Genomic DNA, 1,075,321 nt, shown 5'->3' with positions numbered 1-1,075,321 from the left:
CAAGGGTACTCCTAAACAGAAGGCCCCGTCCAAGCCCAGGTCACCCACTCCGGTGGATCCGGTTGACCGCCCTCGGCCGAGGAGGTCACGTTCACGCTCCGGACGCAGAGGAAGATCAAGGAGTCGTCATAGATCCTCCACCAGATCATGGCGTCGACATAGGAGGCGGGGGTCTAGGTCCCGCACGGACTCTTCCAGGACCCATTCTTACTCCCCGACCTTATCGGACTCCACAGAGACCAGGGTTTCTCCAGTGGATGACATTGCCACTTTCCAGGAGGTCCTCCTGAGGGGGGCTGCGAAGTTGGGTATCGCTGTGACGGCTCCTACACCTTCGACGTCAGTGATATTCGAGACGCTTCACAAGAGGCATCTGTCTCGCCCTTTGCTTCCACTAGTACCTGGTTTGAAGGAACCCGCAGAGGAGCTGTTCCTCACACCTGCGGTGGTGAAGGCCGCTCCCTCCCGACTTCTAAAGAAGTACAGGGCCCCGGATTCGGACCCTGCCTTTCTGAGAGTTGATCCGGTGCCGGATTCGGTGATAGTGACGGCAGCCAGGAAGCTACACTCTACCTCCCCGTCCTCCACCGTGCCGCCAGATAAAGAGAGTCGATGGATCGACTCCGCTGGAAGGAAGGCGTGTGGGACCGCATCCACAGCCATGAAGGCGTCCAGCGATACAGCTCTGTTGGGACGTTATGACCGGGCGCTGTGGGACTCCCTGCAATAGTTCGTGGAACTGCTACCAAGAGACAAGAGGGAGGACTTCCAAGAGATCCTCAAGGAAGGGATGCTGGTGTCCAATCAGGTCATCAGCGCGGCTGCGGATGTCTCCTTGTTGGCTGTCCATGGTTACTGCCATGGAATCAATCAGCGACGACATGCCTGGCTCCGGCTCACGTCACTCAAGCCGGAGGCCCAGCAGCGGGTGGCCAACCTGCCTTTTTCCGGGGATACTTTGTTCGGAAAACACGCAGATGATGAGATGGCCCGCATGAAGGCGGAGGCGGAGACCCTTACGGCTGTGGGCTTGGAGAAGCCCAAAGAGAAGAAATCCTACTGGCCGTTCCAAAGGCGCTACGGCGCACAAGGAAGAGGACGGGGGCAGTCTTCGGGACAGCAGCAGCAACAACAGCAGCAGTTCCGGAGACCCTTCCAGAAACGACAGAAGGGTAGAGGGGGGCAGCAGTCCTCTACCGCGAACAAGGGCCCGGCCGGGTCTCGACCCTGAGCGGTTACTTCCCCTTCATCCGTTACCCGCTCCGGTGGCGGGGAAGCGTTCAATTTTTTCTGGCAGAGTGGAGAAAAATTACACAGGACAAGTGGGTGCTGAATATTGTTTGCAATGGATACAGTCTTCGGTTCATCAGCCCTCCTCCAGCGATCCCTCCGGTCAGCTCGCAGTATCAACTGCGTGAGCTCCAGGCAGAGGCCGATATCCTGTTAAGGAAAAGGGCGATAGAAGACGTACCTCTGTCTCAAAGAGGAAGAGGTCTGTACTCCCGGTTCTTCCTGGTTCGCAAGAAGGACAAGAACGAGTTCAGGCCCATTCTGGACTTGCGGCAGGCAAACAAGTGGATTCGCAGAGAAAAATTTTGCCTGCTGTTGTTACATCAGATTTTTCCTCAGTTGCAACAGGGGGACTGGCTTTGTGCCAAAGACCTACAGGATGCGTACTTCCACGTGCCCATCGCGTGCAAACACAGGAAGTTTCTGCGATTTCAAGTCGGCACGAATCATTACCAGTACACAGTGCTGCCATTCAGGCTGAAGTCTGCGCCCAGAACATTCTCGAAGTGCATGGCAGTGGTAGCGGCACACCTCAGGAAGAACAAGGTGTTTGTCTGCCCGTACCTGGAAGATTGGTTGATCAAGGCCTCCTCCTTCTCGGAAGCCCAAGCACACTTCCAGAAGACGTGCGTTCTCTCGAACAAGTTGGGGTTGCACATCAACATGTCCAAGTCTGTCCCGATCCCGGTTCAGTGCATTCAGTACTTGGGGGCCACCATCAATACGCTGTCAGCAAGCGTGTCTCCTTCGGAGGAGCGACTGCGATCGATCCTTCGGAAGGCTCAGGCTCTTATGAATGCTCCATCTACAACAGTGAGGACGGTGTCTTCTCTACTGGGGTCGATGGCCTCTTGTATCTTCCTCACTCCTCATGCACGACTACACATGAGACCTCTGTAGGAGTGCTTGGAGGACCAATGGGACCAGAGGAGAGGATCTTGGGACGACAAGATACGACTGTCTCTGCATGCTCGCCAGTCCCTGAAGTGGTGGTGTTCAGCGGAGCATCTCCTCAGAGGGGTTCCCTTCCACAAGGACATTCCCACTCAGACTATTGTGACGGATGCTTCTCTCTACGGCTGGGGAGTGCATTCGGGAGACTTACAGATTCAAGGCACGTGGTCTCCGATGGAGTCCACGTATCACATCAATTTCCTGGAACTCAAAGCTGTTCACTTGGCACTGAAGGCTTTTCATCCGTCCTTCCAGACCACCTCTCTGCATGTACAGACGGACAATACGACCACGGTGTATTACCTCAACAAGCAAGGGGGCTCGAGATAACGCACCCTGTCTCGGGAGGCGCAGACGATCTGGCACTGGCTTCTGGCCAGAGGATTGACGATAACGGCTACCCATCTACCAGGTGTGCAGAATGTTCAGGCAGACGCACTGAGCATATTGATTCAGGAAAACCATGAATGGGTCATAAACGACGAAGTACTAGGAGAAGTCTTCGAAAGGTGGGGGACTCCAGACGTAGATCTGTTCGCCACCGCCGAAAACAGCAAATGCCGAGACTTCGCCTCCAGGTACTACCAGCAAGGGACGCTGGGGAATGCTCTCTGGATAAACTGATCGAACAGCTTTGTGTATGCTTTTCCACCCATTCCCCTGATTCCAGTGGTGCTCATCAAGCTGTCTCAGTCCAGGGCACGGATGATCCTGATTGCCCCGGAATGGCCCAGGCAGTGGTGGTTCACGGACCTGCTTCACCGGTCTCTCCTTCCTCACATACGGCTGCCGTGCAGGCCGGACCTTCTCACGAAGTTCAGGGGGCAGATGTTGTACCCCAACCTCTCGTCTTTGAGTTTGGCGGCATGGCTCCTGAGATAGTGCAATATGGCCATTTGAATCTGCCCGAAGATTGCATGGACATACTGAAGGAGTCTAAGCGACCTTCCACTCGGACATCCTATGCTTACAAGTGGAAGAGGTTTTGTATCTGGTGTGCGTCCAAGAGCTTTGACCCGACGACGTGCAAGGAAGATGTCATCCTTCCTTACCTTCTACATTTGGCGCGGTCTGGCCTTAATGTTCATTCCATTAAGGTTCATCTCGCTGCATTGACTGCCTACAGGAAAAGCCCTTCACAGACTTCCTTCTTCCAGATCCCTGTGATCAAAGACTTTTTGGAAGGCTTGAAGAAAGTATTTCCTCCGGTCAGGCTTCCTTCGCCTTCATGGGAATTGAATGTGGTGCTGTCCAGATTAATGAAAGAGCCTTTTGAACCCATTCATAAGGCTTCGTTGCAGCACCTGTCCTGGAAGGCGGCGTTCCTCGTGGCCATTACATCGGCCCGCAGGGTGAATGAAATTCAGGCGTTGTGTTGCCAAGAACCTTATACTGTATTTCATGCTGCTAAGGTTGTTATGCGTACTCACCCTAAATTTCTTCCCAAGGTTATTTCTGATTTTCATGTCAACCAGACTATAACTTTGCCTACGTTTTTTCAGAACCCTTCATCTCCAGCGGAAAGGACCTTACATTTGGATGTTAGGAGGGTGTTGAAATTTTATCTGGATAAGACCAAAGGTATTCGTAGGTCAGACCAATTGTTTATCAATTATGGATCGGTCAGGACGGGTCTTGCGACCTCTAAGCAGTCCATCTCTAGGTGGATTGTGTCCTGCATACAACTGTGTTACAAGAAAGCTAATAAGACCTTAAGAGGTAAGCCTAAGGCTCATTCCACCAGGGGCAAAGCTGCCACAACGGCCTTGCTCCGTAATGTGCCGATTGCAGAAATTTGCAAGGCCGCCACTTGGAAGTCGGTTCATACCTTTGCTAAGCATTACTGTCTGGACACTGATGCCGGGGCAGATGCTCAGGTTGGACAAGCTTCGCTGCGGAATTTGTTCGCACAATAGTGGTGTTGATTTCTTTCTCCACCGCCGCTTTGGTGTGGGGATGGGCTTGCCATTCTATTCACTAGATTGACTATACACAGAGATCCCCTACTACAGAAGGAGTAGTTTCTGTCCTGTAACTCCAGTTCTGTAGTAGGGGTATCTCTGTTATAGTCATAAGCACACGCCCTTCTCCCCGGTGGAGAGATATTCATGTAAGGAATGCTACAGGTCTGGCGTGTTACGCCTTCAAAAAGAACTGAAAGTAAATGGGACCTGCAGTGCATTCTGGGATACTGTGAAGTTCTGGAAAGTTCTCTTAAAGGCACAGTATCCTGTTTTGAGCCACATAATGGCAGCCTTGTCTGTCCATGTCTTCCTCTCTATCATTCTAGAGGGTTTTTGCTGAAGGCAAGGGAAATCTGGACAGACTTTGCTGTTTGTGGATTTTTGGTGGAATTTCTAGTTGAAGTACTGGACAGTGTAGCCTGTTTATAGGCTGCATTATATGTCTTTAAATTCTCTCTTAAGTGTCTGAGCAGTTCTGCATTTTTTCGACACTTTAAGAGATTATTTTTGATTGCTCCGGGGTCCACGCACATGGGCGGGACTATTCACTAGATTATGACTATAACAGAGATACCCCTACTACAGAACTGGAGTTAATGGATAGAAACTACTCCTTATAATATAACCCTCAAGTAGAGTGTGCCACATTTATAGGAAGGCAAATTCATGATCCATATTTCCATCCTCAAGATACTGGGGGGCGGGGTACACTTTTTTCCCACCGCAGTTAAGCATTTCCCTTGAGGGCTGCCGAGGAAATTCCATTGTTCCAGAAACGGCTAACAAAATATTAATTTGCCAAGGAATATTTTCCCACCATTTGAACTAATATATTTTTCAGAGTTTACATTTTTGACCCGGAAGATCGCACTCCTGGTAGCCAGTCTATGTATAAATCCGTCTTTTTTCTTCATAGATAGTATTTTTTGCACAGAATGTTATAAAAGTTAAGGGCATCTCCAAGATTACTCTAGTAGAACTGAGAGTGTATATAAATCGGTCCATATCTCAAGTTTACTTTTTTGAACAACTGTCTAGAAAGTGGAAAGATTATTGCATACACCTGAAGAAAGAAAGGCAATAGGTAACATGTTAAGAAAAAGAACGCTCCATTTCTGTCAGCTACTCCCATAGGGCTGGAAGAAATGATAGACTGCACATCATAAGGTCAACAGACGATTACCCGGATTAATTACAGACATTCATCGAGAAGCAAGGTGGCTGCGTTCCTGTGAACATGATGTGATTAGAACTGATTGAACACCGATGCTCAGGCAAATAGACGGTAGGATAGGTAGCACTGAGCAAATTATGATGATGGAGCTTCAACTCTTCACCTAACCCTCCGGAAATTACTGCTTTCTGCTCAACATATAGAATTATCATCTATATTCTGCATATTCTATACACTATCCAGTGGTGATGAAAACAACGCTACCCGCTTGTAAATGTAGTTTTACAACATTGGTGCAGTTTATAGATTGTCTGTCCCACCTGCCTCCACTGAGAATTGAGTCACTACTATCACATGTTCAGAATCTGCGTGTTGGAAGGAGCAGCAAATTGTGGGAGTAAATATGATGTAGTCTGAGGTTTCACAGTCACCTAGAAGAGTATTCGCCTTTTGTTTCCTTCACAATTCTTGTTTGATCATTTATGAAATGATTCTTGCTTCTATGAGTAAAAGTGTTGAGTGCCTTGACTCCGCATTCCTTTATTTAATTTTGAAAGAGAACTAATAATCTAGATCATCAAATTTGTACACAGTACTGAAGTTATTAAAACTGTGCAAAATGACATTCTGTTTTGCACTTAGCTGTTAAACTGTAAAACAATTACATTCTATGAGTAACAGAAAATCTGAAATACTTACATGACCAATTTAACCTTTATTGAAGTGGAGAGAATGCGCAGTAACCTGGTTACTGTACATTTTCCCTATTTCTGCTGCTTTAGAATACTGTGGGAATTCTTCAGGGAAGCCTTTGTTTTTACATCATATCACAGTCATGCTGTGAATGTTTTTCACCTGCATTGTTATGCTGGAAAATAAACACAGAAAGTATGAGGTAGTTTGCCACATTGTATTTCCCATTTATGCAACTCACTACGTTCTAGTAAGAATGGTGGTGATATTTTTACCACATCCCTGAATTACACCGGCTTTAGCTTGGCAGTCTAAAAGGCCTATAGTAAGAATGACAAGCACAGAAATATCCTACAAAAATACTATGGACGGAATATTAACTACCATAGTATTTTAAAGGAAAGTTTATAGAGGTAAGTATATATTTCCTGTTCTTAACTCCACACCTATATAACCCTGCCTTCCCAATATTGACTAATACAAAAAGGTGAAGCAAGAAATTCTTGACTTAATCTCAGCCACTGGTAATTACGCTGAGACACATTTCAGTCCATCGTATTTTTGCTCACCATGTCATCTCATATTTGACCCAAAGTGCCAATAGAGGTCCTTTCTGAACCACATACAAGTAGCCGAAGAACAGTTTTGACCTAACTGGTGTTTTTCTGCCCTGGCTGGACTGTTCGTTCCTATTCAAGTTCGACCTAGACTGATTTGCATAATCCTGATTTGTATAAGGCAGGTGCCTGTGAAGAACGCCATAATTAGCGAAAAACAATGGTTTGAAATACTGGTCAGAATGCCAGTGGTTGAAATTAATTCAATCATTCCTGCAGTCATCTTGTTTTTTTTGTTTTTTTACAATATTGAGAAATCAATGTTCTGGCTATATTAGTTTGTGGGTGCCTCATTTATGCTGGCACTGTTCAACTCATAACTGAGAAGTCACAGAAAGAATTATGTGGAGTTCCAAAGACCACGCCTTCACAAAGTAAAATATTGATTGAAGACAGTTCTGAAGAAATTTCAAAACAAATGGTGCAATCAGATCAGAAAATACTTTATTTTGGCAGACACAACCCTAAAAGCATAATGCAAACATAGAAAACACAATTAAAAACATAGATCACGGTCTTCTCGATAAAACAAGTCTAAAAGCAACATTTTTTTGTTTTAATGCAATCAGAAACTGTATGAAGTGTGATTCACAAAGTAGACCTAATGTATGTATGTAAATGTATTGGCATTTATATAGCGCACTACTTACCCGTAGGGTCCCAAGGCGCTTCGACCGCTGCGAAACCCTTCCTGGCTTCCCTGAGAGATGGTCCCTTAATGGGTATCTCCAGGGTGAGACCAGGCATCCCCGGCAGTCTGGTGGGGCCGTTAGTGAAGATGAGGCAAGCTAATGCCCAGAGTTGCCGAGTGTGATCGCTGATCAGAGTGGGCACCGAGGCGAGAGAATTATCGAGTCCGCTGACCCTGGTCCAGAAACCTGCCGCGCCGGGAATCGAACCCTGGTCCCGGGCCGTCCTCTGCTCTCGGGTCTGCCGCCTCTAACCAGTGAGCCACACTACTTCACTACTTCAATAGATATCTAATTTTATTTGTTGTATAAATAGTAGACTGCAGTGTATTCTTGCACAGGTCAGTCTCTAGCTTCTGCGAGTATGTTCAAAGATATGTTGTCTGCTTTTCTTGCTGATGAAATCTCTAAGGTGTTTCAATTAGAAATGTGTTTATGGTTAAACCATATTAACAAGGCTTTGTATACTTAAATACTGAGAGAAAAACTAATGGTTATTACAAATGATCAGTAATTACATACACACCGACCTTTTAGATGAAAAGAAAATGTAAAAGTGCCACAAGTCACCAGTTAAATCATAGCAGGATATCATTTTTTAATATAGTTTCATCATTTTTAGGATTAACATTACAAAATGGTGCTATTTGTTTGTCTAATTGCTGAGAGTGATAAGCATTCAGAGTAGAGATCCAGAACAAGGACAGCCTGAATAATCTGAAGTGAACTGAAAGGCATAAAAAAAGGGGAGAGGGGTTGTAAGTTCTCCTAGTAAGCATTATACAACAACATGTCTGAGATCCTGCTGTACTATTTAACCCAGCCTGCATTTAATTTGTTTTAGCCGACCAAACCTTCATTTCCTCATGGACCACATGTTCTTTTTTGGCTAGTTCTAAACCTTGTGAAAAGAGCCCCAATAGTAACGTTGTATATCAGTCCAGATAGCTAGCCCTCTGATAGTCCTTCAACAATGAGCAGCACCAGGGACGTGAGCGCTTTTCCGTAAATGAAGATAAGCCTGCCACCTTTAAGTACTTCATTGATGTGATTTTACATTTTGCGAAAAAGTATCAAGTGTGGTGCTGTTATCTATCAGCAGTTTCCTAACTTAGACAATATCAAGCCATAGCATTGAAAAGGTTGCACGGTTCTAAGTAGATGTAAAGCTCAGTGGCTGAAATTATGTATAGGCATATAGACAAGTGCATGTAACATACAGTCCCAAAATATTACTTATCAGTACAGTTTACATTTATTCTGGATGAGCATTATTGATCAGATTGTTCATAGAATGGGAAACGTTCAATTGCTTGGTGTTTCTTTCTCCAAAGAGCTTTGCACTTACTTATTCCTATGTGTGTTAATGCATAAAATGTTGGGAATACAATGCTATGTCTAATCAAAAGGGAAATGAATTGAGTGTTACCTGTTAGCATTTGATTTCTGGTTTATTTTAATATAGCAGTTCAGAACACACCTCAGTTCTGCCTTTTTACAAATGTTCAATTTCTTTTTCTTTAGAAAGTTGGACTGAGGAATTGAGACATTTTGGTTGTTAAAGATTACCGCAGATTTGACGACACAAGACAAATCATCTGGAACGATGGTGTGATTCTTCACGGATCTGGAATGGATGGAGGCTTCTGCGTTGTTCCAATTAGTTCCTTCCACTTTGTGAATGATTAGCATCTTAAGGTCTAATACTACTGATACTTGAATGATCAATACTGACTAAATTGCAAGTATGGCAAACATAGTGGAATCCCTGCCTGCTTCCTGGAATTAACTATTTAAGATTTAAATTATTACAAATATATATTTTTTAGATGTGTTGCTCTTAATAAGCATTCCATGGAGGTCTCATTTGAAGACCTAAAGAAGAAGAATAGATACAAGTTAATGAGAAATATTGTTTATTAATTTATTTTGTATTGGATGGTACAGAACCATAGAATGGCTTTGTAGTCATATTTCACAGTATTTGCTACGATTTATGTCAACAGCAATAACTGGTGAGCCATATGTTTCAAATGCTCTTGTTGCAACTAATAGAGATTTACTTGTAAAATTCTTTAAAACATTGCATTTGGTGACATAGCTTTTAGTTTTAAATTTTGCAGATGTAATTTGACCACCTTTCCTCACTTTTCCGAGTCTCAGGCTATTTTGAAGTCATAGTGCTTCTAACAGCTATTGCTCTTTCTGATATCCTTGGTACTGATTCTGCAAGTATTCTAGTTGTAGAAACAATTCTTGCCTATTTGGTTGTGCACATATTTACAATATCCATTTGGGATTAGAGAGCAGGGCTGGAATTGTATGACAATGTAGCATGACAAAATAGCAGGTATTCTGAAAAACACGGACGAAGAACTGTAAAGTGGTCGGAGGTGGAATGAATTAAAGATGAGATTTTAGGCAATACCACGGAATATGATCAAGCCATTGGAGTTCAAATATGAACTCCAAAATGCCTTTTTAGCAGTTTCTTAAAATGTTAAATATAAACAAATGCTACATGGTTGCTTGGCTTATGTTACTCATGCATGGCTTAAGGTTATATGACAAATTCTGTGAGAATGTAAAGCGTAAGTCACCCACCTGGTGCTAATCAGAAGTTTCTTTTTAGTACACTGGGAAATCTCATTTCTCCTAGAGCGAATGCCTGTACTATTAAACATACAATGGCTGAACTAGTCAGTGTCATTTGAGTGTGCTGCATTGTTATAGTAAACCTTTTTCCAACAAAATGTTAGCAACATTGACTGCATGCACAAAGGGTCCCCATTTATGTTACTACAAGTGTCTACAATTCTCGTTCACAATTGCCACTAACATTATGAAAGTACGATGCTTGCAGTCTATAGATGTAACACTCATGCTCTCCTGTGACCACACATCTAGCAATAACCAAAAGGGAAGTCCGGTTTCGTACGGATATCCAACGTTTTTTATCCAATTACAGTAGCTATATAAATGTTTCGTAGTCTCTGATCAGCCAGGAGCCATGTGAGTTGGAAACGATATTAAAGCATTAGAATAACTTTTTCATGCAAGAACTAAACACACAATACTTAAAGAAGCACTAAAGAAAAGCATCTCAGGGAGGAATTAAGAAAAACAGAATAAAAGAAAAAACAAGGATAGGACCGAATTAAGTGTGCTTGTAGGCCCAGACTCTGAACTCTACTCTACTAGTCCCCAGACCTTTAGCAGTTTAAAGGTTTTGAAAGAAATTCTACTCCTAGGAGATCTGAAGGCCACAAGAAACAGAGTTGACCGTTCAGTGCAGAAGTTCAACAAGAGAAAGTAAGGCACTCCATAATCGGTTCCGCCAAACTTGAGGGAAAAGACATCAGCAAGGGCAGTTGTGAAGCACTAAGCTCCTTCTCCAGCTTTTTCTTATACGACTTATTTAAACGAGGCTGTTGTGCAGATGCAACTTGTTTAAACATACACAGCAGAGGTTTAACCTTGGACTTCTGTATTGGGGGGGGGGAGACTTGAGAGAAGCCCTCGCATCCAGTACTGCTGTCCGGAAATCATCCATTGCTGCAGAAAGCAAAACTGGGCATACTACGGCTCTTACTGCACTTGGCAGCTGTGTTCAGTGTGTTTGTCATTCCAGTATATGGTTTGCCTTTCTGTACATGCATTTCCTTCAAACTCTCAAGGCTTCTGTGCAACAGTTTCCAGACGTTCCCCCTTTAATATAATCGAGGAATACAGCCATAATGTGAAGATCCTGTTTTTTTAAGGGTTGGTTCTCTCCTTGCCCTTGTTTGTCATTCGCTTCGAGCCTTGTGGATCTGACATTGCTTTGAACTTTGAGTTTGTGAACTATTTGTTACAATCTGTCGTCTTGCAAACATTTTGATACAGCTAGTTAACACAGTACCTACCCAGAGGTAGAATAGGACATCGAACATAAAAGCAGGGATGCCGAACACCGTCATGTGGTTTAAAAAAAAGTGGCAGATCGGGAGTGTCATCGATGCAAGGTATATTTTGGAAATTTCAGTCTTATGTTTTTTTTTTAAAGATTTGCTGTTTGGTTTTATTATCATTATTTTAAAGAAAGATTTTGGAGGCCAATTCATGTTGCAAACATGCCAACGGCATTTATATGGGGATGAGGAAACGTTGCTTTGAGATTCTTTTCAGAGTAGAATCACCGAGTGAAAAGAGTTGAAGTTGTCTATAACTTTTTTATGTCTTTCTCTGTATTTCATAAAAAAAAGTCTTGAACAAAGATCGTTATTCCAACACATCTGCTTTTATTTGCCAGATTGGGTAATTACATTGAAACCAAATGTTTAACATTGTCTATAAGTGAATGTAAACAATTTTGCATAGTGAAAATAATTAAGTATGTATGGCAGTCTCATTAAAGAATTCTGGATATAAATCTAAAACAGGCCTATTTTATGTAGATTGTCTAGTTTCGTCTATTGTAGCCGTTTTTTTTGGTTTTTTTTGCAAATGAGCAGGGCAGCTTATCAAATTACTTAAACTTGACAGGTGAAATGAAAGTTTATGTATGCAGCCGTTTATTACTAGCTGCATGAGGTCTTCCATGTGTAATAGGCTGCAATATTTTTTTTAAAACTTTTTATTAATATTAATAAAAAATAGAGCATGGATAAACGAATTGTGAGGAACAATATTTAGCACTACAAAGTTACATATGTTACAGAGTGAAGCAACCTTGACACCAACTGTAATCACATTTTGTTTCATTATTATGAAATTATCATCAATGAGGATAGGAATCTTAGTTTGGAGGCCGGTCAGGAAGGGTCAGAAAAAAGGGGAGGGGAGATAAGACTTCTGCCTGCCCCTGGGTCCCGCCCTGCTCCCTCTGGTGTGTCCTCTCCTTCTCCCACTTCCAGCCCATAATAGTCCATCCAGGAGGACCATATATTTTTTAACTTTTTAGGGCAGCCTCTTGCCTTGTAGGTCACTCTTTCTGCCACCATGTACATATCCATTACTCGCTTGCCACTCTGTAAGAGTGGGGAGGTTTGTGGCTCCCTAATGATGGGCTATGTCCCTTTTGGCTACTACTAGCCCCAAGTTGCATAGCAGGAGTTTGCCACATGGAAAATCTATTTTAGTGGGGGTACTCAGTAGAATATATCGGGGGTCTAATTAGAGTTGTGCATTGAGTATTGCATTCAGTTCTCCCATTATCCGTGACCAGTAGTCTCTGATGTGGCTACGTTCCCAGAGTGTGAGTATGTGTGTGCGCTGGAGAGCTTTACCGCACAAGCAGTTGGGTGTGTCTGCTCTTCACCTGTTGTGAAGACGTGTTCTATCACAGTAGACCCTATGGAGGATTTTAAATTGTATTATTCAAAGTCTCTGTTTTACGGCCACCTCCCTTGGGTGCATCAAGGCCGCCTCCCAGTCAATATCCCTCAGTGGCCCTGTGGTGTCCTCCCATTTGCTCTAAGTGGTCCCAGTTTATCGGGATGTTGTTCAGTAGTGTTTTATATGTCCATGAGATGGCTTTATTGGAGATCTCCTCTTGTAGGAGCCTACCCTCGAGGGGGGCAAATTCTGGGATGTTTGCCTTCTCTATTCCGTCTGCCCTCCATGCGCGTTTCAGCCGGAGGTACGCATAGCACTGATTATTATGTAGTTGGTATGTAGTCTGTAATGTATCGAAGGAGGCAAGGGTGCCTCCTTCTAAGAGATCTCCCAATTTGGAGATTCCAATCATTTCCCATTGTCTGAAACCCTGGAGTTTACTAATTTCCTGTAGCCGTGTCACTTCCCACAGGGGAGTCTCCCTCGAAATGTTGGCGTCCCTCAAAATTTGTCTTTTCGCCCCCTTCCAGGCTTCTATTACCCTCTCGGTGGCTGGCAGCAGTTGGCGGACAACCTTACCTCCATAGGTGGGCCGCCCTGTAGTATGCTTGTGCGTCTGGTAGTGCAAGGCCCCCGTTGTATTGAGTACGCTGTAATGTTTGCAATGCCACTCTTGGATGGGCCCCATCCCATAGAAGCGTGCGTAATTCACTATTTAGTGTTGTGAAAATTGTCTTGGGTATCTTATTATATATATTTTGTAATATGTACAGCAGCTTTGGAGCATGACCATTTTATATATAGCCACCCTACCCATTATTGTCAGTGGAAGTTGTATTCATCTTCCTACGTCTTTCTGAAATTCCTTTAGGACACTTTTAATGTTCTGCGCTAGGTTCACTACCTCGTTAGTGGTAATGTAAAGGCTTAGGTACCGGAATCCTCTCTGAACCACCTGTAACCCTCCATGATGTCTTGACTCTCAATGGGTCCCCGTATCGAGTATAAACTAGACTTATCACAGCTAATGCAGCGTGACGGCCATATTCTCCGACTATAGTTGAGATCGTTGGGAGCGTCCTGGCTGGATCAGTGACATATAGGAGGATGTCATCTGCATAAAACGACATCCGTCCAGCTCCCAAGAACTCTCAGTCATCCTGAAAGCCACTTATATCCGGGTGGGACCTAATCGCACAGGCCAACAGTTCTAGCGCCAGTGTGAACAGTAATGGGGACATGGGACATCCATACCTAGTCCCCCTCTGCACGGCCAGTTTTTCAAAGTCAGCCTATTAACTGGAACTCTGGCCTCTGGATTTGTGTACTGTAATGTTACCCAGGCTGTAAAGACCGTCCCAAATCCGAACTTCGATAGTGTCTGTTTAATGAATGGCCAGTGGACTGTATCGAATGCCTTCTCGGCATCTAAGGATAGGAGCACATGAAGAGTGTCTCAGTGCTTTACTGTGTCTATCCAGTTGGCAAGCCTGCGTAGGTTGAAGCATGTGGCTCTTTTAGGCATAAAGCTGGATTGGTCCCAGAATAGGCTGCAATATTAAACATATTTCTGATTTAACTTTTAAGGAAAATATATTGAGAGGTAATACAGGTAGTCATGGGAAACAATAGAATTCTGTATCCGTTTTAAAAGTTACATAGGCTTTTAAGAATAGCTGGAAACCAAAACACGTTTGTTTTTGCATACTTAGTTTGAATGTAACTGCCATGTTTGATTTTTTTTTTTAGGGTAAAACCATAGGCTAATTTATTTCACATTGAGTTTAATATTCTGTGATCTTTTATGAGTAAGGAAGATTGTCATTGATAATTTAATAGTTTATGAACATTGATTTAACGCAATGGAGCTGAGAGTGTGTTCAACAACTTCTGCGACTTGATATTTTGTGCGTGCGGTAGTCTCATGCAAACAATGTGCTGTTAATGTGCTGCACTGGAACAGGAACCAGAACAACGCTTGCATTGGTTTTAGAGCCCGCGTGCACAACTCATGACAGCTTCTGTGGTCTACTTTACATGTTAAAACGTTTAACCCGTTGGAAATGTTATTTTGGAAAGACTGACTCTGCCCATGAATTTTCTTTAGGGCCCCTCATTTAAAATCATTGACATACCCTGAAAATCATATTAGTTTAGGCTCATCAAAGTCTAAAGTTGTGCTGCTTACCTACCATTCACAAACATGTATCATTTTAACAAGATGCAAAGAACATAGAATGTGAAATTAGATACAGGACACAATATTTTCCACTTTGCCCATTTTCCTATCATACCACACAAATCTTGGTGTATATCTGTTAGTTTACTTTTCCTGTAGTTCTATTGTTTCCCCTTGCTTGTCTCAGTCCTGTTTAAATTAATTTATCTTTCATGTCTCCATAATATCTGCTGAGAGTTTTTTCCTTGCTTTTATCATCCTTTAGATGAAAAACAAAGTGTTTATGAAGAATACTCATGACCCTTCTTTCCCTCCTCTTTTAACTTTCGTAATGTTTTGTCTGTGAATACCTAACACTCCATCTAATATAAGAATGCTTGTGTATGTGTGTGTTTGGTTTGTGTGTGTGTATGTGTGTGTGTATATATATATATATATATATATATATATATATATATATATATATATATATATATATATGTGTGTGTACATTGTATAATATGATCGACAAACTATTAGCAAATCTTTTTCAATGTATTATGCAAGTTATTGGTACCAACCATACAAAATGTACACCATTCATGTTGTAAAGAATGTACTGAACTAACCTTAAAGCTAGCGATAGAATGGACAGTTGCAAAACATCTATTTAGATTTTATTCAGCAGAAACAAAGGGTACTATACCCAAGTCTGACAACTGAATAAGTGAACATATAGATTGACTTAACTTGCTTCAAAATGCTATGTGACGTAATACAAAATGCAGATTTAACGTCCCCGTTTTACATCACCTAATTAACTAATCACAAAGTGACCAATTTTGAACGAATAAAATTCACATGCACTAAAACTGTCGGAGATAGTAAGCCACACTTGAGTCATCCTTTATAAACAATGCCCATGTAAATATCATGCTTTCGATATGGAGAAGATGTATCAAATGTAAAAGAATTGAATGTGTTTTTTTTCCTTTAAAAAAACTGCAACTCCCATCATGCATTATTATGTACAGAGGGTGGTGAGACTATAAATGACCACAAAAAATTCCAACTCACAGTGAAAAAGACCAAGTGAGGTCGAAACGCGTTGGTGTGGTAGCACTGGTTTGAAATTAAAATCGGACTTTGGGAATCACTGAGTGCAGCGAATTCTTAGGAAAGTTAAAAGCACATTGGGCTTTGGGGGAAGCTCCTCCCGAGCACCTGCATAGAGCACCATTGTGTAATAAATATATATATATATTTTTTTTTTTTTTTTTTACCACGTGACTCCTCCTTGGATTTCTCGGCGTCTCAGACCCAGCACAGCCTCGCACGCCAGCAAACAAAGGGAGACGGACCACAATGAATCAGCATCGGTAAGATTTATTGATGCACAGAGAGCAGCTACGCGTTTCTGGCAAGTTATGCCCTTGATCACGCTGCAACATGCACAAAAGACAGAATGCTATTTTTAAATGCAGTGTTGAAGGGAACACCCCCTCACAGTGACGTGATGCATCATGTGATGAATGAAAAGTGAAAACATACTGCCACTGGTGGCTACTGCCATAGAATCAGCACAAACAAATATTTCCGGATAAATCCAGGATTCATGTGTGTATACTGTAATGAGTAAATAAACAAATTACATATATACGCCAATGAGTTAAACAAAGACTAACTGCATAAATACACAATTCTCATAGGACGTAATTATATAGCCATGTAAAATATAATACACAGTGTGCCTATATGGCTGTAAAAAAGTGGCAGGCAATAAAGTGCTAAGTGAGAGTGGAATAAGTGCAAAAGAGAGCGAGAGAAAAGAAAAGAAAGAGAAGTGCAATACTATTCATTATACAAAAGACAAAAATATCATGACATAGAAAGCTTCTCAGATCCCTGGAAACATTTGACTATATATAATTCATGGGTATGATTTATCACTTTGCAAATAAATAGTATAAAATAGTATCAAAATGGTGTTAAAACCCAATAAATACACCTAAACCATTATCCAATGATATATATACATATATATTCACTAAATAATATATACACGCATATATACACAAGAGAATAAAACCTATGACAAATATAAAATTTCATGTTATCAAACCAAACCCAGTCAAAATAGAAAAGTAGAAAAATAGATAGAAATATATATAGATAAATATAAATATCTATATACATATATGTCAAGGACTAAATTACAGATAGACCACAGATCACAAAAGAAAGAATAAATATACTGTACATTAGAAAATCAACAGTTGCTACTAATCTCAGATACATATAGGAAGACAGATATGTGTAGAACAGTGTCTAGACCCGGCCTCAACCTCAAAATAGGGAACCTAACTAAGAGGGAGTGAATATAGACTGCCGGGTACTAGATTAATACTAAGGAAAGAATCGCAAAGTAAGAAAGAGGCATCACAAAAAATGATGCATTTCCTCGATGTTATTCAATCCATTAGGCCAACGGGTATCTAATTCCAGAATCATCTTGGTTTCCAACTGCCTTAATAATGATTCCCGGTCCCCACCTCTTTTGAGAGGGGGTATGGCTCCAATCACAAAATATTTCAGACAAGAAAGATCGTTATTGTGGATTCTTTTGAAGTGACGAGCTACTGGATAGGCCGGGTCATTGTGAAGAATGGCGCGTAAATGCTGTAAGATCCTGACGTGCACCTGGAGCTTGGTACTACCCACATATCTTAGCCCACAGGTGCACGTCAGAACATACACAGCATAATCAGTCTTGCAATTAAAATTGCCAGTGATAGTTCTAGGTTCCGTATCAAATGGGATAGAATAATGTAAAGTATTGATACCGAACCTGCACATGCGGCAGCTGGAGCATTTGAAAAAAACCCTAGAGGGTTTCAAACAGGGGATTTTAGATTTTAATTCAGGGGCTGCTTTGTCCAAAGCAGAACCCATACTTCTGGCCCGTCTAAAGGTGATGGTTGGGTTGGCCGGCAGCCTAGTATTCAAAATAAGGTCACTAAGAACACTAGGCCAATTCTTTTTTAGTATTGCTTTGAGTTTTCTGTCCTCACTACTGAAGGCAGTGATCGTACGCGGACAGTCTTCTCGGGTTCCTGAATTACTTTCCTGATCTGGTTCTGACTAGGATTCAGGAAATAGACTCTGTCTGGATCTGAGTTTTGGACTTTTCAACTGCCTTATTCAAAATAGTATCTGAATATATATATATATATGAGCACAATCTTCAAACCTCCACAGGCAGCGGCGAAAGAAGAGACAGACCCCACGTAGTCCAGGCAAGGTGTTATTTATTCCATGTGCCTTCCAAAATATATATATATATACACACACATACACAAACACACACTGATATTTATAACACAAAACAAATTAGAGAACAACAGTGGGGTGTACAAGTACAACATAAATCGATTGTAATTATGTACATAAATGTGGTACAGGAGGTGTTCATATTAGTTGGCTGATCTGGGGAACAAGGGGTTACCTTAACAGTATTTGATTAGAGATTCTTTGAAAAGCTGGGCCTACAATTATTTCAGAACTGCAGATGTGCAGTCTGAAGCCTTATATGGGGATGGGAGGTAAGGCAGATTTTGGAGCTCTGAAGGCTTGATTCTAGATATTCCCTTTTCTTTTTTAAATATTGCGAATTTTCGAGACTAGCTAGCCTGCTTTTATTGCACTTGCATTCTAATTTGATGATTTTCTACAGCCAGGCAAGCTAGTTTGCTAGTTCCTGCAGGTTATGCAGCAGAGTTTGTAGGTGATGTACACCTGGAGAAGTAAGCAGTGCAGGATGATGTTGATGAAGAACGGGCTGATGATCTGTTTCTTCTCACCTTTTATGAGCCGGGTTGTCACATGAAAGATGCTCTTTAAGATGGACCAATGTGTAGTGAGGGAGATTAACAAGTAGGTGGCAGAGAGCCAAGGCTTGAACTTTGGTTTATTTGAGGCCGTTACATAGCATATCGGGTCCAGAAGGTAATATAGATTGTAGCAAATTATGTTACAACATACAGTCAATATGGAAAGGGAAGACAACTCGGTCCCCCCGAACGTATGGATGGGTGCCCCGATCCCCCCTGGGAAACCGTTGTGGGCGGGGGGCGTGTTTCGGCTGGTATGCCCAAAGCGGCGTAGCCGGAGCACGCCCTTCCCGCCCAGAAGGGGTTGTCCTAGACACCCGCCCGGAAGTCCGCGCACGGATGGGCGTACCTGAGGCGGGCCTCCGCCCTCCCGCAGATGGATAAATAGAGCGGGAATCCAACAAGGCTTCTTCTTGTTCCAGTGCTCTGAAGGCTGCACCACTCGTCGCTCGTGAGCCCTCGAAGGAACAAGCGGCAATTTTGAGAACTTGTAATCTTTGTTGTTTCTTTTTCAGTGCCAGGCGTGTTGAAGCTCTAGTACCTTGCGGATCGAATTGGGCGAAGTAATCAAGATATGTCTGGCAAGAAAGCGGGAAAGAGCTCCGAGATGGAGAAGATGCTACGCACCTTTGTGAACCGAGTAGCGGTGATGGACAGGAAAATGGGTAAAGTGGATGCGATCGGTCGGGGCTTAGCAGATGTTAAGAAGCAGATAGCAGCGCAGAACAACCTCTCGGGGCGGCCTAAAAAAGTTATAGGGCCGGCCTTGCCGGACGTCGCCCCAGAGGGTAAGGGGAGGAAGAATAAGAGGAGGGCGTGTTCCAAGGAGGGCCCAGCCCCAGAGGTGCCCCCAGCGAGCCCGGGCGCAATCAACCCAGTCGCACCGGTGGATAGCCCGGTACCAGGTCCGGACGTGGGTTTACCTATCCCCGTAGTGATAACGCCAGTTGAGGATGATCAGATGCCCCCAGAACTGGCCCTTCAGTTAGCGGCAGTGTTACCCTGGCTAAAGAAGAAAGCAGGGGGGGCAGTGGCTGCGGGGGATCCGCCTGAGGAAGCCATAATAATAATTGAGCAGTTACGGCAGTCAAGGGAAGCCGGGACGGCGAATGTTCCTTATATTTCCCCACAGGTAGCCACGGGGGTCACAGCGGATGGCCGAGCGAAGACAGCGAACACGGCGGCTGAACCCGGTAAGAGCCCATTGCCATTGGTTGGGGGAGAGTTCAGTGCCTTCAAGGCGGGAAAGGTTGTCTCAGCACATCCCGGCGGCCACGAAGGAAATGATATGGGGGGGCAAATACATTAACATGTTTTCACTGTTGACCGACCATCGTGAGATGGAATACGCAAAGACCCAGAAAGATTTATGGCACCCCAGCGTATGGCGGGCCAAGATGGCGGAATTTGGGGTCGATGAGACCATAGCGAACTGGGTCAAGGCCTTTTCTATTTTTACAGCAGTAATGGGGGAACGTAAACCCGAAGTGTTGCCCGAATTATCATGCTACCAGAACAGGATCATGAATTTTTATACAATGCACGGGGGGAATGAATGGAAGGGTTATGATGTTAACTTTCGAAAAGCTAAAGAGTTTAACGAGGATTTAACATGGGATTGTCTCGACACGGTGTCATGGCATAAGCAGCTCTTGCCTGGATCGGCGGGTACGTCGTCCCCAGGCTGGAGTGGGTCTGGGATAGTCCAACAGAGACCGGCACTCCCATTTCGTGCGAGCGCCGGTGGGGTATCACAGCCCAAGACCGGCGGGAATGGGGGCAAGCGTGGGGTTTGTTGGGGTTTCAACAAAGGTAACTGTAACAGGCCTCAGGGAACATGTAGGTTCCGGCATGCTTGTTCGGGCTGTGGGAACTCCTCACACCCAGAAATTAGCTGTAGATCCAGGTCCAGTAGTTCGGGAGGAAAGGGGGGATCCAAGCAGGATTGATGTGGTGCCTGGGACGCATTCATCTTCGCCCATCGATATCTTAGCTTTGACTCCCTGGCTGAACAAATACCCTGATCATGTATCCGCCGGGATTTTGAGGAATGGCTTTCTGTATGGCTTCAACATCCCGGCGGGTAATTTTCGGGGGAGCCCCTTCTGTAAGAATCAACTCTCTGTTCAGCATAACCCGGCGGTGGCCACCAAGAAAATTACCAAAGAGGTCAGCTTGGGACGGGTAGCAGGGCCTTTTGCCTACCCGCCCGTGGCGGATTTTGTGTGTTCGCCTCTAGGAGTGGTTCCGAAGAAGGACCCGGGAGAATATAGACTCATTCACAATCTATCGGCCCCGAAGGGGGCCTCGGTGAATGAAGCTATTGACCCTGAGGTATGTTCAGTTCGATACGCATCGTTCGACGATGCCGTCGATCTACTGAATCGCCTGGGCCCTGGTGCTTTGATGGCAAAATCAGACATCGAATCAGCATTCAGGTTGCTCCCGGTACACCCTCGGGACCAGCGCTTGCTGGGATTCACGTTCCAAGGGAAGTATTACATGGATAAATGCATGCCCATGGGTTGCTCAATTTCATGTGCCTATTTTGAAATGTTTAGCTCCTTTTTGGAATGGGCGTTCACCGAGGCCACTGGGCATAAACAGGTGATGCACTATTTAGACGACTTCCTTTTCTTGAGTCCGGCAGACACTGCGGAATGTGCACAAACACTGCAGGACTTCTGCACTCTCATGCGGGAGTTTGGGGTCCCATTGGCACCAGGTAAGACAGTGGGGCCATCTACCTCACTGGAGTTTCTGGGAATTGAGCTCGATTCCGTGGAGGGATGCTTCCGTCTGCCAGTGGAGAAGGTGGCCAAGTTCAGGGCTTCCTTAATACAATGTCTTGGTAAGGAGAAGGTGACCCTGCACCAGTTACAACAAACAGTGGGCCAGCTTAACTTTGCCTTAAAAGTGATACCGATGGCTCGCCCCTTCTCACGTTCCATTGCACAAGCTATGGTAGGCCTCAAGGAGGGACACCACCGCACGAGACTGTCGGCAGAGGTTCGCCAGGACATGCACATTTGGTTGGCATTCCTGGCGGACTTCAACGGTCGGGTGGCGTGGAACAAACCCCCAGCATCGTCTGACGAACTGGGTTTGTGGACCGACTCAGCTGGGAGTGTGGGATTTGGCGCAATCTTTGGTAACCGATGGTCGGCGCAAGTATGGCCAACGTGGTGGCACTCCAGTGGCCTAACAGGTAACATTGGGTTCTTGGAGCTATTTCCCATTTGGGTGGCTCTGTTGGCATGGCCGGAAGACTTTAGGGACCGCTCAGTAGTGTTTTGGTCAGACAACATGACGGTGGTCGAGTGCATTAATCACCAGGCAGCACGCTGCAAGTGGATCTTGAGACTGTTGAAAGAAATTGTATTGCGGTGCATGAGATTGAATGTACAATTCAGGGCAAAACATGTGCCGGGTGTACTAAATAATGCAGCTGATGCACTCTCTCGTTCACACATGCAGGCTTTCAGGGGTTATCTACCCACAGCGGATCTAGTGGCGGCACCGTTCCCCGAAGCACTGTGGCAGATCGGTGCCCCGGATTACAGGACCTCGTGGCAGCCAGCTTAGCTCCCAGGACGAGGAAAGCCTATGAGGGAGCGTTTCGTTCATACTGCGCCTTTTTAGGGCCGGTAGGGAGACATTGCTGGGGGCAGGAGGAATCCTTCCTAGGGTTCTTAGTGGCGCTTTATAAGGAAGGCCGATCAGCCGCAACTGCCAACAGACATAGGGCGGCCATATCATTCATGGCACAGCTCCACGGCATACGGGACCCGACGGGTTCCTTCCTAGTCAGAAAGGCGCTCCGAGGTTGGCAGCGCCTGGAAGGTCGCAGACAAGATACAAGGCACCCGATTGGTTTAGAAAGATTGTCTTTACTACTAGCAAAACTTGATGAGACATGCTCCTCCCCTTCCGAGGTAGTTCTGTTCCAGGCGGCTTTCGCATTGGCATTCCATGGGGCCATGCGGGTGAGTGAACTCGTAGCAAGAAACAAGAAGGATGTGGAGGGAGGTTTATGCAGGGATCATGTCCAAATACGGGGTGATTCTATGTTAATCTCGATAGCCAGGTCCAAGACAGACCAGGAAGCTTTGGGGAGTAGTGTTGTTTTGCAGCGCGCTTGAGGGAGCCCCAGCTGTCCCATAAGGTATTTGGAGGCCTACCTGGCACAGAGGCCGGCGACATGGGGGGGGGAGCCTGCTTAGACACAAGGACGGCACCCCGTTGACGAAATGTCAGTTTCAGAGGGTGCTGGCAATTACGATTGCTGCGGCGGCCTTGAACCCGTGCGATTTTGGGACCCACTCATTCAGAATAGGGACTGAGGCTACGGCTCGGGGTCTGGGTGCGGAAGAAGTGAAACAGCTAGGCCGTTGGTCCTCGAACTGTTTCAAGAGGTATGTGCGACTGCACATGTTGTAAAAGACTGATGAAATGCACTCACGCTTGTTGTCTTTTGTTTGGATTACAGTTTCGCAAGCCTGTGACTCGGGGCGGAATTGGGGATCGACCCAATACCAGAGGACCAACGGTCAAGGATCACCGACTGGAGATCGAGTGGTATGGGTCGTGGGCCACTCATACGTGAGGCGCGCCGGGGACGTATTCATGGCAGGTGACGCGACTCACACATCTGGGGAATACGTGTTCAAAGTAACCTTCCATGGGAAGGGAGGCCTCTGTTTTGACCAATTTCAAACGTTTGTGGAGGGACTCTTATGGCGGCAAAGGTCACCGCCATCCGTAATCATAGTGCACCTGGGGGGCAATGACTTGGTAAGACTGGGAAGACGGGTGTTAGTTGAACACATATTGTCGGCAGTCAGCTGGTTGGCTAGGAGGCTCCCGGGGTGCACGATTGCCTGGTCCCACATGATCCCCAGGAGAGTCTGGCGGGGGGGGGGGGGGGTTCTCTGTAACGGCGTTGAACCACTTGGTAAAGAGGGTCAACAACAAAATTGGGAAATTGTTTCGATCCGCGCATTTGCAAAGCATTCCCCATGGGTGTATTCGGGGCGATCACTTTTACTTGAATGATGGGGTTCACCTGTCCAGGGCTGGGAATGATTTACTCATAGGAGACTTCATAGCATGGCTAGTGGGATTAAGGAGACATGACCTTTAGGAGGTGTGGGGGGCCGGATAGTCGGTCAACTATCCGGCCTGTGGCGGTAAGGTCATGATCGGTGAGCAGTGATTTCAAGGTCACTAGGGGGGGCGCCACCCAGTACGGATGGGAGCGCCCAGGGGGAGGCGGCCATTGGCCCCTCCCACAGGGAGGCGGCACCCACTACGAATGGGTCGCCTAGGGGGAGACGGACATTGGCCCCTCCCACGGGGAGGCGGCACCCACTACGAATGGGTCACCTAGGGGGAGACGGCCATAGGCCCCTCCCGGGGGGGAGACAGCTATATGCCCCTCTTATGAATTTCCCGGGGGCCGGATATCTGCTCCGGCGGAAGAGAGTGTGGGGAAGGGGGGGGGGGCTAGTCCACGCTGTCCTTCTTACGGATACCTCGCACGAGAACTCGGACGACCTTAAGATGGCGTCGAGTGAAAGGGGGCCCCCACGACAAGGGAAGTTACAGTTGGCAACGAGGGTAAAGTCCTCTGCGCATGCGCCACTCACACCGTGAGGGCGGGAATTTCGTAGTAGGGATCTGACACCGGTTAAGACCTTGCCGTTGGCCCTTAATGCTAGGATGTACAATTTTATTTTAGATTGTTATGCATTTTCAGGATGTTAGACCCGGCTAGGAAACCTTTGTATTAGAGATCTGTTAAGGTTAGCCAAAGAGCTTGTCTTCATCAAAATGTAATGGAAATAAAATTGGACTTAATTCATGAAACGTTTTATTTAAAGTTTTTAAATTTTGTTTCATATTTTTAATAAATACGGCCGGGGGGGTAACTCCCCCCCGCCTTCCAAAAGCTCAAGCTTGTGTCTGTCTCCTCCCATGGGGAATTGGTGTTGGGAGGGGGTGGCGGGCATCCCGGCCCATATGGAAAGGGAAGACCACTCGGTCCCCCCGAAAGTATGGATGGTACCCCGATCCCCCCCGGTAAACCGTTGTGGGCGGGGGGCGTGTTTCGGCTGGTATGCCCAAAGCGGCGTAGCCGGAGCACGCCCTTCCCGCCCAGAAGGGGTTGTCCTAGACACCCGCCCGGAAGTCCGCGCACGGATGGGCGTACCTGAGGCGGGCCTCCGCCCTCCCGCAGATGGATAAATAGAGCGGGAATCCAACAAGGCTTCCTCTTGTTCCAGTGCTCTGAAGGCTGCACCACTCGTCGCTCGTGAGCCCTCGAAGGAACAAGCGGCAATTTTGACCCACCCACCACCCCCTTTTTGCAATGTTTTGTTGAATACAGTAATTTGTTGGTGATATTTGATGTATTAAAAAGATACAGTCACTTTTTGCATCGGGAATGTATGACTTGTATTGAATAAATGTTTGTAGGCCTTTTTTCCTTTGTAGAAAAGTAAAGGAATGTATTAAACAGTAGAAATTGTCTTGTTTTTAGGACTTTTTTCCCTTTGTAGTAATGTCTAAGTGGTAAATAATCAAGCTGGTACAGATTAGGCGTCTTTTTCTTCCCTTAGTAGGTAAAACAACTGTCGTATTTATTTTGGTCGGGCGGTAAGGTCATGATCGGTGAGCAGTGATTTCAAGGTCCCTAGGGGGGGCGCCACCCAGTACGGATGGGAGCGCCCAGGGGGAGGCGGCCATTGGTCCCTCCCACGGGGAGGCGGCACCCACTACGAATGGGTCGCCTAGGGGGAGACGGCCATTGGCCCCTCCCACGGGGAGGCGGCACCCACTACAAATGGGTCGCCTAGGGGGAGACGGCCATAGGCCCCTCCTGGGGGGGAGACGGCTATATGCCCCTCCTACGAATTTCCTGGGGGCCGGATATCCGCTCCGGCGGAAGAGAGTGTGGGGAAGGGGGGGGAGTCCACGCTGTCCTTCTTACGGATACCTCGCACGAGAACTCGGACGACCTTAAGATGGCGTCGAGTGAAAGGGGGCCCCCACGACAAGGGAAGTTACAGTTGGCAACGAGGGTGAAGTCCTCTGCGCATGCGCCACTCACACCGTGAGGGCGGGAATTTGGTAGTAGGGATCTGACACCGGTTAAGACCTTGCCGTTGGCCCTTAATGCTAGGATGTACAATTTTATTTTAGATTGTTATGCATTTTCAGGATGTTAGACTCGGCTAGGAAACCTTTGTATTAGAGATCTGTTAAGGTTAGCCAAAGAGCTTGTCTTCATCAAAATGTAATGGAAATAAAATTGGACTTAATTCATGAAACGTTTTATTTAAAGTTTTAAATTTTGTTTCATATTTTTAATAAATACGGCCGGGGGGGTAACTCCCCCCCGCCTTCCAAAAGCTCAAACTTGTGTCTGTCTCCTCCCATGGGGAATTGGTGTTGGGAGGGGGTGGCGGGCATCCCGGCCCATATGAATTAAACAGATGACCAATATATAAGGATCAACTATAAAACGGTACAGAGCAAAGGAGAAGTGCCACCATCATAGTCAATTGAAGTTAAAAACAGTTTGCATCAGGAGGGATTAATTTAATTAACTCACAATAGATGGTTCTTGAAGGAAATAACCATTCTCAGGGGCATATTCTCAACGATTTATTGCAGAGTTATCAGCACTTTATCGCAGCCAAAGTGGCGATAAATTTATCGCCCCATTCACAAGCTGGTGCTAACAGCCCATATCACCAGTTCATCTGCGATAGCAGCCGCAAAAAACATCGCCGCGGATGACCCCGACAACTATCGCTAATGAGATGCAGAGTAGGCGTTCCCGTGCAAAAAGCTGCGGCAACACCACACCGCAACATTTTCAACGAGCAGCCAGATCGGCGATAAGATCACAAAACAGGCAATAAGGCGCGTTAGCAGCAGGAAATTAATACCTGCTACAACCTGGTGTAAAGTCAGATGACAACCTGCACCAGAAAAGGGAGCCTAGCCCAGAGCCACACCTGAAGATCAACAGATGCCATGGAGCTACTGATCATGCAGCTCTGAGCCCCAACAGGGCCACAACACCCTTTGGCCTCTGGTACCTTCCAACCAACAAGTGCAAGAGTCAGAGGAGTCTCACAGCCAGCCCTATCAAAGTTCCTCACACCTGTCCTGGATGCCATCATCAGCTTGGTACCCCAGTACCTATACTTCCCCCTCACTGCCCAGGAACAGCTGGAGACCAAGCAAGGCTTCTACGCCATAGCTGGCTTCGCGCACGTTTTGGGGGCAGTTGTCTGCACTCATGTCCTACTTGTGCCCCCTGCCGACGCTGCACACAATTACCGCAACAGAAAGCACATGCATTCCATCAATGTGCAGGCAATAGTGGACCACCAGGGACTCTTCGCCAATGTCGTCGCCAACTACTCAGGTAATGTGCATGATTCCTACATCTTCCGACTGTCCATCATCAACCAGCGCTTCCAGGATGGCTCCTTCGGAAATGCACTGCTTGTTGGTAAGTACCAAATGAACACACCACACATCTCAACTCCACAATCCTGCAACTCACAACTCTGGGAATGCACATGTTACAAACTCACATACAACATGCCCGCTCACCAGACACAACAGCACAACTTACTGTGGGAACCTGGGCCAGCCATGTACATAAGCCATCAACGGCATGGCATCTCAGCCACACAATAGCAGATTGTGGGGAGAAGTGAGAACCAGGCATGTGCGAAGGATGCAAGTGACCCATGAATGAGAATGTACACAATGCCAAGTGTGGTATTGATGTGCTGGACAGACTGCAGTATGCAGACCACACACATATCCATGTCGACATACACTACTGGTGTATGGAGTGTAGTGGTCAGTGGGCATAACCATGTAACCCCAGCCAGTGGGGAAGATCACGGAAATGTAGCTTGCTACGGCCCCCCCTGTAAGCGTGAGCATAGCGGTGTGAAAAAAAAGCACGTTGCTCTGGACGTGGTTCTCTTCCGGAATGCCCAACGTCTCTGCCAGGGCCGGGCCTCTCACCCAGAGTCTTGATTTCTTCATGGCAGAGTTCATATCACAGTATGCATGGAGAGGAGTAAGAGGAAGACACGGTTCAGTCCGGAGGAAAAAAGGATCTCCGTTACAGAGGTGACAACTGCACTGATGCCACTAATTCTGCTCATCGCAAGCCGATGACACGTGGCGGTGGGCCACTGCTGACCGCTGCCTCCAGCACACACTGAGGTGGAGTAGGTCAAACTATGCGGTCGAGTAGGTCACACAATTGGAACGTTGGAACGGAGTCTTGATCTCTTCATGCCAGAGTTCATATCATTCTACAGGCCTCATCGCAGACTGCATCCCCTTCCAGCACTGTTGCCACTGACTCTGTGCCCCGTAAGTCATGGACACTCTCTGGTTGAACTTTGGTGGCGTCTGAGTCTGTGGCCTGGGGGGGTTGTCTTCATCATCATGTAGCTGATACTGACATGGTGGTAAAAAGGAGTCTGTAGCATTCTACTCCTCCATTTCCCTGTTTCTGCTTTCCTCTGCATCACGCCCTGGAAGGACACCTTCCACTGTCCCCGTAACACTCCGCAACGTTCTCCTTGGACATCAACAAGGACTTGCCCAGCTCTCGTGGCCCTTCCTCAGTGCACTGCAAGTCACCGTCCCATGGCGGTGTGCCTGTACCGGCTGTAGTGCATCAGGGCCACTAACTGTGAAGATCCAGTCATGGACCCTTCTGTTTGAACTTTGAACTTCTGATTATCTGATCACTGTTGTAGTTGTTTCCAGCACCAACCAACCCCTGAGGGGTGGCTTACACTACCGAACACCCATCCAGCACAGGCGTCACTGGACATGTGACCCTGGCAATAAATGGTGCCGGGCGCTTATGCCCGTAGCCAGGTCCACAAACTATCTGTGTGTCCGTGTGGTCTTTAAGTATGCATGAGGGCCCGGGCCATGCCACATTACATTGTGCTGTGTACAGTGGGCGCAACCTTGTCACCTCAGGCTGTGGGGTATACCCAGGACATGTCACTGTGTTGTACCCCCCTGTGAGCATAAGCGGAGTGGACCAACGTACGGCGCTACAGCTTAGGGGTGTGGGTCTTCAACACGTGGCTCTGGGCGTGGTTAAGTTTAGGCCTTGCCAAGGAAGTAACTAATATGTGTATCTCTGTTGTAGTGTCTGCCCTACCCGTCCCACAATGGACAATGTTGCTATGTAGCATGCCCCCGAAGTGTAGGCTCTGCCGAAGGAGTGAATGAGGGAGCGCAAGCCCACTTGGGTTCAGGGATCATACATGCCAACTGTTGTGTGTGTTGCTATTACCGCAGCATAAGCCAAAGGTCTACCCACAACCGCATGGCGAGTACAGCCAGGCATGAATTCTACATCTGTGTCCGCCCTGTCCTTACCATAGGCCTACACACACGTGGCCGCCCACCTTCAGTGCACAACCTCACTGTGTCGTCGTCAGGCTTGTGGACCTGCGCAGACAGGCATGACAATGGTATGCCGTAGGTTTGCAAGTGATGCAACTGCGCTGCGCACACTAGTAAATAGGCTCGGAGGAGCAGGAGCGAGGCTACATAATGTACATTGATGCCGCTCATTTGCAACAAGCCATACATGTCATACAGGAATCACTAAGGCACACATATCACACTCCAATGTACCCTTGAGCCTGCAAACACATCATGCAGTACGAAGTATTGACTCATGTCTCTCTGCACTGTCACAGGTGATCAAGGATATGCACTCTGCGCTTGGATAATGACACCCCCTCCGAGTCCCGAAAACACACAGGCCCAGAGGCAGTACAGTTGCCCCACAAACGCACCAGGGGCATCGTGGAACGCACATTTTTCAGGTGCTCGGACATCACAGGTGGAAGGCTCCTGTACAGTCCAGACATTGTGCGCAAAATTATCGTGGCGTGTTGTGTGTTGCACAACATATGTGTACGCAGCAATGCCCCATGGATACAAGTGCCAGATGCACCGGACGATGTTGATGAAGATGAGGCAGGTGGACCACACCCCACTGCAGCCGCAGCAGGAATAGCCCGCAGGAACACCATCATTGACAATTTCTTCACATGTTAACGTCACATTGTGACAGTCCTTAGTAATCATGGGACAGTACAAAATGACCACAGGCACAGCATGTGCAAATAAATGCATTCCAAGACTCATCTGTACAAGCCCATCACTCAGACAAGTGTGAGTGTGACATGTAGTGCTAACAATTTTATAATTTGTTAATGGATGGTGGGTGTGTCACCTCTGTGCAGAGAGGCTGTTTAGAGTGTCACGTATTCGAACTGCCAGTTCTGTGTGTAACAGTTAGTACGGGATACCACTCTTCGGCGTTTCACATGTGTCCCAAATCATTCCATATTGGCTGTCATTTGTGGCCTTCAAGTGACAACAGGGCTTCTTTTTGTGTCAGATATGTACCACCATGATGCAGGGATGCACCCTGTGACTCAAGTCCCACAACATGGATAACATGTACGTAAGGAGGATTCACTGCCCCTACATTCGTCCATGCTTTCATAATTGATTGATCATGGACAGGACACGTCTGTGTGCAGCAGGTGTTGATTCTCCCTCTGCAATGTGAAGGGTCATTTGATAGGTCATCAGTGATGTCATGACTGATGTAATATGTGACGTCATCAGCAGTGTATTGTGGGGGCGCGAGTTATAGTTAGCTGAACTAACTATAACAGGGGAATTTCTATGGTTTTGTACAAGAGAAATGTCCAACTAAATATAACGTCCCTGAAACCTATGGTTTTTTTCAGTGAATTTCTAAGGTTTTTTAAATGCAAATTTCTAACTATAGCGTGCCTAAAACCTATGTTTTTTTCAGTGAATTTCAAAGGTTTTTTAAATGCTAATTTCTAATTATAATGTTCATTAAACCTTTGGTTTTTTCAGTAATTTTGAATTTTTTTGGTGATATTTTGTAACTTTAATATCCTAAAAATAGTTTTCTAATATGTTTTTGTTTATTAAAATGTTTTCTTAAATATTAATATATATATATATATATATATTTTTTTTTCAAAGTGAAGTCGCGCACCCATCGTGTACCTATCCCGGTGGGTGTGCGGAGTGAAACCTCCATATTGGTAAAGTCGTGAAAGATGCGCGTTTCAGCCAGCCCACTCCGCTTACACTTACAGGGAGGGAACTACAACGCTACATGTCCCAGGTCTTCCCTGTAGTGATCTGCTGATCACAGGTCTAGTTGTCAGCATGCCACAGCCACTCCCTCACGGTTGGTTTACACCCACACCACACCAATGAGGCACAGGCGTGACAGGATATGTGCCCCTGCCAATAAAAAGTGCCGGGCGCACGTGCTCAACACCATTTCCACTCTCTACCTGGGTGTATCCGTGTGCTTATTATGTTGGTGGCAGCTGAGGCACTTTGGCCGACATGGGCCTCCCGCAGTGTGGCGATGACTTGAGGTGCACAGAGTTGGTGGCAGCTGAGGCATTTTGGCCGACAAGGGCCTCCCGCCAAGTGGCGATGAGTTTAGCTGCACTGAGTTAGTGCCACCAGAGCCGAGCGGGTGTGCAGCCTGCGATGATGTGTAAGCCTCGATACACCATCCTGGCAATCAAGATCCGATTTGAATTGTGAGCTCGGCTGGACCACGTGAGTATTGAGGTCTGGGTGCACAGGGTCGGGCAGTCATCGCTGGGCGGTGGGCTGGTCGGGGGACCAGGGCTGGGATGCTTGCGAAAGATGTAGGAACCATGCACACTGCCTGAGAAGTTTGTGACAACATTAGTGTACAGGCCCCGGTGGTCCAGTGTTGCCTTTACATTGTTGGAATGCGTGTGGTTTCTGTTGCGGTGATTGTGTGCAGTGTCGGCAGGGGGCACAAGTAGTACATGTGTTCAGTCAATTGCCCCGCAACACGTGCAAGAAGCCTGCCATGGCGTGGTTCCCTTGCTTGGTCTCTTGCTGTTCCTGCGCAGTGTGGGTGAAGTGAACATGCAGGTGTATCAAGCTGAAACGAACCGTGATGCTTACAGGTATGATAAATCCTGCATTATGACACCGTAACAGATGTTTGTGTGGTTGTAACGTTCCTTTTCTTTCCTACGAAGGTTATGACCACACAAACTTCTGTTACAGTCATTTTGTGCAGGATTGATCATACCTGTAAGCATTCCGGTTTGTCCAAGTGCAATACACTGTACCATATTTAGTTTGTGACCATACTAATGCTTGACCATTGTCTACATTTATCAAACCGGTTTCTGAATACGGAGTTTTGGGATTTCCAGGAGATCTACAGTTATTTCAATCCACAAGTTGATGTTCCCGGTTGGGAATGTCTCTCGTTGTTTCATGTTTTTGTGTTAATTTATGTTTTTCTAATAAAGTACTATTTTTCCACTACTGTTGACTACTAAACTTAATGACCTTGCGCACCCACATTTCAGTGACTACAATCTTGGATCTGGAGCACAGAGGCGTCCAGCAACGGCTGGGATTGGGGTTGGTTGTGCAGGAATACTACAAATTGGGAGGAGCGGTTGGTGCGGATACAGGGGCCCTACGTTGGTTTTGTGGACATGCATCCAAGATGTGTGAAGAAGTTTGATAGGGCTGGCTGTGAGACTCCTCTGACTCTGGCAGTTGTTATTTGGAAGGTATCAGAGGCCAATAGGTGCAGCACAGCCATCAGCTTTGTCTGCGGAAGGATGTTGATTGTCCACTGTGTTGGTACCGTCAGCCTGTGGGCAATGTGGCAGTGTGCACCAACTTGAGATATAGGGTGACTCTAAAACAAGCCCTTGTGTTTAATAGGACTTTGTTGTAGCTACATGCAAATCACAAGAAAAAAGATGAAAAACAAGAAGTGGGCAGGGTACAAACACCCTGACCCCTAGGCCTGCTCAGGGGATCCCACAAAAACCCCCAGGGCCAAAATTGAATTTTTTTTTTAAAGTGGCTGGGTGCGCAAATCCAGGCGACATTTTTTTTTTTTAAACGATGGGGCATATTCTCAAGTATTTATTGCCGAGTTATTGGCACTTTAGTGCAGCAAAAGTGGCGAAAGACTTATCCCATTGTCAACCTGGTGCAAACCGACGATATCGCCAGTTTTCCACTGGTAGCTTCAGCAAAAAACATTGACACGAATGAGAGCGACAACTAACGCTAATGATATGCAGAGTAGGCATTCCTGTGCAAAAAAAACATAAAAACACCACTTCCCAATATTTTCAATGACCAGCCAAATCTGCGATCCAAAAACAGGCGATAAGCCGCGATAGCAGTAAGAATTTAACATCTGCCTACAGTATGAAAGGGAGCCCAGCCCAGACCCACATCTGAAGATCAGCACATCTCATAGAGCTATTAATCATGCAGCTCCGACACCCAAGAAGCCCACAACACCCACCGCCACCACCCCCAGGACCTCCCCCCCGGCCCCCTTCTACCACCAATGCAGCCCAGGATAGGACAGAAGACCTTCCCAAAACGGCATAGCCACTCAGCCACACAATAGATGAATGTTGGGAGAGGTGGGAACCAAGTATGTGTGAAGGAGGCAAGTCACCCATCAATAACAATGCACACAATGCCAAGTGTAGCGGTGATGTCCTGACCAGACCTCACTATGCAGAGCACAAACCTCTCCATGTGTACATGCCATTAGCTCAAACTTGCGTAAATACGAGACCTATTGCATTGCAAATGCTTGTTAAGTGTAGAGTTTATGTAAAATCAAAATTGCAGATATATAAATTATGATTAGTATAAAGGCACAAAATGCAAATAATATGCAAATTTATAGCATATGTGACAATGTTTCAAATCCCTACTTTACTAGTTCTTGCTAGTGTTTACATTAGCACCAACATTTTATCAAAAATAAGAGCTTTCTACATGGGGCACATGCATACCTGCACATTGCTCATGTTTTCCCAGTCTGCTGCCTGCTCTTAAGCAGGCTAATTCTCATCTCTGTTATGTTAATGCTCTCAAAAGAAGGAGGTAGTAAGCGTGACCTTGGGACAGATTATGTGTCGTAGATGTTCTTTCCAGAATGTTTGAAGCTCTTCTTTCCTCAAGAAGTTTGCTAAGACTATATATAATATTTTTCAATCTTATTTTGGGGAAAAATTAACTCTGTGATGTAAGCTGAGAATAGAAGTATGGGAATACGACTGCATATTCATCCAGAGTCACCATCCTTTTCTCTAAATGGCAGTACATTGCCATAAATGCACAGACATGAAACCGCACCCAACAGTTGTACATTATAAATTATATGTGCGCAATTAGGCAAGGATGAGCCTTACCATATGTTAGGAGATGGTTCAGAGGCAGAAATAGGGTAGAATATATGACAAGATGACTGGATATTAATCACCTAAGCAAGAGAAAAGCAAGTAAGTTCTATATCCACAAAGTGCAGGTACACTGCTTAGAAGTTAAGTAGGTGCAAAAGCTGTCTTTATTGTTGTTATTCATGAAGAGAGAGCCCAGAATAAGCCTGAGTGCTGATTTTATGCCAGGTGTGAGTTCTGAAGGTCCTGAAACATATGATTGGGCTTAATTTGATCCTGTAGTTGGCTAGAAACTGCTTTTTGATTACATTTGTGAAGAATGGTAGTTGTCTCGGGGGAGAGGGGAGGGATGGCGGTGTCAATAAATGAAAAGGCCATTGGGTACAGCTTTACCTTTTTCCAGCAAAGGAAATGATCTGTCCTATTTTAAGGGCATCTGGCATCTTTGTTCTGGTGAGGGACTTTGTTGTGGCCTTCCCAGTAAACCCAACAGGAGATGATATTTGTAAATTTCCCTGCGTTTATTCCAGGTCCATGGAGCTACCGCTACCCTCTCAACAGAGGAGAGACACCAACTCACAAACACAGAACCCCCACAGTCGAGGGCCACCATGGCAACTCATGTGGGTTCTATAGTGCGAAAGCAAAAACCATTGCTAAGCATAAAATATTACCTTTTTTTTAAAAAAAAAAAACAGATACTAACCCAAGGATTATAGAAATCCAAACCCCAACACCCCAGAGAAAAAAAACCTACAAGAAAACACAATAAAAATAAGAAATGCGCTAAAAAACTAACGAGAAACATCAGGAAGCACAAAATGAACTGCAAGATAGCATTGAGAACATATCATCTTAGTTTCCAGGGGATGCATCTCACACGACTCGACCTCCGTGGTACCACACCTGAACCGTGCTCACCGTAGAATGTTAGAGCTACATCAACCTCATTCCTGACTTGGTTAGAGGAACCAGTCACTTAATTAGATACACCAGACACCATCACCACCTTGCTAGCATTCCACCAGTGCCCACCACGTACCATAAAAGGACCACCACACACCTCCTCAACACACACAGGTTCACCAAATACAGCACCTCCTTTTTTAACAAAATGTGTGTTCTTAAAACAAACTATGTCGCCAGGGAACAACGCAACAGGTTTCACAGAATTCTTGCAATTGGATCTAATTCTCATTTTCTCTTTCCCTGCTTCAACCCTGGACTCCAATGCCCTTTGATCCACCCAGCATGAAACTTTGTCACAAATGGTCCTGAGCAGCCAAGCAGGATATAAGGCAGACATGGGCACCCGTCCTCTGTTGGATACAAAAGGTGCAATTTTAGTGAGCGAGTGAGGCACAGTGTGGTAAAACCACAACATGGACCTAACCGCACCCTCCACGTTGTATCCATTCTGTTTTGCCCACTTGATTCCTTCCACAACCACCCTATTCATCCTTTCCACCAATCCATTCGTTTGAGGGTGACCAACTGAGCTCCTCAAATGCTTAACCCTAGATTCACACAAATAACATCCATCTCTTGGTTCACAAACTGCACTCCATTGTCGGACACTTGCTTCCGGGAAACCCGCTCGCATAAAAATCTCTTTTAAGAAAGTTATAGCAGAACTCGCTGTGGGGGAAGCACAAAAACGAACTTCCGGCCATTTACTGGGAAAATCCATCAAAACAAGCACAAAACGCAAATGATGAGGAAGAAAATTGAAAGGACCCATCAAATCAATTCCCACCTTAAGCCATGGCTTCTCAGGGAATGATATAGGCTGGAGAGGTGGTGTGACTACTTTGTAACCCTTCTCAGCCCCAGAACAAACAATACACTCCTTGACTACCGACTCAATATCTTTATCCATTGAAAGCCACCAATAGTGCAATCTGTATGTATGTATGTATAGGCATTTATATAGCGCACTACTTACCCGTAGGGTCCCAAGGCGCTTCGACCGCTGCGAAACCCTTCCTGGCTTCCCTGAGAGATGGTCCCTTAATGGGTATCTCCAGGGTGAGACCAGGCATCCCCGGCGGTCTGGTGGGGCCGTTAGTGAAGATGAGGCAAGCTAATGCCCAGAGTTGCCGAGTGTGAACGCTGATCAGAGTGGGCACCGAGGCGAGAGAATTATCGAGTCCGCTGACCCTGGTCCAGAAACCTGCCGCGCCGGGAATCGAACCCTGGTCCCGGGCCGTCCTCTGCTCTCGGGTCTGCCGCCTCTAACCAGTGTGCCACAATCTGTCAAGTCTCTTTGTCATTGTAGAGCCCAAATGTTCATCATTGGCAGAATCCACCAGCAAAGAACGAACACCAAATGGGGAAATACACCTCTCACCTCTCATAATGATCCCATATTCAATGGACAGCTCTTCAGTAATCTTACAGAATAGTTGAATTTCAGGAGACACACATCTCTCTCTGGGCCAACCATTCACAATGTACTCTTAAACTTTACCAGCGAAGTGCCCTCATACATCTCTTTTTTCCACTCATTCTCGTTACATGATTTAGTTTCCAAAGCATCAACAAAAGATATAAAACAATCGTCTCTGTCCTCTTCCACATCAAGTACTTCATCACCGCAGATAGGCAGTCTGGACAAAAGATCTGCCCTGATATTTTCCTTACCAGGAATGTACTATACAACAAAATCATATTGTAACAACTTTGTGGTGAGACATGCAATGCATGGTGTAGCATATTTTTCTGTCACCTCCCAAGATGTATGCAAGGGGCTTGTGATCAGGTCGAATAACAAATTACCTGCCCCACACAAGTCCTGAACTTTTCGCACACCCAATAGCATGCCAAAAGCTCCTTTTTGATCACAGAATAATTAAGTTCTGGATCACGTAGCACTCTAGATGCATAACTGATGTTGACTTCACTCTCACCCAGACCTTGAGTCAAAACAGCATCCAACCTATAGTTACCAGCATCAACTGTTATGGTTCAGGGCACACATGGGTCATAGGCACTGAAAGTTTTTGCGTTGATCATCTCTGACTTAACCATCTCAAACTTCTCTTTACAATTCTCATTCCACTCAAAAGGGACATTAGCTATTAACAAACTAGAAAGAGCCTTCATCTTACTAGCATAATCGGGTAAGAAGAGCAAGTAGAACCTACACTGCCCCAAAAAGGAGCCTAATTTGTCCTTGTTCTTTGGACGCGGACACTCGACAACTACCTTCACCAGACCAGGCCTAGGACTAACACCATTAGATGAAACTAAATGCCCCAAAAACTCTATTACTCTCTTCCAAAATTCACACTTTTCTTTTTTAACAACACCACCCTTTTCCTCAAAAATCCGAAGCACTCTCTTCAGTGTATTCTCGCGTTCTTCCCAGTGTTTTGAAAAAATAAGATCATCCTGAAAAATGACTACTCCTTTCACATCATTGAGAATCATCTGCATTGTGCGTTGAAAAACCAAAGCAAGCCCAAACCGCATTCTACAGAACTGAAAAGAAACAAACAGGGAATTGAACGCCGTGTAGTGGTGAGACTCATCCAATACAACTTGCTGGTACGCCGAGGCTAGGTCGATATTAGAAAACCACTCTGCACCCCTCAACTCCTCCAAAAGGTCACTAATCTTGGGAAGATGGTGCGAATTGACCCACATTTCTTTATTAAAGCTTCTCAGGTCAATGCACAAAAGTATGTCACCATTCCGTTTCCGAGCAACCACCAAAGGGCTCAACCACAGACTTAATTCTATGGGCTCAATAACCCCACGACTATTTAACCTGTCCAACTCCTTCTTAAGATCCACCCTAAGGCTAAACGGCACAGGCCTAACCTTGTGCTTAACAGGGATTGCCTCTTTCTTAACATTAATTTTGTGCTTAAAACCAGCTATCTTGCCAAGATTGTTGGAAAACACCTGTGGAAACAGAATCAGGGTTGTCTTTGATGATCAGAATTTGTTTGCTTGTCCCAGATCTTAATACCATACCGAAAATCCCCGGGTGATACCTACCAAGAATATTCAGACCACAAATTGAACATAAATTTTACCCTTAATTCTACGCCCCCTAAACTCAAGCACATCTTCAATGAATCCCTCCAACTCGATTCTTCTCCTCTCATAGGAAACAGGTGCCCTGTCAGGTGGAAAAAGAGACCTGTCGCCCCAAGATGTCTTGAAAAAATCAAAAGTTATCATTGAAATGTGTGCACCAGAGTCTACCAGCAAATTGAGACATACACCCCCTACTAACACATCAACAAGGGTGTCCACACAATTGCAGGATCGCCAGAGACAGTATCGCCATCCGTGACTACCACAATCATATCTTGTAAATCCTGCACAAGTTCACATTCATCCAACACACAGTTAACCTTGGCTGGCTTAGTCACACTAGATTGGCATACTTTCGCAGTGTCCTACTTTGCCACACTTGTGACAATCACATTCCTGGCTGGACACACTCTGTTATCTCTTCCATGTGGTGCCTAACTGCATATGTAACAAATATATGTTCTTTTAAAAAAAACATTCTCATTGACCTTATTATCTTTGTGTGAAACGCTGGTAAAAGCAATAACACTAACAGACTCCTTAGGAGTGGAATTTACATTGAGTTCTTTGATAGACAATTGTGCCAAATCAACACCTTTTGCCACTTTTATGACCTCTTCAAGACCAGGATTACCCATGGTGAGCAACGTTTGTTGAATTTTCTTGTCCCAACAATGAGCAATGAACTGGTCTCTGACCAGTTGATCATGGAAGTCCCCAAATTGGCATTCAGCACAGAGTTTCTGTATAGCACTTATATAAGTGTCCACATTCTCACTTGTGACTGTGCACACTTAAAAAAGTTGTGTCTTATCACCACTAGACTAGGTTGCACATCAAATTTTGTAATTAGTTTCTTCACTGCTTCTTGGTAATCATCAACAACTTCACCAACCTAAACACCTCATCAGGAAGATGCTTGTAAACGTCTCTGCCTTCAAAACCCAAGGAATGAAGAAGGCACTTCTTCCTTTCAGCCCTGAAATGTGATGCCCCTTAGCCCCCAAATAAGTTTAGAAAGCGTCGAACCACTGTCTCCATTGAATATGAGGACTACCAGGACTCTCCAAGAATGGCGGTGGCGAGTTGACTGACTGCATATCTCCAAGAAAGTGTGACTACCGAAGAAATCAAACGCATGCAGTGAAAAATACTATCACCAAAAGCAAGAAACGTGTGGTGCGCACCTCACTGCAAATGCAGGTGACGAGCTGATACCAACACAAATTATAACATATGAAGCAAAGAGAATACCAATCAAAACTAAAAATGTCCCCTTCCAGAATTAAAGAGACAGGTGTGCATCACCGCTTTTCGATTGTGACACGCTAAACCTTTAAATTGAGTACATGTCACCTTGCAAGCAATCTGTGAAAGTGCTGAAAAATAGGTGTGCGTGTCACCGATCTCAAACTGTGGCATGCCAAAATCCTTTAAGTTGTGCGTGTCACCATTGAAGAAAATAAACCAACTACGAAGCTCACTGTAGAATACAAAGTGTCATCCAGTCACTTGCTTCCAAAGCAAAATTTACACGCTGCACAAGAGACGGTTATTCAAATAAAACTACAGCTGCGCAGGTATACTTTATGATAGACAAAAACCTTCATCAGCAGAGCTGCGCAGGCATGCGTGCGTATAGCTCACCGAAATGCTCCACCTCTGAAATGCGGAGGGACCGCAGCTGTGCAGACAAGCTCATAGATATCCGTGAACGACAGACTTTATGATGGAAGATGCTACACTGATGGAAGATGTCACATGTGGACTTTGAGATGGTAGGGATAGCTGAGCTGTCGTTAATTGAGTCTTGAAGAAGAAATGCTTTGTGAATAGTTGTGACGATGGCTTTTGGTGTTGATTTAGCAAGCTGAGTGGAAGAGCAGGGAGCAAAAAGAGTTTGCCATTTATGTTTTCAGACTTCACAAATGGTAGCCTTGGCTGTGGTGGCAGGTTTTATGTGGGCTTACCAGACAAATAGCAGTTAAGTCATCTTGTGTGTTGGTATTGCACCATTTTATTTCTTGGATACAAATGATTCTCCTGCTGTCACTGTACTAGGGAGATGAAGTGTCTGAAGGGGCAGACTTGTAGTTTGGTTGACTTCAGTTGGCTGTAAAGAGAGATGTGAGATGCAGGAGTACTGGGGTCCTGACATGATGTGCCAAGTACACTGGTTTTCAGTCTGTACAATTCTCCTCAGAAATCTATCTTAACAAGGATGCAGGGCAATATCCTGCCTCTTAATTCAACCAAGATGTAGATATTAATCTTTGTCCACAAAATAGATGTAGTTTGGAAATAAAGTGCTTCCTCTTCTGCTTGGATTTAAGTGGGTGGCGAAGTGAGCTAAAGAATGATGATGATCTGCAAGTTCTCAAAATCCACGTAAAAGGAAATGCAAAAGAATCTCAAGTCCCTGTGTTAAGGGATTCTAATCTGCTTCTTTAATGAACAATAGCAAAAATAAAGGAATAAATGTTTTCGCTGCAAATAATTTCTGTTTAAGATAAAAAATAGATATTCACCTATTAAATATGTTCCCAAAGAAAATGTCAGTTTGTAGCATGTGTGGTGTAGATGCAGATGCCCTACATAAGCCTGCTATCTAGTGCTGGGCACAGATGTTCGCCAATTGTTTTTCTTTGAAGTTGTTTCACAGACACAAGTCCTGTTTTGACTCCATCATTAGTCCACAATGCACCAGACGACAACTCTACCTCAGATTGCTTTTTTCCACTATCACAAGAATTACATTTTGGATTGCCAGCCCCGGTTTCAACAACACTTCTTGGCTGGGACTTTGGCGCCAGCCATTGGGAATTTGATCTGAGCACTGAGAAAACAATAAGTAAACCTTTTCAGTGTCAGCCACAGACTTCTTTCCGAGAACCAGCCAGCCTTGACATACCATGAGCGGAGACCTCACTGATTATTGGCATCAGTGACATCATCAAGTATTCAGGTCTTATTGGAAAATGTCATTGGAGGTGTTATGGAGAGAACATCTTTCCAGTTCTCCCCTAGGTGCACCACAAAATTCCCCCAGGTCAGATCAACACAGGGTGTGTTACATGAATTCCCCCCCCCCCCCCCAACCCCCCCCCCCGGCAATGAGGCACTCTGTCCCGCAATGTATATCACTGCGAGAAGAAACTTTGTTTCTGCTCAGCACACATAATATTCAGCACCAGAATTAGCCAAGACTTGTGATATCTTCACTGCTAAGGATGAAGAATCAGGCCGTTCAAGTCTTTTTGCAGTACAGGGAGAGGAGAGCCTGGAATTGCAGCCCTCTAAGACCTTTGAATCTGAGCATAAGGAGGAGGGTGGCTGTGCCCAGAGGCCCATGGGCCATAGGCCATAGGCAAAAACTTCACAAGGGCCCCTATCCATGCACAGATGTATCGGGGGGGTTCAACCCCAGAAGGTTCAACTGCAAAAGCGCCCTCAAGTCAAGGCACAGCACCGTTCCTGAGCAATCGAGCTGAACCAGAAGAGGCACAGACCTTCAGTTCTGGCTTCAGTAGCTGAAACTGCTGAACCCTGAGAGCTGAAGTTGATTTGAGCAAGCCTTCGGCTAGGATGCGAACAGTCACCACCTCCTTGAGACAAAGGCAAGGACAAACAATCCTTGGAACTTAAATCAATATCTTGGGAACCAGCTGGATTCACTCTGAGGTTGGCTCTAAATGATCCGTTGACTCTGCGGTCAGACTTGAGTGAGGGACTGTTCACGCACCAGCTCCCAGAGGTTTTTGGCGCCATACAGAAGGTCTCCCCACCAGAAAATACACATCCTTCCAAATCCCTAAAAAGGAGGCTCACTTTAAATTTTAAAAAAATTAAAACTCGTCTTCCTCCTATTCCAAAGAGAGTTAGGGACAAGTCCACCATCATTAACCCCTGCACTAGAGTTCCTTCATCACCCCCTTGTTATTACTTCCACAGAGACTCCAACCAGGAAAACCCATACCAACCTTGGTAATCCCTTTGAGGACTAAACTTGGACCCACTCCCCTTTTAGGGCTTCCAAATCAGATGATCCTACCGCATTCCATGCTGTAATTAAAACTGTGCACAACACCATAATCTTAAAATGCATGTGGTGTGGTGCAAGAGGACAATGACTTATCAAAACCCTCTAAATGAGCCAGGTAGAGAAGAAAGTTAGAGCGTTCCGAGACGACTATGTCTAGGGTCCAGATTTCACCCAAATTGCAGGTGGTCCACAAGGCAAGAAATGAAGCCTCAGCACATTTCACTGGACTTTCCTGGAGGAGAGCAAAAAACGCAGGGGCAACACACAATGGAGAATGGCAAAGTGTTGGCTTGCTCTCCTAATACAGCTGCCACCGTTTGGGAAAACATGGAGGAGTTTATTAAGCATCTCCATGAGGCACCTTGCAACTGAGGCTAAGAGCAGGTGGCTAAAGCAAAGGTCATTTCCAACACAAACAGACTATGTGCATTGGATGCTCTGGACACTTTCTTGATGGAGATCAATGCAAATATTATTTTGCAGTGCCACACTTAGCTGCAAATGTCTGGCTTCCAGCCTTAATTTAAACATGCCTTTTGACAGACCATCTTTTCAGCCCGCCGCAGGTCAATACTATGCTAGAAAAGATCAAGGAGAATATTGAAACGGCCAAAGCAATAGCTGTCCTGCACACCTCTACATCTAGGTCTGCCTTTTGTAAACACCAGACAAGAGAAGTAAAGACCGCTCAGTCCCGCCTCCTCACCCCCACCAGTCCCAGCAAGGCAATACACAGCAGCAGAGCTTCCAGGACACCCATCAAGATAAAACCTTTGGCAAAGGTGATAAAGGGTTAATGGAAGTGGTAAGGCAAGAGGTGGCTCCAACAGGGATCCCCTTACCTTAAAATAGATATTATGTGATAAAAGAGAAACAGGGGGAATCAAGTTGTGAAATACTGAGGTTTTTCCTTCCCCTTTAGGAGGAGACAGCCTCAGACAAGTGGGTGATCTTGGTAGTACAACAGGGGTACTGCCTGGAGTTTCACACTACCAAGCATTCCACCTATGCACTATGCCCTCAGCCACAAACATACTACCTAATACCTAGAAGCAATTAATCCCATTGCTCTGAAGAAGGGAATTCATAGAAGCCCTCTATCTCAGCAATACTTACTTAAATCCCCATTCATCCAGCCCAACACCAGTGTATGCGTTTGGTAGTAATTGGACAACAATAGTAATTCAAAGTACTACATTTTGGTGTCACCACAGCCATAAGGGAGTTTACAAAGTGTCTAGGGGTGGTGGCAACAGTGCATCTCCACAGAAATACCATTCATATATGTTTGTATCTAGACAAAAGGTTACTCTAGAGCAGCAGTAGGGGACAATGCCTAACACTCCGTGACCAGCATATTTGCTCCACAAGCTAGGGTTCACCATTAATACCAAAAAGTCCCACCTTTGGCCCCAGCAGATGCAGCGCTTTATTGGGAGGGGGAGGGGTTCGCTCTTGAATGCTGCAGAAACCTGGGTTTGTGTTGCAGTACCCCCACACTTTTTGCCCCCTTTTGAGCTACTAGATGCTGGTTTGTAACACAGGTAGTGCACTGAGGCCTGCTAACCAGACCCCATTGCCAGGGCTCTTTCCTTAAAACGAGGTGGTCTACTTGTAACACAGTTGACAAAGAACTTTAGCAATCCTGTAGGTCCCTCATAAATGGTACCCATGGTAATTAGGGCACGGGTACTAAACAGGGTCCCGAAGGGCTACAGCATATCTTATGCCACCCTAGGGAAAACACACAGACACACACACACACATTCCACACAGACTACCATTGCAGGCTGGGCGCCATGGTGCAAACCATGAGTGAAAACATGACCTGGCTAACTCCTGTGTGCCATGCCAAAGTCACTGCATTTAACATAGGTAAGTCACCCCTCAGCAGGCCTTTTGAGCCCTAAGGCAGGGTGCATTATATTTTCTCTGAGGACATTTCTGCCTCAGCAGACCAGGGCCAGACGGGAGCCAAACCAGCCCCGGCAATTTTGTCAGACAAGCGACCCCCGCCCTCTTCCCCCTCCGCCTTTGGAGGAGCAAGTGTGAAGTTTTGCTGCTTTTGTTACTGGGGGGCGATATTGCAGCACCGCTGCGTAACCGGCCCAAAGTAACAAAATGGGCCTCCAACTCTGAAAAACCGACCCTCATTCTTCCAGTTTCCCGGGGAAATACCTGATACGCATTCTGGCTAGTCCAGCTCTGGAGCAGATATGCCCCTGTGATGTCTAGTTCTATTACTGGATATTGCATGCGAACAAGGAGGCCATCTTAAGTTATAGACTGGGCACTGGTCAAAACTAGTTACCCAGCTACATAACTGCTTCACTGATACATATGGTATTCGGTACCAAACATCTCGTATTAATAAATCCACACTGATTCCTTAGAAGTACCCTGTGAACCCTTCAATTCCTCTAGTGTGCTAGCTGACAGATCTTGTCCAGCCTGCCACCCTAGACTAGTTTCTGACCCCCTAGGAGGTGAGAGACCCGCTCTCAGAGGTCAGGAACAATGCTTTCTCAGGCAGGGCTGTTGACACCTCCTCCAACAGGAAGGCTAGTAAATCAGCATATCAAGGCCACAGGCTTCAAAGCCTTTGATGCCTTTGATATACGAACATGGCTTCCTACAGACATGGAGGATGACACATCTTGCCCTGAGGCCCATTTGCCACCAGGACTGGTGGGAAAATTAGATAGTCGGTGTAGGAGAGTAGGGTCTGCAATCCTATGATCACCCGGACTTTTTGCTTTTGTTTCACTGGTTTACGACTTTCTCGGGCTGTGGGCCTGCCAATCAGACCCACAGCCTAGCTGTTCTCTCGCTAAATTGATATGTGTACCTTAGGTGCATTACCCAATTGGAACTGGGCCACCCCGTCAGACCCTGTAACTCAGGGCATCGGTGTACCCAGGGCCTACCAGGGGCTGAAGCATGTATTATGCCACCCCTGGATGGCCATCTAAATCTGACACAACTGGCTGCACGACAGCTGGGGCCACGTGGCGTACTCGCCCGTCGCTATAGGTGTAGTGTCCCTATACCTAACCTTAAAATGGACACCCGAGTTCCTATCAGTCACTCCTATGGCAGGCCTTGACAATCCTGAAGGCAGAGTGCAGGGAACCGTGTGAATTGGGCTCTGGCACGAGCCGAGCCCGGTTGCAGCTTGCGGAACCAAGACCCAATGGCTGTTCCATGATAACGCGTATCATATCGGTAACTTCGGTATCGCGTTATCGAGACATGTCGAGTAAGGTGTCATACGAATCGGAATGCTGCCCCCTCGCCAACTCTGGCGACGAGGTTAGCATTCCGCCCTTCTAGAGGGACACGACATGTACGTAACTGTGAACCCCGGTTAAAGTTAACTGAAGCCTCAGCTCCACAAAATGGACGCTGCCACCACAGACACGAGTCTGACCTCCTGCTGCTGGGAGACCTTCCAGCGAGGAGAGCTCGGACAAAGGGTTTCCTGTCGAGGGCGGTGTTCGCACCGTCCCAGACAGGGTTTGTGTATTCTGGGTAGGTAGGGCTTGGCAAGAAGGTGACTGCGGAGTGGCACCCCGGTGCTCACTACGCATCTGCCGGCTGGAACCAGTTCCAGGGGCGCGCAGCCCCATACCTGGGGAAAGTCCAGCAGGGGGAGAGGGGTGTAACTACCCCCCTTCCTGGTCCCACCCCTAGGGCAGGACCTAGTCATGTACCCACCCCTTTCTTTAGGATAAAGGCCGGAGCGGGGACCCTTCCAAATCAGATCATCTTTGAATCAAGAATACGTTCTACGAAAGGACTTCGAGACTCTTCTCAAGATTTCTCCCTTGTGGCTAAGGAGTAGTCACCCTGCATCAGCTGGCACCAACTAAGAACTCTGCAGTTTGCTGCAAGTCCTTCCTCAAGGATCCGACGGCCCAGCTCGACGAGAACCGGCTTCCCTGGCACCTCTGACCTCTACCCACGTCGTCAGCTCAGCTGAGATCTGTGGGTGCGACGAGACCTCGAGGGACCGGCCATCATCAAAACCTGCACGCTTTCTTAAACCGCACGACCATCGAAGCAATTCTCTGGTGAGTGCTCTGGGGTCCGAGAAGCCCCGACCCTGAGTAGCTCCAGCACCGAAGTGCAGTCTCCCAGCATCTCCACGATCTGCGTGGGGCCCTTCTGCTCGCTGCTCAGCACGTTGTCTGGTCACTAGCCGCTGGCTTGTGCCCTTCTTTGACGACATCCGACAACCAATGCTGCTGGTCTGGTTGCTCCAGATCGGCCCTTGCTCCCTTTTTCGAGAGGAGCACCCCGGACCCTCCTGGTCCACTCAAGACGCCATCTTAGGCCCACCATGTGGCCCTGAGATCTGCCAAGGCTTGTTGCCCCAATCCTGGGCCCAGCGACGCCGACAGCATCAACCTTCGTGGGACAGCTCGCACCTCCATCCTGGTCGCCGACAACTCCTCCTGGTCCGTGAGACTGCAGAGCCTAGCGTCGCCCACTCACCTAGTCGAGGTGACGGCCATCCGGTGCCTTCCTGGTACCCTCTGACTACTGGCTAGTAGTACGAACTTGGTCCCCTCTGCTTTCAGGTATCAACGATCACTGATCCAGGCTTGGATCTCTACGAACTATTCATCACTGGTCGCCGGCCAGCAACTCCTCTTCTTCCGGCTCCTGGCTCGTCAGCGAAGACCCCGACGCCTGTAAGACTTGTGCAGCCGCAGCCCTCGTGGCTAGGTAACTTCGGCATTTCCGTGCCTGCATAGCCTCCTTACTTTAGGGTCCCGAGTCCCTCGCTTCCGACTTGCCTTATCGGGTCCGCCCGAGACCACTAAACTTTCCGTGCCCTCGGGCACTTGTTTTAATTGTGCACTTGAAGTATTTTCTAAGAGCTTTTGGTTCTGTGCTTAGTAACCTGTCCTCATAAAGAGTACAGGGCTGTTGTGATTCTAATAAATATACTGTTTATTTTCATAACACTTGTGTGGTGTCCTTTCACTGGGTGTTCAAGGGGTATGTGATGGTATTACAGCTGGCTTAACACGCCCTCTAGAGTTTAGCCCGAAGACTGCTCGTATCCACGCTACTAGGATAGCTGGTCTAAGGTTGACTTACAACCAATCACCATAAGGGTCGTTTGGAACGATACATAGTGGTGGCTAGAATAGCGAACGCTGCATATCGGGCCAACTTCTCACATTGGTGAGCAGCGGTTGGGATTTGAGCTTGCTGTTGTTTTACCACGCTTATCCTAAGAATATCTTGTGAAAGATCACATAAGTACTCCAGGTACATATAACTTAGCTTAGAATACTCTGAGTTCTACTGAACCAGCTGTTGCAGCTCCTCAAGGCTTAGCACACCTTGGCTACAACTCTTAGCAAGGGATCAGTAGGTAAACCCATAGTGTAGGTAGGTGCATCACTTACACCACACTAGAAGCAGCATGTCAGACAAAGGAGGAAACTCTGAGTCTCCCCTTGTGTCAGTCGACCCTCCACAGGTCACCTCCAGATATGCTGCACTTAGCTTCCACGAGATGCGACAGATCTGTACATCTCGGAAGTTAAAACAGGGTGCAAACCCTACCATTCCGTTTCTGATTGGTCTCTTGGAGACTTATGATGCTAGGAGGGCGGGTAACACCGACCCTTCTCATCCAGAAATGGAGATGCCTCCCCTCGAGGTAACCCGAGGTGACCCTGACCTTATCCATCTCTCCGCCGAGGGCGAAGAGGAGGACGAGGAACCAGAGACATCTGGGGACGAGGCAGACGAAGGTCCAGTCATAGTTAGTCAGCTAACTCAGGACAACTTAAGCCGGCACGAGATTTGTACTAGGGGACCCCTGGGCCCTCTCTCGGGCCAGCTTAACATTGGGAACGGACGAGTTAGGTCTCTGTCAAGAGGCTCTAACAGATCCACTCAAACCAATGGCTCTCGAGGTTCTGCTCGAAGAGGGATGACATCACCTCAGAGGAGAATGTAGGAAGCAAAGGAGAGGGAAGTCAATCTGCGGATCGAGAGGGAAGAACTTGCCCTAGCCAAAGAGAGACTCGCCTTTGCTCGAGAGCAAGAGTTGAGTGGGACAATTCCCACTGGTGGCAGCATTCCCCCACGGGAACCCAGGAGTTTAGACACTAAGCACCTGAATAAGATAGTGCCCCCCTTTAAGCAAGGGGACGACATCCACAAATGGATTACTGCTTTGGAGCGGGCCTGCACTGTACAGTGCATCCCCCAGAGTCAGTGGGCAGCTATCTTGTGGCTCTCCTTTGAAGGTAAAGGTAGAGATAAGCTCCTCACTACTAGAGTCGAGGATGCTAACAATTACCAGGTCCTGAAGAACACACTGATTGATGGGTTCGGCCTAACCACTGAGCAGTACAGGTTGCTGTTCAGGGATACCCAGAAAACTCAGTCTCAGGACTGGTCTGATTTCGTTGATTGTGCCACTAAGGCTTTGGAGGGCTGGTTGCTGGGCAGTAAGGTTACTGATTACACAGGATTGTATAATTTGATCATGCGAGAACAGATTTTGAACAATTGTCAGAACCAGTTGTTGCATCAGCACCTTGTCGACTCGGATCTGACCTCTTCCCAAGAATTGGGAAAGAAGGCAGACAGATGGGTCAGAACAAGGGTTAAGCAAAACCAGGGCCAGAACCAGGGTGGTCAGAAGAAAGCAGACCAGAAGGGTAAAGATTCGAAAGGGGAACAAACTGACCAGAAGTCTTCGACAGGTCCCCAACAACCCAAAGAGGGGGAGGGGTCAGGCTTCCCAGAAAAAGAAGAATCAAGAAGGCCAATCGAAGAGATGGTGCCAATACTGTAAAAGTAAAACTCACTGGTTTAGTGGGTGCACCAAGAAAGGAGGGCAGACTCCTGCTAATGTAGCCCCTAAGGCACCTGTGCCCCCTAGTACAGCCAGCAGTAGTAGTGCGCCTCCCAAGGGACTAGTTGGGTTAACCTTGGGTTCTGAGGGGTGTGACAGCTTAGCTGGTACGCTCACTCAGGCTGTCCTTGTCTGTACAGGGGATGTGGATATATCCCCTGATGTCAGTCCCAATACTTTGGGCAAATACCGACAGACGCCTTTAATAAATGGAAGAATGGCTCAGGCCTATAGGGACACTTGTGCCAGCGTCACCATGGTGACGCCTAACTTTGTGGACCCTGGACAGATCATGCCAGGTACAGATTTCCTGGTGACCAATGCCAGCAACGTCACTACCAGTCATAGTATGGCGATTGTTGCTTTCTCCTGGGGAGGGGTAAATGGCCAGAAAAAGGTTGTTGTTAGTTCAGACCTCCCAGTGGATTGTTTGTTAGGCAATGATTTGGAGTCATCACAATGGTCAGAAGTGGAGCAACGGACTCACATGGTGTGTTAGGCTTGCCAGCACACGTGTTTGCTGTGACCAGGTCACAGGTCAGACGATGCCCCACTGAACAGGTGCTGGATCCTGGAACAACGGACCAGACACCACCCAAGAAGAAGAGCAGTCGGGTTAAGGCTTCGCCTTCCCCCTTGCTCCAGGTCGAGGATCAGGTCTCAGAGGAGGCTGACCTCCAGGAATTGCGGGAAACTGAACCTAAAGAACTCGAACTTGATCAAGTTGAGTTTCTGGGCTCAGGGGGACCCACACGAGAGGACCTGGGGAAGGACCAGTTAGACTGCCCTTCTCTTGAACCCCTCAGACAGCAGGCTGCTGCTGAGGCTGCTGAGGCTGCTGGGAACGCCACAGGTACCCACAAGGTATACTGGGAAGATGGACTCCTGTACACTGAGGCAAGAGACCCCAAGCCTGGCATGACCAGGAGGCTGGTCGTCCCCTTGTCTCAGCGTGGTTTCCTCCTTACCTTGGCCCACGAGATTCCCTTAGCAGGACACTTAGGCCAGACGAAGACGTGGGACAGGCTTGTCTCGCACTTTCACTGGCCTCACATGAACGAAGATACCAAGGAGTTTTGCCGCTCCTGTGTCACTTGCCAAGCCAGTGGTAAGTCAGGTGGCACAACAAAGGCCCCCCTTATACCAATGCCTGTGGTGGGGGTGCCCTTTGAACGGGTGGGGATTGACATTGTCGGTCCCATGGAACCACCAACAGCATCAGGGCACAAGTTTATACTGGTGGTAGTGGATCATGCCACCAGGTATCCTGAAGCTATTCCCCTTAGGACCACTACAGCGCCTGTTGTGGCAAGAGCCCTAGTTGGAGTATTCTCCAGAGTGGGCTTCCCTAAGGAGGTCGTCTCCGACAGAGGTGCAAACTTTATGTCGAGCTACTTAACTTCTATGTGGAAGGAATGTGGTGTCAACTACAAGTTCACTACACCCTATCATCCACAATGCAATGGGCTTGTTGAGAGATTCAACAGGACCCTAAAAGGGATGATTCATGGACTACCGGAAAAGCTTCGGCGTACATGGGACGTCCTGATCCCCTGCCTTTTATTCGCTTACAGAGAAGTCCCACAGAAGGGGGTTGGCTACAGCCCTTTTGAACTTTTGTACGGGCATCCTGTAAGAGGACCCCTGTGTTTGGTGAAGGAAGGATGGGAGAGACCTCTCAAAAAGCCTGCAACCAACATAGTGGACTATGTGCTTGGTCTTCCCTCGCGGATGGCTGAATACATGGAGAAGGCATCCGAAAACCTTAAGGCCAGCCAAGAACTCCAAAAAGCTTGGCATGACCAAAAGGCTGTCTTGACTGTTTACCAGCCCGGACAGAAGGTGTGGGTGTTGGAGCCAGTGGCCCCAGCAGCACTCAAGGGCAAATGGTCCGGGCCCTACACCATCCCGGAGAAGAAGGGAGAGGTCACCTACCTGGTAGACCTGGGAACTCCCCGGAGCCCCCACAGGGTGCTCCATGTCAACAGGCTCAAGGCATATGTCGACAGGAAGGACATGAGTTTGCTCATGGCCATAGATGAGGGACAGGAGGAGGAGAGTGACCCTCTCCCCGACCTGCTCACTCAGAACCCTGACGATGGGTCGGTAGATGGTGTTGTCTTTTGTGGCAGCCTCTCCGAACATCAACAGGAGGATTGTAAACAGGTTCTTCAATCCTTGTGACATATGTTCTCTCTAACACCCAGTCAGACCAATTAGTGCACCCATGAGGTTGACACTGGTGACAGCTTGCCCGTCAAGAGTAAAATCTACAGGCAGCCTGATCATGTTAGAGACTGCATCAAGAGTGAAGTGCAGAAAATGTTGGAGCTGGGAGTCATTGAACCCTCGGATAGCCCTTGGGCTAGTCCCGTAGTTCTAGTGCCGAAACCTCACACCCCGGGCGGTAAGAAAGAGATGAGGTTCTGCGTAGACTACAGGGGTCTCAATGCAGTCACTAAGACTGACGCCCACCCAATACCAAGGGCAGACGAGCTTATCGATAGATTGGCTTCGGCCAACTACTTAAGTACGTTTGACCTGACAGCTGGGTATTGGCAAATCAGGTTAGCTGAGGACGCCAAGCCTAAGACCGCATTTTCTACCCCTGGTGGGCATTATCAGTTCGTGGTGATGCCCTTTGGTTTGAAAAATGCACCTGCCACCTTCCAACGGTTGGTGAATCACGTTCTCACCGGGCTGGATGACTTCTGTGCGGCGTATCTTGACGATATTGCTGTCTTTAGCTCCACCTGGGAGGATAACCTGGTCCACCTGCGGAAAGTGTTAGAGGCTCTGCAAGCAGCAGGTCTCACTATCAAGGCTACCAAGTGCCAGACAGGGAAGACACAGGTTGTATACTTGGGCCACCTCGTCGGTGGAGGCCAAGTTCAACCACTGGAGAGCAAGATACAGTCAATCAGGGACTGGGCTCCTCCAACCACCCAGACTCAGGTTCGAGCTTTCTTGGGCCTGACTGGTTACTACCGGAAGTTCGTCAGAAATTACGGATCGATTGTGACTCCGCTCAATGAACTGACGAGTAAGAAAATGCCAAAAAAGGTTCAGTGGACAGCGAGCTGTCAAAAAGCATTCGATGACCTAAAACAGGCCATGTGCACGGCACCTATCCTCAAGAGTCCAGACTACTCCAAACCATTCATTGTCCAAACAGATGCTTCTGAGTTGGGTGTGGGAGCTGTTCTATCTCAACTGAATTTTGATGGTAATGACCAGCCCATTGCTTTTATAAGCAGACGGCTGACCCCCAGAGAGAAAAATTGGTCAGCTATAGAGAGGGAGGCCTTCGCTGTGGTGTGGGCCCTGAAGAAACTGAGGCCATACTTGTTTGGCACTCATTTCAAGATTCAGACCGACCATAAGCCCCTCCTATGGCTAAATCAGATGAAGGGTGAAAACCCCAAACTGCTTAGGTGGTCCATTTCCCTACAGGGGATGGACTTCACAGTGGAGCATAGACCTGGCACTGATCATGGCAATGCAGATGGGCTCTCCAGGTATTTCCACTTAGAACAAGAAGACTCACCTGGTCAAGGTTAGCTTATTGTCCCAACGTTTGGGGGGGGGGGGTCATGTAGGAGAGTAGGGTCTGCAATCCTATGATCACCCGGACTTTTTGCTTTTGTTTCACTGGTTTACGACTTTCTCGGGCTGTGGGCCTGCCAATCAGACCCACAGCCTAGCTGTTCTCTCGCTAAATTGATATGTGTACCTTAGGTGCATTACCCAATTGGAACTGGGCCACCCCGTCAGACCCTGTAACTCAGGGCATCGGTGTACCCAGGGCCTACCAGGGGCTGAAGCATGTATTATGCCACCCCTGGATGGCCATCTAAATCTGACACAACTGGCTGCACGACAGCTGGGGCCACGTGGCGTACTCGCCCGTCGCTTTAGGTGTAGTGTCCCTATACCTAACCTTAAAATGGACACCCGAGTTCCTATCAGTCACTCCTATGGCAGGCCTTGACAATCCTGAAGGCAGAGTGCAGGGAACCGTGTGAATTGGGCTCTGGCACGAGCCGAGCCCGGTTGCAGCTTGCGGAACCAAGACCCAATGGCTGTTCCATGATAACGCGTATCATATCGGTAACTTCGGTATCGCGTTATCAAGACATGTCGAGTAAGGTGTCATACGAATCGGAATGCTGCCCCCTCGCCAACTCTGGCGACGAGGTTAGCATTCCGCCCTTCTAGAGGGACACGACATGTACGTAACTGTGAACCCCGGTTAAAGTTAACTGAAGCCTCAGCTCCACAAAATGGACGCTGCCACCACAGACACGAGTCTGACCTCCTGCTGCTGGGAGACCTTCCAGCGAGGAGAGCTCGGACAAAGGGTTTCCTGTCGAGGGCGGTGTTTGCACCGTCCCAGACGGGGTTTGTGTATTCTGGGTAGGTAGGGCTTGGCAAGAAGGTGACTGCGGAGTGGCACCCCGGTGCTCACTACGCATCTGCCGGCTGGAACCAGTTCCAGGGGCGCGCAGCCCCTGACCTGGGGAAAGTCCAGCAGGGGGAGAGGGGTGTAACTACCCCCCTTCCTGGTCCCACCCCTAGGGCAGGACCTAGTCATGTACCCACCCCTTTCTTTAGGATAAAGGCCGGAGCGGGGACCCTTCCAAATCAGATCATCTTTGAATCAAGAATACTTTCTACGAAAGGACTTCGAGACTCTTCTCAAGATTTCTCCCTTGTGGCTAAGGAGTAGTCACCCTGCATCAGCGGGCACCAACTAAGAACTCTGCGGTTTGCTGCAAGTCCTTCCTCAAGGATCCGACGGCCCAGCTCGACGAGAACCGGCTTCCCTGGCACCTCTGACCTCTACCCACGTTGTCAGCTCAGCTGAGATCTGTGGGTGCGACGAGACCTCGAGGGACCGGCCATCATCAAAACCTGCACGCTTTCTTAAACCGCACGACCATCGAAGCAATTCTCTGGTGAGTGCTCTGGGGTCCGAGAAGCCCCGACCCTGAGTAGCTCCAGCACCGAAGTGCAGTCTCCCAGCATCTCCACGATCTGCGTGGGGCCCTTCTGCTCGCTGCTCAGCACGTTGTCTGGTCACTAGCCGCTGGCTTGTGCCCTTCTTTGACGACATCCGACAACCAACGCTGCTGGTCTGGTTGCTCCAGATCGGCCCTTGCTCCCTTTTTCGAGAGGAGCACCCCGGACCCTCCTGGTCCACTCAAGACGCCATCTTAGGCCCACCACGTGGCCCTGAGATCTGCCAAGGCTTGTTGCCCCAATCCTGGGCCCAGCGACGCCGACAGCATCAACCTTCGTGGGACAGCTCGCACTTCCATCCTGGTCGCCGACAACGCCTCCTGGTCCGTGAGACTGCAGAGCCTAGCGTCGCCCACTCACCTAGTCGAGGTGACGGCCATCCGGTGCCTTCCTGGTACCCTCTGACTACTGGCTAGTAGTACGAACTTGGTCCCCTCTGCTTTCAGGTATCAACGATCACTGATCCATGCTTGGATCTCTACGAACTATTCATCACTGGTCGCCGGCCAGCAACTCCTCTTCTTCCGGCTCCTTGCTCGTCAGCGAAGACCCCAACGCCTGTAAGACTTGTGCAGCCGCAGCCCTCGTGGCTAGGTAACTTCGGCATTTCGGTGCCTGCATAGCCTCCTTACTTTAGGGTCCCGAGTCCCTCGCTTCCGACTTGCCTTATCGGGTCCGCCCGAGACCACTAAACTTTCCGTGCCCTCGGGCACTTGTTTTAATTGTGCACTTGAAGTATTTTCTAAGAGCTTTTGGTTCTGTGCTTAGTACCCTGTCCTCATAAAGAGTACAGGGCTGTTGTGATTCTAATAAATATACTGTTTATTTTCATAACACTTGTGTGGTGTCCTTTCACTGGGTGTTCAAGGGGTATGTGATGGTATTACAGCTGGCTTAACACGCCCTCTAGAGTTTAGCCCGAAGACTGCTCGTATCCACGCTACTAGGATAGCTGGTCTAAGGTTGACTTACAACCAATCACCATAAGGGTCGTTTGGAACGATACATAGTGGTCGCTAGAATAGCGAACGCTGCATATCGGGCCAACTTCTCACAGTCAGGTGGCATGTTGCACTGCCAGGCTGGACATCTCTACGGTGGGCAGCCTGAAGTGAACCCGAAAGAAAAGATTCCACCATCTTAAGTATGGTGGAGTAAGGAACTCTGAGACAGGCTGATGCCCACTTCCCACAGGAAGTTGTCATCTAGGGGGTGTAGTGACCCCAGGGGTAAGTAGCCCATTGGCTACTAACCTTCACTCCCCTTACCACTTGTCAATTGAGTATTTAGATGGCCCCGACACCAGGAAATCAGATACAACTACTGGAAACCGAGAAAGAAAGAAGGACCAAAGAGAGTGACAACTGAAGGCCTGCACCAAAGATTGACTCTGAAGCCTGTCAGGCTGCTTGCACTTTGGCCATTTTTGGGACTGACTTCGCAAAGAGCTGGAAACCCTCCCGAAAACTGCCCAGCACCTCAACAACCAGGAAAGATCTCCCTTGGTGCAGAGGAGCTACTTCCCTGTATCGGTTCCAGGATGCATGGTTCCAGTCCAGGAAGGACCTGGCCTGGCAGGTCAGGCTAGATTGTTCCCACAAGGAGTAGGGTCAAGACTGATTTGTATATGGCTGGGTCCAAGCTTTGGGGGCATGGTGTGCAAATGAACGATGGATTTAACCCAGATCTCTTGACTGGGAGTGAATGTTTGATTTGTTCAGCATTCTATCCATCATTTGTTTGCGCTGCATTTTCTACACTCAATTGGATGGGTATGCCCAGATATGGGTCCTTTGCTCTCTGTGCCACTGGATTCAAGCTAGCCTGGCTGATATGGGGTGATACGCCGAAACCAGTCCTGGGTTGCTTGTTTCCGGTCCAGGGAGGACTTTGCTTGGCATTTTGGGCTGGACTTTTCCCATGAGGAGCAGGGTCTAGTTTAGGCTGATTTGCATATAGCTGGGTCCAAACTGGGGTGGGATAGTGAGCAAAAGAACAATGGATTTAAACTAGATCTCTAGACTGGAAGTGAATGTTTGATTTGTTCAGCATTCCTTCATTTGTTTGCGCAGCATTATTTCCGGCATCTGCAGTCACCAAAAAGCATCTGCCTCGGCCACCGTGTTGCCGGTCACCGGGCCCACCATAGGAGCGCGACAGAAGAAGATCTTCGTGCTCCAGATCAGATTGGCCTCCTTGTCAAGTTTGGAAATGTCAGGGCCCCCAGGAGCCACCCACGCCAATACTCTGTGTACTAGAGCAGGTGCCGCAATCAAGACTTGTTGGTGGTCCTATTCAGACTCCAACAGCTCAAGGACAGACCTACTGTTGAGGGACATCAGAATCCACAAGGCCAGCACAGCGAGTGGCCCTGCTGCTTGGTCTCCCCTCTTCACCAGGTCATGAAGACACAGGGTGAGTCTATGACTGCCACGACCAGATGCCTCAAAGCACCTGGGTCAAGGCAGGTGATGGTGCCAGCTGGGTCCTGAGACCCTCAAAAGATGAGTCTACCCTTGGGTTTAGCCAGGGCTGTCCCAGAGTCACCACTTGCAGTCTCTTTCGGTAGGAAAACGAGAACCCTGTGAGTCCACAGCAGCGTGACCTGCTGGACAAAGCCCCACTGCACACTAGCCCCCCCCCGCCAAGCTCTAGTGGACCAACAGTGTTTCTGAGTGCCCAAGACCTGAGCCTGAGGTTCAGCCAGAATACCCCCAGTCCCTTCTTGTAGCCTCTTTCTAGCAGGACCATTCCCCACTCATTTAAATCAGCAGTTAGGCTCTAGACTGGCTCACCTCATTCCTTGAAGATCGAGGTCGATGTCTGGATTCCTCCTCCCTCTTCTGGGGTGAGCAAACTGCATGTGGGAGTATCTCAGGGCTTTGCTTTAAGCCCTATTGTATTTAATATCTACCTTACTTCTCTTGCCTTACTTGCTGAGGCCCTGGAAGCAAAAATAATCTCTTACGCTGACAACACCGCCTTCTATTCTTCTGGGACAGAATGCAGATTTCCCTGGTAAAGAAATCGGAAGCAGTCTGTCAGCCGTCTTCCAGTTGCTCTCTTATCAGCTTAAATACAATGAAGGAAAAAACGGACCTGTTTTTTGGAGTAAAGGCCCTGGAAACTTGGCAGTCTTTCTGACCTGCCCTCCCCCCTAAGCGCCATGCAAATTCTGTGAAGAATTTAGAAGTTCCCCCCACTGCAGTGGGAAGGATAAGGCAGAACTGGTTTCGCCTCCTAAGGGTGAAACCCTCCTCACATTCTTCAGAGAGGAGTTCTAAGTCCTCTTCGACGAAGACATCGTCGATGGTGGGTGTGCCGACGACATCGTCGAGGGCTTCAATAACATCGTCGACGAGGAAACCATCATCGTCGACAGCAGTGACGACGACGGCGTCGACGACGGTATCGACGACAGTGGTGTCGTCGACGAGTGCATCGACGATGACGACAATATCTACAACGTCGGCGGGCTCGTCGACGGTGGTGTCGACGACGACATCTGTAATTCCAATATCGTCGACGAGGATAACTCCGGCGTCGACGGAACCATCGACGATAGTGGCTACGGAGAGACGAGTGACGGTTTCTTTAACGAGAATCACTCTTGAGATGACATCCCCTAGAAGGGTGACCCCTTTACCGCCAACTTTGTTGTTGGACCAGGGAGAATCTGAGGAAGACGGACAGGATGCTTATGACTATGCCAATAGCCCGTCTCAGCTACTAATCAAGAGTCAAGAGACAGATTCAGAAGGGGCATATGACCAAGGGAAAGGAGAATATCATCAAATGGCCCACTCTAAGGGCTATGAGCCACAAGACATGATTTCAGTTCCTACAACATTCCTGCATGACCTCCACAAGATGCTGCAGGACTATAAGTCAAAAGCAGAAAGACCAACACCACGTAGGTCTGCTCCTTCGACACCAGTGAGGAACCCCTCATCTGTAGTCCCTCCGGTACTTCCGATACAGACGCCACCTCAACCTCAGCGGCCGGTGCCTCAGGCTCCGTCAGAGCCAGCCGATGACCCGGATGGCGATGATGATGATGAATCATCCAATGGTAACCAAGAGTCAGATCATGATGGGGATGAATATGATGAATACATCATCCCAGACCAAGCTTCGCCTCATCAAGACTTGGTAGATTCACCTCCTGCTGACATCAGCAGTTTTCACCAGCTGATGGAACGTGCAGCTGGGAGATTTAAACTGGTAATGCCCGCTCAAACCACGGACTGTTTCGTATATGATTTCAAAGAAACACCGCAAGACAACAAGGTCGATTCCTATTGTGGATCATTTGTGGGAGGAAGATTTGAAAGCTATGAAAAACCCAGCGATGGTGGTCCCTGTGCTACCGCGTCTGAATAAAAAGTATAAAGCACCAGATGATGGACCTGCAGCGCTAACGGGCCATCCAAAACCTGACTCTGTCATCTCACAGGCAGCACAGAGGAAGTCGCGGAACCCCTCTACTCCCTTAACGGCCCCTCCTGACAAGGATGGACGACGACTTGATAACACGGGCAAGCGGTTTTCATCGATGGCTAGCCTGCTAATACGTGCCGCCAATGCTTTGGCGATATTAGGACGATATGATCGCCAATTATGGTGTGATATAGCTCCATATCTGGAACAGATTCCACCAGAGTCAGTGGCGGAAGCAAAGAAGACTTTACAAGAGGGTGAGGCGGTCTCTATGGAAATTATAGACTGTGCCATGGACATTTCCACAACGTCCTTTCGGGCATTGGCAGGAGCGGCAGTGTTAAGACGCCAAGGGTGGCTGAAGGCGACTTGGTTTAGACCGAAAATTCAGAACAAGGTCCTTGATCTGCCCTTCGATGGCGAGGCCCTATTCGGGAAATTAATAGATGATACTCTTCAAGAGATCAAAAAGGACACAGAAACAGCCAGGTCGCTAGGTACCCTCCAGTATCGCAAATCTCCCTTCAGAGGTTTGAGAGGCAGAGGAGGAGGTTATAGAGGTTCGTACCAACAACAGCTGCAACGCCATTCTTCAAACAGCTCAGGATACCAGCAAAACCGCCAGTCATACCAGCAAAGACAGGGCCAATCTTCGGGTTACTCGAAGCCTTACAACAAGGGCAAGCAGGCTGCCCGTGGACGGGACACGTCCAAGCGCCAATAGCGGCCTCCTGGCTCTGCCTACTGTTCCCTCCTCCAAGAAATCATCAGTTGGAGGCAGGGTGTCAAAATTCCTTCAAAATTGTTCCAAAATAACATCGGACAGTTGGGTGATCAACATCATAAAGCGAGGACATACTTTGGAATTTATGGAAGTCCCTCCACCCAGGCCCCGGCAGCCATTCCATCGAAACATCTGCGTCTCCTAAGGCTTGAGGTACAACAAATGCTCCGCAAAGGGGCGATAGAGCCGGTCCCCTCCAAACAACAGGGCCAAGGTTTCTATTCCAGGTTCTTCCTGGTGAGAAAGACGCTGGAAAAATGGCGCCCCATCTTGGACCTCAGGGAGCTAAATACCTATCTCGTCTCCCTATCCTTCCGGATGGCATCCCTACAGGACATATTGAAGATGATCAGCCCGGGGGATTTCATGGCCACGCTCGATCTGGAGGACGCGTACTTCCGTGTCCCGATTCACCCAGCACACAGAAGGTTCCTACGCTTCACAGTAGCCAAGAGCCATTTTCAGTTCAGAGTTCTGCCGTTCGGTCTTCGCTCTGCCCCAAGGATTTTCACGAAGGTACTGGCACCGGTGGCAGCATTTCTGTGAAAGAACCACTTCCAGGTCTTCCCTTATCTGGACGATTGGTTACTGAAGGCCCCGTCCAGAAGGTTAGCGCAGGACGCTGTGCAGGCTTGCACCAATCTGTTCCAGAATCTGGGGCTCATTTTGAACAGAGAAAAATCCATGCTGATGCCCTCAAGAAGAGCACGGTTTCTAGGAGCAGTGTTAGATTCAAGGCTCTCAGGGGCGTTTCCTACTCAAGAGAGGATAGAGAAACTACAACGGTTGGCACGAAACCTTCGGGGAAAAAGGTGTCTTTCGGTACGCAGCTGCAAGTCGCTGCTAGGGGTGATGTCATCATGTATTCCCTTAATTCCACACTGCAGACTGCGGATGCGTCCCCTGCAGGAACAACTGGACCTCAAATGGAAACAAGTGCACGGATCGTTCGAGGACAAGGTGGTTGTCACTCGGGAAATGAAAGAGGCAGTGATTTGGTGGTCACATCAAGACAATTTGTGCCAAGGTCTATCCTTCGCAAGCGTACCATTGCCTCAAATACTAACGACGGATGCGTCATTGGAGGGATGGGGAGCAGTGATGCAGGATCTGCAGGTCAGCGGCCATTGGTCTCCTCGCGAGCAAAAACTGCATATCAATCTGTTGGAGCTGAGAGCGATCAGGCTAGCTCTTCAAGCCTTTCTTCCGCGACTCCAGGGTTCACAAGTGCTCATCAGGACGGACAACACCACAGCTATGCATTATGTGAACAAAGAAGGAGGAACGAGATCCCTCCTCTTGTCGCGAGAAGCTCAACAGATATGGGAATGGTCAATTCTTCAGAGAATTTCACTAAAGGCGGGGCACTTACCAGGAGTGCTGAATGAAGGCGCCGACAGACTGAGCAGGTTATCCTCAGTCAGTCACGAGTGGGAACTAAAACAGCAGGTTCTGGATCTACTATTTCAGACATGGGGCACACCGGAGGTGGACCTATTTGCAACGCCAACCAACAAGAAATGCCGGTCATACGCCAGCAGGTTCCACCATCAAGGCTCATTGGGCAATGCCCTGTCGATAGCCTGGACGGGGAGGTTTCTTTATGCGTTTCCACCAATTCCCCTGATTCCACGCCTCATCAGGAAGATGAAGACGGAACCATGCAAAATAATCCTAATAGCCCCAGCATGGCCGAGACAATTTTGGTACACGGAACTACATCTGCTGTCGCTGGTTCCTCCATTGCTGCTGGAGGAGGTTCCGGATCTTCTGACAATGTCCGGAGGACAGGTTTGGCATCCAGACCCAAAATCATTACACCTGACTGCATGGCTCCTGACCGGCGAGAATTCATGAATGTCCCTCTTTCCAAGGAGATCAAGGACATCCTTTCCCAGGCAAGAGCACCTTCAACAAACAAAACATACAGATTAAAATGGAAAAGGTTTTGTATTTGGTGTAAAAAGGAAAAGGTTGATCCTTTTACTTCGAAACCTCATCAACTCCTGCCTTATCTACACTCGCTAGCAAAGTCTAATCTGACCCATTCTACGATCAAGGTCCATTTGGCGGCAATTTCAAGATTCAGGAGATCTGACTCTGGTCCTTCATTATGGTCTTCAAGAATTTTCAAGCAATTCCTCAAAGGCCTGTTCAGGGTCTATCCACCAGTGAGACCTCCTCCTCCAACTTGGCATTTAAACTTGGCCCTGGCTCAACTGATGAAGGAACCATTTGAGCCGATTCACCGCTCAGACTTGAAATACTTGTCATGGAAATTGGCTCTACTCTTAGCCCTGACCTCGGCTAGGCGAGTGGGGGAGTTGCAGGCCCTTACTATCCAAGAGCCGTTTTTACAGTTCAAAAGGAACACGGTCATCTTGCGGACGAACCCAAGATTCATTCCTAAAGTTCCTCCAGACTTTCACTTAAATGAACCAGTAATTCTAAAGACATTTTTTCCAAACCCAGTCACTCCAGCGGAGAAGACATTGCACACTCTGGATTTACAACGATGTCTAAAATTCTACTTAGACCGTACCAAGAAATTTAGAAAGACTTTGCAATTGTTCATTGCCTTTGGTGGTCCAAGCAAAGGTCTCCCTCTGTCCAAACAGGGGATCTCAAGATGGATTTCGAGTGCTATTCTGCATTGCCACAACATAGCAGGAAAACCTCTGGTGGGCAGGATCCATGCTCACTCAATAGCCCTCTTTGCGGGGGCACATATAAAGGACATTTGCAGGGCTGCTACCTGGAGCAGCGTGCACACTTTCACTAAGCATTACTGCTTAGAGTCATTGCAACAGGATGAGGCGGCGGTGGGCCAGGCTGTCTTGAGGAACCTCTTCAAGTGATTGGTGAGCTTTCCTTTCTATCCCACCTTCCATTGGTAACACATTTTGTGATTTCATTTTTAATGTTATAAGGTACTTATTTACAAAATGTGTTTATGATGGTTTACTGCTTGCTATTCTGATACAAAGCATGGGAATCTATGAAAGTTCCAATACTGGGGCAAGAAAACAAGTTACTTACCTGTAACTTTGGTTCCCCAGTATTGGTAACTTTCATAGATTCCCATGCGCCCACCCACCTCCCCGGGGAAAGCTCAGCCTTCAGCAAGTATGGTGTCTAGCACACAACGGCTACGAAAATCTGAGGCTCTGAGGTTCCTTCAGGAAGGTTCCAGGGGTGAGGCTCTTCTGATTGGCTGATGCCTAAAATGTAGTCTCTTTTACAAAAAGAGGCTGATATGCTACAAAAGGGAATGAAGCCTAGGCCTTTCCTTTCTCTTTTGTACCTACTACTATGGTATTTTTTTATTACTGAGACTCCCATTCCGACGACGGGGAATGATACAAAACATGGGAATCTATGAAAGTTACCAATACTGGGGAACCAAAGTTACAGGTAAGTAACTTGTTTTCTTCTGGTTCATAGGGCCTTTAAGTTGACTGGCACCAGATATCTTATTGCAAAGATTAGTTTCTATGCTCCTTTCAGATGTCTTCGCTCCGCCAATGCTTTTTTCTGCTAAAATTCCCAGGATCCGACGATCTAAGGCCAGAGGGAGATCTTTCTATTTTTTAGGGCCATCTGCCTGGAATAAAAATCCTCCTGTCCGTTTTCAGAAAGAAACTAAAAACATGGCTTTTTAATTTAGCTTAAATCTGCTTTGTTCTCCGGTGTAGTCATTATAAAAGGGCTGACGCCAGGACACTCTCCGGAGTAACAGTGCACTATACAAATGCCCTTTCATTCTTTAATTAATATTTTAACCCCTCTAAATCAATAAGGGTCGCATGGACTCTCTGCACAGTGTACCTCATTTTGACGCACTATAGAGTTAGCTTCCTACAAATGCTATCACAGGAAGAACCTACCCCATCCAAGTGAGGTTGATGGCATTGTCAAAATGGCTGCCTCTTTTTTAGACAGTTTTCAACAGTAATGAATCCCTCTTGCGTATCACATACATGGTAACATACCCATCAACTCCCTTCTTTCATGGGAAACATTCATACAACAATTTTCCACTTAACCATCCACACATGAGACCTGTTTGATGCAAAAATATCTGTCCTTTATTGTAATAATACAATTCTTAATATATAAAATATCACAATACAATAGTATCTCACAATCTAAAATGTCAAATTGGATACTGTCCAGCACAATTTACAATCTAAAAATCATCATGTCGTACGAAAGCCAGCTCTCTTAATATATTAACACCCTTACAGTGTTTTTCTGTATCAATATATTAACCAAATTTCATTAGTTTAAACCATGCCATTTCTTATTGTTCCATGGGGTTATCTAGAAACAGTATCACAATAATTCATAAACACAAAATCCTATTACATAAATTCTGAAATTATATATTGCAATTTGTCAATGTAGCGTTTCGGTGGTGTGAAGCTGGTTAACCCCACCTTCTCCAGGACAAAGTATTAAAAACAAGGACATTATATTAAAATCGAAGTACCCGTCTGTTGGTATTATTTCTCAATGGTTACCTTTTCAATTTTAGTGGTGATTCACAAATGGTTCTTATCACAAAGACTTGGCATCAAAAACGACATTTGTGCCTATAAAATCACTAATTGAATACATAAAAACCAATGTATTCAATTATTGGCTGGTATTCTCCAGTGTAGTGGACTTTTCTTTCCTCCCTTATTCACTTATTTATATCTGTGTGGGCCGTTTATTCTTCTTTCTGCCCTCTTATTCGTCTGAGTACTACAGTCTCTTTTCATTGATCGAGTCTTGTTAAATCAGACAGGACATCCTTTCACTGTATGGACAGTGAAGATGTTGCTGGCTTCATGTATCACAAACGTATTGCACATGTTTTCCTTTGGAAGAGTATCTAGCGAGGCGATAGTCACAGGTGGAATGTCATTTGTTTGGGTTAGCTTTGGTAAAGCCAAAATTGCAACATTCTCCTATGGTGGAACAGCAGCACCTTTTTGTCGGGCAAAGCTGTTCTTAACTAGATTCTGCAAGTGGCTATTACCACATATACTTCATTCATGGTTTCGGGAGAACATCTCACCCACATGACTGCACAGTGTACCTGGGTGCGATATCAATCACCAAGAATTCCTAGCAATCTTTCTAGTTCTCACTGTTTTTATGCTCATTCAAGGCAAAACAGTCCCCATAAAAGACGGGATCACAGCGACCACCACTGGGTTATATATTCATTAATTCATTCTCATTCATTCTCATTCTCTCTCTCTCTCTCTCTTTCTCTCTTTCTCTCTTTCTCTCTCTCTTTCTCTCTCTCTCTTTCTTCTCCCCCCCCCTCCTCCCTCCCTCCCTCCTCCCTCCCTCTCCAGTCGTCTGCTTTAGCTCAGGAGATAAGGTATTGATCTATTCTGAACAAGATTGTGCTCCTGGCTGTTCATCTCTCAAGTGGGGACACTGACTTTGCAGGATGTATTAGGTCCACATGTGGGAAACGACCCCCAGTCTCCCAAGAGTACAGCAAATGAGGCCCTTCTGTCTTAGATTGGTTTGCCACCACACAAAATGCTAAAGGTTCGCCTCCAGTTAACTGCACTTGCAGTCCATGGTCAATGCATGTAGTGCTAGAGGCACTCCTATGTTGTGAAACCACGTGATGACCTTTGACTACCATTGTTTTCATTTACTTTTGGTGTTTTGTTTTACCATAGCCTGAACGTATGACATCATTTTTCCCTGCATGTGCACGTTTCCTTGAAGATGTCTTTCGTGTAATCTTGTAATTTTAAAGTGGGAGAGCTTTCACAGAGTAAAACAGCCTTGCCAGGAACAAGATGAGCATTTGAAAGCATTAGAGAGAGAGGTGTGGAATGCACTTATTGGTCTCGAAGTGCAGTGTTATGAGCAGTGGTGTTCAAATGTGCATTATGTTGTACATTGAATGATGAAGTGTGTGATGCTATAGGCAGTGGTGCACAAATGTGCATTGTATTGTACATTGGGAAGTATTTTGAAGTTCTTACTATAGGCTTTGACATGCCATCTTGAATTCTGACTGTCTTGATTGAGCTTTTTGCACGCACAGGCAGGTCCCCAGTTGTTTAGGTTATTCATATTCAAGGTTGTTTTGTTTTCTGTTCGTTCTGAGATTTTTGAGTGTACTGCAGAGACTTTTGTGAACTTGGTTAAGATAAAGGCTGGAATACGTGAGATTTCAGAAGGAACGCAAGAACTCTTTTGCCTTTGGAATGCTTGCATGGAAAGTGGTAAATTCCAGTAAGTTTCCTTGGTGCAGAAGAGGGCCCCATGGAACCTTCTAGTATGTTTTGAGCTTTTAAAGCTTGGGGTTGTTGACATAGAAATTGGGATTTTGGGAATCTGAATGGGGACGAACACGTACCTGTAGTTTGTTAATGAGATAATCCTGAAGGCCCAGATACAAGGCATTGCAAAATTCAAGCCTTGAAGTTATAAGAGCTTGTCACCTGTTTACTAGCAGTGAAAGACAGAAAGTGCACAAATATTCCTAGGACGTGCAGGAGTCCAAAGCAAGTCCCTACTACAGCATTTAACTGAGCTGCAAAGGAGAGACAATCATCACATTTGATGCCTAAATTCTTCACAGAATTCACATGGTGCTCAGGGGGAGGGCAGGCCAGAAAGACTGGCAAGTTTTCCGGGCTTTTACTCCAAAAAACAGAAGTTCAGTTTTTTCCTTCATTGTATTTAAGCTGATAAGAGAGACACTGGAAGACGGCTGACAGACCGCTTCCGATTTTTTTACCATGGAAATCTGCATTCTGTCCCAGGAGAACAGAAGCTGGGTGTCGTCAGCGTAACCCGGTTTGCTAAGGCTCTTAACCCCTGCTGTGAATCCCCCAGTCTGGCGTGAGCTAAGATGCAGTGTTTGCAGCCGGTGAGGTGTTTTGTTTTTGAGTATTGACTTTGTGATGTGTTAGTGAGTTTGTGTGTGCATCCAAGTCTCCAGTGGTTATAATCATCTGAGATGTTTTCATTGTGATGTGTGCGTGTCTGTGTGCACATCCAAGTCTTCAGTGGTTGTAACATCTGATTTATTTAGTGTATATCTCGGTTTCATTTGTTAAAGGACGTCCAGTATTATCTGCTTATGTTTCATTCCATATTTATCTGCTTGCATTTTATTTAATGTATATTCCATGCATTTAAATAATATTGTTTGCACTTCCTGTGTAAGATATATATATATATATATATATATACCCACTACATATGCCTTCTATGCTGCCAAGTGGAAGAGTTGTCCACTGCTACACTGATAAGAATAATGACTCCCTTAAAGTCTCAGTGCTTATTATCTGCTACATTTGAAGAAAGCAGGTTTATCACACACCTCTGTAGATTTAAAGTTAGTTGTGGTTGCAGCCTACATGCAAAAAAGGGATCATGTGTTACTTTAAAATCCTTGTCTGTAAGGTTTTCTTGAAAGGCCTCAATAAAGTCATTCCTCCAAGGAAGCTTTCAGTGCCAGTCTAGAACTTGAATATAGTCATGACAAGGGGCACTCCCTTTTGACCCATTACACCCCTGTGACATGCAGTTATGATCATGAAAGGTGACCTTTTTGGTGCCACTACTTCTCTAAGACAGATCAGTGAGTTGCAGATCTTTACTATAAAGGACCTTTGATCCAGGTTTATATAGAAAGGACAGTCCTGAGGACTTACCCAAACTTCCTACTAAAGGTGATCTCCCCATTCCATGTTAACCAAAGTATTGACTTGCTCATCTTCTTCCCACATCAAGAAATTGTAGCGGAAAGCGCATTACTTACATACATTAAAAAAGGGTACTTTTGTACTATATTGATAGAACTAAATCCAGCTGTTAAAACAAAGCAACTGTTTGTAGGGTTTAGTAAGCCACAAGCAGGAAACCCTATTTTGAAGGCAGACATTGCCATATGGGTTGGTACATGCATATAGAGTTTCAATACAAATGCCAATTCCATATGTAAACAAGTCTCTTTGACTTTCTTGGGAATTACGTTAGTAGACATCTGGATAGCTGCTATATGTTTGACACCACACCCATCCACCAAACACTATTATGCTGACATCCAAGCCAGCCAGTAAGCTTTAGTTGGCCAGACAGTAGTAAGAACTTTTTTTACTCTAAAATCTGCATCATCTACTGCTTAGGGAAGAAACTGCTTTACAGTCTATGCAGAACATGTATATTTGCAGCCACTGTTACTCTGTAACCATCTGTTCTAAGAATGTAGTGGTGTAGGTTCTCATGGGCACACCCTACTCCCTGGAAGCAAGCAGTGATCACAGACGCTCTTAACACTTATTTTCACGATTCATAGTACATACAACAGAAAAAAAGAGATGTTCTCCTGAGACAAAAAGTACAAGCCAGATTTTGGCAGTTTGCAAACAACCTTGACACCTCTGCAAGGTGTACCAGGGGGAGCGTAGTAAGTGCATTTCACTGGATTTCACATGTAACAAACCTTCAAAGCTTGCAAGAAGACTCTGCAGCCATCTCAGAAAATGAGCACACAACAGGTAGCTGTTTTATAGACTGATAAACATTCAGAGCAAGAAATATAATCACTGTTAAAAGCGTGAAACGGCCCATTAGAACTTGAAGGTCTAACCAGGGTCACAGACCCAATAAGAATCCGCCGACACTATACAAGTCTAATATAGACTGTTGGATGGAAAGATTTTCCAGTACTGTCTATATCATTTGAACTAGGACTAGTTTCAGACTCTTAAAAAGGCTCGATTTTACATCCAAGAATGGCGGGAGACTAAATCCAGCAAATTACTGCCTTGCTGCACTTTTGGATGTAGAAGCTAAAGTCTGTACCAAGGTTCTACTGGAGGACTTAGAATAATGGACCAACGACAAACATATCATTCTGTTTTTTCAGACTGGATTCATGCTGACCTGCAGCACAATTGACAATATTCTAGCCTTTAATTGTATGGCATATAAATACATCAACAAACCTGCAACCACTTTACCCCCTGCATGGTTGATTTATCATTCAGCTGCCTTATATAGAGTAGACCACTTATTGTGGTCCAACTGGCAAAATGGGGCATCCCAAAGTCCCTGCTGAGATCTATTATCTCACTGTATACCTACACTTGGGTTCAAGTCACTAGATTTGTGTACTTCATTACTGGACTTAAACAGGCTGTGTCCTGGATCGCTGTCAATTCAGTCTTTATATCTCAGACATAAAACTTGCCTTGAACCAGGCACAGTTCTCTCCCCCCCAAGATTGAATTGCAAAAGATCCACTTATTACAATATGCAGATGAAGATGACTTAGCAATATTTGATCAAACAAAGGTGGGCCTTCAGCAAGCATTGAATAAACGTCATATTTACAATCAGAAAAACAAGCTCATAGCCAATGAAGCCAAGACAAGAATAATGATCTTTGGCAAATGTCAAAATAAAGGAAAACCGCATTGGACCCTCAGCAATAGCACTTTACTTTATAATCCATTACACAACAGCTCTGCTCAACACCAACTGACAACCATCAAGAACAACAATTTGCAATGCAATCAGTCTCTTATTTATGAAAGTAAGAGCTGTTGGCGTTGTAAATTATATTACTTTGTGCTTATATTTTTTGTTTGGAGTGGATGTATGTTGTTTGTAGAAGAATTATGTGATTTGAATTGGAATTGTTAGTTGTGGAATTGTGTGGCGTGTAGTGGATTTGTGTATTTGAAATATGTGGTATGGTGAATTGATACAGGTGAGATCTGTATAAAATAGAAAGTAAGATTAAGAGGGATAGGTTGTTTGTGTATGAAGTGGTGAATGAACTCTAGATGGAGCAGTAGAAAGAGTGTGTGGGAAAGAGAGAATGAAGGGGAGCGAAAGTTATAGATGCATAAAGAGGCTACGCTTTTGTATGCAGAAGACACCGAAAGAAGAGGAGAAGAGTGTGTGTTTGCGGTTTGGATTTTTTGAAAAGTTATGTTAAATGAAACTGCACTGAAAGACCTAAAGTGAACTAGTAAAATAAATGCTGGATCAGTGAGTGCATGTGCAATGGAATTATGTGGCATGATGTTGAATTGTGTGGAGTGAATTGGATGTATGTGGTGTGTAGTGGAATTATGTGTTGTGCAGTTGAATTTTCTTTGGTGGTGGAATGGAATTGTGTGGAGTTGAATTGTGTTGTGTAAAATTGTGCGGCACTGAGTAAAATTATGTAAAGTGGAATTATGTGCCATGGCGTGGAGTGTATTTATGTGGAGTGTAATTATGATGTGTGGTGTTGAATTGTGTAGTGTGGAATTATGTGGAGTGTAAATATATGCCATGTTGCAAAGTTGAGTTTTGTTGAGAGCGTAAATATGTGTTTTGTAGCTGACTGGATATATGTGGAGTGGAATTATGTGGTGTGAATTTAATTATGTTGTTTGAAGTGTAATTATGTATAGCGGAGTTATCTGGAGTTGAATTGTGTTGCGTGGAGTGTAATGGAATTATGTTGTATGGAGTGGTAATATGTAAAGTGGAATTATGTGGCATGGAGCAGAGTGGAAATTTGTGGAGTGGAATTTGATGGATTTTAATGTGGCATGTAGTGGAATGATGTGGAGTTGAACTGTGTGATGCGGATATATGAAATGTTTAAATAGTTTGTGTAGTGGAATTATTTGGTGTGCATTTGTGTGTAGACCAGTGTTTTTAGTAAAATTAAGATATATTATGCCATTCCAACAAGTATAAAACCCTTATTCAAACAGAGCATGAGAGGAGAGAAAGATCCGAAAAACGAGGAGTGAGAGAAGAAAGAAAGGCATACATACAGCGAGCAAAGCGACAGCGACTGCGAGAAAGTCTGAGAATAGACATGAGGGCGAGATTGTGAGAAAGCGACTAAGATAGAGTGTGAGTCGTTGGCATGTTCTTCAAGGATGGTGTGTGTGATATGCGTGTGAAAGTGGCAGGTATGAATTAGATGGCATATAAGTGTCAGAGATTGAAAATGAGTAATAAAAGTGTGAAAGAGAAAGATAAAAAGTTTGTGATGTTGAGTGGAAATGAACAAAGTGTGTGAGACATACAGTGAAACAGAACAAGCATTTACAATGCAATAGGTCTCGCATTTGCAAGAGTTTGAGCTATTGGCATTGTAAATGACAATGCCTTTTTCTTTATGCGTTTAAATCCTGCAAGCTGTGCGTAAACAAGCAGTTTGTACTTCTAGTCCTTGCTTATGAGAAGCAAGGCTGGCAATCTCTTTTACTGCCAGCCTTGCTTCTCGAAAGCAAGGACTATACATACAAAGTGAGTGTTTGTGTGCCTTTTGCAGGTTTTCAAAACAAATTAATTAAAGGGATTGTCATTTACAATGCCAATAGCTCCAACTCTCGCAAATGCGAAACCTATTGCATTGCAAATGCTTCTTATAATGGTTATATTGATTACATGAGTAGTTGTGCATACCAGGGAGGAGAGTTTTTTGGAAATGTTACTCCTCTGTGGGATGCAATTCCTATAGAATGCTTTACTTAACATTGTCAAAGGTATTGTGCAATCCTTGAGTCAAAGAGGTTAATTTATCACTAGCAGAGTATTGATCAGTTCTAAGGGTGTAGGAGCAGAGGTGAAGACAGCTAGTTTGCTTGTGGAATTGCTTGTGGAATCATCTGTGCTGGGGCATACCAGGACTGTTTCCAACTGGAGAGCTATGATTCTCGTTTAGGTATCCCTGGTAATGCCTTGGAATTTTTCAGGTGTACCTAGAGTTTCACCTCAACCTTATCTCAAGCAGTCTGTCCCCGGAGTCCCTAGCCCCCTCCTTTCATTTCCCATTCACTTTCTCCGTTATGTTATATTGGTATTTGTAGCGCGCACAACTACTCTTGAGTATCCTGGCGCAAAAGATAATGAACTGATGGCAAGAAAGTGAATTAATAGGCCTGTGTAAAAAGGTGAGTTTTGAGGAGTTTTTTAAAACAGCTTAGGTCCTGAGTGTGACGCAGCACCGGGGGGAGGGCATTCCATAGGATAGCTGTTTTAACTGAAAAGGACTGGCCGCCCATCCTAACTAGACGAAAGCGGGGGACTATCATTAGTCGCTGGGCAGCTGACCTTAAAGATCGCTGAGGTCTGCGGTCCATGGCCTTAACATCAGCCTTGTCTGCTGCAGCCCCACACCACCCTCTCCAAAAGAACTTTAATCATAGCTAGCAGTGAAAAATAATGGTTGATGGGTGTTTACAAAACTTATGAAGTGTTGCTAAGTTTTGAGTCAAAAAGTTGAAAATATACAAAGAAACTAAAGAGGTAGGTCTAGCATCAAACTGGCAAGACAGCTGAAAGTGTTCAGAGAAGGTGTTGAATGTCATGCATGTGCTGTTGGTGGTGAAAAGCTAACACCAGTTTATCAGCATGGAGGAGTCAAACACAAGAGCCTTAAGGTTTTCTAACAAAGAAAACACACTGTCACAAAGACTCCAATTCTGGAAACATTTGCAAAATGATGCGTAATCTAGTATCAATTGTACTAAGGTATTTCCCACTGAAATATGGAGCGTAGCTTGGATAAAATGCAGTATCTATTAAAACGCATTCAGTGTTAAGTTATAAAACAAGCAAAACAGAAAGCCGCTCCACATCCGGACCGGGGAGCCGACCTGGGAGGGCGAGGGCTGCCCGCGCATGCGCTGTACCTGGAACTTTCGCGTGTTCTGTGGCTCGTGCCCAGTGGCGGCGGCTCATGTGGACTTCAAAAGCTGCCCTACTTTGAGTGCTGCGCGGCTCGTGCGGCCCAGGGAGGGGACCACCAAAGCGCCCAAGGAAAAAATAAAAAAGCAGAAATCCGGTGGGAGCCCACCCCGCCTTCGTGAATGCCGCATGGTGTGGCCAAAGCAATGTTTCAGGCGGGGCTCCTGTGAGCAAGACGGGGCCCCGAGTGGTGCTGCAGTGAGCCTCTGAAGACACGAGACCAGCCGAAGTCCCCACAAGAGCTGGTAAGTGGGGCATGCTGTACGTTTAAATCGCGCCACGCTTGGAGCGCGCGTGCGCAGGAAAAAAAAAATTGCATGCTGTACATTTAAAGCGCTCCGCGCTTGGAGCACGCGTGCGCATTTAAAAAATAATAATAACATGATGCTGGTGACTACGGAAGGGGGACTTGAGATGTGCACCTTCACAGGCTCCAATCGCCCTGCGCGTGCCCATCTCCTGTCCCACTTCCGAGGCAAGTCAGCAACAATAGGTCTCGCTGGCGGCAGCGCTTCGCGCTGCGTCACCAGGTGCGAGACCTAAAAAAACGACTGTGAAGGCGAGTTGTGAGTCTTAACAATAAAAACATGGTAGTGTAAGAGTGGAAATGAGGAATAAAGTGCATATGTGAAAAAGAAAGGAGGGACATGTGGCAGGCTAAAGTGCGAGAACTAGTGTGTGCGTGCATTACAGCTGAATATACACGCCTTCCCTGTTGCCTCACTAAATGCAGCCGCAGTACAGCTGAACCATTGTTTGTGGGCTTCCCCTGGCCAGTGGCGGCATGAAAACGGCCCGGGCCTCGCACTAACAATTAACAATAATTGCAAGTGCCACAGTAGTCAGCGGGAAAAATAAACCCAGGCCTGTTTTCAAAGTTTACTGCCAAACCCGATGAAACACCAAACAAATGTGACCCGCCCTTGCCCCAGTGCACGGAGCAACATAGTATTAAAATGTGAATAATGTGCACCTCCGAGACAAGAAATCAGCTGCCGGAGTCTGAGGCACGGACACGCTTCACAGAAAGGCTGTAAAAACCATTACACAGCCTTGTGTGAAGCGCGTCCATATCTCAGACAAGCTGTTTATTACCCAATGGCTGATTTTTTTTAGCTCATTGGTAATAAAAGCTTGTCTGAGACAAGGACTTGCTTCACGTCAAAGCTGCAGGGAGTGCTCGCGCCGAGCAGGGAATAAACCAAACAAGTAGTACAGGACACTAACATATATGGACCATTGTGAAATACTGCTTGCAACGGGCAGTCTCCAGGGCGTGACCAGACCAGCAAAAGGCAGGACAAACGTAAGGTATAAACCAATAAAAACAAAGACATTTTGCAAAGCACATCAAGGAATGAATCAGAAGCCATGGGCGTAGTGAATGCCCTTACAATGGATACAAAGCAACACAAGTAGAAGATGGACGGAGCTCTGAAACTTTTCAGACACTCACCCCCAGTCACAGATCTGGGTTGAATCCATTTTTATTTATTTTTTTAAATATATTTTTATTGCAGAGCTAGATTTTGTACAACCAGTTCGTAGATCAATCCAGCTGCCCTCCTTTGCATAACACAGGTCCCCAAAGAAAGCCTTACACGGCCATTTAGCTCACACCCCGGAGGTCGAGCGGCATTAGACAGGAGAGCACTAGTAGCGGACAAGTGCATTAAAGCTCCAATACAACCGTTCCTCAGGTAGCACTCAGGTCTGCTTTTTTTTTCCCCCGGTCCCCCCGCCCCGGCCTATTAAGCCCCTAACAAAACCAAACATCCTCCCCCCCAACTCCCCAACCCAAGCCCCTATATCCCTTACCCCCCTACTCCACCCCCTACCCCCACCCCCCGCAGGCGTGTCAGAGTTCTACAAGAGCAAGCTAGAATCCATCGCGGGTAGTGCAGGTCCGAGACAGAATATCAGGAGTAACCAAAAGGAGACTGCAGTCATCACGTGGGATGTGGAGCAATCCAAGGGTAGAACCTGGACGATGACAAACCTAGGCTAAGGTGCCTAAGGAGCAGGGCTACGTGCAGGGGAGCCTTCACTGTCAGAGTCCGAAAGTGTGAGTTCCAGAACCAATCGTTCCCAGGCCCGGGCCCGCTCCAGAGCAGCATCAGTGCCTGCCCTAAGTGCTAGCTGCAGACGGACCTCCCCCTCACAGCGGGCCCACTTGTTGAGCTCCGCCCGCCATCTCTCCACCGTGGGGCCCTTACTTGCCTTCCATTGGGATGTTATGGTGCGTTTCGCTAAAAGCAGACCCAGGTCCAGGAACCTACTAGTAATTTTGTTCTTTGATGTGTGTGGGAACCAGTGTAGGACGCAGTGTGCCATTGAGGGCTGTAAATCCCTCTCTGTGACCTCCCGCAAACTCTCCACTACCCCCTGCCAAAAGGAGCCCAGTGCTGGGCAGGACCAGAACATGTGTAGGAAATCGGCCATCTCTGCTGGGCAGTGCGGGCAGGCCGCCGAGTGTGTCGGGAAGTACTTATGTAGTTTGTCAGGGGTCAGGTATGCTTTATGCAGGATGTAAAAATGCACCAGCTGAAACCTCGCGTTGCGCGTCCCTTTTCAGGCCTGTTTTACTATACCAGACCACGCTGCCTCAGGGATCTCTGTTGCTAAATCCGCCTCCCATTTCGCCTTCAGAGCTAGCAGTGGGGTCACAGCTTCCATAGTCATGCGCTTATAGAGGCACGCAATAGCCTTAACCGTCCCCGTGGCCATTACCACGTATTGACAGCCCATGGATAGTGGCGGTTCAGTCATGCCCGTCGCCCAATGTTTACGGATCGCCCCTGTCAGCGCCGCATGAAGGAGGAAGTCCCCCCCCCCGGAAGATCAAAGCGATCTCTCAAGAGATCGAAAGGCAGTAGCACTCCGTCATCATACAGATCCCCAACGGTCGCTAGACCCTGAAGCTCCCAGTTTTCCAAGCGGCGCCATGTGCCCCCAATCTGGGTTGAATCCATCATTGTTCTTTAGCTCAATTTGCCACCTCAGTTCAGACCCAGCTATATGCAAATCAGTCTTGACCCTGTGCCTCATGGGAACAGTCCCGCCCAAACTGCCAAGCCAGGTTTTCCCTGAACCGGAAACAAGCATCCTGGGACCGGTTTTGGGGTAACACCCCTCTTCAGCCAGGCTAGCTTGAATCCAGTGGCAAAGTGAGCATGGGACCCACGTCTGGGCATACCCTGCCAACTAAGGGCGAACAAAGCAAACACAAGGAGATGATGAACGGCGTGCTGAACCTTTTCAGACACTCATTCCCCAGTCACAGATCTGAGTTAAATCCAGCATTGTTCTTAAACCCAGATACTTGTGACTAAATCCGCAAAACAGAGTCAGTATTAGAAGAATGTGCTTTCTAATATTTTCATCAGAAGACGTTAGGAGGGCTGGACTAATTTTGCACATGAACAATGGTAATGTAGATTGTGCGATTATCACAATGAATCCATCTTGCATATCTTCTACTGTTGACCTGGGGCTGACACAAATAGTTAACACAGATTATCATGAAAATAGCCCTCTTCAACTGTATAGGTGCTTTCAAGTATTGCTTGAACACTGAGAATACTGCAGAAGTCTTTCCTACTGAAAAGCTATTTTAGATTATTTTTATTTTAAACTAAATAGTGAGCCTTCAAATCTTAATTTTGAGGATTGCTGTTTTAATTTATAATATGTAATTTATCAAATGTATCTGTGTCTTCTTTACAATGATAATTAACCCAACAATAAAATACTTCACTTCAAACATATTTCCACTCATTTGCTCTTAAAAATGTATCATGAAATTAATCTATACCTTATAACCAAAAAAGCATAGGAAAAGAAGAATATCTGACAAAGAAGAGTTTGCAAACCCCCAAAAAAGATATTCAAAGAAACATAATATTCAGACAATATGTTATAACCAAAAAGCACAAGAATGTGATCAAGGAAAAGGGGTAAAATTAAAGATCACAGAGAAAAATATTGAATTGCATAAGTACATATTTATTGCACCAATTCTTGTAAAATAATCCAAAATGTTAAAGCGCTGGCAAATAATAACAGCCCAAGTCCTAAAATGCAATCCTATATTTTTGCATTTAAAATGTAAGTACGTTAATAATAAGAGTTGAAAATTAAAGCCAGTTAAATTCAAACTGTATGTTTATAATTAGATGTCCCTGTGGGCCTACAACGTAGGGCAAACAAGAGAGACCAGTCAAGATATAAAATGAGCACTGATGAAATAAATTAAAAGTAGTGAGGTAGCAAACTTTTTTGAGGTACTCAAACATAATTTAACAAATTAAGGTTCAAGAAGGGCAAAATGTAACAATGTTAGAGGAGTGATGGAAGAAATACAAATTTGAACCAGGATTGTTGGTGGATAATTACTGTAGAAGCTGAGGCTCCCAAGGAACTAACATTTCAAAACTTTCTGCGTTTCATTCACATTTATAATGCAATGTGAAATGGACACAGATCATTGTCATTGAAGTAATAATTATGAAATGAAAGGAATGTGAACGCTCAATGAGAATTGCCATTTTAATACAATGTGAATGTTTTAAATAGGTGGTTATCACAAAATTGCAAGAATATGGAGGTTTACTGAATTGTATCCTTTCTGAATGGAGAATAAAAATGAAAAAAAGCACTTCATAGAAAAGATCTTAAGAATGCCCTGCACATGATCGTGAAGTCATCCTGTTGATATTACATTGTACTAGACAAACCGAAGAAAAAGTTGGCGCAAAGTAGATTAACTCGGTAAAGATAAAGGCAACAGGATTTTGTATTGCTGAAAACACTAGAATAAACCATCCCGTTCTTATTAAAGGCAAGTTAGCACTAGCACTATATTGTAAATAAGAAACAAAGACCATGTGGAATTTCCAGTTATGAGCATCCGATGGAGAGTGCATGGATTAAGTAAGCAAGGACTTGACTGGAAGAATTACAGACTATTTATGATGAATTTTGAGGACATTGTATTGAACAGTATATAATATTTACTTTGGAAGCAGTGACAAGTTATTTCTGTAATTAGGTGAAAACAACATTACTTCCATCAAGTAAATGTAATGTTTTTTAGACAAAGTATACTTGCATATAAAGTGAATATTTTAATTTTGATATATCATTTTCTTCAGACTTGAAATGCATAAAGTTATATGAGGAGCGATATTTCTAATCAAGTAGCAAATGCATACTGAAATGCACATTAAGTATACATGTCAACATGGAGGACTGAACTTATGAAGACATTATTTTATGAAGGGCTGACATGAATTATTAAAGAAATACAAGATTAAAAAGGATTTGCACCTTAATAAAAAGGTTTAAAGATGTTCAGCCAAGGGAATTAAGCAACGTTTGAATTCTTAAAAGGTAGAAAAGAGCAGTAAGATAACCCAACATTGAAAACACCATCAGTACTGCAGAACTGAATCTTTATATGAATAAGTTACCAATGTAAGCATATTCAACCAAGGTGCCCATCCTAGTCAGAGTACAGACAATAATGGTTTGCAAAAGTATGAACTTATCTCCAAGTGGCTGTCCGGAATGGGGCAATGCCTCATCAGAGCTGCAGTAGCAGCCTTTCCTTTTGAAATAGGCCTTATGCTTTTTCATAGCACATAGCAACCATTTACCTGCCTATGGCCTGCTTAGAAGAGATAGACCTATCCAGAAGTTTCTCAAAGGTCACTCGCCCTTCTTGCAAATATAGTAGTCGCTAAGATGCCACCTTCCACAAAAAGTGCTATGAATCAGCCTAGTGCATGGCCTCTAGGAGACCTTCCATTTGGAAAGTACCTTGTTCAATTCCCTGGTAGGGGGCCTTCTAACTGAGTGAAAATTATTAAGGAGTCCTTTCAGGAAATTCCTAATCACTAGAATAGTGAAAAGAGGCATGCCAAGGAGAACTACAAGAAGCAGTGATGATAGCTAAATGCTTTCTCATAGAAGGGATTGCTACTAGACGTTGCCAGCTAAAGAGGATAAAGTGAGATGGCCTCTTCCTGGCGTGTTCTCGGTTATGCTTGCCTGTTCATACACCATATGCAGAACCTCTACCATTCGAATTCTTATACTGCTAGGATAATCCTTTGCCTCTTTCAGAATGTCCATACAGTCATCAGGCCATTTAAACTATCTACACTGTAGAACTTCAAGAACCAGGCTGTCAAGTTGAGGGAAGAAAAAGTTTACCTGACATCCTGGACAGCAAATTTGACCTTATTGGAAGTCTCCTGCAAGACAGAAGTGACTTCTGAAGTGAGTCCAGGTATGACCACTGATGAGGCCTGTCCATAGCTACGAGTATCACCTTTGTGTTGCTGAGTTTGAACTTGCTTATCAGCCTGAGCAGAAGAGGGATCAGAGAAAAAACTGTAGAGAAATCCTCTCGACCAGCCTATCAAAAATGCATTTCCTAGGGATGAAGTTCTGAAAATCTGGAGACACAAATGGGGTATTTTGTGTTACTTCAGTAGCAAACGAGCCTATTTCTGGATGTCCCAATCAGGAGATGATGTCGCCTGAATTCGTTATTTAGAACCCACTTGTTATGTTCTAAGAAGTATTTACTTAATATGTCTACTTTTATGTTTTGTTGTCCTGAAAAATGCATTGCAATCAGTCGGATTCCTCTTGCAAACACTTAGTGTCATATCATCTGCTCCTCCTGGCAGTGCACTCTGGACTCTCTATCCCTGTGCTTATTCAGATATTATGTAACTGGCATGCTGTGCATCTGAAGCAGGCCAAACTTAATCACCGGCAAGAAAGATTTCAGAGCAAGGTGTACTGCCCTTAGCTACAACAAGTTAATGTGGTCCCAATTCGCTGTCGATTTACCACAGCCCTTGAGCGTTACGATTGCCTATAGGCGCACCCAAACTTTCTAAAGAGGTGTCCAAGTCTTGTTTATGAATCTGAGTACAGATAGTACTAGAGGTAGGCATGAAACAACAGCTGCACCTTGATGTCTTAACTCCCTGACCTCGTCATTCACCTGGCCTCCAAATACTCCTGCAACCTCACATCCCAGGATAGAGCGATTCAGGGCTCGCGATATTCTGCTGATCAATACAGGTTTTTGGTTTTCTATTTTTTAACAAAGAAACAACAATACAAAACAAAAGGAATCACATTGCGGTCGTTCATTTTTTGGTTATTGTCACGCATTAGCTGAGTCAAGAAGCGCTCCTTCAGTGCAACCTATCCTACATCCCTCCAAGACTGAGCAAAAACGTGACACTAGGAGTAACTGAACTCTTCTGGATGCAACTCCCTAGGTGTCCCCCCCCTTCAGGTCCCTTGATTACTCCATCCAAGTCCTAGGTCTGCCCGCGACCCGTGGTCACTCTTCCCTGTGGAACCTGTGGAGTCTGTTAGTCCTCCTCCCCTCCTCGTCTGATGTTTCTTGATCGTCCTCAGGTAAAGGCTCGCAGATCTCCGCTTTATACACATTCCACGGAGTCCAAATTTTATTCCATTTCCCCGGACATGCCCGACCAGAGTACACCGCGCTTTCCGTCACCATCGCCCTGTCCATGTTTAAACACCATTGTGCTTTCGTTGGCACTTCTGCCGCCCCCCAGCGCTGTGCGATGTCTCGCTTGGCTATCATCATACCTAATGTAGCCCAGAGTTGACCTTGCCTGGACAAATCGTTAGGGTCCCAAACATTTAGTAGGCATTTTCGTGGTTCGGGGATTAGGGAGGTCTCTAGTGTCTGTGATATCGTCCGCATTATTTGCCTCCAGTACTCCTGGATACGTGGGCAGTCCCATAATGTGTAGAAGAACGTGCCCTCCTCCCCACACCCGCGAAGGCAGTAAGGATGTTGTGCTCTGTGTATGTGGTGTAATGTGGTCCTTGTGCAATAAACCCTATGTAAAACTTTCAGTTGTACAAGTCGTAATCTTGCGGAGATACCCACTTCTTTTGGCGACGCCATCGCCTCATTCCATTCGTGTTCGTCCATTACATTTATGTCACCCTCCCATTTCTCCTTCAATGGTGTCATCGGGTCCGGTAAGTTGTTGAGCAGTTTACAGTATGTAAGTGATGTCGCATGTTCAATCATGAAGTCTGTAAGGAGGCGGTCCTCAAGCGGGGACGACTCAGTCACTTCCGTTTCAGGGGGGATGGCAGCGAGTAGAGCGTGCCGTATCTGAACATATCTGTATGATTCCCTCTCTCCCAGGTCGTATAGTTCCCTCAACCTGACAAATGGAACCACCTCTCCCCTTTCCCATAGGTCACCTACCGTAGATATCCTTATAGTGTCCCAGTGTGAAAACCCTCTACTGTTTCTCAGGTTTCCCAGGGCCCGAGAGTCCCACAGTGGTGTGAGCTTGGTCATCCTCCCCTTCCATCCTAGTGCTGCTGTCGCTGTATGCCACAGCGCTACAGTAAGTCTGGTGGGTCCCTCTAATCTACGCACTCTTCTCTGATCGTACAGCGGGGCCAGCAGGCTATTGGCGCCTATTAGTGCCCTGTCAGCTCGAAATGCTGGATCATTTTGGGGAGCATGGATCCATTGATTAATGGATTTCAATTGTGCCGCCCAATAATACAATTTCAAATTAGGCAACGCAATACCGCCGTCGAACCAGCCCCTGTGTAGTTTGGCCTGTGCAATGCGCGCCGGGAGGTTCCCCCACAAAAGACTAGACACCAATGCCGCCACTTTCCTAAAGTTTCTCGGTGTCACCGGATATGGCGTGTTTTCCAGTATATATAAGAAGTGAGGCAAGGACATCATTTTATAAAGTGCAGCCTTCCCCAACAGCGTCAGAGGCAGCCCCGCCCAGAACTTAACGTCCTGCTTAAGTCGTTCCATGGGGGCACCAGATTTTTATTCACAAAGTCCGTTGGGTCCCTTGTAACATGGATGCCCAAGTATTTAAAGGAGGAGCCAGCTGCCCTTAGTGGGCATTCCGTACTCAGTGCCGGGACAGGACCCTTCAGGACATACATCTCCGATTTGTTCCAATTGAGCGTGTATCCCGATATTTTACCATGGCTATCACAGAGGGTCAGGAGCGCCGGCACCCCATGTTCTGGGTCTGTTAGGTACACCAGCATGTCGTCCGCATATAGGGAGAGCCGGTCCTCCCATCCTTCCGCCCAGCGTATACCCTTCAGCAGCGGCGTTGTTCTTATCAAAGTGGCCAGTGGTTTCAATGCAATTGCAAAAAGCAATGGTGAGAGGGGGCAGCCCTGACGAGTACCCCTCCCCAGAGGGAACGTTCGCGAGATGTGGCCATTCGCCACCACCTGCGCAACCGGGTGAGTGTACAATAATCTAACCCATGCTATAAACTTGGGGCCGAAGCCCAGACAGGCCAGGACCTCAAACAAATGGTTCCATTCTACCAGGTCAAAGGCCATCTTTGCATCCAGAGCCAGTATAACCGCTGGCGTAGGAATCGATTCCGCCTTTGCCAGTACCCCGTGCACTCGGCGCAGATTTAGCGCCATATTTCTGTGAGGCATAAATCCGGATTGGTCCGGGTGTATGAGATCGGGCAGATGCGGCACAAGTCGGGCCGCCAGGAGCTTGGCGAGGATTTTAACTTCCGCATTAAGTAATGAAATAGGGTGGTATGAGGAACAACCTTCTGGCGGTTTCCCCGGCTTGGGGATTGCTACTATGGTGGCCAGTCTCTGATCTGGTGGAAGTACGCCTTTCCCTAAGCACTCCTTATACATTGCCAGTAGATGTTTACTCAGCCTCTCTGGAGCTCTCTGGTACCATTCTATAGGAATGCCATTTGGTCCAAGCGCCTTGCCGGATTTCAGTGCACATATAGGCAAATGGATCTCTTCCGTAGTTATGTCTGCATCTAAGTCCGCTGCAGTTTCTGGATGTAGCATCTGGACCTCGATCGGTTCTAATGCCGCCCTAGCCATTTCTGCTGTGACTACCCGCTACGGGGTGTATACCTCTTCGAAGTGAGTCGCAAGTGTCTCAACTATTTGTTCCGGGCTCGTGTGTACCTCTCCTAGTTTGTCCCTCACTTGTTGTATACCTCTGGAACTCCCCCCCCCTCTTGTCCAGCCATGCCAACATCTTACCCGCTTTGTCCCCCACCTCGTAAATCCTGTTGTGTGTATCAGTTATATGTCCCTTAACCTGATTCCGAACATGGTCCGTGTACAGTTGTTGTTGGAGGTGTAGTGCATGGGAGTGGGATGTGTTTCATGCGCTGCTGACATTTCCCGCAGTGTCAACTCCAGTTTATTTAGCTCGTCCACTTTCTCCCATTTATAGCCCGTGATGGAGTTTATGGCTTGATCCCGTAAAACCGCCTTGTACGCTTCCCATATAACCTCTGAGGAGCGCACCGAGGCAACATTTTCCGCGAAGTACTGTGTCGTCGCCTTTTTGAGGGCCCTCCGAACCTGAGGGACCTCAAGGTATGTGGCCTGTATGGGGTATATTCGTTTGCGAGATTTTTCCTGGGTGGAAACTGGAAGGGTAATTGGAGAGTGATCCGATATTCCCCTCGGATGAATTTCTATGGTGTCTACGTGTTGGATACCATTGCCCAGTACTAAGAAGTGGTCGATTCTCGACATGCTGCCATGAACGGTGGAGTGGAAAGTGTATTGCCTTGCCTGAGGGTGGGCATGTCTCCATATGTCGATTAGACCCATAGCTGTCAGAAAACGTTGGAAGCAGGAAGGTCCTCCCGTGGGTGCAATCGTTGGGAACCTATCCAACTGCGTATCTACAGTAGCATTAAAGTCTCCCCCAAGAATAACATCACCTTCGGGAAGAGTTAGTAGAAATTCTGCTAGTGCCGGGAGCTTCACTGAATGGAGCGCCGGGGGAATGTATACCGAAACCAGATTCAGGAGCCTACCCTCCCACTGCCCCTGCAAGGCTGCGAAACACCCTTGTCCGTCAGTCTTAGTGCTCAGTGGTATGAATTGTGAGGATTTCTGAATTAAAATGCCAGTCCCTCGTGACCCTGACGTAAATTCTGAATGAATCATTTTGTACCCTCTCCTATCCATGGCTTTGGATGCCCCCCCCCCCATCAGGTGTGTCTCCTGCAGAAATGCTATGGCAGGTTTTTGTCTTTTCAGTGCGGTCAGCACCAGTCCACGTTTCACCTTGTCTCCCAGTCCTCTAACATTCCATGTCAAGATTCGCAGGGGGAGGCCCGCGAATGTGACTCAGCCCCCTCCGTCCTGTGTGTCGTGTCGTTCGCCATGTGTAGTTATGTAAGTATGTGTGTATCTATCATGATTCTTGACCTGAAAGTCTTGTCTATTTCCATCAGCTAAGTGGCGCGATTGTAAAACATAATAAGTCGACCTTGTTTGTGACTTCTGAACTCTTGCTAAGCATCTTGAATTTAAGACGTTCTTCCTTGACCTTACATGTGCATTCCTAACAACCCCAAACCAACCCCCCGTCTCTCCCCCCCTCCCTGCCCCCCTGCTTAACGGACTTCCAACTGCCCGCCTCACCAACTGAGCAGAGTGCTTAACCCCTCCCAAAACCAGAGTACTTGCGTGTTGGGGGAGAGCATCTCCCCGAGCAGGCGGCATCCCTGCTCCCATCCGGGGCTACCCAAGCCAGCGTCCAGCCGCGACTGCAGAGTACTTTGTTCCATAAACAAAAGACAGCGGCCATGTTCATCCCCTTCGGTCCGGTTCATTCTGCTCCGTCAGCCTCAGTAAGTTCTTGTGTCGGGGATCTGCCCGTGCCTCCTCTGCCCGATGTCTGCGACCCGGTCCGGCTGTCGTCTCGGCTTCCGTTGTTCGCTCTATGAGTCCTGCATGGAAGTGCGCCATCCCTCAAGCCAGTCCCTGGCCGCATCGGGGGTGTCAAAAAACCAGACCTTTTTATCCGCTACCACCCGAAGCCGGGCTGGAAAAAGCATCGAGTAGGGCAGTTCTTTTTCTCGTAAAGTCTTTTTTACTTCGAGAAAAGTCCTTCTTCTCCGTGACACTTCCGCCGTGTAGTCTGAGAAAAGGGACACCTTGGAGTTCTGAATTTGAATGGCCGGTGCCACTCTAGTCGCCTGCAAAATGGCGTCACGGTCTCGAAAGTTAAAGAGTCTCGCTAATATTGGCCTTGGCGGACCTCCCGGTTTCGGCTTCCCTCCTGGCACTCTATGGGCCCGTTCTACAGAGAAGAAATGCGAGAGGCCTTTGGGTTGGAGCTGGGTTTTGATCATATCTTCCACGTAGAGGTCCATAGCACCTGTGGATTCGGACTCCGGTACTCCTAAAATTCGGACGTTGTTCCTCCGTGAGCCCCCTTCCTGATCGTCCAGCTTGTCTCTAAGTATTTTGTTGTCCGCCTGCAGTTTACCCATTTCTATTTGTAGCTCTGACACATCCTCGACTAAGGCTTTGGTCACAACTTCAACTTGTTTCACTCTTTCGTTCATCTTCTGGAGGTCTGCTCGTATTAAAGTGACTTCGATCGCTGTCGCCCCCACCGTCACTTGCACCTGAGCCAGTGCTGCCAGGACATCCTCCAGCGTGGCTTTCTTTGTCCCTTCGGTCTCCGCTGTTTTCCCCGTGGACTTGCGTTGTTCCAGGGTAGGAGGTTTATCAAGTTTGGCCTGCGTGGAGCGGTGTTTGGGGCCTTTGCCCGCCATGTTTAACGATTTATAATGGCGCTTGTCCCCAAAAGGCGTGCTATTCGTCTGGGGATGGGGCACCACCCTCCTCCTCTGGGTAACTCCTGCTCTGTTCTTCAGTCCTTGCGTGCCACCCCTAGGAATTGGGCGAAATGAGCCCCCCTCGTGCGTGCTCATATATCAATTAATGCGCCGTGGTCAATGTCAGTTCGGGCAGGGCCCTTCACGAGGTGGCCGCCGCCGTCGGTGCCACAAGACGGATAGTGCGGGCCTCCTATACCTGAGCAGAGTCCATGTGAGGTGAGGTCCATTCCCCTACCATTAAGGAATTCACTGTAGCCAAAGTGAGTCGGAGGGTGAAAGTCCATGGTTACTACAGGTTGTACCGTATCTAACCAGTTTTTATCTTTATTTCTTTGGTGATGGTGGTGATTCTTTCATTTCACTACTAGGAATGCAACTATTATAAGAGCAGAGGCCCTGATGAATGCCAAGGGATTTACACCAGTCAGGCAGAACATGTTGGCTCATACATAGGCAGATATCTGTTACTGTCCTTTTTGCACTGTTCTGGTTTTTAATTAGGAGGTGTGTCTTGTCCGCAGAATAAAGTTGTCAGAAGGAGGGCATTCCATCCTATTTTAATTTCACCATTTGTCTGTTGCACTTGTCTATTCTACCATCAAAAGATCAGTCATCATGGACGTTTTTTTTATGTTGGTGGACCAAATCACAAATAAGCGATAAGGTGCGGGTTTTGTCCCTATGATCAAGGGATCAGCCTTCTATGCACAAGGGTTTGGCCAAATGATATGACTGATCATTAAGTCTGTTTGATGGAAACCCTATATTAATTGTTTTGGACTGGTTAGCCATGAATACCCTATGATGTATCGGTCTCTTCTATGCATGTATAGTTCACCCTTTTTTCCTTTTCTTTTCTCAAACACACTGTCTTTGTGATATATACACTCTGAGATCTTGTGGACTCTGTTTTGACAGTGCAGCTCTAATATTCAGCTGGTAGACCCCCTGTGCCTCTTGCTGAAGAATCTCAATTGAATACAAGGAACATCCTTGCTATTATGTAGCCCAACAGACTTTAAGATCACAGCTTATGACTTAATATTTTGGAAACGCTCATCTGCGTAAGGTTAATAAATAGATGAACCATTAAATGGTAACTTAGATCTTTTGATTAGCTTGTGGGGTCAATCTGAGTCGAGGATGTATTATTCAGACTATGGCAAATATTCACAGTAGCTAGGTGTATTTCTTTCTACACCTATCAGGCTAACATCCCTGATTTAACAACTTCCATGAAGTCTTCTCTTTTTTATCTTGGAGAGATACTTCATAAATAGTCTTCTTAAATCCACAAGAGAAAAGCCATAGAGGCTTAGCAGAACTGGCTGATTTCACAATGCTCACTGTAATTTGAACAATCTTTCTCTCAACATCATCTGGTCTTCTGCTTTCCATCTCAAGAGGATTCAAAGTCACGTCAGCTGTAATAAACTTCTTTTGCTACTGCTAAAGAATCCCCAGACACCAACTTCTTCAGAAACTTAAGAACATAGTCCGCCGTTCCAAACTTCTTCTCCACATAGCTCTTCACTGCTAAAACAGAGAAACAATTTGTGAATGTGTCCACCAGGGGTTCCACGATTCTTGGAATCCGTGGAACAAACTGGAGGTCTTTTCTGGATTGTTTCAACATTGAAGAATGTATTCAGCCCAGACATGGTGGACTGAAGGTAGAATTTCTTTGCAGACTTGTATGAACTACTCCTTTCTGCATCTTTTGCAAAAGCATTCAGAGGGTGATGATTTTTCACTGGTCTCACAATGAAGCTCACCAAATCATTCCGTTGAGGCAGATAAACAAGCCTGGACCTCTATGAAAAGCTGCAAAAGTGGTCTAAATCTGTTGTGAAGCTGATGTTGCAGGAAGATGGGCTGTTCATAGAACCCTGTTCCATGCATGAGAGCAATGTAGCATACGCATTTTTATTGAATTTACAAGATACACCTGCAGGCAGGACCCTGGACCAAGACCAAATGGAACTATTGATCAAGTCATGGAACAATCTCTTCAACCTTTATTACTCGTTAAGTGACTCATATACACTGTTGGAGTTACATTCACTCTCAACTAGCTCCTGAATTATCAACTGGAATGGATAACAGACCAATATACATTTATATAACATGATCTTAAGGAGACCCTTGTGTTTTGGTTTCATGTCTAGTAGTGTCCAAGACTCTCCCATGTATTAAGTGCTACAGGAGGGATGCAATTGTGGCCGATCTCGAATGGCCTAATGGGCAGCTGGAGGGGGTTTAATTATGTGGCCTATGTAGGAGGTCAGGGCGTGCCACTGTGGTCAGAGCAAGCTACCTGTAGGAGGATTCCACTCCAACTGAGTATTCTCGCCGTTCTTAGAGTAGCCTTTTACTGTGGCCTGTATGGAAGGGCTGGAGGTAGTAGTTCCGCAGACTTCTGAGGAATAGCCCGGGAGGTGCTTTACTCCCTGTGACACTTGTTTGGGAAAATTTCATTAAGATTGGGTAAATAACGCCAAAATTATAGGCAAGTAAAAAAATACTTTTCCTACTACCTACTTGCCACTGCCAGTAGGTAAAATATGTATATATATATATATATATTACCTACTGGCGGTCGCCAGTAGGTATATATAGTTAGGATTTTTTTCCTATGGGATTTTTGAAAATTCTATGTCGAATAACTTTGGCGTTTGTGGACGGAATTGGCTGAAATTTTCAGGAAAATGGCACATTTTGTTTCTGAGCAGCCCTTGGAAACTTGGGGGGGTTTCATCAAGTGGGGCCGAGAAAAAAGGGGGGTCCCAAAACGCGTTTTTCCCATTCATTTTTCCATAGGGCGGTTGGAATCACTTTTAGTTTGAACGGCTGAATGGATTTACACGAAACTTGGCAAAATTGTAGATATGGTTTGCCCGACGTGCCTTTGCTATGTCTTAAAATATGTGCTCCAATGGATTTTGAGAAATTAACATTTTAAAAAACAGATATATCTGTGACAGCGTCCCAGTTAGCGCCCCGGTTTGCGTACCTGACGCGTAACGGAACTTCGCTAGGAGAAGCGGATTGGCTCCCCGGTGTCTGTGAACATTCTAAACAGTCTGGAGCGGCCGCCATCTTGTGTCTCGGTAGGATCGAAACACAAGATGTGGCAAAAACAAAGGGGTAAATGAGCATAAGGGGGCAGAGTACATCCTCCCTGACCCCCTAGGTTTGATGAGGGGGCTTTAAAAGGGCCCAGCGGGGGGAGCGCTCGGTACGCGCACCGGGAAGCGGTCCGGGGAGCGTAATATAGGGAAAATAGAATGAAAGAATGTTCAAATAATGTATGTATTGATTGTTCTTTTTGTTGTATTTTTTTTTATTTAAGTACCAACATGTAGGTACCAATGCAGAGTCTAAAAATAAAAATACACCGTTTCCTTTGTAGATATCTTGCATGTGGTTTCAGAAGTTATTGTGGTATATGGAATTCATAACGTAGTCTGTCAGGAAAGCAGAAACACCATGGAGGCAGAGGATGATAAAGAGATGTTAAATACACATTGGAGATAATATAGTGGGAGAAAGGAAGTAACTAGGAGCAAACTTACTTTGTAACACAAAAAAGTTGCACAGTATATTTAAAGTCTGATTTTACATTATAATCAATTTGGAACTAGTTTAAAAAATACATATAAAAATGAATAATGTCTCAAACAATTTTTGAATTATTAAATATAAATTTATTTCTCTGATTCGTTTTCAAAATTTAAAAGAACTTCTAATAATTGATTGTCAGAAATGTTCTCATTTTCAATCAGGTAATCTACTGATTGTACACATTGCAGAAGTTCAAAGTCCCGTGATTCATCAAAGAATTCAGTCATTGGGTTCAATTTCTGTATCTTTGTTGCTTTCCAGAACAATTTCGATGGTATTTTTTGCTCTCCTTCCATTTTTTGTGCTGTAAATTGAATTAAAAAAAAATATATCAGTACAGATAGGGCACTATTGGGTTTAAATACAGACAGGTAGTTTGGTTTTTTAAACAGTGATTTTATCTTTGGGCAGTGTATGGTATCAGACTGGAAGTAGAAATATAAAAAAATGTATGTGATAAAGCCTAAGTAAATTCTTAATTATACAAGACAAGCCTAACTCCATCCATAACTAAAACAGAGAAGTCTATCTTATTCTATAACTATTACTGAGGGATAGTATATAACTATCAGAAAATGTTTTCCTAATTAACTTAAAGTGCAGAACATACTTGTTTTTAAAATAACATCTTACCTTTCAAAAAGAAGTTTACGTTCTCAGTTGAAATGCACTTGATATGTACTTCAGGAAGTAGTAGTCAAAATGGCTGTGTTTCTCTCTCTTTATATATATTCAGGTACATAACCAATCAAATGTCATGAAATAATAGAAGATATTGAAAGTAGCATTTTAATTGGTTGTCAATTCTAACACTTCATAAGTGTTTTTGTTAGGTAATTTACCTCAGGATATTTAGTCAGGCTTACAGCATAATTTTCTCGATGGAATTCCATCAAATTTGGGTAAATGTTAGGGACTGCTATGTAGTAGGGCCTATTCTATATTTGATTAAAGTGTCTGTAGTGGTTTTTCTGTAAATTACTTTCCCACCTTTTTTTATCGAGCGCTTACCGGTTCGCTCCCCGGTACGCGAACCGGCAGCGTTACGGGAGTCCTCCATTTTGTGTATCGGTAGAATTGAGACACAAGATGGAGGACAAACAATGTTCGGAATGGGTAGAAGGGGGCACGGTAGACACTTTGTGACCCTCTAGGTTTTATGAGGGGGATTTAGGACGCGGATATATGCAAAAATAAAAATTGGAAAATTTCGCTGGGGGAGCGCCCGGTACGCGCACCGGTAAGCGAACCGGGGAGCGTACTTTGGTAAAAAAAAAAAAAGAAGTTAGAAAAAGATAAAACGTTCTGAATGATCAGAGGTAGGGTAGCTCTGAAAAGAGCTATTGGGTTCTGTGGCTAATTTAGGTACCTACAAGTAGGTTCCAATGCACAGTTTTAAATAAAGGACGAATATTCTATTCCCTTCATCGGAGAAGTGCACACCATCTCTTCTGTAGATGTCTTGAATGTTGTAACGCAAGTTATTGTTGTATATTAAACCCATTCCATAGTCTCTCATGTAAGCAGAAACAGATTTATTCACATGTTTCCGTGCTTTCTCAAATTGTGGAAAAAATTGGTTGGACCACTTCCATTTCTGTCTTTGGCATATATTGGAATATACCAAGGCAGTTTGGGGAAAAAGTGTCATCAATTGATGAAAGGTGTTCTTTAAAAGCATTTCCAGACCAACCCCAGTCATAGTGCCCAAATCATTTCCACCACAGTGCACTATTAAGAGGTCAGGGTTTGGCAGATGCATAAAAAAATTATATTAAAAACATATAAAATATATTTTTCCTTTAAAAGAAGAATACATTTTACAGCTTTTGATATTTGCTATTAAAAAACCATTGAAATTCACTGAAAAAACCATAGGTTATAGACCATATATAGTTAGGAATTAGCATTTACAAAACCTTGAAAATTCAATTAAAAAACCATACGGTATAGACCATATATAGTTAGGGATTAGCATTTACAAAACCTTATTTTACTCACACAACCATTGAAATTCGCATATATAGTTAGTTGCACTAACTATATATCGCGCACCCGCAATCCACTGCTGATGATGTCACATATTACATCATTCATGACATGGTCAGTGACATCACTGATGACATCACTGATGACAACTCAAATGACATCACTGACAACATCACAGATGACATCATTCATGTGTTAATACGATGAACCTCTACAGACTCTGATATAACCTTAGATACACTCGGTGAAAACAGACACTAACAGATTGTCACTCATCCATGGAGTTACTCATACACTTAGAAAGTCATGCAAAGAATCAATCACACCTCCATTTCCTCAACTATACAGTTATACACACCTTACTTATTCAAACATATTTTAACACATATTTACTCTCTTATAAAATCACTGATACAAGTTTTCAATGATCCATGCAGCCACTCACACATTCACTAGCTCTTATATACAGTAATTTATATATGTCAACTCTCGCATGTACTGTGTTTTACATATTTACTTACTTTGACATGTAGCACTGAGAAACCAATCACTCACCAATACACTCATGCACAGTCAACTACCCATAGAGCTGTTTCCACATGCAGTTTTGAACCCATACATCTAGTGAATCAACTGTTCACACATCTATGCACAGAGTCACACATCTCCCAGACACCCACACACACACACTCAGTCTCCCATACAAATACTTGGGCAACCAATCAATAACCCATATAGTTACTAATATAGCTACCGATCAACACATCCAGCAGTTTACAGAACAACAGATATAATGATACAAAAATTAAGACAGTTTAGTCACTAACCCATGCACTCAGTGAGACACATTTAATCACTCTCTCATACAGTCAGTCATGCACCTACTAAATCCTTCATCCAGACACTTATACATCCACTCATTCTTCAATATGTAAGACATATTTTAACTTTACAGAAACATAGTCACTGGATGATGTCAACAGTGATGTAATCAGTGATGTCACTGACCATGTCATGAATGATGTAATATGTGACATCATCAGCAGTGGATTGCGGGTGCGCGATATATAGTTAGTGCAACTAACTATATATGCGAATTTCAATGGTTTTGTGTGAGTAAAATAAGGTTTTGTAAATGCTAATCCCTAACTATATATGGTCTATAACCTATGGTTTTTTAATTGAATTTTCAAGGTTTTGTAAATGCTAATTCCTAACTATATATGGTCTATAACCTATGGTTTTTTCAGTGAATATATATATATATATATTTCCAATCTTTATTTCGGCTATTGGCCATAAAAGATAAACAATACACATATACAATCACAACAGATCAATACATTAAACAATATAAAACATTGGAATTGCATATGCTAAAAATACTTTAAAAACTATGCATCTTAAAATTAGGAGGAAACCAGCACCTTTAAAATGCAATTACGGGTGTGCCAGACATTAGTAAAAAATGTTGTCAGTGCAAACACAGTTGGGCCTGAGACATCAGATTTTAAAATCCTGTACATTGGGGCATATTCCCTACAGCCCATGTTTCTAATCAATGGGAGAAGCCAATATTTCCTCGCAACCCTATAGGCTGGGCAAAAGAGGGCCACGTGTAAGTCAGTTTCCTCCGTGGCGTCACAGGCCGGACACTGATTTGTGGTGGGAGGTGATGACCAGGAGCTGGTAAAGGACCGAAAGGGCAATGTGCCGTATCTCCATTGGAGAAACAGCTTTCTGGCAAGCACAGGGAAAATAGCATCCAAAACCCCCTCAAACCTATATAAATCCTTACTTTGTAAAAATACAGAGGATAATGACCCTTCAGCCTGGCCATCTAGGGCCCTAGCTAGTTTTTGTTCATGGTATACATTAGCCAGGGACCTTTTGGAGATGTTTAGTGCGGCACTGGCAGGATCAGTCCATAAATCCGGGAGCCCTATTTCCATACAAATACATTGGATGTGTTTAATCCAGGGGATCCGGAGCGCTTTTGGGTGGGTCAATAGTTCCACCAATTCCGCCCTATAGGCTGCAAGATCGTTACTACTCCACAGCCTACGCCAGAAGGCTATGGGTCTCAAACCTATTTCGTCGGCTATTGGTCGTAGACCCAGATCAAGCCTCAAGGGGAGGAGCGGGGTACTGGGCGGAAGCGCGGCTATCTGTCTGATGAACTTATTCTCCGTTAGTGACAGACTACGGCAAGGTGTGTGTCCCCACAGTTCCGCCCCGTACATGGTCGCTCCCCTGGCCTGGACCTTGTATATCTGGATGAGCGACCCCAGCGGACGGTATGAGGAGCCAGTCATCATCCGGGCGATGCCCCCGGTAGTTTGTGTCAATTTGAGGTTCGCCCTGCTCTGATGGGATCCCCAAGACATGGTTTCATTAAGGGTCACACCGAGGTATTCAAAGGTGGCGACTCTCTCGAGCCGTGCTGCTCCCAATAACGAGTTCGGCCGCAGTTTTTGGCTCGGATTCAAAACCATGAACTTGGTTTTGGCCGCGTTAATTTCTAACCCCCTGTCAGTGCAGAAGGCCACAAATGAATCGAGGATCCTCTGTATCCCCATAGGGGTTTTGGATAGCAGCAGGGTGTCATCCGCAAACATAATTGCAGGCACCCTGCTGCCATTCAATTTAGGGGCGTCGGTGTAGTCAATGGCATTCAGGTGGGCGATTACCCCGTTAACGAAGAGGCAAAACAGGGTCGATGCCAACACACAACCCTGTCTTACCCCTCGGTCAACGGGGAATCTTTCAGTAAGTTCCCCGGACCTCCCACACCTCACTCGAGCATAATTATTGTGGTGTAGCCTCTGTAAGATTAATAGGATGTCCGGAGGAACGCCCATCTCTGCCAGGACGCTCCAAAGTTTCCCCCTGGGCACCAGATCGAAGGCGGCCTGTAAGTCCACAAAAATTGTGTAGAGACTACCGCCCTCGAATATTGCTGCCCTCCAATAGATGATGTTCAGTCTAAAAACCTGGTCCACTGTGGAAACTCCCTTCCTAAATCCCGCCTGATAGGGACTAAGGACACCCACCTCTTCCACCCAGTCCTGGAGCCGATTCAGCAAGACCTTGCCAAACAGTTTCTGTGCTACATCAATTAAACTGATGGGTCTGTAGTTGGCTGGGAGGAGGGGCAAGCCCTTTTTGAAAATGGGCACCACCTCCGCCCCCAGCCAAGTACTAGGGATTTCCATGCCGCTAAGAACTCTGTTGAAGAGAGCGGTAAGGTAGGGGGCCCAGACAATGGGCTCCTGTTTAAACAGGTCCCCGGGTAGGCCATCCAGTCCCGGCGCCTTTCCCGAGGCAAGTCCTGCTATGGCAGCAGTGACCTCACCCAGTGTTATTGGATCCCCTTCATAATCTGGCCAACCAACCCCGGTATCAGCGATACATTCTCCCGGCTCAGAGCTGTATAGGGACTGGAAATGTGCCCGCCACACCCCTGGAGCGATGTTTGGCTCAATTGCCGATTGGAGATTTCCCGACCCCCCACTCACTATCCTCCAAAACAGGCGGTGGTCTTTGGTCGCTAGAGCCTTGGTAAGTTCTTCCCACTGGTTTTCCTCCCATTCGGCCTTAGCGTGTGCAACGAGTTTCTTATAGGCCCGCCTGCTTTCTCTTAGGTTGTCCCCCCCTAGACCCTCCTTGATAGATCTAAGGAGTTCCCCTTTTGCCCTTCTACATGCTGAGTTGTACCATGTTGATTTGCATTGCCGCCCCCTACTTGGTTTCCGTGTGCTACTAAAGAGGTTAGGGGCCGCAGCTTTTATGAGGTCCTCATGAGCCTTATATAATTTAGCCTGGGAGTCTTTATTGTTCACCTTGGTATCCAAGTTCCCCACTGTTTCCAAGATGGGAATTATCCCATCATAGAGCATGGGAAGTTTCTTCTTACTTGTAACCAGATGCTCCCACCTGATTCTTCTCCTGCTATTTTCCAGGAGAAGCACAGGTTTGTTTCCTTCCAAAGCGGTCGTGGGAGTCTGGAGACCAGGGTGGACAAGGTCGAGCTCGAGTGCATTATGGTCACTATCTGCCCTTTCCGTTACCCTAAAGTCCCGGATTGTTGGCCACTTCACTATTTGGGCCAGGACATAATCCAAGCGAGACTCTCTTCCCACTCTATTATAGGTGGTTCTGCTGGGTATGTCAGATCTCATTCGCCCATTACAGGCTCTGATTCCGAACTTTAGGGTGAGGGCTGTGATTTGTAATGCAAGTGGGGTCCATGCCTTCGGGGGGGAGCTTCTACCGAGGGCACTGCCCATCTAGCCTCTTCTTCCATTGAGAACCCCTCTAGAAGACCTGGCAGTGGCTCAAAGTGAGAATTAAAATCCCCTCCCACCACGTAGAATGAGTCACTCGGTAGCTCAGATAGATAGTTCGTGAGTTCATCTATGGTCGGTGATTCCTTGGCAATTCCCACTGGCCTGGAATAGATGTTAATTAACACAAGTTTAGCTTGGTTTGGCCAGGATAATGAGACCACAAGAATATCATCAGAGGTGACCGGTAACCGTGTTGCCTCACAGCCTAGGTGAGATGCAACCCAGGTCGTGAGCCCCCCTGACGGGCGGCCTTTACCCTCCCACCTTGCTGGAATAAAAAATGACGGATAGCCTTGGTGCCCATAGTCTTCTCTAGCCCAGGTTTCCTGGAACATACAAACGTCTCCAGTCTCAATGTAGTTTGCCCAGTCGGGATCGGCCAGTTTGTTAGCCAATCCGGCAACATTCCACCAGATTAGTCTCAAGTGTTCAGGGGTGTCAGTTGCCGTGCCAGAGAGATGGGAGGAGACGGTTTCAGACACTGGATCAGTCAGTAGTTCAGGAGCATTGCAAACAGTGGGGGCGGATGGCTCAGAAAGTCTGCAGGAGCCATTGTCCAGAGTCACTGGGTTGTAAGTGAACAGTCAGTCGACCCCATCCAGACCATTCAAGCAGTTAAAGCGGTTAAAATGAAAATAGGGTGTGTCAGGCAATTGAAAATTTGGGCGTTGTGCATAAGCTTTGTGTCTGCGTCTACGTTCCACCCTTGTCCATTCTTCATGCGGTGGATCATAGTGCATGCGAATAGGAGGAAAGAAAAAGGATACTGGCAGGGTCTGGATAGTAGAATCCAATGAACGATTCACCCCTTCACAGATATGCAAAACAGTCCCCGGGTCTTTGAAGGTTACCAAAATACAGTCCCCTATTATTGTTTTTCTAGTCTTCCCTAGCCAGGGGACCCTTCTGACCATAATAATCTCATTGTTAAAATGTGGTGGTAGGGGTCGATTCCAATTCAGCCATTTGATGACCTTTTTCTTCAGGGATTGGAAATCTTAATTTTCTCCTCTTTGTAGTTGGGGGGCGCCTGCTAACACCACCGTTAGCCTGTTAGCTTCTGGAGGCAAGTCTGGTCTCCGTGGTCTTGGGGCGGGCCAGGCCGGAGAGGGAGAGGAAGTGCTGACAGCTTGGGGGAAGCCAGAGTTGGTCCCAGTCTGTGAACTATGAGGGGCAGGGTCTATTGGTTGTAAGGGCATTGTCTATAACCTATGGTTTTTTCAGTGAATATATATATATATATATATATATATATATATATATACATATACAGTCACATGGTACACCGCTTTAATAAGAGTCTAGCGCACCTGGGCGCTTGCGATCCAGTCTGGGAGCAAGGCATGACGCCGAAACGTTAGACGTATGGAGCAGGCGCTGTGATTGTGAAATAAAGCCAATTGTTGCTGCATTGGGTCTCACCTGTTTGTTATCCAAGGAAGGTGTTGATGGGCTACCCCGTGCCCATTTGTGTGAGACCACCCTGAAGGGCCATTAGCTCCGGTAACTGGGGAATGCATCTGATGCTTCTTGGAAATGTTAAATGAGGAGACTGATCCACTCGTGCCTCCCAACCCACTGAGGACTGCCACTGAGGAAACAGGTTGGCGTGTGGAAGGGGTTCAGACACTGGGACACCCTGTCATGATCTTGCGGTCACATATGGCCTCTTCAGAGTCAAATGCATCAAGAAAAGAGCAGCGGTAATTTTTGCACTTTCGTGACTGTTGAAAAATAATCCCAGTTTAAAATCATGCATGTGCGCAAAAAGGGAATTGCTACCTACTATTTACTTTACTCGCACTATGCATTTTGGGTATAGTAGTTCATCACCACAGTCACGTGGTGCACTGCTTTTATAAGACTCTAGCGCACCTGGGTGCTTGCGATCCAGTCTGTGCGCAAAATGTTGACCCTCTAGGCCTGCTGAGGGGGTCGCACATGGATCTTCAGGCCCCCAAAAAAATGTTTAAAAATGTTTTTAAAACCGCAGGGTACGCGAATCCTACTAGTATGCGGTGGAAAAGTAAAAAAACTAGAAGTCCGTTTTATTCTTAATTAGCTACCTGGGGGAGGTGAGAAATCTCGGGGGCAATTTCTTCTATAATGGGGGGTTGAAAGATCCCCCGAACGCCACCCTCTGGGTTTTATTTTGAAGTATGCGGGGGTCAAGCCCCCCCACATGCTCCAGGGACCGCCACCTTCCTGGGGCAGTAATATTTAAAATTGGGGGGTCCGTGACGGCACGGACCCCCCAGCCGCGGGGACCACCAACTTTCGGGGCCTTTTAATGTTGGGAGGGGGTCGCGCGGCCTCCCTCCTGGAGCTCTTGATGGCCCTGGGGTCCGAGACCTCCCAGGGCCGGCTTCTGCAGTGTCCCGGGGTACCTACCCCTGGGACACTGCTGTTTGCTATGGTAGGGTGGGAGCGTCACTGCTCCCACTTTAGTACAGCAAACCGCTTTCCTGTTTGCAAGAGAGAGCAAGTTAATATGCTGTTGTAAGCGTTTTTACAATTCGTCCTTAAGTAACTGTATCGTAAGTATCAAAACAGTCATTGACAATAGCACAATAAGCGTTTTATTCAAGCGTCAAATTGTTGAACAGTTTCAAAATACTTGGCAGTAGATAACAAAGTGTGCAGGGCGCGGTCTTTGGAGTTTCGAGAAAACAGTCCTCCGTCTCTCTCTTTCTCTCGGTCACTCTTCCCTGTAGGACACTAGTACCGACGTCTACCAAAAGGCAAACAGAAGAACACTACCGTCACGAACTGTATATATTCTTAAAGCTCTATGCGTGCACCTGTCACCAAGAACTTGGGGTCACCGAGACTCGTGATATCTTTATTAAGGAGGAAGGGTCAGGGTAGTGAGGAATGGGGAAGGGAAAGGAAACCGTGTTCCGCATCCAGCGTGCACCACTCTATTTATGCCACAAGCCCAACAGTCCTGTGCCCTCCAACCTCCTCCTCCACCGTTCTCCCCACGTTACTTGCCTGGGGCTAGGGTCCCGGGTCACCGTAGCAATGGGAATCGCAGTGTCATGTTGCTTGGAGGGACAGCCGGATACGAGCGCGGTGGGTGTTGGGGAAACCTCCCCTGGGTCAGCTCTGCCGCTCTGCTTCGCCTCCTCCGTGTCTCCAGCGCCTGGACTCTCCACTCCGGTTCCATGTGTTCCGTCGTCCAATGCTCTGTCCTGCGTAGCTTCGTCTTCTCTCCTCCAGCCGTCTGTTGCAGCCTCGCCTCCTCCGGATCTCTAATCACCCGGCGGCCCACAACTGAGCCAACGGCTCTCTTTTAGCTTCGACCCGGGCCCCTGCTCCTTTTTTTCGCTGCAGACTAGACCGCTCAACTGGACACCATCTTGAAGTTCCCGGCAGATCGGGTGATAGGATGCTCTCTATCACAGCTGTCTTTTTTAAGTAGGATGCTCTCTATCACAGCTGTCTTTTTTTTTTTTTTTTAAAACTTTATTGACAGGAAGGGGTATTAGTCACATATCAGAATTACATTCACAATTTCACGGTCTCATATTGTAACGTGTCTGTTGACATTCTTAAGTACATTGTCGCATACTGTAGTCATATGTAGTACGTCGGTTAAACATTACCTTCTCCCTGTTAGTCAGTAAGAACATTTCTTTAACAGTACATAGAAAATAAACATTCCCCCCCCCCAACCGGTGTCATCATTGCCAATACTTTCCCAATCGCCTCTCCTAGCAGCCATTTCCTTAGTGCCTGCACTGTTACATCGACTAGTCAAGACACTACCTTTTTTATATGTTTATCCCGAGAATTGTAGGCCCTCTATTTCACTCTCTCACTCCTCCTCCCCTTCCGAGTCCAGGTCATCTCCTTCTGGCAGCGGGTCACAGATCTCACCCCTATACACATTCCATGCTAGCCATATCCTGTTCCATTTGCGCGGCGCCGCGCGTAGGGTGTAGACTGCCCTCTCTGTGATCATCAGGATGTCCATACCTTTAGCCCATCTATTCGCTGTGGGTAGTTCTTGTGTGCCCCATCTTTGTGCTATGTCTCGCTTAGCCACTGCCATGGCCAGTGTAGCCCAGATCAGTTCAAATCGGCCTAGGTCATTGGGGTCCCAGATGTTTAGGAGGCATTTGCGAGGTTCCGGCAGTACGGAGGTGTTAAGAGCCTGTGAGATTGTGCGCATTATCTTTGTCCAGAATTCACGTATGCGTGGGCATTCCCATAGGGTGTGCAACAATGTCCCCTCCTCCCCGCAGCCTCTCAAGCAAAAAGGATGTGGCGCTCTCTGTATCTTGTGGAGTAGTGTCCTGGTGTAGTATATGCGGTGTAAAATCTTTAGTTGTACCAATCTGAACCTGCTCGAGATTCCTGCCTCTCTCGGGGAGGCCAGCGCCGCATTCCACTCGTTTTCATCCATCCCACCTATTTCCTCCTCCCACCGTTCTTTGAGTTTCAGCGTGGGGTCCTTCAAATTATTGATCAGTTTTTTATATGTGAGTGAGGTCGCGCTTTGGATCATGAAGTCTGTTAGTAGCCTATCTTCTAGCGGGGAGGATTCTGGCAGTGTAGTATTTACTGGAATTGCACCCAATAGTGCATGTCTGATTTGGACATAACGGAATGTTTCTGTGGGTCCGAGGTGGTACTGCTGTTGCAGTTGTGAAAACGGTATTACTGTATCCTTGTCCCATAGGTCCCCCACCGTGGAGATACCTATGGAGTCCCAACGCTCAAAACCCTTACATCCCCTGAGATTACCTAAAGATTTCGTGTCCCATAACGGTGTCATTTTAGTGATTTTCCCTGCCCATCCTAGGCGAGCCTGCGCTACGTGCCATAGGGTTGCTGTGTGTTTGGTTGGACCGATTAGATTTTTAAGTTGTTGTTTATTATAAAGTACTGAGAATATGCATTCCACCCCAAGTTGTGCCCAATCTGCTCGATAGGCCGGGTCCTCTCTCGGGGTGTGGATCCAGTAGTTTATCACTTTAAGCTGGGCCGCCCAGTAGTACAGCTGGATGTTGGGGAGTGCTATTCCGCCCTCGTACCAGCTTTTAACCAGTTTGTCGTACGCTATACGAGGTGGGCCCGTGTCCCAAAGCAACGTGGTGACTAGCGCCACGATCTGCCTGAAATATCCCGGTGGTACCAGATGTGGTGTGTTTTCCAAGACATAGAGAAGCCTCGGGAGTGCCATCATTTTGTATAGCGCTGCCCTTCCCAGGAGAGTCAGGGGTAGGGCCGCCCAGTGCTTGACATCTGCCCGTAGGCGATCTATAGGCGGCTTCAGGTTACTGGCAAAGAAGTCTGTATCTGCCCGCGTGATGATAATACCCAGATACTTAAAGGAGGTCGTAGAGACGGTCAGGGGGCAATCAGCCCTCAGTCTCGGTGCTGGGCCATTCAGTACGTATATGACTGATTTCGACCAATTCAGGGTGTAACCCGATGAGTATCCGTGTGCATTACAAAGTTCTAGCAGGGCTGGGATGCCTTCGTCAGGATCCGTCATGTAGACTAGCATGTCGTCGGCGTATAGCGAGACCTTGTCCTCCCATCCTCCTTCCCATTTGATACCTGCAAAGAGGGGAGTGGACCTGATTTGAATCGCCAGGGGTTCCAGTACCAGTGCAAAGAGCAAGGGCGACAAGGGACAACCCTGTCTGGTGCCCCTGCCCAAGTGGAACCTCGGTGAAATGTGGCCATTGGCCACCACCTGTGCGACCGGCTTGGTATAAAGTAGTCGTACCCACGCTATATATTTTGGCCCAAATCCCATACATTCCAGCACCATGAAGAGGTACTCCCATTCCACTAGGTCGAACGCCATTTTAGCGTCGAGGGAGAGGATCGCGGCCTGTTCTGAAAGGAGGTGTGTACGGGCCAACACTCCATGTATTCTCCGGAGATTCAGCGCCGTGCTTCTGTGAGGCATAAAGCCTGATTGGTCAGGGTGGATTAGAGTACTTAGGTGTGGTTGCAGACGGGCGGCCAGAAGCTTAGCTAATATCTTCGCTTCGATATTAAGCAACGATATCGGGCGATATGAGGCCCTGTCAGTCGGGGGTTTCCCCGGCTTGGGTATTGCGACAATCGTGGCCGTACGTTGGTCCAGTGGCAGTTCCATTTTGTCCCTGCTTTCTAAATACATGTTCAATAATGGGGCACTTAGTTCTGGCGCCATTGACTTGTACCACTCCACAGGTATCCCATTCGGGCCCAGGGCCTTACCAGATTGTAAAGCTTGGATTGCCAGCTGAATCTCGTCTTCCGTCGGGTCTACCTCCAGGGCTAGCCTGTCTTCCTGTGTAATGCTGGGGACTGCTATGCCCGTCAGTGTTGCTGCCGCCATTTGTTTTGTGACTACATGGTCCGGAGTGTATACCGTTTGATAATGCCGAGCCAAGGCGCAGACTATTGCCTCTGGATGTGTCAGTGTGTGCCCCCCCTCCGTGTGCAGTATTGGAATGCCTTTCGTTCCATTCTCCCTCTTGTCCAGCCATGCCAGCATTTTACTCGCTTTGTCGCCCACGTCATATATTCTGCACTTAGTGTTTGCAATGTAACCCTTTTCCGTCGTCCTAAGGTGGGCCTGATATTGCTGTTGTCGCATCAGAAGTGTGTGCGTTGCGGCCGGGGAGGGGTCTGTCATGTGCGCAGTATTGGCCACTTGGAGTGCCAGTTCCAGTTCTGTAAGCTCCTTACGGGAGTCTCGCCTATGCCCCGTTATTGCAGATATGGCCGCCCCCCGGAGGACTGTTTTATATGCTTCCCACAAAACTGACGGTGATGTCACCGTTCCCGTGTTTTCTGTAAAGTATTGTGTTGTCGTTAGTTTGAGCTTTTTTCTAATCTTCGGGATTTTCAAAAAATTCGGGTAGATTGGGTAGGGCCTAGTACATTTCCTTTCTCTGGTGGTAAGTGATAGAGCTATGGGGGAATGATCCGAAATGCCCCTGGGAAGAATGTCCACTTTATCTACCATTCCCAGTCCCAACCCCAGGGCTAGGAAATAATCTATACGTGATAGGCTGTTATGTACGGCAGAGTAGTAGGTGAATTGAGCGTCGCCTGTATGTATGTGCCGCCAGATGTCTATCATGCCCAGGGCCTCCACAAAATCCGGGAGTGAATTTGTGCCACGTGAGTGGGTTCTAGTAGGAAGGGAGTCTATCAGTGGGTCCATGATTGCGTTAAAGTCCCCTCCTATGATTGTATCCCCCTCAGGAAGGTTAAGAAGGAGATTGCTAAGAGCGGGTAGTGCCACAGAGTGGAGCGCCGGGGGGATATACACCGATACTATATTAAGGGTTCTGCCCTCCCACTGGCCATGTAGTGCCGCGAAGCGACCCTGATCATCCGCCACTCGGTGTGTAATGATAAAGGGAGATGATTTCTTTACTAGTATTCCTGTCCCCCTGGAGCCAGTGGTGAACTCAGCATGTATCGCCATTGAGTAGCCCCGTCTATTAAGAGCTTTACAAGTGGAACCCGCAAGGTGGGTTTCCTGTAGAAGGACCAAGTCCGGGCTTTGTCTCTTGATGGCCTGTAGTACTAAGCCTCTTTTTATTTTGTCCCCTAGGCCCCTGACATTCCAGGTGAGCATGCGCAACGGGGGAACTCCCATGCCTACAGGGGAGCCTTCAGCAGGCGTGTTGCGAGGTGACCTGTCCATGGATTCGGTGCTGGCGCTTCGCACTAGGTGCGTCTCTAGTATGAACACAGGCAGCGCCGTGTGCTGATCCGCGGAGGAAAATGGCGACAATCGGGGCAATAATACAGTGTGAGTGCTGCATGATGACTATGAACAAAGACATAACTTCAAACAAGAAAACTTCAATCCCTTCCCCCCTCCCTGCTACCCTGCTCCACGGACGAACTCCCGCCCGCTCCCCCAACTTTGCAGAGTGCTTTGTCCCATCCCCGCCCATCTTACTTGCTTGTGGGGTTGGTGAGACCCCCTTAGCCACCGGCCAATGCCCGCCCTACTCAGCTCCACCGGCAACAAGTCCCCAAGGGCTGCCAATAGATTGTTCCACCTATAGTCCATCCAGTTCAGCCCCGTACAGGTTGTCCAGAGTCTAGCGGGTCCCTTTCAAGATCCGATTCTGGGTCCGTTGCCTGTTCCCCCATCGCAGGGCCGTTGGATCGATGAACTGCCGGCTCTTCGCTGCGTTGACGTTGTCTTTCCCTGTGCGGGCGCTGGGGCTGCCCCACCTGCCTCCATCCATCAAGCCACTCCCTAGCTACTTCTGGTGTGTCAAAGAACCATGTCTTTCCTTCAGCCACTATGCGCAATTTGGCGGGGAATAGCATAGAGTATGGTAGACCCTTGTCTCGCAACGCCTTCTTCACTTCCGTGAACGATTTTCGTCTCCTAGCCACCTCCGCCGTGTAGTCCGGGAAAAAGGCCAGAGTTGAGTTCTGAATCTTTATGGGTGGAGAGACCCTTGCTGCTTGTAGAATTGCGTCCCTGTCGCGAAAATTGAATAGTCTAGCTATTACTGGTCGCGGTGTAGCCCCCGGCTTAGCCGCTCCACCCGGAACCCGGTGTGCCCGCTCCACAGAAAAGAAGTGGGAGAGGCCTTTAGGTTTCAGGTGGGCTTTAATTAGGTCTTCAATGTACAAGTCCATCGCGGCCTTCCCTTCCGATTCCGGCAGGCCCAGGATGCGGACGTTGTTCCTCCGGGAACGCCCTTCCTGATCGTCGAGCTTCTCTTGCAGCTGTTTCGTGACTTTCTCCATGCGTTCCATTGCCACCTGCAGGTCCGAGGTGTCCTCGATGAGCGACTTCGTGACCACCTCTACTTGGGACACTCTCTCCGCCATTTTCTGGAAGTCCGCTCTGAGCAGAGACACCTCGGAGGAGATGGAGCCCACTGTTGTACGGACCTCAGTAAGGGTTTTCATGACGTCTTCTAAGGTTACCTTCGGGGTCCCCCCCGGTTCTGAGGCTGTACCTGCAGAGTGGCGGCCGCCGCTCTGTGAGTGTCCAGACTGGTTGTATGCAAATTTATCCAGCTTCGCCTGGGTCGACGCACTCCTTGTGCCCCTGCCCGCCATGTTGTCGCGTCGGTGGGGGTGGCAGATAACTTCGGTCGTCGGGTCCGTCCTGCCCTGTGAGACTTGCAGTTTTGCTGATTGCCAGGCGGTCCAATGTGTTCCCTGCCGAGAGCAAGGGGTACCGCGCTGTCGCCACAGGGCCTAAGCAAGTTGAAATCTGTAGCTGGAGTCAGTACCACAGCCTGCGAGGCGGTCTTGCGCAGTTCAGTGCACTGATGCGTCTTGTCTTCGCACCTCCTGTAGCGTTACTGAGTGCTGCTTTGCTGCAGTTGAACACCGGAGGTATCCCGCGGGGCGTCCCCCAGCCCTCTCGGATGTCTGTAGGGTAAGAATGGTTATGTAGCAGGAGGGGGGCGCCACTGCAAGTCCCCCTACGATGTCTTCCTTTTTTTTTTTATTTTTTTTTATTATCACCGGGGTCTACACTGGCCCCCCGCTGAATCAGGGCGCAATCCGGGTCTGTTGTGGCAGAGGGGGACTGCTATGCCCCCGTTTCAGAGTCTGCCGCACCACAGCTGTTACGGGATGGCCGGCTGTCCGACCGTCCTAAAATGGCGCCTCCCGGAGCTCCGAGACAACTCCACTGCCACCGGCGTGCGCGCTGGCTGCGGGGGTACCCGCAGGCAATCTGGCTCCTCACCGTCCCTCCGGGATACGCCGAGGTGTCCGCCAGGCAGGCTGCGCGCGCTGGTACCTCTGGTGAGAAGGACGCTCGTGGTCGGCTGTTCATAGACCGCCCTGGCCGAGGTGGGCAGACTTCCGCCCGGGCTCGCTGGTCACTTGAGGCCGGTGCGCTGGATCGTGCGCAGGCCGACGCTCGCTGCTGCAGGTTAAAGCAGTTCCCGGTGGCCGATCTTCACCGGGGTCGGATCTGGTTGTGCCACGCGGTTCCCCGAGTCGGTGTCGCTCCTTCGAGCGGGCGCTGGATCGGATCAGTGAGCGGATTTACTATGCAGGCCGGTTAGCCTGGAGGAGCTCCCGATTTACGCTGCCGCCATGCTCGGCAGTCGGCCACGCCCCCCCACAGCTGTCTTTTTTAAGTAGGAAAGCAGATTGCTTTTTGTTAGAGAGAGGAGCATATAAACTGGTCTCTCTGACAAAGCAATGGCAGCTTTCGAACGACATGGGGAGCTGGCTGGGACCGTGGGGGGTATTGGGGTTCCCCACATGGTCCCAAATGTTATTTATTGAGTCCCTGGGGATGAGGTCCCTTTGTAGCTCCTTAAACATTCGTGTGGCAACGCGCTCTAGTTTACCAGAGTGTGCGGCCACTGCATTCTTGGAACATAGGCGGGCACGGGAGTCGCCGAGAGTCTAGCAATGGGACATTAAATCCTCATATTCTTATCTTTGTGTCCGTGTGTTTATTATGGTTATTTTCCTTCCATTTCACAAAATTCTCAGAAGAGATGCTTCTTCTTAGAAAGTGAAAGAAGAATGATTAAAATGGGACGGAACTTTCAACAGTTGGAATAGGAAGTGTTATGAACCAATGAAATCTCTTCTTTTAAAGTCTCATGGCTTTGCGTACGCTTATGATGTGGGTTCGTTTGACGTTCCAGCACGATTTGTGTAATTGCCTTTAAAAGTAATATACGATTGTTGAAAGTTAAAAAAAACTATTTTCATAAGTATCCTACATAATGTATTCTATTAGTATGTTCATTAAATACATAAATATATGTTTTTAAACAATTAAAAACATTTGCGTCTTTCGCGTAAGGGGCACATTACATGACGTCATATGTAAGCTGTGATGCGACGCGTAACTTCGAAGCGTATTCGTAGCGTATGCTGAGAATGATTAGCAGATAAACTATGGTGCGATCACTCTCGCACTGTCAAATCAGAGCACAAGGCGCGCTATGAGAATGGTTAGAAGTGGTCACTCACTGGAAATCCGATTCAGCTGTGTGGCTTATCCACTGTATCATAACGTTACTTTTTAGCCTGTTTAAGTTTGAGGTTTGTATGAAATACTATGCTATAGGCAAATATGGATCTTTAGGGAGCGCTTATCTCCATGAAGGTTGGTTATTACCATTTATATATAGGTGCTTGAGGGAGGGAAAAGAAGTTTGTCAGAATGGCGAGGATTGCTCAATAGCACCAGATCACTTCTTACTTTGTGGACACCTACAATTGCATGGCTCTTGTAATCAAGATGCGGCTAATTTGGCCTGAGTTTTGAAAGGCACTCCGACACCTGCTATCATAACAACGTTCAGTTTACTGGCAAACGGAAGTTATTTACTTTGAAATAATGCAGATTTTTGTGCGATATTAGCAGGCATCGCTTACATGATTATGGTAACTGAGCGTGTGGTTTGCTATAAAAAAGTCTTGTTTACTCCTCTGCATGGGAAGCTGGATGTTTCTATCTGGCCGTCGTTTCCGACCTTGAAAGCAGAGTCAACCAAATGAGCCTTATAAGAACGCTATTGTCTCAAAAAGAGGTCGCTCTTACATCTGCTAGAGAAACATTTGTCCTTCATGTAGCAAACACCCGCACAGAAGTGCAAGCTTTATTAAATATATGTGCTCCGGAATTTTAGGGAGTTAGTTTAGACTATCTTTAATGCGTCCTCGAGTAGGGGGTTGGCTTACTTTTTAAAAGTTATAAGCAATAGCCTTGTGACTACTGTAGAAACTATATTTGGTGTCTTGTCTGTGTTTTTTCAATCGATTTTTACCAGCATCTTTGGTGGATTGTCCATAATGCTCACATTAGTTGCCGGTGTGCTTGTATTAATTTATTTACTTAAATATGGATGCACATCTTGCAGCAGACGACAATATGTCCCTGTTGTTGCTGGTCTGCAACCGAATGCTTAGTTATTACAGAGCGCTGCCTCTGGCTACATTGAGCGCAGCTTCTGGATTATCGTTTCGATTCTCCTTTTTCACATGCGTTCAACCTGTCTTTCATTGCCTGAGCTGCGATTTCGAAAGGGCCCTGGATTTGTGTCTCTGCAGTACGGTGTCTCCCAACGCGGATTATGACCAGCTGATGAGCCCCTTAGTGGTTCATGATTTGCTCTGTTCTGGCGGCGGGATTATGGCCTTAGCAGCAATACATGGAATAATGGGACGTTGGAATGTTTTTGCAGAGGCGCATGACTTCTTGGCACGCAGTTACATTGAAGATGACCCGAGTTTTCCTCCGATGGTGATAGAGGCTCCGGTAGTTGAGGAACATGTATGTTCATTCCCACTATTGAATTGGATGGCTGAAATGTTTTCAGATGAGAACAAAGACTTCCTCTTGGAGGCTGTTGCTACATACTGTGCTTATACGCTGTTTGATTAAGATTCTGATTTTTCTACCTATTCTTTATTATTTAGTTACTGCCTTTTAACAAAGATCGAATAATTTTTTTTGCAAAATTGATCTTGACTGCTTTTAAGGCTTAGACTCTGCGTTTGTAATTTGCCCACGTTTATATCATGTGCTTTGGTCAAGGAAAGGTGTCGCGGGCTGAGCCTTGCACTTACACCATGTTAAGTTAGCATGGGTTTATTAGAAGCTTAAACGCCATTTTTGTTTTCCTGCTCGGCTTTGCACACAACACGCACTTGCAATATTGTTTAGAGAAGGGGGAGTATTTTGCTTCATATGAGAATAATTTGATATACTACATTTGTAGCCTGCCTCACTACTTTAGTGTGTATAGCGAGAGCATGAAACATCAAGGTTATCTTGGATACTGTGTGTGTTATTCGGAATGATCTTCGATCGTTCGAGCCATAAGACATATGCAGCTGTGGCATCTCTGATACTGTGCGTTTAGAGATGCACTGTGCAGGCAGGATTACACACAGTTGGAGAACATTCGTATCTTGACAGTTTGTGTAGAACTCAATGTGATCCACTACTGATGAGTAACAGAGGTATGGGTCTGCCTATGTAGTCGTATGAGATCTTCTGTACTTATAAACTAACCGGCTAAGTAGGGAGGGTGAAATGTAGGTATATTTTTTTTGTAAAATTTTTATTTTGTAGTATGCAAGGTGAAACGGAAAAGGGGGACGGGTATAGAGCAAGAGGATCAAAAGGAGAAGAAAAGAAGAACAGGCAACAGGTCGCCACAAATCCCCACACAGGGGGAGCAATGAATGGGGAGAGAAAATGTCCGCAAAGCAAGGGCCAGAAGAACTCCAAAGTCCACACCATGACGCCAGGGGCCGGGCAAAGCAACAGAGGCGCGGGCAGGAGGGCCTGCCCATCATAGCGTCCAAATTATGCCAGACGTACCAGTAGTAGAGGCAGTGTCCCTGGTCAGGGGGAGCAGTGCCAGCCCCATTCAAGACGTAGTGTTCATCCCAAAAGCAAAGTAAGTCGCAAAGATGAAGACAAAAAAAAAATAACTTCCCCAACTACCCCCCCCTCCCTCGTCCCTCCCCAACATTCACCTCCCCCCAGTGGTGGCGACACCAAGCACACAGTCCATCACAGTCACTCTCACAATCAAATCTGGAAAAGATGAAGGGTCCGCAGCGCTGACGGACACACTGCCGAAGGAAGGCTTCGGGACAGAAATCTCACAAGTGGGCCCCAATTGTGCATAAAGTTCTTGAAATTACGCAGAGAAATGTCAGAGAGACGTTCCATGCTCAACAAGCGCCACAACCGGGCATGCCACAAGGAGACAGCAGGAGCAGACGGGGCCTTTCAGGCGGCTGCCAAGGTCATCTTAGCCGCACCCAAACACAACCACATGATACGCTTATCCGCCCTAGTTTGATGCTCGAGCAGTGGGTCCCTAAGGCCTAATAGGACAAAAGCCATGGAGTCAGGGAGTGGGTAACCCAAAATATCCTTTATGTGGGAGAGAATCTCGGCCCAAAATGGCTTAATGGAGGGGCATTCCCACCATATATGGCTAAAGTCCCCCAACATCCCACAGCCTCGCCAGCACCTATCTGAGGCTGTTGGAAATATGCGGAGTAGTTTAGACGGATACAGGTACCAATCAAAGATGAGTTTCATATGGGCCTCTCTGAGGTCAGTAGAGTGGTTGTGCGCCATCACGTCCCGCCACAGGCCCCGCCACTCAGTCAGAGATGTCCCTCCCTAACGTGGATTCCCAATGGTCCTGGTATCGCGGTCTCGGAGATATAGTAGTATCTAATAGCAACTTATATAGGAAAGAGATCGCTCCTTTCATGGTGGAGGTGCGAAGGAGGAAGGATTCGAAAGTCGTCAAGGGTCTGGTGGCGGCATCCACCACTGAAGGCGACGTCGCCCAGTGCAGGAGCTGGAGATGTCGAAAACGCTCCGTTGGCAGCACTCCGTAGTCCCTCATACAGTTGTGGAAAGTGAGGGGTTCGGTGCCATGGAACAGGTGGGTGAGGGCCCTGCAGCCGCCCTCCCTCCAAGCCTCAAAAGGACCCTCCGTCAAAGCCGGGGGGAAGGCTGGGTTAAAATGAATCGGGGTAAACGGGGACGGGAATGTGGTCCAGCGGTCATCGCCACTCACCGCGTCCCAGACCTTCAATACCGTGCTCGTGGGGGTGCTAATGTATGCGTTCCTGGGCCGGTCCATCTTAGGCTTCCAGGCCAGATCCCATATGGAGCGGCCCGCAACACTCCGATCCATGTGGAGCCAATGTTTCTCCGAAAATTGTTGGGACCACTCCACCATAACTCTCAGTTGGGCAGCTTTGTAGTACAAATGCATGTCTGGGAAGCCCACCCCCCCATCTAAGCGCGGGCGCCGAAGAACCGCAAACGGAAGCCGCGCTCGGCCACCTTGCCAAACATATTTCAGCATCACGGTCTTCAATCGGCGAAAGTAGTCCAGCCCCACCGGAATAGGCAAAGCCTGAAAGAGGTACAAAAGCTTGGGAAGAAGAACCATCTTGAGAGCATGAATCCTGCCGAGCCAGGAGATGAATTTGGGCTTCCACCGTTCCAGTTCAGCCCGGATCGATGTCAACATCGGGGGAAAGTTAGCCTGGAACAAGGCACCTATCGTGGAAGTCAGTCGCACCCCCAGATAAAGCAAGGACGATGACGCCCAAGCAAGCGAAGTGAGCATCCGAGTCTGTTGCATCTCCCCTGGGGACAGGGTCAGATTCAAGATGTAGGACTTATCAAAGTTAACCTTAAAGCCCGCCACCGCCTCGTAAGTGGAGAGTACTGAGTGGACATGGGGTAGCGACTGTGCTGGGTCACGTATGGACAAGAGGACGTCGTCGGCAAAGAGCGAGATCTTATGCTGTTCGCCCGTAAAGGGAAGCCCCAAAATTCGCTCATTTTCCCGCACCGCCAACGCCAATGGTTCGATGCTGAGGGCGAAAGGGAGGGGCGAGAGGGGACATCCCTGGCGCGTCCCCCGGGAATGGCTAAAACTCCCGGATCTGTGGCCATTGACCAATACCCGAGAGGTAGGACTACAGTAATTGGCCTCAATCATGCGAACGAAATGGGGCGAGAACCCGAAGGCCACCAGTGTCCGGTGCAAGAACCCCCAGTCCACGCGATCGAAGGCCTTCTCCGCATCAAGCCCTACCAGCACCGCCGGTATGCGGAACCGTTCCGCCTTTTCAATGAGGTGTACCACGCGGCGCAGATTATCATGAGTCTGCCGACCCTTGATGAAACCAGACTGGTCAGGATGGATCAAGGCAGGCATGAGGTCCTGAAGTCTGCTCGCCAAGATGGAGGAGTACAATTTAGCGTCCAGGTTGAGGAGCGCTATCGGGCGGTAAGACGTACAGGAAGTAGGGTCCTTCCCCGGCTTGGGGATTATAGTAATCAGCGCTTCGGCCATGGAGTCCGTGGTCCTACCATCAGTCGCCATTGCATTGAAGAGGGAGACTAAGTAATCACAAATGTCAGAGGCGAACGTCTTGTAGAAGAGGGCCGTGTAGCCGTCAGGCCCAGGGGCCTTATGCAGCTTCAAGGCCTTGATAGCGTCCAGGACCTCCTCCCGAGTGATGGGGGAGGACAGCAAGTCGTTCCATTCATTAGAGACTTTCGGGAGAGGGAGCCCCTCCAGAAATTTGGACTGAGCCTCCGGGTCGAGAGCGTCACTCGAGTAGAGCGCTGCGTAGAAGCGACCAAATATGGCCGCCTTGTCCGCGTCTCTGTGCTGAACAGAGCCCGCGTGATCACGCACTCCTCCTATGTAATCCCGCTCGCGTTTGTCACGAAGTTGCCGGGCAAGATGGCGCCCAATCTTGTTGCCCTGGGAGTAGGAGGTACGCCGGAGGCGCAGAAGAATAAATTCCGCCCTGTTATTGTAATGGGCCCTCAGCTTCCCGCGCACCGCCGTAAGGGGCCGTAAAGTCACCCTGGAGGGGTTCGCCTTGTGGGCCTGTTCTAGAGTGGCAAGTTCCGATTCAAGAGCCTCCCTCTCCTCGCGTCTCAGTTTGTTCAGGTGCGCGTTGAGAGCGAGGCAAGTGCCCCTTAAGGAGGCCTTGCACGCGTCCCACGTGTTGTATACCGAGGTGTCCGAAGGAGGGTTGAGGAGAAAGAAATCACCGATAGCCTTGCGCAAGGCCTTACAGGACAGGTCATCCCTCACTAGTCCCAGAACTACCAGGCTGTGATCGGATAAGGAGAGTGGAAAGATATTAGACAATTGTACATCCCCCCGGAGAGCCTGGCCAACCAAGACATAGTCAATGCGGGAGTACGAGCGATGAACATTAGAGAAAAAAGTGTAGTCCCTAGTTTGTGTATGGACAAAGCGCCAACTGTCTACTAGCCCCATATCACTCAACTGACGCTTAGTTTCCTCCGAGAAGACGCCAGTGTCCGCCCTGCGTGTTCCGGACGCATCCAGGTCCCTGTCCCATACCATATTGAAGTCACCCAGCAAGATCAAGTGTCCCTCCACAAAGTCCCCCACCTTATCCAGCAAGCCTTGCAAAAAGCCATTCTGACCCGCATTCGGGGCATACACTACAACAAAAGTACAGAGGCGGCCGTGCAACATCCCCTTCACCATCAGCCAGCGGCCCTCTTTATCAACATTCACTCCTAGGGGCTGAAAGTGTAGGGAAGCCCGGAAGAGAAGGGCCACTCCCCTATGCTTCGTGGCCGCGGACGCCCTGTAGATAAGAGGGAACTGTCTATGGCGGAGTCTCAGCTCGTCCTTCCTAGCCAGATGGGTCTCCTGAAGGGCGACCACGTCCAAGTGGTGGTCCACAATGTACTTCCAGAGCTTCTGCCTCTTCTGTGGGGAGTTGAGGCCTTTCACATTCCAAGTTCCTATGCTAATAGTCATAATGGGGAACTGGAAATCCACGCCATGCATACGTCCGGGCAGCCACACAGCTCAATCAGAACCCGGACACATACCGGGGCCCAAGCCATCAAAAACATGCAATCAGAAGGACCCAGAGGGAAGGGCCCCGCCACAGCCACATCCAGGGGGCCACCCCTCCTCACCCCGAGACTTCCAAAATGGCTACTGTTCCAAAGAAGCACCAGGGCCCAAGGACCCCCCAAACAGAGCAAAACACACAGCGCAGGAGTAAACATCAATGAAGTCACATACACCATACAGCTAACACACAAGGTCGCCACCACTACTCCCTCAAACCCCAACCCCAACCCCAACCAAAACTGTTCTGCCATTACAAGTGCTTGCAAAGCACAAACTGACCCACCCCCCCAAAACAACCCAAAAGCCAAAGAAACAGAGCACAAGGCCCGCAACCTGGAGTATACGGTCGGCAGTTCCAATGGGCCACAGGTCACACGGTCCACATCAGACTGGTATCGGGGTGGGGGCACCAGATCAGGGGCCCCCAGGGCCAAACCCCGGGGTGTCTTCTCCAAAAGTACCATAGTACCCCAGGGCCGTCGGAACAGAGGCGCCCCGGCGCCCGACCATCAAAGAAAGCAGGGGTCATGCCGCTCCAGAGGACTGCTGAGAATCCGCAAGGGTGGCCGAGGCCACCGACGCCACCGCCGATCCTCTCTCCTGCAGGCTAATAGAGTGGTCCGGCCGCAGCCGCTCCGGGGAAGCCCCAACCTGGTGCCATGACGAGGAGCGATGTCGGCGCCGCGAAGGCGAGGACCGCGCCGCCTGCGAAGGTGGGTCTTCCTCCAGTCCCAACAGCTCCCTCGCGGACTTCAAGGAGCGAATTTGCACCAACCTGTTCTGCCACCGGAATATGATCCGGAAAGGGGGACCCCAGGAGTAGGAGATGCCCTGTTCCCTCAGATAGGCAGTCACCGGCCGGAATTCCCTCCGTTTCTGAAGCGTGGACGCCGCCAAATCCTGGAACAGCAGCGGCCGATGGTCACGGAAGGTCAAGGAGGAAAGGGCCCTGGCTTTCCGGAGGATGCACTCCTTAGTCTGAAAATCATGGACACATGCTAGGATGTCTGGAGGAGGGCCCCCTCGCCTGGGTAGGCCAACTCTATGCACCCTGTCCAGTTTAATCTCCAGAACGTCCTCCTCGTCTAGCACCTGGAGGAAGAGGGCCTGCACATATCCCCTCAAGTCACCAGCCTCACCGTCCCAGGGGACCGCTCTGATACGGATGTTGTTTCTCCTGGAGCGGTTCTCCAGGTCCTCGGCGTACGCTTGCAGATTCAAGTTCTGGTCTGTAAGGCGAAGAACATCTTGCTGTAGCTGGTGGACGTCATTCGCCATACTCAGGTCATGGTCTTCTAACACGGCCACCCGCTCATCAATGCCGTCCACATCCCTTCGCACCTCACGGAGGTCCGACGCTAGCTGGGCCCTTAGTTCGGAGATGTCCTCTTTGATCGAGGCGAAGAGTTCCGACATGAAGGCCTTGGTGGCCGGCGCCTCCTCATCCGATTGTCTCGCCGAGCCACTCGCTCCTGGGGAGTTTGGCGGTTGCGATGCCTTGGAGGCCACCTCCTTCACTGTCCTCCCTTTGCGAGGCAAGTTCGACATGGCGGCGGGGCTGCGGAACAAGGCCGTCCAAGCAGTAAGTAAGAGCACCTGCGTCACAAGCAGTGGCCGCTCGAGAAAATGGCGGCGCGAGGCCCCCCAGCAGAGAAGCCAAGGAATGGCAGCAGAGCCGGCACCCCCGACTCACGGAGCCAGGCCGCAGTCAGCCACTCGGCACAGTGCACAACTGGACCCTCCGCCTCCGGATCGCACGGGCCCGATGGAGGGATCGTGCGGCAGTCCAGGTTCCACTAGGCAGCCGGTCGCCGAGCCTCCCGGCTGTCTAAAGCAAGTGGCGCACCACCAAACCAACGTCCCGCTGTAGTGGAGGGAGCCTGAGGGCCGGGAAGGCAGAAGACGTCCGCCGCTCCGTGAAGCCACGCCCAGCCGACGCCGAGCCGCCGCGCCCCAAGGCGGCCTCGTCCTCACGCAAGGCCGGTGCTTAGCAGGCCCGATGCTGAAGAGCTCTCAATGGCGCCGTACGACCACTCCGGGAGTCGCCGACAGCACCGGACCACCCCGCTCAGTATCGCCGGCTGCTGTGGTCGTCCTGGAGCGGATTGAGGCCCCGTAGGCGATGCTGTACAATGCTTAGCAGGTCGGGCGCCGGAGCGACTCAAAAGCACGTCTTACTCCGACGCCATCTTGGCCACGCCCCCCGAAATGTAGGTATATTTTAAATCTGTTTCCCTTTTGTATTTTAGGATGCTTTCTCCCTTTGTATTTTATGGAATAGTAACAATGCTGACAACTTTGTTTCTGATTATATGTTTGCTTGTATTATCTAAGGTACTGGGCATGAGATTACGGTGTTAGAAATAAACATTTGAAAGTTGCAGGTGTCTTTATTTAGTGCTTGTTTTGGACTGGTGTAAGACTGTAACGAAAGAGTGCTCTTGTTATCTACCTTACCTGAGGTAACCTAAGTCGCATGTTGTGGGTTGACTAATACTTGATAAGTGCAGCCAAGAAAGGGAGCAAGTGTGCAAATGTCATAGTCCCTTCGGCCGGCTTAGTTGTTATAATAAAAAGCGTCGATAAAGGGCCTGCACTTTGAATTTGAATTAAAGAAGAATGATTGATAACCCGAGCCAAGAAAGTGAGCAAGTAGGTGTGTGTATGTGTGAATGATGTGTTGATTGAGGAGAAGAAGAATAAGGTGAAAAATAAGAAAGGCTGCAGACATGCAAACTTTGTACTTCTTTGTAAGGGAAGTGGCTGTTTAGTTTTCGTGTGTGTGTGTGTATATATATATATATATATATATATATATATATATATATATATATATATATATATAGTCGTGTTCTAATCTAGGACCCCGATCAATACTGTGACCTTATGCCCCTATACGGCTATAATCCATTTATACCCCTATAATGGCATAAACGATCAAGAGCCACATTTCAGAATCTCTTCTTCTGCAGCTCATTAGAGCAAATGACACAGCAGAAGCCACTATCTAAGATTCCTAGATTACACTCCGAGTTCTTCAACAAGATAAAACTCAGCAACCTGGGAAAGCCCCGCTTGCTATGTTTTGATTAGTAATAGAACTCTAATGAGCACTAAGAGACGATCACTTCCTAGTGACATCTTTATTGACGTCTTATGTCCAAAAACTTACGTCAAACAAGGCACTTTTCAGGTATAAATATTACCAACGTGGCCTTAAGCAAACGCTGCCTCAACGACATCGATGATAGCAATGGTGTGGTGAACACAGGAGCATATCAGCTGTCCCTTACAGAGCCCAGCAGATGCAAGCTGCCCACGGACGCTGCCCCTCCTCCTCCTTGACGCGCTGAGAGAGACGCTGTCTTTTCTCCTGCCGAGAAAATCCAGCTCCGGCGTTTCCAGCCTACTCTTGCGAGTGACTGGGATATCGAGTCCTAGAAGGAGATACAAGACCTCCAACATTCTATTTCAGAGGTATGGTGTTGACTAAACCCTTAGAGAGAATTCTTGAAGCAAACCTTGGCAAAACCAACTTAACTAAAACTGCTACTCACTTACTCCCTCCCAAGTATTAGGCTTAGGTCAGGTACACCTGGGTAGGCGTAGTTAGAAGCACCAGTTGAGTACGTTAGCTGAATGTATATATGAATGTATATATTTTATTCATTTTAACCATTGTATGGCTAAGAAACCATATCAATGCTTTTACAGTATTATTTCGCAATCCTCATTTTACTGTACGCACTTTTTATAATAACTAGTCTTGCAATTGTGGCAATTCATTTCTCTTGCACGAGAAGAAAGACTGTTCAATAAATAATACCTTTTTATTGAAAACGCCCGTCTCTCTATTCTCTGCATCTTGGTGAAAGTAATCTGCACAACTGACTGAGTAAAATAACGGTCTATTGTTTCACACGACTCTAGATATTGACTCTTATTCTAAGGAGCAAAGTTGTCATGTTTATGCGGTTGTTGGAAAACTGAATCCCTTCTTGTCTGTGCCAGGGAAGCTGATCACTTCCTATTCAGTCAAGAAAGTTTCCAGTGACCTCTGAGCTAGTTGGTAACAAACCCAATTAAGTTTAGCATAGTCAGTAGAGACCTGGAAGACCGCACTTCTACGTCAAAACTGCTGTTTATGTTATTCCAATGTGCAGGGCCTATTGGGAAAATAGGAACTACACTACAATATACACTGAAAAAAACATAGGTTTCACATACATTATAGTTAGGAATTAGCATTTAAAAAACCTTAGAAATTCACTGTAAAAACCATAGGTTTCACACACGTTATAGTTAGGAATTAGCATTTAAAAACCTTAGAAATTCACTGAAAAAACCATAGGTTTCACACGTTATAGTTAGCTGGACATTACACTCATACAAAATCATTGAAATTCCCCCGTTATAGTTAGTTCAGCTAACTATAACTCGCGTGTCCGCAATGCACTGCTGATGACATCACATATAACATCACTCATGACATGGACAGTGACATCACTGATGACATCTCAAATGACATCACTGATGATATCATCCTTGTGAAAGAGTGGCAGACCTCCTCTTAGCGTAATATGACCTTTGATACACACCTTCAAAAATAGAAAAGTAAAAATAAAAAAAATGGAGATACCAATACCACTTACCAACAAGCTATTGAGTAATTCCGCTATCTACATAAACATCACTCATTCACCAACAGTTCTATATAGTCACTTATACATGTACTCACTCATCATATGTACTCATACACTTATACATCTTGTTACACACCGACACTCACCAATTATTTGCATATACAGGATATATACAGGATATATACACTTACTTTTACAGAAACGTACATATACTTACTCTCTTAAACAATGACTTACAGAAACACATTTATTTATACAGGAACTCTTCCAATATCTCACTCTCACATATAATCACTTATATAAATCAATACTCATATATAGTAGATTAAAACATATGTAGTTACTCAAAGATACTATTGAGACAGTCAATCTCTCACCAACACACCCATACACACACTCATGCACCCATACAGTCGTGCATACATGCTGTCTTCAAAACACATACAAAGAGTGAATCACTCATTCATGCATCTATGCGCTAAGTAATACTCCCCAACAAACCATACAGACACTCATACTGATACTCAAAAAGCCAACTAATAACCCATAAAGACATTCATGTAGCTACTCACGAACCCATGGAGCCAATTATAGACAAAGTGAGACACTGATACAGATATGTACATATTTAAACATTACTCGCTAATACATGTATTCACTAAGATACACTTAATAAGTGAGTTATGCAATCATTTTTACAAAAAAAACATCCATTGAGACATTTATTTATCCATTTATTCTTCCATCGACCTTGTGATACACATATAGAAAACATATTTAAATTTCTGAAAAAAACATTCCTTGGATGATGTCATGAGTGATGTCAATTGAGCTGTCATCAGTGATGTCATGAGTGATGTCACTGACCATGTCATGAGTGATGTTATATGTGATGTCATCAGCAGTGCATTGCGGTCACGCGAGTTATAGTTAGCTGAACTAACTATAACAGGGGAATTTCAATGGTTTTGTATGAGTGCAATGTCCAGTTAACTATAACATGTGTGAAACCTATGTTTTTTAAATGCTAATTCCTAACTATAACGTGTGTGAAACCTATGGTTTTTACAGTGAATTTCTAAGGTTTTTTAAATGCTAATTCCTAACTATAACATGTGTGAAACCTATGGTTTTTACAGTGAATTTCTAAGGTTTTTTAAATGCCAATTCCTAACTATAACGTATGTGAAACCTATTTTTTTCCAATGTGTATATATATATATATATATATATATATATATATATATATATATATATATATATATATATATATATATATATATATATATATATATATATATGTATATATATTATCTACTGGCGGTCGCCAGTAGGTATATATAGTTAGGACCTGGTTACCATAGGAAATTCCGAACATTCTATTGGGAATAACTTTGGCGTCGATTGAGGGATCTACCTGTAATTTTCCTTAAATTTGCCTTGCTGCGCTCCGCTCCTTCCCTGAAAGTTTCGGGGGGATTCGTCAAATGGGGGCCGAGAAAAAAGGGGGGTCCCAAAACGTGTTTTCCCCATGTTAATTTCAATAGGGACATTCTGACAAGGGTACAGCTTGAACGGCTGAACGGAATTACACCAGATTTGGCAAAATGGTAGGGACTGGTATGCAGCAGTGCCTTTTGTATGTTTGGTGTAAATCCCTCCAGTAGTTTTCGAGAAAATTGAATGTGAAATTGAGTCCAATGCAATTTTCCATTGGACCTTTAGACACAGCTACAGCCCGAACGGCTGAATAGAATTACTTTAAACTTGGCAAAATGGTAGAGCCTGGTATGCAGAAGTGCCTTTTGTATATTTGGTGAAAATCCCTTCAGTAATGGTTGAGAAAATCGACTTTTTTCAAATTATATATCTATAAGCGGGACACGGTAAGCGCACGGGCTTGCACCGTCCTTGCACTGTCCTTGCACGTGCGCGGACCTTAGCGTGCGCGTGCGGAATTCTGATTAGCTGATGGACGTCTGTCAACATTCCAGTCAGTCGAAATGAGGAAGCGTTGTCCGCCATCTTGTTTTTGTGGTAGAGGATAGTGGTTCTAAACAGAAGTGTATTAGTTGACAAGGAGGCAGGGTAGAGATTCCTGAGCCCCCTATGTTTTGTCCTGGGGTCTGTAAAGGACCCCGAAGGTTGAAAAAAAAATAATCGCGGGGTCCGCGCACCTTGGCTCAAAAAGACAAAAAAGAAATACATTAAAATAACAAGTTTCAGTGTTTAGATGTTGGTTGAGTGCAACATTAAGTGAAGACTCTTTCACCTTTGGGTTTAGGTAGAGGTTTTGTGGAGAGTTAGTATGGTAATTGGTAGAGAGCATTGGGGGTAGGTTGAAGATTATGTGAGTTTGAAAGTGTTGATCATTTGAAGCAATTAAAAATTTTACTTTGGTTTTGATTTTGTGTGTGATAAAATATGATTGGCTGGGTATCTGAATATGTATGAGAAATGAGAGGGAAACACAGCCATTTTGAGATTTTAGTGTTTGCGGTATACTTCTGAGGATGTTAGATTGAGACAGAATTTACTGTTCAACAGTTTTCTAGAAGGTGAGTTGTTAATTTGTAAGGAGAACTCTGTTTGTTCACTTTAAGTTTATAGGAAAAATGTTTTCTGTTAGTTATTTAATGTTTATTCTGTTATACTTATGGATTGAGTAGGGCAACATCAGATGCAGTGCTTTATATTTCTAATTGTTGCTTGATACTATACACTGTCCAGGGAAACAGCAAATTTTGTGACTATAGTGTCTGAGGTAGGTTTGTGAGGAAATTTTGGTGTTCAATTTCTGGTGTGAGATTTACACAGTAGTGACTCTTCTAATAGAATTTAATAGTTTTTCTCTGCCCTATCTCACTCTTCCTAAGCTCTGTTTCTCTTTCTTCTAATAGTACACTAACATAAAATGATGACTGAAAATGAGGAGCCTACCAACGTCTTCTTTGAAATATCAGCAACGTTTATTGAGGCAACTTATTCTGTGGTGGATATTGATCCTATAAATGAAACAAATCATGAAGAACATGAAGGAAGTACCATGGCAGAGTTTTTGGATGAAACACTAGACATGGAATTAATGGAGTGTGTAGACATTGTTGAGCTTGACGAATCATTTACAGACACTTTGACGGATGAAATTCCTGATGAAGAAATGCTACAAGTTCTTTTAGATTTTGAAAATTCTGATAAATTTTAATTTATTAATGAAACATTTGTTTTGAAAATTATACTTATTTAAATGTAATTTATGAGGTAGTAGCAAAGTGATACAATTTTGTGTTCTTCATGTCCTGCATCCTTTCTTTCACTGACTGTCTCTGATTCACTAGTTTACAACATAAGTAAGTATATAGAATAGCAAGTGTGTTTCACCAGAGTAGGAACTCGTGACCTCCTACGCCAAATTCTGACCTCACATTGAGAAAGGAAGGAACCATGTGAACAAATCTGTTTCTGCTTTCCTGAAAGACTACCACAATAACTTGCATTACAACATACAAGGTATCTACAGAGGAGACGATGTCCATTTCCATTTACTTTTTTCTCTCTTTCTGTTTTTTTTTTTTAATTTCCGTACTATGGACTCTCTCTGTGTTCTAGGGGTTTCAGGAACAAACTCTTATGAAGATGAAGTAGAAGAACCAGTGGTGCATTTACTTTCTTCTGATGTTCTGGAAAGCTGAAAAACTTCCAGACTATGGACTCCTTCTTACTGGGGCGAGGGTCCTCTTCAACAAAGTCTTCATTAGAAGAATGGTCAGACTCTGGATGTTCAGCCATTTTGAAGTATTTGTCTGTAGCTAGGAGCTGTAGAAAAAGGTGTTGCTTCTCTAAAAGCCAAAGAAGAATGATGAACATGGGAGGGGTCTTTCAACAATTGGAGTAGGAAGTATTAAATCTTTTGTTTTAAGGTCACATGGTTGGACATAAGCTTACGAAGCGTTTACGGAGCGCTTACATTGAGTTTACGTTTTATTTACGGAGCGCTTACGTCATCTTATGATGTGCTTAGATGGTACGCACCCTCGTGAGATTCATAATTGTTTAAATAAAGTTATATGTTTTTTTAAAGTTTAAAATAAATTACCTACATCCCATTTACTTACTCTTAAATATTGAAGTGGTATGATTTGGGACGCGATGTTGGTAGGCATTTACCGATCGGTAACGGCTGAATTTGGCTGTTGCTGACCGGTAAATGCCTTTCCCTATGTAGTAGGCATTTATTTACAGATTTGGTATTTTTACCGAATCGGTAAATACAGACTCGGTAAAAATACCAAATCTGTCAATTCTAATGTAGGTAGTACTGTTGACAGTGCTAGAGGCGTCTAAGAATTTGTTATTTACCACCCAATACAATTGGGTGGTAAATAAGGAATTCCTGTGTACATTCACACATGTGCCATGTGGCACACATACATGCCCTAAGGGCATGTATGTGTGTCACATTGCACACAAGCCAAAAACAGGGGTGCTACAGGGTATCAAAGTGACACCCTGTTCCCCCTGGCAGAATTTGGTATTTACTGATTCAGTAATTACCGAATCGATATTTGCCATTGATTCCTTTGGGCTTCAAGGCCAATTGGAATCAATGGCAAATACAGATTCGGTAATTATCGAATCGGTAATTACTGAATTTTACCGAATCGGTAATCAATTCGGTAAAAATACCTACATCCCCATTGCCAGTTCTTAAATACCGAATCGGTATGATTCGGTATTTAAGAAGTGGTAATCTGGGATTACCTACTCGGTATTTATGAGTAGGTAAATTGAGATTACGTACATCTGGCCCATTGATTTGTAACATATTTATATACATATGTTACATTTCAGTGCTTTGGAAGTAGTACAGTATACTATAGGTAAACACCTTATAGGTTTATGCTGTACCACATCCTTATAGTTTTGCACTTTGACATTCACTATGACAAACTTTTACAAACATAGAAATTTTGTTCTTTCTTTAACCATTAGAGGTAGTTCTAAAAAGAACTGGGTTTTTTTGGTTTTGTTTTGCTTGAAAAACGTAGAAAAATGAACTTTTTACACAAAATAATTGTTCAACAGGAACAAACTATGAAATTGAAAGAAAAAAATGATTTGCTGCATCTGTGGTTCCTGTTCTTCTGTAAAATTACTTCAATGGACTGTTGTCCGAAGGCTACTAATTTACTGCAATGTATGCATTGCATCATTAAATGTTTCAGTTCTGGCTGAATGTTCGCCACCACTGAAGATGGCATTGGTGGTACCCCGGTTCTTGCTGTAGATATACTAGAAGAGTCCTGCTCCTGAGATCTTTGCACCACAGCTCTACTCCAATTGTTGGGGTGTATATTTTTTACATGGCGTTCCATGCTGTGGGTTCCGAATGAATATTTCTTATTAGGATTTCCTCTAGATAACACTGTCACAGATCTTGCAGGTGACCAGTGGTGCATTTACCTTCTTCTGATGTTCTGGAAAGCTGAAAAATTTCCAGACTATGGACTCCTTCTTACTTGGGCGAGGGTCCTCTTCAACAAAGTCTTCATTAGAAGAATGGTCAGACTGTCGATGTTTTAGCCATTTGGAAGTATTTTTCTGTAGCTAGGAGATGTAGAAAAAAGGTGTTGCTTCTCTGAAAGCCAAAGAAGAATGATTAACATGGAAGGGGTCTTTCAACAATTGTATTAGGAAGTATTATAAACCAATTAAATCTTTTGGTTTAAGGTCACTTGGTTGGAAGTAAGCTTACAGAGCGCTTACGTTGCGTTTATGGAGCGCTAACGTCATCTTACGATGCGTTTACGTAGTACGCACCCTCGCAAGATTTATAATTGCTTAAATAAAGTTATATATGGTCTTTAAAAGTTTAAATTAACATGTTCTTTATTATCCCAGATAATGTGTACCTTTACATTGTGCAATGAATACGTAGATATAACGATTTAAGTTTATAAAACTTTCGGGGGTAAGAGCTCGAAGCTTTCACGGTGCGTGGACGGAGCTCTTACGTTGCGTGCACGTGTGACCTACCCTCGCGAGATTTATTACTACTTCAAAAAGTAATATACTGTTGTTAAAAGTTTAAAAAAACATTTTCTACATTAAAGCAGATATTGTTTAAATTAAAAACGTAGATATTATGTTTTAGACACTTAAAAAAATATGTAGGAGTAAGAGCTCAGAGCGTTCACGGTGCGCGGACCCTGTAATCATAAAAAAAAAAAAAAACTTGAAAATAAAAATTATATATATATATTATATTAAATATATATTCACTGAAAAAAACATAGGTTTCAGGTCATATATAGTTAGGAATTAGCATTTAAAAAACCATTGAAATTGCTCCTATATAGTCAGTTGTACTAACTATATTTCGCGCACCCGCAATCCACTGCTGATGATGTCACATATTACATCATTCATGACATGGTCATTCTTTAGACACGGCAAAGCTACAGGTATTTAATCTCCATACATGACTAACCTAAATGGAATACCAGATTTTAACCCACTGAATGCCATGCTTATGATGGGAGAAACAAGCACACATAGTGAAATCCTACTTTATTGCTCACTTATGTTCAATACTACAGGCTTCTTTGTTGCTCTACTAGAGGGATGGGATGCAGACACGGGACCCCGGAGGAAACAACAGTGGTGTGATGCCTTGATGCATCCAATATAAGCTGGTATATCAGCCAAATTCAGTCTGATTCAGTTCATACATCTCCACAGAGTTTATCTTACAAGGCAGAAGCCCTGGTGCATTCACAGTGACATCTTCCCAACATGCCTGAGATGTGGGGATGCAGATGGAGTTTATAAATAAAACCTGCCACTGCAGAGCAATATAGTCCTTCTGGTGAGTAATGGCCAGCTCAATATCTAACTTAGTGAGGTGAAGGGTGGAACTCATGGCTTGAATGGCCCTGGTAAGCATCGTAACAAACCTAGATGAGGTATTCCCAGGTTTTTCTGCATATCTTCCTCATTGTCACAAGGAAACTGTATGAAAATGGCATGCAGTGGAGCCTGATCTGCAGAGGTAGACACAAGGTTTACACCACTGCATGCCTATTGAGGCACCAATATAGGGGATGGGTTTGCTTATAAAAATACATCAAGTGTGTGTGGGTGTGGGGAGGGGGGCGGGGGATGAAGAGAGCAACTAGAGGACTCAACAATTTTTAAGCTAAAATGTCACAACCAAATAACAATTGATTTTAAGGCACTCCACAGGCTTTTGGTCAGGAATACATTCACTCAAAAAACGGTGAACTGCCCACAGATCTCTACATGGCCTCATGCCACAATAGACCAAGGAAGCTCTTTAATGGTACCAGCATTTCAGACCTCAGAGATTGGCCTCTAGAAAACTACTTTTGCAAACACCAAGAATTGAGTGGAAGACTGTTCCATACACAATGCACAAACCACTGTAACTTCTCATCTCTGTCCTCGAAAATCAAAGGGAACTTCCTAACATGCAGGAAAAATATCGAGACCCACATCTTATAATGCGCTTATAGCAGACTAAACTATAAGCTTAGGCTCATGTACTGCTTCTTGAATATTACGATGTCATGCTCTAAAGTGTTCAGATGCCTACGTTCTGTTCTTACACAGCACACTTAGTTTTCCCCCCATCCATTTCAAACTGTAAGATTGCGCTTCACCATATGGACTCAGCAACAAAAGGACAAGTCTTTCCTCTATTCCATTTGAACTACTTGTACGCATGCATAACATTACAATCTTTTCATGCGGCTTGTTTCTTGCATACCAGCATTTTACAAACATAAATAAATGTAAACAAATTAAAAACAAAGCCACAACCCACTGGTCTACCTCAACACTGCAGGGAAAAAAGTAACAACTAGTTGGTTCACTGACTTTCACACGAAAACTAGCATGAGTCTCATTCAAAAAAAGACACCATATTTTTTCAAAGGTTTGGTGATTTATTGGGAACAAAAACAAGAACAGCAGCAGAACTAGTTTGTGGTTAGAGCATATGCGCAGATACATAAAAAATTGTGTTTATGGTTACAGTTGTTTAATCTTATTTTCATATAAAACATGAATTGTACTCTCCTAAGCTAAGAAAAGTAATCCAGATCTGTAAAGTGAATACCACAAAACTAGAATGTGAAATAAATAAAAATGCAGCGTTGTTCATGTCTTTTTTTCAAACCAGAACACATTGTATATTTAATAAAAGTTTAAAATGTATGGCGAAAATGGCCTTAATCTACTTATTTGTCTGAAGAACAACTAGAGCATGGAGGAAAGTTAATTACAATGAAGAATCCATTCAGCTGCTCTCTATCAAATGAGATAGAGAGTAGTGTTAACCATTACATCTCGAACTGGGAGGCACAAAGAATAGTACGACAACACACTTCATCATCTGCACCAACCTTGGCACCACACTGAATATGAAAAATATAGGTGCCAGACTTCTCCATCTTGTAAGTTAAAAAAGCAGTGAGAATGACAAAATTACAATGATGCATTTTGTTCAAAGTCCTGCTACTGCGCCAAATTATCTACAAGTAAAACAGCCAGAACAGTTAAGGTAAGACTGGACAAAGGTATTGAAAAGTATGAACGTATGTTGGTTCCTACAACAGCTTAAGGAATGAAGTGGCAAGGAGGAGACAACAGCACTGTAGAAAGCACCTCGAATTCATGACCGATATGTACATGCCTTACATGTTGTTTTATTTGTAAAAGAATGCTTTAAAGATAATCTCATAACTCGAAGACCTTAAAGACATTTTGCTGTGTATAGGAAAGGGCAAGAGTGGCAGAAGAGTGGACATGATACTGACAACTATCATAAAACTACGGAACAGATCCCATTTATTCAAATAACTTTTCTTCACTTGGTCTAAACATGAAAAATATACAGTTTAAAGATTCCACAGAACACGTTTGTTTGTCTTCAGTTTAATCTTCTGTTGTAATCGTTGTATTTTTTGTTATGTCATGAGTTCCAGTGACTACTAAAACATTGCAAATGTGATTTTGTACATAGTTTTCAAAAAGGAAAAAATAAGGTTTGTACTTTGAAGACATCAGTAGAACTGCCTACATTGCAATGAAATTACAATTACTGGGTAATTCGTCATTTCTTTTTTTAAACGTGAGCACACACCAGCGACAAATCTGTGATTGAACACTGGTTGTAAGAAATGTCTCCATTAGACTACGCTGAATCATCAAAAACAGATGGTTCTCCTTACACAAACATATTAAATTATTTATATGATTTAGCGATTTTAATAAAAGCAAAATATTTACTTTTCTACTATATTAAAAATGACCTATACAATTATGAGTCAATCAGAACTGTCCACACAAGAGCAGAAGAAGCTTAATTTTAAACAGCAAAGTCATGAGACAAACCAGTGTTTTTGTAACATTATTAAAGAATCAAGCTGGTCTACAAAAATTAACATATATACAGATTTTGATACATATAAATACATAATATGACATTTGCAATAGGATAAATTACTTGATGAATGACATGTTCTAATAAAGTGCATTAGCTGAAATACCAAAATGTTCATTTTAATAAAAATGTATTTTCTGGCGTAAAGCCACTTCTAACCATTGTCTAAAGAAAAGTGCGTAGGTCGTTAAATTTGCATTGTTCAGGCGGCTTTGCAGATTTTCTCTGTTACAATTTAAAAGTACACTGATCACCAGAATAAAAAGAAACAAAAATACATTTTATTAATACAACAGCCAGGGACAGATAAGTCAGTCAGAAAAAAATCTGCAGCCAAATTGTTTCAGCTACAAACTAAAACCTGAGACTGTCAAATGTTGAGCATTATTTCTAGCATCAAAATAGGTAGTGTCAGTTTCATCATCAGGCTGTGGAATAAAGGGCATTTGTTGGTTTTGTAGATTATTCCAGTCTAGGCCATCGAACAGTGGATGACGCTTCAGTTCTAGAAACAAAACGCACAATAAATCCATGATAATCAAACCAATCATCCGCTATGCATAGACTACAATAAAAGGATGTGAGAGAAGAAAAAATAAGTTACTTACCTTCGATAACTCCTTATCTGGTAGAGACAGGATCTAGCCGCAGATTCCTTACTTTGGAATTCCCCCCAGGTGCCAGAATGGATCCCAAATTATTATTTTTTTTTTTAACAGCATTACCTCTCCGACACATTTTTGACGAGCACTGCCGGGACCCCTCACTCAGAGGTCTCCGCCGCACAGACGAACCCGCCTGTGCCCTCTTCCTTCATCCACTTCACCGTATCTAAGGCCCTTCTACCACCCGTCGACCGGGTTGGAATTATCACGGGTCCCCTGCTTTATCGTTTTACGCCAAGTGCAGCCCTGATGAGTCCCAGGTATCGCCCTATTTGACGAAACACGTGTCGGCTGGTGTTGTACAAATCTGAAGAAAAGATCTACATAAAACAACGTGTTTTACAACACCAACGGTGTCAACTTACTTTGTTTCAAACGTATTCAGTATCAAAACTGTTTATTATAAGTGTGCCCAGTAACTGCTATACATGTTCCTAGTGACAAGGTTTTCTCTTCCTTGGTTCTTCAAGAGGTTTAGGGTTTTCCTCCATACTGATTGCACCGTCCTAGAACTATACAAATCCATCACCCCTCACTAAATTTGTGCACTGCTAGAGTGCCCTATTCCTGCTCCCCTCAAACCCTTAGCAGAACTGGTACCTCTGCGCAGCAGTAAAGGGCATGGAGCGATTCCGTCCTACGTATACGATGTCGACAGCATCCATATAAACCCTTATCTGATGCGCCGATGCCAGTTTCTTCTGTGACCATTTTTCACGCCAAAATTGCGGATCTACTTTTAGAAACTGCCTATGGAAACCGTGTGCTAAAAAAAGAGACATCTTTGTGTCAATTACTAAGTTTTAAAGAAAGGCATCAGAATGCCAAGAAAGGGATCTTGTAGATAACATGACAAGCAGTTCGGAGAGTGGGGAGGATGGGAGGCTCAGTAAGGAATCTGCGGCTAGATCCTGTCTCTACCAGATAAGCCGTTACCGAAGGTAAGTAACTTATTTATCTGAGAGAGACATCCAGTCACAGATTCCTTACCTTAGAGTTAGATACCCAAGCAACAGATTCCTTACCTTAGAATTAGATACCCAAGCAACACCCCCTCCAGGTGTCTGATCTTTCGTGGACCCCTGGAGGAGGGTCCACGAAAGATCCCTGAATAGGATTAGGTGGTTGGTTATAGTATAAAGTGACCAGGCTGTCTAAAGAATATAGTTGAGTAAATGGAGACGCTCTACCAGAAGGACTGTGGGAAGGCCTTGGTAGCTGAAGTCTGCAAGTCAGCGAAAAGAATGTGGACAACATTACCCACAGCACAAGGATAAGAAATAGTTGGAGAGAACACTTATAGAAACAATGATACTATATAGCCCTTCAAACCATGACTTGACAAGTCTAAAGGATCAAGGACAACAGCTCATATCACTGAGTTAGAGTTCCAGCTCTTTGTCGTGGAAACTAGTATGTGAGCTAACCCTACTCTGAGAAACAGAGAAAAAGGTAATCTTAGAGCACATCCAGGGGGGGGGGGCGGGGGAGTGGGGAGAGAAAACCAATCAATGCTGAAACAAAAGAGCGCTGCGAGAAGAACAACTTTTGGTAGGGACCACCCTCTGTGGGAGAAAACTCTCCTAGAGAGAAGGTAACCCTCAGGAACTATGTAACGTAGAGGCCCATATGAGAAAGGAAAAAGAAATGCACAGGCAATAACCAAGTTAAGGTCATACTAGAAAACCAAGAAAGGTGTACTTACCAAAACAGATATGCACGTCCGGTGGAAGTAGTTCAGCACAACTATTTATTTTTTATTTAGTTTTATATAGCGCAAACATGACCCATGGGGGTATCAGAGCGGTTTACAGTAGACTGTTATCACACATTATACATACAATCAGAAATAGCATACAATACAAAAGAGGTAGACATTGGTGTGTGGATATAATCAGTGGCAAATAGTCATCAGAGAGTTAAAGTTTTAGGATGTTAATTTGTTCATTAGAAACATTTTCGCCTTCTTTTTTTAAGGCGGTAAAGGAGGAGATTCTGCTTACATCTGGGGGAAGGGTGTTCCAAATCTTCGGTGCAATACCTGAGAAAGCTCTGCACCCAGTTTTCTTTTTGTGAAAGGATTGAGGTTTTAGTAGTAGTGAGCTCAAACTTCGCGAATGTCTGCATCCTACCGACCGCTCTAGCTTTTGTGCTAAGTTGCTGGGGGTGTTGCTGTGTAGGGCTTTATGTGTCATGCAGGCAATCATTAGTTGTATTCTCGCCTCGTAGGGTAGCTAGTTCAGAGCCTTCAAGGCCGGGGTGATGTGGTTATTTCTTTATATTCCGGAGACCAGCCTGGCCGCAGCCTTAAGCGATGCCCTGAGCGGTGCTAGCTTTTATTTTGGAAGACCGCATAGAGTGGTGCTTCCATAGTCTAGTCTTGGTAACACTGGAGCTTGTACCGCCATTTTTAGATCAGTCTGTGGGAGGAAGGGTTTAAGTTTCCTTAGGATACTCAACTGATGATTGGCTCCCTTGGTGGCATTGTAGATTTGCGAAATCAGCGGTTGGGGTTTTTTGGAGAGTTCAGATATGAAGGGCGCTCTGCCTTGGTTTCTACGTTACAGTGTGTGGTGTGAGTAAGTCAGAGGTAGTGCGTGAAGAGCAGACGGAAAACACCCTTAACCGTCCAATGAAGTCAAAGACTTGGCAACAATTACACAGCTGTGCTCTCGCAACTACTTTAGGGTATCAAAACTTAGTACAATGACAAATGTAAAACAATAAATAGAAGCAGATTCTTTGGTGTGTTTCTTGTCACAGCAAGATGACGATTTAATGTATCCAGACTCGAAGCACAGTCACAGTAAGCCGACACGTGTTTCGTCGTGTACAGGCGAGTCAACACGACTCCTCAGGGCTTTGGACTCAACTCTGAGCAAGTGAGTTGAGAATAGTCTGGTGCTTGTATTGACAATCACTAATTATGTCTGTTCATATATATAAATCGGTAGGACAGTACATCCAATTTGTAAGGTGCACGAGATTGATCTCGCTGCTATGTTTTGCCCAGTGGGGTGGGTCGAGTTATCCCAAGAGTAACACTTAATACGGGTACGTATAAGGCAGTGCCGGGAGGGGATCCATCTGATGAGGCACAGAAGAAAACGGGTACGCTTCCTCAACCGCGATGCGCGGTAGTGCGGTATCCCTCCTCTGTAGTTTCCCGGTCGCCGTCTTCACGTGTTGGCTTACTGTGACTGTGCTTCGAGTCTGGATACATTAAATCGTTTTGATACCCTAAAGTAGTTGCGAGAGCACAGCTGTGTAAGCATTGTAGATTTGCTCCTGCATATTTAAATGTACATCCAGGGGGACTCCCAGGGATTTTGCGGAGTCAATGATGTATGGGGCGCAATCAAAGAAGTTAGATGCTCAGCCATAAGTCTATCATGGGTGTGTGATTGGGAGGGGAGATGAGGTGGAATTCAGTTTTCTTGGTGTGGAGCATGAGGTGGTTGCCATTGAGCCAACTTTGGGTACCATGAGGAATGGCGTTGAGGGAAATGATGTCATCTGGTGAGGAGATTTTCATATATAGTTGTGTGTCGTCCGCGTATAGGTGATATAGAATGTTTTCAGAATTCAGCGTATTAGCAAGGGGTTCCACAAGTAGAATAAAAAGGATTGGTAATAGTGCTGATCCCTGTGAAACTCCTAGGGTGACCATGGATGTCGAGAGAATGATTGTTTCATCTTGATTATTTGGGTTCTGTTGCTTAGGAAGAAGGTGAACCATTGTAACACTGGACCGGTTAGGCCCATCCTTCGTTCAAGTAGGGACAGTACATTATCGTGTTTAACCGTGTCGAAAGCGGAAGATAGGTCAAGAAGTATCAATAGGCACGATTCGTTATGATCTCACATTTTAAGAATGTCATCCATTATGTGGGTGAGTGCTGATTCAATACTGTGGCCTTAACGGAAGCCAGATTGGTGTTCATCTAGGAGGTAGAAGTTCTCGATGTGGTTGCAAACTTGAATTTGTACACATTTTTCCAATAGTTTCGCCAGAGTGGGGATGTTGGATATAGGGCGATAGTTGTTGAGGTCTGTGGAGAGGGTATCGGCTTTCTGTAGTATAGGTGTGACCTGCCCTATTTTAAGGCAGTCGGGTATGGAGCCTTGCCTCAGAGACGTTAACAATTTTTGTCCATAGGGGTAGAATATAGGTCTTTATCATTTTGACTACAGATGGAGGTAGGGGATCAGATAAATGATTGGCAGGGTTGATCGCTAGCAGGGTGCTATAGATTTCATGTTCCGGGATGGGTGAGAAGGAATGCCAGTTGGCATTGTTTTTTGGAGCTTCGATCGAAAAGCTAAAAAAGGCCTTGATCTGTGTGTAAAGAATAGACTCATGGTCAGTAGTTTGTTGGAGGTCTTTCTTGGATTGAATGTCATTTTCAATGGTTCTAGTCTTTTCTAGGAAGAATTTTGCAAGCTCGTCGCAGTTAGGGGTTGCTTAGCTCCACCACTTTTGGAGAGTTACGCAATTGTTATTTTACGATTTCGAATAGTTTTTTGGGATGGTTAATGCCTTGGCTCAGCTGTGTTTTGAAGAAGTCTGCTTTAGCTTTTAAGATTTTTCTATTGTAAGTATTTCTCAGTGCTCTAAATTGGCATAGGTGATCAGTGGAGGGTGCCGATTTCCATGTTCGCTCAGCTAGTCTTAACTTGCGTCGGTCCGAGTTTAGGTTCTCATTGGACCGTGGTTTGAAGATTTTGGGGGAGATGTTTTTTTCTTGGAGGAGCGCAGTGGTATCAAGGATTTCAAGCATAGTGGCACTGTAAAAGTCTGTGAGATCATGGACGTCAGCCATGTCTGTTGGAGGGATCAGGGCGGAATTGCATTGGATACCAAGGTGTTGGGATTAATATTTTGGATATTTCTTTTCCATTGTTTTGTTTTTGTAGGTTGGCTTCGTTTTGGAGTTCTCTCACTGTTGATGGAGAAGAAGATGCTGTAGTGATCAGTCCAGTCACATGGGGTGATGGATTCTAGTGATATAGTTTTTGTTTTCGCTATGATGAGGTCTAATGTCTCCCCCTTGTTGTGGATTGGGCTGTCACAGAATTGGGACAGACCCTTGTCTGACAGAAAGGATTTGAGACCGCTTACATCATTATCACCAGTATTGTTCCAATGGAGATTGAAGTCTCTCAGAAAAATCTGCGGCACTTGTGACTTGTTGTTGGCTGTAATGACTTCCAATAGTTCATCAATGAACTTCAGATTGTCACCCGGGGGTGGTATATTATGTGAAGTTTGCGGATGATGCCCTTCTCATCAGAGATGTTGGTGCAGAGATGTTCACAGGAGGATAAGGAGATGGAGTCTGCTTGATTAACTGTGATTGTGTTGCGATAGATGCAGGCTAACCCACTTCCGGGTTTCACAGTTCTATTCAGGCAAAATATATCATGACTAGGGAGGACCAGTAGGTCAAGGATGGGAGCAGAGGAACTATTTAGCCATGTTTTGGTGAGGATGATGATATCCAGATCATTTGAGAGGATGAGATCATAAATGACTGCAGCATGTTTGTTAGCCGATCGGCAATTGATTAGTGCACAGTTAGTGAGTAAAGGTAGACTGCATTATGTTGACCTTTGTGAGGTTTTCCCTAATTATGGATCTGTAGTAGCGAGTGGGTTCTCTGTAGGGGTTAGGTCGGATGGATTGGATAGTGCCAACTAGAGACTTGGTGCTGTCATTATGGCTGGTATATGATATGAGAAGGTCATGTAAGTCATTGTCAGCTAGTCCGTCCATTGCCCTCGTAGGAAGATACGGGTCGTTGGGTGAGGGTATTTTACTCCATCTTGTATAGTCTGGGTGTGGATTTGTGGTGAAGTATCTGCTGGTTTGCGGACTAATTTGGTTCACAGTGGCGCTAGTTGCTTTATTAGAGTTTAGGAGTTCATTGCTTATCGATGACAGATTTTGCATTTAGTCCTTGAGATGGGCTAGGCCTATGGTTAACTCGTTGAATCGAGCGGTCCAGTCATGGTTAGGACACTTAGTTAACTGTGTGGGCGTGTGTTCCCTTACAGTGGTAGGTCTTCCAGTATGGCCTGGTTGCATTGAGATCTGGATATCAAGTTGAGTGGGGATATCATTATTAGTTTTTGATGGGGTTAGTTGAGTAAGGAGGGTTGTGGGTGGTTCAGAGTAGATGTGAGTGATGGCCTTAAGAGGTGATAGCATAAGAGGGGCTGCTGCATGTGAAGGGGGTATGATCGCTGAGTGTTGTTTGGTTGAGCGGGTAAGGCATCGAAGGCGTTCGGGGTTGATTGGGGATCAAGGTAAATGTCGAGTCAAGTGGAGATTTGTCAGATAGCTTATCTGCTGGTTCGGCGATTTGGATGTCAGGGGTGGAGTTTCGGTTGGTGCATTCTCCATTGGTCGGCAGGTGAATCAGGTGTGTGCCTGCTTTGGGATGGTCGATATCTAACTTTATGACTGTCCGAGCTGGACCCGGGGGGCCCTGGTGTGGTTGAGTCCGTTGTGAGAAACGTGTAGGGGCCATTGGGGGTGTGGCATGATGTAGGATCCCTGGAGGTCGTTAATAGATTAACTCCTTGGGCGCTCATGACAAGCTCAGCTCGTCATGAGGCACAGTGGCGCTGTGCTCATGACTAGCTCTGCTCGTCATGACTGCCGCGGAACGCCCACGTGAGGATAATTCCCTTGCTGTGCTGGGCGTTCCAATAAACGGGCGTGGTCATGACGCATTCAGCTCGTCATTAGCACAGCGCTACCGTGATGCATGACGAGCCGAACTCGTCACAAGCACTGTGGCGCCGCGTGCGTCCCGCAGCGAAGGGGTTAAGTAGCAGATATTGCGTATCTTCCGGTTAAACGGGAGGAGTTGTGTCGGGGAGTGAATTTATCTTGCGTGTACGCTGCTCTTTTAAGAGTAGGAAAGATTTATGAGTGCTAGATTGCTATTAGAAGCTTGTATGAGGTTATTACCATTACTGTGTGTGTGTAAATATATATATATATTTATATAAGACACAAAAGTTAGGCTAATCCAAGCCACAGATCCGGCGGGCACACGGCTGGGGTAGCCACCCCCTTTAAATTCAACACGCGGTCACCTCGTGGAAAACCTCACTGGGTTCGATCGAGTTTGTCAACAAAAGAGCCGTGGCCACAGTATATTCAGTGCAGGGAAGTTTATACATCGTGCCTGAATAAACTTCCCTGCACTGAATATACTGTGGCCACGGCTCCTTTGTTGACAAACTCGATCGAACCCAGTGAGTTTTTCCACGAGGTGACAGCGTGTTGAATATATATATATATATATATATATATATATATATATATATATATATATACATAACACACACAGTAATGGTAATATCCTCATATCGTTATGTTTATATATGTGTTCACGTTTATACGGGTATATAATGCAAGTATAGTTATATATATATATTGCGCTGGTAAAAGGTGAAACGGGCAAGCAATATATTTTCAGAAGCAGATAAACTATAAGGTGTACAAAGTGTCAGAAACTGTTCTAAAAATGCCTATTAGGCATGCAGAACATGGTATCCCTAGAACTGGGAAGAAGGCAAGCGTGCATCTGCACAATGCAATCAAAATACCCCCTACAGAATAAGAACTTGGGTAGAAACTAGCTTCAGAAAGCAGCCCGTTAGAAAAGGAGCAAATAGGACCACAAGATAATATATATCCCAGATAACGGGAACCATAACCTGCATTGACAGTATAAGAAGAATAAAAACACCTGCAAAAGGCAATAACATCTCACCGGGTGTCACCTGTTGACAGACATTTTGAAAAGAAAACCTAATGGGCTTTGCCCTGGAATGGTTCATGTGTGAATCAAAAAGGGATTTGCCCCATACAAACCTAGTACGGGAGAACTAGGGAAGCAGATAGTCTGCTCCACCCCGACAATCTCAAAATTGTCGACAAGGCAGAGTTGGCATGTGTGCCGAACAGACTGGTGCCATCAAAAGGCACATCATTCAAGGTGGCCTGAACAGCCTCCAAAAAACCAGAGGAGCATAGCCAGGTGCAACGATGTAACGCCACAGAAGAGGTCATGGACCGACCAACTGAATCAGTGGTATCCATACCACAATGAATGACCAAAGTAGCTGCTTGTTGCCCATCTCAGATTAATTGGACAAGTTCATCCTCTGTGTCATTCGGAACCGAAGGCAGTAGACTTGTCAATGACTCCCACAATAAAGGGAAAAAAAGTCAAAAAATGCAAGACTTACAAATGGATCGCAGTGCAGAACTGGTGGAGGAGAAAATATGCCTGCCACAAGAGTCTATTCTCCTGGAATCTCAGTCATGCGGTACATTTGGAAGAGAGTTGGAAAGAGTTGGAAACGTGAGCGGCCTGTACCACCAAACAGTGATGAGTAGGATGTCAGAGGGGACAGGCTAAATCATATGGGGCAGGACGGTGTCTGTGCAAAGTAGACCAATCCACAGGGTCTCCTGCATCAGATTTAGTCCAAGCCCCCAACAAAATGTTATAAGGAGCTTCAGGACCTGCTGACTTTCAGGAGACTGCTCAAAACCTGGCTGTTCGAGCAGTGGCAGCACTCGCCCCCCCTTGCCTTGAGACCCTCATGGATTGATTGATTGACTGAGCTTCACTATAAGGGTTCAGAAAAGGGGGTGGTGATGAACAGAGTGTCTGAATTAAGCAGACCACTCTTACCCAGTCCAAAGATCAGGGCTGATCCATCACCGTTTTTTAGCTCACTGCACCATCCCAGCTCAGAACCTGGCTACATGCAAATTAGTCTGTTCCTGTCCCAGTGCATGATGGGAACAGGGCAAACCAACTACCAAGCCAATTCTTATACTGGGAAGGAAACAAGCTACCGGGGACCGGTTTCTGGCATTTCAGCCGTCGTCGGCCCGGCTTGCTTGAATCCTGATGGTGCAATGAGCAAGACATGAGTCCCTTTCTCACTGCCCCATCAGGATTCAAGCAAGCCTGGCCTTAAGACGGCTGAAATGCCAGAAACCGGTCCCCGCTAGCTTGTCTCCTTTCTGGTGAAGAATTGGCTTGGTAGTTTAGTCTGCCCTGTTCCCATGATGCACTGGGCCAGGGACAGACTGATTTGCATATAGCCAGGTTCTGAGCTGGGATGGTGCAGTGAGATAAATAACGGTGATGAATCAAGCCCTGATCTTTGGACTGGGTAAGAGTGGTCTGCTTAATTCAGACACTCTGTTCATCACCACCCCCCTTTTCTGAACCGTTTTTGGCCACTATAGGTGTGGCAGGGTATACTCAGACATGAGTCCTTTTCTCACTGCCCCATCAGGATTCAAGCAAGCCGGGTCGAAGACGGCTGAAATGCCAGAAACCGGTCCCCGGTAGCTTGTCTCCTTTCTGGTGAAGAATTGGCTTGGTAGTTTAGTCTGCCCTGTTCACATGATGCACTGGGCCAGGGACAGACTGATTTGCATATAGCCAGGCTCTGAGCTGGGATGGTGCAGTGAGATAAATAACGGTGATGAATCAAGCCCTGATCTTTGGACTGGGTAAGAGTGGTCTGCTTAATTCAGACACTCTGTTCATCACCACCCCCCTTTTCTGAACCGTTTTTGGCCACTATAGGTGTGGCAGGGTATACTCAGACATGAATCCCTTTCTCACTGCCCCATCAGGATTCAAGCAAGCCGGGCCGAAGACGGCTGAAATGCCAGAAACCGGTCCCCGGTAGCTTGTCTCCTTTCTGGTGAAGAATTGGCTTGGTAGTTTAGTCTGCCCTGTTCCCATGATGCACTGGGCCAGGGACAGACTGATTTGCATATAGCCAGGTTCTGAGCTGGGATGGTGCAGTGAGATAAATAACGGTGATGAATCAAGCCCTGATCTTTGGACTGGGTAAGAGTGGTCTGCTTAATTCAGACACTCTGTTCATCACCACCCCCCTTTTCTGAATCGTTCACTATAAGGGAGCACCTGCTCCACCCCTGTTTAGCTGTGATGGAGGACGCCAATCAGGGGATCAGTAGTTATTGGCTAATAGGGCTGGGGCCATAAACTGGAGCCATAAATCGCCCCCCTGCCCACCAGATGACCATGAGGCTACATACCAACGCGGTCAGGGATCAGCAAAACAGAGATACGCCTCTCTCCTCACCATCTAGCAGCATAGAAGCTGAACTCTATCCTCCCCTTCAAGCAACATGGAAGATGGACTAACTCGACCCACCCAGAGTAGAAAGGGAAACTATACTCTGTAATCACTACAATTTGGCGGCCATTTTAGACTGGTCTCTCTCTCTCTCTCTGTGTCGGCCATCATGGACTAGTCTTTTTCACTATTCGACCACACTCTAAGAACTGGCCTCTTTAGACTATTCTCACCTAGCGAATGTCTGCCTTTCAGTGCAGTATTATACTTCTACTTGTATTTAACGCACCGATCATTAGCTCATATATTTCTTGCTGCTCTCCAGTCTCATTTCTGACTCATTTAGCTCTTTGTTTGCACCTGTATTTTGTTCCAGTATATCATTAGTATTATACTTCTACTTGTATACTGTACAATTGTTATAAGCTGCACCCATTTCACTTTCTATTTTTGTATTGCACCGATTACTACCTCATATTTTTATATAGTTATATATATATCTTTTTCTTTTTGTAAGTTGCACCCTTTTCACTTTTTTCCCTGGACTGCACCAATTGCTACCTCCTATATTTTGATTATGTTGGCTGCTCACTAGTGTCACTTCTGTTTCCATGTAACTTACCGTTTGCCTCTATTTTTGTATTGCACCGATTACTACCTCATATTTTTATATATTTATATATATATCTTTTTCCTTTTGTAAGCTGCACCCATTTGCAGCTTACAGCGTACCGATCGCTACCTCATATATTTTGATTGCTCACTAATGTCATTTTTGATTCTGACTGCTACCTCATATACTCAGTCTGCTCACCATTGTCACTATCGTTACATGTAATTTGTTGTTTGCACTTGTTTTGCTCCTGTTATCATTATTGTACACCCTCCTACGCCTACCTCTACCCAACATGGATCTCATCGGCAAACACATATAAAATCATCTACCCACCATTACCCAACAAAAAAGCCGCTAAGCGCTTTAAACATAACTTCCTTAGGACCCACCCTGAAACCCCCTTTGTCGACACCTATTTCTCACCGGTGAATGGATCCATGAATATTGACATCATCTTCCACACCACACTTAGAGTCCAATGGAGAAAAGTGTTCTGCACCTTACTCACCGTCTCCTCTACCAGGAAATCCGCTCATGGCTCAACACTCTCCATCACACCATCTCAACTCTTCCCAGGCAGAACCACCATCACTATCTACAATAACGGGATTGTCCTAATTCAATCCACAGACAGGAACCTGGAACTACTAGACAACATGTTCCCCACCTTTAAACAGCACCTCTCCAATCCACGGACCCCCACTCACAGCACCCCCAGTCCTCTCATCCCTAACCGCACAGCCTTCAATCACAACCCAGCTAACATAGCTCAGCCCCAAAACGACACGCACCTCTCCGCTACCCCCAGCACCTTAATCACCCACCCACCTTCTGTAGCTACCCCACACTCCTCAATCACAGACATAGATCTCTCCCCCTCTACCCCCTGCACCTTAATCACCCACCGACCTATTGTAGCTGCCCCACACCTCTCAATCACAGACATAGACCTCTCCCCCATATACACCAGCCGCACCCCATCACAGCTGAGGAACATCTCACAGCTCTCCCCTCCCCAATCCGCGGTAATCAGTCACCCTCTTGATCATACTTCCCATTGCATACCACCCGTTCATATCCCCCAAATTCCTCCATGCACTAGCGAAGATCACCCCCCTTTGCTCACTCCTGTTATCCCCACCCTCCTCACCCCCCACCACACAACCTCTGCGAACGTCGCAGATGCTGCTGTAATCGATCACCCATCCGATCTCACTTCCCCACACCCCTCATGCATTGGCGATTATCATCCCCCTTCACACATCACCAATACCCCCACCCTCCTTACTCCCCACCCCACTCCTCACACAAGTCGCGCAGAACCCACCTCCACCACCTTGAGCATACCTCCCGCGTCCCGCGACATGACCGACCCTCACCCTCTCTCCCCCCCCAACTCTCACTCCCCACTACCCCACCCCATCGGCCAGACTCAAGGAACACACCACCTCCCTCAACATAACCCCTTATCCTTTATCCCCTCCCATTCTTAGCCCTCACCCCCGTATTGTCACTCCTTCCCTCTCCAGTCTACATTCATCCCTCAACTCATCCACACCGCCTACCACAAGCGCCATCACTCACGCTATCAACCGCCCCCTGTCCTCATCCCCGCCCCCTGTTCACAAACTCTCTCATCCTTCGAACGCTACCCCACCTACTCGGACCGCAGAGCCCTGCTCCATCGCGCGCACATCCCGTCACATTCGATCCAGTTCCCACCCCATTACCCGACTCAAACACTCACCCACTGCTCTCACTTCAAATTCCATCCCCAATCCAACACTGGACATGATCATCTCCACCCTCCTACAAGTCAAGGAAGAGCTCCACACCATCAAAGAACTTCTTCTCACACACCCCAGGCACCCACTACCCTACACTTCCCCGCCCAACAAGGACTCCATTCGCCCCTCAAACCGTTCCACCCTGCTCTCCCCGCGCTGGCCCTCTATCCCTGATCGCAAGGCCACCGGCCGTCCCCGTCGCACCCTAAACACCCTTTCGGGCCGAGACTTACACAATCTCCTCTGCTCTTATGGCCCAGGTCCCACAAAACGCTCACCCACAACACACCTCCCCATACCCACGATTCGCACAAATCCCCTCAGGCCACCCACACTGAGCAACAGAAGTTCTGTCCCCTGTAATCTCAAAAATATCCCCCTCTCCATAGAACATTCTCCCACCCTCCTCACCCCTAGACTAAAGTGTATCCTGCTCAACTGCAGGTCGGCCCGGAGACACTCCTCTGGCATCGCGGAGCTCATCTTATCAAGGGGCATTGATCTAGCCATTCTGACTGAAACGTGGTTAACTGAAACATCCACATCTATAATGGACATACCAGTCCCCCCCAACTATCGCATTATTAGGCTCGACAGGAATGGCAAGACGGGCGGGGGAATCGCATGCATCTACAGGAGCAACCTAGCTGTCACTGAAGGCCCCTCCCCCTCCCTCTCCTCCTGCGAACTCATCTGCCTTGAGATTAATAGTGAGGGCAAACCTGTGTGCTCCCTTCATGTTATTTACCACCCACCCGGTGACAACTTCATCTTCTCCCAACAACTAATGGACGCGATATCCACCAACGCCGGTCGACAGCTCAATCAAATTTACCTGGGAGACTTCAACCTCCACTGGAATGACCAGAAAGACACTGTGGTGAAGAGCCTTAAGACGTTCCTCGACGCGCTTGACCTCACCCAAATCTGCAACGGTCCGACACATGAAAAAGGCTCTATCATTGACCTTATCATCGCCAAAGAAGACTCTAGCCAACTAGTCGCAATCGAACCATGTGACTGGTCAGACCACCACATCATCACCTTCTTCATCAACGAAAAAGTCAAACTTAACCCGGCGCAACCTGCCAAAACCAAGATTTGGAAGAGGGACCTGAAGAACCTTAACCCAAAGTCCTTGCCTGCCCACACAGGCAGTCTCCTTCTTCCCCCGACGGACGTCTCTGATGTACATTCATTGACCAACCTCTACCTAGACTCCATGTCTACAATAATCAATGAAGCCGCACCCTTGCAATTGAAGAGAGTCTCCACCAAGAACTCGAACCCATGGTACGATGGCAGACTCAATGAAGACAGACGTGTGATGCGCTTAGCTGAGCGCGCGTGGAGATAGGACCCCTCAGCACTGAACCTTAGAACGCTTAAGAGTAAGAGAAACGCTTACTTCAGAAAAATCAAACGCTCGAAATCAATATTCTTTAGCCAACAGCTGGATCAAGCTAAAAACCGACCAAAACAACTGTTCGAGTTAGTCAAAACCCAAACCAAAATGCAACCTCCACAACCCAACAACTTAACAAAGGCTATCCCTAGTTGCGAAGACGTCTCTGCTTTCTTCAAGCAAAAGAACGACACTATAAGAAGCGATCTCATCAAGGATGCACGTCGATTCGCCGGCTCCATATGCACAACTAACACTCATGCTAAAAACAACGCTTCATGGACATCCTTCGACACCTATTCCGAAGAATCAATTCACAAGCTGCTGGTCACCTTGAAACCCGCCAATCATCACACAGACCCCCTACCTGCCAATGCTGTTAAAGTCCTCACCCCCCTGTTCCTCCCACTCTGGACTAAAATCATCAACTGTTCCCTGCAACAAGGGCTCATCCCAGACTCCCTCAAGATTGGGCAAGTCACGCCTATACTCAAGAAACCCACAGCTGACCCGGCCGACCTAAACAACTATCGTCCTATCACCAATATCACCACTCTAGCAAAACTGTTAGAAAAATGCGTGCAACTCCAACTGACAAAACACATTGAGCAGTTTGACCTCCTCAACTCTCACCAATCCGGATTCAGAGCAAAGCATAGCACGGAAACGGCCATTACACACATAATAGATGATGCCCTCCAAATCCTTGATCACAATGAGTCTTGCCTCCTCATCCTTCTTGACCTTTCTTCAGCATTTGATACGGTCAAACACGAGAATCTACTGGAGCTCCTAAATACTAGAATGGGCATATCCGGGACGGTTCTCAAATGGTTCACGTCCTTTCTGCACAACCGTTCTCAGAGGTTCAAGATCAACAACGCACTGTCCTCGCCTGTGCCAGTAACACTGGGCGTCCCGCAAGGTTCCTCCCTATCCCCCACATTGTTCAACCTCGTCATGGAACCACTCACCACCTTGCTTCAATCTTCTAAGGTACATTTCCATATGTACGCCGATGACACTCAGCTCTACCTCAAGCTTCAATCCCCTGAAGACATCAAACTGTTGAATGCCACACTAAGAAACACCCAAGCTTGGCTGGCCGACAATCACCTCAAACTAAATGCTCTGAAAACTAAGTTCCTTCTGATCTCTCCTCCTGCGAAAAAGGCCATCACCCAAACCTGGCTCAATCATCTAACCGCACTCAATGTCCAACCCACCATCGTGGACTCAGCGAAATCCCTTGGTATCACACTGGACTGCAATCTCGACATGCAGCAGCATATTAGCATAGCAACTAAAGGAGCCAACTTCCAAATCAACACGTTGAGAAAACTCAAACCCTTCCTACCACCCAAGGACTTCCAAACTGTGGTACAAGCCTTAGTCATTCCTCGCATAGACTACGGAATCGTGGCTCTCAGCGGGCTCCCCCTGACAACAACGGCTCCCCTAAGAGCCTCCCTGAACGCGGCCGTGAGACTCATCACTGGCTCAAGAAAACACTCGCATATATCCCCTGACTTAAAAGCCCTGAACTGGCTGCCTATTGAAGCCAGAATTCAGTTGAAAATTGCCTGTATGACACACTCGGCCGTACACCACAAGGCACCCAACTACCTCTCTCATAAGCTGACCATATCAGGAGGCTCAAGATCCAACAGAAGCACAAACACTCTCCTCCTGAAACCACGGAGATTCCGGAAGGAAAAAACATACAAACGCTTATTCTCTGGAATGGCACCTAGGATCTGGAATGCACTCCCGCCAGAAACCAGGCTTATCCCGTCCACTATACTCTTCACGAAAGAGGTGAAGGCCATCCTTATGGCTAAATACACCTAAACACTATTGATACTGGAACAATGACAGTATTTGGCTCCCACATTATCGGCCTCAATAACCTGCAACGCACCCACTACTGACTAATGCTTTGCTTTCAACATTGTGTTTACTCACCCTCTGGGGTGCTATAATCTTATCCGTTTAGACATTGTACTGCTTCCATATTATTGTTTCTTGATTGTTATTACTCTTTATACTCTTGTATGATTGATACCCTATTTTTGCAACTCACTGTCTACGGAATCTCATATTGATTTAAGAGTCTTGTTTATCCTACCTACTGTTTCTGTAAAGCGCTCTGATATCTGCAAAGATCTTGTTCGCGCTATATAAAACTTTAAAAATAAATAAATAAATACATTTCCACTGAAGGAAGTGTCCAATCCAAAACCATAGAAACACCATTAGCATATCAGCAAAGGTGGGGCTTGCCCCCTAGGCAAAGCAAGGGGGGAAAAGAAGGCCTGAGGCGAGGGAAGGCTCTAAGCCTCTAGCTACACCCAGCTCAGTCAGCCAACTATTCTGCAGAGGAGGCTGAGCAGTGTCAGAAATGGGGTGCAGAAACCCCAACTCTTCTTCATCACCTCAAAAACTGTAGTCCTCAGAAGGAAAAACAGGAGGGGGCTTGAAAAAGAGCGGAGGGACGATGTCCAGACGGCACTACCAGCATCGCACCAATGCAGATGGTGCCAGAGCAGCAATGTCTGGAGAAGAAAGTGGTGTGGAGTCGATCAGTGGCTGATCATTACAGGCTCCAAAGGTGGCAACCCCAAAGGTCTGTGCGACTGATTCGACAATGGGATCAGAAGTCCTAACTGCAGCAGAGGGCGAACCTGCTGACGTGGACACAGTCAAGGCACTTTACACCTCCTTGGGGCCCTAGGGCGCTCCAGGGGAAGGTAGGGAGGCATGGGCGGACTTGCTTATAGACTCCTCAATGGAAGAGTGGGAGGAGGTTTCCGTGTTAAAGTCATGAGATGCTGTGACTTTGACCGGCTATGCCTCGACTTACCTTGGGGCAAAACAACAGTATAACCCATAGACCGGATTGAGATCTGGGTGTATATATGTTTTCAACAACAATATCTCAATCGGATTCAATACAAAGGCAAGTATATATGTATGCACAAGACATTACGAGAACATGAAAAAAAAAAAGAGAGACTCTCGATTTCAATTTTGAAAGTGCATATAGCACCATGTATTAAGAACACATTTTATACAGGACAGTTGTAGCAGCACTGATAGCATAAAATGCAGTGGCACCCCAAGGGGGCTTTGTGCACTTGGTGCTAGTAAAACAAAGTGACAGCGCGAGTGACAAGTGGGTGAACACAGCGAAGGACGCAGAGTGACAAGGTGAAAAAATAATATATACAGAAGCAATGGTTAGTCATCAATCAATGAATAACAGATATTCGTTTGGGAACCAAGGTTGAGGGTGCGCCATGAGTCGCGCTGTATGAAGGGTCGAAAGCGTTTTGATCCTATCTAGTCAGAATCTTCATCAGGACCGAGTTGCCAGTTTAGTGAGTGAGAAGCGAGTGCTGGATGGGTCAAGTGTAATCCGTAGGGGCGGCGAGGTTGTGTAACGTGTTACCGGGGGGTAGCTCGACGGGGTCCAGAATGAATCTATGGAGGCTCAATGGAGTCCAGAATCTTGTTCGTAGTTACTGGGGTAGGCAAAGAAGATTTAATAAGCTTAACAACAAAATAGCTATAGAAAAGGGCAGTCTGTCCCTTTAAGTCAATGTGGTTTCCATTTCCCATGATGCCATGTGCTAGCATTTGCCTCTCAGAGTCAGTTCTTTTTGATGGGCAGACTTCTTCCACAACAAAATCAACACTATCTACAAACCTCCAACAGCCTAATTCAGACTCCTCAACCTCACCGACCCCCAACAAAGACTCTCTAACGCATGGAAACCTCTCTCGGAGCTAACAACTGCCACCATCATGAACACCACCCACTAAGGAGCACCTAGGGACCCCTCTCACCACAACATGTTCAACCTGGGGAACAGCACTCTGGTCTGAACATCATCTCCTACACTGCAGACACTCGGATCATCCTCGTCCGGTCTTTAGAACACCAACACCAAAGAAAACATCCACAGATGCATAACCAGTGTTGTTAGCTGGATGCCAAACAGATGCCTCAAACTAAACACCAACAAAAAAGGGATACTCATTTGGGAGCAACACCTCCCCCCCATGGGACCATTCCTGGTGGCCAAAGGGAGTCTGCCCCGCACCGGCACCCACAGAACACGCAAAGAGCCTCTCCATCATACTAGACAGTAGGCTCAGGATGTGGAAGCATGCTCAAGAAAATCTTCAATTGGCTCCCCTTCAGGACCAGACGCAGCACCACCCAGACACTCATCACGAGCCGACTGGACTACGGCAATACCCTCCATGTGGGGACCACCTCACAACTGATCAACAGACTTCAGACCATCCAGAACGGTGCAGCCAGGCTCATCCTCAACCTCCTTAGATGAACCCACATCACCCCACCTCAAGGCACTACACGGACTCCTGGTCACTAAATAGTACCAGTTCAAACTGCTCATCTACACCTACAAGGCACTTCACAACATAGGACCAGCATATCTTAACCACAGCTTGAACTTCTACAAGTACATCCGACAACTGTGGTCCGCATTGTTTTCCATGGTTCACACGCCTCGCATTCCACAGGAGCAGCGCAGCTGCTTTTTCTCTCACCTTGCAGCCAAATCCTGGAACAATCTCCCCCTCCACCTCCGAACAGCCCCCACCTCACAATTCAGGGAAGGTCTGAAAACCTAGCTCTTCAACTAACACCTCAGCAGCAGCCTGGCTGACAAGGACATTTCATATAAGCAGTTATTGCGGTCAGGTGCACATTGATAGAAGAAAATTGCAACTTGAACTTCGCTAGATGAAGTAAGTAAGCACAGTAAGATAACCTCTTGTTTGTATAAAATGAGATTGTATTTAATTTATTGACACCCAAAGGTAAAAACTTTTCCATTAAAAGGCATAAAAACGATCTTAACTGTTTGACTTTCATCGGAGGGGAAATCTGTGTGAAGCTGAACTGCGAATCGCAGTGTTTAGATTGTTTAGGTTTCAGTAAAAGGTCAAGTTTGGAGTGACAGTAGAGGGCAGTTGTAGCACGCAAGTTAATTAAGTCATCTTTAGAATATATAATGCGTGCTGTGTTGAATGGACTCGAGGTTACGGCCCTCGGCTCGGGACAGGCTCGGACGGGCTTGCCTTTGGCGCGCCCGCTGCGCGAGCGCATGGATGCCTGCCTAAATACTGATTGGGGGCAGCCAACTAGTCCGCTGGCGAGGTGCGGGAATCCCGGAAGTAAGATGCTCCCTTTACCCTCCGAGAAACGGCACAAGCCGCGACGGGACAGGGCTGGTGCTGCTATCATAAAATGCAAGTAATGCAAAGTATTTTACTGATTTTAAAACACAAGCAACAGTTAAAAGCAATTTGCCTCTATCTTTTATGTAGCAAACTCTCTGAACATTCCCTAAATACTTGCCATGTTTCAAGCCTTTAGAGAACACTCCAGGTGTCCTGGACCAAAACAGATGCCTTACAAAAAAAAAACACACGAAGCAGGACAGCATTTCTAGACCAAAATCTAACAGGTACTGTTAGCTAACTGCCACAATGAGGTACAACATTGGCGCAAATTACATATTAGACGGACTGCCAAAGAAACTAGTTTTAAAATAATCCTACCAAGGCTGATGTATGCAGTACAAAACACCCTGTAAACAATCTTACAGATGATCTGGAATCAGAAATATGCTCAATGGTGTAGGGCGCAGGGTGCACTCTGAGAACTCCTCACCTTCTAGGAGTTGCTAGATTGGTTCAACCTTCTGGGGGAAACAACTCTGGGATGAACAAGTAACTTACCTCCGGTAAAACTCTTTATGGTAGAGATATTATATAGTCACAGATGCCTCGCCTTTTGAATATTCACCAGGATCAAGAAACCTTTTGTCAGTATCTCAGCAAGACAGTGGATGGCGCAGTACATCTCAGCACTGTTGCGGTTTTGCTCTAAAAATGATTTGTGGGGCCTATATAGGCGGCACCCCTGTGCACTGTCAGTTGCTTTTGCACCCCCAGATGCAGACGCCCAAGAGCAAATTGGTTATGAGCATTGTGCAGATTCCTAGACTTGAGATTTTATTAATAAGTAAAGTCCAATCATCGGGTAGCGAGGATGGGAGGGTCGCTGACAAATCTGTGGCTAGTCTCTACCAGAAAGAGCGTTACCAAAGGAAAGTAGTTTGCCCTTCTGATGGAGACTTCTAGACACAAATTCCTCTCCTTTTCAATAGATACCACTGCAGTACCCATTGGAGACTGGTCTGAAAATGGACTCAAACCCGAAAGTCATGCAGGACCAAGCAGGCAAAATACCCCTCCCGATTCACCTTGCTGTCCAGGCAAAAGTACTTTGTGAACGTATGGAAGGGTGCCCATGTGGCTGCCTGGCAAATATTTATGACGCAGTAGTAGCAGCTTTGGCCCTGGTAAAATGAGCACATAGTCCTTGCGGAAACTGCTTTTTAGTCAATGCTTAGCAGATCTTAAAACAGAGCACAATCTAGTGGGAGATGGTATGCTTCTGCACACCCTTGACCTTTTTCACTACAGCGAATCCCACAAAGAACGGATAGTCCACCTAGTGTTTTGTGGTACAATCTATATAGAATGTCAGTGCTCTCTTGGGATACTAGTGGTGTCTCTCCTCCTTGTAGAAGGGTGATACAGACCATAGAACGCCGGCAGGGTGGTAGTTTAACCGACATGAAATGCTGTTATAAGTTTCAACAAGAAAGAGGCCAGAGTCTGCAGAATCAGATTGTCTGGGAATAAGGAAGTGTATGGTGGAATGATACAGCCTGATGCTCACTCACACGCCCTGCTGAGGTGATGGCAATGTGGAAGACCGTCTTAATACTGAAGAGCCGTGAGACAGCTGTGAAACGGTTTGAACGGAGTGCACATTAAGTAGGCCTGGAACCAGATTATGATCCCATTGGGGCATGACAAATGGAGAAGGGGTAATATATATTGCAGCCCTTTTAAGATTGCGTCACAACCGGTGACTTCAACAATGCGGGCTGATCTGGCTACTATAAGGCAGCCAAAAGATAACCTTTAACAGTACCCAAAGCAAGGCCTTGCCAGGCAAGAGTCAGTGCTTACATCAGAACACCAGACAACTTTGCTTGGATATGGTTAATCTGGCATGTGAATGTAAATGTAAATATATGTATACTTGTAAAGCGCACTGTTACCCCATCACTCGTGGCATCCTGGCGCTGTATACCGCTGGGGAACCCGTCCTGGCTTTCCCTGTGAGAGGGCACCCCCAAGGTGAAGCCAGGCATCCCTGGCGCTGCTAGGGCCGTTGTGGAGATTAAGCAAGCTATTGCCCAGAGTTGCAGAGTGGGACCCATGGTTAGCATAGGCACCTAGGCGAGAATTATCGAGTCCACGGACATTGACCCAAGACCCTGCCGCGTCGGGAATTGAACCCTGGTCCCGGGCCGACCTCTGCTTCTGGGTCTGCCGCTTCTTACCAGTGAGTCACACTTCTCCACATCATGTGCCACACCAAACCCGTATTAGTCCCAACAACAGGCATATACAGTTTTGTCGAGGGTCGTCTGGCTACCAAGATATCATCAACCACCTCAGAAGGAAGGTCAGGGGTGTTCAGCTGTCACTGTAAATCTCCAAGCATGAGATTGCAAAGGCCAGTGTGCGGTATTCTGCCCTGGTGCTGCAACAGCAGGTCCTCCTGGAGAGGCATCTGGATCGGAGGACATATGCTGAAGCCCAAGAGTTCTGGATAACACACAATCTGTGCCCAGGCCGGATCACTAGGGCGACTTGAGCCTGAACTGCCCTAATCTTCTTGAGAACTCGGGGTAGGAATGGTATTAGTGAAAAGAAACACGGACAACCCAAGCTTCGACTCGAGACGGAACGCATATTTGAGCAAGATGTTGTAATTGGCCCGTCCGTGTTAGCGATTAGCTGAATCTACACGTTGTCCTCCTTAACTTGGCTGTATACGATAAACGCCATTTTGAATACTGTGGCGGCCATCTTAGATCATGAGCGGCCTCGTGGCCGACGTGCCCTTTAGTCCTTTGTCCGTTCCACTGACCACTCACATCTGCCCAGCAACAGGCTATTTTAGTACTGGTCAAGCCACACATGCGCAGTTCTAACTGACCCGTATACCTTCAGGAATGTGCCGCTAACTGACCAGCGGGTTTGAAACCCTCCAATGAGCTGGCAGTATTCCAAAACATGACCATGTATGTCTCTAAAACTGTGTCTTAACTTGTGCCGCCTATCTTTTATTGCCCCAAAATTGTATATAAACGGGGTCACACCGGTGTTCGGTGTGATACCTCTTGCAATACCGAAGGGTGCTGTTTGAGTGTACCACCACCCCATGGGGTTTTAATAAACTTGTTCTTTGCCTTTTACAGCTTCCGTGCCAACAGTTCTTTTGTGTATGTGGGTAATCTCTGGAGCGTGTAGGCCTTGGGAACCCTGAAATACTTCAATTGGCGACCACGAAGGGACTCATCGGCGACTCGGATGCCCGAAGGAGAGGTCGTGACGAAGGCTTGGAAACTCGCCATGGACGCGCACTGCCACGAGTGACCCGAGTCTTGGCTGCCAAGGTGTTTTTTCCTTTCCTTCCGATCTGACCTTCCAGGTGGCGCCGGTCTCCGACTGAGTTTTCGAGTGTCCGCTTCACTGAGAAAGTGCCGTTTGGCTGATTTGGCTTACAAGACCTTGGCAGTTGGAATCTGGACTTTTGAGAATTGGTAAGCTTTGTGTTCGGTAAGGTAGTCTTCGGACGCTTACTGAAGTCCTGAGATTTGTGTTCGGTAAGGTAGTCTTCGGACGCTTACTGAAGTCTTGAGATTTGTGATCAGTGAGGTAGTCTTCGGACGCTCGCTGAATTTTGTGAACTTTGATCTGAGTTAGCTAACATTTTGAATTTGTGACCTTTGAACTTATATGTGTAGTGCACTTCACATAGGCAGGCATGTAGAGATGTTTCTCTAACCTTGTTTTTCCTTTGAGCGGCACAATTGTGTGAAGAACTGTAAGTGCCCTTTGGTTTGGTGTCACGCTTTCGTGATACTTTTTGAACATGCCTGTTTTCAGCAAACTCCGGGGAATGTGTTGCTTAGGAGATGATGCATCAATTAGGTTAGCGGAATCACAGCCAGCTCCCCCAGAGGGAACACCAAATAGGGACATGTATATCAAGCACGGCCTTCCACCTATTATGTACAGTAAATTATGGCATAAGTACACTAAGGCCGATCCCGAATTGCAATGGCCCCTACACGGGTCATACGATTTGAGTAAAATCCAATTTGTCGAGCAATGTATGTTTCAACGTAGGTCTAGACAAAATATGTTTGATTGTGTACGAATGTGGGAGAAAGCGGTGCGTGAACGAATGAAGCGTGAGGTTGCCTTGGCGGACAAAGAGCAGCGTAAGGCTGCTCGGGATAAGGCTTTACAGCTTGAGGAGAAGGAGGCTCAGGAGAAGAAAGAGAGGGAGGAACGGGAACGTAAATTGCAAACGACTGGTCAGTTTCCTATTCGCCGACCGCTTTATCCTGTCCTTAATAATGAAATTGATGATTTTTCTTTGTTAGATCGGTCACCGCCTCCGTACGTTTCACCGACGGCTCCGGCTGCGGATTCCGAGGATGATGGGCAGATTCAAGTGAGCCAGAAAGGGGTATCGGCTCTCAGGTTTACTGCGGAGAGGTCCGCTCATTTGCGCAGTTGGGCTCGTAAAGTGAATAGGCATTGTGTTACTCAGGAACAGTTGGTAGCGGAGAAACAGGGGTGGTCGGATCTTGAATTAATGTATTTCTTGTCCACTTTAGCGGATGAAGTTGTAAATGCATATCGTGAAGTTTCTGAAACGTTAGAACCTAAAGCTTTGTCGGTATATCGTGAGAATTTAGCTAAAGGTGATTTTGATCTTACAGATGTGGACGACCTGTTCAAGCAGTTGATCGCGCTGCGGGATGAGACAATTTCTTTACGACAGGAACTGAAACGGAGGAAAAAGGAGTCCGAGCCGGGAAACGACGGGGCGGTTAAGGAGTGTTCTCTTCGTGGTTCAGATAAGAGCTCTGCGTTGCATGTTATGCCTATGCGTGAAGCCGCGCCTTTGTATGTTCCACCAAAAGGGGAAGGTACGGATGATGATAAATTGTCAAAGGATGCGAAGGGATATTTTGTGTATAATTGGGTGTATACACCATGGAATAGAGCAGATGTCATGGCACTTAAAAACTCTTTACCTGATCTCCGAAAGAACCCAGCGGCATTCTATGAGGGGGTAGAGGGGGCTATATCGTCTTGTGTGATGACTCTTGTAGATATAGATTTGTTTTTTGGGTTGATATTACCACCTGACATGTGGCGGCAGATTCGTAAAAATAATGATGAGACAATATTGGGAGGGACATGGAAAGAAATAAATGCTGCAGATTTAGACAGGGCACCAGCATGCAAGCCTTGTCAGCTAATTCTAGAACTCCCGGCAGCTATTTTGCGTAAATTGAAAACGCTTGTTCCCGCCAAAAAGATTGATTGGACCATGTTAACGTCGTGCAAGCAGAAACATGATGAAACGGTTTCAGATTTCTTTACACGCTTTGAGGAGGCATTTCATGATTACAGTGGTCAATCTTTAACTGACGATACGGGTCGGCATTTGTTTGTAGATAAGTACGTGGCTAATCTCCTACCAGAGATTGCAAAGCGATTGAAGTCGAGTGAGAGTTCCTGGGCCACGGCGACCCCTGCGTCCTTGTTAACTATGGCTCAGTATTATGAGCGGCAGGAAGTGGAGGCTAAAGAGAATGTAGAGAAAAAGACGAAGGAATTGAAAACGAGGGTGATGTTGGCACAGGTTCGGGGAACACAGAGTAGAGGGAATGATAGAGGTAGACGAGGTGGAGGAAATGCGTCGTATGGTCGTACGGACATTGCGGAGGATCAGTGTGCTTATTGTAAGGAGTTTGGGCATTGGGCCGATGATTGTCCGGTACTTCGTGAACAGCGTAGTCAGCGTGGTCGAGGCAGTGGAAGGTCAAGAGGAGGTTATACTGGAGCGAGAGGTGGCGGAGGTGATCGTAGACAGGTTGAGGAGAGGGGCCGTGGCCAGGACGAACGAAATACGTTTGATAGACGGAATCAATATCAGATTTTGGAAGGAGAGAATGTGGAACATCAGGATTATGTGCATGCATAGGATTGCGTAGGATGGGGTAAGGAATCAGTCGAAGTGCCAGTAGATCAGCAAGGTCCATATGTAACAGCGGGTATTTTGGGTTCTACTGATCAGTTTCTAGTCGACACAGGAGCTACTCGTAGCGCTCTGTCGAAACACTTGGTTCCGAGGGCTCCCCTGTCTGGCGAAATGATTACGTGTGTAGGGTTTGATGGCACACCCTCCCCCAGCCCTTTGTCCAAGCCCCTTGCACTATGCATTGACAAGTACTTTAGTTTTGGCCAATTTTTGTTATCGCCCCATACCCCAGATAATATCTTGGGCATTGATTTGCTTAAATATTTTCGAGCAACAATACGCTGCGCTCCAGAAGGAGTGCGGGTTATTCTGAATGACAACTACCCTGATCCTGATGATTGTCCTGAACGTGACAGATTTTGTGTCATTTTAGACATTCCCGCTTTGGCCTCTCTGCCGCACACGTTGTGGGCGACATCAGATACGGATGTGGGAGAGATGCGTATTCCACCAATACATATCACTGTTAAGGAGGGGGCCCCTCTACCACGAGTGCCACAGTATAAGATCTCGAAGGAAGGCGAAATTGCACTAACACATATTGTTCAGGATTTGATTTCTGCAGGGGTAGTGGAGGAGGTCCCTTATAATGTCTGTAACAGCCCTATTCTACCAATTCTTAAGAGAGACTCAGATGGCAAGATCTATCGATTTATTATTGATTTGCGTGAAATAAATAAAATTGTCATTCCCCAATACCCAGTGGTGTCTGATATCACAACTTTGCTTACTTTGGTTCCACCGACAGCCACCACTTTTAGCGTTATCGATCTAAAGAATGCGTTCTTTTCTATCCCTGTTCACCCAGATAGCAGATATCTGTTTGGTTTTACGCTCAATAATAAATCGTATAGATTTTGTCGTGTTCCCCAAGGCTATACTGAGAGCCCTAGCATCTACAGCCAGGCTTTAAAACGACAACTAGATTCCTTCGAATTGCAGTCTGGCGTTGCGCTCATCCAGTACGTGGATGACCTTTTGCTTGCTGCTGACTCCTATACACAATGTGAACAAAGCACGCTTGCGTTGCTGTCCTTTTTGGCACAAAACAATCACAAGGTCTCCAAGAAAAAGCTTCAATACTGTAGACCCCAGGTGACCTACCTCGGTCATCTGTTGTCTAAGGAGGGGAGGGCATTAACATCTGATCGAATTCAGGCGATTTTAGATACACCAGTCCCCCGCACGCAGAGAGATGTGCGTGCCTTTATAGGGTTGACATCTTTTTGTAGACAATGGATCATGGGTTTCTCACATATCATAAAACCTCTGCTAGCATTATTGTCCAAAACTACACCGATGCCTCTTGAGTGGACAGACGAATGTCAGAAAGCCTTTGAACAGTTGAGACAGGCCCTTTGTTCTGCACCCGTGTTAGGAACACCAGACTACACGAAACTTTTCACATTGTACGTGCACGAGAATGATGGGTGCGCGTTGTCAGTGTTAGTGCAGTTACACGGGGATAAGCAGAGACCATGTGCATACTTCTCTGCCATTTTGGATCCTGTAGCACGAGGGCTGCCTGGGTGTTTTCGAGCAGTAGCGGCAACAGCAGTAGCCATACGACAGAGTGAGGGCATAGTGTTATCACACAAATTGCTGGTGTTGGTTCCTCACGCAGTAGACGCCCTGTTAAACCAAACAAAGACCCAATACCTCACGAGTGCACGACTTACAGGATATGAGCTGACACTTTTAGCGCCACACATAACATTGAAGAGATGCGCTACTTTGAACCCCGCGACTTTATTGCCCTATCCGGCCGAGGAGGGTCAGGAAGAAAAACATCATGATTGTGTTTTCCTGACTGAGGAACAGACAAAGGGTCGTGTTGACTTACAGGATGTGCCACTTCCAGATGTGGATGGGGAACTGTGGGTTGATGGATCGTGTTTGAGGCTGCCAGATGGCACGACTTCCGCAGCATATGCGATCACGACTCTTAAGACGGTGGTAGAAACAGCTAGAATACCACAAAAATCGGCTCAGGCAGCAGAGCTGATAGCTTTAACAAGAGCCTGCGAATTGAGTGCTGGCCTATGTGTGAACATATACACAGACAGCCGGTACGCCTTTGGAGTGGCCCATGACTTCGGGCTTCTTTGGAGGGAACGCGGGTTTCTGACGTCACATGGGGAGCACATTATGCACGGAGAGTTAGTGCGTGATCTCCTAAATGCGCTGCTTGGCCCTAAAAAAGTAGCAATAGTGAAGTGCAGTGCCCATAAGAAAATTACGGATAAGGTGGGCCAAGGAAATGCCTTCGCAGACAGCATAGCAAGGCAAACGGCTATGTCCCAAATTAGCTCCCCCATGTATGTGGTACAATCACAGGCTGAACGATGGAGTGATGCTAGAGCAGAGATACGGGATATACAAAATTCAGCTACAGAATCTGAGCTTGCGGCTTGGGCAGCAGATGGGGTGCTAGATGATGAGGGATGTTGGAGAAGTAAAGACATGGAGAAGTGGAAATTGCCTGCGGCTTACTTACAGGCGATGGTCCAGATGACACATGGACTGGCGCATGTCGGAGCTCTTGCAATCACTCAGCTTTTAACACGAGTTTGGGAACATCCCGAGATTGCGAACACTGCAAAGAGAGTAGTGCAGACCTGCCTGGTATGTTTGCAACATAATCCTGGAAAGGGGGCCTATACTCCGAAAGGAGGGTTCGTTCCACCTTCTGCACCGTTTGAAGTCCTTCAAATGGATTACATTCAACTCGAGCGCTGCAATAACCTGAAGTACGTCTTAGTGGTGGTGTGTGCCTTTAGCAAATGGGTTGAGGCCTACCCCACGAAAGACAATACGGCTTTGACAACAGCTAAGGTGTTGCTTAAGGAATTCTTTCCTCGCTTTGGAGTTTGCAAATTTTTGTGGAGCGATAATGGGCCCCATTTTGTCGGAAAGATTGTGGAATATGTACTGAAGGGGTTAGGGATTCAGCAAAAGTTCCACGCTGTATTCCACCCTCAGTCGGCAGGTTTGGTCGAGCGGTACAATGCCACGTTGAAGCTTAAGCTGGCCAAAATTGTGGCGTCTACATCATTGAAGTGGCCAGATGCGTTGCCGCTAGCACTACTGTCTCTTAGATCAGTACCCCATTCACGGACAGGCCTTACACCTTATGAGGTGGTGTTTGGCCGCCCCATGAATATCTGGGGAGTGCCCAAGCCGCGATTGATACATGATGTGCCTTGTGTTATGATGAATGATTATTTGGCACGATTAACAAATGATTTGCTCTCCATTCATCAACAGGTTCGAGAAGCGCTCCCTGACAACTCTACTGGAGAAGGCCACGATCTTCGTCCTGGGGATCATGTGATGATCCGTTCGTTTGAAAGAGCAAGCAGTTTGGAGCCCAGGTGGAAGGGCCCCGAGCAGGTCCTTCTGGCAACCCGCACCGCCGTACGAGTGACCAACAGGAAGCGGTGGGTGCATTCGACTCACTGTCGTCGAGTCTCTCCGGATCTGGTGACTCCTGCTGTGCTTACTGATTATAAAGAGATCTTGGAGAAAGAAAAGAGCCCAGCTGTGACGTCGGCCGAAGTAGAGGGAGCCTTCCCGGACCAATCGGCTGCTGGAAGAGAGCGCTACAATCTACGACCGCGATAAAGAAGATTTTTGTTCCTTTTTTAGACTGGTTGGTAACCGCTCCAGGTTTGTGAAACGGAAACCGGGAATTCCAAGGGGGGGGGATCAGTTCTGCCAGAGTAGCGACACCCGTCTTGGCCCGGAGAAGAAAACAACGGCTACCTCGGAGTTCAGCACCGCATTTTTCTTTTTTTTTTTAGGTATACACGTATGTGTATCAGAGACTATTTGTGAGAAACTGTGAGCACTGAACTTTCTTGAACTATGGCATCAATGGTATCGCGTGATAAGAAAATACTGGGTGCCTTTCTTTTTGTTTTCACGATTGTGGTGATAGCTGTTATTGCCTGGGTAGTCGAACTTGTGGTGCCTGTACGTGAACATTTGCTGCCGACTACCCCGGCACCGTCTGAACATTTTCACTTTACTCTGCCTTTTCATGAAGAACGCCACCGTCAAACGTATTTAAATAACAGCTTCATTCAGATTCTTCACCACACACATAATATGACCAATACCTCTAATTGCTGGGTGTGTGGAATGTTGCCTGGGCACCAGAAGAGAGGGGGCACCCCACTTATTCCACTCCCGTTTTCGCATAATGGGTCTTGCAACGCCTGGTACACCCTCCTCTTTACCTTGAGATGGCCAACAAAAGGGGGGGTGCTTTTTCGCCTAAATAAAGAATGTCCCCATGACAAGGATGGGTTTCCACGGGCTGAGGGTACACGGTTTGAATGGGAGGAGTATAGGCCCGACAATGTATCTGCCCCACGAATATACAGCAATCAGCGAAACGTGAATGTATCCAGTGCTCATGTTATAAATGTCATTGCCACGAAAGCCGATTTATGTATCCGGAATAAGGGCACGATTGCTGTGGGGAAAAGTGAATGTAACGTTACTCTCACGTTTGATAGCCCGAATGGCATTTCATTTGTTGCATCTCGAAACACCTACTTCATCTGTGGAGCGAAGGGGTACCATCAGCTTCCAGTGGGGTGGTTGGGCACATGTTATGTATCGTTTGTGCTACCTCCTGTATTCATTGCCCCTCCGATGTATCACAACGACTATACTCTGTACCACGACTTTGTTTTAAACAGAGTTAAGCGAACTGTTGCACTAGAGGACATTGATCAAACGGACACTGCGTTGCAACAATATGTGGATTTCAATCTGGGACTATTCTCCTTTGTGGGGGCCGCACTGAACAGTCGGAAGATCAGACGCCTGACACGTGTTGTCGAGGCTGTTGCGAATGACACTGCTATTGCCCTGGGGAATATTACCGAAGAACTGCAGATTTCCAGAATTGTCACCCTCCAAAACCGGATGGTACTGGATGTTGTTTTGGCTGATCGTGGGGGGGCATGTAGGATTATCGGAAGCAGCTGTTGTGTTTACGTGCCTGATAATTCCCCATCTGTGTATGATGTGATTTCCAAGCTGCACAAAATAGCTGCCGAAATACACCCGGACAATGGAACTTGGACACTTTCTGGATGGTTCTGGTCCATGATTGCAACTTGGGGCTGGAAACTGTTGACAATTCTCTGTATACTTGTGGGAGCAATGTTTTTTATCTGCCTGTGTATCCAATGTGGTCCTGCATTATGTTCAATGTGCCTATCGGCCTGTTTGCCATCGAGACGAGCTCTTGCCTACGATAGAATGATGCTACATAAGGAGGTGACACAAATTATGTTAATTGACATCGAGGACGAACATCCAGACTATGTTCATTATGAGGTAGATTCAGCTAAACGCTAAAAGGGTCGTCTGTTGTAATTGGCCCGTCCGTGTTAGCGATTAGCTGAATCTACACGTTGTCCTCCTTAACTTGGCTGTATACGATAAACGCCATTTTGAATACTGTGGCGGCCATCTTAGATCATGAGCGGCCTCGTGGCCGACGTGCCCTTTAGTCCTTTGTCCGTTCCACTGACCACTCACATCTGCCCAGCAACAGGCTATTTTAGTACTGGTCAAGCCACACATGCGCAGTTCTAACTGACCCGTATACCTTCAGGAATGTGCCGCTAACTGACCAGCGGGTTTGAAACCCTCCAATGAGCTGGCAGTATTCCAAAACATGACCATGTATGTCTCTAAAACTGTGTCTTAACTTGTGCCGCCTATCTTTTATTGCCCCAAAATTGTATATAAACGGGGTCACACCGGTGTTCGGTGTGATACCTCTTGCAATACCGAAGGGTGCTGTTTGAGTGTACCACCACCCCATGGGGTTTTAATAAACTTGTTCTTTGCCTTTTACAGCTTCCGTGCCAACAGTTCTTTTGTGTATGTGGGTAATCTCTGGAGCGTGTAGGCCTTGGGAACCCTGAAATACTTCAAAGAGACACCTTGGAAATGCCATGGTGCATAAGCACTAACGTTGCATGCTCTCTGCAGTGGCAAACAGATCAGCCAAGGTTCTCCTCATTTGTTTAAGAGACCTTGCACCACCTCTGGGTGTAACTCCCACTCATGAACCACAAGGCATAGTGGAGTTTATCTGCCCTAGCATTCAATGAGCCTGTCAGGTTGATCACCACCAGGAAGAAGTCTTGGTGCTCCAGCCATTTAGAGAGGCGAAAGGTCTTCAGGCATAGGGTTTGTGAGCCTACCCGGTTTGTTGCAGTACAACTTGGCGGTGATGTTGTCCATGTGCACCTGTACTAGCCTCCCATTGATGGACAACCACCACTGAAGATCTATTGCAGCCTCCTACGAAATGATAACATGGTCGGAGAAGTCCCCTTGATGTTCGGCCTACTGAGATTAGAGATCTCATAGCAGAGACCGTAAATGCCACCTAGTGTGCTTGACCAGCAGCATGTAGGAGACCACCAGTCTCAGCAGCATCAGATTCAGTCTCACTGAAATCCAGGACTGAAAGATTGGAATCATACCCTGAATGTCCTGAATTCTCTTTCCAGGGGGAAGGTACGAAACCGAACTGTATCCAGAATGGCTCAGATGAAAGGGAGTGATTTGGCATGTTGATAGCAAACCCCAAAGAAGACAGGAGGGTCGTCACAGTCTGGAGGTGCCAGAAGATTCACTAATACAAATGGTGTTTGAGCTCAACCCCCATTTGTGTTAGTGATGAAATATTGGGAGGATATGCTTGGCTGCCCTTTCCTCTTTCTCTCTCTTTTTGTAATCCTAATGGTGGCTGACGATTGTCTAGGGTGAACTCACCTTCAACTGCCAGTCGGGGAAGACTAGAACCCCTGCCCTCCGAAGGCGTGCTGCCACAACTGTAATCACTTTTATGAACACCGGAGGGGCACTGGTGAGACCAAAAGAAAGAACAGCGACTTATAAGTGCTCCTGTCCCACCAGGAACCACAGGTACGACCAGTGGGCTGGCATGACAGGGATATGGAAATAGGTGCCCTACAGGTCCCGCCTTCAACCAGTCTCAAGAGTCGAGAGCAGACAAGACCTGGGTCAAAGTCAGAATTTTGAGGCGTTGAGAGGGAGCAGGTCTAAAATAGGCCACGAGCCTCCATATTTCTTGAGCACCAGAAAGTAGCGGAAATAATAACTGCAACTTACTTCTAATACAGGTACCCTCTAAATGGCCCCTTTTGCCAAAAGACTGTATACTTCCCAGCGCAAAATGGAGCAATTGTCCCCCATAAGTCACGGGAGGCATATGGTGAAAGGTGCAGCAGGAAAGAAAGGGAGGGTAAAGCATAGCCCTTGCAAACGAGAAGCAAAACCCACCTGTCTGAGGTTACTGCCTACCAACCTGTGCAGAAGCGGTAGATTCTTCCTCTGAACAGTTGGCTGTGCTCCTGTTAGGGCATGCTTTAGAGTTTTGGCAGGATAGAATGCAGGCTTTGGTGAACTGAGTGTATAGCTGACCTACGCAAAAGGGGCAGTTGGCGCCACAGCCACTTCCTTGAAACTGATGGGTCCCCGAGAGGGCTGGACAGGCTGGAGACATCTGGGCCAAATCTATGGGGTGGGGAAACTATTGCAGCTGGTGCGGCTAAAAGGCCCGAAGAGTAAGCAGTAGCTCTGCTCTCCTTAGGATGCTCAAGAACAGAATCAGCCTTGTCTCTGAATAGGTGAGTCCCATCAAAGGGCATGCCAATCAGGGAGGACCAGCCGACTTTGTAATGGAAGGTTGACATGAATGCAAGTGGCGCGAGAAAGCAGTATCCCACTTCAACTTCTTATGTCTTTTACGCTTGCCCCAGGACTTGCAGCATAACAAAGACCGACTTCTGGAGCGGATCAGACAACTGCGAGAATAAACCTTGGACATGGAGTGGGACTTAGAGCGGTCCCAGTGGAGAGTTTTCTTGTGCTTGGTGATGTAAAGTTTTATCACGTGTTCCCGGATGGCCTTTAGGTTTATCGACACGCAGTCTCCGTGGGATTTGAAGTCTTGGCTCAACCTCAAGCACTACAGGCACACCTGATGGGGATCTATCACAGACATTTGTTTGCGACAGTTTCTACGGGGCTTCAAATCTGTCATTTTAGAGGGTGACATCCCTTGCACACTGGAAAAAGTTAGTAACAAAAATGCAAGGCTAGTGTCTCAAAGAGACCAGAGGGAGCTCTGGATATGCATCTGTTGGTGCAGGAAAAAAGTACAGATGTCCACGCACAGGTGTGGCGCCTATCTAGGTCCCGCTCGTCATTTTCGGACAGAAATGGAGACGGTGTGGAGCAGTATGACACCACCTACTGGTGAACAGAGGTACAGCTGAAATATTTACGGATCTAGTTTGACGTCTGGGGAAATTCAAAAGGTAAAGAATATGTGGCTAGAAGTTTCTAGGAGAAATATTATTTTGCCAGGATAGCTGAACAGGCAGCAATAGTGACCATTTACAAAACCTAATTAACAAGAGATCCGACTGCCTACAGCACATCAGGATCTCATAGAGATAGACACATGAGCTCTAGAGACAACAGATCAGGAGGCTACCGTAATGTGAACTAAAGATCTTACAAGGAGCCTGCTTTCCCAGGATTAGACTATAAAAGATGAGCTTGAAAGCAAACAATAAGGGCTTGAAATGCATAGAGGAAGAGGGTGCTTTTCTGAACACCTTTTGACCATGGAGACCGATCAGCACAATTTAGGAATGTGTGGTAACTGATTAAGTCAAAACAATTGGCACAGAGGTACCACTAACTCAACAGTTCGCCTTATATGGGAATCCAACTAATGTAGAGTTAACTAGAAATAAACGTACTCTAAGCTACTTTGGTTTTAGAACTGCGAAGAGAGATGTTGGCCGAATCTGAGGAAATCACCTGTGACCTACAAAAGACAGATGGAACTCTCAAATTTGATCATGTATCGGGGCAGAACAGTGATTATTCAAACCAGAAGATCCCCCGTAAGCTTGAGAAAATGATGAGAGCATTGCAAAGTCATTACAGACCAAACAATAATAGGAACGGATCACATATCCGCCAAAGATGTTTTGTGTGTGTTGGGGAAGTGGGCAAGATTCCAAACACGTAAACTGTAAGTTTAGTTTGCAATATTATATTACTTTAAAGACGCAGTAACATGTTTTATTATATGTTAACAGTCTGCAAACTAAAAATGCATTCAGATAAGTTAGCAAATTAAATTATACTCGATACACCGCCTTAAAAAAAAAATCAAAGGCTGATGTCGACCTTAAAATGTTTCAAACTCATGACCTGCAGATCACTAAATGTATTAGCTGTGAGTTTCTCAAAACCATATTGCCAGTTCTGCAGGTCTGTTAATGTCAAATCTGTGTATTCTCCATTTAACAAGCACAGAGGAATGGGGACAAAGTGAATAAAAAATATGTGCTTGACACACAAGTTGTATTTAAAAGGTCCAGTGAGGTACTATGCTGGGCTGAATCTTTTCTATGCAGCGAAAGAAAAGATCAATGCTTTTGGGTTACCTCCCTAAATTGCTGCCCCTTCATGGCTGTGTCCTTCTATCCTCTTCAAAGTGTATGTTACATACTTTAGAAACGCCCAATGCACCAGAAGCCCATCGTCACCTCAAGACACCCTCTTTGTTCTTACAGAAAGCAAGAAAGAAGATGCGGGTCAGTCAGAACTGGTGCCAACAATTTAGAGATGGCTACACAAACACGTAACAATCCCATGTACATTTAGATGAGTCTTCTGCGAGAGGGCTGGGAGATGAATTGCACTCTTGCACAATGAGATGAAAATATCTACTTGGCCAGTTTCTTCTAATTTCCAGAGCTAGAAAAAGTGTAATGACTTTAAAAGCATAACTAAATTGAAAGGGTACATGGAGGCAGAAATCCAAGGATGCTGATGGTTACACGTTTCATTTACTTCCATTTAAACTCAAGGATATGTAGAATCTATTTTTCAAAAGACAACTGGTACAGACAAAAAACCAAGAGAGAAAAAACTAGAAATACATAACCTTTGAAAGTGAACCATTTGATTACAATGTTAATTATTTAATATTTTGCAATTCATTTAATGTAGATTGTAGTAAATTACTTTCTGGGATATACAGCAAATATATAGCCTTCTTAAGGATTGTTCCATAGTGACGGCATTGACTCATATAGCAAAACATCTGACAGGATCAAGAAAGAGAGTAGAATATCCCTTTCCCTGGAAGTTATTTACGGAGGAAGCTTTCAGCAGATTGAAATTAGGCATATATGGTTCTATCTCCCAAACCTGTCAAAGCCTATTTACAACACGCATTCAGGGAAGAACAGTTTAAGAGAGTCATAATCATAAAATAACTTGAGAAAGCTGAGGCACAGTTTTAGGGGGCTTCTAGGAAGAGGGTTACAATATATTTTGTGACCACCTTAAGTAATAAATACCTAGATGGCTTTCTCAGAGTTGCCCATGCCTAGTCCATAATTACTTAAATGCTCACTTTTTTTCCTCACTCAAATAAGGCACACTGGGTGGGTTGTATTCTGTGTTAACCACTACAAGGTTAGGACATTTGGGATTTGTTGTCTTCTTTAAAACGTCCTATAAGGGAACAAAACAAAAGCAAAAAATCTCACCCTTAAGTCCTGCTCGCTTTGTACTATCAATACACAGGAGAATTTCAATTGCACTTTGTGTGTTCGGGGACAGTTTTTCTTCTCCTTCAGGCCAAGGAATGTCTGTAAACCAAATTATATAAATGTAAACTCAACCAATAGAGAGTGAAGTCATATTCTTTAAAAAGCAAAATACTTACCCCGGTTTAGAATATTCTGGAATACGAGCGTTGGCGTTTCATCATTAAACGGAGGGATCCCCGTCAAAAACTCAAACAAGCAAACTCCAAGTGCCCACCAGTCTACTGCAGGACCTACAATCGGTGCACAAAACTAAGTTGTGAGGAGGTTGCTTTGCAGTTGTAATCACAAATTATTAAAAGTAGGGTTGATAGACAAAGGTGTAGACATAGCCAAGTGTTACAATTGCACGCAAAAAAGCACTGTGGAAATGTAAATGCCACCAGAATAGGATTGTTAAAATGTTACATTCTTATTGGTGCATTTTCAAATACACATAATGTCATAGACTGTCAGAATGCAGCATTCACAAGTTTGGTGTATTTTTAAAATGCAAACATATTTAATTGAGGTTAACAGGTAGGTACCAAATACAACAGAGCTATAATAATTTTAGCCCCATACTTCGGACGATGGCAGTTCAGTGTATTTTTTTATTAATCTTTTTATTACAAACTACACAGCAGCAGTACATTATGATATCAACATTTTACAAATATTCCTACAAGTGTGTTTGAGGTTATCAATTCTCATTGGGAAAGACACAGCATTTCAGTATGCGAACCCATGTAATTTCATGGCTCTTTCATAATCCTCTATATATTTGCCAAGGTCCCGAAATCTGTTCCCATTTCTTAGGACAGCCTCTACTTTGGTAGATCGTGCGTTCTGCCAACCAACACCAGTCCAGATCCTTCTCCCAATCACCCACTTTTGGAAAGGTTCAGGGTCTCTAGATCGGTGTCTTTTTTAAGTAGTAATAATCCTACAGGTTCAAATTTCTAACTTTTTACCCTCTGACTTTGGAAAGTAGTAAGAGTTTTGGATGGATACAGTTTTGTGGCTTCTCTGTATCAGAGATAAGGGTTGTAGAGACAATATCTTCTCTAGGCCAAGTCTTAACCACGTGGAGCTCATTACTCTATGGTCAGATTGTGAACCTTCCCTATTGTAATGCGGGTGGCGGCTGAAACCATACAAGCACTGGCATTGCTCCTAGCTGCATTACCTACGTTACCTAACGTGATGAGAGATAAAGGTGTTACCAATTATTGGCTTTCGTCAGCTGAATCGCTGTTATGAATTCTTCCTAGAAGCAATGGATAAAAGATAGCCTGGATACTGCTGTGCATCTAATAATAATAATAATAATAATAGAGGACTTTTGTTGTGGCTGTGCCGGCGACCTCAGCTTCTTTGATAGTTCCTGCCTCAAATGTTCTATGAACTAGCAGAAGAAACTGAAGGGAGGTGAATGGGGTACAAAAACTGTGAAGGAAATGCAGTAAACATCAGAACTATTGAGCAACATTATTCTAATTGACAATTTGCTGCAGATTCATTTTTTAGAAATATTTACTCAATCAATGCCTTAAATGCTTCCAGGACCAACATCATCTGACATCCCTCCATTGGCGCCCAAAAATGAAATTTCACACTTCAAATGCCTCTACCTGGTCCATAAGGATTTACACAGCCATTTGATGCTACCTGTCCAAGCGGTGTGTTTTCCATCTTCCAGAATATCAGTTTAACAGAACTTACTCAACCAGTTATCTGACCAGATGCAAGAAACAGTGGCATATCTCTTCATGCGCATGGATCTTCTCTGTGACTACTTTAACTCAACAGCAAAAACTCCAGAACAGCTTCCACAGTTTCAGATGGACTGTTAATTTAATCTCGTCATCCTGGCCAAAGTCTAGTCTTCAATACATTCCGATTTGTATCTGAATGGAGGATTATTCCTTCACCCCGACACTCACTTCCAGCCACTGCTGTACGATTCTTGGCCAGTGATCAAGACCCTTTATCTTGTTCACTAAAGGTATTAACAATGTCCATCGGTGGATTGAGAGACAGGCTCTCATTAGCAGATTTTACCCTCGAGCCGACTGAAAAACTGGTTAATTCGTAATCACACAAATTATTGGTGTTTTCCCTACTTTTGCATCCTGTTCTCTAAACTGAATATGTAATGTTTTATAAAAAAGAAATGGATAAAGGGAACTGTCACACATAGCTTAAATGACCTATTTCATAACGATTATAACTTCCATCTTTTGATGACTCTAATTCTGTGGAATAGTTATCTAGATTTTTGAAATTCTATCACACAAATGTAGACACAAAATGGATGTAGATGCTTTAAAGAATTCAGAGTTAAATTAAGAAAAGAAAATATAGATATTAGGCAGAATTACTCAAAATATAATTCATTGCCAATTCATGATGTTATCGTGTACAAAAGCAAATGTGCACCGTCTTAATAATACTACTTTTTCCTACCCTAGTAAAATACTTTTCAAATTACATGCTGTGATGCAGAAAACAACCCTGCAGAAATGGTGTCTTTCTTTGCTCTCAGTCAAGTCCTACAAGCGGTCTTCTCGAGTACCATATTAGGCTGACCACATGTTCATTCTTTGAAGCTTCTGGAAGCACCATTCTCAAGCAAGAAACCACGCGAAATAGAGTGTACTGCATACTTACAAATATCTTATTGTGCGGCATTATTACATTCAATACATTAACCTTAACGGAAGCAACTGAAACACGAATTTTCACGTAAAATTAAAAGTTTTTTCTGATTAATTATATTTAAGCATGTGGGTTTTTACTTTTTCCTCTTTTGAAGCAAGAAAACAGCCATTCACCGCGGAAAGAGACCAATAAACCGTTACCACTGGCTAAAATGAAAGCATTTTCTATAAATCCATAATTATCTTCCTAATCTCGGTGACATATATTTCTAACAAGCAAAATAAAACATACACTTACAACACCAGATGCAGTCTGTCATTTCATTCCTGTGTTCTACTGCAGCTATAACACGGAGTACTAATGAATAACTTACAGTGCTACAATTCAACATGCAAAGTAAAAGTGAGGGACTCCTGAATGCCATTTTGCTGGATTAGGAGCTGTTGAATTTAAATATTTCTCTGTTAAGCAAGCTGGAGTAAATAAGCAGTGATGTATTGAGGTGAAAGCAGCTGATTTAAACAAATGTGAGTCCAATACCGCTGTTGCTGCCGCAGCCTGCTTCTTTGGGGACTACACCCCCCACCTACCAAAGCACCAGGAGGCGCCAACGAGATTTCCCGTGCCGGGAGGCACTTATAATCCGTCCCGGGTTCCCGCAGTGCGGGACGCGCGTCGGCGCGCTTGGCCCACACTGGGCGAAGTCCAGTCCAAGGGCGGGCCCGTCAGAGCCTAGAAGAGGCTGGGCTGTGCACCCCTCTTTCATCTACTCTTCTGTCACCACTATGGGCAAGCGCAAACAACCGTGTGCCTAGGAACTCTACATCCATAATTTCATATTTAACTTCCGCAGTGGGGCCTTTGACTCAAGAAATTCAAAATGCTGAGGACCAGCTGATCAACCAGGGTTACTGCACACATGTTGAGTTAATCCCAGTCGCTAATCAACAATTTATATGACAGGGCAAGACCCCGTAAACAAATCAGATAATAGGGTCATAAATAATTGCAGACTTAATCTGCCATCAGATGCTACTCCCTTAGTTGCAATTCTTATAGGTGTTACGCCGCTTAAAGAGAATTGTTTAGAATCCACCCAGGAACTCGTAAACAAAACCAGGTGTTGGTGTAAACAGCATTCAAGCAACGGGCGCAGGCTTCGTCTCATATCATAATGGCTAGACGAGTTGGCTGGGTTGGTTATAGACCAAGACAGGCACAGGGAGATTGTATTGACATAAATTTTGACAAGGCAGGAATAGCGGGGAAGCTGTTTCAGGAGGGCAACGATGAGGGCCTGGGGGGCATTAGGGCCCTACCCCTGGGGTTCTGTTATCCACCAACTGATGGGCTACACTTACCCAGTAGGAGTGAGCTGGGGAATTTTGTACCAGCAAATAGGAGGGCATGCTCATTGCCCAAATCAAGTTCAAGGGATGGCCAGCATTTGAACACGAATCCACATAGGCCCCCGACCCCACCCACACTGCCAATAAAGCACTAAGGGGAGGAACGAAGGGAGAGCAGTCTAGTGTGTGCAAATAGATTCCTTCTATTAAGCCACCTGGACAAAAACGATAGACTGGAGTCTCCCCCCTACAGCAAAGTAATAGCACTGATAGAACTAGGGGTGCCGGGACCAGTGAGGGTAACAACTTAAACTGTAAGATTGTTAGCTGGAATATAGCAAGGCTAAGAAGTAAAAGAGATGATCTCAGGTGGCTTGATGTTTTAAGAGATTATGATATAGTGGGCTTACAAGAGAAATGGGATTGGGAAAATAACTTTTGGTTGGATGGATATAAATCCTATGGTGAGCCTGCACGGCCTTCTCCAGCAGGTGGAGCAAAGGGGGGTTTATGAACTTTAATCTCACTCAAATTGCTATGAACGCAATGTATTGTGGACACTGGATCTTGTAATTGCCTAGCGATAGAAATTACCTCTACTAATACAACAAAATTGTTCATTGTTAACTTTTATGACTCTTCTGAGAGTAATTTTTTTAATGGACATATATGTAATTTGATTTTTTTGAGAGTACTATAGACTGAAGCAGCCCGCTTCTTACTCTATTATAATCTTGGGCGATTTTAGTATTAATTTATATACTATGAACTGTCATGTTGCCAATTTCTTAGGGCCGTCAAATTCTTTTAATTCTCATTTTGAGCATACACAGCAGGGGTAATATGTGGAGGATCCTTTGGCTGCAGTAGACCTCATCCAACTCAGCACAAATGCTAGTGAGGCGAGGATCCCTACTTTTAAGGCAAGCGGAGAGACTCTATATAGATTATATATTCATTTCCCCTGTACTGTCCTCTCAGGTGGTTTCTGATAACGCACAGTGGTCTCATCATAGTAACCACAATCCCGTCAATCTTGTGCCAGGCGGGGGCACTGGCTTAAAGGGCAAGGCGTAGGGACAATGACCTGTTCCAGTTGGGAGTCAGTGGCCCGTTTAGCTTTTTCCACATAGGTCCTATATGGACCCCAGATGTCCCTGGGACGAGAAGAGCCAGGTAGTGTGCTTGAATATATTTAGCTGTTGATGTTGCAATAGGCCAGACTGTTCAGCGAGCCTTGTAAAGTGGGAGTTGACCGACAGCCCCAGTGAATAGCTATTTCCCTCTTGGCTAGCAACAGGCGAAGAGATACAAACCTCAGGATCTTTTTAGGAAAATTAACCACATACCTCAGTAGTGCCACTTCAGGAGTGGAGACAAAAGACAGCTTGGTCATGTCGCCCAATGTATTATGCACCCCCTCCAAGTAAGACTGTAGTTTTGGGTAGATCCAAGTGAGGAGAGCAAAATCAGCATAAGGGGCATTGCATTTATGCAAGGGTGGGGCCTAGAAGGGTCTAGTCTGTGGGTCCTGGCGGGGCTGATGTATATCATGTGTAGGAACTTGAAATGTAGTAATTTATGCCTCCTGTTTAGAGACACTTCCTTCGTTACCTCACAGCATCTAGCCCACTGGTCGTCCGTAATGGGGCGGCCTAAATCGTCCTCCCAAAGTTTGCGAATCTTGTCATCATTAATCGTGATCATCGCAGAGCATGTCTTGTATAATCTAGATATGAGGTGAACCCCTCTCTTGTTTTCAATGATGAGCGAGATTGGTGTGAATGAATCTGGTTCAATCGGGAAACCAGGAAGAGGGGTACGAAGCGCCGAACGAATCCAGGCCTAGAAGAAAGCTGTCCATAAATGTGACGTCGCGAAAGCGGACATCTTCAGTTGCCGAGAAGATGTGGCCATTCGGTTATAAATCACCCAGTTTAGAGATGTTGAATTTGGACAAATGGCGCTGCACCTGCTTTTCACCAGTGATGGACAACCAACGGGCGTTGGGGATAGGAAGAGCTGTATAATACTGCGTATAGGCGCAGAGGACGCCTCACTGCTTATCCCTTGCCCTGCTGGTGGTGGAGACGGTCTGAATATTGTTAGGGTCTCTGGGTCTAACCTTAGGTAACAGAGTAGTTAACTGCTTGGGCAGGACGAAATCAGCCTCTGGGCGGAGAAAGGGAATCTTGACGTCAGGGTGGTACCATGCAAAGGCATAGCTGCATTGGGCTACCAAATAATACTAGTGGAAATCCGGAACGCCAAACCCTCTCCTCTCGGATGGTAGAGTGAGCACCTACCAGCGCACATGGGCAGGTTTACCCCCATACTAATCTGATAAGGTGGGAACGTAACAATTAAAAAACACTGTTTGGGAGGGGTATGGGAATTCTACAATGATCCCTAATTGGGTAGCCTGGTAGTATCGTTTTAGATCTGGAATCCCTAGGCCACCTTCGAGTGGGGTGCGGTAAGCAATATATCTGCGGAGGCGAGGAAGTTTGTCTGCCCAGATAAAGCAGTTTCCCTCATCTTGAAGGGTATGAAGTGAGCCAGGTAGGGGTTCTACTGGTAGGGCTTGGAACAAGTACAAGATCCGGGGAAGGATTGTCTTTTTTATTGCAGCGATCTTCCCCAGCCAGGAAAAGGAGTGGTGCGGCCAGCGGTCAAGGTCAGAGCATACTTGGCGAGTCAGGGCGCAATAACTAAGAGCGACTGTCTTCGGGATCGTGGGGGCGTTTCGAAGTCCAAGATAAGAAAGGTGTGACGGGGCCCAATGGAGAAGAAATGTTTGCTTGAGAGTGTCCATTGTGTTGCGCTGCAAGGTCAGACTTGAGGCCTGCGGTTTATGGATGTTATTTTAAAACCGGCTGCCTGGCCGAACGTCTCTATTTCTTCAAAAAAGGCTGGTAGGTAGGGGGGTGGGGTCTCTAGAGTCACCAGAATGTCATCTGCATACAGACCGACTGTTGATCACTGCCAAATTTGATCCCAGTTGTCGCTAGGTTGGATCGAACACTGTAGGCCATGGGCTCCATGTTTAAGGCAAAAAGTAACGGCGAGAGGGGGCATCCCTATCTGGTGTGCCAGGTTATTGGGAAAGAGGTAGACGTATGGCCATTGACCCGGATTGTGGCTGTAAGGCAGTCCTAAGCACTGAAGTTCTAGCCTCTAAACTAGTCTCCAAGGCCGAAGAGCTCAAATGTGGCACCGGGCTACGGCCAGTGCACTCTATCAAATGCCTTCTCGGCGTCCACCGCCAGGAACACCCGCTCCTGGTCGTGTCTCTGCGCCTTGTTTATGAGGTGGAGAACCCTGCGTGTATCGGCTCCGCAATGGCGTTGAGGGACAAATTCAGCTTGGTCTGGGTCAATAAGTACACGTTTAACCAGGAGATCGGCTTGTATGATGGGCATTGTGTTTGGTCCTTCTCTGGCTTGGGAATCGCCACTATTGATGCTATCTGCATGAAAGGGGGAAGGACTGCCGTGCTCCCTAATGCGTTAAAAAGACGGGTGAGTAAGGGTGCAAGAGCTTTGCAGAAAGTCTTGTAAAAGATGGCTGAGAAGCCATCCGGGTCGGGAGATTGATACTTGTTGACGGGTGATGCAAGAGAGGACTTCTTCAATTAGAATAGGGGTGTCTAGGTCATCCCTCTGTTGTGGGGTTAGGCAGGCGTATGCACGTCCTTTAGGTAGGCCAGGATATTCTCCGACGGTAGGGTCTGAGTCTTGTAGATTTCCTTGTAGTATTCACGAAAAGCCTCCGCTATTTAGGGGTCCTCTTTCGGTACCTGGCCCTTAGAGCCCATGACCTCTTGGACTCGGTGCTCATGTCTTTGAACCCTCATACTGTTGACCAGGAGGCGCCCACATCGTTCTCCAGCAATACAGTATCAGTGTTTAAAGCGGAGTTCCACATATTCCTCTCTGTCCGTGTCTAGGCCAGCCAGTTGAGCTCTGGCATCTTCTAGCAGGGTCCAGACTCTGGGGGCTCAGGTCCTTTTGTGGACACATTCAAGTTCTACGACTTGAAGAGAAAAACACTGCCTTTTACCCTGGCGAGTTTTATTTGCGCCCGCCGACATACCAAATAGTTCCCACCTAATCTCGGCCTTTAGGGCGTTGCAACAGCATAGAAATGGTCATGCCTGGGGTATCGATCAATGCTAAATAATGGTCAATGGCATTGGCGATCTGTTTTATATTTTTAGGACGTCGTAGGAGGCTATCCCGAAGGCGCCAGGTTCTGGAGAATGGGATGTATTTAGGGATCTCTATTGTAGCTATAACCGCCGCATGGTCCAAGAGAGATCTGGGTTGGATAGTAACTACCGGCACTCTAGTAGTGAGGTCTGGTGTGACCAGGAGGTAGTCCAGCCTGGCACAGATTTTGTGTGCAAATAAGATCACCTTGGACCCTTTCACAGTGACTGATAGGGCCGAACCTCTTGCTGGACTCTAGATCTCATTCGGACCATCGTTTCTCAACCCCCCAATCCCGCTCTACTCTGACATTCTCTGAGTACACCTGATCACTATCCTGACAGCGGAGCCTGAGCATTATGTGGAGCAGCTTGGTTAAGCTAATGAGGAGATCGGCCCTGGTTCATCCCCTCGGCTGTCACCTACTCAGCCGGACTCTGTGCACAGTTTCTCCCAGTTTCTCCCTTCCCTCCCCCTCCCATAACGAATTTTCTGTAACTCTGCCCTTTTTCTTTGTTTCCTATGTTTTGATTGCTTCTTAAACAAATGTAACATGTTAGCCTGTAACTCTGATCCTCATGTAAAGAGCTCTGATACCTCCGGGTCTAACCAGCGCTTTATAAAACTCAAATAAATAATAAAACAAAGTATCTGTAGTCTTGGGTCTGAGCATGGGTGTGTCTCCAGATATCCGTGAGGCCTGTGCTTTGAACCCATTGTAGTATCCCCTTGGAAAGGGCACCTGGCTGGCCATGTCTTTGCACCGACCTCTCAAGATTGTTATCAAAGACGAGGTTGAGGTTCCCCCCACTAGGAGTGATCGAGTGTGGGACCCTAGAACCGCCGTTAGAGCCTTCTGAAGGAAAGGTTCCCGTCCCTCATTGGGTGAGTAGAAGGTGGCAACAGTGACCACGCTTGGGCGGATTTGTAGTTAATAAGCCAACATCCTCACCTTTATCTCGGCCTGATTGTGGAGCACCTTGCCCCATAAATGCCAGTAGATCAGGAGAGCTACTCCTGGGGTTTTGTTTGAGAGGAGAGAGGGACAAAAAGTATTGTTTGGCAAAGTGTTCGGAACAGAGTCTATGTTCATCCCTTGGGAGGGTGGTGACTTTTTAAAGTCACCTTTGCTTTAAAAGTTACTTAAAATCGGAGTTTAGGAATACGTCTGGCTTAATGCAAAGATTAATTTGCTACCTTAAGAGTACTTTCTATGGTAGTTACAAATGGAAGTTAGTACTTAGCGCTAAGGTTAATGAACATTTATGATAGCCAATGAGGCTACCTGGTCTTTCCTTGGAATTACTTATTAATATTAAAAAGGGAGGATTTTACTAGACAAAAAGGTTCACTTTGCTATTTTGAGTTGGCAGATTACAAGCTGCGATGTCGGATTTAGAGCCATGTTTTCACCTTGCCACTGTAATGGTGGCACAATTAAGTGCTGCAGCCCACAAGTGACATTTAACTTACTAGCGCTGGGTACATCTTATACCAGATACTAGGGACTTTTAGGTAAGTTAAGTAAGCCTATCAGGTATTAGCCAATTGTACACAACTTTGAGGGGTCACAGCACATGCACTGGGGCCAGGAAAACAGGGACTGGTGCACTATAGAGGAGAAAAAACCTGCAGCATCTCTCCATAATGTGGAAGGGTGATCATACAGAAAAAGGCACTTTCTTACTGATCCAAGGTATTTTTGTAACTAATGAGAAGGCGGGAATCTGTGTGTGGAAATTTGAGAATGGAAGCATGGTGTAAGGACTTCTGTTGAAAGCAAATGCACCTTAACCATCTTTTGAAAGAACCTTCTAGTCCTCAAGTTGTGAGAAGCTTCTGGTCACTACAGGTACAAGAAGAAAATATAATTGGTCATAAGGATACGTACTATGTAAACCAAAACATGCAATTTGAACATTTAATTTAACATTTCAAATTTGTGTTGGTAGATTAAGTCTACTTACAGATTATTTAGTTCGCAACAAGCCCGGACCACAAGCACTGCACACCACAAGCTAAATAGCAGAATTAATGTCCTCAGTATGGGTGTGTAGCCATTCACCGGCATGACTAGACTATTCCATCAAAAACATAGCACACAGCCACCATAGCTAGGGTCAAACCATGTATTCTACCATGCTCTCTTGGAGGTTTGATTGCCCTTTCAAAAGCACAGTTTTGAGCTTGTCGGGAACAATTTTGGAGCATACTAAAATACACTCTTTAGATGAAAACTGAAATTGTGACCCATATCTGTTTACAGCTATGCTGAAGCACTGCAAGTAGTGGTCCTCACCCAGCTCAGCATAAAAAATATTTAAAAAACACAGGGCAAGTTTTATACAATAGCACCAAAATTCATCAAGCTTACAGCCAAATGCATCCTATTAGCCGAAATCAAAGTCTAATAAGATCACAACCCCAACAAATTATCCGAGCCTAATTATTCTTTGTGCATTTATGTTAAGCTTCAGCCATAATCCACTTTATGAGGTTAGACGGGGACCAGTTTAAATTTACTATACTTTTTAAAATTCAGTAATTTTATAGTTGCCATTTAAAAAGTTTAAATTTGGCCGTCTTCTTTTTTTAAACCTAAGGAAAGGTGGAGAGAGTGGAAGAGTAATAGACAACGGGTGAACTAGTATTCCTGTGTTTCAGGGCATTTAAGGTAAAGGTAAAATGGAAAGGAGAATGTAAAAGAAGAGTGGTGGCAGCAGACAAAACATACACCTGATTGAGGTGCTAGAAAGGAGACAGAACAGGAATATGTACATTTTAATGGCGCATTTATTCTTCCACTTTCAAGATGCTTGCAACACTGCCTGCAATGCGTTGGCTCTCTCATTTTAAGTTCCATCTGGGAAGGACAGAGAGGGTAAATAGAGAGATCAGACACATGTCTGCCCACTTTAACTGTGTAGTGACCCGGAGGGTAAGTAGCCCATTTCCAACCACCCTACACTCACCGAACACCCCATAATTGAGTATTGAGGTACTCTGGACTCGTTACACATTATATCTCATTAAGATACATCAACTAAAGAGCCAGCTTCCTACATTGCCGAAAGTGACTTTAGACTGTTTTTCATTATTGATATTTTGGGGAAATACTACCATGTATCAAAGAAGTTTTATTAAATCATGTATCAAAGAAATAGCAGCTAAACTTTCAGTTGTTTCGCACACCATTTTTTCTTCCAGTTGCATATTTTTGTGTACATTTTATTTTGAAAGCAAATAATAATAAATCTTGCTTTCAAGCTTATGCATTCAATCACTGCATTCTAGGTAGCCTCATATGGTTAAACGTAGCAAACGTGTACATATTTTTCTACTGGCATGATAGGAATTCCCCCAACCCTGAATGATGGCGAGGAAGATGTGTAAAAGCCATGATTGACCCTGAGCCTCTCAACGGTCTTTAGTGGAGCTCTCAATATTTCAATGTTCTAATGCTCCAAATGATTCTGTGCAAAACCCACATTTCAGACTCCTCCCACAATAAGATTTATTTATGGCTGTTTGTTTTGAAGTGGCATGTCATATGTCACCAATTCCCAGAAAAATGTCCAAGCAGATATACATCAGTGAATTTCTATAGCAGGATTTTCTTTACTATTTAGTTGGCCAAGACAGAAACAACACTTCTGTGGTGTAGATTGAGCGTATAGATATTTAAGTTGAACAACATGTAATTATGTAGTAGCAGTTACTCTATGCGGTTGCATGTAGTCACAAACTAACCAAAATCTACAAATATTAACACACAAATAGCTAACTGCAAGGCTCCTTGCACCATTAGCAAATGACTTCCGATTCATTGGCCGGATCAAGAAATACCTCTCACGGAGTAATGGAAACACGGAACCTGCAGAATATTACCTATTTTATTTGAATACACATATAAAAGCTTTGTATCTTCAGTGACTAATTTGACCTAGCAAGGCCTTCATAGACTTTGAGCACACAAAAGATATTTTTATACTGAGCTATTTAATTTGCACATTCACAAAGGATTTAGCAAACCAAGTGTTATTGTGGGATTAGACTAACATGAGGCAACACAAATAAAGGCTTATTGCGATGCCCTCACTAAATTTCACAAATATTCACCCATTTTTTTCTACTTCTGTAAATATGGGAGACCTGCTGCTTCAAGTTGCGGTTGCAGTTTTCGAGAACGCTTAGAGAACACAAATCTGTATGTTGCTGACGTTTCTCTGATGTATTATAAACGGGAATATAGGGGTTTTGTCCTCCAGCTTGAACACTGGATACTTTAGTGATGTTTTATTGCCACTGGTGTTTTCAGATTAGTTAAATCACATGGGCAAATTAAAAACACAAGTCAAATGGCTTGCATTGCCAAAACTCAATGTGCAATATTTGCGAAAAGCACAATTGTGAACAGTTGTGAGTTTCACATGTGAGAAAAATAAAATGAACAAGAATGATCAGGATCTACGGATAAATAATTCAGTGGAATTCAGGAACAGCAGGAGCATTGTTGAAATTTAGAGTTCCGGCTGTGTGATAGCAGGTGAGACATACAGGCAGCTGACCCATGACCTGTGTAGCTATCATTTGATAGGCTGTCGAAAACCGCAAGAAGCCACAGGAGAGTCTCCAACGACCGTTGTCAAGAACTGCTAACATAATATGTAACCGTTAAACTGAAGGCCTGTTTTGAAACTATTGGAGTAGTAAAAATTGAAAGAGAAGTCCAATATTGGAGGTCTACCCTGGATCCTTAATTGTTTCACTGAGAAAGTTGCAATTGTTAACAATGCTCTCGGCAATCAGTGCCAGATTAAACCCTGTGGAGGCCCCTATGTTATGTTATGTTATGTTAAATAGGTTTTGTTAAGAGCGCAGCTACTCAATTGAGTGTCCCAGAGCTAGGCGTGGTGACTGGTATCACTGATCAGGACGTTAAAGCTGAAACAACCACGTTTTCAGTGATTTCCTAAATGCCAAGAGATCCGGCATCATCCTTAGTTCCAACAGCATCTTATTCCACAGTTTTGCAGCTTGCACCTGGGAGGAACGTCACCCGATGCGAGCTCGCAAATATCTACATTTACAAGGGAGGCCCATCAACCTTAGGATGCAGTTCCAGTTCCTCCAACCCCCGCAATGAGCCCTTAAGTTGTTAATGGGTACATTGCATTAGTGCAGTATTTTCTCTATAGTCTTCAATGTAAAGTTTTTGTCACTTGGAGTTGTTTTTTCTATCTTTTGAAAACAATAGTTAAGAAAGCGTGTTTGTAATTTTCTTTCAGGGTCAAATCAATATTATTTTGACCTGCTGTTGTGGGGCCCCTAAAAGTAGTGGGGCCCATAGGCCGGTGCCTACTTTTCCTATTAAGTCATCCGGAACTATCGGTGATCATCAACAAGTTTATAGCAAACAATTTAAAAAGTCATTAAGACATGGTTAAATGGGGATTAAACAGAAAAGGGAGCTCACAAAATACACCAGGAAGAAATGGGATCAAGAGAAGCAAGTACTAACTAACCATGTAAATAAATTGGTGCAACTTATGGAGTTGAAAAAATAGCAGAAACTATGGGTGCCACACTAGGAAAGAAGATTACCATTTGGGATGGACAAAGGTCCACCTCAAAGGATAAGGCCACCACCTGCTAACCGTCACACAAATTAAATAAACCTATGTTTAATCTCTGGTAACATGACATGAAGCAGTCAGGCTTAAATCAAAGGCAATGTGTAAAGTATTAAAGCAGTGCATATACAGTAGAGAAAGTAACGAAAAAATGTTTGTAAAAAGCCACAAGAAATTTTAATTCTAGCAGTAGAATAAGACTAAGGGAGCTGAAGATCAGATTTTTTAAAGATGCAAGTGAAAATGGCACTAAAAAGCTAAAAAGACCAATGATCTGATTTCCCCATCTTGGATTTTGAGGGTGAGGGGCACTGTGGGTTTATTTGCATTAGGGAAAACAAGCATTGGAAATGCAATAGGCCTCGCATTAGAAAAGTTGGAGCTATTAGTTTTGTAAATGATTTTTTTTATTTTTATGTGTTGGTCTTGAAAATAGCCAAATTAATAGCTTTGTCATTTACAATGCCAATACTTTAAACTTTTTCAAATGTGACACCTATACCATTTGTAATGCAACATGTTTTGTATGTACGTGACTTAGATGTATTCATCTAACAAATACAAATGTCTTTTAATTTTTTTAAATAATACTGAAATAAAAGTTCTTGTAATTTATAATAGCACTGAGGTTTTTTTACTGTATGTGCACAACTGTCACGAGTTGCATTGATTCGAAGTGGAGAAGTTGGCTCTGATTACATTCACGGAATGCGGCCGTGTTGGTAGGAGTGGACACGATGGCGCGAGTTGCATTCATTGAATGTGTGCAGTTGGCTCTGGTTATATTCCTCACAGAGGTTTGTTGCTGTATGTGCACAGCTGTCACGAGTTGCAGTCACTAAAAATTGCACAGCGTGCTCCGGTTACATTCATTGAACGTGGCTGTATTGGTAGCTCAATCGCCTTAATTGCACGTGCAGAAACAGATAGAACTCACATCCTTTGTATGCGATTGTGAAGGAAGTATCAACGTTTGCTTTGCTTGTATCCGCATGAACTGGCAGCAGTTGTGTTCGTTGTGATTGCATGAATTGTACGAGACCAATTGCTTTCCTTGAATGTGCGTGAATCGACAGCAGTCGCCCGCGTTCTGTGTAAAGTAAACGAAGTCACACGTGTTGCATTCATTGAATGTACATCGGTCGGCTCCGGTTACATTAAAGCAATGTGCCCGAATGACAGAAATCGACAACAATGTATCGACATTATTTGACACCGGGTGCTGTAACTACCCTTACACGAATTGACACGTGCTACTTTTAATCAATGTGTAGACATTGACATCCGTCAGTTTGAGTAGGTGCTTGGACTGACACCAGTTATATTTTTCGTGCGCGCACGAATTGCCACTAGCCACTTCGACGAAATGTGCGCGCATTAGTACCAGTGACGTTCACGGATGTGCACATCGTCACAAGAGTTGCATTCACAGATCGTGCAGAAGTTGGCTCCGATTACATTCAAGGAACGTGGTGGTCATGGTAGCAGACAGTGATTGTTGCCGAGTGTGCACACGGTGGCGCGAGCGGCAATCACTAAATTTGCACAGTTGGCTCCGGTTACATTCATTGAATGTGGGTGTATTCTTCACTGAGGTTTTTTTACTGTATGTGCACAACTGTCACGAGTTGCATTGATTCGAAGTGGAGAAGTTGGCTCTGATTACATTCACGGAATGCGGCCGTGTTGGTAGCAGTGGACACGATGGCGCGAGTTGCATTCATTGAATGTGTGCAGTTGGCTCTGGTTATATTCCTCACAGAGGTTTGTTGCTGTATGTGCACAGCTGTCACGAGTTGCAGTCACTAAAAATTGCACAGCTGGCTCCGGTTACATTCATTGAACGTGGCTGTATTGGTAGCAGTGATTGTCCACTGTATGAGCACAAACTGACACGAGGTGCTTAGAGAGACTGTGCCAAGAAAAAATTGCGTGGACATAAATTACCGAAAGGATTACGACGAAATAATGCCCGCGTGCCTGCGGATTATACTATCTGTTAACGGAGGGAAGGCAGATAAGGGGAGGGGGGAGGAGAAATGCGACACAAACAAGACGGAGGGAAGGCAGATAAGGGGAGGGGGAGGAGAAATGCGAGACGGCGGGCAGGGGAGGGGGCGGAGCGGGGAGAGGGTGTGAAAGCAGCAGGGGCCTGGAGTGCGGCTGAGGGAACTGATGTGCACGTGCTTTTAAGCTCAATGCGCATGCGCATTGAGCTTAAAAGTCACGGGCACTGCAAGGAATCGCCACGATTCCTTGCAAGTTAGTTAAAGAGTGGTTAAGCCCCCATAGTCTCGCAAGCTCGATGCGCATGCGCATCGACAGGCGAGACCTAAAAGGGTGGGTAAGGCATATGCCTCCTACAGTTCACACGTGTAACAAGCCGATACACAGGTGTGCCTTTGGTGCACGGGCTCCGGACACTCTGTTGTGTCCGGAGCCCGTGCACCAAAGGCACACCTGTGTTGGTCCATGGCCAACATCAACTTCCTGCAGTTGCAACATGGCCTGAATTATGTTATTTTCAGTGGTAAGACCATTTCGAAGCACAATGTGAAAACTTTTGGGGAGTCGTTGGAAGAATAAAAAAGTTGTGAGGGGACAGAGTTGTGGACCTTGAAATTCCAGGGAAAGAAAGGAACAGATGTCAATGTACAGAGGTGTGCTTATATGAGTCTCTGCTCTATCTCTTCCAGGGCGTTAGGTTTACAGTGTGGAGCAACACAATGCCACATATAGGCGCTGTACAGCACTGCTCCACAATTCTCTGGATCCAGTCTTGAATCTGGGGGATAACCTAAGGAGGGGAATCTGTAGTTAGAAAACAGCGAGTGGTAATGAAAATCACTCACTGTATATCTTAATTTAAATTTGTCTGGTATAGAGTACGTAGGGAACAGATGGTTATAAATTAAGATATATTGTGAGTGATCTTCATTACCACTCACTGTTTTAGTTATTTTACACAAATTAGGCACCACTTTTAACACATGGTGTTTTTTGAAATGCATTATTGGGACTATTTTATTATACAGCGGAGCCTCTATTTACCCAATTGTCACAATTTAATACCTACCACTATATGTGATTAATGATAGTTACCACCTATCATTATTAGGATCATACATGTATGACTGTATAATATGGATGCAGATGACTGAATACGATAGTTAACATTGTTGATGGTTTTTCCATAAGAGAGTCAGACAAATACAAGCATTTGTACTTTAAGTTGTAACCTTTGCTTATTTTGGATGCTTTCTGCCACTTACTACTTAATACATCTAAACTATGCTCATGACCTAATTATGTTGATCCTTTGAATAAATATTTGCTATTAGCAGATGGTATCTGACACTTATTGAGGTGCGCATTTAAAACTATGCTTATGACCTAATAATGTTAAATGTTTTCAATATTAGCTCATCGCAGTGATATCTTGACCATCACACTGTATATCTTATTCTCCACATTTGTATTCCTATGCGCCTGTTACTCAATACACCACGTAATGAAGAATATGCTAGACATAACGTTTGAAATTTTGGGATGTAACAAAATATATGCAATATAATTAATTTAATTCTTATAACGTATACCTTTCTTCCCTATTTCCATTCATTTTTCTCTTTCTTCTTCTTATTTTCTCTTCCTTCCTGCTCCGCCGCTTACTCCGGGCAATTCTCCATTTACCCTTATCTGTACCTCCTGTGGTCTTTCCACTTCTTGGATCTACACAATTGACTATTATATGTTTATGCACTATACATTATGACTTAATAATGTTGTACTGATCAGCCTTGAGAAAGCCCTTGGTGTGATAGCTATATGGTTGAAACACTTGCCAGCTCTTCATTTCTTGTGCCACCTCGATCACCTGTTCTAAAAATTAATAAAATGATGAATCTTAACACATTAACTTTGGAATCTGGCGAATGTATTCCAAGAACCTATATATAATCAGCAGGATCAGTCTCCTCATTGACATTTCCTTCGAAAGGAAACTGGCTAGGGAAGCTAAGGAGGTATCGAAACCTAGTGTGCGTTCATATATCATGCTGAAAACAACTCCAAGTGCAGAGCCATATCTTATGGGCTCATTATCTACGCACAAGAAATGTTTACTTACTAGGTTTCGCACGAACCTTTTCCAACACCGGCTTGTCAGACATAAATGTTTTATTTATAACAAAGAGGCAGCTCACTGCGGCTGCGACGGAAAGTCTCCGCAGGATATGCTGCATTTTATCTTTTTATGTCGATTGTATGAATTCCCCCGAAAACGCTATCTGGCCCCTCATTTGAAAAGACTTAATTTTGGGCAAGTTCGACCCGCATTGATGTTATCTACCGTTATTGAGGGAGGATTGTTTATTTTGGAATTTTAAAAGCAACTGTTAAATCCAGGAAGTACATGGATCTGTAATAAACTCTTTTTAGGTCTTTTTTAATTACTCATTTATTAAATGCTGCTATGGTTATTGCTTTAACAATGCACTGTCACTTTTGATGTACTATGATGTGTAACTTTTATGGTTTGTAACCTAAACCGAATTAAGTTTCTTTGAATTGAATTGACATTTACTTCTAATTTTGGTGGATCTCGGGGTGTGACCAGGGGACAGATTATCTTGCACTCTTACTACAATTTAGGTCCTGTCTAATTACACGTGAACCCTACCAGCTGCACACCCCTAAAATAACATTAGCTAGACTTCAAGATTACCTGATAAAAGGTCAAAGGGTAAAATTAATGAGAAAGCAATTTTAATACTGTACTTGTGTACCTGTCTCTAGATGAATTTGAACATAAGCACAAAGTACGAAGGGTCATATATAGGTAAAAAGTTTTTTGAGATTCTCAAATAGTGATTTTTAGGGAATCGCAATTAGAGAATCGCAAATCACAATGTAAGTAGGATTTTGCGAATCCTACATATTCCTTATTTGCGAATCGCAAATTGAGATTCGCAAATAAGGAAATCCTTCTAATTCATTCCTATGGGCTAGAAGGCCCATAGAAATAAATGGGAAAGACATTTTCAATTTGCGATTTTCAATTAGAGAATCGCAAATTGAGAATGCAATTTCAAGGCTGCAAGGGTGTCAATAGGACACCCTGTTGCACCCCTGAAATAAGCATGTGTGCACATGTGGCGCACGTACAGGCCCTAAGGGCATGTATGTGCGCCACATGGCACTTTGAAAAATGCAAAAAAGTGCATTTTTCAAAGAAATCGTAAATTACCACCAACCTGAAATTGGAGGTAATTTGCGATTCCTTATGTCAAAATCGCACAACTTGGGTGCTTCCTACATTGCATTTAAGGAATCGCAAATTGGGATTCCTTAAATGCATTTGCAAAATAATGAATCGCAAATTTTGCGATTCCTTATTTTGCGGTGGGTTTTTGTGTGCTACATTGCACACCGCCTAATTGTGATTGCAAACGCTGAAATTCTGCAAATTTCAGCGTGTGCAATCACAATTTAGTTTCCTACATATGGCCCTAAATCGTTTATGCTGTGTTGACATCTCCTTAAGAATGCACACATTCTGTCATATGCTAATTTACATGGCTTGCAGTAAACAAAGGCAGCAATAAGCATTTGATCTGGGCATTTTTGATCTTATTACACTTTGATTTTCTGGTTATTTTTAAATGCATATATTAGCATCCCTCTTTTTCGAAAGTAAAAAAAACTCACCACATTTCAGAAGTCCTGTATGTAAAAAGAGAAATTTATTAAGAATGCAATGGTTATACCAAAGTGCAACTTGGAACAAAAATAAACACCTAATAAACATTAAAGTTTTCTCTTCATAAAGAGGAGAAACAGTCTTTGTGATATATTAGAACAGTTAAAAAACGTATACAGCAAGGCTTGCTGCATTTTTAGCATCTTTTATTAACAGGGTTTCTACGGCACAAATTATGCAAAAGGGTTTCGGAGAACTGCTGAGCATTAATGAAAGATATTTACTTGCAAAATTATGTTCACATGAAGGATGCACTGTTTATTTAAAAAAATAGTACACTGCAAGGCAGAAGGTAAATTAGAAGAAAATAATATACATCAAGCTGAAAGATTTTTGCTACTATCAATCAAGAAAACAAAATTGAAAACTAACTAACGCTTTTGTTCCCAAAGAGACGTTGTGATTAGGAATTCACAATGTCAAAATCAAACTCCCAAAGCACTACTCCTGACTTATTACAATTTACAAAGAAGCTCCTGAAGGTACATTGAAAGCAGAGACAACTCCTAATACAAAGCATTATACTATGCTGCAGTCCTAAGAAGTGGAAGAATGCTCTGCAGAAGAACATGCAGGGACACAGATTCAGAGCAGGCACAAAGGAATGTAAAGCCTCAGGCAGATGTACTAATATGAGACCTAAATAGACAGCTCATTTCTCGATGCATTACTGTGTGGAGAGGAGTGTCAGTAAAAACAAAACAGCTCTGGGAGCTCGCTCGTGCTGCGGCAAGGACGTGGAGGGAATGGAACTGGTAATTTAATATTACTGCTCACTTAAGACAGGTAGAACACTGTAGCACTCAGTCCCAATTTATAAACATGGAAAAGAAGTTTGCAACTGTAGGCTAAAACTATGACCACATGGTGTATGCATTATTGAAACACTTTAGAAAGAACAGTGGAATACTATGAAGTCACAAAAATACAGGGCACAGGAGAGCATGGTTTGACAAACTATTAATTTGTTTGACTATGCGACTTGGGTTTTAGACCAAAACGTTTTTTTTTTTCATACAGTGAACTCTGAGTAAAGATGGGCCAATCGGTAAAATACATTTACTCATTGTAGTATGGCAGACATAGCTCTGGAAAAACAAGTTACTTACCTTTGGTAACACTAATTCTAGTAGATACTCTGTTTATCTGCAGATTCCCCAAATTTGTAATATGCTGCAGGTGTCAGACTGGATCCGGAAACATTTTTAAGCACTACTCCACAGTGTTAGTAGGTGGCATTCTGCGGTTCCACGCAGACATCATTCTTCTCTGGAAGTAAAGCACGGGATTGCATATAGGCACCACTCCAACGTGTTAAGATCAGTTGCTTTCCAGGCTGTCTGCACCTCCAGAGCCCAACAGCAAATCGGCTTTAAGCAGTGTGCAGATCTCTATACTTGGGACCTTTTTAGGTGGAAAAAAATTTAGTTCACTTAACGGGAAGGATGCGAGGCTCAGTGAGGAATCTGGTTAGAGCATACACCAGAAAGAGAGTTATCGAAGGTAAGTAACTTGTCCTTCTGATTGAGATCTCTACCAGCAAACTCCTCACCTTTTAATAGATACCAAAGCAGTGCCTCCCAGGTGGTGGGTCTGACAACTGGCTCAAACCAATAGGTCTTGCAGGATAGAGGGAGCAAAATGCAGACCTCGATGTACCAGGCTGCCCAGACATTAGTACTCCGTGAACATAAGGTATGACGCACAAGTACCTGTCTTAAAAATATCCAGAACAGGCACTTCATGCGCCAATGCAGTGGTAGCAGCCATGGCTCTGGTGGAATGAGCACACACACCTTTTGGGGGCTGCTTCTTGGTAAACTGCATAGCAGATTTTAATACAGAGCATGAGCCACCGAGAAATGGTTCTCTTCTGCACTGCCTTAACCTTCTTCACTCTAGTGAATCCCAACAAACCGAATTATCAACACTATGTTCAATAGAACGATTCAAATAAAAGCTAAGAGCTCTTATAGGATCCATCCAATGGAGTTTCTCCTATTCCCTAGAGGGATGAGGAGGAGTGAAGAACACAGGTAAGGTGATGTTTTGCCCAACATAAAAAGGAGTCCCCACTTTTGGAAGAAAGGAAACTTGGATTCCCAGGACCAGCTTGTCTGGTAAGGAAGTAGTGTATAAAAGGTTGACAAAGAGCGCTTGCAGTTCACTCTTCAGCAGCACCAATGTTACAACATGAGGAACACCGTCTTGGTGAGAATCTTGAATTAGTCCACATTTTCCCCTTGCACACTGGATCTTTGAAACAACCTGGAAATGAAGGTTTTGGGAGGAGATGAGGGGTAGCTCTGGATCCACGTCTGGTGGCATGGAAAGAAAGGAAAGGACATCAGTATGGCAGAGTGGCGTCTATTAGTCATTCTGTGCTTCACTTCCGGCGAACAACAATGTCGGAATGGAACCGCAGAAATCTACATCTCTTAATATCCAAGCCCAACCAATCATTGCATAAGGAACGTAATCTGTGCCTCAGAATTAAAACCAGTCCATGGTGAAGGGGTTACATCTGCTGGCTTGCTATACACAACCAGAGCAAAACATCGCCCGCTCCATGGCTGAGTGAGAAAAAAAAAATTAGGAACAGAACTGAAAGAGATTTGAGATAAGTACATTGACTTAGAGGACAGATAATGCAACTATAACATTAGAATCTGCAATGTAAGGTAGGCGAAAGAGGGAACCAAGGTTGGGGAGTACTGTGCAAATCTCTTCCAATCCACTCTTCAAAAAAAGATGACAGCATCGTGTCCAGATTATCAGAGCCAAATAGTCGGAGCTACCTGGTGCCAGACCTAAAGATATAATAGAAAAACTGGGTTCATCACAACTCAAAGACAAAATAATTTGGGCAGCCATGAAAATGGAGTACTTTGTTTTAGAGGCCATTCTGAGACTTTGTCAGATTCTATCTCAGGATAAGTTGAATCGGCGGAGAGCAGCGGTTTCAATCATCATAGAACTATGGAATAAGCAAACGTACTACAGATGGACATTTAGATTTGCTCTCTGGTTTCAAATTACTTTGAAACCCCAAGAGTTTGTATACACATGATGAGGACCGGGACATTATTGGGGACACGGAGAATGCAATCCATCAGATACGCAGGCGTCGAGAGGGCGGCCAAAGGAGAAATGGGGAAAAAGCATGTGCGACAAAGAGAGTAACAAACAAAAAGTGATAGTAAAGCAACAGTATATGATGTTCTCGACCTGGGTGCAATGAGAAGAGAATCTAATCCCTCTTCTCTTTCTTCAAATCTCTAGGACCATATAAAGCAAGGAGTATACGCCACTAGAATAACACGGTTTTGCATTCCATCCTAGTTTTACATTTGGTTGGTGGGAGTGAAAGAGCAGGGGAGACCATGGCAAACTTCCTCCAGGCGCTATCTATGAAGCTATAGCCATCCCCAGGAAGATGCATTACAGTTTGAAATCTGTTGTTAGAGTAGGAAGACTAATAAGGGGTCCGGTATTAGCGGTTTTGAGACTTCTTCTCAGGGTTCAAGTACAAAATGTAGCTGACCTCCATAATACTTGGGGTGGTTTACTACTTTGTGCTGATACAGGGCTAGGATATACAAAAAGAATTCGCCCACTAACAATACAGCAAAACGCATGCCTTGGAATGTCAAAACAGATCAGGGCTTAAAATGCTTCGTTAAGAAGCATAAGGTTTGAAGGGCTATATGGGAGGAGCTCCCTGACATAATATAAATAGAGTCAACCCAATTTATAAAAAAAAAAAAACACTTCACTTATGGAACAGATATTTCTCTCCAATATTGGACAATCGCTGCAACGAAAAGATGAGACTACACATAGACATCTCCCTCTACAGGTTGAGAAAGCAGTATCAACATGTAGTACATATATTTAGCAGTACAAATATTTAGAGGTGAGGAGAATCTACAGGAGATAGCTATTGTTTTACTCACAATGATTGCTGGACAGGACACATTTTATTCTGCCATTTTTGATAATGTGATTGAGTGGGCACTAAGAGAACTCCTATGGGTACAAGACTTTAATTTAGCCCCGAATGCTAAAATAGATACTTGGGAGGGGCGTTGTCAGAACTGCTAAGGATTAGATTTCAGAAACAGTGTCTTATTACATTATGTGGGAAAACATGCTCAGGATATGAAATTTACTTATTTCTCGCATGTCGATAGAGACTATTCGAGGACAGACCTGGCATAAGGCAGTGAATCACTCCTAAATTCCACAAAAACTATTACAGGAGGGCGGATTGCAATATCTGACCATGCTAAACTCACATGGTATTTGGATAAGGGACGGATGATTAATAGCCTTTTAGTTTAATACATATCTGTTAATTTGTGAAGAATTTTTACTAAAAGATAGGCTTAAAGTGCAGGAGAGATGAGTAAGAATGATTTGGCAGAGAATTGAACTGGGGAGGTACTCTCTGGTATTCATTTAAGGCAGACTTTAGAGGATAATGCATAACCGAAAGGAAGGAAAAGAGATGCATAAGCAATCTCAGGCAAGGAAAAAATAGAAGCCGAACGTAAGACAAAAGAAGAGTAGTATTGAAGTTCTGGCTCTCTGGTATTCTTGTGGGAGGTGACAACTCTAAGAGAACAACGTAATCTTCTGGTGACTGAGAAAAGTTTATTAGATTCTATGGGAAAGCAAATAAAATGGACTCCTTAAGGACAAGACAAATTAGAACCCTCTCCATTGCCAGACGAACCTCCATAATGGTTGGCTCGATTGGCCTCTCCTGTGGAGATGAGGAGGCTAAAATGGAGGGCTTTAGAACTTGTTATTTTGAGCTCTACTTGGAGGAACCAGTGGAACAGGGGAAACTAGGCGTCTTCTTGCACACTATCAATCTCCCATAAATAACAATTGCTAAGTGCAAGGTGATAGAGTACCTGATTTCGCTGGACAAAGCGCAAGTGGCAAATAAGGATCTGCACCTCAATAAAACCTCAGGTCCTGATGAATTGACAAATCTGTTTTTAAACAATTCCACTATGAATTAGCTACAAGACGTGTACTCACATTTAATTTATTTCTTCAGTCGTGTTCATTCACTCCATCAATGACAGAAGATAATAGAACTTAATCCACAAAGCAGACAAACCTGAATATGCATGTGCTTCTTAAAGGCCGATAGCCCAGTTGTATGCACCTGCAACGATTTTTTGTAAAATCCCAGCAAAAAGGCTATTGTCCCACCGACATTAATTAGTTCATCTGGCCCATTCTGGATTCATACATCTTTCAGAAAAATCTAAAACATCGGAAAATCCCTTTAGCAATATTATCATTGGATACGGAAATAGCATTCAATGTAGTTAACTGGCCTTTTCTTAGTCGGATGCTGGCTAGCATAGGCAAGCGCCTGAATGTGAGAACAAGGACAGAAAGACTATAAAACTTGAACTGCCTAAATTGTTAATGGGGAAAGATTTCAACACGTCCCTATTAGTAGAAGGGACACAACAGGAATGTGCCTTTGAAGGGGAACAGCACAAGAATCACTTATTTGTAGCAGATATTCTTCTGGCGTTGACAGATCCCTTCACATTTTTTTTAAGGGGGTTGTAGATATTATAAGTGAGGATAGTGCTGTCTTTGGTTTCAAGGTCGATCGAAACAAATCTAAGATGCCGGGAGTAACGCTATCCCATAGCACAGAAACAAAGATCTCTAAAATTCCCAATTTTAAATGGGTCAAAGATAAAAAATAAATTATTTAGGGGCCTATATCACTCACGCTTAGGAAATTATATGCAGGAAATTATCCAAGACTATTTGCCTCAATAAGAAATGACTTACGGCGTTGTAGCAACAGGGTAATTTTAGTCTATTTTCAGACTGGTGGTGACTATAATCTACTACCATTTCAGTCCTAGTTGTATTTGCATTCATTTGTAGGGCTTAACTATGTACTTTGACAGGGTTTAGTGCCTTTTACAGTTTTCTCGGGCCTACAGGCTCGAAAGCTAGAGAGAAGTCATTTTGTATTTCTGCCTCGACTGTCCGAGGCGCTTGCAGGGTAAAGGTAATGTTTAGAATTCATCATGTTGTTCGCTAGAGAGGAACCGGTCAAGACTGGCCCTTATCGAAGGAATGTGTTTGTTTCCCCGGCTCTAGACGCAATACGCAGGTGGCCACTGTGGAAGGCGAAGGAAGCCGGGGACTGGTACAGAAATTCGGTGGGAGTCGGCCTAATATCGGAATATTCCATAGAGAAAGTGAGTCCTATATTATCAAGGAGCGAGTAGGGAAGAGAGAGAGAGCAACGTATGGAGAAGACCGAAGAAGTTGGTCCAAAGGCTGGTGCATAGAGATTGATACCATCAGCTAACTGAAATCCTGAAGTGAAGAAGGAGGGTGATTGAAAGTCCTGTAGTGACATCATACAGGAGTGGCAGAGACTAAGTCCAGAAGAGAGTTCGAGTATCCTGGAACCATGGCAGCGTAGATGAGGCATAGCGGTGCAGACGTGTATTCGTGAGCCATAAAGGGAGAGCAGAGTCCCAAGCGCATAGAAGAGAACGAGAGAGAGAGGGATCAGCTCCGCTGCTGATATGGAAAGACACACGTCTAAGGTGAGGCGTTCTGAGCTTAGTGTAGAATGCATTTAACTATTCATCTTTATTCCCCTTTTAGGTTATAGGGAGCGACTAACTTAATTCATTTGTCTTTTGCTCATTCTGTCATGTTTGATTATAGAATAAAGATTTAATGACGTGACGTTAAAGAGATCGTCGGGTGACGTTAAAGAGATCGTCGGGTGACGTTAAAGATACAGTCTTATGGGACTATAAAGATAGAGACAGTCTTACGGGACTATAAAGATAGAAGATAGAAGATATTGTCGGGAGACTTTAAAGAATATAAAATGAGGTAAGTATAGGATAAGATGTGGAATCCATTAGGTGTTAGTGGTATGTTTGATTATACAGGCATGTAAATAGCTTCTTTTCACTTTCTCAGATGAGTATTCTAGATGTCTTGTGTGGCCTGAGAAGAGTGTCGTTACGTGACGACTGGGTTAGCCACAGTTGGTGAGCTGCCTGTCCTGAGAATCCGGTCGTTACAGGCGTTGGCAACCTCTTTTTATTTTGAGGAAGGGAAGGATTGCCATTGCAAAAATGAACGTGTTGCCCAAATTACTTTATCTGTTCCAGACCCTATCGGTAACAATCCCTTCTAAGGATATGAAAAACCTGCAGGCGACAATTAGCTCCCTCACCTGGGCAGGAAAAAGATCAGGGGTTACACAAGATGTTTTAGTGGCAGGTCTCGAATGCAGGTGTTATTTGAGTGGCCCATAAGCAAGATTGAAATGCACTGGATACACAAGGAGGCAGCCATTATGAATTGTGCCCTCTGGGATGTAGTGTGGCTTTCTAGATCTTACAGACTGCAGGTAGGCTACTTCTCTGACATTTTCAGATTATTGATACCAGATCCCAGCTGTCTAATGCAATGCATAGATGAACCGCAATATTCAAGGGTTTGGACGCAACAGATCCTCGTCTAAATTGTAAGATTATGATATTTTTGATACAATAGGACAAGATTATAATGAAAAAGAATAACCAAATCACCACACCATTGATGGGGTAGTGTTTTGCAAATATTAATATCATCTGTTAGTAGACAGCATCATTGACTAAACTAGTGGGACTAAAACAAGTGGCAATGGAAGCCCTCCTTTTTGGTAAATATATATTGGGTTAGATGCATTGCTTTTTAGATTAGATAGGTTTTAAAAAGAATTTTTTTCGTTTTTAGCCAAAAAGTCATTAACATTGTATATTTTTGTATGAAATCACTTTTATATAATCTGTTGAAAACTTTTGCAAAATTTTATGGAAAAGAGAATATAAATTCTTTTGATATTGTATGGTTTTTATTAACTGAAACAATAAAGATTTCATTTCATAGATGAACACCCTTTCTATCTCCCTTCAATCTACTTTTGGGAAACCTAGAATGTGCACAGGGCAAGAGAGGGAAGCATTTTTCTCAGTCGTACTCAGGATGTGCAAAATGTTAAGGGACTTGTTTCAGAAGGGTATGATCAAAACCTCTGAAAAGTGTATAAAGGAATACCATCTAGGAGAATCCGAGTGCATACATTAATTGCAATTGATCTACTGGATGCTAGCCTTGGAGAACATAGCCGTAGCCACTAGAGATCTTACTCAGAGAAAAACTTTGTTCACTACAGCACCCGAAGGGCTCATTATCGAATATTAGTGCAACCCTTACAGACTCAGGATTAGATTAACAATGGTCGTATATGTATAAGCAGGACTATCCCGTTTTTACAATAGCACATCCTTCTATACGTAGAAGTGCTCAATACATGGAATCAATCGGTAAACATATGTTCATGTGGCACGTTACCACTAATAAACTTAAATGTAGGCTTGGAAATATAAATGGGGAATATCGATGGGAATGTGGCTCAGGGGTAGATGATTTGCACATCTGGGGGTCCAGCCATTTATTGCTGACTTTTTGGAAGGAAATTTCGTGTCACATAACCAGACCTCTAGTCTATCCAATACAATCGGACCGGCTTTGATAATACTTGGTTTGAAGACAGCTGTGCTACCCCGTGCTCCCGGAGACGAACAGAACTTACTGGAGGATTGGAATTAATATGGAGCGTGCAGCCAATTAACAGACAGCCCAGAAATGGAAAACGAAACATGCCATAGTATCCAACAATGGACAGGCAAATTGTGCACACTACTGACAATGGAAAACATAAGCGACCAAATGAGGAAATTAAACAATGGAAACCACTGCTTGATTATCTAGACGAAGGGCAGGCAGGTTTGGAATGCCCTAAAGGTTAAGCATACAAATGCCAGGATTATAAAAGGCGAACAAGATGAATAATAATGATGTTCAATGGAAAAAAAAAGAAAGCAAGATTTCAGAGTTCAGAGATCTTGAACTGCACCTGCATCATATAACTGATCCCTGGGAAAAGGGGTCAGGGGATATCTGGATAGTCCCAACAGTTTTTTGAATCTGTAACCATAAGCACTGTGATTGCTACAAATGGTGTTTTTCCTGTATAAATTGTTAAATTTAATAAAATACCTTTGAAGGAAGAAAAAGTGAACAACCTGCTGAACATGTCAGAAAGGAACACTTGCTACTTAACTCAGTCTATTAAAAGTCAGCAAGCTCCATGCAGTAATGTAAAACTGCATCATCATACACATGGATATTCCTAAAGTAGAGACTCAAACGCAACAGAGGCTACAAAACAAAGTACCGTATTTTCCGGCGTATAAGACGACTTTTGAACCCCTGAAAATGTTTTTGAAAGTCGGGGGTCGTTTTATACGCCGGATACAAAATTAGACCCTTTGTTTTCATGGATTTTTCGACAGCGCGGACTACTCTTGGGTGCGAGTTCGAGCTGCACCATTTCCCGCCCACGCTTGCGACCCAGCGGGAGCGTGGGGGGGCTCTAAACTGCCGTCCGACACAAACGGGTAAAGTCCGCGCTATATAAAATCGCATGCCTGCAGCCGGGATACCGAGCAGCTTCCACAGGCGTTTCTGTAGGCACAACTACCGTGGAGCGGAACGTTTATTACATAAACCCATAGTACAAAATGAACAAATTAGAAAAAGCAAACGTTAAGTTACATGGATCAAGTGCCTAGACTGACCTGCACACGCGCCTCCACATCCCCAGGCAGATGGATGAGGCAGCAGGAGGTCCTGAAATATAACAGGCAGCTCTGAAGATGGCGGCCCCCACTGTGTTCCACATGTGCTGATCTCTCTCTCCTTCCAGAAATCTCATGCTCGTCGGAAGGAGGGGAGTGTCAGTACCACGTGATCTCCTCAGTCCATGGAGATAGAAAGTTGGACTGCGCTGGAAGTGGGGGTCGTCTTATACGGCGAGTATAGCATGAAACCTAAAGTTTATCAAGCAAAGTGGGGGGTCGTCTTATACGCCGGGTCGTCTTATACGCCGGAAAATACGGTAGCTAATGATCATGTTATTTAAGCACTGAAACGGCCAAGAATAAAGGAGGTGCCCTATGCCAACTGGACCACAAAAATGGGGACGCGCAGGTATCAATTTATAACAGTAGCTCACGTATGCAAAACAAAACTCTGGTATGCTACTCATCAAAAATATTTTTTGAGAGACTTATTACACAAATGTAGTTCCAAATTACCATCTTTGTACTCAACCTTTTGTGTATTTATTCATTCTCATTGTGCATTCGGGAGTACATTATGATACCGTTTATAAAAGACATTATGTCATACACCGATAAACATTTACACATAAATCAACACAAACATGTCAGACATATATTTTGTCTGAACAAGACCTTTCCCTTGCTACCTCCTGGTTTGATTATTAACTTTTGAAGAAAATGTATAGAGACAGCCTTTTGTTTTCAAATGAGTGTTAGGGACAGGCAAGTGATGACCACAGAATATGTATATTTAGTTTGAGGTTATGTGTTCAAATTCTCTTTATTCTGTTTAGGTTTCAAAAACCATAAAAGCACACATAGAAGAATCCATTAAAACAGTGATATACATATCATTCAGTAAACAATTAAGAACGCTGACTATAAAACATAATTCATCCTGTAATCTCCGTATACAAACTGTAGCTCTTAAAAAAAAAAAAGACAAGATTTGTAAGAATGAACTCATCTGCTAACATCTGTAAATATAAAAGAACAAAGTTTACTTGTGAAAAGCCACTCCCCTTAAACAATAGAACAATAAGAGTTCCCCTGGGTGCCTTATAAAATATACAAAACATTATTACACCTTTTGTCACAGCCACAGGGATCCGAGATCATAATAACCTCTAGGGGAGGTTAAAATCAGGTGTAATAAATAGAGTCAAACTTACGAGCATGAGTCTGTCCGTGTTATTTTTCACAAGTGTTAAGTAAGGCTCTATATCCAACGAGAAAGTTACAATAACATATTTCTTGACCGAAGGTTCCATCAACTCCGTCTCTTCCCTGAGCATAGTCTACCTCACCGTAAAGCAATCTTTACCCTCTACAAATGCCCTCTGGGCTGGTGAATAACTCTGCACCCTCCCAATTTAGAGACAGTGTCCCTTATGTATGAGAGCCAGGGTATGTTTAGGGAACCATCAAATGACATGAGAGATCAAGATTAAGCTCCTTCCTGGACCAAATCCTGATCCAACTCCGTAATGGGCGGAGGGCTATCTGGTCGCTAAGATACTTGAAACCTAACTCCTCATGCACACAGAAGGTCAACGTGCTTTGAGGGCCATCCAGAATGCACCTGAAGAAATCATGTTCCTCAGTCTGGAGCTAATTAGATGCCTCGATACACCAGATATCACTCCCATACAAGGCTTCTGTGGCACACTTGGCCTGGTAGATCTTAACTAAGGCCTTAAGTGGTCTACTACTCAGCCTGGATGCAAAGCTAAAGACAGCGCCAATGGACTTCCTAAGCTCCTGCTTCTTGGTAGCAACCAATGGTTTCCATCACAATTTGGTATCAAATAACACCCCACAGACAATGCAAAATCCTGACTTTTGCTAATATGTGAAGATTCATGGTGAAGGTCTTGGCTCTGGCTGACTGAGGCCCCATCGCCATCATGTATCATTTGGTGAGGCTAACTGACAGATCTAATTCCCCCATGAAAGAGTCGAAAAAGTTTAAAAGACTTTGCAGAGCATTAGCCGTCCTTGCCATTAAAACACTGCCATCCGCATAGGGGAATAGAGGAGTACAGGGAGGTAGCGCAAGCCTATAAGTGGACAGTCTGCATTGGCGGCAATCAAAGCTTGTTCCACCCCATTTATATTAAAGGAAAACAAAAATGTTCATCTAGTTTGACAATGTCTTTTATAAACTGGATTATAATGTACTATATATAGTAATTTGCATTGACATTCGTGCACTGTCTCAGCCCAAAATCTTTTTTATGATTTGCAAACAAATGAGTTTTGTTTTGTATATGTAAGATTGTGTTATAATTTAATACCTACGCTCCCCATTTTATGTGGAAATGTAAGCACTGAATGCATTTTATTGGCTTTCAGTGGGTCAAACAATTAGTTTCAAGGCATTTGCACATTTCACAAAGCTTTGTGATGCAACTCCAATGTACCTGGATACACCGCCACATCACTACAAACTGACTAGAATTGTCCTTTCTAGCAGAGCTCAGCCAACATGTTAAGCAAGATTAGAAAGTAAGCATGGGTAGAGCGCAAATAAAGGAGTAGAATGCAACAATGAGCAGTGTTGGGACCATCTTCCCAATGTTATTAGCACCACTGTGCTCTTGTTTGAAGATTACACTAAAATCTGCAACAGAGCAGTTACTCTAGAGTAAACAGAAAAGGGTAAGACAATACATTACCCATGTGATGCTGCAAGCAAACGTATTACAAATAACAACTTGATGAAGCTGTGTATCGGGTTTGAATGAGACAGTATGAAGTTGTGCGTATCCACATGACTTATTTACACCCATACCCCTTCTACAAAGTGTAAGAAAGTGGCTCTGTATATACTGGACCAAAGGAAGGTACAGTGTGTACAGAGTCCACAGTCCCCAGAGGTTTGGCAGAGGCTAAAGTTAGATATAACCTTACTCTCTAAAGTGGTAGCTTGGTCGAGCAGAAAGGCAGTATTAGAGGACAGTGTAAAGCATTTGTTGTACACACTCAGTCAGCAAATGGTTTCACACACCCAAGAACTGAACTCTAGGCCAATTGTTTTGTGTCAAAATATATAGTTGTTTTATTTTAGAACCAACAAGGCATCAAAATATACTTTCTCAGAATGAGTTACTTTAGGTAAATACTTTTCTAATACGCAATAGACTTTTTGATTACAATAGTTACAGTTGTTGCAATAGGCAACACAATTTCAAACACAATGCAACATTGAGCTCAATGCGAATTTTTTGTTAAATGCAATGAGTTACTTTGTAGATGACGTCGGAGTACTTAGACGCCGCCCTCGCGCGCTGACATCAGTTCTCTACATAGCTATCCGCGCGAGTAACGCAGAGCCATTCAAGAAACCGACACTAGTGCCATGAAACTAGGGCCCTCAAAGGGAGATACCTTAACCCTAGATATCGGTTCGCAGAATGGCGAGGATGGGTGGGGCGGTAAGGAATCCAACACTAACTAATGTTTCTTACAGATATATCATTATCAAAGGTAAGAAACTTGTGCATCTGAAAGAAACACGTTAGTGTTAGATTCCTTACCTTCGAATAGATACCCCAGCAATACCAACCCCAGTGGTGGGTCTGCGAACCAAGATCACACCAGGAAGTCCTGAAGAACGGAACGCCTGAAAAAGCCATCTCTCTGGACTTGGCTGTCCAGGCAGTAGTGCTTAGCAAACGTGTGCAGCAAGGCCCACATAGCTTCCTGACAGATGTCCTGACAGATGTCCGGTAAGGGGACCCCCCCCGACCCAGGGCAGTAGTAGCCGCCGTGGCCCGAGTGGAATGGGCGAGCAGTCCCACAGGAGGCATCCTTTTCACCAAGGAATAACAGACCATGATGCACAAAACGACCAACCGAGAGATGGTCCCTTCTTAGCGCCCACGTAACCAACAAAGAGCTGGTCGTCCACCCGGAACTGGCGTGAGCGGTCTAGATAAAAAGAGAGCGCACGTTTTGGGTCCAGACAGTGGAGCCTCTCTTCCTCTTTCGAGTGATGTAGAGGCAGAAAGAAGGTCGGCAAGGTGATGGACTGCCCGATGTGAAAGGCTGTATATACCTTGGGCAGGTAAGAAGGACGAGTCCTGCTATTGGGGGGGAGGAGCCAAGCTCGACAAGGAGATGGCCGCACGTTAGCTCGGCTCCGCCGTCCTACCTGCCTAAACTCTAATATCCTGTCGCTCATCCTGCCCAAAACGGACAACAACTTATATGCAGAGCTTTGCAGTCACTTACCATCCATCCTGGTGGGTCCGGTGCTCGGTGGATCCACAGCGGCGTCCACCCGGAAAGTGCGGCCTTCCCGGGGTTGAGACCGGGGCCTCGCCCTTAGCGAGTTGCCGGCGAGACTGTGTCGGCGGCGACCTCGGGTGGAGGTTTGGGGCCGGACGAAAAATACCGATGTGCGAAGAGCCCGGAGGCAAATGAACGAGCCTGGGACAACCGTCCGGTGCTCCAGAGGTGGTGTACGGCAAGTTGTGGGTGGGGGACGCCGAGTTTGGTGGCTCCCCCCTTTTGTTGCCGTCCGGCCGTACCGGGCTCCTTTGCTCGGTGGCGAAGAGGGATTTTGGCGGAGTGGTGTCGCCGGCGGGTCCCCCTCTTTTGTGGTCATCATTCCAGTGCTGTGGGTACTGCCTGTGCGCTCGAGGGAGGTCCCGCCGGGGATCTGCTGTTGTATTTACAACAAGGGGTGGTGAGGGACAGAGTCTCTGAATTAAACAGAATACTCTCACCCAGTCAAGAGATCAGGGCTAGATCCAACACCGTTTTTTAGCTCACTGCACCATCCCAGTTTCAGAACCTGGCTGTATGCAAATTAGTCTGTTCCTGTCCCAGTGCATGATGGGAACAGGGCAAACCAAACTACAAAAGCCAATTCTTACACTGGGAAGGAAACAAGCTACCGGGGACCGGTTTCTGGCATTTCAGCCGTCTTCGGCCCGGCTTGCTTGAATCCTGATGGTGCAATGAGCAAGGGACTCACATCTGAGTATACCCTTCCACGCTTAGGGTGGACAAAAATATTTACAACAAGGGGTGGTGAGGGACAGAGTCTCTGAATTAAACAGAATACTCTCACCCAGTCAAGAGATCAGGGCTAGATCCAACACCGTTTTTTAGCTCACTGCACCATCCCAGTTTCAGAACCTGGCTGTATGCAAATTAGTCTGTTCCTGTCCCAGTGCATGATGGGAACAGGGCAAACCAAACTACAAAAGCCAATTCTTACACTGGGAAGGAAACAAGCTACCGGGGACCGGTTTCTGGCATTTCAGCCGTCTTCGGCCCGGCTTGCTTGAATCCTGATGGTGCAATGAGCAAGGGACTCACATCTGAGTATACCCTTCCACGCTTAGGGTGGACAAAAATATTTACAACAAGGGGTGGTGAGGGACAGAGTCTCTGAATTAAACAGAATACTCTCACCCAGTCAAGAGATCAGGGCTAGATCCAACACCGATCTGCTGTTGAGCTCGCCCTTGGAGATGAGTCCGGAGAGACGGCGCAACTGTCGCAAAATGGCGGCTGTAGCCATGTCCTGTGGGGGGTCCCGGGATGCCGATTTCTTGCCCTTGCGCCCCGCTGGGGCCTATACTGATGAGCTCGAACCCACGATTGGAGACGTCCTGCAAGCTTTGAAGATCTGGAGGTCGACCATGGTCCGGGACTCATGTGCGCAGGGGGATGTGATGGCCGCCATTGCTCCCGGGCCCGCTCTTGAGGTCGCGGATGGGCCCGGTGAGGTCGTTGATTGTTCCCCGCTTTCTGGTTGGGGTGGCGAAGATCCGATGCAAGAACGGGTGGAACCACTGGTGTTCATTGACACTGGTATACATGGATGCTGTGATCAGATTCTGCACTGCCCTCGGGTGAGGGGGTTCTATTGGCTGCTTCCGTTGAAAGTCCAGCAACTTTTCCACGGCCTTTCTTTATCACCATGTCCTACGCCCACTGGATCTATGCACATTGCGACGTTGGAGAAGAAAGGACTAGGATGAACCCGTTCCTTACTTCGGAGGACTATTAATTGGTGAATGGAGTTGTGGACTGCCCTACATTGTGATGCTCTCTTGATTCTCTCGTATCTACGTATAACTGAACACTTGCTAGTTCCGTTTTGGGCCATGCTTATGGCGTGTGTGGGCGGGGGCCGTATCAATGGCTAAATGGTTCCTCTCCCCAGGCTTTTCCTTTTTCTCTCTCCTTTTTCCGTTTCTCTATATTATCTTTCCTATATTTCGGGTTCATAATTAGGGCGACAGGCACGCTGCTGGGGGGGGTAGGCCATAGCCTTCTGCAGGGGTGCAGGGTGGGATGGGTGGTTTAGGGTCTATTAGGTAGTTATTTGTTTCTATGGCTCTTTTGTGTCCTTTTCTTGGATCTCCACGACTGTGCGTAACCCCGCGGGGTGAGTTACTGTGTGGGGAGGGATGGGTGTTTTGGGTAGTATGGTGCCCGTAGTACTGTTTCTCCTGAATTACTCGATCCACCCCCAAGCACGTTCGCTAGTTGTACTGTTGCTCGCTATTACCACTGGGGGGCGGGTACAGTAACGTGGAGTCCCTCTACTTTCCTTTCTCTTTAGTATCTTTGTTTTCTTACTTCTTGGGTTGGGATGTATAGTGATGGCAACTTAGCAGTTCTCCCGATGGTTTTTATTACTGCAGAATCACTGTTCAGTTTGTTTCTGGGTATATGTGGTCGGGCGTGGATACTACCACTGAGGAACTATAAGCGAACCTATGTTTTGCATACTATGGACCTTTCTGATTATTGTTTTTTGGCTGTATTGTAATGAACCAGTTGGATTATTCCCCGCCACGTACACCATGTTGCTACCTATACAACTGATCCTTTCTTCTTTAATATATAAAATTAACCTCCTTTGATCCTATGGCGAGTGGTTCCAGTTAGTTAACAACATTGACTTACATCGATAAGTAATATCATTTAACCACTCCGTGCCTTTAATTGATGATGGTGCTTTCCAGTTTTGTTCCGTGGCCGGCCCCTGGGTTGTAGGCCCGTATTTGTATGCTTCCATTTACTCAAATAAAGGTTTTCAAAAAAAAAAAAAAAAAAAAAAAAGAAGGACGAGTCCTCAGAACAACTTTGTCCGGATGGACAGAGAGGAAAGGAGGCTTAGGAGACAGAGCCTGGAGCTCACTCACTCTTCTGGCAGAGGTGATGGCAACCATAAAAAGCAGTTTTAAGAGTCAGAAGAGGACAATTATGAAGTGGCTCAAAGGGAGCGCACATCAGAAAAGTAAGTACTAAGTTCAAGTCCCACTGAGGCATCACGAAAGGAACAGGAGGGAACATGTGTGTGATGCCTTTCAAGAATCTATTTACATCAGGGGACTTGAAAAGAGAAGGCTGATCAGGAAGCCTTAAGAAAGCGGAGATAGCCTTTGATAGTGCTCAGAGCAGAGCCCTGCTGGGCAAGAGAAAGAACGAAGAGGAGAACCTCTGAATGAGGGGCAGAAATTGGATCCACAGCCTTTGCTGTGCACCATGCCACAAATTTGTTTCACCTGCAGGCGTATACCGGTTTTGTGGAGGGACGCCTGGCTGCCAGAATCACACCAAAGACTTCAGGAGGCAAGTCAAATGGCCTCAACTGTCGCCGCTCAATCTCCACGCATGTAGGTGGAGACTGGACAGGTTCGGGTGGAGGCCCGTCCCCTGTTGCTGAGACAGAAGGTCCTCCTGAAGAGGCAGACGAATCGGGGGTTCGACTGACATACTGAGTAGCTCGGGATACCAGTATCTTCGTGCCCAGTCCGGAGCCACAAGGATGACTTGGGCCCGGTCGCGTCGGATCTTCTTCAGCACTCTGAACAGAAGTGGTATAGGAGGAAAGGCGTAAAACAGACCGCAGCGCCACTTGCAACTAAAAGCGCCGCAGAGCGAGTGCCGCCTTGGAAATTCCAACGCGCAGAACTGATGACATTGCACGTTCTCTTCGGTGGCCAATAGATCTAACCAAGGCAATCCCCACTGCTGAAAGAGACCTTGCGCCACGTCCGAGTTCAGACGCCATTTGTGATCCATCACGCACCGGAGGCCGAGTTCATCCACCCTGGCGTTCAGGGAACCTGCAAGGTGTTGAACCACCAGAGTGACGCCCTGGTGTTCCAGCCATGTCCAGAGGCGTGGAGCCTCCTGACAAAGGGTCCACGACCCCACCCCGCCCTGATGCTGTGCCCACTGGAACTTTAGGTCCCACTGCAGAGCTCGCATCCGCCACCTGCCGTGGTGTACCAGCAGGGTGCAGGAGGCCATCAGTCCCATGAGCCGCAGCGTCAGCCTGACCGAAACGCGGGATAAGGCTGAAAGATCGGAATCAGACCTGAATATCCCGAACCCGCTGCTCGGGAGGATAAACACGAAACTGAACAGAGTCCAGAACCCCTCTGATGAAGAGGAGCTTCTGAGAGGGGCACATGTGTGACTTCGGCACGTTGATGGAGAACCCCAGCGAGTGCAGGAGATCGGCCGTAGTCTGGAGGTGGGAGACGATTGTCTGGGGCGAGCCAGCCTTCAACAACCAGCTGTCGAGATAGGGCAAGACTGAAACCCCTGATCTCCTCAAATGAGCTGCAACCACCGCCATCACTTTCGTGAACACCCGAGGGGCAATGGTAAGGCTGAATGGAGCACGGTAAACTGAAAGTGCTCGTGGCCTACCGTGAACCGCAGGTAGCGCCGGTGGACCGGCAGGATGGGAATGTGGAAATACGCGTCCTGTAAGTCCAACGCTACCATCCAGTCTCCAGGGTCTAGGGCAGCCAGGACCTGAGCTAAAGTCAGCACCTTGAACTTCTCCTTGCGGAGGAAGCCGTTGATGCTCCGGAGGTCCAAGATTGGGAACCAGAAAGTAGTGGGGGTAGCAACCACGTCCTACTTCTGGCCCAGGAACGCGCTCGATGGCCCCCTTGGCCAAGAGGGCCGTAACTTCCTCCTGCAGAACCTGCAAGTGATCCCCCAACATGCGGTGGTACTTCGGTGGCATGGCTGGAGGGGTTGCCTTGAAGGGGAGGAGTAGCCACTTCGGACGATGTGCAGCACCCACCTGCCCGAAGTGATGGTACGCCAGTGGAGGAGGTGATGGCGAACCCTGCCCCACCCCCACTGGGGTTGAATGGGCCTGAAAGCTCAGACTAGGAAGGCTTTGAAGCAGATGCTGTGGGAGTGGATGTGGACTGACCGGGCCTCTGTGACCCTGCACCGCCATGGCGGTTACCACGTCTCCGACAGCGTTGAGGTTGGTTCCGCGGCCTGTGGCTGGACGAACGTGTGGGGGTGCCCCTTCCTTGGCCACAAAAGGGGCAAAAAGCAGAAGTCTGCTGACGCTGGCCCGACAGGCCCAAGGACTTGGCCGTAGCCCTGGAGTCCTTCAAATGCTCAAGCGCACTGCCTGTTTTGTCGGCAAAAAGGCGACGGCCATCAAAGGGCATGTCCATGAGCGTGGACTGGACATCCCCCGAAAAATTGGTGGACCTCAGCCAGGCGTGGCGACGGATCGCCACCGTTGTGAATATCGCTCTGCCCAGCGTGTCTGTGGTATCATGTCCACATCTGATGGAATAACGTGCTGCATCCCCCGCTCAGCAAGAGCTTGAGCGAGCCGTGCCTGGGCCTCCTCCGGACACTGGGGCAGCACGCCCGTAACCGTATCCCACAAAGAGTGTGTGTAACGACCCAAAAGGCATGCAGTGTTGATAGACCGCAACCCCAGACTAAGTGAGGAGAACAGTTTCTTCCCAAACTGGTCAAACCTTTTGGATTTGCGATCTGGAGGGGCAGTCGGGAATGCGGTCTGGTACGTAGAGTCCTGGATCACCAGGCTCTCAGGGGTGGGGTGTACCGACAGAAAGCAGGGGTCGCCCAGAGCCAGGCGGTGGCGTCGGGCCACGTTCCCATCTACAGGGGACACTGTGGAGGGCTTGGACCAAGTGCCCTTCAGCACGTCTGTGAGGGCCTCATTGAACGGCAGCAGAGGTTCCGAAGAGCTTACTGGCGCTTGAAGCACCTCGTGAGAAGATTAGTCCTCATGGCCGCCGCAGGGTGCTCAAGAGCCAAGGCATTGGCAGGCCTGCGCAACACCACACCATATGTAACACCCTCCTCCGTAGCCACGGAGGGAGGAGAGATGAAGTCCGTGTCAGGCGAAGTGTCAAGGCCACTGGCACCCCCAGCTCTTCTGTCCAGTCCTGACTCAACTGGCAATGCTGTTCCAGAGGGTCCTCAAACCCCTCCCAGTCCTTCCCCTTCATCCATGTCCTGATAAACAGTCAGAAATGACGGAGCAGTGTCATAGGTGAATTGCTCACCCACCGATGCCTGAGACGTCACCGCTCCGATGCCGGACCCGGACTGAAACCGGGGGCGTCGTCGTCCGAGGATGGTGCCAGGAGTGACACCATCGAGGTCGGCGCCAGCGGAGGAGTTGAGAGGTCAACTGGCGTCGACCGGGATCCAGGCTTGGATCCCCCGGTGGCCTGAGGCATCGGGACCGAAGTAGACGCCGAAGCCACTGACTCGCTAGGGCCCCATGTCGGGTCTGCGGGGCCCGAAGGCGCGCCGGCAGGCCTCTAAGGAGGGAAGTGAGTCCTCATGGCCACAAGGAAATCACGAATCTCCTCCGGCAACGCAAGCAGTCCAGGGACCGGAGGGTATGTGCCGGATCCGACGCCTGCAGCTCCGGCGGAGCCGCGCGGGTGGTGCCACCCAAACCTTCGGCCGAGTCGTGCAACCAGTGAGTGGAGCCGGAAGAGCAATGCCGCTTCTTCGACTTCTTTTTAGAGTGCCTCGACTTACCTGAATGCGAGGACTTGGAGCTTGACGAACGGTGCGGGCTCTGGCTCCACGACCGTCCCCTCAACTTCCTCCTCGACCAGGACCCCGAGCGGCGCCAGATCTCGAGGAGCTTGCGGGACCGCTCCCACCTAGCCTTTGACGTCAAGGCCCGGCAGTCGGGGCATGACTTGTCGTGGTGGTGGTGGTACAATAAGTGCTGCAGCCCTTAGGGGGTTTATCTGGTCACAATGCCCTGGGTACCTAGGGTACCATTTACGAGGGGTTGACAGGTGACCATAGATGCCAATTGGGTTTTAGTTTTAACTCAGTTTTAGGGAAGGAACACAGGCCCTGGGCACCAGATTGGCAGGAGTCCATGGCACACTCAGTCAAAGCACATCAGCAATTCAGCAAAAAGTGGGGGCATACCATGCAAAAAAAGATGGCACTTTCTCACACAAAGCACTCCCCATCTATTCTATGTCCCAGCCTTCTAGATTTCACCATTTTGGGTACACCTCCTCCCACTCTGGGGTTGTCATTAGGGGGGAGGCATCAGGTGTGTTCATATCCTGTCATCAGCCTACCATTTTAAAGAAACCAAACCCTATCCTTACTGAACAAAACAGACCAGTAATTATAACATCCCAATTTTTGCTAGAATACCTCAGATTCATTGTCCCAATTATACAAAAGCAGTAACCTCCCATAACATTCTTGAAAAGAAGAAAAACAGGCTTGCTGTCACTGGAAATTATGCCTTGGTCCTAGTCTCCCTTATCTGGTTCCTTTTTTTTTTTTAAAACACACTTTCGCACACTTACTGCTTCTCCAGAGCTTTTTGAAGCTGTCCTCCAACATGCAGAAAGCTAAGTAGCTATTATATGCAGTCCGTCATTATACTAGATTTATATCTTCGACGTTGTCAAACAATTACTTTGGAGGCTTTTAATTCTCGGCCCCCTCACCACATCAAAACACCATCCATCCCTGACCACCTCAAAATCTCTAAACATCATTCATCCCTTAAAACCTTCATTATGCCTAAACTTCACCAATCTATGAACTCTAAAAGCCCTTTCTAACCCTTAACACCACCCACTCCTGAACTGTAAAACTCTTCTGTAGCCCTAAACCTCCATCCATATCTGAACTCTAAAAATACCTTTCTACATCTAAACACTCACCAGACTCCTCAAAACTTCTCCCTAAACTCCACCCATTCCAGTGCCCAGAAACTGTTCCTGCCCAGAAACTGAACCCATTCTTGACCCCTAAAACCTCTCACCACCCCAAAACTCCATCCACTGCAAATCACTTAACCACCTCTACATTCTGTCCCTCAGTGAACCTTAAAAACCCTCAGCAGCCCTAAACTATGCCTATTTCTGAACCCCGAGCCCCTCAACACACGTTTTCTCCATTATCTTTGAACCCCAAAAGCCCTAAACACCTTTCCAACCCTGATCCCTAAAACTCTTACTACCACTAACCTCCTTGCATTCCAGATCCCTTAAAAGTCCCTCACCACCCAGGAACTCTGTCCATTCCTGTTCCGTGATCAACCCTCACCACCCCTAAATCCCCACCCTATCCCGGAATCCTAAAAAAACATTATATATTCCTGAATTCTACTCATTTTTTTTGTTGTTGAATGTTTATTGATTTTCAAATAGAAAAAACATCAATATGCATGTCTGATAGCACATTATGATTCATACAAACCAAAAATATAAACAAGCCCCCACCCCATTCCCTCCCACCTGACCATAGGCTGAAACTAATATATGGCCAAACCGGTCTAAACGCACATTTGGTTGAGAAACATCATATATGTAGAAGCTGATATCTCGAAGACCTGAACATAGACATGTCGCAAAATTAGAATGAACAACCATCATACACATTAGGGCATGCTAGTATTCCCACCATGGAGCATTTCTGAGGGTAATAAGTGAGCTCGAACAGGTAGCCAGCCCAGACCTATATATATACACAATCATACTGAATCTGGACAGGTGAGCAGATATGCTGTTAGTGGGGGCCAAAAGTCCTTCGAACGCGAGGTCTCAAGAAGTTCCTCCTCATACGTTTGTAATTGAGTCTTACAGAACAACAGTTCACTGAGCCATTTTCTTAGTAGGAGGCGCCTTTGCCCCCCAACATTGTGCCACAGCTCTCTTCGCAAACAGGGTAGCTATGCAATTATTCATCTATTACAGGGCTTGAAACATTTGACATACCCAAGTAAGCAGATTTCGGGGGTGCACTGTACCGGCTCCTGAATAATATCCGTTAGCATATGCGTCACTTCCTCCCAGAATGCAATCACACGTCCACATTGCCACACCACATGCGCAAAGTCTGCGTCTGTCCCTCCACACCTCACAGAGCTAGCGTTCTCCCGTAAACCATATTTAAAAAGCTGAATCGGTGTATAATATAGTTTTTTTTTCTTCAAATTTTATTTTTAGTCACCAAGCAGCAATACAGGGTATACACACTACAGTATATATGTATTCATTCAAAACATAATAGCCATGTCCACAAACAGTTATCAGACACAGTACATGTAACTAATGCAGGGATGCACATCAAATGTCAACATTTGGTGTTATCCGGATATAGGCGTGATACAATCAATGATGATTATATGTAAAAAAGCGTCTTCGCGCCATAAAGCATGAAGTGTAGTCATAACTAATGTTATGTGTCCATGGGGCCCTCCGGGGCGGCAGTCTCCCTCGTATAGCAGTGAATTGCGATATACTAACTGTAGGAGAGTAGGGTCTGCAATCCTATGATCACCCCAGATTTTTGCTTTTTGCTTCACTGGCTTACGACTTCCCTGGCTGTGGGCCTGCTAATCAGGCCCACAGCCTAGCTGTTCTCTCTCTAAATTGACACGTGTACCTTAGGTGCATTTACCAATTGGTACTGGGCCACCTTATCAGTCCCTGTACCCAGGGCATAGGTGTACCCAGGGCCTACCAGGGGCTGCAGCATGTATTGTGCCACCCCTGGCTGGCCATCTAAATCTGACACAACTGGCTGCACGACAGCTGGGGCAAGGTGGTGTCATCACCCTTTGCTTTAGATATAGTATACCTATATCTAACCCTAAAATAGACCCATGTATTCCTATCAGTCACTCCTATGGCAGGCCTTAACAATCCTGAAGGCAGAGTGCTTAGAATTATGTGAGATGGTGCTCTGGCATGAGCTGAGCCCGTCTGCAGCTTGCGGAACCAAGTCCTAATAGCTGTTCTATGATAACGCGTACCATATATTCTTAAGTGCATTATAATCCTCGCGGTTATTTGCTATCTTTGGTATCGCTTTATCAAAACATGTCGAGTAAGGTGTCATACGAATTGGAATACTAACCCCTCGCCAATTCTGGCGACGGGGTTAGCATTCCACCCTTCTAGAGGGACACGACATGTATGTAACTGTGAACCCCAGTTAAAGTTAACTCGAGCCTCAGCATCACAAAATGGATGCTTCCACCACAGACACAAGTCTGACCCCCTGCAGCTGGGAGTCCTTCCAGCGAGGGGAGCTTGGGCAAAGGGTTTCCTGTCAGGGGCGGTGCTAGCACCAACCCAGACAGGGTTTTGTGTATCCTAGGTAGGCAGGGCTGAATAGGAAGGTGACTGCAAGTGGCACCCCGGTGCTCACTATGCATCTGCCGGCTTGAACCAGTTCCAGGGGCACACCAGCCCCTGAGCTGGGGAAAGTCCGGCATGGGAGAGGGGTGTAACCACCCCCCTTCCTGGTCACACCCAAGTGCAGGACCTAGTCCCGTACCAGCCCCTTTCTTTAGAATAAAGGTGGGAGCGGGGACCCTTCCAAATTAGATCGTCTTTGAATCCTGAAACTACTTTCTACGAAAGGAACTCAAGACTTCTTCTTAAGATTTCTCCCTTGTGACTAAGGAGTAGTCACCCTGCAGCAGCAGGCACCACCTAAGTATCTTGCGGTTTGCTGAAACTTCCTTCCTCCGGAACCAGACTGCCCAGCTCGACGAGACCCGGACTCCCTGCCCTCTCTGACCTCAACCTGCCTCTACAGCACAGCTGAGAACCGTAGGTGCGACGAGACCAGAGGACCCGGCGATCATCAGAACCAGCACGACACTGCACCAGCACGACCACCGAGGGACCCTCGAGTGGGTGCACTGGGGTAAGAGAAGCCCCAACCCCAAGCAGCACGAGCACCGAAGTCCAGCCCCCCAGCATCCACCAGATCTGCGTGGGGCCCTTTTGCTCCTGGGTTGCTGCTACGTTGTCCGGTCACTTGCCCGTTGGCTAGTGACCCTCCAGACGACGACCTACGTTGTTTCCACCGCTGGTCTAGCTCCTCTAGACTGGCCCTAGTCTTCTCCTGAAGGGGACCTTCCTCGGACCCTCCTGGTCAAATCAAGACGCCATTTTGTGTCGCCACTTGGGCTTGCCGTAGCCAAGGCTTGTTGCCTCCTTCACCGGATCCAGCAGTGCCAGCAGCAGACATCCGCCGTGGGGCAGCTCGCAGACCTTCAGCCTGGTCGACATCAGCGCCCCTGGCCCGTGAAGCAGCAAAATCCAGTGTCACCTCTTCGCCTGGCTGAGTGACCTCGTCCGGTGCCATCCTGGTTCCCACCTAATCACTGGCTAGTGATTCAGAACTTGGTCCCCTCTGCTTACAGGTACTCTTCTTCAGCTGATCCAGTCCTTGGATCAGCCCGGAACATCTTCACTGGTCGCCTGCCAGCAACTTCCACTTCAGGCTCCTGGTTCGTCAACGAGGATTCCCGACGACACTTGAACCCTATGCAGCCGCAGCCCCTGGGCTAGGTAAACCGAGTACCACGGTGCTCCAGCGTAGACCAAATCTCTAAGTGTCTAGATCCACTTTCGTTTTTGACCTACCTAGTCGGGTTTGCCCGAGAACACTAACTTTTGCATTTACTAGTATCCATAGACTTTGTCCCGCATTGCGCGTGAGAGTTCCCACTCTGCACACGGCGTTCCTAGACCTCCTGCTTCTAATCTAAGGGTTAAGCATTGTAGGCCTAGCGATTCTAAAGTCCTTGAGAACTGTTACTTACCTGCTAGTAATTCGCATTCCACTTCCATAGTATATGGTTTTTCGTGCCCCTCGGGCATTTGTGTAAATTGTGCGACTTTCAGTATTTCTTTAAGAGCTTTGTATTGTGCTTAGCGCCCTGTCCTCATAAAGAGTCCAGGGCTGTTGTGTTTTAAATAAATATCCTTTTATTTTCATAACAACTTGTGTGGTGTCCTTTCACTTGGTGTTCAAGGGGTATATGTGATGGTATAACAGCTGGCTTAACACGCCCTCTAGAGTTTAGCCTAAAGACTGCTCTTGTCCATGCTACTAGGATAGCTGGTCTATAAGGTTGACTTACAACCAATCATCAATAAGGGTCGTTTGGACTGATACATAGTGATCACTAGAATAGTGAGCACTGCATATCAGGCCAACTTCTCACACTAACCAACTACAGATCAGGGGTGTTTTGCTGTAAATAGTCTACCAGTGGTTGCCAGAAATCTTTAGGTCTGGAGGCCTGAGGTAGCTCCTCTGCATAGGCACCCAGCATTTCCTTACAGTATATTAAATCAGTCAGCCAATCTTTGAATCTGGGTGGCCGTTTGCTTCCCCATTTAATAGCTACTTGACGTTTCGCTAGCAGCAGTGCCACCGCCAGCAACTTCCGTCTTTTAGCAAGCCTTAATTTATACATACCCAGAAGACATACCAGTGGTTCATTTGGAATCTGTTCAGTCAACATGTGCGTGAGCGCAGTTGTCACCTCCTGCCAGTAATTGTGCAGGTCGGGGCAGGCCCATGCCGTGTGTAAGAAATCTGCCCCGGGCATAGCACAGCGTCGACAATTGTAATCCGCTCTGAGACCATACAGGTGTAACTTAGCTTGTGTGTAATATGTTTGGTGTAGAAACTTAAAATGGATGATCTTCAAGTTGCAGTTCGATGTGAGTAGGGACAGTTGCGTACAGCTATAGTTCCAGTCGTCATCCGATATGGATACCCCTACAAGCTCCTCCCATCGCTGATGGGATCTGTCTCGTCCTAAAGTCTGTTCATTCTGGGAAGTCGTGTATAAGCGTGTAACTAAGTTTTTCCGTGTGGGGGCAGTCAATAATACCTGTAGGGACCGCAGTTGTTCAGGTGCAGCAGGGAAACATTCATATAGATACTTAATCGCTGCCCGCAGCCTGAAGTACGCGAACATTTTTATGGCGTTTGATGTGTGCAAAAGGCCGGATTGTGGAGCAAGATAAAAGTATTGTTTGGGAACAACACACCCACAGTCGTAAAACCCATCTTTCCCATGATCAATCTCATGTTTGTTTCCTGCGTCACCGATATTTTGGGATGGTGTGCCAGTGGGAGGGCGGGGGCATAAGGTGGCAGTTTCCGCTCTCTCATCGCCAGGGTGTGCCAGGCTCTGGAGGTGCACTTCACCGGGTGGATGGTGTCAGTGGGGTAGTAGCTAGTGGGGTCCGATATGTATTATAGTAAGTGTTTCGGATGCACGCTGTCAGTTTCCACCGCTATATGTGGTATGTGGGAGTGGGGTTGTGTCCAGTAGTGTCCATGTTGGGCCTGTGCACAATAAAAATACAACTGTAGATCAGGAGCCGCAAAACCGCCTTAATGGTATGGCTTCGTGAGTGTTTTCCAGCTGACTCCGGGCTGCTTCCCGGCCCATGTTTAGCGCTGCAGCGCTGTACGAAGTTTGACAAAAAAGGCCTGTGTGAGCCACATCGAAATGTTCCAGAATAAGCATAAGAAGCGGGGCAATACTATCATTTTCTGAAGTGCAATTCTGTCTGCCAGCGATAATGGCAGTTTAATCCATTTCTCAATTTGTTTGTCTAGTTTGGTCATGGCCACTCCATAATTCTCTCGGAGCACAATTTCAGGGTCTCGATGGATCCAGACAACCAAATATTTCACGGGGGCGGTTGTCCACTGTAAGGGATAATCTAAACTAGGCTGCGGAGTCACAGCGGTCAAGGGAATAACCACTGACTTATCTCAGTTTATGCTTAGCCCTGAATAAGTCTCGTATTTAATATATTCTTTAATCAAGGGGTTCAAGTGTACTTCCGGGTATCTGGTGTAGAGCACCATGTCGTCCGCATAGAGTGAGATCCCTATGGGTCAAAGATTAAATTGTGGAGCTGCTTCCGGGTGCCTCTGCCTAATCTTGCACGCTAGTGGCTCTAGAGTGAGCGCAAAAAGGATAGGGGATAAAGGGCACCCTTGCGCGTACCCCGACTGATCGCCATGGGTTGCGACGTGTTGCCGTTGATGCGCACCCTAGCACTCGGCTCTTAATATAGTAAAGCTATCCATTTCAAGAATGGGGGCGAAAATCCCATTCTGGTCAAAACTGTAAACATAAATAACCACTCTACAGAATCAAAGGCCTTTGCTGCATCCAGAAGAGCTGACGCGGAAGGCAGTTCCGGATCTAGGCTATGATAGAGAGCAAATTTAGTACGTATATTCTGCGACGTGGACTTTGTGGGAATAAAGCCCGCTTGATCTGGCAGGACTAGAGACCCCAATAATGGCTGGATCCTGGTCGCTATGATCTTGGCCAGGATTTTAGCGTCTATATTGATAAGTGAGAGGGGGCGATATGACACTTTTGGGGGTCCTTGCCCGGTTTAGGAAGAGCTATTAGTAGCGCCTCACAAAGCGTCGATGGGAGAAGACCCTCCTCATACGCTTCCTCATTCATCTGGGCCAGGTGAGGTATCAATATATCCCGAAATTCCTTGTAAAATTCGCCCGGCAGGCCATTTAGTCCCAGAGCTTTATTGTTTGGCAAGGAGTTAATGGCCTCCCGAAATTCGTCCTCTGTTATATGATGGCCAAGTTATTCTCTGTGTGTATCGGAGAGCCATGCCAGTCCAACATCATCCAAATACTTGTGAATGGAAGAGTGGGATGCTGTCGTCTGCGATGTGTATAGCGTGGAGAAATAGGACAGAAAGCTGTCCAAGATGGAGGGGGTGTCATAGACCATCTCGCCCGTGTATGCGATATATGCGTGATATGTGCTGTGGTATGGGCGGGTTTCATCTTAGTGGACAGTGCTCTTCCCGGTCTGCCCCCTTCGCCATACGTCCTGGCCGTATATCGCTTGGAAAGGTATTTAACTTCCGAGTCCGCAAACTCATGATATGTGTCCACTTTACTCCGTATATCCGCAAGGAGGGATACGTTTAAAGTGTTAGTGTATTCTTCTTCCAATGATTTAATGTCCCTTTTAACCATGACCAATTGCTGTTGAATATCCCTAAGGATCCCCACATGTTTGCCTATACAGTGGCCTCTTATGGTTACCTTTAATGCCTCCCATAAAGACCTAGTGCTGTCCACTGAGCCCTCATTAAGTTGAAAGAAGTCCATTATCGCCTGCTTCAGGTCGCTGCGGAACACCTTATTTTTTAGCGCAGATGGCTGGAGACGCCACGTGAATTGTCATGGGGTGGTGTGTGGGGATAGCCAGTTCCAGCCGAACCCGGGAATGATCCGAAAGTGTTTTTGGCAGATGTTCCATCATCGTTGCCCAGGTACTAACCTCTTTGGTAGTCAGCCAGTAATCTAGTCTCGACCAGGTGTTATGTGTCGTTGAGGTACACGTTCCCTACAGTCGTCCCGTATGTCTCACCCTCCACACATCTACTAAGGGCCAGTCCTTGATGCCCTCCAGTAGTGAGTTTGCTGCACATCTACCATATCTATAGGCGCCCGATGCCCTATCCAGGGCGGGATCTAGGCATTTGTTGAAATCTCCACCCCATATTATTGCCGTGGGCTGTATGTCTCTGAGTTTGGACCAAATGTCTTCGAAAAAATGCGGGTCATCTACATTAGGATGTAATCGTAAGATCCGCACCCGCAAAAGATCCCCGTACAATGGCATACCGAACCTGGTCATCGGTTTGTGCATGTATAAGTGTAAACGGAGTCTGGCGTTTAACCAATATTAACACTCCCCGTGCATAGTTTGAATAGGATGACGCCAACTGATATTGTGCCCATCTATGTCCTATTCTATATTCTCGGCGTGGTGTAAGATGCGTTTCTTGAAGACATGCCACATCTACTTTGTGTCTGTCCAGATAGGCAAGTACTTTGTGTGTATTTTGTAAGCCCCTAACATTCCAGGACATTAAAGTCAATGTTCTAACTGGTCTCTTATCCGTCGCCATAGATCATAACTGTGAATCTGCCTGCTTGTACATGTGAGCATGTAAACCTTAAACATTAGGCATGAGCATGTAGCAATAACCCAACTGTCGCCGCCTGGTGGTTTTTGTGGTGGTGGTGGTGCTCCACCCTCCCCCCCCACCCTCTCCCACTCCGTCATTCCAGCAACAACAAAGACATTCCCCTGCATCCCAATCAATATCGCCCCCCCCCCCACTCCCCTCCAAGAACAAGAACTAATCACCAAAAAATGAAACAAGTGTGGTTTACATGAGTGGGCAGTAGCTGCCGAGCTCTACACCTTCGCCAAGATGCGAGAAGGGGGAGGTCTTATGGCCTCGTTATTGTGCACCATAACTACGACAGACCCTCCAAACCCCATTCAACAACAGTATATGCTTATTAAGAACTATGAATAACATTAATATTAATGTGTCATCATCAGTTAGATCTGTCCTGTTTATCATAATTGTTCCTGCAGTGACCACTTAGCTGTTTGGCGTGTCGTCGTCTCAGCCTCCTCCGCACGACCAATGTGAGTTTAGTGATGCAACAGCAGGCTGTTCGTCCTTATTCCAGCGACCTAGAAGGCAAGGCCTGCCGAAGTGTCAGTTAGGGACTTAAGAGATTCAGCTAAAGCAGAGAGATCAGGTCCTCATCAAAAGGTCAGTGTGCCCGGCTCCGTCAGACGTGTATCATTCGACATCGGATAGTGGCTCATGTTCTGCAAGTCTGTCCCGAGGTGATCGTCTGCGCTCTCCTTTCGGCCTCCGCTGTTGTAGATATTTCATGGCGTCTTTTGGTTCATTGAAAATTTTCGTGGCCCAGTCGTCCGTGATCTTAAGTGGTGCCGGGTACAGCATAGCGTATGGGATTTGGAGGTCGCAAAGTTTTTGTTTCACTTGGCTATACCTTTTCCATGCTTCCTGCACTGTTTGCGTAAAGTCCGGATAGATTGCTATGTCCATGCCCTCATGACGTAAGGAGCCTAATTCACGAGCTTTCCACAATGCCACATCCCTGTCTCTATAATTTAGCAATTTAGCTATGATGGGTCTCGGTCCGATGCCCAGTGGAGGTTTGGGAGCAAGGGATCTGTGCGCCCTTTCAACGAGGAACACGTCCGAGAAGGTGTCCCTTCCCATTAGCGTGATTAGTAGCTGCTCCGTGTACTTTTCCATGGGGCCCGTATTTGTGGTTTCCGCAATACCCATCAGGCGGATATTGCTCCTTCGGGATCTGGCTTCCAAATCCTCAGCTTTGGCAGAAAGCGCAGCCAGTTTGTCAATCCCAGATTGTTTAGCCGTAATTTGAGTGGTTGTGTCCTCCACATCCGAGATTCTGCGTTCAGCCATATTATTCCTCTCTGTATGCCTGTCTAGTCTCTCCGACATACGATCAACTCTTTGTGAGGGACACAATTTTGCCATCTATGTTGGTTAGTGCAGTTTGGATGGTTTGAAACATTGATTGAATATTGTCCGTCGAGGTCCCTCCGGATGAGGTCGACGTGGACAGGGTATGGTGTTGGCCTTCTCCGGTCTGTTCCGCCGGTTTTTTTGAGTGATCAAATGTGATTTTGGGTTGGGTCTCATCAGGTTTCCCCATCTTGTCACCACAGTACACCTGGTGTTGCGTCGTCTAGAGTGCCACTCCCTCTCAGGGCACAATGCGGAGGTATAGGGTTGTAAAGCCACAGGTTTTATGCAAGAGGCCACAGTAGCTGTCTACTACCTCTAATGGTTGATGGCCCCGGGAGAGACAGCAGTGCGTCAGCTTTTTATATCTCAGATCCTGTGGGTATTAGCCCGTAAACTGTGGGTGTAGTGTCAGTCACGGAAAGGGTTTCCAGTGATGAAGGATAATCGCCACGCTCTACACAGTCTTGTACTCCCCACATACACCAGCGTGGTTCGCAAATGGGTATTATTTGTGTGTTTTCTGCGCAGGGGGGAAGGAATCTCTAGTGTCCCATTAGACGCTCTCTATTTTGCACACATACCAGTCCTTGAGGGTGGCTTCAATCCTGGGGCCCTCGTACTCCTCGCCCGTAATCCCGTGATGCCAGCTCTCCCCCCTTTCATTGAATAAGAGTGCAAAATCCCTTCTAATGGTCAACACTAATTTTACGTCACCATTTTCCACCAAAAATATACTACTTGTGAAAAATTGCTGTGTGCCTTTTCTCTTCGTCACACCAATGCAACTTTTTCTTTAAATAGCAAAAGAGCAGCAATAGACACATTTAAAGCCTTTTTAATGCATGGAAACTAAAGAACCTAGAACCGCAGCTAAAAAGCACCATGCAGTTAAAAAAGCATGCTCTTGGTAACTGTAAAGTGAAGGGTTTTAGAAATATACAATATTTAAGTTGCACAACAAAGCTCTATTTTTTATCACGAATGTTTTATTTGCATAAAGTACACAAGCTATAACAGGTCTGGGTCCAATGATAACATAATGACATAAGAATAGAGGGTGTGTCCTGAGGGAGAGACTTAGACTACGTTTTAAACTAGGAAGTGTTTTAAGCCTCTAACCCAATTTGCATGCTGCATAGACCTCTTTACATGCCTCTTGTGATCCTGCCCAGAAAAAGGCAGGTTCATGGTACAAAAAGCTTTAAAACACTTTCAAATTCATAGGTGGGCTGAATGTTCACAAATCTATACCTTATGTGTTTTACACAGTGCAAATGAATATTAAAATACATTTTCAACTAACTTAAAAAAGTTGATTAGTATACTTATGGGATATTTTACTTACCATGAGGTATTCCTAAAAGCAGCTCAGGGGCAAGGTAGTCTGGTGTTCCGAGTATCCGATCTCTTTCTACTGGAGCAGCACCTCTTCGTACGCTCTTTGGAGTCCGAAATGGTGTTTCCGCGTTACCCTGCTCACAGAACACTTAGTTTAAAAAAAAACTGTGGCCTGAGAAGGATGACAGACATTTCTCCTGACCAGTGCCAATTTTGTTCGGGGGCTAATTAGATGGATTGGGGTTTTCAAATTTACAAAAAGAAGCTGGAATTAAACATGCCTAACATTTCTGAAACAATATTTGTGCCCCTAGGAGAATAGCACATTCTCACCGAATACTACAACGTTCCAGCTACACCCCTGGCCAATGCCGAATAAGTTGTTTAGTAGCAACAAAAAACAACAATGCTCAGGAAAAACTACTCAATGCAGTTGGATACGATTACCACATGAATCCATGGTAATGAGGATTTAGTGCTTCACAGCTAGACTATCATTTTTTACATATAGGCCCAACCACATCAACCAAAGTGAAGCTGGACTATAACTCACATAATTTAATAATTTAATCATAGGAGGTCTATCACCTTTTAAGTTATATAAACAGTATTATATGCATTCCAGATCCTGCTGCCCTGGAGGTATCCTGTGGATCTTGTGGTGCTTAGCCCACTCCCAATCCAAACAAAACAATGTCATGGTAAACAAAGGTGATACATGTACAAAACGAAGACTGGGAAAAGAGGTCAGTGACGCAAGGGCACACATTTTCAGGGGCATATGTAGTACTGGCATACTCCTGCGTAAACAATTATGCAAATATTCAGACGCAGCAGTACCCAAAATTCACCCAAGTACCCTGAAGGTTTGGTGAGGACTGGAACCTACCTTAAAGCACGCATACAAAAAAAAGCAATCATCACTAAGAAATCAAACTAAAAAGTAACTATACTTGCCACTCCTCTGTTAAAAATATTGCGACACCCTAAAACAACTAAATACATTTGAAGGCGCACATCATGTGGGAAAGATGAGCCTACACAAGGTAGATTCAACATATATTGTTATTATAGATCATAAGCAGCTAAACTATCAACCTTTGAAAAAGAAAGTATGTAAATACAAGGAAAAGATAAACAAAAGATCTGCAACACATATTTGAACCGGGTATATATTTAAAAATGCAAAGGAGTGCTAGAACAAGATGTGATTGAAAGAATAAAAGGAAAAAAAACATAGTAAATGCTTGCCAGGTTGGACTTTCAATCTGAAATAGGTTTTGATACATAAGCACACCATGGAAAGATGAAAGAAAAAAAAAAGATTTGTGCATTCATTTCTGGACTCGAGAGTTAATAGCTTCTGATTATTACTTTGAATGTTGCATCATTGTTCCAAGCCTAATTCGAACGGCTTTGGTGTGCTGTGCATATAGAGGAAAACACTGTTTAGTCGGTGAGTAAAATGTAAGGTGAGGCAATAAGGAGACAGTGTAAGCACTCCTATGTAAACATTCATTTTCATTGTACTTTTTAAATCAAGGCCATCCAAAGATATACATAGCATGCTCTAAAATAGACATTAAGCTTTGGTTGGTCACTTACCTGAAAAATACTGCAAGACTGCCCTTTTTGTGCAGGAGTAACTGCCATGTGGTATGCACTACTACATGCTGGGGAGAAATCCATTGTTTCTGCAGAACCAATACTTATTTTGGAGGGTTCCGATACATTGGATCCTACAATTGCACTGTTAAAACTTCTAAACATGACAATGTTTTTCTTCCTCAAGCCAGAAAATTGAGTTATTTTCCCCAAAGAAGGAGAAGCCCACACCTCATTAAGGGCATGCGGAATAGGTTTTAATATTTCTCCTTCCCGGGACAAATGCTTGCACTGGGAAGCATGGTCATCTATTGCTTTCATCGCAATGTTGTGGGTCTCCGAACATGGCGACACAGCAGACAATACATTTTCCACTCTGGTTTCCTCAAAGGAAAGCTCTTCGACGCCCTTATTCAATTCAGAAATGTTTTTGTCCATCTGACATTCTGAAACAGACATGTTATGGGAAGACGTATCAGAGTCCACGCTTGAGGTTATGCCTAAAGTTTTGATGTCCTCACATGAGAGAATGCTGGAGCCGACAGGAGTCTTATTGCCATCTTTATCACACTGTTCATCCAGCTCACAGAGAAGGTTTTTAGCAACTGATGGGGTAGCTGTAACTTCTGATGCTTGCTTTTCACAAACATCTGTTTTTTCAACGTTCTTATAATTCTCAGTCTGGTCTTCATTGGCAGAAAGCATGAGAAACTTTATTTCCTCTGTTAAACCAGTAATAGGTTTGGACTTTAAATCAGTAATTTGACAGCCGCGGTTATAGTCTGCATTACTTTTTTTGGTTGCTGTGACTTCTTGGCTAGGGCTCTTGTCCACTAGTTCAAATATTCTCTTGCCTCCTGCTTTTTCAAAGTTCTCCTCTTCTGTCTTGCATTTGCTAGCATCCAATAAGAAATCATCCAAACGTGAAGAAATCCTGAAATTGTCTTTGTCTATCTGTGTTTCATCAGAAATTAGTTCCTCGTCTGTCTGCCTGTACAAGCATTTCCTGAAAAAACCTTTCGCAGAAGAGGAAACTAAAGGTGTATCTTTCAGGTCCAACTGCTCAAGTTGTAGTCCCTTCTTACTCACATTATCATCACTTTCATTGGGAGTGCTAGTAAGTGCCTTGCCCCCAGTTTCGTTGTTAATTGGTGGTATCATGTTGGTCAGCTTTTCTGACATGCTATTTAGTTTTAACTTTTCAGTTAGAAAAAGATTTATTTCACTTTCCTAGAAAAACAAATGTCAATTTCAGAAGCATTAGAATATTGTACAATATTTAACTTACAAGTTATCCACACTACAAAATATGCAAAATGAACAATAAATGCACCGATACAACTGCCTTGCCTGATAACTTAGATTAATATTTTCAGAAGAAAATACAACACAAATGTTAATTATTGAAGCACTGCAGGACTTTATCACTTAGTCAACCACGAAAACCTGCCCACCAAAAAAGCTCTGCAACAGTTTATCCAGCAATATATATTTGAATACATGCAAAGCACAACCAACCGTCTGATTTGGTGCAAGAAAAATGGCTAGCTTTCCCTGTTGAGACCAGAAAGTTCAACATATAAAAAACGACTTTGTTAAAGGCTTTTCCAAACTGAGATTCATTGTGTGCATACTATTTCTCTTTGCCGAGACTCTGTAATCAGCCTATAAATAACACAGAAACTGGTGCAAATTGAGAATTGAAGTTAATTCAACATTCCTTTATGTTTACTATGTTAACTACTTAACCTAATATTTCTGGACTTTATAGATGCAGTGTCGAATTATGTTGAAATCTTAATTCATTTTGGTCTGGTTTGTATTTATCCTGAAACGTAATTACTACACTGAAGAAGTTTGGTGGTTATAGATAAAAAGTAAACTCTCGAGAATTATTTTAATGTTTCACTGAAAACCGACTTCACAAAATCTATTAAATTTGGATTCCTATAACACATTGCTTTTGTGTTTTCATTTTATAACGTTTCCCTAGTTGAGTCTGCAGATAAATTATAGTATTGAAAGAAAGGTCACTGGATGTAACTTTTAGCTCTTATATTCTTTTAAAAAGTATTAGAACACTGTAATGTTGAGAGCTGCATTAAAGACAGTGAAGTAGCTCAGAGCCAATAATGGCTGGTAGAGGCTTTCTGATTCAACATTGCAGTGGTTTTTTTTTTGCCTCCCATTTGAATTTAGAACATTTTACCCTCAGTGAGTGGAATATTCGAAAAGACTTCAAGCCCTTCTGCCTTGGACTATACCAGTTGCTATAGGCTCTGTCTTGTTATCGGCCTTCACCTGCGGCTCCAGCTTATTTCTCGGTAACAGGGTCTTTAACAACCAGGTTTTGCACTCAGCAGTGGGCTAGAATATACATTTTGATTTTTCTTAGAATACCATTAGCTGGTCCTGAACCTTTGACTCTCTGGTTTGTACTCGTTCACGTTTTTACTCTGTCTTTTGCAGCAATGTTAACTATTTACACTGTTTGTATTGTATTCATAAAACATGAATGTTCTGCATCACATATAGCGCCTTATTTTATTATTATTATTTTAAATATGTTCTTTGCAGTTTCTATATGAAAATGGGGCTGACTGCCCTTAAGCAAATGGTTTACCTTTTTCTGTTTGTTGTAGCTTACCTTTAACTCCTCTTTATTGTTAGGATGCAAGCCATGTAGCAAAATATTTGAATGGATGTTCATAATACAAGGCTGATTTTGAATCTTTATTTTTGATATCATATCTGTTACAAAAACACTGTTTAAATGCCCCATTTATGTACTCTTTTCTTGTCTTGACACAAGCCATTCACTATATTTGTGTGTAGTTTTTAGTGAAATGTATAATTACATGTACCCTTCTCATGTTTTATCTGAATGTTTGTCAATACCCATTTTGCAGACAGACTAGATTTGCTTATGTAGAAGCCTGATGGTGGCGTAGGTGAACTGGCCAGACTTAATTAAATATTGAGCTATGATTCACAACTCATCTTTAGTTTCAGGATTTATGGTCAAGAGTTTTAAGAACTCAACTTCATATATTTATTTTATTGTATTTTTCAAATCATTATCCGTGTAAACCTTTCCAGATAGACTTTAAACAGCCTTGAGTAATGGGAGTCAATATTTTACAGATTATAAAGTTTAGTTTGAAGAAGACCATTGATCTGAACATGCCATATGAACATATTTCAGAGCAGCAGAGAATTTCATGATGTCTACCTATAAAGCTACAGAGATACAAAGTGAAGCTGTAGAACAAGGAAAGGTAGTTGAGGAAACCCAGCTGATATTAAGCTAATAAATAAGTATGCCCATCCTTGATATGTTTTTTTTGCCAGAGTTACAAAGAGGAAACAGATGTCAATGGGTCACATCTGAAATCATCTTGTTAGCGCCCAGTCTATGAATTGCTTGAGGGTAGGGGGTGGCCAGTTAGTCATTGAAGGTGGGGCTCAATATAAACATCACAAAGTGCATATCCTCCATTCAGGTATACATCATGTACTATTTTTTCCAAAGCAGCCTGCTGCCAAAGTGGATTTCTGGCATCAAGAAAATATGAGTTTACAAATTTCGAAACAGACGTGCTAGCTTTTCAATGTTCTCATGAGACATCCTTAAAAATTATACAAATATATTCCTTCTTATGTAAATAACGAAATAAATTCCAAAACGAGAAATCCATAAATTTGAAAACAAACACTCATAGCAATCTTTTGAGGTCACTTTTTGAAAACCACAAAAGTGCTCTGATCATTTTTTGATACTTTTGTAACACATGACATTTCTGGTTTTGATAAATTACACAAGAAAACTCAGGGTACAAAATACTTCACATGGATATTGAAGACACCATAAGGGATTGAAGACACCAAAAGGGATTGAATTGAAGGGTGCTCTCTACTAATGGGCACTGTGCGGTTAATAAATTTCATATTCTACACTACAGGTAATCAGAACTAATTACATTTCACTATTTCAGTTCTTTGCTTATGCATTCCACTGGCAAAAACAATGTTTGACCCCCTAGTGTTTGGTCTGCATGTTCAGTTTCAACCTCATTTTGGGGAGCAATGCAGATGTAATGGTCTTCATCAGGACATAGATAATGATTTTACCACTAATTAATAAAACAATGCTGGATTTCCCAAATTATTCTCAGTGCTGGTGGGGAATAAATTTAGCACATCAGTGCAAGTAACTTTTCTTGGAGAAAATGTGTTCTCTTGTTTGATCTTAAACAAATGAAAAAGAAAAATAGTCCAAATGTAAAAGTCATTGTCTCTGTTTTAAGGCTCAACCTCTGTGAGGGCAAAAAGTAGTGCTAACTCTACCGCTTTAAAAAAGACTACTGGAGATTACATTCCATCAGATAGTAGAAATTATGATAAATATCAAAACTTTCTTCATGCTAAATATTTTAATTCAAAACCCAGCCTTGCATGTACTTCTCGGCTGTGTGGGCTTAAGGTTGGGTTAGATGCCCTGGTAGCATGTTTCTACATTAAAGGTGTGGAGAAGCGTGGCTCAATGGTTAGAGCGGCAGACCCTGATGTAGAGGTCTGGACTGGAACCAGGGTTCAATTCCCGCCTCGGCGGCTCTTGGACTTAATTTCCCCGGACCTGATAATTCTCGCCTCGGTGCCTAGTCTAATCATGGGTCCCACTCTGTGACTCTGGGCAATAGCTTGCTTAATCTCCACAACGGCCCCAGCAGAGCTGTGGATGCCTGGCTTCACCTTGGGGGTGCCCAGGAGTGGACATTTCACAGGAAAGCCAGGATGGGTTCCACAGCGGTATGAATACAGCGCTACGAGGCCTCCGGGTAGAAGTGCGCTATATAAATACTCTACATATGGTGTGTAGGGTTGTTTTGAACTAATGGTTTCCCTGGTAATGCATTCTTACATCACTAGTTAGTCTAACTAGTGTACTGCAATCATCTAAGGAGTTACTTCAATATGCAACATTGGAACAAGGCATGATTTCCTATCAGATATATCTCAATTTTATGAGTTTCGCATGACTACATCTAGCTTTCGGAGGCTGTTCTTGCAACCTGAGGGAACCAAACAGAAAACAAGAATCTCAAAGCAGCATTGGATTGGTACATTCCAACTGTGTAATTGAAATCAAATACTCTTTTAACTTCTACTAAAAGTTAGGAGGTTTCTCAAATGATCACCTCAATTACAAAATAGCTTTAAAAAAAGCTGAACTGAAGATTTGTTTTAACAGGGCTGGTCTTACTTCATCTGTTCAAATATGCCAGTGCCTCAGACTGTACTATAGGTGCGTGCATCTTCTCACAGTTGAATAAAATGTCAACATACTTCATGCCGCCTATTTTTCCATCAAACTCTCCATGTCAGAAATAAATTATAGCAAAGGAGAGAAATAGATCATAGCAGTCATGTTGGTGTACCGCAAGGTTTACGTGGCAAGTGATGCTATTAGCAATAATAGCCAGGAACAATCACAGGTCAACACTCAATCAGTCAGAAAATGACACATTGGGTTAAAGAACAAATCTGATAAAACATAGCTGCAAAAGCAAAACTAATTGCCAATGGTGGAAGTGGCGGATTGAAGGAAAACTGTGTTTGGACTAGTGCTTTTTGGACTTGACATACCTGTGCTTTGTAACAGAAAACGCAAACTCACTGGCTGACAGTTGCCTAAAGAAGACAGGCAAACCATATGAAAATTAAGAAACTTCTAGCTCAAAGATATTGGTTGAAGTTATCTTTCAACGGTATGCCTGGAAGAGGAAAGCCAGTTTTGTTTAGGATATCAGAATTAAGAAAATTACTGTTCCAGGGACAGGAGTCAGCAACATTGAAGACCACCACAAAAAAGGTAAAACAAAAGAAGAACCAGTTCCCTGTGCCCAGTTGAAAATAAAACATGAAATAAAAAGGGGCTAGCTGGCACAGTTAGAGAGCATAGGTGGTTCACAGTCAAGGGACATGTATCAAGATCCCCTCCAAGGAATTTAAAGTGGCAACATCTTTAGAATAAAACTTTTTCATGTCCTCTGAAGTGCAGGCATTTCAAACCAATTGTTAGACCAGTACTTTTTTGTTCAAAATCATATTGAAATGAGATGTGCCTATATAGTATTAACACCTTGGCTGCTAGGTGTTTTCCCCTCCTGTGCTGCAGGCACTCATTTTCCCATTGTTCATGACGAGCTCAGCTCGTCATCAGCACAGCTCAACCGTGCATCATGACGAGCTGAGCTCGTCATCAGCATCGAAAGGGTTAAGATGAATGTGAAAAATATTGTATTAATTCATAGACTAACATCAAAAGTAATGTAATTTAGATTAAAAAATAAACTGCACTCGGTCTAAGTTTTCAGTTTTTCTGGGTATTTGGAAAACGAGCCAGTTCAAATAAGTAGGTTCTCTAAGCTCCAAATAAGCACCTTTCCATTTACAAATCTCAAAGTCTTGATGCTAAGGCATGCTTTATCTACGCATCATCCCCTCTGTGTCTTGATTATGGGTGCTGGAATTATTTTTTTTATCTCCTTAATTCCATGAATACTGCAATAAATTATGGTTTGACAGAGGAATGTGGTTGGTAGGTATCGAACATGACTATTTTCACACATGTGCACACTTTGCATAAGTGTCTCACAAGAAACTAGAAAACTGTTTCAAGGCGAAAAAGTCTCTTGCCAAGAAATTTTCTGCATGAGCAAGTCTCCCATATGCAAGAATTTCACTAAATTGCATAATGTGAAATGGTGTACTTTTGCAGAAAAACAAATATATATTTGGGAATTACATGAATTTCAACAATTGAAACCTTGACCAGGCCTAGTACTGCAACAAGATTTCTGCACCCACTCCTCACACATCTTTCCCAAGACTCATATCAGGTTGCAGATGCTTTGAGCATTCAGTTACAAGTCATGGGGTGACTTGGGTTGGGTGGCTTCTCTACAGAGGCTAAATATGTAGATGCCCACTGTTTAACTCAGACTAACTTAGATGAGCTGCAATTAAAACTGACAACCTAGGTCAGTGCTTGAAGTGCTAGTCTAGGTTTGCGGTATGCAAGTATTGCTAAAGAAGTAAACAGATGATAATGGGGCTCCATCTCCTTCGTCCCAGGCATCTTTTTCTTATATGATGCTCCACAATGATATCTGCCTGCCTCAAAAAGTTTAAATTTTGCATTGGAAATCTGTGTCCTTACTAATGTTCCTTGTTGTTTTGCCATTACAAAATATTAGCAGGTTAAAATAATTAAGTGAACAAAACTGTCAGATATTGCTGAATTTTCAAAAGAATGGCAAAATGTATCAAATAAATAAATATATGAATACATACATAATTGACAGAGAAAGGTATCAGTCGTAAAAAGGAGAGCACTTCACATAAAATCATGAATGTCTAAGTTGATACATATATAACGAATAGTTTCTTACCTGTCGGTGTAGTTTTGCAGCTTGATGATCTTTCTGGATTCACTACGCTGTGCATATTCCGCGGTCTTGTGGTTGGGTCCGGATTCGTAGTCTTTTCTTTGTTTTTTTTTTTTTCGTCGCCCAGGTGGGCGTCGGTGTCACCCCTTCTTGGGTGTATTTCCGGTGACATCGGCATGCTTCCTGCGGAAGCTCCCACCCTTGGGCGCCATCTTCGGATTCTTTTTTCCGTGTTTCTTTCGTCTCCGAAGTGATGGCATTGTTCTATGTAGGTGAAACTTCTTTTAACAGCTTTGTATATCAAGTCATTTCTGTTTTTTTTTTTTTTTTTTGACCACCTCTTTCCTCTCCAGCCTCATCTTTCTGGCGGAGGTGGGTGGGTTCGCTAGTGAATCCAGAAAGATCATCAAGCTGCAAAACTACACCGACAGGTAAGAAACTATTCGTTTTGCAGCGTGAATCTTTCTGGATTCACTATGCTGTGCAAAGATTTTGTAGCGGTTTTCTCATTTCTGTGGCGGCTGGGTGGAAGATGAGCTTTGGTTCTTGAATATGTGCTGGAGCACCTTTTGTCCAACTTGTGCTTCTTTGTTCATTTGAACATCAACGCAGTAGTGCTTTGTGAATGTGTGCACTGAAGCCCATGTTGCCGCCAGGCATATGTCTTGTATGGGTGTATTAGCCAGGAAGGCTATTGTCGCACCTTTTTTCCTAGTGGAGTGGGCACGTGGGCCCTCTGCAAGTTCTTGCCCTGCCCGTTTGTGGCAGAGTTGGATTGTTTGCGCGATCCATCGTGCAATAGTTTTCTTTGTTACAGCCTTATCCATGAAACTGTTGGCGAATGACACGAAGAACTGCTTTGTCTTCCTGTGTCCTTTTGTCCTCTTGATATAGTGCATGACCGCCCTTCTGACGTCTAGGGTGTGAAGGGCTCGCTCTGCGCTATTTGTTGGTTTTTGGAAAAAACTTGGTATCTGTATGGACTGGTTCATATGGAATCTGGACACCACCTTTGGCAAGAAGTGTGGGTCAGTCCTCATCACAACCCTGTCATTGTGTATTTGTATGTATGGTTCCTGCAGTGTTAGCGCTTGAAGCTCGCTCACTCGGCGTAGGGACATTATTGCAACCAAGAAAGCTGTCTTCATGGTCAGCATTTCTAGTGAGGCCTTGTGGAGTGGTTCAAAGGGCTCCTTCATGAGTTCCGTCAGGACTATGTTCAAGTTCCATGCCGGTGGTGGCACCCGCTTGGGTGGTGCGATTCTCTTCGCTCCTTCCAGGAATCTCTTCACAACCTGTGACATGAAGAAACTCCTGCCCATCTCACCCCTTGTATAGGCGACTATCGCTGCCAAGTGGACTCTTAAGGAGGACGAGCTGAGTTTTTTCTCCAGTAAGTGCGTGAGGTATTTTAGCACTGTGGAGTCCTTCTTCATTTTTTTGTGAAGTCTTTTCTTCCTGCACCATATTGTGAATCTCTTCTACTTTGCCCCGTAGCACTTCCGTGTGCTGGGCCTTCGTGCCTCCCGAAGGACCCTGAGGGTGCTCTCAGGCAGTCTCAAGTGTGCGAATTCTATGTCCTCCGGAGCCACGCCTCTAGGCTCAGGCTCTCTGGCTCTGGGTGCAGTACCTCTCTGTTGTGCATGGAGAGCAGGTCTTTTCTTCTGCCGAATCTGTGGGGTTCACTCTGTGCCATCTCCATGATCTGCGAGTACCATGTCTGTCTGGCCCACTGTGGTGCGACCAGTATCAGGGTCATGTTGCTCGCTCTGCACTTGCTCAGTACTCTGTGTATCAGTGGTATCGGGGGGGGAAAGTGTAAGCAAATGTCCCGCACCAATCTATCCATAGGGCATTCCCAAGGGACCCGTCTTCGGGTTGTCTGGATGCGAAGCTTTGGCATTTGGCATTCTGGCGTGTTGCAAACAGGTCCACTGATGGCGTTCCCCACTTGTTGAACAACCACTTAGTCTCCTGGGCATTGAGCTCCCACTCGTGGGATGCCGATGTCTGTCTGCTCAGCCAGTCTGCCTGAATGTTCTCCTTCCCTGGTAGGTGTATGGCCAGTAGGTCTATCCTGATGGGGATGGCCCATCTCCATATCTCCTGCGCCAGTGTCGAAAGCATTGTTGACTGTGTTCCACCCTGCTTGTTGATGTAGAAGCTCGCTGTGGTGTTGTCTGTCTGCAGCAACACCCTCTGCTTGTACAGTCTTGTTTGGAAGGCTTTCAATGCAAGGAAGATTGTCTTCAATTCTAGATAATTGATGTGCTTTGTCGCATCTGCTAGTGTCCACAGACCCCTGACTTTGAGCTCTTCCATGTGAGCGCCCCATCCCATCAGGGATGCGTCTGTGGTGATGGTCACTGTTGGTGCTGGGGGTGTAAGAGGTTTTCCCTTTGCTATGTTCTCCATGGTCCACCATGTCATTTCCTTCTGCACTGCGTGCGTCACAACCACTAGATCCTCCCAACTCCCTGAAGCTTGTGACCATTGTTCCTGGAGCCATTCTTGGATGGGTCTCATGTGAAGTCGTACGTTTGGTACCAGGTGGATGCATGATGCCATCATCCCCAAGATCTTGCTCGCAGTCCTCACTGTCCGAGCTTGTCCCTTCCGGTAGAGGCGAGCATCCCTCCCCAGGACCCCTGCTCTCTTGTCGCTGGGGAACACTCTGCCCTGTAAGGTGTTGATCTGTGCCCCCAGGAAGATCTTTACTTGTTCCGGCTCCATTGATGATTTTTTCCAATGGATGGAGAACCCCAGGTTTATCAGCGTTCTCGTCACTGTATGTGCGTCTTTCTTGCATTTCTGGTACGAGTTTGCTTTCACTAGCCAGTCGTCCAGGTAAGGATATACGTGTATTCCCTTCCTTCGTAGGTGCGCTGCGACTGCCGCGAGGCACTTTGTGAAGACCCTCGGTGCTGATTTTAGACCGAAGGCTAGTGTTGTGAATTGGTAGTGGCTGTCTCCGACCGTGAACCTGAGCATATGTTTGTGCGTTACGTTCATTGGTATGTGCAGGTAGGCGTCCTTGAGGTCTATCGTGACCATGAAGTCCCCAATCTGCAATTGCGGTAGCACCTCCTGCAGGGAGGTCATTTTGAATTTTTGTATTCTTATGAATGTGTTCAGGAACCTGAGGTCCAGAATGGGTCTCATTGTCTCGTCGACCTGTGGCACGAGGAAATACGTTGAGTATATTCCCTTGTTTCTTTCTTTGAAGGGAACCCGTTCTATGGCCCCCTTCTGCAGGAGCTCTCTTGCTTCTTCCTGAAGCCGCTGTAGCTGTTCGCTTGCTAGTGGCTTTCGCTTTGGTCTCCTGCTTGTTGGCCTCCCTTCCAATTCTAAGCAGTACCCGAATTGGATGATGTTTAGAATCCATTTGTCTGATGTGATCTCTCTCCATTCCTGGAGATAGAATCGTAATATTCCACCCACTGGTGTTACGTGGTGGTAGTTGTCCATTGTGTCCTGACCCCTTTGTACGTGCTGCCCCCCGGGATCCTTTCTGTGGGCGGGCACACGGGTGTCTCTGAAGTCATTTAGAGGCGGGCTGCTGGCCCCCTCTTATGCTGTCCACGTCCATTTCCTCTCCCTCGAAAGGACTGGCCCCTTGACTGGTACTGCCAGGACTGCTTCTGTTGACTCGGTTGCGCCTGCGAGTCAGCCTGGTGCGTCTGTTGGAAAGCCTGGTGTGAAGTACCTGGCTGGTTTCCACCTCTTCCTCCGGGCCTCCGTGACTGGGTGCCCCTTTTGTTGCCTCTGAACTGCAAAGCTCCCATGGATCGTGCAGATTTATTGTCTTTCTTTAGTTGACTGAGTTTGTCGTCAACTGTTGTTCCGAACAGCGTCTCGCCGTTGAACGGAGTGTTCAAGATGCTGTGTTGCACTTCAGGCTTGAAGCCCGAGATTCTGAGCCATGCGTGTCTTCTTTCCGTGACACCCATCATCATGAGCCTGCTGGAGGTGTCTGCTCCATCCAGGGCCGTCTTGAGGCAACAATTTGCCGCATTCTTCCCGTCTTCCACCAGTTTCTCGGCCTTCTGCCTGGCCTCCTGGGGTAGGTCTTTCACCAGTTTTCCTAGCTCCTCCATGATCTGGTACATGTGCCTGTTTATGAGGGCATTGGAATTAGTCATGCGCCATTGGGTCGCGGCATTCCGTTCGATCCTTCTGCCCACTAAGTCCATCCTTTTGCTCTCCTTATCAGGAGGAGGTCCAGAAGTAGTGGCTACGTTAGCCCTCTTCCTTGCTGTGGCTGTGATGATGGAGTCAGCTGAGACCACGCCTTGAATGTAGGCTGGGTCCTTCGATGAATGTTTGTACTTTTTTTCTGTTCTGGGAGTGACTGCCTTGCATGTTGCGGGCTCCCTGAATGCTTCCATCCCCTGCGCCAAGACGCTGTCGAGCACAGGTAGATACTGGCTCCTTGTTTGCCTGGGGAGTAATGTCTCGAGGAGAAAGTCCGCTTTCTGCTTCTCCTTGTCGAGCTTGAGCTTGAAAGCTGTTGCCGCCGACCTTATCACCGAGTTGTAAGCTCCGATGTCGTCCGGCGGTGATGGCCTCGAGGGGTATGTGTCGACCGCCTCTTCCGGGCTCTCGGTGTTGACATCCAGGTAATCCTCCTCCTGCGGGTCAGAGGTGGCCGACTCGGCGTCCAACCTGCTGTCCTCTTCCTCCTCATAGCTGTAAGCCTCGTAGGGATTCTCGTCCTCTTCCTGGTCGTCGACCATTTCGGTGCCAGGCTCATATTCCTCGACCTGTTCCTCTTCCTCCTCGACCAGTTCCTGCATGGGTGGCTTGGTCTTGTGGGGAATCGTGAAGGCTCTCATCTCGGCGTTGAAATCCTTTTTCCGCTGCAAGATGTTTTCCATTTCGGTTTCTAGTCACCGTTTTTTCTTTTCCATCTCGGCCGCGTTGTCCGCGCCGGATTGTTCGGCCACTCTCTTCGGCGCCTGGCTCGGCTGTGAGAGCTTCGGCGTCAACTGGGTTTCGGGTCCCTGTACGGCGTCGAAGCTTTAGGGTCTTTCTCCCTCGACGTCGATCGGTCCTTTTCGGGGACGATCTTCGACGACTTCTGCTGCTCAGCCGCTCTCGGCGCCAGGGACTCCTTCTCAGAGGATCCGCTGGGCCTGTGGGTAGCCGCGGACGCCGGGTGTCTCTGCGTCGGTGCTTTCGGGGTCTTGCCCTCGTTTTTTCGAGACTCTGAGTCTCTCGTGCTCTTGGGGAACGACGAGTCTCCTACCTTATCAGATCTCTTCGTGTAATCGGTCTCTACGACAGTGTAGCTGTCGTCTTCGGCGGCAGCGTTGTCCTCTTCCTCCGAGGACATCCCCAGCTCGTACAGCAATGGCGTCGGGCCTTTTCCTTGGAGGGTGGTGTGCGCTACCCTCTGGCTCTTCCTTACACGAAGGGTCTTCGGGGCGAAGACGGAGCAGGCGTTGCAGTCTTCGCTTCTGTGGTCTACCGCTAGGCAAAGGTTGCAAACCGGGTGTTGGTCTTTCTGCGCGAACTTGTGGTGGCAGTTAGGGCAGAACTTGAATGGCGTGTTGTCCATCATTGAGTGTTTAGGCCTACCTGGCCGCGCGAACGCCAGGCAGTGTTCGGCAAAGTCTTTCGTAGTCTTCTTCCTTCGATATCTTCTCCAATTTCAATCTTTTCCTAGTACTTTCTCCAAAAATGTCTGGAGCCCAAAGGGAACGATCCAGACCCGACCGCGGAAAAAAGAATCCGAAGATGGCGCCCAAGGGTGGGAGCTTCCGCAGGAAGCATGCCGACGTCACCGGAAATACACCCAAGAAGGGGTCGACGAAAAAAAAAAAAAACAAAGAAAAGACTACGAATCCGGACCCAACCACAAAACCGCGGAATATGCACAGCATGGTGAATCCAGAAAGATTCACGCTGCAAAACTTTTTCACTAACTTCTTACATCGCTTATCCAGGCCGCGATTGGTGACCAGATCTTATTGCCACGAAGTCTAGATCGTATCCTTCTGGTAGCAAAGATGGCTTTCTCTTGATTATATACTCCCAGAAACCTAGCTAACCACATTTGAAAGCTAGGGGGATCAGCATCCTTCCACTGTGCTGCCAATAATATTCTGTAAACAGCTGTCCCTATAAAGAGACATGATTCCTCCTCCGAGCTAAGCCCCAGAGTGCTATCATAACCAAGAATAAAAAGTGTAGATGATTCCGCCACCCTGTGCCTGAATACCTCCTCCCAAAACCCTGACAGCATGCTCTTAAGTGGCGTTAATGTGAAACAATCGAAAAACATATGTGGCAGAGTGGCTGGCCCTGACCCACATCTAGGACAAGAATTGTCTATTCTCTTTCCCCATGCAAACATCTTAGCGGGGATAAAATATAAATTAAAAATAGTCTTGTAGAGCTGAGCTTTCAAGTTAGAGGATAGAAGTAATTATGATGTTAGAGATAAGCTCATATCGATATCAATATTGGGATTACCCAATTTACTAGCCCAAGGTGATTCTATATGATCTTAATCGTCTGGGAGCTTCTCCAGAAGTAGGCCATATATTGGTCCAATTCGAGTTGAGTTCTTAAGTATAAGTGGAGAAGTATTAAGCATTGTGGAGAAGTGTGGCTCAATGGTTAGAGGCGGCAGACCCGGAAGTTGAGATCAGCCTGGGACCAGGGTTCGATACCAGACGCGGCAGGGTCTGGGTCAAAAATGTCCGCGGGCCTGATAATTCTCGCCTCGGCGCCTACTCTAACCTTGGGCTCCACTCTGCAACTCTGGGCAATAGCTTGCTTAATCTTCACAACGGCCCCTTCAACGCAGGGGATGCCTGGTCTCACCTTGGGGGTGCCCAGAAGGGACCATCTCACAGGGAAAGCCAGGACGGGTTCCCCAGCGGTATACAGCGCTGGGACGCCCGCGGGCAGCTGTGCGCTTTACAAGTATACAGCATTTACATTTATAATATCTAAGAGTGGAACCTTTTCCAATGAGACTAACGGGGTCTTGGAGCCTAGAATAGTATTGGCCTGAATGAATTTAAAATAGGCATTGCTAGAGATTCCAAAAGGTCTCTGTAAATTCAGAAATAAGCTATTGGCTTCTCCCCCCAAAAAATCCCATATAGTTCTTACCCCTGCCCTTTCCCACCTTTTAGCAATATCGGCATTAGCTTGTAGGGGTAACACAGAGGTTTGCCAAAGACAGGTATATCTATTGATTTTCGAAATTGCCATAAATTTAGCTACCTGCCTCCAGACTTTCCAGGCACTAGTAATGACATTGAATCTGACTTTTTTTTTATAGTAACTTGATTCGGTTTGCCTCAGCAGAAGCCCTTGAGCTTTCTTTCCCAATGATAATTCATATATGGAAGGTATTTCTATGCCCTGCCTATTTTCATTCCCCGTGCAAGTATCAAAAGGAGGTATCTTTTGATGGAGCAGGGCAGCCCAATGATATAGCATTATATTTGGCACGGCTAACTCCCCCCCCACACCCCCCCTTCCCCCCTATTTTGTGGAAGAGACAGATATTTCAGCGATCTCCTAATCTTCCCATACTGCGCATTTGTGATTCAAGCGTTTTAATGATGTTATCCTCGAAGATTAAAGGGATAGCCCGAAACAGATATAATATCCTGGGAAGTATGTTCATTTAAAAAAAAATTACCTCTGCCAATAATCGACAGATGTAAGCTATTAACTCTTGCAAGATCTTTCCTGATGTTCTTAATTAGTGGTTCGTAATTCAAGTTATTAATATTTTCAATCTTTGAGTTAATGCATACTCCCAGGTGGGTGGCCTTTTCTATTTTTCTGGGGTCAACATAATCAGTATTTTCAGTACATAAAATGACTGTCTTATCTTTATTAAGGGATTATCCAGAATACTGCCCAAATTGCTGGGTAATTATTTCGATTTCTAAAATAGCCTCAGTGGGGTCCGTTGTTAAAACTGCCACATCATCGGCATAAGCTAATATTTTGGTCTTGTATGTTCCTACCGTAACTGGTTTTATTTTCTGGGTTTGTAGCAATCTAATAATCAACGGATTAATGTAAAACGCAAACAATATAGGGAAACAGGGACACCCCTGTCTAGTTCCTCTCGATATAATAATAGGTCGAGATTCTATACCCATTAACTGGAGTCTAGCTTTTTGGCTCTGATTGAATTAATAAAGCCAGGCCCAAAGTTGTTTAACTCTAGAACACCCAAAAGAAACTCCTACGACACCCGATCAAAAGCCTTCTCGGCTTCGAGGAGGATCATCGACATCTGATCCACCATCCTGGACAGGATATCAAACAGTGAAATGACTCAGCGAGTGTGATCAGTTGTGCCCTTGCCAGGGGGAGACCAGATGTTCAACGACCCTCCTGAGCCGATTAGCAAGTATTTTAGCATAAAGCTTGGAGTCAGAGTTGATCAGGGAGCTGGGTCGATGTGAAGAAGGAGTCTCGACTGGTTTGCCCTTCTTGGCAAAAATGACTATATTCGCCTCCTTCCAGGACTCTGGAGGATTGCCACTCAAATGTATACCCATAAACAGATCTAATAAGTAAGGTAATATTTGTGCTCCTAGTATTTTATAGAGTTCAAGAGGGATTTTATCGGGGCCAGCCGCTTTCCCAGAAGCTAGACCCGACAAGGCTAATTACAGCTCTATAATATTGATTTCTTTTTCAAGATCTTCTCTGATTGTATTATCTAGAAGTTTGCTCCCTCCAGTAATTAGCGTAAATTCCCTTAAAAATGTCATAATTTCCTCTGAATCAGCTAGGGTATCGCTTTGATATAACTTTTGATAGTATTGTTGGAAAACTTCGGTTATATCACCGGGGCTTGTGTACTCATGATTGTCTGTTTTAATAGAGGTTATCGTATTGTATGAGATCTTCTGCCGGGTGCGCAAAGCCAGCTGCTTACCCACCCTCTCTCCATTTACATAAATGCTGCTTTGGTGTGATTGAAAAGTCTCTGCTGCTTTCTGGGTAGGCCAGCTATTTAGCTCTGTTTTTAAAACAAGTATGCGACGCAAAGTGTGTGCCCAGTCTTCTCCCTGAGTTATTAAAGATATGTGTTCCTCTTCGGCTCTGGTCAAATCTTGCATCAGTAGATTGTTCTCCCTATCATGCTGTGAGAAAGTGCCATCTTTTCTTGCCTTGGTATGCCCCCACTTTTTTTCTGAACTGCTGATATGCTTTGACTGAGTGTGCCCTGGGTCCCTGCCAATCAGGTACCCAGGGCCTGTGTTCCTTCCCTAAAAGGAAAAGCTATGCTGAAACAAAATACCCAGTTGGCATCTCTGGCCACCTGTCAGTCCCTGGTAAATGTTACCCTAGGTATCCAGGGCATGGTGACCAGAGAAGACCCCTGAGGGCTGCAGCACATATTGTGCCACCCTCAGGGGCCCTGTACCCTGGCACCTTCACACTGCCTTTGCAGGCTGAGTGCCTAAGAGTCGACATGGCACACACCCCTGTGTGCCATGCCCCCAGACCCACTGCCCTGGCATACTTCAGTCACCCCTCTAGCTGGGTGCCCTATGCCAGAGGTGAGGGCACGGTGCATGAGCCCTGTGCCCCTACAGTACACAGGGCCATTCCTGGGCACTGTAAGTGCAGTGATACTATTTAAGAGTATATGGTGCTGGGAGGTTGTCATTACGAACTCCACAGCACCATAATGACTACACTGAAGACTGACAAGTTTGGTACCAAACTCCTTAGCACATTAAACCCGCTCTGATGCCAGTATGGGATTTAATGCCAAATGCACGAGAGGGCATCTTAGAGATGCCCTCCAAAACCCGAACCTACAATCCGCGTCTGGGCTGAGTGGCTGCAGAGGCTGCCACACAGCAGACATGTTGCTGGACCTCTGGGTGGAGACCCCCCCGCTCTCCTGGGCCTGCAACAATGCATATCCTGGGCGAGGTGCTATGTCTCCTCCCCCAGGATGGACAGGGGGAAGCTTCAAAGGCATACTGCATCTAAGAGCTTCTCCAGACCATTTGCTGTACCCAGCAACTGGCCCCACACCCGTTCTACCCCCACTCTGGCGGGAAGACTGGCGGGAAAAACTATGTCAGGAAGGAGGGTGTGCCAACCCTTGCCAACTCCACCCCTCAGGTGGAGGCGAGGTGAAGCACGACCCCGGGCCCCGGCCATCTTGTAGATGGGGAGCCCTGCCCAATCCCAGCTAGGCTCCGGCCCCCCACCCACAGGAGTGGAGCAGGATAGAGGGTGTACTCGCCCCATTGGTCCCTGCCCTTGCCCTACCTGTAACGCCCCTAAATTTAGTATTTAGGGGCTCCCTGAACCTTCCTTCCTCAGATCCCGATATCAAAAGAAGAAAGAAGATCAGCGGCTAACAGGACAGCAACAACTGACTTGGCCCCAGTCCTACCGGCCTGTTGATCCTGGAACCTGCTCCTGCCTAATGCCGGCGACCTCCGCGGACAGCAATCTTGGGACACCCAGAGGACCTGCCTGCCTTGACCCTCTCGAAGATTGGTATTCCCATCAGCAGAGGCTCTGCTGCAACAACCCACCTGTTGCCCACCAGGAAGCTCCGGACCAGCCCACTCTACACCAGCTGAGCCCAGATCGGGCCAACCCGAACCAGGACCACGGGGACGTCCCCCCGGCGACTGGGACCCTAAGTCCAGTGCCCAAAGACCCTCCTCGACGAACCAGCCGATGCCTGCAGACTCAGAACCAGGGGCCACCCCAACCGCGACCAGCCGAGGGTAAGCTTTTACGACACCCAAAGACACCCCTGCAACCGGCGCTCTACAGCCTCCTGTGCCTCTCTTTGGGGTACCTACCTGTGCTCCGAGATCCCAACTTACCTCTCGAAGTGTTGGTCGCCCCTGGAGAGTCTCCGTTCCCGAGCCTGCAGCCTTTGTTCCCTCTTCAGGATCCTCATTGGATAACATTGAGCGCCTGACGGCTAAAAAGCACCCTGCACCCAGCCGCTGGCTGTGACCCCTCTGTCCTATCCTACTCCCCCCCCCCCCCCCCCCTGCCCTGAGCAAGTGACCAGGAACCCAGCTCCCAGAGCCCGGTGTCCTGCTAGTCAGCAGCCACCAACCGAAGGCCCCCTTCCCTCATTGGACATCATTGGGCCTACCTACCTCTGCAACCGGCCGCCCCTGTGCCGCTGGGACTGAGCTAACATACCTGACCCTGGGTGACCCCTGAGTCTATGCCCAGAACCTTGACTTCATCAACCAAGTACTCACCTGGAAACCGGTAATTCATTTACCTGCCATTGGATAACATTGACCCATTTTTGACTCGAAAAGTTTCTAAGTGTTAAGTTTTGAAAACTGAAAATATTCCTATAAAATCAGCCAAAGTCCGAATTCCGAAGTACTCACCTGGGATCAGGAGAGAAGCCAGCCTCTCAGCCCAGTACTGAACCGCAAAAGTAATCCCTAGCGGGTTTACTAGTAATCTGTATTTTCTGCATAGAAACCCATGGTCTGCTTTTCTATGAAATTACTTCTAAGTGTCTACTTTTGAAAACTGCAAATATTCTTTAACAAGCATTTACAATGTCATGGTCTAGGCATTGTTAAAGTTAGAGCTATTGGCATTGCTCATGACGTTATTTATATTTATGTTTTGGTTTTTAAAACATAAATAAATGGCATTGTAATTTACAATGCCAGTAGCTTAATCGCTCGCAAAGGCGAGACCTATTGCATTTGCACCCACACAGAACCACACACACAAAGCCACCCACACACACATACAGAGCCACCCACACAGAGCCACCTACACACACACACACACACAGAGCCACACACACACACAGAGCCACACACACACACACACAGAGCCACACACACAGAGCCACACACACACACAGCGCCACACACACAGTCCCATACAGAGCGCCACACACACACACACACAGAGCGCCACACACAGAGCGCCACACAGCACCACACACACACAGTGCCACCTACACACAGAGAGCACCACACACAGAGAGAGCACCACACACACAGCACCACACACACACACACACAGCACCACACACACACACAGCACCACACACACACACAGCACCACACACACACACAGCACCACACAGACAGCACCACACACACAGCCAGCACCACACACACAGCACCACACACACACAGCACCACACACACACAGCACCACACACACAGCACCACACACACAGCACCACACACACACAGCACCACACACACACAGCACCACACACACACAGCACCACACACACAGCACCACACACACACAGCACCACACACACAGCACCACACACACACACACACACACAGCACCACACACACACACAGCACCACACACACAGCACCACACACACACAGCACCACACACACACACAGCACCACACACACACAGCACCACACACACACACACAGCACCACACACACAGCACCACACACACACACAGCACCACACACACACATACACAGAGCCCCAGAGCATCATTCCAAGAGCCAGCAAAGGCTCGAAGCATGCGTACAAGGGAAGTCGTCACCCCAGGCAAGCAAGTTGTGTGAGGGTGAGTGACGGTAAGTGAGGGGTGAGTGAGGCTGTGAGAGGGTGAGTGAGGCTGTGAGAGGGTAAGTGAGGCTGTGAGGGTGAGTGAGGCTGTGAGAGGGTGAGTGAGGCTGTGAGAGGGTGAGTGAGGCTGTGAGAGGGTGAGTGAGGCTGTGAGAGGGTGAGTGAGGCTGTGAGAGGGTGAGTGAGGCTGTGAGAGGGTGAGTGAGGCTGTGAGAGGGTGAGTGAGGCTGTGAGAGGGTGAGTGAGGCTGTGAGAGGGTGGGTGAGGCTGTGAGAGGGTGGGTGAGGGTGAGAGGGTGGGTGAGGGTGAGAGGGTGGGTGAGGGTGAGAGGGTGGGTGAGAGGGTGGGTGAGGGTGAGAGGGTGGGTGAGAGGGTGTGTGAGGATGAGAGGGTGTGTGAGGATGAGAGGGTGTTAGAGGGTGAGAGGGTGTGTGAGGATGAGAGGGTGTGTGAGGATGAGAGGGTGTGTGAGGATGAGAGGGTGTGTGAGGATGAGAGGGTGTGTGAGGATGAGAGGGTGTGTGAGGATGAGAGGGTGTGTGAGGATGAGAGGGTGTGTGAGGATGAGAGGGTGCGTGAGGATGAGAGGGTGCGTGAGGATGAGAGGGTGCGTGAGGATGAGAGGGTGCGTGAGGATGAGAGGGTGCGTGAGGATGAGAGGGTGCGTGAGGATGAGAGGCTGCGTGAGGATGAGAGGGTGCGTGAGGATGAGAGGGTGCGTGAGGATGAGAGGGTGTGTGAGGATAAGGGTGTGTGAGGATAAGGGGGTGTGAGGATGAGGGGGTGTGAGAGGGTGTGCGAGGGTGCGGGAGGGTAAACGCATAAAAAATAAACACATAAAACCCCCCCAATTGCAGACAAGGTCTACCCAATCCCAACTCCTGCTGAGGCAAAGTCTGGTGACTGCCATGGGAGGAGAAAGGGGGGGGGGGGGGGGGGGGTAGGGGGAGACCATTCCCGCCCGGTCCTAGGGTGTCATTATGCGTCTTAGAGCTGTCAGAAAAGTGTTGGTTGAGCTGTGTGTCTATGGCCCCCAACAATAACCTTTTCGAAAAACCATGATAAAACAAACCAAGCAGTGACAAAGCCAAAAGGGTGGCAGCCAATGCCAGTTTTATTTGCTTCATCAGTGCTTGTTTTATAGCATGTCATCACATTTTTTAACTCTTACATAACTGATGTATTTGCTCAATCGCACATGCTTTCCATTACCATAAAAGAAGCAGGGGTCGCAAACCGCACCTTTTGTTTTTATTAAAATAAAAATCTGTTATTTGTTTAGTGCTTTCACAAAAGTGCTTTACGTTGAATGTGTAAAGGAACATGACTGGTGCAAATGCACTCGCAACCATGGAACATATGCATCAGGGAGGCTAAATCTAAGGGAACAACAGGGAGGCTAAGTCTAAGGGAGCGTGAAATGCAAGTTTGAAGGCAACATGTTCTGTGTTACATAAATTACTCTCTTACAAGGGGGCTAGATAAACCCACAAGATAATCCTCTCCACGTGCTTAGTGAATTTTCTTTGAAAACACAGACATCTGTAGCCTATATTTACATAAAACATCAGAGGTTATAAACCCGGACTTCCCCGGTTAATCCCAGATGATTGGCCACCCTGCAATGATAAAATTAACACAACCCACCAGACTTGTAAAGCAGATTTGGGAAACCTTTTGTCTGAGGGACGACACACACATCGTTGTCTCTTTGAGAGATTTAAGGAGGCAATAAAGTCGAAACTAACAGCAATTAACAAACTCTTTCTGCAGAGTTTTGCTTTTTGGCAGTGCAGGATGTGAGATTATCCAATCAATTACATTACAGACCATTGGAGAATAATCCATCCCCTAGACTTAAACAGAAGATTCTGGAAATTACCCAAGAAGGTGTAGAAGGGGGTTGGCTATGCAAAAACGAATTTGAGTTTCTGAACAATGAATCTAATAATAAGACTCCTAATATTTATATACTGCCCAAATTGCACAAATCATTGATTGACCCGCATGGGAGACCTATTGTGGCAGCATGTGGGTCCTTATTGGAGCCCTTGGCTAAGTACGTAGATGTATTTTTACTTCCATTGGTTAGGAATATTCCTTGGCTAAGTACGTAGATGTATTTTTACTTCCATTGGTTAGGAATATTCCAGACTATGTCAGAGACACCATGGATTTGATATTGAAGGTGGAGGGATTGAATTTTAATCCCAATGATCAACTTCTACCCACCTTGGATATCGAATCACGTTATACAAATATTCCACAGGATGAAGCCCTGGAGGTTATGAAGGTGGTTTTAGATTTGAGAGAACGCCCGCATCAAGTGCCGACTTAATTTATAACCAGTCTAGCCAAATTGTGCTTAAAAAACAATTTAGTTCTAAAGAAAATTTGTATTTACAAATCTCAGGAGTGGTTATGGGATGTTGTTTCTCGCCATAGATAGCCAATTTGGTTATGTCCCAATTTGAAGACAAGTGGATATATAGCAACACCAACCCATTTAAACATCACATGGAGTTTTGGTGTCGCTATATAGATGATATTTTTTTAATTTGGAAGGGGAACCAAACCCAATTATCTGATTTTCATAATTGGTTAAAATCACGTACCGAAGAATTCAATTTTACTGTGTCCAGTGATAAAGAAAAAATAAACTTTCTAGACGTATATGTCCAACATGACGAGGGTCATTTAGCTGTTAGTTTATATACCAAACCGACTGACAAAAATACATTACTACACTTTACCAGCAGCCATCCTCTGTCGTTGAAAGAAAACCTTCACTTTGGTCAGTTCCTCCGAGTGAGGAGGAACTGTAGTTCCAAAGAGGACTATTTCCTACATGCTGAAAAATTAAAAGACAAATTGATATCAAGAGGATATCCTAAAAGATGAGTGAAGGTGGCGTTAAAAAGGGCTTGGTACACTCCACGTGAGACATTGTTGGTACCCAAAATACATGAAAAAACTACACCTCTCACATGTGTATTAACATATGACCCAAGAGCCAATTAGGTGAAAAAGTTGATTTTAAACAATTGGAAACTAATAAAAAATTTGGGCATACCTAAACCGTTATTTGCCTTTAAAAAAGGTGAAAATAGGGAGGAGCCGCGTCAGCGACCAAGATGGCCGCTTGAGCCTCGGCTCCGCCGGCCGCCACATCCTGACCAGCCTTCTGGCATAATATCCTGAACCCCGTCCCTACCATCGGGTGGGGGACCAGCACCCGAGTCACTAGGTGAAATTCTGGTTCGTTTGGGCGCTTTGGCGACAGACTATCGTCCTCTGAAACTTTGAGGCCTACGGACGTGGAAGCCGGGACCCCGAGTTTGGAGGGGTCCGTAGTGGAGTGCAACAACATTGGCTTCTTAGACCGGAAGTGACCGGTCGGATCCTGGTTCATCGCGAGAGAGGCGTGGCTGGGGTGTCCTGAGTCCACCAAACTTGGTCTAAGGTCGCATTGCTGAGGAAGTTGCCAGGACTCGATTGGTGGTGGCAATGGCGTCGAGAGGAGACCCTGAGAAGCCCCAGTCGAAGTCTGCAAAGAATACTCGTCAGATCCAGACCAACAAAATAGACAAGTATGCCCTCTCCAAGGGGTCCCCGGTCGACGTGAAACGTACCCCGACCAGTGGTCGGGATGGCGACTCGGTCGTTGACGACCCCACAATGAAAGATTTAATGGCAGCGATCACCGGGGTCCAATCATCCTTGGGTAAGATGGACACTAAACTGGACTCGGTGTCGATCGAAGTGGGCCTCATAAGGGCTGACCTCACTAAAACGGCGGAGAAAGTTAAGGGCTTGGAAATTAAGACGACGAGTCTCATCGAGGATGTTTCGGAGCTGCAGAAAGAGATGCAAGACCTTAAGGCAGCCCGGACTCAATTCGATCGAAAGCTCGATGAATATGAAGGACGGGCGCGCAGCAATAACGTCCGCATCCTGGGAGTGCCGGAGAGGTTGACTCCGGACCTCTTTGTAGAGGACCTCGTCCTGCAACATCTCAAGCCTAAGGGCCTCAGTAACTTTTTTACGGTGGAGAGGGCCCATAGAGTTCCCGGTGGTCTCCCGAAGACGGGGGCACCTCCTCGCCCCATAATAGCCCGGGTCCTGAACTTTCGGGACCGAGACGCTATCCTGCAAACGGCAAGATCCACAGGCCCGCTGGCCTATGAGAACGCTTCACTATTTTTCCCAGACTTCACTCAGATGGTGCAGAGACAGTGGCAGAACTTTATGTCCATCAAGCGGCATTTGAGGGACCGAGAGATGAAGTATTTGATGATGTTTCTGGCCCGTCTTCGGATTGAACATGACGGGAAAACTTGGTTTTTTGATAATCCTGAGGTTGCTGCGGACTGGCTGGATCAGATTGAGGGCTCAGACTCCGGGGGTCAGGCCCGGACCGATAGTGAAGAACAGTGACTTGTCGCTGTGACTGTACCGCATTAACATTACTGGTGGTGTAGTGGAACTGGTTGGGGTTGTTCTTTATTCCCCCCCCCCCGGACTATTTTTGCTTGGGTCTTTTTTTGTGTTTTGTCGTACGGGGGGACAGTGGTTGGTTTGGGGTGGTGGGGGTGGGCGGCCTGTTGTAAGGTCCTCCTCCATTTTCTACTCTTAGATAGTTGGGGGTGACAGGCACAATGCGAGTTGGGGACGTGCGTTTGCTACATGAAGGTGCAGGGAGGAGGGTTGGGGGACTGGCACTGTGGGGGTTTTGAGTATTGAGTTGTTTGTTTTGTGTGACCAGAGTTCGCTATGGGTGCCTTTGGATATTCTGTTCTTTTTCCGAGAAAGGAATGGCCTCCGCTAGGTTAGGTTTGGGGTTTTCCGTCCTTAGCTGGAACGTGAATGGTTTGGGTGATAAGATCAAGCGCACTATGGTGAGTCAGCTGATTAGAAGGCACTCGCCCGACGTGGCGCTGCTACAGGAAACTCATCTCATGGGTAAACGTTGTATTGCGCTTCACAGAGGAGGCTATAAACTAGTGGCTCATGCCGGATTAACTTCCGGCTCTAGAGGAGTGGGGATTTTGGTGAAAAACTCCTTTCCCCTCACTATACAGTCGACGTGGTCTGACAACAAAGGTCGATATGTTGGAATATCGGGGATATGGGAGGGTAGGACTGTCACATTTCGGTCTATCTATGTCCCCCCATCGTTACAGGTGGATACTTTCCGTGATTTGGGTCAGGTGTTTCTGACTTTGCCCATTGGGACAATGGTGCTGGGTGGGGACTTCAACGCTGAACTGGATGGTGAGCTAGACAGGCACCCCCCTCGTGTGCTTTTGCCTTCCCGTAGATGGCTGGCGGATTTAACCTCTGCGTCGGGTCTGGTGGATGGGTGGCACCTTCGGCACCCTAGTGATGTGAGCTATACACACGCCTCTGCGGCGCACCACTCACCTTCTAGGATAGACTAGGTTTTATTACCAGCGCCTCAGGCGGCCTTTATTCAGGAAGTGATCCATTTGGCGCGGGAGTGTCTGATCATTCACCGATATGGCTTAGATTGCGGATGGGACAGGATGATGCGAGTAGGGTGGCACCCATCAATGCGTGGCGTCTGAAAGACCCTGCTGTCAGGAAGGAACTTGTGCGTGTCACGGATCGTTATTTTCAGGGGAATGAAGGGCCGGTTATATCGAAGTGTTCCCTGTGGGAAGCGTATAAAACTGTTGCAAGGGGGGAGGTTCTCTCCCTAGTATCTGGACAGAAGAATAAGAGCAGGGCGGAAATAGATCGGGTGGGGCGGAGTTATTGGTCTTGGAAGCTGCTGTCTCCTCCGGGAGTGACCCTGGGGCGGGGCACCGCCTCGGGCTGCTCCGGGACGAGTACAGGACCCCGACACGTGACAGCGCAAAGACGCAACATGCTACCACGGAGAGTAGAATATATGAACATGGCGACAAGGCCGGGAAGTTGATAGCATGGCTTGAAAAGGGTGATTGGGGATCTGGGTTGGTGCCGGAACTGCGTATCGCAGGTGCGGCGGTTTCGTCGGACCCTCAGTTAATTGTAGACTAATTTGCCCGTTATTTTGAGGAGGTTTATACCTCGACAGGGGACTTCACGGAGGGAGAAAATGCCGACATGATTCGGGACATTCCGATGCCGGTTCTGTCTGCCGAACACAGGGAATTTCTGGACTCCGCCCTCACGAACGATGAGGTGGCGATGGCCATCAGGGGGGTTCATTCTGGCAGGGCTTCGGGCCCAAACGGTCTCCCCATTGAACTGTTTAAGCTCCACGCCAACCGTTTGGCCCCGCACCTGAAAGATATGTACCTTGAGAGTAGAGACTGTGTTGAGTTGCCTTATGATCAACGCATCGCTAATATTGTGCTCATTTATAAGGATGGTAAGCCGCGTATGGAGTGTTCATCGTACCGCCCGATCTCCCTATTAAATGTAGAGCCTAAAGTGTTAGCCAAACTGCTCGCCGCCCGACTAGTAAAGGTCATCACGACGCTGGCGCATCCGGACCAGTCCGGTTTTATGCCGCGTCGGAACACCGCCCTTAATCTCAGACGGCTCCATGGAGTGGTGGCGGGTGTGTCTCGCATCCATGAACCGACGGTGTTGTTGTCCCTGGATGCCACAATGGCTTTTGATCGAGTGGAGTGGCCATACCTCTTTGCGGTCCTGGAGAAGTTGGGGTTTGGCCCCGAATTTATTGGTTGTGTTCGCCTTCTCTACTCAGCCCCCTTGTCTCGTGTTGTCGTTAAAAATCATAGATCCCGTGACTTTTCACGGGAGGGGCACTCGTCAGGGTTGCCCTCTCTCACCGCTTTTGTTCGCCCTTGCACTGGAGCCGCTCGCGGCCTGGATGCGATGGGACCGATCGATTAGAGGACTGCGTTGGACATCGGAGTGGGAGTATAAGATATCGCTGTATGCTGACAACATCCTGGTGTATTTGACCTCCCCTCATAGTTCCCTGGTAGTTTTTATGGACATCCTCGCTATTTTCGGGAGGCATTCGGCTTCGCTATTAACTAGGCGAAGTCGGTCCTCTTTGTGTTAAGTGGTGAACCACCCAGAGTGCCAGTGAACTGCCAGGTGAAGCTGCAATTGGTCTGTTTTCGTTATCTGGGGATCCAGATATCGAAGGACCCCAAGGTACGTTTTAGCCTGAATCTATTACCCCCATTGGCCAGACTGCGAGGTGATGTCACAAGGTGGAAAGTATTACCGATCTCCTTGTCGGGCCGCGCGGTCCTCTTCAAGATGTTGGCCCTCCCGCGCTTTTTGTACGCTCTACAGAATTCCTTTGATCCAGTGCCTCCTTCGTATTTTAACGAGATTGAATCTCTGCAGCGTGGCCTGCAGTGGGAGGGGAGGCCGCGTATCGCATTGTCAAAATTGATGTTGCCCTGGTATGACGGGGGTATTGGTCTGCCTAATATTAGGAAATACTATTGGGCGTCCCAGTTGGCTCCTATCAATCATGCCATTTATGGCTCGCCGGTAGATCCAGGCTTTGCGATGGACCGTGGCCAAGTGCCCGGGGGAGAGTATACCAGAGTGTTGTATGCGAAGTGCGGTCGTTTCCCTTTGGTGGGTCCTCCATCAACTTCGACGAGGATATGGCATGAGGCCAAAAGGGCCCTCAAATGGCCGGGGCGAATAACACTAGCTACGCCTTTATGGAGCTCGGAGATGTTGGGTACTCTGTTGAAAACGAAAGGGTTTGACCGTTGGGATTTGATTGGAATTACTCAGGTGCGTAATGTGTGGGTTAAGGATAGGGTGTTGACGTTTGAGGAGTTGCAGGCCAAGTATCAGCTGCATGATACGGAAAGGTTTAGATACCTTCAGTCTCTGTCAAAAAAGAAATTCCCTTTGGGCACATTAATGAGAACAAAATAACATGACGTACAACAACATTACAGGCAGACTTAGAGCAATACAATGGTAAACCAAATTCTGAAACAACAAATAAATTCAATATGCACAGTTTTATTTTATAATTAAAAGTAGAATTAAAAACCAGATTTAAAAGTATGTCAATCAAGGGAAAACAGACAATATATGGAAACAAATTATACTCTAAAGTTCATCAAATGAGTTCCTAAAGCTAAACCAAGGGAGATACTCAGAAAGGTATATTCAGCGTCAGTCAGAATACTCCTTTAGTTATTATAAAATGGATTCTCTCCCCCAATCCTCAACACGTTTCGACGGGCCAAATATCATACAGCCGTCTTCCTCAGGAAAAATATTAGCTGTCTTCCCCAGATAACTGTAATTTAAAATAAAGAATATCTCAGCAACAATAATGTAACAAATTAAAAAACTGAACATAAGGCAACAATCCATCTGCTAACCAGAATTGGTTTTTCTCACCATTGCTCGACATATTATGACACCTTACATCATACATATATAGATTTGACATATCTCACAATATTAAAACAGACAGACATTTTATCGTTAACACTGGGTGTTTCCTCAATGTCATTCACATTGCAAGCCATAATAAAATATACTCTATATACAGCATGGTCATTCAATTACATTTAACATGATTATGTTGTCTATTTGAGCATTTTACCAGCATCTCAGGATGGTATTTGTGATTTCAAGATAGTTTAAATTGTTAATACTCAGGGGGTTCATGCTCCCAGGCAATCCCAGATAATATTTGCTATGTATCATCTACCTCATCTGTCAAATCCCATACTAACCTTAAAATGAGGCGTGCTAAAAAATAGGGGATAGATATCTGCCTTCTTTCTGATGGGACGTATTTCCTGTTGCTAGCAGTCTTTTATAGGTCGTATTGCCAACTGTAATGTATAAAGGAACATAAAAATGACTTATAAGTTCGGTTTCTAAATAGCTATATTATGTTAGGCATATTAGATGACTCTTAAGCAGACTAAGGGCTCTTAGATAAAAGCCAACACTTCACTTGATGTTCACTCTCTTAAAACTGTTATCTCTTATAGTGCCATGCCGCCCATAGAGGTAGCTATAATAACTATCTAGATTAGCAATAGTTAGCTTGAACAGGCACCGAGATATACTCACATCTTATTTGTGTTGCACGATCCTATTGATAGATGCTAAGCATAGTCACTTCAGCGAGTAGATATATCTATCTCTTCATTATATCTCAGTCCTGCAACATGGGGATATAGTTATCACTCTATACTTTCAACTTAGCTGACAGATTTCTAACAATTATGTCATGCTTCATACTTACTAACAAAGGCAGATTATCCTGCTTAAGTCTGAGCAGGCGTGTAAAAAAATGTTTAATGGGAGTATCACCTGAACCCTGATTAATAAACGCTTGTGACAACATAAAGCATAACATGGGACTTTAACATATCCCATTTGTTTATTTTTTACCAGCGGTGCCCCTGTTTCGAATTTTAAAAAATCGGAACCCCTTTACCGCGTGTAAGCAGGATAATCTGCCTTTGTTAGTAAGTATGAAGCATGACATAATTGTTAGAAATCTGTCAGCTAAGTTGAAAGTATAGAGTGATAACTATATCCCCATGTTGCAGGACTGAGATATAATGAAGAGATAGATATATCTACTTGCTGAAGTGACTATGCTTAGCATCTATCAATAGGATCGTGCAACACAAATAAGATGCGAATATATCTCGGTGCCTGTTCAAGCTAACTATTGCTAATCTAGATAGTTATTATAGCTACCTCTATGGGCGGCATGACACTATAAGAGATAACAGCTTTAAGAGAGTGAACATCAAGTGAAGTGTTGGCTTCTATCTAAGAGCCCTTAGTCTGCTAAAGAGTCATCTAATATGCCTAACATAATATAGCTATTTAGAAACCGAACTTATAAGTCGTTTTTATGTTCCTTTATACATTACAGTTGGCAATACGACCTATAAAAGACTGCTAGTAACAGGAAGTACGTCCTATCAGAAAGAAGGGAGATATCTATTCCCTATTTTTTAGCACGCCTCATTTTAAGGTTAGTATGGGATTTGACAGATGAGGTAGATGATACATAGCAAATATTATCTGGGATTGCCTGGGAGCATGAACCCCCTGAGTATTAACAATTTAAACTATCTTGAAATCACAAATACCATCCTGAGATGCTGGTAAAATGCTCAAATAGACAACATAATCATGTTAAATGTAATTGAATGACCATGCTGTATATAGAGTATATTTTATTATGGCTTGCAATGTGAATGACATTGAGGAAACACCTAGTGTTAACGATAACATGTCTGTCTATGTTTTAATATTGTGAGATATGTCAAATCTATATATGTATGATGTAAGGTGTCGTAATATGTCGAGCAATGGTGAGAAAAACCAATTCTGGTTAGCAGATGGATTGTTGCCTTATGTTCAGTTTTTTATTTTTGTTACATTATTGTTGCTGAGATATTCTTTATTTTAAATTACAGTTATCTGGGGAAGACAGCTAATATTTTTTCTGAGGAAGACGGCTGTATGATATTTGGCCCGTCGAAACGCGTTGAGGATTGGAGGAGAGAATCCATTTTATAATAACTAAAGGAGTATTCTGACTGACGCTGAATATACCTTTCTGAGTATCTCCCTTGGTTTAGCTTTAGGAACTCATTTGATGAACTTTAGAGTATAATTTGTTTCCATATATTGTCTGTTTTCCCTAGATTGACATACTTTTAAATCTGTTTTTTAATTCTACTTTTAATTATAAAATAAAACTGTGCATATTGAATTTATTTGTTGTTTCAGAATTTGGTTTACCATTGTATTGCTCTAAGTCTGCCTGTAATGTTGTTGTACGTCATGTTATTTTGTTCTCATTAATGTGCCCAAAGGGAATTTCTTTTTTGACAGAGTCAATAGTTGGTACCCCATCCCTTTGGTAGAGGGTCCCTCTCTCTTTTATTAGAGATCTAGTGTACAGTCCCTGGTGGACTGGAGAGCTCTTCTGTCTATTAGACTTCCAATCTACGTACTGACGGTTTGTGTGATGGATCAAATTAAGACCTTTGGGTTTAGCGACGACCAATTGCACCGGATTATTAATACTAAGAGAGGAAATAAAATCACCTTGGTATCAGGCAAGGGAGAGAATTGGGGAAAATTATTAAACCTAAAAAAGAAGCTCATCCGCACTGAAGCACACGCGGACTTCCTAGCAGAGTATGTAAAATCAGGTACTATTCCCATTGGCCTACAGGTTCGCAATGAACCAGGTCTATTCACAGACAATAGAAAGTTTTTAGAAACATGGACATTGATCTCAAATAGGTGCAGTAGAGATTGGATGCTCCTCATTATAGAAACCGCTCAAGGACTAATCATACTTGAGCAGGAGGAGATTGAAAAACTAGAAACTGAGCTGAAAAGCTGTCCTGCACTAGAAGAAGCTAAAAAGAAATTGGCCGATATAAATAAGGATGTTGAAGGTTACAGCGAGTATCTGCTGAACAAAAAGACGAATAAACTTAAAAAAGACATTGAACGTTTCTCTGTAGAGAATGTATATCCCTTTCTCAGAGAAAATTACTATCAAAATAAAAATGATGGTAACTGGAACAGACCATATATTCAACAAACTTACTCCAGAGGTGGCAATAGACATGTCACTTTTTTGGAAACATCAGGCTCTAGTAGCGAGGAGGAGGAATGCAACACCAATGAAACCGGTAGAAATGTATGAGAACAGGGGAATTTTTTAGAGTCCCGCCCAAGGAGAACCCAGCGATTCAATGGGAACCAAGGGCGAGGACAATTCAACCGGGGCAAACCTCAATACAACCGTGCACCTCAACAGCAGGAGTACATGAGCACACGGAGCAAACAGTACTGGAGACCAGCCAATTACCAGTGATCAACTTATCGAGCAGAGAACTGAGTAACATAGAACTAGACATCCTAAGTAGAGGCTTTAGTTTTGTCCCTACAACTACCATAGATAGATTCCAACTAGAGAAAGATCTTAAGGCCTTTTTTAGGAAGATAAGATTAAAACGCTTTTTTGAAAATAGAGAGAGTAGAGTTACCGATAACATCTCGGGATTTAAACCAAAATCGACCGTCACACCAACTGTAGGCATGGTTGGCAAAAGTATTGAGGCTTTCGAAATAGCAGTTGAAAGTGGAATAAATAAGATTTTAGACAAAGAGAAGAAAATACCCTCATTTAACATTTCTAAGGCTGAGAAAGAGGCACTGGAAAAGTTGAAAAACGACAACTCGATAACGGTTAAACCAGCCGATAAAGGCGGTGGAGTTGTAATTTTCGACACCCTAGACTATGAAAAGAGAATTAGGAAGATGCTTGAAGTAAAGGAACATTATGCCCCAACTAATGCAAATTGTCTCTTGGGGATTTCCCGTGAATGTTTAAACTTACTCACCAATGCTAGGGATGATGGCTATATTTGTGAGGAAGAATTTAAATTTTTAAACAATGCTGAGCCCAAAACCCCAGCTATCTATGGCCTACCAAAGGTCCATAAACATAAATTAGACCCCCCCCATGCGGCCCATCGTGAGTAGCATCGATTCCCTACTTGAGCCTATCAGCAAATATGTTGATCACTTTCTGAGGCCGTTGGTGTGCAGGTTAAAATCGTATGTGAGAGACTCTGCACACATCATTTCTCTGGTTGAGGGAATGCCTTTCTGTGAAGAGACTCAGTGTCTGGTCACCCTAGACATTGAGTCTCTTTATACGAATATCCCCCAACAAGACACCATCGAGGTTATTGATGAACTTCTATCGAGCCAGGACCTTGAGGGGGCCAATAAGGATTTTATTGTAGACTGTGTCCGACTAATTCTAACCAACAATGTCTTCCTCTTTAAAAACAAGTACTTCAAGCAATTGAAGGGGACCAGTATGGGGGCCACATGTGCCCCTAGTCTGGCCTGTCTATATGTGGGCAACTTTGAGAGCAAGCACATTTATAACGAAATGGCACCCTTCTTTGAGAATGTAGCGGGCTGGTACCGCTACATCGACAATATTTTTTTCATTTGGGAAGGGACCACCAACCTTTTGGAAGAATTTTTACTTTGGATTAATCTTGGCGACCCTAACCTTAGGTTCACCTCAACGTACAGTACAACTAAAGTGGACTTTTTAGATATCTCCATAAAAAGCTCAGAGGGTGTATTAGCGGTTGAGCTATTCACTAAACCTATGGCCAAAAATACGCTCCTTCATTTTTCCAGCTTCCACCCCAAATCCCAAAGGGAAAGCATTCCCTTTAGTCAATTCCCCCGGCTTAGGAGGAATTGTTCAGATATAAAAGATTACTATAAGCATGCTGCAGTTCTCAAGAATAAGTTTCGGGATCGAGGCTATCCTAAAAAACTCCTATCTAATTCACTGAAGCGAGCCAGATTTTATGATCGCGATGCCCTGATTAACAAACCCAACACTCAAAAAAGCCCTTTAAACAGAGTGGTGTTTGCAACAAAATTTTCCCACATCAGCAACCAGATTAAGAATGTAGTTAATAAACACTGGCACATTCTAAATCATGATGAAGAAATAGTACTAGATAAGCCACTTTTTGCTTTTAAAAAAAACAAAAATCTGCGAGATTTATTAGTACACACCTACAAGGATGAGGGAAGAAAGAACCAGAGAACTCTGGACAACACCACAGTAGTGGGTACCTCTAGGTGTGGAAGCTGTAACATTTGTGATCAATGTATTGTAGCCTCTGAAATCTCATGTAATAACAAAACAGTTAGGTGTAAAACCCACAATAACTGCAAAAGCAAAAATGTGATTTATATATTAGAATGTCCCTGTGGGCTCTATTATATTGGAGAGACAGGTAGAGAAGCTAGAACTAGACTACAGGAGCACAGATCAGCGATCAGGACCAAAAAAATAACTGCCCCAATTGTATCACATTTTTTCAGAAACGAAACATGGTGAATGTGATTTCAAGTGGTTTATTTTGGAAAGAGTCAAAATAGGAAAGAGGTGGAAATATTGCGAGTAAACGAAAACAAAGAGAACAATGGTACATTTCTTACCTTAACACTGTAAGAAATGGACTCAACTCCCGTGAAGAATGGGAGAAGCTTATAGGCTGAATGTAGGTTTTGAGATACGCCCACCAACAGTATAGAGACTACCATAAACAAGAGACAACTGAGGATCTTGCAAAAAGATATCGGAGAATTATGTAAATAGCATAGTGCAACTGATGTATTTCCCTCCTGATATAGGGTGTAGAAAAAATATATATAATAATAGTATATTCGAAAAGTACAAGAGTTTATCGTCTGTTTTCATCTAGTTGTTGTTTTTACCTAAAGACCTAGTCAAACAACACATCTAGATGTTGCCTCTATGGAGAGGCTAAGCCAAATAACACCTTACAAGATAAGGGAATTCCTTCTTTAAAAATAGTTTTTGTAAACTTGTTAGAACCGCTAAAAGAAACTAACACTCAAATTTTGGATCGAGCGCTTACACAATTATAAACTCAAACACATAGTAAACAAATGCCGGAGGGACAGCATATGCGCTAGATTTCACTTTAGTGCTGCCTGCCACATTAAGTGCCCATATTTTGGTGCCGACTGAGCCGCCCGTTTACCATTAAATCGGAGTCCGCTTTCTAGCTTCATGTACAAAACTCGAGGGCGCCAGGTTACTTCCGCATATACACGCCAGCGGAAAGGTATTTAAACGGCGCGCTTTATTCAAGCCGTGTTGTCTATTGAACACCACGGAGATTACACGCGGGAACCGTATTCGTCTATCCCTGAAGGTATGTGAATGCGCTATCTGTAGGCAGTCTCTAGAGCAAACTACTTGCCCAGTGTGCCCTACTAGCAACTAAAAAACGTCGTTAATATATTTCAGAAGCAGCAATTGTTAAAGACTGGGAAGACGAAGGCATCCCTTTTAAGTCTGAGCAGGCATGTAAAAAAATGTTTAATGTGAGTATCACCTGAACCCTGATTAATAAACGCTTGTGACAACATAAAGCATAACATAGGACTTTAACATATCCCATTTGTTTATTTTTTACCAGCGGTGCCCCTGTTTCGAATTTTAAAAAATCGGAACCCCTTTACCGCGTGTAAGCAGGATAATCTGCCTTTGTTAGTAAGCATGAAGCATGACATAATTGTTAGAAATCTGTCAGCTAAGTTGAAAGTATAGAGTGATAACTATATCCCCATGTTGCAGGACTGAGATATAATGAAGAGATAGATATATCTACTCTCTGAAGTGACTATGCTTAGCATCTATCAATAGGCTCGTGCAACACAAATAAGATGTGAGTATATCTCGGTGCCTGTTCAAGCTAACTATTGCTAATCTAGATAGTTATTATAGCTACCTCTATGGGCGGCATGACACTATAAGAGATAACAGTTTTAAGAGAGTGAACATCAAGTGAAGTGTTGGCTTTTATCTAAGAGCCCTTAGTCTGCTAAAGAGTCATCTAATATGCCTAACATAATATAGCTATTTAGAAACCGAACTTATAAGTCGTTGTTATGTTCCTTTATACATTACAGTTGGAAATACGACCTATAAAAGACTGCTAGCAACAGGAAGTACGTCCTATCAGAAAGAAGGGAGATATCTATCCCCTATTTTTTAGCACGCCTCATTTTAAGGTTAGTATGGGATTTGACAGATGAGGTAGATGATACATAGCAAATATTATCTGGGATTGCCTGGGAGCATGAACCCCCTGAGTATTAACAATTTAAACTATCTTGAAATCACAAATACCGTCCTGAGATGCAGGTAAAATGCTCAAATAGACAACATAATCATGTTAAATGTAATTGAATGACCATGCTGTATATAGAGTATATTTTATTATGGCTTGCAATGTGAATGACATTGAGGAAACACCCAGTGTTAACGATAAAATGTCTGTCTGTTTTAATATTGTGAGATATGTCAAATCTATATATGTATGATGTAAGGTGTCGTAATATGTCGAGCAATGGTGAGAAAAACCAATTCTGGTTAGCAGATGGATTGTTGCCTTATGTTCAGTTTTTTAATTTGTTACATTATTGTTGCTGAGATATTCTTTATTTTAAATTACAGTTATCTGGGGAAGACAGCTAATATTTTTCCTGAGGAAGACAGCTGTATGATATTTGGCCCGTCGAAACGCGTTGAGGATTGGGGGAGAGAATCCATTTTATAATAACTAAAGGAGTATTCTGACTGACGCTGAATATACCTTTCTGAGTATCTCCCTTGGTTTAGCTTTAGGAACTCATTTGATGAACTTTAGAATATAATTTGTTTCCACATATTGTCTGTTTTCCCTTGATTGACATACTTTTAAATCTGTTTTTTAATTCTACTTTTAATTATAAAATAAAACTGTTTATATTGAATTTATTTGTTGTTTCAGAATTTGGTTTACCATTGTATTGCTCTAAGTCTGCCTGTAATGTTGTTGTACGTCATGTTATTTTGTTCTCATTAATGTGCCCAAAGGGAATTTCTTTTTTGACAGAGTCAATAGTTGGTACCCCATCCCTTTGGTAGAGGGTCCCTCTCTCTTTTATTAGAGATTTAGATACCTTCAGGTCAGTCATGCTCTACATGCTGTAATCCCCAGTGGAGAGACACCTCCGGTAGCCACCCCGCTGTAAGACAGACTGTTGGATGGTTATCTACCCACCAAAGCAATATCATTGACCTATAGAAAACTCATTAATCATACTGAGGATCCCCTGGTGCAGCTCAGGGAACAGTGGGTGGTGGATGGCTTAGTCCCGGATGAGGAAGATTGGAGGGAGGCGGTGTCATCCCCTAGAGTAGTGGCAGTCCCAATGAGACTTAGTTTGGTCCAGCTCAGGATTCTGCACCGTTACTACACCACGGGTCCTGGGCTGTTGAGAATGGGGTTGGCCGTATCTGGGGATTGTCGGCGAGGGTGTGGAATGCCTGGAACGTTCCTTCATATCTTATGGGAGTGTGAAAAGGTCCGTGATTTTTGGACGAGGATACATCTGAAGAGTGAAGTAAGGGGGGTGCGGATCAAGTTGGAGGCGCGTCGATGTTTGTTGAATGTTTGGGAGCCCTCCGACCTCTCGAGCCATGGCAAACTCTGGGTCACTGTAGCTTGCAATATTGCACAACTCTGGGGTGTTTCTCTGGCCCCTCGGGTTGGGAAGTGGATGGAAGACCTCGACTGGTGTATGTTCCGGGAGAGGTCTGTGTATGTGTCGAGGGGGCGACCCCGCAAGTGGGGCAAGATCTGGGGAGTTTGGAACACTTACCGGGGTGACATCTGTACACCACCTGATGTAGATCCCGTCAGTGTGGAACCGGATAATATATATGGAATATAAATTTAGTTTTTTGTTTTAGGTTTGAATTATATTTGCCCTCATAGTCCTGATGAGGCCTGAATTGATTAGAGGCTGAAACGCGTCGACACACATTTTTTGAAGACACCAATACAAAAAAATTGGTATGACTTTGATGACGAAATAATGATTTAAAAGGAGCGCTAGATGGAGACAGGTTAAAAGTGGTTAACCTTGAACACTCTTTTTGTGTTGGTTTTGTTTTGGTGATCCGGAAAGAAGGTTTTGTTTTGGTGATCCGGAAAGAAGGAATGTTATGTGGATGAATTGTAAATAAACATCCTTTTGTAAAAGAAGTGGGGCAAAAGAACCTCGAGTTTGGTTCTAAGAAAATTGTATATATGTGTAAATGTAAAAAAAAAAATTGTTTGTATATATGTATAAATTGTGTATATTTGTGTTAAATGTGAGATACCAATATTTATGGAGAAATATGGTTTAATTAAAAGAAATAGTTAAACCATATACATGATAACCATTTGTATTTGTTTTGTTTTGGCGATCCAGCTGGAGAATCTCTATATCCGAAATTGCTTCCAATTAAGTTGTGTTGAGAATGACTAACCCAAGAATGTATCCATTCTTATAATCAGTTTGATATATTACAATTCCGTAGGCTTTACATTTTTTTTTTCATAGTGAGATTCCCGAGGGGCAGAGGAAAATCGAGCAGATTTTTTTTGTGTTTCTGTCTTTTTTTGCTAAGCCCACTGCAGATGCCAACATGTGGCGAACGTTTGAATATGATGGTGTGTTTTTACAGTAACAAAAAACACCACCCTCCCAAGTGCCCCCTCAAAAATGCGCAAAGATCGACGGCAGCATCTGCTGAGGAGTTTGAATTTTGTTCCAGATAAACAATGTTAAACTGAGTGCACGCGACGGGTTTCTGTAAAGAGCTGGGGGCGGGGTTGTTTTAAGTACAGCAGGTGTGCGCGCATGGAAAAGAACTTGGGGAAATTTGGAAAACTGCCATTTGTAAGCATAACAAAGCCAAGTCATTAAAACCACAAATCAAAAATAGCTCTTGTGTGCCAAAGCTCCCTGGGCTGGCCTGGTCTGACTCGAGGCCGGGCCTGTCTTGCTCTGTTTACCTTTCTGCTCGGTGAGTGTTTGGAGCCGCATACAGTGCGCTGTGTGCTCCTCTGGTGACCTCATCACAGCGGGCCACCGAATGATGTCATGAGTGATGCAAATCACTCGCCTAGGCCACTTACTCGCCGTGTGTGAGGGTCAAATGTGGAAGGCGGCGATTCGGGTGAGGTTAGTGGAGGCCACAAAAGGGGTGATCGTGAACCCACTAAAAGTTGTACAGGCTGCTTAGAGAGGCTTTCTTCAGAAGAGTATGGGGGCAGACAAGAAAGTGGCATGGAGAGCTTTAAGAGAGAGCAGGGAAACAGAGGCACGAAAAACAAGAAAACGGGCAAGGGAAACAGGCAAGAAAAAATTTACTGGCTCAGGGGGGAGGGGGTAGTGGGGTAGTCAAAGACTTCCTCGACTGCCAGTGTGAAATCCTGTGGCTGAGAGGTGGGCGGGAAATCAAGCAGCACCACCATGTTTCTCCGAGGCGAAGCAGAAATGCCTTGGAAAAACGACCCGTGAATTTCGGATTCGGGTGCGTGGTTTTCGTTCTCTCCTCTTCCCATTGGCTGGAATGTAAAATTCCAGCAAATGGGAAGAGGAGAGAAAGAAAACAAGAAAGAAGCAAAAAAAAAGACACCCCCGAATCTGAAAAAGACGGGGCTTGAACGGAGTGACGCCCCTCTCCTCCAATGGCCGCCGTTTGGGAAGGGGGGGGGTTTCAAGCCCCACTCTCTAGGAGCCTACGGTCCGAAACCTAAAAATCATACGAAATACTGAAACGCAATTACCTACCTGTTTTGAGTTAAGCCCCAAGAGCTGGCCTAGGAGACCAGCGCTGGGTTACACAAGTAACGCGATCGTACTTTACCTGCAACCTGAATTTCTTCCCATTGAATAACATTGTGAGATTTACATTGAAAAATTTTGAACATTTTTTAAGTGTGAACTTTTAAAACAGCTTTATATTCATGAAAATTCACTACAGTAACTAAAACGTTTTTACTAATCTGGTTTCAGCTTAGACCCCAGGACTAAATCGAAGGCCTAGTCCTGGAACTCTCAAAGTAATCTGTAAAGTAATCAACTGTACTTATCTGTAGAAAACCCATTGAGATCAATGCTAAAGTGTGTTTAGGATTGTGTTGCTTACTATCTATACTGTATCCACTGTGCGCACAAACTTTATTGCTCCTTTGCAAAGTATTACCTGAAAGTACTCATACCTCGAAAAGTATATTTTTATAACTGTTGGTTCTAAAAATTAAACAACTATATCTGAGGATATAACAACAATTGGCCTGGAGTTCAGTCCTTGAGTGTGTGAAACCTTTTCCTGCCTGAGTGTGTACAACAAATGCTTTACACTGTCCTCTGGTACTGCCTTACTGCTCGACCAAGCTACAACTTTGGAGAGTAAGGTCAGTTCTGACTTTAACCTCTGTTATACCTCTGGGGTTGGTGGACTCTATACACACACTGTACTTCATTATAGTCCAGTATATATAGAGCCACTTTCTCACACATGCTTTTTTTTTGTTCTTGCCACATCACTGATCGTTTCCCCTCTAAATGCAGCTTTAAAACAGTCCCAGACGACCCCCCTAGATGCACTATAGCAATTCATATCGAAGTAGGATTGTGCCCAGACTTTGATAAATTTGATATAATCTTGATTTACTAAAAACTTCCTGCCAAAGGTCCAGTTTGAACGAGGTCTGGTAAAGTTGGTTAGCTGTATTGACAGAGTTAGGGAGTTATGGTCTGAGATTAATTTAGGGCATTTGGTAATTTCTGCCTGGTCAGCTAGATCACCTGTCACCAATATATAATCTATCCTGACATATTTGTTATGGGGATGTGAGAAGTATGTATGTCCAGGGTCTGGTTGATTCTTGGTATCCCAAACATCGATTAAGCCATAGCTATCTTTAAGTTGGCTAATAGCTCTATATACCCTTGGTTTTCGGCCTAAGTATTTTTCATGGTTTTGCTTCCTATAAGAGGACCCCAGGGAGATATTAAAATCTCCACACAGAACTAGTGATCTTGGCAACGAAGGGAGCTCTACTTCGAGATCCTCAAATATTTGAGGGTCATCTTGGTTCGAGCCATAGACTGAGCAAATAGTTACACCTGATGTTAATTCTATAATGGCCCATCTCCCAAGGGTGTCGACTGCCTTGCGTAGCACTGATCCTAGAGATACTTTGGCTAGAATGGCTACCAGAGTATTTGATGTTTGAGTTGTGTAAGCTAGGATATTATAGCCTCTGACCCTTAGTAGATCTTTCTTATCCCAGGGTAGGTGTGTCTCTTGGAGAGAGATTATATCCGAAGATTTCTGTTTGATTATTTCTGCTAGCCGAGCCCTTTTGCTCCTATCGTTTAGACCAGCCATATTCCATGAGCAAATTGTAATTCTCCCCATTACAGTTTGCTGATTGATTTCCCGGGGCTTAATAGCTCAATCTCAAAGTCTTGAAAATGTATGAGAATATCTTGTATCTTTTGTTTCTCATTCACCAATAAAACCATTCTAAATATTTCAGCTGCTATATCGAAATCATTATTGGAGTTGCTTTTTTTATTATAGCCTTCTTCCCCCCACCAACCCCCCCACCCAGCAAAGGCCCCCCCACCCTCCCAACACCCAATGTGAGGCATACAGACTCCAGAGAGTCTGTTAGTGATGAGCATGCACTACATAACCAGAGCTCTGTACTACATAGATAATGCCAATGCTGAGTTCCTTTATCTGCACTTTTTTTCCCCATTCTTTTTGTTTTATATATCTTTTTTATTTTAATTTTCCCACTTTCCTTTCCCGCGCCCTTTTCTACTTTTTCTAGTTTCTTTTTTTCCGCCTCTCCTTTTTTTTCTCCTTAACATCAAAGAAGGGGTTTACATTATTTATACTGCAAAAGCGCTCAATAGCATTGACCTAAGGCAGCCTACCTTAGCCCGTCAAGGTATTCTTTGGCTTTGATTTCGGAGAGAAAAAATTTAGTCGTCTCCCCCCTGCCCCCCCCATCATTTTAAGCCGAGCAGGGTTGTTAAGATACGCCTGTGCCTTCTAATACTGAAATGGCTTAATTAATTGCCGCAGCCTCCACCGCCCTTCGACGGTGGAATGACAAAAATCTGGGCGGCCAAAATAGGAAATATAATTTCTGGTTTGTTTAGATTCAATCAATCAAGGCATTTATATGGCGCACTACTCACCCAGAGGGTCTCAAGGCGCTAGGGGAGGGGGGTCCGCTACTGCTCGAACAGCCAGGTCTTGAGTTGTTTCCTAAAGGCGAGGTGGTCCTGGGTCTGGCGGAGGTGGGTCGGGAGGGAGTTCCATGTCTTGGCGGCGAGGTAGGAGAAGGACCGTCCCCCTGTGGTGGCTCTTCGGATGCGGGGGACGGTGGCGAGGGCGTGGCGGGTCGATCGAAGCTGGAGTTTGGGAGCGTAGAAGTTGAGGCGGCTGTTGAGGTATCCTGGGCCTTGGTTGTGTAGGGCTTTGTGTGCGTGGGTGAGGAGACGGAAGGTGATTCTCTTGTTGACCGGGAGCCAGTGCAGGTCTCTCAGGTGTCCTGCGACGGGGGATGTCCAGGATGAGTCGTGCTGAGGCGTTCTGGATCCGCTGGAGTCTCTTCTGGAGTTTGGCGGTGGTTCCGGCGTAGAGGGAGTTGCCGTAGTCCAGCCGGCTGGTGACGAGGGCCTGGGTGATCGTCTTCCTGGTCTCGGTGGGGATCCACCGGAAGATCTTACGTAGCATGCGCAGGATGTTGAAGCACGACGAGGAGACGGCGTTGACTTGTCTGGTCATGGAGAGGGAGGAGTCCAGGATGAAGCCCAGGTTGCGTGCGTGGTCTGTTGGTTGGGGTGCGCTGCCTAGGGCGGGGGGCCACCAGGAGTCGTCCCAGGCGGAGGGTGAGGATCTCAGGATGAGGACTTCAGTCTTGTCCGAGTTCAGTTTCAGGCGACTGTTCTTCATCCATTCGGCTACCTCTTTCATCCCTTCGTGAAGGTTGGCTCTGGCGGTGGCGGGGTCGTTGGTGAGGGCCTGGCCTTTTCAAAAACCGTCTGACGAAGAAAGAAGGTGCCAAAAAATACAAAAATGGCACGGGGTAAGCCCCGGGTTTAAGTGGCTGTTTTAGAGTAAAGGGCATACGGTTAGCCCGTTGGATTTCTAAAGCCCAGTCCCAGCTAGAGAGTTCTGGCATAGAGTCTCGAAAAAAGGTCAATCACGAAGGAGCGAGCGTCTCCCCCTCCACACCCTCGGGAACCCCCAAGACTCGAAGATTGTTCCTACGCTGGCGGTTTTCGAACTCTTCCAGCTTCCATCTCACATCCGCCAGCTCCGCTTCATGAGAATCAGCTCGTGCAGAATTCGCTGCAATCTCAGTTTCGTTAGAGACAATCCTTGATTCCAGATCGGTTAAACGTTCTCTGAATGTACTGCAAGTCCTAGTCAATTTGCGCACAACCCCTTGGACCTTACGTAAGGCAGCTTGAGCTTTACGCCCATCCTGGGATGTTTCCTCATGGTGTGCTGCGATAGCCAGGAGAACAGTGTGTCCAGGGTTGGAACAGCTGGGTCTGAACAAGCTAGATGATCAGGTTGCTGTTGAGAATTAGGCACACAGCAGGGGTTGATCAATTGGTTAGTCAGAGTATAATCCCAGGCCAGATCCTTTGAGCACATGGCGGTTCTTTTTTTTCTTCAAAACAGTTTTTAGATTAGACCCAGTGTCTTTATTTTTTTCTTCGGTCCCCCTCTCATCAGTGGTATAGGAGGCAGTGTCATCGGACCACTCGGCTCCATCTGAGAGGGAAAAGGAATTGCTAGGGTCTAGCTCTGTATCTGGGTCAGCGCTGTTTTCAATGTCCTCATTAGCACGATCTGTATTTGGCACACTGTTTGGATCATCGATTAATATCTGTGAACTTTGGGGTGTACGAGTTGGCTCGATTAAGTTGCTTAACTGGCTTGGCTGAGAAGTCCCCGCAAAATTACCCCCATTACCAGTACCAATACTAGTATTTGAATGAGCTATCAGCAGATTTGTATGTTTCAGGGTCTGTTAAAGAAGGGGATATCGATGAAATCATACCTTCATTGCAGCAGAGAGTAGCTCCCGGCTGAAACCTCATAATCTGATCAGGCATATTTGCCAGGCTGCTGCCTTCTTCGACCCCGCAGGCATTACAGGTGTAGGTTAGGCAATCGCCAGGACCGTATTTTCATCTCCAGTGAGAGCAGCCACAGCAGGCTCCGCGTCCGTATCGTGATAGTCCGGGCTGCGCTCTTCCCCTCCTGACCCGGAAGCGATTTTGCCGGGGTTTTCCGAAGTAAGTCAGCCACTGTGGGGCCGGTCCTAATCCCTTTCTGCTTGGCAGTGCTCTCGCGTTTCAGCGTCCTAGAGGTCCCCTGTGCTTCCTCTGCAGCCCTCCTGTCTTGTACCCTGGCTCCGCGAGCTCCCGTTGTGCCGGTTTTGCTGCAGTTGCCTTTGCCGCCGCTGCTGCTGTCACAATTTTAGGGGCCATGAGGACGCCAGGTTCAACACAAGTGCGGGTACCGGATTCAGGGAGAGTTTGAGTTAGAATATCCTCTCCAGAGATAGCGCAGGACTGTAATCCCAATTATAGTCCAGAGCGTAAATAAACTATTGCTGACTGGCTTCTCCTCCTCAAAGCGGTTCTCCGCGATCATTTCTTGATTTAGAATGGCTTTTGCTCAGCATAACGGAGTCATATTTCTTTAGCGAGCTCTGGTCAGTGTGCTCTGCGGTCTCAGTCAACCGCCATCTTGCCTCCACGCCCAACAATTCCAGTTTGAATGTATACGGTTGCCCAAAAAATGCCTTAACATCTTCTTTTTTTTTCAATAGTGTGATTGTATTGATGTAATTTTAGGAGTAAAGTCACGTGAAGCATGGAAAATAAAAATAAAAAATAAAAAGAATTTAGGGCAAGTGTGCTTCGATGTATATTTAAAATGGCAGATGGGAACTTAACAGAAAAATGCTACAAACCTGGATATCTTTTTCCCACCTTGGGCTTGCAGAGCACCCAGATTCCATACTTGAGGCACAGATGCGGGACGGGGTACTTGCACTAGATGTACCGAACCGTGTTCTGCACTGAAGTAAATTTGGAGTCAAACACTTTGCAGGAATTCCAGGACTGAAGGGAGAGCTGTCAGGACCTGAAAGTTGAAGGAGAGAGAGCTTCAATTATTTTCAAAATAACTAACTGCAGAAACGTTTTCTGAAAGTATGTAGGAAACAAGGACAACCTAGCTGGTATGGTTCACATACAGGCGTACTACGCATCAAATGATAATGGAGGTCTGTTAGTAATACTACAGTTTGGCTCCGTCTTCTAAATGATCACTGTATTTTTTGCACCATACCTTCTCAAGGTATGTCAAAAAAAGAAATAAATAAGACTGGGTGAGCTAATCACGACTACCAAGGGACAGATTTTGTAAGAGTTTGAACTGTGCAACAATCTAATCAAAATGTGTTTTTAATCTGAAGCACATCCCTGTGTTACATTAAGTGCCCTGAGAATGGAGCTTCTGCAATACCTCAATGAAAAACATGATTATTAAAATACTTTAACACTATTTCAAGAGTAATAGAATCAACAGTATTGCTTTCTTTCATCTGTCTTTACAAGGATAGCAGTTTCAGCAGAATTATTCCCAGTTTGGGTGCTCCCAAATTTGCACCATGCCTTTCTGCGGATAGTCACATGAACATACTCAGGAGAATACCAAATGTTACACAAGTTATTTGAGATAGGAAAGCTTATGTGGAAATCTCTGCAAACCAAGGCTTTATTCCCTTGGAATCAAGGCTTTATTCTCTTAGTATCATGTAAAAAAACACTGATCTGACATTGCAAGAACTAACTCCCAACCTCTGCTCTCAGGCATCAAGTCACAGAAAATGGCATGACTCTCATAAGGGTGCATTTAAGGGACCGTTCGAGGGGAAATTATCGCTGAGTAACTGCATATTGAAAGTTTACCTTTTCTCTACCACTATGATGGTTTTCTTTCTACTCTGTTCACAATTAAGGCATTAGTGGTATTTCCAAAAAACACAGTTGATGGACAGAATGCAGAACAATGTCTTACATTCACCCCAGTACAAAGATCTGGGCCTAAGTCCATCGTTTTTTTGCACTCCACAAAACCCTAGGTCAGACAATGGCTGACCCAGGCTTAAGAAGGCTGATAGCCAGAAACCGGTCCTTGGATGCTTGATTCCGGTCTATGAAAGACATGGCTTGGTAGTTCGGGTTGGACTATTCCCATGAGGCACAGGGTCAAGGCTGATTTTCATATAGCCAGTGTCTGGCCATAGGGTGGTGTAGAGTGCAAAAAAAACGATGGATTTAGGCCCAGATCTTTGTACTGGGGTGAATGTAAGACATTGTTCTGCATTCTGTCCATCAATTGTGTTTTTTACAATTTTCACACCGAGTGGGCTGGGTATGCTCAGACGTGAGTCCCAGGCTCTCCACATCACTGGAGTCAAGCTATCCAGGCTGAAGAAGGCGGATAGCCAGAAACCGGTCCTTGGATGCTTGATTCCGGTCTGGGAAAGTCATGGCTTGGTAGTTCGGGCTGGACTGTTCCCATGAGGCCCAGGGTCAAGGCTGATTTGCATATAGCCAGTGTCTGACCTAGGGTGGTGTGGAGTGCAAAAAAACGATGGATTTAGGCCCAGATCTTTGTACTGAGGTGAATGTAAGATATTGTTCTGCATTCTGTCCATCAACTGTGATTTTTGCAATTAGTGGTATTTTCTTCTGCATTGGGGATCTCTAACAAATGGCTTTAGAGAGGTTAATAAATTAGGAGGAACCTCTACCTCTACTACTTAGCGACTCGTCTCCTCACGATTCATTCAATGACGGCTGATCCGACCCGGCGTATCGCTTGGAGCTTCACATCTTGGGCTTCTCCTCTATCAAACGGATGCTTTATGGGTCCGCGGTTCCCCGGGCTCTTCCGGAGGTCATGCGTGGTGTACTCCTGGCTTGGCATGCATCACTCCGTCACACTCAATGGGCAGGCAGGCTGACCAGCTACACTCCCTTGTGGTGTGGTACCAGGCTTCGCGAGGTCGCTTCCCTGTCAGGGTTCTGGCAGTGGGATCTTATCGGGGTAACCTTGCTGGGTGAAGTCTGGAGCGGTACTCACATCCATTCCTTTCGGGACTTACAGGCCAGACATTCCCTCCATCCCTCTCAATTCTTTTGGTACTTGCAACTGCGCCATGCTCTTCACTCCCACATTGCAGACGGCACATCCCTACCCGAATATAGCCCACCCGAGGCGCAGGTTCTGACTGGGGATCTGGGAAAGGGTGGAGTCTCTCGGATCTATCGCTCACTCACCAACAATACCCCTAATTCTCTTTCCCTACTGTGCGAGAAGTGGGAGGGCTGGCTTGGAGCTCTGAAGGAAAGACTGGAGGTACGCCCTGATGGCCCTCAGGACAATTGCGGTATCGGTGAGGCTCCGCCTGGTCCAAGTCTATTTTCTGCACAATGCCTACCTTACGCCCCTGTGCCTCCACCGCGCTGGGCTCCGGCCTGACGCCCACTGCCCGCTGCTCCCACCCCGATATCTACCATATAGTTTGGTTGTGTACTGCGAACCGGAGATATTGGGAATCTTTAACGCAAGATCCGACAGGGGTCCTGGGCTGGGAGGTGCCTCTTGATCCCACTCATGTTCTGCAGGGCGTCACTGAAGGACTGGACGGCTACAGGGTTGAGAAGCTCTTCCTCAACACAGCATTGGTGGGACATTGCTGCGCATTGGCTGGACACTGCTCCTCCCACTCTAGGGCGCTGGGGGATGGATGGATTGCACAGGAGCAGCCTTTATATGTATCTAGGAGGTGTCCTGAGAAATTTCGCCGCATGTGGGGCAAATGGGTCGGACCGTTCGATGAATGAGATGGAGCAGTCTGCTCTTCAAGTACTCGCGGATATGCTCTTATTGATCTCCCTATGTAGCCTTGAGGTCACTGTGATGTGTTTTTCTCCCTATTCTGATAATGTACATGTACCTCTAAATGGTGCTGTTCGTTGTTACATCCAAAACTCAATAAAATTGGTTGTAAAAAAAAAAAATAAAATCGGACCATATACTATCTGCCTTAAATACTAATTCTTCTCTGAAGCAGATCCCCATAGTCTCTCAACCTCCCAGGCATAAACATTGGGATTGTCCAGCCAAAAGTTAAAAACCACCAACAGTCATAACTAAGCAGCTTTTGCCTTGGCACCCAAGTAAGCCAATAACTATCAAACTGTGCCTACAGTATTCAGACCGGATGAACTGAACTACACGTTTTTATATCTCAAAACTATTAAAACCCATCACCACCAGTCTAATCATCAAGAATACGAGAATTGTACTATTCTCAACTTCCATTATCTAACTAATATGTAGAGCAACTAATATCTGAATATTTCTTTTCCATATTTCACTCCAAAATACTTCTATACGTACAGGATACTAGTAGTTTACTTGAATGAAGTGACTTTTCCTTGAGGTTCACAGACATCGGGGTGCAGAAAGTTGAAGGAATATTGTCAGCAGACATAGCAGCAGGAGTTTGGAAAGTTGGAGGATGCCTTTTTCCACCACCTGGTGTAGGCTAGGATACAGAAGAAAAAAACAATTTCAACTTTTTACCCACCTGTCTTCATATTTAAGAAACAACTTGATCAAAAAAGAACACTTTGACAACAACAACACAAAACAAGCCTGATACATGCTCTCTCTACCTGAGAAAGTGAAACCATTTGTTCAGGAAAGTGACTCCAAAACCATTGTTGAAGCCCTCCCCGACTTCACACTAGCTCCCACAAGCCCCCACAGGCAAGCTTCATGCAGCAGCAACCTCATGAAGGGACTATGAAATGGAACCACATTAACCAAATCCCCCCCCCCCCCCCCCCACACACACACAGAACTCCATTGGATCCCCTTGCCGCCCGCAGGCCATCGCGGCTGGCACCTAGCCTAACTGGCTGACAAGCTTGTCGTCTTTGGTAGCTCTCATCACATCTCAGGTCAGGACAACAGAGTGGAGATGAATCGTAAAAAGCAAACAACAAGGCAACAGGCCTTCTCCACCAAAACTCCTAGTATCTGGAGAGATATCTGTATTCATCAGAATGACTACAATTTAGTAAGGAGGCAAGAATGAACCTCTTTAAAGAAAACTACATCATGCTATCTGTCCTATCACACTTCGACTGTATTTGAATTTTAAAATATTTATACAGCACACGTACACCAAAAGGTTTCATGGGGCTACAGTAAGCGAAGTCCCTGAGAACATGAATCAGGGGGAGGGAAAGAGGAGAACTTATGAGGGAAATGCTTTAGAGAATAGAAAGGTTTTTAAGGCCTTTCGAAAGGGCTGGTATTGAGTGGAGGTTCTGAGTTGAATCGGAAGGGAGTTCCAGAACATAGGGGCAAGGGTGGAGAACTTAGCCCCTCCCCATTTTTTTTCGACGGAAGCGAGGAACTGTGAGTAGGTGGTGAGAAGAGGAGCGAAGTTCCCTGGTGGGGGGGACATAAGGTTTGATCTCTGAGGAGATAAAAGCAGGGGATAAAAGCAGGGGATCTGCCTAGCTGGGCCTGGAAGGCGAGACAGCCCACCTTGAAAAGGGAGCGTTCGCGCACAGGGAGCCAGTGCAGGGATTTCAAGAGGGGAGTGGCGTGATGGGATTTCGTGAGGTTGTATACCAAGCAAGCCGCTTGGTTCTGGACCAGCTGAAGTCGACGTACATTGTAGGCTGGCATGCCATGGTAGAGAGCGTTGGCATAATCCAAGCGGGAGATGACCATAGCCAGTACAATGAGTTTCAGGGCTGTGAAGGAGAAGAAGCGGGAGACTTTGCGGATAGTGCGGAGGGATAGAAAAGAGGAGGAGACCACCGAACTCACCTGGGAGTGCATAGTGAGTTGATCATTGATTTTTATGCCCAGGGTTTTAACGGAGGAGGTAGGGGGTCGGGGGGGGGGCCAAGTGAGGAAGGCCAGAAGAGGGGGGACCAGGGACTGGAGCAACCACCTGTCAGAACAAGCTCTGTCTTATCTGGATTTAGTTTCAGGTGGTTGTGATTTATCCAGTCCCGGATGAAAAGCATGGTGGATTGGAATTTGGATTTGGAGTCAGGGGAGTGAGAGAGAGAAAAAATGAGCTGGAGGTCATCCGCATAGTTGTATACGGAGACCTCCATTTGTTGAAGAGCAAAGATGAGGGGGGCTATATACAGATAAAACAGTAAGGAGGAGAGGGAGGAGCCCTGGGGGACCCCGCACACTACCTTCCGCGGTTCAGCCCAGAAGTCACCCAGGCGAACTGCCTGGGTGCGTTCGCTTAGAAAGGAGGACAGCCAGACCAGGGCGGTGCCTCCGATCCCCGCCGCTCCGACACGGGAGAGTAAGATGGAGTGATCCACTGTGTCGAATGCGGCAGAGAGATCGAGTAGCACCAGGGCCTGGGGGATGTTTGTGTCCATTCCCTCTCTAAGGTTGTCCAGTACTGAAAGCACGACCGACTCAGTGGAGTGAGCCGGGCGAAAGCCGGCCTGGCGGGGCGCCAGGATTCGGTTTGCTTCCACGTAGGAAGATAGTGCTTTGGTGACATGCCGCTCCAGGACTTTCCCTAAGAAAGGGAGATGGGGCGGTAGATAGCAGGGACAGAGAGATCTGAGCCAGGTTTTTTTAGGATGGGCAGAATTATGGCAGATTTGAGAGCGGGAGTGACCACACCCTGGGCCAGGGAGCTGTTAAGAAAGTTGAGAGGGGGGTAGCGGACAGTTAGTGAAGACATGGGCAAGAATGTGAGCAGGACAAGGGTCGTGAGGGGAGCCAGATTTGACCAAAGGGAGGAGGGAAAGGAAGGAATCTGCTGTTAAGGGAGGGAATGAGTTGAGACTGGCATCTGTCGGGGGACAAGGAGGGATGCGGAAGGAGGGGGAAGGGGAAGGAATATTGGCCCTGATTGTCGCGATTTTATCCAAAAAGTAGGAGTTCAGGGAGTCACAAAGAGGTTGAGAGGGGGAGGGTTTGAGGGTGGTTCGATCAGAGTATGCGAGCTTGTTAATGATGGCAAAGATTTCTCTGGATTTGTTCTCCGCGACTAAGATTTTGGAGGAGAAATACTCTTTTTTGGTGGACAAAATGGATTTCTTATATTGCTGCAAGAGGGCAGTGTAGTGTGATTTGAGGTTAGGGCAATACTGTCTTCTCCACGCTCGTTCAGCGTGGCGGACCGCTAGCTTTTGTGCCTTCAGTTCGTTGTTGAACCACAGGTTGGAATCATTAGTCCGTTTGGAGGAGATTCGCCTCAGAGGAGCGATGGAGTCGCATGCTAAGAGTAGCCACGAGTTGATGGAATTAGCTTGATCCGCTGAGGAGAGTCCGGACAGGGTGGGGGCAGGAGGAGGAGAGAGAGGAGGCTAAGGCAGCCAGATCTACCCGCCCCCAGGAGCGGGCCCAGATGTTTTTGGGGTGCGAGGGCTTGATAGGCGGTCCGAGTTGAGAGGAGAAAGTGATCAATGAGTGATCAGACCAGGGGCAGGGAAAGATGGACAGAAGCAATAGGGCAGTTCAGGGACCAGATTTGGTCGAGCGTGTGCCCTTGTATATGGGTCGGGAGTTGACATGCGAGATGAAATTAAGAGAGCGTAAGGTTTCAGAGAATTCCTTGGAAGTGGAGCATTCGGCTGGGTCGGAAGGCCAGAAATTGAAATCACCTAGAACCAGGACGGATGCATTGTTGACTGTGCCTTTATGTTAACTCTGTGCATGGATCGCCTGCCATTGGCTAAGTATGAGCTATATAAATTCTGAGCCGGACTACTGCCGGCCCATGGATGTGCATTGCCTCTGCTGACTTCTTTAGGTAACTCTACCAGCAGATTCTTGGTATTCGCGTTTGGAGCGATGCCTTGTACCCAATTCTTGGACCCCAACTAACATCCAATTAAGTTTGCTTGCAGGTCCTATCCTTATTCACTTTGGACCTTGCCCTATATCGCAAGTCTGGATCTCGCCTCTGCAATATAAGTAACCGTAAGGATAAGTTACTTACCTGTAATCCTAGTTCTCTTCCAGGGGTATCCTCATCATAGTCATAAGCACTGTATAATATTCCCGCACATGTGCAGGACCCCGGAAACAATATAAAAATATATATGTAAAAACACATATCTCGCTCCACATATATGTACGTACATATATTATTTTTATCACACCAATGCAGACCCAAAACTGAGGCTAAAACAATGTAATCACATGTACATGTACTGCAATTAGTAAGGAAACAAAAAACACAATAGGTCAAATATCCCTTGAACTTTGTGTTTGAATGAGTAAAACCACTCATACATCCTGAAAATTGCTAATAAATAGACATTGTTAGCCCTCAGGCTGCATTGTAAAACAATAGCATAGAAAATGAAACCATTTTCAACAAAAACTGGCACCGTGCCTTTAAGGCAGCCATCACCCCAGGCTTCCCATCATGCCTCAGGGGTGACAGTTAGGTCAGTCATTCTTTGCATACCCCTGAAGACAGGGCTCAACCATAAGATTATATTAGTACCGAATCTCATTTACCTGGGGAGGTGGGTGAGTTGCTTATGACTTTGATGAGGATAACCCTGGAAGAGAACTAGGATTACAGGTAAGTAACTTATCCTTCTCTTCCAGGGGATCCTCATCAATAGTCATAAGCACTGAATAGAATAGCAAGCCCATCAACCACCTGCAGGTAAATGAGAAGTACATGACCCAACCAAATCATAACAGCCAATAACTCAGCTGTTAAACAGATTCCTCAGGGAGGCCTGGCCCACCTGGGTATCTGACCTCGTGTCAGAATCTAGACAGTAATGTCTGGTAAATGTATGGACAGACCTCCAGGTCGCCACTTTACAAATCTCAGACATGGGCACATTATGCAGGTAAGCCGCTGTGGCAGCTCTACCTCTAGTGGAATGCGCTTTAGGGGTAAACCCCAGAGGTTTTTGCGCCAATTGGTAAGCAAGTTTGACACACGAAACGATCCATCTGGAAATGGAACGTTTCGATGCTGCATGACCAGTTCTGATCGATCCATAGTTAATGAATAACTGATCAGAATGTCGAATAGACTTGGACCTGTCCAGATAGAACTTTAAAACCCTTTTCAGGTCCAAAGAGTGTAAAGCCCTCTCAGCTGGAGTAGAGGGATTGGGAAAGAAAGTGGGCAGAGAGATCGTCTGCCTGACATGAAAATCTGACACCACTTTCGGCAGGAAAGAAGGGTGCGTTCTCAGCACCACTCTATTCAAATGAAACACTGTATACGGTCCCATGGTACAGAGAGCCTGAATCTCGCTCACCCTACGGGCTGACGTAATCGCTACCAAAAAAGCCGCTTTCCAGGAAATATGCTGTAAAGTAGCTTTATGAATGGGCTCAAAAGGAGGGCCCATCAACTTTGATAGTACTAGGTTCAGCTCCCAGGGAGGAGAAGGAGGACGTACTGGAGGGTACACCTTTTTCTGACCCTGCAGGAAATCATTTACTGCCGGCAACTGGAAAAAAGAGGTTTGTGAAGGTGATCGCCTATAAGCAGTTATAGCGGCTAAATGCACCTTAATGGAATTAAACTTCAACCCTGCTTTAGCCAGGTACAACAAGTAGGGAAGAACTACTTCTTCCTGACCCTTCACCGGATTATGACTATTCTGCATGCACCACATATAGAACCGCTTCCACTTGCATGCGTAAGAGTGTCTTGTGGAAGGGCATCGTGCTTCTCTCAGAATGGACATGCAGTCTTGTGGCAGTCCTAGATGGCCGTACTGAATGACCTCAGGAGCCATGCTGCCAAGTTCAGTGACGGAAGGTTGGGATGGTGAATCCTCCCGTTCATCTTCGATAACAGGTCCGGCCTGCACGAAAGCCTCTTGTGGGGAGACACTGACAGGTGAAGTAGGTCCGTGTACCACTGTCACCTTTCGGTTACAAGAATGGAAGGAGCCAAGGCTAGAGGGTGACTGTTTATCTAATTTATTGGGGTTACAGTTCGTAAAACACCAACACAAAGTCCTTTTTACGAGATACAGGGTCAGTCGCAAGGTCGTTGTCCTCGGGACACTTCCTGGGGTACTTCCTGGGGTACTTCTTGGGTCAAGGTCCGGGAGTCTCCAGCACATGAAAAGGAAAGAAGAACATGTGGCTTTTAGTGTCGTGTTCCGACTTACTAGACTGCTCGGAAACAGGGAGGGGGTGAGGGATAAAGGAATAACCACCACCACATTCAGTGCTCTGGGTTTGACTCGGCTAAACAACGTGCCCCGGTGATAACCCGGTTTCCTATCCCGACCCCCCCCTTCTTGAAGTTTAATAAAGAACCCAAACGAGCACGCACCTGGGAGAGCCACGCGTCCTCCTTCGCGTGGCTGGGCGAAACACGGTGTCGTTGGCCTCCTGGCTTTACAGCTACCTCCGTCCACTCCTCCTCGGGTATCGGTCCGGCACCTTCTCTGCTCCTGGTGTCGTCCACGTCCAAGGATTCCGCCTTCCCGGTACTTCCCGTTCTCCTGGTCGCGTGGTCCTCCTGGCGTCTCAGTTCTTCCTCCCACGTCGGACAACCAACGTCTTCCTGGTCTCCTCTCATATGGTGAGAGGACATTCCTGATAGGCCCGCAAAGTCAGGTGGTCCAGATGCGAAGCCGTCCTCTCGAGCACACAGGCTGTCCTTAAAGGGCCCGTAGTAATCCGCCTGTTGAGGAGACTGACAATCAGTTAGCCCTGCCGGGGCTGAGCATGGGACCCCCTGACAACCACCATTGTCTCGGCCAGTCGGGGGCAATCAGGATCATAGTTGTGCACGAGTGGTTCAGCTTGCTCACCACCTTCCGGATCAGTGGAAGGGGTGGAAAGGCGTACACAAATTCCCCTGACCAGTCGATCAAAAGAGCATTCCCTCTCGTTCCTGGTCGGTAGAACCTTGAGGCAAAGCTTGGGCATTTTCTGTTTACGTCGTCCGCGAAGAGGTCTATGGAAGGACGACCCCAAGACGGGAAAATGTCTTCTAGCACTTCGTCGTTGAAAACCCAGTCCTCTCTGTCTTCGAAGTGCCGACTTCGTGCATCCACCCTCACATTCTGCTCTCCTGGGAGGTGGACTGCTTGAACAGACAACTTGCGAGCCAGAAGCCAATGCCAGATGCGCTGAGCTTCCAGTGATAGAGTCCTTGAGCGTGTTCCTCCCTGCTTGCTCAAACAGTACATTGTGGTGGTGTTGTCCGTTTGTACTAGAACCGATGCCTCCTGAAGCGAGGGAAGGAACGCTTTGAGAGCCAGGTGGACTGCTCTCAATTCCAGCAAGTTGATGTGGTAGGTGCTTTCTTTGTAAGACCACAGACCCTGCTCTTGGAGAGGCCACATGTGTGCCCCCCAGCCTTGTAAAGACGCGTCTGTGATTATCGTTTGTGCAGGAGGAGGTTGATGGAAGAGAAATCCCACCTGCATGTTCTGCTTCTTTGTCCACCACGGGATGGAAGCTCGAGCTACCTCTGACAAAGTGATCTGATCGTCCCAACGATCTGATTGCTGGTCCCATTTGTCCTCCAGATCCTGCTGAAGAGGACGCATCCGAAGTCTGGCGTTCGGTACTAAGAAGATGCATGAAGCCATCGACCCTAAGAGGGAGGCTATCTTTCGCACTTTCTGAGTCCTGTTGCGAAGAACTTGCTGGCACTTGAGCGTTATCGAAAACTGTCTCTCCTCCGAAGGAAACACTTTTCCTACTTCGGAGTCTAGCAGAGCTCCTAGGAAGTGAATCTTCTGAGTGGGTTGGGAGACAGACTTGCTGTGATTGACATGCAGGCCTAGACGCTGACAGAGTTCTATGCAGGTCTGGAATTGATTCCTTACGTTGTCTGGGGAAGGACCTTTAAACAGCCAATCGTCTAGGTATGGGTATACGAAGACCCCCTTGCGGCGTAGAGCTGCCGCCACCACTGCGACACACTTCGGGAACACACTGGGGGCCGACTTCAACCCAAACTGTAGGACCTTGAACTGGTAGTGGGAGGTCCCCACCCTGAATCGAAGGAATCTCCTGTGATCGAGCCGTATCGGGACATGAAAATATGCATCTTGAAGGTCCAGCGAACACATCCAATCCCCCTTCCTGGGATGTGGATATATTTGATGAAGCGCCAACATGCGAAACATTTCTTTTCTGACATGTAAATTGAGTGTTCTCAGGTCCAGAATGGGCCTGTATTCCGCCTTTTGGCCCTTTTTCCTGACCAGAAAATACCTTGAATAGACTCCTTTCCCCCTTTGAGCCACCGGCATCCTCTCAATGGCTGATTTTTCGAGGAGTGTCGCCACTTCTTTCTTTAGCATTTGTAGCTGGTGGCTTGATGTTGGCATCGGAGGAACGAGTGGAGGTAGACAATGAAAACTAAGACAGTACCCATTCTGCAGCGTAGACAACACCCATTGATCTTTTGTAATGGCCTGCCACTCTGTCCTGTGATGTGCAATACTTCCCCCCACTGGAGTGGACAACGGCGCTGGGGGAAGTGAAGACTCATTGCTTCTGCTGAGGCTTATTATTGAAGCTGTTGCCTTGGCGCTGATTCCCACTTCCTTTGGAATTGCGCTTGCCTTTATATTACGATTTTTGTTGGCCTTGCAGGTTCTGGCCCTTCTGCCAGTGAGGGGTTTGAACCCTCTGCTTCAAAGAACCCTTGTTATCCGAACTGAACTTCTTCAGGAATTCCTTTTTCTTTTCAAGCCCCACGGCTTTAAGGGTGTCCAACTCAGTTTTCATCCGCTGCATTTCTTCATCAGCACTCGCCCCAAAGAGAGATGTGCCCGAAAAAGGAAGGTTTAGGATTCTGGCTTGAGCCTCGGGTTTCAATGCTGTTAGGCGCAACCATGAGGGCTCCTCGCTGTGATTCCATGCGCATAACCATGGTCAGCCAGAGTAGCCCCATCTGCCGCCACCCCTAGAATCTGATTGGAGACTTGACTGCCCTCCATCAGAATCTCCTCAAAGTTCTTCCTATCTTCCTGAGGAAGTTTTGCAGAAAGCCTCTGAAGCGAGTCCCACAAAGATCTATCATATCACCCAGCAGAGCTTCCGCATTGGCGACCTTGAGGAAAGAGGCTGAGGTGTTACACACTCTTCTTCCCCATGAGTCTTGTAACTTGCGGTCCTTATCCGGCGGTACCGTGGATGAGGAGGCCACCACATTGGATTTTTTAGCCGCCGCAATGATTACTGAATCTGGTGGTGGGTCGGACTTGAGGAACAGGGGATCCTCTTCAGGAGAACGATATTTCTTGCGAATCCTCGCTGGGACTGACTTCACCGTAGCCGGAGTCAGGAAGACCTCATTCACCGGATCCATGATACCCGGGACCAACGGTAGTAAAGGTTTGGGTGCCGATCTGTGCTGCAGGGTTTCAAAGATGACCGTCGTCTTGACCTGCAGGGCTGTCATAGGCACTCCTAGCTTCAGGGCTCCCCTGCCCAAGATGTCTTGGAACGAGAAAATATCCTCAGTTGGAGATATTCTCGATTGTGGGCTGTCTGTTAGAGTCGGAGAGTAATTCCTGTAAGAGCGTGCCCTCGAAGAACTTGAAGATCTACGAGTCTGCCCTCTGCTCCTTGACCTAGATCTTCTCCTACTTGAGCACGCTCTAGAACGAGATCGCTCCCTGTGGGTAGATCTTCTCTTACTTGAGTGTACTCTAGAGCGAGACCGCTCTTTGTGGCGGGAGGCTTGTTCTCGATACGCCCTCAAACGATCCGCTGTCTCCTTATCCTTGGCCCTGTGGTGAAGAGGTCTGTACCACCTTGGGGAAAGACGAACAGGAGGAGATTTCTGAGTGTGATCCCTCACTGGCGAACGTGTAGGAGGAGGTTGATCCGCTTGTTCCTGCTGCGACCTTGCAGGGGACTTGGACCTCTCCCTATCCGAAGAACTGACTTCTCCATCCGAAGATCTGTCACTTCGAGATGCCGAGGAGGATGAGGACAGGCTCGCCAGAGACCGTCTAGAGGAAGACCTCGACCGACCTCTCTCATCCGAGACCCTACTCCTTTTGACGGGAGGATACTGTATCGGGGATTGTTCCACCTCCGCAGCAGATGCTGATCTTGGGGAACCCTGCTGAGACCTCAGGGCCTGAGGCTGGTCCAATGATTGACTCTCCATCTCTTGCACCACCTGCCTCAAGGGTGACCTCTCCTGTGTTCTTGTAGGGGAGACATTCCCTGAATTAGAGTCGCCTCGCTCCCTGGATCTCCTCTGACCGGTCGACGGTGGCTGTTTCGCCGTCGAACGCCGAGCAGATGTACGTCCTCTCTATGTCGACCGTGATCTCCTCGACGCCGATCTCCTGTGTGAAGGCGGACGATGCTCCGACGTCGAGCGCCACTGCTCCGACGTCTCATGTTCTCTCAACATCGAGTGTCGATGACTGTCCTTCGATATAGAACGTCTCGCAGTTGAAGGTTGCCTGCCCGATGACGACGGAGGCTGCTTCGACGCCGAACGTGATGCTCTGGCGGCGACTGAGGATGCCTCGACGTCGAATGCTGGACTGACTGCAACTGAGGCTGCCTCGAACGCCGTTGACTAGGCGTCGACATGGGCTGCTTAGACGTCGATCGACGATGTGTCGACAGAAGCTCCCTCGACGTCGAACGCCGGTGGCCAGGCGTCGACGGAGAATGCCTTGACATCACAGCATGACGATGCTGCTTCGACGCCGGTTGGCTCGCCGTCGAGCTCCTCTGCTTCAACGGTGACCTATCCCTCGACGCTGTCTGCGGCGGAGGTACCTTCCCTTTCTACGCTGAAGAAGTCTTCTTGGTCGTCGTCGACTGCTTTTTCGACGCCGATCCCGACGCTGAAGGTGACCAAGTCGGGACTCCTCGCGATGTCGACCGCGTACTGAGACTTTTCTGCTTCTTGAGAGATATTCCTCTCTCAGAAAGTCCATAAATGCGAATTCTCTCTCTGTCTTTGAGAGTTCTGGACGATAAAACCTGGCAGTGTTCACAGGATTTTGAAGAATGAGAGTCTGGTAGGCACAGGACACACACTGAATGAGTGTCAGTCTTGGCCATTTTCCTTCCACATGAAGGGCATTTGTCAAAGAGGGAAGGCATTTTGACAGAGAAATTACCTTTTTTAAGCCTAAAAAAGGTAGCAGTAACACCCTAAGTCTAAAAGAAGTCGAGTGAAAGCAAAAATTGTAGATAAATAGGAATATTTTTTGACAGAAAGTCAAAAAGAAAGGGAGCTGTTTCACCAGGGTCCTGACTGAAGAAGCCCGAAAGAACAACTGACCTAACTGTCACCCCTGAGGCATGATGGGAAGCCTGGGGTCATGGCTGCCTTAAAGGCACGGTGCCAGTTTTTGTTGAAAATAGTTTCATTTTCTATGCTATTGTTTTACAATGCAGCCTGAGGGTTAACAATGTCTATTCGCAATTTTCAGGATTTATGAGTGGTTTTCCTCATTAAAACACAAAGTTCAAGGGATATTTGACCTAATGTGTTTTTTGTTTCCTTACTAATTGCAGTACATGTACATGTGATTACATTGTTTTAGCCTCAGTTTTGGGGCTGCATTGGTGTGAGAAAAATAATATATGCACGTACATATATGTGGAACGAGATATATGTGTTTTTACATATATATTTTTTTATTGTTTCCGGGGTCCCGCACATGGGCGGGAATATTCAGTGCTTATGACTATTGATGAGGATCCCCTGGAAGAGAACCTGTCCTGATGTTGGCCTAATACCGCTACAGGCCAAAACGTCGTTGACTCCCACAGCGGAACTCCTGGCTCCCCCTTCAAGGATACCCCATTCGATTATTTTTGCATTCTATACTATTACTGTTAGGGTAGCCTAAATATGTATACATTTTAACCCCACTTGTTTCATGTTGAACCCGTCACTATCGCTGTACATACTACCCAACATGTCATTTGCGCCGTCACAATTCTTCACGAGCACTTGTGCACAGTATCTCATAGGTTACATGCCATTCAATGTAACATGCTATCATTCCATGTGTTTGTACATATGAAGTTTAATATGTCAAACAGGTCTATTTACTGAAATACAATTTATTTCACAAAAATAATATCTCCCTGGTTGTATCCCCTTTTGATTTACTTCTCAGCAATTAATTGTGCTACATGTATTTGACCTTTAAATAACATCCTTTTTGAGACACTGTTTATTACAGATTATTGCCCTAGTCGCCTTGGGTATAGGGGCCACCTCCTGTAGTCCTACACTATATAAATTAGGCTAAGCTTATTAGTCTACCTTTGGCAAGCTGGTGTGATGGTTAATATATTTTTTAGTACAAGCAACCACCACCACCACCAAAAAAAAAAAAAATTATATATATATATATATATATATATATATATATATATATATATATATATATATATATATATATATATAATATATATTATATATATATATATATATATACACATACACATACATACCGCCACCTAAATGGCAGCAATATGTTTGCAATAAAAATGTTTAATGCAAAAGATGTATCCATGACATAAATTTAATAGAATAGTGCAGAAGCTACCGAACAGACAGGAGAACTAAGAATAGGTACAATCATGCACATCTTGGTAAAATAGGATAGGATATACTACTGCCTTGAATGTCTTTACCATGAAGGCATGAAGAAGACAAAATAAAAAGATGATAAAGTGTGGAAAAACAAAGCATCGGTGAAGTAATAAATTGGCCCTTCAGTCTAGGCACTTAAGTGCAATACTTTTTAGGTTGTTGAGAATATGTGATCAGCCAACACATTGTCACACACAGTGCAAAAGTGTCAATGGCTGAACTATGACACACATTGCCCCATGCAGAATGCTGTGGTGGGCACGAACAACATCTAAATGTAAGCTGAACAAACCAATGGATGAATATGGAAGACCCAAAACTTCAAATAATAGAAGTATGTATTTCTTAATTAAATGAGGTTGGCATAACAGTTAAAGTTGTGCCTAACTACGCCAGAACTTAAAAGGCAAATATGAATAGATACAAAGGTTTGATTGGTTAAAATGCTTATGCTGTAGTTTGGCCCCAGAGTGGAGGATAAGGAACTAAGCACAACAGGACACATGCAGTTGTAATAATGTAGCAGTTGTGTCAATATTGTCTATTTAGTAGCTCAGTGTAATGCTTTTCTGTGCCTTATAAATATTTCAGAGCATTGTGGGTTATTACAAAGTTTGTCAGAATGTGAGGGTGGCAAACATCAGCATGCAATTAGATGCAAGATGGCAAATCTTGGTAAAAATGTAGTTTTGGGGTTGTAATGTCAGTTACAGGTGCAATACTGAGATGCTGAATTTTTGATGCTGTTGTTGCTGCCCATTGTATATTACTAGAGATTTATACATCGAAAGGCACCCCGGCACCTGATGCTCCTGGGCCTTGGTGAGCTGAACCAACGGTGCCACTACGACCGCCTACATTTCTACTTACCTCGGCTGTCATTGGTCTCTATTGTCACTAATCTGTGCTTGTTTAGTGCCATATGTGGAATCTCTTCCACATGACGGCTGTTGTTCAAAGTAGGGTTCCATTCTGATCAGTTCACTTCTGCCCAGGAAGGAACCGAGAAGCATAGGATGGTATAGGAATAAACTCCTTACCTTGAAATGCCACACTGTCTGCGACGATGTGACCAGTTGTCACCATCCGAAGGATCTCAGTGTAGAGTCGAGAATTGTTCACGCTGCATTCTTCGGTACTGTCTAGCTATCAGAGCTGCCCAGCCATCGGAGGTGCCCATGAAGTATCTTAAAAAGTTAAAGAAGACTTCATATCGATTACCAGCTGTTCTTCACTATCGGTTGCAGTTTCCAGTTGTAAGAAAGTGCCCTCTTTTTGCCTGGTTGCCCCCACTTTTTGCTAAACTGCTGATGTGCTTTGACTGAGTGGGCCCTGGGTTTCTGCTAAATAGGTACCCAGGGCCTATGTTCTCTCCCTAAACTGCACTGAAAACAAAACCCAATTGGCACTCACTGGCCACAGGTCACTCCCTTGTAAATGGTACCACGGGCAAGGGCAATGTGGCCACGGAAGGCCCCCAAGGGCTGCATCACTTAATGTGCCACCCTTAGAGGCCCTGAACCTTTAAACACACTGCCTTTGCAGGCTGCGTATTTTGGTGCAGAAAAAAGTGAAGACGTCGACATGGCGCTCATCTCTGTGTGCCATGCCTACAACTCACTGCCCTTGTATAGGTCAGCCACCCCTCTGCCTGGGTGCACTATACCAGTGGTGAGGGTATAGGTGCATGAGCCCTGTGCCCCTAAAGTATCTAAGCCAATTCTTAGACTTTGTAAGTGCAGTAATGCCTTTAAGAGTGTATGGTTCTGGGAGTCTATCATTACAAACTCCACAGCACCGTGATGGCTTTACTGAAAACTGGGAAGTTTGGTATCAAACTTCTCAGCACATAAACCCACACTGATGCCAGTGTGGGATTTAAAGAATAATGCACACAGAGTTCATCTTGGAGATGCCCCCTAGAAAATGACCTAACACTACTGTCCAGGCTGAGTGGCTGCTTGCCAGTTGCCACCAGACAGGTTTCTGGACACCTGGGTCGAGGGCCTGCTGTTCTTGGGGTTCTGAACAATGCACATCCTGGGACAGGGTACCAAGCCTCATCGACCAGGATGGATTAGTTACTTACCTGTAATCCTAGTTCTCTTCCAGGGGTATCCTCATCAAAGTCATAAGCATTAGAATATTCCCGCCCATGCGCGGGACCCCGGAAACACTATATTATATGTGCCCCACATATATATACACATATATATATATAAATAATATATATATATATAAAAACAAGCAATAGCAGCCAAATCACATTAGAGCTGAAATATGCTGTGAAGAATTTCCACAATACATATATAATAAGCATTAGAAACATGAGAAACAACACCAAAGATTGTTTAGAAATTGTTTTAATGCTCAGAAAGCAGTAAAAATTCTCATAACTCACTGGAAGCATAAGAAGCTCCCAGGCTGCATTGCAAACACACAGTCTAAAAAGACTGAAAAGCTAACCTGTAGCTGAATAACAAAAAACTGACACTGTGCCTTTAAGGCACTCATGACCCCCTGTATCCCATCATGCCCCAGGGGTGACAGTTAGGTCAGTTGTTCTTTTCGGAGACTGAAAAACAAACCCAATAACAAATAGGTTAACAATATCTCCTTATTAAAGAGTATCCTTTGCCCGGGGAGGCGGGAGGGTTGCTTATGACTTTGATGAGGATACCCCTGGAAGAGAACTAGGATTACAGGTAAGTAACTAATCCTTCTCTTCCAGGGGATCCTCATCAATAGTCATAAGCATTAGAATAGAATAGCGAGCCTCTCCTCATCCCTGCGGGCAAAGGAATGATAAGACAGAAATCTCATCAATAAGTCTGAGTAGACTATAGACTACCCAAACAGATTCCTCAAGGAGGCTTGCCCTACTTGAGTATCGGTCCTGGAATCAGATTCGAGGCAGTAATGCCTCGTAAAGGTATGCACTGATTTCCAGGTTGCAGCCTTGCATATTTCCGACATGGGAACGTCATGCAAGAAAGCCACTGTAGCGGCCTTCCCTCTAGTGGAATGCGCTTTTGGAGACATCAACAAAGGTTTGCCTGCTAGTTGATAGGCCAACTTAATGCAAGAGACAATCCATCTGGAAATGGACCTCTTTGCTGCTGGAAAACCAGTCCTCATTGAGCCATAGTTCACAAACAGTTGGTCCGTTTTCCTAATCCCTTTAGTCTTTTCCAAATAAAACTTAAGCACTCTTTTAAGATCTAAGGAGTGAAGTGACCGCTCGGCCGGGGTCGTAGGATTTGGAAAAAAGGAAGGGAGGGAAATAGACTGATTTATATGAAAATCAGAGATGACCTTAGGCAAGAAAGATGGGTGAGCCCTTAGGACTACTCTGTTGTGGTGGAATACAGTATAAGGTTCCTTCGCACAGAGCGCCTGTATCTCACTTACTCTGCGCGCAGAGGTAATCGCCACCAAAAAGGCTGCCTTCCAAGAGAGATGTTGTAAGGAAGCCTTGTGGATGGGCTCGAAAGGAGGAGACATTAACCTTGATAGAACTAGGTTTAATTCCCACGGAGGAGAAGGATTTCGCACAGGGGGATACACTTTCTTCAATCCCTGGAGGATATCCTTGACCACTGGAACCTGAAAATAAGACACCTGATCAGGTGACTTTCTGTAAGCCACAATAGCTGACAAATGCACTCTAATTGAAGCGTACTTTAAACCAGCAGTTGCGAGGGAAAGGAGGTATGGTAAGATGACGTCCTCCTGCCCCCTAGTCGGATCCAAATGATGATCTCTACACCATAAGTAAAACCTTTTCCACTTGAATGCATATGATGCTCTCGTGGACGGTCTCTTAGCCTCCTTTAAAATGTTCATGCATTCGGGAGGCAGGTTCAAATGTCCATATTGCAGGACCTCAGGAGCCATGCTGTTAGGTTCAATGATGGGAGGTTGGGATGCATTATCCTCCCGTTCATTTTGCTCAACAGGCCGGCCTGCAAGGGAGTCGTTTGTGTGGACACACAGACAGATGTAGAAGGTCCGAATACCACCACTGCCGAGGCCAGTCTGGAGCAATCAGGATCATTACCATGTTCGTCCTGAGGAGCTTGGAAACCACTCTCGGAATCAGCTCCAGGGGAGGAAACGCGTATGCGAACATCCCTGCCCAATCCAACAGCAGAGCGTTCCCCAGCGTCCCTGGCCTGTGGAACCTGGACGCGAAGGCGTGGCATTTGGTGTTTTCGTCATCTGCAAACAAGTCTATTGATGGACGCCCCCAGCAATGAAAAAGCTCTTCTACTACTTCGTCGCTTAGCACCCAGTCTGGCTGATCTTCGAAGTGCCTGCTGAGTGCGTCTGCCTTGACGTTCAACTCGCCCGGAAGGTGCACCGCCACTACTGTGAGACCTCGAGCGAGAAGCCAATGCCATATCGCCTGAGCCTCTCGAGACAGTGGGCGAGATCTTGTGCCTCCTTGTTTGTTCAGATAGAACATGGTTGTTGTATTGTCCGTCTGAACCAGGACTGAGGTGGATTTGATCGCTGGCAGGAAAGCTTTGATAGCCAGGAATACCGCTCTGAGTTCCAGCATGTTGATGTGGTATGTCTGCTCCTGCGCAGACCACTGGCCTTGAATCTGAAGCGGACCCATGTGTGCTCCCCAGCCTTGCAGGGAGGCATCTGTCACTATAGATTGGGACGGAATGGGTTGGTGAAACGGCACCCCCACCATCACATTTTTCCTCAGAGTCCACCATCTGATGGACTCTTTTGTCGCCTGGGAAAGATTGATCCGATCCTCCCAGCGTCCTGTCGCTTGGTCCCACTGATCCTCCAGAGCCTGTTGCAGAGGACGCATTCTCAGCCTGGCGTTTGGGATGAGAAAGATGCAGGACGCCATGGAACCCAGTAGAGATGCTACTTGTCGGGCTGTTGGAGGCCGAGACTCTAGCAGAATCCCACATTTCTGTGCCATGGAAGAAAGTCTCTCCTCCAAAGGAAACGCTTTTCCCACGCTTGTGTCCAGAACGGAGCCTAGGTAGTGGATGGACTGTGTAGGCCGCTGGACTGACTTCTCCAGGTTCACATGGAGGCCGAGCCTGTGTAGCTGGTGCAGGCACAGTTGCAGATCTTGCGTTACCCGTACCGGAGATGGACCCTTTAGGAGCCAGTCGTCCAGGTATGGGTAGATGAAGAGACCCTTGTTGTGAAGAAAAGCCGCCACCACTGCCATGCATTTGGTGAAGACTCGTGGTGCGGACTTGAGACCGAAGGGTAACACCTTGTACTGGTAGTGTTTGTTTCCCACAACAAACCTTAGGTACTTGCGATGTTGTTGCGCAATCGAGATGTGAAAGTACGCATCTTGCAGATCCACCGAACACATCCAATCTCCGGCTTGCAGATGAGGACATATCTGGTGAAGCGCTAACATGCGGAACTTTTCCTTGACGATAACTTTGTTTAGGAGTCGTAGGTCGAGTATTGGTCTGAACTTGTCCTCCTGATCTTTTTTGGGGACAAGGAAATATCTGGAGTAAACCCCTTTTCCTCTTAGAGCGAGAGGAACCTCTTCTATCGCTCTTTTTTGCAGCAGGATTTTTACCTCTCGTCGGAGCAAGCTTAGTTGGTGAGGGCAAGAGCTCTTCGGAGGGACGCTCTTTGGAAGAGCATGGAAACGTATCCTGTATCCATTGCGCAGTATATTCAGCACCCACTGATCTCTTGTGATGCTGACCCACTCTGCCAGGTGTTGTGAAGCACTTCCTCCCACTGGAGTGGGCAACGGCATCAGAGGAAGCCTCCGTTCAGGCCTTTCCTCCCCTGGTGGTGTTGGAGGACTGTTGGTGACCCAATGCAAAACATCTGGAGTGACCATGCAGAAAAGTTGAATTTGCTACAAAATGTATCACAGCTAAGCACGTGTAAGGAGATGCAGCGCGAGAGAGCACATACGCCTCACCTTCATAAGATATACAGTAGAAGACGGTTTTAAGTATAAAGAGGTGGGCACATACAAGTTCCTCCAGTCCAGAGGCTGTCCCACCTTGAGCCTGCCACTCCAGACGGATGTCTGCAATATATTTCTAGTACCAAAAAAAGAAAAAAATGAGGCCTGTGATCAATTTGACACAATTAAATCTGTTTGTGGTTTATTGCCATTTGAAGATGGAAACATTGGTCTGTGAGAGACATGCTGTTTAGCGACTGGATGGTAAGTCTAGGCCTACATGCTTATTTGACAACCCCTGTATTTGAGGGTCACAAGAAGTATTTGGAATTCTTTTGGCAAGGAAGTCTTTAGGGATTCAGGCCCCTACCAATCAGCTTCTACTATGCTTCTTGGTGTTTTACCAAGCTGCTAAAACCAGTGTTGGCATTCCTCAGGTCTCAAGCCCTGTGAATTATTGTTTATCTAGATGATATGATTTTCTTCAGTCAGGAGAGAACTCTCTTGGTACAGCAGTTGCAGATGTCCTTAGATCATATCCAGAGTCTAAAGTTCATTGTGGATGTAGAACAAAAGTCAATCTTATTTCCTCTCAACGGATGAACTTGTTGAGATTCCTAGTGGACAAAGACAAGGGCTTGTTGAGGTTGCCAGGCGAGAAATTGAAGGGCATCTGATAAGAGCAGAGATCACTCTTGGCTCATACCTATATTTCTTCAAGGCATCTGGCATGGATAGTGAAGTTGTCAGCATCATCCATTTAAGCAATTTTTCACAGGGCCCTTCGTGATTGGGCTCGTCAGCGGTTAAAATGTATGCATTTTCAAAGAGGGCTGCAATATTCTCAGTTGGTCCCGTCAGATGAAGAGACAAGGAGAAACTTTTCTTGGTGGATGCCTGGAACAGCAGAACAAATTTTCCCTCTTTGCCAGATCTGATTTTGGAATCTAATGCAAGTCTGTGGGGATAAGGCGCAAGGTGTCCAACTACTGGACTGGAAAGAGATGGTTTAGGAGAAAGTTATCATGGCACATAAATTGTTTCTAATTTCTTGCAAGCTACTCTTTAATTCAAAGCCGGATGAAAGACAGACTACAATGTACGGTCGTCCTTCGCATGGACAATGTAACAGCTGTCAGATAGATCAACAAGCTGATAAGGGGCACTCAATCCAACTGTTGGTGGAATTGGCAAAGGTACAGTAGAAATTTGGTCTCTGGCAGGAAATATCGCTGGTAGTGGAATACATGATGGGGGACGGTGAATCTGGTTGTGGATTGGTGTTTGTGGAGTAGGTCAGGCAGAAGAGGATGGAAGTTAGATTCCAATCTGTTCAGGGAGCTAGAAAGTCTTTCAGGTCCATTCTGCATATATCTATTTGCCTCCAGATGTACTGCTCATCTGCACAAGTTCTTCAGTTGGAGATCAGATACAGGGCTTTTGCCCAAGGATGCGTACCAACAAGACTTGGGGAAAAGCATAATGACCCCCCCCCCCCCCCCCCCCCCCAACTAATTGTCATGATAGCGCAGACATTGGCTGGCTCAGACTCGCAGACAAAAGGAGAGGGTTGTGTTTAACTTGCTTTCCCACTATGCTGGAACTCATGACAAGACTGCACTGTGTCATATGTTAGTTCATCATAACAAACTGGTCTTGGCAGATTGGAATCTTTCGGATGTTTACAGATGTGCCAGGACTTATGCATGTGACTTCAGTTTACATCAAAGTGTGTCAAACATCGGAGCACTGGACTTCACAGCTGTGCAGTTCACATCTTCAAGGGTTAATGATCGCATTCTCTGGAGAGAAAAAAAAATGCATCCTCCATTGTTGAATTTTCATATTTTGCTGTGCACCCCAAATTCTGTGTGGGATGATGCTCCACCAATATGTTGGGTGACTGAAGGGGTGCAAAATCCTGCCTCTCAAAAATTGTGGCTTTGTGATAGACTTTTCATATTGTTACTCGCACTACTTTAATTATATGGGTTAAGCTGGGGATGGTGAGAACAGGGGTAGACACTTCCACTTTCGGTGCACTGAGTGCCATGGCACCGAAAGCATTTTGGGCAGGGCTACATTGGAGGGCATGTTGAAGGTCGCAGATTGATCAAGGGGTTCTTCTTTTAAAGCCCTTAATTGTAAACCTGCTAGTCATGTGGCAATGTTTAATTTCTTTACTTTGAACATGCACAATAGAGCTTCCCACCCAATAACTGTTGTGTCTTTGTAATTTCCTGTACATTTGGAGCACCAAATCCGGCACTGATCTGACAAGTGAATGTGGCCTCCATCAAAGCCTCGGACTACAGTGGACATGGATCTCTGGACTACGGATGACATTGGAACGTCCAAGAGGATGTAATGTGGCTTCTGCAGGGTTTTCTTTTACAGTATTTTGTCTTCCATTTAACCCATGGACTGACACTCTACCTCAGGACGCATCAAGAAAATTAAACCCTTTTATAGTAGGTATCTGTGTTGTCATTTCATGTGGGGAATACAGGATGTTGAGAATTGCAGTTTTTTGTTGCTGTAATGCTGTGATTAATAAACAGTAAGAGAACTGAGAATTACTCATCTTCTTCTCCGTTGTCTTTAGTAAAAGCAATACAAAAGGGGTGGTGATGGACGGAGCATCTGAATCAATCAAACACTCACACCCAGTCAAAAGATCTGGGTTTAATCCATCACCGTTCTTTAGCCCACTCTGCCACACCGTTCTTATGCTCAGACGTGAGTCCCTTGCTCACTTTGCCACTGGATTCAAGCAAGCTGGGCTGAAAACGGCTGGAATGCCAGAATCCGGTCCTCGGAAGCTTGTTTCCGGTCCAGGGAAGACATGGCTTGGCAGTTCGGGCTGGACTGTTCCCATGAGGCACAGGGTCAGACTGATTTGCATATAGCCATGTCTGAAGTGGATTGGCAGAGTGGGCTAAAGAACGGTGATGGATTAAACCCAGATCTTTTGACTGGGTGTGTGTTTGATTGATTCAGATGCTCCGTCCATCACCACCCCCTTTTGTACCGCTTTTGGCCGCCATAAGTGTGGCAGGGTATGCTCAGACGCGACTCCCTTGCTCACTTTGCCACTGGGTTCACGCAAGCCGGGCTGGACTGTTCCCATGAGGCACAGGGTCAGACTGATTTGCATATAGCCATGTCTGAACTGGGGTGGCAGAGTGGGCTAAAGAACGGTGTTGGATTAAACCCAGATCTTTTGACTGGGTGTGAGTGTTTGATTGATTCAGATGCTCCGTCCATCACCACCCCCTTTTGTACCGCTTTAGTAAAAGCAAAGCACTCCTTCACAACTGGCTAGGTGAATCGGTAATTCAACTTAGGTCAGAACTACAAAAAAACAACCTACATGCATAACTATAAATACGTAGCATTACTGAAAATGGCGAGACCCATTCTATACCAATAGCATACATTGTGTGAACCCATTTTAATAAATGCATAATTTCTGCACAATATGAATGGAAATGTACAACACTTAGGAAAAAAGTTTAAGCACATGCACAACCATATGCCGCCTAGAAGCCACCCCACCCCCTAGGACCTAAACGTTTTCAAAAACATTTTTGTATTGGCCAAATTGTGCAGTCTACTAAAACTTTGTGTTTCTGCATAGTTACCATGTACTATGCTTAGACACCAATTCACAAAAGAAGCAATACATCAGTGCATCAGTACATGCAATAGCAGACCACATTCAAAAAGAAATGCCTTAGGATTTTACTCTTGGAAACTAGTTGAATATTAGAAGAGTAGGTTAGTCTAATATTACCAATAGAGGTAATTTAGATTAAAAAGATTCCTTATGTGCTTAGTTCTATGTGATATACACATCATAAATAGTAATGAACATAATTGTGTGTACTTACAAGGCCTAATGAGCTAATAAGAGATAACAGTTGTCCTGGAGTCCGCGAGTAGTCTTGTTTAGGTTTCACCATTGAAGGTGTTGTAAGGATATCCATCATATTAATTTCTAAAATGTGAGGGAAACAAATTAAATGCTACAATCAAAAGAAGTCACATATGGAATATTCTCCTTTAGTAGTTATATTAACCCCATTTTCAATGCAACAGGTGGAACTTGTGCATGCATGTATAGGTATCAGTAAAAAAAAGAAAAGAAATTGAGCCATTGAAATTAGGTAGTGTTTCTCTAAAATGAATGCCTGTAGCCAGATATAAAGACAATGTACGAATAGCACAGGGCCAGATGCCTTGATAAGCACTGCAGTTATCTGTTCATTTAAACTATTTCTCAAGCAACATTACATCAAATAGTCTTCACAGATGCTAACAGCTCCCTGACGCACTAGTAGGCTAACCCATTTCTTACTGATGACAACACTCTCAGGACTTGTTATAACTAAATAGAGTAAAATTAGCATTTTCTTCTTTGGAACACCTGAAGAAACCACAAAATGAGTTGGGGATATTATTTTCCTCTATGTACTGCCCTTCGCCAGTTGTCTTGTTGGAGAGTCACACTATATTTCTTCATCAAAATAGAAGATAATCAGAATAATTGACTGATACACAAAAAAGTAGCAGACAAGTTGCTTTGCCTCCCTTTTTCTAAACTACCTCTATTCAAAGCAGGTGAAAACGGTTGAACATTGTGGCTAAATAGCCCAGCAAGTTTTCTGAAAACGAACTGCTGATTCTTAAAAAATATTTAATGCTGGAACAGACAAGTTTCTCAGAGATCTCATGGATGTACATAATCGTGGTCCAATAGCACAATCCAAAATGTACACATCTCACACATGTCCATAATCCTGTACTATACAAAAGGTGTATATCGGAGTAAATATGCATTTTGTTCAGTAGCTAAATTCTGTGCACAAGAACATTGCATATAGCATTAACGATGCCTCTGGAGGGGCGTTGCCAAGATGGCAGCAGAGCACAGTCGCTTAGTTTCGATGCTCCGCGCCAGCCCGCAAAATATCCACAGTTTATCTTGGTCATTGAGCCTTAAATCTTTCCTTAAGTACCCACATACACGCCTAGCAGCAACGTGCACCCTTCCTTTGGCCAGCAACAGCTTCGCAGACTTGAGCTGGGTGACGGAGCTCGGAACCAGAGGGCCTGCGGACAGTGCCTGGACCTTGGTCGGAGAGAAGCTAGTCACCTGACGGAGTGCTGACCCACCAACCAAACGAGCAACACCCTGGGCTAGAGCATGGAAGTGGGCACCTGGATGCTCCTATTGGGAAGGCGGTGCGCTGAGGCTCCCTAAAAACAGTGGTGGACTGCGGCCTACGTACCATCAGCTGACGTGGGCGGCACCTGAGGAACACATTGGTACTAGTTGGCCCGGGGTCTGTGCCCTGCGTGTGGTGCCTGGAAAGAGGGCGGCAAAGCGGTAGAGAAAAGCAGGTGCTGAGTGATAGCGGTGGCTGTCACTCATCCTGGCACCGAAACCTGTGATAGAGTTAAGTGGACTGCTCGGGGGGATATCAAATCCAGCTTCATTTAAACTCGTTTCACCATTTCACATTTTATACATTGTTTGTCTTTTCTTATTTTTACGTTGTTGTCACTTTTAACCAATCCACATGATTCTCGCACAGCATGTAAGTAACTTCTCGTATTTCAATGTGCCCATCCGGACCTCTTTGGTAAATAAGATCTTAAATGCACAAAAAATGTTCAGAGCAGCAATCTTTTTATTTTATATAGAACCCAATGCATTTCGGGCTATAGTCCAGCCCTTCGTCAGGGGTAGCTGAAAAACGAATAATATTGAATAATATATTATTATAAAATAGTACCAATGTTACTACAGCCCTTTTTTTTAAAAAAACATTATCAATGCAAGCGATCTCGGGGGCCAGTGCTAGTTAGACTCTGTATGCATCAACTTTACACAAATCCACAGTCATCCTCATTACTGCTTAAACCATAAGTTTAACATTACTAACGTCACCGCAAAAGATGCTTATTATATCACTGGGGAGTTTAAATTACTGTGTGCTTATATACCTGTTTAGCACCACGCAAAGAGCTTTGCATTATACAATTGCATTCGGAGAACGCCGTTAGCTAGACGCATGAAAACCATGTTACAAACTCAATGATTGCTATCACAAGAATACTTATACTGTTTCCACTTGCTGTTCGCTTAACAAATAGCTGTAAAATATTTAATCTTCCTTGCTGGTACAATGCACATTGAATTTTTGCCCATTAACATATTACCTAACGTTAAAACACGTTCTCCTGCCTATCGTACCTGCTCATTTTCACTTCTTCTTACTGCTCGTCCTGCGAGCTGCTGCTAATTAAATCTCCCACACGTGCGAGGTCACGTATTTAAAACACATTATGCTCCACCCATCGCCTCGACTAGCTTGACGTATGCTCGATCTACATCATTAACTACGCTCCCCACAATGCACCATAAATGTTTAGAAAAAGTCACTTGTTTGAAACGTTTAAATCCATTGTCCATCTCAATCCAGGCTGTTTTATTCTGCTTTCCATATTCTTGTGATGCTACCTTCGAAGGATTGCAGCTCCGAACATAGTTCAATTCCATGTGGATTCACTAATTTTCTTCCAGCGTTCTATACGTTTCTCTTACGGGTGCAATGACCAACGGGGGGCTTTTAATTATTGAACATAAACATTGGTGGTGGTCCGCACTCCAATATTGATCTATTTTAATCCATGTTTCTTCCACCCAAAATATTTACACAAATGCGTGCGTCCCTGGGATTGTGCAAGCCCGAATACACTGAAAAGTGCACATACTCCACTCCCAGGTGCACTGCTCGGGGGGATATCAAATCCAGCTTCATTTAAACTCGTTTCACCATTTCACATTTTATACATTGTTTGTCTTTTCTTATTTTTACGTTGTTGTCACTTTTAACCAATCCACATGATTCTCGCACTGCGGATTGGTTAAAAGTGACAACAACGTAAAAATAAGAAAAGACAAACAATGTATAAAATGTGAAATGGTGAAACGAGTTTAAATGAAGCTGGATTTGATATCCCCCCGCGCAGTGCACCTGGGAGTGGAGTATGTGCATGCATGCTCCCCATATGTTTATACTTTTCAGTGTATTCGGGCTTGCACAATCCCAGGGACGCACGCATTTGTGTAAATATTTTGGTTGGAAGAAACATGGATTAAAATAGATCAATATTGGAGTGCGGACCACCACCAATGTTTATAGAGTTAAGTGGAGCATTGGTGCATATGGGAGACCCAAAATCGAGCCTGCTGAAATAATCTTCACTTCGTGGAATTCCTCGAAGGAGTTATAGGCCGTGACATGGCGAAATGTTTTGACGAATGGCTCTGCGCCCTCATTCCATAAGACAAATTCTCCTTCTTTTATGTCACTGAGAGAGCTCACCGGGCATTGGGTAACCCCACCTCCTCCTGGGGCTTCACCCACAACAGGCATCGCACGTTTCTTGAATTACCGTGAACTTGAGGAAATGAGATACAATAATTCCAAAGAACGTATAATCCCAGATCAGGGACAGTTGATCTTGTGGTTGCTCTTTTGGGGTTTCGGGGATTGGGTTTTTGGGTGGGGGTGGTGGGCTACAGGCCTCTTTGACAACCCCTTTGAGTAATTTAATATTCTGTAACTGAGTTCTACTTGTGGGGGTCTTTGTGGATTGGGGAGGGGTGGCTTGGGGTTGTCATTGGGTTATTCAGTCACGTTCGGTTAGGGGGCTGTTCTTTTTCCACCAATTGCTACTTGTAGGAAGCTGGGTTTCTGTTGTAGTAACCACCGCACTTTTTGCCAGACTACTAACGCACTTTACCTTGATTTTCCCTGGGTCCCTGCCAATCAGATTCCCAGAGCATGTGCTCTTTCCCAAAACTGTATCTTGTACCCCCAATTGGCACCTCTCTGGCCACGTCAGTCCCTTTTAAAAAGGTACCATGTGTACCAAGGGCACTGTGGCCAGAAAAGGCCTCTAAGGGCTGCAGCACTTATTGTGCTACCCTTCGAGGCCCTGTACCTTTACACATACACACTGCCATTGTAGGCTGCGTGTTTTGGTGCAGAACAAAGTGAAGAGTCGACATGGCACACTTCCCTGTTTGCCATGCCTTCAACCCACTGTCCTGGCATAGGTCTGCCACCCCTCTAGCTGGGTGCACTATACCAGTTTTGAGGGTACAGGTGCATGAGCCCTGTACCCATACAGTGTCTAGACAAATGCTTAGACATTTTAAGTGCAGTAATGCCATTAAGAGTATATGGTGCTGGGAGTTTGTTATTATGAACTCCACAGCACCATAAAGGCTTTACTGAAAACTGGGATGTTTGGTATCAAACTTCTCAGCACATTAAACCCACACTGATGCCAGTGTGTGATTTAATAAAAAATGCACTCGGAGAGCATTTTAGAGATGCCCCCTGAAAAATGAGCAGCCTCTGGTGGGTTCCCTGACTCGTACACAGCAGCCTGCCACCACGAGACCGGTTTCTGAACCTCTGGGGTGGGAGCCTTTGCTCCCTGAGCCCAGAAACAAAGCCTTTCCTGGGCAGAGGTGGCCACACCTCCCCAGGAGAGGAAGAGCCATCTGTGGCAGGGAGCTTCAAAAGCCTAGCTGCCTTTGTAAGGCGACCCCAGCCTCTCCTGCTATAAGGAGCAGGCCCCCTTCCTATCTCTCCTCCTTTTCGGCAGAAAAAATTTGCACAGCCCAGAAGGTGTGCCCACATTTGCCAAACTCCCCACACGGGGCGCACCTTAGGTGTCACTAAGGTAGGACGTCTCCTGGGGGGTTGCCTGCAGCAGTTCTCTTCTGTATGGTGTAGGAGCCGTGGCTATGCCGTCTCACGCATTGCGCAGCTAGGAGAGATCACCATCTTCATTGTATGTCTTCCCCCCCATCATGTCCCAGTTTGATTAGTCATGAGAAACTTGGTCTCCTATTTATTGATTTTATGAAAGTGGACCCTCTTTTACATTGGCTTTCAGTTTGGTCAAACCCCATGCAAGTTTAAATTTTCTGGCCATTGGCTACTGTCTAAGCCTCGATAAGGGTATTCGTATACTCGACCTCTTATATATCAAATCTACTTTATTGTACTGTCTAGGCTCTTTTTGATCTTTCCAACATCTCCAAGTTTCATAGGTTGAATGAGAAGAAATTGTTTCCTAGATAACAGAAATGCAAATAGGGAGGGCACAGACCTGAATATACTTAGTTAGGAGTCATTACTTTCTATGGACAACCCTGGGTACTGAACCCTATCTACTGAAGGTACTTTGTGCTTGTAGAGAGCTCTTATAACTCGCTTTCCCACTGAGTTATAAGTTGATAGCAAACAATATGGATTTATGCAATGTCGACTGGCATTTTGCTTTTTGCAAATAATGAATGGGAAAGATGTATATTTTGCAGTTGGCTTTTTTAAAATCTGCTGTGAAATACCGCAAGTCAATGCCTTTAATAATAAAATACAAAGTGTTTTATTGAATTTGTTTTTATTATATATAATTTTATGAATATATGTTGTTAGAAATGGGATCTTTGGTTAGCTAAGGCAGGCAGAGACCACCACTCTAGTCAGGGCAAGGGAGTCACACGCCAAAGATAACCCCTGCTTACCCCGTGGTAGCTTGGCATGAGCAGTCAGGCTTATCCCGGAGGCCATGTGTAAAGCGCACGCACACAGTAACAACATCCCAGGCACACCACAAAAGGAACTCCATACACGGTTATATCAAAAATAGCCTTTGTATTCTCATAACACATTAGAATAGTGATCACATAATCTACATTGTGCCACCTGGCACTAGGTAATTTCTACAAGGGATTATATACATCTGACGGGCCAACTGGACCATTGTCAGAACCATCACAAAGTGAACTTAGTAAAAGTAGGACATCACATAAATGTACAACCAGTAATCACTGGTAACCACTGTACTCAGCATCATCCTGTAACATAAACCACATTATGCACAGTATCACATTTAGGCGTGAATTACATTGTGCGCCAACCACACCAGCATAAACACATTATGCAATCATCTCATAAGTATAAATGCATTAGACAATAACCTCCTAAGCACAACGCACATTAGTGGTAAAACTCACAGTAGAGAATAATCTCACTAGCATAAACCACAGTATGCAAAACAACCTCATACATAAACCACAGTTACAGGCATAAAACAGGGTGCGTAAATCATAGTACATGAATCCCATTTCCTAGCACCACATATATCACATTAGAGCCTGGCACCCTACAAACCCAACAGTCCCCATGGCCAAATGGCCTTCTCAAAGGGGCTCAAATGGCCTATGTCCAAAGGTCACGGCGGCTGCCAATGCTGCGGAGCCCAAAGTGCGCCATTGCGCAGGGGCAAAGGAGAGTATCTTACTCCTATCTCATCCACAATAATATTCCCAAAGAACTGTGGCCTAAACGTAGCAGCTTACGCAAATTGCTGAGCAGCTGTGAGTCCAATACGGCCTATGCCCTCTGAACAGTTATGCAAATACGTTGCAGCTGCCCGCGCTGGTGCGGCGCAGCTGGGAATAAGCAATATTGGGGCCCTGGTACATCTGTGCCTCTTCAGCCTCACTGGGCTTCTTTACATAACTCCATGTGCCCCCAAAACATTGCAGCTGCCTTCTCGCAAGTGGGGCACCTGTAGAAAAATGGCCAAACGGAGGTTCGGGCAAGACGGGCCCTGGAAACTCCCCCGGGGCCCTAGAAACAAAGGTGCCCCTCGTTGAAGCGGCCCGCAACAGAGGGTCGCTCAGCAATTAATACAAAAGGGAAAACATCAAGCCCTTTCTTACCGGGCACTCTGCACGTGTCCTCTTCGCCCAGTCTTCGCTCCTCTAAGCACTCGGAACCGGTGCCACTTCTCCCGGGCAGCAGGGGCAGGCACCGACAATGTGCCTCGAGCCCCCTCCGCCTCAAGCTCCACAGCTTGCTCTTCCTCCTTCGACACCGGGGCTCCCAACCGCTCATGAGAGCCCTGCTAGACATTCTCGGTCTCTTGTCTCCCGGGCCGCCTTCTCCTGGACGAGGGAAGGCGGAAGTGATGTGCACTAGGCCCCGCCCACAGTCAGGTGGCGTGCCTGACTTCCTGCGACGGTGAAGCACGGGGTGGGCACCCACTTTAACTCAGATAGTGGCGTGGTGGGCATCCACTCACTAATTAAATCATAAACGCGGGGTGAGAACCCACTACTCACAGCAGCAATGCAGGGCAATCGTTACGCTGGGGATTCCCTCCTCCATAGGCAGCTTAGTGCTGCAGAGCCCTCGTGCTCCCTTTCAGGGGAAATTTAAACCCAAGCGCTCACAGGGCGCAAAAATGCAGCAAAAGCTCCTCCAAACTCATGGAGCTTGCAACAAGCAAAGAAAACGGACCCAAGCAAAAAAAAGTTCCTTTAGGGATCAAGGGGCAATGCAGGGCCCAGGGAGGTAAGCCCTCCTAGCATCCCCCCCCCCCCAGGCCCCAATAGCATGCCCGGCAGGATTCAGGAACAAGAACTGAACAACATCATGGGGTCAAATCCCCTATATTTATACCCACATTTCCTTTGTCTTTAGTGCAGGGCATGGGGGAACCAAGCTCAACTGGTTCAGAGGGTAATTGGAACACTTTGTTTTGCAAGCTCCTCTTCCCCTTTGTCAGGTTGGGGGCAAGGTGATAAGACACACCACAGGGGGCGGAGACAGCATTGTACAGGGCAGGCACCATCCTATTCAGAGTCAGGGGATTACCTCTGCCACTACTCTCAGCCCAGATGTCCTAATCAGCCCAGCGCTGACTCACCCTGCCCCTCCTGGAGCCACACACACCTCCCAGCCCCTGTCACTCACAAGCTAGACATGAAATTCACATCAGGCAGGCAGACACATAGCACACAGAAATTCTCCCATAGTCACAATAAATCTGCGCACACCATTGCACAGCATTTATCCTCACAATTTCATACATTTGACCACGCTGCTCCTCTCATACCATGAATTACCATGGACACACACTGATAAGGGAATCCCCAATGCATTCCAATGGGAGGGCAGGCCAATCTTACCAATGTAACTCAGAGAGCGCACACACTTTACACTGGGCCACAGTGCTAAAGTGCTCAGAGGCCTAAAACCACCAACACATGTCAGACCTTAAGGTAAAAAGTTTAGGGGTGAATCTGCCAAAAAGGGCCAAGTCCAACATATGTATATACTCAAATAAAGTAAAGCTAAACATGCTGCCACCTTTCAAGGAGTTACATGTACTTTGGATGCCACAAAGCATCACAAATTCTCGAAGACCTGTGAACAATCAGCACTTTGGTCTTAAGCATCTTCCTGAACAGGAGTCTGTTTGATGGTAATCTAGTTAGAATCGGCAGCGTATTCCAAAGCTTAGCTGCCCTATGGGAGAGATTTCTTGTGCCCCATCTTGCCCTTCGAATACTTGAGACCTGAATTGGCCCCCTGCTGGATAATCTTAAAACCTGCCATGGGACATGTCAGAAAAAACGGTTCCGTAGGTCCAGAGGTACTCCCACGTGTAGCGCTTTCTGCAACAGACATACAGCCTTAAATTCCATTCATTGCTGGACCAGTAGTCAGTGGCGGTCCCTAATGCAGTTGGAGATGGGATGAAATTTAGGGATGTCCAGCAGCACCCGCACTGTGGCATTCTGAAAGGACTGAAGTTTTGATAGTAGGCATTTATCAATGCCAATGAAAAGAGCATGGCAATAGTCAATTCTAGAAAGAATAAAGGCGACTAATACGGTTTTTCTCCGTTTTTGTGGAATAAAAGGGAGAATCTTAAGCAGGGTTTTTAGAAAGAAGAAACATGAGGAGGTTAGAAGATTGATCTGGTCTGAGAAATTAAGCAAGTCGAACAAAACTACCAAGTTTCTAACTTTATCAATGGGAGCAGGATGACGTCCAGCCTCTGCTGGCCACTACAGATGATTCCAGATTGTTGTTCCCTTTCCGAACTCGACCACCTTTGCTTTATCTGTATTTAATTTTAGATAATTCTGATACATTCACCCAATAATGTGCTTCTGACAGTTGTGGACCTACCACCACTTCATCTGCGCCAGAGGATATGGATATAATTATTTGTGTCATCAGCATAAAAACCCAACGAAAACCCATGTACTTGAATCAGCTTAGCCAGAGGAAGGGCGTAGATATTGAACAGAGTGGGTGACAATGCTGAGCCTTGAGGAACTCTACAATGGAGCGACAAGGCCTCAGATGTAAGATTATCCTGGCACAGCATTTGTTCCCTCAACATAAAGAAGCAGGAGAGCAGGGTTAGAGTCGTCCCTTTAATTCCTACCGACTCCAGCCTTTGCATTAGTACCAGATGGTTAACAGTATCAAATGCTGCGAAGAGGTCGAGTAGGAGGAGGACGGCCCTCTCCCCACAGACAAGCTGTTTCCGTATTTCCTCAGTAAACATGACTAAAGCGGATTATGTTGAGTGGTTTGGTGTAAAGCCATGTTGGGTGGTACCAAACAGACTGTTAGATTCTAAGTAACACACCAGCTCCTAATTAATGAATTTTTCCAAATTTTGGTTGAGAGTCGTAGGCAAGCTTTCTTCCAAGACACCTGGAAAATTGTTGTTCAGGAGCGGGCAAAAAATGTACTAACTCTATCCGTTGCCATGTGAAGTATTGAGAGAGGACAGGGATCAGACGGGGAGCCAGAATTAATGGATAATAATAGATCATTTACTCTCTTCGGGGCTAGAGAGGACAAGAGTTAGCAGTTAACAGGTAATTGTGATCCCAGAGGCCTTATCTTCCATTAGCACCTCACAGACTGTGTCTGGGGCATACCTTGATAGCTCCTTGTAGACTGTTTGCACTTAAGTCTGAAAAAGTTGGCCACTTTATGCAAAAGGTTTGATCAGGAGAGAACCGATTCTCAACCTGAAGTTTAGACAGAGAAATTAAAGATTTAAAAAGCTCTTTAGTCAAATATTTAGCTGCCTCCATTTCTGGAAGAAAAGTAATTAATTTTGGTGTTTTTGATTGCTCCTTTATATTCCACTAGGGCTAGTCTGTAGTTTAATTTGCCCTGCTCACTATAATCTAGCCTCCAGGTACGTTCTAAATTTCTGCACTTGCATTTTATTCTTTTAAGTTCTGCAGTTTACCATGGGGTTGAAGGGTGGTTCCTGCTGTGTTTAATTTATCTGGGGCCAAGAGATCGATTGCCGACCTGTCCCAGCGGTCAAAATTATCAGCAGTCTTGTTGTTGTCTTGGTCTAGTGGGGGAGGGTTTTCTAAACAGGGCTTCTTCAAAGTCGAGTTTGAAGAAGATAGCCCTGTGATTGGTCCAGGTTAGCGGCAGTACTTTTCCTAAAATTATGTTGGAGTTATTTGTGAACATTTTCACCTAATGTGCGATAGGCCTTGTGTGTGGGTCTGTAATGATCTGAGACAGTCCAAAACAGGCCATGCTATCTACCAGAAGGGAGGTATCGTATTATATAGGATTTCAAAATTAAAATTAAAATCTCCAAGTAGCGTAAAAGTGAGGAAACCAAGGCATGATTCCGTAAGCTTTGGCAGGGATTGTGTAAAAAGGTCCTTAGACCTGTGCGGCTTTGGCGCACCTGCTGAGCGCCCGCGCCAACATGGGTTTTTATGGCTCTTACGTGCAAACAACTAGCACACTGACCTTCTAATGGTAGACCCGCCCTTACTTACAGGCACCGCAGGGCAGAAAAACAAGGAGAACACAAGCAATTCAAGTAAGTAAGAACAATTAGGAGAGTAAAAACAATTATTAAGTGAAACAGAGTGTCTAAAATACAACACTTCAGTAATTCAGGTAAATGGTCGAATACACGCTGGCAGTAGTAAACCGAATAGCTCTCTTTATGCAATGAATTGTACTGTCTAGTAGGACCCCAGAGCTCACACAGCAGTAACAGGAAGTAATCTACACAGTTAGGAGACCACTAGATATTTATACTAGTTCCAGCAAGCTCAGAGTATCAAAGGGGGTACCACCGGGAAACTGGTTGCAACCTCAAGGCACTTAAAGGCATCCAGGGTTCTGAATCATGTAGTTAATAGCACGTCAATTCAGTATTCATAGTCCAAATTTTCAGATTTTCAAACTGAGGCTGCAACAATCAGGGGCTTGCTCTCCTCAGAACAGAAAAATAACTGGTTCTAGTCATGTGGTGTTGCAGTGCAGAGTTCAGAGCTGAATGTGAACTACATGTTGGATTTGGGTAACACAAATACAGGTTTACAGTGAAGGACCCAGCAGCTGGCCCAGGAAGCAAGAACAGCTTAAACTTTAATGCAGGAATACTCACTCAGTCTGGGGCTACACTGCTGTCCCCTTGAATGGGGCACTATTCTTACAGCAAAAGGCCTTCACACATACTACACATAACCACACCACTTAAGCACAAAGTAAAGGTTCGGAGAAATAAAGAACCACAGTTATGGGAGATGGAATAGATTTTAACAAGAGAGTCAGATGCATCTCTGAGGGGTACAAGTTACTAAAATAAAGTGTTAACTCATATGTCTATGTGACATGATGCATTGCAGCCCTAGTGTCACCACACCTGCATCATAACACAACAGCCATTTTGTTGTTATTTTCTGTTCCACAATGGTCAATGTCCATCTTGGAGTGGTAAATTAAAAAAAAACACATAAAAAGTAAACTAAAGCACATTTTTTGCAAAGAGGAGAAGACTGGCAGCAAATTGCAGCTGTCATGCCAAACCAAAAGGTTTGAAAGAAAATGGTGAGGCTGGGTTGACCAACAACGCCCTTAGTGGAACAGGAAGGTTACAATTAAAGAAGTAAAAAAATAAATTGAAAATAGAAACTCAAGCAAAATAGGGAAGGAAAGAAGCAGCAATATGGAAAGCACAGGACAAAGAGGGATGGGAGCTACAACACACAAGCTGCAGGGAGAAGACAGTGTACCATTGAGAGCTCAGTATGAATTTCAGTGGCAAAGTTGCAAAAGAGGAAGAAAGCAAGAGAATGCATGCACAGTGCTAAAAGTAATTCCCTGAAAGTAAGCAGTTGAAGAATACAAGTCATTCAATCACAAGAGTGGTACAGAAGCTATGCTACAGGGGAGAAGCAAATACAAGAGGAAGCAAAGTCACTGTATAAGAAACATTGGAATTAGACTGTCATGAAAGCCAACCTGTAGTAAGCAATAAACTTGTCAAACCACACTATAAATATTGGTATTGTCCACAATCTGCCCTTTTGACAACAGGCGAAGTGATCTGTAGTGGGCAAAACCTAAAATCAATACTTGTTGGCAATGATGCTCCATGATATACAACTTGAGCTAGGAAAAATACTTGATCACAAGGATGACATCCCATCATGCCATAATTGAAAACAGATTCCCTCACCTCTCTTAAGAGTAACTTTTGAGAGCCCGAAGTCTGTCAGTTTAATGTGGCCGACATTGGAAATCAGCATATTGTCTGGCTTCAGGTCCCTACATATAGGAAAAAAAAGAATTAACAATTTTAATGCTATCCACAACGATACAAATGTAACACTAATTGTGGACACTGCAGCAGTGATAATGGAACTCTTTCAGGTTCACACTACGCAAACAGAAATACAGAAAACCCACTATACTTTAAAGGTGAACGTGATCAATGTGCATTGTAGAGTAAGGGAATCTACCTTTCAAATTAATAAATCACCCTTGGACCTTTCTGAATAATGAAAACCACTCCAATATAATACAAGTACTCAAGGCCGTAGATGATATGTCCATTGCTTTGTAGGAGTAATTGGTCTCTTCTTACAAACTATTATGCCCAATTGTGTTAGAGAATATTACCCCTAGTCCCTTTAGTGCGGCACTCTGAACCCATGTCACTCCAATGACAAAGGGAAACCATTATGGACTCTGGTGTTTGGGGCATTGGGCCAACCAAATGAGGGTACCCTCCTTCACCATTTGATAGAATGTACCAACCTGAAACCTGTTGCCAGGAGCCCCAACACATGGATTTTAAGTAAATGAATTTTAGCTCATATGGATTCAGGCAGACATTTCAATCTGTGTATTTTTTCAGCCGTGTGAGGGGGCGTGACCATGAAGCGGTGGGACTTGTTGCCAAGCAACACTTCTAAATGCACAGCCCATGCCCTACAACAAACCTCCGCTCCTCCCAACACTTCCCATTCCCCCACTAAAAAAACCTAAATCCAAGCTTTTTAGGCTGCCGCCGATGTCCTGGGGAGGTTTCACACCTTGTAATAGACATCAGCTAAGCTAAATCTCCAAACAATTGGCTGGAAACCTGCTCTCTGCAAGGGTTTCCAGCTAAGTGAGAGCCCACTGTGTGATATCAGCTCCTCATCTGGTGAACGTGTGAAAGGAGCCGATATATTGTGACACAAGGTGTTCAGTATACTAATACCCACCCACAAGGATGGTAGCTCTCTTTAATGGAGGCCAAAAATGCAAACCCCTTATGTATTCCTCAATCCACTGCTTAATGTCTCCACCAAGTACAAAAGGATTGCAGTCCTTCTGAAGGAGATAAAGGTCCAGGTAATCTTATGGAAAAATTCAGTGATTCAGGAGGACCTACTGTTTACCTGCTCCAGGTCTTGGATTTTCTTCCATTTTGCCAGACTCTGCCCCCGTGTGAGCCCTCCTACACCTGGAGATGCTTAGAAGCAGTGACTCCTTGGCAGGTCCCCATACTACAAACTCTAAATAACATTTATCCACCCAATCCCATTTTCAAATCATACATGTCGAACGATACATGGATGTGAACTGGTGAGGGTCAACAGGGAAATGTGTGCATCAAGGAAGGGGCTGTGATTAAAATATGGGGTTTGGTGCCCATCAGTGAGGTTGAAATGAATATCTTGATTACAAATGTACATTGTATGTATTGGGGGCGTGGCCACGGTGGCGAACGAAATGGCCGCTCTGCCGTGAAGCTCCTCCGTGCGCGCTCCCAGCGGTAGCGAGCAAGATGTGATCCGTTACTCCTGTCGCCCCCAACCACACGGAGCCGACTACTGATGTCCACTGGAGCAGCTGGGCGAAGTTTCCACACCGCGGGAGCAACCTAGAGCTGCGTACACGGCGGAGGGGATCCGAGGCCTCCGGACCTCGGCGCCATCTTCCCTTCTGCGCTGGTGCGCCGGGCGAGTGCTGCTCGGCCCTCGGCCGCCGTGCGTCCTTTCCCCGCTGCTCCCACCGCTGGGCTCACGCGGACACCTCCCTTCCTTCGCGGCTCCTGTTTTTGTGGGGCGCTTGGCTCCCGGCACGCGACAGCGGCCTTTGGCCTAAGGGAGCGCCGGGGACGGGGCCTCGATTTCGGGCCCGTGGGGGCATTCAGGTGGTGGCTGTGGGGTTTGGCCGGGGGCTTTGGGGGTTGGGCGCGTGACACACAGCGGCCCTGCCTAACGCTAGCCTGCTTGGAGACCGCGTTTCTCCACTTTCCTCCGGTGTGGTCGCCGTGAGAGGGTTGCTCCCTGCCTAACTAAGCTGGGTGTGGTGCGGAGTCTGTGAAACTGAGGGTCCGCATTAAGATTTTTGTGCTGGCTGTTCCCGACCGTGGTTTCAGGAATTCGCACACGCGGACTGAGTCCTGCCTTCCTTCCACTGTCAACGCCGGGCCTGCCCACACTCTGGTGGCTTCGGTGGTAAGGCTGCCATCTGGTACATTGGTCCCTGCCCTCTGACTTGCTGCCCGGCACTTTCGCTACTGTTATTGCGGCTTTGGCTTCTCCACTCGGCCTTGGGGATGGGGAAAAGGGATCCTTCACAAAGGAAGCTAAGCTTCGACAACACACCCCTCCTCACCGCTGACCCCCCCACCTGGCGCGGCCTCTGGGGCTCACGGCCTACCGGACGGTGGCGAAGCTGCGTCCATGATGGCAGCCATGATGGGGGAAATGCACGCTGGCTTCAAGGCCTTGGATACTCGTTTTGCCAGCCTGGAGAAAAAACTGTCGGACATTGGTTCCACGGTGCAAGCCCATGATCGCCGCCTCGACTTAGCGGAGTCCAGAATATCACTAAAACGCTGAAACGGCTGGAACGTGTCGAGAAAATTCTTAAGGATGTGGCCATTAAGAATGAGGATTTGGAAGCGCGTAGCCGGAGAAATAACATTCGTATCCTTGGTGTGGCGGAGACAACTGCCACGGGCCGGTTTGATACTTTTGTAGAAACCCTCCTCATTGAACTGTTCGGAAAGGACACCTTCACGGCTGGCTTTGTAGTAGAACGGGCGCATAAGTCACTGGGGCCCAGGCCGCGCACGGGGCAATCGCCCGTCCCATTATTGCCATGATTATGAACTTTCGGGACCGCGACGCTGCGCTCCGAGCTGCACGTGAGATGGGTGAAGTGCAGTGGCAGGGAAGCAGGCTGTCTTTCTTTCCGGACTACACACTCATGGTACAAGAGGCACGACGGAAATACACTAGTGTAAAAGCCGCCCTCCGCAATCTTGGATTGAAGTACAGCATGCTCTATCCGGCACGGCTGAAAGTAGAGGTTAACGGCCGATTCCGCATCTTTGACTCTCCGGCAGAGGCCCAAGATTTCTGTCATGGCTACAAAAAGCAACCGGGCTCAGCTCCCGGCTCTAGGCCTCACTCTCCTCCTCAATCTGACACGCAGGCCAGTGCTGACTTGTTCGCTGAGACTGGCCCAGGCTGATTATCCAATGGTACTCTATGCAGGGATCCTTATATATAGTGGATGACGGTTCGGCTCTGTTGGGTTTAATTACATGCCAGTATCTCGTATGACACTCTGCTGGGCCGCCCGCATGGGGTGGCGTTGCTTCCCCCTATGGCGAATGCCTGTTTGTTCCGATTTTATGGGGGTTTGTTATCTTTCAGTTTGCAGATACGTTCTACTATTATGTATATTTTGCTATTTGTGTTCTGCACAGCTGTTCAGAGCTTGTTTGGGTTCTGCCTCTCCAGGGGTGTTGGGAGGCTGGGTGGTGGGTGGTGGATGGGATGTGTGTTTTTATTTTTTTGGGATTGCGAGACTAATGGTATTGGCTTGTCTGTTGACCGCTCACTGATTGCTGTCACTGATTTAACTATATGGCCAGGATAGGTCTGCAGTCTGGTCCTTCCAGGCTAAAATTGATGTCATGGAATGTTCGTGGCTTGAACACCACTCGTAAACGTAAGCAGGTTCTGCAATATGCTGACCGCCATAAGGTGGATATCCTCTTCCTGCAAGAGACCCACCTGGTACAGGCAGACACCGCTTCACTGGCTAGGGGTTGGGGTACCCATAGAGTGTTTTCAACTTATAGTAGGTATGCACGGGGGGTTGCAATTCTTGCCCACAAACGAATACCCTTTGTATTTACAGACAGTAAGGTGGATGGGGAAGGTAGATATGCGATACTTTCTGGTGTGTTGTATGGTTACAAGATTGCCTTGGTGGGGGTCTATGGACCTAATACTGACTCCCCGGCCTGTTTCCACGACCTGCATATAACACGGCTCCACTCAAACATAGAGCAGCTGGCGTTGGGGGGAGACTTCAACCTCTTGATGGACCCTGGCAGAGATAGCACTTCTTCCGCCCCAGATCGCAAGCCACTTGCCCGCGCGGCGGTAGCGGCTATTTGCTCACACTTCTCGCTGCTAGACATAGAGGCCAGACTACACGCTCATGCCCCAGCTTTTACAAACCACTCCAGCTTCCACAACACCAGCACCAGACTTGATTATTGGCTACTCTCTCCGGGCTTGGCGGGATGGGTGGTTGATCTTTGCACACTTCCGCGCACTCTTTCTGACCACTCTCCAGTGGTGTTCACTCTGGCGGTTCCGAGGATGGGCGGGTATGAACGGCAATGGCGTTTCCCAGGAAGAGCCCTAGCAGACCCGGTCTTTACTGAGGAGATCCGTAATGCCATTGAGGATTATTTTGACATCAACACTGGCTCTGTGACCATTTGGGCCACGTTGTGGGAGGGGTTCAAGGCCACCATTAGGGGAATCTGCATCACCAAGCATGTGGGGGCATTACGTGAGATTCGCGCTACTCTGAGCTGAGTAGAAGCGGAGCTATTGACGGTAGAAAGCGAGATTCTCACTGAACCCTCACCGAGACGTGAAGCTAAGCGTCTCGAGCTGCTTCTAGAGTTCAGGGAAACCGCGGACAGAGAGTTGCGGTTTCTGGGCAAATACCACTCGGCACGCCGATACGGTGAGGGGGATCGGCCGGGCAAATTATTGGCTCAGCTGCTCCGCCCACCGCGACAAGCTGCATACATCACTGACATAATTGACGCACAAGACTCGCACCATTTCTCCACTCCGATATTTGTGATACTTTTTTGGCTTACTACCGCCACCTATACACATCTGCCCTTCCGGGGGATCGCCGGGACCCGGGGTCGTATATTAATGAAATTGCCATGGTATACTTGGAAAAATACATGCGGGACTTTCTGGCCCATCCCATCACACCGGACTCTATAATTGAAGCCATTGACTCCTTGAGGGGCTCCTCAGCGCCTGGTCTTGATGGCTTCACGGCCGACTTTTACAAAGAATACAAGGAGGAATTGGTACCCAGACTTGTCGAGGTGTTTGCGGAGGCTCTGGAGTCAGGTGTTCTCCCCCCAACGCTCCGAGAGGCGGTCATGGTCTTGCTGCCCAAACCGGGTCGTGACCCCTCGATGTGTAGCTCCTATCGTCCGCTGTCGCTCCTTAATCTCGATTATAAGATTTTGGCCAAAGTCCTGGCGATGCGGCTAGCGCTGCTGGTCGATACCATTGTTTCGCCGGCCCAGTCCGGCTTTGTCCCACACAGGTCTACCTCCCTGAATCTCCGTACACTTTTTTCGGTCCTACACAGGATCGACCCCTCCACTCCGGCGGCCGCGGTGTTCTTAGACGCCGAAAAAGCATTCGACACTCTGGAGTGGCCCTTTTTTTTTTTAGAAGTGATGCGGAGGATGGGCATGCCCGCAATGTTTGTAGCCACGGTGGAGCTGCTGTATACGGCACCCACGGCTCGCATTCGCTTAAATGGTACCATTACTGAAAATGTCACACTCTCCAGAGGCACCCGGCAGGGGTGCCCCCTATCCCCACTCCTTTTCATCCTTGCTATGGACCCTCTAGTGAGACACTTTCAGGAGAAACATCTCCAAAGGGGGCTCCAATTCCGCACCGGCCCTCTCTTAGTCTCGCTTTATGCGGACGATATGGTCCTGTATGTCCGTACCCCCGAGGCCAACCTGCAACCCTTGTTGTCGGAAATCGCTAGATTTACCGAATACTCGGGCCTCAAAAAAAAAAATGAGAAAAAAAATGTACATTGTATTCCCGGAGGGCTGTCATATGGAAGGAGAGATAGGGAATTGCATATTCGAAAAGAGGTGATGTTGTATGGAACATTAAATTTTAATCTGCAGACATTCGCTATTTTCGCAGACAACTGTTGAGTCTCTACGCTTTCATGCATGTTTTATTTGCACTGTTATTGTGAGAATGACATGCATTTTCTTTAACTTCTTGCCATAATATTATGTAATGACACATTTATAAAAATGCTTAGGAAACACAAATTAGCAAAGTTTCCCTTTCAGATTCTTGATGGGTCATGTTCTAAGACCAAACGTAGGTCCTTAAAAGCTCTGGTGTGCCTCAAATTGTAACATTCCGACTAGCTACAGTGAGTCACCAAACCCCTGCAGAGGCACACTCATGTAAACACCGTGCAACTATCCATCGTCACACTAGGCTGTCTGCCAAGCAACATAAAAAGGGGATAGGTACACAACACTACATTAGTAGTTTTGTTGTTAGAAGGCTCAATTAAAAAAAATCTTCATTTATGCCAACAAGATTTCTACTAAACACCGGTTGTATTCTTTATGTCTGGTCCAGGTGGGCTGTAAAACTTCACTATCTGTTTTTTAACTCTTTCACCATCATAGGTTTATAGTTCAAAATAATGTGATTCAGAGAATCAATTTAAATAGTCGATGAATTCTGCATCTGCTCCTCTTAGAGAGTGGCACTGGACCACGAGTGAGCTAGTTACAGACATGAATATGTCTGTAACTGTACTAAGGCTATGAACCTGCACTGAACACGTTATTCTACCAGATACACAGAGTACAGTTTTAATAGAGCAGAAACAGATACATGAAATGTGGCCACAAATTGGTTAACAGAACACCAATTCAGTAAAAGTTCATGTTCTAACCTACTGCCACAGCTGTTCACTAAATTACTCTCAGTGGTTGGAGAGTCTACATCTAATTTAATTTGCATTGAGAGTGTCACAGACAAGAAAAGAAAGAAAAGAAAAGAAACTTAAACAAAGATAATTTTAAAAAATCATGTACACAGAGGGCCACAGATTTAAGAAATAAACACTGTGGTAGGAGGGAGCAGATGCACACTGTTGACAAGCATAGGTAATCTCCAAACCAGTATCCTTGACAGATGCTGAAGTTACACTTCCTTAGCACAGTCCTTCTTTAAACGCACCTGTGGATTATATTGTGCCTATGAAGATAATCCAGAGCCAGAGCCACTTCAGAGGAGAATTTAACTGCCATTTCTTCATCAAAATATCCATAAATATGCAAGAGGGATTTAACATCTCCACCGATGAGGTACTCCATAATCTGCCAAAAGAAAAACATTTCTAATACATTCAATATCAACACTGTGTAAACGCAACTAAAAGAAGCCATTAAAAGGATAAGATTATTTGCCTAGTAGTACCTTCTACCAACTGGTATAAGTCAATTCAGCTATTTTCAGGTTCCAATGCTTGGCAACCAAATATTAAGGGCAGAACTAAAACAGTGCCTTCAGAATAAACTGCAAGCCTGTGACTGCACAACACTTACTCAACACGTCATTGCAGGTCCCTTCACCTCACCATAAGTGGTGACTTGCGTCACCTGGGTGGAGCAACATGATTGTCCTAGCCAAGCTGGGGTTGGATAGTGGGCGTTAACAAAGGGCAGACTAAAACATTAGCATTTTTACTCATGCTTGGTCGCTTTCCTTTCCCAAATAGGAATACCTTACTAACCAGAGAACATTGCTGAGTAACATTTGCTGAGTAACATTTGCTGAGTAACAACAATTTATACAGGAAAAGTGAACAGGTTTACTCCCAGACATATTGACTAGGTGCCTGAATTGGAAAGAGAACTATCATGAAATGTACTCCCTGATGGCCACATTAAAACTCTCAAATATCAAACATTCCGAAAAAATTAAGCTCTCCACCCCATCATTTATTTACATGAAACACAGGACTAAGGGTTCCCAACTTAGACTAATCTCACATTTTCTGGCACTCATGCTTTGTCCAACTGTACTGTACATTTGCCCAACCCCAAATTATACTTAAATGTTCCCACGGCTCATACTCCTGCCTGAAGTGTCCATCTCATCTAGTAAGTAACACATACGAGGCCTACAATTACACAAAATACTCTCGTGTAATGACATACATTACTTCAGGAAAACTGCCTTTGAATGAGTCAACAAAAATTGCTCAGTATTTATATTGATCGCCTTTTTCAAAACCATTAGATCGTCAAGTTCCGTCAACTAAACTTTGTCTTTACAGATTACATCATCTTAATTAAATTGCAGACAACACACAATGTTATAATGCATAAATATTTCCTTATTACACATGGGTCAAATATAGTTGTATTTTTGGTCTGTATTCCAATAAGGATGACACGAAAGATTGGAATTTCTCCAATCAAAAGAAATTAAATAGTCTGGTGCAAGAATACTGAGTCAGACAAACGAGGAAAGAACCAGCGAATGATACTAAAAAACATTTTGGATTTCTGTTATGGCTGGAAATCCAAAGCTGTGAGCACGATTGTATAGAAAGGGAACAGTTGGACATATTTAAGCTATGTCTTCACAGGAGCAAGTAAAACAACCTTGGAAGGGTCATTGGCTAGGCTGCTATGATTACACATTGCACTAGAAAAAACACACAAGTTAAGTTTTCTTAATTCATGGCAGAAAAAGTACCATGCAAAATGGATTGTCTTTTGTTTCCCTTCAGCAAATTTGCTTTTACGATTCTCAGGATAAAGTTCAGGAACCAGTGCCGTGGTAGAAAAAGGCAATCTAGGGCAGAGCCTTTGAAGTTACATTGCATGTTCAGCCAACATTGATAAACCGGAAAAATATTTTGTCCTATTGAGGAATAACTGAAAGTACACCATGGTTTCAGTTCAGTACCTAAGAGGACGGACACATGGCACAATCCTCTCTGTTCTTGGAGGAAATACATTTTTGATAGCAAAATTCAGCACCTCTGTACACAATGATGGATTGTTTGTTCTGTTGTGGAACGTAGCACATACGAGGCCAAATGAATAAATGATTAAGGCAAGCAGAGAATTAAAGAGCTTTAACAAAACTAATGAGATTTTTACCCTTGGTCTGAAGCTTCGGATGGAGAAGGATAGCAGCTTATCTGAGCGTGAAGTGCAGCAGCAGCTGCAGTAGCTGCTGGGTAAGTGAAGGCAGCATGGGGAATGGCTGCTCAGATGCTCTCAGTCCTGCTTGTGGCTGCTCATGGTGCAGAGTCGGAGGCCGCTCCCTCCAGAGTGCCCACGGTGCTCGGGCTCTTCTTTATTTTGGTGTCAGATTCACATTAAGAGGTGATGTGTGCGGGATGATTGTGCGGTGAAGGAGACTTAGAATGCCCCAAGTCCAGCTCCAGGAGGTGGCTTCTTTTTTTTACCCCATTTCCTTTTTTGGGGGTAATAGGGTCTGGAGTGACGTGTGTTTTTAGTGTTGGAAAGTGAGCTGTGAAGGTGCACTCTCTAGTTTTTTCCTGCAACGTTTGGTTTGTGTACTTCTTTGTATTTTAAGCACATTGAACAATAAACCGCAACAATGTAAATTTCAGCCAAGCTGTGCAGAAAGCAGCGATGGCTTCAACTGGAGACGTAGAACAGAAGGTGTTAGACTTGACATCTTATGGCGGGTTTCCCCTGAGTTTCTGCTTTCTGACCTCCCGGTTTTGACTGGCGTAGTGTTTCTGTGCACTTGCAAGTGCTCCTGTGGTAAATTGTGTTGTGGATTGGTGTTTCCATGATTGGATATTTGATTTGACTTGTTAGTCCCTAGTGCACTGAGTGTGCCAGGGTCTGTGAATCAAATGCTACTAGCGGGCCTGCAGCACCGATTGTGCCACCCACGTGAGTAGCCCTGTAAAGGTAACTCAGACCTGCCATTGAAGAGTTTGCGAGCAGTTTGTAACTGCCATGTCGACTTGGCCAGTGCACACACTTGCCAGTTCCTCACCTTCCCTTTTCTTACAGGTCAGCAACCCTTAAGGTAGGCCCAAGGTACCCCTGTGATCGGGGTGCAGTGAATGTGAAAGGTAGGACATGCCATGGTGTGTGTGTGGCATGTCCTGATAGTGAATTACGGCCAGTTTCGTTTTTCGCTATTGCAAGGCCTACAACAGCATGGGAAGTGTGTATAACATCTTATAAACATAACTGGCCTGGGGAATTAGGTAGGAAAATAAAGTTTATTATGCCTAACCTCAGAATCTAAAGAAGTATCTTTTAGTGAAGGTGATTTTTACATTCTGTGTTTGAAAATGCCACTTTTAGAAAGTAGGTATTTTCTTGCTCAGTCATCCTGTGTGCCTCTGCTGTAATATGGATTGCCTGTCTGGGTTTTGCATGACAGAAGGCCGGGGAGCAGGAGTGGCTCCAGATAGTCTAGGTGGGTCAGGAAAGGGCAGACTAGACCTAGGCTGCAATTGGGCAAGTGGGTGAGATTTCCTTGCACATCAAAGGGCCTGATCTGCCATCTCCACCTCCTGCCAGGAAGTCACACCAGAGAATCAGAACTGGTTCTGGCTGGGCACAGACACTCTCTGCCTAAAAGATCAAAGTATTTTGGGATGTAAATATTGTGGCCCAGACCCCTGACTTTTCGAACTCTTTTGACCAAGAAGACTGCCAAGAAGAAGAGCTGGAGAAGCTGGGAGGAGGAACTTCCACATTGCTGTGTGCTTTGCTGTGTTGGCCTGTAGTTGCTGCTTCTGTCTTGGGCAGTGAAAGGACTGCACTGAACTTTCTACAATCTACTTTTGTGAGAATCTCCAAGGGCTTGAGGTAGAGTGTGCCCCCTGTTCAAGAAGTCTCAGTGTTAGAAATGGGATTCCTGGCTGGCTGAGGTTACCACCAAAGCCAGGCAGAAATCCCCACTCTACTCAGGGCAAGGGAACTACTCCTCAGAATGACCCCTGCTCACCCTTTCAGGTAGTGTGGCGCGAGCAGAGAAGGCTAAACATCGGGGCGCTCGTTAAGCATTCATGACCTTTCACAGTAAAACACAATGATTCCCCCCACAAATGGACACCAGGGTTCCTTTATGTAAAAATATATATATATGCAGGCAGATAACACAAGACCTCCTATAACTTTTTCTTGAATTGGGGGCCACCACATTTCAATATGGCAATTGTCCGTAGGAAGTCTTAAGTCACTTTAAGTTGCTTCCCTACAGTTGTTTTGATCTTTAGAACAGTTCCAGTTACTCTTAAAAATGATGTGCCACAGTTTGTAATATCAATGTTCAGTCTCTCTAACAAGGTGTGAAAGGGGAAATCAAGCGTTGTGGGCCCGAGCCCGGTGCACTCTCTCTCACTCTGTACGCCACACGGGGAAATAAAGCGTTGCGGGACCCGAACCCGATGTGCATTCATTAGTCTCGGCGCAGAGGGTCAGTGCGCGGCAGCTGTGTCAGGAGGGCGCGATGAACACGGAGCGCCCTGGCAAGCGTACGATCCGCTCAGGGAAGGGCGCACGGAGATCCTCCGCACACCGAGGACAAAAGGCAGGCGTACTTCTTAGGATTAGTCGTCCCTCGGGCAGGGGGACGGCTCGTAGTCTTGTGCGCCTGAGGGCACCAGTGTGCTTTCGGACCTTCACTGCAGCGGGTGTGAGCACACAGGCAGGCGCGGCCCACGACCTCAGTACCGACTGTACTGGGGTCTCCCAAAGGGGGCGGCGCGGCCTGTAAAGTCTCAAAGGGGGGTGCAGCAGGGCACGTTCCTACGTGCGGGCGGCTGTCCCATCGACGATCACCAGCCTCGGAGGAATTCCAGTGGGAGGTGCGAGCGAGCGCTTCAGCGCGCTCCTAATGGCAGGCAGGGGCAGAGGAGCAGGCAGTCTGAACCGGGGGCAGAGAGCGACTCCATCAGAGCGAGGCTCTAACGGGTAAAGGGCAGGCGAGCTCCCGGGTGCCACAGGCCTAGGAGGGGGCGGTTGGGGCGCAGGCTCAGCTCCAGCAAGAGGCACACACGACTCGCAGTACAAGGCGAGCGAAGGCACAAGGAACCCACTGGTCCTGGGGTTCCGTTCAGGGGGCAAGCTCAATCAAGCCCTTGAAGAAAGTTTCAGCAAAGTCCTCTTTAGGTCTCTTCTTCTCCTTCCTCAGCAAGGAAAACTGCAGGCCAGTCCTTCAGCTTCTTCTTGTTCCTTCTAGTTGGGCAGAGGTTCGTTGTGGGAAACAGGATCTAGTTTCTTGGGAGCAAGGCTCCTATACTTATACTCAGTTTCTTTTGTTCCTTCAGGCCAGGGGGGCCTTTGCATAGCCTATTTCAGTTTTGAGCACTCCGTTGTGCTGTTCCTGGCTTTTCTTTTCAGTGTGAGGGGCAGGGACATCAGACGCTCCGCAGGAGGTGGAGCCAGCATTGTGATGACAGGGACAGCCAGGAGTACTCTGTTGACAGTCCTCCCTCTTCCTGGGCCAGGTGTCAGGCTGAGTCATCAGTCGCTCCCCAGGAGGTGGAGCCAGCATTGTGGTCGCAGAGCACAGTCCTATTCAGAGTCCAGGGGCACTCCCACCAAGGTGTAATCCTTGCATTCACCACCCTGTCACTCACACAACCCAGACAGCAGATACACATCCTAGCAGAGGCGGGCTGAAATGGTTAGGCAAGCAAATGCTAACTTTCTAAAAGTAGCATTTGCAAACACAGGCTATTAAAATAAACTTTACTAAAATAAGTATTTTATTATTCTGAGTTCAGGCATACTAAACTTGACCTTCTACCATATTCCCTGAGCCTGCTGGGATTATAGGGTGTAATAATTCCAGCAGCCCATCTTGGCCTATGAGAACAGGTAGCCCTACAATAGTGAACAACTAAATTGGCTGTGATTCACTGTTAGGACATGCCACACACATCAGGGCTTGTCCTACCTTACACTTACAATGCACCCTGCCCTAGGGCCTACCATAGGGGTGACTCATATGAAGTAACGGGAAGGTTTAGAGGCTGGCAAGTGTGTGCACTTGCCCAGCCAGCATGACAGTACCAGACTGCACGCAGGTTCTGCAATGGCAGACCCAGACACATTTTAAAAGGCTGCTTCTGTGGGTGGCGCAACCAGCGCTGCAGGCCCACTAGCAGTATTGGCATTCACAAGCCCTGGCACTCCTGGTGCACTCTACTGGGGACTGACAGTAAATCCAATGAACCAATCATGGAAATCAATCAATGTACACATTTTCATAGGGAGAGCATATGCACGTTAGCACTGGTCAGCAGTGGTAAAGTGCCCAGAGTCATTAAACCAACAAAAACAGGTCAGAGAATTTTGGAGGAAGGCAAAAAGTTCAGGGATGACCCTGCAGAAAGGGCCAAGTCCAACACTCAGGAACAGCGAAGACTTCAAGCTCTTCTGCCCTCAACACTGGGGACTGTGTGTTTTGTGCTGCAGCAGAAGAAGAAGCAACCCAACGATGTCGGCACCGCCACACCGTAACCCTGGTCTCACCGACGCCTGCGCCATCGACTCCCGTCCGTCAGGCGACGACAGTGCCCTCAACCACGATGACGCTGCTTGCACCGCGACCTGCCAGCACCACGCGAGCCCCACATTCACTTCGCACCGCAACCCGGGTCTCACAGCCGATGCCATCTGATGTCACCTCGGAGCCGATGCTCGCACCGCGACCAGAGGGCACTGCACGCTGCACTGCTGCACTTCGCACTGCAGCACCCAACACCTACCAACGCCAGCGCGTCTGACTTTAACATGAGGAGTTCGATCTGCAACGCGTTTGACTTCAAGGGCCAAGACGACTCCTACACCGACCTCCGAACGGACACCTGCGGACACCATGCTTTTGGAAGCTCAACGAGAGGTCGCTGACGCCCTGCATTTCTAAAAGGTACTGTTTGAGGGTCTTCCTGAGACCGTAGCTGGCCCGCTACACCGCGGTCAGCCAGAACAGTTTGGATCGGTTTGCTCACGATGCTGTAATAGCCCCTGACAGAGCTATCGACATCAAGGAACTGTTTTTCAAGCATATTTTAATAACTGAAGATTTTTAAAGTATTGTTTTGTGGATTTTTATCGTTTTGGGTCTTGTCTTAAGTCTATAAAAATATTGGATATTTTTCTGAACTGGTGTGGTATCCTTTTGTAGTGTTTACACTGTATTACTGTTGGTTATGAGCAAATGCTTCACACATTGCCTCTAAGATAAGCCGGACTGCTCATGCCAAGATACCAAGGGGGTGAGCAGGGGTTATTTTAGGAGTGTAACTCCCTTATCCTAACTAGAGTGGAGGTTTCTGCCTTGCTTTGGCACATGCCCTAGCCTACCAAAAATGCCATTTCTAACAGAAGGAATGAAAAATAAACGTGGCAACTGCATGAACGACCGGCCTACATATCGTGCAGGTACTCATTGTTTCAGAGTTACACCAAGGCTCAGTATTGCAAGACAAACTGAATAACACATGCACAAGCAGTCCACCATGCGCATGCACGCTCTCATTATATAGTCAAATATTATACTATCCCAGCATAAACACAAAGTCATAACTCACATTTTAAAATCGCATATGATGGAAAGGTAAAAGTAACAACAAACATTGGCATAGCCAATAGATCTCGCCTTTGGGGCCTTATAAGTGTTTAGCCATGCAACACTTGCTGTTGTTGCACCAAGGATATTGTGCCAGATAACTAAACACTTATAAGGTCCCAAAGGCGAGACCTATTGGCAATGCAAATGCTTGTTTTAGAAGCAACAGAACAATTGCCAATACTGCTTGATTCTTTTACTCCAAGTACAACAAAGCTGAGCTCCACATTCTCAACTTGATAGACCACTCTTTCAGTCCTGAAGTGTATCTCAAAAAATATATTTATTTGATTTTTGAAAAATTATTTCTTTTAAATTTTTAATTTTTAAACATCCGACATTGATGATTCACAAGCAAAAGTGAATGCTTCCTATTTATTTTAATTGCAAATTAGGAAGGAGGGGAGAACTCGAAATGTTAAGACAAATTTGTGAATATCTACATGGGGGTGTTGGAAAGATGTGTGAAACAATACAAGGATGTACAATCTAGACACTTAAATTCAAGCACATTCATCAGACTCATACAACGTCATTTTTACAACATATATACAAATATGTGAGACAAACAGTGGGGGTTGTTTTCTGTGGGAAGGATAAAGAGTTTTTTGTGTGAGGATCAAATCCCTAGATCTAGAACATTTCTAAATCCAAGGTTCTAAAAGTAACAATGGATCTTTTTCTTTAGATCACAATAGGTCATTAGGCCATCTTATACTTGATACTTTCAAGAAATTCAAATTATTTACAACAGCGATTGGCCTAGGAAATCAGGAAAATGATGATAAGGTCAAAACACAACAAAGTCGAACACAACAAGGTCATACAACAAGGTCGACGCGTTCTCTTCAGGACAGTGACAGAATTAATCTGGAAGAAATAAAAACCAAAAAGACATTCTGTCAGTTTTCTGCAGCCAAATGACTCTCAACTTAACATTCAGCCAAACACACACTCTCACGCAGTACCTGTTTAGGCTTTCTCGAATTCTCATCTGAAGTGAAGCTGTGGGCATAAAAAAGGCCGCAATACTGTCAGATATTTGGGCTGTATTTTGTGGTCTACAAACAGGATTATGTTGGTTACTTACTTACTTTTCTGGGGCAAGTATGTTTCTCTTATCGTTCAAAACATTGTCCAAGGCTGGCGTTGGAAGACATCATCTCTTATCTTCTGTCTAGTTTTTTTGTATCTGTTTTTTCTGTTGGGGGAAATTTCTTTCAATTATCTTGCTCTATTACCGTCATATTAAAACACAGTTCACACGTTTATATTCTCAAGAGTGCATTTTGTCATTGAATCGGTCGGGTGGAGCATTCTATTTTAGACGGGGGCGTAGTTGTGTATATAGAAGTCTATATTTTAATGTCTGGGAGAGGTATACATGGCGGGGTCTCGGTCCCGTTCTCTTTGTTGATATAAAGCATGGTTTTGTATACGCATTCTGGCTCTTCGCTAGGTGCCACGCGCTTGTGATGCCGGACTTCCGTGTCTGTCCCTTAAGATATTAAAAACAAACGATTTGAACATACGGTCTTACCGGCAGATCCAGCTTCTCCGAGTTATCGTTTGGCCTGTCTCTCAGGCGCCGTCGTTGTGCGTCATGCTGATGGCGCTTGAAATCTGGATTCAGTTTTTGCTAGGCATTTTGGGATTTGTAGTTCTTTGGAGTATGTGAATTGTAAATAAAGCGAAGTTCGTTACGGAAATCGCTATCTATTAAAGAACTGGATTACTGAACGCAATGTCACGGACCAATTGTTATTATAGACAATGATAATTATTATTAAAAGGCACTCAAAAGATATATTGACGGACGTTCTGGTATATCCAAGAAAGGATGTGTATTTGAAGGAGGTGTTGAATCGGACAAAACCGGTTAAAATAGAGGTACTCAATTGGATTGATAATTCGGGTTTTGACTTGATGTGATGGCGGATGCCCGCGAACTTAACACCCAGGAAAGTAAGATTAATATATTACCCTGAAGGGATTATCTGGGAAGGAATTGATGTGCAGATAATCTTACAAATTATAAAGTTCTGACATTTCATTTAGCCCATTTGTTGTAGTGTTGAACTTCAGTATTAACATAGCTTCTCTCTGCCGTAGTTTGGCTTCTAGATCGCCACCCCTTGAGTCCAGTTCCACTTTAGAGATCACTGTCCATCTCAGGTCGTTGTCGCCATGTTCTTTTTCAATCCAATGTTGTACTAAGGGTGCTGTAAGTACCTTCCTTGTGAGTCTAGATTTATGTTGGGAAACTCTCTGCCTTATTTCTTGGTTCGTTTTTCAAATGTACAATTTGTCACATGGACATAATACTCCATAGATCACATTGCAAGTTTTACAATTTGTGAAAACCTCATGTTTCCATGATATGCCATTGTGTTGGAACAATGTTCCTTCAATTGTTGATGCACAACTCATGCATGTACCACATTTGCGGTGGCCCTTAATTGGTGGTAGTCCCACATAGTCCCTCAGTGTTGGATTCGATGTTTTTGTAAGTGCTGCCCTCACTATCTGATTGGCGATGCTTATATCCTTTTTGAAAGCAAAAAGGGGTTCTTTATTGAACTGTGGATCCAGTTCTTTTATTAAGTGGCAATTTTGATGGATGGTTTTCTTGAGCCAATTTGACGAAGGGCAATTTGTGGATACGCAGACAATCCGGGTTTGTTTTTTCCGTTCTTTCTTTTTCAGCAATTCTTCCCACGGCGTCCACCATGCTCTTTTTAGGGCTTGTTTTAGGAGTCAGGAAGGATATCCTCGTTTAAGTAGTCTTTCTTTGAGCAAATTTGCATGTTCCATGTATTCCTCTTTGAACGTACAATTCCTTCTTATGCGAAGGAATTGGCCCATCGGTAAATTCTGTTTTAGGCTTCTTGGATGATTGCTCGAAAAATGTAGCGCCTTGTTCCTATCTGATTTTTTCCTATATAGGGTTGTCACCAGTTCTCCATTGGAACAATAAACTTCCACGTCCAAAAAAGTTAGTCTGATTTTAGAAGACTGAACACTAAATTTTATATCTCTTGTACGGCTGTTTAGCCAGTCATGAAAGCACACGAGTTCTTCTTCATTGCCTGTCCAGGTGAAGACAATGTCATCGATGAATCGGATCCAACCACTGATCCACTGTTTGTATGGGTTGTTGTTGTAAATGAAAGTTTCTTCATACTGACTCATAAATAGCACGGCTAACTCAGGAGCAAAAGGGCAGCCCATTGAGACTCCCTTTATTTGAAAGAAGAAATAGTCTTTGAACTTGAAATAATTCTTTTTTAGGGCCATTTTGGCTAGCTCCAAAATGAATTCGGTTGGTATCTTCATTGGCCGTTCTCTTAGATCTAAGTAGACTTCCAGCACCTCCAAGGCCTGGTCCTGAGGAATTTGTGTGTAAAGGGAAAAAATGTCCATACTGACTAGAAGATCTTGATTTTCAGTAAATGGCAATCTTTGAAGTTTGTTTATGATGTCTGTTGTATCTTGGAGAAATGATTTAACTTGTGACATGAATGGCTTGAGAAAAAAATCTATGAATTTGGATATGGGCTTGAAAAGTGAATCGCACCCGGAGACGATGGGTCTCCCTGGCGGTGATCTTTCGTTTTTATGTACTTTTGGGAGTACATAAAGCAATGGCGTTCGTGGATGTTTGTTCTGCAAGTATTCAAATTCGTTTTTTCCGAGAAAGCCTTTGCCAAACCCTTTATTCAATATAGAGAATAACTCTTTTTGAAGTTCCTGAGTGGGGTCATAATTTATTTCGCGGTAACATTCTTGGTCCATCAGTTGACGGGTGGCCTCTTCAATATATTCATTGGTTCCCCAGACTACAATGGAACCGCCTTTATCGGCTTGTTTCATTATGATATTCTCATCATTTTTCAAGATACATAATGCATCTCTTTGAGCTTTGGATAGATTTGGTTTAATATAGCCTCTGTTCCTCTTTTCTTGAAAAGAGATGGCAGATAAGATTGTTTTTTCAAATGTTACGACTTCCTTTGGGACTTTGTATGCAGGGGGGCAGAAATTTGATTTTTTTCTTAATCCAGTTGTTTCAGATTGTGACATCATTTCCTTACCGGCGAAGAAGGTGTATAATCTGATTTTACTACAGAATTCAATGAATTCTGTTTTTAGTCTTACAAAGTCTGTAGTTTTAGTAGGCACGAATGTTAGCCCCTTTTCTAAGACACTCTTTTCGATTTCCGTGAGGGACTTAGTCGAAAGATTGTAAATTGACGATTTTTCTCATTTTTGTAGTTCTGTCTCCTCATGGACATTTCCCATGGTTGTTGGTATCTCGTTTTTCCTCTGGCCTTTGTTTGGCCCCGCGGTAAAAAAGATGGTTGTTGTTGTTGGGGAATGTTTTGTTGGTAGTTTGTTTGGAAATTCTGCGGATAGTTTGATTGATAACCTCCGCGTCGTTGAAAAGGTTGTCGGTAATTACTACTTTCCAAATCGCTTCCACCTGATGACGATGTGTCTAGTGAGGAGCCAGAATGAGTATACAAAACTATGCTTTATATCAACAAAGAGAACGGGACCGAGAACCCGCCATGTATACCTCTCCCAGACGTTAAAATATAGACGTCTATATACACGACTACGCCCCCGTCTAAAATAGAATGCTCCACCCGACCGATTCAATGACAAAATGCACTCTTGAGAATATAAACGTGTGAACTGTGTTTTAATATGACGGTAATAGAGCAAGATAATTGAAAGGAAATCTTCCTTTCCCCAAACAGAAAAAACAGATACAAAAAAACTAGACAGAAGATAAGAGATGATGTCTTCCAACGCCAGCCTTGGACAATGTTTTGAACGATAAGAGAAACAGACTTGCCCCAGAAAAGTAAGTAAGTAACCAACATAATCCTGTTTGTAGACCACAAAATACAGCCCAAATATCTGACAGTATTGCGGCCTTTTTTATGCCCACAGCTTCACTTCAGATGAGAATTCCAGAAAGCCTAAACAGGTACTGCGTGAGAGTGTGTGTTTGGCTGAATGTTAAGTTGAGAGTCATTTGGCTGCAGCAAACTGACAGAATGCCTTTTTGGTTTTTATTTCTTCCAGATTGATTCTGTCACTGTCCTGAAGAGAATCCCTCAAATCTAAGGGATTTGAAACGCGTCGACCTTGTTGTATGACCTCGTTGTGTTCGACTTTGTTGTGTTTTGACCTCATCATCATTTTCCTGATATCCTAGGCCAATCGCTGTTGTAAATAATTTGAATTTCTTGAAAGTATCAAGTATAAGATGGCCTAATGACCTATTGTGATCTAAAGAAAAAGATCCAATGTTACTTTTAGAACCTTGGATTTAGAAAGGTTCTGGATCTAGGGATTTTATCCTCACACAAAAAACTTTCTCCTTCCCACAGACAACAACCCCCACTGTTTGTCTCACATATTTGTATATATGTTGTAAAAATAACGTCGTATGAGTCTGATGAATGTGCTTGAATTTAAGTGTCTAGATTGTACATCCTTGTATTGTTTCACACATCTTTCCAACACCCCCTTGTATATATTCACAAATTTGTCTTAACATTTCGAGTTCTCCCCTCCTTCCTAATTTGCAATTAATATAAATAGGAAGCATTCACTTTTGCTTGTGAATCACAATGTCGGATGTTTAAAAATTAAAAATTTTAAAGAAATAATTTTTCAAAAAACACAAATATATTTTTTGAGATACACTTCAGGACTGAAAGAGTGGTCTATCAAGTTGAGAATGTGGAGCTCAGCTTTGTTGTACTTGGAGTAAAAGAATCAAGCAGTATTGGCAATTGTTCTGTTTGTGAACGTGGCGTAGCCTTACTGCGCTCAAGCCAAATCCTCCCTTGTTCTAGATTGTTTTAGAAGCAGACATGCACATTAAGATTTATTACTGGACTGAAGTAGACTACATTGTACAAAATACCACAGCAAGACTCCTAGCGAAAAAACACATTTACCGCGACTGCAAAAGCGTGTCAGGAGCCACGTAATTAAAGAGCGCTCCGTTTAATGAGGAAGAAAACGAGAAAGCGCTTAAGGAGACATTTGTGAATGTCAACAATGCAAAATCAACGTGTATTGCTGATTCACATTAAATCAAATCTATTTAAGCGAGGAGGTTGCTATTGTGCCTTAACGCTTCCCTGCCACTACTGGCTGAAACCGCAGAAGTGCAATCAGAGGGCAGCAGAGATCCTCCAACGGGAAATTACCTCGGTCGCCATAGAAACAGGCAGGGAAGCCGGTGGAAAGCAACACCGGTCTGTTTCGGTTTTCCAATCAATATGACATTCACTAGCACGCAATTGTCCCGATAACGTGCCCCAATACAATCAATTAAAAGTCATGGGCAATATTCTTTGAAGCAACGTTTTCGCCCAGTTGTGTGAGCACTGCGGTCGCCTGGCAATTCCTCATAACATACACACCCAGTGCCCTATTTAAGGAAACAGGCACGGCCAGTTTCACTTCCATAAGTGGGGTAATTACTGCTAGTGCTATGAAACTACACCTATTACTGCAGGAGGGATAAGCTATACCTTTTCGGTATTTAAGTTAATAGCGTTTTCTACCTAAAATATTCCAAAGCCCACAACTAACTTAACATAAACATACAGCAGGCGTTTAACACCCCAGACAAGCACATATCTACATCAAGCAAGCACCGCACTAGAACTGACAATCAAACAGAGGCTGCATGTAAAGGCTGAATCCCAGACTGACAACTGTTCCTTATGAAAAAGTTAATACACACAAGGAAATAACTTGCATAGGTACACAAACTGACTAAAATCAGTGAAAACACTTGTCAAAACACAATAGCAAAACAAGCACAAGCGCACGGCAGAAGGGGGAGGCGAGAGAGGAGGGGGTCTGCGCGATTCCCTTGCGGGAGCGAGCAGCAAGGCGCCATAATCAGGGGTGTGCAAATTTGTCAAAAATCTACTTGGCCAATGGACAACATTTTACAGAGACCTACTTGTCCTGGGAAGATATCTGCTTGCCCCACCCAATCCATAAATCACTACGGTGGGTTTGTGTAATGTCAGACCGCTGCTCGGAAAGTGAAAGGAACAGGAAACGGCATGGAGGATGTTTATCTGTGGCCGCCATTCAAATCGAGGCACCCTGCTGTGTCACCTCCTCCAAAATCTCACACAGAGTTTTTGGGAGAAAGGCTTAGTCTTTTTTGGGTGAAGTTGACATCACACGTGATAAACGTCAGCCGGGTCACCGCACAACTCTCTTCATGCACTGACAGGTGGTGTGCATTCCTGAACCCCGTCCTGACTGCAATGACTCCCTCTGCTTCACAACACCCCCCATGCGGGGCCATGACCTCCCACCACGCATCCTGGTTTAAGTCTTGTAAACTAACCCTCGGCCTTTACTTTTAGGAATCTGCCAGTCTATCACGGCACAGCGTGAATCTACTACGTCAATGACGGAATCATTTGTAAAAGAATGATTGTGGGTGCCCAAAGCTCTGCTCAGAAACCGTTTACAACACTATTAAACGTCCCTGCGCTGAGTACCAAGGATGAATAGTTTTGATTTCTCCTCATGCCTTTTGAAATCACTCCTAGACACTCCTTCCCGGTGCCGATTTTGACAACAGACACAGCAGACAGGTGTCGGAGGGTGAGCGCCGCCCAACGATCCCCTCAAAATCCGGCACCAGAGGGGTTTTTGCGGTGCGGGAGGCGGAAAAACGAGACCGGGACCAAGGCTGCCGATAACAAAATGGCGGCCGCCCGTTATTAGCTGCTGGCAACTCACGGCGAAGGTCACAGCAGACAGCCCCAGCGGTGACAGAGAGCTGCAGCCTGCCCCCTGTGTGGCCCGCAAAGAATCAGCAGCGACTGGAGGCGCACTGTGCCCTCAGTGGGAGCGGAAGAGCCTTAACGAACAGCGACTGAAAACACAGCAGGATATCCTCTAGAAAACAGTTCCGGTGGCGAGGGAAACACCGGAGGTTCTTTGGGACGCACCATAGGGGCCCAGAGGCGGTGAGTAAGAGGTAAGCTGGGGTTTCCAGCAGCCCCCACAGGAGGCTAGTTGACGGGAGAGAATCCCAGAGCCACACGGATCAATTTATAGGTCGAAGTACCGCACCTGACCTTAAGATGAGAGAGGATCCAGACACTGGTGGTGACACTTTGTATGTCAACACTTATCCCTGCCTGACCTTAATATGGTGGACACCCTACTAACGATCGATTGTTTAGCTCCTCTGGGCCAGGTCCACTGCTCACACACCAATATTTGATGATCATTCTGAGGACTTGGTTTTTCACTTGGAACTTCCAGCACACTCTGGAAATCTTTTACCCGGACTACATTCATGGAGGTCATTTTGAAACCACTTTGTGCTCCCACAACCTATAGTTAAGCCCTCCTTGCAAACTAAAATAACTTAGAGGACTGACCAATCCCTCCCGAGACAAGAAGGTTCCAAGCAGGAAACTAAAAATGGAAACAGGACTTCCAGCACCTAAGCAGAAGCTTACTTAGCTAAAGAGACAGCCATCTTGCAATGGTATTGACTGCTCCCATTCACACCCACAACAAAGTTGCATGAAAGATGATCCCCCTTCACAAGATGGCAGCACAGCAGTGGAGGTGAAGGTAGGCCACAGGGATGGCTTGGGCAACTGACCTCCTTTGGAGTGTTGACCGAGGGGGCTCCAGGGCTTCCCAGCGGCTGCTGAGAGCTGGAAGAGCTGAGAGGCCTGCAACGGTGATACCCTGCTGGGAACGGCCCAAGTGGAGAGGTGCTGCGGTCCAGCAGTCCTGGAGAAATGCGTTGTGGGAGTGCTTTTGTGTGTGCGTGTATGAGGGTGTGTATGCAGACGCACGTGTGTGCGCGCCTGTGCGTGTTTGAAAGACTATGTTCTCATTTGTATGTGCTTGTGCTTGTCTGTGCGTGTGATGGTGTTGACATGTACTTTGGTGTTTTTTGGATTAGAGCATGTGATTCTATGTGTGCTTGTGTTTGTGCGCGCAGATGTTTCTGTATGTGTGCTTATATCTGTGCGTGTGATGGTGTGTGTATGTATTAACGATGCGAAAGCATCGTTTCGCTAGGCGAAAACCTATTGTCTATAGTGTAGGGGGCATGGTCCGTCCCCAGTCTCCCATTGGCTAGCTCCATAAATGGAGGCTAGCCATTGGGAGACGGCTCTGTCCGTCAATCCCGGACCAGATTCGGGGGCGTTCCAGAGAATTTTTGGCTTTTGGCGACGTCAGTCTCGGGAACGCCCCCGAATCTGGTCCGGCATTGAAGGCAAACTCCTTCCAGCACAGGCCATGCTTTGAACGGGAGCGCAACGTTTTGCTGTCTGTTGCCCCCAATCCCGCTGTCTGTTGCCCCCCTCCAGCTGTCCGTTGCCCCCCCCCTCCCGCTGTCCGTTGCCCCCCCTCCCGCTGTCCGTTACCCCCCCCTCCCGCTGTCCGTTACCCCCCCCTCCCGCTGTCCGTTCCCGCCTCCCCCTCCCACTGTCCGTGTCCAAATATAATTTTAGGCAAAGCACATCTGCACTCATCCTGAAAGCCAGAATTATCACCAATATCGGGAACAAAACTGGAGAAGATGAGGCATTACGATAGAGCTATTGAGAACTGTGGAGCCAGCCAGGCTTGAGTCTCGGCGCCGGCTCTACAGCCCGTGATTCTGGGCACATCATTTAATTTCCCCGTTACCTTTAAAACAAACACTGGCCTTGTATAGGCACATGCACAGAGCGCTCTAATACCGCGGAGTTCGCGCTATATAAAACTGAAAAAATACAAATAAATGGAGAACTGAGAGGAGGGTTTTCTGGCTCCCGTGAGTGTGTACAAGTTGCACCTCAGTGGCGGGAAGGGGTCGAGAGCCAGCTGAGGGGGCCTGGGGCGGGGGTGCAGGAGGGAGGGGGAGTGAAGTTTGACAAGCTGCGGCTCCAGCTGAGATGCATACACTTCAGGGAGGGGGGGCAGCAGGCGAGGAGGGGCCCCACAGACGCCCACCCCCAGCACCACTGCAATCCGCGATCCCTCACACTGGGGAGCAGCCCTGCTCTGGGTAATGTGAGCCACAGGGAAACCAATCATGAGGCGAGGGACCGCGTGTGATCTTCGGCAGCCCGTCACTCACTCTTCCCTTTCACCACACTCTCCTTCTCTCACTGACTCTCTCTTCTGCTCATACTCTCATCCCGTCACTCACTCTTCCCTTTCACCACACTCTCCTTCTCTCACTGACTCTCTCTCTTCTGCTCATACTCTCATCCCGTCACTCACTCTTCCCTTTCACCACACTCTCCTTCTCTCACTGCCTCTCTCTCTTCTGCTCATACTCTCATCCCGGCACTCACTCTTCCCTTTCACCACACTCTCCTTCTCTCACTGCCTCTCTCTCTTCTGCTCATACTCTCATCCCGTCATCACTCCTCCCTTTCACCACACTCTCCTTCTCTCACGGCCTCTCTCTCTTCTGCTCATACTCTCATCCCGTCACTCACTCTTCCCTTTCACCACACTCTCCTTCTCTCACTGCCTCTCTCTCTTCTGCTCATACTCTCATCCCGTCACTCACTCTTCCCTTTCACCACACTCTCCTTCTCTCACTGCCTCTCTTTCTTCTGCTCATACTCTCTCCTCGTCACTCACTCTCCCTTCACCACACTGTTAACTCTCTCCAATGCACCACTCTCTCTCACCCTAATTTGTTTTTCCTTCTTGGCTCTAACTCTATTCATTATCCCTCCCCGACTCCTCCTGATTCTATAGAGCACTTTTCAAAATTTTTTGTAACCATCGTCCATTTGCGTGAGATTACGCTATTGGCATTGTAAATGACAATGCCATTAATTTATCTGTTTTTAAAACCAACACATAAATAAAAGATTTGTCATAGACAATGCCAATAACTCTAACTTTGTCAAAGGCAAAACAATTGCATTGTAAATGCTTTTTAGGTTTTGCCTGGCGAAAGATGAGCTCTTCGCATCTTTTTCGCGCAGGCGAAAACCTAATGATTATAGTAGGGGAGACAGGAACGGCCCCGTCTTCCATTGGCTAGCTCCATTAATGGAGGCTAGCCATTGGAAGACGGGCCTGTCCGTCAATGCCGGACCAGATTCGGGGGCGTTCCCGAGAATTTTTGGCTTTTGGCTACGTCACGCTACGTCAGCCGAAAGCCAATTCAAGGGAACGCCCCCGAATCTGGTCCGCCATAGACGGCACCCGCCTTCCTGCTCGGGCCGTGAGAAGGAGCCCGCAGCCGCCGCCCCGTCTTCGGCGAGGCCCCGGAGAGGAGGAGCCTCGCCCGACGACAACCGGAGGAGAACCAGTGGAACACTGGAGAGATCGGTGAGTCCCCTCCCGCTGTCATGGCGCCCCAGTGTCTGTCCGATGGTGTGCTTCTGCCAAGCTTCAGAGGAAGTGCAGGTGAGTCGCTTTGTTTTATTTGGGGCTAGGGGAGGCTCCCTCCCGCTACCTGTGTGTCCGTTCCCGCCCCGTACCCCCCCTCCCGCTTCCCGTGTGTCTGTTCCCGCCCCGCACCCCCCTCTCGCTCTCCGTGTGTCCGTTGTTCTTTTTACCTTTGGCTGCAATCATCAGTTCTTCAAAAAAAGCGCAATCGATTTGCAGGGAGAGGATGCGCTCTGAGTGAGCCCTTTTAAACCATTGTCTTTCGTGTTTTTCACAGTTTGCCCTTTCTTTAATGGGCTGTTTATCAAGGCATCAAAGCCATTTCGTGGATGTTTACATTATCCTGTTTAGGTCTGGGTAATGGGGTTTCAAGCAGTCCCTTTGATGTGATATTAGGTGACACTGCAACATTTAATTTGCTAATATACTTTCTGATTTACTTTTTGTTTTTTACGTAGTGTTTGGATTCCTTAGACTATCATAAAGAGCTAGTACTACTCATCCTCGTATGCTCATTTATTTTACTTCGTAGTCATGGTAACCTGCTGCTGGGTTTAGTTTTTTTTGTTCACAAATAAATATTTGCAAGCACAAGCTTTTTTTTTAAAGATCCAATTGAATTACTGGCCCTCTGTCACAAGTACCTACTGTTCAATATTTTATGCAGCAGGTCTTTTAACCACTTACGGTATCTTTAGACTTCTTTTCAAAGCACTCTTCTTTGAGAGTCTATTTTGTCTTTGCTAATGCTGTCTGCGCATCAAAGAGGCCCTTTTTATAACTGATAAGGAAAACAACATTATTAATGAACCATCCTTGTTTTACATGACAAGTTTAAACAGTATGCAGCATTCGGCAAAAAGGTCTGTTTTATTAAACCTGCCAATGCTCTGTTGACCTCACTGTCTATGCTACTTCCCTTGATAACTCATACGGGCGTCCGAGCAGTGTCCCAGTAATCATTTAATAATACATAATAGACTAACTATGGGGTACACTTGTGAGGCATGGCAACCATGAAGCACGCAGATGAACAAGATCGAGTGAGAAAGAGATTGTGAAAATGTTGGCATTATTATAGTAAAACATATATAAAAAGACAGTTTAAGCAGATAAATGTATCTATCGATCTCTCTCCCTCCCTGCATATCCCCCCCCCCCCCAGCACGTCAGGCAGGGGGTTCGGCGCCCAGCAGCACACAGCTTAAGCCCCGCAACCAACCCCCTCTTTTTTTTTTTCTCTTCAGCCTTGTGGCTCTAACTAACGCAATTCTGCAAGGAGCCACACTTCGGGTGGATCTGCAGGTCACCGAAGTGGCAGAAAATCAATATAAGCAGCCTGTCCCCTCCCTGCCCTTTCCCAGCCTGTCCACTTCCAGCCTGCCCTTTCCCAGCCTGTCCTCTCCCAGCCTGTCCTCTCCCAGCCTGCCCTCTCCCAGCCTGCCCTCTCCCAGCCTGCCCTCTCCCAGCCTGCCCTCTCCCAGCCTGCCCTCTCCCAGCCTGCCCTCTCCCAGCCTGCCCTCTCCCAGCCTGTCCCCTCCCTGCCCTCTACCAGCCTGCCCACTCCCAGCCTGTCCACTCCCTGCCCTCTCCTAGCCTGTCCTCTCCCTGCCTGTTGTCAGCAGGCAGCAGGGTGCACTGCGTCCCCAAAGTAACAGCCCTAAAGCAAGCAAGAAGTACGCCCCCCTCCCACCAATCCCGGTTAGGTAGTGGAAACTGTCCAAACTGGGGTGCAGACAGCCCCTCTCACCTTTCGGCCTGGTACCACTGCACCAGCCGCACTACTTCCCTACTGACCGTTCTCCACTTCAGCCCCGTCTAAATTACAATTCATGCTTGGGACCCTTTTGCCTGCTTGTGCTTGTTTTCATGACCATATTGCCTGCTTGTGCCTCCGTGTGCCCCTGTTGCCTGCTTGTGCCTCCGTGTGCCCCTGTTGCCTGCTTGTGCCTCCGTGTGCCCCTGTCGCCTGCTTGTGCCTCAGTTTTCGTGCCCCTGTTGCCTGCTTGTGCCTCCGTTTTCGTGCCCCTGTTGCCTGCTTGTGCCTCTGTGTGCCCCTGTTGCCTGCCTGTGCCACCGTGTGCCCCTGTTGCCTGCTTGTGCCTCAGTGTGCCCCTGTTGCCTGCTTGTGCCTCCGTGTGCCCCGGTTGCCTGCTTGTGCCTCCGTGTGCCCCTGTTGCCTGCTTGTGCCTCTGTGTGCCCCTGTTGCCTGCTTGTGCCTCCGTTTTCGTGCCCCTGTTGCCTGCTTGTGCCTCCGTGTGCCCCTGTTGCCTGCTTGTGCTTCCGTGTGCCCCTGTTGCCTGCTTGTGCCTCAGTGTGCCCCTGTTGCCTGCTTGTGCCTCCGTGTGCCCCTGTTGCCTGCTTGAGCCTCCGTGTGCCCCTGTTGCCTGCTTGAGCCTCCGTGTGCCCCTGTTGCCTGCTTGTGCTATGTGGGTGTGTGTGGAGGGCTCTGTGTGGCTGTGTGTGTGGGAAGCTTTGTGTGGTTGTGTGTGTAGGAAGCTTTGTGTGGCTGTGTGTGTGGGGGGCTTTGTGTGGCTGTGTGTGTGTGGGGGGCTCTGTGTGGCTGTGTGTGTGGGGGGCTCTGTGTGGCTGTGTGTGTGTGGGGGGGGCTCTGTGTGTGTTTGTGTGTGTCATTTGCGAGAGATAAAGCTAGTGGCATTGTAAATGACAATGCCATTTATTTATGTTAAAAAAAACATAAATAAAAATAATGTCAAGAGCGATGCCAATAGCTCTAACTTTAACAAAGGCAAAACCATTGCATTGTAAATGCTTGTTGTATTAGAGCATCGGATTGTCTGTGTGCTTGTGGATGTTTCTGTATGCTTGCTTGTATGCGCCCTCTGTTCGCGTATGAGAGTGTGTGCACACATTTGTGTGTGCTTGTGCATGTCTGTGCGTGTGATGGTGTGTGTGTGTGTGCATGTATTTGTGTGTACGTCCTTGGGTATTTTTGTTCTGGAGCATGTGATTGTATGTGTGCTTGTGTTTTTCATAGTTTCTGAATGTGTGTTTGTGTGTGTGTGCGTATCTGAGAGTGTGAGCGCATTTGTGTGTGCTTGTGCATGTCTGTGCATGTGATGATCAATCAATCAATCAGGAGTTTGTTAAAGCGCAACTACTCACCCGTAATGGTCTCAAGGCGCTAGGTGTGGGGGGGGGGGGGGGGGGGGGGGGGGGGGCGTGCAGGTTCCATTCCATCAAGGATGGGGTCTGTCGAAGAGCCAGGTTTTGAGGTTTCTTGCGAAGATGGGGAGCGATGTTGTCTGTCTGAGGTGGAGCGGAAGGGCGTTCCATGCTTTGGCCGCGAGGAAGGAGAAGGAGCGGCCTCCCGATCTGGTCTTTCTGGTGCGGGGGACCTCGGCGTAGGAGAGCTGGGCTGATCGTAGAGTACTTTGGGGTGCGTGGAATTTGAGCCGGCTCTTCAGGTATGCTGGTCCGGTGCCGTGGAGGGCCTTGTGTGCGTGGGTGAGCATCTTAAAGGTGATTCTCGCCTCGACGGGGAGCCAGTGGAGTGTGCGCAGGTGCTGGGAGATGTGGTAGTGTTTTGGCAGGTTGAGGACCAGTCTTGTGGCGGCGTTCTGGATGTTCTGTAGCTTGCGGATGAGGTTTTTGTTTATTCCGGCGTAGAGTGCGTTGCCGTAGTCGAATCTGCTGGTGACCAGGGCGTGAGTGACTGTCTTTCGGTGTTCGAGGGGGATCCATTTGAAGGTCTTACGAAGGAGGCGGAGAGTGTGAAGCAGGAAGATGAGACAGAGTTGATCTGGCGGTCCATTTTGAGCTCGGAGTCGAGGATGATTCCCAGGTTGCGTGCGTGGTCTGTGGGGGTTGGCGGGTTTCCGAGGGCGGTGGGCCACCAGGTGTCGCACCAGGCATCGGGGTTTGGGCCCATGATGAGTACTTCTGTTTTGTTGGTGTTTAGTTGTAGGGAGCTGTTTTTCATCCATTTGGCGACGGCTTCCATGCCTTCTCGAAAGTTGCATCTGGCGATGTTAGGCTCGTTGGATAGGGAGAGGATGAGCTGGGTGTCGTCTGCGTATGACACGATGTTGAGTCCGTAGGTTCTGACGATGGGGGCAAGTGGAGCCATGTAGACGTTGAAGAGCGTCGGGCTGAGGGAGGAGCCCTTGGGGACTCCGCAGGTGGTAGGTGTGGGGTCTGAGAGGAAAGGGGGGGAGGGGGGAGGGGGGGGGGAGAGTCTGACCCGTTGCGTCCTGCCGGAGAGGAAGGAGCAGATCCAGTCGAGGGCCTTGTCCTGGATTCCGGCGTCGTAGAGTCTGCGAATTAGGGTGCGGTGGGAGACTGTGTCGAACGCCGCTGATAGGTCTAGGAGGATGAGGCCTACTGTTTCTCCTTTGTCCAGTAGGGTGCGGATGTCGTCTGTTGCGGCGAGGAGGGCAGTTTCCGTACTGTGTTTTTTTCTGAAGCCGGATTGGGAGGAGTCGAGGATGTTGTGTTCTTCAATGAATGTGGCGAGTTGGCTGTTGATGGCTTTCTCAATGTATTTCGCTGGGAAAGGGAGCAGGGAGATGGGTCTGTAGTTTGAGGTCGGTGGGGTCCGCTGAGGGTTTCTTCAGGAGGGGGTTGACCTCGGCGTGTTTCCAGTCGTCGGGGAACGAGGCGGTCGCCAGGGAGCGGTTAATGGTGTGGCAGAGCATGGGTGCAATGGTGTCAGCGGCTCTGTTTAAGATGTGGTGGGGGCAGGGGTCCATGGGGGCCCCTGAGTGGATTTACTTCATTGTCTTCAGTGTGTCTTTGGTGGTGAGGGCTGTCCAGTCATCAATCGCTGGTTTCCGGGTGTCGGGGGTGGTTGGTGAGGGTTCAGTGTGTTGGTTGTCTTCGTCGAAGTTGTCGTAGATACTCTTGATTTTGTGGTTGAAAAAGGTGCTGAGTTTGTCGCAGAGGTCTTGTGAGGGAGGGATGTCGGTAGACTCGAAGGTGGGTTGGGCGAACTCCTTGATGATGCTGAAGAGTTCCTTGCTGTTGTGTGCGTGGGTGGAGATTCTGTCTTCAATCGCTTTTTTCCTCGTTTCTCTGATGAGTTGATGGTGAGCGTTGGTGGCGGCTCTGAAGTCGTTGTGGGCTTCTGTGGATTTGGTGTTTCTCCAGGCCTTTTCGAGGCGGCGGCATGTGCGCCTGGACTCTCGAAGCTCGGCGGTAAACCATCTGGCTTTCTTGGCACGGGTATTGTTTTTCTTGAGGGGGGCTATGGTGTTGGTGCTGTCCGAGATCCATCTATGCAGGGTTCGGGCTGCGGTGTTGGTGTCGTCGGTTTCCGCGATGGTTGGGGTGGAGTTGTTGAGTGAGGAGATGAGCTGGTCGTTGGTGATTTTGGTCCAGTTTCTTTGTGGAAGCAGGTGCTGGTGTCTGTGCATGGTGGGTCTTCTGAAGGTGAAGTGGACGCAACGATGGTCGGTCCATGGGAGTTGGGTGGTGTGGCTAAAGGTGATGGAGTTTCCTGTAGTGAAGAGGGGGTCGAGGGTGTGTCCTGCTGAGTGCGTGGGCTCGGTCACGATCTGGCAGAGTCCAATGCTGTGGAGGTTGTCCAGGAGGCATGTGGTGTTGGGGTCCAGTTGATTGTTGAGGTGGAAGTTGAGGTCTCCCAGCAGGGTGTAGTTGGTGGATGTGATGGCCTGCGGGGAGATAATGTCCGTGATGGAGTTGGCGAAGGGTCCGCGGGGTCCAGGGGGTCGGTAGATGAGGGTTCCTCGGAGGGCGGCAGTGGGGCTGGCCAGTATCTTGAAGTGAAGGTGTTCCATCAGTTCTGTGGACTCGTCAGGGAGTGTGCTCAGGCGGAGGCTGGATTTGTGGACGATGGCGATTCCTCCTCCTGGGTGGGTGGGGCGGTCCTTCCTGTAGATCTTGTATCCTTGGGGGATGGCGATGGCCGGTCCTGAGGTGGCGTTGGTCCAGGTTTCGGTGAAGAATGCTACGTCCGGGGTGGTGCTGTCTAGGAGGTCCCAGATTTCTGTGGAGGGATCGGACGTTGAGGAGGATGCATTGCAGGGTCTTCGGTTCAGTTGTGTTCTTGTGGGCGGGTTGTGCTGAATCAGTGTTCTTGGCGGTGCTGCAGGTGTGCCGGCAGCGGTGACAGCTGAAGGGTCCATGGGTGTCTGCTGGTGATGCTACCTTGCAGTTGTTGTTGCAGCCTCTGGTTGAGTGCGTGGAGTGCTGCTGGGTCGTAGCGTTGGCGGGGCGGAGGTCCAGGGTTCCTGGTACTGGTCGCGGACGGGCGCAGACTTGCTTGCCTTTGATGTGCCTTCGGTGCACCAGCAGTGGCTGCCATTAAGTAGGGGTCGAGGAGGGCTGCACAGCTGGGAGGCGGGAGCGGGGAGAGGAGCTGTATTGGGCCGGTCGCGCTTGGGGGGGGGGGAAGGGGGCGCGGAGGCAGCAGCGGCGGGGAAAGGTAAAGGGAGGAAAGAAGGGATAAAGAAAAAAGGGAAAATAAGCAGAAATAAGGCACAAAAGAGCAGAGATGCAGAAAGGTGCAGAAGGGTGAAAGATAGAAAGGGTAGAAAAACGAGTGAAGGAGCAGAGTGAGAGAAAGGAGACAGAGGTCCACTGGACCACCAGGGATGAGGCGCAGGGAAACCTGCGGGTGGAGGAGGGCCTCGATCACTAACACTCAAGAGTGCAGGGGCAGGGGCATCTCACTTAATGGTGGAGCTGCGAGGGTGGGAGAGCAATTTCACTGACAATGAGTCAGTGGTGTTGTGTGTGCATGTATTTGGGTGTTTTTGTATTAGAGCATGGGATTTTATGTGTGCTTGTGTTCATGGATATTTTCTGTCTATGGGCTTGTGTGTGTGTGTCAGTGTGCATATGAGAATGTTTGCTCACATTTGTGTGTGCTTGTGCATGTGATGGTGTGTGCACGCTGGATTTGTTATTCTCTGGCGGCTGCTGTCCTGGATATTGACTTTAACTGCCAGATGCCTAACCTTAGGATGGCCACCAGTGTACAGTACAGTCCCCTGCCTGACCCCAAGGATGGCTTCCTTAGTGGTCCCCTACATGTTTTTACTTCCCTGGGACAACAATTGGACATTGACCAGACCTTGAACCTATCCCCTAACCTGCCTACACATCAGGACTTTGAACCTGCAGAACTTACCCCAGACTGCCAGACTGTGGAGACCTAGCGATTTAGCTGATGCCTGGTGGAGCTGCTTTATAGCTAAAGAGGAGATGGGTGATGGGTTGTGGACTATCCCTCCCCCCCCCCACGCCGTCACCTTCCTAGCCGGACCTTGGGCAGATTTTCCTCTCTACATCCTATCTCCCTCCTACCCCTTTACTCTATCCCCTTACCCTTCATTACTCCATTCACCTTGTCCCCTATGTTTTTTAAAAGCTTTTCTTGTCTCTTCTGTAACTTTTAACTGATGTAATTTGCAACATTATTGTTCCTCATATAAAGGGCTCGGATTCCTTCGGGTCTAGCCAGCGCTATTTAATATCTCATTAATCTAATTTGTTACCATTTAGTACTCCTTCTCTCTTGGTCTACCTCCCTAGTTCCTAGCTCCTATACTCTCTCTCCTTTCTTGCTAGGCTACCTAGCCCCCTGTCCTTTGACTAAGCACTCCTTCTTCCCTTGTTGGGGAAAGATTCAATATTTATACACTGGAGTCTCAGCGAACCCGCTGAGAGAGTTCACTGCGTCAAGGGAGCCACTCACAGCTGAGGTATGTTAGGGCACCCCTTGCCAAAGCACTTCCTCTCCCCTTTTTGGGTAAGGATCCATGTATGTTTTACTTGGAGTCTCAGAGACCCCTCTGAGAGAGTCCACTGCGTAAAGGGAGCCTCCCGCAACGGAGATAGGGAAGTGATACCACTTTCCCTGGGATCACAGCTTACTGGACTTTGCTTTGACTCGTCTACCGGTCTGTGTCCCAATCTCCCATCCTCTCCTCTTTCCATGCGGTGTCCTTCCCCCTCCCCTCCTCTTTCCCGCCTTCATTACCTGTCTATTTTCCCAGCTACTTCCCCCTCCCCTGAATCTTTCTCCTTGCTTGCTTTTCCCCTTACATATTTGTGCTTATTGTTTATCTCAACCTTACACGTAACTATGTTGCCATGCTCATAATTACTGTGTAACCTTTGTAACGATGTAACCAGGATCTGATGCTCATGTAAAGCGCTCGGATACCTCCGGGTCGAGGAGGAGGAGGAAAAAGAAAAAGAAAAGAGAAGAAGAACAAGAACAAGAAGAACAAGAACAAGAAGAGGAGGAGGAGGAGAAGAACAAGAACAAGAAGAACAAGAAGAAGAACAAGAACAAGAAGAAGAACAAGAACAAGAAGAAGAACAAGAACAACAACACGATGTTTGAGACTTCGAGAGAGGCCCACGTTTAAGTGAGCTCTGTGAAATACGCTGCACACATAACATTGCCTGGAACGCGAAGATACTTTCTGCCTGCTTCATTATGTGGCCTTTCTTTTATTCAAATTTAGCTTTATTGCTTAACCCCAGAAAAAAGATGCAGTTTAAAAAAAAATCTATCTATCAGGTGTTAAAGTATAATCGTTAACTGCCCCCGAATGCGACCTCATCCATAAAAGAAGCCTGACAAAGTAAAGGTCAATGGGGGCGTGGCCAGCAGCATGGCCGACTAGACGTGCCTTGCCAGAGCTCCGGCCGAGCTGCCCCGTAATCCGCCTTATATCCTCCTACTCGAGCTCGAAAAGGCACCAGAAGGAAGATAAATCCTGTGGCACCTAGAAGAAGCGCCACATAGACGGTGCACGCCTGCTTTCCCTAGGAACCCGTGTGGGACAGCGACCGCAGCGGACACCCGGCGGCCAGGATGGCGACTGCGAGGCCCTACCGGGGATCCGGCAGCCCGACGCCCACCAACCGGAGTTTCCGCTTTGACACCAGGTGAAATTGGACACTCGTGGCGGGCGGACGGCGTCAGATCGAGGTGAGCACGAACGACCGGCCGCCTTTACCAAGATGGCGGCCGGCGGAGAGTGAGGAGGCAGAAGAAGACGACGGGACCACACAGCTGGCCTCCCCGGAACACGGCGGACCTGGTGACCGCCTGAGAGGCGAAGTGAGGGTGAGGTGAGGGCTGTTATAGCCGGGGGCCCACTCCACCGAATCCGCGGAGCAGTGGCAAACTCCCTCATGACGCCCGCCTGCACCAACATGGCGGCGGAGTGATCCGGGGGGCCCCGGGAGCTAGACGCTGGGACAACGCAGCGGAGAAGGCATCCTGTGGACCGCGAGGGACTGGCCTGCGGGGGTGAAAACTTTTAGGAGACCGGCCACCCGGAGCGAGAGATACGGAGGTGCGGGACAGGTCAGTGCCCGTCTCGGCGGATCGACATCTCTAGAGGAGATAACAGCTGAGGCGGAAGGGGCCCCTGGGGAACCGCGGGAGAGACGCACATTACTGCGTCACCGGGGGCCGCTACTACTGTCTCCAACCCTCACAGTGGCCCCCCTCCATCTTCAGGGACAGAGACATACGCGGATAACCCCGGGCCTATAGACTGTATGACAATGGGGAAGAGAGACCCGGCACCCAAGGTCACGCGGCAGGTCCCCATGGACAACTTCGCAGCACCACGGACGATGGCGGACCACCAGTCCATGCAGCCTGACTCACGCAACGACACGGCCATGCTCATGGAGGCCATCCAGGCGTCCAGAACGGACATTCAAGCATCGCGCTCCGCCCTGGAGGCTAAGATCGGGGAGGTAGGGTCTGAGGGGACAATACTGCGGCAGGATTTTCGGAACCTAACCGAAAGGGTGACGGCGACGGAAGCTAAATTGAAGGATGACGAGGAGTCGATCACCACACTCAAGAAGGACATGGCGGAACTACAGGCCTCTCACCGTCAACTGCAGTGGAAAGTGGACGACGCGGAAAATAGGTCAAGGCGCAACAACCTCCGCTTTGTAGGACTTAGAGAAGGGATTGAGGGTAAGGACATGTCCGCCTTCCTCCTAGCCTGGCTAAAAACTACTTTCCCCAACTACGCAGTTCTCCTCATGCTTCATAATTGAGAGGGCACACAGGGCACTTCTGGCCAAGCCACCGGAGGGTGCGAGACCGAGACCAGTCATAGCACGCTTCCTGAACTTTGCTGACTGAGACCTGATCCTACGGGAAGCCAGAGCCATGGGAGAGATCCGCTTGGAGAACACTACTATAATGATCTTTCCAGATTACAGCCAGGAAGTCTCAAAACAACGCCGCTCGTTTGACTCGGTAAAGGCGAAGTTACGGTCTCTAAACATCAAGTATATGCTCCTCTTTCCCGCCAAACTCAAGGTAATCTACAAGGATAAATCTGTCTTTTTTGCACACCCGGATGACGCGTGGCAATGGCTCGAAGAACGCCCCATCTTGAATAGCAGAGAAGCAGCTGGCCGAGAGGCACTGGACAGGTCGATAAGGGAAAGGTCGAGATGGGAGCTACCGAAACGGCAGCAGCGGAGAACACGGAGGACGCAAAATAAGGCAACGGCAACGCCATACAGAACCCGAGGCACGGCAGACAAAAGGGACGGCAGATCGGAGTCCCCAGGCAATGACTCTGTTGCGGGCTCGAGGTTCAGTTGCCTGAGGAAGGGAATCCGCTCCGAAGGCGACTACATGGAGGACTCGGAAGGCCCCACATCTGGAGGGGAGGCGGAGGAACTTTTGGGCGACTCAATGCACCCGTTGGTTAAGTAAATTCACCAGCTGGAACAGGACTCCTCGGGTCAAGGCCCGACCATGGAAACACAAGACTCACATTTGTGATGGTTGGTGCACATAGCTCGGGAACGATAGCAGCTCGGCGCAACAGAGCAAGCAAGTTGGCACACCCCCTACTGTTCTTTTTCTCTTGAGTTTCTTAGAACTGGTTACTGTTTAGTGTGGGGAGGGATGTGGGGGAGGGATGTGTGGGAGGGCGACTGACCTACTCCCGTGGATGGTTTGGTCCCATGTTGGGGCGCAGCTGGAAGGGGAGGGAGGTGGGGAGGGGGGCGGGGGAGGGAGTTGGTACAGGTATTGCCTCATGTTGGGGATTTGGGGGGTTGGGGAGGGGGGAGTTAGTTGAGAAGCATCAGAGTAATGCCATCCCACACTTGGTGACGTCCCGGCCCCGAGGTCCCTCACCTGATAGACACTGGGACATGCAATGGCAGGTACTTTAGATAATCCACACATGGGTGGCGCTGGAGTCACGGTGGGATCTAAAATCAAGAGAAGTTTGGTCAACGCTTATCTCAAGCGATTGGCACCTGACATCATTCTCCTCCAAGAGACCCACCTCAGGGGAAACCACTGCACGTTCATAGCGCGTGGACGATATATGGTCTTAGCACATGCAGGTTACACGACGGACTCCAGGGGAACCGCAGTTCTCATCAAAAAAGCTGCACCATTCACGGTCACACACACTTGGTTGGACCCACAGGGGACATATGCGGGAGTCCAGGGGCTGTGGAAGAGACGTAAATACACGATAATATCTGTATACGCCCCACCTAAGCTACAGCCACGCACACTGAAGGCAGTCATGAATATCGTGTTGGACACGGCAGACACGACACAGATCGTGGGGGGAGACTTCAATGATGTAATGTGCACATCCCAGGATAGATCGGGGTCACCTCACACTATAGGAACTACAACAGCCCTAGCGCGGCAAATGACCACTATCGGCCTCACCGATGTATGGAGATGGCTCCATCCAACACAAGAAACATATTCATTCTACTCAGGGGCCCACAAAGTTTTTTCCAGATTAGATTATATCTTTACATCCAGGCAGGAGATCTCGGCGGGAGATCTGGCTGAATATAAGGCAAGAGGGATCTTCGACCACTCCCCGCTATATATACACCTGAGGCGCGAGAGAGGGGGAAGTCAGGCGCAATGGCGACTAGCGCTGTGTGACATCCAAACGCCAGAAATTCTGTGGGGCTTACGAGCAGACATAAGGGTCTATATAGCCGAAAATGAGGGATCGGTGCAATCCGGGGTTACCCTGTGGGAAGCTATGAAACCAGTGTTGAGGGACCGCATCCAGAGTAGGTTGGAGAAGGTCAGGCGGAAACGCTACGAGACGATAGCGAACGAGGAGGTAAACATCCTGACTCTAGAAGCAGAATACCACCAACAGAAGGAGGAGACGCGCCTCAGGAAGCTGCTAGACACTCAGAGGCATTACAGGGAGCTAGTCACGGACGAGGCGCGCACTCAGGCACTGGCAACACTCCACCGACTATATGATGTAGGTGACAAATCCGGGAAACTTTTAGCCTGGTTGAGCAGGAGGGAGCGAGCGACCCGGTGGGTGGACCAGATCGAGTTAACAGGGAACAGGTGGGTGTCCTCGGATGAGGCCATAGCGGACGCTTTTGCGACCTACTATGAGGACTTCTATAGGGCCAGAGATTTGGGGGACTGTGAGGACGCACAGCGATACCTAGGCGACATGGAGATGCCGACCTTGCCCACTGAGGACAGCGCTGCCCTTGAGGCCGACTTGACGCTCGAAGAAATAGCGGAAGCCGTAACAGCACTGAAACCCGGGAAAACTCCGGGAACCAACGGTTTCCCGGCGGAATTTTTCAAGCGAACAACGGATCTATTGCAACGACATTTGAAGGCCCTATTCACAGACTCGTACCAAGCAGGGAGCCTCCACCCAGATTTAGCCTTAGCCACAATTGTCCCGATATACAACGAGAGTAAGCCAAGGGATGACTGTTCCTCTTACCGCCCAATCTCCCCCCTGAACATAGAAACTAAAATTCTAGCCACTATCCTAGCGAGGCGACTGCGACAGGTCATCACAGACCTGGTACATATGGACCAATCCGGCTTCCTGCCGGACAGGGCTACCAAACTCAATCTCCGCCGCACTCACAATTGGCTTCAGGAGGTCCGTGGGAGGAGTGAACCCCACTGGTTCCTCTCCCTGGATGCGGAGAAAGAGTTTGATGCAGTTCACTGGCCTTTCCTAATGGAGATGCTCCGACGGTTTGGATTTGGACCCAAATACTTGCAATGGGTTCGGCTCCTATACTCAGACCCGAGAGCACGGGTACGAATCAATGGGCGACTGTCCCGCGAGTTTCCGATTGGAAGGGGGACCCGTCAGGGATGCCCACTGTCCCCTCTTTTATTTACCCTCACAATTGAAATCCTAGCGTTACGAATCCGACACAATCAAGACATTAAAGGCTTTACTTGGGGAGGATCAGACGCGACGCAGGAAAAGATATCCCTGTATGCTGATGACGTACTATTGTTCGTGACTGACCCAGATAGGACAATACCGGCACTGTTCAGGGAGCTGGGCGACTTTGGGGCGATACGATAAATTGGCACAAATCGGTCCTCTATGATCCACAAGGCAATGAGAGGGGGGGAGTGTCTGCCAGAGTTACTTATACATACTAAAGAAGGCTTTCAGTACTTGGGGATCTTCATAACCCTAGATAGGGAACGCTCCTACACTGACAATATAAACCGAATAATGGTGGGTGCGAAGGCAGAGATGGACAGATGGAGACAGCTCCCGCTCACTATACTGGGTCGCGCCGCCCTATATAAAATGATCCTATTGCCTAAGTTTCTCTATGCGCTCCAAAACGAGTATTATCCCCTGCCGAATAAGACCATGAACAAAATACATGCAGATCTCCGCACCTTCCTGTGGCTGGGGAAACAGCCAAGAGTGGCTCTCTCCACGTTGCAGCGACACCAATATAGTGGGGGGATTTCGCTTCCTAACCTGGAGGCCTACTACTGGGCGGAACACCTTGCCCCAATCAATGAGTGGATACACGCAGCAGCCGACCACCCTACATATGCACTAGAGAGATCTAAGTGGTCGAAAACGACGATACTACACTTCCTCTATGGAGGGAAGGGGGGTCAACAGCTCCTCCCTGCCACCTGAATTACGTTGTCGGCGTGGCGCAGAGCGACAATAAGAATGGGATGGGACAAGAGGCCCACCCGCCAGACACCACTATGGTGTTGCCAGTGGCTAGGGGAACTCAACAAGTTGAAAGGCTTCAGAAGATGGGATGACATTGGCATCTCCACTGTGGGAGACGTGATAGCAAGGGGGGAACTGAAAACTTTTCAGGCGCTCAAAGATGAATTTGGCCTACTTAACACCCAATACTACAAATACGTTCAACTACAACATGCATGGAAGGCACAAAACATGACACTTACAGACATCCCAGAGTATGCACCACTGGAGGGCAGATTGCTACAGGAGCGGATGCAGAGGGGGCGGCGTCACTAACGTACAAGACCCTGACGAATAATATGCTGGGTGACCTACAGGCTCTACGGGACAAATGGGAAACAGACGTGGGTATCATGGAGGACCTGGATTGGGAACTCGTTCTCATGCACCCTCGTGAGGTGGCGATAAAGTCGAGACTCCGTCTCATACAATTTAAGGTGCTCCATCGAGCTTATTTTGACAGGGTGAGGCTCTTTAGAATGGGTAGGATTGCCGACACTGCATGCCTTAGATGCCACCAACACACGGGGGATTTTTTCCATATAATCTGGGGATGTGCAGTTATTCAAGAATACTGGGAAGCTGTGCTCATGGAACTAGGCGAGGTACTGGGGGTGGACATCCCACGGGATCCTAGATTGACGCTCCTGGGCATGACCACAGAAGTAGATCTCACCCGCCCCCTGCTAAACTTTTTGTTGCTGGCTTTGGTGGTGGCAAAGAGGGACATAGCACGACTCTGGGGGGCGCCCGGAAAACCAGATCTGGAGGAGTGGAGAAGAGGGCTAGATCTGTATATGGCGGCGGAGAGAGTGACTTATAAAGCCAGAGGCTGCCCCAAAAAATTCCGGAAAATATGGGCTAAATGGAGACACTACCATGGACTAGAATGAGTCAATACGAACTAAACGTATGTGGTCAATGGGACACTAGACGAGGTACTATGTAGGGTGGACCTAAATGAACACTGTATCTGTGCTGTAGGTGCCCTGCTCGAGACGCTGGATTGTCCGGATGTAACACAGCAGATGGGCGGGTGAGACGGGAGCGAGGGGGGAGGGAAGCCAGGGTTGGTGGAATGCTGCTTAGGGGTGTTTTCTTGTTTCTCGGTTTATGTGTTTTATTTATGTTGCTAGAACAAGAGACAATAAGTTCAATATGAAGGGTACGATATTTAATACCAACAGAAAAGTTGCATGTACGGCGGCGAGAGCGGAATGTTGACGCTCTACCGTATGAACCTTATTCGTGTATATGATCCTTCTGATGCAACAATAAAAAGAAGTTAAAAAAAAAAAAAAAAGTAAAGGTCAATGTCTCTAAATAGGGAGACTCCATTTGTGGTGTTTTCACTCATTATTAACGCTGCACTGGTTGCACTGCAATAGGCGCCTCACTGATCAGCAGTGGAGAAGTTCCCACCTTACTGTAAATTAACATGCCACACATTTGAGCCTGCCCCCAAGCCCACTGATCCCAGTCCATTCCATGCAGCATAACAGTTAACATACGTTTCTGCAAAACCCATTATTCGATTGACTCTCCTGCTGGTGAAGCATTCACTGTGTCAGAGACGGCGACTTTCCGCTCCCGATTCCAGGAAGTGTCTCGCAGCGCACCAAAGATGAGTGGACTGCCCTGGACAGATCCCAATGGACAGGGCGATTGAGCCCAGCAGCAATCAGTGACAGAGAGACCACAAGGCCAACCAGCCCGCAGAGCTGGGACCCAGACAGACGCAAAAGTGTTTTGTTCCTCGGCGCCTGCCCTTTCAAGTTCAGCAGCTCGGTTCCAAGAGCAGGTGGGCTACACCAGTGTGGAACTGACGCAAGAACACTTACGTCTAGCGTAAGATTCCCCCAGCCAATCACTGACTAGATAGAGCCCAGTCATGGGCTTCCAGCCAGTCAAAGGCTTTATGACAGCATTTCAATTGCCTGTGAGCCCGAGAGCGCCCACAACTCATTTCTTCTTTGTGATTTAATGTCTACTTGACAATAAATCTTCTTGCCCTTCATAAAATTCGAGTTGGTTTGGGCGTCGGGTGATAAGATTCCCCCACCCCTGATCATAATTGATAACATATGGCGCCGCTACTCGCTCCTGCAAGGGAATCGCCAAACGTGCACGTGTTGCCATTGAAAGCAATGCAACGCGTGCACGTTTTTGGGCGAAAAAGGGAACCGATGGCTAAAGGTCTTATTCCTATGCAGCGAATGCTAGCTGCGTAGGCGAGACCTAAAAATGGAAGAAACTTTCACTAATAATGTGTTGCAGACACAAAATGGGATTAACCTGACAGACGGTGAGAATCAAATGGCAGCCAATTAAACTGAAAGCGGTGGCAGCTTGAAAGGGAGGGAGGGCAAGAGCTTCACAATGGAGACTAGGGGGGGGACGACAGCCCTGGGGAAGCAGGCTTGGCATCTGGAAAGGCAATGGTGTAGGCAATCAATCAATCACGGCATTTGTAAAGCGACCTACTCACCCGGGAGGGTCTCAAGGCGTTGGGGGAGGGGTAAGTTACTGCTCGAACAGCCAGGTCTTGAGCTGCTTCCTGAAGGAGAGATGGTCTTGGGTTCGCCGAAGGTGGGTGGGGAGGGAGTTCCAAGTCTTGGCTGCCAGGTAGGAGAAGGATCTTCCTCCGGCGGTGGCTCTGCGGATGCGTGGTACGGTGGCGAGTGCGTGGCTGGTCGATCGTAGCTGGCGGGTGGGCGTGTAGAAGGTAATACGGTCGTTGAGGTACTTGGGGCCCAGGTTGTGGAGAGCCTTGTGTGCGTGGGTGAGGAGTCTGAACGTGATTCTCTTGTTGACGGGGAGCCAGTGCAGGTCTCTCAGGTGTCCGGTGATGTGGCTGTGTCGTGGGATGTCGAGGACGAGTCGTGCGGAGGCATTCTGGATGCGTTGGAGTCTTTTTTGAAGTTTGGCTGTGGTTCCGGCGTAGAGGGTGTTCCCGTAGTCTAGTCGGCTGGTGACGAGTGCCTGGGTGACGGTCTTCCTGGTTTCCGTGGGAATCCATCTAAAGATCTTGCTGAGCATGCACAGGGTGTTGAAGCACGAGGATGAGACAGCGTTGACTTGTCTGGTCATTGACAGGGAGGAGTCCAGGATGAAGCCCAGGTTTCGTGCGTGGTCCGTTAGTTTGGGAGCGGTGCCCAGGGCCGGGGGCCACGAGGAGTCGTCCCAGGCGGAGGGTGATGATCCCAGGATGAGGACTTCCGTCTTGTCTGAGTTCAGTTTAAGGCGGCTGTTTCTCATCCAGTCGGCGACGTCTTTCATCCCTTCGTGTAGGTTGGCTCTGGCGGTGGTGGGGTCGTTGGTGAGGGAGAGGATGAGCTGGGTGTCGTCGGCGTACGAGATGATGTTGAGGTTGTGCTGGCGTGCGATGGCTGCGAGGGGGCTCATGTAGACGTTGAAGAGGGTTGGGCTGAGAGACGATCCTTGTGGTACGCTGCAGAGGACTTTGGTGGCCTCGGATCTGAACAGAGGGAGGCGAACTCTCTGGGTTCTTCCGGTGAGGAACGAGATGATCCACTCCAGCGCTTTCTCTCGGATTCCGACGTTGCTGAGGCGCTTCACTACGGTGCGGTGTTAGACGGTGTCGAACGCTGCAGAGAGGTCCAGGAGGATGAGGGCCGCTGTTTCCCCGTTGTCAATCAGGGTTCTGATGTCGTCGGTGGCTGCGATCAGGGCGGTCTCGGTGCTGTGGTTGGCCCGAAACCCGGACTGCGAGGGGTCGAGGGATCCGTTCGTCTTGAGGAAGGCGGCAAGCTGTTTGTTGACGGTCTTCTCGATGACTTTGGCCGGAAAAGGAAGGAGCGAGATGGGACGGTAGTTCTTGAGGTCGGTTGGGTCCGCTGTTGGTTTCTTCAGGAGGGCGGTCAGCTCTGCGTGTTTCCAGCTCTCCGGGAAGGTGGCAGTGTGGAAGGAGGAGTTGATGGTGTCTCGGAGGTGGGGTGCGATGGTGGCGTCGGCTTTGTTGAAGACGTGGTGTGGGCACGGGTCGGTTGGTGATCCGGAGTGGATGGAGTCCATCGTGCGGATGGGGTCCAGTTGCAGAGGGTGGTGGTGGCGGGTGCTGGTTCGGTGGTAGGGTGTGTGGTCTGTGCGTCGAAGCTGTTGTGTATGTCGGCGATCTTGCAGTGGAAGAACGAGGCGAGTGAGTTGCAGAGGTCTTGCGAGGGAGTGATGTCGTTGTTTCCGGCGCTGGGGTTTGAGAACTCTTTGACGATGCTGAAAAGTTCCTTGCTGACGTGGGTGTTGTTGTGCAGTCGTTCTTTGAGTGCCGCCTTCTTGGTGGCGCGAATCAGCTGATGGTGTTTGCGGATGGCGTGCTTGAGGGCGGTCCTGTTGTCTGTGGTGTGGTCGAGCCTCCAGGCTTTCTCGAGGGTGCGGCAGTTATTCTTGGATTCCTTGAGTTAGTCGGTGAACCAGGGGGTTTTCTTGCTGCCGGGTGGGTTCTTTAGTGGTGCGAGGTCATCGGCGCAGGCGGTCAGCCACTTGGTGAGGTTGCTGGCTGCTTCGTTGGGGTCCGTTGTGCTGGTCGGAGTGTTCTTGCTGAGGGAGGCGGTGAGCTGCTCGGAGGTGATCTTGCTCCAGCTTCGGCGGGGGACCTGTTGCGGGTGGTGGTGGGTCGTAGTTCTTCTGAAGCTGAAGTGGACGCAGCTGTGGTCGGTCCAGTGGAGTCCGGTGGCGTGGCCGAAGGAGATGTGCTTGCTGGATGAGAAGACGGGGTCAATCGTGTGGCCGGCGTAGTGGGTGGGGGTGTTCACCAGTTGCTTGAGTCCGAGGTTGGCGAGGTTGTCCAGCAGGGCGGTGGTGTTTCTGTCGTTGTTGTTCTCCAGGTGAAAGTTGAGGTCCCCTAGGAGGATGTAGTCGGCGGAGGGAAGGGCGTGCGGGCTGATTAAGTCTCCGATGTCTTCGCTGAATTGTGTGCGTGGTCCCGGTGGTCTGTAGATGAGGGTGCCACGGAGGCTGGTTTTGGGGTCAGTGTGTATCTGGAAGTGCAGGTGCTCGGCGGCGGTGAAGGTTTCGTCTGAGTTAGTTGAGATGCGGATGGTGTTCTTGTGTACGATGGCGATGCCTCCTCCCGTCTGGTTGACGCGGTCCTTCCGGGTGATCTTGCATCCGTCCGGGATGATTATGGCGATGTCGGGCGCCGAGGAGGAGTTCATCCAGGTTTCGGTGAGGAAGGCGACGTCCGGTGCAATAGGAAAATCTGCCAGTTAAAAGCAAGTTGTTAAACTGCAAAAATAGCTTACGCCAACATTTTCCAGACCCCTCAAGCCACGATGGACTATGTCAGGAAGATGTCAACAAGATGTCCGCCCAAAAAACGGTTCGAGAGGATCCGAAGCAACCAACTCGGAGGACTAGAACTGACCTGGGTGAGGGTAGAGAGCTGACCTTTATACCTTCTATGTCCAGGGAGGGACAAGATTAGAGAAACTGAACTGAATGACATGACCTGCGTGACTGAGTGGCGTACAATGGTGAGAGGCCTACGTGCCAATAACTTTATTGATATTACACTAAATCAACAACATTTGGCAAAGACAAGCAGTACTGTGCAGCTCCATGATGGACTGAGGGAGGGGCCCTGGCTGGAGGATCCCTTCTGCTCAGTAGTACGACATGCGGTGTTTTTGGCATAGTGGCACAACTACTCACGACCACCCTTGTACTGCACACAGAAGTGGGCACCGAGCAGCCCAATACGGGTGCACCCCATTAGGTTATGAGACACATACTAGTTGTATTACTGTTGATTAATGTAATGTGTTGCGGGAAGGTCTTAAGCATGGTTGGGATGCTGAAGTGCGTGAGGGGTGGGAAGTAGACTTATTTGAATGTTTCCCTTTTGCAGTTCTACAGCATGTACAGTACAGACCTTAACCATAGGTGGAGAGGATGAGTAGGTCTCAGACGACTGGCACTGGGGACTGAATAATCCCTGCAAGGCACACCAGGCACTAGCATATTTAGAAAGGCATAATATGCAAATAGCCTTGCTTCAGGAGAAGCACTTAAAGCCCCCAGAAAGATCAATAGGTGCAAAATGGGCAGGGGTCCAACAGGCATAGTCTTATTCTACCTACTCGAGGGGGGTGCTGATATTGGTCAAGAAGGAGTCCCCTTTACCGTCACTCACGAACAAAATGGATGACCACGGTTGGTGTGCTATACTGCAGGGCTCGTTAGCGGGTACCTTGGTGAACATAAATGGCCCCAACATTGCCAACCCATCCTTCTACACTAACATTTGGAACACGCTCCGAGAACTACCCCGCTCTGAAATAACCTGGAAGTGTAGGGGGGCGGGGGAGGGGTGTTAACACGACATTAGATGCAACAGCTAACAGATCGACACAGTTCCATGGATCGAGCAAATAAGCAGCAAAAGCACTAAGGGAGGGGATGGATGACTTTAACATGCAACCCAGAGGGCAGGGAGGGCATGTTCATCTCGCCTGACCATATCATGGGGTCCCACCTTGATTACTGGCCGACAACCAGGATGGCCAGTATGTAGGTGATAGACATACAGCATCTTGCAAGGACGCGGTCGGACCACAAACCAGTCAAAATGGTCATTGGGGTTTCTACATACACCCCCGCCCTTTTTACACCGCCCTGATCTATAAAGAAACAATAAGTCAAGCCGTTTGTGAATACTTTGCAATATATCAGAACTCTGTGTCTAAAGCGGGCACTCTATGGGAAGCCTTTAAGGCCACGATAAGGGGGGGGGGGTTTAGTATAAGCACCAATGCGGGCATATTAAGAGATATTCAAACACAGATTACCAAATTAAAACTCATAATCAGACACCTGGAACAGGAGTATAAAACCAGACCCTGCTATGCCACTGTAGCAACTCTAACAGCACACATGTCTAACTACCAGAATTTAGTGAAAGGAAATTCTAATAGCCCTCAAATAGATATGTGGCACAGGTCTATGGAGAGTGAGACAGGCAGAGGCAGGCATTAGCGACTAAATAGCGACCTTGCGGAGGCCCGACACAGGTGATCAAAATAGTAGATGACAAAGAGGTGGGGCACTATGACTCCCTGGGAATTCAGAAGGAATTTGTGGATTTTTATGGTACTTTATAAACCTTGTGTGCATCAGCTAAAGCTGCTGATAAAAATAGGTATTTAGAAGATAGTGCCCTGGATTTGCTTTCGCCTGGGCACCAAGAATAATTATCTCAGCCTATTGAATTTGAAGACATGCACAAAGCCATAGGAGCTCTGCCCAATGGGAAGGCTCCAGGCCCGGATAGGCGAACGTGAACTTTAAGAAAAATATGCAGAAATGATTGCCTCTCACCCCCGATAGCCACCTTCAAATCAGATAAAAAAACTGGAGCGATGTTACTCCTACAGAACCCTTTCACTCATCAACCTCGATGCAAAAATCTTAGCAAAGATTCTTGCTGACAGAGTGCAACCACTAATGCCACCTGTAGTGCTTCCAGGCTAGTCCGGATTTATCCCAACACAATGAACCACTAGGAACCTACACAGAATATTTGCGCTTCAACATCAGCTCAACCCGGAGCTGGAAATAGTGGCGGTTTTGCTAAATGCCACCAAGGCCTTCGATTCGATAGAGTGGGAATACATCTTCACTATACTGGAGCGTATGAATATCCAAGATGTTTTTGTGCGGGGGTTAAACTACTATACACAGATCCTAGAGCAAGGGTCAAAGTCAATGGTATACATCCCCAGCACAGCATATCTATCAAGGCACCAAACTAGGATGCCTCCTTTCACCGTTCCTTTTCAGAATATCGCTAGAACTGCTGGCCTGCGTTGTGTGTAAGTGACGAGGGGGCAGCTCTTTGATTTAGACAGAGCCCTTTAGGAGTGTCATTATATGCAGACGACATTGTCCTTTACGTGGGGCAACCATCTGCACACATGTCCACAATACCAAGGAATTATGTCCGATTCGAGCGACATTCGGGTCTGTGTCAACTGGGACAAATGGGATAAATCATAAGTCATCCCGCTGATGTCGAGTACAAAACCACAACAGTGGGAATATACATTACAGTGTTGCACAGTCCCAGTGAAGTACCTGGGGGTGTGGCATAAAATGACAATAGTCTATTGGTTCCTCTATCTCTTCCTATCAGGCTACCACAGACGCTCTTATAAACATTGGGGACGCAGTTAACTCCAAGCACTGCTGGAGCGCTTTGACCTCCCGAGAGGAGGATTTTTACTTCATATGGCAGTGAGCAGAGCAGTGCAGGTTTAGCGCAGGGGGTGGGAGTTGGGGCTTAGCGCGTTGGTTAGTTGAGGCATAAAAAGTAGGCATGCACACACTCCTGTAACTAGCTACTCCTATATCTTCAACGACAGGCATGGGGGAGCCACGAAATTATTGCCGCCCAACCCCCGGGTTGTGGGCACGAAGGCTGTGTATGGGACAACAGATGATATTATGTAACAGCTCAAACTTACGGTGATGTATATCTGTGCTTTGGCCTGCTCTGGCATGACTACAATAAAAATTATTTAAAAAAATAAAATAAAATTGGGGACGCAGTTAACACGGTTCATGTGAGCAGGAAAGCAGCCAGAATCGCATGGCAAATGATGGTATGGCCATAGGAGGGCGGAGGCTTCAGCGCACCAGATGTCTATCTGTATTATTTATGCACGCAAGCATATTATGCACACTACTGGTATCAGCATCCAGCTTTTACATATCTAGCGGTTGAGGCAGAGAGAGCACACCCCATACTGCTAGGAAAGGTCCCCCCCCCACTGCCACAGAGAGACCCAGCGAGCTGATATAGACACAATACATTGCATTACAGCATCATGGCACCCACTGGGTGCAAAGACGCACAGGCTGCTATTATATGCACGTGCACTACTCTTGGGACATCACCCAGCCCTTTCAGTGGCACAAGAAGAGGGGAGCCTGTCGCTCCTCAACAGGAGGGCATCACGACATTGGGGGACATGTATGTGAATGGACGATTCATAGCAATGGTGGACAGGGCCTTTATCAGTAATAAATAGCCACCATTTCCCTATCTGGATCATCGCCTCCGAGTGGGAGTTAGGCACCTTTATCCATCGTTTCTAAGGAGCCCCTTGTGCTTGATGCGCTACAAATACTAATTACTAGCCCAACCCGCAAAAATATGGTTACTAAACTGGACAATGCTATACAATTGGACAGCTCACTGCGCTCAGGCAAGACACTGAGAAGATGGAATACATTGCTGGACACTCCCCGGACATGGGAGGAATGGGTATCTTGTTGTACACTAACAGGAATGCAGACCCAAACTGCAATGTACAGCTTGTACACTTCCAATCCCTGCAGCAAATGCACCATATACCAGCTAGATTGTTTAGATACGGGCTGCGTGTAGAGGCGTGAAGTCAGAGGTGTGGGGAACAAGATGAAGACTTCATACATCTTGCATGGAGATGTGCAGGCATCCACAGGTTCTGGTGGAGAGTGGTGTGGGACCTGGGCTGCAAAACATGATATATTGTAGAGATACAATAGCAACGTATTCAGAGAAACGGTCTGTGATATTACAGCCGGACATATGCCCCCCCCGACGATATATCTGTGGGACACCCTGGGCTCTACCAAATACCTAATGAGCTGATGATGACTTGGACAAAGGGAGGGTGTGGGGGTGGTGCTGTATTGTTTTCTGCTCTGCTATCATTGTCATGCATGAGTAATGGGGATTGGATGTTGGAGATGCTGTGAGCTGTATAGTTACCCGTTTTGTACTGTAATGTGTACTGCAACCATATATATATATATATATATATATATATATATATATATATATATATATATATATATATATATATATATATATATATATATATATTACCTACTGGCGGTCGCCAGTAGGTAGTTATAGTTAGGACCTAGTTTCCATAGGAAATCCTCAACATTCTATTTGGAATAACTTTGGCCCTGGTTGAAGAATCTTCGCGGATTTCTCAAAGAAGATGGCTCGGTCCGCTGCGCTCCTTCCCTAAAAGTTTGGGGGGGGGATTGGTCAAGTGGGGGCTGAGATAAAAGGGGGGTCCCAAAACGTGTTTTCTCCATGTTATTTTCCATAGGACCTTTAGACTCGGCTACAGGTCGAACGGGTGAATGGATTTATAAAAAATTTGGCAAAACTGTACAGTCCGGCTCACAGATTACGCTTTTTTTGGAATGGTGTAAATCCGTTCAGTAGTTGCTGAGGAAATTAAAGTTAAAGTCAATTATATATCTATACGCGCGCACACGTGCGCGCACCCAAACGGCTGCGCGCGCGAGCGGAATTTTGTTGCGTGACGTCTGTTAACGTTCGATTCGAAGGAAATCAGGAAGTGTTGACCGCCATTTTGTCATTGCGAGTAAATATATTGTTGATTTCAAAGCGTTGGAATATGGAAAGGGGAGAAGGTAGAGATTGTTTTGCTGCGTAGGTTCTCTCAGGGTGTGCAGTAAGGCCCTTAAACGCGAAAATATATATATATTTTTTTTAAAAATGTTGCGTGGTGCGCGCACTCGGTCGCGCACACCTTTTTACAAGAGTGTGAAAATGGAGATAAATCAGAAGTTTGAGTGCTTAGATATAAGGTGGCTCTGAAAAGAGCCATTGTGTTAATTGAGTGTTTTCTGCATTTATAAATAAGTACCGATGCAGAGCCTGATGTTGCAGAGGAAGATTCTGTTTCCCTCATTCGTGAAATGAACTCCGTCTCTCCTATAGACGTCTTGCATGTGGTATCGCAAGTTGTTGTGGTAAATAGAACCCATGCTATAATCTCTGAGGAACGCAGAAACAGATTTATTTACATGTCTCCTTGCTTTCTCAAACTGTGCACAATGTTGATTGGACCAATTCCATTTCTGTCTTTGGCATATATTGGAATATACCAAGGCAGATCGAGGAAAAAGTGTCATCAATTGTCGAAAGGTGTCTTTTAGAAGCATTTCCAGACCTACCCCAGTGATTGTGCCTAGATCGTTCCCACCACAGTGCACAATTATAAGGTCTGGTTCTGGGAGATGCATAAAAGTTTTCACCAATGGAATCAATTGGTGACATTTCAATCCTCTTTTGGAAATCCATGTTATGTGTACATTTGGTAAGCTGAGGTTGCAAATTCGTCTGCTTACTGCATATTTTTCACTCCAGTGAATATAACTGTGTCCTATTAGCCAGACCTTCATTTTCAAGGGATTTGTAGTCGTCCTCCGATCGGTTCTGGAAGTGGAATGGTAGTTAGAAGTTGAAATTCTAAATAAAGAAAAAGGAAGAGGCTGGGTGTGGTTTAAAAAATAAAAATGATTGGTTGATTGTAAGAAGTGGAGATTGAACAGTACGTTGCATGTTAATGTTTATGTTAAACGAAAAGTACTATTGGGTGTGAAAAAAAAAAAGACATGTAACAGAGCTGTGGATTGGCAGGTGTTTCTGGAGGGAAAACAGTGTTGTTACTTTGCTGTAGAACGTTGAGATATGAACTTTTGACCTGTGCCTTCAGCCAGGTGCAGAATGAGGTGTTACCATGGAAACAGCCAGAGATGGCAGTGGGTGATGGGTGAGTTTTATGTGACATTGAAAATATTGTGAGGGAGAACCAACTGAAATGTAATTGCTTACGTTACGCGCTCCGCATTGCTTCCGGGAAGCTGCGCTTCGCGCCTCGCGCACCGGAGCACTTCCGGGTGCGCTAACGCGGCGCGTCATATGACGGATTACGCAAGAACGCGATACGTCGTTGGGGCTCCACCGAAACTGATCGAATTGGTAGTCTACAGTGTTTCTGGATGTTTCAGACTGAAGCTGGCGTCAGCATGAGAGCACCTCGTAGCTACGCCGTGGCCATTCCGCGAGCAATCATGGCAGTCGCTCCCCACCGGAAGTCTGCAGGAGTCGGGGGCCTCGGTGACTCTTGTAGAATCTTCAAGGCTGACGGGACGCTTTTGGGAATGGGGCTCATGCCCTAGCAGTCAAGCGTCCGAGTTCCAGGGTTGCCCAGAGCCATCCTTGCAGGCCAGGCCCAAGTCTGTGGAGCCGACCGCCATTTCCTGAGCTCCGTGGCAGCCGCCTGTCGCTGTATCGGAAGAGTGGGTGCAATTCAGCCGGATGGCGGGTGAGACGGTGTAAATGTGATGGTTGGACCAGGGCTCCGCAGGACGTGTCTTCAGGTCAAACGGATTGTGGGACAAGGTCCAGAATGGAAGAGGCATTAAAAGGCAAGAAGTTCCGCCTGACCCCGGGAGCCGGCCGCCTATGTCGTGGGCGATCTCAGGCCATACCAGGGGAACAAGACTTGGGGAGGGGGCAGGAGCCAAGCGCCCCCTCCGAGTCCGCGTTTCTTGGACCCTGAAGTATGGCACTCAACATTCAGAACTTATGACATTTGTGCAAGGCAGGGACATCGAAGCCTCTTAGGGACCAAGTGTATCCAGAGTCCTTCCTACAGAAGGTGGTGGGGGTGGCGGCATTAGCAAGGCATCCCCCCACCCAACTTGTCGGACCCTGAAGTATGGCTCTCAACATCCAGAACTTATGACATTTGTGCAAGGCAGGGATATCCAGAGTCCTTCCTACAGAAGGTGGTGGGGGTGGCGGCATTAGCAAGGTATCCCCCCACACAACTTGTCGGACATGACCTCTGGATGTATTGGGTGTTCAATTTCAGAATTGAAACTACTAAGAAGCAATTAGAAGTGTTGTTTTCATGTTGCAGTAGGTTCCATGTAAATAGTTATTTAATACAACGTTTTATCCTGTTACTTTGCTGGTGTGTTGTATATATTTATAATATTTGCATAGTGTTTGTCGTTATTTTGGGCGGGGTGGGTGGCGGAGCCGAGCTGTCTTGCAGCCATCATGGCGTCGAGCTCGGTTCCTCTCTCTATATTCATGTTTTTTCTAACGATTTATATGTTATAGTTTGCTAGCACGATACAGCGGATAGTCCGCATTTTATATATATGTCCTTTTTAAAAACTAAATAGAGTATTGCGACTTTATGCTTATTTGTGAACAGAGAATGACCCAAAGAGAACCAATTTTGAACAATCATAGGCTATTGGCAGTGGGCAGAGAGGCCATGACACAGAAAATGGCTGTTACTTACGTGCATGATGGGGCCTAAAAGGGACTAGATGGCGTGGCCACTGTTTCGCGACTTTCACTTTACTTTTAACAATGGCTGTGGTGAACATAAATGAACGCCGCTTATGTATACCTAATTGTAGTCATTTTCCACAAAAAAGCTTTTGATATTTGCTATTAAAAAACAAAGAAAAACACTGAAAAAACCATAGGTTATAGACCATATATAGTTAAATATCTGAAGTCCATCACTGCACTGCATGGAGATACAGGTCGTCAATCAGAAGATGTGCTGGCCACCTCTAATGGTAATAACGTGGCCAGGGCTCTTGTCGTTGCCTCTGCAAATTGCAGAGGGTGCACTTGTTTGACATGCCGCACCATGGTATGTATGGAAAAGAAATATTTTTTTGCTGGATTTCTTCTTAAGAGAACCAAGTCACATATCGTGCAGGTTACTTTTGGTGCATTCACTTTCTTTTGATCTTCAGGATAAGTGAAAAATTGCCAGATGAAAGATTTATTTTTTCTTATTAAAGGTAGTCGATCATTTTGGTCAGATTCGGAAGATGAATGAGATACGGTAGCCATTTCACCAAAGTCTTCCAAAAGATGTAGGACGTTGTTGTCTCCTGAGAGTAGAAAAGATAGTAAGGGAAGTGGGTGGAGTGCTGCGTGTAAATTCCAGAATTGAAACTATTAAGAACCAATTGAAAGTGTTGTTTTCATGTTGCAGTAGGCTGCCATGTAAATAGTTATTTAATAAAACGTTTTACCCTGTTACTTTGCTGGTGTGTTGTGTATCTTTATAATATTTGTCGTTATTTTGGGTGGGGTGGACGGCGGAGCCGAGCTGTCTTGCAGCCATCATGGCGTCGAGCTCGGTTTCTCTCACTAGTTTCATATTTCTCATGAGGGGTTGTTCCTAATTTTTCTATTTTAGCGAGGTCAAAAAAAGATCTCATCAGTGGCCTACTGATTTTGCTCGATTCCTTTTGTTTTTTCTAACGATTTATATGTTATAGTTTGCTAGCACGATACAGCGGCTAGTCCGCATTTTATATATATGTCCTTTTTATTAGGGGTGTCTTCCGGTGGAGTCGGACGATCTACCTCTAATAAACGGTCCGGGTTGAACCAACTACCATCATGATTTTGTATATCTTCTGAGCTGGATTTAAGCGCACAATTGTTAAAGTATGAAACGTTTTATATTTCTAAAAAAAATACCAAGGTGTGTACATCCGGTAACGCACGAAAGTTTAAAAAGACATTCGGCTCCATTTACTGAAAAGTTTCATAAGAATAAAAAAGAAGTCTAGGTACAGTCTCTTTGACGTACTATAAGTTCTTTGAGGGGTGTATGAAGAATTTCAATAAGTTCAAATCGCAACGTTTTCACGAAATATATAGGCCTGTGCGCGCACTCGGTCGCGCACGAAAGCCTGGAAATGCGATATCCATTTTATTGACAACTGTTGCTGAGAGTGCGCACACCGGGTCGCGCACGAAAGTTTAGTAAGGCTATTTTTATTTACAGACAAATTTTAATGTGTTTAAAAAAAGGCAAGGTACAGACTTTCGAATTCTGTATTGCTTTACAAGGAGTCTCTATGGAACTTGAACAGTGAAGAAAATGGCTTGTTTTCGAAAAAAATATTGCCAGAACTTTATTGCCAAAAGTATAGGTTGCATACACGACATTTTTCTGAATTAGCATTTTAAAAACCAATGAAATTCACAGAAAAAACCATAGGTTTTACACACGTTATAGTTAGGAAGTAGCATTTAAAAAACCTATGAAATTCACTGAAAAAACCATAGGTTTGACACATGTTATAGTTAGCTGGAAATTTTACTGACATAAAACCAATGAAATTCCACGTTATAGTTAGTTGGACTCACTATAACTTGCGCGTGCAATGCACTGCTGATGACGTCACATATTACATCACTCATGACATGGTCAGTGACATCACTCATGACATCACTGATGACACCATCCAGTGAATATGTGTCTTTCTGAAAAATAGATATTAGTGAGTAATGTTTACATATTTAAATATATATATTAGTGTTTCACTTTGTGTATAAGTGGCTACATGTGTTGGTAAGTAGCTACATGCGTATGTATATGGGTTATTAGATGTTTCTCTTAGTATCAGTATGAGTGTCTATATGGTTTGGTGGGGGTATTACTTAGCACATAGATGCATGAGTGACTGACTCTCTGTTTGTATGTGTTTTGAAGACAGCATATGTGCAGGACTGTATGGGTGGATGAGTGTGTATATGTGTTTGTTAGTGAGTGAATGACTGTCTCACTAGTGTCTTTATCAGTAACGACATATGTTTTAATCTAGTATATGTGAATATTGATGTATATAAGTGAGTATATGTGAGAGTAAGAGATTGAAAGAGTTCCTGTTTAAATAAGTATGTGTTTCTATAAGTGATTGTTTAAGAGAATAAATATGTGTAATTTTCAATAGAAGTAAGGTGGAAGTGTGTGTATAAGTCTATATTCAAATAAATGGATGTTCAATAGTTTATTTGCACGTGTGAGTATGTCTGTGAGTAACTTTTCGATGATTGTCGGTGTGTAACAGGATGTATAGGTGTATCATTTCATATGATGAGTGAGTATATGTATGAGTGGATGTGTATATAGATGGTGGAATTACTTGTAACTGATATGGGTATCTGCATTTTTTTTTTAAATTTCAGTTTCTATTTTTGAATATGTGTTTCAAGGATTACATTACAGTGAAAGGAGGTCTGTCACTATGTCACAAGGATGGTGTCATCAGTGATGTCATGAGTGATGTCACTGACCATGTCATGAGTGATGTAATATGTGACGTCATCAGCAGTGCATTGCACGCGCAAGTTATAGTGAGTCCAACTAACTATAACGTGGAATTTCATTGGTTTTATGTCAGTAAAATTTCCAGCTAACTATAACATGTGTCAAACCTATGGTTTTTTCAGTGAATTTCATAGGTTTTTTAAATGCTACTTCCTAACGATAACGTGTGTAAAACCTATGGTTTTTTCTGTGAAAATTATATATATATATATATATATATATATATATATATATATATATATTTTTTTTTTTTTTTTTTTTTTTAAACAGAACCATCATGATATTTGGTGGGAAAAAAGGTTACATTTTGGAAAAATATGCAGAATAAAGCAGATTGCGAAATAAATTATTGCTGGGTGAGAATCCCTGTGTGTCAATGTGCACATACATCACATGAAAGGAGGAGGTCATTCGAGAAAAATAGGCACTAAATAAAAGAAACTGCACAAAAACTGAAGTGGCAATACATTCCATCTGAATTACAAATTCAGTCATCACTTGGTTGAAACACAGGAGGGCAGGTTATGTAGCACAACAAACACAGGATGTGTTTCATATCATGATGATACCAGAGAGGATGATGGACGGAGTGCTTGAGCAAATCAAACACTTACCCCAAGTCAACTGATTTGGGTTTAATCCATCTTCATTCTTTAGCTCACTCCACCACCCCGGTTCAGACATGGCCATATGCAAATCAGTCTGACCCTGTGCCTCATGGGAACTGTCCAGCCCGAACTGCCAAGCCATGTCTTCCCTGGACCGGAAACCCGTATCCTGGGACCGGTTTCTGGCTAATCAGCCGTCATCAGCCAGGCTAGCTTGAATCCAGTGGCAAAGTGAGCAAGGGACCCACGTCTGGACATACCCTGCCAACTTAGGGCAAACAAAGCGATACAAAAGGGGATGATGGACGGAGCTCTTGAGCAAATCAAACACTCGCCCCCAGTCAACTGATCTGGGTTCAAAACTACATCATTCTTTAGCTCAAGCGCGCCATCCATCATGCCCTTTGGTATCGCTTTGTTTGCCCTAAGTTGGCACAGTTCAATCAGAAAAGTAAATCTGCCAATTCAGGCGACCTTGGGCCAGCCATCTCATCATCAGCCCAATAGTTGAAGTCACCGATGAATAGAATTTTAGCATAGTGGACTACGAAGTCGGATATTTATTCACCCAACAGCTGGGGGAAATCAGCCATATTGTAGGAGGGTCTCTAAATTAGCACACAGATCAGGGGGGTGCGAGAGGAGTCTAGTTTAATGATTAAGCTCTGAATTGGGGTGATGTCAAGAACAGTCATGGTAGTAAACTTTAGCTTTTGATGAATTATAATGGCGATCCCTCCCCCTGGTTTCCTTGGGGCCCTATTAGCCTGGAGAATGTAGTAATTACTAGGGAGTGCAGCAAGAATGTCCTGGGTTTGTAGTGTAGTTCCTATTTTCCCAATAGGCCCTGCGCATTGGAATAACATAAACAGTAGTATCGACGTAGAAGTGCGGATCTTCCAGGCCTCCACTGACTATGCTAAACTTAACTGGGTTTGTTACCAACTAGCTCAGAGGTCACTGGAAACTTTCTTGACTGAATAGGAAGTGATCAGCTTCCCTGGCACAGCCAAGAAGGGATTCAGTTTTCCAACAACCGTGCAACATGACAACTTTGCTCCTCAGATCAAGAGTCAATCTCTAGGGTCGTGTGAACAATAGACAGTTATTTTACTCAGTCAGTGGTTGTGCAGTTTACTTTCACAATATGTAGAGAATAGAGAGACGGGCGTTGTCAATAAAGGGTAACATTTATTGAACAGTCTTTCTTCTCGTACAAGAGAAATTAATTGCCACAATTGCAAGACTTGTTATTATAAAAAGTACGTACAGTAAGATGAGTATCGCGAAATAATACTGTAAAAGCATTGATATGGTTTCTTAGCCATACAATGGTTTAAAATGAATAAAACATATATACATTCATATATACATTAGGCTAAAATACTCAACTGGTGCTTCTAACTACGCCTACCCCAGTGTACCTGACCTAAGCCTAATACTTGGGAGGGGAGTAAGTAAGTAGCTTTAAGTTAAGTTGGTTTTGCCAAGGTTTGCTTCAAGAATTCTCTCTAAGGGTTTAGTCAACACCATACCTCTGGAATAGAATGATGAGGTCTGGTATCTCCTTCAGGGGGGTCGATATCCCAGTCACCCGCAAGGGTAGACTAGAAACACCGGAGCTGGATTTCTCTGCAGGAGAAAAGACAGCGTCTCTCTCAGCGCGTCGAGGAGGAGGAGGAGGAGGAGAAGGGGCAGCATCCGCGGGCAGCTTGCATCTGCAGGGCTCTTGCAGGGGGACGGCTGTTCAGCTCCTAAGTTCACCACACCATCGTTCGCTAGTTAGCAGCGATAGCAGTAGCGATAGCAGCTATGGCATCATCAGCATAACAGCAACTTCAGCAGCAGCGAGACAGCGTTTGCTTAAGGCAACGTTGGTAATATTTATACCTGAAAGGTGCCTTGTTTGACGTAAGTTTTTGGACATAAGACGTCAATAAAGATGTCACTAGGAAGTGATCGTCTATCAGTGCTCATTAGAGTTCTATTACTAATCAAAACACAGCAAGCGGGGATTTCCAGGTTGCTGAGTTTTTATCTTGTTGAAGAACTCGGAGTGTTAATCTAGGAATCTTAGATAGTAACTTCTGCTATGTCATTGCACTAATTGGTTGCAAAGGAAGTGGCAGAGAAAGCGATTCTGAAATGTGGCTCTGTTCCAGTGAGGCCAGAGACGAGTTTCTGAATATTGCACTTGAACGGTTATGCCAATATAGGGAATAAATGGATTTATAGCCGAATAGGGGCATAAGGTCACAGTATCGATCAGGGTCCTAGATTAGAACACTACACCCATTCCACGAATTCATGTCCATCAAATTACTAAAACTAGAGCAATAAGATGCATGTGTAACATTGCCCACCCCAAAATACATATATGCATTTGAAATAGGCGTATTAGTAATACGTGAAAATTTAGGTACTGTACGTTTTTGAAGCATAGAAATCATTAAAAAATTATAGCATATGAAATCAATGAACGATTATGCAAAAAGAATTACACATGAAATATCTCTGAATACAGAAGAAGGGCGAGATAATTTCATCACATATAAATGCATTGCAGTAAAATGTGCTAGAGGCTGGTGTAAAGTTATAATGTCTCTAGATGTATTTAGAAATAGAAGTAGAAGCTTCTGTTCTCTATGAATAGTTTTACCTTAAGCAAAGAATTTTTCGTTCCAAAAAAGATGAATATTAAAAAGTGTTCAATTCAAAAGAATTATTGCTTGAACGGGGAAATTAGAGTTCCAACGCTTTTAGCAGTTTTTGTTGTTAAAAACTGAAGGCCGAATTCAGAGTTCATGGGAACGCTGTGTGTCGGAATGTTTCTCTTAAGTTATTGTTTCTGTTCGGGTGAGAACATCATATCAGACAGGCTCTCAAAGAATTGGTCTACAAAATCAGGTGACAGTTCGACCAAATTCGATAGTGCTGTAACTTGGCAGGTGTGAGAATGATTGCTGTCATCAAAGGCTGGATCAGCAATGCTCACAGAAGGTCGTACCTGGGTGATGTTGCTTTTGCCACTCGCTCCACTGTTACCACCTAGTCGTAGCACAGGAGTCTCAACGAATGCCGTCATCAGGATTGGTAGCCGCTGGGGACAACACAATGCGTGAGCCGTTATCGGACTTAGCAGAGTATCGATATCCATTGGTACTGCTGATGGAAGTGAAAGACAGGTGTCCAACACGCACTCATCTCTGCATAGCATACATCGTAGTACAGGTAAGATGCAATTTTTCCATATCGGTCTGAATGAAAGGAACCAGGTCATGTTTAGATCTCTCAGCCTGGCCAATCCAAGGACTCTAGTTATTCTGTCCCGGTAGCGCACTGCTAGGATTGTTTCTTCCATTCCCATAGGAGTCATGTCTGAGCTGTGGCTTGCCATAACGAAGCAGGAGGGCCAAAAATAAAATCCCTGCTACAAGTCCCAAAAATAGGGGTATGCCGCCAAAAACAGAGTGGACAAAGTTTGGAACGATTCCCAGAATTGCTTGAAATGGTGTAAGCAGTCCAGTAAAAATCGTCTTAAATATGCCTGGGATGCCTGTGGCACTAGACATGTTAAGGAGTTGGCTCAACATTTCTACGAAATGCACGGAGCAATTGGTTGATAAAAGGTCATGAACCTCCGTAGCTGTCCTTGCAACTAGGAGATCACACGTCTCTTTTGATGACGTGATGGGCACTGTTGTCTGCAAAAGCACAGACTTCATTTTGCTTAAAGTATCAATTCGTATAGAAGAGAAATGCAGACGAGGCCAGATGGGAGTCTCTATGTCTCCAGGGCCGCTCGGGAACAATGCTTGCATACAGGATTTGACCATGGAAGTTACGCTTACGAGATAGGCTTTTCCTGGCACAAGGCCACAACATCTTTGATCTGTTCTTAGAATGTAACTCCCATTTGCAAGTTGCATAAAGAAGGGCTCTATCTGCGTTGCAGGTGTGACAAGCTGGTGGTATGAAAGGTTGTTAGAATTACCTTCACAGGCTCCGTGTAAATTAATACCCTGGCACAAAAGTATACCGCTTAGTGAACGTTTACAGTTTTCACCACTAAGAAATACATTTTTGTCGCTGTCACTATAGCATGAATGTGTGTATGGTAATTTCCATGCTGACTTAACATATCCTTTACCCAATCGTTCATACTGGCCAGTAGGTATGTATTCAAGGCACTTTTTAAATCGGAAAGTTGTTATCGGAATAGTGATAATTCCAAATTAATACGATCAATTTCTCGTATTTTTTCTGCTGTTTCAATTTGTGTGACTTTCCAAGCCTCGTTGTACGCAGCATAGATGCTGGCCGCTATGAAACGCTTTTGACGCTGTTTGCGTGGTCCCATAATAAAATCGCGCAAATCAGCACCCTCTTTAAGTAAAGACAAGTGTTGCTTAATTTCAGCCAGTGTGGATGATCCTAGCCATTAGAGGCAGAGTTTCCCTACACTGTATGTTGTTACTATCCCTGGATGTTGTCTCTGGGAGTATCTAGGGTCTTGTCTGGTCATTTTTAACCCCTGTGTTTTCTTCAGGAATCTATCTTGACAGTAGTTTGTGTCAGTAGGCCAGATTAACCACTTTTTCCAATCAGGATGTGTTCTGTTAAAATGTAAAATTTTAGTTACGTCTATCTCAATATCTGTTGTTGCATTTTCAGGTATTGGCTTTGGAATAGACGGTTTGTTTAGGTCTTTGATCTTAGCTAGGCCAAGACAGGATGTTTGGTGAATTGTGTCATTTAAAAACATCATTTGTTCTGGTATCATGCAGGTTCTGAATAGTGCTTCTAGGCCTTGTACCTGCCACTCTTTCGTACCCCAAATGGTTTTTGTTTCAATGTTATTTTTCCAATAATCAAAACCAAATGTCATCATTTTTTCATAAAATGCTTCTGAATATATTAATTTAGTATTTGTCAGCATTGTTTTCATTCCTGTTTTATCTAACAGTTTGTAATAAAACGTTTCTGCATCACTGGTGTTAAACCCTGAGAAGTACTTGAATTTCTCAAAGAATGTTTTAGAACTGCTTTTAGGTGGTGTAGCACAATGTTCCCATTGATTATATTTAAAAACATTTCTAGGCAGTGCAGATTTATGCAAATAATGATCGCCATAATGTGTATAACAGAACAACTGTTCATAACTAGACGAACCTTGTAAATAATCATGTTCTGTGAATCTAGCTGACATTACTAAATCAGACATCATGTCATTAATACTGTTAAAGTCCCAATCATCAGAGAATGCACTAGGTTTTACAAAGTCACTTAATGAAACCTTCAGTTGATGAGGATACTTCAGGATCTCGACCGGACCATAGATCTCATAGTCAGTTTTCTCCCATACTACCCCACCGGGTATTGGAATGGCTGTGACATTTACTGTTGACAGTTCTCTTTTCTTCACGTGGGATGATCTGTGTGGTTTGAGGACTTGGTTGATGTTCTGACTTGCTGTGTCCATTGTACTATATTTTCCCTCAATGAATTTTCCCAAACAAAGTACCATGATGAGCCAAAGCAGGAGGAAAAATACACCTAGACCGAACCAGAACTCTAACCAAGGGGAAATAAGGTAGATTTCCTTCAGTTGATGAAAGAGTTCCGTTGCTTTTTCTTTAAAAGTAATTTTTGTTTCTGGCATCACTTCGGGGTTACTTTGATCCTCGGAAAAGTTGTCGAAGTCGATTAAATAACCAGAGGCAGTTCTGTCAATTGTTGGGATTATTCTTTCAATTTGTCTTTCGGTAGCACTTTCTGATGCCACATTATTGTAGACTGGTGTTTCTTGACGAACTGTTTCAATCTGTCTCAAGAGGCACGAGTTTCATGGCATTATTGCATAGTCCTTCTCTGTGCACTGCAGACTGATCGAATGTGATTAGTCTTTCAGTTTGAACCTCTTGGATTGTTGCAAGTTTGGGTATTCTGTTGTTTCTTGGGAGTCCACTGGGCCTACTGTTGATTATAGGCCACATGCTTGTGGTTTTACCAGGTCGATAGATACAACTCTGTTCTCCTTTTTACCAGCAAGGGGCGGTAGTACTACTGATCTTGTTCCGGTGACTGCCAAGACAGGTACTGCTTTTCTGTAAGAAGGCCCAAATTCCTTCTTCACCGCTATTTTTTCTCTGACTAGATCCCCAATCTTTGGAATCCAGACAGGCCTTGCTGGGGCTGTTGCTTGTGGTGCCTCGTCAGTGGTATCTGGCTGTTGCTTTAACTTTATGTTGCTTAAGGATTTTCTTGTTTCATTCAAGTCCTGTAAAACAGCAAAACGATCTTTGATGTCAAAGTCTGTTTTCTTATCTTGTACCACTGATACTTGACTATCTAAGTCCTGAATTCTCATTCTAATTCCGAACAATAGTTCGTATGGGCTGAAACCTTTTAGAGAATTTCTTGGCAAGTTATTAAGACTGGTTTGGACACTTATTAAATGTTTGACCCACCCAGCGCCTGAACCTAATACCTTCGCTGTTATAAATCGCTTTATGTCTCTTTTTTTTCTTTCTACCACACTATTCCCTTCGGGGTGTGACGGACAATAATACCGCAACCCAATTCCCATGCTGGCCATGGCCTCCTTATAAGCTCGAGAGCTAAAAGCAGGACCCTGGTCAGAATGGAACATGGCAATTGCGTATGTGCCGATAAAGACTCGCAGATCTTTTATAACCGTTCTGGCGTCAGCCGAGCGCTGGAGGCCACATTTTTTAAGTGTGTTTAGCCTTAATGATTAATAGGACGCAGGATGGGATGTAGACAGCGTTACGCTGTTTCTGATTGGTAGCCGGTAGCATAGTTCACTACTGCGATCCCTGTTGCAGTTTTCACAGTTGTCTGCATATTCATGAATGCCTTCACTCATTTCCGGCCACCAGTACTCTGATTCTAATTCTCTCAGAGAGTCCCTGATTGTTTGGTGTCTTAGACCCAATCCCATGTGTGCTTCCTGTGTGAGGAAGCCCCTCCGGTCCCTGTTTGGAATTACCCTATCCCCCACTCCAGGGATTCGAGCAAAAGGAACGGAGTTTGCATTGATTACGTATGCATAGTTGAGTGGATAGTTCACGGGTAGTGCTGCACAGTCGCCTTTTACGGTCGTTTTTACTGCCAGCATGGTTTCCCCGTCTATGTATTTTTCTGCACGCTTTTTTGTGGCTACGGAAGCCGGTTTAGTTGCTTCCGCTGTGGCTGTATTAGACAATGAATTCCCTGCAACGTGAACGCCATCACGCTGAAGACTCTGTGCGTGTATCACGTGAGTCTTTTGTAGTTCTTTCTGAAAAAGAGCTACCTGTTTCCAGAGCAATTTATGCTTTATTGTGGCACCTGTGTCATCTTTGTAATCATTTTCAATCCAGCTCTGCAGCTTATTATTGTAAGAGTAGACGCATAAATGAGAATCGCACACGATAAGTGTCGGAAATTCGCGTTCTGCATTTTCGAGCGCCATCTTTAAAGATCTGATTTCAGCTCTCTGAGCCGAACAGTTTCTTACTGATTCAGTTTTTGTTACTTTCGGTCTGAATTTACCGCACAGCCAACAACCTTTAACAATCGCACAGGCTGCATCGTAGGATTTGCTCTCTACGTTGAATTGCTGTACAAATCTATCTGTATAGATTATACAGGCGTACTGTGGGAGAGGCAGAAGTTCGATTGGCAGAGGATATTCTTCTTCATATTCTAAATCATTCAGTTCTTCGAATTGCGGGGCGAAATAGTATTTCACATCTTCCGCTCCTAGAGAATCTACGTACTGTATCCATTTCGGATCCAGTGGCACTGTAGGCAGGTTTACTGGGCTGAATAGCGCCTCGAAGGCGGATTCCGCTGTGAGGATATTAATCCTTTTACCATGTGCTAATTCTCGTTCATTTGCTAATGCAATTTGCACTGCTTTCACAATTCTTTCTGTCGGACCGAATGTTTCTTCTGCTTGTGTGTACAAGTGAGATTTAATTGAAATTGGTACCTTTTTTCCCTCATTAGAGGTCGGGTACGTGAATCCGCATCCTCCTGGGATGACTCGAATTACAAGATCGCGTGTGTTGTCACGTGTATCTAATTTTGTTTTTGCTAACATGTCTGTTTGCAGTGATCTCAAAATTTCTCTGTGTTTTTGAGTCCAATTGATTTGTTTAAAATCAGGTTTTATTAGTTCGTAGAGAGGTTTAACCCTCTCTGCGTAATTTAGAATGGTAAGTTCTTCCGAAATTCAGAAAACCTAGTATGGATTGTAAATTCTTCAGCGTTTTTGGAGCTTGGAGTACAGCGCACTTTGCTAAGAAGTTGTCCGCTAGGCTTTTCCCTGCACTTGATAATTCGTATCCTAAAAATAATACTGTCAGATGGGCAATTCGAGACTTTTTAAAGTTGAATTTGTAACCCTCTGCTGCGAACCCAAGTATAATGGTGTTCACTCTTTTCAAGTGAGTCTCCAAGTCGTCGTCTGTGAGATAGATATCATCTACGTAAGATAATGCCTCATCATCATATATTTGTAGTAACTCTGTTACTCTAGCTGAGAATAGTCCTGGGCTGTTCTTGAACCCCTGTGGGAGCCTACAGAAATTTTTCTGAGACCCCATTACGGAGAAAGCGGTCAAATACCTGCTTTCTGGTGCAATGTTTTGACAAAAGAAACCATTAGATATGTCTAGTGTCGTTTTATATTTTTTCCTAACTATGTTATTCATTAGGGCTGCACTATGCGAGTTTTGCACTGCAAAAGTTTTGCAACATGCATTAAGGTGTCTGTAGTCCAAAACTAGACAATATGAATTGTCTGGCTTGGAGACAGGAAACAAAGGATTGTTCATTTGAGATGTGCATGTTTCAATCACCCCCTGGTATTCAAGTTGATCTAAGATCTCCCTGACTTGTTTCTTAGCTTCTTGCTTAATGGGATACTGCCGTTGGGCAGTTGATTCACTTTTTAACTGGATTTTGTGAGGAGGTGAGTCCTCATCCCATCCTACATGATTTTTATATAATGCCGGTGCCTGGGCTACTGCCCATTTCCTTGCATAAGTATATTTTTTGTGAATCAGAATGTGATTCGAGAAGGCAGGCATAATCATTTCTTCGCCACGAGGGCACTCCCTGACAAACTCTGGGGGCCAATCTTTTTCAGCTAACAGAATATCATAGCCTTTTGAGAGTTTATCCCAAAATAGACCCTTTATTTTCCTAGTCTTATCACCCTCTATACGCAATGTTATTTCGTATATCTTATGGGGCTCGCTAAGTCTGGTGTCTGCAGTTTCAACCTGAATGTATTCATTCCTGTCCACTGTCTCCAGATGACTCATCAAGATCTTGCGGGCTATAGTGATTTCTGCTGCACTGTCCAACATTGTCTGTGCCCACTCCCAGTTTTTCAACTGTGTCCTCAGTATTCTCGGCATGGTTGATTACTCTAAAACTGGCTACCTTCTTTTTCGGAAATTGAGATTTTTTACTCTGAGCAGGTTCCTTGTCTTTGGACTTGGTGTGCTCTCCTGGGTCTGACCGTCCTCTTCTTTCCGATTTCTGCGAAAAAGATCGAGAGGGACGTGTATCAATACTTTGATATCTATCAGGTTTTTTCAAACTATCCCTATTTCTAAGGTTGTATCTTTTCTCAGAGGGCTCCCTCTGGGGAGACTGGTGTTCTCGAGTCGGAGTTCTTTCCCTCCGTCGTGGAGACCTTCCTCTGGACTGGAAAACTTTTTCCTTGGGAGTGGATTGTTTATTTCCATCCCAGCTCTTTTTAGGAGTGTTTGAATTATTTTTAATAAATAATTTTTCAGGATTTTCGAGCATTTGGGGCTTTACTGGTTTCCCACCCAAGCTGTCTCCACCTAATTCTTCATAGCATTTTTCTATGATTCTGGCAAGCTCAACTGGCTGATCTGTTATATCTGTTTCCTTCAACTTCTGGCGGATCGCCACAGATGCTGCTTCTCCTTTTATATTGGCTAATAATATAGCAGAGACCTGCTTGAAGTCTTTTAGTAATTTCATACCAAGACTTAAAGCAGGTTCTGGTCCGTATTCATTTTGAATCTGTCGTAGTACATCTGGTATTACCGCCATAGACGGAACACCATGTGTTTTTGTGTAAATGGAAGCAAAGACTGTACCCCAAGTGTCCCAGTCCTCCACGTGTGGTGCGATTCCCATAGGAAGGCAGATTGTCAAGATTCTGTGTTTCTCAATAGGGCTAGTATTCGGAAATACTGCCTCTATTTGAGTGATTATCTGTGCTAACCAGAACGGAATTTGTTCCCGTTTTATGGGTGTTTTACCAAGACATGACTGTATGTTCTGTGGTGTGATTTTATTAGTGTTCCCTTGATGAGGGGTCAGCTGTGGTACATTAACAGCTGGTTGGACTGTTGCAGTCCGCATAACATATTGGACTAATTGCCTATGTATTTTAATTAATGTTTTTAGCTGTACTAACAGCTCTTCTCTAGACATTTTTGCAATGTCCGGATGTGGTGTGTAGCTGGCTAGAACCGGCCACGTTGCTCCTGGTCTACCTAGTGGACCGAGCCTGGTAATATGATCATTATGTTTTAGGGCGCCTTTAAACCAAAGTAAATGTTCTTGGTATTTTAATGGGATTTCAGTCTCCTCGAAAGGAGCGTACTCATCCGGTGGTTTCTCTATTTTGTAATAGTGAAACTCTTTTGTTCTAGCGTTTGCCGCTGGAAAGTTTATCCATGAATAGAATACCTCTGTCTGCCGATATTCGTGTGCCTCTATCACGAAAATTACTGTACCACCTTGTGGTGTCAGTCCGTTTTCTATAAGTTTTAAAGTTATAGATTTTCTTAAATGTGCCGGGATCATTATTGCACCCGGTTCAGTAGTAGTGTCGGGACCCTGCTGAGTCGCATCTGCTGCGGCCCCAGTGGTTCCGTTTTCTAAGTCTGACATTTTATAAATGCAGGGTTTGCAGAGCAGGTCTCCAAGGAGACAAAGATTAGGTGCACAATATTTTGGAACACTGTATCCTTCAACGTTGAATAAACCAGAGCTTTACATAGGAATCTCTTCCTACTGAGTTCGGGCGGATTTTAACCTTTCACCCACTCCAGACGTCTATTGGAGTATTTACGGGAGAAAGGGGTTTGTGTGAAAAATGCACGACTGAGTTACTCTAACGTCTTGCGTTAGTTTATCGCCTTACCAAACGTTGGGCGCCATGTAGTGTAGTTCCTATTTTCCCAATAGGCCCTGCGCATTGGAATAACATAAACAGTAGTATCGACGTAGATGTGCGGATCTTCCAGGCCTCCACTGACTATGCCAAACTTAATTGGGTTTGTTACCAACTAGCTCAGAGGTCACTGGAAACTTTCTTGACTGAATAGGAAGTGATCAGCTTCCCTGGCACAGCCAAGAAGGGATTCAGTTTTCCAACAACCGTGCAACATGATGAAGAGTCAATCTCTAGGGTCGTGTGAACAATAGACAGTTATTTTACTCAGTCAGTGGTTGTGCAGTTTACTTTCACAATATGTAGAGAATAGAGAGACGGGCGTTGTCAATAAAGGGTAACATTTATTGAACAGTCTTTCTTCTCGTACAAGAGAAATGAATTGCCACAATTGCAAGACTTGTTATTATAAAAAGTACGTACAGTAAGATGAGTATCGCGAAATAATACCGTAAAAGCATTGATATGGTTTCTTAGCCATACAATGGTTTAAAATGAATAAAACATATATACATTCATATATACATTAGGCTAAAATACTCAACTGGTGCTTCTAACTACGCCTACCCCAGTGTACCTGACCCAAGCCTAATACTTGGGAGGGGAGTAAGTAAGTAGCTTTAAGTTAAGTTAGTTTTGCCAAGGTTTGCTTCAAGAATTCTCTCTAAGGGTTTAGTCAACACCATACCTCTGGAATAGAATGATGGAGGTCTGGTATCTCCTTCAGGGGGTCGATATCCCAGTCACCCGCAAGGGTAGACTAGAAACGCCGGAGCTGGATTTCTCTGCAGGAGAAAAGACAGCGTCTCTCTCAGCGCGTCGAGGAGGAGGAGGAGGAGGAGGGGCAGCGTCCGCGGGCAGCTTGCATCTGCTGGGCTCTTGCAGGGGGACGGCTGTTCAGCTCCTAAGTTCACCACACCATTGTTCGCTAGTTAGCAGCGATAGCAGTAGCGATAGCAGCTATGGTATCATCAGCATAACAGCAACTTCAGCAGCAGCGAGACAGTGTTTGCTTAAGGCAACGTTGGTAAAATTTATACCTGAAAGGTGCCTTGTTTGACGTAAGTTTTTGGACATGAGACGTCAATAAAGATGTCACTAGGAAGTGATCGTCTATCAGTGCTCATTAGAGTTCTATTACTAATCAAAACACAGCAAGCGGGGATTTCCAGGTTGCTGAGTTTTTATCTTGTTGAAGAACTCGGAGTGTTAATCTAGGAATCTTAGATAGTAACTTCTGCTAGGTCATTGCACTAATTGGTTGCAAAGGAAGTGGCAGAGAAAGCGATTCTGAAATGTGGCTCTGTTCGTGTGAGGCCAGAGACGAGTTTCTGAATATTGCACTTGAACGGTTATGCCAATATAGGGAATAAATGGATTTATAGCCGAATAGGGGCATAAGGTCACAGTATCGATCAGGGTACTAGATTAGAACACTACAGGTTGACTGAGAAGAGAGCCATGTTTCGGTTAAAAAGAGTATATCTGGTTTGGCCAAATCCAATAAATGAAATATTTCTAGATATTGTTTCACCATGGAACGAGTATTTAGGTATGTCACTGTAAGTTCAGTCATCCCATAGCTGTTGTGCCTATGAATAGTGTCTTCAATTTTATGATTACCTTGCCTGTGAATGTCATCTTCACCAGGAAGCCACTGATTAAGATCAGGAAGATGCTCTATATTTCATAATCCACAGATTAACTAGTTTAGAGAAAGTGGTGGGTTTAAGTATTTGATCATTAGAATACAAGAGTTTTAATTTGTGCATAAAATAGGTTTAAATGTGGGCATGGTGGCTGGCCCAGGCCACAGACAGGCTTGCCTTTGGCATTCTATGGCCGAGTAGGAGTTCTGCCCCAGCCCACCGCGATTGGGTCCACTTGGGGTAAGATTAGAAAAGTATATCCAGTTTCCTAAGCCGACACCAGGAAGGAAAAGTGGCAAGCACGAAGAGTTAAAAAAAGGCATGTCCAATTCAATTCATACAATACAGAGGTTTAAAATTAGGTGATTAAAAGCAAAGCGGCAGCGATACCAATATATGTGCATGTTGTACAACAGCGCGGACTGCTGTGCAACATGGCTTAAAGCAGAAAAAAGCACTACTGCTGGCCAAGTCATGGTGTTTTTTTTTCTTTAAGCCATGTTGCACAAAATGTTTTTTTTAAATACATTGACAAAGTCAATAGATTTAGCATAGGCGAAACCGATTGGCTTTGCAAATGAATTTTATTCTTTAGAATACACCCACCAAAATAAATAGGGAGCAATTCCTATTTAGAAGGCTGGTTTTGCTTACATCTACACTGCTCTTTAACACTGTTCCACCAATGAGAAAAGCAATCCCATTACCTGGACCGAAAAAACAGGTGGTAGTTGAAAGGTGAAAACCATGAGCGAAGAGAGGAAGACTGGGGAATAACGGCCGCCCAGAGAGGCGCTCTTTTAAGGAACAGAAATAAACAAAAAAAATCATAAGAGTTCACAAAAGAACTCCCAGCTGGTCAATTCTACTCTTCTGAGCATTCGATTGATAAGATGTTTGCGGAAAATAAAATATTGATTTTTAAATATAATATTAAAGTCGAAATTTCGACAGAAGAGCACCTTGCATTGTTAGCTCAGTGTTGCATGTGCTGCATTCACTACTTGAGTGCTTTTTCGGACAGATGTAAAAGGTTTTCATATTCGGTTGGTTGAAAGTATTCCTAATGCGAGAAGTGGAACAAGGTAGGACAGAGGCGAACATCATACATGCACAAAAGTATTGTGGTGCAGGAGAAGTATTGCATAGTATAAAAAAATGGCCAAATTTGATCCAGGAGCTACAGGTCTTGGGACACTCAACTGTTCATAGGTGAAGATGAAGAACACCCTACTCCGAAAAACTGAACAAAATAACTGTTGTAAAGCAATCCAATGTAAGATAACCAACCAAGGGAGTAGGCTTCTGTTGTGTCACAAATCATTATAAGTGATTAACGGCTCATTAACTGAACACTAATTACACTGAGCATGCAATGTTCATTATGCCCAAAGCCATGTCTGCAACACTGCCGTTAGAGATGTACTTACCAGGTAAATATTGTTGGCCGACTGAAGGGAGTAGTACAAGTGAACAATAAAAGGACTCTTGCTGAGCGCCAGGGCATCCCTCTCAGCCTGCACTTGCTGAACCATGTTCTTATTAATCATGTCAGCTTTCTTGACAACCTGGAAAAGTTAATACAGACAACACCTTGAGTAACTTCAAGTCCAAGGCTTCCACATGTTGAATATTACATCTTCCTTTTGGGAATCTTGTGCGAGCACAATCTCTTTACACATTAACCTATACAAGTGGCGGTCTCCTGCTGCAGGCCTAATCATTGCAGTGGCAAGAGAGGTTAGCTATGCGAGTTATACACGTTTCCCTGCAGAAATAAACATCTCCACCTGAAACATTCTAGATTCCTAAACTACCCAGAAAAATGTACAGCATTCCACATCGAGCTTTAAAAATTATTAAGTGCATTGTCTCATGGGCAAAAACAATTACTGACGTGAAAGGGGCAAATGTGTTCCTCTGCCTTTACATGGCACTGTTGAAATTGAAAAATAGTGAGATCAGTGGACCACTGGTCTCATCCTTGTGTGCACACAATAGTTCCTCCAATACAACACAGGTTCCAGACTTCTTAATCAATTGTTCGGTGTGTTTTATTCAAAGCATAGTTTCATAAATCATTTCCACATTGTATATACGGTATGTATTTAGCTCTTTTTTTTCAACGCATAACACTGTCCTTTATACACATATAATGCATTTCGGGGCCATTGTTTGCCCCTTCATCAGGGAAAGGATACTGTGATAGAAAAAGAAAATAAACGTCCTGTAAGTGATGTGCTGGTTATGGTGTGTTTGTGACAATACATGTGGGGAAAACTCTGTTGTAAGTTATAGGGTCACCTTAATAAACCTGGGGCCCGTGGGGACACAAAAAGAATTAAAACATGTTCTTACGTGTGTTCGTATTCTATGGTTGCATGGTTCTGAAAATAAAAGGTAGAGTATATTTGTTACCGCTGTGGAGCGGTGAAGATAATGCGCGAAAAAGAATAACAAAGTTCCAACACAACGTCCGTGTGGTATGGTCGGAAGACTAACCTGAAGTTGGGTCACAGGTTTCGAAAAGCGATCCGTTCACCGACGCCGGTCAGGACACGAATGTCTGCTGCCGCGTTTGCTCAAGTTCAAAAACTCGCGATCACGTGATCATGGAGGGTGACAAAAGACTCGCACCGGTGGTTGCGATGCCGCGAAATAGGGTTGAAAATGCGCTGAGTTCTAGATATCAAAAAAAGTTATATTCTGACAGCTGAGTGCGGAAAAAAAAAAATATTATCTGGCAGCTGGGTTTAGAAAAATAGAGGTGGAAATTTAAGATGGTTGAAAATGGGTGTGATATCGGGGTAGGCGGGGAGGGTTTCTAAATAATGTGTTATGGTGTGTGGGGAGTACTGTGTAATGTGAACTATGTAATATGATCATTAAGGTAAATCTACAGAAAACAATAAACAAAACATCACAGTGAATTCACACAGGAATTACTAGGGTACTCCAAATGCAATTATTACAGGTAACAAGAGAGTTCAATTCTGTCGTTAAGGCCGAATGGCTTCTGTGTAGAGAGTCTATAAATCCAGGTATTTTCTCGTTGGAGTAGGAATTTTGTATTGTCCCTGCCTTCAATTCTAGGGATGATTTCCAGTATGATGAACTTGAGTTGGGAAATGTTGTGTTTCTCATCTTGAAAGTGTGTGGCTATTGAAGATTTAGTGGATTTTAACCGGATGTTGGACTTATGTTCTGTAAGTCTTGTCTTGATTTTGCGTTCTGTCTTGCCGATGTATAGTTTGCCGCACGGACATTTTAATGCATAGATCACATTGCTGGAGTCACACGTGGCGTTAACCTTAAGTTTTATTGTGTGACCTTTCATGGGGTGGTTGATTACATTTCCTCTGATGATACTATTACAGTTCCCACAGTTCAGGCATGGTTTGGTGCCTGTGTATTTCAATGTGGTGGTAGGTTTATATTGAACCAGTTCTCCTAGGTTCTGTGCCCTGGTGAAAGCGAACAGTGGGGGTTCCCTGAACATTTGATTGAAATCTGGTTCCAAATTCAACAATGACCAGTGTTGGTAGATGATCCGTTTGTATTTCGTGGTTGCAGTGGAAAATTTAGAAACTACCACTATACGGGTTTGTTGTTTTTTGTTACTAGATTGTAGGAGTTTCTGTCTATCTATGTTGGCAACTTTGCATTTGGATTCTCCAATAATGTTCTCTGGATATAATCTGTTGTGAAATTTGCTGGCCACTTCCTCTATTCGTTGTTCGGATTTTGTGGGGTCTGATGTGATTCTTTTAACCCCTGCCATTTGTGAAAAAGATAAGTATTTTTTTAGATTTGGGTCATGGAAACTCGTGTAATGAAGCATATTGTTCCTGTCTGTGGGCTTAGTGAATAGGTCAGTTTCAAATCCATCTTTATTTACCGAGACTTTGACATCAAGAAAATTCACACTTTTTTCCGATAATTCCCATGTCAATTGGATGCGTTCATCAATTTGGTTGAATTCCATCAATAGTTTTTGCAGTTTCTCCTTGGAGTCTTTCCAGACGATAAAGATATCGTCGATGTATCTAGTTAGAAGTAATAGGTTCTCTGTCCACTCTTCGTTGGTAAAGATGTGGGTCTCCTCATATTGTTGCATAAAGATGTTAGCGTATACAGGCGCCGCTGAATTGCCCATGGCCATGCCTACCAATTGTTGGTACCATGAGTCTTGGTATTTGAAGTAACTCTGATATAATGTAAAGGGCATGAGTTCCATCAAAAATGTTTGAAATGTTGTGTCCAAGTCAGAATTGAGTAAGGCTTGTTCGATGGCTTCTATACCTAAAGAGTGGGGTATAGAAGTGTACAGTGATCGTACATCCGCAGTGCAAAGAATCAGGTTATATTCCGGATTGATTTTCAGGTTGTTTAATTTAGAAATGAAATAGGTGGTGTCTTTAGTATATGTTCTCATGGATTGCACTGTTGGCTGTAAGTATTTGTCCAAGAATTGACCGATGGGTTCATGGAAACTCCTACATGTGGAGACTATTGGTCTCATGGGGGGGGTCCATCAAGTTCTTATGAATTTTGGGTACCATTCTGAGAGTAGGACTTTTGGGGTATAGAAGCCATCGAACAAGCCTTACTCAATTCTGACTTGGACACAACATTTCAAACATTTTTGATGGAACTCATGCTCTTTACATTATATCAGAGTTAAAATGTTTGTGCGGCAAACTATACATCGGCAAGACGGCAACGAGAAAATACCTGGATTTATAGACTCTCTACACAGAAGCCATTCGGCCTTAACGACAGAATTGAACTCTTGTTACCTGTAATAATTGCATTTGGAGTAACCTAGTAATTCCTGTGTGAATTCACTGTGATGTTTTGTTTATTGTTTTCTGTAGATTTACCTTAATGATCATATTACATGGTTCACATTACACAGTACTCCCCACACACCATAACACATTATTTAGAAACCCTCCCCGCCTACCCCGATATCACACCCATTTTCCACTATTTTTCAACCATCTTAATTTTCCGCCTCTATTTTTCTAAACCCAGCTGCCAGATAATACTTATTTTTCCGAACTCAGCTGTCAGAATATAACTTTTTTTGATATCTAGAACTCAGCGCATTTTTAACCCTATTTCGCGGCATCGCAACCACCGGTGCGAGTCTTTTTTCACCCTCCATGATCACGTGATCGCGAGTTTTTGAACTTGAGCAAACGCGGCAGCAGACATTTGTGACCTGACCGGCGTCGGTGAACGGATCGCTTTTCGAAACCTGTGACCCAACTTCAGGTTAGTCTTCCGACCATACCACACGGACGTTGTGTTGGAACTTTGTTATTCTTTTTCGCGCATTATCTTCACCGCTCCACAGCGGTAATAAATATACTCTACCTTTTATTTTCAGAACCATAGAATACGAACACACGTAAGAACATGTTTTAATTCTTTTTGTGTCCCCACGGGCCCCAGGTTTATTAAGGTGACCCTATAACTTACAACAGAGTTTTCCCCACATGTATTGTCACAAACACACCATAACCAGCACATCACTTACAGGACGTTTATTTTCTTTTTCTATCACAGTATCCTTTCCCTGATGAAGGGGCAAACAATGGCCCCGAAATGCATTATATGTGTATAAAGGACAGTGTTATGCGTTGAAAAAAAAGAGCTAAATACATACCGTATATACAATGTGTAAATGATTTATGAAACTATGCTTTGAATAAAACGCACCTAACAATTGATAAAGAAGTCTGGAACCTCTGTTGTATTGGAGGAACTATTGTGTGCACACAAGGATGAGACCAGTGGTCCACTGATCTCACTATTTTTGAAGTTATACAGTAACGCCGTGGGACACTTGACGTTACTTGTGTGGCACCTAAAAACTTCACAAACTCTTTGAACACCCAAAAATTTGCTGTGCATCTGACCTATCATATATCACTGTTGAAATTGAAGCATCAAAGTATTTTTCTAAATACTATTAGGTGGAAAAACACTCCCCTCCGTCACGTACTCTCACCCCACACCCAGAATTAAAATGTTGACTTCCTGTCGTCACAGGGTAACATTTACGTGACACAGAAAGGGGGGAGCGGGGTTTACAGGTTAAAAGACAATAAATAAACCACAATGGAGTGCTTAGAGATTGCAGTCCACTCAGATGCATGTAATTATTGACCAAGCCATTTGATTGATAGCTGGAGCACTTGGTGTTGCCTTTTTTTCACTAGAAAGTTAAGACCACAGGAACAATGATTGGAATGGGTGATTATTAAGCAAATGACAAAATACTACTGTGCAAAGTTGACATGGGCTAGAAAATGTTAGGCAACGATTCCTCATTAAAAGAGATAAATACAAGTACTTTCCACATTAAGAAATGAAACCACATGCAATTTTAAAAATAAGGAGTCAAAAATTATAGGGGTTTCAAACAGCAGATGAAGCCAGGGCCCACAAAGAACGTGGTCAACCGCTCAAAATAACAGTCTCAATCTTAGCATTTGTAAAGTTGAGAAAGTTCAAGATCATTCATTTTGCCTTGGCAGTGCGGCATTTGGCTAATTTACTGAGTGGTGGCTATATCTGTATAACTAGTCCTGCATAACCAGGGTATGCAGGTCTTGAAATTCTTGTGTCCAAAATAAAAAACCCTCATGCACGGGTCAGTCTGTTATGCAGCCTCCACCCGGAGGTTCATACCCATGGTTAAAAACAGTAGTGATCAGTGATGTGGACAGTGCTCATTAAGGTTTTAAAAAATCCAGACAGCCAGATTCTGTTCTTTATTAGGTCTGGATTTGGATAGCCCGTCGGTAAATTTAAGAAAATCGTGTGTCCTGTGAATTTCTAGGGATTCATACGCACACAAATGAGTGGTTAAAAGTGGTCGACATGTTTCTGCCCTTGTTGCCCAGGTAGGTCTAGCGGGCGTTCTTCAGGACCAAAGTGAGTAGTGAAACGTGGGTGTTTTATAATAGATACTTTCTAATTATAAAGAAAAATGAAAAAGAAAAATGAAAAAGGAGTGATGTGACCTGTTCTCCTTATTTTCAAGAAGGTCTCATTGTACCTGTAAAATACAAATAGACAGTGTATGTACAACAGGGGTGGAAGGGTAGGGGTGAAGGACACAAACATTAGTTTCATTCTGCGACATTTAACACAAAGTCAATTGTTGGTTTTATCCAAAGAACGTTATTAAAATGATGCAACTAGAAAATAGCAATACTTTAGGGACCACACAATAAATGTAAATGTAAATGTAAATGTGTTTTCGATTTATATAGCGCACTATAACCCAGGGGTCTCTAGGCGCTTGCTTAGGGAACCCGTCCTGGTATTCCCCTGTGAGATACCCCGGCCGGGTATCCACAAGGTGAAAGCCAGGCATCCCGCCGCGAGGGGCCGTAGTGGAGATTAAGCAAGCTATTGCCCAGAGTCGCAGAGTGTGACCCCGTGAGTCGAGTAGGCACCAGAGTGAGAATTGTCGACTCCGTGGAATTTTTGAGCCCGAGACCCGCCAAGGCGGAGAATCGAACCCTGGTCCACGGCCGATCTCAGCTTCCGGGTCTGCCGCCTCTAACCACTGAGCCACACTTCTCCACAAATGGCAGTTTCAACTCTCTCATATCTCTCTGTTATAGTATTTTAATGCTGTCATAATTTGATATCTTCAATTTATGTAACATGTTCAGTAAGATTCCATTTCATGTACGTAGTAACTTCAAGCATGCATTCATCCTGGTATCAAGTTCCTTAAAGGTTTGAACACATATGCTAAGCTTAAAGGCACCAATCTTGAGAAGCGCATTCATACTTATTAAAGTGGGTGTCTTATTTCCACTTTTATCAACCTGCACGTGTTCATTCTATCAGGCTAAGTTTTTATCAGTGGCCGGGCATGTTGCGATAATGGCATAATTTTCGCCGAAGATAGAAAGCGCGTTATTGCGTAATGCGTGCGCTTGAGTAACATACCTTAAGTGAGGTATTTCCACACTTCAGCGTATTGTGGTGGGAGGGCGAGGGTGCCTACTGTGTGAAAATAAAGGAAATTGGTAAGCAAATACTCGCGGTTTGTCGTGAAGGCGCAGAGAACTCGTCTTCCTGTACCTGCAGCTGGTTTCCTCTAGCACTGCTTGTGCGAACGCTGCCTCCACCAAACCCGGAAGTGTAGGGGTATGGCTCCGGTTGTATTTACAGGGTGATGGAGAGGTCTGCATAACTGAAAGACTCGTTTGGTCAAATGAGAGTCTTTCTTTTAAGTAATATGCAAGTCAATATAAATCAATAGTTTGATAATTCTGAAAATTAGCGATAATTTTATATCGCACTATTATTCTCTCTCGATGTAGTGCGGAAGGGTTTGGACCCAAGAAAAAATTAAATTGCATACAGGGTGTGGTGTGAAGTTGATAAGTATGATCGCATTGGTATTCATGAAGTGAGAATTTGTTGCATCATTTGGTTTTGGTAAATAAAAAACGACAGACTTATTTATTTTTGGGATGATCTCAGGCTATTGGACTGGGCTTCTAGTTAGATACAGCTTAGCTCTCAAGGAGAGCATGGTTTGTTTGTCACTGTGTATGAGTAAGGGGGTTGGTTGGATACAGCTTGGCTCTCTAAGGAGAGCTTCTTGTGATTATCACTGTCTTTAAAAAAAGAGGTGAAAGAGTAGAGGGCACTCATTTGTTAAGGCTCAACCAGGGGATGCTATCGTTAAGACCCTCAGAGTCAGTATGTAATCTGTGGATCCATCTCTGTTCTTTTTCGAACAGGATCTTCTCAGCATTGCGGTCTTTAATCTGGAGTGTTTCTAGGAGCACCCAGTGGAGCTCTTCGGTTGTGTGTGCTACCTCCAGGTAGTGGCTGGACATCTTCGTGGTACTCTTTTTTACATTTTACATTGCTCTGGTGTTCGCAAATTCTTTCCTTGGCCTTCCTGCAGGTCATTCGATGTACCGCATGTTTCAAGGACAGGTTATCATGGATACCACATGGCTGGTATTACAGTTTGTGTGGTTCCTTATCGTCCATTTCAAGTTTGGAAGGAGTTGTATCTCTTTAACAGTTTGGGTGAGGTTGCAAACTGAACAGGAGCCACAGGGAAAGTGTCCGATGACTGGTGGATTCCCACAAGTTCTTTCGGTTTAGTTGGGGGTGGTCTTGTGTGGACAAGTATGTCCTTCAGATTCAGACTCCTCTTGTTTGCAAACCTAGGTTTTGGCAAAGTCAATGAAGCTGAGGTGAGAATCCTCCAATTCTTGTTTATTATCTTTTTTAGGCTGTTAGTCACGGGACTGTAGGTGGTTTCACGTAATAAGTTCCTCTTGTGGAGCTCTTCTTGTTGTCTCCAAGAGACCACTCCTATTCTGGTTACGGGCTCGCTTCTTGCACTTGTTAATCACCCTTTTCGGATAATTCCGCTCTTTGAGTTTCTTGCAAAGGTCGTTCGCCTGTGTTTTGTACTCTTCTGTCTTACTACAGTTTCTCCGTAGTCTCAAAAATTGGCTGTATGGGAGATTCTCCCTTAGTGGGCGAGGGTGGAAACTGTTGAACGATAGCAGACTATTTTTAGCTGTTGGTTTAAAAAATGTCTGCGTTTGTAGAGTGTTATCCTCCACATAAATATTGATGTCCAAGAAGTCAAGACTGTGTTTATCGGCATTATAGGTGAACTTCAGGCATTCATCTCTGGTGTTAATCCACCAGTGAAAGTTCTGCAGGCTTTCCATATCACCTTCCCAAATGAGAATGATATTGTCAATATACTGTTTCCAAAACAGTATTTGACTCAGGAAGGGGTTGTTTTCATTGTGGACATGTATCTCTTCAAAGGTGCTGACATATAGCCCTGCCAATGTTCCGTGGCATTCTAAGTAGAGGGTTTCATTATATTGAAAATAATTCTCCATGAGGGCAAGTCTGCAGCACTCAAGTACAAAGTGTCTAGGTGTCTTGTGTGGCCAATCCGCATTAAATATAATTGTTTCCAAGGTGTCAATGGTTTTTTGTTGAGGTAAGCTCGTATATAAGCTTTCAACGTCCAATCCCAATAGCAACATGGTGTCCTGTGAGAACTCTACATGTTGTAAGCGGTTGAGAAGGTCTGGAGTATCCTTTAGATACGGGGAGTCTTCTGAGCGAGTAGTTTCAGATACTGGTCAGCAAATTGCGAGAGCGGTTCTAGGACCGACCCAATGCCCGAGACTATTGGTCGTCCAGGAGGGGGTACCCGCGCTTTGTGGGTTTTGGGTAGGGAGTAGAAATACGGAATCCTGGGTGTCTTTATTTCAAGGTATTCTGCTTCTTTTTTCGATCTCCAATTGTGGATTTCTGCTTCTTCGACCATCAGTGCTATGGTTCTTTGAAGTCTCGCAATGGGGTCTCCGGTAAGGATTCTGTAGAATTTCTCATCTGAAAGTAGGTGCATACACTGTTTATTATAGCCAGCTGCTGTCCAAAGGACTATACCCCCGCTTTTATCAGCCGGTTTTATGACGATTTGGCCGTTATTCTTCAGCTCATTCAGAGCTTGTTGTTCTGCTCTTGTAATGTTTTGAAAAGGTTTTTGGGGATTCTGACTGAGTCCATCTACCTCTTTCATGATTGCTTGCTCAAATGTGAGGATTTCAATTGATATCTGGGAATTCAGTGGGCAAAAGGTAGATTTGTTCCTCAACGTGGTGTCTCCATCAGTGATCGGAATTGGTTGATCCTTAAAGAAGGCTTTAAGCTTCAATTTTCGACAGAACTCGGCAACTTCACATTTCAATTTGAAAATGTCTAGGTTCGGGCGGGGACAAATCATGGCAGTATTCTCAGTAAAACTCTATTGACGGTGAGTGCTTAAGAAAGAACAGCATAATGTCGCCTCAGAGTCCTTAATGGAATTGAAACTTTCTGTTACGTTAGCTAGGAGATTTTTCATTCTATGTCAGGACCGGAGGCGAGGATTATGCTCTTTTAAGCTTGCTCACTACTAATTGAGACATGTCAATCACCGGTTTAAAATAAACCCGTTTAAAGGTGGAATCTGAAGAGCAATCTGCTGCGTTCAGAATGTCTTCTAAGCGAGCTCCGAGGGCAAAAGCTTTAGAGGCCAAAGCCTCTCTGACAGAATGGGCACCAAAGGCTCGAAGGTCAATTCCAGCTTCTTACATCACCCACCGCACCCAGCGGACAATGGTGGGGGAAGAAACCGCCTTATGGCGTTTCTGGAGTTCAATTAGTAACTGCTCCTCCCCTGCAGGACGGAATTCTTCCGACATTTCCTCGTATGCCTTGAGGCAAGATACTACGCAAAGCTTCGGGTAGTCCAGAAAGGTGGGATGAGAAATGGACTTCGTACCATTCTTAGTTCGTCTTCGAACTGTGAATGTAACCCCAGTAGGGGAGAAAATCCTGCTGGAGACATCCAAGGCCCTAACATCGGAAACCCTCCTGCAGAAGACGAGGCAAAGGAGCATAGCTAACTTTGCAGATAACTCCTTCCGTGAGAAGAACCTATTCATCTGCCAAGAGAAATAAGTTCAGTACCTGATTAAGGTCCCAGAGCTGAGAATAACGAGGCTCGGGAGGCAAAGAGAGGCGGACACCATGGAGCAGCCGACAAACTAAGGGGTGCTCGTCCACCGGAGAGCCATCTACCATGGAGTGACCCGCTGAGATGGCAGAACGGACGTTATTAATAGTTCTGTCAGCCAAACCCTCCTCCACCAGGGACGCCAGAAAATTTAAAATAGAGGTCACATTTGCTGCCATGGGATTGAGACTTTGTCGCATACACTAATGATACCATTGTCTCCAGGTGGACCGGTATCGCTTGACGGTACTATTGGCCCAGGCTTTGAACATGAAGGCCTCAGCCGCTCCCGAAAGACTTGGGACCATCCACCAATCCCTGTAATGCGCCGCGCCATCAGGAACAATGAGCCCTGCACTATTAACGGGTGAGAAACCGTGTCCAGACTGAGAAGGAGAGTCGGAAAACGGGGGAGTAGCATTGGAAAATCCCAAGAAAGTTCCAGAAGAACTGGAAACCAAAACTTCAGATCTCCAAATTGGTGAAATCAGGACCACGTCCGCTCCCTGGTGCCGAACCTGGGCTGAGACTCTTGTTAACATGGAGAACGGGGGAAAGGTATATCCAGTCTCGTCCTGTCAGTCTTGGAGGAACACGTCCGTCCGCGCCGCTAAGGGATCCGGCCTCCAACTGAAGAACCAGGGAAGTTGGTGGTCCAGGCAGGAGGTAAACAGGTCCACTGAAAACGTACCCAAAAAAACTCGGGAGATCCGAAGACTCCCAGGTGTAACTTCCAAAGACTCACGTCTTAAAAATGCCGAGAATGGAAGTCCGCTACCTGATTGTCCTGACCCGGCAGGTATTCTGCCGTCACGGAAATGTGATAACACAGGCAAAACTGCCAGAATCTCGCTGCCAGGTCCGAGAGTGCTCTTGACCGCGTGCCCCTAAGATGGTTGATATATCGGATCGCCAATTTGTTGTCCATCCTGAGAGGGACACAGGACCGGACACTTGGTCCAGCACTGGATCGCAAACGACCTTGCCAGGATTTCCAGACAGTTGATGTGCAACTGTTGTTCTTGTGGAGACTACACACCTCATGAAATGAACCCACCACACCGCGCACCCTAGCCGGTTCTGCTGGCGTCTGACTCGATAACGATATCTGGCGCGGAACCGAAGATTGCACGCCCATTCCAGGCCTCCATATTGGTGATTGCTACCACTGGAGTTCCTCTCTGGCTTCCATCGAGAGGGTCAGCTTTTGAGAGTAGGCAAGGCAAGGCCCCTGCGCAGATGATGCGCTTTGAGCCGCTGAAGCCGTCTGTAATACAGCGGACCTGGGAAAATAGCCTGGATCGAGGCAGAGAGGAGACCCATAATCCACGTGAGCTGCCGGCGGAAGATCGGAGATTGAGCGAGAGTTCTCCTGATCTCGTGACAAATTCTCGTAATTTTTCGGGAAGGAAGATAGTCAACTCCACGGAGTTGATTGAGGTCCCGAGGAAAACAACTGTCTGGGCCGGAACGAGTGTGGACTTTGCCTCGTTGATCACAAAGCCCAGGCTCTGAAGGAGGTCGACCGCCGTCCGAAGTGGACGAGCCAGAATGGTGTGGCACTGCATCATCAGTAAGAGGTTGTCCAGGTAAACAATAAGCCTCATACCTGAAGCTCTCAGGCGTTCGATCACCGGTTGGAGAACCTTGGTGATACACCAAGGGGCGGAAGACAGGCCGAAAGGGAGCGTTGTGAACTTGTATATCGTGTTTTGGCAGGAAAACTGGAGAAACCTCAGGTGAGGAGGAAAAATGGGTATGGTAAGGTAGGCGCTGGGCTGGAGAAGGTCGCGAACAAGATGGATCCCCTCCATCTTGAAGTGGCGGTAAACCAGCCACTTGTTGAACTTGTGCAAGTAGAGGACAGGCCTCTGGCCCCCGTCCGGTTTGTACACCAAAAACAGGTTGCTGACAAAACCCCGGGGATGAAGAGAGGTCGCTACGACCGCTCCCTTGCCCAGGAGGGACCAGACCTCCTGGTCGACCAAAGCGACGTCTGCCGTCGAAAAGGAGAGGGGCGCGGCGGAACCGGCTGAGAGGGCTCGCCGTGAAACTCTATACGAAAACCTTGAACGGTGTGCAGAACCCAGGCATTCTCCGTGACAGAATTCCAAGCCTGGTAAAAACGCACCAGACGGCCCCCTACTTTTAGAAGGGAAGAAGGGAGAACACTCACCGGAAGAGCTGGAGGCGCCACCGCCTCAACCGTCTCTGTTCTTTCCTCGACTTCCTCTCGTCGGGTAGAAATTTCCGAACTGGGCCTGATCCTGATACTGCCCAGGATTGGAGCCTTCCGCTCTGTGTTGATTTGACCAGCCGGACAAACGGCCCCTGCCTCATCCGGCCCCTCGGAAAACCCAAGGGTGAAACACCTTAATGGAAGACTGCTCCCTGTCCAAGGACGTAAAGGTGTTCACGAAGCGCCCAAGCTCTTTTATACATGGTTCCCCAAAAAGGCCGCCCTGAGCGACGGCACCGGCTTCAGAGTCAGCCAGGTCCCGAAGCTTTGGGTCTACCTTAATCAAAAGGGACCTGCGTCGTTCTGTTGAAATTGCGCAGTTTGCATTCCCTAAGAATACAACTGCGCGCTGGGCACAAGCTGAGAGGGTGTCAGGGGAAGTGAGTGACCCAGATGACTTGGCTTCCACAGCCATATCCAGAATTTTCATGCAGCCCTAAGACTTCTAACAGCTTGTCTTGGCAAGCCCGTCAAGACCCGTCAATACCCTTCTTAGAGTCCTTAACACATTTCTGTAAAAATCTCACCATGCGCGGGTCTATTTATGGGGTGGCATCAACTTTCCCTTCCAAAGAGGGGCGAAGGCACCTCGCCCTTAGACAGCTGTGAGCTATAGCCTCTAACGGCCCGCGGATACGGCTAGTGACATATTGGGCAACCTTTCTATAGACAGAGACCAGTTGGAGGACCTGGGATGCAAGATGTCGTTGGGGTCTAACATGTCTGCACAGAGGTTCTGGGGAGCAGGATCAGGTGTTGGGTGTGCAGGACGTCAGGGGCAAGAAGGGCCAGCGACATCATCCTCGTCATCTGTGGCCGTATCCCATGGGGTAGTGGGGGCCACTGGTGGGGCACTACTTGCCAGGAAAGCTTGCTTAAGGCAGTCAAAGGCGTCCAAATCAACCCCCTGTCCTTAGAACACTTAGCTGGAGGGGGTTGTGTGTCAGCGGAGTTACTGTTGGAAGGTTGGGTGGCTGGAATGGCCTGGGCGGCTTTGGTTAGCTCGTCGCAGGCATGTTCAATTCGGCGGGAAAGGCGGTCCTCTAAAGACACCATAGCCAGTTCCACTGCCTTATAGATGGATGCGTCCACCGCATTATGGAAATTGTGATCCCACTAGAGCATAGTGCTCTAGTGGGAGGCATAGAGCATTCGAAACTTTTCATGTTGGTGACGCACCTTTTTGTGAAAAAAATTTCAGGGACATAGTAACGTGAGGAAGCACAGCGAGCGAGCCCGAACCACCTATGGTCGGGCCCCAAACCCCACACACACACATACCCCACCCCACACACAACCCCCCACAGACACACCACCCCACACACACATACCCCACACAACCCCCCCCACACACACACCCACCCACACACAACCCCCCACACACAAAACTCCACAGACACACCACCCCACACACACAAGCCCATACACCCCCACAACCCCCCACACACAACCCCACACACCCCACAGACACCACCCCACAAACACACACACCTCCACACACACACACCCACAACACCACACACACCCCACACCCCCACACACACACACACCCCCACACAACCCCCCACAAACAACCCCACACACACCCACACACACACCGGGGCTGGTTTATTACTGGGGGCCAGGTTTGCAGCTGTGCTGCAATATTGCCCCCCAGGTTACAAAAGCAGCATACAAGCGTTTCCAGCCTGCCAGGGCAGGCAGTGCTTCTCCAGAGGCCAGGCAGCCAGCCAAACCCAACACCCCGCCACCCCCACTCCCCCAGGACCGGTCCGAGAAAATTGACAGGGCTGCCTTCGGCTCCCAGTCTGGCCCTGTACACAAGTGGAGGCAACAAAAGGAAGTACTTGCACAAGAAGAGAGTGAAGTGACAGTGATGCGGAGGAAGGAGATGAAGCGTGATGTATTTAGATGCACAGAACACACATACAGAAGATGCCAAAGTCCCATATACAGGAACACAACTACTATTTATAGGTAGAACAAAACTGAGGAAATAAAGGGACCAAAAAAATGCAGCAACACTAATCATTTTTATAGAAATTAATGTCTACAATCTGTTAAAGAAAGTGAGGAAAGCACGTGACTAGAAATGTTTTTCTTCAATAAAACAAGTACACTTAAAAATAGAATTAGTTCCTCATTTTCGGTCATTTTGGTCATAGGGCACTTGGCCTAAGCTCACCTTCTGCTCGGCAAAGAGAATACCACAAACATTGACCTGAGCAGTGATGGTGTAAAACAAAAACGGGGGACCAATAAACAGAAGAAAATGCACCATACATAACGTAAGCATATCTTCATATAAAAAAGCCAGTAACATCTAGGGCCTAAATGTTACTGGCTTTTTCATACAAAGATATGCAGAATCGACAAATAATGCAGATGATGCAATGCCCCCGCCCCCCCCGCCCCGGCATCACAGGGCTTCAGCCCCCACTCAATCCCCCCCCTCCGTCGTGTGTGGCATCCCGGGCCCGCTCACAGCCGCACCCGAGCACTTCACAGGTCGTTAAAAACATTGTGCATGTTAATGGGGCTTTGTTGTTGTTTCACCCCTTCTAAGAGCCCCTGCAGCTAGACTCTGCCAATTGCCGGCAGAGTCATCTCATCCCGCGACACACCTACGGCTGGGGCGCGACACAGTAATGTGTCGCGCCACACAGTAATGTGTCGCGCCACACAGTTTGGAAAGCTGTGCCATTAGTGTGTCCTCCTGCCACTGGTCATCCTGGTAACCATCATTCTGGTATGATGCCATTAGGACCAGGTGAAGATTACAATCCAGGTAAGTGGGGTAGACAGACAAAGAGGGTTACCTCAGGCTGCAGGGGGCTAGGTGACAGCCTACACTTTCTGTAAACAGTGTTCGTGTTATGAGGGCCAACCCCTGGGACCCAACAGTCCTGGTATGATTTAGAGGGCAGCCTGCTTACTGGGCCCCAGCAGGAAAACCTGCAGTACCTACTCAGGGAGAGCGTCACAAAGGTCTAACAAGCATTTGCAATGCAATAGGTCTCGCATTAGGAAAGTTTGAGCTATTGGTATTGTAAATGACACATTTTTTATTTATGTGTTGGTTTTGAAAATAGCGAAATTAATAGCTTTGTCATTTACAATGCCAATAGTTTTAACTTTCGCAAATGTGACACCTATAGCATTTGTAATGCAATGTGTTGTATTTACGTGACTTATGTGATGTATTGATATTACAAATAACAATGGCTTTTAATTTTTTTAATAATTAACACTTAAATAAATGTTATTGTAATTTATAATGGCAATAGCTTAAACTTTTGTAAATAACTTTTGTGAAGATTATGTTCAGTGTATTTTATTGTGACGAAAATCTAAGAACAGAAGTGAAATATTAAACATCTTTTTGTGACATTTGTAAGAAAGCTTGAAACATTGAGAGAACATATTTGAACCAGTGTTGTTGAATGGTTGCACAGATTGATGCTGTGGTGGAGCGGAGTGATGTCATGGTGGCGACGAGTGATGCTGTTGCGTTCAGTGATGTCGTGGTGGCGACGAGTGATGCTGTTGCATTCAGTGATGTCGTGGTGGCGACGAGTGATGCTGTTGCGTTCAGTGATGCGGTGGTAGCGCATAGTGATGCTGTGGTGCCCCTGAGTGATGCCGTGGTGATGCTATCGATAGACAGAGGGAGTGAGGGCGATAGATATATAGATTGACAGAGTGAGTGAGGGCGATAGATAGATAGAGGGAAATAGATGTGTTACGAATTAAGCCCTAGGAAAGGACAGCGCTCTGACACCTTCGGGTAAAGTCAGCGCTTTATAAAAATGCATAAATAAATCTGTTAATAACACGTTTCAAGGAGCGCAGTAGTCTAATTCGACTGTAGCTGTTGGGCTGGTACTTAAAATGCATATGTCCACTGTTTGGCATGCCACTCTGTCCTTTGTGCCTTGGTGTCACTGCACCTGCTGCGCTACTAATCCATACGCTTCAATCTGAACTCTAAACTATGCCCATGCTCTTAATAAGATCTCTGCTAGAAGATGTAACAAAGACAGTATTTAGTTGTAGTTTCAGCCGATATTGTAACAATATTTTTATTTAGATTAAAGCCACATTGTGTATACTTTATGTGCCCTCTATAACATAAACTGATAAAAAGGAAGAGAATCCGTGAAGCTGCATACACCGCGTTAAGCTTCAAAATAATGTGAATACAGGCACTTTTTTTTGTTCACAAAATAACGACTAATAAAAAATAAAAAAATCAACTGTAGGTATATATGTAAACGTGCACGAAAAAAATAGTTTTGGTTTAACAAAAAAACTACTTTTAACTCAATACTCTTTAAGCTATTTCCCGAGAAAAAAGTTACGCACATGTTTATTGTGACACTGGGATAATTGTAATGCATTGCCATTTAGTTCAGACAAAAACACAGACCGAAAGTCTGCTATAGTGTGAAACATCACGTTTTCACCATTTGGAAAGGAAACCAGACCAGGATAATTAAGTGCTTTAAGCCTTGTAGGGGGTGTGTGAGGGGTGCAGAGGCCTCAAATGGGCATCTACAGCATGTCTGAGTGCTGCGGATCCAGAACCCTGATGCTTGTTTCTTCTTCTAGAAGAATGCATGCGTTTACTTAAACTGCACTTTCCAGCACCCAGTACTCAGCGCCAAGATGTCGTAGGAGGTGAACGTGTGAGCTGCAAAAACGCCTGTGATGTTACAGAACAAAACTAAAGTAACGCTCTTCTTGACCAATTCACAGGGACAAAGTGAGCTAATCCCCTGACTCATTGTGATCACAGTCACTTTTACTGCTGCCTGATCAAAGCTGGCCTTTGAAACTTGACCTTCAGCTTGTTATGACAAATTCACAGCTGAGCAGAGAAAGTCAGGAAACAACAAAGGGCAGCCTGATAAGACATAGCATTGCCAATAAGACATAGCATTGCCAAGAAGGGGGTGGCATCGGGTCGATAAGGGGCAGTTTCCAGTACACACTGCACTGCTGGCAGGTTCACCTTCATTGCTGGTGAAACAATAAATTCCAAGAGTAAAGGTAAGCATCAGCTGTTCACTGCAAGGCACGGCTAGAGGTGTATTTATAAGAGGTGCAAACTGCAGAAAAGTTCTGAGGGCAGTTGTTTCTTTCAATGTCACTTATGTTCGCTGCTGAGAAGTCAAACAGAAGGGGCAAACTGCAAGGTCTAGCATATATGAATGTAAACATGCATAGAGGATGTGGCCTAACGTTTAGAGCGGCCGACCTCTACGCTGGGGATGGGAAACCAGGTTCGAGTCTCAGCAGAGACGGTTGACATTCTGTGAGTCAGAGCAAATTACATAATCGTCCCGTGCCTAACAACACCATTGCAATCATATGTGCACATTGCACCCATATAATAAGAATCAGCTATCAAGCTGAATTGAATTATTTTGAAACCGTAATTATTTGCGAGAACCTGTGTGCCTGCAGTTAATGTTTGTGTCCCCGCCAGGCATCAAATCCAAAGCATGCAGGAATAGCTTTGGAAAGACGCCTACACATGCTTGGCTCCTATCAAAAGAAGCCCAATGCTAGGAATGGCTCAGTATGCTGCATCACTTCTCCGTACATATGCCCAGTCTCATCAATACACCCTATTTAAAAAATGCAAACATTTCATGCTTTCTCTTCCCGGTCCCTCAGCTTCAGCTGCACGGTGATGTGCAGTTTACAGCCAGGCAGTGATCCCTATCTGGTGAGCACTTGGATTCTGGAGTCCAGCCGAGGGCTGCCACTGCAGTGCACCACACAAGCCGTGCAAGCATTGCCCTCACCATAGTAAACCGACCACGCAAACTTCACCTGTAGTCAGTAGATGCGGCGCCGCTCTTGCTGTTAATTAATAACCCTGGCCACGTTTGAAAGGCAAATGTTCTGTGTTGCCTCGCATTACCTGGGACCTGTTCTCTGCAGCCTGACATCTCCGAAGTTCCTGGCTCCCTGCAATAATTACTGCCGGCCACAAATCCTTTTTTATGTGTGCTCGGATCTCGGGATAATTTGCTAGGTGACCAGCTAATCCGATGTCTAGCAAGATTGGCAGCACAGGAACAAAAGGTAGTGTTTTAAAAATTGCAGCGTGAATAGTAGTGCTTGTGAAAGGCACAGCGCTCATAAAAGCTGTGGGGAGGGAGGGGGGGGGGAGGATAAATGCGAGACACGGAATGGCGGCCGTGAAGTGTGAAGGAGTGGGTGGGGGAGCGGATGCCTTTGAAGTGAAGCTCTCGGAGGCAGGCGGCTCGGAAGCGAGGGGTAGGGTAATTGGAAGTGTAAACCAGCATGAAAGCCAATGTGGGGGAAAAGCGCGTGCTTGTGTTCACGTGAACTGTTTGAAATCCGCAGATGGTTTGAGAACTTTTGTCCACTATAATTCTCCCCTATCCATTCCTTGCGGAATGGGATAGGCGAGACCTAAAAATACAGACCCACCAGGCGGGACACAGCCACCAGGAAAAACTGCCTAACGGCAGCTACAGACCCAAACGGGCGTTCGCAGGAGAGTATTTATTGAAGGAAGCTGCCTAATGACAGAAAACAGACCACACAGTTGTCAGGTAGGCACAGGCGGCTCAGGCTCGGCGGCGCGATCTGAGACTGCAGCGCGGAATGCGCAGAATTTCCAGAAGCACCAGCGAGCCGAGGACAGAAGCTTCCCTCTAGCGGCCGGAGGAGTACACTGCAGCTGCCCGATGACAAAGCCGCTAGGGAGGGAAACGCTCCCACGGCCAAACACGAGTCAGCTGAGTAGCGGCTGACGTGCAAAAGGAAACCACAACAAACGCCAGAAATTGAAAATCGAGGAATGAAAAAGGGCGTGCGACCGCAAACAGCCCATTTGCTACCCTGAAGAAATGCCTGAGGGATAAACACTCACGTGAAAACCCCACAAACAGGCACAATAACAACCATTAAATTAAAGTGCAGAGCACAATTCAAACATCTGAGACTATGAAACCAGTCACAATAGCAGAACAAACAGTCACAATACGCAAATATACTGAGAGTGAGAATAACATGACTTATCTGGCTGCAAGCAGCGAAGAAAGAGGGGCAATGGACAGTGACGAAGGACTACCAACACCTCGGGACCCTGTGATTGGTGCGTGAAGGGACACTCTGCCCATAGACACTATAATTTTGCTTGTGTTATTCCTGATGTTTCATGGGAATAGTAGTTTGTTTGGTTCAACTTTGAATGGCTGCTATTCAATAAAGTGGAGAAAGAATAGCATAATCCTCGCCTCCGGTCCAGACATAGAATGTGACATTCTATTTACAAAAAAATATTTACATATAAATTAGCTGTGTTGTAGGTTCTGCCTGATTAATTAGATAAATAAATCTTTTTTCAACATTTGTTATGCCATTCTAATTTAGGATGTTATATTTCCATATTGATTTACAGATTCAATAATAGTGTGGCAGAATATTGTAAACACGCATTGTAAAACTACGAGTATTGGATTGGTATAAAAATAAGGGATATAAATATCAGAACAGGAAATAATCCCTCCACATACTAATCTCTTTTTAAGGTATGTCAATAACCTTCGGGAAAAGAGTTTGTTGTAATGGGCAATAGAGGGGATGTAGAAGACAAAGATATAAGCTAAAATGACGATTAGATAAAACACTTTCTTATTACCCACAGAGATTATTTTATCGTGAGGGCAAACCATGGATATTACCAAAGAAACAATTTAGAAGAATTTACTCAAATAAATGTTAAAGACTGTCTCCACTCTTTGACAGGAAAGCCCGGGAGGTGAGGCCGCGATACCTTTGATGACATTCATCAGATCACGATGGTGACAGTTCCATAGTAAATAAGCAAACCGTAAACAGAGCACTGGTGTTGGGTTTGAGTCAGGACGAATGGATGAGAGGGATAATTGAGATATAGTGTTGCCACAAAGCTTGTATATAACATATGGATATGCATTTTGAAGATAAATATAGTGTTGCCACAAAGCTTGTATATAACATATGGATATGCATTTTGAAGTTAAACAAAGTTTAACATTTTCATACATTTGTTTTTATATATTGTTCTTTAGTTGTTTTCTGTGAGGATGTAGTGTCATGTTTTTAGAAAAAACGTCTGTTGTATTGTATGAGAGTATTTTGCCAACACTAATGGATCAATGAGCATACTGAGTAATTGTCCTTTTCTATGAATAGGTGCAAGCTATTTTAATATAAAAGTGAGAGTTATTGTTGGTCTTGAAAAAGATGGTGTAAACCAGAAGGATACTATCAAAACAAGTCGACGCATTTGAAGCCTAATCAGTGGAATGTATTATAACAACTGATGAAATAGTGTGGATTGATTGTGTGTTAGCTGTGAACAGATTTTAACAATGATAAGCTGCCTCTATGGCAAAAGTGAACTGTCTTAATACTTTCTTCCCCCTTTTTATCATTCTTTACTTGTTTGATCTAGTGTAGATTTGATATGATTGATGCAATAATGGCATTATAAAATTGTTGATTAAATCTGCTCCTAAATTTATGTAACACAGCAATAGTTTTTTAGATTTGAGTAGAATATTATCAAAAAACTTAATAAACATTTTCTTTAAATATAAGCTTAAGCATAGTGGCACAAAATACACAGAGGAGTGTACAGAGAGATATTCTCTCTATTAATGTGTGAAGATAGATTTGTTTGAATGGAAGTTGTATTGGAATGAATGGTCACATGTTGTCAATGATGAAACTAAGTGCTTAGCCCTGTGGTTCCCAAACTGTGCGCTGCGGCGCCCTAGTGCGCCGTTATCAGTAGCCAGGGGCGCCGCCGCACTATGTGGGAAAGATAGCATCTGGCCTTGTTAGGCCCCCTGTGCAGCGATGTCAGAAGTGCAGAGTGGCAGAACACCAGAGTAATTATGCGCGATTAAAACAAACAAAGACACGATCACACGCACACTCATGCATGAATAAACACACAAACGCTGCGCAAAGGCTTCATTTCTAACAACCCAAGCCCCATTTTCTTTCTTTTCCTACATGGGGACACCGGAATCAATCAGGTGTCAAAAAAATCTATGAATCGCCTTGGTGCTATTATTGAAGTCGACACAACTACTTCATGCTTAGTCCACAAACGTCGGTGAAATACAAGGCAAACCATCCAGAATTTCAGTAGAAGATTATAAAGTACACTGGCACCACTTACTTTGAACCTGGTGAACGCGGATGTTGACCTAAGGCCACCACCACACCGAAAGAGATCAGCAAAGATTATTTCAAGCCACAAGGCAATCGGACAATATCTGTTAATCTATCACCTGAGGTTTGACGGGTCTACCATAAAGAAGAAGCAGAGGAATGGACCTCGGCTAAAAAAGAAAAAATATAATCCTTAATGAGTAAAAGAAACAAGCACAGCGAGGGGGCAGGAGAGCAGGCACAGCGAGGGGGCAGGAGAGCAGGCACAGCGAAGGGGCAGGAGAGCAGGCACAGCGAGGGGGCAGGAGAGCAGGCACAGCGAGGGGGCAGGAGAGCAGGCACAGCGAGGGGGCAGGAGAGCAAGCACAGAGAGGGGGCAGGAGAGCAAGCACAGCGAAGGGGCAGGAGAGCAAGCACAGAGAGGGGACAGGAGAGCAAGGGACAGGAGAGCAAGGAGAGCAGGCACAGCGATGGGGCAGGAGAGCAAGCACAGCGAGGGGGCAGGAGAGCAAGCACAGCGAGGGGGCAGGAGAGCAAGCACAGCGAGAGGGCAGGAGAGCAAGCACAGAGAGGGGACAGGAGAGCAAGGCACAGCGATGGGGCAGGAGAGCAAGCACAGCGAGGGGGCAGGAGAGCAAGCACAGCGAGGGGGCAGGAGAGCAAGCACAGCGAGGGGGCAGGAGAGCAAGCACAGCGAGGGGGCAGGAGAGCAAGCACAGCGAGGGGGCAGGAGAGCAAGCACAGCGAGAGGGCAGGAGAGCAAGCACAGCGAGGGGGCAGGAGAGCAAGCACAGCGAGGGGGCAGGAGAGCAAGCACAGCGAGGGGGCAGGAGAGCAAGCACAGAGAGGGGGCAGGAGAGCAAGCACAGAGAGGGGGCAGGAGAGCAAGGAGAGCAAGTACAGCGAGGGGGCAGGAGAGCAAGCACAGCGAAGGGGCAGGAGAGCAAGCACAGCGAAGGGGCAGGAGAGCAAGCACAGCGAAGGGGCAGGAGAGCAAGCACAGCGAAGGGGCAGGAGAGCAAGCACAGAGAGGGGACAGGAGAGCAAGGGACAGGAGAGCAAGGAGAGCAGGCACAGCGAGGGGGCAGGAGAGCAGGCACAGCGAGGGGGCAGGAGAGCAGGCACAGCGAGGGGGCAGGAGAGCAAGCACAGCGAGAGGGCAGGAGAGCAAGGGACAGGAGAGCAAGGAGAGCAGGCACAGCGATGGGGCAGGAGAGCAGGCACAGCGAGGGGGCAGGAGAGCAAGCACAGCGAGGGGGCAGGAGAGCAAGCACAGCGAGGGGGCAGGAGAGCAAGCACAGCGAGGGGGCAGGAGAGCAGGCACAGCGAGGGGGCAGGAGAGCAAGCACAGCGAGGGGGCAGGAGAGCAAGCACAGAGAGGGGGCAGGAGAGCAAGGAGAGCAAGCACAGCGAGGGGGCAGGAGAGCAAGCACAGCGAAGGGGCAGGAGAGCAAGCACAGCGAAGGGGCAGGAGAGCAAGCACAGCGAAGGGGCAGGAGAGCAAGCACAGCGAAGGGGCAGGAGAGCAAGCACAGCGAAGGGGCAGGAGAGCAAGCACAGCGAAGGGGCAGGAGAGCAAGCACAGAGAGGGGACAGGAGAGCAAGGGACAGGAGAGCAAGGAGAGCAGGCACAGCGAGGGGGCAGGAGAGCAGGCACAGCGAGGGGGCAGGAGAGCAAGCACAGCGAGAGGGCAGGAGAGCAAGCACAGCGAGAGGGCAGGAGAGCAAGCACAGCGAGAGGGCAGGAGAGCAAGCACAGAGAGGGGGCAGGAGAGCAAGCACAGAGAGGGGGCAGGAGAGCAAGGGGCAGGAGCGCAAGCACAACGAGGGGGCAGGAGAGCAAGGGGCAGGAGAGCAAGCACAACGAGGGGGCAGGAGATCAAGCACAGCGAGGGGGCAGGAGAGCAAGCACAGCGAGGGGGCAGGAGAGCTAGGGGCAGGAGAGCAAGCACAACGAGGGGGCAGGAGAGCAAGCACAGCGAGGGAGCAGGAGAGCAAGCACAGCGAGGTTCTAGCCCCACATCTGTAGCATCCACCGATGCCCCTCGGCTATTGCATTTATTTGTTAAAACTAGCAGCCAGACTCGCCCTTCATGTGTGAAAGTTTGAAAATGATTATACCAGTGGGCTCTACCAATATTTGTCAGTCTTTTGGCATGGAGAATGAATAATGGTCTGCTGGTAGTTTAAAGCTAGCTAGCAGCTGCTATCATTTTTATCCCTAATACCTTCATTGCATCCCAATTAATTTAAGGAAGCCAACAGGAAGTATTCCCGAGGTCTTGCTTACATCCCCCCCCCTACCCGCCAGTGAAAAAATGGTGGGGAGCCACGGCCAACTGCCTATTAGGTCAAGGGAGCCACGGGTTAAAAAAGTTTGGGAACCACTGGCTTAGCCAAAGGAAGATTATACATTTTCTTAGTTGAATTCGGAACCTTTTTCCTTTGGCGAGCAAAGGGTTCCTCATTATTTTCCTCTTCTCCCCAGTATTCTTAGTAAGCCAGAGCACTGAAAATAGCCTCTTTGAATTTGGATTCTATCAAGGCTCCGATTTTGCCACTTTTCTACAAATATGAATACATGTGCTGGAAGTAGGCAGGAAGCAGTAGCTCCAGGATTGGAATGCCCTACTAGTCTGTGAGTACCCACAAACTAACATGTTTAATGATACTCACCAACTTTTCTCACCAAGGAAAAGGGTGGAATTTGCTCTTGATAATCACAGGAGGAAAACGTTTTCTACAGTAGAAAAATGTGTGTGTATGCAAAGTGAATTTTGTATTGCTCAGATTTTGATATGTATACTTGTATGTCTGTATATAACAACGAGAACAAGACCTCAGGCAGGTACAGGACAAGGATGTTTTACTTTCCACACGAAATCCCGCTCCGCTGTAGACAGGCGTTGCAGCACAGCTGGATCGCACTCGGTGATCCAGCTGGGCCCCGATGATGAAGCATGCCATCTACTAGGTAGATGGGTGAGGGGTTTCTTAACAACAACACTTGGCTGTTAAATGCCTATTGATCAGGAACAATGGGAACATCCTTGTCCTGTACCTGCCCGAGGTCTTGTTCTCGTTCTTATATATGCATCTGGGGAAAAGGACAAACACTAGTGTTTATTCCTCCCTCTCTTGTTGCTACTGAATAATTGTATGTCTGCTCATGTGAAAATGGAATTCACAAAAGCTTGTTTATAGTATGTTTCCAGGCCTACGTCTGTAAGAGAAGTGTGGCTCAATGGTTAGAGCGGCAGACCCTGATGCAGAGGTCTAGCCCGGGACCAGGGTTCAATTCCCCGCCTCGGCGGGTCTTGGGCTCAAAATTCCACGGACCTGATCATTCTAGCCTCTGTGCCTATTCCAATCATGGAGTCCCACTCTGCAACTCTGGGCAATAGCTTGCTTAATCTCCACAACGGCCCCCACAAAGCTAAGGATGCCTGGCCTCCACCTTGGGGGTGCCCAGGAGTGGACGCCTCACAAGGAAAGCCAGGATGGGTTCCACAGCGGTATTCGTACAAGCGCCTTGAGACCCTTGCGGGCGAGTAGTGCGCTATACAAGTATCAATTTACATTTACATTTAAGCAATTGTTGATTTCTGAAAGTTGTAAATCTACCACAGTGGAAGGACATATATCCTGGGCTGCTTTTTTGTAACCTTCTTAAATAATGTTTTCCTTAATTTATTTTCATGTAGCCCATAACAGCTTTATATTGATTCTCTATTATTAATATTTATAAAATATTTGCATGCCTTAGAACTTTTTTACAAAATGAGGCATCGGAGAAATGGCTACAAACATGCAAAAAAGTTTAGATTTTTTTTCTCTCTTCAAATTACAATTTGTATGTACACTTTATTTTGACAGCCTTCACCAATCTTGCTTTCAAACGTACGCTTGTATTGTAAGGAATCTAGGAGCATTATAAATAGCCTCAAGTGGTTATATTTTGCAAAAATCTGTACAAGGTTTTATACTGGAACCAGTCAGTAATGCAAGCTGGGTTTACTGCATTGCCTTAGAGAGGTCACTCTACTAGTAAAGTCTCTCAATTAATAACTCACACAAACCTGAACAACTATACACATAGATAGAAACCTTCCCTTAGAGGCAAGCAATCCTCTTTTGCAGATTCATTCTGTGGTAATGTAAACTGTCAGCCAAAATCTTTGTGCTGCAGAAGCTCAGCCCTTTTTTTCCAGAGGACAAAAACAATATGAAACCTTGTTGACCTTGACCTCATATAATGTGTCCTTAGTGTCCCGCGATAGGAATTCAACACTCCCAATTGCACCCCCTTTTCCCCCCAAATGCACCATCCTCTTCAGCCCAGTGACATGCTCTAAATGATGGTAAGAGGGTGCTTGAGAGCCTATTATATCCACTGCTTGCACAGAGAGAAATGTCTTTCTGTAATGGGTATGCCTTGACCCATGGCAAGTAGGAGATAGCAATGGTTGATGGCTGCACACCATTATTCAAACACAACAGGTGATGGACCGAATGTGGATCAATGTCACACACTCAACCCAGTCCAAAGATCTGGGCCCAAATCCATCGTTATTTTGCACTCCACACCACCCTGGGTTAGACAATGGCGATATGCAAATCAGCTCTGACCCTGTGCCCCATGGGAACAGTCCAGTCCGAACTACAAAAGCCATGTCCTTCCCAGAACGGAATCAAGCATCCGAGGACCGGACCGGTCATTGCACCATTAGGATTCAAGCAAGCCGGGCCGAAGACGGATGAAATGCCAGAAACCGGTCCCCGGTAGCTTGTTTCCTTCCCAGTGAAAGAATTGGCTTGGTAGTTTGGTTTGCCCTGTTCCCATGATGCACTGGGCCAGGGACAGACTAATTTGCATATAGCCAGGTTCTGAGCTGGGATGGTGCAGTGAGCTAAAAAACGGTGTTGGATTAAGCCCTGATCTCTTGACTGGGTGAGAGTATTCTGCTAAATTCAGAAACTCTGTCCATCACCACCCCCTGTTGTTTAATTATTTTGTCCACCATAAGCGTGGAAGGGTATACTCAGACGTGAGTCCCTTGCTCATTGCACCATCAGGATTCAAGCAAGCCGGGCCTAAGACGGCTGAAATGCCAGAAACCGGTCCCCGGTAGCTTGTTTCCTTCCCAGTGAAAGAATTGGCTTGGTAGTTTGGTTTGCCCTGTTCCCATGATGCACTGGGCCAGGGACAGACTAATTTGCATATAGCCAGGTTCTGAGCTGGGATGGTGCAGTGAGCTAAAAAACGGTGTTGGATTAAGCCCTGATCTCTTGACTGGGTGAGAGTATTCTGCTTAATTCAGAAACTCTGTCCATCACCACCCCCTGTTGTTTAATTATTTTGCACACCATTATTAGCATCCACCAACCAGCGTCGCTTCAGTGAAGTCTGCAAGGAGAGGGTGACGGCAGCACTACTAATCACATTCACTCACTACTGCCCCTTTGTTGAGCTGTAAGTGGAGAGGGACAGACAATAATCTGCCATGCACCTACCTGTTTTGTATCTCTGGAGATCAGATGATCTGGTTCGTTCCCCAGGTTTCCTCGCCACACTAGAAAGCATGTTTTGCTCTCTACTACTGACATACCAACAAATCTGGTATTCACACTAATAATGATTTTGTATGAACCCTTGAGACAACAACAACAATAATAATGGAGAATCCATTTAATACACTTAACCATACCTAAATGTATTGTTTGTTGTGATGGAGCAGGGTTTCGCAAAAATGAAACCTGCTCGAATTGATACCCCCATAATACGTACTAACAGTGAGTAGTTGTAGAAAAACTAACATACACCCAACATGAACACAAGGGAAATTGCTTTGCGCAGGCCCGAACTAACACATAAATAAAATAATATTGTAATAACATTTGTGTTTTGAAAGAAACGTTGCATGAATAGGCCGTATATGCTTCAGTAAGTTGCATGTTGCATCCTGCTTGGAAATAATAAATAATGCTGCTTTTGCACCAAGCTTATGCTAGGTAACATTAATGGGGAATAGTGTAAGGTGGGTGGTAAACAGTGAAGATTTCATTATCACATAATTAATAATTGTTCATTTTCATTTACTTTAGTGTGCTGGATGAAACAGCCATCTTCCTAAACTTGGCTGAAGTGGGGGGGAGAGGGGGGGGGGAGAGTTTCGAGGAGTGAGTCTGCTCTGTCAGAAGCAAAACAGACGTGCTGTGCACCTCAGATGACATAAGAAAGTTGAAGGCCAGAATGTCGAACGACTGCCAAATGAAGTGCCCAGGTGTGAGACTGAAGACACATTCTGCGGAGGATATTAAAATAATGAATAGAGAATGTTAAATTTTGTATGGTATGTAATAAAGTGAGAACGAGCTGGGAACCATACCCTGGGAACAAATGCTGAACAATGAATTAGTTGAATTAAAGGTGAAGTCATAGTGGTGTGACTACGCCCCCTCCCAAGCCCACCAATCAGTTTGCGAGTTTAATGAAAGTTTGCAACAATTGTGGGATGGACATGTTCGTTTTAGGGTATAATTGGGGTGCCTTTAGGAGGTGTGGTTAGAGCTAAGGCTGGCAGGAGAGAAAGAGGGGAGATGCGTCGCTGTCCTTTGGTTTGCAGAGAGACCTAGCTGTTCCTGACCGGTCCTGTTCCTGTCCTTTTACCTTTTGTTTCCTGATTATATTTCAGGGAACCTCCACCAACTCCTAGGCCGAGGGGGTGGATTTCACTACAGACAGATAGGTTTGTAATTAGTCTAACTCTTTCTCAGAATTTTACTTATTGATGTTTTTTGTCTCTAAAACGTTTGTCTCTCCACATATCCACTCCGTCAACGATATATTGATATGTATTATTTAGATGAAACTATTGTCTCTTCATCTATCCCCTCCGTTAGGTGTATTATGTTTCGCATATATTTTTGTTGAAACTTTTGCCTCTTACTCTATCCACTCCTTCATTGCATAAAGTCATTGCTTTGTTTGGATGAGTTTGTATTCATTTTAAGTTGCATATGTACATTTTTCCCTTTCATGCGCTTCAGTGTTTGTAATTTGTGACCATATGTAGTTGAGCATAACCTTTAATATTTGAGATAAAATTCATTATTAACTTTGCAGAGAGTCTGTGATAATTTAATTGACTAAATAGTTGGTGAGTTAGCAATTATCATTGCCATCAACTATTCAACTAATTCGTCCATCGACCAAGTGGAAGGAAAGTTGATGTAAAGTTAGCTATGATGTATCATTTAAATCTATGAAAAGGAAAAAATTGAATGTGCATATAAATTGACCCCAGCGCATCAGGGATTCTGGGTGAATGTGTATGGGCCATTGTAGTATGATGTTATGGAGTATTGATCCCTGATCAATTATTGGTGTTGCACTGGATCAGTTGTAATAAGCACACTAAACTAAATTACATCTACACACAACTCACACTTCATCACTAAGGAAAGAAACTAAGCCACAGTGACTAACATATAGATGTATGGTTTGCTCAAAGAGGCAAACAAGGGTTTGAAAGAAACATACATAAATACACTACAACACCTTTAGTCACTGGGGAAAACAATTTTCGTGCACGGTCAGCTTTCAGTCCTCACACCATTATAATATGATCTGTGAAGTCTAAGCTTTTACGTTTCAAACGCATGATAAAGAGTGTGTGTTTTAGGCATGTGGGCTTTTCTATGGATTTTTTTTTTACTCTGCAAAAAAAAATAAAGAAAGAAGAAAAACAACCAGGCGCGGTTCGTCCATTGGGGCGTGGGGGCGTAGCCCCCCCTACCCGAAGCAGCCCGCAGCTCCCTCAGCGCTTTTGAATTAAGACCGTGACAATCATGTCAATTAATCAACATGACGTCAGACCGCCCTGCCTGGCGGTCTGGCGTCATGTTGATTGATTTACATGATTGTACAGGCGGCAACACAAGTGCGCATGAGTGGGGACGGAGGGTGAATTTTACCCGTGCCCACTCACGCGCACTTGTGTTTTTGCGACGTTGCGCATGCCCATTAGGAGCCCTAATGGGGGTGCTGCGGGCGAGAAGGTACCTGTGCCCCTGGCGCCAGGGGCGCTGTGAGCCTGTGACGTGTGGGGAGCAGAGCACAAAGGTGGCGTGGACCGGGAACGGCAGCAAGGTAAGAGTGTGTGTTTTTCTTTTATTTTAAAGTGTTTGGTGCGAGCGTGCGTGTATGCATTAATGTTTGGTGGAGAGTGTTGCGAAAGGATGTGTTTGTGTGTATGCGTGTGTGAATACATTTCTTTGAGTGTTGTGTACGTGGGTGGGGGGGGGTCGCCGCCGGCCTGAGTGGCCTGGGGCCCGCACTCTAACATCAGTTTGCCCCCCACCACTTTAAAATGTCACCAGCCGCCCCTGAAGACAACTTAATATTAGCCATACACATCATGTACACAACTAAGCCGAATGGCAAATTTTACAGGACTATCAATTAGGTAATCGAAGGAAATAAACCTGATTAGCAATACAATGGTGTCATAAAGTAAATGGGCGTTTTTCACAAGGACAAATAAAAGTTTTCAGAGGAGCTGAAAAAACTGACGAGACGAACGTTATTATCAAAACAATGATGGACTCAGAGGACAGATTGGTCTAAGAAACCTGATCGCTTGTTCCCTGCTGCTTGTATAGATAAGAGTTGTGGCTTGTAATCCAAAACACATTTAACCAAATCTATTCACGCAGACCATTAGAGAAAACGGTTTCCTCTCGTGAATGTCAGCTAAACTAGTATAACTTGCCAAGCAAGGACTGTGCATTTTGAACTAAAAAAGTGTCAGAAATGGAATAGGTCAAGTGTTTTATGACCGATCTGTATTTTTACAAGGAAACATTCTCGAATAGAAGTCACATAAACCGTCCCTTGCCCTTAGCGACAGATGTAGTGGTTATTTGGGGGGAAACAAAGAGGATCCTCTGTGATATATATGTCTCGTTGACGGTGTTCAAGGCAGGAAAACCCTGGGACCATAAGTGCTGGGAGGCAGAGGCATGCAACAGTGGGTGCAATATTGAGCTCTTACCTTCATTGCATACAATTTCCCAGTGGCCTTTCTGCGAGCTAAGTACACCTTGCCAAATGCCCCTCGGCTGATGGGCTTCACGATGGCGAAGTCCTCGATGGGAGGTGGCCTGGGTACAGTGATCTTCGTGCCCCCGCCTGGGGTCGCCATTCTCTCCCCTGTCTCCTCTATGTCAGCGGTCACAGCTCCCATTACAAGGGGCCACTGTGTGCTACATACAACAACAAACCCCAGCGAAAACCAATGTCTACCCGCCGAGCAGTTCAAAGCTCAAGGCACCGCCCATTGCACACTAGCCTATCAACGGGAGCCAGTAAACACAGAAGAACAATCACAGGCTTGTATGGCGGCCATGTTCAACTGCTACTGGCTCTGCCAAAGTTAATCTGAAATCACAGCGACAAAGCAATAAGGTAGTTTAGGGAACGTAACGTAGTTACACGCATTAAGATCTAAAAAGCATGCGTTTAAAATAATTATGTTCGAATTTTCTATTGAAACGGTATTTTAAAACTCAAACATTCTTTATCAACGGTTCTTGATTAATTTAAATAGAAAATGTACAGTTTCGTTTTAATTAGGCCCGCCAGTCTTGTAAACTAGCTGCTGCCCTTACAGAGAAGTCTCCCAGAAATTATATGGTTAGCAGCCATGGTCAACCTCTTCCTGTTCTGACGCCTATGTCCTTGGCGAGACGCTGCCGATGTCGTGCGAAGTGGAAATTGCGTAGTTCAGTCAGTCTCAGCAAATAAAGACGCTGCCTCAGGAAGAACTATCAGAAAACGTGGCGTTGATGCCGCACGGCCTTATTTTCGTGATCTTCTTTCTCCGCCCATCTACTTTATCTTACAGAAGACATCTTATGGATTTTTGGGACCGGAGCCAAATGTAATTTGGGGGCCACTTTTCGGAACAGCTTTGAATTTATGATCCAATTTCGGGTATTTCATGCGCACTTTGGCCAAGTCACTGACAGTGAACAGGTGAAGCACGTCCAAATTCTAAAGTTGTTACATCTAATATTCGGGGATAATGACGTGTGGTTTTAGTATTGTAACACTAAAATACTGCAAATAATGTCTTCGAGACCCACCCGTTTGTTTTATTCGAGGTCCTGTTTTGCTCTTAAAAAACCCTTTTATGGATGTTTCATGAATTGTTAACACATTTCTCTGCCGAATGTCTGTAATAGACTCTTACGCCAGTCACATTAAAAATTAAAGAGAAACAGAATTTTAAAATATCTGTTTAAGAAATATTCAAGGTCATCAGGGCAAGACTTCAGTAAGGACGGAGCTGGCTCTATCAGGGGTCCCCCCGAAAGGCTGGCGTCCTGGGGCAGAGCCCATTTTGCCCATGTCTTAAAACGTCTCAGCCTTGCAGCACTTTACCCAGGGATTTTATACCTAAACTTCAGCACTTTAACCTCTTGTTCGCAGCCCCAGACCCTGAGCTGGACCTCCCCCCGTCACGATCCTAGCTGTGCCTCGAGGCTCTAGCCTGTGCCTCGGGCTAGGGCCGCAGAAATCGCCTGCTGAACAAAGCCACGGTGATCAGAAAGTCTCGGGAAGAAGAAGCGAGTCCTTGCCGACGGAAATAAGGCCGGCTTCTACACTGGGCGAGTGAAGTTGCTGTGAGCGCGGCTCACTCAAAATGGCGTATGATCATTTGTTTACAACTCGGCGAGAGCGAATTGGACGAGCCCCTCGTATCCAGGCAGGTACAAGCTTCTATGCCGAGTGACGACCGACACACATCTGAAGCTCAGGTGAGGTATTATTTGAATTAGGAGATGATTCCGGCAGTATCGGTATAAACACGCTTGCCTGACTCCAAAATTGCGGACATAAGGACATCCTGAGCGCGTAGCCCAGCAGTGCATTGCCTTAAAGCAAGAGTGGTCACATCAAGGGTGGAGGCCCAGAGGCTACCACAGCAGGCAGGCTCTGCATCTCTCGGAATCCTAAAGCGCGGAAGCTACTTAGCACCCTCACCAAGCACGGATGAACCCACACAACAACCAGGGCGGATGAACCCACACACAACCCACCGGGAGCCGCGCCAGCGCCACACGGCCAACGCGCTGGAGTGCGACCGTACCAACAGCGTCAACACGGCCTTCACCGCCCTGCGCACCCTCATCCCCACCGAGCCCACTGACCGCAAGCTCTCCAAGATCGAGACGTGCCTCCAGCTACATCTCCCACCTGGGCAACGTGCTGCTGGTATGCGACGGGCAGCCGTGCCACAAAACCACCTTCTACCACCATCACCACCAGGAGGGTGATAACTCGCAACCCAAGCAGATCTGCACCTTCTGCCTCAGCAACCAGCGCAAGCAAAGCCCCATGTCTGCGGCAGCCCCGCAATTCTGGGCCAGCAGAGAGGGCTGTTGCGGAGCGGCACTCGGGCACACACCCCCCTCCGCAAAACAAAGCAGCGGGCCGTGAAAACACCAGATGCAGGCAGCAGTCCTGCAGCCACATTCGAATGAAAGAAGCTACGCCACGGACTCTCCTGGACTTCTTTACTTTTTCTTTTGTCCTGGCCGCCATTTTGCTGCTGATCTCGGCCCCTTTTCTCTGGACTCTGACCCGCCATCTAGTCCTTTCCCTCGTCCTTTAACCCTTTCCCCCCTTGACGATCCTCAAATGTTTCTTCCCTTTTCTGATTTGCCTTTTCTCCATACCCTTGTATCCCTCCCACCCTCCCTTGGTGCTGTGACTGCATCCCCCCTCCGACCCCACTTAATGGAACTCTGCTTTTTTAGGTCTCGCCCTATTAATCGCGGATTATGTCGAGTGCATGTGCACATGCACAGGCTTTTTACCATTTGCTCCCCCAGCCGCCTGCCTCCGAGAGCTTCACTTCAAAGGCATCCGCTCCCCCGCCCCCTGCTTCACACTTCACGGCCGCCAGGCCGTGTCTCGCATTTCTCCTCCCCACAGCAATGCCAAGAGCTTGTTTTCCTTTGCTTGTTTGTCTGCCCTTCGGGTGTAGTGATTTAGCAGTTCAATCTAAACTCCTTCCGCCCGACTGGTAACCTTTCCCTGTCAGAGCTTAACAGCGATGAATGTTTCCCCCGCTCCCCAATCACTGGCATGCCTGACTCGTCACGGCTCAATCCGCTGCTGCCTGCTGCCGATTTCACACGTCAGTCAGTTTAGAGGTGACCAAACTTGACTCTCATTATCATACGCACGCCAGGTCTAGCCCTGACATGGCCTTAAATGATCAATTTCCAGGCCCCCTGTAGTTTTACTGACGTAATCCGCAGCCCTGCCCTTCCTGGTGGATTTCTCTGCCACTATCTCAAGCTGGTAAACGGTATTCAATGGAGCTGAAACTAATAACTCTGCAAAAGATATCCGAGGATGAGGCGCGATCTGTTCATTCGGTCTTGCGCCCATTACCTGCGTCCCTATGTAAACTGCCTGGCTTACTTACGCGTGTTCACCGCCTGGCCCAACAGCTGTATGGCGGTATTAAGTGCATGTACCTTAGACATCAGGCCTTGGAATGCTTTGTATCTGAAAGTGCCCCCACAACAAAACCCATTTTGCTGGTTGGAGTCTTACTATTCACACCTGTACGCAGGGCTTTAAGTGGGATGAAAAAACTGGGGGGGTCGTCACTCAAGGGGGCGTGGCTAATGTAATTGGTGGCGCGGCTTACAAACTTAAACTAAAAATCTATGCTTAGCATAGTGTGCCGCCCGACTTATATTTTGCTGTTTCGGTCACTGCATACAGATATATGATACAATAAGTAGAATCATACCTACAACAAGCCAGGACCATTGCCTTTGTCAATCGCTGTTAGTTACATGAGGTAAATAAGCAGCTACTATGGCTTGTTTTGAGGGAGTAGGGGTCGTTTGAATTTTTTTTTAACAGGAGTGCCGGCTGCTACATAGTGCCTACGGGCCTCTCGCCTCCCTTTTTGCTCTACCGCACACTGTCTCTTTTATTTTGAGTTTACTTAGGACTGGGATTACACAGTGCTACATAGCTACTTCACAGCACTTTGTCAAGATGGTGGCCGCCTTTCTTTTGTTTGTCGCGGTTCGCACACAATGCAATGCTCTCAAAAGGATGTGAAAACCAGGACTGAGGGCAGCTGTGTTGATAAGCTCTCTCTGCTCAAGGATCCGCTTGACATGCTCTCCCCAACCATGCGTGTCTGCATGATTTGCACAATCCTCTCTCCCACCGTACTTCCCCGCACCTCCCTCATGTTGCTGCTCCCAGTCTTCGAAGCCTCTCGTGTTTTTGCTCTTTTTTTGGGGGGGGGGAGGGGGAGGTTGGTAGAGTAATATTTTTAACAGAAGTACCGGTTGCTTTGGAGTGCCTATGTGCCACTCGTGTCCCTTTTTGCACTACTGCAAACGGTGTCTTTTATTTTTAGTGTACTGGCGGGGGTCTACATAGCTCCCTGCAGCTCCTTCACAACGCTTTCTCAAGATGGAAAATCACTAAAAAACTAGGATCAAGGCAGAGTCCAGCTAAGTGTGAGGAGGGTCCCACACAACATTTGTCATGTACTGTTACCCAGAAAAGCAATATAAAATTAGAACCGAGAGTGATGCTCTATGAAGCACCGTTTAGAAGAGAGAGAATTAGAAGTGTCAATTTTATGCTATTTTTCACGAGCATTTGTTGACAGGATAGGAGCACGGAACTTCTCCCTTCTGCCATTCTAATAAACAAAAATAGTACAAATCCATGCTTCAAAGCTCCGTACAAAGGTGAGTTACCACCTCGGTCTGTGTTGGTTGGAGACCATGTTCCAGCCCCTTTTATTTGACAACCTATTTGCCTTGTAGGAGTTGAAGTCTGTGTGCTCCCATTGAAGCAATTGCACTGAGGTGCCTTTTTCCAGCAAACTGTAACAGAAAATGCCAGAAGTAACAGGTTCATAACTTCTGTTGTGTATCTAATTTTAAGTTGGTGAAGAAGGATCTACCTGGAATTGTAATTCTTAGGCCCAGGATAAGCAAACATTTATGCTGGCATATGGATTGACAATAGTAAGTCATGTTTCAAATTATTTAGTTTAGAGAGGTCCGTCCGGCACACGGGTGCGGGAGGAGCAGCCGAGAGACGCTTGGATGCTGACGATTGACATGATGTAAGTAGCCTTTCTTCTGAACTTTTATTTTTGTGGCTTAGGCTCTGACAAGGCAAGAGGGAGAGAAGTATGGTTGTTGTAGAAGTGACCTGTACAAGTCACAATGGTTTGATTTTCTCCTTTACCTGCACTTCTTTATTTGTTAATTAGCAATGTTAAATTTAATTCGCTCCTGCCATTGCTGCTCCATCGCTTGTGTTGGTTCCCTTCCTCCCAGCTGTTTCTGTTTGCTTTTTTCACACCCACTGCCACACCATCCCATCCTCTGTGCTGCATTCCTCCCTTGACCCCCGCGTTACTAGTTGTATACACGTATTTACGATTTATGTATGATGTTTTCCTATATATGAGGATAAAAAGAGAGGTAAAGTGTTCTCTAGGCCAGATATTAAAAACAATGTCCATTGTTCTGCTTGTCACATACCCGGATAATGGGCAACAATAAATCAGATTAGAGATAACCTTTTCCACTAAGTAACTTCGAATAAATTACAGCCACCACATTACGCTGTTGGTAGCGGTCGCTCCCCCCACGCTCCCTGCTCTGATTGGTATCGTTGTGCTGCGATCCTACCCTGACCTGCTGCTTTTCAATTCGGCTGGCCCCTGTCCTCATAATCGCTGTAGCGCGATCAGCATTGCATAGTTTAAAAGTGATTTTCTGCGTGTTTTTGCCGACTTTAGCTCTGTACTTAAATTTTACGCTGTTGAAATGCTATTTATGTGTTATTGCTTTACCTGATTAGCAAATCGTTTCACTGTTGCGCTTTTCCACACATTGTGTCAATATCTCAACTGTCTTTGTGCCAGTGTGTACTTTCGTTTTCGCTGCCATTTTGTTGTTGTTGTGCCTGGAAGCCCGTCCTCTACAGCCCGCCCCGCCTCCCAGCTGAGCCTCCCTCCCACTGACTCCATAGCCCGCTCCCGTACTCGGAAGCGCTGTGACCGTCCCGACGCTGTTGGTAGCGGTCGCTCCCCCACGCTCCCTGCTCTGATTGGTATAGTTGTGCTGCGATCCTACCCTGACCTGCTGCTTTTCAATTCGGCTGGCCCCTGTCCTCATAATTGCTGTAGCGCGATCAGCATTGCATAGTTTAAAAGTGATTTTCTGCGCGTTTTTGCCGACTTTAGCTCTGTACTTAAATGTTACGCTGTTGAAATGCTATTTATGTGTTATTGCTTTACCTGATTAGCAAATCATTTCACTGTGGCGCTTTCTCATCTGTCTTTGTGCCTGTGTGTACTTTCGTTTTCGCTGCCATTTTGTTGTTGTTGTGCCTGGAAGCCCGTCCTCTTCAGCCCGCCCGCCTCCCAGCTGAGCCTCCCTCGCCCCTCCCCCTCTACTATCTACATATGACAGATGCTTTTACGCGCATCGTTCACGCGCAGCGGTCGCGCCCCATGCGCGCCGAAGGTGCGCCAAAGGTAAGTCCGTCTACGCCCGTCTGCGCCTGGACCGCGCCCAGCGCCAGACCCCCTGGTCCACGCAAACCCCACTCCACCCGCATAATGTACGACGCGGATACCCTCTCTGCCCTTAACCCCGGACGCACACCACAATGCTGCAAAGCTACCCCAGGACACACCCATGGACCCTTCACCTGCCAATCCTGCAAGTTCACCTGCATCAGGAACCACACCAATTCCCCCTCCTCAAAAAACAGCTCCGAATCTAACCACCTGAAGTGCATCCTGCTGAACACCCGCTCGGTCCACAAACACGCCACTGAACTCTGGGACCTACTCGACACCACATCGCCGGATATCGCCTTCCTTACAGAAACTTGGATGAACCCCTCATCAGCACCCGACATCGCCATAGCCATCCCAGACACTTACAAGATCATCCGAAAAGACCGCACCAACCAAACAGGAGGAGGCATCGCCATCGTCCATAAGAACACCATCCGAATCATGACCAGCTCCGATGATAACCTCGCGACCGCCGAACACCTCCACTTCCAGATCCACACCGACCCCAGGACCACACTTAGAGGCACCCTCGTCTACAGACCACCAGGAACCCGCACACAATTCATCGAAGACATCACTGACTTCATCAGCCCAAACGCCCTCCCCTCCGAGGACTACATTCTACTGGGAGACCTCAACTTCCACCTGGAAAAGAAAAACGACAGCAACACCACCACCCTTCTGGACAACCTGGCCAATCTCGGACTCAAACAACTTGTTGACACCCCCACCCACCTTGCCGGACACACGCTCGACCCTATATTCACCTCCAGCAAACACATCTCTTTCGATCACACTACAGCTCTCCATTGGACAGACCACAACTGTGTTCACTTCAGCTACAAAAAGACCACGACCCACATCCCCCCACAACCTATTCCTCGAAGAAACTGGAACAAAATCAACACCGACCAACTCCTCACATCGCTAAACCTACACCCCCGCAATATCATCGGACCCAAACCAAGCTGCCATCAAACTCACACAATGGATCACCCACAGCGCTGACGCATTAGCACCCTTGAAAAACCACCAGACCAAACAAGGTAGCAAAAAGGCACCCTGGTTCAACGATGACCTTAAGAAATCCAAGAAGTTATGTCGTACCCTCGAGAAAACCTGGAGAAAAAACCCAACCTCTGACAACCTGAACACCTTCAAGGACGCCATCCACAAACGCCACCAATTGATCCGATCCACCAAGAAATCAGCATTCAAGGATCGACTCGACAAAGGGGGCGTGGCTTGGGCGCCGATGGCGATGGTCGCCTGAGAGCTCGGCTCCGGGACTGAGCCCGTGATTATCCTGTAAATCGGAGGCTGCAGGGCACCCCAGCCCCCGCAGTCTGCTGATCGGCCCGACGGAGACCTGCCGGGGCCCTTGGCGCGGTCTGCACGAGTGGTGACCCGGCGGAAAATCGAAGTTTGCGGAGTTGCGGAGTGCGACCCAACATGGCGCCCGGACTTCATTGTCCCCTTGGCCGGATCCATTAGACTGGAGGAACATCACCAGCGGTGGCACACCCCCTGCTCTGCCATCTCCCAGTGATATGCGATCTGGACATCGGTCAGATCGGTCTCTTTCAACGAGGATTGTACTCGGATGGGCGGATGGGTGGATGCCCACGCTATAGTGGATCCCGCACACGAATGTCTGGAGGTCCCGGCGGTGACCCCACTCCCTACACCGCACTTGGCTACCTTTTCCTGGCAGACCCACTTCCATGGGAGGCGCAACCCTCTGGCGCCGCAAATCGTCCGGTGGAGTTGGTGACCCTCACCCCGGGACTTTATCGGCCGTGCGGGCCTGCCCGACCTGGCGACGATTGTCTCCGCCTCCTCCTCGGTGCCCTCGGACGACGGGGTGGTGGCGCGAGCCGAAGCTGAGAAGATCCAACAGGCCCTGGAGACGGGGATCTCCGGCACTCGACCTGAGGCCCTGCAATCGGGAGAGTCATAATCGGCGCCGGCACTCGGAGACGCCTGCTCCTGGGCCCACACGGAGTGCTCCCGGCGACATGGGGAAACCTAGAGGAGCCAAGGGGACAACCCCAGCCGCATCAGACTCGGAGACCCAGGACAAAGAGGAACGTGGGGACCCAGAGAGTTCTGGTGGTGCATCGATGCAACAGCAATTTGACCGCGTCTTAGAGGCGATAGCGACCACGCGCTCGGCCCTCCAGCAGGACATTGCCCAGGTAGCGACGAGCCTAGGTCTCCTCAGAGCGGACCAAGGCAAACTTTCGGACCGGGTCAAGGAAGTAGAGAGCTCGGTGAAAACCTTGGAGCCGGCGCAGCGAACCTTGGCTGCGACTATGAAGGATGCTCTATCCCGGATTACGGCCCTGGAGCAGAGAGCGGAGGATGCGGAAGGCCGTAACAGGAGGAACAACATTCGTGTGGTGGGCCTGCCGGAAAAGATTGAGGATGGCGACATGGTGGCATACTTGGAGGCCTGGCTCCGTGACACAGTGGCCCCGGAGGGTCTATCCTCCTTCTACACCCTGGAGCGTGCCCATAGAGTCCCGGCGAGGCCACCACAGCAGAGACGTGCCCCGAGACCGGTGGTGGCACGGTTATTGCACTTTAGGGACAGAGACCTTATCCTCAATGCCGCCAGACATAATGGTCCCTTCAAAGTGGCGAACAGCCAGGTGAACATCTTCCCGGATTACACTTATGAAACTCAACGCAGACGGTTTTCCTTCCTGGCGGTCAAGCGCGAGCTCAGGAGCGAGGGCATCCAGTACTCGCTCCTATATCCTGCAAGGCTCCGCATAATTGTCGATGACAAAACTCAATTCTTCGATACCCCAGAGGATGTCTGTAACTGGCTGGAACTCTATAGAGCAGGGAAAGATGGCTTCGGCTCCTCATCTCAGCAGGCGGCGGAGCCAGAGCAGAGACGGCGGTCCAAGAGGATTCGGAGTCGCCGTGGCCGCTCAGGGGGGCCCTCAACTGCAGAGAATTCGACGGAGCGGAAGGGAGTGCTGGAGGTGTTATCTGCGCTGTCTGGCTCACCGGACGATGCCATTGAGGAGGAAGCGGACCCTGGTGACGAGGGGGCACCAACGGACTCCGAGGAATCGGTGACTGATAGCGTCCATACACCGGTGATCACACCGAAATCGGTGGACGACCTTCTGGATGGACAGGGGTAACGGGGTGAGCTACTTCATTTTGGGAGGGGGCCCGGCAGGGGGGTGGCGGGTGCCGACAATTGATGCTGACTCCCGGGGTAGGGAGGGTGGGGTGCCCTGTTTTTGCCCCGAGGGTTTTTGGCACTGTTTTGGGCTTGCTCTAGTCCTGGTGGCCTGAGCGTCGAGGGCCCACTGCCTCCGCCCAGCCCGCACCTGGCCCTTAAGGCCTTCCTACGGTGGCGACCGCAGGATTAGTAGGGGATAGTGGGTTGTTGGAGGGTATGGTTTGGATGGGAACTAGATGGTGCTATTTGGGTCCTGTTCTGGGGAGGGTGGATAGGGGTTTGGTTCATACTTGGGTTGTTAAGTTTTGGTTGGGGAAAATGGCCGCCATCAGTGCTGGGATGATTGAAGTCCTTTCTTTGTTGGGACCCAGATGGGGAGGCTTTGCGAGTACGATATGGGACAATGGCTGATGTTGCTAATCTGAAATGTGTTACTTGGAACGTGCGGGGGCTTCATACTATGTCCAGGCGTCACAAAGTCCACGCTTATTTAGTGCGTAGGGGGGTACAAATGGCGCTGCTGCAGGAGACTCATCTGAACAAGGCGGAAGGGGCGGCGCTACAGCGTAGATGGAGGGGGCAGGTCTTTTGCACTTCATACTCCGCGTATGCCAGAGGGGCGCTGATTTGGGTTAGAGCTGGGGTTCCCTTCCAGGTCACGAAAACAGTGATAGATCCAGAGGGGCGTTATGTGGCCATTTCGGGCACTTTGGGAGGGCGAGACCTAAACGTTTGCTGTGTGTACGCTCCTAATATAGACCAGACTGCCTTCCTTTCCAGGTTGTCGGGCTCGTTGGCCCACTTCTTCTCCGGGCCCCTCCTGCTCGGTGGAGATTTCAACTCAGTGGTGGATGTAGATGCTGACCGCTCGCATCCACCCCTTCCCGATTCTCCGGTTCGTCGCATGGCTAAGGGTCGTAGGGACTGGCAGACTCACTGGGGTCTAACGGATATCTGGAGGGCGCAACACCCCAGGTCTAGGGACTATTCCTACTTTTCGAGCCTCCATGAGTTGCACGTTAGACTGGACGGATTTCTTGGCTCGCCCGAACTGGTTTCGGCAGCGGTCCGGTCTGAATATTTGACCAGGACGATATCGGACCACAACCCCCTCCTGCTGGACCTTCGTTGGTTTCCCGGGGCGCCTGCGGTGCCCACCTGGAAATTACGGCCCGAGATCCTCGAGGACAGTGTTTTCAGGGCGGACCTAGGTGATAAGATCTCAGAGTACTTTGCGTCCAACGGCGGCACCGCGAGCTCGAGAGCGTTAGAGTGGGACGCTTTTAAGGTGGTGGTGAGGGGATACTGTATTTCTAAAAAGGTCGGCATGAGGCGAATTATCCTCGCCGACCTAGATGCAGCGGACCGGAAACTCCGCGAGCTGGAAATTCGCCGCCCCGGGCGCCCTGAATTACAGGTACGCACGGCGGAGGCGAAGGAGGCGGTGGCGGCGGAGGTCGAACGGCTTCGTTGTTTTGACTACAAGGCCTATACGGTTCGGTCCATCGCAGAGGGGGATAGGTCGAGCGCGTTGCTGGCATGGCTGGCCAACCCTACGCGGCAGTCCTCATTGACGACATCCATGCGCAAGGCAGACGGAACCGAGGTGTACACTCAGCCTGAGATTCTGAGCTGCTACCGGCAATATTACGAACGTTTGTATCGCAGTCGCTCTGCCCGAGACCCTGACCTGCTTGATAATTATCTACGGCCTCTGGAGCTCCGAACAGTGGAGCAGGACGTGGCGAAAGCCCTGGGGTCCGACATAGAACTGGGAGAGGTCCGTAGCGCCATTAAAAAGATGGCGAGGAATAAGACCCCGGGCCTGGACGGCCTTCCTGTGGAGTTCTATGCAGCTTATGCTGACCTCCTAGCCCCTAGGTTATTGATAGTATACAGAGAGGCGAAGAGGCTCGGGCGACTCCCGGGCTCGATGTGCGAGGCGTTGGTGGTTCCACTCCTCAAGCCCGGAAGGGACTCATCCGACCCGGGGTCTTACCGTCCCTTATCAATGCTGACGGTTGACTATAAAATACTGAGCAGCATCTTGGCCTCGAGGCTGCTGGGACACATGAGCTCCCTGGTGCATGAGGACCAGGCTGGCTTTATCCCCAGGCGTAACACGACCATGAACATTCGCAGGTTGTTCCGCTTGCTGGGGGAGCCGCTTGTGGACGCCCCGTGCCCGGTTGTCTTATCGGTAGACCTAGAGAAGGCTTTTGATAGCCTGGAATGGGACTACCTTTGCACTGTGCTACGGAGGTTCGGCCTCGGTGAGGGCTTCATCAGATGGACCACGGTCCTGTATGCCTCTGCATCGGCCAGAGTACGGGCGGGACCGCTGATTTCCTCACAATATCCGGTGGAACGGGGCACGAGGCAGGGATGTTCGTTATCCCCACTTCTCTTTGCGCTGGCGGTGGAGCCCCTTGCGCTGCATCTCCGGTCGGGTGCCCATTATACGGGCCTATGGACTCCTTCGGGCCCGTACTAGATTTCGCTGTATGCAGACGACCTGCTGCTCTTCCTAGAGGACCCGCTCGCCGCCCTGCATGGCGCTGCGGCGGCGCTCACGGAGTTTGGGGAGGTCTCGGGCCTCCGGGTGAATTGGACTAAGACCTGTCTTTTCCCGGTTCGCAGGGGCACTCCTACCCCTACTCTAAGTAGGGAGATTAGATGGGAACCCAACTGCTTTAAGTACCTGGGGGTGTACGTCTATCATGAGCCATCTGACCTCCTGGATGGGAACATTGCCCGTGGCACTCGAGCACTTCGAGGCTGTATGGACTTCTGGGCCACGCTACCGCTCTCGGTAGCAGGGCGGATCGCTTTGCTTAAAATGGTGGTGCTTCCCCGGTTGTTATATTATTTCCGGACACTCCCGATCTGGGTCCCGCCGGCTACGTTTCGACTATTACGATCTATGATAGTCGGATTCCTCTGGGGCTCGGGCCGCCGGCGGGTGGCCCTCAAGACCCTGATGAGGCCGAAGGATGAAGGTGGGCTTGCGGTGCCGGACTTTGAAAAGTATTATTTAGCGGCGCAGCTCCAGACCTTCACCCAGGAGATCGCCCGGGAATTCCGGGGCCCGGAAGACAGAAGGGGAACGGGTATGGCCAGGCATGTTCTATCCTTCATAGCGCTGCGACAACGTTTGGCCTTGCAGGACCTGTCGATGGAGGAGCGGACCGTTCGCCTGTGTTGGAACCGAGCTCACGCCCGGGGCCACCTGAGAACACCGTATGCGCCCGAAATACCTCTGGGGATGCTGACGGCTTTGCCCCATGGTGGCGATTGGTCACGGTTGGCGAACTGGGAGGACGCCGGCTTACAGCTTGTGGGGGACCTATACGAGGACGGGACGCTCTTGCCCTTTCAGGAGCTCATTGATCGCTTCGAGATCCCCCGCGGCGACTTTCTGCTGCACTCGGCCCTTGTCCGAGCGATCCAGGCGCACTGGAGACGCGGGCAGGAGGAACCCACTTTATCTCCGGTGTGCCAATACGTGATGATGTCTGCGGGCACGGTGAAGGCGGTCACTTGCCTTTACGGCAGACTGATCAATGAGGGGCTGGCTCCCCTCACTACTCTGAGAAACCGTTGGGAGGAGGACATTGGCAAGGAGATCCCGGAGACGACCTGGTCCCAGCTGGTGCGGCGAGCCTGGAAGGGCACACGCCACGCCCGCTTTCAACTGGTCCACTATTACGTGCTCCATAGAGCATATCTGACCCCGGTGAAAATCCGGCGATATTTCGCTACGAATTCGGCGGACTGCCCCAGGTGCCCGGCCAAGGAGGCGGACCTTCTCCACATGCTGTGGGCCTGCCCGGGATTGTCATCCTATTGGGTAGAAGTGGGGAAGACCCTGGAGGAAGTGACGGGGAGATCCTTATCGTTTGACGCGGCGGTGGGACTCCTACACTGGTTCCCTCATACCCCCAAGAATAAAATATCCAGCAAGTTCATCGATTTAGGGCTACTCCTGGCTAAACGAGAGGTGACCAGGAACTGGAAGGCACAAGTTGGTCCGACAGGAAGCCGGTGGCACAGCGAACTTCTGAAGTGGGCGGCGGGGGAGAGCACGCTGAGATACCAGCTAGCTTGGAGGCAGCGTAATGAGAAGGCGCAGGAGGCAGCGCTGGAGTGGGAGACGTTAGTGCAGGCCCTCAGGGATTATTGCGCCCCCAGCGACTCTGAAGATGAGGAAGCAGCTCGCCCCATGTCCCGATAAATGATTGCACTTTTCAGATCTGTTGTTTTCCCCATGGGTCCCTTGGCAGATCCTGTTGAGGTTGTTACCGTGCGCTGATGGCGGGGTTGGGTAGGGTTTTCTTTGGTTTGTAGTGTTTTGAGGGTGGGGTTTTTCTTTTTGGGTTTATAGGCTTGTTTGGAAAAGCAGATGACGGACAGTGGATCATCCGGACCAGCTTCGACATCCTTCTGAGCCCCCATTGAATTTCGCCGCCCGACCCCAGGGTTGTGGGCTGAATGGCTGTGTAAGATACTTACGGCGGGGGGACGGAGGGTTGTGTCTCATTGATTTTGCTTGTGCTATAATGCTGGTCGATTATGTAACGATTTACTGATTCCTGCAATAAAAATATATTTAAAAAAAAAAAAAAAGGATCGACTCGACAACAACGCCCACAACAGCAAGGAACTATTCGACATCGTCAAAGAATTTACCAACCCCACCGCCGGCACCAACGACATCACTCCCTCCCAAGACCTCTGCGACTCTTTATCCTCTTTCTTCCACAACAAAATCGCCGACATTCGCAACAGCTTTGAAAACTTTTCCGAAGAACAACCCACTCCAACCACCTTCGAACCAAAACGGATCTCTCACAACCTTTGCGCCTGGAACCCAATCACTACTGAAGACACCATCCGTCTGATGAACTCCATCCACTCAGGCTCACCAACTGACCCATGCCCCCACCACATCTTCAACAAAGCAAACTCCATCATCGCACCCCATCTCCGCGATGTCATCAACTGCTCCTTCAACTCCGCCACCTTCCCAGAAAGCTGGAAACATGCCGAACTCGGTGCCCTTCTGAAGAAACCCACAGCGGACCCCTCTGAACTAAAGAACTACCGCCCCATCTCGCTCCTCCCCTTCCCTGCCAAAGTCATCGAGAAAGCCGTGAATAGTCAGCTCGCCGCCTTCCTTGAATCCAACAATTCACTCAACCCCCTCACAGTCCGGCTTTCGAGCCAAACACAGCACCGAAACCGCCCTCATCGCAGCTACAGACGACATCCGAACGCTACTGGACCATGGAGAAACAGCTGCCCTCATCCTACTTGACCTCTCCGCCGCCTTCGACACAGTCTGTCATAACACCCTCATACAACGCCTCAGCAACGTCGGAATTCAAGGAAAAGCGTTAGAATGGATCATCTCGTTCCTCGCCGGAAGAACCCAGAGAGTCCGCCTCCCCCCTTTTAGATCAGAGGCCACCGAAGTCATCTGCGGCGTACCACAAGGATCATCACTCAGTCCCACCCTCTTCAACGTATACATGAGTCCCCTCGCAACCATCGCACGACAACACAACCTCAACATCATCTCCTACGCTGACGACACCCAACTAATCCTCTCCCTCACCAAAGACCCCAACACCGCCAAAACCAACCTACACGAAGGAATGAAAGAAGTATCCGAATGGATGAAGAACAGCCGTTTAAAACTAAACTCGGACAAAACGGAAGTCCTCATCTTAGGATCGTCCCCCTCTGCATGGGACGACTCATGGTGGCCACCAGCACTGGGCACAGCACCCATACCTACAGATCACGCACGGAACCTGGGCGTCATCCTAGACTCCTCCCTCTCGATGACCAAACAAGTCAACGCCGTTTCATCATCTTGCTTCAACATCCTACGCATGCTCAAAAAAATCTTCCGCTGGATCCCCACCAAAACAAGAAAGACAGTCACCCACGCACTAGTCACTAGCCGACTAGATTATGAAAACACCCTTTACGCCAGAACCACAGCCAAACTACAGAAAAAACTCCAACGCATCCAAAACGCCTCAGCCAGACTCATACTGGACATCCCCGTCAAGCTCACATTTCCGGTCACCTGAAAGATCTCCACTGGCTTCCCGTCAACAAGAGAATAACGTTCCGTCTCCTCACCCACGCACACAAGGCCCTCTACGACCTAGGACTCGAATGCCTCAACAAACGACTGTCCTTCTACACACCCACCCGCCAACTGCGTTCATCCAATCAAGCCCTCGCCGCAATTCCGCGCATCAATAAAGTCACCATGGGAGGAAGATCCTTTTCCTTCTTAGCGGCCAAAACCTGGAACTCTCTCCCCACTCTCCTCCGCCTTACACAGAACCACCTCTCCTTCAGAAAGCAGCTTAAAACCTGGCTATTTGATAAATAATGCACCCTCCCTCCCCCAAGCGCCTTGAGACCCTCTGGGTGAGTAGTGCGCTATACAAATTACTGAACTTGAACTCAGCACCACCACAGCATCACTCAGCACCACCACAGCATCTCAGCACCACCACAGCATCACTCAGCACCACTCAGAACCACCGCAGCATCACTCAGCACCACCACAGCACCACTCAGCACCACCACAGCATCACTCAGCACCATCACAGCACCACTCAGCACCACCAAAGCATCACTCAGCACCTTCTCAGATGGAGAAGTGTGGCTCAATGATTAGAGCGGCAGACCCTGATGCAGAGGTCTAGCCCGGGACCAGGGTTCAATTCCCCACCTCGGCGGGTCTTGGGCTCAAAATTCCACGGACCTGATAATTCTCGCCTCAGTGCCTATTCCAATCATGGAGTCCCACTCTGCATCTCTTGGCAATAGCTTGCTTAATCTCCACAACGGCCCCCACAACGCTAAGCCCAGGTAATCAAATGATTCCACGTATTCAAGTCTTGTGTTGTTTAGAGCCAGATTTTTCTTAAAAGATTTTGGAGGGTTAATGGCCATGTATTTAGTTTTACTTGAATTAATTTCTAGCCCCTTCTTTTCGCAATAACTATCAAATTGATTTATTAAGTTTTGTAAACCTTTGGGAGTTTGGGATATTAAAATGGTATCGTCTGCGAAAAGCAGCGCTGTAATTACCTCATTGCATAATTTAGGGGAATCATGGTTACACTGTGCCAGAAAAGGGGGGATATCATTTACAAATAAAGAAAAAAGGGTCGGGGCCAGCACTCACCCTTGTCGTACCCCCCGTCTGACTGGGATGGCTTGGGTGAGTTCACCATTTCTTCCCCATCTTATTTTTGCAAAATTGTCTGTATGAAGTTTTATGAGGTTAGACAGCAGTTCTTCCGGGACGCCCATTTGCCCTAAGGTATTCCATAACAGTGAGCGGGGGACGAGATCAAACGCTGAGCGTAGATCCATGAATGCTACATATATACTGCACTTCTTTATTTGGACATACTTCCAACAAATACACATGAACCTATGTACCTGATCTACAGTACTTGTCCTAATTCTAAAACCTGCTTGATATTTTGAGAGGATTCTAGTTTCCTCTACCCAATCTAAAAGGCGGTTTAAAATATGTCTGGCAAAGATTTTTTGTAATATATCTATTAAACTTATAGGTCTGTAATTACCAGGATTGTAACGGTCTCCTTTTTTGTAAATGGTTACTATTTCCGCCCCCTTCCATGATTCGGGGATCAGAGTCTGTCTTATGTGGATTGGAAGGTAGAGGGAGGGAAAGGTAAACAGGGGAAAAGGAATGCAGATTGCATCAGGCAGACCAGATGGGGGAAGGGACTTCAGGGGAATCAAGCAGTCAAAGTGAAAGATAGACGACCGTGAAGCACCGTTAAAAACAATGTCTGATGTCCGGCTGGGTAGGTGACAGCCGTGGGGGTGAACCATGGTCAGACTCCTCTATAGCTGCATAGGACAGCTCCACAGGGTAACAGCAAATGGTACTTGAGATCAGCGGTTATTACAGACAGATTCGTTTTTTTCCCCATGGGCCATCAACATAGTTCAATTCAAGGCTCTGTCCACCTGCTAGCCTAAGTCTGTAGATTGTGGGACAACCTATTGTTCTTGCCTTCAGGCCTCTAGTCCCTAGATCTAGGATCAAGGTCAGTACGTGGGGGAGCCCCCACCCACTAGCCAGTGACATGTCCTACCTTTCGGTTCATAGTCTAGCCTGCTGAAAAGACCCACATTACATTGAGTATGCTCCTACCCGTGTAATGATTGCAGCTCCAGATAGATAACAAGTAGATTCATATCATCAGCTTCAGAGCATTGCGCTGATGATTTAAGTAGTCAGCCCCAAAACCTCATCTGGGCAGCAAGTCCTGGAGCTCCGCTCCTTCTCGTAGTGCCCTCACAGCAGGGGGCGGCGGTCACAGCAATTCGAGAGAAGTCTCAGGCCCTAAGCAACAAGCATGAGCCAGACCTCCAGGCTCTCCCCACGTACAAACAGCATACGTAACACAGCCGTCAAGGGACCGGGGAGGCTCTCCGCATGCTGTGAAATGACTCTGGCATAGCGGTCTACACCCAACGATCCACAGCAGGGAGCCCTTCACACTACATGCAGTGGACCCTTATTCAAGCAAGAAAGGATCCTAAACCAGCCATATTAGGGGTTTAGTTGGCTCCTTATAATCATGGGCCTTGGTGCCACTGTACCTGTAGCACCAATGACTCTTTCTTCCCCTTTGAGATAAAAAGCACAAAGGGTGACCTAGGATCTAATTCTAGCAAGGAAAATGGTCCCACTCTACTTTTTCATGGTAAGCTATCCATAATTGAGAAGCAGTGGCCACTTACACACCTGGCAGCAATATCTGCTGCAGGAATGAATGGCCTTTTTTTATTATTTTTTATTTTAAAAAGGCACCTTATTTTGTCCCCTTTCTTGGGGTATTTCTCTGGGGCAGCTGTTTCTGACCATTTCTAAAAATGAGTCCCCACACTGTCCTCTCATTTTGGGCCATCACTTTGACAATATAAGGGAATCTTGCTCCTTTCCTTTTTGTCATGGGCCATTGCTGTGAGGCCCCAAGGGTCAAGAGGAGCAGTGCTCTGCATTTGAATGCAACCCTGCTGGCCTCCCTGCCACCCCATGGACTCAGCTTTCACCCCAAAACTGCCCCATAATGATTAATTCTGACTTTGCGGTGCCCCTGCCTGTAGACAAGGGTGTGGTGGTAGTGCAGAGAGTTAAAGGAAAAGCAAGCCTTCTTACCAGATGTTAATTGATTGAGTCACTTAAAGCCAGGAATACTGGAATTATGAGTTACTGCAGCAGCAGCATTTCTGCATAATTATGGGTTTACCGCATCTGCTACATAATGCATCATCTTCTGCGTAATCTGCAGATTTTAACAAAAAATATTTGATTCTACCTCAAACGGAACAAAAGTTACTTAAAATGTGACAAAGGAGGGGCGTGGCCAAGATGGCGAGGTGAGCGGTCGCACTCTCCGCGAGCTCCCTCGAACCTGAACCCCTAAGCCGGGATTCCGCGCAGATCTCCCCCGGATCCACAGTGAAACCGCAGCGAAAACGGAGAAGCAACCAACAGTCCGTCGCTGAGCCCACATCCAACGCGGAGATCGCTGTGACGGGGCTCCGAAGAGCGACGGCAGCCGGAGCGGAGCGAAGGCGGAGCCAAGAACCGAGGCCCGTTGGGGGAATGAGAGGCATCAAGACCCGGCCCGGGGCAGAACCGAGTGCTGCAAACTGCCCGACAGTGGGGGCAAGACTTCGGTGGAACCACAGGCAAAACGCCCCGAGACGGAGGGACGCCCGGATACGGCCGCCGCCGGAACATTTCAGCCAGCGGGGGTTCCTACGCAAGGCCGGGGACACGGCCTACGTACGGGGCGGCACGAGCCCCTGCCTCAGACTAAGAGGCGACGGGAACGGCCGCCGACAGGGGGAAGGAGAGACACCGGCAGCGACAGGGAGAACAGCGGAGGCCGGTTCCCAGGGGCGACTTCAAAGCGGCCTGCGGAGGGAGTAGGCCCCGAATCGGATCCGCCAAGGCAGCAAGGCCTCTTTGGAGAGCGGCCGGGAGAGCAGCCGGCCTTGCGCCGGAGGATACAAGTGAACGCCAGGCCCCTACAGGCCCAGCCGGACCTCTGGTGGCAGTAAGGCATTGAAGGCGGAAGGGCCATTGACCGGAGACGGCCGCTGAGAGACGCGGCCTAAGATGCAGGAGGTGTGCAGTCGGCCCCCTCCCCTCCACTGTGAGCCACGTGGCGGATGCCGGATCGTGTGGCCTAGTTTGGGCCTGGGGAGCCTCGGGACTGGCTGGGAGCCCGAGCCACATCAGAGGAGGGGCTCGCCAGGATCCAAGACTGGAGTGTGAAGCGATCAGATGACAGAGTCCCCACGATAGAGCCTTCCCTGATTACGCTGACACGAGGAGCAGTGGTGTTGCCGGGAGTGACTCCAGGCCTGGAGAGACGGACACAGGTGCCCGAGGTGGTCGGTTGGGGCGTGTTGGGCACGCCGAGGCGACACCAGCAGACAGCGGGGACAGCGAAGCTGCGAGGCCGATAACGATAAGGGCCGGTGGATGGACGCGCCCCTGGGATGCCCATGACGAAGGGAGCAATGGCGGCCTACTGATGCGGCCTGGGGCCTGAAAGGGGTCCAGTAACACGATGCTAGGAGGGCGCAGCCCGGAAGTAGAGAAGAAACTGGGGCCTGGATAGAGCCTGCACAGCCTCTTAAAACAGCGGAATCGGCCAAGGAAGGTCGCAGCCGGACCGGTGAATCACCAAGTGCCGGGAACGGGACTTGCCAGACAGTAGCATAAAAGGCGGGCCCAGTGACGGAGATGACAGTGATAGCGGTCTGTGTTACGGGGTAGGTGGCGAAACCGGGCCACATCAGTTGGGACGATCCACACCGTGACCGGACTGAGGCTGGCGCTGGCCACCGACCTATGAATGTTCTCCGAGAAGTGTGGCTCAGGGGTTAGAGGCAGCAGACCCGGAAGCTGAGATCGGCCGTGGACCAGGGTTCAATTCCCGGCTCGGCGGGTCTCGGGCTCAAAATTCCAGGGAGTCGACAATTCTCGCTCCGGTGCCCTCTCGACTCACGGGTTCACACTCTGCGACTCTGGGCAATAGCTTGCTTATTCTCCACTACGGCCCCTCGCGGCGGGATGCCTGGCTTTCACCTTGTGGATACCCTGCCGGGATATCTCACAGGGGAATACCAGGACGGGTTCCCTAAGCAAGCGCCTAGAGACCCCTGGGTTATAGTGCGCTATATAAATCGAAACACATTTACATTTACATTTACATTTACATCTGGAGAACTGCGGCGGAGAAGGACAGTCCATTGCGCCCGCCAAGGGAGGAAGGCTGAACATCGTAGTCGGGAGAGGCGGTCCCCCCGGCCAGAAGCGGCCCCTGCACATTGCTGACTATCGCAACGGGCCAGATACCCGAAAGGGCTCGCTTAAGCACTGTCCGCCTCCACAATGGCTGGCAACAAAGGGAACAAGAAAGGGGAACGGACATTGCCCGAAATGTTGAACAGGGGAACAACGAAACAAGACAAAGGGCAGCACTCGCCGGGCCCCTCGAGAAGCCCGCTGGAGGCGGAGGGGAGGGAACCACCAGTCACCAGGTACTTCCTGGAATCTCTCTTCAGTTCCCTGCGAGAAGACTTCCAGACGCTGAAGCAGGAGGTAGCCGGAGAAGTCGGAGAAGTACGGAGAGAGGTCGATAGCCTAGGTGAAAGAGTGGCTACCATGGAAGGAGCAGGACATTCGAGGCATGAAGAGATCAGACAACTGCAGCAGGAGGTGCTCCGCTTGAGAGATCAACAATTGGACCTCCAGGCACACAATGAAGACCTCGAAAACCGGTCCCGCCGGAACAACATCCGGGTCTGGAGAGTGCCATCCAAAGAAGAAGGGGAGGACACTGCTGAGTACCTGCAAAGCATGTTCAGGGAGATACTGGGTGAACCAGAGGACTTTCCCATCAGAATAGACAGGGCGCATAGAGTGGGCATGGCGCGTCAGGCCTCAGCGCCGCCACCTGACATCCTGGCTTTCCTGCCGGACTTCCCGCTCAAGGAGCGAATCTTCCGTGAAGCAAGGAAACAGCAGACATTGCAATTTCGAGAGCACCCTGTTGCTCTCTTCCAGGACTTATCAGCTATCACGCTCCAGAAACGCAGAACATTTAAAATAGCGACTGACTTTTTGAGAGACCATGGGACACAATATTTCTGGGGACATCCCTTCCGGCTTATCTTCCGGTGGAACGGCAGCCTGCACCAGCTCCGCTCCCTCCAGGACACATGCGGGGTATTGGGAATTACCGCGACGGACGAAGAAGCACACACACCACGTCGAAGGCGCGCCACCAGAGACGGCTGGCAGAGAATCTCGGGACGCCGGTCTTCTGCCTCTTCTGCTCGACCAGATTCACCTACCATTCGGGCCGGAATGGACAATGCAGTACGGGAGGCGGCCAGGGACACAGCCTCGAATGATGTTGCGCTGATAGCCTAAGATGACTCCGGGGGGAGATCCACACAGCCTTTTCACAATGCAGGTTTGAGGGTTCGGGGAGGATGGGGGTGGCGGGCGGGAGTGTAGTGGCTGGACGTCCACTTCAGTAACTTACCACAGACTTGTCCTTTGAGGACTGGACTATGAGGTTGGTTCTGGAACTTGTTAAAGGAAGGGGGGAAGGGAGGGAAGGGATGTTGGGGTTGTTTTGAGTTTTGGTCAGGAGGGGAAGGGTTGGGGGGGGGAGGGCCCAGGGAGTTATAGTTGGGGATGAGGGAACGGGGAGGGGAGGGTGGGTCGTCCAGTGCATGACACAAGGCTCCATCGCCCGAGAAGTGCTCACGGGCCCTGTCCCGCTCAGGCAGGAACTCTACGCATTCATTTCCACCGTCCCACATGCCGCCCACGACCCTTAAGATTATAACCCTTAATGTCATGGGTCTGAATAACCTGATCAAGAGACAGGCGGTGTTGTCCCTATTAGAGAGCACCCAGGCAGATATTTGTCTCCTTCAGGAAACCCACTTACTGCCCCGCGACTGCCATAGGCTCCGCTCACATAAATTCCCGACACAATTTTTCTCTTCCAGCAACACTAAGACCGCCGGAGTAGCGATTCTGGTAGCCCCACACTTTAGGGGGGAGGTCCTCCACAAACATGCAGAACACAAAGGCAGGCTGCTGGCTTATGGGTTTGGGATTGGGGGTATCGCCTTCACGATTGGGACCCTGTATAGCCCTAATGAACAGCAGGAACGCTTCTTACGGTCAGCGCTGGTAGATCTCACGGCCACGCAAGACAGGCATGTTGTCATTGGTGGTGACTTTAACATGGTCTTTGACTCGTCCCTCGAAAGGTCCGCACAACGTTTCCCGCAAGCTGGAGAGTTCTTGGCCGGATGTAAGGCGCAGATGGCGGAGGTGGACCTCTATGATCTTTGGAGGTGCGAACATCCCACTGAAAGGGGGTATTCATATGACTCCCACGCACACAAAACGTATGCGAGGCTGTACCATCTTTTGGTCATCGCCCCAGTACGAGCTCTGGCCTCGACAACGGAGATGGGAGTAATCTCCCTGTTGGACCATGCCCCGGTGTCCACCACACTCTGTCTACCGCTGGTGTCCCGTCCTCCCAGGGTTTGGCGCCTCAGAGATACCTTATTGCACAGGAAAGCAGTGGTGAAACACATCACGGACACTATTAAGGACTATCTGTCCCACAATGATAACTCTGACACCTCTCTGGCGACACAATGGGCGGCTTTTAAGGCTGTGCTTAGGGGGGAGTTTCTGTCCATCTCCTCGGCTGAAAATAAAGAACGGCAGAGTAAGAGGGACAAACTTACCCAACGGGCCCGCGAACTTGAACACATACACCGCCGGACGGGGGCTCCTCGAATCTGGAGGCAACTCACGGTGGCGAGGAAACTCCTGACGGCCCTGGATATGGACCGCGCGGAGTACGCCGCGCTGCGACTTCGCCATACCTACTACACTGGGGGAGACAACTGTGGCCGGTTGTTGGCGAGACGACTAAGGGTGACGCACCAACGACAGATGGTGAAGGGGGTCTTCGACTCCAGGGGGACGAAGGCCACGGATGATGCCCGATTTGCTGAAACCTTTCGCAAGTTTTATGCCAATCTTTACGCTGGGGACCCCCGGACGAGCAGGCGACAGAGGCATACCTGGCCTCGGTCGCCCTTCCTTCCTTGGCCCCCTCGCAGGCAGAACACCTAGACAGAGATATCTGGATCGAGGAGGTGATTTCCGCCATTGCCAAGCTCAAGCACGGTAAGGCTCCAGGACCGGACGGATACACATCTCTTTTCTATAAAACATTCTGCACATCATTGGCCCCACTCCTCACCCGTCTGTTCAACTCGTTCGCGAACCCCGGTGCCATTCCACCAGACCTCCTGCGAGCCTCTCTTCCGGTTATCCCTAAACCCAGGAAGGATCCAACGCTATGCGGCTCGTACAGGCCGATATCCCTTTTGAATGTAGATCTCAAGCTATACACCGGGATGCTTGCGGCCCGATTAGCTCCCCATCTGCCGGGCCTTATAGAACCAGATCAGGCGGGATTCGTCCCCCGGGCTGCAGACGGTGGATAACACAAAGAGGATAGTTCATCTCATTGAGAAGGCTTCCCGAATCCCCGGAGAGCAAATGATGTTGGCGGTGGATGCCGAAAAGGGGTTTGACCGGGTACACTGGCCCTATCTAGAACAGGTCTTGCTGAAAGTATGTATAGGCGAGAAATTCCGTTCCATGATTTTTAATTGCTATAAGTTCCCGACGGCGACAGTACGAGTGAACGGATACAGCTCACGGAGTTTTGACATCGAAAGGGGCACTAGGCAGGGATGACCACTCTCGCCCCTGTTATTCGCCCTTTGCCCAGCGAATACGTACGAACACTGCGGCAACGGGGGTGAGGCTTGGGGGCTTCACTCACACCATAAGCCTCTATGCGGATGACGTTATTATGTCGCTGGATAGCCCCCGGACTTCCCTTCCGGCATACATGGAGGAGATGGACTCCTTTGCCGCGGTAGCAGGCTTCAAGATGAATGTGGGGAAGTCTGTCTCCTTGGACTTGTCGCTTGCGCCGGCCACTAGATCTTATCTGCAGGGCCTGTTCCCGATGCTCTGGTCGTCGGATCTGGTACCTTATTTAGGGATCCAGCTGGCCCCCACCCTATCGGCCATGGTGGCAGTTACACCACCTTGATCACAAAGATCCGAGAGGAACTGGGATGGTGGACACGCAGCACTCTTTCTTTGGCTGGGCAGAATAGCTGCAGTCAAAATGACGGTCTTACCCCAGATTTTGTACTTATTCCGGGCCTTACCGCTCCAGCCACCCACGGGGTGGATCCAACAAACGCAAGCAGACCTTGCACGCTTTATTTGGCGGGGCAAAAAACCCAGAATGAGAAGGACGCTCTCCATGCTGGCCCCAGAGGCTGGGGGCCTGGGGATACCAGACCTCCGTAAGTTCTTTCAAGCGGCACAGCTGCGCTACCTGGTGGAGTGAAGTAGGTGGGAATCGGACAAGCACTGGCTTTTCCAGGACCAGGCGGTGGCGGGCCGGGCCCCTGCAGGAGGTGCCATTCCTGCGCCGAGCTCATCCACCCGCAAATTTATATGCTTCTTTCGTCACCAGGGTGCCCCTAAGGGTTTGGGATGCCACCAACATAGTTCATAATCTTACTTAATTCCCATCACCACTCACGCCGCTGGTCGACAACCCGGACTTTACCCCGGGGATGGAGAGAGGGGCCTTTGCCCACTGGCGAGATGCCGGGTGCCGAGCACTGTGCCATGTGTACGACACGGAGGGGGTCATTCCCTTCACACGCTTTAGACAGGAGTACTCACTCCCGGAGACTGAATGGCTCCGTTACATGCAGGTTCGCCACTGGACGTTGCACCCACAGGTGCGGGAGGCGGCTGACAGACGATTGCTCCCTTATGAGAAGTGGCTCTGATCCCGCACGTCGGATGCAAAACTAATTACTGATCTCTATAAGCTACTGCAACCGCCTTCTTCACACTTCTACAATCCCGGGAGGGAGCGTTGGGAGAGGGAGCTAGGCAGGACACTGAGCCACAAGGAATGGGAGCAGATATCATATAGGGCAAGAAATTCAGCATACCACATGGGACTCACTGAAACAATGACCAAGGTTTCAACCTACTGGTATTATACCCCGGAACGAGTACATGAAATGGACCACCATAAAGATAGCACTTGCTGGAGGGGATGTGGGCAGGTGGGCACATTGACACATATTTTATGGGACTGTCCACTCTTAGAATCCTACTGGAAAGAAGTAATAGATGACATTGACTCACATTTCGACACCGAACTGCCGCGCTTTCCAGCATACATATTACTAGGGCTCCCGAATAGGCTGAGATATCCCCTTAGATCTCGCAGAGGCAGACAGATAGCCATCGCATTAGGCTTGGCTATACAGAACATTCTTCTACACTGGCGCACACCACCACGCTTCCCTCTGTCACCGGGTGGCTCCACAGACTGTGGCATGTGTTAGGAATGGAGAAAATGTCACTTACAGTGGCAGGGGACATAGAACAATTCGATGATCTCTGGCAGCCGTTCCTGTCCCTTCTGCTCACTGAATTCAGGGAAATCACCTGCCCAAGATACCTCCGCCTCCTAAGGCTTACGACACCTTTAGATCCGACTTCTTGATAAACACTGCGCTACAGCCCTATATTGAAGAATGGCCGAGGAAGATGGCATGGGATTGGCCTGCGCACTGGACGATGGGGGGGGGAGGGGTGAGTGGATGGGGGTTGGGGAGTTGAGGGGGAAGTTTGAAGGGGGGATTGTTATGTTAACTGCAAAACTGCTTATCATTATATGTCGCTGCGGTCTAGTCCTCAGCTGAAACGCCATTTGGAGAAACTAACGCCAGAAGTGCGGCGCTAGCCGCGGTGACATGACACTTTATTTGCTATGGATGCTTGTCTCCTTTCTTTTTGTGTTGTACCAATAAAATGCTTTAAACCTAAAATGTGAGAAAGTGTTCCGGAGCAGTGGAAGGCTCCTTGCAAAAATCGACTGGAAATCTTGTACTTGTTTATTGCTGTATGTGGGGGTTCAACTGGTACTAATGAGGTGAAATATTTCCCCTGAAAGTGTTACCAGGAGTTAAAATGATAAAATAATTAAGTAATGCTAACCACAAAATGTGCTGCATTGCACTGCACATTTTACCTTTTCTTGCCACATAATTTAGTCTTCTCCTGGCGCTTAATTCCAGTGGCTCCGCTTAAAGTTCTTGGTGGCAAAGATTTATTGTTTTTAAGATTTATTATAGGGGTGTTATCTGCTAAGTTCTAGAACCATGGAGACACTTATAAAAATATTTGCATTAGATACAGTCTGATTACCTATTTCTATACTATGTACTATATTTTGTAAGAATCTGTTTTATCTCAGCCACTGCATGATTTTGCAGCAACCTAGCACAGACTGTGTAAAATATTTTAAATATTGTGCTATTGTGTTTTGTTTGCTGATCATGATTGTTGTGATTTGATTTTCCGGGTACTCCTCCCACCCTATTTTGCTTATTTATAATTTGGGTGTCACCTTGGAGCGGCACACCAAACAGGATTCGCATCTCTTCTTTGCCCCAGTTCTATCTTTACTTTGAAGTGCTCTCCATCCCATCCCCGCCTGCCGGCTTTCCATTAGTCACACGTGTTCACCACTTCAGATGAATGTACTGCTTTTCAGGCTCATAATTAATAATTTCCTTATGCTGCTGGAAGCCTCCCCGGTCTGTGTCCATTCAAAAGATAGCTCAGCGGGTTAATCTACCTGCTGCCAAGAATTATGTGCAATCTGCATATCAAGAGTTTTGCTGATCCAGCTGGGCGGATTGAATACTTTTCATTCAGAGCAAAAAGAATATGACGTCCTGATGCTAGAAAACACAGTATTGAGGGGGCGTCAAAGATACAAGTCCAGGGCGAGGAGACCCACCCTTGGAGATTGAAAAAGAAGCAGTGATCCACCTAATGAAACAATTTGAGGAGGAAATTGAGTGGAAGGAATCTCTTCTGAACATAAAAAATTCAGAAAATCAGACTTTAAAAGAAAAGCAAAAACAATATAACGTCCTGATGCTAGAAAGCACAGTTTTGAGGGAGCATGTGCCGTGAGGGGAACGGCCAACACTTGTCTCCAGGTTGCTCTGCCACACTGCCATTAAGCCGTGAGGGGAACAGCCGACCCGCACCATCAGTCCCTCGCCACGAAGCCATGAGGGGAACGGTCAATGATCAAAACTACAATTCCCTGGTCATCGGGCGCTGGGTGACGCGGACACAGCAACGGCGGACCTTTAAAGCCGAACCGGAACTCTGCAGCACAGGACGCGCTTGTCTTTGTATCCAGGTGCCGTGAGGGGAACGGCCAACACTTGTCTCCCGGTTGCTCTGGCACACTGCCATTAAGCCGTGAGGGGAACGGCCAACAATCAAAACTACAATTCACAGCTGCCCCTGGTCATCGGGTGCTGGGTGACGCGGCGACGGCGGACCTTTTATAGCCGCGCCGGAACTCCGCAGCGCTGGACGTGCGCGGGCAAAGCCCGGGCCAAGGGTGGGCCCGTCTGTGCCCGGGCTGGCGGCCCTTTTGGAGAAGTTTGTAGGCGCAGCATTTTATTGTGGAGGCAGTATTATTTAAACAGGCTTCCATATGCTCTCTCTGTTGAATGGCATGACTGCGTAACGGTCTTTCAGGTTGTTACTGTTTCTTTTCTTTTAACCAGTGAACCAGGTGCGGTGTTGATACTGCTGCCTCTATTTTTGGGGGTTCATTTGGGTATTGCACAATGGGGAGGCGGAAGACTAAAGTTAGTCAAGATGGGTCAAAACCTGTAACTAGGGCTAATGTTACAATTATGGATGCTTTTTTAATGAGAGCGGCCTCCGTTATAGATAAAGAGATCAAATTAGTGAACAGGCGCCTCTCTAGATCTCCTTTACATGGCCTAACTTCCCGTATGGTTGGTTCTAACAGCCCCCTAAGGGAAGCTGTTATGGAAACTCCTAGTTTACCCTTGTCTCTTGTGTTGGATACTGACTCACAGCCCAATGAAGCTTCATCTCCCTTGCAAGGAACTTCTGGGGTGATCCCACATAGGCCACTTTCCCCTGTTATCACTATTGTTGATAAGGAGAATGGTGCTTCTATACATATGATAGGGATTGGTGGCATTAATAATCATAAGTCCTAAGAAATTCATACCAATGTTGACCCACCACAACAATCTAGGGTGGCTCAAAAGTCATCTGGGAGCACAAAAAGAAAATCGAAGCCCTTGGGAAGTCAAGCTAAAAAAAACTAAACCAAACATATCCTCAAAGCTAGCCTCTAAGATCTTGGCATCTGCACTGCCAGTAGCAAATACAGTCCAACCGGCAATTATGGAAGATTTTTATAGCATCCATGAGTTGTATGTTGGATACAAAGTTGAGTCCCATCTTGGATACGCTCAACTCAATAGAGAAAGCTCTAGCAGACCACAAAAAGTCTGCACCACCCACCCAAATTACCCAATCCGTGGTTTCAGAGATGTCTAGTGATAACACGGCTCCTGGTACCACACGTATGCCTGGGCCTGTTCTATTACCCTGGCCGGCCAGTGGAGTCCAGTCCTGTGGCAAAAACGTGGCCTCTAAAGTCCTAGGGGGGGGCGGGTTGATGTTTCAAGAGAAAGACAGGCCCCTAATGTGCCTACATCTATTCATCCCCAGGGTCCAGCTTCCCAAAGTAAAGGAATTCCATCTGAAGAGGGACAGGTTCATCCAACAAATACCGCACAGCACCTAGAGGTTATTAATCTCCCACCCCAATCTACACCCCTTGTAATAATTGTGGGTAATATTCCTCCATTCTCACCAGGGTCCAATGAGAACTTTACTCAACTCAAAAACAAGGTTACTCACTGGTTGTCGAATAACACTTCTTTGGGCCCAGTGGTTGAACGCAATATCATCATGGTGCGTCATGTGGGTTGGATAGGGAGTTCGAGGAAATCCGTAGAGGTTGATTGTATCGTTGTGAATTTTAATAGCCCTTCCCTGGTGGATAGAATTTTTCAGGAGGCTCACCATACCCATATACAACGTGCTTCTGGTATTCAGGTTCTCCCACTGGGCTTTTTCTACAAGGCTGATTATACAAGATGCTCAAATACAAGCACTCCATGTGATAGGGTGTTTCAAAAACCCAGTGAGATTATGGGTGGGAGTCACTTATTATCTCAGGGGGGTTATCCCTATCGATTGGGTACCATCCGGTTATTCCGGTAGAACTATCTAACACATTTTCAGCTCTATCGAGGTTGGACGAGTGCGACTGACTAACTGTGAATTCAGAGCCCACCGGTGAGTTATCATATCAACAGGGGTCCCCTTGCTTTCCTATGGGAGATGAGGTGCCCAGTCTATGGAGAGTCCAGCATTCAGCAGCAGTCACTTTTACCAGTTTTAGATCAAGGGAAGATTGCAAGTGCAGATTTGTATAATGTTCTATCATGGAACATAGCAGGACTGACGGGAAAATTTCAGGACCCTATTTGGATGCAGTTCCTCACACAATTCCCTGTGATTTGTTTCCAGGAGACTTCGCTTGTGAACTGTAACCTGTTCTTGGAGGGCTATAAAGCCCTGGGAAGATTGGGAAGATTATCCTCCTGGGCGGCAGAGAATAAGATCATCTCGGACATACAATACGGGTTTCGCCCAGGGCGGTCTACCCTGGCCCAATGCCTTAACTTGTATATGATCCTGGGGAAGATACAATCGCCTGCCAAGGTACAATCTACATGGCCTTCATAGATCTTTCCTCCGCTTTTGACTGTGTCAATCGAGGGAAATTGTGGCAATCCATGACGGCCATGGGGGTGGAGGATAACTTGGTTGACTTCCTGGGGGATCTACATGGGGACACCAAGGCCAATATTTTATTTATTTTATTTATTTATTTTTTGCTATTTTTAAAGCGCGCAAATACCCATACGGGTGTCTCGGCGCTAGTGATCAGAGAACTCCTTGCTCTTTGAGGGAAGTTAGACAGAGGAGAAAAGCCATGTCTTGAGGCTCTTTCGGAATTTGATGAGAGTGGGGGCAGTTTTGATATGCAGTGGGAGGGCATTCCATAATTTGGCCGTAGCTGTAGTAAAGCACCTGTCTCCCCAAGTGGCTTTTTTTGTCCGAGGGACCGACAGCATGCAAGTAGTAGAGGATCGAAGTGTTCTGCGATGCTCTAGAGGATGAAGAGCTATTTTTAGGAACTTAGGGCCTGGATAATTAAGGGTCTTGTAAGCTATACAAAGAGCCTTGAATTTTATTCGGTTCCTGATTGGGAGCCAATGGAGCTCTTTGATGCGGTGGGATACTGAAGTGAACTTGGGGATTGAAAGTAAAATTCTTGCAGCCGCGTTTTGGACGGTCTGGAATTTGTTAAGAACTCCTTCCTGCGCATTAAGAAGCAGAGAGTTGCAGTAGTCCGTTTTTGAGAACACAAGAGTACTAATGAGAGTTTTGCCAGCTGACTGAGGTAGATATGGAAGAAGTTTCTTGATTCTTTTGAGTATAAAGAATGCAGATGATGTCACGGCATTGGCGTGGTGGTGGAAGGTCAGTTTGTTATCGAAGATAACTCCCAAGTTACGAACCTTAGTCACCGGTTCGGGGGGGGATCCCAGCTCCGGTGGCCACCATTGTGGGGACCATGCTGGTTTCAAGCTCCCGAATGTCATCACCTCCGTTTTATCAGAGTTAAGCTTGAGGCAATTTGATGACATCCAGGAGCTTATTGCCTTCATACCCTCCTGGAAGTTGGCTGCTACGACAGCTCCGTTATCATGTACCGATAGCACTAATTGCGTGTCATCGGCGTATGTGGTCAGTGCAATGCCATAGGATTTTATCACCCTCGCCAAGTCCGATACATAGATATTAAAAAGCGTCGGACTTAGCGAGGAACCTTGTGGGACTCCACAGGGGAGAGAGAAGGTCTGGGAGGTGTAGTTACCCATTTTGACAGTCTGTGGCCGGTTGGCAAGAAATGAAGCAATCAGGTCTTTGGCTGTTCCTCCTATTCCCAGGGCTGCGACACGGTCGATCAAAGTGATATGATCGACCGTGTCAAATGCAGCGGAGAGATCTAGGAGTATCAAGACAGCTGATCCTCCCTTGTCCATAGTTGTTCTAATTTCGTCCGCGGCTTTCAGTAGTGCCGTCTCAGTCCCGTGTCCCTGCCTAAAACCGAACTGCGTGTCGTCTAACAGGTTGTTGTCATTTATGTATTTTGACAGCTGCAGGTTCATGGATTTTTCAAAAATCTTTGCTGGAAATGGGAGACAAGCGATAGGTCTATAACTTGCTGGAAGAAGAGGGTCTAGCATGGGTTTTTTCAGCAATGGTTTTATGATCGCTTCTTTCCAGACTGAAGGATAAGTTCCCGTAGCGAACATGGCATTACATATTGTGGATAGTGAAGGGGAAATTGCTTCCGGTATGCGGTTGAGAATGGAAGGGGGACAAGGGTCCAGAGGGGAGCCAGATTTGGTGCTAGCTACTAGACGTTGAATATGATCTTTATCTACAGGGTTAAAAGATAAAAAAGTTGGTGGATTGCTAGTGGAGGAAGAAGTCACGGATTGTGGAGGGGTAGATCGCGAAAAAGTCTGGAAAATGGAGCTGACTTTTTCCTCGAAGAAACTGGCCAAGGCATCGGTCAGTGATTGAGAAGTCTCTAAGGGCGGCGTCGGGGGGTTGGATAAGGTGGTGACTACCCTGAATAATTCTCCTGATGAATTTTTTGCCTGATTGATCTGAGTGATAAAGTAGTGACTTTTCTCGGTAGTTATTGCTCTTTTGTAGATAGCGAGGGCAGTTTTGTAGTTGGATTTGTCTGCCAGGCTGTAATTACGGCGCCATTGTCTTTCCAGGTTCCTGCAATGTTGTTTCTGCATGCGTAGGGCCTCCGTGAACCATGGGGCTGAAGGTGTTGTTCTATTTCGGTGTGTTGTTTTGGGAGGGGCTAGTTTGTTACAGGCCAAGTCCAGGTTGGTCAGGTAGTTTAGAGATGCTTTGGTAGGGTCTTGCTCAGTAGGGCTATATATATTCTGTATCATCTCTGCTAATTGAGATATATCAATATTTTTCCAGTCTCTGTATGTTGATCGAGCTGGTACATCAATGTTCGATTTAGTGACAGTTGTTTGTATTGTGAAGCAAATGGCTGAATGGTCTGACCAGATCAAAGGGATTATCTGGGTAATATTTACAAGAGGACTGTTTGTAAATATGCCGTCTAATGTGTGACCGGCCTGATGAGTCGGAGAGTTAATGAGCTGTGTTAGTCCCACAGCTTCAAGATCAGAAATTAGTTGCATGGTATCTTGGTTATTTGAGATCTCAAGGTGAAAATTAAAATCACCTAGTAGCGTAAACTGGGGGGTGCCAGCGACTGCTTCCAGTAAATTACCTATGTTAGATAAAAACTTCGCTCTTGATATTAGATTTTCCAAGGATCTTCGTGTATCCAGGGATTTCAAAATAGAGAGGGGGGTTAGGCAGGGATGTATCCTGCCCCCTTCTTATTCAATCTGTATATCAATGACCTGGAAAATACCCTGGTAAAAACAGGGGTTGATTTCCCTTATGTGGGGCGACGGGGTCTGCCCGTCCTGCTATACGCGGATGACGCGGTCCTCGTCGCTAGGACGGCAAGGGGACTTCAGACACTGGTTGATACATTCCGAAGCTTTATGGAAGATCGTGACCTTGCAATTAACAACTCTAAATCTTATATCATGCAGGTCGGGACTCGTCCGAAGAAACAGTACCCTTTCAAAGTGGGTAACAAGATTGTTCCGGTGACCACAATATTTTCTTACCTGGGTGTCTTGGTAGATGACCGGTTAAACTGGGGGTCCTGATTAAGAGAAAAAAAGGCAAGGTTATAAGGGCAAATGCAGCAATCTTTAACTTTGCCGCGAAGATGGGTCAGCGCCCAATCGCGGCAATGTTGAAGATATCAGAGGGGGAACGGATCGCTTGTCCTGGGTCACCAGGGTTTTTTGTTCTTTCGTTTCACGGTACCGATAAAAAACCCTCAATCACGTGCCAAGGCTCGGGTGGCGGTATATCTTGATTCTCCGCCCTTATAGGTACGTGGTAGCATCATCATTAGGTTAGTGGTTATGCTTCCTCCACCCGGAGGTAAACCACTGGTAGAATCAGTAGTGATCAGTGATCAAAAATAGCAGTGAGTTACAGGTAAGTGACAAAATGTTAAAAAGCATGAGTATAAGACATACAAAGCAGACCAGGTCTAGAGGGGGTGTATGACTATACCAGTGACTGCGGACCAGATGGATGCGCATGTGTATCAGTGCCATTAGTAGTTATTGGAAACAAACGGGTTAGAAAAAATCCCATCAGACCACCCTTTATGGTGGAGTATGCGTCACGTGGGACTTTCTGATCAAACCATATCACAACCAACCAATTAGTGTTAGTGTGAAAATGGATGTCAGTAATCTTAGCCATAGTGTTTGCCAAAGGAGTGGACTAGTGAAGTGCAGTGCTCAGGAAAAGGTGAAAAATAAAATTAACTACGCAGGCTCTGACAAAGTGTGCATACAGAAGTCTGTGTGTCAAAAAGTTAAAAACACGCCTGGTGGAGGACTACTATGTAGAACCATAGAGCGGGGCCTCATTCTCCCGAGCGGTTGCCGGGTGAGGTGAGGTTTTCACCCACACAAGGCCGGGTGAGTATCGCCTAGAGGAAATGCCTCTGGGTGATTAAGCTATTATGCTTTTATATATGCAGAATACAAAATATTCTTGCAGGTGTTGTTCTATACAGTGTTCTGTATTCAGGTGGCTGTGTAATTGTGACTCAGTGTTGTTATACAAAAAATTTTTTGTTTGTTGATAGGAAGAAGAGTATCTTCTCCCTCCAGTGGACGCCTAAATTCTTGGTAGATATGTATTTGTCTAACAGTAACGTCATTGTTATCCCTTCCCAATGGATTTCTTGGGTTTGGTTGCAGTAGCTATTTCACATCTCAAGGTCCTGAAGAAAGCCGGGGTAATTCCCCTTAGGCTGAAACATGTCGACCGTACTGCACAGCGCCATGGAGTAGTAGTCCTCCACCAGGCGTGTTTTTAACTTTTTGACACACAGACTTCTGTATGCACACTTTGTCAGAGCCTGCGTAGTTAATTTTATTTTTCACCTTTTCCTGAGCACTGCACTTCACTAGTCCACTCCTTTGGCAAACACTATGGCTAAGATTACTGACATCCTTTTTCACACTAACACTAATTGGTTGGTTGTGATATGGTTTGATCAGAAAGTCCCACGTGACGCATACTCCACCATAAAGGGTGGTCTGATGGGATTTTTTCTAGCCCGTTTGTTTCCAATAACTACTAATGGCACTGATACACATGCGCATCCATCTGGTCCGCAGTCACTGGTATAGTCATACACCCCCTCTAGACCTGGTCTGCTTTGTATGTCTTATGTTCATGTAGTAGGGGAGTTAGCATACAGGTCTCTAAATATTCCCCTTGACCCTCCACACACCTCCGTTTTTGTTAGTAAAAAGCATGAGTATCCAGAAAAAGAGAAATTATATTGGGTCTGGGTTAGGCTGTTTTAAAATCTTAGGTGTGCATTGGAAGGGGAGTTAGGGGTCTTCCGCACTGATATTAGTCCATTAAAAAGCTCGACATGTATCCGCCTTTGGATGCCCAGGAGGGGTCAGTTAGACTTTCACCAGGACCAAAAATTTGTGAGAAATGTGATAATGACCTTAATATTCAGGTTTCTGTGAGTCTAGCTATATTATCCTGACTGTGGTAAGGTCTGTTAGTACCTGCAAAAAAAAGGGGGGGGGGAGAAGACAAGACGTACAAACATATACAAAATGTGTCAGAAAGCTGTACATTTAACAGGATGCTGCACTTGTACCAATTTTTGTCAAGCTCTGTGTGAAGGAGAAAGAAACAAAAAAATGCCAATTCTCTACATACTTAACATGACAAAATTCCCGCTTATTCTTAATGGTAAATATTCTCTCATTGTTTGGATTGTGATACTCAATTGTATGTGTCCGGTGCACTGTATGTTATAGATATTTTGGTGTGCTGGTGTTGGCTAATGCACGTGCAGTCTATTGGTAAGGTGTTCTCTACTAATTGTACTCTCGGTATTCTGTTCCATTATCATTCATTGAATGCGTGGAGCATAGTACTGCCGCAACGCGATGGTTTAAATTGCATAATGTATTTTTGCTGCATGAGAAGGTTCTTGTGTGTGGGCAAATCGGCGTTGCGAAGGGCCTCAGATAACGGCCCGTACATTTCATTGTACATGGTATATTTTGTATATTTATACTGCCCATCTGAAGCTGTGATATTTATACAGCATTGGTCAGTATCCACAGCTACGTGTTTACGTCTTTAGTTTCGAGTTGCTACCACTCGAGTGATGTCTCTTTACCTGTGGGTTATTAGACATTGCGGCTGCGAGAGATACTCGTATCCGTGTTATTTTTAGAAGTCTACAGCTTCGCGGTATCAGTTATGGTTTAGTGCTGGTAAAAGGTTAATGCAAATTCGTAACCCTCAACGGGGGTTCAACAGTTTATACAATGGTACCCCCCTGCTTTCCATCTATGGCGTACCTCTATGTCAGTAGTTTCTGACCTCTTCGGGTGATCCCAGAGGGGTATGCCTGCTGGAAATAATGACAGTTAGATTTCAAAAGTCACATTCGGCATTCGCTTAATACATTACGGTTCTGATGTGGAGACTCCATTCAAGAAGGTTGCGTCTACCTCGTGTGCAGGGTGCGCATGACTTGTGCTGTCTCTGTCTCTTGATCCCCGGATGTGGAGGGGGATTCATTTCGTACTTTTAATGCGTGTGATGAAAAGAGGGTAGAGATAGACCAAAGACTCTTCGCTTTTGTGACAGTAATGTCGGCTATCGGTGTGGAATACCCACTTCGGGATTGCAAGTTCCCAGAAAAAGTTAATTGGACTATCTTGTTCTGATCATTAAGACAGCTACAAAATTAACAGAAGAACTTACAGTCAAGATTCAAATAAGCGAATCGAAATTTAAAAATATGGTACATATTACTGTCTATAAAAAGAAACTCGAAGAAATAAACCGAAACTGGTGCCTTCGGATCTAGCTGGCACTATGTAGAACTCAAAATAATATTTATAATAATATCAGTCTGCAGAGTTTTGGCTAGTCTCATTCTATACAGATAACACATACTTAAAAGACTTCTTGCTATGCTGAAGATTGATTATTTGGCTAATGCTGCAAATCCTTAACTATGCGAAAAATGCAGCGGCTACATTATCACATAATTCCAGTGGCCCTGACTATAAATACTATTTATACTACTCCTCAATGGACCAACTAGGGTACAATTATGTGTCACTCAGCTTTAACACACAAGGATATCTGCAGTGCTGTTAGTTTCTAACTGAGGTTTCATAACCTAAAAGAGTAAATTTATCACCAGTTAGTTTAACCTTCATTTATTTTTCAATCAAGCTATTAGTGCATTACAGTTACCTGAAGGTGAAAAAAGACAAAACACTTAAGACTACTTTGTTTGTTTATGTTTTTTAGCCATGTCTTTGACCCTACACTTTCTGCCCCCTGCCCCTGCCCCTACCTCACTCTGATCACTGTTCTCATTCTGTTTAATCCACTTAAAGGGCTCTGTGTAAACGAAGACAGCCTGGAAATGAGGCAACTACAAGATGCACCTTCAGTCCACCTCATTTATTTTATTTTCAAAGCCATTTAAGCCCCCCTTGAAACCCTTCCTCACCCCCCTCCCCAAGGAGGCGCACCCTACAGTTTGAAGATTTCTGCCATTTATGATCAACCTAAACAAGCACTAGCAAAGCCAACAGGTCTCGCCCAGGCGTGAACAAACTATTCAAAATCCTGTAGGATCCAAGATTTAATTGATGTGTCTACAGGATGATTGTATATGTATAGTTGTTTAACCCAAAAGTTTATGAAGTAACACATTTTACTTGTTGTTTTTAGTATTATTCTAGCACAAAGTTTTCGTGCCACATATGTTTTAAATGGTTGTTAGGGACAGTGATTGAAGTAGTTTTTTTCACATGTGAAAGTATTTGAGTAAAATTTGCTTTCATTTTTCTTTTTGGGCAGTGTGTTGTGTTTGTGAATGTATTAGTACACCTGTCTTGATATCCTGGTTAGGTACGAGACTGAAGAAAGGAAACATTGAAATGCTAAAACAGTGTGTATTTCTGTCCGACAGAACCATTATTACTTTGTTTGTTAAAAAAAAGCAAGCATTGTTTTGATATATCAGACAAACAAGGTAATACTTTGGGTCCTTTTACGAATAATTGTCTATATTGAATTCAAATTCACAGCACAACCAATAGTATAATAGCAATCTAGAACAAAACTATGATGTTCTGTCCTAATAAACCTTTTAATTCTTGTTAATATTTATTGCAGGAATCTCAGATATGTAACCCAATTAGTAGATGGTACATTGAACTATACTGTGGCTCAGCCAAACCTATTTGCTGCGAGGAGACCATGCACATCTAGAGAAAGTTGTACATATCTTCAGAGTTATTAAGCCCATTCGGGCATTTGCTTTCAAATTCCAGTATTAGTTTTGTCTCTAGCAGTCTTAAAAAAAGATCTCTATTCATTCCTCTGCGTTGTTTAGGTACAGATGCTACTACAAAATATTGTAGACAGTTTACATGGTTGTTATGTACTCTTTTGAAGTGGCGTGCCACTGGGTATGTAGGATTGCTGTGTAAAATGGCCCTGACATGCTGTAAGATCCTCACGTGCACCTGCAATTTGGTGCTGCCGATGTAATTCAAGCCGCAGGTGCACGTGAGGACATACACAGCAAAGTCTGTCCTGCAATTAAAACTTCCAGCTATGGCAGTTCCACTGGTGCTAAAAGACGTTTGAGACTGGGTCTTATTGACGCCAAATTTGCACGCTCTACATGATAAGCATTTGTGAAAACCTGGGGTAGGTTTTAGCCATGTGGAGTTTCGTCTGATTTCCGGACTGCTTTGATTTAAAATCAAACCCATATTCCTAGCGCTACTGAATGTCACGGTAGGGGATGAAGGTAAGCTTATACGCAATACCGGTCAGTAAGCACTATGGCCCAATTCTTTTTCACTATAGATCTAATTTTGCATTCTTCATCACTGAATGCAGTTCTGCCCTTCATCCTGGACCGCCTCTTCTCTAGGCTCTGTGTTGTCTATAGTGCTATTGGGTTACAAACTATTCCTTGATCTTAGTTTGGCTTTAATCATAGCGGCATCAAGTACTTTCTCTGAATACCCCTGCGCTTTGAGTCTTGTCAGTAATTCTGTTACACATCTCTCAAAGTCTGTTTCTACACTACAAATTATTTTCAATCGTAAAATTTCCCTGTACGGGATGCTGGCAATAAAGTGTTTCGGTGAGCGCTAGAGGCGTGAAGTGTCACATTTCCAGCAGTGGCCTTTGTAAACAAACTTGTTTCAACCTTGTTGTTCTTAACGTACATCTTGACATCTAAATATTCTATACTGTTTTTGTCTATATGTGATGTGAAGTTGAGGTTCAATTGATTGTTGTTGATAGCTTTGATAAATTCAAGAGCTTCTATTTCACTACCCTGCCACAAAATGAAGATATCGTCAATGTACCTAAGAAAACAAATTATGTTTTTGTTAAAGCACTCACTGTGTTCTTTTTTGAGTACCTGTTCCTCCCACCAGCCCACATGCAAGCATGTGTAGCTGGGGAAGAAACAGGCTCCTATTGCAACGCCTCTAAGTTGTCTAAACAGATCCCTCCCAAATAGGAAAAAATTATTATTCAAACACCACTCGATTAGACTAACGATTGCCTTGTTATGTTGGTAGAACTCGCTTGGACTTTGGTCTAAAAAGTATTTGACTGCCGCTAGGCCTACACTGTGATCTATACTAGTGTAAAGCGATTATATGTCTAGTGCTATCAACAGCATTTCTTCTGACCAAGGTAAGTTTTTGTTTTTTGACAAGAAATCTCCTGTATCTTTAATGTAACTTGGCAGCTTTTTTACCAATTCTTTCAGAAAGAAATCTATGTATTGTCCAACCTGTTCTGCAACACTTTTAATGGCGGAAATGATAGGTCTTCCGGGTATGGGAGAAACAGCTTTATGATTTTTAGGTTTTAAATACATTACTGGGAGGACTAGACATTAATTGTTCATGAATTTGTATTCATCTTGTCAAATTAGTCCTTCCCTACGCCATTGCATTAGCTGCTTTTTCAGTATCTCAGTTGCTTTCGTATAATCTTTATGGGTGGATTTTTCATAACAATTGATATCATTTAATTGTCTTTCGCCTCTTTGATGTAATCCTCTTTAGGCCAGACGGCCAAGTTACCACCGGTATCAGATTTCTTAATGATGATCTCATTATTGTCTCCCAACTTCTTCAAAAGGTTGGCATATTCTCGCTTTTTTGTTTATCTATTTCTTTTTTTTTGGTTTTTGGGATTTCACTTGCAAGCATAATATTTTAATGTCTTTAATAACACAGTCATGGAAAGTATCAACCGCATCATTGGAATGAAACTTGATTTAGTCTTGAAAGGGCTGATCCCAGCACCTTTCTGTAGTAGATTTATTCTCCGTAGCCTGGTTTGGGTGGCTTCATCAATATCTGGATCTATAAACTGCGATTCAGTTGCATTTAGATCATGCATCATTAACAAAGTAGGGATATCTGCAGGTACTAATGTGGAATTTTGAACACTGATATCACCACTATATTCACTGGTTGTTTTCTCTTTGTCTTTTTTCAAAGCAAAAACTTTTTTAACTTTAGTTTTCTGACAAAAAGAAAGATATCGATTCTTGTTGAGGCATAGTTAAAAGTCTGACCGGACAATAGTTCAAACCTAATGACAATAGCTATTTTTCGGACTTGGAAAGAACCACCGATGATAGGTTGACAATAGATTTATCCAAATCTACCTCTTCCGTTGCCACGTTGTTTTCTTCTTTTCCTTTTGTCCTTTATTTGCATCTTTTTCTCCTGTCTCTTCTTCGTTGTTTCTTTTCCTTTTTGCCTGTTCTCTTGCCTCGGCCTCAGGGTCTGGAGCCTCTCTTCTACTAAAAAATCCAGCTCTTGTTCAAGATTTAGTTTGGTGGGTATTAGTTGTCTGCTTCCCCCCTATACTTGATTCTACTCATAATGGAAATTGTGTCAATGCTCGAGGTTTCCTCGCTATGATCAATTGCTGTACCAGATGATTGAGCTTGACCAGCATTTTCTCTTTCTTTAACACTGTACTTCTGCCATTTTGCAGTGTTGTATTTGCGAGCAAATGTAAAAATGTGTCCGTTATTATAATCAGTTTCAACTCGTGTAAACTTATTAACTTTCCTGTGTGTGTATATATATATATATATATATATATATATATATATATATATATATATATATATATATATCCGTGTGTGTGTGTGTGTGTGTTGGTGAATTGTGTGGCACTGTGGAAGTTCGAGTGGTATTTTTTTGTGCATCGCTCCAGATTTTCTGTCTGATTATGGGGAAGCATGCTATTAAAAGGAGATGTTTCTCTTTTACTCATGTAGAGCAAAAAAGTAGATTATGCAAGTTGGTGCCGCCGCAAGTAACACTGTGTTACTCTGCAGGATCCACTTAGGAGTGATTTTACACGACTGCCTCACTTATTCTGGTTCTTCATATATCGAGAAAAAACAACACAAGACTTTACGAACTCTGATGAAGTCCTCCGCGGGATGAAACGTGTTGGCTGGGCTGGAGTGCTATGTTTTATGAACATAAATGAAACTGTTTTGGATTCTTTATTATGGCTCCTGCTTCATGATGGGCTTAAAGGAAGAAACAATTATTTGTCTATACAGCTATGATGAACATTTCGAATGATTGAACTTTCTCTGAATTTCTCTAACTTATTGAGCGTTCCCTCTTTTGTTTCAGGTTCTGCGTATGTTTAATGGTTTCCCAGCAGTGGGATCACATGAGATTGAGCACTAGCTCACTATATGGAAGTGCTGACACCAGTTCCACAATCTAATGCCAAGACTGCTCTTTTTGTCTGTGAACTAATCAGACCTTTGTTCAACAATCAAGAAGTTCCAGCCGGACATTGTATGGAGATACAAGGCCATATGGTAGCTTGTGTCTTTACAGTACAGTGAGCTTGTCTACAGCTCAGTCCAGTTGTATGGCATCCTCACAACCTTTGCTCTCTTAATGAATGTCCAGTCCTGGGAATCCTTGATTCCTCTGTCTCCAGATCTAAAGAAGGAACTAAAGTGGTGGTTGAACTCACAGAATCTAGAGAAAGGTGTGGAGCTGTATCCTCAGCCACATTTACTTCTACCAACAGATGCCAATCTCTTGGATTGGGGAGATACCATCAATCTTGTCAATTCAAGTGGCCTCTGTTGGCGAGGAGGAGATCGTCAAATTGTCAGGAACGTTCAGTGATCCACAGAGTCCTGCGGCATTTCAAGACATTGATCTTTCAGAAGGATCTATTAGTAAGAACCAACAACACAGTATCAGTGGCTTATGTCAGTCACCAGGGAAGCCCTTGTTCCAGATCTCTCACACAGCATTAAGCTCTAGGGCAGAGATGAAGCTTCGGAGTTCATCAGATGTTTATAATCCGGCTGGGGGATGGACAACACACAAGTAGACTTGTTGCACAGAGACTTAACACAATCTAAGAGCCTTTCCTTACTTCAAACTAACATCAGGAAGATATGAAAGAGTTTTGGAACTTCGTTCCTCAATATTTTTGCTTCCAAAGACAATGCCTTGGTCCACAGATGCTTCTCCCGGTGTCAGAAGATGGAAGCTTGGGGAACAAATACTTTACTGGGGTAGTGACCTAGGAGGCTACCCTATTCCTCTCCGCCATTTCCTTTGATTGCAGGGGTCCTGGTCAGGATTAGGCAGGAGGTGAGTGTGATTCTTGTGGTCTCCTTTTGGCCTCGCGGATCATGGTACCTGATGTTGAAATCTATAGTCAGGGATCCACCTTTCATTGTTTCTCTATTACCTTCCCACTAAGGACTCACTCACTTCCTCTCAGTCTGTTAGTGTGGAGGTTGATAGGTTGAGTCTGTTGAGGAAGGGTCTTTTGCATAGTTTGATTAGTACAATTCCAAGTTCCAGAAGTCCTTCTACAATAAAGACTTACTCTAAACATTGGTTTGCATTTGTTAACTAGTATTTTGAGCATGATCTTTCTGCACCGTCTTGTCTCATTTGTTTCGGTGTTACAGTTGTTGGTGAATGTTTTTCAGCGTAATCTTGCTATTTCTACTCTTAGGGTGCAATGGTTTGCAATTAAGGCATTTAGAGAATTTTCTGAGCCCCAGCATGAGATTGATGCTTTGGTCTTCAGGGTATTTAGCAGTTTTTTCTATATCTAGGCCTCTCCTTCCTACTCGTGCTCCTCCATGGCATCTTCCTTCAGTTCATAGTTCCTTATAGGATTCTTCCTTGGAACCATTAGAATCTATGGATTTAAAGTTTCTTTCATTTAAACTGTGTTTTCTGGTGGCTATTACATCTTCCCGTAGATTTGGGGAACTATCAGCCTTATTCAGTCAACCCTCCTTTTCGTTGACATTTTTGAGGATGAGGTTATTTGCTGCTTAATCATCCTTTTTTCTGTATATAATCGTTATTGGGGTTTTACAGGAATGCACTTAATACATCTAGCATGCTCCAATGCGTATACTTTGTAGAAAGGAACAGTTCCCCAACTTCCCCCACCCACATCTGCTCCTACCAATGCTCAGCCAAAATAATGAGATTGTGTTTCTAGGGGTGTCCGTTATTATCAATGCCAGGCGTATCAGTAACTTTGTTCCTCAGTACTTTGACCCCCTGATAGGTATCCCATATCCCAGAGGCTGTTCTCCAGTAGTTTCATCATAGGGGAATGCTGCTAGGCCCCGGCAACCAGTCTCGCACTCAAAGTCTGGCCCCACATGCGACACTAACCCCACCCCATTTAACAACATATTTTCTCACAGGAGTTGTGCATCCGGAGGGGGAGGGAAGGGGGGGGGGGGGTGAGGAGGAATGTGGGGGGGGTCTCAACTCTGCGAGTATAGCCATCCATGCCTGGCGGTCATTTTCCAGTTTCTCAATGGTCTTTGTGTGTTTCATGCTCACTTCTTCAGTAACTGCCCACTAACTCCGACATATTCGTTTGCCAGTATTCATACCGTGGAGGCTCCAAAGCCAACCATCTATTAGCTAAATGACATTTCACCAACAGTAACCTCAGCAGCAAAAACGTCTTACTCAGTCTCCTCCCTGTCAGGGAAGGAACTGCACCCAGAAAGACCTGCTTGATATTGATGAGGATGAAAGCGACTTCTATCACGCACAGCTACTCCTAGAACTGTCCCGGCGCCTTAGCACAGATCGAAAAAGGTGGAACTAATTAAATTTATTCCGGCACACAAAGCTTTTTTTAACACTGCAACATTACTTAATGTGCGAAGTTCCAGGGAGAGCAGATTCCATGCTGATGAACCTAGGTAGGTAAGTGACCTTCCTCCCGCTCTGACACATTGAATTCTCGGAGGCACTGCTATTAATTTGTTATCAGACCTCTGGTTTCTTGATTGAGGGTAGAATCTGACCCTGGTTCTAAGATAGACCACACGGATCTGGTAAAAAGCCCCGTGCACTAGTGCTAGAGCCTTGAACAAGATATTTTTCTTGATTGGAAGCCAGTGGCGAGCACACAGATGATGAGACATCCATGTTTTAACTGGTAAGTTCAGAAGAAGGAGAGCTGATGCATTTTTGACCACCTGAAGCCTGTCCAACAGATGTTCCGGTAGCATATAATTGAGGGCATTACCGTAGTCCAACCTGGAGGTTATCAAAGCCTGAATAACCCTTTTTTTACCGTAAAGGACCGGAAGTGTAAGAACCCTTTTAAGGAGCGCAATATACCGAGACAAGTGATTACCACTGACTTAATTTGAGGCTTGAAAGACAAGCTGTCAAAAAATTTGTCCCATAGATTCTTGATTATGCCTCCCTGTGGGTTGTGAGGGGAAGCATCTATGGGCCAGAAAGTCTGCCAAAATTCTAGAGCATGGGTACTCACAAACTTTCTCTCGGGGGCTAAATTTACATTGTGGTTTGGGTCCGAGGGCCGCACCGGTGGGGGCGGGGTCAGTGGGGAGGGGGCGGGGCTAGAGCAACAACAAAAAACTGTGACCATGAGGTTGAACACAGGTCCCTGCAGTGGACGCCTTCGTCCAATGAGCCACCAGACCCGGCATGCACACATCTCTCTCTCTCTCTCTCTGTGTCTTCCCCCCTCCATCCCTCTCTCTATCTCTGTCACACTCCCTCTATCTCTCTGTCTCCTCCCTCCATCCCTCTCTCTCTCTTTCTCCCCGTCTTCCTCTGTCTCACCCACTCTGACTCCCTCTCCCTCACTCTGGCTGTCTCACTCCCTCTCTCTCTGTCTCCCTCTCTCTCTCCTCTCCCTCCCTCCCTCTCCTTCCTCCTCTCCCTCCCTCACTCCCCTTCCCTCTCTCCCTCTCTCCTCTTCCCTCTCTCCCTCTCTCCCCTTCCCTCTCTCCCTCCCTCTCTCCCCTTCCCTCACTCCCCTTCCCTCACTGCCTCACTTCCGCCTCCCTCCTCACTCCCCTTCCCTCCCTCCCCCTCTCCCTCTGTCTCCCTCCCTCCCTCCCTCTCCCTCCGTCTCCCTCTCCCTCTGTCTCCCTCCTTCTACCTCTCTCGACGTAAAGAGTTTCACTACCTTCAGAATGTTCTTGCCCTATGAACTCCTTTTCAATAGGACTAATTCTCAGCAGTGGCTAATCTTGATTCACTTCACTTTCTGGAAGTAGCATCTCTTACGCGCCCTCACTCCATACAGAGTGCCACCAACCTTGTGAACCCTTTGGTGTTCCGAGACCCTTGCCACACTATGATGCATTATATTCTAATGCTAAAATCATTGCATGTCTCTCCAAAAGCAGCATAGACAAATGCTCTTCTTGGGCACTCCCAAGCAGGATGAAGAAGTGCATGACCCCCACCACCATATCGTAAACTGCCCTTGACTCAATACTGGAGGAACTAGCTGCATTAAATTTAGAGCAGTGCATCTCTCTGGTAAAATGTCACCTTGAGTAGACTGCTAACATGACTGTGTGTCTGCCAGGGCTGAGACAGCTTCCCGCTTCCAGCCGCACCCGAAGTGCTCCTTCACAGGTCTTTAGAAAGACCATTTGCATGTTAGTGGAGCTTTGTTGATTTCACCTCTTCTTAGGCCCCTGCAACTCCGTTCTGCCTATCACTGGAATTAATCACCCGGCCCCCACAGAGCGGACCTGCAGGGGCCTAAGAAGCGGTGAAATCAACAAAGCTCCACTAACCTGCAAATGGTCTTTCTAAAGACCTGTGAAGTACTCGGGTGCGGCTGTGTGTGTGAGAGACTCTGCTGCTCTGCCGGTCACTGGAATGAATCACCCGTCCCCCACAGAGCAGCAGAGTCTCTCAAAGTGTCGCTGCTGCACCCGTCAGTGTTTGCAGACATTCTTTAATAAAAATGTATTCTTAAAATACGGGTACGATGTCTGCGGGTCCGCGGGCCGCCAGGGCAGGCTTGCCGGGCCGCACTATGAGTACCCCTGTTCTAGAGGAATATTGCCAAAAAAAAAGAATTTGTGTTTTGTCAGCATTGCACTTTTTGGTGTACTGTCATCCAGTGGAAAACTGTAGTCAGGCATGTTTTGATCCGTCACCCTGAAATCTCTTCTCTCTTGCCACATGAGAACAGCAGCTGCATGTCATCAGCGTAAGATATAACATTTGCCCCCGGGGCTTCAGCTATCCGGGCAAGGGGAGTGAGATAGAGGTTAAACAAAGTTGGGGTTAGGGCAGAGCTCTAGGGAACCCCCACTGTCAATTTGTGCAGTTTTGAGGAGAAAGGAGAAATCCACACTTGTTGGCTTCTGTCTCCCAAAAAAGAAGTGTCCAGTCCAAGGCATGCCCCATTAATCCAATAGTAGTTATAATAGTATACGTTTATTGTATACATCAAAAGATTACAATAAAATGTATAAAACATTGCAGTCTGCACAATTATCAGGTGATCAGTAAAGGTTCTATAATCATATTTTAAAATGAAAGCATAAATAACAGGTAGCTTGTATCTGGACACAGTGTGGAAATCGAAAATCATTTCTGTTAGCATAAAGCTGAAGCCATCGTGTTTGTGGCATCCATTTTATTAGCTATGTAATTCTTCTGTCTTCACTGTTGCTTGCCTTTCTATTTTGCTTGTGTCAACAACTTTAGTTAACTCCTTTTGTATTGAACCAAAGCAATATATGTGCTGAGCAAAGGCTTGTAGCTGCTGAAATGCACCTGGTCCAAGATGTAACTGTCGACTATTTCTGACTGCTGTAAGCGGTTCTATTCCCCCTCCCAATTTGCTGACTAAGTGATCACCCATCTCCCCATGTTTGTCAGTAACTATTCCTGTGTAGGCCTGTACCTTCTATTTGTAACTACATGCTTACTCTGCAACAAAGTCTGTATATAAGCACCATGGTCTGTGTATTCAATGTACTACCTCCTGGAACACTTGAGGGTGTTGTATGGACGTAGTCCCGATCATGAGTGAATAATAAACTTGTTATTTGAATTCCGGCTTCAGTGCCAATCTCTATTTTGTTGGTCTACGGGCCCGTGGACAGAGAAGTGTGACCCCTGCACCGGTGGGCTCATTAACAAGCACATTTCTACAACAGATGAGTTCAATTCAGAGTTTTAGACTGTATATTTTAATCACATAGTTGATGCTTTATAAGCCTGGTCCAAAAATGTCATTGATAAGTTTATGGTGGGTTTGTTGACCCAACTAATCACGCACTGTTCGCTGCATGCTTCCGCATTTCATAAATTTATTGGAAAGTCGGCGTCGGAGCAGGGTTTACAAAGAGTTACGAAGGAAGACCTCAGGTCAGCAGGATAATTAACCAAGAAACGCTGATATAATTGAACTTCAGTAAGATAATTTACTTCATCAGTAGTCCACAAGAGGCTACATAAGAATAAGAAAATCCACAACAAAAGAGGGATACAATTCTATAACAGTGATACAGGCCAGCAGTACCAGGTTTTCCCCTGATGAAGGCACCGTTCGGGTGCCGAAATGCAGTGGGCCTCATAAGAAATCATTTGTGATCATGAAAATTGAATGATATCAACTGGAAGTTTTTGAGAAATATTTGAGATCATGGAAATTTTGTTTATGTGAACAATCAGTGGATGATAAATATGATTTGAACAGAAAATAATTTGAACATTTGAATAAAACAAAGCATAATAAAAGAAAAAGAACTTGAGTATGGTGAATAATTCAATAAATTTATGAAATGCGGAAGCATGCAGCGAACAGTGCGTGATTATTTGGGTCAACAAACCCACCATAAACTTATCAGTGACACTAAGGAGTGACTAGCCTTATTAATCACAGCACCAGTGGATTAATAGCAATAAACCAGAATACAACGGAGTGCTCCACACAAACCCCACAACTTTCACCAAAAATGTCATTGGCATTAATATTGCACTGTTGTCCCTGACACTATCAAGGTATCAAGCCCTGTATGCAGGGAGACGTGGCTAGCCAGCCAAGATGGCGAATGCGCATTAGCGAGGCTCCGTCCTAAGGCCCGTTAATCTGTCATTTCTCCTGTGCACAGAAGGGCCATTGTGCTGCCAGAAGCGTCTAGATAAGCTTAGGATGCGGGTGCATGCTCCCAACTCAAGATTGGAGGCAGTAGGTGCTACACAAGCCGAGTTACAGTCAAGTACGCTGTGAGGGTGCCGGGGCCTGGGACCAGACGGAGGTGCGAGCCTCAATATTACTATGCCGCGGTCGAACTGACATAGTTCCAGGCAACAGCGTGGAAGACTACCAGTGATAAACAGAAGCCGGCGACACCGGAGTGGACCTCTGCCCCCACACCAGGCGGGGGTGGTGGACCCCTGTTACCAACCTGACTGCATCCGCGGTGGACAGCTGGGACGGTGTGAGGCCCATCAGGGAAGCGACAGCCGAGCCCAGGTGCGTCGCTGATTCACTCCAGCGGGCATTTATCGGATCTGGGAGGACGCGAACGGAGGTATTGACTCTTCCCCTGCCCTTACCTGCTCTCATTTCTCCTCCCCCCTCCTCTGTGGAGACTCAGCCATCAGCGGTGTAGAGGGGTCCTTCGCCATGACATCGCTGGGGAGACGCCACCGTGGACCGGGCGGTTGCGCGAACAGAGGACATTGAGGTCTTCTGTGGCAAGCATGTCCCTGAAACTACACCATGAGCCCTGATTGCGGTGGCCTGAGGTGTGGGTAGTACCCACTTACAGAGCTGCCAGAAAGTAACTGCATGCAGCCTGGCCGCCCGCATTTGACTGAAGCAGACGAGTGGCACTCTACCTGTTCTGGGTGCCTAGTGGACATATGCTCGCACAGCGTGAAAGTGCACACCCTGACTACCATCCACCATTACGCTGGGATCAGGAGCGGCGGAAAGGCCCCACACATACAGTGCACAGAGCTGCTGGGCAGGCCCACTGTAACGGGGGACGAGACGGCGCCCTCAAATGAACTCATTGAGCTCCTGATTCTTTGGCTGCTGGTATCAAGGCATTGGCGGTACTACAAACTTTAGCCCTGGCTGGTATCATATATATTCATAGATACGCAGACTCGGGTGAGGTTTCGGTTGTCAGCGGATCAGAGTACAATGTGGAAACACTCGTATGCAAGTCTCCACTGATACTGCGAGAAGTCGCGGCGTAGTGTGACAGTGTAGGATTATCGACCCCAGGCGCCATAGGGATGTAGCTCTGAGTCCTGCCACAGTAATCACACGCAGTAAACATTCAGCCTCATTGTGCAGTTAACGGTAGCCTCAGCCTTTAAGCAACAGTTGCAGTCCTGTGGGCGGAGCTCCCAGAAGTGTTGACATGTGTTGAAGTTCGCAACGCAATATCCTGCCCTCCCACGTAGTGGCATCACCATTTCATCGAGGTGGGCAGGCAGCGCACAATCACAGGAATGGTAACCTCACGGCCGGTGATGTGTCCGGCTCAATCCGATCAGGAATCTGAGGCGTCGTGCGCTTCCAAGACTTCCAGCTTGGAATCAAAACTAGACACTGGCTTCCAAGCGGTGACGCAGATCAGCGAGGCGCTGACACAGACTTGCACATCACTTGAAGGTCGCATAGACAAGGTCACTGTAAACTTCACGCTTCTTCATGCTGATCACCGGCAACTGTCAGGGAGAGTCAACAAACTAGCTGTAGAGGTGAAGGAAATTGCCCCAATAGCCAAAGAAGTGACCTCGAGGTTTGTCATCTCACCTCCAGGCTACAGTTCTTCGAACGATGGATGGACAATGCAGAGGGCTGCTCTCACAGGAATAATGTGCATGCAGTTGGGCTGCCTGAAGGCACGGATGGGGGAGACGCGATGCCGTATACAGAGTCCTGGTTACAGTCGCGGTCAAAGCATACCCCGCCGGGAGCAGGACCGAGACCTTTCCTGTTACGCCTCATGAACTTCAAGGATAAAGATGCAGTGCTCCGTGAAGCAAGAAAAATTGAAGCGATTGCTGTGGACAACTCGCAAGTTCTCTTTTTCCCAGACTACACCTTGGGAGTACAAAGGCAAAGGAGCGCCTTCCTCAAAGTCAAAAGATGCATGCAAGACTTACATTTGAAATACTCTCATATTTGTGGCCCGGCTGTACGTAGTGGCCGATGGAGAAACGCACTTCTTCAACACAGCAGAAGATCCATGGGACTGGCTTGAAATTAAGGGACATCACACCTCCCCAAACCAGAGGCACAGCAACGTGGAGTCACAAGTGAGAGCCCACAGGAGTCGTTGCGGCAGGCACCGGGGGTTGCGAATAGACACACCAATTCACTCAGCAGCGACCACCAACCATGAAGAAGTGCTGCGAGAAAGGAGAGACGGCGCCCTCAAGTGAACTCAATGAGCTCCTGATTTTTTGGCTGTTGATATCAAGGCATTGGTGGTACTGCAGACTTTAGCCCTGACTGGTATCATATATTTTCATAGATTCGCAGCCTTGGGTGAGGTTTCGGTTGTCTGCGGCTCAGAGTACATGAATGAGCACCTGGAAGTGCACATCTCCAATGTGAACACCCTCGTATGCAAACCTCCACAGTGGCATAATGTGACAGAGTAGGAGTATCAACCCTAGGCGTCATAGGGACGTAGCTCTGAGTCCTCCCACAGTAATCACACACTGCAAATGTTCACCCTCATTGTGCAGTTAATGGTGGCTTCAGCCTTTAAGCAACAGTCGCAATTCTGTGGGCGGAGCTCCCAGAAGTGTTGACACGTGTTGAAGTTCGCAACGCAATATCCTGCCCTCCCACATAGTGGCATCACCATTTCATCGAGATGGGCAGGCAGCGCACAATCATGGCAACGGCAACCTCACGGCCGGCGACCTGTCCTGCTCAATCCGATCAGGAGTCTGAGGCGTTGTGCGCTTCCAAGACTTCCAGCTTGGAATCAAAACTAGACACTGGTGTCCAAGTGGTGACGCAGATCAGTGAGGTGCTGACACAGACTCGCACATCACTTAAAGGTCGCATAGACAAGGTCACTGCAGACTTCACGCTTCTTTACGCTGATCACCGGCAACTGTCAGGGAGAGTCAACGAACTAACTTCAGAGGTGAATGAAATTGCCCCAATAGCCAAAGAAGTGACCACGAGGTTCGTCATCTCACCTCCAGGCTACAGTTCTTAGAACAAGATGGACCATGCTCTCGCAGGAATAATGTGCATGTAGTTGGGCTGCCTGAAGGCACGGAAGGCGGAGACGTGATACCGTATACAGAGTCCTGGTTACAGTCGCTGATGCCGGAGGGCACGCTCTCTCTCCTTTCTTTGCCGTTGAAGAGCACACAGAATGCTGTTGAAGTGTCCGCCGCCGGGAACAGGACCGAGACATATCCTGTTTCGCCCCATGAACTTCAAAGATAGAGATGCAGTGCTCTGTGAAGCAAGAAAAATGGAGGAGATTGCAGTGGACAACTCACAAGTTCCCTTTTTCCCAGACTACGCCTTGGGAGTGCAAAGGCAAAGGAACGCCTTCCTTGCAGTCAAAAGACGCATGCAAGACTTACATTTGAAATACTCTCTCATATTTCTGGCCCGGCTGCACGTAGTGGCTGATGAAGCCTCCTACTTCTTCAACATGGCAGAAGATGCATGGGACTGGCTTGAAACTAAGGGACATCACACCTCCCCAAACCAGAGGCATAGCAATGTGGAGTCAGAAGTGAGGGCCCGCAGGAATCACCGCGGCAGGCACCGCGAGTGCACAACAGACTCACCAATTCACTCAGCGGTGACCCCTAATCATGAAGAAGTGCTGCGAGAAAGAAGAGATGCTCTGCAAGCAGTAGCCTACTTGACAAACTGACAGAACAGCAGAGATGCAGATGCTTCCTCTGAACAGTCGCTAGATGAGGATAGCTCGCAGTCCAGGTGGCCAATCAACGAAGACCTGCCATCGCTCCCTGATGTGACTCCCCAGACTGCGGACGATTTGATGTAGAGGTTAAATGTGGCTTGTGGATTTGCAAGTATAAGAATGTAAAATGTCTACAGCTATGATACACATGTTCCATACACATGTAACCTCATACTGCGCACCTGCAACCCTGCGTCATAAAAGGCCAGGCACGGATGTGCACGCAAGTCACACTGCAAGAAGCTAGTGTATAGCATGAGATACGGCATGAGTGCACACAAGTCAACGTAAAAAGCGGGTCTAGACTTGCAAGGTCTGACACCTACACAACTTACACCGCACCCTCCCCCATCTTCCCCCCAATAGGATTGAAGCGGCGTGCGCAGCCGTGTATCACTGTATGGTGCTGTTATTGTTTGGGCAGACACAAGTTGTCTCTGCTCTTTCCCAGCTGTACCCCCTGAACTTGTTGTTTGCATCCTTAGTTGCAGTTAGTGCACTCACACATCTACGGATATCGCATCCACGCTCTATATGTACACAGCACTCATCGTGTCATCACCTCATACCTTGCACAGCGCATTGGCTGCTTGACACACTGCCTTCTAACCATACCAGATGCCACCCACAAATGTAGTCACTTGGAACGTCAGGGCTATCCACACGCCAGCCCGCAGGTATGCAATATATGCATATCTTAAGCATCACGCTGCACACGTAGCGTTTCTACAAGAAACGCACATCTCGCAACCCGAATTCCGCAAACTGCAGCAGTGATGGAGAGGCCACATACTGGCCACATGTTATTCGGCCTATGCAAGGGGGTATTTGATATGGGTTCGACCCGGTACCCATTTTGAACCAGGAGACGGTAATAGATACATATGGTAGATACGTGTTTGCTGAGGGCCTCCTCAATGGTCAGTGTGTAGTGTTAGGTTCCATATATGCCCGAACACGGAACAGGGTACATTCTGGCACACACTCACAAACCTGCTATCACGCTGGTGCGATGTTCCCTGGTTGCTGGGGGGTGACTTTAATTCAGTCTTAGACCCAACACAACATATGACATATTATTCCCACCACTCCCACAAACAAGGGCGACTTCTAATGCTAGACATCTAGGGGAATGGCTGTGCCACTGGGGCCTAGCAGATGTATGGAGAACCCTCCACCCACAGGTGCGGCTATACTTATATTATTCACATCCACACAGGCTACACGCCGGTATAGACTGCTTTGTTGCGAGCGTGCCACTTCTTAAGAAGTGTATTAAAGCAGATTATTTAGGCAAAACACATTCGGACCATAACCCACACATTATGACATTGCAAGGGGAGGATGACAGTCCCATCTGCCGTATGTGGAGGCTTCAACCTCTGCCTCTGGAGGGTCCCCCATTCAGAACAGCAGTAGGCACAACGTTAGAGGAGTACTTTTTTTTTTTTTTATCCTCATTTTGCGAATTAATGTATAAGGATTACAACAGAGAACTTTAGGACTTCCACTTTTATTCCTTCACTCTTTTCTTATATTTTCCGGCCACATAGAGTACCCCTTTGGTGGAACTGTCATGTTATAGTCCTCCTGTATCCTTTACCATATTCAATAATTCATGGCGGCAAAAAAGAGAGCTAGCCTTTTTGACTACTCGGTGGGAAATTATTCCCATCTGAATTATTGTCACCGCTTTAATCATCGGACATATTGTTTTTATTCAAGTTTCTCTTATGTATTAATTAGTATAATAATTTTCCCAGATTTCCCAGAAGTTAAATTTTTTGGAGAGTTTCCCCTTTCTATCTAGTTTGTTAATGGTTATAATGGAATTAAGCCAATCTTCATGCAACGGAGACGTTGGCTTTACCCAGTTCAGACAGATCTCTCTCCTGGCAAGAAGTATCAAGACAAATAATAGATTTTCTTGTTTTCTGGTTAACCTCTCGTTACTTACATTTAGCTCAGTGCATATCCCAAAAATAATTAATGTTGTACTTACTTTTAGGTTTGTTCCCAATGTCCGACATATCGTGTTACCTACTTCCTGCCAGAAGGGTTCCAATCGTGGGCATCTGTGAAACATATGTATGTCGTCTGCTTTCTCTAATCCACACTTGGGGCAGGGTTTTATGCTTGCTCCTTTAAATTTTGACAGTTTTTTTGGTGTCCAATATGCCCTATGCAGTGTGAATAAGTGATTTCTCTTTAGACGCGCTGGTTTAATGATATTCCAACATTTTTCACATGATTTCTTCCATAAGCTATCAAGTTCTGAGTCTATGATGTTTTTACTCCAAGTTGATTCCGATAATGAGGCGTCATCATCTCCTGGCGTGATTATAGCCCAGTACCATATAGAAATTTCCTTTTTTATTGGGGAGATTTTCATGATCTCTTTCTCTATTTCTATATTTCCCGTTTTTTTCTCCAACAAGGAGCTTGCCCAGCTTGTAAGTTGATAATATTTAAATTTTGAAAGGGTCCCGTTAGTAATTTCTGTAAGTTGTTCCCAAGACACTATTGAGTTCTCTGTCATCAGTTGTCCCCATTTGTTAATTCCTGCCGTTCTTAAAGGAGTTGCTAGGACATCTTTTAGGCATTCAGGGGTGCCTGGTGAGTCCCATATAGGGGCTGCATAGCTGTAGTAAGGAATGTTTAATGCACTTCTTACTTGATACCAGAGTTTTGCCATATTTTTTAGTATCTTTAGTTTTATTTTTTTAAAGAATTTGGGATGTCCAAATTTAAACAGGAAGTGGTCAACTTTATTTGTTAGTATTTGGAGATATTGGGGGTAAAAAACATAGCTGTTCACCAGTGATCTTGCATTCTTGAATTGAAAAGCTCTATAGTATTCCATAATGTCTGGACTGGCTATTCCTCCTTGTAGTTTTCTTCTTCTCATTTTGTTCCAAGCAATCCTTGAGCCTTTTGAAGCCCATATGAAAGTCGTTATATCTCCTTGTATTTTTTTCAGATGGTTATTCTTAAACTCCAATGGTATGACATTAAAAAGGTAGGTAAATTTAGGAAGGATCGACATTTTCACCAGATTAGATCTTCCTATCATGTTTAAAGGTAGCTTATCCCACACCTTCAAGAGCTTTTTCATTTCTAATGAGATCCTACTCAGATTTATTTGGGGGATTTTTTCGAGATCTTTTACTAAGATTATACCCAAGTATTTTAATTTATCCTTTGTGTATGGGTTATTCTGTTGTGTATTCCAGCTCATTGATTCAGTTTTTGCTTCATTTATTAAGTATCCAGATACCTTCCCAAACTCTGAGATTGCCTTATTTATTGCTGGGGAGGCGTTTTGATAATTTCCTGTAAAAATCATTAAATCGTCCGCATATAGAGCCACTTTTTTAACCCAATCCTGATGTTTAAAAGGGATTATTGATTCATTGTTTCTTAATGTGGCTGCCAGAGGTTCAATATATAGATTAAAGAGCAAGGGAGACAGAGGACACCCTTGTCTTGTTCCTCTTTGAATTGTAAAATTATTAGTTAGACTCCCATTAACTAGGATTTTTGCTCTCGGGTTTCTATAAGTCTCAGTTATTAGTTGACTAAAATTTTGGCCAAGGTTATATTTATTGATAAGTCTGTTTAGAAAGGCCCAGTTAACTCGATCGAACGCTTTAGCAGCGTCAAAAGTTATTATTGTGAGGGGGATTTTTTCACTAGTAGCTAAATCAACTGCTGCAAAAAGTTCGTGGGTAAGATTAAATATTTGCCTCTCTTTTATAAAGCCCTTTTGGTCTGGATGTATCAATTTTGGCATTACCAGAGCTAATCTACCTGCTATTATTTTTGTGAAGATTTTATAATCACAGTTTAGTAGGGATATGGGTCTATATGACTCACAAACTGTGGGGTTTTTTCCTGGTTTTAGAATAAGACTTATAATGGCATCATGCCAGGTATCCGGAGTTTTTTCTTTTTCCCTATATATTTTGTTTAGTAATCTTGTTAGTGGGGGGGTTATAACTTCCCTTAATGCTGAGTATAGTTCGTTTGGAAGAGCGTCAGGCCCAGCGGCTTTCCCTTTTTTCAAAGATTTCAAGACTGATTTTACTTCTTCCATTGTTATTTCTGCGTTTAATTCTTCATTTTCCAGATCTGATAATCTCGGCAGATTTAGAGCGTCCAGATATTCTTCTAATTGCTCTGAAGTAGAGGAGGAATCTTCCACATACAAATTGGAGAAGAAATTTTCGAATTCCTGCCTGATTTCTGACTCTTCAGACGATGTCCCAGGCTGATTGCTTAGTTGTATTTTATCTATTTTGTTTCTAGTCTGTTCCGTTTTAGTTTTCCAGGCCAGTAATTTTCCGCATCCCTCACCATACTCGGGAGTGGCAAGTTTACTAGCCTCCCACTTAGTTCTAACTCTGTCTTCGAGGTAGTCTGCCAGCTTTCCTCTTAGATCTTTTCTTTCCTTTTCCAATGTATTTCTTGTTTCTAGGTTAGGTTCTATGTTAATCCGTACATCTAATTGACTTATAATTTCTTCCTTTTCTTTAATCTCTTGCTTGGTAAGTTTTGCTCTGTAAGCCCCCAGGCTTATAAGTTTGCCTCTGATGGTTGCTTTGTAAGCATCCCAGGTAATTTGATCTGAGGTACCTAGTTTATTATCCTCAAAGAAATTTGCTGAGGTTATGTTCAGATCTTCCCTTATTTTTGGGTCCAGAAAGAGAGTGCGATCTACTGTCCATCTAAATTGAGATTTCTTTATTTCAAAGTGTACTGTTATTTGAACCGCTGAGTGGTCGGACAAATGTTCGGGCAAATGATCCAGAGCTTTGATGCTTCTATGGAAATCTTTACTAATCAGAAAATAGTCAATTCTAGACTTGTGGCCTAGTTTTTTGTTATGTAGGGTAAATGGGTGCTCCTTGTTCCCTTTCTCTCTCCACATATCGATCAGTTCTAAATCTCTTTTGTAGATGTTAAGCCATTCTCTCATTTTTGGTAGATTTGATTGCCTTCCTGGAGGAGATCTATCTAAATTAGGATCTATCATAATGTTAAAATCACCCCCGAGCAGAATTGGGTCGGATGTTGTTAACAGCTCTGAGTACAAGTTTTGTAGAGGGTTTGAATCATCAATATTTGGACCATAATATCCCGCTATTATTAGGTTATTTCCATATATCTTCACTCTTGCTACAGCCCATCTGCCTTTGTTGTCTACTGTTTTCTGTATAATTTTCGCATTAAGTGTTTTTTTGAAAAGTATTGCAACTCCCTTTATATTGCAATTTTGGTTAGTACAGACGTAGGAATCTATCCAGTTCAACGATTTTGTTATATGTTCCCATTCTTGATTTAAAAGATGAGTCTCTTGGAGAATGATGACTTCGCTATCCACTAGTCTTAGATATTCAAAGATTCTCCTCCGTCTACTCGATGTTCTGAGCCCATTTACATTCCATGATATTATTTTAAAGTCTTTCACTGATTTAGACATGACCTTTTCTTTTTGCTAAGTTTTTATATCTGGTTTCCATTCATTTGTCGTTCTCTTACACACTCCATTGCTTCGTTCTTGAGGATACTTTTTTTCAGTTTTTTCCCTAGTTTGCTCCCCACCCATGGTGTCTTTTTTACTTGATTTTATATTTTTTCTGTGTTTATCTTCGCCCACCCCGAGGAAGCCTCCCTTCTTTCTTTTGGGCGTTATGTTCGCCCTGTTCGAGATCCACACTTTGTCTTTTTACGTTACCTATCCTTAAATTTATGTTGTAGTGCGTAGCTGAGTCTTAATCTGTTCAATGAGATCCTCCACTTCACTTGGTTCTCTGATGTTATGCATTTTGTTCTGCCACATGATTCGCAATGCGGCGGGGAATCTCATTTGGACCGTAGCTCCTAGGGTTTTCAATTCGGCCATTTATTGACCTAACTCCCATTGCCTATCTTGTGTGGCTTTTGACATATCCGAACGTATCCTGAAGGTCCAATTGTCTTTCTTTAGGGAGCTGCTTTTTAGACCTTCACTTAGGATTCTCTCTTTTAGAGTATATGTTTTGAAATTTATTAAAATCCTTCTAGGCGTCTTTCTGTCTCTGCTCTTTCTGAATGGATCTCGATGTACTCTTTGAATGTCGTCACTCAGGTTTATGTCCTTTGTCCATGGAAGATGGTGGCCGGCTAGGAGACCCGGTCGGGAGCTCCACACTTGTAGACGGAACTGAATGCATGACATAATCCTATCCTGACGAGAAATGTGCTATGGACAATAATAGCTGAGCACACGCAATTCCTGGGAAAGTAGAAACATTGACATATCACAGGAGGAGGAGAAGTACGGGGAAAGCACTTACGAGCGGCGGAACGGACTCAGCTCCTGGCGGAATTGACGGGGCAGCGAGGTATTGACTCGACTCGTCTTTGATCCTGGTTTCGGTTTTGGCTTCGGTCCTGGCCTTGGGTGCTCCGGAGCTGGTCTGCCCAGGTCAACCGCCACAACGGACGCCCCACACAGATGGGCAGCAGCCTCGGGGGCCCAGCGCAACTGCCGGAGAGCGCAGGGAAGAGTGAGCTTCCACTTCCGGGGCAAAGACGGCAGCAGCAGTTGCAGCATCAGTGCTAGCAGAGAAGGCTACTCAAGGGGTGAAGAATATCCGCCGAGACGCCGGAGGCACAGAGGGGAGGACTGCCGGGGGAATCAAGGGAGCACCAGCAGGCAAGATAGTAAGGAATTCCACAGGAGAGGAGGCGGCCCGTTTTTAAATGATACTTGGCGTTTTCGTCCGGAGAGTAAGCAGATTGAGCTGCGGAGGCAGGAGAGCGAGAGAAGCAAGGAAGGCAAGTCGGATTTTTGCCTCTACTGCAACCACATGAGCCAGGTACGAGGGGTTGGAAATAGCCAGGGGAGGATTGCACTGGACTTAATAGAAGGGTGTAAGGAAGGTGAACACCGGGCTGATCAAAAAATAGAGGCTGAAAAGGATAACTGCTTAGAGGGCAGTGGAGTAGGAGTGCTTGATCTGTTTTCCAAGACAAAATTTGGGGCAAAATTTGGAGCAGAGGAGGTGGAGTGATATCAAGTTATTGCCTTAGAAATAGGCAATTTTCAAAGAGAAGTTTTACACAACCTCCTAAACAGGTAACCCTGCCTATACAGAAAAAGTACAAGAAAAGTTCTACTAATAGAGAACGTCAACCCAAACCAAAACCAGACAAAGCAGGAGCCCTCCCTGAGCATAAACTTAAGATCACACCCTCACTGAGATCATTTTTTAAAGTGCAACAGCCCCTGCAAATAGTGGGAAAAAGCCCTCCCATTCTGCTACCCCAAATTGAAGAAACTCCCAAAAATTTGATTGGTAAAGATTCAAAAATGAGTACGGAACCAACTAGCAATATAAATATACAAAGTGAAAATACAGAAACTCCTGAGAATGTATCTAAACTTCCCGAAATTTCCGCAATTGAATCTGGCGCAAGTACACCCAATTGTTCCTCTGACTATCCTCCTCCTCAAACTTTCTTAGAGCAAACTGGAAAACTCATGGAAAGTCTCATGGAGAAAGTTCTAGGAGAGATGAAAGAAAGGTTCTTGGTATCCGAGTCCAATCAGGCTAAGATCCAGGAAGTATGCGAGACCTTAGAACAAAAGCTGAATTCACTGGGCGATAGAGTGGCTGCAATGGAGTCAGAGGTGGTGTCCCTCAATAAAAGAGTTGACTCTAACCAGTCTGAGATAAGGAAATTAAGGGGCTCGGATAAAGCCACCAAAGAAAAACTGGAATCCCTTGAAAACCAGGCAAGAAAAAATAACCTTAGGATTTAAAATGTACCGGAAAATCTGGAAGGGCAAGACATAAAGAACTTTTCTATCTCTCTGTTAGAGGAGTACTTTGTGACTAATGAGGAATCGGCCACAGACACAGGCGTCCTGTGGGATGCTGGCAAGGCAGTAGTCAGGGGACAGTGCATGGGACTACGTTGGAATATTAAAAAACAACTAGATGGCAAGGTTAAAGACATAGAGGATGACCTGTCTTGACTCGAAGCCGACCTGGCACAGGGTAACGTAGTACAGCCAGATATAGGGACAAGCGGCGCCTACAACACGCTGTTGTACTGGAGCGTCTGCACTGTTTAAATCATGCATACCATGCTGCGCGCACTCATGCGGCGGCAGACAGAGTGGGCAGGTTATTACAGCACATGATCCGGCAGGAACAAGCGCATGCCCCAATACTGAGACTGCGGCCTGTGTCTGGACCTGTACTTAACACACAACAAACTCTACCGATCAGCACACCGTGCAAGGCCTGCAGACATGGTCTAATTTCTCACTCCCCTGGCTCTGCATCACATCACAGCAGAGCAACGAGCTGAGCTGAATGAGCCACTTACATTGCTGGAAGTACAGGCTGCCATCTGCTCGCTCGCCACAGGCAAAGCGCCGGTACCGGATGGATATCCGGCTGAATTTGATAAAGCATACCAGCAAATCTCGGTGCCACGACTCCCTGCAGTGTATCAAAATGCACTGGAAGCAGGCATGTTGCAAGACACCCTTCGCGAGTCCCTGCTAGTGTCTCTTCCCAAACCTCACAGAGATGTAGAGCTGATTGGGTCTTACCGGCCACTTGCAATACTTAACACTGATTACAAAGTGCTGGCGAAGATTTTGGCGAATAGACTGGCCCCATTGGTACCTCAACTGGTACATGTAGACCAAAATGGTTTTGTGCTGGCGCTTACCACGTCATTGAACTTGCGTTGGTTCTTCCAAGTGACTCATTACTCAGTAGACAATTACAATGATGGGCAGCTCGTCCCCTTCGAGTGCCTGGCAGAAAGCTCGGGTCTGCCACAAGGCCAGTTCCTCCTTCACGCCGCAATGATACGTGTGCTTGGCATGCACTGGGGGAATATAGCGCAGGAGCCCTTCACTCATCTAACCATACAATATTTGCATGAGCTGGGCACTGGTCGTCACCTTACCAAGTGGTTTGCAGAATCTCTTAGAGTTCACACGGTGCTGCAATTACTCCCTCTGCGCGCCTACAGAGATACAGACCTACAGAGGCCCACCACAGACCAAGGATGAGTCCTATACTTGAAAGTCCCACACGGATCCCCCGCAATATGAGGTTCCGGCTCATCCAATACTATATAATACACAGAGCCTACCTAACGCCAGCAAAAATAAACAAATTCTTTGTCCATGCAGATGCCAAATGATGTAATGAGACAGGAGCAGACCTCTTACATATGTTGTTGACGTGCACAGCTATTCAAGCATATTGGGGAGAGGTCACTTGGTGCCTGGCCCATTGTACAAAGCCAGCATTGGACTGGACATGGAAAGGGTGCATCCTGGGACTCTACCATAGATCTAAGAAACATAAAGTGACGTCTCGGTATATAGATCTAGGTCTTATAATGGCTATACGATTACTTACGTGTCGCTGGAAATACCCCATTCCCACAGCAGCAAAAGCCTGGTATCACTCCCTACTATGCCTCAGCACAGACGGAGAGCATAACACTTAGTCGTGTAGATGTGATTGGGCTACGGAAACAACAACTGGTGCCGGCATGGGATGCAATCCTATTAGCATGGCAAGGGCACTAAGAGTTGGCAGCAGACACAACTGCGAGCAATGTGGAGCAGACAGAAACACAGTTGGAGCGCATCTAGTTCCTATAGGACATAATAACAACAAACTTGGTCACTGGCAGACCCTGGTGTTTACAAACACACACCATGTATGCGAAGGTGGGTGGCTGGAGCCATTTAATGACGTGTAACTATATTTACCATGTTGGTTGGGGTGATACATATTCACAATGTACGTGGTTCTTAGATGATGGAGCGCTTGTTGTTCAACATAATTGATCATGTTGATTGCAGTTACGTTTTTCTTTTTTCTAACCCTATTATTTTTTTTCCTATTAAGCATTAAGACATTACACCATTTCATTACACATACTGGACTTGTAACATAGCACCAATGGCCAAGCTGTGAAATGCCGTAAACACATTGAATTGTCAAATATTATGCAAATAGTGATGTATAACATGCATATTGGCTGTTATGTAATGTTCATAAAATCATAATAATAATAAAAACAAATTTAACCCCTTCCATGCTGGTGACGAACCCCAGCCGTCATGCACTACGGTGCTCGTGTGCTGATGACGGCTGGGGTTCGTCATGGCCCGCCCCTGTTCGTTTGTTTACCGCACGGGGGCGGAAACCGGCCAGCAGGGAAGGGGTTAAACAAAAATCAAGTACCGTATACAATAGATCTTATTTTGGCTTTATGAGAGTCACTGGCTGATACTATTCTTAAATACATGATTTTGGGGCAGTGCATAAATGTACAGAGACATAGGATTTTAAATCAATGTGTAAAGGTAATTTACTTGACTCTAGTTACAAAATGTAATCAACTCAGAGTATAAAAACAATTTACATAAATTACAGAATTAATGCTTTTTAAGCTTAATCTTATAATATCATTAGCATTATTATTGCACTGTTGTCCCTGACACTATCGCAGTCTTGAGCAGCTTTCTATAGTAGATCTTAATGAGCATTCTAAGAGTTTATTGAAGACAATTTTTCTTAATCACAAGAGTTAGTGCAAATGCATAAAAACAACTTGCTTGAATCTATATACAGATAGAATATAGTCAGGGTATAGAAATGAGTGCTAAAATCATGAAGTTAGTGCGTTATAAGCGTGTTCTACAAATGTAATTAGCTTCATTATTGCACTAGCTTCACTGACACTAAAAAAGAATCCAACAGTCTCCACAGTTGATCTTAATTTTGCCTTATTAAAAATTGTTTGCAAATACTTTTTTCTTAAATAGAAGAGTTTGGGGCAAATACATAAAACTTGCAGAAGAGATTCGGTTGTGAGCCCACAGAGTCAACAAACTTTTTTGTCTTTGAATTGTGGGTTCCATTTCTTCTCAAGTTCATAGATCGAAATATTAACCAATCTGAACATAAAAAAAACATTTTAATGTACCAAGGCAGCTTTGAACCTAAATACACTTGGCTCTGCAAGGAAAGGGTATCAAAGACTAAGTCCATATGATTGTATTGTTAGCCTGAGCCAAGTCAGAGTCCCTCTGTCTAGAGCAAAGGTTTCATGGAGTAGATTTTTCCAGGACAGTCGATTTAGCTGTGCCAGTAACTCTAGGTCGAGTAGTTTGTGTAAGTTTCTATGTTTGAGGGTAAGACAAGTCTAAGTGGTTGAATGTTGTTTTACTTGCTTCCTGATGGATTAAGAATGTTAATGATGATGGATCCGCTCTTGCACAGTTACAGAAGTAGCTCAAAGTGCTTCTGTAATACAGTATTTGTAAAGATTTTAGAATTAATTCTTGCCATTGGCGTAACGAAACTTGTGGGCCCCCTGCAAACTACATGGAGGGGGCCCCCTCCCATCCTCCGTGCCAGTCTAGAGCTCTCTAGCCAGCGACCCGCCATACTGCAGGGGATGCAGGGCGATTGTTACGCCACTGTCACCAATACAGCCGTTATAAGTAACACTGGATGGTGGAGTCAAAGGTTGGGCTTAGTCTGCCAGCAGGCTATCATAGGTGGTGGTCCATTCATTACAGGGTCCCTGCCATCAGTACGCCAGGGAAGTTTGCCCAATTTTAGGTGGGTTTCCTGATGCAGTCTCCTGTCATGATATACAACATCGGGCCCACTCATCGTTCAGTTTTGACAAAAGTGCATCCACTGCTCCTTCTCGTTTCCGTTTGAAAACATTAGACAAAGCGTCAATGCAGTATTTCAAAAGCAAATGTAACTACAAAAAGCACATTTTGATAATACAATTTTATTAGTAGACAATAGCAATCTTAAGAGGCATTGCATAGCTTCATACACACTGTGACCCCAATTCCATCACAGTCTCTCTCTCTCTCTCTCTCTCTCTCTCTCTCTCAATGAGTCAGTCTCTCTCTCTCTGTCAGTCAGTCTCTCTCTCTGTCAGTCTGTCAGTCGTTCGGTCTCTCTCTCTCTGTCAGTTTCTCTATCTCTCTCTTTCAGTCTGTCAGTCAGTCATTCTCTCTCAGTCAGTCTCTCTCTCTCTGTCAGTTTCTCAGCCAATCAGTCTCTCCGTCAGTCAGTATTCAGACTCTGAGTCAGTCAGTCTCTACTCTCTCTCCATTCTATCTCTCTCTCTCCATTCTCTCTCTCAACTCTACCCCACTGTCTCTCTCTCTCCACTGTCTCTCCCTCCACTGTCTTTGCCTCCACTGTCTCTCTCTCCACTGTCTCTCCTCTCTCTCACTCTCTCTACTTTCTCTCCAGTCTCTCCACTCCCTCTCCACTCTCTCTCTTTCCACTCTCTCTCTCTTCACTCTCTCTCCACCCCCTCTATCTCTCCACTCTCTCCCCACTCTCTCTCCACTCTCTCTCACTCCACGGTCTCTCTCTCCACTGTCTCTCACTCTCTCTCCACTGTCTCCCTCCACTCTCTCTCCACTCTCTCCCTTCTCTCTCTACTCTCCCTTCTCTCTTTCTACTCTCCCTCCACTCTCTCTACTCTCTATCCACTCTCTCCACTCTCTCTACTCTCTCTCTCCAGTATCAACTCTCTCCACTCTCTCTCTCTCCACTCTCTCTCCACTCTCTCTCTCTCCACTCTCTCCACTGTCTCTCCACTGTCTCTCACTCTCTCTACTCTCTCCCCACTCTCTCTCTTCACTCTCTCTCTCCACTCTCTCTCTCTCCACTCTCTCTCTCTCTCCACTCTCTCTCTCTCCACTCTCTCTCTACTCTCTCTCTCTACTCTCTCCACTCTCCTGCCACTCTCTCTCCATTCTCTCTCCACTCTCTCTCTCCACTCTCGCTCTCCACTGTCTCCCTCTCACTGTCTCTCTCACCCTCTCTCTCTACTCTCTCTCTCCACTCTCTCTCTCTCCACTCTCTCTTGCTCCACTCTCTCTCTCCACTCTCTCTCACTTCACACTCACTGACTCCACTCTCTCTCTCACTCCACTCTCTCTCTCATTCCACTCTCTCTCACCCCACTCTCTCTCACAAAGTAGTGTGCGTTGCCATGGGCGTCCGCAGAAATGTTTCCGGGAGGGCAAATGTTTTACTTCATCACCATCCCCCTTGCACTCTTCTCCCCTCTGCCTTGCACCCTTCTCGCCCTCTCCCTTGCACCCTTCTCTCCCTCCCCCTTGCACCCTTCTCCCCCTCCGCCTTGCACCCTTTTCTACCTTGCACCATTCTCCCCTTTGCTTTGCACCCTTCTCACCTCTGCCTGGCACCCTTATACCCTTTGCCTTGCACCCTTCTCACCTCTGCCTGGCACCCTTCTCCCCGTCCGCCTTGCACCCTTCTACCCTTTGCCTTGCACCCTTCTCCTCTCTGCCTTGCACCCTTCTCCCCTCCGCCTTGCACCCATCTCCTCTCCGCCTTGCACCCATCTCCTCTCCGCCTTGCACCCTTCGCCTCTCTACCTTGCACCCTTCTCCCCTCTACCTTGCACCCTTCTCCCCTCTACCATGCACCCTTCTCCCCTCTGCCTTGCACCCTTCTCCCCTCTGCCTCCCGCCTTGCACCCTTCTCCCCTCCGCCATGCACCGTTCTCCCCTCCGCCATGCACCCTTCTCCTCTCCGCCATGCACCCTTCTCCTCTCTACCTTGCACCCTTCTCACCTCTGCCTTGCACCCTCCTCCCCTCTGCCTTATACCCTTCTCGGCCCCCCCTTACTCGCCCCTGAGGACGCCCACATGGTGCTTCTAACAAGAGTGCTTACCTGAGGGCACCATTTTGCTGCCTCATCCCTTCTCATGCTCTCTCTCGGGGCCCCCACTCCCACCCTTGTCATGGTCCCGAGCAGTGCTCTGTGCTGCCTTCTGCTCTCTCTCTGGGGGCCCCTCCAACCCTCCTTGTCAGGGTCCTGAGCAGTGCTCTGTGCTGCCTCCTGCTCTCTCTCTCTGGGGCCCCCACCCCTGTCCTTTTCAGGGTCCTGAGCAGTGCTCTGTGCTGCCCCCTGCTCTCTGGGGCCCCCACCCCCGTCCTTGTCAGGGTCCTGAGCAGTGCTCTGTGCTGCCTCCTGCTCTCTGGGGCCCCCAGCCCCCCAGTCCTTGTCAGGGTCCTGAGCAGTGCTCTGTGCTGCCTCCTCTCTCTCTGGTGCCCCAAGCCACCGTCCTTGTCAGGGACCCGAGCAGAGCTCTGTGCTGCCTCCTCTCCCTCTGGGGCCCCCAGTCCTTGTCAGGGTCCCGAGCAGTGCTCTGTGCTGCCTCCTGCTCTCTCTCTCTCTCTCTCTGGGGCCCCCACCCCCGTCCTTGTGAGGGTCCTGAGCAGTGCTCTGTGCTGCCTCCTGCTCTCTCTCTGGGGCCCCCACCCCCTCCTTGTGAGGGTCCTGAGCAGTCCTCTGTGCTGCCTCCTGCTCTCTCTCTGCCCCCCCCCACCTCCTTGACAGGGTCCCGAGCAGTACTCTGTGCTGCCTCCTGCTCTCTCTCTGCCCCCCCACCTCCTTGTCAGGGTTCTGAGCAGTGCTCTGTGCTGCCTCCTGCTCTCTGGGGCCCACACCCCCACTCTTGTCCTTGGCTCTTCTCAGAGGAGCAGAGCACTGTGGGGAGTGCTGACTCTGGGCCCCAAACCCCATCCTCTTTCCAGCCTGGCACCTCTGACTGAAGAGAAACAAAGTAAGTTGATAATTTGTTTCTCTTCCGTCAGAGGGAGGGGGCTAGGGACTCAGAGCAGGCTGCAGACAGCCTGCACCTGCTTTGGAGGGAGAGAGGCTTGCTTTAGCGCAAGCCTCTCTCACAGCTCTCACGAAGAGCTGAGGGGCCTGGGGCCCCCTTCATTAACTGTAGAGAGTGGTGCACCCCCCGTACCGCGGGGCTGCTGGGGCGTTTGTTACGCCCCTGATTCTTGCCTGATGACAGGTTGAGGTTTTAAGTTTCCCTCTACGCCTCAAGACGGTTCAAAACGTCAACATCCCCCATCTCAGTGCTGTATTTCTTCCTATTGGTCTTCCCAGTATTCTGATGATGCATTCTGAATGTTCCAGCATCATTTAGTGAAACAAATAAGGAAGAATATTATTTATTTATTTATTATTGATATTTATTAAGCGCGAACAAATACCCGTAGGCGTCTCGGCGCTAAACCAACTACGATCTTAAAAGAGTGTTTCGCTGCAGTTTTATTGGTTAAAAAGCCAGGTCTTTAAACGCTTGCGGAAAAGGAGAAGTGAAGGGCTGGTCCTAATGGATTGTGGAAGAGTGTTCCATAGCTTAGGGGCCGACACCACAAAACGGCGGTCACCCCAGGTAACCGTTTTTGTCCGTGGCACCGCTAGCTGATTCAAGTTGGCAGAACGAAGATTTCTAGAGGGAGTATATGGAATTAACTGATCCCTGAGAAACTGTGGGCCTTGATTGTGTAGTGCTTTATAAACTATGCATAAAGTCTTAAACTTGATTCGGTTATGAATCGGCAGCCAGTGATAATTCCTTATTATGTCTGAAACAGATTTAAATCTAGATGTTTTTGAAAGGAGTTTGGCCGCCACATTCTGGATGGTTTGCAATTTGTTAATCACTCGAATCTGCGTATTTGTGAATAGTCCGTTGCAGTAGTCCAGGGAAGATAAAACTAGGGCAACCACCAGGTTTTTTCCATCTGTGTCAGGTAAAAACTAATAATTTTCTTTACCAGTTTTAATTTATGACAAGCTGTAGCCGATGTTTTCCTGGCATGGGCCATGAAATTGAGGCCATCATCAAATGGCACTCCCAGGTTCCTCACCTTAGAGGCTGGCTTGGGGGGAACTCCAAAAGATGCTGGCCACCAAGCCGGAGACTATCCTGGTGAGAGAGGTCCAAAGATGACCACCTCCGTTTTCTCAGAGTTTAACTTAGGACAATTGGAGGCCATCCAATTGGAGATCACCAACGTCTGTGTAGACAGGCCCACGCAAACTATTTTTCAGCCAGTGTCCAGTGTATAAAATTATGATGCTATGTTTTCCAACTTTTTCTCTTAGATTTTTCCGTTCTCTTACTCCATGTTCAAGTTCCATGTTCAAGTTCAAGTTTATTATGTTTTTGGCTCTCAAAAGAGGGCCACATAAAACAAACACATAGTTATACACGACTATTTGAAATAAAATCACAAAAAACTAAATATAAAGGAATCATTTCATAGGCACTGGCCGAACAATTATCCAACAACATCTCTAGGTATCATTAATAAATATCTAAAAACCCTTTAAAAAAGTTAATGTTAAAACAAAACATTTCATTAGGTGGACAATAAAGTGCATGGAAAAAAGTTTTTACATTTAAAATTCCTAATTGTAAACAAATGGGTTTTAACCATTTTAAGCGTAGTGATCGTAATGCAGGACAAATAAACAACACATGATTTCGGTCTTGCACTGCATTATTACAGAGATTACATACTATAGATGATCCATACCACTTTACTAAAAGAGGATTTAGAGGAAGCAAATCATATCTTAAAAGGTACCATAGCCTACGGACTCTGTGGGGGATATTCCAAGTGAGATACTGCTGGGCCTGCTTTGGTGCGTACGTACTTAAAAGTAAATCCCTTCCTTTTTTTTTCATGTAGGGCAGCCATATCCAATTTAAAACAGAGTTCCCAAGATGCATATTTCAGCTGAGACTTTAGTTGGGAAGGAGAAAGTAGAAACAAAGTACTAACATCCAACTCTTTCAATGTTACCGCTTTTCTAAAGTTTTTTAGTAATAGGGAAAACTCGTATAAATTGCCCAGAAGTTCGTTTTTGATAGATCCCCGTAAGGAACCCGATTTACCTCTGGCCAAACAGGCCACCCACCTTACTAGGGCAATCAACCCCTGTACCCAACAACTCCGGAGACCAAATTCCAGCCTGCATGATGACACAGAGCAAGCTGTATTAAGGGAGGAAATTCTTCTTAGTACCTTTCCTTCCATTACCTGCAAGAATCCCCAATGTCTTAACTCCACCAATTCTATTCCGTACAGTAGAGTTGGAGGGATCTTTGCTCTATATACTTCCAAAAATCGGGCAAAGTGTCTTTTTCCTGTAGCAGAATACAGGGAACATAACCCCATACCATGAGCCAATGCTTTACGCAAATTATGCTCAATGTGGGGTTTCTCCCTTAGGTTTGCTGAAATTATTTTACCTAAGAAGGTGTAAGTTTTAACCACCTCTAGAATCTGTCCTCCTATAGCCCATCCAAAGTTTTCAGATCTACATTTTTTCCTTCCAAAAATGCACATAATTTTTCTTTTAGAAGCATTGATCTTCATAAAATGTGCTTCTGCAAATAAATGTAATGCTTGCAGACGGTTAGACAAGCCCTTCGGAGTTAAGTCTAAGATTAGAATATCATCCGCATACATTAAAACCGAAATGGATGTCCCTCCAATTACCGGGGCTAACCCACCACAAGCTGCAATGGAAGCAGGAAGGTCTACAGTATATAATGAAAACAATATAGGGGCCAATATACACCCTTGTTTTAATCCGTTCGGGGACGGGATAGACTGTGAAAGGCCCCTATCTCCGCCTTGCAACACCTTACACCATGTGTTTGAGTGGAGGGATTTTACAAGTTCGAGTAACTGTGGTGGCATACCCAATGCAGCTAGCTTTCTCCACAGCGTTGGACGGTCCACCTTGTCAAACGCTGTGGAGAAGTCTATGAATGCCGCATATATTCCACCTCTTCGAACACGTACATATTTGTCCGTGATCACTTGAAGAGCTGTTAAATTGTCAAGTGTACCATGCTCTTTACGAAACCCGGTTTGTTCCAAGGGTAAGATTCCATTTGCCTCCACCCAATCAGTGATTAATATTAAAAGACATTTAGCAAAAACTTTCCCTATAGAATCCAATAAAGCTATTAAACGGTAGTTCATAGGTTTATCCCGCTCTCCCTTCTTGAATATTGGTATTAGTATACTTCCCCTCCAGGATGTAGGAACTAATCTCAATAAGAAGCATGTGTGAAACAAAGGAAGGAGAATCCTACTCCATGAGGTGATATCTTGCTTCAGAATTTAAATGGGCAACTCATCCGGACCCATTGCTCCGGATGAGCGCATACTCTTTATCACGGAAACAATGGATTTCTCGGACGGGAGGTCTATAGTATGCCCACTATCCAAGACAGGGTCAACATTTTCACCCTCTACGCCATTAGATGCATACAGATTCGATATAAATGAAATCCAAACATCTTCAGCAATAGAGATGGGAATAGGTGAAGTTCTTGCACCACATCCCTTACCAATTATGGACCAGAATTCTCTAGATTTACCGAAAACAGAAGCCTCCCTTAAACTAATCCAGAGTGAGTCTTCTTTTTCTTTTTTTAATTTTATTCTCAATCTGGTCCTTCTTCTTTTTAGTAAGGCTAACTTATGATCATTTTCCCTAGATCTACATAGGAACTGTTTCCTCACAAGTTTATTTATTTCTTTTTTTAAGGGTAATAATATACTAGGAACGAAGTTCAACTTCCTAGGATATCTTGGCTTCTTTGCAATCGAAGTAAGCTTCTTCATAAAAATTTCAAAATATAAGAATTCCCTACCCTGCCACTCTTCTAATACAAGTAAAGTTTGTGCAAGAACATTTTGCACATCCTTCATAGTGGTAGGGTCCCAGAAGCACCTTCCGGACTTACAATGAAAAGAAACTCCTCTATTACTTAAGGACCAAGAATCAGTGTCTGGAGGTTGTAATGAGACAATTATATTGATCACATTATGGTCACTCAAGGAGGATTGGGAAATCATTACATCTCGAATAAAAGAGAAAGTATTATAGTCCGTGATTATATAATCCAGGATGGATTCACCCCTACGGGACCTATGAGTAAAATTAGCGGGAATATCAGATGGCATCCTACCATTTACAATTAGCCCCTCTAAATAGCTAAGTTCTTCTAGGAGTATCTTTCCTCTTTTACTGGTTTTTATTTTATTAGGAAAGATTGCTTCAGGTATATTATATGCTACCTCCTTAGCTTTATTTCTAAACAAGTCCATGCTTGAGTTAGAAACTTTGCTATTTAAATCTCCCATAAGTAAAATATAAGGGGGCTGGTCAAGCTCTAATAGTTGTTTAACATAGGAAAACATTTGCTTTAAAACAATACTAAAAATATCTTCAGGTGGAATATATGCATTTATAATAACCAGAGAAGACTGACTACCTACACTAACTAGATTATAAATAGTTATTGCTTGGAAAAGGTTACTTGTCTCAACATGGTGGGAGAATTGCCATTGTAATGAATTAGATAAGAGGCAAGCAATTCCACCTTTTGCGTGACCTTTTTTCGATGGTGTAGCTGCAGCCTCAAGCACAAAGTAATCTTTCCCCCCGTATAGGATATTTTTACACCAGGTTTCTTGAATACATATCACGTCTGCATTCAAGGAAAATAAAAAATCAAGTTTCTCTGGATGATTATGTAGCCCTGCTGCATTCCAGGATATGACTTTTAAATGACTGTTAAAGATGTTGAAACAGTTTTGGATTATTCGATGTATTATTAGATAAAACTCCTGGCAACCAGTTCCACCGATGATTATCTTCAGTTATGGGACTAGTCAAGTTCACGGGAATAGGGAGTACCTGGGAAACCATACGTTTACCTCTAGAGACCAAGATTTTTAGGTCTTTATTATAAGGGGACGGGTCTTCCTGCCTAAAACCCAACTTTGTAGCCCCTTCTCTAGAGAAAGTATACTTTCCGTTATTAAAAAAAGGTAACACATCAATCCCTCTACATTGAAATGCTTCCGCTTGTTGAAGGACAAGATTAGCAATTATTTTAGAACAGAATTTTACCCGTACTCGTAGCCCATTTTCAAATCTTATTAAGGAAACCAAGTCAATATCGCTCGACAAAATAAGTTTTAAACTGTCAATATCCTTAAAGTAGTTGAGCAGCCATGACCTATTTAAGTATAGGTCAGAGTCAAATAAGGGCAGGAAGTCCAGTGTCAAAGTATCCACATAAGAATTAGGGGCTTTTGAGAGTACAGGAGAAACGTTCGTGGCCACAACAACCGGCTGCCGAAAAATAGGCGCTAATGGATTAAGTGGCTCTGTTACAGCAGGAATAGTTCTTGTCACCTCTTCCACTGGGGCTGGGGACACTAATCCATTATCCTCTTGACAAGGGACTCCCTCATCCGTAGTGCAAACATCAAGGGGACCTTCGACTACAAAACCAGTAGTATAAACAGCAGCCTTATTAGAAGAAGTGTCCAATAAAAGATTATCTACGATTTCCACAACATCAAGCACTTCTGTATTTATGTGTTTTTGAAAAATAATTTGCCTCTGTCTTTTCTTTTTATACTTGCGAACAGGTTTCCTATTTTTCCCTTTGTTCTTTCTGCTTTTTTCTTTTACTTTTCCCTTTACAGATGGACTTCCTTCAGGTTCTTTTTTATCCTGGTTGAAAATCGGAAATAATTCATTTCCAGCGTTCTGGTTAACCTCCACCAAACTTTCTTCTTTTAAGGAAGGTACAGATTCCTTCCCGCAATTTAAGGCGGATAAGATAGGCATCTCTGTAGGCTCATGTATGTCAACCACTACTGGCATCCCCACAGGCTCATTTTTTACCAGTAAGTTATTACTGTCAAGGACATTATGGACAACAGTCTCCAGGGGAGAAGTAGTACCATTTTCAGTATTTTTTGCCAATAATACTTTCAATATCTGTGTAACTGAGTCCAAGATGCAATCAGAGCTCCCAACAAACTTGCCCAATAAAAACAGTATGGAAGCCAATAAGTGTTCTAGTGCTATCAGGGAATCAGAGATAGGTTTATCGTCTTTAGGGTACCCAGATGCAGAAAGAGAGCAGATACCGGATAAATTGAGTTGTGGAGTCCTGGAATCATTCTGCAATGAAGGAATGTCATTAGGAGCTATAGATGGAGTACTACTATATAACAATAATCCTGACGGCGTAGCTCCATTTGGTGTTTTACTGGGATCAGGATGTTTCAAAGTTCTCTTACTCACTTTACATATGAGCACTTTCTGTTTGCATCCTTTTCTGGAGCATACATTTTGAAATATCTTATTGACTCTGCTTTTCCAAAAGGAGAATATAAAAAAAGATTTTGTCTACAGAATACAGCTATTGTCTTTTTCCCTGGTGTAACTTGATAAAAGTTTGGTTCTTTCCTGTGTAAACAATTATGTAAATGAAATTGTTAGTAACTCAGCCAAGTCATTTTCTAGAGTCACATCCTCTTTGTCTACCGCAAGAAAAAAGAAGGGGGTATGTCGGGACCTTTTATTGTGTATCCTTCTAGGCTTAGTTCAACAGCAAGTTTGCTTTGTTCCTTGCACTGGCTGCCCATTGATCAGCGGATCCAATTTAAGACCTTATGCTACATGCCTTGCCAATACAGGGCCTCTGTACTTAATATCTTTGTTGGCAAATATGTTACCAACCGCGCTCTGCATTCAAGCAAGGTAGAGCTGGCCATGATTCCCCAAGATCAGGAAGTCACGGTGGAGCGGGCGGTCCTTCGCATATCTTTGACCTAAACTGTGGAATGGTCTGCCAATTTCATTAAGAGCATGTTATTCGCTCGCAGTATTCTGGAAGAAACTGATGACCTGGTCGTTTCCATCAGTATAACTTGATGATCAGCATCATTTCAAGATCCCGGCTGTCTGTACAGCTGTTGGATCAGACAGAGCATCTGTTTTGGTGAGGAGGTCAGCTATGGGAAACCTAACAAGGTAGCCATGCGCCTTCCAAGTTACTATAACAAAACACCCTTTGGAATGTAATACTGAACAGCCATTGGTCTAGAGTCGATATATCACTGTATCCTAGTACTTGCAAATCAGAACTGTAAAATTCAACCCTGCTGCAATGTGAAGGTTCAGTAGGATATGCCTGTCTTTCTAAATATTTAATGTTTTCTATATTTCAGGGCATTGCTGTTTCATCTAAAAAGAGAAAACACTTGCAAATTAATGACAAAGGAGATAATCCGTTAATAGTTGATGCAGGGCCGTCACCAGACCAGCAAAACGTGACAAGGTATTTCATATTTACATGTCTATTGCGTCTAATTATATATTGGTCACCTTATCCATTAGCTTCAATTGTTTAAATGTATCTAATTTGAGAGATGTTTTAAGGCATAAGCAAAGTGGGCTCTGGTCCAGCGCCAGCCTTTCAGGAGGCCTCCTGATAGAGCCAACTGTGTTTTGCAGAGAGTCTTGCCATGATGGCCTTGAATATTTCTTAAACAGATTGTTTTAAATATTGCTTTCCTTTAATTTATTTCTCATGTCTGCAGACATTTTGCAGAGAAATGTTGAGTTTATGTTTCACGCAGCATCCATAAAAAAAGTTTATTGTAGCTCAAAATTGCACCTTATATATGAGAAATTGAAGGGGTCACAATTTTGCCTAGGGCTCCCCAAATCCTTAAAATATCCCTGTCAACAATGAGTGTAGTCCAGACTTCCACACTGGTGTAAAGCAGAGCCCTCTTGGGTGGGACAAAGGGGTGTTCTAAATACTGCTAGTGTGAGGTGATAGCTTAGTAAGGAATACAGAGGCAACTTTACTGTGCAAGGAATATTATGGGTCCAATCCCCTCGTGCTACAAACTGCTATTCTCCAATAATCCTTATAACTGTGCTGTATTGATTAATTTCTTTTCCAGTGGTGGTAGACAAAATCAAATATAGATGATTTTGTTAAACCAGTCAAAAATAATGCGCGTTCTGTCAAAATCGAATGCTCACTGAAAAATGCTGCCCAAAACATATTTTCTTTTAAATTATGGAACACCATACTACAATCCTATATAAACAGCCGTCCACCATTTTGAAGTCAGCGGTACACTCAGTTCCTATGTGACCACACACACCATTAGGAGCGGAGAAATGTCAGGCTAAGCCAGTTGGAAACACCGCCTTCTAGCAACCAAAGTAGGTATATAATTATAAAAATATATATGTAAAATAGTAACAGTAGAAAATGTCCTGAACATATATTTAGGACGTTTTTTCACAACTATGTTTTAGCTTTTCAAAATATTTACTCCGGCGGCCTAGAGAAATTCCCTTTGCTATTCCACAACTCCGGAAGGTAAAACAACCAAAAATGCACACCATACTACTACATTGAAAGTGTTTTTTTGCTTTTTTTCTCAAAATATGCCACTTCAAATTTATTTCTCAACAAACTGATTCCTTGACATTCAAAAAAAGAACAGTTGTTAAACACCCTACAGAATAACTGAGGGCCCTTGTTGTGGACTGCCTTTCATTGTTTAAATATTGATGTAACTGTACAAGGGGCTTTTCCTTAGAGCTGGTTCTGGGCAGTGTCTAGGGGTAAAATTTGTATTCTTACTCCAACGGCTGCCTGCCTCAGTAAAGATACTAGAGATTGTCTGCTGGGCAAAATCACTATTTTAAAACCACTGTGTAATTACCTCAGGGAAGGTGCTGGACTTTGTTAGGGGACACAATTACTATACTTACTCCACTGGGTGCTTAGGTTAGGGCAAGTGCTGGACAGTCTGTGGGGTACAAAGTTAGTATTCTAACTCCACTGGGTGCTTGTTTCAGGAAAGGTACCTAACAGCGACTGGGTGGCAAAATGACTTATGTAACTCTAGTGGGAGCTTGTCTCCGGGATGTTGCTAGACAGTGGGTAGGGGACAAAATTTTTATTCTAACGACTCCAGGTCTCGCTTTAGGGTACATGTTGCACAGTTACTGGGGGAAAAAATACGAATCCATCTCCGCTAGGTAATTACCTCAATCCTGATGTTAAACAGTGCCTGCATATGTTTAACAAATAATTTTGTAGTGCACAACATAAATTAAGTTATTACATTTTTAAACGGATATACCATCTAAGCATTCTACACATAAAAACACAGTTCTCACTGAAAAATCACAAACTACCAAGGGCCTGATTACCATATTGGCAGTGCATGTGTGGGACCACCCCACTGCCGCACCTCCAAACCCATTTGTGCACCGCCCACCAGATTAGGACTTTTCCAGTCACTGGCGAGCTGTTCTCCGGCGTTCCCACAGCAATGCCTATGTGCCCAATGTGGTGCCTATGAAATAGGCACCACATTGGGAACATCAAGGGCAGTACCTGCACAGCATGGACTGGTGCTGTCCATGCCATGCAGGTACTGGGGTGCATGCGCACGGGGGCACAACATGTGTCCCCCCCCCCCGCTTGCATTCCATGACCCTGAAGCAACAGGAGGTCCACCATGCATATTGTGGCCTCAAAACCGCCACATCACCCCCAGGGATTAATGATCCCTGGCGGTTGCGGTGGTGCAATGGTAGTCCGACCACCCTAGTTGCATTTGGGCAGTCGGAAGACTTCCCTGACGCTGCGACGGACCACCAGACGCTTAATCAGGCCCCAAGTAAGTTTAGGAAAAAATCAAGAGAATCTACGTAGTAAATCACCATATGTTTTCAAACATATAAATACACTGTATTTTGCTTCTTCCTCATTCAAAACCGAAAATAACAGTACTTGATAATACCAGCATCTCCCAAAAACACTACCCAGTTGAAAAACCAAGTTCTACTCCTTTTCATCAGGAAACCACAAGAGAGAAATCGACAGGTAATAAATTACACATGAAATATCTATTAACCCAACAGAAATATTTTTCTTCCACCCAGAAGAAATCACAATCATTAAAATTTCGAAATGCAACTGGGTGTTGAAACTTTCCCTTAGTTAATCCACAACTCCAGAAGGTTAAATAAAATGAAAAATATTGCAATGCGACTATTTTTTTTTAGTTTTTTTACAAATGTTACCAAAATGTGCCATTGAAAATTTGTATCTCAATATAACAGTTCCTTGACATAATTTTACAGTGTAAGCAAAGAAGACAATATGCAAAATATATTAGGGTATTTTTTTGGTACACTGCCTGAAATTTACCAAAAAATAAATGTAACAGTATAAGAGGTTTTAGTTCAGGGAAACTGCTGGATAGTGCCTGATAGACTACGTTGCTATAATAACTCCACGGAGAACTTTTGTGGGAACAAAATAACTAGTCCAACACCACTGAGTGCTTCCCTCAGAGCAGGGGCTGGATAATATCTAGGGTATATTTTATTCCAACCCCAACTGGTGCTTGACTAAGGGAAGGTACTGGACACTGTTTGGGGTGTCAAATTACTGTTACTCCACCGGGTGCTTGCCTCAGGGAAGGTGCTGGACAGTGTTTGTGGGTCAAATATACTATTCTAACTCCATTAGGTGCTTGCTTTAAGGAAGATGCTGGACACTACCAGTGGGGGTTAGGCGGGCCAAAATTACTATCCTAATTCCACCTGGTGCTTGCCTCTTGGAACATGCTGGAAAGTGTTTTGGGAACAAATTTACTGGTCTAACTCCACCAGGCGCTTGCTTTAGGGTAGGTACTGGATACTGACTAGGGGGCCAAATTAGTATTCTAACTCCAATGGGTGCTTGCTTATGTGAAGGTCCTGAAAAGTGTTTGGAGGCAAAATTACTATTCTTACTTCACTGGGTGCTTGCCTCAGGGAAGGTGTTGGACAGTGTTTGTGGGCCAAATTTAGTATTCTAACTCCACCGGATGCTTCCTTTAAGGAAGATGCTGCACACTGCCGGGGGGGGGGCAGAATAACTATCCTAACTCCTCCTGGTGCTTGCCTCAGGGAATGCTGGACATTGTTTTGGGAACAGATGTACTATTCTAACTCCACCAAGTGCTTGATTTAGGGTAGGTGCTGGACACTGTGTGGGGGGCCAAGTTAGTATTTTAAGTCTACCTGGTGCTTGCCTTACAGGAAAGTGCTTGAGCGGCAACTTACTATTCTAACTCCACTGGTTGCTCGCCTCTGAGAAAGCAAACAGTGCTTGTGGGGCTAATTTACTATTCTAGCACCTTTTGGTGCTTCCTTTAAGGATGGCGCTGACAAGTGACCGACAGCCAAAATTACTCTTCTTACTCCATCAGGTGTTTGCCTAAGGGAATGTAGTAGACAGTGCCTGGGGGCAAATTTACTATTCTAACTCCACTGGATGCCTCCTTTGGGAAAAGTGCTAGACAGCACTGGTTAGTCAAAATTACTACTCTTACTCCACCAGGTGTTTGCCTAAGGGAAAGCAGTAGACAGTGCCTGGGGGCAAATTTACTATTCTAACTCCACCGGATGCCTCCTTTAGGGAAAGTGCTAGACAGAAATGGTTAGTCAAAATTACTATTCTTACTCCACCAGGTGTTTGCCTAAGGGAATGCAGTGGACAGTGCCTGGGGGCAAATTTACAATTCTAACTCCACAGGATGCTTCCTTTAGGTAAAGTGCTGGACAGTAACTGGTTAGCCAAAATTACTATTCTTACTCCACCAGGTGTTTGCCTAAGGGAAGGTAGTGAGCAGTGTCTGGGGAGTAATCTTTACTAATAATACTGTTAGTTGCTGGGGGCGTGGCTTTCCGAGCCAAGATGGTGGACGCACCTTGAAAGTGCTCCCGGACCCCTCCGCCATCCGCTCTTAATCCACCCATCTCGAGAGCCATCCAGCCCTGTAGAACATCACTGTTCCAGCGCTGTACCTCTGGCTGTGCCCCTGGCTGCGGACAACCCAGCTTGTGGGCGCTATGCTGCATTCGGCCGCCCGGCCGGCCGGGACCCGCACCTAAAATGGCGGCCTCTCCACCCTGAATAGCAACGTTTGCCGCATCTGACCGGTGCCAGTTGGTCTCTGCCCGAGTGCCTGGAGGGGCGAGGGGGCCTCCCTGTGACCTGTTCATCCAGCAGCTTGCCGCCAAACCGGAGGTGCTGTCTGTATCTCCCTCCATCGCCCTGCTGTAATCCCGCGTGGGAGGCCGCTGGTGCCTGGTTCTGCCCGTCGGTGCCGAGGAGGGCCCACCCAGCACCGGACTGCCCATCTGCCTGTGCTGGCAAGGGCGCCCAACGCCGCACCCCGGTGGCCCTGCTGCAGTGTCGGCCGCCAGTTCGGGTGGGTGGAGCTGGAGATCACCAGCGGCAGGAGCATGCTTGCCGCGGAGCGGCCTACGTAGCCGGGGACCCGGCAACTGGCGGACCTAAGATCTGGTGAGTCCCAGCAGTGGAGAGGGTCCGGGGACAGATAAGTGGCCCCCCCCACGCGCGCGGACGCCCGCTGAAGTGAGGGACCGGCTCCTGGGTGGGGCTACTTGGCATCCGGCCCAGCGCCCAGCTGCGTCCCCTCGCCCCATGTGCCCCGCGGCCTTGGGCCGGCATCCTCGTGTCCTGGCGCTGTTTGGCTGCAGCGCTCTGTGGCTGATTACGGACCTTTGGCTGGGGAGGCCTGGAGGGGTGGTACCGGCAGCATGCATCGAGCGGCCCTCTATCGCCCTCTGCCCCCCAGCTTACTCTTGCCTGACCGAGCCGGACTACCCAGCTACTGCGGCACTTGCCGAGGTTTGCGGAACAGGCCTTAGCTCACGGTTGAGCCTCCCGCCGCGCTGCCTGTGGTTGGGACTGTGCCCCGGGGAGGTGGAATCAGCCGCTGACATTGAGCGGCATGGGGCCCAAAGGGACGCCTCCTCCACCAGCCACTCTGCCTCTGCCCTGCTTGAGTGAAACCCGGGGTAGTTTGTGAGCCCCGAGCACAAGAACCTTGCTGCGACCTCGGTCAGAAGCGCTGTGCCAGTACCACTGGGGTACAGTCTTGTCCCGGAAGGTGGAGTTCAGCATATAAATCGAGCGGCAGAAGATTTTGGGGGATGCCTCCTCCACCACTCCGGCTCCCCACTTTTGATCCTGGGCCTCTGAGGTCGATCGCTGACCCCCTGCTGCAGAATCCTTCAGAGAAGACCCTCAGGGCCTCCAGCCCTGGTCACGTGGCATTATGGGCAGAGACAGACCGGCCAAGACCTCGGCCACTAAGACCAAAATAGACCAATTCACCACTACGGATATGGGGCAATCGGAGGCACTGCGGACTAAGAACCCCCACTGGCCATGGATCTAGCTACCATCCTCCAAGCTATCCACGCCCCTCAATCCTCTGTGGAGGGCAAGATCGCGGAGGTCCCGGTGGACATGACCCTCATCCGGCAGGATCTCCGCAACCCCACTGCCCGGATCAAAGAGGCCGAATCCAGAATTTTCACTGTGGAGGATGATGTCCAAATACTCAAGGAGCAAGTTGCTCATCTCCAATCGCACAGCCAAGATTTGCACCGACGAACTAAGGATGCAGAAAACAGATCCTGCCTCAACAACCTCCGCCTGGTGGGCTTTCCGGAGGGGGGAACGGGGCCCTACTGCAGATTTCTTGGAGAAGTGGCTGTAATCATGGATCCCTGAGGGATTCCTTTCCCCATGGTTCACGATTGAGCCTGCCCACCGCTCCCTTGCTCCTAAACCACCAACGGGAGCGGTTCCCCGACCGATTATTATACGGATTCTTAACTTCAAGGACCGCGACTCTATCCTGGCCAAAGCCTGTAAACAGCAACAACTCCACTTTGATAATCACACGATCATGGTCTTCCCAGACTACACTTGTGAGGTCCAGGGTCAATGCTGCTCGGTCCGCGAAGTCCAGCAAAAACTACATGCCCTTAACATCCAATACAGGCGCCTCTTCCCGGCACGCTTGCGAGTTGTGTTCTCCAACAAGACCCTTTTCTTTGACTCTCCTGCAGAAGCCTGGGCCTGGGCGACAGAGGAGCATCCTCTAAGGACCAATGACTGGAATCCGCCACCTGACGATGCAGGTGGTGGGTCTGCCCGCCATGAGATTCTCGCCCCCCGGCCTCAGCTCAACTGCTCCCGTAGGCGCTGTGGCCAGAGGCGAGCCCGCTCCGACTCCCGGGTGAGCCCCTCTCGGCAACAGGCGCCGCTCCCTGGAGAGTCCCAGGCTCTGAGGCGGTCTGGCTCCTCCAGCCGCCTCGATGCTGGGGGTGCTTCACCCTGACCTTCCCTGCTGGACCTCCCAGACACAGATCTTTCACGCAGCCCAATGTTTCTCAGGGATCCTGCTTGAACTTGCCTCGGTATGCCGGGCATAGCTCTGCAGCTGATGATGGCACATCAGCTTATTATTGCTTTTACTCTCGACGGACTTGACTATGCACATCCTGTCATGAGGCGGGGTCCTCCACGCTTCCCCATTCCCAATTGGTTTAGTTGGTCTTCTGTTATAATTTTTCATTGTTAGGGCGACAGATGCTCCGTTCCTGAAGTGTGGGGTAGGGGTTGGGTTAGGGTGGGGGACCGTTGTCCCAAGTTTTAGCCTTTGTTTATTTTTGTTGTTTCTTTGTTTTGTGGCACCAGCGCTCGCATGATAACCTGCTTCATTCCCAGTGGAACCCACTAATTCCTCCTGGGGCGCCCAGCCATACCCCCTGGCGACCCGGCTCACAGCCGTGCCTCCCTGTGAGACTTTACCCTTCTACTGAGACCGCCTACCACTATGCCTGACACACCTCAGCTAAGGGCCTCCCTGAGCGTAATGTCCTGGAATGTTGATGGCCTCCAGGACCGTTTCAAGTGCACGGCTGTATTGAGATATGCACAACGGCTTGGGGCAGAGGTCCTGCTGCTACAAGAGAAGCATTTGCTCCGTAATCACTGTCCCTTCTTAGCACGATACGGATGCAATAGGGTTTGGCACTCAGGCTTCACACGGGGCTCCCGTGGGGTGGTGATCCTGGTGAAACTGTCCCTTCATCTTGTGGCTTCACGTGTCACCCATGATCCCCAGGGCACCTTCGTGGCCCTGAGTGGCACACTAAATGATGGCCCCCTCAACTTCATATCATTTTACTCCCCTCCTTCGATGTTGACAGCGTCGGTCGACCTTCTAGCTTCCCTGTTCCACTTTTCTTGGGGGCGACTTTAATGCGGTTTCCTCCCCTGCCTTAGACACAACAGGCCCCCGTCCCATGGTAGACTCACGCAGGTGAGGCAGTTGACGAACTGGTCTGAATCACGGCGTCTCTGCGACGCGTGGCATATATGGCACCTGCACTCCAAACAATTCACACACACCTCAGCAGCTCACCACACGCAGGCGCGTATTGACACGATTTTCGTTCCTTCAACGGATTATCTCAACATTCAAGATGTCTCCATCCTACCTCGAGTTATCTCTGACCACTCCCCGGTGATACTCAATACGGGCTCCCCTCCCGCCTCAATGCGTCAGACATGGAGGGTAAACGCTTGGTTCCTTCAAGGCAGGAAATTCTGGAAGGTGGTGGGGCAGGAACTTAAGCATTACTTTTTGTCCAATGAGGGGTCAGTCTCCTCACCGGGCACCCTGTGGGAAGCTGGCAAGGCCATGATTAGGGGGGTCACCAAGGGCCAGCTCAAACTCCAGCAGCAGGCCCAGGTGGAGCAAATTAGCTCAGGTGAGGTGCAAGCGTTGCGCCTTCAACAATCCTCCGCTCAGACCCCGAACGCCTCTGAAGTAAGACTTATTGCTCATATTCGTACGGAGATTAGGCAGCTTTCACTGGACGCGACCAAGCTCCACTGGCGCTCACCTGTTTCCAGGGTGTGTGGCTGGGGTAACAAAAACAGCTCACTTCTCCACAGGCTGGCCACCTATTCCAGGGCGACCCACATAATCCCTGAAATCGTGTCTCAGGATGGTTCATGTGCCGCTTCCCAGCGGAGATGGCTCGTGACTTTGCCTCCTACTACCGCCACTTTTATGCTGCTAAAACTCCAACTCTCTCTCTGACTTGTTGGGGACCGGGAAGAGCTACCTCCCTTGTCTAGATTCCCTTGTTCAGGAAGATCTGGACCGTCCCATCACACAAGAGGAAATTGGGGAGGCGATCGCCCTTACCTCCTCTGGTAAGACACCAGGCCCAGATGGCCTCCCCCAAGAATATTATGTGCTTTATCGCGAAACCCTCGTTCCTCACCTTGCGAACCTGTTTTAAGAGGCGGCTGAAAAGGGCTCGTTCCCTCCGGAGATGGATATGGCCACCATAGTGGTGCTTCCCAAATCCCAGACACCCTCGCCACAGTGTGCGGACTATTATCCCATCTGTCTCATCAACATGAACCGGAAGCTGTTTGCCACAGTCCTCGCCCAGCGGCTCAAACCTCACTTATCTACGTTGGTTCACTCTGAGCAATGCGGGTTCATGCCCACGCGTGGCACCGGGCACTGTCTCTGGAGGCTACACTTGGCCCTGGCTCATTGCCACTTGCTTACCCCCTATCTAGCGATCCTCCTTGTAGACTTTGAAAAAGCCTTTGATTCGGTGGACTGGGGATTTCTGGAGGATGTCCTCGACCGGAAGGGCTTTGGACCCCGCTTTCAGGGTCTGGTTGGTGTTCTATATGCTTGTCCGAGGGCACGCGTCCTTGTGAATGGGGTTCTGTTGGAACCCTTCTCGGTCGGCAAGGGAAAGAGGCAGGGGTGTCCTCTTTCCCCCCTGCTCTTTGCTCTGTTGATGGAGCCCTTGGCGACCTTGATACGACGAGCGAGCACGTGCAGGGTTGGAATTGGCCCAACGCAGAAACTAATAAGATTGCCCTTTATGCAGATGATGTCCTCATTTACTTAGCGGACCTCGCCCAGTCAGGCCCCCACTGTCTCCGTATCCTACAATCCTTTGAACAGGCTTCGGGCCTCCAGCTGAACCCGACAAGTCGGTCCTGGTCCCTCTCCACTTATCTCGGGAATGCTTTGATTGGCAGTCCAACATACCACTCCGCCGCCAATCGTTCAAGTATCTGGGGATATGGGTGATTCTACTCCCCGAACTTAGCTGGGCCCTCAATGCACTCCCCTGGTGAAGAGGGCTAAGGCTGACCTCCAAAAATGGCAAGCGCTGCCCCTGAATCCCAGGGAGAGAGTCACCCTCTTCAAAATTATGGTTCTCCCCAGGTTCCTTTACTTTCTTCAGAACACTCCCATCTGCTTCCCAAGGACCTGGTTTTGCGAACTGGATAGCATGCCCAACAAGTTCCTCCGGGGGAAAGGAAGGGCCCGCCTGCCTCTGAACACCTGTAGGATTCCTTCATTTGACGGGATCCTGGGGATGACCCACTTATAGCTGTATTATCTCGCCACGCGCCTGCTATCCATACACAATTGGTTCAACGAGGGCTGTTCTGATCGGCGTATAGGCTGGAATTAAGTGAGTTGGGTCTGACCAGGGTCCAGTCTATGCTTTACGGAGAACCTATCCCATCCCAATTGCCAGAGGTGATGCGCTCCGTGCTGCTGGCCTGGTGGGCATTGCTTCAGGACACTAAGTGGGCACATACTCTGACTCAGTGCACACCCCTGTGGCATGGGACCTGGCTCAAGGAGGTGAGTGGGCTGCAAGGCTTCCGATCCTGGGACCTTATAGGCATTTTGCAGCTGGGAGATGTGTGGGTGGGTGAACATATGCGCTCCTTTACGGAATTTCAGACCAGATATTCCCTGGATCGGTCACAGCTCTACCGATACCTACAGTTGCGACATGCTCTCCATGCACATCTCACGACAAGCACACAGCTTTCGGACCATAGCCTGCCTGAGGCACAGATTATGCTGGGGAAAGGTGGCATTTCCCGCATTTACCGAACATTGATCAATAACACCCCTACTTCTCTAGATAGATTGCGTGCCCAATGGGAGGAGTGGGTGGTTACTCTGTAGGAGGAAGGCTGGCGTGATACCCTTACGGCTCCCAGGACGGTCACCGCCTCTGCCAGGCTATGGATGGTTTAACTATATTATCTACACGCCGCCTACCTCACCCCTGTTCACCGGGCAGAACTTGGCCCGACCCCTACTTGCACTAGGTGCGGCCACGAACCAGCTGACTTCTCCATATGGTATGTGCCTGGCCACGCTTGGCGCGATTCTGGGGGGACATTGAGGAGGAACTGACTGAAATACTGGGGTGGGAGGTCCCACACGATCCAAAACACACGATTCTGGACATTACCAACGGGCTAGACGGATCTAGAAATGAGAAAGGATTAGTTACTTACCTGTAATCCTAGTTCTATTCCAGGAGTATCCTGATCAAAGTCATAAGCACATGAATATCCCGCCCATGTGCGGGACCCCGGAAAGCATATGTATATATGTAGCTCTAAATATATGTATATATACATATATAAACACACTCACAATGCAGTCCTCTATGTAAGAGCTGAACAATGCTGCAAAATACTTCTTTGCACTTAAACATTCCAATAAAAGCAGGGAGAAAGAAAAACCTTTAAAAACTGCTTTATTACACAGTAGAAAAGGTAATACTGCAAGGAAAATGAAAGCATTGTCAGCACATAGGCTGCATTGTAGGGAAATACATAGAGTAGAAAGCTGAACAGCTAACTCATATAGAAAGTAACAGAAAACTGGCACTGTGCCTTTAAGGCAGCCATGACCCCTAGATCCCATCATGCCTCAGGGGTGACAGTTATGTCAGTTGTTCTTTGCGGATGACCGCAGACCATTTCTTTAAAAATCATACATATATTTCACATAACTACTTGCCCGGGAGGCGGGTGGGTTGCTTATGACTTTGATGAGGATACCCCTGGAAGAGAACTAGGATTACAGGTAAGTAACTAATCCTTCTCTTCCAGGGGATCCTCATCAATAGTCATAAGCACATGAATAGAATAGCAAGCCAACCTCTCATCCGGTGGGCAAGTAGACTGGAAACTATGCAGACATCAGAAAAAAACTACCAGCCTTTAGGCGAGCACAGACTCCGAGCCTTCAACACTTAAACAGATTCCGCAAGGAGGCCTGACCCACTTGGGTGTCTGCTCTGGAGTCTGAATCCAGACAGTATTGCCTGGTAAATGTGTTGACCGATTTCCAAGTTGCCGCTTTGCAAATCTCGGCCATCAGTACATTATGCAAAAAAGCCACTGTTGCTGCTTTGCCCCTAGTTGAGTGAGCTTTAGGGGTAGCGAGCAATGGTTTATTTGCCAATTGGTAAGATAACTTTATAAACAAGACTATCCATCTAGCGATGGTCCGTTTGGAAGCACCAAAACCCGTTCTGACCGAACCATAGTTTACAAACAACTGGTCAGATTTTCTCAACGATTTTATGGCTTCTAAGTAAAATTTGAGAACTCTCTTTAAATCCAGTGAATACAGGGCTCTCTCCGCTGGAGTCGTAGGGTTTGGAAAAAAAGAGGGCAAAGAGATGGACTGATTTACATGGAACTCCGACACTACTTTAGGTAGAAAAGAAGGGTGGGTTTGCATAAACACTCTATTATGGTGGAACACTGTATAGGGCTCTTTAGATGACAAAGCCTGAATTTCGCTAACTCTGCGTGCAGAGGTGATTGCCACCAGGAACACCACTTTCCAAGACAGGTGTTGCAGAGAAGCTTTATGGATGGGCTCAAATGGATGGCCCATGAGCTTGGACAATACCAAATTCAGCTTCCAAGGTGGAGAGGGAGGTCTCACAGGAGGGTAAACCTTCTTTAGCCCCTGTAGGAAATCCTTAACCACCTGAAGCTGAAAAAATTAAGGTTGGTTAGGAGACTTGCGATAAGCCGCAATGGCTGCCAAATGTACCTTTATAGAAGAGTACCTGAAACCCGATTTGGCCAAATAGAGTAAGTACGGTAGTATGACCTCCTCTTGACCAGTAGTTGGGCTCCAACCCTTTTGAACACAGCACAGATAAAACCTCTTCCACTTCATAGAGTATGATGCTCATGTGGAAGGCCTCTTTGACTTCTTTAGAATGTCCATGCAGTCTGCAGGAAGATTTAGGTATCCATACTGCAGGACCACAAGAACCATGCTGTCAAGGTTAAGGGAGGGGAGGCTCGGATGGAAAATCTTCCCCCCATCTTGGAAAGAAGGTCCGGCCTGCATGGAAGTGTCCAATTCGGACAAATTGACAATTGCAGAAGATCCGGGTACCACCACTGGTGAGGCCAATCGGGTGCTATTAGTATCATTTTCACCCTGGATCTCAGGAGCTTCGCCACCACCTTCGGAATGAGAGGGAGGGGTGGAAAGGCGTATGCAAACATCCCTGACCAACTGATCAAAAGTGCATTCCCCCTCGTTCCTGGTCGGAAGAACCTGGATGCGAAGGCGTACACATTTTCTGTTGTCTTAGTCTGCGAAGAGGTCGATCCTGGGATGACCCCACTGCTGGAAAATGTCATCCACTACGTCGTCGTTGAGCACCCAGTCCTCTTGCTCTTGGAAATGACGACTTAGGAAGTCTGCCTGATTATTCTGCTCTCCCGGCAGATGGACTGCCGTGATCAATAGGTTCCTGGCTAGCAGCCAGTGCCAAATCGCTTGAGACAGAGGACGAGATCGTGTTCCACCTTGTTTGTTTAAATAGTACATGGTGGTTGTGTTGTCCTTTTGAACCAAAATTGAGTCGGACTGAAGGGCTGGTTGAAAAGCCTTGAGGGCCAAGTGGACTGACCGCAGCTAGAGCATGTTGATATGGTAAGTCTGCTCGTGGGGGGTCCATCTCCCCTGAGTTTGAAGAGGCCCCAGATGCACCCCCCAGCCTTGAAGAGAGGCATCTGTGATCAAGGATTGTACAGGCGTAGGCTGATGAAATGGAACTCCCACCATGAGATTCTGAGGGCGTATCCACCAGAGGATGGACTTCCTTGCAATGGGAGATAGAAGAATCCGGTTGTTCCACTAACCTGAGGCCTGACTCCATTTGTCTTCCAGGTCTTGCTGAAGTGGTCTCATCCTCAACCTGGCATTGGGTATGAGAAAAATGCAGGAGGCCAATAAACCAAGCATCGAAGCCACCTGCCTCACTGACGGCCGCGGAGTTTGAAGAATCATGTTTCCTTTGATCTTCATTGATGATAGTCTTTCCGCCGAAGGAAACACTTTTCCTTGGACGCAGTCGATAGTGGCCCCCAGATAGTGGATCAATTGGGTCAGTAGTAGGACTGACTTGTCCAGATTGACAAGAAGGCCCAAACAATGAAGAAGGCTTAGACACATGTGAAGATGGTCCTGTACCAGAGGATGGGACGATTCTTTTAGTAGCCAATCGTCCAGGTATGGGTATAGGCCTTGACGATGTAAGTATGCCGCTACTACCGCCATGCACTTTGTGAATACCCTTGGGGCTGACTTGAGGCCGAAGGGCAAGACTTTGAACTGGTAATGATCTTTCCCTACCGTGAAACGTAGGAATTTGCGATGCCGTGCCGTGATCGGGATGTGGAAGTATGCATCCTGAAGATCCACTGAGCACATCCAATCGCCCGTCTTCCGGTGAGGGAAAATCTGATGGAGAGACAGCATCCGGAATTTTTCTTTTTTGATGCATCTGTTTAGGAGATGCAGATCCAATATGGGTCTGAATTTGCCTTGCTGGTCTCTCTTCCTGACCAGGAGGTATCTGGAATAATGCCTTTTCCTCTTTGTAGTAACGGGACCACTTCTATTGCTTGCTTTTTTAGAAGGGTCGCCACTTCCTGACGCAAGAGGTCCAGATGATGTTGTCTGGATTTTATCGGAGGACAGTCTTTTGGAGCTTTGCAAAAACGTAGTGCGTAGCCATCGACTAGTATATTGTGCACCCACTGATCTTTTGTTATTGTGCGCCGCTCTTGAGCATAGTGCATTATACTTCCTCCAACTGGAGTGCGCAATGGTGCTGGAGGAAGCATAGACTCATTGCTTCCCTCCTGCCTTGGGTGTGGAAGAGGATTGCTGCTGGCATCCTCCTCTCCCTCTGGAAGATCGTTGGCCTTGATATTGCGATTTCCCCTGCTTATTCTGGGACCATTGAGGGGTTTGAACCCTCTGTTGGCCCCCTTTGCGATTGTACGGCTTGAAACTCTTTCTGAATTCTTTCTTTTTTTCAAGGCCAACCGCTTTCAAAGTGTCCAACTCCGTCTTCATCCTGCCCATCTCCTCGTCTGCAAGGGCCCCAAACAGAGAAGGGTAAGTTTGAAACGCGTTGTTGAGCATCTGGTTTCAACGCGGTGAGTCGTAACCAAGAGGAACGGCGTGCGCAAACGCCGTGCGCATAAGAATGCGCCGCCAGGGGGACACCATCAGCTGCTGTGCTCATTACTTGGTTAGAAACCAAAGATCCCTCTTGGATAATCTCAGCGAAGTCTTGTTGGTCTTCCTTCGGGAGTTTAGCCTTGAAACGATCCAAAGAGTCCCACAGGGATCTGTCATAACGCCCTAACAGGGCTGAAGCATTGGACACCTGTAGCGAGGATGCAGCCGAACCACAGGCTTTTCTTCCCCAAGAGTCCATGACTTTACTGTCCTTGTCTGGTGGGACAGATGAAGATGCCACCGAATGTGGCTTTTTCGCTGCTACGATTATCACTGAGTCAAGGGGAGGATCAGATCTTAAAAACAGAGGATCCGAAGCCGCAGGCTTATATTTCTTTAAGATCCTTGCGGGAGCTGCTTTTGCTGATGCTGGGCCAGAAAAACGTCCATCACCGGTTCAATGACTCCCGGTCCCAAGGGGAGTAACAGTCTCGACATAGATCGTTGGTGCAGCGTTTCAAAGATAATAGACGTTGTCGTCTGAGTTGTGGCCATGGTAACGCTCAACTTCTGTGCACCTCTGGATAACACATTGTGGAAAGTCTTCACGTCATCAATGGGGGACACTCTCCATGAGGGTTGGAGAGCAATCCCTCTTAGACGATTGCGTTGTCGTTGACAGCCATGATGGTGTACGCTGCCTTCTATGATGGCTATGTCTTTGGTCCCGAGATCTGCCTATGAGCTCCCTGGGGCGAGTGGTAGGCGATTTGTCTGCCTCTTGCAGTAAGCGCTGTAAAGGAGACCTATGTACAGGGCTTGAATATTCAGCCTCCCTTCTCCCTCCACCCGCTGCTGTCGACTGCCACACATGCAGTGGTTGCATCCATCTGGGAGAAAGGTGAACCGAAGGGGTTCCCCGTCTCCTATGAGGGCTTCTAGAAGGGGAGCCTGCAGGTCCTCCAGATTGCACAGATGCACTGCGAGAAGAGGCAACTGTCTGTGGGAGACTTTGGATGGAATGCGAAGAGGCTCCACGTGATCTTGAACGCGACCGCCGTCTCGGAGAGGGATGAGACATTTGTCTTGATGTGGATCTGCTCTGCGTTACCAATATGGGAGTGTCTCTGGTTCTCGAGTGTCTCCTCGACGTCGATCTTGAGTGTCTCGACGTCATATGACGTGACGCCGAATGGCTAGAGTCTCCAGATCTTGCTCTATGAGAAGAGCTTGCCTGCTGCCTCCCCGCTGCTCTGTCCGACGGAGAATACCTTCTCGGCGTCGAACGATCCCTCGACACCCTTGGCCTTGACGTTGACTTCCGCCTCATCGGGGATCTGGACCTCGACGTCGAACGTTGTTTTGACGCCGACGGAGGAGATGGTACTTGCCTCGACGTTGAACGCCTTTTGGATGACGTCGACGGAGACGTATGCCTCGATCCCGGTCGCTGATGATCCTGCGACGGCGGTGCCTGACTCGACGTCGACAATCGCCTGGTTGACGTCGGCGGAGTTCTATGCTTCGACGTCGATTGCCGGTGACTAGGCGACGACGGAGCCTGACTCAACGTCGACAATCGCCTGGTTGACGCCGACGGAGTCCCATGCTTTGACGTCGAACGCCTGTGACTAGGCGTCGACGGAGCCTGTCTCGACGTCGAATGCCGCTTCGGCGACGACGGAGACCTATCTCTCAACCTTGTGCGAGCCCACACCAACGGAGATCGTTGCCTCGACGCGGATCGTCGCCTGGTTGACGACGGAGGTCTCGACGTACCTGTGAATTTTGACGATGACCGGTCTTCTCTCTACGGCAAGCCCGCCTCAGATGGTCTTTTTGTCGCCGTTTTCATCGCTGAAGAAGGGTCTTGAAGCGCCGAGCCCGACCCTGATGTTCTCTTCTTCTTCCTCAGCGGTGACCTGCCTCTAGAGGATGATCTTCTTCTCTCTGCAAGGTCATAGAGGCGAATCCTCTCTCTGTCTTTTAAAGTTCTTTTGGACAGAAGACAACAATGCTGGCAGGTGCGAGGATCATGCTCTGAAGGCAAACATAAAATACAGACTGAATGGGAGTCTGTTTTTGCCTTCTTTTTGCCACAGGAGGGGCAAGCATCAAAAAGGGAAGGCATTTCTGACTGGGAAATAAAACAAAACTGTTGAAAAACACTTCAGAACTGGAAAAATGTCGAAGGAAAGCGGTTTAACCTCAAAAAGTGTAGCAATTTCTGACTAAAAGTCAGAAAAAGAAGAGCTGTAGAGACCAGGGTCCTGTCAGGAGCCGGAAAGAACAAGTGACCTAACTGTCACCCCTGAGGCACAATGGGGTCTAGGGGTCATGGCTGCCTTAAAGGCACAGTGCCAGTTTTCTGTTACTTTCTATATGAGTTAGCTGTTCAGCTTTCTACTCTACGGTTTTCCCTACAATGCAGCCTATGTGCTGACAATGCTTTCATTTTCCTTGCAGGATTACCTTTTCTACTGTGTAATAAAGCAGTTTTCAAAGGTTTTTCTTTCTTCCTGCTTTTATTGGAATGTTTATGTGCAAAGAAGTCTTTTGCAGCATTGTTCAGCTCTTACAGGGCCATATGTATGAACACATTTTCCCATAGACACAGAATGGGTAAAACCCTTCGATACATATGGCCCACAGAGAGGACTGCATTGTGAGTGTGTGTGTGTGTGTGTGTGTATATATATATATATATATATATATAGTTTGTTTTCACGAAAATAGAGTGCAGAAAGACAGACTACCGATATGTACATATGGAAATACCTCTTCTATGTTTAATTATGCACTAGCACTTTAAAAAGTGATGTGCTTCACTGACGTGTTGTCATGTGATCAAGGCAGGGATCTGCCGAAACGCGTCGTGAGGACTGGTGTTTGAAATAAACTGAAAAAGCACCGAGAAGGGTCTGCCTCGTTTTTCTTTCTAACCCTATGGGAGTTGGTGGCTGAAGCGAGCATTTTTGAAAAAAAAAAAAAAAAAAATATATATATATATATATATATATATATATATATATATATATATATATATATATGTGTGTAGAGCTACATATATATGATATGTTTTCTGGGGTCCCGCACATGAGCGGGAGTATTCATGTGCTTATGACTTTGATGAGGATCCCCTGGAAGAGAACTGTTTTTTACTATGGCCATGGTGGTGGCTAAGAGGGACATAGCGGCCTCCTGGAAGTCCCCTGACCCCCCCCCCCCCCCAGATGTAAGACGTTGGTTGACTGGTGTGCCACGCCAGAAAAGACTATGTATGAGGGACGAGGGTGTCCTAAGCAATATCGAAGGGTCTGGGGGAAAACGGTTGGGGGAATAGTCGAATATCAAGGGGATTGCCTATATGTTTTTCGTTTTCTGTTCACCATCATTGTAGAATGGGTTGGTCAAAGCACTAACTATACTCTTGGGTTCTTATGGTGTTGTGCTAAGTGGCTGGTGTCTTTTGTTAAATCAATACAAATTTATCAAAAAATACTATTGTTCGCCAACTAGAAAGAAAGTTACTGTGTATTTAAAAAAATATGAAGCAAAGAACCACTCTATTCCTTCAGCAAGCCTAAAATCTACAATTGTCCGGCATTAAAATGCACTTAAATTAACTATTAACCTAATCCAAGTATTTTTTTATCAGCCAAAAAGATAACTATTTCAATTTTTTCATTCAGCAGGGCTTTTAAACTCTTTCCTTTTTTTCACACAGCACAGTAATTAACAATGATTTTTTCTTTCTCTTAGCAGGTAAAATAATAAAAGTAAAAAATGCATAAAAACAAATGGGGACATATTTCGGTTTAATTATTTTTTTACAGACCTAACAGCAATGGCATCAGCTCACCAGGCTACTTTTCTTAAATCAAGGAGAGGTAAACAATTATTAAAGTATGATGGCTATCTCTACTGTAAGGAGAGGGTGACTGAGCCCAAGAATGAATGGAGGTGCATGCAATATTTCTCTTCCCATTGCACAGGCAGAGCAGTTACTCTGGAAGACACCTTTCTTAGGACAACTGAGCTTAAATACCTCTACAGTGAAAACTGAAGAGTGTTCACATGTACAATATATGAAACAACAAGCATGTACCTTCAATAAGCTAGTAGCCCACCATACTTAACTTTAAGAGAATTGTTCAGAGGCAAAAACTGGCAAGTAATCACCATTGTGTAACTCTGCCAAACCTATGGCGATATTAACAGCCCCACCCCCCAATTAACTGTGACTTTCTCTGAAGAACCTTTCCTCTTGCATGACAATGAAAACCCTCAGAAAAGACTCTTAATTTTTTTGCACAAACCATAACCTAGCTACTCGAGAATAGTCAGATTTGGATGATGGATGGGACATTTGTCAACACCCCATCCATTCACACAAATTTACATTATTCATGCAAACCTAAATAACACAACTGTTCGACAAGTTTAAGCCTTACTCCCTAACAAGCGATCTTCAAATTCCACTAAGTTTTTAACAGTGATCTAATCCAAAACGTCCCAGAAAGGTTGAATTGACATTGATTAATACTGTTATAAGATTGTACCCCGATACCTAAATCCAAGGATTTTTTTTCACTTTTCACATGCATATTGGCAAAAAATTGAAAAACATCCTTAGTTGAGGATTATTCACAAGCAGTAAACAGCAGTATAAGTTGAAAAAGTTCACTGAGTTATGCTTTGTTCCACCTGACAGTGTAGATGATTTTGTTTGTTGGTAATCAACTTTATTGCTTTTTTGATAACAAATAAATTCATTGGTAGCAAATCAAGCATCATAGTAAAAGAAATACTATCACAAACAGCCGACAAAAGGTATAGACGGCCCAGCTGGACTGTGTGTGGCAATCCCAAAATACTGTAGATGTACAAGTTTTAGTCGGACCTTCATGCGTGTAACACATTGAACCATTTACCACACACTTTACTGAATAGTTCGGGGCAAGCCCGGGCCTCGAAGAGGGGCTCCTCCTGTGCTCCACACCAATCCACCCCTCTCTTCCATTTCCGCACAGTCGGCGCCTTAGCCTGAGACTAGAGCGCAGCTATGTCTCTTTTCGCCACCGCCACAGCAGTCCCCAGAAAACGCTAGTCGCTCTAGAGCCATCAAGGCAGTCGAACACCCCCAACAACAAGCACATCGGTTCATGGGGAACCTCCCACCCCAGGGCCAGCGTGAGCTCGAGTTCCACCCCTCTCTTCAGAACGGCGCCAGAGCCGGACATTGCCTTACCATGTGATAGAAATCTGCTGAAGCAGACTCGCAGCGTGCGCAGGCCGGGGAGGATCGCATACGGGCCCGGAAAAGGCGTGTCGGAGTGAGGTATGGTGTATGGAGGTAGTAAAGTTGGACCAGGCGTAATGAAATAGAGTTTACTGCACTTCAGCAGTGCTTCATTTTTGATTTACAATAAAAAAAAATTGTTGCAATTTTCAAGACTAGATTCGTGGTGTCTTTGCTTTGACTATCGTCAGGAGTACAAACCAACCCTTGACGTTTTATGTGTCCAGTGTAGATATTGGGAAAAAGATGACTACAATGAAATAGAGTTTACTGCACTTTAGCTGTGCTTCATTTTTGATTTACAATAAAAAAAATGTGTTGCAATTTTCAAGACTAGACTCGTGGTGTCCTTGCTTTGGCTATCGTCAGGAGTACAAACTAACCCTTGACGTTTTATCGATTTGGAAAAAGACGGCCAGTACTGAACAGTCGCGTTTTTAGAGGTAATTCCTGCCATGTGTTTACAGGATAACCTGGGGTGTAGATGGTCGTAATGGAATGATAAAGAAACGTTTTTTCTGTACCGTTGTATTCTTAAGTGATTATGTGTTCTCTGTGAGCCTGCTGTACCTAAATACAGGCCTTAGGCAGTATACATATATATATATATATATATATATATATATCATACCTATCATACCAGTAGAAATGAGATCTGTCCTATATTTACAGATTTGAGCCAATGACCAGGCATGATTTTTGAGCTACCGCGTAAAAAGAATGCAGTATACCAGTTCCAGCCATAAAAAGTGTGTCTCAAGTCTACGCGGTGTTTATGTATGTCTCTCTGCATTATCTCCGTCTTGATAACGGAAACACCAAAAGTAGTTTTCCATCAATGCAAACACCGGAAGTAGATGCTTTGGCCTTTTGCCCCCATAGAGGGGACACTCCCCACAATGTATAACACGGAATTAACCACTGAGACCGCACAGTGGATCTTATTAATCTTTTCCGTTAAGAAAGTATGTCCATCACAACGATTTAATGCATATTTTTTTGTGTTTAGTGGATATATCTGTATATGATTACATGAATTATCATTGTTTTTATTCATGGATTTTGTATTAATGATAGGGCATACTGTGTTTTTAATATCAATTTCTAATATCTGTTTTTAATACTTGTTTGAATAAACTGTACATGTTTATAAAGTAATTTTTGCATTTCCTCTGTGTTCCCCTTTGAACTTATAATTGTGATTGTGAGTGTGTGGCTGAGACATAATTTCATCCAAAGGGGAATCCCTGCTTTGACATTTGTCGCTTTTGGTACCTCACCCCTTTGGCTGTTGGGTCCCTCTCTTTTACTAGAGTACCGGTCTCCTACAGCAAGTCTGCCAGGGGAGTACATGGAGGGCGAGCGTCGTATAGGGTCACATAGTAGTCAGCGAAAGTTTGCGCAATGGCTGTGGACGTAACATGGTGGATCCCAGTGTCATTCCGAATCTCGGGAATAATGCGGTTGACTTGGGATAGGACACTAGGTTGTGGAGAAGCTTGCCATTTTTATCGCCCCATCCATATATACGTGCCACCGAAGAGCGCCAGAGCATTTTAGCGGACTCCAGCGAGATCCGACGAATCTCGTCACGGACCATTGCAAGCTGCCGAGAGGAGTCATCACTGCTAGCGGTCAATTGGATTCTTTCTAACCACCCATGCTGCCTGGGCCTCCAGCTGCGCGAGAAGGGCGGCTGCTCTACAAGTTTGGCGTGGACCAGCCTTCTGGCCACACCCCGAACGACAGCTTTGCCGGCCTCCTACAACGTCCCCGGTGAGGGAACAGAGCCCAAATTAGTTGAGAAGTGATGTCGCAGTTCCTGCCCAAGGGATTCCACCAGTGCAGAATCCTGCAGGAACCAGGCGTTCAGCCACCAAGTCGCCCGCGGGCCAACAGGGGAAGTTCTGATGCGGAGGGAGACGGGGGAGTGGTCCGAGATCCCCCTGGGCAATATAGTAGCCCCAGACATCAATTGGCAGTCTGTTGTGGGCATTCCATGGCAGGAGGATGCCACTGGAGGCCAACCGCAGACAGCAAACAGCACGCAGGCAGGATTCCTCCTCAGTTTCTCTGGCTCTTCTCCTTGGCAAAGGTTCCTCTTGATTTCCCAGAAGTGATCTAAAGTTCTGGGACCCAATATTTATACAATAAAATCATGTGTTCTCTGGTGGCAGAGAAGCCTTGTGATTGGTCAAAACCAGTTCTGTCCTCTTTGATGCAGCTTCCTGGCAGGAGAAGGAGACAGAATTGTGGAAGGCAAACCAGGCCCATTCAGTTGAAAGGAAATCTCCTCCCCTACTCTAAATGCAGCCCAGGTCTATTCAGCCCAGCCTAGGCTCATCAAACTCCCCAGCCCCTATCATTCCAAAGCCAGACATGCAGTTCACAAACCTAGCAGAGGCACACTGGTGGCTAAGCAAGAAAATACCTACTTTCTAAAAGTGGTAATTTTAAACACAGAATGTAAAAATCACCCTTACTATAAGATGTATTTTAACATTCTGAGTTCAGGCATATCAAACGTTATGTTCCTACCTTGTCCCCAGGGGTAGTTATGTTTAGAAGATGTTATAAGCTGCGTCCTCCTGAGGCCTGAGCCGGGAGAGACTCGACTTTTGAAATTGCCAATTTGCACATTGAAATTATCAATTTCAATTAAATTCAAGCTTTATTTCGATTAAATCAATCATAAAAGCCATTTGCCATAACATACAGTCTCCAGTGATATTAAAAATAGTTCTGGTCATCAACAGTTCCAGTGATTGAATTGACAATTCATCAATAAAAGCATTGACCATTAAAACTGAATATATATATATATATATATATATATGTAATGTAATGTAGTGTATAGGCATTTATATAGCGCACTACTTACCCGGAGGGTCCCAAGGCGCTTCGACCGCTGCGAAACCCTTCCTGGCTTCCCTGAGAGATGGTCCCTTAATGGGTATCTCCAGGGTGAGGCCAGGCATCCCCGGCGGTCTGGTGGGGCCGTTAGTGAAGATGAGGCAAGCTAATGCCCAGAGTTGCCGAGTGTGATCGCTGATCAGAATGGGCACCGAGGCGAGAGAATTATCGAGTCCGCTGACCCCGGTCTAGAAACCTGCCGCTCCGTGAATCGAACCCTGGTCCCGGGCCGTCCTCTGCTCTCGGGTCTGCCGCCTCTAACCAGTGAGCCACACCACTTCACTTCACTATATATATATATATATATATATATATATATATATATATATATATATATATATATATATATATATATATATATATCTATCTATCTATCTATCTATCTATCTATCTATATATATATATATCTGTATCTATATCCTCAGTATTACCTATGGGCCCGGTCGTCTGATTGTTGGTGTTGGTCATAAGGATGCGCAAAGCTATAGCGCTCAACTGCGTGCCCATATTGGAAGAATTTGGTTTTATCTTTCACTGGGGGCTAACTTTTAAACTTGTTTTATTTAACGTGGTAGTGCTTTTAAATAGGGACATTTGTTTACCTGTTTGCTCGAAAGAATTGCGTTTTTGCACATGCGCTTTCACTAGTACTTCACTCTGCTGCTACTATTGATAGTTGTACAGCAGGCCGCCATTTTGGGAAGTGCGGTCAGCGGGCTAGTTGTTCAGCCGCTTATCTCATAAATGAGGAAGCTGGCTCGAGCGTGCAGCGGTCGCGCTGCTGGCGCCCCGAAGGCAAGCCAGTCTGCGCCCGTCCGGATCGTGGCCAGCCATGCTGCTTGTGGCTCTCCTCCAGCCACGATTGTTTGGACCATGGAGCAGCTACTTGCTAGCTCAACATTAAGCTGTACAAGGCCTACCTGTTTTGATCTTGGGCTGGTGGGGAACAAGGGGCATTACCATCATGAGCTACACTGTAGGACATGCTCTTTCAAACTGGATATGACGCATCTGCAAGGAGGGGAGCATATCGATAATCCTGCGGGTGCGTCGATTTTAGTATCCACATCCAAATCTAGTTCCAGGCTTTCTATAGGGGCATGCCTTATCAACTGTAGATTCCACCCTAAACATGTAAGTGATATTTGGCTCTCTCTAAAGACCAATGACTGGGTCGTCGTGTTTCTAACTGAAACTTGGGTGAGACAGAGCTCAAACACAGACATATCTCTGGTCATTCCTGCAGGATACAGAATAACCAACGCTGGGAGGATTGGCAATAGACTCGGCGGTGGCCTTGCTGTGATTATGAGAGAAGGCTGGGAGATCTCGGACAAGAGAATTGAAGATACCGGGCTAATTGAGGCCATGTCGTTTTGTATTAAATTCGCTACGATTTCCTCAAAGGTAGGACTTTTGGGCTATAGACCCCCAAATGCATTGACTACCCATTGGCAGAAGCTGTATGATACCATTGCCGACCTCTGACTGAGACATACTAATCTCACTGTTCACTGTGATTTTAACGCCCATATGGACAACGCAAATTGCCCCTTAGCGGTTCAACTGGCTGACACCCTCAAAGGGTTAAACCTATTTCAAAAGGTATTATTACCCACGCATATGGCTGGCCACACGCTTCATCTACTTTTCACAAATGATCACACACTACAGGTAGAGGATCCTTCACCTGTGACTTGGTCGGATCACTGGCTGGTCCCTATTAAATTAACGTGGGCTGCCTGTAATAATCAGGTTAGATCAACATTCGAGGACAGGAGAAATTGGAGGAAGATTTCACCTGAATCTATGGGTTGCGAATTAAAAAATATCCCCCTAGACTTACAGGTGATCCGAGCCATGATGCTTCTGTCTTCAACGGTTGGGTCGATTCAGCCCTTGACAAAATAGCCCCACTTAAGACTATGAAATTGGCCAGGAATAAACCTTCGGCCTCTTGGTTTACCATGGGGCTCCGTACGGAGAAAAGCCTATGTAAGAGGCTGGAGCGTGCCTGGCGGAAAAACTATGAACCTTTGTCCAAATGCGGTTACAAAGTAGCACTGAGGAATTTTCATAACCTAAAACGTAAGCTCATTAGGGACTACGTCGCAAAGCAGATCAAGTCCTCTGACAATTCCGCAAAAGAAGTTTTTAAAATAGTCCAAGGTTTTATGAAACCACAATCCCTGAAGAGTACTATCCCCCCATCAATGGCTCTCTGTGAAGATTTAGCCACATCCTTCCAGAACAAAATTTTAGCCATCTATTCCTCCTTTCCATCTCTGGGACCATCCGATTCGATAACACATATCTCCGACTACCTGGGCACGTGGTCGGCTTTCCGCCCTTTTTGTCCAGAAGCGTCACTGGTGGAATTGAACAAAATAAAATTGGACCCCTGCCCGGCCAGATTTTTTAAGCTATTAGCCCCCTGGCTCAACTCTACATTGAACTCTATCTGGAACTCCTCGTTAGAAACGGGGGTCTACCCAACTAGCTGGGATAAAGTATATGTCCAGCCAATCCTCAAGAAAGAGGACGCTGACCTAGCAGAGCTAAAACATTTTAGGCCAATATCTCTTCTCCCAGTCCCGGCCATAATTCTTGAAAAAGAAGTCCTGAGACAACTTTCGGACTTCCTGGAGTCGAACAACCATCTGCACGACTCCCAGTGTGGATTTAGGTCGGACTACAGCACGGAGACAGCTCTGCTTGAAGTGGCTAAGTCGATTTGTGAAACCATAGATCAGGGTAGCTGCGCAATGTTAGTGCTGTTGGACTTGTCTGCAGCCTTTTTAAACGGTGTCACATAGGATTCTCCTACACAGACTCAACCATCTAGAAGTGACGGGAACTGTATTAGCATGGTTCCGCTCATTTCTTGAGGATCGCTCTAAACAAGTATTTCTCCACCCCCATGTCTCTAGTTTCAGCCCCCTTATGTGCGGTGTCCCTCAGGGCTCGGCTTCGAGCCCAACGCTTTTAATGTCTTTCTTACTCCCCTCGAGGCAATTGTTGAGCAATGTGGGGTGAAAGATGTCTCGTATGCCGACGACACACAACTAGTGTTCTCTTTGAGGGAACACAACAAGACAGCTTTCGCCAATTTTAAACAGTGTCTTTTAAATATCTCATTGTGGATGATGGATAACTGCTTACAATTAAACACCAACAAAACGGAGATTCTGTTTTTTTATCAGTCCACTCCTCCTCGGTCGGCACTTTGGTGGCCAACTGAGTTAAATCCACCTCCGCTGCCAGTTGCCTCTGCCAGGAACCTAGGGTTTAAGTTTGACTCTCAACTTACTGGCAAAGCGCAAATTGCTCATGTCTCCTCACTGTGTTTTTGGAAAGAGAAGGCTCTGTGGAGATTCATTTACTCTCTCTATGGACTGCAGGAAGTCAGTAGTGCATGCATTAGTTACCTCTCAACTTCACTATGCTAATAGCCTCTACCTTGGTCTTCCTGAGTATTTGCTCAGGAGATTATAGGTTATTCAAAAAGCACCAGCCAGGCTAATCAGAAATGTGCACTGTGACATCATATCACCCCACTTGCTTCCGTTAAAAAGAAGAATATAGTTTAAGGCACTGAACTTGGCGTATAGAGCAGTCAGAGGTACGGGTCCCCAATATCTGAAGCAGAGACTTCAGAAATACAGCCAGGCTAGAGTACTTAGATCGAACAACCAGAATTTACTGGCGATTCCCTGTTTTGCAAAGGCCAGGATCGGTGGCCGTGCTTTCTCTGTGAAAACCGCTACATTATGGAACTTTGTGCCTGACCATCTAAGAAAGATTAATTCGGAAACCATGTTCAGGAAAGCTCTAAAAACATGGCTGTTCGGCCTGCCCTAGAGCTAACTGTCTAGTCCGGTTCATTCTCTACAGGCTGGATGCGCTGCAAGCGCCGGAACACCTCCGTCGGAGGTAGCCACGCACTCTACAAGGTCCAGTAATAATAGTGAAAAGCAAACTCCCCATTCTATCCTATGGGTACAGGTAGCCTTACAATAGTGAAAAACGAAATTGCCAATAGTTCACTATCAGGGCATGCCACACACACCAGAGCATGTCCTTCCTTTTACATACATTGCACCCTGCCCATAGGGGTACCTTGGGCCTACCTTAGGAGTGACTTACATGTAAGAAAAGTGAAGGTTAAGGCCTGGCAAGTGGGTGCATTTGCCAGGTCGACATGGCAGTACCAGACTGCACACAGACTCTGCAATGGCAGGCCTGAGTTACATTTAAAGGCTGCATATGTGGGTGGCACAATCAGTTGCAGACCACTAGCAGCATTTGATTTACTGGCCCTGGGCACACACAGTGCACTGTACTAGGAACTGACAAGTAAATCAGATATGCCAATCATAGAATCACCAATCCATAACCATAATTTACAAAGGGAGCACTTACACTTTGGCATTGAACAGCAGTGGCAAAGTGCCCAAAGCATCTAGACCAGCAAAACGGAGTCTAACACAGCAAAAACACAGGAGTTCAAGGCAACAAATACAGAGGAAACCCACGGCAATGATGCCAGGGCTAACATTAATACCTACCTTTTTATTTTTCATAAAGTACTTTAACATTTAAGGTTGAAGAAAGTTTAAAAATGTAGTGTCTTTCACTTCCTATAATTAATACTGAGGTATTAAAACAAATAATTGGATATTAATACACTTCCCTACCCATAACCCCTTTATCCCGCACACCCCGCCCCTAAAAAGTGAGTGCTACTGATATATTTTAAAGTCATTTAGGTTGCAAACAATTACAAAAATTAAGTTTTCCAACAGCTATTAATTAATACTCGGGTATTAAAATAAATGCCTGAGTCGTAATAACCTTCCCATTAACCCTATATCCCTTGCAACACTTCTATTACATTTAGTTATTTACATATATAATCATATATAGACTGTATATTACAAAATGTCATTATTAAATTTAATAAAACATATACACACCGGGCTGGATTCCACTGGGCTCAAGGAGCCAGTTGGAGACTGGCCGTTAATCCCAGTGGACAGCGGTCCTGCCGTTGGGGTTACGATGCTCGGTTTCCGACAGGCTTACCATGCCGGGCTTTCCGACATGCAAAGCCTGTCGGAAAGCGAGTTTGGATGCCCTTAGCAGGGTCCCCTTCTTCTTGCCGCCTCCAGTTGGGGGCCGAGGGGTAATCCCTGCACAGCGTGACAGGCACCTCAAGGTGCCTGCCACACGGTGCAAGGATTAACAGAATCTCCTATTTTTATATGGGAGCTTGTGGTTCGGTGGTTTACGGCTGCAGAACAAGCTCCCATAGAGAAACCATGTGGTAAGACGCTTTATCTTCCAAAACAAAAGATTTCACTTCTTGGAGTGGTGTTATTTTGGTGTGTGTTCTGTGTCTTGAAGTTGAGGTTCCTTTTAATGTTAAAGCTCTTTGGCTAGTAAGTTTAGGCTAAATTCTTTCATGTAGCTATCTTTTTATTTATTTAATTTTCTTATTATAACGTGTTAGCACCTGTGAGCATTTAGGTGGTCTGCAACTAATTTATAGTTCCATACAACTCAAACTTGCTATAATAATCGGCCTAGATAGCACTAAGAAGAGCAGGTCATTACAAGTACATAAACATGTAAAAACTATCAGTAATAGGTAAACCAGGCCCTTCTCCAGATAAGGACTGATTCTGAAGTGAGCGACCTCAATCCACAGTTAATTCTGGCTGCAAAGATTTCTCCTCCAGAGAAGGGTAGCAGAATGGAGAATTGAAGTGGGTTATGTAGATGTGTTGATTTATATACCATGCAGCAGATTTTATAGGTGATACTTGCACTTAAACTTATCCAGTTAACTCTGAAAGAATGCAGGAGATTTATTTGATGAGGTAAATTGCAAGCTACAGAAGGGAGAATAACTTTGAGTGCTCTCTAGAATTATAGAGTGCTACAATCATCAGTGGCCTCAATTTTCAAGCAATCATTCACGTCTTTTAAATAAAAGTGAAACCTGAAGCTGGCAGCTTTACCTACTTCGTTGATGCATGTTATTAATTTTGCGGGATAGGTCTAGAGTTAAACCAAGAGAGTTTGTGTGGAAAATCAGCAGATGCAGGGGATGAGAATTCAGGATCATGTTTGTAGTGTTGAGAAGGATAGAATATGATGTGCTCTATTTTATATTTTGTCTGAAATAGGATGCGTTTGACCATGCAGTTTTAGAGTGAGCGCCAGCAAAATTGGAGGACTAAGGTGGCTGCATAATCATTGTTTTCACAATTTGCATGTTATCAGCATATTGGTTATGTTAATGTTATCGATATTTCTAAAACGCAAACTAATACCCAAAGGTGTCCTGGCGCTGCATATGATGTCCTAAAGAGATTACTAACTGTGGTCATAGGGGAACATTATTTGCGTGCAAAAAGCCAAGTTTTAAGAGATTTCCTGAAGTCCAGATGGTTTGTCAGACACCTTAGCTGCAAGGGAAGACCATTCCATTCCTTAGATGCTCCCAGTCCAAAACTTCTACCCCCCCAGTTGGACCTCTTTGCCAAGGGCACAGAAATCAGTTTGGCCTTAGAGGAGCGCAGTGGTCTGCCTGGAACATAGGGCTGAAATTGTAGTTTAAGATGAAGGGGTCCAATACCTTGAAGGGATTTGTGGACAACACAGAGAGCTTTGAAAGTGACATGTTTTTTTACATGCAAACACAACAGGTGATGGACCGAATGTGGATCATTGTCACACACTCACCCCAGTCCAAAGATCTGGGCCCAAATCCATCGTTTTTTTGCACTCCACACCACCCTGGGTTAGACAATGGCGATATGCAAATCAGCTCTGACCCTGTGCCCCATGGGAACAGTCCAGTCCGAACTAGAAAAGCCATGTCCTTCCCAGAACGGAATCAAGCATCCGAGGACCGGACCGGTTTCGAGGTAACACCTCTCATCAGCCCGGCTAGCTTGACTCCAGTGGTGTGGAGTGCCTGGGACCCACGTCTGGGCATCCCCAGCGCACTTAGGGCGGAATATGCAAACACAACTGGTGATGGACCGAATGTGGATCATTGTCACACACTCACCCCAGTCCAAAGATCTGGGCCCAAATCCATCGTTTTTTTGCACTCCACACCACCCTGGGTTAGACAATGGCGATATGCAAATCAGCTCTGACCCTGTGCCCCATGGGAACAGTCCAGTCCGTCCGAACTACAAAAGCCATGTCCTTCCCAGAACGGAATCAAGCATCCGAGGACCGGACCGGTTTCGAGGTAACACCTCTCATCAGCCCGGCTAACTTGACTCCAGTGGTGTGGAGTGCCTGGGACCCACGTCTGGGCATCCCCAGCGCACTTAGGGCGGAATATGCAAACACAACAGGTGATGGGCCGAATGTGGATCATTGTCACACACTCACCCCAGTCCAAAGATCTGGGCCCAAATCCATCGTTTTTTTGCACTCCACACCACCCTGGGTTAGACAATGGCGATATGCAAATCAGCTCTGACCCTGTGCCCCATGGGAACAGTCCAGTCCGAACTACAAAAGCCATGTCCTTCCTAGAACGGAATCAAGCATCCGAGGACCGGACCGGTTTCGAGGTAACACCTCTCATCAGCCCGGCACCACTCGGGGAGAATCCAGCTGAAGGCCACAGACGCTGCAACCACATCACAATGAACAGTTTCTAGTGCACCCTCTCCCCTAACCCAACAAATCGCAATTGCATGCAAATTGAAATAATGACAGAACGTCAATGTGTGATGCTATAATAAATATTATTGTTTGATTCACAATAATAGTGCAAGTTGCCATCCTTCCTATGCAATCATTATTGCCCCATACTGCTGCGTCCAAAACACAGGGCATGCTTATAGTGTCAGCCTGTGCCTGTAAAAGTACATGTTAGTCAGGTGCGCCTCCGGCGCGAAGCACCCAAGCGCCTCTCCGCCCCCCCCTCTGCCACCGCACGTGACCCTGCAGTGGGCCTGGTGCTACGTCGTAACACCGCTACCTGTGAGGCAGACTGGCTGCTCACACTTGAGGTGCCCTCGCTGGCATCGTCCCCCCCGACATTGCCAGGTACAGCGGGATGGAGTGCCGTAACGGCAGTGGTGAGGTGCTCTAATACCCTGGCCACATCCTCGCAGCATTGGATTAGCTGCTGCTGCTGCGCCAGGGACCGTCGCGATAGCTGGGATGTCGCATTGCCGATCACGTAGTTTGACCTGGTGTATGCCGACAGCCGCGTCAGTAGCTGCCGGTGCCGGCGGCGGGCAGTGTTGCGCTGTGATATTAGCGCAGCAGTGTTGGCCTCCATGGCTGCCGTCATGCGGTCCATCCTCTCCCCCACACCTGCCACATTGCGGCCAATATTATCCAGCTGCATCTGTATGGCCCCTTGCCGGCGTGCCTGCAGCTGGTGAATGCGTAGCATTCTACGCTCTATGCTCATGCTCGGCAATCGCACTTCCATCCCCCTCCTGCCGCTGCGTGCATTGTTCTGCAGGCGAGCCCTGCCATGCCTGCTCTGCTGGCTGCCCACAGTGGGTGGGCGCTGTGTCACCGCTGTCGCTGGAGCAGATGTGGAGGCTCCAGCTGCTGCGGGCCTGGCTGCAGGGGTTGGTGGTGCGCCTGATGGTGCTGGTGCTGATGCTGTGGGCCTGGCTGCAGGGGTAGGTGCAGCGCCTGTTGGTGCTGGCGCTGATGCTGTGGGTCTGGCTGCAGGGGTAGGTGCAGCGCCTGTTGGTGCTGATGCTATGGGCCTGGCTGCAGGGGTTGGTGGTGCGCCTGTTGGTGCTGGCGCTGATGCTGTGGGCCTGGCTGCAGGGGTAGGTGCAGCGCCTGTTGGTGCTGGATGTGTTTGTGACAGCACCTCCTCCGCATCCTGTGGTTGCTCATCGATGAGCAGCCTGTCACTGTCGCTGCTGTCTGCACCACCTGTGAGGGGAAGTGGACGTCCATTAGTTGCATGTATCTGTCACACGTTCAGTTGCTACATGCATGCTGGATGACATTCCCTGACTGGCTGTGGCATTGCGTACTTTGGAACCTGTCTGGCTGCATTGAGGTACTTGTACATTGTGGCCACACTACATGTCCCACAATGCTTTAGGGCATTACCTAATGTGCACCGATGGCATGACTTTGGAACATTATGGGAGGCTATAGGGTCATGGCCATTCATAGGGGACAGGGTCGCAGTCGCATGCCACTTACCTTGCTCTCTTGGGTGGGGCGGGATGAGTCCAATCTGGTGACTCCAATGCACGCCTCGGGCTCCAACGTGTCCTCGACGCGGTCCTCCATTGGGGTGTTTGGAGGGACTGTAGGTCCTCCCCCTCCAGTGGCCAGGGACTTTCCCAGCCTCTCGGCAACCTTCTCCTTGGCACGACCTCGGAGGTCGTACCACCTCTTCTTTAGTTCTTCAAGTGACCTGTCTGCCACGCCCACGAAGTTCACTGTGGCCGCTATCCCGACCCAGATTCTCCGTTTCTCCTGCTCAGGCACCCTCCTTGACTCTCTCCCAAACAGTTTAGAGTGGTTCTCTACCACCCCTTCGATGAGGTGCTCCAACTCCTGTTCGAAGAACTTCAGTTTTCTCTTGCGCCCGGGCCCTGGGACAGCCTCCTCTGCCATTGCTGCAGTGAGATTGGGTGTGGTACTCCAAGTTTGCAGGTGTCCTTGCAGGAGCTGACTCAGTTGCTGCCTCGAGGTCTGCCTCACTGTGGTGAATGGGGGTGGGAACTGGCTGCTTCCTGGTTGTGATGTCATCACTGTGCTCGAAATGCGACTTCCCGTTTTCTCGATCTCGCATTTTGCGATCTCGCAATTAGCGATATCGCTATTTGCGATATCGCAAATCCTACACGGATGTTGCCGAAAATAGCGATTATTCTGCGATTTTCGAAAATCGCAAACGCTTTTTGCGGCCGCGTGCGAATCGCATTTTTTTCTCGCAAAAATTCATGAATACCGATCTGCGATTTCTAAATTGCGATTCGCAGTTAATCGCAATTAGAAAATCGCAGATTCCAGTTTTCATGAATCAGGCACTTGTGAGAGTGAAATAGCGATCATTTTGGGATTGAGTTTCAAGATGTGGAATTTGCCCTTGATAAAGCCTGGAAAAAGAGGAAAATGAGGAAAATCAAATTTTATATGACCAAGTATGTCCCCTATCGTGTGCCCCAACGTCCCATGTCTATGCATGACCTCCGTGCATTTACCTTCCATGGCCGAAAATGAAGATGCAAATACATTTGCGTCCAACGTTAACATGTCTTCTACCAGATCCATCATGAATAACTTGATAATTCAGTCTTTAAACATGCCATGCCAATGTCTTTACATGGTACACTTTTGAATCAAGCACACGTTTTCTCCATGTTTCCTGGCCCAGTCGAGCTAGGCCCTAAACGAGTCTCCAAGTTCATTTCTGTCTCTGAAAGCTGCAATTTAGGTGTGCATCCCTGACCTCTGCCTTACATCCTGCACAGACGAGCGGTGCCCGGCTCGGCCTGCTTGCCTGCCAAAACGTTATTTTGCCTACAGTTATCTGCTCAGCCTCCTCAAACACATTCCAGTCTAGTGAAATAGGTAAACATATTCCCGGCTGCAGAGCCAAGGGTCCTGCCTTCCTGTCTCCATGCAAGTAATTTACTGCTCCCGTTACCATGGTAGGCCCATGGCCCCCGCACTCTACATGAAGATTCATATGCACGCACTAGCATTCAATGATGAACGGCCTCTGCCCGAGAGACCTTTTACTTCAGACACTACATCCTCCAAACATGAGATACCAGATATGCTATAGGTCCAGGTCGTTCTGACACCCCAGACATCAGTCTCCTCTACTCGAGCAAAAGTCAAAGCCTCCAGTTCGCCCCGGTTACACGTTATACTCAGTTGCACGCACATCTAGGTCAGAAGTTTCTGCCGACTCTGCAAACTTTCACTAAGCATCCACCCACTTGTGACGCTTCTTGTGACGTTTCTCTGACATGTCAAGTGCACGCCCATGTGTACGCCTTCTTACACGCCTCCTGTTACGCACATGTGTTCTTATCTCTCTCTTTTCACCTGTAACGCCTACTGTATTTGAATCAAGTATACTGTTTTACTATATATAATGTGTACTGTTAATAAAAAGTTGAATATCCTTCTTGAGCCTTCGTGGTGATGGAACTCGATGTCCATACCTCGAGGTATTATTTTCATTAAAGCCCGTATGACTCAGATTCCACGGACTCTGCCTCTCATTTCTTGAGCTGTCTTTTACTTGTAATTATATGGAAAAATGACACGGTAAATTTATTTACCACATAATTTGGCACCCGAATAGGGACCCCCCTTCCCCACTCGCCGGAGATGTCCCGCAGGCCATGACCCCTTCTGCGGCAGCGACGGAACCAGTGCACTTCTGCGGGTTTTCCTGCTATTCTCCCTCGGGCCTACGGAGGAGACGGCGACTGCGACTCAGCATCCAGACGAGGCGGTGAGGAATGCGGAGGATCCCGACCAGAGCCCCTATTCGAGGGAGCAAGGTCCGAGGTATCCAGAGGCCCACCTGTTCCGAAGCGCATGCGTAGGAGAATCGTCACCTGACGCAGTCCAGTCCAGTCCAGTTTCCGAGGCCTTCCGTTTCTGCTTCCCGGTGAGTACCGTTATTGGGAACGCATCTAGACGGGTTCATTAATTTGTGCCCGGTCAAGACAGGTCTGGGTACACAGACCTGGTCCGGTTGTGTTTATTTAGGTAAATACGGCAACACGTGTCTCTTTATGGGACCGGTCTGTACTGTTCTAGCAGTGCATCTAGTAATCCAGTGCACCCAGTAATTATTCAGTATTATGTTTCCAGGTAGTAACTGTTCGAAAATGTTTTAATGTGTCCTATGTTGTGGTATGAATGATTGTTTGCTATTCATTACTGTGTTTATTGTGTTCACGTACAAATCAGTCTCAATATGCCACTATTCTCAAAATTACGTCAGATAGGAACTTGGAAAGGGATACTCGAAGAAGCAGTTCCCGTCCCGCCTAGGGACACTCCTGGACATTTTATGTACAATAAGCATGGCTTAGATGCCATACTGTACTTGGATTTGTGGGTGGACTACACCAAGGGTCTAGAAGAGAAGAATAGATGGCCCGTCTCAGGGACATGGGATGCTGATTGCATCATGAGAGTAGAAGAAGCATTATGGAAGGAGAAAGCCAGACCATCCCAGAAAAATGCCATAGAATTATGGCGTAAAGAAGCGCATAGAAGAAACGAGAAAGAAATCAGGAAAGCAGAGAGAAGTAGAGAAGAATCTGAAAAAGCTAGAGAAAAAGAGTTACTAGAAGAAGGAGAACGAGTAAGAATAGAACAACAAGACCGACAGAGAAACGCTCTTATTACAGGACTGTATCCAGTTCTAGCCGAGGGCCTGCCCATGGCGACCCCGGAAGTAACACGTAACTTGCCACCACCATTGGTCCCGACTAAACTTCGTCATAAACAAACCGCAGCAGATATTTTCCTTTCTTCCTATTTAGATGATGTCGCTCCAGCATATACTAATGCACCCGTACCACCTGTTAATAATGCACAACAGCCTGCTCCGGTTGTTCAACTTGCTGTTCAAGCCACGACCCCCCCACGTTCCCAAGTCACGCTTCCTGCGCCTGTTACTTCCCCTATTGCTACTGCTACTGTTACTGTCCCGCCTACTATTGGTCCTCATAATCCTTTCGCGACAGATGTGACCCAGAGTCCACCATTACATACGCCACCTATACTCGCTATGACATCAGCAGCTACTGCCCAGTCAGTTCACGCCCTCGCTTCCGCTTCAGGAGGCGCAGTAGGAGGACATCTTCACACCCCGCCACAAACAAAACGAATAACGTATAGAGAACTAGCATTACAACGTACACCTAGACCAGCTACATTCGAATCCCTTAGACAATACATGACAGATTGTAGATATGACCCAGTACCTGGCAAGGGGGACATGATGTTATCTTCGCTACGTCTACGACGCGTTACGGATTATTTGATGCTTTTTCCCGAAATGATTGATCATCTAGACAATATATATCATTTTATTAGAACAGGGGAGAGACCTGAATGTATTCGCGAGGCCATGGCACATCAGAAGGTTGAGACACAAAGTACGATTTTACGATTTCTGATTAATTGTTTGATTAGGGAACGAGATAGACCAGGTACGAGCCAAGAAGAGAAGGACAAGTTGATGAAATGGAGTAATAACATAGCTGATGGTAAACATGATAAACAAAATTGTATAGACACCATGTACAGAAAGATCCGCAAAGAAATAGTAATAATACACGAAAAAGAGAAAGAAGTTAGGGGAGCCGAGAAAGAGAGTGAAACCGAGGAGGAAGAGAATGGGGAAGAGTTAGAAGAGTCAGAGGACCGCCAAGAGATAATAGCGTACGTAGGTAGAGCAAGACCTTTTGACAGACCTATACGCCCTGAAAATAAAAGACGTTTTCTTTCTCCCATACCAGAACAATGTTCTCTTGAGCATTTATTTCAAGCCACTGATAAGATCCTGAAAGAAAGAATAGGTTACAACGAACTTAATACAATGCGTGAACAAGAACTAGCACGGTCCGCAGTACAGTGGGCTGATAATAACAGCGTATATAAAGATGATTCAGTAGCGCAAAAAATTTTGAGTCTTACTCCAACTGAACAGCGTTTAGCTGGTATGTACATGATCCAACATCTCATTATGCTATATGAGAGTCAGCATTCTGATCCAGGTCCCCTATATAATATATTAGACGACTTACTCCTGAAAAGATGGAGAGGCCTAGGTACCGATTTGATTAATGTGATTCTTGAACAACGTCATAAATACAGAACATTTTTGACTCCACATTTTGTTCCCGTTCCACCTCCAGTAGGGAAACCCTTTTACATTGATAGACAGAATCCCTTACGAGAAGTTCATCCCGTCCAGACGACTCCAGGGGGTGCGCTTCAACGCGTATTCGTATATACACCCTTAAGTAAAATGGAATTATTGGAAATGAAGAAAACAGTGCCTTGTCATGATAAAGATCCAGCAGGGTTTCACCGAGAATTAAAAGACATGTTACTAATGGGAGACTACACATATCCCGATATTATGAAAATGTTAAAAGTACTGTTACCGGCTGGTATTTACGAGAAACTGAAAGAAAAAGAATGGGAGGTGGGAGATAAAAAGATCAACTGGACTGAATTAGAGGACGAAGAAAAAACACGTACCCCAGGTTTAGGTCTTGGGGATAAAACTAAAGCATTACCAGGATTACTAGTACAGGTTTTGCCGAGGTTACTGACAACTAAAAAGGAAGACTGGGATGCAATCTCAGCCTGCAAACAGAAACAAGATGAAGATACTAGTGATTTTTATTCCAGATTTGAGAAATGTTTTGTTATAAATAGCGGCCTGAAAACAAGTAGTGAATCATATCCACATCTTTTTGTGACTAAATTAGTTGAGAATTCCTTACCCCAAGTGAAGAATAGAGTTCTGAAAGTAGAGAGCACATGGCAAGCAAATACACCTTCCCAAATGTTACTAATGTTACAGTATCACCAGAACTGAATCAGAGAGGAACACGATCATGAACAGAGACGTATGAAGGACACGAAAATGAAAGTACTAGTAGCTCAGTCTGTTCCAGCAGATGGTCAAAGAAAGGGTACAGCACCTCCAGGTCAGTCTGCAGCTCCCGTTAAAGGGAATTGCAATTACTGCAAACAGCCAGGTCACTATATAAATGAATGTTCGGTTTTGAAACACAATATTGCCACCGGTAGGACGAAAGAAAGACCGCGTCCTCCTAGACAGGAACATATTCCACAGCATATCCCACAGAATACGCAACCTCCACAGCATCCACAACAGACAGTAGCCGTACCCCAGCCTCAACCCCAGCCTATTGCTGCCACTCAACACGTCACGCAACAAATGTACCAGTATGCACAGTCAGATTACCCCGATTACCAGCAGTACACATGAAACAGCCTAGAGAGGGAGGTTGGCTTGCCTCTTATCGAGGTTCCTGTAGAACAAGAGGGTCCCTATGTACATAGTCAGGTATTAGGGAAAGACAGAAAAATTTTGATTGACACAGGGGCAAGTAGAACGACCATCAGTCATGACGAGGTTCCACGGGCACCCCTCTCAGGCTCACAGAATGTTTCCCTGGGTTTTTCAGGAAAGCCTATTGTTAACGAAGTATCAAAGCCAGTTTCCCTAGAGGTTGGTCCATTGTCCCGTACTACTGATCTGTTACTCACGGAAGCATGTCCAGAAAATCTGCTTGGTATTAAAACGTTGAAGGCTCTAGGAGCTGTGATATGTTGTTCTCCGGAAGGAGTGAGATTGTTCTTACGTGACTTCAAGGGTCACTATGTGTTACGAGATTTTGATCCTAGATTGCAAAATGTACCTGCACATTTATGGGCACAAGGCCCCACTGATGTAGGTTGTATGCACATCACACCTTATCGTGTCACTCTGAAGCAAGGTGTTGTACTGCCCCGAATCAGACAATACAAATTGCCCCCCGAGGCTGTAGTGGCCTTATTGAAAATCATAGACAAATTGATTGCCCAAGGGGTAGTTATAGAAACTGACTCCAATGTATGTAATTCTCCAATCATTCCGATTCTTAAACGAACAGACCCAAATGCACCACCAGTCTACAGATTGGTGATCGATCTTCGAGAACTAAATAAATGCATCGTTCCCCAGTACCCAGTAGTACCAGACATATCCTCCTTATTGACTGCCATTGATTCCGAAGCCGCGTTGTTTACTGTAATCGACCTCAAGAACGCCTTCTTTAGTGTCCCCATTCATCCGGAAAGCCAATTTTTATTCGGATTCTCTTTAAATGGCCGAAGTTTCAAATTTGCACGTGCACCTCAAGGGTTCACGGAAAGTCCCAGTATTTACAGTCAAGCCCTGAAAAGACAACTAGACAGTATTCACATGCCTACTGACACTGCTCTGCTCCAATATGTAGATGACTTGTTAATCACTGCACGGACCGAACGTGACTGCGAGCACGCGTCACTGACTGTCCTTTGTTTCTTGGCCGATAAGGGGCATAAAGTGTCCCCTTCGAAGCTACAGTTCTGTGCCCAGCAAGTGGTATACCTTGGGCACTTGCTGTCCAAATGGGGGAGACAGCTGACACCAGAACGTATTCAGTTAATTGCACATCTGCCACAACCCAAGACACAGAAGGAGGTACGGGCCTTTATTGGCCTCACCTCGTACTGCAGACAATGGATCCCTCAGTATGCATATCTAGCCAAACCACTCATACAGTTGACAATACAGGAGGCAGCGACTTCGACTGTCCTCCCTTGGACTCAGGAACACACACAGGCTTTTGACGAGTTAAAGAAAGCCTTATGTCAAGCAACTGTTTTAGCGACACCATGTTATAGCAAGCCTTTTACACTTTTTGTTACTGAACGCGACGGCACAGCATTGTCTGTGCTCACACAAGATCAAGCAGGAAGACACAAGCCTTGTGCTTATTTTTCTAGTACATTGGACCCAGTGGCCCAGGCTCTGCCTGCGTGCCTCAAATCAGTTGCAGCAACAGCTTTAGCAATCAGACAAAGCGATTCAATAGTGTTAGGACATCCCCTGACAGTACAAGTTCCACACTCTGTGGAAGTTCTTTTGAACCGAACCCAGACTCAACACTTGACCATAGCTAGACTGACTGGATACAAATTGACATTGTTTCAGCCACACATAGAAATCCGACGTTGCAATATATTAAATCCTGCCACATTGTTACCCTCAAGTACGACTGACCTGACACCACATGACTGTGTAGAAGTCATCAATACTATGACGAAGCCCAGACATGACTTGACAGATATTGCATTGCCCGATCCAGACCTGACACTTTACGTGGATGGTTCATGTTTGAGAACAAGCACAGGAGAGTTAGTGGCCGCCTATGCAGTGACCACTGAAACTGAAGTCTTAGAAACACATCGCATTGACACACTGTCTGCCCAAGCAGCAGAGCTCATCGCTCTGACCCAAGCCTGCATTAGAGCCAAGAACTTGAAAGTAAACATATATACAGATTCACAGTATGCATTCGGAGTTGTTCACGACTTCGGTATCCTCTGGCAAGAAAGAGGTTTTCTAACTTCTCATGGAGCCAAGATACAGCATGGTCCACTTATACAAGCTCTGTTAGAAGCAATACACTTACCTGCATCCATTGCTATCATGAAGTGCAAAGCACATACGAAAGTCACTGATACTATTTCCCAGGGTAACGACCTGGCAGATCGTACAGCTAAACTAACAGCTCAGACTCAGACAAATCCGACAAAGACCATAGTACCAACACAGACACATTGTATGACAGTGAAGGATCCCCCACTAGATGTAATAGACATACAGACACATGCCACACCAGACGAAATCAAGGAATGGACTGAACAAGGAGGGATCCAAACAGATCAGGGATGGATAACGAAGGGAAGAGCCACATGGTTCCTCCCCGACTCTATGGTTCAAGTTATCATTAACACAGCACATAGTCCAGCACACTTAGGAGAGAAAGCCATGTTAGACAGCATACAGAATTTATGGTTCAACAAGCATTTACGAGCAGCAGCAAAACAGAAAGTGCGTACTTGCATGATCTGTTGTCAGTTCAATCCAGGAAAAGGTGTTCCCGTGGAACAAGGTGGTTTCCACCCTCCCGATCATCCTTTTGAAGTCCTTCAGATGGATTATATCCAGATGGACCGATGTAGAGGATTCAAATATGTCCTTGTAGTTGTATGTGCCCTTTCCAGATGGACAGAAGCATATCCAGTCCCAGATCACACTGCCGCGACCACTGCCAAGCAGTTGGTTCGTGAATTTTTCCCGCGATACGGCTTGCCCCGTGTCGTGTACTCCGATAATGGACAGCCATTCTCGTCCGAGCTTATGAAACAGGTATCACTCCTGTTAGGTTACCAATGGAAATTTCACTGTGTACGACATCCCGAAGCAGCTGGTTTGGTCGAAAGACACAACCAGACCCTGAAAACACGATTAGCCAAAGTTTGTGCAGAGAAAGGTGTAGATTGGATCGTAGCACTGCCAGTTGCACTCTTCTATATGCGCATGGTAGCTCATTCCAGAACAGGATTATCCCCCTATGAAGTAGTTTTTGGGCGGCCTCCCAATATGTGGGGTACGCCTATGCCTAAAAAGATCACCGATGTTGAAAGTACTATGTTGACAGATTACCTAGCTTCCTTGATGTCTGCACTACAATCATGTCGTTCACAGGTTGCGGCTGCCTTCCCGGACAACACCCAAGTGAAACCGCACGAAGTCGTCCCTGGAGAGCTGGTGTACGTCCGAAATTTCGATAGAACAAGTCCGCTGGAACCCAGATGGAAGCAGCCTAAACTGGTGTTGATGACGACGAGGACCGCGTTCAAGCTGGAAGGCAGGAAGGGGTGGTTGCACTCCAGTCATATTAAAAAATTTCATGGACTATGCCCAGAGACACTAATCAAGGACTGCCCCCTTTCGGACACTGATTCTAAACTTCCCCTGATAGAAAAAACTCCTCAACAAGAATATCGTTTAAAGTTAAGGTCTAGTAAGTCGGACAGCGTTTAATTGTTTAAGTCCCCCTCGGGTGAAGCGGTTAGACAGGTTTCTGACATGAATAAGATAGACCCCAGTAGTCAGAGAGATAGGCGTATTAAAAAGAGAGAACAATACTGTAAGACCTTGCACAGTCGTTGTTTAATTTTCATGTTTCTTTTGAGCGTTTTGATAATATGTGTAAGTTTCTGGTTATATGATTTTTTTTCCTCTTTCCAATACACACGTGCATACTTTTTCTAATGATTCTACAGAGCACACTTTCAGCGACCTGCCTCCACACGAACTATCCTATCGATTAGCTATGCGCAACAATACATTCATTCGTATGTTACATCATACTCACCAGACCATCAATGCCACGAATTGTTGGGTATGCGGCCGACTCCCACCTTATCAGAAATACAAGGGAGCTCTGCCCCTCTTTCCTTACCCGTTCACACATAATGGTTCATGTGGTGCATGGTTTGCTTTAATGTCTTCCCTAGATAGTAAGTCCAAAGTTTCCCAAGGCAATTGGATATGGGGGAACCTGAATACAGTCATGAATAAAGCATGTTTCCCAGATGTCGACGGTCTCCCTCAAAGGATAGGGACCGATCTAGAAAATGAAGTGTATGCATTAGGTAATTTTTCCCTCAATCTCATGATCCTGAACGTCCAGTCCGAGATTAATTCGAACATGCCGTTTATTACAGTTTTACCAGTGAAAGGTGAATTATGTGTTAGAAAGAATGGTTCAGTACATCTAGGACACAGTGATTGTAATACTGTGGTCGAATTCAGCGATAAAGGAAAGTCTACTTTCAAAGCCTCACGCCATTCTTATTTCATTTGTGGACATACAGCCTATGTCCATCTGCCCCCTGATTGGGATGGAACATGTTACATTGCATTCCTACTGCCACCAGTTTTCCTAGCCCCACCTGATTATCATCGAAATTCACGGCTTGTGAATGCCAGACACAGAAGAGACCTCCCTCCAGTTATTGACTATTCCTAATCAGCATGGGATCAGTATAAGGATTATGTTAAAGGATACTTCTGGTTCATAGGTCCTGTCCAGAACAGTAAAATAATACGCAGGTTAACGAGAACCCTTGAAGTGGTAGTGAATGAAACTACTTTTGCCCTAGGTAACCTGACTGAAGAGCAATCTGCTATGAGGATTGTTGTTCTTCAAAATCGCCTTGTCCTTGACGTCATACTGGCCGATAGGGGCGGGGCTTGTAGAGTCATCGGATCCAGTTGTTGCGTTTTCATTCCAAATAACGCACCATCCGTGTATAAGGCCATAACAAGACTTCACAAAATAGCTCACCTGATTCACCAGAATCCAGGCACCTGGACTTGGTCCGGTTGGTTCTGGAGTGTGATTTCCGCCTGGGGATGGAAATTGCTATCATTCCTAGGAATAATACTGCTTATTCTATTCAGTTGTTGTCTTTGTCTGCAATGTGGGCCAGCGATTTGCGGCTTGTGCGCCACAGCTTGTATTCCCCATCCAAGTCCACGATCCCGAGCTCGAATGCGAAAGGACAAGCAAATGATGTTATATGAACAGATAGATGGTCTCATGAATATTGATATATCCTGAAAGGAACGATAGGGGACAAGGAGGGAATGAGGAAAATCAAATTTTATATGACCAAGTATGTCCCCTATCGTGTACCCCAACGTCCCATGTCTATGCATGACCTCCGTGCATTTACCTTCCATGGCCGAAAATGAAGACGCAAATACATTTGCGTCCAACGTTAACATGTCTTCTACCAGATCCATCATGAATGACTTGATAATTCAGTCTTTAAACATGCCATGCCAACGTCTTTACATGGTAGACTTTTGAATCAAGCACACGTTTTCTCCATGTTTCCTGGCCCAGTCGAGCTAGGCCCTTAACGAGTCTCCAAGTTCATTTCTGTCTCTGAAAGCTGCAATTTAGGTATGCATCCCTGACCTCTGCCTTACATCCTGCACAGACGAGCGGTGCCCGGCTCGGCCTGCTTGCCTGCCAAAACGTTATTTTGCCTACAGTTATCTGCTCAGCCTCCTCGAAAACACATTCCAGTCTAGTGAAATAGGTAAACATATTCCTGGCTGCAGAGCCAAGGGTCCTGCCTTCCTGTCTCCATGCAAGTAATTTACTGCTCCCGTTACCATGGTAGGCCCATGGCCCCCGCACTCTACATGAAGATTCATATGCACGCACTAGCATTCAATGATGAACGGCCTCTGCCCGAGAGACCTTTTACTTCAGACACTACATCCTCCAAACATGAGATACCAGATATGCTATAGGTCCAGGTCGTTCTGACACCCCAGACATCAGTCTCCTCTACTCGAGCAAAAGTCAAAGCCTCCAGTTCTCCCCGGTTACACGTTATACTCAGTTGCACGCACATCTAGGTCAGAAGTTTCTGCCGACTCTGCAAACTTTCACTAAGCATCCACCCACTTGTGGCGCTTCTTGTGACGTTTCTCTGACATGTCAAGTGCACGCCCATGTGTACGCCTTTTTACACGCCTCCTGTTACGCACATGTGTTCTTATCTCTCTCTTTTCACCTGTAACGCCTACTGTATTTGAATCAAGTATACTGTTTTACTATATATAATGTGTACTGTTAATAAAAAGTTGAATATCCTTCCTGAGCCTTCGTGGTGATGGAACTCGATGTCCATACCTCGAGGTATTATTTTCATTAAAGCCCGTATGACTCAGATTCCACGGACTCTGCCTCTCATTTCTTGAGCTATCCTTTTACTTGTAATTATATGGAAAAATGACACAGTAAATTTATTTACCACAGGGTGGGAACTGGCTGCTTCCTGGTTGTGATGTCATCACTGTGCTCGAAATGCGACTTCCCGTTTTCTCGATCTCGCATTTTGCGATCTCGCAATTAGCGATATCGCTATTTGCGATATCGCAAATCCTACACGGATGTTGCCGAAAATAGCGATTATTCTGCGATTTTCGAAAATCGCTAACGCTTTTTGCGGCCGCGTGCGAATCGCATTTTTTTCTCGCAAAAATTCATGAATACCGATCTGCGATTTCTAAATTGCGATTCGCAGTTAATCGCAATTAGAAAATCGCAGATTCCGGTTTTCATGAATCAGGCACTTGTGAGAGTGAAATAGCGATCATTTTGGGATTGAGTTTCAAGATGTGGAATTTGCCCTTGATAAAGTCTGGATGGTCAGCATAGTAGTTTTTTGAGTTAAGTTACTTGATGATCGTGGAGAGATCTTTCTCTTGGATTGAAGTGAAAAAGAAAATATTCTTTTGGGAGCACAGATTAGTTTTTTGGGAATATAATTTCAGTTAATTAATATGATAATTTGTTTTTATACCAAAATGGAGATATGTTTTTTAAAGAATTTTTCAGTTTTTCACCAACTTTTGTATTGGGTTTTATAGAGTTTTATCATCAACGAAAGAGGATGAGCTAATGCTTACCACTGGATATAATAATACATATTGTATAGTAAAAGACAAAGAATAACGCTTATTACACCATACCACAGTTTGTCAGTATTGAATAGTCTATAAGTATGTGGAATGTAATGTCATAGTTTACAGGTTTGCACTGCACTGCCAATGTGAATTTGTGGCCTTTGGTGTGTGGCAGTCCGAACCTCAGACAACAAGGTCTCATTTAATATTACCCCATTGTGTGTCTGGCTGTTGTGTGGGCATTGGGAGAGTAAAAGGAGGTGAAAAATGACCTGAGGAATAATATAGCCAAAGTGTTCCCAGTAGGGCCCCCAGATTATTTCATGTTTTCAGGCACATACTCTAGTTCTGTATATCCGTACTTCAATGTAGGAACTCCATTCCCCACAACAACTGCTACAGAAAGGACACTATCTGCATCTTTCCTGGCTACAAAGCCTCCTATACCGATCTAGGCATGGGCACATGTTGGACGACGTATCATCTCCTGTATGGCTAGCATTGCTTTTGTGGGTGTAAAGGTCACCACCTATACCACCACTGAAGACAGTGTGCTCTGAATGTGAAACTAGTAATGTAGGATTATCGGGGAGTCCCATACCATGTGCACAAATGTACCTGTGACATTATTTATTTGGTTTTCTATAGCACAGGCAAGATCCAAGGGTATCAGACCATTTTGCAGTTACATTTACAAGTAGCATGGCACCAATTGTAATTTGGATATGTCCCCTGAACATTCTGTAAAGTCTCTTTGGGGTGTAATATGTTTTGGGAGATATTTGAATTGTATGAGATGCAATGCGACTGATTATTTCACGGGGTGCAAATTTTTGGCTGTGGCCAACTACTGTGATCTATGACCCCAATGTCTCTCCCCACATGGAGTGGAGTGTTGCTAACTTGTCGGGAGTGTGGGCTACCAAGAAATGAAAGGCCAAGACATTGCTCCACTTTCAATTGGTACTACAGAAAGATTTACCGCCACCATATTAAATTAAGGAAACACAATAAGGCTTCCTCAGCACTGCTCGAGGGCATCTTATTGGTAAATATTAAAATAATTGAAGAAATTATTTAATATGGCTTTCATTTCAAGTGTGAAACCTCAGTATAATTTAATCCCTTGAAAGCTACGACTCCGCATTTTGGAAAAGCTATTTCCTTTTCAAAGAAGACTTTCCTCTGTAAGTTTGAAACTCCAGCCTATGAAGTACTATCTTCCATATGAAGAATATAATTTTCATGATAAAGAGGTTTATGTTTGGTATTGTGGCTCAACAGAGAATCCCTGCCCCTATAGAGATGACCTTGGACGTCTGTTGCCCCCAAATACATTTATTTCTAACCTATATGATGAGCCAGCTCTTTCACCAAAGATCTACCTATTTATGGTAACAAACTGGGATGCCTAATAAAACAGTTACATGTCTGGGATGCTCAGCTGATTCTCCTAAGATATTTGTATGTGTTTCATAAAGGAAACCCTTGTTTGCTTGCATATCAACGGGATGTTTTGAATAATTGTGCAAATGGTGATTAAAAAAACTGTCAGTAATCTCCTATGCATAATTTTTATGTATGTATCATGATCATTTTTAATTCTCTTGTTCTGCCCAATATTGAAATAGGTAGAGTTTCCCATGTACGCAGGCCACTTTGTATTTGTAGTAGTAAAGTAAAAATATGAAGATCCTACATGTATGCCCTAATATTTGTATTAAAAGGTTTTTGTACATCAAGGCCTGACCGGCCCTCGCATGAATACCGAGATATAACTGCAACAGGTCTCTATGATACCTTTATTACATAACCCAATAAAACAAGCACAGACAGAACACAACCCCCCGAACACTGTACATCATTGATACCCATGGCAAAATGTATCGTACAAAAAAAGGTTCCTCTACTACATCTCAGAACCATACAATTGAACCTCCTTCTCAATGAGGGCGTAAACTGGCCTAACAGGGATAACTCAGTGCCTTTATAATCTGCCCATCGCTTCCAGATCCTACCTTGTTTCTGGTAGCAGCCCCTCGCCTGAAAGACTGTGATCCACCCACCTGTCCATGGCTGTGTTCTACCCTCCCACCGAAGGCAGGACTCTGCTTTCGAAAGCTGGTCGATGTTGCGTTTAGCTAATGTTAGCCCCAAAAACAAAAGCTACTGTTTATATCGATTCCCTTAGATCTCCTCTGCGCTGTGAAGGAGAATCAGCTTGGGATCAAGAGGAATCTGCTACGACAACACCTCGGCCAGGCAAGAGGTCACACCACTCCAGAAGGGCTACAATGCTGTACAATTCCTGGCCGTGTGAAGGAAGGTCCCATCCTTCATGCCACATCGGAGGCATACATGGAAGGATATCACACCTATCCTCCATAGGTGGTGCCTAGTATAATGGGCCTATGCAGGTACTTGAATTGACTCAGATGGTGGTGTGATGATATAGTGCTACCATGGGAGGCAGCCAAGGCCTCAGTCTAGTCATCGTTGTTAAAGTCTTGTATGTCTCCCCTCCAAGCCTCTCATAACGCTGTCAATGTGGTGTGGCTATGTGTCACAAAGGCTTGGTATATTTGTAAAATCTTGTGGGAACCCAAATCCCCCATTAAAAGCATGCCCTCTAGTGGGCTAAACTCTGGCAAGTCCTCAGTGTTCCGAATATATGAAAATAAGGCATGCCAGAACTGTAAGTAGAATTGGCTGCAGTGGAGTTGATATTCATCCAGCAATTGTTGAAAGGATTTGAGAACTGTTCCCTTCAGGATGTCCCCAATGCGGAAAGGCCTATGAGGTAATAGGCCTGGAAACTCGGCCGCGCAAACTCCTGTCGCTGGAAAGCTCCATGCCACAACAGGGTCTCCCTAGTCAATCTCCTACACCAGCCCAAGTCTCGAACAGTCTGCCGCCATATTTGAATGGCCACCCGGGCTGCCGGAAGCAAGTGCTCTAATCCCGCATGACTATATAGAAAATCCAAGACTGACCGATTACCCATTGCCAATCTTTCCATAGCAAACTCTGGATCATCCTGGTCCCTATACCACCACTCATTAATGTTAAGCAGGTGCGAAGCTACATAGTAGGAATGTACATCTGCAGCAGCGATTTCCCCCGTAAAAGGTGGATTCGATACTGGTGCGGAGAGCCGCGCAAATCGCACCCTACCCCCCCATAGCAAATGGTTAACAACTGTTTTTATGTGCCGGAACCACGAATACAGAATGTTGTATGGATAATTTTAAAACCAATATAGCAGTTGCGGCAAAGACACCATCTTAAAAATGTCCGATTGACCCGTCAGAGACAGGGGCAGTGGGGCCCACACCCTCACTTCCTCTCAAACCCACTACAACCACTGACCAATATTATGCTGCCGGGTTCAGATGTATGCCCTAATATTTAGGTCTTGAATACTTTTTTATTGAGTTTCTCAGTAGGATTGCAAAATAAGGGCTCACAAATGCCCCTAACATACACTAATAAAAAAATCTCCCCGCTTCCCTGTAATTTCCCGCCCTGCCTCTCACCAGGAGTCGCTCTATCACTCCCTTAAAATTACCCAAAGCCATAGCATAGCCCATAGAGCCCGCCGCCCCTGTCACAGCCATTGTGGAACATCATCCTGGCTCATGAATGGATTCCTAATAATCATCAGTTTTCGAGAGTTCTAGGATTCGTAAGGCTTGCAGTCTCTTTGGGCATGTAAGTTATTTAAAGTCTATTCGGAAGTATTGCCGCCGCAGTCCCCACTGTATGGCAAAGTCTTTTATCTCCCCTATCACTCCATAGACAACTTTACCACTCCCACCAATCACCACAATTATTCGATCCATTTTGTCTTGGTAGGCGCCACCCTTTGGCCCCATAGTGCTAGAGTTGTTTCCCTGGCTGCCAATTACAGGAGGGTTATAAGCCATCCATTCCTGCCTCCTAGGGGGTAATTGTCATCATCTGGGTGGCCTGGTACCATTACGTCTGGGCAGTGAGTGAGCTCCGAACCTGTTATCAGTTGTATCACCAGTAGGATCCCATCCCAGAACCCCTGGATCTTTGGGCAAGTCCATATAATGTGTGCTAGGGACCGCTCTTGTCCATATCCCCTCCAACAGTCCGAATGCACAGCACTCGCTGTTTATTTGAGCTGAGTGCTGTTGTGCATAATGTCTCTCTAAATAGGAGTTTGAACATTGTTCCCCTTCCGGTCATGTGTGTGTCCCGTGTTTGCCTCTGAAGGATCTCCTGCAATCGGTTTGCGTCAAAGGTCAAAGGTGATATGTAGTTATCTGCCCCATTCTTTCTGGAAGGGGAGATTGCCTCTGTCTAGACGTGAGTTCAGCATTAGTAGGTTCTAAGGACCACATGCACGTCCGTTTGAGCTATGATCAGGTATTTCTTGAAAGGCGTCAGCGCCCTGGTCGCTTCCTGTTTAACTGCAGGGTGAAGGAGCCAGTGGCAAAGCTGCCAACATCGTTTATACTCCCCCTCCGATAGGCAATATTCTTCCTTTAACTGATCAAAAGCAAAGATTTGATCTGCCCCTCGTCAAACATGTCTCATTATGTTTTAAATCCCCCCTCCTGCCAGGGACTGTAGGTTTCTCTGTTGGGCCTCGGTGTAAAGTCTGTGTTGCCCTATTAGGGGATAAAAGAGGTGGGAAAGATCGTAAGCCCCATTTCACTGCTCGCCTATTTCAGACCTTTAATGCTGTATTTGTTACCGGTGATGTCTATAATGAAGGCATTCTCTGTACCTTATATCTCCACTGTACTTCCCACAGGGGACCTGTCGTCATTGTGTGGTTCCACCATACACCACCTCAGTCTCCCGTCTCGTGCAGTGCTAGGTGTAGAGGAGGTGGGAGGTGGCATAGAAGCATGCAACGTTCGGTGCGCCCAGTGCCCCTTCTCTGGGCTGTAGACATTTTCCAAATGATAAATGGGCCCACGAATTTGGATACACCCTTCCTAACAAATTCAGGTTTTTCCCCACTAAAGCTGCACCCCTACATGCAAGACCCCAGCTTTCCACAATTTTTGTCATCAAATCTGATTTTGTACTTCATTTGATAATCTCTTCGTCTTCTGATTATATCTCCTTCAGGACGTTTTTCCCTATTTCCCACTTCCAGCAATGCTTTTAACCTAAGAGGGGTGATCTTTGACCCAGGTAATCTACCCTTGAGCAAGGAGAAAGGAGATTATAACCTAACACAGTTGGTTTGGTCCTACGGGACCACCATGTTTCCCTGAGGATTTCAATCAATTAAACTTTTGTTTCCACAGCTTTGCTTAAACAATCTTCAACCATCTATTCATTCTTTCTGCAAGACCGTTGGCCTCTGGTGAATAGAGAGCAGTTTTTGAATGAACAATGGACAGCCCTTTAAGAAATTCACACATTTTGCTAGAACATAACAGGACACCATTATCTGTGGAATTGAGGCATTCCTTCCCTCGCAAACTCCTCCTTCAAGAATTCAATCATCACTTTTGTGTTCACTCAGTTTACACACTTGCTAAACACCCACTTCGATTTATAATCCACCATCAAAAGAACAAACCACCCCTGAAATGATAGACTATTCAATGGACCTACAATGTCCAAACCAAACTTGTCAGTGTCTAGCCACTCCTCGGGTTTCTGTGTGATGCCAAAAGGGGTCCACCTCCAGACTTCCCCAACTCTGGAAAGAAGCAACTCAGAGTAGTGAGGTAGTCAGGCGAGGGAAATAGTGAAGAAGGCCAGGACCAGTGGGAAGCGGGAGAACCTGCAATAGAAAATACAGTTTTAATACATAGACAATCAAAACTTACTACTCTCATGTATTCTCTCTAGGACTTGCTAATACCTTTCCACTGGCAGTGATTTCCTGTAGTGACCGTCTAACATGTAGGGACTTCAGTGGCAACTTAGATATCTACAACAAGAAACCACAATGGTAAAACATAGATTCCATTACTACTACATGCACACAATCTGCAGTAGTCAATCATACATACCAACTTCCAATTATCAGAGTTCAACATAAACACGACTCCCAGAAATAGGGCTTTCTTCTCAATCAGCAAGAGACTTGGACGAGCCCATAACATAAGTGCTCCGCCTGTTCGGAGCAAAGGTTTGATATCTTAAAATAATAAACTCCGGGTCCATTAAGTGAAAAACAGAAATCCACAAGACTGGACAATCCAACCACGCTTCCTTCAGCGCAGCAGAAAGGAAGGAAGAAACCGAGTCAAGGATACAGTTAACCACCTACTTGTTCCGATTAATTCAAAGGACAATTGTTAGGTTCGCTGTAGGCATTGCTTTGGCTCCCTTGGGGAAAAGCGCTTCCACAGCGCTGCAAGCACAACAAACTCCCATCCGGTGTTCTGATCAAACAGGAGACCTCCGTTAACAATCCAGACAGAAAGACAGAGCGTAGAGAGGAGCAGCGCTTCGTTCAGCGCGGACCGATACCTCTCACAAGAATAGTCCAGCTCCACCTTACTTCCTGACCGGGATCTTCCGAACAAACAGGCGCTTACTTCAGCCTCCGTAGAAAAAGAACTCAGGAGGCGACAATGAGCAGAAGGCTCCTTTAGCGCAATGAGGAGATCCGACGAAGCACACTTTACAGCAGGATCAAGAACTGCAGGCCAGGGAGAGAGTCTCCACGCAGCCAGCGTGAGACTCGAAGCACGGAAAACAACTGAGAAAGAACAGATTACGCGCACCTCTTCCCAGACCTGACTAGGCTATATAGAAGTTGCTCCTCCCCCGTCAGTATTTCTGGGAGTTGTAGTTCGGGCGCACAAAGGAGACAAAGTAGGCGCTTTGGACGCTGCAGGTACCGGTCAGCGCCTGACAGTATTCCCTCCTCCCATGCGCCTCCTAGATCCAGGCTTCTCAGGACAACGAGCATGGAACTCGCGCACCGCCCGGGGAGCATGGACATTGGACGAAGGTTCCCACGAATTGTCCTCCGAACCGTATCCTTTCCAAGAGACGAGATACCAGAGCCGACCACTCCTGATCTTAGAATCCAGCACCTTACGAACTTCGTACTCCAGCTGACCATCCCGAACCACCGGTGGCACGGCTCGTCTAGTCGCTCCCAAAGCCGGTTTCAACAGGCTGCAGTGGAATACCGGATGTATGCGCAAAGAAGCAGGAAGCTTAAGCTTGTACCCCACCGAACCCACCGGGCGCACCACCGGATAAGGCCCAATGAAACGGGGATGGAATATACTTCTGTAACGGAAGCGGATGTTCCTGGTTGACAACCACACTCTATCACCTGCCTTGTAGATAGGACCTTCCTGACGTCTGCCATCGGCCCACGACTACAACAGTCTTTTAGCAACATCCAGGTTGCGACGAATCTTGAGATGCATATCCTGCAGGCGTTTGATCAGCATAGCCACGGTGGGTTGGTTGGTAATGTCACAGGGTATCGAAAGAGGAAGCACCTTGGCATGGAAATCATGATTGGCCCGAAAGGGAGAATCTTTGATGGAACTATGCCATGAATTGTTATATGACAACTCTGCCAACCACAACATAGCGACCTATGATTCACTAGCCTCTTTAGCATAACAGCGCAGATACGTCTTGAGGGTTTGGTTTAGTCTTTCCGTCTGGCCGTCTGTCTGTGGATGGAAACTCGTCGAAGTAGCCACCTCGATTCGGAGAACCTTGCACCACATTTTCCAGAACCGGGCTATGAATTGCGTTCCGCGATCTGAAACAATAACCCTCGGGAGTCCATGCAACCTCACCACCTGTGACAGCAACAACTGGGCGGTTTGTCCGGCTGTGGGCAGGTTTCTACAAGGGACGAAGTGTCCCATTTTGGTAAGACTGTCCACCACCACCATAATGGCCTCGCACCCTTGATCTTTCGGCAGGCCTACTACAAAGTCCAGACTGATGGTATGCCATGGTTGTGTTGGTGTAGGCATAGGAACCAGTTTGCCTTTAACTCTACAATGTTCGCCTTTGGCTCGAGCACACACATCACATTGTTTAATCCATTGGTTTACATAGTTTTTTTTTCATGTATTCCCTCCAGAACTGTCTCTGTACAAGTTGGAGTGTCTTTTTTACACAAGAATGTCCCGCTACTACAGCGTGGTGGCACCAGTTGAAGGCTTTCAATCTGATTTCCTTGGAGGGAAGGTATAACTTCTTGTTCACGAAGGGCAACCCATATTTGAGAGTTTGGGAGGTACTATCGTTGGCCCACCGTTTCCACTCTGCCTGGTTTCTCTGGTTCTTTACCTCCTCTAGGAAGTTCTCTGTGGTAAGGGAACACAACACCGTCTCGGGTGAAATGATGGCCTCTGGTGGGATGTCTTGTTTTGCTAGCACATCCTCTTGTCTGGATAGAGCATCCGCTTTTCTGTTCTCTGACCCTGGCCTGAATGTGATTACGAAATCGAACTCTGCGAAGAAGAGCATCCATCGCATTTGACGTTGTGTGAGATGTCTGGCGGTCTTCATATATTGTAAATTACGGTGGTCAGTGTAGACCTTGACTGGGTGTTTGGCCCCCCATAAATATGCCGCCATTCTTCAAAGGCTTTCTTGATGGCCAAGAGCTCTTTTTCGGCCACCGTGTAGTTCAGTTTGGCTGGACTCAACTTCTTGGACAAAAAGGCTACTGGATGTAATTGGCCCGAGAGGCGATCTCGCTGCGAGAGCACTGCCCCAATAGCTATGTCGGAGGCGTCTGCTTCCACCACGAAAGGCACCTCAATCTGTGGATGTTGGAGAATAGGGGCCGATGTGAATGCCTTCTTGAGGTACTCAAAAGCGCTCTTGGCATCTGGGGTCCAACAGAAAGGATGTCCCTTTCTTAGGAGACGTGTTAAAGGGGAGACCAACTGTGAGAAGTGTGCAATGAATCTCCGGTAATAATTTGAGAATCCAAGGAAGCACTGCACATCTCTTACATTCTTTGGAATAGGCCATTCTTGCATTGCCAAAACCTTCCTCTCAGCCATACACAACCCAGAGGGGCTCAGAATCACACCCAAAAAGTCTACCTGTTGCACATGGAATTCACACTTGTTCAGCTTGCAGAACAAACCGTTCTCCTGCAATTTTCGCAAAACCTGCTTTACATGCTTACCATGACTGTCTGTGTTTGGAGAGTAGATCAAAATATCGTCAATGTAGACGACTACGAACTTGTCCACATAACTCTTTAACACATCGTTCAGAAAGAACTGAAAAGCCGCTGGGGCGTTACAAAGCCCGAACTGCATCACTAGATATTCGAAAAGGCCATAGCGGGTCTTAAAAGCCGTCTTCCACTCATCTCCTTCTCGTATCTGCACCAGGTGATAAGCCCCTCTCAAGTCTAGTCGGGTGTAAATGACTGCTTCACGAACCTGATCTAGCAAAACGGGGATGAGTGGAAGAGGGTATTGATTTCTTACAGTGTTCTTATTCAACACCCTGTAGTCCAGACATGTTCGCAATTCACCGTTAGCTTTTTTTATAAAAAACAGAGGTGAAGCAGCCGGTGAGCGAGAAGGACGAATAAACCCGATGTCAACATAATGTTCCAGGTACTCCCTCAAGTGTTGTGTCTCGAGGTCTGATAGCGCATACACCCTACAAGAAGGCAGTACCGCTCCAGGAATCAGATCTATTTGACAATCATACTCCCTGTGAGGGGGTAGAATCTCCGACTTTGTTTCACTAAACACCTCTCTGAACTCAGCATAGGCTGGGGGTAGTACAGTCTCTTTTTCAGCAGCGGTAGCAACCTGATAGACTTGCGTGAGGGCTAGTACATGATTGCTTAGCGGTTGGACACAGGATGATAGACATTGTTCCGACTCAAAACATGATGACTTCTGTGTACAATCAATCTTGGGGTTATGCCTCCATAACCAAGGTATTCCCAATATCACCTCGTATTGAGGCGCTTCAATAATGTTTAAGGTGATCTTTTCCACATGCATGTTCTCCTCTCCTTTCCTGACCAGTTCTAGCTCTTCTGTAACTTCCGTAATGGGACCTGACTTCAGCGGCTTCCCATCCACTGCTAAAACCCTTTCAGGAGTGTTCCTAGGTACACGAAGTATCTCCAGACGCTATACTAACCCACTATCAATAAAGTTTCCGGTAGCTCCTGAATCTACCATCACCTCTATGTTATGCGAGCCCTTGTTATCTGCGAGACTCATCTGCAGTACGATGTGAGACACAGAAGGAACAACCTCAGCTCCAGCCAGAGATGGGACTCTCAACGCGGTTGAAAGTTCTGTTTCCTTCTCTGATAAAGCTTCTACACTAACCTGTCTCTGAGGAGACGTGGTAGTTGCGGCCACTTTCTTATTGCTGGAGTATGTACCTGGCTTCTTCGGTTTCGTGGGGCAGTCTCTCACGTAGTGTCCTTTCCTGCCGCAATACATGCACAACCCCAACGCTCTGCGATTCTCTCTCTCAGCTCTGGTTAAAGGGGCTCTAACGGCTCCGATTTCCATAGGCTCAGCTTTCTGATCGGGGGTGGAGGAAACGGGTCTAGTACTTTTCTCAGTTTTCTCCCCTGACCATAAACCCTTTCACCTCTCCTTTCTGCCAGTCTATGGTACAGACGCAGTGTCAGATTCATCAAATCCGTGTACAATCTGAGCTGGGGATCTATTTGTGCTAACACATCTTTCATGTCGTCTCTTAGCCCCTAATAATATAACGACATACGTTTCTCCTCTGGCCACGCGGTTTCTGCTATCAACCTGTTGAACTTAGTCAGATAGGAGATCAAGTCCTGTTTCCCCTGTTTTAATTCTAACAATTCCCTATCAGCTGACATTGTGGTAGCACGCCTATCAAACACTCTCTCCAGTTATCGACGAAAAGAGTCCCAATCAGATAGGAGTGGATCATCGTATTTAACCAAGGGCACCGCCCAATTGGCTGAATCCCCGGTCATATACGAGATGGCAAACGCAACCCGGGAATGGTTAGTCGGACAAGAAGCAGGTTTACATGAAAAGTGCAGCAGAATTTGTGTGAGAAAGGTCTGAATCTTGGCTGGATCAACTGTAAATCTTTCAGGACTAGCCAATGGGATGGGAGGGGGTACGTTCACCTGTATCTGGGATGACCCTTGATTGGCATCAAAAGGGTTTCTTGCCTGTCTATCGACTTTCTCTCTAAGAGCCGCGGTTCCCGCTTTGGAGGTTGCCAACTCTTGCTGTACCAGCACAAGCGCTTGTAAGACATCATCTAAGGAAGCCATGTTTGCGCATCACCAGAAACCAAGAGAGCGATATATCTTGGGCGCGTAATTCTGTCAGTGTCTAGCCACTCCTCGGGCTTCTGTGTGATGCCAAAAGGCGTCCACCTCCAGACTTCCCCAACTCTGGAAAGAAGCAACTCAGAGTAGTGAGGTAGTCACGCGAGGGAAATAGTGAAGAAGGCCGGGACCAGTGGGAAGCGGGAGAACCTGCAATAGAAAATACAGTTTTAATACGTAGACAATCAAAACTTACTACTCTCATATATTCTCGCTAGGACTTGCTAATACCTTTCCACTGGCAGTGATTTCCTGTAGTGACCGTCTAACAGGCAGGGACTTCAGTGTCAACTTAGATATCTACAACAAGAAACCACAATGGTAAAACACAGATTCCATTACTACTACATGCACACAATCTGCAGTAGTCAATCATACATACCAACTTCCAATTATCAGAGTTCAACATAAACACGACTCCCAGAAATAGGGCTTTCTTCTCAATCAGCAAGAGACTTGGACGAGCCCATAACATAAGCGCTCCGCCCGTTCGGAGCAAAAGTTTGATATCTTAAAATAATAAACTCAGGGTCCATTAAGTGAAAAACAGAAATCCACAGGACTGGACAATCCAACCACGCTTCCTTCAGCGCAGCAGAAAGGAAGGAAGAAACCGAGTCAAGGATACAGTTAACCACCTACTTGTTCCGATTAATTCAAAGGACAATTGTTAGGCTCGCTGTAGGCATCGGTTTGACTCCCTTGGGGAAAAGCGCTTCCACAGCGCTGCAAGCACAACAAACTCCCATCCGGTGTTCTGATCAAACAGAAGACCTCCGTTAACAATCCCGACAGAAAGACAGAGCGTAGAGAGGAGCAGCGCTTCCTTCAGCACGGAACGATACCTCTCACAAGAATAGTCCAGCTCCACCTTACTTCCTGACCGGGATCTTCCGAACAAACAGGCGCTTACTTCAGCGTCCGTAGAAAAAGAACTCAGGAGGCGACAATGAACAGAAGGCTCCTTCAGCGCAATGAGGAGATGCGACGAAGTACACTTTACAGCAGGATCAAGAACTGCATGCCAGGGAGAGAGTCTCCACGCAGCCAGCGTGAGACTCGAAGCACGGAAAACAACTGAGAAACAACAGATTACGCGAACCTCTTCCCAGACCTGATTGGGCTATATAGAAGTTGCTCCTCCCCGTCAGGATTTCTGGGAGTTGTAGTTCGGGGCGCACAAAGGAGACAATGTAGGCGCTTTGGACGCTGCAGGTACCGGTCAGCGCCTGACAAAACTTGGCCCATGGTTCCCTAGGAATCTCCACTGGAGCTAGTGGGGAAGATCTTGTGATTTTAATCTTGTTACTTTTTTCCCACATAACACACTTCCCCCCACTTGATGATCAACTCCTGGCCACTAATAACATTGGTGCAAAATTGACTTTGTCAAATTCTTGCCAAAATGCCCTTCATGAGCCAGATTAATTATCTTCCCATGTAAAATTAATGACAGAACAATTTTGGAACCTCTGAAAATCTTGCCATCCATCAAAATCAGCTTGTGCCTAACATTCCAGATCCCTTTATATGTATCTGGTGAATTCTAATATTCAGTCTTCCCTTTGATCACACATTGTGAAACTGCTTTGATGACACTATCTTCCTCACACGATCTGCTCCATTCTTCCTTACCCATGGTACGCTCCTACACCCATGCTATCCCACAAGGTCCCTCCTCTTCCTCTGAGGGCAAGGTTGCTGAGATTTATTCTACCATTGGTGTCCTCAATAATCAATCTGCAGCTTTGTTTGAGGCACCCACCACATATTCCACATGAAGATGTAACATCCTTTAGACCTTCACCCCACCTTTTTATCCTGGGAGTTAAGTGTGCACCTTCCCTGCATGAGAAAATATGAACAAAAAGACGATGATCAGTCCTCACCATAAAGGGTATGCCCCACAGGAAAAAAATAGTGATGGATCACCCATGACCCAGCTGGTGCATCACACTCACTCACCGAATATCTTTCTTCAGCACCTTTGATTGAACGTGAGGCAAATGCAATGACTCCTTCCTCACCATCTATAATTTGAGACACCACCACCCAAAGGGCCCTCAAACTTGTATCAGTGGATAATAAAGTCCTGCAACATAAATCAAACTGTCCCAGTGTGGGCAATGCAGCAACAGCATCCTTATAAGCAACAGTACACTACTCACCCCACTCGTCTACAATTCTTTTTCAGCAAATTCCTCAATGGCAAAGAAAGCATTGAACAGTTGGGAATGAACTTCACACAGGATTCCGCTAGCCCTAAAAAAGACCTACCCCGATCTTTATTGACAGGAGATGGTGCTTCCATAATACTCTTTGCTCATTCAAATTTAGGACTCACACCTTCCCCAGAAATCGTGTGACCAAGATATGTAACTGATGGTACTCTGAACTTACACGTTTCCTTGCTAAAAGTAAGGCTACAATCCTGTATCCTATTTAAAATCAATTTCAAGATCATGTTCTAACATGTCTCTATCTGATTTTAATATAACATCTTAGAAGACAAGTACCCTGGGTATTCTTCTTAAGACTTTTAACTTCACTCTTTGAAAGCGGGCTGCCACCAACGCCAACCCAAATGACATTTAGAGGAAATGCTAAGTACCTAATGGGGTGACAAAAGATGTCAGGTTTCTTGATTCAGCTTGCAAAAGAATTTGGGGATAGGCCATCACATAAAAAACTTTAGCTTCCCCCAACGTAGTAAGGGACTCTGAACTGTTAGAGAGGGGCTGGCAGTCTACCTATATGTGTCTATTCAGGTCTCTTAAGTCTACACACATGCAAATTTTCCTCCCACCATCCTTAGGGGGCAAAACTACCAGAGCAAGCCAATCCGAAGCCTATAGTTCATCAATCACATTGCCATCCAAATGTTTCTTGAGCTCCTCCTGCAGTAGACCCAGCATTACATTTGGAACCTTCCTCACGTTTTGCACCAATAGTAGCGCTTATGCTTTTAGAGTGGTCTGTACCTCAAAATCATTCACCAACCCGAGAGTGCCCCCCCCAAAACATGGGGATACTCGCTAATAATGCCATCATTGTCGCTATTGTCTCAGCAGTGTTTCCCACAGAATTAGGATTCAGTATTATTCCCATGTCCCCCTGATGACGCCAACCCAATAAGTTGTCTTCTCTTTTAACAATGTATACCTTCCCCACCGTTTCTAAGTCTCAAAACTGAATTCATCACTATGTACCCCAACATGTCAATTCTCTTTCCTCTGAACCCAACAGGTTTGATGTCAGCCGGTTGGAAGATAATCTTATCTTCACTAAATCATGTCTCCCAATTCTTTTCCCCCATCATTGTGTATGGAGAACCCAAATCAACCAATACATTTATTTTTCTTCTTCCTACTTTAATTTCACACTACAGCATTACAATTGGGTCACCATCCACTGTGCTATCATCTTTTTTTGGGATATTTCTTTATTAACTTTTTGGAAAACAATAGATACTTTGGTCGTATCAAGAATATGCGATAATATTACACATCGGCACAGTGTACAGTGCCAGAGTTACCTCAATAATAATGCAAATACAGAGATAATACAGTGCATAGTGTCTCTGCACTTATTTGTTGACGTTCGCCAACTGGTGCAGGAGTTACATCCGCTGTCAAATTTACAGTGAAATACCCAAACAGTAACACAAGAAAAATATAAAAGATAGCTCTACTTTCTTAGAATAGACATTATGCTTCAAGTTGATTACCATGTTCTAGCGCCAAGCTGGTGTTAGGAGTTCATGTGGTGCAGGATCATGGGTACATAGGGAAATAGCATCAGTGTCTGGGAGGGGAAGGCGGAGCAATTAGGGGGACAGTTAGTGGGAAGGATGACATGTTTCCAATCATGTCCCCCATAGGTGGATATCATGATCTAGTCGCTCTCAAGTGGCGGCCAGCCGGAGTATTGGCAGCCGGGGATAGGGTGTTTGCCAGCTTGGACTCGATGACGGTGAGGTATGCCCTCCAATCAGGAGAATTAATGTAATGATGGGTCCAACCATCTAAAAAAAGTGCACATGAGATGTGATTTTGAGTTGATCCCGATTTATTTGAAGAACTGCAGTGCCCACGGGAGTGCGACTTGCTTCGCCGCTGATCTGAGTCCAACAGTGGAGATCAGACCGCAACAAACAGGTGAACCACCACGGGCCTGTATTTAACCGTAAACAAGTTTATAGCGTGGTTGATGGTTGTATGACGTTACAACGCATGCTTTAACCCCGCATGTCGTTGCAACTCAATTTTTTACCCCGACTTGTTGTCATGGGTGCAATTGAGTTTGGTGTAGTATAATTTACTATTCCAAATCTAGTCTGTGCAACAGTAGGGAAGGTGTTGTGGTTAAATCTAACACCTTGTACCCCCTACAGCAAGCCATTTTCATTGTAATGGCATGCAGGGTAAAAGCATGCGTTGTAATACATGCGTTGTAACAGTTGTTTCCTGTGTTTGATGGCGTGTGCATGCCACCATCTAGAACAGAATGGTGAAGGGAGCACACGCCATCACCTGAACAAGTATGACATAACGTTACATCTTCTCCCTATTTACATAAAAACATTTGTACATATATTATAATCTCTGAACTTTACCGGTAGAGTACAATTACGTGAAATTCTGCTCACATCCCTAGAAGAAGAGGGAACCTCTGGATTTCTCTGCAAACCTGAAGTACAACTACTAGCATTATCTCTGGAAGTGAAATTTTCACACATTTCACACTGGAACTCAAATAATCTAAGAAATTAAAGATATTTTCTGAGTCAGCATCAGCATTGGCTGCGTAAGACAGGATGTGAGCTTGATAATTAGTGAGCTTGACAACTGCTCTTCTGCCTCTTCCAACACTGACGGCAATAGACAAAATGCTGAAGCAGACTATAGGGGTGGTCGCCAATGTAATTGAAGACACCGAAAGAAGACTATCCCTCCCGCCCACAATAGGTCCTACAGACCTAGGCTTAGATTGCTCAGTCATTGCTATGGACCCTACGATCCTTGACTCCTACTTAACTTCTACCTTTGCTGAGCTCCCCTGTGCACAGGTTCCGATTGAACCTCCAATAGTGGATGACTCATCTCTAGCTCTAGCGGAGTCTCTCACCAACAAAGTTGATCAATCCGGTAACCTGCCCTCTTCCTCTTCTGTGGCTAAACCAAAAACTGGCAGAGTGGCTTCTAAGACAAAAAAGGATAATCCCACTAAGACTGCAACCACGAAGATACAATCCAACCATAATTTGGTAACCCCATTTGACCACCCCCGGCATCCACCTACAGGGATACCTTGCTGGGTTACCAATATGGTGACGGATCTTCAGAATAGTTTGGAACAAATAATCGCATCCCATATTAAACCCTTGGTCTCCAAACTAGATAGGATAGCATCAATGTTAAACAACAAGTCTATGGGAACAACTAAACCACATATCCCCAAAGCCAACCCGCTACCCACTGCTCCAGATAGTGTGTCTGTAAAGGTACCCTGCCCAGACATAGCTAAACCTACTGCCCCGGCAGTCTTAAATAGTAAACCAGGTTCGGCAACGACTGCTGTTAAAAAGACAAATCCTGTACCCACACCGGTGGCCAAGTCATCAGGTCCTAAAACTTCTTCTGCCGTGGGACAGTCTGCTAGACCCAGTCAACATCCCAAGGAGGGTAAAATCACAGCACAAACAAAAGTAACACCAAGACCTCTCCCATCCAAAGTAACATCCAAACCTCTGCCAACAATAGATTTGCCTCCAGAAGCCCAACCATTTGTAGTGGCCCTAGTGGGAGTTCCTCCCCTTAGTAAGGGGAAGAGAGAGCAAGAGGTCGAGCTACACAATAAGTGCATACAGTGGTTAAGCTTGAATAGACCCCTACCCCCTAATATGTCAGGTCACATATTGGCAGTGAGAAGAGTAGGATGGATTGGGAGGGGCCCCAAAACAGTGGCAGGGGATGTTATAACAATCAATTTTGGGGACCCTTCTGCCGTCGACCACATTTGCAGAACCCCTTCCTACAGAGAGTCGCAGATATTTCCCATGCATTTGTCTTATTTTTACCCCACTCCGAGCTACAAACCGCCCCAAAAGAGGAGACCACAGAACTTTAGGAATCCTGTCTTCCATCTAAACGGGATTCATCCCTGGCAACCTTTTGGGGAGGGTTTTCCACCGCAAGCCCCGCTCTTTCCAATACAACCCCATTGGAATAGGTTTAGCGTCCTCGAGGAGGTGGATTGACTCACACGGCTTTGTTCACCCCCAAGAGAACACAAAGAAGGCAGCCCAGTGGTAGGTGTTGTAACTCAAGAAAAACCACTATCCTCTGATGGCTCTGGGACTCTCCCCCCTCAAACTTTAATGAGGGAGGAGACAAAGACTGAACAAAGACATAACCAGGTACCACCAAATGAACGAGGGGGAGTAAAGGATAAAGTAAAGGACGGGCAGTGTAGTATAAAAATACTCTCGAGGAATATCGCAGGCCTAAAAAGCAAGTTATCTATACCTGATTGGACCTCCTTCATGTCCACTTTTGATATTTGCCTAATGCAAGAAACCTGGTCCCTTGAGAAGATTGATAACCCTGGTTTTGCAACCTATGCCATCCCCGCAGTCAAACGCGGGAAAGGCCGCCCTTCGGGAGGCCTTGCCATATGGGTAGGTTTGCATATAGGTATGCAGGGCGCACAGGTGGCCACAAACTCACCTGATATTTTATGTGTTTTGCTAACATCTGTTAGCGGATCCACACTAGCTATTATTAACATTTATTCTAGGCCCATAATCAATGGAAAAGAATCGAGCACTATTCAAGCGCTCGACCACTTCCTTCAATCACTTGACCCTGCAACCTCGATCATCCTAAGTGGTGATCTGAACTGCCAGTACGAGCCACTGAGTGGTTCTGAGTCGTGTGAGGAGGACGAGGTGGACTTGCTTTGGCAAATTCCAGCCTCAAAAATAACCCCAGTAAAGGCCTGGACCCCGCTAGTTTTACAAATTAACGCCTTGACCCTTGCAATGTCTCTGCGGGCATGCAATGGAAGGGCAATAATACAAATACTGCCCTGCCCACATATAACCGGATTAATCGAACTTCCAATATCGATTATCTTATGATGGAGGCTAAAGATTGGGGCAAGTTTGAGGATTTTGAAGTTGTCCCAAGGCATGATAGCGACCACAATGCCCTGGTATTATCGTTTAAACCCGGTGCATTTTGGTTGACTAATCCTGCCTCCAACTCCACCCTGGCACCCCCACCTTATATTTTATCTAATAATAGGAGAAGAGTAAAATGGCCTTCGTGCCTAGACTCTCCTACCCGACTTGCACAAATTTATCAGCTAGCTGTCCCATTAATAAGCGATATGGGAAATTCCACCTCCCATGGGCAGACTATAGAAATCCATAGTAAGCTAGTTGAGAGTCTAGGGGCGGTATTTTATCCGGTTTGCGGGTCCAAGCCGCACCGGAATAAAACACATCCCTGGCACAACCACACATCCAAAAATCTTAAGAAAGACCTTCTTATGGCTATTAAATCCAAGGAGGTCCCTAAAATTAGAACAACTAGACTGCTGTATAAGAAGGCACTTACTAGAGCTAAGAGCGAGTGGGAGGAATCTAGGTGGGAGGAGCTGAGACAGGCACTACTTTTAAAAGATTCCAAGACCTTTTGGCTAATGGTCACCTCTTCAGCAATAGGTGAGAGAGACACTGGGGTCTCGAATATTGCCCCTATAGTGTGGGAGGCTCACTTTAAGTCACTTTACACAAGCCCTGAGATGGAGGAGAGTGGGAGGCTGCCCCAGGGAGAGATTTCAGAATTGGCTTTGGCTACACAGGATGTTGTGCCGCGGGACCCCGGGCATGAGAGTCGATTGCCGGGGGCCCCGGGGACCGAGAGTTGGGTCCTTTGCACCCGCTTGACTCGGGACCCCTTGCATGAGTGTGGATTGCTGGGGGCCCCGGTTACTGGGCCTTGCCCTTGCCAGAACCCTAGCTCTGATCGGGCCTTCGAGACCTCGGTCGCCCCAGACCCCCCGCACGAGAGCCGACTGCCGGGGGCCTTGGGACCTGGGACCTCGAATACCCGTATCAGCATACCACGAGACCCCCTGCAAGAGTGTCGACTGCGGTGGGCCCCGGGCACAGGGTCTTTCCCTCATAGAACCCATGGCTCTATTCGAGCTCCCGAGCTCCCATGGCCCCAGACCCCCCGCATGAGTGTAGACTGCCGGGGGCCTTGGGCCCTGGACCAGGACTTTGCCCTGCAACTGTAAAAATAGGTGCCCTTACTGGAGCCCCCGCTTACTGTCCAATTAACATCACACTCAGGGAAGTCGAACTGGCAATTGAGAAATTGCTCCCGAATAAGGCTCCGGGCTTGGATAAGCTCCCTGGAGATCTTTTTAGATCCCAGCCAAAGATCTGGGCTCCATATTTGTTGGTTCTGTTTAATGCTGTTATACGGGGATCTCCAGTCCCTGAAACCTGGCTGGGGGCAGAGATTGTTCCGATTTTTAAAAAGGGCTGTCCACTAGCTCCATCAAACTATAGACCAATTAGTCTACTCGATACCACACAGAAGTTGATGGGCCGAATTCTGCTGGAGAGGCTATTGGGCTGGATGGAGGAAAACAAAATCCTGACCACCCTCCAAGCCGGTTTTAGATCAGGGGTCTCGACCCTGGACCAGATCTTTCGACTCCAGGCCCTATACTGGAAAACTGCAAGAGTAGAGGGTGGCAGCCTCTACCTTGTCTTTGTGGACCTGCGGGCCGCATTCAATCTGGTCCCGAGGGAGAGGCTCTGGACGGTCCTGGAGGATATTGGTCTCCCTCCCTACTTACTGCACTCCATAATCCGGCTCCACACTGGGAATTATGCCCAGGTGAGGTGTGGGAAGAACGGGGAATTATCTGATCGTTTCCCTGTCACACGAGGAGTACGTCAGGGCTGCGTACTAGCCCCTACCCTCTTCAGCTTATATGTTAACGGCCTGATAGACAGACTTAATTGTGCCAAGGACAATGATGCACCACGACTGGCCACTGGTAGGGTGCCCGCTCTGATGTTCGCGGACGACACCTTGTTGCTGTCACGGACATCATCGGGCATCCAGCGGGTTTTGGATGGGTTTGTATCTTTTTGCGCCACGCGAGGCTTGGAGATCAACTTGGAGAAAACCAAGTTTATGATCTTCAACCCCCCGAGGCACACCCGCCCCAACCCCACACTAAACGGAACCCCCCTTGAGAGAGTTAAGACCTTCATATACCTGGGAGTGATTCTGACAGAACAATTCATTTGGGACCAGCAAGTCTCTAAATCCTCCCTGAGATTAGCACAGATAGTGGGTGGCATAGACAGATTCTGCAGTGCCTCATCCTTTAAACCGGTTACCCCTGTCCTAGAGATATATAAAATACAGGTCAGGTCTGCAGCCTTACATGCAGCCGAGCTCTGGGGACATACTAACACATGTAACCTGATGAAAGCAGAACATTCTTTCATGCGGCATTTGTTTGCTCTCCCGCAAAGCACACCTTTGCTCCCACTACGTTTGGATTTGGGTCTGGAACCTATTACTGAGCTGGCGGCAGCCCGACCTTTACTCTATTGGAGAAGGTTCTGGTCTGTCCCGGAGCTGGAACCGTTTAGAACAGAATTTAAAAACATTTGGGGGCAGTTAAAGACCAAGAACATACCATGGCTAACACATGTTAAGTTCCTTCTCTACCAAATCGGCCTTCCCCAACTTTGGGACACACCGGAGGAGAGCTGTTTGAGGACCCAAAGGTCTGTCCTGGTGGCAGGCGTTAAAGCGTATAACCTCAAAAAGCTACATTCCTCTAAATCCCTGGGCAGACTATCTAATGAGTTTTTTACAATCAAAGATGAATTCAGGATGGAGGCGTTTTTGGACTTGGTGCAACCTCCACTGGCAAGAAAGCTCTACATTCAACTGAGACATGGCTCCCTACCAGTCGGAGAATTTACCTCAAGATGGGCCAAAGCGACGAAACCTAACTGCCCTGCCTGCAATCATGATAGGGAAGACATTATACACATCCTCTTTTTCTGCCCAGCATATGGCGAAATTAGGAAGTGTTGGATCATTCCACTTTGCAAGAATTTGGGCTTTAGGCACTGTGCTCTCGCCCGTAGAGTCTTAACTTATGTAACTACCCCCCCATTGTCTTCGCTGTTTCCAGGTTTCTTCTCGGTATGTGGAGGAGAAGATCTGTAATAATCCACAAGGACTAAGGGATGACCGCTTTCATTTATAACTATTACTTTGATATCTACTGTTTAATAATTTTTTTAACTTGATGTATTTATATTTTAACACTGTGCTTGTACATATTTTATTGCACTTTTATGGTCTAAGACCGAAATAAAGTTATCAAAGAAGAAACTGCTCTTCTGTTCCACCACCCCTTTTTATCCAAGAAAACAGAACCTTTGGATACCGTAGGAACTTGAACTGGCAGAGAAAATCAAGACAAACCCTTTTGGACTTTCATGTGTTTTTTTAACTAAGACCCAATAACCAATAGCAACATTTTGTTCTCTCAGTTTAAACTTTGAATCAAAATATTTATTTTAAAGACCTTGTTGTGACAAAATTGAACTTTGTCGCATTTCTTTATCATGACATGAAACACATGAGTTTTTGTAGACATGTAACTCTCTTCAATCAGGAAATACCTTTCCTCTGTGATCTCTTCTCCTTAGTAAACGAAAAGGAGATATCCCAGTAGTTGAATTAGGAGTTGTGAAATATGCCCAAATGTTCTTGTGTAAGAAAACATCCACTACTTTATTGCATACCAGAGCTGATTTTATCCCCACCTTCAAAAACCTATGTATCCTTGCCACAAGGCCATTATAAGAAGGGAAATACAAAGCCCCTCTAAGATGCTTAATTTGCTGAGCAGCAAGAAACTTTCATTTTATAAGAAACCAAGTGAGTACCATTATCTGTTACCAACTCCTTGGGATTCCCTTCCGAGTTAAAAATTTGTGTTAGAAAATGAATCACTGATGATGTGCTGGGGGAATCAGATAACTCAAACTCCACCCATTTTGACTGGTAGTCGATCGGAACCATAATATACCTCATGTTGCTGGGAAGGCGATCAAAAGGTCCAGATCAATCCAAAGCTAGTTTTGATTAGGGTTCCTCTGGAAAAGGAACTACATGTAACTGGGTTTTCAACGTGCTCCAATGTTTATCAGACAGTAAGCAAGTTTGACAATTACCAATAAGGTCTGTTACTTCCCTGTCCATGGCAGGCCACCAGAAATGTTCTGCAAGTTTTCTGCAAGTTGCCCAGTGCCTAGGTGTCCTTCATAGGCAGCTTTGACAAGTTCATTATGTAAAGAAGCAAGAGAAATAACAAGATCAGAGTGTAGGAGAGTGCCTTCAACGATGGACAACTCACTAGCAACCTGGGCAAAAGGTCTTAAACAAGCTGGAAGTTACCTTTCTTTAGCCCAGCTGTTGGTAACCATGTTTTTCACTGCCTGAAGGGTTTCATCATAATCAGAGGCAAGCTTCCAAGCTGATTGGGAAAATACCCCTTGAAAATCACCAATGTCATCAACAGAGGCTACCACACATTCAATTTCATCTTGTGAAATATCAGCCAGTGTGTGCTGTAATGGAAGTCTGGAAAGGCAGTCTGCTCTAGCATTGGGACCGCCGGCAATATATTTGATAACAAAATTATACTCATGCAATCGAGAGTGAATACAAACTAATCTGGCCGAGGCTTTTCCTGCCCCATTTCTATTTAAGAGATGCAATAATGGTTTGTGAAAATGTCAAAATTGGTTCCCCAAAGAAATGTTTTACGTTTTTACGCAGCCCAGGTACAAGCCAAGGCTTCTCTCTCAATAGTACTGTAATTGTATTCAGCAGTATTGAGAGACCTAGACAAGAAACCAATATTTTTTACTGTGCTCAACGCCCATTGAGAAAGCACAGCACCTAGACCACGTTGACTAGCATCAACTATCAGTGAACATTTTTGTCCAGGAGCAAAAGAAGACCATACAGGCTTGTCAATTATGAGTTTCTTGCTATCTCGAAAAGCGATGTCAGCTTTAATGGGCCAAGTAAACAAAACTCCTTTTTTGAGTAAAGAACGTATTTGCTGAACCACCTGAGCGTAACCTTGAATAAATCTTTAGTAATACTCAGTCATGCCTAAAAAGGATTGCTGTGAGTCCTTATGTTTCAGGGACCGGAACCTCTGAAATGGCTTTTGTCAAAGATAATTTAGGGTATATTCCAGTGGAAGAAATGGTATTGGCCCAGGAAGTCCACTTTTTCTATAAGGAATTTGCATTTATTTGTACCAAGGGTAATACCGACTTCTTTAAAAGAGTTCAGGACTCTTTTAAGAAAAAGTGGATGTTCGGCATTAGTCTTAGAAAAGATTAATACATCATCCTTATAAGCTTGTATTCCAGAAATTCCTTCTAACAGCTGGTCCATACATTTCTAGAATACACTTGCGGCTGATGCTAACCCAAATGGCATCCTTAAAAATTTGTAGGCTCCTAAGGGAGTCACAAATGTGAGGTCTTTTGAGCAAGGGGTAAGAGGAATTTGGTGGTAGGCTGACCGTAGGACTAGTAAAGAAAAATAGTTTGAGCCGGAAATAGCAGATAGCAAATCTTGTATTTTGGGAAGGGGGTGACAGTCTACTAATATGTTTCTATTCAATGTACACAAGTGTGCATATAAGCGAATGTCCCCATTTATTTTTGTAACACTACAATTGGACTGACTCACTCAGATGAATCAGTGGTTTATATAATACATTCTGTTACCAATTTATCCAATAGTTTCTTTAAATCAGCTCTTACACTCAATGGAATGGGCCTGGGTTTATGAGCTACCGGTATGGCATTTTTAAAAAACTTAATACAATGTTGAAATTTGCTGATTTTTCCAATTTAATCATTGAAGACCTGCTGGTAAGCTGCCAAAATAGATTGCAAGTCTTTTTCTTCCTCAGCATGATAGACTCAGGATACAGGCAAACCAAAAATCTGGACTGGGTTATCAGCACCAGGAACAAGCTTGAGACCAATTCTGGCCAAATCTTGCCAGCCAACAATATTTTTGCCACATATACTTTCGTGTGGATATATCTTTCTAAACAAGTAACGTGTTCACAAAAATATCCAAGCATGTCTATGTTGTGATCTCCATAAGCCTTTGTAATAATATCAGGCTGTAGGAGTACCACATTTCAAGACAAGTGATTGGCATAGTTTTGATCTGAAATAATGGTTACAGGAGCCCCAGAATCAGTATCATTTCCAAATCAAGATCTCCAACGGTGACTTGACACAAAGGTCCCTTGGCTTTGGGAAACTGAGGTTCAGCTGGGACAGAATCTCTAGTTAGAATTACATTTTTAAGATCTTCATGAAGAGAACTAACATGGGAAGAGTCACTTGGGGTAGAATCTCATACATCTGTACATTACTGACCTGAATTATACTTTTGCTTTTACATACAGATTAAAAATGTCAATTTTTGTGCCATTTTACACACCTCTTACCCAAAGCCGGACAAACAGGGCTATCCCCTAAATGTGTGCCTGCACCACATCTGTAATATATGGTAGAACCTTTTTTCTGAAGGGCTTAATAGCTTTGTTTTTAACAGAAACAGCATTAATGGAATCCTCATCATGCACAAAAGTAACAGAAGCAGAACATTGTTTTGTGAAATACATTTGGAGGAAATCATTGTCCTTTCCACACTTTTAGCCATGTCAATTACATCTGGGAGAGATGGGTCTGTGCAGCTCAAAATGCGCTCTTGTATCTTCTTTGAGTTACAGCTATGGACAAATTGGTCCCTAATGTACACATCTAAGGCAGCTTCAACGTTGCAATTTGCTGCTAAATTTCTCAAAGCGGAAATATATTCTTCTACTGTTTCCTGTAGCTCTTGTTTTCTCTTCATAAAGTTAAACCTTTCTAACATAATGCTGGGTTGTTCCAAGAATTGTTTGTTAAGTCTTTCAACAGCCTCAGTATACACATTTCAACCATCTCAGTCTTCAGGGGGTGGAATGATGACTGGCAAATTATCAAAGGTCTTACCACAGTACAGGTTGAGAACCTTGCTTTGGTAGGCAAATAGCGCAGTTGAAACAAGGAGTTAACATAGCTGTAGACAAACCATAGAGTTCCAATGAAGCAAAAATAGGAGGAGCAATAAAACACTAGTAAACCATGAAGTGTTTTAAACGAGGAAATAAAATTCATCCAATTTGGTCAAAACGTGGATGATAGCAGGTGACTGCGTCGGAGGGGTCAATCCTTTTTAAACGTCGTGCAAATCGCTTCAATTGATGTTTCCAAACCAATTCAAAATGGTCGCCGTGCGTGCAGGAGCATGTGATGATGTCAGTCGCAGTAACGAATTCAGCAATACAAACAACGTGCTCATGTGTGTAGCCAGGCAGCGTGAGAGAGTATGCGCGTGCTGCTGCACGAGGCGTAAGGAGAAGTAGCGGTGCCAAAAATGTGGAAAGTGATCCAAAATGCCCCAACAGTGTCTGAAGCCAATAAGGAGCAGGAGCAAGGCAGGCAATCCAAGGTCCGATGAGAAGGAGGGTGGCGGTGGTCAATCCAGAAGTGACAAGCAGAGCGGCGGAAGCATGCACAAATCTTGGTGGGCTGCAGGAAAATTTTAAAAATCCCAATTGTCGCCAAATGTAATGATGGCTCCAAACATTGACCCTAAGTTTATTTATTTGTTTGATTAATTAAAATCTTACAAAAATGTTACCTTAGGGAAAAAATAAAAAAAATTCAGCATCATTACACATTTAAAACATCGTGCAAATAGTAAGTGTCATTAAAAGTAATAGAAAATGTCATTAAAAGTAATAACTAGATAAAATTTTCCTTCAGACATTTGGCAATCACATTTAAAATTTTTACAAAAGCAGCATTCATTGGTAGGTCGTTCGAACTTAAGCACGCCATTATTGCTTGTCTACAGGTTGTTATTTCTCGTGCATTAAACAACCTCCTAAGGATTAATATCCTTTCTGAGTCTATGGCAGGGCACAGACATACCAAGTGCACAATGTCTTCTTTTCCCCCCTTGCAAAGTCTGCATAATGTATGACCCTCGTTTGACTTCCAGGGCGGAAGATGACACAACCCTGGCCATAGACCAAAGCGTGCTCCTATAAATGTTTGCTTGCTTTGGACTGACCAAGCAGTATAAAGATATGGTTGGGCTTGGTTTTTTTTGTAGCCGTTTATAATCGGCCATGAGTGCTTGCGTTTTACTAATAGAGCTTTGTCTTTTAGCAGCGATAGGTGAGTAACCAGTTTATTGATTGTTTTTTTGAAGCTTTCCCGCGATATTGTGTTTTCCCATATTGCTAATATTCCAAATTCTTCTTTTGCCTTGGTTAGGTATTTCCATGCTTGCAGTTTCTGGTTATCTTTCACCTCTCTCCACAAAGCTATAGACAATTGATTGTCCTGATCATTTTTTACTCTATTCCAAACTTTTAATATTTGGCCTTGCCGGGCATGCAACTGATTGTTCATACCAAATTCCATCCTTATTTGCGCTTGTGAGGCGTTACGTGGTATGGTGAATAATATTTTATAGGTTTTTGCCACAGAATTGTTGATAAGAAGAGCATCCTTCCCATTTAGCACTTCAGCACCATATGTTAAAGATGGTAATAGTTTGGCAGCTATGATTTTTAACAGTGGCCCATATGACAGTGCAGATAGATTCTTTTGTAGGGTTCTAAATGCTGCAATCAAGCTGTTCGCCTTCCTTACAATATCTTCCCTTTGTGGTACAAAACTTCCGGTCTCATTGAAAAGGACTCCGAGATATCGATAACTCTCCACTTGCTCTAGTGGTGTTTGTCCCAACAACCATTTCATCTTTTGCCTTTTTCTTCCTGTCACAACCATTATTTTTGTTTTAGTCTCATTTATTATCATTTGGTTATCCTTTGCATATTTAAGTGTACGGTCAATCAGTCTTTGCAGTCCCACTTTTGTGTGGCTCCAAACATGTAAATGAAGTGCACATGAGACGAGATGTTGAGTTGATCCAGATTGGTTTCAAGAACTGCAGTGCCCATGGGAGTGCAACCTGCTTCGCTGCTGATCAGAGTCCAACTGTCCTAACAGTGGAGATCTGATCGCAACGAACAGGCGACCACCACGGGCCCGTATTTAATTGTAAACATGTTTATAGCGTGGTTGATGGCTCGTGCATGCCACCATCCAGAACAGAATGGTGAAGGGAGCACGCGCAATCACCTGAACTAGTATGACATAACATTACAGTTAGGTATGCTCGGTTGGCCCGGCACAGTCCCTCCGGGAGGAGATCTCTAGCTCAGCTGTAAGGGCTCTGCGTAGGTCATTGAGCCATAATTGAGTGGGGGGAGCTAAATGTGAATTCCAACATATGGCCAGTCTGCTCTTAGCAACAACCAGGGCTTCAATCCAGAAATGTATTCAGTGTCTTTCGCTTTGTTGAGTGCTGGGTGATCCCCAGAAAAAAAGTACCCGCACCGCCATGTTCGCAGCCCCCGTCAGTATGTCAGTTATTTCTATCCAGTATGTGGCTATTTTCGGGCTGGATCACACCATATGCATGAATGTGGCCTCTGCAGTGTCGCATCAGGGACAGGTGTCTATGGAACCAGGATACATCCTAGCAATCCTTTGGGGCGTAAGATAGGTATGGTGGAGATAATTGAATTGGGCGTATGTTAGCCTGGCGTTCACTGATATAATTTATGAGATTTCCATACACTGCTCCCATTGTTTGTCAGTCAGAGTAGTTCAGAGTTTTCTATCCCCGTAGACCCGGAGAGTTGTGAGTGGATTGCCCTAGCCTGACATATTGAGGTTTAAAGCATTGTAATGGCTCGGCAGGCAGTACCATGTGTGAGGAGCGATTGGAGGAGTCTAGATGTCTCAGGCTCTGCATGTGTTTTGCTCCACACCACATGTAGTTGATGTAACAGGGAGGCATACAAAAGAAATAATCCTGCTTGGATCCTATAGTCATCCATTATGGCATTAAATGTGCAAAAAAGTGAGTCAGTGAACATCTCCCCCCATGCAGTGACTCCCGCATTGGTCCAATCTGTTGCTTCAGGCCTTAGGCCCTGCGCTACATAGCCCTCCCCCCGCCCACTCCGCCCCATACCCTTTGGCGGAGCTAATCCAGAACTATGCATCCAAAAAGACCCACCACCTCCCCGCCCCTCCCCCCCTGTAAAGGTCAAGAAAAAACCCCCTAAGAAAAATAAAAATAAACTTGTGTGGTGTATACAGAGGGGCGATAACTGCCAGCCTATTTCCTGTGGATCATCTCCACATGGGCAGATGCCCAGCCAAAACATTATGTATCTAGAAACCTAACATTCCATGGCATACTTTTCAGTATCTGCAGGTGAATTTTTTGTAAAAAAATGGCAATATAACATAGAAGGACAATCAAAGCGAATATTTCCAGTCACTGTTCACCCACCAGCACCCCAGCCGGGTAACCATTGTTTACTTATGCTTAAAACCTATCTGTAGTAGGTCATCAGCAGTTCATATTTTGGGCAAACTCTGCATTTCAAGTAAGCTGTGCGCCTTCAAGCAGTTCATGGTTCCTGTTGCTCTTCGCCAGAGATCCTGACCAGCAGAGCCAATCCATGCATTCGTATTAGCATCCAGTAGTCTGAGGAAGACAGCCGCACGCTCCACTACCTGCAGCTATTCGACGTCCGATGTTGTAGCATGTTCATCCTGGTCTCCTCTCTGGGATTTCCTTCTTGGGCCTCGGTTTCCTCTCTGTTGGATACATTTCAGTACATCCTTGGGCTCATTGTAAATCTTCGTCTTTCCTTCATCCGTGATTTTGAGACTTGCCGGGTACAACATAGCATACTGTATATTCAAATCTCTCAATTTTTTTTTTTGCTGTGCCAAATTTCTTCCTTGCCTCTTGGACCGTCACTGTAAAGTCAGGATATATGGATATGTCCATACCTTCGTGGGGCAGCTTCCCCAATTCTAGAGCTTTCCGTAGAGCTGCGTCCCTGTCTCTATAGTGTAGTATTCTCGCTATGATCGGCCGTGGTTGTGAGCCGGTTGGTGGTTTTGACGCCAAGGATCTATTCGCTCTCTCTACTATGAAAATCTCGGAGAACGTCTCCCGTCCGAGCATTGAGATGAGCAGTTGTTCAACATACCTTTCCATAGGTCCTGTGTTCGTAGTCTCGGATATGCCCATAAGGCGGATCTTGTTTTTGAGGGACCGCGCTTCCAAGTCCTCTGCCTTAGCCGCCAAGTCCTCCTAATGTTTATCCATCTTCACCTGTTTTGTGTCCATCTGAACTTGCGCATCTTCTGCCTCGGATATGCGGCGCTCGGCCATATCTAGCCTCTTCGTGTGTCTGTCCATGCGTTCCGACATTCTGTTGACTCAGTACATGAGAGAGTCAATTTTCCCATTGATATTAGTTAATGCTGCCTGTATCGTGGTGAACATTGCCTGCACATTGTCGTTTGTGACTTCTCCCGTAGCACCTGCCGTCGTCTGCAGTGCGGCTGATCCTCAGTGCTCTGGTCCGGTGGCTTCTCGGTATGTTCAAAAGTGATTTTTGGTTGGTTCCTGTCCGTCTTGCCCATATTTCAATCTGTGTCCAGGTTTGTAGTGCGGGGACCACTGAGATGAGCAATATACAATAGGATTCTGTCAATCTCGCCCTGTGTGGTTGTTACAATATGAAGAGCTCCCCTTTTTTTTATTTATTTGTTGGTGCAGCAGTGCAAGACTGTCTGGTGGCAGTGGAAATGGGCTGCAGTTGCTGCTTTATTTTAAGCTCACAGGAGGATCTCTGTGTCCTCGATCACTTCTCGTCACACCTTTGTCTCAGAGCAATACCATGTCTCAAGGTATCCTGCAAGCCCATCTGTCCGGTGCACAATAATTTACCCCTCGTCTCCGTTTGAGTTAGGTGGATTTATACTGTGGCGGATTGTGACCCTTTCTGGTCCCGGAGTTTCCTGTGCTCGGGCCACGTGTTATCTAACGACCTGAGATTGGACGTGCCTAGCTCTTCAGTGACAAACACTCTCCAGTGGGTACCGCATTAAGAGTCCCACCTCTAGTGTCTTATTTATGGGGCAAGCCGCCAACTGCATTGTACCAGGATTGCGGCGTGTGGCTGTGCGGGGAAGTGCTGGGTCAGTCACGCCCGGTGGGTGCCTCTGCCTGTGATCAGGCCAAGCTAGGCTTCTTACTCTCACACCCAGTCTGAGAGTTGTCACTCCCCTCCAGAGCCTCCACCGAGGGGCTATGTCTCTCTTGTGCCACTTTATTGTTTTCTTTGCGCTTTTGCTCTGATTGGCGCCCCGCTTGTCATGTGGCCTCTCGGGACTGCACCAGGCCTGGTCCGTGTATGCTTACCCCGGTGGTTGCAGCTCCTTCTTCGCCGTTGCCGCTCACTTCGCGATCATGCTTCTTCTGCGCCACCTCAAACTCGCAGAGTTCCGATCGTATCGGGCGGTAGGCCCCCTCCGGGTCCGCCTTGTGTGCTGTGCGTCTCCGCCTTCTGTCCCACCACAGTCCGCTGCCTCAGTTTTGGTTTACCTCTGCTGGGCCGCTGGGGTTTTTCATCTCGCCCCAAGCTTTATTCATGCCGCGATCAACTCAAACCTGCCATAATCACCAAGGCTCACCAATCTTCTTTAGTTAGGTTCCTATATTTGCAGGATTATGATGTATTTGTGGGCATCTGCGAGGAGCTCGTCTAAGAGGCGGCCATCTCGCTGCGTGGCAAGCTCCGCCCCCGTCATTCTCAATCAGTTTACATACTTTTTTGCTTGGGTCAGATTGTCACACTGATCTTGAAACCATTTAATCATAGTTCTATGATGCAAGTTTCCAGAGAATTCAGATTTGAAGTTCTGGAAGACTGTAAGCCTAACAATAGGGATCCTGCCCTATTAAAGATAGAAGAGACCTACTTCAGTGGATGCCTGTATTTCTGCCAATGGCCCACCACAAGAAAATGTAAACTGTGACCAATCATGACCAAGAAACTGGCTTCTAAGGGGTGGATTCACAAACTGCATTTTTGAAGTATGTTTAGTAGTACTACAACAGCACTATTCACATACTGTGAAATGTTATAAACAAATCTACATGTGGAGAATGAGATCTATGCCTCCATAGTTTCCAACTTTACTGTGCAGAGATCTCCACACATGTACAGCTACTTTTAATAGTAAATGAGGAACACAGAGTAGTGACGGGCACATGCGAAATATCTACTAGTAAATGTGAGGGGTTTGGGGAGGAGTGAGGAGGGTTTAAAGAAAGACTATGGAGGGGTTTTGGGAAGGGCTTGGCTTACACAGCCAAGATGGAGGACGTACTCCAATGAGGCTCCACTGTGCAACCCCATTTATTTGCCTTAAATCCTGCATACCGCCTGTCAGCAATGAATTATACTCTGATTGACATCCTCCCTGCCATTGATGGCCCCATTTCTTCCTCCCCCCACTACGCCGCGGCTGCCAGATGTGAGTGAAGATGCCATTACCCTACTGGGTCTGATGCCGGGACTTGAGGCCTCAGACAGCGCTGCCCCTCCGTGCGGGGACCCCACAGTGTCCTGAGCCCATGCCTGCTGTTCACCCTTCTGCCGCTTGCACCCTGGAGCCCCCGACCCACGTTCGAGAGATAGCATGGGGAACTATCACTGTGGGGGCTGCTCTCATATTAACGAGATCGCAGCTCCACTAGACCCCTGTAAGAACTATGTTTATCGTGCGCAGGTACTTGAGATAGTGCTGCCTCCACTGAAGTGCTTACGTTCACTGCTGCTCTGCTGAGACGGCCAGCTCGACTTGCCTTGACGAGGCTGTTTCTGACAGAGACCTAATTATGGGGACACTGCGGCTGGCCTGACTGCCTTGCTACCTGGCAAGGTTTGCACTCCAGACCCTGGACTACACACACACTAGCTGGGAGATTTGGAAACACAGGACCCCTTCCTTGTTCCACCCACCACTGCATCCCTCCAAAATCAAAACAGATCACTACTGTTGCCAACCTGGGGATTGTAGTGTAGTTCGGGGGGAGCAGACTTCAGGGGAAAATGCTGCACTCTGCTCCTGCGTAACGCCGTAGTCATTCCCCTACCTGTGCTACTTCAGTCGGCTGGGATCTATTCTTCTGTTGGACTCCTACCTGGTCCTTGAGTGACCAACTTATTGGCCCTGTGTGGCTGAGGTTGAGTGGCATTTGTTTAAGATCCCTCAGGTAGACTGTCACAAGGAGCACCTGCCTCACAGGAGCCTTGATTGTACTGCTTCGGTACCTCACTGATCACCTTCTCCCTTGCCTATACATGACCGGCGCGACCACCCTAACCCGCTTGACACACATGCAGGGCTGCTGGGGGACACATCCTTGATCCCATGCCTGTCCCTCAATTGAGCACTTTTGCTGAGGGGAATCACAGACTAAAGACACCAGTACATACTGGGCTGCTCGTGCTGCGGTGCCACGTTGCACTAAAAGGTGCAAGCAAGCGGGCCCTTCTTCACTGTACCCTGAAACAGGAGTCGTGATTTGCTGTAGCTGTGCCTTATCGTATCACACCTTCACTTGCTCTATAACACCAGGCTTGCCATATCCTGGCTGGCGACCTCCCTTGGGCAACACACACTGGGCTGCTTGTGCTGCAACATCTATGGGGGTCTGCAGGCGTTGGCAAGTGGACCCACTGGTGTAATGACTTGGAATTCCCCATCTAGAATCCGCACATATATCGAAGCACCATGGATCGACTAAGATCGGGCACCCAGAACAGTCCTTTGCACCCATCTGTTATTACGTCATGGCAGCTAGTGGAGCAACACTTTGGATATCCCAGGCCACGCCCCCATCCATTGGGCTCCAGCTTGACATCATCTTGGAGGCCGCTGAAAGAACCTGTGTCTAGAATTCAAGATTCATCATGTGATGGCAGACCTCATACTGGTTCACACGGACCACCGCAAATTAGCCGACAAGGTCCATTCATGGATCAAACTCTTTCTGAACTTCAACCGAAGTCCCAAGAAGTGAAATCGTTATTACAGGCACTAGTGGATCAAATGCACTTACTGGAGTGCCAGGCAGAAGATGTAGAGGGCTGCTCCAGGAGAAACAATGCCTGCCTGGTTGGCCTCCTGAGGGGCGTAGAGGGGCAAAACAGAGCTGTCTGTGTGTAGTGCTGGCGGCATGACCTACTTCCTTCACATGGCCTCTCACAGTTCTTCTTAATTGAAGGGGCCCATTGCGCCCAACATGTAAACCCCCTCCATGGTCTGATACTAAACCACTGATGTTCCATCTGCTTCATTACTGGGACCGAGCCTCCATCTCACAAGATACGTGGAAACCTCAAGACATTATTGTCAATAACTCCTGCATTATGTTTTTCACAGACTACATTGTGATGGTGCAATTACAAAGGAAGTCCTTCTTGGCAGTCAAACGTCGCCTCCACAACTTGGACTTACGATATTCACTCCTGTTTGGTGCATGCCTGGGTATTGTCGCTGAGTGGACAACAAACTTTTTCAAAACCTGGGTGAAGTCTTGGACTGGTTGGAGTCAACCGGATATGCAAATCCTCCCCAATCTATATCTGAGACAATGGTACCTCGCGTCATTCATGGAGGTCCCCGTTGTGGACGTGGACACCAACCACAACGCTTCCCTCGGCCCAAAGTTGTTCCCAACCTGGAGCAAGTAATACTAGAAAGGGGCTGAGCTTTACAGATAGTTGCCGTGATCCGTGAAGCTAATCTTGGCTCAGAACTGATGGCTTCCCAAGTCCCTGAGCGATGACGTTTCCTCAGCTACATGGTCTTCTGGGGTTCACTCAGCGGTCCCTCCCCCGATGTGACACCGCAGATGGCTGATGACATTATCTGAACTGCACTTTGGAGAACCCTTTGCAGCTTCACTGACAGACTTGAAATATCTGTTACTTAGTGTTGATTCACCTGTGTTTCTTCTAACCTCTCTTTCTTTAAAATTTCAATTTAAAATTCTTTACAGGTGGCATATGGTTGAACTGTTGAACTGTTTCTGGGTTTCCCTGTCATGTTTTGTTTACACAGTGTAGTTGCTTTGGACCATGCCAAGATGTCTTGACAGGGTGCTGCTTCCTCATCCTAGTCAATGCACGCACCTCCTTATCACATAGGGTGCCCTATCTTTGGTTGCTGCACCTTCCCTCCTTGCTTCCTCTTTACTGTTTTTATTGCTGTTTTAGATTCACGCAGTTCGGGTGGACACATCATGTCACTCTATTCTGATGGTATTAATTGCTCTTTCTTTGTTTATCCTCTCAGTTGGACTTTTCTGTTCTATGGAGCCCGAACCCGTTGGTCACACCCACATGATGCCAGGGGCGTAACACAGGCCCCTCCGGTGCATGGGGGCCCTCACATTCCAGGGGGCCCCGTCAGCACCGCACTTCTGCTGGGGAGCTCTAGATTGAGTCGGGAGGGGTCCCCTTCACGTACCCTGAAGGGGGGGGCCCTCAAGGTTCGTTACGCCACTGCATGATGCCAGCATTGTCTATGGGTTGGCCTCCCACCCTGTGTGTGGTGCCTCCATCGAATACATGATCCACACAAACACTATCACCTGGAATGTGTTGGAAATGCCCACACCTTGTTCTGATATGTTGTCAACCCATATCTCAAATGTCATTCCACCCTCATAGTGCTATTGCAAGAAATGCACATAAAACTCACTAAAGCAGCAAAGCTCCATAGGCGGTGGCGCTGCCAGGTATTTGCCACCAACTTCTCCTACTATGCCTGGAGCATACTGATATGAGTCAAACCAGGGGTCCCCTTGTTGTGGACGACATTGTTGTAGATACAAAGGGAGGCTATGTATTTGTAAAGGGATGTCTACACTGTCGCCATAGCCTCATAGGCACTATATATACACCTATGTCTCGTTCCTTCACAGTCTGTCTGATACGCTTTCCCGCTGGAGTGCCGTCTTGTGGCTAATAGTGGGCAATTTTAATTACGTCTTTAGCACTGATCTTGATCATTCATTCCCTCCACTGATTCGCACAGTCAGACCTCCAATGTCCAGCCACTATACCACTGGCTTCAACACTGGCAGCTAGTTGGCATTTGGCGCTTATGCAATGCAAACGGAATAGTGTACTTCTTCTTCTCTTTGCCGCACCACCAACACGTCAGGTTATACTGGTTGGTTGGTACACCTAACTTACTCCTCTCTGCCACACACATCTATTATTTAGGCCACACCCACACTGATCATAGCCCCTAATATTTACAACTCACATGGGACACAGGCCCCTTACCATTCCCACTTGGCGATTACAAACGGCAGTGTTAGAAGCTCCTGCCATTCGCACCGCTATTGGCACAGCTCTTGAGACAAACAGTGACACAGCAGTTACCAGATTGATCAAGTGGGATGCATTTAAGGTGGCCATCACAGTCCATTGTTTAGGGATCAACCTAAATAATATGCAGACAGCTCGACAAAATCATCTCTTAAACAGAACGTAAACTCCTAGATCAGGAAAACAAGATGACGGGCAACCCGGTGAACTCTGTCCACCTGGCAACGGCGCACTGCGAACACACTTCGCTACTGGAGAGACTGAGCTGTCTTAACTATGCTGCTCATTCAGCTCGCACCCATGTCACAGCTGATAGATCTGTCTTGTTTCAGGCGTGGTTGATATGCCAAGATCAACTGAGTAACCCCATCATGGCGCTGCGCTCTGCGGCTGACGTTCTGCTCGACACTAAGCGCAACATACACAACAAGCTGACATGCAACTATACCTCATTATACCAGTCGGTGTCCAATGCCAACCCATCAACATTGGTTCTTTCCTCTCCACTGTGCCCCTACTCCTTATCAGTACAAAAGGGGGTGGTGATGGACGGAGCATCTGAATCAATCAAACACTCACACCCAGTCAAAAGATCTGGGTTTAATCCATCACCGTTCTTCAGCCCACTCTGCCACCCCAGTTCAGACATGGCTAAATGCAAATCAGTCTGACCCTGTGCCTCATGGGAACAGTCCAGCCCGAACTGCCAAGCCATGTCTTCCCTGGACCGGAAACACGCTTCCGAGGATCAGTTTCTGGCATTCCAGCCGTCTTCAGCCCGGCTTGCTTGAATCCAGTGGCAAAGTGAGCAAGGGACTCACATCTGAGCATACCCTGCCACACTTATGGCTGCCAAAAGCGGTACAAAAAGGGGTAGTGATGGACGGAGCATCTGAATCAAACATACACTCACACCCAGTCAAAAGATCTGGGTTTAATCCATCACCGTTCTTTAACCCACTCTGCCACCCCAGTTCAGACATGGCTATATGCAAATCAGTCTGACCCTGTGCCTCATGGGAACAGTCCAGCCCGAACTGCCAAGCTATGTCTTCCCTGGACCGGAAACAAGCTTCTGAGGGCCGGTTTCTGGCATTCCAGCCGTCTTCAGCCCAGCTTGCTTGAATCCAGTGGCAATGTGAGCAAGGGACTCACGTCTGAGCATACCCTGCCACACTTATGGCGGTCAAAAGCGGTACAAAAGGGGGTGGTGATGGACGGAGCATCTGAATCAATCAAACACTCACACCCAGTCAAAAGATCTGGGTTTAATCCATCACTGTTCTTTAGCCCACTCTGCCACCCCAGTTCAGACATGGCTATATGCAAATCAGTCTGACCCTGTGGAGAAGTGTGGCTCAATGGTTAGAGCGGCAGACCCTGATGCAGAAGTCTGGCCCGGGACCAGGGTTCAATTCCCCGCCTCCGCGGGTCTTGGGCTCAAAATTCCACAGACCTGATAATTCTCGCCTCGGAGCCTATTCCAATCATGGAGTCCCAATCTGCAACTCTGGACAATAGCTTGCTTGATCTCCACAACGGCCCCCACAACGCTAAGGATGCCTAGCCTCCACCTTGGGGGTGCCCAGGAGTGGACGCCTCACAGGGAAAGCCAGGATGGGTTCCACAGCGGTATTCGTACAAGCGCCTTGAGACCCTTGCGGGTGAGTAGTGCGCTATACAAGTATCAATTTACATTTACATTTTTTACCCTGTGCCTCATGGGAACAGTCCAGCCCGAACTGTCAAGCCATGTCTTCCCTGGACCGGAAACAAGCTTCTGAGGACCGGTTTCTGGCATTCCAGCCGTCTTCAGCCCGGCTTGCTTGAATCCAGTGGCAAAGTGAGCAATGGACCTACGTCTGAGCATACCCTGCCACACTTATGGCGACCAAAAGCGGTACAAAAGGGGGTGGTGATGGAGGGAGCATCTGAATCAATCAAACACTAACACCCAGTCAAAAGATCTGGGTTTAATCCATCACCGTTCTTTAGCCCACTCTGCCACCCAAGTTCAGACATGGCTATATGCAAATCAGTCTGACCCTGTGCCTCATGGGACCAGTCCAGCCCGAACTGCCAAGCCATGCCAATGCTCCGTCCATTACCACCCTCTTTTGTACCGTTTTTGGCCGCCATAAGTGTGGAAGGGTATGCTCCAGTTCGGGCTGGACTGTTCCCATGAGGTACCGGGTCAGACTGATTTGCATATAGACATGTCTGAACTGAGGTGGCAGAGTGGGCTAAAGATTGGTGATGGATTAAACCCAGATCTATTGACTGGGTGTGAGTGTTTGATTGGTTCAGATGCTCCGTCCATTACCACCCCCTTTTGTACCGCTTATGGCCGCCATAAGTGTGGCAGGGTATGCTCAAACGTGAGTCCCTTGCTCACTTTGCCACTGGATTCAAGCAAGCCGGGATGAATTCGGCAGTAATGCCAGAAACCGGTCCTCGGAAGCTTGTTTCCGGTCCAGGGAAGGCATGGCTTGGCAGTTCGGGATGGACTGTTCCCATGACGCACAGGGTCAGACTGATTTGCATATAGCCATGTCTGAACTGGGGTGGCAGAGTGGGCTAAAGAACGGTGATGGATTAAACCCAGATCTTTTGACATTGGTTGTGAGTGTTTGATTGGTTCAGATGCTCCGTCCATTACCACCCCCTTTTGTACCGCTTTTGGCCGCCATAAGTGTGGCAGGGTATGCTCAGACGTGAGTCCCTTGCTCACTTTGCCACTGGATTCAAGCAAGCCGGGCTGAAGACGGCTGGAATGCCAGAAACCGGTCCTTGAAAGCTTGTTTCTGGTCCAGGGAAGGCATGGCTTGGCAGTTCGGGCTGGACTGTTCTCATGAGGCACAGGGTAAGACTGATTTGCATATAGCCATGTCTGAACTGGGGTGGCAGAGTGGGCTAAAGAACGGTGATGGATTAAACCCAGATCTTTTGACTGGGTGTGAGTGTTTGATTGGTTCAGATGCTCCGTCCATTACCACCCCCTTTTGTACCGCTTTTGGCCGCCATAAGTGTGGCAGGGTATGCTCAGACGTGAGTCCCTTGCTTACTTTGCCACTGGATACAAGCAAGCCGGGCTGAAGACGGCTGGAATGCCAGAAACCGGTCCTCGGAAGCTTGTTTCCGGTCCAGGGAAGACATGGCTTGGCAGTTCGGACTGGATTGTTCCCATGAGGCACAGGGTCAGACCGATTTGCATATTGCCATGTCTGAACTGGGGTGGCAGAGTGGGCTAAAGAACGCTGATGGATTAAACCCAGATCTTTTGACTGGGTGTGAGTGTTTGATTGGGTCAGATGCTCCGTCCATTACCACCCCCTTTTGTACCTACTCCTTATCAGGCAAGACCAACGGATGGAACTTAATGACCCCATTACACTTTTTGAAATACAAGAAGCAATACACGTTCTTGTCTTAGGCAGGACCCTGGGCCCGGATGGCCTACCTGCTGAATTCTACAAAGCTTACGCCCCACTTCGTGTCCCTCAAACTCTGTATGAGGAAGCTCTATCAGCCTCAGGTCTCCCTGCCTCCCTTCACGATGCTCATTTCCTTCCCCAAGCTAGAGAGAGATCCTCCCGCTCTGGACTTGTACAGACCCTTTGCTATACCTAATATGGACTATAAAGTGCTGCCCAAAATCCTTGCGACCTGGCTAGCGCCCTTAGTCCCAGCAGTGGTTCACCTGGAGCAGAATGGGTTTCTCCCGGCCTATAACACCTCTCTAAACCTACTGCATTTCGTTTGTGTCCTAAAGTACTTTCCGTACCAGTGGCCTCAAGCCGGATGTCTGGTACTGGACCTATAGAAGACCTTCAACTCCCTGGAGTTGACCTTCTTGTTTGAAATGCTCCTGCTCTATGATATAAGGGAATCGTTTTCTTCGATTGGTTAAATTGCTATATACCCAGCAACTATCCAGGGTCAAAAAGTGCTTCCTTTTCTCAGTCTGTTCGCATTCACAGAGGCACCCATCAGGATTGCCACTTTCCCCACTCCCTGGCAAAATAGTCGCTTGCAATTGCTATTTGGGAGTAGGGCGAGAACTGGGGCTTTGACAACAAAGTGAGCGAAAAATCTGCCTAATTCTGATAAATCAATGGGCTCAGCTAGAGTCCCAAATATATACAATTAGTCATAAGCCCCATTGGCCAGTCCTAATCACAACATCAGAGTAGACATATTAGAAAAATAATTTCATGTTTATTTTTTATATAATGTACAAATATCAAATCAATGTATGTAGTTCTGGTACATACATAATAAATAGTAATCTCATTCAACCCAAATCCCACACTTCCCTTCAATCATTCATGTCAAACCACACATACTCATACATTCGGCATTCATCCTTCTCGCATCACAGCCCATCACAGTGTAGAAGTGTGGCTCAGTGGTTAGAGGCGGCAGACCCGGAAGCTGGGATCGACCGTGGACCAGGGTTCGATTCCCCGCCTCAGCGGGTCTCGGGCTCAAAATTCCACGGCCTCGACAATTCTCGCTCCGGTGCCTACTCGACTCACGGGGTCTCACTCTGCAACTCTGGGCAACAGCTTGCCTAATCTCCACGACGGCCCCTCGCGGCGGGATGCCTGGCTTTCACCCTGTGGACACCCTGCCGGGGCCTCTCACAGGGGAATACCAGGACGGGTTCCCTAGGCAAGCGCCAGGATGCCCTTTGTGGTGACAGGTTGCGCTGTATAAGTATACCTACATTTACATTTACATTTACAGCCAGTTTGCCAGTTGTTGAGGATTAATGCAGATCCCGTAAGGTCTCAAAGGAGAATCAAGACTAGATGAAGCAATAGCGGGCCGGTCTTTAAGCGCCAGCGCACGTTTCAGTGTTTGGCCTAGACTTGGGCCACACCTTCATCAGGGCACACAGTGGAAGGGAGGGGGACAACGGCACACATCTGAAATAATTAAACAGACAAACGGTTGTATGATCCATTTCATCAATTGTCATTTTCTAATGTATGATACATGCTCCATTCCAAAGGGGAGACTATTTCTAATTCCATAGACCTCGTCAGTAGAAGGTGGGCTTATAACTCAAGGATAACAATACTTTTATAAAGAATTAAAACACTAAACCAGGAATTTTGACGCTTTGAAAGGGTAAAACACAAATTACAATTGCATTACTATATGTAGGATAATCTACATATTATCACAAACACACATGAAAACAAATGGAAACAAATATGAGGCCACCTCTGGGTTCGATGAGGAGCCCATACCTACCAAGGTCCCTTTATAGCATAAAAGACGTACCAGGGATCTAAGTTTTATATAGTAGGACAGATATAAAGAGGAGTAGTGGGAGCTTGATTCAGAACCTACCTAATAGTTCAAGTCGATAACCCTTATCAGAAAAATGCAGCAGGGTAGATATTGATGGACACACCGGATCGTTCATAACGTCTTAGTAGAAAACTGCAAGTAGAACAGTTCGAAGTATGAGCTGCATACAAAAAGGGGGAGGTTTTAAGATGGCATATCTATGGGAGTAAAAGGAAGAGAGAATAAATGGAATTTTATTACTACACAAAGTCCCTATTTTCCTAGGTGGTCTATGTAGAATGTAGTGGGCGCAAACCTCTTACCTGTATACTCACAAAGTGAGCGGGGCGAGGTCTGCGATACGTGCCGCCCCTGGAACTCGGGACAGCACCCTAGCCGGAGCTTGGAAGCGTCAGTCTTGTAGAGGGTCCGAAGAGGCTTTAAGTTCAAACTCTGTAGGGAGAAAACTGGGGTGACAGAATCCATGCCATCTCTCTTTATGCCGATGACTTGCTCCTTTACCTTAGAGATGTGCACTTGATTCTCGACACAGTCACTCTGATACTCAATCCCTCCGCTGATCTCTCTGGCTTAAAAGTCAATTGGGCTAAATCTTGACTCTTTCCCTTCACACCTGCCCTGCCAAAACCAGACTTTACTCTAAATGGGGTGCCCATAACTAACTTGGCAACCCTCTACATTCTGGTATCTAGGCGTCTGGGTATATTACTTACCAACATACCTAACTGATGGCAATCTCACATGTGCTGCCACAAAGACTCGGATGGCCTTTTGGCAAACACTACCACTACTGGTGGCAGGGCGAATAGCCCTCCTTAAAATGGTTGTCCTCCCCCGCCTTCTCTGTTATATTGCTAATCTCCCCCTTCACATCCCAACTCTGCTCTTTTGTTAATTCGCGAAACTAATGTGGGAATTCACATGGAACGATTCTCGCTGCTGGGCAGCGCTTTCAAAGCTTTACCTGCCCATAGACCAGGGAGGGATCGCTGTACCGAACCTCGAACAGTACTACCTTGCTTCCCACCACCAATTGGAGGCTAAATGGCGGCCAGGCTTGCAGATGGCTGACACTGCAGTGACGCTGCCCACCTGGAACTTACCCAGCACTCTTCGGGCAACAACACCTGACCCTTTGCTTCTGGGAGTGGCATACCGCTGCTTTCGCCAATGTCTTTACTTCACATGATTATCGATTCCCTAGGCACCAGCAATAGCGATGCTCGGCACACCCAGGGCACACAGCATCGCTTCATCGGCGGAACTAAGCGCCTGGCACGCAGCATGCCTTCATACTCTAAGGGACCTTTACCTCGACTGTACCCTATTCCCATGTGAGACCTTGATGGAGGACAATGGCTTGCCCCCTGGTCATTTCCTTTGACGACACTAGCAAACACATGGGGCGACATGACACAAGAGCACCAACTGACATACCTCACTATACAGTGTCTTCATGTGATGGGACCAGGTAGACACCTAATACATTGGTTTACGGATTTGTTGCAAACCCAAACTGCACTGCAGCTCAAGCCCCTGCGCCGTCATTAGGCAGAAGACCTGGCTCGCCCCTGCACAAACCAGGGGTGGGCCACCTTATTGGAAAGCCCAGTTCATATTCCATGCAATGCTCATTTCTGACTTAGTCAAATTTACATCATTCACCGGGGTACCTTACCCTCGCCAAAATCAACCGCTATTTCCACCACACTGATGCTGCCTGCCCTTACTGTCACTTGGTTGATGCAGGTCTACTCCACATGCTGTGGGCCTGTCCATCCTCACTGCTACTGGCGGGGTGTCACGCTACACTTATCCACTTGCACATGGTGTCCTGCATTGCACATTTGGGAAATATGGCTCTTAGGCCTCTACCACAGGGACATAAAACAGAAGGTCACCTCTTTCCATACTCTGGGATTGCTGACAGCCAAACATCTCCTTACTCTGCGTTGGAAATCACCAGAGACTTTTGCTCTAGCAGCCTGGATGCAAGCTTTCATTGCACTTGCCCAGGCAGAAGGTGTCTTGCTGTACAGGGAAGACAACTTAGGCCTGCACAAACTTCCCATTGCTACTAATAGGGACACAATGCTGAACGATCTCCAGGTCGCCACACAGCACGCACCCGAGGCTCCAGATGGCCCTCTAGAAGATGGGGAGGGAGCAGCGTATGACCGGGACCATTCTTGAGCACATGGCACCCCTGTTCACTCTGTTCCAGGACCCAGAACTTGTACGTTGACTAGAGTAACCACGTTTTCTCCTGACTAAATGAAATGTATGTGTGGGACGTGAGGGGCTTAGGTTTCTTTTCTTTAATTGTTATGTTACTCAAAAGTGGAACAGTTTGTCTACTTCTCTTTGCATCTGCTGTTGGGCCGCTTGGTGGGCTACTATGTGTGTATTGCATCTTACCTCCCATGAGGTTGCGTTCAATGTAACTGACACCTGCATGCTGGTGAATGGATAATTTCACCTGTTGTGTAGAACGCAATTTATAATGGGTACTAGCTCTCAGATTCCTGGCATCTACACTGCCGATGTAACTGTAGCATGTCATGTTGTTTGTATGATTTGCTATCAACCTGAAAAAAACATTAAAGAGATTCAAACAAAAAAGGTGGATACGTGTAGGGAACACTAGGCACCCACCCCCAAAAGGGTAAGCCTGTTGCTATTCCAAAACTGCATTCTATAGTTACTACAAACGTAACGGACCTGTTAGGCCTGGCACCTTGGCGTGAGTTTCCCTTCCACTTTTTGCTGGTGTGCCTCCGATGTTTTGCTGGTTTTCCGATACTCAGGGCACTGCGCCACGGCCGACCCGTGCCGCAGTGCAAGTGCTCCCTACTGTAAATTGTACATGTGATTGGTATCCATGATTGGTGCATTGGATTTACTGTTAGTCCCTAGTAAAGTGCACTAGGAGTGCCAGGGCTTGTGAATGCCAATACTGCTAGTGGGCCTGCAGCGCTGGTTGCGCCACCCACAGAAGCAGCCGTAAGATGTGTCTGGGGACTGCCACCGCAGAACCCGCGTGCAGTCTCGTACTGTCATGCCGGCTGGGCAAGTGCAACCACTTGCCAGCCCCTGAACCTTCCCTTGACTGCATATTAGTCACCCCTATGGTAGGCCTGCGGGCAGGGTGCATTGTAGGTGTAAGGTAGGACAAGCCCTGATGTGTGTGGCATGTCCTAGTAGTGACTTACAACTAAATTCGTATTTCACTATTGAAGGCTACCTGCTCCTTTTAGGCCAGAACGGGCTGCTGGAATTATTACACCCTATAATCCCAGCAGGCTCAGGGAGCATGGTAGAGAGTCGTGTTTAGTATGCCTGAACTCAGAATAATAAAATATTTCTTTTAGTAAAGTTTATTTTAATATCCTGTGTTTGCAAATGCTACTTTTAGAAAGATGATTTACAAAAAGGGGGTGGTGATGAACAGAGTGTCTGAGTTAAACAGACCACTCTTACCCAGTCCAAAGATCAGGGCTTGATCCATCACCGTTATTTATCTCACTGCCCCATCCCAGCTCAGAACGTGGCTATATGCAAATCAGTCTGTCCCTGGCCCAGTGCATCATGGGAACAGGGCAGACTAAACTACCAAGCCAATTCTTCACCAGAAAGGAGACAAGCTACCAGGGACCGGTTTCTGGCATTTCAGCCTTCTTCGGCCCGGCTTGCTTGAATCCTGATGGAGCAGTGAGAAAGGGACTCATGTCTGAGTATACCCTGCCACACCTATAGTGGCCAAAAACGATTTACAAAAAGGGGGTGGTGATGAACAGAGTGTCTGAGTTAAACAGACCACTCTTACCCAGTCCAAAGATCAGGGCTTGATCCATCACCGTTATTTATCTCACTGCCCCATCCCAGCTCAGAACCTGGCTATATGCAAATCAGTCTGTCCCTGGCCCAGTGCATCATGGGAACAGGGCAGACTAAACTACCAAGCCAATTCTTCCCCTGAAAGGAGACAAGCTACCGGGGACCGGTTTCTGGCATTTCAGCCTTCTTCGGCCCGGCTTGCTTGAATCCTGATGGAGCAGTGAGAAAGGGACTCATGTCTGAGTATACCCTGCCACACCTATAGTGGCCAAAAACGATTTACAAAAAGGGGGTGGTGATGAACAGAGTGTCTGAGTTAAACAGACCACTCTTACCCAGTCCAAAGATCAGGGCTTGATCCATCACCGTTATTTATCTCACTGCCCCATCCCAGCTCAGAACCTGGCTATATGCAAATCAGTCTGTCCCTGGCCCAGTGCATCATGGGAACAGGGCAGACTAAACTACCAAGCCAATTCTTCCCCTGAAAGGAGACAAGCTACCGGGGACCGGTTTCTGGCATTTCAGCCTTCTTCGGCCCGGCTTGCTTGAATCCTGATGGAGCAGTGAGAAAGGGACTCATGTCTGAGTATACCCTGCCACACCTATAGTGGCCAAAAACGATTTACAAAAAGGGGGTGGTGATGAACAGAGTGTCTGAGTTAAACAGACCACTCTTACCCAGTCCAAAGATCAGGGCTTGATCCATCACCGTTATTTATCTCACTGCCCCATCCCAGCTCAGAACCTGGCTATATGCAAATCAGTCTGACCCTGGCCCAGTGCATCATGGGAACAGGGCAGACTAAACTACCAAGCCAATTCTTCACCAGAAAGGAGACAAGCTACCGGGGTCCAGTTTCTGGCATTTCAGCCTTCTTCGGCCCGGCTTGCTTGAATCCTGATGGAGCAGTGAGAAAGGGACTCATGTCTGAGTATACCCTGCCACACCTATAGTGGCCAAAAACGATTTACAAAAAGGGGGTGGTGCTGAACAGAGTGTCTGAGTTAAACAGACCACTCTTACCCAGTCCAAAGATCAGGGCTTGATCCATCACCGTTATTTATCTCACTGCCCCATCCCAGCTCAGAACCTGGCTATATGCAAATCAGTCTGTCCCTGGCCCAGTGCATCATGGGAACAGGGCAGACTAAACTACCAAGCCAATTCTTCACCAGAAAGGAGACAAGCTACCGGGGACCGGTTTCTGGCATCTCAGCCTTCTTCGGCCCGGCTTGCTTGAATCCTGATGGAGCAGTGAGAAAGGGACTCATGTCTGAGTATACCCTGCCACACCTATAGTGGCCAAAAACGATTTACAAAAAGGGGGGTGGTGATGAACAGAGTGTCTGAGTTAAACTTTTAGAAAGATAGCATTTGCTTGCCTAACCATTTCAGCCCGCCTCTGCTGGTATGTGTATCTGACTGTCTGGGATGTGTGAGTGACAGGGCTGGGGGATGACAGGTGGTGAATGCGCAGATTACACCTTAGTGGGAGGTAGGAGTGGCTCTTGACTCTGGATCTTGCTGTGCTCTGCCACCACAATGCTGGCTCCACCCTCCTGGGGAGCGACTGATGACTCAGCCGACACCTGGCCCAGGAAGGGTGAAGCCCCATCAACAAGGTACTCTGGCTGCCCCTGTCCGCACAATGCTGGCTCCACCTCCTGTGGGGCGTCTGATGCGCCTGCCCCTCACACTGAAAGCAGAAGCCGGGTTACACCCGCCGGGGTACTCAAGGACTGAAAGTGGCTATGCAAAGGCCCCCCTGGCCTGCGAGAACAAAAGAAATGCAGTATAAAAGAAGGAGCCTTGCTCCTTGTAAATTAGATCCTGTTTGGGCTACAGAAGGAACTCTACCCGACGAGAAGGACCGGGAAGGACAAGGAAGAGTGCTGTCTCTTGCCTGTGTCTGGTGCCTTGCTGCAGAAGGAGAGGAAAAGGAAAGACTACAAGAAGACTTTTGCTTTGAGAAACTTTGTGCCAAACTCTGCTGAAAGATCTCCAAGGGCTTGCTGTTGAACTTGCCCCCTGACCAGCGCCCCAGGACCAGTGGGCGCTACATCCTGAAGAAAGCGACTGCGTGTGCTGCTTATCGCTGCAGTACTGACAGAGGGGTCTGGGAGCGCTGGGCAAGCCTGCCACGCTCCCCGTAATCCAAGGCATCGACATCCCCCCAAGCACCGTGACCGGGGCCCAAAGCAACAGCGAGAGCAACGTGAGGTCCAGCCGCCGCTGGCCCGAGCACTGTGACCGCAACTGCACCGGGAGCCCGAGAGCAAAGTGAAGGAGGACCCGTCCGGTCCAAGCCCCCGAATTGACTGCGCTTCGAGCCGTCAATCCACCTGCGAAGACGGACAGCTGCCCTGTGATAACCCCCTCTGGTCGGTAGCCTGCCCGACAGCTCAGCAGTGAGCGCACAGCTGCAACCGGCCCTTGGCTGGGTACGTCCTGCACTTGGGGACCGTACTGCCACTGGCCGCCACCGTACCACCGCCGCCTCCAGGGTCGGAGCGAACGACGAGGAAAGGACCCTGCCGCCACAGAGCACCGCCGCCCCGGATGACCCGTGACCTGCCCGGCTGAGAGCCGCAGCGAACAGCGACTCCGGAAAAGCAACGCGACGTGGGACAGCTCCCCTGGAAGCCGCCCGCTCCACAAGAATTTGAAAGGTACTGTGTTGTATCCTCACGGTGCGAGCGTCCTGCAACCCGAGCTCGCACCGCGCTATCTGATCCCACCGCTGCCACCAATGTAGGAAGGGGGAGGTTCTAGTTGGCGCAGTGTAGCACTAGCGACAAGCAGGGACTCTCTCTTCCTCGTCAGGGCTGAGGGTTACCTTCCAGACCACAGCTTTGGTAAAGGCCTGTCGCCAGAGGAGCTGGCAGACAGGAAGGAAACGAGGGATCATGAAAGAAAGCTGGCAGAATTAAAAATCCAAACCAAGAAAGAGAAGCGTAGAGGTACTGATAGAATCACCCTCCACAGTAAGACTTTTTTAACCACAGAGATTCTATCAAAAAAGTGAAAAAAGTGATGATTTTTTAAATTTTTACCGTTTTCTAAAGGGTGCTAGGCTCTCTCTTATGCATGGAAAGATGGGAGCACAATGTGCTTGTTAAAATACCCCTCACACACTAAAAAAACCGTTAGTGTCATGCTTCATCATAGGGGTCTTCCCGCCCCTATAACGGGACGGGGCGTGCTACGACCAGACGAAATACGCGGGAGCACTAAGATGTGACAGAGGCTATGTGTAGGTGCATGGGTATCAGTGAAAGTGTAGGGACCTGACACTAGTGAGTGTGCAAAAAGTGAAAAAAATGAAAAAAGTTAAAAATTCCCTGGCTTAGTAGAAAAAAACAAATTTATTAGCTTCTCTAGCTGGGAACATTAAGAAGGGGTTGTGTGGTAGAGCATTAGTTACTACCTGTCGACATGTTTCGTAAGCAGTCCCCTACTGCTTACTCATCAGGACCATATAGCGATCCCTACTGTTACTGCTCAGTTCTATCAAATAGTGCCTACTGTCCTACAAACAACCAACAAAAATAAGTTGGCTGTTTGGGCTTCGGGGCATGAGCTGGCCCAGGTGAAGCAGAAAAAATTGACCTGATTTGGTCTCTGAAAAAGAAAGGGGAGAGAGAAACCAACATGGATGCATAAATACGCATTGTTTCCGAGTGATAAATACAAACAGACAATGTTTCCCTATTTCTGGGAACAGACCGCATTGTAAATTATTAAAAGCGGTTCGATTTTCACATGTCAATTGACATGTAGTTGTCATATGTCTCTCGATATACATTTATTATCGCTAGAAACAATAGTGGTTTCAAATTGTAAGGCCCACTATTATCACATCACACACACACAACATTTATGACTCAATGCACGTACAACAGACAAACAAATGAGAGGGGAGGGGGACCTCTTTAGTAACATTTAGAGTAGTGGTCAGGGTATCAATAACATACTTATCTCAACAAATTTCAGCACCCCATGAGTTTGCAGGCGAGGGGTAATCTGCGCAGTTTACTGCAGAGGACAAAATCTCGTGTTAGAGGGTTGATGGAATCGCCGAGAAATTTGTTTGTACATTTCACCCCACATTCAACCCTGCGCAGTTAATGCAAAAGACTGTATCTCGTGTATGATGGTTTTGAAAACACTGAGAATTTCGTCGATACATTTCACCCCAGCGACCCGTTACATCGATACAAGCACAATAGAGACTGCGGAAAGACTTCCGCATTTAACCACTCGCCGTGCCACGAACAGGCGGCCATTTTCAATTGTTAACGCTCTAGCGTTTCGAGTGAGGCGGCACTAGCGCCGGGAGCAAACACGGAAGTAAAGAGCTCCTTAAAAAACAAACGGAGGCACGAGTCCAGTTAACCTCGGAGGAGCACGGGGGTAGGAGTAACGAATTCCGTTGCTGGCAGAAATGTGAGTACATGACTTTGACGCCGAGTCTATAAAAAACGGGTCGCTGGGGTGAAACGTATCGGCAGACATGTGAGTACATGACTTTGACGCCGAGTCTTTAAAAACGGGTCGCTTGGGTGAAATGTATCGATGTAACGGGTCGCTGGGGTGAAATGTATCGACGAAATTCTCAGTGTTTTCAAAACCATCATACACGAGATACAGTCTTTTGCATTAACTGCGCAGGGTTGAATGTGGGGTGAAATGTACAAACAAATTTCTCGGCGATTCCATCAACCCTCTAACACGAGATTTTGTCCTCTGCAGTAAACTGCGCAGATTACCCCTCGCCTGCAAACTCATGGGGTGCTGAAATTTGTTGAGATAAGTATGTTATTGATACCCTGACCACTACTCTAAATGTTACTAAAGAGGTCCCCCTCCCCTCTCATTTGTTTGTCTGTTGTACGTGCATTGAGTCATAAATGTTGTGTGTGTGTGATGTGATAATAGTGGGCCTTACAATTTGAAACCACTATTGTTTCTAGCGATAATAAATGTATATCGAGAGACATATGACAACTACATGTCAATTGACATGTGAAAATCGAACCGCTTTTAATAATTTACAATGCGGTCTGTTCCCAGAAATAGGGAAACATTGTCTGTTTGTATTTATCACTCGGAAACAATGCGTATTTATGCATCGATGTTGGTTTCTCTCTCCCCTTTCTTTTTCAGAGACCAAATCAGGTCAATTTTTTCTGCTTCACCTGGGCCAGCTCATGCCCCGAAGCCCAAACAGCCAACTTATTTTTGTTGGTTGTTTGTAGGACAGTAGGCACTATTTGATAGAACTGAGCAGTAACAGTAGGGATCGCTATATGGTCCTGATGAGTAAGCAGTAGGGGACTGCTTACGAAACATGTCGACAGGTAGTAGCTAATGCTCTACCACACAACCCCTTCTTAATGTTCCCAGCTAGAGAAGCTAATAAATTTGTTTTTTTCTACTAAGCCAGGGAATTTTTAACTTTTTTCATTTTTTTCACTTTTTGCACACTCACTAGTGTCAGGTCCCTACACTTTCACTGATACCCATGCACCTACACATAGCCTCTGTCACATCTTAGTGCTCCCGCGTATTTCGTCTGGTCGTAGCACGCCCCGTCCCGTTATAGGGGCGGGAAGACCCCTATGATGAAGCATGACACTAACGGTTTTTTTAGTGTGTGAGGGGTATTTTAACAAGCACATTGTGCTCCCATCTTTCCATGCATAAGAGAGAGCCTAGCACCCTTTAGAAAACGGTAAAAATTTAAAAAATCATCACTTTTTTCACTTTTTTGATAGAATCTCTGTGGTTAAAAAAGAATTAAAAATCCATCTGGAGCTTGAAACCAAAAGAATGGCGCTGGAAGAGCGAAAGCACCAAATGGATTACGAATTGAAAATGAGGGAGATGAGTCTAAAGGAGAGAAACTTGGATCATCCTCCCTCTGGTGGCAGCACAACGCCGGTGCAGGTAGAGTCAAGAGTGCACATCCCCAAAGATGTAGTTAAAGAGTTCTTTAAGGGGGATGACATAGGACAGTGGTTTAGGGCATACGAAGTAGCCATGTCCTCCCACCGGATCCCTGACAAGGATTGGGGAGCGGGGTTGTGGGGAAGGATCCTTAGCGAAGGGCGAGCTACCCTGCTAGATTTGCCCGTTGAAAACCAGAGGTCCTATTCCCACATGAAAGAAGCTTTAATGAACAGGTACGGGCTTACCCCTGAAATGTATAGACAGAAGTTTAGGGGATGTACTAAGCGGCCTGGGAATACGTATGTGGAGTATGTGACTTATTTTTGCAGAGCACTGGATGGTTGGGTGAAGGGTAGCAAAGTGAATGATTTTCAAGGTCTCTTTGATTTAATTGCATGGGAGCACTTGTCTGATCACTGTTTTCCTGAGTTACGCCAACACCTGATCAATAGCAAGCTGTCCAACCCGAGGAAGCTTGCTGAGGAGGCGGACCGCTGGCTCAGCACCAGGGTCCACAAGGGTCCAGTGGGAGACTCCGCCAAGAGTGGGCAGGGTCCCCAGCAGAAGAGTGGGGGGGACAAGGGAAAACAGAAAGGGTTCCAAAAAGGCCCCCAAAGTAATCCCCAAGGGGACCAGCAGAAAGGTTCTCAGCCTCCCCCACCCCCAAAGCAGAATGGGGCCCGACAGGTAGACCTGTTCCAAAGGGGCCCTTCAATTGTTTCAAATGTGGTGAGCCGGGGCACATATCCAGTGACCCCAAGTGTCGCCTGTTTGGAAAACCCGCACCCACTGGTGCTCCGCCCCGTCAAGTGACTAGTGTTCACTTAGGAGAAGAAGTGATGGTCCCGGGGGGTGGAGATCCCGTTCACATGACCCTAGTCTCACTCGGAGACAGTGAGATGATCCCTACCAACTACCTGCCCTCTAACACTAAGAAATATGGGCAGGTGGTGATCATCAATGGTAAGGAAGCTGAGGCTCTTAAGGATACAGGAGCCAGTGTGACTGCAGTGAGGCAGCACCTGGTGTCTCAAGAGCAGGTTGTACCCCATGCCTACTGTAGGGTTATCAATGCTGATAATTCTGAGAGTCAGTGTCCGATGGCTCAAGTTCCCTTCGAGTGGGGGGGGGGGTCTCTGGTACTCTGCAGGTCTGTGTAAGGAAAACCATGCCTGTTGACTGTTTGCTAGGGAATGACTTGGAGCACTCCCCTTGGGAAAAGGTGGAGAAGACGAATCACCTGCGGATGGTGGGTCTGCCTGACTGGGCGTGCGTGACCACCCGGTCAATGGCAGCCAGTAGGGGTGATCAAGAGGTCCTGGGGCCTGAAGGAGAGGCCCAGGAACCGGCCTTAGGGAGAAGGCGCAGGGGGCGCGGGAAACCGGCCCCTGAAGTTCCCACGGTCCAGGAGGAAGCAGACCCTGAGGGGGATGCCCTGGAGCCTACAGGGGAACAAATTGCGGAACTAGGGGACCTGCCTGAGCTGACCCATTGGCAGCAAGAAGGAGGACCCTCCAGGGAGGAATTCTGCAAGGAGCAGAAAGAATGCCCTTCTCTCGTAGGTATGCGGCAGCAGGCTGCAGACCAGGCCAATGGTGTTCAGGCCAAAACACATTATGTGTACTGGGAGAACGACCTCCTGTATTCAGAGCCTAAGGCTGCTGAACCTGGGTCAGCCCGTGTGCTGGTGGTGCCCCAGAAGTTCAGAGCCTTCCTACTGGGTCTGGCTCACGATGTGTCTTTAGCAGGACATTTGGGGATGGACAAGACCTATGACAGGCTTGTCACCCACTTTTACTGGCCCCAAATGCACAAGAGCTCAGACGCTCATTGTAGAACCTGTCCGACTTGCCAGGCAAGTGGGGAGAGCGGAGGGAAGAACAAGGCTCCCCTCCAACCCTTCCCTGTGGTCGGTACGCCATTCCAGCGAGTGGGTATTGACATTGTTGGGCCTCTGGACCCCAAGTCAGCCATGGGCAACAGGTTCATCCTGGTCTTGGTGGACCATGCCACCCGGTACCCTGAAGCAATCCCTCTGAGGACAGTGACGGCCCCCGTGGTGGGACGTGCACTGATGGGAATTTTCTCACGAGTAGGATTCCCTCTAGAGGTGGTGAGCGACAGGGGGACCAACTTCATATCCAAGTATATGAAGTCCCTTTGGCAAGAGTGTGGTGTAACGTACAAGTTCACCACGCCTTACCATCCCCAAGGAAACGGGTTGGTTGAAAGATTCAACCGAACCCTGAAAGGCATGATCATGGGCCTGGAAGGTCCAATGAGGCGTAAGTGGGTCGTCCTCTTACCATGCCTGCTCTTTGCATATCGCGAGGTACCACAGAAGTCCCTAGGGTTCAGCCCCTTTGAACTGCTGTACGGTCACCCCGTGAGAGGACCACTGAGTTTGGTAAAGGAAGGCTGGGAGCAATCTCCCAGGAAACCTCCCCAGAATGTATATAGCTACATGCTGGCCTTCAGAAACCAAACCAGGCGCTTCAGACAACTTGCCGAGGCAAATCTGGAAGCAAGCCAGGAGGAGATGAAGCGGTGGTACGACCAGAATGCCACTCTGGTCGAGCTTCAGCCTGGACAAGAGGTGTATGTCCTGGCCCCAGTGGAACCCTGTGCCCTTCAGGATAAGTGGACAGGTCCATTTGAGGTTGTGGAACGAAAGAGCCCAGTGACATACTTGGTGGACATGAAGACGCCCAGGAACCCTTTGAGGGTCCTACATGTCAACCGCCTCAAGCCCCACTTACGAAGGTCCGAAGTGGGCATGTTGTTGGCAACTGATGATGGAATGGAGGAAGAGTCGGAGCCTCTTCCTGACCTCTTAGTGGCCTGTGAGAAAGACGGGTCAGTGGATGGAGTTAACCTCTCACCCACCCTGACCCCCGAACAACAGGAAGACTGCCGCCAGTTGCTGGGGCAGTTTCCAGATCTGTTCTCCCTGGTTCCGAGTGTCACAGATTGGTGCGTCCATGATGTGGACACTGGAGACAGCTTACCTGTGAAGCATAAGGCTTACAGAGTGACTGACAGGGTCCGGGCCTGCATCAAGGAGGAGGTCTCCAAGATGCTTGCCCTTGGGGTGGTTGAGTCTTCCAGCAGTCCTTGGTCCAGCCCCGTGGTCTTGGTCCCAAAGGCTGCTGCGCCGGGAGCCACACCCGAACTCCGGTTCTGTGTGGACTACAGAGGACTCAATTCAGTCACGAAGACTGACGCGCACCCCATCCCCAGAGCTGATGAGCTCATTGATCGGCTAGGGGCTGCCCGGTTCCTCAGTACGTTTGATTTAACGTCTGGGTACTGGCAGATCGCCTTGACCGATGGGGCAAAGGAGAGGTCAGCATTCTCTACACCGGATGGGCATGTCCAGTTCCGGGTTATGCCATTTGGAATGAAGAATGCCCCTGCCACCTTTCAGAGATTGGTCAACCAGGTGTTGGCTGAGCTGGATGAGTTCAGTGCCGCCTACCTGGATGACATCGCGGTGTTCAGTGGCACCTGGCCAGAACACCTGCGACACCTCTGGGAAGTGTTAATGGCCCTGCGCAGAGCAGGCCTCACAATCAAGGCAAGCAAGTGCCAGATTGGGCAGGGTTCCGTGGTGTACTTGGGACACCAAGTGGGGAGCGGCAAGGTAGCACCCTTGCAACCCAAAATCGAGACCATCCTGGCTTGGGAACCCCCCAAGACCCAGACTGCAGTGAGAGCCTTCCTGGGGCTCACTGGGTATTACAGGAGGTTTGTCAAGGGCTATGGCACGATTGTGACCCCCTTGACAGAGCTGACTTAGAAGAAGCAGCCCAGGAATGTGATTTGGACTGACACCTGTCAGAAGGCTTTTGACACCCTGAAGACTGCCATGTGCACGGCGCCCGTGCTCCTGGCTCCTGATTTCTCCAAGGAATTCATAGTGCAGACAGACGCTTCAGAGCATGGTGTAGGGGCTGTTCTTTCACAGATGACTGAGGAGGGCTTTGACCAACCCGTAGCCTTCATAAGTAGGAGGTTACTTCCACGGGAAAGTAGGTGGAGTGCAATAGAGCGTGAAGCATTTGCTGTGGTCTGGGCGCTGAAGAAGCTAAGACCCTACTTGTTTGGGTCTCACTTCCGAGTTCAGACGGACCACAGGCCCCTCAGATGGTTGATGCAAATGAGGGGTGAGAACCCGAAACTGTTGAGGTGGTCCATTTCTCTACAGAGCATGGACTTTACGGTGGAACACCGCCCTGGCACAGATCACGCCAACGCTGACGGTCTGTCCAGATTTTTCCGCCTTAGTGAGGTGGAACTTCCTGGGGAAGGGTAGTTCCCCCCACATTTCAGCTGGAGGGGACACATGTTAGACCTGGCACCTTGGCGTGAGTTTCCCTTCCACTTTTTGCTGGTGTGCCTCCGATGTTTTGCTGGTTTTCCGATACTCAGGGCACTGCGCCACGGCCGACCCGTGCCGCAGTGCAAGTGCTCCCTACTGTAAATTGTACATGTGATTGGTATCCATGATTGGTGCATTGGATTTACTGTTAGTCCCTAGTAAAGTGCACTAGGAGTGCCAGGGCTTGTGAATGCCAATACTGCTAGTGGGCCTGCATCGCTGGTTGCGCCACCCACAGAAGCAGCCGTAAGATGTGTCTGGGGACTGCCACTGCAGAACCCGCGTGCAGTCTCGTACTGTCATGCCGGCTGGGCAAGTGCAACCACTTGCCAGCCCCTGAACCTTCCCTTGACTGCATATTAGTCACCCCTATGGTAGGCCTGCGGGCAGGGTGCATTGTAGGTGTAAGGTAGGACAAGCCCTGATGTGTGTGGCATGTCCTAGTAGTGACTTACAACTAAATTCGTATTTCACTATTGAAGGCTACCTGCTCCTTTTAGGCCAGAATGGGCTGCTGGAATTATTACACCCTATAATCCCAGCAGGCTCAGGGAGCATGGTAGAGAGTCGTGTTTAGTATGCCTGAACTCAGAATAATAAAATATTTCTTTTAGTAAAGTTTATTTTAATATCCTGTGTTTGCAAATGCTACTTTTAGAAAGATAGCATTTGCTTGCCTAACCATTTCAGCCCGCCTCTGCTGGTATGTGTATCTGACTGTCTGGGTTGTGTGAGTGACAGGGCTGGGGATGACAGGTGGTGAATGCGCAGATTACACCTTAGTGGGAGGTAGGAGTGGCTCTTGACTCTGGATCTTGCTGTGCTCTGCCACCACAATGCTGGCTCCACCCTCCTGGGGAGCGACTGATGACTCAGCCGACACCTGGCCCAGGAAGGGCGAAGCCCCATCAACAAGGTACTCTGGCTGCCCCTGTCCGCACAATGCTGGCTCCACCTCCTGTGGGGCGTCTGATGCGCCTGCCCCTCACACTGAAAGCAGAAGCCGGGTTACACCCGCCGGGGTACTCAAGGACTGAAAGTGGCTATGCAAAGGCCCCCCTGGCCTGCGAGAACAAAAGAAATGCAGTATAAAAGAAGGAGCCTTGCTCCTTGTAAATTAGATCCTGTTTGGGCTACAGAAGGAACTCTACCCGACGAGAAGGACCGGGAAGGACAAGGAAGAGTGCTGTCTCTTGCCTGTGTCTGGTGCCTTGCTGCAGAAGGAGAGGAAAAGGAAAGACTACAAGAAGACTTTTGCTTTGAGAAACTTTGTGCCAAACTCTGCTGAAAGATCTCCAAGGGCTTGCTGTTGAACTTGCCCCCTGACCAGCGCCCCAGGACCAGTGGGCGCTACATCCTGAAGAAAGCGACTGTGTGTGCTGCTTATCGCTGCAGTACTGACAGAGGGGTCTGGGAGCGCTGGGCAAGCCTGCCACGCTCCCCGTAATCCAAGGCATCGACATCCCCCCAAGCACCGTGACCGGGGCCCAAAGCAACAGCGAGAGCAACGTGAGGTCCAGCCGCCGCTGGCCCGAGCACTGTGACCGCAACTGCACCGGGAGCCCGAGAGCAAAGTGAAGGAGGACCCGTCCGGTCCAAGCCCCCGAATTGACTGCGCTTCGAGCCGTCAATCCACCTGCGAAGACGGACAGCTGCCCTGTGATAACCCCCTCTGGTCGGTAGCCTGCCCGACAGCTCAGCTGTGAGCGCACAGCTGCAACCGGCCCTTGGCTGGGTACGTCCTGCACTTGGGGACCGTACTGCCACTGGCTGCCACCGCACCGCCGCCGCCTCCAGGGTCGGAGCGAACGACGAGGAAAGGACCCTGCCGCCACAGAGCACCGCCGCCCCGGATGACCCGTGACCTGCCCGGCTGAGAGCCGCAGTGAACAGCGACCCCGGAAAAGCAACGCGACGTGGGACAGCTCCCCTGGAAGCCGCCCGCTCCACAAGAATTTGAAAGGTACTGTGTTGTATCCTCACGGTGCGAGCGTCCTGCAACCCGAGCTCGCACCGCGCTATCTGATCCCACCGCTGCCACCAATGTAGGAAGGGGGAGGCTCTAGTTGGCGCAGTGTAGCACTAGCGACAAGCAGGGACTCTCTCTTCCTCGTCAGAGCTGAGGGTTACCTTCCACACTACCTAGAGGGTAAGCAGAGGTTGTCTGGAAGGTAACCCTCAGCCCTGACGAGGAAGAGAGAGTCCCTGCTTGTTGCTAGTGCTACACTGCGCCAACTAGAGCCTCCCCCTTCCTACAGGACCCAAAACAGCAATGATTTTTTTTTTTATTTTTTTTATTTGTCCTCATTTGCCATAACCTCCATCCAGTAAAACACGCCAACCACCACACGTGTCTGCCTTAAGGTACTTTAGCGATCTATCCTCCTCCATGACCTTTTCCAGACCCGATATTTTAATTGGTGGGAGACCAGCCTCTTAAGTGGAAAACTGAGACACTCCAGCCAACGGTATTCAAACCTGTCGAACCCAAGATTTACGTACGGGGAAGGCCACTTCCTGGGGTCTCTGGAGACTAATCAGCATAATCATAGGACCCGGGGGAAAAAAAAGAAAAGAAAAAAAAAAAAATCCTATCTCCAATTAATTAACAAATCCCAAAAGGACAGATTTCTTTTGCTACATGATCTGTCCAAGTCTGTTTTTGAAGTTTCATACAGCGACGTTAGCCAAGCTGCGTGGGATGGAGATATAACATCCACCCAGAATCTACAAATTTGTCGCCTTGCCAGGATAATTGAATAAAAAAGAAGGGACTTTGCCTGACCGGTTACATTTTCCTCCAATCCAAAAATTATTAGCGGAAGGGTGAGAGTCAAAGAAATATTTAAAATCGAATCCAAGGTGACCTTCACTTCCTCCCAAAACTGCATAATTACGGGACAATCCATAAACATATGTGTATCTGGAGCTGCCAACAGATTGCACTTGTTACATTTCTTCCCTGGAAGAAACTTTGAAAGTGAAGTAGTGTGGCTCACTGGTTAGAGGCGGCAGACCCGAGAGCAGAGGACGGCCCGGGACCAGGGTTCGATTCCCGGCGCGGCAGGTTTCTGGACCAAGGGTCAGCGGACTCGATAATTCTCTCGCCTCGGTGCCCACTCTGATCAGTGATCACACTCGGCAACTCTGGGCATTAGCTTGCCTCATCTTCACTAACGGCCCCACCAGACCGCCGGGGATGCCTGGTCTCACCCTGGAGATACCCATTAAGGGACCATCTCTCAGGGAAGCCAGGAAGGGTTTCGCAGCGGTCAAAGCGCCTTGGGACCCTACGGGTAAGTAGTGCGCTATATAAATGCCTATACATTTACATTTACAAAGTCTAAGAGGTGATAGGTAGGCACGATGCAAGGTAAACAGATGATTACGTCTTAACCAGGCTGGCTTCACTGTTTTATAGAGGAAATTGAAAGAGCTCATCCATAGGTCTTCGCACTGAAAGGTCAAGACATTTCCCCATAACTTTTCTGGCAAAACAAAGTCCCCATCCGTCTCCTCGACCATGTTCCAATACCAAGTTGCCACCTCCTTGCCCCCTTCTGGCTTTTCAACCAGTTGTTGTTCAAACTGACTGGATTTCCCCAGTTGGGGACCCCCTCCTGCTCACTGCTCGTGCCCAACTGTCCATCTGTATATATTTAAACCTAGAAAGAGTTGGGCCCACCCTGTCCCTCAGCACCTCCCAGTCTTGAACCCTTCCATCCGCCAGTAGCTCTCCCCATCTAAATATCCCAGCCTCCTTTATCTGGGTTGCCAAACTGTCCTGCATACAGGGCGGCAGACCTGGAGAGTCCCACACAGGGGCAAAGTTGTAGTAATAATGCAACCGATTTTCTTTTTGATCTGCACCCAATTGTTTATGACAGACTGTAGAGTCTTTAATCTGACCTTTTTGAAGTATTTCATGTCGCCAAACTTAAATAAAAAACCATCTAATGAAATATCCACTCCCCCAATCATAGCCCTAAACATAGCCCCCAAAGATGATATTACGGGGGTTTTAAGAGGGATCCTGGAGTGGGTCAGCTGAAATGCCCATGCGTAATACAACAAATCAGGCAATGCCAACCCTCCCTTCTCCCGCCTCCTTCTCAGCTTCTTCCAAGTCAACCTAGCTGTTTTGTAATTCCAAATAAAATAATTTATCTCACGCTGACTTTTTCCAGTTTTTTTTATCAAACATCGGAGGAATTGAATTAAAAATATACATAAACTTTGGAAGAATGGTCATTTTAACTAAGTTTGTTCTCCCAAAAATGGAGAGTGGCAAGAATGACCAAGTTTTCAAAAGATTCCTACACTCCGTGGCAACCCGATCTAAATTAGTCTGTGCCAATCTTCCTATTTCTTGGGTGATACGTACTCCCAGGTATCTCATAGATGTAGAAACTGTTATTTGTACGTTAGGGATATTCCAACACATAATCTCAGTAACCTGAGATCTGTCCAAACTCCTCTGCCTTTTTAATTACCACCGGGAAAGCTCTCTGGGGATCTGATGTGTAGACCAAAATGTCGTCCGCATAGAGAGCTATCCGCTTCTCCCACTCACCAAATACAAAAGGAGGGATGTCCGCTTCCTCTCTCAAGACTTGGGCAAATGCCTCAATATAAAGATTGAATAAGAGAGGGGAAAGCGTACATCCCTGCCTGGTTCCTCTGGTAATTTTTTTCGGGTCTGTAAGGGTGCCATTAACTAGCAATCTTGCTGTGGGGGCCCTATACAATTTCTTGATGGCCCCACAGAAGACCTCCCCAAACCCAAACCTTCTCATCACCTCCACCAGATAGGGCCAGTTGACCCTATCAAAAGCTTTGGTGGCGTCTAATGTCAAAGTGGCCAGTGGAAGGGAAAATGTAGTTGCAATATCGATTTTCCAAAGGATTTTTGCCTGGCTTAGGTATAAGAACGATTGTGGCTTCATTCCAAGAATCAGGGGGATTTTCCCCTCTCAGAACAATGCCATTTAGGAGAGTTGTCAGTATTGAAACTATGGCAGGACATATCTCTCGATATAATTCTCCGGGTAGCCCATCCGGACCCGCCGCTTTCCCCCTCTTCAGACGACCAATCGCTTTTCCCACCTCCTCCTCTGAAATCTCCCTCTCTAAATTAACCCTTTCTAGTATTTGCAAAGATGGTGGAGCAATGTTATCTAACCACCTATCCCTAGCCTCCGGGTCGTCCCTGACCTCTTCACAGTATATTTCTTGGAAAAATTCTTGAAAAGCGGCCCCTATCTCCTGATCCGACGTCCTTACAGTGAACTCTCCTTCTCGTTTGATCTCTTTTATATACTTTCTTGCCTGTTCTGCTTTGACTTTCCACGCAAGGACTTTTCCTGCAGCTTCCCCAAATTCAAAATGTGAAATTTTGCTCGCCTCCCATCTTTTTGTTAGGCGATCTTGTAGTATCTTTTCAAGCTGGCCTGTTTTTCTACCACCTCCGGGGATGCCATAGCGGATCCCAACTGCCCATCTAATTTAGCCAGCTCCATGTCATTGATTTGGATTTTCTCTTGATGTATTCTCCTTCTGTGGGTTGCTCTATTAGTTATACAGCCTCTCATATAAGCCTTCATGGCATCCCAAACGATATTAATGCCTGCCGAGTCCAAGTTTGATTCTAAAAAAAACTTTACCTCTGATAACAGAAAATTAATCTCATCCTTCTCTAGTAAGATTGTGCGATCAAAAGACCATGTGCATTCTTTCTTATAGGTGGGCCTTTGGAGGTCAAATATATGATCTGATAAGTGTGAGGGAAGATAGACTAATCCTACAAGAGAATCTTTTAAAGTATAGCTAAAAAGGGCGTAGTCAATTCTTGACTTGTGCTTATACTTTAGGTTTTGATAAGAAACCCCCAGTTTGTTTCCTACCCTTTCCCTCCATACATCGGCTAAACCAAAGTTTTCCATTATCTCCCGCAAGACCGCCCTTGATTTTGATGGGGTAACAGCTCTTGACTTAGATGACTTATCTTGTAAAGGGTTAAGCACAATGTTAAAATCGCCGACCCAGATAACTGGATCTTGTAATAATATAAGTTGGTTCTGAATTTCTTTCAAATGGGAAGGGTCGTCTTGGTTCGGGCCGTAATATCCCACCAACGTCAAAGAAGTACCCTCTAATATTATTCTCGAAATTAACCATCTCCCACTATGGTCTTCCTTGCACTCCAGAATTTGCACTTTTACCGACTTCTTGAAAATTATTAGTATCCCTCTTATATTAGCGGTTTGGTCTGTACATAGAAAAGTATCTACCCATCTCGGTTTCCTTAGGATCTCACAGACCTCTGTTTTAAGTAAATGTGTCTCCTGGATGACAATGGCCTGCGCTGGAGAATCTCTCAAATATTGTAGGATTCTATGCCTTCGACTCCTTACATGCAGGCCATTGACATTCCAGGAGAGGAACTTTCTAGAGGCCATCTAACTATGAGTCTTTTCTAACCATCCCCATAAATTTCCACTAGCCATAAACTCAACTTTTCCACGAAGTCGAGGAAAACATGGCGGCCGCAGGCTAGTGCGGTACGCACGTCTTTCCCGAAGCTCCTGCACCACTGCATCAGCAGAGCTATTGGCCGGTTTGAATTGGGCGCAGCGCGGCTGAGTATGGGAGAGTGATTTTCGCCGGCGTGATTTCCAGCCCTGGACCCTTAGTCTCTTGTTTGATTGCTCGGCATGTAATGGTGTTTCACGCTTAGTATTTGTGAGGAAGAGGACAGCGGTACAACTCCTTAACGTGGAGGCTTTTTTCTTTTTGGGACCCAGCGCTTGGCGGCTCGGTGCAGGGATTTGGGCTCCGGCCGTTTTTTGTTCTTTTTGTGCAGAGTGCGGCTGTGTGAACTCTGATTGCAGTGGGACTTTTGGAGAGGGTTTCGCCCCCCGGAGTTGTTGCTGGAGAGTTGGTGTGCGGAAGCGCATCTCAGATTGCCTGGACTTGGGAGCAAATTTCGGCCCCCGGGGCTTTGAAAAAGCTACGAGAAACGACTCGATTTTGGCTACTTGGCGTTTCGTGCTCGGGAAAGTGAGAGAGACTTTATAGGGGGGAAGGATTCAGTGACATTATAGCGTCTAGCAGGATTGCAGGGCCGGTATACAAGCTTGGTCTCTGGTGGTTTTTTGGACCCTTTGTTACCTAAGCCCTGTAGTGGCTTCCATTTCAGCGAACTTAAAGGAGGGGGCCGATGTGTTTGGTTCCAGAGGAGAGAGTTCACCCCCCCCCCCCGCCTGCCTTCCGAAGTGGAGAAAAGCAGCCGTGGAGCTAAGGAGAGGTCGTAGTGCGGTGGCTCGCGGGCTTCTGCAGAGAGGTTGGGGGGGGGGGAAGCGGGGGGAGACGGCCATAGTGGGCGATCAAGGTTATATAGGGGGCCCCATAACACCAGTTGAGGGTAAAGGGCAGTGTGTGATAGGGGGTGATATTGAGGTTGAAGTTGACGCTGAGGCAGGGGAGAGCTGGAGGGGGTGAGGGGCTGGCACTAATCATACCACTAACTATACCCATAAGTGGCAAGTGCTCGGCGGCACACCCGCAAAAAATAAGGGGAAAAGGCAGGGAAGAGGAAAGGGCTCACGCGGTATAAAAACCGGGGGAAAACTGCCAAAAGAAACTCGGAGGTGGAAAACCCACTTAACACATTTAGTTTGGATAAAGATAACGCAGAGGGAGGTCGGAATCCGGATACCCCTTAGCAAGAAGGGCAAGGGAGGATACGTGAGTAAGGAGACTGGAAAATGAAGAAAGGGTAAAGATAAAAGTATACTAAATAGCGCAGTTCGGGTTACCCCATCGCTTCGCTCCTTCTTTAAAGTTCTCCCCCAGGTCCTAGCTATTAACCCCGAAAAGCCTGGAAACTTAACAAAACTGACAAGTATGGCAGAAGTAAGCGCAGCCCTTCTAAAGTGGGGCTTATAAGTAAGCCTCCTACCCCGGAAATGCCCTTACCCTTACAGGGTCCCCCTTTAGGCGATCCGGTATCCCCGCATTCCCTCCTCACTCTCCCCTCTCTTCTCGTTCCACTTACCTCTATCACTAATCCTATCTTCACCTTCACCTCTGCCCCTCCTGCTGCCACAGAGACTACTGCTGCTCAAGCCCAGGATAAGGAGGATTTAAACTCCATGACGAACACTTGCAAGGAGGTTGAGGGAGGGGGGGAGGAGAAAAACTCCATTGAAATCATCTTGACCGCAATGTCAGCCATGAGGGAGGAGATCAGAAGTGACTTTGCAATATCTAAGGCAAATCAAAACGAAATAAGAGCTGCCTGTGAAATATTGGAAAAGAAAGTAGATGGTTTGTTTGAGAGGACAGAGAGCTTAGAGGGAGAGGTAGACTCCATAAAAGCGAATTTGGAGGTGGCGGAATTTAAGATCCAGACATTACGGAGGGAAGGAGAAGCTTTGAAGGAGAGGGTCGAGTCACTTGAAAATTTCTCAAGAAGGAACAATGTGCGGATTTTGAAAGTCCCTGAGGGACGAGAGGGGGGGATCTAAAAGCGTTTGTGGTTTCTTTTTTGAAGGACTCTTTAAATTTAGATGAAACAGCAGAGTTTCTGGACAGAGACATTCAGCGGGTTTATCGTGATCCCTTTCGCCTTAACCCTGGAAGAACCAAACCATGAAAAATACTGATAAACTTTCAGACTTATACTTTGAAAGAAAAGATCCTGAATCTTGCTTTAAAAGCAAAGACGCTTAAAGGTCCTGATTTTGCGTGTGAAATCAGGTCAGACCTCTCCAAGTACATAATGAGTAACAAACTCTTGTTATATCGAGATCATGATAAACGCAAGATAGTATTGAAGTTTATGTATTTGTACAGGTTGACTGACTTTATGTATTATACATTAATTTTTCCACGGATTTTCGCTGTATATATCTTGTCGGGCCAACAACAACATGCCATTCCAAACCTGTCAAATTCGAGAATATTACGATGTTGACGTTACTTTACCATTCCAATATGTCTGCCATTTACTTGCTTACTAGTCCTATGTTTATGTTGATTGTGATTGACAACGCTGAACTTTATTTAAATACCGGAGTCACTCGTGTTGGTTTACACGTGAACAAGGCTGTTGAGCTGAAACGCGTTGTGTAAATAAACTGCTTATCTTACACTTTGGATTCCTTTGCCTGATTGCCTGAGAGCGCAAGACGAACTTTGTTTTCCTTGGATGTAATAAATAACCGGACTGCTTCGCCGGTATCTGCGCCAACTTTCATGGGTCCCAGCACTTCAGAAGAAGCGTTGCTTTCTTGTATATATATATATATATATATATTCCAGTACTCTATCTTAAGAATCCACTCAGCAGACAGGACTCAGATAGACAAGCGCGGACCCATTCTTTCGTGCTTTTCAATATTTATTTCAAGAAAATTCGCCTCGCATCAGTATGCCGCCATGACGCGTTTCGGTCCGACCTGGACCTTGATCACATGACGCGTTACTCATGGACCCATGCCATATTTAAAGTGACAGGTAACAAGAAATTGTAAACAGCTGTTGCTTTGCACAATGAAACTGAAAAACAGACTGTGCAACGCACACAATGCATATAGACCAGACTGCGAATGGAATATATATATACACAAATCTTGGAAGTATGTACAGTTAAAATCATGCGTATTTACAAGTGATTTCATAAATATACACTTATATATAGATACAAAAATATACATATAAATCTCAGTAGAAAAATATATATATATACACATATATCTTAATGAATAAAGACATTTTAAGAAATGGCTCCCAAATGATGTAAGGAGCCCTCCTCATATAATCATTGATATAAAACCAAATCACTGGTCATCAACTATATATATTGTATCAAATTCCAAATGCAGTCTTAAATATGCTGGTTACATTAATATATATATATATATATGTGTATATATATATGTGTATATGTATTCATAAACCAAATAATGTAAATACTAATTAGTCGACGAATAAAAGGTTCGGTAGAGATTTAAATAGAGTTTTTAATACGCAATAAAGAGGGGAAAGATAACAAGAGAAACTGTATATTCTATATAATGTTTTTTGTGGCGGTGTTAATCCCTCTGCTTTTCGTTTCCTTCAGTTGCCTTTCAAGAAAGAGGCGGGTCTACGGGAGAAGAGATCGGACCGGCATAATTTAAATTTAAATTTATCTTTAACTTACTTTCCACAGCTTAACTACCTAATACTTTAACTCGTAAGGAAAATTGGGTGCAGTGGTGCAGATGGGAGCAGGGGGGGGGAGGGATGTAAAACTTGCCATACATCTGGCAGGAGTAAGGAAGGAGGGGTTTTCCAAGGGTTGGGGGGACTAGGAGGTTACAGGGGGGCAGGGGAAATGCAATAAAAATCCTCAGGAGTCAGACCTCACCAGGTTTAGTAATTTAGTCTGCCTTATAATTTTTGGTTTATCAAAACAGTAATGATTGTGCTCCAGTTCAGACCTGGAGCAAGTCCAGCACTACACATGGCCCGGCATTGGTACTGCAACATATTTCTAAAGAAAATGCTTGAGACAGGAAGGTTTTTAAACTAAAAATTCAGACGAAATAATGTTTAATACATTAATTTATTTTGACTTTTCAAAAATATATACATTTATTTTACAGTTAGGTTAATTAAATAGAAACGTTTAAATACGTTATTATAAAACATCTTAAGAACCTTTGATAACAAAAATACATACCATACAGTAATGTTTAGTACACAATAAATAAATACAAACATATTTGCTTTAAGTGCAAATTTGTTTATTATATGCTAACTAATTAAATATCTAGTTCAAGAGTGAGTTAAAAGTGCTATTGCATTTTATTATTTTCTACATTTACAATAGTTATTTTACTTTGATTTGTAAAATAAACATAGTTTTACAATTACTTATGAAATGTAATAAACTTTTGTAAATTTCCCCTAAACCTTACCATGGGGAGTTCTTTGCTACTTCTATTGTAACTGTATGATCATATGTGATATTCTTTCAGATTCTACCCCTAAAATGACGGATGGGGACATGTACATTTTCACTTAGTAGTAAAATTACTACAAAGACTAAGAGTTGATTTACACATGTAGATTTACTCATAAATAAATATATATTTGTGAATAGTCCCCTAAATGTTTTATACCCGAAGGTGGTCCACTGTGGTTGGAGCTATATTTCCTGACACCAATGTTCACAAAACAGTGCATCTGCTGTCTATTGTTTTGCACGGATGGAACAAGGTAACTGTTATGCTGCTTCAAGGTGCCTTCTGCTAGCAAATGCTTTGTTTTGAATTATGTCAATTTTTAATCAGAACAACTTGGTGCTTTTACTAGCATTTGATGTAGTAACCATATTTTAAGGTCAAGATGTGTTTGCTAAGTAAGCAATTTTAAAGTGAGAGCCTCTCATAATCCCTGTATTTGATATACAAATAATGCCCAATGGCTCATTTGTACACATCACGTTTACAAAATGACGCATTCGCACTTTATTGTGATGCGTGCACTGAATAAGTGCATCGTTATGGCAGTTCAAGGCGCATTTCATGTAGCAAATGATTATTTTGCACTCCCTCCAATTGTAAACTGAGGAATTAGGAGTACTGATAAACAGACTCTTCCTCCTCTAAAAGGTGTGATGGAACCAGAGGAGTAATCTTACTCGGGGAAGTCACCGCTGGCGTAATCTTTTTTCTTTGTTTTTCTGGAGTTTCTCTCGTCAACGATGTTGTTGTCGTCTACGACACTGCACCAGAAACATTCCTCACCGACGACATAGTAATCGTCGTCGACGTTCCCGTCGATGACCCCATCGTCATCACCGTTGACGACGATCCCGTCGTCGACATGATCATCGTCATCACTGCCATCATCGTCGATTTTACCGGCGTCGACGCTGCTGACGTCGTTGACACCATAACAGTTAATGGCAATTTCTGTACTTCTGTCTTCGTCGCCGTAGACGATGATTTCTTCGTCGACGCTCTCGTCCACGATCCCGTCGACGATGTAGAGGGTGAGGAGCTCTGATTGGCTAAGGGAAAAGTTCGGTCCTTTTTTACATAACAAAGGTTATGGGTTGCAAAAGGGAAATGGGCCTAGGCCTCTTTTCAGTTGGCTATACTGCTAAGCATTGCTTTTTTATATACCGGACACTCCCGTCTCGACGACGGGGAAATGATTCAGGTATGTGAATCTATGAACGCTTCCAATACTGGAGAACTACAGTTACAGGTAAGTAACTTGTTTTCTTATTAGCATTTGTCATTTCAGACCCAGAAGATCTGGGCAATATGAGACGTACACTTCACAACTGTATTAATTACACTGATCAAAAAGAAAATGCACTGTAAATTGCAAATGTATTGAAAAATAATGAAAACTAAGTTGAACAACAAAAAATGAGACGCACACTTCACATGTAGGATATATCAAAAATACCATTTGTCCCAGTTGCTGTATAAACATTATGCAAATAAAACATGATACAATAACAAAGGTATCAAAACTGTACCAAACTGTGCACCATGACATGATACATTTATTATCTTGGTCCCTCGCGTCCCCAATGTAGACGGATCTTGGTGAAGCTGTTATCAAACTATTCATGCTCATATGTCATTATCTCTCTTTCTATTTGTCAATCTGCTGTAGTGTGTGACTCCAATGGAAGGTTTCTGTAGGTGGCCCACCTCTGCCTTATTTTGGTGTGGTTCTGCGGGCATCTGCGTGCACTAAAGCCAGGAAGTTACAACTCCATAGTAAAATCCATGAAATCCATGCCTTTTAGTGTTACATTAGGTGCGGTAACAGACTTCCACTGTCTGACAATGTCTCGTTTTGCTAATTTGAGCCCTAAAAATAGCAGGTGCCTTTTATACTTATTTCCCCCGATTCCTTCTGTACAATGTAGGAGTGTGAGTTTCATTGATCCACGTAAATTCCATGACAGCACCTCTGTCAGGCAATTTAAGACTACTTGCCAGAAGCGATCTAGGGCTGGACATGACCAGATCGTGTGTGTGAGTATGCCCACATCTGATTGACACCGTAGGCATTGTGGGAAAGCAATTAACCCTGCCGTCCTCTATCTATGTTGGGTATAATATACCCTGTGTAGATATTTTAATTGTATAAGTCTGAGTCGGGTAGAGATTGCCGCCTCTCGTGGTGATTGGAGTGCATCAGCCCAGTCGTCATCAATAGGTCCTAAATTGAAAGCCCATGTTACTCTTAGGGTAGCCAGGGTGATGGGGTTATTAGTAATCAGGGTTTAGTCGATTTTCGGTATTTTGAGGTCCCCATGGTCCCCCATCAGAAGTTTGCCTTTCAGTGGGCTGAATTCTGAAAGGTTGGTTAGGTCTTTATTATATGGATGAAGGGCATGTTTAAGTTGTAAATACTTGTAGAGCATGGAAAATTATTTTTGGAGGTCTTGGAAGGGTTGGAGGATATGCCCCTTCATTACATCACCTAGGGTTGAGATTCCGATTCGATCCCACCCGCTGAATCCCTGAAGGTCTGCAACCTGGGGGAGCAGGTAATTACGCCACAGTGGGATCTCCCTTCGACTAAGAGACAGGTCATGATCACTACCTGTGTTGCATGGGGAAGGTCTTTCAGGTCAGACCTATTGTATAGGATTGTGTGTATATGGAGGGTTCTCCCATTAGCCATTGTTCAACTTTATATGCGTATTCGTCCCTGGGCCTGTACCACTATTCATTCAAGATCTGCAGATGTGCTGCTTCATGGTAGGATTGTTTGTCGGCAGCAGCTATACAACCGCAGTATGTGGATTGAAAGCAAGTGCATAAGGCGACTTGGGCTGTGCTACCTCCCCATAGGAAATGTCCTAGTATGGCATTAATTTGACGGAACCAGGACAAAGCAATGGAGTAGGACTGTAGTTGATATAAAAGTAGGGGTAGAGAAACCCTTTTGAAGATGTCTGATCTTCCGTAGAGTGAAAAGGGGAGGATAGGCTAGGTTTTCACCCATTCTGTCACTGCTTCTAGGTTTCGTGCCCAAGAGCCTGCTTGGCTGTCCGACAAAACCATCTGCCCAGCGGCCGCTCCCTAAGGTCACTCTTAACGGGCAGACCAACGATTTTGTACTATTCATGTGGAAGCTGGACATCTCGCTGAAGATACACATCATCTGAAGGATTCTTGGACCAGACCTTTCGAGTCAGTGAGGAAGAATAGGACATCAACTGCATATAATGCTATATGATCAGATATCTTCGGAGTCCATTCAAAGTCTTGTTGAATTTTATTTTAATTGTAAAACTTTGAATTAACTGATCAATAAATGTATTAATTCTTGACACCAGTGATTTCCAACAATATTGACTTTTGACAAGTAAAAAAAAAGGAAAATAGGCCATTTCTCTAACTTGTGTGTAGCTGCTGTATCTCCAATGTTCGAGAACAATCCAGAACTACAGATGCTGTCAAGTTTACTCTCTGCAAACAGCAGTACTCCTAAAGTTATGTGTTTGGATATAGTTTGCTTTTTGAGTGGTGATATTTTGGGCTTTGGCAACCATAATTGCACCAGTGAATTACTCTGAGGAACCCTGAGCTCTAAGAAAGCGAGAACAAAGGATTCAACATCCATAGCACAAGAGTTATACTGTTGTTACCAGAAGCCTCAACAAAAACTGGTTTGTTGGGTATAATCCTCAGTGTTAGAAATGGGGGTCTCTAGTTGGCAAGGGTTCGCACCTTTGTCCAAATAGGGACCCTTCTTCCTAGTCAGGATGAGGGAGTTACACTCCTAAAATAACCCCTGCTCACTCGCTTGGCACGAGCAGTCAGCCTTATCTTAGAGGCAGTGTTAATGCATTTGCGGATAACCAACAGTAATACGGTGTAAGCACTACAAAAGGACACCACACCAGTTTAGAAAAATATCCAATATTTGTATATATTTAAAACAAGACCAAAACAATAAAAATCCACAATACAGTACTTCAAAATCTTCAGTTATCAAAATTAACCTTGAAACACAGTTCCTTGATGTCGAAGCTCCCTCCGGGGCTATCATGGCGTAGTGAGCAAACAAATCCAAACAGTTCTGGCTGGCTGCGGCGTTGCGGCCTGCTACGGTGTCGGGAAGACCAGCATACAGTACCTTTCCGAAATGCAGGACGTCGATGACCTCTTGCTGAGCTTCCGAACACACAGTGCCTGCAGGCGTTGGTTCCGGAGGTCGGTACAGGAGTCGTCGGGCCCTCTAAGTCACACGCGTTGCAGATCGAACTTCTCTCTGGTGAAGTCAGGAACGCTGGCTTGCGGCGCCCTCTTGTCGTGGTGTGAGCAGCGGTTCGGTGGTGGTGTCCGATGGCGTCATCGGTAAGACCAGGGTCGCGGTGTGAGATGATGACGGTGGTCGTCACGGTGCTGGTAGGTCACGGTGCAAGTAGCTGCGTTGTCGTTGCTGAAGCTCTATTGTCGGCTGACAAACTGGAGTCGATGGCACCGGCGTCGGTAGGCCAAGGCTGCAGTGCGGGATGAGGGCTGTGCGTAGTGTAACTTTACGAGTGGTCCCCTCGAACCACGGTGCAAGCAGTGGCGTTGAGTCCGGCGTGGAGCGTCGTTGTGGGGGATACCGTGGTGTCGTTGTGAAACGAGGCGATGCAGAGTGCCGTGCCCATAGGTCGCGGTGCTAACAGCGGCTTGGTGGCGGCATCAGCAGGCGGCGTCGGTGAGTCCAGGGTTGAGGCGCTGCCCACTGTGTACCTGTCAGGACACGGAGTCGGCAGCGGCGTCGTAGACGGAATTGATCTTGATGTCTTTGCTGATCCTGAGACTTCTTGAGCAGGGGGCAAACTCTACCTCAAGCCTTTGGAGAAACTCACAAAAGTAGATTGCAGAAAGTTCAGTCCAGTCCTTTCACTGCCCAAGACAGAAGCAGCCACTGCAGGCCAACACAGCTAAGCACGCAGCAAAGTGGTAGTCCCTCCTTCCAGCTTCTCCAGCTGTTCTTCTTGTCAGTCTTCTTGATCCAAAAGAGTTCTAAAGTTCTGGGTCCTGTACCTAGTCCAAACCAGTTCTGGTCAGTCTTGGAGCACTTTGTTTACAAGACTCCTACTTTTGCTTTGACAGTGTAGGCCATGGACATCAGACGCACCACAGGAGGTGGAGCCAGCATTGTGGAAGGCAGGCACAGCCCTACTCAGGTCTCAGGTGCTCCCCTCCCGCCACTCTACATGTAGATGTGTCTATTCAGCCCTTTGCAGACACACCCTGCAGCCACCACTGACCACCCCAGCCCCTGTCACTCACAAGCCAGACATGCAATACACAACCTCGCAGAGGCAGGCTGGATGGTTAGGCAAGAAAATGTCTACTTTCTAAAAGTGGTATTTTCAAACACAGAATGTTAAAACCAACTTCACAAAAAGCTGTATTTTATCATTCTGAGTTCAGGCATACTAAATTCGTTTTCTAACATGTTCCCTGGGTCAGTTAGGATTATAAGATGTTATAATCAAACTGCCCATTCTGGCCTATGGGAACAGGTAGCCTTGCAATAGTGAAAAACGAAATTGGCTGTAATTCACTATCAGGACATGCCACACACGCCAGGGCATGTCCTACGTTTCACATACAATGCACCTTGCCCACATGGTTACCTTGGGACTAACTTAGGGGTGACTTACATGCAGAAAAGGGAAGGTTTAGGGACTGGGAAGTGGATGCACTTGCCAAATCGACATGGGAGTCCCAGACTGCACACAGGCTCTGCAATGGCAGGCCAGAGTTACACTTTACGGGCTGTTTGCATGGGTGGCACAATCCAGTGCTGCAGCCCACCAACAGCATTTGATTTACGGGCCCTGGCATGCGTAGTCCACTTTACTAGGGACTGACACATAAATCAAATAGGCCAATCATGGAAACACCAATCCATAACACATTTTACTACATGAGCACTTGCACTTTACCACTGGTCAGTAGCGAGGAAAGTGCGCAGAATCATTACACCAGTAAAAACAGAGTCAAAACCGGGAGGTCAGAAAGCAAAAATCCAGGGGAAACACGCCAAAAGATGCCAAGTCTAACGCTTAGTGTTCCACGAGAAGAGAACATTGAATTAAATATAATTTTCAATGATTGAAGTCAATGGTTGTTATTTCGATTTGAAGTACTAATCACTAGAAAATTGTTTGGAGTTATATAACTTGACTTTATAGGTGGCTGGCAACTTCTGGTTTTCTTTATTGTACTCAACTAAAACTCTAGGTACACCAGCTGTGGAAACATATCAAATTTATCACGTGATCACTTTATCATACTCTATCTTACTAAAAAAACATCTTCTGCCTCCTGGAGACAGCCCTTACTGCTGAACCTAGTTACACTTTAAGAAGCAGAAGTTTATAAATAAACACTTGGGGCCATATGTATGAAGGTACCCATTTGCGAATCTCAAATAGCGATTTTTAAGAAATCGCTATTTGAGATTCGCAAATTGGTATGCATGTAGAAAATCACATTTTTTTTGCGATTTCTTAAAATTCCTTAATTGCGATTAGCAAATTGCTAATCGCAATTAAGGAATACTTTCCCATTCATTTCTATGGGCCAGGAGGCACAAAGGAATGAATGGGAAGTTATTCTCAATTTGCTATTCTCAATTTGAGAATAGCAAATTGAGAATAATTTCAAGGATGCAGGGGTGTCCAAAGGACACCCTGTTGCACCCCTGAAATTTGCATGGGTGCACATGTGGTGCACATACATGCCCTAAGGGCATGTATGTGCTTCACAGTGCACTTTGAAAAATGCAAAAAAAGTGCATTTTTCAAGGAATTTGCGAATTACCACCAACTTGAAGTTGGTGGTAATTTGCGATTCCTTAAGGCCAATTTGCATTTTTTAATGCTTCTTACATTGCATTTAAGGAATCGCAAAATTTGCGATTCCTTAAATGCAATCTTAATAAGGAATCGCAAATTTTGCGATTCCTTATTTTGCATGCAGATTTGCTTAATACATACCATTAGGCCAAATTGCATTCGTAAACGCCGAAATTCTGCGAATTTCGGCATTTGCAAATACAATTTGGCTTGATACATATGGCCCTTAGTTACCTAATTGGAAGGCAACACTATCTGAGGTACTGACAAACCAGTGATTAAAGACAGGAACTAGCACACACACTGTCAAATAACCTCCTGTTGCCCCATGATTGAAAGACAATAACTCACAATGAAGAAACAAAAGCATTATCAGTATGAAGCGATGTGAGTTTAATGATGGATCCCATTGTGTACTGACATCTTTAGACAGGCAAGGCGGTGGAAGGTGTACAATATGTTGCTGGGATGGAGTTATTTTAATAATGTTATGTGTGTAATGTTACTGTCACTTACTCTAACCCCTTCAATGCGTTCGTCGGCCAACGGCTGTCACAAGCGCTACCTCCGTAGTGCTGCGCACGTCCGTTGGCTGGCGCGGCCCGCCCACTCCTTTAAACTGCTGCATAGTGGTTAAAGACATAATAACCCTTATGTCTGAAGAGGTAAACACAAAATTGGGCTTCTGTAGTAGACACAGCTAATTACAACTATCACATTTTATTACTTCCTAAATAGATGTTATTGCTTTCTAAGTGACTGCAAAAAAGATTTGTAGACTTTTTTGCAATCTAATGTACACAAGAGAAGCACTAGTATTATATTAATTTTCTATTGCTTTGATTGAATGTATTTGCCCATTGGGAAAATCCAGAGCAACATCATACATTCCCATGATAATCCCAACAAGAAAAATCTGCTAATTTAATTAGTTAAAAATAGGCAGATGGCCATCTCCTCATTCAAATGGATTGTGCATCAGAGGTGTAAAACAGTTTTTGCTCATTCAGATGGTATATTCAAGATATCCAATTCCTATGAAAAAGCAACTGAATTTAAAATGAAATTTAGCATAACGTGTACCTTCAGGTTTTCTATAACTGCACTTCGTTTTATTTTACAGATTAACAACAAAACAAAAAAAATCAGGTTTCCATTCTGGAAGCACCAGGGGCCACCGCCAGTACTGTGCCAGAGCAAATTGGTGCAAGTTATTGAGGCCCCACCAGAGCGCCAGCTGGTCAATGTGTAAAAGGTGCTGCTTATTATTCTATTTCTTTCAGTAAGTCATATTTAATTCAAGGTGGTCATGTTTACATGACCATGCATAATACACCACATCAAGAAGTGCATGTGGAATATTCACAAGAAGCTATGCAAGTTTACTTTTCCTTCAGCATCTTTGATTTCCCATATTGGAGGACCTATGCATGGGTAAAAATATGGCAAGTCTGTGGGACAGAAAAGGGAGAGATAATAAAGCCATCAGTAAAAGGAGGTTGTGGTACAACTGTACAGAGAAATCATCCCTAATAAAGATTCATATGGGTCCTCTTTCCATGACGACTTATTATAGTCCTTTTTCAGTCCTTTTTCAGTATTTACTGCTGCTTAGCTCGACACTCCTATTCATTCCCTTGACCACACTGAGAAGGGGGGCTTGGGGGAGGGTGGACGACCACCGGGAGGCCCCCCCCCTCCCCCCCCTCCCGGGCTGTTTGGGAGGGTGATTGGACCGGCGAAGGCCATTTTGTGTATTTGGGCTTCTTTTTGGGATAGCCCAATTGCAGCCCAACGCATGAATTTGTTGGGCTGCCTCTCCCAGCCACCATTTTGTCATTGGTGACCTGGTGGCTGGGAATGTAGTGTAGGGAATTTTTTGGCCCTACCTCCCTCCTCTTTTTCTTTCTTTTTTCCCCTTTTTGTTTTTTTGGGGGGGTTTTCCCCTAGGTTTCCTATTTACATTTTGGGGTCTATTTTTGTTTGTTTCCTTTCCTTTTATATGGCCTTTTTGTTGGTTCTTGTGCGCAGGGTAGTTTTTTGTATTGTCGCTTGGAGCAGGTGCAGTGTTTTTTCTGTGCGGGGATTGGTGGAAGTTTTGCCAGGGTTGGCTAAGTTTTTGTGGTGGTTTGTTATAGTTGGGTCTTCGACAGGGATTGTTTGAGCAGGTTTATTGTTGGGGCATTTACAGAGGTTGGGTGATCGTAAATTGGTGAAGGGGCAGGCAGGGGATTTTTCGGTATAATAGAAGTTTAGTTTGATAAGCATATGTGTTATGTTTTGAATTATGATACTGTATTTTGTAATGTTGTAATGCTGGGGTGGGGGCGGGGTTCAAAGATCTGTTAGGGGCGGGAAAGGGCATTAAGGGTTAGTTATATGTCCTATTTAGTGAGGTTTAGTTTTGTAAGGCATTGCCCAGGAATTTGTATTGTGATGTGCACCTGTTCCAATAAAGCGGCCTTTTTCACACTTAGAAGTTGTTTGTGGTCTTCTCCGCCACCCCTCCCTCCATACGCGCGGTTTCTATCGTCCTGCATTCTAACCTCAGTAACAATCTTGTTCACCACGGGGGACCTTTAACGTTCACTTGCACGAGACTGCAGCCGTTTATTTCGTCACGTTCACCGCACAGAGGCTTGATCACCTATTCCTCACATCGAATAGTTACTACATCTCTCGGTAAGTGAGAGTGTCCATATTTTCTCTCGATCATTCCCAACCTCTTGTTCTCCAGTACAGTAATTTTAAGCACTCCTTATAGGAGGAGTTCCCACTGCATCTCTCCGCCAATTACTCTAAGGGTCTAGGTAAGAAACGATCACCATATTTCACACTGTATAGTTACTCACGCCGAGCTTTACGTTCACTGTGCACGTTTACTTTTACTACATGCTCAGCGTGACGGTCGCACATTTATAGACCTCCCATTTCTTTTGACTTAGGTGAGCATCGTTCTTCCTTCCCCTTTTTTCCAAGTTTTGGTACTTCGGGTCTATCCTGTTTTCAGGCTTCACTATTTTCCTTCAATTTTATGGTGCTCGCACTTTAACACTAACATGAGTATTCAACCCAACGGGTTCACCAAACTTTCACACTTCAACTCATTTTTCGGTGTACTGTTGGTTATTTTCGAGCTTGTTTTGCTCACATGACAACATGAAACTGATCTCGGATGTATTGATAACTAACTAACTGTTGGTGAGCATAATCCTCCATGTACATATGTAAATAAACCACAGTATTTATGTATTTTGTTTACAGATAAGTCCCTGAGGAAGGGACCTCCCGAGTTCTGAAATGCATAGGCCTTATTCATAAATGTTCGTCATCAATGGGAACAGACTTACATGCTCAACAAAAAGATTGTGATTTCATGTGTTTGAAAATTGTTTTTTTGGAAATTGTTTGTGAAATAAGAAACCTTGCGTGTCGCAATATTCCATCATGATATAACAATTGTACGTTGCTAATTCATTAATATATGAAAAATTAGCATTTTCGAATGTTGTGTAAAGAATACAGACATTAGTGAACTCCTTATCATTTGTAGCCTTGTGTTTAATTTCGATGCAAAATTGTTAAAAAGGAAGTGTTGCTTTTCGAACAGTGCTACTCACACACAGGGATCCTTTCCTGTTTATACTAATTCTCTTCAGCCTGCTGGGTCGATACAGTCAGTGGGGCAGCACCCTTTTGATTAAATAGATTATAAAAGTAGAAGTTTATGAAATAGGCAGTGCATCTCCTATCTCCACATTGAGATTTGTTTTTGACCAAAATTCGGAGGTAGCACGCACAATATTTATCATAAGTACATGAGCAACAACATGTCTTTCGATTCAATCTCAAACATCACAGAAAATCGCGCCACACCTCTAGCATACACCAATGAGCAAGCATCAGACATATATGGCCTTATACAGAAATTAAACTATAAGACACTCATGGTGGATTTATCTTAGAACAGATTAAGCAACTTGAATATTTAACTCGAAGACAATTAAATCAGACATTGCATGCATCTACCCTTATCATCGAGCCAAGCGCATCTCTAGGGGACTTTGATTATCTATCAGACCAATACTGTTCAGACTGCACCTCAATCCTGCATTTATTGACAAATGGTTCTCCATCTTAAATAAATGCTCACTGGATTTGATTTTGTTAATTATTGAGCAGTTATCTAAAGCAATCCGAGAACTTGATGAGGAAATATTTGACTTGGAAAACGAATTAGAAAAACGTTTGGACAATGAAACTTGGCAGGCAACTTTGGATGACATCAACCAGTAACTTGATAAATACAACAAAGAATTGTAGGAAGGCAAAATACGCAAATACCGTCGTGACACCATCAACTATAAATTAAACGAGGTGTACACATGGGCAGACATCTACAACCAGAGGCGTTTCAATCCACAAAAAACCAACACATTGTCTGAAGAAATTGTGGTTACTGATCAGGATACAGCCACCAACCAACCTCCTATTACTAAGGCCAATCTCTCAACGTCCGGACCACCTACACAAACAGGCGAAATCAGCACTATACAAGTACCATCACCATCTACCGTGCCTTTTTTGTCACAGGTCGTGGACACGGGACTCAATCAACCGAAACCCACAGAACCTGTAACAAAACCAGGCGAGGAAAAGGGTGGAAAAAACCTGCGCAGCAGCAAGATCAAACCTTAATTATTAACATTTCCTCAGCCAATCTTACCATGCAGCAAACCAATTTACTATCTAAAGGCATGTCATTTGTTCCCACCACCAGTACAACTAAATTGGAAACAGAGGTTGAGTTTTACAAGTTTAGGCGCAAGCTATGCCTTAAACATTATTTCACCATTGTGGTTGAAACAGCGGTTGATGATTCAGACAAAATCACAGCATTCAAACCTCAAAGCCATTTTCAAGCGCCAATCTCACACAAAATGTTGGATGCATTTGAGGATCTTGTGAGGGAGGATTTATCCAAAATAAACTACAAGAAAAAAACAGTACAGTAACATCACTGAACATGAAAGAAAACTCATAAGATCGATAGCAAATAACGCTTCCCTCACATTTAAACCAGCCGATAAGGGCCAGCCCTCATCATGATGGATATTGAATCATATAACAACAAGGTGAATGAACATGTCTTGGATAATGCGACTTACATGCTACTTGACAACGATACAACTGCAGACCATCTTACAAAATCTACTGAAGGAAGTGGAGGAGATGGGACACAGTGACACAAAATGCAAATTATATTTGACATCCAATAATCCAAGAAGACCCAAAATATATATGATACCCAAAATTCACCAGAATCCAGTTGATCCCCTGTTTCGACCAATAGTATCAGGTTGCGGATCACTTTTTGACCCATTGGGAAGATTTCTGGACAACTATTTGCAGAAGTTTGTCCAACAATGGTGCACACGAGATAAGACTGATTTTTTACAAAAATTACAAACTATTCAACCGTACATACAGGATCACTAGTGCATGTGCACAATAGACGTAACTGCCCTATATACTTCAATTCCACGTAAGACAGGACTTGAATCTGTGGAGTGGGCTTTACTCAAGATGCAAGACATCGAGATGGATAAAGTGTTCCTGTTAAAACTTCTACACTTCTGCCTACACCACAGCTATTTCCGACGGCAAACCAATTTTTACGCCCAATTGACAGGTACATCAATGGGTTTTTCGGGAGCCCCGGCGTATGCCAATATATTTATGGCTAAATTTGAGAATGACTACATCCTAAACGACACCCAGTGGACATCGGGCATGGCACAGTACACAATGTACATTGACAATATATTTTTGTTATGGACCAAATCACCACAAGAACTGGAGCACCTCATTAACCAACCTAACACCAGGAATCCCAGGGTTCAATTCACCCACACGATCAGTCACACACAGATTCATTATTTGGATGTTCTTGTCAAAAAGCATTCCAACCCCACAGGCCTTCAAACTGAAGTTTTCACAAAACCGACCAACAGGAACAGTACACTACATTTTACCAGTTTTCATCCCAAGAGCCTCATTTGCAACATACCATATTCACAATTCACAAAAATCTAAAGAATATGTTCAGATCCGGATAATACCAGAATGAAGACTTTGGAATTTCAACAAAGATTAATTGACAGAGGGCATTCAGAAGAAAACGTTCAGGCTAGTGTAAACAGACTGGTAGGAAAGGAACAGATGTCACTTTTCGCCAAATCAATACAGACTAAGTCCAAAACACTCACTTATGAGTCAAAATATTCAACAAGCTCTAAAAAGATAAAACAAATCATCAACAATAGGGGGGAATTATTGGAAAATGAAAAAGATTTTAAAGGACTTTTCAAAGCCAAACCTACCTTTGCATATACCAGAGGTAAAAATCTTCACGATCTTATCTCATCCCCAATAAATCAAGATCAACAATCCCACAAAAGTACTCAATGCTGTCTCAATTGCATTCATTGTAATAATATCATAACAGGAGAGATGCTTACACATCCACATTCGGGCAAAAATATAATACTTAATCATTCTGCAGATTGTAATAGGGAAAATGTAATTTACTGCTTAAAGTGCCCTTGCAGGCTGGCCTACGTAGGCAAAACAGAAAGGAAATTAAAAATAAGATTGACGGAACATAAAAGCACTATCCGCACACACAGTAAAACATCTAGTGTAGCCGTTTATTGGCAAGAGGCCATTCACACCATCACACAGCTACGCTGTGAGATAGGAGAGGTGATTAAACTAGTGGAAGGAATTGAGAACCATAAGAAATTGTTACAACGAGAGATCTTTTGGATAGATTTGCATGAAACATTACACCCAAAAGATCCTGAATGATCGGATTGAATACAGTTGCTTTTTATAATGTTTTTGCACTCCTCATCCCTTCTGCTCATGTAATTTCGTCTTTATTGCATTGTGAGACATTGAATTATGCCAACATTTACTATTCAACAAGCTTCGACCGGGTCTGCTTGTCTTCCTGGGCACACTTTTTTACACCAGTTTATATTCTTCTACTTGTTTGCTTTTGTCAATTAACCTTATTCACATTATATCTATAGCCTTCCACACACTCCAGTTTACTCCCACAGTCCTCGATGTCTCACTGTTGGAATTCCCTGTCGTCAGGGCAAGTAATTGAAGTGATTAACGCCTGGTTGTACGTTGAACGGCAAGCTGACTGAAACGCTGCCAAGAGGAGACTCCGCGGTTTAATTCCAAGACTAGATACAACCAGGCGTTAATCACTTCAATGATTTGCCCTGACGACAGGGAATTCCAACAGTGAGACATCGTACCCAGAACAAAGTATTGTCCACCCTCCTTAAACAACAAAATTCTACCAAAGACAAGATATCTCAAGGATGACAGATTCAGTCCACGTGTGGTCCTGATGAGAATCCCACCAGCTTTTGGGATTTGAAACGCATCAACCCTCCCTCCTCTTCTTCTTTTAGGCTAATCATCTGTGATTTATTATGATTAAAAAGATTGTTTGATGGCCTAATATTATGATTAAGAAAATATTTGAAAATACTTCCTTGTGATAGTTGCCCCACCCTACCAAAATAGAGACAATAGTGGAGGGTCACCCATACACATTTTTCGAACAAAAAGACTTTCTTCCCTCCTTCTGGATGTATGAGCAAGTATGTATGAGCAAGTTTGTTTTGAATGTGTCACAGTATGATAGTGGATGTTGAGATTGATACTTGAAGTACGCTTGATTTTTTCCTCTTTTTTTAGAATTTTTCCATTGCACTCTTGTACATATTCACACAAAGTTTTTGAAAAAATAGGAGTTCTCCTCCCTCCCTATTGTGAATTTAATGGCTCTGTTTGACTAGAAATAATTGTCAAACATTGAAGTTTCTTGTAAAAATTTGTAAAAAACAAAAACATAACAACCTGTGGACGTCTTTCAGAAGAGGGTTGATGTCACAGTGTCTGAGTCAATTGTAAATAAGATGTGCTGCTTGATTCTGAACAGGTCTGGAGTCTAGAAAGTAAGGTTTTTGGTAGTCTGATATAGAGCGAGTTGGCATAGTCAATAAGGGACATGAACAAGGCCATGACGTCTTAGGTCAAGGCTTTGAAATGAGGAATCTAGCTATTTTTTTTTTAATCCTTTGAAGAGATCGGAAGCAGGATGAGATTACTACTCCTAACTGAGATCTTAAGGATGGGTGGGATATCTTAATCATGGATTGCTGTCTAGTTGTTGAGCAGAATCTATTGTATGATGTAATCATAGAATGTTGTACTTAGCATAATGTTATAGTACGAATGGTGTTTGTATACTGTTCCTTGGAATGACCATGAATATCCTACTCAAATTTCTATATCTTTTCCGTACAATACCTCTTCGGGTGCCAAATCATTTCTTTAAGAAACTTGACGGGGCTTTCTGAAGCTTTATTTGGGGGTACAAAACAGCACGGCGTGCAATTCGACACATTAAGTTTCCCTACATTCAGGGTGGGCTACAGCTCCTGGATTTTTAGCTACACTATTGCGCGGCATTTGCTGTTTGTCTTAGCAAACTACTGGCCGGAGACAACTATGATTTATTTTACCGATTTGCGCTTGGCTTAGATAGTAGATTTTTTCTACATCGGATTAATGATCCCAAATACTTCAAAAGAGTAGGGTTTAAGACTATAAAAGATATAGTTTATATTTGGCGGGAAATCTCCTTTGAATATTCTCTACCACTTTTCCATGAGTTTCTCCCTATGTGGGAAAACCCAATGCTTCCTGAAGTGTTTCATGATTCAACTTGTAAAAATCTGGGCAAACGATGGCATTGAGCGCTTGGGACAGCTATACAATGCAACTGGGTTTTATACATTTGAAAATCTGCAAAGCTCCTTTGCTCTTGCTCATTGGCTCTTTTTTAAGTACTTGCAAATCTGGGGTTTTTATTTTGGTACGCCGGGGTATAATAAAGCTGGGGCATTCTGATCTGATAAGAGAATTTTATCAAGCACTAATGTGAACTTTTTACTAGAATCTTTGGCAGCAAAGAGTTCGTGAGAGCCTGAAGCTTGCATTGAAATGGAGCAATCTCCTGTCTGAAAACATTACCTCTTTAGAAATATCTACGGCATTAGATACGATGGAAAGATCAGTTCACTTTGTAAACTTAAAACGACAACAATTTAGAACAGTTTGTATGTTATACTACACGCCTGATAGAATAGAAATTTGCCTAGCCTATGAGAAGGTAAGTTTCAATTCTATTAAGGACGCAGAGACGAGGATTATGCTTATTCTTCCTTCGCTTTATTCACAATTTTCCAAACAGCAGCTCATCATTAATATACAAAACTACATTTCCCATGACACTAGGGAAAGAAAACAGTCTATAACAAAGTCCTTCTACAGTGTCCATGTATGTCAGCGCATAAATCCTTGGGTAACTTCCTGCACTTCCTCTTTCTTCACTGGAGGATCTCTCCCTCGTTTAAGCATTCTGTTTGGCGTTTTCATTTCCTTAAAGAGAATACACCAATTAATCACAGTATTAACCTCAAACGCCAAAATAGCTAAAAGGCAAGGTCAAGAACAACAGTTTTGTTAGAACCAAGCAAAGGTGATTTTACAGCTGAGAAACATCAATATACAGCAGAAACCCAGAAAAGGGTTACTTACATCTATACGGAGTGGGACAGCAACCAATGCGCTTGCTGGGTGGGATAATCGCCTCCACGTCCTTAATAGAATTGAAACTTACCTTCTCTTAGGCTAGGCAAATTTCTATTCTATGTCAGGACCGGAGGCGAGGATTATGCTCCTTCAAAGCGTATCCACTACCACTTGCGCCACATTCAACAGTGGTTTAAAATAGAACCTCTTGAAGGTAGAATCGGATGACCAATCTGCCGCCCTCATGAGGTCTTCCAGGCGCACCCCGAGAGTAAACGCCTTTGACGCCATTGCACCTCGTGCCGAGTGCACACCAAAAGCTCTTGTATTAATGCCCGCCTCTTCCATAATCCACCGCACCCAACGGGCTATGGTGGGAGAGGACACCACTTTAAACGGCTTTTTGAGGGCTATCAGGAGTTGTCGCTCGCCCGGAGGCCGAACTTCCTCCGTTGCTTCCTCGTAAGCTTTTAAGCATTGTACTACACAGAGCTTAGGCGTCTCTACAAAAGCAGGGTAGGAAACTGTGCGAATATTGGACTTCGTACGTCTACTCACCGTGAAGGTAACCTCTTTCGGGGAAAAAACTCTGGCTGTAACGTCCAAAGCCCGGACATCCGAAACTTTCCTACAAGACACTAAGCACACCAACATAGCTAATTTAGCAGACAGTTCCTTCCTAGAGAAAAAGTGATTCGGCTGCCAAGAAAGCAAGAAATTCAAAACCTGATTCACGTCCCAAAGGACCGAATAACGTGGTTCAGGAGGTAACTATAATCTAATACCCCTGAGAAGTTTACACACAAACGGGTGCTCTCCCACTGGTACTCCATCCAAAGGAGCATGGCCCGCCGAAATCGCCGAATGCACAGTGTTGACCGATCTATAAGCCAAACCCTTTTGAGCCAATTCAGCCAGGTAATTCAAAACCCATCGGATCCAGGCCAACTTGTAACGTTTTCCAATCTCGGGACAGTAGGAGCTCCGCGTTCCCCGAAAGGCCTGGCAGTCTCCAGCGTTGCCTGTAATCCGCCAAGCCATAAGCTGGAGGGATCCTTCCTCCACCAACGGATGAGGACTCCCCTCTGGATTCGATACAAAGGGGATGATGGATGGACCGTTTGAGCAAATCAAACACTCACCCCCAGTCAACTGATCTGGGTTTAATCCATCACCATTCTTTATCTCACTCAGCCACCCCAGTTCAGACATGGCCATATGCAAATTAGTCTGACCCTGTGCCTCATGGGAACAGTCCAGCCCGAACTGCCAATCCATGTCTTCCCTGGACCGGAAACAAGCATCCTGGGACCGGTTTCGGATTCATAATCCTCATCAGCCAGGCTATCTTGAATCCAGTGGCCAAGTGAGCAAGGGACTCACGTCTGAGCATACCCTGCCAACTTAGGGCGAACAAAGCGATACAAAAGGGGATGATGGACGGAGCGTTTGAGCAAATCAAACACTCACCCCCAGTCAACTGATCTGGGTTTAATCCATCACCATTCTTTATCTCACTCAGCCACCCCAGTTCAGACATGGCCATATGCAAATTAGTCTGACCCTGTGCCTCATGGGAACAGTCCAGCCCGAACTGCCAATCCATGTCTTCCCTGGACCGGAAACAAGCATCCTGGGACCGGTTTCGGATTCATAATCCTCATCAGCCAGGCTATCTTGAATCCAGTGGCCAAGTGAGCAAGGGATTCACGTCTGAGCATACCGTGCCAACTTAGGGCGAACAAAGCGATAAAAAAGGGGATGATGGACGGAGCGTTTGAGCAAATCAAACACTCACCCCCAGTCAACTGATCTGGGTTTAATCCATCACCATTCTTTAGCTCACTCAGCCACCCCAGTTCAGACATGGCCATATGCAAATCAGTCTGACCCTGTGCCTCATGGGAACAGTCCAGCCCAAACTGCCAAGCCCTGTCTTTCCTGGACCGGAAACAAGCATCCTGGGACCGGTTTCGGATTCATAATCCTCATCAGCCAGGCTATCTTGAATCCAGTGGCCAAGTGAGCAAGGGAGTCACGTCTGAGCATACCCTGCCAACTTAGGGCGCACAAAGCGGTACAAAAGGGGATTCAACAGGAGATGGGGAGTTGGGTGGAGTCGGATTGGAGAATCTCAAGAAAGATCCAGTAGAACTGGAAACCAAACTTGTGACCTCCAAAACGGCGTTATCAGAACCAGGGACGCTCCCTGCCTGCGAACCTGAGCCGCGGTCCGATGGATCATGGAGAAGGGGGGAAACGCACACCCGTTCTCCCAACTCCAGTCCTGGCTGAACGCATCCGATGCTACTACGAGAGAATCCGGTCGCCAACTGAAGAACCGCAGAAGTTGTCGGTCGAGCCGGCAAGCAAACAGGTCGATGGAGAACGGACCCCAACGTTCCAGTAGGAACTCGAAAATCTCCGGATCCAGCTTCCAAACACTGGTGTCCCTGAGATAGCGGGAGTGCCAGTCCGCCACCAATTTCTCATTCCCTGGGAGATACTCTGCTGTGACTGATATCTGATGAGAGAGGCAGAAGTCCCAAAATTGCTTCGCCAAATTCGCCAATGCCTTTGATCGTGTGCCGCCCAGGTGGTTGATATACCTGACCACCGACACATTGTTCATCTTTAGTGGGACTGAGGCTTGTACCCGATACTTGGTCCAACACTGCACCGCAAAAGAGCCCCCCAGAAGCTCCAGGCAGTTTATGTGAAGCAGTTGTTCTTGAAGAGACCACCTTCCGCCGATGGAAAACTCCCCACACCGAGCCCCCTAGCCTAAACGGCAGGCATCCGACTCTATCACCAGGTCGGGGGTGGAACCGAAGATTGCTCGTCCGTTCCACGCCTCCATGTGGGACAGCCACCACTCCAACTCCTCGCGGACCTCCACCAACACAGAGACCACCTGCGAGTACGTGAGACCTTTGCGGAAGTGGTGTGCCTTCAAATGTTTAAGAGCCCGATAATGCAAAGGGCCCAGAAAGATTGCCAGAATGGACGCAGAGAAAATGCCCACCAGGCGTACATTATGTCGCAGAAATGTCCCCCGTTTGGCCAAAGTCTGCTGAATCTCGTGTCGGATCTTTGCCACCTTCCTAGAGGGCAGACTGAGGGCGGCTAAAGTGGAATCTATCACGAACCATAGAACCAAGCCTTTTGAGTCGGAATCAAGAGGGACTTCTGGTCTTTGATCACAAACACTAGAGACTGCAGGAGGGATACCATCATCTGCAGCTGCTCCAGCAGTTGTCCTGGGCTCTGATTCAAGAGAAGCATATCGTCCAAGTAGATGATCAAGCGGGCCCCATGTGCTCTCAGGTATTCCACCACCGGTTTGAGGGCCTTGGTGAAGCACCACGGGCCGATGTAAACCCAAATGGAAGGCAGCAGAACTCGTAAGCCTGACCCTGCCACAAGAACTGGAGGAATCGCCTGTGCAGGGGAAAAATCGGTACCACCAGGTACGCATCATTCAGATCCAGCCTTACCATCCAATCAAGTGGCAGGAGAACGTCCCGGAGCAGGTGAGTAGGTGTCTCAGGGACGGCCCTGAAATGGATGGGATCTTTTCTCTCTGACCGTTTCTACCAAGTCTGGGAAGGGTCAGAGCAATCTGCCCTAATGCCTCTTCAATGTGGAGTCCCGCAGGGCTCATCGCTGAGCCCTACCTTATTTAATATATATATGACTCCACTTGAAAGAGTGGTCGCCCCTTCAGGGGTGAAGATCATCAGCTATGCTGTTGATACTCAGCTGGTGGTGGGCCTCACTCAGCTGGCGGAACAACCTGAGGTTTTACACGACTGCCTCGCCAATGTTTATCGTTGGATGTCTATCTCTGCCCTAAAGCTCAATGGAGGTAAAACCAAGCTGATGCTCCTGGGCAATTCCAGTCCCTCCATTATTGCGAGCTGTTGGCCCCGGTCTCTTGGTGACCCACCATCCCCCAAGAAGGAGATCAAGTCCTTGGGAGTATGGTTGGAAGAAGATCTGTCCTTCAGGACTCATGCCAGGAAGACCGCAGGGGTTTGCTTTGGCTTACTGAGATCAGCCCGAAAGGTGCTACCTCTGCTTCCTGATCCAGCAAGGAAGCTGTTGATACGTGGCCTAATTCTATCGAGGCTCGATTATGGGAATGCGCTGTTTCTCGGTGCTCCCGAAGCGACCTTTAAAACCCTCCAACAGGTGCAAAACGCAGCTGCGAGAATCCTTATGGATGTTCCCAGAAGGCAGTCTGCTGCTCCGGCCCTCAAAGCGCTTCACTGGCTCCCCGTGAAGGAGCGGGTGAAATTTAAAGCGCTATGTACAGCCCACAAAATTTTACATGGCAAAGGCCCCTCCATCCTTGCTAATATGGCCCGTCCTTATAAACCCCCACGTCTGCTGCGCTCGGACCAAAAACACCTTTTGCAGTCAGCGAGAGTAAGAAGAGCTCGTTCTGGGGGCAGGCGTTTCTCTGTGCAGGTGGCGTCTCTATGGAACTCTCTGCCCCTCAGGATTCGCTCAGAGCCCAAGATCCTACCATGGGTGTGTTACTGCTACAACGCATCTTTTACAACGTAATGCTGTTACAACGCAGCTATTACATCGCAAATACCATTACAATGCATGCCATTACAACGCATGGCATTACATAGCAGATGCTATTACAACGCATACCATTACATCGTAAGTATTGGTAAGTATTTAATTTTTTTTTATTTTATTTAATATTTTATAATTGATTTAATTATTATTAATTATAAAAAAATATTTATTTCGTTTTTAAATATTATAAATTAAATATATTAATTTAAGTATTTTTTAAAATAAGTATGAGTATAGGAGTATATGTTTTGGGGTACTGATGTATATGTTTTGGGGTGTTTGGGTTTAGGGGTACAGGGGTGTTTTTAGGTTTTAGGGCAGTGTTTGGGTTTTGGGGTACAGGGGTGTTTTTAGGTTTTAGGGCAGTGTTTGGGTTTTGGGGTACAGGGGTGTTTTTAGGTTTTAGGGCTGGGTTTGTTTTTTGGGGTACAGGGGTGTTTTTAGGTTTTAGGGCAGGGTTTGGGTTTTGGGGTACAGGGGTGTTTTTAGGTTTTAGGGCAGTGTTTGGGTTTTGGGGTACAGGGGTGTTTTTAGGTTTTAGGGCAGTGTTTGGGTTTTGGGGTACAGGGTTTTTTTTAGGTTTTAGGGCAGGGTTTGGGTTTTGGGGTACAGGGGTGTTTTTAGGTTTTAGGGTAGGGTGTGGGTTTTGGGGTACAGGGGTGTTTTTAGGTTTTAGGGCAGGGTTTGGGTTTTGGGGTACAGGGGTGTTTTTAGGTTTTAGGGCAGTGTTTGGGTTTTGGGGTACAGGGGTGTTTTTAGGTTTTAGGGCAGGGTTTGGGTTTTGGGGTACAGGGGTGTTTTTAGGTTTTAGGGCAGGGTTTGGGTTTTGGGGTACAGGGGTGTTTTTAGGTTTTAGGGCTGGGTTTGGGTTTTGGGGTACAGGGGTGTTTTAGGTTTTAGGGCAGGGTTTGGGTTTTGGGGTACAGGGGTGTTTTTAGGTTTTAGGGCAGGGTTTGGGTTTTGGGGTACAGGGGTGTTTTTAGGTTTTAGGGCAGGGTTTGGGTTTTGGGGTACAGGGGTGTTTTTAGGTTTTAGGGCAGGGTTTGGGTTTTGGGGTACAGGGGTGTTTTTAGGTTTTAGGGCTGGGTTTGTTTTTTGGGGTACAGGGGTATTACGACTTTATATAAATTAAATTAATTAAATTAATTTTATTTAATTTAATTACATTATTAACTATATTTACAATTATTAATTTAATTGTATTAATAAACGATTATAATTAAATTATATTATTTAAAAATGTTTAATTAATTACATTCTTTTAATTATATTAAATATATGCTAGGATATAATGGTGTGGGAGATTTAGGTCTAAAAAGTCTTCTGTGCATTATAACTGCTTCTGTCAGGCTGTGCATAGCTAGAGTATGGATCAATACCCCCCAGAGCAGCAGAATATTGGGTAACTTTTCGGGGAGTATATGAGAGGGAATCTGCTTTGACGGGTCGCACTGAATACCTTGATGAGACCGAGGGCGGAGGGAGGGCTAGCAGTCCCGGATTTTGAGTGGTACTACTTGGCGGCGCAGCTACAGTGGCTCACACAGGCGGTAGCACGGGAATTTAGAGGCCCAGACGGACCGCAGGATAGGGTAATTCCACGCCATGTGTTTATAGTTCTCCATATGAGTAATAAAGGGGTAGGCACTTAGAACTCAAGGACCTGGGTCCATATAACAGTAGTTAATTCTTAAACCACTTAACCTTATCCTTCTCAGTATAGGATAATCATCTGTATCTCTAGATTCACATTGGAAGTTATTGCTTGATTAAGGGCTATACCAGTGTAAGATAACCACAGTTCCGTGCTGCTTGTTCTTATATACAATTATGATATGCAGGTTGCGCTACAATACATTTATGTACTATGATATCCATTGGAATACTGTATACTGTACAAGAAAACCACAAGATGAAAATATCCCCTAAATACAGTTATGATATGTATGTTAAGAATTCAAGATATAACCGTGCATGTACTGTACCCTTGCAAACACTGATATGTATGTTAAGCGATCGTGATATAATTGTGCAAGTACCGCATCCGTGTAACCAAGTATGAGTTATGAACCACAATTGAGGCACACGAATGGTTTTACACTTTCCCTCAATCCTCTGACCTAATCACATTTTCAAAAACTGCTATCAGTTCAAACCTACTACGTACAAGGCACACGAAGGTTTGTGCAGACTCCCTCAACTTTTAGCAAGCAATCCACCTATTTCGAGACACCATAATTACCCTTCTAGCGTACTTCGGGGGTCGAAACGTAGACTACGCCATCTCAGCACACCATAGGACACAAAGAAATATATTAATTTGACCTATGTGTGATGCAATCCTGGAACCTTTTGTACATTTTGATTGTAAAGGCGTGTTTTGATTTTAACGTGATGTCTTTAAAAAGTCACACCACCTTTGCCCGGTCCCTCACAACCTTCGCACTTCCCCTCCCCTTCCCACTGAGAGCACTCTGAAATGTAATGATTTGACAATTGCATTTGAGTATCTTTCTTTTTGAAATATTTGATACAATAAGCTGATTAATGTACGCAAATACCAATATTGCGTGAATACAAATATTGCATAATTAAATGCAAAAAAATGTTTTCTTCTTGATTCTCTTTGATAAATTTGTGTAAATCTATGGCAAATGGTTATGTGGTGAGTATCAGTTCGATATGGTACAGACTGAATATAGTACATTAGTCATATTGTAACTCGGACCACTTCTTCTTTGTACTGTTTATAGTTCTCCAGCAGAGAATCAGACTTGACCAGCTTACTCTTGAAGAGCGCACCCTCCGTTCATGTTGGATTCAAAGCCAGAAACGAGCAGGTTTTCCTTGCCCGTATGCCCCGGAGATTCCTCTGGGCATGTGTAAAGCCCTACCACATGGAGGGGATTGGTCTGCGCTGGCTATCTGGGAGCTTGGGGTCCAGTAGGACTTGTATAAGGGACTTGTATAAAGATGGGGCCCTATTGCCTTTCCAAGATATGGAGAGCATCTTTGACTTACCGCGGGGAGATTATTTGTTAAATGCTGCCCTTGTAGCAGCAATTCAGAGATGGTTGGAGATGGGACTGCTGGAACCCCCAACATCGCTGGGCTGCCAGTATATTACCATGGCGGCGAGTACGTTTAAAGCTATTATGTGTCTGTTTAGGCGGCTATCGACCGAGAGGCTTCCACCCCTTGATGCTCTAAAAGACAAATGGGAGGCAGACATTGGCAAGTCCATACCTGAGACGACCTGGTCTCAGCTGCTGAAGAGGGAATGGAAGGGCACACGCAATGCCAGGTTTCAATTGGTTCAATTCTTTACCTTACATTGGGCCTATTTGACGCCGGTCAAAATCCTACAGTATTTTGGGGGAACCCAATCTCCGTGCCCCAGGTGCAATGCGGATGGTGCTGATTTTAGTCACATGTTTTGGACTTGCACGGGACTAGGCTCCTACTGGGCGGAAGTGGTGGCATGTTTAAACCAGGTGACAGGGCGTACATTGAAGGCGGAGATGGGGACTTGTCTCTTGCTTTGGTTTCCACACACTCCCAACACTAAAATTACCAGCACATTTTAAGATCTGGGGCTGATAATGGCGAAGAGGGAGCTTACCATGCATTGGAAATCGAGAATGGGGCCTCATTTTCAGAGATGGAGAGCAAGTTTCTTAAATTGGGCGTGTAGCGAAGGAACGCTTTGTCTACAACTAGCTAGACGCACTGCTAACAACAAGGCATTGGAGGCGGCGAGAGCATGGGGGGCTTTGGTAGCAGAGCTCCAGGAACCTACTGAGGAGGGTGAGGAGGAGGAAGATGATACAGAAGTAGAGCAGGGACGCAACAATGGCCTTTGATACAATAGAATGGCCCTATTTATGGGCGGTCTTGGCTAAATTTGGATTTGGACCGGAATTTATTGCCTGGGTTAGGCTATTATATAATGAACCTCTTGCGCAAGTGGTAGTCAATAATCGAGTCTCGGTGGCATTTGGATTGGGAAGAAGCACCCGACAGGGATGCCCATTCTCCCCCTTGTTGTTTTCACTTGCGCTCGAGCCTTTGGCAGCCTGGATTAGATGGGAGCCCTCTATCCGAGGTATACGGTGGTCCTCTCAGGTGGAGGACCGGATCTCATTATATGCTGTCGATATTTTACTTTGACATCACCCAGAAAATCTCTAATGGTCGTTTGTGATGTTTTGGCATCCTATGGTAGAAATTCGGGGCTCACTATAAATTGGGGGAAATCCTATATGTATGTTCTAAGTGGTGATACCCAGCTTCCCCCGTGAAATTGCCCTATACAAGTGGTAACTGATGGATTTAAATATCTGGGGATTTTTATTTCACTCGATCCTAAAATTCGGTACGAAAGGAATCTACTTCCCTTCCCCCTCTAGCTAGATAAAAAAGTGATGTAGACAATTGGAGGAGATTGCCTCTTTCCCTTTTGGGAAGGGCTACACTTTTATCCAGTATTTGGGTGTCTTTCATAGATTCACATGCCTGAATCATTCCCCGTCGCCGAGACGGGAGCCTCCGGTACATAAAAAAAAAGTAATGTCCTAAGGACATACATAGAGAATATAGGCCGAAAGGCCTCCCCTTTTGGGGCCTTTCCATGTCCTTATGTAAAAGGACCGAACTCTCATCGTTAGCCAATCAGCTCCGACCTCCCTCTAGAACCTTCCCGGGAGGAGCCTCCGTCCCTCAGATTTTTCTACCGCACGTTGTGCTAGGGAGTCTCCAACCTGAGCTCTTCAGGTTTTCCAACATTCGAAGTCTCAAACTTCGCCGAATTTCACTTTGTACGAAAAGGAATTTATCCCATCATCGACTACATGTCGGAATCTAATAAGAAAACTTCGTCCATGACGGACTCACAGAGGAAAGCCCTTCTAAGGGCCTGTTCCTCCTGCGGCAAGCAGCGGATTCAAGCGGAGGACAAGCACGACCTGTGCTTATATTGCCTGTACCCTGACCACGTCACTGACAAGTGTAGGGTGTGTAGAGCCTTCCCAAAGAAGACGGTTAAGGAAAGGGAAACTCGCCTTCGCGAATGGCTCGACAGGCTTAAGGTCCGAGACACTCTGGAATCTTCCGAGGGTAGTGTCTCCGCGACCTCCAAAGTCTCCAAGAAGAGACCCAGGGTGCAGTCCCCTGGAGAGACAGACACTCCTCCTAAGAAGGCGCACAGGAAGCCTTCGGAGGCACGCTCCACCACCTCCTCCGTGTCTGTTAAGGATGGCCAGAGGTTCAAGAAGCCCGCTCCATCTACTAAGCGGACCACCTCAGTCACGACCACTGTGTCGACCACTACGGCCTCATCGCCCTCCGCGACGGCCACGACGACCACCACTGCGTCCTCAGGCGCACCGGTCTCCTCGACCATTCCTCTGAAACCTTCCTCCAATACGAAGGCGGCCTCGTCGTCACCTAAGAGGTCTAAATCTACAGGTACGCCTTCGCCGAAAACACCTCATACCGAAGGCTCGTCTCCTAAAACGTCGAAGTCAAGTTCAAAGAGCACGCCTTCGACAACAATATCTCAAATCCAAGGCCCTACCATCAGTAAGGCGGCGAAACCCTTATCCCCGCAAACTTTGATGCCATTGACCCTGACGGAGGTACCAAAATCACCAACACACACGGCGGGGGCGCCATCTTCACGCACGTCGTCGGAAGAGACCCCGGCGCCATCTTGGAAAGAATCGAGATTGGTCGAAGTCTCTATTCACTCGATTCCAACGCCCTCGGTTCGCCCAACGGTGGAGTTGGCACCCGAACAAGAACAGGAAACTCTCCAGAGTGAGGAGTCAGACGAGGAACAGGAGGCTCACGAAGAACACCAGGACGTCCACGAGATCCGGGACGAAGTTATGTATCAAGGCAGCTCCCTGAACGTCGACACAGTGAACACTCCGATGATCTGTTTGCCACTGTCTCTGGTCAACGATTTGAAATCCCTGGTGCAGGACTATAAACAACGGTTCCCGGACGCCGACAGCGGTGCCCAGGTACCGGTCACCCAAGCGCAACCATCGGCCTCGCACCCTTCCGCTCCCCAGGCCCGTCCTCGAAGCCATCTCCGACCGCAAACACAGGCGGAGGACTCATCGGAAAGCGAGGAGGATGAGACGGACTTAGAGGAAGGCGAGGTGCAAGATGTCGCCTCGGACCACAGAGACGAAGATGCCGATGCTGCGTCATCACACCATTCGTCTACCCCGGCATCCCCGCGACCGCGCCACTCTGAAGCGGCGGACGTGGGAGGTTTCCACAAACTGGTGGACAGAGCTGCAAGGAGGTTTCACATGGCAGTGGAATCCGCGGAAACGGAATGCTTCCTCCATGATTTCAAGGAGCACACCCAGAAATCGGCCAAGTCTATTCCTCTTATAGACTTTCTATGGGAACAGGGCAAGAAGCTGATGCTCACGCCTGCTTCGGTGCCTGCGGTGGTTCCGCGCCTAGACAAAAAATATAAGGCCCCGAACTCCGCACCTGCCTGCCTGACCGGCCACCCCAAACCGGACTCGGTTGTCACTCAGGCGGCCCAAAAACAATCCCGCAACCCCTCCTCGCCGCTGTCCGCGCCCCCGGACAAGGAAGGAAGGAAACTGGACACCATAGGCAAGAGGTTCTCCACCACATCCGCCATGTCCATCAAGGTGGCAAATTCCATCGCCCTCCTTGGCCGCTACAACCGCCAGCTATGGGAAGACATAGCTCCCTATCTGCAAGGCCTGCCGGCCACGGTCCAGGACGAGGTGAAAGCTCTTCTAGCGGAAGGACAAAACTCCGCGGCAGAAATTATCGACTGCGCCATCGACGCAGCCATGACGGGATTCCGCCAGTTGGCCGGGGCTGCCGTGCTCCGCCGCCAGGGCTGGCTGAAAGCGACGTCTTTTCGGCAGGAGGTCCAATCTAAGGTGCTGGATATGCCGTTCGATGGTCAATTCCTCTTTGGGGAGAAGATAGACGAGGCACTCCAGGCCATCAAAAAAGACACCGACACGGCGAGGGCTCTGGGCTCCCTCCAGTCCCGGAACCAATCCTTTCGAGGGGGCCGCTCCAGAGGTCAGTACTCCTACAGAGGTTCCTACCAAAACCGGTCGTCCTATTCCTACGGCAACAGGAACCAGCCCCAGCAGAAGCAACAGTCCCGACAGTCATCCTATGGGAGATCGTCCTTCAGAGGCAAATCCGCCAAGAAGGGCACTGGCGGCCGCCAGTGACCATTTACTCCAGCCAGTCCCACCACCGTCTCAATCCTTTCGAATTGGGGGAAAACTGAGCCACTTCCTCCACAATTGGCAAAAAATCACTACGGATCGGTGGGTACTACAAATAATTCAATTTGGACATTCCCTCGAACTGGTCAACACCCCTCCCAACACCCCTCCGCTGAAGCGTGCTCACAAACACCTGCACCTCCTTCTCCAGGAAGTCTCCGCCATGTTGGTCAAAGGAGCCATCGAAAAAGTCCCGGAGTCCCAGAAGGGGAAGGGTTTTTATTCCCACTTCTTCCTGGTCCAACAGAAAGGGGACAAGTGGAGGCCGATCTTAGACCTCCGGGCGCTCAACGCCTTCCTGAGGAGTCAATCCTTCCGGATGGTCACAATCCAGGAGATCCTAGGAGCACTGGAGAGAGGAGACTCGATGGTCTCCCTGGACTTACAGGACGCCTACTACCATATCCCCATTCTCGTCAGGCACAGGAAATACCTACGGTTCGAAATAGCAGGCAGACATTACCAGTTCAAGGTCTTGCCGTTTGGCCTCAAATCTGCCCCACGTATCTTCACGAAGTGCTTGGCGCCAGTGGCAGCCTTCCTGCGACAAAGGGGTCACCAGGTGTTCCCCTACCTGGACGACTGGCTAGTGAAGGCTCCTTCCCCGGAGGACGCGCTGGCTTCCTTCAACGCCTGCAGCGCTCTTTTCCAACAGCTGGGTCTGACGATCAACCTCAAAAAATCATGCACTACTCCGTCGACGAGGATCACCTTCCTAGGGGCGACCCTGGACACGAAGCGCACGAAGGCGTTCCCCTCAGAGGACAGGATCAGCAAAATACTGTCTCTGGCCGCGGCGGTGGCCAAGAAGCCTCGCATCAAGGTCCGGACGTTCACCTCCTTGCTAGGGATGATGTCTTCATGCATTCTCCTTGTACCGCACTGCAGGCTCCGCATGCGCCCCCTGCAGGAGGCGTTGGCGAGACAATGGAAACAGTGTTCCGGCTCATTCGACGACATTATCACAATCACACCGGCCATCATAAAGGCCCTTCTGTGGTGGAGAAACAAGACACACCTGACGGCCGGCTTGCAGTTCCTCCTGCCGCCGGCACCACTGGTCATCACGACCGATGCCTCACTGGAAGGCTGGGGCGCAGTACTGTTGGACCTTCGAGTCAGCGGCAAATGGGACGCCCAGGAGAAACAACTACACATCAACCTCCTGGAACTGAGAGCAGTGTATCTGGCTCTACAGGCCTTCCTGCCACGTATCGGCACTTCCCCTGTGCTCGTCAAAACAGACAACACCACGACGATGCACTACCTGAACAAACAAGGGGGAACGCGATCTCTCTCTCTCTCACGAGAATCGCAAAAAATCTGGAACTGGTTGGTGGCGCACGGCCTCTCCCTCAAAGCGGAGTACGTTCCAGGGAAGGACAACACTATCGCGGACGCCCTCAGCAGGCAGACCTCTCTCTCCCACGAATGGGAGCTCAACGGCGACACGGTGGCCCACGTCTTCTCACAATGGGGCACCCCGAGGATCGATCTCTTCGCGACGGCAGGGAACGCCAAATGCCGAAGCTACGCAAGCTGGCATCCCCAACGGGGGTCGCTGGGAAATGCTTTTTCCATCGGCTGGTCCAGCGTGTTTGCGTACGCTTTTCCTCCGTTCCCGATGATACCGAGGCTCCTCCGGAAGATGAGGACGGAACCGTGCACGCTGATACTGATTGCTCCGTACTGGCCGAGACAACATTGGTTCTCGGATCTACTTCGCCTGTCCATCAGGCCCCCGATTCACCTGCGACAACACCCGAACCTCTTGACAATGTCCGGAGGCCAAGTACACCACCCGAACCTCCGTTCGCTCAACTTATCGGCCTGGCTCCTGAGCACCGTGAGTTCGGAGACCTAGATATACCGCAGGACTGCAGGGCAGTACTGGCCAAAGCGAGGGCGGGCAGCACGACCAAGACCTACTCGCTGAAGTGGAAGAGGTTCTGCTTGTGGTGTTCGGAACACGACTTACACCCTCTCCGGGTCACCCCAGTACAGCTGCTACCGTACCTCCTACACCTGGCTCAATCGGGGCTGGCTCACGCCTCCATTAAGGTTCATCTGGCTGCGATTTCTAGGTTCACCAGGACCCCATCGGGACCCTCCCTCTGGTCCAGTCGACTGGTAAAACAATTTCTGAAGGGGCTTTACAGATCCTTTCCGAGGCCTCGGAAAGTCCCTCCAACCTGGCAGTTGAACTTGGTGCTCAACCAACTCATGAAACACCCATTCGAGCCCATACACCGGGCCTCGCTCAAGCATCTTTCCTGGAAAACGGCTCTCCTGCTAGCCCTGACGTCAGCCAGACGGGTCAGCGAACTTCAGGCGCTGTCCATTCAGGAACCGTATCTCCAATTCAGGCACGACCGAGTGGTACTCAGGCCCAACCCTAAATTCATTCCTAAAGTACCGTCAGACTTTCATCTGAACGAACCAATTGTCCTCAAGTCGTTCTTTGCGGACCCTTCCACAGCAGCAGAAAGGGCGCTGCATTCCTTGGACCTTAAAAGGTGTCTCAAATTCTACTTGGACAGGACCAAAGACGTCAGGAAGTCTTCTCAACTCTTTGTAGCCTACAGCAACCCGCGCATGGGGTTGCCCTTGACAAAACAGAGCATCTCACGCTGGATTTCTTCAGCAATTGCTTTCTGCCATGATCAGGCCGGACGGCCTTTGACAGACCGAGTGGCTGCCCACTCGACCAGAGCGATGTCAACGTCAGCGGCGCTCTTCGCTGGAGTGACGATCCTGGACATCTGCCGAGCGGCGACATGGAAGTCCCCGCATACCTTTTCCAAGCACTACTGCCTGGACATCGAACTGCAGAAGGACGCTGCAGTGGGACAAGCGGTGCTGCGCCACCTCTTCCAATAAGGTGAGCCTTACCTCGTCCCGCCATCCAGGTAGGCACATTCTTCATGGTTTTTTCTGCTATATGCATGACTGTATATTACCATGTTTCTCTCATGTTGTCTGTAATTTATGCAGGCCTGCTGGAGGTGAGAATGTGCTTTACCACTATGCATGTATAACTGCTGGCTACTCTGATTCAGGCATGTGAATCTATGAAAGACACCCAAATACTGGATAAGAAATGCGTTACTTACCTGTAACAGCAGTTATCCAGTATTGGTGTCTTTCATAGATTCACATGCAACCCTCCCGCCTCCCCGGTAAGGACTCACGTACCTCTATGTCTACATTGCGACACCCTAGCTGGGTGCGTACGAAAATCTGAGGGACGGAGGCTCCTCCCGGGAAGGTTCTAGAGGGAGGTCGGAGCTGATTGGCTAACGATGAGAGTTCGGTCCTTTTACATAAGGACATGGAAAGGCCCCAAAAGGGGAGGCCTTTCGGCCTATATTCTCTATGTATGTCCTTAGGACATTACTTTTTTTTTATGTACCGGAGGCTCCCGTCTCGGCGACGGGGAATGATTCAGGCATGTGAATCTATGAAAGACACCAATACTGGATAACTGCTGTTACAGGTAAGTAACGCATTTCTTTAAGATGATGTCCCTACCTCATTTTCTCTACGCCCTTCAAAACACGTTAGATATACTCTCAGTCAGCTATTTCCGAGAGGTGGAGGTAGCACAACGTAAACTATTATGGGAGGGTAGGCCTCGTATCGCACTAGCTAAGTTAACGTTATCATGGTATGATGGTGGTATCGCCCTTCCAAACATCAGACGATATTATTGGGCTTCTCAATTAGCGGCCATAAATCAAGGCACGTATGGGCCCGGTTCAGACCCGGGCTATGCAATGGATAGGTGGCTACTCCCAGGTGGTAATTATAATAGAGCCCTATATACCAGATCAGCAAGTAAAAGTTTGACAGGACCCACTAAGGTGGCAGTCAGGATATGGCATGATGCCACCAACTCTTTAGGATGGAAGGGCTGCACTACGCTGGCCACTCCGCTATTTGACTCTGAGAAGCTTGGTAAACTCTGGAACATGAAAAGTTTCGACAAGTGGAATTTGATAGGGATTGCTAAGCTTGGTGATGTTTGGGCCAGGGATAGGATGAAGACTTTCACTGAACTGCAAACTGAGTTTGAGTTGAATGGGGTAGAATACTTCCGCTATGCGCAGGTTCGACATGCGTTGAGATTGGCGATCCCGTTAGGGCAGGATGTACCTGAAGCCTCACCTCTGGAAGATAGAATATTGGATGGTCATTTGCCAGAGAAAACTATTTCCCTCATTTATAGGAAGTTGATAAACCATAGAGCAGAATTATTGTTGGAATTGAGAGATAAATGGATGAGGGATGGTATTGAACTTGACGATGAGGACTGGCAATCGGCTGTGTCCTCCCCGAGGGAGGTTGCGATCCCGGCAAGACTGCGGTTAGTCCAGTTGAAAATACTACAACAGGTGTATATCACAGGCCCACGCTTGGTCCGGATGGGGCTATCTGAAGATGACTTGTGCAGACGTGATTGTGGTCAAGTGGGTACATGTCTCCACATCCTCTGGGAATGTCCTTATGTGGTGAATTATTGGGGTGCGATACACAGGGTTATGCAGGTATTGGGAGTAACAGTGTCACCGGAGGCTAGAAGATGTCTCCTTAACATTTGGGAACCTACGGATCTGAGCATAGCACAGACGAGATGGGCGACTCTAGGGGCTATGATAGCAAAAAAGAATATAGCGCCGCTATGGGGTCCAAAACACCACCTATGCTGGAGGACTGGAAAGAAAGTGTGGACTGGTGCATGTTTCAGGAGAAAACGGTTTATTTGGCCAGGGGTAAACCCCGCAAGTGGGAAACGGTCTGGGGCCAATGGAATCGATACAGGGTTGACATCTGTGTGCCTCCAGTTTATTTAACACCAGATGTGCTCGCATCCCCGTGACACGTGTAAGTAGAGGTTTATAACCTCCCCCGCCCCCTTCTTCTTGTATCCCCCAAAACAGTATTATTGACATGTTGTGATAATTGTGGGAAGATTCACTCTCTGTACTGTACACTGATTGAAACGCCTAATGTTAATAAAAAGAAATATTAAAAAAAAGAAGTAGAGCAGGGCGGGGGGGCTAGAGTGGCAGACCATTGAGGAGTTAAGAGGGTGAGGGGGTATCTGAGCGCATAACGAGAAGGGCTATCTTGCACATTCTAGGTTAAGTAGCACTACGGGGCTAGAACGGGAGCACAGGAAACGTACACTTAGTCGACAGAACTTCCTGTCTCTCCGTTCCCGTTTTTTTTTCCTTTTTAGGTCTCGCTGGTGTTAGCAGCGCGTAGCGCTGCTCCAGCGAAAGACCTATTGTTGTGGGTTCGTCGGGAATGAGGACAGGGATGTGCACGCGCTTTTCCTTAGCGATTTGAGCTCGTGCGCGCGCACGCCCAGCCTGGCGTCGTGCACATCCCCTGTCCTACATTCAGAGCAAGTCAGGCATTCAAAATCACGCGCACACACATTCATTCATACATACGTACACCCACGCAGGCACAATGCATCAGGACACACGCACAGCTAACAGACACACAGTCACACATATACATACACACGCACAGCTACACACGCGCACACACACAGCTACACGTGCACCGCCCTCTCCCCACTCACGCCCCACTCACCTGGCTCTTTTCTTGCTGCGCTGCTACGGGATGTCTCACACCGTTATGCCTTGCCTGCTCTCTCCCGGGAACACCATCACTCCCAGAATCCCTGCTTTCTTCTGGCAGGAGACCACGTGTTCTTGGCATCACTCGTACTGATTGGTGGATAGCCAGCCAATGAGTCAGCACGTTATTACTCTGTCGGCATGCGGGATTTCCTGTGTCCGGAAAGTGCAGATTCACCACGAACATGAGTTCCATCGGAACCGGAGTAAGAGGGCCGAAATTGTGTAGAGTGGTTGATAAATCTGCGGGTGATGCTGGGGGGAGCATGTTTGTGAGTTGGTAAAGGGTCACCCTCATACATAAACACACTAGCCCCATCCTCTTGCCCCATAACACCACGAGGGAGGCGGCGTTCTGGTTCTAGCTCTCTCCCTTGTGTACTTCTCCCCAGGACCCTTCTGCCCACTCCATGCTTCTCTCTCCCGCCCATGTGTTTGTCTTCTCCCCCATGTGTTTCTTTTCTTACCCATGACCCACGTTGCTGCCTCTCAGTGTTGGAAACTTATCCAGCCACACTCCTTCTTGCTTCCCCTTCCCTCTGTGTCGGTTCCCTCCGCCCTCTGTGTAGGTCTCCTAACCTTGCCCAGCCCCCCCACCCTCTTTGTCAGTCCCCCGCCCCTTCCATGTTGCTTCCGCCCCAACAATCAACCCTCCTTGTGCGTCCCTCACCCGCTTTAAAAACACTTTGCCGTTAGTGGGTCCCAATAGGGAAAAAGCCTTTGCTTTTTGTTCAAGTATAACCAAAATAACCAAAATAGTTCTTGTAACGGAGCAGCTCGTTTAAAAAGTCGTGTGTGCAGTTTTCCACTTCAATGGGAAAGATTTCGGCTACGTTAACAAAAGAGTGTTAAATACACTGGTACCACCTGCCTCCGTGGCTCCCTGACCCTCAGTGCCAGACAATCGTAATTATTTTTTTGTGAAGAGAAGGCTTAGCCAGCAAACAATGAGTGTGTCGTAATGGTGGTATTCTCAACTACGTGTTAACGATTGCCAAAGTGCGTGCACAAAGAGGTGGTTACAGATATGAAACAACTAAATTTCCTAGGATTTTAATTGCGCAGTGTGAATCCATCTGAAAATGCCGACAAAAACCAAGAGGCTCCATCGCAAATAAATAACAAGTATTTGCAATGCAATATGCGTCTCATTTGCAAGAGTTTAAGCTATTAGCATTGTAAATGACAATGCCTTTTATCTATGTAAATAAAAGGCAATGACATTTACAATGCCAGTAGCTCAAACATGCTTAAATGCGAGACCTACTGCATTGCAAATGCTTGCTTTCTTCTTTTCTTTAGATAGACGGTTCAGAGAGTGGGGTGGTTTGTAATCTTTGATTGGGGTGGGTAGGCTAGGGCACACTGACGGGGGGAGGGTGTAGAGAGGGGGGTGGGCGGGGTACTTAACTGGAGAGTGTTGACTGTTGATTTTTCTTGATATGTACAATGATCAATGGGCCATCTGCGTAATGGTCCCGAAAGATGGCTGAAAGACTGGATTGGATGTTGAAAACAATAAAAATTCTTTACAAAAAAAAATGAGAGGGAATCTACTTTAGCTAGAGTCAGGGGATTACGCTCTATTAAACAATTTGACCAAACATGGGGTAGGTTTAACTGGAATTCAGTTGGGGGGGTCTCTATCTGAAGTAGCTTGATTGATTTATTTTACTTACCCTATAACGAAATATGGACTATAATGATATGTTTTGAGGTGTCTTGAGGTATAGTTGTCGTTGCCAATTATCTTATGGTTTTTGTGATGGCTTATATTTTGTTTGTGATAAAATAAGTGCTCTTATGACTGTATAGCTTGGTGATATATGTATGTACTATACTTAACTTATTTGTATTTTGGAAATCCCCTTTTCTTTGTTTTTCTGATCATTTTGACATTTCATTTTTTTTAAAAGAGAAAAAAGGAATGTTCATGAATTGTCAGTTACTGCTGATTGGTGTGGTGGAGGAGTGTTACCTGTATAAGGGTGGCTTGAACAAACCTCTCACACTACACTTATTCTGCATGGCTGTTTGACGTCATCACATTGGCGACAAGCTAGAGAAGCGCTTGTTTAAGGACCATCCAAGCCCACCAGTTTGGGGAGAAGACTTTACTGCAAAGTGCCGGCAAGGAGAAAGGAAATATCTCAATGCGTTTGCAGGAGTTCAGGGTACTGAAACTTGCCTGCCGAGCGTACCCTGTGATTCTAGGAACTGCTCACTATTCTTGATTTTATAGCTAAAAGTACGCTAATAATGTTTGCTAATCCTTATGGGCCGAGTAGCATGCGCACATTAAATACATTGCCCAACTGCCGCTGGGTCTGCGCTTGCGCTTCTGGTGCTACAGACTTTATTACTGTTACCTGGATACTGCCATCTCGCTCCTTGTACCTGGACACTTGGTTGGCTTTTGCCTGTCCATTGCAATACTCGCACTGTGCCCATATCAACCATTTGCGGATAGTTGATGATGACAAGGGTGACATCTCTCCGAGATGCATAACACTGTCAGGCTGGGAGTTTATTTACACTGGAATGCACTGCAACACACAAGGCTAGAACGTTAAGTGGCATTCATTGCTGTAATGCACCACGCAAGGCTAGAACGTCAGGTGGCATTCACTGCTGGGACGCGTAACGTGTACAACCTCAGGAGACATTAACAGCGGGATTGCTCCTCTGCGCCACTTTCAAACGCTCGCTGTAGCTCATATTTCTACTGCAGAGAGTTCTGGCGCGCTGTGTTCAAAGGCTACTGAAGCTTTTACCAATTATTGATTCTTTGGTAGTAGAGTCATAATGTTTAGGAGAGTTCTATATATTTTTTTTCCTTTTCTTTCTTCTTACTATTTGCTTTTTTGAGCATCACATCAGATTTTTTGGGTGCTTAGCCGAGCATCTGTGCCTCTGGCTTTCCATTTACTCATGAATATGTGATCTGCTGATTCTTGAATGCATGACCGAATACCACTGTCTTTAACATTATATATGAATACATGTATTTGAACTGTTGATGTCCTTAAATCTTGCGTTTTATTTTATGCATGTTGGTTACATTACTGTTTTACCTTATATCTGTAGTGTTCTGTGACTTTTCCTTCTTTGCACATTTACTGTTAAAATGCAAAATATTACCCCACCTCTATTTTTCTTGTCCTCCCTTGGGGAGCCTAGCATACAGTGGTCCATGTGGAAATACGTTTTCTCACACTAGGCCTGTGTCTGTGGAGCAATTTTAAGTGAAGAGAGGAAAAACTTCCTGCTCCTTCAATGCCTAGATGCCCTGGGCCAAGAGATTTTCGACCAGCTCCCTGATCTTGAAAGGAGTGATGCAGAGGATTTAAACGAGTTTGATGTCTGCATCAAAAAATAGACAGACATTACCTGCCCAAAGTGAGTACAATATTAGAGCTGTATCACTTTAGGAGAAGAGGTCAAAAACCTCAAGAGTCAGTTGAGAATTATATCGCTGATCTGCGAAAATTGGGTGCCATGTGCACATTCAAGGGAACTTCAGAGGAACATGTATGGGACTGATTTATGTTGGGCTATAATATCAAAGATGAGTTATGACAAAAGGATGACCCCCCAAGTTAGATGAGGTGTTGTTGATTGCAAAATAATTAGAACATTCTCTTGCTTGTGTGAGAATGATAAGAAAAGAAAATAGCACAACTCAAATCAAAAAGGTACACAGTGTAAGCAAAGTGCCAGCAAAATGTTAGCTAGTTCCACTTCAAAACCACTCATTCCCAATACTAAGATACCTTTTTAAAGGCACACGTTATAGGTGTGGTATGGTAGGTCCCATAGTGAATGACAAGTTTTTTCCTGCACAGCTGGAGAGTGTTGCATTTGTAGCAAAGTAAGACACTTTGGGAAATTCTGTAAAGTCCAAAAAAGATTAAGAGAGTGAAAAAGTCATGTTTGATGATGGAACTGAGCTTGAATATGACAAACTACAATGCGGTGAGGTGGTGTTACAAGTTGAACAGCACAAGGGTAAAAATCCAATTCATTGTGTTAAAGTGAATGGTCAAGAGATTGATATTTCGTTTGATTTAGGGGCTAAGATTTCTTTGATTTCTAAAGACTTTTATTTTGAGAAATTGAAGGGAAAAATAGAAGTGTTTAAACTTGATATTAGGCTTTTAGCTTACGGTGGTCATCCCACAAAATTACTTGGGTATTCCAAAACTAGAACGGCTGCTAAAGTAGTTCTTCCCCAAAACACATGTTGTAGATGCCTTAAGGCGCGGAGATACTCCTCCGGGAGTCGAAGCCAGCGCGTTAAAAACCTACAAATAAATAAATAAATTGGTAATCTTGAATACAAGGGACGTTTGGCAGCAGGGAAAATCTGTATCTCGTGCAAGGCTGACAGCATTATTCACTGGTTTCATCAAAGGGACCTCATTGTGATTTTAGATCCCAACAGTGAACCTTGCATTATTTTTTTATTGTTTAAATCTTTTTTATTGAGTTTCAAATACCAAACATATGACAAGAGGACATTACAATAATTCGAGGGGGTCCCCGTTTTCAGATGTCTACCCCTCCCCCCGCCAGGGGGCAAGTCTCACCGTTGCTTAATAGAATGTGTCCTAGATTGCGAGTGAGGGCCTCGGCTGAATGTGCAATGTCCCGAAACAATCCCATCAACAACCACCATTCCCCGTTTCCACCACCCACCTCCCCTTTCCCTCCCACGTCCCCCCTCCTCGGTGTGGTAGGTAAGCTTCTGCTAGGCATTCTGAGGCATGTAGAAAGTATGAGGTTCTGGCTGGGGTCCTTGCGTCCTTCCTAAAGTCGTCTGGTAGTCAGAGCACCCTGAAGTATTTCGGGCACGTGATTTCAGCAAATTCATCTGATAGGAGAGAGACCAGGGGTTGCCATGTGTCTAGGAATGTGTCTCGTGTCTGAGTGAGGGAGGCTTGTATCTTTTCCATACCCATGATGTACCAGAGTCTATGGAGCCACCCCGTGTGTGTGGGTTTCCTTTGAGTGCTCCATAGTGACAGGATATGTTGAGTGGCAGCCCCCATAGCCACCCCCATTTGTCTCCCCCTGAGCGATTTGAGAGGAAACATGATGGCATTGGGGAGGCCGAGAAGCGTGTACGCTGGGAATCGGGGGATCTCCATTTCAAAGTGTTTATCAATATCATTTAACACCCTTTCCCAGTATTCCCGCACCTCCATACATTCCCATAGTATATGAGTAAGTGTCCCTGTGTGGCCACATCCCCTCCAAGATGTCGGGTCCCTGCGCGGATTGCTCTGATGCAGTCGTGACGGTGTAAGGTTACAGTAGTATGCTATTTTCACAGCTGATTCCCTGCTAGCTACATTCCGGGCAGTGTGATGAGCCCTGAAGTATATGTCTTGCCATTCTTTGTCCGTGAAGGAGCGTTCCAATTCCCGTTCCCATCGGTTTTGACCTACTGACCGCGCTACAGGGGGGGGTGGGCTGAGCATCTTATAGATGTCTGAGATCGCCTGTTTATCCAGTATTGGGGTATCTTTCATAGATTCACATGCCTGAATCATTCCCCGTCGTCGAGGCGGGAGTCCCACGGTAAATTATATATATATAGCAGTGCCTAAAAACCATTAGTAGTAGGCTAGAAAAGGATATAGGCCCAACTAGGCCCAAAACTTAGCAGCCTATCTACCTCAATATGTAAAAAGAACTGAAAAATGTAGCCTCAGCCAATCAGATAACCTCACCCTCTAGAACCTTCCCAGCCCAGGCAGTTCTCCTCAGATTTTCACCGCACTTCGTGTGTAAGGGAGTCTCCCTGAGTGCCTACTCAGTTTTCTTCAAAATTACTTTCTATTCTCTCAAGATGTCGGAAAAGAAGGCTTTATTCAAAGCTTGTGCTTCATGCTTCAAGAAGAGGGTCCATGTGGACGACCAGCACTCGGACTGTATTTATTGTTTGCATCCTTCACATGTGGTGAAGGATTGCAGGATATGTCGAACCTTCCCTCCTAAGACCACCAGGGATAGAGAGGCAAGAGTTCTTTTGTGGCTAAAGTCGTCTGCCACAGATGACGAGGACAGAGCCTCTACCTCAAGTAAGAGAGCCAGTTCCAAAGAGAGGTGTTCTCCTGAGAGATTGAAAAAACCTAAATTCTCTCATAAACCCTCTGAGTCCACAAGGAGTGCTGCGTCAACAGAGTCTTCTACTGTGAGTACAGTCCGCACTAAAGCTGTCTCTTTGGTGTCCTCTCTCACTGTCACCACCTATTCTACGTCCTCTACTTCTTCAAGTACTATTACCACCTCGGCAATTACTTCTCCTGTGATGTCCGTCATGGTTTCTTCTTCTGAGGGAAAATCATCGAAGAAAAGCTCGTCGTCGACGAGTCTTCCGTCGACGACCAAATCACCATCTACGAAGCGTTCGTCATCGCTTCCGTCGACGCTCTCGTCGACGGCTCCCCCGTCGACGAAGGCTTCCACTATCCCGTCGACGAAGACCCCGTCGACGAAGATCCCGTCGACGAAGACCCCGTCGACGAAGACCCCGTCGACGAAGACCCCGTCGACGAAGACCCCGTCGACGGAGAGCCCGTCGACGGAGATCCCGTCGACGAAGACCCTGTCGACGACAGGCCCGTCGACTACAAACCCGTCGACGAAGGTTTCAGCACCGTCGACGACAAGCTCGACGACGAAGAGTCCGTCGACGGATCCGTCTACTAGGACGCCTTCAAACAAGCCCTCGTCCACGATTACAACACCAATGACGATACCGTCGACGACAGTACCGGCGACTCACACATCTGTCTCACTTCTACCATCGACAGCAGCGCTGGCATCTTTGAATGTGCCGTCTACGCATGTGCTGCCCACATCTCCGGTGAGGGTACAGTATACCCATTTTCAGATGAAATCATTTCAGAGACAGAGTTACTCTCATTTGTCTCCCCTCTTGCCTTCGCATATTTCGGAAAACTACGTGGAGGCAGATTCTGATAATGAAGGGGATGATGATGATCCTTTTGGAGTGGCCCATCACCCTTCCCAGTTACACATAAAATATCAAGAGGATGAGGATGATGATGAAGTTCATTACTATCAAGAAAATTTAACTACTCCTTATCATCAGGAGCAACAACACACAGAAGACACGACTCATCTTCCGTCTTTTCTAATTCAGGATTTGCAGGCCATGCTGGCTGATTATCGTCAGAGGTTTCCATCAACTCTGCCTGCTTCAAATCCTGTGCCAGTAGACATGCCAGTAAATCCCCCGCTACATCCTTCGCACTCTCCAAGGCAGGATGTTGACCCCGGGACTGGAGGTCAGGATGTTGACGTCTCTTCTCCAGATGAGGATGAAAGAGAGGATGGGGAACTTCCGGATTCCACGCCTACGGAACCATGGAATGATTACATCATTCCTATGCCCTCTCCTAATTTGCCACAACCTTCAGATTCTCCGCCAGAAGACATAGGAGGTTTTCATAACATCATGCACAGGGCAGCTGCTCGATTTGCAATTACAGTTTCGGTTGAGCAGGCTGACTGTTTTCTTCATGATTTCAAAGAAGGGTATAGAAGGGTGTCCAGATCTATCCCTATCATTGACTATATTTGGAAAGAAGGGATTGATATTATGAAGACGCCGGCTTCCATCCCGGCGGTTCTTCCAAGAGTCGACAAGAAGTACCGAGCACCACCGGATACTCCTTCATGTTTGATTGGTCATCCGCGTCCTGACTCAGTGATTTCACAAGTGGCTCAACAACAATCCAAGAATCCGGTTGCACCAATTTCAACGCCTCCAGACAAAGAGGGTAGGAGATTGGATGCGATTGGGAAGAAGTTCTCAGCTAATGCCGCTGCTACTGTCAAGATTGCTAATTCTTTGGCAATTTTAGCACGTTATGACAGACAAATGTGGTCAGATCTGTCGGAGTTCATCAACTTGGTTCCCGATGACCGTGTTGAAGAGGTCAGGAAGGTTGTCATGGAAGGCGAGCGGGCAGCTTCTGAGATTATCGATTGCGCCCTCGATGTATCTAATACAGCCTTTAGACAATTGGCCGGAGCAGCAGTTCTCAGACGGCAGGGATGGCTCAAGGCGACTTCTTTCAGACCTGAAGTCCAGACCAAAATACTTGTTAGGCCTATAATGGCGAGTTATTGTTTGGCAAGCACATAGATGAAGCATTGCTTGCGATCAAAACGGATACTGATACGGCCAAATCGCTTGGTACACTACAGTATAAGCGAGGTTTTTTCAGAGGAGCAAGGGGCCGTGGTTTTTCTTCCAGAGGACATTATCAAAATCAGCAAAACCGCCAGTATCAACCTCAGAATAAGCCGTACTACCAACAGTCCTATCGGCAGTCATCGTCAGCGGGTTTCTCTCGTCAAGGAGGGAAACGACGTTCTAACTACCAGGGACGCGATTCAAATAAACGCCAGTGAGTTTTGTCGGACACCATCCTCCCTTCCTTCCCTCCCGTGGGCGCCAAGATCTCCGCCTTTTATCAACAGTGGCGGAAGATAACTTCAGATCAGTGGGTTCTGGACATAGTCAAACACGGACACACTCTGGAGTTCTTGCAGAGACCTCCAACATCACCGCCCAGGGGTCCCTCCCCTCCTCGTCTTCATTTGTTATACATGGAAGCCATGAAAATGCTACACAAAAATGCGATAGAGAAAGTCCCAGTATCCCATGAAAATCAGGGGTTTTACTCTCGCTTCTTCCTTGTGGAAAAGGTTTCAGGAGAGTGGCGTCCAATTTTGGATCTACGAAGCTTAAACAAATATCTGAAAAAGCAGAGTTTCCGCATGGTGACGCTCACGGATGTTCTCAATTGCCTCATGGAAGGCGACTTCATGGCTTCCCTGGATATGGAAGACGCTTACTTCCACATTCCAATTCATCCAAACCACCGCAAGTATCTGAGATTCACAGTGGCTGGTGTCCATTTACAATTCAAGGTGCTCCCTTTCGGCCTGAAGTCTGCACCAAGAATCTTTACCAAGACTCTAGTCCCAGTTGCAGCTGCGTTGAGGTCACAGGGAATCCAGGTATTCCCGTACCTCGACGATTGGTTAATAAAGAGTCCAACAAAAACTTCAACAAGGCAATCGGTCAAAAGTGCTCTATCAATGTTCTCGAATCTGGGCCTGACACTCAACGTCAAAAAATCTCAACTTCAACCCAAACAAATTCTGACGTTCCTAGGAGCAGTACTAGACACTTCTCAGTGCAAGGCCTTCTTGACCCAAATTCGTCAGGACAAGATCACAAAGCTGGCAAGTCAAATCCGATCAAAAAAGTCTCTTTCGGTCCGACAGTTTGTTTCCCTGCTAGGGATGTGTTCCTCCGCACTCCATCTAGTTCCACTGGCTCGACTCAGAATGAGGCCTCTCCAAGAGGAATTGCATCGACAGTGGCGGCAGATAGATGGATCTTTCGAGGACCGTATCAAGGTCACGCCCAAGATGAAACAAGCTCTTCTATGGTGGGCGGCAAAGAACAATTTGTCTCCGGGGCTCACTTTTCTTCAGACCCTACCGGAATTTACTCTAACGACAGATGCCTCCATGGAGGGATGGGGAGGTCATCTCCAAGACCTTCAAGTGCAGGGACGGTGGTCCCATCAGTACAAGCACAAACACATCAACTGCCTCGAGTTGAGGGCAATTTTCCTGTCCTTGCGAGCCTTCCTGCCAAGAATTGCAGGCTCTGCAGTGCTGGTGCGCACGGACAACACCACCAGCATGTTTTACGTAAACAAGCAAGGGGGCACAAAATCTCTAGCCCTGTCTCTTCAAGCGCAGGAAATGTGGGAATGGTTACTCCATCACAAAATTTCCCTCAGAGGCCGAGACAGGAGACAGGAGCTTCTGATACTCTCCCATCAACCTCCACTGCGCCTCAAGCCGACACTTTCAATGCTGACAAGGGAGGAAGGACAAATACTTCATCCAGATCCTCAGTCGCTGCACTTGCACGCCTGGCTCCTGACTTCTTAGAGTTTAAGGACCTGGAGATTTCTCCAGACTGTAGAGCTGTTCTATCTCAGGCTCGTGCACAGTCTACCATCAGAACTTATCGCTTCAAATGGAAGAGATTCTGTTTATGGTGCGGAGAGCATGACGTCCATCCACTACAGGCTCCTCCAGAGAAGATTCTGCCTTATCTGCTGTCTCTAGCCAGATCAGGTCTCGCTTTTTCTTCTATCAAAGTTCACCTTGCTGCCATATCCAGATTCAGAAAGAGTTACAACAAACCATCTTTGTGCTCTTCCTCTTTAATTAAACAGTTCCTTAAAGGATTATTTCGAGTTTTCCCCCCAGTGCGGCCTCCTCCTCCTGAGTGGGATCTCAATATTGTGTTATCTCAATTGCTGAAAAGGCCTTTTGAACCAATTCATAAATCAGAACTTAAATTCTTGACTTGGAAAGTGGCTATTTTGTTGGCCCTCACTTCAGCCCGGAGAGTAAGTGAGATACAAGCGTTCACTATATCGGAACCTTTCCTACATTTTTCAAAAGATTGTGTGACTCTTAGAACTCATCCTAAGTTTATTCCCAAAGTTCCGACCCAGTTTCACATCAATCAACCGGTGAAACTCAAAACTTTCTTTCCAGACCCCAAGACTCCAGCTGAAAGGATGCTGCATTCCTTGGATGTCCAAAGATGCCTCAAATTCTATTTACAAAAGACAAAAGATTTGCGCAAATCTACCCAACTGTTTGTAGCTTATGGCCAAGCTACACGTGGTCAGGCAGTGACGAAGGCAACTATAGCCAGATGGCTTTCCTCTGTCATTGTCTTCTGTCATGAGAAAGCGAACAAGCCCCTGACAAGAACGGTTAAGGCGCATTCCACCAGGATGATGTCAGCGTCTACAGCCCTATTTGCAGGGGTGACCCTGGAAAACATCTGCCGTGCTGCTACATGGAAAAGTGTGCATACTTTTACCAAGCACTATTGCCTGCAGCCGGTGCTACATGAAGATACGTCAGTAGGAGAAGCAGTGTTGCAGCATCTTCTTCACTGAGGTCAGCCTTTTATGGTTTTCTTGTTTCTATTGCTACTTTTGTGCTAATATACTGTTTTAATGCTTTGTATATAGATATATATTATATGAAGGTATTGTCATGATTATGCATATGTACTGAAATATGTTATTGCTCTAGTACCTTCCAGGTTGTGTGGGGATATATGGTTTGGATTGTCTCCCACCTTCCTCTACCGACATTTATGGTTATTACTGCTTGCTATTCTGATTCAGGCATGTGAATCTATGAAAGATACCCCAATACTGGATAAGAAAACAAGTTACTTACCTGTAACTACAGTTATCCAGTATTGGTATCTTTCATAGATTCACATGCACCCACCCTCCTCCCCGGCTGGGCAGTTCTTATTATGGATGCTACTTCTCACTTGTGCTGGGAAAATCTGAGGAGAACTGCCTGGGCTGGGAAGGTTCTAGAGGGTGAGGTTATCTGATTGGCTGAGGCTACATTTTTCAGTTCTTTTTACATAATGAGGTAGATAGGCTGCTAAGTTTTGGGCCTAGTTGGGCCTATATCCTTTTCTAGCCTACTACTAATGGTTTTTAGGCACTGCTATATATATATAATTTACCGTGGGACTCCCGCCTCGACGACGGGGAATGATTCAGGCATGTGAATCTATGAAAGATACCAATACTGGATAACTGTAGTTACAGGTAAGTAACTTGTTTTCTTATCTGTCATTTTCGTGTGTAGCCACTTCTCATAGGTTGTAAGATGTCTGCTGACGTGAGGCAGCACGTCTCTCGCTGTAAGCCAATGTCTGATCTGAAAGTATTGAAAGCGACGGATCTGTGGGAGTGTATAATAATCTTGTAGGGTATGCATTTGCAGAAAGCCCTCAGGATCAAAGAGGTCACCGGCCGCCTTGCATTCCGACTCCCGCCATTGCGGAAACGACCCGGGGATCATTCCCGGTGGGAAGGCCGGATTATGAAATAGGTGTCATCGGGGATGGAAAGGTGGTGAGGCCACTCGGGACCGCAACCTCGTCCCACACCTGCATCACTGTTCACGTGATGGGCGATTTTTTATGGTACGAAGGCCTGTCTGTACGTTTCAAGAATGGGACCTTCCACAATGACATCTGGCCCATATCTCGGTCTTGAAATAACCATCTTTTTTGCGATTCGGGTCTGCTCCACTCTAAGAGATATCGGAGCTGTGTCGCTTGGAAATAACGGAGTAGGTTGTCAGGTTAGTAACCAATGTTCCACGGGAGCGAAGAAGAATCCCCACACCTCCAAGGCACAGAAGCAAGAATGCGAATAAATACACACTCCTGTCTACTGTCCCCTAAAAGTATGAGGGAATTTACCCTAGGAGTGTCCACCACTCTCCTCATACGAGGGGGTATGCAGGATACAGCAGGAGTCTTAGGCGGATGTCCAGGCTAGAAGACAAAAAGAAGCAATGCATACACTATAGCCTAACTTCACTAACCTGTACAAAGCAACCATTGACATGCGTTATATTCAGGCTTGCTTACCCCAATTGTAGATTAGGCAGACTGTATCGTGGAGTTCAATAAAGGGAATCAGGATACTCAGTATAGGGATATGAGGAGTGGAACTCTCGAGGGACATTCACACCAGACAAAACCATGAACAAAAAAATGAAGGGATGTGAGGAGCACTGGCCGGCTGTTTGTGGGCAGGAACAGCGGAGCAACACTCACACACGAGGAGAGACACCCGGCCCTAAAAGTAGACAAGGGCGGAGCGCTGTTGCTCAAAAAGGATGTATCAAATAACCAAGGGTTCACCAGGTATACACCAAACACACAGAGTATGAAAAGAAAGGAACCGAGCGAAATAACGCCCGCAAAATGCGTGAGCAAAGAAAGGGTAGACGCGATGAGATTCTCGCGTAAGAAATCAGGAAATGCCGAAGCTCGGCCAAGACACGCTCACAAGGTAGGAGATCAGCCAGCGGTTGCAGGGTCAGGGCAGGAAAGCTCCAACGCGGTAAAGGGTCCAAGGAGCCACGAAGAATTCACTGGACGCCACAGAGACCTCGCGCTAGGAACCAGGAAGTGGAAAGGGGGGCGTGGTACCGGAACAGTAGCCAAGCGTCGGCTACGTTCTGCCATGCCCCTTTTCTGCAGCTAAGGGAGCGTCTAAAAATTACCCAGCTGTTTGGTCTTAGGGACCGGGGAATAAGACCACAGCCCAACCATCTCGCATGTCAAGGGGCTAATTCCTAACAGTACCCCTCCTCAAAGGCCTATTCGAGGGCTAGGCTTAGCAGGATGAAGCCTGTGGAATTGTCAAATCAATCTGGTGGCATGTATATTTTCTGCAGGTTCCCATGACCTATCCTCTGGGGGATACCCTACCCAATCTATGAGGTACTGAAGTTTGCCTCTTGTTTTCCGGGAATCTAGGATCTTTCTTACTTCATATTCAGCTTCCCCGTCAATCTGGATCGGTGGAGGAGGGATTTCAGGAACAAGAGACGGAATGTATTTCTTTATCAAGGAGCTGTGGAAAACGGGATGTATTTTCATGCAAGGGGGTAGTTGCAACTTCAAGGTGACAGGGGATATGACTTTCTCAATGGGGAAGGGCCCTATAAACTTGGGCTGGAGTTTTTTATATCCTTCCATTCTTAGATTTCTGGTGGACAACCACACTTTTTCTCCTATTGTATACATGGGTTCGGGTCTTCGGTGTTTATCTGCTTGTTGTTTCATTGCTTCCTTGGCTTTACCTAGCTCAGTCTTTGCTGTTTCCCAAGCTAACTTGATTTGGGCATGGTGTTCATCTAGGGAAGGTACTGGGGAGTCTTTAGGAGGGATTGTAATGGGGATCATCCTAGGGTGTTGTGCTTGCACAAAGAAAAAAGGAGAGACCTGTGTAGCTGAATGGTTAGAATTATTGTAGGCGAATTCAGCCAAGGGTAATGCTTGGAGCCTTGTGGATGGAAGAGAGGTCAATAAACAACGTAGATATTGTTCTAGGGTTTGATTGGTCCTTTCTGTTTGTCCATCCGCTTGGGGGTGATATGCCGTGGATAGTCTATGATCTATTCCCAGCATAGAATACACTCCTCTCCAGAACTTCGAGACAAACTGTGGACCTCTGTCGGAGATTATGACCGTGGGTAAACCATGTAATTTGACAATATCTCTAAGAAAGACAGATGCTAGTTCTTTAGAGGAAGGTACTTTTTTCAGAGGGATAAAATGACTCATTTTGGACAATAAATCTACAACTACATAGATCGTAGTGTAACCTTGACAAGAGGGCAATTTTGTCATGAAATCCATGCTAATCGTGTGTTAAGGATGAGGAGGAATGGCTATGTTTTTTAAGAGTCCTGTGGGGGCACAATGCGAAGCCTTTTGGCGAGCGCAAGTGGCACAAGCTTGGACATATGCTTCTACCTCCTTGAACATTGACTCCCACCAAAACCACCTGTTGCATAAGTCATAAGTCTTCCTGATGCCTGGATGACCAGCCAAGGTGCTACCATGACACCAGTCTAGGATTATCCGTCTCAACTCCGAAGCAGGGACAAACAATTTGTTGTCATGATAGAACAAGCCTTCTCTAATGGTGTGTAGAGGATTCTTCAACCAGTCTTCCTGAGACAAATCCAAGAGAAGATGTTTGATTTGCTCAAGAAGGTTATGATCTTTTTCCCCCACTCCCAGTATTTTGTTTTCAGGTATTATAGGACGGGGTTGTTCGGGTTCCACATATTGATCATGACCAAGCCTTGACAAGGCATCAGCTTTTCCTTGCTGTACTCCCGAGCGATAGGTAATTACAAAGTCATATTCGCTAAAGAATAATAACCACTGCATTTGTCTGGGCGTGAGAGCTCTAGCTGCCTTAAAAAACTGTAGATTCTTGTGATCCGAATAAATCGTGACAATATGTGGTGATCCTAGTAGATGATGCCTCCACTCCTGGAAGGATAACTTTATAGCTAGTAATTCTCTTTCCCCTATAGTGTAGTTTCTTTCCGCTGGCAACAGGGTTTTTGAAAAATACGCTATGGGATGCATGTGTCCGGTCTCAGGGTCTCTCTGTGAAAGTATGCCACCCACCGCGTATTGAGAGGCATCCGCCTCTACAAAAAAAGGTTGAGTGTTATCCGCATGATGAAGGATCGGCGCGAAAGTGAACTGGGTCTTTAAGTCACAAAACGCTCTCTCTGCTTCCATCGACCAGTGAAAAGGTACTCCTTTTTTCAGGAGTCTAGTTATGGGCGCTATGGTGTCAGAGAAATGATTAATAAACCGCCGATAAAACTTGGCGAACCCCAGGAATGATTGAATTTCCTTCACTGAAGTAGGACTTTTCCAGTTCACCAAAGCCTCAATTTTCTTGGGATCCATCTGCAGGCCATTGGGTTTGATAGTAAAGCCCAAAAAGTCCACTTCAGTAGTGTGAAACATACTTTTGTCCAATTTGGCGAACAATTGATTTTCTTTTAGTTTGGTCAGAATCTTTCGTATGTGTTCCACATGGTCTTTCTCGTTCTGTGAAAATATGAGGATATCGTCAATATAGACGATAACAAAAATATCAATATATTCACGTAGGATGTCATTGATAAAATACTGGAACGCAGCCGGTGCGTTGCACAGACTGAATGGCATCACACAGTACTCATAGAGCCCAAAGTTGGTGCGGAATGCTGTCTTCCATTCATCGCCCTGTTTGACACGTATTAAATGGTAAGCACCTCTGAGATCGATTTTTGTGAAGATTTTGGCTCCTTTTATTTGCTCCAACAGGACTGGAATCAGAGGCAGGGGGTACTTGTTCTTTATTGTTATTTTATTCAAGGCTCTGTAATCCAGGCAGGTCCTGAGACCGCCTTCCCGTTTATCTATAAAAAACAAAGGAGAAGACACAGGAGAAGTAGAATGTTGGATAAAGCCTTTTGCCAGCATGTCATCCAAATAATTTTTTAGATAGTCGTTTTCTGCAGGAGTCAATGCATAAATCCTACTGCTGGGCAAATCTGCACCAGGTATCAAGTCAATTCTACAGTCGTAACTCCTGTGAGGAGGTAATTTAGTTGCTTCCTGTTCATTGAACACCTCTTCAAAGTCGGCATATTGTTCAGGCAATGTCAAATCTTGACCTGTTTGGACTGCGCAGTATAAGGGGAGTTCAGGTTCTCGGGCTTCCAAGTAACAGTGGGCTTTACAATACAGGGACATCAAGGTTACTGTTCTTTTGTTCCAGTCAATAACGGGATTGTGTATTTGTAACCAAGGTACTCCCAAAATCATACCAAAATTAGGGGCGTCAATGAGATCAAAAACAAAACTTTCTGAATGCCCATTTTGAAAAACAATAACCACAGGCGGGGTTTGATAACTTATCATCCCTGAAGACAACTCAGACCCATCTACTGCCCATATGGATTCAGGCTGAGATTTTGCAACAAAAGACAGTCCCAACTGTGTAGCCAATTTGATATCGAAGAAGTTTCTGGTTGCTCCTGAGTCAAGAAGGACAGACATAGTGAATTGCTTGTTACAATTGTACGTGAGTGTAATAGGTAGCGCGAAATGTTTAACTAGATGTGTTTTGTTGGTAGAGATCTGATGAGGGATGTAGCTCGAGGAAGTGACCTCCCTATTCCTCAAGCTTGCTAGTTTTTCAAACTGGAAAGACTGCTAGCTGATAGTCTGGGTGTTTTAGGACGCACTGAACAGACTTTAGCATAGTGACCACCCTTTCCACAGTACAGGCATAAGTTTAACTTCCGTCGCTTCTCCTTTTCCGCTGTGGATAACGGACCGCGTATCCCCTTGATTTGCATGGGTTCAGGACTATCTTTTGGTACAGGTTTCTCGGTTTTAGGGAAAAGGAACCTAGGTACAATATTTCGTGTTCTTTCCCCCTTTCGTTCATGCAATCGATTATCCAATTTGACTACAAGATCAATGAAAGAGGCGCAATCTTCAGTGGGATTCACTATTTGTGAGAGTAGGTCTTTTAAGTTGTCACCCAGCCCACGATAAAACAAAGAAGTTCGCTTGTCTTCTGGCCAGTGTGTTTCTGCCACCAAACGATTGAAGTTGGTTATATAGGACAATAGATCTTTAGAGCTTTGTTTTAAATTGAGCAATTTGGTAGCACTTGCTTGCATATAGGAATGTTTAGCAAAGAGGCTTCTCATTTTTCCTTAAAGAGATCTAAATCGTATAGCGCTGGATCATTGTTCTGGACTAAGGGAACAGACCATTCTGCTGCATTCCCTGCAAGATATGAAATTATGAAGGCTACCTTGGCTGAGTCATCAGGAAAAGAAGCTGTCTTACACAAAAACTGAAACTGGCATTGGTTCATGAATACGTTGTGTTTAGTGCTATCCCCTGTAATTCGTTCAGGCATGGCCAGGGGAACCGGATTAGGGGTATGTACAGTGACTTGAACAGGGGAGCTGTGTGTTTCGCCGTTAGCCCCTTGGTCTGTCTCAGGGGGGGTTAAGGTGAACCTAGCGAGTTGTATATAGTTTTTTCTGGTTTTGGGTATGGTGCTTGTGTCTCTCTCTCCTATTCTTAACTGCTGCACTTCAGCCATGAGCCTTTGATTTTCGACCCCTAATCTACCCACTTCTGCCTGAAGGGCTACTAAGGCAGCCGTAAGGTCTTTCACTGAATGAGCCTGGAGTTCTACAGGAATTAATGAAGGGTCAGGACTCATCTTCGCTCAGGGGAATGGAAATTCGTGGGCTTGGCTTTCTGTCAGGTTAGTAACCAATGTTCCACGGGAGCGAAGAAGAATCCCCACACCTCCAAGGCACAGAAGCAAGAATGCGAATAAATACACACTCCTGTCTACTGTCCCCTAAAAGTATGAGGGAATTTACCCTAGGAGTGTCCACCACTCTCCTCATACGAGGGGGTATGCAGGATACAGCAGGAGTCTTAGGCGGATGTCCAGGCTAGAAGACAAAAAGAAGCAATACATACACTATAGCCTAACTTCACTAACCTGTACTAAGCAACCATTGACATGCGTTATATTCAGGCTTGCTTACCCCAATTGTAGATTAGGCAGACTGTATCGAGGCGTTCAATAAAGGGAATCAGGATACTCAGTATAGGGATATGAGGAGTGGAACTCTCGAGGGACATTCACACCAGACAAAACCATAAACAAAAAAATGAAGGGATGTGAGGAGCACTGGCCGGCTGTTTGTGGGCAGGAACAGCGGAGCAACACTCACACACGAGGAGAGACACCCGGCCCTAAAAGTAGACAAGGGCGGAGCGCTCTTGCTCAAAAATGACATATCAAATAACCAAGGGTTCACCAGGTATACACCAAACACACAGAGTATGAAAAGAAAGGAACCGAGCGAAATAACGCCCGCAAAATGCGTGAGCAAAGAAAGGGTAGACGCAATAAGATTCTCGCATAAGAAATCAGGAAATGTCGAAGCTCGGCCAAGACACGCTCACAAGGTAGGAGATCAGCCAGCGGTTGCAGGGTCAGGGCAGGAAAGCTCCAACGCGGTAAAGGGTCCAAGGAGCCACGAAGAATTCACTGGACGCCACGGAGACCTCGCGCTAGGAACCAGGAAGTGGAAAGGGGGGGCGTGGTACTGGAACAGTAAGCTAAGCGTCGGCTACGTTCTGCCATGCCCCTTTTCTGCAGCTAAGGGAGCGTCTAAAAATTACCCAGCTGTTTGGTCTTAGGGACCGGGAAATAAGACCACAGCCCAACCATCTCGCATGTCAAGGGGCTAATTCCTACCATAGGTCAGGGACCCCTAGGCCGCCTTCAGACGTAGCCCACGTGTTCAGGTCTCTACACAGTCGCGGGCGTTTGCCGGCCCAGACAAATTGTCTGATGCTATCTTGCAGTTTTTTGAGCACGCCCAATGGAGGAGTTACTGGACTGGTCTGGAACAGGTATAAGACTTTCGGTAAGAAAGTCATTTTGACTGCCGCCACCCGTCCCAACCAGGAGAGTGGTTGCCGGGGTCACCTTGCCAGGTCGCCTTGTAGGTCAGCAAGTAGAGTCATGTAGTTTTGCTCGACTGTCTGGGTCGTGCTTGGCGTGAGGGAGATGCCTAGGTAGAGCAGTGACATCTGGGACAGAAGACCTCCATATCGTCGCCCGCCTTGTGCATTCGCGCCCCAGGGGCAAGATCAGTTATTTCTCGATGTTCATCCTGAACCCCAATACTTTCCCGAAGTCCTCCAATTCTGTGAGGAAGGCCGGCACCGATGTCGAGGGGTCCTCCAGAGCAGCAAGGACGTTGTCTGCGTAAAGACTTATGGTCTGCGGTTCTCCGCCAAACCGAACCCCTATAATAGTCTGATTGTCTCGAACCCTTTGCGATAGTGGTTCGATGTATAGTGCAAATAGTAGGGGCGAGAGTGGACACCCCTGCCTGGTGCCCCTCTGAATATCTAATGGCCTTGAACGCACCCCGTTGACACTTATCGTGGCTTGCGGGGCAGCGTAACAACTAGCGACGCACGTGCGAAACCGGTCGCCCATCCCGTACCGTGCCAGAACTGCATCGAGGTATCCCCAGTCCACCCTGTCGAACGCCTTTTCGGCATCCACCGACAGGAGGAGTGCATCAGAGTCATTGAAATGGGCTTTGTCAATGACGTGGAGCAGGCGCTTTGTGTTGTCTGCGCACTACCAGTTCGGGATGAAGCCTGCTTGGTCCGGTTCAATGATGCCCGGTAAACATGGGCCCAGGCGCACTGCTAGCACGCCGGTGAATAGCTTCAGGTCAAGGTTGAGTAACGTGATGGGTCTGTAAGTCTTGCATTGAGACGGGTCTTTGCCCGGCTTGGGGAGAACCATGATGTCCGCCTCCAACATGTCCTGGGGGATGGAGCCCCTGCCTTGGAAGGAATTAAATAGCCTGGTCAATATTGGCGCTAGCAAGGGGCAGAAAGCTTTGTAAAAGCCCGCTGAGAAGCCATCAGGGCGCGGGGCTTTCAGTGGCTTGAGGCGCGCGATCGTAGAGATGACCTCGTCCGTCCTGATGGGCGCGTCGAGAGAATCTCTAGTGGCTTCTTCGAGAGGTGTGATTGCCGTCTCGTTGAGATAAGATTCAGCCGTTATTTGCCCGGTAGGCGATCTGGTCGTCCTCTTGAGTGATATGCCCCTCTCGGGTTTGAATGGAGGAGACTTTTCCGAGCAGGGTCTTGGCTTTGAGGCTGCTCGCCAGCAAGCGCCCCGTTTTATCGCCACCTACATAGTAAGTGTGGTACAAAAGGGGGTGGTGATGGACGGAGCATCTGAAACAATCAAACACTCACACCCAGTCAAAAGATCTGGGTTTAATCCATCACCGTTCTTTAGCCCACTCTGCCACCCCAGTTCAGACATGGCTATATGCAAATCAGTCTGACCCTGTGCCTCATGGGAACAGTCCAGCCCGAACTGCCAAGCCATGTCTTCCCTGGACCGGAAACAAGCTTCCGAGGACCGGTTTCTGGCATTCCAGCCGTTTTCAGCCCAGCTTGCTTGAATCCAGTGGCAAAGGGAGCAAGGGACTCACGTCTGAGCATACCCTGCCACACTTATGGCGGCCAAAAGCGGTACAAAAGGGGGTGGTGATGGAGGGAGCATCTGAATCAATCAAACACTCACACCCAGTCAAAAGATCTGGGTTTGATCCATCACCGTTCTTTAGCCCACTCTGCCACCCCAGTTCAGACATGGCTATATGCAAATCAGTCTGACCCTGTGCCTCATGGGAACAGTCCAGCCCGAACTGCCAAGCCAGGTCTTCCCTGGACCGGAAACAAGCTTCCGAGGACCGGTTTCTGGCATTTCAGCCGTCTTCAGCCCGGCTTGCTTGAATCCAGTGGCAAAGTGAGCAAGGGACTCACGTCTGAGTATACCCTGCCACACTTATGGCGGCCAAAAGCGGTACAAAAGGGGGTGGTGATGGACGGAGCATCTGAATCAATCAAACACTCACACCCAGTTAAAAGATCTGGGTTTAATCCATCACCGTTCTTTAGCCCACTCTGCCACCCCAGTTCAGACATGGCTATATGCAAATCAGTCTGACCCTGTGCCTCATGGGAACAGTCCAGCCCGAACTGCCAAGCCATGTCTTCCCTGGACCGGAAACAAGCTTCCGAGGACCGGTTTCTGGCATTCCAGCCGTCTTCAGCCCGGCTTGCTTGAATCCAGTGGCAAAGTGAGCAAGGGACTCACGTCTGAGCATACCCTGCCACACTTATGGCGGCCAAAAGCGGTACAAAAGGAGGTGGTGATGGACGGAGCATCTGAATCAATCGAAAAATTAACACCCAGTCAAAAGATCTGGGTTTAATCCATCACCGTTCTTTAGCCCACTCTGCCACCCCAGTTCAGGCATGGCTAGACGTGAGTCCCTTGCTCACTTTGCCACTGGATTCAAGCAAGCCGGGCTGAAGACGGCTGGAATGACAGAAACCGGTCCTCGGAAGCTTGTTGTCGCGCTGGGGCCTCCCTCAAGATGCGCTCCTTCAGGGGGAAGTCCGGGAGAAAGGCCAGTATATCTGGAGGGGGGGCCTGTGCACGGCGCGCCGGGCCGACCCTGTGCGCACGGTCAATACGGATGTCGAATTCACCTGGTTCCCCAATAATGTCCCGGAAGAGCTCTTGCAAGTAGGTGACGATGCTATTCCCTTCCGATTTCAGTGGAACTCCCCGAACCCGTATGTTATTCCTTCGGGAACGATTCTCAAGATCCTCTAAATGTGCTTGGAGATCCACCTGTTGGTCCTGGAGGCGGAGGATTTCTTGTTGGAGCCATTCTACTTCCATGCTGCGGGTCTGGTCTGCCTCTTCCACCGCCGCCACGCTCTCCCCCAGCCCGTCCATGTCCCTGCGTAGTTCTCGCTGCTCACCCGCCAGCTCTTGCTTCAAGGTCTGGAAGTCGTCCCTCAGGGTGTTGAAGACGGAGGCCAGAAAGGCCTTTGTGATGGGAGCGGAGTCGTCGTCCGGGCTCGCGGCGGTAACCGGCGTCTTAGGGGGCGACTGCGCCGGGGCTTTCTCTGCTTTCGGGGCATTTTTGTGGAGCATGTCCGATATGTTGCGGTTACCTTTGCTTCCTGCGGTGGCAATGGTGTTGGCGCTTTAGAGTCGATGGTGGTCAAGGGGTCTCCCGTCAGGCTGCGAGCTGCGCCCCCACCAGTTTAGAAGCAAGTTCCAGTTTTTGCTGTCTTCCGGTGTAGGAGCCCGGGAACGTGGAGTCCTTTCCGGTCGACGGTGTAGGGTGGCGTGGGCCCCTCTCGTAGAGTAGCCCTGTCCTCTCAGTGGGGGGGTTTTGCTGTGTGTGATGAGGCCCCTAGTGCAGTCCCCAGCCCCCTAGGCCCGTCGCTGCGGCGGCTCAGTGGGTACGGTCGCTGGTGTTGACCCTTATCCTGTGGGCAACCGGAGTATTCTGTTATCGGCTAGCCTTCGGTGACCCGGGTACAGGGCCTGGCGCGGGCATGGGGCACACTCTTCACCCTCCGGCAGCAGCTTGGCCCGCCTTGTCCTCCGTGCAGAACTCGGCCCTCCTTGCTGCCTCGTGGGCACCGGCGTGTCCCGTTACATTACCGATCTGCCCCCTGTGTTCTGGGTATAGGGCCTGGTGCAAACAAGGGGGCACACACCTCACCCTCCGGCTTCAGGGATGTATCTGCTTGCGTCAGGTGCGGGCACACAGCAGCTCGGCCGGCTGGGCTCCCAAGCCGATCTCGGCACTCCTTGCTGCCCCGCCGCCAATTCGCCTTCCGCTCAACGTCTCCACGCCAGTTGGTACTGCGGCTATAGGAGTTCTACTTCGATGCCCCACCTCGAGCCCCGATCCCTGAGGTCCGTTCGCCCGCCCGCTCCGGGCGTGAGAGTCAGGGCCCGGTCGCTGCCCCTCGCGGACCAGGCCCGAAGCCGGGGGCTCAGTTAGTGCGGCAGCCCGCCCGGCCTCCACCGGTCACTGTCGCGACCCAGCTGGATCGCTCCTCCTCCGTTTGGAGCCGCGGCTGCTCAGTCTCTGCACCGGGGGTCTCCCCCGGCAGTTCGCTGCTCTCGGCCTCTGTGTGCGGGTCGATGCACCTGCCACGCCGGGTTCCGAGGCCCGGAGAACTTCCTAAGCGCTGGATTCAAGCTGCCACCATCCCGCGGTTTCGCGCCGGGGAAGGCCGGAGCCGGGCCACCTCATCTCTCGTCGGCGGTGTCCTCCAAATCTGCCCGCCGACAGCGCCGGAGTCAACGCGGCATCTTTGGCGCTGGTATTTATGAGGATTGTAGGGTATTGCCCGCTATTGAAAGGGTGGTAAGGGGTTTAGGGCCGGGGAGCCTCGGAGAACGCGTCCAGTCAGGCCACCATCTTGGCCACGCCCCCCCACCTTGCATTATTTTGAGAGATACATCAGCCGTGGGTAAGGTACAGATGAAGGTTAAAGTCTTGTGCAAGGCGAGTGAGAGTGGTTGGATTCACACTTTGTGACATAGGTTTAATGACAATTTTAGTGAGAGATTGGGTTACCTGGCAAATTATACACATAAATTAGTATATAAGAAGAAGGTTTCTCCTGTGGTGTGTAAACTCTGTGGTATATTGTTAGCCTTAAGACAAGTAATGCTCTCTGAACTCAATAAATTGAAAGGGGAAGGTATCATTGTAGAAACTGAATGGCTTGCACCAGTGGTTCTGGTGGACACAACTTCTGGTGAAGTGGGATTTTGCGTAGACTTTAAAGCTCCTAACAGGGCTGTGGTTGCTGACAAATATCCTCTTCCCAAGTTAGCTGACACGCTAGCCCATCTTTATGGTGTGATTGTGTTCTCCACTTTGGAACTCAAGGCCACTTGCCATCAAATCAAACTTGACAGTGATTCCATTAACTTAACATCTTTCATCTCTCCTTATGGATTGTTTAAATGTATAAGCTTGCTTTTTGGTTTGAATTTGTCCGTCTCCGTTTTCCAAAGTGTGATGGAAGTTGTTCTGGGAGGTATACCTTGTGTTAAAATTTAGCAGGAAATGATTTCTTGAGCTATGGCTCTACACCTGAAGAACACAACTGGAGGTTGAAGCTAGTCCTGCAAAGGTTTAAGGATAGAGGCCTTGCGTTAAGAGAAACCAAATATAGATTAAATCTCTCTGATATTGAATACCTGGGACATGAGCTTACTAGTGATGGTGTCAAACCCAAAGATCAGTTGGTGAGAACCATTGAGAGTCTTCCTGTTCCAGAGTACAGGGATGACTTAGTCACCTTCTTAGGGATGGGCTGGCAGAGTACTGTATCAAATGTGTTTCAGGATTTGCCAGTCACACTCATGCATTAAGAACCCTTCTAAAGAATGGAGTGAAGTTGTTGTTATCTTCTCAATGTGAGCTAGAGTTTCAGGATATAAAGGGTGCCTTGGTTAGTGCTACTTCTTTGCAGAGTTTTGAGACCACGAGATGATCCATTCTAGTTACTGACTCAAGGACTGAGCGCAGTACTCATGCAGGTAAAGGATGGAATAGAAGATACCATCATGTTTTTATGTCCAGAGCGTTGGTTGACCCTGAAAATATAGATATTCAGTTAAAGGCTGCGCAACAAGCAGGTTATATTGCCTTTACTAAGGAAGCAATCAGTGGGTGAAGGAGCATACCATTGGGGGGCTAACTGCCAGGATAGGTACATATCTAGGCTATTCAGTAAAACTGGTTGCAATAGCCTCTCATGACATCATTTGTGTGTATATATATATATATATATATATATATCCGTTCACCACTCCTACTGATCGGCTCTGGGCGCCGATCCCACAGCGCAGGAACAGACTACAACAACGCTTCAAAATCCTTTCACAGGTAGTTTATTGCTCCCTTGTCACCAGCATGACGCGTTTCGGCTACAACACGGTAGCCTTGATCACATGACCCGAGGAACCAATACTAGTGCTTAAATACAGTGCAAAAGCCGATTGGTGCAATGTCAGCAGTAATTAACATAAAAGACATACTTTCAGTTACTCTCAGAAAACATTAATAAATAAATAAATAAATTATTTTGGTGTTAATGAAATACAAAATTCATCTATATACATTTCATATAATTATCCAACCATAAATGGTATATCGGAGGCAATATTCACAATTGTGTAAACTATATTGTAAACAGTCTAATGTTAAAGTGCTGATGCGAAAAATTGCTCAATGGCTCAATCTGAAAAAAGTGCAAGTGCAAAACCTTCATACAGTGCACATCGTGCAAAATACAACACAGTGCAGATCCTAAACTCAGCTTAGGATACAAACATTTTTAAAAAAGCAATTCGGACGGCACGTTAAGACCCTTGATTAAGAGGGTTACATGACGTGGAAACCAATTATTCTAAAACCAAATACATGGCATAAGCGAAGTGGCATAACACACGGGGAAAAAAATTATGGCATAGTGCCTTAATTACATCGGTTCTTCATGTCAGGATTAGAAACTGTTCTTCACTAGCCTAACTACGTCCATATTTCTCAAGTTAGCTAGGAATGTAGAGGCCATACATGGTGAACTATTACAAGAACAGGGGCAGAGCAATCTCCAAACAACTGTACATCTAAGGTCAAAACTAACCAAAGGAGTGAGGCAGAAGTAATAAGTATGAACAACAGGATAATCAAATACTGACATGTGTAAAGGATCTTGGGTGAAACAGAAAATGTCATTAGGGATAAAACACCAGGAGATTCACAGCACACTGATAAACAGAACAACTCATAAGAAACAGTGTAAATCCTCCCTTGTGTTCAACCCATTCGGGATCCTGGTGTCTAGAAGTAAAATGTATTTGCTTTCCAGTTGTCTAAGGGTTTTCTCCATATTGCCTCCCCTGATGTTCTTGGGTACAGCGTCAATGATGAAATATTTTAGGTCATTTAAGTTCTTATTATGGACCAATTCGAAGTGGCGTGCCACAGGGTAATTTGCATCAGAGTTAACTATGGCTCTAAGATGCTGTAGGATACGATTAAAAGCCTGCAATTTGGTGCTCCCAATGTACCTGAGACCACAAGTACATTGGAGCACGTAAACCGCAAAATCAGTACGGCAGGTGAAATGAGTCCTGATTTTAATGAGTTTTGAATCAAATGCGGAATGGAATTCACTAGTATTCATACCAAACTTGCATGCTCTGCAAGAGATGCACTTGAAAAAACCACATTTATCTGACAACCAGTTAGTTTTGGAGATTACCTCTGGACTAGATCTAACCAAGGCATCCCTCATCGAGGGAGCCCTTTTAAAGATAATCGAAGGTTCATCTGGTATCAGAGAAGCTAAACTGATGTCGGTTTTGAGTAATGGCCAATGTTTTTTCAGTATCCCTCTTGCCTTCCTCTCATCACCATTAAAGGTGATAATCAGACTGATGTTACTACTGGAATCCCCTTCCTCAGTGTTATGGCTGTCTGGGTGGAATTGATGGAAATGGAGGCAAGATAGTTCTCTCTGTTAAACTCATTAGCCCTATTTCTGGCTTCTTGTAACAGAGAGGGCTGATAGCCACGGCTACAGAATCTTGTGAATGCATCATTTTGACACTTCTCCAAATCTACCTCAGAACTACAGATCCTGCGCATTCTCAAAAATTCCCCATACGGGATACTTCTAATGAGGTGGTTGGGATGCGAACTGCTGGCATGCAGTATCGCGTTGCCCGCTGTTACTTTTCTGTGAAGTCGGGTCTGTAGTTTATCCTCAGAAACGCAGATTTCTACGTTGAGGAATTGAATCTTTTGAGTATTGATTTGTGAGGTGAATTGTAAATTAAGTTGGTTCTCATTGATTTTATTCACAAACTCTGTGGCTGATTCCGCCAAACCATTCCATATCATGCAGATGTCATCTATAAAGCGCCAAAAATGTACAATGCAATTAGGGAAAGAGCTGGTTGAAGGAGGTTTGAACTTGGTAACACACTGTCGATTCATAGGAATGCCCATGTTTGATAGAGTTTCCTGAGTGATGCCAGTGACAAAATCCTCATCACGCGCCAATTCATGTGCAACTCTAAGGGCCTTAGTATCAGTAATTTGAAATACATTGGAGGGTTGAGAATTGTCAATGATATCAGCTGCCCGCACCTGAGCATTGGATAATTTAAAGTGCTTCCTCAATTTAAGTTTTCGGATGAACTTGAAAACATCAACACGTGTTTGTACATAATTAAAAGATTTTTTATATATATATCTTTAATTCCCTTTTAAATTAAATATCTTTCTGTATAATATCTACTGAAGACCCGTGGCTATAGGGCAGGACTTCCCAACCTTGTAAGTGCTAGCTAAACACATGCCAACTTTGCCAGTGGGAGCTTGCAAAGTTCGAAAACCGGTGGCGGCGGCCGGAGTGTCCGATCGTCCCCCATTGAGCAGCAAAGGATCCACATAGCCCGCTGAGGTAAGCAGACTCGGAGCCTCTGAGAAACTGAGGGGGGCAGCAGCATACAGCGGAGTGGAAAAGGAGTGACGAGCTACGCGGCTCCAGAGCCAGAGGCCGCACCCGCCATTCATATCCCGAAAGCGGACGGTAGGAGGATTTTGCCCGACAATGCTGGGGACCCCTACTGGCATCGGGTGCTCACCTAGAGTGTGACTTGAGTCTGTACATAGAGGCCTGAGGGCAGGGATGCAGTTTGGGGGAGCCAGGATGCGATGTGCCTGACCTTAAAATGGCGGCCACCATAGCTTTAATTACCCCAGTAGCCAAAATGGCAGACCCCAGCTCCTTTCTCCGATACTGAGCAGTTCATCACTAGGCACCTGCATCTCCGTTTCCATGTTGATTTCGGCAGCAGCGTCATCCGGGGGGATGATACCCTGACCGTGGAGTCCCAGCAGATGGTCTCTCCACACTGAGCCTGGAATTTCTAACGTGGACATCAGTGGGAGAGGGGATGATGTGGTAAGGAGTAGCGGGTGGACCGCGTTGCGCAATCTGCGGCGTCCTTGCCTGTGGGGGCCCCCTCTTTTGCCAGCTAGTGCGACCTGCCAAATACAGAAGAACAGAGAGCTTTCCCCACAACGGCACTGATAAGGAGAAGGAACCAGACGCACACGCGGTTCACCAGAGCCTGGCCAATCCCTGCCCGTGCCGCCTTGTATAGGTACTCGTCTCCCCATTGACATCAAGGAGGGGGTGCCACTCGAGCCTTGCAGTGTTGGCACTGGTGTGCGGCCACCGGGTGGGCTGGACTACATGATGCCAAGTTTCCTCTACGGAATGCTTATTTTATGCACTCAGGAATGCCCTGCTGCAATACCCCACCTTATAAAGGTCACGGTCACGAGGAAATGGGCTGTTGCACCAGCTCAGCGCCGAAATGAGGTGAGGGCGAGTTGGATGGTGAGGTAGACGGCGCTTCCCAGTAATACCGGGACGGTTGCTGCCGAAGGTACTATGACGATCTCCCCCGGGCTGAAACCATACATGTTTTTACCACGGAGCACGAGCAACATGACCGATGCCCAGTGGAGCTGTTTCGGCAGCAATAGAGGAGTTTGGCTCTAGTTCACCCCCTTGGCCGTGCACTTACCCAGTCGGACATTGGACTTGGTTTTTCCTTGTTCTCCACGTTGTGTTTTCCTTCCCTCCTCCGCATCGTCCCTCTGTGATCCTGTAACTACCTCCCCTTCCCATCCCTGCATCGAGCCGCAGAGTCAACTACCTTTTTTTTTTTTGGATTGACTTTGTTTATCCCAGCATTTTGTGACATTGCTGTCAGCTCCCGAGAGTCCTTCATCTAGCGGTTTCGGTCTTTGACCCCTTTACTTACCTTTCTCCTTGCCGGTCTGCCTGACACTATCTGCATCCCTTACCCCCTTTTTACCTTTCTCCCTCTACCTTCCATTCCCCATTAGACATGTGTATTTGCTATGCTAGGCGCTAATAACTCTTGTTATTGTGTAATCACTGTTTCTCTCCTATGTTTATACTTGCTCCTGTAACTGATGTCATTTTGTAAACTGTAACTCGCTGATCCTTATGTAAAGTGCTCTGATACCTCCGGGTCTAGCCAGCGCTATATAAAACTCTGCAAATAAATAATAAATAAATTAAATAAATAAAGTAGTGGGGGGGGGTTGATTTTAACTGTCAATTTGAGCCTTTAGAAGCATGCTCTGAGAATTCCCTATAAATTGATGACAGGCGTTGGCTACTCCCAGCCTTGTCTATACTTTCCATTAGGAAAAGGTCCCCATTGCCTTTACAAATGTATGCTCTCACACTAAATCAGTCTGTACATGCCTGTAAGGGGTGAACACCGTCACATAGGAAAGGGATGCACACTTTTAATTAGACAGGGAGTTAAGGCCTAATAGATTACATCTTGGTGGATGTTAGACTCTAGCAGCATGTCACAGACATGACGACTATCGTCCCAAGGCATGACAGTGACCACAGTGCCCTTGTATTAAATCTAGATCTCCCAGTATGTTGGAACACTGTCATATGGAACAACCACTTGCAGAAATTGGCAGCCAATAGGCGTAGAATCAGAAGGAGTGCAATAGTGCGTAGCCCAGACTCATTGAAGGCAATCAGCCAGGTGGTCACGAGTACTTTAGACAACCTGAGTAATTTAGGACCCCCACTAGGTGATGTAGATACACTATAGAAGATAGGTGAGATCCATACTTCTCTCTATGGAGATCTAAAGGAATTCTTTCAGGTGGAAGCCAAAATTCTGGGGGCTAGAACCTATCATGGTTCTATAAATAGTGCAGACTAGCTAAATCAGCATTGATTAAGACATTAAAGTCTCAGGATAAAACCCTAACCCAGACTATGAAAGCATCCTATAGAAAGACTGCTTTCATTGCCAAAAGAGAGTGAGACCAGGTAAGTGAGAAGTCATGCACAGTGATACCAAGCACAATGATCAAACTGCTTTTTGGAACCTAGTTTCAACAGGTAACTCTGAGGGCATTGCATAGATAGTTAATAATATAGTGGCTTATAAATATAATCAACATTTCCCAATCTTATATGGTGAGATGCCAGGTGCCCCTGCTTCCCTAGACGTGAATAATGGCAATCAGTCACAGAGTCTGTAAGCATCAATATTGAGCATATACCAGCCGCACTAGACAATGTAGTCATGATTATGAGAAAGATCACTTCCCAAAAAGCACCAGGCATTGATAAAGTATCTGGAGATGTATTCTTGACAGACCCGAGGTTTGAGGCCCCTATCTATTATTAATATATTTTTTTAACAGTTCTTTTTATTAAACAATTACCGGTGAATGGTACACTAAAGAGGACCAGGTGGTTGACATTTCACACAAAGCATGAACGGAAAGATATACAGATAGTACATATGAGAGGAACATCACAGAGAAATAGGGTCATCATGTTCAACATTTTGCGGTGGTGTACAAATCTTTCCCCTATAAGTATTCCATGGGTTCTAGATACGGGACCACTTCTTAGGGCACCCCCTTGCTAAATACACTGTCTTTTCTCTAAACATGCACCAAACGAGGTTTCTCTCCCAGTCCTCCAATGTAGGTGGATGTGCTGCCCCCCCAGAGTTGAGCGATGTTTCTTTTTGCCAACATGAACCCCAGAGTGGCCCATTGTGTCTGAGAAGTGTTAAAGTCTGTGGACTCCCAGATATTTAAGAGGCATCGTCTTGCCTCAGGACAGAGGGAAACATGTAATAACGGAATAATAGTGTCGTGTAACTGGCGCCAATAGAAGGTGATATGTGTGCACTCCCAGATGTGAATAAACGTTCCGGTAAGTCCACATCACTGTTTGCATTACCCTCTATCAGACCACTCCATGTGCACTAATCTAGGTCCCGTTATGTAGATCCTATGAAGGATCTTAAGCTGATCCAGTCGCAAGCGTGCCGGGATAGCCACCACTTTGGGGGAGGACACTGCTGCCTGCCAATCCTCATCATCCAGCTCTACTCCATCTTGTACCCACTTATCTTGCAATATCAGGAGGGGGTCTGCCATGTGGTTAATTCACTTTTTGTATAGTAATGAAATCGCTTTGTCAGGGAGGTGACCATCTAGGATTATGTCCTCCAGAGGAGAAGCTTCTGGGGGATCGGCCCCTCTAGGCAATGAAGTCTGGAGTGAGTGTGAGACCTGCATATAGCGAAAAGTTTCTGTGTCTGCCAAATCATATTCACTCTGAAGAGTGCTGAAGGACTTGATCTCCCCTTTTGCCCAAATATCTGTAATAGCTGAGATTCCAATAAGGTCCCACTTGTCAAAGCCCCTCGTCCTCCACAGGTCGCCTATTTCTCTGAATCCCAAAGATTAAGACCAATGTTAGTCTGTGTCTCCAACCAAGAAAATTAGTGGCATTGTGCCAAATTTGGACTGAGTGCTTCGTGAGGCCTGTTAGATTGAATCACTTAGGTCTGGAGTACAACGCCCTACAATAAGTGCCACCCGGAAGGAGCCATCTGTCCATGGCACAACCCTGGTCATCCGCACGACCGTATGTGCCATGGTTAATGGCTGCCATTTGGGAAGCCCAATAGTATTTCTTAATATCGGGGAGGCTAATGCCTCCATCATACCAGTGTAGCGTTAGCTTGTTCAAGGCAATTTGGGGTCTGCCATCCCATAATAGGTCCCTCTGCAGACTCTCAACCTCCTTAAAATAATATGCTGGAACTAGATCCTAGGTGATTTGCAGGGCATATAAGAATTGTGGTAATGCAATTATTTTAAATGAGTAGCTCTGCCTAGGAGCGAAATAGGGAGAGTCTTCCAGTTGGCGATGTCACTTTTAAGTTTACGAAGAGGGGGAAACAGATTCTGGGCATAGCTGACCGAGGGGTCCAGGAGACAAAAATCCCCAAATATTTAAATCCAACCAGGTTGATTTGTATTGGGCAGTTCCGGGGAGGAACGGGAGGGTTCGCCCTCAGTCCAAATAATAAGGATTTTCCCCAATTGATGGAAAGTCCAGGGAATCTATCCAAGACTGTAAAAATGTCCAGCACCACTATAAATGATTTCTTAGGGGAGGCCAAATAGAGTAAAATGTCATCTGCCTACAAGGATATGCAGTCTTCCCACATGGGGGACCACAGCAAACCCCTTATCATTGGATCCCAACGTATTCAATGCTGCAAGGGGTTCCAAGGCCAGTGAGAAAGGAAGGGGGGACAGTGGGCAACCCTGACGAGCACCTCATCTGGGTAAAAATGAGGCTGATACCTTGTTATTCACCACCACTTGAGCCAGTGGTTCAGAATATAAAAGACATACCCACTGAATGTACTCCATGCCAAATCCCAGTTTCGCCAAAACCGCCCATAAGTATAGCCATTCAATAGTATCGAAGGCCATAGTCGCGTCTAATGACACAATCACAGCAGGCTCTCGAAGGGTGTGGACTCTATTTATCACCCTATGAACTCTGCATAGGTTTAGGGCTGTATTTCTGTGCGGCATAAAACCGATCTAATCTGGGTGTACTAAGCCACTGATCACCTTCACCAACCTATTACTAATATTTAATGCCATCCTGGAAGAGATGCCCATCCCACTCACGGAAAAGCTCCACCCCGATCCCTACAAACTACATGCCAATCAGTCTGATAGATACAACATAAACAATATTTTTTAGGGTCATGTTAGAAAGGTTACAGGAGTGGATGGGGATCTATGAGATTATAAGCCCCCCCCAGGTTGTGTTTCAACAGCGTACCTCAACCAAGGTAATATACTGGAAATCTGCAGTGCTTGAGGGGTGCATACTTTATTCTGATATTTGTAGATTTAAGATCTGCCTTTAATTTGATACCTAGGGAAAACTTAATGGCAAGTTCTGTCTGATCTGGGGGTCCCGCCATATCTCTGCCACATCACTAAAACGTAACGGTTGTATATTAATGCAGCATCCTTTTGGTTCCAAGTCCCTGCTGCTCAGCCAGTGTGTGAGGTCATCTAGAATGTAGAGAGTGTTTTTGGGATTGTAGTGTGAGTTGGAGATATGGGCTGAGCAGCTGGATTTTCCTCCTGGTGGCACTTAGCTATCTACTTACCTATTTGTAACTAAGATCTAATAAACCTTCTTACAACCAATACTACGGCTATTGGACATCGTTTACACCACTGGCGATGATAAAGGAGAAGAAAACATGCGTGAGGAACAATCAATTACGTTATGGAGATCTGAACACTAGAGAATAAACTAAGAATGAAAAAGCCTTGAAGACACTGTATCTGCAGAGATATGAGGCTCTAACGAAATTGAAGCCTATGAAAAGAAATTCACCCTGGACACAGCCCCACCAGTATTTCTATCATTAAACCGCCTGCACTCCAGGGCATTTTTAAAGGCCAGCATGCAGCAGATCGTGAGGGTATCTGCTGAGTTGATAAGATTTTGGTGCCAACGTGATTGAAGTTGTCATAACAGTGGGCATTGAACTGGCAGCATTCATATGAAGTCGCAGTGTTCACCCCTAAGAATTAGGACTAGGTAACTGTGAAGTATAAGGAGGGCGATTGCCTTTTGAGGAGTCTGCGAGGGTCTGCACAGCTACTTGTTGGTGTGCAAACAAGAACAAGCATTAAAAATGCAATAGATCGTGCCATTAATTAAGTTAAAGCCATTTGCTTTGCTATACAATACCATTAGCAAAGCAAATGGTTTTTACTTAAATAAAGGCGAGACCTATTGCATTTTCAATGCTTGTTCCTTAGTTTATCAACGTTCCCCCTCACTCAAAAAAGCTCATTTCAGGGCCTTTGCGGAGATGTATTTTTGTTTGGCCCAAAACAAAGTGTATATTTACCATTGTATCGGTGTGAGCGTTTCAGTTTGACATGTTACGGTGATGCGAATTCAGGTAGTCTGGCACATGGAGTTAAAATGTTAAAACTGAGCATCTCCATTTTTTACGTTTCGCTTGTCGAAAGCTGCGCAAGCAGCCTTTCGCGCTGGCGAAACCTTATTTCTTTCACTGTGTGGCTTTGTTCCGCCTCTCTGTTCCATTGGCTAGCTCCATAAATGGAGGCTAGCCATTGGAACAGACATCTGTCCGTCATTGCCGGAGCAGATTTGTGGGCGTTCCCGCGATTTTTACTCATCCCGCCCCTTTGCGATCGTCATGCGGCGGTGGGCGGTGGTTTATTTATTTATTTTTTAAAGCTTTGTTTTCGCCATTTTGGAAGTGTCGTTTTCAGGGGTGGGTTGCGCGATGTCCCGCTCTCCGTTCCCGCCCCCCCCTCCTGCTGTCCCTTTGCCCGTTGCTGCGCCCCCCTCCCGCTGTCCGCGTGCCCGTTCCCGCCCTCCTCCCGCTGTCCGTTCCCACCCCCCCTCCCGCTGTCCGTGTGCCCGTAGATGCTTGTTGTAGTTCGTTGTCTGCTCTTGATGTGTCAGGGCAAAATACGATGTAGCGCTGCTGGTGTTTGGGTGCCATCTGGGAATTCTGTGACTTAAGTCAGGGTTGTCTGATGTCGTTTTATTTGAAAAGTATTAGTTCATAGAAAAATAGAAGGCGTCCCTTTCTGACCGAGACCTCTCTACTAATAGACAGGTAAGCTGAAGGACTTTGCTATGTATCTGGTTTAACAGGGGTCGGTGGTTGCTCGTTGCCCAAGAAGAATAGGCTGTTGTGTTGAGTCGTTATTTAGCTTACCGTATAGGTGATTACGGTAATCTCTTACAGAGTGACTTTCGTGTGTAAATTTGCGCGAGCAGAGGGATACCCTCCTGAGATGGCTACGCTTCTCCAACGCTAAGTCTATGGTACCGTGTTGTGCCCATGAGGGGGATCGTGGTGCCTCTTTACGTGCCCTGTTGGCAGAGACTAAATGATATATCTATATGAAAAGCAGGGAATTCGGTGCGGTATGTTAGAAACTGCTGGAAGACCAAGACAGCCAGTGCCTGACCTATCCTAGGCCTGCCCAGCCTGTTGCTCCAGGACCACCCGGTGGAAAGAAACATAAACTCAAAGGAGCCGGGCGGCGCGGAGGTGGGATGCGGGGAGATGGACTGATGTCAAATATGGCTGCTCTCTTGACGTAAGGCTCCTGGTATTAACCCTCAGTGTCTGGCGCAGGCCTAGATGGATTCATGCTAGGTGTGGTTTTTATCAGAAGGTTCAAGCTATTAACCCCTAATTTCCTAGGGTGACTGAGGGGAGTGATGCACATGTGACCTGCATGTCTACTTAATGTTTACTATGTTAACAGAGGGGTTGCTATTCATAGAGCAACACGTGCAGTGGCACCGGGTCACAGAGCAATGAGGGGCTTTCATCCCAATTGTCGGTTGCTTTTAGCTACAGATCCAAGGGATTGGAAGCAGGAGTTGCTGTTTCCTTGCTTGTATTAGGGCCAATAGAGCCCTTGCCATGCCACTGCCTGTTAACCCCAGTGCCTGGCGCGAGTAGTAATGTTCTCGCTCATGTGATGGGGCCCAGAAGGGTGTAACTACTATATAAAATACTGCTATTAAAATAAATATCGAGGAATATTTTTCTAAGTGGTTGAAACTAAGGTGGTTGATGGGAGATTATTTGCTCTTGACATTAGCCTCTCAGGGTCTGGGGTGAGTGTGAGGGGGTGTGGTGTGGGCGGCTAGATTCGCAGTCACTCCGTGATTACGTTTGTGGGATTAAGTATTGGGTGGGTGGACGGTGGAGATGAAATCCCGAGAGCTGCTCCCGCCTCCGCAATGATGGTCACAACGGATGATGCTATTCCTGTCAGGTTTATGGCATTAACCCGCCTTTGTGTGTGGGGGGAGGGGCGCGCACAGGAGCTTTGGTGCTACAGCTAGTGTTTGCCCGACTGGCCTGTGGAAGAAAGAGGGACCCCTGCCCCTCTGCATTATTGATTATTGTTCGGTTGATGGATGGTCTTTCAGTGGGTTCGCTCGTATGTTTGTGGCACCTGGTCCCTTTTCTGGATGTTGTTGTCATGGGAGTGCAGAGTGACTAGGGAGTGCTAGGGAGTACAGAGTGACTAGGGAGTGCTAGGAAGTGCAGAGTGACTAGGGAGTGCCAGGGAGTGCAGAGTGCTAGGGAGTGCTTGGGAGTGCAGAGTGACTAGGGAGTGCTAGGGACTGTAGAGTGACTGCAGAGTGACTGCAGAGTGCTAGGGAGTTCTAGGGAGTGCAGAGTGACTGCAGAGTGCTAGGGAGTGCAAAGTGACTGCAGAGTGCTAGGGAGTGCAGAGTGACTGCAGAGTGCTAGGGAGTGCAGAGTGACTGCAGAGTGCTATTGAGTGCTAGGGAGTGCAGAGTGACTAGGGAGTGCTAGAGAGTTCAGAGTGACTGCAGAGTGCTAGGGAGTGCAGAGTGACTAGGGAGTGCTAGGGAATGCAGAGTGACTAGGGAGTGTTAGGGAGTGCAACATGACTAGGGAGTGCAGAGTGCTGAGTGCTAGGGAGTGCTAGGGAGTGCAGAGTGTCTAGGGAGTGTTAGGGAGTGCAGAGTGACTGCCGAGTGACTAGGGAGTGCTAGGGTGTGCAGAGTGACTGCAGAATGCTAGGGAGAGCTAGGGAGTGACTAGGGAGTGCAGAGTGACTAGGGAGTGCAAAGTGACTAGGGAGTGCAGAGTGACTAGGGAGTGCAGAGTGCTAGGGAGTGCAGAGTGACTAGGGAGTGCTAGGAAGTGCAGAGTGACTGAAGAGTGACTAGGGAGTGCAGAGTGACTGCAGAGTGACTAGGGAGTGCAGAGTGACTGCAGAGTGACTGCAGAGTGACTAGGGAGTGCAGAGTGACTAGGGAGTGCAGAGTGACTAGGGAGTGCTAGGGAGTGGAGAGTGACTAGGGAGTGCTAGGGACTGCAGAGTGACTGCAGAGTGCTAGGGTGTGCTAGGGATGCTAGGGAGTGCAGAGTGACTGCAGAGTGCTAGGGAGTGCTAGGGAGTGCAGAGTGACTGCAGAGTGTTAGGGAGTTCTAGGGAGTGCAGAGTGACTGCAGAGTGCTATGGAGTGCAGAGTGACTAGGGCGTGCTAGAGAGTGCAGAGTGACTGAAGAGTGCTAGGGAGTGCAGAGTGACTGCAGAGTGCTAGGGAGTGCAGAGTGACTAGGGAGTGGTAGGGAGTGCAGAGTGCTAGGGAGTGCAGAGTGACTAGGGAGTGCAGAGTGACTAGGGAGTGCTAGGGAGTGCAGAGTGACTAGGGAGTGGAGAGTGACTAGGGAGTGCTAGGGAGTGGAGAGTGACTGCAGAGTGCTAGGGAGTGCAGAGTGACTGCAGAGTGCTAGGGACTGCAGAGTGACTGCAGAGTGACTGCTAGGGAGTGCTTGGGAGTGCAGAGTGACTGCAGAATGCTAGGGAGTGCTAGGAAGTGCAGAGTGACTAGGGACTGCTAGGGAATGCTAGGGAGTGCAGAGTGCAAGGGAGTACAGAGTGCTAGGGAGTGCGAGGGAGTGCAGAGTGACTAGGGAGTGCTAGGGAGTGCAGAGTGCTAGGGAGTGCAGAGTGACTAGGGAGTGCAGAGTGACTAGGGAGTGCAGAGTGACTAGGGAGGGCTAGGGAGTGCTAGGGAGTGCAAAGTGACTAGGGAGTGCTAGGGAGTGCTAGGGACTGCAGAGTGACTGCAGAGATTAAGCTAATGGCAATGTAAATGACAATGCCATTTATTTATCTGTTTTCAAAACCAACACATAAATACAAATTTTGTCATTTACAATGCCAATAGCTCTAACTTTTCCAAAGGCGAACCATTGCATTGTAAATGCTTATAGCCACTTTTCACTTCCTACGTGTGCTGTTCTCCAGAATCGAGGGAATCCGCACGTTTTGATCCCCGAAATAGAGATTTTTCATGTGTGAAGTTTCCAACCTTGCCTCGCAAAGAAAACGCTCATAAAGCGCTGTTCTGAGGAACACGTTTGAATAGACTGACTATGTTTCCTGCAATAAACTTGTTGAACATTCGATGCCCTGCCCAGCTTCCATGCCCTGGGGAGCTGCCCTCTATCACTTTGTTTACATCTGGTCTTTGCTCCACGGTCAGGTTGCCTAGGTGTGCCGGTGATATTATTGCGTTGGGACGAGGAAGCGAGTGAGGTTGTGCCTTCCCACTCGCTGCTACAAGAAACTGCTTGGAGGTACTCGTGCAGTGCACAATTCAGGGAACTGCTTCATATGGTTTTCCTCACCTAGCGCAGTCCCACAACATAACTGCAACATTAGTCAGAACTAGGCTTTTTTTATTTTATTAAAATGGGGTGGCAAGTAGTAAACCATGGTTGTCTTGAGACCTCTGATCACGCTTAGCCAGACGTGACCTGTTTTTATTTATTTTGAACTTGTTTTTTTAACCCTCTACCAACAGTCTACATTATGTCAGGTGCAGTTCCGCTTTTTAAACATTTTACATATGAGCACAAAAATTTGCACTGTAATGGGTTGCTAGATAAAACAGAAGAACAGTGGATAATTATGCTATTGCATTTGGCACCTATGGCCAGGCGCTGCATACAGAAGTAAGTAGACGCTGATGTTTGCTTGGAGGAAATTAGAAATACATTGCATTAAGTTTCATTTATTTACGTGGGTGGATGGCTCAGCTGAGATGGGTCTGAGATGAACATGACTGTAATTCTTATGCAAAGCAAGGAAGTGACAATCGGTCAAGTGAAGGCGTTTCGACAATCACATAACTTCACAGCATATCACAATTGGAATATCATTTGGTTAGCAGTGCTGCCAGGTGATGTCCTGTGATCTGCTTGCCTTCAACCACCAAAGCCTTTTTAGCCACAGTATCTTCTATTCAGGGTTTCTGGTTCTGATTTTCTCATAGGCCGATTGGGCATATATTTCCCAGCGTGCAAAGCGCTGTTGACAAAAATGCCATAACTCGCTGACCTCTTTATACCTGGCATAATGCCGCCTGATACCCAGTTGAGGATATAGATGTTTCTCGTAACCTAAACCGACTAATGCTGGAGACAAGACAAGGCTCCTTCTGATGAAAAGGGCACTGTCCAGATATGAACAGGATGTGAGCGAACTGAGGAGGTTTCCGTGTATGCCTACGTTTGAGAAGCGTAGGTAAAGTACGCCTGGGGGTGAATCATTCACGCGCCAGCCTCAGTCTGGTAGGATGTTGATTGGGGGCTGTCGCTGTGGGGATTCCACTTCTGGAGATGAAATCTAGGACGTGAGGAAATATAAATTTTATGGTCAAGAAATGTTCCCTAACGTGTACCCCACCGTCTCCATGTACCAGCTTAAAGTGCATGTAACTTCCCTCCTGTGCCAGCTATGAAGACGCAAATACATTTGCGTCCAACGTTAACATGTCCTCTTTCAGATCCACCCTGAATGGGTTGAATATTCCGTTCCTAAGTATGCCATGCCAACGTCTTTTTGTGGTGTACTTTACACGTTTTTCAGCTCTGGCGAAGTAGGCCCTGAATTCTGCCATCGAGCCTTTTTCTGCCTTCTGATTCTGAACGCCTCAGCCTGGGCTGTCTCTGTACCCGTGACCTCTGCCCAGCCTTACTCCCTGTGCGGCTAACGGCGCTTAGCTCAGCCTGCTGCCTGCCAACACTGTATTCAACCTTCGAATTATCTGTTCCGCTCCTCAAACATACATTCCTGCCTACTAGTTCAAGTAAACATCTTCCAGCTGCAGAGCAAAGGGCCCGGCCTCACTGTCTCCGTGCAAGTAATTCATAGCCTCTGTTACCATGGTAGGCCCATGCCCCCTCGCATCTCATGCAGACACTTAGACGCTTATACACGCACTCACAGTCAGTATAGAATAGCCTCTGCCCAAGAGACCTTTTCCTCTAGATAATATGGTTCCCAAACATTAGATATCAGATATGATATAGGTACGAGTTGATCTGACATGCCAGACTTCTGTCTCTTTCCGCTAGTGTAAATGTCAAGTCCCCTGCTCCCTCCAGTTCCACGTCATTCACGCGTCATGCAGCTGCGCGCGCATCCAGGCCTCAGATTTCTGCTGACATTGCCAAATTCTGCTAAGTACCCACCTACTCGTGACACTTACATGTGACGTTTCTAGCACACACCTCTATGTCCACGCCTAGTTCACGCCTTTTGATTACGTATTGCTAACACGTGTATGCTGTTATCTTGTTTCTCTCAGCTGTTACGCCTACTGTATTGGTATTCATTCTATGGTTTAAGTATAAAAGTTATGTCTTGTCAATAAAGTATGCTCTATCCCTTCCTGCACCCCAGTGGTGGCAGGAACCCGATATCCGATCTGGTACCATGACCATTCCTTTTTAAGGAATAAAACCCCTAAGAAACTCTAACACCACGGACTCTGCCTCTTTCTTTCCGATTGAGTTATTTTCTGTTTAAGTACTTACCTGCATAGAAATTAAGACGGTAAATCAAATATTTACCACATTATTTTGGCGCCCGAATAGGGACCCCTCCCCCACCCCACGCGCCGGTTGGTGCGTTGCAAGCTTTGCCCCCTGCCATCAGTCAAGACGGAACTACGCGTACCCGCAGGATTTCCTGTATCTCCCTCTGGCCCACGGAGGTGATGGAGACTGCGATCAGCACCCAGACGAGGCGGTGAGGAGTGCGGAGGATCCCGACCAGAGCCTAGCCGAAAGAAGCAAGGTCCGAGGTGTCAAGAGGCCCACCAGTTTCCGAAGTATCCACGTGTCGAGTCGAGTCGAGTCCAGTCCGGTCCAGTCCAGTCGAGTTTTCCGAGGCCTTCTGTTCCGTGCTTCCCGGTGAGTACCATTGCTGGGACGTATCTAGACGGGTGCATTATTATGTATCCGGTAAAGACGTGTTTGGGTACACAAACGCGGTCTGCACTGTTTTAGACAGTGTATCTGTACTGTTTAGCAGTATATCAGTTATTCAAGTTCTTGCACTGTCTTCGACAGTGTATCTGTGCTGTTTAGCAGTACATCCAGTATCTAGGGTAGAGATATATGTTCAAAATGTTTTTCATGTGATTAATGTCGTGGTATGAGTGATTGTTTAATGTGCATTATTGTGTTTTTGTGTAACTAGCTGTGTTCAGAATAAGTAACCAGTACCAAGTATCCAGTACTAAGTAACAAGATGCCGTTCTTCAATAAACTAAGACAGATAGGAACTAGGAAAGGGATACTAGAGGAAGAAATTCCTATCCCCCCTAGGGACACTCCTGGAAACTTTATGTACCATAAGCATGGCTTAGATGCCATATTGTATCTAGATTTATGGGCTGACTATACTAAGCATCTAGACGAGAGACACAGATGGCCCGTTACTGGAACATGGGATGCCGAGTGCATCGTGAAGGTAGAAGAAGCGCTATGGAAAAAGAAAGCCAGACAATCTCAGAAAGACGCCATAGAATTTTGGCGTAAAGAATCACATAAACGTGCTGAAAGAGCGCTCCGTAGAGAAGACAGACATAGAGAAGAGTCAGATAGAGCCCGAGAGAACGAATTAGTTAATGAAGGAATCCGAGTAAAAGCAGAACAAGTAGACCGCGCACGAAACAATATTGTAAATGGCATGTACTTAGTGGCCGAGGGTTCGCCTGAAGCCACTTCAGAAATACCGAAAGATCTGCCGTCACCATTGGTTCCAACTAAAGTAAATCACAGGACTACTAAAGACATATTTCTGAATTCCTATCTAGATGATGTAGCACCCGCTTACACCAATTCACGCGCCCCGCCTACTGACGGTGACGGGGACGGAGGTGGCAACCCGCCTACAGACCATACCCCGCCATTACCGCAACAAGGTTCCCCCGTTCGACAGCCTGCTCCACTTGTTCCTCCACCTCCACCACTTCCCACACCTTCCCATACCAAATCCGTTTTTGCCTGATCCTATTAAGAGACAAGTTCAAGTACACATACAGACTCCACAGAGGGATAATGCCCAAGCCTCCGCCTCAGGAGGTGCGACCGGGGGTTTCCAGACCCCGCCAGCAACACACAGATTACACCTTAGGGACATGCAGAAGCACCCTACACTCCAATCACCCCGTCTCGACATACTCAAAGAACAACTTCCAGTTTGCAGATACGATCCAGTACCCGGCAAAGACGATAGAATGTTGATAGCGTCACTACGCTTGCGACAAGCTACAGATTACCTAATGTTATTCCCAGGGATGACTGATCATCTAGATAGAATATACCATTTTGTCCAGACTGGAGAAAATCCCGATAGTATTAAGGAGGCCCTGGCACACCAGAAAGTTGACACTCAAGCATATATATTACGTTTTTTCATAAATTGCTTAATAAGAGATCGAGACAGGCCTGAGACAGACCAGGATGAAATGGAAGCACTGAACAGGTGGGGTCAAAATATAGCCGAGGGAAAACATGATAAAGTGAATTGTATAGCTAGTATGTACAAGAAAATCAGAAAGGCAGTAATAGAAATACATGAAAAAGAAAAAGAAAGTGACAAGAATGCCTCCTCCGAGGAGGAGGAAGGACCTGAAGAACAAGAAACGACTACAGATACGATAGCATATGTAGGTAAGGGAAATTACCTTAGGAAAGGCATTCGTCCAGAAAGCAAGAGAGTTTTTCTCTCTGGCATATCAAAACCGAATTCTCCTGAATATCTGTTTCAAGACACTGATAAAATGCTTCGAGAACGAATGGGGTACCATGTACTCAATTCTATGGATGAACAAGAACTAGCCCGGTCAGCAGTACTATGGGCTGACAATCCTAATATATACAATGATGACACAGTAGCGCAGACATTTCTGAACCTATCCCCAGACGAGCAGAAATTAGCAGGTATATATATGATTCAGCACCTCCTCACGTTATACAGAAATAAACATTCTGATCCAGGTCCCTTACACGATACATTAGAAGCATTACTCATGGATAGATGGAGAGGCCTAAGTACCAAGTTAATCCAAATAATTCTAGAACAACGGCACAGATACAACACTTTCTTAGGCCCACAATATGTTTCCGCTCCGCCCCCAGAAAGAAAAATGTTTCATATGGAGCGTTTTGAAAGGCAGAACCCTTTACGAGAAGTACATCCAGTTATGGGTACCGACAATACCTTGAAACGTGTGTATGTACACACACCTCTGACCAAGTTAGAACTATTGGAGATGAAGAAACTAGTACCCTGTCACGATAAAGACCCTGCAGGTTTTCACAGAGAACTTAAAGACATGTTACTGATGGGAGATTACACATATACTGATGTTATGAAAATGTTAAAGGTACTGCTGCCCACCGGCATCTACGAGAAACTCAAGGAAAGAGAATGGGAGGTGGGAGACAAAAAGATTATATGGACAGAAATAGAAGACGAGGAGAAACTTCGTACTCCAGGGCTAGGCCTTGGGGAGAAAGCTAAAGCATTACCAGGTTTGATAGTACAGGTTCTGCCAAGATTACTGACCACTAAAAAGGAAGACTGGGACGCAATCTCAGCCTGTAAACAGAAACACGATGAAGATACTAGTGACTTCTATTCAAGATTCGAGAAATGTTTCATTATTAATAGTGGCCTAAAACCAGGTAGCGAGTCGTACCCACATCTTTTTGTATCAAAGTTAGTCGAGAATTCCCTGACAGCAGTCAAAAACCGTGTATATAAAGTTGAAAGTACATGGCAAGCAAACACGCCATCCCAGATGTTACAAATGTTACAATACCATCAGAACAGAATTAGAGAAGAACAGGATCACGAACAGAGACGTATGAAAGACACGAAAATGAAAATGTTAGTGGCCCAGTCGGTTCCAGCCGACGGCCAGAGAAAGGGTACGACCCAGACAGGTAATGCCGCAGCTCCCGTTAAAGGGACATGCAATTATTGCAAGCAGCCAGGTCACTACGTACATGAATGTCCAGTCCTGAAACACAATATAGCAACAGGTAAAACTAAAGAAAGACCGCATCCACCTAGACAAGACCAGGGCCAGCAACAGACTTCACAGAATGCACAACCTATGCATGCTCCACCACATACAGCACAGACAGCAGCGGTATCACAGCCACAGTCACAGCCCATAGCCGCAACGCAGCAAGTTTCACGGCAGATGTGCCAGTATGCCCAATCTGATTATCCCGATTATCAACGATACACATGAAACAGCCTGGAGAGGGAGGTTGGCTTGCCTCTTATTGAGATTCCTGTAGATCAAGAGGGTCCTTATGTACACAGTCAAGTATTGGGAAAAGACAGAAAGTTTTTAATTGATACAGGGGCAAGCCGCACAACAATCAGCCATAATGAAGTCCCAGGGGCACCCCTCTCAGGCTCACAGAATGTTTCCCTTGGTTTTTCAGGACAGCCTATTGTAAATGAGGTATCGAAACCAGTCCCCCTGGCTGTGGGTCCATTATCACGTGTTACAGACTTGTTACTCACGAAATCATGTCCAGAAAACCTGTTAGGTATCAAAACATTGAAGGCTCTAGGAGCTGTGATATGTTGTTCTCCGGAAGGAGTTAGACTCTTTTTGCGTGACTTTAAGGATCACTATGTATTACGAGAGTTTGATGTCAGATTGAAAAATGTACCGAAGCACCTGTGGGCACAAGGCCCGACCGATGTAGGTTGCATGCACATCACACCATACCGTGTTACACTCAAACAAGGAGTTGTTTTACCAAGAATCCGACAATACAAGTTACCACCCGATGCTGTAGTGGCTTTACTGGAAATCATTGAAGAGCTCATTGCCCAAGGAGTGGTCGTAGAGACCGACTCCAATATCTGTAATTCCCCTATCATTCCGATTCTTAAACGTACTGATCCCAATGCACCGCCAGTATATCGGTTGGTGATTGATTTACGAGAACTGAATAAATGCATTGTTCCACAGTACCCTGTGGTTCCCGACATCTCTTCCCTATTGACTGCTATTGATTCAGAAGCAACATTCTTTACTGTAATTGACCTCAAGAACGCCTTCTTCAGTGTGCCCATTGATCCAGAGAGCCAATACCTCTTCGGATTCAGTTTAAATGGACGAAGTTTCAAATTTTCACGCGCACCTCAAGGATTCACAGAAAGCCCCAGCATCTATAGTCAAGCACTGAAAAGACAACTTGATTGTATCCAAATGCCAGTTAACACCGCCTTACTACAATACGTCGATGATCTGCTGATCACCGCACGAAGTGAACCAGAATGTGAACAAGCATCACTGACAGTTCTACATTTTCTGGCCGACAAGGGACACAAGGTGTCTCCTTCGAAGCTACAATTCTGTGTTCAGCAAGTTGTGTACTTGGGTCACTTGCTGTCCAAAGTGGGGAGACAGCTCACTCCTGACCGCATCCAGTTAATTGTAGATATGCCACAACCCCAGACACAAAAGGAAGTGCGGGCCTTTATAGGCCTCACCTCGTACTGCAGACAATGGATTCCCCAGTATGCATTTCTAGCTAAACCACTCATTCAGTTGACAACACAGGAGGCAGCGACTTCGACTGCCCTTCCTTGGACTCAGGAACATACACAGGCCTTTGAGGAATTAAAGAAAGCTTTATGTCAAGCACCAGTTTTAGCAACACCATGTTACAGCAAACCTTTTACACTTTTTGTTACAGAACGTGATGGTACAGCGTTGTCTGTCCTCACTCAAGATCAAGCAGGTTCACATAAGCCTTGCGCTTATTTTTCAAGTACATTGGATTCAGTAGCCCAGGCACTCCCTGCGTGCTTAAAGTCAGTTGCAGCGACAGCCCTAGCAATCAGACAGAGCGATTCAATTGTTTTAGGACATCAATTAACAGTACAAGTTCCACATTCTGTAGAGGTTCTTCTAAACCGAACTCAGACTCAACACTTGACTATAGCACGACTGACAGGTTATGAACTGACACTATTCCAGCCACACATAGAAATCAGACACTGTAACATCCTGAATCCCGCAACATTGTTACCTTCGATTATGACTAATTCAGCCCCGCATGATTGTATAGAGATCATTAATGCAGTAACAAAGCCCCGACGAGACTTAACAGATGTTCCACTGACAAATCCAGACCTGACACTTTATGTGGATGGTTCATGTATGAGAACAAACACAGGAGAATTAGTGGCCGCCTATGCAGTGACCACTGAAACTGAAGTTAAAGAAACATATCGTATTGATACACTGTCCGCTCAAGCAGCAGAGCTCATCGCTCTGACCCGAGCCTGTATACTAGCCAAGAACAGAAATGTTAACATATACACAGATTCACGTTATGCTTTCGGAGTTGTACACGACTTCGGAGTGTTATGGCAAGAACGAGGTTTCCTGACCTCTCACGGTGCCAAGATCCAACACGGTCCCCTCATTCAAGCACTATTAGTGGCAATACATCTGCCTTCAGGCATATCCATCATGAAGTGCAAAGCACATACTAAAGTTACAGATTCCATTTCCCAGGGTAACGACCTGGCAGACCAAACAGCAAAACATACAGCATTGACTCACACCCAGACAACTGATATGACAAAGACAATAGTACCGACACATTGTATGACAGTTAGGGATCCCATACTAGATGTAATCGATATTCAGACACATGCTACTCCAGATGAAATCAAGAAATGGACTGAACTAGGAGGGATCCAGACAGATCAAGGTTGGATGACAAAGGGAAAATCTACATGGTTTCTCCCCGACTCTATGGTTCAAGTCATAATAAATACAGCACATAGTCCAGCACACCTAGGAGAAAAAGCTATGTTAGACAGCTTACAGAATCTCTGGTACAACAAACACTTACGAGCAGCAGCAAAACAGAAAGTGCGTACTTGCATGATCTGTTGTCAGTTCAATCCAGGTAAAAGTGTTCCTGTAGAACAAGGTGGATTCCATCCTCCCGAGCACCCTTTTGAAGTCCTCCAGATGGATTATATCCAGATGGACCGTTGTCGAGGATTCAAGTATGTCCTCGTAGTTGTTTGTGCACTTTCCCGTTGGACCGAAGCATATCCAGTCCCAGATTACACTGCTCCGACCACTGCCAGGCAGCTGGTTCGAGAATTCTTCCCACGGTACGGCTTGCCTCGTGTCGTGTACTCAGATAACGGACAGCCATTCTCATCCGAGCTCATGAAACAGGTTTCCCTTCTGCTAGGATATCAGTGGAAATTCCACTTCGTCCGACATCCCGAAGCCGCTGGCCTTGTAGAGAGGCATAACCAGACACTGAAAACACGCCTTGCTAAAATCTGTAAAGAGAAAGGGGTCGACTGGATAGTCGCCCTGCCAGTTGCACTGTTCTATATGAGAATGGTCCCCCATTCGAGATCAGGACTATCCCCGTATGAAGTGGTCTTTGGCAGACCACCGAATATGTGGGGGACGCCCATGCCTAAGAAAATAACCGATGTTGATTGTAATATGCTGACAGATTACCTTGCCTCCTTGATGTCTGCACTCCAATCATGTCGTTCACAGGTTGCTGCAGCCTTCCCCGACAACACTGATGTAAAGCCACACGATGTCCGTCCCGGGGATACAGTCTTAATTCGCAACTTCGACAGGAAAAGCCCGCTGGAGCCCCGCTGGAAGGAGCCGAAGATCGTCCTTCTTACCACGAGGACCGCAATCAAAGTGGAAGGCCGAAAGGGGTGGATCCACACGAGTCATATTAAAAAATGTAATGAACTATTGCCAGAAACTGACTCGTCCACCCCCTCCAAGGACTGCCTGGATACTAAAGACTTCAAAGTTCCAAAAAGAGAGAAAACTCCCCAAGAGGAGTATCGAACAAAACTTCGATCTAGCAAGTCAGACAGTTTAATTGTTTAAGTCCTCCCCTAGGTGAATCGGTTAAATAGTTTCTGACATGTATCTCCTAGATCGAGATAGAGAGAGAGAGAGAGACAACTCAAGAAACATGCATATTGTAAATCACTCCGTAGTCATTGTATAGTGACATTATTGATTATGTTTTTTCTAAGTCTTCTGATTATTGTTGCCAGTATATTGCTTCCCATATACTACCCTATCTTCAAGCGTGAACAATCTGCTTACAATGTCACTGCCGAACATTCTTTTAGCGAGTTACCCCCCCATGAATTATCTTACAGACTTGCGCTGCGCAACAACACCTTCATTAGTATGTTACATCACTCCCATCAGACTAATAATGCTACAAACTGTTGGATATGTGGCCGACTCCCTCCCTATCAGAAATACAAGGGAGTTCTGCCTCTCTTTCCGTACCCGTTCACACACAATGGCTCTTGTGGAGCATGGTTTAGAATAATTAATTCCTTAGATCCTGATATTGCTGTTTTCGAGGGAAACTGGGTTTGGGGAAACTTGAACTTAGTTCTGCTTAACGCCTGTTATCCTGACAAAAAGGGACTTCCCACTAGAATAGGAACTGATCTAGAAAATGAAGTATATGGATTAGGTAATTATACAATTAACCTTATGATTCTTACTGTCGAATCCGAAGCTGCACCAGTTCTCCCCGCTATGTCAGTATTACCAGTCAAAGGTGATTTATGTGTCAGAAAGAAGGGTTCAGTACACTTAGGTCATAGCAAATGTACTACCGTGGTCGAATTCAGTGATCAAGGCAAATCTTCCTTTAGAGCTACTCGTCATTCCTACTTTGTTTGTGGCCATACCGCATACATACGCTTACCTCTAGATTGGGATGGTACCTGTTACATTGCATTCCTTCTGCCACCTGTTTTTCTAGCCCCTCCTGATTATCACAGAAATACAAATCTAGTAAAGAATAGACTCCGAAGAGATCTCCCGATTGTCGACTATACTGAAACGGCATGGGAGCAATACACAGATTTCAATAAAGGATTCTTTTTCTTCACAGGTCCCGTCCAAAATAGTAAACTCATACGAAGATTAACTAGAACACTCGAAGCAGTAGTGAATGAAACTACCTCCGCTCTAGGCAACTTAACAGAGGAGCAATCTGCCATGCGGGTTGTTGTTCTCCAGAATCGTCTTGTTATTGACGTCATCCTAGCAGATAGGGGCGGAGCTTGTAAGGTCATCGGGTCAAGTTGCTGTGTTTTCATTCCAGAAAACGCGCCTACAGTATATAAAGCTATTACACGTCTTCATAAGATTGCAAGTTTGATACATCAGAATCCAGGCACCTGGACTTGGTCCGGTTGGTTCTGGACAACGTTGACCGCTTGGGGATGGAAGATCCTATCCTTCCTAGGCATTGCCCTTGTCATAGTATTCAGTTGCTGCCTGTGCCTACAGTGTGGGCCAGCGATTTGTGGTCTGTGCGCCACTTCATGTATTACACATTCCAGTTTTCACTTAAAACGCGAAAAGAAGAAAGAAGAGCAAATAATGTTACAAGAACAGACTGATCGGTTCATGAGAATCGATATATCATGAAGGGTCCGTAGGGAACAAGGAGGGAATGAGGAAATATAAATTTTATGGTCAAGAAATGTTCCCTAACGTGTACCCCACCGTCTCCATGTACCAGCTTAAAGTGCATGTAACTTCCCTCCTGTGCCAGCTATGAAGACGCAAATACATTTGCGTCCAACGTTAACATGTCCTCTTTCAGATCCACCCTGAATGGGTTGAATATTCCGTTCCTAAGTATGCCATGCCAACGTCTTTTTGTGGTGTACTTTACACGTTTTTCAGCTCTGGCGAAGTAGGCCCTGAATTCTGCCATCGAGCCTTTTTCTGCCTTCTGATTCTGAACGCCTCAGCCTGGGCTGTCTCTGTACCCGTGACCTCTGCCTTACTCCCTGTGCGGCTAACGGCGCTTAGCTCAGCCTGCTGCCTGCCAACACTGTATTCAACCTTCGAATTATCTGTTCCGCTCCTCAAACATACATTCCTGCCTACTAGTTCAAGTAAACATCTTCCAGCTGCAGAGCAAAGGGCCCGGCCTCACTGTCTCCGTGCAAGTAATTCATAGCCTCTGTTACCATGGTAGGCCCATGCCCCCTCGCATCTCATGCAGACACTTAGACGCTTATACACGCACTCACAGTCAGTATAGAATAGCCTCTGCCCAAGAGACCTTTTCCTCTAGATAATATGGTTCCCAAACATTAGATATCAGATATGATATAGGTACGAGTTGATCTGACATGCCAGACTTCTGTCTCTTTCCGCTAGTGTAAATGTCAAGTCCCCTGCTCCCTCCAGTTCCACGTCATTCACGCGTCATGCAGCTGCGCGCGCATCCAGGCCTCAGATTTCTGCTGACATTGCCAAATTCTGCTAAGTACCCACCTACTCGTGACACTTACATGTGACGTTTCTAGCACACACCTCTATGTCCACGCCTAGTTCACGCCTTTTGATTACGTATTGCTAACACGTGTATGCTGTTATCTTGTTTCTCTCAGCTGTTACGCCTACTGTATTGGTATTCATTCTATGGTTTAAGTATAAAAGTTATGTCTTGTCAATAAAGTATGCTCTATCCCTTCCTGCACCCCAGTGGTGGCAGGAACCCGATATCCGATCTGGTACCATGACCATTCCTTTTTAAGGAATAAAACCCCTAAGAAACTCTAACACCACGGACTCTGCCTCTTTCTTTCCGATTGAGTTATTTTCTGTTTAAGTACTTACCTGCATAGAAATTAAGACGGTAAATCAAATATTTACCACAGACGAAGGACACAGTTCTGCTGACATGTTCATTTTGTGTGAAGGGAGAAGGTTGCATTTGCTAAAAAAAGTATATTCATAATATACAATAATTATGTGAGTTTTATTATTATGGGTGCGGACCTTTTTGGGAAAAGATGGGATGTCCTCCTAGGATTGTTTGTTAGCAACCAAATGCAAAAAACGCTGCTTGCCTCACACTCTCCTTCGTGATGGGCATAGGAGCCGCACATTCATATGTACACATTTCCTGGACGTGCTGACGGGGTTCCGCCTCCTAGCATGTTTCTCGGGTAGTTCAGCCTGCTCCCCACCACTCCCCTGTGTGTGTCACTGACAGGATGTGGTAATAATCTCTTAAACACTCTCTCCATCTGTAAATATTGTTGGCCAAGAAAAGTTACAGCTTTGTGTAGCGGATCAGGTGTTCATGTAAAGCACTCTGATACCCGATACCTTCGGGTGAAGTTTGCGCTATAAAAACAAGGCAGCGTGACAAGTTGCCATGACAATGGAAAGCACGCGTAGGGACAAAAACATGCACATGCGTGTGCACCTCCCTACGCTATGAAAGTAAACAAAGATGGCGTCGGGCTGTCCACATGCACGTGCATTTTTTTGTCCCTACGCGTGCATGTTTAGCTTTGCTGATGGTGAGAGCAGCCATCTTTGTGCATCTGGACGCGCGTTTGCGGATGGCAAGAGCAGCCATTTTTGTCCATCTGGACGTGCGTGCATTCAGCTTTGGGTGAATCGATTCCAAAAGGTCCTCTCCATGGTGAGAGCAGCAGATGCGCTGCTTTCGCCAGGCGAGACCTAATAAAAACGGCAGTGATCTGAGGCACTGATCGGACCTTGGTGAATAATGCATATGGAGACGGTCGAGGACACTCTTACCGCAACTATTATTACTATTGTGCTTTTGATTTGAAAATTTACAAGCTTTCCAGCATAGTTGAATTTCAAATAGTCTCTCTGAAGTGCGCGAGCCGGCATTTAGACAACGTCATCGGAGGAAGGTCCGCTGTGAGGCATCATTGTCCAAGGTTTGGCCAGCTACGTCAGCGCATCATGTTTTATGATGTAGGCACCAATTGCCTAGCTGGGTAAAGTGTTGTTAAGTGGGATCCGAGCAACGTAGTGCTGATGTTCTCGAGGGTCGACGGCATACGTGTGAAGGGCCTCATTCTATCAAGGATGGCTCGGTTTCAGGAAGTGGAGAAAAAAAACTAGAAGGAGAACAGTAGAACTAAAGTTGCACTCAGGCATCATTGTGTGGCAGTACATGTCATTGCTAATAGCATTTAACATGGGAGGCGCTTTGCTCTGGGAAGTGTACTTCTGTGATCCTCGCAGTAAAAGGAGCCCTGCTTTGTGGACACTACCTCCTCTGTTGTCATTTGTTTCACTATGCATTCCTGAATCCTGCGGGGGTCAAGCATTCATGAGGAACTTCAGGTGAGGAACCCCTCACTGGTGTAAAAGCCTAATGATGTGACTTTGATAGAATATTTTTATTCTGTAGTATCATTAATGTTTACTTTGAGATGTATTTGTTTATTATTTGTTGTATACTTCTAGTGCACATTAGCCGCCAATTAATACTTTTGTTTAGGTGCTATACATGCTTCGGTGTTGGTTATGTTGCGAATGTGAGAAAGGTGTGTAGAATGTTCAGTATAGGAAATATGTCTTTTTGGATCTAATGATTCACTGGTGTACGTCTTGTGATGCCTTGTGAGAAGTGGTTGCCTTAGTGTGTGTGCTAGTCCATGCCACTTGTGTTTGATGCCATGCTAATTTATGCCATGCTACAAGAATATTTGTTCTCAAAATTCATAGCATGTACTGTTGGTCATTGTTGGTCTGGGTTTCTGCAAGGTAAATATTTTGAGATTGCTCACATCTGAGTGTATTGTTAATCAAGATTAATCTGTGGTGTTGCCTGTGTTTTGTGTACTTGTGCCAGCTGTGATTCCCCTTGTGTGTGTCTGTGCATGAGATTGGTCCTCATTTGAGACCATAATCAAATAGAATGTTTTTGTATTTCTGATTTTATGTTCTTCAGGCTTCCTAAGGTGCAAGGATGTAGGGGCAGTGTTGTGTGTAAACCCAAGATTGTCACCCTTACCAAGGGGTAAAGGGTGCAGGGCAATGTGTGAGCCCAAGGTTTACCATCCTTACTAAGGGGTAAGGATGTAGTGAAAGTGTGTTATTCCAAGGTGTTCAACCTTCCTAAGGCATTAAGGGTGTAGGGGCAGTTTGTAAGCCCAAGAATGTCCATCCTTCCTAAGGGTTGGGATGGAGGGCAGTGTGTTAATTCCAGAGTTGTAGAGTTCACCATCTGTTCTAAGGGGTTTAGGATGTAGGGACAACGTGGTAAGCCTAATGTTTTCAATGGGTATGTTGTTACACCCCATTTCACTAGAGTGTGGAAGACCTCTGGTCCTCTTTGAGTGTTTATGTTGTGAAGGGTAACAGGCTATTCTTGTTTGAGTGGATGTGTTACGTAGGGGAATGGTTAGTGAGTGTTCCTGATGGATAAGCAAAGAAGTGTTGGGCTATCTGTACACTAGTATTGTAACTGTGTGGGAAGTATGTATTGCTTGTGGAATTTAACACCTTACATTTCACTGGATTTTCTGTTGTTCTCAAAAAGGGGAAGATGGGGTGATGTATGCTGCAATTCATTATTCCCTAGTACTCTATTCTATTTAATTGGAGGATTATATTGTGGTTTTTAAGTGCGTTGATATTTAGTGCCTCCAATGTCATTGGTCTGTTTCATCATTTATCATCTTACGTCCCACAATATTTTCAATTGTAATTTTCTTTATTGAAGATTTACAAAGAAGGCAGATGTGTTGTATTATAATGCATCCTCTCAGTGTTCAAAGTCCCTGCTGCTCAGCCAGTGTGTGAGGTCATCTAGAATGTACAGAGTGTTTGTGGGATTGGAGTGTCAGGTAGAGATTTGGGCTGAGCAGTAAGATGATGCTCCTGGCGGGGCTAGATATCTACTTACCTATTTGTGGCTAAGTTCTAATAAACCTTCTTACAACCTGCATTGCGGCTGCTGGACATTGTTTACAACAGTTACATGAACTAAATTTTGCGCAGGTTCACTGTAGCAGACCAGGGGAGGTTACCAAACCCATCCCTGTTAGCAGAGGTGTAAGGCAGGACTGTGTGTTGGCACAGACACTAGTCACCTTATACATAAATGGCTTATTGATTATTTAAATACTTGTGATCATGATGCCCCTAGATTAACCTCTCTGAAGGTGCCGACCCGTATGTTTGCAGACAACACTCTCCTCCTTTCCAGGTCACCCTTGGGCATTCAGAGAGTACTAGACAAATTCAGTAAGTTCTGTGATCTAAGGTGTATGGAAATACATTTATGGTCTTTAATCCATACCATTCCATGTGATCAAATCCCGGTATAAATGGGATTCCGCTAGAGCAGGTATCTACTTTTGATTATCTTGGGATCCATCTTAGTGAGTGGATGGATTGGTCATCTCACGTTTCAAAATGCAGACTCAAACTAGCACAACACACTGAAGGGATTGTATAGGCAATCAGGTGGTCCATCACTAATCCTGTCTCTTCTGTAATTAAGATCTACATGCACCAAGCACTGGAGGCTTTTATGTTTGGGGCTGAACTGTGGGGCCATAAGCCCACCAATACTCTTGTTTTGACTGCAAACTGTTTTTTGAGGCAATTATTGAATATCCCTTCCAGTACGCAGTTAGTACCTCTGAGACTTGATATGGGGGTTAGGTCCATATCAGAGGGAATTGCTCTTAGGCCTTTACTCTTCTGGAGAAGAGTCTGGTCAACACCAGAATTGATTTCACATAGACAAGGACAGGAGGAGATACTATACATCCAGGGTCCTCGTAGACTGCCCTGGATCAGAATTGCCAGAGACTCCCTAAGAAGTAGTGGGACAGCTATAGTTCTCGAATTGTGAGCTCTACATTGGGCATAATGATTCACAGATTATGAAGTTGAAGACTCTCTCAGGAATAAAGCAATCCATTGGATTAGGCATGTGAGAGGTTGCAGGTCAGTGATCAAGGATGATATTCTGTGAGTAAGAAGGCATGTCCTCCCCAATAGCCTCAGGGATTGTATAGAAATGTCCCTGACAGATGGAATATTGGTCCATAGTTTAATCGCACTGGAAACAAGATCCTGCCGGCCCCCCTGCGAGAACCTGTATCCAACTCAAGTACCACCAACCCTAACTGCCGTAAATCAACTAGTAACCTTCCGATCGCTCCTCAGCTTGGTCAAGATTCGACTTTAGCCTGAAAAGATTAACTGTACTGCCATGATTCACACCCTGCTTTGGTGAGGCAGCTAGCCCCTTTAACAGCAACTGGGGCAGCAGTATAACTAGCCATGTCAAGGGTATTCGGGCACTAGGGGGCCATTTATATCTAGGGAAGAGTCCCCGATGGGAGTAATACCCACTATCACTTGTCATCCCCAGACCTTTATAGAAACTCTAGCTTTAAGTTCTATCTCTCCAAAGGCTTCGTTGCCAAAGGACAGATACAAGCTTCAGATGGTGTTGTGGTACATTGTTGGGGTGAGGTCGAAGATGATACTCTGGCACTGGACCAAATTCATGGAAGTTTTTGACATCTGTATTCTCCAGGAAACCTGGAGCATAATACCATTACACATGCCAGGCTATCTAACTTACCACCGCCTCGCTATTTGTTGTAAATCAGGACACCCTGTTAGCTTGGGTTAAGACAGAACTTAATAGCAAGGTTTGTGAGCTTCCCAGAAATAACTCCGACATCTTGAGAATCCAGCTCAAAGGGGAGACCAGTACTACCTTTGACATTTATAATGTCTATACGAGAAGTACCGGGGCGGTGGCAGGTCGCACGATCTACTACTTTAAAGGTACTTGAGACGCTTTTGGGGGGAAGGCATCACCTGCACCCCCTGATCCCTGCGGGTGATTTCAATGTGATGTTCAGACCCCTGGAGAGGGAGGAGGTCTATGAGGCAAATTACTGACGGAATATCGACATCAAAAATATCGATGACAAAAATATCGGAGGCGGAATATCGATGTCAAGAATATCGAAGTCATATCTACACCATGGTAAGTACAGAAATGTCGCAAAAAAAATTGTCAAAAATATTGTTGTTAAAATATCGTTTTTTTAATAAATGTTTAAAAATGTAAAAGAAAAAAATAATGCATATATTTAAAATAACAGTTAAAAATATGTTTAAAATTATAAGTAATACATGTAATGTAAAAGAAAAATAAACATATACATATAAAATATTATATATACTTAATATTTACAATTAATTATTATAATAACTTATACATTGTTAAAACACATTTTATAAATTATGAATACATAGATACACATACAACAGTAATATACATAATCAATTAATAAAAACCAATTGTCAATTAATAAAAATTAATTACCAATTAATAATTATTTAACATAAAGTTAATTATCAATACCAATAAATAAAAATAAATAATTACTTAATTGCAATTAATTACTTCCCACCCTATTCCCCTATAAACCAACAACTCGCTACAGAACTAAAATGCTAAATGTATTTAAAAATAGGTACTAATTCCTCATTTTTTAAATTAATTTACTATAACTAAATTACTTCTCACCCTATTCCCCTATAAACCCACAATCCGCGACCGTACTAAAACGAATAATTTACTGAAAAAAAATATTACTAACTTCTAAAAATGTAATACATATAGTCTAAATCTAGTACAATAATTAACCAAAAATATAAACACGAACATAAAATACATAATAAAATATATAACTTACTATTCCCCACCTCATAAACTGTGCTCATGAATAGACCTGGCTTGGGCGTCAGATGAAATTATTGACTCAGGGTACATGGAGATCTTCCCAAGGGTATCATCCGATCATTATCCTATACTTCTCACATTTAGCATAGTCTAAAGGGCAACAGAACTTAGATTTTTACGTTCCCTAAATATTTATTAACAGATCCAGTATTTGTAGCAAAGCTTAAGGAGCATATAAAAGAATTTATTGAAATCAACATCAACACTGCTACTCTTTTATCAGTTTGGGACGCCTGTAAAGCTTCAATTAGGGGACTTGCGCAGCAATATGTATTTAAACAAAACGCAGTGCGTAAGAAGGAGACTAAGGTGGCTACAGCTAATATTCTGCTACTTGAAAAACAATTAGCTGATAATCTTAGAGCTGGCGGGCTGAGTACGCAAGACATTGCTCAATTAGAAACTAAACTTGTTACCTTGCGCTCAGCTTTTAAAAGCTCACTCAGGGAGAAAAATAGTCGTAAAATACTTAAATACAAACTTTCCCAATATGAATGCGGGGATAGAGTAGGGAAGCTCTTGGCCTACAAAGTCGCTGATGATCGCGCAACAACCTTAATTAAATCCATCAAGGGCCCCAATGATATTTTATTTACTCAACCAGCACAAATATTGGGACAATTTGTCTCATACTATGAAAATTTGTACACCCATGAGTGTAGGGGTACGGAGGATCAGATACAAACCTATATTATTAAGAATCTGCCTGTAGGAGGGGGGGCGTGGCCAGCTGGGCACCATGGCGGACGTGACTTTCTAGAGCTCCGTCCGGCGGGCCCTGCATTATCCTGTTAATTCACCGTATACGTGTTCCCAACTCCTGGCCGTCGGGCGGAGTAGGCACGGGAACGGCTGCCGAGACTGCGGTAGCGATTTGCGGCGTGAATCGAGGTGCCGGCGGAGGAGAATCGGCCATTGAGCGGCGGCGGTGTGTGCGAGCCGGGAAGGCGTGAAACTCCGCCTACGACTCGCACACCGCAGAGGTCAACCGGAGCCGCGGCGTTGGTGGCGCTGAGGTGAGCTGTTCTGGCTCGGCGCAATATGACCCTGTAAGGTGCGGTGACTGCCGGAGGAGGATCCGTAGTGGAGAGCCGGAACAGCAGGCGGCACCAGGAGGGGGCGTAAGGCGCTGCGGGACAGGCGACGGAGGTGGCCGGTGCCAGAAGGAGTTCGAGGTGAGGCCCGGAGGGCCGGTGCGGAGGCGTGGCACAGGGGCCTACTTGCGGTGTGACGCTTGCGCCGCCTGGGCGGCTGGGGGAGAGGAGAAGACTCGCCTGCGGGCAGACCCGAGACCCGAAGGTACTACAGCAAGAGCCAGCGGGGCGGACTGTGGTGCCCATCTCCTGCTGGGTGCGTGGGCTGGCGGACTGGAGGACTATTGGCTGCGGGCAATGGTGGCGAGCCTGCGGCGGGCTGGTGGTGAACTGTGGCATGGGGACCTGGCCTGGCGGGTGGCGGCTGTCTGGAGCTGGCATATTTGGAGAGCTGAGGTAGACCCAATTGCCGCCACAGTGCCCTCTGTTGAGACTGGGACCACTGAAAGCTGGACATTCAGACTCTCGCCTACTAGCTGGGAGGGCAGCAGGTGCCCATCTACAGTCCGGGAATTGTAACTTGGAACCAGGGGCAGTCGATGAGGGGCGGAGATGAGGTGGCAAGCTCTGCGTCCCAAAGGCTGTGGAGCCATTTTGTCCCGGGCACCATTTTGATCCGCGCAGTGGCGTGTGGCCCTGTCCCTGACCTGTGCTGGCCGCTCCCTGCTCGCTTCCGTGGTTTGACACTGAGACTGAGTTATAGGAGGAAGCTGGACAAGGGGACCCCCTGTGTGGCTGTAGCAGAGATGCCCCAGAGAGTGGAACACAGCCTGCGCCCATCTGCCTCATTGGGAAGGGGCAAGCACTGACGGGCACCGCTGGGCTACGTGGCGCCTGGACTCTGGTCGCTCCGGGTGAGGCGCTTGGCAGCGGGGAACGGACGAGGTTGCCATTGCCTTCGCCCCCCTTTCCCCCCCCAGCTGGTGCGTGGCACTATCTGATCGAGCACGGCGGACTTTCTCTTGGGCCACACCTGGGTACGGAGACAGGCGCGTAGATGCCCACAGCACAGCAGTTAGCAATGGGCAGGCTAAGGGACAAGCCCGCAGCAAAGCAACAGGAAGCGAGTGGCGTAGATCGCGCGCCCGAGCAGAGGCAGACAGCCGTGGAACCTGTGGCCGCCTTGGCGGCCAAGATGGACATTGTCCTAGCGGCGGTGGAACGCATTTGCGCCACATTGGTACATACCAAGACCTCCCTGGAAGCACGTTTGGACAAAGTCACAACTGACTTCACGCTGCTTCATGCGGACCATCGCAAACTGTCGGACTCGTGGCAGTGCAGCGTCAAGCAGTTCAAGAATTGCAACCAGTGGTGCGCAGTCACGCCTCGGCTCTGCAGGACTTGGTCGACAGAGTGCATGCGCTAGAGGATCGCGCGGACGATGCGGAAGGGTGCTCTCGGCGCAACAACGTCAGAGTGGTAGGCCTGCCGGAAGGAGAGGAAGGGAAAGACCCCAAGAGATACACCGAGGACTGGCTGCGGTTGCGCGTGCCAGATGGAGTGCTGTCCCCGCACTTCGCGGTGGAAAGGGCGCATCAGGTGCCGGCGCAGGTCCCGAAGCCGGGAGCCCGCCTCGCCCATTTCTTTTCAAACTGCTCAACTACCGTGACCGGGATGCAGTGCTCCGTGAGACCAGGAAGTTGAGCGACCTAAAAGTGGGCAGTAGCCGAGTGATGTTCTTTCCGGACTACACCGCAACAGTGCAGAAACGACGAGGCTCCTATCTAGCGGTGAAGGAACAGCTGCTGGACTTGGAACTGCCATACTCCTTGTTGTTCCCCTCGCACTTATGAGTGGCCACCAAGGTGGGCGCACGCTTCTTCAAGGCTCCATCTGATGTCTGGGACTGGCTAGAGGAGACGGGACAATGTCAGGGACGAGACCGACAGGGTCAGAAAACGGCGGTTGGCAGGCCAAGCGCTCCAGGAGACGGAGGAGGAAGAGGGAGGCTCAGCGGAGCGTGGGCCCTGGGCTGGCAGCACCCAGTCCAGAGAAGATGAGGCAAGAACGACAGGAGGCGCTCGAGGCGGTGGCAACGTTGGGAGTGGTGGACGCTAATGGAGGCGCAGAATACAGGCAGCAATCGGAAATAATTGCAAGTGGGTCGTCCTCGCCATCCACTGTGATATCAGAAGACACTATCCTTCCTTCAGTGACTCCGCAGACGGCGGACTACATTATGTGACTGGTAACTGGCCTGTGATGGACTATTCTAGCGACTATACACCTCAGGCTGTCTGCTATATCCTTTATGTGCTGGCTGCGACATGCTACCGGGGCTAGCTCCCGACCCTGGTGATTTACGCACGTCTAGAATGCGGGTTCGCTGAGGCAGTATAGCTATGCTGTGGTGCGCCGGCTGGGCTGGGAGGTTGGACGCCTGCTGCGCTGAGTAGTCTTCTGGGTCAGGATGCGCCGTCCCGCCACACCGTAGTTTGCCAGTTGCACATCTCAGACACTCTTAGGGCCCTGGATGAGGGAATCTCTAGGAGCATTTGCTGTTTACACATTTTTGGGCCATTAGCGGCACACCCACCAGGGCAGCCACTACGCTGACCTACCACCTCTATTGCGGGTGAATCCCATTGAAGTTTGGACGTATGCCCCTTCGTGGATTCGCCCTTTATGTTGCAAGGATCCCTTTTTCATTGTTTCTGTTTAACATGCGGCACATTGACTGTCCCCCCAAGCGATGTCCTCCGCTCCCCCTGGAGGCCTCCCCATGGTTAGGTGAGGGCAGGGCATACGCAGATGCATGGCACACACTAACATATTGACATGGAATATCCGCGGTATGCACACACCGGCACGGCGCTACTCAGTATTCTCCTACCTGCAGCGACACGGGGCGGGGATATCCCTCCTTCAGGAGACGCATATGGCATAGGTCGAGCTTGGCAGGCTGCGCAGGCGCTGGCGGGGGGAAATATATGGCACCACCTTCTCGGCGCATGCGCGAGGCACTTTGATATGGGTAAGAGCGGGTGTCCCATTCAGTTGTAAGGAAGTGCACGTAGATCCAGAGGGTAGATACTGTCTGGTGCGGGGAAGATTAAATGGTCAGGAGCTTCTGCTAGGCTCCCTATATGCCCCTAATGTACACCAAGCCCCTTTTCTGGAGTCTCTTAACCAGGTCCTTCATCCACACGCGGGCCTTCCCTGGTTGCTAGGTGGGGACTTCAACATGGTTTTGGACATCGGACTGGACCGCTCTTTCCCCCCACTCCGAGCCACGACGGCAATGTCCGCTGCGCAGGCGTTCAGGGATTGGCTTGAGCAATGGGGGGTGCAGGATTTATGGCGGGTGCAACATCCCAACGACAAAGTGTACTCATACTACTCCCCTGTACATGACCTACATGTCCGGCTGGACCGGGTAATTGGCTCCCAGTCGCTGCTTCAATTGCTCACCGAGTCAGAATACTTGGGGAGGACGCACTCTGACCACAATCCCCTCCGACTTAAACTTAGCTAGGAGGCGGACCGCCCGCCGGTGCCTACATGGAGGCTCCAAGCGGCTGGGCTTGAGGACCCTGAGTTTTGTTCCTCATTGGGCACAGCGGTTTTAGATTAATTTGATAATAATGAGGGGACTGCAAGCAGCGCGACGGTGGAATGGGATGCGCACAAATCAGTACACTCCCTATAGAGCTATATAAAATCTGTAATCAATTTAATTGGTGCTACAGGGAAGGCCCCGGACTCTTGGAAGACAGCCAAAATTATGTTTTTTTTTTAAAATAAATAAACCTACGGACTGTGGGTCTTAGAAATCTATATCTTTTGATAAACGCCGATGCTAAAGCTTATTCTAAACTCTTAGCAATACGAATGGCCCCTCTCATGCCACAACTTGTAAATGATCAACATTGCTTTGTCCTTGGGAGGGATACCACCACCCATGTCAACATGGCTATCACTGCCTTCGACGTGGCTGCAACTAATCTCACCCCACTCGGTATGGTACTTTTAGACGCAGAGAAGGCGTTCGATCGAGTGGGGTTGGATTATCTGTGGGGAGTCTTGAAGCAATTTGGCCTTAGAGGGCGCTTTTTGAGAAGTATACAGGCATTATATAGGGATCCTAATGCAAAAAACAGCTATGCCGGGGTACTTTCACCAACCTTTTTAATTTTACGGGGGACGCGGCAGGGTTGCCCGCTATCACCCCTGCTCTTCGCTCTTTCTATGGAGCCATTTATTAATGCCTTGCAAGCCCAAGTTAAGATTATACATATTCAGCATGAAGACAAAATTCTTAAAATCACAGCATATACGGATGATTTAGCTATCTATACCACCAATGTGGTGGATGCACTAGCAGGGATAACGGAAGAAGCTAATAACTTTGGGGCCATTTCTGGCTATAAATTAAATATAAATAAAACACAAGTTATTATGAATCATCAGGCTAACTCTCCAGTGCAAGGACTCTGCCAGTCCGCAGTATATTTAGGGGTAAAGATTTCTAAGATTACCGAAATAAATGCATTAAACTATGATCCCTTATTAAAAGAAGTGGCCACTCTTTTGAAAAAATGGCATAAGATCCCGCTCAATCTACTAGGCCGAATGAACTCGATCAAGATGAATATCTTGCAGAAATTTTTATATCTTTTCCGTTCCATTCCTTTTCGCGTTAATAATCAGTTTTTAAAAAAATTAGATGGCATTCTTAGCAGCTTTCTCTGGGGCTACAAGAATTCTCGAAGGTCTAAGTCAATATTAAAACTTCCACTTGAAAAGGGGGGCCTGAATTGTCCTGACTTCAGAGCTTATTTTTTTGTATCTTTTTTAGGCCGGCTCCGTAGTCTGTTCATTGTTAACAACCAATATTTTTTTCACCAATTTATGCTTGGTAGTGATTCAAAACAATTCCTGGCAAAAGTGCAAGACCCAAACTACTTTAAACGTGTAAAATTTAAGACCGCGAGGGATGCAGTATGTATATGGAACTTGATGTTGACTAACTGTGATACCTCTTTCTTCCATACCGAGCTGCCACTTTGGGATAATCCAGGGCTAATTATGGTATTGAGACACTAGGAGACCTATATGGCACAGATGGCTTTCTACAATTTGCCACATTGAAACTTTTGTACAATTTGCCTGAAACAATGCGATATAAACACATTCAAATTAGGGATTATCTAATACGTAAGATGAATTTGAAAGAAGTTAGCAGCTCAAATATATGGACTTGTTTTTACTCTGCAAATAGAAAATCACTAATTAGTTCGGGGTACAAGTGTCTCAGTCAAATTAGGTTGGACGAAGGCCCTAGACTGGCGCTAAAATGAACTACTAGCCTAGGATTTAATGTGACAGCCCAGAATATTTCAGCCGCCTTAGTTAATATTAATAAAGTAGTTCACTCTTCTAGTCTGAAACTTCAATCGTACAGGACGACTAGTTATCTCTATTATACTCCACTAAAAATTTCTAAATGGTCACAAATTAACTTAGGTAGCGATCGTACTAAATGTTGTAAATGCGGTCTGGTGGCAGCACACCTCATACATATGATCTATTCGTGACCAAGTATTGGTCGGAAATAGAAAATATTTTACTTCAAAACCAACTGATTAACTCCCTAATATCTGTAGCTTCAGTATTATTGTCTACATACTCGACTAGCGTCACCAATAAAGACTTGTTAAATATTGTCTTGGCTTGTGCCAGATTGGTGATAGCGAGGGCTTGGATCTCTCAGAATCCTCCTCATACGATTGAGTGGTGGACTCTTGTTTATGAAATTTATACCATGGAAGGTGCACTTGCCAGGATCAGAGGAACAAAAGCAACTGCAAAGTTTGTTAAGATTTGGGGCAATTTTCTGTAAAGTTTGCACTGATACAGATTACGGATGTTCTGTGCTGATGATGTTATTATTGAATTATATGGGTCAGGAACTCTCTCCTTTTTCCTTATTTGTTTTTTTTGTATATTGATCTGTACCTGTATTAATTTGCATTTGATTTTTCATTTTTGTATATGGAAAGTGTCAATCTTCTTGACTGGCTTGTCAATAAAAAAAATTTAAAAATAAAATATATAACACTAATATTAATATCGATATTAGTAACATCAATATTTTTGCTGTCGATATTACTAACTTCGATATTAGCAAAAATGATATTTCTTACCTTCAGGTCGATATTCTGGTCGTCGATATTCTTGATTTAGATATTATGTCCCTACGATATTTCCAACTCGATATTCTTGTAGGTTGAAATAAAAAACTCAATATTTTGACTGTTTAGATAGGAAGATGATCAGTCGCTAGTTCCCCAACTCGACCGGCCCCCATCCAAACATGGTCGCAAGAGGCACTACAGTTAAATACCACCGCTCTGGGTTTTGGGTTGAGGGTCACAAACGGGCGGAACAAGTCAGATAAATTAGGTGCCAATACCTTCAATAGATCTAAGGGTGTAAGCTGCATCAACTACTTTCCTCTAGGTTTGAGGTTATGGCCTCTGCTGATAGACATGTTTGTGGGCACAAGGGCTGATAGTGACCACAACTCCCTGTGCATGAACCTAATGTATCCTTGGGACGATCCCTGCAACAGGTCTGGCCCCCAATTAACAACAAGAGAGCTCTACCAAACGAATGACAATCGCCTCGCCGCCTTAAGTGTTTAAAGCTGATCTTGGGTGAGGACAAGCTCCAGTCAATTAAGCAAGAACTGAGTGGGTTCATGGTAGACTTTACAGCCCTGCTTGAGCAACCGGGAGGGCTTAAAGCTATAACACACAGCCACTCCTTCTTCTTCAAACAGTTGGCTACTCACTTTGTCGATCCCTCGCCTCGCCCCGACCAAAGACTAGCTCTAGTGTATCCCCGCAGACTACATGGTTCAACCGTGAGTGCAGGCAGCTAAAATTACAACTATTGTCCATACTCTGATCCAATAACATTGACCTAGTAAGAGACCTGAAAAGGTCCTATATAAAGCCAATTCAAATCAAAAAAGGAATGGAATGAGAATAGGGGGAGGTTGGGGAAGAATGTTCCGGCAAAGATTAAAATAAATTCTGTCTCCTAGTGACAAGGGGGGATGCTAAGAGACCCCCCCAACCAACGAATAACATTTTAATATCCACTAGGTATGACCATTTTAAGCTTTTGTATGTGGGACTGTGCCTGTCTGACCTGGTAACACCCCAGTTAGAATCACAGCGTATTTATTCCAAAGAGCTCTTTATGAGAAGCAAAATACATTCTTGCATCAAATCAATAGCTCAAGGCTCCATGCCTTGATTGCATCCCTGGCGATTTGTTCCTACATGACAGCGAAAATTGGTCGGCTTACATCCTGACCCTGTCCTATGCTATAGCAGGGGGTGCCCCAATTCCTCAGTCATGGAAGGGAGCAGAGGTGATCCCTATCTACAAAAAAGGAGACAGGTCATTACCCAGTATCTACAGACGCATTAGTCTCATCGATTCTTTACAAAAATTGGTTTGTTGAACACTTTTGGTGAAGATACAGGATTAGATCAGTGAAAACAACATCTTAACTCCCTTTTTAGAGCTAAGCTGGGAACAATAGACCAGGTGTTCCGCTTTCTCCTCCTCTTCTGGAAGACAGTGGTCATTGGACAGGGGAGTTCATATGTGGCTTTCATTGATCTAAAAATTGTCCTTGACCTTGTCCCCAGACAGACACTGTGGCAAGTCTTAACAGATATGGGGCTGCCGACTGAGATTTTATTTTTTGTTATCCATCTCCATGATGCAAAGTTTGCCGAAGTATGCTGGGGTGCCCAAGACCAACTCACTGATTCAATTGACGTTAGCAGGAGCGTTCACCAAGAGTGTGTTTTGGCTCCCACACTCTTAACTCCACATGAATAATGTTTTGCAGTTTCTACAGCAGGTGCCAGCTGATGCACCTATGCTGGGATGCTCCTGTTTGCGGACGACACCCTGCAAAAACCCCAAGGGGGCTACAGTTACAGCTCTACAGATTCAATGATTTTTGTAGCTTGCGCGGTTTAGAGATTATTACCTCAAAAATAAAGATTTTGATGATTAATCCCTACAAATCTTACTAGGTTAGACCAACTCTGGAAGACACCCTATTTGAGAGTGTTAGCACCTTCGAACACCAGAGTATAACACTAGCCGAAGATATGTTCTGGAAGCCCCATGTGGCCAAATCAACTTTCAAGCTCCTGCAAATAGTAGGGACCTTGAGTAAAGGGCATAGTACTTTCTACAGCAAACCAGTGGCAGCAGATATGCAAATATACAAATCTAAAGCGGTAAGCTCAGCCCTGCATGGGGCTGAATTGTGAAAGGATGGACGACCTCTCCAGATCCGAGAACACATTTTTGAAGAATATAGTTCAGTTAGCTTAGAGCATGCCCCTCTATCTCTCAAGGCTAGACTTGGGCAGGAAATTGATTGCATACAAGACTAAGTAACGACCACTGCTGTTTTGGTGGAGCATTAGGTCCTCCCCCAAGTTATGCTCATATACCAAGGCCCTCGAGGAAGTTATCTCCCTAGACAAAAATAATAAAATAGGTTGGTTAAGGAAATAGGGACCCAATATCACTCCCTACCAAAGATCACATCAAAATGCAGTACCAGGGGGCGTGGACTCGCTACAAATGCACGCCGTAGGAGCTCCGGGCCAGCAGCGTCATTATAAGCATTTTTAAGCGGCATAGTAGTAGCGGAGTAGCCTGAAACTGGGACATCTGTGCATGGGAAGTAACTGGGCAACAGTCCCGCGACCCTCCGAGATGGCTGGCAGCAGCGAGACCAGAGTCAGTAGGAGAGCGACCTGGAATACAAGGCTATAGCCGCCATTTTAGCGCCTGCAGTCCCCCGAGCCCAGGAGTGAGAAGATATTGCCGTCATCCCGCACCCTATGCTTGGGGACTGGCAGCGACCCGAAGCGAGAGTCACAAGGGAGGTGTGGGGATTGTGAGGACTTGCAGTTGGTCCCTGGGGAGGAACCTTTCCATTTGGAGCCTCTACTGCGTGGGTCCCGGTTGGAGAATACTGCGGACCGGCGGGGACCTTGCGCACCTGAATGGGCTCGGGACCTCATTGATGACCCCTCCAGAGGTGCTGGGCTGTCCTTTAGGAGGCCCCGGAACTAGTGGGCAGCGGCAAGAGCGGTGCGGGCAAGAAAGCGCCCCGGCAAATGAAGAAGGCACATCTGCCATTTTGGGGTCTCCGGCCTCCAGCGCCCTGGAAGGAACAGACACCACCATCAGCTCACACACTCTGCCCAGGGACTCACAGCCGCTCACAGCGAGACCTACAGTGGAGGTACAGTGACTGGGAGATTCTGCAGCTGCCTCCTGGGATGGCCAACATCCAGCTTGACTTCCATTTTAAGACCCTGCTGTGCAGGCTCTGCATGGGGTTCGCCCGGAGAAATCTTCAGACTGGCGGAGACATCCCACAACTGACCGAGCCCCTAAGACCCCTCTGCTGACGCCTCCAGAGGTGCTGGACTGGGCACTAATAAATCCCCATTTAAGGCGTTCCCCCGATGCTCGACCTGCCAGCCATCTTCGACCCCTTTGACCCCTTCTGCCTCGCTGCCTAGGAGCCTCGTGGGAACCATCTTGCTCCTCTGCTGCCGGGGTGGGGTCCTGATCTTCCTGGCTGGGCTAAGGAGGCCATCTGCTACTACTACTTGGGGCACGGGGCACCGCGCAACATCTGGGGCCCCCATATCGGGTCCCCCCCTGACTGGAGAGACCGGGCTGCGTGAGGTGGGGTGCGGAGTGCCACCGTATCGAGCCTCAGCTGGGGGCAGGGCACCAACCATCTTGGGCATACGCAGACTCTGGGAGACGCTTGGCGACTCTGAGCTTCCTGTACCTTTCTACCACTGCACCGTGGACTGGAGTGAGGGCCAGGGGGCTGGAGGCCCTTGCCCAAAGCTTCACTGGCAGTGACTTTGCTGGAGCGCCCTGGTAGCCCCGCGCTGTGTGTGGCTGCCTTCTGCCTCCCAGGGAAAGAAGGCTCCTCACTACCTGACACTGTGAGTACCTTTATAGACTTTGGTGGGCTCCCCTATAGAGCCATGTAAGAGGGGCAGTACCGTAGTGTGCCGCCTTACCACCTGAATCTACAGCTTGGTCTATGCAGGTGGATCTCTCCTGCACGTCCTAGTAGGGGGGTGGCGGTTCCACATACATACCTGATCTGGATCTTATTGCCTTAACGGCCCCTCCTGCTCGTGCCCTGGACATCTCCACTTGGTCAGTGGAGCAACCGGGGGACCAAGGAGGCACATCCTTGGGCTGTCCTCATGCCACGCTCCCTTGTTGGCCTTCTTTTCGACAACCTATGGGTCCTGTTGGCAGGAATAGTCTCTTCACCCGCACCTGCCAGCAGTCTGACTCTGCGCTGTGCCCCCCCCACCCAGGCCTCCTGCACGTGACATAACGCCCTGAGGGTCCATGACTCGATCATGGATTGGGAGAGATCCCGCTGCACCCCCAAAGGACAACCCGGTGGCAGCCCTGTGGAACAAATCGGGACCAACTCCAGCAGTGAACATGACATTGTCAACTGGGGGACCCTCTAAACCTGTCACACAGTCCTTCATGACCACCTTCATGCGTGAACTCAAATCTGAAATTGGCTCACTTCGCACAGAGGTCTAGGCCTGTGTTAAGTAACTCTGGAGAGACGTGGTGGAGCTAAGGGTGAGGGTGGATGATCTTGAAAGGAGAGTCGATGCCGGCTCGGAAAATCAGGAACACCTCTGGCAACGCGTAGCCACCCTGGAAGAGCAACACATCGAGTTGCAGATTAAACAGGAGGACTTGGAAAATAGGGGGCGTCCCAACAACCTGCACCTAAGGGGGATTCCGCGTGGGGCTGAAGGCTCAGACATTATGACTTTTGTAGCAGACCTGTTTCAAGACATCAGGCAGGATGATGACACATCCCCACCGGCCCTGGACGGAGGGGGGGTGCAGGACGATTCGAGACCTCTTCATGGGAGACACCTTCAAAACCTTTGAGCAATGTAAATGAGATTTTCAGCTACCAGAGGGGTCTAGATTCCAATACATTCAACTGCGACACTGGGTACAGGCGTCCTCTTTGATGCAGGCGGCCACTCGCTCCTTCACTGCATTTGAGCGGTTAGTACGCTCCTTTGATAACTCCAGGGGCCTGATTTCACGCACATACCAAGTTCTCCAACACTCAAAGCGCACCACCCCTCATGCCAACCAACTGCAATGGCAATCATCCTCAGACACTGATATTACACCCACCCAATGGGAACATTTGTTATGTTATGTTATGTTATCCGGAGTTTTGTAGAGCGCTCAGCTACTCAATCAGAGTGTCCCGGCGCTGTCAGACCCGGCAAAGAACAGAACAAGGAAGCAGATGGAGTTATTGGCAGAACAGCCAAGTTTTGAGCTCTTTTCTAAATGACAGCAGGTTGTCAATCTTCCTTAATGAAAATGGCAGTGCATTCCAAGCCCGGGGCGCCAGATGTTTAAAGGAGCGACCCCCGATACAAGCACGCCTAATAGCCGGGATCGTGGCTAGCGACAATGAAGCTGAGCTTAAGGCTCTAGCCGGATAGTGAAAGCCAATCCTGTTCCTAAGATAGCGGGCACCATTGCCATGAAGGGCCTTGAAAGCAATTTTGAGAGTCTTAAAGACAATGCGTTTCCGAATGGGCAGCCAATGGGGAGATTTCAGAAGTCCCCAGGCATTGGGTCTCCTGGCCGAGGCCAAAAATTGCCTGCGCCGCAGAATTCTGAACCACCTGCAGGCGCGACAGGAGGTAGTCAGGGAGGCCCAGATATAGCACATTCACATAATCCAACCTCGATCCAATCACGGCTTGCACTACGGCTAAGTGCGGAGGGGCCCAGACCGTCTGTTGGCGGTGGGAAAGAAAAGATTCAAACCATCTGAACACCGTCCCCTCTACCCCGAACTCCGAGAGTCTTGCAAGGAGGCGGTTGTGGGGGAAGGTGTCAAACGCCGCCGAGAGATCTAACATCACCAGCAATGCTTTACCTCCGCCGTCCAAGACCTCTTTGATGACCTCCGATACCTCCAGCAGTGCCGTTTCAGTACTCATATTCACCCTAAATCCAGACTGAGTATAATGGAGGGCACCATGTGTCTCAACAAAGACCGAGAGAACGGACTGCACATGCTTTTCCACGACCTTAGCCAGGACCGGAAGCAGAGAGATGGGCCGATAGTTGGCGTGAATACTCCGGTCTGCTTTTTCAGAAGAGGAAGAACAAGAGCCTGTTTGCAGACCTGCGGTACCACCCCCGTCTCAGGGGAGTGGTTTAAGATAGGATTAATGATAGGGTTAATGACATGTGCAATTTTGGCTAAAAACTTAGCGGGACAGGGGTCCAGCGGGGAACCTGATTTCATTTTGGAAAGAAGTTTCAACAAAGTTTCGGGCCCAAGAGGCGGAAAATTAGACAATGTGGGTCTCCCAAAACCGGGCAAAAGAGAAAGGGGTACAGGATTGAATGCTACCACTGGTGCAGCAGGTGAAAAAGTCGCCTGAATGCTTTGGATTTTATTTGTGGCAAGATATCCCGAAAGTCTTTCGTAGCATCCCCCAGCGGGGATCCGCATATAAGGTTATTAATCAATGGTACTATACCCCTCACAGGTTACATAAAATGTTTCGCACCTCCTCCCTTCTATGCTGGCGCTGCATATTTGGTGGACATTCCCACTCTTGACCATCTACTGGAAGTTCTGTCATATCCGACTGATAATAGGCTACCCACTGCCCGAAAACTCGCTTGCGATTGTCTTGGGCCTTTGGCCGGTGAACCTGCGTTCCAGGACCCACCAAGACTGGCATCTCAGCCTTCACATGCTTGGGGCTGCCAAGCACATCATTGCTCTCTACTGGGAAAAAAGCTGAAACACCCCTGATTAATGTTTGGTTTACCCGCATGTGGCACACGATTGCCATGGAACTCCTCACTGCGCGCTAGCAGCTACAGGACACTAAATACACCAAACTGTGGCATCCACTTGTGGACTACCTATGCAGACTAGAGCACGCTCGACTCCAACCCGCAAGAATGCAGTCTCTGCACCTCTTCGAGGACGCTGTATATCCGCCAGATGAGGATAGTCTCTGGAAATTCACAGATGGGCACACTTGTCCCTTCGCCCCCGACGGAGCCTGCACACCAGACCCGCCCCTTCTCTAAAGTAGGTGACTCAGGCCTCTACATGCATGACTCCAGTGAGCATCAATGATTCTGAACACCACAGTGCCGACTACACCCTTTGACATCAGGTGGCGACAACACACTCCACCCCCCCCCCCCCACCCCCCCCCCCGCTGCACCCCTCTCTTGAATCTAGCCTCCTTTTCTTCCCTACCGGCTCCTTCTCCAGTATTAGGGTGTCTTTCATAGCTTCACATGCTTGAATATTCCCCATCGTCGAAGTGGGAGTCCCACGGTAAGTAAAATAGCAATAACATACCAATAACATATGTATGTAAATACATAACACATGAAATAATACTAGAAAATAGTATAAATACTCAAAAACAATTTCTACATAGGAATACATGGTAGAGAGAGAAAACACTTGTAACATATTCCTGTCATTATGTTAGTCCAAGCTACAGCCAATCAGGTGCCAGCACCCTTCCAGAACCTTCTCCTTAGAGCTCCTTAGAGCTCAGACCCTCAGACCCTCAGATTTTCTACCGCACGTCGTGTGAATGGAGTCTCCCGAGCTCTGCTCAGTTTTCTTAACTTCTTCAAGTTTTCTAGTCTTCTCAGCATGTCTTCAAGTAAGAAGTCTTTATTTAGACCTTGCTCTTCTTGTGGGAAATTGCGTTTTTACTCTGATGCCCCCCACAAAAAGTGCATTTATTGTCTGTATCCCGACCATGAGGTTGGTAAATGCAAGTTTTGCAGGACTTTCTCTGTACCCTTAAGGACAGAGAAGGCCGTCTCCTCATTTGGCTTCAGCGACTTAAGGATAAGGATTCGGCACTGTCAGATGCAGAAAGTTTGCAATCTGGACCTTCAAAAGCAGCTTTCAAACGGAGTAGTGTGCAAGATATGCCTTCACCTTTTCTAAAAAGGAAGAAAGAAACTTTCCCTGTCTGTGGCTCCTGCGGTGTCTTCACCACCTCCTACTACCTCTACGCCCACGAGACCTGGCTCTTAGGCGTCTTCTGCAGCCTCCATTCATGTTTCTGCTCCAAAACATGTTTCATCGTCGACGGGAGCGTCGACGTTTGTCCCGACGAAGAGATCAGCCGTCTCCGGATCGTCGACGGAGACAGTAAGCTCCCAGGAAATCTTCTTCGTCGTCGGTCCCGTCGACAACAGCTCCGTCGACGGCGGCTTCATCAACATCAACGACTTCGTTGACGACCTTACCGTCTACGATTGTTCCGTCGACGGCGGCTCCGTCGACGGTGGATCTTTCTGCAACAATTTCGTCGACGCCTCTGCCAGCGCCGTCGTCGACACCGTCGACGACACAGTCGATGGTGGTTCCTTCATCGTTTGCTTCATTGCCTTTGGTGCCCTTGTCTTCCACCGGGTCTGGCTCTTCCACCGCCGACCACTTGCACCATCGTCATCAACAACAGGTTGACCAGCTATCCATCCCATATCCGCAGCCTCCATTGCCCATGTTCGCCACGAGCTCAGAGCAGGATTCTGACTCTGACAATGATGTGGGTGATTCATTCAGAGTGGCACGCAGTCCTTCGGATTATTAAGTGCCAGGATTACGGTGATGATGATGACGACAACTAGTATTCTCAGGCAGAAGAACAATCTGTACAAGTTCCAACTGCGACACTCCCTTTGTCGCTCATCTCAAATCTCCAACATATGTTAGACGACTACAACCGGCGTTTACCGCCTTCTCCACAGATTTCCCCTATGCCTCATGTGCCTGCGGCTGCGGCGGCTCCTGTTCCTGTTCCGCCACCATTGCCACCAACGCCTTCACCACAGGTTCAGACGTCAGTGAAGATACACACTACGGTGTATCTGGTTGATGATGATGACGTCATTCCAGAACTGGAAGATGGAGAGGTCCACGATGATGATGATGACGCCGCCACCCACATGGCTGAGTGGGACGACTACCAAATCCAGATGCCTTCCCCTCCTCCGGTAGAGCCCGGGGATTCGCCTACGGTGGACATAGCTAGTTTCTATCAGCTGATGGATAGAGCGGCCCAGCGCTTAAAGTTGCCCGGAGTCCAGAGGGAGGAGGACTGTTTCCTCTATGATTTTAAAAATCAACCAGTCAAGCAAGTCCACACTATACCCAACATAGACTTTATATGGACTGAATGGGTGAAACTCATGCAAACTCCAAATTCGCTGCCAGCTCAACTGCCTCGCCTTGAGAAAAAATACAAGGCGCCCATAGGTTCTCCAGCGTGCCTTGTCGCTCATCCAAAGCCTGACTCAGTAGTCACTCAAGCTGCATAACGTCGTTCATGTAATCCGGCATCGCCAATTTCAGCTCCTCCAGATCGGGAGGGTCGACGCCTGGACGCTATTGGACGCAAATTCTCCACTACGGTGAGGTCGGACTTGTCTGCCCTGGTGAACCTCATCCCTGACGCTTCTAAGGCTGAAGCTTTAAAGATTCTGCAGGACGGTGAGAGGACATCGGAGGAAATTATTCATTGCGCAGTTGATATTGCGTGCACTGGCTTTCGTCAGCTTGCTGCTGAGGCGGTCTTGCGGAGGCAGGGTTGGTTACAGTCCACCTCTTTCCACCAGGAAGTACAAACCAAGATCCTGGATATGCCGTACAACGGTGAGTCGCTTTTTGGAGCGCACATAGTTGAGGCTTTGCAGTCCATTAAAAAAGACACTGATACAGTTTCGGAAGCAGCCATTTTGGGGTGCACGCGGACGTGGCACCTCCTCAACGTTTCGTGGAGGAAACACTCAATATCGCTTCTACCACCAAGGTAACCAACGTTACTCATCCAACCAACAGCAGTCCACCCGACAGCAGTCGTCCAAATCCTACAGGGGAAAATCCACATATAGAGGATCCACTCCCAAACAACAATGACTTGCGTATCCCCCCCAGTGTTGGAGGTCGAATCTCTCTGTTCTTTTCTCAGTGGTCCTCCATCACCTCGGACCGCGGGGTTCTGGACATTGTGGTAAAGGGCCATGCTCTAGAGTTCATCAAGATTCCTCCTCCCACTCCACCGTCTGGCCCGCCTCCTCCCAACCTCAAGAAGCTTTTCCATCAAGTTCGTCTTCTAATTCAGAAAGGTGCCGTCAAAGTGGTTCCCAAGTCTCAGAGAGGAAATGGTTTCTATTCCCGTTTCTTCCTAATACTCAAGAAGACGGGAGATTGGTGACCGATTCTTGATTTGCGAGCGCTCAACAGGTACCTCAAGAGCCAATCCTTCCGCATGCTTACACTAGTAGAGATCCTCAGTCTTCTCTCCATGGGCGACTTCATGACCACCATTTACCTTCAGGATGCTTACTTCCATGTTCCAATTCTTCAAAAGCATCGGAAGTACTTGCGCTTCCGGGTGGGACAGAGAGACTTCCAGTTCAAGGTGTTGCCCTTCGGCCTCCGGTCCGCCCCTCGTGTCTTCACGAAAGTATTGGCTCCAGTAGTGGCTTACCTGCGTCTACAAGGCGTACAAATCTTTCCATATCTGGATGACTGCCTCCTCAAGTCACAGTCTCGCAGACAGCTGCTTCAACACACTCGTCTTTGTCAGGACGTGTTTCGATCTCTCGGCCTGGCCATCAATGCCGACAAGTCTCAGGTGGAACCGGCTCCACGCAGGAACTTTTTGGGATCCACTTTAGACACAATGCTTTCAAAGGCATTCGTGTCCCAAGAGCGTCAACAAAAGATCCACCGCTTGGTGTCTCTGATTTGGGCAAGACTGTCGGTTTCAGTCCGGATCTTAAAGTCATTTCTGGGGATGGCATCATCTTGTATTACACTGATCCCAAATTGCAGACTATGGACTCGCCCCATTCAGGAGGAATTGGACGTACAGTGGCATCAGGTCACCGGTTCTTTCAACGACCTCGTGGGTGTCACTGCTCACATGAGAACAGCTCTCCAATGGTGGGCGCAACCGTCCAACCTTGCGACTGGAACTTCTTTCCTCTCCACCACTCCAGAACTCACGCTCACAACAGACGCCTCATTAGAAGGCTGGGGTGCTCACCTTCAAGGCCTCTTCATCAAGGGTAAATGGTCTCTGCTTCAACGTTCCTGGCACATCAACAGGCTGGAGTTGATGGCAATTTTTCTGGCACTCAAGTCGTTCCTTCCTGTGATTCAAGGGGAATCAGTGCTCATTCAGATATACAATAACACCAGTATGCACTATGTCAACAAGCAGGGCGGAACCAGGTCTCCACTCTTGTCTCGGCTGGCTCAGTCGATCTGGGATTGGGCGATCCGTCATCAAGTTACCCTGGCGGCGGTGCATCTGCTGGGCGTCTCCAACATCCTAGCGGATTCCCTCAGCAGATCCACGTCATCGACCCACGAGTGGGAGTTGCATCAACCAACTCTCGACCTCGTTTTTCAACGATGGGGTCGTCCGTCTCTGGATCTCTTTGCAACCCCGGAGAACCGGAAATGCCCATCTTACGCAAGTTGGCATCTCCACCAAGGGTCGTGCGGGAATGCCCTTTTGATGAATTGGTGCGATCTATTCGCCTACGCTTTTCCTCCGATTCCGTTGGTGCCTCGTGTGCTCTGGAAGATGCGGAGGCAGCCCTGCCACATTTTCCTGATGGCCCCCAGATGGCCCCGACAGGCGTGGTTCTCGGAGTTGCTCCTTCTGTCGCAGTGCAAGGCCATCCTCCTTCATCCTAGACGGACCTCCTCATGATGTACAAGGGTCAGATTTGCCATCTGAACCCCTCCTCTCTACAACTGTCGGCCTGGAACCTAAGCACCTTGAATTTGTGCATTTAAATATCTCGCCGGAATGCAGAGACATTCTCGCTCAGGCCAGAGCTCCTTCTACCATTACGACTTAAAGCTCAAATGGAAGAGGTTCTGCTATTGGTGCGTGGCTACTAATATCCATCCTATCCATTCCACTCCGGAGCAGCTACTTCCATTCTTTTTGCACGTGGCTCAATCCGGGCTTTCCCATGCTACTTTGAGAGTTTTCTTGGCGGCAATCTCTCGTTTCCGGCAGGATGGCTCCTCCTCTCTCTGCTCTTCCAGAGTTGTTCGTCAGTTTTTCAAAGGACTGTTCCGGAAGTTCCCACCTCTTCGGCATCCTCCTCCCACTTGGCCTCCCAATGTCGTCTTAGCCCAACTAATGAAGGCGCCATTCGAGCCTATCCATAGGGCGGACTTAAAGTTTCCGACCTGGAAGGTAGTCCTTCTCCTTGCTCTGACATCATCTCGTTGCATGAATGATCTTCACGCTTTCACTGTTAAACCTCCTTTTCTCCAATTCAAACCTGACGGTGTGGTGCTTCGCACCAACCCAACTTTCCTGCCGAAGGTGCCTACGGATTTCCATCTAAATGAACCTGTTTTCTTAAAGACTTTCTTTGCCGAGCCTCAATCAAGCCGGGCCGAAGACGGCTTAAATGCCAGAAACCGGTCCCCGGTAGCTTGTTTCCTTCCCAGTGTAAGAATTGGCTTACGTAGTTTGGTTTGCCCTGTTCCCATCATGCACTGGGACAGGAACAGACTAATTTGCATACAGCCAGGTTCTGAAACTGGGATGGTGCAGTGAGCTAAAAAACGGTGTTGGATCTAGCCCTGATCTCTTGACTGGGTGAGAGTATTCTGTTTAATTCAGAGACTCTGTCCCTCACCACCCCTTGTTTTAAATTTTACATCAGCAGGACCGCCCCTTTTCGCCCCTTTTCGCAGGTCCGATCAACTGTTCATTGCCTACGGACGCATGCGTAAAGGGCGCCCTGTTACCCTGTTGCACGTTGGATTTCTTCAGCCATTGTATTCTGCCATCAGCAAGCCGGCAAGCCTCTACAATCTTCTGTGAGGGCTCATTCCACCAGGGCGATGTCATCCTATACTGCCCTGTTTGCTGGTGTGCCGCTTCATCAGACCTGCCAAGCAGCCACGTGGTCCAACAGGCACACGTTCACGAAGCACTACTGCCTGGATGCCATCAACGAGGCGGATACAGCAGTGGGACAGGCAGTACTTCGTCATCTTTTTAACTAAGGTGAGCCTCTGTCTTCCCTCCTCCACTATGGTTTTTATATGATTGCTATCAGTACTTACATGACTGTATTATTATTGTCTCATTGGTTTCTCCATGCTGTTACATAGCAATCGGGCCTCTTCGGCTGTTACTGCTCTCTATTCTATTCAAGCATGTGAATCTATGAAAGACACCCTAATACCGGAGAAGAACAATTGTTACTTACCTGTAAACAGGTGGTTCTCCATTATTGGTGTCTTTAATAGATTCACATGCGACCCACCCACCTCCCCTCAGAGGCTCGCTTCTCCTCATTGACTCTTTTGTCACTCTTGTGCTACGAAAATCTAAGGGTCTGAGTTCTGAGGAGAAGGTTCTGGAAGGGTGCTGGCGCCTGATTGGCTGTAGTTTGGACTAACATAATGACAGGAATATGTTACAAGTGTTTTCTCTCTCTACCATGTATTCCTATGTAGGAATTGTTTTTGAGTATTTATTATGTATTTTCTAGTATTATTTCATGTGTTATGTATTTACATAAATATGTTATTGGTATTTTATTGCTATTTTATTTACAGTGGGACTCCCACTTCGACGACGGGGAATATTCAAGCATGTGAATCTATGAAAGACACCAATGCTGGAGAACCACCTGTTTACAGGTAATTAACAATTGTTCTTCTCTGCTATCTCCTTCTCTCTCTTCTCGTTTTCTATAGTGAATTCAATTTTTTAAGCTGAAATTGTGAATCATAGGAGCAGACTAGAAAGGTTTATCACGCAGACCACAGCATCCTGACTTTGATATTTCACGTTGAACTATGGCAATTTGGCAGACGCCTCAAGATTTCCAAAATACTGCGAGTATACCTATAGGAGGCCTGACCTTGTTATTGAGCCCCCTCTTCTACTCAACACTCTACACTGTATGTACTGTCTTTGAAATCAACGTTGTTGCATTAGGAGGAGGGCACTAATGGACAAAAGTTGACAATCATATCGTGATCTGCTCCTGTATGTCTACTATAAATGCTAATAAAGTCAAGTTTTAAAAACAAATGCAGTCCTGGGGCTGGGTACCTCAGTTTGCAGTAGTTAACTCCAATGGGGGCTGACTAACCTCAGAATTCATGGATTTTAAATCCGTTGGCTCCTTGGAACACTAGTTAGGCATAATACATGCACCCACTGATAGGAAATTATATATGCAGTTCAGGTTCAGCACGTTTCCCCTAGATGCCCTTCTCAGCTCCTTGCACAATGCCCCAGTGTCAACTTGGTTCTGTTCCATTTGCACTGCTACAACTGAAACACCAGAGCATGTACTATTTGCTTTCTCAGCCTACTCACAACCGAGAGCTAAGTGGCTTACACCTGTATCCAAGCAGTTGGGGACCCGCAACCATGTTGAAGCTCTGCGATTACTCTGATTGGATCTAAGACCAGTGGTAGCCTGTGTAGTCACAAAGTTTTTGTGTCACATGTGGGGTATCAGGAGGAAGCTGCTGCAAGCAGGATAAGGAGAATTCTGTATTTTAATTGGTTTTAAATAGCTTAAAGCAACATCAGTATAGCACTTTATTGTGGGCAAATCCAAGGTTTGTATAGGTTGCATGCAAGAGGAACAATGGGAACATAGCGGACCCTGTTAGAAGATTAAGGCTTCTTTTGAGGTTTTTGTTGTTACTGTCTTGTTCGTACTAGATAGAACGTTGTTTAGCACTTGAATTTAAAACCTGGCTATAGGCCAACATGGCCCGATGCCTCCGCTATGCAATTTATGTTGTTATTTATTCTTAATCTCTTATGTTTCAGCTGTATTGCACAATGCACCTTCATGGCCTTACTATGTAACTCATGTCTTATCTCTAATTAATTTTCTTTTAAGTATGAGCTGTACTGTACACTGTACCTTTATGGTCGTATGACTGAAATAAAGTTTGATGATGACTCACAGATTTATATCACAAAAGGATTTATATAAAATTGAGGGCTTTTTGACAAAATTGAACCAACCCAGGCCAGGATTATTTGTGCAATTTAGATTTGGGACTCTTCCACTGCTTCCATAAAAGGGGTCCCATGGCCAATAATGGAGAGCAGTCTTGTGGTCTAGCTGACAAAATGAAGGTTCTTGTGCTCTTCTTCTGCCCTACATACAGCACGGTTAGGTCAAAGTGGCTAGTACTCACATGCAGGAACATTGGGACATCTCAGCACAAGGAGGCGTTCAGAATTCTTAAAACTGATATCCATCAACCCGCAGTATTTGTACTATCTAAGTATGTATTTGCAATGTGGCGTATTAGCAGTACAATTGCAGCACTACAGTGCCCTGTTAGAATAGTACAATAAATGGCTGCTGTAAACTATTTTTCTGTAACCTGATGTTGGTTATTGTATAGTCTATGTTGAAGGGTGGGGTGAGATTTCCATTTGTGTATATTGTCCAAAAATCAATGAAAGGATGTGTAATGTATTTTAGCCTGTACTTTTGCAAAGGGTTGAGTAATGTATCTTCTCCTGTTTAAAAAAGAAAAACTAATACTTTTTTAAAAGTTCAATTATTTTCCAAGGTTGTTTTAAAATTCTTACTGTACTGCTTTTTAATATTTATGTTTATCTTTTTCTTTTGATAATCAAATGTATTGTTTTGGAACATAAAAAAGAAATCAGCAAAAGCACGGAGGACAATAGATCAAGTGCATACATAAGAGCATAGCATCCCACAGTATCAAACCCCATAAGATTACAGCAGCAAAGTAAGGAAGCGATTCAATCCAAATCTTCCACAGTACCCAACCACTTCCCCCACACACTACGGTATTTCTTGGAGCATCCTCTTGCAACATAAAGGGCTTTTTCTTGGGTCGCGCACCAGTCCACCCCCATTCGCCACTTCCCAAGGTGAGGCGGGTCAGGACATTTCCATGCCGCCGCTATGTCACGCTTGGCTACAATCATGGCTGTATTAAAGAAAATCTTTTCATTTCTGGACCTGTCCTGCCCATCCATGATCCCCAATAGTGAATGACGTGGGTCACGGGGAACCCCACACCCCAGGACCTCCGTGTGCTACTCCTCAATGGCCCCCCCAAATCGCTACGGGCGGAACATGACCAGACTACATTGAAAAAATCGGCCTGGACATGACCACCCCTCGCACATGACGTGTCCGGGCGCAAGCCTGCTCGGTGGAGGCGCAGGGAAGTGAGGTAAGCAGCATGTAGATAGTATAGTTGAATCAGCCTAAGTTTGGCAGAGGCGATAATCGTCTTGGGTGCCATGAGGGCGTCGCGCCAATCCACCTTATCTGGGGGGCCCACCCTCTCTACCTATTGGTCCCTCAACTTGTCCAGTGATGTAGGAATAGTGTTGACTAAATTGTGATATATGCAGGAGATGCCCCCTTTGCCCAGGTCCCCCAACATAGTCTGCGCCTCGGGAGGGCTGTATTCCGGGAGCCTAGTGCCGTCAGTGACACATGCGTGGAGGGCGTGTCGCAGCTGTAAATATTTATGTTTATCTTTTATGGCATAATACCAAAATCAAGAGAATTTGACTTGCCTTGATATTCAGTTATTGAAAGAGAAGCACTGTGTAGCTATTGGGCTATTAATACGTTGAAAAAGTTATTCTGTGGTGCTGATTTTGTGGTTAGATTTGATCACAAACCTCTCAAAGATGTTTTTTGTAAGAAGAACTTAGATACCATTTTTCCAGGATTAGCAAATGGGTAGTTGCTTTGTAGGATTATAACTTAACTGTGTAGTATATTCAAGGAGCTGAAATAGGGTGGCTGATTGTCTCTGAAGCCTGGTCTCTGTACAGACAAACCTGAAACTGAGGTAGACTGCAACGTCCCTTGGGACCTGGAGGAGTTCGAGGTCTGCAAGGTCACTGAGGTTATAATTGGCTAGGAGGAGTGGAAGCGTCGTTTGCAAAGTGATGTTGCATTGCAGGAAGTGATCTTATGATCAGCAACGGCTGAGACACTAAAACTCGAGAGAGTGAAGGTGGGCTTAAATACTGGAAGGTGAGAGAAGAATTATCAGTGACTGATGGATTGCTGTGGAGGGGCACGTTTTAGTCAGAGAAATACTCATTCATTTGAGTCTTCAGGGAATCTCAAAATCTAAAGAAAGAGTTCAACTACATTTGTGGTGCCCTGGTATTAATGTTATGTTATGTTATGTTATATTATGATTTGTAGCGCGCGCAACTACTCCTGAGTATCCTGGCCCGAAGCAGTCTAACACAGCTGGCGAGAGAAGATGAGTTAGTAGGCCTGTTTAAAAAGGTGGGTTTTAAGTAATTTTTAAAAACATCTTAGGTCCTGAGTGTGGCGCAGCTCTAACTGGAGGGCATTCCAAAGGATGGCTGCTTTAACCGATAGAGACTGCCCGCCCATCCTAGCTCGGCGGAAATGAGGAATTACCATCAATCGTTGGGCAGCCGACCTAAGCGGGCGTTTGGGAGTGTAGAAAGCAACTCTCTTCTTGATGTAGGAGGGGCCGGAGTCGTGTAGAGCTCTGTGTGTAAGGACCAGAGCCTTGAATTGTATTCTCAGAGTTACCAGCAGCCAGTGGAGTATGCACATTTGTGCTCTGATACTGGTCCGTTTAGAGACGCTAGAAGGAGTTTCGCCGCCGCATTCTGAATAAGTTGTAGCTTGTTGATCAAGTATATCGGAATGCCAAGGAAGAGAGCATTGGCATAGTCCAAGCGGGCCAGAATAAGTACCCGGACAGACATCTCCTTAGCAGGCTGCGGGAGCAGAGGGAGGAATCTGCCTAAGGATTTGAGGGTCCCGAAGCAGATGCCTGTAAGTCTTTTTATATGCTCTGTAAATCTAAGATCTGCTCCAAACCAAATACCCAGATTCTTAGCCGGGCCACCCTCCGATAGAGGCCGGGGGAAATCTGGGGGCCACAGAACTTCTGTGAACTGAGGGGGAAATTGACCATAGAGTATGATTTCCGTTTTCCCCTGGGCAAGCCAGGTGAATACGGCGGCTAAGCATCTTTGCGCTGCTTCTGTGATGACGATCGGGTCGTCCCAGGTGAACAACAGCTGGGTGTCGTCGGCGTATGCCATAATCTTGGCGCCCAGTCTTTCAGCCAGAGAGAGCAGAGGGGTCATATAGATATTGAAAAGGAGCGGGCTCAGCGTTGAGCCCTGCGGGACACCCGTCTGAACTTCTCTGGTCGATGAGGAATGGGGGGGCATCCAGATTTGCTGGGAGCGGGAGGTCAAAAAGGATTTCACCCATGACCACTCTTGCCCAGAGAGGCCAATGGCGGATAGTCGCGTCAAGAGAAGCTGGTGAGGTACCGTGTCAAAGGCGGCAGAGAGGTCCAATAAAATCAGCACCGCTCTGCCGCCCTTATCCAGACATTCTCTGATTGCCTCCGTCACCTCCACCAAAGCAGTCTCCGTACTATATGAGGAAAAGAGTGAAAAGGTGAAAAGAGTTGGGAGAGACTGTATGAAATGCAAGGCAAGTGATAAGGTATGTAAAACCAGAGTACAATCCATGGTAGTGAGGGAGGCCCCTCCCCCCGAGAATTTGGTGAGAGGTGTCGTTTGATGTCTGATGGCCACTCACTTGTAAGTCAGGTAATTCTTAAATTCTGGTCTTAGTAGACATGTTTTTGTGATGGCTGGAAGCTTGCAGTACACATAACTTAGAAACCAAGAATGTCATCAGGTTTCTTGATAACATTATTGGCAAAGGGGGGATTTTTGACTGTAACCGAATAGACAATGGGATACATCTAGTATGCAACGAGATGGAAGATTTTTGGGCACAAAAAGAGATTAATAACAAAACATGTTTCCTCTACCACTCTGAATCCAATGGGATGGTAGGGAGATTTAATTGAGTATTGAATTAGTGCATCCAGATCACTAGTACACAGAACAGGGATTGGAAAAGTTAGGTTCTTGAGAGAGTTTAAATATATAATCTTACGCCTCATTCGATTTCAGGCAAAGTACTGTTTGGCCTGTTCAGGGGCAGGAGACCCAATATGTGGACTTATCTGGCTTGGGTGATCTGTAAGAAAGTGGGTTGGACAGTGAGCTGTGGAAGGACAACCAGAAGGTAAAGGTTTGGAAAATAAAGCACAACTTAGATGTAAGACATGCCACTTCTAAAACTGAAAAAAAGTCGGTGACTACGTTATAAAAAGGTACAGTGAGAAGTGGTGAGTGTCTAATTTTTCAACTCCATTTAGGGTTATCAAGTTGTTCAACAACTCTGTAAAGGCCGATGATAACCGTATCTGGGATTTAAACAGAATTTCAGTTGTACGCTCGGATTCGAGTTGCACAAGTTCGAATGACATGAACGTTGGTGATAAGGAGTAGACAAGAAATTGACCCTACTGTTATACTTGGTTTATTCTCCAATTTATGTTTCTCTTTTTGTATGTCTTAGTTATGTTATCATTAGGTAGGCTTACATATATAAATATATTTATTCATAAAAAAACAATGGGGGTAAGATATGTGGTATCTTAGTAATAGATTGCTGTCGAGTTGTTGAGCAATATGTATTGTATGAAATAATCATAGAATGTTATACAGAGTATGATGTTCTAGTTAGAATGGTGTTATTGTACTGGTCCGTGGGATGTCCATGAATTGTCAGTTACTGCTATCTGGTGTGGTGGATGGGACGTTTCCTGTATACTGCTGATTTGAATAAACCTCTTGACACCACACTTATTCTGCATGGGTGTTTGACTTCATCACAATAGCTTATAATCAATGATAACTCCCAAGCTTTTGACAGATTTCTTTGGGGACAACAGATCCCACATGTCGATGGGCTAGAAGGCGGCATTCCAATAGTTCATTTTACTGTTTGTGATGACAATTTCTGTTTTATCCGCATTGTGTGGGGAGGTAGGTACGTTTATCCACATTATATAGGAATGTGAACACATATAAACATACTCGTGTGCCTTGCATCAGACACTCCGTGAGGTACTCGCAGTCGATATGCAGCCTGAGGCACGCAGGTGCCTCCTAAACATTTGGGAGCCAACGGACCTTACCTCTTATACTAAGCAATGGGCAACCCTGGCAGCAATGATCGCTAAAAGGAAGATAGCACAAAATTGGGGGGCTCACCAACCGCCAACAGTAGGAAAATAGAAGGAAGATTTGGACTGGTGCATGCTCTGGGAAAAGTCAGTCTATGTAGCCAGAGGGTGTCCCAGGAAATGGAGCAAGATATGGGGGCCCTGGAACTCATATAGAGGAAATATCCGCACCCCCCCCCCCCCCACCCCCCAACACCCCTGAATAAAGATATTTGATATTTGATATTTTTGGGTATTTGTAGAGCGCAGACATACGCTCCAGAAGGAGCATCTTGGCGCTAAGTTAGCAAGCAGCGGGAACAAAAGAGATGGAGTGTGGTGAGGAGACTAGAACTAGATGGCTGCCAATACAGAGGTATCTGATTGTTGGTAGACCCAGGTCTTTAGGAGTTTTCTGAAGGTGTTCTCCTTGTCGGTTAATCTGAGATTGACAGGAAGATTGTTCCATGCCCTAGCTGCGAGGACGGTAAAGGTCCTCCCGCCCCTGGTTTTGAATTTGAATCTTGGAATGGTGATGAGATTTGTACCTGATGATCTCAGAACTCGCGAGGGGTTGTAGCGTGTAAAACGCTTTGCAAAGTAGTGGGGCTTTGAGTTTTTCATAGTTTTAAAAACAGTAAGGAGAAGTTTAAAAAGAATCCTTTTGTGTAACGGTAGCCAATGGAGAGTGTTCAACGCCGTTGAAGCTGATGACCTTCTAGGAAGTCCCAACACCAATCTGGCGGCTGCATGTTGGACGCTCTGCAGCTTTTTAAGGGTGGACTTTTTTACTCCCGCCATTAAACCATTACAATAATCAAGTCGGGAGAGTATTAGAGCTACCGCGACTGATTTTCGGGCTGCAATGGTGAGGAAGTCAAAGAATTTTTTCAAAGACTTGATGAGTCCAAAACAGCGGCCAGCAGTGATCCTGACGTGGTCATCGAAGGAGAGGGACGAATCGAATTGCACGCCCAGGTTCCGTGCCGAGTGTACAGCGCTAGGTGGGGCCTCAGAGCCTGAGGGCCACCAATCCTTCGGGCAGAAGTATATATCTTTGCTCAGCAGTATGATTTCGGTCTTGGCACTATTGCATCTTAGATGGTTGTTGTTAAGCCACTGGAAGACATCAGAGAGACAATTTTGGAGGCGCCGATCTGCGCTCGGACACTTTTTGTCGATAGTAACGACAAGCTGTGTGTCGTCAGCGTATGACGTGACGAGGATCCCGTGGGATTCTATCACAGCGAGGAGGGGGGCCATATAGATATTGAAAAAAAGGGGACTTAATATGGACCCCTGGGGCACTCCTGATGTTATAGGTTTCTCGCTGGATAGATAGGGACCCAAGGACACAGTTTGGGACCTATTAGACAGGAAAGATTTGACCCATGCCAAAGCTGTGTCTGTCACGCCAATCTCTCGCAGTCTGTTGATCAGGATGACATGCGAGATAGTGTCGAACGCCGCTGTAAGGTCAAGCAGGATGAGGACGGCCTGCCTGCCCTCATCCTGCAGGAACTTGATAGAATCAGCTAGTTCGATCAGAGCTGTTTCTGTGGAATGGCCAGATCGAAATCCCGACTGCTGTGGATGCAGGATGTTGTTAGTCTCTACGAAGGTTTTCAACTCTTCATGTACCAGCTGTTCTGTGATTTTACCAAGGACAGGTAGTAATGAGATGAGGCGCATATTGGTAAGATCAGTGGGGGATTTGTTAGGCTTCTTCATCAGAGGCTTCACAATAGCCTTCTTCCAGTCATTGGGCACCATCCCTGAGTCGAGAGATTCATTTATAATGGTGTTAATATAGGGATTCACTGTGTCAATCAAATGGTGCAGGATGCTGGGTGGACAGGAGTCAGTGGGGGCTCCTGATTTACATGTCAAAATTGCCTTACGGGTTTGTTGAATGGAAACAGGTTTGAAACTAGACAGCAGACAGTGGTTGTCTGTAACCTTGCAAGAGGTGGTTGAGGGAGGAGGGAAGTCTTTCTGAATATTAACAATCTTCTCCACGAAAAAGTCAGCAATTTGATTGCACAGGGTTGCCGATGGAGGAATTTCCGGCGTGAGAGTCTTGGGATGGGTGAAGGACTTAACTATAGTGAAGATAGTTTTTTGTTTTTGATGGGCATCATTTATGGCTTTAGTGAAATATTCCTTTTTTGCCTTTTTTATGTTAAAGAGGTATGATTTCCTTTGTTGGACATAGAGCGACCTTGCGGCCTCATCGTATGTTTTTCTCCATTTTCTTTCTAGTCTACGACAGAGAAGATGGCTGTCGGCTAGAGCCTGGGTAAACCAAGGTGCGTTAGGTTTTCTTTTATGTAGATTCCCCTGTTGATTTTTGGGAGTGGAATTCTCCAAAACGATTTGGTCAATCCAAGCATGGAAATTATGGGAGTCGGCAGTTGCGTCTCCGGTTGGTATCGGAGGGTTAGGTAGGGGTTGAGAGGCCAATTTAATATGTTCCGACACTTTCCTCCAATTCACTGTGAAGGAAGGGGGGGTGCGTTTCTTGTTAGGCGAGATGAGGGCTTGTGTCTTGATATTAAAAGGAATGAAGGAATGGTCAGTCCAAATTTGAGGCATCGGGAGGGACGTGGTCAGAGTTGTAAGATTGGAACAAATACCGTCAAGGGTATGACCCGCAATATGAGTGGCCGCAGTGACAAGTTGAGACAATCCAAAGATATTTAATGAATGTTGGAAGGAGATGGCATAGGGGTCTATGCAGGACTCCAAATGCAAATTCATATCTCCTAATAAGGTAAAATTGGGGTAGTGCAGTGTAAGAGCTCCCAAGACCTCATCTAGTGACTCAAGAAAAGGGGTGGCATTCCCAGGAGGGCGGTATATGAGTCCCCCTGAGAAGGAGGTTGCGGCATTAATTTTAATTGAAAAGCCTATGCCCTCACTTTCTTTGAGGTGGGCAAGGTCAAATATATGGCAGGGGAAGATTTTTTTAATAGCTAAAGCTACCCCGCCGCCACGCCCGAGTGGTCTGTCCCGCCTAAAGATTGTGAAATTAGGGGGGAGGGCAATAGCCAGGTCGGGATTTGACGAATCATTGAGCCAGGTTTCGGTAATAAATAAAGCATCTAAATCATGTCCTGTTATTAAATCAAGTATGTCTTGGCTGTGACAGGCTAGGGATCTAGCATTAATGAGGCCTCCCTTAAAGTAAGTGGGATTGGTCTTTAAGGGGGAAGGGGAGTCGAGTACTTCCGAGGTTAAGGGGGGGGGTACCCATTTGCAGTGGGGACATATAAAGGGGCTCAAGAGAGGATCAATAGGGGGGCAATCGGCGCAGTAATTGGCTGTTTTAGGACATAGGGCGAGTAAAGTTCGGCTGTCGTACCTGATTGTAGGGGCTGGTTGGGCAGCAAGCCCTGCGCCCGGCGCGGTCCGGTTGCGGACGGGCGCAGACGGGCTTGGCTTAGGCGCGGCTTCGGCGCGTGTCCGGCGCGCCCGCTGCGCCAGCCCGCTGCGCCGTCTGGTCGGCATGCACATGTTATGGAAAGAGAAAAGGGCGGGAGGACGGCGCGACTAGAGCGCTGTCCCCGCCTGACTCAAGATGGCGCCCACCGCCGCCGAGAGTCGGTAAAGCGGTAGTGCCAAATGTGGGCGGTCAGAGCCTGCTGAACGTGTCAAGGTGTCAGAGTGCCTCCCTAAAATAATTCCCCTTAGCTATTAGAAGCCCCCCAGAAAAACGCGGATCAAAGTGGTGCAAAGTTAAAAAATTTTAAAAGCCTTCCAAATGTTCAATACACAAAACACAATAGCGAATGGACACCACGATTTGCTGTGTGCGCTGCTCGCAGCCCCAGTTTCCCTCACCGGGGAGAGCTACTGAAGGGCGCGGGGCGCGCGGAAAAGGTCACTTAAATAGTCAGAGGGGCGGGAGGACGGCGCGACTAGAGCGCTGTCCCCGCCTGACTCAAGATGGCGCCCACCGCCGCCGAGAGTCGGTAAAGCGGTAGTGCCAAATGTGGGCGGTCAGAGCCTGCTGAACGTGTCAAGGTGTCAGAGTGCCTCCCTAAAATAATTCCCCTTAGCTATTAGAAGCCCCCCAGAAAAACGCGGATCAAAGTGGTGCAAAGTTAAAAAATTTTAAAAGCCTTCCAAATGTTCAATACACAAAACACAATAGCGAATGGACACCACGATTTGCTGTGTGCGCTGCTCGCAGCCCCAGTTTCCCTCACCGGGGAGAGCTACTGAAGGGCGCGGGGCGCGCGGAAAAGGTCACTTAAATAGTCAGATGGGCGGGAGGACGGCGCGACTAGAGCGCTGCCCCCGCCTGACTCAAGATGGAGCCCACCGCCGCCGAGAGTCGGTAAAGCGGTAGTGCCAAATGTGGGCGGTCAGAGCCTGCTGAACGTGTCAAGGTGTCAGAGTGCCTCCCTAAAATAATTCCCCTTAGCTATTAGAAGCCCCCCAGAAAAACGCGGATCAAAGTGGTGCAAAGTTAAAAAATTTTAAAAGCCTTCCAAATGCTCATGTGGCGAAGTGGTGTGGTATGTCAATTTGTTTAATGATAAAAAGATTTAGAAAAAAAGGTGAAGCACAGATATATATTTAATATATATATTTACTTTAAAAGAATCATCAAACTAATAATTTGTAATATTTTTTAATTTTTAAATTATATAAAAATGTAACAAATAAATATATATCTATTTAAACTAAATATTCTATTATAAATTAAAACATTAAACTATTTAAAAGTCTTTAAATTAAATTTCCCACTTCCGTCAGTGCAGCAGTAGGGATAGGTGTTGGATAACGGTGGGGTAAAAATTATTATACCCACTCCATTGAGTGCAACAGTAGAGAAAGTGTTGGGTAGCGGAGGGATAAATATACTATTTCCACTCCAGTGAGTGCAATAGAGAAATTGTTGGATAGAAGAGGGATCAAATTTACTATTCGCACTTCAGTCAGTGCAGCAATAGGGAAAGTGCTGGATTGCAGAGGGGTAACATTTACTATTCTCACTCCAGTGAGTGCAACAGTAAGGAAAGTGTTGGATAGCGGAGGGGTAAAAATTACAATATCCACTCCTGTGAGTACAACAGTAGGGAAAATGTTGGACAATGGAGGGATAAAAATTACTATTCCCACTCCAGTCAGTGCACCAATAGGGAAAGTGTTGGATTGTGGAGGGGTAAAATGTACTACTCTCACTTCAATCAGTTAAAAAATAAAAACAAACAAAATGTCATCAACAGAATACATTTTCTTTTTAAAGTAAGTAAAACAAATATAAATATGTTAAAAATGAAAAATATTGAATATTAAACATAGAAAATAAAAACACATTAAAATGTTAAATACATATCATGTATACCTACATAAAGTATATTAAATAAAATAAATAATTTTGAAACAAATATTTTTATTTAGAAATTATTTTTTAACACAAACATTGATTATTATATATATTAAGTCTATTTACTTCCTAGCATATAACACCACACAACCCACATCGAAAAAATAAATATTTGCATAATAACAATGAATTTTCAATTAAACAAATAATATTAATTAAAAAACTAATTAAAACATATAAAATGTAATTAACTTCCCACCCTTTACACCTATAATCCACACAACCCACACCTAAAATTAAACTGTAAAAAAATAATTACACAGTTAAAAGAAAAATTAAATGAAATAAATAATAGTATTTAACAACTAGTTATAAAGTAAGTAACATGTATTCACTCCCCACTCTTCACTCCTATAAACCCAAAACCCAACACAAAAAATAATTAAACAATTACCGTTCTTAATGATCAATTAATTATTATTAATGATCAACTAATTATTAATTAATGAAAAATAAATTACTTCCCACCCTGTAACCCTAAAAACCCCACAAATTAAATTAATCACACAATTTCCATATTTCATTGTAAAATAATTAATTGATAATAATTAATAACTAATTATTAATTCCAAATAAATTATTTCCCACCCTTTACCCCTATAAACCCCACAACCCACACCTAAAACTAATTACACAATTACCACATGAAAATCTGTCCTTCTCTGAGCAAATTACCGCTGTGGCCGGAGCCTGCTTTGGCATCCTTAAGATGCTACGCAAAATGTTGGACCTTCTCCCCCTTGATGCTAAAATAACTATTGTACAGGCTCTTGTTACATCTTGCCTTGATTCCTGCAATATTCTGTATGTAGGGGTGACGGCTAGAAATTTGAACCTGTTGCAGAAGGTCCAAAATGCTGCAGCCTGGCTGATCCTGAACATCCCTAGGGGGGTTTCTGTGGGGGAAGCTTTGAAGAGACTTCATTGGCTTCCAATTCAGGACGGAGTTACATTCAAGGCCCTATGTCAGAAGTCAGAAGGGGCCGTGCTTCCTCCTTCCCCTTCTTACTGCTTATCGTACCAGTGGGATCTGAGATTGCTTAGCTCTCAAAGGGTGATTGTGCCCAGGGTGCGGAAGGTTCGAGCTGGAAGAAGATCTTTTCTGGCTTCCTGGCTGCTAAGGCATGGAATGACCTCCCTACGGATCTGTTAGGAGTTGCGTCAAGAATCATGCTCAACCTCACATAGAATTGTAAGCAGACTTTAGTGCAATGTGTTTTTCTGTGATTTTACCAATGCTTGTTTGGTACAGAGCTTGCTAACAAACCATTGTTTAAGGACTATTATCTGCGCTTGTTTATTTCTGAAAAAGCAGTGGTTGTTTTAAAGAAGTATGAGAACCGGAATCTTGTTTGCATAATGGGCATGTGTACAGAAGACTGTTGATTCATGGAACACTCGTTTGATTTACTTGCCCACGTGCAGAATGCCTAAACTCCCCTCGTCATCAAAGAACCCCACCCTCCTGAGAAAATATTTAAGCCCCAAACGAGCAAGCAAAGGCGCTTAAGCTCGTTCTCCCTACCTTACTCATTTGAAGTCTTTTTCCTCCGTCCGCATCCTGCTTCACCAGCACGTCTTTCAGTTTCTTCAGCAGCTCCAGGGAAACCCCAGTGACGTGTAGAGAATATTTCTGGCCCGGTTTTAGGAGGCTTTATTCCTCGTCCTGAAGCACCCGCAATTCCAATCAACTTTTTAAGAGAGTTTCGAGTGAAAACAGAAGTACGGCTGATGTTTCTTGTTAAATACTTGGACGAACAAGTAAGTTAATTGACATTTTTATATTTCCATTGAAAGACTGTCAGAGAGGCAATGCGCATTGTGCTTGAAACCTATTATTATTAAAAAAGCATAAAGAACTTTGAACATTGCAGTCAAGACTTTTGGAAAAACAATTAAGGTGACATAATGAATCATTATTTTGGTGAAGTGGCGTTTATTTCTGAAAAGCATTCATAAATCATTGGATTACTTACCAACCTGAAAAATAAAGAGAGCAGAAGGACACATCATTTAAGAAATACTTTTTATGCTCCAATATGTTTTTTTATTGCTGAGTAAGTTTCAAGGAGGTACTCATAATAATAACTGCCTTAGCAGAGAATTGTTGATAATAATAATTCAGAACTTGTTTATTTTCTTACAGAATATTAATCTGGCAATAGTTTTAAAACTACACTTAATGGTGCATGACATTCTAGTGAATTCCTAACCAGATTTTAAAGGTATATGAGACACATGTTATATATATATATATATATATATATATATTGACGAACCAAAGTTCCGGTAATTCACCAGTCACGTTCGCGAGTGGGTCGGGTTAGGGCTCCCGGTCACCCATATTTATCCATCACAGCACTCCATTCTCTCGAACAGACGTACCCGACTCTCAAAGGTTGCTGTGCACGCAATTTTATTCAGCAGCAGGAAAACAACGCGTTTCGCTTTACAGCTTGATCACGTTTACGAATTGATGCCAAACAAATGTCCTTTTACTCTTTCAAGTGACAAAAGAAAGAATGGACTAACACCCATATGTGTAAAACTAGGTACTTTGTGTGGCAGACATATTGGAATGGTCAAACATACTGAATACGCCTTATATTTCATTCATGTAGTTCAACAAATAATAAATTGCAGTCAAATATTCAAGGGTTTTAGCGATATATACAATGTGTTATCAGAGTACTAAACAAAACCAATATTTACAGCTCATAACTTTTGCGGCTGTCAAATCGCGTCATCCAAAAACTTGGCCCGAGTGGGCATGAGTAATACAACCCTAGTGGATAACTATTCAAATTGTGACCATATCCATTATATGCTTTGTTGATACGCTAATACGCTGATATTTGCAACTCGCATAAAGCGGCAGAGATGATATACATTGCATGTGCGATATAATATCAAAGCAGATTGGTCCAAGTACATTATGTATGTTGTTGTATCCACTTAGAGATAAACATAAGAAGAGACGGTCCAGCCCAAGTGGGCGATTATTACCCATGTACATAGATGTTAAGTCATGAAAAACATAGCCCCAGTGGGCAAAGTTCACAGTGCAGCTAGTATCCATATGTATCATAAGCATTGCTGGTACATTGAATGTGTCCAATAATTCGTATGACCCAGCAAAAAACTACACATTACATATACGAAAAAATTGCATGTCATATTGCAGTAGTTTTTAAGTGGATTATATATCTAGGGTCCATATTGTTGTAGCCAACTTGTGATAACAAATAAACAATCCCGCCCAAGTGGGCAATTAGTACCCATGTCCATTGATATTAACTCGCTTGAAATCATAGCCCAATGGGCAAATTTTCAGTCCTTGAGAAAAAGTCTGAATCAGACATGTGCAACCACAAATTCTTCACATTTAGTTTATGTTGACCTCAGATTCCTTGTCACACCTATCCATCTGGTACCTGTGAAAAATAAATACATAGAACTATTTAAAAGAAAAACCATATCAATCTAACTGCAGATTACAAAAGTACTCCAAAACAATATATCAATTTCATCTTCATGTTAAGTGTACCGCTAGTTCTTCATTAATGTTCAATCCATTCGGGGTCATACACTCAAAATCAATAATGTATCTTGATTCTAATTGGCGCAGGGCAAGCTTCCTGTTTCCTCCTCTTATTCCCAGATTTACTTTATCAATGACCACCATTTTTAGTATGAAATCTCTTTATTTACGAAAAAAAGAAACTAAAACAAAAAAAATAGGGCTCTTACATACAGCTGGGAAATATCAGGGTCTCTTACAGATAACAATGCGTCCAATGTTAGGCGATATCCGCAGAGCTCCCCCATACGCAAAAGTCACAATGTCTTGTAGTCCTTGGGAGCTACGAGCTCAACTAGCAGAGTTTGACCAGCGCTCATGGAGCCACAAAAGGAAAAACACCAAACTTTAACCTATCCCCCAACCTATTCCCCAATCCCCCACCCCACTCCCACCCTCCGGATCCTTCTTCCAACACCATACATATCCCCCACACACTCAACCTGATTCGTCATTCACATGTGACAAGCGGAGCAACCTTAAATACCTAGGACAGGTCACTTCTCGAAATTCAGTGGCTAGCAGAGATAGAAAGGGCTGCACAGCTCGGCATATTTCGCCCCTTCCCCCGCTTTTACCAAAGAAAGTCTTTCCATACCAAGGACAGACCAGAGTCGCCACAGCCAGTTCTGAAGAGTGGGGACTTGCGTGGTTCGCCACAGGGCTAACAGGGCCTGCACTGCGGAGCCCAGCGCTATCGCTATCAACCGACCCCTACGAGCCCTTAGAGGATAGGTTAGAGCATTAGGGAGCCCCAATAGGACATAGGCCGGAAATCGCGGGATCTCCGTCTCAAAGTGGGCATCGACTTCATCCAGAATCAGTTTCCAATAACCCTGTATATGACTGCAATCCCACAGAAGGTGTGTCAGGGTGCCCCTTTCCCCGCAGCCCCTCCAGCAGAGTGCATCCCCCATTTGGCCCATCTCGTGCAAGCGCTCTGGTGTGTAATACCAATAGGTTACAAGTTTGGTAAATGTGTCGGTCAGTCCCATGTGGTAGGCCGAGTGTCGGGCGCGGTAATAAATGCCCTCCCATTCTTTGTTGTGTAGAGTCCGCCCCAGTTCCCTTTCCCATCTTGCCCGTCCTGCATTATAAACGCGCGAGTATCTGTCCAGGAGGAGTCGATATATGTCTGAGATGAGTCGCTTATCTGTGGTGCGTGAAAGAAGCCAGTATTCATATTTGCTGAGCTTGCACGTCGCGTCCCCACAAATCAGGGGGTGAAGCGCCCAGTGCCGGACCTGTAGATACCTAAGATGTTTGGTTTCCGGGAGGTCATAGGTCTTCCGGAACTCCTCGAAAGGCATCACTCCCTCACCTGAATACATGTGAAAGAGGCACCGGCATCCTGCTGGGCGCCACCGTGCAAAAGCCTGGACATCCCTACCCGGACCGAAGTCAGGATTCTCCATCAGGGGTGTGAGGGGAGACGGGAAGGTTGTCAGGTCATGCAGGAGGCAGGCTCGATTCCAGACCTCTAGCGGTACCCTCGTGATGAAGGAGGCGTATAAATTAGGGGGCCGGTGTTGTCGGCGTAAGAAAGGCACCTCCTGGAGTGGGCGCCCCGCTACTGCTTGGTCTTGGAACAACCAATGGCGCTCCGATTCCCATATGCTCCATTCCACTAGGGTCCTGAGTTGGGTCGCCTGGTAATAGAGTCGTAAATCCGGAAGACCCAGGCCTCCGGTCTCTGGGGGAAGCATCGCTAGCCTCAGCTTGAGCCTGGGTCGTTTCTCATTCCACACAAACTGAGCCAGTTCTGATTGTGTGCGGCGAATCCATCCCTCCGGGGGACAAAGCGGGAGAGCCCGAAAAACGTATAGAACTTGCGGGAGGATAGTCATCTTCACTGCCGCCACTCGACCCAGCCACGAGAAGGGGAGGCGCTGCCACCGCCCGACCTCCGCGCGGATAGTGTGACTAAGGTTAGCGTAGTTGATACGCACCGTGTCCGGTAGCGTGGCCGCCAATTGTATGCCCAGGTAGGGGACTGCGCCGTCCGCCCACTGGAAGGGGAATTGAGCTTCTAGTGAGGCCCGCATTTGCCCCTCCAGGGAAAGGTCAAGGGCGACTGACTTCGTCAAGTTAACCTTAAAGCCAGAAGCCTTTGCAAACGCATCCAGGATGGCCGCTCCGGCTGGCAAGGATGTCGCAGGGGAGGCAAAGGAAAGCAAGACGTCATCAGCGTATAAGTTGATCGTGTGAATATAAGCCCCGAACTTGATCCCTTTAAGGGTCGGATGCGATCGCATGGCCTGCGCCAGGGGTTCCATATATAGCGTGAAAAGCAGGGGTGAGAGCGGGCACCCCTGCCGAGTTCCGTGTTCAATGGGGAATGTGGGCGAAGAGCAGCCATTAACCCGAACCGCCGCTGTGGGGAAGGTATAGCAATTCAGAATCCACGTACGGAATTTCACGCCCAGCCCTGCCTTGATGAGCACCTGTTCCAGATACGGCCAGTGGACACGGTCGAAGGCCTTCTCCGCATCAATCGCCAGCATCATGAACTCTCCCGGCAGCCTGGAGGCCCGTTCCACCAAGTGGAGCGCCCTTTTTGTGTTATCGACCGTCTGTCACTCCGGGATAAAGCCGGCCTGGTCCGGATCAATCAAACCTTGCATGAGTGGGCCCAGCCGTTATGACAGTATGCTGATGTAAAGCTTCTGGTCTACGTTAAGTAATGATATAGGGCGCTAGGACCCGCATAGCGTTCGGTCCTTCCCTGGCTTGGGAATGACCGAAATCATGGCACTCATCAGGTCTCTTGGGATGGCGCCGGGTTCTGAGAAGGAATTAAAGAGGGCAGTCAGCAACGGAACAATCTGGGGGCAGAACGTTTTTTAAAAGGCGGCGGTGAAGCCATCCGGTCCTGGCGCCTTGGCCAGTTTGAGGCGGGCAATTGCGGCAATGACTTCTTCAGGACGGATTTCCCTGTCGAGGAATTCCGACTGGTCTGTCGATAAAGTCGGTAGGGACACCGAGTCCAGGAAGGCCACCCCATCCGTTGGATCCAGCGCAGCTCCCTCGTATAGCGTAGTGTAAAAGTCACTGAATGCTTGTGCTATAGCTCCGTCCTCGGTCACTGTAACCCCCTCCTGCGTGTGTAGTTCCTGCACCGAGTGTCGCTGCTGTTGCTCGCGGAGCACTCTGCCTAGCAACCTCCCGCATCTATCGCCTCCCGTGTAGTATGCATGTCGTACCCGTAGTGCTGCATATTCTGCTCTATCTTGGTCTAGAGCTGCTAACTGTTGACGTGCTACGCGCAACTGTTTCCACACCCGCGGCGCCCCTGTCCTCTGGTGTACCTGCTCCAGTTCTTTCGTGCGGGAAGAGAGCTCCTCCCTCTTACGGGCCCTCTCCATATTTTCTGCCGCTGCGCTTGCAATGAACTCGCCCCGTATGACTGCTTTGAGCGCTGCCCAATGTGTTGCATGTGAAGTGTCTGCTGGCTTGTTGTGTACCAGGTAATCAGCTATAGCTTCCTTGATCTTGGCCACAACCCCTTGTCTGTGCAGTAGCGTGTCCCTCAGTCTCCAGCAACGGGTGCTGCGCCCGTCCGGCGGAAAGGTAAACACCGCTGTGGGGGGTGCATGATCGGAGAGTGCTGCCGCTCCTATCTCAATGCTTGACGTCAGCGCACTAAGTGAAGTAGATGTTAGAAAATAATCTAGGTGCGCGTAGGTTTTGTGGGCGTTGGAGTAATATGTGTAGTCCCGATCGCCCGGGTGGAAGGAGCGCCACAAGTCCGTCAAGCCCAGTTCTGACAGTCTGTTCCGTCCCCCCTCAGAAAGAGTACCTGCCTGCGTGGATCGCTGCGCTGACCTGTCAAGTAGATTGTCAAAAACTAAATTGAGGTCCCCCTCAACCAGAACGTGTCTATCAGGTGCAGCCGCTGCTTCAGTAATCACTTGGTTGAAGAACTTCTCCTGCCCCTCATTTGGCGCATAAACCGCAATCACCGTGAAGGTGTGAGCTCCCAGTAAGAATCTGCTGGATAGGAGTCGCCCCCTGATCTCTGTCCCCCGGTGTATCAGCTTCCCCTTAAATCGCTTTGATACCAGGATCGCCACCCCAGCAGTCTTTGTGGTTGTGGATGAGAAAAGTTGTGTTGGGAAGTGGCGGGACTTGAGCCTATGACAATCTTTAGAGAGCAAATGCGTTTCCTGGAGTAGACAGATATCTGCTTTCGAATTCTCTAGCAGGGACAACACCGCCCGCCTCTTGACAGGATTGTTAAGCCCACGCACATTCAACGTGAGCACCCTCAACTCAGTCGCAGGCATAAAGAATCACTCCCCACTCTCGCTCTGTGAAGACGTCTGGCGGCCGAAACATCAGCCACGGCCCGTCTCGCAGTTGTCCCAGCCACCCAGGACCCTCAGATATCTGCAACCCCCCGCTACCCTTCATTTCAACATTCACTCGGATCCGGAGTCCCCCCCGCTTACCAACAACTCCCCCCTCCCCACCATGAACAAAACCCTGGACAACCCCCCACACCCCCCACAAACCCAAGAAACAAACTTTGATAGTCCTTCATCCGGGGATGAATGGGAAATGTCTCTCAACACAGGGTAGATGTACTAGGGCGTTCGGGATCACTCTCCCGCCGACGGCAACCTATATTGAACGGGTAGTAATGCCACCAGATCACCTTAAGTCTTTCACCCTGTGGGGTCAACACCCCCATCAATTGCTACTGCCTCCAGTGCAGCTCGCTGGCCCTCCGCAATGTCTTTCGCTGGGGGTTTCATCACTCTTTTCCGTCGCCGTTGTTGGCGCCATTGTGGCCTGTGGTCCCCTGTCTCCGAAGTGGGTCTCTGAGTCTCGTCCTCGTCTTCCGGTTGCTCAAGTCCCAACAGACGGCATGCCTCTGAGACCGATCGTAGCTGGTATTGCTTGTTGTCCAGCCTAAAGACTAGGCGGAATGGGTGGCCCCAGCTGTACGGGATCTTCTGTTGTTGCAGATGGGAAGTGACCGGCCTGAACAGACGATGCTTGTGGAGTGTGAGGGCCGCCAAGTCCTGGCAAAGCAAGGGCGACGTGCCTTGGAATGAGAGCGGGTGCTTCTGTCGTGCCCTCTGCAGTATCTCCTCCTTGGTACGAAAATCCTGGACGCACACTAGTACATCCGGGGGTGCGCCGTCGATTCTCTAGAAGGACCCGTTCTGTGCGCCCTATCGAGTAGAAGGGTTGAGTCTAATGGGCGCCCCAGCACATGCCTGATAAGTTCCCTGGCATAGCGGAACACATCCTGGGTAGCTTCTGACACTGCCACATTGCGAATGCGGATGTTATGTCGTCTCGAGCGGTTCTCCAAATCCTACATGTCGAGCTGAAGGTCCACCTGCTGGTCGTGTAGGCAGATGATTTCTTGTTGTAGAGCCGCCAGTTCAGTGTCCTTGTTGTCGCTTTTGGTTTCAAGGTCCGCCACCCTTTCACCCAAACCGTCCACATCCCGCCGGACTTCCTTGATTTCGCTAGTGAATTAAGTTCTGAAAGTTTGGATATCGTCCCGCAGGGACGTGAAGAGGGACTCCAAAAACGCTTTTGTGATGGGTTCCGACCCGCCGTCTGCACTGTACTCCATTTTCCTTGGGCCCGTAGTCGCAGCGTCCTTTTGCGGCGGGGTCTGAGGTTTCGCAAAAAGGTCTTTAACCGTCTTGCCGCGGTTGCCTCTGGGAGCCGACATCTCAAGGCCCCTCGAGCCGTAGGGCTAGGCCTATCCCCCTGTCGATCCCGCAGGGCGATTCCAAACCGTTGTGGCGTCCGCGCTGCTACCCTGCCACTTCCGTCACGGCTGGCACTGTCCTCTCCCCCACTCTCTGCTGGGACTCTCCAAATGCCTTCTCCCCACCGGCACCACAAGTCCCGGGCGGTCGGGCGCTCCCTCGCACTCGCAAGATGGCCGCCCACTCCTCCAGGCCTCCACACCACCGCCGCCCTCAGTCCCTTCAGTGTCCTCCTCACCGTGCTACGGCCCACGGGTTAGTAGGCCTCCTCTCCCGCTCCGTCCCTCACTCCACAGGGCTGTCAGCACTGTCTACTCCCCGGCTGTGGCCCTCGAGACCGGGCAGCACCACTCATAGGCCAGGACACAGCACTGGGGCTCCCTGCCTCCCTCTGGCGATGCAACAAGGGCTCACTCTGCCCGCCCAGTCACCTTTGCAAGCACACCCGAGTCTGTCTGTGGACGGGCACCACTCCTGCAGCCAGGCTGCTATACCTATCGGCCGCCACACGGGTCGGGTTACCGGCAGCCCCCTCTTCACCTCGGGCCTGGATACCGGCTCCCGGAGTCTCCTCGCGGCTCCGCAGCACTGTAGAGCCTCGCAGCTGCCCCGGGGTCGCGCCACGCCCCCTTGCGGCAGCACTCACAGCCCCGGAGTTTCTACCCGGCCAGCGCCTGTCGGGGGACACAGCCTCAGTCCCGCTCCGACCACGCCTCGCCGCCCAGCTCCGCACTCTGCCTCGGGGAAGGCCGCGCCGCAGTCCCGGTGGGGGATGGGCGCTCCGCAGCTCTCTAGTGCCAGGCAGCCAGGCGTATGCGGTTCTCCCCTCTCGGTGCGGCTTTCGGCCCCGCTCGCCTTCTCCCGCAGTCCCGAACACTCACGGAGCCGGCAGGAAGGCCCCGGAGTGCAGGAACCGGTGCTGTAGAAAGGCCGTCGGCGGGAGCAGCAAAGTCTGCTCTTGCCGCCATCTCGGCCACGCCCCCTGACCACCATTTTTAACAGATTTTCGTTTTGATAGTGTTGATCAAAAAAGTGACGAGCTACAGGATATTGTACCTTGTGATTCTTAATAGCTCTCAAATGCTGTAGAACTCTCTCCTTAGCTTTCAAGGTGGTGCTGCCGACATACCATTTGTCACACGGACATATAAGTACATATATACAGTACATCGTGAGGCATGAGAGAGATTTTTTAATTGTAAACGCTCTTTTGGATGTTGGAACTGTAAGTTCTTTACAATTAGTACTGTTCCGACAGGCCTTGCAGGATCCACAGCATTTGAAACCTGGATTGTCTTTTGGTTCGCTTTTACTTACTACAATGTTGGGGCTCAAGTCGTCCTTGAGAGATTTATATTTTCTGAAGGTAATCTGGGGATTGGGATTCAGGAATGGTTTTAGGTGATTGTCAGTTAGGAGGACATGCCAGTGTCTGTTAAAAATCTTTCTGATTTCATGTGCCTGTCCTGAAAAGGTTGTGATAAATCTGACTTTGTTCTCTTCTTCTCTGATTTTGTTGGGATTTAACAGTTCATTTCTTATAGTATTATCAACCTTCTTACACGCCTGAACAATAGTTTTGTTTTTGTAGCCTCTTTCCTTGAAGCGACCATACATGGTGTTTTTCTCTAATTCATAGCCTGCTGATGTGCTGCAATTCCTTTTTGCTCGTAGTAGTTCCCCATAGGGTATACTATTCACCAAGCTTCTGGGGTGTGCACTTCTTGCATTTAGCAGTCTAATGCCAGCAGTTTTCTTCCGAAATAGGCTAGTAGTCAATGTTGTTCCCTCTATTTTTACTTGTACATCGAGAAATTCGATTTCAGTCTTGTGGATATGTTCTGTGAAGGTTAAATTCATATCATTCACATTTAGTGAGTTTACAAATGCTTTTGCAGAGCTTTCGGTTCCACTCCAAATCATAAAAATGTCATCGATGTACCTAAGCCACAGGACAACATTGGTGGTAAATTCGGCTACTACGCTGGACACCTGCTCCTCCCACCAACCCATGAATAGGTTGGCATAACTGGGGGCGAAGCAGGTGCCCATAGCCGTGCCCTGTGACTGTCGGTACATCTTGGCATCAAAAATAAAAAAATTGTTAGTCAGACAAAAATCAATTAATTTGACTAGCATTTTCGAATGTTCAAGGTATGAAATGGATCTGGATTTCAGAAAATGTTCCACAGCTTTTAGACCAAGATCATGTCTTATGCATGTATATAGGCTACCAACATCAAGAGTAACCAGTGTATAAGATGATTCCCAATATATGCCCTCAATTGTTTTGAGAAAATGGGTGGTGTCTTTCAGGTATGATGGAAGGGAAGTGACAAAAGGCCTTAAGTAATGGTCGATGTATTGGGATGTATTCTCCAAAAGGGAGCCCATTGAGGACACAATAGGCCTGGAGGTCCTAAAACAGGGACGGTCGGATATGCAACAAGATCAAGGGAGCCCAAGAGGAAGAGGCAGAGGAAACCGGGGAAGACCACGAGGAACAAACAAGCAAAAGCCAGGCAAAAACGCAGAAAAATCACCCATGGGAGTTATGACACGGGGCAGCAAGGCGAAAGTATGACGGTAATTAATCTTTCTCAAAGATCTTTAACTGTACATGAAAATGAAGTTTTAGCATTGGAATTATCTTTCTGTCCTTCTTCAAATCTGAACTATGCTCAAACCAGGATAGATTTATTTTATTTCTCAAGGAAATTAAAACTAAAGAAATGGTTTGAGACACAAGTGTCAACCTCACCCACTAAAAACTTAGCTGCTAGCACCAGTAATCTAGACTCCGTTGATGTTGAACTCTTGGAGATGATTTCTTCAGGGGTCATTGAAAATATTGATTCATTGGACAAAGTTACTAATATGAATCCGGGAAGTGATTTCAGGCCAAAATCAAGATTTGTTCCCCATATTGCTTGTGAAGCGGTGGAAGTATTTGAGAAAGGGGTACTCAATGACATTAAAAAACTGCGTACCAAACGAGTACCGAACAATATAAAACATCTCGCCCTGGCACATAAACAGGCAACTGACAATCTAAAAGCAGATAGTCGGATTGTTATCCGCAATGCAGACAAAGGGGGAAACGTTGTATTGGACAAAGAAAAATATTTGGCTGAAGGATTGAGACAGCTAGGAGACATATCCTGCTATCAACCTTGTGCATTGTCAGATATAAGAACTGTCAAGAGCAATTTTGATGATCTATTGCTAGATTGCAAAGACAGAGGGCTATTGGAATGGGAGGAATATAAATTTTTACGTTGTGAACATCCGAAAACTCCTATTCTATATCTCCTCCCAAAATTGCACAAAAACGCGGTGGATCCTCCAGGGAGGGCTATTGTGTCCTCAATGGGCTCCCTTTTTGAGAATACATCCCAATACATTGACCATTACTTAAGGCCCTTTGTCACTTCCCTTCCATCATACCTGAAAGACACCACCCATTTTCTCAAAACAATTGAGGGCATATATTGGGAATCATCTTATACACTGGTTACTCTTGATGTTAGTAGCCTATATACATGCATAAGGCACGATCTTGGTCTAAAAGCTGTGGAACATTTTCTGAAATCCAGATCCATTTCATATCTTGAACATTCGAAAATGCTAGTCAAATTAATTGATTTTTGTCTGACTAACAATTTTTTTATTTTTGATGCCAAGATGTACCGACAGTCACAGGGCACGGCTATGGGCACCTGCTTCGCCCCCAGTTATGCCAACCTATTCATGGGTTGGTGGGAGGAGCAGGTGTCCAGCCTAGTAGCCGTATTTAACACCAATGTTGTCCTGTGGCTTAGGTACATCGATGACATTTTTATGATTTGGAATGGAACCGAAAGCTCTGCGAAAGCATTTGTAAACTCACTAAATGTGAATGATATGAATTTAATCTTCACAGAACATATCCACAAGACTGAAATCGAATTTCTCGATATACAAGTAAAAATAGAGGGAACAAAATTGACTACTAGCCTATTTTGGAAGAGAACTGCTGGCAATAGCCTGCTAAATGCAAGAAGTGCACACCCCAGAAGCTTGGTGGATAGTATAACCTATGGGGAACTACTACGAGCAAAAAGGAATTGCAGCACCTCAGAAGGCTATGAATTAGAGAAAAACACCATGTGTGGTCGCTTCAAGGAAAGAGGCTACAAAAACAAACCTATTGTTCAGGCGTGTAAGAAGGTTGATAATACTATAAGAAATGAACTGTTAAATCCCAACAAAATCAGAGAAGAAGAGAACAAAGTCAGAATTATCACAACCTTTTCAGGACAGGCACATGAAATCAGAAAGATTTTTAACAGACACTGGCATGTCCTCCTAACTGACAATCACCTAAAACCATACCTGAATCCCAATCCCCAGATTACCTTCAGAAAATATAGATCTCTCAAGGACGACTTGAGCCCCAACAGTGTAGTAAGTAAAAGCGAACCAAAAGACAATCCATGTTTCAAATGCTGTGGATCCTGCAAGGCCTGTCGGAACAGTACTAATTGTAAAGAACTTACAGTTCCAACATCCAAAAGAGTGTTTACAATTAAAAAATCTCTCTCATGCCTCACGATGTACTGTATACATGTACTTATATGTCCGTGTGACAAGTGGTATGTCGGCAGCACCACCTTGAAAGCTAAGGAGAGAGTTCTACAGCATTTGAGAGCTATTAAGAATCACAATGTACAATATCCTGTAGCTCGTCACTTTTTTGATCAACACTATCAAAACGAAAATCTGTTAAAAATGGTGGTCATTGATAAAGTAAATCTGGGAATATGAGAAGGAAACCGGAAGTTTGCCCTGCGCCAATTAGAATCAAGATACATTATTGATTTTGAGTGTATGACCCCGAATGGATTGAACATTAATGAAGAACTAGCGGTACACTTAACATGAAGATGAAATTGATATATTCTTTTGGAGTACAGTTGTAATCTGCAGTTAGATTGATATGGTCTTTCTTTTAAATAGTTCTATGTATTTATTTTTCACAGGTACCAGATGGATAGGTGTGACAAGGAATCTGAGGTCAACATAAACGAAGGGGTCGATTATGATGGCGGACGGACCTGAGTCCGTCTGCCACCATAGAGTAGGAGGGACCGTCCGCAGGGGCAGCGGCGGTCCCTCCGTGCAAATTAGGATGTGGCCGCCACCCTGGCGGTCACATCCTGTATTGTTATCATTGCGGCGGGTGCTGCTTGAAGCAGCACCCGCCGCAATTATAACAATGTGAGTTGTGCAATTGCATGCACAAAGCGGCAGGCACAAAGCGGTGCCTGCCGCTTTGTGCATGCAGATGCAGGGGGGTACCATAGGTACCCCCCATGTGCACCCCCACCCCCCCTTCACCCCTGGGGGCCCGCAACGGGCCCCCAAACACGAATCCGTATGCCTTTACACGGCGGAAATGCCGCCGTGTAAAGGCATCTTTCCGCAGACATCATAATATGGCTGACGGTGTCTGATAGACACCGCCAGCCATGTTAAAGCTTTTCCGCCGCGGTCGGAAGGCGACCGCGGCGGAAAAGCTGCGGACTGAAAAACGATCCCCCAGCCATCCTAATCTGGCGGGGGGTCTTTTTCAGTCCGCAGCGGTTTTCCCGCATCCTCCGGGCCGGCGGTGGCTTCCGCCGGCCCGGAGGATGCGGGAAAACTGCTATCGTAATCAGGCCCTAAATGTGAAGAATTTGTGGTTGCACATGTCTGATTCAGACTTTTTCTCAAGGACTGAAAATTTGCCCATTGGGCTATGATTTCAAGCGAGTTAATATAATTGGACATGGGTACTAATTGCCCACTTGGGCGGGATTGTTTATTTGTTATCACAAGGTGGCTACAACAATATGGACCCTAGATATATAATCCACTTAAAAACTACTTCAATATGACATGCAATTTTTTCGTATATGTAATGTGTAGTTTTTTGCTGGGTCATACGAATTATTGGACATTCAATGTACCAGCAATGCTTATGATACATATGGATACTAGCTGCACTGTGAACTTTGCCCACTGGGTCTATGTTTTTCATGACTTAACATCTATGTACATGGGTAATAATTGCCCACTTGGGCTGGACCGTCTCTTCTTATGTTTATCTCTAAGTGGATACAACAACATACATAATGTACTTTGACCAATCTGCTTTGATATTATATCGCACATGCAATGTATATCATCTCTGCCGCTTTATGCGAGTTGCAAATATCAGCGTATTAGCGTATCAACAAAGCATATAATGGATATGGTCACAATTTGAATAGTTATCCACTAGGGTTGTATTACTCATGCCCACTCGGGCCAAGTTTTTGGATGACGCGATTTGACAGCCGCAAAAGTTATGAGCTGTAAATATTGGTTTTGTTTAGTACTTTGATAACACATTGTATATATCGCTAAAACCCTTGAATATTTGACTGTAATTTATTATTTGTTGAACTACATGAATGAAATATAAGGTGTATTCAGTATGTTTGACCATTCCAATATGTCTGCCACACAAAGTACCTAGTTTTACACATATGGGTGTTAGTCCGTTCTTTCTTTTGTCACTTGAAAGAGTAAAAGGACATTTGTTTGGCATCAATTCGTAATCGTGATCAAGCTGCAAAGCGAAACGCGTTGTTTTCCTGCTGCTGAATAAAATTGCGTGCACAGCAACCTTTGAGAGTCGGGTACGTCTGTTCGAGAGAATGGAATGCTGTGATGGATATATATATATATATGTAGCAATCCCCGCTACCTCTCGCCCGGAGCCCAGTCCTGGATACCGCAGCGCAGGAAGAAGAGAGGAGACCTCAGGTGCAGGTGAGCAGTGAATTTTTATTTCCTCGAGGAGACGGCACACCTCAGCATGACGTTTCGGCCTTCACAGAGGCCTTGATCACATGACGCATGCTAGGGAGGAGGCAATTTTTAAAGTGCTAGTGCTCAATTGCGTGCATTATCATTGGTGGGTCAAGGTCACATGTAACATGATGACTATCATAGACATAGACAACAGTTAAAAGCACAGCGCATCACGGGATAATCCCTGAAGTCAGCCTATATTGCAAAATACAGATAACAGTATTTAAAGTGCAAATGCTGTCTAACCATTGTGAACAATACACAACAAAAATCGCTGGGAAATCCAGTAGATTAGCAGTGCAAAACTAGGCAACAGTGCAATATATTAGATAAAGTGCAAAATAGTGTCATGTAAACAGTTCGTCATTGCTATAAATATGCGCAATATACTTAATGTACATTATCATGTTTAAAATCAGGTGTAAAAAAAATATATATATAGATCATGAGTTATAAATATATAACTATAGGTATAAAAACATGAATGTACAAGCAAATTGCCAATAAATATATATACACCCAATAAACACTATTTACACAGGATGAGACCTCAAGTGGACAGTTGAAATATAACTGTATAAATACAAATGATGCCTTACCACCGAGGTCGCAGCACCCTATTTGTGTTGCACACACAAATTGCTCATATGTCTATGTGAGGCTGGAGGGTTGTGAGGAGAGGAGATGTTAACCCACCGCTAGGTTTAGGAGAACATCGCAGCCTCTCCTCCCTTAGCTCCCTGCCAAAACTGGTGACCCTAGGTTGGTCCTCACCATATCAATGATATACCTAAGTGTTGAGTGAAAAGGATGATACCATGTGCATATTTTTTATAAAAGTTTTTCTTTATATATAAAGTTTTTTTCTTTTTTTCATAAATTCTCTCTTTTTCAATTTGGTCATGGTGTTAAGCTCTTGATACATCCTTGTGCAGCCTAAGCCTAGGCTGCACTGCACACTGAGACCATCCGCAAAACTAGACATATGCTGATTAGTGAGAGAAATAAGTTTTACTCGTAACAGTCAGATGTATTCTCAAAACAATTAGAAGGGCAATGATCTGTGAGGTTTGGGAAGGCCCCCAGGTTTACACTAGTGTTGGTATTTCAGAGACACGTGTAAAAATCTTCTGTGGAATTTAATCCCCCCGGGGCTCGACTGTCCATTTCCAGTATGTACCTGGTCTCTAATTTTCTTAGAGCTCCATCTCTATCACCTCCTCTTCTAAGAGGGCCCACACAATCAACAGCATAGTATCGTAACAGAGAACTGTCATTGTTGTGGAGCTCTTTAAAGTGGCGGGCCACCAGGTATGCTGGATCACTTGTATTGATGGCCCTTATGTGCTGGAGTATCCTTTTGTGCACCTGCAGCTTGGTACTGCCCAAATACCGCAGGGCACACGGACACTCCAGCACATATACCACATATTCACTCTTGCAAGTCAGTTGTTTTTTGATCTTGCGCGCATTGGGGGTGAAAGGGATTACATACTCTGTTTTGTTCAGCCCATGCTGACATGCCTTACAGGAAGAACACTTCCTGAAGCCCTTACTCTTCTCTAACCAATTCTTGCGTGTAGGGACTTCTGGGCTGGATTTGACTAAGGCATTTTGCATAGAATAAGCTCTCTTATACGTGATAGAAGGGGTGGTTGGTATTTTGTCACCTATGACTGGATCACATTTCACCAAACCCCAGTGCTTAGAGATGATTTTACTAAGTGCACCATGCTGCCTATTGTAGGCCCAGATTAATCTTACTTTTTGGTCCTGGGAGGTGGTGGGCGTATTAGTAATTTTGGGCTGCAAGGCTTGATTGCGAGAAAAGGCATTAGCTTTAGTTATGGCCCTGTCAACCACTGCAGCCTTGTACCCCCTTGCCAAAAACCGAGACCTACTGGCTTGCTGAGCTAGATTGCATTGAGCTTCAGTGCTGCTCAGACGTCTTATGCGCAGCATCTCGCCATATGGGATGCTGCGTATAAGGTGAGCTGGGTGGTGGCTGCTGGCATGGAGTATTGTGTTTCCAGCCGTCGCCTTGCGGTACAACCTGGTGTCGAGTTTATCTCCTCCTGGTGTGACTGTCATATCTAGAAAATGCACCTGATCTCTGCTAATGGTCGAGGTAAACTTCAAGTTGAAATCATTGCAGTTTATCAAATCAACAAATTGCTCAGCTTCTAGACGAGTGCCCTTCCAGACCAGGAACACATCGTCTATATAACGATACCATCTTGTTATAGACCGCCTAGCAATGTCGGAGTGTTCGCCAAAGAGGACCTGTCTCTCCCAGTAGCCCATATGGAGACAGGCATAACTGGGAGAGAAACAGGCCTCCATGGCTACTCCCCTGACTTGCTGATAATATCTGTTGTTAAACATAAAGAAATTATGGTGTAAACAGAATGAAATCATAGAAAGTAACATGCGGTTATGGTCAGCCATGATGATTGGTCTTAAACCTAAATAAAATTCAATAGCTCGCAGTCCGTCTTGGTGGTTAATACTTGTGTATAAAGACGTGACGTCTAATGTAATGAGCCATGAGTCCGAATCCCATTTAATGTCCTGTATCTTCCTCACAAAATCATTGGAGTCTTGGACAAAGGATGGTAAACTCTGAACAAACTCCTGCAAGAAAGAGTCCACATAAACAGTTGTCTTTTCTAATAGCCCCCCACATGCTGCTATTATTGGTCTTCCCGGGGGTTTATGTGGGTTCTTGTGGATCTTCGGAATTAGGTATAGGACTGGCATGACCGGATTGTTGTTTTTGAGATATTTAAGTTCATCCATGCTCAGCAAGCCAAATGATCTCCACCCCATTAGTAGCGAGTAGAAGTCTTCTTGAGCTTTTTTAATCAGTGAAATGTCACTGTGTCTGTAGCAGTCTGGATCACTTAATTGAGAAAGGACCTCTTCCAGATATAGTTTTCGCGGCCATAAAACTATATTCCCTCCCTTGTCAGACTGTCTAACAATGACATTTTCATTGGCCTGAATCTTTTGGATGAGTCGCATGTATTGGTCATTCTGTGTGAATATCTTTCGTTTAGAATTGAGCACTTTGGAATGCAACAACTTGATGTCTTTGACTACAGCATCATGAAAAATGTCGAGGTTGTCGTAGAGCATTACAGGAGTATAAGTTGAGCGTGGTTTAAAAGACGTTAAGCCCCCCACCCTATTGGGTTGACATCCTGAGACTTCTTGGGATGATGACTGCTCTGCTCTGAGGGATTCTAAAGCCTCCAAACCTGGCACATCACGGGCCTGGAGCCCTTCATTCGCTGTTTCAGTCCTCATCGGGGTACTGCGTGTTTTCCCACCTGCAAAATGCTTCTGTAACTTGATCTTGCGGACAAATTTGTATAGATCAATTCTAGTGTCCGCGTAGTTGAAGTCGCATGGAGGACAGAATGTAAGGCCTTTAGACAGAATGTGATTTTCAGCCTCTGACAAGATCATATCAGTCAGATTGATATCAGTCATATCAGTCAGCGCTACTAGGCCTCTGGGTTGTTTGCGCTTTATAAAACCCAATTAATAATAATAATAATAATAATTGATAATGGAGGGGGCAATGTCTGCTGCTCCTGGTTGTAAACTTACTTCCTGTTCCATCTCTTTGTACTTTTTTTCTTCTTTTTCTGCTGATTTTTTTCTTCCTCTTGATTTGGCCTTACGGCGTTGGTAGCGCTTGGCATTGAGTCTTTTGTTCCTGAGTGCAACTGTGTTCTCGGGCGCAGGGTCTCGAGCCAATCCTTTCTTATGCAGTCGAGTTCCTCTGCTGGCGTGAGCTTGGTAAACCCCAATTGCCCGCCTGATAGCGACAAGTTGGAATCCGAATCGCTATTTACACTTGAGCTGAGGTTAGACTCTGAGGAGTCGTCCTGCTGGGCTGCACCATGTCCTTGATTAGGGCGATTTGCTGCTGTTGCAGCTTTTTGTCGTCTGGAAGCTTTAATGGCATCGTATTTTTTGGCAAAAGTGAAAATGCGTCCTTCCGCATAGTCCGCCTTATCACGTTGAAATTTCCAGGCTTTCCTTTTGCTGATCGCATCCTCTTCTTTGTGGATTCTTGCCATCATATCACTTCTGAGTTTGGTGCATTCACTCATGCAGTCCACACTGGCTGCCTCGATGACCTGATGCTCCTCAATTTTGGTCTGCGTTTTAAGCCGGTCACTTTCCGCATAGCGCACCAGTATCTGGACTAGCTTGCGTGACGACTCCAGGTTGCAGTCTGCCCATTCTCGGAGCATTTCCGGGTCTGGGTCCTCATAGCTTGGGGCCAACATGACACGCAGACCTCGTGGTATCCTGTTTACCTCTAAGTAGCGACTCAGTGAGCGGTGCTCCCACCACTTGGAGAGTTCTCTTTTCATTAATTTCTCCAGTTGCTTAAATTTATCCCGAACGCTGCCAAGTTCATTAGCTGGTGCATTGGATGCGGATGGTTCAGAAGACCCCCCAGCCGGGGAGTCATCAAACGCATTTAGCGCTGCCTGTTCCCTTGCTCTTAATGCGTCAGCCGACATGCTGCTTCCCCGCAAATGTTGCGCACAATGCGCTCTCACAACTGCTTAGGCGATATCAAACAATGCAAACCGCCGTGCAGTCAGGCACACACTCCTCTTACCGGTGTAATCTGTGCCGAATCGGAACACCGTCACCCAACTTGAAGTGTCTCGTAGAGAGCAGGACGCTCTCCAGGCTCCTCGTTAGGTCCGTGGACAGATCGGCGTTAACAGCAACCGGGGGCTGGAACAGTTACTCCCTATCGGGAGAAGACAAACGACTTCCGGGTCAGCAGAGGTCTCGGCTTCCTGTAGTTCCGCCGCTTGTAAGAGAAGGGGTCATCCAGATACCGGCGAAGCACTCTGCCGGATTGAAGATATGTAGCAATCCCCGCTACCTCTCGCCCGGAGCCCAGTCCTGGATACCGCAGCGCAGGAAGAAGAGAGGAGACCTCAGGTGCAGGTGAGCAGTGAATTTTTATTTCCTCGAGGAGACGGCACACCTCAGCATGACGTTTCGGCCTTCACAGAGGCCTTGATCACATGACGCATGCTAGGGAGGAGGCAATTTTTAAAGTGCTAGTGCTCAATTGCGTGCATTATCATTGGTGGGTCAAGGTCACATGTAACATGATGACTATCATAGACATAGACAACAGTTAAAAGCATATATATATATATATATATATATATATATATATATATATATATATATATATATATATATATATATATATAATGATTGAATCATTTTGACCAGATATAGTTCATATGTTGTTGTTCTATCTTCATGTATAGATACACATTCCAAAGACATTCAAGCATCTAACGCTGAAGAATAACAAGACTTTGGAGTGTTTCTTTTGTTTGGTATTTTGTCCCAATTTTCTCTTCACTTGAGAGTTTACTTCTGTCAAACTGTTTGTATCAATCCAGTTTGCCAGGGGTAGAAGAGACATATCTTCGAATCTCTTGAGTTGAACAACCTGGACTTCAGGTGAATGAAGGCATAACAGAAGCGTTAGCCTTCACAAAAATTCAAGTTCTCCTAGAGAGATATGGATCAGGAAAACCTAAGAATAGATGGCCAAGCAATGGCTCAAACCCTTAGTGATGATGTTGAAAGAAATAATTCAGTAACAGAAATGTTACAACAAATGCAGCTAGAAATAAATAAATTAAAACAGGAGAATGTATCTTTACGTCAAGAAGTGGTTTGTTATAAGCCTAGGGATTCCTTATGGGAAGCTCCTTTTTCATCAGTTTTTATACATTGATGGCATCAGAATCAAACCCTTCGCCTGCTCAGGTTACTGTAGCTGTACCTAATGTTCCATTATCTGCTCCAGAACGCTTCTTTGGGGATTCTAAAAAGTTTAATGTATTCATAAGTCAATGTCAGCTGCATTTTGTTTGTAAACCGCAGTTATTCCCTACAGATGCAACCAAGGTGGTGTTTGTGCTCTCTTATTTAGGGGGCACTGCGGCAAATTGGTCTATACCATATATAGATAGAGATGATCATATGTTACACAATTGGCCCTTGTTTAAACGGACAATGACTAAACTGTTTGCTAAACATACTTACATTCAAGCAACCTACAATGAGTTGCTTAATTTAAAACAGGGAAACAAGGATATTTTAACTTATGTAACCATGTTTAATAGATTGTGAACATAAACTCAGTGGCCTGAAGAAAAACGTTCATCCTTGTTTTATAGAGGTTTGCGTGATGATTTAAAAGATGCCTTAGCACACATTGTAGATCTACCTGATGAATATTCAGATTTTGTTGATTTAGTTGTTAAATTGGATCATCGATTGGGAGAAAGAAAAGGAGATAAAACATGAATGGAAGCTAGATTTTCAGTCCAAAAACATGATAAAAAGGAAAGAGAAAATAAAATTCCTGAACCAATGCAGATAGGTACTGTTAAAGGGCCATTGTCAAGTGAAGAAAAAGATAGAAGAAGAAAGTTACATTTATGTTTATATTGTGCCAGGTCAGGGCATTTTGCAAAAGAATGTCCTATAAACCTAAAGCACCTAAAAAAGCAAATGTCCTCGTCAAAAACCCCATAGAGCAGCAGGAAAACGAAACAAATTGTCAAGACTGGAGATCGCTTGTAAGAGTAATAAGAAATTACAGATCTCCCAATATTTAGCAAATACTGTACCACATATACCTCGGCTCTTTGTCATACAAGTCATTTTGATAATTAGTACTCAATTACGACATTCAGCGCCTGTCTTGCTTGATTCTGAGGCCACAGTAAACTTTTTATATATTAAGGGACCCATTAGGATGGCGGGCGGATCGCCCCCGCCAGGCCGGCGATAGCCACTGCCGGCCTGGCGTGGACGATCTGCCCGCCACCCGTGCTGGAATGACCCCCGCCATATTATCATGGCATGGTGGTCCATGTGGACGGAGAGAACGTCTGCTGCTTTTCCACTCCGGTCGCCTTGCGACCTGGCGGAAAAGGGTTCTATATGGTGGCGGTGTCTAGCCATATTACAATGGGCATTTACCAGTGCATAACTGTACATTTCCACAAATATAAATTAAACAACAGCTCACCGCGAGTGGTGTGTGCGAGCGTTGGAAACCAAACACCTTCCTATCCACATCACTTCCTGTTTTTCCTTGTGCGAGACTTTTGTGGCATGCATACGATGTAAGGCAGTGTGCTCATGTTAATGCGCACTTCTATAAAAAAGCATTTGCAATGCAATAGAACCCGCATTTACGCGAGTCCTATTGCATTTGAAACAGGAGTGCGGGTGGGCAAAAAGGCACTAACGGGAGTGTGGGTGGGGGGGGGCAAGAATTCACGGACTTTGAAAAGGGAAGGGTTGAGCCACTAGAACAAAATTGTTTATAAAAAAAGGGGCCGATAGCCATGGAAGGATACAAATAACAACATGGCTGTCAGGAGGAGGACTAACAAGCTGAAAAACAATCAGAAGGCAGCATTTAGGATGTAAGCCAAACTAAAAGATGGGTGGAGAGTGGGCGTAGCTTACACAAAGATTCCCCGCTATAGTATAAACTACATGCCTCGCAAAGCGAGTAGCACATGCTCTGCAATGCTAGGCGAGACCTAATAATGATATCTCCATGTCACGTTATATACTGTGACACTGCCAATAATGTTCAAATATACAATGTTTTTAGGGATTTGTATCAAATATCTACATCCCAAGCATTCCGCTGGCCAGTTAGTCAGGCTGCTTTCTATTATTTGCTCTTGAAATTGCACACATTTGTGCTGCAGTGGACTGATTGAAGCAGAACATGTCTTGCAGTAGACCTTTTGTATGCAAACCACTTCCACTGTCAGAATCTCAAGGAAACTTTGAATGTAAGGCATTCCCTGTGTTCAGTTTTCCCTTGATGAGTGAAAAGTGTATTTTGCACAATTTTTGTATAGTTTTGCTTAATGTTACCAAACTTTCGGACGATTTTGCATATCCTCTTTGGACTAGCACCTGTGGTACAATTTCTGGTGTAGATCCCTCTTTGGATAAAACATAACACAATATGCATATTTGTAAAGCGCAAGTTCACCGCAACAGGTATAGGCGCTGAATAATAGATGTTTATTGTTACCCATCTCAATGGTAACTATTTTATCGACCTCAGAAGGATGAAAGGCTGAGTGGATCTGCAGGGATTTCAACCTGTGACCATGAGGTCAAACATAGGCTCGTACAGTTGACTCATTAGTCCACTAAGCCACCAGACTTGGATGCCATCAGTATTTGCTCGGAACTGGGAGCTGACACAGGTTTGTGTCTGCAACAACGCCATGGAAGTCTTTCACCAAGCTTCTTGAAGGTCACTTGGAAGCTCAACCGATAGAGAAGAAAAAGAGAGCCGGTTTATTGCAGGTATTCTTAGAGTTGTGAGGTACATTTTTCTAAAGACAATTACATTCAAATATACAAAATAGTTGACTGTTTTTATTCAGTTGGCCAAAATCAGTGTGCTAGAATCAACATGAATTAAGTCAAGAAAATAGAGTCACATATAGTAAGGTTGCAGTTGATTGATTTGATTTATGGTTTTTCAAATGAAGACGTTACTATGTTCTGAAAGTAAATTTAAAAAACACATTTTATTACTGATATGCACCAAGGATTGTTTCTCTACATTAATAACGTGTTACATGTAATTTCAGACTGAAGAGACCAGAGGGCAGAAAAGGTCCTGCTTCAAAAGATTCAGAGCATTATTCTGTTGTATATAAAAAAATAAAGAAAGTTTATATTTAATAAACCAGTCTGAGCATACTATCTGACTGAAGATCCCAGAGTGCAGAAATGAGCCATCCTGCTTTAGAAAACTCGTAGCGTTCTGCTGTAAGTATTCAAATAAAGAAAATGTATGTTTAATAAACCAGTCTGACCTTACTATTTATTGCATTTCAAGCATTAATAATATAAATCAATAACTGCTGTCAGTTATATCCAATCTAGGGACATGTGACAATATTCACTTCAGGAAGGCACAATATCCAGAATATGCTGAACATTTGCCTGTGAACTGGGATTGAGCATCCAGCCCAGTGGTGTTAACTCTGTATATTAATGAATTTGGCCCATGGGTGCAATATGCAGCTGTGGATAGTCCCCGGTTACAGGATGTTTCTTCTACTATGCTGCTATTTGCTTACAAAGGTTGCCCGCATTGACACCTGACTGCATTACACATGTTGCTGATCAGTCTCTCATGGTCAAAGGTTTCAAAACTTGGTAAAGATGTGCCTAGTGAACAATAATCAATTGGGAATGGCCTGTGGTGGAATACGGCCAATATTGTGACTAACACAAGTCAGATTTGCAACAAATGTGAAAGGAGTCAGCATGAGTTGTGATCAATAATTGCTATCAGTTGTATTCATTCAGGGGAAAAGTGACAGTGTTCACTTCAACAAGGAAGAATATGAAGAATATGCAGAACATTTACGTGTGCAGTAGGGTCGAGCATCCAGCCCAGTGAGGTTTTCTCAGTATTTGAATGAGTTTAGCCCATGGGTGCAACGGGCAACTGTGGATAGTACTGGGTTGCAGGAGGTGTAGGAAAGTAAAATCTGCTTCTATGGTTACCCCCACTTTTTGCTTGATGTAATGCTGTTTCTGACTAGTCTGACTGGGATCCTGGTAATCAGGACCCAAGTCTTGCTGCTTTCTCCCCTAAATTGTTATGGTAAGTACTTAGGTACATCCCAGATTGGATACTGGGGTACACTTATAAGTCCCTAGTTTATGGTGCTTAGGTACCCACGGCATAGGTACCCCAGATGTCCCTCATAGGCTGGAGCATATGGGAAACCATTCAAACTATCACTACAGGCCTGCCATTGTGTAAGCTGATGATAGTACCACTTACAAAATATATAGGTTTCCCTATATCTATGGTCACTGCACTTAAAACCCATAAGTCACCCCTACAGCAGGCCTTTTCAGTCCTGAAGGCAGGGTGCTCAGTTCTAAGTGTGAGGTTGTCCCTGCATGAGCAGGACCCCCCTACAGCCTTCAGAGTCCATTCTCCAGGGTTGTGAGACAGCCATATCACATATAGAGGGGCACTGCGTCATTACGCGATGACCATCTCAAAACTGGCTGTAACGAACCCTGATATGTTTGGTATCAAGCATGTTGGAATCATACTGCCACATCATAAAAGGTGTGGGAGGTATGCTTCCAAGCACTGTAAAGGCCCTCCATTAGGCCCTTAGTGCTCCCGGTACCCGTCTTCTAGACCTGGACAGCAGAACATGGCTGCTGCCAACCAGAGACACGATTCTGCCCACCTGCTGCTGAGCCAAGCTTCAGGAGGGGAAGGCAGTATAGGCATCCTGTCACAGGGAGATGTGACCACCTCCCAGACAGGGTTTAGTGTATTGGGAAAGGGTCCACCACATAGTCTGCGTGCAGGGCACATTTGGTGCCCTTCATGCATAATCCAGTTCAAACTAGTTCAGAAAGCCTTTGGCTCCCGCTCTAGCGCGAAACTTGACAAAGGACAGAGGAGTATCCCTGTAAGGAAATGGACCACCTCACCAATTTTGGATTCACACCCCTCATTTGAATTAGCCACCTGCGGGCCTGTGGTCTGTCTGAATCATGAAATGAGTCCCAAAGACGTATGGTCTCAACTTCTTCAGTGCCCAGACCACAGCAAAGGTTTCCCATTTAATAGCACTCCACTTTTGTTCCCTGGAAAAAAACCTCCTAGAGATGAAGGCTACAGATTGGTTTAGGCCCTCTTCATTTAGCTGTGATAAAACTGCCCCCATGCCATTGGAGAAGGCAGGGCCTTGACACAGGAGCTGTGACCATGGCCTGCTTCAGGGAGTCAAATGCTTTTTGGCACTTCTACTCAGTGTGCCCAGTTGTTCCTTTGAAGCTGGGGTGACTCCAAAGAAGGAATTTTGAAGTGCACATATTCCCCTTCATTCTGCCCTGGCTATCAAATTCATGATCTCTTTTTTGTATTCCACGAAAGATACTTACATCTGTGTGACTAAGGGCAGGGATGCATATGAGCAACATCATGCAGGGGCATTCTGAGTCCAAGAACAACTGATAAGCCACTACACACAAGACAGTATCAATGCAGTTACTTTTACAATGGAACGATTCCTACACTGTTTGCAAACATATTGTTGGCAACTCTTTAATGCGCACAATCCCACTGATCAAAACAAGGCTGAAACCAAAGATTGAAAGCGAGAGTGTAACCAAATATGAGAGGTGGAGCTTCCATAATGATGTATGACATGTTACTAGATTAGCATGTGTTGTAAGCCAAAAGAAGTCATCAGAGTTTCGTCTTGGTCAGTTTGGGCTGAAAGTAGCCAGTTCTATTACTATTAATTTATGCTCTCACTCTTTAACTTTTTAAATTTTACCATGATTTCTACTTGATGTATGCCATGAACATATCCTTTAGATACTTAACGTTGAAATCTTTAGTTGTACTTACATTCACTTGTGATTTACATTTTCCTGACTACACTCAATATGTCATTGCCCTCAGCATTTTTCATCTCTTTTTATCTGTTTTGAAGAAGTAGCCTTTGGCTGTGGAACAGATGTGGGATGTTTGCTATTTGTTCGTATTGTTCTATTGAATCCTTGTATCTTTAACTTGTATGTCCTTTTAGCATTCTCCTGAGGAATCTGTGTAATACATATATATCTTTTTCTGTGTTCTTATTGTTTTGCATTTGAGATATTTATTTAATGAATAGAGTAGCTAATATAATTGAAAATCAAATAAAAATTTTAGTCAAAAATATTTTAGTGAGTAGAAGTGCTTCCAAAGATTTACCTATGTATACTTACTTTCACAATATTGTAGTTGTAGCACAATAATTTGTGTTGGTTATTCTGACACATAACAATTCTAAAAGCTGCAAACCAATCTTTAAAAAGTGAAGTTCATTTCAGGATTTAGCACATGGCATGGTGTAACGAAGATAGAGGCCTGCTCCTAGAAAACATAAAGATATCCTTTTTTTGGCAAAAAAAAAATCGTTCATGCATAATAACAGCTGCAGAACAGGCCTGCTTTGTATATAGCCAGGTTCTAAGTTGGGATGGTGCAGTGAGATAAATAACGGTGATGGATCAAGCCCTGATCTTTGGACTGGGTAAGAGTGGTCTGCTTAATTCAGACACTCTGTTCATCACCACCCCCTTTTCTGAATCGTTTTTGGCCACTATAGGTGTGGCAGGGTATACTCAGACATGAGTCCCTTTCTCACTGCACCATCAGGATTCAAGCAAGCCGGGCCGAAGAAGGCTGAAATGCCAGAAACCGGTCCCCGGTAGCTTGTCTCCTTTCTGGTGAAGAATTGGCTTGGTAGTTTAGTCTGCCCTGTTCCCATGATGCACTGGGCCAGGGACAGACTGATTTGCATATAGCCAGGTTCTGAGCTGGGATGGTGCAGTGAGATAAATAACAGTGATGGATCAAGCCCTGATCTTTGGACTGGGTAAGAGTGGTCTGCTTAATTCAGACACTCTGTTCATCACCACCCCCTTTTCTGAATCGTTTTTGGCCACTATAGGTGTGGCAGGGTATACTCAGACATGAGTCCCTTTCTCACTGCACCATCAGGATTCAAGCAAGCCGGGCCGAAGAAGGCTGAAATGCCAGAAACCGGTCCCCGGTAGCTTGTCTCCTTTCTGGTGAAGAATTGGCTTGGTAGTTTAGTCTGCCCTGTTCCCATGATGCACTGGGCCAGGGACAGACTGATTTGCATATAGCCAGGTTCTGAGCTGGGATGGTGCAGTGAGATAAATAACGGTGATGGATCAAGCCCTGATCTTTGGACTGGGTAAGAGTGGTCTGCTTAATTCAGACACTCTGTTCATCACCACCCCCTTTTCTGAATTGCTTTGTAGATCTGGCTTTTGACAGAACAACTGCAATATGTACTTTAAGTGGACTTTGAGTTTACCCCTTGTAATGACTGGCTTTCCTCAACCAGTTGCTTTTAACTATTGACCTGAAACCAGGGCCAGGCTGGACATAGCAGGCATAGGCATTTCCCCGGTGGGCCTTAAGGGTGGGGGCCGGTGTTGGTGTTGGACCAGTGGGGGCTGTTTTTTCTACTTGGGGCCAGTTTTCTGCAGTGCTGCAACATTGGCCCCTTGTAATAAAAGCACAGCAGCAGTGCTCGTACTAGCACCCCCATCCCACACCAGGGCCGATCAGACATAGTTGCCAGGGCTGATTTGCGATCCCAGCCCGGCCCTACTCAAAACTTTGTCATTCTTTTCTTGGATCTGCACAGTGGAGTATTCAACCATCCCCAAATACTATTGGCCAATTCTATGTACCTTTTTGCCTCTGCTTGAGTGCACTTTAAACCTATGGCCCTTTCTGGCCTCTCCTGCTGATTTGAATATGCTTACGCTGCATGCTTTAACACATTAAATCCAGAACTGTTGGCTTCGTCAATAATAATTTCTTTATTTTGCTCTACAAGTAAATTTTCTGCTGGAGAACTCCCTTCCATTACACCTGGGATCATTTTGGGGTTCTTCGCCTTTCCATTCTCAAAAGTGATTTTTTTTTTCTAGGATAATTTGGTGGAAGGGTTCAGGGAAGAGTCTGAGATGGCTCACAAACTCTAGTTTGTGGTTGTTCCTAAACTTTCCAGGCAGACTTTTTTGCCCCTTTAATAAGATTTACTCACAATCTATATTATACCATTACAAAGTAATATTGTACATGAGTACATTTATTTACAAGAGCAACTTCTCAATCAAGTCATTTGCACAAGTCTGTCCCACACACAGAAATAACTCCAGGAACTGGACCTCATCTTCTTACATCCAAAATTATGATGTAGAGGGAAATATTAAAGAAAATGGCTCAATTTTAAGCATACTGTCAAATGAGGGCTGACGAGCTACTGAACACCAAAATCTAGCTACGGGTTGCAGATTAGCTAGCTAAGAAACAGTGATTCTTACATTGAAATATATTTTTTGTAAATTTTTCTGAAGACAATTCCATTTAAATATACAAAATATACAAAATAGTTGACTGTTTTTATTCAGCTGGCCAAAGTCAGTGTGCTAGAATCAACATGAATTAAGTCAAGAAAAAAGAGTCACATATAAGTAAGGTTGCAGTTGATTGATTTGATTTATGGTTGTCAAATGAAGACGTTACTATGTTCTGAAAGTAAATGTAAAAAACACATTTTATTACTGATATGCACCAAGGATTGTTTCTCTTCATTAACCCCTGGCTGCTAATGACGGAACCGCTCCGTCATCAGCTGCGGTGGCGCTGTGCTGATGACGGAGCGTTGCCGTCATGGCCCGCTCGCTGCTCATGCGCGGCGTGAATTCCGCGCCTGCGCTGAGCGTTCTATTGAGCGGGGCGGGCCGTGACGGAACCGCTCCGTCATAAGCACAGCGCCACCAACGCTGGTGACGGAGCGGTTCTGTCACCAGCATGCGGCCGCCCCGCCCCCTTAGCACTGCGGCGGAATAGCCGCCGCAGTGAAGGGGTTAATAACATGTTACATGTAATTTCAGACTGAAGATACCAGAGGGCAGCAGAGATCCGGCTTCAAAAGATTCGGAGCATTATTCTGTTGTTTATAAAAAAAATAAAGAAAGTTTATATTTAATAAACCAGTCTGAGCTTACTATCTGACTGAAGATCCCAGAGTGCAGAACTGAGCCATCCTGCTTTAGAAAACTTCTAGCGTTCTGCTGTAAGTATTCAAAATAAAGAAAATGTATGTTTAATAAACCAGACTGACCTTACTATTTATTGCATTTCAAGCATTAATAATATAAATCAATAACTGCTGTCAGTTATATCCAATCTAGGGACATTATTATTATAGTTAAGTTTGTAAAGCGCTCAGCTACCGGTAGGTTTCCCGGCGCTAAAACCAAAAATGAGAGGGGAGAGTCTGAAGAAAAGCTATTAGATGTTGAATAACCATGTTTTTACCTGTCTGCGAAACCTAAGGTAGCAGGGTTCAGTTCGTAACTGGAGGGGAAGAGAATTCCAGAGTGAGGGGGCGAGCCAGGCGAAAGAGCGGCCACCCATTCTGGCTTTTTTGATTCTGGGAACTGAAAATAAGTGTTGGTTAGAGGATCGCAGAGTGCAAGGGGGACAGTAATGTTGTACCAAGGAATTAAGGTAATATGGGGCTAGGCCAGTATTTATTCTGTGCATGATGCAGAGGGCTTTGAATTTTGTCCGGTTTTCAATGCGAAGCCATTGCAGAGTGCGTAGGGAGTTGGAGGTGGAGGATGTATTGGGTAATTTGCAGAGCAGTCGCGCTGCCATGTTCTGGACTGTCTGCAATTTATGAATCACCTCTTTACCGGCTCCCAGAAGAAGGATGTTCCCGTAGTCCAGTCTAGAGGTGATTAAGGCCTGAACCACGGTTTTCTGAGTGTCCAGGGGAAGCATCCATATGATCTTACGCAACCACTTAATGATAGTGATGCAGGTGGAGGAAATTTTAACCACGTTGTTCTTCATGGATAACTGGTCGTCAAAAATGACGCTGAGGTTGCGTGCCGTTTTAGATGGGGTGGGTAAAGTGCCCATTTGAGAGGGCCAGTGTTGGGGTCCCCATAGGGTGGTGTTATGACCAAACAGAAGAAATTCTGTTTTCCCCCCGTTCAGTAGCAGTTTGTTGTCCAACATCCAGGCTGCGATGTTGCTCAGTCCTGTACAGAGGGAAGAGGAAGGGGAGTGAGAATCAGAGGAAAGAGAGTAGATGACTTGGGTATCACATGCGTACGAGTAAATAGTGAGCCCAGCTTGCTCCGCAATAGTAGCCAAAGGTCTGGCATACAAATTGAAGAGCAAGGGGCTCAAGATGGAACCCTGCGGAACACCATAAGCCGATGTAAAAGTTTGAGAAGCGGATGAGGAAGAGAAAACTTGGAAGGTGCGATCTGAAAGAAAGCTAACAAACCAGTTGAGGGCTGTGCCGGTAATGCCAGATGATCTAAGGACATTGATAAGAATGGGATGGGAAACTGATTCAAATGCGGCACTCAAATCAAGCAGAATGAGTGCCACGGTTTCCCCCCTATCTACTCGGCATCGGATGTTTTCAGAGACCCCTAGCAGAGTAAAATTCTGTCAAGTAACCAGATCTAAAACCGGATTGTGATGGATGTAAAATTCCCCTCGCTTCAACATGGGTAGACAGTTGGAAATTGATGTGCTTTTCCATGATTTTAGACAAAACAGGAAGAAGTGAAATTGGACGGAAATTAGATGGGATGCTAGGGTCAGCATTAGCCTTTTTTAGCAAAGGCACTATCATTGCATGTTTCCATGCGGAGGGTACTGTCGCTTCTCTAAGGGATGCATTTAGAAGATCCATGATGAGTACAAGGGAAGAATTGTCCAAACTTTTTAGTATTTGGGGGGAAGAGGGTCCAGTGGGGAACCGGATTTAATTTTTCTGATAATATCAGAAAGAGTCTTGAGGTTAAGCGGATCCCATGTGTCGATCAACTGTAAAGCGGGAGGACAGGTATCCTGTGGAAACCTAGGATCACAGATCGTGAGTTTGGGTGGTGTGGGGAGGGTCTGCTGAACAGGAATAGGGGACTTATCCTCTGAGGTCACTTGGTCAGAAGATGGAGTTGGGGCAGTTAAGTATGGCAGAGAGGGGGGGGGGGCAAGTTTCTCAAAATTGGAATAATGGTATCGATTTTGGCGATGAAGAATTCAGCCAGTGAATTGCATTGTGCAGTGTCTAGACATGGTGGTTTGGGCTGACACAGTGCGCCCGACAGCTTCTGTACTACCTTAAAAAGTGCTTTGGGACGGTTTTGTGCTTCAAGGATAGTTGTGTTGACATGTTCAACTTTAGCAGTTTTACATAAGGAATGGTATTTGGTTAAGGCAGCTTTGTAAATTTGTTTGGAGCATAGGTCATATTTTATGCGCCATTTGCGCTCAAGGTTTTTGCAGATGTTTTTTTCTTTTTTTAAGGCAGCTGTAAACCAGGGCGCAGGCGGGTAGTGAAGATTGTGCTTTTGCATGCGTTGGGGTAGGCATGCATCGGCAGCCTGTGCTAGCCAGACATTTATAGCCTCAGCTGCTTCAGTACTAGTGACTTCCGTGAGAGGTCTAGTATTCTCAAGACGGGAGTTGAGTTTCTTAAGGTCTAATTTATTCCAATTTCTGGATAGTCTAGATTCAGTAGGGTTAGAGGGGGTGTTCGGTTGATGACCAATGGTAATAATGAAATTCACCATAAAGTGGTCAGACCATACAATAGGTAAGGGAACCTCACAGTCAATGATTTCTAAATTAGAAAGAATGGGGTCCAGAAGGTTCCCTGCTTTATGCGTAGGACCAGAATTATGTAGAGTAATATTTAAAGCAGCCAGGTCCTGTAAAAGATTGCTGCTGGTAGAGCAACAGGGATCATTCAGGTGCAGGTTAAGATCACCAATAATTGAGAAGTTAGTGGAATTCTAGATAAGAGGTGCTATGTACTCAGGAAAAGTGGCGGCCCATAAACTCGCTGGGCCGGGGGGGGGCGATAAATGAGCATCCCGGAAAGAGTGAAATTGGGAGACAGCGAAAGTTTAAAAAGACCTGCCTCGCTGTTAGGTAATACAAAGTCTTTCCATTTGCAAGAGTACCGTCTGTTGTAAACTATAGCTATCCCTCTAACATCTTTCATTACTCTGTTTTTTCCAACATAAGTGTAATTGTCAGGGAGAGCAGCCGCAATATCCGGGCCAAAGTGATCTTTTAGCCATGTCTCAGTGAGGAATAGGGCTGCTGGTTCCTCAGAGACAAGTAGATCGAAGATTTCCCTCTTATGTTTGACTAGAGATCTGCAATTTAAGCTAATCAGCGTCCGAGTCTGAGACGGGTCTGTAGCTGTAGGTTTAGGGCGTGAAGGAGGAAAGTCAGATGAAGCTATGTTGGTTATGGAGGGAAGGGAAGTAAGGGGGAGATAGCAAACTGGGCAGGTGAAAGGGACATGGTGAGGATTCATGATAGTGCAGTGAGCACATTGTGGTGGCCTGAGTCTGAGGAGGGCTTCCCTAGAATAGGTATGCAATGGACCAGAGGGTGGAGGGTCAGGGGTCGTAGCCCCTAGTCCCGGCCCGTCGCGGACGGGCGCAGACAGGCTCGCCTTCGGCGCACAAACAGCGCACCCGCTGCGCTCGTCTGCTGCGCTTCCTGAAGTTACACATTAATATTTGTGCCGGAGGGTGGTTGGGGGCGGGGGGTGTGGCCTCAAAGTGGGCGTGGCCAGGGGCCTCGCCGGTGATGGCGGTGGGAAGATCTGGGTGGATGCGGGTCCCGTGACAGCGCTAGCTCCGCTGCTCGGTGCCCGAGAATAAGCAATCAGGTGAGTTAAAATTTTGCAAACACAAGTAAAATAAAGATTAGCAGTTGTGCCTACTCACAGCTTTCCGCCTCAGGAGAAATGGTTTAAAGCGAGCGCTCGTAGTCAGCGCTTTTAAATCCCATGGGGCGGGAGGTGTTGCCTCAAAGTGGGCGTGGCCAGCGGCCTCGCCAGTGATGGCGGCGGGAAAATCTGGGTGGATGCGGGTCCCGTGACAGCGCTAGCTCCGCTGCTCGGTGCCCGAGAATAAGCAATCAGGTGAGTTAAAATTGTGCAAACACAAGTAAAATAAAGATTAGCAGTTGTGCCTACTCCTGGCTTTCTGCCTCAGGAGAAATGGTTTTAAGCGAGCGCTCGTAGTCAGCGCTTTTAAATCCCAAGGGGCGGGGCATGGCCTCAAAGTGGGCGTGGCCAGCGGCCTCGCCAGTGATGGCAGCGGGAAGATCTGGGTGGATGCGGGTCTTGTGACAGCGCTAGCTCCGCTGCTCGGTGCCCGAGAATAAGCAATCAGGTGAGTTAAAATTGTGCAAACACAAGTAAAATAAAGATTAGCAGTTGTGCCTACTCCCGGCTTTCCGCCTCAGGAGAAATGGTTGGAGAAATGGACATGTGACAGTATTCACTTCAGGAAGGCACAATATCCAGAATATGCTGAACATTTGCCTGTGAACTGGGATTGAGCATCTAGCCCAGTGGTGTTAACTCTGTATTTTAATGAATTTGGCCCATGGGTGCAATATGCAGCTGTGGATAGTCCCCGGTTACAGGATGTTTCTTCTCCTATGCTGCTATTTGCTTACAAAGGTTGCCCGCATTCACACCTGACTGCATTACACATGTTGCTGATCAGTCTCTCATGGTCAAAGGTTTCAAAACTTGGTAAAGATGTGCCTAGTGAACAATAATCAATTGGGAATGGCCTGTGGTGGAATACGGCCAATATTGTGACTAACACAAGTCAGATTTGCAACAAATATGAAAGGAGTCAGCATGAGTTGTGATCAATAATTGCTATCAGTTGTATCCATTCAGGGGAAAAGTGACAGTGTTCACTTCAACAAAGAAGAATATGAAGAATATGCAGAACATTTACGTGTGAAGTAGGGTCGAGCATCCAGCCCAGTGAGGTTTACTCAGTATTTGAATGAGTTTAGCCCATGGGTGCAACAGGCAACTGTGGATAGTACTGGGTTACAGGATGTGTAGGAAAGTAGAATCTGCTTCTATGGTTACCCCCACTTTTTGCTTGATGTAATGCTGTTTCTGACTAGTCTGACTGGGATCCTGGTAATTAGGACCCAAGTCTTACTGCTTTCTCCCCTAAATTGTTATGGTAAGTACTTAGGTACATCCCAGATTGGATACTGGGGTACACTTTTAAATCCCTAGTATATGGTGCTTAGGTACTCACGGCATAGGTACCCCAGATGTCCCTCATAGGCTGGAGCATATGGGAAACCATTCAAACTATCACTACAGGCCTGCCATTGGGTAAGCTGATGATAGTACCACTTACAAAATATATAGGTTTCCCTATATCTATGGTCACTGCACTTAAAACCTATAAGTCACCCCTACAGCAGGCCTTTTCAGTCCTGAAGGTTGGGTGCTCAGTTCTAAGTGTGAGGTTGTCCCTGCATGAGCACGACCCCCCTACAGCCTTCAGAGTCCATTCTCCAGGATTGTGAGACAGCCATATCACATATAGAGGGGCACTGCGTCATTACGCGATGACCATATCAAAACTGGCTCTAACGAACCCTGATATGTTTGGTATCAAGCATGTTGGAATCATACCGCCACATCGTAAAAGGTGTGGGAGGTATGCTTCCAAGCACTGTAAAGGCCCTCCATTAGACCCTCAGTGCTCCCGGTACCCGTCTTCTAGACCTGGACAGCAGAACATGGCTGCTGCCAACCAGAGACACGATTCTGCCCACTAGCTGCTGTGCCAAGCTTCAGGAGGGGAAGGCAGTATAGGCATCCTGTCACAGGGAGATGTGACCATCTCCCAGACAGGGTTTAGTGTATTGGGAAAGGGTCCACCCCATAGTCTGCGTGCAGATCACATTTGGTGCCCTTCATGCATAATCCAGTTCAGAGAGCCGTTGGCTCCCGCTCTAGCGCGAAACTTGACAAAGGACTAAGGAGTATCCCTGTAGGGAAATGGACCACCTCACCAATTTTGGATTCACACCCCTCATTTGAATTACCCACCTGGGGGCCTGTGGTCTGTCTGAATCATGAAATGAGTCCCAACGACGTATGGTCTCAACTTCTTCAGTGCCCAGACCACAGCAAAGGTTTCCCAATTAATAGCACTCCACCTTTGTTCCCTGGAAAAAAAACTCATAGAGATGAAGGCTACAGATTGGTTTAGGCCCTCTTCATTTAGCTGTGATAAAACTGCCCCCGTGCCATTGGAGAAGTCAGGGCCTTGACACAGGAGCTGTGACCATGGCCTGCTTCAGGGAGTCAAATGCTTTTTGGCACTTCTACTCAGTGTGCCCAGTTGTTCCTTTGAAGCTGGGGTGACTCCAAAGAAGGACTTTTGAAGTGCACATATTCCCCTTCATTCTGCCCTGGCTATCAAATTCATGATCTCTTTTTCGTATTCCACGAAAGATACTTACATCTGTGTGACTAAGGGCTGGGATGCATATGAGCAACATCGTACAGGGGCATTCTGAGTCCAAGAACAACTGATAAGCCAATACACACAACACAGTATCAATGCAGTTACTTTTACAATGGAACGATTCCTACACTGTTTGCAAACATATTGTTGGCAACTCTTTAATGTGCACAATCCCACTGATCAAAACGAGGCTGAAACCAAAGATTGAAAGCGAGAGTGTAACCAAGTATGAGAGGTGGAGCTTCCATAATGATGTATGACATGTCACTAGATTAGCATGTGTTGTAGGCCAAAAGAAGTCATCAGAGTTTCGTCATGGTCAGTTTGGGCTGAAAGTAGCCAGTTCTCTTACTATTAATATATGCTCTCACTCTTTAACTCTTTTAATTTTAGCATGATTTCTACTTAATGTATGCCATGAACATATCCTTTAGATACTTAATGTTGAAATGTTTAGTTGTACTTACATTCACTTGTGATGTATATTTTCCTGACTACACTCAATATGTCATTGCCCTCAGCATTTTGCATCTCTTTTTATCTGCTTTGAAGAAATAGCCTTTGGCTGTGGAACAGATGTGGGATGTTTGCTATATGTTTGTATTGTTCTATTGAATCCTTGTATCTTTAACTTGTAGGTCCTTTTAGCATTCTCCTGAGGAATCTGTGTAATACATATATATCTTTTTCTGTATTCTTATTGTTTTGCATTTATTTAAGGAATAGAGTAGCTATTATAATTGAAAATCAAATAAAAATTATAGTCAAAAATATTTTAGTGAGTAGAAGTGCCTCCAAAGTTTTACCTATGTATACTTACTTTCACAATATTGTAGTTGTAGCACAATAATTGGTGTTGGTTATTCTGACACATAACAATTCTAAAAGCTGCAAACCAATCTTTAAAAAGAGTAGTTCATTTCAGGATTTGACACATGGCATTGTGTAAGCAAGATACAGGCCTGCTCCTAGAAACCGTAAAGATATCCTTTTTTTGGCAAATAAAAAAAAATCGTTCATGCGTAATAACAGCTGCAGAACAGACCTGCTTTGTAGATCTGGCTTTTGACAGCACAACTGCCATATGTACTTTAGGTGGACTTTGAGTTTGCCCATTTTAATGATTGGCTTTCCTCAACCAGTTGCTTTTAACTATTGACCTGAAACCAGGGCCAGGCTGGACATAGCAGGCACGGGCATTTCCCTGGTGGGCCTAAAGGGTGGGGGCCGGTGTTGGACCAGTGGGGGCTGTTGTTTCTACTGGGGGCCAGTTTTGCTGCAGTGCTGCAACATTGGCCCCTTGTAACAAAAGCACAGCAGCAGTGCTCCTACTAGCACCCCCATCCCACACCAGGGCCGATCAGACATAGTTGCCAGGGCTGATTTGCGATCCCAGCCTGGCCCTACTCGAAACTTTGTCATTCTTTTCTTGGATCTGCACAGTGGAGTATTCAACCTTCCCCAAATACTATTGGCCAATTCTATGTACCTTTTTGCCTCTGCTTGAGTGCACTTTAAACCTATGGCCCTTTCTGGCCTCTCCTGCTGATTTGAATATGCTTACGCTGCATGCTCTAACACATTAAATCCAGAGCTGTTGGCTTCGTCAATAATAATTTCTTTATTTTGCTCTACAAGTAAATTTCCTGCTGGAGAACTCCCTTCCATTACACCTGGGATCATTTTGGGGTTCTCCACCTTTCCATTCTCAAAAGTGATTTTTTTTTCTAGGATAATTTGATGGAAAGGTGCAGGGAAGAGTCTGAGATGGGTCACAAACTCTAGTTTGTGGTTGTTCCTAAACTTTCCAGGCAGACTTTTTTGCCCCTTTAATAAGATTTACTCGCACTCTATATTATACCATTACAAAGTAATATTGTACACAAGTACATTTATTTACAAGAGCAACTTCTCAATCGAGTAATTTGCACAAGTCTGTCCCACACCGAGAAATCACTCCAGGAACTGGACCTCATCTTCTTACATCCAAAATTATGATGTAGATGGAAATATTAAAGAAAATGGCTAAATTTTAAGCATGCTGTCAAATGAGGGCTGACGAGCTACTGAACACCGAAATCTAGCTACTGGTTGCAGATTAGCTAGCTAAGAAACAGTGATTCTTACGTTGAAATATATTTTTTGTAAATTTTTCTGAAGACAATTAAATTTAAATATACAAAATATACAAAATAGTTGACGGTTTTTATTCAGTTGGCCAAAATCAGTGTGTTAGAATCAACATGAATTAAGTCAAGAAAAAAGAGTCACATATAAGTAAGGTTGCAGTTGATTGATTTGATTTATGGTTGTCAAATGAAGACGTTACTATGATCTGAAAGTACATTTAAAAATAAATGTTATTACTGAAATGCACCAAATCATGTTTCTCTATATTAATAACATGTTACATTTAATTTCAGACTGAAGATCCCAGAGGGCAGAAGAGGTCCTGCTTCAAAAGATTCGGAGCATTATTCTGTTGTATATAAAAAATAAAGAAAGTTTATATTTAATAAACCAGGCTGAGCTTACTATCTTATTGCATTTAAAGCAATAGTAATATAAATCAATAACTGCTGTCAGTTATATCCAATCTAGTGAACATGTGACAATATTGTCTTCAGGAAGCAAGAATATCCAGAATATGCAGAACTTTTTATGTGCATACGTGCTTTTATCATAGTATATTAGCAGTTTGATGAAAACAGTCCATGACAATCTGCACCCAATACGACGACTAATCCTCAGAAAGTCACTGAGTATACTAGCGAGTCAGACAAATCCAGTATTCAAAGCGAGATTAGTGTAGGGACTGAACCAGAAATAGGCAACCCGAGCTCCAGACAGGATCCAACCACATCTTCTTTTTTAGAAGAAATGACACGTTTTTGCAAGGGCTCAAGGAACAACTACAACAGAGTCCCCGCAAAAAAATAAGACGGGTGGGAGGCACAGCAAGCGGAAGAGAAGGCGCAACCAACACCAGGTCCCTATCCCGCAATGTGAAGAACTGAATTAGACCTTGCTCATAGAACTAAGTACCAATATGTCTGTTTTTGTCACTCCCTCTAATCATGTCAATATTGTAAACTTGTCCAATTGTGAACTGTCTCAATGTGACGAAAATGTACTTTCTAAGGGTCTCAGTTTCCGCCCGACGACACAACCAGACTTTGTTAACATCCACATAGATTTGTTTTAATTCACACAAAGAGTAAAACGTAAGAAATGTTTCGAGGAAAATCCTTTGCCTACTGTCCCTACCACTTTGATTTTACCACCATGCAATAAAACAATCAGTGAAATCCAAGATGTACATGTACTTTTATCATTGATTGATTGCTCAGTCTCTGTCTCTGATGTACTAATGGACTTCGGTATTATGCCCAATTTAAATACTGACAGTGGCCTTAAACAGAATTCCAAATGTGTTCCAACTCTCCTTCAGATAATATGATTGATGCTTTTTATAGCGCTGTCACGAATGACCTCCACAACTTAGAAGATAAAACGGGAAGTACATATAAAAAACACACATACAATCTAACTAAGAAGGAACATCTTGCGCTTAAAACACTAGCGGCAAACACAGATGTAGTCATCAAAGAGGCAGATAAGGGGGAAATATAGTGCTAATGCAAGGAGAGGATTACATTGAAGAAATAGACAGACAATTGAGGGATGACTCAGCCTACACCATGCTGTCAACAAATCTTCTTAAGCGGATTACTATGCTCATCGAATCCAAGCTTAACTTTTGGAAACAACAAGGTCTTATTTCAGAAATGGAATTTAGATACCTCTTTGTACCATCACCTGGGGCTCCCTGCATTTATGTTCTGCCAAAGATACTCAAACCTGGCTTTTTTCCACCTAGGAGACCCAATGTTTCCGACATTGGGTCTCCCACAGAACACCTGTCAGAATTTATACACATCTTCTTGCAACCCTTTGTACTCACTCTCCCTTCGTACTTGAGGGACACAGGAGATCTCTTAAATAAACTGGACGATATTGAATGGACTGGTCAACTCTCCTTTGCTACATTGGATGTTAGTTCATTATATGCCAGCATACCATTTGAACAGGGCATACTGGCTCTCAGGGATTCACTTTTTCAGAGGGATGCCACACTCTTTGAACACACAGAGATGATCATAGAATTAACACGTCTGGTGCTGGAAAACAATGTTTTCATACACCAAGGAAAATGGTACCAACAAGCCATGGGCGTTGCGATGGGTTCCAAGTTTTCACCCTCCATCGCGAACTTGTATATGGAAAAATTTGAACTCCGACATCTTGGGCCAATGGCCCCCCTGATCTAACAGCACACATAGTATACTGGGGTCGTTATATAGACAATATTTTTGTAATCTGGGCTAGAAGTGCGTCAGAGTTTGTAGAGCTGATGGATTATTTGAACAACAATGATTACAATCTCAAATTTACCTCTAACTATAATCCCTCAGATATAGAGTTCTTAGACACTGTGATTTATGCCAAGGAGCATAAAATTATGTCCAGGTTATTCAGAAAACCAACAGCGTGAAATGCTATTGTGCACGCTTTGAGTGCCCACCCCAATGCTCAGATTAAGGATATACCACTTAGGGAAATGACCCGAATACGGAGAAACAGTAGTGAAGACATTGTCTTCCTTCAGGAATTAGACAATTTATAGAAACCCTTTGAGTGTAGGGTCCATTCCCCCATAACTTTAGACCAATTCAGACGAAGAATTATGAAGACAGTGTAGGAGCAATCAGAATAAGTATAAAGAACAACTTAGCTTTGTCACAGGATGCAATGCACAAAGCCACTCCATCCATAAGATTATCTAGAAACATTGGCATCTCCTCACTTTGGATAAATCATTGACAAAATACATCTCCAGTAAACCCAATATTGTGCACAGGAGAGGCAGGAATCTTAGAGACATCCTCTGTTCCAGCTACTTACCCCCTAGACCTCCAGTCACAACATGGTTACAGGGTAAACTGAAAGGCTTTTACAAATGCGCCCACTGTAACATGTGCCCCTTTGCTTGTGATGGAATCAAAGAATTCTGATATAACACCTCTAAAACACATTATGTTGAACAATTCATGAACTGCGACTCTAAGTTTGTTGTATATTGCTTACAGTGCCCCTACGAGTTAATCTATGTTGGGAGTACTATACGTCCATTGAAAGAAAGGATCCAGGAACATATGAGGGCGATACACAACAATGACACCAGTTACCCCAGGGCAGTTCATTTTAATACGAGTCACTCAAACATGACTATGACTAACATCAGATTTCACGGAATTGCCCAAGCATACAATGATCCAAGGAGAAGGGATAGGACATCTGCTCTCAGGAGAATAGAAGGAAAATGGATTTTACGCCTTTGGGCTTTGGAGAAGGGGTTACATTTTGATAGAGAATTACATGTATTTCTAATGAATTAATATTTTGGACATATTGTGTATTCCAATGCTCATACTCCTAGAACATATGCTATGATGTCGCAGCAATGTGTTGGAACAAACCAATGTTGCTTTTCCTGCTTTACATAACTTGTAGCATTCAAACTGTGTAAAGGCATTTTCAATCGTCTTTGTCTAATATACAACATGTAATCTTTGTTGTAGTGGGGCTACCTTACTGAGACTTATGTGCTGGCATCTTTAGTACGCTTATATTATGTATTGCATTTTACTGTTTTACAATAGCCTTCTAACAAGGCACAAATGGAGACCCCCCTGAACTAGTCTTACTATGTGCTACTATATTTCTGTTTGTCTTATCACTCTGACCTCTCTCCTTACTTGTAATAGTTTACGATTCATATTTTTTGTTTCTTTTTGGGTGTTTTTTTTAATTAATTTCGTAATAATTCTTCACGTGTTCTGTCAGGGTCTCATTTCCATAATTGTGTTAATCTTTTTGATTATTACTTCCAATATGGCTGCCATTGTTACAAGGACGTAAACACGTAGCATATCTCTTTAAACTGCAGTACCTTCGGTAGTCCTATTTTCATCTCACTTAATGGAACACTCGATTCTCTCAGTTACGCCGAGAATTTGGCCAATATGGCCGGCGTCTCGGTAATTAGAGTACATCGCTCATTTTTACTAGATCTACGCTATTTAAGTTCTGGGACGTGGAACATGCACGTCTATACCGGATTTACCACAATCCAATTTTGAGACGGCGTCTTGCTACAATTTAGGTAAGCAAAATGGGACTGCATTTCTTAAACATAAAGTTTGTTAGCAGTAACCTTGAATCTATTACTTATTTAGGTGTTTCTCATTTTTTTTAAGGGGCATATCACAGCCCGCGCTTTGTTGTTAAACTAACTCACGTAAGTGGATACTGTTTCTGGATTTCACCAACGTCATTAGATAGTAGTATATAGACAGTTTTGAGGCTGTATCACTCTTTCTAGATGCGTTAGTATATACTTTCTCTCAGGACATGGACACCTTTGGCACAGTCAGTGCCTCCCATTTACACATTTCGCAAAGGCTGGACTTAAGGGGACATATTTCAGCAAATGGCTATACCCTTTCTTTTTTCCTTTGTATCAGTGAGGTGTTCTGGCTATAGGATAATGCTTAGGTTAAAATCCTAAAGCAGCGTTTTTTAAGGACTCCTATATTAGGGGTTCTTTTTGAATATGGTGACACCTATATTTACCTCCTTTATTTTTTATGTGCATAGGTGCTTATATCATAGCATATTAGCAGTTTACAGTTCTCTTAAATGTTAGTTTGTGAGCTTCACTTATAGCTCTATGTTTTGAATAGGGACAGGATTATTCAATTTTTTTAAACTATTATATCTTTGCATGTACTAGGAAACCTGCTTGAGATATACCTAGTAGGAAGCCCACCTTATTCATACGCACTAGGACTAGCTTCTTATGCTCATTATAAGAATATTAGGAATATCAATCACTTGTTTGGGCTTCTAGTCTATGAGGGCAGTACAATGGCCATTACGAAGCTAGATACATAACTGTTGGAATTAGGACTCAATGTTATTACATTGTCTACTTTTTTTTTCTAGAATGACTACATTTTTGTTCTGTGCTTTATCACAGGAGGCAAGTAGAACCCTGATCCACTAAATATCCTCTGTATTGGTGCCATAAAGAGTGCACTTTTGTACTATGTGGGTTAGTATTGTTTTCCCTTTACCACTATTCTAGATGTGTGCTTCGACAACAGATATAGACTTTTATTATGTTTCTTACTTTTGAACATATGATAAACATGATTATAAATCACTTTTTTTAATGCTAGACGAACATGAGACCAGATATATTAAGACTGGTGCTTTTCAACTAGGATCCTATCTCAGACAGAAGTTATATCAAGGTACTACGTACTAAATGGTACCTGCTTATTTCAAGGCATTCCCAAATTGTGGATAAAGGCCAATGTAATTAGAATTTCATAAGGAGGGATATATTACATCACTAACAATTTTCTTGTTTTTTATTGTGTTAGAGGAATGTTTTACGAAAAGTTTAAAGGCCTGCTTACATGCTCCAGGATATCCCTTCCTCTCAGATAGGCACCGTACCAAGGTATTTCTTGCTATTGATATTTGCTCTTACAAGATACTGACAACTATCTACATTAGGCTTCTTGAAGGAGTATTTCTCATTCTGCTCCCATATGTTTTTAGAGCTTTCTTTCTCTTTTTTTCCGGTAAAATACAACTCACTGATTTTAGGTGGTTCACCGCAACTGGAACAAGTTCCTTTTTAGATCAAGGTAGATATGTTTTAGAATATCTAGATTTACTTTTGGTTCTTATATGTTTCTCACATTTCTTCCCAATTTCTCGTTTTTAGGACTGATATGCCTTGGTTACTTCTTGTTTTTTGGGGGTCTTTCCTGCATTCACATAGGGTCTTCATATTTAGGTTATGTGTTTCACTATCAATTCTTGTGAAAAAAAAAAAATCTAATCACAAATATATGATGCAAGGGTGACTCTTCCTTCTCCCTCTTGACAGCACCATTGTTGGAACTCCTATATTAAGTGCTTTTTGCCATGAACATTGTTTTGTGATTGTCATTTCCTGTCACATTATTTGCAGCCTTGAGGAAGTTACAGAAAGTAACGAAACACGTGTCGGCTGCCATCCATTGCCATCACCTGGGAGGTTCTAGGAAAAGGACCTCCACATGGCGACTGTACCTCTGTTGTGTAAATCACACCTTAGTTGCTTAAGAATACTATCAAGAATGTGTGAATTCTAATTATTTGATTGTCCCCTTTCAGTGAGACACAATATATAGCATCATTTTGTATTAAACACAGATTTCTGTGCCACTTATGTCTTCTGATTAATATTTCCTGCAAGTTGGTATTTGTGATACTCTATTCTTCCTTTGGGGACTTATGCCTAATACTTGAAAAAACTAGAGAATTAAATTCTCAGAGTGCTGAGGTACAATCATTTATTTAATTAATATATATATATATATATATATATATATATATATATATATATATATATATATATATATATATATATTCACAGAAAAAACCATAGGTTTTAGGCCATATATAGTTAGGAATTTGCATTTACAAAACCTTGAAAATTCACTGAAAAAACCATTGGTTATAGACCATATATAGTTAGGGATTAGCCTTTTCAAAACCTTTTTTTACTCATACAAAACCATTGAAATTTCATATATAGTTAGTTGCACTAACTATATATCGCGCACCCGCAATCCACTGCTGATGATGTCACATATTACATCATTCATGACATGGTTAGTGACATCACTGATGACATCACTGATGACAACATCCAGTGACTGTATGTTTCTGTAAAGTTAAAATATGTCTTACATATTGAAGAATGAGTGGATGTACAAGTGTCTGGAAGAAGGATTTAGTAGGTGCATGACTGACTGTATGAGAGAATGATTAAATGTGTCTTACTGAGTGCATGGGTTAGTGACTAAACTGTCTTAATTTGTGCATCATTATATCTGTTGTTCTACAAACTGCTGCATGTGTTGATCAGTAGCTATATGAGTAACTGTATGGGTTATTCATTGGTTGTCCAAGTATTTGTATGGGAAACTGAGTGTGTGTGTATGGGTGGCTGGGAGGTGTGTGACTCTGTACATAGATGTGTGAGTAGTTGATTCACTATATGTATGGGTTCAAAAGTGCATGTGGAAACAGCTGTATGGGCGGTTGACTGTGCATGAGTGTATTGGTGAGTGAATGGATATCTCAGTGCTGCATGTCAAAGTAAGTACATATGTAAAACACAGTACATGTGAGAGTTGACATATATAAATAACTGTGCATAAGAGCCAGTGAATGTGTGAGTGGCTGTATGGATCATTGTGAACATGTATCAGGGATTGTATAAGAGAGTAAATATGTGTTAGTATATGTTTGAATAAGTAAGGTGTGTATAACTGTATAGTTGAGAAAATGGAGGTGTGATTGATTTTTTGCATAACTGACTAGGTGTGTGAGTAACTCCATGGATGAGTGACAGTCTGTGACTGTCTTTTTACACTGATTGTATCTAAGGTTATATTAGAGTCTGAAGAGGTTCATGGTATTATCACATGAATGATATCATCAGTCATGTGATCAGTCATGTCAAATGAGATGTTATCAGTGATTTTATCAGTGATGTCATTTGAGATGTCATCAGTGATGTCATTTGAGATGTCATCAGTGATGTCATTTGAGATGTCATCAGTGATGTCATCAGTGATGTCACTAACCATGTCATGAATGATGTAATATGTGACATCATCAGCAGTGGATTGCGGGTGCGCGATATATAGTTAGTGCAACTAACTATATATGAAATTTCAATGGTTTTGTGTGAGTAAAATAAGGTTTTGAAAAGGCTAATCCCTAACTATATATGGTCTATAACCAATGGTTTTTTCAGTGAATTTTCAAGGTTTTGTAAATGCAAATTCCTAACTATATATGGCCTAAAACCTATGGTTTTTTCTGTGAATTTCAATGGTTTTTTAATAGCAAATATCAAGAGCTGTCAAATGTCAAGTACGTGATAGGTAAAAACTTTTTTGTGTTTATGCACGCTGATGTGCTTTGAACGCTGCCCCCCCTCCCCTCTTTTCTCTTAGTAGTACTCTCTCTTTGCAGATAGTGAAGGGTAGTTAACGCAGGCCTTTACCCCCGTTGTAATCCGTCGTGCCTGCTTGTCTCTCCATTTGATTGATTGTTATCCAAGCATTTACTGTTTTACAATTGATTCTCTTTGGTTCATTCTCTATTTACAAACAAGCACAAAGTCGCAATACTCTGTTTAGTCTTTGCAGATAGTGAAAAATCGTGAAAAATCGTGTAAAAAAATAAAAGTAATCGAGCAAAATCAGTAGGCCACTAATTGGATCTCTTTTTGACCTCGCTAAAATAGAAATATTAGGAACAACCCTTCATGAGAAATACGAAAATAGTGAGACGAACTGAGCTCCACACCATGAGGGCTGCAAGACAGCTCGGCTCCGTCACCCACCCCGCCCAAAATAACGACAAACCCTATGCAAATATTACAAATATATACAACACACCAGCAAAGTAACAGGGTAAAACATTTTATTAAATAACTATTTACATAACTATTTTATACTTTTTGTTGCCCGATCCGGCTAGCTCAATCGATCGAGCATGAAACTCATACACTCTGATAGCAAGCGTTGCTACTGATGCTATGCAGACCAAAACTGGTTTTCAGTTTGTACATTTTTCAAGATTTTTCCATCCGAGGTTGGTTGAGTTTGTAGAACGATGGCTTCAGATTTTCCACATACGGTGTGGTGGCGCGGACTGGGAGGGGGCGCTTCGCTCCTGCCCCGTCCCCAAGTAAGATTTTCATACGTGAAAGTACGTTAATGGTTTTGGTCCCTGAGTTGCTTCGATGTCACTGCCATTCTCAAATGGCATAAGTTCTGGATGTTGGGTGCCATAGTTCAGAGTTCTGAGCAGCGCTTGTAACACTGTCTGAAGCTTATTTCCACCTACTGCAGCTTCACTATTCTCAAAGTAAGTGAGGGTCGTTTGTGGACCTGACTGCATTTGAAAACAATGTGATATAGTACCTCCCTAAACCGCTTGATGGAGGCCCCCGAGGGGCGGTGTGATGGCACGGACTCGGAGAAGACGCTTGGCTCCGACCCCCTCCCCAAGTCTTATAGCACTGGTGTAGCCTGAGATCGCCCCCGACATAGGCGGCCGGCTCCCGGGGTCCGGCGGAACTTTTTGCCTTTTGATGACTCTTCTATTCTGGACCTTGTCCCACAATCCGTTTGACCTGAAGACACGCTGTAGTGGGGCGCCCCTTTACCGTTTTAGTTGCCATTCCGCCCGCTTTTGCTACACTGTGCCTCTTCCGCCATTCAGCTGTTTACCGCCCGCTCTTGCGACTACAGCGTCTCGCTCACCATGTAGTTGAGTTGCTCCCGCTCTTGCGATGCAACGATAAGCGGCTGCCACAGGACTCTCAAAATGGCGGCCGGCTCTTCAGATTTGGGCGTGGTCCACTAAAATGGCCCTGGGACACCTTGGAACTCGGACGCTTCCCTGATAGGGCTTGGGTCCCATTCTCGAAAGCGTCCCCTCAGCCGTGAAGATTCTACAAAAGTCTTGGGGGCCCCCGACTCCCGCAGGCTTCTGGTGGGGAGCGGCTGCCATGTTTGCTCGTGGAATGGCCACGACGGAGCTACGAGATGGTGGTGCTCTCATGCTGACGCCAGCTTTAGTCTGAAACATCCAGAAACACTGTAGACTACCAATTCGATCAGTTCCGGTAGCGCCCCAACATGACCCGGTAGAAAAGAACTTGCCCTCCCCTCTTTGACTGATGGTTCTTGTTGCCTGTCCCCTCTGTTGTCATTTAACAGAACTTTTTGGACTGCTGAAAGGGGTTGTGTTCCGAACGCTGGTTGGTGGAGACATTTTGACTATATTCTTGACCTACGTTGTCGCGTAATGCGTTATATGACACGCCGCGTTAGCGCACCCGGAAGTGATCCGGGGCACGGCGCGCAGCGCGTAACGTAAGCATAACAAGTCATGTGACTTGTTAATAAAACTTTTTATTGTTTCATTTTACTTTTGTTATTTTAATAATGAAAAGCTTGGTCATATGACCTAAAAAATACGCTTTTTATTGATTTCGAACATTTTTTTTTTTTAAACATATATGTTATAATGTTCCAGGCTAATGTACTTTCCCGGAAAATTTACAACTGTCCTGCAAGTAAAATATATTCCTTTTTCGAGAAAAAGGGCGTTTCTTCGTCCCATGACGGGGCCGTTGAGTAAAAGAGGCTCGGCCTGCTGTCTTACTCGCCGATACGCCTGATTATCAGATTCTTATCGATCACTTTATGTTGCAGGAGTGGAAAACACAACTGCCCTTGACCATTTATCTTTACTGCGTTCCTACGTATTATACCTTTTATCCGTCATGTAATTGGACTGCTTTATTTCACTTGCCTTTTACTGATTCGAAAACAGTGACTAAAAGTAAAAACTTTACCAATGTAAATACTACTACCATGTTTTGTTTTAAAAACCTTTATTGTGAAAATGTCAGTATACAAATACGGGCCTATAACCACGTGGGCCGGCCACGGAGCAAACTGGAAACGTATATGATGAGGAGACATTTACACTGTAGAGGAACGTAACGAGCGGGCCATTAGGTTGCAAGAACTAAGGTGTCTAACAGTTGCGGAATCGGTGGACGTACATTTTGTAATTAAAATACGACAAAGCCACTTACAAAAAAATCATCTAGATATACATTTGCGGGCAAGTACCATGGGTGACGTTAATTCGAACTTTCAATAGTACAGTAATCAATAACACATCAGAACTTAATATCAATACGGATGTCGAAATATTCAATCAATTCTCGTCCCCGCCCGCCATGAGCATCAAAACTGCATTCATATCTCGTGATATCAAGGTTGTTCAACCAGTACACAACAAGGAGTTACGAGTCCCATTTATACCGGCGCCATTTTGGGCGAGGCCGGGCAGGTCCAAGATATAGTCAAAATGTCTCCACCAACCATCGGCCAGACCAGAACCCCTTTCGGCCCTTTATGCTACAAGATGGTGTCTTCCATTCAGAAAATATTGTTGGCAGCATTTTGAAAGGAAAGATAAACAGCCGTTCTCCTAGTGAGTCTCACATTGTTACATTTAGGAAGAATGTTGAAGAGTAGTATGTTGAAAATCTGAAGCCATTTTTCTACAAACTCTCAATCAGCCTTGGATGGAAAAAAAAATCCTGAAGAATGTACAAACTGAAAACCAATTTTTGTCTGTATAGCATCAACAGCAACGCTTGAGTCAGCTTTGTGTGAAGCCGCCATTTTGATTCAATCAATAACGTCCCCCTGCACACATTCAGGGACCTGGTCGTGTCTTCAGGTCAAACGGATTGTGGGACAAGATGCAGAAAGGAAAAGGAAAAAAGTTCCGCCGGACCTCGGGAGCCGGCCGCCTATGTCATGGGCGATCTTTGGCCACACCAGGGCAATAGTGAAGCTGCAGCAGGTGCAAATAAGCTTCAGATAGTCTTACAAGCACTGCTCAGAACTCTCAACTATGGCACTCAACATCCAGGACTTGCCATCCGGATCTTGGCGCCTTGTGCTGGTTCCGACCTATTCACACATCGGTCCACTACTGACATCACCTCATAAGCCAACGGGGCACCCCACGCCGACTTTCGGCGCAGCATTGTAGGATGGCCACACCAGTGCGGCAACTTGCTCAACACCACCTCGGTGCCATCCGGATCTCGGCGCGTTCGAGTCACTGTACCGCAAGAGTGACCGGAACTCAGCTGGACACGCCGTCTTTCGGCGCAGCATTGTAGGATGGCCACACCAGTGCGGCAATTTGCTGGACACCACCTCGGGCAATAGTGAAGCTGCAGCAGGTGCAAATAAGCTTCAGATAGTCTTACAAGCACTGCTTTGAACTCTCAACTATGGCACTCAACATCCAGGACTTGCCATCCGGATCTTGGCGCCTTGTGCTGGTTCCGACCTATTCACACATCGGTCCACTACTGACATCACCTCATAAGCCAACGGGGCACCCCACGCCGACTTTCGGCGCAGCATTGTAGGATGGCCACACCAGTGCGGCAACTTGCTGGACACCACCTCGGTGCCATCCGGATCTCGGCGCGTTCGAGTCACTGTACCGCAAGTGACCGGAACTCAGCTGGACACGCCGTCTTTCGGCGCAGCATTGTAGGATGGCCACACCAGTGCAGCAACTTGCTGGACACCACCTCGGTGCCATCCAGATCTCGGCGCGCTGTGATGCCTTCGGCCTACTGTAGCCGCAAGTGCGGACGCAACTCAGTTGGACGGCGAGTGAAAAGATAAGGGGCGCCGCACTGCAGCCGAGGAGCCTCCATCTTGGGGGAGACGCACAGTCCCCACTGACTGACGCAACCTTACAGGCCAACGGGGCGCCCCACGCCGACTTTCGGCGCAGCATTGTAGGATAGCCACACCAGTGCAGCAACTTGCTGGACAACAACTCGGTGCCATCCGGATCTCGGCGCGTTGTGCTGCCTTCGGCCTATTCGCACATCGGTCCGCTACTGACGCCGCCTCACGTGCCAACGGATTTTCTACGCTTTTTGTAGCCCTATGCCGCATAACAGGTCATGTGACTTGTTTATAAAACTTTTCATTGGTTCATTTTACTCTTGGTTTCCTAATGATGGAAGGCTTGGTCATATGACCTAAAAATAACACTTTTGATTGGTTTAGAACATTTTTTTTTCCCAAACGATGAAAGCCCCACCTTGTTTCTGGATGTTTCAGACTCAAGCTGGCGTCAGCATGAGAGCACCACCATCTCGTGGCTCCGTCGTGGTCATTCCGCGAGCAATCATGGCAGCCGCTCCCCACCGGAAGCCTGCAGGAGTCGAGGGCCCCCAAGACTTATGTAGAATCTTCACGGCTGAGGGGACGCTTTCGAGAATGGAGCCCAAGCCCTAGCAGGCAAGCGTCCGAGTTCCAAGGTGTCCCAGGGCCATTTTAGTGGACCAGGCCCAAATCCGAAGAGCCGTCCGCCATTTAAAGAATCCAATGGCAGCCGCCTATCGCTGCACCGCAAGAGTGGGCGCAACTCAACTACATGGTGAGCGAGACGCTGTAGCCGCAAGAGCGGGCGATAAACAGCTGAATGGAGGATGAGGCACAGTGTAGCAAAAGCGGGCGGAATGGCAACTGAAACTGTAAAGGGGCGCCCCAGTACAGCAGACGAGCCTCCACCTGGGGACGCCCGTTCACGCCGCCTCCCCCACGCCCCCCCCCCCGGGGCGCCCCACGCCGTAGTTCGGAGCAGCATTGTAGGATACCAAAACCAGTGCAAGTTACTGGACATCACCTGGGTGCCATCCACATCTCAGCGCGTTCTGCTGCCTTGGGACTATTCGCACAACAGACCGCTACTGACGAGGCCTCCCCCCGCACCACCCGGGACGCCCCACGCTGTTTTTCTGAGCTGCATTGTAGGAAACCAAAAACCAGTGCGGCACCCAGGTAACATCACCTGGGTGCCGTCCAGAACTCAGCACGTTGTGCTGCCTTGGGACTATTCGCACAAAAGACAGCTACTGACCATTGTTGCTTCTTTTTGCCAAAAAATGTTTAAATGTATTTACAGTTTTTGTTGCGTTCGATATATTTATAAAGTTAATAAAGTTTTATAATCCTACTTTGTTGGAGTACTATATATTTTTTAAAAATCGGGTGAATGGGGCCTTGAATCGGGTTATTGTCATGTGTGGGCTTTGGAAGTGTGCTGCTACAGGATCGGACATTTCAAACTCAAATGCACGTTCTTTTTCTTACCTTTCCGAAGCATGGAGCGCAATAGCAGGCAGAGAAAGGGTGATGCAAGTGTTGAACACTGCCTGGCCTGGCAAGTTGCTGGCAGTGCCCCCCCCCCCCGTCCGCTCCTGAAAGAGGGCACACACACACCGCCGCCCCCCGAGTACTTCACATATCTTTAAAAGACCATGCGCTTGTTAATGAGGCTTAAATGGTTTATCACCCCTTCTACAGCCCCTGCATTGGCCCTCTGACGTTTCCTGGAAGAATTAGCACGTAACACAATACCAAGCACTGTCAGCTGAAACCCCCGAGGAATCGGGTTTTTGCTTGCAGGAATCGGGAGGCGGGAGACTAGCACTGAAATCGGTAGTCTCACGCCTGAATCGGGAGGGTTGGCATGTCTGGATTCTCTGCAGCTGGGGCCATAAACTACATCCGCAGGGCTAGGTGATAGCCTGGGACCGGCCTGGACAATCGGACACAGAGGAAGAGGAGTGTCAGAGGGTGCGGTAGTGAATAGGGTGAAAGGGAGGTGTCGGGCGGGCACAGGGTGTGATTCTCAGGGAAGAGCAGCGCAGATGGGGGGAAGTTTATGGCCCATGCATGAGAGAGAGAGCGGGGGTGACCAGTGCGTGGGGGAGATGCTTGCGAGGGTGGGGAGCCGTGCTGAGGATCGGCGGCGTGCAGAGAGTGGGTCTGGTCAAGGCATCTAAAATGGCTGCCGTGCACGACAAAATTGTGGCATTGGAAAAAAGGCAAGATGGCGCAGACAATGTTTATCAATAAGGATTAATTTATAACAAAATATTTTATCGCAGTGACAAATTGGCGGTCAACACTTCCTGATTTCCATCGAATCGAACGTTAACAGACGTCACGCAGCAAAAAAAAAAAAAACGCTCACGCACAGCCGCTGGAAGACATGTATCAACATATATGAGCCTCCTCAGCCACCCTCAGAAAACATAAGGGATCAGGATACGTCTCCCGCACCCCCTTATACCTAGTAATTTAATTAAAACGAAACACAAAATGGCGAGTTCCCGTTTCGCTACCAGTTTGCGGCCCAGTTCGCGGCCCGAGAAGCACTTCTACCGTGAAAAATCAATTTTTTTTTATTTTCCCCACGGGACCCTTTAATAACCCCAACATCATTCCTAGGGGGTCAAGAGGGGTCTACCTTGCCTCCTTTCATTAAATTCCCCCTTCGTTTTTCACCTCTTCTTCTCTCTCGATCCTACCGAGAGACAAGATGGCGGCCGCACAGCCGCTGGAAGACATATATCAACATATATGAGCCTCCTCAGCCACCCTCAGAAAACATAAGGGATCAGGATACGTCTCCCGCACCCCCTTATACCTAGTAATTTAATTAAAACGAAACACAAAATGGCGAATTCCCGTTTCGCTACCAGTTTGCGGCCCAGTTCGCGGCCCGAGAAGCGCTTCTACCGTGAAAAATCAATTTTTTTTATTTTCCCCACGGGACCCTTTAATAACCCCAACATCATTCCTAGGGGGTCAAGAGGGGTCGACCTTGCCCCCTTTCATTAAATTCCCCCTTCGTATAAGATAAATGTCTAATGTATAAACAAAAGGAATAGAAGACTGGTATAAATAAATATACACAATATTTCTGTTTTAAAAAAAATTCAAGCCTTCTTCCAATAATCTTTTCCCTATGTTAAAACGTTTTGGTTATATATTTATTTCAGAAAACCATCTATACATGCATTTAGGTGCCCCTGCGTCCTAGCTGCACAGACGACCCCGCCCTCTGTGATAACCTTTTTTCAATATCTAACCTAATGAATACGCCATAAAACAGGACTATCACAACATCTGCCAATGAGGTAAATGTAGAAATCGTCTAGTTCTTTCTCATTTAGCACTCTTATACACCTGTGTGAAACCCCCCTTTTTTATATCAAACTCGCTATCACGTTTCAGCTTGAAATTTTTTTAAAAGAAGAACAATCTCCAAGGATACTTTACAACTCAACTAATCATGTTATTTCATGCGGACGGACCAATATCTCCATAAGGTATAATTCCCTGTTTGCAAGTTGATATGATCACAAAAAAACAACAAAAACATTGTGTATGTTTATTTATACCAGTCTTCTATTCCTTTTGTTTATACATTAGACATTTATCTTATACTCAAGCCCAAAGAGGACGTGTAGTTTTTCTCTACAACCGAATTTAGGTAAGCATGTTTTGACTCAGGCTCGTAACCCATATAGGATATCTGTCAACGCCAGTGGACATATCACCTGTACATGTTTGGTTTTATGTTTAAGCAATTTAAATTATACTATGAACTTTATATCAGGTTACCATACAGGCAACTTAGATTTAATAGGAGTATTTATATCACTATTGGATTGTCCTGACTTGAAATGTAAATATAGATGTGTATGTGGGACATTAGATAGATGTATATTTGGAATATATAGGTAACTTAGAACTAATGTGAGTACCCATGTTACCAAGGATCATTTAGATGTGAAATGTAAATATAGATGTGTACTATGGATGTCTTGAACATACAGCAATGAGGTTATGGGTGTTTTAGGGTTGTTACATAGGTTTTTGTCTCCTATATGTCTCTTACCATGATCTATACTGTACAACTTGACTGTAGACAAAAAATACTGCACTGTTTATATTTGTTTATGAAATACTACTTGTTTCCATGTCACTTAAGTATAAAATGTTCATCTGTCCTACTCTCACTCACACTGTTTTTAATATTTCAGTGCAATAAATGGCCACCTGAAGAAGGCTAGCCAGCCGAAACGCGCGTTGTGACCTACCTTGCCATATTGCATACATTACCTTTCTCGTGCTATGTCTGTCTTCTAAATGTTTTTAATGTTTATGCACTATTTTAACGTAAAAGACAAATTTGTATACAATGAATTTTTTCATAAAAAATGAAAACAAATAATCTGAGGATAAAATAAACATATACAAAAAAAATGTTTATTACTTGGTGAGTGGTGAGTTTATCTGTTAATGTATGTTGATAATCATATTATTTGTGGTTTATTACATTTATGTTGTCACTTGACTATAGACCATACTCATTCAAAACAGTCCTCACAGCCAGGTGGACTAAATACCAAATACCCCGCCCATTGTTGCTCAATGCTTTCTGGGTATGGAAGTCCTTTCCCATTTTTCCATTGTGGATGCTGAACGGAAAGCTTGAATTAAAAAAACTGTGCTCCCCATGTGGGTTACATGGAGGAGAAACCTCAAAGTTCCTGCTCCTTTTTTCGCCTGCAATATTGGATTTACCAACACCATACGGCACTCAGAATTTCAAGCGCCATCGGTCTGCTGTCATCACGGCAGAGCGTCCCTGCGACGAGGCGCGCCGCAATTTATTCACAAAAAAAGAAGGTTGCCCTTGTAGAAACGCCACACAGTTGGTAAGTATCTCCGTAGCTTTTATTGCAGGCTGTAGGCAAAACTTACTATTTTTCGCACATAATCTCCGAAGGTACTTAATTGGCTCCAGCTCAATACATTTGGAAGAGTGTCTTTCATTCACTTATACTTCGGATTGCCACCCTCTAGCATTCCTCCAACAAGCATGTACAATGCAGTGGTTTCGCCTTTGGAAATGTTTGAGCTATTGGCATTGTAAATGACAAAATTTGTATATATGTGTTGGTTTTGAAAACAGATAAATAAATGGCATTGTCATTTACATTGCCATTAGCTTAATCTCTCGTAAATGTGAGACCTATTGTACCCTACGGACGAGCTCAGCAGACAGCCATTACTAGCACACAAACACACCCAGAGCCAGCCACACACACACAACCAGAGCCAGCCACACACACACACAACCAGAGCCACACACACACACACACACCCAGAGCCACACACACACACACTCAGAGCCACACACACGCACACACCCAGAGCAACACACACCCACCCCCACCCAGAGACACACACACACACCCAGAGCCACACACACACCCACCCAGAGCCACACATACACACACACCCAGAGCCACACACACACCCAGAGCCACACACACACACACCCAGAGCCACACACACACACACACCCAGAGCCACACACACACCCAGAGCCACACACACCCACCCAGAGCCACACACACCCACCCAGAGCCACACACACCCACCCACCCACCCAGAGCCACACACACCCACCGAGAACCACACACACACTCCGGGGGCAGGGAAGCAAGCGCAGCGAGGGGGCAGGAAAGCAAGCACAGCGAGGGGTTTTAGGCTATGTAAGATACACTATAGGGTAGCTTTTCCTCCACACAGTATCTAGAAACATGACTTGCCCCTGTGTCACTGTGATCAAGTTTCCACACAAAGCACAAGTCACTTTATACTGTTTTGCCCCTTATACACTGATTATAGGCAGGATTATTTAATTTCTGTTTCAAAGAATTCTAATTCAAGAATGCATAAAGAGGACTTGACCTTCTTAAAGAAACTTTCTACCCATGAGATATACTAAATTTGATAAGAAACATCCCTGAACTAAGGAAATATATGAAATGCTGGCATTATGAGTAACATTTGTAATTAAGAATTTTTAACCTTGGTATAGTGCTGGTGATGTAATCTGTTTGAGTTTGAGTTTTAGAAAATAACAAAATATTGTCGAATTGGTGCATTATGAGACCCAGTCCAATTTTTAGTAAAATGTGAACGAATCTAAATGCTTAATAAACAAGCAGCAGGCAACAGAGGCAGACGCAAAACCGGAGCACAAGCAGCAGGCAACAGAGGCAGACGCAAAACAGGAGCACAAGCAGCAGGCAACAGAGGCAGACGCAAAACTGGAGCACAAGCAGCAGGCAACAGAGGCACACGGAAAACGGGATGTAGTTTCCGTGATGACCTGGAGTGAAGTGGTCACCCTATATAGGACTGTGGGGGTGACCAGTAAGATCACGAGGCCTAACGGAAGGTTGCAGCTGCATGCGAGAGAGAAACCGAGGAGAAACAGTGAAAGAAAGAAGAGATCTATTTAAAAAAAAATGCAGACTAAGCTACACAAAGAGAAGAAATAAGAAAGACGAGATGGGTAGAGAGAGGAGAGATAAGGAGACAGGGAGAGAGAAAAAGAGACAGTTTAGTATAGTGTGAGAGAGAGGATCTATGGAAAGAGAGAAGGATAGGGGAGATAGATCGAGAGAGAGATGGGCTCTAGCACAAATATGCCTCCGTGGCTCTGAAGACGAATGCCTCCGGTCGTGGGAGTCCCTCGTGGGGGACTCGAAAGAAATGCCCGCGCTTTGGAAGAGCCTCGTGGGCTCTGAAAACAAAATTCCCCTGAAGCTGCTAAGACGCCCGCACTCACCGGGAGCTTCTTGCGGACACAGCACTCTTCTGCCTGTATGCTCCGTGGCTCTTCCTTGCTCCAGGGGGGATGGGCTCACGGACAGCGGGAGGGAGGACGGGCTCACGGACAGCGGGAGGGGGGACGGGCACACGGACAGCGGGAGGGGGGACGGGCACACGGACAGCCTATGCTGGTCTAGACGCAGAGCCGCTGCCAGTGCGCCACACTGCACAGAGTTCACAGTATTAATGTGCTGTGTTGCAATAGACATGCAGTGCCAACGTTGATGAAAAATGCTGCACTGCGTGTACATTGCTCGAGTCATGTCCGGCGAAACAGCCAGTACTTCTTCCTTCAATCCGTGCCACAGATGGGTCACTGGCAAGGACTCGGGGCAGTCCAAGGACACCTCCAGAAATCTACCTCGGATTAACTAAAGTGGTACATTCTAGCCTAGAATTACCGGCATCCCGCACCGCGGTACATCTTCCACCCGAGTGTCACGGCGCAATCCATTCTACAGCGGAGTACCACAAAAAGGTACATTTTACATAGGCGAACCACAATGCGGTGTCTTTTATTCCACAGCCCCACTGACAAGTACATTTTTCAGCACCACCAGATTCTATGTTTTACAGAAGGTATATTTAGCAGAGACTTTACAATACACGGACAGGAGGAGAGACAGGCACACGGACAGCGGGTGGGGGGGTCGGGCTCACGGACAGCGGGAGGGGGGACGGGCACATAGACAGCGGGAGGGGGCGGGGACGGGCACACGGACAGCGGGAGGGGGGGCGGAACGGGCTCACGGACAGCGGGAGGGGGGGCGGGAACGGGATTAAAAAAAGTATTAAAATTTGCCGCTTACCTGCTAGCAACTCTTGGAAAGTGAAATTGCGCAGCCCACCCCTGCAAAGCACACGTTGGTAAGGAAACTAACATGCCGATACGAAAAAAACCAAAAAACCGCCCACCGCTGCATGACGCACGAAAATGGGCGGGATGAGTAAAAATCGCCGGAACGCCCACGAATCTGCTCGGGGAATGAGTGACGCATCTCTGTTCCAATCGCTAGCCTCCATTTATGGAGCTAGCCAATGGAACAGAGAGGCGGAACAAAGCCCCATACTTGTAAACAAAAGTTTTCGCCTGCGCAAACGCTGCTGCGCAGCGGATCGCCAGGCAAAACCTAAAAACCAGTGAAAATCAGCAGTTATAGTGAGCTGGGCTAACTATAACTCATGTCCCTGCAGCACTGCTTATAACCTCACATACTACATCACTCATGACATGGTCAGTGACATCACTGATGACATCATCCAGAAAATGACTAACACGCCCACTCACACCCCCATAGAACCTTTCAAAAACCCACTACCACACAACCATTCACAAACTCATAGCAGTACTTGCACACCCACTCCCTGATTCATAAATCTACACACATATCCACTCACTCACCTATACAGCCAGGTAGACACACAATCACTTACTGAGGCTGAACACCAGCCTTTATCAACTAGTAAGCGCCATTTTGTGATCACGATATATATATATTTTTAACATGGACAAAATACTACCAAGTTCATTGCAAGCAACAACTTCTCATGAATCAATCTAAAATAGCAAGATCATGACATACATAATATTGCTGTTTTAAAAGAAGCCTTCATTACTTTTTACTAATTCCAGCGCATTCATGCACATATAAATCACAAACATTTTACTGAGTCTCTTTCTTGGATTTTGTGACCCTGTAAATGTACTCCAATTAACATAAGCCTTAGTCAACCATAAAGCAGGCTAATTACGACAGCAAATTTATTCTTGTAGTCACACTCCATATTAAAAACACTCTCCAGCAATTTTTAACGTACATGCTTTGCGTGCTACCAGTGTTTTCTGGCTGAAACTTCAGCGTATGTAAATATACAGTTTGCTTGTTACAACTTACACAGAAAGTCGTGCTTAATGGTTTTTAATTTTTTTATATAAAGAGGCTTAATCAGTCATTTTTCCTCCATGGTTGCTACACAAATCTGAGACTTATCTTGCAGATCACAAAACCAGCGTATTTAAACAACCCATGCAGCTTGCAGTGCATTAAAACTCTCTTTTCTTCACGGGTAGCCCATAACTGGCAGCCACAGCCATTGAACATTGACCGTATAATTTTGCCTTCCTTTATTATAGTTCCAAAATAGTCATGAAAAAACGGCTGCAAAGACGGAATCTCCTTAGGTTCTGCAATGTTAGAACAAGAGGTGAAGAGGTTTTAAGTTCAACTCGGGTTTATTTCAATTAACCAAAACCTGAGTGACCTCTGTCTTTCAGATGCGAACGTTTTTTTGGGAATGTTTTATTAGCGCTAGCGGTAGCGCTCACAACGTGCACCACCAGCGTTTAGGAAGCAGGCCGACATTACTGCCCTCTATGGATAGTAGATGAATATATATATATATATATATATTTGGATGGCTATCAATTGCATCATAAGGGAAACCAGCACAATAATACCTGGTAGAGTATAAAGGAGGGTCATCACAGGATATTGACAGAAAGTTAAGGAGCAGAAACAGCAAAATATGCATTTGTCCACATTTGTACTCCCAAATTCCCACCCAAGCCTTGGAGGTCTGTCCTGTGAATCTGCTGCGCCTCTTGTGTTGCACAAGCCCCGCCATACCCAGGCTGTCAGCTTACCCTCCTCTCTCACCTTGATTGGAAGGCCGTGGTCATGGGGAATATTAGGCCGGATTCCGGGGGCGATCTTGAGCTGGTTGAGAGGGCAGCGCTGTCGAGTGATTCAGCACATACACTCATAGAGGGTCCCATATGTCTTCAGCTTCAGGAGCTTAGATCTTCAGTGCTTCAGACAGAGACCTGCAGGAAGGGACTCCTGAGCATGTAGTGTGGTGAAGGGAGGAAACTGACATTTGTCCGGAATAAAAGCGAGATGCAGATGTATGCTATACCGAGTATGCAGCACACAGTAACATAGGACAACTTGTGCTCTCTTTCGGAGGTTATGGGTTTCCTCAGTGGTGCACCACACAGCAGCTCGCCTGGGCTGCACATAAAAACACAAAAACAAGCCTAAGAAGAGCCGCCCAGCTGTACAGCCATCCCTGAAGCAAGGCAGGTGCTGACAGATTTACTTACTCCGATTTACATATACCGGTCAGCGCAGAGGCCCATTCATTCTCTCCATAAGACTATGACGAGGAGTTTCCATGGTGCTGACAGCACACAGGTGTCCACTGCTCAACATATGCATTGTGGAGTGCTCTGCACATTCATTCCCCCTCATTGTCTGTGGAAAAGGCGCATGAGCTTTTGCCCTGGTGAACCTTGCTGCTACCCAAAGGCAGCGTAGGAGCTGCAGTGCAGGCAACCTTTGGTACCCGGTACGCAAGCGAGAACAACGCAGCGGCGTCTACGGCTCGGTAAACTCCCTTCTGTCTGCACAGGACCTACCATATGTTTCCGGAAGGACCTGAAGCCTTTATAATGAATGAATCTAGGATAAATGCGAGGAGGGAAACTGGGCACTCCGGGGATTGGGGGAGACTGTCTGGAGGAGGGATGGAGGCGCGCACGCTGCCCCCGCAAGATATTCTCCTTAGGAACACTAAGCTGAGGGGAACAATAAAGCATTCACGCTGCCCCCTCAAGATACCCTCTATGTTAACGCTATACCGAGGGGTCCAGCCCATTTTCCTCCTACCAGGAATCAAACCAGTGCTCCCTACTCACTGGAATCAAGGACATCCCGAGCTGAGCGTGGGCGTTCATCAGAACAGGACCCCCGCTGGCCACTATCTTCGGAGAAATGAGCACAACAAACCCCCCAAAAAAAAAATAACCACCGCCCACCGCCGCATGACGTGGGCAAAAGCCTAAAAATCTCGGGAACGCCCACGAATCTGCTCCGGCATTGAAGGACAGATCTCTGTTCCAATGGCTAGCCTCCATTTATTGAGCTAGCCAATGGAACAGAGGGGCGGGACATGAGCACACATACTCTAGACATCAGATTTCGCCTGCGCGAAAGGCTGCTTGCGCAGCTTTCGACAGGCGAAACCTAAAAACATCACCCTCCTCAGTCGGAATCTGGCTCAGAAGAGCCATCATATGTAAAGAACACAAAGCACCAACCTTTGAGGTGCTAATCCTATGGGAGTGATGTGGACCTTGAGGCAGGTCCCAACTCACTCTTCTTTCTACTCCCGAGTCCCACAATAGAATTCCGAAGCCACAAGTAGACTGGAAAGGGGAATGGGACGAGAAAGAGAAAAAAGATGGTTGAGTTTGAAGACTGCCGTTTAGAAGTATTACTGTGATTGGCCACCATCTTCCAGTCACTTGCAATAGTACTCAATGACTCTTTTCTGCATGTCTGGCCACTATTTACAAAATACATATATTATAAATTGTGAGGCTCTTACAAAGACCAAGATTCTAAACAAAATCACTTTGGTGAATTATATTGGTAAATTATGCTGCATCTAAACATGAATAGATTCTTTTCTCACATGACATAGTTAACTAGGCTTGGATTCTTGTTTCTCAACACTGTAAGAGAATGGAATATGCATGTTATGTTTTTTCTCCTCATGCCAACATCTTGCTATGCCCCTCTTTTACCCTGTAACTAGCGATTTTAATTGCAAGATAACATCCACACAGCAATATACCATGCTACTACCCAGTGTCCTAATCCTAAACATGTTGTCACTGAAACAACATTCACCAATGTCCACAAAGTCAATGTGTGACAGGGCGGGGCGGCGCCATGAAGAATCCGAAGACGCGCGAGAATGGTGGTCGGCAACCCATGTCTTACCCCCTCTTGTCCCCTTTCAGCAGGACACATGGCTTTCACAAACACAAACTTTGTCCAACTCCGACGAAGAACAAGTGCGGGTACCTTTAATTGGAGCTTCCTACAGGACGAGACTCCTCCCATGCATAACGTCACCCTGCACGGACCGTCAAAGGAAGGGAATCCCCGGAAGAGGGCGGACGGCGTTACCCCTGAGGAGGAAGGTTTGGAGTGGAGAGCGAGAGCGAGAAACCGAAACTTGGAGGAAGATACAGACGGCGAGGAGAGAAGGTCGGAACCCGAGAGCAGTGCTGAGTGCCGGGAGACCAACAACCCCACGAGTCGCCCTCCTCCGTTCCCAGGGGAGGAGCATGGCTGGAACAGGTATGGGGCAAGGTGGCGGGCTGGGTAGGAAGGAAAGATCGCCCGACTTCGTGACACCAAGTCCCCTCCACCAATTGATGCTCTATGTACATAACCCCCACCCTTTAAATACAACATCTTTTTCTCTTCACTAGCACTCGAGCACCGACCCTCGCTTTCATCGTGTTTTCACGTTGCGCACTGTGGAGTTGTAGCTTTCCTCCCCCCCCGGTCCCTGGTTTAGAAACCAGAATACAGGACGGTTGTCCTGATTATTCTTTCTTTATTGCTTGCTTTTCTTTTTTTCTTTTGGTTGCGGCTACCGACAAGGACCAACCGACCCTGGGAATCAGCTGTTATTAAGAACTCACAGAGTGCGGTCTACCCTTCCGGGAGGCTCCCTTCCCCAGAGACAAGATGGATTCCGCAACATTCGCCAAGGAAAGACTGACAAGTAGACAGAGGAGAATGTTGGGAAAAATAAAACCCTCTTTAAAACGATCTAGTCTGCCTTCTGTTTCTGATACCCCGCCACATAATGGTTATGCAAAGGAAGATCATTGATTATCTGAAGTTCCTGAAATGATCATTAGAAGCCTCGGTTTCTTCTCTGAGTCTTTTGTTTTAGCAGCGCTTGAATTGTTGAGCAGGTCCACAAAGGAGTACAACACTAAGCGCTTGGGCGTTACCTTGTTGTAAGGATGACACTTAATCATTTTTGCATTGTTATCTGCAGGACGTAAGATGCAGGAGGCACTAGCCAAGAGAAGTTCCAGAAGGCAGAACACAGAAGAGCAGCATGACGTTCTGTCCTGGGCAAATGTTCTATAGGTGAAACAACATCAAAGCTTCCAGAGCAAGGAAACAGAACTCCTCTGATGGAAAGCATCAATAGTAAGCCAAGCGAGGTTGATTGGGTATGGTATAAATATAGAACCACACTTTATGATGGCTGCTGTTTTTGTGAACCTTTTGGAAGCCTTGCTGGAATGAAAGATGTCATGTCTAGCACATTCCTGTCCTGCACCTCTGCCAATGCTTATCACGTTGAAGGGATGGTCCAAGGACACTGGATATTACTTCAGTGGACCAAACAGGTAATTCTGACTGATTGACCCTAGGATGTTGGGACTCAAGGAGCACGGAAATCATTGAAAATGTTAAATACATCTAAAAGCACTTGGGACAAGACAGTACATCCCTCCCAAGACGTTTCCTACCAGGTTTGAATTTGTTGGATAACCTAGGTGGATTTACCAGATAAGGCTTGGGTACATGCATTTGACTGAGAGGTTTCCATATTTGTGATCCATAGCTTTTCCATTCAACAAGATTGTGGAGCCACCGTCCTATTAATTTCAAATCTAGTATGGCCCATACTTCAGATTCTAGCTGGTTGTCTATTGGAGAGGAGGTTGATGTGGTCACACACATTTATTCTGTAACAGGTTTCTCCACACAACAGGAAGAGTGGATCGATAGTTAAATTAGGAGGGAGTTCAATTTAACAGCCCCTGGACGAATAATTTTTTCAAGAACTATTTCAAAATGGCGTCCTTTGGAGGTTTTTAATCCTTAATCTGAATAACTACTCACATTTCCACTCTCCATTCTCCTTTTACACACCACTTCACACCATTCCCCTTTCTCTCTCAAAATCACCCCAGTATTGGCACAAAATACCTAATTATATATAAAAAAAATTGAAATCTATTAAAGCAGAAATATTCCAGAATATTCAATGAAGGCAATTCACCTGGTCCAAAACATTACAATCAATTCATTACAATACAGTCATTATAAAAACAACTTTTCTGTTAAAACCACATGAGAATTATAAAAATCTATAACACGAGAGTAGATACAGACACTATTCTCTGTCTTTAAGTGCCACAATTTAATACTCCCACAATTCTGACCTATACACCTTGTTGCCACCACATTTTAATCATCTAAGGTGATAGATGAACAATTACATTTGTGGTTGTATTATGTGCGTCGACCCGTTTCGAAGGTACACTCATATACCACCTTCTTTTTCAAGACCGTGGGATTATTACTCCTGTTCTTATATGTGGTTTTTAATTATAGCTAAATTTTTGTTGGAATCAACATGAATTAGGCCCAAGCAGAGTTTCAAGCTTTAGTTAAAGGGTGAAGTTGATGGATTTGATTTACAGTTGCTCAAATGGAGAAATTACTATGACCTGAAAGAAAATCAAAGGAAAATGCTGTATTAGGTTAATGCACTGGTGCATGTTTCTCTACATTACTTCATTAATATCATGTTATATTTGTTTCAGACTGAACTTCAGACAGAGCACAACTTCCAAGTTGAGGAAGGGGTTAGTGGCCATGAGACACCATCCTGTTTCAGGCCACTTTTCCAAGCCTTCTGCAGTTGTAACTGTAAAAGAGTATATTATGCGGATTCCTAAATAAAAGGCCCTGCTGAATAACTAAGTGATCTCAGGTGCTTTCTACCTGGGCAAAAATGCGTTCAACGCTCGCCAGATTGGATTTTAACTTGTTGAAAACTGTGTAATTTTTAACTGGGGCTTGTTTTATGCGCAATTACCTTTGGAGGGGGGCTTTGTTTATTTGTAAAACGCCGCACTGCTCATGACCCGGGCCGACCCACGAGAGACTCACTTCCGGTCTCGGTCTCCCGGGTACAGGTTAGCGGGCTAGTCTTGAGGTGACGAGGCTATTTAGGACGCTCCGTGCTGCGTGCCTGGTGCTTTCTACCTGGGTGAAGCTGCGTTCAACGCTCGCCAGATTGTATTTTAACTTGGTGAAAACTGTGTAATTTTTAACGGGGGCTTGTTTTATGCGTAATTACCTTTGGAGAGGGGCTTTGTATATTTGTAAAACGCCGCACTGCTCCTGACCCGGGCCGACCCACGAGAGACTCACTTCCGGCCTCGGTCTCCCGGGTACAGGTTAGCTGGCTAGTCTTAAGGTGACAAGCCTATTTAGCACGCTCAATGCTGCGTGCACGCAGCGTGCGCGCTCAGCGCGTGCGCTAAAGGCAAGCCCATCTGCGGCCGTCCACGCTCTGGCTGGGCGCAGGGCCTGTCCCCCTGGTTGTGGCACATTAGGCAGACTACAGTACTCGAGTAGGGTCTTATATGAACTGAACCCCGGCAGTTGTCTTCTGATTGGGGAAGTAATTTAACAGAGGGCTCCCAGTGTAGTTGCTGCCTGTTGCCCCTTCCGACCATCCTCAATCTGCCAATTTGTAATGGTAAGATCTCTCAGGATCATCTAAATACAAGAACGCTTGGCCATAGGGATCTGCTGAACTGCATACTGCTGAATGCCTGATCATTAGTGAAACACAGTTTGGAATGTGCGCTCCTCTTGGAGGAGCATAAGATTAAAATTGCTATTATCACCGAGACCTGGACGGATAGCATCTCTGGGCCTGACCTGGTGATAGCAACACCTTAGGATTCCTTTGCCATACACTGAATCGGCCCAATAAGAAGGGTGGTGGGCTTGCTATTATTTATCATGAAACACTATCCCTCAAGGCGACTGCAGCCTCCAACCTGGCATGTGAGGCTTTAGCTTTTGAAATATTTGCTCGCCTGCATAGACCCTTTAAAGGGCTACTTATATACCGTCCCACAGGGCCCACAGGTGGCTTTTTGGATTCATGATGTACACTCCTGGAGGAAGGATTGTGCCCAGATTCCTTCTCGGTAATAGGAGATTTTAACTTCCATCTTGAAAATACCAACGATGGTGATACTTCTAGGCTCAATCAAATGATGAATGTGGGTGGTCTGACACCAAGGGTGAATGTGCCAACTCATGATAAGGGGCACACTTTAGACGGTATCTTCTCTAATAGTAAAGATATAGACGAGATCTCTGTCCTGCCGATCGTTTGGTCAGACCATTGCATGGTAAAGTTTGTATCTACATGCCCTTTGGCCGACTAATCTGGTCAGCCTATACCCAAAGAGATTAGAACCAGATCCTGGGGGAAACTGAATGTGGAGAATTTGGATAATATTCTAGAACACTCCATTTATCAGGCCCGCTTGATGTAGAGGAGGCGATTATCACTTATAATAACTGGCTTCTGAAAGCCTGTGATCAACTTTTCCCCCACAAGAAATGGAGTCCCAAACGGATATTCCCTTCTGCACCTTGGTACACAGAAAAGCTGAGGGCCAAGAAACTGGTCTGCAAATATGCAGAGAGGACTTGGCGGAAATCTTATGATAACACCGAAAGGGAGAACTATAGATTGTGTATCTCCAGGTACAAGCAAACACTTTTGGAAGCCAAAAGAGAGTATTTTTCGATACAAATTAATAAGGCTGAGTCCAATCCCAAAGAGTTGTTTAAAACAATTTCCAAATTAGCGAAACCCTCTACTCCTAAGTATCAGGGAGATGCTGAACTTGGTAACAAATTAGCTAGATTCTTCAAATCTAAAGTAGAAACTATTTTCATCTCATTCACAGGCAGTATTAACGATACCCTGACGGCAATCAATCAACTAGACCAAGGGAGTCTAGGCTACCCGGCAGAAGAACTGGAACACTTCTCACCTATAAACAAATAATATTTGGTGAAATCGTTGCTTAAAATAAAATCGGGGGCCCCCAACGATCCGTGCCCTGCTGATATAGCCAAAAAAGTACCGGAAATTATTGGAAGGGTACTTACACCTTTGATTAATGCTGTCTTGCAGACAGGTTGCTTTCCCATAAATTGGAAGAAGGCCTCAGTGCTTCCTCTTTTAAAGACGATTTACAAAAGGGGGTGGTGATGAACAGAGTGTCTGAGTTAAACAGACCACTCTTACCCAGTCCAAAGATCAGGGCTTGATCCATCACCGTTATTTATCTCACTGCCCCATCCCAGCTCAGAACCTGGCTATATGCAAATCAGTCTGTCCCTGGCCCAGTGCATCATGGGAACAGGGCAGACTAAACTACCAAGCCAATTCTTCACCAGAAAGGAGACAAGCTACCGGGGACCGGTTTCTGGCATTTCAGCCTTCTTCGGCCCGGCTTGCTTGAATCCTGATGGAGCAGTGAGAAAGGGACTCATGTCTGAGTATACCCTGCCACACCTATAGTGGCCAAAAACGATTTACAAAAGGGGGTGGTGATGAACAGAGTGTCTGAGTTAAACAGACCACTCTTACCCAGTCCAAAGATCAGGGCTTGATCCATCACCGTTATTTATCTCACTGCCCCATCCCAGCTCAGAACCTGGCTATATGCAAATCAGTCTGTCCCTGGCCCAGTGCATCATGGGAACAGGGCAGACTAAACTACCAAGCCAATTCTTCACCAGAAAGGAGACAAGCTACCGGGGACCGGTTTCTGGCATTTCAGCCTTCTTCGGCCCGGCTTGCTTGAATCCTGATGGAGCAGTGAGAAAGGGACTCATGTCTGAGTATACCCTGCCACACCTATAGTGGCCAAAAACGATTTACAAAAGGGGGTGGTGATGAACAGAGTGTCTGAGTTAAACAGACCACTCTTACCCAGTCCAAAGATCAGGGCTTGATCCATCACCATTATTTATCTCACTGCCCCATCCCAGCTCAGAACCTGGCTATATGCAAATCAGTCTGTCCCTGGCCCAGTGCATCATGGGAACAGGGCAGACTAAACTACCAAGCCAATTCTTCACCAGAAAGGAGACAAGCTACCGGGGACCGGTTTCTGGCATTTCAGCCTTCTTCGGCCCGGCTTGCTTGAATCCTGATGGAGCAGTGAGAAAGGGACTCATGTCTGAGTATACCCTGCCACACCTATAGTGGCCAAAAACGATTTACAAAAGGGGGTGGTGATGAACAGAGTGTCTGAGTTAAACAGACCACTCTTACCCAGTCCAAAGATCAGGGCTTGATCCATCACCGTTAAAACGGTGTTGGATCTAGCCCTGATCTCTTGACTGGGTGAGAGTACTCTGCTTAATTCAGAGACTCTGTCCATCACCACCCCTTGTTGTAAATAATTTTGTCCACCCTAAGCGTGGAAGGGTATACTCAGATGTGAGTCCCTTGCTCATTGCACCATCAGGATTCAAGCAAGCCGGGCCGAAGACGGCTGTAATGCCAGAAACCGGTCCCCGGAAGCTTGTTTCCTTCCCAGTGTAAGAATTGGCTCTTGTAGTCTGGTCTGCCCTGTTCCCATGATGCACTGGGCCAGGGACAGACTAATTTGCATACAGCCAGGTTCTGAAACTGGGATGGTGCAATGAGCTAAAAAAACGGTGTTGGATCTAGCCCTGATCTCTTGACTGGGTGAGAGTACTCTGCTTAATTCAGAGACTCTGTCCATCACCACCCCTTGTTGTAAATAATTTTGTCCACCCTAAGCGTGGAAGGGTATACTCAGATGTGAGTCCCTTGCTCATTGCACCATCAGGATTCAAGCAAGCCGGGCCGAAGACGGCTGTAATGCCAGAAACCGGTCCCCGGAAGCTTGTTTCCTTCCCAGTGTAAGAATTGGCTCTTGTAGTCTGGTCTGCCCTGTTCCCATGATGCACTGGGCCAGGGACAGACTAATTTGCATACAGCCAGGTTCTGAAACTGGGATGGTGCAATGAGCTTAAAAAACGGTGTTGGATCTAGCCCTGATCTCTTGACTGGGTGAGAGTACTCTGCTTAATTCAGAGACTCTGTCCATCACCACCCCTTGTTGTAAATAATTTTGTCCACCCTAAGCGTGGAAGGGTATACTCAGATGTGAGTCCCTTGCTCATTGCACCATCAGGATTCAAGCAAGCCGGGCCGAAGACGGCTGTAATGCCAGAAACCGGTCCCCGGAAGCTTGTTTCCTTCCCAGTGTAAGAATTGGCTCTTGTAGTCTGGTCTGCCCTGTTCCCATGATGCACTGGGCCAGGGACAGACTAATTTGCATACAGCCAGGTTCTGAAACTGGGATGGTGCAATGAGCTAAAAAAACGGTGTTGGATCTAGCCCTGATCTCTTGACTGGGTGAGAGTACTCTGCTTAATTCAGAGACTCTGTCCATCACCACCCCTTGTTGTAAATAATTTTGTCCACCCTAAGCGTGGAAGGGTATACTCAGATGTGAGTCCCTTGCTCATTGCACCATCAGGATTCAAGCAAGCCGGGCCGAAGACGGCTGTAATGCCAGAAACCGGTCCCCGGAAGCTTGTTTCCTTCCCAGTGTAAGAATTGGCTCTTGTAGTCTGGTCTGCCCTGTTCCCATGATGCACTGGGCCAGGGACAGACTAATTTGCATACAGCCAGGTTCTGAAACTGGGATGGTGCAATGAGCTAAAAAACGGTGTTGGATCTAGCCCTGATCTCTTGACTGGGTGAGAGTACTCTGCTTAATTCAGAGACTCTGTCCATCACCACCCCTTGTTGTAAATAATTTTGTCCACCCTAAGCGTGGAAGGGTATACTCAGATGTGAGTCCCTTGCTCATTGCACCATCAGGATTCAAGCAAGCCGGGCCGAAGATGGCTGTAATGCCAGAAACCGGTCCCCGGAAGCTTGTTTCCTTCCCAGTGTAAGAATTGGCTCTTGTAGTCTGGTCTGCCCTGTTCCCATGATGCACTGGGCCAGGGACAGACTAATTTGCATACAGCCAGGTTCTGAAACTGGGATGGTGCAATGAGCTAAAAAAACGGTGTTGGATCTAGCCCTGATCTCTTGACTGGGTGAGAGTACTCTGCTTAATTCAGAGACTCTGTCCATCACCACCCCTTGTTGTAAATAATTTTGTCCACCCTAAGCGTGGAAGGGTATACTCAGATGTGAGTCCCTTGCTCATTGCACCATCAGGATTCAAGCAAGCCGGGCCGAAGACGGCTGTAATGCCAGAAACCGGTCCCCGGAAGCTTGTTTAATTCCCAGTGTAAGAATTGGCTCTTGTAGTCTGGTCTGCCCTGTTCCCATGATGCACTGGGCCAGGGACAGACTAATTTGCATACAGCCAGGTTCTGAAACTGGGATGGTGCAATGAGCTAAAAAAACGGTGTTGGATCTAGCCCTGATCTCTTGACTGGGTGAGAGTACTCTGCTTAATTCAGAGACTCTGTCCATCACCACCCCTTGTTGTAAATAATTTTGTCCACCCTAAGCGTGGAAGGGTATACTCAGATGTGAGTCCCTTGCTCATTGCACCATCAGGATTCAAGCAAGCCGGGCCGAAGACGGCTGTAATGCCAGAAACCGGTCCCCGGAAGCTTGTTTCCTTCCCAGTGTAAGAATTGGCTCTTGTAGTCTGGTCTGCCCTGTTCCCATGATGCACTGGGCCAGGGACAGACTAATTTGCATACAGCCAGGTTCTGAAACTGGGATGGTGCAATGAGCTAAAAAACGGTGTTGGATCTAGCCCTGATCTCTTGACTGGGTGAGAGTACTCTGCTTAATTCAGAGACTCTGTCCATCACCACCCCTTGTTGTAAATAATTTTGTCCACCCTAAGCGTGGAAGGGTATACTCAGATGTGAGTCCCTTGCTCATTGCACCATCAGGATTCAAGCAAGCCGGGCCGAAGACGGCTGTAATGCCAGAAACCGGTCCCCGGAAGCTTGTTTCCTTCCCAGTGTAAGAATTGGCTCTTGTAGTCTGGTCTGCCCTGTTCCCATGATGCACTGGGCCAGGGACAGACTAATTTGCATACAGCCAGGTTCTGAAACTGGGATGGTGCAATGAGCTAAAAAAACGGTGTTGGATCTAGCCCTGATCTCTTGACTGGGTGAGAGTACTCTGCTTAATTCAGAGACTCTGTCCATCACCACCCCTTGTTGTAAATAATTTTGTCCACCCTAAGCGTGGAAGGGTATACTCAGATGTGAGTCCCTTGCTCATTGCACCATCAGGATTCAAGCAAGCCGGGCCGAAGACGGCTGTAATGCCAGAAACCGGTCCCCGGAAGCTTGTTTCCTTCCCAGTGTAAGAATTGGCTCTTGTAGTCTGGTCTGCCCTGTTCCCATGATGCACTGGGCCAGGGACAGACTAATTTGCATACAGCCAGGTTCTGAAACTGGGATGGTGCAATGAGCTAAAAAAACGGTGTTGGATCTAGCCCTGATCTCTTGACTGGGTGAGAGTACTCTGCTTAATTCAGAGACTCTGTCCATCACCACCCCTTGTTGTAAATAATCCTCTTTTAAAGAAGCAATCCCTTGATCCTAAGGACGTGAATAGCTACTGTCCCATTTCCAGGCTACCCCTACCAGCCAAGATTCTGGAGAAAGAGATGAATACTCAACTTAGTAATTTCATCTCTGTTAATAACTCCCTGGACCCATCACAATATGGGTTTAGAGCCTTTCACAGCACAAAACTGGCATTAATTAAATCAACCAAGGAAATCAGAGAAGCCATGGATAGGGGAGGAACTGCCATCTTAATCCTCCTTGACCTATCTGCGGCCTTTGATACGGTTCACCACACGGTTCTGATGAACAGGCTCTCAGATATTGGAGTGAGAGGTGTTGCCTGAAAATTGGTACAGTCTTTTCTATCTGATAGAGTTCATACGGTGGATCTGGAGGGAAAAATCTCGGAACCTTTTTCCCTCCCCTGTGGGGTGCCACAAGGCTCTGCTTTAAGCCCTACGCTTTTTAACATCTGTGTGGCACCCCTGGCTAATGTCATCCAGTCTTTTGGTTTCCAGCTCACCTCCTACGCAGATGACACACAGATTGTGTTGTCGCTGACGGAGAGAGCAGAAAGGGAGGTAGGGGCGAGGTTCCATGACTGTATGAGTACGATCTCCACCTGGATGTCGTCCAATTGCTTAAAACTCAGTTAAGCTAAAACGGAGGTGCTCCATTTTGGAAACAATCCGCAAATCTGGACTCCTGACTGGTGGCCTGAGGACCTGGGATCATGCCCAACTCTATCACAGAAAGCTACAAATCTGGGAGTTCTGGTTGATAACAAACTCTCTATGGGTGACCAAGTCAATCAGGTAACCTCAGCATGTTTTATGGTCCTTGGAATTATTTAAAAAATCAAATTTTTTCTATCAGCAGACAATCACTGCTCTCATCATGTCTCGTCTGGACTATTGCAACAGGCTTTATCTCAATGTCCAGAAACAACATATGAACAATCTGCAATTGGTCCAGAATGCGGCAGCAAGAATGCTGATAGGAACCCCTAGGTTTGTTTCGATCAAAGGAGAACTCAGGAAACTGCATTGGCTTCCTGTCCCTCTTAGATCACGCTTTAAGGCACTATGTGTTGTCTTTAAAGCTGCTAATGGGGTTGGCCCGGAGTTTCTTCAATCCATGCTCTTGTGGTATGTGCCAGGTAGAATTAGTCCAATCCTCCACCTTCAAGTAAATGGATTGGGGAGGCAAAAGCTTCCTTTACTGTGCTTCCAAAACCTGGAATGAGCTCGCCTTTCATCTCAGAAATGCCCCAAACCTTGCCACATTTCGCAAGGATCTGAAAACATGGTTGTTCTCACTTTAACTCGCCAGTGCACTCCAGGTAGTCAGTACTTAGCGCCAGGACACCCTAGGGTAGCAGTGCGCTTTATAAGTACAATTAACATAACATAACCATCTATTTCTATTTTTTTAAATGATGGTGCAGTATCCATTCTATTTTTTTAAAACAATTTTTATTGTTTTGATTGCATAAGGAAAGAAAGTCGAGGCATAACAATAGGATTACAGTCTCCTCATAGTCGTCAACCCATTACAATATATTCATACAGTGGGACCTTACATCTCCCAAAGTTTGCATGGAGTCAGTCTTCTTGTGTCCATGGTATAATATCCGTGAAATCAAACAGTTGGAAGACCATATCTCTTAAACAACCCCACCAATCCAGATCCTAACCACTAACCCTCCCCCGTGACCTCCCACCCCCTCTCAAACCATAAAACAAAACATCCCAACCCCCCTGCCCCCCAGGCGTGTCGAAGTACTACAATCTTGGGACGGGGCCGACCCCTTCGGGTCTATCCAGCAAAGAGGCCAATGGAATTAAGTAGAATGTCTCCTCTCTTGTCACGGGAACGGGGCAGCAGTCGAGAATCAAACTGCCCCCCAGGCCTCACGCTGTGTTATGGCGAGTGTGCCACAGGGCTATGGGCGGGGGTCTCCTCATCCTCAGCAGCCAAGAGTGTGAGATCTATGACTAACCTTTCCAAGGCTCCCGCCCTCTCTAGTGCCTGTTCATTGCCTGTTCTATGTGCCATTTGCAACCGGGATTCCCCTTCGCATCGGGCCCACCTACTGAACTCAGTTTTCCATTTCTCTACACTGGGACCCTTGTTCGCCTTCCATTGGTTCTTTTCGCTAAGATCAACCCCAGGTCAAGAAACTTACTAGTAATTTTGTTATTTGAGGTGTGGGGAAACCAATGCAGTATACAATGTGCCATTGAGGAGTGCAAGTCTCTTTCTGTAACATCTCTTAACAGCTCCGTCACCCCTGCCAAAAGGAGTCCAGTGCTGGACAGGACTATAACATGTGTTTGAAATCAGCAACCTCCAGTGGACATCGTGGACAAGCCGCTGAATGGGATGGGAAATATTTGGTTAGGCGGACTGGGGTCAGGTGTGCCCTGTGTAGGATGTGGAAATGCACCAGATGGAACCTCGCGTACCCTGTCAAGTCCTTTCCACAATTCCATTCCACGCCGTGTCAGCTATTTCTTTCTCTATATCCGCTTCCGATTTTGCTTTCAAGGCTATCAGAGGGGCCAGTGCCTCCAGGGTCATGCGTCTGTACAGGCACGTGACGGGTTGACAGTCCCCGCAGCAGTCACTACATATTGGCAACCCATAGCTGTCTGTGGTTCTGCCATACCCAGTTTCCAATGTTTGCGAATCGCCATTGTTAGCGCAGCATGTACCAGACAGTCACCCCCAGGTAGTTCAAAACGTTCTCTCAGAAGGTCAAATGGCATCAGCGAGCCATCTTCATATAAGTCACCTATTGTCTCTAGGCTCTGTGGTTCCCAGGCCTCTAAACTTCGCCATGTGCCTCCGTGTGGGAGTGCCCTGCAAAGTTTCAGTGGGATCTCGGGTGCATAAGGAATCCTTGTCCCCCCCCGCCGTAGGTACCTGTTCCAACACTTTCGGGCTGTGGCAAATTCCTGAGTAAGGTGCATATCACGGAGTGGGAGGCACAGCACTATACAAGACAACACTTGCATGGGACCCGCCGGCCTACCTGACTCTCCTTCTCCTCTGGTGGTCCTCGCCACCCACTGCGCGAGCCACTGAAGTTGGGCTGCCAAATAGTACATCTCAAAGTCTGGGATAGCAAGCCCCCCCCACTGCCCGGGGTCTCATGAGCGCCCTGAGCGCCACCCTGTGCCTGCCCAACCCCCATAAAAAGGAATTAACCATCATCTGGAGCCTTCAGAAGTAGCTCACCGGTATCCAGCCCGGAAGAGTCCTAAAGAAGTAGAGCAGTCTCGGGAGGGTCACCATCTTAAGGAGTGCCACTCTGCCCATCACAGATAGCGGAAGTGTGCCCCAAAACTCATAGTTTGCTTTGGCGCTCCTAATCGCTTTCCCCACGTTCCCTTCTAGTATGTCCCCCCATTTGTGATAAATCGCCGTGCCAGATTACCCCTTCAGTAGATTGCGGGCACGTCCTACGTTCTCGAGTCGGGAATAGACACGACTTCATCCAGTTGAACTTTAATCCAGCCACCTTACTCAGTGCCCGCAGCTGGGACTTTGCTCCCCGCAGGGAGTCTCCCGTATCCGCTAAAAACATCAAGAGGTCATCAGCATAGAGCGCGATATGATGTACCTGTCCATATACATCCAACCCCTGATATGCCTGACCCGATCTAGCATGAGCTGCCAAAGGCTCCACCGCTATAGCAAATAATAAAGGTAAGAGAGTGCAACCCTGCCGTGTGCCCCGACCTACCGCACATGCTTCCGAAATCACTCCCCCTGTTCGAACCCTGGCCTTTGCAACCTTATATAGTAGAGCCGTCCAACTCACAAAATCCGGGCCCAGTTCCATCCGACGCATAACATGAAAGAGGTAGTCCCACTCCAAGCTATCAAAAGCTTTTTCCATGTCGACGGAAAACACTGCCGCTTCGTCTACCTCATAGGTGTCGGCCTCCAAAATGTGCAGGAGTCGTCGTATATTAAGCGCAGTGTTGCGGGCAGGGATGAACCCGGATTGATCTACATGAATCAGCGTGGACATATGGGGGAGCAACCGAGTCGCCAGGATTTTGCTCAAGATTTTATAATCTAGGTTGAGCATGGACAAAGGGCGATATGCCGATCTATCCCAGGGCTGCTTGCCTGGTTTCAACAATGGAATAATTATCACCTCCCTGGTAGAGTCCGGCAATCTACCCAGCCTTTTAGCCTCATTGTAGAGCGACGTCAGGTGGGGCGCCAGGAGGTCGATGTAAGTGATATAGAACTCCACTGGGAAGCCATCCGAGCCCGGTGTTTTGTTCCGTGCCATACTTTTGATAGCTGTCCTCACCTCTCTCACTTCGCTGCTCCTACCCAACAATTTCGCATCTTCATCCTCCAATTCCGGCAAGTTCAAATCTCCCATGAAGCTCTGCAAGTCGACCTCCGATGGGAGCACCCTGCTATGGAAGAGCTCTGTATAAAAATCAAAAAACTGCTCATTTATACCCAGCTGATCAAAACGGGCCCCACCCGATTGATCTCTCAGTTCTAATATGACTGAGCCACGGCGAGCGGGGTTGGCCAGCCAAGCCAGGAGGGTCCCCGACTTATCTTGCTCTGAGTGCGCCCGTTTAAGATAGGAGTTGTGCTCAAAATATCGGAGGCGTTCTACTGTTGCCACAACTGCCTCTCTAGCCTCAAATAAGTCTTCCTGTTTATCCGGGTGCTCAGGTCGCTCTTTCTCTAGGGTGCGCAACCTCTCATCGTCCCTTTGGATGTCATGTAGTAGGGCCTTCCGAGTCCCTGATACCGCCGCAATACAGCTCCCGCGCACCACCATTTTGAAGGCGTCCCATTCAACATTGACCGACCCCGCAGTCCCCTCATTGAACTGGAAGTAGTTTTCTATGCTCTAGGCTATAGTAGTTTTGGAAGACCTGATTCTATTACAAGACCGGAGGCTTCGTATTATGCTTCTCTTTCTTTAATATGCTACACACAGCAGCCAATGAAATTTAAGTTGTACCAAAACAAACTACATTTCCCATGATGCTTAACACACATCACTTCCTGCGATAGTCCATAAGACCAGGTCACTCCCGGATATCCTCCTCTTTCTTTGCTGCTCACGCAGCCAGTTAAGTGCCATTTATTGCCTTACTATTTGATTGCATTATGCGCATGGTATTATTTCCTGTTTTTATGACATGATTGTACCTTTGGGTTGTTTTATGTGTGCTCGCGCTGAAGTGCGTTACATATATACCACCTTTGTAGTTTTTTGTCATTTATAATCCTTGGCACACCTCGTGTGCATTGGGAGAGCGACATTTACTCGCGCTTCCTCCCGAGAGGCTCGTTTCGATTTATATCGGTTTTGGGCACGGTACCGACTCGCCAACGGCGAGAGTATTACAACACTTGTGAGCGCGTGGCCCCCCTCATTGGCCTCAGATGCTCGGAGCATTTAGTTAGTTTTGTTTTTTCATAGTTTCGACGTGAGTAGCCCAATTGGGCTTCTTTTTGGTGGGATTGGGCTACACACGTCGCTACGTCCCGCCTTTTGCTTAGTTTAGGGTCTTTTGTACTGACTTCCATCGGAGGAGGTTCATTGACGCCTTGCTGGCTGGGCCTAGAGGGTGCACACCTCTTTGGACTTTTGCTACACTCGTTTGCTCCATTCTACGCCTGTGGGCTGTAATAATTTTATACAGCCTTTTGGCTGAGGGGCTAGGTACCGGTTGCCCATAAGATATTTCTTTTTTCCATCTTTGTGCGGTGGGTTGGCCCACCCTTACTCCTCGGTACTACCTTGACTACTATATGAGCAAGTCTATGTACAAATTTGGGGCCACCATGGAGGACTGGGTGACCTACGATGAGGAGAATGTCTATACGGAGGAAGTTGTCGCTCCTGCTTCGGTTGAGGAAAAGATTGTTGAGGCCCTGGACGCTTCGGTTCAGGATTCTGTCAACAAGGCCCTGGAGAAGGCAGTTCCTGGAGCTGTTCAGCAGGCTCTGGCTAGTGCTCTAAAGCCAATCACTAAGCAACTGGAGAAATTAGCAAAAATGCGGGGTTTTACCTCGACTGCTTCCGCAGTGAAGGACGCTTCTGCCTCTCAGGCGCCTTCTGAGGCTTGGCCTCATTCCCAATCCATGTCCTCCCTGCCTGCTCCAGATTCGGGTAAGACATTCCAGGTTCAAGATACGGATACTGACACGGATACTACTAACACTACTAATACGGATGAATCTCCTCCTAGGAAACGGATCAAGAAGTCCAAGAATGTGGAGTCTTCTCAGTCTCTTTCCACCCCTTTACTTTTGATCCGGCAGACATTGTCCATCCGCGTTCGTCTGACTGGCTTTCAGTGCCAGAGGTCGCGGCATACTTACATGAGAATCTTCGCAAGAGTTTCGACAAGGAGGCCAGAAATAGATTACGCTCGGAGTGCCCGCGTCCGGACATATCGGACAGGGTGGCGGAGACTCCGGACATTGATCCTAGTATGTTAACTTTCCTGAAGGAGTTCGCGAAAGATCCTAAGAAGGGTATAGACCGCGCATGGAGGGGCTGCCAGGACAAACTCCTGGACGTGGTCGGCCCTCTGGCCAAGATATTGGAGATGGCTTTTTAGGCCCAGGAATCCAACTCGGCCATGGACCCGCATGTGCTGGCGGGCTGGACCTAGAGGGCCATTTGCCTGTTGGGCAATGCAAACTGTGCAATTTCAACTGAACGGCGCAAGTCTCTGCTCATGAGGATGGATACTAACCTCACTGAACTTGCCAACGCGGAACCAGGACCTTTGGCAGACGGCAACCTGTTCGGCGATCGCTTTGTGAAGGATGTGGCAAAGTACGTCGGTACCTTTACCACTTTAGACAAGGCTCAGTCCGGCATCAAGCGGGCCCTGCAAACTGGTGTTTTTCACAGGGCCGGACGAGGCCGGGGATGCTCGTTTGGCCGTCAGCAATTCCAAGGCCCCCACAGAGGTGATTTTGGACACGGTAGAGGTGACTGGGATTCCACCAGAGGGGGAACCTTCTACCCTACCAGGCAGCGGTTCAACAAGCGACGATTCAACAAGGGTTCTTATCGTGGCGGATTCCAGGCCTCAGAATCAGGAAGTGAGTGCTCCAGACCCTTACCCGTTGCCTTTGGGGGGTCGTACTTGTCATTTCTTTCACAATTGGGTTCAGTTATCTCAGGACGCCTGGGTCCTAGAGACGGTTCGAGGTTTTCGTCTACTTTTCTTTCAGGTTCCCGTGCAGGATGTCCTTCCCAGACAGTTGGTTTTTTCCCAAGCAGAAAATGCTTTTATCGTTTCAGAAATAGGAGAATTGCTGCGGAAACGCGCGATAGCACGCTGCGACGCGGGCCCTCGCGGTTTCTGCAGCAATATTTTTCAGGTACAGAAGAAGGGCGGAGGTTACAGGTTGGTACTCAATTTAAAGACCTTCAACCAGTTCTTAGTGTACAAGCATTTCAAGATGGAGGGTATCCATCTTTTGACGGATCTGTTGAAACAGGGGGACTGGATGGTCCGTTTGGACCTGAAGGACGCTTACCTATTTGTGCCGATCTTTCCTCCCCATCGGAGGTTTCTGCAGTTTCAGTGGATGGTATGAATACTTGGTCCTGCCTTTCGGTCTCTCATCAGCTCCTTGGTGCTTCACCAAGGTGTTAAAACCGGTGATTGCATATCTCAGGGAGCAGGGGCTCCATCTGATAGTGTATTTAGACGACATCCTGATCATGGCACAGTCGCAGGATTTAGCTTATCAGCATCTGCGCGTGACCATTACTACGCTGCAAAATCTAGGCTTTGTAGTCAACGAGAAGAAGTCGGTTCTCCGTCCAACCCAGAGGATAGAGTTTCTGGGCTTTGTCATAGACTCACAAAAAGGCTCAGTTGAGTCTCCCGTGGTCGAAACTGCGCGACATTCAAAAGGAGTTGCGCGTCCTGTTGTCCAGACAGACGGTGACGCTGCGCGCGATAGCCAGAGTAGTGCGTCTCCTGGCGTCTTCCGTGCAAGCAATATTTCCGGGGCCTCTGCATTATCGGGCCCTTCAGAGGTTGAAGATTCGGCATCTCTAGGAGGGTCTCTCCTATACGGATCTAGTTCCTCTGTCTTCAGAGGTTCGGCAGGAACTCCAATGGTGGTTAGGTCACGTGGAGGCCTGGAACAGTCTGGTCGTCTTCCGCTCCGTTCTTGAAGTCATCATAGAGTCCGATGCCAGCTGTTGGGGCTGGGGAACGCGTTGTGGAAGTATTTCCACCGGAGGCAGGTGGTCTCTGCAGTAGTTAGAGCTGCACATAAATCTCGAGCTGCTCGCCGGTTCGTTCGCAGTCAGAACCCTAGCACCCAAGAGGGTGTCCTGTTGCATCCTTCTGAGGATGGACAACATCTCGGTGGTGCGCTACATCAACAAACTAGGGGGTACAAGATCCTCCATGTTGGTAGAGATAGCGAAGGCTTTCTGGCATTACTGTCTGACCCACCAGATCTCCGTCACGGCGGAGTATCTCCCGGGTTGGTCGAATGTGGTGGCGGATTGGCACTCACGCCACCTGAAGGATTACAGCGATTGGCAACTCAATCCGAAGGTGGTGCACTGGTTGCAAACGATATGGGGAACGTGTCGGATCGATCTGTTTGTGTCCCGTCTGAATCGTCAGATGCCTCTGTTCTTCAGCTGGAGACCGGATCCGTTGGCTCTAGCGACGGATGCTTTTTCTCAGGACTGGTCTCAGTCACTGAATTATGCGCTTCCCCCCTTCATTCTGATTCCCCGATTGTACTCTTGAGTTTTGCGACAGAAGGCGGAGTTGATTCTAGTGACTCCCCTTTGTAAGTCGCAGCCGTGGTTCCCGAGCCTTCTGGAACTGTGCTGCGACCTTCCCAGGAGGATCCCGGATTTTCCGGCGCTGCTCCAGGGCCCTCACGGCGAGATGCACCCGATGGTACTGTCGGGACATCTAACTCTGATGGCCTGGAGACCCTCAGGGAACGTTGGCAAATGCCAGAGTTTTCGGAACAAGCTTCAGCCTTCATTGATCAGGCCTGGGCTCCCTCCACCAGGAAGCGGTATACTTCCGCTTGGAAAGGCTGGGTACGTTGGTACGTGGAACGACACGTGGATCCCGTGGGGGCAGGTTTACCCTCTGTTATACATTTTTTTCTCTTCGGAAGCGTCAGAAGGGTTAGCCTATCGTTCTGTTAATAACTTCCGTTCCGGGATTTTGGCGGGCCATTCTCAGATCTATGGTAAACCGGTAGGTATGCATCCTATGGTCTGTAAACTTTTGAAGGGGATTCGAGTTGCAAATCCGCCTAAACCTAAGTATACGTCCTTGTGGGATGTCTCTAAGGTGCTCAATCTCCTCGCTAGTTGGCCTCATAATGATCTTCTGTCCAGAAAACAGATTTCATCTAAACTCGCGATGTTACTCTGTCTTTCGGCTTGTCGGCGTTCTTCGGACGTGAAGGCCCTGGATATTACTGGTAGAGTATTCACCCCTGAAGGGGTTTCCTTTAATATAACGGCCAGAACTAAGACTATGTCTCGATGTGTTGATTACTACGCTTTTCCTAGTAATCCTAAAATTTGTGTGGTTCAATGCCTTAAAGCGTATGAGGAATGTACAAAGAATGTAAGACCTCTGGGTGTTTCACAATTATTGATTGCCTTACAGAAGCCCTTCAGGCCTGTTACTGCGGCTACTATAGCCAGGTGGTTGCGATTCATTATGCAGGAGGCTGGTATTGATACTCAAGTGTTTGGGGCACATTCTGTTTGGGGCGCCATGGCGTCTAAAAGTTTTATGTTGGGATGTACCATTCAGGATATCATGCATTCAGCAGATTGGTATTCCGAATCCACTTTCAAACAATTTTATTATAAACCGGTGGGTGATATTTTCTCTGTAGTGTTTCAAGCGTGTTAAACTAGCATAATACGAAGCCTCCGGTCCTGTAATAGAATAAAAAATTAGCTAGCTATCGGGCCAAGAATTTTCAATTCTATTAAGGACACGGAGGCGAGGATTATCCCACCCGGTTATATCACATGCAATGTAATATTTTGCCCACCCATGTTCAGGGTCTGTTTTACAGAGTTCGGGCATTTTTCTCTTTCATTCTTCCAGGTTCTGAGAAGAAGATGGAATGAGTACTCCTCTGGTTAAGGAATTCTTTCCTGTTTGCTGCTCTTCCACGTTGGAGGCTGTTATATTGGACTTCTGTTACTTATGGACTTCTGTTCGGAGCAAAGAAATAGGAGGATATCCGGGAGTGACCTGGTCTTATGGACTATCGCAGGAAGTGATGTGTGTTAAGCATCATGGGAAATGTAGTTTGTTTTGGTACAACTTAAATTTCATTGGCTGCTGTGTGTAGCATATTAAAGAAAGAGAAGCATAATCCTCGCCTCCGTGTCCTTAATAGTATTGAAAATTCTTGGCGCGATAGCTAGCTAATTTTTTATCCTCAAGCGCCTCCGGGCGCAATCTCCAGGTAGGGACTCTGGGGCGCAGTCGCGACCATTTCATCTGGGCGGGTTATGATCAGAAATGGTGCGAGTAAGATACTCACTAAGGCAAATCTCACCATGCACATCGGGGGAACACAGGAATGCGTCTATACAAACATGCAATTCGTGGAGGGCAGAGAAAAAGGAGTGATCCCTAACTATAGGATGCTGAGCCCTCCAGGTGTCAATCAATCCCCATCTTTGCTGCCAGGTAGAGCGCGCAATCGCCATTTTTCCCGCCGGTGCATTCGGAAGTGGGGGGTGTGAGCGATCTAGGGCAATATCTGTGACACATTTAAAATCTCCTCCCAGTAGCAATGGACCCATCAGGACAGAAGCCAACTTACGGGACAACGAGGAGAAGAAGGCGGGCTGTTCCACATTAGGCGCATACACACATCCCATCTTTAAATTCCTACCATCTAATTTCCCCTGTATCACTACGTATCTGCCTTCTGGGTTAAGCAATTGTGATGTACATTGAAAAGAAACCCCAGCCCTTATCCATATTAAAACCCCCCTGGCATAGGCCGAGAATGTAGTGTGATAGACTTGGCCCCTCCACCGTCGTTGCAGAGCTTTCCCTTCTTTTGCCATGAGGTGTGTCTCCTGTAGGAAGGCAATTTGAATACCTCTTCGTACTAAAAAGGAGTGAATCTTATGATGCCGATGCATAGTGTGCATACCCCTTACATTCCACGTGAGACATGTGTAACCTAATGCGGGTCCCATTGCTGATAGTAGTCTTTGTAACATTCCATCCCAAATTCCTCTCCGACACGCCCAGGACCCCTGATCCATACCCCACAAATAAGACAACCAAAACCTCCCCAACTCCCCCTCCCCAGGACAGGCGTCTAACATGGCTTCCCCATCCAAATCAAGAAAAAAGAAACACTTATAGCGTTTAAATCAGTTCAGGGTGCTTGGAACGTCAAACCCAAAAGGTCCGGATGTCCCCCCCCCCCCGTCCCCCTCTCATGAGTTCATCTCCGGGTACCAGGTCCCCATAAAAAAACTGCAAATCGGCCAGCAAATGCCCCCCCCCCCCTATATCTGACGCCCCAAGGCTCAGCATGTACTCCAGTACCTCATTAAGGCAGTCTTATCGTCCAATCAGTCAGCCAAATACTCCGTCTGATTTTTGTGGGGTGACCTCGGGTAGATCCGCCTCCGACAGTCCATGGACACTGGTGGAACCAGAGCTCAGGTTTCCAATCCCCGTGCGGCCCGAAGTGTTGCAGGCTGGGCTGAGGTCTCCCTGGCTGATGGCCGACACTGCCAATACCGCCTCGACTCGTTCTTGATGCCAGTCTGCAGGAGAGCCGGGCTGTTGCATCGGTTGCATGATGGGGGAGCGACGACGAGGCAACGCCTCTGTCGATGAGCGCCCACCGGGCCCCCCACGGGCCTCCAGCCAGTCCCAGGCTGCCTGTGGCGTGAGGAAAAAGTGCGTGGATCCCTCGGCCGAGACCCTCAATCGGGCTGGGAACAGCATTGCATAAGGAAGGTGCAGAGTCTGTAATTTCCGCTTCACCGCTAGAAAGGAGGCCCTTTGACGCTGTACTTCTCTGATGAAATCCTGGAAGATCATAACTTTACTGGCAGATTCTGTAGCTCCCTGGCTTTCTGCAGGATGTGGTCGCGATCCTGGTAGTGTAGTAATCTTACCACTATTGGGTGCGGCTGGGCCACAGGCTTAGGAGGTTGTGCCGGAACTCTGTGGGCCCGCTCCAGCGCATAAAAGGGAGAAAGGCCCTCAGCGGCCACCTCCGCTTTTAACCAGGTTTCTACAAAGCGAACAGCATCCAAACCCTCTTCTCGCTCCGGGATTCCCACTATGCGGAGGTTATTACGTCGAGAACTCCCTTCGCTGTCTTCTGCTCGAACATCCAGCACGCGAACTCTCTGCACCACCTCAGTCAACGACTTCTTCAGGGCATCGACCTCATCTGGAATGTCTTTCATGGCCGTCTCGGTAGTCTCCACCCGCTCTTTCAGCTTTCTGTGGTCATCTTTCAAGAGAGAGAGAGGTCAGAGCCTATGGAGTCCATCCTCTTCTCCAAGGCCTCCCTCGAGGCCACAATGGTCTGCATGATGTCCCTCAAAGAAGGGTCTTGTGGTTGCACGGAGCCGCCAGATCCAGTCGCCGCATCCTCCTCTTCCCCGGTGTGCCCTGGATCATCAAGTTGTAGCGCCTCAAAGCCCTTCTTCCAGTTCCCCCGGACCATCTTGGGGGTATGAACGAGTGTCCGGTCTCGCGCAGCCTCCCTACTGTGTCCCAGGGCCTCCCAACAAGCCAGGCCAGACCTGTCGGAGCACTCTTCCTGAGTTTCTCATGCAGCTGTCCGCGCAAACCACGTGGAATCCCCCCTCTAGTATTGGGGTGCCTGCACTTAGTGGCCCACAGCGACAGCGACCTGCATCACCCCGCGCTCCCGCCAGATCCGCCACCGTCTTCTGGGAGCACCGCTGGGGTCTCTGTGTGTTCCTGCAATCGCAATCTCACATGGAGTGGACTCGCAAGGCGAGGATTCTCCACCGCTCGTTGCCTCCAATCGCCTCCCCCCTCCTCTGCTTCCAGGGGTTTCAGTGGGCCCTTAGCAGGTTGGCGCCTTTAGAGGCCAGAGTTTGGGCGAGGGTGAGTCCAGGGCTCCACGAGGAAGGCTCTCGTTCAACCTCGCCGTCAGCGGCGAAGCGCCAGGGTAAAGGACATCCACCCCCACTCCGCGCCAATGGAGGCTCCGGTGCCTCGGCCCCAACTGGGGAATCGTCGCTCCTCCGTGGCTTAAACTCCGGTACTTTGGCCACTGCTGAAATGTTCCCCCTGGCGCCTCGCGGGTGCCGCCATCTTAGGGTCAGGCAAACCTCCACCTGGTCTCCCGTGGGGTCTCTCAGGACCACACTGCCGGCTTCCCACCTGTTGTATTCGTGTGGGCGAGGGTCCTGCACACTCCGCTCCCCTCTCTGGTTGTCAGGGTGCGCCTCATACCCAAGGGGGAGCCTCGGTCAGGCGCTCTCTCCTCGCGCTCCGGCCGGCATTTTGTAGGCGGGAGGCTCGAGCTTCCCCGAACTCGGCGAAAAGCTCTCCGTCGCTCGCGGGACTCGTTTTCTCGCGCCCCCTTTTCCAGCCAGGGCACAAGGTTCAGGGGAGCCCTTTCTGGGGTTGGGTACCCAGAATCAAGTTCAGGATGAGTGCGGGAGCAGGGCGGCCGCGGAGGAGCTCCAGAGTCCTGCTGCCGCCTACATCGGCGTCCAAGCCATGCCCCGTGCAGTAGCCATTCTATTATGACAGTGTTCACTTCAGGAAGAAAGAATTGCAGAATATTTTCCTGTGAACCAGGAGTGAGTATCTAGCCCAATGATGTTCCCTTCATATATTAATCAAATGCACAGAGCATGCCGGCATTCACACCTAACTGCGTTACAGGTTTTTGTAAATTAAAGATGCTGCTGATCAGCCTGGCATGGTCAAAGGAAACACAGTTCTGTAAAAAGGTGCCTAGTGAGCAGTAATCAGTTGGATATGGTTTGCGGTGGAATGAGTCCAATATACTGACTGCCTACAAGTGAGATTTACAGCAAATGTGAACGAAGTCAGGATATGAGAGCATTTTCTGCTGTGCTTTCATGCCAAATTGAGATTTTGTGTACTATTGATTTATTTGATTAGATTTTGTAATAAATGTTTTGACTGGTAACTAAATATGATTTTTTTTTCAATGATCAATGATTGTTTATCAATCAGTCAAGTCAGTTTATAACCCACACACAAATGAAAACGTTAAACTGCACATTCAAACAAAAATTGCGAGTACCATTTTAAAAAGAAAAATAACTAGCATCACAAACTATTTAGCTGTTGCCTAATGAGCTATGCAATGAACAAATATTAAGATACAGCTATAACTGTCTATCAGAAAGGCACAGATTTAACTAGGATAACTTATGGCTGCTCATTGGTCTACATCATCAAAATTCAATTGCCATGATTAAATCTATAGTGATATTGAATAAGATGTTGGCGGGAAAAGTAAAGGCAGTAGTGGTGTCTAAAAATATAGTCTATTGTTATAATTTGTTGGATTTCTTTGATGTTTTGTCTATTTGTTCAATTGCTTTGATGCTTTTTATGGAACCATTCTGTTTATTTAAGAGGATCCAACGCTTCATTAATACAGCTTCATTAACACCACTGATTGCCTACAACCATGGGCCGTCGGCGTATATCAGATGGCGAAGTTTAACATAGCTTCATGCCTACATCCCGGAGGCTCGCAACGATAAATGGATTGTAATATATGAAATCAAAACAATTCAACTTAAGCATATAAAATAATACCCCTTCCCAATCCCTAACTCCCACCCAGTCTCCGCACCAGTTGTTTAACCATCTAAGTCAAGTGGAAATTGTCGGCCATTCAAGACCTGTGTTGAACTGTGGTTCCTCCCTGTGGGGGCAATAACAAATCTTTCTCGCGCCCTGGGAGTAGTCGCCGTATTTGTAAGTATTTGGGGCATGTGATTTCCCGAAGATCTGTAGAGAGGATCTGGATGAAAGCGCCCCAGAGCTCATTGTAAGTTTCCCCTTTGTGGTCTGCTACTAGGGACATGTGTTCCATCGCTAGTGTTATCCACAGTTTATGTAGCCATGTTGTGTGATCCAGGATAATCGTGGAGCCCAATCAGGCCAGTATTGCTTGCCGCGCTGCAAGCAGAGATCGCACTATCTGTCTATCTCTGAGGGAGCTTAGAGGGAATGTTAGAGGATTCGGTGTACCTAGGATGGTGAATGCTGGAAAGCGAGGAATAGTGGTATTGAAGGCCTTATCTATATCACCTAACACTAGTGCCCAGAAGCACGTCAGTTTGATACAGTGCCATAGCAGGTGGATTAGGGATCCTTTGTCCACACCCCGTCCAACATTTCTCGGAGAGTCCTTTATCTCAAGTGTGAATGCGAGCCGGTGTAAGATACAGTAAGTTAATCACTTTGTAGGCTGATTCTGGTCCAGCTTAACTCTGCGCTGTGTGGTGCGCTCTGTAGTGTATGTTTGCCAATTATTTATCCAAGAGTGTGCATTCCAGTTCTTCCTCTCACCGCAGTTGCCCTTTTTTTCTCCCTCCCTATTTGCCAATAGAAAGCATCGCTTAGAGCTCATAGGTTAGATGTTTGTGGTCATATTTGCATGCCAGCCATTTTTCAAAACATGTGAGTGGTCATGAGACCGCTGTTTGATATTCCAGAGAGATCACCCAGTGTCAGAGTTGGAGATAGTGGAATGCATTGACCTGGGGCAGCGAATATTCCTGCTATAGCTGATCAAAGGGAATTATCCCATTGGGGTCATAAAGGAGCCCACCTATTTACAACCCTGCTCTCCATCTGTTGAACACTTCTGAGTTGCGGCCCAGGGCAAAATCGGGATTGTCCACTATCGGGGACATCGGCGATAGAAATGTTGTTACCCCCATTTTGTAAGCCACCTTATCCCAGACTTTTAGAGTGGAAGATGTTACCGGGGAGGAAAACAGACCCCACGCTCTACATTTGCGTGGTAGCCAAACTTCTCGCCATATTTACTTGCGGCACCATTTGGTCCATAAAGGACCAGTGTTTTTCAGATAGAGGGCGGTTCCACTCAACTATATAGTGGAAGGTTGCTGCATCTGTGGACTGATGAGAGCCCTACACCACTCTCACCTTTGGGCTGCGCTAGATCAGGAAGCGCAGTTTCTTGCCTCCCCAAACAAATGTATTCATTGCTAGTTGCAAAGTGCATAGTGCTTTTGGGGGTGGGGCCAGTGGTAGTGTTTGATAGATGTAAAGAATGCCCTGGAGTCCGGTCATCTTGATGGCCGCTATATGTCCAAACCATGCCAGCTTCAGGCCACTCCAACCATCTAGGGTCAGATGTAGGTAAATGTCATTTACCGATTCTTAAATACCGAATTTTACCGATTCGGTATTCAAAAATCGGTATTCAAAAATCGGTAAATGAAATGTAGGGAAAAAATCGGTATTTTTTACCGAATCGGTAAAATTCGGTATATGACTTTCGGAAATTACCGAATCGGTAAGCAGCAAGGACACAGAGCAGACTGAAAGGAAAAGAAAGCTCAAATTCAGTAGCATGGAGCTACAGGTTCTTGTGGAGGAGGTGGTAAAGGTGCACCACAGACTTTTTGGAAGGCAGTCCCTGTCTGTGCCTGAATCTGCTAAGAGGAAGATTTGGCTTGAAATCCCTGAAAAAGTAAATGCAGTGGGAGTGACCCCCAGAGTCATTGAAGACTTAAAGAAGAGGTTTTATGATATAAGGAGCCTCACCAAAAAAGAAATAGCTGACCACCACAAACAGGCCTCGCTAACAGGTGGAGGAAAGAACACAGCACCCCCCCCCCCCCTCACTGACCTGGAGGAGATGGTGGCCACAACCTTGGAGCCAGAAAGCGTCCATGGACTGGGAGAAGGGGACAGCTCGGTGAAAGCTGCAAGTAGAAAAGGTAAGATGAATGCACAGCAATCCCCATCACACCCTCATCCATCCCTCACCCCTTGATTGCCCCAGTCCCAGTGTGTTAGTGCAAAGCAGTAGCAATGCATTATGGTACATGAAGTCATTTAATGAAAGACCATGTCATACAGCACAGTCACCACCAAGTTAGGCAAATGATTGCAGACAAGGGCAGGCAACATGTAATAAGTGCAATTTCGAAAGTTTAATTGCAGTGGCAGTAAGACATTTGCACCTAGCTGATATTTGCTCGTATGTCCACAGGTCACACTTTAAGAAGGCAGTCACAGGAGGCACAGGACACGGCACCCGAGAGGGATGAAAGTAATGAGCCAGGTCCCAGTGCATCACAGGACACAGGTGTACCGAGTAGGCAGCCACCTTCCCCAGCACCTGACAACACAGAAGAACTGCAGGCATCCCCAAGACCATCACAGTCACCACTATTGGTCTCCTCGCCAGAAATGCCGCAATCACAGGATAGCCAAACACCTGCAGCACAACGTAGCAGGAGGCATGTAGTGTCCCCACTGATGGAAATGGAGACAGCTGCTGGTGAAATGGTGGGTCAAGATTCACAGAACTTGCCTGGAGCTGACATCTCTGCCACACTGCAGCCCAGCGCAGAGCCTGTACCTACTGCCAGTAGACGCCGCACAGTTCCAGGAAGGAGTGTAGGTACACGTGGGGAGGGGTCCAGTGTCTTCCAAGGCCTGGAGGGATTCATGGTCAGGATTCAGAGGATGCAGGGGAAGGGCATCATGTCCTGTCAAAGACAAATGCGTAACCTCAATATAAACATGCAGGACATTGGATTTGTCCGCAGCATTCGACACGGTCGACCATGCTATTTTGGTCGACCGTGTCGCAGCTCTGGGGATAAACGGTTCGGCTAAAGACCTTATTTCATCTTTCCTGGCCGACCGTACCCAGACAGTCAAGTTGGGTAATTTCTATTCTCCCGTCTCTGCACTACCATGTGGAGTACCTCAGGGCTCCTCGCTAAGTCCCACGCTATTTAACATCTACGTAGCGGACTTAGCGAGGGTAATAAAGGCCCATGGGGTGCAATTAACATCCTACGCAGACGACACCCAACTGGTGCTGGCGATCCACAAGAATGGCACAGCGGTGGCAGCCAATTTCCAGGAGGCTATGCTTGCTGTCAGTACATGGATGTCCTCAAATTGCCTGAGGCTTAACTCGGATAAAACCGAGGTTATGACCTTCGGCAATCTCTCCCCAGAATGGTCCTCCATCTGGTGGCCCATCCAGCTGGGCTCTCCACCTGTCCCAGTGGAAAAGGCGAGGAATTTAGGAGTCATCTTTGACAGCAAGTTGACATTTAACCTTCATGTCAACATGGTTGTCTCCTCTGCCTTCTTTATTCTAAAGAAAATTAAGAAACTGCTGCCTTACCTCCCTACCTCAGCTGGGAAGACCCTAGTCACCACTTTGGTATTTTCCAAAATCGATTACGGAAATGCCCTCTTTCTCAACACCCAGAAACTTGTGTTGTCTAAGCTACAGTCTATACAGAATGCGGCTGCTAGAATTCTCTTAGGCATTCCTCGCCGCAAGCCTACTACTCCCGCAATTCGCCAACTTCATTGGCTCAGAGTAGAGAGCCAAATTAAATTCAAGGCTCTCTGCATTGCCTATAAGGCAGTGCATGGCGTCGGACCCAAGTTTCTGACTGAGGCTTTTCGGCTGTACACTCCCAAAAGGCTGCTAAGATCTGCTAATACCTGCCTCCTACCAGTGCCTCGCACAAGAACGGCAACCTGAGGAGATAGACGCTTTTTGGTTGCCACACCAAAGCTTTGGAACCTTTTACCACTAAGCATTAAAAATGCCCCTAACCTCCTGAGCTTCCGGAGGCTCCTAAAGACATGGCTGTTTAATCAGTGAACTCTATTGTCGCGGTCCTGCTAGCCCACACATGCGCCGAGACACCTTAGGGTAATTGTTTGCGCAATAAAAATCTCAAAAATAAATAAATAAATAAATAAATTGGTAAGGGCATCAGGGAACTTGTGGAAGTTAACAAGAGCATGGCCACGGGGATACACGACATGGCCCAAACCATGCAGCAACTGTGCACTAAACTAGACTCAGAAATGACATCAAGGCACAGGGAGAAACAGCGTGCAGTGAGAACCAAGAAAGCCATTCACCGTCTGGCAACAGCCACATCCCTGCTATGTAGGCGCAGCATGACCAGTCAGGAAGTCCTGACTCAAAACAGTGATCAGCTGACGAGGGGCATAGCCGGAATGACCGGTGCGCTAAAGGCTCTACTCAATGCACAAACAGCACAAACTGCAGCTATTGACGTGCCGGAGAGTGAAGCTAGCACCAGGAGGAGCAGCACGGCAAGCCACCCTGTTGTAGAGACCAGGAGGAGCAGCAGGCGACTGGAGGTTACAGGCCAAATGCCCAGTAATCAGAGTGAGCCACATACACCTGCCAGTGCAAAGCGTGGCCGCAGATGAACAGTTATTAGCATAGGCTACTGCCATTGGACAGGAAGTGTTATTTTGAAAGTTAGTGTTGCACATTTGTGCCATTTAAACCTGCTTAGTGACAATCTACAACTACGGTGGGTGCATTCTACACCTGTCTGTGTGTGTTTAATCACTGTGAGCATTGCAGTGAAATGCTCACTGGTGCACTTTTGTTCTTTACCGTAACAAGATAGTTACTAGATTAAACATAATTTTGTGCATTCAACATAGGTCTCTGTCTCATTACTTACTCAGAAATAGTTGCGTGTAATCTCCTCACGTCTGTATCTGCCATCACTTGGTGTTGACACTCCAGCAGGTTGTGTTTCAGGCACAGCAATGCCGTCATCATGATCCTCATAGTCTGACAACTCCACTTCAGTACCCTTCTTCACAGCAAGGTTGTGCAACATCGCACAGGCAGCAATGATCTTACAGCAGGTGATGGGGGTATACTGCCTTGCACCTCCATTCGTGTGCAAGCACCTAAATCTGATTTTCCAGATCCCAAATGTACGCTCAACAACATTTCTTGTGCTCTTGTGGGCCCGGTTATATCTCCTTTGGCTGGGTGTTGGGGGGTTGAGGTAGGGGGTGAGTATGAAGGAGCGGAGGGCATATGCGCTGTCTCCTGAAATGATATGGGAATACATCACTCACATGCATACATGTACTTCTTGCAGCTATAGGCGTTATGGGTGTCACACACTGTGTCTTACCTAGCAGGTATCCTTCACCAAATTCCCCTGCAGTCAGCCGTGCATAGATGCCGCTGTTTTGAAATATGCATGAGTCGTGGGTACTCCCAGGAAATTTTGCCACAAGATCAGTGATGTGGTACTTTGCATTGCAGATCACCTGCACATTGATGGTGTGCGTAGACTTCCTATTCCTGTATAGATATTCGGTGGCAGCAGGGGGACAAATGGGAATGTGCGTGCCATCAATGCAGCCAATGATATTGGGGAATCGTGCCATCTGGTAAAAGTCAGATTTTGTTTGGACCAGTTCAGCATGGGTTGCAGGAAATGATATGTAATGGTCCATCCTCTGTAACATGGCGTCAAGGAATTTGTGGAAAAACCTCGACAGGCTGCTCTGAGTTACACCACCTACCACAGCAACCACACTCTGGTAGCGACCAGACGCAAGCAGGTGTAGGTTGCACAGCACCTGGACGTGGGGAAGAATAGCGTGTGCCCTTGGGGTGGTGTGCTCCAACAGTGGTTGGAGGTCCCTGATGAGGTCCAAGATGGTGTCTGAGTCCAACCTGTACCTCTGGAGTATCTCAGCCTCAGTGAGCATGAACAGGGTGATCCTCTGTCTGTACACCTGCTCCTCTCTCTGCCATTCCCTCTATCCTTCCTCCTGTAGCCGTAGCCGTCTTGCAATGACATAAAATGCTGCCATTGTGCAAGAAGAATTGCATTTTGGGTCCATTTTTATTGGTTGCACCTGGTTACCACCTGATTCCAATTCATGATAAACACCGACTCTTAAATACCGAATTTGAGGCAAATTCGGTATTTCAGTGCTTACCTACATCTCAATCTTCATTTTTACCACTTCTTATTTACTGATTCGGTATTTTACCGAATCAGTAAATTTACCGATTCGGTATATTTCCCGATTTGGTAACTTACCGATTCGGTAATATTTCTGATTCGGTAACTTTATCGATTCGGTAAATTTACCGATTCGGACCATTTTCGGACTCCTACATCCCATTTCCTCTATACCGGTCGGTAACGGCCGAAAATACCGATTTTCAGCCATTACCGGTATTGGGCCACCTACATCTGGCCCCAAATGCCTTAGCCGTTTGGTCTATAAGTGCAGCATAGTATAGTGCTAGAGTTCTTGGGAAGGATGGGCCACTAGGAAGCCCAGGTAGGGCATGGAATGCTCCGCCCAACACAGGGGGAATTGTCTCAGTCGACTATCTTTGTGGGCCGTGGGTACCAATAGATTTAAGATCTGGGATTTGTTTAGATTGACTTTGAATCCTGAAGTCTCCCCAAAGCTCTCCACTTTGTCTAGCAATGCCAGCAGCAATGCAACTGGATTCGCCAGCAAAAGGATAATGTCATCTGCATAGAGGCTAATCTTGTGGGTGTATGCTCTAAAACGGATGCCCTCTATCTATGGGTCTTCTCGGATTCTTTGCGCTAGTGGTTTGATATAAAGCAAGGAGAGAAGGGGGGACAATGGGCAGCCCTGCCTGGTGCCACAGGCAATCTGGAATGAGCCTGAGGATGTGCCTTTAACTTGTACGAACACTATGAGGGCCCATTTGATAAATGTCTCCCTGAAGATCATTGTACCCAATCAAGCGCTTTCTCAGCTTCGACCGATAGGAACAGTGCTTCTCTACACAATCTATGGATGCCGTCCATGAGGTGAAGTAATCTTTTCGTATTGTCTCCCCCTGATGTGTGAAGATGAAACACGCTTGGTACAGATCTACTAGTCCTGCCATCAGTGGTTTTAGCCGGGCTGCCAGGATCCCGGCAAAGAGTTTTGCGTCAATGTTGAGTAGGGATATGGGTCGATATGATCTGCATTCCCTCGGGTCTTTCGATGGCTTGAGAATCACTGAAATCAAGTCTTCCGCCATTGAGTCCGTGAGTGAGCCTGTTTTGAGGAAGAAGTTAAACAGCTGCATACCCTGTTCTCGGCCGCCGAAACTGCAATAAATTCTCCCCTCATCACTAGTTTTAGCGCTACTCAGACTGTGGTCAGGGATGTGTTCCCTACGTCATTAGTGTGCAGGTAGTCTGTCATTTTCGCACGCATGTCTGTCATGACATCCAGCATTGTAGGAGACTTTCCCGAAGACGCCTACTAGACTGGCTCAGCTGAGAGGTATCTGCCTCTATTGTGACCGTGATCATTGCATGGTTTGATAGGGATCGTGGTTCGATGGATGTGCTTTCTAGTCTAGGCGCCAGCGCCGCTGAAGCTAAAAAATTATCTATGCACGTGTATGTTTTGTGTGCTGCTGAGTAAAATGAATAATATGTTTTATTCCTGGGTGTTGCTGGTGCCAAGTGCCCTGGAGGCCATTCTCCACTAGCCAGCGCATGCTCTCAGCAATAAAGGCCCTTGTTTGCGTGGCCCGTTGGCATGAGCTGTGTATTTCCGAGTACATCACTAGGTTGAAATCACATCCCACCAAAATTGCTGTATAGGGAGACGCTAGGACATCTGTTAGGGCCTTAATGATAAGATGGGAGTTTGGGGCGTAGATATTAGCTAGGGTGAAGTGTATGAATCTCCACGGCTTCTAATGGCACTTAAGCGCCCCTTGATCTCTGTTAAAGTGGAGAATACCATGCCGTTGAATTTTGCGCTGAGGGAAACGGCAACACTGTTGTTTTTGGTTGGGCTTGAGGACCAGAGTTGGCATGGGAAGTGGTGAGAGCGCATGCATGCTGTGTCTCTTGACAGGAGGTGTGTTTCTTGTAACAGGCATATGTCCCATCCTCCCCCGAGTTTTCTAAGAGGGACAGGATCGCTGTGCGTTTTACTGGGTGATTGAGGTCTCAGACATTGAGTCTTATGATCTTCAGGTCCTTACCCAGGGTTTAGTTGCAGGACTGTTAATGCAATGTTCATGTTTAAATGACTTGATACCACATGTGAGCTGTAGGTACAATAGAGCTTCAGATTATCTCTACCTCTAGGTTCTGCCTCGGACTGGTACGGAGATAAAGAAAAGGATGTCTACAAAACAACAACTGAAAACCCCTAAAATCCCAAATTGAACCAAGCATATCAACCAGTTCATAAACGGGAGCGAAAACAGTGCGTCAAGGTGGGTAAGCCCGTGGGTGCCGTCGGCCGGCAGGTATCTGGATATCTTCGGTTCTTCCATTACCCAGAGAGTTACCTCTGAGTCTTCTCTTGTCTGGACTGACGTCGGGCAGGTGGGTACACCGCCCCCACCTGCAGTCAAGTCAACCAAGCTTTATTCAATTTCTTTTTAGATAATCATAAAAGAACACAATATCACATAAACAAAATATTACAACATAAGATATTGAATCTATTCAGATAGATTATCTTACTTTTTCATCTTGTTTTCGTATTCATTAATATCTGTAAGAATTTTAAAAAATTCACATTAAGATAGCTTTTCTATATTTGAGTACACTTTTTAAAAACAATGATAAAGTCCATATAAAATATTCATTTTTGAGAAATTGTAGGGCTATAAATGCAGGGTGGCATTGCCTAATAAAAAGGGGTAAAATCCATCTTTTTCTTTCCACAGAGTAAAATGTACAAAATAAAATGACATGAAGTGTTCATTGTTCGGAGACATCATCACAAGGGTACTTGTTCATCACTCTTGACCAATCGTTCATTGTTGGAAAATGTGTTAATCTATGTAAAATCCCTAGTCGAAATCTGGTCAATAAAAATCTGTCATATCCACCGGGAACAATTTTGAGATAGGGCTGAATACTATAGGTTGTTAAAATAATTTGATTTGCCCGTACTGTTGGCCTTACAATTTCTGTAAATAGTCTGAGCGAATCCAATAATATAAGACAATTTTCATTAAGATCTTTTCTTGTAACAGCAGTCATTTACTAGGCTCATTATAAAAATCAGGGTGGTCAAGGTCATACATAACATTTTAAACATATTTCAGCCACTGTATAGTTGATACACGTTCAAATTTAAAACGATCATTTAAAATGTCCCGATGAGCATAGTTTTTGATGCTGTCCAGATCCTGTGCCATAATAAAATAGGTTCTATTTTTATGAGATCTGATATGTATGGCACACCTAATTCGGAATGGCATACATAAGAGGATGTCCTATTCGGGACTGCTAATAAGAATCTTAAAAATGCATTCTCAACTATTTGTAATGGGTGCAAATTAGTGTGTCCCCCATACCCTTGAGCCGTACATAGCTGTAGAAACACACTTAGCCTGGTAGATATGAAGTAGCTCTACCGGCAGTCGTCTTCCCAATTATTTTAGAAAAATTAGCTAAGGCAGTGGTGGCTTTCATAAACATTAGTTTCCTTGCTTGGACTGCCTGAGTCCATGTTCCGGTTTGATCAAAAATGATGCCCAAGTAAGAAAATCTTTTTGTGAATTCAACCTTTTTCTTATCAATATAGATATCTCTACATTTAGAACTACCAGCACCACATCTCATAATAAGAGTCTTTGACGTATATACTGTTAGACCCAGTTCATGCATAAATGAGAATAAACAAGTCACTACCCTTTGAAGTCCCACTTAGGTGCTTGACATCAAAATGGTGTCATTCACATAGACTCGGGCGGGTATGGGCCATCTGGCAATTTGTGGGAGGTCCTGACTCTGATTCACCAGCACTTGGCCTAGTCTATTAATGTAGAGTGTAAATAAAAAGGGGGCCAACACACAGCCTTGTCTTACCCCTCTCTGTATTTTAAATAAGGCAGTGCACTCCACCCCTAACCCCCCCAACACCAAGCCACATCCTTGCCTTTGCGTCACTATATATTTTGCCTTAAAAAAATATTATTGGGTATTCCTCACCTAGTTCCTCCAACATCCTCCTGAGGAAATATAAATTTTATGGTCAAGTTGTGTTCCCTAGCGCGTACCCCACCGTCTCCATGTACCAGCTTAAAGTGCATGTAACTTCCCTCCTGTGCCAGCTATGAAGACGCAAATACATTTGCGTCCAACGTTAACTTGTCCTCTTTCAGATCCACCCTGAATGGATTAAACAGTCCGTTCCTAAGTATGCTATGCCAACGTCTTTTTGTAGTGTACCTTACATGTTTTTCCTGCTCTGGCAAAGTAGGCCCTGAATTTCTGCCATCGAGCCATTTCTCTGGCTTCTGACTCCGAAATCCTCAGCCCAGGCTGCCTCTGTACCCGTGAACTCTGACTTACTTCCAGCGCGGCCCACCGCGCTCAGCTCAGCCTGCTGCCTGCCAAGACTGACTATAACCTTCGAGTTATCTGTTCCGCTCCTCGAAAATACATTCATGCCTACTAGCTTCAGTAAACATCCCCCTCATCTACAGAGCAGAGGGCCAACCCGTCTCCGTGCAAGTAATTGATAGACTCTGTTACCATGCTCTCATGGAAGGCCCCATGCCCCACGCTTCTCACGCAGACACTCAGGCGCTTACACACGCATCCATAAGTCAGTATAGAGTAGCTTCTGCCCCAGAGACCTTTCCGTCCAGATAATATGATTCCCAAACATCAGATATCAGATATGATAGAAGTACAAGTTGATCTGACATGCCAGACTTCTGCCCCCTGCACCCTCCAGTTTCACGTCAATCACACGTCATGCAGCTGCGCGCGCATCCAAGCTTCCGATTTCTGCTGACATTGCAGTATTTCTGTTTAGTGACACCTACCTGTGACGTTTCTAGCACACACCTCCAGTTCACGCCTAGTCCACGCCTTCTGATTACGTACTAGTAACACGTGGATACTGTTATCTTGTCTTCTCTCAGCTGTTACGCCTACTATACTGTTTTCTATGACATGAATTAAGTATATAAGCTATGTACTGTCAATAAAATGTAGAGCGCGCTCTCTATCCCTTCTTCCACCCCTGTGGTGGGAAGAACATGATATATTGGTCTTGACCATTCCTTTTTGAGGAATAAAACCCCTAAGAACTCTAACACCACGGACTCTGATTCTTTCTTTCCGATTGAGTTATTATTGATTAAGTACTTACCTGCATAGAAATTAAGACGGTAAATTATATATTTACATCACTCCATAACTTGTCATACATTACACAATCGAAGGCTGCTGTGAGGTCTACAAATACTAAAAACAGCCTTCCCTGCTCTGCCAGCGTGTACTTCCCTAAAATAATATTCAAATTCAGACTCTGCTCAACAGTACCTACACCCTCGCGGAAACCAAATTGTAATTCAGGAATGATCCTATTGTCTGCAGCCTAATCCTGTAGTCTTTCAAGTATAATTCTACTCACTTCTTTGACCAGGGAGTCTAGTAATGATATAGGCCGATAACAACTTGGGTCCTGGCAATCACCTTTTTTTTAAATTGGAACCAGGATTCACTCAGACCAACTTTCTATAAAATAAGAAGAACAGCTTGCTGTTATTACCTGAGTTAAAAGCGAGCCCCATCGCAGCAAATTAGATGTATAAAGATCTATGGGGACCCTGTCGGGCCCAGAAGCTTTCCCACCACACTTGCCATGATAGCATAAGTAACTTCTTCCAGTGTGAACTGGAGATCAGTGGGACAAGAGGGAGATAACAATATAATATCCTGTGATAGTTGTGTTCCCGTATATTTGTCTTGCATGCTACATTTATACACAGTAGAAAAGTGCTCCACCCATTGTAAGCTATTGCTATCTCAATGGACGGAACGTCTCGGGTGAACAGAAAAGGGACTTTGACTGCCTTCCAAAATGCAGAACTGTCTCTTGATAAAGAAGCTTCATGCAAGACTATCCATGCTTCTTTCTTCAGCACTTCTTTGCTCTCCTTGAGTGCACACTTATATGCCCCCCCCCCTGGCCATTCTAATATTGTTGGTATTTCTAGTAGGTTTATGTATCTCATCTTTCTTTTTTTTAGTTCAAAGTATTTTTTAAACTGTTATAGGTAGAAGCGTTCAGTGGCAAACTAAAGAAATACACAGTTGGAAAGGATGGGTACATTGTGGGGAGGGGGGAACAGGCTGTGCATAGGTTGGTGAATCAAAGGATGTACTTCATGTATGGAGTTACAGAACACAGAGGCTGTATGTCCTGGCGGTATGCACATGGCATATCTTACAGATTATCTTAAAAGTTGAAGTTAGTGAGTCGATTGAATATCATGTTTACCTGGGAGTAGTTATACACTTCATTATTGTTGATGAGATGAATAAGAGTGGGTATAAGGGTACAACATGACAGCCATTGTCCTACGGAATGCACAGTGGAAAACAAAAAAAGATTTGTCGCACAAGTATGCAGGGGTGTTATATGATAGAGATTGTGTTGTCTAGTAGTGAGGAATACTGATATGTATTGAAGGAGACAGCACAACATATGGAGATAATTAGGAGAAGCTGAAGCCCTAGATTGGATCATGGCAGTTTGTAAACCCCTTGTGTCTAGCGCCTGCCAGATTGAGAGACGCGAGGCTCTCCATGGGGAGACCTGGAGCGAAATGTTATCAGTTCCTCTCAGGAAAGAGAGCCATACCTGCCATTTGGTGAATGGGACCGCTGTGAAGTTTTTCCAGTTGGATCGGATTAGTTAACAAGCTGACATGAGCATTAAATCTAGAAGGAGACGGTCATTGTCACAGTTGAGTTGGGGATCCAGAGGGCCTAGTAAGATGTATACAAAGTCTTATTGGAAGAATCTTTAATGTGAGTGCGATGTAATCAAAAACCTTTGTCCAATAGGATTGAAGGAGTGGGCAGCTAAATAGCATGTGTTCAAGGGAGCCCTCATATTTTTATCAGCAGCAACAGGTGGAGTTTTTAGAGAGACCGAGCTTGAAGAGTTTTGCTGGAGTCCAGTAAGTTCTGTTAATTAGCATTAATTTAGTTTGTGCTAATATTGGTGAGATTTTATGCGAGAAGGGGGGAATTGTTAATGGCTGGCCAGTAGAAGGCAATGTTTATTTTGGTATGTTCAGATTCCCATTTCTGTTGGTTACGAGATAAAAATTTGCTTTGGTTCGGTAAAACGATTTTATAAAGGTGTGACAAAATGTGTCCTACCTTGGAGAGATGACACAAGAGGGCAACGATAGAGGGGCGAGAACTCGATAGATACATTTTTGCAAGCCCTACTTTAAGCTGAAGGAATTTGTAGAAATCCAGGTTAGTAAGATTAAACGTATTTTGTATGGTTGAGAATTGCAATGGGGAGGCGTTTTCGAAAAAGTCTTGCACAAGGTCAATGCCTTTGCATGACCAGTCTGGCCAGGAAAATGGGGTGCCATCATTTTTGAGTGCTTGGTTATACCAAAGGGAAGATAAGTAGGTACGTTTTATTTTGATCTCGAGTTGAGAGTCTAGACGAAGGATGGCTCTTTTGGTATCTTGTATGATGTTTCTAGAGTGAGGTAGGTGGGAGGTATCCATCTAGCTAGTGTGGTGAGTGGGATGTTCTGAATGAGGGACTTTTCTATCATCACCCAGGGTGGAATGTATATTGGGTTGTCAATAAAACCGTTCGCACCCTGTTGGCATAGAAAGGCCGTTTGATAGTTTCTGAAGATGGGTAGGCAAATTCCCTTATTGCTCTTGGCCGGTTAAGCTTATTCATAGATTCTGGGCTTCATTCCCCGCCATAAAAATTTATTATATCTGTATTTTTAAGGAATTATTCTGAAAGGGTCATTGTTAGTATATGTCATGTTCTGCCTGGGCATGATCCCCTGTATGCAGGCGGGCGGGCGGCGGCTTCATTCCTAGGTTTTACGGCCGACTTCCAATCCAAGAGTTAGCAGTCTAGCTGCTACGTACCGGATACAGTCGTGTCTCTGCGCGCTTCCGGGGCAAACCTTAAAGAGCCATGGTTTCCGCCCAGTCGGCGCTTCGAATTCCGGAACCTAAGGATCAGCGGCAGCCAAGGAGCAGGTATCTTGATTGTCCCCGAGTTTTACTCTGCCTTGGGTAAACGCGGTTCTACGTCTCTGTGCTTGTGACCTTTCCCGCACGGAGAACGCTACCTTGAACCGGCTCTGCCTGCACGCCACGACATATTTTTGTCTTTTCTGCTATTTTTGTTTACTTTTAAACTACTTTTTAAACTCTTTTCTTTTCTTCTTCCCTATCCTATTCCTTCTTAATTTTCTACTTCCTACCTTACCTGCCCAGACCATGTTGAAGCCAGGCGCCGTGAAGCTGCCCATGCACTTGAGGGACGCAGCGGCGGCGGGGAGGAGGAGTCCTGGACCCCGTGCCAGGACAGCATGCGGGCAATTGAGGGGGGAGCAGGTGACGCGACGCAAGATCTTCAGCCCGGAGGAAGTGGGCGCGCTGGTCTACTTCGTCCAGCGCCGCCTGCCCAGGACCATCGCGGGAGGCGGCAGGATCGCGGCCGGTGGCTACAACATCCGGGAGCGCCGGAAGCGGTGGCAGAAGGTGTGCTGGGCAATGTCCCAACTCTCCGGGGTCCAGCGCACCTACAGCCAGGTCACCCACCGCTGGACGGACGTCCTGGACCGGGAGCGCGACCTGCTGGACCAGCTCGGCTTGGAGATCCCCGGGCTTGGTGAGTAGTGGTAGCTATTTCATCACTCACTACTATGTTTTCTCCTGCTCTGTGTTGTTGTATTGCCAATATTTGTTTTTTACATGGAGCAAGCCAATAATGCTGCTGACGATTACATTGTAGTTAAATTATATTTCAAAATCTTCTGTGCATTTCAGGTGCACTGCTCTCCTTCTCAGTGGCGTTGCTACTATGCTTATTTGTTTTCTATTTTGTGGTCTCATTGGCCTGAGTAACTATTATGTATGAGTGTACTTTACAGAACTGCGTAATGCTAGACACTAGGGGGCAGATTACATTTACAAGCCCCTTGCGCCATGTTTACGTTGCCTTGCGTGACGCAACAGCGGCGTAAACATGGCGCATCCCTGCGAGTCATTTACAGCGTGACGCATCTAGGGAGATGTGTCAGGTTATAAAGCCATGGGCCTGTGCACAATGGGTGCGTTCCTAGTACACAGGGTGGGCGGTCCTGCGGCTGTGCGCCTCTACAAGATTTAACGCAGGCACTTCTGCGACGCTGCTACGTCAATTCAATTCCTTATGCCTGCTTGAAGCAGGCGTAAGGACTGACACAGCATGTTAAGTATTGGGTGGCCCTGAGCATTACTGGAGTTGCATTGCGTTGGCGACGTGACTCCAGCGATGCGCCGCTCTTACGTGACGAGATGCGTCACGCAAGTGCCTACCCTTGCGCCAGGGCGCGCCGCATTGTAAATGAGGCGCATCTGCCGTGTCGCAAGAGTAGTTTTGCGTGACGCATTTGATCTGGCGCATCTCTGGAGATGCGCCAGAACGCGTAAGTAAGTATGCCCCTAAGGGGCAGAATTGCAATTACCGTTGCATCCCTGCAAAGTAGCAGGGATGCGCCAGTAATTGTGCGGCCCGCTACCACCACCAAACATGGTGCGCCGTATTTGCAATGCGGCGCACCATGGGCCCAAAACGTCACCGAAGCTTTACTGCTGGAGTTGCGTCGCAACGATGGCGCAGCTCCAGCAATGCTCTGGGGTACCCTATCTCCCCAATGCTGGGTCAAGCCGTACGTCTGCTTCAAGCAGGTGCAGGGTTTGTGTGACGCATCATTGTCCTAAAGGTGACTGATTGAAATTTTGTAGATTTCCCTCAGCCACTTTTAGGATGTGTTCCAGCGCAGGAATGCCCCCCCTTGCGCTGGAACGCCCCCTGATGGCGCAGGGCTTTATAACGGGATGCATCTCCCAAATGCGTCACGTTGTTATAATATCATACGCCGCACCATGGCGCCTCTTTTGTTTAGCTGCTGCGTCACAAAAGTCACGCAAGAACGGAGCAAAAGAGCCGCAAGGGGCTTAAATCTGCCCCTTCCTTTGTACCCCTGACAATAAGAAAAATAGTGGCGGTGGATTGATAGTTTGACTATTTAAATGACTGGTTATGTAGCAGGCAACTGTTAGTGTTGTCACTGATCTGACTGAAATCACAATGGAGTTTGTCTGTCACTTTGCGTCTTGCCTGCGGACTGCTGCCTGCAAGTCCTAGGTGAACCTTTCAGTACTTTGTTTAGTGAGTTACGTGACTTTCGAAGTCGCAGGTCCGCAAATCAATGAAAACTAACCCTAATCAATATCATTTCGTGGAAATATTTTGTTGTTGTTTTGAAATGTTTGATTTGGTTGACATTGACAAGCAACAATCATCCATGTTTTCTGTTCTTTCTTTCATGTTGTACGTCAGCTCCCCCCAGGGGCGAGGGGACACAGGAGCAGCATGCTGTTGAACAGGGCCAGGATCGGGCAGGCGAGGGCTCCTCTGCTGGCCCCAGTAAGTTTTCATTTTAGACTAGTACCTATTTTTCCTAGCGTTCCTCATTTGATTTTTTCAAAATCGTCTTTGATCTTCTTGTAGACTGTATCTAAATTCTTATCCTGCCTCTACTATGACTCCCTGTGGTATTACTAGATTATTCTTATTAGTCTGTCTGTGTAGCTAACTAAGATTGCACGGTTGGCGAAACTCCCATTCTAGTCAGCAATAGCTCTATCAACTTAGTGCAGTGCAGTCCTCTGGGATTGTCCATAATGTCTTTTGAAGTGTCCTATCTGCTTTGAAAATTCCCTACTATAAAATGTGAATGACCACCAAGAAAGAATAAGATACTACCTTTTGGTTTGGATAGGAGGACAATCCATACCACTACTGTTGCGGGGACAATTCTTCTGCAGAAACAGAACTATGGACAATAAATAGTGCATTTCTTATCAATTATAATAGGCGCTGTTAGAGTTTCCACATACCTCTGTGATAACAGACTTTGAACCCCCAATGTCCTTACTGACTGACTACATAGTGTGGCACAGTAATTTACCTCCCGAATTCATCGATGATTGATCCCCAATCATGATTATCCAACATAGCTCAAGAGTACGGACTCGGAGTCAGAGTCAAGAAGTGTCAGAGGCATGGACTCATGCTTGCAAAAATTGCAAAACCTTTCGCTCAGTCACTCTAGTCTGGACCAAAAAACACAGAGTCTATTTAAGTTTTAAAGCTTTATTAAAAGTAAACACATTTATTAAAATGAAGTCATAATAAAAAAACTAAACGTTTAACTGAGAATGGAAAAGTGGTTAGTGCTGACGATTAATTGGAGACATTTCTTGTGGTCGGGCCGTGCTCTCACCTGGTTTCAACTTGATCTTGTTGTTAGAAGTCCATCTTCTGTCTGTGTGGAGAAAAATGGTGCGTGTTAAAAAGCCAGTCTTCATCAGTTGTGCCAAAAAGTGCAGCAAGACAACACCCTTCCCTGGAAAAAGGGAATTTTTTTTTTACTTTCGAGTAGACAGTCACAAATTACATTGTTTTTACATGTCTTCATTCCTAGACCAAATACTAGTGAGTGGTTTATTCTAACATTCTTAAATGTACTTTGTAGTTGGTACATCTGGTGGCCGGGCCAGCGTGGAGGTGGTGGTGCTCGACACGGAGGCGGAGGGCAATTCTTCAGGGGAGGAGGCGGCGGCTCCAGTGCCGGCTGTGAGAGTTGAGACGGTGGTGGTGGCGGGCAGAGGTAAGCTCTTATATATTCCTTACTTATTGAGATTGAAGACGTGGCTGGGAAGGAAAGAATATGAGATGCATGGCTGGGTGAATGATGAAGCAATGATTGGTGGAAGGACAACAGCCTGGGTGGGTGACACAGAAACTGTATGTGTCCATAATATACCTGGATCATGCTACTATCTGACTCTTAGATAGCATATGTGTATCTAGAGCAGGGGTACTCATAGTACGGCCCGCGGGCCGGTAGTGGCCCGGCAAGCCTTCCTTGGCGGTGCCCAGACCTTGCAGACAATCACTGCTCCCCTGGCCCCTACAGAGCAGAGGCTTTGTTGTATTTCACCTGTTAGCGCCCCTGCATCTCCACTCTGACAATCACTGCTCCCCCGGCCCCCACAGAGCAGAGTGGAGATGCAGGGCCACAAAGAGGTGAAATAGAACAAAGCCTCTGCTCTGTGGGGCCGGGCAAGCAGTGATTGTCAGGGTGGAGATGCAGGGGCGCTACAACAAACAAAGCCTCAATAATATGTTAATGCTCTTTTAAAGACCTGTTAAGTACTTTGGTGTGGCTGTCTGTGTGTGCGCGTTGAGGAAGCTGTCTCAGCCCGGGCTGAAGGCTGACACAGACAGACACACACACGGTGAGATGACAGAGGGGGAGGGAGAGGGAGGGCAGGAGGGAGAGAGAGATGGAGAGGGAGGGCAGGAGGGAGAGCAGGAGGGAGAGAGGTGTATGTAAATGCTGGGTCTGGTGGCTCAGTGGATGAAGGCATCTGCTGCAGGGACCTGTGTGCAACCTCATGGTCACAAGTTTTTGTTTTCCTTTACCCCCGCCCCCTCTGACTCCGCCCCCACCAGTGCGGCCCTCGGCCACAAACTACACTGTAAATTTAGCCCCTGAGAGAAAGTTTGTGAGTACCCATGATCTAGAGAGAGTAGACGGTCAGTGGATGAACTAAGTGTAACTTTGAAGAGCATGTAACACTGCACCTGCACGTCCGTTCCAGTGTAGGAAAGGCAAGGAAAAGAAGTTGTAATTTTGTCCAAATACTACCATCAATAGTAGCAGTAGTTTGTATTGCAAGCACAGCATAGATCCGGTTATTACGGTGGCCACTCCCTACCTCTCTTAATAAGTTTAGTAGTACTCAGTCATTCATGTGTGGATGTATCACTGGTCACTCAATAAAAAGCAAAGCACCTAAAGTCATCCCATATGTAAGCAAAAACATCCCATGTGAAGTGATAGATAATCAGATTATTTATCTTCTTCATTTTTCCATTTCTAGTACTCATTTGCACTGTAGGGTGAAAGTTAAATAAATTAAGCAGTAGCCCTTGTAACAGAGTATTCTCAGTGCCACCCGTAATAGAAAAGTAAGAGCTTCACCACCTGCATGTACTGGACTGGTACAGTAACGCAAGTCTAGGTCACTCATCATGGCGTGCGTCTCTTTTTCTCGGGTGCAAGTTCACTGCGCTGGCATTATGCCGGCTTGCAGAAGATAACGTACCAATTTTCCTAAACAAGAGACAAGAAGAAGAATAAGACTAGTGTACTTTCATAGTCGACTCCAATGGAAGTCCATAGTGCTCGTAGAATTTGTTCCTTAAACTCCCACTAATGTTAGAGCAAGGATGAAGAAGTGGGAGGTTAGATAGATACTGGCCTCAATAGTTATGTAATGTGCTTGCAAGTTGCTAGTTGTACTGCAACACAAATTTCTGCTGAATGATTGAGTTAATCTTAAAGAGCATTGGTTACAGACTATGTCTTTCTTTCTTCATATAGATGCTCCTTCCAAACAAACAAGGAGGAAGGAGCTGGCTAGAGCGGCCCGGAAACGGAGGATCGATGCCACTGTTGCAGAATATCGGCGGCTGGTGGCCCTAGAGGACGACGAAAGTGTGCAGTCGACCACAACAACAACGTTGTCTGCATCGGCCTCCGTGCCCCCACGGGCTGCCACCCAGCACAGTGCTCCAGCCAGACTGAGCCGGGCTGCCAAAGCCAAACGCCGACGCCGAGCAGCAAGGACAACAGCTGCCTCTCACAGCCATTGCAACTGCAAGGCACGCCTGCGCCGCAGTACCCTGAGGGTGTCCCGCCTTCAGCAGGAGCTCCACCACTTTACAAACGTGTTGGAGGGGCTCCGCGTAGAGCACGCCTTGCTCCGCCAGGAGTATGATGCCCTGGCCCAAAAAGTAAAATCGCAAAAACAACAAGTGATGGACCGAATGTGGATCAATGTCACACATTCCCCCAGTCAAAAGATCTGGGCCCGAATCCATCGTTTTTTTGCACTCCACACCACCCTGGGTTAGACAATGGCGATATGCAAATCAGCTCTGACCCTGTTGCTCCATGGGAACAGTCCAGTCCGAACTACAAAAGCCATGTCCTTCCCAGAACGGAATCAAGCATCCGAGGACCGGACCGGTTTCGAGGTAACACCTCTCATCAGCCCGGCTAGCTTGACTCCAAGTGGTGTGGAGTGCCTGGGACCCACGTCTGGGCATCCCCAGCGCACTTAGGGCGGCAATTGCAAAAACAACAAGTGATGGACCGAATGTGGATCAATGTCACACATTCCCCCAGTCAAAAGATCTGGGCCCGAATCCATCGTTTTTTTGCACTCCACACCACCCTGGGTTAGACAATGGCGATATGCAAATCAGCTCTGACCCTGTTGCTCCATGGCAACAGTCCAGTCCGAACTACAAAAGCCATGTCCTTCCCAGAACGGAATCAAGCATCCGAGGACCGGACCGGTTTCGAGGTAACACCTCTCATCAGCCCGGCTAGCTTGACTCCAAGTGGTGTGGAGTGCCTGGGACCCACGTCTGGGCATCCCCAGCGCACTTAGGGCAGCAATTGCAAAAACAACAAGTGATGGACCGAATGTGGATCAATGTCACACATTCCCCCAGTCAAAAGATCTGGGCCCGAATCCATCGTTTTTTTGCACTCCACACCACCCTGGGTTAGACAATGGCGATATGCAAATCAGCTCTGACCCTGTTGCTCCATGGGAACAGTCCAGTCCGAACTACAAAAGCCATGTCCTTCCCAGAACGGAATCAAGCATCCGAGGACCGGACCGGTTTCGAGGTAACACCTCTCATCAGCCCGGCTAGCTTGACTCCAAGTGGTGTGGAGTGCCTGGGACCCACGTCTGGGCATCCCCAGCGCACTTAGGGCGGCAATTGCAAAAACAACAAGTGATGGACCGAATGTGGATCAATGTCACACATTCCCCCAGTCAAAAGATCTGGGCCCGAATCCATCGTTTTTTTGCACTCCACACCACCCTGGGTTAGACAATGGCGATATGCAAATCAGCTCTGACCCTGTTGCTCCATGGGAACAGTCCAGTCCGAACTACAAAACCATGTCCTTCCCAGAACGGAATCAAGCATCCGAGGACCGGACCGGTTTCGAGGTAACACCTCTCATCAGCCCGGCTAGCTTGACTCCAAGTGGTGTGGAGTGCCTGGGACCCACGTCTGGGCATCCCCAGCGCACTTAGGGCGGCAATTGCAAAAACAACAAGTGATGGACCGAATGTGGATCAATGTCACACATTCCCCCAGTCAAAAGATCTGGGCCCGAATCCATCGTTTTTTTGCACTCCACACCACCCTGGGTTAGACAATGGCGATATGCAAATCAGCTCTGACCCTGTTGCTCCATGGGAACAGTCCAGTCCGAACTACAAAAGCCATGTCCTTCCCAGAACGGAATCAAGCATCCGAGGACCGGACCGGTTTCGAGGTAACACCTCTCATCAGCCCGGCTAGCTTGACTCCAAGTGGTGTGGAGTGCCTGGGACCCACGTCTGGGCATCCCCAGCGCACTTAGGGCGGCAATTGCAAAAACAACAAGTGATGGACCGAATGTGGATCAATGTCACACATTCCCCCAGTCAAAAGATCTGGGCCCGAATCCATCGTTTTTTTGCACTCCACACCACCCTGGGTTAGACAATGGCGATATGCAAATCAGCTCTGACCCTGTTGCTCCATGGCAACAGTCCAGTCCGAACTACAAAAGCCATGTCCTTCCCAGAACGGAATCAAGCATCCGAGGACCGGACTGGTTTCGAGGTAACACCTCTCATCAGCCCGGCTAGCTTGACTCCAAGTGGTGTGGAGTGCCTGGGACCCACGTCTGGGCATCCCCAGCGCACTTAGGGCAGCAATTGCAAAAACAACAAGTGATGGACCGAATGTGGATCAATGTCACACATTCCCCCAGTCAAAAGATCTGGGCCCGAATCCATCGTTTTTTTGCACTCCACACCACCCTGGGTTAGACAATGGCGATATGCAAATCAGCTCTGACCCTGTTGCTCCATGGGAACAGTCCAGTCCGAACTACAAAAGCCATGTCCTTCCCAGAACGGAATCAAGCATCCGAGGACCGGACCGGTTTCGAGGTAACACCTCTCATCAGCCCGGCTAGCTTGACTCCAAGTGGTGTGGAGTGCCTGGGACCCACGTCTGGGCATCCCCAGCGCACTTAGGGCGGCAATTGCAAAAACAACAAGTGATGGACCGAATGTGGATCAATGTCACACATTCCCCCAGTCAAAAGATCTGGGCCCGAATCCATCGTTTTTTTGCACTCCACACCACCCTGGGTTAGACAATGGCGATATGCAAATCAGCTCTGACCCTGTTGCTCCATGGGAACAGTCCAGTCCGAACTACAAAACCATGTCCTTCCCAGAACGGAATCAAGCATCCGAGGACCGGACCGGTTTCGAGGTAACACCTCTCATCAGCCCGGCTAGCTTGACTCCAAGTGGTGTGGAGTGCCTGGGACCCACGTCTGGGCATCCCCAGCGCACTTAGGGCGGCAATTGCAAAAACAACAAGTGATGGACCGAATGTGGATCAATGTCACACATTCCCCCAGTCAAAAGATCTGGGCCCGAATCCATCGTTTTTTTGCACTCCACACCACCCTGGGTTAGACAATGGTGATATGCAAATCAGCTCTGACCCTGTTGCTCCATGGGAACAGTCCAGTCCGAACTACAAAAGCCATGTCCTTCCCAGAACGGAATCAAGCATCCGAGGACCGGACCGGTTTCGAGGTAACACCTCTCATCAGCCCGGCTAGCTTGACTCCAAGTGGTGTGGAGTGCCTGGGACCCACGTCTGGGCATCCCCAGCGCACTTAGGGCGGCAATTGCAAAAACAACAAGTGATGGACCGAATGTGGATCAATGTCACACATTCCCCCAGTCAAAAGATCTGGGCCCGAATCCATCGTTTTTTTGCACTCCACACCACCCTGGGTTAGACAATGGCGATATGCAAATCAGCTCTGACCCTGTTGCTCCATGGGAACAGTCCAGTCCGAACTACAAAAGCCATGTCCTTCCCAGAACGGAATCAAGCATCCGAGGACCGGACCGGTTTCGAGGTAACACCTCTCATCAGCCCGGCTAGCTTGACTCCAAGTGGTGTGGAGTGCCTGGGACCCACGTCTGGGCATCCCCAGCGCATTTAGGGCGGCAATTGCAAAAACAACAAGTGATGGACCGAATGTGGATCAATGTCACACATTCCCCCAGTCAAAAGATCTGGGCCCGAATCCATCGTTTTTTTGCACTCCACACCACCCTGGGTTAGACAATGGCGATATGCAAATCAGCTCTGACCCTGTTGCTCCATGGGAACAGTCCAGTCCGAACTACAAAAGCCATGTCCTTCCCAGAACGGAATCAAGCATCCGAGGACCGGACCGGTTTCGAGGTAACACCTCTCATCAGCCCGGCTAGCTTGACTCCAAGTGGTGTGGAGTGCCTGGGACCCACGTCTGGGCATCCCCAGCGCACTTAGGGCGGCAGTTGCAAAAACAACAAGTGATGGACCGAATGTGGATCAATGTCACACATTCCCCCAGTCAAAAGATCTGGGCCCGAATCCATAGTTTTTTTGCACTCCACACCACCCTGGGTTAGACAATGGCGATATGCAAATCAGCTCTGACCCTGTTGCTCCATGGCAACAGTCCAGTCCGAACTACAAAAGCCATGTCCTTCCCAGAACGGAATCAAGCATCCGAGGACCGGACCGGTTTCGAGGTAACACCTCTCATCAGCCCGGCTAGCTTGACTCCAAGTGGTGTGGAGTGCCTGGGACCCACGTCTGGGCATCCCCAGCGCACTTAGGGCAGCAATTGCAAAAACAACAAGTGATGGACCGAATGTGGATCAATGTCACACATTCCCCCAGTCAAAAGATCTGGGCCCGAATCCATCGTTTTTTTGCACTCCACACCACCCTGGGTTAGACAATGGCGATATGCAAATCAGCTCTGACCCTGTTGCTCCATGGGAACAGTCCAGTCCGAACTACAAAAGCCATGTCCTTCCCAGAACGGAATCAAGCATCCGAGGACCGGACCGGTTTCGAGGTAACACCTCTCATCAGCCCGGCTAGCTTGACTCCAAGTGGTGTGGAGTGCCTGGGACCCACGTCTGGGCATCCCCAGCGCACTTAGGGCGGCAATTGCAAAAACAACAAGTGATGGACCGAATGTGGATCAATGTCACACATTCCCCCAGTCAAAAGATCTGGGCCCGAATCAATCGTTTTTTTGCACTCCACACCACCCTGGGTTAGACAATGGCGATATGCAAATCAGCTCTGACCCTGTTGCTCCATGGGAACAGTCCAGTCCGAACTACAAAACCATGTCCTTCCCAGAACGGAATCAAGCATCCGAGGACCGGACCGGTTTCGAGGTAACACCTCTCATCAGCCCGGCTAGCTTGACTCCAAGTGGTGTGGAGTGCCTGGGACCCACGTCTGGGCATCCCCAGCGCACTTAGGGCGGCAATTGCAAAAACAACAAGTGATGGACCGAATGTGGATCAATGTCACACATTCCCCCAGTCAAAAGATCTGGGCCCGAATCCATCGTTTTTTTGCACTCCACACCACCCTGGGTTAGACAATGGCGATATGCAAATCAGCTCTGACCCTGTTGCTCCATGGGAACAGTCCAGTCCGAACTACAAAAGCCATGTCCTTCCCAGAACGGAATCAAGCATCCGAGGACCGGACCGGTTTCGAGGTAACACCTCTCATCAGCCCGGCTAGCTTGACTCCAAGTGGTGTGGAGTGCCTGGGACCCACGTCTGGGCATCCCCAGCGCACTTAGGGCGGCAATTGCAAAAACAACAAGTGATGGACCGAATGTGGATCAATGTCACACATTCCCCCAGTCAAAAGATCTGGGCCCGAATCCATCGTTTTTTTGCACTCCACACCACCCTGGGTTAGACAATGGCGATATGCAAATCAGCTCTGACCCTGTTGCTCCATGGCAACAGTCCAGTCCGAACTACAAAAGCCATGTCCTTCCCAGAACGGAATCAAGCATCCGAGGACCGGACCGGTTTCGAGGTAACACCTCTCATCAGCCCGGCTAGCTTGACTCCAAGTGGTGTGGAGTGCCTGGGACCCACGTCTGGGCATCCCCAGCGCACTTAGGGCAGCAATTGCAAAAACAACAAGTGATGGACCGAATGTGGATCAATGTCACACATTCCCCCAGTCAAAAGATCTGGGCCCGAATCCATCGTTTTTTTGCACTCCACACCACCCTGGGTTAGACAATGGCGATATGCAAATCAGCTCTGACCCTGTTGCTCCATGGGAACAGTCCAGTCCGAACTACAAAAGCCATGTCCTTCCCAGAACGGAATCAAGCATCCGAGGACCGGACCGGTTTCGAGGTAACACCTCTCATCAGCCCGGCTAGCTTGACTCCAAGTGGTGTGGAGTGCCTGGGACCCACGTCTGGGCATCCCCAGCGCACTTAGGGCGGCAATTGCAAAAACAACAAGTGATGGACCGAATGTGGATCAATGTCACACATTCCCCCAGTCAAAAGATCTGGGCCCGAATCCATCGTTTTTTTGCACTCCACACCACCCTGGGTTAGACAATGGCAATATGCAAATCAGCTCTGACCCTGTTGCTCCATGGGAACAGTCCAGTCCGAACTACAAAACCATGTCCTTCCCAGAACGGAATCAAGCATCCGAGGACCGGACCGGTTTCGAGGTAACACCTCTCATCAGCCCGGCTAGCTTGACTCCAAGTGGTGTGGAGTGCCTGGGACCCACGTCTGGGCATCCCCAGCGCACTTAGGGCGGCAATTGCAAAAACAACAAGTGATGGACCGAATGTGGATCAATGTCACACATTCCCCCAGTCAAAAGATCTGGGCCCGAATCCATCGTTTTTTTGCACTCCACACCACCCTGGGTTAGACAATGGCGATATGCAAATCAGCTCTGACCCTGTTGCTCCATGGGAACAGTCCAGTCCGAACTACAAAAGCCATGTCCTTCCCAGAACGGAATCAAGCATCCGAGGACCGGACCGGTTTCGAGGTAACACCTCTCATCAGCCCGGCTAGCTTGACTCCAAGTGGTGTGGAGTGCCTGGGACCCACGTCTGGGCATCCCCAGCGCACTTAGGGCGGCAATTGCAAAAACAACAAGTGATGGACCGAATGTGGATCAATGTCACACATTCCCCCAGTCAAAAGATCTGGGCCCGAATCCATCGTTTTTTTGCACTCCACACCACCCTGGGTTAGACAATGGCGATATGCAAATCAGCTCTGACCCTGTTGCTCCATGGGAACAGTCCAGTCCGAACTACAAAAGCCATGTCCTTCCCAGAACGGAATCAAGCATCCGAGGACCGGACCGGTTTCGAGGTAACACCTCTCATCAGCCCGGCTAGCTTGACTCCAAGTGGTGTGGAGTGCCTGGGACCCACGTCTGGGCATCCCCAGCGCACTTAGGGCGGCAATTGCAAAAACAACAAGTGATGGACCGAATGTGGATCAATGTCACACATTCCCCCAGTCAAAAGATCTGGGCCCGAATCCATCGTTTTTTTGCACTCCACACCACCCTGGGTTAGACAATGGCGATATGCAAATCAGCTCTGACCCTGTTGCTCCATGGGAACAGTCCAGTCCGAACTACAAAAGCCATGTCCTTCCCAGAACGGAATCAAGCATCCGAGGACTGGACCGGTTTCGAGGTAACACCTCTCATCAGCCCGGCTAGCTTGACTCCAAGTGGTGTGGAGTGCCTGGGACCCACGTCTGGGCATCCCCAGCGCACTTAGGGCGGCAATTGCAAAAACAACAAGTGATGGACCGAATGTGGATCAATGTCACACATTCCCCCAGTCAAAAGATCTGGGCCCGAATCCATCGTTTTTTTGCACTCCACACCACCCTGGGTTAGACAATGGCGATATGCAAATCAGCTCTGACCCTGTTGCTCCATGGGAACAGTCCAGTCCGAACTACAAAAGCCATGTCCTTCCCAGAACGGAATCAAGCATCCGAGGACCGGACCGGTTTCGAGGTAACACCTCTCATCAGCCCGGCTAGCTTGACTCCAAGTGGTGTGGAGTGCCTGGGACCCACGTCTGGGCATCCCCAGCGCACTTAGGGCGGCAATTGCAAAAACAACAAGTGATGGACCGAATGTGGATCAATGTCACACATTCCCCCAGTCAAAAGATCTGGGCCCGAATCCATCGTTTTTTTGCACTCCACACCACCCTGGGTTAGACAATGGCGATATGCAAATCAGCTCTGACCCTGTTGCTCCATGGGAACAGTCCAGTCCGAACTACAAAAGCCATGTCCTTCCCAGAACGGAATCAAGCATCCGAGGACCGGACCGGTTTCGAGGTAACACCTCTCATCAGCCCGGCTAGCTTGACTCCAAGTGGTGTGGAGTGCCTGGGACCCACGTCTGGGCATCCCCAGCGCACTTAGGGCGGCAATTGCAAAAACAACAAGTGATGGACCGAATGTGGATCAATGTCACACATTCCCCAAGTCAAAAGATCTGGGCCCGAATCCATCGTTTTTTTGCACTCCACACCACCCTGGGTTAGACAATGGCGATATGCAAATCAGCTCTGACCCTGTTGCTCCATGGGAACAGTCCAGTCCGAACTACAAAAGCCATGTCCTTCCCAGAACGGAATCAAGCATCCGAGGACCGGACCGGTTTCGAGGTAACACCTCTCATCAGCCCGGCTAGCTTGACTCCAAGTGGTGTGGAGTGCCTGGGACCCACGTCTGGGCATCCCCAGCGCACTTAGGGCGGCAATTGCAAAAACAACAAGTGATGGACCGAATGTGGATCAATGTCACACATTCCCCCAGTCAAAAGATCTGGGCCCGAATCCATCGTTTTTTTGCACTCCACACCACCCTGGGTTAGACAATGGCGATATGCAAATCAGCTCTGACCCTGTTGCTCCATGGGAACAGTCCAGTCCGAACTACAAAAGCCATGTCCTTCCCAGAACGGAATCAAGCATCCGAGGACCGGACCGGTTTCGAGGTAACACCTCTCATCAGCCCGGCTAGCTTGACTCCAAGTGGTGTGGAGTGCCTGGGACCCACGTCTGGGCATCCCCAGCGCACTTAGGGCGGCAATTGCAAAAACAACAAGTGATGGACCGAATGTGGATCAATGTCACACATTCCCCCAGTCAAAAGATCTGGGCCCGAATCCATCGTTTTTTTGCACTCCACACCACCCTGGGTTAGACAATGGCGATATGCAAATCAGCTCTGACCCTGTTGCTCCATGGGAACAGTCCAGTCCGAACTACAAAAGCCATGTCCTTCCCAGAACGGAATCAAGCATCCGAGGACCGGACCGGTTTCGAGGTAACACCTCTCATCAGCCCGGCTAGCTTGACTCCAAGTGGTGTGGAGTGCCTGGGACCCACGTCTGGGCATCCCCAGCGCACTTAGGGCGGCAATTGCAAAAACAACAAGTGATGGACCGAATGTGGATCAATGTCACACATTCACCCAGTCAAAAGATCTGGGCCCGAATCCATCGTTTTTTTGCACTCCACACCACCCTGGGTTAGACAATGGCGATATGCAAATCAGCTCTGACCCTGTTGCTCCATGGGAACAGTCCAGTCCGAATTACAAAAGCCATGTCCTTCCCAGTGGCCCAAAAAGTAAACAGCATCCACCCATAGTGTCCCTTGCCCCTTTTTTAGAGACTTTTGGGGGGTGGGAATCGGGAGTTGGGTTTGGGACTTTTAAAGGACAACCGTTGGGGTTAGGGAGGGTCTTGCGGGAGATTATTCTGTTAGGGATATAAATATACTTTTTCAAACTTTATCTGAGCATACCTGTTTTTTACTGCTTGCCTGGTGGGTGGGGGTTTAACAGTAACTTTGTTTTCCTGAAAGTTTAGTTCCGTTTTCTTCCTTTAAGTGTAAATGCCCAAATGTTTTCAACACTAAGTTCCTCTCACAGAGTAAGTGAAGTGAATTCAAGAGTCCTAGGACTTTAGTAGTACTACCACCAGTCTCTCGTCTCTCCTAATACTCCATTATACTCCCTCCCACCAAACGCTTATCTTACCTGTAATTTGTGTTTGAAAGTAGGGCTAGACCCAGGGCTGGCTCCACGGGAAACAGCAAATAAGGTTGGCAATCCTGGGCGGATAAAATTTCCTCATAGTGGTGGTACTAGGGGTGTGACACAGTGGCAGTTGCATGCCTATGAAAAAAAAGAAAATGAAATCTGGTTTGTCCTCCTGAGCAATACAACGGTCCAATAGAGAATATAGCAGGTGACAGTACACTAGAACAGTGCCAAATTGTAGCCTAACAAATGGTAAAGTATAACTACTAATTCGGTTGAAGTTCTTTGACATTAGCCATGGGTCTTTGTCAAGCAGAGTAAGAATATATCCTCGGATTTCTTCACCAGCCTGTTGCTATCACCTTATCCTCCCCAGCAAGTGTGTGGATTTATTGCTGTAATTTAGTCACACATCAATCAAAACCACACAGCCCGGGGGAAAAGGGTTAGGGTTTGAAAAATGGAGGGGTACGGGGGTTTTTGGGAAAGGTTTTGGGAGACAAGAAAAAATAGCACAGCATGGACAAACAATTGTGAACATAAACAAATCTTTAGGTACAAACCTATCCATCAATCTTTGAAAGTGCATGCACTACTGCATGCATGTCAGTGAAAAGTAAGTAGTACTTTCGACAACTGTGGAAGAAAGAATGCGACAGTACAGGGCGTGTGTGGAAATATTGATAACTATATTCAACATAAGGTCTCTGTTGCCAGATACCTGAGAGCCTTGCTGGTCACTATAAATCCATTCACAACACTCAATGGGGTTGGTCTGGAAGGTATAGTAGATCGAAAAGGAGAAATTGCTCTTTGTCTAGGTGTCCCCTCACTCACCAGGTTTGCCCCTTGGTGTGATGCTTCATCATTGGGGCCATCCCAGTCCTCTACGGGCTGGGGCGTGCTGCGACTTGCGAATTACGTAGGAGCACTTACAAATGACTATGTGTGGTGCAGATGTGATAGTGGAGTGGACTAAGTGATGTGTTAAGGGATCAATTTAGAAGCAGAGAGAGATCCAAGAAATGCAGTCACAGTCATAGAAAGAAACAATGGATACTGTATCTGTATGTTGTTGTAGTTGTCCTGTTGAAATTGGTAAGTAAGTTGCATGCAGAAAAAAATTCCTCTTATTAGCGGCACTCCTCCATTGCAGCTGACGCTTCGTCCATCAATGTTGGTCACCAGAAGACACCCTGTAAAAAAAGCACAGCATGGACAAACAATTGAACATAAACAAATCTTTGGGTACAAACCTATCCATCAATCTTTGAAAGTGCATGCACTACTGCATGCATGTCAGTGAAAAGTAAGTAGTACTTTCGACAACTGTGGAAGAAAGAATGCGACAGTACAGGGCGTGTGTGGAAATATTGATAACTATATTCAACATAAGGTCTCTGTTGCCAGATACCCGAGAGCCTTGCTGGTCACTATAAATCCATTCACAACACTCAATGGGGTTGTCTGGAAGGTATAGTAGATCGAAAAGGAGAAATTGCTCTTTTTCTAGGTGTCCCCTCACTCACCAGGGTTGCCCCTTGGTGACATGCTTCATCATTGGGGCCATCCCAGTCCTCTACGGGCTGGGGCGTGCTGCGACTTGCGAATTACGTAGGAGCACTTACAAATGACTATGTGTGGTGCAGATGTGATAGTGGAGTGGACTAAGTGATGTGTTAAGGGATCAATTTAGAAGCAGAGAGAGATCCAAGAAATGCAGTCACAGTCATAGAAAGAAACAATGGATACTGTATCTGTATGTTGTTGTAGTTGTCCTGTTGAAATTGGTAAGTAAGTTGCATGCAGAAAAAAATTCCTCTTATTAGCGGCACTCCCCCATTCCATCCGACGCTTTGTCCATCAATGTTGGTGACCAGAAGACACCCTGTCCACTGCCTGCCTGGCGAATGCTGAATTGCGGCTCGCTAATGTGAAGCCTGACTCCATCCTTTTTTCCCCATTGCACAGACTGAAACCCGGCCTGTAATTATTCAAAGAAAAACAGGAAGTGATATAATATTACAACACCACTGATAAATAAATATAAGGTATGTAGGCTGTGGAGGGCAAAAAGTCACACTTTGATTTTCCTAGTAGACAGTACAATATTTTTGAAAGTGCGTACTCTGTCTGAGTCACCTTTTGAAAGATACATAAGTATGGGCAAATTAATGTAGCGGATCTTTCCCCTCAAGCTAGGTGTACTGTAAACTGTGTTTTAGAACAAAATTAGATCTTCCCAGCAGTGCTCCCACCCAGACCCTTAGTAAAGCCAGTCGCAAAAATGTAGAAGACCGCCAATCAAATCTCAAAAAACGAGGCCTAGCAGAAAACTGGTGACAAAACGTACTTTGAAAGTAAAAGTAGGCCCAAATACCCTCTTACCCACCGTGGATTGTATTCAAACCACTTGCAAGCAACCAAGCAAAAGTATCCATAGCCAGCATCGCTCCAAGACTCGAAAACCCCCCCACCCAAACACATGCAATAGAAATACAGCTAACCCTAACGAACCCTAAGTTAAGAATAGTGGCAAAGGCTTTCTTTAACTATGCCAAATCCCCCCTTTCCCACCATGGATTTTCTTCAAATGACTTGCAACCAAAATTACACATTCTCACGAGTGCTCTAAGACCCCAGAACTCAGTTGCAAAAATCTAGAACACCCCGAAACACATGCAATCCTGCTGCTAGGGCTAACCCTAACGAACCCTAAGTTACAAAAAGTGCCAAAAGGCTTTTCCGCTAGGCATGGGCGGAAAATCCGTTTCGCTCGCGGATTTTGCGGATTTTCGGGAAATTCGCAATCCGCGAGATTCGCGAATCTCCCGCAAAATCCGCAAATCCGCGAGCAGCGGATTTTGCTCGCACTGCTCGCACTGTTCGCGTGAGTTCGCAGCTTCCCAGTACAACTTCGCGCCCCGCGAATAAGTGCTAAATTGCAGAAATACGATCTTAGCAAAACTGAAACTACTTACCAGGTTCAAAAGTTCAGGCTCATCATTAGTAGCCATTTCCTGTAGTGCTTCCTGAGGGGCCCCTCCAGAGTTCAGTTGCCAGTTGCAACTATTATGTGACCCTGCTCTGAACCTCAGAATAGTTACACATATGCCACAAAGGTCCTGAATTACAGCTAAGGGAGACAAGCAGGAGCCAGGCTGGAAGTTAAAATCCATTAATCAGCCCCTAATTCATTATTGTCAGTTGGGGCAGGGCAGGTGTTGTAACTAATTTTGCAACAATGAAAGCACTTAGCAAGTGCAAAAGATCACTAATCAGGGCGCACTAAGGAAGCAGGTGCCAGCTAAAAAAATATTCTGTGACACATTAATCAGCCCCAAATTAATTCAGGTCACTTGAGGCAGGGAAGGTGTGCTTTGCTTTGCCGAAAATAATGTACACTGGACAACCAGAGGGTGTGGTGATGAAACAGAGGGTGGCATGGGTGGGCCAGAGGGTGGCATGAGTAGTCAGAGAGTGGCAGTGGTGACAGAGAGTGGCAGTGATGAAGAAGAGTGTCCCAAACAGGCTGGACACGTAGAAACAACAAGTTCGCAAAACTTGCGACCTGACAGGTAAGTTCGCAAATTGCGAAATTGTAAAAACCCTCGCGAACTGGCAGAAACACGGGCGAACACAAAAAAAAATAAATCCGCAAATTCGCGGGAATTCGCGGATTTTGCGGATTGCGAGTTCGCAAATCCGCAAAATTCGCGAACGCGAGATTCGCTAAATTCGCCCATGCTTATTTTCCGCGTGGATTTTGTCCCAACCCCTTCTACCCGGTATTAGACCTTCCCAGGAATGCCCCAAGACCCGCGAACCCACCCGCCAAAAAGCATAACACCCCCAAACGGGCCAAAAGCAAAATCTCCTACTTACAATATTTCTCGGCATTCGGTCCAAACGCGCTGTGTAGCTAGGCCATAAGTCCGGTTTACCACCACGGATTTCCTGAAAAGCAAATGCAATCAAGATTAGAGTGTCCCAGCAGTGCTCCCAGACCCTGAAACTCACCCACAAACACCAGGAAGCCCCCCAAACAGGCCCCCGAAAAAGCTACATTGAGCAAAATGTCAGAAATAGCAACAACAAAAAATCGGCGTGGATTTTGTCTCAACCACTTCTACCCGGTATTAGACCTTCCCAGGAATGCCCTAAAACCCGCCAACCCACCCGCCAAAAAGCATAACACCCCCAAACAGGCCAAAAGCAAAATCTCCTACTTACAATATTTCTCGGCCTTCGTCCAAACGCGCTGTGTAGCTAGGCCATAAGTCCGGTTTACCACCACGGATTTCCTGAAAAGCAAATGCAATCAAGATTAGAGTGTCCCAGCAGTGCTCCCAGACCCCGAAACTCACCCACAAACAGCCGGAACCCCCCCAAAGAGCACCTCAAAGGCAAGAAAGTCAGCAAAAACACCAAAAAATTTCCGCCTCGGATTAGGTCCAAACCACTTTTATCCGGTATTAGAACTTTCCAGCAATGGCCCAGAGCCGTCAACCCAGGAGAAAACGAGTAGAAGACCCCCAAACAGCCAAAGAGCAAAAGTACAAAAATGGGGACTTAGTCATTTTTTTGCAAATTTCCCAAATCACTCCGCGCGCGCGCGCTCTGCAGCTAGGCCCTAACTCCCCTCTGCCACCATGGATTTGCTTCAAACCTCTTGCAAAGTAAAGTATCCATAGCCAGCAGTGCTCCCAGACCCCGAAACCCACCCACAAACACCAGGAAGCCCCCCAAACAGGCCCCCAAAAACGCTACATTGAGCAAAATGTCAGAAATAGCACAAAAAAAATCGGCGTGGATTTTGTCCCAACCACTTCTACCCGGTTTTAGACCTTCCTAGGAATGCCCCAAGACCCGCCAAAAAGCATAACACCCCCAAACAGGCCAAAAGCAAAATATCCTACTTACAATATTTCTCGGCCTTCGGTCCAAACGCGCTGTGTAGCTAGGCCATAAGTCCGGTTTACCACCACGGATTTCCTGAAAAGCAAATGCAATCAAGATTAGAGTGTCCCAGCAGTGCTCCCAGACCCCGAAACTCACCCACAAACACCAGGAAGCCCCCCAAACAGGCCCCCGAAAATGCTACATTGAGCAAAATGTCAGAAATAGCAACAAAAAAAATCGGCGTGGATTTTGTCCCAACCACTTCTACCCGGTATTAGACCTTCCCAGGAATGCCCTAAGACCCGCCAACCCACCCGCCAAAAAGCATAACACCCCCAAAGAGGCCAAAAGCAAAATCTCCTACTTACAATATTTCTCGGCCTTCGGTCCAAACGCGCTGTGTAGCTAGGCCATAAGTCCGGTTTACCACCACGGATTTCCTGAAAAGCAAATGCAATCAAGATTAGAGTGTCCCAGCAGTGCTCCCAGACCCCGAAACTCACCCACAAACAGCCGGAACCTCCCCAAAGAGCACCTCAATGGCAAGCAAGTAAGCAAAAACACCAAAAAATTTCCGCCTCGGATTTGGGCCAAACCACTTGTATCCGGTATTAGAGCTTCCCAGCAATGGCCCCAGAGCCGTCAACTTACCCGCAAAGAGGTAGAACAACACCCCCACAAGTGCTGAGTCTTTCTTCATAGGGCGTAAACCAGCCCTCTGCTTTGATGGAAATAGGAGTCTGGAGGAGGAGGATAGAGGAGCATGTTCTTCTGAACTTGTGAACCTGAGGAATGCAGATTGCGGCACCTTCAAATCAATTAGCAAACAAGTGAAGACAGTTCTGCTGATGGGCTTGTTTTTGTGATTATGTGATTAAAGTTTGAATTATATTAACTGTGCACAACAAAGAAAGATAGACACACAGGAATAAAAGTGAATAAGGACGAAAAAGAAAGTTATTGATTCGTTGTCTCATTTTCAGGGCTCGGTATCACGGTCCATGAATAAGAATAAGGCTTCGTCATCATACTCTGCGAATTCAGGCAGGGTGAGCTCAGTGTCACCTGACAGAGAAGAAATTCCCTCATCTATGTTGCTGTCCACCTCGTCTTCATCCGGCGCGCTTTCTCGTACTCTGTAATCTGGTGGTATGAGGTGCTGATTCATCTTGATCATTGTTAACCTCTCCACATTTTTGGGCGAGGGCCGGCTCCGTTTGGAAGTTACAATGCCACCAGCAGCACTGAAAACACGTTCAGAAGACACGCTTGCGAGTGGGCAAGACAAGTAGTTTAAAGCCAGGTTGGAGAGCTGTGGCCACAAATCTTTTTTCCCATGCCAATACGCCAATGGGTCAGCATTAACATAGACCTCTGTTAAGTGATTCAGATAGTCCTTCACCATCGACTCAAGGTTCTCCTCCAAGGTTCCTCCACTTTGCTTAGCTTTTGCTGTGACCTTTTGAGAACCAAACCCAAGCCGAGCTAGCCAATCCTCTTCAGCCTCCAATGTTACTGTTGTGTCTGGTGGTGCAGATGATCCGGTTGCCGATCTCTTTAACGGCTGAGAGGTCACTTGTGCCGCAGCCACAGGTGCAGAAGTGGATTGTTGTGACTGGGGATGGCCTGCTGATGCTGATGTCCTGCCTTTTCCTTTAATTTCCTGCCGTTCTCTTTCAAACCTCTTGGCTGAGGAGGCTAGCCACTGTTTGTACTTTGTAACATCTTTATCAGCAAAAGGAAAGAATGCTTGGCCTGCCAGCGCCTTTTTGTAGCGTGGATCCAGAATAGTAGCACAAATGTAATGCTGGTTTGAGTGGATCATTTTAAGACGTTCATCACCTTGTAGATGCTCTAATAATTTCTCCGCCAGAACAAAAGGGTCTTGGTTTTCTTCATCTTTTTCAAACACAGAACACACCTCCTTCAGTTGGTGCTCCAGCATGTACAACAATGGGATAGCTTTTCCCAAATTACAGTCCTCCTTGCTGACTGCACGCGTGAAGAACTCAAAAGGACGAAGCATGCTTGTCAGGCTTTTAACTATGTCCCATTGCGCCGCACCCATCCTCAGGTCCTCCTTCTGAGCTGTACCCTGTGTTAAGAAATAGTGATCGAGTACCGTATACTGCTCATACAGACGCTCAAGCATGTAGAAGGTTGAGTTCCAACGTGTTGCCACCTCCTGGATGAGTGCTTTCACTGGCATGTGACGTTCATATAGCAGGCTCCTCAGATGCTTCCGGGCCTTAAAAGAATGGCTGAAATGTTTGCACATTTTTCGGCAGGTGTCCACTACCCTGTACGCTGCACTGTCTTTATCACTCAAGAATTTATTGACAACCAGGTTTATACAGTGCGCCAAACACGGCACTCTGAAATAGTCACCCAGCTGCATGGCCTTAACTATATTGGCGCCATTATCCGTGGAAACATAACAAACCTGGTGTTTTTTTGGGGACAGCCAGTCAAGGACCTTTGTGTTAAACACATCCAAAATGTTTTGTGCTGTGTGACGTTTCTCCAAACCAAACATGGCTAGTGTTGCATGTTTCCGAGCAGCTTTAAAAACTTTGTCCGGGTCAACACCTGCGTTTAGCTTTGCTTTAACCCATGAAAAAGAGACCCAGTGTGCAGTGATGCACATGTAATCAGCGCCTGCGCCACTGGTCCACATGTTGTCAGATGTATAGTGTGAACAGCACTCTTCTACAAAGCTGCCCCAATCACCTCCAGAACATCTTCATGTAGTGCTGGAACCGCAACTCGGGCAAAATAGAACCGGCTAGGAACCTTCCATTTAGGGCAGAGCGCTGCCACTAATTCTAGAAAACCAACCCCTTCTACAAAAGAAAAAGGGAGAAGGTCCAGAGCTAGCATTTTAGCCAACTTAGTGTTATACAGACGTGTCAGTGGGTGGTTGCATTCATATTGCGCTTCTGTAAACAACATCTTTTTAATGTTGCCCTGGACCAAGGATTTACGGGATGATGATGATGATATCTTCGACCCAGTTACGCTCGCTGATGAACTTTTTCGCATTGGTGTCTCATTCTCTCCCACACTCTTAGTGTGGCTCACATGGGGTGTGCTGCTGACAGGGGTACTGGGTGTAAGTGAAGTGTTTGACACGTCTTCTTCCTCCTCGTCATCATCAGATGAAACATCAACGTTTTCATTACGTGCAATTCGGGCTTCCTTGATCACCTCTAGGTGCGCAAACCATTGGACAGCGTGCGTTCTCCTAAGATGACCTCTCTGGCCTCCGGTACCATAGTTGGTACCAAACTTACCACGACTAACTCGAAGCTTACAAATGCTACAAATGGCTACGTTTTCCTTTTTTGGGCAAACACTAAAGAAGTCCCAAACTGCAGACTTGAAATGTCTTTGGGGGCCGGAGGAGGCGGCGATACTGGTGGTGGTGGTCATGCTGCTAATGCCAGATGAAGTGGAGGATGTGGATTCCCAAACTTCAGTACGTTTTGCACTTTCACCGCCACTAATTGAGGTCAAGGTGGATGGAGGTCCCTTCTTGCGAGGAAGAGATATGGAAGCGGTAGGTGTTGATGTACTAGTTAACTCCAAATCCAATGATTGTTGTGTTTCCATTGCCTCTTCGTCGACATCATCATCACGCTCAGCAGCTTCTCGGGATAGGGTCAAAATGTCTCTTTGCTGCATGCCCGCTGGGGCTGCAGTGAACTTTATGATGACTGGCTCGTCGTCGTGAGAGGCTTCATCAGCAGCAGTATCCGTCACTTCTTGTTGAGCCTCATCACACTCCATAGCTATGAGTTTTTCGACGACCTTCCTTTTACGCTTAGGTATCTTTGTCAGATCATGGTGTGCCTCACTCTCAGACTGCCGTGATGATGGTTCCCAATCTTCATCCAGATCATCAGAAGGAGGTGGGCTTGAAGAAGATGTAGACACCCCCCTTGATCTTTTCCTTGCTAGGGATGTGGAAGACAATGAATGATCATCAGGAGGAGTGGCTTCCTCAAATGATACCTCGGTTTGATTGTCAATTTTCTGATGTGCCCCTACTTCGGGAGGAACAACTATTGTGGGCACTTGTGACCCTCCATGCACCGCTGCTTGCGCATCTCCTTGCGCTGCCTCTCCTTCCACATGTACTTGGGCTTGTACTTGCACATGGTGTTGTTGTTGCGGCTGTGGTTGTTCAACACTTGTCAGATGAGTTACAACAACCTGTGTTGATTCAGGGACATTGCTGCTACTTTGTTGCGATGAGCCAACATCACTGGTCGATGGTGATTGAAGAAGTACACTGACTGCCTCTGAAGCACTCAAGGGCTTTGACTTAAGTTGGCGTGGTGGTGGAGGCACTGAACCCAATGGAGCAAGGGTGCTGCTCCCAGCTTGGTCCCCAGCAGATCCCGCTGCTGCTGCAGGCGTACTTTTTTTTTTGCTCCCAAAAAACGCGGCGGCCGGCACACCAGCCTCCTTGGTAACTTGCTTCTTCTGCTCCTTACTAGCAACTTTCTTGCTAGAGGAGCTACGGAGACCTTTTTTTGGGGCCATCTTCTTCAGAGCAGGTCAGACAGCAGGCCGCAGTTGCACGAATTGCAGAGTTGTCTGAGGCCAGACGTGACGTCGCGTGACGTTATGCTGCACACACACACCGCTGCAGGACTTCTTCCTGGCACTGGTGGTTCTCTTGAGTCTTGTGCACCTAAAAGCAATGGAAGACAGAGGAACATCAGTTCAGTTATACACCCCAAAAAAATCGAAAAAAAAACAGAAAAATCAGCACAATCCCATGCCCTCCATGATGCTTAAATTCAAGACACCCCACAGAAAGACTAGGCACATGCAACACTCACTAGTCACTACCCCTGGTGAAAAGGCCACAACAACAGGCCCAAAAAACGAAAATCACAGAAAAATCAGCACAATCCCAAGCCATCCAGCCCCTCCATGATGTTTAAATTCAAGACAACTCACAGAAAGACTAGGCCCATGCACCACTCACTACCCCTGGGCATAATGGATGAAAGCTAGGCAAAATGGGTGCAGGCCTGAGAACACTGCCTGCATTCAAAATGCCCCCCCTCCATCACAGCACATGGCCAGGGCCTGTAGCAGCACTCAAAATGGCCCCCATCCACATGGCCTGTCCACAGCAGGCCAAAAAAACGAAAATCACAGAAAAATCAGCACAATCCCAAGCCATCCAGCCCCTCCATGATGTTTAAAATTCAAGACAACTCACAGAAAGACTAGGCACATGCACCACTCACTACCACCTAGTGAAAAGGCCACAACAGGCCAAAAAAACGGAAATCGCAGAAAAATCAGCACAATCCCAAGCCATCCAGCCCCTCCATGATGTTTAAAATTCAAGACAACCCACAGAAAGACTAGGCACATGCACCACTCACTACACCTGGGCATAATGGATGAAAGCTAGGCAAAATGGGTGCAGGCCTGAGAATACTGCCTGCATTCAGAATGGCCCCCTCCATCACAGCACATGGCCAGGGCCTGTAGCAGCACTCAAAATGGCCCCCAACCACATGGCCTGTCCACAACAGGCCAAAAAAACGAAAATCACTGAAAAATCAGCACAATCCCAAGCCATCCAGCCCCTCCATGATGTTTAAATTCAAGACAACCCACAGAAAGACTAGGCACATGCACCACTCACTACCCCTGGGCATAATGGATGAAAGCTAGGCAAAATGGGTGCAGGCCTGAGAACACTGCCTGCATTCAAAATGGCCCCCTCCATCACAGCACATGGTCAGATCGTATCCTACGCAGACGACACCCAGCTCCTCTTCTCTTGTAAGAGAGGAGGAGACTTTGATGGGGAGAGTATCCGGGATTGCCTTGGGGCTGTTTTCAAATGGTTCCAACTGAACAGCCTCAAGTGCAATTCCGATAAGTCCGAGGTACTCTTCTTTGGGTGCGCTACGGAGCCAGACTGGCAAGCTTGGTGGCCCATTAACATGTTCCCTCCGTCTTGCTCATCCCAAACTGCTAAGAACTTGGGGGTCAAGATGGACAAGGGTCTGATGTTTAAATCCCAGATCCTTGGTGTGACGGGCACTTGCTTCGGCCTCCTTAAGATGCTGCGGAGGTTTTTACCTCTTTTGTCTGAGGAGCATAGGAAGCTGACTGTGCAGGCTCTGATCGGCTCTAGGTTAGATTATTCCAACGTTCTTTACCTGGGCCTGCCAGAGTACCTGCTACAGCGGCTCCAAGTCGTGCAGAACGCTGCTGCGAGGGCCATTTTCGGTCTGAACAGACGAGCCAGTGCTGCGGACCTGCTGCAGACGTTGCATTGGCTTCCCATCCGCAAACGGATTGCTTTTAAGGCATTAACTTTGGCCTATAAAGCTCTCCATGCGGTGGGAGCAAAGTACCTCCAAAAGAGACTTGCCTTTTATCATCCGGCTCGCTCTCTGAGGTCAGAATCTCTGTTCCTGGCGGCTGTCCCGCGAGTGAAGAGAGCCCGCATGGGAGGCCGCTCATTTGGACTGCTGGCGCCACAGTTGTGGAACTGATTGCCGCTTACACTCCGGGGAGCCACTAGCCTACTTGCATTTAGGAAAGGCCTCAAAACCTGGCTGTTTATTTATTTATTTATTTATTTTTAACACTTGTAAAGCGCTGCTTATACCCTTGGGCGTCAAGGCGCTAAAACCAATATTGACTAAGAAGAAATGAGGGGATGAGAGAATGGAACAGATATGACAGATGAAAAGAGATTACTGAGAGAAAAGCCAGGTTTTCAAAAGTTTACGGAACTGAAGCAGTGTGACACTTTGTCTGATGTTAAGAGGCAGGGTGTTCCAGAGTCTGGGGGCCGCCACCAAAAAGCGTCGGTCACCCCAGGAAACTGTTTTGGTGCGAGGGACAGCCAGTTGGTTGAGAGTGGCTGATCGTAGAGCTCTTGTGGGTTTGTAGAGTTGAAGTTGGTCTCTTAGAAAATGTGGTCCTTGATTATTGATTGATTTGAAAACTATACAGAGAGCTTTGAAATGAATTCTTTTTTGTACAGTCAGCCAATGAAGATCTTTTATGTTTTTGGCAATAGGTTCGAACTTAGTTTTGCCGGTAATGAGGCGAGCTGCTGCATTTTGTATAGTTTGAAGTTTTGCAGTTACTCTGATTTGAGCATTGAGAAATAAACCATTACAATAATCCAGGGATGAAAGGACGAGAGCAGAAACCAGTGTCTTAATAGCAGAGTCAGGGAGAAAAGGACGTATTTTGCGGATCATTTTTAACTTTAAGTGCGCTGTGGATACTGTTTTGTTGGCGTGATTCATGAAATTAAGTCCATCATCAAATATAACACCCAAATTCCTGACCTTCGAGGTCGGCGTGGGAGGAATGCCGAAGGTCTCTGGCCACCAGCAGGTGGACCAGGCTGGGGAGAGTGGACCAAAAATGAGTACCTCAGTTTTTTCTGAGTTTAGCTTTAAGCAGTTTGTCGCCATCCAATCTCCTATATCTAGGAGCCCTTTCTTAAATTTTTCAGCTACTTGCTCTCCGTCGCCTTTGATCGCCAACACTAGTTGGGTGTCGTCGGCGTACGAGGTAAGGCTCATCCCATGTGCTTTGATGGTATTAGCTAGGTCCGACAAGTAGATGTTAAAAAGTGTCGGTCTAAGGGATGAGCCTTGAGGAACTCCGTTTACCCAGTAGGCCGTCCCGCTGTTCTCTCTTTCTGTATCCCTCCCTCTTTTTTTACTGTGTTATGTTATTGTGCTGTAGGTGTCCTTATTTAAAGCGCCGGGACACTCTTTTTGAGTAGCCGTGCGCTATACAAAAATAAATATAACATAACATAACATAACATAACATAACATAACATAACAAGGCCTGTAGCAGCACTCAAAATGGCCCCCAACCACATGGCCTGTCCACAACAGGCCCAAAAAACGAAAATCACAGAAAAATCAGCACAATCCCAAGCCATCCAGCCCCTCCATGATGTTTAAATTCAAGACAACCCACAGAAAGACTAGGCCCATGCACCACTCACTACCCCTGGGCATAATGGATGAAAGCTAGACAAAATGGGTGCAGGCCTGAGAACACTGCCTGCATTCAAAATGGCCCCCTCCATCACAGGACATGGCCAGGGCCGGTAGCAGCACTCAAAATGGCCCCCAACCACATGGCCTGTCCACAACAGGCCAAAAAAACGGAAATCACAGAAAAATCAGCACAATCCCAAGCCATCCAGCCCCTCCATGATGTTTAAATTCACGACAACCCACAGAAAGACTAGGCACATGCACCACTCACTACCCCCTAGTGAAAAGGCCACAACAGGCCACAAAAACGAAAATCGCAGAAAAATCAGCACACTCCCAAGCCATCCAGCCCCTCCATGATGTTTAAAATTCAAGACAACCCACAGAAAGACTAGGCACATGCATCACTCACTACCCCTGGGCATAATGGATGAAAGCTAGGCAAAATGGGTGCAGGCCTGAGAACACTGCCTGCATTCAAAATGGCCCCCTCCATCACAGCACATGGCCAGGGCTTGTAGCAGCACTCAAAATGGCCCCCAACCACATGGCCTGTCCAGAACAGGCCAAAAAAACGAAAATCACAGAAAAATCAGCACAATCCCAAGCCATCCAGCCCCTCCATGATGTTTAAATTCAAGACAACCCACAGAAAGACTAGGCACATGCACCACTCACTACCCCTGGGCATAATGGATGAAAGCTAGGCAAAATGGGTGCAGGCCTGAGAACACTGCCTGCATTCAAAATGGCCCCCTCCATCACAGCACATGGCCAGGGCCTGTAGCAGCACTCAAAATGGCCCCCAACCACATGGCCTGTCCACAACAGGCCAAAAAAACGAAAATCACAGAAAAATCAGCACAATCCCAAGCCATCCAGCCCCTCCATGATGTTTAAATTCAAGACAACCCACAGAAAGACTAGGCCCATGCACCACTCACTACCCCGGGTGAAAAGGCCACAACAGGCCAAAAAAACGAAAATCACAGAAAAATCAGCACAATCCCAAGCCATCCAGTCCCTCCATGATGTTTAAATTTAAAACACCCCACAGAAAGACTCAGTGCACCCACCACTGAGTACCCCTGGGCAAAAGGCCCCAAAACAGCCCAAAAATCGAAAATTCCAAAACTGTAGTTGCAGCAACTGTAATGCCCCAAACAAACTTACTTGTGAAATTTCTAATCCAAAAGTGATCCAAAGAAAGTCAAAAAGGCCTCAAATCCAAATATCCAGCAGCATCCACAAAAAGTAATCCTTCCAGCTCCAGATCCAAATGAAAAGTGACCAGGAGATGGACGAAGCACTGGGAGGAGCCTGCTGGACAGGAACAGGAAGTTGAAGACTGTGGGGCACTTCCTTCCTCCCACCCCCCCTCGCCAAAATGGACTCCTCGCAAAAAAAGTGCAGGCAAATGTCAACCTGAGGAGTTATTCAGATAAAAATCATCATTTCCCGAAGGTTTATGCTGCTTGCTGGTGGATTTCTTGTGCAGAATTGCAAATTTTATATTTTCGCGAGTGCTAGATTGTTGCTGCTCGGCGCATCTCCAAACTCGCAATTGCGAAGTACCGCGATACGTGATCACGGCGTACTCGCGTTGACAAACTCTCGCTGTAATAGTTGGCAAGCCGCGATTACGTAATCGCACTTGCCAAATTCCCGCGGGATCCCGCAGCAAGATCCAAAATGGCGCAGCACTCGCAAAATATCAAGAAAAATAACTCGGCAAACGATGAATGACGGGAAGTAAACGTCGCGCGCCGCAAAATTGTATCACCAAGAAAAAAAAAAATCCGCTGCGTGCGAATTTGCGGATTTTGCGGGAAATTCGCAAATCTCGCGGATTGCGAATTTACCGCAAAATCCGCGAGCGTAATGGATTTTCCGCCCATGCTTAGTTTCCGTGTTGTCATCAATCTTCGGGCCCTGAACTTCTTTGTGCGCAAAATTACATTCAAGATGGATACTTTGCAGAAGGTGATCCCATTGATCCAGGAGGGCTGGGTGTTCACCTCTCTGGATCTCCAGGATGCGTACCTCCATGTTCCGATGGCGTTGGGGGATCAGCGATACCTTAGCTTCTGCCTGGAGGGTCATCACTGGCAGTTCTGCGTCCTCCCCTTTGGTCTCCTTTCCGCCCCAAGGGTGTTAACCAAGGTGGCGGCTCCCTTGGTGGCTCATCTCCATCTCCTGGGGGTGTCCGTCTTTCCTTACTTGGACGACTGGCTGCTGCAAGCTCCGTCTCTGGAGGTCATGTCTCGCCACCTTTCCTTGACCATGCGTACGCTCGAGAATCATGGGTTCCTGGTCAATCTGCCGAAGAGTCACCTGGAGCCTGCCACTCAGAGGACTTTCATTGGGGCTGTGTTCGACTCGGTTCTGGGCAAGGTCTTTCTCCCGGAGTCCAGGATTCTGCGTCTTCAGTTGTTGCTGAGGAGGTTGCTTTCCCGGGATTTGGCTCCTCTCCTGCAGTGGTTGGTGGTTCAGGGCCACATGTCTGCCACTGTGTTCACGGTGCCCTGGGCCAGGGTTCATCTTCGGCCTCTGTTGTGGCATATTCAGAGTTGGGTGCCCTTTCCTTCTCGATTCCTGTGCTTGTGTCTCCGGAGTTGGTGTCTGCTCTCCAGTGGTGGCTGTATTCTTCGAATCTGTCGCGGGGCATGTGGTTCCATCCTCCGACCCCCTTGGTGTTGACGACGGATGCCAGCATTTCTGGGTGGGGTGCGACTCTGGGCCCTTGGGCGGTGCAGGCGCGTTGGCTTCCTTCGGAGTCGCACCGTTCTTCGAATTGGAGGGAGCTGTCTGCAGTGGAGAGGGCTCTTTGCCTTTTCAAGGATCGTCTTCTGGGGTGCATCGTGTAGGTGAGGTCGGACAACACTGTGACCGTGGCCTACATCAACCACCAGGGCAGTACCCGCAGCCTTTCCCTGAACTTGGTGGCATGCGCGATTGCGAGTTGGGCCGAGTGTCATCTGGTGGCCCTCTCTGCTCTGCACATTCGGGGTGCGGACAACGTGGTTGCGGATCCCTTGAGTCGGAGGTTCCCGTCCTCTCTCTCCCTGTGTCTGGCCCCTCGGATTTTCCGGTTGCTCTGCCAGAGGTTCGTTACTCCGGTGCTGGACCTGTTTGCCTCCCGCACCGATGCCCTGCTTCCCCTGTTCGGTTTCAGGACTCCGGAGTCGGGGGCTTGGGAAGTGGATGCCTTGTCTGTCCTTTGGCCTCCTTGGTTACTCTATGCGTTTCCCCCCTTTCCTCTAATCCCTGCTTTCTTGCTGAAAGTTCAGAGGGTGGGGGCTCAGGTGGTGGCTGTTCTCCCTTATTGGCCTCGCCGCTCCTGGTTTCCTCTGCTGCTGAGTCTGGCGGTGGGCCCTCCATGGATCCTGCCCCGCTACCCGTCCCCTCTGGGTTCCCCGTCTTCCTCCCTGTTGGTCCCTCTACCTTGGCGGTCTGGAGGTTGAACAGCTGTCTCTTGGAGTCCGGGGTTTGCCCGACCACCTCATCACTGTGATGCAGGCTTCTCGTCGGAAGTCCACTCTTTCCTCCTATTCCAAGCACTGGGTTTCCTTTTCTTCTTGGTGTGCTTCCCTGGGTCTGCCTCCTGTGATGTTTCTTCTGTTCTTCAGTTTTTTTTGGATGGCTTTCAAAAACACTATGCTTTGTCCACTTTGAAGGGTCAGTGGGCTGCTATCCGGGCCTTTCGGGATCCGGCTTCTCTTCTGCACTCGGACGGGTTGTTGGTTTGCCGTCTGTTTCGGAGTTTCTCTCTTTCTGCTCCTTCTGTCCGCTCTCCGGTTACTCCTTGGGATCTTTCTTTGGTTTTGGGTGCCTTGCAGTCCCCTCCCTTTGAGCCTTTGGAGTCCGTGGAATTGAAATTCCTGTCTTTCAAGGTGGCCTTTTTGGTGGCTGTTACTTCTGCTTGGAGGTTGGGCGAGCTTACCGCATTGCACTGTTCTCCCCCCTTTTTGAGGTTTATGGATGACGCTGTGGTCCTTTCTTTGGACCCCGGATTTTTGACTAAAGTTCGTTCCGGTTTCCATTCCTCCCAGGAATTGATTCTTCCTTCTCTCTGTCCTTCTCCTTCCTCGCCTTCTGACATCTTGCTCCATTCTTTGGATGTGAGGCGTGCATTGTCTGTTTATGTTGCACGTTCTGCTGGGTTTCGATCTTCTGACTCCCTCTTCGTGACCTTTGGTTTGGCTGGTAGGGGTAAAGCTGCCTCTCGCCTTACTTTGGGTCGTTGGATCAAGGCTGTGATCTCTTTGGCATGCGTCTGGGCGTCTGGGCGTCCGACTCCACTTTTGTGCGATATTATCGCTTGAATTGTGCTCTGTCTGGCCGCCCTAATTTTGGTTCTGGAGTGTTGCAAGCTGTGGGGGTTCCCCCCCTGTTTGTTTCTGTTTATTATTAAACTGTGTCTTGCTGCACTCCCTGGTTTCTGATCTGTTTTGTTTGTGGTGTGCCAAAGGCCTTTGTGGGGTTGCTTTGGTATGCCTCATGTGTGATGGCTGGGTCGAGGACGAGGGACGTAGAGGTAATGCTTTGATTACTGGGGGTAATCCCCATTACTCTTAGTCCTACTCGTCCTCGACCCAGTCATACATCCCGCCCGCCCTCCCTTTCCAGGCCTTTGGTGCTTGGTACATCAGGATTTGCTTCTGGTGGTGAGGTGTGTTATAGCACCTGACAGAAGGGTGGATGGAGTCAGAAAGCGTTTCCTGTTTTGTTTCCTGTCGTGTGGAATACCTCATGTGTGATGACTGGGTCGAGGACGAGTAGGACTAAGAGTAATGGGGATTACCCCCAGCAATCAAAGCATTCAGGGAGCTGCTTCATATGGTTTTCCTCACCTAGTGCAGGCCCACAACATAACTGCAACATTTGTCAGAACTAGGCTTTTTTTTACTTTATTAAAATGGGGTGGCAAGTAGTAAACCATGGTTGTTTTGAGGCCCCTGATCACGCTTAGCCAGACCGTGACCTGTTTTATTTATTTTGGGCTTGTTTTTTTAACCCTACAACAGTCTACATTATGTCAGGTGCAGTTCCGCTTTTTAAACATTTGAAATATGAGCACAAAAATTCGCACTGTAATGGGTTGCTAGATAAAACTGAAGAACAGTGGATAATTGTGCTATTGCATTTGGCAACTATGGCCAGGCGCTGCATACAGAAGTAAGTGGACGCTGATGTTTGCTTGGAGGAAATTAGAAATACATTGCATTAAGTTTTATATATTTTAGTGGGTGGATGGCTCAGCTGAGATGGGTCTGAGATGAACATGACTGTAATTCTTATGCAAAGCAAGGAAATGAAAATCGGTCAAGTAAGGCATTTCGACAATCACATAACTTCACAGCATATCACCATTGGAATATCATTTGGTTAGCAGTGCTGCCTGGTGATGTCATGTGATCTGCTTGCCTTCAACCACCAAAGCCTTTTTAGCCACAGTATCTTCTATTCAGGGTTTCTGGTTCTGATTTTGTCATAGGTCGATTGGGCGTATATTTCCCAGCTTGCAAAGCGCTGTTGACAAAAATGCCATAACTTGCTGACCTCTTTATACCTGGCATAAGGCCGCCTGATAGCCAGTTGAGGATATGGATGTTTCTCGTAACCTAAACCGACTAATGCTGGAGATAAGACAAGGGTCCTTCTGGTGAAAAGGGCACTGTCCAGATATGATCAGGATGTGAGTGAACTGAGGAGGTTTCCGTGTAAGCCTACGGTTGAGAAGGGTAGGTAAAGTACGCCTGGGAGTGAATCATTCACGCGCCAGCCTCAGTCTGGTAGGATGTTGAGTGGGGGCTGTCGCTGTGGGGATTCCACTTCTGGAGATGAAATCTAGGACGAAGGACACATTTCTGCTGACATGTTCATTTTGTGTGAAGGGAGAAGGTTGCATTTGCTAAGAAAGTATATTCATAATATAAAATAAATATGTGAGTTTTATTATTATGGGTGCGGACCTTTTTGGCAAAAGATGGGATTTCCTCCTAGGATTGTTTGTTAGCAAACCAAATGCAAAAAACGCTGCTTGCCTCACACTCTCCTTCGTGATAGGCAAAGGAGCCGGACATTCATATATACACATTTCCTGGACGTGCTGACGGGGTGCCGCCTCCTAGCATGTTTCTCGGGTAGCTCAGCCTGCTCCCCACCACTCCCCTGTGTGTGTCACTGACAGGATGTGGTAATAATCTCTTAAACACTCTCTCCATCTGTAAATATTGTTGGCCAAGAAAAGTTACAGCTTTGTGTAGCAAATCAGGTGTTCATGTAAAGCACTCTGATACCCGATACCTTCGGGTGAAGTTGCCATGACAATGGAAAGCACGCGTAGGGACAAAAACATGCGCATGCGTGTGCACCTCCCTACGCTATGAAAGTAAACAAAGATGGCGTCGGGCTGTCCACATGCACGTGCATTTTTTTGTCCCTACGCGTGCATGTTCAGCTTTAATGATGGTGAGTGTAGCCATCTTTAAGCATCTGGACGCGCGTTTGCGGATGGCAAAAGCAGCCATTTTTGTCCATCTGGACGCGTGTGTATTCAGCTTTGGCTGAATCGATTCCAAAAGGTCCTCTCCATGGTGAGATCAGCAGATGCGCTGCTTTCGCCAGGCGAGACCTAATAAAAACGGCAGTGATCTGAGGCACTGATCAGACGTTGGTGAATAATGCATATGGAAACGGTCGAGGACACTCTTACCGCAACTATTGCTACTATTGTGCTTTTGGTTTGAAAATTTACAAGCTTTCCAGCATAGTTGTATTTCAAATACGTCTCTCTGAAGTGCGCGAGCCGGCATTTAGGCAAAGTCATCGGAGGAAGGTCCGCTGTGAGGCATCAGTGTCCAAGGTTTGGCCAGCTACGTCAGCGCATCATGTTTTATGATGTAGGCACCAATTGCCTAGCTTGGTAAAGTGTTGTTAAGTGGGATCCGAGCAACGTCGTGCTGATGTTCTCGAGGGACGCCGGCATACGTGTAAAGGGGCTCATGTCTATCAAGGATGGCTCGGTTGCAGGAAGTGGAGAAAAAAAACTAGAAGGAGAACAGTAGAAGTAAAGTTGCACTCAGGCATCATTGTGTGGCAGTACATGTCATTGCTAATAGCATTTAACATGGGAGGCGCTTTGCTGTGGGAAGTGTACTTCTGTGATCCTCGCAGTAAAAGGAGCCCTGCTTTGTGGACACTACCTCCTCTGTTGTCATTTATTTCACTATGCATTCCTGATGCCTGCGGGGGTCAAACATTCATGAGGAACTTCAGGTGAGGAACCCCTCACTGGTTTAAAAGCCTAATGATGTGACTTTGTTAGAATATTTTAATTCTGTAGTATCATTAATCTTTACTTTGAGATGTATTTGTTTAATATTTGTTGTATACTTCTAGTGCACATTAGCCGCCAATTAGTACTTTTGTTTGGGTGCTATACATGCTTCGGTGTTGGTTATGTTGCGAATGTGACAAAGGTGTGTAGAATGTTAAGTATAGGAAATATGTATTTTTGGATCTAACGATCTACTGGTGTACGTCTTGTAATGCCTTGTGAGAAGTGGTTGCCTTAGTGTGTGTGCTATTCCATGCCACTTGTGTTTGATGCCATGCTAATGTATGCCATGCTACAAGAATATTTGTTCTCAAAATTCATAGCATGTACTGTTGGTCATTGTTGGGCTGGGTTTCTCCTCCACGCTGCTCCCGACCTGCCTTCCCTATCTGCCTGGTATCGTAACTCACCCAGCTGCTTGCACTCTCCGCTAGTCTAATTGTGATCGCTTTGCAGGTCCGCTTAGCGCTGCTAGTCTTTTAATTAATTAATTCTCTTAACCAGCTCGCATTGTAGGAGCGCTCTGTTTGTTTACTCCGCCGGACATTTTGTTGTTGTTGGTATCATTGTGATCGCCCTGCACGAGTCTCCGCCCCGCTCCCGCCTTCCCAGCTGACCCGCCCTCGCCTCTCCCCTTCTACCATCCACATGTGACAGATGCACTTGCGTGCAGCGGTTACGCGCAGCGGTCGCGCCGAAGGTGCGCCAAAGGTAAGCCCGTCTACGCCCGTCCGCGCCTGGACCGTGCCCAGCGCCATACCCCCTGGCCCTCGCAATGCCCAGCCCTCCGGCATTACTTACGACGCCTCCACCCTCCTAGCCCTTAACCCCGGCCGCTCCCCCAACTGCGTCCAAGCCGCTCCTGGACTCACCCATGGACCCTTCTCTTGCAACTCCTGCAAGTTCGACGGCTCCAAAACCAGCTCCTCATCCACCAACACCTATCAGAGACCTGACACCAACCACCTAAAATGCATCCTGCTCAACACCCGCTCGGTCCACAGACACGCCATCGACCTCTGGAATCTTCTCGACACCATCTCACCGGACGTCGCCTTCCTAACAGAAACATGGATGAATGCCTCTTCGGCCCCAGACATCACCATTGCCATCCCGGAAGGATACAAGATCATCCATAAGGATCGCATCGAGCAAACAGGAGGAGGCATCGCTATCGTCCATAAGAACTCGATCCGCATCTCAACCAGCTCTGACGTCAACCTTGCCAGCGCCGAACACCTCCACTTCCAGATCCACACCGACCCCAAGACCACACTCAGAGGCACCCTCCTCTACCGGCCGCCAGGACCCCGTGCACAATTCAGTGACGACATCACTGACTTCATCACCCCACACGCCCTCCCCTCCGAGAACTACATTCTATTGGGAGACCTCAACTTTCACCTGGAAAAGAACAACGACCGCAGCGCTACCACCCTTCTGGACAATCTTGCCAACCTCGGACTCAAACAACTGGTCACTACCCCCACCCACATTGCAGGTCACATACTCGACCCTATCTTCACTTCCAGCAAACATGTCTCCTTCAGTCACACCACAGCTCTTCACTGGACGGACCACAGCTGCGTTCACTTCACATACAATAAGACCACAATCCACAACCATCCTCAACCCACCATGCGAAGAAACTGGAACAAAATCACCATCGACCAGATCTCCTCATCGCTTCTTCAAAAACCCCCTGTCCACTCCTCAAACCCCGACCAAGCAGCCATTAACCTCACCCAATGGATATCCAACAGCGCCGACATCCTAGCACCGTTGAAAAAACGTCAAAGAAAACCAGGCAGCAAAAACGCCTCCTCGTTCAACGATGATCTTAAGAAATCGAAGAAACACTGTCGCTCCCTCGAGAAGGCCTGGAAAAAAGACCCAAACACCAGCACCAGGGACGCCTTCAAAAACGCCACCCGCATACACCACCAACTAATCCGGGCTGCCAAGAAAGCCGCATTCAAAGACCGTCTAGATAACAACGCCCACAACAGCAAGGAATTATTCAACATCGTCAAAGAATTTACCAACCCATCAGCCAGCTCCAACGACATCACTCCCTCTCAAGCCCTCTGCGACTCCCTAGCTTCCTTCTTCCACAACAAAATCGCAGACATCCACAACAGCTTCGACAACCGACCCGAAGACCAACCCAACCAACCCTCTGCAGGACCTTCATCCCCCTTGAACATCCTTAATGACTGGAACCCAATCTCCACTGAAGACACCATCCGCCTGATGAACTCCATCCACTCAGGATCCCCAACTGACCCATGCCCTCACCACATCTTCAACAAAGCAAACTCCATCATAGCTCCACACCTCCGAGATGTCATCAACTGCTCCCTCAACTCCGCCACCTTCCCGGAAAGCTGGAAACACGCAGAACTCAGCGCCCTTCTGAAAAAAACCACAGCTGACCCCACCGAACTCAAAAACTACCGCCCCATCTCGCTTCTTCCATTCCCAGCCAAAGTCATCGAGAAAGCTGTCAATAACCAACTCGCCTCCTTCCTCGAAGCCAACAAATCCCTCGACCCCTCACAGTCCGGCTTCCGCGCCAAACACAGCACTGAGACCGCACTTATCGCAGCAACAGACGACATTCGAACTCTACTGGACAATGGAGACACAGTCACCCTCATCCTCCTCGACCTCTCCGCTGCCTTCGACACAGTCTGCCACAGCACCCTTCTACAGCGCCTCAGAAACATAGGAATCCAAGGAAAAGCACTGGAATGGATCACCTCGTTCCTCACCGGAAGAACCCAGAGAGTCCGCCTCCCACCATTCAAGTCAGAGGCCTCTGAAGTAATCTGCGGCGTGCCACAAGGATCGTCACTCAGCCCCACCCTCTTCAACGTATACATGAGCCCCCTTGCGGCCATCGCTCGCCAACACAATCTCAACATCATCTCCTAAGCGGATGACACTCAACTGATCCTATCACTCACCAAAGACCCTAACACCGCCAAAACCAACTTACACGAAGGAATGAAAGAAGTAGCCGAGTGGATGAAGCTCAGCCGTCTGAAACTGAACTCAGACAAAACAGAAGTCCTTATCTTAGGCACCTCCCCCTCCGCCTGGGATGACTCTTGGTGGCCACAAGCCCTTGGAAAAGCACCCATCCCGACGGACCACGCACGGAACCTGGGCGTCATCTTGGACTCCTCACTCTCGATGACCAGACAAGTCAACACCGTTGCATCATCTTGCTTCAACATTCTTCGCATGCTCAAAAAAACATTTCGCTGGATCCCCACCGAAACTAGAAAAATGGTCACCCACGCACTGGTTACGAGCCGCCTGGACTACGGAAACACACTATACGCCGGCACCACCGCAAAACTCCAGAAAAAACTCTAACGCATCCAGAACGCTTCAGCCAGGCTCATACTAGACATCCCGCGTAAAGAACACATCTCTAGTCACCTGAAAAACCTCCACTGGCTCCCCGTAAATAAGAGGATAACCTTCCGCCTCCTAACCCACGCACACAAAGCACTTTACGAAATTGGACCCGAATGCCTCAACACACGACTGTCCTTCTACACCCCCTCCCGTCAACTACGTTCCTCCAACCAAGCCCTTGCCACTGTACCTCGCATCAACAGAACCACCATGGGAGGTAGATCCTGGCAGCTAAAACCTGGAACTCACTTCCCACTCACCTCCGCCTTACTCAGAACCACATAGCATTCAGAAAACAACTTAAAACTTGGATCTTCGACAAGTAATTCCCCACCCCTCCTCTAGCGCCTTGAGACCCTATGGGTATGTAGCGCGCTATATAAATCTCTTGACTTGACTTGACTTGGTGTTGCCTGTGTTTTGTGTACTTGTGCCAGCTTTGAATCCCCTCATGTGTGTCTGTGCATGAGATTGGTCCTCATTTGAGACCATATTAAAATAGAATGTTTTTGTATTTCTGATTTTATGTTCTTCAGGCTTCCTAAGGTGCGAGGATGTAGGGGCAGTGTTGTATGTAAACCCAAGATTGTCACCCTTACCAAGGGGTAAAGCGTGCAGGGCAATGTGTGAGCCCAAGGTTTACCATCCTTATTAAGGGGTAACGATGTATTTGAAGTGTGTTATTCCAAGGTGTTCAATCTTCCTAAGGCATAAAGGGTGTAGGGGCAGTGTGTAAGCCCAAGAATATCCATCCTTCCTAAGGGTTGGGATGGAGGGCAGTGTGTTAATTCCAGAGTTGTAGAGTTCACCATCTGTTCTAAGGGGTTTAGGATGTAGGGGCAACGTGGTAAGCCTAATGTTTTCAATGGGTATGTTGTTACACCCCATTGCACTAGAGTGTGGAAGACCTCTGGTCCTCTTTGAGTGTTTATGTTGTGAAGGGTAACAGGCTATTCTTGTTTGAGTGGATGTGTTGTGTAGGGGAATGGTTAGTGAGTGCTCCTGATGGATAAGCAAAGAAGTGTTGGGCTATCTGTAAACTAGTATTGTAACTGCGTGGGAAGTATGTATTGCTTGTGGAATTTAACACCTTACATTTCACTGGATTTTCTGTTGTTCTCAAAAAGGGGAAGATGGGGTGATGTATGTTGCAATGCATTATTACCTAGTACTCTATTCTATTAAATTGCAGGATTATATCGTGGTTTTTAAGTGCGTTGATATTTAGTGCCTCCAATGTTATTGGTCTGTTTCATCATTTATCATCTTACGTCCCACAATATTTTCAATTGCAATTTTCTTTATTGTAGATTTACATGTGTTGTATTATAATGCATCCTCCTCAGTGTTCAAAGTCCCTGCTGCTCAGCCAGTGTGTGAGGTCATCTAGAATGTAGAGAGTGTTTGTGGGATTGGAGTGTCAGTTAGAGATATGGGCTGATTAGCAAGATGCTGCTCCTGGCGGGGCTAGATATATACTTACCTATTTGTGGCTAAGTTCTAATAAACCTTCTTACAACCTGCACTACGGCTACTGGACATTGTTTACAACAGTTACATGAACTGAATTTTGCTCAGGTTCACTGTGGCAGACCAGGGGAGGTTACCAAACCCATCCCTGTTAGCAGAGGTGTAAGGCAGGACTGTGGGTTGGCACAGACACTAGTCACCTTATACATAAATGGCTTATTGATTATTTGAATAATTGTGATCAGATTAACCTCTCTGAAGGTGCCGCCCCGTATGTTTGCAGACAACACTCTCCTCCTTTCCAGGTCACCCTTGGGCATTTAGATGGTACTAGACAAATTCAGTAAGTTCTGTAATCTAAGGTGTATGGAAATACATTTATGGTCTTTAATCCATTCCACTCCATGTGATCAAATCCCGGTATAAATGGGATTCCGCTAGAGCAGGTATCTACTTTTGATTATCTTGGGATCCACCTTAGTGAGTGGATGGATTGGTCATCTCACATTTCAAAATGCAGACTCACTAGCACAACATACTGAAGTGATTGTATAGGCAATCAGGTGGTCCATCACTAATCCTATCTCTTCGGTAATTAAGATCTACATGCACCAAGCACTGGAGGCTTTTATGTTTGGGGCTGAACTGTGGGGCCATAAGCCCACCAATACTCTTGTTTTGACTGCAAACTGTTTTTTGAGGCAATTATTGAATATCCCTATCAGTACGCAGTTAGTACCTCTGAGACTTGATATGGGGGCTAGGTCCATATCAGAGGGAATTGCTCTTAGGCCTGGTCAACACAAGAATTGATTTCACATAGACAAGAACAGGAGGAGATACTATACATCCAGGGTCCTCGTAGACTGCCCTGGATCAGAATTGTCAGAGACTCCCTAAGAAGTATTGGGACAGCTATAGTTCTCTAATTGTGAGCTCTACATTGGGCATAATGATTCACAGATTATGAAGTTGAAGACTCTCTCAGGAATTAAGCAATTAATTGGATTAGGCATGTGAGAGGTTGCAGGTCAGTGATCAAGGATGATATTCTGTGAGTAAGAAGGCATGTCCTCCCCAATAGCCTCAGGGATTGTATAGAAATGTCCCTGACAGATGGTATATTGGTACATAGTTTAATCGCACTGGAAACAAGATCCTGCCCCCCTGCGAGAACCTGTATCCAACTCAAGTACCACCAACCCTAACTGCCGTAAATCAACTAGTAACCTTCCGATCGCTCCTCAGCTTGGTCAAGATTCCACTCTAGCCTGAAACGATTAACTGTACTGCCATGATTCACACCCTGCTTTGGTGAGGCAGCTAGCCCCTTTAACACCAACTGGGGCAGCAGTATAACTAGCCATGTCAAGGGAATTCGGGCACTAGGGGGCCATTTATATCTAGGGAAGAGTCCCCGATGGGAGTAATACCCACTATCACTTGTCATCCCCAGACCTGTGTAGAAACTCTAGCTTTAAGTTCTATCTCTCCAAAGGCTTTGTTGCCAAAGGACATATACAAGATTCAGATGGTGATGTGGGACATTGTTGGGTGAGGTCGAAGATGATACTCTGGCACTGGACCAAATTCATGGAGTTTTTGACATCTATATTCTCCAGGAAACCTGGAGCATAATTACATTACACATGCCAGGCTATCTAACTTATCACCGCCTCACTATTTGCTGTAAATCAGGACACCTTGCAGGGGGTCTGTTAGCTTGGGTTAACACAGAACTCAATAGCAAGGTTCGTGAGCTTCCCAGTAATAACTCTGACATCTTGAGAATCCAATTCAAAGGGGAGACCAGAACTACCCTTGACATTTATAATGTCTATACACGAAGTACCGGGGGGTGGCAGGTCGCACGATCTACCACTTTAAAGGTACTTGAGACGCTTTTGGGGGGAAGGCATCACCTGCACCCCCTGATCCCTGCGGGTGATTTCAATGTGATGTTCGGACCCCTGGAGAGGGAGGACGTCTATGAGGCAAATTACTGACGGAATATCGACGTCAAAAATATCGATGTCAAAAATATTGGAGATGGAATATCGATGTCAAGAATATCGAAGTCCTATCTACACTATGGTAAGTACAAAAATATCGCAAAAAAATATTGTCAAAAATATTGTTGTTAAAATATCGTTTTTTTAAATAAATGTTTAAAAATGATGTAAAATAAAAAAAAATGGTTATTTTTAAAACAACAGTTAAAAATATGTTTAAAATGATAAGTAATACATGTAATGTAAAAGAAAAATAAACATATACATATAAAATATTATATATACTTAATAATATTTACAATTAATTATTATAATAACTTATACATTGTTAAAACACATTTTATAAATTATGAATACATAGATACCCAAACAACAATAATATAAATAAAAATATCAAAACTATATACGACAAATTAAAAACATTTTTTAAAATAAATTATTTACTACATTAACTAAAAAAGTTAATATTAGATAGTGTAGGGGTAAAAATTACTATTCCCCCTCCAGAGAGTGCAAAAGTAGGGAAAGTGTTGGATAGCATAGGGGTTAAAATTACTATTCCAACTCCAGAGAGTGCAAAAGTAGGGAAAGTGTTGGATAGCGTAGGGGTAAAAATTACTATCCCAACTCCAGAGGGTGCAACAGTAGGGAAATTGTTGGATAGAGTAGGGGTTAAAATTACTATTCCAACTCCAGAGGGTACAACAGTAGGAAAAGTGTTGGATAGCGTAGAGGTAAAAATTACTATTCCCACTCCTGAGAGTGCAACAGCAGGGAAAGTGTTGGATAGCGTAGGGGTTAAAATTACTATTCCAACTCCAGAGATTGCAACAGTAGGGAAAGTGTTGGATAGCGTACTAATAATAAAACATTTTTTTAAAAGAAATAATGAATTAATTATTAAATAACAATAAATGAATTAGCAATACCAATAAATAATTATTTAAAAATAATTAACAATTCATAATTAAGTAACAATTAAATTGATGAGAAATACAGTTAAATAATAATTATTATAAATTAATCACCAAATATTATGAAATACAAAATAATTAATTATCAAAACCCAAAAACAATTTATTACAACATATTTAGCAACTAATAATTAAGTAACAATAAATTATTGATAAATACCAATAAATTATAATTACTCAAATATAATTACCAATTATTAATTAATGAACAATACATTATTTCCCCAACAAATTAATTATTAGAAAGTTATTACCAATTAATAATTAACAATACATTAATTATCAATACTCAACAATAGAATTAATAATTACTTATTTACTTAATTACAATTAAATTACTTCCCACCCTATTCCCTACAACCTCACAACACACTTCAATAATAAATGAATACACTTAATATAATTAGCAAGTAATCAAATAATAAAAATCAATTGTCAATTAATAAAAATTAATTACCAATTAATAATTATTTAACATAAAGTTAATTATCAATACCAATAAATAAAAATAAATAATTACTTAATTGCAATTAAATTACTTCCCACCCTATTCCCCTATAAACCAACAACTCGCTACAGAACTAAAATGCAAAATGTATTTAAGCATAAGTACTAATTTCTCATTTTTAAAATTAATTTACTATAACTGAATGACTTCTCACCCTATTCCCCTATAAACCCACAATCCGCTACAGTACTAAAATGAATAATTTACTAAAAAAAATATTACTAACTTCTAAAAATGTAATACATATAGTCTAAATCTAGTGTATTGTTTTTAATATCCTCCTACATTGATGTAATACTGTGCAATGTAAATGAAATATGATTGCTGTTGCTTTTATGGTTATACCTTTTTAGCCGAATAAAGTACTTTTTGACTTTGACTTTGAAATCTAGTACAATAATTAACCAAAAATATAAACACGAACATAAAATACATAATAAAATAAATAACTTACTATTCCCCACCTCATAAACTGTGCTCATGAATAGACCTGGCTTGGGCGTCAGATGAAATTATTGACTCAGGGTACATGGAGATCTTCCCAAGGGTATCATCCGATCATATTCCTATACTTCTCACATTTAGCATAGTCCAAAGGGCACCAGAACTTAGACCTTTTACGTTCCCTAAATATTTATTAACAGATCCAGTATTTGTAGCAAAGCTTAAGGAGCATATAAAAGAATTTATTGAAATCAACATCAACACTGCTACTCTTTTATCAGTTTGGGACGCCAGTAAAGCTTCAATTAGGGGACTTGCGCAGCAATATGTATTTAAACAAAACGCAGTGCGTAAGAAGGAGACTAAGGTGGCTACAGCTAATATTCTGCTACTTGAAAAACAATTAGCTGATAATCTTAGAGCTGGCGGGCTGAGTACGCAAGACATTGCTCAATTAGAAACTAAACGTGTTACCTTGCGCTCAGCTTTTAAAAACTAGCTCAGGGAGAAAAATAGTTGAAAAATACTTAAATACAAACTTTCCCAATATGAATGCGGGGATAGAGTAGGGAAGCTCTTGGCCTACAAAGTCGCTGATGATCGCGCAACAACCTTAACTAAATCCTTCAAGGGCCCCAATGATATTTTATTTACTCAACCAGCACAAATATTGGGACAATTTGTTTCATACTATGAAAATTTGTACACCCCTGAGTGTAGGGATACGGAGGATCAGATACAAACCTATATTAATAAGAATCTGCCTGTAGGAGAATATCTAGACCAGGAATGTATCAATCAACTGGAGGAGGAGGTCACGCTAACAGCGCTTCGCCTCGCTGTCACCTCTCTCCCATCCAATAAGGCGGCAGGTGAGGATACACTCCTTATAGAGCTATATAAAATCTGCACAGATGAAATCCTACCACTTCTCTGTTCTGTAATCAATTTAATTGGTGCCACAGGGAAGGCCCCGGACTCTTGGAAGACAGCTAAAATTATGTTTAAAAAAAAAAAAACCTACGGACTGTGGGTCTTATAGACCTATATATTTGATAAACGCCGACGCTAAAGCTTGTTCTAAACTCTTAGCAATGAGAATAGCCCCTCTCATGCCACAACTTGTAAATGATCAACAACACAGCTTTGTCGTTGGGGGGGATACCACCACCCATGTCAACATGGCTATCACTGCCTTCGACGTGGCTGCAACTAATCTCACTCCACTGGGTATGGTACTTTTAGACGCAGAGAAGGCGTTCGACCGAGTGGGGTGTAATTATCTGTGGGGAGTCTTGAAGCAATTTGGCCTTAGAGGGCGCTTTTTGAGAAGTATACAGGCATTATATAGGGATCCTATTGCAAAAATCAGCGATGCCGGGGTACTTTCACCAACCTTTTTAATTTTACGGGGGACACAGCAGGGTTGCCCACTGTCACCCCTGCTCTTCGCTCTTTCCATGGAGCCATTTATTAATGCCTTGCAAGCCCAAGTTAAGATTATACATATTCAGCATGAAGACAAAATTCTTAAACTCACAGCATATGCGGATGATTTAGCTATCTATACCACCAATGTGGTGGATGCAATAGCAAGGATAACGGAAGAAGCTAATAACTTTGGGGCCATTTCTGGCTATAAATTAAATATAAATAAAACACAAGTTATTATGAATCATCAGGCTAACTCTCCAGTGCAAGGACTCTGCCAGTCCGCAGTATATTTAGGGGTAAAGATATCTTCTAAGATTACCAAAATAAATGCATTAAACTATGACCCTTTATTCAAAGAAGTGGCCACTCTTTTGAACAAATGGCATAAGATCCCGTTCAATCTACTAGGCCGAATGAACTTGATCAAGAAGAATATCTTGCCGAAATTTTTATATATTTTCCATTCCATTCCTTTTTGCGTTAATAATCAGTTTTTTAAAAAAATTAGATTGCATTCTTAGCAGCTTTATCTGGGGCTACAAGAAGTCTCGAAGGTCTATGTCAATATTAAAACTTCCACTTGAAAAGGGTGGCCTGAATTTTCCTGACTTCAGAGCTTATTTTTTTGCTTATTTTTTAGGCCGGCTCCGTAGTCTGTTCATTGTTAACAACCAATATTTTTTTCACCAATTTATGCTTGGTAGTGATTCAAAACAATTCTTGGCAAAAGTGCAAGACCCAAACTACTTTAAACGTGTAAAATTTAAGACCGCGAGGGATGCAGTACGTATATGGAAATTGATGTTGACTAACTGTGATACCTCTTTCTTCCATACCGAGCTGCCACTGATATTTTTAGCGATAAAATTGGGCGCGACTGGGCTAATTATGGTATTGAGACACCTGGAGACCTATATGGCACAGATGGCTTTCTACAATTCGCAACATTGAAACTTTTGTACAATTTGCCTTAAACGATGCGATATAAACACATTCATATTAGGGATTATCTAATACGTAAAATGAATTTGAAAGAAGTTAGCAGCTCAAATATATGGACTTGTTTTTACTCTGCGAATAGAAAATCACTAATTAGTTCGGGATACAAGTGTCTCAGTCAAAATAGGTTGGACGAAGGCCCTAGACTGGCGCTAAAATGGACTACTAGCCTAGGATTTAATGTGACAGCCCAGAATATTTCAGCCACCTTAGTTAATATTAATAAAGTAGTTCACTCTTCCAGTCTGAAACTTCAATCGTACAGGAGGATTAGTCATCTCTATTATACTCCACAAAAAATTTCAAATTGGTCACAAAATAACTTAGCTAGCGATCGTACTAAATGTCCTAAATGCGGTCTGGTGGCAGCAGACCTCATACATATAATCTATTCGTGTCCATCATTAACTAAGTATTGGTTGGAAATAGAAAATATTTTACTTCAAAACCAACTGATTAACTCCCCAATATCTACAGCTTCTGTATTATTGTCTACATACTCTACTAGCTTCACCAATAAAGACTTGTTGAATATTGTTTTGGCTTGTGCCAGATTGGTGATAGCGAGGGCTTGGATCTCTCAGAATCCTCCTCATACAATTGAGTGGTGGACTCTTGTTTATGAAATTTATACCATGGAAGGTGCACTTGCCAGGATCAGAGGAACAAAAGCAACTGCAAAGTTTGTTAAAATTTGGGGCAATTTTCTGTAAAGTTTGCACTGATACAGATTACGGAAGTTCTGTGCTGATGATGTTATTATTTATTTATATGGGTCAAGAACTCTCTCCTTTTTCCTTTTTTTTTTTTGTATATTGATCTGTACCTGTATTAATTTGAATTTGATTTTTCATTTTTGTATATGGAAAGTGTCAATCTCCTTGACTTGCTTGTCAATAAAAATAAAAATTAAATATATAACACTAATATTAATATCGATATTAGTAACATCAATATTTTTGCTATCGATATTACTAACTTCGATATTAGCAAAAATAATATTTCTTACCTTCAGGTCGATATTCTGGTCGTCGATATTCTTGATTTAGATATTATGTCCCTACGATATTTCCAACTCGATATTCTTGTAGGTTGAAATAAAAAACTCAATATTTTGACTGTTTAGATAAGAAGATGATCTGTCGCTAGTTCCCCAACTCGACCTGCCCCCATCCAAACATGGTCGCAAGAGGCACTACAGTTAAATGCCACCACTCTGGGTTTTGGGTTGAGGGTAACAAACGGGCGGAACAAGTCAGATAAATTAGGTGCCAATACCTTCAATAGATCTAAGGGTGTAAGCTGCATCAACTACTTTCCTCTAGGTTTGAGGTTATGGCCTCTGCTGATAGACATGTTTGTGGGCACAAGTGCTGATAGTGACCACAACTCCCTGTGCAAGAACCTAATGTACCCTTGGGGCGATCGCTGCAACAGGTCTGGCCCCCATTTAACAACAAGAGAGCTCTACCCAACGAATGACTATTGCCTCGCCGCCTTAAGTGTTTAAAGCTGATCTTGGGTGAGGACAAGCTCCAGTCAATTAAACAAGAACTGAGTGGGTTCATATCACACTTTACAGCCCTGCTTGAGCAACCGAGAGGGCTTAAAGCTATAACACACTGCCACTCATTCTTCTTCAAACAGTTGGCTACTCACTTTGTCGATCCCTCGCCTCGCCCCATCGAAAGACTAGCTCTAGTGTATCCCCACAGACTACATGGTTCAACCGCGAGTGCAGGCAGCTAAAATTACAACTATTGTCCATACTCTGATCTAATAACATTGACCTAGTAAGAGACCTGAAAAGGTGCTATATAAAGCTAATTCAAATCAAAAAAGGAGTGGAATGAGAATAGGTGGAGGTTGGGGAAGAATGTGCCGGCAAGTTTAAAACAAATTTTGTCTCGTAGTGACAAGGGGGGATACTAAGAGGCCCCCCCAACCAACTAATAACATTTCAATATCCGCTGGGTATGACCATTTTAAGATTTTGTATGTGGGACTGTGCCTGTCTGACCTGGTAACACCCGAGTTAGAATCACAGCTTATTTATTCTAAAGAGCTCTTTATGAGAAGCAAAATACATTCTTGCATCAACTCAATAGCTCAAGGCTCCAGGCCTTGATTGCATCCCTGGCGATTTGTTCCTACATGACAGCGAAAATTGGTCGGCTTACATCCTGACCCTGTCCAATGCTATAACAGGGGGTGCCCCAATTCCTCAGTCATAGAAGGGAGCAGAGGTGATCCCTATCTACAAAAAAGGCGACAGGTCATTACCCAGTATCTACAGATGCATTAGTCTCATCGATTCTTTACAAAAAGTGGTTTGTTGAACACTTTTGGGGAAGATACAGGATTAGATCTGTGAAAACAACATCTTAACTCCCTTTTTAGAGTTAAGCTGGGAACAATAGACCAGGTGTTCGGCTTTCTCCTCCTCTTCTGGAAGACAGTGGTCATTGGACAGGGGAGTTTATATGTGGCTTTCATTGATCTAAAAATTGTCCTTGACCTTGTCCCCAGACAGAAACTGTGGCAAGTCTTAACAGATATGGGGCTGCCGACTGAGATTTTATTTTTTGTTATCCATCTCCATGATGCAAAGTTTGCCAAAATATGCTGGGGTGCCCAAGGCCAACTCACTGATTCAATTGACGTTAGCAGGAGCGTTCACCAAGAGTGTGTTTTGGCTCCCACACTCTTAACTCTACATGAATAATGTTTTGCAGTTTCTACAGCAGGTGCCAGCTGATGCACCTATGCTGGGATGCTCCTGTTTGCGGACGACACCCTGCAAAAACTCCAAGGGGGCTACAGTTACAGCTCTACGGATTCAATGATTTTTGTAGCTTGCGCGGTTTAGAGATTATTACCTCAAAAATAAAATTTTTGATGATTAATCCCTACAAATCTTACTAGTTTAGACCAACTCTGGAAGACACCCTATTTGAGAGTGTTAGCACCTTCGAATACCAGAGTATAACACTAGCCGAAGATATGTTCTGGAAGCCCCATGATGCCAAATCAACTTTCAAGCTCCTGCAAATAGTAGGAACCTTGAGTAAAGGGCATAGTACTTTCTACAGCAAACCAGTGGCAGCAGCTCTGCACATATATGAATCTAAAGCGGTAAGCTCAGCCCTGCATGGGGCTGAATTGTGAAAGGATGGACGACCTCTCCAGATCCGAGAACACATTTTTGAAGAATATAGTTCAGTTAGCTTAGAGCATGCCCCTCTATCTCTCAAGGCTAGACTTGGGCAGGAAATTGATACAAGACTAAGTAACGACCACTGCTGTTTTGGTGGTGCATTAGGTCCACCACCAAGTTATGCTCATATACCAAGGCCATCGAGGAAGTTATCTCCCTATACAAACAGAATAAAATAGGTTGGTTAAGGAAATAGGGACCCGATATCTCTCCCTACCAAAGATCACATCAAAATGCAGTACCAGGGGCGTGGTCTCGCTACAAATGCACGCAGTAGGAGATCCGGGCCAGCAGCGTCATTATAAGCATTTTTAAGTGGCATAGTAGTAGCGGAGGAGCCAGAAACTGGGACATCTGTGCAGCGGAAGTAACTGGGCAACAGTCCCGCGACCCTCAGAGATGGCCCGCAGCAGCAAGACCAGAGTCAGTAGGAGAGCGACATGGCCTACAAGGCTACAGCCGACATTTTAGCGCCCGCAGTCCCCCGAGCCCAGGAGTGAGAAGATATTGCCGTCATCCCGCACCCTACGCTTGGGGACTGGCAGCGACCCGAAGCGAGAGTCACGAGGGAGGTGTGGGGATTGTGAGGACTTGCAGTTGGTCCCTGGGGAGGAACCTTTCCACTGACATCCCGCTTGGCCTCCATTTGGAGCCTCTACTGCGTGGGTCCCGGTTGGAGAATACTGCGGACCGGCGGGGACCTTGCGCACCTGAATGGGCCCGGGACCTCATTGATGACCCCTCCAGAGGTGCTGGGCTCTCCTTTAGGTGGCCCCGGAACGAGTGGGCAGCGGCAAGAGTGGTGCAGGCAAGAAAGCGCCCCGGCATATGAAGAAGGCACAGCTGCCATTTTGGGGTCCCGACCTCCAGCGCCCCGGAAGGAACAGACACCATCATCAGCTCACACACTCTGCCCAGGGACTCACAGCCGCTCACAGCGAGACCTACAGTGGAGGTACAGGGACTGGGAGATTCTGCAGCTGCCTCCTGGGACGGCCGACATCCAGCTTGACTTCCATTTTAAGACCCTGCTGTGCAGGCTCTGCATGGGGTTCGCCCGGAGAAATCTTCAGACTGGCGGGGACATCCCACAACTGACCGAGCCCCTCGACCCCTCTGCTGACGCCTCCAGAGGTGCTGGACTGGGCACTAATAAATCCCCATTTAAGGCGTTCCCCCCAATGCTCGACCTGCCAGCCATCTTTGACCCTTTGACCCCTCATGCCTTGCTGCCTAGGAGCCTCGAGGGAACCGTCTTGCTCCTCTGCTGCCAGGGTGGGGTCCTGATCTTCCTGGCTGGGCTAAGGGGGCAATCTGCTACTACTACTTGGGGCACGGGCACCGTGCAACGTCTGGGGCCCCATGATCGGGTCTCCCCCTGACTGGAGAGACCGGGCCGCGTGAGGTGGGGTGCGGAGTGCCACCGTATCAAGCCTCAGCTGGGGGCAGGGCACCAACCATCTTGGGCATACACAGACTCTGGGAGACGCTTGGCGACTCTGAGCTTCCTGTACCTTTCTACCACTGCACCGTGGACTGGAGTGAGGACCAGGGGGCTGGAGGCCCTTGCCCATAGCTTCGCTGGCAGTGACTTTGCTGGAGCACCCTGGTAGCCCCGCGCTGTGTGCGGCTGCCTTCTGCCTCCCAGGGAAAGAAGGCTCCTCACTACCTGACACTGTGAGTACCTTTATAGACTTTGGTGGGCTAACCTATAGAGCCGTGTAAGAGGGGCAGTACCGTAGTGTGCCGCCTTACCACCTGAATCTACAGCTTGGTCTATGCAGGCGGATCTCCCCTGCACGTCCTAGTAGGGGGGTGGCGGTTCCACATACATACCTGATCTGGATCTTATTGCCTTAACTGCCCCTCCTGCCCGTGCCCTGGACATCTCCACTCGGTCAGTGGAGCAACCGGGGGACCAAGGAGGCACATCCTTGGGCTGTCCTCATGCCACGCTACCCTTGTTGGCCTTCTTTTCGACAACCTCTGGGTCCTGTTGGCAGGAATAGTCTCTTCACCCGAACCTGCCAGCAGTCTGACTCTGTGCTGTGCCCCCCCCACCCAGGCCTCCTACACGCGACATAACGCCCTGAGGGTCCATGACTCGATCATGGATTGGGAGAGATCCCGCTGCACCCCCAAAGGACAACCCGGTGGCAGCCCTGTGGAACAAATCGGGACCAACTCCAGCAGTGGACCTGACATTGTCAACTGGGGGACCCTCTGAACCTGTCACACAGTCCTTCATGACCACCTTCATGCGTGAACTCAAATCTGAAATTGGCTCACTTCGCACAGAGGTCTAGGCCTGTGTTAAGTAACTCCGGAGAGACGTGGTGGAGCTAAGGGGGAGGGTGGATGATCTTGAAAGGAGAGTCGATGCCGGCTCGGAAGATCAGGAACACCTCTGGCAAAACACGTAGCCACCCTGGAAGAGCAACACATCGAGTTGCAGATTAAACAGGAGGACTTGGAAAATAGGGGGCGTCCCAGCAACCTGCGCCTAAGGGGGATTCCGGGTGGGGCTGAAGGCTCAGACATTATGACTTTTGTAGCAGACCTGTTTCAAGACATCAGGGGGGATGATGACACATCCCCACCGGCCCTAGACGGAGGGGGGGTGCAGGACGATTCGAGACCTCTTCATGGGAGACACCTTCAAAACCTTTGAGCAATGTAAATGAGATTTTCAACTACCAGAGGGGTCTAGATTCCAATACATTCAACTGCGAAACTGGGTACAGGCGTCCTCTTTGACGCAGGCGGCCACTCGCTCCTTCACTGCAGTTGAGCGGTTAGTACGCGCCTTTGATAACTCCAGTGGCCTTATTTCACGCACATACCAAGTTCTCAAACACTCAAAGCGCACCACCCCTCATGCCTACCAACTGCAATGGCAATCATCCTCAGACACTGATATCACACCCACCCAATGGGAACATTTGTTATGTTATGGTATGTTATCCGGGGTTTTGTAGAGCGCTCAGCTACTCAATCTGAGTGTTCCGGCGCTGTCAGACCCGGCAAAGCACAGAACAAGGAAGCAGATGGAGTTATTGGCAGAACAGCCAAGTTTTGAGCTCTTTTCTAAATCACAGCAGGTTGTCAATCTTCCTTAATGAAAATGGCAGTGCATACCAAGCCCGGGGCGCCAGATGTTTAAAGGAGCGACCCCCGATACGAGCACACCTAATAGCCGGGATAGTGGCTAGCGACAATGAAGCTGAGCATAAGGCTCTAGCCGGATAGTGAAAGCCAATCCTGTTCCTAAGATAGCGGGCACCATTGCCATGAAGGGCCTTGAACGCAATTTTGAGTCTTAAAGACGATGCGTTTCCGAATGGGCAGCCAATGGAGAGATTTCAGAAGTCCCGTAGCGTGGGATCTCCGGGCGAGGCCAAAAATTGCCCGCGCCGCAGAATTCTGAACCACCTGCTGGCACGACAGGAGGTAGTCAGGGAGGACCAGATATATCACATTCGCATAATCCGACCTCGATCTAATCAGGGCTTGCACCGTAGTCCTCCTATGAGCAATGGATAAGAGTGGGAGGAATTTTCTCAACATTTTTAACAGGCCAAAGCATTGCCCAACCAGGCCCAGAATCTGTGGTTTGAAAGTGAGACTATTGTCCATCTTCACTCAAGATTCTTAGTGACTATAGTATCAGCGGAGGGTGGAAACATAGCAGCCGGCCACCAGGACTTCCAACAGGGGTCCGGGGGACAGCCAAAAAAGAGAACCTCTGATTTGTCAGAGTTACATTTCAGTTGGTTCCATTGGAACAGTGCAAAGACGGCACCCAGACAACTCTTAATCCGCTCTCCATTGAAGTCCATGTTCTTTCCGCACGTAAAGAGGAGCTGTGTCTCATCGGCATAAGAGACAATCTGGGCACCGCACGACTCAGCCAGCGCCGCCAGAGGGGACATATAGATATTAAAGAGAATGGGGCTCAAGATAGAACCCTGGGTAACTCCCACCACCAATGGCGGCACTACAGCTGAGTACGGAGGGGCCCAGACCGTCTGTTGGCTATCGGAAAGAAAAGATTCAAACCATCTGTCCCCTCTACCCCAATCTCCGAGAGTCTTGCAAGGAGGCGGTTGTGGGGGATGGTGTCAAACGCCGCCAAGAGATCTAACATCACCAGCAATGCTTTACCTCCGCCGTCCAAGACCTCTTTGATGACCTTCGATACCTCCGATACCTCCAGCAGTGCCGTTTCAGTACTCATATTTGCCCTAATCCAGACTGAGTATAACGGAGGGCACCATTTGTCTCAACAACTCAACAAAGTCCGAGAGAACGAACTGCACATGCTTTTCCACGACCTTAGCCAGGGCCCGAAGCAGAGAGATGGGCCGATAGTTGGCGGGAATACTCAGGTCAAGGGTCTGCTTTTTCAGAAGAGGAAGAACAAGAGTTTCCAGACCTGCGGCACCACCCCCGTGTGGGAAGTTGGCCTGATATATGATGCTCACTAGTTCTAGTGATCACCTTGTATCAGTCCAAACAACCCTTATGGTGATTGGTTGTAAGTCAACCTTATAGACCAGCTATCCTAATGGTAGCATGGACAAAGCAGTCTTAGGCTAAACTCTTTTGGCATGTGAAGCCAGCTGTTTACCACACATAACCCCTTGAATACCAAGTGAAAGGACATCACACAGGTTGTTATGAAAATAAACAAGTATTTATTAACTAACATACACCTCTGAACTCTTTATGAGGTCAGAGGGCTAAGCACATGACAAACTCTTAAGAAAAATACGTGTAAGTTGCACGATTTACAATGGTGCCCTAGGGGCACGACAAACCATATACTAAGTAAGTGGAATGTGAAAGTCAATCAAAGGAATGGAGCTGTCCAGAGGCAGTAGGATCGCTGGGACCACGCTATACTAACTTGAGGTAAGTACTAGGAGGCCCACGGAATGTGTGTGCAGAGTGTGAACTCACAAGCGAGATGCGTACAAACCTCTATGGACAGTACAGTTTTAAGAAAAGGTGAGTACGGACGTCCCTGACTAGACAGGACAAAAACGACTGTGGAACTGGACACTAGGAGAGTCAAGCTACCCTTGAGCACCAAGATGCTCGTGTTAACTCACCCACAGGCTGCGGGTGCATAGGTGCCAAGTCGTGTCGGGTTCCGGCGTTGAAGTCTATGGAGCCTGGAGGAAAAGATGCTGCAGGCGGTCAGGAGGAAGATGTCCGGGATGTCCGGTGTGATCCAAGGGTGGATCAGTGAAGAGAAGAACCTGAAAGCAGAGGGGACAATGTTCAAAGTCACTAGCCAGTGACTGGAGTGGAACCAGATGTCGTCGTCGCGATCGGGTGAAGGTGGACGCTTGTCTCTGCAGCCACGTGGACCAGGTGGTGTCTTCGACGACCAGGATGGAGGCACGAGCTGTCCCACGCAGGCTCTCGCTGTCGGCGGTGTCGTCTCCAGATTCGGGTTCAACAGGCCTTGGCAAAGGCAACCCATGCGGTGAGTAGTAACGACGTCTGGAGTGGACCAGGAGGGTCCGGGGTGCTCCTCTTTTGGAAGGGAGCAAGGTCAGTCTGGAGCAACAAGACCAGCAGCAAAGTTGTCGGAGTTCGTCGTCTAGGAGGTCACAAGCCAGCCGGCAAGTGACCAGACAACGCGTCGAGCAGCAACAGGCAGAAGGGCCCCACGCAGATCTCGTGGATGCTGGAGGGCTGGTCTGCGGTGCAGGAGCTGCTCGGGGTCGGGGCTTCTCAGTCCCCCAAGCACTTGGACGAGGAGGCCTCGGAAGTCGTGCTGGAGCGAAGTGCTGCTTCTTTCAAGATGGCCGGTCCCACGTGTCTCGTCGCACCCACGGATCTCAGCTGTGCTGCAGATGTGGGTAGAGGTCAGAGAGGTCTGGGAGTCCGGGTCTCGTCGGGCTCTGAAGTCTAGATCCTTGCAGGAAGACGACAAAGGGAAGCCGCTGTACGCTGATGGTGACTGCTTGTGCAGGGTGGACACTCCTTGCCCACAAGGGAGATTTCTTCCGTCTTCTGTGGAGCAGAACGTCGAAGTCCAGAGTTTCTTCTTGTGAAGTTGATCAGGATAATCTAATTTGGAATGGCACCAGCTCCTACCTTTATTCTCCTAAAAGGGGCTGCACTACTACTAGGTCCCTCCTCTGGGTGGGACCAGGAAGGGGGGTGGTTACACCCCCTATCCTTTGTCCGATCTTGCACCAGCTCTGGGGCTGGAGTGCCCCAGGAACTGGTTTAGACTGGAGTATGCACAGGGACACCTTGTGTGCCCCAGGCATGTCTCAGTCCTTTCAGCCCTGTCCTACCTAATACACAAAATCCTGTCTAGGCTGGTGCTAGAACCCCCCAAGGCAGGAAACCCTTTGTCCAAGCCTCCCTCGCTGGAAGGACTCCCCGCAGCAGGAGGTCAGACTTGTGTCTGTGGTGGCAGCATCCATTTTGTGATGCTGAGGCTCGAGTTAACTTTAACCGGGGTTCACAGTTACATACATGTCGTGTCCCTCTAGAAGGGTGGAATGCTACCCCCGTCGCCAGAATTGGCGAGGGGGTAGTATTCCAATTTGTATGACACCTTACTCTACATGTTTTGATAAGGCTATACCAAAGTTAGCACTTAACCGCGAGGATTATAATGCACTTAAGAGTATATGGTATAGCGTTATCATGGAACAGCTATTAGGACTTGGTTCCGCAAGCTGCAAACGGGCTCAGCTCATGTCAGAGCACCATCTCACATAATTCCAAGCCCTCTGCCTTCACCACCCCCCTTTTCTGAATTGTTTTGTCCACCATAAGCGTGGAAGGGTATGCTCAGATGTGAGTCTCTTGCTCACTGCACCATCAGGATTCAAGCAAGCCGGGCCGAAGACGGCTGTAATGCCAGAAACCGGTCCCCGGAAGCTTGTTTCCTTTCCAGTAAAAGAATTGGCTTGGTAGTTTGGTCTGCCCTGTTCCCATGATGCACTGGGCCAGGGACAGACTAATTTGCATGTAGCCAGGTTCTGAGGTGGGATGGTGCAGTGAGCTAAAAAACGGTGATGGATCAAGCCCTGATCTGTTGACTGGGTAGGAGTGTTCTGCTTAATTCAGATACTCTGTCCATCACCACCCCCCATTTCTGAATCATTTTGTCCACCATAAGCGTGGAAGGGTATGCTCAGATGTGAGTCCCTTGATCACTGCACCATCAGGATTCAAGCAAGCTGGGCCGAAGACGGCTGTAATGCCAGAAACCGGTCCCCGGAAGCTTGTTTCCTTTCCAGTAAAAGAATTGGCTTGGTAGTTTGGTCTGCCCTGTTCCCATGATGCACTGGGCCAGGGACAGACTAATTTGCATGTAGCCAGGTTCTGAGCTGGGATGGTGCAGTGAGCTAAAAAACGGTGATGGATCAAGCCCTGATCTGTTGACTGGGTAGGCGTGTTCTGCTTAATTCAGATACTCTGTCCATCACCACCCCCCTTTTCTGAATCGTTTTGTCCACCATAAGCGTGGAAGGGTATGCTCAGATGTGAGTCCCTTGCTCACTGCACCATCAGGATTCAAGCAAGCCGGGCCGAAGACGGCTGTAATGCCAGAAACCGGTCCCCGGAAGCTTGTTTCCTTTCCAGTAAAAGAATTGGCTTGGTAGTTTGGTCTGCCCTGTTCCCATGATGCACTGGGCCAGGGACAAACTAATTTGCATGTAGCCAGGTTCTGAGCTGGGATGGTGCAGTGAGCTAAAAAACCGTGATGGATCAAGCCCTGATCTGTTGACTGGGTAGGAGTGTTCTGCTTAATTCAGGTACTCTGTCCATCACCACCCCCCTTTTCTGAATCGTTTTGTCCACCATAAGCGTGGAAGGGTATGCTCAGATGTGAGTCCCTTGCTCACTGCACCATCAGGATTCAAGCAAGCCGGGCCGAAGACGGCTGTAATGCCAGAAACTGGTCTCCAGAAGCTTGTTTCCTTTCCAGTAAAAGAATTGGCTTGGTAGTTTGGTCTGCCCTGTTTCCATGATGCACTGGGCCAGGGACAGACTAATTTGCATGTAGCCAGATTCTGAGCTGGGATGGTGCAGTGAGCTAAAAAACGGTGATGGATCAAGCCCTGATCTGTTGACTGGGTAGGAGTGTTCTGCTTAATTCAGATACTCTGTCCATCACTACCCCCCTTTTCTGATTCAGGATTGATAAGGCCTGCCATAGGAGTGACTGATAGGAATATATGTGTCCATTTTAGGTTTAGATATAGGTAACTATATCTAAAGCAAAGGGTGATTACACCACCTTGCCCCAGCTGTCGTGCAGCCAGTTGTGTCTGTTTAGATGGCCAGCCAGGGGTGGCATAATACATGCTTCAGCCCTTGTAGGCCCTGGGTACACCTATGCCCCGGGTACCTATAGTACACTGTACAGGGACTGATAAGGTGGCCCAGTACCAATTGGTAAATGCACCTAAGGTACATGGTATCCATTTTACTGAGAGAGCAGTGGGCCTGGGGTCCTGAATAGCAGGGCCCCAAGTCAACTAAGTCAAAAAACCAGCAAAACACCAGGCAAAAAGTTGGGGGCAACCAGTCGGATATCCACCTTCCTACACCCCGTCTCAAGGGAGTGGTTTAAGATAGGATTAATGATAGGGTTAATGACATGTGCAATTTTGGCTAAAAACTTAGCGGGACAGGGGTCCAGCGGGAAACCTGATTTCATTTTGGAAAGAAGTTTCAACAAAGTTTCGGGCCCAAGAGGCGGAAAATTAGACAATGTGGGTCTCCCAAAAACGGGCAAAAGAGAAAGGGGTACAGGATTGAACGCTACCACTGGTGCAGCAGGTGAAAAAGTCGCCTGAATGCTTTGGCTTTTATTTGTGGCAAGATATCCCGAAGGTCTTTCGTAACATCCCCCAGCGGGAATCCGCATATAAGGTTATTAATCAATGGTACTATACCCCTCACAGGTTACATAAAATGTTTCACACCTCCTCCCTTCTATGCTGGTGCTGCATATTTGGTGGACATTCCCACTCTTGACCATCTACAGGAAGTTCTCAGTCATATCCGACTGATAATAGGCTACCCACTGCCCGAAAACTCGCTTGCGATTGTCTTGGTCCTTCGGCCAGTGAACCTGCGTTCCAGGACCCACCAAGACTGGCATCTCAGCCTTCACATGCTTGGGGCTGCCAAGCAAATTATTGCTCTCTACTGGAAAAAAGCTGGAACACCCCTGATTAATGTTTGGTTCACCCGCATGTGGCACACGATTGCCATGGAACTACTCACGGCACGCTAGCAGCTACAGGACACTAAATTCACCAAACTGTGGCATCCACATGGATGTGGACTACCTATGCAGACTAGAGCACGCTCAACTCCAACCCCTAGATTGCGGGCTCTGCACCTCTTCAAGGATGCTGTATATCCACCAGATGAGGATAGTCTCTGGAAATTCACAGATGGGCACACTTGACCCTTCGCCCCCGACGGCGCCTGCACACCAGACCCTGAGCAGCCTGCCCCTTCTCTAAAGTAGGTGACTCAGGCCTCTACATGCATGACTCCAGTGAGCATCAATGATTCTGAACACCACAGTGCCGACTACACCCTCTGACATTAGGTGGTGACAACACCCTTTCCCCCCCCCCGCTGCACCCCTCTCTTGAATCTAGAATCTAGCCTCCTTTTCTTCCCTACCGGCCCTTTCTCCAGTATTAGGGTGTCTTTAATAGATTCACATGCTGGAATATTCCCCGTCGGCGAAGTGGGAGTCTCACGGTAAATAAAATAGCAATAACATACCAATAACATATGTATGTAAATACATAACACATGAAATAATACTAGAAAATACATAATAAATACTCAAAAACAATTTCTACATAGGAATACATGGTAGAGAGAGAAAACACTTGTAACATATTCCTGTCATTATGTTAGTCCAAACTACAGCCAATCAGGTGCCAGCACCCTTCCAGAACCTTCTCCTTAGAGCTCATACCCTCAGATTTTCTACCGCACGTCGTGTGAAGGGAGTCTCCTGAGCTCTGCTCAGTTTTCTCAACTTCTTCAAGTTTTCCAGTCTTCTCAGCATGTCTTCAAGTAAGAAGTCTTTATTTAGACCTTGCTCTTCTTGTGGGAAATTGCGTCTTTACTCTGAGGACCCCCACAAAAAGTGCATTTATTGTCTTTATCCCGACCATAAGGTTGGTAAATGTAAGTTTTGCAGGACTTTCTCTACAAAGACCCTTATGGACAGAGAAGGCCGTCTCCTCATTTGGATTCAGCGACTTAAGGATACGGATTCAGGACTGTCAGATCCAGAAAGTTTGCAATCAGGACCTTCAAAAGCAGCTTCCAAATGGAATAGTGTGCAGGATATGCCTTCACCTTTTCTAAAAAGGAAGAAACTTTCCCTGTCTGTGGCTCCTGCGGTGTCTTCACCACCTCCTACTACCTCTACGACAACGACACCTGGCTCTTAGGCGTCTTCTGCAGCCTCCCATCATGTTTCTGCTCCAAAACATGTTTCATCGTCAACGGGAGCATCGACGATCGTCCCGACGAAGAGATCAGCTGTCTCCGGATCGTCGAAGGCGACAGTGACGACGACATCAGCCTCCGGATCGTCGTCGACGGCTACATCGACGTCTTCCATGTCGACTAAGGTATCGCTTAGCTTGAAGACTGTCTCATTGACGATACCTATTGCCTCGTCGTCGACGAAGAAATCTGCTTCGTCATCAGCAAAGTCATCATCGACGAAAGCTCACAGGAAATCTTCTTCGTCGTTGGTCCCGTCGACAACAGCGCCGTTGATTACGGCTTCATCAACACCGACGACTTCGTTGACGACCTTACCGTCTATGATGGTTCCGTTGACGGTGGTTCTTACTGCAACAATTTCGTCAACGCCTCTGCCAGCGTCGTCGTCAGCACCGTCGACGACACCGTCGACGACACCATCGACGGTGGTTCCTTCATCATTTGCTTCATTGCCTTTGGTGCCCTTGTCTTCCACCGGGTCTGGCTCTTCCACCGCCGACCCCTTGCACCATCGTCATCAACGACCGGTTGACCAGCTATCCATCCCATATCCGCAGCCTCCCTCGCCCATGTTTGCCACAGGCTCTGAGCAGGATTCTGACTCTGACAATGATGAGGGTGATTCCTTCAGAGTGGCGCGCAGTCCTTCAGATTTGATTATTAAGTGCCAGGATTACGGTGATGATGATGACGACGACCAGTATTCTCAGGCAGAAGAACAATCTGTACAAGCTCCAACTGCAACACTGCCTTTGTCGCTCATCTCAAATCTCCAACATATGTTAGATGACTACAACCGGCATTTCCTGCCTTCTCCACAGGTTTCGCCTATGCCTCATGTGCCTGCGGCTGTGGCGGCTCCTGTCCCTGTTCCGCTACAATTGCCACCAACGCCTTCACCACAGGTTCAGACGTCAGTGAAGATACACACTACGATGTACCTGGTTGATGACGATGACGTCATTCCAGAACTGGAAGATGGAGAGGTCCACGATGATGATGATTACGCCGCCACCCACATGGCTGAGTGGGACGACTACCAAATCCAGATGCCTTCCCCTCCTCCGGTAGAGCCCGGGGATTCGCCTCCGGTGGACATGGCTAGTTTCCATCAGCTGATGGATAGAGTGGCCCAGCGCTTAAAGTTGCCCAGAGTCCAGAGGGAGGAGGACTGTTTCCTCAATGATTTTAAAAATCAACCATTCAAGCAAGTCCACACTATACCTAACATAGACTTTATATGGACTGAAGGGGTGAAACTCATGCAAACTCCAAATTCGCTGCCAGCTCAACTGCCTCGCCTTGAGAAAAAATACAAGGCGCCCATAGGTTCTCCAGCGTGCCTTGTCGCTCATCCAAAGCCTGACTCAGTGGTCACTCAAGCTGCACAACGTCGTTCCCGTAATTCGGCATCGCCAATTTCAGCTCCTCCGGATCGGGAGGGTCGTCGCCTGGACGCTATTGGACGCAAAAGTCTCCACTATGGCATCCACTATAGTGAGGGTGGCTAATGCTTTAGCCATCTTAGGCCGCTACGATCGCCAGATGTGGTCGAACTTGTCTGCCTGGTGAACCTCATCCCTGACGCTTCCAAGTCTGAAGCTTTAAAGATTCTGCAGGACGGTGAGAGGACATCGGAGGAAATTATTGATAGCGCAGTTGATATTGCGTGCACTGGCTTTCATCAGCTTGCTGGGGAGGCGGTCTTGCGGAGCCAGGGTTGGTTACAGTCCAAATCTTGCAGCCAGGAAGTATAAACCAAGATCCTGGATATGCGGTACGACGGTGAGTCGCTTTTTGGAGCACATATAGTTGAGGCATTGCAGTCCATTAAAAAAGACACTGATACAGTTTCGGAAGCAGACATTTGGGGGTGCACGCGGACATGCACCTCCTCAACTTTTCGTGGAGGAAACACTCAATATCGCTCATTCCACCAAGGTAAACAACGTTACTCATTCAACCAACAGCAGTCCACCCGACAGCAGTTGTCCAAATCCTACAGGGGAAAGTCCACATATAGAGGATCCACTCCCAAACGACAATGACTTGTGTATCCCCCCAGTGTTGGAGGTCGAATCTCTCTGTTCTTTTCTCAGTGGTCCTCCATCACCTCGGACCGCTGTGTTCTGGACATTGTGGCAAAGGGCCATGCTCTAGAGTTCATCAAGATTCCTCCTCCCACTCCACCGTCTGGCCCGCCTCCTCCCCACCTCAAGGAGCTTTTCCATCAAGTTCGTCTTCTAATTCATAAAGGTGCCGTCGAAGTGGTTCCCAAGTCTCAGAGAGGAAATAGTTTCTATTCCCGTTTCTCCCTACTACTCAAGAAGACGGGAGATTGGTGACCGATTCTGGATTTGCGAGCGCTCAACAGGTACCTCAAGAGCCAATCCTTCCGCATGCTTACACTAGTAGAGATCCTCAGTCTTCTCTCCATGGGCGACTTCATGACCACCATCGACCTTCAGGATGCTTACTTCTATGTTCCAATTCTTCAAAAGTATCAGAAGTACTTGCGCTTCCGCGTGGGTCAGAGAGACTTCCACTTCAAGGTGTTGCCCTTCGGCCTCCGGTCCGCCCCTCGTGTCTTCACGAAAGTATTGGCTCCAGTAGTGGCTTACCTGCATCTCCAAGGCGTCCAAATCTTTCCATATCTGGACGATTGCCTCCTCAAGTCACAGTCTCGCACACAGCTGCTTCAACACACTCGTCTTTGTCAGGACGTGTTTCGATCTCTCGGCCTGGCCATCAATGCCGACAAGTCTCAGGTGGAACCGACTCCTCGCAGGAACTTTTTGGAAGCCGCTTTCAAAGGCATTCGTGTCCCAAGAGCGTCAACAAAAGATCCTCCACTTGGTGTCTCTGATTTGGGCAAGACTGTCGGTTTCAGTCCGGATCTTAAAGTAATTTCTGGGGATGGCATCATCTTGTATTGCACTGATCCCAAATTGCAGACTACGGACTCGCCCCATTCAGGAGGAATTGGACGTACAGTGGCGTCAGGTCACCGGTTCTTTCAACGACCTCGTGGGTGTCACCGCTCGCATGAGAACAGCTCTCCAATGGTGGGCACAACCATCAAACCTAGTGACAGGAACTTCTTTCCTCTCCACCACTCCAGAACTCACGCTCATAACAGACACCTCATTAGAAGGCTGGGGTGCTCACCTTCAATGCCTCTCCATCAAGGACAAATGGTCTCTGCTTCAACGTTCCTTGCACATCAACAGGCTGGAGTTGATGGCAATTTTTCTGGCACTCAAGTCGTTCCTTCCTGTGATTCAAGGGGAATCGGTGCTCATTTGACGGACAATACCACCAGTATGCACTATGTCAACAAGCAGGGCGGAACCAGGTCTCCACTCTTGTCTCGGCTGGCTCAGTCGATCTGGGATTGGGTGATACGTCATCAAGTTACCCTGGCGGCGGTGCATCTGTTGGGCGTCTCCAACATCCTAGCGGATTCCCTCAGCAGGTCCACGTCATCGACCCACGAGTGGGAGTTGCATCAACCCACTCTCAACCTCGTTTTTCAATGATGGGATCGCCCGTCTCTGGATCTCTTTGCGGGTGAGTAGTGCGCTATACAAGTATCAATTTTGCAACCCCGGAGAACCGGAAATGCCCATCTTACGCAAGTTGGCATCTCCACAAAGGGTCGTGCGGGAATGCCCTTTTGATGAATTGGTGCGATCTATTCGCCTACGCTTTTCCTCCAATTCAGTTGGTGCCTCGTGTGCTTTGGAAGATGCAGAGGCAGCCCTGCCACATTTTCCTGATCGCCCCCAGATGGCCCCGACAGGCGTGGTTCTCGGAGTTGCTCCTTCTGTCGCAGTGCAAGCCCATCCTCCTTCATCCTCGACCGGACCTCCTCGCGATGTACAAGGGTCAGATTTGCCATTCGAACCCCTCCTCTCTACAATTGTCGGCCTGGAAGCTGAGCACCTTGAATTTGTGCACTTAAATATCTCGCCGGAATGCAGAGACATTCTCGCTCAGGCCAGAGCTCCATCTACCATTACGACTTACAAGCTCAAATGGAAGAGGTTCTGCCATTGGTGCGTCGCTACTAATATCCATCCTATCCATTCCACTCCGGAGCAGCTACTTCCGTTCTTTTTGCACCTGGCTCAATCCGGGCTTTCCCATGCTACTTTGAGAGTTTTCTTGGCGGCAATCTCTTGTTTCCGGCAGGATGGCTCCTCCTCTCTCTGCTCTTCCAGAGTTATGTGTCAGTTTTTCAAAGGACTGTTCTGGAAGTTCCCACCTCTTCGGCATCCTCCTCCCACTTGGCATCTCAATGTCGTCTTAGCCCAACTAATGAAGGCGCCATTCGAGGCTATCCATAGGGCGGACTTAAAGTTTCTGACCTGGACGGTAGCCCTTCTCCTTGCTCTGACATCATCTCGTTGCGTGAGTGATCTTCACGCTTTCACTGTTAAACCTCCTTTTCTCCAATTCAAACCTGACTGTGTGGTGCTTCGCACCAACCCAACTTTCGTGCCGAAGGTGCCTACGGATTTCCATCTAAATTAACCTGTTTTCCTAAAGACTTTCTTTGCCGAGCCTCACTCTCCGTCAGAGCAACGATTGCACTCTTTGGACATCAAACAATGCCTTAAATTTTACATCAGCAGGACAGCCCATTTTCCCAGGTCCGATCAACTGTTCATTGCCTACGGACGCATGCGTAAAGGGCTCCCTGTTACCCTGTTGCACGTTGGATTTCTTCAGCCATTGTCTTCTGCCATCAGCAAGCCGGCAAGCCTCTACAATCTTCTGTGAGGGCTCATTCCACCAGGGCGATGTCATCCTCTACCGCCCTGTGTGCTGGTGTGCCGCTCCATCAGATCTGCCAAGCAGCCACGAGGTCAAACAGGCACACGTTCACAAAGCACTACTGCCTGGATGCCATCAACGAGGCGGATACAGCAGTGGGACAGGCAGTACTTCATCATCTTTTTAACTAAGGTGAGCCTCTGTCTTCCCTCCTCCACTATGGTGTTTATATGATCGCTATCAGTACTTACATGACTGTATTATTATTGTCTCATTGGTTTCTCCATGCTGTTACATAGTAATCGGGCCTCTTCGGCTGTTACTCCTCTCTATTCTATTCAAGCATGTGAATCTATGAAAGGCACCCTAATACCGGAGAAGAACAATTGTTACTTACCTGTAAACAGGTGGTTCTCCAGTATTGGTGTCTTTCATAGATTCACATGCGACCCACCCACCTCCCCTCAGAGGCTTGCTTCTCCTCATCGACTCTTTTGTCACTCTTGTGCTACGAAAATCTGAGGGTCTGAGCTCTGAGGAGAAGGTTCTGGAAGGGTGCTGGCGCCTGATTGGCTGTATTTTGGACTAACATAATGACAGGAATATGTTACAAGTGTTTTCTCTCTCTACCATGTATTCCTATGTAGGAATTGTTTTTGAGTATTTATTGTGTATTTTCTAGTATTATTTCATGTGTTATGTATTTACATACATATGTTATTGGTATGTTATTGCTATTTTATTTACTGTGGGACTCCCACTTCGACGACAGGGAATATTCAAGCATTTGAATCTATGAAAGACACCAATACTGGAGAACCACCTGTTTACAGGTAAGTAACAATTGTTCTTCTCTGCTATCTCCTTCTCTATCTTCTCGTTCTCTATAGTGAATTAAATTTTTTAAGCTGAAATTGTGAATCATAGGAGCAGACTAGAAAGGTTTATCACGCAGACCACAGCATCCTGGCTTTGATATTTCACTTCGAACTATGGCAATTTGGCAGACGCCTCATGATTTCTAAAATACTGTGAGTATACCTATAGGAGGCCTGACCTTGTTATTGAGTCCCCTCTTCTACTCAACACTCTACACTGTATGTACTGTCTTCGAAATCAACGTTGTTGCATTAGGTGGAGGGCACTAATGGATAATAGTTGACAATCATATTGTGATCTGCTCCTGTATGTCTACTATAAATGCTAATAAAGTCAAGTTTTTAAAACAAATGCAGTACTGGGGCCGGGTACCTCAGTTTGCAGTAGTTAACTCCAATGGGGGCTGACTAACCTCAGAATTCATGGATTTTAAATCCGTTGGCTCCTTGGAACACTAGTTAGGCATAATACAGGCACCCACTGATAGGAAATTATATATGCAGTTCAGGTTCAGCACGTTTCCCCTAGATGCCCTTCTCAGCTCCTTGCACAATGCCCCAGTGTCAACTTGGTTCTGTTTAATTTGCACTGCTACAACTGAAACACCAGAGCATGTACTATTTGCTTTCTCAGCCTACTCACATCCGAGAGCTTAGTGGCTTACACCTGTATCCAAGCAGTTGGGGACACGCAACCATGTTGAAGTCTGTGATTACTCTGATCGGATCTAAGACCAGTGGTAGCCTATGTAGTCACAAAGTTCTTGGGTCACATGTGGGGTATCAGGAGGAAGCTGCTGCAAGCAGGATAAGGAGAATTCTGTATTTTAATTGGTTTTAAATAGCTTAAAGCAACATCAGTATATTGTGGGCAAATCCAAGGTTTGTATAGGTTGCATGCAAGAGGAACAATGGAAAAATAGCGGACCCTGTTAGAAGATTAAGGCTTCTTTTGAGGTTTTTGTTGTTACTGTCTTGTTCGTACTAGATAGAAGGTTATTTAGCACTTGAATTAAAAACCTGGCTATAGGCCAACATGGCCCGATGCCTCCGCTATGCAATTTATGTTGGTATTTATTCTTAATCTCTTATGTTTCAGCTGTATTGCACATTGCACCTTCATGGCCTTACTATGTAATTCATGTCTTATCTCTAATTTTTTTTTAAGTATGAGCTGTACTGTACACTGCACCTTTATGGTCGTATGACTGAAATAAAGTGTGATGATGACTCACAGATTTATATCACAAAAGGATTTATATAAAATTGAGGGCTTTTTGACAAAATTGAACCAACCCAGGCCAGGATTATTTGTGCAATTTAGATTTGGGACTCTTCCACTGCTTCCTTTAAAGGGGTCCCATGGCCAATAATGGAGAGCAGTCTTGTGGTCTAGCTGACAAAATGAAGGTTCATGTGCTCTTCTTCTGCCCTGCATACAGCACGGTTAGGTCAAAGTGGCTAGTACTCACATGCAGGAACATTGGGACATCTCAGCACAAGGAGGCGTTCAGAATTCTTAAAATATCCATCAACCCGTAGTATTTGTACTATCTAAGTATGTATTTGCAATGTGGCATATTAGCAGTACATTTGCAGCACTAGAGTGCCCTGTTAGAATAGTACAATAACTGGCTGCTGTAAACTATTATTCTGTAACCTGATGTTGGTTATTGTATAGTCTATGATGAAGGGTGGGGTGAGATTTCTATTTGTGTATATTGTCCAAAAATCAATGAAAGGATGTGTAATGTATTTTAGCCTGTACTTTTGCAAAGGGTTGAGTAATGTATCTTCTCCTGTTTAAAAAAGAAAAACGAATACTTTTTTAAAAGTTCAATTATTTTCCAAGGTTGTTTTAAAATTCTTACTTTACTGCTTATTAATTATTTACGTTTATCTTTTTCTTTTGATATTCAAATGTATTGTTTTGGAACATAAAAAAGAAACCAGCAAAAGAACGGAGGACAATAGATCAAGTGCATACATAAGAGCATAGCATCCCACAGTATCAAACCACATAATATATACACCAGCAAAGTAAGGAAGCGATTCAATCCAAATCTTCCACAGTACCCAGCCGCTTCCCCCACACCCTACGGTATTTCTTGGAGCATCCTCTTGCAACATAAAGGGCTTTTTCTTGGGTCGCACACCAGTCCACCCCCTTTCGCCACTTCCCAAGGTGAGGCGGGTCAGGACATTTCCATGCCGCCGCTATGTCATGCTTGGCTACAATCATGGCTGTATTAAAGAAAATCTTTTCATTTCTGGACCTGTTCTGCCCATCCATGATCCCCAATAGTGAATGCCGTGGGTCATGGGGAACCCCACACCCCAGGACCTCCGTGTGCTTCTCCTCAATAGCCCCCCCAAATCGCTACGGGCGGGACATGACCAGACTACATTGAAAAATCGGCCTGGACATGACCACCCCTCGCGCATGACGTGTCCGGGCGCAAGCCCGCTCGGTGGAGGCGCAGGGAAGTGAGGTAAGCAGCATGTAGATAGTATAGTTGAATCAGCCTAAGTTTGGCGGAAGCGATAATCATCTTGGGTGCCATGAGGGCGTTGCGCTAATCCACCTTATCTGGGGGGCCCACCCTCTCTACCTATTGGTCCCTCAACTTGTCCAGTGACGTAGGAATAGTCCCCCAACATAGTCTGCGCCTCGGGAGGGCTGTATTCCGGGAGCCTAGTGCCGTCAGTAACACGTGCTTGGAGTGAGTGTCGCAGCTGTAAATAATGCCGAAATCAAGAGAATTTGACTTGCCTTGATATTCAGTTATTGAAAGAGACGCACTGTGTAGCTATTGGGCTATTAATAAGTCGAAAAAGTTATTCTGGGGTGCTGATTTTGTGGTTAGATTTGATCATAAACCTCTCAAAGATGTTTTTTGTAAGAAGAACTTAAATACCATTTTTCCAGGATTAGCAAATGGGTATTTGCTTTGTAGGATTATAACTTAACGGTGTAGTATATTCATGGAGCAGAAATAGGGTGGCTGATTGTCTCTCAAGCCTGGTCTCTGTACAGACAGAACCTGAAACTGAGGTAGACTGCAACGTCCCTTGGGACCTGGAGTAGTTCGAGGTCTGCAAGGTCACTGAGATTATAATTGGCTAGGAGGAGTGGAAGCGTCGTTTGCAAAGTGATGTCGCATTGCAGGAAGTGATCTTATGATCGGCAACGGCTGAGACACTAAAAATCGAGAGAGCAAAGGTGGGCTTAAATACTGGAAGGTGAGAGAGGAATTATCAGTGATTGATGGGTTGCTGTGGAGGGGCACATTTTAGTCAGAGAAAGACTCATTCATTTGAGTCTTCAGGGAATCTCAAAATCTAAAGAAAGAGTTCCACTTCATTTGTGGTGCCCTGGTATTAAGGTACAGGTGAAAAGAGTTGGGAGAGACTGTATGACATGCAAGGCATCTGATAAGGTATGTAAAACCAGAGTACAATCCATGGTAGTGAGGGAGGCCCCCCACGAGAATTTGGCGAGAGGTGTCGTTTGATGTCTGATGGCCACTCACTTGTAAATCAGGTAATTCCTAAATTCTGTCTTAGTAGAAATGTTTTTGTGATGGCTGGAAGCTTGCAATACACATAGCATAGAAACCAAGAATGTCATCAGGTTTCTTGATGACATTATTGGCAAAGGGTGGATTTTTGACTGTAACCTAACCGACAATGGGATACATCTTGTCAGGAACCACAACGCTCTTCGGGATCCGGGCGATGCTCAAAGGGTCCACCTCCAGACCTCCCCAAGCTTAGTTCTATTCAAACACCCAAGATTAGAGGCGGTCAGGCGAGGGAAAATGTAAACGGCGAGGATTGTGCGGCCTGCAGGCTGCCAATCTGGAAAACAAAGGAAGAGCCCATTATAAGTACTCTTGGGCACCTGTCTGTCTGTATAATCTGATGTGTTCATACTCATTCCTTGCTAAGAGTACCAGCGGGAAGAACCTCACTGTCGCCTGTAGCTCTCCTCCTGCGTGCTGCCCCTGGAAGCTTCCTATAAGAACATAAGCACAACATTACTCCCCCTATCTCTCCTATTATGTACGTCTTGGATCTTAGACCCCTTCTTTGTACCTACCAGTGACACACACCATGAGGACTCTATGGAAGCCGTCAGGTAGCGCCGATAACAAGTCCTCTTAGCAACCAAAACGATAAAACACCCCCTCTTCTGTTAAGTCACAGAAGCTACGACAGTATCTATAGGTAATACACCAGAGCCTGGAAAGTAATATGAAATAGAAACAAAAGAAATCAAGGAGGCTCCTCGGAGAAGTGAGCCTACTCGTCTTACCACCAACACACCCGGAGTCAACGGTTTACTGGGCTCCTCGGTAAGTAATGAGCAGTCTCCTCCTTGAACTTCAAAGCACTCCCCCTCTATAGAATCCCTCTCTAAGTACAGGATACCGCCGGCGTCTGTGTCTTCGCGAATAATTCAGCGAAGGACCACAGCGCCTCCTAAGCGCATCAGCCGACACTCTTCTTCACTTTCTCTGAGGTTCCGACGGTGACTGTATCTTCGTGTCATGCAAACACAGCGAAGCACCACAGCGTCACTGGTTGCGAATCAGCCGACTCGCTCTCCTGCAGAGGCAGAATCAAAGTCCGACCCTGAAAAGGGTAACAGCCACAGATGTCCGTGTCTTCGCGAAGAGCTCTGCGAAGCACCACAGATCCAACGACTAACAGGCAGCCGCACCGCCAACGAATCCAGAACAAACACCAAATCCAATACAACCCGACTTCTGGGTTCAGAGAGATTATATAGTTCCCGCCTTCATGCCACCAGGACTTCTGGGACATGTAGTACCAACATTAGGCAGGCGCAGTTTACCGGGTCTCAGAACCTGACACATCTAGTATGCAACGAGATGGAAGATTTTTGGGCACAAAAAGAGATTAATAACAAAACATGTTTCCTCTACCACTCTGAAGCCAATGGGATGGTAGGGAGATTTAATAGAGTATTGCATTAGTGCATCCAGATTACTAATACACAGAACAGGGACTGGAAAAGTCAGGTTCTTGAGAGAGTTTAAATATATAATCTTACGCCTCATTCAATTTCAGGCAAAGTACTGTTTGGCCTGTTCAGGTGCAGGAGACCCAATATGTGGATGTATCTGGCTTGGGTGATATGTAAGAATGTGGGTTGGACAGTGAGCTGTGGAATGACAACCAGAAGGTAAAGGTTTGGAAAATAAGGCACAACTTAGATGTAAGACATGCCACTTCTAAAACTGAAAAAAAGTTGGTGACTACGTTAGAAAAAGGTACAGTGAGAAGTGGTGAGTGTCTAATTTTTCAACTCCATTTAGGGTTATCAAGTTGTTCAACAACTCTGTAAAGGCCAATGATAACCGTATCTGGGATTTTAGCAGAATTTCAGTTGTACGCTCTGATTCGAGTTGCACAAGTTCCAATGACATGAACGTTGGTGATAAGGAGTAGACGAGAAATTGACCCTACTGTTATACTTGGTTTATTCTCCAATTTATGTTTCTCTTTTTGTATGTCTGAGTTATGTTATCATTAGGTAGGCTTACATATATAAATATATTTATTCATAAAAAACAATGGGGGTAAGATGTGTGGTATCTTAGTAATAGATTGCTGTCGAGTTGTTGAGAAATATGTATTGTATGAAATAATCATAGAATGTTATATAGAGTATGATGTTCTAGTTAGAATGGTGTTATTGTACTGGTCCGTGGGATGTCCATGAATTGTCAGTTACTGCTATCTGGTGTGGTGGGTGGGACGTTTCCTGTATACTGCTGATTTGAATAAACCTCTTGACACCACACTTATTCTGCATGGGTGTTTGACTTCATCACAATAGCTTATTATCAATGATAACTCCCAAGCTTTTGACTGATTTCTTTGGGGACAACAGATCCCACATGTCGATGGGCTAGAAGGCGGCATTCCAATAGTTAATTTTACTGTTTGTGATGACAATTTCTGTTTTATCCGCATTGTGTGGGGAGATAGGTACGTTTATCCACATTATATGGGAATGTGAACACATATAAACATACTCGTGTGCCTTGCATCACACACTCCCCGAGGTACTCGCAGTCGATATGCAGCCTGAGGCACGCAGGTGCCTCCTAAACATTTGGGAGCCAACGAACCTTACCTCTTATACTAAGCAATGGGCAACCCTGGCAGCAATGATCGCTAAAAGGAAGATAGCACAAAATTGGGGGGCTCACCAACCGCCAACAGTAGGAAAATAGAAGGAAGATTTGGACTGGTGCATGTTCCGGGAAAAGTCAGTCTATGTAGCCAGAGGGTGTCCCAGGAAATGGAGCAAGATATGGGGGCCCTGGAACTCATATAGAGGAAATATCCGCACCCCCCCAACACCCCTGAATGAAGATAAGACTCTTGTGACCCCCAATGCTCAGATAATGTTTATTGTGAATTGATTCTCTGTAACCCAGGTCGGAAAATTGGAAAATGTATTGTCTCCTGCTCATGTGGCGAAGTGGTGTGGTATGTCAATTTGTTTATTAATAAAAAGATTTAGAAAAAAAACGTGAAGCACAGATATATATTTAACATATATATTTACTTTAAAAGAATCATTAAACTAATAATTTGTAATATTTTATAATTGTTAAATTATATAAAAATGTAACAAATAAATATATATCTATTTAAACAAAATATTCTATTATAAATTAAAACATTAAACTATTTAAAAGTCTTTAAATTAAATTTCCCACTTCCGTCAGTGCAGCAGTAGGGATAGGTGTTGGATAACGGTGGGGTAAAAATTATTATACCCACTCCATTGAGTGCAACAGTAGGGAAAGTGTTGGATAGCGGAGGAATAAATATACTATTTCCACTCCAGTGAGGGCAACAGTAGAGAAATTGTTTGATAGATGAGGGATCAAATTTACTATTCGCACTTCAGTCAGTGCAGCAATTGGGAAAGTATTGGATTGCATAGGGGTAACATTTACTATTCTCACTCCAGTGAGTGCAACAGTAAGGAAAGTGTTGGATAGCGGAGGGGTAAAAATTACAATGTCCACTCCTGTGAGTACAACAGTAGGGAAAATGTTGGACAATAGAGGGATAAAAATTACTATTCCCACTCCAATCAGTGCAACAATAGGGAAAGTGTTGGATTGTGGAGGGGTAAAATTTACTACTCTCACTTCAATCAGTTCAAAAATAAAAACAAACAAAATATCATCAACAGAATAAATTTTGTTTTTAAAGTAAGTAAAACAAAGATGAATATGTTAAAAATGAAAAATATTGAATATTAAACAAAAAATAAAAACACATTAAAATGTTAAATACATATCATGTATACCTACATAAATTATATTAAATAAAATAAATAATTTTGAAACAAATATTTTTATGTAGAAATTATTTTTTAACACAAACATTAATTATTATATAAAAAAAAGTATTTTTCTTCCTAGCCTATAACACCACACAACCCACATAAAAAAAATTATTTGCATATTAACATAATGAATTTTCAATTAAACAAATAATATTAATTAAAAAACTAATTAAAACACATAAAATGTAATTAACTTTCCACCCTTTACACCTATAATCCACACAACCCACACCTAAAATTAAACTGTAAAAAAATGAATTGCAAAGTTAAAAGAAAAATTCAATGAAATAAATAATAGTATTTAACAACTAGTTATAAAGTAAGTAACATGTATTCACTCCCCACTCTTCACTCCTATAAACCCAAAACCCAACACAAAAAATAATTAAACAATTACCTTTCTTAATGATCAATTAATTATTATTAATGATCAACTTATTATTAAGTAATTAAAAATAAATTACTTCCCACCCTGCAACCCTAAAAACCCCACAAATTAAATTAATCACACAATTTTCATATTTCATTGTCAATTAATTAATTGATAATAATGAATAACTAATTATTAATTCAAAATAAATTATTTCCCACCCTTTACCCCTATAAACCCCACAACCCACACCTAAAACTAATTACGCAATTACCGCATGAAAATCTGTCCTTCTCTGAGCAACTTACCACTGTGGCCTGAGCCTGCTTTGGCATCCTTAAGATGCTACGCAAAATGTTGGACCTTGTCCCCCTTGATGCTAAAAGAACTATTGTACAGGCTCTTGTTACATCTTGCCTTGATTCCTGCAATATTCTGTATTATGGGGTGACGGCTAGAAATTTGAACCTGTTGCAGAAGGTCCAAAATGCTGCAGCCTAGCTGATCCTGAACATCCCTAGGGGGGTTTCGGTGGGGGAAGCTTTGAAGAAACTTCATTGGCTCCCAATTCAGGACGGAGTTACATTCAAGGCCCTATGCTTTGCTTATAGGATCCTTAGTCAGAAGGGGCCGCCCTTCCTCCTTCCCCTTCTTACTGCTTATCGGCCCAGTGGGATCGGAGATTGCTTAGCTCTCAAAGGGTGATTGTGCCCAGGGTGCGGAAGGTTCGAGCTGGAAGAAGATCTTTTCTGGCTTCCTGGCTGCTAAGGCATGGAATGACCTCCCTACGGATCTGTTAGGAGTTGCGTCAAGAATCATGCTCAACCTCACATAGAATTGTAAGCAGACTTTAGTGCAATGTGTTTTCCCGTGATTTAACCAATGCTTGTTTGGTACAGTGCTTGCTAACAAACCATTGTTTAAGGACTATTATCTGTGCTTGTTTATTTCTGAAAAAGCAGTGGTTGTTTTAAAGAAGTATGAGAACCGGAATCTTGTTTGCATAATGGGCATGTGTACAGAAGACTGTTGATTCACGGAACACTCGTTTGATTTACTTGCCCACGTGCAGAATGCCTAAACTCCCCTCGTCATCAAAGAACCCCACCCTCCTGAGAACATATTTAAGCCCCAAACGAGCAAGCAAAGGCGCTTAAGCTCGTTCTCCCTACCTTACTCATTTGAAGTCTTTTTCCTCCGTCCGTATCCTGCTTCACCAGCACGTATTTCAGTTTCTTCAGCAGCTCCAGGGAAACCCCAGTGACGTGCAGAGAATATTTCCGGCCAGGTTTTAGGAGGCTTCATTCCTCGTCCTGAAGCACCAGCAATTCCAATAAACTTTTAAAGAGAGTTTCGAGTGAAAACAGAAGTAAGGCTGATGTTTCTTGTTAAATACTTGGACGAAGTAAGTTAATTGACATTTTTATATTTCCATTGAAAGACAGTCAGAGGGGCAATGCGCATTGTGCTTGAAACCTATTATTATTAAAAAAGCATAAAACTTTGAACATTGCAGTCAAGACTTTTGGAAAAACAATTAAGTTGACATAATGAATCATTAGTTTGGTGAACTGAAGTTTATTTCTGAAAAGCATTCATTTTGCTCCAATATGTTTTTTTATTGCTGAGTAAGTTTCAAGGAGGTACTCATAATAATAACTGCCTTAGCAGAGAATTGTTGATAATAATAATTCAGAACTTGTTTATTTTCTTACAGAATAGTAATCTGGCAATAGTTTTAAAACTACACTTAATAGTGCATGACATTCTGGTGAATTCCTAACCAGATTTTAAAGATATATATATATATATATATATTATGCTTCACCACACGCTAACAAACGTGTAAATGCACTCGAACTCCATGCGATATTCACCATCAAATTAGACCATCCAGCAAGGTTTGTGAGTATATTCTTTATTCCAGCATGGAACACAGTTCATAGAACTAAACCTCCAACGCGTTTCAGCGACAACTCGCCTTGGTCACGGGTGAGTAGTGTTCAGAAAAGTAAACATTAAATAAAGTTTTCAAAACTTCATGTGTAAACATAAACAACGGACTCAGTGCATAAAGTAAAAACACAGCGGCCATCTTGGCATGGTCAAATACTCATGATAATGATAATGTGCCCAATAGACAGACAGACTTGAGTATTTGACCATGCCAAGATGGCCGCTGTGTTTTTACTTTATGCACTGAGTCCGTTGTTTATGTTTACACATGAAGTTTTGAAAACTTTATTTAATGTTTACTTTTCTGAACACTACTCACCCGTGACCAAGGCGAGTTGTCGCTGAAACGCGTTGGGGGTTTAGTTCTATGAACTGTGTTCCATGCTGGAATAAAGAATATACTCACGAACCTTGCTGGATGGTCTAATTTGATGGTGAATATCGCATGGAGTTCGAGTGCATTTACACGTTTGTTAGCGTGTGGTGAAGCATAATACAAACAGGGTGCCTTTGACCCTGGTTTGCACCGCAGTCCGAGGGTCCCGGTTTCTCAAAGGATGTGAACTGGTATTACTTCTTCAACCGGTTGACCACTTGACTGTTTGGACGTTTTTTCCCGCACTGGCTAAAGGAAACTTACTAACAAGCACAGCAGCGACCAACTCTGCAGACCCGAGCCGTCGAAGATCCGGGACGCGATTGTGACCTCGCAGGATCCGAGACTTCCACGCAAGGGTGAGTGCCTGTTTATCCGCTTGCAAAGCCAGGCTCGCTCCTTACAGACCCCCGCCTGATTGTATCATCGGCCAGTATCACACACGGGGCTCTGTTTATTTTGGAACGCGAGCATTTTGCGGAATACAATGGAATGTTTAAAAACGCCCTATAGTAGTTGAGTGACTGTCTCCGGCACAAACGCCAGCACACTGCACTGGTGTTACGAGCGGAGGTTTTCCAGCACGTTTAATTTACACCACTCCAGCAATAAGTTCGAGTTCATTTCCGCTATATGGGCATGTGGAATTAAATAATTTTAATTCCGTGTATCACAGCCATGGAGGATGAAATAGAATCACGCAGGAGATTGAGAGCACAAACAATGTTTGTTCAAACGACAGTGCCTAAAGCCCAGCCCGGGAATACAAATGTTCCCATTCCTTTACAACAAAAATACTCTAAACTGGAGAAATTAATCAGGAAGGAGGTTTCCAAATGGTGGGAGGCTATTACCCTGGAGAAGTACCAAGAGGAGAAGAGGGTACCAAGGGGTCTGAGAATCTTAATAGCCCCATCCTACGAAGATCCTGACGTGGAATTGGCAGAGGAATGGGCGGAAAATTTGATGGATTGTTCCAACAGGATGCTATCAATTCTAATTAAACATGCGTGGAAAGACCGAGCGGCACTGCTCAAAGAAATAGCTGAACTCAAAGAGGAGATTAACAAGGAAGACACAGCTGAAAATATGACAAAGAAACTGGATGAAATAGCCAAAAGAATTGCCAAACATGAAGATGAAATCGTTGCCAAGAAAGAACGTAAGTTCCTACGTGATAAGATTGACTACCAGTCAGGCCGTATCTTCACGTTTAGTCGCAAATACGACAATGTTAAACGTAAGGGAATACAAGCTACCCTGGATAAGGTACAAACGGAAGGTATTTCAGAGGAAGAGGTTGTTGAAAGTGATGCTTCAGAAGACGGCAACCTATTGGCACAACCAAATCAAATCCAACCGACAAATTTTTGGGAGGAGTTTCGTGTGATGAACCAAACATCACATCAGCAGAATTGGCAGATCGATCGAGGCAGAGGACAAAGCAAAGGATTTCGAGGACGAGGCAGAGGAAGAGGCAAGGTTGGAGAAGACACCACCGCATCCAGCACCAAACAAGGAGGGGCGGCAGGTGGAAAAGGCAGTGGAACCCCGATGGGAGTGGAAACACGGGGCCAAAAGAAACAAGGAAAATGAACCCAAAGAACGTGGTAAATATCTCTTCTCGTTCCCTGTCAAAAACAGAACACAATGTGTTACAATTTGGTCTTTCTTTCTGCCCAACCTCGAATTTTATTTATTCTCGAGAGCGAATTGATCTTTTCAAATTTACCCGCAAACTACGTTTGCATAAATGGAACAAACTTAAAGTTAAAAATGCGGGCAAGACGATTGAGACAAATCAGCCGGCCACTGAATCTATCTGGGAAGTAGAAGCCTTGGCTGCTCTTAAGGAATTGGAATTCAATGTACCTCTTGAGAGTCCCATTGGTGCTGAATCATTGTGGTTCAATCCTAGTTTGAATTGTCCTAATAACTTCAAACCTAAATCTAACTTTAACCCCGTATTTCCAGCCTGCGGTATTGACGTTTTTGAAACTCTGGTAATTGAGGATTTGAAAAAATTGGCCAGAAAGAAAGACTGGATATGTGACAATTTGAGCAAACATGAACGTTTGGCTGTAAAGAACTTGGAGGATCGGATAAAGGAGGGAATGTTGTGGTAATGGATGTCAAAAGCTATGTTGAGGAGGGTATGCGTCAACTGAACAACGTTGATTGTTATGAGGTATCATCCATTGAAAAGATTGAAAGAACAAATATTATGTACCACAACATGTTGAAGGAATGGCATAATGAGGGCCTATTAGAATGGAATGAATACTCCTTTCTGTTGAATAGAAACCCTAAAGTGGCAGTACTATACCTCTTGCCCAAACTGCACAAAGATGCTGTCAGGCCCCCTGGCAGGCCAATTGTTTCCTCAATTGGATCTCGCCTTGAGAACACCTCGAAATATATCGATTTCTTTCTACGTCCTTTTGTGGAGGGGATACCCTCGTATCTGAAGGATAGCAGAGACTTTATCAATAAGATCAAAAACCATGAATGGCAGGACAGCTATCTCCTTATTTCCCTCGATGTAGGCAGCCTGTACACCTCCATCAGGATTTGGATGGTATCAATGCCTGTCGGAGGTTCCTGAAGAAACGTTCCATCTCCTTTCGAGACCATACAGATATGATTCTAAGAATGATGTTGTTTTGTCTCGAAAATAATTTTTTCATCTTTAATGAGACATATTTTAGACAGCGACAAGGGACGGCGATGGGAACTTGTTTTGCTCCCAGTTTTGCGAATCTATTCATGGCAAACTGGGAGCAACAGGTGGCAGAAACCAGTATTTTGTATCGCAGCCATGTTAAGACCTGGCTGCGTTACATTGATGATCTCTTCATCATTTGGGATGGTCCTGAAATACTGGCAGAAGACTTCATCCGTGAGTTGAATTGCAATGATCTTAACCTCACTTTTGATGGTAAGATCAGTGACTGTGTGATGGAGTTTCTGGACTTGAAAGTTGAGGTGGAGAAGAATAAACTCGTCACTAGGTTATACCGCAAAGCGACGGCAGGCAACACCTTGCTCCACGCTGACAGTAGCCACCCGAAGTCACTCATACGCAGTATCCCCTTTGGGGAGTTCCTCCGGGCTCGGAGAAACTGTAGTAGAGATGAGGACTTTGTAAAAGAAGGAGACATAATGAAGGAACGTTTCAAAGAGCAGGGCTACAACCCACAGGTAATTGAAGCAGCTTTTACAAAGGCTAGTAACATCAGTCATGAGTCATTACTGGTACCCAAGACCGACAAACCTGAGGAGCAGGAAGTTATCAGGTTTATCTCTACTTACCACGCTAGTTCGTGGCAGGTACAGAAAAGCTTCAAAAAAAACTGGAACGTGTTACTCACTGAACAGAGACTTAAAGAAGTTCTAGGTAGCAACCCAAGTATCACCTATCGGAAGGCTGATTCTCTCAAGGACAAGCTGAGCAAAAATGAGGTCAAGATTATACCTAGGAAGACCCAGGAAATAAAGGGTTTTTTCACTTGTCTAAAGTGTAAAGCTTGCAAGTTCAGTAATAACGTCAAATCAGTGTACTATCCCATAGAAGACAGAGAGAAACCAATCACACAATATCTTAACTGCCTCTCTGATCATGTCATATATGTATTGGTGTGTCCATGTGCCAAGAAGTATGTAGGGTATTGTACAGAACAGGGGACCCTAGAAATTGAGGATCAAATAAATAATAGACATATACTTAATAGTATATATGACCTCTGCCCAGCCGGACAGGTTTTTTAATTATGCAATTTTTTAGTGTTATTCCTTATAAATGACAGTTATACAAAAGTGGGCACAGCCTGTGACCCACAAGGGACAAGGACAAAACAAGTGACACAAACAATTATGTAGAAACGCTCAAAAGCGGTCTGTACTCATTCCTTGGTAATACAGACTAGTTTACAATCATAGCAACCCATTGTTGTTCAGAAATTATGAGGTCAAATCAACATATGGTGCATTTAAGTCGACGACGTTTCGATGCAATTACACAATACTTGCATCATCATCAGGACAGGAAATAATATGTCATGTTTGTCTGGAAATTTGATTACAACCACAAAGCCTTTGTTGCGAGTTACATAATGCATAAGAAAAAGAATCAAGGGAGGAAACAAAAAATCAAGAGAAAGTCATTAGAAGCGACTAGGCATGAATCCAATTCATCTTATAGTTAACATCACTGACCAGCAATTTACATGGTGCTGTGTGAAGGAACTGGATACACATAGTGCATTGGGGCACATGCTAGTGATCTAAAAGAACCATGCACAGGTGTTGGTTTCTGGTGTATTTAAAAATCGGCGCAGTGAAGAGGACTAGATAAAAAGCTGTGAACAAAATCACAGGCTTGTGTGAGGAGACCGGGAGATAATATAGATTTCTTAGTGTGATAAAAACGGCGCAGTAATAAATGTGTGCTTCTTAAAGTGACGTATATACATGCTCGTGGCCGCGGACGCCGGGGAAACTGGTGAATTACATTGGGCTGTAGATATGATAAAAAATCGGCGCAGTGAAAGAAGAAAGACAGTGCTGAATAATAACAGTGCTGAAAAATAACAGCGCAGTGTTGATAGTGAGTAACAGTCATTGTGACTACATATGCGTGAACTATGAATTCTGGGAGGCACTTGGTTGAAGCAGTTACCTCGTGAATGTTCAGATTGGGTCCATAGTAAGGATTCCGCACAGCGATAACCACTAATAAAACCGAAAGTCAAACCAAGATGGGCTGTTAGATCAATTACAATGTTTTCAAAACGTGCAAGTGGTGCAATTCGGGGCGGGAATAAATACTCACAATGGTTACGCTTTCCGCGGGGACTAAGGGAAAGCTGAAACAAGGGGATTAAATAATTTAGCCTAACGCAGGTCGGCATGCACGAGAATCTCATAGTTATAGTAGAGGAAGGACTATACGCCAGAGTCAGTGACTACGGCAGCCATCTTGTAGTGGGGTTAGTCAATATAGTCGTACCTGTTGGTAGGTTCAGCTAGGGGAGCTACAGATAACTGGGAAATACAGTGGCTTAGTAAACTCAATCCAGAATAAGGGATAAGCAGTTAATGTTACAGCATAATGGCTGAACGAAAGTGTGGTTGCATAGCTATGCAAGGGAGTCAACGGAAGACTACACGCAAGAATATCTTACCAGGTGGCCATCCAATGGTGGTGATTTTGATGCGGCGCAAGTGGGGTGAAGGTGCTCAGTGAACATATAGTGACAATTGGTGCTGAACATTTCAGTTGCAAACGTATTTACAATTTATATGATTATATAACAGTTCATAACAGGGAGGTCCAATCCTCAACTCTGTTTAATCCTTTTCGTATGCTGTCAGTTCTCAAGATCCAGTGGAGTTCCACTTTATTCAGCAGTTGCGAAATATCCGCTCCTCTTGGGGGGGGTTTCACCTGTGTGATCACCGTCCATGAAAAGTCATTCTCTGTGTGCCCTTTTTCCATGAAATGTTCCACTAAGGGTGCATTGGCAGTTTGACACCTAATCCGGCTTCTATGTTGTCCCATCCGGAGCTTGATCTTCTGGCTGGTCTGTCCTATGTATATCAACATGCAGGGGCAAAAAATTGCGTACACCACATTTTGTGAATTACAGTTCGTAAAGTAGTGCCTTTCATATCTGATTGTACCAAAATTGAATGTTTTGCCTTCTATAGTTGACTCACATGAGACACATTGGCCACACTTTGCGTGGCCTTTGAGAGTTGGTAAATTCCATTACTCATTTAGAGTATTCCTTGAATCAGATTGTGGAAGTGAGGCACAGACCAAATGGTCCTTTATGTTCTTTGCTCTTTTAAAAGCAAACATTGGTCGTTCTAAGTTAAGAATACCGGCATTTAGAACTGGCCAATGTTTTAAGACACTTTTCTTGACGGCATTTGATGCTGGGGAAAATGTGGTCACACATGTGATTCTTTCCTGGTTACATTTGGTGCGGGGTTCTAACAGTGTCTCCCTGGGACAGTACCATGCTCTTTTCATTGAGCGCCTCACTAGTTTGCGTGGATATCCTCGATTTCTTAGTTTATGGCTCAGTTTTTAGCTTCTGTGAAATAATCCTGTTTGTAGTAGCAGTTCCTGCGAATGCGTAGGAATTGCGAGTAAGGTAATGAATCTTTTAGGGCACGGGGGTGATGACTTGTGTAATTTAATAGGGTATTCCTTTCTGTCGGTTTACGGTGGAGACTAGTTATTAGTCGTCCTTCAGAGTGTTTTATTTCAAGGTCTAGAAAAGGCAGAGATTCTTTACTGGTAGTCATTGTGAATTTGAACCCTCCACTATTGTTACAAAGCCAGTGTGTGAGTTGGTCTGGGGAAGTGTCTGAGTCTTTCCAGATCATGAAAATATCATCAATATACCTCTTCCACAGGGCAATGCCACTGTGGAAGGGGTTTGATGTATCCAAGATGGTATGATTCTCAATGTGGTCCATATACAAAATTGCTAAGTTGGGGGCAAAAACCGCCCCCATGGAAGTTCCACGGACTTGCCCATAAAATTGTCCTTCGAAGAGAAAGAAGTTTTTTGTTAGACATATCTCTAGAAGCTGGAGAATGAATTTAGATGGTACATTGTGCGGTCTTGGGCGTGTGTCTAGAATGGGTTCGATGACACGGAGGGACTCAAATTGGTGGATGTTTGTATAAAGTGATTCCACATCCAGCGTACACATGGTGCTGGATGTGGGATCAAACGGGTACTCCTCAATAAAATTGATCATGGACATAGTGTCTCTAATATAGCATGTAGTTGCGGGCACAAAGGGTTTAATAAAATGATCAATATATTGTCCTAAAGGTTCTAGAATTGAACCGCATCCGGAAACTATCGGCCTGCCTGGTGGTTGTTCTGAGTTTTTATGAATCTTTGGGAGGCAGTATATTACCGGGACTCTGGGCGCTTCCGTGTTGAGAAATTCAAATTCTTTTTTAGAGAGGAAGCCAGCTTCTAAACCTTCATTTGTAACTTCAATTATCAATTTCTGTATTTCAACAGTGGGGTTACGGGGCAGTTTGCAATAATGTTCTTGGTTACTGAGTTGGCGCAAAATCTCTTGTTTGTATAACTCAGTATCCTGAATCACAATCCCTCCACCCTTATCGGACGGTTTTATGACCAATGTTTGATTGTTTTTTAGAGTGGATATTGCGTTCTTCTCTAGGGCAGTGATGTTGTAGGGGATAAAGGATTTCTTGCTTTCCATTGCGGTTAGATCTTTTTTTTTTTTAAAAAACTTTATTGACATGAAGGAGCAATGGTTAATCAGTTGCATACATCTTGTCGGTAATCGTTACAGTATTGTAGAATATCCATTTAGTAAAGAGCGAGCTATCTCTTGTAACAAGGACTGAATCGTCCGTGACTTTACGAGTTTTGTATACATATCAGTCGTAAGTTGTATTGCATACAGTACATTCCACTGTTAACCCCCCCTCAATTATCAGTGTTGGCGATATTTCCGTACATTGAGAACAGTATCAACAAACTTCCCAACTTACCCCCCCTAACCATGTGTCATCGTAACCCTTTTGTGTCACCCACATCCCGTAATATCCTGCATCTCCATTTGCATTGCTGTGTGCGGCCAGGTTAGTGCCGCCGATGTAACATTGTCCTGCTCTTGAGGCCACTGCCCCGCATTCGTGCAGTTATTCTTCCTCCCCCTCTGAGTCTGATTCCTCTCCTTCTGGCAAGGGCTCACAGATTCCCCCTCTGTACGTGTTCCACGCCGCCCAGACTTTGTTCCACTTCCGGGGCGCTGCCCGAAGCACGTAAACCGCTCTCTCTGTCACCATTAAGATGTCCATGTTTTTAGCCCATCTACTGGCCGTGGGTACCTCCGGCGCCCCCCATTTCTGTGCTATATCCCGCTTAGCCACTGCCATGGCCAATGTTGCCCAAATCAGTTCATACCTACCCAGATCATTGGGGTCCCAGATGTTTAAAAGGCATTTACGTGGTTCAGGCAATATGGAAAGTCTAAGGGCTTGAGAGATAGATCGGAGCACCTGTCTCCAGAATTCGCGGATTTGCGGGCATTCCCAAAGTGTGTGGATCAGTGTCCTTTCCTCCCCGCAGCCTCTCAAACAGAAGGGGTGTTGTGCTCTTTGTATTTTATGTAATAGTGTCCTAGTGTAATAGATGCGGTGTAGGATCTTAAGCTGTACCAGCCTGAGCTTACTAGAGATTCCCACTTCCTTTGGGGAGGCCAGTGCCTCATTCCATTCGAAGTCGTCTGCCTCACCTATCTCTCCTACCCATTTTTCTTTTAGCTTTAGCGTTGGGTCCTTGAGATTGTTAATTAGCTTTTTATAGGTAAGGGAGGTGGCGCTTTGGAGCATGAACTCCGTTAACAGTCTATCCTCTAATGGAGATGAGTCCGGTAGTGTGGTGCCAGTAGGGACTGCCTGTAGTAATGCATGCCTAATCTGGACATATCTAAATGTCTCCGTGGGTCCGAGGCCGTACTGCTGTTGCAGGTGCGGAAACGGTATAACTGAGTCATTGTCCCAGAGGTCTCCTACTGTAGAGATGCCAATTGAATCCCACCGCTCAAACCCCTTACAGCCTCTCAGGTTCCCCAATGCCTTCGTGTCCCACAAGGGCGTCATTCTGGTGATCCGGCCTGCCCATCCCAGCCGGGCCTGCGCCATATGCCATAGCGCCACCGTGTGTTTGGTCGGACCTAGTAGGGTCTTCATTTGCGATTTATTGTAGAGCACGGATAGCATACATTCCGTCCCAAGTTGTGCCCAGTCCGCCCGATAGGCCGGGTCGTCTTTCGGGGCGTGGATCCAGCAGTTTACAATTTTGAGTTGGGCCGCCCAGTAGTATAGCTGGATGTTGGGGAGTGCTATGCCCCCCTCGTACCAGCTTTTTACCAGTTTGTCGTATGCAATGCGCGCTGGGCCTGTGTTCCAAAGTAGGACCGTGACCAGTGCCACAATCTGTTTGAAGTAGCGCGGTGGTACTAGGTGTGGAGTATTTTCCAGGACATAGAGGAGTCTTGGGAGGGCCATCATTTTGTACAGTGCCGCCCTGCCCAGTAGGGTCAGGGGGAGGGCTGCCCAATGCTTAACATCCGCTCGCAGGCGATCTATAGGTGGTTTCAGGTTATTGACAAAGAAGTCCGCTTCCCCGTTCGCGATGATAATACCCAAATATTTGAAAGAGGCCGATGTCGTGAGGAGTGGGCAGTTCTCCTGTGGTCTCGGTGCCGGGCCTTTTAGCGTATATATGGTGGATTTCGACCAGTTGAGAGTGTAGCCCGACGCGCGCCCATGCGTGTCACATAGGTCTAGTAGGGCTGGGATGCCGGTCTCGGGTGCGGTCATGTAGATGAGCATGTCGTCCGCGTAGAGCGAGACTTTGTCCTCCCATCCCTCCTCCCATTTGATGCCTGCGAACAGGGGTGTTGACCTGATCTGGATGGCCAGGGGTTCAAGCACCAATGCGAAGAGCAGGGGGGACAGGGGGCAGCCCTTTCTAGTCCCCCTGCCCAGAGGGAAACTCGGTGATATGTGGCCATTTGCCACAACCTGTGCGACAGGTTTCGCATATAACAACCTTATCCACGCTATGTATTTCGGCCCGAATCCCATGCGTTCCAGTACCATGAAGAGGTATTCCCACTCCACCAAGTCGAACGCCATTTTGGCGTCGAGAGAGAGGATCACTGCCTGATCCGTAAGGAGGTGCGCTCGGGCTAGTACTCCGTGAACTCTTCTGAGATTCATCGCAGTGCTCCGGTGGGGCATAAAACCCGACTGGTCAGGGTGGATTAAGGTACTAAGGTGGGGCAGCAAGCCGGTAGCCAGGAGTTTAGCTAGTATTTTGGCCTCGATGTTCAATAATGATATCGGACGGTACGAGGTACACTCTGTCGGGGGTTTTCCCGGCTTGGGTATTGTTACAATCGTTGCTGTGCGTTGGTCCAGCGGTAACTCTTGTCTATCCCTACTCTCCAAATACATGGCCAGCAATGGGGCACCGAGGTCTGAAGCCATGGACTTGTACCATTCCACCGGTATTCCATTAGGGCCTAGTGCTTTACCGGACTGCAACGCCTGGATCGCCAGCTGGATTTCATCCTCCGTCGGATCTAGTTCTAGGTTATCTCTATCTTCTTGCGCAATGCTAGGGATGGCAATGTCCGCGAGTGTTGCCGTCGCCGTTTGTCGTGTGACCTTCCGTTCTGGTGTGTATATTGCCTGGTAGTATCGCGCTAGTTCGCCAACTATTTCTTCAGGGTGTACCAGTGTACGCCCTCCCTCTGTGTGTAGCCTATGAATACCTCTCGCTCCATTCCCTCTCTTATCCAGCCACGCCAGCATACGGCCTGCCTTGTCCCCCACATCGTAAATCCTATGTCTAGTGTTTGCGATATATCCTTTCTCTGTTGTTTTGAGGTGTGCTAGGTATTGTTGCTGCCGAACCATAAGGGCGTGTGCAGCGGGCGGGGAGGGGTTTGTCATATGGGCAGTGTTGGCCGTTTCGAGTGCAAGTTCCAGGTCTGTGAGTTCCTTTCGTGAGTCCCGTTTGTGTCCCGTAATTGCTGCGATGGCCGCCCCCCTGAGGACTGTTTTGTATGCTTCCCATAGGGTGGAAGGTGACTCTACCGTGCCCGTGTTTTCTGCAAAATATTGCGTTGTCACCAGTTTGAGTTTCTTCCGAATCTTGGGGATCTTTAGAAAGTTGGGGTAGATTGGGTAAAGTCGAGCATTCCGTTTTCCTCCGGTGGTGAGCGATAGGGTAATTGGTGAATGATCTGAGACCCCCCTGGGAAGTGTGTCTACCTTGTCTACCATGTCTAGACCTAGACCCAGTGCCATGAAGTAATCTATGCGAGACAAGCTGTTATGTACTGCCGAGTAGTAAGTGTATTGATTGGCCTCGCCGTGCAAGTGCCGCCAGAGGTCCGTGAGACCTAGTGCTTCCGCAAAGTCCGATAGTGGTGTAGTGCCTCGTGGTCGGGTTCTGGGGGGGAGGGTGTCCCTAAGTGGATCCATGACCGCGTTGAAGTCTCCTCCTATAATCGTGCCGCCATCGGGGAGATCAAGAAGGAATTTGCCCAGTGCTGGTAGGGCCACAGAGTGTAAGGCTGGGGGAATATATACTGATACCATATTGAGAGCCCTGCCCTCCCACTGCCCATGGACCGCTGCAAAGCGACCCTGGTCGTCCGCCACATGGCTGGTGATCATAAAGGGGGAAGATTTTCTCACCAGTATGCCTGTACCCCTGGAGCCTGTACTGAAGTCTGCATGTACTGCCATTGTGTATCCCCGTCTGTCGAGGGCTTTGCATGTGGACCCCGTGAGGTGGGTTTCTTGTAAGAGGATCACATCTGGGTTCTGCCTTTTAATGGCCTGAAGGACCAAGCCCTTCTTGATTTTATCACCCAGGCCCCGAACATTCCATGTCAGTATTCGCAGCGGGGGAATCCTCCCAACTGTGGGGGGGCCTCCGGTGGGCGTGTGGTTAAGTGGTCTGGCCATTAGGTAGATGAGGGATGTCTGCACACAACGTGTGCTGTGGCGTGGCCCATGTGTCGGCCTGTGTCGTATTGCGTAGGAGAAACTCAGATGTCAGGGTGATAGCACAATGTAGGTGTTGGACGATGACTACAAACCAAATTAAACTTTTTACATGAAAACTTCAATCCCATCCCCCCTCCCTGCTACCCTGCTCCACGGACAAACTCCCGCCCGCTTCCCCAACTGTGCAGAGTGCTTCAGCCCTCCCCTAGTCTTTATACTTGCTTGTGGGGTTGGTGAGTCCCCTCTGGGCACCGCCTGTGCCCGCCCTACTCAGCCGCGTCCGAGCCACGGTACCGCGGCGCCCATAGTCCCGAAACAATAATATAGTTCAGTGTCCTGCCGGATCCAATTGTCCAGAGTCTAGCGGATCTCTCTCCAGGTCCGATTCTATTTCCTCCTCTCCTCCTTGCTTTGGTAGTTGAGAGGACCGACTGGGTGGTGTCCGTTCAGTGTGGTGCCTCGGCCGGTCTCGTTGCGAGCGGTGTCGCTGCCCTGTTGGTCTCCAGCCCTCCAGCCATTCTTGAGCCACCTCTGGCGGGTCAAAGAACCAGGTCTTCCCCTCGGCCACTATCCGTAGTTTGGCAGGGAACATCATGGAATATGGCAGTTCCCTATCGCGTAGCGCCTTTTTCACCTCTGTGAAGGATTTGCGTCTCCTGGCTACCTCTGCCGTGTAGTCTGGGAAAAATGCTAGGGTTGCATTCTGAATCCGCACTGGTGGTGAAGTTCTTGCCGCTTGTCAAATTGCATCCCTGTCCCTAAAATTAAAGAGGCGGGCTAGCACTGGTCGTGGAGCTGCCCCCGTCTTGGGCGGGCCCCCCGGTACTCTGTGCGCCCTCTCCACCGAGAAGAAGTGAGACAGTCCCTTGGGCTGGAGTTTGGTCTTGATGAGGTCTTCTATATAGAGGTCCATGGCTCCCTTCCCCTCCGTCTCTGGAAGCCCAAGGATACGTACGTTGTTGCGTCTCGAACGCCCTTCCTGATCGTCCAGTTTGTCATGCAGGAGTTTGGTTACTTTCTGCATCTTTTCCATGGCCAGTTGGAGCTCTGAGGTGTCTTCCACGAGCGATTTTGTGACCACTTCCACCTGTGACACCCTCTCCGCCATTTTGTGAAAGTCCGCTCTCAGCAGGGAGACCTCTGAGGAGATGGCGCCCACCGTGGTTTTCACCTCCGAGAGTGTTTTCATAATGTCTTCCAGCGTTATTTTCGGTGCATTGTCCGTGTCCTGGGCGTGCCCCGTGGAAGGTCGCCCTGCGGTTTGCTGTTGTCCTTGGTGGCCGTAGGCGAATTTATCCAGTTTAGCTTGCGTGGATCCACTCCTGAGGCCTTTACCCTCCATGGCCTGGGGGTCTGTGAGGTCTAGCGATATAGCCCACGCAACCGTGACCTGTGCGCCTCCTGAAGTCTCCGTTAGCTGTTATCAGTTAGTGACCACCAGGCCGGTGGAAGGTGGACAGAGCGCACTCCTTCTACAGTCTGCTCAAGGATTCGGTGGGCCGCTGTTGTGTTTCGTGCTGCTGCCCCCAATGCTCTCCCTCAGGGCTGGAGCGGCCACCGTGACCCCCACCTGTATGCTTTCGTGTTGTTCTGCCTCTCTCCAACACCGCGACTAGCGTAGATGCCGAGCCCGGGCAGCCGCCCCCTCGCACACCGGACCGGTCGCCGTGTGTTGGGCCGCTGCGGTGGTCAGGCTATGTGGGTCTCACCTGCTCTTCCACGGTTATGGCCGGTACGGCGCCGCCTCCATGCGGCACCGACTTACCCGACCTTAGCTCCGGGGTGGTTTCGTGTCTCTTGCCACTCCGCCGATATGCGGATGCCCTCCGTAGTGCCTTGCCTCTCGTTAGGCTTCCGCGGGGGGGGGGGGCGCAGGACGACGGCCCCGCTTCGCGTAGCCCAGGCTGGGATCGCACTGACCTCTGCGCCGTCCAGGTCCCGCTTGGTGGCTGTGGCCGTCTGTATGCCGCCGGAGGATATCGCCAGGAACTTCCGGATCGTGCCGGGGTGTATTCGCTTCACTTGGCCGGATCAGGTGCACTTCCGCCGGGGCCCGGATGGCACGCAAGGCCGGTGTTGCTTCTCCGGCCGTAGGCCCCAACACGCCACACGGTGTAACTTCGTCTCCGGTGCACCGATACCTCTGAGAATTGGACCGGTGACACCGCTGTGTCTCCGGGCTCGAACGCCGCCGCTTCAGGCGTGCTAGTTAGCGGATTAGTGTGTCGGATATCATGGAAGGCTGCAGTGCCCTCGGGAGCTCTCACTCTATGCGGCCGCCATGCTTGGCTGCTAGCCACGCCCCTGACTGCGGTTAGATCTTTAAGAACCAGTTTTTCAAAAGTAATAATTTCGGGTGGGACCATAGTGCTGGTTGGAGAAAATTTAGATGGGGGTTTGAAAGGAGTAGTAGTGAATTTCTGAGGGCAGGGATTTAGTAAGAAATAGCTGTGTAATCTTACTTTTCTGAAAAACCTCAATAGTTCAGTCTGGGCGTCTAGAAAGTTGGGGCGAACCGTAGGAACAAAGGATAAACCTTTACTTAATAATGAAAGTTCATTATTATACTATTAAGTATATGTCTATTATTTATTTGATCCTCAATTTCTAGGGTCCCCTGTTCTGTACAATAGTCTACTGCCCAAGGACCCTAGTGTGATTCCTTTTGGGTTTCCCTTGTCGTGTCAAAACATAAAGAAGTATGTAGGGAGCACCATGTTCCCTGCAAAAAAACGGATTCTTGAGCACATGAGGGCGATTGATAATAAGGACCAGAGTTCGCCAGTCGCCCGTCACTTTGAAGAAAAACATAAAAGCAATCGCAATCTTTTAAAGTTCTTTGTGATTGACAAGATTTCGAGCATGAGGAGGGGCGGTGACAGAATCCGTAGGTTGCGTCATTTGGAGAGTAAATATATTCTTGACCTTGATACACGTATCCCAGGAGGTTTAAATTCTGAAGAAGAACTTAAATGGTATTTGGGAGAGTAAAGTGTACAATGTGCTGCCTACATTGATGTTCAGTTATGTATATTGCATTGTTTGTTTTGTCGAACTCCTAGCAATGATTCTAATGTTTTTAATCACTTCACATTATAACTGTTTCTTAATTGACACAATTGTTTGATGGCCGCTTGAACATGGCATTAGCAGTTCTGATGTGCCGTTCTTGTTTTTTATAGGTGACACATAGCTGTGGAGAGTAGACCGGTCGGAAGAATTGATTACCCCATGGGGTCATGCTCATTATTTCCCACTTGGGATTCAAAGACTTGGTCTCAATATATATGTTGACATAATTAATTTTTAAATTAATTTTGAACATGATTGATTTGTAGATATGTGACATATATTGCATTGATGTTCCCCATGGGTCATTGCTAGCAGATTCATTTCCCACTTGGGACTGTGTAACCCGGTTTACAGTGTCACCTATGAGCTCCTGAATATTATGTGCCTACCTCATATACGTATGTATGTTATCTTTTCATGATTGACTATGACAGCATGGAGGTTTTCATTATTTTCCCCACTTGGGTTTATTGTTTGATTTATTAAGGTGTGGTAAGTGACACACTGATAAAATGGTGAGATTTGCAAGAGGCGTCAGGTTAGATGATTGCAAGAACCAGTCAGGCGTAATGACAAGTCTGTCTGTCTATTGGGCACATTATCATGAGTATTTGACCATGCCAAGATGGCCGCTGTGTTTTTACTTTATGCACTGAGTCTGTTGTTTATGTTTACACATGAAGTTTTGAAAACTTTATTTAATGTTTACTTTTCTGAACACTACTCACCCGTGACCAAGGCGAGTTGTCGCTGAAACGCGTTGGGGGTTTAGTTCTATGAACTGTGTTCCATGCTGGAATAAAGAATATACTCACGAACCTTGCTGGATGGTCTAATTTGATGGTGAATATCGCATGGAGTTCGAGTGCATTTACACGTTTGTTAGCGTGTGGTGAAGCATAATACAAACAGGGTGCCTTTGACCCTGGTTTGCACCGCAGTCCGAGGGTCCCGGTTTCTCAAAGGATGTGAACTGGTATATATATATATATATATATATATATATATATATATATATATATATATATATATGTTCAGTCCAAAGTGCCCAAAAGCATTGGAAGCGCACACGACTTCAAAAGCACCTCTCGGTTTATTTAAATTGGAAAACAAGCTGTAGCATTTCATGAAAATGTTCTCCGACGCGTTTCAAGGCTGTCTGCCTCTTAATCATGGAGTTTCAGCATGCATTCTGCAGATGTCTCTCACAGCCTGCTCATTTAAATACCCTCAGTGGGCCTGATTAATTACTTCAGTCCGTGAATGCAGGCTGGGACTTGTAGTCAAGTTCAGAGTTAATTTACACCCTAAAGTGGGCTCCGCTTCGTGCATGAAATTAAATACCTTGTTTCCCTTCAGTGGGCCATGATGCTTAGCAAGTTCGATTTTTCCGCTTCTGAAGTGCTAACATGAGTTCTGGCAAAGTTCCATCTCGCAGCCTCCTTGCAATTTAGCACGAGTTCAGGTAAGGTTCCCCCTCGCAGCCTCACTGTGTTTTAAGGATGGTGCAGCTTCCCACGGCAGGGCTGCCGTGTAAATATGTTCAGTCCAAAGTGCCCAAAAGCATTGGAAGCGCACACGACTTCAAAAGCACCTCTCGGTTTATTTAAATTGGAAAACAAGCTGTAGCATTTCATGAAAATGTTCTCCGACGCGTTTCAAGGCTGTCTGCCTCTTAATCATGGAGTTTCAGCATGCATTCTGCAGATGTCTCTCACAGCCTGCTCATTTAAATACCCTCAGTGGGCCTGATTAATTACTTCAGTCCGTGAATGCAGGCTGGGACTTGTAGTCAAGTTCAGAGTTAATTTACACCCTAAAGTGGGCTCCGCTTCGTGCATGAAATTAAATACCTTGTTTCCCTTCAGTGGGCCATGATGCTTAGCAAGTTCGATTTTTCCGCTTCTGAAGTGCTAACATGAGTTCTGGCAAAGTTCCATCTCGCAGCCTCCTTGCAATTTAGCACGAGTTCAGGTAAGGTTCCCCCTCGCAGCCTCACTGTGTTTTAAGGATGGTGCAGCTTCCCACGGCAGGGCTGCCGTGTAAATATGTTCAGTCCAAAGTGCCCAAAAGCATTGGAAGCGCACACGACTTCAAAAGCACCTCTCGGTTTATTTAAATTGGAAAACAAGCTGTAGCATTTCATGAAAATGTTCTCCGACGCGTTTCAAGGCTGTCTGCCTCTTAATCATGGAGTTTCAGCATGCATTCTGCAGATGTCTCTCACAGCCTGCTCATTTAAATACCCTCAGTGGGCCTGATTAATTACTTCAGTCCGTGAATGCAGGCTGGGACTTGTAGTCAAGTTCAGAGTTAATTTACACCCTAAAGTGGGCTCCGCTTCGTGCATGAAATTAAATACCTTGTTTCCCTTCAGTGGGCCATGATGCTTAGCAAGTTCGATTTTTCCGCTTCTGAAGTGCTAACATGAGTTCTGGCAAAGTTCCATCTCGCAGCCTCCTTGCAATTTAGCACGAGTTCAGGTAAGGTTCCCCCTCGCAGCCTCACTGTGTTTTAAGGATGGTGCAGCTTCCCACGGCAGGGCTGCCGTGTAAATATGTTCAGTCCAAAGTGCCCAAAAGCATTGGAAGCGCACACGACTTCAAAAGCACCTCTCGGTTTATTTAAATTGGAAAACAAGCTGTAGCATTTCATGAAAATGTTCTCCGACGCGTTTCAAGGCTGTCTGCCTCTTAATCATGGAGTTTCAGCATGCATTCTGCAGATGTCTCTCACAGCCTGCTCATTTAAATACCCTCAGTGGGCCTGATTAATTACTTCAGTCCGTGAATGCAGGCTGGGACTTGTAGTCAAGTTCAGAGTTAATTTACACCCTAAAGTGGGCTCCGCTTCGTGCATGAAATTAAATACCTTGTTTCCCTTCAGTGGGCCATGATGCTTAGCAAGTTCGATTTTTCCGCTTCTGAAGTGCTAACATGAGTTCTGGCAAAGTTCCATCTCGCAGCCTCCTTGCAATTTAGCACGAGTTCAGGTAAGGTTCCCCCTCGCAGCCTCACTGTGTTTTAAGGATGGTGCAGCTTCCCACGGCAGGGCTGCCGTGTAAATATGTTCAGTCCAAAGTGCCCAAAAGCATTGGAAGCGCACACGACTTCAAAAGCACCTCTCGGTTTATTTAAATTGGAAAACAAGCTGTAGCATTTCATGAAAATGTTCTCCGACGCGTTTCAAGGCTGTCTGCCTCTTAATCATGGAGTTTCAGCATGCATTCTGCAGATGTCTCTCACAGCCTGCTCATTTAAATACCCTCAGTGGGCCTGATTAATTACTTCAGTCCGTGAATGCAGGCTGGGACTTGTAGTCAAGTTCAGAGTTAATTTACACCCTAAAGTGGGCTCCGCTTCGTGCATGAAATTAAATACCTTGTTTCCCTTCAGTGGGCCATGATGCTTAGCAAGTTCGATTTTTCCGCTTCTGAAGTGCTAACATGAGTTCTGGCAAAGTTCCATCTCGCAGCCTCCTTGCAATTTAGCACGAGTTCAGGTAAGGTTCCCCCTCGCAGCCTCACTGTGTTTTAAGGATGGTGCAGCTTCCCACGGCAGGGCTGCCGTGTAAATATGACAGCCTTGAAACGCGTCGGAGAACATTTTCATGAAATGCTACAGCTTGTTTTCCAATTTAAATAAACCGAGAGGTGCTTTTGAAGTCGTGTGCGCTTCCAATGCTTTTGGGCACTTTGGACTGAATATATATATATATATATATATATAAATAAATAATGATTGATGCATTTTAACCAGATATAGTTCATATGTTGTTGTTCTATCTTCATGTACAGATACACCAATTTTCCCTTCCCTTGAGAGTTTACTTCTGTCAAACTGTTTGTATCAATCCAGTTTGCCAGGGGTACCTTCACAGGGGTGGAAGAGACATATCTTCGAATCTCTCGAGTTGAACAACCTGGACTTCAGGTGAGTGAAATCATAACAGAAGCGTAAGCCTTCACAAAAATTCAAGTTCTCCTAGAGAGATATGGATCAGGAAAACCTAAGAATAGATGGCCAAGCAATGGCTCAAGCCCTTAGTGATGATGTTGAAAGAAATAATTCAGTAACAGAAATGTTACAACAAATGCAGCTAGAAATAACTAAATTAAAACAGGAGAATGTATCTTTACGTCAAGAAGTGGTTTGTTATAAACCTAGGGATTCCTTATGGGAAGCTCCTTTCTCTTCAATTTTTAGGGAATCTTCAGATACAGGAAACAGGTCTAAAATCTCAAATACATTCATCAATCAAACCCTTCACCTGTGCAGGTTACTGTAGCTGTACCTAATGTTCCATTATCTGCTCCAGAAAGCTTCTTTGGGGATTCTAATAAGTTTAATGTATTCATAAGTCAATGTCAGCTGCATTTTGTTTGTAAACCGCAGTTATTCCCCACAGATGCAACAAAGGGGGCGTTTGTGCTCTCTTTTTTAGGGGGCACTGCGGCAAATTGGTCTATACCATATATAGATAGAGATGATCCTATGTTACACAATTGGCCCTTGTTTAAACGGACAATGACTAAACTGTTTGCTAAACATACTTACATTCAAGCAAGTGACAATGAGTTGCTTAATTTAAAACAGGGAAACAAGGATATCTTAACTTATGTAACTATGTTTAATAGATTGTGAACATAAACTCAGTGGCCTGAAGAAAAACGTTCATCCTTGTTTTATAGAGGTTTGCGTGATGATTTAAAAGATGCCTTAGCACACATTGTAGATCTACCTGATGAATATTCAGATTTTGTTGATTTAGTTGTTAAATTGGATCATCGATTGGGAGAAAGAAAAGGAGATAAAACACGAATGGAGCTAGAATTTCAGTCCTAAAACATGATAAAAAGAAAAGAGAAAATAAAATTCCTGAACCTGAACCAATGCAGATAGGTACTGTTAAAGGGCCATTGTCAAGTGAAGAAAAAGATAGAAGAAGAAAGTTACATTTATGTTTATATTGTGCCAGGTCGGGGCATTTTGCAAAAGAATGTCCTATAAAACCTAAAGCACCTAAAAAGCAAATGTCCTCGTCAAAACCCCATAGAGCAGCAGGAAAACGAAACAACTTCTCAAGACTGGAGATCGCTTGTACGAGTAATAAGAAATTACAGATCTCCCAATATTTAGCAAATACTGTACCACATATACCTCGGCACTTTGTCATACTAGTCATTTTGATAATTAGTACTCAATTACGACATTCAGCGCCTGTCTTGCTTAATTCTGAGGCCACAGGAAACTTTTTATATATTAAGGGCCCTATTAGGATGATTGGCGGATCGCCCCGCCAGGCCGGCGATAGCCACCGCCGGCCTTGCGGGGACGATCTGCCCGCCATCCGTGCTGGAATGACCCCTGCCATATTATCATGGCTGGGTGGTCCGTGGCGGACGGAAAAAACGTCAGCCGCTTTTCCAGGCCGGTCGCCTTGCGACCTGGCGGAAAAGGGTTCTATATGGTGGCGGTGTCTAGCCATATTACAATCGGCATTTACCAGTACCTATGGTACCCCTCATCAGTTCCATGCACATGCACAACATGGCAGGCACCTACGATGGGATGGCGGGCGGACAAAGTCCTCCCGTCATCCTAATGGGCCCCTAAGTTGGCTCAGGAATTACACATTCCCACAGAGTGAAAAACTCATCCTGAATCTGTTTGTGCAGTTGATGGATCAGAGTTATCATTAGGAATGATAACAAAAATAACCTGTCCTATAATCATGGTGTGTCAAAATGGGCATACAGAAAAAATAAGTTTTGATTTGATTGACACTCCTACCTTTGGTCTTATTTTAGGAGTACCTTGGCTGACCACGCATAATCCTTAAATAAATTGGGTTTCAAGGACGGTAACTTTAGATTCCTCTTTTTGTAGAACATTTTGTTATCAAGAGGCTCCTAATGACTCCATGACAATCTTACATTACGCAAGTACTGTAACATCATCTCCTGATCTTCCATTCGAATACCAAGATTTTAGAGATGTATTTGATCCTATAAAAGCCTGTTCTTTACCGCCTCATAGATCATATGATTGTCGGATAGATCTAATACCTGGGGGTCCTTTACCAAGTAGTAGAGTGTATGCTCTTACTGAAGAAGAAACTAAATATTTGAGAACTTACTTGGATGAGTTGTTGGTGTCAGGTTTTATACGACATTCAACATCTCCAGTATCCTCGCCACTATTTTTCATCCCTGAACCTGACGGAAGTCTGCGCGCTTGTATTGATTATCGCGGGTTGAATAAAGCCACTGTTAAAAACAAATACCCATTGCCTTTAATACCAGTTCTTTTAGACCAATTAAGGCATTCGACAATTTATACTAAATTAGGCTTAAGAAGTACTTATCACCTTGTAAGAGTTAAAGAGAAGACGAATCGAAAACAGCTTTTAAAACGAAATTTGGTCTCTTTGAATACACTGTTATGCCTTTTGGTTTATGTAATGCCCCTGCTGCTTTTCAATATTTCATTAATGAGATATTACATGAGTTTCTTGATGTATGTGTAATTGTTTAAATTGATGACATTCTCATTTATTCCAAAACAAAAGAAGAACATGTTCACCAAGTAAGAGTGGTGTTAACTAAATTGCAGGAAAATCATTTATTCGCAAAGTTAGAGAAATTCATTTTTAATACAGCTACAGGGAATTTTCTTGGGTATTGTTTGTCACCAGCAGGGATAATGAAGGATCCGAAAAAAGTTAGCGCCGTCAAGGATTGGCCAGATCCCACGTCAGTTAAAGAGGTACAGAAAGTCTTAGGTTTTGGAAATTTTTACAGACGTTTTATTCCTCATTTTGCAGAGACAGTGGTACCACTTACTAAAATGCTACAGAAAGGTCAAGTATTTTCTTGGTCAGATCAAGCAGCTCAAGCGTTTGATATTTTAAAACAGAAATTGGATTCAGCACCTTTTTTAAAACACCCTGATACTGATCCCCCATTTTTTGTGGAAGCAGATGCTTCACAAGTAGCTGTAGGAGGTGTTCTTTCGCAAAGAGATACTGATGATGGTCAATTACATCCAGCAGCCTTTTATTCTGTACAATAATGGTTTAAAAACCCTCTAAGAGGGCGTGGTCAAGATGGTTGCGTGTAGGACGCTTACTTTCAGGCTCCTGCCCGTCGTTCTCCCGAAATGGCACAGCACGGCCCCATGAGGGCTCGATCAGCTGGATCCGGACTTGCAGGACTGAGGGACGTCTACTGGTCCAGTTTGTCCCCTCACTTTGGCTCTCAACGAGGGCGGCGGAGGCGGTGAGGCAGATCTGTCCGCTCTCATGAGCGCAGCCCAACAACGCGGCGCTCCGGATTGGAACGTCAAGGCCAGCTCCCCTTCCCTCTGGCTTCCTCGCTGGCCCCCTATCTCTCAGGGCGGCGGGTGCAGGGCCCGCTACGATCTGGCCCATGACCCGGTGAATGGCTGCTACCATCGTCTAACCCGGCGCTGCAGTGAAGAACCCCGGACCTACCGGGCGTGCTGGGCCAAGACGATCACCGGCCTCGAGTGGTGGCGAGCCGGATGGAGGGGTGCCGGAGACGGCGGCAGATTACCCGAGTGCTGAGGCCTGTGGTGCGGCCTTCGCGGCTGCGCGGACTTGCGCACCCCACTGAGCTGTGACTGCTGTAAACGGGGGAGATTATTTACCCCACTCTTGCCCACCGGCTCTGCGATCTTAGGTGCACCCGGAGAGGGACCGCGACTGGTGCCCAGGACCGAATGAGGCGGCTGGAGGCCGTTAGCGCGGCAGCCCGCGCTGGACAGTGCTTGCTCGTGGTCAACTGCCTGCTGCTGTGCTGTGGTCCGCCGGGGCTCTTTGGGCCCTATAACGCACTCGGGCCCCCATATCTTCAATGGCCAAGAGAGTGAGGCCGGGGCCTGGATACGCCCCCCGCTGAACGTGGTCCGAGAGTTGTCTGAGGCTCGACTCCCTGTGCGGCCGGTTTGGATTGCGGGGGCCCTCCACCGCGGTGGTCTGGGAACCAGGGGCCCAACACCCTCTCCGACGAGGAGATCAACACTCTGTCGCCCACCCTTCATTGTGAACTGCAGCGGTTGCTGGCGGGACGGCCCCTGGTGTTGGAAGGACTGGGGCATTCCCTGGACCTTGACAGCGGAGAGCCTTGCTGGGGCCATAGGCGACTACCCCACAATACGGACAGGCCGGCCGTACTGCACCCCCTGCCGAACACGGTTTGAGTGCTGCTCGCGGCCCTTCTCTCCAGAGTCACCGAGATGGGCCGGGCAGTTCCCTACAACTTAACCCCTGGTGCAGGTGAGAAACAGGTGAGAGCAGAGCAGAAGGAGACTTACCTGAGGATTCCTTTGCCCCTGGGACCATGACACTATGTTAAAAGCCTGTCTGCATGCTCTAAAGATCAAGGGGAGGGGCACCCCTGAACCCCCCCACTGAGTGCGGGTCGAGTGCTGCTTGCGGCCCGGGGTCTCTAAGCCAACGGGCTGGGCCGCGCAGATCCCCAGCTGGTGGCGGGCGGAAGGCTCGACTTTGCAACTAGGGCCACCTGCCCAACGTTCAGTAGCATCCTCTGGACCTTCTGCCTGCTGTCCCCTCCACAGCTTGCTCTGCACCCCTTGTTGACGACTGGCCCCTCCTGAAGGACCGGGGTTCCTCGGGACTCTGGCCCGGCTGTGTCAGTCACTGGCAGGAGTTGGGAAGCTTGTCCAAAGCTCAGAACGCCAAGGTGAAACAATCCTGAAGGACATCTTTGGCCGCGCACAGTCCACACCGAAGATGGCAGCGGCAGGGCCGAAACCCGCGACGCCAAAACAGCTTACGGCCTCTGGGGATGAGCCCATCAAGAAAGCCTTCCTGGAGTCGCTCTTTCTCACATTAAGGGAGGATATCCAATCGGTAAAAGCCGAATTTGCCACAGAACTGAAAGAGGTGCACCGGGACGGTGACAATATAGGTGAGCGAGTAGCCACAGCCGGGGAGAGAAATGATGCCACATCTACGGAATTGACGACGCTGCAGCAGGAGGTAGTAAGGTTGCAGGACCAGAACATGGATATGCAGCTGCATCTGGAGGACATGAGAACCGGTCCCGTAGACACAACATCCGTATCCGAGGAGTGAGGAATTCTGACGATACAAAGGATGTGTTCGCCTTCTCCACCGGCCTCTTTACGCATATGCTTGGTGACTCCCACACGGCAGAAACTAAACAGAGCACACAGTGTGGGACCGCCTCGCAGCCCTCAGGCTCCACCGGTGGATATCTTGGTGTGCGTGCAGGACTTCAAGACTAAGGAAACTATATTATCTAAGGCAAGGTCCCTACTCCCGATTTCATTCCAGGGCCACTCCCGGTACTATATCAGGACCTGGCACTGATCACCCTGCAAAGGCGTAGGAAGTTCCGCCCTGTGACCGACCACCTGAGGCAACAGGGGATTTCATACTCCTAGGGGCACCCATTCCGCCTCATCTTCCGATTTAACAACAAACTGCACCCAATGCGCTTGCTGATGGCCGCCTGCCGGGCCTAGCGCATCCGACGGAGGAGGACGATGCCGAGGGCCCGAGTGAGGGGCCAGATATCACTCCGTCAGGCTGGCAGCGGCAGACAAGAAGGAGGCGCCCGCGGGGACCACCGGATTCTGAAATCGCTCAGAGCCAACGAGATGCGCTGGCCACGGCCACTGAGGCCCTCCCCGGGGATTGCTCGGAGGCCAAATGAAGACCCGGGGTCTGCTTCCACTTTGGGACCCATCTACTGCGTCCTTGCCGGGTTCGGAAGGGTGGCCGGGAGGGGGTAGTCTCTCCTTATTGACCGACTATGGACCCCTCGTGGTTGTCACTCCTGTTGTTTTGGGACGACGGACTTTATTCAGAGACTGTTTTTGATTACATTCTTTTTGGGTTAGGGAGGGCTGGATACTTTTTTGGGTGGGGTTTTGAAGTTTGCTCCCTTTTCGCCCCTTTCCCCTTTTTTGCTTGGGTGTTGTACCCCTCGTCCACCTCCACTCCCCCCCTTGCAGGGGACCAGATTTGACCACTTATGTCCTCCGCCTCTCCCCTCCAGGCCTTGGACTCGCAAGACACTCACCTAGGGTCCGACTTCGCCTATTTCACTCTTATGTAACACATATTACAGGAACCACGTAAGGTACTTCTTTTAATGTCCCTGGTCTTATTAATGCAATCAAACATAGAGCGGTTCTACACTATCTAGAGCAGTCAACTGCTGATATTTGCAAGAGACCCACCTCATCTCCAGAGACCACTACAGAATGAAATCCCGCACATTCCCTACACAACTCTATTCCTCTAATTCTTCCAAATCAGCCGGAGTCGCCATCCTAGTATCCCGCTCCTTCAGGGGTAAGGTTCTCCAAAAAGTAGCTGAGATTAGGGGCCGCCTACTTAGTTACCAGTTTCTAGTAGCAGGGGTGTCCCTTATAGTGGGCTCGGTGTATGCTCCTAATGAGGGTCAGGTGAAATTATTCCACAAGGCACTCACAGAGGCTACAGCCAACTCTGAGCGGCGTCTGCTACTAGGGGTAGATTTAAACTTAGTCTTCGACAACATCGCTGACCGTTCCTGTCAACGCACATCACAAGTTGGAGCTCTTTCCCAGGTTGAAGTAGATCGTGTGAGGGAGCTAGGCCTAACAGACATGTGGCGACACTTTCACCCTCGTAGCCGAGCTTACACCTATTACTCAGGGGCACACAAAACGTATGCCAGGCTCGATTATCTTCTTAGCTCCTACCTTTTGCAAACTATGGCAACGGACACTGAGATCCTCACCACATCCCTTTCCGACCACTCTCCCGTCATGGCCACCTTTCATTTGCCTCACACCCGCCCACCGCTGAGACACTGGCGCCTGCAAGACACATTATTGGACCGGACTCCCACAGTTACCCAAATTAGTACTTCTATCAAGAACTTCCTGACCACAAACGCTAACCCCGACAAATCCCTGGCGACGCAATGGTCTGCCCAAAAGCCGTCCTGCGGGGGGAGTTTATCGCCATATCCGCAGCCGAGAATGTAGAGCGCAGCCGAAAGCGAGTTGACTGTCTAAACGGGTAACAGAATTAGAACAGATGCATAAGCGTACAGGGGCGAATTGGGCTTGGCACCAACTCTGTGTGGAGCGAAAACAGCTTGCAGAGCTAGATCAGGACAAGGCCGAGTTCTCCGCCCTCCGCCTCCGCCACGCTTATTACACCAGCGGTAATAAATGCGGCCACCTCCTGGCCCATAAACTACGGGAGGCAAGACAGCGATAGGGAGTACAGGCTAGTCGGGACTCCGGGGGGCGGGCTCACCTCGGAGGATGCTGACATAGCCGAGGCCTTTCGGGACTTCTATGCAACCTTGTACTTGTGTGATTCCCATGATGCTCTACATAGCTCTGACTACCTTGACGCCATGACGTTGTCAGCGCTCTCCACAGCGCAAGCTGACAACCTAGCCAGTGATATACGAACGGAGGAAGTTATCGCCGCCATCTCACGCCTCCGGCTATGGAAATCACCGGGACCAGACGGCTACTCCTGCGGCGTTCTATAAGACCTTTTGTGGCCAAATTGCCCCCCGTACTGCAAGACCTCTTTAATGCCTTTGCACACACCGGAGCGATCCCTAGGGAAATGCTAGAGGCGTCTATAGTGGTAATCCCCAAGCCTGGTAAGGACAAGACCCTATGCGGTGCCTACAGGCCTATTTCTCTTTTGAATATTGACATAAAGCTTTACAGGAGCATTTTAGCGACCCCTCTGGTGCCGTTTCTGCCCCAACTAGTTGAACCAGATCAAGCAGGGTTCATACCACAAAGACAGACCAGCAATAACACTAAGAGAGTTCTGCACCTTATTGAAAAGGCTTCTCGCACCTCAGGGGAATACATGCTACTGGCCATTGATACAGAAAAAGCCTTTGACAGGATGCACTGGCCCTATCTTGAGCAGGTCCTGTCTAGGTTTGGCTTTGGGGACACAATGCGCACGCGCATATTGAATTGTTATCGCTTACCGTACGACACAGTCCGTGTAAACGGCCAGTCGTCATACAGTTTCCCCAAAGGCAGAGGTACGAGGCAGGGGTGTCCTCTTTCCCCCCTCCTCTTTGCGCTCTATATGGAGCCACTGGCACAACGCATACGGCAAACATCCCCTCATTTCTGGGATCAGGTTCAGTGGAGACATTCATACCGTCAGCCTCTATGGGGACGATATTCTCCTTTCCCTCTCTGATCCCATTCAAATGTTGAGGACGCTCTTCATTGAATTGCATAGCTTCGCACAGGCTTCGGATTTTAAGATTAATATGGACAAATCCACCAACCTCGACATCTCCCTCACTCCACACACGCTGGCCCACATTCGGGAAGAACACCCAATGCAATGGTCCTCCTCACCCATACCATATTTTAGAGTACAAATGGGAGCCACGATCCCTGCAAATATTGCAGCCAACTACGACCGACTTCGTACCCACATCCGTACGGAACTGGATCGATGGAAACATCACACTTTATCTTGGCCTGGTCGGATAGCGGCGATCAAGATGACTATACTCCCCCAGATCCTATACCTTTTCTAGACCCTCCCTTTGCGTCCCCCGGCGGGTTGGATCCAACACACCCAATCAGATCTTGCCCGTTTTATCTGGCAGGGCCGCAAACCCCTATTCAAGCATGCCATCGCGATTTTGCCCCATGAGAGGGGGTGTGGGAGTCCCCGATCTACAACTATACTTCTATGCTGCTCAGCTTCGTTACTTGGTGGAGTGGAGTCACCTTGAGTCCGAGAAACACTGGTTACTCCAGGATCAGGCGGTGGCCGATGTTCCCCTGCAGGGTCTTCCCTTCCTCCACAAAACACATAGGCCGTCCTACATCATGAGTACCACGATGGAGGCTTGGGATCGCACTGCCACGACACATGAACTTACGCCATTCCCCTCCGCACTCACACCACTCTTCAAACACCCAGACTTCCATCCCGGCACAACCCCTAAGGCCTTTACGCATTGGTGATCCAACCATTGTAGAGCGCTGGGTCACCTGTTTGATCTGGAGGGAATCATTCCATTACCATGAATTCAGACGGATTACGGAATCCCTGAAACAGAGCGGCTGTCTTATCTACAGCTTAGGCACTAAGCCCTCCAACCACAAATCAAACCTGGTGCTCAGAGGTATTAACTACATATGAGAAGTGGCTTGTTACCAGATCGTCCGACAAGAAACTAATCTTGGATCTTAACAAGCACTTACTGCTCACTACAGTCTACACACACAATGCAGAGGGGGAAGGATGGAAGAGGACCTAGGACGCGCCCTAACTCACAAAGAATGGGACAGTATCTATTACTGGGCTAGGCATTCAGCATACCACATAGCCTCACCGAGACATTGACTAAGGTGGTGACTTATTGGTACTACACGCCTGAGCGTCTCCATCAATTTGATCCCCGTCAGAGTACTTTGTGCTTGCGAGGTTGTGGGGAGGTGGGCATGCTGGAACATCTCTTGTGGAGCTGTAAACATATCCAACCGTAGTGGTCCCAAATTGTAGGTGAAATTGACTCTCACCTGGACACGCAACTCCCACGCATCCCAGCCTATGTCCTTTTAGGCCTACCCAATCCACTGATGTACCAGACTAAGTCTCGATGAGGTCGACTGATCGCAATCGCCTCGGGGGCAGCTACCCAGAACATACTTGCACACTGGCGATCTCACCAGCCTCCGCCTCATTCTGGATGGCTACAGAGGCTGTGGGTGATACTGGGGATGGAGAAATTGACTCTCACTCTAGCAGGTAGGGGATCTGAGTTCCCGGAATAATGGCGCCCTTTCCTAACGCTTCTTATAACAGAATTCAGAGAACTGACCTGCCCTAGATACCTAAGATTACTGCGTCTGGTGGACACGTCAATCCCACAGGAGAATCCTAAACGCAAGACACATAGACCGCGATGAATCACATCATGTCTCGCATTTTCCGAGTTCCCTTCCAACTGTATTTACCCTGGTGGACGAGGGGAGGGGGGTGTTGGGTGGGTAGTTGGTGGTTTTCTTTTCCTTTCGCTGTCATTGTATTGTTTTTCTCCGCACTATGATCTGTTTACTCTTAGGCCCGCTCCAAGCATTTACCGAAGTAATATTGCCCAACGCGGCACTTGTTGTCTGTATCTAACTGATCCTGAGAGCCGGGGGCCGTGTGCTCTCTTTTGTTCTCTGTTTTTGAATCAATAAAAAGATTTAAACCATAAAAGGCCCTCTAAATTTTATTCAGGAAGGTTTATTTGACCATTAAACATTATTGTTTTTGCCAACCAAAGAATTACAAGAAAAGGTGATGGCATGGCATCATGACTCAGTTTTGGCTGGTCATCTAGGTTACCAAAAAACTCTAGAATATTGTAAAATACATTTTTGGTGGTTCTCAATGATTGTTGATATTAAAGAATATGTAAATGCTTGTCCTATTTGTGCTAGAATAAATCCTTACACAAGGCACCATCTTGTATATTACAACCCTTGTCCACTCTCCCAAATCCATGGCAAACAATTAGTCTGGACTTCTTAACTAATTTGCCAGCAGCAAATAAATATACAACTATCTTGGTAGTAGTGGGTTATTTATCCAAAATGGCACATTTTATACCATTGATAAAACGACCCACTGCTGCAGAATTCAAAACATTTTTATAAAAGAGGTGGTGCGTTTACATGGCTTGCCAACTAAGGTTAGTTCGGACAGAGGAAGTCAATTCACCTCTAAATTTTGGTTAAATTTGTGTAAAAATTAAAAAATGGAAGTAGCACTTTCCACAGCCTTTCATCCGAAAACCGATGGCCAAACAGAAAGGTTAAACCAAACGTTGTTACAAACATTACGTTGTTTAATGGCTGACTTTACTAGTGAATGGGTTAAAGGTTTACCAGTTGCTGAATTTATTAACAATAATAATGTACATTCAGCAAGATAATGTACACCATTTTACTTCTTAAATGGTTATCATCCAAGCGATTTACTGATAACATTAAGTCCAGCCTCAACACCAGTGGTTAAAGAACAACTCTCAGAATGATTAAACATTCAAGAAAAAGCTAGAAAACATTTGAATATTTATAAAGACGTCATGAAAAGACAAGTAGATAAACATAGATTAGCGACCCCAGAATACCAAGTTGGTAAAAAAGTATGACTCTCCACAAAACATTTAAAAATTCTAGGATCTAGAAAAATATTGCCAAGATACATTGGATCATTTCTTATAACAAAAATTGTAAATCCAGCCACGGTTCAGTTAGAACTACCTTCTGAATATGCCATACATCCTACCTTTCATGTTTCCTTGGTAAAACCTTATAATCCAGAAACAAGGCCGGATCCCCCACCTCCTCCCATTCCTGTAGATGGTCATTTGGAGTGTGAAGTACAGCAAAAAGAATTCAAGTAAAACTTCACTACTTAATAGCCTGGAAAGGTTATGATGTAACAGAAAACTCTTGGGAGCCAGCATCTTTTGTTCATGCTCCTAAACTGATAAGACAATTTTATTTGCGATTTCCACGGAAACCACGTCCGGTAGAGCGGCCTTGGAGGGGAGCGACTGTTAGGAGTTGCATCAAGAATCATGCTCAACCTCACATAGAATTGTAACCAGAATTTTAGTGCAATGTGTTTTTTCTGTGAGTTTACCAATGCTTGTTTAGTACCGTGCTTGCTTACAAGCCATTGTTTAAGGCTTTTATCTGTGTTTGTTTATTTCTGAGAAAGCAGTGGTTGTTTTAAAGAAGTATGAGAACAGGAATCTTGTTTGCATAATGGGCACGTGGACAGAAAAGACTGTTGATCCATGTGCCCGTGTACTGGAACACTCGTTTGATTTACTTGCCCGAGTGCAGAATGCCTAACCTCCCCTCGTCATCAAAGAACCCCACCCTCCGGAGAAACTATTTAAGCCCCAAACGAGCAAGCAAAGGCGCTTACGCTCATTCTCCCTATGTTCCTCATTTGAAGTCTTTTTCCTCTAGGGAAACCCCAGTGACGTGCAGAGAATATTTCCAGCCCGGTTTTAGGAGGCTTCCTTCCTCGTCCTGAAGAACCAGCAGTTCCAATCAACTTTTAAAGAGAGTTTCGAGTGAAAACAGAAGTAAGGCTGATGTTTCTTGTTAAATACTTGGACGAACAAGTAAGTTAATTGACATTTTTATATTTCCATTGAAAGACAGTCAGAGAGGCAATGCGCATTGTGCTTGAAACCTATTATTATTAAAAAAGCATAAAGAACTTTGAACATTGCAGTCAAGACTTTTGGAAAAACAATTAAGACGACATAATGAATCATCATTTTGGTGAACTGGAGTTTATTTCTGAAAAGCATTCATGATTGAAGCATTTTGACCAGATATATTTCATATTTTGTTGTTCTATCTTCATGTATAGATATACAGTCCAAAGACGTTCAAGCATCGAACGCGGAAGAATAACAAGACTTTGGAGTGTTTCTTTTGTTTGTTATTTTGTCGCAATTTCCCCCTCCCAATCGGAGTCTCTGTTTCAGAAAAACCTGAAAACTTGGCTTTTCCGACTCCCGTCTGGTTGACGGAAGTAATATTTCTGCTTTTTATTATTCTGTCAGTCCTGGGTGCAGGAAGATCGCCAGGTCAGGATTGTCGTGGGGTTTTCATTGATGTTCTAGCACGGGGACACTCCATTGGAGTAACCAGGCGCTTTAAAAGCTAGCTAATAATAATAATAATAATTGTCAATTAAATAATATTAATTAACATCTAATTATTAATTAACTACAAATAAATTACTTTGTACCCTTTACCTCTATATACATCACAACCCACATCTAAAATGTACCCCAAAAAATGAAAAACAAAATAAACATTATAAAATCTTAATTAAACAAATGTGAATAAATAAAAAATATTCATTCATTTACTATAATTAAATTACTTCCCACCCTATACCCCTATAACCCACAACCCGCTATGGAACTGAAAAACGTAAAATGTAATTAAAATAAAATGAATAACTAGTAAAGATTTAACACAAATATTAAAAAACAAACAATACTTCTACAAAAAAATACATCACATACATTTAAAATATATACTAAAATACATAACACTAATTAAAATCGATATTTTAAAGAATGATATTTTTGCAAACGATATTAATGACTCGATATTTTTTTCCCTAAAGTAGATATTCTTGACCACAATATTTTTACTGTCGATATTTCTGTGTCACAATGTTTTATACTTATTATTAGGACTCGATATTTTGACTGAATACCCATTAACACACCACATTTCTAAAACATGGAGTCGGATTATCTCCACCCTGACCCCTTATGTTAGCTTTCACACACATTTTCAGCCCGGGAACCGTTCCCAGATGAAAAAATGGCGGCTGCAACTTTCTGTACAGGTTGCGTCCAGTTGACAAGCAGAGTGTTCCTGTGGTGTGTGCATTTGTGATTCATCGCGAAATATCTGCGCCCAGAAATATATCTATCATTTTTGGCTCAAATTTCTCAAAAACTGCTGGACGAATTTGCACCACATATCAAAGAGCACAATCTGCGTAACAAAATCTACCTTTCTGCCAAATGTTTTGTAATTCCGTCAAGCGGTTCGGGCTGTAGGTTCAACAACGCATTCCTATAGTTCCTATAGTAATTAACATTACACATGCACCCCTTTTTCACAACCCTATTTCTCGGTCGCAACTGTGTGGATCACCCCCAAATGACCGCCATTAGGTAATGTATATGTCAACCAATGAAGCCAAAGTGTCAGTCCGGGGGTAGGAGGGGGCAGTTTAGAATAGATCATGGTCATAGAGTTTGACTGCAAATTATAACATTACACTAAGATTGTTACATCTAGGAGCCATAAATGATTCAAAATATAAGTTGTGTAGAAGAGGTAAACTGTAGCTGCTATCTAAGAGCTGTGACCATGCCTAGTGTACTTAATACTACAGATGTATTGTAAATTCCAGGCCCTTGGGCTATAGTGTGGACCTGTTTATACCAGTACAAAGGTTAGTTGTTTAAAGATCAGCGTTCAAGGTGTGGAAGTGGTATAGTCCATGGTTAACTGACCAGTAGCATTGGTATTTCATCATTAAGCCCTGCAATATGGGTGTGAAGTCTGCATACCCAATGCTGTTACCTAACCAAAGGCGTTGTGCAATGTTTATTAGATTGTCAATATTCTTTTCTAAACTGACCCATTTTAGGACATTTTCAGAAAGTTGTTTTCCAATTAATGTCTGAACATCTTGCTTGTACTGCTTGTTCTTCTTTTGCACCAGGTGGTACTTTGGTGTTTGTTACTTTGTATTTGTATTTTGTGTGATGTCATCTCTACATCAATGACATTTGATCAGATAAATGACATTATCAATGTTGCAGTTAGTGTATGCCTTGATGAGACATAGTCTATTAGGGCCTATGGCTACTGCTTTTGAGAGACTGGTGGAAATACAGATAGAAATTTCTCACATATGTAGTGGTCCACTAAAACAGATAATTGCAGACTTCGAAGTTTGAGATGTTTGTCTAACACACACATTGATGTTGGTACAGTTGCGTCTAGTTCTCAAACATTTTCTGAAGGGGAGTTTTTCCAAAGGCCGCCGAGAAGGTGACTGTTAAATTGGAAAAGAGTATTTTTTGTCATTGGATTTGTTGTAAATCTGTGTTTCAAACTCAGTGTCAATAATTATTATTTGATAGATCCAGAAAAGAGATCTTACCATTGCTGTTGGTGTGGGAGAATTTGCAAAAAGTGACATCTCCTGTTGACCTATGTGACGAATCCCTCTGCTGAAGTGCTGTCTGCCTGCTAGATTACCAAAAGATTGTCAATATCACAGCTCCACACTTTAACATTATCCTTATAGGGATTATTCTCTGAGAAGATAAAATGAGTATCACATTGGTGTACATAAAGACTGGCAACACTGGGGGTGAAGGTAAAGCCCATCCATGTACCCTGTATCTTATGGTATAGGTTGCCATTGTACTCAAAAGAAATTCTCTATGAGGGCTAACTAGATGTATTCTATCACATAATGTCTCTGAGTGATATATTCCCATTCCCTATTCTTGATGATTTTCTCTATAACACAAAGTTTTCTAATTTGGTTAATATTGATATAGAGAGACTCTAGAACCTTAGTATTCAGATGTCATTGTTGGTGTTAATTCTGAGATTCTGTAAAAGCCTCAGTACATCCTTTGGGCCCTTCAAGTAAAAAGGCAATATACAAACCAATTGTCTTAAGAACCAATCACAAATCTGGCATAATGGTTCAAGAATCAAGTTGAGGCCGGATACAATGGGTCATTCTGGTGAAAGGAACCAGGGTATGTTAATATTAGTGGGAGTGTGAAAAAAACAGATTAAGTGGGGGTGGTGGGAAGGGGTAGGGGTTGGCACTAGAAAGCCCATCTCATTTTTGGCTATTCAATCAAGGGTGAGACCCTTCTCAACCATGTTGTGGATGGTGGGTCCGAGTCTAGGCCTAGGGTCTTCTGGAAGCATTTCATAGCTCTGAGCCTGAGAGTAGTCTGAGACATTCTGTGTTGGTCCAGTCCAATCCATGACCACAGTCTTCCGAACTTCATCAGTAGATTTGATCACAAGGTCCCTAGTATTCTGTGCTAATTGCTGTCTTTAAGACATATTTCAACGGTTTTATCTTATGTAGCCACATACTTCCTTATTCAGTGATGCCTGTTCGCTCAAAAGTAATCATTTCATTTGATGTGGACTTGGCAGGGGGTTGAAAAAGGAATTTCTTTTGAAATCTGGTTTTCTCAGTCAGGGTTCACTTGGGACATTCTTTCTGCCTAGCGTCTGACTTTACCAAAAAACTGAGTCAGTTGACATCCCAATTCAAACATTCTAATGCACGAATTTGGACAGAACCAAGGCCCTTTTCGAAGACTTGTTTCTCCATATCACTTAGTTGGTAACTGCTTTGGTTGACCACTAGGTTGAGCTTTTGCTTGTCCAATGTTGATTGTCATTTTCCTTGCGACTTGTCACTATCTGATGTTGGTCTGTCCTTTGGACAATGGAATTGTCATTTCGTTTGTTTTCCTCTTCCTCAACCCTTGCCTTAAACCGTCCTATATGCTGTGTTGGAAACGGCCATTACAGGTAAGGGGTGACCTGTTACGAGAATGTGGACCTGGGTAGCATTCAATATAGAAAAACAATGGTCCTCAAACTAAACATTTACGATATCAGACTAAATCTCAAAATCTTATTTCATGAGCAAAAAATCAATTTGCGCTCCACAAGAGAAATCAGTGAGAAAATAAGAGGTATCACCCAAAAAGGTCTAGAGAGTGGATACATCAACAAACAAGAATACGACTACCTTAATAACAGTCATCCAAGAACGCCCACCATATACACCTTACCGAAGATTCATAAGCGGATGCAAGACCCGCCTGGTAGACCAATCATATCAGGATGTGGCTCTCTCGTTGAGCCATTTGCAAGTACATAGACGTGTTTCTCAGACCCTTGGCTGAGGACACGGCTACGTACTTGAGGGACACAATGCACACCATTCAGTTGGTGGATGAACGCCCATATAACTCAAACACCAACCTTCTGGCAACCATGGACATTTCAGCATTATACACTAATATCCCCCAGGAACAAGCGCTGATATGTGTCCATGGGGTTTTAAATAAACGCCCCAGACCACACCAGGTACCCACTGAATTTCTCATTGAACTGCTAGATATTGCCATGACCAGAAACTTCTTCACCTTTCAGGGAATATACTACCTCCAGACCAAAGGAGTGGCTATGGGGGCTAGCTTTGCCCCCAAGTTGGCCATTATATTCATGGATAAGTACGAACATACCCATGTCCTGAGTGAAAACAATCCCTTTAGAGAAAACACAGACCTTTGGCGTCTCTACATCGACGATATCCTCATTATTTGGAAGGGTAATGAGGACCAACTGAAAACCTTCCATGCCTGGCTTAACACACGGTCTTCCGACATTCAGTTCACCATGGAATTTAACCCTTCCACCATTAACTTCCTAGACATAACTATAAATGCGGAGCAAGAAAGGCTATACACCAGTCTATATAGGAAGTCTAGTGTTAGGAACACCCTACTCAGATATACCAGCCATCACCCGCGCAATCTCAGAGACAACCTCCCCTTTGGGCAGTTTCTGAGATTGCGTAGGAATTGTGCTAAGAAGGAGGATGTACCGGACCAGGAGCAGGAGATGTAGAAGAAACTGGGTCTGACACTTGTAGTAATGATTTTAGGGAGGGTTTTATTTTATGTACGCTTTTCTTCTCCTGCTAGAGAGTCTTATTTGTGCAAACTCGTCCGGCTCCGTTCTCACGCCCTTGGGGAAAGCTGGGAGTTCCAGGGTGTTTCGTCCACGCAGGGGAGGAGTGTCCGCCAGACCGGTGGTTTCAACAATGTCCTTCTCAGGCGGTGTCCTCAGTGTGGGCCGGGACCGTAAAATAAAGGAGAAAGAAAGGCAATCACTGGGATGTCCTGCATAGGACGTTCAGGACCGGGAGTGAGGGACACCAAGTGATGAGTGTATTTACACCGGACGGTATTGTGCCTTTCGTGCTCGTGAGGGGAAAGGAACAAGGAAACTGTACACGTATTTACACTAGTCGTTAGGCTGGCCACTCCGACCTACCCAACCCGCCACTCTTCCGATACCTTGTTAGCCACACCCCTCCCGCGGGAACGTGGCGGGGCGATTCACCGAGACGTTGGCCTCCTGACTTGATGTCTGCAGCTGGGCTCGTCGGGCTTCTTCTTCGTCTTCTTCACCACTTTTCAGTTCAGCTCTCACTCTCCACTCCGTACCGCCGTCCTTCTCCGGGGAAACGCCGTTCGTTGTCTTCGGGGTCCTCCTCCTTTTGGCTCCGTGACGCTCCAGATGGGCGCAGTATCGTCTTCCTCAATGGCGGAATTAAAGGCACCTTGTCCATTTTCGTTCTCATTTCCCCAACGATGCACAGTGTCTGCAAGCGGCCACTCCTCTGGATAAGGGGAGGTAGACTGTTGAATGGGAACAGAAAGCGGCGACAAGGGAACAGCTGACCACCAGTCTCGTGAAGTATCATGCTCCTCCCCGTATTCCTCACAGTGGCGTCCCGCCCCGTCACAGAGGATTTCTTTCAGGAGTCCACCGACCTCATGAATCGATTGAAGGACATGGGATATCCTACCAGACTACCCAAGAGGGCACGTAAACATGCGTAGTTTAACCACAGAGAATGCCTCCTCATGCCAAAACCCAAACAACAGGAAGAAAAAGAACGGTTAGTTTGCGTTACTACTTTCACTACAAAAAGCAACACAATTAAAAAAGCTATCAACCGTCATTGACATTTGATCCAAGACGACATAGGGGGAATACCACTACCCCTACACGCCTTTAGAAAGGTGAAAAACATAAGAGAACATGTAGTGAAATCACTACTCCCACATACTGCAACATCGCAAGTGGCCAACCTATGGGGTCTACCTCCAGTTAAGGGACATCACAAATGTGGATATTGTAGGGCTTGCCCTTTGACAAGGAAGAGCAAACATTTTAGCCACAATGATTTGACCCACCAGCTGCAGGGAAATAGTAAATGCAATACATCTGGAGTGATATATGCAATAACATGCCCATGCAACTACATGTATGTGGGACACACAATACAGAAGGTAAAAAGCAGAATCCTGCAACACTGCAGCCATATCTGATGCAAGGTCCAAGGAGCACCCCTAGTGGACCACTTCATCAGGTTTGACCATAGCCCAGAAAGTCTGAAGTGGTGGGTCATTGAGAAAGTGACACCCAACCCCAGGGGAGGGGACTTTGCCAACACCCTCAATATCAGATAGAGTAGATGGATGCACCTGCTGGACACAGTAGCCAGGGGATTGAATGAGACAGAAGAGATAGGGAGGCAGATAGAAGTAATCAGTAATAACTAACCAACCTGGAATAACCAAACCAACTGTGAGCGGAAGGGCCATTCCGCTCCAGACGGTCCTTTCAATCCACTAATACAGGACCACTATCCCACTGCCTTGCAACACACCTTATGGGCCATAGACCCCAAACTGTGACCCTGTTGGCCATGTCCACAAATGAACCTTGAATACAAATCAGACTGTTGGAAACAATTGTTAACATTTGTCTTGTATATACCACAGTGTTGTTGTATAATATTTTTTTGTATATTGTTTTGTTTTTTGTAATGAAATAGACTGTACTCCACTACTGTGATTTGTGTTGCATTGGGGTACTAATACCATGTGGATAGCAGGATAACATCATCACTGCCCCGCAACATTAATGGCTTTCATGAACCATAATGTAAGAAATGTTTTTTCTTTTGTTATACCGTAACATTGATGGCCTTCATGAACTGTGATGTAAAAAAGTGCCTGTTTGGTTAATGCGGTGAAACATATCACAATTACTGAACTGTTCGCTCTAGGAATGATAGACTGTGAGACTCCAAGGCCTCGACCAGCTCTGCCCAGTAGTCAATGGCCCATGCAGTGTTTATTTCGGAAGTCTACCCGTGTTGCGCTATGCGTGACAAGAAAGGGGCCCCATTACCTTGGTGTGGTCCATTTAGGATTTTTTTATTATGAGAAATGCGGGTTTCGTTATAGCGGTGGAATATATTAGTAATTTTGTACTCCCCGCTCCATGATGTATAGACTGTGAGAATTAGTCAACAACACCACGTAGTCGCAGTCCCACGCAATAGAATCCGGAAGTCTCTCTTCCCTTTTCACATATGACACGCCATGCGTGATGACAGCCAGGGCGTTTATTATTGGAGACGCGCCACTCAGACGCTGTCTCCTTTACCGAACGGACACAGGCAAGGACCAGGTGAGCTGTAACACCCTCTCGCAACCCCGACCCCTTCTTGAAATTTATACCCTGAAACAGGAACCCGGCACTTGAATACCTATTGAGGATGCGTAGATCAATTACAAGCTCTGACACAAGAAGGATAAAAAGCGAGCGCACGATTCGAATTATCTATCGAGTGCGCACAGACTAATAACAGCACTTAGCCTCTTCAACATCACACTGATGCCATCAACTATCGAGCACGCACATATTTTAAACAAAGTCCAACCCCTCTGCAAGTAAATATGCTCCTTGAGCTGGCTGTTATTAGATTGAGTGGAATAGAGAAGGGGTTTGTCCTTATCAGCGAATCACCCCCTTCCCCACCACCAGGACCTTGTGTTCGTAGTCACGGAACACAGCAGATCTATCAACCCTAGATACACATTGATTCCGCTCTTACCTATGCGGGCACCACAGGTTACCTTAACCAGGAGCCTACCCCTGAGATATGTCATAGTTTTAATTGTTTTTAAAGTGAGATTTATTTACTCATATAGTGATTAATTTTGCCGACACGTGAGCACTAGTTAGCACCACTAAGGACTCACATCATAGATATGATATAGGCTTATCGAGGTCAGACATTTTACACAGTGATTATTGTCTTTCCAGAAAGTATACAATTAAGTTGCATCAGGGGACTGACCCTGGATGGGCGTCCGTTTTCCTCCAATCGAGCCAAGGAATACGGCATTATCCGCGTACAGAGCAAAGAGCGAGTAAGCCGAATAATTGCATGGTATTAGGATGTGCCTTTTTAATAATATTAAAGGATGTCCCCCCTTGTGAACTTCAATCTGATATGTATCTTCTCACCCACCAGATAAGGTACATTCAACCAAGGGTTGGTTGCCCCCGCATTCCCCACCCATCCCGTCCTGAGGAAGACTCGCAGGCAAGGTTTAAACATCCCACATGCCACAAGTCGAGTCGAAATGTCGACAACTATATGTTCATGTACCTGGACCCATTCTCATTATCGCTGCCACGTGCCACAGATGATTACAATCTGTGATTGTACAAATCGTTGTAAATAGACCCTGTAAAATAGCATTGGGACAGGACACTAAGATTGATACGCCTGATCAATCGCACCAAAAACCTCTACCTTTTTTTTACTATTTTCTTCACTTTGGGAATAAAATTCCCCCACTCACTTATTTTCGAGCACCACTTTCTCTGCACGTTCCCCCTTGGAGCAACCATCTAATGTATAGTGATTTAAATCTAGTGATGTAAATACATTTGATTTTGTTACATATGAAGCCCATATCTCTGCACATCCTTTCATGCATATCGTAAGAAATATTGTGTCGGAAAGGGATCATTGAAGTGAAGTTATGATACGGATTGGTCCAAAACCCGAATGAGAAGGCATAACACTTCTCCTTCTTCCCTTCCATCCTTGGCTGAGGTTACCAGTTATAAGTGGTATGAAAAATGAGCACCTTAAATCTTACCAATTTATAACACCTCGAAGTTTTACGTTTTCCTTACAATTTAACACCCATTGATACAATCAAGGTATTGAGATCATTTCAACCATTAAGGCAACTTGTGAGGAGGAACCACTCTGCGTTCTCCTTAGCGCTGTAGTGTATTGCCTTCTTTAAAAAAAAAAAAATTATAAAAGTTTTTCTTTTTTTAGCAAGGAAAAATAGAATGTGCAAATCAGACATTTCCGACATTACAGAACAGGATAAACAAAGTCATCAAAACAAACAAACAAACAGAGCAAAGGTATACATGACATCTATACCATTTCCATTGCCTAAATCCATTCTGTAATATGTGCCCAGATCTTTGCTCCCATAGCCCTCTTCCTAGTCCCTTTAGTTTTATAAATAGCAAGTTCCAAATTGTACATCAACAATAATCTTTCGCGCCAGCTAAAAAAAAGAGGGCGGATCGGGATTGATCCAGCCTCTTGTAATACAAGCTCGTATTACAGCCATACAAATACAAATGAAACATGTTGTGGCCTTAGGTCTTGGCTGGCCCACAGTTCCCAAACCACAGCCAGTTAGTACCAACTCACCAGTTATACTGATCGTGCGCCCCAAGGTTGCAAACAAAAACTGTTCAATAAGAGAAAGAAATTCAGAAAGTTTGGGGCAAGAAAAAAACATGTGTGCCACATCAGCATCAAATTGTCCACACCTATTACATTTTGTCCCTGCAGTCAAGCTCCATTTAGAGATCTTCCTGGGAAGTAATAAAGCCATGAAGTGCTGTGAACGCATCATTCCTGTGATGAAAACTCGATTGGCCAGCGTGACGGATTCAAGAATATTAGTTTCAGGTATCCCAAGCTTAGTTGCCCATTTCATTTGGCAGCTTTCCAAATCATCTGACAATTCTTGAATCAGATAAGAATAGAATTGGCCGATTGGACTGATAAATAGTAGAGATGCGGCTACATAGTAGAACAAGAAATAAGGGATGCCCCATCCACCCTGCTCTTTAGGAAGAATCCGCTTTTTATAAGCTCTACGTTGTCGCTTATAGCCCCACAAGAATCTGGAAGACGCCCTCTCTAATATTTTTAAGCAAGTAACAGGGAATTCAATGGGGATTGTACGGAACATATATAACAGTTTAGGCAATATCAGCATTTTTAACACATTAGCTCTACCATATAAAGATAAATGGAGTTGGTCTAATCTTTCTAATGTTGCATTGATTTTAGCCAGTGGAGGATTAATATTTAGTTTTGGGATATTAGAGACTGGTAGTGAGATCTTAATTCCCAAGTATGTAACTTCAGAAACAGTGGCTATAGTAGCAGGTGGATTGCCTCCAACATGCAGAATCTGAGTTTTGGATAAATTCAGCTTGTAGCCTGAGAAAGATCCAAACTGTGCCGCTAGATCGTTAATAGCAGGCTGTGTAGTTCCTATGTCTGTTGTGACTACAACTATATCGTCCACCAATAATAGAGCTAGTTGCCTGAGCCCAATCCAGAAATGTGATTAAGCGACGTATATGATCAGCTGTGTCACTTGAGGGAATAAAACCATGTTGAAATTTTGATACGAACGGTGTAATACTGCTGGAAAGATGTGATGCATCTTAGATATACCTTACTGCAGCATTGATTAGCGATATGGGCCTGAATGAAGAGGGCAATAAAGGCGACTTATCTTTTTTAAGAAAAAAAGTGATTACTGAATCCTGACAAGAAAGTGGTGCCTTCCCTTCTTGAGCCGCCAGGAAAACTGTAATCAGTTCCCTTTAAGAACTGTTCGGAATGCCCTAAAAAATTCCAGAGGAATGGCATCAGGTCTGACAGCTGTGCCCGAGGCTAATGACATTAAAGATGTCTCGATTTCTTCCAATGTAATTGGAGTATCTAATTGCTCAGAATCCTCTGGTGATAGGATGGTATTAGGTATAGTAACACTAAAATCTGTTACCCTTCCTTCAATGCCTCCGATAATGTCCTCTGTATATAGTTTGCAGTAAAATTCACGAAAGATCCCCAGTATTTCTGATGGTTTGTCATGTAATTGCCCTGAGTCATCCAAGATCTTATCTATTCTTGCGGACACCTCCTTCTGTCGAAGTCTCTTCGCTAAGAGTCTCCCTGAGTTTTCTCCCACCTCATACATTTCTGATCTATAAGCTGCGATTTGTTGAGCTAATTTTGTGGCGAAACTTTTGTGTATTTTTGCTTTTTGTATGGCTAGATCTTTTAAAATGTGATCAATATTTAGCCCTCTGCTACAAGCCTTCATCAGCTAGATTTCGATGTCTCGCAATTTTACCATCTAAATACCTTCTGCCTTCCTAATTTCACGCTGCTTATTAATTGAGTAACTTAATGTTTCTCCCCGAACCCCTGAATAAAAGCATCCCACACCATCTGAACTGATGCTGAACCATGATTAATTTAGAAAAACTCAGGGATCCTCTTCCGCTCAATGTAAAGGGGATTGAATATTAGTTTCCGCTCAAAAGTCCAAGGTCTAGGGGATGGTCTTAGGTTTTTATATTTAAATCAAGAATGACAGGGTTGTGATCAGAGATTATTTTGGGGAGAATTTAAAACCTGATATTTTTAGCAGTGTTAATATATCCAGCAATTACAAAGAAATAACCTAGGCGGAAGTGTTTCTGATGCGGGGCAGAGTAAAAGGTATTCCCTGGGGTGCCACCTCCTTTTAAATAACCTACATCTATTAACGCAAATTCATCAATGATCCCTTTAGTGGCCTTAAATACATTTTTCTTCTTTCCACCATAGATATAATTAATAGATATGTCATCTTTTCTATCCAAATGCAGATTAAAATCCCCACATAAAACTAGGGGGGACAGCCACATTGGTAGCTTTATACTCAGCTGCTTCAACATGTCCAGATCATCTACATTGGGGCCATTGATAGTGCAAATAGTCAGAAGTTAATCCTCCAGGCATGATTCACTGATTATCCATCGACCCAAGGGGTCCTCTTCAACACGCTTACTCGTCACTAGCCCATGTCTTTTTAATATGGCAACGCCTCTTGTAGTTGTACCCTGTCGGATACAACCTACTAATTCGAGGCCTAGATCTTTAAACAAATTCCTATTCTTCCATGTTATATGAGTTTCTTGTATGCACAAGACATCAATTTTCATAGTTTTCAACATTTGGGCCATTATTCCCCTTTTCCTTATATCATTTAGGCCACAAAGAAGGACTAACCTTGGCAAGATGGCGGACGTAGTGATGTCCGAATGAGACAGGCTTTCTGTTGCTCCTCACCGACAACTTTCCCCCCACCTCCTTGGCTGTCTCTGCTTGGAAGAATTGGATTGCTTTTTGCTTCTTTGATATGCTGAGCGATGCTGAGTGACTTTTCTAGATACCAGCGGTTCTGGCGGCTACAACAAATATATTAACGCCTGGCGTAACGTTCCACTGACCACCTACCGACCCTGAGACGCGGCTTTGGTCTCTGATCCCAGTTCTCGCCTGCATCTGACATTCTGCTGCATCTCAGGCAGGCAGCAGTAAGACACCCGGAAAACCCGAGCTGGACTGTGACTCCGCCATCCTATCCAAAGCGAAGAGGCTCAATGGCTCCCAAGAACGCCACCGGCATCGGCACGGCAGGAAAGGGAACAGGACCATGCACTTGTGCCACACACAGCTACAGTGTCAGCAGCAGCGGCGGCAATGGTCGGCAAAACAGGCGCAGCTGGAGGTGCTTCAGAGGACAAAGTAAGTTTTGATCAGGCTCTCACTCCCACTGGAGTAGAATCAGGGATTAACATCTCAACGCGAAGAGGCAGGTCTCCCCCTTGAACTTGGGTAGCTCGGGTAAAACTGCCGGCGAGGTCAATGGTACTAAGCCCAAAATTCCCGGGATGTTTAGAAAGAAGACCCAGCTTAAGGGTAAGAATCCTACACAAGAAGTAGCTATACCTGTGATTTTCGATCCACAAAACCAACAGTCTGTTGTTTTAAACGAAAAATGACAGAGGTATTATTTAGTAAGGGGACAAAACCCTATTACATATGGATATGGCTACCTCTGGGCCTGGGATTTTGCAACAAATCATCTCTGATGCTGATTCAGGGGATTCTGCTGACAAATTCTACTCCATGTCAGACTTATCGAATTTATCAGGCACTGAGAGTAACGAAAATGATTGGGCCGATGATAGAAGTCTGACAAGCTCAGTGCCACTGGTGGAGGATGAGGGTAGCCTTATAGAAGGTAATACAGTGTGCAGGGCATGTCCTATAACATCCTTGCCTGGGACACGAGTGTGGCTATTGAATACTTTGAAAATGACGGGTCTCCCACGTTTTCCCCTCCCCTTATCTAATCTGGGTCTTTTGGATCAAACGGCATAACACCAGTGTCTAGTGAGCCTGAGAGGCTTTCTGAGAATGCTCCTTCCAATGTTTCTAACGACTCTGCTTGCCAGGAGAATGAGTCTGTGTCTAAGACTGAGACTGAGATTACTCTGGCCACAATTCTCCAAGCAATTACACTGCATCGGTAGGAGACAAGGGCAGAAGCTTTGCGCACACAAGGAGCAGTCCGCAAACTTCAGAATACAGTACGCCGGATTATTAAGTCAACTAATGAACTGACTACACAGGTTGCCGAGACGGAGGCTAGAATTTCTTCAGTTGAAGATGAAATGGTGCAACAGAAGGCGGAAGTCGCCGCACGAACTGCTCTTAGAGATGATGTCAACTGGAAATTAATCGATTTGGAGAATAAAACAAGAAGAAACAATCTTCGAGTTCTAGGCATCCCCGAAGGGTCTGAAGGGAGCAATATCGGGCAGTTTGTTCAAGAGTTATTCTCAGAAGCCTTTCCTGAACTAACTCAATGGAGATGGGAGCACGAACTGCAAAGAGTTCATCGATTTCTCTTCCACAAACGCTCTGGCAATAGCTCTACTGATGTGAAACCTAGAGCAATTTTGTTCTGCTTAAATTATTTTTTATCACGAGAAGCTCTAGTTGAATTAGCAAGACCAGACCGTAAGAGGAAGGGGTATGGTATTGAGTTTTTTGTTTGCCCTTGATTACTGTCAGGCCAGTTCAACAGAGGTGGCATTTTCGACAGCTAATACTTCAGTTCCAAGCCAAGGGAGCCTTAGCATTTCTATTAAATCCTTCCAAGCTAAAGATTGTCTATAAAGAGAAAACGTCTTTTTTTCTTTCAGAGATTGCTGCTAGAGACTTCTTAGGCGGAATAGCCTAATGACTTTGTTGTTGGATTATCTGAGCAATGTATAATGAACTCTAATTATGCTATGCTTATGTTTATGTTTATGATTATGCTTTCAATTCTTTCTCTTTTTGCTTTAGTGGGTGGGGGTGATCGATGGGGGGGGGGCAGTCAGCTTTTCTCTCCATCACCTATGGGGACTTGTCAGTCCCTTTGCCTCATGTGGGTGGGTTTTAGGGTGGGTGGGGTGGGCTCTCAGTGGAGGAAGGGTGGGAGGGGGGCATGGTGTGTGGGGCAAGGAAAAACAGAAAAGGATTGTTTTGTATAACTTACAACCGAGATCTAGTTAATAAGGATTTTGAAAGCATGTAATATTCTTTCGCCGTATTAGACGATGCAATCATTGCTTGTTTGATTTTCTACGGTTTAGTCTATTCTGAGAATGGGTAACAGTGTATTGCCTTCAAATTGTATTAATACTGTTACAAATCTATCACATCTATGGCCTGTTAATATAGTCTTGCATTTTTAACAATGTTGATTCATTTGTTAATTAAGTTCTCTGAATACGCCTCTGAAAACCCAAATGTCATGTGTGTTTCACAATTATGATTATCACTTGAAAAGGACAGTACCAATTCACGCAAGTTAAAATGAACAGAGGCCACTCTTTAACATCTTCACTACAGTGAATCACAATGGAATTGCTAGTTTATTATTCAGACCAATATGGTTGATTTTCTATGAGCAATCCAGTAATTACAAATTTTGCATTGGCTTCTTTTCAGGAAGAGATTAGTAGATTTCAGATACAAAGTAGTGGCATTGTTATAGTTACTTTACACTCCCAAGAAGATAGCACCTACTAAAGTTGTTTATCGTCTTTATACAAACAGGAAAGGAGGGATATGATTTAAATTAGACACTAAACAGATTTGCTGAGCCAAATCTGGGGATGTACAGAATTTAGACTAACATTCTTCTTCAAAATGTATTAATTATTTAGAGTCACGGATTACGAAAGCATACAAAATATGCAACATTGTGCCTCACAATCAATTTAAAATATATATAGATACACACACAAACTATTGACAGAATGTACAAGGTGAAAAAAGTGTTCACAAAAGTTGGATAGCTAGCCCTTATATGAGGGCCCAAGTGAAAAAACTGTCTCCAGGTACCAGCATTTATTTCTAGTACATTTCTAAACAACAACAACATAGACTTATATCACTCAACTTAGCCCAAGGGCATCAAGGCGCCAACGCAGATCATCCAAAACACAGTCAGACAAAGTCGGCTTTACAAGTACGCTTCAGAAAAAAGCCAAGTTTTTAAGGCCTTACGGAACAGAGAGAGCGAAGGTTGCCCTAAAAGCTCAGTGGGGAGAGAGTTCCACAATCTGGGCGCTACAGAGGAAAACGCTCTGCCTCCCCATTTTGTTCGTACAAACCTGGGGACCTCAAGAAAGTTTTTATTAGAGGAGAGAAGAGATCTAGTAGGGGAATAAAGATGTACAAGTGACTTAATCCCCTCTGGACCAGTACCATAAAAAGCTCCATGAGACAGACAAAGAATTTTAAAAGTGATCCTAGAGTGTATGGGAAGCCAGTGTAGGTTCTCCCGAGCTGCCGATGCTGAGGCAAATCTAGGGAGGTTCAGAACCATCTTCGCTGGAGCATTCTAGACCATTTGGAGACGATGGATAAGGCTCTTGTTGATGCCACAATAAAGGGCATTACAATAGTCCAGTCTAGGGCGTCAGCAGGGGGGGGGGCAAGGAGGGGCACTTGCCCCACCTGGAGCGACCCTCCTTGCCCCCCCTGTGGACGCCCATGAAAACCGTGACTCCAAGACTGGGTTCTCACTCTCTTTCCTCTCCTTTCTTTTATTTGCTTCCCTGTGAAATGGATCCAAAAAAGAAAGACGCTTTTGCTGGAAATGTCGTATTTTTCTGACATTTTAAGTGCAGCATTGGGAATAAAAAGCTAAACATATGAAAAATAGATAAATAACTAAACAAAGTAAGCCAGAGTGGTAGCAAACTGGCCAAACTGATTTTATTCACACTGAAACACATTAGCGCCACTTTTACAGGGTTTGCCAGTGAATCGCTATTTTCGTTTTCTTGTCTTTGTTTTCCCTGGACTTGGGACTAGTGCACCAATCCTGGAGGTACTGCAATGTGTAAATTGGAAAACAAAATATGTGCTGCGGCTCTGCGTCCAGGGATGTGGTCTTTTTACCATACTGCTTACGTTTTGTAAGGATATAAGCAATGGCCATTGAAATGGGTCCATTCAGGGCCCATTAGTTGTGTCCTTAACTTTTCAGGCAAAAGCACTCACTGATTTCTGAATAGTGGATGTAAAAGCATTAAGGTAACCATCTTGTTCCTGCTTACATTTCCCATGGTTTGCTAAATGTTGCATTCCCTATAAGTGTTTGCTTTTTCCAGGATGTTGTTACTTTTTTTTTGTAGGCCGCATATTGCTCTTGTCTAGTGCGTAATTTAAATTTAGCCGCATTCAGGTGTTTATAGCGGGCAACAATTGGGTTGTAGTTGAAGACAGTGGGAGTTTTTCTCAGTGGGGCAGTACGGTGTTCAGTAGGGGAGAGGATGTGGCACTATGGTCAGAGCTGCTAAATTTGGAACTGGGAACCGGGTTCAGCCTTAATAACCAGTCCACCAGACCACTCTCCTGCGAGAGCACAATCACATGCTAGACCTTAGAAGGCTTCACAACACCTTAGAAGTCCTGGTGTCTTCGCACCAGCAGGTGGACCCTAGTATGACAAGTGTAGGTTAACCTTCAAGGCTTGTCCACCACTATCCATGCTGAAGTTCACCTCTAGTCTTGTGGACAGGCCTATGAAGCAGCACACCCTAGAACAACAGTCACTGAGGTCACAGGACCCGTGAGAAGGGCCAGCTCTAGGGCGTTGCAACCAGTGTGACCTCACCGGGTGCTGACTTTAGGTGGAGGCATCATTTTTGCAAGTATATTATGGTATTAAAAATGCTTGCTGCCTCCTTCCTGGCCTCCAGCAATTTTCGGCAACAATAAACATGTCATGATGACTCCGGAGATTAATGTTCTTCCAAGAGAGAGATCAGAATTTTGTCTAGTGGAAGTTTTGACTCATGGAAATGTAGTTCAGAGGGTTAATGTAAAGGCTGCAAAGAACATGCGCCATGCAGTTCACAAAGTGCACATAATGTAAATAGGTCAGTGGGCTACTGCTTTTGACAGAGAGATCCTTTTGTTACTTGCAGTTTATAAGTTAAAGTACTAACTTAGAACAGTGAGCTATTAACTGTCATCTAAGAGCTGCATACAAACTGCAAGTTATAAATTAGAACGTTATGTCCCCCCCCCCCCCAGTCTTTGATTATTTCTCCAGACCAATCACTATAAAACTATATGGGCTACTAGTATGGTTGTCATGTGACTCCTACACCCTGTAGTTGTTAGTCTTATGTAACATTTTAACATTTTCTATACAGTGATTTACACACATATTGATTGTCTCTGTGAAATTTGTGTGATGTAAAGTTGCTCTGACACCCTACAATGGTATGAGTGGCGCTGTAAATCAAATTAAATGCATCTGAGAGAGAGTGGGTATGGAGACTTGGGGGGCACAGTTAAAGGGTGGCAGTGAGGGAATCCATGGCAGAGATGGTCATTGGGGGGCACAAACAAACATTAATGCACAGGACACCACCATTGCTATTAGTAGCTGCAACTCACCAGGGATTGGCAATGCAGGATTTGCACGCACACCAAACTAAATTCGCAAACTTCAAAGTCTTCCTGCTTCATTCACAAGCACTTTTAACATGTGCTGCCTGCTGTGGGGCCACTGGAATTAATTATGCAGCAAAGGATGACAACTTTATGCCGTAGTGTTGACTAAATTATGCATTAAAAAAAAGGCTGCAGCGTAATGCAGTATATTTTCAGATATTTTATTATTTTGTTGTGTGTACACATACTAACAGTCTCTGGAAAGATTTTGCCTTATTAGTACCAGTGTAACATACAAACGCTGCAGTGAGAAAGGTGACTAGTCAACCTTTGCAATAGGCCATCCACTCCGCAGCAACAAAAGTCACATTTTATATTAACTTTTGATATGTTTGAGGTACAAACAATTTATTAGTTTAAATGGTCAGATCATGCAGCAGATCTTTCATTATGAGGCAAATATGGCAGAGCCATAATTTTAGAGAAGACATTTGTAAACTAGGATATTTTGCCATTCATGTTTGAACTCTGTTATGGAAAAAGGAAGAAATGCTGATGACAGAAACTCCATGGCTCGGAGACAAATGGCGTGTGTTTCCACATTTTATCGTATTTGGTACATTCTGTGATTAGAACCATATCCCTCTTTGTGAATGTATTTTAATGTCAATAACTCATTATAACCTTAAATAATTATGTGTATCCATTGGTTGATTAAACTGGGCAGTGAAATGCCAAACAAATACTAAATATTGGGATGTCTGCGCATTCTGGCCACCACTCTGGCTCCACCCACAGATCCAATCCTTGGGTTATTCCCACTCTCTAATTCTCCACCCACTGTTCCCCTACTTTTTTCCCCCCACTTCGACCACTGTGTAAAACTCAGCATCCCTGGACCTGTGATGTGCCGCCGCTGCGGGCCCCGCATGTGCCACACATTTATGGTGCGGGGCTTCCGCATAAGGGAGCTGGCCATTATTGTATCCCTAAACGGGCGCACGTTGTCAGTTTGACATTGACTACACGTAGAGTGACTCTAAGTTTCTTTTAAAAAACACAGCTAACATTTGGACCTATACATTTTATTTGTATAAATTAATTGAATGTGTGTAAAATTTAGCAATGCCCAGGGAATTCTAGTAAAGGGAGCACCCATTGGCGAATCACTGGCGTGTGTGATTGCTGCATTATTTATTACTAAGTTTGACGCTGTGCTTTAACTTTAAAAGTTATCATGAATTCTAGCACCAAGAAGCCAATATTGGTAAATATGTGTGCTAGAAATCCCTAACATACACTGTGCATACAGTATATTTAATCTGGTGCTTTAATCATAGGCTGTTTTAAAGTATTCTGATAAAAATCGAATCGTTCTGAAGACAGCCTTAATTGGTGTTGGATTGAGGACCCGGAAGTCTGCACACCTAGCAAACAGAGATAAAGCACATTGTCAGAAAGTTTAGCATTTTCCCTACAGGCGGTGTTTGTTGGCCTGTGGTAGGGTCAGTCACATGTCCTGGATTCCTGCCATTTAATTGAGCCTATCTCAGTTATGCGCCCCAGTGTTTCTTGTGCCCCACCTGGCACACATCATGTCGTTGGTGATGACGTTAACATTTTGCCCCCCCCCTGGAAAAATGTCTGCGGACGCCCATGAGTCTAGAGGAAACTAATGCCACGTAGCCTGTTTCCGAGCATCAGGGGAAAGATAATGGGCGATCTTTCTAAGAACCCTAATGATGCCACAGCAGGTGGAGACGGTCCTATTGACCTGACGGTCAAAGGAAAGGGCAGTGTCCATTAGCACCCTTAACTTCTTAGCATACTGGCATGGGTGGGGGCATTCCCCAAGTGAGGGCAGCTACCAGTCCATTGACCAGATATCCTAATTGCTCCCAAAGATTAAGACCTCCATTTTCTCCCCTTTCAATTTCAGAAAATTCTGCACAATCCACTGGGAGACTTCTCTATACAGCTCCTGAAATTCTGAGCAGAATCCTTCCCTGAATGAGTGAGAGAGACCATTATTTGGGTGTCGTCAGCATAGGACAGCACCTCCAGCCCAAATGATCTAACCACCCTGGCAAGGGGGGCCACATAGATGCTAAACAATGTGGGGCTCAATGACCCCACAGTGCACAGGCTTAGTTAGGGGCAGACAGAAACCGGCCCAGTTTCACTCTCTGCTCCCTTTCATTAAGAAAGGAAGCAAGAAGACTCAGGGCAGGGCCTACGACCCCTATCTCCCTAAGGCGAGATACCAATATAGATGGGGATAGAGTGTCGAAGGCCGCTGTAAGGTCCAACAGGACCAGAAGAGTGGTATGGCCCTTGTCAACCTGGGAGCAAATATTATTAACAAGAGCCGTTTCAGTGCTGTGAAGTCTCCTGAAGTCATGTTGAGAGACATCCAAAAGGGCAGAATCCCTGAGATAAGAACTAAGATGGAGATTGAGATGGGACTCCAACATCTTTGCGGGGGCGGGAAGAAGAGAAATGGGGCAAAAGTTTTTCAAAACCCCTGGGTCAAGAGCAGGTTTCTTCAGAAGTGGTTTTACAACCGCCATCTTCCATAAGGAGGGAAAGACTCCCTCCACAATGGCACGGTTCATAACATTCATAAGGGGTGGAATAACCACTTCCCGACAGGCTTTCAGTACTTTAAGCGGACAAGAGTCTAAGGGAGAGCCAGATTTAGTGTTGTCCAGAAGCTGAATCATTGCCTCTGATGTTAAGAGAGGAAAGGACAGAAGACCCGAGAGCTGCTCACCAGGCAGACTCCCGGCCTCAGAAGAGGCCGGGGGATTAGGAGGTCCCATACCAGAGTTTAGAGATTCAAGCGTGCCATAAATATCCAAGATCTTTGTATGGAAAAAGGCAGAGATGTTATCGCACAGCTCTTGAGATTCCACTATAGAATCTATTACCTGGGGGGAAGATAAGGTGTCTATGAATGATCTTAAAGACATCTCTAGGAGAGTGAAGGGAGGCAGTAACTTTAGAGAAATAAGCCCTCTTTTCCTCCACAATAGCTAGTTTATATTCCTTTAGGCAAAGTTTGTGCTGTTCCTTCTCCAAGGAATCGAGATGGACCCGCAAGAGCCTCTCTTGTTTTTGACACCCTTGTCTAAGTTGTCTAAGTCTGTCTCAGTATCAGGGAGCCGAGGGACTCTTTCTTGCTGAATAATGCTGTTTAGGAGGAGCCAAGATATCCAATGCCCCTGAGAGAGAATGCGCAAGCTCAAGAACAGCCGAGTTGACATCCTGCGAGTCAACAGACGCCAACTCATTCAGATCAGGAGAGAGTACATCGTTATTGATAGATTTAAAATTTCTTCTGAATTCCAGCTTCTTAGCGTCTGGCAAAGGAAGAACTGTTTCCTGGTAGGACAGGTCTAGTGGTACAGCGAAGTGGTCAGACCATGCTAAAGGGACCGGAGGTCCCAGCCTAGAATCATTAGAAAAGACTCTATCGAGGTTATGTCCTGCCAAATGGGTAGGGCCTACCACCAATTGAGCCAGACCACAAGAGTCCAAGGTTTCCAGGAGAGCCTGAGTATCTCCAGATTCCGTATTATCCAGGTGGAAATTAAAATTGCCAAGAAGAGTAATATTGGGCCTCTCGATAAACGGCTCTAACAATTTGATAATGTCCTGGCTGAAAGAGGATCTGGGCCCAGGTTGTCTATAAAACAAAAGGCCGGAAAAAGAGACGGAAGTACAGGAGTTAATAGAAAAGTAAAAGGCTGGAAAGGGTCTGAGGGAGTAGAGAGAGACTCAGTGCGACTAATAAGAGAGTCCTTATACAGGATTCCCACTCCTCCTCGATGACCAACTCTGTCCATTCTTGACAGAGCATAGCCGGTAGGGATGGCATCTACCAGGTCAGGTCCCGAGGCATCCGTTGCCCAGGTCTCTGTCATAAACACCCAAGTTGGGTTCCTGGCTGAAACAAAGTCTCTAAAAGCGATATTATTTTTTACTAATGACCTAGCATTGATGTGAAACCCCTTTTCAGTCATCAGACTGGAAGCGGGCTTAGATACAGTAGGAATCGACTGTAACTTCAATATATTCCCCTTTCAAAAATCACAGCTTTTGCACCCACCAAACATTCTATCTAAAAGAGCCTCTGGGTCGATGGTATGGTGGCAAGACTTAATTAAAGGCATGAGTTCAAGCAGGAGCTTTCTTTCATAACAGAGCCTTACTTGTTGGCAAGTAGCCGGTAGGGCACCCTCCCTGGCGCGATCTTGGCGCAGACGGGCTTGCCTTTGGCACGCCGGCTGCGCACGGACCAAGTCATGTGGGTTAAGTAAGGAGGTGCCAGGACGCTGATCCAGCGTGTGACCCTCGCTCCCCAATCAGGAAAATAGCCACAATCTATACCGGCACCCTCCACAACAAGCGGGAAAACCCGTGATGGAACGGGGTGCTGGCGTGACAACTAACAAATTCAGGGAGCCAAGAATAAGGTAGGAACACAGTGCAAGTATTTTTAAAAAGTTTATATCCTAAAAACAAAGCGCAGTACAAAGTACAGCCAACAATAGCTAAAAAGCATCAGAGACCGCTACGCGCGGAGCAAGTCGTGTGGGTTAAGTAGAGAGGCGCCGGGACGCTGATCCAGCGCGTTACCCTCGCTCCCCAATCAGGAAGATAGCAACAATCTATGCCGGCGCCCTCCACAACAAGCGGGAAAACCCGTGGTGGAACAGGGCGCTGGCTTGACAACTAACAAATGCAGGGAGCCAAGAATAAGGTAGGAACACAGTGCAAGTATTTTTAAAAAGTTATATCCTAAAAACAAAGCGCAGTACAAAGTACAGCCAACAATAGCTAAAAAGCATCAGAGACCGCATCAAAGATTGCAACAAAAATGTTGTGGTCTTCACCTAGTCCGAGTAACTATTGTTTTTCACGACTAATAGAGGAATATGTGCTGGTCCTAGTTTATAAGGGTCAACGTGTTTCCGCCTCTAAATTGTGGCCTCTTCCGGACAAAGCAGGAACGAGAGCACACAAACTTTCAAAAGAAAAAATGGCAAAATCAAATAAGTGAATCAATCAAATTATAAAAAATAATATAAGATAACAAGAGGAGAGGTGAGGGGAGTGGGTCTGTAGTAGTGCATTGTGTGGCTCAATCACTGCCACACCGTTCTGTCAGCCGTTTACTAGTGCCGGGCAAAAGGTTGTAAGTTGTGCCTAAATCCCCAGCAAAGTGAACCGAAAGGTGTACTAGGCGTCACCAGGTAAGGAAGACTGATACTACATGTGTTCTAGATATACACAGAACATTCAGGAGTGTCAATGTAGACCCAGCCGAAGTACCCACGCATGCTCAAAAGGGTGAGTGCCTGACACTGATTAAAAAAGTGGAATCATTCATCATGGAGACAAAAAGCCTGTTTACTTGCATGTCTCAACCGATGTTTCTACAAGGCAACAAATGGAACAAGCATTTGCAATGCAATAGGTCTCACATTTATGCGAGTTTAAGCTATTGGCATTGTAAATGACAATGCATTTTATTCATGTTCTAAAAACTAAAATAAAAGGCATTGTTATTTGCAATATTTATAGCTCACTACTTATGACTTGATGTCTCGGAGAGACAGCGCATGCATGCTGCCTAGGCGGCCACCTTGTGAAATCTTTCACTAAACATTGTGAACCTGACGGGGGCGTGGCCAAGGAAGCCAGCATGGCGGACGCAGCCTAGACGAGCTCCGTCCTGCCCACAACAGATCTGAAAGATTACCCTGTCCCTCTCCCGCCCAGCCCTTACCCAGTGGGGCGCCCGGGCCGCGAAAGCTAGCGGTGTGTCTGGTAGGCGATTTTGAGGCGCAGCGGCGCTTGGAGGACCGGTGCATGAGCCCCGGGGCGGAGAGGCCTACACTGCGCCCCGCAGCCGGGACCTCGAGTTTCGTGAGGCCCGGCGGCGGCGGCAGAAGAGCGCCGGATTACGGAGGCAGGCGACGCTGGAGCCGAATGGTCCCGTGCGGTGCCCCGGGGCGCTTCTGAGGGCTTCCTGACCTCTTCGTGCGTGGCCTGGTGGTGGGGGCCGCGATCGTCTGCTGAGCCGGGGGACACATACGACGGTGAGGCCTGCCCAACGATCTGAAGCCGAGGACTGGAGTTGCAGCGATCCGGCAGAGGTGAGGAGGTGTGCCCCCCCCGGGAGTGCAGCGTGGGCCCAAGTGGTGCGGAGGCTGGTCGGGGCCAGTGCTGGACAGCTCGGCGGCCACTTCAGGCCGCGGAGGGGTAGTGGGCAAAGGTGGAGCGACTGTGGGCCGGCATCATGTGCAGGGCCTGACCGGGGCCCGGCCACATAGAGACAGAACACTGTAGTGCGGTACGCACCGAGTCCCGGGCGGCCACTCGCCCTGCTCTCAGTAAGCCCTGAGCCGAGGAGACTTGCCGACTGAAAGTTGTGTGGAGGAAAGGGGCCCACGCTGCGGAACGCTTGGTTGGCTGAGGGGCCCACTGAGGGGTCCCAGAGCGACGAGGAGCGGTGGGGTTTGAGCCCCGGGCCGCGGACGGCACTGTACGATCCTGGGGGTGGACCCCGAGTTGGCGAGGCACCTGTGACCGTCATTGGGTGGCGACCGGTGTGGCACTGTGGGCAACAATATCTGCAGACAAGAGAGATGAAAATTAGACTACAATACTTCTTTAGGAACAGTTCTCCCTCCTTCAATCCCTCAACTACCGGATTGAGAGTACCTTCCACTTTTGTACCACCAGCAAGTACGATGACGAACCAGATTTTGGCGTATGAGAGCATGGTACTAAAGTAAGTTGACAAAATTTTGTCAATACAGAAACATACGAAATTGAATGTCAATCACGATGAAAGAAGAGCTCTGACCACCCTGAGAGATAACAAAACAATAGTTATCAAACCAGCGGACAAGGGGGGAGCAATTGTTCTCCAGTATTAGGGGTGTCTTTCATAGATTCACATGCCTGAATCATTCCCCGTCGTCGGAGTGGGAGTCCCACGGTACATAAAAAAGCAGTAAAATATGCCATTTGTACATAGCAAATAACAGTAAACCCAACCAGGAAGTAAAGTAGCCCCAGCTACAGCATAAAAAACTTCCACATTAGTGACTATCCAAGTCATTATGTATAGACCAAACTGCAGCCAATCAGGCCACAGCTCCCACCAGAATGCTCTCCCCAGAGACCCAGGCTCTCAGATTTTTTAGCGCACGTCGTGTGATAGGGAGTCTCTCTGAGCTCTGCTCAATTTTTCTCTACTTGTGAAAGATTTACTTTTACCATGTCTAAATCAAAGTCCCTGTTCAGGGCCTGTGAATCTTACGGAAAAGCAAGGCTGTTTAAGGAGGATCCGCATACTCGCTGCATCTACTGCTTGTACCCTGATCATCAGGATAAGGAGTGCAAGATCTGTCGCACTTTTCCTCCTAAGACCCTCAGAGACAGAGAGGGTCGCCTGCTGCTGTGGATTCAGCAGATTAAAGATAAGGATGAACCACTATCTGAGGTACGAAGTTTTGCCTCAGGGTCTTCTATGGGATCTAGAAAGAGGATGGCTGAGAGTAAGGTGACTACTCCTAAGGCTAAAGTGGCAAGACAGGCCCAGCTCGCTGTAGATGCTGGTGAGCCTTCTACTTCAAAAAGTAACAAATCCTCTGAGAAATCTGTGAAGCCTACAGACTCTAAAAAGACTGCGTCTTTAGTGTCACCTCAGAGACCTGTGACTAAGGCACCAACTACTCTGCCGTTTTCCTGTCAGGCAGCCTCTGTGATGACTTCTACTATGACTTTTTCCTCACCAAAACCGTCTGTGGTGATGTCCTCAGCGTCCTCTCCAACTTATGTTCATGTCCAAATTCGTCCCATCTCGTCGACGAAGATTGTCACACCTCTCGTCGACGAGCCTACATCGACGAAGCTAAAAACAGCGTCGACAAAAACCTTGCCATCGTCGACAGCCTTACCGACGTCGACATCGTCGTCAACGAAGCTGCCGTCGACGATCCCATCGACGACGAAGAAGACCCCGTCGACGGACCCGTCGACGAAGTCATCGTCGACGAAGAAGATAATCTTGTCGACGGCCCCGTCGACGAAGAAAGTAATCCCGTCGACGGTTCCCTCGTCGACGACGAAATCCGTCACGTCGACGAAAACTAAACAGCCACTGTCGTCGACGGAGCAATTATCGTCGACAAGTACATCGTCGACGACGAAGAAAAAACCACAAGACTCGGAATTAACTTTAGCACAAGAGAATCCTACAACACCAAAGCTGTCATCTTGCACAGATCTTCAAGTTTGGTCAGCAAGGAGCACTGTCATACCGCTACCATCTCCAGCCACCACTGCGGCTCTATTGCAAAAGCGTTCATCACAGTCTACATCTATGTCGCCACTAAAAATGCCAGACAGGCTCTTGGATTCTGAGGAAGATGGATCTAGTGATGAGCTATTTCAAGCAGCTGAGAGCCCATCTGATTTGCTTATACAAATAAAGGATCAGGAGGAAGAGGAACAAGAGATACAAGCGCCTAGGTTAGAGAATGCACCAACGCCAGGGATGCAAATGCCAATGGAACTTTTCCAAAATTTGCAGTATATGTTGAGCGATTATTATCGCCGTTTCCCGCCTTCAGAGTCAGGCGACTCTCGAATCTCTTCTCCACAGCCTCGAGTAACCCAGACTCCAATGACTACGATGACAGAAGAAGCGGAACATGCCCGACCTTCAACACCGGTGTCCTACCACCAACGGGAGGATGAGAATACTGATGAGGAGACTCATGAAGAAGGTGAATTAGATAAAACGGACTTGTCGGAGTATGAAGATTATCAAGCTGACACACCTTCCCCAGATGAACAACCAAAAGCTGAGTCACCACCGGTGGATATTGCGAATTACAATAGGATTATGGACAAAGCTACTAAGAGATTTCTCATTTCCATGGAGGCTAAACAGGACGATTGTTTCCTGTACGACTTTAAGAGTCTGTCTCAGAGGCAAAGTTGGTCTATTCCTATTATAGACTTTATTTGGAAAGAAGGTCTAAATATCATGGCCACGCCAAATTCTTCACCTGCGGTTTTACCGCGAGTAGATAAGAAATATAGGGCGCCTGCCTCTTCACCTGCTTGCCTGATCGGTCAGGCCAAGACGGACTCAGTCATTGCGCAAGCAGCTCAGAAGAGAGCAAGGAACCCGTCATCTCAGATCTTAACTCCTACGAACAGGGACGGGAGGCGACTCAATACTATTGGCAAAAAGGTATCGACTATTGCAGCGACAACAGTTAGAGCTGCTAATTCGCTGGCGATTCTCGGCAGGTATGATAGGCAGATGTGGTCAGACATATCGCCGTACATTCAAAAACTGCCTGAACCGGACCGCACCGAAGCCACAAAAATTCTGCAGGAAGGGGAGTGTGCTTTGTCGGAGATCATTGATGCGGCAGTGGACGTAGCAGCCACAGGATTCAGACAATTGGCAGGAGCTGCAGTCCTTAGAAGAGAGGGATGGTTAAAATCTACATCCTTTAGGCAGGAAGTGCAAGCCAAAGTGCTGAATATGGCTTATGTTGGCGAGTACCTCTTCGGCTCGCATGTGGACGAGGCTTTGCAAGCCATCAAGAAAGGTACAGAAACTGCACGATCGTTGGGTACTCTGCAGTACCGTAAATCTTCCTTTCGTGGTGCTAAAGGAAGGGGTAACTTCTCAAATAGAGGAGGATATTACCAACAACGGTCCTATACAAACAACCAGAACAACCATAGGTACCAGCCATATAAGCACCAACCTTACGGCCAAAGACGAAATAATTATTCACAGCCCCGAGGAAAAACAACATATCGGGACAGAGACAACGCTAACAAAAAGTGAGGAACGCATCCTGCCACCACTTTGCCCCAGCCAGAAACAAATTGGAGGAAGAATATCCCTACATTGCTCAGAATGGTCAAAAATTACCACAGGCAGATGGGTCCTGGATGTGGTTTCCAAGGGCCACATATTGGAATTTATAAAAACCCCTCCAAATTCACCCCCAAAAGGACCGCCCCCAGCACATCTCAAGGAGCTGTTCATCCAAATCAATAAAATGATTTGAAAAGGGGCAATCGAGAAAGTACCTCAGCATCAGAGAGGAAAAGGTTTTTACTCTCGTTTTTACTTGATACGCAAAAAATCGGGGGAATGGCGCCCCATCCTCGATTTGCGTGCTCTCAACAAATACATCAAAAAATTAATGTTCAGAATGTTGTCACTCCAAGAGATCCTCCAGTTTCTGACAGAAGGGGACCACATGGCAACACTCGACCTTCAGGATGCTTACTTCCACATACCCATTTTCCCCAGGCACAGGAAGTTCCTAAGGTTCAGAGTGGCTGGCAGGGATTTCCAGTTCAAGGTGCTTCCCTTTGGACTACGCTCAGCCCCGAGGGTATTCACAAAAATGTTGGCACCTGTAGCAGCCCACTTATGATTACAGGGTATTCAGATATACCCATATCTGGACGACTGCCTTATCAAGGCCAATTCCTACGCCACAGCAAGCAAACATGTCCAGAAATGCCTTTGCCTGCTTCAAAGTCTAGGTTTCTCAATAAACTTCAAGAAATCAGATCTGGTACCATCTCAAAGGAAGTCTTTCCTAGGAGCAACGCTGGATTCCAAGCTCGCTCAAGTCTTCATTTCAAGCGAACGACAAGAGAAGATTCAGGAGATGGCGATTGCACTCCTCAGAAAAGAGTGCGTTTCTGTTCGGAAATTCAAATCTTTCCTAGGGATGATCTCATCGTGCATCCTCCTCACTCCAAACTGTCGTCTGAGAATGAGGCCCTTACAAGAGGAACTCAGTCACCTATGGGTGCAGGTATCAGGTTCTTTCGAGGATATCATCACCTTAACGCCTCGAATGAAGAATGCAATCCTGTGGTGGAGTCAAGAACGCAACCTGCAGGTGGGCTGTGCTTTCCTCGCAGAAGTCCCCAGATTCATCGTAACCACGGATGCCTCGCTAGAAGGTTGGGGCGCTCACCTTCAAGGGATGACAATCAGTGGCAAATGGGACAGACAGCAAAAGAAATGGCACATCAATTTATTGGAATTGAGGGCCATTTTCCTCGCCATCAAATCTTTTCAAGCGATACTGGAAAACTCGTCCGTGTTGATTCGAACAGACAACACAACGAGCATGCATTACCTGAACAAGCAAGGGGGCACAAGATCAGCCCGGTTGTCCCAGCAGGCTCAGGAGATCTGGAATTGGGCTCTGGATCACAACATCAACTTGTCAGCAGTGCATGTTCCAGGAGTAGCCAATGTGCTAGCAGATCCAAGAGCAGCACTCACGAGTGGGAACTGCATCAACCAGCACTGGATCAAATCTTCCGGAGATGGGGTCACCCCAATCTAGATCTTTTCGCAACCTACCAGAACAAGAAATGTACACATTTTGCGAGCTGGATTCCCCACAAAGAATCATGCGGGGATGCTCTGTCAATGAACTGGGAACGGATATTCGCCTACGCCTTCCCGCCAATTCCATTAATTCCCAAGGTCATCAAGAAAATGAGAAGGCAACCGTGTCGAATAATTTTGATTGCTCCACGGTGGCCACGACAATATTGGTTCGCACAGATTCTTCTCCTCTCAGAATGCGAACCAATCCAACTGCCTCAAATTCCGGACCTTCTGACAATTCAAGAAGGCAGGGTATATCATCCGGACCCTCATTCTCTGAAATTATCGGCTTGGCTCCTCAACACCATGAGTTTGCACACTTGAACATTCCACAAGACTGTCAAGAAGTCCTAGCCATGCTAGAGCGCCTTCAACGAACAAAACTTACAAGCTTAAATGGAAGCGTTTTTGTGCTTGGTGCAAAACTATGAATTTACATCCCATGTATGCTGAACCGGAAAGGATCTTACCCTTCTTTTTGCAGTTGGCTAAATCAGGATTGGCACACTCAACACTTAAAGTGTTTCTAGCGGCTATATCCCGATATCGTCAAGATGGTACGAATTCGCTATATTCCTCAAGAATAATCCAGCAATTCTTTAAGGGTTTATTTCGTATGTTTCCACCAGTACGTCGGCCACCTCCATCCTGGCATTTGAATATAGTACTAGCTCAGCTCATGCGCCATCCTTTTGAGCCGATTCATAAAGTTGATCTGAAGTTCATCACTTGGAAAGTCGCATTACTGCTGGCGTTAACATCAGCCAGAAGGGTTAGTGACATGCAGGCGTTCACGTCTAAACCACCTTTCTTACAATTCACAAATGACTCTGTGATACTGCGCACCAACCCGAAGTACATGCCCAAAGTACCATCGAATTTTCATTTGAATGAGCCAGTAATACTTAAGACATTCTTTCCAAATCCGCAGACGCCAGCTGAACGGACTTTACACTCTTTAGATATCAGGAGATGTCTTAAGTTTTATCTTTCAAGGACAGCTGCCATCAGGAAAACGGATCAGCTATTCATTGCGCATGGCAGACCGAGACAAGGCTGTGCAGTGACAAAACAGACTATCGCTAGGTGGGTCTCTTCAACGATAGGGCTCTGCCATCAACAAGCAGGTAAACCCTTACAGACCTTACCTAGAGCTCATTCTACGAGAGCAGTCTCTTCTTCAACTGCTTTGTTTGCTGGTGTGCCTCTCCTGCAAATCTGCAGAGCTGCAACATGGTCCAGCAGGCACACATTCACGAGGCATTACTGTCTGGATTCTTCATGTGATACCGATGCCTCGGTGGAAAGAGCAGTCCTGCGTAATCTTTTTCAATAAGGTGAGCCTCTGATATTCTCTCCCACCTCCTCTTGCTGTTTTGACGCCTTATTATGTTATTGCTTTTCATTATGTTCTTGCATGGAAACTGTGTACCTTGGCGTCCAAGAGCTATGTATTGTATTACTGCTAACTACTCTGATTCAGGCATGTGAATCTATGAAAGACACCCCTAATACTGGAGAAGAACAATAGTTACTTACCTGTAATCTGTGGTTCTCCAGTATTGGTGTCTTTCATAGATTCACATGCACCCACCAACCTCCCCTCAGAGTCTCACTCAGGCTATATGTATATATACTTATACTCTGGTACACTCCGGTGCTACAAAATCTGAGAGCCTGGGTCTCTGGGGAGAGCATTCTGGTGGGAGCTGTGGCCTGATTGGCTGCAATTTGGTCTATACATAATGACTTGGATAGTCACTAATGTGGAAGTTTTTTATGCTGTAGCTGGGGCTACTTTACTTCCTGGTTGGGTTTACTGTTATTTGCTATGTACAAATGGCATATTTTACTGCTTTTTTATGTACCGTGGGACTCCCACTCCGACGACGGGGAATGATTCAGGCATGTGAATCTATGAAAGACACCAATACTGGAGAACCACAGATTACAGGTAAGTAACTATTGTTCTTATTCAGGATGTGGAGAAATACAAAAATGAGATCTTCAGACAACTAGGTGATGGAGTAAGCTATGAACAACTACGAAGGGATCCAACTAAAGATCTGGCATTGGAGATCCTCGACGTGACTACAGCAGGCAGAGAACAAGGATTTTTGAGCGAGTTGGAATTTAAGTACCTCAATCAAAGCGATCTGTGGCTTCCTACAATATACACCCTACCTAAAATCCATAAGAGCATGCAAGAACCCCCAGGACGTCCCATTGTATCTGGATGTGGATGAGCCCCTCTGTAAGAACATAGATGTTTTTTTGAAACCGCTGGCTGAAGGAACGGCCACATACTTAAGGGATACAATGCAAACTATAAACCTGGTGGATGGTATGGAATTCAACATTGACGAACAGCTGTTGGTGACATGTGACATAGTGTCCCTCTACACAAGTATCCCGCAAGTAGAGGCATTGGAGTTATGCGCGAGGCTCTTGATGGCCGTATAGCACCTATGGTGGTGCCAACTGAGTTTATTATCAAACTCTTGACTATCGCTATGAGGAAGAATTTCTTCATGTTCCAAGGGAATTTCTACCTTCAAACCAAGGGCGTCGCAATGGGGGCAGCCTTTGCGCCGGACCTGGCCATTATTTACATGGCTGATTATGAGCGGAAATATGTGCTAAGCCAGAACAATCCCTACAAAGATCACGTCACGATGTGGCGGCGCTACATCGATGATGTCCTGATGCTTTGGACGTGCACAGAAGAAGCCTTAAACCGATTCCATCGATGGCTGAATCAGCAAAGTGGAGACATCCAATTCACTATGCAGTCGAATCAAAAAAGAGTGGAGTTCCTAGACATCACGATCTTCCATGAATATAATAAGTTGGAAACGACTCTATATCAAAAACCTGCTGAGCGGAACTCACTGTTACTATATAATAGCCACCACCCAAGAGGTTTGAGAGACAATTTACCGGTGGGCCAATTCCTTCGAATACGGCGGAACTGCTCCAAGAAAGACGACTATTTCTCAGAATCTGATGATCTCAGCTCCAGGTTGATAGAAAGGGGATATCCGCGGAGACTTGTTAGGAAAGCTCAGAACCGGGCATAGTATTGTCCGCGTGATGAACTTCTCACCCTACAGCCCAAACAAGATGACAGCAAGGAGAGGATGATTTGTGTAACCACATACTGTACACAAAGTAACAACATACGAAAAATTGTAAACAAGTATTGGCCATTAGTATCCAAGGAGATTGGACAATCACAGTTACCTATGCACTCTTTTAAAAAATCAAGAAGCATAAGGGACCATGTGGTGTGTTCTTTCCTGGAAACTCCTGAACCTCCATCCTTACAAACTATGTGGAATTTACCGATTATGACTGGCAATTACAGATGTGGACACTGCAAAGCTTGTCCAATGTGTTTACAAACAAAACAGTTCATTTACAAACATCACAATATAGATCTAAAGACATTTACAAACTGTAATACCAACAGTGTCATCTATTGCATTGTGTGTCCATGTGGCTTAGCCTACATAGGACAAACACAGCAAAAAGTCAAAGCACGTATCCTCCAGCACCAGAGTAGGATTAGATGTGAGGTCATTGGGGCGCCACTGGTAGACCACTACAGAAGGGCCGGCCACACTGTAGAAAAGATACAATGGGTGGTCCTTGAAAAAGTATCCCTAGGACCCCGGGGTGGTAACATTAGTCCTATCCTTGACCTAAGGGAAAGTAAATGGATGAACCGTTTGGACACTATACAACATGGGCTAAATGAACAAGACACTAGCTATGCTCAGTTAGCATGTCTACATTAACTGCTTACATGAATTGTGTTTTTTCCTGAATTAATTTCTTTTACAGGTCCGGCACAGATGAACAGAACGACAATGTTTATAAAATGTTCTAGTATCTGTAAACTTGTGAACAAGGAATGCGATTTTTACATACATGTATTTTCTTCCAACTAAGATTTACATACACTTAGCCCTAGTGTATTAATCGAACTGGTGCAACCTCATTTAATGATGTTGTGGTACTTTTAAGACTGGTAATATTGAATGGTACTACTTTGTTTTCCACGTAATCTGCTTTGATACAGGTGCCCCCTAGCGATCCAATTTACAGGAATTTAATTGAGATTGAATATTTCGCTAACACTATGTAAGGATTTCCCACCATGATGTGCCACACTCATTGAACCTTACAAAGTATTGACCTTTTTTGACGATTGTGTTTGAAACAGCATTAAGAATTTTTAAAAACGGGCGGAACTTGACTGTTAAAAACATATTTAGAATGTTTGTGCCTCACACATTGAATCTTATAAAGTATTGACCTCTTTTGACTATTATAATTTAACATACAGGCGGAACCTGACTGATAAACACATTTTTAGAATTCCCCCGAACAATTATTAAGCAAATTATGTGAATTCCGCTGTAATTTATTTTCTTCCAAATGCTTTAGTGGGCTTAACTTGAGCCGGTCCTTAACTACAATGATGTAGTCTTTCTACCAAACAACTAAGGGATCGCCATTGGCTAAAAGATTAGCAGTCATTCAGCTGCTGCACACACACGCGCACGCCACCTTTAAATAACCGCGATGGTGTGATTTGGAGTTTACTCGATTTGAGAAACCCGACGAGTATCCAAGCAGTATTTCCCGTGATTTGCAGCCCAGAATCGGCAGCCACATTTCCCTTGATTGAAGCCTGGAATTGGCAGTGAATGTCAGCGCCACTTTTTGCGGTGAGACAGGCTGACACTATATACACGGAGTAGCTAAGACAGTATCTTAGTCTATGGATCATTATTTTATTTTAATAAATCCCTCATTCCATCCCATTCAGGCCGAAAAATACTCTTGAAGTACACCCCGGAAAGGATTGTTTGCACATTTTGCCTTATGAAGCTCTGCTTGAGCAAGTGAACTTTAGGTAATTATTAATTTGTAAATGGGTGCAACTGGAATCGCTGTGTTTGCTTATATTATTTTTTAAAATACATCACGAGGTATATCCTATTACCGCTACTAAGCCGATACCTCGCTCTCCTTTGGAATTTTTTTGACTATGATGGTCAGAGATTTCACAGTATTGTAGTTTATTAACATGGCCATATGATGTGGGTTTATCCCAATGAGTTTTGGTTGGTTCATCCTCCTTTGTATGATAACTTCACTGTTTTTAACCCGGCTTGGTATTTCAGGATGCTTTTTAATATAAGCACGTTCTGAGGAAAGTGAATGTATTGTAATGTGGGACGCACTTTGTAATTGCCCACATTTCTAATTCAAGCCTAATTCTTTTTAGGTTCACGCGCTCTCTCTTTTGACTGGAGCCTTCTGGTCCATCATATACTGTAGACGGTGCCACGCGATCCTGGTGTGGCCTTCTAGGTAATATGGTATGACTGTTACAGCCTACTTAAGGAGTAACATGTGATCTTCCCCATACTGAATAGTCTGTTTTGACTCTTAGGTGCCCTCCTCCACTACCCTGGCATCCCACCCCCACTTGTCCTGATGAAGACCCCGCAGTAGGGCAGGAATCAGCCTACGCCTTTGGGGTCAAAACGTCGACACGCCCTTCCTTCGTTCCTACCCATTAACAACAGATCATTTTTTGGCTGTGCTATTGTGTAATTGGTATAGGAATATCAAATGTATGAAATATTTTAATGACAATGTATACATGTCAATGTGGTACTGAATCCTAAATGTACATAAGACCACTTGTGATTTACTTTGAAACTTATCTAAATTCCTGCACTATCCTGATCACGGTCCCTTCCCTCACCTGTCCTTCCTTTCCCACGCCCCTCTACTCTTGGGCAATAATAATAAGTCTACTTACTGTTTTTGTTGAATGCATTGGTAACTGATCTGCAATTGAGGATGTGTATTAAATAACATCGCTCAGAGTAATTTGTCCGGAAAGTTTCTTTAAAATATACTTGTTTCATGCGAATTGTGATTGTGCATCTCTAATATTGTTTCAACTGGGACCCCTTTATATATGACAAGAGAGACGAAGCGGGCTGGTGAAAAGCCAGGGGCGGCATATACTGGGTGCCTGGCAGGTCCGCTGGGCCTCGCAACTGAGTGACATATTGGTGAGGTGGCCCTCCCCGACAATATTGTAACAAGGACCGGGAGACACGCGCAGCGGATCCAGGAGTGGGATCTCCAGTCACAATCAATAATGACCAGAGGCGGGAGCGGTGGGGGAGCCTCGAAGCAGGGCACTATAGACAAGTTCACGGGACCAAGTGGGGGCACCGGGTCCCCGGGAGGCCAGCAGCCGCTAGGGCCGGACAATGCAGCCCTCGTGGCAGCCATTACGCAATTTAGGGATATGCTAGATGCGAAGATCGGGGCAGTTGGGGCAGACGTTACACTGCTGCGCGAGGACCTGCGGAATGCCGTGGCCCGTATAACAGAGGCGGAGACCAGAATAACAGGAGTGGAGGACGATGTGGCGACCATGAACAAGAAGGTGGCCAGCATGGAAGGGACTCAGAGGAGCCTGGCACTCCGAGTGGAAGACGCGGAAGGACGGGTTCGGTGGAATAACCTGAGATTTGTTGGTTTTCCGGAGGGTTGCGAGAAGGGCAACATGGAGGCATTCCTAACTCGGTGGCTGGAGGGATGGCTTCCGCCGGACTCCCTCTCCCGCTGTTTTGTGATTGAGCGTGCACATAGAGCGCTTATCAAGAAGCCGCCTGTCGGTGCTCGCCCCAGACCAGTGATAGCCAAACTGCTAAACTACCTTGACCGGGACACTATCCTACGACAAGCGCGAGCAAAGGAGCCTCTGATGTTCGACAATCAGACAATCCTGATATTCCCGGACTATACTAGGCTGGTGCAGCAACAGAGGCAGTCCATTACAGTGGCCAAGGCACGCCTGCGTGACCTCAGGATCTCCTATGCCTTGCTCTATCCGGCTCGCCTGCGAGTAGAATTTCAATCCCGTACCCTGTTCTTCACCACTCCGGAGGAGGTGTTCTCTTGGACAGATGAGTGTGGGCAGATAGTTGTCCAGATTCAAGATATGTCCAAGAAGAGAAAGTACAAGGAGAGAATGATTGCAGGGAAGATTTATATATCTAAGAAAGGAGATAGTTTAATAAGTTGGTTACATCAAGGAGATCTAGGTGTGTTTCTGGATCCCAATGCGGATCCTCCTATACAAATCGGAGAAAATGTTTCGGTAATTCAGCAATCTAGTCATAGTTCTAGTTCAATACTTGAAAGTGATAGCAGGAAGGTTCTAGATTTGAAGCATGAACATACTTCCACACCTGTCTGTATCAAGGGTAAGGAAAATGAATTTGTGTTATCCCTCATTGAAAACTTTCCTAATGTATTCAAATATGAGTTGAGATGCTTGAAAGGGTATCAACATAAAATCAAGCTAAAGAATGGATCAATTCCCGTATGTTGCAAAGTGAGGAATGTTCCTTTGTCTGTAAAAGATGATATGCAAAAAGAATTAAAGAAATTGATGAATGGTGGAATTATTGAGGAGGTTCAGGGATCGGAATGGTTGGCTCCAGTGATGACCGCAAGAAAACCCAATGGCTATCTTCGTCTATGCATCGATTTGCGCCAACTAAACAAAAATGTGGCGATCGATAAATATCCTTTACATAATATTAATGAACTGTTAGTGTTATTGGGTGGTGCTAAAGTATTTAGCACCATTGATGTAACATCTGCGTATCACCAGATAGAGTTGGAGCAAAAAAGCAGAGACTTAACAGCCTTCATTACGCCTTTTGGCACTTTTAGATCTAAAAGGATGCCATTTGGTCTAGTCTCGGCCTCATTAGTATTTCGGAGAGTAATGGAGAGAGTGTTTAAGGGTTTACCTGGTGTGTGTGTTTATCAGGATGACATTTTGGTATTTGCCAACAATATGGTCGAGCATGATAGTAGATTAAGGGCAGTGTTACGCAATCTGAATGAATGTAATCTGTAGGTGAAAAAAGAAAAGTGTAAATTTCGTGCAGACTCCATAAATTATTTGGGTCATAGGATAGATGCAAACGGGGTTAGACCAAAAGAAGTCATGGTTTACGTTATTCAGAAAATGAGTCCTACCAAGAATAAGGAAGAACTTATGAAGTTCTTAGGCATGATGGAATACTATGCTAAGTTTGTAAAAAACTTTGCTGAGGTGACTGTCAATATGAGATGTTTATTAAGAAAAGGTGTCTATTATTGTTGGTCTCCTGAATGTAATGCAGAATTTGCTGGTGTCAAGAAATGTTTAAAAAATGCTCCATCCTCACAAAGTTTTGATACCTCTCTCAAAGCTATTCTCACGACGGATGCTAGTGAGAGGGATTTAGGTGCTGTATTGCAGCAATGTAGTCCATCTGGTACTAAAACCATAATGTTTTTGTCTCGAAGGCTCAGGGGTCCTGAGACTAGATATTCAGTTGTAGAAAGAGAGGCTTTAGCAGTTTTTTGGGCTGTGAGGAAGTTGAAAAAGTTTATATGAGGAACAGAATTTGAGGTTAGGACTGACCACAAACCCTTGGTGGAAATATTTGAGAAAAAGGGCCTGGATTTGATTTCTGGCCGAATTACCAAATGGATAATGGGGCTGAAAGAATATTCTTTTCGCATTAGATATATTCCTGGGGTGGAGAATAAAATAGCGGATGTTCTTTCTTGCCTTGTTCCTGACGTCGGTGTTGAAGATTCAGACGTAGATGAAGAGTTTGAGGGTGTTGACAATGAATTTGAAGAAGAATGGGTTTGTGCTTTGGATTTGGCAAGTATAACTGAAGAGAGATGGGTTAATGAAGTTGGTTCAGATGAAACGTTGAGTGAAGTTTTGTCTTTATTAAGTGGTAACTGGGTCAGTGCTAAGGCAGGGACTTTGTCTACAAGTCCGTTTTGGTAGTGAGGCATGAATTATCGGTCAATAGTGGTATACTGTTTCGAGGCACGAGATAAGTTCCCCCGGCCAGTCTTAGGAAGGAGTTGCTGGACATGGCTCATATTTCACATTCCGGTATTACTAAAACTAAAGAGAGGTTACGGAGCACGTATTGGTGGCCTGGTATGGACAAGTTCATAGAGAGAGAGATTCAGGAATGTGTTCCTTGTGGATTATATGATAAATCCAAATTTCCTAGAACTCAACCCACGGTAGTAAGAAGACGTCCTACGCGTCCGTGGGAAGACATTGCATTGGAAATTTTAGGACCCATTCATAGTGGTGGTTCCCAAACCTTTCTTTTGGTCATCATGGACATGTTTTGTAGGTGGCCTGAGGTTTTCTTTTTATCCAGTGTGGAGACACAAAGTGTGATAAGGTGTTTAAGAGAATTACTTTCGAGAGAGGGTAATCCAAGATCTATTCTGTCAAACAATGGCATGCAGCTGATATCCAAAGAAATGAAGGATTTTCTGATGAAAAATAATATTGTGCATAAAACTTGTTCGTTATATCATCCTGCGGGTAATGGAATGATTGAGAGGTATAACAGAGTGTTAAAGGAAACTATTACTCTTGCAAAATCTATGCATCTAGACTGGAAGTGTGAAGAACGTAAAAAAGTCGAAGAGTATAGATTAACCCCTCATACTACAATGGGAAAATCTCTTTTCTTTCTTTTTCGGGAAGGTTTATAAATAATTGTATGGAACCATTTTGGGTTCATGATTATTGTAGAATTAAAGGAAGAGTTGAAAGTGTGGATGGTCAAGATTTGAATGATAGAGAGGAACATAAGGCTCAGCAAAGGAAAAGGAAGTTTGATGCAAAAGAATTTGTGAAAAGAACGGTTGTTAAGGTGGGAGATTGGGTAGCTATTAGTTTATTTGGTGGTGGGAATTCCAAATATCTCAAACCAATGTTAGTCATAAAGGTTTTCAATAACGCTGTGAAAACTCAGGATCACAGGATATGGAATCTTAAGAGAGTGGTCATTGTAAGATTTAAATAAAATGGAAATGATGGTTCTGGAAAAAAAAGGATGCTCACTCTGGGGAGAGTCAACGTGCTTCTACCAGTGGTAGCCAAGGTGATTATTCTTATAATAACAGGGGTGAGCACAATTATCTTCGTCAATCCTTTAGGACTTCAAAACGCCCATCATATCTAAAGGATTATGTATAATGTTTTGCAAAATGTTGGAATCTGTATATTGTTATTATGGGAGGGAGATGTGTGGTATTCCAATTGCTATTCTCTATTATCAGAATTGTATGTGGGCTTAAGTTCCATCCTAGCATAGTATGGAATGTTCTGATGTCATTAGGGGTTTGAAGGATGCTGCTCAGTTGAAGCTTACTCTGGCAGCTGTTGGATAGGTACCTGAATAAACTTCTGATGAAGTCTACAATGTTTCCTCATTTTTATGGAAATTCTACACCCTCTTCATAAAATTCTTCTATTAAGAAACCTTCAATACTGCAACTTCATCAAACAACCCAAGTTTGTACATCTACGCATTACCTTCTGGCAGCCCCAGTCCCACCAGTGACCAAAAGACACCGGTCAGCCTCAACCCGGGCGTGCCAGTCTTCCACCTCACTTCAAGCTTGGTGAGTTATCCTGTGCTTGTGACAGAGCGCGTAGGTCACCCGACTCTTATTTACCAGATATGCATACTTGGGCCCATGATAACTTTGGGGCATATTATCAAGCCTGTGCGCTAAAATTATCGCCGCTTTATCGGCCGAAAACGGCCGATAAAGCGGCGATAATGGGCTTGATAATATGCTCTATGGAATTCCAATCGAAGCACATGTTAGATATGAAGACATCTAACATGGGCTTCGAATGGAATTCCACAGAGCATATTATCAAGCCCATTATCGCCGCTTTATCGGCCGTTTTCGGCCGATAAAGCGGCGATAATTTTAGCGCACAGGCTTGATAATATGCCCCTTTGTTTACTATTTCATCAATCAGGTAACCTACACACCACTATCAGTAACCCTTGTTTCCTTTTCAAAAACTTGCGTGTACTTTGACTTACCAATCCTAATTACGGGTACCTAAGATCTCAATAGATCAGGAGCTATCAGAGGATAGGCAAATATCACCAAAACAATGCCATGTACATTTGAGAAATGTTTATACTTTTATAATAACCACAAACGCGAGAAGTTTTCAACACCTTTATCTAGTTATTCTTCGTCATCATATGCCATGAGAATGAAATTTACACAGATCAGACTATCAATGACTAAGATTAGGAATATAGTATAACTATGAATCAAAGTAAGAATCACCTGTAGCACGAAGAAAATAAAGGGAGGGGAAAAATAAGGAACACGCTATTTTAGTCTATCAGGCTTTCTCGACGTCACTAAAGACGGGTAAAGAAAGGGAACATACTGATCAACGTAAGCTTTCGAAATACGCTATCAGTTGAGAAGAAACAGAGCTCATGAATTTGATGCTTATTTTCTAGAGGGAAGGTAAGAAATGGAACATACTATATATGCAATGATTCAGTATTTTGACTAAAGGTAGGGAAAAAAGTGGAACATGTTAGTAAACACTTTGCATGAAAAAGTCTAATTATATAGAAAGATGGGGAAATGACATAGGCAAGTATGCTTTATTTAAGACGGAGAGAAAAGGTTTAGATAGACAAACACCCACACAGAGGTTATATTTACCTAGGACAGAATGGAGACTAACCCTGGCCACGGGTCAGTTGGAAAGGCGGGAAAAGGACCCTCAAGGACTTAGGATGCCAGTAGGCGAGCAGGTACAGCTCATGGACAGTCAGGACAGGTTAACCCCAGGATTTGGATCAGGACCGGGCTCACCAAAGGGTACGACCAACACCTGCAGCTTCGGATGCAACGCCTGCGCTACTCCCTCTCAGCAAGGAATCTGCCAATAACCCCGATTGGGTTCTCGAATCCCCCAGCAAAGTGCTGTGCCAGCACTTAAGGTTTCCAAACTCCGACTAAGTTTGTGGAAATTACGGACAGAGTGCTCCGCAGCTCTCTGTATCAATCACCTATAGAGTTCGTTGGGTCAGTGACAGGTCAGCTATTCGGACAAGTCGGACAAAATCTTTAGCTAGAACTAGGCTAGTTATACGGTTTTCGGGTCAGTGTACCACCCACAAATGTTGCAAGTGAAAGGTTCCCTAAATTCTGATTGGACACGGGAGGTGGTTAGGTCATTGTACCTCCTGAGTTCAAGACTTTCTCAGGATTAATATTCAATATTTGAACCAACCCCTTACATTCCAGTTCCCATGGCATGTGAGTTTAAGAAAACAATAGAGTACATAGTAAAACATTACAATTGTAACAAATGCAGGTACGAATCAGCCATTCCTCTCTGGGGCATGGTTCAGGTTCCCAGGAGCATCTTAGCTTCGGCAGCCAGCTGGCTGAGTTCCACTGCGGCATGACTCTCTTGTCCCCATCACGTGATTGGTACCACACGGGCTTCCAAGATGGACTAGCACCTCTCTCCCAGGCCCCCGGAGAATGTTACATGAAAAGTAAACGAAAACAATTTAGAAACATAGGAAAAAATGATTACACTGTATACCTTGATTGGCTATACTACACCCCTTACTTTTATAATAACTATAGCATTAGGAGTTAGGCAGAACGAGCAGCTGGGCTAAAGCAGCAGTGCAAGCGAAGAGCATGTGAGAAACAAATCAGCCATCTTTAGCAGTACTGCGCATGAGCGACAAGTTCCCTCCAGAACTGCAAGTGCGTCACATCACATGGGTATGACCGACGCATGCGCAGACTAGAATCCCGCAAAGCAGCGACCATTTAATATGCAAGCGTAGTTAGGATTAGCAAACACATAGGCAAGCGTCACTGGGACACCCCCGTGTAGTGTAAAAGTGAAATATTAATAAGACAAACATGTTGCTTATGACGTTAACGTTTTTCGAGGTTCATGAATACAAGCAAGTTGCGTAATGTGCGAATACTTGCTCCATCAATCCCCTCTTTGATGATATTTACTATCATCACTATTAATGAAACCAGATGCCAACTTCTCACAGCTCACCCATTTCAATTTCTACGAACTTTTTGTTCAGCCTTTTTTCTGCATCCTTATTAGGATGGTAATTCTTTATTTTTTTTAATAAATTTGATTATTCAGTTTTTCTAATTCAAGCTCATCAACATTCCGTTTCACTCCTCTCTTATTCACAGCATACATCTTTTTGCATTTTTGACATTTACAGCAAATTATTATGATCAGCACAATTAAACTTATTCCTGCTATTGGCATCAGTATTTTACTCACAAGACTTTTACCTATGTTAGAAAACCAATTACCTACAGAGGAGAGACCATCAGTTAGTCTCTTCCAGGCACTATCAACCTCCAGTGGTTTGAGCTCTTCTTCCAAATTAGTTATGTTCTTCATATATTTCTTAATTTCAACACTTTTGTCAGGAATATAAGTGCAGCAATGTTGCGCTTTCAACATTATATAGACTCCGCCCTCTTTTGCCAATAAGGTGTCAAGAGCAAGTCGATTTTGTAAAACCATAGATCTGATCGCAACCATTTCGGTGTTGACCAACAGGAAACCAGCAGCAGTGTCAGTTGATAACCGATCCACCACTGTAGACAATTTGCAAATTATGTGTGTATTCAGAACCACTCCCACTCCAGGTATCTATGCACTAAATATATCACCTAAAATTTCTCCTACACTTTCTCTTTTCCTACGCACTAATCCATTAGTATTTTAATTGCTTCCAGCAGCTTCATTCACATGGTATATTTTCAGGAAGACAATTCCAAAATAGCAGCTTCCATACCAGTGATCCGGCAATTTGAAATAAGCCTTGTTTCCACATATATAATGAATTCCGGGAAACACCGGTTCTGACCCATTTTTGAAACCCCAACCTCCAATTACCTTGTAATTGTATTCGCATTCACTGGAACCGATGAATATGTTATTATAATAACTAGTCTTTTCTCTATGAAGACAAAGTTTCCCTTTTCTTTCGAAATCCAGCAACAAAGCAGAGTTAGCTTCACCTTTTGAGGTGCTTTCCATGTTTTCAGCCCATCTAGGAGTTTTCTGTCTTTTATCATTTGCCTTTCTTTGGAAACTTTCCCTTCTTTTCTCTGCTATGTTTAGAAACATTTATTCTTGTTCATGTAATGAACAGGTCAAGTTATTTCTGTGTGCTTCCCCTAAATCTATAGTACCTATTGGCAGAAAGTATTCTCCCATATAACGTGTCACATCACTCTTAGTATGTACAATATTCAGATTTCCACGTATAGGAAGTTCAGAAAAGATTACGTCAGAGTTAGAATAATAATACTGTAATGTTCCTTTATAAAATAAACTACCTAAAATACTACAGGAAATTCCATAGGTTAGTGGTAAATGGTGATAGATCACACCTTCAGCTACAGAAGTAGGTAGCTTCATACAAACGTAACAGTCCTCTATTTCCATGGCTTCTACATAATGTACTAAAAGATTTGCAAATACATTTAAATGAGTTCTAGTTTTGATTCTGTGATAATGTAGTCCTCCCTCATCTGATGCACCTAAGTCCATTTTAGTCTGTCTAAGGCTAAGTGTTTTCTCATGTCTTTCTACACTCCGTGGTGTCTCTTCTGTTTGCAGAACTTCTGTGTCTTTTGTCACTAGTTTAGCAGGGTACAGATTAGTGTCTTTACTCATCGTGAAAGGAATAGTAATTGTTAGTCCTATCCATAAAATCAGTACTATTGCTACACTACACAAACATACTTTGCAGCATGTTTTACAACAGTTGCGTCTAGGTCTTCCATTCACATTAGAATCAGACATTTTGGCTCAAAAGAAGCTTCTTCCAACCCCTCTTTGTTACTTTTCACAAGCCGCTTACACAAGGTAACTTTCAGGTTGGGTCTTCTTCTTCGGAAACTTGGTCAGCAATCAATTCTTATCTCAAGGTTTTCGAATTCCTCTAACACTAGGTAAGTCCACTCAGGATTCTGATACTTTTGGTTTTGTCTTTTTATTCGGATACTTCTTCTTTTAGGCTTGGCTCCAGCTTTCTCCTTTTCACTGAAGGCCTGTTTTCTGTCTTCTAGCTTTTCCTCTACAGTTTTCAGTCTTAGTCTCAGTCTTTTTATGAACCTTGGTTCACTTTTCTTCTTAATAAATCTTTTAACTGGCACTGTTATTTTTCTCTCTTCTAATGGTCTTTTATTTTCGTTCAGTTGTGGCACATTTATTTCAATGCTGTCTTCTTCCCTTCCTGTCTGACTAGTTCCAGGTCTTATTTCAGTTTCTTCTGCCTGGTTACTAAGCTGGCCTTGTTCAAGTGTATGCTGATTTTGACTTTTGTTCGTTTCAAATTCTGTTTCCTGAAAGCATTCGTCTATTTCTATCTGGTCCTGTTCAAGTACTTCGAACCCTTGGTTTTCTTCCACATGAACTTCAGCCCTAATTTCTAACTGTCCCTTTTCAGTCTCTGGAGTTCTTGGAGGTGTGTCGATAACCTGTTTTGTCCCTATCTGACCTTCCTCCTCCTCAGATTTGACATGGATTTCGATGACCTTGTGGTATTGGGTTCTCCAGGCCTACATACTCCGCAGACACCCTCTACACCATAAAAGATGTTGGCACGGAAACTAGAAAATGCAAAAGACAAGTTTATTAAGACCCCATGGGGTGGTGGTACATTCCTACAGCACCCTTCGGCAATGCAAGAAGTATCACACCGAACATTGGTGCGAGACCTTTTTTATACAGTTTTACAGTAATAAAAATGTAGGCGGAACACATTTACAGAGGTTTTAGGTACATATATGGTCATTTTTGGAACACAGCCAACTCATGGGAGGAGTTACAACACCACTGGTCAGTTTAGAGGGACATTCCTAAGTGATGACAATCCAAGCTTAACTGCGCATGTGTGAGCTTGACCAATACTAAAAATAGCCTGTTGCTGGGCAAACTCGAGTGGTCAGTGGTACAGAGGAAGGACAAAAGGGCATGTTGGCCACGAGGCGACGCATTCTATGAAATGGCCGCCGACACATCCAAAATGGCTTCCGACAACCATAGTCAAGATAAGGGAAATTCTTGTAGCAAAGCTTAACGCTAACCCGTTCACTGTCAAATTACGACAGACGACCTTTTTAGCGTTTAGCTGAAGCTACCTCATAGTGGACATAATCAGGGTACTCATCTTCAATATCAATAGACATAATTTGTACTACTTCTCTATGAATCATTTGTTCATTCTTAGCAATAGCTCGTTTGGATGGAATACAAGCAGAAAGGCACATAGAACATAACACAGGGCCGCACTGAATACAGAGACATAAAAAGAATAATATCCCAATTATTACACATAGGATCGTCAGCAACTTCCAACCCCATGTACTGAGTAATGTCCAAAACCACCCCGAGAATGTCCATGTACCATTATCAGGATGTATCTCAGCAGCAATTTTATGTAATTTAGATATTACATCATATACAGAAGGTGAATTATCTGGCACGTATACACAACAACTATTTCCGATAATACGGCATGCTCCTCCACGATCAGCTAATACTACATCTAACACCATGCGGTTTTGGAGCATTACAATTCTAGTAATCTGAAGTTCCTCTGTTAAGTTTCCTAAAGCAAAAGCTGTCTCATTGGCAACAGCTTCTAAAACACTTGTCAGCCGTCTTATTTTTCGACTATTCAAAGCAGCTCCAACAAATGAAAAGAGACCTAAATTAAAATCAACATATTGTTGTAAAGCAGTGTCTGTTTGGTCAATTTCATCGAGAACTAATCTTCACTCTATTCAATATGAAGTTGTGATACAACACGTAGTTATTATGATACATAGGCAGGGCAATGAACACCGGGGGTAATACAAAAGATATATAACAGGTTCCTAACCATCCTATAGGGAGACGGTGATAACCTTTATTTCCGCATATAAAGTACGTGTTTCGTGAGGCCACAAATGTAATACCATTTGGAGTGTCAAAGGTGAGAGTGGTGTTGCATTCACTTCTTCCTACTGGGATTGTACCTTTATTACGAACACAGAGATCAGCTTTCGTATCTATAACAGTAATCACGTGTAAATTAGACATATTTATATTTCTCTGGTTGCTATAAATTCGTGGTGCAGACACGTTGTCAGGGCGGTACTTCTCCCATTCGAACTTATTTCCTTCACCTTGTGGATAACCATCTCGATCGTTAAAGCAAACTTTATTGAGTCAGAAAAGTAGTCCACCTTTCGTTGGCCATCGCAAAGTGAACAAAAGTGTATACCAAGCATTACAAGAACCATTATGGGAAAACGGGAGTGGGATAAGTGGTGTGCCTCCTTTCTTTTGATGTCCAGGCAACATCCCACATATCAGCAGTTCGAAGTATTAGTCATATTGTGGGTGTGATGCAGAATCTGGATAAAGCTGTTATTCAAATAAGTCTGTCTATGCCGTTCTTCATGATAAGGCAAAGTAAAATGAAAATGTTCAGATGGAATCGGGGTAGTTGGCAATAAATGTTCTCTTACTGGCATCAGGAGTTCTACTACCCAAGCTATCACAGCTATCACCACAATTGTCAAAACAAATAGTACTGCACCAAGAATTCTCTTGTTTCACATTGCAGAAGATGCCATAGTTCAAAAAGTTCAAAAATGTCTCAAAAATAACTAAAAAATAAAAATATGAGTGCTGAGCTCCGAGGTAGCCGTTGGTTTCTTCTCCGAGATTCAAGACGGGTGTCGCTACACTTGGCAGAACAGATCCCCCCCCCTTGATATTCCCAGCTTCCGTTTCACAAACCTGGAGCGGTAACTCAACCAGTCTCGCACAAAACAACTGCTTGTCGTGGTCGTAGATTGTATCTCTCTCTTCCAGAAACAGTGTGGTCTGGGAAGGCTCCCTCCGATTCAGTAGACGTTACAGCTGGGCTCTTCTCCTCGTACAAGATGTCTCGATAATCAGACAGCACAGTTGGGCTCACCAGATCCGGAGAGACGCGGCGGCAGTGAGTGGAGTGCACCCACCGCTTTCTGTTGGTGACTCTCACAGCCGTACGGGTTGCAAGCAGCACCTGCTCGGGGCCACGCCACCTCGGCTCCAAGCTGCTTGTTCTCTCAAAGGACCGGATCATGACATGGTCGCCAGGACGAAGATTGTGAGTCTCTCCAATGGAATTGTCAGGGAGCGCTTCTCGAACCTGTTGATGAATGGAAAGTAAATCATTTGTTAATCGTGCCAAATAATCGTTCATCATTATACAAGGCACATCACGTAACAATCGAGGCTTAGGAACTCCCCATATATTCATAGGCCTTCCAAACACCACTTCATAAGGTGTGAGGCCAGTTCGGGAATGGGGCACTGATCTGATAGATAGCAATGCCAGAGGCAAAGCATCCGGCCATTTCAAAGACGTGGATGCCACGATCTTTGCTAGCTTCAATTTCAAAGTAGCGTTATACCTTTCAACAAGACCTGCTGACTGTGGATGAAATACAGCATGAAATTTCTGCTGAATTCCCAATCCCTTCATCACGTATTCCACAATTTTCCCAACAAAATGAGGACCATTATCGCTCCACAAAAATTTACAAACACCGTAGCGAGGGAAATACTCCTTGAGCAGAACCTTAGCTGTTGTCAGCGCTGTATTATCCTTCGTGGGGAAGGCCTCAATCCATTTACTGAAAGCACACACCACCACTGAGACATACTTAAGGTTATTGCAAAGCTCAAGCTGAATGTAATCTATTTGTAGTACTTCAAATGGTGCAGTAGGTGGAACAAACCCTCCTTTCGGAGTATGCGTCCCTTTTGCAGGATTGTGCTGTAAACATATCAGACAGGTCTGCACTACTCTTTTGGCCGTATTGGCAATCTCAGGATGCTCCCAAACTCGCGTTAGCAATCGAGTAATTGCGAGAGCTCCAACATGTGCCAATCCATGTGTCATTTGGACCATCGCTTGCAAGTAAGCTGCAGGCAATTTCCATCTTTCCATATCTTTGCTTTGCCAACAACCCTCATCATCCAGCACTCCCTCTGCTGCCCAAGTTGCGAGTTCTGCTTCAGACGCTGATTTCTGAATGTCCAATATCTCCTCTCTAGCATCATGCCATCGCTCAGCCTGTGATTTCACTACATATATTGGCGAGGCATTTCGTAACATAGCCGTTTCTCTCGCTATGCTGTCTGCGAAAGCGTTTCCTTGTCCCACTTTGTCAGTAACCTTTTTACGTGCACTGCATTTGATTATCGCCACTTTCTTTGGACAAAGTAACGCATTCAAAAGATCACGCACTAGTTCTCCGTGCATAATGTGTACTCCATGCGAAGTCAAAAACCCTTGCTCTGTCCAGAGTAGGTCAAAATCGTGCGCTACTCCGAAGGCGTACCGGCTATCAGTGTAAATGTTCACACATAAGCCAGCACTCAATTCACAGGCTCTTGTTAAAGCTATTAGTTCCGCTGCTTGGGCCGATTTCTGTGGTATTCGTGCTGCTTCTACCACTGTCTTTAGTGTCATGATCGCATATGCTGCGGAAGTTGTACCATCTGGCAGTCTTAAACGGATCTATGATGTTACAACGCGTTATTTTACAACGCATGCTGTAACATCGCAACTTTTACAACGCAGGTTCCATTACATCGGATGTCATTACAACGCAGGACATTACATAGCAGATGGTATTACAACGCATACCATTACATCGTAAGTATAGGTAAGTATATCTATTTTAAAAAAATGTAATTAAGTTAATTTAATTAATTTAATTTAACTAATATAATGAAATAAATTTAAAAATTGTAATTAATTTAATTTATTTAATTTAGTCTAATTAAATTTAAAAATTGAATTAATGTAATTTAATTATTTTAATATAATTTAATTAATTTAATTTAATTAATTTTATAATTGTAATTATTTTAATTTATTTATTTAATGTAATTAATATAATTGAATAAAACTTAAAATTATAATTAATATAATTTAATAAATTAAATTAAATTCAATTAATTTAATTAATTTAATTTAATTAAAGTCGTACTTTAAAAATAATAAACCCTAAAAATACCCCTGTACCCCTAAACCCAAACCCAGCCCTAAAACCTAAAAATACCCCTGTACCCCGAAACCCAAACCCAGCCCTAAAACCTAAAAATACCCCTGTACCCCAAAACCCAAACCCAGCCCTAAAACCTAAAAATACCCCTGTACCCCAAAACCCAAACCCAGCCCTAAAACCTAAAAATACCCCTGTACCCCAAAACCCAAACCCAGCCCTAAAACCTAAAAATACCCCTGTACCCCAAAACCCAAACCCAGCCCTAAAACCTAAAAATACCCCTGTACCCTAAAACCCAAACCCAGCCCTAAAACCTAAAAATACCCCTGTACCCCAAAACCCAAACCCAGCCCTAAAACCTATAAATACTCCTGTACCCCAAAACCCAAACCCAGCCCCAAAACCTAAAAATACCCCTGTACCCCAAAACCCAAACCCAGCCCTAAAACCTAAAAATACCCCTGTACCCCAAACCCAAACCCAGCCCTAAAACCTAAAAATACCCCTGTACCCCAAAACCCAAACCCAGCCCTAAAACCTAAAAATACCCCTGTACCCCAAAACCCAAACCCAGCCCTAAAACCTAAAAATAACCCTGTACCCCAAAACCCAAACCCTGCTCTAAAACCTAAAAATACCCCTGTACCCCAAAACCCAAACCCAGCCCTAAAACCTAAAAATACCCCTGTACCCCAAAACCCAAACCCTGCCCTAAAACCTAAAAATACCCCTGTACCCCAAAACCCAAACCCAACCCTAAAACCTAAAAATACCCCTGTACCCCAAAACCCAAACCCAGCCCTAAAACCTAAAAGTACCCAAACACCCCAAAACATATACCTCAGTACCCCAAAACATATACTCCTATACTCATACTTATTTAAAAAATTACTTAAATTAATAAATTTAATTTATAATATTAAAAAACATAAATAAATATATTTATTTATAATTAATTTTAATTAAATTAATTATATAATATTAAATAAAATAAAAAAAAATTATATACTTACCAATACTTACGATGTAATGGTATGCGTTGTAATAGCATCTGCTATGTAATGTCCTGCGTTGTAATGGCATCCGATGTAATGGAACCAGCGTTGTAAAAGCTGCGTTGTAACAGCATTCCGATGTAAAAGTTGCGATGTAACAGTAACATACCGTCTTAAACACGATCCATCAACCCACAGTTCCCCATCCACATCTGGAAGTGGCGTATCCTGTAAGTCGACGCGACCCTTTGTTTGTTCTTCTGTCAGGAAAACACAATCATGATGTTCTTCCTCTTGGCCCTCAGCAACTGGATACAGCAATAAAGTAGCAGGATTCAGGGTAGCACATCTCTTTAGTGTGATGTGTGGCGCCAACAGTGTGAGCTCATATCCTGTTAGACGTGCACTCGTAAAATACTGGGTCTTTGTTTGGTTTAACAGTGCATCTACCGCATGGGGAACTAACACCAGCAACTTGTGTGACAAAACTATTCCCTCACTCTGCCGTATAGCCACTGCTGTTGCTGCAACTGCTCGAAAGCACCCTGGTAACCCTCGTGCCACAGGGTCAAGTATTGCCGAAAAAAATGCGCAGGGCCTCTGCTTATCCCCGTGTGTCTGCACTAACACTGAGAATGCACACCCATCTTTATCGTGTACGTACAACGTGAAAATCTTCGTGTAGTCTGGTGTACCTAACACTGGTGCAGAACAAAGGGCTTGTCTCAATTGTTCAAAAGCATTCAGACATTCATCTGTCCATTCAAGAGGCATTGGTGTAGTTTTGGACAATAATGCTAGCAAAGGTTTTATAATGTGCGAAAACCCCATTATCCACTGCCTACAAAAAGACGTTAAACCTATGAAAGCACGCACATCTCTCTGGGTGCGGGGGACTGGTGTATCTAAAATTGCTTGAATTCGATCAGATGTTAATGCACGACCCTCCTTAGACAAAAGATGACTGAGGTAGGTCACCTTTGGTCTACAGTATTGTAATTTTTTCCTAGACACTTTGTGATTATTCCGAGCAAGAAAAGAGAGCAAAGCAAGAGTACTCTCCTCACACTGTGCATGCGTGTCTGCAGCTAGTAATATATCATCGACATACTGGATGAGAGCCACTCCAGTCTGCAAATCAAAAGAATCGAGCTGTCTTTTTAAAGCCTAGCTATAGATACTAGGACTTTCTGTATAGCCTTGAGGAACTCGACAAAATCTATACGATTTATTATTTAATGTGAAGCCAAATAGATATCTGCTGTCGGGATGTATGGGAATGGAAAAGAAGGCGTTTTTGAGATCTATCACAGAAAACGTGGTAGCAGTGGGTGGAATCAAAGTAAGTAATGTGGTGATATCAGATACCACCGGGTACTGGGGCACGACAATCTTGTTAATTTCCCTCAAATCAATAATAAATTGATAGACTTTGTCATCAGTATCTTTCTTCAAGATCGGAAGAATCGGGCTGTTACAGACATTGTAGGGAACTTCCTCCACTACTCCTGCAATAATCAAATCCTGTACAATATGCGTTAAGGCAATTTCACCTTCCCTAGATATTTTGTATTGTGGCACACGTGGCAGAGACACACCCTCCTTAACAGTTATTCGAATAGGTGGAATAAGCATCTGTCCCACATCCGTGTCCGATGTAGCCCATAACGTGTGTGGGAGAGAGGCTAGCGCTTCAATTTCTTGCATGGTGCACAGTCTTCCTACATCTGGATAATTGTCATTCAAAATAACTCGCACTCCTTCAGGAGCGCAGCGTATTGTCGCTCGGAAGTATTTAAACAAATCTATGCCCATAATATTGTCTGGAGTATTCGGCGACAATAAAAATGGGCACGGGCCAAAGAATCTGTCAATGTAAAACGTAAGGGGTTGTGACAATGGGCTAAGAGAGGGTGTTCCATCGAACCCTATAGATGTAATCGTTTCGCCAGACAGGGGAGCCCTTGGAACCAAGTTTTTAGACAGAGCACTACGAGTAGCTCCTGTATCAACCAGGAACTGATCAGTAGAACCCAAAACGCCCGCTGATACATATGGACCTCTTTGATCTACTGGTACTTCAACCGATTCCACACCCCATCCTACGCAATCCTATGCATGCACATAATCCTGAGACTCCACATTCTCACCCTCCAATATCTGGTACTGATTCCGTCGATCAAAAGTATTATGATCATCCTGACCACGACCCCTCGCCTCAAACCTGCCACGATCACTTGCTCCACCCCTCGCTCCCGAATAACTATTCTGTGTCCTTCCACCTCCTCGACCACGCTGATTACGTTGTTCACGAAGTACCGGACAATCTGAAGCCCAATGCCCAAACTCTTTACAGTATGCACATTGATCCTCAGCAATGTCGGTACGACCAGAAGACGTACCATACCCTCCTCGCCTGCCTCTATCGTTCCATCTCGGCTGCGTAGCACGAACCTGAGCCAACATCACTTTCGTCTTTAATTCCTTCGCTTTCTTATCAGTACTTTCTTTGGCCTCTAATTCCTGTCGCTCATAATACTGAGCCATAGTCAACAAGGATGCAGGGGTCGCTGTGGTCCAGGAACTTTCACTAGTTTTTAAACGTTTTGCAATCTCCGGCAGGAGATTAGCCACATACTTATCGACAAACAAATGCCTACCCGTATCATCTGTTAATAATTGCCCACAGTAATCATGAAACGCTTCTTCAAAACGTGAAAAGAAGTCAGACACCGACTCATCCTGCTTCTGTTTGCAAGAGGCTAACATAGTCCAATCGATCTTTTTAGGGGGAACAAGCGTTTTCAATTTATTCAAGATAGCTGTTGGAAGATCTAAAATTAGTTGACACAGCTTACATGCCGGCTCCCTATCTAAATCAGCTTGGGCTAAAGCTTTCCAATCCGCTCCCAAAATCGCTTGATCGTCAAACTTATGAATCGCTCTCCACATATCAGGGGCAATATTAACCCAAAGAAAAGATCAATATCAACTAACGTCATAACACATGAAGAAATAGCCCCTTCCACTCCTTCATAGAAAGCTGCCGGATTTTTACGAGGATCAGGTAAAGCATTTTTCAATGCCATAACATCTGCTCTATTCCAAGGTGTATAAACCCAATTATATACAAAATAACCCTTTGCATCCCCAGACAATTTATCGTCACTTGTACCTTGCCCTTTAGGAGGGACATACCAAGGTGCAGCTTCACGCATAGCCATAACATGAACTGTAGAACGCTTATCTGCTCCAAAGATAGAACACTCTTTGGATTGCTCCGTCGACCCCGGCGCAGGCACGTCTGATGCTTTTCGTGCTTCCCGTAATCTGGACGCCTCATCCCGTAGCTGGACCAACCGTCGGAAAAATTCATCCGCATCTGCAATAACAAATAATCCTTTACTCATATTCTCACGATGAACTGATATATCCTTAGGCTCTAAATCAGGCGAATATTTCCTAAATCGTTCTACAACTTCATATCCAAAATGGCTTAAAAAATACAACTGTTCTTGTTCCGACCACTTACTCATTTCATCGTTAATCTCTGACATAGTTATTTTGTTCAAATTAAGTTTACGGGCAAAACTGCGCAACTCCGCGGTTACACTAGCATTTAACCTCATACTCTTACTCCCTTGACCATCTCCGTCCGAGTCCTCATCAGGGGCCGTAGGCAGAACGTACGGAGGCGGGCACCGATCTAATAATGAAAAATCATCAACTTCATTAGTAAGGACAGGATAAAGCGGACGCCGAATAGGGAATTGACCATTCGTTTGCAAATTACGTTCCCGTGCCTACCTCTCTTTCTACTCCTGCAACTCCTTCTCCTCCAGCTGTAAAGCCTTATCCCGAGCAGCCTTCCGCTGCTCTTTTTCCGCCAAGGCTATTTCACGCTTCATTCGTTCACGCACTGCTTTCTCCCACATTCGTACGCAATCAAACATATCCTGTCTTGACCTACGCTGAAACAAACATTGCTCCACATACTGAACCTTTCGTAAATCAAACGACCCATGTAGTGGCCATTGCAACTCGGGATCAGATCTGGTGTACTTATTCCATAATTTACTGTATAATATAGGGGGAAGGCCAAATTTGACATACATTTCCCGATTGGGAGTCCCCTCTGGGGGAGCCGGCTGAGATTCATTTAATCGATAAGTGGTACCATTTCCAAGACAGCACATTCCTCGAAGTGTGCTTAAAACAGGCATGGTAGAGAGAAATATGGAAATGGGTGTTCCCTAAATACCAGAAGAACAAAGTTCTAATCACACATACAGCTAGCCCACACAACCACAAGAAGGATGTATTTATTCAAAGAAATGTTTTATTTTAAAAATTTTTTAATTATAAATACATTGTTTTCATAGAAAAATAATTTCATTAAGACAAAGGAATAGTATCTGAAGAACTTTTCATAATCATATACAGAAATACAATATAAAAACTAGGACACGCAAAGATCATTCAAAAAAGGCACAAAGTACATTCACTCCTACACTCAAACACACCTTTTATACAATCAAATACATACACAAACATTCACATACATATCACTACACACCAAAGCGCCGACGCGCGTTTCGGACAAGTGCCAATACAGGCTTCCTTCATCAGGGCGCACTTGGAATAGAAAACAGGCAGACACAGTAAATGACGTCTGGCACAAGGTCCTGGGAAGCGGTCCTAGTAGTAGCAAAGGCTGAGGGTGGGTATTCTGTGGGCAAAAAAAGCAATGTATGAAAAACTACAAAATGTATTCATTAAAAAGAAGGGAGGCCATAATAAGAGTCAGCAAAGAACAAGAATTCAAGTAACCAAATCCACACATATCACAGGGGTAGGGTATCCTTATATCCCAGAATATGCGTCATAAAAAAGGCCAAAGAGAATTGTGCACGGAATGTGGCCAAAAGCTGGCAGGGTGTGTCAGGAAACCAGAAAATGCATAGAGAGACCACCACCTAAAAGATACAACTGCAAACAAGGTATATAAAGACAACAGGTAGGAGGCCTACCTAGGGGCCCTCAGAACCGGGACCACTGAGATGTTTCAGAGGAATAGCAGGTAATTGGCAAACAAACAAATGTAAAGAAGGGATCCAGTAGATACATGCGCTTGCTAGACAGTCGAAATTCGGAGCAACTCAATTTCAGGGGCCTGTAGATAATCCAGGCGAGGTTCAGGGAGGGAGCTGAAGTACCAATACGGGTCAGGGGGGCAAAATAGACCAGCCCAATGTCTGAGAAAAATATGTGAGGAAAAATAAATAACATACCACTACAGGCAAAATGCTAGGCCTATACATCTAAAAAGCTAAGAAATAAAAGAACAAAAGAAACAAGCATAGAATTAAGCTAAGGGTCTACGAGTAGGCAATACGCGCAGTGAATGATAAACTGTAACTAGGTGAACAAGGCTCAGCATGATAATAGACAGACCAAGCACAATACAAGGCCTAAATGAGGCCTCTAGCGATACCAAATTGCGCTCAGTGAGGAAAGGGAGAGTAAGCATAAAAGGGAAAAGGTAACGAAACAGTATTAACAGAATAGCAGTGCATACAACTAGAATGGGACAGCAGGGCATAAAGGTGTAAACAGCAATTGCAGAGAGGCGAAAAAAAGTCTACCTTTTAAAAGGGTCTCAGAAGGGCCAGATAAAAAACTCTCCAGATAGATGAAAGTACCAATAGAGGGACCAGGAATCAGAAATAAATGGACCTGTAAAAATAGTACAAAAGCATCACTAACTCGAAGAAAGTGAACATGCAGAATAGTGCAAAGAGAGACACAAAAAGCCCACTGATACCTTAATGATATGGTCGGCTCATGCCCTCTATAAAGGGGAAACTGGCATCGTAGAGCACGGACTTTTAGGCGTAGTCAAGGCAGAAAGCCTACAAGGAAACGGTAATAAGTTAGGGAGCCGGGCAAGAAAATAAAGAAAAAAAGGAAAGGGTAAAACGAAAAAAACAGGGGTTCCCTGCTTACCTGAGACGACCCGAAGGTCTAAACTAACTGAAGACCACGATAAAGGCAGCGGCAAAACTCCCTCTCCCTGCGGCGGTAGGATTCACCGATGAAGAGAGTCGGTGAGACAAGGATATTTATAAAACGGGCGGGTGCCGAGATTGCAAGCACCTGGGCATAATAAAAATAAAAAACGGACACAGCCAGAGAACAAGTAGGGTAGACATGGAAAACGGACTCGAGGACGTAGACCGACAATGATGAAAATTAGAAGACAGACTAGTTCACCCGATGAAAAATACTACCACAAGGAGCGAGATGGGAAGAAATACAAAGAATTACACGGGAAAAGGGGTTCAAAAGCAGAAAGTTTATTTAAAAAATAAAAAAATATATATATATGCACATCATAAGTTTTGAACAACAGAGTAGCCAAAGTGCCAAACACATAGATGTGCCAGAGGGGAGTAAAAATTAATGAGAAAGGGGAGAAGGGAAATTTTTTTAACTGAAACAAGGACAAGTGCATGCTAAGATGCATCAAAAAGAGAGACGGTGGTCACCAATGGAATAACAGGAGGGGGCCTCCAACCCCAAATTCTGGAACTAGAAACTAATAGGCACAAGCTGTAAGGTGCCGAAATAAACAGAGAGAGGGACAGGGTCCAGGAGGGATAAATGCAAAAAAAGCTGCGTCTCCAAAAGGTTCAGTGGATGGCATTTTCCCAGGGAATGGAATCATTTAATCCCGAGACAGCCGTCTCAAGATAAAAGATCCAAAAAACTTCTCTTTTGGCTCTGATGGCATCAGTATTGCCATCCTTGGGGTGATTTATCTTTTCGAGAATAAGCCATTTAAGGTCTTCCAGGGTATGGTTTAGGGCTTTCCAATGTGCAACAAGTGGGGCTCCAGGGCGTAGGTTTCTGATGCACGATTTGTGCTCTGACAGTCTAGTCCTGAATTCCCTTCCTGTTTCTCCCACATAGCCCCTGGAACAGGGACATATGATAAGATAAACAACATTGCTAGTCCTACAATTGGTCATGTCTTTCAAAACAATTCTTTTCTTGCCCCAACTGAATTCGGGAACAGTCATGATATTCTCGCAAGCGTGGCATCCGCCACATTTGTGGCTCCCAGTAATCGGATTTGTCCCTTTGATGCTACGTTGGCTGGCCGTGGGCATGTCAGGTAGGGAAGCTCTTACCAGGACATTTCTGAGATTCCTATTACGACGAAACGCAAAAATAGGTTTCTCAAATTTCTCCAAAGTTTTATCCAAGTTAAGGAGGTGCCATTGTGAGTTGATGATATATCGGAGCTTGTCATTGAAGTTGGAATGGGTCGTAACCAACACTACCCTGTCATCCTCTTCTTTGGTCTTAGGTTGTAACAGAGCCTCCCGGTTGTAATATTTTGCTCTTTTATAGGAATCCCTAATGAGTCTATTAGGGTATCCCCTATCAAGGAATTTTTTCTTCAGGACAGTAGCATGGACTTCAAACTCCCTAAGGTCGGTACAGTTCCGGCGCAGCCGTAAGAACTGGCTAAAAGGTATGCTGTTCCTTTGTGTACGAGGATGGAAACTATCGTACATCAAAAGGGTGTTCCGGGCTGTAGGCTTGGTGTAGAGGGAAACCTCTATGTGGCCATTGATAGCTTGGATCCAAACGTCTAGAAATTCAATTTTAGAAGAACTGATATTGGCAGTGAATCTAAGATGGGAATCACAGAGATTTATCCAAAGGATAAACTCATCTAGTTGGTCTCGTGGACCCCGCCAGATGAAAAAAATATCGTCTATAAAACGATTATAGTTCGTAACATTTTCAAAAAACGGGGCCACCTCATTGTGAATACATTTCTCTTCAAACACCCCCATATATGAGTTAGCCACATTTGGTGCACATGCCGCCCCCATGCTTATGCCAAGAACTTGTTTGTAGATGGTTTTATCGAACTCAAAGTAGTTTTCTTTGAGCACGATAGAAAGGCATTCTAAAACAATCAATTTCTCTGAAGGGCATTCGGAGTCTTGTAGTATTTTCTTGACGGCTTGGAGGGCGCCCTCTTGAGGGATGTTAGAGTAGAGTGCCTCAATATCCATTGAGACAAGAAGGTCAGAATCGATGTTAAATTCTAACCCTTCAATTTTAGTGATAAGATGTCCAGTATCGCGAACAAAGGCAGGAAGGCCACTCACAATAGGAGAGAGACAAGAGTCCACAAATTTAGAGAGGGGCTCTGTGAGAGACCCAATAGTAGAGACGATAGGCCTAAAGGGTGGACAAGTTAGGCTTTTGTGCATCTTAGGAAGTCCGTAAAGGACTGGTATTTTGAAAAATGATTTATTGAAACAGGCATGTCCAAAAATATCACGGAAAACGTGATACTACAAAAATGGCACTTAATATACTCCACACAAATGTGCCGTACAAACAAAAACAAGTTTAGAGAAATATCTGTACATGCCCGCCTATGTGAAGTGCATTGCACATATAGTTCAAATCATAGAATCGAATGTTAGCTAACTCAAAACATATTCAAAGAGCCACAGTAAGCGTCCGTAGACTATCTTACCAATCACAAGCTTACCAAATTCTCAGATATCCAGGTTCCAACTGCCAAGGTCTTTGATCAAATCAGCCAAACCGGCACTGTACGACAACTCGAACGAACAGAATCTCAGTCGAGGACTGGCGCCACCTGGAAGGTCAGATCAGAAGGAAAGGAAGAAAACACCGTGGGTGCCAAGACTCGGGTCACTCAGTGGCAGCGTACGCGTCCATGGCGAGTTTCCAATCCTTCGTCACGACCTCTCCTTCGGGCATCCGAGTCGCCGATGAGTCCCTTTGTGGTCGCCAATTTGTGGTATTGGGTTCTCCAGGCCTACATACTCCGCAGACACCCTCTACACCATAAAAGATGTTGGCACGGAAACTAGAAAATGCAAAAGACAAGTTTATTAAGACCACATGGGGTGGTGGTACATTCCTACAGCACCCTTCGGCAATGCAAGAAGTATCACACCGAACATCGGTGCGAGACCTTTTTTATACAGTTTTACACATTTACAGAGGTTTTAGGTACATATATGGTCATTTTTGGAACACAGCCAACTCGTGGGAGGAGTTACAACACCACTGGTCAGTTTAGAGGGACATTCCTAAGTGATGACTATCCAAGCTTAACTGCGCATGTGTGAGCTTGACCAATACTAAAAATAGCCTGTTGCTGGGCAAACTCGAGTGGTCAGTGGTACAGAGGAAGGACAAAAGGGCATGTTGGCCACGAGGCGACGCATTCTATGAAATGGCCGCCGACACATCCAAAATGGCTTCCGACAACCATAGTCAAGATAAGGGAAATTCGTGTAGCAAAGCTTAACGCTAACCCGATCACTGTCAAATTACGACAACCTGATTATCTCTTTCTATTTTTGTCTCGTCCTCACTATCCCACTCTCTATCTACGTAGGTATATCTTCTGGTTCTTATTGGATCGACTGTCGGGTCGGTTACTGGGACCCACTCGTCTTGACTGGTGCTTGGTTGTTCGTCATCAGCTATCTCAGGACCAACATCTGGAGACAATTCAGCTGCACAACCTTCAGCCTCAGTTGCTTCTTCTTCTGTCACCCTTTTCGTATGACTGGCAAGGATCCACTTGGGTACACCTGCACACTTCACTGCTGTTGTGGTGACAAGAATCACTTGTCTTGGTTTTCCCCACTTCGGTGCAAGGCAACTCGACCGGGTGTGTTTCTTTAGTACAACCCAATCACCCGGGTTCAGATTATGGACTGGAGTTGTTGGCCTGGCGACGGTGTCTTCCCCAATCTGGTGAGAGATAGAACGCACTTGGTCACCCAGTTGCTTGCAGTACTCTAGTACCAAATCATCTGAAATACTTAGCAGTTTGTGTCCTGGTACCCATGCTTGCCGCATTACTCTTCCCATCAGCATCTCATGGGGACTCAGGCCTGTTTTTCGATCGGAGATACTTCTTAGTCCCATCAGGAAAAGGGGTAAAGCGTCTATCCAATTCATTCCAGTAGAGTCACACATTTTCCCCAATCTTGACTTTATAGTGCCATTCAATTGTTCTACTACTCCAGAAGCCTCTGGGTGATATGCACCGTGCAGTTTTTGCGTAATTTTGAATGCTTCACAGAGCTGGCCTATTACGTCATTTTGAAAATGCCCACCTCTGTCTGATTCAATTGTGACTGGAAAACCAAACCTAGGTATCAGTTTCCTTAGTAACAATTTTGCTACAGTGATTGCATCGTTTTTCTTAGCTGGGTAAGCTTCCACCCATTTTGAAAACAGGCAGACTATGACAAGAACATACTTCATTCCTTTACAGATGGGTAGCTGTATAAAGTCAATTTGTAGTCTGACAAAAGGGCCTTCTGCTTTTCCAATTGTACTTGGCAACACTACTGTTTTCTTCCCAGGATTAAACTGCTGACAAGTTAAGCACCTCTGGCAGAGTGCCTCTGCAATGTTCCTGAACTTCGAATTGTACCATGTCTGTTTGAAAACACGGACCATTGCGTCTCTCCCTATGTGTGTATCTCCATATATCAGCCGGGCCATAGGAGCAAGCAAGCTGTCTGGCAACACAGGCATACCATCAGTACAGACAATGACACCATCTTCATTCCTTTGCCGACAACCACATTTTTCCCATCTTTCTTTTTCCTCTGGTTCTGCTGCTTTTTACAAATCTCTCAGCTCCTCCCATGTTGATACATCCTCAAACACCATAAGTTGACAGCTGTTTCCGTTTCCCCCCAATTTGATATTGACTGACATTCTATGTCTTGCACAATATTGGGCTAATTGGTCAACATATCTATTTCCGGCTTTCACATCATCATTGCCAGATTTGTGAGCAGCACACTTGACCACTGCCAATTCTTTTGGTAACTGGATTGCTTCCAGTAGGTTCTGCACCACTTTCCCATTTCGGATAGGAGTACCCGAAGAAGTCATAAATTCTCTTTGCAGCCATAACTGGCCGAAGTCATGCACAACCCCATAACCATACTGGCTATCAGTGTATATGGTTATTCTCTTGTTTTTCTCAAATTTACAGGCTCTTGCCAATGCAACCAATTTGGCTACTTGTGCAGACTTTACTCCAAATAGGTAAGATGCTTCTACTGTTTTTTCTAGAGTACACACTGCATAGGCAGCACTTAAGCCTCCATCCTCATGTCTCAAACATGAGCCATCTACAAATAGCTCAAAATCTTCTATAGGCAGGGGCGTTTCCTTGATATCTGGGCGTGGTTTCGTGCTAAATTCAGTCAGGTCAATGCAATTATGCTCGACCTCTTCTTTGATTTCTGCAACCAGTGTATCTGGTAATAGAGTTGCTGGATTCAGTATATTACATCGAGTAATGGTCACATTTGCTGAACCCACCAGAATTCTTTCATACTTAGTCAGCCGACTAGGTGTGAGATACTGAGTTTTGGTTCGGGTTAGTAGGATTACAACTGCATGTGGAACATACACAGTTACAGGATGTCCCATAAGGATGGATTCACTCTGTTCAAGACTCATGCAGGTTGCAGCCACTGCTTTCAGATATCCAGGCAATCCAGCAGCCACTGGATCCAAGGTAGCAGAAATTATGCCACTGGACATCTAGTCAGACCATGAATTTGAGTTAGGACTGAAAGTGCACAATTGTCTCGTGTGTCACAAAACAGGGCAAAGTCTTTTAAATAGTCAGGCATTCCCAATGCGGGAGCTGTGCATAGACAGTCTCGCAATTTCAAAAAAGGTGTCATGCTTTCATCATCCCACTCCACTGGGTCTTTTGCTCTTTTCCTTGTCATTTTTATTAATGGTTTTGCTAGGACTGCAAATCCCACAATCCACTGTCTGCAGTATCCTACAACTCCGAGGAACATTCTGATTTCTTTCGGAGTATTTGGTAGTTCCATGTTTCAAATTATTCTAATTCTTTCTGTGGTAACCTTCCTGATACATTTTTCTATCTGGTGCCCCAGATATTTCACTGAATTGGTACAGAACTGTAATTTGTCTGGTGATACTTTATGTCCTCCTTCACCTAAATGATTCAATAAGGCAATGGTATCAGTAACACAATCTTTCTGACTTTTAGACGCCACCAAAAGGTCGTCTATGTATTGGACCAAAACTGATTCTCCAGGTAAGACCAATGATTCAAGGCATTTTTTTTAATCTGATTGAAAATTGAAGGACTCTCTGTGTACCCCTGAGGAACACGATTCCAGACGTAGATATGACTGTCAAATTCAAATGAGAAAAGACATTTGCTGTCTGGATGCAATCGGATTGAAAAGAATGCGTGACATAAGTCAATGACGGTAAACCATCCAGCATTCCATGGAATTTGGTACAAAATCACTGCAGGGTTTGGCAAAATAGGACAGCAAGGAACGACAATTTTGTTGACCTTGCGCAGGTACTGCACTACCCTGTACTTTTCACTCGGTTTCTTAATTCCAATTATGGGCGAATAACAAGGACTGCTCATCACCTCTTGTATGATGTTTGCTTCCAATAGTCTTTTTATTTCAATGGCAACCCCTGCTTTTACATCTGCACTCATTTTATACTGCTTGGTATTTGGGTAAACTGCATTTTCTTTTATGGCTATTTGGATTGGGTCTACATTTGCCATTAATCCTACATCTTTTCCAGTGAAATCCCATACCTCTGGTTTCACTGTCTGTTGGAGCTCTTCAGGTAAGTCTTGTATGGTCAGTCTTTTAATCTCTGAGTCAGGCCTTATTAACATTAATTTGTAGATTCCGTCTTCATCTGGGGTTTGGATTTCAACGCCCTTTCGTGTGCAAAAGATGGTACAATTCATTTTGCACAGCAAATCACGTCCTAATAGGTTCACAGGACTGGAATCACAGACGACAAATCTGTGCATCTCTTTGAAATTTCCTATCGTTATTTCCATGGGCTCAGTCACTGGGGTACTAATTATCTGATTAGAAACACCCACTACTTGGATTGCTTCTCCTGAGAGGGGTAGCTTTGGAACGTCTGCTGTTCTCACAGTAGAACGGGTAGCACCAGTGTCCAACAGAAAGGTGACGTCATTCCCTTCAACCTTTCCTTCAATGTATGGCCCTGTCTGGTCTACTGGCAAGGAGGCGCCAAGCATGCACTCCTCGTCCTACCCCCTCAGGCCCCGTCAGTAAGGTTCATCACAGAGAAATGTATCATTCAACAGGAATTGCAAAGTTGCTGCATTTCTATCTTCCCTTCCCTCCCATACTTCGACTTCCTCATTCTGCTGTACTCTATTCTTATAGTTTGGCCTAGGTGCGCGAGGCAGCTGTGTCTGCTTTACCTGCTGCTGAGTCTTTCGTGGCCCCTCTTTCTGCACCTGTGGATTCAAATCATTATTGGGAATTTTACCATTCTGCAACATTGGACACTCGTCTCTCCAGTGCCCTATCTGACCGCACCCGTGACAGGGTAATTTCTTCCGGGCTTCCTCTCGGCTCATTTTAACTCTGGGCTTCCCTCTATCCCCAGGGCTTTGATTCTGGGTATTAATATTCATTTTACTTAACTGCTTTTCTTGTTGCTCTGCCAGTTTCACTTGTGCCCACATGACCTTTTCTTTTAATGCTTTTCGTTTGTTTTCCATTTCATCTTCACAATACTTGGCGTATTTCAGGACCTCATCCATAGGTTTTGACTGCCAACAGATTTTATTGTCTTTAATCCACTGTGAAATTTCAGGTCTTAGCCCTACCACAAATCGATAGATGAAATGGGTCATGTCCTTCCTCTCTATGTTATTGATTCCACTGTACGTTTTGAACACCTGTAACAGTCGTTCATAATATGAATGTACAGTTTCATCACGATTTTGGACAGTTGTATCTATACGGGTCCAGTCAGTTTCTTTAGCAGGCACTTTTCCTTTCAGGTACAGGATTACTTGGTCATACTTTCTCATTACCTCCGCTGAGGGGGCTCCTGTTCTTGGGTCCCTAGCGTACTCCTCACTTGGCCAATCAACCGCAATTTTACATTCTGTCCACAAATCTACAGGAACTACAATGTCGAAGAACCCATCTAGGTCCTTCAGGAGACATTTTTGTACTTTTATAAATCTCTCAACCTGTCTATACCATTCCACAGGTTTTTCTCGTAATTTTGGGAAATCATTTGTGAATGACACAATATCCTGTCGGGACCATGGAACATGTACATATTACCCACCTGGCACTTCTCTCATAGGATACAAAGTCTCTGCCTTGTCAACTTCTTTTAGGACATATTCAGAAGTCATTTGTCTGGACTTACTGTCTTCCTTTTTCTTTGCCCATCTGGCTTTCCATTTTTCTAAGTCTCCCCATTTCTGTAACAGATTCAGCAATTCTCTTATCTGCACCTTTTTCCCTGACACATTCACGTTTTCTAAATCCTTGTCAGAAAACTCTGCTCTGTAGGGCTTCTGCAATACTTTGGATCTGCTAACATCTATTCCCATATTAGCTGCTGTGTCCATTAGTTTCTCATGGAACACTCTGGTGTTTCTGGTAATGCTCTTACAGATGAACAATAACTCTTCCTCACTAAGGGTGTATAACCTGTCTAGTCCCACGTTCACAGCCATTAGTTCTTCCAATTCAATTCTTAATTTGTAAATATCTAATGGTTTTGGCTGAGGATTTACCTTTTCTAATTCTCGGGTCCATCTATCTAATTCTTCTGGAGTCACTACCGTAGCACTTCGAGTACCTGAAGCTGTTTCCATCAGAACTTCTCTTGCACTAGTCTGGGTTCTGGTTCTTTGTGCACTGCCTTCTGGTTCTCTTATGGGCAAACCCATTAGGGAAATTACAGACTCACATTCACTTGCCTGGTCATCAACTATTAAAGGCTCTTTTCTGGGCGGTACTACAGCTGGAGTAATAACTGGAGTTTTTGGACTAGCCTGTCTATCCCCATAGAGGGGAACAACTGGGCCAATGGTTACTGGAATTGTCAAAGCTTCAGGACTTGTATTTAGCTGGGATATTTTCTGAATGAGTTCAATTCTCTGTTTCTCTAAGGCTTCCTTTTCTCGCTCCTGTAAAATCTTTTCCCTGGAGGTTTCAGGTATCACGTGTGGAATTAAAGGAGGGTAAAGACTCGGGGCAGTTGGAACTGTCTTACTCGGTCCCTCCCCACAAATCGGTCTAAAACAGGGAATAGTCGGATCAGACATGCTTGATCCCTCATTACCACTAGGTCTGTAACCTAGTCCTGTCGTTTCAGTTACACTCACCCTTCTATCCCTAGGATGTCTGAAAAATTGATTTTTCGAACTCTAGGTCCTAGATTCCTCATCATATGGTGGTGGATTTTTCATTAACAAATCCTCCAGATATTCATCTTCTGAATCACCCGCAGCCATTAGGTGTCTGGTTTTCTCTGTGCTTTTTCCTCCTACAGGTTCGTCTACACCAAATACTGGAAATAGTCCCTCGACCATCAAATTCTGTCCCCATTGTTTCATCTTTTTCTCTTTGGTCTCTCTCTGCATTTTCGGGTACCATTTACTTATTCCCTTATCCATTCTGGGTCTCTCTCGCTCCAAGGCCTCAATCTCCCATTCTTCTAAAGCCTCATATTGCGTCAACCTTGGTCTGGAGTGTAAGTCATTCATTCGAGTCCTTAAATTAAACAAAATTCTACCATTAAAGGTACCATCTAGGGGAAATGCTAAAATTCCATCATACTTGGTATACTCTACCCAATTTTCCAACCATACACAGGTATGATATCCTTTGTTAAAGATCATAAATGATGCGGGAGTATTAGGTGGTGGAATGATTACACCTTCTCTAGTTTTTATGGGCTTATCTTTCTTGAAATAATTCTTGACCTTGTCTGCGAAAGTCATTTTTCTCTTGCTTCCGTACATATTATAAGGACTGCCTCTTAGCATCTGATCCTTACCAAAACCTACGTATTTCGGATCAGGTAAAAATTCTGGATACCACATATACTTCGTAAACCTAGTTTTGCGTGGGAACTACGTATTTTGTTTACAATCCTTTTCCAATGCTAGCGCGTCTTTCAATTTTTCAACAACCAATCAACACTGTGATTGCAAGTATTTTCGGCCAATGGGTGCGTGGCTTTTTCGCGAGCAACGGTCTCACGCTCCGGCACTACCCCCTCCTTCACAAATACCATCTCCGTTACACACCCGCGGTTTTGACCAATACCAGTGCGGCTCAGAGTGACGTCGGCGCAGCTCCGCGACCGACTCCCTCCTTCACAAGGTAACGGAAACTTGATGTCTTTCTTAAAGTGCAAGTGCTCAGTTTAGTTTACAACGTATAACATTCGCCACTGTACTCGAGTGTCTATAAAGTAAGATTTGTTTTACTGCAAGTAAACTTCTTCCGTCTACTTTTCATACACTACGGATAGACCCTCCTGCCTACCCTTCACACAAGCATTAGAGAACCTGTTACTTCTTTGACTCATCCACTCTTTCTGGGATATATACTAAGTCTAAAGTTTCACTAGCGAACTCCTTTGCTATCACTCAAGCTCCGATGAGCCTACTGCTCCTTCCTCGTGTGACAATCACTAGGTTATATCACAACTGAAGTTTCATTAGCGAACTCGTTGCTATCATTTATTCAACTATGCATACAGAAAAACCCTAATTAGCGCTTCCAGTTTTACCTAACCATGCACTAATTTTCCTCACAGTAAGTGACCTCTCCGCAGAGTGGATTCTCCTCACCACCCGCTATTCTGCCCCCGGGGATTTCCAGACAACATATAACAATCACTAACAATTTGTTAATATACACTTAATATAGCAGCATTTCATAAAATTTAATTTCAAAACATTTTATAACATTTCAAAGCAATATTTCCGATCGGTTTTGACAACAATAAAAGTTTTGCAGCAATTTATTTCATACAATTATCAACAATTAACCTATCTTAACTAGTCCTAACCATCCTCTGCTTACCAGAAAATTACTGATAGAGCGAGGAGGTCACCCGACTCTTATTTAGCAGATATGCACACTTGGGCCCATGATAACTTTGTTTACTATTTCATCAATCAGGTAACCTACACACCACTATCAGTACCCTTGTTTCCTTTTCAATAACTTGCGTGTACTTTGACTTACCAATCCTTATTACAGGTACCTGAGATCTCAATGGATCAGGAGCTATCAGAGGATAGGCAATTATCACCAAAACAATGCCATGTACATTTGAAAAATGTTTATACTTTTATAATACCCACAAACGCAAGAAGTTTTCAACACCTTTATCTAGTTATTCCTCGTCATCATATGCCATGAGAATGAAATTTACACAGATCAGACTATCAATGACTAAGATTAGGAATATAGTATGACTATGAATCAAAGTAAGAATCATCTGCAGCACAAAGAAAATAAAGGGAGGGGAAAAATAAGGAACATGCTATTTTAGTCTATCAGGCTTTCTCGACGTCACTAAAGGCGGGTAAAGAAAGGGAACATACTGATCAACGTAAGCTTACGAAATACGCTATCAGTTGAGAAGAAACAGAGCTCATGAATTTGATGCTTATTTTCTATGGGGAAGGTAAGAAATGGAACATACTATATATGCAATGATTCAGTATTTTGACTAAAGGTAGGGAAAGAAAGTGGAACATGCTAGTAAACACTTTGCATGAAAAAGTCGAATTATATAGAAAGACGGGGAAATGACATAGGCAGTTATGCTTTATTTAACACAGAGAGAAAAGGTTTAGATAGACAAACACCCACACAGAGGTTATATTTACCTAGGACAGAATGGAGACTAACCCTGGCCACGGGTCAGTTGGAAAGGCGGGAAAAGGACCCTCAAGGACTTAGGATGCCAGTAGGCGAGCAGGTACAGCTCATGGACAGTCAGGACAGGATAACCCCAGGATTTGGATCAGGACCGGGCTCACCAAAGTGTACGACCAACACATGCAGCTTTGGATGCAACGCCTGCGCTACTCCCTCTCTGCAAGGAATCTGCCAATAACCCCGATTGGGTTCTCGAATCCCCCAGCAAAGTGCTTCGCCAGCACTTAAGGTTTCCAAACTCCGACTGAGTTTGTGGAAATTACGGACAGAGTGCTCCGCAGCTCTCTGTATCAATCACCTATGGAGTTCGTTGGGTCAGTGACAGGTCAGCTATTCGGACAAGTCGGACAAAATCTCTAGCTAGAACTAGGCTAGTTATACGGTTTTCGGGTCAGTGTATCACCCACAAATGTTGCAAGTGAAAGGTTCCCTAAATTCTGATTGGACACGGGAGGTGGTTAGGTCATTGTACCTCCTGAATTCTAGACTTTCTCAGGATTAATATTCAATATTTGAACCCACCCCTCACATTCCAGTTCCCATGGCATGTGAGTTTAAGAAAACAATAGAGTACACAGTAAAACATTACAATTGTAACAAATGCAGGTACGAATCAGCCAGTCCTCGCTGGGGCATGGTTCAGGTTCCCAGGAGCATCTTAGCTTCGGCAGCCAGCTGGCTGAGTTCCACTGCGGCATGACTCTCTTGTCCCCCATCAAGTGATTGGTACCACACGGGCTTCCAAGATGGACTAGCACCTCTCTCCCAGGCCCCCGGAGAATGTTACATGAAAAGTAAACGAAAACAATTTAGAAACATAGAAAAAAATGATTACACTGTATACCTTGATTTGCTATACTACACCCCTTACTTTTATAATAACTATAGCATTAGGAGTTAGGCAGAACGAACAGCTGGGCTAAAGCAGCAGTGCAAGCGAAGAGCATGTGAGAAACAAAGCAGCCATCTTTAGCAGTACTGCGCATGAGCGACAAGTTCCCTCCAGAACTGCGAGTGCGTCACATCACATGGGTATGACCGACGCATGCGCAGACTAGAATCCTGCAAAGCAGCGACCATTTAATATGCAAGCGTAGTTAGGATTTGCAAACACATAGGCAAGCGTCACTGGGACACCCCGTGTAGTGTAAAAGTGAAATATTAATAAGACAAACATGTTGGTTATGACGTTAACGTTATTCGAGGTTCATGAATACAAGCAAGTCGCGTAATGTGCGAACACTTGCTCCATCACTTGTGCTTCATGATGTTATATTTACCCAGCGTTTTCTCTACTTCTAGCTTCTGTGTTCATCGCGCAGTGAAGGCACATGAACTTTGCTCCCTGATTCGTGCTGGTTTATCTGCCCCCTTTCTTTTACAATGGCTCAAGCAATTCACTGCTTGTTTGCATTGCCCTGTGTCACACTTTTCATTCTGTGTGTTATCTTGGGGTATTGAATTGTGCATTCAAGACAGTGGCCTTGTCATTACTGTGGGAGCCTTTGTTTTATCTGACATTTCAAGGCGTGGAAACTTCCCCTCACTTTAAGCAAGATTACGCTTCCTTTGTGTGATATGTGGCATGTTTGGGCTTATGTTACTAATTGGAGATATTGCACTGGTTTTCTTAACTATGCTGTGCTTCACTTATCCAAAGTTTCAAAACGTAACTGTCACCCACCTTCAACGGTCATCTTTCATCTCCTTCGCGTGTCTCCTCCGCCCGCATCAACACGGAGCTCCTGTGATGTCTCTTCAGTCTTCTCCACCTTTGAGCAATGCCTGCATGCATCAACATGCCCAAAAACACCTGGCACGGTGCCACAGAGCGTGCCGCCATCTTGTGGTTGGCACCTTCAACACGTGTTATTGTGCCAATCACGTTTCTTTCATTGGATGCGCTGTGTTTATTTCCGGATTCACTTCATCGTTACTACTACAAGCTTCGAACTGATTTTTCAATTTTGCTTTATATTAAAATGCTACCAGTGTTTTCACAGTGTTATGGAGCCATTTCGCATTACTAAACTTTGTATTTGGAAGCCCAGCAATACACGCAATTATAACTTTTCCGCCTTATTTCAAAGCGTCACTTTTTCCTTGAACCTGCTTAGTCATTGTGTTCATCGTGGCTCCTCTTCGACATTGACATCTCAGTCATTTCTCTTGGTGATATTCGACAAGTTCTGACATTGGATGTCTCTACCAAGGTACTGTTGTTTTTTTCTCTTTCAAGCCTCAACAGCACAATTACTGACCACGGTAACAACTTTTCTTATTTTAATTTTTTATTTTCATGGGACATTAATTGTTTTTGGGTGAGACATCGTTCACCAGCGTCATGCAGACCACGGTGACTATTTTTCTTATTTCAGTTTCTTATTTTCCTAGGACAGTATTTCCCTCTCATTGTTTATAGGACTATAATTATATGCTTTAATATTTATTATTCATTCCCTTAGGGTTAACAGACTCTTATACTGCACTTGGGATTATTTTTATTCTTTTTGCATGTGTGATTAGAGATTTATTACTGTGATTTCTCTGTTACTTGGTTTCTTTTATTCATAGGTGTATACCAATATCGCTTGCAGTGCTTCGTGAATATTTAGCAAGCCTGATTCTCTTTCTTTGTGGGAGGTTACGTATACTTAGCTATTCTTGTTCTGCCATTACACACTGTTATATTTTTCTTGTCTTCATTTAGTGAATCACACCTTTGTTAGTGGTTGCGTAATCCTCGTTTCTTGCGTGAGATTCTGTGAGATGCATATTGCTGATTTCTTCGTGTTCTTCCCACTTTCTGTTCCTATTCTTTACCTTCAGATTTCTTTAATGCACGTGTTTTTACGTTGAGTTGGGTGTTAAATTATTTCTGTTCTAGGCCTAGTTTCTGATATTCTGGTTTTTATTCGATTTGTTGTTCACATTTTCACTTTCACAGACTTACTACGCAGTTTCTATTTTGTTTTACTTTTTACTTGATATTCTTCTGCGATGTGTAGGCGTACATTTCAGCTTTTACGTTGTACTTTTCGTATTGCCTACGTTCTACATTACACATACATACATTCTTTTCTATGTTTCTGTATTATGGTCCTTTTGTTTGCAGCGCTGTTTCACTGTTTCCTCCATTTCACATTATGTAGCATTTGCCTTGACGTCAGGCGAACGAGTTCGGTATGTGTTGTTTGCCTGAGATGATTTTGCTTCTTCAGGTATGAGTTATCGGCACATATTCTTTTGGTTTTGCCTTCCCCTTGTGAAAAAGGAGGATAGTGTTCGTGCCTCTGTTTTGCTACAATTCTCGTTGGTTGTTGTAGTACATTTGTGCTGTTTATAGCATTACGTTCAATTCTGTCTTATTTATTCCTGCTTATTGTTTTTGCTTATTCCTTTGTGTAATGTTTTTTCACCATCACATTTCTGCATGTCACGTATATTTATTATTACGTTTAACATCTTTTTTTTTTCATCTTTTACTCTGATCTTGCTTCATCTTTTCTTTTTCCATGTAAAGAAAGAGGATATGTTGTATGGTCTTTTCTGGTCTTGCTCCTTTCCACCCTGTCTTCTCTCTCTGTTCAGTCTGAGGGTATTTAGAGTGCTCTATGATGTCACAAAATGTGGGGTGACTCATGTTAGTCAGTTGACTACAGGCTGAGCAGATGAAAGCTGCTCCTGGTGGGGCCTACTTACCAACTTACTTACTGGCCTTCCTACCACTTTGCTACCAACTTCTACACCTCTGTAACCTTATCCAGAATAAAAATACTTTCCCAAACCACTACCGCCTCCTGTGGACATCATAATTCGACACTTTGCCTTCGACCACTCCCCGGCAAACACTCGCATCACAGCATACACTTGCTCAAATATCGACTTCACCCTGACCAGCTTAGGGGTTTCAAAATTAATAACTTAATTTGAAATAGACTTGCGCCCTGAAAGTGACCACTGTCTTTTTGCAACACTGCAGACCCACGGCACACAATTTCTGCAGAAGTTTCCTGCTAACTTCAGCCACCACTGACAAGTTGAAATAAAATAATGTGGGAAGGCCACCTGACACCAGAGGATAAACAGCAGTGCAAATGTTTACCTGAGCAGGCCCTGAATGCCTTAACCAATTCATTGGCAACCGGGAAACATTTCAATGAAAAAATTGTAAATCTTTAGCTAAATACTGCATGCTAGAAAGGACACACTAAAAAGAAACCTGTTTACCTTCTTAGATGGAACCAGCCAGGGTCCATGCGCTGAAAGGAGAGAAAGATAGCCACCAGAGATCCTAGAGAAAAAACCCAACAAATTGAATGTTTGAAGAAAAGATAAGGGCCATCGGGATCAAATATAAGAAACAGATGTGGACTGCAAAGCACAAGGCACACAATGAGCATTGGTCAAAACTGACCCATGCTAGCAAGGCAAATAACTCCAAGGCTCTCAGAAAGATAGTAAACACATAGGAAAGGGGTGCTACTACTGCCATAAACACCAGCATTTGTGAACAAGCATGGATGGAGCATCTCGACAGACATGTCAAAGTGCTCAAATAACTGACAAACAATACCCTTTTAAACTTCTTCAGTTTGGCTCCATTAGGGCATTTAAACTGTGAAACTACTTTGTTCTCTGAACTACAATTTGGAAAAATTAACCAAAAAGCAAACTTGAAGGTTCTCTGGTCCCAAATGGTCTGCCACAATGTCTCTTTAGAATGGACCCGATCTTCTGGGTGGGCTCCCTCACACCAATGTTCAATTCATTCACAAAACTTAATATGATCCCTGACTCATAGAGAGGGTCAATCTTGAACCCCCCTTTCAAAGGCGGACATAAATCCGACCTGTCAAACTATTGGACAATAAGACAAAACACTTTGCCAGTTTCCTACTGAAAAACCTGCACGCTTGAGCAGATGCCGAGAAAATGATTCCACTCAATCAAACTGGCTTTCACCCTGGCATGGGTAGATTAACAAACTCTCTAGCCCTTGCAGTGATAGCCAAAGAGGCTTATGACAGAAAGTTAACCTTGCACTCCTGCTTTGTTGACCTCAAAGCAGCATTTGACCGAGTGGACAAGTCACTGCTCTGGTGGAAATTAGTAAATTTGGGGTTCCCATGTAAACAACATGCATAAAATCAAACCAGGTGACAGAACCCATATAAATAGGAAGGTGTACACGAACCTTGACTTGAACCTGTGCTGTGTGCTCGCCCCAGCTTTGTTCAATATCTTCATCTCCGATGCTCATGCTTCAACATTAGCAGGGAAATACTTAGGCTGCATGCTCTATGCAGGCGATGACGTACTCCTAGGTCAGACCACAGTCGGCTTGCAAAGACTGCTTAATACTCTCGATGTTTACATCACTGAAAATCATCATGAAATAAACATAGGTGGTCACCCTTCAGAAGGAACAAATCAAAGTCCGACCTTTGGCATTTAGATAAGGTCAAACTTTCCCACGTTATAGAGTATAAATATGAAGATATTGGAGCCACTCAATCTTAAAATCTTCTAGTAGCTCTTTTGTTTGCCTCCTCGCGCCTCTCCTGCCGAAATCCGACTTGAGTTTGGCCTCATGAACCAACAGCAGGCAAGGTAAGGTGCATTAGTAAAATTATTTTTTAAATTAAATAAATGCTTACCCTCGCTCTACTTACTTTGGTAAGAAATAATAAACTCTGACCGAAAATCGTTTTGGGGAGATTTTCTTACTAGTAGCTTGATAGTACTCCATGCACAATAGCTATGGGATCTGCCCTCTTTTTCGCAGGGTTTAAAAAATCTCATCAATAACTTCTCGCACCGGTTATCTTTCATGGAAGATTAAAAAAAAAACGTTTGCCACGAGGGGTCATGCTTCGACTACGACAAACACCTATAGTTAGTTCCTGGGCAGTTGCTACTCAAAATCATTCAAGGCTCTCGTCATGTCCCAGCGCCTGGGGCAGGGCTTTAAGTGGGAAGAAAAAACTGGGGGGGGGGGGGAGTTCTCTCAAAGGGGCGTGGCCAATTTACACTCTGTAATGGAGTAACCAATTGGACATTAGAACTTGCCATAATAATAATAAATAGTGAGGCTGGATCTCCATCCCCAGGACTGTGATCCTGGCCGCTGCCCACATTACTAAACCCTTATTGGAATGACTGATGTGCCTATCATTATCTGTGACTTAACGTATCTTGTGGAAGGATCATGTCCCAAAAACAATGCGAGTTGCCTAGTTGCTGGTTCTACTGTATGTACTGTGTACCAAATTGGAGAGAGTTGCGAAGTACCAACTTTGAAATCCACTCAAGTCAAATTACTTGTCACTCTCACTCAAGCCTTTACCCTGGCAAAGGAGAAGAGTGTTACTGTAAACACAAAGTTAAAGTATGTGTTTAAAGTGATGGATGACTTTGGGCTCCTGGATACAAAGAGGTTTCTTAACATCAGCCGGAACTCCCATTATGAGTGGGTAATATGTTCAAAAGCTTTTAACCTACCATGAAAGATGACAGGTGAATTGTGCAACACACCAGAACCCTCATGATGCTCTCTCAAGGGGCAAATCTCTAGTTGATTCCGATGCTAAGAATGCTCTATTGTCTAAAACTGCCAAGGTTACTATATATGTTACAATAACTGATCTAGTTCCAGTACCAACTTGATAAGATTTGTCTAAATTGTAGTTGCAATCTTATGAAAATGAAAATGGTTCTGGATCAAGCTGAGGTTTAAAAGAGACCACGAGGAGGTGTGGAGAGACAGCAGTGAGCCTGTGGTCATACCAAAATTTCGACTTATCAGGTGGTATAATGGAACAGCCCATGTTGGTACGGGCATGATGTGTGATGCTGCAACACGTTAGTTAATGGCATTTTTTCTTCCATAGACCAAAATGATTTCCAATCCTGTGCCATTTGCCTGTCACACTATGTTGGAAAAGAGGTCAAGGCCAACCCTCCTGCTCACTCCCTTGGGGCCGCTTTGTATATTTCCAGATAGACCTTATTCAGATGCCCAAATATGCAAATTACACTTTTGTTCTTGTCATCCTATATTTGTTTCCAGGATAAGTGAATTTGTATCCATGTGCCCGGGACCGGCAGAGTAAGAGGTAGGTCGTCCTCTGCACTATTCAGTGTCGATACCTGCCAGTACACGTTGCCAAACATTGCTGACCCGATTTGGGTATGATATAGATCTACAGGTACCACTTTTTAGGGTGCTGTATGTGTGGTCACTGATTTCCTACTATGTTAGTACCACCACCAAAAAGTGTAGATAGATCACATTTAGGTCCTGAAGAATTGCCGTCTACTTGACCCAAGGCAAGAAACATGTTGGCCTGATTTTCTAGCGTCCAACCCTCCAAGCTTAGAGCAGGAGAGTGTGCTGTATCAATTTTAATCCGGATAGTGACCACATTCATTAAAGTTGTTTTGAGTGGACCACTAATTCCTGTTTTAGCCACACTTTTTTTTATATCTTTACATCTACACTCACTAGGGCCCTCACACGCACTGCACCCAATGGCAAAAGGAAACAAGCATTTGCAATGCAACAGGTCTCGCATTTGGGAAAGCTAGAGCTGTTGCTGTTAAAAATGGCAATGTTTTTATTTGTGTTTTTATATGTAGTTGAGTGATGATATCTGCATAGGGCTTTTGCCATTCGTATGACCTCGGGGCGCCACTGGAAAAGCAGAACATGGGAAGTAGGTTATGAGGGAGGGGAGACAAGATAAGTATGCCGTTCGATGAAAAAAGGAACAAGAATGGAATTATATGCTGCTGCAGCCATAACATTTTAAACAGCATTATGTATTTCTCAAACAAGACACGGAATCCACAACCTACTGCAGAATCTCAGATTACAACAAACACATCGTAGCTTAAACGAAAGTTAACAAAAAAGCCTGACAGATGGTGCTGGGCACTGGAATGGTCTCTCCAAGTTCGAGCCGTTACTGTACAGCTGCTGATTGTTAAATTCAAGTACTAAACGGGCACTAATGAGGTTCATCTTTTCCGCAGCCATTAATTTCTGTCAGAGAGCTCTCCCCATCCCCTGGACCTTTTATGTGAAAGAAAAAGGAGTGCAAATAGCGTCCCAGTTAAAACAGAAGGGAGCGGAGATCACAGGGAGCTCAGGAGGAAGGGGTGGGTTCATGGTGGCAGGGTGACTGGCACAGGAGCTGCGGTGGTTGGCTGTCTGGGGAGGGGTTGGGTGCATGGTGGCAGGGTGATTGGCACAGGAGCTGCTAATGGTTGTGTGTAGGGGGAGGGTTTGGGGTGGTTGATTGGTGGCAGGGTGACTAGCACAGGAACTGCAGTGGTTGGGTGTCTGCTGAGGGGTTGGGGTGGGTGCATGGTGTCAGGATGACTGGCACAAGAGCTGCGGGTGGTTGGGTGTACAGGGCGGGGTTGGGGTGGGTGATTGGTGGCAGGGTGACTAGCACAGGAGCTGCAGTGGTTTGGTGTCTGGTAAGGGGTTGGGGTGGGTGCATGGTGGCAAGGTGACTGGCACAGGAGCTGCGGGTGGTTGGGTGTATGGGGAGGGGTTGGAGTGGTGCATGGCAGCAGGGTGACTATGGCACGGGAGCTGTGCTGGTTGGGTGTCTGTGGAGGGGTTGGGTTGGGTGCATGGTGGAATGGTGACTTTGGGTAGATATAGAAGACTCAAGTACCTCTAATCACAGTCTCACATTCTACCGGAAGCCCCATTATTTTGTCAGATCATTGCATTCGCCAAATGCTGGCGAGTTTGTGCGAACGAAAAGCCATAAACATACATACCTGTGATGTCGTCCCAGACTGAGATGCTTGCCAGACTGAGCCCTCAATAATCCCAGTTTCGAGCCGTAGCCGCACTCTGCTACTCGCACACCAGGCACAAAGTGTAAGCTTTTTAGCTCCGGACTCACCGTGCTATGAACACCTGTCAGAGCGAGGGGAGGGGCGTCAGGGTTAGCAGCAGCTCCTGGCTTGGGACACCTGGGAAGGGCAGTGTCCTGCTTGTGAGGGCAACTGAGCTGTCCGGGTACACCGGGGGTGAGAATAGAGAGTATCTTGCCTTGCAAGATGGGGTGACGCATGCAAAGTAATATTCTATGCCCCAAAAATCAAAAGCAGGCTGTAACTTACTGTACTGCGGTACCACGAGCAAACTGCAACTTCCGCTGTTGGTGATATTAAAGACAGAGTGAGATTTTATGCTAACGGCTTCAGTCTACAATCACATGTGGCATCACATGGAGGGCAAACCCTTGATCCTGGGATGTTTCATAATATTGTCGAGAGATTGTTTGAAAGAACCATTTCCATCAAAGTGTGTCTACTGCGTCTCGCTGATAAGCCCCACCAGAGGCTGCCGACCTTGGTGTGGGCACAATCATAGCTCCTCCCACGGCCTATTGGTGTCGATTAAGCGCTTGGTGCATGTAATAGACACCAATGGGCCATGGGCGGAGCTAGGCGTGTGCTTCAGGCCAATTGCGTGCAGTCTTTTACAATAAGACGCATGCAAAGGCCAATGTGGGAGCTGAAAAGGAAACGCACATGCACAAGTGTGTGCGAATCCTAGGTCAGCTCACAATCCCCGTTTTTTGATTACAATAGCTCACACGATTTGCGTGAGCACTGCTACGCAGTGCACCGCAGGTCGCGAGACCTAAAATGATCTCCGTCAAAAGAGCCCCATCATGGGTGCCGATTGGGTATTGCAGCGCCAACCCAATAAGGAGCAGACCAAATGATGATGCAAGACGCCTAATGGTTTGGGTGCGTGAGGGTCTTTTTCCGAAAGGAGGAATCATTTCTCCTAGCCTGAGTGAGTACAGTTGTGCTACTTGGTTCTACTGTTACCTGCATCACTGAATAGGAACGGCATACCCTTTTTGTTTGTATTGTAGCCTGTGCAGAGAACATCATTGCAGCTAAGTGGTTACTAAGAGATTTCATACCTCGGTTTGGAATACTATACTGAATCAGCAGTGATCACGGGACACAGTTTGTGTCAGCTTCAGTGCAGGCAATTTGTAAGGTCTTAGGAATAGACCATTGTCATCTTTTGCATTGTGCTTATGTTCCAAAGTCTGTGGGCAAAGTGGAAAGAAGTAACAGTACCAATAAAAATAAAATAGCGAAGAAATGCTCAGAAATACAGTTGAAACAGCCCGATGCCCTGCCATTAGCATTATGGTCCTTGGGAGCGAGTACAGTTGTGCTACTTGGTTCTACTGTTAACTGCATCACTGAATAGGAACGGCATACCCTTTTTGTTTTTATTGTAGCCTGTGCAGAGAACATCATTGCAGCTAAGTGGTTACTAAGAGATTTCATACCTCGGTTTGGAATACTATACTGAATCAGCAGTGATCACAGGACACAGTTTGTGTCAGCTTCAGTGCAGGCAATTTGTAAGGTCTTAGGAATAGACCATTGTCATCTTTTGCATTGTGCTTATGTTCCAAAGTCTGTGGGCAAAGTGGAAAGAAGTAACAGTACCAATAAAAATAAAATAGCGAAGAAATGCTCAGAAATACAGTTGAAACAGCCCGATGCCCTGTCATTAGCGTTATGGTCCTTGGGAGCGATTTACTTACAGAAGACAAAATTAAACCGACAAAAAATAATCATGGGCTGTCTCATGATGCTTTCCTCCAGTTACCCTTTCTCCACTGCTGGATTTACAGTTAGAAAATTATATATTGCAGAAATGTTATAGTGTCTTTACAGTTTCCATTCTCAGTTACAAGCAACCTTACTGGAGTGCAGGACTGTGGCCTGCTAATCTCTCCAGGCCGGTGTCTTAAAATTTACACGGTAATCAATCTAAAATCATGATCACTTTAGAAGTGGACATAATGTATTAAAACAAATACAACCACACTGTCTAAAACCCTACTTACAAGCTCAACTGTACCACCTTAAATCACAGAGTGAAACCTATCTAGGGCATGTATTTTCCCTTTATGTTTGCCCTAATATTACCAATGTGGCACAACAAGCCAAATTTGAGGAAAATGTCACCTAAAGTTGCTAATATTCATTGACCTGCTCCAGTTTCAGCTCATGTGCTTACTCAGTATGTTTCATAGTGCTTCAGCTACAAAATCTTTTGTTTTCCTTATTAACCCATTTTTGCAATTATAAACAACCAGACCATCTAATAGATGGTCAAGACCCAAGGGTGGCTGATCTTAAATGATAAGATCATAACCATTTGCTATCAAGAAAATTTGTGTTTTCACAAACTTTAAGGGAAACAATAATTAAGTATATCCACTACATAAAGAATATAATTTCGGGCTTTGCTGCAGGTCACAGTTCCATGTCAGCACCGTGAATTTGAGGGTTTTTGGTTAAAGTAACATTTTTGTTGGGTTGGCTCTATACCTACCGTTTCAGTGTACAAAGTATTTAGTGAATGTGATAAACCCTGGCAGCTTTTTCCACAGTCACAATGTGTACATGAAAAAGTATCTAACAAATTTATTTCTGTATAAAATTATATCATTTTTTAATGGCTTCTCATGTTAAAAAGCAGATATTACTATACATCTCTGAGAATATTATTTGCCACTTTTTTCTTTTTTAATGATTGTGTGATGATATTTTAACGAATTATATGATCTATGTTTTGTAAAAAAATGTGTTTCATGTAATGTGGATGTATAGTAATATCTGTTTTTTAACATGAGAAGCCATTAAAAATGATATAATTTTATACAGAAATAAATTTGTTAGGTTCTTTTTTGCAACTACCCTTACATTTGTTAGATACTTTTTCATGTACACATTGTTTATCTCCCTGTCGTATGAATTATTAATTCTAATCAAGGGGTCCTTGCTGTTTACATTATAACTTTTTCCACAGTGCCTGTCTCTAGACCTGGCTGAAGGGTGCTCTTTATTCAATAAAACAACAGTACAACTCTTAATCTCTGATCAACAGCACAGACTTTGTCATAAGGCCAGGAGATGTAGAGCCAAGATTTCCTCGTTTGAAGAAAAAACAGGTGTTTACATAACCTCTTTGCACTCAGTCCATTTAAACAAATCTAGCAGCAATGCCCTGGCATATATTTTACTGTCAGAATCCAAATGTGCTCATAAAGGATAATTACTGGGGCAGCTAAGGTTGCTCTTCTCAAGTTTGGTACAGCCATTGCCTGTCCAAGATGCTGGCAGTTTTCTGCGTTTAATTATACACTGAAATGCTGTTAGTGAGCAAGAGACCTAAAATGAAAGATTGAGTTTAATCATAAGTGGCACAAGAATGTTTTGCTTCTTTTATCAACTTAGTTGTATCAATAGACTAACAGAAATCCTATTCAAACCTATTAAAATGTTGCTTCACTGAGTATTGATACACCTCCAAAAATGTTGTCCCGTAAACCTGCTAATGTAATATGGAAGCCCAGATCCTTAGAAATAACACAAATCCTACCAAAAACTAAAATAGTTGGCTATCTTTCCTATTTTACTTTTACTTTCAAATTGTTTCAGACATTTGAAGGACCCTTCATAAAAGTCCCAACTCTTTTCCTTAACACATATTCTCCAGATTTTTGCCACGCCTGGAAAAACCACGATTCCTGCATAATTAGCACAATTGTTGATCCTTGCTCCTTGATATAATTTAACCTTGGCATCCTCACTAATGCGCACAGACACAGATTTGTCCAATTACAAAAAATCTCCAGAGGATCATTGGTTCTCATCAATCCATTTTCCTCTCCTAAGATATTGTGCTATCTGTCTCTCTAACTTAATATAATTATCAGCATTCCAACATATTTGTTTTTGGAAATCCATAATACTCAAATCAAATCAAATCAAAATAAGCTTTATTCGATTTTATCAAGAAAATCATAAAAGCGTACAAGTACAATTTATGCACAAGAATTAATAGACAATTTTTTAAAAAACTCACTTGAGCAACCACTACAATTTTCATTTGTAGATTGTGATTATTTAAATGTTGTGACACCATTTGATGTGAATTTATGCTACCTTTCATTCTAATTTATTTATAAATATTGCAGATTGGGGATATGCAATAATAACACCATTCCTAAATAATTATACACAAATTACTCCCAGGGAACCAGTGTTCACAATACTAATGTGATACCTAGGCTCCTGTGGAATATCAGGAAACCCCAGCCTCCCAATTTTGGCTCTTCTGAGTTCTGATACAAACTGTCAGAGTTTGAATGTGCTGAGGACAGTGCTTCTTTTGTAAGCAGGTGCACTGTCTTAGTCTGCGTTGGGTACATCCCAATTAAGGATTGAAACATTTGACAGTGCCTCAGACCATTTTATTTAAAACGCATTGTGGTACTGTTCATCTTGGCCCTGGGTCACACTGCCCATCCCTAGAGCCCAAATAGTGTAAGCATCCCATTGGTAAGCAAGAAGAAATTTGGGATGATTTGGGTAACGTTTTAAAATATCTAGCAGTATGGGGATAAACACCCCCTTTCTGCTAACCTAAGTGGCAGAAAGACTAATCGATGCCCTGGAAGGACCCAGAACAAAACCCCAAAGAAATCCAGATTTCAGAAAATTTGGGCTCTGGCTCAGCTGGCATTCGGGGAACCCTACTGACCCTGGGCCTTTCTGAACCATAGAAATGCACAGGAATCCAGGGTGGTGTGACGCGAATGGACCCCAGTAAAGTTTGTTACAAAGCATGTATTACAAACATCAAAGCACGTGTTAAAAATTATTTGTGCGACAGAAATCTCTGTCACTTTCATCCAAAAGCTAAAGGAATGTCACCTTGTATTGCCAAACGTTTCCCAGTAATTCATAGGAATAGGCCCAAACTGCAACCATATGAAGACCACATTGACACTACATTGACCTCACATGGTCCAAGTTTTGACAGGTTCCTGTAGCAGCTCACCCACACCCAGTTTTTAATGTGAGAAATGTGGGATAGCTGAGTTATAGGATTTTTGTCAATTCCCCCAAATCCCAGAACTTTCCCGCTCAGAAACATGCAAAGAATTTGTGATTTTAGCCAAAGTTTGGGCTGTATCTGATTCTTTGGACTATATGGGGCATACTTGATAATAGAAAGTAGTGGTATACATTGAAACCACACCACTCTGGAACTATTTTCAGAAATGTCTGCGGTTGGTAGGTTTCCCAGTGTGACGGCCAAAGCCTGGCGCAAATATTACCATATCTCCAGAAGGAATGCAACTCAGTGAAAAATCTTGAAGTCTAGCTGAGTTGTTCCTGGCGGAGGTGCTAGTCCCACCAACAACATGGAGTGTCGTTTTTTGTTAGAATAGTGTGGGAATACAGAAAACTAAATCATTTATCTTTTTTTGAATTTCTTCCCATTTTTGAGTCCTAAATGTAAATCACTAGGCGAATGCACTTTGCAGGACTCACTCTGAATAACCTTATGAATATTCCCAAACTCTGAGTCACACTATTCCTTTTTCTTGGATTCTTGGACACAATATATATATAAATAGTTGTCCTCATACTCATTTGCCATTTATATAGTTTCACCATATGAATTAAAGCATGGAGGGAAAACATTGTAGACTACAGCTTGGTTGATGGGTCTGGGTACTGTTTCGACAATCAACAAACACTATGCATCCTAATTCCTTTTGCCTTCTTATTTTCATTAGTTTTTTAATTTAACAGTTACGTTATATGGGAAAATCTTTAGATATCTACCCTCATGACCCTTTGCTGAGTTCAGTATTTGACCTAAATTTCCGAAAGTCTACTGCTTTCCAGCATAACCTATGAGTTTCACACTTCTTTTCCACACAAATTGCAAGTAGGTAAAATCACAAAAAATAGGAAATATTGACTTACCCATAGAAAAATGCAGAAACTGTGGTAAAAATGGGTATTCATTGATTACATCTCTGCATGTTTCTGAAAGCTGGGAAGAAGGCGATCTTAGCAATCATTTTGCTCACGTCATTTGTAGCAGAAAACATGTACTTTCATGCAAAGCACATTTTTCAGAATTGCAAAACATTTTTTTGCTGAATTCTGGCTATTTTGCCCGTTCTCTCCAGAAGACACACATTTAACCTGGATATCTTTTTGAGGAAAAATTTTTTGTAAAGTTTACTCACAAACGTCCTCAAATATGAAAAATAAAAATACTTAGCAGTGGGAGGGGGAGAAGCTCAGAACTTAAACGGTTAAGTTCCATTGCATTTCATAGGACCAATGTCCTAGGTGCCATGCAAGCATTATCTGTTATCTTCAATAACAAATTGGTCTACTTCTCCATAATTATTTAATAGCATTTTAAGTTGCAACATACCATGAAATTATTTACACATAAGGAAAGGTGGCAGATGGAAAACTCATTGATTAACCTTATCATATGACAAGGAATTTGAAAACATAATTACGTGCTCTCAAAATTACCTGTATTGAATCCTGGTTATAATATATACTATGGAGCAGATTTTTTTAAACTTTGGTGCAACGCAGGAAGAGAAGTTGCTGTGCCGTATTTCATCTAAATGAGAAACAATAAACGCTTCAAATCAATTAATATATTCTTAGAGGGGTATTGCTCTTTGTTTATGTGCTACAGAATGCAGCTGACAGGCAAGGAGGAGGTAATGACGAGAAATTAATATATTTTTCCTAATTAAGCATGGCTCAGGTAGCTGTTGGAGGAGTTGGCCTAACGGCTAGGGCACTCGACCTCGGATCTGGGTTCGAGTCTTTGTAACGACGCCAAACATCCTGTGATTCTGGGCAAATCATTTAATTTTAGTGCCTAGCAAAAATGAATGCGTGTCCTCGTGTAACGTAACTGGTGCTATGAAAAGCACTCTGATACCCGATTCGGGTCAAGTTCGCTCTATATAACACTCAACAAAAAAATAAAAAATGTAACGTTTAGGCGCAAACCCATGTTTATTGACTTTAGTAAATATGGGTTTGCTTCAAAATACATGGGTGGGAGCACAGGGCCATCTATGCTCCACTATGAAATGCCTTAGTAGGGGTGTGGAATTTAATAAAATATCTACTTGTCCATGGGGCAGGTTGCTTCATAAATCTACTTGTCCTGTAACAAAATCCATGTGTCCCTTTGGTGCCACATAGGGCGGCAACAAATTATGTCAGCAATGTCATTATATAAGAGCCCTGATATAGCCTCTCTGATAATGCCAGGGCTCATATTATAGTAGTGTTTGAATACATGCAATCCCCGTATGTTGCCACGTTTCCAAAGATTTACATACTAGGGCTGAAGGTAGTTTTAAGTAATAGTTCCAGGGCTAGAATGCTCTTTTGAGTCTGTGCAAACCTACTAACTTGCATGTTTTATGTTTTTTCAACAACTCTTCTCTAATCTTTTCCCATACTGAGAAATGTTGGAAATTCACTCCTGACAATGGCAGATGTAAACCTTCTTCCAGGGGTGGGAAAAAAGTGGTTGGAGGGAAAGTGAACTTGCAAACACTCAGATTTTCGCATGAGCAAATATACACATGCATATTTGTCCATGCTAAAAATGCAGTTCACAAATATTTTCTAGGGCTACTTTTTCTTGCCCGACTTCAGTAAATTCTTGGGAACTCGCGAAAGGACATACACCATAGGTGCACTTTTGAGACTTTCTTTAATAATTGGGCGTTGCCATGACCTTTTGTGATTATTAAAATTCTGTTTCTCCCTCTCTCTGTATCGGCTGGCTTCACTGTGAGTGACAGCATTCTGCTCTTTCAAAGGGAGTATATCAGCACACAAGGTCGTTTTATTCAGTGACAGTAAGTACTGTGGCAGTGTGTGCTTTTTGAGACCAAAAACGGTGTTTTGTTTTTGCCAATGTTTGTCATAATGGTGAGGGCACGACAGCTCCCACACGAATAAGGTTTTACAAAAACCATACCAACATAGTTCACACATTGATAAAAATACAAAGCTGACCACCAATTTCAGACCTACTGGCTTTGCCAATGCATGTATATTTGTGTTTCCTATAATCTGGTTACACTCATTTTCTATTAAGAACTTTTTGGGGAAATACTAGAATACTAGCAGGTATCAACACATGTTACTAAATGATGCTGCAAAAAAATGGTACCTGAAATTGTACAGTATTTTAGCAAAATGTTTTTTTCCTTTCATATTTTTATGAACATTTAATTTGAAAGCAAAGAATCATCAATCTAGATTTCAAGCTTCTGCAAATATTTGCATCAAATCAGAGAGAATTCTGGGAGTATTATACATATCCTCATATTGTGTGTACAGATTTTATACTGGAACCACTGTCAGTAGTGCAGTCAGAGCTTACAACATTTACTTAGAAGGCTCACCCTAATAACTAAGGAGTTCATTTAATGAAACATAAATATAAGTTTGAACAGCATTAACACATGGACAAAAATATGACCTTAACTGCAGACAATGCCTTTCCCTGATCCATGTGTTACTGCAAACTGGCAGCCACAGGGTTTGTGCGGCAGGAGGTTGCACCTACTTGTTCCAAGGGCAAAATACACATGAAAACGTGTTGCCCTTGACCCCAAACAATATGTCCCGGGCTAAAGGAATTCCACATCCCTATTGCCTTCTTGACGAATATGTCCCGGGCTAAAGGAATTCCACATCCCTAGTGCCTTCTTGACGGAATGTAGTGCTATGCTCTGCTTTGCATTTCTTTTGGGATAAAATCGCAAGCAAAGCCACATAAATCTTTATTTGCATGGCAAGGCCCATAATAGATGTTACGTTGCGGCTGTGCCACATTAGTGGCGCAACCCTTTCTCAAAATCTTAGTAATTTGGGACCTATATCTAAGTGTAAAATGGCAAGGTTCTTTCAAGTGGTGATTTTGTGCTCTCTTACAATAACATATGTTTCTTTCAATCACTTGAGACTCTATTGAAGTTATCAACAACTGAATCTAGTTTGCTCCACGTGTTAGTTATATTTGCCAATGATTCTTTTTTTAAACCATTCAAACAAGTAATATCATACAACACACCAGTGGTTAATTTACAAAAGAATATGCTATGTGGCCAACAGTTTTGCTCAGAAGCCAGTGGCTGGTGATATCGAAGGTTGGCGTGCTGTACAGCAAGGCTGCGTGTTCTTGACTCCACCTCATCCCGCTTAAATACACCACCAGACACAATAATTCTCTTTATCCCACTCTTTCAGTTTCCTTTTCATCCCTTCCTTCTCATTTTGTGACTTTTTTGATTTTTTCTCTTCTTTCTTTCTCTTCTATGTATTTTTCTCTCTTTTGCTCTGGATCAAAGCCTTTTGAGGAAAAATAAATGCACGTGTCCAAAAATGAGTACTAGTGGGTCATGCCTGTAATCACTGTCTTAAATTAGGCACTACAACATAAACACGAAATTGGCAGTATTTAACAGTATTGAAGTGTACAGCCTAGGCAAAAATCCTAAGAAAAGATGAAATAATAAAACAAAGTTAGATTTTTTTCTGAACACTCTAATGCTACAAATGCATACATTAATCTCGATTTCACCTGAAAGATTATCACGTTTCAAATAATACATTATCAAATCAAAACAAGAGAACTGATGTAGAGTAGTTAGTAAAACAAAGTATTTCTGCCATATTTAAATGATTCTGCAAAAATGGAGCCTATCAGTGTTCCATAGTTTTGGGGAAGTGGATGATGTACTTGATTAATGAATACGTGTTTTAGAATGATATGTTATTATTTTTACTTGTTTCTGTTATGAGGCATATAGATTATAGACAGTCTACAAAATTTAATGAGTTGGTTGGGGGTGGATCGGCGAGTTGAAGTAATGCAGGGCCACTGGCAAGGACTATTTAGTCAGTCAGTCAGTCAGTCAAAATACTTTTATTCGATTTTGATAAAATCATAAAAAGACATTTCATACAAAGATTCGTGATTATATTTACAAATACATTAAGTGCATCATGTTAAAAAGAGATTAAAATGTATGACCAAAGCTTTGCAATGCAACCTTATAAAAGACAGTATACATATTTAAAAAGCTAAAAAATATCCGCGACAGCATTTACAGTGCAAATGAGCAATTTAGTCTACAGTGAGAGAGAGTCATTATATGCTCTCAGCAGGTACATGTTTAGCTTTAATGCGCGCTGCTGCGGTCAAAAAGCTTCCCATGCAAAAGATTATACGAACAGTGCTCATTGATTGTAAGTATAGCAGTGCCGGTTTAACTTGTCTGAAGCCCGCCTCCCTTAAAATGGGAAGCAAATATTGCCTTCGGGCACTGTGAACAGTGTGCAAAACAGGACGAAGTGCGTAGTATCCTGTAATGAATGGTTGTCACAAGAACACAAGGGGGCTGACTCTGGCTTGGCCCATGATGGATAATTTCCCAGTAGGTAAGGGATCAGATTTAGTCTGAATTTAGTCAGGAGGAACCTATGAAATGGTCTTGTCACTTTTGTAAGATAAAGTTCCATGGAGGGGGGACATTTTGTTAGATAATGAGTCCTAACCGAGGGCTTCTGCAGTTCTATTTCCTCTCGGCTGGATCTTGCCAGGGACAAAAATTGCCTTTTGATCGAAACTATATCCTTGTTTGTGATTCTTTTAGGTGTTTCAAATAGTTCCAATCTTCCTAACCGATGAAATGACCTCCTCAGATAGTCTAACCAAGGAATCTTTTTGTGGTGTTCCAGTGACATGACGTCCTCCATAATAGAGTGATTCAGGGTGACCTCTTTATTGAGCCATGTCTTTAGCCAGTAAATCAATGGGGCCAGGTTTATCCTGTCAATTATATAATCCAGACTCACCTCCGAATGAATTGAGTAGGTTGGGGTAGAGGGGGGGGACTGATAGTAATGAGCGTAAAAATCTGTTCTCTGCTCTCTGGATAGAATCAAGCTGTGCATAACCCCAGATTGGCGCACCATACATGGCTATTGACATGCATTTCGAGCTATAAACCGTCAAATAGGCCTCCATTGGCCTAGCGCCAAGTCTTTTGGAAAAGGCCATAAGAGTGGCCAATGACCTGGCCACTGATAGGCTTTTTGCTCTAACCTGTGGGCCCCACGTCCCCCTCTCATCAAAGAGCACCCCTAGATAGGGAAAAACTGCCATTCTGGAGACCTCCAAACCCTTACACCTGAAGGTTTTAATCGTGCTTTTGCGCCTATGAACTCCTACTACCATTGTATGTGACTTGCCTACATTGACCTTCATGTCCAGATCGTCCATGAAGGTACCGAATGCATCAAGCAGGCTCTGCAGAGCGTTACCAGTGCGAGCAATGAGGACCGTGCCGTCCGCGTATAGGAGTGCTGGAATCTTAGATACTCCTACACGTGGAACGTCACCCCCAGTCTTCTCTAGGCACTTCCGCAGTCCGTTGATGTATATGGTAAACAGGAGGGGAGCTAGTATGCATCCCTGCCTTACTCCACACCTAGAGTCAAATTTGGCACTACATCTTCCCTCCCTGGTGACCCTGACCTTAGCGGAAAGAACCTGATGTAGCGAGGCCATGAATCTGACCAAGGCCTCATCTATCCCAATCTACAATAACATGGCCCAGATCTTTGTTCTGTTCACCAAGTCAAAAGCCGAGGAGAGGTCCATAAATGCTAGAAATAAGGACCCCTCCTTGGCCACCATGTACTTGGCGATCAGAAGATGTAAATTGGAGCACTGTTCCACTGTGCACCTCTTTCCCTCAAGCCATATTGTATTTCGGCTAGCCCACCATGTTTCTTTATGTTTTCCCTCAGCTTGGTTAACAGGACTCTGCCTAAGATTTTAACGGCGGAGTCCAGGAGGGATATGGGCCTATAACAGGCTGGGTCGTCCCGATTGCCTTTCTTAAATATCGGGACTATGATGGAAGTTGCCCAGGAAGATGGGTAATAGCTATTTGTGGCCGCGTTAAATACATTGGTCAGAACGCCTGCCCAGGTGCCAGGGGAAGATTTGTACAAGTCACCAGGTACTCCGTCAGGGCCTGGTGCTTTGTTCTTTGCGGTTTCGTGGATGGCTTTTTCCACTTCACCTATGGTAAAGCTCAAGGCGTAGGGCTCCGGGGCGGTGAGTGGATTAGGTTCGTACAGGTTGTGATGAGCCACTAGGTCTTCTAACTCTGCCCCCTCGGTAGAGTGCTCAAAATGTGGCCCTACTGGCCCTGCGGGGTCAGCCCTATTCGTTGAGCCGCATGGGCCATTACATGGATGAATATTAAACTCTCCTAAAAGAATGATTTCATGAATAAGATATGTATTTTGGCTGACAGAAACTAAAAAAGCATCTAAGCTGGCAATGCTGTTTATGCTAGAATCCTTATACATTGAATTGTAACAATTAATATAAAAGGTGCTCATTGAAGGGGGAACTACCCTTTCAACTATTAGCAGGTTTGGGCAGGGATTGTTAACCAGTTTCAACGAGCCTTTAAGTTTCAAGGAAAAAAGGGTTATCAGCCCACCCCTGGCTTTACCTGAGCTACTTGGGGAAGCTGCTTTAACGAAGCTTGTGAAGCCATCCATGTAAAAACTATCTGCTGTGTCCCAAGTCTCCTACATAGCGATAACTTCGTATCCACGAACCACTCCCACCCAGTCCTCATTTGTTACCTTGCTTTTAATACCTGCCACATTCCAGCTAGCAAGTTTACAAGTCGTGTTCTTCCCCCGCTCGCCGGGTCTTGTTTGTGATGGTCGCCCTTAACTAGTGGTCCATCGACCTCCTCCAAACCCTCCATACTCTCCGGGCCCTCCATGCCTGACAATGGGGCAAACCGGTTGTTCGTAGGTATCCCGCTAACTGATGGTGAATCACACTCCCCTTGAACTGGTAGTGGCAGTGATATAGGTTCTGAGCTTTGGGCGGGGCGTTGTGGGGAACCCATGGTAGCCCCTGCCACGAAACCTGCCCTTGGGCGTGAGATCCTGATTGAGCTCATGGTGTTGTGACGGTATCCAGCATAGGTTCTCCTCAAGGGGGGGTAAAAGAACCCCAGCGGTACAGTTCTCATATGATCAGCAAGAGTTATAACAGAACCGTCCCAAAAAAGTTTATCTGCCAGATTAGGCCTGTTGAAATTTATGACCACACAGTCCCCCTTAGTGATTTTAGGTCTTTTCCCAACCCACCCCACTCTCCTTGCAAAAATGATCGAGTCTCCGGGATTCTCCCCGCTAGAGGAATCAGCACACCAAGTTCTTGCTTTTTGTAGAAGATTCCTAGTGGATTCGTATTCACCCTCTTCCAGCGGTGGTACTCCTATAAACACTGCCACCAAAGGGGCAGCAGCCGTGGGTAGGTTCAAGTTGTGCTTGCTTGGTTTTGGTTTCCTATGCGAAGACATGGGTGGTGGCACGCGTGGGGGGACAATAGGTGTTGGACCCACCTGGCTTGCAGGTATAATAGCATGGTGAGGCTGCCCTGGAGCTGTTTCCTCTCCTGTCTGGGGTGTGGTATTTAGTCTGTTTCTTTTATTTAAAAAAAAAACATCAAATATGTTTAGTATTTTAAAATTACTTTAGTGAAGCAGGTTAGAATGAGGTAGGATATTGTCTTCACCATAGGAGCAGGAGGGGAGTTGTGGTTTTAAATTGGCACCCTTAAAAGTCACTTCAGTGCATTGGGGTGTATCTTATTCTTTGGACATATCTAGGTTATCTAACACTTCATTTCAGAAGCTAATTATCTTTGGGCAGCACCAGAGAAATGGTATAAATCTAATCATGTTCCTAATTTCTCTCCAGAGTGTATCTATATTAGATTGATAACCGTTTTGGAGACAAGGAGGCTAATAAGTAGTTTTGTTTTTATGGTATATTATAAAGAGTTTTTTTTCCCTATGTATGTTCGGCAATATTATTTTGCTTGCAAAACCGATTCTTACTCATTTAGTAGTATACCTACTGCTTTCTCCAGCTGGTGTTGGTAAGAGAGTTTTTTCCATGTCTAGGGGTACAAAGAAGAGAAAAGAAAGGCCTCTGGCATAGTGGTTCTGTGGGCTGTAGTCTGTTTTTTTAAAGTCTTTTTGTTCCTGGCACCACCTGTATAGACAATTGAGTGGGAAAAGCCAATGTATAATTTATAAGTAATAGGACTTTTCTGTTTTTGGCAATAGGAACTCCTCATGAACTTGAGTAAACAGACTCATAGATTTTGTAATATACTTCCAGCACTCTTATATATGACCCATCTTACAAGCTACAAATTCCCCAAATATGAGCCCACATGCTCCCAGTATGGCATCTGAAAAAGGAATGAGATGAGGGCTGGCCTGTCTTGATATTGGGTGGTGCCACCCCACCTCTAAGCACCAGGCTGCCACTCTAACTGCCTGGAGCGCAAATTGGAAGGTTTACCCAGCCGTGGTCCATGCAGGTAACAGCGGTGGGGCAGTGGGGCCGGGTTGAGGGGATTTCGAGAGACCATGCAGAGGGAAAATTAATTATTTATTTAATTTTAATTTAATTTTTTAATTTTTTTATTTTCATTTAATTTTCCCCCCAACCCAGCCCCACTGTTGTTATCTGCACGATCCGCAGCTGGGTTTACCCTAATCTTCCCACCCACTAGACATCAGAGATTGGGATCAAAACAAGAAACTGGGTGTGCATCTTGCCCATCCTGGGTTTCATCCTAACCGTGGGTAACAGGCAATCTTATCTGAAAGGTAAAAAAAAACAAGGTTTATCTGTCAGAAGCAAATATAGTGTTGTACTTAGTATTTGAATGAAAGCTGTCTTAGAAGAGCTACTGTAAAGTCTTCACTATGTTGTACATTATGTACTTCTCTATTGAATCTTAGATATGTCAAAACCCCTGGTTAGTAATAATATTTAGTTCATGAACATTTCTGGGCGAATATGTATTGTGAATAGCACCTTAAACTAGTTGCTTTGAACCTTTGCTCTCTCTGCCTGCTGGATGCAGCGAGTTCTCGCAGTATTATATAAAATCTCAGATGCCTTCTTGGAAGTCCCCCGACAAACACTTTCCCCAGTGTATCTTGATGCTTTGTATTGAGAAACCCAGAGGAGGTGGAGAGAGTGTTCATGATGCTCTGAATATTTAATATGCAATGACGGCTGCATTTTGGAGTGAGGAATTCTTTTGGATTTATATTGATCCAAAAAGAAAATTGTAATAGATGCTAGACATTGTTAAAGTGCACGGACGAGAGAGCCTGTGCATTGGTGCTCTAAGAAACCCTAATGAAGGCACCGTGATCAAATGAAAGTAAGTTTGTGGTTCAACTCTAAGGACTGTGTGAATTTTCAGCTTCTTCCTTGCTAACCCAGAGATTTGAGGCAAACAAGAAAATCTGAACTCAGCTGCAGAGCAGGTAGCAACCTAAATTGCACTTGACTCTATTGCAGGCAGGTATATTGGCGAAAATTCAAAGCTGAAGTAATAAACCAATATATACATACACACACATATATATACATATATACACACACACACATATATATGTATATGTATATATACATATATATATATATATATATATATATATATATATATATATATATATATATATATATATATATATATATATATATATACATATAATGCTGTGCTTCACGCAATAAAGAGCACTTTATGAACTTTCAGCACGGTGTGGTCTGTACTTGATTTTCCGAGGAGTTGGAGTGACGGGATTGTGGTGTTTCTTATATATATATAGTTGCTAGTGTGTAGTTATAGATAGATCAAAGTTTCCATAGGAAATGCCAAGCAGTGGCCAAGAGAAATGGGTTGAGGGGTCCAAAACACAAATCCCCATGCATTTTCTGTAGACTTTTTTAAGTAGCACTACCACAAAAACATCTGAACAGAATTACATCAAATTTGGCAGGAAGCTATATGTTGGTCCAGAACGTGTACTTTGTGTAATTTGTTTTAAATCTGTTCAGTAGTTTTTGAGAAATTAAGATTCAAAATGATTTTTTGGACAGTTGGTGTCCAAATATGCACTGATTGGCCAACTTAAAGAAGACTAGTGAATCCTGACTGACTGGTGACAACCTGTACAAAATGTTTTGGTAGCCATTACAAGACTCATGGCCTTGGTCCCTGTGTCCTGTACATGAAATAAAAAAATATGTAATATGGTAGGGTGAGCACGCCTATACCCCAAAGCCCCCCCCCATATTGGCTGGCCACAACATGGACAACATGCTGGGGCAGCCGTTACAGCACTCTGGGACATGAACAGCATTGAAAAGCATTGTAGTGAATTGCAGCTTTTGAGGGTCAGAGAAAAAGCATGTAAAAAGTGTGATAACCAATCCTAGTTATAATATAAACCATTTGTTGGTGGTCCCATACCAAGTTTAGGAATTATGATGTGCTCTTAGGTGATTTTATCCTGTGGAACATGCTGATCTTCTGCTGGAATTTAATCAATCATTTTTGGGAGAAAACTGTTTTTTCTCATGATTGTCTCATAGAGGTAATGGAAGGTGCTCCAGAAGCTAAAATGAGACCATATTTTCAGTAAACTCACACTATCTCTCTCAGACATGTGAGAATAAAGTCTGATATTCTGAGTAAAACATGTACTTCCAACTGCAGCAGCCTGGCAGTTGATTCCCCCGTGTTCTACTGCAGCCTCCCAGAGTGTTCTAAAGAACAACTAGAGCGCTAACAGTTTTACTTATGGCAAAGGTGTGGCAGTCCTTCAGCCATCTTGAGTGAGTCAAACTGATTAAACTTAAAACATTTAATTTAGAAAAGAACAAAAAGAGGGTTTCATTTTGCCATTGAAATTATGGTAAGTGCTGTAGAAAGCAAACTTAGGGCACACTTTAAAGGACTTCTCAAATATCTTCTCTTCATTAAAACATTGGGACATGCACACTGAAACATGGACTTTCAACACCAGCAGCAGACTGGCAGTTAACTCCCTGGTGATCAACAGCTTTACTATAGTGTTCTAATAAACAACTAGTGTGCAAACATTCTGAATTTATGGCAAACCTTTGCCACATCTGAACACCATCTTGATGAAATTGTAGTGGAAAATTGAAAGCATTTTCCACTGAGGATACTGCAGTAAATGAGGGAATTATGGAGCTTCATAATAGAAAGGTCACCCAAAATGGCCAACATAGAAATAAGGAGCCAGAATGTAGCCCAAGTATCACCATAACATAGCCCAAATGTAGCCTGACAGAAGGGAACATTACAGAAGGACACATTCATTTTGGTTTTAGGCATGAGGAGATTAAGCTGTGAGCTTAGAATCACAGATGTTGAGCCCACAGCTAAACTCGAACCTGGTTTCCCAATTACAAAGATGGCAGCTCTGGCCATAATGGCACATCCTCTCCCCCAAGTGCACCAAATAATGTAGATTTTCCTAGTATTTGTGAAGGAAAGTCTTACTTTTATTAAAGTCACAAAGACAAGTATTATGCTTCTCTTAAATTGATTTATTCGCAATAGCAGCAGTCAAGAATCTTAAAATTACATATCCCATCAGGCTTAGAACAATAAACCCAAAAGAAATGTTCACAACCAATCTAGGGCATGGAACTCCTATAGTACCGATCTCGACTGTGAACAGTCCTCTTTTCTAGAGTGAGAAGTCAATGAGAATTTTGAATTATATGTAAAATGAGAAACACAATAGCAACGTTAAATAAGTAAACATGGCTTTTAATAGGTCTATAGAACTGCTTCTTGAAGAAAACTTTGAAGGAAGAATATTCAGATTCAAAAAGATTGTAGACTCTGAAGAGATGCCAGTGACTTGATGATCCTGCAGAAATTCAAAGATGCCTTTTGTTGCTTTTGAAATTTTAGAAGCGGACACTACATAGGAGGTAAAACATGGTTATTACCAAATTGTGGTGTGATAGTACTCGCCTCCATGTCTTTAATAATATTAAGACTTTCCTTTATAAATAGTAGGAAAATATACATTTTATGGCAAGACCTGAGACTCCTATTATGCTTGTTCAGAGCATGTTTATCACAATAGAAGAAACTGTATGCACACAGGTTTATAATAATAGGTACAAAAAGAGTTGACCAATTCGCTGATCTCCAAATGTCCTCTAATTGGGAACATGCCCAAAAGACCTTGGAAGCCATGGACCCCTGGAAGATTGAGCACCAAAAAAGAGGTGTTAATTCCAGCAATGCGCATAACTCATCTAACCCACCTGGCCACTGTGGGAGAAGACACTGGGTGTAAGGTTTTCTAACAGATATAACTAGTAGAGTGTCCGAGGAGGTTCTGAGATAGCCTTTTGCTTACAAACTATAAAACATAATTTAGGTTGAGCTGGAAAATAAGGATAAAACACGATCAAGTTTGTTTTTGTGCATTTTCTTATATCAAACAAACCACCTTTGGGGTTGAAATAATATGAAGAAATATCAAAAACGTTGACATCTGAAAGACATTTGATAGAAATGAAACATAATAGCATTGTTAAATCTGCAGAAATCATTTTGAGAGAAAGGGAGGAATCTTCTGACCAGTCAATGAACATTTGTAAAATCAAATTACCATCCAACAATTTACTGTATCTTGGAAGAGGTGGATTACAAATTGTACTGCTGTTAAAATACGGCACAAAAGAGGATTTTCTAAATTGTTGAACGGTATAGATTAACTGTACGATAGGTTTAACTCCAGAGGCTTGTGCCGCTAAGAAATTCACTATTAAGGTGACATCTGCTGAAAGGGATCAATAGATTTTCCCACACACCAGTTTGACCAAAGAGAAAAAGCTGAGTTGTAGGCTTAGGCGGTACCTGGAGCACAGCATTTGCTGATACAGTCTGTAGCTTCTGACGAAATGTCTGGATTAGTTTGGGGTGGCCTGTTACTTTCCAGGCCCAAAGGGTTAGAATGTTGTCTGTTATAAAATTGTGCATTTATCCTTCCGGATCTAACAGTAGATTGGGAAAGGAAGGAAGCATCATTGGAAAATCCACAGTGAGTTCTAGGAGGGTATGAAACTTAGGATTGCCTAAGAGGAACTACTAGAACGATCAAAGCCTTCTGACACCTTACCTGAGATAGAACTCTGTTGATCATAAGGAAAATCATAATTGATTCCCTGAGACTAATCTTGGAGAAAAGCATCCAATGCTAGCACTAAGGGTTACGATCTCCATCTGAAAGATTTTGGCAGGTAAGAATTGAGTCTAAAAGCAAACAGATCTATTTGTAATGGACCCCATTTGCAATATAGTTTCTTGAAAACAAAAGGATGAATTCTCCAGTCGCTTATATTATACAGGAATTGTGAATGCCCTGCAGAGTGCCCGCTCCCCTCTTGCTGGCCTGCTGCAATTCAGCCATTCCCCACTTCACTAGTCTGTGGCAAGAGGTGCACATGACCCAGGGATTGCCACAACGAAGAGAGAAGTGACATTAGCACTCCATGCCGCTAGCCCACGGCCAGCTCCAAGTGTACTCTTCTCCCTACCACAGGTCCTGATGTGCCCTGCCTGCTTCCGAACTACTGCAAGCAGAGAAAAGTTACAACAGCGCTCCACTCACCTTTGGCTATCCCCGCCATGTTCAGCCAGTCCCAAGTGCACTCATCTTCTTACTGCTGGGCCCGACATGGCCTATCTGCTCCGGTGATGGCTTCCTACTAGCCCCTGGAACCAATGATGTGACCAGCGGCCCCTCTTCCTGCTGCTGTACACATGAGCTCTATGAGCAGTCTTCCATATTGAAGGAGACTGAATATACTGAAATTGAGGTGAGTACTTTCTCCAGATGAATGCTTTAATTACGACATTACCGCACCTGCTCTATTTGCAGTGAGCACCGCCTCCTCAAATTCAAAGTCTCACAACAAATGCTTTCACTGACCCGCCTTTTCACTTAGATCCCGATTTGAGTTGAGAGTGCCCGTGGAGTTATCTTTTATCTTCAGGGGTGCTTTACTTGACCTCCAACTGTATATACCAAGTATGGGGAGTGCCCTGAGCTAATCACATGAACCTGACCCGCTGACATTTAGGCGGTTACCTTATCTCCATCTCTGTACTCCATTTGTACTAGGCATTGTAGGGAATCCTCTGCAGCTGCTGAGGTCGAGCGATCAACCTGGCTACCTGTGAACAGTAATTCAGTAAACTTCAGTAAATTCTTGGGAACTCACGAAAGCTGTATATCTACACTTAAGGCAAGGACATATACCATAGGTGCACTTTTGAGACTTTCTTTAATAATTGGGCGTTGACCATGACCTTTTGTGATTATTTAAATTCTGTCTCTCTCTCTCTCACTTTCTCTCTCTCTCTCGGTATTGGCTGGCTGCACTGTGAGTGACAGCATTCTGCTCTTTCAAAAGAAGCATATCGGCACACAAGGTAGTTTTGTTCAGTGACAGTAACTACTGTGGTAGTGTGTGCTTTTTGAGACCAAAAACTATTTTTGCTTTTGCCAATGTTTGTTATAATGGTGAGGGCCCGGCAGCCCCCACACCAATAAGGTTTTTACAAAAACCATACCAACACAGTTCACACATTTACAAAACTACAAAGCTGACCACCAATTTCAGACCTACTGGCTTTGCAAATGCTTGTACCTTTGTGTTTCCTATAATCTTATTGAAACTGGTTACACTGATTTTCCATTATGAATTTATTTGGGAAATAGTAGAATGCTAGCATGCACCAACACATGTTACTAAATGATGCTGCAAAGAAATGGTACCTGGAATGTTACAGTAGTTTAGCCAAATGTTTGTTTTTCTTTCATTTTTTATGAACATTTTATTTTGAAAGCAAAGAATCATCAATCTTGCTTTCCAGCTTCTGCAAATATTTGCATCAAATCAGAGAGCATTCGGGAGCATTATACATATCCTCATATTGTGTGTACAGATTTTATATTGAAACCACTTTCAGTAGTGCAGTCAGAGCTTACAACATTTACTTAGAGAGCTCACCCTAATAATGAAGGATTTCAATAAATGCTTGTTTTTCTTTCATTTTTTATGAACATTTTATTTTGAAAGCAAAGAATCATCAATCTTGCTTTCCAGCTTCTGCAAATATATGCATCGAATCAGAGAGCAACCATAAATACAAGTTTGAACAGCATTAACATATGGACAAAAATATTACCTTAACTGCAGACAGCGCCTTTCCCTGATCCATAATGTAGTACCGGACAAAAATGAAAAATTTCCTAGCTTACGAGAAGGAAAGTTTCAATTCTATTAAGGACTAGGAGGCGAGGATTATGCAGATCTTCCTTCACTTTATTCACAGCTTCAAAAAACATTGTGAAAATACAATAAACACAAAATAAACTACACATCCCATGAACACAGGGGGGCTAGTCTCTATGGTAATAACAGTCCCAAGACAGTCCAGCATATATATTGTGATGACGTCCTTTCCTCTTCCTCTTCTTCACTGGAGGATGTTAAGCTGGTATCACTGTCCCATTCAAATGTGTTACCATTCCCTGAAATAAAGAAACACTTCTGTTATCCAGCCCTTATATCGAAACCGTCATAATATTCCTGGACACAGAATCAAAGAAGAGATAACATGGCAAATCCCAAAATGCAACAACATAAGTCGAACAGGAGAAATAACGTTGTAACCTATTACAATCAATGACACCGGCAGCAGAGCAATGAATACTTGTAATACTTTGTCCAACAACCAAGCAAAAGTATTACCTACCACGAACGACAAATCCTCTGGTTGGGAGGAAATGAAAATTTCGTCCCAGGGAGGGATAATCCTCACCTCTTAGTCCTTAATAGAATTGAAACTTTCCTTCTCGTAAGCTAGGACATTTTTCATTCTATGTCAGGACTAGGCAAGGATTACTCACAACAAGCGATGCCGCCTCTGAGATAGACTTAAAATAAAACCTCTTAAGGGTAGAATCAGAAGACCAATCAGCCGCACACATGATGTCCTCTAACCTACCACCCACCTGGATAGCATTAGATGCCATATCCTCCGTGTGGAATGTGCACCAAACCTACTCACATCCGCGCCTGCCTCCTCCATAACCCATCTTACCCACCTAGCGATGGAAGGGGAAGAGACCGCTTTGAAAGGCTTCTGTAGTGCAATAAGCAACTGCCCTTCCCCTGGGGGCCTGAGATCCCAGGTCATTTCCTCATAAGCCTTAATGCACCTCACCACACATAACTTAGGCTGATCCGGAAAAGAAGAATAGAATACAGACCTGGTATTGGTTTTTGTTCTCCGAGAAATGGTGAACGTAACTCCCTCCGGAGTAAAAACTCTAGCCGTCACATCCATGGCTCTGACACTCGTTTACAGGAAATGAGACAGAGGAGACTAGCTAACTTAGCTGACAGTTCCTTGCAAAAGTCTGAGTACCCTGTTGACGTCCCACAGGCCCGAATATCTAGGCCCTGGAGGTTTGGACAATCAAATGCCACGCATCAATTTACATACCCAGGGGTGTACCCCAGCTGGCGTACCCTCAATCTCATTGTGTCCCGCGGAAATGGCAGAGCGGAAGGAGTTACCCATCCGATAAGCCAGGCCCTTCCGTGACAATTCCGTGACAAAATTCAAGATATGGGTAACTCTTGCCCCCACGTAATCCATGTGTCCCTCCAGACACCAACGATGCCATCTTCACCAAGCCGAGCGATATCTCTTGGTCGTTGTAGGTGCCCATGCTTGTTGGATGAGCTGTGCTGCGCCTGCCGAAAGCTGGTTGTCTTTCCGACGTCCCCTGAAATCTTCCACGCCATAAGCTGTAGATGGCCCTCAAGCGCCAGAGGATGAAGGCCCCCTTGGGGATCCAGCAGAATTGAAGGAAAAGAGAGTAGACGAGTTGGGCAATCCCACAACAGCTTCAACAGTGTCGGAAACCAGGCTAGAGCCCTCCAGAACGGAGTTACTAACACAATAGATGCTGCCTGACGATGAACCTGAGCGGCCACTCGGGGAATCATCATGAAAGGTGGAAACACATAAGGATATTCCGTCGACCAATCCTGAAGAAAGGCATCCACCGCCATGGCCTCCGGATTCGGTTTCCAACTGACAAAGCGATGGAGTTAACAGTTCAACCGCGAGGCGAACAGATCCAGACTGCAAGGGCCCCATCTGGCCATCAAATCTGGCTGCCAATCCGCCCCCGTGTTCTGAAGGCCGGGAAGATACTCCGCCGTAACCGAGATCTGTTTCTGCAGACAATAATGCCAGAAGTCCTTTGCCAGGTTGGATAAGGCCCGGGAACGAGGACCTCCCAGGCGATTGATGTATTGCACTGCCGTAATGTTGTCCATCCTCAGCAGGATACAACACAAGATCCTGTCCTTGGTCAGGAACCTCACCGCGAAGGAGCCCGCAAGCAGCTCCAGGCAGTTGATGTGTAATCGGAGTTCCTCCTCTGACCATCTGCCGCCCATCGAGACGTTGCCGCACCGGGCTCCCCAGCCCGATCTGCTGGTGTCCGACTCGATCACTAGGTCCGGGGCTGAGCCAAAGATCGCCTGACCATTCCAGGCCGACATGTGTTCGATCCACCATTGCAGTTCGTCCCTAGCCTCCTCTGATAACGAGATGATCTCCGAATAGGTCAGACCCCTCCGCAGATGCTGGGCCTTCAACCTCTGAAGAGCCCTGTAATGCAGGGGGCTGCGGAAAATAGCCGACGACGAGAGTAAGCCCACAATCCGAGCGAGCTGGCGTAGCGAAGTCTTGTCCCTTTGAAGAACGTGTGGTAGTTCCTTCTGAATCTTGTTGACCTTCGGCTCCGGTAGACTCAGGGACGCTGAGACCGAGTCTATCAGGAAATCCAGAAAGGCCATCCGCCGCGCAGGATTTAGGTTCGACTTCTGAGCATTGATCACAAACCCCAGGTCCTGTAATAATGCAATAGTCATAGTCATGGTCCACGTCAGAGAAGCGAAAGAAAATGGCACTTAACTGACGAGCAGTGAAGAAAGAGGAAGAGGAAAAGACGTCATCACAATATATAGGCTGGACTGTCTTGGGACTGTTATTACCATAGAGACTACCCCTCCTGTGTTCATGGGATGTGTAGTTTATTTTGTGTTTATTGTGTTTTCACTATGTTCTTTGAAGCTGCTATGTGAATAAAGTGAAGGAAGATCTGCATAATCCTCGCCTCCGTCCTGACATAGAATATTACCCTAACTGCAGACAGTGCCTTTCCCTGATCCATAATGTGCTACTGCAAACTGGCTGCCACAGGGTTTGTGCTGCAGGACGTTGCACCTACTTGTCCCAAGGACATAATACAGATGAAACAGTGTTGCCCTTGACCCAAAATAATGTGTCCTGGGCGTCGGGCTATGGGAATTCCACATCCCTGCTGCCTTCTTGACGGAAGGTAGTGCTATGCTCTGTTTTGCATTACTTTTGGGATAAAATCCCAAGCTAAAGCCACATAAATCTTGATTTGCAAGGCAAATCCCATAATGGATTTTATGTTGTGGCTGTGCTACATTAGTGGTGCAACCCTTTCTCAAAATCTTAGAAATTTTGGACCTATATCTAAGTGTAAAACGGCATGGTTTTTTTTAATTGGTGATTTTGTGCTCTCTTACAATAACGTATGTTTCTTTCAATCACTTGAGACTCTACTGAAGTTATCAACAACTGATTCTAGCTTGCTCCATTTACTAGTTATATTTACCAATGATTCTTATTTTCAAACCATTTATACTAGTAATATCATACAACACACCAGTAGTTAATTTACAAAAGAATATGAATGCGGCCCACAGTTTTGATCCGAAGCCAGTGTCCGGTGATATTGAAGGTTGGCGTGCTGTATAGCAAGGCTGCGTGGTCTTGATTCCACCTCACCCCACTTAAATCCACCAACAGACACTATATTTCTCTTTATCTCACTCTTTCAGTTTCCTTTTCATCCCTTCCTTCTCATTTTGTGACTGTTTTTTAATTGTTCTCTTCTTTCTTTCTCTTCTTTGAATTTTTCTCTCTTTTGCTCTAGATCAAAGCCTGTTGAGGAAAAAATAAGTGCAGGTGCTCAAAAATGAGTACTAGTGGGTCATGCCTGTAACCACTTGCTTAAATTAAGCACTACAGCACAAACATGAAATGTGCAGTATTAAACAGAATTGAAGTGTACAGCCTAGGCAAAAATCCTGAGAAAAGTTGAAATTATAAAACAAAGTTAGATTTTTTTTCTCAACACTCTAATGCTACAAATGCATGCGTTAATATCGATTTCACCTGAAAGATTATCACGTTTCAAAGAATACATTAACAAATCAAAACAAGGGAACTGATGTCGAGTAGTTAGTAAAGCAAAGTATTTCTGCCATATTTAAATGACTCTGCAAAAACGGAGCCTATCAGTGTTCTATAGTTTGGGGGAAGTAGATGATGTAATTGATTAACGAATAAGTGTTTTAGAATAATATGTTATTATTTTGACTTGTGCAGAAATTTCGGTTATGAGGCTTATAGATTTTAGACAGTCTATCATTCCACCCCTCAAAATATAGGGCCTTTATAGACTCCATGTGCATACAAAATTAATGAGTTGGTTGGGGGTGGATCGGCTTGGAGAGTTGAAGTAATGCAGGGCCACTGACAGGGACTATATAGTCTGTTTCTTTTATTTAAAAAAACACATTAAGTCAGTTTAGTATTTTTAAATGATTTTACTGAAGCAGGTTAGAATGGGGTAGGATATTGGCTTCACCCTCGGAGAATGAGGAGAGTTGTGTTTTTGAATCGGCACCCTTTAGAGTGGAGGGGTATGTGGTAAAGCGGCCGGGGCAGCTGACTTCAGAGCACAGAGTTCATGCACGGTTCGATCCCCGGCGGCAGCTCATCTCAGCACCATGTGACTCTGGGCAATAGCTCACTTAATTTCCACATTGGCCCCTAGCTTGAGACCCGTAAGGGTGAGTAGTTTGCGCTTTACAAATACGGATCTATTTATTTAATTATTATTATTTATTTATAAAAGTCACTTCAGTGCATTGGGCTGTATCTTATTCTTTGGACATATCTAGGTTATCTAACACTTCATTTCAGAAGCTAGTTATCTTTGGGCAGCACCAGAGAAATGGTATAAATCTAATTGTGTTTATAAGGTCTCTCCAGAGTGTATCTATATTAAAATGATCACAGTTTTGGAGACAGGGAGGTTAATAAATAGTTTTGTTTTTATGGTATACTATATAGAATCTTTTTTCCCTATGTATGTTCAGCAAGGATGTACCATGTTACAACGCATACCGTTACAACTACCTACCATTACAACGCGACCATTACAACGCATACCATTACAACGCATAGCGCTTTGAGGTGCTGGATAGTGGTAAGTATAATTTACTATTCTAACTCCAGTCCCCGTGGACCCTAGGGAAGGTGTTGGATAGTAAATTATACTTATTCCCTATCCTAGAGCGCCCCCCAGCGCAATGCGTTGTAATGGTATGCGTTGTAAAAGTCGCGTTGTAATGGTAGTGCGGAGTAAAAGATACGTTGTAACGGGTGTATACCGTTCAGCAATATTATTTTGCTTGCAAAGTCGATTCTTCCTCATTTAGTATTATACCTACTGCTTTCCCCAGCAGGTGTTGGTAAGAGAGGAGCATATTATCAAGGAACAGCGTTAAAATTATCGCCGCTTTAGCGGCAGAAAACTGCCGCTAAAGCAGCGATACTGGGCTTGATAATACGCTCTTGATAATTCCAATAGAAGCCCATGTTCACACCAGAACATGGGCTTCTATTGGAATACTAAAGGGCATATTATCAAGCCCATTATCGCCGCTTTAGCATCAGTTTTCTACCGCTAAAGCGGCGATAATTTTAACACTGTTCCTTGATAATATGCCCTAGAGTTTTTTCCATGTCTAGGGGAAGAGAAAAGAGAGGCTCCTGGCATAGTGGTTCTGTGGGCTGTCGTCTGTTTTTTTAAAAAGTCTTTTTGTTCCTGGCACCAACTGTATAGACAATTGGGTGGGTAAAGCCAATGTGTAATTGATAAGTATTAGGACTTTTCTGTTTTTGGCAATAGGAAGTCCTCTTGAATTTACGTAAACAGACTCATAGATTTTGTAATATACTTCCAGCACTCTTATATAAGACCCATCTTACAAACTACAAATTCCCCTAATATGAGCCCACATGCTACCAGTTTGGCATCTGTAAAAGGAATGAGGTGAGGGCTGGCCTGTCTTGATGTTGGGTGGTGCTACCACACCTCTAAGCACCAGGCAGCTACTCTAACTGCCTGGAGGGCAAATTGGAAGGTTTACCCAGCCATGGTCCGTGCAGGTAACAGCGGTAGGACAGTGGTGCCGGGTTGGAGGGATTTCGAGGGACGATGCAGAGGGAACATTCATTATTTATTTAATTTTCCCTTGGCATCCTCCCTCGAAATCTCTGACAACCGAGCCTCACTGTTGTTACCTGCACGATCCGCAGCTGGGTTTACCCTAATCTTCCCACCCACTAGACACCAGAGATTGGTATCAAAACAAGAAACTGGGTGTGCAGCTTGACCATCCTGGGTTCATCCTAACTGTGGGTAACAGGCAAAATTACCTGAAAGGTAAATAAAAAGCGAGCTTTATCTGTCAGAAGCAAATATAGTGTTGGTATTAGTATTTGAAGGAAGCTGTCTTAAAAGAGATACTGTAAAGTCTTCACTATGTGGTACATTATGTACGTCTCTATTGATTCTTAGATATGTCAAAAACCCTGGTTAGTAATAATAATTAGTTCATGAACATTTCTTGGTGATCATTTATTGTGAATAGAACCTTAAACTGCTTGCTTTGAACCTTTGCTGTCTCTGTCTGCTGGATGCAGCGAGTCCTCGATGGATTATAAAATGTCAGATGCCTTCTTGGAAATCTCCCTACAAACACTTTTTTCCTAGTGTTTCTTGATGCTTTTTATTGAAAAACCCAGAGGAGGTGGAGAGAGTGTTCATGATGCTCTAAAGATTTAATATGCAATGACGGCTGCATTTTGGAGTGAGGAATTCTTTTGGATTTATATTGATACAAAAAGAAAATTCTAATAGATGTGAGATATTGTTAAAGTGCAATATGCTCAACCTTACGCAGTGTAAAATAAAACCTCGAATTCACCATGTGCGATCAACTCGCATTCTGTGTGTAATCCAGTAAGCGCTGGGTAAATGTTTATCAGCAATCCGTTTTAATTTTTGATGTGTATTCAATTCATATTGTAGTCATATGTTGAATAAATCACATGTGGAGTGTCTTCTCCAAATTCACAATAGAGTACATGATGGTCAACAAGTGTCCATGAACAAATATCCAGTAACTTAGTAAGTGCGTCCCCAATGAATTTCGAGCCTGGGCTCTTCGTCAGGGGGAATGTTCTAGAGAGAAAACAATAACTTCACTAAGGTATTATGCGCAATATGGAAGTCAGCATCGCAAGCTAAACAATGTAAATAAACATAACAAGCGTAGGTGGGCAATGATAGAAAGTGGAATACAAGGGTAGGCTGAAGCTCTGTGTGGTGAAAATCAGTTAGATGAGTAATGGTGGATGTAAACATGCAAACGTCAACTAAAGGTGTGAAAAGTACGATGGGTAAAAGTAGGGTCAAACCCTCCGAAAGTGACGTGGTGACCACTTCCCTTCTACACAGTGAAGTTACTGATCAGGAGCTAGGGAATTAAGAAGGAACTATAAGAGGGCTGTGAAGGAAAGGAAGAAAACGCTGAAGAGGAGGCTTTGAGTGGCCTGCGTGAGGCCTTGACCAACCGAGATCCCTCTGCTTCATGGAAGGCGGTTAACGCACCTTTCTTGACTGAGCATAAAAAGCCACCATAGAAATTGCAATAAGTGAATTAGAGTGGATTTTGCACTATTCTAAACTATATAATAACCAAACTAGTGATGTACAGGGAATTGTGGTGAATGGGGCTGACCTTGTGCCTCCTCCTCCTCCCTTTCAAAAATTAACCCTGGACTTCACATTGAGCGAGGTTAATGCCGCCATAAACGCAGTCTTGGCGGTAAGGCCCCGGGGCCGGACGGAATCCCGGTGGACCTATTCAAATCTAATTTGCCAATGTGGGGACCACTTTTAAATCAAGTATTTAATGCATGCTGTACTAAAGGGAGATAGAGCGAACCCAGCATGCTATCCCCCGATCTCTTTATTGGATTCAACTGTGAAGATCATAGGACGGGTGATTTTAGAAAGACTGCAGAGTTGGGCGGAGGAGAAAGGAGTCATTAGTGACTTACAGTATGGTTTCCGTAAGGGCCGGGGCACAATTGAACAGGGACTAAATTTACATATCCTATTAGAGAAATATACCAACGCAAGAAGGGAAAGGATGTTTTAAACTTTTGTTGATTTAACGGCTGCATTTTATTGCGTTGTTCATGAAAAACTATGGCTCATTTTAGACAGACAGGGACAGGGGGTAGATATTTTATTGATTTCCTTTTTAAGGCAACTTTACTCAGGGGCAAGGGCTAGGGCTAGGGTGCGTTATGGACAGGACAGGGACTGTACAAAAAGTTTTAGTGTGAAGAAAGGTGTTAGGAAAGGTTGCGTTCTTACTCCTTTTTTATTTACATTGTCTATAACTGATAGATACCTGCCTGATTAAGGAGTGCAGAGATCTACCACTAGCAGCAAACCGCCCTATTCCTGTTCTCCTATTTGCAGACAATGCTGACCTTATGGCCAGCACGCCTCTTGGTCTTCAAAGGATAGTTACTTCTTTTACTAATTTTATGTCCAACCTGGGTTTGACAATTAACTGTTCAAAAACCTTTGCAATGAACTGTGGTAACAGGTCTGCCAAAAAGAGCAATAGTATCATTATTTACAATAAGGCTATAGAGTGTTCTAAAACTTTTTCTTATTTAGGGATTTTATTTGATCAATCAGGCACCTGGACTAGGGCAGTTAGATCAAGAAGGCTTCTGTTCAGCAAGTCACTGATGGTGTTATCCAATTTTAGTCGAAAACTAGGAAAACGCTCTCCAGGGAAATTACTTCATATATATATATAAGGTGAAATGTGTTGCGATTGCCACTTACGAAGCGGGTATTTGGGGCTTCGCTAATTTAAAATGATTACAGATAGCAGAAAACACATTTCTTAAATTCTTCTTATCAGTACCCGAGAGTACACCTAATTATTTGTGATGCTGAACTTGGTCTTCCCTACTTGGAGGATGTGATTAAGATCCAGCCAGTCCTTCTTTGGAATAGGGTGTGGACCACAAAGGAGACTGATTTTAATTGCTCTGGGGTTGGATGGTGTTAAACGCAATAGATGGCTGGAATATGATAAAACATTTTTAGACTGTTTAGGATATCAAGAATATTATAAGCACCCATACACTATGTTTAACTTGTCTAGAAATAATCTAAAGCTTAGTTGTATGAGGTACCTGAGTAAAATGAGATCTACGTCCTAATGTAGAAACCAACGGTCCAGTCTCACCATCTCACCCTGGCCTTTGAAAACATTCAGCCATATGTTTTATTAGTCTTTAGCGACTATGAGAGATTTCTGCTAACGCGCTTTAGATTGAATATTATATATAGAGCACTAAGTTTCCCTGAATGTAATGACTGGTCCAGAATATTATGTAAATGCCGGTGTGACGATGTTTCTGTACAATCGTCCATACAGATCCTGTTTTTCTGTAACCTTTACTGGATTCCCAGAAAAAGATGGATCATGCCAGTGCTAAAACCACAGGGATTGAGACAATGCTGCCCAGCATTTTTGGCATTACAATATCTTGATAATGAATTTTCTATTGCCTCTATTATAGCATTTTTTAAAAATGTTTTTATACAACGGAAATCAATTGCGATATAACACGACTTACATTTTTTTTTTAAAATGCCCAGGGATTTTTACAATGTGAATTTCATCATGAATTGTGCTTTTATGGTTTACTTAGTATAGTAACCGAATAAAGTTATTTGAATTGAATTGATGTCCAAATATGCACTGATTGGCCAACTTAAAGAAGACTGGTGAATCCTGATTGACTGTTGACAACCTGTACAGAATGTTTTGGCAGCCATTACAAGACTCAGGGTTTTGGTCCCTGTGTCCTGTACATGAATTAAAAAAATATGTACGGGGGTAGGGTGAGCACACCTACAATCCAAACCTCTCACCCCCATATTGGTTGGCCACAACATGGACAACATGCTGTGGCAGCCGTCACAGGACTCTGGGACATGAGCAGCATTGAAAAGCATCGTAGCGAATTGCAGCTTTTGAGGGTCAGAGAAAGAGCACGTAAAAAGGGTAACAACCAATCCTAGTTATAATATAAACCATTTGTTGGTGGTCCTATACCAAGTTTAGGAATTATGGTGTGCCCCTAGGTGATTTTATCCTGTGGAAAATGCTGATCTTCTGCTGGGATTTAATCAATAATTTTTTAGAGAAAACTGTTTTCTTTCATGATTGTTTCATAGAAGTAATGGAAGGTGTTCCAGAAGCTAAAATTAGACCATATTTTCAGTAAACTTACACTATCTCTCTCTCAGACATGTGAGAATAAAGTCTGATAGTCTGAGTAAAATATGTACTTCCAACTGCAGCAGCCTGGCAGTTGATTCCCCTGTGTTCTACTGCAGCCTCCCAGAGTGTTCTAAAGAACAACTAGAGTGCCGACAGTCTTACTTATCGCAAAAGTGTGGCAGTCCTTCAGCCATCTTGATTGAGTCAAACTGATTAAACTTAAAACATTTAATTTAGAAAGGAACGCAAAGAGGGTTTAATATTCCCATTGAAATTATGGCAAGTGCTATAGAAAGTAAAATTACGGCACACTTTTAAGGACTTCTCAAATATCTTCCTCTTCATTAAAAAAATTCGGACATGCACCTGAAAAATGGTCTTTCAACACCAGCAGCAGACTTTCAGTTAAGTCCCTGCTGATCAACAGCTTTACTAAAGTGTTCTAATAAACAACTAGTATGCAAACATTCTTAATTGATGGCAAAAGTGTGTCACATCTGAACACCATCTTGATGAAATTGTAGTGGAAAACTGAAAGCATTTTCTACTGAGGATACTGCAGTAAATGAAGTAATTATGGCGCTTCATGACAAAAAGTTCTCCCAAAATGGCCACCAGAGAAATAAGGAGCCAGAATGTATCCCAAATATCACCATAACATAGCCCAAATGTAGCCTGACAGAAGTGAACATTACTGAAGGGCACATTCATTTGGTTTTAGGCATGAGGAGATTAAGCAGTTTGCTTAGTATCACAGATGTTGAGCCGACAGCTAAACTCAAACCTGGTTTCCTTATGGCAAAGATGGTAGCTCTGGCCATAATGGCGCATCCTCCCCCCTAAGTGTACCAAATAATGTAGGTTTTCCTAGTATTTGTGAAGGAAAGTCACAAAGACAAGTATTATGCTTCTCTTAAATTGCTTCATTCTCAATAGCAGCAGTCAAGAATCTTAGAACTACATATCCCATCAGGCTTAGGACAATAAACCCAAAAGAAATGTTCACAACCAATCCTGGGCATGGAACCCCTAGAGTACCTATCTCGACTGTGAAAAGTCCTCTTTTCTTGCGTGAGAAGTCAATGAGAATTATGAAACATAGGTAAAATGAGAAACACAATAGCAACTAAAAATAAAAAATTAAACATGTCTTTAAATAGGTCTATAAAACCACTTCTTGAACAAAACTTTGGAGGAAGAATATTCAGATTCAAAAGAATCGTAGACTCTGAAGAGATGCCAGTGACTTGATGATCCTGCAGAAATTCAAAGATGCCTTTTGTTGCTGATGAAATTGTAGACGCGGACACTACAAAGGCGGTAAAACATGGTTATTACCAAATTGTGATGGGATAGTACTCGCCTCTGTGTCTTTAAAATATACATTTTATGGCAAGACCCGAGACTTTTATTATGCTTGGTCAAAGCATGTTTATCACAATAGAAGAAGCTGTATGCACACAGGTTTATAATAATAGGTACAAAAAGATTTTACCAATTTGCTGATCTCAAAATGTCCTCTAATTAGAAACCTGCCCAAAAGACCTTGGAAGTCATGGGACACCTGGAAGAGTGAGCACCAAAAAGAGGTGTCAATCCCAGCAATGCACATAACTCATCTAACCCACTTGGCCAGTGTGGGAGAAGACACTGGGTGTAAGGTTTTCTAACAGATATACGTAGTTGAGTGTCCGAGGACGTTCAGAGATAGATAGCCTTTTGCTTACAAACTATCAAACATAATTTAGGTTGAGCTGAAAAATAAGGATAAAACACGGTCAAGTTTGTTTTTGTGCATTTTCTCATAGCAAACAAACCACCTTTGGGGTAGAAATAATGTGAAGAAATATCAAAAACTCTGACATCTGAAAGACGTTTTATAGAAATTAAACATAATAACATTGTTAAATCTGCAGAAATCATTTTGAGAGAGAGGGAGAAATCTTCTGGTCAGTCAATGAACATTCATAAAATCAAATTACCATCCAACAATTGACTGTATCTTGGAAGAGGTGGATTACAAAATTGTGCTTAAAATACGACACAAATGAGTATGTTCGAAATTGCTGAACGGTATAGATTAACTGTACGATAGGTTTACCTCCAGAGGCTTGTACTGATAAGAAATTCACTATTAAGGTGACAGCTGCTAAAGGGATCAATAGATTTTCCCACACACCAGCTTGACCAAAGAGAACAAGCTGAGTTTTAGGCTTTTGGGGTACCTGGAGCCCAGTATTTGCGGATATAGTCTGCAGCTTCTGACAAAATGATTGGATTAGGTTGGGATGGCCTGTTACTCTCCAGGCCCAAAGGGTTAGAATATTGTCTGTTATAAAATTGTGCATATATCCTTCTAGCTCCAACAGTAGATTGGGAAAGGAAAGAAGTATCATTGGAAAACCCACTGTGAGTTCTAGGAGGGTATGAAACTTGGGATTGCCTAAGAGGAACTACTAGAACTAGCAAAGCCTTCTGACACCTTACCTGGGATAGAACTCTGTTGATCATGAGGAAAAGCATAATTGATTCCCTGAGACCAATCTTGGAGAAAAGCATCCAATGCTAGCGCTAAGGGTTACGATTTCCAGCTGAAAAATGTTGGCACGATCAAATTGAGTCTGAAAGCAAACAGATCTATTAGTAATGGACCCCATTTGCATTATAGTTTCTTGAAAACAAAAGAATGAAGTCTCCAGTCGCTCGAATTGTACAGGTATTGTGAATGCCCTGCAGAGTTTCCGTTCTCCTCTCGCTCTTGGCGGCCTGCTGCAATTCAGCCAAACCCCACTTCACTAGTCTCTGGCGAGAGGCGCATGTGACCCAGGTATTGCCACAATGAAGAGAGAAGTGACAATAGCACTCCATGCCGCTAGCCCACGGCCAGCTCCAAGTGTACTCTTCTCCCTACCACAGGTCCTGATGTGCCCTGCCCGTTTCTGAACTTCTGCAAGCAAAGAAAAGTGACAACAGCGCTCCACTCACCTTCGGCTAACCCCGCCTTGTTCGGCCAGTCCCAAGTACACTCATCTTCTTAATTCTGGTCCCGACATGGCCTATCTGCTCCTGTGATGGCTTCCTACTGGCCCCTGGAACTCATGATGTGACCAGCGGCCCCTCTTCCTGCTGCCGTACACATGAGCTCTACGAGCAGTCTTTCACATTGTAGTAAACTGAATATACTGAAATTGAGGTGAGCACTTCTCCAGATGAATGCTTTAATTACGACATTACCGCACCTGCTCTATTCGCAGTAAGCACCACCTTTTTAAATTGAAAGTCTCACAACAAATGCTTTCACTGTGATGCTGCCGCAGCTGCTTTCATTACGGTGAGCAGGTACCGCCTTTTCACTTAGATCCCGTTTTGAGCTGAGAGTGCCCGTGGAGTTATCCTTTATCTTCAGGGGTGCTTTACTTGACCTACAACTGTATATACCAAGTATGTGGGAGCGCCCTGAGCTAATCGCATGAAACTGACCCGCTGACCTCAGTGGGCTATCTGCATTGTAGGGAATCCTCTGCAGCTGCTGAGGTCGGCGATCAACCTGGCTGCCTGTGAACAAATAATCAACATAATCTGACATGGCTCACTTTGACTGCCACCATTTTGGCGTTCACTAGTCCCTGCATGCCTATGCTTTCCTTTCCCATGGTAGCCATCTTCCCCCATCTACAATCTTTTTAATAGGGACCTTATCACAAAGACAGCCCTGAAGCTCTACCTAGTGGCTAAATTACTAATAGTGACTCCCTTACACACTTCAGAACTCTCCTAATATATCCAATCCTTCCCATGCCTGTTCAATACCCCTTAGCTCTAAATTGAACTCCTCTCCTTCCCATCAAATCAACTACAAGAAAATTAGGTTTCAGATTCTCTCCCTATCTAGCCTCTCCCTACCTAGAAGCTCTCACAATTAGCACCCTTATCACATTCTATACCCCACCAAACTCCCCTCACACTATCCTAGTCCTACACCCCCGCCCTCAACTACATCCTCATATGCCACTGTCATGGAAAGATATGGTCCCAATTCCTACCATATAAAATTTCTGCAAAATCTTTCCAAACATGCTGCAAAAAACGTCTAGCACAAACTCTTCAAAGAACACCCAGAAACATTATTAACAGACATTTACCATAGCTCTTTTCATGGAGACCTTATAACGGATTTATTCTTCTACACCAAGAACCCCTCTAAATGGAGAGAAAACTTCCTACAGCACCTAGATGTAACCAACACAATCCACATGCCATTTGGAACCAAATTCATCATATCCCCTTTCCCAAAAATTGGTGGAGAAACGAATATGTACACATATACACATATGTGTTTGGGGGCCCGCTGTGAGCCCCAGGGTGTTGGGGGGTGGGGGGTGCACATGGTACCCCCCTGCTTTGGCATGCACGCGGTGCTTGCCAAGTTGTGCATGCCAAAGTTAAATATGCATATTTTACATTGCAGCGGGTGCTGCTCAAAGCAGCACAGCACCCGCCGCAATGTAAAATATACGGGATGTGACCGCCAGGGTTGGGGTCACATCCTAATTGCTATGGAGGGACCGCCGCTGCCCCTGCGGTCGGTCCCTCCACCTCGGGGGTGGCGGACGGCCGTCCGCCATCCTAATCGCCCACTATGTACGGAAATCACTGCTCATGTCAATATAGAACAAGCCCGATAATAATTGTACTGTACACATCTGATATACTTCTGCTAAAATAACATCTTATACTGGTTATATTGCATCAAGCAAATCGTGTCACCATTAATCATAATCTTGTGTTTCTCATGAAAATACAAGATATAACTCGGGCATGTTAATGTCTGGCAACTAGTTAAAATACTCCATCCCTCTTAAGGTAATACAGATAGATACAATCACGGCTTAAATGCCTCCGTTGGTTGGCTACTATTGTTGGTAATGAGTTATATCCTGGCATGAAATAAAGTGCAAACGTGTTCCTAGTGCACATTTGGCTTTGTAAACAAATTTTAAATGTAAAATGTTTAAAAATCTCAGTGAATCCTAGTTGCACCTAAATCTAATAAAAAAACATGTACAGGCTTATTTCTAGGGCATGAGCACACTGTAAACATAATACAATTAGGCAGTAATCACTCCCATTAAAGTGCAAATGTGCTATCAGTGCAAATTAGTAATGTAAACAATTTCGAGAATTCCGCTACCTGGGAGTCCCATGGCAGCCCTATTACACTTGGCTCTAGTATATAAGATGCTAAAATAACACCTTGGTATAAGACCGTGAAGTAAACAAACTACTTATAAAGCTCATATGGTTGTCTAAACCAATAAATGTTGCTGTGTCTGCTGTTGACAGTTTACATGACTATGGGTAATAGCTACTCAAGTTGTATCACTGGGTACAGGACTAAAGTAAAGTGCCAAAGTGCAACAATGTGCAAAGATGCAATGTAAGCATAATGCCAATTCCCACTGATTTCTTATTAACAATGGGCATACAATTTCCTCCTTTTAATAAATGATGTAAAGTGCATCAGGGTCTATAAAAGTGAAAAGATAGTGTCCTTACTTCATAATTTAATCATCCTAACCAACGTGAAGTGAATAAAATGAGTAAACCATATATACAAAACCTACTGTGTTGTAAAAATTGAATTTAAACATATATCCACAACTGTACTTCGTTCATTTTAAAAAGATATAATCATAATGTATCATCATTCAGGAAATTTTGAAAATTTTCAATTCAATAAGAAACACATAGTCCACTAGTGACTGAAGGAATACCACAGATCCAATCTCAGGAATGATAACCCCAGCCGGGGATATCATGAACATTCGGGGAATAGGCTATAAAGGTGACTCATAACTAGATCCATGAATAAATATCTAAAACCATAAATTATTGTCAAAAAGGAAATGCCAGCCGGCTACCGCACTACGATACAATCCATTTTATGCCTATCTTAACCTCCGTAATGCTGTAATCTAAGGTAAACACGTGTACATGTCTTCAGTCACATTAAGCCCCCCATGGTGCTTAGTGTCAAGATGTAGTATGTATCTTGTCTCAAGCTTGCGAAGCTTGGCTTCTCTGTCGCCTCCTCGTCTACTGGCACTGACTGCATCAATTACATAGTATTTTAGGCTTCTGTTATCACCTTGATGCAAGTCTCTGAAATGCCCTGCCACCGGATAGGTATTATCCTGGTTGGCTATCGCTCTCAAATGTTGAAGTATGCGTTTGTGGACCACTAATTTTGCGCTTCCTACATACCTCGACATGCATGGACATTGCAATATGTAAGTAGCAAACTGTGTCTTGCAAGTCAGCACTTTGGTGATACGGTGTTAGATGTTACTGAACCCGTCCTGGTATGATTTAATATTAATCCCATGTACACATGACTTGCGAGTCTTGCACCTGAAGAAGCCACTATTGGTCTGCAGCCACGATGTTTTCTCAATCATTTCTGGACTGGTGTCCACCAGCCGGTTTTTCAACGAAGGGGTCTTGCTAAACGTAAGAGAGGCCCTGAGCGGCAGGGTTGAGCCAATAATAGGATCATTGAGGATAGTGGGCCAGTTGTGAATGATAATCTTATAGATTGCTTTATGTTGCCTGCTATATCCAGTTATGATCCTGAAGGTGCTACTAGTTGTTAAAGTATGGGTAGGGCTAGTTGTGACAGATATACTTTCTAATTGCATATCCTTTTTATATCTGTCCAACAGATCTTGTCTACTGTGCATCATAGATTTAATACGGGCACGTTCTATAGCCTGTCCTGAGTACCCCCTTTCTAGAAATCTGCACCTGCTAGCAAGCTGAGCTGTCTCCAGATCTTGGCTGTTACTACAAACGCTCCTAATGTGTAGCATTTCACCGTAGGGGATGCTAGCAATTAGGTGGGCAGGGTGCGCACTCCCAGCATGCAAAATGGTATTCCCAGCAGTGCTCTTGCGGTACAGTCTAGTTTCCATTTGGTTATCCTTAATATACACCTCAGTGTCTAAAAAAGTAACGGAGGTTTGGCTCATAGTTACTGTAAAGGTCAAATTATAATCATTCTTGTTGATGTATGTAATGCATTTGCTTGCCTGCTCTTTGTTGCCTCTCCATACCACAAATAAATCGTCAATAAAACGAAACCAAGCTATCACATTGCTTTCAAAGACCTCTTGGTGTTTGATTTTGAGGACCAGTTCCACCCAAGCCCCCATGTGAAGACAGGCGGGCCTTGGAGAGAAACTGGCCCCCATTGCCACTCCTTGTAGCTGTCAATATAAAAGGTTATTGTACATAAACACATTGTTTTTCAGACAATACTCAAGCATCTGGAAAAGCATGGAGTTATGTTCCAAAAAATGATCTGATTGTTGGGATAAATAGTATTTGACTGCAGCTAGACCATCTGTATGTACAATACTGGTATAAAGCGCAGTTACATCGAGAGCCATCATCCAATACCCTTCTGCCCAGTCAATTTGCTGGATTTTGAGCCGAAAATCACCTGTGTCCTGTATAAAAGATGCAAGGTTGCGTACATGACTTTGGAGAAAATAGTATATATATATATATATATATATATATATATATATATATATATATATATATATATATATATATATATATATATATATATATATATATATATATATATATATATCCTACTGGCGGTCGCCAGTAGGTAGTTATAGTTAGGATCTACTTTCCATAGGAAATCCGCAACATTCTATTGGGAATAACTTTGGCGCCAGTGGATGAATCTTCGCAAATTTCTCAAAGTTTGTGGCCCGCTCCTTCCCTGAAAATGTGGGGGGGATTCGTCAAGCGGGGGCCGAGATAAAAGGGTGGTCTCAAAACGTGTTTTCTCCATGTTAATTTCCATAGGGCGGTCAAACTCACTTTTAGCCCGAACGGCTGAATGGATTTCCACCAAACTTGGCAAAATTGTAGGGACTGGTACCCCGATGTGCCTTTGCTATGTCTCAAGATATATGCTCCAGTGGTTTTTACAAATATTAACTTTGAAAAACATATATATTGGGCTACATTGGGCTATATATATGTTAGAGCCCAAATGTAGCCCAATGTAGCCCAAAGATGGCCGCCAGAGACAAAAAAAACAAATATAGCCCAAATATAAGCCAGATGTAGCCCAACTATAGCCCAATGACAGAATGTCCCAGAGTGTTCTAAAGAACAACTAGAGCGCTAACAGTCTTACTTATGACAAAAGTATGGCACACCTGAAGTCATCTTGATTGGAATAAAGTGTAACACTTAAAACATTTAATTTGCAAAGGAACAAAATGAGGGGGTTCATTTTGCCATAGAAATTATGATTAGTGCTGAAGAAAGAAAAATTAGGGCACATTTTGAGTGACTTCTCAAATCCTCTTATATTTCATAAAAGAAATGCTGATATGCAGTCTCCCAAGATGGCCACCAGAGACAAAAGAGCCCAAATGTAGCCCAAATATCAGCCAGATGTAGCCCAACTATAGCCCAATGACAGAATGTCCCAGAGTGTTCTAAAGAACAACTAGAACGCTAACAGTCTTACTTATGACAAAAGTATGGCACACCTGAAGTCATCTTGATTGGAATAAAGTGGTAACACTTAATACATTTAATTTGAAAAGGAACACAATGAGGGGTTATTTATATGTGTATATATATATGTATATATATATATATATATATATATATATATATATATATATATATATATATGTATGTATATATATATATATATATATATATATATATATATATATATATATATATATTACCTACTGGCGGTCGCCAGTAGGTATATATAGTTAGGATTTTTTCTCTATGGGATTTTTGAAAATTCTATGTCTAATAACTTTGGCGTTTGTGGAGGGAATTGGCTGAAATTTTCAGGAAAATGGAACATTTTGTTTCTGAGCAGCCCCTGACAATTTGGGGGGGTTTCATCAAGGGGGGGCCGAGAAAAAAGGGGGGTCCCAAAACGCGTTTTTCCCATGTTAATTTCCATAGGGCGGTTGGCCTCACTTTTAGCTCGAACGGCTGAATGGATTTGCACGAAACGTGGCAAAATTGTAGGGACTGTTAGCCCAATGTGCCTTTGCTAGGTCTCAATATATGTGCTCCAGTGGATTTTGAGTAATTTAGGTTCAAAAAAAGATATATATCTGGGCGGAGCCTAACCACACATCTGATCTGATTGGCTGTCAGCACTTCATCCAAGAAGTGTTGGCAGCCATCTTGGGACCAATATACATGATAGCACCTCATTAAAAAGCATTGTAGTTAATAGAGGGTTTTAGGACTTTAGTTACATTATAAATCATTTGTTGATGGTACCATACTCGTTTTAGGAATTGTGGTGGGTTCTAAGGTGATTTTACCATGTGAAAAAACCTTCTGCTGTGATATCATGAATATTGTTTGAAAGAAAACTAATATCTCATGATTTTCTCACAGTGGTTTGGAAGGGGATCTATAAGCTAAACTGAAAGCATATTTTCTGTAAATTCACATTATCTTTCTCAGTCATGTGAAAATGAAGTCTGACATTCTCAGTAAAACATGTACATCCAACAAGGACAGAGACTGTCAGTTGATTCCTTTGTGTTCTACTGCAGCCTCCTAGAGTGTTCTAAAGAACAACTAGAGCGCTAACAGTCCTACTTATAACAAAGGTATGGCACACCTGAAGCCATCTTGATTGGAATAAAGTGGTAACTCTTAAAACATTTAATTTAAAAAGAAACAACATGAGGGGGTATATTTTGCCATAGAAAGTATGATTAGTGCTGCAGAATGAAAAATTAGGGCACATTTTGAGTGACTTCTCAAATCCTTTTCTATTTCATTAAAACATTCTGACATGCAGTCTCCCAAAATGGCCACCAGAGACAAAAGAGCCCAAATGTAGCCCAAATATCACCCAGATGTAGCCCAAGTATAGCCCAATGACAGAATGTCCCAGAGTGTTCTAAAGAACAACTAGAGCGCTAACAGTCCTACTTATTACAAAGGTATGGCACACCTGAAGCCATCTTGATTGGAATAAAGTGGTAACTCTTAAAACATTTAATTTAAAAAGAAACAACATGAGGGGGTATATTTTGCTATAGAAAGTATGATTAGTGCTGCAGAATGAAAAATTAGGGCACATTTTGAGTGACTTCTCAAATCCTTTTCTATTTCATTAAAACATTCTGACATGCAGTCTCCCAAAATGGCCACCAGAGACAAAAGAGCCCAAATGTAGCCCAAATATCACCCAGATGTAGCCCAAGTATAGCCCAATGACAGAATGTCCCAGAGTGTTCTAAAGAACAACTAGAGCGCTAACAGTCCTACTTATTACAAAGGTATAGCACACCTGGAGCCATCGTGATGGGAATAAAGTGGTAACTCTTAAAACATTTAATTTAAAAAGGAACAAAATGAGGGGGTATATTATGCAATAGAAGGTATTATTAGTGCTGCAGAAAGAAAAATTAGGGCACATTTTGAGTGACTTTTCAAATCCTCTTCTATTTCATTAAAAAATTCTGACATGCAGTCTCCCAAAATGGCCACCAGAGACAAAAGAGCCCAAATGTAGCCCAAATATCACCCAGATGTAGCCCAAGTATAGCCCAATGACAGAATGTCCCAGAGTGTTCTAAAGAACAACTAGAGCGCTAACAGTCCTACTTATTACAAAGGTATGGCACACCTGAAGCCATCTTGATTGGAATAAAGTGGTAACTCTTAAAACATTTAATTTAAAAAGGAACAAAATGAGGGGGTATATTTTGCCATATGAATTATGATTAGTGCTGCAGAAAGAAAAATTAGGGCACATTTTGAGTGACTTCTCAAACCCTCTTCAATTTCATTAAAAAATTCTGACATACAGTCTCCCAAGATGGCCACCAGAGACAAAAGAGCCTAAATGTAGCCCAAATATCACCCAGATGTACCCCAAGTGTAGCCCAATGACAGAATGTCCCAGAGTGTTCTAAAGAACAACTAGAGCGCTAACAGTCTTACTTATGACAAAAGTATGGCACACCAGAAGCCATCTTGATTGGAATGAAGTGGTAAGTCTGAAAACACTCAATTTAAAAAGGAACAACATGAGGGGGTTAATTTTGCCATAGAAAGTATGATTAGTGCTTCAGAAAGAAAAATTAGGGATCATTTTGAGTGACTTCTCAAATCCTCTTCTATTTCATTAAAAAAATTCTGACATGCAGACTGAAACATGCACTTTGAATACCAGCAGCAGACGTCCCTGGTGAGCAGTAGCTTTACTACAGTGATCTAATGTGCAACTAGAGTGCTAACATTCAGAATTTATGGCAAATGTGTGACACATCTGAATGCCTTCTTGATGGAACCAAAGTAAACAAGCACTGAAAATGCAATAGATCTCGCCCTCGTTTAAGTTAAAGCCATTCTGTTTTTAATGAGGTGGCTTTTTAGCTTTGCTTTTATTAGTGTTTTTTCAACTTTCATGTAAATAACATGCATCTGTATGCATATAAGTATATGTATGCATGCATTTATGTTTGTATTTATATAGATATACAGATGATATATGTTTATATATGTATGTATATATATATATTCACTGAAAAAACCATAGGCTATAGACCATATATAGTTAGGAATTAGCATTTACAAAACCTTGAAAATTCACTGAAAAAACCATAGGTTATAGACCATATATAGTTAGGAATTAGCATTTACAAAACCTTGAAAATTCACTGAAAAAACCATAGGTTATAGACCATATATAGTTAGGAATTCGCATTTACAAAACCTTATTTTACTCACACAAAACCATTGAAATTCCATATATAGTTAGTTGCACTAACTATATATCGCGCACCCGCAGACCACTGCTGATGATGTCACATAATACATCATTCATGACATGGTCAGTGACATCACTGATGACATCACTGATGACATCTCAAATGACATCACTGATGACATCACTGATGACAACATCCAGTGACTGTATGTTTCTGTAAAGTTAAAATATGTCTTACATATTGAAGAATGAGTGGATGTATAAGTGTCTGGATGAAGGATTTAGTAGGTGCATGACTGACTGTATGAGTGAGTGATTAAATGTGTCTCACTGAGTGCATGGGTTAGTGACTAAACTGTCTTAATTTGTGTATCATTATGTCTGTTGTTCTGTAAACTGTTGCATGTGTTGATAAGTAGCTATATGAGTAACTATATGGGTTATTGATTGGTTGCCCAAGTATTTGTATGGGAGACTGAGTGTGTGTGTGGGTGGCTGGGAGGTGTATGACTCTGTGCATAGGTGTGTGAGCAGTTGATTCACTAGATGTATGGTTTCAAAAGTGCATGTGGAAACAGCTGTATGGGCGGTTGACTGTGTGCATGAGTGTATTGGTGAGTGAATGGATATCTCAGTGCTACATGTCAAAGTAAGTACATATGTAAAACACAGTACATGTGAGAGTTGACATATATAAATAACTGTGCATAAGAGCCAGTGAATGTGTGAGTGGCTGTATGGATCATTGTGAACTTGTATCAGGGATTGTATAAGAGAGTAAATATGTGTTAGTATATGTTTGAATAAGTAAAGTTTGTATAACTGTATAGTTGAGGAAATGGAGGTGTGATTGATTCTTTGCATGACTGACTAGGTGTGTGAGTAACTCCATGGATGAGTGACAGTCTGTGAGTGTCTGTTTACACTGATTGTATCTAAGGTTATATTAGAGTCTGAAGAGGTTCATCGTATTATCACATGAATGATATCATCAGTGATGTGATCAGTAATGTCAAATGAGATGTCATCAGTGATGTCATCAGTGATGTCATTTGAGATGTCATCAGTGATGTCATTTGAGATGTCATCAGTGATGTCATCAGTGATGTCACTGACCATGTCATGAATGATGTAATATGTGACATCATCAGCAGTGGATTGCGGGTGCGCGATATATAGTTACTGCAACTAACTATATATGGAATTTCAATGGTTTTGTGTGAGTAAAATAAGGTTTTGTAAATGCGAATTCCTAACTATATATGGTCTATAACCTATGGTTTTTTCAGTGAATTTTCAAGGTTTTGTAAATGCTAATTCCTAACTATATATGGTCTATAACCTATGGTTTTTTCAGTGAATATATATATATTTCGCTCCACGAGTGCCGGGAGAGATTCCAAGGCTGTCTGGGCGGTCCGAGTACCAAAGCCGGCGCTTTGTGAATATCCGCTCCCAGGTTCTGTAAATCGTAAAAGAACCACTCGGACACCTTGAGTGCTTTAGATTCAGTTTATTCAGCAAGGGGATAACGACGCGTTTCGGGGATGAACCCTTGATCATGCTCGTAGACAAACAGTGCCACCATGTTTAAGTACATAAAAAAATATACACCTCACGTGATTTTTACCATCAACTGTGGCGGCCATCTTTTAGCATGCAATTTAGCTTGGAAACACGTAGTTTTTACATATTACGTTCTGTGACACATATATATCAGTTCATTATCTCAACCACAGATCATAATCAATGAGGTGTATATTTTTTTATGTACTTAAACATGGTGGCACTGTTTGTCTACGAGCGTGATCAAGGGTTCATCCCCGAAACGCGTCGTTATCCCCTTGCTGAATAAACTGAAGCTAAAGCACTCGAGGTGTACAAGTGGTTCTTTTACGATTTACAGAACCTGGGAGCGGATATTCACAAAGCGCCGGCTTTGGTACTCGGACCGCCCAGACAGCCTTGGAATCTCTCCCGGCACTCGTGGAGCGAATTACGTAACGGAGATAAGGCTGACCTCCTGCGAGGATGCCGGTATGCTGATGCGGATGTGGCCGAGGAATGGATCCACTCGCATTGTTTACACTTTGAAAAACTAAGCAATTCCAGAACCACAACATACCGACGTCGGAGGCGTTGAAGGAAAAGAGACGCAGATCACGCGTCTCTCCCAGAGACGGTAGAAACGGCAGGCGGACGTGAACAAGCACGATTGGGGGAGACCGGTCGGGTCTCGAAAGACGTCCTGCCAGCTTGTCAATACCCAGGGACTGCAGGACATTAAGAAAACGCCAACGATCCCCAGGGGTAGGAGCACTGTTGTAACGGTTAATTAATAATCATAAGACACGGTGCATCGAGTGCTACAGCAAGAAATAAAAGCATTAACATGGCAACGGGATTGGAAGCTCAGAGAAAGCAAACTGCGGACAAGCTCTTCTTTGCACAAGGAACGACAAGCAACAATCCGAGTCACCCCCCACCTGACCTCTCGGAGAAAATCAATCTTCAAAGTCTATTTATATCTCTGGAAAGACTTTACAAAAAGGAGTTATCCAAGTGGTGGGAGGCTGAATCGCTCCAGAGGTATATCGATGTTAAACGGGTCCCACGGGGACTTCGCATATTCACAAATCCCACCTATGAAAATCCGGATGAAGAGATGCTGGATGAATGGCAAAACAACTCTTCGGCATGCTCCATGACCATGATGCGGATCTTGGTAAAATATGCCATCAAGGATCGCGCCAAACTGGTCGCTGAAATTGAAAAAATTCTGGAAGAAATAAGTAAAATCATCAGTAAGGAAGCGCTGGAGGAACATATGACCAACCTGATGAAGAAAGTTGACAAATGGGAAGAAGAAATAACAGCGAAAAAGCAGTGGAAGTTCCTAAGGGATTATAAAGATTACCAGGCGGGAAGAACACTGACATTTCATCGCAAATATGATCATCTTTTCGAGAAAAGGGATAAATCCAACGCCCCTCAAGTAGGAGTTCCCACACCCACAGAGGAAGTAACTGAAAGCGATGTTTCAGATGGGAATCTGTCAGATGCGTCTTCATCGGCGATAAGTCAAGAAGCCACACCCAAACAACTAAAGAAATCGAATAATTTTTTATTGCAGTTCCAGGTCATGAGCCAAAATCGGACAAAACAGCAACAAGACGGAGGGGCTCAGAGAGGACGTGGACGAGGAACCAGAGGAAAAACCAGAGGAACAGGCAAGCAAAACGGAGGAGGAACAAACGGAGGAAAAACTCCCATGGGAATGGACACCAGGAGTCGCACCCAGAGAGTATGACCGTGGTAAATCTATCAAAGAGACCTCTTTCCAAAGAAGAAGAAGAGACTCTAGCACTTGGCCTATCCTTCTGTCCTTCGTCCAATTTAAACTACTCCCAAACCAGGATTGACCTCTTTTTGTTTTCCCGGAAATTAAAGCTGAAGAAATGGTTCAACACTGCAGTACGAAATCCACAAAACGTGAGTAACCCAAGTACCATAAGCTCTATTGATGTGGGCGATATTGACTTACTGAATGTAGTATACCCCACCCAAGATAGACCGGCATTGACAACAAACCAAACTCCTGATTGGGAAGGATGGGTAGAAGATATGAGTGGGAATCCAGGCAGTACATTTAAGCCCAAATCCGTCTTCCTTCCCAACGTCCAGAGTGAGGCGATTGACATATTCGAGAGAGGTGTTTTAAAAGACCTGAAGAAAATAAGATATGTTAAAACACCCTGGAATAAGAAAAATCTAACTGAAACACAAATAATTGCACTTACGGATTTGAAATGTGATTCGAGCATTGTCATCCGACAATCTGATAAGGGTGGCAATGTGGTCATTCAGGTCAAACAGAAGTACCTAGCAGAAGGCCAGAGACAGTTAAATGATAAGGACTGCTACTCTAAGAGCAATATGACTGAAGTATTGGGATCCTATATTAAGTATAGAAGCCTGTTATCAGACTGGTTAGACAGAGGATTACTGGAGGAGGAAGAGTATAAGTATCTGGATTGTGCTCACCCCAGAATCCCTGTTCTTTACTTACTCCCTAAGCTTCATAAAAATATGGTAGACCCTCCAGGTAGACCTATAGTTTCTTCAATAGGATCTTTGTTGGAGAACACTTCTAGGTTTATCGATTACTTTCTAAGACCGTATGTCATTGCATTGCCCTCATACCTAAAAGACACAACACACTTTCTGACGGTAATTGATGGGATGCATTGGGAGAAAGATTTCTTACTGGTCTCACTAGATGTTAGCAGTCTATACACCTGCATAAAGCATGACCTCGGGCTAGAAGCCATACAGCATTTCTTTAAAACAAGATCTATAACCTATTACCACCACTCACAAAGGCTGTTAAAAATGATTGAAGTCTGTTTGACCAATAATTTCTTTTATTTTGATGAGGACATCTATAGACAGTCACAGGGCACGGCCATGGGAACCTGCTTCGCCCCCAGCTATGCGAATCTTTTCATGGGCTGGTGGGAGGAGCGGGTTGCCATGGTGATGGCTGAATTTTCCAACATTGCCCTGTGGCTGCGCTATATCGATGACATTTTTTTCATTTGGAGGGGTACAGAAGAGACTGCAACATCTTTTATAGCTAAGCTTAACAATAACAATCTAAATTTGCAATTTACCAGCAACATCAGTAGGAAATCTATTGAATTCCTGGATGTTCTGGTAGAAGTTAAGGGTGATCAGATCACATCGAAACTGTATTGAAAAAGTACAGCCGGCAACAGTATTCTGAATGCCGACAGCAGCCACCCCTCCAATTTGATACGCAGCATCCCCTACGGTGAGTTGCTGCGTGCAAAAAGAAATTGCAGCGATGACTCATCCTTTGAACTGGAGCAAGAAATCATGTGCAAAAGATTCCTTGAGAGAGGCTATAGTAATAACATCATAAATAAAGCCAAACTTAGAGTTCAATCTTTAAAGAGAAATGACCTTTTGTATCCTAAAGTGCAAGAAAACAAAGAAGATGACACTGTGAGATTTATCACCACTTTCTCGGGACAGGCTAACTCTGTAAGACACATCTTAAAGAAACATTGGCATGTGTTGCTAACAGATTCCCACTTGAGCACAAACTTGAGCAGTAATCCTCAGATTACTTTTAAAAAGAGCAAAAGTCTGAGAGATGAACTAAGCCATAACCATGTGAGATCTAGGGATGTCTCTAACACCAGAAAACCGGCTGGTTTTCGCTGTTGTAAAAAGTGTAAAGCTTGCAAGAATAGTATAGACTGCCAAACTTTGCATATACCCAATCTCAACAGAGAATTTGTGATAAAAAATAATCTGACTTGTACCACCACACATTGCATATATGTTCTTATCTGTCCCTGTCAGAAATGGTACATTGGCAGCACCAAACATGAGGCTAAAAAACGGGTGCTGGAGCATTTAAGAGCCATAAAAAACACCAATAAGCAGTATCCTGTTTCTCGCCACTTTGCGGAACATCATTTTAGTGACGAGAACCAGGTACGATTAGTGGTGATTGAAAGTGTCGATCTCGGTGTGAGAGGGGGTAATCGTGAATTGTCAATGCGCAAATTGGAATCAAAATACATTGTTGAGTTGGAAAGCCTTGCTCCTAATGGGCTGAATATTACTGAGGAGCTAGCAATTCATTTACATGAGTGATATGTTCTAAAGTCTGAATACAGTTTGCCATAGTGTAATTATGTCATGTTTTTAATTTCAGAGCACTGTAACTTATAAGGACAACTGATGGTTAGAAGATCAAGGCCATAAAAACATCATGAACACGTAGAAATCTGAATATTGATTGTGATGATATATGAACTTTTGATAGCCCACTGGGGCGAGACCCATTGAATGTGACTAGCCCACTTGGGCTTTATTATGAGAACTATCATGTCACAGCCACACACAGCGTGAATTTATTCGCATTACTGGGATTGGATTATGATCTGTGGTTGAGATAATGAACTGATATATATGTGTCACAGAACGTAATATGTCAAAACTACGTGTTTCCAAGCTAAATTGCATGCTAAAAGATGGCCGCCACAGTTGATGGTAAAAATCACGTGAGGTGTATATTTTTTTATGTATTTAAACATGGTGGCACTGTTTGTCTACGAGCGTGATCAAGGGTTCATCCCCGAAACGCGTCGTTATCCCCTTGCTGAATAAACTGAAGCTAAAGCACTCGAGGTGTCCGAGTGGTTCTTTTACGATTTACAGAACCTGGGAGCGGATATATATATATATATATATATATATATATATATATATATATATATATATATATATATATTCACTGAAAAAAACATAGGTTTCGCACCAGTTATAGTTAGGAATTAGCATTTAAAAAACCTATTAAATTCACTGAAAAAACCATAGGTTTCACACCAGTTATAGTTAGGTGGAAATTTTACTCGCAAAAAACCATTGAAATGTCATCAGTGATGTCATGAGGGATGTTACTGACCATGTTATGAGTGATGTAATATGTGACGTCATCATCAGTGCATTGAACGCGCAAGTTATAGTGAGTCCAACTAACTATAACGTGGGAATTTCAATGGTTTTATGCGAGTATAATTTCCACCTAACTATAACTGGTGTGAAACCTATGGTTTTTTCAGTGAATATATATATATATATATATATATATATATATATATATATATATATGTAACGACCTGCCGTTCCCGGGATCGGGGACAGACACCCACAGAACACACAACAACCAGTTATATGTAAGGTATTTAATGTTAAGAATAGATGATGCAAAGAAAGTAACTCAAATAACGTGGCTGGAACCTCCAGTCGAACTACAATACCCAACCACAGCACCGGAGGCTCTCACCGTCCTCCGCATGTACACCGGTCCCGATGTACTCCAACGGAGGGCACTGTCCTAAACAACGGCCGACAATGCCGCTCGACAGCTGTGATGGGTTTCTAGTCTTGGTGTCAAATTAGAGGTGTTGAGGGACGTGGGAGTCACCCAACCGGGCTCTCGACCACTTGTTCTAACGGGAGAACAGGGAGCAGCCGCTCTACCTGTTTTTCTAGAAGCTGGCCCTTCAGTAGGCCTCAATACACGGAGACGCAGCAAACACCTCCTGGTGTGCGTCTCAACGTATCCTGACACCGATTAACAGAACAATGATGCCGCAGAGTGGGGCCGAGAGCAGCCGCTCGATCGCACCTCCTACCTCTACTGAACTCTTCGTTGAGACACGGCAACCCCCTCTCGGTGTGCGTCTCAATGTAATGGCCAGTACTAACAAAGTACGGGGGCTGGGAGCGTCCGCTCACACCAGTCTCCGTTTGGACCCTTCTCAAAGTCGCGCTGACTCGTCCGAGTCGGAAGCGCAACACAGCTGTGTATCCGGCTATTATGATGAGTTAGAAGACACGGGGCAGAGAGCGGATGCTCCTATCTTACCTCCGTTCTCCAGTGATTCCTCAATAACCGCAAGTTTCCCGGGTGAGAAGGACTCCGCTGTTGTTACGTCGGTGTGGAAACTCCGAATATCCGACGCCGCGTCCTTCCCGTTCCTTCCTTAAATAGGCGGTCCTACAGCTTTAGGTGAGCATGACGTTCATGATTACCTAACCGTATTCCTCGGGAGGCCTTATGGGATCTGTAGTCCGCGCCGAATGCGGAATTCTGGATACCGCAGTTATCCCTAAGGGGATGGAATTCTTGACAGTACATCCTCCCTCCATTAGCTCCCTTCCACAGGGCCAGCACACGAAGGGAAACAGCGTGAAAGGAAGAAACCAAACGTGGCGCGTGAACCCCAGCAGCCGGTTCCCACGACTGCTCCTCCGGCCCATACCCTTTCCACTCCACGAGGTACCACACCTTGCCCCGACGCCACTTGGAATTCAGGATGCCCGCTACCTCGTACTCCACCTCCAAATCCACGCTCACCGGCATCGGTGGCACCTGTTTCACCTTGTTTGAGGGTTTCAACAAAGAAACGTGGAAAACGGGATGGATCCGTAAGGACTGGGGCAAGCACACTTTCATATTCACTGGGCTGACGCACTTGGTGATCCGATAAGGGCCCATGAATCTAGGATGGAACACGCTACGTTTTCTGAATCGCATGTTCCTCGTAGAGATCCAGACATAGTCTCCCACCTTGTATATTGGCCCAGGCCTTCTGTTCCAGTCTGCCATGGCTTTGTACCATACCTTTGCCTCATCCAGAGAAGCACGGGAACGTAGCAAGGTTTCCTTGATGTGTGCCACCCTCTCGGCGGTTGCGGGTAACTTGGCCTCCTTAACAGGGTGGATAAATGGCAAGAACCTGGGGTGGTGTCCGTAGGTGCAATAGAAGGGGGAAGCCTTGGTGGAACAGTGTGTGGCGTTGTTGTAGGCTATTTACGCAATCCACTGCATGTCCACCCATTCATCTTTTCCCTGGTTGACAAAGCAGCGCAGATACTGTTTGAGCGATTGGTTCAGGCGTTCCGTTTGCCCGTCCATCTGGGGATGATAGCTCGTGGACAGGGCTGACTGGACATGCAACGCCGAACACCATGTCCTCCAAAATTGGGCGGTGAACTGTGACCCCCTATCAGACACCATTACGCTGGGCAGGCCATGTAGTCTCACGATGTTCTTCAATAACAACGACGCCAGCTCTCCGGTCGAAGGGACCTGCTTGCAAGCGATGAAGTGCCCCATCTTAGTGAGGTAGTCCACTACCACCAGGATAGCCATTTTCCCTTGATCCGCTGGCAGACCCACGATGAAGTCCAGAGAGATATTCTCCCACGGTCTGCTGGGCATGGGAAGGGGTTGGAGGAGCCCTTGCGTTCGTCTGTGATCGGCTTTCATGGAGGCACAGACGGAACAGGCCGAACCCCACTTCTGAACGTCCGCTCTCATGCCTGGCCACCAGAATTGCCTTCCCAGGCTAGCTACCGTCTTCTCAAACCCCAGATGACCCGCACATGGAGATATATGGCACCAGTTGAAGGCCTGTCTCTGGAGTCTAGGCGTGGGCAGCAACATACAGCGTCCTTTCACCGGAATTCCATCCGACAACTGCCATTTCCTATTACTGAGGAGCCACCTCATCCATGTGAACGAGCGGATCCCTCTCTGGATGCCCCTGATGAACGTGTCCGGTTGTATAACACCCACGACTACCTGGGGGGGAATGATGGAGTGCTCCGCGACAGGTTTCGGGTCCTTGGCGTCTGACTGCCTTGACAGCGCATCTGCTTTCCGGTTCTCCGACCCAGGGCGGTATGTAATGTGAAAGTTGAATACAGAGAAAAAGATCATCCACCTCAACTGACGGGGAGAAAGGTGTCGGGTCGCCGTCATGAACTGTAGGCTCCTGTGGTCTGTATACACCGTGACCACGTGCCGGGCCCCCATCAGCAGATGCCGCCACTCAAAGAAGGCGTCTTTGATCGCCAGGAGTTCTTTCTTGGCGATATGGTAGTTGTGTTCTGTGTCGTTCAGTTTCCTGGACATGAACGCACCAGATGAAGCAACCCCGTCCCTGGATTCCGTTGGGACAGTATGGCACCGAGGGCCACTTCAGACGCGTCCGCCTCCACTACGTAGGGAAGAACCGGGTCTGGGTGAGCCAACACCGGGCTTACCGAATGCCTTCTTCAGGGCCACAAAGGCGTTTTGCGCATCCTGGTTCCACACGAACACCTGGTATTGCCTTAGTAGCTGTGTGATCGGGGCCACCAATCCCGAAAATCCCTCGATAAAACACCTATAAAAGTTGGCGAAGCCTATGAGGCTCTGGACGTCTTTAACTCCCTGCGGGACCGGCCATTCCTCCACTGCTCTGATCTTGCGCTCCGCCATCTCCTGTCCGTCTGGGCTCAGCATCACCCCCAGGAATTCCACAGATGTGATGTGGAAATCGCATTTGCTGAGTTTGCAGTACAGCATGTTCTCCCTTAGCTTCTGGAGCACCGATGAGACGTGTAGCACATGGTCCTCGTCGGTGTAAGAGTAGATGAGGATATCATCTATGTTATCATCTATGTATACGACTACGTATATGTCTAACACATCCCGGAAGACTTTGTTGAGGAAGTACTACAAGGCCGCAGGGGCGTTGCAGAGCCCGAACGGCATGACGAGGTATTCAAAAAGTCCGAACCTGGTCTTGAAGGCGGTCTTCCACTCGTCGCCTTCCCTCATGCGCACAAGATGGTATGCCCCTTTGAGATCAAGCTTCGTGTAAACCCGGGCCTTTTTTACCTGTTCCAGGAGAACACTTATGAGGGGAAGAGGGTATCTGTTCTTAATGGTTTGTTGCATTCAATGCCCTAAAGTCCACACATGCCCTCAATTCTCCGTTGGCTTTTGGGATGAAGAAGAGAGGCAATGCGGCCGGGGACTTGGATGGTCTGATGAAGCCTAGCCCTAGGAGCTTGTCCAGATAAGAACGCAGATGTATGTTCTCGGGCTTGGTCAGGGCATACAGTCTGCCGCTGGGAACACTTGCCCCTGGAACCAAGTCAATCTGGCAGTCGTATTCCCTGTGTGGAGGGAGCACCTCCGCCCTTACTTCATCAAAGACATCCTCATAGTTGTGGTAGATGCTGGGGAGAATGACAGCTTTCTCGGCTGCTGTGGCCACAGTATGGCATTCATCCTGCTGGGTGTTTTGAGGTACCCGATGCATACCACACTGTTGTCTACAAAACGGTGAAGTCATCTCGATGTGGTGAGTTGCCCAATCCACTGAAGGATTATGGTTTTGGAGCCATGGCAGACCCAGTATGACTCCGTATTGAGGCGCTCTGATGATGCTAAAGTCAATCTTTTCATTATGCCATTTTCCGTACTTCACTGGTAGCTCTCCCGTGTGATGCCCGATGGGTCCGGTCACCAGAGGTCTCCCGTCTACTGCATAAACGTCTTCAGGTCTTGGTTTGTGAAGGAGAGTGATTCCCAGTCTCCGTGCTTCATTCTGATCCATAAGGAGGCCTGTGGCCCCAGAATCCACCATGGCTACCACAGGGATCCATTAATCCTGAACCCCCATGTGCACCGTGATGATCAAATCACGCTGCCCCTTTCGGTCTGAGCTAGACAGTAATGGGATGTAGGTGTGACTCAAAGAGGCCCCTTTCTTAGTCCTGGAGTCCGTCAGTTTTCCGCCGGTGTGTCCACCACAGCCGTTACAGACCTGTTGTTCCGGTACCGACTGGTCTTAGGCTTGGCAGGACACTCGCGGACGTAATGTCCCTTCTTGACGCAATACAGGCAAAGGCCCTGTTTGCGGCGCGATTCCTTTTCTGAGGCAGTCAGGCTAGCCCTTATGGCTCCTATGTCCATGGGCTCTGTTTGACGGCTAAGCTGGTTTCAGGGCTTCCCATTGAGACATATGAAGGCAGAGCCTTCCCTTTCTTCTTATGGTCTCCTCTTCTTTCGCTCAGCCTGTGGTCCAGACGCAGCACCAGACTGATGATGCCTTCACAGATCTTGGGTTGGGGTTCTATCTGAGCAACTACATCCTTGAGCTCATCGCACAGCCCCTGGTGAAAGAGAGCAGTTTGTTTGGCGATAGGCCACTTGGTCTCAGCCACCAACCTTCGGAACGCATTGAGATATTGTAGCAGGTCGTTGTTACCCTGTTTTAGCTCTAGCATCTCACGGTCAGCGGTATAAGAGTCCGCCCTACGATCAAACACCGGAGGAATTCCTCATGGAACGCCCCCCAGTCACACAAAAGGGGGTCATCCCTGCTCACCAAAGGGACTGCCCATTGCGCCGCGACTCCGGCCAAATATGAAAGAAGAAAGGCCACCCTAGCTTGGCTGGTAGGGAAGGCCTTTGGTTTGCATGACAGGTGCAGCGCTACCTGCGTGAGGAAAACCTTCACCATGTTGGGGTCTCCACTGTATCTCTCTGGAGTTGCCAAAGGAATGGAAACAGGCATCTCTACCACCACCGCAGAAGCATTGGGTGTGGAGGTAGGACCATGCCTCAAAGGGTCTCTCTGCATTGGGTCCAGCCTAGCCCTCACATCAGCGGTTTCCTGCCTAGATGCCGTTAGTGCGATTTGTAGCGAAGCCAAACGGCCATCACCTCCTCCATTGTGGATATGTCTGTCACCCGACCAGGGGATAGTTAAGGTTTGAAGGTCGGATATTCTGTAATGACCTGGCGTTCCCGGGATCAGGGACAGACACCCACAGAACACACAACAACCAGTTATATATAAGGTATTTAATGTTAAGAATAGACGATACAAAGAAAGTAACTCAAATAACGTGGCTGGAACCTCCAGTGGAAATACGATACCCAATCACAGCACCGGAGGCTCTCACCGTCCTCCGCATGTACACCGGTCCCGATGTACTCGAACGGAGGGCACTGTGCTAAACAATGGCCGACAATGCCGCTCGACAGCTTTGATGGGTTTCTAGTCTTGGTGTCAAATTAGAGGTCTTGAGGGACGTTGGAGTCACCCAGCCGGGCTCTCGACCACTTGTTCTAACGGGAGATCAGGGAGCAGCCGCTCTACCTGTTTTTCTAGAAGCTGGCCCCTCAGTAGGCCTCAATACACGGAGACGCAGCAAACACCTCCTGGTGTGCGTCTCAACGTATCCTGACACCGATTACCAGAACAATGATGCCGCAGAGTGAGGCCGAGAGCAGCCGCTCAATCGCACCTCCTACCTCTATTGAACTCTTCGTTGAGACGCGGAAAACACCTCCCGGTGTGCGTCTCAACGTAATGGCCAGTACTAACAAAGTACAGGGGCTGGGAGCGTCCGCTCACACCAGTCTCCGTTTGAACCCTTCTCAAAGTCGCACTGACTCGTCCGAGTCGGAAGCGCAACACAGCTGAGTATCCGGCAATTAGGATGAGTTAGAAGACACGGGGCAGAGAGCGGGTGCTCCTATCTTACCTCCGTTCTCCAGTGATTCCTCAATAACCGCAAGGTTCCCGAGTGAGAAGGACTCCGCTGTTGTTACGTCAGTGTGGAAACTCCGAATATCCGACGCTGCGTCCTTCCCGTTCCTTCCTTAAATAGGCGGTCCTACAGCGTTAGGTGAGCATGACGTTCATGATTACCTAACCGTGTTCCTCGCGAGGCCTTATGGGATCTGTAGTCCACACCAAATGCGGAATGCTGGATACCGCAGTTATCCCAAAGGGGATAGAATTCTTGACAATATATATAATATATATATATCCACTCGTATTACCGTCACCTTCAAGCAGCAGTAAATCACGAACACCAACTTGTATAAAGGTAGCATTTTTAATTAGCAAAATAAGACACTAGTCCCCATAGGTCATAACTGTGATGAGGAACTGGCAGTTCACCTGGGTTGAATCATATAGTACAGTTTAAGAGCATTCGAGACCTAGAGTTTTTTGCATTGCACAAACGTATGGATTAGCATTTTCTGTTTAAAAGCTACCGGAGTTTTTTTTCATGTAAGTCTCTCGAATTGTATATAGGCACCAGCATTCCGCTTGACGTAATTTTCAGCCACACCCACTTAGGGCGGATCAATTCAATAAAAACGATTTGAATTTGAAAGTGAGTCTTGATACCTCTGTGCAAAGAATCCATGATTAAGTGGCGTTTTGGCCCCGAAACGCGCCGGATCAGTTGTTATAAGATGGAAAGGGGGTGAGAAGCTGCACAGGGGCCTTATAGCTGGATGGCAGAGTATCGTGTGTGTGCCCTTTGGATAGCTCAAGGGCGTTTGCTACTCAATTATCCACATGGCTGGCCTTGGCTGTGGAAAGGCGCACCACTGCTGCATGCTAAAAGAGACAACATGCGAGGAGACTGAGACAAGATTCCTGTTTCTTGCATTCCAGCGCGATACTCGATGTGAAAACTACTACTTCAAAACCCTGCTCTCATTTCCTACTAAAGGTTGTTACAAGTGTTCAATCAAAATACAGAGGTTGAAACCTACTTAAGGACATTAATATTACTCACTTTCTTGGACTACGTCACCCAGCATTCTGCTTGATGAAAATTTCAGCCACATCCACTTAGGGCGGATCAATTCAATAAAAACGATTTGAATTTGAAAGTGAGTCTTGTTACCTCTGTGCAAAGAGTCCATGATTAAGGGGCGTTGTGGCCCCGGAACGCGTCGGATCAGTTGTTTTATGATGGAGAGGGGGTGAGAAGCTGCACATAGGCTAAATAGCTGGATGGCAGAGTATCGTGTGTGTGCCCTTTCGAAAGCTCAATGGCGTTTGCTGCTCAATTATCCACATGGCTGGCCTTGGCCATGGAAAGGAGCACCACTGCTGCATGCTGAAGACTAAAGCAAGATTACTGTTTCTTTCATTCCAGAGCGATGCTCGATCTGAAAACTACAACTTCGAAACCCTGCTCTCATTTCCTACTAAAGGTTGTTACAAGTGTTCAATCTAAATACAGAGGTTGAAACCTACTTAAGGACATTAATATTACTCACTTTCTTGGACTACGTCACCCAGCATTCCGCTTGCCGAAAATTTCAGCCACATCCACTTAGGGCGGATCAATTCAATAAAACGATTTGAATTTGAAAGTGAGTCTTGATACCTCTGTACAAACAATCCATGATTAAGGGGCGTTGTGGCCCCGAAACGAGTCGGATCAGTTGTTTTAAGTTGGAGAGGGGGTGAGAAGCTTCATAGGGGCTAAATAGCTGGATGGCAGAGTATCGTGTGTGTGCCCTTTCGAAAGCTCAAGGGCGTTTGCTACTCAATTATCCACATGGCTGGCCTTGGCCGTGGAAAAGAGCACCACTGCTGCATGCTGAAAGAGACAACATGGGAGGAGACTGAGGCAAGATTACTGTTTCTTGCATTCCAGCGCGATACTCGATGTGAAAACTACAACTTCAAAACCCTGCTCTCATTTCCTACTAAAGGTTGTTACAAGTGTTCAATAAAAATACAGAGGTTGAAACCTACTTAAGGACATTAATATTACTCACTTTCCTGGACTACGCCACCCAGCATTCCACTTGCCGAAAATTTCAGCCACATCCACTTAGGGCGGATCAATTCAATAAAAACGATTTGAATTTGAAAGTGAGTCTTGATACCTCTGTACAAACAATCCATGATTAAGGGGCGTTGTGGCCCCGAAACGAGTCGGATCAGTTGTTTTAAGTTGGAGAGGGGGTCAGAAGCTTCATAGGGGCTAAATAGCTGGATGGCAGAGTATCGTGTGTGTGCCCTTTTGAAAGCTCAAGGGCGTTTGCTACTCAATTATCCACATGGCTGGCCTTGGCTGTGGAAAGGAGCACCACAGCTGCATGCTGAAAGAGACAACATGGGAGGAGACTGAGGCAAGATTACTGTTTCTTGCATTCCAGCGCGATACTCGATGTGAAAACCACAACTTCAAAACCCTGCTCTCATTTCCTACTAAAGGTTGTTACAAGTGTTCAATCAAAATACAGAGGTTGAAACCTACTTAAGGACATTAATATTATTCACTTTCTTGGACTACGTCACACAGCATTCCGCTTGACGAAAATTTCAGCCACACCCACTTAGGGCGGATCAATTCAATAAAAACGATTTGAATTTGAAAGTGAGTCTTGATACCTCTGTACAAACAATCCATGATTAAGGGGCGTTGTGGCCCCGAAACGAGTCGGATCAGTTGTTTTAAGTTGGAGAGGGGGTGAGAAGCTGCACAGGGGCTAAATAGCTGGATGGCAGAGTATCATGTGTGTGCCCTTTCGAAAGCTCAAGGGCGTTTGCTACTCAATTATCCACATGGCTGGCCTTGGCCGTGGAAATGAGCACCACTGCTGCATGCTGAAAGAGACAACATGGGAGGAGACTGAGGCAAGATTACTGTTTCTTGCATTCCAGCGCGATACTCGATGTGAAAACTACAACTTCAAAACCCTGCTCTCATTTCCTACTAAATAATGTTACAAGTGTTCAATAAAAATGCAGAGGTTGAAACCTACTTAAGTACATTAATATTACTCACTTTCCTGGACTATGTCACCCAGCATTCCGCTTGACGAAAATTTCAGCCACACCTACTTAGGGCGGATCAATTAAAAAAACCGATTTGAATTTGAAAGTGAGTCTTGATACCTCTGTGCAAAGAATCCATGATTAAGGGGCGTTGTGGCCCCGAAACGCGTCGGATCAGTTGTTTTAAGGTGGAGAGGGGGTGAGAAGCTGCACAGAGGCTGAATAGCTGGATGGCAGAGTATCGTGTGTGTGCCCTTTCGAAAGCTCAAGGGTGTTTGCTACTCAATTATCCACATGGCTGGCCTTGGCCGTGGAAAGGAGCACCACTGCTGCATGCTGAAAGAGACAACATGCGAGGAGACTGAGGCAAGATTACTGTTTCTTGCATTCCAGCGCGATACTCGATCTGAAAACCACAACTTCAAAACCCTGCTCTCATTTCCTACTAAAGGTTGTTACAAGTGTTCAATCAAAATACAGAGGTTGAAACCTACTTAAGGACATTAATATTACTCACTTTCTTGGACTAAGTCACCCAGCATTCCGCTTGATGAAAATTTCAGCCACACCCACTGAGGCCGGATCAATTCAATAAAAACGATTTGAATTTGAAAGTGAGTCTTGATACCTCTGTGCAAAGAATCCATGATTAAGGGGCGTTGTGGCCCCGAAACGCGTCGGATCAGTTGTTTTAAGATGGAGAGGGGGTGAGAAGCTGCACAGGGGCTAAATAGCTCGATGGCAGAGTATCGTGTGTGTGCCCTTTTGAAAGCTCAAGGGCGTTTGCTACTATATATATATATATATATATATATATATATATATATATATATATATATATATATATATATATATATATATATATTGACACCAAACCAAACTTCACCATCCAAGAAGGCGCTGACTCCGTGTATCTTAGTTCAAGGGTGTTTATTTTACATCAACTTCTGCTCAGACGCGTTTCGGCGGCTACCTCCGCCTTGCTCACTAACATCTGACCAGACAAAGTAACGCTTTTTATACATGTTCAAAATTTCACATGAGTCATAATTGTCATCCCTAATTGGCATTGGTTTGTTGCCATGGTGACTACGAGTTACACCCACACAATTACGTGACTGCTTACATTGCTTCTGATATACTTTGGCGGTTTCAGTACATTATATATGTCACGTTCATAGGCATGTATTAATCAAACATTTACATCATGTTCATATACATATTCTTTGCGTTTCTGAACCTTGTATTGTACATACATTATTAGTTTAAAAGTTTAATCATTGGAAGAACAAACCCCCGTAATACGTGACACCCTGCATGTTAACCTGCGTCATAGAGGGTCGGGCGTATCAGATGGAAGGTGTGTTAAACCAGTGTCCGTGATTGGTTTCACGCACCACGGTTCATACAAATGGGCTCAGTTTCATCGGACATCGGTTTGCTGGCCTGGCGGCAGAGGCAGAACATGTTGGAGTTATACCACTCGTCCTCATGCAGCCGGTAAGTTAGACCACTGTTTGTCAGGGTGAGCCTCCAAAGACAATTTACCTTTGCCGTCAGTTTCGAACCAAATGGAGAGGTTGCGGTCCCGCGCAAGTGCGCATATACTCTCCTACATGGGAAGGATTCTTCTCACGTATAAAATACAAGGTGTGCCAATAAAGCCTGTGAGGTGTTTGACATCTACTCGGGGTGCTGTGTGACCATGTGACAGAAAATGTGATTATTTAATATTTATCGCGTAAACTGGTATGCGATGTTACAGGGTACTTGGGAAAAGAGAGGTGAGCTGCTCTAGATATGCACACTTAGGGCTTCGTCAGCATTCAGCCCTGCGGGAATCTTGGAATTCAGCAGAATAATGTATCTGGATTCCAGGCGGCGCAATGCAAGTTTGCGGTTGCCACCTCTAACATTTTTTGGGACATTGTCTAAGACACAGTAAGTTAAACCTTTCGCATCTCCACCATGTACTTTGTGGATGTGCCTAGCTACAGGGTAAGCTGGGTCCGTGTTTGTAATTGCCCTTAGGTGTTGCAATACCCTAACATGCACTGGGTGAATGGTCGACCCAACATATATTTTGCCACATACACATGTCAGCATGTATACAGCATGGTCTGTTTTGCATGTGTAGTGATCCCTCAGGTGGTAGGGTTGCTTGCGAAAGGGTACTGTAATGCTGGTGGTATTTTTGCCATGAATGCAGGCCTTACATTTAGTGCATTTCCTAAAGCCTTTTTGTGACTGGAACCAGACTTTTTGCTTAGGTATAGCTGGGGCATTACAGACTAATTGCTGCCGCATGGATTTTGCTTTCCTGAAAGACACTAGTGGTCTTTCACCCACTAAGTTTCCTATGGTTGTATCATTTCTGACCAGCGGCCAATGCCTTCTGAGTATTTTACGAAGGTTGGCTTGGTGGCGATTGAAACCTGTGATTAACCTGGGTGGTTGTCTTTCTAGTGCGGGGGCCCCAGACTCCGGTTCTTTTGGAAATAGTAATTCATGGCGGGTTTTGGAACTACATTTTGCCTCTGCAGCCTTGCATGTTTTTTCAGAGTATTCTCTTTGTTTTAATCTCGTGAAGAGATTATTTTTGGCTTGTGATAACCCCTCGCTTGTGCTGCAGTTGCGAGTCATCCTGAGACATTCTGCATATGGGATGGATTGTTTAAGTGGTGTGGGGTGAAAGCTGTTGGCGTGGAGGATTATATATGACAACAGGGTTCCTTTCGCTGTAGAAGAGAACGAGGAGACACAAAGGGGTACTGCAGGAAGGAGCTTTATTCCATGGACAACGGCATGACGCGTTTCGGCACAATGCCTTTATCAAGTGCCATCTCTCACCCCCGTGCTGTCAACAGTCCATCAAACTCATCCCAGTCGTTCCGCCTTTAAATAGTCGTCCTATATATTCAAGTCCACTTCCTCCATTCCACTGAGACCTACAAACTGCGGTGCAACACCAGGGATAGAGGCCACACTGGAAACTGTATGTTTTTCACCTCGCACAGCGGTTGCTGTGCAAATGCACTCCCACTCCAGCCTCTCATAAAGACAATCAGGAAAAGCGCGTGTGCTCAAACGATGTTTAATTCATTTTCGGTTCCAGCATGGTATCAACGCGAATCATGGAACAAAAACCCAACGCGTTTCGGCGATTACAAACAGAGACAAATGTAAATTACTAGTTTTTGAACAAACACCACTGTAAAATGGCCACCAATACCAGAAGTTCCATGTCCATTGTTTATGTTTATTCTTTTCACTGAGAAAGTCACATGTGCACTTTGACTAGCAACTTTATTTAAAACTGTTCATTCCTGTCACATAAGTTACTCGTGACCAAGGCGAGTGCGGTTCGCCGAAACGCGTTGGGTTTTTGTTCCATGATTCGCGTTGATACCATGCTGGTACCGAAAATGAATTAAACATCGTTTGAGCGACTGGAAGACAGTTAAACTAGCCTGGAATGAGTTTAACACAAAACTATTATCTTGGAAAAGTGCGGGATTACCCAGTAGTGATGAATTCTAATTTCTTAAGGTAAACCATCCGGTAATCCCAGTTTTCTATCTGAGCTGAAGGTGCATAAAGACCCTAACAAACCTCCTGGGAGACCCATAATCTCCACGAAGAACAGCATGATGGAGAATACTTTGCGGTACATCGATTTTTTCCACCAAGAGCATGTCAGAAACTTCCCATCCTACTTACAGGACACAGGTGACTTCCTCAGGAAAATTGAAACTGTAACGTGGCAAGAAGATTACCTGCTGATAACTCTTGATGTCACTGCTCTGTACACCAACATATATCATATGGATGGTGTCAGAGCAGTGGAACATTATTCACGGGCGAAAGCAATTCACATGCGGAAACACAACAAAATGCTGCCTGACATGATCCTGACATGTTTAAATAACAATTCTTTTTTGTTTTAGAGTCAGGTGCTCCAGCAAATGAGAGGTGTGGTGATGGGGGCTTGCTTCTCCCCCAGTTACGCCTGTTTACACATGGGACTTTGGGAGGAGAAAGTCCTCAAGGCTATGTTCCGGCACATACTGAGCTACCATATAGTAGCATGGCATTGTTACATCGACAATCTATTTCTCATTTGGAGGGGGTCCGAATCAGCAGCCAATGTGTTTATTGAGGATATCAATGTGAACAATCTTAACCTTGAATTCACAGGGCATTTCAGCAAGGTATCTGTACATTTTCTGGATGTACAAGTGTACATCAGAGATAACCACCTGGAGACTCGGTTACACTGCAAGGCCTCAGCGGGTAACACGGTTCTGCATGCCACCAGTCACCACCCTGACCATCTGATACGCAGTACGCCCTATGGGGAGATGCTGCGTACCAGACGCATCTGCAGTGTGGACACTGATTGTGCGAAGGCTCAACATGAGAGTAAACAACGGTTCTTAGCCAGAGGCTACACTGCCAATATGCTTGATACAGCGATTAAGAAAGCCAACTCCATTTCTCGCTCTTCAGTATTAGGGTACAGCACCGAACATGCCACTCTGCCTATTGTATCTAGAGCCACTGCAGAACCACCCAGACTAATCACCACAAACACAATAAATTGCGCATGATTTTTAATAAGAACTGCCGGTTGTCCAAAGTGAATCAGTGATTGGTGACACTCTACCCAAAGCCCCAGAGATAACTTTTCGCAGGGCTCGATCTATGAACGACATGCTCGTCAAGAGCAGTCCGGAAATCAGTATCAACAATTCCTGGTTACAACCCACCAAGGGCTTTATAAAGCGTGCATCTTGCAAAACCTGTAAGCTGGGTAGAAACAAAACCACATACAGTACTCCTTTTAGTGATGTCCCTGTGAGTATCTCTAAGAAACTGACGTGCAAAACTGATTACGCCGTTTATGTGCTGGAGTGTATGTGTGGCCTGCAATATGTTGGGAGCACCAAGTTGCAGGTCCACAAACATATACTCCAGCACATGCGGGCTATCAGCAATAATGATGCAGCTTACCCAGTTGCTAGGCATTTTAAAGAGACCCATGGTAGCTGTCTTGATTTCTTTAGCTATTTTGTGATGGACACGGTCCCACAACTGCGTCGTGGAGGGGACTGTGAGACCCTATTTAGACAACTTGAGACCAGGTACATCCTCGAGTTAGATACCAAAACTCCGAACGGACTTAATTCGAGTGAGGATCTCTTTACCTGCCTTTGAATCCGCCCTGTTCTTTGTCAGTTAGTTTACAGCTATAGCACTACGTTTTAGATCATTTGTCAATCTCCGTATTCTATTACCTTTCCAGACGTGAGATGCTCTAGTTTGCTGTATTTTCTTAAACTTTAGCTCTTTTACTTATTTTCACCTCACATCTGTTTTTTTGATTACACATCACTAGACCATCAACCTCTAGGGCAGATTAGACATAGAGGCCAATATGGCTCCATGCACCAGAATCATCGTTCCTTTTTATCCAGTTTTATTATGCATTGAAATCCCTGGTATCTGTTTTTGTGATTATTAAACAATACAGTTGAGTTACTCTAGTAGTCACACATAGGATTTAGTCCATGGGGCACATTTTGAATATTTATGATGTAATAGGTATTTATTAGTGCTTTTAGAGGTTCGTTTTAATTGCAATTTGTTATGAAATTTTAATGATTGTTGTAATCCATACAGTTGATTTTAATTCTTTTTCATAAGTGCAACATCCATGGGTTGAAGTATAGATCAGAGTTATGCCAGCTTCAGGTGAATGTATTAAGTCTATGAACCACTGGGGTTCAATGCAATCAAACTTTATTTATATGTTTGTGGAAAACCTGGGGTAAGTTTAGATTGGGCTGATATGGTTGCAGTTGGGGTCTCTTATTGTTACTCATGTATTTTAGTGGATTAACATGGCTATCAAATTTACCATTGTATATTTTTTTGCAATGTGACAAAATTATTTTCTGGTTTGGGTAATATTGCTTTGCACTGCAGCCAGTTTATTGTACCGATCTCTTAGAAGTAATATCTCGTGTGATCTGTTTTGCGGGTTTTGGGTACGGGGTTACAACCATTAATGTGGCTTATTTTGCGACTTTACCCTGGTACTATAGACCTTCTCGCACTTGCTACCCCACTAAGGGGATTATTGTAAATTGCCCAGTTTGCACATGCTCAATTGACACCAACGCGGAGTTTTGCACATTTGTTTAGAAATATGGAATTGACATTTGTGAAATCACTATTAACAGTTTAGCATTATGCATTTTATGCTTTGATGTAAATACTGCAATTTGCTTATTTGCTGCACATGCTCAATTTGCACTTTTGCAGAGGTTGCACGGTTGTCCAGACCCAAATATATTCTTGAATGACCATCAATAGTTCAGCACAATGCATTTTATGCATCAATGAAATGTTGCAATATTGTCTATGACCAGTGGCCCGATTTCGGAGATCAGTGTAATTTGCCGATTTTGCACTTGCTTAATTTGCACCATTGCTTGTTTTGCACAGTTGTCATATTCTAGGACATGCCAGTCTCAAACTACGATTAACAAGTGACTACTAAGCATTTTGTGCTTCTATGTAATGGCATATGTCTCCTATGTCTATTGGCCTGAAGGTCATGTGATGTTAACACTAGCACTTTAAATTTGATGGCTTCTACTGCCAGCGTCATGTGATCGAGGCCTTTCTGGGGCCGAAACGCGTCATGGCGGTGCGTGGTGCATCTATGGATTAAATAAACACTTTGCACTGAGAAGATTGGGTAAGTTTTCGTCTTTTCCGAGATTTGGAAGTTTGAGATGGATTTCTTTACATACATATTTATATATATATATCTCCAAGCCTCCGATCAGATCCTCTCCATCTTCGACCGCCATTTCCCCGCTCTCTGCCACCCACTCAACAACCACTCTGCCTCCCCCTCAAACAGAGCATATCGCCAGGCTCTATCCTCTCCTAACAGAATAATCCACTCCCCAGTTCTCTCACACCAACACCTCCTACACTGCACCTTACCCTCTCTCTTCCCTGAAACCCAAGGAACTTTTATCATACACCCCAAGAACTATCTCCTAATCCTTCCATACCCACCTCCCCTACGAAGTTAGACCAAACTTACTTACTGGAATCCTCGCAGTCCTTGAACCTCAGCAGTTTAGATCCCACCACAACACACTCTCTAGCTTACATTGAACACCACCCTTTCCTCATTATATCCCACTGATCCAACTGCCTCTCAACTGATCCACATAATCGGCCTTCTTGAACTCATAATCTCCAACATACTGCATGAAATCACCTCAATTAAAGATTTGCTCCAACTCACTCTTCAACCTCACAACTATGGCACACACCATCTTGCCACCAACATGCACCTTGACACTTCACGTTCTACTCCCCTGTACAACTATCCCATCTACTCACTACCACCTTAAACCTAGACACACCATAACTGGAATGTCTCAGCTAGAAGAGGAAATGCTGAGTAACACTTATCTCAGTACTACCACTCAACCCTGTTACCATAGGATTCGAATCATCCTTGGCTCCAACAGGATCCCTTTTTCTAGTCGCCCTCCCCGGCTACCTGCCCAACTGACTAAAATCCAGTTTAATCAATTTGACCCGAAATCATCTCCTATGTTAAACTGTATACTATTAAACTGCCATTCAGCAATCAAGCATGCCACTGAAATAGCATACACCATCCTTCTACATAATATTGATATTTGTTTTCTCACTGAAACCTGGCCAAATGACAACTCAGCTCCCATTATCGATCTCCTAACCCCACTGGGCTTCTCAATCATTCGCTGTCACCATATGGACCGTATCGGTGGGGGATTAGCAATCATACAAAAAATTGAATTTTGCCTAAAACCCTTCCACCCAGTCAAATACCCTACCTTCGAATATCTAGGAGTTGATCTCCCCTCTAAAAACTCCATCTCTATCAAAGTCTACATCATCTGCAACCCACAGGTGAACAAACACAATTCCTTGAGGATTTAACAGACCTAATAACACAAATCTCCCTGAGGGACACCACAGAAAATATTCTTGGAGATCTAAACGTGCACTTGAATGGCAGAACTCCTTACACTACTGCCCCTTTAAATCTAAAAAAATTAAGGAATATCTCTTCCAGATACTGGTGCAATAAAGATCTTAATAAAGAGAGACAATAACTTAGGCTAGCTGAAAGATCCTGGAGACAACAACCTTCAGTGTCCCATCTCTCTCTCCTCTGAGCTGAATGTCTAAAATATGAAAAAACATCAACAGAGCAAAATCTTCTTTCTTCTGAGCCCAACTTGGTCATTCCAGAAACAGACCTTTCAATATCATAAATCAACAACCCTCATCTATCCAGCAACTCTCAACTATCGACTCAGCTAACACTATGAAGACTTCGACAAATTCTTCTCAGACACACAATCTTCCCAACATAGACTAAAATCATTAACACCTCTCTATCTGGGAGCTCTATGCCATCCTTCCTAAAACTTGGCCAAGTCACCCCCCTCGTTAAAAAGCCAGACGCTGACCTGAATGACCGCAACAATTACAGACCTATAACCAACCTCCTTCTCCTTGCCAAAACTATTTGTGAGCTCACAACTTGCAACCACACTGAAAAATTCAACCTGCACAACACCTTTTAATCTGGGTTCAGGAAAGGCTGCAGCATGGGGACTGCAATCCTAAATATCATGGATGATCTTCATAGATCCCTTGACGATGGCCAGACCTGCCTCTTAATCCTCCTTGACCTCTCTGAGGCCTTTGATAGTCAACTACAAAATTCTCTTAAACACCCTCTTGCACCGTGCAGACATCAATGGTACTGTCCTGCATGGGTTCACCTCTAACCTGAATCACCGATTGCATCTAATCAAACTAAACCAATCCACCTCACTAGCAGTTTCAGCCCCTCAGAGAGTTCCCCAATGATCAATCCTATCCCCTGCCTTATTCAACTTCTATATGGAACCCTTTGCTTCGATCATGAAACAAGCCACAATTGTCTACCACCTCTATGCAGATGACACCCAACTTTACATCAAAATCTCATTATCTAAAGACATCCGGCAACTAAAACACATTCCATGGTACAATCCTGACTGACAAACAACCACTTAAAGCTTATTCCCAACAAAACCATACTGTGCCTTATGCAACCTAAAGGGATGTCCTACCCTATCCAAAACTGAGCAATCTTGTTTTAAAAGTATGAAGATATTTTACTGCTCTCTTTTTATGCATGCAGAAAAATGTTAAGGTTTTAATTAACAATAAACATTTATCATTGACACACAAGCCACAGCTGGCTTAAAAACCTATCTGGTAGATTGGGACGCCATGCCAGCAGGCAACTGTGAGCCGCTGCTGTACGCACGAAAGCACAAACCTAAATGGCCTCCGCACACAGCGGTAGTAGTTGCATGTTGGAGGGAGGCAAATCAGGCACTGGGGTGGCAGAACAAACTGACCAGCAGAACGCCGCTTTGGTCAGGTGCTGTGTTGAAATAGGTGGCCTCATTACAAGGTTTTACAGGCTGGAAGAATATAGGAATAGATCAACTGGGGGATGTGTGGAGGGGAGGGCCCCCACTTCCATGGATCTGCAACAGGAATTTGACCTGGCTGAGACCCAGGGATTTCACTGCCTGAGGCTCACACATGCTCTATTGACACATTTGCATGGCGGCACCTCCCTTTCTGACAATTCTCCCCTCGAGGACAGACTACTCATTGATTCTATCCCCAAAAAAGCAACCTCAACAATATATCGGAAGCTTATGAACAACCAGCTTGACCAGCTGACAGCCTTAAGGGCCGCTTGGATGACGACCTGGGTAGCATAGATGATAAGGAGTGGCAAGAGGCACTCCAGGGCCCAAGGGAAATAGCGATACGAGTACGGTTCTGACTGGTCCAGCTCAGGATATTGCATTGCTTCTATTACCCTTCGACGCTTTTACATAAGATTGGAAGGGCCCCATCACTACAGTGCATTAGAGGCTGCCAGGGTGAGGGTACTTTCTTTCTTTCACATCCTGTGGGAATGCCCTAGGATTGCGCAGTTTGGGCGCAATGTCACGGCAGTAATGTCCATAGTGGTGGGAACTGACGTTCCTCTGGACGCAAAGTGGCTTCTGCTTGTAATTAAGGGAGAGATATGTAAACATCTGGCTTACGCTAGCAGTGGGGATAGCGAAACACAATATTGCCAAGGAATTGGGGGGGGGGGGGGGTACCACTCCCCCCTTCAGTGACAGAGTGGGAGAAGGACCTGGATTGGTGTCAGAGGGCAGAGGAAACGGTGTATAAAAGTAGAGGTTGTGCTAAGAAACGAGAGAAGGTGTGGGCACAATGGGGTGCTCATAGGGGGTCATTGGAGAGCCATGAAGTAGCCGAAGGGGCCCTAGCCAACCATAGAGGGGTGATCCCTTAACTGTATTTCTTCTTCGAATGCGTGATGGTTTCCACCCCACCCAGTCCCCTGTTCTCCTAAACTATGTAAACAGAACGCCAATGTGTATGCTTTGGCAAATATTATTGTACTGTCTATTGAGCTAGTTTGATGAAAAGAGTTAAAAAAAAAAACTAAAAAAAAACCTAACTGTAAACTTTCTATCTCGAACTCGGTCAAGTCAGTTTGAATTACACTTGACAAAAACCTGAACTTTAAAGACCATATCAATGCTTCAACAATAAGCATTTGCAATGCAATAGGTCTCGCATTAGAAAAGTTTGATCTATTGGTATTGTAAATGACAATTTTTTTATTTCTGTGTTGGTTTTGAAAATAGCTAAATTAATAGCTTTGTCATTTACAATGCCAATAGTTATAACTTTTGCAAATGTAACACCTATAGCATTTGTAATGCAATATGTGTTGTATTTACGTGACTTAGATGTATTGATATTACAAGTAACAATGGCTTTTATTTTTTTTAATAATTAATACTTTAAAAAAAGTTATTGTAATTGATAATGGCAATAGCTTAAACTTTTGTAAATAACTTTTGTGAAGATTATGTTCAGTGTATTTTATTGTGGCGAAAATCCGAGAACAGAAGTGAAATATTAACATCTTTTTGTGACATTTGTAATAAAGCTTGAAACATTGAGATAACATATTTGAACCAGTTGTTGTTAAATGGTTGCACAGATTGATGCTGTGGTGGCGACGAGTGATGCTGTGGTAGCGCATAGTGATGTTGTGGTGCCCTTGAGTGCTGTTGTAGTGCCCCTGAGTGATGCTGTGGTGATGTTATAGATAGAGGGAGGGAGGGCGATAGATAGAGGGAGGGAGGACGATAGATAGGGAGGGAGGGCGATAGATAGAGGGAGTGTGATAGATAGAGGGAGGGAGGGTGATAGATAAGGGAGGGAGGCCGATAGATAGATTGATAGAGTGAGGGCGATAGATAGAGGGAGGGCGATAGATAGAGGGAGGGAGGGCGATAGATAGAGGGAGGGAGGGTGATAGATAGAGGGAGGGAGGGGGATAGAGGGAGAGAGGGCGATAGATAGAGGGAGGGAGGGCGATAGATAAGGGAGGGAGGCTGATAGATAGATTGCTAGAGTGAGGGTGATAGATTGATAGAGTGAGGGCGATAGATAGATAGAGTGAGGGCCATGGATAGATAGAGTGAGGGCGATAGATAGATAGAGTGAGGGCGATAGATAGAGTGAGGGCGATAGATAGATAGATAGAGTGAGGGCGATAGATAGATAGACTGAGGGCGATAGAGTGAGGGCGATAGATAGATAGAGTGAGGGCGATAGATAGATAGATAGAGTGAGGGCAATAGATAGATAGAGTGAGGGCGATAGATAGATAGATAGAGTGAGGGCGACAGATAGATAGATAGAGTGAGGGCGATAGAGTGAGGGCGATAGATAGATAGAGTGAGGGAGATAGATAGATAGAGTGAGGGCGTGGAGTGTATGTTACATTGAGTGCAGTGTAATTATGTGGCGTGTAACTATGTTGCACTGAGTGGTATTTGGAGTGTATGTTGCATTGAGTGCAGTGTAATTATGTGGCATCTAATTATGTGGCACTGAGTGGTATTTGGAGTGTATGTTGCCTTAAGTGCAGTGTAATTATGTGGCATGTAATTATGTGGCACTGAGTGGTATTTGGAGTGTATGTTGCATTGAGCGCAGTGTAAATATGTAGCACATAATTATTTGGCACTGAGTGTTATTATGAGAAGTTTATGTTGTATTCAGTAGAGTGTAATTGTGTGGCATGTAATTATGTGGCACTGAGTGGTATTGTTTGGAGTGTATGTTGCATTGTAATTATGTAGCATATAATTATGTGGCACTGACTGGTATTGTGTGGAGTGTGTGTTGCATCATTCAGGAGAGTGTAATTATGTGGTGTGTAATTATGTGGCACTGAGTGGCATTTTGAGTGTATGTTGCGTTGAGCGCAGTGTAATTATGTAGCATATAATTATGTGGCACTGTGTGGAGTGTATGTTGTATTCAGTAGAGTGTAATTGTGTGGCATGTAATTATGTGGCATGGAGTGGTATTGTGTGGAGTGTATGTTGCATTGAGTGCAGTGTAATTATGTGGCACTGGGTGGTATTTGGAGCATATGTTGCGTTGAGCGCAGTGTAATTATGTAGCATTTAATTATGTGACACTGAGTGTTATTATGAGAAGTTTATGTTGTATTCAGTAGAGTGTAATTGTGTGGCATGTAATTATGTGGCACTGAGTGGTATTGTTTGGAGTCGATGTTGCATTGTAATTATGTAGCATATAATTATGTGGCACTGACTGGTATTGTGTGGAGTGTGTGTTTCATCATTCAGTAGAGTGTAATTATGTGGTGTGTAATTATGTGGCACTGAGTGGCAGTTTGAGTGTATGTTGCGTTGAGCGCAGTGTAATTATGTAGCATATAATTATGTGGCACTGTGTGGAGTGTATGTTGTATTCAGTAGAGCGTAATTGTGTGGCATGTAATTATGTGGCATGGAGTGGTATTGTTTGGAGTGTATGTTGCATTGAGTGCAGTGTAATTATGTAGCATATAATTCTGTGGCACTGTGTGTGTGAGGGTGCAGAGTGTGGGTGCAGTGTGTGTGGCTTAAAGTAGTGTGAGGGAGCAGTGTGTGTGGCCTAAAGTAGTGTGTGGGCTCAGTGTGTGTGGCCTAAAGTAGTGTGTGGGCTCAGTGTGTCCGGCCTAAAGTAGTGTGTGGGCTCAGTGTGTCTGGCCTACAGTAGTGTGAGTGCGCAGTGTGTGTGGCCTAAAGTAGTGTGAGGGCACAGTGTGTGAGTGAGCAGTGTGTGTGGCCTAAAGTAGTGTGAGTGTGCAGTGTGAAAGTGCGCAGTGTGAAAGTGCGCAGTGTGCGAATGCGCAGTGTGCGAATGCGCAGTGTGTGAATGCGCAGTGTGTCTAAGTGTCAGTATAATGTACATGGTGCTCATGTAAATCACTCCAGTGTCTTCGGGTACACGATGAGGGCGTAGGACATGGCTGAAGCAGGGGCTGAGTAAAATAGAGCAGGGAGAAGGACGTGGTGGGTAAAAAACAAAAAATGGCGGCAAAAAGGTCAGGGGCTAGTCAGTGACTTTTTGCCGCAGTGGGTTAACTCAACGAATGGCATGCCTACGGTAGAGCTGCTGGCCCTGGAACTGGCTTCAACTCTCGGCGTTGCCGGAGGCGCTAGGTGGCGCCAAACCAAGATGGCCACACTGGAGTGAGGCTCCCGCCAGACCGGGCACTCTTTTCTATCCTGTAATATCCTGATCGGTGATATCGGTCCAAAACCCACACCACTGGCTACATTGCGGTGAAATGCACGCAACGGTGTAAATTTTGTCGAGTTTGCCCCTCCGGCTGCCTTGTAGATTGCCGGCGCTACTGGGGCGGGCAGAAGGGACGGAGCGAGGACTGCTGAGAGCCGGGCTCGCCCACCAGGAAAGACCGGAGATCTGTGGCCTGAGCGACGCTGCCGACAGACATCGACCCGAAGAACGAACTGCCCCCGTGCCCAGCCCGGGAAGATACTGCCGCGAGACCCCCAGCACAACACAGAAACGGTGAGCGCCGCCTAAATACTGCGACTTTCTCCACCGGGGGTGCGCTGGGCACCGCGCGCACTCCGGGGGGGGCACTGACAGCCCGGCTGCTCACACGGAGGGCGAGACACCAAGCACAGCCGCGCTTCGCGCTGCACCACCTCCCTCGGTCTGGCCCTTAGCGGAAGTATTCGGCGACGCCCCCTGCCCGCCTGGCATTCCTCGCTCGTCGGAGCGGCGCATTACGCGACCACGGGGCTGTGCGGCCTGCACAAGCCTGGTCGGACACACCAGCTGGAGCCTGCACGGAGACTCAACAGCCGCCCTGCCCACTGAGAGCTGCTGCGCTGGGGAGATACGAACCGCCCCTGTGACTGCTTGAACTCACCACTCAGCGTCTGGGGGCCACTCTCCGCTTTCGCACTGACCTGCCTCTGCCGCGGACCTCACCATACGCAGACTCCTGCGTGGGCCCCTGACCCAGTGGCCACGCGCGAGCCTGAAGCTGTGGCCTGTGTGATTTGGGCCTGGTGCTGAGCTGCTGGGGCGCTTGACTCTCTGGCCTGGTGGGCGCTGATGCGCAGCAGTGGAGGGACACCTCATCGGGAGACGCAGTAGCGGCCACACAGGAGAACTGCTTTGAAGGTGCCTGCCAGCTGCCACGATCTCTGCCGCCTAATTTTCACGTCTTGGTGGCGGCGACCGCTTTGCCTTGAAAAAACCTGCGGACCTCGCTCATACCGACTGGACTGTGGCCCTGGCTGTCCCTCCCCTCGCCTGGTGGCGGCCCCCACTGGGCCAACTGCCCCTGATTTGCTCCTGCCTCCGAGGGCCTGAACTAACTGAGGACGCATCCCCACAACTCGGCCAGCACCTCGAAATCCTTCCCGGCGGATGCTGTAAACCAGAAGACAACACCTGACACTTGAAGCTCCTAACCAGTGTATCTACTCACGTTCATTACTGCCGGGTCACCGGTGGTCGACGTTCTGGCGTCCTCTTCACTTGCGACGGCTCGGACTCCTCGGCGCGACATGGGGCGCAGTGATGCTAGACAGTCCAAGATACCATTTGAGTCCAAAAAACCTTCCAAGGCGACACCGGAGACAGAGGGGTCCCCCACCGCCCCAAACCCTCAAGAGGAGGATTGGAAAGCCCTCCTGCTTGGCATGAGGCAAATCCTATTAACAATTGATTCCAAAATCGACACCATTAACACACGCATGGATAGTGTCGTGGCAAAACTGGAACGTCATGACACTCGCATCAAAGAGACCGAGGATAGGATCTCTATACTGGAAGACGGGGCCTCCTCGACCACCAAGCAAGTCACACACATGGACAAACTGCTCAAAATAATTGCAGATAAAAACGAGGATTTGGAAGCGAGGTCCCGTCGCAACAACATCCGCGTCCTGGGCCTTGCGGAGTCCACCAACACAGGGAAAATGGAGGTTTTCATGGAAAAACTTGTGGTGGAATTGTTTGGGATAGAGTCCTTCTCCTCCCACCTTATTGTGGAGAGGGCCCATAGATCTCTGGCTGCACAACCTTCTCCTGGGGCCCCCCCGCGTCCCATCATCGCCCGCTTCCTAAACTACAGGGACAGGGATGCGGTGTTGCGTCGTGCAAGAGAACTCGGAACTGTAGCATATGGCAACGCGACGCTATCCTTCTTTCCTGATTTTACCCCCTCAGTTCAAGATGCCAGGCGCAAATTTGCAGGTGTGAAAAAGAAACTCCAAGCCCAAGAAATCCCCTATGCCATGCTCTATCCTGCGAAGTTAAAAATCACTCACCGTGGCACACAACACTTTTTCCATAACCCGCAACAGGTGGAGGACTTTCTTAAGCAGCACAGGAAGGAGCGACTCCGAGATGAAAGGGAGGGACGTCGGTCCAGATCACACTCTCCGTTATACCAGCAAGACTAACTACTGGAGCTGTATTCCCCGTAGCAAAGGTACTGGACACGGCCCCCACCTGGGCTGGATGCAGCACATCTCGGTGAGGTACCACTCCTGATTTACTTTCTCACCGATCTAAGACATAAACGAGTGCCGGATCACCCACCTCCGTCCCACATACGCAGACTGGGCCCTGTCCCGGTTGCCTGTGGGTGCAAGTAAGGAGGTGGAAGGCAGGTCTGGCGCCCCCTGGGTTCCGTCTCCAATGGGCGATCCCCACAACACCTCTTCCCCTTCAGGGGCAAGAGCGAATGTAGTGACTATCTTGTTTTTGATTCTATTTGGGTTTAGGGAGGGTGGGTGGGTGCTGATTGCCCGGCAAGTTGGGGTTGCCGGTGTGGGTGGGTGGATTCTAAGCTTTGACTCTGCGATCCTTAATATGCCTGATATAATGGGAATGTCTGGACGCTTCTGGGTTGCGGGACAAGCGATGCTCCGGCCAGTTGGGGTTGCCGGAATGGGGGGGTGTTTAGCCTGGTTTTACTCTGTTGACTGCACTGTTGCGGCGCTTCCTGGGGCGGGAGGGAACTATGGAACGGGGCTGGGAAATGTCCAACTTAGTAAATTCACCGATGCCTGTCTGATGATACATGCTACATATGCATGCCACACTTATTTTCTACTGTGGGGATGGGTGACGTAACAGATACGCTGCCAGCACTCCAGGTGATGTCATGGAATGTGCGAGGACTAAATAACCCTAGAAAAAAGCGACAAATACTGGGGTACCTGGACCGACATGGAGTGTCTATAGCTCTGCTACAGGAGACTCACTTGGTGCCGACTGGGTCCCCTCTGTTCGCATCTAGATGGGCTTCGTGCAGGGTCTTTTCATCCTACTCAAACTACGCTAGAGGCGTCACAATCCTGATACGGAGGGGGGTGGGATTCACCCCAGCAGGCACGGACGCTGACTCTGGGGGGAGATACTGCATGGTCTGGGGGAAGCTACACTCTCATACAGTACTCTTTGCATGCTACTACGGCCCCAACACAGATGATCCGTCTACACTTCTTACCATGTGGGGCAAAATTCAGACGTTGGGCATAGCTCATGTAATACTTGGGGGAGACTTCAATACTGCTGTAAAGCCTGTTCTTGACAGGTCACACCCACAATCGATACATTACACACACTCCCAACGCTCCTTATTAGGCATCATGGAGGAACACCATTTGACAGATGCCTGGAGGCATTCGCACCCCTCCTTGCGTCAAGGCACTCACTACTCGGCAGTCCACTCCACCTGGGCTCGCATTGATTACATATTCCTGACCGCAGGCCTCACACCCTGGGCGGTTAAAACTCTACACCTAGCTCGTACATTTTCGGATCACTCACCAGTCCTCCTCTCCCTGCGCGTCCCCCACGATGTCTCCCCTTATTTGAACTGGCGCCTCAACCCTGCGCACCTCACAGACTCGGCCTTTCAGACGGAGCTAGAGCAGGACATACAAGAATTCTTTGACCGTAACATTAACTCAGTCGATAGCCTTACTACCGTATGGGAGGACTTCAAGGTCACTGTGAGAGGATGGTGTATCTCCAAAGGAGGGGGAGTCCTCAAATCCCTGCATGGAGAGCTACGTAGGTTAGAATCTGAAATTCACACGCTTGAGAGAGATATTTCTCGCGGGACAAAGGGACATGATGTGCGAGCTCAGCTCAGAGACAAAATTAATGAATATACCGAAGCTGCGGATATGGAGGGTAAATTCCTAGGGAAACCCTACATGGCACGCGTATATGGTGAGGGAGACAGGCCGGGCAGGGCACTGGCCTCGGCTGTTAGGCCCCCTAGGCACCGCAATTATGTCACCTCTCTGCTCGATGACCAGCAGGTGCCACAGAGAGATCTCCCTGGACAGCTTTGCGTACTCACTGACCATTACAAGACAATGTACACCTCCCAGAGGCAGACGCCACTGGACCTGTGTGCATACCTTGACGACACTGCGATTGCATGGTTGGGCCCGACACAACAGAAGTTCTTACACCTCGAGCTCGAGCTGGATGAAATAAAAGACGTCATTATGTCCATGAAATCTGGCAAGTCTCCTGGGTCAGACGGTCTGCCGATAGATTTCTATAAAACCTACATTCATCTGCTTGCCCCCATACTGAAACGGGTGTACTACTCAGCTCTTGAGGAAGGCATTTTGCCAACTAGTATGCGGGAGGCATTGATAGCATCACTGCTTAAGCCAGGTAAGCCGTCTGAGCTTTGTGACTCCTACCGACCCCTGTCATTATTAAACACTGACGTTAAAATACTGGCGAAAGTACTGGCGACACGCCTGAATCTTCTGATGGAAAGGCTGGTCCTCCCGGACCAGGCAGGCTTTGTCCCAAATCGTGCGACTTCACACAACCTCCGCACCCTACAGGCTGTAATGCAGGATATTGACCCTAAGTGTGAGGCAGCTGCAGTTTTCCTCGATGCCACCAAGGCGTTCGACTCCCTGGAATGGGACTACCTACTGTCGTTGCTGGAACGGATGGGAACTCCATTTAGCTTTCTAGATTGGATCAAGCTATTGTACACTAAACCACACGCTTCGGTCCTACTGAACGGGTCCCGTTCGGCCCCCTTTGAGATATATAGAGGAACCCGGCAGGGATGCCCGCTATCCCCAGTATTATTTGCCATAGCTATTGAACCCCTCGCAGCCAAGCTTCGCCAACATCATAATCACAGGTCACTGATCTATCTGGAGCGACAGTTGCTCATTTCATTATATGCCGACGACATGACTTTATATGTCCATAAACCGCAAGATAATCTGAACCCCCTACTGCGCGAAATTACCAAATTTGGAGCCATCGCTGGGGTACAGATCAACTGGTCTAAATCAGCCCTGTTCCCCCTAACAGACAACACTCCCCAGTTTCCTCTCGACTACCCACTGTTATGGGAAAATGACGAGATAAAGTACTTAGGAATCAACGTGACCAGGAACCGTGATGCCCTAATCAGGGCGAACTACGGTACTGTCCTTGACAAGTTGACGGACAGCGTTACTAGGTGGATTCACCTTCCAC

The 1,075,321-nt window shown here is 45.9% G+C and overlaps 2 protein-coding genes and 1 long non-coding RNA gene across 7 annotated transcripts in view; 2 read left to right on the top strand and 1 right to left on the bottom strand.

The window, feature by feature from the left end:
- ACBD5 (acyl-CoA binding domain containing 5) overlaps positions 1–11,799 on the top strand; it is a 308,366-nt gene extending 296,567 nt beyond the window's left edge. For all 4 annotated transcript variants that reach the window (XM_086941614.1, XM_086941613.1, XM_086941615.1 and 1 more), the window contains one exon: positions 8,906–11,799. In XM_086941614.1, the coding sequence (XP_086797740.1) occupies positions 8,906–8,918 (13 nt within the window). In that variant the 3' untranslated portion in view covers positions 8,919–11,799. The remainder of the gene's footprint in view (positions 1–8,905) is intronic.
- Positions 11,800–124,720: 112,921 nt separating this feature from the next.
- MASTL (microtubule associated serine/threonine kinase like) lies at positions 124,721–400,980 on the bottom strand. Its single transcript, XM_086941611.1, has 12 exons — positions 400,672–400,980; positions 370,007–370,144; positions 306,240–306,379; positions 299,120–299,208; positions 286,594–286,700; positions 264,564–264,711; positions 261,058–261,230; positions 216,594–217,823; positions 214,996–215,122; positions 162,939–163,052; positions 162,760–162,861; positions 124,721–126,745 (listed from the first exon to the last, which is right to left on the bottom strand). The coding sequence occupies exons 1-12, from the start codon at positions 400,861–400,863 to the stop codon at positions 126,588–126,590; spliced, it is 2,718 nt and encodes a 905-aa protein (XP_086797737.1). The 5' UTR covers positions 400,864–400,980; the 3' UTR covers positions 124,721–126,587.
- A 435-nt stretch (positions 400,981–401,415) lies between these two features.
- LOC147688742 (uncharacterized) lies at positions 401,416–595,546 on the top strand. 2 transcript variants are annotated; one of them, XR_015300551.1, is made up of 3 exons: positions 401,416–401,654; positions 475,240–475,349; positions 594,980–595,546. It is a non-coding gene; the product is annotated as an uncharacterized LOC147688742 (long non-coding RNA). The 2 variants fall into 2 exon arrangements; XR_015300552.1 differs by lacking the exon at positions 401,416–401,654 and adding an exon at positions 405,725–405,801.
- The last annotated feature ends 479,775 nt before the right edge of the window (positions 595,547–1,075,321 follow it).

This window comes from Lissotriton vulgaris, chromosome 10 (assembly GCF_964263255.1).
Source record: "Lissotriton vulgaris chromosome 10, aLisVul1.2, whole genome shotgun sequence".
In the NCBI taxonomy this organism is placed as follows: Eukaryota; Metazoa; Chordata; class Amphibia; order Caudata; family Salamandridae; genus Lissotriton; species Lissotriton vulgaris.
This window is presented reverse-complemented; position numbering and strand designations above follow the sequence as displayed.

Excerpts from the sequence above, each read along its gene's own strand:
- MASTL (XM_086941611.1), bottom strand. The coding sequence starts at position 400,863 with ATGGGAGCTGTGACCGCTGACATAGAGGAGACAGGGGAGAGAATGGCG. Across the intron at positions 299,209-306,239 it reads AGGCACAATATAATCCACAG|GGACCTGAAGCCAGACAATA; the intron begins GTGCGTTTAAAG and ends TCCTATATGTAG. Across the intron at positions 217,824-261,057 it reads GGTGGGAAAAAGATATCCAG|GAAAGTGAAATAAATCTTTT; the intron begins GTTTGTAGCATT and ends TTGTTTTTCTAG.